Source organism: Lutra lutra, chromosome 2 (assembly GCF_902655055.1).
Source record: "Lutra lutra chromosome 2, mLutLut1.2, whole genome shotgun sequence".
NCBI lineage: Eukaryota > Metazoa > Chordata > Mammalia > Carnivora > Mustelidae > Lutra > Lutra lutra.
The window spans coordinates 205,386,639-206,540,071 of record NC_062279.1 but is presented as its reverse complement, the minus strand read 5'-3'; the positions used below and the strand labels follow the sequence as shown (position 1 = coordinate 206,540,071).

General features: G+C 41.4%; 9 protein-coding genes, 2 long non-coding RNA genes and 2 pseudogenes across 29 annotated transcripts; 6 read left to right on the top strand and 7 right to left on the bottom strand.

Moving 5' to 3' along the window:
• Positions 1-9,839: 9,839 nt before the first annotated feature.
• PAQR3 (progestin and adipoQ receptor family member 3) lies at positions 9,840-30,212 on the top strand. 4 transcript variants are annotated; one of them, XM_047719641.1, is made up of 7 exons: positions 9,840-10,223; positions 13,512-13,674; positions 18,332-18,487; positions 21,360-21,557; positions 24,148-24,238; positions 27,173-27,347; positions 29,981-30,212. In XM_047719641.1, exons 1-6 carry the CDS (start codon positions 10,039-10,041, stop codon positions 27,313-27,315), a joined length of 936 nt encoding a protein of 311 aa, XP_047575597.1. In that variant the 5' UTR covers positions 9,840-10,038; the 3' UTR covers positions 27,316-27,347; positions 29,981-30,212. The 4 variants fall into 4 exon arrangements, with proteins under 4 accessions (XP_047575597.1, XP_047575596.1, XP_047575595.1 ...); XM_047719640.1 differs by lacking the exon at positions 29,981-30,212 and adding an exon at positions 29,285-29,924; XM_047719639.1 differs by lacking the exon at positions 29,981-30,212 and adding an exon at positions 27,623-29,924.
• A 1,258-nt stretch (positions 30,213-31,470) lies between these two features.
• On the bottom strand, positions 31,471-35,311 carry LOC125093899 (uncharacterized). Its single transcript, XM_047719642.1, has 2 exons — positions 34,898-35,311; positions 31,471-34,867 (listed from the first exon to the last, which is right to left on the bottom strand). Exons 1-2 carry the CDS (start codon positions 35,309-35,311, stop codon positions 34,523-34,525), a joined length of 759 nt encoding a protein of 252 aa, XP_047575598.1. The 3' UTR covers positions 31,471-34,522.
• On the bottom strand, positions 31,471-157,879 carry BMP2K (BMP2 inducible kinase). Of its 4 annotated transcripts, XM_047719634.1 has the most exons (17): positions 157,538-157,875; positions 110,216-110,334; positions 106,788-106,893; positions 94,661-94,803; positions 92,347-92,468; positions 90,108-90,189; positions 85,991-86,123; positions 74,139-74,242; positions 72,283-72,362; positions 67,373-67,533; positions 63,178-63,356; positions 62,073-62,171; positions 61,123-61,304; positions 59,115-59,272; positions 52,491-52,601; positions 36,329-36,837; positions 31,471-36,290 (listed from the first exon to the last, which is right to left on the bottom strand). In XM_047719634.1, exons 1-17 carry the CDS (start codon positions 157,701-157,703, stop codon positions 35,472-35,474), a joined length of 3,273 nt encoding a protein of 1,090 aa, XP_047575590.1. In that variant the 5' UTR covers positions 157,704-157,875; the 3' UTR covers positions 31,471-35,471. The 4 variants fall into 4 exon arrangements, with proteins under 4 accessions (XP_047575590.1, XP_047575592.1, XP_047575589.1 ...); XM_047719636.1 differs by lacking the exon at positions 52,491-52,601 and having other exon boundaries at positions 157,538-157,876; XM_047719633.1 differs by having other exon boundaries at positions 31,471-36,837.
• Positions 157,880-232,724: 74,845 nt separating this feature from the next.
• On the top strand, positions 232,725-234,966 carry LOC125093896 (uncharacterized). Its single transcript, XR_007125367.1, has 3 exons — positions 232,725-232,820; positions 233,573-233,774; positions 233,885-234,966. It is a non-coding gene; the product is annotated as an uncharacterized LOC125093896 (long non-coding RNA).
• Positions 234,967-274,135: 39,169 nt separating this feature from the next.
• On the top strand, positions 274,136-278,429 carry LOC125094200 (vacuolar-sorting protein SNF8-like). The gene is given in 5 exon segments (XM_047719869.1): positions 274,136-274,355; positions 274,358-274,512; positions 274,562-274,766; positions 274,769-274,888; positions 278,170-278,429. Coding segments are annotated over 5 exon segments (960 nt in total).
• A 16,031-nt stretch (positions 278,430-294,460) lies between these two features.
• Positions 294,461-344,159, bottom strand: ANXA3 (annexin A3). 4 transcript variants are annotated; one of them, XM_047719630.1, is made up of 13 exons: positions 344,093-344,159; positions 340,166-340,217; positions 324,620-324,707; positions 320,457-320,551; positions 317,846-317,959; positions 314,608-314,698; positions 309,317-309,396; positions 306,426-306,482; positions 305,956-306,049; positions 304,488-304,583; positions 303,284-303,342; positions 301,701-301,823; positions 294,461-294,858 (listed from the first exon to the last, which is right to left on the bottom strand). In XM_047719630.1, the coding sequence occupies exons 2-13, from the start codon at positions 340,178-340,180 to the stop codon at positions 294,799-294,801; spliced, it is 972 nt and encodes a 323-aa protein (XP_047575586.1). In that variant the 5' UTR covers positions 340,181-340,217; positions 344,093-344,159; the 3' UTR covers positions 294,461-294,798. The 4 variants fall into 4 exon arrangements, with proteins under 4 accessions (XP_047575586.1, XP_047575585.1, XP_047575587.1 ...); XM_047719629.1 differs by lacking the exon at positions 344,093-344,159 and adding an exon at positions 343,805-343,902; XM_047719631.1 differs by lacking the exons at positions 317,846-317,959; positions 344,093-344,159 and adding an exon at positions 343,805-343,902.
• Positions 336,458-337,018, top strand: LOC125093895 (60S ribosomal protein L28-like; annotated as a pseudogene).
• A 9,679-nt stretch (positions 344,160-353,838) lies between the features above and the next one.
• FRAS1 (Fraser extracellular matrix complex subunit 1) lies at positions 353,839-767,430 on the bottom strand. Its single transcript, XM_047719626.1, is given in 75 exon segments — positions 353,839-357,597; positions 358,903-359,049; positions 360,189-360,394; positions 363,302-363,468; positions 370,058-370,174; positions 374,311-374,470; positions 376,075-376,182; positions 377,599-377,749; positions 380,922-381,136; positions 383,068-383,228; positions 385,093-385,325; positions 387,607-387,882; positions 389,122-389,309; positions 390,880-391,080; positions 393,007-393,163; positions 396,771-396,976; positions 403,565-403,712; positions 404,241-404,401; positions 405,949-406,293; positions 407,540-407,786; positions 409,957-410,125; positions 412,290-412,449; positions 413,845-413,995; positions 418,383-418,496; positions 420,446-420,673; positions 422,459-422,599; positions 422,792-422,916; positions 431,227-431,406; positions 431,665-431,784; positions 433,161-433,349; positions 435,141-435,404; positions 436,594-436,747; positions 437,717-437,907; positions 441,566-441,701; positions 443,266-443,425; positions 443,602-443,750; positions 449,253-449,500; positions 451,445-451,570; positions 452,801-452,932; positions 460,710-460,742; positions 463,055-463,192; positions 465,665-465,779; positions 473,608-473,724; positions 478,501-478,679; positions 484,650-484,803; positions 493,912-494,238; positions 497,231-497,315; positions 501,144-501,414; positions 504,036-504,170; positions 505,615-505,755; positions 506,676-506,816; positions 509,801-509,947; positions 515,433-515,579; positions 515,810-515,962; positions 534,377-534,520; positions 536,830-536,970; positions 550,536-550,712; positions 552,213-552,353; positions 553,950-554,090; positions 558,392-558,535; positions 572,978-573,112; positions 574,401-574,544; positions 576,024-576,113; positions 576,116-576,170; positions 577,546-577,581; positions 579,688-579,777; positions 584,144-584,335; positions 584,653-584,754; positions 586,413-586,496; positions 593,782-593,915; positions 596,464-596,623; positions 604,862-604,954; positions 613,518-613,625; positions 759,965-759,996; positions 767,212-767,430. Coding segments are annotated over 75 exon segments (12,027 nt in total). The 5' UTR covers positions 767,288-767,430; the 3' UTR covers positions 353,839-357,003.
• On the top strand, positions 643,551-644,795 carry LOC125093892 (ribosome production factor 1-like). Its single transcript, XM_047719627.1, has one exon. It carries the CDS (start codon positions 643,553-643,555, stop codon positions 644,600-644,602), a length of 1,050 nt encoding a protein of 349 aa, XP_047575583.1. The 5' UTR covers positions 643,551-643,552; the 3' UTR covers positions 644,603-644,795.
• Positions 767,431-773,255: 5,825 nt separating the features above from the next.
• On the bottom strand, positions 773,256-785,425 carry LOC125093893 (uncharacterized). 2 transcript variants are annotated; one of them, XR_007125366.1, is made up of 5 exons: positions 784,886-785,425; positions 784,307-784,370; positions 778,789-778,830; positions 778,675-778,712; positions 773,256-773,429 (listed from the first exon to the last, which is right to left on the bottom strand). It is a non-coding gene; the product is annotated as an uncharacterized LOC125093893 (long non-coding RNA). The 2 variants fall into 2 exon arrangements; XR_007125365.1 differs by having other exon boundaries at positions 784,966-785,425.
• Positions 785,426-865,399: 79,974 nt separating this feature from the next.
• On the bottom strand, positions 865,400-967,226 carry MRPL1 (mitochondrial ribosomal protein L1). Of its 5 annotated transcripts, none has more exons than XM_047719622.1 (9): positions 967,090-967,226; positions 949,178-949,289; positions 937,538-937,796; positions 933,983-934,066; positions 932,596-932,667; positions 928,928-929,039; positions 912,589-912,695; positions 880,622-880,703; positions 865,400-865,591 (listed from the first exon to the last, which is right to left on the bottom strand). In XM_047719622.1, exons 1-9 carry the CDS (start codon positions 967,127-967,129, stop codon positions 865,458-865,460), a joined length of 1,002 nt encoding a protein of 333 aa, XP_047575578.1. In that variant the 5' UTR covers positions 967,130-967,226; the 3' UTR covers positions 865,400-865,457. The 5 variants fall into 5 exon arrangements, 3 of the variants coding, with proteins under 3 accessions (XP_047575578.1, XP_047575580.1, XP_047575581.1); XR_007125363.1 differs by lacking the exon at positions 865,400-865,591 and adding an exon at positions 890,074-890,330; XR_007125364.1 differs by lacking the exon at positions 865,400-865,591 and adding an exon at positions 890,074-890,273.
• On the bottom strand, positions 934,082-937,507 carry LOC125093889 (developmental pluripotency-associated 5 protein-like; annotated as a pseudogene).
• Positions 967,227-1,014,956: 47,730 nt separating the features above from the next.
• On the top strand, positions 1,014,957-1,140,646 carry CNOT6L (CCR4-NOT transcription complex subunit 6 like). Of its 5 annotated transcripts, none has more exons than XM_047719620.1 (12): positions 1,014,957-1,015,346; positions 1,053,951-1,054,072; positions 1,056,855-1,057,041; positions 1,058,426-1,058,511; positions 1,078,337-1,078,426; positions 1,105,124-1,105,192; positions 1,108,043-1,108,200; positions 1,110,190-1,110,344; positions 1,121,147-1,121,298; positions 1,125,734-1,125,961; positions 1,127,978-1,128,180; positions 1,133,226-1,140,646. In XM_047719620.1, the coding sequence occupies exons 2-12, from the start codon at positions 1,053,961-1,053,963 to the stop codon at positions 1,133,436-1,133,438; spliced, it is 1,653 nt and encodes a 550-aa protein (XP_047575576.1). In that variant the 5' UTR covers positions 1,014,957-1,015,346; positions 1,053,951-1,053,960; the 3' UTR covers positions 1,133,439-1,140,646. The 5 variants fall into 5 exon arrangements, with proteins under 5 accessions (XP_047575576.1, XP_047575574.1, XP_047575575.1 ...); XM_047719618.1 differs by lacking the exon at positions 1,014,957-1,015,346 and adding an exon at positions 1,015,515-1,015,669; XM_047719619.1 differs by lacking the exon at positions 1,014,957-1,015,346 and adding an exon at positions 1,015,600-1,015,738 and having other exon boundaries at positions 1,058,426-1,058,443; positions 1,078,338-1,078,426.
• The last annotated feature ends 12,787 nt before the right edge of the window (positions 1,140,647-1,153,433 follow it).

Genomic DNA, 1,153,433 nt, shown 5'->3' with positions numbered 1-1,153,433 from the left:
AACACCTAAGGCAATGGAACTACAAAGACCCCTTAAAGGACATTAAATACCTGTAGGAAAGAAGGCAATTACCCTGGAGTGCAGTAAATTCAATTCTATAGTTTGCACAGATGCCGGGGGACACAGAGGAAAAGCACTGGACCTATAACTGGAATAAGGGACACAAAGTTTCCCAGGGGTGTCTGGGTGGCTCTGTCCAGTGAGCATCCAACTCTTGATTTTGACTCAGTCATGGTCTCGGGGGTCTGAGAGTCCGCACCACATCAGGCTCAGCCCCGGGCATGGAGACGACTTAAGATTCCCTTTCTCCCTCTCCCTCTGCCCCGTGTGTGTGTGTGTGTGCATGCGTGCGCACCTGTGTGTGTGTGAGTGTGCCTCCCTCTTTCTCCCTCTTTCTTTCCCCTTCTTAAAAAAAAAAAAAAATATATATATATATATACATACATACATACATACATATACATATATATATACATATATGTATGTATGTATGTATGTATATATATATATAAAGTTTCCTAGAAAAGTGATGCTGCAGTAGAGACCTCAAGTGTTAGCGGGAGTGTCCTGGCACAGAAAGGAGAGAAAGGGTCAAGAGCATCTAGCAGAGGGAACAACATGTGCAAAGGAGACTGAAATAATGTGGTGCATTCAGGAAACTCCAGTTCAGTATCTCATTTGAGTGGTGGGTAAGGCAGCTGAGTGAGACAGGGCTCACTGTAATCCAAACGCAAAGTCTAGGTCAAGCCCTTATTTTAAAGGGCTTGAAGTAAATCCAGTAGGGTATAGCCAGAAACTACAGGTTTGTCTGCTTGTTTATAGCAACAAATAAGATTTAGGTTTTAAAGGGCACAGGGGAAGAGACTGGATTGAGTTGAAGACAGGGACCAGAGGGAGCTGGTGAGACACAGCTGAGATTTAAACGACAGCAGTGACGACAGGAATGAAAAGGGGGTGGAACTGAGAGACTCAACAGGGACAGAATCCAGCAGCACACAGCGATTGTCTGAATGTGAGAAGGGAAAATGAGGGAAGAATTTAGCACGCAACTGCAAATGACTGAAACTAGGATGCTACCCCCCACCCAGGGCAGACATCCCTATTAATAACTGTACTCTTCACAGCTCAAATCAACTCTCCCAGAAGCCCCCACTTATCTATTAGGGTCAGCAAATAAGTTGTACTTGTTTTCTACCTCTTACGTTAGCTGACTTCTGAATTTCTAGATGGATGGTGGTACTATCCATAAAAATAGGTGAAACAAGAATAGAAGAGAAAAATTTTGAACTTGTTTTGGTATGTTCCTGAGTCCGATGGTCATGAGAGACAAGTGGAAATATCTAGTAGGAAACTGGATATTGAGGTATGTAGCCAGGGTAGAGATTTGGGTATCAGTACCCATATACATGGAAACTAAGCCATAGAATCCAGAAGATTAAAGTCTAATTACAGTGTACAAAGAGTGAAGGAGAAAAGGATCAGGAGCAGAACCCTCAGGAACACGGGAATTTGTGAGACGGACAAAAGAAGCGACCACAAAAGAGACTGAGATAATATGCTAAGAAAAATAAAAAGAAAACCAGGAGAGCATGGTTGCTGAAACCAAAGAAGAAAAGAAAGGCAAAATGGTTAGAAATAAGCGCTGCAGATAAGTCAGTAAAATGAGGATTAAAAAGAACCTGTCGACAGAGACATAAAGAAGACAGCAATGGTGGTCGCATCACAGATTTGGGTTTTCTGCAATCCTTACAGAAAAATAGAAGAGCTAGAGAGCAAAACAAAAAAATACACGAAAAGGTTATAAAAATAAATACGTACTATAATATCCCTACAAATCTCAAAACATGAGCAAATCATAAGACTTGTTCCTTTTACAGGTATATGTGAAGGAAAAAGCAAAGGGAGGCCACAAGGCACCTGACAGACTGAGAGATATTCATTGGAAAGGTTGCAGAACAAATTGAAAGCCACAGCTGAACCCAAGAGGGACTCTGTCCAGCCCAGGGAACATAAGAGGTGTGCGGGATGACACAGAAGGGCTGGGGCATTCTAGCCCTTATGAATGCTTAAGATTGACCCCCCAAGGCTCTCAGCCAGGACAGAGCTCCCACCCTATTCTGAGAGAGCTTGCCAAGAGTACAATAGAAATTAAGAAAGACTGATATAACCAGACAAAGAAAAGAAAAGGTGCAGAGAAAAGTGCAAAAGATGAGCTGAGTCAGAAAAGGTCAGGAAAAGCTCTCCATTTTTGTATACAGAAACAACAGCAAAGGGAATTCCAAAAAGTTAGGAACACTGTCTAAAACAAGCAGCCTTCTGAAGTTCAGGAAAAATAAATTTGCATAAAAATGAACAATAAAAAATATAGAGGTCAAATCCCAAACACAGTTACTGTAATAAAAAAGAGAAGAGGGGCACCTGGGTGGCTCAGCTGGTTAAGTAAGCATCTGCCTTTGGCTCACTCAGGTCATGATCCCAGAGTCCTGGGATGTAGTCCCAGCATCGGGTTCCCTGCTCCACAATGAGTCTGTTTCTCCCTCTTCCTCAGCTTCTCTGCCTGCTTGTGCTCTCTTTCTAATATATAAATAAAAATCTCAAAAAGAAAAAGAAAAAAAAAAAGAGAGGGAGGGGAAGGGAGAGAAAACCCTGTAGTGCTGAATTTAATTGGAAATATCAGTATGAACTCATATGGTATCTAATCTTTAAATATAAATATATCAATGCACCATATTGTAGTCTTGAAACACTATTTTCTATTAAGGAAAACCAAGGCTGTGTTAGATTCCTAGGGCAGCTGTAACAAATTACCACAAACTTTCTGGCTTAAAAGGGTAGAAATGTATTCTTTCATAGTTCTGGAAGCTAGAAGTCTGAAATCAAAGTGTCAGCAGGACCAGACTTCCTGTGAAAGTGCTAGGGGAGAATTACTCCTTGTCTCTTCCGAATTTCTGGTTCCTTCAGATCTTCCTTAGTTTCTGACAGCATAACTACAATCTCTACCTCTGTCTTCACATGGACTTCCCTATGTGTCTGTCTCATCCTCTTCTTTCTCTTACAGGGAAACATATCACTGGACTGAAGGCCCAACTCAACCCAGAATGATCTCCTCTTCTATCCTTTAATTTAATCGCACCTACAAAGATTACTTTTCCAAGTAAGGTCACATTCACAGGATCCAGAAGGACATATCTTTTGAGGAGCCACCACTCATCACACTAGTTTGCCCACTAAAATTCATGTCCATCAGCATACAAAATATGTTCACTCCATGCCAACATCCCCAAAAGTCTCAGCCAATTACAGCATCAACTGTAAAATCTCATCTAAATATCATCAGCCCAAAAGCCCCAAATCTCATCAAAATTAGGTATGAATGAGATGCTAGGTATGATCCATCCTGGGACAAAATTCCTCTCCATCTGTAGTCCTGTTAAAGTACAAAACAAATTATCTGCTTCCAAAACACAATGGTAGAACAGGCACAAGATAGACACTTGCACTGCAAAAGAGAGACACTGGAAGGACAAAAGGGGTCACCAGTCCCAAGCAAATTCCAAAACCAGAAGGACAAATTCCTTTAGGTTTCAAGGCCTGAAAATAATCCTCTATGGCCCAATGCTAAGCCTGGGAGCCTATGATGGGAACTTGCCAGCCTCTGTGCCACTGGGGCTCTGCCCTTGGAGATATTCTTCCTTTTTCTCAAAAAATAACACATGGGGGCACCTGGGTGGATCAGTGGGTTAGATCTCTGCCTTCGGCTTAGGTCATGATCTCAGGGTCCTGGGATCGAGCCCCGAATCGGGTTCTCTGCTCAGCGGGGAGCCTGCTTTCCCCTCTCTCTGCCTGCCTCTGCCTGCCTACTTGTGATCTCTTGCTCTCTGTCGAATAAATAAATAAAATCTTTAAAAAAAAAAAAAAAGATAACACATGTTTGCAGCCAAGTAACTCTACTGGGCAGTTTCCTACCTGTAGGATCTTGGAAGTCCAACAGCCTTCCCTCATTTTGTCTCTCTCTGTGCCCTTCAGTCTAAGCTATCAGTGTTTCTGCTAATGTTACATTTTCAAATGTAGCCCCTGTGGGCCCTGGTGGGCCACCTATGTATGTCACGGAGATCTACTCCATTAGACAAGAGAAGGTTCTCCACAGATGTTTCCTGGATCATCCCGTCTCTCTGCTCCTGGTTTCTGCTGAGTTGGTTGAGTAAATCCACAAGTCACAAGCCTAATTTTTTTTTTTAAGCAAAAGGCTGCCCAGCTACATCCCTGACCCTCTCTCTAGAGTGTATTTTTCCAACAATGAACTTTCTCATTTTGGCATCCTTGTGACCTAGACAATGGGAGAACCTCCCAAATCATCAGGGGCCTGAATCTTTTTTGCTTAACAGCTCCTTTCTTCCACTGATCTCCTTCCTTCACATTTTAAGCAACAATGAGAAACCAGGTTGGTCCTCTAACACTTCACATGCCTTCTTCTGGACCTCTGTCTTTACATGTTCATCCTCTGGGCCTGCATGTCTAAAATCTTCCTCTCCCTTCTCTCATAAAGACACAGTCATTGAATTTAAGGTCCACCCTAAATCCTGGAGATCTTAAGCTAAACTGCATGTGCAAAGATCCTATTTCCGGTCACCCTAAATCCTGGAGATCTTAAGCTAAACTGCATGTGCAAAGATCCTATTTCCAAGTAAAGTCACATTCAGAGTTACCAACAATTAGGACTTGAATACATCTCTTGAAGGCTACAATTGATCCCTGTGCAAGGGCTTTCTGGGGAAATGACTGATTAGAAATCTAGAGCAGTAAATTCACATGATGAGCCAGGACCACCTTGACATACCAGAAAGAAAGAAGCTATTAAGACTACTACGGTCACACCATAAGGACTGAGGAGCCAAATCTGCAGAGGTTCCCACTGATCAAAGATGAAACAATTTGAGTATCGATGAAGAAATGAACCATAATGAATTAAAATGATTAAACACCCTTAAACACCATTAAATTCAAGATAATGTTTTTAATTAAATTGGTCCTTGTGAAGATAACAGGAACCAACTTGCTCTCTTGAAACCTAGGTAAATAAAATGAAAGAGTCAACAATCTCGCTTTCCTTATTTGACCTATAACACTAAGTAACCAAACAGTAGATGAGGAGTATCTCCTTATGAAAATTATTCCAGTTAACATATGGAAACAAAGTGACAAAATTTTATCATCACTATTTTGCAAACACCATGAGTTAATGGATGTAGGCACTGAACATCAATGGTTGATAACATCAAAAAAGAACAAAACCGGTCATTAGGTGTCTTCAGGTGAAAGAACACCTTGCCACCTATAGTCTTGCCAAAAGGCTCAAACAGGAATCTGATCGAGCTTCTGGATCTCACTGGCAATTTGCAGAAAATAGAGAGGACAGAGTAACATATGGAACTGCGCCATGGTTCTACAAACAGCAGAATACAGACTATGAGAAAATGTATTAGTTCTTTCACAGATAAACTGTAAGTAATGAAAGGAATGGAGGAAAACCTGTACATTTAAAAAAGGATTAAAAGATAGATCACGTTTTTTTAAAAATGGGTGGACTAAAGCTACCATGTCAAGGGATGTACACTTGGATTAAAAAACCATCAAAAAACCCAAGGGGGTGACTTTTGCCTTTTTGGTTTTTTATTATGTTAGTCACCATAGAGTACATCATTAGTTTTTAATCTAGTGTACCAAGATTCATTGTTTGAATATAACACCCAGTGCTCCATGCAATACGTGCCCTCCTTAATACCCATCAGCCAGCTCATCCACCCCCCACCCCTCCCCTCTAAAACCCTCAGTTTGTTTCTGGGAGTCCACAGTCTCTCATGAAAAGTCAGGGTTTGATTACTTTAGAGGAAGGTTAAAGATTGTGATTGGCATGAGGAATATGAAATGGATACTGGTGTGACTGGCCATTTTGTTGTGGTATGTTTGTTCCTGTATTTTTATTTTAGAATTAAGAGAGTTTTTTTATTTATTTATTTGACAAAGAAAGAGAGTACAAGTAGGCAGAGCAGCAGATAGAGGGAGAAGGAGAAGTAGGCTCCCTGCTGGGCAGAGAGTGCGATGTGGGGCTCAATCCTAGGACCCTGAGACCATGACCTGGCTGAAAGCAGTAGCCTAACTGACTCAGCCACCCAGGCGCTCCTAGAGGTTTGTTTGTTTTGTTTTGTTTAAGTGTCCAATGAGTTTAGCATTTCTGGCAAAAGGAGTTTCAATAGAACTGTAGCGCAAAAGTGAGACTGCAGTGAGATAAGGAACAAAAGGAAAGTTAGAAACGGGAACAATCAATGTGGACTTCTGTTGGTAGAAGTGTGGCTGAGAATGGAAACAGAGAAAGGTGTAAGTTTAAGATGACAAAGGGCAAAGAGAGAGGTTTTCTCTTTTCTTTTTGCTCATTTGGTTTATTTTTTTATAATTTTTCTTAACATATAATTGTTATTTGTTTCAGGGGTACAGGTCTGTGAATCATCAGTCTTACACAATTCACAGTGCTCCCCATGGCACATGCCCCCCCCCCCCCCAGTGTCCATCCCGCAGCCACCTCATCCTCCCACCCCCCACCCCTCCAGCAAACCCTCAGTTTGTTTCCTGAGACTAAGAGTCTCTTATGGTTTGTCTCCCTCTCTGGTTTCATCTTGTTTCATTTTTCTCTCCCTTCCCCTATGATTGTCTTATTTCTCAAATTCCTCCTATCAGTGAGATCATTTGGTTTAAAATGAATGAGACTTGAACAGGTTTATGTGCCAAAGGGAGATAAAAAATAAAGAGCGGGACATTGGAGATGCATTTGAGAGAAGGACAATTGACAGAGCAAAATCCATGAGGAGACTAAAGGGAACATGATACCAAAAACAGGTAGCAGGTTGACCCTAAGTAAGAGGCTAAAAGTGGTCATTTCTACTGAGACAATGGAAAGAAAACAAAAAATCTGTGGTGAACTTAGAGAGGGAGGGCTAACAGCAGAAAGTTGAGGAAATCCCCACTCTCTGTTCTCTATTTCCTCTGTGAAACAGGAAAGGGGTTATCTCCTGATATCGGTGCAGGGGGGAGGGGGGCATAAAGTATTCAGTCAATGTTTAAAATATCCAAAGTGATGCTGGAAGTTCCACAGAGATGGAAAGATGAATTTGTAGTGATAGTAACCCATGCCATTTCGTCATTGTCTTCAGAAACCTGAGTGTCGGATTAAAGAGGATATAGTTAAATTGATGAACTCTTTGTTGTTCATTTGTATTTTCAGATCAGCCTAATGAGGCAGGGGAGCTGATATCATTGGTGAGGAACTGCTAAAGGTGATGGGGAAAGGCAGAAAGGAGAACACGAATAAAATGGGGCCGGGGAGGAAATAACTCTGAGGCTTAAAACACTGAGTGAATAGGGATAAGGGAGAAAAAAACAAATTTAGGAGAAAAGAGAATGAGTTCGTTTTTAATATTTCAAGTTTCTATGTCCAGTGCTAAATGTGAACCCAGATGCCCAGAAAGGAGATCTGGCCTGAAACTCCAAATGTGAGCAGCATTACCTTAAAGAAAATATACACAGTAAAAATAGAATATTTAAAAAAAAAAAAAAACTGAAGAAAGAATCCTGAAAAACATTGAGGCTTAAAGATCAAGTAGAGAAATTGCAGGTATCAAATTCTCTGGGATGGACAAGCCAGAGAGAGGAAAGGGAAAAGTCCAGATGAAAGATGTCCCCCAAAGTCCAGAAAGAGAGTTTGGGGGTGGGGAGGGTCAAAATGTTGATGCTGCTGGAATATGGAAAAGACGCCTTAACTCATGTTTGTTTCCTTACCGTCTAGGAAAATGTGTGGCGCGTAGTTGGAACTCATGGTTGTGCCCATTTCGATACCTGTACGTCTCACTCCAACACCGTTAGAGTTGTAGAAAACGCAGAAGGGGTGTACAGGAAGGAAGGAGGAAAGTTAAGGGAAAGAAAAGGAAAAAGAAAACAAAAAAGAAAAAAAAAATCTCACTCACCCAAATGCTCCGCGGCGGTGCCACGTCTGAGTCCCAGCTCGGTGATCAAGGCTCCAAGTCCCCCCAGACCGCACGCGCCTGTAACGCGCAGACGGGCCCATCGAGGCGGTACAGACTCGCTTTCCTCGCTCCTGGCCCACGCGAGGAGGCAGGGCCTCCAGCTCCTGGAGAACGGCCTCCCCTCCCCACACGTCTCTCGACGTGTCTCACAGGCGCGCGGCGGCGGCTGCCACTTTCCCACTGTGGCTCACCGGGTGGTTCAGTTCCCAACCAGCCAGTGCGGGGGCACGGAGGTCTCCTGCTGCGCGGCCTTGACCCCCACCTCCCCGCAGGTGCCCGAGAGCCGCAGGTGTTCGACTCCCCGATCAGGCCGCTCAGGCCTCAGTCCGGCAGCGGGGCTGGACGGCCAGAGCCCTCACAGTGCCACAGTGCCCCGGCGCTCCGTGGGGCCTTGCGCCCTGCCCTTCTGGGCTCTCCTGGGTCAGATGTGCCCCAGGCCACGTGGCCCCTGCTCCCCTGTCCTACAGCCTGAGCGGAAGAGCGCTCCGCGTTTGCGCTCCTAGACCTGTCCCCGGTCTGCAGGCCTCAGACGCGGGCTGGGCGACGTCCGGCTTTTCAGGCCTGTCCGTTCGTTTCCTTTTTCTAAGCGCGTGACGTCCGAGCGTGCGTAGCTAACAGCTAAACCACACGAGTGAGTCGGAGGGAACGAGCCGGCACACGTTGTGCGGCCCGCACGGGAGTCAGTCTGCCGCGGGCGTCACGGGCACACGCCGCGGTCGGAGCCGCCGCCCTTCTCAGCTCTTCTCGCTACCGTCCCGCGCCGCCGCTGCTCAGCCGCTGCCTCGGCCTCCGGGCACCTCTGAGCACCTTCTGCTTCCGCTTCAAGGAACAGACCACGCGCTTCCCCCCGTGTCCAGGCCCAGTGCCCAGGAAAGACACTGACTGGGAAGGCCCGGGCGCCCGGGTGGCTCAGTCGGTTAGGCCTCCGCGTTCGGCGCAGGTCATGCTCGGGGCCCCGGGATCGAGCCCCGCGTGCGGCCCTCTGCTCGGTGGGGAGCCTGCTTCCCCTCGCTCTCTGCCTGCCTGTGGTCGCTGCCTGTCATATAAATAAATAAAATCTTTTAAAAAATAAGAAAGAAAGAAAAGAAATCCCTGCGCCCCAGGCTCCCCGGGCGCCTCTGCAACTTGCCCGCCCGCCCGACCGCACCGCCCGGTTCGGCCTCGAGCCGTCGTTACGGTTCAGCGCGCATTGTGTCACGTCCGCTGTGACTTCATCAACCGAGGGGACACCTACAAGCGATTCTGCTCAGCTCGCGACACTGGGGAGGTGCTGACCGTCTCGTGTGTCTCCGCGTCAGTTCTCGGCGGTCGGAGAACGCACACGGGACGGCGTCGGCGCTCCGAACGCCGCCGGGGCTCCTCCGGGACTGGACCACACTTCGTCGTGGTGCAGGACCGCGCAGCTGCCCTCCTGCTCCCGCCGCGGCTCGGGGACCCGGGTCCGTTCGACGCTCCCCGCGGATTCCCCCCAAGCAGCCGGGAGGAGTCCGCTCTCGCTCTCCGTTTGCTTCCAGCGAGCTCTCTCCTCGTCCCCTGAAGAAAACGCCGCCGGTCCTCGTCCGCACGGCCCCGCGCTCCTCTCACCGACCAAGACAGACCGGCGCCTCGGCTTCGCGTGTCGGAAACCGCTGGGACGCCCCCGCGCGCGCATCCGTTCCCGCGTCCCGCCGGCCCCGCCCCCGGCCCCGCCCCCGGCCCCGCCCCAGAAGAGGCCGAGGGGTGGGGCCCGCCGCGGCGTGCTGACGTCAGAGAAGGCTGCGACGCCGCCGGGTGCGCGGTGGAGCTGACGGCGGGGACCGGCGGGTGTGATCGCGGAGCGGGGCCTGGGCAGCGGCAGGAGCATAGGACCTCGCGCCGCGTTCCCGGGCTCCGGGGCGGGGGCGGCGGCGGCGGCGAAGCCCCCTCCCCGGGGAGACGGGGCCCGGACGAGCTCCCCGGAGCGGGGACGGCGGCGCAGGGAAGGATGCACCAGAAGCTGCTGAAGAGCGCGCACTACATCGAGCTGGGCAGCTACCAGTACTGGCCGGTCCTGGTGCCCCGCGGCATCCGCCTCTACACCTACGAGCAGATCCCCGTGTCGCTCAAGGACAACCCGTACATCACCGACGGCTACCGGGCCTACTTGCCCTCCAGGCTGTGTATCAAAAGGTACGGGGTCGCCGCCGCCGCGGGGGGCGTGCCGCGGGGGGCGCCGGAGCCCTCCTCCCCGCCACCGCACCTTTTGTCGAGGGTCCCTGCGCCGCCCCCAGCCTAGCGTTCCCACCTGCCGCCTCCCTCCCATTCTTTCCCCCGCGTCTCCCCTCTCGTTACCTGTCTTCTTCCCCCGCCCGGTGCTTGGCCCACGGAGCACGAGTGACAGTTAGTAGGGCTTCGTCGCCACCGCAGCAGTTTCCCCTGCGGCGCTCCGCCGCCTGTACCGCGTTTGCTGCCGCCGGGAACCTCACCCCACCCCTCCCCGACGACGACGGCCGGGTGGTCCTTGCCCAGTGCACACCCAAGCTTTGTTTGTTTTTAGATGAGCCCTGTGGAAATTCCGGTGTTTCGGGCCCAATGTGACGTGTGATAGGAAATTGTATTAATATAATAGGACACAGGTCACGGTGCCATAGGCATTTGCGTAAATATTTATATACACACACGTGTGTGTGTGTGTGTGTGTGTGTGTGTGTGTATCCAGATAGATGGACAGATGTCTCAGAGCAGCCCTGATTCATTCATTCAGCAGGTACGGGGAGCCCCTCCCAGGTGCCAGACCCTGTACCAGGCCATGCCCAGAACTGCAGATATTGCCCTGTTCTTGTGAAACTACTAAGGTTTGGTCTCAGTGACACACATTTAAGAGTGATTACCCTATTGCATAATAACCATTGTGGAAAACGCTGTGTAAGAAAAGGACATACCAGAGAGAAGCTGTCATGGGCACCACCCTCCACCAGAGCCCCCTAGAAGCACTTCTAAGAAAGGAATCTCTTTATCATCTAAACCTTTAAAACCTTGAGTCCCTTGAGTGCTTGGATTTTAAAAAACAAAACCAAAAAATCAGTGTTCTGGTTGTTAGACTAGATTTATGTTAAAACTCACTATATGTGCTTAAATCTAGAACCCCATTTTAAGGGAATGAAGGAACAGGTATTGGTTAGTTCTAGGATGTGGTAGTGACAGACTCTGTGCTGGCATGTGGGCTGTTGAGTTGCTCAGGAAGCAGTCACACATCTGATTCTTGGTCTTCTTTTCAGCAAGGTCTTTCCCCAGATCTTTCTGCCCTGCCTTGAAAGTGTTTTGTGCTCATCGTCACAAGGTGACATTACATTCCGCCCATCCCTACTCAGTGGATGGCCCACAGGCCTTCACAATTTGAATCCTAAGTACTATTTGCCTCCCCAGTGTCTCCTTTGCATAAGTTACTATACAAGAAACCAGAGCCGGGCCCTGCTATGCAGGTGAAGTTCCCAAGGACACAGCAGGTCGTGAATTACCTAAAGTATTTTATTACCATGTAGCAGCAATCCTCTGGATTCTTATGCGAGTGTCCAAATCTCATGGACTGAGAAGTGAAATATGTGTAATGCTCTGATCTTGGGCTGCGGAGTCAAAAAGTCCCGATCTGCCACTTAACCATTTCAGGACCTTGAACAAGGGCTGACCTCTCTGAATCTTACTTTCCCCTTTTGTAAAAAGGAGGGTAATCACAATTCCTGCTTCAAAAAGTAGTAAGAATTAAATGACATTATGTATATAAAATGCTACACAGGGCATGACCCCTAATAGGCACTCAATTAATGGTGACTTGTTACCACCCTAATTACTGATGTTGAAGCTGAACAGAGAAGCAGAACTTCTCACAGAGTAAGAGCAGATTCTCCACAGGCAATATTCTTCCAAGTGCTCTTCCCACCAGCTTGGTCTTGGCCAAGGTCAGCTTTTGCCCTCTCTTCTTCTAGCTGTCAGAGTGACCAGGACAGATTTTGGATGTAAGGAGAGGTTTTGCATGTCACAACTGTTCTGCCAGCACTCTGTTAGTTGGAAGGAGCGTGCCAAGGTTCTGCCTGTCGGTTCAGTCACTCAGGTCACGCCGAGTTTCACAAAGTGAAAAGTTCTGAGGCAGAGGCAGAGCAGCGTACTGACCATCAAACTAGTCCTGTAGTTAATACCTTCCTTCACATCCCTGTGTCTTCACTCCGCCCCAGTGTTAGTAGCCCTTACACTTGATGCTCATACAGGATAAAGCCCAAAATTCATGATAAGAAGATTCACTTTATTCTTGATGATCGTTTGATAGTGTGAGACCCTGTTATGTTTATGGTGTGTAAAAATGGGATAATGAGAACCGTGGTGATTCCTACAAATTCAGTAGGTTAGAATGATACATTGATGCTTATTAATAAGGAATGTGAACCAGCGAATGTCAAAGACCTTAATTCAAACAAAAAGATTAGATTTCACCAGAGAAATGCAAGAGAATTTTAAACAATAATCAGTTGCGTTCTGTCTATAGTTAGAGAAACATTTCACAAAATGAAGGAGCTAAAAGGGACTTGTAGCAGTATCTCATTGACCTCCCTTGTTTTATAATTGAAGAAGCGGAAGCCAGAGAAGTTAAGTGACTTATGATCACAGAGCTACTTTGTGGCTGAGGGTGAGAGTGGAGGGAGGGGCAGTGAGCCTTTTGACTCCTGGCTGCTGTGGTCCAGTCTACACCACCCAGTGCCGCTAAGACTGCTCAGACCAGCTGGGCATTTAGTGAGCAAACGGTACCGATACTCAAAGTAACCTATTGTTCCTAAAAAGGAGAAACTCATGCCACCTAGGAACTAGTTTGGTTTCACACAACCACAGCAAAGCTGTTCCAGCATGCCTATCATAAGAGCCTTTCCAGTGGAACAGTTTGTATTTATTCTGCTTCTCTCGTGTCTGTTTAGCTTTGCGTTCACATTTAGTGTGTGCTGAAAAGGTATTTTAAGTTTGTGGCTAACCTTATACTTAGCAGGTTTTTAGATACCTGCGTTTGAGCATGAAAGTATGGTAGCGAACATCCAGTTTTAATCTGCACATTCATTTCTGTAGACACCTAGCATCCGATCTGAGCAAAGTCCTCTGCCCGGGACAGTGGTGTCATAAAGACGGATGGTGCCAGCCATAGGGAGAGGATAGGCTGGAGGATGAGATGGAATTTATACATCATAACTCAGAGGAGGAAGGAAGTAGTAAATATGATAATAGAGGTGAGCCCCCAAAAAGCTCCAAGACCTCAGGACTGATGGAGACGTGGAAGAATGTAAACTAAGCGAGAAATCCTATTTACAAAGGCAGAGACAGGGTTAAGGGCTTCAAGTAGCGAGTGTTGGATAACTGCCCCCAAAACTGTCCCTAACCTTCTAAATGCTGATGGTGAGCAAGCCAGTATGAATCTGAGATGCATGTCTGTCTGTTTTCCAGTTTGTTTATTTTATCTAATGAGACCGTAAACATCTGGAGTCATTTGCTGGGTTTCTTCCTCTTCTTTACCCTGGGAATATATGACATGACATCAGTATTACCTTCGGCAAGCGCGTCCAGAGAAGATTTTGTAATTTGTTCTATTTGTCTTTTCTGCTTCCAGGTAAGTCATTTCAGAAACATTATTACTAATAAAGAGAGCTTTAGTCAGACAAGCTTGGGCAAGTGATCTTACATCACAGCCACCACTTGATTTAAAGAGCCCCCAAAATAGCACATAGGTTAGCTTATTCATTTCCATAGTACAAGCAGCAAAAGTGTTTTTATGAGAGTATATTTGGGCTTTACTCTTAGAGTATACTTGAAATCCAGTAGATTTTAAAGATTGAGAAAATGCCTTTCCTTTTCTCCTTCCCTTTTTAGAGATTTCTGTTTTAAGACTAATAATGGGATAGGAACCTCTGTACTCTATTTTCTGGCTGAGATAGAACACTAGTTACTGCTTAAAACGTTTTTCAGAAGATTTCCCATCTTTTTCTTACTTATATGTCTGTGATTTCTGTATTTGTCTTAATTTTATCTTTAAGTTTAATAAATTTATGTAATTTATATACATATATAAATGTATCTGTCTTAATTTGAATGTCTTATTTTGCTAGTAGTGATCTTTTCTATTGCTTTAGTGTTCGTTTCCTTTGGTCTTTTTATGCTTGCCTGGTTTCAAATGCTTTCAGTTTCTCCTTTCTACCTTTTGTATTTGTTAGTTCCCTAGCACTTTCAGTTTTCTTCAAGGATTGGTAAAATTCCTTTAAAAGTTCTATAGAATAGTTTTAAAAACAATTCTAAAGAAGAAAACAAATGTGGGCTGAAATCCTGCTGACATTTTTAAAATTAAAAAAAAAAAAATTCAGAGAGTACAGAAAACATACAAATTAAAAGCTGTCACCCCCTCCCCACTTCCTGCAAATGCAGGCCAGCACTTCCGGCAGTTAACCTGTGGCTACTGTGCGAAAGGTGCTTCTGTGCCAGACTTCAGCTGCTCAGATGTTGCTTTCATGAGACATCATTTAATTTCAGACCATCATTCAACTCAAGTTCACACTTCGGTGTCAAAAGACTAAGAACACATTGGGAACATCACCCTTCCCCTTTTTTCCTAATTCTAGTTTTTGGAATAATATGTTGAATTTCGTTTAGGGAAAGAATACTCTTGTATCTTCGTTGTTATTATTATTTGATTATTTATACTTAAAGAATACTCATTTTGTCCTCATTGCAGCCTAAACCTCTCTTAGCCGCCATCTCTGGTTTTAAAAAGGAAATGAATCAATTTCTTTATACCTTAATTTTTAGATGTATCTTACAGACTAAGATGCTCTTAATAACCATTAATAAGCAAAACTGGTTTATACTCTCCTGTTAATTATATGAGTAGGCTCTCCTTTGAAAATCCCATATGTTTTCCTCTACCCCTGGGCCTGCCCTTTATTCCTTCACCATCCAGCCACAACTGACATTAGTTCAAGGAAAGCATATTAATCTTCATACTGGTTTAACAAAACAATGCATTGCAGAACAGAAAAACAAATAATTACAACTGCCAATGAAGAAAAACCCAGAATATGTTACAGTGACTTGCTCAGGATTATTCAGCAGGACGGTAAAATAGTGCAGTGATCTTTGTTACACACTGCAGAAGTTGCTAAAGGCAGCAAGATACTAAAGACAGCAGATTTTCCCAACTGAAAACTGCCATCTCCGTTATTTTTATTTTATTAAATTTATAACTTGTGGACTCAGTTTTCTCAAATTCTTAGAGTCAGCAGGCGGCATGGTAAACCACAAATTAAGATTCATTTACATTTAGGGGCTCCTGAGCGGCTGAGTCAGTTAAGTGTCCGACTTTTAATTACTGCTCAGGTCATGATCTCCTGGTCTTAGGACCGAGCCCCACGTTGGGTATCTGCACTGGGTGTGGAGCCTGCTTAGGATTCTCTCTCTCTTCCTCTCCTTCTCTCACTTTCCCCTTCTCTCTCACCCCTCACTCTCTCAAAAAAGGAAAAAAGAAAATAATTGATTTACATTTAATTTTAATTTAAAAGACAATATTTTTTTCTCTTTCACTTCTACTATTTTATTATATGCTTAGTACCTTCCCATGAACCAGATTTAATAAGAGTACATCCTGAATAGTAGAATGAAATTTCAGGGGCTTTGAACTTTCCCAGAGGTCTTTCGGACTTAGGGAAGAGTAGAATCCAGGAATGCCTTTCCCTAGATTCAGTTCATTTGCATTAAGTTCCATAATCTACAGCCAGGCACTAAGCTAGGCGTCATGAATGTAGTGCTGAACAAAACCAGCCTGTCCTAATGATTGAGTCACTTAGGTAGGAGGGCAGAAGGGAGAGTGAGGCAGGGATTTAAGCAGATAAGATTAGTTTATGTAAAAGCCCAGAAGCAAGAGACCATCCAACAGTTTCTGGACTGGTAGGGGTTGGCCTTTGTGGTTGGCTCGTGGGAGAATGGAGAAGGATGAGGCTGGAGGGAGGCAGGAACCTGAAAGTATTTGAAAAGTATTTGGTTATCATGCCAAGGAGATTAGATGTAGGATGTCACCCTCCAATTATCTTTCTGCCTTGATGGAGTGAGATAGTCCACAGAAGGAAAGTTTCCAGAAAACTTTATTATCTAAATTCAATTTGCCAGATAATTTTTCAGTTTTTTTTTTAAGGAATTCTGATAATAACACATTTCTTTTAAAATGGATTTCTTTTAATTTTAATGGATTTCTGTTCTTTTAGAACAGATACTAAGTATAGGTTTACTTTTTAAAAACTCAGTGCTCTCTGTTAACACTATGTATTTTAATTTCCTTTTAAAAAGTGTAACTTTTCTCTTTGTTTTCCTTTTCCCAATGAAATTAGCCTTATTGTTGTTTCTTAGTATTACTATAAAATATACTCACGTCGGAATTCAAACAAAACAGTGTATGCAAAAAAGTAAAAGCCATTCCACTTTGCAGAGGTAGCCATATTTGGCATTTGTGTATGCACAGCCGCCTCCCATCTACCTGGCTACCTATTTCTGAGCTGTGATCATCTCTGCTTGCTTTTTTGTGTCACTCAGCATTGTGACAATGAGATCTTTCCTTGTCAACAAGAATACACACCGTGGTGTCCTCTAGACTTAACGGTGTTTAATCTCAAAGGTAATCTGAGAAAACAATAACCAAACTTCCGAGAGTTGTGTTTCATTGGGTCAGTGAACTCGGATTTGTGGGCTTCCTAGCCTAAGCCACAGACTGATGAAGACTTCCGACTGTGGACAAGAAAGGACATTGTGGCTAGGTATGTTGTTTTGAGTATTGATATTGGAGCTGTGGGGCCTGATTAGGTTTGTTTAATGACCAGACTGTAGACTAGCTAGCTGACCATTTTTCTACCTGAGCAGCTGCTTACAAAACATTTATTTGACCTACTTCCTATCATTTATGCTTCATATTACTTTGTGCCATTTGCTGCACCCCTGCTGTCACTGGCTTAGTAGGCTCTTGTCATTGCTCTCCAGGGCTACTCCTGTAACCTCCCATCTCAGCCTTTCTGTAAGGCTGCACTTAAAATCTTCAATAGTATCACACTTTGTCCATAATATTGACGTTAAAACTCTCTGTCATAATTGTATTATGAAGGGCCACACAGCATTCCTTGATGGTTCTGTCTCTCAACTCTGCTTATCCCGTGGCCCCTCCAGTACACACCGGGCCACCTGTATTGTGTTTATTCTAGATGACGGCTGGAACCGCCTTTCAGGATCCAGCTCTGGTGGCAGCCCTTCTGGGAAGCTCTTCTCCCCGCCACTTCCCCCACCCAACAAATGCACACACACACCCACAAACCCAGGCCCCTCTCGCCTCTGTTTTCACACTGTGGCTTCTGATAGCACCACTCATTTGTCCACTTGTTTCCCGAAAACCTGTCTGTCGTAGAGGTCTCACCCTTGTATCCCCAGTGTATGACACACAGCAGGTATTTAATGGCTGAAGGGAGTTCAGCCCTGGAAGCCTTATCAATCTTCAGAGCAGCTGCCCGAATCGCATTAGCTTTGCTCTCAATTTGGCAACATAAAAAGTCAGCATAAGTCCGTTATTTTTTTCTTGGACACAACAAAGCTGTGCATAACTTACATCCCAAAAGTTGACTGTAGACAATGAAATTTCATATGGACATGGGAAGTCTTAAGCGTAAAAAGCAAAATTGTAGAACAGAATGTATTATGTGATTCCATTTGATTAAAAAGTATATAGCATGTGTTTGGATGTGTGGACTTGTAGGTCGTAGGTGTTCGATACATTCGATGAAGATATCTAGGACACGTATCACATGTGATCAGGAGCTACTGCTGGGGAGTAGCTAAGTAGGAGGACCTTATGGTTTTACATCACACAATCTGATGTTCTTTGATCTTCTCGTGGGTACTTTTTAAAAAGGAAACTCATTCGTGAATCCAAATAAGCTTCAATATTTTAAAAACATTGACTTTATATCATTTTCCCACTGCTGTGCTACTTATTTAAAATTTTATGTTATAAAACAGCTACCATTTTAAATTTCTTTATTACTGTTAGCCTCATTTTACCCATAAGGAACCTGAGACCTAGAAAAGTGACATGGCTTACCTTATGGCACAAAGCCAGAGTCCAGGTTCAAGTTTGTTTTGCCAGAAAGCCTGGACTTGACCTAACCACTTCACTGAATGTCACACACGAGTTGCTTTCATTCCTTTTTGTTTCACTTTGCTGAGATTCGTTTTACTGTCCATAGGTCTGCATGCTTTGCTCTGTGGGCTATCATCTTTTTTCCTGCCATCGATCAGAAAAAACCTGTCGAAGATGGATGGCATTAGATTATGCAGGAATTTCTATTGGAATACTGGGATGCTACGTCTCTGGGGTGTTCTATGCATTTTATTGTAATAACGTAAGTAACTTAAAACATTTTACATTCTACCTTTCCAGTAGGTCTTCTGTTTTCTTGCCATGGTTCCTTTGAACTTCTGAATAAACACATAATTAACTTATAGAAGAAATATGAGTCTTATATATGTATAAACTAATTTTTCAGAAGGTCCCTGTGATCTCTAATATCTGTTACTAGATCCAAACTCATTTACTGATTTTCCATTGAAATATATAAAGATTATTTCTGAAAATGGATGTAAACACTAAGTTATTAATGTTTCCACTAAATCCCTGTAACTACATGATTCTTCAGATGCACATTACATGTCTTTTATGTTTATAGAGCTGAAGTTAAAGTTAGTGCTTGATAAAATTATGAAGCTGCCTGCTGCTTTCCATTTCCCCTGATCCTTTACTCCTCTCTCAGTGAAAAAAATAAAGGGCTTGTCTGTGAGCATGTTGACTAAGTTCTTCGTAAGAAATACGTTTTCCTTTCTTTAGTCTTCTATTTGGAGGTGAGCATGGAGACAGACCAGCTGGGTGATGAGTGACTTAAATAGGTATCTCTTCTGAGGTAGAGATCAACTCTGCTTTGGAGTCTGAAGTCACAAAAGTTACTTGTTGCCCTGTGCAAAGCAGCATTTGAAACACTGCTTTCGGATTATGTTGGCCCAGCAAACTGCGGAATATAATCCTGTCCCATCACCTCATGTCCCCACCAAGGAGGTAAACAGTCTTCCCCTGGGCCCTGTACCTCTGAAGGCCTCCCATTCCGGAAGCCCTCATCAGCTCTGTTCTCTCTTCTTCCTGCTCGCCTACCCTTACCCTTTTCATTTTCTTTTGTCTTTTAGTTCCCTCCCTTTCAGAGCCAGGACAGAGCTGTGCAGGGGCAGTGTACGTACTAGGTGCTGGTAGTCCTGTTCGCAAAAGACCGGAGCCTTCCTCCCCACGGGCCCTCACATGTAACAGGTGCTCCAAGCCGTCCTCCCCAGCCTTCGCGTCCTGGGAAGATCGGCTGTAGCTCAGGATCCCTCTGAACTGAGAATTCCTAAGTGGGACCTTTGTCTCTGCACAATAATAGAGATAACTGAGCTAAAGTGTAAAACTAGCAAAGAGAAAAATCATAAATTTGGTTTGAAGTAAGAGAATTATTGATTGTAGCCACTTAACATATGAGCCATTTGCTTTTTAGGCCTAATTACTTTGGAACATAAGCATTTAATTAAATATATGTGCAGTTAACCTTGTAAATTGATTTGATTTTAATGGTAAGTTGTTCGTATCTGCTCAGGTTTCACTTACTCATTTTGCTGGAAACCATTTATATCTTAGAAAATTTGGTATAAGCTGGTCAGTAGGAGCTTGTGAGTGCAGTCATGTCATATTTGAATTGTTTTACTTATTTTAGTCTTTCTCTGAAAGCTGACCTGATTTCTGTTTACTTTTTCCCACATATACCCAATAATTCAGGAGGGTAGTAGGACTAAATCTCTTTTCAGAAAAGCTCGGTTACCAAGAGAAGAGAGAACCACCAGAGCTAATGATCATTTAAAGGAAAATCATTTTCTTTCCTCTGGGGCCTAATCATTTCCGAGTGCTCCGAGTGCGCAGTTGCTGTAGCGGCTCTTTGTCTTCGAAGGGGTGCAGGCTGCATTGAGAGTGAGATCGACAACTCGGGACCCTTCATTTGGGGGGTGTGCGTGTGGGTACAGGTGAACCAGACGGTTTGACGTGCCATTTCAGGAAGCTTCCAGTCTCACAGCGGTCCCTGCAGCCCAGCGTAAGAACTCTGCCCCGTGAGGTGCTGGCTTTTGAGCTTCAGCTGCTCATCTCGATACCCAGACACTCTGTAAGCCCTTCAAATGTAACGTGTTTCAGAATGCACATTCATGATTTCCCATTCTCCCTCCCCCGCCACGCAAACACCACACCTGCCTTATCTGCTCATTTGCTCCGAGAGCAGAGGCCGTGTGCATGGCCTTTCATGATGGAGACGGCCTGGCCATCCTCTCCTGCCTTCTCACACATCCCGTCAGCCATTAAGATCTGAGTTTATTTCTAAAAAGTCTCCTGACTCTGCTGCTCACATCTGTATCTTCCTTGTTCAACGGGAATCCAAGCCTCCATTCTCTTTTTGAGTTGGTTATTCTAGTATCTTCTAGCCGGCTTCCCATCCCCACTTTCTTCTTCACACCGATGTCAGCGTCACCTAGTAAGTCAGTGCGAGAAGCAGGCCCGTCCTCATCCTTAAAGACCCCGCTCCTCCCCCAGCGCCGGCGCGTTAGAGCTCCAAGTCCCGGGCCTTACAGGACTCTGCCTTCAGCCTTGCTTCTCGAACCGTTCCCGCTGCACGTGCTGTTCCTTTGCCTCAAGGACTCCCCCTTCCCACGCAGTCGTGTGTACTCCTCAGGCAGCATCTGCCTAGACGCCCTCTCTCTTCTGTGGAGCGTTTATTCGCGGCTGCAGGGAGCAAATGCCCCCGACCCCCGGGGCTCTACAGCGTTGTGTCCCAGCTCGGTTACAGCATGTCTCATCGGGTCCTGACGATTCTAACCGTCTGTCGGTGTCTGCCCTGCCACAGTCTGTGAGCTCACCCACTGGGAGAGTCCGCGTCCTCGTCAGCTTCGTCTGCGGGACTGAAATCGTCCCTGGCATGTGACAGTCCTCCAAAAATGCTTTTGTGTGCATCAGTGTGGTTTCTGCCAGCTCTGTCATCCTGAGAAACCTAGTGGCCGTGTGGAGCACGTGGTGTTTTAAGGAAGGAAGTTAATTATGTTTAGAAAGGGGAAAAAAAACATAAATAAGTTTGGAATGTGTAATGTAAAACCCGGAATGGCTCTTTCCTTCTCTGACGTTGCATGACAACTGAAACTCGGTTTCCTTCCGCCCAGTACTGGCGCCAGGTGTACCTGGTCACCGCGCTCGCCATGGTCCTGGCCGTGTTCCTCGCACAGACCCACCCCAGTTACCTCACGCAGCAGTGGCACAGGCTGCGCTCTGTCATCTTCTGTTCCATCTCGGGGTACGGAGTGATCCCTACGCTTCACTGGGTTTGGCTCAATGGAGGCGTCGGGGCTCCTATTGTACAGGTGGGTTGAGTGGGGTCGATGTTCTTCTTTTTTGTCCTTTCCATTGTATTCATTTTGGGTAAAGTACTGTAATCAGACCAGGTGGGTGGGTCTCTGTCATTTGAGAAAATGCTTATATTTGCATATTAATGCCCTCATGTTCACATCTTTATAAATTAGCATGCCTTGCAGGAAAGAGAAGTGTAACTGCTGCGTTTTTCTAAGATGTCTTTATGTGAAATGATACGTTCTTAGTTCTCCTTCTGCCACCCTCAGGGTATTAATGCCTAAGTGCTTACCAGTGCAGGGGAACTTCTAAGTTTCCAGCTTTGTTAGCTGCGGCAAAGGTAATGCCAGTGAGAACACAAATGTGGAACTAGGAGGGATGGATGGATGGATGGATGGATGGATGGATGGAGGGATGGATGGATTGATTGAATTGGGGGAGGAAAAGGAGCTGGAAAAGATTTTTCCTTGGACCTGTTGATTTGGAGGCACCTGTGGGACGTAAAGGTGGAGATGGAATTGGAATTCAGGTCACAGTTGGGAGACTAGTGATCAAGATTTGAAAATCAATACTGTATTGGTAGCTGGAGCCCTGAGAGCATGTCCCACCCACCAAGGACAACATACTGGCAAGTAAAAGAAGAGCTTTTAGAGGTAGGTATTATGGGGCAAGTCGTGAGAATGCCTCCATATTCTGGAGAAAGGGATTAGAAATAAGACTTAAGATCTCAGAGATCCACATAAAAATGCTTTAAGAAAGCACTTGAGAGTAAACTTAAGAATTTTTAACATCACGGGGCGCCTGAGTGGCTCAGTGAGTTAAGCCTCTGCCTTTGGTTCAGGTCATGATCTCAGGGTCCTGGGATCGAGCCCCGCATCGGGCTCTCTGCTCAGCGGGGAGCCTGCTTTCTCTTCTCTCTCTGCCTGCCTTTCTGCCTACTTGTGATCTCTCTCTCTCTGTCAAATAAATAAAAAAATATATTTTTTTTAAAAAAAGGAATTTTTAACATCAGTAAATATGCCAGGAAATCTAGCAGAAGTAATACACTTGTTGCAATGGGGTCTTTTCTGGAATAAGGGGATTTAACTGCAGGTTTTATACAAAAGGATCACATATTTTTTAGAAGACAGAACTAAGAGTAGGCTTATATGTGCTTGAATGAAGTTGGTAACAGCATGATGGAAAGCATTTGGGTAAAAAACTAGAAAGAAAGGAAATTCTGTGATCTAGCAAATCGAGTGCTATGACTTGGCCAGCCACTTTGTCAGCTGGAGAACAGGGTGATGCTTTCTTCATAACATTAAGAAATTGGGAGAAAGTGAGACAGTGGTGATGAACTTCAGTGATCCTAATAACTGAAAACCTCATTTCTCTGCCAATTTTAATTCCCTGAATATAAGTTTAAGAAAGTACAATGGTGAACTACAATTCTAGATTTAATTCTAACCCGAAATGAATAACTGGTTATTGACAGAGAAGGGACCAGAATTTGACATGACATAAACACATCCCTTTTAAGCTTATAATGAGAAAGAGAACCAGACCTATTGAGCCAGTAGATTTTTGAGAAATTCAGAAAAATATGGGTGCTTTCCTGGTTTCAGAAATCTTACAATAGAAATATGGTTGAGGAAAAGAGTGGTTCTGAAAGATAGAAATCTAATGTGATCACAGATCATTCCAGTGAAGAAGCAGAGGGAGACTTCCTGAGAAATTCTCCAATATGCTGTAATTTTTAAAAGATGGGGAAAGAGAGAGAGACTTAAACAAAGATGAAAAGTTCCAGAAGGGTTAATTCTGGGAAGCAGGGTATGGTTGTGTTCTCATGTTCATTATTTTAAGAATGTAGGATTTCAGGAGGGCCAGGATAATTGTCAACTATGTGTAGAGAGAAGTAATTTGTCTTTATTTCTTTTTGTTTGTTTGTTTGTTTTTGTTTTTTAAAGATTTTTATTTATTTATTTGACAGAGACCACAAGTAGGCAGAGGAGATAGGCAGAGAGAGAGGGGAAGCAGGCTCCCCGCTGAGCAGAGAGCCCGATGTGGGGCTCGATCCCAGGACCCTGGGATCATGACCTGAGCTGAAGGCGGAGGCTTAACCCACTGAGCCACCCAGGCGCCCCTGATCTTCAGTTTTTGCTTATTCCACTGGTACCTCCAGTCCCCATACGCGTTCCACCCGCACACCTCTAGTTGGGGTGTCCTTAGGACCTTCAACCGTGGTACAGTTCTGGCTCCCTTAGTGCCCTCACCGTTAGAGCACTGCGCTCTACTTCTGCGGGCCATTTCCTACAGGGAGGAAGAAGGAAAGGGAGAGAATCCCAAGTAGACTCTGCGGGGTGCAGGGAGCCCCACAGGGGCTTAGTCTCACAACCCTGACACCATGACCGGAGCCAAAACCAAGAGTCATGGACGAAGCCAGCCTAGTACCCGTTTCCTACAGCAGTGAGAACAAGATTTCCATAATTGGAGACTATCTACAATTAAGATTTAACAAGGTTAAATTCCACCTATGACTTCTACCTAATCTGTGAATTAGATTCCTAATAAATGAGGAATTCAGTCACAGGAAAAAGATCTGTGAAAAAATGTTTTGCTTTTCAGGACTTTGCACCCCGTGTAATTGTGATGTATGTGATTGCTCTTCTGGCTTTCCTGTTCTACATTTCCAAAGTTCCAGAGCGGTACTTTCCAGGTAAGTATCACTTTCATGGTGATCTCGCGACTTTCTTCTAAATATATGGTAGAAGTATATGCTTCAGTATCAAAAGTTAGTTTTTTTCAATGTTATTGGTTACAGAACAGCTCTCCTATTGTCAAATGTTACCTAAAAGCTTAACTTTCAAAGGACTTTCACAAACTCGAGTGCAGTAGATGAGCTCACCACCATTTCCTGATTATGAGCTAGTGACAGAGCTAGGAGTCTTCTGACTCCCAAACTCTGCTTTTTTTGTGGAATACTAATTATCAGTTACCATTGACTTCTTTATAAACCAACTCAACTTAAAAAATAATTTATGTATGTAGAGATCCACAAAACAAGAAATAAGAAAAGAGAGGAAAATAAGATAACAAAAAGAAGCCAGGGTTAGGATCACTTCACCATATATCCATTCTGAGTTTCTAAAAGTAGATAAAGGCCGCCAATCTGCCTTTCAGCTTCCTAATACCCAGTGCTAAAGGGAAAATACGTAAGTGAAGGGTCTTCACGTCTGCAAGATATACACAAGCTAGTACCTCAATAGAAGGACAGATTTCCCTGATTCTTCAGTCCAGAAAAAAAAAACCACCTTTGATAGAAAATAACTAAGAGGACACTGGGTGGAATGAATAATGTTGTCCAAAATCTGTATTTGCTTGTTTAGGAACGTAGGTCTGGAGTCAGACTGCTGGGCTTCAAATCCACGTCACCCTCTTACTAGCTGCACGAGCTAAAGAAATTACTCGTGCTTTTTCGGGTCATTTCCTCATCTGAGTCTGGAGATCATACTTTCTCTCATGGTGTTGTGAGGATTACATGAGAAAGTGTACATGAACCATTTAGCAAGTTCCTCACGAGTAGTAAGCACTCAGTACGAGTCAGCAACTATTGTGATGGTCCTTCCTTGACCTCAGTCCCGGAAGTGGAGGATGCAGTTGGGTAAGGGACACAGTGACAGAAGTCTAGGGATCTTTGGCTTGAGTCAAGAGAACAGAGTGCGTAGAGCAGTGATTTTTTGATGTGAGGAGCTAGACGTAGGACAGTGTTCACTTTCAAACTGCAGACTTGTCCCTCCTTCCTGGGTTAAGAATGTCTTCCACAGTGAATTGAAGATAGGATTATGCTACTCATAATGCATGTTGGAAAGGAAAAGGATGAGAAACCCTGATCTGGAGAATGTATAGATCACAGGCTTTCTTCCGTGAACTTGGTTGTCACCGGTAAGTTTTAAATAAGAGTAAGAAGAACCTGAGGGTAAACATTCGGATTCCAGAGCATAAGTGGGACATGACCCTACATTGAAGACTGGCCCTCCTTCAGGGAAAGCCACAATTTTCCTTAGGAAACGGTTCTAGCAAAATACATTTTTGTAGCACCTTAATAATTCCTTTTTTTTTTTTAAGATTTATTGATTTATTTATTTGACAGAGATCACAAGTAGGCAGAGAGGCAGGCAGAGAGGGGGAAGCAGGCTCCCCGCTGAGCAGAGAGCCCGATGCGGGGCTCGATCCCAGGACCCTGGGATCATGACCTGAGCCGAAGGCAAAGGCTTTAACCCGCTGAGCCACCCAGGCGCCCCTTTTATTACTTATTTTTTCATGAACTGAACCATGACATTTTTCTACATTACATAATTGTAGCCATAGTATTTTTATGCCAGAAGTTTTTTATGCCAGAACTTTCATACCGGAAGTTTCCAGTTGTCTAACATAGGATCCCTGTAAAAGGTCAAATGTTACATAACTTAACATTTCTCCCAGATGAGATTGACTTAAACCGTGCCCCCATAGAGCTGAGTGTGTGGCGGTGTGGGCAGGGTGGGAGCAGCAGACATCCGGAGACCCTACGAGATGAAAAGCTTCATGGATAAAAGTGATAGCTCAGATGCTTTTGAATGAGTGGCTTAGAAATCTACCACGTCTCCCCAGTCCCCGTTTATGACCTGGCTGTAGAGAGAACCGTGCAGCAGTGAGAATGGTGGCTGACTACTAGGAAATCAACAGATTGACACTGAAGAACTTACTTTCAGCTCAGTTACATCTTCACAAACGTAGAAACAGCACAATGGTGTCTGACGGGGTCCAAGGATCCCCAAAGGTGTCCATGAACACAATTGAATATATCTATGATACTTATCTACTTATCTGATAATGTGATCAGTTTTCTTTGTAATCCTCTGTGTTTTGTGCTTTTGAAAATGAGTCTGTGGGTTTCACTAGACTGTCACAGTACACCGTGGCACCAAAAAAGGCTAGGAAGCCCCACAGAAAGGATTGTGTGGACTTACAGTTTAAAATCTACGCACTGTGCTCTTCCTCTTGGTAAGAAGAGACAGGAATGGTGACTGCGTATGTTTACATGACATGACCACAGAAGCACCATCAGTAAGGAAAAGAGAGTTAATCTAAATTTCTACAGCTCTGGATTTCATTTATTTTGTTCTTTTTCAAGAAGCTTCTCGCGTGTCAATTATCTAATCCCCTTGGAATTTAAGCACAAAGAGAAATAGTTGTAAGGTGTGTGTGTGTGTGTGTGTGTGTGTGTGAACTAATCAACCTCAGTAACGATGAAGCCATACTAATTACATTTTGTGGATTAGTCCATGGCACATATATCCAGATAAGTAACACATGAGACCGGGGAGACGAAAAATCAGATTCCTGAAATTAACCAAATTAGTTTGGAAGACACATTTGGAATAGTATTTCCAGAATTCACCAGTGTCCTTAAAGTAGACCCAAATATGAATTCATCCTTTAAAAAAAACTTTGGGTTTGAATGAATCTCCTGTCAGTCTCCAGGTGCTCTGACGCTGCCAAAATCTTTTTGCTGCGAAGCCATTATTTCCAAGTCCAGAGATAAAAATATATTCGTATTTTAATATCAAAACATTAGTCAATATTCTTGTGTCTCTGCCTTCCCTTCTAGGACAACTAAACTACCTCGGATCAAGCCACCAGATATGGCATGTCCTTGCAGTAGTGATGTTATATTGGTGGCATCAGTCTACAGTGTACGTCATGCAGTACAGACACAGCAAGCCATGCCCGGACTATGTTTCACATTTGTGAATGCAGGTATGGCCGCCTGCTGTATACGGTTGGTAAGCAATATGTCACAGGGAGTCGTCCACCCCACTGTTTCTAAGGTTCACATTAGTTTTTCCTCTATCCTCCTATTTAATATATCATGAGTAATACTTTATAAAAATGGAAGAATATACTTGGGAATCTGTAATAATAACTGCTTTCCAGCCCTTAAAACTACTAATTTGCTGCTTGTACAGAAAGTGAAAATTAGTTGACAATTAGAACGATGATCGTGAAACCAGTGTAGAAAGAGTATTAGTTTTACTTTACACCAGCTTCATTTCCTTAGGAAGGCCTTCACCTCCATTATAAAACGGAGTCATCCTGTGTGATTCCTTTAATAGAAGATACTTACAGTAGTGGATCCAGTCGAAGTGCCTCCTCAAGGCCAGGGTTGCAGTAGCCTGTGCTTAGCACAGCCAGGAGTGCCGTTCTGAGTCCTCACTCGCCTTTAAATACACGGGTTGTGAGAAACTGGCACTTAAGTTATGATTTCCTTTAGCTGTAGGCTCCCTTCTCTTTAGGAACGTTGGATTTGTTAGTTTGCTAGAACAAAAACTTTAAACCTTCCCTCCCCTGAGTTGAGAGAGGCATTAAGAGGAAAAGAACTTGCATCGTCATTTCCCCTCCGATAAGAATCACATTAAAAACTGAAGATATGATCAGGCAACAAATTCTGTGGTCTGATAGCTAAGGCTTTTCCGCTTTTTTTTAAGCTTTTTAATTTCAAGGACTATTACTCAGTTCCATATAATAACGGCACTCCTGCCAGTGATTACAGATTTTTCATTCCAAAATTCCTGTAGCAAAATAAGAGTTTCACCTCTCTGAATTTGCACTCCTACTAAATTTCCTGATGGGTGGGAGTTCCCAGTTACATGGGTGCTACTTTCAAGGCCACAGAGTCCAGATGGCCCAGGGTTGACCCTGAAATGAACGTTAAGCCTTAGAACAAAGTCACGTAGATGCCCCAGTTGACAGGATTATTCCCCCGTACTCTAGTCTTTCCCTGTTTATGCGCATGTGAGCATTTTACTGACAGTGCAGAGTGTTGGTAAACACGATCTCATACTTGGGCCTGAAGCATTTATATATCTTTATTGTATATGCCTAAGAAATAGATCTCACCACCCCAGCATACATGCTCTTCTCATTCCTTGGTCTTTTCGTGTGTGTAAATTAGATCCCTTTGGACGCATTCACAAAAACACGTTCATCGGGATATAAAATATTATCCAGATTTCTTAATGGGTTCACATGAGTTGCTTTAAATACTGGTGTAGCTTCAAAGCACCGGAATTAGTGTTGATTGAGGGTGAAGCTTACTTCCACATTGCCATTTCTGTATCATATTAGGGATGTTACTTTAATGTGCCTCAGTTTATATATCTGTAAAATTTTGGTTTCTTTTCGGTGTAGTGTTTTTGGAGTATAAATTCCCCATGCTAGCATCTCAGCACAGAGAATCTTCCCAGTAGGCTAAGGGCGCTGTATTGTACCATTATGATGATGAACACACTACTTTGAAAATGGCTACCTTGCCTCCTAAGGCCAGAAATTTGATTCCTATGCTGAGTGATAAAAAAAGACTTTGCTGTAATGATAATAGGATGTATTTTCCCCAAAACAACCCTTAGGGGTCTAACGTGGTATTGTTGATTTTAAATAAGATATTTTGTCATTTTGGCCCAATAAAATACACTGAGAATAGTTAGAATTAATTTAAAAATAGAAAAGTCTAGTTATTTTAGGCCTGGTACCATTTTACTATAAAATCTTCTCAAAATAGAAACACTGAACTTTAAGCTCTATTTTCTCTAAATTTTTTAAAAACATTCCTGGTTTTTTGTTAGAGAGTGTATGAATTATCTAATACTTGCCATCCAAATTAATGGATTAAAAAGGCATACTATGTTTGACTGTTTTTTGGTTTTTTTTTTTAATTTAAAAGGCATACAAGTCTGACTGTAGGGAGAATTCTACCATGGGAACATGTCATCTTTTTATGAAAATGTTAAATATTGTAAGGAACCTATCCTCTCTCATTTTCATCTTTACTATAGAATCTTTTATTATAAAGTAGGAAATGAATGGATGAGTGTGGATTGCTGTCAACTATAAACACTTCTGTATGTCAGCATTTACTGACCACCTACTGTGTGCATAGCACTACTGGCAAAATTTGTAAGACATTGTTAACATGAGAGAATATTTAAAAATTGCCTACAAATCTGAGCCTTGTAATAATGTATATTTAAGTTATTTTTGGTTTTATAGATTTACTAAAATAAGATTAAAAGTACACTATTCAGCTACCATACTAAAAAAACTGGTTTTAATTTTACAGTGTGTAAACTAGAAAAGCTGTTTACCTACAGACTTTACACGTGCATTTTAAAACTATCCGTGGCGGTTTTAAACTGTCTATTGTGATTTATAAGGTTGTAGTTAATTCATTGGAGGCAATTATCTTTCTATATAAAGCCATTTTCAAAAGATAGTGCTTGTCTTTTTTGTTATGACACAGAGTGCAATTCAGTAAGCTGCATGGCAAATACGTGTGATGTAAATAAACCGGTTTACTAAAGGTATTACGTGCTGCTTGTCATTCTTTGTAATACGTAACGGCTTCAAAATCGTATTTTAGAATCAGGAATGAAGACTCAGGGAATCTCTGTCCCATCCGTTGGCATCCTGCCCGAACAGAGTAACCGATTTGAAGATTGTGACCGACTGGCATAAAGCTGTGCAACGCCATTCGGCAGGTACCTCCCTAGAGCGATCCTTTGCCCTGTAGTCAAGGTCAGGGGGCAAAGCCTGCACTCCTGGGTTCCTGCCAGCGGCCGAGCTGAGTGATGTGTATCCACCTGAAGTCGTCCGTCTGGGTAGTCCCAGCCCTGCCAAAAGGCGTGAAGAAAGAGCTCAGCTGTTCGGGGTAGGGACGGAGTGTCGTTTTCCCAGCATCACCACAGTGACTGTGTGTCCTCAGAAGAGGTGCAGAGGCCGTTGGTACCGATGTCCCCGGAAATTCCCTATACGTCCTGAGTAGGGAGTAAGGGAGTGACCCAAAACCAAAACTACCTTTAAGGAAACACTTTGGCAAGGGACAGGAGACAGCAGGAGGTAATGGTCTCTAGTGAAAAGTGGCAGCTCTCGCCTTAGAGGGTAGGAATGGCAGCCACCAAAGCCCTCGCCCAGCTGCGAAGTCTGGATCAGAAACTGTCCGGAACGTACGTGTAACTACAGTCGTGCCGGCCGTCTGTGGCGGAGGCCGCTGTTTGTAAATGTGCTACAGAAAACTCCACTATGAGAATAACTAACTACATCTTACCGATGATGCCCGAGCTGGCATCATTTATATCCTTTATATCATTTATAACCTTAAAAGGGGATATAAAGAGCTCTAATCGCGGGATATGTTTTTCTCTGAAGAAGTTAACCATAACTCAGCTTGAACAGTGGTACGTTCCACACTTTGTACCATTTACTAAAAAGAGACAGGGCCCTTATTCTTCCGTGTAAGTTGAGATGTTACTAAGTCAAAAAAAAGCAAAAAAGTTCATAACAAGACGAATCTTTCCACAAGCCACCGGTCTAAAGCCCCCGTTTGTGAAATACTACCTAAGATGATGTGGTCTTGACCCCAGACATAGCCCCCACCAGCACCAGTCCAATAAACAGGTTTTCTCTTTAACATCCCAAAGCCTCTTTTCTGACATAATCAAGGATTACAGTATTTTATTTAACCAAGTACTTTTTAAGTTATATATGTTGCCAGATTTTAAGAAGCTTCAATAAATTAGACACAAACAAAGACAATGCCGGATGTTCACAAGGTACTTCAGAGTCAGGCTTTGCCTTACCTTCGTCATTGTAATAATCCGTAATTGTAGTTCCCGAACAGCTTGTGCTATGAAGTATTTCTGCTGCAAGAATGCTAGGTTGCAATGTTTTCCTACTTAAATCCCACACTGTGAGCTTTACCCTAAGAACAGAAATCTAATCCTATTCATTTGTCTATTCTACTAGTTGGAGCATAACAGGTGCTTTCATGTCTGTAGTGTGAATAAAAGAGCTGAATCAAAGTCTACATCCAAAACATTTAAGACAAATAATGAAAAACTCCACAGTCACTAATTACAAAGAATATGCCATCCATTTGGGATTTATTGCATTTAAAGAAAGCAGATTATTAAAACAGTAGGTATGATAAATACAGTAAGAAAATAATTTTAAATTTCAAACAAAACAAAGTGAATGAGGGACAGAATTCAGTCAATAATAAGCAATGTAAAGGCAATAAAGTAGTAAAATCAGTTAGTGCTTAATTAGATGTAGAAAGAAAAAAAAATCAACTGATTCTATCTCATAAACAGTTTCCCAGCTAGATTTGAGGACTGAAGTTACTTTAGAAATATAATAAACATGTAAATCAGGTTTATTAAAAGTTAAAGTTATTTGCTTAGTGGTACATAAAAGGCTTCAGAAAATTCAAGTTTAACAAAAAATGGAAGTGTAATCAAAGAAAGTGCACTTAAAGCTGTTTGCCAGCAATTTAAAAAGTAGCTTCCTATTACTATACTACTTACTATTAGATGACCTTTCAATCACAAAAAGAGAGTAGTAATAAAAACAATTTTCAAAAGTAGCACAATTTTTAAATAAAAATAACCCCAAATGACAACCCATTGCATTTTCATCTACCTCATTCTTTGAGTGGCTTTTGTAAAACCTCCCTAGGAGTGAATGTTCTTTTAGTAATGATTGTGGTTGCAATTCCATTTAAAATTAAAAATTCACATTAACTCCACAGTAGAGAGATGTGACATTTGCATGCATGTGTGTGTTTATATAGTTTCCTCAATATATAAACACCCTGGTGCATAAAAGTTTTCAAACATAATTTTTATTCTCACAGTAGATATGTCATCTCATTGTCACAGTAGATCTGTCAGCTCAGTATCAGACCTAACAATGATGAGTGAATTTGCTAAAAGGAAGAAAAAGTTTACTGCACATTCTACACATATTAAAAAAATGTACCAAACTCCTCAGAATAAGTGATACTAATACATGTGTGTACCTTCTAGCAATGCTTATATGAAGTACCAAAACTTGAACTAAGCAGAAAATGGCTCTGCCTGATGAACATCAGAGCAGAAGAGGGGTTCCACCTGACTCTTCTCCACTAGCCGCAGGAAGACAACAATCTATCACTGTTAAAATAATAAACGGCTGGGATCAGAAGGTGTATCTGTCTACAATTCCAAATAAGGAATATATATCATAACTGCGCCCAAATACACATGCAGGGAGGGCGTGGGTCTTCTGAATTTCCCAATCGATACTTCTGAATAAATAGTTAACTTTTCATCCGGCCTAAAACCCTTCTTCCTCTACCTAATACATACACCAAGCAACTTCCATGTCTCAGCAGATACATTCTTCAGTGCCATAAAAGCTGATCTTTTAAACACAGTTGTGCTGAAGTGACATTTAAAAAGTTAACTGAATGGTCCACTTTTAAACAACGATTATTCAAAATCAATAAGCATTATTAAAGCTGTTAGGACAGAAATAACTTTGGCCTCAGATTTTTGCTAGTTTCATAATTTACTTCCCTTAGTGATGTTCAAGTATTACAGGTTGTTAGGACTACGTACAAAAGCACAGAGAACACCTGATTAATAACAGGAAAAATAATTTCAACTTTCCTTCCTTAAACGAGAATTGGGCCATCCCATAACAGTATCAAACGTTTACTGAAACCTGCGTCCCAAGTATGGGTTAGGCTCTTTGCCGTGCCTTGGGAGCTCCAGTCTGCCAACTCGCATAAGGGAATCACCTGGGCATTGCTTGAGTGGCCTATATCCTAACAGTAGTGGGAGGAGATAATGAAAAATGGAAAGCAACCCAAATCCTATAGTCCTTGGAAAATGCCTTTACATCAGCACACAGGAATCTCCCCATTTCTATCTAGTTAGGTCACCTGTTGAATCCTAATAGTTCCTCTGAGCTACAATCTCAAGAGAGGAAAGTCACTGGGCTGTGATACAAGAAACACAAGGACGGGAATATTTTAAACCATGTCAAAACTGCTTCCTTAGAATCCATCCAACTTTGTAAGCCCGAAGTGTCTACATCAGTGTCTAAATCACTTACAATTGTTCAGTGTATTGAAAAGCAAGTGTAAGCAAGGCCTTGGTATCAGACACAATCTAAGTATTTCATGTTTACATCCCAAGGAGACCATTAATTCATCTACTACCTCTTTTAAATTAAGAAACTCATGAGGTCTAGCAGAGACCAAGGCCGAGGACTAAAATAGTCAACATACTGTGTACACATCAACCAACAAATTTTCATTAAAAAAAAAAAAAAATCTGTTTGATACAAACCTACTATATATAGTTCATGAATTTACTAAATGAAAGAAAAGTATCACTTGAGTCTACCTTGTAAAGTTTTGAAAAATATCGACTTGAGCATTTGCATTAGCAGTATTAATCAACCTGAGAATCGGGGAGGGGGGGGCGGGGGGGAAGGTGCAAACATAATATTTGCCTTTGGCACAAGGACAAGTAATTGGTGCAGTCAGGGCTCTAAAAATACGATTCTTAAGCAGTAACACAATGCTTGGTCTGCCTCTGCTACACTGTGATTCACATATTGCTTCCCTATTTGTCCACAAATTTATATCTGATTTCAAACATCAAAGAAAAAAACAATAAACATGAATATATAGTTTAGTCACATATACTTTGCTTCTTTCCAAGTTTAGAACTGAAAACAGGCAAACAGCTCATCCCATTTGGGGCACTATAAAATTAAAGAGATTCTAATAAGATTACTCATAAAATAGACTTTAATTGGGTTCAAAGAAAGTTCGTCTAAGGTATAGCAAACAATAAGAGTGCCAGTTAATTAGTTTCCACCACTTTTTGTAAATAGCTTTAACAGTTCTAGAAACTTCTAAATGTTGATAGGGAAGAACAGTTAATTATAACTTAAAATAACCAGAGACACAGGAAGCACAGATACTGGATTCACATTAATTCATATAGTAATTTCTATCTTATTAAACAATTTCTATAAAATCTCAAGTTTCTAATTAGGATTTGGGGTGTTAAAAAAAAAAAAAAAAAGGCAATTTGGTAGCTGGGTTCTCTTGTCACCGGAGACGGACGCGTCAGCCCGGAGAAGTGAGAGGCTCGCTCCTCGCCGGCGGACCCCGTGGAGCCGCCCGAGGGTCCGCTGGGTCGGGGCAGAGGTACTTGCGGCAGGACGCGGGGTCCTGCCCGTAAGGCTTCGTGGGTTCCACTGGTCCGCGCGCTGCAGGAACACACTCCCCGCCCGAACCTAGCCGGGGAGCTGCTGCTCGTGACTCGGGGACATCCCGGGAAGGTGGTACTTTAGTAAAGTCCGTTACTCGATGCAACACGATTTTATGTTGTAAACGGCTCAAAAACTCAGGGTTTCGGCTACATGTGTTTGTCCTGGAGCACAGTTCCCCTACAACCCTGTCCTCACTCCCCGTTTTCCCAACGATCTGCTTTATTCCGGGCACGACGGCAACACTGGGAGCAAGAAGCCATTCGGGAACCAGAGTGTCCCTGACGTTCCCGGTCTCTCTCCTGGACCCCGTGCGCGTCCCGTGTCCCCCGGTCTTGTCGGGGACGCCCGCGGGGTGCTCCATCCTAATGGCACTTGTCTTGGAAAATGCGACCGTCCGAGGCGCCTCAGTCCGTCGCTCTGGCACCTCCGCTCCCCGCAGACCGGAGCTCAGCGCTTCTCCAGGAGAACCAGGGTCTACACCGCGTGCGGCGGGGAGACACTGAAAGCTCCGCGAGCGCGGCTGGTGCTCGGACCGACGCGCTCGGTCTTCACGGCCGGATCGTGCCAGGAGCCCGGAGCGCGCACACCCAGGGACGCGCCGCTCGGAGGCGAGGGACTGTCCAGGCCGGCCCCGGGGCGACATGGCTGCAGAGGTGGCCCGCGCCGTCCCTGCATGCCGGGCGCCCCTGCCCTGCGCGGAGCCTTCCTCTCTCCATTTGGTTGATCGAAAACGGCCTGTTCCGACGGGCTGGGGACGAGTGGCACACGGACAGACGCGTTTTCTCGCGGATTCACACAACTACTCACGCTCTGGCGACGGGCGTCCGGGCCGCTACTGCTTGGAGGGGAACGGCGCGGCCCCGAACGGGTCCAGCTCGGCCGGCGCGCCCCGCAGCACCAGCTCGGTGAAGGGCACCGCGCCGAAGTCGTCCGTCCGCAGCGCCTCGGGGCTGTGCAGCGCGCCGGGCCGCGAGCTCGCCCTGGGCCGCCCGGGCAGGACGGGGCCGTGGTCGGCCCGCGGGTCGCTCAGGCCCGGGTGCGGCGGGTGGTGCGGGGGGAGCCAGGGCAGCTCGGGCGGACGGAAGGGCTTGGCGCCGAAGGGGTCCAGCAGGCTGTCCTCGGGCTGCAGGCCGCCGCCCCGGTCCCTGCCATCGGGCATGGCCACGCTGATGTTCTCCTTGGAGTCCGAGATGGTCAGGAACTCGTTGCTGCTCTGGGAGTCGCGGCGGCCCGCCCTGCGGGGCCGGCGCACGCGCTCGGGGGTGCGGAAGGCGGGCTTGGCGGGCTTCCTGGCGGCGGCGGCCGCGCCGTGGTGCCGCTTGCCGTTGGCCCTGGCCGCGTCGGGCTTGGGGCGCCGCTGGCGGGACGACAGCTTCTGCAGGCCGCGCGTCTTGGCCCGGGGCGGCGGGGCCCCCGCGAGCTCCTCGAACGGCACGAGCCCGAACAGGTCCTCGCGGCCGCCGCTGCCGCCCACGGGCGCGGGGACCGGCTGGAAGGGCGTCGCGCCGAACGCGTCCACGCTCCGCGGGCGGCCGGGGCCGTCCTCCTCGCCCCCCCGGCGGCCGAACGGCGCCTTCGTGAACACGTCGGGCTCCTCGGGCTCGGGGCGCGCGGCGGGGCCGGCGTCCTGCGGGCGCGGCTCCTCGCGCGGGCCCTGGCGCGGCTGCCCGGCGCGCACCGCGAGGAAGGGGACGGCGCCGAACACGTCCACCTCCGGCCTCGCGGCGTCCGCGGCCCCGTCCGGGGGCGACGGGCCGCGGCCGACGAGTGCGGCTCCGCGGCCGCCCCGCACCTCGGCGCGCTCGTCGTCAGAGTCGGAGCTGCGCTTCTCGTCGTCGTCCTCGTCCGAGTCCATGAGCAGAGGCCGGTGACCCAGGTTCTCCGGCTCCGTGTCATCGTCGTTAAAATCGCCTTGTTCGCCCTGGAGGACCTCTTCGTCCTCCTGCTCGTCCTCCTCGCTGCTCTTAGGAGAAGGCGGGTCCGACTCAAAGTCGCTGTCGGACTCCTCGGTCCGCCGCTGCACCTGACCCCGCACCGACGGGCTCTCTGCGCTTTTCTTCCCAGCCCGCTGGTCCTCAGCCACCGGACTTGCTCGTCTGTTGCTGGTCGGGTCCGCGGGGCCGTCTTCTCCACCCACGGATGAACGGTCCGTTTTCTTCTCCGGGGAACCTGCAGGTTCAAAGAACAATTACTACGGCATCCCAGCACCTCGGGACCCATCTGCTCCAAACCGAATGCGAGGACACAAGGCATGACAAGTCCCTCCTTCCCGCTCACCTACAGAAAACGATAGTTACTCTTCCGCCACTGGGCTTAGGGAAAGCACTTGTGCTGGACTAGGCGGTCAGGTCCTCTAGGGCAGACACTTTTACTTGCCTCTGTACCCTACACACCACCTACTCGCCAAGGCCCTCCTTGACGGCTGGCTTTGACTGATGGTACCCAGAAGGGGCCTCTGAATATAGCACAGGCAGATTCTCTTCTCCCACCTTCAAAGTAAGATTATTCAGCGAATCGCCCCTCCTCAGAATCCCACATTTACCAAACCCCCTTCTGCTTATATCTCAAGACCGTTACAAAGTTTTCCCAGAGAGATCAACAAGCACGAAGAGCTTGTCTGCTCAGTCGTATTTCACTGTAATTTTTTAAAATCAGCCTCTGGTCATCTTAAGACTTAGGCTAACATGAGCGCATCCCCATAATCTGATCAAAGACAAGGACCAGATACTGAACCGAGACCATACCAAGGACATCTACCTTCTCTACATGCCACATCTTCCTTTAACTATCATATCTTCACTACTAAACATTCCACTAAAAGCATGCTACCTTTAAAAAAAAAAAAACTTACCTACCAATATGTTCTCTGTACGATGCATAATAAAACTGCATCAAATATAGTGCCTTACGATTTCACTGTATGGCATATAATAAAGACTGTATTAGTGACATGAAGATATCCTGCCACCCCAAGACACTGATATACCGAATTGATTTTCCTAGGGATCAGTTTTAACTGATCCAACCATATGTCCAATCACCCCTTCCCTTCCTTTGACTAAGATCAGGTACTTTCAGAATAATTAGCTAGGGTTGGAGGTAGTCTGTAGTCATGAAAGCCAATCAACTTCTGAGGGAAGGACCATTTACTTCCCTGTTATTAATGTGGTCCCTGTGGCATAGGACACTCCGAGTTCTTACCTTCTCTTTAGGAGTCAGTACTACTGTCTTCCCACCTCCCTGACTATTCTTCTGGATCACCCACACAGAGACTTCTCTTTCACTAATATCTCCAAAGGCATGGATGATCCCCCGGGTTCAATCCTTGGATCTCTCCTTCTGTATGTCCTCCTGGTTTTAAATATTTACATGCTAACCATCACGACTCGATCTCTCTACTACTGACCATGAATACTTATCTTACTCATCTAATACTTATGAATATGTATCCTACTATTACTCCATACTCAGTAATTTCAAGAGAGCGTCTTTCCTCTTAAAATGTGCTCCTCACCAGTTCCTACTAAATTAGTAAATGACACGTCTAACTAGTTCTGCAAATCAACAGAAGTCTGGAAATCATCTTCCTTCCTCAAAGAGTTAGTGTTTTTAAACTCTTGAATCTGTTCCCTCCAGTACCGCATCCCTCAAACTGCTCCTCTATCCTGCCACCAGAATGACTTTTCTGGAACACTAATTATGTGGCTACAGCCTAAACCCATTCAGTGGCTCTCTAAAGCCCTAACCCTTAGCCCAGCACAGGGTGCCCTTCTATAGATCCTGTCCTCCCACATCTATAGCCTCAGACCCTGATGTCTTCCACGAGTATATAGCTCTACCCGAGTTCTCCTGCTACCCAACCTCTTTACGTTTGCTATCAGAGACTGAGGAACCCAACAGATCTGGGTTTCAAGCGGCAAGCTGCTGTTTGAACATCTTCCTACCAGTGTCATACCGCCCCTTGCAGGAACGTCCTTCCAGCACTCCCACTCCCAGCTGACTTGCCTAGGGGACCCGGCTGTGTTTCAAGACCCAGCCGATGCCAGGGCCCTGCAAAGACTTCCCTAGAAAAATACCCATATTGGGGGCTCCCGATGAACTCAGAACCAGCCTCAATGGCAGTGTATCATGATTACTGTCTGCTTGTCTGTTTTCCCTCCTCGATTATGGGCTCCCAGACATGGTCCTATTTGTCATCCACCTCACTTAGCACAAATCAGCACTTGTCGAATGAACAGGAGTGACTACTCTGAACTCAGAGCGACGGGCGCACCCAGTACACTCGGAACACAAGAAAGTCACATTCAAAAATGAACTCTTTACATTTGCAGATTTTTTTCAGCTCAAGATTCACTCACTGCATGTTTTTAGGTTTAATTTTAAAAAAAAAATGTTGGTTACACTGAGAATGTTGGTTACCCCAGTCTCTGCCTTCAGGGGTGTACCGTCGAGGGTGGGAGCCAGGGCAAGCACAGAGACAGAGTCCAAGCTCGCTCTGCAGTAACGGGGCAGTGGCGCGGGTCATGGCGGGGGCAGGGGTCCAGGCGCCTACTCTGGAAAGTCAGCAAAGGCTTCCCTGAGAGAGGATGGTTGACACCGAGCAGTGACAAGGAGCCAGCCATGCAAAGGACAGGCAGCAAGCGGCCCCGAGGAGGAGCCAGGGCGTGCGCGACGGCGACTGCAAGCAAGCTGACGACAGGCCAGCGGTGGCGCACGGTGGGAGGGGGCAGGTCACAGAAGATACCACGGAAGATGGGGCAGGAAACGGAGGGCCCGAGCCCGGCCCGTGAAGGTGCCTTTCCGGCCCCGAGGAGGAGTCTGGAATTTGTTCTCAATTCAGTGCGGAGCGGAAAGCTCTTAAAATGCGTGTCCTGCCCAGCCCGGGATTCGGCAGCGAGCGCAGCGCCGGCCGGGAAACGAGGCCGGAGAGAAGCGCCAAGATCGCGGAAGAGGAAACGGTAGAAATTAGAGCCGCCGACGCTGGGGGCCTGCACGGTGGCGGCAGGCCAAGCGGGCGTGAAGGACGCGACCGCGGGGCGGCACGCGGGGCGGCACCCGGGGCGGGCGGCGCCGCGGACGCGGAGGAGTAAGGAGCACGAGGGACAGCAGAGATGGTCAAGAACCTGGCTTTGGACGCCAGGCGCGGGTTACCCGGGAGGCACTGAAGTGCGAGCAGGTGCTGGAGACCAGAGACGCGGGCGTCCCCCAGGGGGAGGGCGCGCAGAGCGACGAGCCTGGAGGACGTCACTGAGGCGGCGAGGCCGCAGCACTGAGCCCCGCTGCAGCACAGCCGCGCAGCAGAAGAGCCACCTGCGAAGTCGCAGAGCAGCACCGCAACGCGGCGGGCCAGGGCCCGGGCAGCCGGGAGAGGGGCGCCCCGGGCAGCGGAGGGCAGGAGCCAGGGGAGGCAGAAAGGTGCCGCCCACCGAGGACAGACAGTGGCCACTGGCTCTGCTCAGCCCGTGCGGCTGGTGGGCAGCCGGGACGTGAGCAACAGGGCTGAGGAGGGGCAAGGAGACAGCGAGAACCACCGTCAGGTCCGGCTTCGATGTCATCCGCGTCCATTATTCATCTACCGCTTCCGTGAAACCAGCCCGGAGCTAAGTGCTGTCTCTTTACTAATGTATGACAGGCTTATCTGAAATCCTAACAGATTAAAACCCAATCAGATGCAGATTCTCGAGTTTGACTTCTCCTCCATACAGCCTACTTTTACTTATTAAAAACAAAGATTACTTTTAGATTAGCTCTAGAATTTTCGTGAATTTTTCTCCAAAAGAAAAAAAAAAGTGTAATGGCAAAGACTAAGAATGATCCCTCACTGTGGGCAGTTCCATAAGATAGAGTTTTACTACTTCAAGCTCCTCACCCACCCAGCGAGCCACCGTGCGTAGACGCCTCCAGGAACATTCCAGAATGTTTTCCAACCTGCATCCACAGAACATGTTTCTTCCTCCAAGAACCAAACAGCTCTGTGGTCTCAGGTACCTGAGTTTCTAAAACGCTGCGTTTAATATGCCTCTACCCGGAAAATGCGCACTGAAGGTGCTGCCCAAGCCCTACCCAAAAGAATCTGCTTAATCTTGTGAAACCCAGGACTTCCCAAATTTGCTTCACTATAAACATTTTTATGTACAAGGAGCACCTCTTAACTTTATAAACGATTTTGCAAAGTACTCTCTGAAAAAATACTATTTCTACAACTTTTTCCTTTTTTGAAGACTGTATTTATTTGAGAGAGGAAGAGCACAGAGGGAGAGTGAAAGGGAGAAGCAGACTTCCTGCTAGGCAGAGAGCCCAAGGGGTGGGGGGGGTCTCGATCCCGGACCCTGAGATCATGACCTGAGCCAGAGGCAGATGCCCAACCAACTGAACCACCCAGGCGTCCCTGTTTCTACAATTTCTTGGGGAAATTCCATTTCTAGGGCATAGAGATCTTCTGGAATATTTAACATAGGACTCAGTCCTTCAGTTGACTTTCTCTTTGTTATTCTAGTTTAATCCCAGTCTTCTAAATTAACTGTTTCCTTTACCCAGCTGGCCACTAGTGCTTTTTCCAAGACACATACGTCCTTTCCTACTCATTCTGTCCACACTGTCAGTTTCTCCAAGTTGTTTTAATATAGACATAGATTTCTTTAAGTTAAGTGCTATAGTTTTTCTTTTTGTTTTTTTGTTTGTTTGTTTTTAGAGAGAGAGAGAGAGCTCTGGCGGGGTGGGAGAGGTGGGACGGGGGTTAAAGAGAAGGAGAATCTTAAGCGGGCTGCCTGCTCGGCACTGTGCCCAAAGCGGGCTCGGTGTCACATCACAGATCATGACTGAGCTGAAATCGATCAGGTGCTTAACCAACTGAGCCACGCAGGCACCGCCAGTTCCATTTTTTAAATTTTCAGCGTGAATAAAAACTTGTGGGGGTTTTTCATTCCCCACTTTTAACACATGCTCACAAAGGCTCCCCACTTTTAACACATTTTAACATTATTAATCGGCAGGAACATGATAAAGCATTGTATGTGCAACATTTTAAGATTTAACGTTTACCTCTAGGTTGTCTCTCGTTTTTCAGCATTTTAAATAGAACCGTGATCATACACTTTTTCCTCGAGGGGAAAAAGGCATAAGAAAACTCTCCTTTTGGAATATCAACTTCACTTTATGGATTTACTGTAATTCCCTCATTCTACATATTATACATAATTAATACACAGCTAATGAACTTTAATCCAGTAACAATCTCTGACAAGATCGTAGCTAATACTCTGTGCCCTCAAGCATAATATCAGGAAATATATAAATTATCATGATATGAAGGAATAATATGACAATTCCAGGTTCTACTCACAAGACTGTTACAAAGGAAGGACTTAGAAGATAGCCCAACACACAATCACTCCAGAGCACACGACCGGCATCGGCTCCACAACAAGGCCGAACTCAATCACTTCATCCCCCAAATTCCGCCCTTCCAGGGTCTTGTCTGGACCCCGTGGTCAACAGTGAGTATAAGTGCAGGGGGAAAGGGGTGCAATTTTTTCTTTCTTTCTTTTTTAAAGATTTTATTAATTTGAGAGACAGTGAGCACACAAGCTAGTGGAAAGGCAGGAGAGGAAGAAGCAGACTCTCCACTGAGCAGGGAGCCCAACGTGGGGCTCCATCCCAGGACCCCAGGATCAGGACCTGAGCCGAAGGCAGACACTTAACCGACTGAGCCCCAGACACCACAGACACGAGTGCAGCTCTATGTGGCTAATCCAAGAGGCGTTCAGGTCCACCTTAGAAACGGCCAGAAAACGAGTGCCTGGGTCGGTCAGTCAGAAGAACACGTGACTTGATATCAGGGTGGTGAGTTCAAGCCTGACACTGGGTGTAGAGATTACATAAAACATATATATTTTTTTAAATGGCCAGGAAAAAGTAGGCACACAAATGTATATCCACATACAAGGGTGCATACTGGATCCTGGAAACTGTCTCTGATTTTTAAACAGCTGTAGGGGGCGCCTGGGTGGCTCAGTGGGTTAAAGCCTCTCCTCAGTGGGGAGCCTGCTTCCTCCTCTCTCTGCCTGCCTCTCTGCCTACTTGTGATCTCTCTGTCAAATTAAAAAAAAAAAAAAAAAAAAAAAGCTTTAAACAGCTGTAGTCGGGGACACAGTATAAGAAATTGAAGAGACTGCTTTCAAAAACCCAAGAACAGACGCACACAATGATCTATGCCATCTTTGTGGTTTCAGATTACAACCCTGAAAAAAGTATGGGCAATGGGGGAAATTTTCTGTTGGTTATAGAAAAACGGGTTTTGTTTCTTTTATTGTCTCCCCTTTATACAACTAAGACAAGCAAGGGTATTTATCCGAATTCCTTTCTTCTCCCACATTTTCACAAGAGAATGAGGAGCAGCTACGAACTTTAACTTTTCCGACAGCATACTAAGAGCAATTTAAATGTTAAGCACCATTACAACAATATAATTGTTGTAATTGTAATTTACATTGTTACACTACAACACTGTAAATGCATGCGGTCCTCCCTCTCCAGGACCTCCTGCTGAGGGAAAGTTAAATTCCAGGCTGTGTGTTACAGCAATCCTAGAGAAGCTCTACTTTCTGTAGGAAAAGTGATCTACTGAAGCATCCCGTCTTCACTGTGAAACTACAGTAGAACTGAGGAAGAAATGGGAAATTTACAAAATTTGAGGTTATTTCATATATTCTAAGGCTTTTAGTCCTATTCCATAGGCACGGAAGACTGTCAAAGTACGTACTACGGTTATAAAGTTGGTTATCCACTGTACAATGTATAGTACTTTAAAATGTGGCTTCACAGTTAAATGCCATCAACTCTTACATTCTATTTCTTTGCCTAAACATAGTCCTGTAATTGGGGAAAAAAAAAAAAAAAAAGAATTCAGATATTCCTACTGTTTGCTCCTGGGGCCAGACTGCTTCTTCTAGTTATTAGAGTAAATATTACACATGTGATTTACTATGAAATTTAAATCAGGATTATTTCACTACTTAATTTCCCCAAAGTACAGCCTAAATATGTTTCCTTATAATTCAATATATCTTAAATCCTAATAATCCCTACATTTACTGAGAACTGTATTATTAACATTAAAAAAATGGCTGTTTTTCAAGTGGGTGGAAGGGAAGCTGTATTTAGAATAAGCACTAGAAAGATATATTTAAAGAATAAAAAATGTCTAGAATGTGCCCAGAAAGATACCTCAGTTATCTTTCTCTATGAATCGGTTTTGATAAAACACTGTACATTCTCATACACTGACTAACTTCTCTTTTTGGCTCTGGTAGGGCGCTCTTCTTTTCTCAAACTAAATACGTTAGAAGACCTGGGTGGCGTCTAGTTACAATATTATTTCTGCTCTGTGCCTTGGAACTACAAACTACAAAATTTCAGCTTTTTGAGTAATGCTTATCTTTTGAGGTTGGCTGATTTCTGCAAACAGCCAAAATCCAATCAGAACAAAATCCTGAAAATAAAGGGAGTGACTAAGACAATGTAGATTTGGATAAATTATTCAATAAAGGGTTATAAAAGTCTTTAATTATCTTGTGCAGCACGTAGATGGTCCCTCAGGAAAATTCCAAGTAATGTGTTGGGGGGAAAAAGTTACAACAGGGGCACCTGGGTGGCTCAGTCGGTTAAGTGTCTGCCTTCGGCTCAGGTCATGATCTCAGGGTCCTGGGGCTGGGATGGAGCCCCGTGTCAGGCCCCCTGCTCAGCGGGAAGCCTGCTTCTCCCACTGCCTCTGCCCCTTCCCCTGGCTTGTGTGCTCTCTTCTTCTCAAATAAATAAAATCTTAAAAAAAGTTACAACAATGTGAAATCACTAAAATGTCAAGAGAACTAGTATACTTAAACACATAGATCCTGCTGATTAAAGTTATTTCACTGGCTTAATATAAGTCATATACAGAACTGCAAGGTAATAGTTCAGAACTAGCTAGAGCAATGGTTCAGTTATTCAGTACTGCAAGTAAAACGCATTTACTACATATCTAAATGCCACATAAACCATCTGATAACTGTTTATATAAAAACACATAGCATCCTTCCCTTCCTTTATCTGCAGAAGATACTGAATGGAAGTGTCCTATGATGGCCTGGATTCGTGCACTGTCTAGCGTCTCACTTCCCCCATCTGTAGAGTAGGGAGGGCAACAGCATTTGCCTCTGAAAGTTTTAGCAAGGATTAAAGCGAGAACATATGTGAGGGGCTTCCCACACTGCTGGCGGGTACTCAGGGAAGGGCTGTGTCCATACTGCTGGTGTAACACGCCATCATTTCATGATTATTTATGGAGTATCCGCCACATGCTTCCAACGACACTGAGAAACGAATCAGAGAGGACAGGAACAGATACTGCCAAGCACACAAAGGCAGTGCCAAGGGCCTTTCAGACATTCTCTCTTAACTCCCCACCATGAGGCTCCCACAACCACGTGAGGGTGAAAAGGCTTTGAAAAGACTGTTATGATCTTTTCACCTTTCTTGACTACATCTTCAAAAATGTCCCCCTTGCTCTACGTCAGATCACTGTCATGCCCTCCTGCCACTTCGAAAATACGCACTATTACTCTCCAGCTCTCTGCCTGGCTTTCCCTTTTCTCTCCGTTTCTTCCTGTCGGTGACCTTAATCCTATTTCATAGCTGCAACTATATTTGAAAGCAAAAAACAAGAAGGGATTTTTAGAGATGTAGTCTTTTTATACACGAGGCATATGAAGCTAGGAAAAAGTTGACTAACATCCAAGCTTAAGGCCATACACATCAAAGTCGGAGTGACTTCTCTGCTGACACTAGTGTAAAACGCTCACCTGTAAATCCTACAATTAAACTACCAGTAGAATATCATCACCAGCAAATACTCAACACAGCTCATTGTCAACCCTACAAAATGCAACCATAGTCCTGTTCTGAACTTCTTTCGATTTCCTTTACAAAGCTGTGTCTGGGGGGAAAAAAAGCCCCATATTGTTTCCACTTCAGCAAATAGTGTTTTGTTCAACTGTACAACACGTATCTTGTGCTGAGGGTTTTAGAGTCTGTAGGCCTGAGGTCTAGAACTACTATAAGGCATCATCACCAAAGGAACCAATACTCAACTTTACAAAATCCACAGAAGATAAACATCCAAAAAAGCCTCCATTTCCTCATCTATAAAATAAAGGCAATAATGGAACTTACCTGATAGAGATGAACATTAAATAATATTCACTTTACTTAGTAAAATCTCATTAAATATTAGGGTATGTGTGTGTACAAAGAGAGAGATTATATTCGGTTACTAAAGTAATGAGCTTACTTCTCAAGGTACTGTATGGCACACAAAGGTGAATAAACCATTTCCTGACTTCGGGACGCTTACCGTTCACTTTAGCAGCAGTGAAACTCACCTGCTCTTCCTGATCCCAGTGATCTGGGAAGTGACTAACCCGGGAAAAACAACTGGGAGGTTCTGAAGAACAAGCGTAACTCACCAAATGAATTTATGAACATGAATCTGCCAAATAATATCAGAACATAAGTTCATCCATTTCATGCTTGAGTTTTCATAAAAGGAAATTTCTAGATGTTAAAATTTCAAAAATACCATAGTCTTGCCCAGCCCCAGAGAGGATTCCAAACTCAAAAGTTAAATTTCTAAGGTCAGTTTTCATATTTTCATATATTTATTACAGTATTCTTCTATAGTCTTTGGGAAGAAGAGTGAAATCCTAGTTAATGCCACATTATTTTAAGTGAATATTGCAAATAATGTATTCTTCAATCATATAAATTAACCTTCATAAACTGTATCAGAAAATTCAAAATATTTAGAAAATGTCAAAAAATGTGGGGAGGGGGCATAGTTTGCATCATACTCTTCTAAACAGGCTTCCATCTTTTAGACAATAGCTCTTTCAGTTATAAAACAAGTGGTACATTTTTAATCATGTAAGAAGCTTCCAGCTTCAAGGAAATTTTATTTTGATGTTCTTTTCTTGCTATCAGATTATAGAGGATGAATGGCTGGAAAGTGCTCTTGTAATTACATGCCTTCTGTTGTCTCATCATTTAGGGTACAAGGGAGGGGCTGCGGGACTTGAAAGCCCACTCTGAAGGACAGCCTGCCGTCATTTCCCAGCAACGCGCCATGCCAGGACCGAGCATCAGTGGATTAGGAGGCTTTATCCAAATCTGCACTGTTTCTCCAAAGACAGGCCAAGTGACAAGGCCTGAGTATAAAAAGAGAATCATGCTAGTTGTGAACAGTATTTTCAGCCAAATTAAAAATGCTACAAAACTGACATTTTTATTATGTAGATTTTTATTTAAAACAGGCCACTCAACATCTTTATTTTGCTACTATTTACAGAAGAGAGTTTAGAAGCAGACAGAGCTGGATTCCTACTTATAAACTTAAACTATCTGAACTTAACCAAGTCACTGACGCTCTCTGAGCCTCAGTTTTGACTGTATGTATAAAACAGAGCTTAATAAATGGTAACCATTATCGCCGACACCCTGGAATAGCAAAATTCTTGATCTTCAAGAATTACTAGAATCTAAAAATATAAGCAATACATTCATCATCACTTATAAAATGACACAGCATTTGAACTGACGATCCTGCGACAGTCTACGTCCCAATAAATACTCACTCTACACAATGTGGCCTTTCCTAACCTTACACTCAATTTAGCCTCCTGTTAGGTAACGAGAACCATGAAGTGGATCTGGGATTTGGAAGAGTAAGTACCAAACCTAATTAAAAATGAAATGCAGGGGCGCCTGGGTGGCTCAGTGGGTTAAGCCGCTGCCTTCGGCTCAGGTCATGATCCCAGGTCCTGGGTTCGAGCCCCGCATCGGGCTTTTTGCTCGGCGGGGAGCCTGCTTCCTCCTCTCTCTCTGCCTGCCTCTCTGCCTACTTGTGATTTCTGTCAAATAAATAAATAAAATCTTTAAAAAAAAAAATGAAATGCAATATATGAAATCTGAAACTTCAATAACTTAATACAGCCTGTCAACAAAATTCTTCAAATATTCTACGTTTCAGAAGTTGTGTTTATTAATCAAGCAGTTCTCACTTCAATTCCCGTGTTGGTATACAAACTAACTGTAAAACGATGCCTGCGGGAGAAGGGAGAGTGTGTGGGTTTGATGGAGAATGAATCCCATGCTTTTAATACAGTTGTATGTGTGTACTGGTAGTTAATGCTTTAATACGAATAGGAATGGCACTATCCAAACAGTTCTTGGTAGTGAAAACCTTCAAAAACAGATTGTACAAGTTATTTAAAGGTACCAGTAGTTAAGAGGATCCTAGCTCATTATTACTGGAATTTTGAAGTTCTACTAGCTAGACAGCAGCTACAACTTATTTAACACAAAGATTTTATAATTTAGTAAAGAGTAAACATATTATGTAATAACACTACCAACAGTCACGATAGCAACAACACTGAGAATGTTGTGCTTTGTGTAACACTCTCCTCTTTGATTCTTTCAATAATCTCATCAAGTAGCTAATATGATCTCCAGTTTAAGATAAAGAGACCCTCCAAGAAACTTAGGCAACTTCTATCACACGGCTAATCTGTGACAGAACCAAGATTTATATCCAGGACTTAATAATTCCAAAGTTGTTTTGGAATTACAATATTATAATCATGATATACCACTCCACTAACAGTTTAGTGACCTGACATAAAAGGTAAATATAATTCCATGATAATTAAAATATCATCTTAGGGAATATGATATTACCCTTACGTACAGCACCAAACATATTCTTGATATAATTATTTCATTTCTGCATAAATGGATATGTACAAAATTTAATTTGGCCCATAAAGAAATGTTTAAAAACAAGAACAGGAAAAGCTAGGTTTGAACAATTTAAGATGCAATCTATCAAAACGTTATCTCCACCTAAGTTTCCAAAAAGCCTGAAAAAGTGGTAGCATAACCTAACACACCAAACAAATCAGAAAGATGCGTCTGTGTGAACAAATCAAGGTAGTCAGCTGACTGTACCAGCAGCTCTGGAGTACACGCAGCTGTTACAGAAATGGGGGGAAAAGGTATTCTGGAAGAGGCTATGGGACCTAGGGTAGGGACATAGAGACTATTCCCACTAATTGAAGCCTTTTTCTTTTTTTAAGCTGCAATGCAATGAAGCAATACCTCAAAAATTCACAGGGAAAATTACATCCAGTGTAGAATTATTTATGCAAATAATCAAGTGTCAGTTAGGAAAAAAGATATTTTCAGGCGGAAAAGCTTAAAACTTTTCCTCCCACGCACAGTTTCTCAAGAAACTAGTAGAGGGTTGCTTTGCTAACAAACCAAGGGAAGAAAGGAGATCCCACCCGCCCTGGGTGGGAGGAGGTGTAGAGTAAGAGTAAGATAGCAGAGTAAGTATGATGTATTAAATACCAGAAGTGAAAAATCATCTCTACGGAATCTGAACAGGGATGGGGGCATGGAGGCAGCAGGCAGATAAGTGAGTTTCTTCATTATAAACGTTGTTAAATCTAACTTTTTGAAGTACATAAGTATTTTGATTAATAAAATTAAGTTTAAAAACTAATTTTGTAAACTTATGATAGACTGAAAAGCAAAACTAAATCCATCATACCTTCAAAGTTAAGATTAAAAGTTCTCACAGAAATTTTGTCTTTCAAAATAAAAAGAGCACAATTCCTAACAAAACCAGTGTAAGGAACACTAGATTTAGGACAATGGAACTTCCTTTTTTTTTTTTTTTTTTTTTATTTGACAGAGGGAGAGATCACAAGCAGGCAGAGAGACAGGCAGAGAGAGAGGGGAGGAAGCAGACTCCCTGCGGAGCAGAGAGCCTGATGCGGGGCTCGATCCCAGGACCCTGGGATCACGACCTGAGCCGAAGGCAGAGGCTTTAACCCACTGAGCCACCCAGGCACCCCAAGTTCCTCTTAAACATACTTTCCCAATGGAGTTAAAACTTGCTGAATTCTTACAGCACTCTGCTTCATGACTAAATTTACTTTATTCTCAAGTAGCATTCTCCATCTGGTTGACCTAAAATACAATTATATCCAGTAACTGTCAACCCTCAGATTGAAGTAAGATGGTTTATCACATACACCTATCATTCTGCATTCTGTGTACACACACACACACACACTCTCTCTCTCTCTCTCTCTCTCTCTCTCTCTCTTAGTCCTACGCATCTCCAAACGCTCACAATGTTAGGTGGAGTGTATTTTCACTGAACAGAATTCATTTTTCTTTTTCCAGTTTCTTCCTAAATCTTACAGAAGACAATACTTGTTCCAGTAGATTCGACTATTTTATTATGAGGAAAACGAATGACCCCAAATAGTTTATTCTTACTGAAAAATTATACATAACAAAGTGTATTGAAGCTTGATAATGAATAGTTCAGTCAGTGGAAATCTGTTATTTTTAGTTTTAACTTAATTACGTACTTTAGATCTGGTGAATACAAATTAACAGTGATTAGCCAAGTGACTACCCTTCCTTCTCTTTCTAGATGAACATCTCACCTGTGACCATTCCATCCTTTATTCCATTCTGTGAGCTCAATTCTTCATAACCAAACCATTCCAAAGCTCAGATGACACAAAATCTAACAAGGTTCTTTTGGAGGGGTACATTTAGGGTAAAGATCATTTCCTTGGGTGCCTGGGTGGCTCAGAGGGTTAAGCCTCTGCCTTCAGCTCAGGTCATGGTCTCAGGGTCCTGGGGTCGAGCCCCACATCGGGCTCTCTGCTCAGCAGGGAGCCTGCTTCTCCCCCCTCTCTCTGCCTGCCTCTCTGCCTACTTGTGATCTCTCTGTGTCAAATAAATAAATAAAACAAATAAATAAAATCTTAAAAAAAAAGATCATTTTTTTAGGTTACTTTCTTAACACTTAGGAGTATGAATTTTTAGGAATAGTCAGAATTTTTTCATACACCCAAAAACTGTTATGAGATACTTACTGGGTTGGCCACTGAATAGGATTCAAAGACAGACAATGCACGTTTTCCACCCTTGATAAGTTTAAAATATAACAGAGAAATTAAATGCCCACAGTGAAAAGAAAAACTAACGGGGACAGCAATCAAGCTAAAATCTGTGAGCCTATTTCTAACTATAACAATCTTAGGCCAACCCCAAAACAAAAGTACCTAAGGAAAGAGCCACTCATTGAGGCTTACTCTAGGCCCTGATTCCAGTTTTCATTTCTCCAGGGTTCTTTCAGAAACTTCTAAACAGGGAAGTTGCAGAGATACGTGCAAACCTGAAAAGGATTATACAACTCCTTCCAGGGCCTAAAAAAGAGCCAGCAGTAAAGAAACCATTTTCAACCACAAACAGATCAATACCTACATTCCTTTTTTTTTAAAGATTTTATTTATTTATTTGACAGACAGAGATCAAAAGTAGGCAGAGAGGCAGGCAGAGAGAGAGAGGAAGAAGCAGGCTCCCCGCTGAGCAGAGAGCCCGATATGGGGCTGGATCCCAAGACCCTGGGATCATGACCTGAGCCGAAGGCAGAAGCTTAACTCACTGAGCCACCCAGGTGCCCCCAATACCTACATTCTTGAGAGCTTCTAATGACCGTTTTGAGATATTATACTTCGTTTGAAAAAAGAAATAGCATTAGCACTGGGAGTGTGAGGGAGTACATGTGTGCAGATTAAGTAGAAACAGTAAATTGTCTTCCCCACTCAATGAATGTTGTCATGCCATTCATTAAAAATAATTTGAAAGAAGCAAGCAAAAAATGACAACAAAATGGACTGTTTTCAATAAATGGCAAAGAGTAAAACATGGAACAGGAAAATATGTAGAAACTCCTAATTACTTTTGTGCATATCCTGAATAACCAAATCTAAATACTGAAAAGCTACTAACACTGCCTCGATGTATTCATCAGAAATCCTGAACACCTATATCTTATTAAACTTATATTTATAAGTTTTTCTTTTGTTTATAAGGTGTGTCTTTTTTTGTTTTCTCACTTGGGTGCATTTTTAAATGACAACAATGATGTTATTACATATACATAATGTGCCTGAGTGAGAAATATTAGGAAAAGAATGCTAGAACCCTCTGTCAACTCCTTATCTCTTCTAATATATCTCCTTTTTCTATGATCAAAGTCATTTTTTTCCATTAGGAACACACACACACACACACACACACACACACACACACCACACATTTACAACAAAGCAGAACCCTATTCCAGCCTAGTATCTTTGACGGTGCCAACTGGGGGATTACTTAGAAAATATTACTATGGACATTTTTTAATGGTAACAACATTTAAATTCTAAATTGAAATCAAAGCAAAAAAAAAGAAACTGAAGTTCACAACTGAACGAAGAGCAACCTGATACAAAATCACGAATACTTTTTAAATACAACTACAAAAGAGAACGTATAAACTAGGAAAATACAGGATTTTTAAGCAAAAGCTGAGCATAAAAAGATCTTTAAATATATTTTAAATATAGAAAAGGAGATATTCATGCATGAATTTGTTTCACTGGTACCCAACAATAGAGAGAAAAAGAGAGTTACGGCTCTCCTGTGTACGTCAGCATTTTCCTATGTTGGCTAAAGACACACCTGAATCGCCCAGTGGAAAGGAAGACTGTGAGGAAGACCAGCAGCAAAGGTAAGAATCAGTTTCTGTTCTCTGCACCTAACACCGAATCTTTACTTTGGCCTTATATTAATAAGGGTTTTTTGTTGTTATTTTTATTATTGTTGTTCTCGCGTATATTTTTAAGGATGATGATGTTGCATATGTAACTTGCCTGAGTGAGAAATGAAAGGAAGAGAACCAAAAGGATCTTCCGGAGGACGGGTATGTGGAGCGGAAAGTGGGTCTACATTCTTATCTGGGGGTGCTCTCTCCTCGAGCCTGTCTGCAAAAATAAGATGAAACAAAAAAATAAAATAAAATAAAAACGGTCTTCAAATTAAAAAACAAAGTGGTAACAGTATAAATAAAATTAAACAAAGCAACAGCCTTTTTGAAAAATATCAGAGTCAGAATTCGTTTTTACAAGGATGAGGGGTAGCCCTGAGTTAACAGATACTTGCTTCTACAAAGGCAAGTGTCACAACATCCTCTCAGCGCCAGATTTCACAAACACCATTAACCCAATAAGTAACTTAGTCTGCTTTATCTAAATCCCCAGTTTTCTTCAACTTGTAACATTCTGGACCTGAACTTAAAGCCAGCTTACTAAACAGAGGCATTATTTGGCAGATTTTCTCCCAAAAATACTCCGGGAAAAAAGACTGCAAATGGTCATTTGTTCATAAAACGGGCAAATCTTATTTCTCAACAGCAATAAAAAGTAACTATTACACTGATGTTCATTTCGCATATTAAATCATTCACATACACATACACATACACACAGAGACTATGAAAAGCCTAATGGTAGAGTTTATACTTCATCCCGCGGATAGCGGAGACCCAGCGTGTGCCAGGCACTGTTCTAAGCAATGGGGCGGCAACATGGAACACAACAGAGAGTCCTGCCTTCTTGGAGTTTATATGCTGGCGTGGAGAAACCAACAGAAAGCAGTGAGCATAATGAGACGTATATACAGTATGTTACAAATCAAGCTACAGAGAAAACTGCAGTCCCGGGGAAAGGAAGTAAGGGAGTGGGCACAAGTCACAGTAATAAACAGAGATTCTGACTGGGACCAGGTGAGAAAAGACGTCAAGGAAGCAGCAAAAGGACACCTCGGGGAGAGCACAGCGGACAAAGGAAGGGCTGGGGCAAAGGCTCTCGAACTCAAGCAGAAGCCGTCCTGCCGCGTGTGACGACAGCGGCTGCCCCTACTTCCTGCAGTCCGGATTAGCTTTCCTTGCTCTGACACCGCGTATCACAGGCACTCGATCGGCTGGGAACTCCCCGATCTCCGTGAGCTGTCTCTCTAGCGTCTGATTCTTAGCAGTCCAACATACACTATTAGGAACACATTCTGCTGTTTTCAGGAATTTTAAGTACTCCTAGGACTACACCCTCAATGTTTAAGAAACTCTATGGGTCAATTACGCTGGTTTCGTTTGAGTTTTAAGACATTGAGGGTAGGCAGAAAAAATCCAAATACAATTAGAATTCCCTAAAAATGACCTGTAACTTCAGAATGAAGCAAAAGCCCCAGGTGAAAGCAGAATCCCTCAGGACGGTGCTTCCAAACTGAAGGTGCATTCCAGTGAACTGTGCATTTGTTAAAATGCAGACTCTGGCTGGACAGTTCTGGAAGGATCTGAGCTTCACTTCGTAAGCTCCCAGGTGATGTGATACTGCTGGGTCAGGGACACAATCTTGAGAAGGCGAGGCCCTGGTGTCTATAATATCCTCAAGACACTGCGATGGACAATTCTTTAAATACCTTTATGACAACGGACACATTTATCAGCTTTTATGGCTAAAACTAATATCCACATGAAACGTAATATCCACATGAAACTTTGGGTTATCTGAAATTTTACTTAAAAAAGTTCCATCGGTCATATAATAAGTGATAAATATTTTGTTAAGGCAACATATCTGACAACTGATTTATGCACAAACAGAAGCTGCAAGACTTAAGAGCTGCTTTTCAAATCCAACACTGTAAAGGGCAACAATGACAATTCTGGTGTGGACAGAGTGAGGACAAAGGAAAGACGAAGTAGGACAGGACAAACAGAAGAGACTATCTCAGAGTGATAGCCACAGCATATCAATATCCAAGATCCCTCGTTCTTGAAAATCAAGAGAGTATGTGTGGGCACTCAGGTCTAAATTAGGACCAAACTTCCTTTCTAAACCATCTGCAGCATAATGGCTAGGATTCCCGTATGAAACTCAGTAACTCAGTTACCTGTGGGCGCTACACCACAAACCTAATGCATTAGATTTATCTGAGCAGGACTTTGGAAATCTACACTTTAATATACTCCCCAGAATCAGAAAAAAACAGCACTGTACCAACGGTTTCCAGCATATAAAAATGCAGTTACCACTAAGGTTCTTTGAATCCTCATGCATTGGTAGATTATCTCTATCAATTTATGGTTTCAATTCACATAAATGTAGAATAGCACCGTGTAGTTAGAATAAGAGTACAAACATTACCATGTGGGGATAAACTAACATTTTTTATATAGTGAGTCCCATAATTTTAAAATATGGAGACACTGTTCTATGCAAAGTTCATTCCCCCAATTATTTCAAAACGGGAGTCAGAATAAACTCGCTATAAAATGAATCACATTCTCACTGTGTCACAAAACAGAGAATCAATTTATCCAAGGCGGACTTTTGTTAAACCATCTAGATTTCTAGAGTTCACAGAATAATCTGGGTCCCAGGGCACAAAATACAAAATAAATACATATATTAATTTTTTAAATTATTAATTACCTATAATTAAAAACTAATGAAATGGTATAAGAGCTACTTTTCAAATACACAGTCACTCTTAAAATGAATTTAAGTTCCATTTTCAAATCACTGGTTTACATTAGAGCAAAACCAGAGCTTGATTTGTCCAATATTGAGAGACTTACCTCCTCCCCCTTCCCAAAAGAACTGTGTTGGTAAATAAAGACAATATCTTTTCAGGAATTTTAATTGATACAGATGGCAAAAAATAAAGGATTTAAAAATCCTAGAATCAAATTATATTCCACAATATCATCAGAAAATTAAAATATTCTAATAAGTTAATTCCGTAGCTTATTTGGATAATGGCTTGGGTAGCCAAAAAGGCTAATGAATAAATTTGTAAGTATAGTCTTCATCTGATACTTTTGAAACTATTCTATTTGAAAAGTTCTGTTATTCTGCATGAAAGGAACAGCAATATACCTGAATTAGCTTAAAATGGTGAGAGTTAATGCTGTACAACAAACTAATACAGATGTTTACATCTATTTCTTTCCGTGGCTTCATAGAAAAAAACAACACATTCAGTAGAATTTGCAAAGCAGCCACAGTCTTTAGGTTCTTCTATTCTTCCTTTCAGTTGTCGTGATGCAGTTTGAAAAAGAAACAATCGTCACTAACAAAAAATAATATTCCATTAAGTATTACTTTTAATTAGCATGCAGAGCTACACAACTATTTGAACAAAGGCAAGTTAAAAAGTTTCCCAAAGCAAATACCTGTACTCTAGTGTTTAATGTATTAAATTTTATCACAGTTAGATATCTAAAGTTTACATACTAATCTGGAAGTTTTGATATGAAAGACAAAGAAAAATACAAGTTTTTAAACTTTAAAAATGTCATTGAGATCAACTTATATTATATTGATTTAATATTTTGACTTTAAGTAGAACAGGTGAAAAATTCTGAACCATAAATAATATTCAGTTACACTGAAAGCAAAAGCAAGAATCTGGTTTATTTTATATGTTAAACCCCTTTGCTAACTGGTGTATGGATGGAATCAACAACTGCTTTCTTAAAGATCACTGAAAAACCATTTTTTGTTAACAATTACTAATATTTTGGAATTCTGGTATGTCAAGATATATTATGATTTTTAAATCACCTTTTGGATAACACAAACATGTAAAATATTTCCTAGACACAATATCCTTTTTCATTTTAATAAATAATATTTCCCGTCTTAAAAATAAAAACTCAAATGGCAATGTACTCTTCTGAACAATCATTACATGGGCAATGCCTATATTTTTAAGGACCATACATAAAGGTATTGTTTCTCACTGGAGAGCATTTCAGAAACCAAATATATATTATTTCAGAAAAGACTATGGAAAATTGTTGATAAAATCTGTGCTGAGATAAAAGGTAAATTTGCTATTCCAAATGTATTCCAAATAATTTACTTATTTAGGAAAAGTTTTTAAGGACAAAAGAACAACCAGTAATGACCAAAGTTCATTTCCATTACACCGTCAGTCTTCCGCCGAGACTCTTAAGGTTCCGAAAGACCTTTTTTCATGCCGCAGGTAATTTAGCCCCTATCAAGTGGATCGAATACCAGATGCCTTATTGCTTGTGAATGGAAGAGCTGCTAAAGATGACTGAACATAGGACAGTTAAGTTACACTTTGGAAAGAAATCTTTCTAAACTACACTCTATATATTAATGATTTCTTTATAAACTTTCGTAAAGACATTTCACCTTTTATGAGCACCATTATTACGACTATCGGTTATGAAGAAGAAGGCAGATACTTTCCATCGTCTTTCTTGCTGTCATATGTCACTTCTGCTGTTGATGTCATCCACCCACAAAGACCCTTCTAATGTGGTTTTCTAATTGCCAGCTGAGAAACCTGATAGTTTAGACACAATTTTTAAATGTCAGTTAAAGGGCAATAACCTTGAGTTGGAGCCTAAAGATTTACACAGAAGACGAGGAACAGGGAAGTGACATTTATGGAGTACCCACATTCCTTCAAGACATTATTTCCTTTAGTTTTCCTGATCATCTTATGAGATAGGCATCACTATACCCAGCTCGTAAGTGAGGAAGTGAGACAGCAGTTAAGAGACTTACTGAGATTACAACCTAGGTAAGTGGCATTGCCAAGGTTGAGAATTCTGGTGCTAGATGCCAATTTAAGCACATCAGCCTTGTGACAGGGAAATGATTTCAATAGCTCATCTAGACACTTGCCCAAATGGCTGAGTTGCTCCAAGTCTGACCTTCAGAGAAGTTCTTCTCCTGAACTTTCACCTGGAACTTAGTATCTTTCCGTAATTAGCAGGCAATGAAATCTAAATTCTTTGGCACACACATGTGCGCACAGATACACACAAAAATGACACGTTATCTGACCTTGAAGTCTGAAAGCAAATAGCTGGTTAAGAGTTTCACAGGCTAAACCCAATTTTTATGAAGTTATGTATACATGAATATTTTATTCTTCCCTATAAGAAGTAAATAAAACTTGCTTACTGTTACAAATTCTACGGAGCTGAGAATGACATATTTTTATTTATAAGGTACAAAATAAAATGAATATTTTACCCATTCCATAACTGATGGGAAGAAGAAAAAAGAGAGGAAAGAAAAAGGACGAGTTTTACCCAAATAGTAGGAAACTGCTTTAGCAAACCCTCAGTTACTATCCTGGAACACATTAAAATGAATATTTCAATTTTTACCTTTTGCTTTCAAAATAACCCTATAAATTATATTGATTTGGTTAACCCATATATCACCCTGCCGTCCCCCCAAAAGAAAGAGATACTTTATTTCCTTTTTTAGAACTGAGCTTTTCGGACTACTCAACATAAAGGTCTACTAAAAATGCCAAACAAAAAAGTCATGGTTTAAAAAAAACTTTCTTTAATAAAAAGATGGAAGTTTGGTTTTACCAAAGTTGACAAACCTTTATTAAAGGTTCAAAACTCATGTTTATATATGCATTAATCATCAACTTAATTTTTCATAGTCATATAACCAATATGTAAAATACAAACCGAAATCTCAAACAACTATTCTTACATGAATTAAGGGCATTTATAAACTTTACATAAAATATATATCATTTGGGAACAAAGCGACTCATCTAATAATTGTTCTCATAAAGCCAGCTGCCTGGAAGAGAAGAGAAGCTCAGAACTATGATGACAGCCATTAGGACCTTCTTTACACATGCGACACAGGAAAACACACTTGGATACGCGTGCACATGCACGCCCGCACGCACACACATGTACAAGCCTCTGAAACCTGAAAATTATCTACAGACTCCAGAAGTGAGTTTTTGCAACCTCCTCAAAACATTCCACACTTCCCTTTTCCGAAAAAGGGCTTTTCTAAAATACGTGCGGTAAGGCTTGACATATATAGTAGGTAGTTTAAAAAAAGGCAAAGATGCCAAGTAAAAACATTGAGATATCTGATTCAAAGTGGAAAATCATTTATTTAACTTTTGCCATATCAGGACAACAAAGCAGCCCTTTTATGTCGGCACTCAGTAAAAGGGCGTTACGAAACATTAACATAATGTAGTAGCCCATGTTTTCTTCCAGGCACTTTCAAAGGACATCTCAGACCCACAGTGTCTTCTACCGCATGTGCAAGAAAAGAGAGCTGCAAAATGATTGGTAGGCAAGATTCGGATATCTCCCTTTTCATTTAAGTATCAATTTTCCATGTTTCAGAGATAATCTGAATTAACATTCAAAGATATGCAGTATTTAAGTGCTAGGAATCAGCATGTTACTAGCAATCCTGGGTTTAATAACTACTACCAAGCAACTGATTTCAAATGCACACAACATAGTTCAATAGTTTACGTAAAAGACGGCCTGATTTTTGCCCTCAAATGCGCAAAAAGAATTTTCTATTTACCACCTCAAAACAGTCTTTGGCCTTGCTGAATGATTATAGAGCTGCGATTTTACTGTGAAGCAAAATAAGCCTTCAAGTGTCCCTTACTTGATCTCAGAAGGTCAAATTCTCTGTCCAACAGTTCCTCTTCCGTTAACTTGGAGAAATTATCGTCTCCGAAAGGGTTCCACCCCGACATGTCAGGTGGGTTACTGACGCTCCTCTGACTTGTAAGATGTGCAACTGCCTCTTTATCAGCAACTGACCTGTGGTAATAATTAAGAAAGGAAAAGAAGAGAGAAAACATTAGAATTCAAAATTCTCAAGTGCCCTAGTTCATACTTCCTAACTAACTTGGAAAATTAGATGCTTTTATTATGATGAAGATGGCAGATCTGGGCACAGATGGGACAACCCCCCTGGAATTTGAACTGATGTGTACCCTTGGGCAAGCTCCTTAAGTTCTCTGTCTCAGCTTCCTCATCTGTACAACAGGAGGCACTCGATCTCCCTCATAAGGTTACGGAGAAGATTACTTAATACATAAAAAGCCAAGAGAATGGTGTCTAGAAAAAGAAACCAGGACTTAGTATTATGATGGTGCTAGGGAGGAGCCCTAAAGCGGTACTCAGGTGCCACGTCAGACAGGATCCGTCTAAAATCACCACGGAATAAGACGGTCCCACGTCCCGGCTCTGCTGAGACACCGCGACAACTCTCCGTTTACAGAGGCATTCTCTACATAGTGACCGAGGAGTGCTTCATGAATTAGCTAAAACTAGATGGGGGTTATTTTCTACATCATAAATAATTCATTGTATTTTAAGTATCCACATAGTCTGGAGGCCAGAACCTCTCGTTTTATGAAAGTTATCTACTAGGCCTCTTGGCTCTTAAGAGAAGGTGAGAGTCTAATGATTCCTTAACTTAAGAACCCCTGGTTACCTCTCTTTCAACCCAGCCTGGAAATACTAGAGTAGGCAAATAACAAATAGTTTGGCAAATACCAATCTGAATCTTTAAACCAGCCTCTCATCTTATGCCCTGCTCTGCACTTAGACACACTTGTCCTAATTCCTGCATCTAAATGTTTGATTTAGGAAAATACTTCAATCAATCCATGTTTCCTCCCTTCCTCTCTATATTGCTCACACTCTCTCTCTCTCTCTCTCTCTCTCTCACACACACACACACACGCGCACGCTGGGAGGTGTACTACAGCAAACTGTATGTATATCTTATCCCCCTCTCGACAGGCTCACTGAATAAGTATGCTACTGATGTTGCATTTTCTCAAGCCTAAGTCCTAACCAAAGCTTACAGACACCTTTTCCCAGCTAATGCTCATATACTGAAATAATATTATATAGAACCTCTTCAGAGTTCCCATAATCAAAGTTCTAATAGCGACTTCCTCCTACATATCTAAAAATATTAGGAAATATTCATAATGGTCAACAGATTTTTCACTATAAAATCCTGAAGCACTCCCCAATTCAAATCTGAATTTGAGAAAATCGACACCACAGTTCTTCACCATAATGTTTTCAATATGAATGATCCATGAAAATAACTCTACTAACCAGCCTATCTACGTAACCAAAATACACCGGTTGTGGTTGTAATAAGCCTGCCCGATCTTATAAATGAACCAAACGACACATTACTGTCTTTTGCACCTCTGAATTAAACCAAACTAGACAACTTTATGAGTATTATCAAATTAATTGAAAGTAATAATATACATAAGTAGACAAAGTTAAATTAACTTGTCTACAAGGATTCTTTTTTTTAAACTACTAAAGTAGCCCGTTAGGGCTTTGTTTCTATTTAAATTACAAACACTGTCTTAACATATAAGCCACTAATTTCCTTAGCCTTAAATGCTGCTAGATATTGTGAAGCCTCACCTGCAAATAGCAATTATTAGATCTGACTGATGGAAAAGCAAGGAAGGACAGGGATCCTCAGGGTCGGGAAGAGAGGACTAGCGCGAGAAAAGGGGGGACTTTGCAAAAAGATGGGCTCGCAATTCAGGAGCCACTTGGTGACTCCACTCTGCATTCACACCCACTTCCACGATCATGGCTTCTGCATTCGCCGGAAAGATACTTGCCTGTTGGCACTATAAGAGGAGTCCACTACGGTTCCAACCTGAGCTGGGAGGGAAGAAGTGTAGGAAACTAAGGCGGACGGGAACTCCTGAGGGGACGTGAGAAACTCGGGTGAAGCCTGGGGCTGGGGCTGCGGACGCTGCGCTAGCATCTGCTGCAGGAGAGCCTGCTGGTACTGCTGCACCTGAAACGAGACACACCGTTCCCCAGACAGGGCTCGAGGTCACTCAAGCTCGGTCAGCACCACCCTGTTTACTACGTTCTTCCCCTTGCATGCCGGCAGCACAGTCAGGAGCCTGAAAACCAGCGTGCGCACGAAGGAGCAGTCTGTGACTCCAACATCACAGCAGTGAACAGAAGTCTACTTACGGAGCTGTCTGACTGCGGGTATGACAGTGATCATTTGCAAAATATACAAACATCAAATCACGACATTGCATCCCTGAAACTAATAGAATGCTATGTCAGTTATACCTCAATTAAAAAAAAAGTTGTGAAGTTAGGCTCATGTGACAGGATTCAAAGATCTTCCTTTGAACAGTGTAAGAAAAAGACAAGAGGGTAGTTTATAGTCACTAGTACAGCAATTGCTATAAATTTGCTCTGAAGCAAATGCAATTTCCCATTGAGTTTCTTTTTTTATTCAACAGACATGTGCCAAATGAAAGAGACATATGACCAAAAGACCATGGGAAATAGATCATTTCCCTTATACGACGAGGAAAGAGAAAAATACCATCTGTCAGTTACAGTGTTCCAAGTTCAGGTGCTACGGGTCAGACCAATGTCAGACTACTTAAGCACACACTACTGTCTTTGTTAAAAATGTGTTAATTAACTGACTTGAGTCAAATCTGAATAATTAAATTCTGAATAATACCATTCATACTGGGAATTCCCACACTGGAATGTATTCTCAGAGAGAACTATCTAGAAGTTACGAAACGCTTACCATTGCAGGATACTGTGATGCAGAAGGTTGCGGCTGATACACGGAATGCAGCAAAACCTGCTGCTGGAGCATCTGCTGCTGCTGCACTGTGTGCTGATACTACAATGAAAAAAAACAAAGAAATTCATCAATATCAGGCACGCCTTTTTTGTGTCATCGTTTTTTTTATTTGGCTTGGGGGATATTTTTTAGTACTGAGCTCACCATCGTAACAATGATTTCAGTACTAGGAGTCCAAGCATCAATGTACAAAAACTCTAGTCCATAACTGACTATAACTTACATGTGCTCACTGGAATTGCATTCCCAGGGCACTTTAAGGATGCTTGGAAGAAAACTAACCCTGACACATTTCCCCGCTGACGAGAACCCCTGAAATGACCTGGGTCCGGGACTCACAGTAAATTCCCAACCTCTTCTATCTCCTCTTCCACGATGCCTTCCGGCAATGCAATGGCACCTTCATTTAACTGTTCTGCTCCGGTCTCTTAATCAAGCCCAGGAGAGGGAGCCCCCCACGACAGGTGCCATGCGTTTACTGGGCTCAACACATTTCAAGAAATGACAGAGAGGGAATTGTGACAAGTCATTAAAGATGAAACAGCTTAATGAAACTAGAAATTTGCAGGTTCTGATAAGGCAAAGGGCAGAACAGAACTTAAGGTCATTTTTTTGTCTGTGTCCCTTCCAACTCTAAATGCCACCCCTCCACACACACACACACACACACACACACACACACCGCAACCCAGGCCTGGGGGGGCAGGGGCGTACCTAGAACAAAAGCCCAAGACAGTTTTATGTCTGAGAGCCTAAATGCCACCTTTGCAACAATGACATTCTTAAGCTGTTTCTTAACAAAACATAACCTGAAAAAGATGACATTCATCATAAACGGCCATGCTTGTTCAAAATGCCCGATGACTAAACACTTCTTGGCTTCATAAAGTCCTGATGCTACCTATTTCAACAGGAGATTCTTAGAGAATCTCACAGAAGGCAAGGAAAATGTGTTTTCTTCAATAGTGTGCAAACGGGCGAAGGCTGCCTTGGAGCCAGAGTCCCCGGGGCCCCCGCCCCGTGGGTACAGAAAGTGGAGGGTGACCTGCTGCCCGTAGGCGTCCTGGAGGAGCGGCGGCGGCTGCGGCCGGTGCTGGAGCTGAAGCTGCTGCAGTCTCCAGTCTCCCTGCTGCAACTGCTGCAGGACGCGGTGCTGCTGCGGGGGCTGCTGCGGGGGCCCCTGACCCAGCGCGAGCTCGGGGCCACGGCCGGGTCTCAGGGCTCCTAAAAGAGGTTTCAAAAATGCAGGTTAACATCCTCAAGAGTTCAAGAGAACGGCCGGATTTCGTTCTGCTTCATTCAGCAGCACTGAGCAAGGCCGCTCCCTCTCCTCTCCCGCGTGCACGCGCACGCCGCCTCCCGGAACTTCAGGACCCGCGCACGCCGGCGCGCCGGCCAACCCTGGGCCAACCCTGAGCCAGTCGACCTCTCAGAAACGCTGCGTCGTCCCCACCTCACGCCTCGCCTCGAGCCCGCCAGCCTTGCCCGCGCCTTGCCCGCGCCTCGCCCGCGCCTCGCCTCTCAACTAGCCCGCGCCTCGCCCGCGCCTCGCCCGCGCCTGCCTTTGCCGCGGCGCTTCCCTCCGTCTACACGGCCGCGTTCACCGGCCGCGACTCTTCTTGCCCGTGGAGCTCTAGCTCACGTCCCTCCGCCCTGTCCTTCATCTAAGGCCTCCCCTCGGCTCGCAAGGCTTCCTTCTGCCCTGCGCACGTGTCTTCACGGCCGCCTCCGACGAGGGCCCTTTGCCGGACGGGACAATGACTCACTCATCTAGGACGGCCCCAAGGAACCTCTATTTAACAGATGCTCAACAAATGCTCGCGTGGTGACGCTAGTCCCACCGCCTCCTCAGTGCGTATTTACTTATAAGCTTCCGAAATTTCACCCAAGGCAAATCCTATGAATAAACTTTTGAAATTAATGAAAAAGAGACACACAGTAGCAGAAAGGAAATGCGAAATGCCATAATTTCTGAGTCACCATCAAGTCAAGCGCAGCTATGTGAGCCCGCGGGAGGAGGAGGAGGAGGGTGCGAGGAGGGAGACAAGGATTCTTTTTCACCAACATCGTCAAACCTCCCCAGACCTTAAAGCCGACACCCCTGTGAAAACAGTTTTACCGCTTAATTCTAAGGAAATGGGTGTTGATTATAATTAGTCTTGAAACATTTATAAAAACATTCAGAAGAAAATTAAAACCGTAATTCTACCACACAGACATTACCACCATTAGCCTTTTAAGTGTATTTCTTGCGTCTTGGTAGAATATTAAAACTGCAGCTCCCCAGCTATGTTCATCTTTTAGGACCCTGACGTCTAACTGTGACCACCCGTGACTGGGGGTGAAGCCGGGTCGCAGCAGGGAGCATCCTGTGGCACACCTCTCACCTCACAGACTCTGACTTCGCTCTCGTCACCTCAAGCTAAGAGGAGTCCCTGGTTCTCAAGCCAAGGCCACAGAGCACCAGAGAAATCCCAAACAACATCATAACAATCCTACGTGGAAATGGCGCTTTCAAGTATGTCATTAAAGCTATCATTCCCCGTTTTGCAAAGGACAAAACGAAGGCTCAGAGAAGTGAAGTGAATTCACCGGGAAAGTTAAAGACATACTGTAAGAAACTTCACAATACATATGGCAAAGAACTAATATTCAGAAGACGTAAAAACAAAATCTGAAGGGCAATAAAAAATAAACAGAAACAAAGCGATCTCACAGAAAATTATGAAAGATAATTCACAGAAGAAAACATGTAAACAGTAAACATGAAACAGTGGTATTAATTAATCAATAATTAAAATAAAAACACAGATATTTCACCTATCAAAAGGGAAATATTTTAAAAAACCAATACTATCAGGTATTGGCAAAAATAAGAATCAAAGGACACTCACTGTTGTTGAGAGTGTAAATTTCTGAACTCTTTTTGGATGGCAATGTGGCAGTAGCTGACAAATTTTAAATGAGTATACTCTTTAATATCTTCCTCAGAAAAATGCTCTAACGTGGAAATCAAGAGTCTGTTTTAAGGATGTTCCAAATACTGGAAATGACCTGAATGGTTACATAGACTGGTACATTTACACCACGGAATATCATCTACCTTTTAAGAACTACATGGTAGATGTGTATGCACTAATGGGCAAAGCTCTCCTAAGCAGAAGAGTTTAAAAAAAATCAAGTTGCAGAGAACTAGGTATAGTATGAGTCCCTTTACCTTAAACACAACCTAAGTATTTCGTATCCAGGCAGTTGCGTGCAAGAACATAAAAAAATACACCCAGGAAATGCATACTAACCTACTGCTAGTTTTACTCCACAGAAGAAAATAATGAAGACTTTAATATCTTTCCCTGAATACTACCATACCATCTGAATATTCTAAAAGAACATATTTGTGGGTCATTTCTTATATAATATTTAATGGGGGAGAAATGTTAAAAGATGCACACATGGCAGGAGGGAAGGAATATTGCTTTTTCAACTCAAGCTGGAAACATGACAAGAAGAAACGCAGTCCCTGCCGTGGGAGCAGGCCTGACCCTCACAGCCCCTAGTCAACAATTTCACAGACGCTCACGTCGGAGGAGGCTTCCTGTCACCATGTGGACCCGGGCAACACGACCACCCCGTCATCGCATCTGAACACCGCCAGGGTCAGGAACACCGTCCAAGCCAAAAAAAGACCAGACCTCTCCCAGATGGAGCCTTGCTCCTGTGGCTGACTGCTGCCTGGACACCAAATCTGAGGTTTTTGCTTCCCTCCTTCTAGAGAAGTTTAAGATTTATCAAAATACCTATGGTATCATATTCACTTCCTAACGGCATTCAATCCACAGCAAAGTCCCACTTCCTTCAAGCTTCCCCCAAAATACCAAAAACAAGCCCAAATCCTTCAGTAAGTCTTTCAAACACCATCTGAGACACTCCCACAGATTCCCATGATATGTGAGTAATAAACCCAATCTGTTCAAATACAAGTGTGTTCCTAGTGGTCTTTGGCTGGAGGGCATTGATAAACGATAGAGAAGACTAATAGGATCGCCAACCCAAAGTGGTAGGAAAGAAAGAAAGAGAGAGAAAGAAAGAATGAACGAACACTGAATGCTTACTACAAAACAGAACCTTCCCAGATACCACACACTTTGTCATGTATTTCTTGTAATAGGAAAAACAGCTTTTATTCTCATTTTACAAGAGAGAACAATGAGGCTAAGAAACAGACACAAAAGGTTTCAACTTCCCCTATTTTCCCTTTTCCATGAAACAATCCTCCATCTGGTGTGCCTGGTCATGACAGAAGGACACAGCAACGCATCAGGTAACATAAACATTACCTTTACTGAGTATAGAGTTAACAGTAATAGTAGCTAATATTTAACATTTCTTAAGGACATACTACGTGGCAAGGGATTATATTAAGCAGTTATGTAATCCTCACAGCAATGCTATCAGATAGGTACCAGAACTTTTATAACATACATTACTAAGAAATGGGAAAAACAGAACTCACATTCAGGTTCATGAGGCTCCAAGTATGGGCTCTTAACCATTAGAGAATACTAGCTGAAAACACCTTAACTTAAAACATTTTAACATTAAAGCAAAACAGCTATATCATGAAATAAAGTGCAAAACCGGGTTTTCTTGAGATGAGCCTACAAGTTATAACCCCAGACCCTTGAAAGGACAAGTTCACTATCTAATATTAGAAAAAAAATTCCCTAAGAAAATCTCTTAAGTCCTACCCTATATCATAATGCTTTGAAGATATTTAAGATCAGAAAAATAAATCTTCTCAAAATCAGATGAGAAGACAGGTTTCTGTGTTGTACTCTCCACATGACCCAAGATACACTCCTCCGCCAGGGTTCTGGATGCAGTGGAAAGACATACAACATTTTAGGACAAGAGTTTCAACCCCTTCCTTTCCAACACGATGCAGAATTGTCTATACTCCTGAACCTTATTACCAACCTCAAACCCTACTAGCTGAAGACTCTATGGATAAGCAAAATGGAAGCTTTTTGTACCAAACTATTATATTACCAGTAACCGCTTTTGCCTACAACTTTAGGAAAACAATGGGTTGAGTTTATCAGACATCAGTAGAAAGTTTCTTAAGCATTAAGTGACCTGCTTCACAACAGTAAGCTGCCAGTAATTTACACTCCTAGGAAATCAAGCCATAAGGTTTAGGTTAACTATAAAGGTGACAAGGTTGGCAGGGCTGTTATTACCTTTTGGTCTGTGGTTCCCAAATTCACCAGGAGCAGGGACTTTAACAGGTGTTGCTGAACTCTGAATGGTCAGCACACTGGGTGTGGCAGTAGTGGAGTTGGCCTTTGGTCTCTGTCTTGGTGCAATTGAGGTTTCTGTTGGTCCAATGGTATCTGTTATTCTACAACAGAGGAATATATTTCATTCCAAATCCTTGGATTATTTCTAATTCAGTATTTGTCTATAAAGGCTCTATTTCAACAGATGCATTTTAATTATTATTGACGATCATATTAGTCCTCTTGGCTTCTTCCTCTCTATTCTCAAGTGTTAAATGTTTAAAAAAGGTAGGAAAGTAAATAAAATAAACCTAACCATTTTCCTTAAACCAGTATGCTCTGCTACCATTCACAGCCACTGAAGCAGATAGAAAAAGAATACAGGCTTGCTCTTAAAGAGACAAAATAAAAGAAACAAACAGAAACCTTCTCATAAGTTTCTGGAGAGAATCAGGAGCCAATTCTCTAAACCAGTCAGAAAAATAAAAAACAAGAAACAAAAAATAACAGTCTCCTTAGCTTAGACTCTAGATCAAGAAAGAAAAGACCGCCCTCCAGAGCTCACAGAAGAGCCAAAACTTTCAAAGAGTGGAGCTACCTGTTCGCATTCAATTTCTTGAATCTTCAACATGCTTTACTTAGAACAATGAATGGAAAGTATGCAACATCTTCCCCACTAGAACTTAGCTTAGGCCACAGACAGGGATGGTCAAAACGGTAAGCATAGTTTTGAAAGCAAGAACACTAAAGGACACATTTTCTTTTCTTTAAAAAAAAAAAAAAAAAAAAAAAGCCAGGGGAAATCTTTAACTCACATATTCATCAACTTATTTTTTCTATAAATCCAGTACAAAAATTCAATTACTTTCTAATAGCATCATATGTTCACTTTTCAACAGGACTGCCAAAAAATCTCTTCACCAAGTTCCCTCAGCACCTTTTCCAATGACTTGGAAATGAAAGTCTGCACACATGATTTACTAAGTTCTATCTGCTGCATTTGGAGAATGCCCGATATACAGTAACCGTACAGATCCACGGCTCTCCCTTACATCTGTGCATACCACAAGAGGGAGCCCTCTTAACTAGCTTTGTTAAGAGAGAAAAGAATTAAAACTGAATCGAAGATTTTAGATAGTTACAGAAATACACTGTAGGTGTGCGATTTTCTAAAAATGACATTTATGTTTCAGATGGGATGGGTTATAGTACAAGTCATGAAGACTGAATTAAAGGCAATAAAATTATTATGTATACATATAACCAATTGTATCTCATCATAATGATAATCAAGTACTTACTGAGTTCAAATTACAGATATGACACTAAAACCAACGCTGTACTCCCTAAGTTCAAGTTGGGGACTGTATATCCTGTACAGTCTTTTTATCTGTCTAGCCATTCTTTATTAAGTAGAAAGGATGGGCCAAACCTCACCCTGCCTTGTTCCCGTTATAAATTGCTCTGTAGAGATTCACAACACACGAGGGCAGCAAACCTCTAAAAAGCATGTTCAAAGTTCTACAGACTTTAGTGTAGCCTTTCCTAATGTATCTTACCAATGTACCAAGATCTATTATATAATTACTGATATCCAGCAAACATAGCACAATACCACCTTCGGACAATTTACAGTATACCCAGGAAGATATGATACGCGTTCATGAAAGTAGAATAAAATAAATGCAAGACAGTAAAAATAACCAGTGTCAAGCTAGTACGGTCAACAGTTTCATAGAGGAGTAATTCTACCCTTAATCTAATTCGACTATGAAGGCTTCAGGTAGGCACTGGAGGGTAAAAATAAACACACTTCCATTAGACAGTAAAAAAGAAATTAAGCGTTCTGTGTGCAGAAATGGGAAGAAAATGCCTGGGCAGATTAGGCAACATGAAGACACAAACTCGCCTCGAACAAAAGACTGAGTAATCACTGGTACCACCACCATAAGGACTCATCTGCCCTATTACAGTAGACAAAGCTGTTTCTCTGCTTCCTTCCTTGTCTTTCCTATTCCCTATCTTCTGAACAATCTCTTAAACACAGACTGTCTCCTCTTAAAATACTTTAGTGTTTCCATCTGCCAGGACAGTAATTCTCAATCTTCCCATTTTCAGACACGAGTCACAAGTCTCCCATGTTTAACAGTCCCAAGAGCAGATGCAGGTTTCAGGGAGGTAGAAAGGAGCTTTTAAGAAAGAAGGAAACCAGTATGCGATGTCTCTCAGTAAAGGCAGGGTAGATGGATAATACTCATAAAAGCTCTAAAACATGTAAATCGTAATACTAGCTATTTAAAGATTTCTCCAATCACCTGTCCCCCATCAAGAAGACTTTTACATGAAAAAAAAAGACTAATTTTTATTTTTTAATTAGGTTTTATACATATTTAAATTTTTTCAAGTACTTTACTGATTCTGTCAATAAAGAGAAAATTTATATTATTGACCATAAGCACCAGTGAACCTAATTTTTTAATGTAATGTACAGATTTAACCTAATATGGATAGCACTGTGAATTTTAGTTGCACTGTTTCATTTGCCTATAATTGTATAGCTAGGACTTCTGTCATGGTTAAAGAGATATTCAAAGCATCATTTTTGTTCACTTGACTCATGCTTCTTAAAAAATCTTTGTCTACTTTCTTATAGATTTCATCATTAACACAATAATTACTTAAAAAACCACAATAGGGGCACCTGAGTGGCTCAGTTAAGGGACCGACTCCTGGTTTCAGCTCAGGTCGTGATGATGTCATGAATCTTGGGCTGGAGCTGGAGCTGGCAGCACCTCCCAGCTCACCAGGACGTCTGCTTGAAAGATGCTCTCCCTCTGCCCACCCCACCGCTCACACTCTTTCTCTTTCTCTCTCTCAAATAAATCGTTAAAAAATAAATAAGTTTTTTTTTTAAGATTTTATTTATTTATTTGTCAGAGAGAGAGCGAGCGAGCACAGGCAGAGGCAGAGGGAGAAGCAGGCTCCCCACAGAACAAGGAGCCTGATGTGGGACTCGATCCCAGGACGCTGGGATCATGACCTGAGCCGAAGGCAGCGGCTCAACCAACTGAGCCACCCAGGCGTCCCTAAATAAGATTTTACGGACCACAGTAAAATTGAACTGACATGTCCTGTGGTAATTCATAACTGCCACCTGACTCTAACAGCAGTTGCCAACTACAGCTGTGTCACAGACAAGACAGTCGGTCAGAAGAGATTCCCGCAAGTTACATGGAACTTTATTCCTTCAGTCTCTTATTCGAGAGAGTATTTTAAAATTCAAGTGAATGAAGATAATAATTTTAGACTGAGGGAATATTTTTTAAACAAAGTCATTCATAAATGATATTTTAACAATTTACAAACAACAAATTATTTTTTATTATAACAACACATCTCACACAAAGTCCCAAATAGTAGAGTAGACTACAAAGTTGAAAATTCACCGGCTTCAAGCCCAAAGTCCAAATTTTTCAGCATGACATATAGACCAAGTTGCTCGGGACGGCATCTAGCTACCGTTTCCCACCACTGCCGTCTATGTCCCCTTATGCTTCAGCCTGGCACGTTGACAAAGGGCATTCTTCCTGCCTGAATTGCCTGTCTGCTGTAGTTTCACTCCCCATCACATCAGGTGACATTCTGTCCATCCAGCAGCAAGCCACAGCCCCAGGGAGAGGAGGCTTTCTCTGCTCCCAGCTTTCCCGTCCTCCACTCTCAGAGCTGAACAGTAGCTATGTGTGTATCTACCTATGTAACGTAGTATCTATACATCTAACTGTTCTCTTATCTATCTTCATTAGAATTTGAGCTCCTTGAGAATAAACACTGCTCCTTTTCCTTTGTGTTTCCAGGATCTATATCTTACATATAACAGGTGCATAATAAACATATTTTATGTATTTCATGTCAAATAAAATTTTACCTAAGTAAAATACAAAAAAAGCTCTGAATGGGACACCTGGGTGGCTCAGTCAGTTAAGTGTCCAACTCCTGATTTCAGCTCAGGTCACAATCTCAGGGGCCTGAGACCGAGCCCTGAGATGTGCTCTGTGCTCAGCGGGGAGTCTGAGATTCTCTGACGCTCTCTCCCTCTGCCACCCTCCGACCCCTACAACTCGAGTGCTCATGCTCTCTCTCAAATAAAGATACCTTTAAAAAAAGGGGGAAAAAAAGCCGTGACCAAGATATCTCCCCACATGCAATATTATGTCTGATAATCTAAATTATAATCCTGTTTATTAACTTTTATAGACAAAAATAGTATAAAAAACCATTAATTCAATCATTGATCAGATACACATCTTAACCTACATAATACATATCAAACTTAGTACAATAAAAAAATATGAATGATAATTTAAAACATTATACTTCTTTATCAGTCTTAAAAGAATTAGTTATAACCATTCATTATAAGTTATACATAGCAGTACATATTCCAAATATGTATTAGAATACATAAAAGAACATATGAATTTAGAATACTCTAGTTTGCTGTAAGTTATTTCTTTCCTTAAATTAAAAAAAAAATACTAGCTATAAACACAATACAAAAATTTCATGAATTAGAGTTACCATGTGATGAAATAATGACACCCTTCAAAATGACCCAATGGAACATCACTCGTTGCATAATCACTTCCTAACTGCTGAGGGTGAGCATTTCGAGTAAGACCCATGTCAAATCCCATATCTAACGCAAAAAAGCTCATTTTATAGTTGCTATCTAAGCTACTCATCACATGCAATAAGAATCCGTTTTTTGTGTGTGAAAATGATATTTAATTAACGATACTAGCTAGAATTTAAAAAAGAACTGCACACTTTGTAAAAAATGTCTTTTCCGATCTCAGCATAGCTTTGCCTACCTGGCTTTTATTTGGCTTTTCCTAGAAGCTGCTTCACTAGCAGTCATCGGTTCAGGAAGAGTGGAAGGAACAGAAGAATTCTTGGAAGAAAAAAATAAAACTTTTCATTTTCGTTTTCATTTTAATTGCAGAAAGTTTCATTTAAACAGTATGGATATACCCTTGAAAAGTACTATCAAGGAAATACTACTTGCACCTCAGATGCCTACGACACGCTCACATGTATTTGCCAGATCTAATCTGCAAATATCACTGCACGATACCCAAATGTCACTTTCATATTCATGTTCCACAGACACCATTGGAAAAGAAACAGAACATCATCATCAGATCCACTTTACAAACCGGTAAATATCAGTTTAAAGGAAGGATTACAGTATACTTGTAAATCAGTGACTATTTTCCAAAAGACTTTGGAAAAAGAAGCGAACCCCAAGAGCTGAGGGAAGTGTTGTTTCTACTTCAGATAACGCTCATCACACCCCTCGTAAAGGTCACCAAACACATGCTCTCTAATGTCTGTCTTAGAGTAGGCACCCAAATACATATTTGCTGAATGAAAAGCTAAAAATCCACAAATGTCAAATCAACCTACTTTCATTACTAGGTTAGAACTGCCTCACTTTCAGCTTCGACAGAGAATATATTACATTGAAGCTTCAAAAAACAAAAAGAAATAGTACCAACTTCCTTATTGTTTTAGTGGGATGGACGAAGTTTTATACACCAAAAAGAACTATCTGAACAAGAGCCAGAATAATCTTTAAAAGTTGAGACTAAGGGCGCCTGGGTGGCTCAGTGGGTTAAAAGCCTCTGCCTTCGGCTCAGGCCATGATCTCAGGGCCCTGGGATGGAGTCCCGCATCAGGCTCTCTGCTCAGCAGGGAGCCTGCTTCCTCCTATCTCTCTGCCTGCCTCTCTGCCTGCTTGTGATCTCTGTCAAATAAATAAAATCTTTAAAAGAAAAAAAAAGTTGAGACTGACTTAAAGTCAGTGATGAACACAGACCTTTATTAAAATCAGCAAAGATGTGCCATACAGAGTTAATGCGCTGTAATCAGGTGCACTGTGCAGACGAACTCAAAGCCTCAGAATAATGCTAGCTACCATCAACTCAACACCTTCCACGGATGAAGCACAGGGTTCACATTTATTATTCGTGATCCTCATAAGTATTATTTTCACAGAAAAAGAAAGAGATAGTAAGTAACTCCCCAAAACATACAAAACCAGTCACTGACAGAACTGAACCCAGGTCTCCCCATGTATAATAGCTACGCTCTTTATACCAAAGGTAACCAGACTTTTTACCCAGCGCTTCGCGCCTCAGGAATTTTTCATGAGGCACCTCCCAACAGAACAGAGAGGCCCAAAGAACTGAATAAAAGCAGTTTGTGCTGTGTCAAACAGAGGTCACTGCGTGTCCCTCAAAAAGGAAAAAGATCCTGCAGGAACCCAGGTCTGCTGTAGCTCCCAGGGCACCTCGGCACAGTTTGGCAACTGTGACTTTTTATAAAAATACTAACCACAAACATACTGTCAGACCACTTGTCATAAAACAAGTAATTCTGAAAGTGTATGTACCTATACATACGAAATGGGATTTTATGGGGCGCCTGGGTGGCTCAGTGGGTTAAACCTCTGCCTTCAGCTCCGGTCATGGTCTCAGGATCCTGGGATCGAACCCCACATTGAGCTCTCTGCTCGGCAGGGAGCCTGCTTCCCCCTCTCTCTCTGCCTGCCTGCCTACTTGTGATCTCTCTCTCTGTCAAATAGACAAATAAAATCTTTAAAGAAAAAAAAAAAAAAAAAAGAAATGGGATTTTAAATTCATATCCTACTTGAAAAACTACTCACATTGATGTTGGAAACCGGACAATCCTTTTTGGCAAATTTAAATGCAAAATAGGACACTTGAAATATGTCAGGTCTGCGCTCTGGATCTGGTTCCAGCATGAACCCTGAAAGAACAGATTAAACTAGTAAGTTTCACGGAATACACAGAAGCTATATAGGGGCACATTAAAACAATGAAATGAATATACACTTTTTTCCATTCTAAGATCAAGTGATTCTAGTAGAGTTTGCTCGTGTTCTAGAAAATATAGAAATATATATATATAATATAAAATATAGAAATTGTTATTTTCTACATGAACCTGAAGCATTAACTGAAGCTAAAAATGGTCACGGAAGAGCTCTGCACCGGAAGTATAAATAAACAAATAGAAACGTTCTTCTCAGAAAGTGACCCAAAACAGTGAGTTTAGTGGACACCAGGGAATTATTCAAGAAAGTTCCAAAGCCACAGTAGAGGTCTTTATTTTATTATCTGAAATACCTCCACTAATTTTCAAATGATCCTGAATCACTGAGAAAATATTAAGTTGTTTGTGCATTATGTTTAACAAAGTAGTTCAGGGTTGACACAACCGTTTTCCAAAAACATTCTTTCTTCCCATACTGATGTTAACGATATTCACCCTAGCTCTTATTTCTATATATTATTCACATCATGTTCAAAAGTATGAGTAGAGCTTTATGGTTCTATTATAAACAGATTTCACACCAGTCTTACAACATTGCTTGAAATACCTGACTTTTTTCCTAACGAAAATGATCTTTTTTTCTAACCGAATGACTACTTTTCTATTACATCACTTATTCACAAGTTCACAAGGACACTGACATCTACACTCAATTCTATAACTAAAAAGTTCATATTTTGTTACGACATCTCCATGTTCTAACTCTGATTCACTGATTAACTCTAAGTTCTTACAATGTTCAAACCATTTTTTTACAATTTATTTATTTTACAGAGAGAGAGTGAGTGGGGGTTGGGGCGAGACACAGGGAGACAGAGAGAGAATCCTGAAGCAGACTCCTGCTGAGTGTGAAGCCCAATGTGGGGCTCAAACCCAGGACCCTCAGATCATGACCTGGGCCAAAACCAAGAGTTAGCCACACGGGCCTTCGCCTTCCCGCATCGTGGCTTTGCCTGGCATTGGCTGGCCGTGTCCCATGGAATGTCTTCCTTGCCGCAGGGTCAGCCAAAAGGGAAAGCCTTTGCGCCAGAAAGCTAGAGCCTTTCTATAGCAAGTAGAGGCACCCCTCAAATCATTTTTAAACCTATTTGGAACAAAAATGCATAGCATCAATTAGATAATCTTCTGAAACTTGATAAGAAAATTATGTATAGAAAGATCTAAGTATATAAATGGGTAAATTAAAATTAGAAAAAAAATAAATTAAATCTTCCTTTCAAATTTAAGTAATATTTGAACAAACAACATATACTACATCTCCAACATCATGATAAACTTAGGTTAAAAACACAGTGTGCCTCAAATGACACTAAGTACAAACTTAGAAATTGATTCAGGAGATTCTAAAAAGTCAGTTTTAAAAAATATTCTACATGAGGGCACCTGGGTGGCTCAGTCCGTTAAGCATCAGACTGGATTTCAGCTCAGGTCATGATCTCGGGGACCTGGGATCCAGCCCCACATCAGGCTCTGCACTCAGCAAGGAATAAGCTTGGGATCTCTCTGTCCCTCTGCCCCTCTACCCGTGCATGCGTGCATACTCTCTTTCCCTCTCTCTCTCTCTAAAAGTAAGTAAATAAATCTTTAAAAAAAAAAAAATACTCTGCATGTAACTTGACTTTATAGACTTAAAATAGGTCACTTATAAAACTGATTATTATTTTGTCACCATTGTTAGATGTCAATAACCAAAAACATTTATGTATTTAGTTTGTATTCAACTACATTCCAGAGAAGATTCAGGAACCTACAGGTTTATTTTATCCTCCGAAATCATATTTGATCTTGACACCAACAAATATTAAATGTTTTAAAAAGATAACAGCACATGACATAGAAATAAATTTAAACAGACTTTTAACAATAAATGCTTATTCATATAATTTTTTAAAAACAAACAAATCACAAGAAACTTATCAAATTCACAAACTTAATCTATTTTTCTATACTAACGATTAAGTTTATTTCGCTTTTAAAATCTAATTTCAACTGTAGCTAATTATAAATATTTATTCCTATAAGAGACCTGAAAAAGCATACAAAACTATGAAGTTTTAGGCTTGTTTTTTTTTCCAAAGACTTCATTTATTTGAGAGAGAGAGAAACAGAGCAGAGAGACAGAGAGCACGAGCAGGGAGAGGGGCAGAGGGAGAGAGAGTAGCGGGCAGCCCAACGTGGGGCTTGACCCCAGGACCCTGGGATCATGACCTTAGCCAAAGGCAGACACTGAACACAATGAGCCACCCAGGCACCCCAAAACTATAAGATTTTAAGTATATGAGAAAAATAATACTAATAGAAAAGTAATGGCTAAGAGCCCGTGCCCACCCCCACAAAAAAAACAGGATAATGAAGTCAGTAAAGAAACTGCATATGATTTGGTCCTACAAATGTAAGCCAAAAATTTAGCTACTTTCTAGTTGGCAACACAAATACAGCAACATGACCTATTACAAGAATCACAGTATCCTTAGCACAAAAACAAACCAGGTGTTAAGAAAAAGCACTATTCCTAATATTGACGGCCACGAGTAAATTCTCCCAAGTGTTTCTAAAGAAAGTTCATATAGCATGAACAATGTCCTTAAGAAACTGCAATGGGTCATTCCTTCTGTGATGACCGGTAACATCACACCTAAATGCAGTTCAGCAGAAGAAATTCTGTAAGAGCAGAGAACAGCTCAACACAACAATATACTTTTCTGGCCTGACTTAATCTAGGAAAAGTTTAAGTATCTAGAGTGGAAAAGAATGATCCTTCCGGCAATCCTATATATTTTTTTCTTTCATAGTAATGAAAAGCATTAAGAGCCAATAAACTTGAGATTTTATGTTCTCTAAGCAGTATCTTTACAGGTAATCCTATCTCCCAAATTAAGCACAGCACAATATCTCCCAATGATTAGGTAACCAAACTGTGGAGAGAACCGGTATCATCTTAGAACCAAACAGAAGGACCTCTAACTCCCAGGTTTACATCTGCTAAAGCCAGTCTAGTTTGCCTAACTGTACTGATCCCATTTATGGAACATAAAAGCAATTTAAAAGGTCACAACTGTCATTTATTTTATAGACTATGTGCATTATTAGGGTAAGCATAAGCAATAGCTTATGAAACTTGTTTCATGCGTATGTGTGTACATGCACACACGTGCACCAGGTCACAATTAACATGCATTTTTTACTATGGACCACAGTCAAACAGTGTGAAAACCACTGTACCAGTTACCTCTCTCTACTACTATAACTCATTCCTCTCCAGGAAGAAAAGAGTAATTTGTCTAACTGTTAGCTAGCAAAAATAAATAAGCACCCACACGGATCAATTTCTGAGACTTTCTTTCAGGATGGTTCTCCAGACAGAAACATTCTCTCTGAAGACATGTCTGGTAAACGGCCTGCTTCTGGAAGGGAATCTCTGGCTTTCCAGCACTGCCTATGGTTAAGTACATTTGGGGACTGAACACAGATGAATAGGCCCATTTACCTTCAGATCTAAATTTCATTCAGCAACCTGCTTTTTAGTATTAATGTCGACAGTTTTATCTGATGAGCTCCTGTGTCCCTCTGATTTGGTTCTAATTCAAAAGTATGAGGAGGCTGAAATCCATAGGAAGAATATGGCTACATTTTTATCTCTGAATATTTTTATAGTGGATATTACCAGCCATTAAAAAAGAAAAAAAGGAAAAGAACTCAATAAGACACCTTGAAGCATTTAATTTAAATAATATAACTTCCCAACTGTCCGAGAGGACTGTACGTTGCAAAATGTACTCCTCGATAACTAAACAATATAATCTGAAGTACAGAGGGATCAGCTCTAATTCAGCTAAACACTGAGACACATCTGCCAAGAATGACAACTTCAGTTTTTAAGTAGTTTGCCCATTTTCTTTCATAATAATTAAACCTCAAGTCTAGTGTTCTACTAACTCCCACTTCAAAGACAATAAAACCTTATTGCCCATGAAAATACGCTCCTGAAAGAATGGATTAAGAAATACATGTGTCTAGTTCATCCAAAAGTGTTTAAATTCATTTAAAAAAAAAAAAAAGGCAGAGAAGTTAGAATACGCCCTTGTTTACCCAATTTAAAGTGATCATGTGAATCATCATGAGACAGCCCCACTGACCTTGATTCTACTGAAAATGTAAGATCAACTTTTAAAACATTGGCCGCATAGAAATGAAAGGCTATTTCTCTGCTCCTAATTGTGTGAATCTTTCTGTTGATACAAACACCGCTTACATAACCCAAGAACACAAAATGTCTCAGCATTGAAGGTAGTGTACAATTAAACCACCATGCTATTTCCACCTACGGTATCAGACATAGCTTATTAGAAAACACTTGTGGGGCACCTAGGTGGCTCAGTCAGCCTTCGGCTCAGGTCATGATCTCAGGGTCCTGGGATGGAGCCCAGCATTGGGCTCCCTGCTCAGCAGGGAATCGCTTTTCCCTCTCCCTCCCACCCATCCACCCCTGCTCACGCTCCTGGGCATGCACTGTCTCAAACAAAATCTTTTAAAAAAATAAAAATTGAAACATTTGCCCAAGGCAGCTGAAATGGTTACATTTATAACTAATTGTACAGGAAAATAAAACATCCACGCCTATTCCAACAGAAACAGCTGTTAAAGGGGCTGCTGCCGCTGTAGCTGTGACCAAGTAAAAATTACACTTTCACTAAGGACTTACGCCAAAAGTTACATAAAGGGGTTCCCATTGAAGTTATACAAAATGAAAGATCCATCCCTGGGCTGGGCCTAAGTAAAAGCCAAACCAGCCTCTCTGATAGCTCAACAAATTTAACAGGAAAATACTTTGAACAGAGGCCTTAAAGAATTTTTCTGCGTAAAATGTTATTAAATTGTTTTCCTTTCATGAAGAACTTTTTCCCTCCCAAAGACTTCTATTTATTACTATCCTTACAGTAATACACCTAAAGAGAGAACACCTACTCTGATTTTACAACTATCAATACTTTAAGCATTAACTTGTTATTTTTATCTGTTAGCCTGTGGAAATTATTACAGATCCCCCTCGACTTATGATGGGGTTACATCCCAATAAACCCATTATAAATTAAAAATACTGTAGGTCAAAAATACATTTAATGAGCCTAACCTACCGAACGTAGGCTCGCCTACCTTGGACGTGCTCAGAACGCCCACCGTTAGCCTGCAGTTGCGCAAAATCATCGAACACGAAGTCCATTTTAAAGTACAAGTGCCGCATGTAACTTACTGAATACTGTACTTGCAATGGAAAACAAAGTGGCCGCATGGGCACAGAATGCTTGAAAGCATCATCGTTCACTGGTGAGATCAGGTGGTGACTTGGAGCTGCAGCGCAGCGCGGCCACCCAGCATCACGAGAGAGTGTGCACTGCATGCCGCTAGCCGAGAAAAGATGAAAATTCAAGACTCAAAGTATGGTTTCAACTGCATGTGTACAGCTTTCGCATCATTGCAAAGTTGAAAAATCATAAGCAGAACCATCTGTATTAGAAACTTGCATGTTAAGTATATGGATCCTACTTAACTCATTCTACGGACTGCTGGAATGAAACCAAATTTAATAGCCAGTAATGACCGTGTTCAATCATAAATAACCCAAACACTAAAATGGCACTACCAATATGCCCGGTTAGTGTATCTGGGGGAGTCCTGCTAGCCCCCCAGACGTCATGGTCAGAGCCCTCTCTACACCTGCCCAAGAGGCAACCCAGCAGCAATGACTGGAAACCTCCAAGGAACTCCTCCCTTAGTCTCTGATTTCTTTCCAAATGTACAGCAAAATGTCCGAGATTATTTTCAAAAATAATATAAAAAAGAGTGGGTGAGGCTATAGACGAAAAGACTGACCATGAGTTAGTCATCACTGAAGCTGGGGAACAGGCACACAATTCACTGAACTGTTCTGCCTCTATTTGTGTATTTCTTGCTTCCATAATAAATTTTAGATGTATTAAAACAAGCAAGCGAGTTCCTGGTTTCCCACAGAAAATAGGTATTAAAATAAATTTATTTACTATTAAAATGATAAGAAATAACAAGTCTTAGTGGGGATATGGAGAAAAGGAATCGTCTGGGCAGGGGGAGTGAGCATGCCAACTGGAACAGCCACTCTGGAAAACAGTACGGAGGCTCTCGGAAACATTACAAGTGGAACTACCCTATCACCCAGCGAGTCCACTTCCGGGTATTTACCCAAAGAAAACAAAAACAGCTCAAAAAGGTATCTGCACGGGGTGTCCACGTGGCTCAGTGGATTAAGTGTCTGCCTTCAGCTCAGGTCATGATCCCAGGGTGCCCTGAATCGGGCTCCCTGCTCAGTGGGGAGTCTGCTTCTCCCTCTCTCTTTGTCCATCCCCCACACTCATGTTCTTATTCTTTCTCTAATAAATAAATAAAATCCTAAAAAAAAAAAAGTATCTGCACCCCTATGCATTATTTACAATAGAAGCAACCTAAGTGTCCACTGATGGGTGAATAAAGAAAATGTAAAACACACACACACACCACACATTCACTCGCACTCTCTTATATTATTTGACTATTAAAAAGAAAGAAAATCTTGTCATGGATGGACCTGAGGGCATTATGCTAAGTGAAGTAAGACAAAGAAAGACAAATACTGTATGATCTCACTTATATGTGGAGGGAGGAAGGAAGGGAGGGAGGAAGGAAGAGAGAAATGAACTCATAAATACAGAGAAGAGACCGGTGGTTGCCAGAGGTGAGGAAAGGGGAGGGTGGGCAAAACGGGTGAAGGGTAAAGGTCGTTAAACAGTACCTTCCAGTTACAAAATAAGTTAAGTTCTGGGACGTACTGTACCCAGCACAGTGACTGTAGTTAATAATACGGTATTGTGTATTTGAAAGTTGCTAATGAGAGTCGTAAAGGTTCTCGTCCCGGGGAGTGGGGGTAAACTATGTGAGGTGATATATGTTACCTAGATGTATTGTGGGGATCATTTCACCATATATACGTGCATCCAGTCATTACATTATACGTCTGGAACTAATATAATATTGCATGTCAACTATATTTCAAGAAAAGGTTAAGCCCAATAGATGAGTTGCAAAACGCAAAGATACAGAACCACAAAGCAACTGAATAGACCCAAAAGAAAGAAAAACAAAGCTCTTCCTGCTGTTTGTATAAAACACTGCACAAAGCAAGCAGTGAGGAAAAACTTAGTAGTTACATTTAACAGTGTGTTCTTGAGCATCTAACTTACAGTAAGCCTTTGGCACAGCCACCGTTAATCTGTAAGGCCAAGCTCTGCTTATGGCATCCAAAGATATCTCTGAGGAAATACATTCTAATGAGTTTCTGAAAGTAAATGCCCTGCCCCTGACCCAGAAAATCAAAACCTCAGTTAACTAGGAAGAATTATAACAATGATATCAGCAGTAATGGTGGTTATTATAGTAGTCACGATGGTAGTATTAAAGGCCATCTCTTACTGAACACATACACATGCTAAGAAGTATTTTTCATAATTCATTTAATTCTCACAATAACCTTTAAGAGGCAGGTACTTTGAATATGGTCAGTTTAAAAACGTGATTAGGAAAAATGGAGGTGCCCAATGTTCTGTACCAAGTAAGTGGCAGAGCAGATGTGAGCCCAGGCCCTCCGGCTCAAGGTTTTGTTCTTAACCTCTACAACATACTACCTTAACCACCTTACAACCCAGACGCTAAAAGGAAGGTAAGGCAGCCAGCCCTCTGTTCATTCATCATAATATTCAGTAATCCCATTAGTTAAGCTTCTCATTCTCCTCTAAACACTCTGTAAGTTCTCTTCAACTCTTGGATCCATCATGAAAATCCTTCTCTCCTCATTCCTCAATTCACCTCCATTATTTGTCTACTGGAAAAGCTAACAGAAGCTCAGAAGAAAAATTCTGAACAATTGGTTCTGCGACTTTTAAGAAGCAGGAAAACATAATGAAATTAATAGTTAAACTGAGATTTATTGGGACACCTGGGTGGCTCAGTGGGTTAAAGCCCCTGCCTTCTGCTCAGATCATGATCCCAGGTCCTGGGATGGAGCCCCACATTGGGCTCTCTGCTCAGCAGGGAGCCTGCTTTCCCCTCTCTCTCTCTTCCTGCCTCTCTGCCTACTTGTGATCTCTGTCAAATAAATAAATAAAATCTTTTAAAAAAAAATAGTTAAACTGAGATTTATGGACAATAGGTAATAATAATTACCCTTAACAAAATTGGTGATAATTGAAAATATTTGCAAATTCTTATGTAATCACAAGCGATATAATTTTAACAAACATCAGGCATAGCCATTTTCAAAAGTCCTGAGTCATAGAAAATAGATGCAAACAGCATTAGTAAAAGTGTTAATACTAAAAAGATAAATGTTTTCAATGCTTTATATTTTTTCATTTTATTACGTTCAATTGGCCAGCACAGACATCATTAGTTCTTGACGCAGTGTGTGGAGGCGACTATACCGCAGGAATAACTAACTGCCAATAAAGTATCTCACCTTCAAAACTATGAGAACAACTAGGCAATTCCCAATTTTCTGAATGTAGAATTATTTGAAAGCAATGAAGATTACTCATTATATATTATAAAAACAGAGAGAGGGGCGCCTGGGTGACTCAGCTGTTAAGCATCTGCGTTTGGCTCAGGTCCTGACCCCAGGGTCCTGTGATGGAGCCCCACATCAGGCTCCCTTCCCGGGGTTGGGGGGGAGGGGAGTGGTCTGTTTTCTCCCTCTCCAGCTTCCCCTGGCTTGTGTTCCGTCTCTCACTGTCTCTCTCTGTCAAATAAATACACAAAATCTTTTTATTTTTTTTATTTTTTATTTTTTTAAAGCAGAGAGAGAAACCTAAGTGGGATGACAGGAAACAGGCAAAGTCACATATGAAAAAACATAAAGAATAAAAGTGCAAAGAATCTAAGTGTTTTCTAAAAAACACTGCATTGTAGGTATGTTCTTGTTTAAAAAATCTCTACTTTGTTAAGCTTTTATTACTGAAGGCAATATTTAAAAAGTAAAATCCATAAAAACCCTTTCACAGGAAATAAAACACCAACATTTACTTGAATGCTTTTATTTTATTCGACTGTTTTGCTCGCCTCTCAGATATAAGTTCAAAGACATTAATAGATGGTCAAAATTATATTACCATTGATAAAAACTAAAAGCTACACATTTATTGAAAAATAAAGGAAGCATATGAAAAACAATTAAGCATCAACAAACTAGGTAGAGTCCAATCAGTTCCTAAAATTATCAAAAGTGTTTAACTTTTCCACCTTCCCATTACACACAAACACCCCTACACACATACACAGAGAGGAAGAAAAAAAAAAAAAAAACCTAACTCAAGAAAATAAGGTCTCATTACTATAAGCAAATTAAATCACTAATCAGGGTATATACTGTCCAGTCTCTCATACAGCATTGCCCATTGAGAATATTCAGAGTTTCTATGACACTGAAAGGTCCCCAATAAAACCCTCAGTTCAATCGTAATAAAAACATTATACTCAGCAACAAAACTTTAGTCCCTGTTACAGTGAATTACAAGGACCTCAATAAAAGGTTAAACTTCAATTAGCCAGAACACACAACAGCCGAAATAAAACCCTCAATCTATTCTGGGAGCATTCCCATCAGAGTTCTATCATGCTTTTAATGCCCAAACTTCTGGACAATGAAGGAGGAAAGCAACTGAATAGAGGGGGTTATAGGTCTACGTTTATTCAGATACAATCTAAAGGTATATTTGCTTTTTTTAAAAAACCACATTCTGTAAAATGGTAGGCTAAAAATAACAGGGATAATGGGAAAAACAGAGCTGGGTCAGACCCCTGAAAAACTACACAACGTTGTCAACCGGAGCACTGACAAAAACCGTAACGGGCACCTGGGAAGGTAATTTGACTGGAAGGTGCCACAAGGATACAAAAACACATCAAAATAAGGCTGGGAAGTGCTCAACCAGTAAAGATAAAAATGGAACTCTCAGCCAGCAGGGGTACTATCCAGGGGGCACCTGTTAGTAGGGAGCCACAGGAAATAAAGGTGGATCTCTCTGTGAAGAAGATCCCAGGTACAAACCCTGGTATATTTAATGCTCTCCAGTGAGAGCTAAGAGTCTTCACACCGGCAGGACAGAAGCAAAGCTTAGGGCTACTTGCTTTCCCCTATAAATTATACCACCACCTATCCTACCCGGTTACTCTGGTTCCCTTTGCCTAGGAAAACAAATCCACATGAAGCAATGTAAGTTTGTGTTCAACTGACATACTTCTCCAACTTCGAACATGTTTGAGCAAATCCACATAAACAAAAGGTTATTCTTTAAATAAGCTTGCAAAGCAAGTCTAGATATTGTTTTACCATCCATTTTCTCTTGACCACTTTTCTACTAGTGTTTGTCCTTTTCTTTTTGATTTACATGAGCCTTACAGATTACAGAAGTTAGCCATTTCTCAAATGTGTAACAAATATCTTTTCCCAATTTATTATTTGACTTTATGTGGGGGTTAATAGGGGTTTTTTGGAGGGGGCTACTTTTAATGGTTTAAACCTATATGCAATGGATTCATCTTTTCTTTCCTAGTTTCTGAGGTCTAATACCTATAGACTACCCACTCCAATGTTATCAATAAATTCAAGCCTATTTTCTTCGAGTACCTTTAACTTTATTTTTTATATTCAGGTCTTTGATTTATTTGAATTTTTAGCATAAAGTCTGAGGTAGATTTTCAACTTGGTTTTTTTGTCCACAAATGCCTAATAATTTTTTGTACTTCCATCTAATTTTTCCCATTGAGCTGAATGGCCATCTTTATAATACAAAACATCAACTACATTTAGGTTAGCCCTCTTTTCTATTGCACTGATCTGTGTGGCTAGAGGCTATGACAGAGGATGTTTAAAATGCAAAAAACAGAGGAGACATGCTAGAAACATTTTAAAACAATGCTGAGAGGTGTTGTTTAAATACTGCAGCTTCCTAATATTTTAATTCTAATATCTGATAGCCATCCTCCCCACCCTCAATCATCTTTTCAAGAAATTTTACCATGTATGAATATCAAAAATTAAATTATAACACCATCCAAAAGGAAGAAAAATCTCTTAACGGAGGCTAGAAGGAAAACGGAGGCATTCTTTTGGAGTCAGGGGCCCATAGGTCTACCCCTCCTTGATACTACACTTAGGTTGTTTTCCAATAAACGTTTTATAATCCGTCAAGAACAACTATTTAAAAGGCTGGCCAAATAAACTACAGTCTATGACCCGTAACACTTTGATACAAAAGAGCAACAGATCTGGATATTTAGATTTCAAAGAACAAAGACTGAGTAATCAAATGTTTTACTCTAAGTTTTTCCAGAAATTCCAGCTTCCTTAATTACATAATCTCTATGCTCTACCAAAGCTTATCTAGGGGGCTTAAAAATATCCATGCACTAATCAGTAATTACGCTGCTTTCGTTCCTATAAAAGTCCTGTAAACATTTTTTCATGTTTTTCTTTACAATAGTTTCACAAAACTATAATACACGAAATCAAAAGACTAGGCTTAGGTAAAGAGATGTAAATAGCCCACCCTTAAGTAGAGTATCTTATGATTTTTTTCATAAATATTTCCAAGTACTTACTTATTAAGCAATGTATATTCTGGGAGTAGCGAGAATTGTCTGGGATGGTGAAGCTGCCATCACAGATAGCAACCTGACTCTCACCAAAAGGAAGAGTGAAGAAACAAAGTTTATACAGTAAACACCCCAGCGCCTGCAAAACAAACAAGTATGAATATCATCAGAGCTCAAGTAACTGACCACAAAAGCACAATCCCAGACCAAAATCTAAATGTCACTAAAAAGACAAAAGTCTAATGTTTCTAATACTGGATCACTCTTTTCACAAATTACTGCTTAAACCAATTTATGTGCTTAATTTTTGAAAAGATATTTAACTGTATCACTCTCGTATTTTTCTATCACATCTGTGGTTAGTCGGCTGCATTAAAGCTATCATTGAATTCTAAATCATGAATGATATAACTAAAACTGGAAATAGCTGGCTCCCTTTGGGGAAAAAATTGTATTTTTATTTCCTTCACAAGGAAAAAAATATATTCAGCACAAAACTAGCATATAACCAACAAAGTAATCACAAGGCTTCTTCTAACAACCTTTTTTTAAAAAAACCACTGTAAAACACGTTTTAAAATCCTGAGGTTCCAAATATGAGCTAGCCAGCACAGTTAAATTTATCAGACAACCATCAATACAGTTTTACTGATTATTCACTAAACATGTCATTATTTCATATCATAAAAATGACATCTCTACTTTCACATATAACCCCAAAATTTTTATTCTAAACATACTCTTCATATTTGTACTTGGCTAATCTATAAGAAAATTCACAAAGGAAGGGCTCTATCTCCTTCACTTGCATGGCTTCCTAGACAGCACAGCACCAATAAATCTGCTTGCTGACAATGAGGACAAAACACCCGAAAACACCACAAACTGCATTCTGAAAGCAGCGTAGGAAATTCCTAGCTACTGAGCTGCTAACAGCTCAAACCTAAGAAGCAGTCATGTTTTAAAAAAAAAGGCGGGGGGGCAGTAATAAAAGGATTTTTGGCTCAAGAAATCATTATGTTGTTATAAAAAATATCACCTCAACCTTTAAGAGTGTAAAAGATATTTCTAATTCTAAAAAGACCGTAATAAAATTCTCCAATAGGCAGTATACAACTATATCAGGAATACTGAAATTTGACCTTACTATATCAGCTCTCCTTTGTTGGATTTTCTCCACCCGTCAACTTAGCACGCTCAACTAACAAATACACTAAGTTTTATGACCACCATGAAAATCATAATATGCAGAAACACCTTTGTAAGTTCAACAATATTTACAAAACATTATTTTCAAAATAGCCTTCTAACAATAAAGGTTTAAAAGTTCTAGAAATTTCAGTTCTATAAGAGTAATTCTAGTAAGTTCAAAGCATTACTATGATTAATGAAATGGTAAAGATTCTGAATGGAAATAACCAGTCCCATGTCGCTTAAAAATATTTATAATGCTTTTCTCTGTAAGGAAGATATTTTCAGCATTTATACAACAAATTGAGCTGTAGGCTTCCTTAGTAGCACTAAAAAAAAATTCTACCAATGGTGTAATATCTACACTAAATGACAGCTTTCTCCTGCCCAGATGACAGTCAAATATAAGAGTTCTGCATCTTAGCCAGTTTTATCTTATAAATCAAACCTTTAGTAATGTGTCTTCTGTTAGAGTGTTGCAGGAGTCCCCAAACAACAGTTTTAGATAGCAATGACAGTATACTTAAAAGACATAAATCTAAAATATAAAATGCTCTGCTTCACACAGTGTGAACACAACTAGGTGTCCTAATTTTTTCAAACCAAATGCATTTTCCTCCTTATCCCTCTGATGATGAGAATTGTTCAATAAACAGGAGGAAACAAATGACCTGATTTTGGAAGCTAAGTATCATCATCTTTAATTTTCCTTATTAAAAGATAACATGAAGCATCTGTCACTGAATTTCCTAATACTTATAAAATCAACATTCTACTTCTCAGGATGAAAATTACCTACAATGAAAAATTTCAAGCAAAAAAAAAAAAAAAACAAAACATTTTTCCCAAAATATAAAGTGCTAAATGAATACTTTAACCTCAATATTATAAGTCCCTGAATCGGTACTACCCTGAAATAGAATCAGAAATGTAATTCTTAACCAGCATGAATTGAGTATTTTTTCTGGATATTCACACCTAAAATGCTGTAACATACTTCTGCTGCACCTGAGCTAAGACAAGAAAAAAAAAGCATCATGAAAATTAAAATTTTATTTCTATCTAGCATATAAACATAGATTCTATTTTCTATTATTTTTCTTCTTTTTCATTTTTGGGTAATCTCTCTGTATCCCCACAGCTATCCCCAGATATCCATTACAGAAATAATACCCCTATGCTAAATCTATAAATTGTATGAAGCTTAAATTTATCACAATTTAGTATGCTGCCTGGCACGCATACGAAGTCTGAAAGGTTTCCCTCGTTTTTTATTAAGATACTGGGTAACATATCGCATGCTTAGAGACTACTTGCTTTTTTTCGATCAAGCCTTGATGATTTCTGAACTGTAGTTAAGCTCTGATGTCTGTTGTTTCCTCTGCTGTTGAAATACTCTTAGGTGACATGGATTTCACCAGCCGTCATAAAATTCGGCTAGAGAAGATTTCCACAACCACCTCTTCTAATACCTTTTTATAATTTAAGATCTGATTGGATTTGCTGTGTATATTATACTATAAGCCATTTAATAAGTCAAATATTAATGCTGAGAAAAGCAAACTGAATTTGAATTACACAAGCTGGTGATCTACAAGCGGCTATCAAGTTAACTAAATCAAACTTACCCAAGGTTTGATTCAACTAGGCATATGGTTAAAAATTCAACTACCACAAGATTTAAGAATCACTGCTGCAAAAGCATGTATTACAACAGATGAAAAGATATCAAAGACACTCTCTTATTATCACCTTGCAAACCCCTGTAAGGAGGAGGTCAGGAGAAAAGGACCAAGGAGATATTCATTTGGTTTCACATGTTAGGCTTTACTACTTTCTAAATACGTTCAGAAATAAAACAAACATGGCTTTTCCTGTAAACTCTAGAACTATTTCCAAAGGAATATTTTTCTTCCATCCCTAATACAGTTACTAGAGGTAGATATGACTAAATATTTATTGATTTAAATGAATTTACATTTAAAATAGAGTTTCTTGCTAGTTTTTCAAATACAGCCAAAATAGATTTCCTTATGAAACAAGTTCTAAGGAAGTGTTGGCATTCTAACATAAAGTTCAATTATACAGAAACATGATCAATCTTAATAACTCAACCCAGATACACAGTTAACCCTTGAACAACATGGGGTATAGAGGCACCAACCGTCTATGCAGTTGAAAATCCACATTAACTTGACGCCTCCAGAAACTAATAATAACCTACTATTGACCAGAAGTCTTACCAATAACACAGTTAATTAACACACATATTGTAATATGTATTATATACTGTATTCTTACAATAATAGGTAACTTTTTCTTAACTTTTTCAGTATTTCTAGGCTATGTGGTTCATCTGCAAGTTTTTTCACTTCCAAAAAGTTTTCCAATATGTTTATTTTTAAAAACCTGCATATTAAGTGGACCCACACAGTTCAAACACATGTTGTTCAAGGGTCAACTGTATATGTTAAATGATAAGATCCTAATTTGTAGAAGTTAGCCAATGGTATGATTTTAATTAGAGAAAAGTTTTACTCCTGTTAGTTTCCATTAAAAAGATCCTAAAATACTTCTAAAAGCTACTTAAGAGTTATGACCAGCTGTTCCATTCCATGATCAACCAAAACTATGTTCAATCAAAAAAATATTAACATTCTATATAATATAAATTCTAAAAAATACTGTGGTAGAAATGTTACATTATATGGAAGTCCTTTATTTACTTTTTTATACCTAAGCTTTCCAATTCATGATTAAGAAGATAAAATGTTCCATTTGTTTTCTTCTTCTGAATAAGCAGCTCTACTATTTATCACTTCTCTTCTACTTATTATGAAATACCTTTTGGGGGACAAAGGGATAATAATCAACTGAACTCAGATTTTTTTTTAATTTGGTTAGAGAAAATGTTAACCTTTCTTGGCCTTACCCAGATATCAGCCTTGGTGGTGATGGGTTTCCCTCCATAAAGGTTGATCATTTCAGGGGCTCTGTATGACAGAGTTGTATACCTGGCAGTAAATAAGTGAAATGGAGTGGAGATATAAAAATAAAAAAAGAAAAGAAAAAAAGAAAGAAAAAGATAGATACTACATTGTTTCTATATAAAATACTACAAAAACTTTTAGTTTCAATAACATTATATCGAAATAATAATATTTTCAAAAAGCTCAATAAAAGTCCATCAAGATTTAACAATACAAAGCATCTACATAAACATTTTTATTCAACAAGTGCAACAGCATGTCTAATTATATAAAAAATTTTCTTTAATAAAAAATCTTAAAGACAATGGATTGAAAATAGAGTTTTCCTTGAATTTATTTTAAATAAAATGCCTCTAAAATTATTCCTATCAGAATATTTTAGTCTATTAAAAGCAATATTGCTACCCTCTCAAAAAATTAATTTATACGTTTATTAAGGAGTTTGTTTTTATGGCTCTAACATAATTCCTGGCACATAGTAGTCAATCTCCTTTAGGTTTATTTTTATCATTATTGTTTTAAAAGTAACCTAGTTGTCATAATCCTAACTACACTAATTAAGAACACTTCTAGAACTGTCACCATAAGCTACTTGGAATTAAAAGATACTGTGAAAAAATAGTTACCAATATAAAAATTCTAAATCCATTATGAACAGAATATTTTAATGAAGTAGTACTCAATTTCACGGCAGAAATTATTAGATAATGGAAGGACTTCCTGTATCATGGGTAATTTAAGATCAGTTTTGAGTGTTGATATGTTTTGTTTTATATGAAATATCTTAAGGTTCAACATTCTATCATCTTATGTTTTCAAAATCACCCTGACTGGTGAGACCCTACAGAGGAGCAGCGGGAGAAACCAGAAGAGAAAGTGCGTGAGGGCAGCGCTTCTGCTCACTGCCAAACTGCAGCACAACCACAGTGTCCCCTGCACTAGAGGCCCTGAACAAATGCCTTCAGCTGAATACATGGTTAGACCATTAACTCCTCAGCAGAGCCACGAAGCACAAGAGCCTCACGAGCCCGCGTTCATCACGACTACCGGATTCCACTATACCTGACGTCTCAACAGCAAGAAACGGAACTTTCAGCAACTCAGAGATCCTAAAGCAGGCATTATATATCACAACCCAGTAATTCTTTAATTTTTATATTTATAGATATTTATATACATAAACAGATATATATATATATATATATATATATATATATATTTATGTAAACAGATACATATATATAGATCCCCAAGAAACCAATTCAGTAATCATTCTTGTGTTCTCAGGACATTTACATGTTAGTAAACATGTAAGGAATTAAGTTCTACAGAACTAATATAATCATCGTAGGCTAAGTTTCCTGAGTAGCAATACACAGCCCAGAAACCCACGGTGTTGTACAAATGGGCCACAGTAAGATCAGCTCTCCTTGAGTCATTTCAAAATGTACACTGCAGTTCAAATGATAGCACTTAGTCTTAAACAACTGAGAATTTGTGAAGAAGTGAAGAAAGACAACTTAGAAAAGACAACGACACAGAAATTCCTATTCTCACAGATCTTTGGGCATTCTGTATCATTTTACTAAGGTAATCTAAGATTTACAAACCATTCTATTGTCTAAAACTAGAAAACAGAAAAGTCAGGGAAAGGTACTTACAGGTACTCTAGCAACCACAGAAAGTACAAAATTAAGAAAACATAAAGCAGATATGACATATTTCTACCAGAGAGCTTTCTAATACACTATGACAAAGTAACATGTTTTCTACACAGTTTTCAATACATTAAGAAGTCAATCTTCCTCATTTTTAATATGAAGTAAAAACTTAGTTTTCAAATAATTGTCTTCCTAACAAGCAGAAATCCTCAGTATTAGTAAAAATATGCTTAACTGAACTCAACAATCACTTAAAACTCCCTTTAATGATTCCACAAATTACTACAGCTTAACAAACTTCTAGATCAATATATTTACAATGTACATGAAAACCTGTATGCATGGTAAAATATATTTTCTACTGAGCTAGAGCAGACATAAATTAGTCAATGTCTATGACACAGAAATATTTTAAAGATATCTATAAATCAAGCACCTAAAAAATTTGTATTAGCAGAACTGGTCCACAGACTTAACTAAACTTCTCATGAGACAAAGCACAATAAAGATAGAAACTTACTTTTTAATTTCTTCTTCTACTAGATTAACTCCATCTTTTTGCGGATTAAGAAATTTATTCGTGGCACTGCCAAAGTCACAAAGTACATAGTTTCCACTATCATTCAACAAAATATTTTCTACCTTCAGAAAAAATAAATAATTAGTAGTATTTTCAAAGTGAAATTATATTTTTACAACCATGTTTTTACAAAATAAACATTGAAAGGTTTGTGCCATATATAGAGAGAGCCACACAGGAGGTAATAAAATTATGAGGAAGGACAAATGAATCAGACCAAAAATAAACTTGACTATGTCTACTGTTCCTCTTACTAAGAACAGAGAAGTACTTTTCCCATCCCAGGATGATTTTTACAGGGGCCAAGAAGCCTTAAATCCTCTTTAAACCTCTTCTATGAAAAAGAACTAGCAGCTGTCCATTTTTCTTTTTCTGACACTTCAGCTTATCTATAGACAAGTCATAAAAACCATTAAAATTCTGATTGACTACTAATTCCATTTTTTAAAAAGATTTTGTTTATTTATTTGACAGAGAGAAAGATAGCGAGAAAAGGAACACAAACAGGGGGAGTGGGAGAGGGAGGAGCAGGCCTTGTACTGAGCAGGGAGCCTGATGCGGGGCTCAATCCCATGACCCGGGATCACGACCCAAGCCGAAGGCAGGCACTTAATGACTGAGCCATCCAGGTGCCCCTCTAATTCCATTTTTATCTAAAATGCTCAACTAAAAAACAGTTTTGACTTTACGTGTTAAAGTCACGTGACTTACGTGTTAAAGTCGTGCCAAATTATTAAGGAAAATACAAACACCACATATTCAAAAGTACTGAAATGAACTACACTGGTTAACTAAATTAAAGGACAGAAGTCTGCACTCACGCATTTCAATCTTGGCTTAAATTTGTATCCTATTACTATAGGTTTCCCTAAATGACACTTTCATGGTTAACAACCTACATTTTTTTTAAAAAATTTATTTATTTATTTGACAGACAGAGATCACAAGTAGGCAGAAAGGCAGGCAGAGAGAGAGGGGGAAGCAGGCTCCCCGCGGAGCAGACAGCCTGATGTGGGGCTTGATCCCAGGACCCCAAGATCATGACCTGAGCCGAAGGAGGCTCGATCCCGGGACCCTGGGATTATGACCTGAGCCGAAAGCAGAGGCTTTAACCCACTGAGCCACCCAGGCGCCCCAACAACCTGCATTTTAAATGACACCTTCTATTCTCTTGTATATTAAGAGGATTTTATTATCACCTTGCATAAATTTTGTATAATCAGTCAGAACTGGGATTCATTCCTTCATTAAATATTTATTGAGACCCTGGCTATGTGCCAGGCACCATTCTAAGTACTTGGATATATCACTACAAAAGAGAAAAATCCCTGCCCACATGGGAGTTTACATTGTGGAAGAGAACAGAAAGTAAACAACAAGCACAATACATAAGCAAGTTATACAGCACCTTACGAGGTAACAAGTGATAATAAAGGGCAGGGCAGAGAGCAGGAATGTTAGGCTGTAACTGTAAATAAGACAGTGTAAGACAGAACCCACTGAGAGGGTTAATCTGAGCACACTTGAAGCAGGGTGAGAGTTTAGCCATGGGATATCTGGGCATACAGCATTTTGGGAAGAGAAATTTTTGTAATCTTAGTGTTTGTGGGCATCAAAGAAAACACCCATTGTTTTAAATGATATATTCAATGATATTTTGAGAAATGTGATACCAGGAATATTTAAATCGTTAGGGGATTTTTTCCAACGTAACAAGTGGGTACCCTATACAAGAGATCAGAGCCCAGAAAAAGCCAAGATGAAACGACCTTAAAGACAATCACCACCAAATTATAGTAAATTACAGAAAAATATAGTAAATTATAAATAAATGAGTAAAAAGACCCATTCAAGTTTGCCTCCAAAATCTCTGGAAAGCATCCTGATGCTTAATACGGATTACAGGAAATAGGAGGAGAGCTGAACTGGGAGAGAACAGTGTAGAAGGACATCAACCTGCATCACGGAAGTTCACATTTCTGTTCACAGGAAACCTTTTAAAAGCCCACTATGTAATACAGAAGCAGAGCAGAGGACCCCAACATCCCCTTCGACAGCCATACTAGAAGCCCTCAGAGTCATGGAAAGCACAGTTTCTATTCTACCGTCTTTACATGGCCTCAGGAAATACAGCCTGGGACAGAGAGACCCTTCTCAGTGCTGGTAAGAAAACCTAGTGTAGAGGAAGATAGTTCCAGACATTGCAATGCTAGAGTTTAAAATGTATTCATCCGTAACAGTCTAAAATTCCTACCTTCAGATCCCGGTGAATTATTGGAGTCTTGCACTGATGCAATCTTGCGACAGCTTCGCAGGTATCACAGAGTATCTGCAACACTTCCGCCTCCGTAAAACCTGTCTGCAGCTTCTTATTCATCTGATTGACTACCTGCCCAGCTAACCAAAACAGAAATTTTGAGAAGACATACTTTTAGTTAAAAAAAAAAAAAAAAAAAAAGACTGCCATCAAGAAATTAAGAAATGCCTATATTGTCTCAGGTAATGGGGAACTGGCTTTTTCATAATGCTCATGTAAGAGCCTTTCTATACCATATCCTATTGATTCAGTGACATGCACTTTTTCATATTTTACATCTCTGGAATGAAAACATCTTAAAATAGATGCTACTGGTCATTTTTAAAGATTTTAACATCTCTGAAATCAAGATATACCTTATAATTGATGGCATCATGGACCTGAAGGAACACTTCTTCAACACTGTGCTAGCCACTGGATAAACAGTGGTGAGCAAAAACGAGGTTTATATTATTATGGAATTTATAATCTAAAGGCACAGATAAACAATAAACCATATACAAATAAATACATATAATTATATAAAATAAAGATAACATGAGAGGAACCTAAATTCAAATTGGTGAAGGAGGATGGGGAGGAGAGGGCATCAGATGAGGTATGTCTGAGGAAGTAATACTTATGTTGAGACTGTAGGATGATTAGGAACCAACCAGGCCGAGATCTGGAAGGAAAAGCATGCTAGCAACAATAAGCAACATGTACAAATGCCTCCAGTATGGACAAGAGCTTAATAATCTTGAATAACTTGAAGCCAACGTAGGTATGGTCTACGAAGCTAAGAAGAGGTAAAGTGACACGAAACTGACAAGACAGCTATCCATCAGCCATATTTTGGATTTTATGTTGACAACCAGGGAAACCTCCTGTTCCACCTTTTTTTTTTTTTTTAAGATTTTATTTATTTGACAGACAGAGATCACAAGTAGGCAGAGAGGCAGGCAGAGAAGAGGGGAGAAGCAGGCTCACCGCTGAGCAGAGAGCCTGATGCGGGTCTCGATCCCAGGACTCTGGGATCATGACCTGAGCCGAAGGCAGAGGCTTTAACCCACTGAAGCCACCCAGGTGCCCCCTGTTCTACCTTTTTAAAGGATCTCCTTGATTATGGAGGAATCACAAGAGTAAAAGTGGAGAGACGGGTTAAGAGGCTTATGCTCTAATTCTGGTAAAAGACAATGGGCAGACTCACTTAACTAAACTCAACAGTCATACTAACAAGCCCTGAGAGGATGATTATATACTACACTTACCAAAATAATCAACAGTCTAATGACAATTCTAAGTTATTAAGGAAAAGCTCACCATCATTTAAGAACACAAGTAAGAATGTAATTCATTCAGAAAGCATTCTAGTAAAACTAAGTCTGAGAATTTAAACAGGCAAACTTAGTTAACTTGAAACTTTCCTTTAACAAGATTGGACAAATGAATTACTACTTTGTAATCTGCAGGAAGGTGCACACACTCCTGTTCCTTCTATTATCACTGTCTAAAGAGCGTGCTACTATATTTTCTGAAACACATGGGTTTCTTTTTAAAATTTTAAAGCAGAAAAAATACCAAGTTCCACCTATCAGTCCCCAATTTTCAGGACAGTCAGGTATGTCCGCTGCGGTTTATTCAGCGCATCTCAAGACCGAGGCGCCTGACCCGGCGGCAACCCCTCCGCGCTTCTGCGTGTTAGACACGAACTTGTTTTAACCAAAAGTTACACAGGATGGAAAGTATTTTACTGGTGCTCTTTCACATTCTTGAAATATCATTTCATAGCTGAAGAAATCATAACCTTGAACTCCATGTTGAGATCCTCTTCCAAACCTCCAGTGCAATGAGTAGAATAAATTTTAAATGTTAATCCTCTTACTTCCATCCAGAGGTCTTGAACCACAAAACCCAAGTTCCCGGAAAAAGCTAACTTTGAGCTGCATCTCAAATGCAGAAACAAATAAAATTTCATTATGCAAAATCAAAGTATCCTGAAAATTAAAGTTAAGATTATTCTGATGAGAAACCAAAAAAAAAAAAAAAAAAAAAAAAAACAGATTCAGAAATAATTTTTTTTTAAAAAGGTGTATTTGTATTTCCACTATCTCTATAAGAAAAACATCCCCAGGACAGCTTGCTATGCCAGGAAAATGGATGAGAAACGTAAGAACCGGAGTCACTCTACTAGCAGCAAACCGCCCTCACGTGAACGAGCCCAGTCAAAATGAACAGCACCATCCCACCAAGCTCAGTCGAGAACAGGTGACTCACTGCTACACAAATAATAATAAATGACTGTTGCTTTTTGCTACTGAGTTTGGGATGTTTTGTTATTAAATAAGAGCCAATAGGTATATTATCTATGGAAATTTCTGTAAAACACCGCCTGGAAGTAAAAGCGCGTGCGCGCATATTCTCTCTTTTAAGGTAGACTCCACACCCACCGCCCAGTGAGGAGTCCAACAAGGGCTTGAACTCAGGACCCTGAGACCAAATCCTAAGTGGAAATCAAGAATCAGGCGCTTAACTGACTAAGCTACCCACACACCTAAACGTTCTTTTCATACAAAGTAGAAATATATTCAAATTCAACTCTGATTCTGGAAGTCTGAAGTCTAAAGCATGTAATCTCTCTTTAACCTATATACATCAGAGTATTAGCAAATGAAGCAGTCTCAAATCACGAACCGACAAAGATCCAACATTGATTACAAAAGATGACTGCAAACATTTCATACCTGAAACCATGATGGGGCATATCAGCTACATAACACATTCTTCTACATCCTAAACAGTTTTATCCCTACCTAATCAAAATCAATGTACCTGATCTATATTGGTAACACTGACTGCCTTCCAAAAGTACCTTCATTCTTAAACAATTTTATGCAATATAATTAGCTTCTATAGAAGAAGTAAGGGTAGGGTAATTATTCTCCCATTCTCTACCCCTCCAACTCACTCCTCCCCCTTGGAAAAAAAAAAAGTAACTTATCTAATTGATTCATTTGAGAAAAAGGAACTGAGCATGCTCTATTCAGAGCCTCTGGATCCCTTCTCTAGGATGTAATTGCCCACTCAGAGGGTACATTCTGATCTACAGCACATGCAGTAAGCTTAGCTGGTAAAACATATGAAGAAAACTTCTAACATGGAAAAGAAGGTGTAATAACAAACAGAAAAAAAATCAGAAAAACAAAAACACAAGGAACAGAAGAAAACTTTTTAAAAACTCTAATTAATAACTACAGACAACAAAAGTTTTACACCTAAAACAAGAGCAAGGTGCATTTTAACAAAGAACAATGTTGAGAGAAGAGGAAGAGTTCCTGGAAATTAAAAATAACAGAGCACCAAATTCTATAGAGGAGCTGAAAGATATATTTAAGGAATGCTCCCAACACAAGTAGAATTTATAAAAAGAGAAGAAAAAGAGAGGAACAAAGAATATGAAGGAGAGGGGGAAAACTGCCAAGAAATAAAGACAGCAAAATTGACCCATAACCAAGGCAATGTATCTGAGATTTTAGAATGCTGGAGATAAAGGAAAGATCCTAACTGTCCATGGAAAAAAAGACTGAAGAATCATAATGCATCAGATTTCTCAATAGCAGCAAATACTAGGGAAAAAAATGGAATAGCGCCTTCAGAATTCTAGAACAAAATTATTTCCAACCTAGAACACTTTCATCAGCCAAATTAACAATTAAATATAGAAGCAGAATAAAAATATTTCTATATATGCAAGGTTTCAAAAATGTTTCCCTCCATAACCCATTATCAAAAAGCTAATGAAAACGTACTCTATTCCAAGGAGGTAGTTAAAAACAAGGAGAGAGGCATGAGCAGTAGGGAGCCCAAAATAGGAAGACAAAGGGAATTCCGAGAATGACAGCTAAATGCTGTTCAAAATTAAGCAGAACTGAAGTCTCTCGAAAGGATATTTCTACGGAAGAAAAACTAAAATTGACACAAGTATTTAAATGTTTAAGCATACTGTGTATAAAGATTTATAATTCCTTTGGGGAATGTGAGGCTAAAATACTTATATATTGAGAAGGAAATTAGGCAAATGAAAAATCGAGTAATTATTAACTCCAAGAAAAGAATTTTAAAGTACAAAAAAGAAAATGTAATTATAGACTATTACATATCACAGTTAAGTGACAAAATAATTTAAACACCAATTATTAATTTAATCTAAAAACAAATTCTAACAGTAAAATCCTCATCTTTACTTGGAGATACTTTCTAAAACATAAAATCAGAAAGAGCACTAGCAAACTAATTCAAGAGGGTTCTCATGCCCAGAATCACATACTTACCCTAATTTTCTAAGTTCCCTCTTTTTCATACCCCAAGGATCTCATTAAAACTACAGATTCTCCTCTACATAATTAAGTGGAAAAATCTGTAAGTAAATATGAGGAGAAATATCTCAAAGATTTTTAAAGTGAATGCCTCTGAGGAGAGGGATGAGGCAAGAGGATAATGCTTTAGACACAACTTAACAAAACCCTTTGACTTTTTAAAACATATATCTGAATTACACTTTGATAAAAATAAAAATTTTATGTGAATCAGCTTGCTAATTCAAACCAGATTTTAAGAATTTAATTTTTTACAACTCAAAAGCGTGTCTTCCTCAAAATACAGCTCAGGTCATACTCCTACTTTAAAATTTGTCCCCAGGAGCACCTGGGTGGCTCATTCAGTTAAGCATCCAACTCCTGATTTTGGCTCAGGGCACAATCTCAGGGTCATGATCTCCTCATGACTCTCTCTCTCTCAAATAGATAAATATTTAAAAATAAAAATTAAAAAATAAAATGTGTCCCCAAAAAACTGAAATTCATTTGGTTTCCCTTTTAAAGTGTCTTCTGGATGACTACTAATTAAACTCATCCAAGGTTACGATTATGCCAGATTCAATTATCTTCTTTTTTTTTTCTTTATTAACATATAATGTAGTATTTCTTTCAGGAATACAGGTCTGTGATTCATCAGTCTAACACAATACACATAGTACTCATAATACTCATACTACAATTCACAGCACTCACCGTAGCATATACCCTCCTCAATGTCTGTAACCCAGACACCCAATCACACACCTCCCCTCCAGCAACCCTAAATTTGTTTCCTGAAATTAGGAGTCTCTTATGATTTGTCTCCCTCTCTGGTTTCATCTTTTTTCATTCTTCCCTCCCTTCCTCTATGATCCTCTGACCTATTTCTCAAATTCCTCGTATCAGTGAGATCATATAATTGTCTTTCTCTGATTGACTAATAAGTCTATACTAACTCACTTAGTATAATTGTCTCTACTTCATCCACATCATTGTAAATGGTAAGATTTCAGTTTTTTGATGACTGCATAGTAGTCCTATATATATATATATATATATATATATATATATATATATATATACACACACACATCTTCTTTATCCATTCATCCGCTGATGGACATCTAGGCTCTTTCCATAGTTTAGTTATTATGGACATTGCTGCTATAAACACCTGGATGCACGTGCCCCTTCGGATCACCACATTTGTATCTTTAGGGTAAATACCCAGTAGTGCAATTGCTGGGTCATAGGGTAGCTCTATTTTCAACTTTTTGAGGAACCTCCATACTGCTTTCCACAGTGGCTGCACCAGCTTGCATTCCCACCAAAAGTGTAGGAGGGTTTCCCTTTTTCCGCATCCTCACCAAGACCTGTCCTTTCCTAACTTGTTAATTTTAGCCATTCTAACTGACGTGAGATGGTACCTCACTGTGATTTTGATTTGTATTTCCCTGATGCTGAGTGATGTTGAGCACTTTTCCATGTGTCTGCTGACCATTTGGATGTCTTTGGAAAAATGTTCATGTCTTCTGCCTATTTCTTAATTGGATTACCTATTCTCTGGCTCCTGAGTTTAATAAATTCAATACAGATTCTGGATATTAGCCCTTCATCTGATATGTCATTTGTGAATATCTTCTTCCATTCTTTCAGGTTTTTTGGTTTTGTTGACTGTTTCCTTTGCTGTGCCAAAGCTTTTGATCTTGATGAAGTCCCAATAGCTCATTTTTGCCCTAGCTTCCCCTGCCTTTGGCAATGATTCTAGGAAGAAGTTGCTATGGCTGCGGTCAAAGAGGTTGCTGCCTGTGTTCTCCTCAAGGCTTTTGATGGATTCCCGACTCACACTGAGGTCTCTCATCCATTTTGAGTCTATTTTTGTGTGTGGTATAAGGAAATGTTCCAGTTTCATTCTTCTGCATGTGGCTGTCCAATTTTCCCAACACCATTTGTTGAAAAGACTGTCTTTTTTTCCATTAGACATTCTTTCCTGCTTTGTCAAAGATTAGTTAACCATAGAGTTGACGGTCCATTTCTGGGCTCTCTATTCTGTTCCATTGATCTATGTGTCTGTTTTTGTGCCAGTACAATGCTGTTTTAATGATTACAGCTTTGTAATAGAGCTTGAAGTCTGAACTGAAATGCCGCCAACTTTGGTTTTCTTTTTTGACCTTCCTCTGGCTATTTGGGGTCTTTTCTGGTTCCATATAAATTTTAGGATTTATTTGTTCCATTTCTTTGAAAAAGAATTGATGGTATTTTGATAGGGACTACATTAAATGTATAGATTGCTTAGGTAGCATAGACATTGTCACAATATTTTTTCTTCCAATCCATGAGCATGGAAGGTTTTTCCATTTCTTTGTGTCTTCCTCAATTTCTTTCATGAGTACTTTATAGTTTTCTGAGTACAGATTCTTCGCCTCCTTGGTTAGATTTATTCCTAGGTGTCTTATGGTTTGGGGTACAATGGTAAATGGGATCGACTCCTTAATTTCTCTTCCTTCTGTCTTGTTGGTGTATAGAAGTGCAACTGATTTCTGTGCATTGATTTTTATAATCTGACACTGTACTGAATTCCTGTACAAGTTCTAGCAGATTTGGACTAGAGTCTTTTGGGTTTTCCACATAAAGTATCATATCATCTGCAAAGAGTGAAAGTTTGACTTCTTCTTTGCCGATTTGGATGCCTTTTATTTCTTTTTGTTGCCTGATTGCTGAAGCTAGGACTTCTAGTACTATGCTGAATAGCAGTGGTGATAGTGGACATCCCTGCCGCGTTCCTGACCTTAGGCGAAAGGTTCTCAGTTTTTCCCCATTGAGAATGATATTTGCTATGGGTTTTCATAGATGGCTTTGATGATAGTGAGGTATGTACCCTCTATCTCCACACTTTGAAGAGCTTTGATGAAGAAAGAATGTTGTACTTTCTCATTTATTGAGAGTATTAAAGGGTTCTTGTTTTATTAATGTATTGTATCACACTGATTCATGTGCAGATGTTGAACCAACCTTGCAGCCTAGGAAAAATCCCACTTGGTCGTGGTAAATAATCCTTTTAATGTATTGTTGGATCCTACTGGCTAGTATTTTGGTGAGAATTTTTGCATCCATGTTCATTCCAATTTTAGTATATGTGCTGCCGAAGCGAGCACATGCATCCATGTTCATCAGGGATACTGGTTAATTCTCCTTTTTGATGAGGTCTTTGTCTGGTTTTGGGATCAAAGTAATGCTGGCCTCATAAAATTAATTTGGAAGTTTTCCATCCATTTCTATTTTTTGAAAACAGTTTCAGGAAAACAGGTATTAATTCTTCTTTAAACATCTGGTAGAATATCCCTGGGAAGCCATCTGGTCCTGGGCTCTTGTGTGTTGGGAGATTCTTGATAACTCTTTAATTTCCTTACTGGTTATGGCTTTGTTCAGGTTTTCTATTTCTTCCTGGTTCAGTTATAGTAGTTTATATGTCTCTAGGTATGTATCCATTTCTTCCAGATTGTCTAATTTGCTCACAATATGTTCTTATAATTGTATTTCTTTGGTGTAAGGTTGTGATCTCTCTCCTCTTTCATTCATGATTTTATTAATTTAGGTACTTTCTCTTTTCTTTGTGTTAAGTCTGGCCAGGGGTTTACCAATCTTATTAATTCTTTCAAAGAACAAGCTCCTAGTTCCATTGATTTTTTTAATTTCTTCTTTAATTTCCTGGTTGATCCATTCATTCTTTAATAGGATGCTCTTCAGCTTCCATGTATTTGAGTTCTTTCCAGCTTTCCTCTTGGGATTGAGTTCTAGTTTCAAAGCACTGTGGTATGAAAATACGTAAGGAAGGACCCCAATCTTTTGGTACCAGCTGACATCTGATTTGTGACCCAGGATGTGATCTATTCTGGAGAATGTTCCATAGGCACTAGAGAAGAATGTGTATTCTGTTGCTTTGGAATGGAATGTTCTGAATATATCTGTGATGTCCATCTGGTCCAGTGTGTCATTTAAAGCCTTTATTTCCTTGTTGATCTTTAACTTAGAAGACCTGTTCATTTCAATGGGGGGGGGGGGTGTTAACGTCCCCTGCTATTATTGTATTATTGTAGATATGTTTCTTTGATTTTGTTATTAATAGGTTTATATAACTGGCTGCTTCCATGTTAGGGGCATAGATATTTAAAACTGTTAAATCTTCTTGTTGGACAGACACTTTGAGTATGATATTATGTCCTTCCTCATCTCTTATTATAGCTTTGGCTTAAAATCTAATTTATCTGATAAAAGGATTGCCACCCCAGCTTTCTTTTGATGTTTGTTAGCATGGCAAATTGTCTTCTACCCCACCCCCTCACTTTAAATCTGGAGTTGTCTTTGGGTCTAAAATGAATCTCTTGCAGACAGCATATTGATGGGTCTTATTTTTTTATCCATTCTGATACCCTGTGTCTTTTGATTGGGACGTTTAGCCCATTTACATTCAGGGTACTGTTGAAAGATACGAATTTAGTGCCATTGTATTGCTTGTAAGGTGACTGTCACTGCACACTGTCTCCATTCCTTTCTGATCTATGTTACTTTTAGGCTTTCTCTTTGCTTGGGGAGCCCCTTTCAATATTTATTGTATGGCTGCTTTTGGAGTTTGCAAATTCTTTTAGTTTTTGTTTGTCCTGGTAATAGCCTAGCTGGATATAGTATTCTTGGCTGCATATTTTTCTTGTTTTGTCCTCTGAATATATTACGCCAGTCCTTTCTGGCCTGCCAAGTCTCTGTGGATAGGTTTGCTGCCAATCTAATATTTCTACTATTGTACGTTACCGACCTCGTCCCGAGCTGCTTTCAGGATTTTTCTTTGTCTCTGAGACTTTTAAGTTTTACTATTAGATGTCGGGGTGTTGAAATCTTTTTATTGATTTTGAGGGGGTTTCTCCGTGCCTCCTGGATTTTGACACCTGCTTCCTTCCCCTAATTAGGGAAGTTCTCTGCTATAATTTGCTCCAATATACCTTCTTCCCCTCTCTTTCTTCGTCTTTTGGGACCCCAATTATTCTAATATTATTTCGTCTTATGCTGTCTCTTATCTCTCATCTCTCAAATTCTCCCCTCATGATCCAGTAGTTACTTATCTCTTTTTCTTAGTTTCCCTATTCTCCATCATTTGTTCTTCTATATCACTAATTCTCTCTTCTGTCTCATTTATCCTAGCAGCTAGAGTCTCCATTTTTGATTGCACCTCATTAATACCTTTTTTGATTTCAACTTGGTTAGATTTTAGTTCTTTTATTTCTCCAGAAAGGGATTCTTTAATATCTTCTATGCTTTTTTCAAGCCCAGCTAGTATCTTTATAACTGTCATCCTGAGCTCTAGTTCTGACATTTTACTAATGTCTGTACTGATTAGGTCCCTAGCAATTGGTACTGCCTCTTGTTCTTTTTTCTGAGATGAGTTTTTCCACTTTGTCACTTTGTCCAGAGAAGGAATAGATGAATGAGAGAACAAAATGCTAAAAGGGTAATAACAACAACCCCAGAAAAATATACACTAAAATCGGAAGAGACCTGAAACCAGAGGGAAAAGAAAGGAAAAAAAAATACACACACACACACACACACACACACACACGTACATATGATCAGGTGAATAGAACAGAGCCACACACTTAATATTGGGTGTATTTTGGTCTGTTAGAAGAAACTGCCTCCCAAAATTTTAAGGGAAAAATTTATATACATACAAAAATGAGGGTAAATTTTAAAATTTAATTTTAAATTTTAAAGAGGGAAATTTTAAGGAAGGAAAAATTTATATATATACAAAAATAAGGGTAAATACGATGAAGGGATGGAATATGACTGTAAAGATGAAAATTTAAAAAGATTTTTAAAAAGAATTGATAAGAAGTTGGTAGAAAAAAGAAAGAAAAAAAAGAAAAAAGGAAAGGGAAAGAATGTGATCAGGCAGGAGAGTAGAACAAAGCCATACACTAGATTTAGGGTATATTTTGGTCTGTTAGAAGAAACTGTATCTCAAAATTTTAAAGAAAGAAAAACTTGTAAGAAAAACATATATATATATATATGTTTTTCTTTTAAAATTTATAAACTTATATAAAAAGTTATATATATAACATATATACATATACACAAAAAATGAGGTTAAATACAATGAAGAGATAGAGTATCATTGTAAAAATGAAAATTGAAAAAGATTTTTTAAAAGGTATTGATAAGATATTGGTTAAAATAGGAAAGAGGAAAATTTCAAAAAAAAATAGAAAAAGAAAAAATAAGGAAATTTTTAAAAATTTAACTTTGAAAGACTAAAGAATCATGGGGGGAAAGCCATGAATTCTATGTGCCATATTCCCCTAGCACTGGAGCTCTGCAGTTCTCATTGATCAGTAATCTTGGTCTTGGCTGGATGTTCCTGCTGATCTTCTGGGGGAGGGGCCTGTTGCAGTGAGTCAAATGATTCACTTCTCCGCACATCCTACCTTCCACAAAGTGGTCACTTTTCTGTTCACAGAATTGCTGCTATTCTCTTCTTTGATCTCCTGTTAAGTTTGTAGGTGTTTAGAATAGTTTGATAACTATCTAGCTAAATTCCTGGGACCAGATGAAATTAAGGTCTCCTACTCCTCTGCCATCTTGCTCCTCGCAGATTCAATTATCTTTAAAAAAATAGCTGAGGGCTATCTTTACAGGTAACCAAGAGCTACTCTATCCAGCTAACAGCATCACAAATGCTAGAACTCAGGAAAGTGCAGTAAATAACATCAATATCTTCTCCTTAAAGAGATCACATGTTTTACAGTATGAAATATAAATAAAACAATTAAAAAATCTAATTTTTTTATTATATATGGAAATAATTTACAAGTATAACATAATAGATATAATACTGATTCACTTCATTTTCCCCTGTCCTTCCCTCCTTACAAAACTACAGTAAATGAAACTGTATTTTCTCCATCACTATCACCAACCTCCTCTTCCTCCATCACTCAGGAAATGACAAGTGTTCCTAATATAATTAAAAATCATAACTGTCTTACGAGAATCTAAATATAAACCAAGGCTCACTACAACCAAAATTGCCAGATACCATCTGATTTAAAAGAAAAAAAAAAAAAGCAAGTTTACTGGAAATGAATTAATTGCCCCCTCCAAATATATTAAATTAAAAAGTTTTAAAATTATTATTAAGGCATACTACACCAGTAAATATTTCTTTGAAATACCATGATATCCAAATAAAATATAGTTTTTAACCTTCTAATATTTATAAAAGAACCCCAAAGACTATGTAAGTTTATAAATATTATAGATCAAAATGCAACTAAATTTATTGTATTTTATATATATTGAAAATTAACATGATAGAGTGCTGGAGAAAATCTTACAACACTAATATTGATAAATTATGCTCTCCTTTGTTGGAGTATAAAAGAAACATATAGGGAGGATGATGTATAACTGCTCTTCACCTGCCTGGATTTCTTGTTTAAACCAACAGCATTTTTCTAATTGTCATTTACATGCTCCTATCATCACTGCAGCAATGATGACTAGATTTTAAATATTTCTTAATAGCATTCCTTAATTAGATAATTAAAGCTGGGGATTACAGTAAGTGTCTAGATCAGATAACAGCTGTCCTGGGAGAAACCAGACACCTAGTAAACCATTTTAAGGAAAAAAATTTTTTTTTCAGTATAAAACAAATACAGAAAAATACTTACCTCGACAATATTCCATTAAGATAAGCACTTCCCATACATTATCACTAATTGAATTAACAGCACAGTCCAAATAACTCACAATATTTTTGTGACCAGACAGCTCTTTCTGAAAAATAATAAAAATTGAAAAACATACATTTTCAAGCTCTACTAGTAATGGTTTAAAGTCTAAATTAATATATTTAAAGAATTTCAAAAAGTAAATTAAGCATAAATATGGAAGCGGACATATTTCAAAAAGGTTTCTACAGTTTCAATGAAAAGTTTCCTTACATGTGCCTACCATTTTCTAACAGGCAAATATTCAATGAACACTAATTTTTAAATTCAATCAGGAAGAAAGAGATGGTTCACTCAAAACCAACAGTCTCCCAAAGTGTGCATCATAGTCCTTCGGGACTCAAGAATATAATACCAGAACTTTTATTTATTCTTAGCTAAAAATATTTTTTAATTAAGCTCTAATATTTATGAACTAACAATTACACTCTAATTTGTTTTCCTGCAACATACTACAATTTATGTGTACTTAGTTAAGTGGATTTATGAATGTATATACTTTTAACTAAATAACCTACAAAACAAACAAGTGGCTAAAAAAATTCTACTAAGAAACCACAGGTTAAATATAATACTAATAATACAAGTACAAGAAAATAAGGAAAAAATGGCAAATCTGACACTTTTGTTTCTGGTAAAGATAATGATCAGCATGTAATAAGGTTCAAAATAAATCATCTAATTAGGTAGGTCTGGAAATTAAAAAACGATTATCAACAATACTTTTTTAAAATAAATTTACATCCACTATCATTAATAATTAACCCAATTTTAACCATGTAATTTGGAAGCTGTACATGTGACTGGTTCATAAATACACAAATATAACAGTAGATGGGCACCAAAAAGAGTTGGAAGACCACTGATGTAAAGAACGAATCGCCCTAAATTCTGTGTTCAAAAGCAGAGAATCTGAGTTTTATTGCTACTGATGATGACTATATTTTACATATCAAAATTACACAAATTTGGGGTGCCTGGGTGGCTCAGTGGGTTAAGCCTCTGCCTTCAGCTCAGGTCATGATCCCAGAGTCCTGGGATCGAGCTCCACATCGGGCTCTCTGCTCAGCGGGGAGCCTGCTTTCCCCTCCCCGTCTGCCTGCCTCTCTGCCTACTTGTGATCTCTGTCAAATAAATAAAATAAAATCTTTGAAAAACAAAAACAAAAACAAAAAAACAAAATTACACAAATTCTATTGAAAGGAAGAATTGTGGTACACAGTACCATGTCTAAACTCAAGTTCCAGAACCTAGTCTAAGAACACCAATTATCTTGGGGTAAATCTCTTCACCCTTTCGACTGATAGCTTTTCTAAAATGCTTTTAAAAACCAAGTCTCAAAGCCTAGACAATTCTAGTCTAACTAGGGAGTAGGGAGAATAAAAGCAGAATCAGATAAATCCTGTTGTATAAGTGTACCTATCGCTGAACGAAAGGGATCAAATTATATGCTGCTAATGATGTTGATGTAAAATAGGAAATCTCTCTCTAAGCAGCTCAAAGTAGCAATGATATTAACAAGTGTTTGACATGGATGTGGAAAAACTAGAATTCCCATACACTGCTGGTGTGAACATAAAAGGTTCAACTGCTATGGAAAACAGTTCTGTGGCTCCTAAAAGTTAAACACAGAATTACCATAACCCAGCAATTCCACTGCTAAATACAAACTCAAAAAACTGAAAACAAATAAATAAATATATATACACACATATTCATAGCAGCACTATTCACAACAGCCAAAAAGTAGGAACAGCCCAAATGTCCATCAATGTTTTTTTTTAAAGTCCTCAAAAGATGGATAAACAAACTGTGATAGACAGTTAGATACACACATACCAGGCAGATGAACCTCAAAAACATGCTAAGTGAAAGAAGTCAACACAAAAGGTCATATATTGCATGACTCCATTTACATGAAATACCCAGAATAGGTGAATCTATGGAGACATAACACAATGGGTGGTTGCCAGGGCCTGGAACAAGGTAGGAATGGGAACAACTGCTTGCCAGGTGGGGGATTTTTTTTTTTTTTGAAGCGATGGAAAGATTCAGAACTAGGCAGAGGTGGTGGCTGCACATCATCATGAATGCACTAAATGCCTGAACTATTCGCTCTAAAATAGCTGATTGTAATAAATAAATAAATAAATAAATAAATAAAACAAAAATTTCATTTCAATAAGACAAAAATTTTAAATATATATTAGCATTTGATAAACAGTAGATGAGAGGAGGAAGAGAGCAGAAGAAGAAAAGAAGGGGAGGAGGAAGAGAAAGAAGACGTGGAGGAAGAGGGGAAGAAGGCGAGGAGAAGAAAGAAGAGATGGTCAGAGAAGGATGGGAAGAGGGAAAGGAAGACAGAAGAAGAGGGGGAGGAAATGGGGGAAGAAGAATGGGAGGAAGAAAAGGAGGAGGACAAAGAAGATGAGGTGGAGGAAAAGGTAGAGAAAAGGGGAGAAGAGAGGATGAGAAAGAAGTGGAGGAAGCAAGGGAAGGATGGGGGGGAGAAGGGAGAGGTAGAGGGGAAGGAGGAGGAAAAAGAAGAGGCGGAGGAAGGGGAGACGTAAGAAAAGGATGAACAGGGGAGAAGGAAGAGGAGAAAAACAAGAAGCCATACAGAGCACTGAGAATAAGATAACTTAGAAAAAAAGAAAATTTTTATTTTGTACATTTTTTTAACTTTAGTTAACCAAGTTACTGAAATTTCTTTAATAACCTATTAAAATATTTTTTACTTTTCCTAACATTTAAAAAGAATATTTCCCTTATTGGAGGTTCTCTTTCCATATATTGTAGAGTACACTCCCCCCCCAAAAAAAGTAATAACAACAGTAAACTTTATAATATGATTTTTAAAATGAAAAGCAAAACAAAATGTTGTTGAAGACAAACACATTACACGGAATGTATTAAACACCATGGGGAAGGTAAACCCCAAATTCAAGACAATAGTTTCTTTTTGGATGAGAACAGCATAAGGATATGGCTAGGAAGGAATATACAGAGACTTTAACTGTATCTGTAAAATTTTAATTCTTAAGTTGGGTAGTGCATAAACTGGTACTTACTACATAATTCTCTAATTTTTCTATTCTCAAAATATTTCATAATCAAAATGTATTTAAAAAAAGAGAGGGAAAAAGAAAAAGCAGAGTACTTTGCCCATTGAACTACAATAAGAAAGAGAGGATAAAGGAGGAGTTGACTACAGTTAGCCCTAAGAAGGACTATAAAGAATGCACTTCAAAGGTTTTCTAGACGTGCATAAACCAATAAGCAGCTTGCCTAAAACCTGGCTACTGTTATAGTGCAAAACCAAAAGAAAATACAGCAAATTTTTCAAAGGGAATTACACTTTCACTTACCATAATCGTAATTTCCCTTTTACAAATGTTGAGGTCTGGCATGCTATTCACATACATTCGTTTCAATGCATGGCGGATTCCACCATGTGTCCGCACCAGGAAAACCGTGGAGAAACCACCTAGGAGAACGAGTACCGGTTAATTACAAAGAAGCAGAAACTACTATCAAAATGATGCAGTATCACTGAGGAGCTTAATCTCAGAAATAAACCACATACAAGACAAAAATAATAGCAAGCAACTATTTTATTAGATTAAAAGCCAAAACATTGGCTTCCTATGACCATCACAAAGTAGCACATGGAGAATAACATGCTCCTCAAATAAACATGCTTCTCTTCTAAAAGTTAAAATACTAAAATTTCATTTTGCCTCTTATGTAACATGTGGAAAATGTGACTATAACTGCATTACTATAGTTTGGCACATATTAGTGACTGTCTACTCACTAGCCTCCTCCTCTCTGTGATAACAAAACACTGATGTTCTCTGAGATAGCAACAGAATCAGATGGGTGGGTTCCCCTCCAGTTCCAGGGGATGAACCAACACTGTTATATGGAGATAATGACTCTCATTTCCTCTTGTCAGTATCTGATTTAGGACTAGATATGCAAACAATTTTTCTATGGGACATAAGGGAAAAATTGGCTGGGGATTGCAGGGAAAGACTGTCCACCCAGAAAAAAGAGTGACTTGTGAAGAAGGCCAAGCTCTTCTGCTAGCTTTTGGATTTTGTTATATATGAATATGATGTTCAGACCTACTGTAGCTATCTGTGGTCAGGATGGACCAGATGGGACCATGATGGACCAAATGGATCAGAGCAAAGATGACCTAGAACAATGACATAGTTAGGCTACTGCATTAGACAACTCTGGAACCATCTCCTTCCACAAGTCTTAACATGATATAAGTGTCCTCATTATTTATGCCACAGTTATCTGGACAGTCTGTTAACTGTATTTGTGAAAGCAAATCCGAAACACATTGCTCAGTATTCTAAAGAACAATTATTTCTGTCACATCTACACAAAGACTCCACCTGAAGTCTTTAAAGCTCATCCTGCAAAGGATATTATGTTGTTTAATGTAGTTTAAAACAAAAAATGGTGTGTCACTTTTATCGGTTTGATAGCCCTAATAAAACAGCATCCTGAGCAATGATAAGGCACCTGCACTGATTCAACACAAAACAGTCAAAGGAAAAGTAAACTATTGGGGATAAATGATAGGGGGAAAAGAGTTCCTAAGACACTCCAGAAACAGTATGGATTCAATCCAGACTCTTCATATCCCCCCCAACAGCAATTCCAAGAAGCTGTAAAACTCCCACATTGTAGATTTGGATTTCCATGTACACAATGTAGGGAAAAATCAAATCATCCAACTCGCAAGGTGATTACCAGGAAAGAAAAAGATGGTATTTGGGAAAGGTACTTGAAGTAAAAGCTCTAACAATGCAGGGAATTTTTTTAAAAGAAGTTCACTTAGCATTAATTTCATATACAAACATTAAGAAATGAGTAGCACTAATAAAGTACTACTTCAACTATTCAAATTTTTATTTGATTTTTAAAAATTTAAAGATGAAAATTAAGTCTATATATGGAGGTAGTATGAGTATAGGTCAAGATAAATTATTAAAACAGAATTTGTTCTGAGATATTTTTCTAGAGCTTCCCCCTAGAACAACGTTTCCCAAACAAAGCTAAGCATCAGAATTGCCTGTTGAGCTGGTAACAGAGAGAGAGAGAGAGAGAATGAATTTATCTTGAATGGATTTCCAAGTTCTGACCCAAGTCAGAAAGCCTAAGCAGGCTGTGTGTGTGTGTGTCCCTACACTTTACATTACTCTACTTAGGTATATGTTCTTATATATAAATAATAATGTAAACTGGTTATTAACTGGGGGAATGGGCAGTAGTCTCCCAGTTGGTTCTGATGTACACCCTAGCTGAGCATCCACTGAACCAGAGATAAAGTTCTCAGAGGAGTCATGGATCCTATATATTCAATTCTCAACCACCCACAAACAAAGTAACTTTATGCCTATGAATTAGGGAAACTAAGGGAAAATTTTTAATTTTCTTCATAAAACCCCTATTCCTTAAAGTTAAAGCTTGCTGATTTCACTAAGTTGAAATTAGATCTAAATCCCACCAGACTTTAGGTTTTCTAAATAGATATGTTCATTAACTGTGCTTTATACCTAAACTAGGTAAAATTGGTCATTAATAGTGCCTGCTTTGAGAGTGAAAGGGAATAATTTATTTATATTTCTCCAAATACTATATTTTCCAGCAATTTCTGATTATTAATTAGCTAATATTATTTGCTTGAAGAACACATTCAGTGGTAATTAGTTAAGAATTATACTAATCCAAGAGAGGAGTATCATCTGCTTGCCATCAATCCATACCTACCAAATTCTTCAACGCATATTTTTCCTCAGGGAAGTCTTTCACGACCAATCCCATTCAAGTTCATCATTCATCATTCCCTCAGAATTTTTACCTAGAGTTTTGACTACATTATTGTGTACTCCAATTCTCAACTCACCACATACATATAACACAAGATTACTAGCAGTTAACCACAAATTCCCCTTTTTATATATTTCTACGTCCAACTCAATATATTGTTCAATTCTAAGCAAAGGCACAGTTGTTAAATTAAAGCTATATTTATAATTCCAAATTTGGGGCCATAAGGGTATTATAAAGCATTCCAAATGTGTCCCCAAATCCCAAGAGTAAAAAAACTAATGACAGATACTGATCTGACAGAGTAAAATGGGAAATAATGTGTATTTAAACAACTTAACACGAGAAGGAAAATTACTGGAATCTTTTGTAATCTATAAATCATATAATATAGGCATTCCTTTCCAATTGTGGGTGCATATTCTGAAAGCAATGATTATCAGCCTCCCCCAGTGTGTTTCCAGGTCAGACGTGCGGTTCACACATGAAATCACTGCACAGGTCACCAAATTCAAATATCATCTCCTTTGTCCACAACCCAACACCAAAAGTATCGTATTTCAATGAAGGAGTAGCTTGAAGCCAACCTAAATCTGTTTCAGTTGACAGTATTAAAATAATGACAATGTAGCTTGCACCTGACCACACACCGCCTTAGAAAGCCCTGCTCTAGAGACGCCAGATGCCTTCGGTAATTGTGTACGAACGTAAGGCATGTATGTCTACAGCCTAACTTTTCTTCCTGATAAACCACTCCTCCTATTAAAAGCCATTATTTTTCCATGCTTTCATTTGTCTTACTTTCCATTTACTGATGGTGCATTTATTTGTAACTCTCCTCAAATGTGTTCAGAAAGAGAACATAAAAAAAGGAAAACATGAAAAAAAAAAGAAAAGAAACCATGAATGACAGAACCAGTTTCTTTTTTTATCTTCCCGGCACTTCCTCAGGTTCAGATGTTAATTTACCAACTAAGAGAGTACCCAAAGGAGTAGAAATTCATCAGTAACAAAATAATCCTGAGAACACTACTAAGTAGTCCACTGGGTTAGGTAAACAAGAAAGTAGGGACCTGGTTTTATATCCTAGTCAACCTGAGATAAAATGAACAATCCTCCATTTAATCTCAAATGCCAGCCACCCAGGAAATCCTCGAATTACCTTGTACTGATAAAGTTTGTTTTGAAGGTATTTTACACAGGTTTTATCAGATAATCTTTATACAAGCGTCTGGTTTAAAGCACAGACGCCAGGGCACCTGGGTGGCACAGCTGGTAAAGCGTCCAACTCTTGGTTTCAGCTCGGGTGTGATCTCAGAGTTGCGAGATGAAGCCCCTCCAGGGCGCCGCACCAGAGTCTGCCTGACTCACTCCCTTTCCCTCCACAACCACACGAGCGCACGTTCCCTCTCCCTCTCAAATAAACGTTTTTAAAAAATAAAGTAAAATAAAAAACAAAGCACAGATAACCATATATAAGGTTTAGCCTCTCCTCCCTCCACACCTTTTGACAAAATTAGCATCATCTCTAGGGACTACTGTAGTGCAGACACAAGGCTTAACTCTTTTTTTTTTTTTTTCATTTAAAAAAAAATTTTTTTTAAAGATTTTATTTCACAGATAGAGATCACAAGTAGGCGGGGGGGGGGGGGGGGAGGAGGAAGCAGGCTCCCTGCCTAGCAAAGAGCCGGATACGGGACTCGATCCCAGGACCCTGAGATCATGACCCGAGCTGAAGGCAGAGGCTTAACCCACTGAGCCACCCAGGCAGCCCTAAAATTATTTTTAATTAACATATAATGTATTATGTTTCAGGGGTACAGGTCTGTGAATCATCAGGTTTACACACTTCACAGCACTCACCATGGCACAGACCCTCCCCAATGTCCATAACCCAGCCACACTATCCCTCCCCCATTTTAACAGTTGCAGAGTATGCTATACCATGTAAATACCATAATTTGATCATCTCCAAAGTGATGGTCATTCAGATTAGTCTGGTGTTTTATCTGTCTCTTGCTATTACGGACAATAAATGTTGCATCAAACACCCTCGTACAATCATTCTTAAAGACTAGCACTTTCGTTCCGGTGGCATAGATTTCCAAGGTAAGTCCCCCAAAGGAAAAATACACTGCAGATTCAATACTGCCAGGTTAAACCCTGAAAGGCTGTAGCAACTTTCACCAGCAACATGAGTCCGTTTTCTCACACGCTCACCAGAGCACTTAAAATTCTGCCAATCTGATGGGAAAGACTTGTGGCACTGTTATTTCTATCTTTCATTCTTCTCATTACCAGTGAAACTGAGCCTCTTTGCCTCTTTTTGCCAGTCACTTATATCCGCTCTTCCATGACTTGCCTTCCTATCACTGGTCTCTTTTTCTAAAGGGTCATCTCTTTCCTTCCATCATAGGAGAGCATTATAGAATTCTCCTGACACACAAAGGTATGCCTATTTGGTCTACCACTTGGCTCCATTTGGTATTGATCAAAGACACACACCAAAGCTTGATTTCAGAATCATATAATGGGGGAAGAGGAACTTAATTTTTTTCTTTTTTCTTTTTTTTAAAGATTTTATTTATTTGACAGAGAAAAAGAGTAAGACAGCACAAGCAGAGGAAGCAGCGGGGGGAGAGGGAGAAGCAGGGAGTCTGATGCGAGGCTCAATCCCAGGGCTCTGGGATCATAACCTGAGCCAAAGGCAGATGCTCAACCAACTGAGCCACCCACAATCCCAGGGCTCTGGGATCATAACCTGAGCCAAAGGCAGATGCTCAACCAACTGAGCCACCCAAGCACCCCTAATTTTTTCTTTATATGTCATTGTTGTGTTGGATGTTGTATGGGGTGTGCGTGTTTTTGGAAATTTTTAGAGAAATAATGTAGAACATTTCTTTTAAATGAATGAGAAAAGAACTCATCAACTTAAAACAGATAAAGGAAAGGTACTTTCCACCACTATACAGTAAAAGCGGCATACAAAAGAAGTCACACAAAGCCGAGATTTCCAATAAACATATTGTGATCTCAGCGGTAGCATTTACCACTGTACTCCTCCATAACAAAAATAAAAGGATTTTTAAAGCCTTAAATCCATAAGGTCAAAGAGAATGAAAGAGACAAGACATGTCAACAAAACTTTGGAAGAACTTAGGGACACATGGTATAGGACTAAACAGAACAGAGAAAGACCACATCAAGCATTTGATTGGGAGGGAGAGGGAGCAAGGATGAGCACGAAGCAAGCCTAGTCTAATGACATAAACCTGAAAAACTAAAAAACTACAGAATTATGGGGGGCCCTGTGAATGCGGGGATAACAATGAGGAAATAGGAAGACTGGATTAAAGTCTTCATAAAAGCATCAGACCTCTAGATTCCCCACCCCATTCCTCACGGCCAAGCCAACACCGCCCTCCCGCTCCAGGAAAGATGAGTTCAACCAGCAGTCATCTGGGACACCAGGCACCATTTGTAGGCATGCGGACAGAAGCGGAGGGAAAGGTGTAGTCCTAAAAACAGGAAAATTAAATAAAAGTCTACACACTGAAAAGAGAATCTCCACCTCAGTCTGAGACCACTGCTCAGCGACAAGCACCAGACAGACATTAAGTGCATCCTAGTCGTAACAAAGAAGTTCTCTTCTTGGAAACCGGATTAAAAAAATACAGATACGGAAATTTGGGAGTCACAGAAGGTAAACAGAGTGGCTTTCTGATTCATGACATTGAGGTGAAGCCCTGAATTAAGAAACCCTTACAATTTACACAAAGCCCTTCCAATCATCACTTTAAAGAACCTCACTCAAAAAATAAAAAAGACAAAAACAAAAACCAGACATCAAAGGTTCATCAGACACAGAAAGACTCCAACATGAAGAGATGAAAACAAGCAAACAGGAAAAAAGGAACTCTGAACAGATGCTAGGATCTAAAGAAATCATCCAATGAACCTATAAACATATTCAGAGTGGAAGGAAAATACTGTAGTCATGAAATAAGAGCAGGGTCCTATAAAAGGGATATTCAGAGAATGAGGAATGATTTTTGCAAATTAAAACTAAGAGATCAAAAGGGGAAAACTTCAACAGAAAGCTAGAAGATAAAATTAAGGAAAATTTCCAGAAATTTTCCAGACAAAAGAAATAAGAAAGAAACATAAGACAGGAACATAAAAGGACCAGTGTAACAGATCTACTATCACAGTAACAGAAGTTCCAGAAAGAGAAAATAAAGAAGAAATAAATAATTAAGAATAATATTTATTCTTTCTTCTTTCTTTCTTCTTTCTTAATATTTCTTCTTTATAAGAAGAAAAGTATATCGAAGATATAATACGCACACATATATTCCAAACTTGATGTGCATGGGTTTCTGTAAGTAAAAAGCTAACCATATATATACATATATAGAATATATCCTATATATATACACACACACACAATGGAACATTTGTTATAAAAATGAATGAAACCATGCCATTTGCAACAACATGGATGGATCTAGAGGGTATAATGCTAAGTGATTAAGTCAAAGACAAATACCATCATTTCACTCATATGTGGAATTTAAAAAACAAAAACAAACAAAGAAAAAAGAGACAAACAAATGAACTCAATATCGGCAACAAGCTGACGGCCACCAGAGGGGAAGTGGGGGGGACAGGTGAAAAAGGTGAAGGGGAGAAAGGGTACACTTATCATGAACACTGAGTGAGGTACCAAAATATATTGTACACCTGAAACAAATGTAACCATGCGTGTTCATTATACTGGAAGTTTTAAAATTAAAATTTAATTAAAGTTTAAATATTTAAAAAAAAGCACTAACCCAGCAAATACCAAGCATGGTGAACAAAAACAAAAACAAAAAACACCATATCAAGACTAATCATCAAGAAACTTCAGAAGGGGGCGCCTGGGTGGCTCACTGGGTTAAAGCCGCTGCCTTCGGCTCAGGTCATGATCCCAGGGTCCTGGGATCGAGCCCCGCATCGGGCTCTCTGCTCGTCAGGGAGCCTGCTTCCCTTCCTCTCTCTCTCTGCCTGCCTCTCTGCCTACTTGTGATCTCTGTCTGTCAAATAAATAAATTAAAATCTTTAAAAAAAAAAAAAAAGAAACTTCAGAAGGTTCAGGATAAAGAAAAAATCTTTTTGAATGGTTGCACATTTGCTTTAGTTCAGGGTGGATTTGGCCCTATACCCTTATCTGGCCGTCTCACAAGCAGAGAGTGAATGTGTAAGCACAATTAAGCTCATACTACTTTTAAATAAGCATATTATATATGGATGGCATCATTTTACCAGTTTTAGCGTTTTTCTAGCTTCGGGCTGGAGACGCCCCAGAAAGACCTACTACATGGCTGGAGTAGGAACTTTTCAGCCTCCTGCCTCTACTTCCCTTCCACCTGCCAACCTCTGAGGAGAAGAGAGGGTTTAAGAGACTGAGTGCAATCACATGGTCAATGATTTAATCAATTGTGCCTATGTAAAGTGGCCTCAATAAAAATTCCAATAACAAGACCCCGAGAACTTCCTGGTTGGTGAACACACTCACACCCGCAGAGCGGCCCACCCTGCCCCCATGTGGACAGAAGCCCCTGCGCTCGAGGCCCTTCCATTCCTTATACCCCTGCCTCATGCACCTGTTCAGCCCAGCTGTTCACTGTAGCCTTCGTAATAAAATGGTAATTGTGAGTAGAGCACGTTCTTAAATTCTGAGTCATTCTAGCAAATTATCAAACCTGCAGAGGAATCATGGGAAACCCCAAATTTGCTGTCAAGAAAGTCACCAGAAATGCTGAGGGCCCCAGGCATCTGAAATAGGGGCAATCATCTGAGACTGAGCCCTTTAAGGCGTGGGTTGAGTCCAGTAGTGTCAGAACTGAATTGATGGGTGCCCAGTTATTGTCAGAGAACCGCAGGCAGAATGCAACTGCTTACCTAAAAGTAGTAGTTATGGATGTATTTTATCTTCTACTTGGGAAGATGAGAAGTATGCCATATCAAGCAACAATCAAAAAAACTTTTAAACCTAATGATAATTCAAAATGGATTTGGTCTAGAGGTCTAGAGGTCAACATCAGATATTCTGGAGACATACAATACTAAACTAAGTACTTAGTAAATACTTCTTTGTTTATACAATGAGACATCCCTACAAGTTATACTGCACTGCTTTCAAACTCTCCCAGCTTCCGGTCCATACCACAGAGCAGAGTTCATCTTTTGTTCATCAATCTGCCTCTCCCATTAGGTATTAAGCAACTTGATGGCGATTTCACACAATAATAGATGCAAAATAATCAAAATGTGTTCATAACATAACAGTTCAATCACTTTTGAAGTAACCAAACTCTTCTGAAATGAAAAAAAAATGAGGTATTTTTTAAATGCTTCTATAAAGCTAAGATACACTTTAACAAAACCGGACAAGTTTTGTAGTCACTGTAAGAAATTAATTTCATCAATATAATTTACATTCAGCGAATGTCTCTTAGCTCCTAATTAGCACCTTCTTTCCAGAGAACTGAAAATCCAAGTTGGCAGAGGTTATATAAATAAAGAATTACCACTAAATGTTTCTTATAACCATGGTTCTCAGCCTACTTTCTTGCCCAACACATTGGAAGACACTACTCATTCCCAAAAAGTGATAGACACTGCCAATGGCGTTGGGAAGAAAAGGTATCAAAATTGAGAAGTACATAAAAAAAAAAAAAAATTGAGAAGTACAACACTAAGAAACTGATTCAGTAAGGATCATCAATGTATGCCCAAAATTCAAGATGAAGTGTGATGAGAAATAGGATATTCCCATGATGCCAAAGTATCACAAGGAAAAAATTCCCTTGTAAGGGAGAAATCTGGGAGTCATTAATATTGCATTAATATTGACATTACATGCTTCCTGATTACCTACAAAGTAATTTAGTTAAAAACCTTTCACCTGATAAATCTTAAGGCCCAACTCCAGCGTACATGAAACAGAGGCTAGAAGAATAAGGAAAGTGGTAACACAGAGAAACCACCAAAGTCCAAGATACTGACTCTGGCTAGGTGTCTTACACAGTGTTCCACGGGTAGAGTAAAAAAATGAGGGGTGTAGGGTTATTCTGCATTTTTTTTAAAGATTTATTTATTTACTTGAGAGAAAAGAGAGGGAGAACACATGTAGGGGGAGTGACGGTGGGGGGTAGGGAGAACAGACTCCCCACCCAGCAGGGAGCCTGATGCGGGCTCAACCCCAGGACCCTGGGATCATGACCTGAGTTGAAGGCAAACATTTAACCAACTGAGCCACCAAGGCGTCCCTATTCTAGATTTAAAAAGAGATAACAATCAAATGCATTATGTAATCCTTGATTAAATTCTAGTTTTTGAAAGAGACCATAAAACATTTTTATTGGTGAAAGAAACCATAAAACCTTTTTGTTGGTGGTGAACTGTCTGAAGGAAGTAACAGGTAGACTATCATTTTACTTACTAGTACTTAATTGGTATTTAAACACATATATGTTCTTAAAATGTATACATTTTCCTCCTTAACCACAGTACCTCTCTCCCACCTAAGAAAATGAACAATAGGTCTCCTAATACACAGCCATTATTCAAAATTATCCAAGTGTCTTCAAAAATTTATAAAGAAAATACGATAAAATGTTACTGGTAGTTGAATGTAGATGAAGAACAACATGGTTATTCGTTATACTATTCCTTCAAGTTTTCATATTATTGTAAATTTTTCATGACAAAGTTGGAAGAAACAAGAAATGCCAGATGTTTTTCCCCAGGTAATTCCTCTCTCCCTTGTCATCCAACAACCACACCACCACCACTGAGAATTATTCTTTTACAAGAAAGACACTGCCGCTGATTACACAGACTCCAACTTCCCCAAAGGCACCGTAAGTCTCTTGCCACAGAAAATGTTTACGGTATCCTAGATACCTACAGCTCCGACATCCTGACACACACAAGCACTTCATGTTTATGAAAGACTGGGCTTTAGAAGTATTTACTCCTATCAAGTTTGTTTTCCTAGGGAATGGAAGAAAAAAGATGGAAGGATGAAATTACATGTGGTCTTTCTGTAGCGGGTATATCATCATACATCATGCAAATCAACAAGACAGAGGAAATACCAAGCTGTCGGCAACTTCTGGTTTTAACCATTGCCAAAGAAAACAATGTCATTTGAAAACAATCTTCAAGATAAGTGGAACAGACACTTATTTTGCTGTGAGATTTGAGTCAGAAGAATGATCCTCCTACCCAATGCCCACTGGCCTGTGACACGTCAGAGTTTCATCACTTTAAGTCAGGCAATGACTTCAGAAGTTTCCTTTAAAAGTGAAAATACTCCTAAAGAGGATTACTAACTTAAATTTTTGCTGAAGTACTCATGTCAGTAAGTGCTATCTAGTACAAGGCAATGAAAGAATGAGTCGGGGACATCTGACGAGGCAGAAATAAGAGGAGTTAGAGAAGAACAGGCAAGCGCACAGCATTCACACAGCCCTCACGACGTACAGAGAACTGCCAAGTGCATTACCTCATTTACCACTCACAACATCGTGAGGCAGTTTAACTGACATTCCTGTTGTCCAGATGAGGAATAAAGTCAAACTTAGAAGGTAAGCAGTTAGTCCAATAACACAAAACTGAGTCTTCCTCCCTCCCCCATAAATCTCGCCTTCTAATGATTTTTACATCCACATCTGTCCGTGTTAGTTGTGTCAGAAGAAAAGTCTACTATATAATTACAAATGGGAGGACCTAGGAAAAACATTAAAACACAGGAGGAACAAAAGAAAAACGGATAACCAAGAGAAAACATGCCTTCCCCACTCCCAGGGTTTCTTCTTGATAGAAACGTAGGTAACAGGCAGTATTTCTCGTAAAGACGACGCAGGTCAAAACCATGTTTGACTGGACTGCTCAGTGCCTTAGCAGATATTTCAGATGAAAACCTACATTTTCAACTTCTCTTAAAAAACTTGGAAATAAGGAAACAGTGGGTCCTCATTCCTATACGACCTCACTCACATGAAGCTGTCAGCCGGTGTTCCCTCACACAGCGTGTGTGCTGCGCAGGGCGTGTGCACGCTCTCTGCTCGCCACCATGTCAACGCGTTCACTGGCCCACTTCACTCCCACAGGCCTGCCCGGCCTGGGCAGCATCGCAGTCTGCAACCCCTACAACAGGAACTTCCAAAAACTTACCCGCTGCAGTATTTACACTTGTTATACTCATCCAATGCCTGTCTCCTCAACTGGATGTAAATTCCACAAAAACACCTTTCTTATCACAGTTTCATCCATGTTTGAGTGCCACCTTGTCTGGCACTCAAATATTTAAGCGCGCGACTTAACATTAAGAAAATGGTTCTGCCAAAAGTAATTCTAACTGGTAAGTTACAATGACTACATTGATCTTCTGTGAATAAAAAGCAATGAATCTGATAAATCATTTTCCTTTGTTGTTCACTACACTTCTAATGTACAACATAAATTCTGAAAACAGGACTTCACTTCTGCACCATGTAAATCACGCATTCGTTCAACAATTTATATTAACTGCTCACAAGGTGCTAAGTACTGTACTAGGTACAAAAATCCAGAGAAACCCTCTTGCCCTTTGTGAGCTTACTTCTAGAGGGACTGAAACAAAATAAATAAAATATACACTATATAGGAGATAGTGCTACATCCTGAGAAGAAAATTAAGTTGAAATGGACAGCAGACTGGAAACCTGGGTTGGCATGAAATTGAAATGTTTAATCCAGATGCATGGGGATGGTCTGGAGTGACTTCTGAGTAAAGATGGAAAGTGAGGCAATGAGCCCACTTGTCCCACTTTTGGGACAGGTACATTCCAGGTAGAGAAAATCGGGTGTGCAAAGGTCCTAAGACGGGGAGCCTGGCTGATACATTTGGAGAACAGCAAAGGGACCAGAAAGCCTAAAGCCAAACAAACAAGGAAGAGATAACAAAAGCAAAAAAACAAATAAAAAAGATTTCAAAGACATAAAAGGGATCCAGACCATGTAGGGTCTTATGTATGGATGAGAGTAAAGATGTTGGCTTTCATTCCAAGTAAAATCAGAGGCCACTGGAGAGTTCTAAGTAGACGAGTGACATGACTGAACTCTTATATTTTAATACTACCACTCTGGCTACTCTTTAGGGATTAGAGTGAAGATAAGATTAGAAGTAGGAAAGCCAGGTAGTAGGCTACCACAATAACTGTCAAAAAATGATAGTGGTATTGAAAAAGGTAACGGGAAGAGTGAGAAATGAAAAAATTCTATATATATTTTGAGGGTAGACTGGACGAGAATTCTTGACAGACTGGATGTGAGATATAAGAGAAAAAGAGGAGTTAAAAATGTCTCCAAGATTTCTGGACCGAGGAGTCAGAAGGATGAAATCACCATTAATTGAGACAGAGAAGACTGTAGTGGCAAACAATGCAACATGGGTTTCTCATTTCTACTTATTTTGTCAGCAGAGGCACTAACTACCTTTGTTTTGGACTATCTTTTCAAGATTGCGTAGTGACAGCTTTAGAAGACACAGACTATATATTCCTCTGGAGCAAAGGGCAGTTTAGTTTACTGCCTAGCATAATAAAGATAATAATGCCCCCCCCCAATCTTCTCTGGGACAGACTTAATACACATCATAAAAGATTCCAGTTCCCTTAACTCAGGCATCCTCTCCTGTAATACAATCCACCGTATGCACAGGCATCACCTGGGACCTTTTCCACAGTCCTGTGGTTAGAACTAAGGCTCTGGAAACCGGGACAAACACTGATACTCTGGTTACAGCTATTGCTGTAATAAAATCCTTCGTCTCGTGTCTTCTGATAGCATCCCTGTAACTATGGCAGGCTAACCTGTCAGATTACAAGGAGGGTAAAATCTCGAACTCTGAATAGTTCTTGACAAACAGCAAAAGTCTGGGGCAAAATATCAAGAGTGCAGTGTGGACACATTACGTCACAGATGCCTACTGGACATTCAGTTGGAGACATGGAAGTGACAATTAGATTTTCAAGTATAAAGTCCAGAGAAGAGACCAAAGCAAGAGATATCTTCTTTATTATCATCATTTATAGACACAATGAAAACAGCTGTGTTCCTGTATCCAAAAAAAAAAAGTTACTTAATAGTAAAGCATCACTATATCTGTTAGCAAGGATGTTCTAAAATCAATCATCTTTTATGATCTTTTTATATGCTCTTGTTGGATGTGGAGATTAGTAAAATATTACCACCATATTCATATATCAAGAGCATATTTTTTGCCTCATGATTTTATTTATAAAATTCTACCATAACGAAATTAGTGAAGATATAGAAACCTGTATTTCTATCAAAATGCAAATGACTAGGCAAATAACATTACAAGGGATGACATTTTGTGTAGGCATTACAAAAATGCTAATATAACCAAAACATAATATACTATAAACAAAATAATCTCATTGTCTTCAGGTACAGCTGAATTCAGGACACCAAGTTTCTTTCAACCAGTAAAACTCCCTTTTGGTAAACTAACTTGAGATGGGTTCCTTCTGTTTACAGCTCAGAATCCTAAAGCATCAATTACATTAGCCTTTGGATCAGCCCTTGGAAGCCAGCCAACATTTACGAGATTATTTCTATAGGAATGTAAATATCATGAATTCCTTATTAACTGAGAACTATGTATATAAAATGCTTCCAAGGTAGAAACTCAGAAACCATCAATGATACTCCTGTGTTTGGGGTATTAGGTAACAGTAAGATAAAGTAGGCCAATACCATAGAGAGTTTCCTATAATCCTTAATATCACTTTGGGATCCATTTTAGAATATTAAGCAAAAGGAATTATTTGCATAGATATTATAGATATTATATGCCCAGACATTCAGATATGAATGCTGTCACCAAAATTACCAACATGGATTTTTCACAGCATTGCCATAATTTAACATAGTTCCCTAACAGTTCTGTTTGAAACAGACTGCAAAGACCATCATAAATTCTTTTCAGTAACTACAACATGGGAAATTTCCCTCTTTTTGAGACTGGACAAAATTTCAAAAACACTTATAAGTTATCCCTAAACAAGTCAATTAAATGAAGAGAGAAAACAAGGTTTTTGATGGGTTTCAAAGGTTTTTGGAGAAAGAAAAAAAAAGTATATGGAAATCGATACAACAGATCAATAAAGCTGTGTATTTTATAAGATGGTATTGAAATTTCTTAAATGACTTCTAAAATGTGTTAAAAGAAATGTCTTTGTCAATGGACAAAACTGAGCTTCTTGATAGAGATCACCTGGCAAAACAACACTTATTTATTTGCGTATTTACCAAAAAGGTGAACGCAGGGAAGCTGGATGGCTCAGCTGGTCATGGTCTCAGGGTGCTAGGACAGAGCCCTGTGTTGAGCCCCATCCAGCTCCACACTTGGCAGGGAGTCTGCTTCTCTCTCTCTCTCGCTCTCGCTCTCTCTCTCTCTCCTTCTTCCTTTGCCCCTCCCCCCACTTATGATCTCATTCCTAAGGGGGAAAAAAAAAACTTTTTTTAAAAAATCAATTTTTTCACAACTCTGAAACTACCCAAAAGTTTGCAACAATTTGAGAAGCTTTTATCCAAAACAAAGTGAATCTCAGTAAAAAACAGTGAGCTTTGCGACATTTTAACTTGTCCTGTTCCTATCATTCTCTCCCAGCTCCATGGCAGTCTTGAAAAAATACAGCTTACAACAGCAGTTACTGCAAAACCAGCAGACACCGGCATCAACAAAACAGGCTTGGCCTCACCAAAAAAACACAAGACCTGTCAGGCAGCTCCCTGGAAAAGCTCCATTCTCTGGGTCTGTCTGTATTTGACCTGACTCAGATTCGATGTGCAAAAGTCACGATCACCAGAACTTGTGTTGAAAACAATCAGCAGCAACTAACCACACAACCCTGCGGCGGTCCTGGACGGCCAGCCGAGTCAGGATAATGAGAGGCCAACTAAAAACACGGGGGAAAACTGGAAATGAAGTATCTATATGGGGCGCTGGAAAGCTCCAACACATTCCCGGGGATCTTTAGAAGGCCGTCTGCAGGGGCACCTGGGTGGCTCAGTGGGTTAAGCCGCTGCCTTCGGCTCAGGTCATGATCCCAGGTCCTGGGTTCGAGCCCCGCATCGGGCTTTCTGCTCAGCGGGGAGCCTGCTTCCCCCTCTCTCTGCCTGCCTCTCTGCTTGTGATTTCTCTCTGTCAAATAAATAAATAAAATCTTTAAAAAAAAAAAAAAAAAAAAAAAGAAGGCCGTCTGCATGCGAAGGGATGAATGTATGCCCAGGCAAGATGAGAAGGCCCCGGCCTCTCACCCCTGGGTGACACTGAGACTCTGAGCAAGAAAAAGTAAAGGCTAAAGCGGGGCACCTGGGTGGCTCAGTGGTTAAAGCCTCTGCCTTCGGCTCAGGTCATGATCCCAGGGTCCTGGGATCCATCGAGCCCCACATTGGGCTCTCTGCTCAGCAGGGAGCCTGCTTCCCTTCCTCTCTCTGCCTGCCTCTCTGCCTACCTGTGATCTCTGTCTGTCAAATAAATAAATAAAATCTTAAAAAAAAAAAAAAAAAGTAAAGGCTAAAGCGAAGCTGGAACCCACAGCACTGAACTCACACCACACACAGAAAGGGCCCCTCAGCTACAGCTGGAACACGTGCCGGCTGCGGGGCTTTCAGGAAAGACCTGTCCTATCATGAGCTGACCACTAACCGAACTGAGAAAAGACTCGAGTGGCTGCCCATAAAAAATTCAGACTTTACAGAATCAGTACAGGAAAGTCACTAAACAAATAGCAAAAACAAAATTCTGGAGAGTGGAAGAATCTGATTTCCAGAGTCACTTCAATAAGCTATTTAAAATGTCCACTTTTCGCCAGAAAATTATGAGTCATGAAAATAGTAAATATGGCCCATTTGGGGGTAGGGGGAAGCAGTCAAGAGAAATTGCTTCTGAGGAAACCCAGATGTTGGACACACCAGACAAAAACTATGAATCAGCTACTACAAATATGTTCAGAGAACTAACAAAAAACCACGTCTAAAGAACAAATGTATGAAAATGATGCCTCACCAAGTAAAGAGTATCAATAAAGAGTCAGAAATTATTTTTTTAAGAGAGATGAAAGCTAAAGGATGGTAAACTATACAACATATAAATAGCAACCAAAGAAAGAGCCAGAATGACTAAACTAGTATTAGATAAATGAGGCTTTATGACAAATGTAATTACTAAAAACAAGGAAAAGCATCCTTATAATAATGAAAAGGTCAATCAATCAATAACCTATAACAATTACAAACACATAAACACTTCAAAAAAGCCCTAAATACATGAAGCAAAAACTGACTGAACTGAAGAGAGAAACAGACGATTAAACAATGATAGTTGGAGAATTAAATACCCCAGTTTCAATAATGGATAGAACAAGTAGGCAGAAGGTCAACAAGAAAAGCAGCCTTGAGCAGTACTAACCAACTAGCCCCAGAAGACATCTGTAGAGCACTCCCCGCAACAGCAGAATACACATTCATCAAGCACATATGAAACATTCTCCAGAAAAGATTGCATGTTAGAGCATAAAACAAGTCCCAATATGTTTTTAAAAACTGAAATCATACAAAGAATGTTCTCCAACAACAATGAAATGAAATTAGAAATCAAAAAAGGAAATTTGAGGAATTTATAAATATGTGGAAGTTAAAGACCATACTCATAAAAAACCAATGAACCAGAGACAGAATTACAAAGGAAATGAGAAAATACTTCCAAGATGAATCAAAATGAAGAAACATCATACCAAAACTTACGGGATGCAGTTAAAGCAGTTATTGGAGGGAAACTTATAGTTGCAGATAACCACAATGAAAAGGAAGAAAGAGGGACGCCTGGGTGGCTCAGTTGGTTGGACGACTGCCTTCGGCTCAGGTCATGATCCTGGAGTCCCGGGATCAAGTCCTGCATCGGGCTCCCAGCTCCACGGGGAGTCTGCTTCTCTCTCTGACCTTCTCCTCGCTCATGCTCTCTCTCACTGTCTCTCTCTCAAATAAATAAATAAAATCTTAAAAAAAAAAAAAGAAAAGGAAGAAAGATCTCAAACCAAAAACTCAACTTCCCATATTAAAAACTAGAAAAAGCAGATAATTTATACTGAAAGAAGGAAGGAAATAATAAAACTTAGAGTACAAATAAACTCAATAGGAAATAGAAAAACTAATAAGGAAAAATTGTTCTACCAACATTAAAGAAATAAATAGAATTACAGGGTAAACAAGTTTTGCCAATAAATTAAATAACCTGGATGAAATCAATAAATCCCTACAAAATTACAAAATACCTAATTCAAGAAGAAATTAAAAATTTAGACCAATAAAGAGACTGAGTGACTGAAAAAAAAAAAAAAAAAAAAAAAAAACTTCCAACAAAGAATAGCCCAAGAACATATGGCTTCACTAGGGAATTGTATCAAATGTTTAAAGATGAATTAACATCAATCCTTCATACCTCTTCCAAAAAACAGAAGTAGCACTTTTTAATCCATTCTATGAAACAAACAAACATATCACAAAAAAAGAAGTTACAGATCAATATCCCTTAATCATACAGATGGGGACATCATCAAAATATTAGCAAACCGGGGTCTATAAAGACATTTATGGGTGGCTCAGTGGGTTAAGCCACTGCCTTCGGCTCAGGTCATGATCTCAGGGTCCTGGGATCGAGACTCACATCGGGCTCTCTGCTCGGAGGGAGCCTGCTCCCCTCTCTCTCTGCCTGCCTCTCTGCCTACTTGTGATCTCTGCCAAATAAATAAATAAAATCTTTAAAAAAAAAAAGAAATTAGCAAACCAAATCCAAAACTGTTAATTAAAACAAAAACAAAACAAACAGACAACAACAACAACAAAAAAAAAAACCTATACATTGTGACCAAGTGGGATTTATTCCAAGAATGCAAAGTTGGTTCAACCTTCAAAAATCAATCATGTAATAAAACATATTAATAAAGAAACCATGGGGCGCCTGGGTGGCTCAGTCATTAAACATCTGCCTTCGGCTCAGATCATGATCCCAGAGTCCTGGGATGGAGCCCCACAATGGACTCCCTGCTTGGTGGGAAGCCTGCTTCTCGCTCTCCCACTCCTCCTGCTTGTGTTCCCTCTCTTGCTGTGTCTTTCTCTGTCAAACAAATAAATAAAATCTTTCCCAAAAAATTAATTAATTAAAAAATAAAGACACTACATGATCAGGGTGCCAGGCGGCTCAGTGGTTAAATGTCTGCTTTTGGCTCAGGTCATGATCCCAGGGTTCTGGGATGGAGCCCCACATCGGGCTCCCTGCTCAGCAGGAAGCCTGCTTCTCCCTCTCCCACTCCCCCTGCTTATGTTCCCTCTCTCACTGTGTCTTTCTGTCAAAAACATAAAATCTTAAAAAAAAGGGGGGGGGGGCATTTCAAAAAATACAGGAAAAGAATTGAAAAAAATATGCCATTTCATGATAACACTCAACAAACTAAGATAGAAAGAAACTTTCTCAATGTGATAAATGGCATCTACCAAAACACACAGCTAACCAGACATACTGAAGAACAACTGAAAGCTTTCCCCTTGCAATCAGAAGTAAGACGAGAACGTTTGCTTTTACCGCTTCTATTCAATATTGTGTGGGAGATTTAAACTAGAGTAATTTAGTTAAGAAAAATAAGTAAAATACCATTCAAATTGAATTAGAAGTATTATTATCTCTATTTGTAGATAACATGATCTTTTACATAGAAAAGCCTAAAAAAATCCATAACAAAAAACTATCAGAGCTAATAAACAAGTTTAGCATGTTATGGGATACAAATTTATTACTGCAAAAACAACTGTATTTCTCTACACTAGCATGAACAGTCTGAGAAAGAAATTACGAAAACAGTTCCATTGACAATAGCATCAAAAATAGTAAGACAGTAATAAATTTAACAAAAGAGACGAAAGATTTGCATACTGAAAACTACAAAACACCACTGAAAGACATTAAAAAATGAATATATGGAAAAGCATCCCTCATTCATGGAATGAAATAATAAATTAAGGTAGTTAATACTCCTCAAATACTCCTTAAATCCCCATCTAAAAATAAAACAAATAAACATAAGCCTCCACTCTCCCCATCAGATCCGCTTTTTTTCAGAACTGCACAAGCTGACCTTAAAATTTATATAGAAATGCAAGGGACCCAAAACTAAACAAAACAACTTAATAAACAAAACAGCTAATTAAAACAAATCTTGAAAATAACAAACTTGGAGGACTCCTATTTCCCAAGTTCAAAACTACCTACAAAGCTAAGGCAACCAAGACAGTGTGATACTGGCATAAGGCTCGACATACGGGTTAATGGAACAGAACTGAGGGCCTAGAAGCAAGCCACACATTTATGGTCGACTGATTTTCAATAAGAGTGAACACAATTCAGTGAGGAAAGAATAGTCTTTTAAAAGTGGTGCTAGGACAACTTGATATTCCCATAAATGAATGAGGTTGGACCTGTAGCTCACACCATAGGCAAATACTAAATCAAAATGGATGAAAGACCTAAACATAAGAACTAAAATTATAAAACTCTAAGAAGAAAACATGGGTATATAAATCTTTGTGACCTTGGATTAGGCAACATATTTTTAGACATGACACCAAAAGCACAAGCAATCAAACAAGAAATTGGAATTCATTAAAATCTACAATTTTTGTGCTTCAAAGAACACTGTTATGGAAACTAAAAGATAATCCAAAGAACGTGAGAAGATATTCACAAATACTATATCTGATAAAGATCGAGTATTCAGAATCCATGAAGAACTCTTAGCATTGAACAATAAGAAAGACAACCCAAAGGCAAATAGAATGATCAAAGGCAAATAGAACTACCATACAACCCAGTAATTCCACTATTGGGTATTTACCCAAAGAAAATGAAAACACTAATTTGAAAAGATATATACACCACTGTGTTTAATACAGCATTACTTACAACACCCAAAATATGTAATAATCAAAATATGGAAACAACCCAAGTGTCCATCAATAGATGAATGGATAAAGAAGATACGATACACACACACACACACACACACACCCCGCTATGAAATACTACTCAGCCATAAAAAAGAATAAAATCTTGCCATTTGTGACAACATGGATGGACCCAGACAGTACCACCCTAAGTGAAGTGAGAGGAAGACACACATCGTATAACGTCACTTACATGTGAAATCTAAAAAACAAAACAAACAGACCCTTAAATACAGAGAACTGGTGGTTGCAAGAGGGGAAATGGGTGGATAATGAACAAAATAGACAAAGGGGATTAAGAGGTACAAACTCCAGTTATAAAACAAGTAAGTCACAGTGATGAAAAGCATAGCATAGGTAATAGAAAAAAATTAAATAATTCCAGGATATGTAAATTATATCTCAGTAAAGTTCTTGTTTTTTAAAAAATCAGGACATGTCCAAGGAATTACAACTAGCTCCATTTAGCTGAAGCACAGGCTGCAAAATATTAAAATGAGGCATGGTAAAGAGTTAGACATGGCTTCGATCACGAAAGATCATTGCTAAGATCATCATGTTAAGATGTTTGAACTTTGTCCTACAAAACATGAGGAAACCATAGAAGAATTTTAAGCAAAGGTTTATATTCATCAGATCTGCATAAAAAATAATTCCCTAGTAATTGCATTCCTAGACAAGAGCAACCAAGAGAAAAACAGAAAAAAGATACATATACATAAATTTCTTTATGAAAATGAGGGTTCTATATTATAAAGTTTTTAACTTTTCAGAGATTATTTGATAAATCCAATGTAATCCATATAAAAATCCTAGTAGATTTTCATGGAACTGTATAGGCTAATTCTAAGATTCGCATGGTAGTGCAAAAAAATTAACAATAGCTAACAATTTTTAAAAGGAGTAAGGAGTGGGGTTAGTCTCTTTACCAATTATCAAATTATAAACTCTGATAAGATTATCATGGCACAGAGACAAAGGACCACAGAATAAGAAAGAAAAATTCAGAAACAGAGCTATCTATATATGAAAACTATTTTAAAAATTGTTAAATGACATCAGAGACTGTATTTCATTGGGAAAAGGATAAACTAGTCAATTACATTTTGCTAAACAAATGGGGTGGACAAGGAAATTTGATCTTTACCCCATAACATGTTAAACATAAGTTTGATGGCTTAAAGATAGAAGTATGAGGGGCACCTCGGTTGCTCAGCGGGTTAAAGCCTCTGCCTTCAGCTCAGGTCATGATCTCAGGGTCCTGGGATCGAGCCCCACATTGGTTTCCCTCCTTGGCAGGGAGCCTGTTTCCCACCACACACACACCCCCGCCTGCTTCTCTGCCTACTTGTGATCTTTGTCTGTCAAATAACTAAATAAAATCTTAAAAAAAAAAAAATATAAGTATGAAAAATTAAACATTTAAAGTTTTAAAAGAAAATGTAGGAAAATGTATGTATGTATGACTGAGGAAGAAAATAATTTCTTAAATTAGATATTTAAAAACTCAACTCAAAAAGATAAAAAAAAAACTAATAATTTGAGCATGTTAAAATTTAAATTACAATTTGTTTCTACCAACATGGTAGACTACAGATTCAGAAAAAGATAAAACAAAAACAGAAACAAAAAAAAACTTTCCTGATACGGTAGTTCTTAAAATGCTGGATAAAGTAATCATGGAGATAGGGCAGGAAAACTCCCTGGAGACAGAAACAAGAAGAAAACACAAATCCCTAAGGTGCACTGGAGTCAAAGGCCAACCCTGGAGAAGGGTGGTATGTCACAACGGGACCGCCACATCAAGTCTGGGCCCACAAGCACTTCATGCTCAATGTGAAGTAGAAACCAATCCACACCCTGCCTTAGACATTAGAGATAAAAGCCCTGGCCTTAGTGCTGGATGAACTGGGAGAGCTTCCTAAGAATTTCTGTGCATGATCCTAACTCTCAAAGATTGGGAATTCAACTACGCGCATGAAAACACACACACACACACACACACACACACTCACTCTAAGCCAACAATTTAAAGTAGCCCCAAGTGGGTATACCCAAAAGTCTAGTAGAGGGGAACTCAAATTTTCTCTAGAGGAAGGAACCCTGACCTCAAAAGACTCCAACCAAGTGAGAATCTATGATATATAAACACATAATAAGGTTTTTTTTTTTTTAAAGGAAATCACTGGCCATTCAAGAAACCGGTCACCATACACAAAAGACAGAAGGAACAACCAACTACACAATGAGACTTGAAAAGACTAAAGAATACTGGAATTACCAAACACCGAATATAAAATAACACTGTTTCACATATTTAAGGAAACAAAATAAGAAAATGAAAGTACAGAAACACATTAAAAGGTTATCAAAATTGACAGGCTCAAAACAGAAAACCGGGCAGGCAATTTTACAGACAAACTGAATTTCTGAAAAGGGTAAACAGCAGAGGACAGCACAGGGACCAAGAACTGGGAAGACGCCTCTGAATGCAGAGCGCTGATGCGTGTGATGTAGACCGAAGCGCAGCACCAAGGGTCAAAGATGGAAAGGGGAATGAAGGTTAGGAGACTCGGAGGATACAGTGGGAAGATTTTATACACATCTATCACTGTAAGAATTGGGAAGAGGCATTATTAGGATAAATATGGTTGAGAATTCTCCAGAAATTGATGAAAGACACCAATCACCAGGTTCAGAAAAACCAAGAATTATAAAATAACAGAAAAGCCAAACTTACACCACCACAGTGAAAGACTAGAGCACCAAAGAGAAGATATCCAAGTTACCAGTGAGAAAAGGCAGATTACCCACAGAGGCAATTAGAGTAACCAGCATCTTGTCCACAGTAAAAGAAAATAAAAAGGCAGTAAAATAGTACCTTCAAAATACTGAAAGAAAAAAACTGCCTTCCAGAATGAAGCTGAAAAAAGTGTTCAGGTTAACAAAATGACCTTTATTAAAAGGAACTTTAAAGGGATGTCAAAGTGAAAACAAGTGAGCATAGACGGCAGGTCAGACATTTAAGAAACGATGATGAGCTCCGCTATTAAACATGACTTGTAAAACAATAAGCATGTCTTATTTATGGATTAAAGTGAAAATGGATGCAAATCCTGGGCGATAACATCATCAGTGACAAGGAGGTTAACAGTGGGATCGAGCCCCACATCGGACTACCTGCTAGGCAGGAAGCCTGCATCTCCCTCTCCCACTCCCATTGATTGTGTTCCCTCTCTCACTGTCTCTCTCTCTCTGTCAAACAAATAAAAATAAAAATAAAATAAAACAAAAAACTGTTTTGAAATACACTGATCACTAAGTTTTTAAAATATGTCATCCTCCCAAACATGTTTACAATTTTAATATGTGTTACATTTAGATAATTCTTGTATATAAGCAAGGCGATTCAATCTACAGTCCATTAACAAGTTGTCTGCCATTTTTTATTTTAGATATTTACTTTATAATACAAATTACATTCTTATTAAATAAAAACAGCTGTTTCAAAGTTCTGAAAACAGTTGTAGTTCAAGCGATACAGATTTAAAATATTAACATGAAATCATCAGAGAAAGCAAAACCCATTTTTTAGAATACTTGGAAATTAAGCTACCTTGACACCAAACAACTCACACACATAACTACATTCTAGATTTAGTTCGTTAGGAAAGAATTAAAATCACACAAAACAGCCTGTGGTTAGCAAACAAAAACCACTAAAAACTTCATAAATGAATGTGCACGAGGAAGTACAAAGCATGTAATTCTATATCCAATCCAAGTAAGACAAACTTTTATTGTCACCGAAGATACAGAGTGCGAACTGGACAGGACTCCTCCTGGCACTAGCCGTTATCACAAACTGGCCCCAACATGCCGGTGCTTATGCAGGCACTCTGGATAACCGTCTCAGGCGGCCAAGTAAACACAGCGCCTTCTGTAATGACTTCGGAAGGGGGAGCGGGGCCCACTGAGAAAAATCACAGCCCAGAGCCAAAGGACCAGCACAGAGCCAGTATCTATTACTTCAAGGCCTGATACCAAAGCCTTGGCTCAGAAAACAAATACATATTTAAACCTTCTGGGTATGACTAAGAAAAGCACACTATACAATGTTTCAAATCAGCTTATCTTGATGTCACCAAACACAAACAAGAATAGCTTGTGCAATTCCTCCTTTCCAAACATAGCTCAAGTCTGTTTCTTGATTAATAAGGTTTGTCAGGCACAGGAGAGTTTCTCCCTCTCACCAGCTTCCATGACTCCCTGGGCTTAATACTCGTTTGACTAAATCTGTACTTCTACAGAAGTACAGATTTAGTCAAACTAATGGAAAACCATCCAGTGTTACAACCCAGTCATGCTCTCCAACTACTTGGCTGGTCCCATGGGAAAATGATGGGAGTCCACTTTTGGTGTGAGATTACCAGCAGGGACCGCCCCCCACCACAGTGAAGCCACTTTGAGGGCTGGGGAGGAACCCTCTCAGCATACCTCTAAGCCATCCGTGGTATACGATATGACCACAGCACCTCAGTAAGGAAGAATCTGGTCAAACTCTTCTGATACTTAGAGATAACACTAGATACAGCCCTACAAACATCATATGTACTTCTGATAGAAAAGCCCATCACACTGAGAAAAAGAAAAAAATGTACACAGAGATCTTTAAACACACGTACACATAAATACTTGAATCAGTACAAGAATATCCAACAAAAAAAGTACAGTATACAACTTTCATTAGATTCACAACAAAATACACAATTCAAAAGAAAATTAAGTTTTACTACTTTTATTGAAATATGTTTTCTGAATTCTGGTCCTTAAAATGTCTATGTAACTGGTTTCCACATTAAATTTCAATACAGGAGAAAGTCCTCTTAGTTAGAAGTCTCTATCAAAATAGTCTATATTAAAAAAAAAATAGTCTATATAAAATAATTTAACAATATTCACCACTGACATTTTTATCTGTTAGAATGGTCTATAAAGACATTTATGGGGGCACCTGGGTGGCTCAGTGGGTTAAGCCTCTGCCTTCAACTCAGGTCATGATCTCAGGGTCCTGGGATCGAGCCCCACATCGGGCTCTCTGCTCAGCAGGGAGCCTGCTTCCCCTGTCTCTCTGCCTGCCTCTCTGCCTACTTGTGATCTCTGTCAAATAAATAAATAAAATCTTTTAAGAATTAAAAAAAAAAGACATTTACAATTTCAGACAAAACAAGTACCACTTAAAACATAACAAGTTCTGTCTTAAAAGCACTGATACCCAGTGCTTGATAACTGCAAGCTGTAGTTATCTCATTCAGCTTGTGGATCTCTAAGACATGTAGGTTTACTTCAGAATATGTTTTACTTCAAAGAACATGATAGCAGTCTTGTGCACTTTTTAGTTAATAAGAACTTCAATGAAACTCTTTGGTAAGAGAATTCCAGGCACACTTCCTCAAAAATATGATCTACCTGGAAGGCAAGCTGGTGCAGCCACTCTGGAAAACAGCATGGAGGTTCCCCAAAAGAGTTAAAAATAGAGCTACCCTACCACCCAGCAACTGCACTACTTGGTATTTACCCGAAGGATACAAACATAGTGATTTGAAGGGGCATAAGCACCCCAATGTTTATAGCAGCAGTGTCCACAATAGCCAAACTATGGAAAGAGCCCTGATGTCCATCGACAGATGATTGGTTAAAAAAGATACTCGATATAGCTATAGCTATAGATATAGATATACATGTATCACACCCTCTTTATATAAATACACACGTGTGTGTGTGTGTGTATATACATAGATATGTACACATCTATATAATGGACTATTTCTCAGCCATCAAAAAGAATGAAATCTTGCCATTTACATTGATGTGGATGGAACTAGAGGGTATTATGCTAAGCGAAATAAGTCCGAGAAAGACAAATACCGTATGATTTCACTCATATATGAAATTTAGGAAATAAAACAGATAAACACAGGGGAAGTGAAGGAAAAATAAGACAAAAATTGAGAGGGAGGCAAACCATAAAAGACTTTGAAATCTAGGAAACAAAGTGAAGATTGTTGGAGGGGAGGTGCGTGGGGGAGGGGCGGGGGTTGGGGATAATTGGGTGAAGGGCACAAGATGTAATGAGCACTGGATGTTATATGCAGCTCATGAATCACTAAATTCTACTCCTGAAACTAACCTAAACAAACAAATAAATAAAAATATTGCCCACCTGCACTGATCTGTTCAGAGACTACTATAAGAAAGTCATACCTTTGAAAGAACATAATCATAGCTTTTCTAAGAACAAATTCTTTTCAGAGTGAAATGATTTATAAAAATGCAATTTAAAAAAGCTATGCAAAGAAATAAGATGAGTTATTTCTTCCCTTGGTACAGTTCTATATACACTAACAATACTTGTAAAATTATTCCCATAACCTAAAAAATATTTAATGGACTGTCCCCTTTGACTTGAAAGCCTCTGAAACAGTACAATCTACTTTCTCACAGGCACTCAGGAAGTACTCGGTCCCTTTTTCCCTTGTTTCTTTCAAGCAAAATCTTAAAGGATTTCTTATCATTCTCACATTTATAACTTTAATTTGTTTTTCCTCTACTGACCTACCTGCATTTGGGGAAACCAGTTCTTTAAAAAAGACCAGACTGCAAGATCTTCACAGAGTCTGTGTCTTTTCATAGCTTTGATTCCTCATGCCTAAGTATTAAGAATATATTCCTAAGTAAATGCAAATTATCTTCTCCAAAAACTAAAAAAAAAAACAAAAACAAAAAAAAAAGATTGTACTGGTTGGACGGTCAATTCATTTACAATATAATAAAGAGCACATAGGACTAAGCTTATGAAGTTGCAGGACCGAAATGAAGAAAAACTTCACTAAGAAACATAAAAGTTTTAATAAAATGGACAGACACACTGTGTTCCTAGAAAGAAACACTCAATACTATCAACAGGTCAGTCCTCTCCCCACCTACAATCCCAAGATAATACAGAGTTTTCATGTAATGCCGATTTAAATTCCAAACTGCAGAATTTTATGGCATGCTTATTGAACCTGAAGTTTTCTGGACCCTTCTCTAAACCTAGGATTAATTCTCTGTGATTTAAGTCCAGGAATCTCTTCAATAAGCACCGTATGAAGTTAAGAACCTTTGCATTAGTCCTGTTATCTACTGAAGTCTGACCTGACGGCCATTAACAAAGCAGATACAGACCATCCCCGACTTACTCATTCAACTCAACCATGTTTCGGCTTTGCGATGGTGCCAAAGCAAAATGCATTCAGCAGAGACTATACATCCCACCTGGCCCTGTGAACTCTTCCTCGGCCCGTGGTATGTGGTACGATACCCTCTCCTGCCACAGGCAGGGGCAGAGCCACGGCTCCCAGTCAGCCGCTGCAATCATGAGGGTAAACAGTGGACACACCCACAACCTTCCCGTACCTCTACATGCCACTCTTTTTTTTCCACTTTCAGGACAGTATTTGGCAAATCACATAATATTTATTACTCTGCCATAAAACAGGCTCTGTGTTAGATGATCTTGTCCAACAGGAGGCTAATGTTAAAGTGTTCTGAGGACGTTTAAGGTAGGCACAGCAAGCTATGACGTTCAGGAGGCAGGTGTATTACAGTTTTAACATGATATCCTCAACTTACAATGGGTTTTGTGGGATGTGACCCCCATCATAAGTCAAGGAAGACCTGTATTCATGAACTGATCTGACCACTTTGGGGGGTATTTTTTCTCCCCATCTTAGGAGACTAGCTAGAGGACAATGCGACCCGTGGCAACAACAGCACTGGCATCACTGGAAAGCTGACCCAGTGCAGAACCTCATGCCGCATCCAGATATACCAGGGAGGAGTGTGTATTTTAATAAATATCCAGATGATTTATATACTTATTAGTTTGATAACCAGTGTGTTAAAGAATAAGGCTCTCCAGAATGGCAATGTTTTAAAAAATTAATATATCTTTAAAAAAAAAAAGCCTTTCAAATAAAGGGACATTCATATTCCTTTTGAACTTCCCTGTTCTAGCACCAGTCCCAAGGGTCCCTCATCGCAACCCCCATTCATGAGACTGCGTGAAGTCACTATCTTTTGATTTCCCTTTATTTCCAGCCATGACATCTTTCCCCCCGCCCTTATCCGCATTTTCTTTCCTATAGTGGAAAAGTCGGATTTTAGAATTGATGTTTTTTGTTTTTTTTTCCATAACTGCATTAACTACTTTTTTCTCCCCTTCTTACATTTCAAAACTCCTCCATTCATAAGCCTGGGTCTTAGGGTCTCAATCATCTCTGACCCATTTCACAATTTCATTCTCACCAGAAATAGAACTGAAAAGCACCAAAATTTTAGCCAATTCTTACACACTGCTATTAAATTTGTCTTTTCTTCCCAAATTCAGCATTATGCCAACCTCTTCTTGAGACTCTTTGGCTTTGTGAGGGTAAATACAGAAACCTACATCTTAAACTTTTCGCAGTTACCTCAATAAGGTCTGGTATTCTCCAACTCCAAGATCCACCATCTGCCTTCTCAGACCACCTCCAATGGTCTCTTCACCCAACCACCACACTCCTGCATCTCACCCGAACTGCAATTAGCTAACCATCAGACAGAGGCTCTTCCTATTTTTTTTTTCCAACAATTTTTTTAGAGAGTCCACATGGGGCTTGGAGGCGGGCAGAAGGAGAGGGAGAGAATCTTAAGCAGGCTCCATCTCACCACTCCATGATCATGACTTGAGCCAAAATCAAGAGTCAGATGTTTAACCAGCTGAGCCACCCAGGTGCCCCTCCAACAAATTCTAGTAAGTGGCTGTGCCAGGTTCTGGAACACATTTTAAGTAGGACATGGTATGTGTGAGTTTACAGTCTCTCAGGGGGACAAAGACAAAAATAAATTATTGTGGCACGTTGTGATGAACAATACAGTAAGGGCAGTATCACTGAGGTGGCAAAAGGTTGAAATGAAATTATATTTGGAATACCCTCAATCCAGCCTTCTTTTTTCACTTAAGCGGGCCCTGAAATTTCATTGCTTTAGGAAGACTTTCTAGATGAGAACTGACAACATTCGTCAGGAAATCTATCCCATAAACAGCATCACACATGTAACTCAAGCAAAACATGCAACCACTTAATTCACATATCCCATTCCGTGGCTCATTTATATCATCCCACTTAGGATTAGGGATACACAGTAAGCAAGCACCCTGTATCTTCATCTTTGGAATGTATTACCACTTTATTTTAATACATGCTTTTGTTTTGGTTATACTGTACAACCAAATAATACGCATTTTATCTACAACCTCTATGAATGCTCAACTGAACAAACTTCCTCAATCGATCACGGTTCCCAACATGACATGAAGGAAAACCCCCAATTTGTAGCGGATTCTGTTCTGACAGCTGCTATCCACACTCTGGCTTTCAGAGTATTTCCCCACACAAACAACCCTACATCTGAGAATGAGGTGCTCAGGTCAACCTGCACTCTAGTACTAACAGCGCTGTAGTGTCTTAATGTCCTCTAGAGAAACACCTCTGTGTGAACATTCAGAGTTCCAACGTGAGAAACCAAGAATGCATCTCACTACACCCCTGGCACTGCAGGTCTTGCCCAGCCTACCACTGAGAAAGAGACCCCCCCAGATCCAAGCCACTAACAGTACCCAAGTAACTACAAGCAGCAACAAGGTGTCTCCAGTTTCTAGAGCGGTTCCTACATTTACTGTGGTCATGTGTCCCTTGAAAATACAACGAAAGCCATAAGCCCCTGCCTAAGGAAAAACACGTGGCTGTCAATGAACCCCAGATGAACTACCCCAACTGCAAAGTGTAGCGTCCATACAAACTGTACACTCCAGACCAGTACTGTCCAATACATGTCCAACATAATGTAAGACACATATGCAATTTCAAATTTTCAAGAGGACAAACACGGTGAATTTTAATAATACATTTTATGTAATGCAATACAACCAAAATACTATTATTTCAACATGTAAGCAATATTAAATATTAACAGTATCTTTTACATTCTTTTTTTCACATTAAGGCTTTGAAGTCCCATGTGTATCTTACATATGTGATACATTTCAATTCAGCCTTGCCACATTTCAAGTAGTAGCCACATGCAGCTAGTGGGCTGTGTATTAGACAGTTTTGCTAAACTATACACCATTCAGCAATTCTCGAGCCCTTTGGGCTCAGGATCCCATTACAGACCCAAGAGAGCTTTTGCTCATATGGGTTATTTCAATCCATATTTACCATATTAGAAATTAAAACTGAGAGGGGCACTCAGGTGGTGCAGTTGCTTAAGCGTCTGACTCTTGATTTTGGCACAGGTCATGGTCTCAGGGTCGTGAGATCGAGCCTCACATTGGGCTCTGCGCTCAGCGTGGAGACTGTCTGTCCCTCTCCCTCCCCTGCTGCCCCGCGCCATGCTTACGTTCAAGTGCACTTACACTCTCTTTCTCCAAAATAAATTTTTAGAAATTAAAACTGAGAATTTTTTAAATCTTTACTCATTTAAAATAATAGACATTACTTGTCAACATAAATAAATAATTGTTATTTCTTAAAACAAAAATTTAGAGAGAAAAATGGCATGCTTAACATTTTTGCAAAGCTCTTTAATATTCGCCTTAGGAGAAGACTGCTGGATTCTCATAACCGTTTCTGCAGTAAATCTCCTATCATATGCTTGGGCCCAATGAAGCATATGAACAAAATCTAGCCTCACGCATATACAGAGGGAAAGGTGAAAACTATCTTAATAGTCTTTTCAAATAAGTACAGATATTATTCTTCACTATTACAGCAAAACAAGACAATTAGTAGTTTCTTAAAGGTTAGTTGCAAGTATCACTAAATTCTCGCACTGTTAAACTAAAATCCAACGGTCAGTCTTGTACTGTATATTTGTAACATCATATATTTGGAAAATATCAGTTCACTAAGTTAAAGAGATCTTCCATTACACAATTTTTTAAAAAGAAAATAACATTTAACATTATCATCTATCTCCTCAGAAAAGCCTACGTAATGGGAAGCGGTCAAGTTCACAATGGCAAATACAGTCTTCCAAAATTCTAATTTTCTTTTGAAAGCTCAAATTCCATCATTAATAACATCTGTCAGGTGTTTTCCTTAAATGACAGCCTTACTTAATAGAGAAAATACCTGCCCAATACCCAGATCTAAACGAATCACAGTCTGTCAGTCATTCTTTCAAATAAAAATAGTGTTCTATGTAAAAGCAGCTGGTCTAGGACACAACTCAATCACCCACATGCTTTTCCTCAATTATCCCACCATACTTCATTATGCAGCACATGTTTTGTGTACACTTCCTGCTTCTTCACACATTAAAAAGATGTGAACTTACAAACGGCCAACAATAAAAACATGCAAAGATGTTCAATATCACTTATATTTAGGAAAATACGAATCAAAATTGCAATGATATGCCACTTCACACCCATCAGAATGGACTTTCATAAAAAGTTTAAAAAACCAAAATATCAGGTTTTAGTGAGGATGGGAAAAATTGGAACCTTTGTGCGTTGCTGGTGGGAATTTTTAAATAAAAATCCAGCTACTATGGAAAATAGAATGTAGTTCCTCAAAAAATTAAACACAGAAGTATCACATAAGCCAGCAATTCCACTTCTGGATATATGCTAGAAAGAACTGAAAGCAGGGGCTTGAAAAGGTCCTTGTGCACTCATGTTCACAACAACATTTACAATAGCCAGAAGGTAGAAACAACTCAAATGTGCCCACTGATGGATGAATAAAAATGTGATATATACATACAACAGAATATTATTCACTTAATGGGAAATTCTGATACATGCACAAAACGGATGAACTTTATTTCTAAGTGAAATAAGCCAAACACAAAAGGTCAAATACTGGGTGATTCTATTATAAGATGCACTCAGAATACTCAAATTCACAGAGACAGGAAGTAAAACAGTGTTTACCACAGGCTGGGGGAAAAAGGGATATGGGAAGCTAGTGGTTAATAGGTACTGGGTTTCAGTTAGAGAAAATAAAGTTCTGGAGATCAGTAGTGGTGATGGTCACATAACAATGTGAATGTACTTAATGCCACTTACTTAACTGTAAACTTAAAAATGCTTAAAATGATAAATTTTATGTTATACACACTTTACCACAATAAAAAAAAAAAAAAAAAATGTACTCAAGCAGCCAAGATTGATAGAATTTTTACAGCTTTATCCAGGATGTTCTTAAGGGTAACTGACTTTAAAAACAAAAACAGGGACGCCTGGGTGGCTCAGTTGGTTGGACGACTGCCTTCGGCTCAGGTCATGATCCCGGAGTCCCAGGATCGAGTCCCGCATCTGACTCCCAGCTCCATGGGGAGTCTGCTTCTCCCTCTGACCTTCTCCTCGCTCATGCTCTCTCTCACTGCCTCTCTCTCAATAAATAAATAAAATCTTTAAAAAAAATAAAAATAAAAAAATAATTTAAAAAAAACAATAAAAAACAAAAAACTGAGTGCAAACTGTCTTGGTTTGTGGTAAGATATTATAAGTTTTACCACCACCACTATTGCTTTTGGACCATCAACACAAATACCAATGCAGCGTAAAATGTCTTGGTAGCATCATGAAAATAATTCTGACCTGAAAGCTCTCCTCAAAGGGCCCTGGGGAATCCTTCCTCCTGGGGCCACAAGCCGTATTTTAAGAACCATTACTGAACCTGTTCTTTTAGAAAAGCCAATTAATGTTGCGGGGGGGGGGGAGAAAGAAAGAAAAGAAAAAGAAACATAAAAGATCACTTAGTTCTAGTTTTGTTTTTATTTGACCTTTTAAGATGAGAGAAACAAACAGGCTTAAATGCTGAGCAGAAATGAGATATAATAAGAATTTAAAAAACAAGCAGAAAACAAGAAAAATCAGATAGTTGGTAAAGAAACAGGGCAGATTAGATAAATCAGGGACACGGCCTCTGAAGTTGGAAGTAAAGGAGAAACAGATAATCAGAGGTAGAATGGGGTTGGGGGTATACTTTGATACAAAAAAGCTTTAAGTCTTCAAGATGTACTGCATAGCATGCCAACTGTAGTTAATACTGTATTCTATACTTGAAAGTTGCTGAAAGAGTAGATCTTAGAAGTTCTCATCACAAGAAAAAAAATTTCTAACTACACTAAAAATGAATGATGGATGTTAACCAGATTTACTGTGATCATTTTGCAATTTGTGCAAATATGCAATCATTATACAACTGAAAACTAATGTTTATGTCAATTATATCTCAATTTTTTTTTAAAAAGCTCTCCTAGGGGGACGCCTGGGTGGCTCAGTTGGTTAAGCAGCTGCCTTCAGCTCAGGTCATGATCCCAGCGTCCTGGGATCGAGTCCCACATCGGGCTCCTTGCTCATCAGGGAGCCTGCTTCTCCCTGCCTCTGCCTGCCATTCTGTCTGCCTGTGCTTGCTCTCTCTCCCTCTCTCTCTCTGACAAATAAATAAATAAAATCTTAAAAAAAAAAAAAAAAAAAGCTCTCCTAGGGGCACCTGGGTGGCTCAGTCGGTTAAGCATCTGCCTTCGGCTCAGGTGATGATCTCAGGGTCCTGAGAGCAGGCCCTACAGCAGGCTCCCTGCTTCTCCCTCTGCCACTCCTCCTCCCCTTCCCCCACCCCCCACCTGTTTGTGCTTGTTCTCCTCTTCCTCCTTGTCAAATAAATAAAATCTTCTTTAAAAATTAAAACATAAAATAAAATAAAAAATTTTTAAAAAGTTCTCCTACTCAGAAAAATCGAGACACTAGATATAGGCTTCTTGATAATGATAGGAATAATTGTAGCATTTTATCCAAAAAATTTAGAAATTTTAATATTTTTAAATCATATATCAAGAACTCTTCTGACTTTTCACCTGTATGTGTATAAAAATATGCCACATGTATCACAGAAGCACTGTCATGTCATTTTTAAGAAAACTGCTTAATGATGCAATAGGCACTCATTTCTCCTGCAAACACTCAGAAGTTTAGTATTCCAGGTGTAAGTCAAATACATTTGTACCATGATCTAATAAAATGAAAATCTGACAAAACCTTGTTCCTTTTTATTTTAAATAAATGTAGCACAAATTTGTTAAATGAAATGCAAAAAGGGATTTGACATTACAGCACTAAGCCTTAAAGTTCTTAAGTTTGAACTAGGAACTGAAGGAAGTAGAGAATAAGAATTCAGCTATTTTCTTCTTTTCACTTTCCTTGTTTTTTATAGGTGGTTCTAGATGTTGCTATGGTACATTCAACTGAAGAAGCTAGAGTAATGCGATTTAATGCTACTTACTTTACAGTTCACAAATACATTATTTCTTTTACGATTGAACATTTCTATGCCGAGACAACAGACTCGTTTTGGGGGAAGCTGCAATTTTATTTAGGGGAAAACTGCAATTTTAAACTTTGTAAAAATTTTGTTTAAACTTTGTAAAATGAATCCTGAGGTCCTACACAACTGCAGTGCATGGTTTGATGGCCTCCGGGAAAAGCGAAGGGGGAAAGCTTTAACTCCGAAGTGGCTGGGAGTACCTCCTTCCACCTCAGCCTCTGCAGGCACCCACGAATACTCCAGCTGCCTCCAGTACAGTAAAAGTCCCCTAGTCCCTTAAGCCTCCTTGACATCCCCACTCCAATCAAAAGCCAATGCCTGAATGTGCACAGGAGCCAGTTAAGGAAGCCACATGTAGTAGAGGTTAAAGTCACAAGACCTAAATTCCTCCCTCCACAACAACACTAACAGTGTGACTCTGGGATGCACTAGCATTTTAAAAGAAAGACTGTTAATCTAACAATACCAGTTAGAATAATATTTAAGAATGTTTTCTGAAGGAAGTCAAGAAGACCTTACCCTCAATTTAGATTCCTGTACACCACCCAACACCTTCATCCCTGTATTTAGTCTTCCAAAAAACAAAAATCAATGAACTGACCCCACAACATATAGCCATTAGTTACGTCCTATTTTGAACACTATGGATTCGTATGGCACCTTGCAAACTCACTTCCAATATTGCGCAAGGACAGAGTATAATATAATCATCAAAGTGACACAAACACAACATATACTTTAAAAAAAAAAACAAAACTCATGGATTTGTAACATTTCTTGAGTTGTCACCCCTAACAGCTAGTTTCAGTATATTTTTAAAATATATATCAATTTGGATTGAGATCCTTAGAATTCCTCCTTTGGATTATGCAAACAATATTTTGCTAAAAGATAAAAAACTAACAGATTTAACAACCCAGTTCAAATTCACTAGGATTTGAACTAGGTTAGTTGGTAAGAAAATAAAACAAACAAACAAACAAAAAAAAAAACTCTTCAGATCTGCATTATTGCTTACACCACCAGTAAACTATCTTATAAACTTCTCTTATTGATCAAAGAGACCATTAAAGGCCTATGTATAGAGAGCATATACACATCCTACTTCTAGAAAAATAACTCAAAACATATGTCCCACTGATCATGAGTCAGTGCCATCATTTTTTTATATACAAAGAATAGACCATTAACATTCAGTAGGAGAGATTCTGTTACGCAGGCAAGAGAATGAAAAAATGGGTCATGGCCAGTGATGCATAATCCCACTCCCTAATAAGAGTCCTGACAATATCCATTAAGTAAAATATTTTACTACATTATATTATGTGTAAATCATTTAATACTAATATCTTAATGATTCCAGAATGAATAGTAAAATCTAGACCAACCACACACAATCTCATTCAAAAGAGAATACTTAAAAATGTAAAAAGCTCCAGCCAGCTCCAGCAATAACCCAGCCACAAAATATTAAGGAAAATAAGTAAACACAGCAATTAGACAGGGGAAGTGGTGTGTTGGAAACCTCTCTCCCAAACCAAAGAAGGAACAGAATGTCGAGGGTGATAATGATTAGTTATTAACAGAACTGCCTAAAGACTTGGTTTGCTCCCTCTGGTCTCTTACGCCAGGCTTACAAATTCCCTAACCTCAAAGAAAACTGAAGTCTCTCCACTGAGAAAAGCACCTCCAATATTAGACATACTAGTTAGAGGGGTCCCACAAGGTAATAATCGAGTAATTTCTTCCCCAGGGCACTGAGGATATGAGATCCCCTTCTTCTTAATTCCATTGTCACTGTAAGACTAGGTATTCAGAGCACATACTTTAGTCCTGTCTACCCTCTCTGTCCCACAGTAATGGCTCTCTCTAAAGCCGACATGGGCCAAGGGAACTCAGGCTAGAACACTGTGGAGAGTCACACCTAGTTAGAGGAGCAACGCAGTACCCACAAAACAAAGATAGGCTATTCGTGTAATCACTACAGAAATGAAACAGGCCAGGAATCCAGAAATAAATCTGGTAGTATTTTTTTTCATTCATCTAGATAATGTTGTACCTATTTTATCAGCAAATATCTCTACTTATCTGTAGATAAGTAGATAACTTATCTGTAAAAGGACATAACTTGAAAAATGGGGCCAACCTACTCCCAAGCATCAGCCGAACTTGGATATGTCAAATATGGTTGTTATCTAATTGTTTTATAGTAAATGTTTACAGGCCTCCGGCTGCTTTTCAGTTCAAAAATTTAATCTCTTACAAATGTACCAAATACCTATATGAGTACAGCTCCGTAAGAGAAAAGAGATAAGAGTAAGATGGATGCAAGTCCAATCTTAAAGGAACTTTTAATCCTGCAGTAGAGGGAACTTTGTATTACACGTTGTCTTAGAAGAGAACAGAGCTGCTCCGAGCAGGTGCAATACGAGCAACAGTTACAACACAGAGCCTAGGAGGAAGGCATGATTACCCTCATTTGGTTGCACACAGGGATTTCATAGAAAAATAAAGATTGCAAGAAAGTAACTGTATTTTAACTGTATCCTACAAAAAATAGAGTGGGGAGGCAGGTGTCTGCATTCCAGGCAATGTAACAACATAAACTGAAAAACAGGAATGAAAAAGCAAGAGCAAAGCACAGGAAATGTCAAGTCCTAGGGTTGGAGTGAGAGAGGGATTAAGACCCGTGGGGCGTTGGAGTCCCACCGCACAGGGCCTTGAATCCCAGAGTAACGAGTCTGCACTTCAATGAGTTGGGCAAATGATCAGAAGTCCACTTCAGGAAGAAAAACTGGTAGGAATACAAGAGTTGATTTGGTAAGTAAAAGGGGAGGAACAGTCTGCGTGAAAACCTAATTCTGTAAGAGCTAGTAAGGACCCAAATTAGAGGGAGCCTGGGTGGCTCAGCTGGCTGCCTTTGGCTGGAGTCATGATCCCAGGGTCTTGGGGTCGAGGCCCACATCGGGTTCTCTGCTCAGTGGGAGAGCCTGCTCTCCCTCTCCTTGCTGCTCCCCCTGCTTGTGCTCGCTCTCTGTCAAATAAATAAATAAAAATATTTTTTTTTTAAAAAGGTGGGGGGGGGCCCCAAACTAGAACTGACAGCACTGGAAACAAAAGTAGCCAACTCTTCACACATTAGCATGGGTAAACTTTCTATCCACCAACTAAGAGAAAGTACTGTCTAAGAGAAAGTACTGTAGTAGCTCTTCCTTATACATTCTTTCCAAAATAAAACTTGAAAAACATGAAAATTTCTTTACGTCCAGATACCATCCAAAATATGAGTCACTTAGAGAACACAAACGATTAAAATGATAAAAGAATCCATTAAGGTGGCATATCCTTTGAAACTAAATAGTACTCTGAAATGCCACAGGATTTTATCTAGCACCAATCCCCTTATCTTAAAGGGTACTAAATAAGGCAACTTCCTAGAAAGGACTTTTTCACAAGGATTAAGAAATAATTTTATACTATGGGATAAAAAAATAAATTGCTAATCTATACTTGTCAAAGAACTCAAATGCATGATTATCACATATAATCCTTTCATTATGGTCTCAATCCTAAAACTGTTATCTTTATCCCTCCTTTCCCATTCTCCTCTCATATCAGAGAAGCAGTAAGAATCCATTACACAAACAGAATCGGAGAATGCTAAAATGGAAAATGATGTTACAGATTCATTTTTATCCACTTCATTTTCTTCTTGAGGAGAGTGAAATCAAAATGTCACAATGCAAGTTAGTAGCGTAACAGAATATCAGCTGGCCCAGCTCCAAGTTTTGCCTTTTTTTTTTTTTTAATAGCTGCCTCCAAGAAGGCACCGTTTTGAAGATTTAATGAAAAGTTAAAATAAGCTAATCGGTAGCAACAACTGTTTCATATTTTTTAATAATATTCACTGCAAAATGCCTCTCTAAAGGCTGCATCCCAAACTATGCCCTTAAACTTTACTGGAATTCTACAAGACAAGAATCAAAAATTCCAAAATAAAAGTATCTGTGTAAAAGCCCAACACAACCACTTTCCTTCAGAGAGACGTGAGCCGGTTAGCAGAAATGTGCTGACTGACCTCATTTGTAAAGATGATACACGCAGACAAGAGAATCTCCAAATTAACGAAGTGCCCAACTATTTAAAACAGTTCGGTCATTAACCACTCAACTTCCCAACTCAGTTTCCTAAAAATAGTAGGCTTGTGGGTAGACGGATGGTTCACGAGATGGATCCAGGATAAAACCAAGAATAAACAGTCACAGCTCCTTCTGATGAAACCTTTCTATAGCTTTGAAATCACCACTCAGGACTTTTAATTTCAGAATTCCAAGTCAAACCTTGAATCATTTTGATAGCTACCAAATAGGTTCTAATAAATGTTTATGTTCTACTTCAAATTTTGACCCAAAAAAAGGGGGGTAGAGAAGGAGTTAAAGAGAACAAGATAATGTACAAGTAAGATAGTAAAGAACACTAAAGGTCCAGAATCAACGTAAGGACAAACAATTCCACCTCCCAGTATGTTCCATAATATAAGTAACATCAGGGATCTTTTCTATTTTTCCTTCCTGCAGATCCCATAATGGAAAAATGCTAAGATGTATTAACTTATTTCTACTACTTTTTAAATGATTAAAGTCAACCTTTCTGAACTGCTCAGCATGACAAAGTCAGTATTAACCGAACAAAGCTGACTATAGCTAAAAGCAAAGAAATATGATGTTAGTGCAATTTAGCACTTTTTTGGAGATACATGAATAATTTCCACACTTTTTTCAAAATATTGAAAACTGGGAATTGCTTTAGTGTCCTTGAATAAAACTGCCACTTCTAGAGAAAACAGCAATCAAAATTACAACCAAAGAACTATCCCCACAATGATAACATATCACGATAGCGAAACGTGTGAGAGTCTATGTAATATCTTTTGCTACAAATCACTTTCATCTCATCGTCAAAGAGTATGCTGCTATCAAGGTAAAAATTCTATGTAGCTGATTGAAACTTAAAAGTTATATATTGCTAAATGACATATAATTATCTAATTAAAATGATTCAAACTTTTTACAAATATAATTCAAGATAAATTCAATTAATTCAAGATAAATACCTACTCTACAAGCAAATTACCACAAATCCAGAAGATTTCACTGAAAGCTGATAACCAAATCTGAACCTAAAATTGGCCCACATTTATTGAAAGACTTGGCATGCACTGTTAAGTACTATCCTACATTATCTGCTGAACAACACATATTACCTATTAATCTTCATAATAAATATTAACTCCATCTTATAAAAGAGGAAACGATGCTTTCTGAGAGTTTAATTCAACCACAACAACAACAACAACAAAATTGCAGGACAGAAACTAAAGATACGGAGATAAAAAAGAACCTGTCCTCAAAAAGCTCACTGTCAAAATCAATTATATTATACACAACTGCATGTAACAATACTTTTTCTTTAAATTCAGCCACCTTTGTAAAATAAAGAAAAATATGCCAATAGAGAAACATAACTCTAAGAGGACATCCAGGTTATCTTTCTTTGCTGTTTCAAGGAGGCTAACTAAAACAACACTTAGCCTTTTTTTTTTTAATAATAAGTCTTTTTTTTTTTTAAGATTTTATTTATTTATTTGACAGAGAGAGATCACAAGTAGATGGAGAGGCAGGCAGAGAGAGAGAGGGAAGCAGGATCTCTGCCGAGCAGAGAACCCAATGCGGGACTCGATCCCAGGACCCTGAGATCATGAACCTGAGCCGAAGGCAGTGGCTTAACCCACTGAGCCACCCAGGCGCCCCACAACACTTAGCCTTAAACACTGTCTTCAAAGTTTGTCTTCACCTATATGTGATTGTTGAATCACTATACCATACACCTGAAATTAATATAACACTGTATATTAACTATGTCAGAATTAAAAAACAAATAAATAAATCCCACATTTTAGAAAAAAGAGGTACATCTTATACTACCATGATGCTGACTCCTCCTGTTTCTAGTTTTTTGTTTTAAGATTTTTTTTTTTTTTTTTTGACAGAAAGGGAGAGAACATAGCCAGGGGGAGGGGCAGAAGGAGAGGGAGAAGCAGGCTTCCCCACCGAGCAGAGAGCCTGATGAGGAGCTCAATCCCAGGACCCTGAGATCCTGACCTGAGTGGAAAGCAGAAAGAAGCTTAACTGACTGAACCAACCAAGCATCCGTGTTTCCAGTTTTTGGCTGATGAATAAAGGTGCTATAAACATACATATGCAGGTTTATAAAAAAGAAAAAGTCTGTCTTCATGGAAGTAGAAAATTCAGGGTCCCCTCTGATGGGACAAGAACTAAAGAGCCCTCCCTCGGTGCTTTTCAATTTGCAAATTAGGTCTTAAATACTACGGAAGAACTCCATCTGTGTTCATTTAAAAAGCCAAAATTCGTTTCCTTTGTAAAGAATCTGAAGGTCCTTAATATGACAAGGCAATCTGTGTGATTTAAAAAGCAATTAATAGACAGTACTTCTAGTCTCAAGAATTTTACTATCTGCTAAGGGAAATGAGACAGGAACAATAACCACCTTAGTATTTCCACGTGCTTACATAATTGTATCTCAAGACAAAAAATTAAATGTGATAAGAGGGAAAAGCAAATAAATAGCTACAAATGTCCACAGGAAGGAGGGATGATCCTAACTAGCAGTGAGGCGACTAGGCTTACACAGGCAAAGGTAGTGATAGGTAAGGAACAAGGAATGGCACACAGGGCTGGAGCACAGTATTATCAGGAAATAACCAGAGCTCAGATTTAGAAGGTAGGTTACGAACTGGGGTGAGGGGGAGGGCGGCGAGCCCATGGAGCCTGTGACTCTTGATCTTGGGATTGAGTTCAAGCCCCAAGTTGGGTGTAAAGATTACTTAAAAATAAAATCTGGAAAGAAAAAAAATAATAATAACTAAGCATGAATAATTGTGAGTGTGTGGCCAAAAAATGTGATCAAGATGACACACAATTCACTCCCTCCTCTTTAAAGTACCGTGTTCTCCCGGCCCTCTTCATACCTCCCTGCAGCTCCTGTTTACTCTAAATCAGCCGTTCTCGAGGTATGGTTTCTGGACCAGCAGCAGCATCAGCGAGCAAGTTGTTAGAAATGAAAATTATGGGCCGCACCCAGACATACAGAACCAAACCTTGGGGGCTCAGGCTCAGCAACCTGGGGCTTACCAAGCCCCCCAAATGATTCTGATAAACACTAATGTTTAAGACCAGTGTTCTACCAGAGTCCTTCAGCAAGAGCCTTCTCATTCTATACTCTCTCCCTACATTATCCTCTCCCAGGCCATTCAATAACAGCCAATGTTCACTTATCAAAAAATACCTCTCTCTAAACCCAGACACCTTTGCTGAGCACCAGACCACACATTCAGCTTCCCACCTGATGCTGATTTCCTCCCAGATATCTCAACTACACATGTCTGGAACTTCCTGGATATCCTCCTAACTCTTCTCCCTCCCCCCAAAAAATGTTTCTTCTCTACTCTTCCCCATCTCAGCAAATGGTACCTCAAGCCCAAGAGCTGCATAAGTCATTCTTCCCAGTTCCTACAATACCCTCCCCCCAATCCAATCCATCACCAGGTCTTCCCACTTGAGCATTCTTCTCCATTCCCACTGCCACCATCTTAATCAGTCATCGGATCTGTACGCCTCTCGGCCAGTCTCTTACAGAGCAATCACCATGATCTTGTCAAAGTGCAAATCGGAGCATATAACTGCCCCAATCCTTCAGTAGCTTCCCATTGCATTTTCAGATAAAACCTAAAATCCTAAAGTCCTGGATCCTGGTCATCTTTCCAACATCATCTTGGGTCCTTCCTCCAAAGTGATTCAATCATTACATTCCCCAGCTCTGGGCATATTTCAGTTTCTGAAACTTCCTCACACAGAGACTTCTCTGTTCGTGACATACTCCACACCACCCCCACCTTCACACCTTCGCACACTGCCTTTACCTAATTTTTCTCATGCTTCAGATTTCCGGTAAAATATCAAAAAAGGTCTTCCTTGATCCTTCAGCATAAACTGACTCAGTTATTCTCTCACTAAACCCTGTGCTTTCTTCTCATGACAACTATTAAAATTATCTACATGACTCGATGATTTTTTGTTTAACCTTCATCTTCTATATTAGGCTGCAAATTCCCCAAGGACAAAGAAATATCTGTTTCCTTTTCCATTGTATAAATAATAACTACTACAGAACCTGGCACACAAAAGGCATTTAATAAATAGTTATGGAGTAGTAACAGTTGCCATTATTTTTGTTAAATCCTCCCCTTCTGCTCTCTCTGTCCTCTCTCAGAAACTAACTTACAAGTTACTGGGTAGCCAAGATAATTCCTGCTAATGAAATATCATGCTTAAATCTCTCATTTTCAGATTGATTTATATGGCAAAACCAAATGTATTTTACTATCTTCCTGTAAAATTAACAGTGAGAAGTGGTTAACACTTAGCCTATATTAACTGACACTAATCTAAGCAGTTAACCTGAGAGCTACTGAGCTCCTTCTACAGAACTCTCTAGCAAATTCCTAGTCTCCCAATTACCTGTACTGACAGTACTGATAGTTCCAACAACCCCCATGCCCGTGACAGAAAATCTTATCCTTACCCATGAAACTGTATGCAAAATACCATTCCTATCCAGACCCGAGAACCTCATAATTAGATTACCTCAACGAATTATGATAGTGTCCCAGTCCCCTGGTTCCACATTTATTTAAGCACTTTATACCAAACACATTTAGAACATAGAACCAAACACATTGAGAACCAACTTCTTCCCCTTATCAATCAACATTAAATGCTCTAACTAGCATGTGACCAAAAAGCCAGTCCTATGTTTTGTTAGAATTTAAAGAGTACACTGAAATACATATGCTTGACAATCGGACTCTGTTTCAAGCTTAAATTTACATATGGCTCTATCAGATTCCTATAGGCCCAAATTGGATTTAGTTAGCATGCACTCCTGAAACTAAAGTGTTTTTGAAAAAAACATGAAAGTGTTCCACGATATGAGTTCTCTAAACTTTGAGCAGGAATTAAAAAGGTACAAGGTGTAATAAGCATTTCAAACACACACATACTTAGAGACTATGATACAAGGTACATATTTCAGAGAAGAAACTACTCCAACAGTTTAAACATACAACATAAGTATATATCTGAGAATCTGCTTATTTCTTTAAACAAATATATAATATATAAATATGTACTTACATGTATACATGTGACCTAATATCTATACGCATAAATATTATGCGTGTATATGTATACATACATATATACATACATGCACAGGTGATTGCCACTATTTGGGGACTCCACATTTGTAAAATTTATCTGTATTCCCGAAAATCAATACAATGGCATTTTCAAGATCATCTGCAGACATAAGCATAGTGCTGAAAATTTTGAGAAGGCCAGCTGGACATAACAAGATACCTTTCTGCCTTGTTTATAGACAAGGGCTCTTTTTGAAATCTGTTTAGTGCCATGTTTTTCTCATTTTTGTGCTTTTTATTGATTTCATTGTTTAAAATGGCCCCAAGCATAGTGCCAAAGTGTCATCTAGTATTCCTAGGTTCAAGGAGGCTGCAATGTTCCTTATAGAGAAAATAATGTGTCTTAGATAAGCTTTATTTACAAATGAGTTACAGCGCTGTAAGCTGTAAGTTCAGTTTTAATGAGTCAACAATATATATTAAAAAAGATCTTTAAACAGAAACCCACATAAAACAAGGTTAGATACTGACTGGTGGACAAAAATGTTGTCAACAGGGGCTTGCAGGACCTCACACCTGTATTTCTAAAGGGCAATGATTCAGTACTTACTCACTGCTCCGTGACTTTATAAAACACAACTACTCTGAACAATGGAGGCAAGTATGTAAATACAAATACACTTAGAAAGAGGAGAGAGAATATGAGACAGAGAGAAAGAATAGTAGATTTACTGAAGACTCAAAGACACTACAGAGGTCATTCTGAACAAGATGCCTACGTTTTCCGCAGCACGGCACAAACACCTCAGTGAGGCACAGCACCTACAGTATTGGCCCTGTTTAAACAACAAGGACCCAAAGCAAAAAAAAAAAAAAAAATAGTGGAACCTACCAAGTTCATTTTTTCATTTTTTGGTCTGTCTTTGTTTCTATCCTTTGTCCCACTAAATGGTATACCTCTGCCCAAGTCAGGTACTCTAAACTCTAATGCCTTTCCACACCATTTGCCCCTAATCTTGTAATTCAGCACATGTATCTGTCAATTACTGAACAATCATTCTTGAGTATGAACCAGACTTTGCGTTTAAACATCCTGTCTAAATTGTCTAAATTATTTGGAAAAGAGAGGATATTAAGCATTTGAAGTAAGAAGAAACTGTCAGGATAAAAAAGTAAACTGAATACAGGTAATTTCAGTTATATGTGTAAAGAGAAAAGAAATACACAAGGGAAGAAAGTCTCCCCTCCCACCCAAAGATGATGAAATGAAAGTCTAATCCAAGAGCTGGAGTGTTCGGAAGGGAAGTCCCACCTTCCGAAACAGCTTCTTCAGCTCCTGCTTCGTCCTAGCACTTGGCTACGGAGTTTCCCAAGAAAAATGGCAAAATTTATAGCAAAAGCTAGTAAAACAGTGACATTAGTCCTCAACTGCTTTTTAATGTTTTGTGGCTGAATGAGCACTCCCTTTGAAATTCTTATTTTCATTTTCCAAAATTACTTAACTTTTCCTGAAAATGACTTGCTTAGGGTAATGATAGGATATGCTTAGGGCAGTGATAGAAGCCACAAATCCAAAATCTAGTTTGATGAAACGTCAATGTTTTCTTCCACTTTATAAAAAACCCATCTGGGATTTTGTGAAATGAATGGACTGTAATACTACTCAAGCCACACTTCAATTAGTCGCTACAATTGAAAGAAGTAATAAGTGCAGCATTAACTTAACAGTCATGTCTTCTTAAAAGCCACAACTCGATCTAAACCAACATTTGACATCCATGTGTAACAAAGAACTAGGAAAGTTTACAGCGCAGTAAATCTATCAAAACCAATGACCATATAGATATTCATTCCTCTGAAAAGCTAAGGCTCCTTCTCCCATCTCTCCAAGGTTTGCCTAGGCTCATCACTAGAGGCAGTGGCTTGTAAAACAATGACACCCATCCCCGAATAATTCAACATTTCTTTCTCTTTAAATATTTTATAGACAAAAACCTTCAGATTTTTTTTGCACTAATGCATTATTGTTTATGGCATTTCAAAAAGCGTAAGTGGAATCTCTCCGTCTACTGCGTCCAAACCACATCAGTGTCTGACTTTCAGAGAGCCAAGTCTACTCCCTCCAACTCTTCTCGTAACCTGGAACGTAAAAGGACCGCTCACCAACTGATTATCTCCTGTGCATCTTTAGAAGTACTTACTGGGTACGATTCTGCAGTGAAAAGCTCCAAGCTCGGAGGAAGCTCCGTACGCGCCGCTCACACGGGAAACTCGACACCGGAGTGCGGGCCGTGCTTCCCTAGGAGCGAGCTCCCCGCACGGAGCCCCGAACCGCCGCCGGAGCCCGGCACCGGTGACGAGGGCGGGACGCGCAGCCGGTCGGGCCAGAGTCAGCGCGCCCTCCTGACACCGACTAAGGTGCCAGAGACACCCTGAAGGCACGAACAGCACCTGGCCTGATGCCGGTTCCGAACGGGACGAGCGGACTCCGAGTCCACGCGCCGCTCCGAAGCCACCCGCCGACCGACTCCGGGGACAGCGCCGGCCGCGCACACGAGAGCGCAGAGCTGCACCGGCTTCTCCGGGGACCGAGCAGAGCGAACGCGGCTCGACCTCGGGGTCCGCAGGGTCCTCACCCCGCAGCGCGGGCGGAGACCCTGGGGGGAGGCCGAAGCGTCGCGGCCGCCGGCGCCACCGCGGGCGGGGCAGAGCCTCGATCCGCACCACGGCCCCTCCGCGGGTCGCCGGCCCCGTCGCGCCCCGCACCGCCGCGAGGGCGTCTTCCGCTCACTCCCTCGCGTCGCGGGGGACCGAAGCTCGGTCAGGAGAGCGGGGCCCGCGCCGACACAGCCGGCTTAGGGGCGCCGCGCCCGAGCGCTCTTCACGGGCCCCCGCGGCTCGGGAGCAGGAGCGGGAAGAGCGCGCCGAGCGGGCGAGCCCAGGGGCGGGCGGACGCCGCCAGCCGCCGCCACACCCCGGCCCTCCCTCACCTGCCGGCCGAGCGGCCCCCGCGCCCGTACCTTCGGCCAGCGACTCCTCCAGGGTGACCTGGTAGCGGCCCACGGCGAACACGCGGACACCCACGGACGAGCCGCCGCCGGAGCCGGCCCCGGGCCCGCCGGCCGAGCCCCCCGCCGCGCCGCCGCCGCCGCCCTCCGACTTGGGCATCCGCGAGAACTTCTTCATGGTCCCGCCGGCGCGCTGGGGGGCGCGGGGCGCGCGAGGGCGAGCGCGAGAGCGGGTCCGCGGCCCGGCGCGCGGCCGTCCGTCCGCGAGGGGTCGCCGCCCCTCGCCCGTCCGAGCGTCCGTGCGCGCTGCGGCCCGGCCGGCCTCACATCCCGCGCGCGAGCGCACCACCCCGGCCCCGCCGCCCGCTCCGCGGCTCCGCTGCAGCTGCCCCGCTCCCGCAGAGGGCGGTGGAGAGGGCGGGGCCGGGGCGGGGCGCGAGGGGGCGGGGCTGGGCGCGGGGGCGACGCCGCCGCCTCCGCGAGCGTCCCGGCGCCGGAGCAGCCCCTCGACGCGTCGGGAGCGCGAGCCTGGGAGTGGGCAGCGCCGGGGAGGGAGACGGGGAAGGGGCGGGACGGCCGGCCCTGCGGGGAGTGGGCTGGACCTCTCCGGCGGCGCGACCCCACGACCGCAGCCTGCGGCGCCGCCGCAGCCGGACCGACGCCGCCCGCCACTCGCGGCCGTTGGCGGTGCAGCGCCGCGGCCAACCGCTCTGAGGCCCGGCGGCCCGCGCAGGCGCGCGATCGGCGCCACCGGAAGTGACGGTTCCGGCTCTTGTCACGTGGAGGGCGTGGGGGCGGGGAGTGGCGGTGGGGGCTGGGGACGAAGGCGAGGTCGGGGTCCCGCGTCCGGGGTCCTGCGGGCGAGCGTTCCGGTCAGGCTTCCGGGGCCCCGCGTCGAGGTGGCCGGGGAGGCTCCCGCGCCGGTCGCGCGTCCGGGACCGGCGTCTGGGCGAGGAGCTGGCGCGTCCCTCCGGACGCTTAAACCCGCCGCCGGCCGTTTCCCCGCCAGCGGCTTCTCGCCGGTTCAGTGTCCCAGAGCGTCCCGGAGGGGCTTCCGCTGGCCGCCCCGGGCGTGGGCGGCGGGCGCCGCGGGGCCGCAGCGGGTTCCCGTAACCCCGCTTCCGAGGCCGCCGCCGCGGCGGGCGCCGGTGCTGGGAAGCGCGTCTGCGGCGCGGGGATCGCGGAGACGCAGTTTTCCGAGGCTCGAGGGCCGCGCGGCGGCGGCCGGACGCCCGGAGCAGGTGCGTGTGCGCTCCGGGGAGCCCGAGGTCGCGTAGCGGCCGGTGGGGCCGCCGGGGCAGTCCTGACGCCCCGCTCCGCGCTCCAGACCGCGCTGAGGAAGGACGCTGCAAACCGGCCGACGGCGCGGTGTCTGGAAGCCAGACCGGCGGCTGGACTCTTTCCCACCGCCCTTGGAACGAGGGGATTCGCTCGCCGAAGGAGAAGAAGGCGGCGGCTCGTTGTGTCCGTTTCGTTAACTGCGGGCGTCTCGGTGCCTGCGGCGTGAGGCCTGCGAGGGGAGCCGGGGTGCGGAGACCGGGGGGGCCCGGTTCTCAGCTTCCCCCTGCTCCCCCCTCCGTGACCCCGGCCGCAGGAGCACAGGCTTGCTGTGGCCGGGGTTGAAACCAGGCACCTGACATTGTTCTCCAAGATGGCATTTCCTACACTTTCCCAACGCAGACCTAATGCATGGCGCCTCCGAGGCTCCAGCACGCGCCTCCTGTGCAAGAGACGGGCGCGCTCTGCCCCTGTCCTGCTGCTCTGTCCAGCCCGTCGGGGGGCTACAGGCAGACGTCCTTAGGCAGAGGACTCCGAGCTTAATAATCAACGTTTTTATTCCCCTCTGCTGTTTGAAGAGAAGCTGTTTCTCCCGATGCCAGAACAGGGCTCGGATTTAGGCATGTTTCTTGCGTGACCCGCTCAGCTAAAATCCTTCATCCAGAGACCGGACCTGTAAAGTGCGTTCCGGCTCAGTGGAAGTCAGGGTATGTCCCGTGATTGATGTGGTGTGACAGGGATTTCCATTTAGGAATAAGCTGACCATTTTCCTTACTGTGGAGAGTCGCTGCAGTCTCCTTCCTACAACATTTGAGTTCTAGGGGGAAACGGAGTCATTTCATACAATTCAAAACTGGTATCAGCCTCACATACAGTGTGGGCCTAATGCACCGACACTTAATCACAATGCAAGAGGAAATAAAGTCTCCTGTGATCAGTCAGGGAACAAATTTACCCCAGTGCTATGGCAAAGAAACTCATACAACCCGACTACTAATATGGAAGTTAATAATTAGTTTAAGGCGTAACTCCCCTCCTAATACTGGCCATGTGTTCTTTAATTTTTCACCAAAAATGTAATAAAATTTAAATTTTCTCTCGTCTTGACAGAATGTTAACTCCACAATATTCTATGGCAGCTACTAACCTGTTACTTACTGAGAAAGCAAAAACATTGTGTTACTAATAGCAAGAAGGCCAAACATTTTACAAACACTTTTACCACCAAAAGATGTTGAAATTAACTGTCACAGTGTATCTCCCTACAGCTTTGTGAATTGAGGATGAGTATCCTTAAACCAATCTGTAGGCAGAAATTGAGATACTAATATATATGAAAAACCTCTACTAAGAATTCTTGTCTCTTAGTTTTATACTCATCCTTAAACCGTGGTTACAGATGAACACCAATTGGGCTTCCTACTGGAAAATAAAACCTCTAGAAAAAAAATCTATGAATAGCGTAGATTCTGACCCTCTAAAATACTGTCACTGATGTAACTATTCTTACAGATACAGAATAGTTTACTAAAGGTAAAAGATTAAAATTGCATTTCTCAATATTTCATACATACATATCTCAATATTTCAAATGTTTGTAGCCGTACTGCTATAAAAACAGTTGGAAACTAGCCATATAATGAAGACTTTTTTTAAGTTTTGCATTTAAATCCAATTAACATATAGTATATTGTTAGTTTCAGAGGTAGAGGTCAGTGATTCATCAGTCTTCTGTAACACCCAGTGCTCATTACATCACGTTCCTCCTTAATGCCCATCACCCGGTTACCCCATCTCCCTCACCCACCACCCATCCAGCAACCCTCCGTTTGTTTCTTACGATTAAGAGTCTCTTATGGTTTGTCTCCCTCTGAAGACTTTTTTTTTCTTAAGTAGATTGCTTCAGTTTGTATGGTTTCATGTTACAGTATTCTGATAAAGTCAACAGGTTGCTATAGTCAAGCGAAGGATTCCGAGATCCTTAATCAGGAAGGATTTTGACAATGGGGCGGGGATTATTGTATTTTTGTCTTCTAGTGGAAAGCTCTAACCCTTTTTGTTACTTTGACCCTCATCTACTTTACATTAAGCGGCTCTCAAAGTTGTGAGGAGTGGGAAAAACTGGCATGGATCAAACAAAATATGTGTATCCCAAAAGGCTTATTCCAGTGCCATTATTAGCTTCATAAAGCATCTCTTCCAGGGCTTGATTAATCATTTTTTTCTCACAAGTCAATGTTTTCCTTTAATAAGATACCCTCTATCATTTTTAGACTCCTTATGCTTTACTGTTAGGAGTAATTATTCTCCTTCCCTAACAGTGTTACTTTATACCTAATTAAATGCCCATATCTTGCTTTCCAAAAAAGTAAAAGTCCCGAAGTCCATTAGAAGAATACATACATGTCTCCATCATCTTAAAAAGTGTTCTTTAGGGGCACCTGGGTGGCTCAGTGGGTTAAAGCCTCTGCCTTCGGCTAGGGTCATGATCCCAGGGTCGTGGGATCGAGCCCCGCATCGGACTCTCTGCTCAGCGGGGAGACTGCTTCCTCCTCTCTCTCTCTGCCTGCCTCTCTGCCTACTTGTGATCTCTGTCAAATAAATAAATAATAAATAAATAAATAAATAAGTGTTCTTTAATATCACCAATATTTTATCTTCTCTTAAAAATATGCGACAGTATCACTATAGCTTGTCAAAAAAATAAATCTGACAATGTAGTTTAAAACACCAAGCTCTTCACAAATATTCTAAACAGGGAAAAAATTACTTATTTGACATGAAATTCATTTATGATAGAATTTGCCTGCAGCTTGACCCTTTTTATTTTTTTTCATTCCACTTTATTTTTTTTTTATGTTATGTTAGTCACCATACAGTACATCATTAGTTTTTGATGTAGTGTACCAAGATTCATTGTATACAACACCCAGTGCTCCATGCAATATGTGCCTTCCTTAATAAAACCCATCACCGGGCTAATCCATCCTCCCACCTGCCTCCCCTCTAAAACCCTCAGTTGGTTTCCTGGAGTTCATAGTCTCTCATGATTCCTCTATCCCTCTGATACCCGCCCCCTTCAGACACCATGCTTTTCGAAAAGACTGCAAGTGGTAGGCAACTTCACCATCAGAAGAAACACTTTGATGGCCATCCCAGCTAAATTGGTAGGGGGGGGAGGGGTTCAGTTGGCAGGGAGGTTCCCCTGGATATACAGCACCTCGGGCTCAGATGTCACAGCGGGACTATCCTTGTGTGATTACAATCACACTCTTGGATATGTTCCTGCCCTCCCTCTCCTTGCTACCTTTTGTATCCCCCCCCCCCCCATGGCCTAGCTCTACTACCCTGCGCCTACCCTGCTCCCAAGTACATTTATATAAAACTTCAGCAGAATGTAAAATAAGAACCACTTCTTTTTGGATACTTGAGATATATCAGTGCTACAGGTGCATTACGTGTATTAACTCGGTACAGAAATGATGAGCTCTGAGATCGAGCTTGTATGGTATGTTGCCTTCAAATCTCCACCCAGCAATGAGTCTGGTGTTATGGTCTTAGAAACTTCAGGGAACAGAAAAGCAGCTTTTCTGGTTTGGGAAGCAGGTGAGCAGTTCCCAAGTTAAAATAGCAAATTACGTCCCAGTGTGTTGAACCAATGCTGAATCTGTACGCTTGCACAACATTCACATACACACCAGCAAAACTGTGTTCAAGTTACTACAGAGGGACAGAGAAAGAAAGACTTAAAGCCAAATTCAACTTTTGTTTCAATCCTTTACCAAAATCTACATCTTGTTTTACCCAGTCCTCTGCCAGCTCTAGTAGCCTATTTATTGAACATGTGTAAAACAGTATATGAACTGACCTACAGTAAGAACTCACACACTGTGGTAAGAATCATGGGATTTCAGGGCTGGGAGGGGACGTAATCAAATGCAGCATCTCAAAGAGCAAAAGGAACATTTATTGAGCACCTAGTATGTCTCAGGCCTTATGCTTAACACTGTATAAATGTTACCTGTGTTTCCTCTAACAAGCGAAGTAAATGTTGTTACTCCCAACTCTCACTCCAGCCACCCTGAACCACCTTCGTTTCTTGCCATCCTGTTTCAGGCCCCAGTGCTGACTCCAGTTAGAATGTCTTGTTCTTGCTCACAATCACCTGATTTGATGGGTGGCTCTGTGCACCTCCAGGGCCACCTCCCCGAGGAAGCTTTCCTGACCTCTGCCATTTACCAGTCCTGGGTAGAATGAATTCATTTGTACCTCATCCTACTTTTGTAGACTTCCAGAACCACACCTATCAGAGGGCTTCCTTACATGCTTGTCTCCCTCTACTGCATCTAAGAGGTTTAAGGGAAGGGGCCATATCACGTTGTTTTCTCAAAATCTAGTCCCAAGCAATGTACATGACACATAGCGAGTATTCAATAAACGAATGAATAACTTAGCCTAAAATGTAGTTAGTGGTAGGGTTGGAGGCTTGAGACCAGGTTCAGATCTCAGGTGTGTCTGAAAACCCAAGCTTCTGAGTTTTGGTCATCTCTAAAAATAGGAAGAGTTGGTTTTTCTATTTTTGTGTGTGGGGGGGGGGGTGTTGTTGGTTTCTTTTGTTTTTTTTGGAGTGGGGGCCGGGAAGGGATATGAACTATGATTATTAAATAATATACAATCAATACCAGTGATTGTGCTGGACACAGAGAAATGTCAGTTCCTCTTTCTTCTGTCATCTTGCTCAGAGGTGTAGTACACATGACAGGGCTAGGATCCAAACTCCCCTGTCACCATTTCACCACAGGCGCTGCACACATACAAGCTAGATTCTAATTTGGGGTCAGTTTCAGGCTTCTTCGCATTTATTCGTCGTTTTACTTTTTTTTTGCTTTGGCTGACGTCAACCTGCGGAGGTGGTAGAGGGTAATGTAAGCAGAGCGGGGACACAAAAGAGCCTTCTCCTTGCTGAAAGCGTCAGGAGGGTAGGAAAGGTGTCTTCTTCATCTACACATGCCTGCCCCCTAGTAAGTGCTTAACAAACGCTGGTGGAACCCAGTGCATGGGTCAGCTTAAACCTCACGGTTTCTTGGATCTCTGTGAACAGTCTCAAAGGGAGTAATGCAGGGAGTGAAAAAAAGCAAATTAACAAAGGAGGAAATAGGAAACTGCTCAGTGCACGGAACTACAAGAAAGGAGTGGATAGGGGCCCCTGGGTGGCTCAGTGGGTTAAAGCCTCTGCCTTTGGCTCAGGTCATGATTCCAGGGTCCTGGGATCGAGCCCCACATCGGGCTCTCTGCTCAGCAGAGAGCCTGCTTTCTCCTCTCTCTCTCTCTCTCTCTCTCTGCCTGCCTCTCTGCCTACTTGCGGTCCCTGTCAAATAAATAAATAAAATCTTTAAAAAAGAAAAAAAGAAAGGAGTGGAACACATAAGCAGGTAAACTGAGGACAGCACCAGCAAAAGAATGCCCAAGGTAACAGCATCTAGACAAAGACAGGGGGGAGGGGAGAACTGTAAAACCCGAAGCAGATCTGAAAGCAAAGCCCGAGACTGTAACGGAAGCCTGGCCCCCACCACTCAGAACACGCAAATCTGCTCTAAGAGGCGTGTTTATTTTCTACTGACTCATCTCTCTCACCCTTTCCCTTTTGTGCTTGCTGTTTCCCTGACCCCTACACTGTCTTTGCCTGCCCCCCATCTGCATTAGACATATGCTGTTTCCCAACTCAACTCACCTCCTCCGAGAACTTCTTTCCCAACTTCCCCACTTCAGAATAACCCATCCTCTCTCTAAACCACTGCAGCATTTCTGTCTGCATGCGAAGTCTAACACACTGTGTGGCTTAGTTGGCCAGTTATGTGTACATCTTAACTGTCAAAGGACATTCACAGTGTATGTCTTCTTATTTTAAAGTAATTCCATTGCAGACAGGGTCCAATTAGCCACATTACGGGTGCTAAACACTTATTGAATTAGACAGTCAAAGTACTTGAATAATCAATGCCACTTTGAATAGGCATTTTAAAGTACGTCTTTTTTAAATTGCATTTTGGAGTCACAGAAAGGAATTAAAGACAGATGCCTTGAGAGGAGAGTTACAATTGACCAGAGGCTAGGTAAACAAAGGTAAATTTGTACTGTTGTTTAAAGGTAAAGGAGAAGTTCCTATTACATATCTTTCCTCAAAAAACTCTTTATGAAGTGTGACTGGATATTATATGAAAGTGATTTCATTATTTGTTTTCATCTGGGTGAAGATCAGACAACACCTTCATGCATATTTCAAGCCAAAATGAAAATTGTATTTGTGTACCCACTCCTTAAATTATAAAATTTCCAATTTGATTTGCATTGACCTTCTTCAATTATGTTATTTGCATGTTGCCCTAAAAATAGTATTCAAGGAAATCATTCTTAAAGGACAAGTATGCTTTTCTTTTTTTAACCTTTTAATTTTTTATACTTCATCATATACTTTATTCCTCTTTTTTCTCTTATCTGCTGACAGCAGTGGGCCTACTTGCATGGACAGATTAGAAGCATTTTTTTTCATTTACCATGACAACACGCAGCTAATGTTTACTGATAAACTAGGAGCAAGTCAGAGCATCTACAAAATGCAGAAGGAATTCATACTCCTGAGTAAGAACTTTAAATCAGGAGTGAAGGGGATAGTATAGCTAAAGTAAATTCACATGTTATTAACATTTTATTAAAATTCTTGTCATTTTTAATGCAAATAAAATACCCTCTGTTGAGTCCCCCGTTGTATGCTTTTCATAGACAACCACATTTATATAAGCTTCAAAATCACAAATTGTGTGTATGTATTTGTGTATGTAGGCAGCTATGCACTACAATGTTTATTCTGTATTGACAGATACCAAGTTCAAACTTTGCACACATACATAAACACTTTTGATCTTTGAAAATGTGTCTAATAATACATTTTAATCAAAATAATTATGAGAGATATTAAAACCGGTATTTAGTATCAAGGAGGATTAACCAACTATAGATTTGGCCCACTTAAAATTTAAACTTTCTTATAATAATACAGCAACTGATGATCAAAACCTTGAAAAATCAAGTCAAACAGCTAAAATTTTCTCCAATCATTTCATAGAACAATTTTTGTTTTTGTTGCATTTGTCACTTGTTGTGATAGCATTTACACACAGCCTCAAAGAAAAAGAGTAACTTTAGCAACTTCACCGGTCCTACCTAATAATTAAGTTAATCAAATAGTCACTTATTTTGGGCCTGTATATACATACACATGCACGCAACATTGTACCAGGCACATAGAAAAATACAAATAAGACATAAGATTCAAACTCTAAGCCAAACAAACATTGAAACTAGTCACCCTAGACGTATTTTCTCATGTTCATGATCATCCTATGCATTCTTTACACTTGTTCTGCTTCTGACCAGCACATCGTCTCTTCCATCATTGTTAACTTTCTCACGTATGACCCATAAACTTTCCTATAATAATCATAATGAATAATTTCTGCGTCTCTAATGATTGCTCTATAGTAATTCCCTGCACACCAGGGATAAAATTTAAATGAAATATAAACTGTAGGAACATTTGGAATAAAAATAAGTACCTTTCAGAGAAACATTGGAACACCTGCTTGGCTCAGGCGGTGGAGCTTACAACTCTTGATCTCAGGGTCATGAGTTCAAGCCCCACTTTCGGGGGTAAAGCTTACTTTAAAATTTTTTTTTTTAAAGAGAGAAACATCAAGGTTTCAGTTCAATAAAAATATCAAGAAAACAAACAGATTCCCTTCTTTAAAAGAGATTTCTTTTAAATTCTCCGTCAGAAGAATCCATCATTAGCAATTCCAGTAGAACATTCATTAATATTTCATGTTGTCACATCTCTATTCCAAAAGTAATACTAAGAACTAATTCAATCTATCTGAATTACTAAGAATTTTTTTTAAAGATTTTATTTATTTATTTGACAGACAGAGATCACAAGTAGGCAGAGAGGCAGACAGATAGAGGGGGGGCGGGGGAAGCAGACTCCCTGCAGAGCACAGAGCCCGATGTAGGGCTCGATCCCAGGACACTGGGACCATGACCTGAGCCGAAGGCAGAGGCTTTAACCCACTGAGCCACCCAGGTGCCCCATTACTAAGAATTTTTAAACATTTTCTAATTATGCTCTAACCAAATCTTTACATTCTAAACCTGATTTTTAAAAAGGAGTAAAATATAAAAACTGCTTCTACTTTTAGTTATATGTTTATTTAGGGGACTCTTTTATTCATACCTACTGAATGGGATACTTACAGAATGTGCAATCAAAATCAGCTTCATAGTTATGTGTTATTACATAGTGAATGTTGTTTGTAATAGCACTTTCAAAATAGTATGTTATTATGTTCAAGAAATACAACTTCTTAACCAGCAAGTTCTACTGGTTCTTGTCATATAAAGCAGTATGTTTTATGAAAGAAAGAGAGAAGAATATAGCTAGATGATTTCTGTGTTTTTTGCTTATTAACAAAAAGAAAAATAAAGATTGACAATTTCACATAAATCGTGTTTCCTCATATGAAACCATGATATTATATAAAGACAATAGTGTTAGTTAATTCGCCTAAATTCTAAGGTAGAACACTTAATCTAGTAGGTTCTATGGTGAATGCATAATGCTCTGAAGACATATTTAAATTCTTGATGATGAAACTATTTTGCTTGATTTGTTGGGTATGTTAATATGTGGTATTTCTACTAGAAATTCAGCAAAAGCAGAAAATAAAAACCTTCTCCAACAACACATATACCATCTCTCTAGCCCAATGGATGTTAGTAGAGGGAAAGAAAGTATGAACAGAGATTGGGCACCCAATATCTACATGTATAGCTTATATTTTTGAAACCTTATATTAAGAGTACCTTTTATACACAATCTGGATCTTTGTCAATTTGTGTTCAATTTAGTCTTCATTGTTTAACAAACATTTATTAAGCCAACCATTATGTGTGGTTCTGCAAGGGATAAAATGATTAATTAGGCACGTTCTCTTTATTAAGGAATCAGAGTTCAATGAAAAGACAGATGTATTCATATCTAAGACGAGGCAGAATGCTCAGTGCTGTAATAGAGACAGGAAGTGCTAAAGGAGCACAGCAGGGAGGATGCACTTTAAGTAAGGTATCAAGGAGGGTGCGTCTGAGATGAGCCGGGATTGGAACAGACCGTGATGATGGTCCTGTAAGAGAAACTTGGTCTGCTCCATACCTCCCATCTCGTTCCCTTCTAACCTGTTCTGCTTTTCCTTTTTTCCGCAGTACTCATCCTCTGATTTGTTTATTGTATGTATCTTTATTTACCTAGAATGTGAGTGTTCATACAGGGATCTTTGTTTAGTTCACTGAATGCACTTTGGTGCTAGAGTTTTCTGGCTCATCGAAGGTGCCAGATAGATATATATAGAATGAATTAACGAAGAAAAAATATAAGTTAACCATATGGGCAGAAAGTTCAAGGTATTTTTTCAAATAATTGGGGGTCCAATATGACTGGTATGACCATGACAGACACCTTATGGCCACATGATATTAATAGGATGCGATAAAATGGCCTAAGTATTTTTCCTTACTTTTCCAATAAGAAATAAAGCCAATTTCTCTGTAGCTCAATTTCTTATCTGAGAAACTGATGGTTGAACTCTAATAATATGCATTTTACAGGGCACCTGGGTGGCTCAGTCAGTTATGTGTTCTACTCTTGGTTCAGCTCAGGTCATGATCTCAGGATGGAGCCCCACATGTAGGGTTGCCCTGCTCAGCAAGGGTCTGTTTCCCCTCTCCCTCTTCCTCTGCCCCTCCCTGCATTTGCACACACTCTGTCTGTCTCTCTCTTTCTCTGTAAAATAAATAAATAAATCTTTAAAAAATATATGCATTTTACAAATAATTGCTGAGTACATTAAATAACAAGAAGTTCTAGTTCTGAAGTCTTTATGGTTTTTAACCATTTTAATTTTATGTGCCTATATTTTATCTTTGCTTGTGCTTTGTTGCCCTGAAGTTAAACTCTTTTGCCAAAGCTGCCTCTGTATCATTTCAGGTTATTGTTTTAAAAAAACTGTATTCTATAAACTACACGTACTCCCTCTATCAAATAAAATGATATTAAATGAATGTGTCCAAAATTTGCCAAAGTCAGATGATATCTGAATGTAATATAACAGGCAATGTGAGGGTAAGTACATGGTAATCTCAGCTTCTGTATCAATTAGCATTTGCTGTTTTAAATTGCATCAACTCATAGAAAAAGAAATTGTCTTAGGAATGGACCCATGCAGCTAGAATCACTAAAATTCAGTCCATGTGATGATAATAGGTTGGTGTCCATTTTGCAAATCTGCCTTGTGAATAAATACATACCCTTTCTATCCCTAGAATTCATAGAATCATTTGTTTACCCATCTGCTCATATTTTTCTTCCTGGCCATTTTTACATCAACATTTAGTAGTATCATGAACCATTTTGTTCAGTGTCTGGCTCGCCCTTGTCCTATAGACTTTCTGAGATGTTCCAAGTGTCCTGAATCTTCACAGTCCTATATGATAGCCACTAAGCACATGTGGCTAAGCACTCAAAATGTTGCTAGTACAACTAAGAACTGAATTTTCATTTTATCTAATTTTAATTATTTAAATTTAAATATTCCCATATGGCTAGTGGCTACTGTGTTGGACAACACAGATCTAAATATCGTTGTTTCAGAAGGTTCAATAATGACTATCTACTTTTTTATTTGATATATTTATGGAACAAAATGTATTTTATAGGCTTCCATTTCCAGAAGGATAAAGTAGAGATATTTTTTATTACTATTTCTCTATTTCTCCCTGGACTTAAAATATAAAATAAACATGAAAAGACAGAAAGGTGGAAAGAAAGCTGATGAGCTAGGGACTTTGGGACCCGAGGGACAACATGGTGGTGAGTTCGCTGAGTTTTCTGTTTGCCTCATATATTCTAGATTTGGAGCCGAAGAAGCAAGCAACTCAGGATGCCAATGGGCACAGACAAAAAAGCCTCAGCAAAAGCCTCTCACTCTCTCAAACCAAAAGAGAGTGTCACCCTAGCAAGAAAAAAAATGTTCATTTTACTTTCTCTGCTTCCAAGCACCTCTACTTTTCTGTGGTACCAAACACAACAGAAAATACTGTAATCCTTCCCCAACCCAGACTAGCAAAGGCTGATTGGGGACCAAGACTCCCATCCTTATCAGGCTATAAGGAGGTGCCAATCCCCCAGTGGTGTCAGAAAAGGCCAACTAGGGAGCCAAGTACCTTTCATCCCCACTGGCCTGTAATGAGCTCCCCTTTAGTGTCAGTGGGGATGACACGGGGAGTTTGGATTTCCATTCCTACTCACCCATAATAAGACCCTCTTTCCTCTCGCCACTGAGGTGTCAGAGGAAGTCTAGTGGAGAGTCAGCACTTTTATAGGTGCTCAGCTGGGATAAGGCTACCACCTGTGATGCCAGTGGAGATCATATGGAATGATAAAAATCCTACTCCTGACAGCATTAATGAGGAGCCTATACCCCATCAGATGACAACAGAGGCTAAATAGGGAATATTGATTTCTACTTCCCCCAACCCATATGGACATGGTGTCCACTGTTCTCCTGCCTGAATGATTTCAGAGAAAGCCATTTAAAACAAAGGGTTTAAATAAGATTCAGAATCTTGTGAAACAAAAATATTTAGATTTCATTTTAAAAAATCACTTTCCTTTTAACAAATCACCAAAGCAAAGAAGAGCTCCAACAAATATTGTTTTTCAGAGGTTCATTAATGAATGAACCTCGATTAAATGAGTGAATCCCAAACTCAGATGAAAAAAACAACAACCAGTAGATACCAACATTAAGGTGACAGAAATGTTAGAATTATCTAAGAAAGATTTTAAAGCAGCCATGATAAAAAGCTTCATTGAGCAATTATAAACACACATGAAACAAACAAAAAATTAGAAGACCTGGAAAATTAAATAGAAGATATAAAAAAGAACCAGTTGGTAATTTTACAATTTTAGAAAATTGTAAAAAAGTGTAATAACTAGGGTAAAAAACTCAGTGGATAAGCTCAACAGCAGAATGGAAGGGATAGAGAAAATAATTCATAAATTGGAAATTAGAACCTGAATAAAATAGAAAAGACTTATTTAAAAAAAAAATAGTGAACAGAATCTCAGGGGCCAGGGCCAGTGGGATCAAAACAAAAGATTTGTGACATCAAAAGGAGAGGAGGGAGAGAGTGGGACTGGGAAAAAAATGTAGAGAATAATAAGTAAAAACTCGGAAGAAGCAAAACCTTGGAAGAAGCTGAGCAAAGCCAAACAAAATAAGCCCAAACAAATCCACACCACTGCACATTAACATTAAACTTCTGAGAAAAATGATACTTTACCTCTAGAGGAAAAATAATTGGAATGACAGCAAATTTCTCATCAAAAACCATAGAGAAAGGAGGGAAGTCTTTTAAGGGTTGAAAGAAAAGACTTGTTGATCCAGAATCCTATACCCAGCAAAAACATACTTCAGGAATTAAGGGGAAATCAAGAAGTTCTCAGATAAAGGAAAACTAGAATTTCTCACCATTCTGAGAAAATAGCTGAAGAAAGTTCTCAAAACAGAAGGGAAAAATAAAAGAAAGCTTAGAATATTAGAAGAACATGGTAAGCAAAAATATAGGTAAATACAATAGGTTTCCCCTTTCCTCTTGAGTTTTCTAACTTAGCATTGATGATTAAAGCCGAAAATTGTAACACTGGATGGTTCTACAGAGGAAATATTTAAGATATTCATATTATAAACAAGGGAGGATAATGGGACATACAGGAAGGTAAGTCTCACACCATGTATAAAAATTAATTCAAAATGGATCTTGGATTCAAATGTAATTTTTTAAGCTTTTACTTATTTATTTGAGAGAGAGTGAGAGAGAGAGAGCAAGAGATAGGGGGAGGGTCAGAGGGAGAAAAGACTCCCCACCGAGCAGGGAGCCAGAGGAGGGCCTCAATCCTGGGACTCCAGGATCATGACCTGAGCTGAAGGCAGACACTTTACCAACTGAGCCACTCAGCTTGCCCCAAATGTAAAACTTAAAACTACAAAACTTTCAGGAAAAAAGTAGGATAAAACATTAAGGCTAAGCAAAGAGTTTATAGATTTGACAAGAAAACCATGATCAATCAAAAAAAATTGATGAGTTGGAATTTTGCTTGTGAAAACCCTGTTTGGAGTGTGAAAAGATAAGCTCCAGACTGGAAAAAATATTTATAAACCACACATGCAACAAAAAATTGTATCTAGAATATATAAAGAAACTTCCAAAATCATAGTGAAAATGCAAACAGTCCAGTTGGAAAATGGCAAAAGATATAAACAGACATTTCACCAAAAGGATATAAAAATTCATGTGAAAAGATACATAGTATCATCAGCCATCAGGGAAAGGCATAGTTAAACTACCATTGAGTATCAATACATACCTATCAGAATGGCTAAAATTAAAAAATAAGAACACCACCAAATGCTGGCAAGAATAAAAAGTAGATTACTCATACATTGCTGGTGGGATAGCCACTCTCGAAATCAGTTCAGGAGTTTTCTTTAAAAACTAAGCATGCAACCACTATACAACCCAGCAATTGTGCTCCTGAGCATTTATCCCAGAACTGAAGGCTTGTGTTCATATAAAAACCTGTGCATGAGTATTTATTCATAAGAACTCCAAACTGAAAACAACCTGATGTCCTCTAACATGTGAATGTTTAAACTAATTGTGGTGGGAACATGGAACACTATGTAATGAAAAGGAAGGTGTTATTTTTAAACTCAACAAGGTATATGAATGTCCAGAGACTTATACTGAGTGAAAAAAAAAAAAAGCCAATCCCAGAAGGTTATGTACTATAATCCTGGAACAAACAAACAAAGAATCAGAACATATATAACATTCTGGAAATGACAGAATTATAGAAATGTAGAACATAGTAGTTTCTAGGAGTTGGAAGAGTGGAGATAAAGGGAAGAAGGGATGGCTGTAAATGAACAACAACGTGTGTGTGTGTGTAGACTGTATCAGTGTCAATATCCTGGCAGTGACATTGTACTGTAGTTTTACAAGATGCTGGGTAAAGGATACATGCAATCTCTCTGTATTATTCTTACAGCTGCATATGAATTGACAATTATCTCAAAATTAAAAGTTTAATTAAAAATGAAGAAACCAATATACTGCGTGAGCCAATTCGTGTTCAGCATTAATATCATTCAAGCTTAGGATTTCATTTAGAAAAATAAAAAGAAACTCTATAATCTTTTCACTTCTATCTAGCAATTAAAAATGGATTCATCTTAGTTTTATCCTTCTTAATACTATAGTTCAGAAGAATGTTTTATTACTCTTATTTACAAGAATTACTACTCTATATTGTTTAGTCTAATCTGATAATTGTTGATTAGTTTTCCTCTAGACAATGTTTATTTGAGAAGTGTTCTTTCTCTCAGAAACTCTTGGAATATATACTGTATTCGAGCCTTTGAAAAATGTTGTGTTCTTCTCTAATTTGTCCAGCAGAGAAAAGAACCACTTTATTAGATGATTTCTCTTCCATCACTACTGTTTTTATTCTTGGACTAACTACCGTGTTTTAGATTGTCAAGTGATTTTATTTCATTCATCATCCCAATTTTATTTTAATAAAAGCAACTGACAGCCTAAGACAGAAAAAAATTATTGCAGTTTCCTCATAAGAGTTGCTCAGTAGAACAAAATTTGCAACCTATTTATTTATTCATTCAGTGAATATTTACTGAGTGCCTATTATGTGCCAGGCACTATTCTGCAGGATGGGGAAACAGTAGGCAGCAAGGTAAAGGTCCCCCCCCCCCCCGTGGAGCATTTAGATTCTAGAACGAAGATATAAACAGATAGTTAAAATATAAAACATGCATGTCGGATGGCAGTAAATGCTATCGAGAAAAATAAAGACAGAAAAGGGGACTAAGGAATGTAAGTGGTTGGGTGCATTGTTAAATAGTGTCATCAAGGAAACTCTTGCCTTATTTCTAATAGTGGGCAGTCACACTGGAGCTGTTTAAATGTAAATTTTCTAAAAGTGATTATAATTAGCAGTGAAAGACTGTGACTACAGAACAGGAATTTGCCACTGTTTCTCCACTGTGATGCTTGTGTGTGTCACACACGTGTGTCACACACTCCCATAAGTCGACCAGTGGCCGGTGCGACTTCTTGTGTTCTTATGTGTGTATCTGGATATAACTCTGCTTTGCTCTTTCTCACTCAGGAAAATTAACTCAAATGTCAATGAGAACGAGTGAGAATGTACGGGATTGTGATAGTCTTGAATCTGAATGTGTGTTTAGAATACATCATTTTAAAAATTCAGTACTTTATTGCCTACAATGGACCACTGATTTCAACACATTTGCATATTGAATCATTGGCATTAAAAGTAATAGTAACTGCATGTGTATAATTATAACTAATAGGTAGCTCACAAGCCTTCTTCCTATTCTTAGGAAATATGCAATTATAACATTGATCTTACAACCAGGGACATTGAGACAAAGGGCAAAAATCACAGAGTCAATAGTTTTAGAATAGTTTCAGGTGAACACTCTTTTTGTTTTTTTAAAGATTTTATTTATTTATTTGACAGAGATCACAAGTAGGCAGAGAGGCAGGCAGAGAGAGAGAGAGGAGGAAGCAGGCTCCCTGCTGAGCAGAGAGTCCGATGTGGGACCCAATCCCAGGACCCTGAGATCATGACCTGAGCCGAAGGCAGAGGCTTTAACCCACTGAGCCACCCAAGTGCCCCTCAGGTGAACACTCTTGATGAATACGTCAACAGAAGCTGAAATTTTGGCATTAAAGTAAGCGAATATTCAGTGGACTGGACGACTGAATATTGCTGCCCGAGGGGGCAGATTTCCCTGGCTTAAAAGTTAAATAAATCAATTGTTACTTTACTGCTAGTCAGTATTACTATTCACTGGTTCAAAAACATTTCAAATGAGAAAATATCAAGCAAATAGTTACATCCAGCCAAGCAAACCCCAAGGTAAAAAGTCCTCACTATAGGAATTTTTTTCAGTGCAAGAAATGTTTGCGAGGGGTCCACTGTGGGACAAGCATTGTGCTGTGCACTGGAAGCCAAAGAGAAAATTAAGAAAGGTCTTTGTTTTTTTTTATTGATTTTAAAAAGATCTAGTTTTTATTGATTAATACATAGCCCAACAGTGTTAGCTTTGATATCTCTTACACAGTGGGTCTATCACAAGTCTATGTAATTAGATCTTAGCTTAGAAATTTTCAGGAGGAAAAAAATCCGGTAAAATTAATAATGATGCTAAGTTGGTCATTTCCATTCGAAGGGGTGAGAAAATTGTGGGACAAGTGTATAGGTGAGGAATCCGTTGGCCCCATACACAGAGGGCCTGTGGAGATCTGCTGGCCATCGGTCACAGTCCCAAATTCCAGCTTCACTCTGCGACTTCTCAAACTGTCAGTGATCCCATCCTTCCTGGTTTCACAAAACAGGTGCTTAGTACGTTGTTGCTGAACAAATGAGGCATTAAGTCCAGCCTCCCAGCTGAAAGGTAATTCTCTAAGACCCTGCAACCCAAATTCAAAATTGGTCTGATGCACTCACTTCCAGGATCTCCTGAAAGGGTTGCTGGCCCTTCACAGACAACCATGGGAGCCACATGTTCAGGCTTGTGGCCCTCCATGGTATCCTACTTCTTCACAGAGCTCCAGAAAATCTCCATTTTATTTGTTAGTAATCTCTACACCCAACATGGGGGTCAAACCTACAACCCAGAGATCAAGCGTTATATGTGCTACTGACTGAGCCAGCAGGCGCCCCAGGAAGCCCCCATTTTAGAATGAGAGGCCAGAAGCAGAAATGAGAGCTTGATAGTTACTAGAACTTCTGCAGATAATTTAGCTGCGTGTCAGAGGACTACCCACCATTTTAAATGAGCAGGTTCATAAAGAATGAAAATAAAGGAAAAGTTTGAACCTCACTTCTATCTCCTTTCAGTGTTGGAAGGCTCACCTGTGTAGATGAAATGCATTCTGAAAGTCAGCAATACATTCCAGCATTGCCATCAGGACGTTCAACTTCCCTCCGTGGGTGAAGGAAACGGAGCATAAGCTTGGATCTCTAATTAACGAAGAAGCCTCCTGAAAATTACTAGTCTGTCCATCCATTCTCAGGAGTCAAATTTAGTTTGGTCGTGTTTGTTATGCAAACCTAAGCCATGATGGGAAACTACTCAATGTGGTACCTGATTTCCCTCTATATCATCTGTATCTTGGTCTACAAGGTAGATAAGGGCTTCTCGAGGTCCCTACTTCAATGCTTGCCTCTGAAACGCCTTAGATGGCCTTCCTTAGCTGTTTGGCTTAGAGATATAAAGTTATAATTTATAGATACATATAATTTATAGATAGATAGATTTCCTAAAGCTTAGAGCTGAGGCCCTAGAACATAATTCTGTTTCTATACCCCTTGACCCTAAAAAAGTAATTCAATCAACTGTGCACCTATTTTCCTTCTCATCAACAGAAGATGTTATGTAGGAATACAAAAGGACTTGGAAATGCTGAGCATATAACTCTTGGGGGTGTGTTCCAGAAGGAACACAAGAGAGCTATCTGCTGAGGTTGATGCGAACTCCCTGAAGAAAGCATAATCCTGGACTTAGTTGGGATTGGTGGTGGCAAGGGGGTTCAGTAAAGTAAAATATTTTCCAATGTTGGGAGATCGGAAAGATGCCACATGAAAGATACTAATTCTTTAGACTTAGTATATGTATTGTATCCAAATTAGCACATTTGCAGATTTTCATTTCACATCTCTGTTAAACAGCAAGCACACTCAATCAATCAAAATGTAGCCTTATGGGTTATTTCATGGTTAAGCATCTTCATAAGTCTTCAATGTTTGTTTCCAGCACAGGAGAAGATGCACATTGTGATGAGCAACATAAAATTAGGGATTCATTCATTTTTTAGTAGTGATTATTTGTTGAGTGTTTATTGTATATAAAGCACTGAGCTGAAATTAACTATGTTCTGGAGTCTTCTTTCCGATTTACTGTTCTTCTTTTGTCTTGGATGATTGAATTGGCTGAAATGTAGTTTTTACTTTGCTGGTTTGATCAGGCTTTACTCTTTGTCTATTTTCTTTTCCTACATTAGCAATAATGGCTATGTTACGTCTTGTGCTTTAAGTAAACATTTCTGAGTGCTAATGATTTGCAAGAATTTAGAATTTTAAGTCATACACTACCCCTAAGTTTTCTCATTTGTTGAAAAGAAGAAGATAAACTTTAAGACTTGTTTTGCCCTAAGCCTTGTAGGATTTTATGATGTTAGTTTATAAATGCTGACTATAAGGGAAAACACTTTTGCAAGCAAAGTTCTGGGGAGCCTTAAGCAAAGTTAAGGAGGTGAAATTCATATTCTGCACTTTAGGTCTCAAGCCTTTAGCTCCCATCACTCCCACAAGGACCCCAGTATGCCTGCCCTAAAAGGGAGGAATAAGGAGGACAAATCAATTCTGTCTCTCATTAACCATGTAACATTGGGTAAACTATTTATCCCCTAGGCCTGAAAGTCTTCATCTATAATATAGAGATTATCAGAATACATTCCTCATATAGTCTTTGTGAAGATTAAATAAAACATTGAATATGAAACACTTAGTACATGAACTTGTACACATTAAGAATTAATAAAAATTTGCTAGATTTCAAGTCAAGACATGAAAGAAAAAAAAATAGTCTCCATCTACTATCACAACCCTCTCATAAAAGAAATGACAGAGCACCATTTGAAAAAGAAGACATGATTATCAGAATTTGTAATTTTTATTTTAAAATATACTACCTTGTCCTTGTGGCTCAGATTTCACCATACATTAATGAAAACTTCATCTCGAATCAACTTGAAACTGCAATCTTGTGTTTGGAAACCACAGTGACCTTTCTAATTCTCTTTTTCCATCAAAATTTCCCTACCATTGTCTCATTCCCTTGAAGCCCAATTCTCTTTCCTGACATTACAACTCATTGGTCTACAGTGAATGCTAAAGGATAAATGTATTCGTCTTCTCAAAAACATATTTATATCCTAACATAGGAGGCTTTATCCAAGTAAGTAATTGTAGTGGTGAGAATTCCACACCAGCTGGCAATTCTGGGGATAAAAGATTTGGGTACAGGTGTCCTTTTCAGCACCTTGAATGTCCGCCTGCCTTATACATGTATATGACAAGGACCCAACTTTCCTTGAGCTTAAGAAAGTTAGAACTGCAGGGCACCTGGGCGGCCCAGTCGGTTCAATGTCCAGCTCTTGGTTTCTGTTCTGGTCATGACCTAGTGATAGCGGGATCGAGCGCCACGTCGGGCTCTGAGCTGATTGTGGAGTCTGCTTCAGATTCTCTCTCCCTCTGCCTCCTCTTGCTCGTGTGCTCTCTCTCTCTCCAAAATATATAATAAATCTTAAAAAAAAAAAGGAAAAGAAAAGAAGAGAAAAGAAAGGAAAGAAAAGAAAAAGAAAAGGAAAAGGAAAGGAAAAAGAGAAAAGAAAAAAGAAAAGATGAAAAGAAAAGAAAAGAGAAAACAACTCCAACAGATGGACTGGGCCTTTGAATCCTTTGAATGCTTTCCTTAGCCCCTGTGAGACACACTTAACTTTAATATTATTATAAATGTAACAATGGCTAGAAGATTTTTCTACTTGCGTTTCAGTTTATGCCCCATGTCCTGGTAAAGGCCTATCATCCTTAGACCTTTGACCTGTCATGACCCTGATGGAAAAATAACATCTTTTCGAGTAGGTTTCTTTCAAGGGTTAACAAGAAAGAGGCACACCATACCCCAAAGGCTGGCCTACACAGAGCTGGCCCTGGGAGGTGGTAAGTAATGGGCTTCTCCAGGGACGATGGCAGCAGTGCTGGTGGAACAAGATGAGAGTCCGTTTCAGCTGTCGCCAGGGTGAATGGACCCCATAGCACGCAGCACTCCATAGTGCAATAGGGAAGCGTGTGAGTCCGGGGTCGGAAAACCATCATTCCAACCCAAAATGAGATGCTTACCTGCTGCGGAAAATAGTCCATCTCTCTCAAGTTCATTTTTCTGAAAATGGGCTTAAGAAAAGCACCTACTTCACAGGCTTATTGGGAGATTTAAACCAGTGAACTCGTGTGTAACACTTTAGCACAGCACCTGCCCACGTGAGCGCAGGTTAATATTAGCTTTGTTGTTCTGTGCCTTGTAACGGGATGTGCCCGCTTGACTGCTAGCTTCAGTAACCATTTATACTAAGTGTAATTGCTGTTTTAGTCAGAGCGCACTCCGAAATCACAAAATATGCAAACTCAGGTCCAGATCTGAACAAATGGAAGGCAGATCTTGGAGTTCCCCTTTTAATAGGTTCCACAGAAATATCCCAGCCTTTGCTCAACTCTAGTTTACTTCCTCAAATCACCTCTCACTTCTCCTTTGTTGCTAATGTCAATCTTGTCTCATGCAGACTGTGTCCAAAGGAGAACTTTCTTCGTTGCTGCTGCTGTGTTGTTTTGGTTTGGCATATCATGGTGGATGGCACATTCCGTAACCATGAGAAAACATAACTTGGGTTGTCCAGTGGGTGGAACATCTCATTCCACATCATTTCTAAAGAGTAGTGCTCAACGAGTTGACTTGAGGTTGTCAGATTTCATAATTACAGTCAATTTTCAATTATCCACAGAAATAAAAAGGCTGTCAGCACAGATAACAGAAAATTGTAGATTCTAAAACTGTGGTTAACCGTCCAGTGGAGTTGAGCCACACATCTATATATACCCAGTGGCAATGCCAACTGGGTTAGGGGAATTTAAACTCCCTATAATCTCCTAGAAATCCTGTTCTTTGATATGAATACTTGGCATTTTCTCAATCTTATGTAAAGGGCTAAGAAATTATAGCTTTGAGTCTTTTTTTCTAGCGAGACCGTAGCTCTTATGTTCCTGTTAAATCCACATTCCGAAGCAGGCTCTGTCCTAGGTCTGGGCGTGTCTTAGGCAACGGGTTAACCGTGTGTTCAAGCCATGAGGCGTATGATTAATCTCCAACGCGTTCAACCGGAGTGTCATGACTATACGTCTGGCCTGTCTCATTTTCCTAAAGCTAGTTTCAAAATATAAATAGCCTGGGATAGCCTATTTCAACAACGGAACACAGAGATTGTTAGACATTTCCTCTTTACCTAGTCTTCTCTAGTTTTACCACTGATTTTTATCCCTTGGGTTTGCACAGAACAAATCTATTTTCCTTTTTTTTGAATATTTGGAGAAAGCTATTATAACCTGCCTGACATGGCCACAAAGAACTCTATGTCCTTGGCTAAATTCCTTCATTCCTCTAAGATTTTTTTTTTTTTTTTTAATTCTAGAAAAGGAGGGAATTGGACTACTGGACTAGGTAATTGAAAACAGATCCTTTAATTTTAATATTATATAATTCTATGAAAAATCTCTTTTGATACAATGTAGAATGGTTTATTAACTTTGTTACTGTATCCTATACCAGAAATGTACCTACCATACATATTATCAAATTTAATCCTCAATAATATTCTTATGGAGCAATTATTTTTATTTATAAGTGAGGAAACAGAGGGTCAAAGAAATTAAGTAAATCATTTCCTGAGTTTCTAGTACCAGCTCTCAGCTCTAAGATAGGTTTCACCTCCAGGTTTTGTTTTGTTTTCTTTCTTTTTTTTTTTTTTTTCCTTTCCTTCCCTTCTTTTCCCTTCCCTTCCCTTCCCTTCTCTTCTCTTTTTTCTTTTTAAAGATTTTACTTATTTGAAAGAAAGAGAGAAAAAGAAAACACAAGCAGGGGGAATGGCAGAGAGAGAGGGAGAAGCAGAGACTCTCCACTGAGCAGGGAGCTTGAGGCAGGGCTGGATTCCAGGACCCTGGGATCATGATCTGAGCTGAAGGCAGATCCTCAACTGACTGAGACCCCCAGATGCCCCTGGGTTTTATATTCTGGAGAAACTAACTTTAAAATCCCTACGCTTAGTTGTCCAACTGTAAAATGGGTTAAATAACAAAACCAAGTTGACCTTCAACTCAGCAGACAATAAATCATGTCCTGTGGTCATTGCTGCAAGATGCTGTGAGGCTGCAGGAAAATTCGGCCAAGGTAAAGATTTGGAGGTTAAGGAGAAATCAGCACCACAATTCATAAGCATGTGAGTCTCTCACTAGGGCCTTAAAAAAACTAAAGACATTGTACGAAGGAGCTCATTACGCCAACATTCTGTCACTGGGGCCTTCTATAAGCCGGGCATTGAATTAGTCACTTTTACTTAATGTTTCTCATTTATTACTCATAATAACTGCAGAGTACCAGTTAGTGCATGTATAATTATCCTCATTTTACATAAGATGAGCTTGACACTGAAAGTAGATAAATGACTTATTCGGCCAGTAAGTGGAAGATCAGGATTTTAACCAAGGCCTACGTTCTCAAAGTTTCAGACTCTTTCCACCGCCAGCATTTCACAGAGTGTTTCCGTCCACACTCATTCTCCAAAATGCTTTCCCAAAAACTGTAGCATACCATGGGATCCCGCAGAGATTCACAGAACTTCGCACATTCAAGGTTCCCAGAAAATTCTGGAAAGGGAACATGTTTACCCTTCCTAACTTTTTCCTAAACTTGTTTACAAAGGCACTTTTATTTTTATTTTTATTTTTTAAAGATTTATTTATTTATTTGACAGACAGAGATCACATGTCGGCAGAGAGGCAGGCAGAGAGAGAGGGGGAAGTAGGCTCCCTGCTGAGCAGAAAGCCTGATGCGGGGCTCGATCCCAGGACCCTGGGATCATGACCTGAGCTGAAGGCAGAGGTTTTAACCCCCTGAGCCACCCTGGCACCCCACAAAGGGACTTTTCAATCCAATAACATGTGTTACTATTCTGAGGAATCAAATCCTATTTCACTCTTTCTAAGAAGTCCTGTACCATGCCAGGCTATGTGAGTAATTTCTACAGACAAAGATAGTCACTAAAAACTAACCTTTTCTTCCTGTTAAAAAAGTATATGTTTTCTCATGAGTTAACCAGTGGATATCTTGAGATGAGAAGCCAGGTAATTACAGCCATTCGACAAACTTCCTTGCTATTACCTGAGAGCATAGCACGTTGCTGTGGAATTACATATATGAGAACGCTGAGTGGAAATACCAAGAAAGTATATAACCAAGTTTATTACTTATGCTTATGATACACATTCCATATTTTGAAAGATTTTATTTACGCATGGAAAGTACCAGTTGCTCCTTCCCCAAATTTCTGCTATTCAACATGTTTTGCATTTTTATTCTAATTTGAGTGAAAGAAAAGTGCAATTTTTTAAGATATCACGGAGAACTTTGTGATTCCTTGAATGCGTTAATTAATGATGTTGAAATATTTTAAAACTGGGATTGGAAATCACTGAATAAGGTAATTAACTTGGATTTGGCTATAAAATTAATATTAAATTCAGCTCTTTGTTCTATTGTTTATTTTTAAGATCTGCCTGCCAATTCACACTGGTTCTGTGGCAGGCTTTACACATGTTCAAAAGTAATTTTTTGGTTGGTAATCACGAGTCAACAACAATCTTAGGAATTTCTTGATGAAGTTCATCATTTAGGACGTGCACTCTAACTTTCAGATGACTCTAGCCATAGAGCGACAAAAGCCAGGGGTGTGTATTTTACTGAAAGTAACCAGAAAACAAAAGGGGGAAACACCAAGTGAGTTATCGCCGCAGACCGCAGTAAGTACCTCTTGATGTCTGTCATTCACACATGCTGTTCCGGTTACCTACTGCTGTGTTACCAACTATACCAAAATTTAGTGGATTAAAATAACAAACCATTTATTATATCTCACAGTTTTAGGAGTCATGAGGTTTGGAAAGGGGGTTGCTGGGGGATTCTTCTGTTCGATATACTGGTAACTAAGCCGGTCTGAAGGATCCAAAATGACTTTGTCTGCATGTCCTGTGCTTTGGTGGGATGGCTGGAGGGCTGGGCCCCTCTTTCTTCATGCAGGGTCAGGCCTTCTCTGTGTCTCTGTGTTCCAGGATCGCTGACTTTCCACTCTTCAGCAGGGTCGCTGGACTTCTCACTCAGCAGCTCAGAGCTCCAAGAGCAAGTGTTACAAGAGACAGACAGTGAACATGGTTGGGCCTGGAAACAGGCATGATGTCACTTCCACTGTATTCGATTAGTCAGAGACTGGGAGAGGGTACAGGCCCGTGTCTCAGCAGCGACTAGGAGAGGGTACAGGCCCGTGTCTCAGCAGCAGTATCAAAGAATTGCAGCCACCATTAATCTGTAACATGGGCTTAGACAGGCAGAAGGGCCTGTGTCATGGAGGAAAATAATACAAACTCTCCTCTGAACTTTTGAACGGGTTAGCCCTCTAATAAGGAAGTTCTTTTATTCCTAAAGTTCTTTTATTCCTGACGCTGTAAAAGTATACACAATGGGGCACATCTAAATCAAGTTGTCTTATTAAAGAACTACATGTTCGTTCTGACTTGTCACTTGAACATCTCCTCTGTCCTCATGTACCCCTGAAGGCACTTGCAAGCGGCTCATCACTCCTTTGCTATTTTCCCTTGCCTGCTAGCTGGGATAGCTAACGTTTGAAAAAGATCTCCGAACCAAGCACCAAGATAAATAACAAGTTAAAGCAAACCTGCCAATACTAGTAACACAATGATCACAAAGACAATAGACTAATAACACAATGATCACGATGATAATAGTCTAATAACACAATGATCACAAAGACAATAGACTAATAACACAATGATCACGATGATAATAACTGTTCTTCACTGCCTGGCAATGGTAGAGTTATGCCTGTGCCCCAAGCAAGCTTGGTTTTTGCTCTGAGGTCTTTGTTCTTATCGATGAAGATTTATAATCTCTAAACTACTTCAGAAGGGTTTCGGTATTAAGTTTGGTTTAGGTGAGGCAAAGAAGGCCTTGTGGAAACTCTTTCAACTTAAGCCTTTTTCTTTGACTCTTCCCTTCTCTGTCCCTTCTGCCAAAGCAATGACCCTTCCTTAGAAGGTCAGTGGCTTCATGTGATCCCTCTCACTTAACAGTTGCTTAATAAAAATTATATCTTAATGCAAAGAATCATGTAAACAATGATTTCATTTCAGGAAGATAATTATGTAAACATTCCTCCCTGTATTCTTTTCTTAATAATCAAACAGTAAGCCAGAACAGGGGTTGGCAAACGACAGCCTGAAGGTTAAATCCACCCAGTTGGCTCTTTTTGTAAATAAAGTTTTATTGGAACAGAGCCACGCTCGTTTGCTGACCTATCATCCCTTACTGTTTTTGTGCTATAAGAGCAGAGTTGAATAATTGTGCGAGATGCCATACGGCCTGGCCTGTAAGTCCAGCTGAAAATATTTTCTCTCCGGTTCTTTCAGAAAAGATTATTTGGTATCTGTGATAGTATAATTCCTTTGGAATTTTTTTTAGGAAATTTATTTGTTTTTTGTTTTAAATATACTTATTTTGTTGTGGGTAATCAAAGATCGAACAAGTCATAGCTTTTTAGTTTCATGGATGAATAGACAAACATACTTTAATAAAACATTGAATTTTGTAGAGATAAAAGATCCCTCCTCAGTACTGTGTTCCAACTCACTTCTTTTGCTGCTGATCTGACTTTTGTAATTTTTTTTTTAAAGATTTTATTTATTTATTTGACAGACAGAGATCACAAGTAGGCAGAGAGGCAGGCAGAGAGAGAGGAAAGGAAGCAGGCTCCCTGCTGAGCAGAGAGCCCGATGTGGGGCTCGATTCCAGGACCCTGGGATCATGACCTGAGTCGAAGGCAGCGGCTTTAACCCAGTGAGCCACCCAGGAGCCCCCTGACTTTTGTAATTTATTGAATAACCTGAAACAAAGGCAGCTTCAAGGCTAAGACACAAGACTGTGCAAGGAACAAATGAGTCAGACAAGGGAAGTTACGGACATGGTGGCCCAAATTATGTTAACTTAGTCCCTCTGTCCTGCTTTTGAAGACTTGGTCTCGACTGACATCATACTCAAACGTAAAGGAAACTCCAGGGAAACCTCTGGACCATTTAGAAGGAAATATATACAGTTATTCACCCCTTGCACTTGTTAGATTATGCTGTGTCTACATATGAAAGAAAACACGGTTGATAACGCCCCGTGTTAGCTGCGGCATTGGCAAACCAGTCTTCTTATCACTATCTGTGAGAGTATAATTTATTTCGAGGTTTCTAAAAGGCTAGCTGTTTATCTTCGAATCCAGTGCTAATGTTTCCCTAATGAAATAATGGAAAGTAGATATACGAATTTATTTACAAAGACATTTATTGCGGCTGTATTTATAATAACAAAACGTTGGCAACAATTTTTACATCAATCATGAGAAGATTAAATGTAGCAAAATAAAGGAAAACTGTGTATAATATTGAGGGAGGAAATGAGTGACAAAACAGTGCATACAGTTTTGTTTAAACATATATATAATTTATGCATAGGAAAGTCCAAAAGACATACATTACAAAAGTAATGGTGCTGATGCTTCAGAAATGGATTTATGGGTAATTTGATCTGGTTTTTAATTTTTTTTCATATTTTTCAAATTCCCCATAATGGGCATGCATTACTTTTGTGATTAAATAAAATAACAACAAATATTTATTTAACAGATCATATTAGGAATTTTTTTTTTTTAGTTTTTTTTTATTTATTTATTTGACAGAGAGAGAGAGAGATCACAAGTAGGCAGAGAGGCAGGCAGAGAGAGGAGGACGCAGGCTCCCTGCTGAGCAGAGAGCCCGATGAGATGCGGGGCTCAATCCCAGGACCCTTGAGATCATGACCTGAGCCGAAGGCAGAGGCTTAACCCACTGAGCCACGCAGGTGCCCCCATATTAGGAATTTTTAAATATCTTCAACTTACCAACTGTTTATCCCATCTCACGACTGAAAAGAAAAAATAAAGAGGCTTTTATTGATTTTTATGGAATTTAGTTCGCTGGCTGAATTCATGTAATTAAGTGAGTATTTGTAATTATGTAGGCACAGCCCTGTGTTTTAATTTTTCGTGTTTCCTAAATATTGGTACCTATTTTTGAGATGGGTTTTTTTTCTATGTCTCTTTCCTAAATGCACACATTTTTTTTTCATTTAGAATAAAGTGTTTTTCCAGAACTAAAAAGCTAGCCACAGCATTCCATTTCCTAATAGGAATGTATAATTTAGTATTTGTATTATGTAACTTTTCAGGATGCTCAATTATATTTACGAGAACATGATTTTCAAAGAAAAGTAGGAAGATGGAAGACCCACGAACAGCCTTTCAAAACTGAATGTCTTTTTCTCGAGTGTTGTGTTGATAAATGCTGGTGCCCCAGTCGCTTGCTCACTTCAATCTAGGACAGGACCAGCTTCCCCTCACCAGCTGAATCAAGTCTATTTCAGTAAAGACTTTTGTCCTGAAGGCTCCTTCGTTCTTTGACCTTACAGCTAATGCGGTAGAACAGAAGAGGCCAAGAAATGCAATTGTTGGAAGCCAAAACCACCTGTCTGCTCCCTGTGCCTATCACCAGGAACAACTTATGTCCTGCGGACCACTGCACAGCTCTGGTGTGTGGACGGCTTTGGGCCGTGGAGGCTCAGACGTTTCCTATCCTCTTTCCCTCTTCCACATTACTTAGCTCACCCTCTGACAACTACTAATCAGATTAGTTAGAATTTAACCATGTAGTTTCTATTAATCTAGCTATAGAATTGATTTCCTGCTCATGAAAGACTCCCAGAAGCTGTATGAACTCGAAATGTAAACAGAGTAATTTTCTAGGAACTGTGACAGAAAATAGAATATTTAAACAACAGGTGGTAAAACAGATTGCATTACAGAAAGTATTAGCATTCATTAGGAGAGAGTTAGCCCCAGCTTTGGCCAAAAAGGTACCCGGAAACACTGTGCATAAATGCAAAGTTGTCTACACTCCCAGGCCTGCTAGAAGTCCAAGCAAAAGTTTTAGATTTCATAGCAGAACTGGCCAAAAGTTTCAAGAATCTCAAATTTGGGGCTATGTGTCTTGTTTTAATTGAAGCCCATTTTAAATTTGCATTGAGAAAAATAAAGCAGTAACTACATCAGGTATTGGTCTGCGCCAGAAAAGGTTTGAAACAAGTGTTGATGTACTAAATTTTTAAAAAATTCTCATGTTTTCTGACACCACATTTCAAAGCTTATCACAAATGCTCCAAATGACCTTGTGGATTCTCACGTATTCCAAGCCGTTTTTATTTTCGTTTATATTACATGCAGTAAGAACCTCACAGAGGAAACAAAATACTACTGTAAATGTGCAAGGCGAGAGAGCAAACACTGGTCATTTAATTTCAATATATACCATTGCTGGTTCAGCCTTTTGTCACTGTTTACACCTTGAGCAAATTCTTAGTAATCATATATTTGGTTTTCAATGCATGCAAATAGGGAGAAAGAAATTTCCTTGACAAAGATCCATATCAGAATTGTTTCATGCTAGCATCCTGTCAACACATGGGAGCTTTCCAGTTAATTGTGGTTAACTCAAGAAGTAAGATCTGAGTAGCAAAATTATTGCTTCAAATCCTTGGGTTAATTTCTTAGCATAACACCTCTCATGCCATTCAGTAGTTCCATCAGTAAGAATTGTGGGGCGCCTGCGTGGCTCAGCCGTTAAGCGTCTGTCTTTGGCTCAGGTCATGATCCCAGGGATCCTGGGATCGAACCTCGCATCAGTTTCCTTGCTCGGTGCGAAGCCTCTTTCTCCCGCTCCCACTCCCTCTGCTTGTGTTGCCTCTCTTGCTCTCAGTCTCTCTCTCTCTGTCCATCTCTCTATAAATAAATAAATAAATCTTAAAAAAAAAAAAGAATTGTTTGGTGGTGGTGATGATGGAGATGGTACCCTCCCAGGATGGAATATTATACGCCGTTTGTAGCCCTTCCCTGATGCCGACTTTTGCTTGACAGCACCCAGCGCCTTACTAATGTGACTTTCACTTTTCAATTAAGCACAAAAATTTTAAGACCTACTAAAAGCAGGTAATCTTATAAATCCCAGATTCCTTCTGTCCAGCAGATTCTAAACTCTTCCGTCTCTCTATCTTAATTTTCATGTCTGACATGTCATCCAAACTTGATCTACTGGAAAGCATCTTGTACTGAAAAACAAAACAAAACAGGACTTTGCAGTTAGATAACCTTAGGTTCCAATTCTTGCTTCTGCTGTTTTTTGTCTGTCTGAACGAGGGATTGAATGTTTGTCCCCCTGTAAAATTCACGTGTTGAAATCTTACCCCCAAAAGGATGGTATTGGGACATGGAGTCTGTGAGAGGTGATCAGGTCATGCGGGCAGAGCTCTCACAATTGAGGTCAGTGCCCTCATAATAGAGGCCCCAGGGAGATCCCAGAACCTTCCACCACATGAGCTTACAGATGAAAGCAGCTCCTAGGAAGTGGATTCTCACCAGACAGTGGATCTGCCGGCTTCTAATCTTGGACTGCCCCGCCTCCGAAACTATGAGAAGTAGATGTCTTTGTTTGTAAGCTAGTTGGTTTATGGTATTTTTGTTTTAGCGGTCTGAACAAACTGAGACTGTCCGAGTTTAGCAACTTTACACAATACTTAGAGATTTCAAGTGGCTACATGTGGAAGAGTAGTTAGGGCCACGAGAAGAACGGCTGATGGCGACTGTGGTCTCAGGTCTCAAGCTGGGACAAAAACCTCTGACCAGAAGCATCCTTTTTTTTTTTTTTCTTTAACAATTTTACTTATTTATTTGACAGAGAGAGAGAGAGAGAGCCCAAGTAGACAGAGCAGCAGGCAGAGGGAAAGGGAGAAGCAGGATCCCCCCCGCCAAGCAGGGAACCAGATGCTGGGCTCGATCCTGAGACCCTGGATCAAGGCCTGAGCTGAAGGCAGATGCTTAATGGCTGAGCCACCCAGGTGCCCCTGATCAGAAGCATTCTTGAGATGGCATTTGTCCTCCTTAGTAAGGAAACACCTCAAGTTTAGAAAGGTTTAAACCAAATCATGCTGCAAAAATTCTCAAATTTAAGGAGACAGTATACATTTAGCATTCCTTTGTTATAACGAGCTCCTAAGTACGCATGCCTGCCTGGTAACAATGTCACATCATTAATGCTTCTCCGTGAAAACCTTCCTAATAGGTTGAATTGGAATCTGGTATATAGAGTCTTGCCTTTTCCTTTGTAAATGAAACACATTTTACCTGAGATTTATTGATTTGCTCATCCGTGTATGTACTCGATATTTACTGAACCCTTAAAGGGGACAGAATGTTCTAGGTGTCTTGCTAGGAATCCCGCAGCAAATCACCTAGCTGAGGTAGACAGCGGCTCTTCTCCAGCTTACACTGTAGCGGAATTAGATGGCAGATCAGAACATTTCAGATAGTGATGCGTGTTACTAGAGGAAGTAAAACGTTGATTGGATAGAGAGAAACCAGAGGAAGTTTAACTGACACGGGGAGGTGGGGAAGAGCCTGATCTCACCGCAGCGGCCTCTTGCTGTGAAGACAGAGAAAGTGGATCTGCAAGCCAGTTTCTGAATGTGCTGTTATCATTTCGGTTGAAAGAAGACTGTAAGTTATTGAATCTTTTAATGCCGACATGTGCAAATAATCTAAAACATACATATCCTTGATTGTGTACTAAATTTGTCCACATGAAATACTTTAAGTTAGGCTTATATGCCTGACCCAGAAGAATCATTTGAACTTTCCTAAGTTTTAATTCACTTGATCAGTTTGTAATTTTACAGTTGTTCTTTAGTTTTTGTGGTTTTTTTTCCTGATCGCTTTGAAAACCACCATAACAGTGACTCATGTTGGCAAAAATTCAGAAAAGACAATAAATCATCAACAAAGTGTCAATTTGTCTCTTTTATAGTATCTTTCTTTAAAAGCCTTCTAATCTCAGTATCTGAAAAGCTACCTCTGAAAGAGAGATAAGGTGGTGATTTTCTTCCAATTGCTAGATCATTTGGAAATGATTCTTTCCTGTTGCTGTCCTACCAAACTTTTAGGAACTAACAGATACAATGTTGTTGTAGCTACAAAAACTATTCTTGATTTTCCTTGAAAGAGCAAGAAAAGAATACAGGTTGTGGCAGTAAGACTTTTTTTTTTCCCTAATGACAGTAAAACATTCACATACTAGACGACAAATTAACTTTTTCCCCCTCATCCAATTTGTATAGTCTTACCATTTGGGGATTCTATTCTAGAACTCTCTCAGATGTATATGTTATTTTAATAATAATAAATCTGACTCGCTTGCTGTCCTGGGTAAATCAAAATTAATCTTGATTCCCTTCTAACTCTTGAGAATGGAAAGAAGATCTAACATGAATTCTCTCTCTCTCTCCTGGAAAGTTTAGGAGCCAAATAGTGCTGGGACTAGTTTGTACATCTCTGTGACATTTGAATGTAGAGCTCTAGAACCAGTATTAGAAAGAGGGAAGTAAGGCCAAGATTCAAGAAGCTTGAAGAAATTATGAGGAGTTAATCATGTAATTTAAGTGAGTTTAAGGCATTTCATCTTTTTAAGTTACATCCAGATGAATGTTAAGATGCTTTTGGCTACAATTACAGAAATCCTCACTTGAAATGGCTTCAATGATAACATTTATTTTCTCATATAACAAAGAGTCCAGAGGTAGGGCAGGACCCAAATTTGGCTGATTTATTGACTCAGTGATGTCATCAAAGATTTGGAGTCTTTGCATCCCTCCGCTTTGTTGTCCTTGGGAATGGCTTTATCCCGTTATTTTTCTCTTTGCTCGAAGATGGCTGTCAGTAGTCAGTCATTGGACTACAAATGTTCTTCTATATGTGCAGAAGAAGAGAAACCAATCTGATCTTGGGTTAGGTACACCCCAGACCAATAACAGTCCCTTGGGGAATGCCACACACAGAGTTTCTGAACTAATCATGATCAGGTGGTGGGGATGGTAATCTGGTTTCTTCACAGTGCATAGCTGCATTAGAAAGATGTTATTTATGGATTAAATGGAAATAGGTGTTTGGTAGGCAACCATTATAATTCTGTTTCAAGATACTAAAATAGTTTGCCAATGAGATCATAAGACAGCAAGACAGCAAGCAAGATCACATGATAGCTTCTCTTTGAAACAATCAGAAAAACAAGAAATACTTAAAACTAGAAAGAAGTTGACCTCAAACAACAGACCAGTGTCCTTAATATCAATTCTAGTTCAAAATCAAGAACTGATTATGAGGGGCACCTGGGTGGCTCGGTGGGTTAGACCTCTGCCTTCAGCTCATGATCTCAGGGTCCTAGGATCGAGCCCCCAGTCGGGCTGTCTGCTCAGCAGGGAGCCTGCTTCCCCCTCTCTCTCTGCCTGCCTCTCTGCCTACTTGTGATCTTTATCTGCCAAATAAGTAAATAAAATCTTTTAAAAAAAAAAGAACTGATTATGAGAAGTGCAGAGAGGAGTGCCTGGCTGGCTTAGTCAGAAGGGCATGTGACTCTTGATCTAGGGGTTATAAGTTTGAGCCCCACACTGGGTATAGAGATTACTAAAACAAAACAAACAAACAAACAAAAAACTTTAAAAAATTAATATGTAGAATTTAGTAAAACAAAACAAAAAAGGAGCTACGGTTACCTCCCACCCACCTGCTATGTGACCCCATGAGTTTTTCTCCCTGCCTGCCCCAAACATCTCATCTCAGTCACCTCAGGCCCCTTCCCAAAACAAGCTAGCTCTTCCTCTATTACCCCCAATCTAATGCATTCTTCTTTCTTCTGACTCTTTAATTATAAAACAATCTTCCTACATTGTTCATCTCTTTCCCAAATGCTTTTTCCCCCTTTGTAATCCGAGGTAACTGAAGGAGAGTCCGCTTGTTTGCAAGAGGCGTGTACATGCGCATGCATGCCCGTGCACACGTGCACATGATGGGAAGGGTTTGGAAGGGATGACTACTGCCAGTCTACACCCTACCTTTCACCTCCCCCCCTCCCCACTTGGCCCCTTGATCCGGGCATGCCTGCAGTTTTACTAGGCCGAACCAACCTAAACCCCTGTGTCTCTCTCAAGTCAAAGGAATTGGACTATAGGGAAAAATAAAAACAAAAACAAACAAAAAAAAAACCCAGGGTGAGGTTGATGATGTAGACCTAGTGAAGGCGTCATGGAGGAGGTGATGCTTAAACTGACAAGTAGAACCTAAAAAGAGAGAACAGCAAGTGGGGAAGAACTCCATTTCATCTAACTAGAATACCAGGTAGGAGAAAAGAGATTAAGTCGGACAAAAAGGCAAGGGTCATCGCTGATGGTTTAAATCCTGGCCAATCCCTACTAATTCTGATTCAATTCATCTGGGATGGGGCCTGGGCTTAGAGAGGTTGTAAAAGCTCCCCAGGTGATTCCAATAGACAACTGGCTTACGAATCACTGTTCTAAAGAGACATTGGATAATTTAAGCAGGATGATGACAGTCAGATTTGGGAGCAGCGCCTAAGGGGAAATTACGGGAGGAGCCCTTGAGGAGTGGTGGGAGAGCTTGAAGGCAATAGCGTCTGGAACTCAAGAAAGAGGGGAGGGCCGTCCGTGTCAGATTCATTGCGGGGTCAGGACTGGGCAGGAAAAGAGACTACTGGATTTTGCTTATTAGCATCATTTACAGGAGTAGCTTCAAATTACTCAGAGAAGAAAGACGAGAGTCACCTGGGTTGGGCCTGAATAGAAGGTAAAAAAGTGAATGTTTGGTTGTAAAGGGATGATCAGTGGATGTTTGGTTGTAAAGGGATGATCGCTGCAGAAAATGGGGGCGGGGGGGCTTTTCAACTTAGCATGGAAGTTACCGGAGATATTTATAATTTGAGAGCAATGAGTCTCTTTCACCGCCGGCATGGATGAAAGTGATTTCTGTGTTCTCTACCACAGAAAGCCCAGGATGAGTGTGTCCCTGATCCGCAGTATAACGTATCCTATAAGAGCACACCAGCACTCTTGCCACTGGGGTATGAGTCCGTCATCCTCAGAACAAGTAGATTTTCCATTCTGCCTTGGTTAGCTCACACCCGGAGAGCTGTGTTCCACTTGGCTTGTCATTTTTTTTTTAAATTTATTTATTTTTTAATTAATTTTTTATTTTTTCAGCATAACAGTATTCATTATTTTTGCACCACACCCAGTGCTCCATGCAATCCGTGCCCTCTACAATACCCACCACCTGGTGCCCCCAACCTCCCACCCCCCACCCCTTCAAAATTCTCAGATCGTTTTTCAGAGTCCATAGTCTCTCATGGTTCACCTCCCCTTCCAATTTCCCTCAACTCCCTTCTCCTCTCCATCTCCCCTTGACCTCCATGCTATTTGTTATGCTCCACAAATAAGTGAAACCATATGATAATTGACTCTCTCTGCTTGACTTATTTCACTCAGCATAATCTCTTCAGTCCCGTCCATGTTGCTACAAAACTTGGGTATTCATCCTTTCTTTTTTCTTTTTCTTTTTTTTTTTACAGCTTTATACACATATATTTTTATCCCCAGGGGTACAGGTCTGCGAATCGCCAGGTTTACACACTTCACAGCACTCACCATAGCACATACCCTCCCCAATATCCATAACCCCACCCCCCTCTCCCAACCCCCTCCCCCCATCAACCCTCAGTTTGTTTTGTGAGATTAAGAGTCACTTATGGTTTGTCTCCCTCCCAATCCCATCTTGTTTCATTTACTCTTTTCCTACCCCCTCAACCCCCCATGTTGCATCTCCTCTCCCTCATATCAGGGAGATCATATGATAGTTGTCTTTCTCCGATTGACTTATTTCGCTAAGCATGATACCCTCTAGTTCCATCCACGTCGTCGCAAATGGCAAGATTTCATTTCTTTTGATGGCTGCATAGTATTCCATTGTGTATATATACCACATCTTCTTTATCCATTCGTCTGTAGATGGACATCTAGGTTCTTTCCATAGTTTGGCTATTGTAGACATTGCTGCTATAAACATTCGGGTGCAAGTGCCCCTTCGGATCACTACGTTTGTATCTTTAGGGTAAATACCCAGCAGTGCAATTGCAGGGTCATAGGGTAGTTCTATTTTCAACATTTTGAGGAACCTCCATGCTGTTTTCCAGAGTGGTTGCACCAGCTTGCATTCCCACCAACAGTGTAGGAGGGTTCCCCTTTCTCCGCATCCTCGCCAGCATCTGTCATTTCCTGACTTGTTAATTTTAGCCATTCTGACTGGTGTGAGGTGATATCTCATGGTGGTTTTGATTTGTATTTCCCTGATGCTGAGTGATATGGAGCACTTTTTCATGTGTCTGTTGGCCATCTGGATGTCTTCTTTGCAGAAATGTCTGTTCATGTCCTCTGCCCATTTCTTGATTGGATTATTTGTTCTTTGGGTGTTGAGTTTGCTAAGTTCTTTATAGATTTTGGACACTAGCCCTTTATCTGATATGTCGTTTGCAAATATCTTCTCCCATTCTGTCAGTTGTCTTTTGGTTTTGTTAACTGTTTCCTTTGCTGTGCAAAAGCTTTTGATCTGGATAAAATCCCAAAAGTTCATTTTTGCCCTTGCTTCCCTTGCCTTTGGTGATGTTCCTAGGAAGATGTTGCTGCGGCTGAGGTCGAAGAGGTTGCTGCCTGTGTTCTCCTCAAGGATTTTGATGGATTCCTTTCTCACATTGAGATCATTCATCCATTTTGAGTCTATTTTCGTGTGTGGTATAAGGAAATGATCCAATTTCATTTTTCTGCATGTGGCTGTCCAATTTTCCCAACACCATTTATTGAAGAGGCTGTCTTTGTTCCATTGGACATTCTTTCCTGCTTTGTCGAAGATGAGTTGACCATAGAGTTGAGGGTCCATTTCTGGGCTCTCTATTCTGTTCCATTGATCTATGTGTCTGTTTTTGTGCCAGTACCATGCTGTCTTGATGATGACAGCTTTGTAATAGAGCTTGAAGTCCGGAATTGTGATGCCACCAACGTTGGCTTTCTTTTTCAATATTCCTTTGGCTATTCGAGGTCTTTTTTGGTTCCATATAAATTTTAGGATTATTTGTTCCATTTCTTTGAAAAAAATGGATGGTACTTTGATAGGAATTGCATTAAATGTGTAGATTGCTTTAGGTAGCATAGACATTTTCACAATATTTATTCTTCCAATCCAGGAGCATGGAACATTTTTCCATTTCTTTGTGTCTTCCTCAATTTCTTTCATGAGTACTTTATAGTTTTCTGAGTATAGATTCTTAGTCTCTTTGGTTAGGTTTATTCCTAGGTATCTTATAGTTTTGGGTGCAATTGTAAATGGGATGGACTCCTTAATTTCTCTTTCTTCTGTCTTGTTGTTGGTGTAGAGAAATGCAACTGATTTCTGTGCATTGATTTTATATCCTGACACTTTACTGAATTCCTGTACAAGTTCTAGCAGTTTTGGAGTGGAGTCTTTTGGGTTTTCCACATATAGTATCATATCATCTGCAAAGAGTGATAGTTTGACTTCTTCTTTGCCGATTTGGATGCCTTTAATTTCCTTTTGTTGTCTGATTGCTGAGGCTAGGACTTCTAGTACTATGTTGAAGAGCAGTGGTGATAACGGACATCCCTGCCGTGTTCCTGACCTTAGCGGAAAAGCTCTCAGTTTTTCTCCATTGAGAATGATATTTGCGGTGGGTTTTTCATAGATGGCTTTGATAATATTGAGGTATGTGCCGTCTATCCCTACACTTTGAAGAGTTTTGATCGGGAAGGGATGCTGTACTTTGTCAAATGCTTTTTCAGCATCTATGGAGAGTATCATATGGTTCTTGTTCTTTCTTTTATTAATGTGTTGTATCACATTGATTGATTTGCGGATGTTGAACCAGCCTTGCAGCCCTGGAATAAATCCCATTTGGTCGTGGTGAATAATCCTTTTAACGTACTGTTGAATCCTATTGGCTAGTATTTTGGCGAGAATTTTTGCATCTGTGTTCATCAAGGATATTGGTCTGTAGTTCTCTTTTTTGTTGGGATCCTTGTCTGGTTTTGGGATCAAGGTGATGCTGGCCTCATAAAATGAGTTTGGAAGTTTTCCTTCTATTTCTATTTTTTGGAACAGTTTCAGGAGAATAGGAATTAGTTCTTCTTTAAATGTTTGGTAGAATTCCCCCGGGAAGCCGTCTGGCCCTGGGCTTTTGTTTGTTTGGAGATTTTTGATGACTGTTTCAATCTCCTTACTGCTTATGGGTCTGTTCAGGCTTTCTATTTCTTCCTGGTTCAGTTGTGGTAGTTTATATGTCTCTAGGAATGCATCCATTTCTTCCAGATTGTCAAATTTGTTGGCGTAGACTTGCTCATAGTATGTTCTTATAATTGTCTGTATTTCTTTGGTGTTCGTTGTGATCTCTCCTCTTTCATTCATGATTTTATTTATTTGGGTCCTTTCTCTATTCTTTTTGATAAGTCTGGCCAGGGGTTTATCAATCTTATTAATTCTTTCAAAGAACCAGCTCCTAGTTTCATTGATTTGTTCTATTGTTTTTTTGGTTTCTATTTCATTGATTTCTGCTCTGATCTTTATGATTTCTCTTCTCCTGCTGGGTTTAGGCTTTCTTTCTTGTTCTTTCTCCAGCTCCTTTAGGTGTAGGGTTAGGTTGTGTACCTGAGACCTTTCTTGTTTCTTGAGAAAGGCTTGTACCGCTATATATTTTCCTCTCAGGACTGCCTTTGTTGTGTCCCACAGATTCTGAACTGTTGTGTTTTCATTATCATTTGTTTCCATAAATTTTTTCAATTCTTCTTTAATTTCCTGGTTGACCCATTCATTCTTTAGAAGGATGCTGTTTAGTCTCCATGTATTTGGGTTCTTTCCAAATTTCCTCTTGTGATTGAGTTCTAGCTTTAGAGCATTGTGGTCTGAAAATATGCAGGGAATGATCCCAATCTTTTGATACCGGTTGAGACTCGATTTAGGACCAAGAATGTGATCTATTCTGGAGAATGTTCCATGTGCACTAGAGAAGAATGTGTATTCTGTTGCTTTGGGATGAAATGTTCTGAATATATCTGTGATGTCCATCTGGTCCAGTGTGTCATTTAAGGCCTTGATTTCCTTGTTGATCTTTTGCTTGGATGATCTGTCCATTTCAGTGAGGGGAGTGTTAAAATCCCCTACTATTATTGTATTCTTGTTGATGTGTTTCTTTGATTTTGTTATTAATTGGTTTATATAGTTGGCTGCTCCCACATAAGGGGCATAGATATTTAAAATTGTTAGATCTTCTTGTTGGGCAGTTCCTTTGAGTATGATCTAGTGTCCTTCCTCATCTCTTATTATAGTCTTTGGCTTAAAATCTAATTGATCTGATATAAGGATTGCCACTCCTGCTTTCTTCTGATGTCCATTCGCATGGTAAATTCTTTTCCACCCCCTCACTTTAAACCTGGAGGTGTCTTCGGGTTTAAGATGAGTTTCTTGTAGGCAACATATAGATGGGTTTTGTTTTTTTATCCATTCTGATACCCTGTGTCTTTTGATTGGGGCATTTAGCCCATTAACATTCAGGGTAAGTATTGAGAGATATGAATTTAGTGCCATTGTATTGCCTGTAAGGTGACTGTTATTGTATATTGTCTCTGTTTCTTTCTGATCTACTACTTTTAGGGTCTCTCTTTGCTTAGAGGACCCCTTTCAATATTTCCTGTAGAGCTGGTTTGGTATTTGCAAATTCTTTCAGTTTTTGTTTGTCCTGGAAGCTTTTAATCTCTCCTTCTATTTTCAATGATAGCCTAGCTGGATATAGTATTCTTGGCTGCATGTTTTTCTCATTTAGTACTCTGAATATATCATGCCAGCTCTTTCTGGCCTGCCAGGTCTCTGTAGATAAGTCTGCTGCCAATCTAATATTTTTACCATTGTACGTTACAGACTTCTTTTCCCGGGCTGCTTTCAGGATCTTTTCTTTGTCACTAAGACTTGTCAATTTTACTATTAGGTGATGGGGTGTGGACCTATTCTTATTGATTTTGAGGGGGGTTCTCTGAACCTCTTGAATTTTGATGCTTGTTCCCTTTGCCATATTGGGGAAATTCTCTCCAATAATTCTCTCCAATATACCTTCTGCTCCCCTCTCTGTTTCCTCTTCTTCTGGAATCCCAATTATTCTAATGTTGTTTCGTCTTATGGTTTCACTTATCTCTCGAATTCTCCCCTCGTGGTCCAGTATCTGTTTGTCCCTCTTTTGCTCAGCTTCTTTATTCTCTGTCATTTGGTCTTTGATATCACTAATTCTTTCTTCTGCCTCATTTATCCTAGCAGTGAGAGCCTCCATTTTTGATTGCACCTCATTAATAGCTTTTTTTATTTCAACTTGGTTAGATTTTAGTTCTTTTATTTCTCCAGAAAGGGCTTTTATATCTCCCGAGAGGGTTGCTTTAATATCTTCCATGCCTTTTTCAAGCCCGGCTAGAACCTTGAGAATCGTCATTCTGAACTCTATATCTGACATATTACCAATGTCTATATTGATTAGGTCCCTAGCCTTTGGTACTGCCTCTTGTTCTTTTTTTTGTTGTGAATTTTTCCGTCTTGTCATTTTGTCCAGATAAGAGTTTATGAAGGAGCAAGTAAAATACTAAAAGGGTGGCAACAACCCCAGGAAAATATGCTTTAGCCAAATCAGAAGAGATCCTGAATTGTGAGGGGGGAGAAAGGGGATAAAAAGGGGTTCAGAAAGAAAGAAAAAAAAAAATAAAGCCAATAAAGAAAAAATATAAAAAGAGGAAAAAATATATATATATTAGATAAACTATTTAAAAAACGTTAAAAAAAAGAAAACGGTAAAAGTTAAAAAAAATTTAGCAGAAGAAGAGAAAAAGAAAAAAAAATTGAAAAAGAAAAAAAAATTAAATTAACTGCAAGGCTAAAAATCATGGGGAGAAAGCCATGAGTTCCATGCTTTGCTTTCTTCTCCTCTGGAATTCCGCCGCTCTCCTTGGTAGGTGAACTTGGTCCTGGCTGGGTTTCCCGTTGATCTTCTGGGGGAGGGGCCTGTTGTAGTGATTCTCAAGCGTCTTTGCCCCAGGCGGAGTTGCACCGCCCTTACCCGGGGCCGCGCTGAGTCATCCGCTCGGGTTCGCTTTCGGGAGCTTTTGTTCCCTGAGCGCTTTCCGTAGAGTCCGGAGGGCGGGAATAAAGATGGCGGCCTCCCGGTGTCCGGCCCGGAGGAGCCGAGAGCCCGGGGCCCCACTCCTCAGTGCGCCCCCAGAGAACAGCGCCCAATGACTCCCGCCACCCTGGCCTCCGGCCGCGCTCCGAGCTGACCGAGCCTGCGACTGGTTCAAGGTAACCCCGAGCTGAGAGTCACTCCTTGGCCATGTCTCTGCAGCCGGCTTCCCCGCTCTAATACCGGTAAGCTCTGCGACACTCAGACACCCCCCGATCCTTCTGTGACCCTGTGGGACCTGAGCCCACGCTGACCCCGCCTGGGCTTCACCCCGGTTAAGCCTCTGGAGCGATGTCCCTCAGCGGAACAGACTTTTAAAAGTCCCGATTTTGTGCTCCGTTGCTCTGGCGCTCGCCGGGAGCCGGCCCCTCCCCCCGCGGTCTATCTTCCCGTCGCTTTGGATTCACTTCTCCGCCAGTCCTACCTTGCAGAAAGTGGTTGATTTTCTGTTTCTGGAATTGCTGTTCTTCTTCTCTTCGATCTCCCGTTGGATTTGTAGGTGTTTGCAATCTTTAGATAAGCTATTTAGCTGATCTCCCGCTACCCGAAGCAGTCTCAGCTGCTACTTCTCCGCCATCTTGACTCCTGGCTTGTTATTTTTTAACACCTTTTAGGGGTTTGTCAACAAACTGGAGGCTATTCCAAAGACAGTAACCAAAATATCAGAGGGAATCAAAACCAAGTCACATGACATATAGTTAAGGAAACTGGGAATATTTTATCTGGAGGGAAAAAAAAGATTTGTGAGAATATAATGTTTTATATATTTAAAGGCCATGCTACAGAAAATGAAGGAGGTGTTCCCTAATGCTTGGGAGACAATATTTTGGCTGTCACCAAAACAAAGTTAACCTGAGGCCTAGAAAAATAGGGATGGCTTTTGCCCAGTCGGATCGGTAGGACTTAATAGAATAGAAAGGCAGTGGCCTCTTTGAGAGCCGGGGAAATGGATGTTTTAAACCCTAAAGGGAAAAGTACATATAGAACAAGAGAGTTAGTGACCAGTACCAAGAGAATAGCAAAGCACCCCTTCTCAGCTTGGACGGCTCTGTGTTGCTTTAAGCAACTGAAGTATAAAGAACAACACAGATCGAAACAGATCAAAGAGGAGACAGGAATTCCTACTACTAGGTAAAACTGTGAGAATATGGATTTCATGACCCATATTCTATCTGGCATCTATATGTAATATATGTTCATTTTTTTTTAAAGATTTTATTTATTTATTTGTCAGAGAGAGAGAGAGCGAGCACAGGCAGACAGAGTGGCAGGCAGAGGCAGAGGGAGAAGCAGGCTCCCCACGGAACAAGGAGCCCGATGTGGGATTCGATCCCAAGACGCTGGGATCATGACCTGAGCCCAAGGCAGCGGCTTAACCCACTGAGCCACCCAGACGTCCCAATATATGCTCATTTTAACAAAAAATTCAAACAATACATAAGCATAAAAAATACAAAGAGAACATGATTTTCACATTTGAGGCTTCCAATAAATGACACTTATTCCTCATCCAAGATCAAAAACAAGGAGATAAAGAGTCGAGCAGACAGCCATCAAAGTGTCAGCTTTGTTATTGTTAGAATTACTGTAGAACGTGGCCTGGGGGGAGACAGCAGTAGGCCTTGCTAATACCAAACCCCAGGGTAGCACTCAATGGCCCCAGTCATCAAGAATGCCAGACGGCCTAAGAAGGTCCACCTCCATAAAACTTCCAGCGCGGAGTGGGTTCTGTTGAGGTCTGATTCCCAGCTGAAGGAAAGACATGACATGACTGAGTTACACCTGTTCACTTCTGCCAACCTACCCATCTACCTGTCTACAATAGTGGCGTTTCTCTAAAGCCTGCCCCTTACCTGCAAATAAGAGTTGGAGAGAACAATCTTGCCTATCATATGACCCAGACACGTCCGAGGAGTGGACTAGGGCCAAGAGGTCAGAGGTATAAAGGAAACTCTTCTCCCAGTTGGGGGTGGAAAACGGGGAGTGAGTTGTTTCTACCATCTTCCCCGCAGGAAACCACTGTTAACAATGTGAAATTGGTTGGAATTTATCCTTCTAGACTACTTTTTGCAGATGGATATAAACGACCGTTTTTTGTACAAAAATCGGAACATCATGTGAACTATTTGGTAACCTCTTTTTTTTTTGCTTAACGATGTACTGTAGGCATTTTTCAAATAGATACATATAGATCCAACTTACTCTTTTTTTTAAATTTTTTTGTAAACATATAATGTACTATTAGCCCCAGGGGTACAGGTCTGTGAATCGCCAGGTTTACACACTTCACAGCACTCACCATAGCACATACCCTCCCCAATGTCCATGACCCCACCCCCCTCTCCCAACCCGCCTCCCCCTGGCAACCCTCAGTTTGTTTTGTGACATTAAGAGTCTCTTATGGTTTGTCTCCCTCCCAATCCCATCTTGTTTCATTTATTCTTTTCCTGTCCCCCAAACCCCTGATGTTGCCTCTCAACTTCCTCATATCAGGGAGATCATATGACAGCAACTCACTCTTTTTAAGAATACTTAGAATTTCAGCAAATGAACAGTTTTCCCACTGGCTGTCATTTCAATTCTTCCTAATTTTTTTATTACTATTGAAAAAAATAGCTCAAGGAAGATCGATGTGTGTACAGGATGCAGACTTTAATCGTGCTGTTTCAGGTGTGATGAGCTGCCTGGCATGGAATGTATTTATGATGGATGATGACTTGGCAGGTATCATTTAAAAACGACGGGCTGCAAACAAGCCGTCAGAGCCCATGACCGTTGTGAGCTGCCCCAGTAGCAGAACTCTGGCAAGTGAAGAAATTGGGTCGTAAAAGCCCTTCCAGCCTTGACAAGCTGGGGCTGCCCCACACGCATCTGCTCAAGTTGCTGGAAAGTGTACCATTCGTTCATTAATAGACCTCACCACCGTATCTGTATTATCTTTGCTCACGAACTCAGCAAGAGATTTCCTGACCGACGTTTCCCAGAAACCCAGGGAAGAAATAACAGCGGTGCATGACCTTTGAACCCCATATCTCAGCTGTTTTACCGTTTTCTAATGAATTTTCACAGTACCTCTGCAAACCAGGTCATCAAGATAAGGGAAAGGGCAGCCAAGATTTGAGAGGCCAGAGCCAACATTACCTTTTGTTTTCAAGTGGGGGAAAGTGTGACTATTTATAATCACTTCCGAGTGAATGTTTCCTCTTTTTTTTTTTTTAAGTGAGCCCAAATGTGGAAGCTTTAAGAATATTAACTCATCAGGATCACCAGGAATTTTTTTTTTTAATAGGTAGCCAGTAAAAAGATAAAAGCTGACCCTGAAGTTATATGACTGAATTTGCTGTTTTTGAAAAGAAACTGTTTATTTGGGAAAAAACCTTTTTATTTGGAAATAATTTCATTACAGAAAAGTTCCATGACTAGTATAAGAACACCCATATACTCTTTATTCAGAAACTCTCCCTCTCTTCCCTCCCTCTCTCTCTCTCTCTCTCTATACCAACATACACATACATACATACATACACACACATAATTTTTTCTGAAATTTCAAGAGTAAGTTGTATACACCTAAAGAGAAGAATATTCTCTTACACAGCCACAGTACAGACTACGGTTATAACATTCTTTCTCCTTACTTAATTTGACAAGAAATAAATGTAAATGCATGTTTCCAGTTCTCACTTTTCACTCAAGCTCCAGAACAATATTTGAAGGACTTAGCAACTATTTCCAGTTTGTTTTTCTACAAGCACTCCAACTTTTACACATACCCCATGCTCCAAACTTTGTAGATCTCTGTCTTTGTTTGAATTTCCTTTGAAGAAAGAGCCAGAGATAAGGACCTGTAAGTGCCGGGGGTTCTTGAATGAGGTGACCTGATTCCACGGGGCCAGAGGAGGGACTGAGGGAGGGAAAGCTGACAGTGTACGTGTGCATTATCAAGGTCAAGGTCACCACTGGGAATGCATCCCATGTGACCTCCTGAGAAGCATACAGGAGGGTCGCTCAGAACTGTCCACAGAAGTGAGAGTGCACAGGAACTAGTTTACCCAGGTTGTTATCCCCCATCGGTTGACAGTTACCCTCGGGAGGCTTGCCTTCCTCATTCCAAGGCTGAATTTCCGCTCGTGAAATCTCCTTTTGGATTTGATGTTACTAACACCGAGTCGACAGAGGAATTTGTGAATTTTCTTAACAGGTAGATGCTTTTGCTACAAAGTCGAATCAGTTAGAGAAGAACCAGTTTTGTCAAGGTGGATGCAAATATAAAAGGGAAATGCTTGTTTTCATACTTGCTTCAGTGATAAGAAAACTTTTAAGAATGTTTGGAACAATTTGGATACATGAATATACTTTTTCAACTGCAAAATTTATGAAATCTAAATTCACAAAATGTTTCTGACAAAAATTGAAGATCCAGATTAAAATGTGCTGTAAATGCAAAATATATGCTCGATTTTCAAGACCTTATATAAAAAAGAATTTACAATATCTAATTATTAATTTTACTATTGCTTTAATGCTAAAGTGGTATTTTGATATACTGAATTAAATAAAGCATACTCTTAACTTATTTCATTGGTTTCTTTAACTCTTTTTCTTTAGGTACTAGAAAATTTAAAATCACACATCTGACTACATTATATTTCAATTGGACAGTACTACCTCAGAAAATTACTTATGAAAGTTAGATAACAATCAAGTAACTCAGTAAGGGAGCAGGATATAAAATTAACAATGCAACATTCAAATCCCTTAAATCTCAAATCTCTTAATGCCCATTTACAAGGGGATCAAAGATAAAATATTTAGGAACGGACTTTACAAAAAATGTTGAATACATATACAAAGAAAGTTATCAAACATTTCTGAAAGACAGACAAATAGATGGAAACAACTGGAAATATGTCCTTTATTCTAGTCTCAAAATCATTAAGATATCAGTTCTGTACCTAATTCAGAATTTTAACGTGATTCCTATAAAAACACCAATGCATTTTTTCTGGAGCTAGACAAGTTGATAGAAAATAAAGCTCATAGGGAAAAACAAACATCCTGAAGTTTCTAGGAAAACACAGCAAAGTAAGAGCTACTTGGGGAGGGAATAGCCAGGTCAGCTATTAAAATACTCTGCAAGACCTCTAAATTAGAACCGTATGATACCGACACATGTATAGTCAAACAGACCAATGAAATAGAATTAGAAGTCCAGAAATAGACCCAAATGCATATGGAAATCTCATAGATGATAATGATGGGATCACAAATCCCTGGGGCAAAGATTAATAAATGTTATTGAGACAACTGGGCAGCCATTTGGAAAAAGATGAAATTAGATTCACTCCTCACACCTCACATAAAAATAAATGCCAAATGAATCAGAGATCAAAATGTAAAACAGGAAACTGTACAGGCACTGGATGAAAACATGGGTGAATCCAACTTTAATGTCAGTGTAGAAGGAGCTTCTAACTATGACTCAAAATTCAGATGTAAAAATAAGATTCACATTAAAAAACCTTTTTGCACGGGTGCACGAGCAGAAACATACCATAAGCAAAGTCACAAGTCAAATGACAAATTATGAGAAAACTTCTGCAGCTTGTATCAGAGATAGAGGTCTAACACTTCTAATATAGAATTTCTACAAATTGATAAAACGTTAACAATCCTATTAAAAATAAGGAAATGGCATGAAAACTCATAAAAAAGATTTAAAAAATGCAATATGTGGTCCTGGGCCAGATTCTGTATAAGAGGAGGGAAGAAATGCTGTAAAGGACCCTACTGGGGCAGACAAAACTGGAACGTGGACTATAGATTAGATAAAAGTGTGTGTTTATTTTAAACTTCCTGAATTCGATTACTGTACAGTGGTTATTAAAACATATCTTTGTTCTTAGGAAGTACACTCTTAAGTCTTAAGGGTTAAAGTGTATGACACAAATGGCTCAGAAAAGATGTGCATATGTGTGTGTGTGTGTTTAATTCACATTAAAGGTTAAAGTTTGGGACCAGTGGTTTAGAGCAGGGATTAGCAAACTGTTTCTGTAAGAAGCTAAATGAATATTTTCTGCTTTGTGGACCAGATGGTCTTGGTGGCAACGATTTAACTGTCATTGTAGCACAAAATCAGCCATAAAAAAAAAATACACAAATGAATGGGTGTTCTCTAATCAACTTTATTTTAAAAAGCAGTGGCTGATAACAACACTTGTTGTGGTGAACATTTTGTAATGTATATAAATGTTGAATCACTACGTTGTACACCTAAAACTGAAATAACATTGTCTGTCCACTATACTTCAGTTTAAAAGAAGAGAGAGAGAGAAACAGTTGGCAGGATTTGCTCCCCTGCCCTGCATCAAGGTTATACTAAGTTTGGAAGAAAATAAGAAGAGATACTGGAAAACAGTAGTTTTGCCACAAGTACTTTGCATAGTGCCTCAAATTTAAGTTCTAAGTAGTAGATACTGGTTTTTTTTTATTTGTTTGTTTTCAATCATAAATAAACTTTTTAAAAAGACTTTATTTATTTATTTGACACAGAGAGAAAGTTTGTACATACTAGTGGGGGCAGGGCAGAGAGAGAGGGAGAAGCAGGTTTCCCTCTGAGCAGGGAGCCCGATGCAGGACTCGATCCCAGAACCTCAAGATTATGACCTGAGCCGAAGGCAGATGCTTAACTGGCTGAACCACCCAGGTGCCCACAAATAAACTTTCAATAAAGATTTTATTTATTTAGGGATGCCCGGGTGGCTCAGTCGTTAGGCATCTGCCTTCGGCTGGGGTCATGATCCCAGGGTCCTGGGATCGAGTCCCGCATCGGGCTCCTTGCTCAGCGGGGAGCCTGCTTCCTCCTCTCTCCCACTCCCCCTGCTTATATTCCCTCTCTCGCATCTCTGTCAAATAAATAAATGAAGTCTTAAAAAACCAGATTTTATTTATTTATTTGAGATAGAGAGTGGGAGCATGAGCCTGGGGGAGACACAGAGGGAGAAGGAGAAGCCGGCTCCCCGCTGAGCAAGGAGCCCTATGGGAGGCTCCATCCCAGGCCCCCCTCCCCAATCCTGACCTGAGCAGAAGGCAGACGCTTAACATTTTCACCGGAAAGCCGTCCTCACGGAGGGAACATTCCCACCCTCCAACCCACCGTGTCCACTGACAATGTGGCGGACCCACGAGGAGGGACAAAGTGCTGAAGTACAAGCCCCGCCAGTGTCACCCGGCCTCGGAGGACCTGACACCGGACCACAGGAACCTGCTCTGGTCTTCGGCACGTGCGGCCTCCGCTCAAGGTCAAGTTGGCGCGCGGGGGTCGCTGCCTGCTGCTCCTTCCTCAGCTTGGCCAGTCCCCAGAGCTCTGGGGACACTGAGCACGTGGTGGGTGGTTGACACTGTCCCTCTCTGCTGCGGTGAAGTTACGTCCGCGGAACCCTCAGCCCACGATGCCCCCTCCTTCCCCGTGATGTCATCCTAGGACACTGTCCACCTTCCCCGGGCCTGGCCCCTGGCCAGTCGGCCTTCTGCCCTCAGCTGCCGCCCTGGCCTTCCTGGGTGACATGGTCCAGCGCCCGCTGTGAGATGGAGGAAGCTGGTGCTTTTCCTGGGATTCCACGACCGCTGGGCAGAGGGGGATGGCCGGGGCCTCCCCCTCCCCGCCTCCCGCGCCTTCCCCACGGTGCCTGCTGCTGGTGAGATGCCGTCCCTGTTTCCAGGAGGATCCACTCGTTTTTCTTGTTGCTGTTCAAGCCCGTCCGTAAGAAAGGTTCGCTTTCTGGCAACCAAAACCCAAAACGAAACAAACTTAAACTGCCAGAAAACTTGCAGGATAGTATAGGTAATAGCCATGTGCACTGTACCCCCGGATTCTGTAGGTTTGAAAGATTTTGCCTCGTTCGCTTCATTCTCCATTCTCCCTCCCGCTCTGTCTCTCAGAAGAAAGGGTGCATTTGCAGGCTCCAAGGAGGCAGCTGGGTGGGTGCGTGTGACCACGGAGCCGCCCGCGGGAAACGACCTAACGCGACGTGCCGTCGAGGAGCGACCGCGCGGCCGCTGTCCCCGTCCGGCCCCCTTGCAGCCCGGAGTGTGCATGTCCCGACGGTCAGGCTGGACCCCGTGCACGGAGGCAGCTCCTGCTGGCCGGAAGCACCGACGTACAGAAGGAGCTCGGGTCCCTGACTGGAAGGCTCCTGCACACGGCGGGCTGAGAAAGACGAAAGAAGTCTGTGGGTGCAGTCTCCTCTTAATCCGCTTCTACTGCAAGAGCCGAGCTCGACGGCGAGTGACAACATGGGAGCTTACGGGTGTGCTGGGGGTCGAGAGCGCCTTCTGGGCCCGCACTGCCCTGTGCAAGCCCTGGCGCAGGCTCGCCCACTGGGTGACTTCAGGGAGCTTATTAGTGTCCCTCGGCCCTCCTGCCTTTGACCTGAGCTCCCAACTCAAAGCCGTTTCCCCGGGTGACGGGCTGACCCTCCAAGCGGTCGGAGCAGGGCTGGAGGGTCACAAGCCTAAGGGTGAACACTTTCTGGGTGAAGGCTTGAGGTTCACTCAGCAAAACTAACAGATTTGCCCGGGGTTATGCGATCAGGAAACGGTGGACATAGGATAAAACTCATCTCCTTCCCATGTCTGTGCTTTCCACTTCTTTTGTGCATTTTCTTTCTACAATTTTTTTTTGAAATTTTATTATTGATTTGCCAGAGGGAGCAAGAGAGAGAGGATGGGGGAGCCGCAGGCAGAGGGAGAGGGAGCGTCAGGCTCCCCACTGAGCAGGGAGCCCAGTACGGACTTGATCCTGGGCCCCCCGGGATCATGACCCCAGCTGCTCAGCCGACCGAGTCACCCAGGATCCCTCCTTCTCTAATTTTAATACTTAAAGCATTAGAGTTGTCATCTTAAGGAAAATCAAATTTTTGCCAGCTTTTCTGATATTTATTTTCTGTTTAATGTTGCTTTTATTTGGATTAATATGAGGTTGGGGGTGGGCCCTAAAGTCAGAAGAAGCTTCATGCCTTGGGGCTTCCTTGACATATGCTCACCCAGCCCTGTGTGAGTTAAAAATTTCAGTAATATCACTAAGTGGTGGGGATCTTTATTTTTTTGTAAGACTTTTAATGTAGCCTCATGTAACAATATTTTGACCTATGCACCATGCAGTTCCAATACAGACTGAAACTTGGTAACTTCCCAAATATCTTAAAATATAGTTAAGTTTAGCTCCGATTGGAACTAAAGTGCTTACAGACCCTAACACATCTAAAGTGCTTACAGACCCTAACACATCTACACATTATCAGAGGCTCCCCAGAAACCGAAATCCTCCTTTTGGAGTTTTGGGAGGGGATACGATCACGTGTTAGTATTATGTTTGCAACATTCCTTTTCTTTTTTCTCAAGCACAAATTCCTTAATTCTTTAAACCTGTCCTGATCGCATATCAAAGGTTGTACAGAACACTGTTCTTGCCCAATAGTGACTGTGTCCTCAGTGTGCTGGGGGCATCTGGACCATAGAGCTCCGCAGGCTTTTGTCCTGATGTGTCCTTCTGGCACTGACCGCCCATGCAAATTTATATGCACTTAAGTAATGTTAGAGCTCACATCTTATTTCAGTGTTTATTTTTGTGACACGTTAACATTGGAACTTAAGCCGAATGGGCTATCGTGTACTTTAAAAACATTTTTCAGTTTTTTGAAAGTGTTGGGGCCGATTCCACGTTAAAACCTGTTAAACCCCTGGGGCCTGCCTGGGCCTACTTAGCCATGGTGACTCCATGCTGCCTAGGTAGACATTTTGTTGTTTAATAAATGCCTCAGCAGTTACTAGTATCAGTTCCAGGTAACTGTTGCTAAAACACACACCTAAAACAAGGCCATTTTGTTTAATAAACGCCTCAACAGTTATTGATGTCAGTTCCAGGTAACTGTTACTAAAACACACAGGTAGGAGACATCCAATCAACCAAAGCCACATACGTGGAGGTCTGTGGTTGTGCCCTATAAAAGTAACCTGTAAGACCAAGAGGGGGTCGCTCTCTTTGGAGGCGGCCCTGGCCGGTCAGTCTGACTTCTAATGCTTGGTATAGAATAAAGCTTTATATAACTTTCACTTTGTATCAGCCTCGTTCCTTTGATAACGGACCCAACAGAAAGATGTTTAATTTTTTAAAATAAATAATAGAGGCATGAGAGTCAAAAAGCAGAAAGCATGAAATAGAAGATGGTCTGAACATCTCCCTTCTAACCTTCCTTTTCTCCCAAATGCCCACTTTCTAAAATAATTTCTTATTTATTTTTTTAAAAGATTTTATTTATTTATTTGACAGAGACATCACAAGCAGGCAGAGCAGCAGGGGTGGGGGGTGGACGTGGGGAAGCAGGCTCCCTGCTGAGCAGAGACCGCCCCCCCCATGCAGGGCTCCATCCCAGGACCCTAAGATCATGACCTGAGCCGAAGGCAGAGGCTTTAACCCACTGAGCCACCCAGGCGCCCCCCAAATGCCCATTTTTGTTCCCATCTTCTCTTGGGTTAAAATATATCCTTCCAAACTCATTTGTATGATATACAAGCAAATTCTAATACAGATTCTGATCTCCCTCCCTTTTTTATACATAAAAAAGGCATAGTTAGCATATTGTAGACCCTGTTCTGCACCTTTCCTTTTTTCAGTTAATGCGTCATTCCATATTAGTACATGGACGTTCAGTATAGAAGAGGGGTTAAGCACACACATGTTAGAACCGCTATACAAATGTCAGAGACAAGATGGTGTTGGTTCTTACATCATCCTCCAAATCCTCTGGAGACTGAACCAGGTATGACTTAAATTATTTGGCTAAAGCAGCAGTTCTGATCCAATGTAGATCCTCTTTTGTGGATCCCGAGTGATAAGAAGCTGTGAGCCAGATGTGACAGGGAAATAAGGGAGGGCGGCTCAGCTAAGCAGAAATCCAGACCCGGCTGCAGAAGCAAGGGCATCTTCGGCGATTGTATCACAAGGAGTAACTTAATCATTGTACAGGACCAGAAGCAGACGTACATCAATTGGTCTCATTGACGTCAATAAAATGGATTCGAATTTGCCATCCCCAAATATGCCCTTTGGCATGAGATTATTTTGAGCTGAAGATAATTAATAAATAGCAGACCCAAAGTTCTGCCTGCCCCCTTTCTCACTGAGGCATGCATTCCCCTTTGTAAAAGTCACCTAAAGTTCCCTGATATGAAGCTGTGTTCCCTCCCCTCTCCAGCACCAGGAGGAGCAAACCCTTATCGCAGGACGCAAAACGTCAGCACCATGATGAATCTGCATAAACAAACCTTTTTAAAATGATTGCTATCTTCTTAACTTCTTCCATATATTTACTTTCCCACAATTTACCACCCCTAGAAACCTCAACCCCTTTTTTTATGTTGATATGTCATCACTTATCACCCAGTGTTAAAATGGTTTATAAGCTCATAGTCCAAAGCACTTCTCTGGGCGTGGGGGGCGAGAGAATGAGAGAGAAACTCACCACTGCACACAAAATAAACCTTCTCCTGTTAATCTGTCTTTTGTCAATTTAATTTTCAGCCCTCTCTCACTTGCCATAAGAGGATAGAGGAAAAGTTTTTCCTCCCCTACAACAAGGATATCACAAAGAGTTCCCATTAAAGAAAAAAAAAAAAACACGTAACGATGCCAAATTGTTCTCTGACTTAGAACGACCATGCTCGAAGGAACACTGATGGTGGCATGCTGTATTTAAACCTACTAGCTCCAGGGGGTAAAATTCGAATACTCATTTTGTACACAAAACACCCTGCTTTGAAATTACAAGCTTATATTTGTTCTGTTCTCTCCCTTGTGAATAAGATATGCACATCGGATACCTTGTTTAGCTTGTTTTCCCCATGTGTAAAGGATAATTGTTAAAAGAAATAAAATCATGGCTTTCATACAGATATAAACCGGATAGGTGCCAAATGCTTTCTTTAACTCATTAATTAATAAGGAAACCAGTCAGATGTGATAACCAGTTCAAAGAACAGGTACGTGTTCGGGCAATCAGGAGTACTGAAGTGAATTTGCTAAAAGAGGCAAAATTGGCCTCTTCCCTTTGGTGGAACCAACCACAGGTTCACCTGGACAAAGTTCATTTGCATTTCTATGATGGGAATTTTGTAATCACCATCAATTGTCTACAATTTACAGAGTTGTAAATCCCTCAGACACAATGAAAGGCAGACCCTGTAGAGTGAGGTTGAAAGGTGTGCTAGACAACACCTCGTCTTCCATTAAGAAGACACCTAAAACCCAATATTTAAAGTTGTCCATCTCAGTCTTTCACAAGTGTCCTTAAAGAATGTTCTTGATCACACACACACACACACACAGTCACAGTAAAAGAAACAACAGGTTTTGGAAATGGTCACTTGCTAAGCCTCTGTAAGTGCTAAAGGAAGAGCACAAGGTTTAATCTCTGCAAAAGAGTCACATAGATTCCAACAGCTTTTATTTATGTCCCAGTTTTTAGCACCCAGGACACTACTCTGTTCCGTTGAGTATGCTATTAGAGTAGAGTACAGCGGAGTGTGACCGACCTGCAGTCAAGGCCCCGACCCCTTGAGCAGGACACAGGCTTTGTCCTCATCCTGTCCCACAATGCTCTGGTGCTCTGGCATCCCAGCAGCCAACCTCGGCTGGCTGGGTAACTGCGCTGTTCCAGACAGAGGCAGGCCTTGGCTGTCATTGTACCTGCCACACACCATCTCCTTTGTCACTCTTTTCCCTTCTCCCTACCTTACTTTCTTCAGTGAGAAAACTGCCAACAGTTCTTTCTAAGGCTAGAAGCCTCCACGCAGCCAGGAGTGGAGGGAAATTCCCAGCAGACAGGGCTACAAGTGTACAAGCATCACCCCACCCCAGCTTACAAGAAAGAAAAAAAAGAAAAAAGAAAAGAAAAAAAAAGTTCATCAAAGATAGAGTAAGGGGTGATTTGCACTCTAAGGGCTCAGCTGTGACTAGCAGAAAATTTTGTTCAGAAAAAGAAAAAAATAAAACAGGGATAAATGGAATTCCCTTTTCAAGAAATTAAAGGCTTGGTCCGCATTCGCTTCCTGGTTCACCAGCTCATGTGTCCAGCGACACGTACGGATGTACGATGACAGGTTCCGTGGCCCTCACCGGGCCCAGACAGACTCTGTGCTGGACGGACCCCATCATTGCCATCTCTGGTCGTAGCTTGCCACTCCTTCCACAGTAACATTTATTCATGTCCTGTCACTTTTAACATTTGTCTATCACTTTCAGTAATATTGAAACTCCTGAACGCAGGGGGGTGTCTCATTAAACTTCATTTTCCACAGTCCTTAACCTAATTCTTGGCTTTTGATGGACCCGTAAGCAGTGTCGAATTTCATTTTAACCTCCAGACTGTGTTTGGAGATCGTGGATGAGAAATCTAGACAACTCTCTCTTGCACATCAACTCCTGACGTTAAACATATGCTACATCAAGCCTTTCTAAGTCTCTGGGCCAGCTCTAGTGGGAGTCAGGACTGGAGGGAGGCCTCGGGTCTGCGAGAACCTGCTGGGCGAGCATTGACACTCTCCAGGGGAGGTAGGTCAGCGCCTGCCAGCAGGCCGTGGAGGGAGGCGAAGAGAAAAGCCCAAAGGCTCATTCATGTTCAAGGCTTACCTCTCTGAAGTTTGCTCTCCCCTTTTCTCATTTTCCCAAGGACAAGAGGCCGCGGGTCTCCTGCCCGCTGTCCAGGGCTGGGGCTCAGTGTTGCACACAGGGCCCGTGATTGCCCAACCGCGTCTGGAGCATTCCCGACTTCCCACAGCAAAGCTCATTCCTTCCTGTCCGCAGAGCAGCTCATGGTTTAATTCTTGAGCAAGGTTTCAACTGGCAATGTTGTTAGTTCATTTTGAAAAGGAGTTTTGCTTCATTAAAACATAGTGAAAGGAGCATCGCGTTTAATAGAAAGAAAACGAATAATGGGCATGTTAAGTGAGTCCCTGCCCCAGAATGAGAATGAGGATGGAAGGCAAAGAGCCTGGAAATTCTGGGTGCTCCCAACCTGAGGATCCCCATTCTTGTGCATGTGCCCTGGGGCCTTCTAATCTGGGAGTGGGAAAGCAGCTTCCTCGTCCCTATCCCCAGGAGCTTGATAGATGTTAAGACCTCCTCCAGATTTACAGAATAAAAATCTGCATTTTAACAAAAGCCCCAGGTGATTTGTCTTCCAATTAAAATTTTGAGAAGCATTGCTATTATCTGGATGCATTTGAATTATAAAAGACTTCAAAGAAGGGCTTTCTATCTTGCCCTGGAGGAGTTACTCACCTGCCCCACCTCCCCCATTTTGGCTGTGTACTCAGTCACTCCTGTGGAATAGGAAGGGTCACTTTAAATTGAACCAACAATTAAACTTGATCCCAGGAGCCTGGGATCATGACCTGAGCTGAAGGCAGAGGCTTTAACCCACTGAGCCACCCAGGCGCCCCCCAACAATTAAAGCTGATCAACGCTCAGATGTTGAGAAGCTTCTCGGCCAAGTGGGAAATACTATATTGTGACATTTCAGCCTAAGAAGAAGTAGGCATTAGCTGTTTTGTTTTACAGATAAGGAAAGCGGGGCTCAGAGAAGTTAACTGGTTTGTCCGCCATCATCCTGCCAGTGAGCAGCACGGCAGAGGTTCAAGATTTTTCCTATCGTGATGCTTTTGTGGTTGTTATTATTAGCTGTGTTCTTTTGAAACAGTACTCTACTTGTCTTTCCCGTCGTATTATATATATATATATTTTTTTTTCTTTTTCAGGATAAATTTATACAATAGCCTAAATTAGTGCTATGTTTCATAAGGTTTAAATTTAGTTATTTGCAACTGCCAACCACCTGGTCCGCCTTCGAGCAATTTTCAACACAAGGTTCTCTAACTGCCAAGCGGGAGGGGAAGGAAACTGAAAGGCGGAGTGACAGAACAAGGCTTCCACTCCGGAAATGACCCCCCAGAGGAGTCCGAGCGGTGCCAGAAAGAGAAGGGAGATAAAAAAGCGGAGGGCTCAAAGCTGGAGACAGAGGAGAACTGTGTAAACACACGATTCTGTCCGCGTTGGCGGTTCTGCCTTTGTGGCCTCATCCTGATCCACCCCCCACAGTTCACGCGGAAGGAACTCAAAGTGTCAGCAGGGACAATGTCAGTGCCAGGATGTGGGACACCCTCACCAGAAAGGATGTGGGGCAGTGCCCGGAGCATGGCCACAATCCACCGGTTTATGACACAACATATACGCTTGTGAAATGGGAATTTTTCCACACCCCTCCCTCCTGCAACTCGGGGAGTAAAAGACATTTTTTTTAAAAAGGTAGAGGTTGAGATGAGAATGTGGCAAATTGGAGCCGGCAGTTTTAAATGGCAACTCCAGGCCTAGAATGAAGATTTCCCCGAGAACTTTCATTACTTTATGATGAAATTCTAATACCGGCTTCACTTCTTTGAAGCAGACCTGTCCTCTTCTGCACTGCAAAAGGAAAAAAATAGCGTACTGCATATTGAACTCTGCAATATTTCCGCTCATTTTAAAGAAATTTCAAAGCCTTTGAAACAGTAGTACAATGAAATGTGTAGCCTTTAGCTAGATATAATTGTTATGATTTTGTCATATTCTCCTTCATTGAACCATATTTGCAACACTCCAATCCTTAAACAGAAACATGTATCTCTAAGAAACAAAGACATTCTCTGTATAGTTACAGTAACATTATCATATCCAAGAAATATAACACTGATTTAATATCATCTACCTTGTAGCTCATATTCAAACTTACCCAATTGTCCCACCTGTATTCTTTATAGCAGTTTTTTTCCCTTTTTTGATCTAGAGTCCAATCTTCATGCATTATATTTGGTTGTAAGCTCTCTTAAATTCCTTTTAGTTTAGACTAAAATAGTCTCTTTGCTTTCCCCCTTCTTTTCTATCACATTTTCAGCATCTAGGGCATTTTCTTATAGAATTTATCACAATCTGGATTTCACTGATTTTTTTTTCATAATTTGTTTCAGATTTATGTTTATTTAAACCTATAGTCATCAAACACGATGGGGGGGGGGGCGGAGAAGATAGCTCCCAATCTTGAAGTTAAACCTTGGATTCTAAGTCTTTGACTAGACTAAGTGAAATGATCTAGAATCAATGAGGGCAAATTACTACTTCCCGTGGGCCAAATCGGACCTGCCTGATTTTGTAAATAATATTTTATTGAAATTCAGCCATCCCCATTCATTTTTCTATTTTCTATGGCTGTTTGGCGGCTTTCCTGTTAAGAAGGCAGATTGAGTAGTAATAGGTATAAGAGAGACTGCACAGCACAGCCCACAAAGCCTGAAGTGTTTACTATTTGGCCCTTTCCAGAATAAATTTGCCAATCTCAGGTCTAGAACGGGAAATGCAAATATGACTTTCTCCTTTGACTTTTAGTCAGGACATGCTGTCAGATAGACTGTGCAGATCCCCCTGATGATTTTAATGCCTCACTTGGGGGAGCAGAAAGAACTACATTCACCAAGACCATTAATCTTTTGTTTTAAACGTTCTCCCCTTCGAAAACTCTTTTAACAGCCTTACATTGCCCAACTCGTATTTAACCCGAAGTCCTCAGCATGAAACCCAAGGAAAGACTCTTCATAACCTGACTCCGGGCACCATTTTCTGTGTCCTATTGGTTCCCCTACACTCTAGTTCAAGGTTGTCAAATGTAAGGGTATAAAAAAACCCAACAACCACTCAAGGGGGAAGGTTAAGACTCAGATTATCAAGACCTATGTCCAAAGATGTGTAAGAAATTCTGGGACGAAAGGCAGTAATGTGCTATTTTCACAACTACTCCAGGTTAAACTGGTACAGGTGGTCTGAAAAACCACATACAGAAAATCACTGGTTCAGAGACAGCAAAATATTTGCCTTTGACCCCTCCGTGCCTTTCATGCCCCTTCCTGCAAGTTCGCTTGGTGAACACCTCTCTTTTCCTTCAAGGGGCTCCGCAAACGTCCTTTGGTGAAACTGCTTTAACGTTCTTCCTCCTGGTCTTCTTCATGGTCCGTTCATTCCAGCCCCATCTCATGGACAAGTACATACCTATGATCACTTCTCTCATTACGTTATTTCGGTTTATCGCCTGCCAGCCTCCTGGAGCTCCTTGTGGGAGAGAAGAGACGAAGCCCTGTTTGCACCCATGGCACAGTGCCTCACACAGAACTGACTTGGGGGTGAGTACTGAGATGAGTGCTTGAGTAACTAAAATGCCTATTTGAAATAGATTTCATTTGAAGCCATTGACATAAATTTTATTACATGTTCTGCAGGTTGATAACTTAATTAGAGAAATTCTCTCCTTTATATGTGTTACATAAAATATATTTATTATCTGATTCCTGAAGGGGATTTGGTGTTAAAAGACACCCTTAAGAGGGGAAAAAGAGAAGCCAGACTGAGAATTTATTCCCAATTACATGTGTTTGACAAAAGACTCCCAACAAGAATGTGTTAAGAGCTGCTATAATTCAAAGAAAAAGACAAACCACCTAATTAAAAACAGAAGGAAAAGATTTAAACAGACACATTACAGAAGAGGATATCCAAGTGGCTAACAGGGATATTAAAAAGCACTTGACGTTCTTAGTTATCAGAGAAGTGCAGATTCAAACCGCAATGAGATAGCACTACATGCCTACTGGAATGACACGGAGTTGGCACGGATGTGGAGAGACTGGAACTCTCACGCATTGCTCGTGGGAGTGTAAATTGGCATGATCATTTTAGAAATCTGTTTGGCAATCTCTTTGGACTCTAAATACACATCCACTTTATAACGCAGCAATCCCACTCGTAAGGATACACCCAAGAGAAGTAAGGGCATTTGTTCTTTCAAAGACACGAGAAAGAATATTCAGAGTCACTTTATTCGTAATAACCTCAAACTGGAAAAAAGTTCGCCAACAGGGGAATGGGTAAACCACTGTGGAATGATCGTAGGATAGAATACTATATGGCAACAAAAAAGAATGAATTATGAATTCACACAACTCCACGGATGACTTTCCATGTTGAGTGAGAGGAGCCAGAAATGAGTACAAACTGTATGATTTCATTTATGTGAGGTTCAAGAACAGATAAAACTAATGTATGATGACGAAAATCAGAATAAAGGCTACCTTTAGGGGAGGTATTGACTACGAAGGATCAAAAGAAACCCTTTTTTGGGGTGCTGGAAATATTTTATATTTCAATCAGGTAAAGATGTCCTGGAGGATATACATGTAAAATTTCATCAAGCTGTAAACTTCACGTCGGTGCCCTTACTGCCTTATACACATGTTAAATGTCAGTTAAAAAGTTAAGAAAAGAGGGACACCTGGGTGGCTCAGTCTGTTAAGCATCTGTCTTGGCTCAGGTCATGATCTTGGGGTCCTGGGATCCAGTCCCACTGAGGTCTCCTTGCTCAGTGGGAGCGGAGGGGGGTCTGCTTCTCTCTCTGCCTCTGCTGCTCCCCCTGCTTGTGCTCTCTCTCTCTGACAAATTTAAAAAAAGAAAAAAACTTAAAAAAAAAGTTAAGAAAAGAACGCAGGTCAGTTTACATCACCTCTCTATTATGAACTGCCGGAGTTACAGATGACACAGCCACAGGATTTTGTTAAGTCTTTTCATCTTCCATTCCTCTCCAGCTGGGGCCGGTTCCTCACCAGAAAATAGAGATTAAATAGTACTTTCCTTGACCAGTTGTTGTAAGAATTAAATAAATAAACACAGAACAAAGAGCTCAGGACAGTGCATGGGACACATTAAGCGATACGAATTAGTTACTATTATGGCACACCTGTGCTAAAATTGACACAGTACCCTAAAACATACCTGGCTAATATTATATTTTCAAAACTTTTTAATTTAATGGCTGTCAACACTTAAAAAAAATGATTGTCTCCTACAACCTGATTTTATACACACACACACACACACACACACGGAATGTCCAATAGAAAAAAGTAAAAAATAGCCATAATCTATTACTCCTTTATTTACTAATGTTACAGTTTCGAAAATAGCAAACAGAAACAAAAAAGCAAGCAAACAAAACACACTTCACCCCTCTGTTAAGACTTCATAAAATAAAAGTTTAATGCCCCCCATGTTCCCCTTCACTCCAGAGGTAACCAACGTCACCAGATCATATCTGATTCCGTGTTCAGGATAGAAACATCCTGCTCGGAGTATGTTGGTCAGAGGACCATTAATGGTGAGCAGTCGGAACACACCAGGCAAGGGCCAACTCATGCCAGTCTCTGGTGGAGAAGGTGCCTTGGCGCATCCTCATCTCGGTGGAGTCCTAAGTCCCTCCTTTGTCCTTTGTCTAGACCAGCCCCTTCAGAATCACTCCCGCCAGCACCAAGACATTTGGTAAAATAAGTACTAGGCATGCACAACCACAGATTCACGCCGAGGCTTTGTCTTTTCGCAAACAAACATAATCCCAACAATGAGACACTGTCTGCGGGGACTAGGAGGTGGTGGGAAGGGTGGTTAGTCCAATTCTTTTTTCTGACCATTTACTAGATTTATAAAGCTTTTTCCCCTTACTCACTCTGTTTTCCTCTTTTCTTGAACAGATCCCAAGTGACATTTGATGTTCTCTCTAGTGTGACTTTCCATGGGGGTCCCATGAGCCCCTTAGGGCAATGCAACTTGGCTGAGGCCTTTTTCCGGGTGGGAGGGGCTGGAGGGTTTCTGGAATTTTCAGGGCCCTTTTACCCAGAACCAAGGGCCCAGTTTTTCTCTTTGAAAATGATCTGATGCGTCTTTTCTAAAGCTCACAAATATTTTTGAATGATTCCAAGCGATTTAGCTCGAATTTGGGTGGGTTCAGGACTCATATGTCTTTTTATCTTAAATTTTAAGATGTGACGAAAGGTTTCACTTTTATTTACCCCCTCCATCATTATTCATTGCATCTCTGTCCTAAACACTTACACTAGCATTCTGCCTTTTCCACTTCTCAAATCCCTTTCTTGGTTTCATTCATTAATTTATTCAACTCAGACTTGGTCAAGTACTTAGCTGCTGTCAGGTGTAGGGCTACAGCAGTGAGTAAGACCAGATAACATACAGAGGACAGTCTGTCGAGAGCCAAGTGTTTATTTTAGGTACGTTGGTAGGATAAGGCCTTTCCAAGAAGGTGATATTCCTTTCGATGCCTTTACTTTTTTCTCAAGTTTTTCAAGGTCTTTTTTTTTTTTTTTTAAGATTTTATTTATTTTACTTAAGAGAGAGAGAGTAAGAGAGAGAGCAGGAGCAGCGGGAAGAGAGAGAAGCAGGCTCCCCATTAAGCAGGGACCCTGATGTGGGGCTCGATCCCAGGACCCTGCGATCATGACCTGAGCCAAAGGCAGATACTTAACCCACTGAGCCACCCAAGCGCCCCACTTTCAAGGTCTTCGTGATGGTTTCCGTACTCCTCACTCTACTTCAACCTTCTTGCCTAGACCTTACGTCAGCACCCCCTTTGCTTCCGCCCTTTCCTTGACTGTCCTGCTTTCCTCTGCTTGCCCTCCCCCTGGACGTCTCCTTCCTGACTGCCTCGTGTTCCCTCCCTAATCATTTCCAGGAGTTTCCTTCAACAGCCACAGTCCTGTCACAAAGAATTTGCATGTGGGTGCTTCATGCATACTTTCAAGTGATTTTAATAACATTCAGACGCCTTGGAAATTGCTATTCGAGAAATAATTCCAGTATAAACAGAGGTTTTGAAACGTCTGCTCTGATGAACCGTTGGATGTAGGAGATAGAAACTTTAAGAGCGGTACGTTTCCCAGCTCCTTCTGCTCAGCCTCACAAATGGGCTGCTTGTCTTATAAAAATGTCAGTTTAATAGAGTTTTGCCTTCATATACAGCCATGGGGATAGTTATTAAAAACCCACTTGAGGGGCGCGTGGGTGGCTCAGTGGGTTAAGCCTCTGCCTTTGGCTCAGGTCATGATCCCAGGGTCCTGGGATCGAGCCCTGCAATGGGCTCCCTGCTCGGTGGGGAGCCTGTTTCCCTCTCTTTCTCTGCCTACTTGTCATCTCTCTCTCTCTGTCAAATAAATAAAATCTTAAAAAAAAAAAAACCCACTTGATATGAGTAGCATATATTGAAATCTGGAGTGGAAATGACTCTTCAAAAAAATCCCACACCCATTTTAGTGTGACTCACACTTTGAATGATGCCCAGACCACCTGTTGTTTATTCCCTACTATCTGGAACTCTACCTTCACTTTTGGGTTTCCTCCAGAGGACAGGGAGTAGATAGGGACTCGCATCTAGTCTTTCATTTAATAAATAAATCCAACAGCAGAGTGGATCCCGGGAGCTTCATTAAACAATAAACAGGGCCGAATTTCCGAGTTTCTTGGCTTTCTTGGCCAGACCCATGGTACCACGTAACCCCCATAACAAATGCTCGTGCTTAACATCACACCCGGACCATGACTGCTCGTGAATATGGGAATGACTAGGAAGTGAAGGGCCAGGCTTGTAAGTAAATATTCACAAGTTCTTCAGAATAATTCGATTCTGTCTCGTCTGTCATTTGAAAGCTGTCTATGTCAGCTTCTTCAACACTTTTATTCTCATAAGGAGAAGCAGTTTTTATTAGAACAGTAAACACGACACTACTATCTACACAGACTCCATGGCCTACAAAAAATATTATAATGCAACTTTGCACTCTCATTAAGAACAAAGCACCCAATTACATCAGATTGAACTTTGGAATCCCATCTTTGCTTTTTTTCATCTTGTAATACCGAGCCAGGACTCAGAGGGAAAGGGTCAGGAAAAGTAGCTATTTGAGGATTTAATCAATGGATTAAGTCTCATGGCTCCTTTAGGGGCTGCTCAGGTTCAGCCAGAAGGGTAGCAGCATTGTGGGGCTATGAATCTGATTGTCAGTTTTGCAGGCTCTGTGATTTCGTTCTGTCAGCCTGCCAAGGAGTGAGCTGTCAGGCTCTCTCTGCATCTCAGCTTCCCTCCTGGGTCTGAGCCTTCTGCCTCCCAGCGTCAGGCTTAGTTAGCCCCACCCGGATTCTGTGACCCGTCGAGTGTGGAGGCCAGAGTGTTCCAGGGCTTTGCTACCCAAAACATGATCTGAGCTCCAAGGGCATCATTTACTCACCTGTTAGAAATGCAGAGTCCCAGGCTCTACCCCAAACCTCCTGAATCAGTAGCTGTCTCTTACTGAGACACCAGTCTGCATGGTGACGTTCGATAAACTCTCTTCAAAGGGGCTCTTCGCCCAGCAGTGAACAGAAAGTCATCAACCTTCAGTGAGTGTCTGAGTCACTGCCTGCATCATCCATCCAAAAATGAGCACTTGTGGTCCCCACTCCAGGGAGTCTGGGATGGGGCTAGAATGCCTCTTCACTCAGCATGTGCTTCTAAGCTCACGCACCATCCTGACTCTTGGGTTTCTAAAAGGTCTGGGATCTATTCACATGTCCCATGTCTCAGTCTCTGCTTTAAAGATTATATTCAATGGTGGCTCCCAAATTTCTCTGCAGAAATGTCTTCGAAGAACAACAATCTGGTTTGAAGAAGGAGGCTTGAAACTGTTCTTGCTGAACATTCTAGATAAGACCGAGGAAACATCAGTTGTCCATATCAGAAACCAGGGATGGCTAATGGAGATGACAGGGGGACACCATTACTATTTGCTTGATTCCTACCAGTCCCTCTCCCTGGGCCCAGAGACCTTCTCCTGAACTCCAGACTTGCAGTTAGAGCCTTTTAACTACAAGCAGTAGAACAAGTCTCTGCCCAAGTCAGTGTAGGCATTTATTAGGAAGATATGAGATGACTCCCAGAATAACAAGAGGACTAGAGAACAAGGCTCAGAAATGGGTAGGAGGCAGGACAGATTTTAGAGTCTGAGTAGAAGGAGCTCTTAGACAGGTTTTTTTTTTTTTTTTTCTTTTTCTGGGAACCACGCCTGGAGTGAATGAATTCTACCTATTTTCAATCTTTTTGCTATTTTTCTGAAGACTCAAATCCCTGGACAGGAACATTGGCCTGGCTTGGTCAGGGGAGGGCTGCGCACCTTCAGTAACAGCCTTAATAATCCAGAAGGAAGGCTAATTCCCCAGTGGAGATGGGGGAATAGATGCCCAAAAAAAGGCAATCAGTGTCTCGTGACCTGATAGCATGCTTCTGTGGCTTCTCAGACTTTGCTAGAGGTAAGTTCCATGAGACCAGGATTTTCGTCTGTTTTGGTCTCTGTTGTGTTCCATGCATGTAGACTCGTTCCTGGCACATGGCAGATCCTCCATAAGTATACACTGAATGAATGAACAAACGAATGCCCAGAGACAGGCTGTATGCCGTGATGGCTAAGACACAGCCTCTGGAGTCGGGCTGCCCGAGTTCAAAGCCCAGCTCTCTCACTTCCTCATGGTGTTAACCTCGGTGGCACCGAGCTCCTTTGTGCTTGTGTGCACAGACCTCCTCATAGCTAAAGTGACATGGACAAGAGCACGTTCCATTTCATAGGGTCGTAGTTAGAATGGGATTAGAGCAGTGTCTTATGTTGGCTGTGGTCCATCTATCTAATGCTCTGTACAAACTATCCCCAAACTCAGACACTTAGATGACTTTATATGTATTTGCTCGTGAATCTTTAATTCAGACTGGGCCTCAGGAGGGACGACTCGTGCCTGCTCCCTGTGGTGTCTGTTGGTGTTGGAATATCCATGATAGCAGCACAGCTCCCGTATCGGACACCTCAGCAAAGATGGCCCAATGGCAGAGCTGGCAGAAAGAGTTTGCCTGGGATCATGTATCTGGGACCTTGCTTCTTGCCGTTAGCCGGGTTCACGGTTCTCTTCCGTGTAGCTGTAGGACTGCTGCTTCTCGTGGGGTCTCTCCACGGAGTTGCTGAGCTGCCCACGTAAGAAGTTAGGCTGACCTGCTTCCGAGGGTGCAAAAGTGGAAGATTCTAGATTCTTAAGGCATAAGGTCTCAAGGCTTAGATTGCATTCTTTTGGGTTTCTCAACCTTGGCACTATTGACATCTGGGGCTGGGTAATTCTCTGTAGTGGGGGACTGCACTGTACGTTGATGTCTGACCATTTTCTGGCCTCTACCCACTAGATGCCAGTTGCACTCCCCTTCCCCTAACTCTTGACAAAATTGTCTCCAAACATTGTCCGAAGTCCCCTGGGAGGGCCAAGTCTCCCCAGGTTGAGTATGATTTGGTTAAAGCAAGTCACAGGTCCAGCCGAGATTTAAGGAGGGAGACGGAAGAAGGCACAAGTACCGGGGAACCTGGTTCATTCGGGGCTATCAGTATGCGGACTCCCATCGCTATCATCGTCTCCGAACATGGCTCGCTGCAGGAATCCCCATTCCTGGATTCTACCCGTGATGTTGGGCCATGTCTCCTTCTATCTGGTGGGCTGCTCATTCTGTTTGTCTGATGTTCTCTCTTGTCGCTGCAGGGCCCTGCCGTCTCTGTGTCTGGTCACTGCTCTTGGCTTTCTCTCTTGCACAACCCTTGGGCCAAGAATGGCTCTTCCGTCTCTTCTCCATCCTCCGGCAGTTAACCGAGCCGTCTACAGTGCCTCCCTGCAGCACGTGACCCGACTCCGCGGCGGAAAAGGCTGATCTTGTAGCCTCTGAATATGGTATACGGTCTCCTACCCACACACGAGCACTACACTCTCTCTCTCGAAGGCATTTGCTATATCCCCCCCTCCCCCCTCTCACTCCTATTTTTTCTTCCAGATTCATCTTAGGGTCACCTCCCCCGGGAAACCTTCTGAAAAGCCCAGTCCAATTTAGGAGTTTTTGGAGGGCAGAGTCGATGTCATATTCATCTTCACGTTCCCACAGTGTCTGTTGCATGGAAAGTATTTCTTATATCAATAAATGACTGATTTAAAAGCCAAGGGAAAGAATTTAAAATTCGAGGAGAGACTGAGGAAGTGTGGAAGCAATCATGTCGTGATCTAGGGCAGAGCCTTCTGGGCGGGATGATCAGCACGTTCACGGCCAGAGGCTTAAGTGGGTAAGTGTGTTTGAGGAGAGCCAGGAGGCCCGTGAGGCCAGGGCAGAACAAGGAAGGGAGAGAACGGCCAGAGATGAGGTCAGACAGGCAATGGGATGGGATCGTTTGGCTTTGTAGGCCAATGTAAGTGCTCTGGATTTTATTCCGAATGAGACAAGAAACCACGGGAGAAGGTTTGAGCAGAAGAGTGACTTACACCGACCTGTGATGTTAGAGGATTATTCTGGCTCCGGGGTTGAGGGTAGACCGGGCAGGCCAGTGTGGAAGCGGTGAGGATGCTTTTGCAATATCTGGCAAGAGATGGCCTTTCTTGGTGGACTGGATGTGGGATCAGACAGAAGGAATGGTGTCGGGATGATTTCATGGTGTGGGTTGAGCAAGAAGAATGGAGAACAGCTTTCTGATGGGGGGATTGCTTAGGGATAGAAATTAATGTGTGTGTGGGAGGGCGCCTGGGTGGCTCAGTGGGTTAAAGCCTCTGCCTTCAGCTCAGGTCATGATCCCAGGGTCCTGGGATCGAGCCCTGCATCGTGCTCTCTGCTCAGCGGGAAGCCTGCTTCCTCCCTTCCTCCTCTCTCTCTGCCTGCTTCTCTGCCTACTTGTGATTTCTGTCAAGTAAGTAAAATCTTAAAAAAAAAGAAAGAAAGAAAGAAAGAAAGAAAGAGAGAAAGAAAGAAAGAAAGAAATTAATGTGTGGGGGTGCCTGGGGGCTCAGTGGGTTAAGCCTCTGCCTTCGGCTCAGGTCATGATCCCAGGGTCCTGGGATCGAGCCCCGCATCAGGCTCTCTGCTCAGCAGGGAGCCTGCTTCCCACCCCCCCGTCTGCCTCTCTGCCTACTTGTGATCTCTGTCTGTCAAATAAATAAATAAAATCTTTAAAAAAAAAAAAACCAAGAAAATACAATGGCTCAAAACAATAGAATTTCATTTCTCATAATGCAGCCATCTGGGAAAGTTGTAGATCATTGGCAAACTGAGAACAAGACCTACATCTAAGGAGAGTTGGGAACAAAAGTCTGGTTAAAGTGGTTGAACAAGAATGGGAAAAGGGGGCATTGGAATTGGAGACTGTGCATGAACAGCTCGTTTAAGGAGTTTGGTTATGAAGGGAGCCAAGAAGTCGGGGGGAGGGGTGGTGGCTTGAGGGAGATGGAGGCTCCAGGCTTTTTGTTGTTATTGCTATTGTTGTTTTTTGTTTTGATGTTTTAAGGCTTTTTTAAAGTAGGAGAAATGACAACATGTTTGTATGCTGATGGGAATGGTTTAGAGAGGATGATGCAGAAGGAGAGAGGGGATTTCAAGAGCTCCCAGTCCCTGAGCAGCAGAAGAAAGGCTGACCAGACTAGGGCTTGGCTTTAGGCAGAAGGAAGAACCGTTGCTTACCCATAAAAGCAGCAGGTGAGCCGAGCGGTCGGGCACAGATGCGGGCAGTGGGATCAACCACCCTGGTGTGTCTGGGACTGAGGGTTTTCGGGGATCATGAGGCTTTCAGTGCTCAAACGCACGTAGCCCATGGCCAACAGGAATGCTTGGTCAGTCCCCTCCGAGGTAAGAAACTTTGTGGTGTGAGTTTATGGACGTTATCTTTTGACTGTTTGGAGTGTGGCCAAATGAGGAATGGCAAGTAGATTTGAACCATTACTAAGCATCTACATAGCCTGAATCCCACCACTATACAATGTGAAGAGTCAACTGAGGTTGTTTTCCCTGTCCTTGGGGAGATTAGGCTCGTTGGAAAACAGAAAAGAACGTGACTGCTCTAAAGCAAGCCAACATGGGGTGTGTGTAGTGGAGCCCCTAAGTCATGTTCCATGTTTTCCAGGAACCCATTATCTGCTAGAATAGATAACAGTAATAACAACAATAGTAATAACAGTTAACACCCATTGTTTTATTTTATCTTTCACAACACCTTATTGGGGAGGTCCTATTGTTATCATCTCCATTTTACAACTGAGGAAATGAATGCAGAGTGACTAAGCAATTTCTTCAGGTCATGCACGAGTGGTAGAAACATGTCTTTAACTCTGGGGACTCCTTGCCCAAGCTTTTAAGTGCTATAAAGCGTGGTAATATGTGATGAATAACTGACAAGTGTCCTACAAATTTAGAAGGAGAGATAACTTTTGTTTAGGGCAATCCAGGAAGCCTTCCTGGAGGAAGTTTTACTAAATGGAACTTGAAGGAAGTTAGGATTTCATTAGACAGAGGTGAGGGAAGGACGTGCCAGGCACACAAACCTCAAAGAGAACTAAGTTGTCTTTTTTGTCACCTGCTAACCTCATCGACTCCCAGTCTCTATGGCCAGCTTGGGTTTCCTTTGCTTCCAAAAGAGTTCTTTGTGATTTTAAGAAAGTAGAATCACCAGCTAGAATAATTTTGATTTTCTTACACATGCCCAGTTTGTCTCTAGAGTTCTAGAACGAGCATCAGAACTCTGTTGGTCTTCAGAACAAAAATAAGTAAATATATATTAATTAACATATATATATATATATATATATATATATATATATACACACACACACACATACATAACAGACATACAGAAATTGCACCAGTCATAACTATTTTCATTATACACACCTGTATAACAACTTATAATTAAGAAATAGAATTTTTGGCAGCATCGCAGGATTCCCACTCATGCCACTTCTTTTTTTATAAACTCTTTTTTTTTTTTAAAGATTTTATTTATTTATTTGAGAGAGAGAGAGACCATGAGAGGGGAGAGGTCAGAAGGAGAAACAGGCTCCCCACCGAGCAGGGAGCCCAATGCGGGACTCGATCCTGGGACTCCAGGATCATGACCTGAGCCGAAGGCAGTCACCCAACCCACTGAGCCACCCATGTGCCCTCTCAAGCCACTTTTTAATCACAATTCCCTATCCCTCTCCTATAACTGCTAAAATTATAAACTAGTTTTGCCTATTTTTGAATTTGATATGAAGGGAATCCTACACTTTTTTCTTTTTTATATCTGGCTTTTTTTTTTCCCTCAGTGTGTTTATAAGATTTATTCATAATGCTGGATATAATCATAGGTTTTTCATTCTCCTTGCTGTGTGGTATTTTACTGCATGAATATTCCAGACAATTCCACTATTTATTAAATCATTCTACCATTGGGGTGCCTGGGTGGCTCAGTTGGTTAAGCATCTGCCTTCAGCTCAGGTCATGATCCTGGAGTCCTGGGAGGGAGCCCCGTGTTGTCAGGCTCCCTGCTCACAGTGGAGTCTGCTTCTCCCGATCCCTCTGCCCCTTTCCTTCCCTGTCCCATGCTCATTCTCTCTCTCTCAAATAGATAAAATCTTTAAAACAAATCATTCTACTGTTGATGTGTGTTTAAATTAAGTTTTTTGGCAATTAAGAATAGTGTTGCCATGAACATTTTTCCACATGCCTTTTGAAAATGTGCTCATTTCTTTTCAGCATAAACTTGCACGTGTGTTTAAAAACACGCCAGCTTCTTTCTAGTGTTCCCACGTCTTAGCACCGGACTGTGCTTCTAGTACCACTGGGTCTAGTACCACTGGGTCTTCTAGTACTTCTAGTACCGATGAGGTTATGGGGTCAAAATGGCCACTTATCAGTACTCTTGGTTTGAGACAGAGCTTTTTACCAGATTACAAAATGCACTGAAACCAGGTGACCAGGTCTCCAGAGATGAAAATAAAGTATGACATGTAGGCAATAAAACATGGCACGTAGCAAAGATCGAGCACAAGCCAAGTCTATCTCCTTCCTGAGTGGCTCTGGTCCCAAACTATTAACATGGCTTGTTTTCATTCCTTCTGAGCGACTTCAGTCGCAAAGCCCTTGTACGTGAACTGTTTCTGGCCAAGGGTGTTCTGTTTCATCATCATATTTACTATGCGCAACACATGATAGATACTCAATATTTGTTTGCTGAGAGACCTACCGGTTCGGTCCCTGATGGTATACAGGATCACATCCTTGTACTTCCTCGCAGGCTAATTTTCTGTACTGTTCTGTATGGTACCTCGTTGCCACATGAAACTAGCATTTGAAATGTGGTCGTTGTGACTGAAGGACTGGATATTTTTAATATTTAGTTTTAATTGATTTAAGTTAAAAAATGATACTCAATTTTATTATGAGAACTTCTAAGGATGTTTAGACCAACTCAGCTATGTAAATCTACCCTTTTTCTAGCTGTAAATTTTATGAAATCTAAGTCCCATTAAGTATTTTTTGATAAATGTTTTATTTATTTATTTGACAGAGAGGTCACAATTAGGCAGAGAGGCAGGCAGGGGGGCGGGGAGCAGGCTCCCCGCCGAGCAGAGAGCCCGATGTGGGGCTCGATCCCAGGACCCTGGGATCATGACCTGAGCTGAAAGCAGAGGCTTAACCCACTGAGCCACCCAGGCGCCCCATCATTAAGTATTTTTTGATAAATATTTTACAACCACATTGAGTGTAAAATACAGAAAAAGACTTTGTGTGAAAAAAATGTAAAGATCTTATTAAATTTCTATATTGACTACATTTCAAAATCACATCTTGAATATACTGGGCTAAATAAAGTGTACTATTAAATTTAATTTCATTTGTTTCTTTTATCCTTTTATTGTGGCCACTGGCAAATTGTAAATTACATATCTGGCTCGCACTCTGTATCTGTTGGAGAGTTGCTTTTCTAAAGATTCCCAGATACAGTGTTTTGGGGCAATTCCTGATAGTCTCCTGCCTCAGACAGCTAGGTGAGAATATCGATTTCCATAAACGCAGGCTACGTTTCAGTTCATGGTTGCTGGTCAGGAGAGGGAGGCGCATTTGGTAGAGGAGAATGAATGTGAACTGTGGGGTCAGGCTTGTCTGGGTTTGTATCTGCGTTCTGCCACTTAGTATATGGATGACCTTGAGCAAAGTGTTTGACCTCTCTGAGTGCACGAACACCGGATTTCCTCTTATGTAAGTCAGGGATGTGAATACCACAGAGGACATGGTCGGTGTTCCATCTAGGTTCTTTGGGTCCTGTTTATTATTTGTGTGTGTGTGTACACACCCAACCCCTGCCTCAAGTGGGGACACATGTAGGGATACCCTCCCAAACTTCCGGGGTTCCTCAGCCTAAGTAGAGACTCTACCTGGAAGTCATATCCCCATCTAAGGTTCAGCTCTGGGAACCCAACCTAAGACAGCAACCTTCCTTATATTTCTTGGAGATTAAAGGAGAAGCACCTGGCACAGGGGAGGTCCTTAAACCTACCCCATGTCGCATACCAGCCAATTCATAACAGCGATTTTACTACCTCATCAGGAACATGTGATTGTCAGAGACTTTTTATACTTTAGGAGTGGGTCTTTGTTGACACATCGTGGTCTCCCTCACTGAGCTCTGTACCCCAACCCTGTTTTCCTTCAGCTCAGATGTCACAGACATGTAAAAACTCATAGGTTCTAAGGACCATAAGGAACACGGTATCAACATGTGAACACCAATGTTACATGTGTTCCCGCGATTTTTCTCTGAGTACAGTGTTGGACACTGAGTAATGACATCACCCCAGGGGACTGATTGTATGGCTTTGGAGGAGCATCAACTATTTTAGTAAAAAAAGGAGATTCCTGTAGCCAGAAGAGAGCTTGCTGACTTCGATAACACACTATAGGAAAACATATTGTGATTAGAGCATTTTATGTATTAAAGAGAATCTGCTTATAGTTTCACATACTTTTGGTTCATTCTTTTGACAAATGTTCAGTCATACTGATAATTACCATTTATCAAAGTTCATTATATGCTGGTTATTATTTTAATGTGTTGGCAGACACTATCTCATTTAATCTACTCCAAAACTCACTTCAAACATTATCTCCTCAGAGAGGTCGTCCTGGCTGCTCTGAATTAACTACCCTCCGTTGCACTTTGCAGCCTCTATCATTACTTGAACATTTTTGTTTACTTGGATGAAGGGTTTATTGTGCTCCTCTCTGCCCAACTCACCCCTCCGCACCCCTTCCCCGTCCAGTTAGAATCCGTGTTGCAGAGAGTGAGCTCTTTTCTGTTTCCACAGGTTCTAGAATAGTGCCTGGCAGAGGGCTGGCTCTCAGGGAATATTTACTGAACGACAGAAGGAATGAAAATATTGTTGTAGATGAGATCTCTGAAGCCCAGGGAGGCTAAAAGGTAAGATGCCAGAGCCGGGAATGGCAGCTCTCATTTGAACCCCCGTCTCTTATGTTAACACTACTGTCATGTGTTATGTGTGCGACAGAGGAAGACATATCTTACCCATAAGGAAATCACTCTGCTGAGGAGGAGACACGTTCCTCTTCAGTCAATAATTTTTAGCTAACTCCTGCTAGGAACTGTATTAAGCGCCAGGAACACAGAAGTAAACAACGAAGGTGCAGATACAACTCTGGAGCCTTTGGTCCAGAATCCTGAGCGGGGAAGACCCATATTATGAGGAACAACAAGTGAGCTAAGTATTTTGACAAGGAATACACAGGGATGGGAAAGAAAAGCAGGGTAGCCCAACAAAGTCAAGGGAGTCGGGGAGAGCGTCTTTGTGGGAGGGAACGTAGCCTGTTCAAGATGCTGAGGGAAGTACAACGTGAAGGTCGTTAGAGGTGAGGGCAAGAATGGCAGGAGGCAAATAGAGAACAGCCTGGAAAATGACGTCTCTAAATAAGAATCACACAGCCTGGGGAATGATTCGTCCTAACAGACATTGGTTTCAGTGCTGTTGCGAAGGGAGCTGAGGAAATGGGGAGGTTCTCCCTCCAGGAGAAGCTTCATGAAGTCGTTACAATGTCACTGATGCTTGGAGGGGTCACAGGATACAGATACACCGAGGCAGGAGAAGAGCGTGAGGACAGTTTCTTGTTTCTTTCTGATTTGACTTTGTGAGTAATACATTCCAATGGTTTTGGACACACAATGCATAAAACTGTGAAATATCTCACTTCCGCTCCTGTTTTCTCACCTGTTCAATTCCCAAACTCACACTACCATCGGTAATTTATTAGTTCTTTATATGTCCTTTCAAAATTACTTTATGCAAACACAATCCATTGTAAATAGAAATTCTTACCCCCACCCTTTTACTGCACTAGGTAGCATGTTATATTCATCATTTTATACTTTTTAACAATATATCTGGAAACCTTTCCATATCGGTACATAGAGATCTTTCTCATTTTTTAAAATAGCTGCACAATGTTTATACAGATGTGCCATAATTTATTTAACTAGTCTTTTATTGATAACTTTTAGGGTGTTTTCAATCTTTGAATACTAAACAATTTTGTAGATACGGCAACGTATAACTGTGCAAGTATATTTATAATTTTTAAAGCTATGGCTGAATTGTCATCAAAGGAGGTTATATGAAAATGCCTCCAAATGGTTAAAGTTAACTACAAAATTGATCATAAAACTGGAAGCAAATAAAATGAGTTATTTTTTTAAATGATGCCACTAATGTATTTGTATATTTCCAATAAAATACTGGATATAACTAAAAATTGGAAATGGAAAGTGGTGTCATATATTGGATAAGGTACAGACCCAGATTTTGTGAAGCCTGAAGCTTATGCAACTTAGGGCGCCCTTCTTTAAGAAAAGGGATGTGAGGGGCGCCTGGGTGGCTCAGTGGGTTAAGCCACTGCCTTCGGCTCAGGTCATGATCTCAGGGTCCTGGGATCGAGCCCCACATCGGGCTCTCTGCTCAACCGGGAGCCTGCTTTCCCCTCTCTCTCTGCCTGCCTCTCTGCCTACTTGTGATCTCTCTCTCTCTGTCACATAAAAAAAAAAATAAAATAAAAAATAAAATAAAAATTAAAAAAAAAAAAGAAAAGAAAAGTGATGTGAAATTACAAAACGGGCAGTATGGAACCTTGGAAGGGGCTCAGGCGAGAAAGGGGTTCCAGAAGATTCACTGGCTTTGTGGCAGATCTGCTCTTTAAAGGACATGCATCCCACATGTAGAAGAAAACTAATTACTCCTCCTTTTCAAGAGGGAGAAGCCATGTTCAAAACGTGTTGAGCCCTGTCCTTAGCTACGTACCAACAAGACTAAACCCACAGGCCTTTGAGATCTCGGCTCCGCAATAAAGGTAATGTTCCCTGTATCCACATTCCGTCTTCCCAAAGGGATTTGTTCCAGTCACATGACATATTTCACCTTAGGAACTCCAAACACCCTACAGGTACTTCTTGTTAATATTAACAATAATTCCATGATATGAAATTTCACATCATAGAGATAATCCTGGGAGGAGTTCCAAGGGCCACCCGTCACTTTCATCTATCCCGGTCAGATGCATAGAAGTTGTAGCTGGCCAGTGGTTAGCACTGGGAAATGACTTCCTTATCCCACGTTTGAAAGAGATAAGCTGACACATTGCTCTTAATGATCTGAAGTTAATGATCTCTCTCTCTTAAAAGCAGTGGTTTGTTTGCTTGGTCCCAAGTTCGGCTGCCATCCCTGAGACTGCGGCCCTCATGCTACCTCTGGGAAGAGAAGACAGCTAGCGGGTGAGGAGACAAACACATTCTTTGGAAGAGCAGAAGAGAAAACACAAGGAGAGCAGGGAAGAAGGAAGAGAGGGATCCAGAACTAGGGCTAAGAGACAACAGAATTAACTAGTCTAATGCCAGTTAAAAATAAAGCGTAAGTCAAGTCCGAAGGAACACAAGCACAGAACAGACATTCAGAAATATGGGCCACCTGCCGGGCGAGATTAGGTTTGGGAGAAGCGACTACATTTAACACAGAGAGACTCACATCTGATATTTAAAATACAGGCATTATCCAGTTAGGTGAGACTTGGAAAGAGCCCATCTGCAGCCACCTGTGTGGCAAATTTTAGAGGTTCTATGACTATGTGGAAATAATGTTGACCTTTAGTCAAATATGCCTTGTAAACTGGGTTTATGTTCATTGCTAGTGTTTAAATGTCCACAGTTGAGTTCTCAGGCCCAAGATGAACAGATTTGGTAACTGTTTGCTAGGAAGCTTTTTCTGCCGCTGTTTCTTTCCCTCTTCTTTCCTTCCTTCCTTTCTTCCCTTTGTTTCAAATTGACCCCTCAAAGGCAAAGTTCTTTTTCTTTTTTTTTTTAAGATCATTGATGCTTGTGCAAGATGTAATGAATTTACAACCGCAGACTCTGACATGCAAGAAACATCACCTTTTACCTTTTATTTTGTTGTTGATTAGAAAGAATGTGTTTATTTCATCTTAGTTGGTTTCTTTAAAATTCATTCTACTCCCACGGTACCTCACTAGGTGGAGGAAGATCGACTCTTTGGGGATTTCATCACCCACTGGTCATATAGACTCAGGATGCTCATGGAGTGCCCCCAGATTGGGTGTAGCAGTCACTGCGGCTTTGGCTAACCCACAGGTGTTCCCAAGTCCCTTTTGCTTTGCCACCTTCCTTGATGTGAGCCGTAGACAAGTGGTCAGTGATGGTCCTGACTAATGAGAGGTAAGAGAACTTCTTTCTGCTGGGGGTGGAGGAAACGACTTGTTTTTTCCTGACAAAATGGGTGCAAGACCCTCGTATTCTCTCTTCCTCTTATTCTGTGGACTTAATAGGGACATGGTGTCGCAGCAGCCATCTTGCAGTCGTGAAGGACGGCCCAGGAGAGCTGCACACTTGGTGGCCCCAGCATCGTTGAGCCACTGAACCAGTTCTGTGAGCCACTTCCTTCTAGAACTTCTTCCTGTGAGAGGAAAAAGAAATACCCTCTTTGTTAAGCCACTGTATGTTGAGTTTCTCATTATTTACAGCTTAAAGGATTTCTAACCGAGTCACAGAGAAAACAACTCTATTCTCCAGTCCGTCCTGGTGACTATGTCAACGATTCCTTGAAATCCAGTGAGAAGTTGCTCCTGGACCACTCACTGGACGAAGGAACAACCAGGGCTGGGACCCTGGTTACCTCGAGTTCAAAAGCCATGCAGCCGGTCCCTGTAAGGCCTGCGCAGGGAGCCGGGACTGCGTCCCTGCAACTCTGAACGCCTGCCCTCTCCTCCTCTTGCCACTTTCAAAAGGACACACCTTTTCTCAGGAAGCTCCTACTTTCTAGTCAGCTTCAAACCATCGCCGCGACACGGACGCAGAAAGGGAGCTCTCTGAGTCAGACGTAGGGGAGAAAACGAAAGACAGAGCCAGTAGAAGTTAATATTTCAATAAATAGCTTGCCACACCTAGCAGTCGAGCAAAGTAGCCTCGGCGGGAGGAGACACTGAGCATGATGACAGCTGAGTAATTAGGACAACTTTTGAGTCCTGTGCAAACTTGCGTGGATGAAGTCATTTGACCCGCTTCTCGCCCGCACAGCAGGCACCGGGATGCTTCTTCATCGTAGGCGGGAGCGCCGCTGTACTCTGGGGCCGTGGGAATGGGCGGGGCGTGGGGGGAGGAGAGATGCTTAACATTTTCTCCTTCCAAGACCTGCCGTCCTGAACTTCACCATTTATATTTAAGAAGCTGGAGCTTTCATTTGAAAGTGTCCTGTCCTTATTTCTGCAACTTTTTTTGGTTGGAAGTTTTATTTACGGTTTAAAATTCATTTTCTTGAGAAGGTAATCATTTATATGATTAATAGTAGAATTGATTGTAATAGCAAATGCCTGGAAATGATCTACACATCAGCAGGAGTCTGATTAAAACAAATTGTAGTGCAAACACAGAACGGAATGCTTTTTAGTTACAAAATTGAATGCGGAGGTGCTCTCTAATGGGTATGAACAATCCTGTCTCCCCTTCCTGTCCCTTATCTGCTCAATTTCCATTCCCTTCATAGAAGGTTTCTTAGGCATCTCTTCAGAGTTTCTCCATACACAAGAAAATAGAAATGTAGATTCTCATTTTTCTTTTTTATAGTAAGATACTTCACGTGCTGCTCTGCTCCTTGTTCGTTTCACCAAATAGTATATCTTGATCTCTTTCCAAAACCAAACTTTCGCTTGTCCAAAGTCTTCCTGCATATCGTGCAGCAGCATTGTAAAGTTTTCTTCGTATCAGTCGTACACATTCCTTATTTTGTTTATTCCTAGGATTTTTTCCCTTTCATCTTTGTCTTTTTGTTATTCCTAAGCTTGCTTTTCCCTTCCATTCCAGGGCTGTTCTCTTCTGCTCTGGTTGTTGTCCTTTTATATGTAGTGATTTTTGTGCATTAACTCTTAACATTTCCACTCTGCTTTTATTTTTTAAACATTTTCACAGACTCTGATTAAGGTAAACAAATCCTCCTCTTTTGGTACAGGTGTCTTTCTTTCTTCCTTTTCTTTTTTTTGGGAAAGATTTATTTATTTATTTATTTGACAGGTAGAGACCCAGAGAGAGAGAACACAAGCAGGGGGGTAATGGGAGAGGGAGAAGCAGGCTCCCCTCAGAGGAGGGAGATGGACACGCGGCTCAGTCCCAGGACTCTGGGATCAGGACCTGAGCCGAAGGCAGACGCTTCAGGGCTGAGCCACCCAGGCACCCAGGCACGGGTCTATTCACAATGCAAAGCTCTATCTTCTGATGCTTTCGGAGCCGTGAGGGCTCTAAGTCCCAGTGTGCTCAGGGCTCCTTACGATAAGATCGGTCTGCTGACATTCAGAGAGTAATTATCAATCAGGGGCTTCGTATAAGGTACTGCTAGACTACAGCGCAATCAAAACTACAAAACAGAAACTGTTCAGCCAGATACTACAACACAGGTCCTGTGTGGCTTCCTAGACGTGTGGTTTGTCAGTTGAGCTACGGTCTATGTTTCTTCGGTGCTTCTGGCCCACCATACCTGGCACTTTGGGGAACCCAACATATTTTGTTGGGTACCAGCTCAGTATCTTAGGCCCATCCGTTCGTAAGATCTTTGTCTGCCATCATCTGAAGTGCCTGCCATCATAAGGACACACGATTCAAGTGCAATACGATCACAATAAATGTTTTCTATTCCTCTGTTATTTACAAGTAGTCATAACTGACCGGACGGGACAAATGTTGTCAGACCTATGACGTACTGCAATGAGCTCTAAGTTGGTGGCTTTTAAATGAGACAACCTTGTATAGTTATTTCCTAAAAACCTTGGACCAAGGGTGCCTGGGTGGCTCCGTTGCTTAAGCGCCTGCCTTCAGCTGGGGTCATGATCCCAGGGTCCTGGGATGGAGCCCCGGGTTGGTCTCCCTGCCCCGCGGGGAGCCTGCTTCTCCCTCTGCCTCCACCTCACCCCCCTCTCATGCTCTCTCTCTCTCTCACTTACTCTGTCTCTCTCTCAAATAAATGAATAAAAATAAAATCTTTTCAAAAATAATAAAAATAAATAAAAAAAAACCCTTGGACCAAAAGGTCATTCAATGAAAACCCAAGTATTTGTGATCAGGTGTCATTCTCTTTCAATTAAAGGCCGCACAATTTCATAAGAGCCTACAATAGCTGCTCCCAAGGCGTCGCAAAAATATTTTTTCAGTCATCTTTGCATTATTCATGAGGAAACGCTAAGGCTCGTGTCTCCTACGAGGCCGCGTTTCTTTTCGTGTCGCTGTCCGCTATTTCAGGTCCCCGGCAGCGTCCTGGGCGCCTGTCGGAGGCCGCGAGGTCTGGAGAAGCGCTCGTCCCGCGGCGGTCGCGGCCCCGCGGCGTCGAGGCTTCAGGTCCGGGGCGGCCCGGCTCCCCGTGTGCAGCGCGGCCCGACGGTCGCCCCCGCGGCGCGACGCACTCACAGCTCCCAGCGCTGCCGCAAGTGAAACCACTTCTATTTCCACCAGATCTGTCGTATAGAAATGACATATGACACAGAAATGACAAATGTCCATATTCTGATTGTATTGATTTTTCTTTACTGTGTAATCACCCATTTGTCTAAGTCCTTACCGCTCTTGACCCGTCACTTTCCTTGTATTTTCATTCTCTGTGGTCCCATTACTTAAATATTTCCCGCACATCTTCTCATCCCTCATCTGTTCGCACGTGGCTTCGTGGCTTCTCTCCCGCACTCTTCCCTTTGCCTCTTCCTCTCCAAGCCACTCCCCACCTATCTTCAGAGTCATTTTTCCAAACGGTAAACATTCTCTTGCTACGCCTCTGCCTAAAAACGCTTACTGTCTTCCGCACGTCCACTAAAGTCCGGACGGCATGATTATTTAAGGTCCTTCGTGACGACCTGTCCCCTGCTTGCCCAACTTCTCTACCTCCACAGCTTTTCAATGTCAGGACCCAGAACCGCAAAAACACTTGCAGTTCTTTGAGGTCATGAAACGACTGCGTGTCCCCGTGTCCCCGTGTCCTTGCACATGCAGCTCCTCTCGGCCCAGCACACTCTCCTCTGCTCCCCGCTCCTACCTCCGAGCCTGTTGTCCGCCCCTACTCTTGTCACCCTCTGAGAGCCGACCCCGAGCGTAAAGATGAGCCTCGCGGTGACACCTGTAGGCAGAATTTATTTTTTGATGCTTCCACTGGGCCTCGTTTGTGCTTCTATTATTATATTTTGCACCATATTATAATTCCTTATTTACACGTTACTGTGGTACTTTGCTTTGCCTCAAGACCTAGCAGGGCCTGAACAAACAGCGGGACAGTAAATGGGCACGCGCGGTAGCAACCTAGGACAACGTTTTGTGGTCAGACGTAACCTCGTATACTTAGAACATCTGAAAATAATACTATTTGGCCAATGCCGCTCAGAACAGACTCATTGCCCAAGCTATAGAGTTGAAATGTTTTGAATTTATAGAATTTTAATGACTATAATTTAGAATGATTATGATTTATATCTACCTTACCCTTTCACTGAAACATGATTTTGTTTCCTCACTGTGAAATCATCGCACGTAATGATCTCCAGGTGACGAAGAGTCATTTCGGCATGTGGAGATATGGAAAAGGCATCTTACATTTTATCTCTTCTTTTCAGCAGAGGATTTACCAGTGTTTCATGTGTGTTAAGAGCATTAGTTAGCATCTGCATCTCTACAATCTTTGGTCGAATATATTTTATTACACATTTATTAAGACGTTCCGGACTTCTGGGCTTTAACAACATTTGTGATGAGGTTATTACATACATACACAAAGATCAGATAAATAAGGTTAAATACGGTGTTTACTAAATTAAACGGGGACACAGAGCTAATTGCAGCACTAGCCTAGGGATTGGCTAAGGTTTCACTTCAGGGCCTCCCTGCTGGTTCCACCAGAGCGCACGCGACCGAGAGGAACGCTTTTGTGTCCCCCGGGAATCCCTTATTTCCTTCAAAGGTGAAATTTATTCGAATGTGCTAATTTTACCTAGCATTTGCGTTTTACTCCATTACATATTGTTTTAAATAACAACTTCTAATTTTTAACTTAATAGACATCTACGTAACTCCAGAAAGCTGTGCCAGGAGGAGGCCGTAGTTTCTGGCCCTTGCCTTCGCTTGCCACAGGTCCTCAGAGCTACCAAGTTCAAGGAGCAGGGCGTGGTGGAAAAAAGTACCGAGCCAGCTACGTCTGGGCGTGGGCCTAGCGTTTTTTATGCCACTCACTGGCTCTCGATTTTAAGCAAATCACATATCCTTTCAGAGTTTCAGTTCTTCCCTTAATGAGAATGGTAACACCTGCCTTACCTCCTCAGAGGGTTATTTTTAAAATTGAATGAAAATTGTTCAGCGAGCTGAAAACTCAGGCTTAGAGAATGGGCAGGAGAAAGGGAGCGCCGGTAGCCAGAACTGCAGCCAAACGTCATCACATCAAGCCACTGCCCCCAAGACACTGCGGCTGCCACCTGTGGCCTCTCGGTGCCTTACCCGCGGCCGCCATCCCCGCTGACCCTGCATCATGGCTGTGGGGGTCGCTGCGGCCCCCGCTCCCGCTGGCACCTCCACAATGAACTCTGGCCTCACGAAGTCCTAACGGCAGCTGCAGGCAAGGCTGCGTGTGCACATCAGGCCTCCGGTCTTATGGTAGCAGACTGGCTCAGGATCCAATGCACAGGCCAACAGAATGGAAACTCCCTCCCGTACAAGAAGGGATTAAGATGCTGGACCCACAGCAGCTCCTTCTCAAATACCACCACAGCCTCCCAACTGCCCTCACGGCCTCCAGCCTGTTCCCCTCCAACCTCCTACCACAGCCGGCACCAGAATTTTTTCTCAAAGGAAAATCTGATTTCTGCCACTGCTGTTTAAAGCCTCCCGGGATCCCCTCCCCACAATGCCAGGGTCATGCAAACGCATTAGAATGCGGTGCACACACTTCTAATCAGGTCCTTATCTGCCCCACAGCCGCTCTCTTCTGAGTTTCGCATCCCCCTTCTGCCCGGCCCAAGGGCTGGTTTTCCCAGTAGGACATGCTCTTCATGCCTGTTTGCCTTCCCTTTTACGAAAAGGGGAACTCTGAGGGAATTAAAAAGACAAAAGACCAGCATACTAGCATCTGTCTTCAGAAAAGCCAACGCTGGGGCCCTTCCAGACAGGGAGGGGATAAAGGCAGGGACCTTCCACATTCAGGCTGAAGCTGGGAGACCAAGAAGAGAACCGCAGCGGCTCCCTGCTGGGGCTGGAGGCACAGCCATTCCCTGGTCAGTGGGAGAAGCCCCGAGCCCGTCCCGAGCACAGTCCCAAGTGCTAGAGCGTGGGGACCAGTGTCGAAGAGCAGTCGGCAGCCAGAGAACCAAATTCACGCCTCTACTCCGCTCTTCCTGGCCGGACGTAATCCCAAGCTGCTTGCTTTGATCCGTGGAAAGGGAGTCCAGAACGTGGGAACAATGGACTATTCTGCCCGAATGCCGATGTGATCCCAGGCCGGGTGATGCTTAGGTTGGAAGTGGACAATACACGCCAGGGCGGGACGCTGGTCAGACCCGGGACAGGCCCGCGCACGCTGCCCCTCCACTCCTTCCTTTTTTCGAGCCAGGAGGCGACCCCTCACGTTCTCCAGACTCAGCTGACTGTGCAGATGAACAGCGTTGTGGGAGCATCCCGAGAGAGCTGTGAAGCTAGATCACTTCTGGGCGCGGAGAGTAGCGCAGGAGAGGAAATTTCATTTTAGGCCCTTCTGTACTACTTGAATTTCTTCACAATACTAGTGTGTTATTTGAATGATTGGATTTTTTTTAAAGTCAACTCAAGAATTAGAGAAATGGTAGTGCCTCCTTCTTTGCTATTTTGTTTTTTGCATTTCTTTCCAAAGGACCTAATGTGTCCTGTAAAGGAAGGCACAGAAGCCATGTGGGAAACGAAAAGGAAGAATGTCTTAAGCAGTTGAATGAAACATTATTATGTTAAAATTACTGAGAGCGGTTTCCTCAGAATATTGCTGAATAATGCAGGTTGGAAATTATTATTATTATTATTATCTGTTAGATTATTTATTTATTTATTTGACACAGGGAGAGAGGGAACACAAGCAGGGGAAGCGGGAGAGGGAGAAGCAGGCTTCCCGGCGAGCAGAGAGCCCGATGCGGGACTCGATCCCAGGACCCTGGGATCATGACCTGAGCTGAAGGCAGACGCTTAACAACCGAACCACTGAGGCACCCCAAATGTTGGAAATTATTAACTAAAATGTACTCATCCACACAGCGAAGGATGGAATAAACCGGTAAATAACGATCGTGTTGCAGGCCCTTCGTATATACAAGCAACCTTCAGCGACCATTGGCGCGCCAGTCACTTTCACGTGTCCTTCCTGCTTTAGCCTCTGGGATGCCTCCCTCTCCTGGGACCGCGTCCGGCTTCCACACAGGAGCACCAGGTTGACCTGTTCTCCCTGTCACGGGCGCACTGGCTTTTTTACGGCCCTTTCTTTTTTCAAGTGGGCAGCAGCCATATTTTATCATTTGATTTTATTTTTTAAGATTTTATTTATTTATGTGACAGAGAGAGCGCACAAGCAGGGGCAACGACAGGCAGAGGGAGAAGCAGGCTCCCCGTGGAGCAGGGAGCCCGATGCGGGGCTCCATCCCAGAACCCCAAGATCACGACCTGAGCCGAAGGAGGACGCCTAACTGACTGAGCCACCCCGACGCCCCCTTTCATTGGATTTTTGTTATAGCCCTTGAAAAAATAAAGGTAGTTATTATCTCTTTATTGATGAGGAAAGCTCTCGTTTTTTGGTGGAGCTGAGATGAAGCTTCTCGTCTCCTGGCTACGGATGAAGTTTCCTGTGTTTGCACCATCCCGCCTCATCTGCACTCTCAAACCACCATCCATGCACTCCTTTCTTTACATGTTATTCTAATAATACTGCAGTACTCTCTACGACATTCTCCTTCCCTGTGCCCTCTTCTTTCCCTTCATAAGATGAAAAATTAAATATATATATTCAAACTTAATGTGTATGTGTTTTTTGTTTGTTTTCTCCACTAGGGTATAAGTTCAATGAGGGCAAGAACCATGTGTCTACCAACCCTCCTACTCTATACCCATTTAGGGCCTGGCATATGGTAGGAACACAATAAGCATTTGTTGAATGAATGAAGAAACATCAGCTTCTGCCATAGGTAGGACTCACTCGGTTCCAGAGGCCTCATTTATTTTATATTATTTTGAAATAATTTATTTTTAAATGATCTCTATACCTGACATGGGACTTGAACTCACAACCCCAAGATCAAGAGTCAAGAGCTCTACTGACTGAACCAGCAGACCCCTCATTTAAACTAGCATGAACAGAAAAGGAAATCTGTGGACCCGAGTATTTAGGAAGTTCAGGAATCAACTGGCTTTAATCACAGCTCTCCTGAGGTTAGATGAAATATCTTTCTCCTCTTCCCCTCCCCAACCTTCCAATTTTCTGGCTCCTCCTTCTCCTCCTCTCACTCCTCTGTCTCCCTCATGCTTTCCTTCTATAGCTGGGCCTCCCCTCTACTTCCTCTGTGCATGGTGGAGATGGTGGTGGGGAACTCTGGGATAGCTGCCCTAGTTTGGCATCCCAGCGGAGAGAAAGTCTCTCTCTCTCAACATCTGTATCTCAATTTCAGGAAAAGTGAAATTTAGGATTGGCCAGACCTGTATCCATTGTGGGGGGTCGGCAGCTCCTCTCAAACCATGTGGAAGAGGGGACGGGTGTTTTCCTAGAGCAAGGGATACTGTGCAGAAGAAAACAACATGTGTCCTCCATATACTTTCATAGGGAATTTTATTAATAAGTGGAGGCAACTTCCTGCCTCTCAAATAGAAACTCTCTGAATGGACCTGAATTATGACCTTTGGAACTCTTGGACTTAGATCATACATTTTTAAAGGATGGACCACACTTTATTTTTTGAGTCCCAAAGTGTTGGTAGGTCAAGTGTAGTCATAAAGACAATCCCACCCATAACCTTCACAGCTATATGTTCAGCAAAAGCAGAGGACTGCAAAACAACCTTTTTTGGTTGTTTATTTTGGCTTTCAACCAAATAGGAACTCAAGAAATTTGTTTGTTGATAAATTGTGCTTCCACGTGCAAGAGGAAATGTGCTCAGTAACAACCACAGGATGTGGACCTCCATTTCATGCACAAAGTTCTGTGGGTGGTGTCCTCATGTTCCTACGCAGGGGGTAAAACAGGGAATGCTCAGTGTTCAGACTGCTGCTAAGTACTAGCTTTCCTGTAGCCTTGATATATTTTTTTAAGGTTTTATTTATTTATTTGAGAGAGAGAGAGAGAGAGAGAGAGAACATAAGAGGGAGAGGTCAGAGGGAGAAGCAGACTCCCCAAGGAGGTGGGGCGGGGACTTGATCCCATGACTCCGGGGTCATGACCTGAGCCAAAGGCAGTCGCTTCACCATCTGAGCCACCCAGGCACCTGCGGCCTTGATTCTTAGAGGGAGAAGTGGGCTTTCAGAGTTAGGAATTTGTTGATTTGCCCAGGTGCCCGTGTTTGAGAACAGTCTTCTGGGAAAGAAATAAAGATTAAAAAATTTAAAAAAAAAATCAACGTTCCTTCTCAGTTTCTATCTCTAGGTACTTTGCTTTTATCTCCTTTCCGAATGGCATGAAGTGCCTCTTAATGCAACAGATTTAGAAATGAATGAGAATGACTGTGACTAGTCCTATTCAGATATCCGATAATGTGGGCTGAAGGACTAAAATGCCACTTATAATACAGAAAGTAGTAAGCTAGTTCTTTCTTAGTCACTTTTTTTTTTTTTTAACTTTAGAATCTGGGTCTTAAGGAGAAGGAATGGTAAAATGTTCTGCTTTTCAGAGTTATAAATATATGTGATTAATAAGAAAAACACTGAAGGAAATGAAAACAACCTCACATCCCGCACTTCCTGACATCCTCTTTTGATTTTGTGAAGTTTCCTGTCATGACTTTTCAGTATATTTATTTTTAAGGAAGTTCCTTTAGCAAGAAGAGAGACACTAGCACCCTGTCCCTCCTGAGACAAACACACACACACACACACACACCCATCAAAGATTTAGAAATCTGTGCTGCAGTATTATTCTACATTTTAAACAACAGGGCCCGTGACACCCGTCTCTAGATGGTTTGCAAAGCAGTAGAGAGGATAGTAAAGAGAAAGTGAGAAGTACCATATCCTAGACTTCGGTCTTTTTGCATAGTGCAGGAGCTTGAAGACAACAATTTTATTATTTTTCTTCTTCTTTTTTCTTAACATATAATGTATTGTTTGTTTCAGGGGTACAGGTCTGTGATTCATCACTCTTACACAATTCACAACACTCACCATAGCACATACCCTCCCCAATGTCCATCATCCAGCCACCCCATCCCTCCCGCACCTCCTCCCCTCCAGCAACTCTGTTTGTTTCCTGAGATTAAGAGTCTCTTATGGTTTGTCCCCCTCCCTGGTTTCATCTTGTTTCATTTTTCCCCTCCCTTCCCCTATGATCCTCTGTCTTGTTTCTCAAATTTCTCATATCCGTGAGATTATATGATAGTTGTCTTTCTCTGATTGACATACTTCGCTTGGCATGATACTCTCTAGTTCCATCCATGTCATTGCAAATGGCAAGATGTCTTTTGATGGCTGCATAGTATTCCATTCTATATATATACCACATCTTTTTTATCCATTCATCTGTTGTAGGCTCTTTCCATAGTTTGGCTATTGTGGACATTGCTGCTATAAACATTCGAGTGTACATGCCCCTTTGGATCACTACATTTATATCTTTGGGGTAAATACCCAGTAGTGCAATTGCTGGTCATAGGGTAGCTCTATTTTCAACTTTTTGAGAACCTCCATGCTGTTTTCCAGAGTGGTTTCACCAGCTTGCATTCCCACCAGCAGCGTAGAAGGGTTCCTTTTTCTCCTCATCCTTGCCAACATCTGTTGTTTCCTGAGTGGTTAATTTTAGCCATTCTGACTGGTGTGAGGTGGCATCTCATTGTGGTTTTTGATTTGTATTTCCCTGATGCCGAGTGATGTGGAGCACTTTTTCACGTGTCTGTTGGCCATCTGGATGTCTTCTTTGCAGAAATGTCTGTTCATGTCCTCTGCCCATTTCTTGATTGGATTATTTGTTCTTTGGGTGTTGAGTTTGATGAGTTCTTTTTAGACTTTGGATGCTAGTCCTTTATTATTATTAATAGCTAACACTTATTGAGCTTTTGCTAGGTATCATCACTGTGCTAAGTACTTTACACACATACACACTCTCGCACACACTCACATACACACTCGCATACTGCAAACTTGTCAAGTGGCCATATCAAAGTATATAATGTAGGTTAAGGCTGTGTTTTTGGTGATCCATTAGTGAATCCAGAAATTAATTTAATAAGAGAGATAAATTCAATCCTATAACATCCTTATGAAGTGAATTGTATTATCCCCATTTTATAGATGAGGAATGTCAGAACTTAGGCGGTTAAGTAACTCACCCAAGTTCATAGAGTTAGTAAGAGGTAAAACTGCATTTGGGGCTGTCTCTTAACTTCTGTGACTGACTATACTACATCACTTAACAATTCTGAATGTAGCACATTAGAAACAATTACGTGTAGAAGAAAACATATATCCTGTAAGGGAGAGCTCAAGGCTTACGCACAATGAACCAACCTGCAGTGTATTGAATATAGGCTTAAGAGCCAAGTGTGTGTGTGTGTGTGTGTTAGAATTGTGGGAAAAAAATTCATAGAACTCCATACCATTAATAGGAATATCAAAATTCATGAGTGACTTTGAGGCGAAGAGAGTTTCTAACTTTCAAAGATGCATAATTCTACATTTACACTGTACTTTACAGCTTATCTGGGGCTTTCCTAGATATCATGTGATTCTCACACATTCTGCGGGCTCAGTGTGTATGGCCTTTTTATGGTACAGGCTGTAAGAGTGGTTACAGCTGATAACAGCTAGCTATCCATGGGAAAGCCAACATATTTTGGTCACAGTCCCATAGTACGAAAATGGTACTTAAAGATAATCTGCGATTATGAAATCTCCCGCTCTTAAAGAAGTAGCAAAGCTGCCAAATGAACGAAGAAGCAGATGTACTTAATAGGCCCTAAGAAGCTCATATAAAAATGCAATCAATAAGTTGACTCTAGGGGACTGAGCCTGGGAGGCTCAGTGAGTCAAGCATCTGCCTTCTGTTCCAGACATGATCGTGGGGTCCTCGAATCGAGTCCCGCATGAGGCTCCTTGCTCAGCCGGGAGACTGCTTTCCCCTCTGCCTGCTGTTCCCCCTTCGTGTGCACTCTCTCGCGCTCTCTGTGTGACAAATAAATTTAAAAAGTCTTAAAAAAAAAAGTTGACTCTGGGACACCAACAGCTTTTGAAGAAAACATCTCTACCTTTCAGAAATAACGACGATGGTGTTTGTGAAATACACTTGTCATTTCAAAAATATCTCCCAAAATTATTAGGACCACATCAGTTGTCAGTACTCATACATTAAGTCTCACTTAATCTTTGCTTTTTCTGGGAAAAAAAAAAAAAAAGTGCGTTTACTTACACAGAGAGAATCCCGTCCAGTCTGTGTTGACTACCACTTTACTCAGGTTTAAAGAAGACCTTCAATACTCTCGAAGACTTCCTTACAGAACTGCCACAATGCCCATCAGGGTTTCTGCTGTGGGTTAAGGCCGTGTTTTTGGTGGTCACAACCCATCTATGAAATCAGTATAACTAGTAGAGACAAATAATTGTTTAAAATTAAACAGAATAGATCATATCAGAAGGTCTCATAGGTAGTTAACGCAAGTATGTTTTAGGGAAATTCTGTTTCAGTGTTTTATGTGTACACTAAGTGTTGACACTTAATGCAGTTTGTAGTAAAAAAAGAAAGATTTGAATAAAATAAATGAGTCACAGGGATGTAATTTATAGCACAGGGAATATAGTTAATAATACCATAATAGTTTTGTACAGCGACATGACAGATGATAACTAGACCCACCAAGGTGATCGTTTTATAATGTATGAAAATATTGAATCGCTATGTTGCACACCCAAAAGTAATATAATCTGGTATGTCAATTACATTTCAATTAAAAAGAAAAAAATTGAAAGCCACTGTTAAGGCACTTCCTCCAAAAGGTATTTCATTGCAAATAGTTTTTGGGTGGATGTCTCAGAGCACACAGACTTTTGGTTTTATGGGGTGAGCTGTGGAGGGGATTGCTGGGAGCAGAGGGTGTGGATAACCAAAGTGGAAGAAGGACATAGGAGCAAAATTCCACAAGACACCCCTGGAGAATAGAAGGGTGAAAGGGACAGGAACAGAGAGAAGAACCAAGGAGAACAAGACGGGGAGTCAAAGAGTGAGATAATCCAAGTCGGAGCTAAGGTCAGGGTTCGTATGTAAACAAGAGGGAAGGAAGATGAGAGAGCAGAACACTAACACCGCACGGTGAAGCTTGGCAGACGGAACCAGCCTACGCTGAACGCTGCCTTTAGCTGTAACAGGGGCTTGGCTTGAATGCCTTAAACAACGATGACGTTTATTGACTCATCCACTGGCTTGGTGACGTCACAAGGACCATCCACAGCTTTGGCCTCAATTGCGTCCCCTTTGTGGATCCAGGATGACCGCAAGAGCAACTGGGACTGTGTGCTTCTTTATTCCCATCCAAGCTGGTTCTCCGAATGGCAGGGGATAATTTCCCCAAATCTTCCAGGAAACTCTGCTTACAGCTTCTTGGCCAGAATTGAATCCCATGCCCATTCCTGAATGGTGGACCGCCAGAGCGCTGGCATTACCCAGACCAGTCTCACGTCTCCCCGGAGCTGGGATCAACCTCCTCCCCGCATGTGGTAAATGTGAGGGGAAAAAAAAAATCTGAGTTTCCTTTAGGAAGAAGGGGAAGACATTTTGCTGAATGCTGAATGCTGAATGCTACATACAAAAAAATTTTTAAAAACTTTGGTAACATCTCCTAGTAGTTCTCGTAGATTTGCTGTGGAACAGTCCGGCATTAGAACAGTTTCATCTTTAAAGACTTATTATGTCATCTTCCCTCTTGTACAAGAATGCTTTGGAAGCATCTAAATGAAAGCTAAGAAATCCATTACAGAGAGCTTCTATTTTCCTTATACTTTACCACCAAAAGAAATCTCAATTTTTACCCCAAAATAATATGCTGTATTCACTCCCACAGGGACAATGCACAATGATCGACCTCTGTCAGAACAAACATCATGAGAGGGAAGCACCAGGCATTGTACAGAGCTTTACTTCTCTCTCCGGGTGCCTCCCCCACTCAGAAGTCATGCTTCAGCATTGTCCTCTCGCGGACTTGCCAGCTTTCTGGGTCACGACACAAAGACATTGCTGGTTAGGACCATTCTAGCCTGAAGAAAGGCCAGCACAAAGCCAGCGAGGCTTAGACGAAACGCACGCAGTTCGCTGCACGGCTGTGGGGTTTTGAGGGTTCCTTTATGAGAGACGAGCAGAAAGTCAACATCCCACACTTGCTCAAATCTGGGCTTTGGTTTCATTGCCACCAACCGCCACTTCCCCACCCAGGAGAATTACAGCTAAGTGGCGTTTTAACTACATCCCCAGGGGAGCGTTGAGTAAGAAGAAAAGCATGCTAGGGCACCAATAAATCATTTCTGGAGAAAAGGACATTTCAGGAAAATTAAACAAAGTGTAGAAAAGCCTTAGCTTGCAGTCCGTCTCTGCCGGGTTTGAATGATGGCTTTCCTCCCTGCGCAGACGAACACCAAGCAGGAAGCTCTGAACAGCAGGAAAAAAAAAAAAAAAGTTCTCCCTGGAGCCGTAGAAGAGAACGGCTAATGATGACGGTCCTTGTCACTTCCTTGCTCATTTAAACAAAATGAAGGCCGCTAGTTCTTTAACTCTTTCCAAGCAAATCTTAGAATTTTCAGAAAGTTATTTTCTGAATATTATTTTTAGAATATATTCTGAATATTCAGAATTATTTTCTGAATCATGTTTCAGAAATTGTTATTTTTGGGAGTTCTACAGTGGAGACGTGACAACTCTAGAAATCCAATGAGCCAGGAACATGGTTTTTCAGAATTACTTCAAAGCTCAGCTAAATACACAGATAGTTTAACTGACTTCCCTCCTGGGCCCCACCCTCAATGCGCAGGTACGGGGCTCTCCCCGGGATACCTGTGGCAGGGCATGTGGAAAGGGAAGGTGCAGATCTCATTCGCTGCTATTTGTGAATGCCTTGTGAAATTTGAAAAGTATACCTTACTTGTGTGCCCTTTGCGGTTTTCTCGTTGGTAAACTTTGCTGTCCTCCTCCTCCCGCCTTTTTTTCCTCTACTGCACGATTCCAGCACTCAGGGATCTGGGAATTGCTACCGTAAGATCACCCCACAACACTGCCAGCCCGGATTTATGAGCTGAACTTGCTGCTGGCTGCCTCCATAGCAACTAGTTGGAAATATTACAGGACTTCCCCCATGAGACCAAACCGAACAAAAGCACATCACCACTTTTTTCTGTTTAACATCTGTCTACCTCGAGAGGAACTGGGCAGAATTCAAAAAATATTTTCCAGTTGGGAAAAGAAATAATCAACCAGGTCAAACGCTAAGCCTTATTTCTTTAGATGCTCGACCGACTGTCCTCTCTCTCTCATGAGTGATTCATGCCATTCACTTTGAATCAGTCACTTAGGTTATCTGAATTTCTATTCTGTGCCTCCTAAAATTGACTTTGCTAAGATGAATAAATTCTTATAATAGGTGGGGATTCAGTGAGCCAGTTGATATATTTTGCTAAATAATTTCCTTTATGGGATGTTCTTAAAATAATAGTTTAAAATTTCGAAAGCTCCTTAGGACATTAAGCAGCATTCTGAAGCACGCCTAAGGTGCCGATTTCCAGCCTCTTTTAAGAGTCCTCCAGCTTTAAAATGCTATGAATTTATGAATATGTGCTACTGTATTCCCAGTAGGAGATTCTGGTTTATTATTTTTCATGAAGTTTGAAGAAATTAGTTAGATATTGACTCTGCAAAGCAAATCTGTATGTCAGGCCACAGAACAGCATGATTCTGTCATTCTGGAATGCTACCTTGCACAAAACAGATTCTCAAAAACTACTTCTGGGTTCTTAGCCACTGTACATTTTTCAATTACCAGTTTGGTAATTATGCAAACGGCATGTATGGGATTTTCAAATAGATGGGTCATTTTATAGCGACGTATTTTATAGCTTATGTAATTGTAACATGCATAGACGGGAATTTATTACCTGCTTGTTTTGGTACGACGAGACCTATAATTCCTATCATCTTACACAGGATCTTCTCCCTTAAGTATGTGTCTGGTTTTATAGAGGATTACCAGAGAGCTATTTTTTTCTTCCATCATACAGAAGTCAGATATTAAAAGGGTAAAAACCATAAAATTCCTCTTCAGGGATGTTCCAAACCAGACAAAGAAAGAGAAAACCAAGAGCTCTGCCCTGTGTGACCTTAACCACGCTAGCTGGGTTCAATGTCTTCTCTCCGGAGGTCTAGGCCCTTGTGTCTTTGGATCCAGGCGAGGTGACGTGCTATGTTCCATGGGGGGCAGAAAGGCACCTTTACTCTGTTTGAGTTACAGACATTGCCCTGCATCCTTCTTAATAACCCTGCTCACTTAGCCCAGTAGCTCGCTACCTACCTTCTGAAGCTTGTCACCTGGTTCACCTCTCTGACCCCTGACTTCCGGTAACTTCCGGAGTCGTTCCGGTTGTGATCAGCCTGGCATCTCCCTGAACACCCACCGTCATCATCGTCACCATCACGGTCACCACAGGAATAGCTCACATTTACTACCATATGCCCCCGAAGCAGTCTGCTTGCTGTGGCTTATTTTTTTTCAACCTTAAAACCACCCTACGAGGCAAGGACTGCTATCCAGTGACGAGGTTATTAAGAAGAAAACAAAGGTAGGTCCTAAACCTGAGGCAGAGGCAGGTCCTAAACCCAGGCCATTTCTTAAGCGCTGTGCTCTCCCTCTTTCCCACCGTTTGCCCAAACGAAGAATTACCTACCGGCCACTTGGATAAGACTCAGGCTTCCTAACCGTATGGTGTTGCCACTGGTCTGGAGGAGGCATAGGTCCTGCTACAGAGAACGAGTCCGCCCTTCCAGTGGTTTTCCTTTAATTCCTGGTGGCAAGAGGATTTATTCATTTCCTTTGTACTCAAAATTAGCCTTTTACTTTTTATCCACACAATATACCACAGATAACTCAGATTACATTCATTGCAAGCTGTTGTGTCCTTTGTCCTTTGTTTTCAACAATGGCTCTGGCTTGACCTTAGCTTTTTTTTCCCTTAATTTTTATATTTTTATTGAGGTATAGTTGACATACAATATTATGTGCATTTTTTGGCCTTAGCTTCTAGGTGCAGTCATCTTAAGAAAAGTCAAGAGCCATAGAAATTGAGTCTAAAAATGACAAACATGGCAAACATTCATTTTATACTCCCACAATCTTTATTTTCCAATTTCTGTTAGTTGAAAACAAGAACAGTAAGAGATCTTAGAAAATAGTGGATTTTCAGAAATACAACTACCTATTAACAAAAGCCAAGCACACTCCTATGTCCTTACTCCACACAAACCAGATAATATTAAAAAGACTTGGAAAATGCTTTACATCTATAGGTACACTGCAAAACAGAGTCACACAAATGAATGAGCAACACAAAGAATCCATACTTGGCTTACTTTTCCCCTTTACCATATAAATCCAAAGGATTAAAAACGCTGAAGTGGGGATTCAATTAAGAATTTAGTGGTGGCTTTTAAGGGGTGGTAACTTCCAGCAAGTATCTCAGTCCGTCTAGCGAGTGACACTAGAGAGCACGGGAAGGTCCCTCTGCCTCCTAGAGAAAGTCAAGATAGGATAACGGTTCTGTTCGGGCTGTCGGGGTGCAGGGCAGGAACACCGCCAGGTGAGCGAACACCTGTCTCTCTCGATGACGATGAGAGCAAACATGGCGAAGTCTTAGCTTGGCAGGAAATGAAATATCTAACTCCCGAAATGTGGCCGTGAGTTCTGAGCGACAGAAACGGAAGGAAGAATGGGCAAGACCTCAGTCTGCGCTGCACTTGGCCTGTCAGGAAACCGTGTGATGGGGTGCGGGCTAAACCCCACCTCTTCTCTTGCCTTGACATTCTCCTTCTGGAATCCTGAATCACGCTGGGTTCGTGGCTAATGAACAGATTGATCCTGAAAGATGATTATGCACCCAGATACAAGGTTCTGGATGACAGGGATCTGGTCCGTTCTGTACCTAGCTATAGATCGTGACCGCCTGGAGCTTAGCAGGGGCTCACTGGGTACTTGCTGAATGAATGAACCCAGAGCCCTGCAATTTGAGAATAACCTGGGAAATATTTGGGGCTCTTTTGCTCTTCACCTAAACTATGGTGACCAAAAATAAAAGAAAAAGGAAAAAAGAAAAAAAAAAAGCAGAAGAAATCATCGGTCATTTACCAAGGCAATGGAGTTATTTCGTTCCTATTCAGTTTACATGTGTGGCTTCCTTGCAGAAAAGACGCCCTAAGATGATGAAGGAATCATCATGTGTTTCTGTGTGTGCACGGGTGTGTGTGCGTGTTTGATCTGCATAGCGATGTAGGGATGTCAGATCATGTAAACATAACCATATCTGTGCCTGACAGACTTAACTCTTCATCAACCCTTCTGAAATGAAAGACAGCCTCAAGTCTCCTGATAAAGCAGTAGTTATTTAGAATTATGAGAAGCAAGGTTGAGTCATTAACAAAACAGCCCATCCCTGCTAATAGCGCAGCTCAGTGATCCTAAGAGAAAGGTAACCGGGGACGGTCAGTCATTCCTCCACTCCAGCAACCTCATGACATCTAAACTGGGAGTTGGTGCCCGGGCAAACAAATTCAAATTACCTTCCAGCAGAAACCTCAAAATACTTGTTCGAGATGGTTTCGGCTAGAAGACGCAAAGCCAGATCAAAATCTGAAGCCACAGAAATACCAAAATAGCAGGAACAGAGACATAGTCATTACAGGAAGCTCAGGAAGCTTCAAAGGAGGTTAAAAAAGGACAGAGAAAGGAGAGGAAAGCTGCAGCAAGAGAAGCTGGTGGCGTTGCCCGTCCCTCCTGGAAGTGATGCTATCCTCTGAAGAGGAAGGGGGAGGACTTAGAGGCGCAAAACAAGCCGCAGAGACAGGGACAAAACAGGAAACAGGAGTGCTGACGAAACCCGCTGTAAGTCGGGAAGAGAGCAAGGCCTCCGACCACAGAGCTGGTAAAGACACCGGAAAAGGACAAAAAAAAGTAGCGGGGGACTCAGAGTCAACACGTTTACAAACAGATAAAGGAGTCTCGCTTTTCCTCTCGAGAAGAGCTGGAAAGAGACTTAGTCCTGTTCAAGGTCATTCAGGAATGCTCTGTTGTATCCCATTTGCATCTGATCAAATATCGCTTGACGTAAATGGATGTGCGGATCTCGGGGACCCTTCTGTGTGGGTGTCCAGAGACTTCTACTGCTGTCGGTTCAGAGTACTAGGTAACGTGTAGTCTGTGCTCACAATACGGTAATATCACTACTCACAAATCTTGGAAAGTGTGTACCGTTACTACCTTCAGTTTGTGCTATTTGTGCTATCACCACCTTCAGGGGGGGAAGTCTTTCAGTTGTATGATTGGCCAGAGGTCGAGTGGTCCGTCCAGAATAGTCTCACGACGTGAACTTTCTGCCCCGGACTCCAAAGGCTTTCTTCTAGCTATCGTCCCACCCACCGCTCCCTCCCAAGCGCGGGGATCAATCCTTGGTATTCTACCGGACATCTGTCTACTAGATCAAACAAACTCCCTTTGGCTCATGTCCATCTGTGTTTGCTCTGTGTACCAGAATTGCTACTATTTTCCTTTGCCAGTCTTTAGAAGGAGAGGCAATGGGCAGTAAAATGCCTAGAATTAAGGGGCAGACAAAGGAAGAAAAAAGGAGTCTAGAGATAATAAGGTCCAGAATATTAGAATGTTAAAGCCAGCTAGGAAAATACAGATTATGGAGTCCAGTTCTCCCACAGGAGTAAGTAACCTACTGACCTCAACTTCAGAGTCTTGTTAAAAAGATCTTAGCAAATCAGTGACAAAATCTTTTGACCAAACAGGGGATGACCAGTAGTTATGTTTCTTATATTTATTTAATAGTGCTGTGGGCGTCCAGGTGGTTCAGTTGGTTGAGCATCTGCCTTTGGCTCAGGTCACGATCTTAGGGTCCTGGCACTGAGCTCCTGTTGGGCTCCCTGCTCAGTGGGGAGTCTGCTTCTCTCTCTCCCTCTACCCACCTCCCGTTGTGAGCATGCATGTTCTCTCTCAAATAAATAAAGTAAAATTTTTAAAAATATATACTATCACAATATTTGAGGGCAATTACTGTGTTAATGATCAAATGCTACTATTACTGTTACTTGTAAAAAAAAAACACAACAGTTGGTGTGGTTAAGCGACTTGTCCAAGGTTGCATAACATGCTCGATTTTTCAAATTTCTCCAAACCTTAATTCATTCAGGAATTACACTATCGCCGGCAAGGCCCCAGTTGGGTTAAATCTAAGTTTATGTCACATAACGATAGTTGTTTTTCAAGAAACGGAAGCCTTGCTTCAGAATCCAGAACTCGGGCTTCTCGTCTGGCCACCAGCCCAGCGTGTGGTACAGAGAGGACACTTCCTCACACGATCAGGACCATTCGGGATGCTCCACTACTCTTCCAGAACCCGGCTGGTTCGCCATGCTCCTCGGGTTAGGAAACGAGCCCCTCAGGCACAGTTGCTCAGTTACTTAAGGTCTTAGGAAGGCAAATTATAAATAAACAGAAAAGGTCCACAAATACACAGATGCATAAAGTCAACACAAAACCCTGAGGGGATTTCACTCTGGGTACAATCGTGTGGCTGGGCATCTGGGGACAGATGTAGAAAGATGCACGTGCTGCGGCCACAGCGGGAAGACATGCTTCTGTGCTGAAAACAGTTCAGAGGTATCTTGTTTTATGCTGATGTTCAAGTCAATGTGCTTCTGAGCTAAGGCGGTTAAAGGAACAGGAGCCAGCAGCTTAGTTCCACATAGGGTGTGTGTCTAGACAAGGCTTCTAAGATTTTCTTTGATTTGGATCAATGAGGCTCAGATATAATCATGTGATAAAACACTAAAAATTATGTTGTTTTTTAACATGAAATGCAAATATTTAAGTTATGTAAGAAACACATATAATTTTGTATTGAATCAGATATACTGTGTCCTGTTGTAAGAGAAAAATAATATTAAAACCAAAGGAATATGAAACATTTATAGAGGAAAGATAAAATTGAGGAAATTGTATCCATTCACTTATCCATTTTCTTGATGTTTTGCACAGAAGGGACTGCTAGTCACCACTCTCACATCCAATTTCCCTTCCTCTTTAACAGAACCCCAATTTTTAGCTGGGCACAGAGTCCCTCTGTGAGAAACTGCATTTCCCAGCTTCCCTTGTGGCTAAGTCTGGCCACATGACTATTTTCCACCAAAGGTATGAAAGCATAATTCCTAGTTGGAAAGTCCAGAAAGGCTGCTTAAAGGGATTCAGCTCAGCTGAGAGGGTTTCTTTTTGTTTTTCCATCTTCTTTTGGCCTGCAGTGGAAATGTAACCAGAGCTTTAACGGCCCTGAGATGGCCTGAGTGATAAAAGCCACTTAATGGAGAAAAACAACATGACAGCCGGCAAGGCCATGTCCAGATGGTCACTCTACTTCAGGCTTGCCTTCCGGTGCCGGTAGTGTGCTTTTCTCTCTCTGTGCAGCAAAACCCAATCCTAACTGATGTATTCGCGATAAAAAAATCCCACCACTAGTTCTAATCTCGAAGTTTAGAGCTTGAACACCTCAAGCTTCTGCGTAGGATACAAGAGTATAATTTGAATCATAGATTTGGTTGTTATCTGTGTGTTTTCTTAGAAAAACCACAGAGATAATTATTTAAACTAACTTCTATTTTTAGTTTTGAAAGTCTTGCTTTTGTTAAAAAAAAAAAAAGAAGAAGAAGAAAAGAAAAGAAAAATGGCACCAGATCTCATTACTTTCTAGATCTCTTTCACTAATATCCAGCAATGGTGTAAGTTTCATCTTAATCTAAGTATCTATTTTTGCACATAGGCAATGCTTAAGTTCGTAAAGTATACCCGTATAATTAACTCGTATGATCCTCATAATAGACCCACGAAGTAAGCAATGCAAAGATAATTAACTCTGTTTTTACCACTGGATTCTCCTCTTCACTACTACATCACTTTGAGGTAGAAAAGACTATCATTACGCCTAATGCACTTAAAGCAGAATCATGACACGCTCACACCATCTGACCGAACACCTTGAAAACAAGTTGGCATTTAATAAGCACTTGCTGGAGGCCTGGATGGGTGACTGGGTGAGTGAGTGGATAAGAACACTGAGGCCCAGGGAGGTCACAGAAGGCAGCAGTGTCATAACACTGGAAAAAAGTTAGGGTTTCCTCATGCCTATTCTAATTTATTTCCCATTCGGGTATGCTGTCTCTCCCTGGACATTCATCCTTCAGTTTGCTGAGCTGCCCGTTTGCGTACGCTGCCAGGGAAAGGCGGCGCTCAGATGGCCATCAGTGGTGGACTTCAGCTGACGCCCCAGCACGACACTGCACATGCCACAAAAGAGCTTGCTTTCCCTGGCAGCTCTCCCAATCTTCGCACGTTATTGCTGTGCTGGCAGTCATCGTCCTTGACGAGTGACTGTGCTGGCAACACAGGATTCCCTCAACGTCCTGCGCGTGGCCAGCCAGCAGCTCCGTTTCTAGCTTTGCCTGACACCCTCACACAGCTACGGTATTGGTTTCGCTTGGAAAGTGTTCCAGGAGGCTCTGTCTAGCGGTGGTGGCTGTTACGGTTTAACCCGGGGACTTAAAGATTTGAACTAGGAGACGCAAGAGCCACAGTGGACCCGAACATTCAGAATATCTTCTTTCTTCTTAGAGAACTGAGAAATGATCAGAGCCAGAAAGACCTGAAATCATCACCCTGTTCCCTCTAAGGTGTGTCTGAAGTGAACGTACATTGGTTTGCCGATGATTGAGACAGAAATCTCAAGTGATTTCTCCTAAGTCATCAAAGTAGTCGGGATAATAGCTTTAGATTCCAAGTCCTAAGTTAGTTGGGGTGCTGGTGAGAAGAAATTCTCAGCCGGCCATTTCCGACCTGTGTGACTGCTGAAATTATTCTTTCTGAGTCTCAGTTTTAACGTATTTATAATGGAGCTGTTGAAGGTTTAAATGAAATACTATAAAGTGCACAGGAATTTGGAAGCTTCTCAGTTCCTTTGTTTTCATTCCTTCCTGCCTTTAATACTGGGTGCATTTCAGAAACCCTTGCCACATTCTGTGACCAAGAAGAAATGCTGAGAAATCCAACATAATCTTAACTAAAACCTTCTGGTTTGCTTTAGCATACAGAAGTTTAGAAACTTATATAACACGTAAAATTTACAAAAATACAAAGAATATCTGGAAGACGCTTGGCCTCATTTACTTGACCTCCAGTAATTCTGATTGTTTTGTGTACTTTTGGCCCAGATTCTATAAGAAGAATCAGAATGTCCAGTAGAGACATGTTGGTGCCTCCCATGTTCTCACGCTGCTGACCCAGAACTTCCTAACTATGCTTTTTCATAGTTTACTTTTACTTTATTCAGCAAGTAGTTTTGAAGCACCAGCTCTGTGTCAGTCACTAACAGAGCTGCTGAGAATATAGAAATGAACAAAACAGACAAAAGTTTTCTCTGTTTGTGGGGGGAAGATAGACAATAAACCCAAAAAACATGGTCTATTGGTGACAGAGAAAATTAAGGTAGGAAAGAGGCTACGGAGTGTTGGGGCAGGAGTTGGAAATTAAGACATTATAGTCAGGAAAGGTCATGTAGGAAGACCTGAAGGAGATAGGGAGTGAGCCCTACAGAAATCTGGGAGGAAGGGAGGAAGGATGGGAAGTACACGGACCCTGGGAAAGGAAAGTGCCTGGAATGTTCCATGAATAGCTAGAAAGCCAGAGAGAACAAAGGAGAAAACAGTAGAACACAAAGTAAGATGAGTGAAGAGGCAGGTGGGGGCAGATTGTGTCTGGGCGTTATAAAGACTTTGTCTTCTACTCTAAGTGTAATGGAAGCCTTTGCTGGGGTTGAGCAGGGAGGTCACGTGATCTGACTTATGTTTTAATAGGACCATTCTGACTATTGTGCTGAGAAATAGACTGAAAATCAGTGAGACCAGTGAGGAGATTATCACAGTAATCCAGTCAGAAAGGAAGCAAATATTTGCTGATGGATTGGATGTGGGGTGTGAAAGACAGAGAAAAAGAACTCCAAGGTTTCTTGGCACAAGAAAGTGAAAGGGCGGTATTGTCATTGACTTATACGCAGGAAACAACAGGAAAAACAGGTGCAGGAAAGATCAGCAGTTTGGTATTAGACGTGCTAAGTTTGAGATGCTTATTAGACATCCCCATAGAGCTGTCCTGGAGGTGACTGGATTTCCAGTCAGAGCACACAGCATGGAAACTTGAGCCAGAGTATTAATTTGGGTGTTGACAACCTATGCATGATATTTAAAGGAGAGAAGACAAATATGGACGTGTAGAGACAGGCAGTTAGTAAGATCAGTAAATAGAGAATTTAATTCCATGGCTCAGAGAACCTGTTCCTTCAAATCATTTGGATATGAAATGCCAGGAAGAAGAAGAGGGAACCACTGAGTCGATTAGTTTTAAAATCCTTCCAGTGAAAAAGGTGATCGGCTATGGGAGAACACTGGGTAGACTGGAGTCTTGGGTAGGGTGTGAGGAAGGTCCAGGGACTACAGGTAAAATGTACAAAATAAGACTACTGAGTAAGAGCTTAGAATCCCTGACTCACCCACAGAGTGATTCAGAGAGATCTGCCAGAGGGGCAGACTTCGAGATACATTGCTCATACAGCATGGTTTATCTGTTTAGAACGAAAAGAAAACATTAGAGAGGTGCCTGGGTGGCTCAGTTGGTTGAACGTTCCAACTCTTGGTTTCAGTTCAGGTTGTGATCTCATGGGTCGTGAGACAGAGCCCCACATGGGGCTCCACACTCAGCGGGAGTCAGCCTGAAAATTCTTTCCCTCCGCCCCCCCCGACTCACGTGCACGCTCCCTCTCTCTAAAATAAATACATTTAAAGATATTTGAGCCCACTCTTTTACTCAGGAATTCTACTTCTTGACATGAATTCTCAGGAAATACATTTGATTATAGTAAAATATTTATATGTACAGATATTTATCACAGTGTTATTTATAAAAATAAAAAATCCTGGAAACAATGTAAGTCCCCAGGAAGTGCAATGTTTAAATAAATTGTCATCTATACTTTTAGAATATAATATTATACAGCCATTAAAAACGATGTTTATAACAATACTTCATAACATGGGAAAGGACTATAGCTTAATGTTACATAAAAATTAACATAAAACAATGTATGCAACATATGATCCTAATTTTATTCATTTGTGTGTGCAGAGGACACAGAATGAAAATAAATACACTCAATATTTGTCAGTGGTGGCTTCTTCCTATGCTATATATTTCTGATTTTCCAAATATGCCATCACTAGATATGATTTTTAAAATTATATTTTTAAATTTTTTAAATTTTAGGCAAAGATTAAAATAAATTCCTGATTTGGCCCTAGTCCTCCTTGGGTTGCTCTGTCATTTCAGTTATAGACTCCATGAGGCCTCCCAAGTATTTATCACCCTGTTCCTAGAACAAGTGGTCAAGCATGAGTCATCAGTCAAAAGGCCCCAGGATGTTGAATGCCCGATGAGCTGGTAGACTTGTGACATGGGTGTGATGGGTCCAGGTGTGATCTCCTCTGGGGCTCTGGTACCTACCACCAGACTGGGGTTTCACCATGGGAGCTGGCAGGGGATCCTGTTGTTTCCGGGACACCGCAAACTCATCCTTTGTGCCACACAGTTGTTCACTTACACTCTGAATTCTTCACAGGAGAGTCATTTCCTGTTGCGATCTCTTCAACTTTTCCTCTTTGACCCAGGACTGACTGAAACTGATCTCTGCTCTCTGGGGCATGAACGATTCTTCACGAAAGTGAGCCACGTGGGGATATGTTAGTCTGTCACGGAGGAAAGGCGGATTGATCGAGAGCTGCATTCATCCCCCTGGCCTGCGAACGAGCAAGAGTCGCCACACAGGTGGGGCTGATCTCAAAATCGACGAGCACAGCATCTTCTGGTTTGGTAAATCCATCCGGGTTTTTCCCTGCGAGTCTGGCTTTAATATTTTCCTGCCTCTTTAAGATTGGGAAACCACCCAGGCCTCCCAGCTCTTGGCAAGCAACGGACTGACTTCATGTTGTTACTCAGCACTTTGTTTCTTATTGAAACGCCAGGCTCTGCACAACCGGTTTGTAAAGTCTGAAGATCCCCTGGGCGTGCCCAGAAACACAGCAGCCTCAGGAGGAGAGAACTGAAGGGGACTGAGTGAAACAGGAGAGAGGCCTTACAGCCCGGAGCAGTGTGCGGCAAGCCAATGTTGACAGCCTAGATTTGTAACTGCGCGAGCCTGCAGCCTCCCTCTCTTCTCCGGATTGCAATCCCACCTGCTCGTGTGAGAGCAGCTCCACAGCCACCTTCCCCAGCCGAACTTAATCTGCTCTTCTGTGTTTCCCAGAACGCTTCTGTTTATTTACTTGTTTGGTCTTACATACTAGTCTTTCTTGTACCTCACCTGTTTTGGCCTGCCTTATGCTTGTGTATTTCCCTGCTGGATTATAAGTGCCCCGGGCCATTAGAGTGACCCAGTTTAGCTTCCCTCCCTCTTCCTTAGCACAATGCCTTGCCTTTGATTAAATGAAGGTCTGAGAATGCTGAGTCATGCACAATGCCTGCCCGCCCTGGGTGGACCTCGGGGGCTCCTGGGTTTGTCACAGCTTCAGCAAAGGCAATCATCTCCCAGGGTTGCTATGACCTATAGGGATCTCAACCTTCACTGGCCGGAGTGTCTATCTTTAAATGATAATGAAATGACATCCGTTTTAATAGCTCATATACTAACACTGTAAAGACACTGAAAAGATAGAACGGCCCTGTGTAATGAAAGAAGCAAATTCCTGGAGTATTAATTTCTTCAAAAGAAAATACACATCTCTAGGGAATTAATTAAACTATTATTGTGGGTAGACAAAATGGGATTTGATGAATTAAAAAGATGGTACAGATCTACATTATGTTGAAAAAGTTTCTGATGCATTGTGGGGTTTAAAAAAATGTAGAAAGTAGTATATTTATTGTGATTTTTTTTTTTTTTGGGTAAAAACAAAGCAAAACAAAAATAACTTCTATGTAAAAATATGTGTATACACACCTGGAAAAAATTGTTTAGAAAAATAATTTGGGAAATCATGTCTCGCATAGCTAGTGTCCATAACAAGAACTGGATTTCCTGATTTCCCAATCATGGAACATAATTTATATGAACCGCTCTTAGTAATAACTAGCACTGATCAGAACTAGCATCATCAGAACAGAGAGAGCTCTCGCTTACCCTGGCTATTTCGGATGGAGCAGCGAACAGAAGTGAACGGCAGACATGGTAGGACTTCAGAGGGTTCTGACTATGTGGGGTAAAGGGCAAGCAAGGAAGAGTCTGTGTTTGTTCGTGTACTTCTTGATCCGCCATTTTTTTAAAAAGCTGCAGTAACCAGATACACTTGCGGCTGTAAAGACACAGTAATTATTGAAATTATTATAGAATAGGCTAGAATTACTACAGAAAAAAAGCCCGTTCTACTGTGAGTCTACAGCTTTCTGTTTCCATTAAAATATTTTTAAAATCTTGGTTTTAAGTTTAAATGTGATCTTTTTAAAATAGGAAATATATTCATAAATGGCAAAACCTAAAGGTACAAGTAGTATTTCCGTAATGACAATTTTCTCTCCCTCTCCTTGTCCCAGTCACCACTCTTTAGCTTCACTCAGTCTTACCAGTTTATGGTTTTTGATAATCTGAGATTTCTTATAAAATGTGCCTATTTAGCTAATGTTGAATAACTATATAATAAAATATAAAATAACTGTACTTGGGATTATAGGAAATATTTCTCTCTTTATAGCTTTCAGTAAAAAATTTTTCCCTTTAAATAAAAAATATAAAGATAATTTCCATAATCATTTTGTCAAACTCTGACAGACCTCCTGTCTGTACTGTCCTTGTTTTTTTAATAACACCATTTCTCTTCCCCAGGCCACAGTCTTGGTCAACAGTATAGCTAACACCTTATGGAGGAAAAAACCCATCTAAGTCATACTCTGAAACAAAATTTCTCAAATTTCCACTGGGGTTTCTGAGTATCATTTGATGCATGCTAATTAAATCAGAGTAAGTAATTAATATCTGATACACTTGATCCATGAAGATGTTTAAAGTAACAGCAGTGAAAACAATAATAAGTTCTTAAGAGACACTGACCTTGCTGGGATGCGTAGGAAAAGGTCCTATTTATTTTTTAAATGAAATTTAAAAAAAAAATCTTGGTTACTGGAGGTGGGATACAAGGTAAAAGGCCACATTTGAGTTTTATAAGTATGAATTTCAAGCTACGTTTGCTATGCCCAGAGTCAAGTGTTCGTCTAGGCCTGCCCCAGGGGTGAGAATTGGGCAATAGCTCGTTTATCCATAACCATAACCCACCTTCCTTAGAGCAGACCTTGGACCCCCTCCTGGGGGACGGTGTGGACGGAGCCGCGGGCGCGATGGAGAAGCCCCGCCGGGAGCGCATCCCTGGTGGAAGACAGGGAGGCTGGTCGTGAGGAGCCGAGCGTCTTCGTCCACAAAATAATAACCACCCCAAACGCTGCGGCCGGTATGCGCCCGAGGGTTCCCCGTGCCCCAGGTGATGCGCTGGAGGGAGGGGGGGGAGGGGACCCCCAGGCAGCGGCTCTCCCACAAGCCTGGGGACCTGGGGAAGGGGAGCTTCCGGGGGGGGCCGCGGCTGATGAGGATGGGCGTCAGGCAGGCCCAGAAAGACGGGGAGGCTTGGAAGCAATGATTAGACAGCAGAGCTGCATTTCCACATTTTGTCCCATTTTGTGCTTTACTTTTGGCTAAGCCAGTTTTCTAAGACTCTGCTTCCTTTTTTGAAAAACAAGGATTAGCTGTGTCACCTTCTACCTCTGTATTTCTTCCTTTTATAAAATCTTATGTTGGGGCACCTGAGTGTCCAACTCTTGGTTCAGTTCAGGTCATGATCCCCCAATTGTGAGATCGAGCCCCGGGTTGAGCTCTCTGAGTCTGCCTGGGATTCTCTCTCTCTGCCTCTGCCTGCCCACCACCCCTGCAAATGACCTCCCTCTCTCTCCTCAAAAAATAAAAGAAAGAAAGGAATCTTAAAAAAATAAAAATAAATTTTTTTCTTGTGTTAGAGATTTGCTTAGATATACTGTTCTGTTAAAATACAAATACACTTGGGCACGGCCAAGTCTTTCCATCAAGAGAAGCACAGAGTATCTTGTCACTCAAGCTTGAAACAGATCTGATCCTGGACATTACAAGAGACGGGGGTGGGGGGTGGGGGGGTCTCTTCATGGGGTTGCTCTGGACTGACAGGTGTTGAGAGTAAACACTCAGGAAATGACTAGTGGGCAGGTCTGAGCGTACAAGTATTTAAGCAGAGAACAATGCAAGGAAACTGTTCACGGTTCTCTCGAGCACAATCAGAAGAGAGAGCAAATCACCTAGTGCTGTTTGCGATTCAGCCTTTAGCAGGGAGCAAAGTCAGCGGTTTCTACTGGCAAAGGAAAAACTGAGGGGAGAAAGATTCCAGGTCGGAAGAAAGCTAGACAGATGTGGACAGATGTGACTTTGCATCCTGGCCGTGCTCTTCTTGATGTCCCTTGTGTGTTTCATCTGTAAAAGAGTAATTATATTTATCCAAAAATATTGTTGGGAGGATTGCAATAAAAGACGTGTCGATCCCTGGCATACTGTAAACACTCAGTAGATGACGGACGGATGTTGTTTATCACGGGGAGTCTACTATGAAGACTAGAAAACTCACGGCTGAAAGTGGAGAAGCCAGGAGGAGTCAGAGGGGAGGCGGCCGGGGTCTGAGGTCACAGTGAGATCTCTGCCAGGTGTTGCATCAGCATGGAATGCAGATTTTTAATAGGTCATCTAGGAGGCTGGGGACCCGACCGGCCGAAATGCACGCGGTCTGACTGGGATCTAGACGGGATAGGCAATCCTGCAGGTAAGCCTAGAAGGCTGATTTGTAGGCCCTCCTGTATCCTCTGGACAAAAGGAGAGGAAGGGAAGCAACATTTACTGGGTCCTGATAACCAAGTCCAGACATGACTAATTCACACCAGAAATACACTGTCAGAAAACTGAGTTTATAAGAAAAATTGAGTGAATGATAAATGGTTTCTTAGAAATGTAGCTCTTTGCCCCCAAACTGTTGAACTCCTACCATTAGACTCCAGTGAGGCTGAAACTCTGACATTGCCTCCCAGAATGGGAATACACACTCTTGTTTTCCCAAGTCATAGATTGCTTTCTTTAAGAAAGGTTAAAACTAACACTTAGTCCTTTCAAAATAAATAGATAAATGGTATAGGAGAGTATGAAGAAAGTATAAAGTATATGCTTTTGCATGAATAGATATGCGGTACATCCTTATGTTTAAGTGAAACAGACATGAGGACACCCCTAGAGCAGGACCCACATTCACTGGGGTTGGGCCAGACCCCAGGAACTTTACCTACATAATGGGGGGGACACTAAGTCCCAAAGAAGGAAAGATGGGACGTGGAGTGAGGACCCCTTTGTCTTCCCACACACCAGAGCTGTTCAGTCCCCGCTGTGGAGACCTGCTCTCCACTGAGTCCCAAGCCCCTGATGGTGGTTTATGCTCCCCTGGCCAGGCCACCTCTGTTAAAAGTAAAAAATCAGGGGGGCCCAGGTGGCTCAGTCGGTTTAAGCATCTGCCTTTGTCTCAGGTCATCATCCTGAGGTCCTGAGCTCAAACCCTGCATCGAGCTCCTGGCACAGCAGGGATCCTGCTTCTCCCTCTCCTCCAAGCTGGTGCTCTCTCTCAGTGTACCTCTCTCTCTCTTTTTCAATCTCAAATAAATAAAATCTTTAAAAAAGTGAAAAATCATTTTACTTCTCATTCATTCGATTACCAGTGAAGTAAAATCTTTTGGAGTTGGTCACCTCCGCTAATGGGAGTTGCTCGCTCTACTCTTATGTTGTCCTTTAAAAAGTTATTTCACTGATAGGTTTGCTGCCTTTTCCTCATGGATTCTTAGAAGGGTTTTGCAGTAAGATATTAAATCGTTGTCATCTGTTCTGTTCGTCCTCTGGCTTGTCATCTGTCTTTCCACTTTGTGCTAGTCTTTCTTACACAGGAGTTTATGTTTTTACTTTTATCTCTGTTGTAGTCAGTATTTCTACTCTTTAAGTGCCCTACAGGATCAGGTAAGAGATCCTAAAGATTCAGAATCACGGTGCTGGGAATGAAAGGACGGCCAAGGATAGAAGGACACAAATATAACCATCAGATGAGTGGAACAGGCAATAGGCTGTAGGATTTTTGTAGCTTCATAAATTCACCGAAGTCTTAAGGGCACACACTCTGGGCTTCGATGAGCTGTTTGAATCCTGCTTCTGTAAGTTACTAATGGTTTGAACTGGGAGATTTGCTAAACCGTGTCCCCATGTCCTCATCTGTAAAGTGTAGGATTTTTGTGTAGGATGTAGGAATATTGTGAACTTTCTGGCTACCGAAAACTCAGGAGAGGTTAACTGCTCATGATACCTGAGAGTTTTGAGGGCCTGGCCGACTGAAGAAGTGGGACTAGAACAGTTCCCGGGATGGGCATGGAGGAGACTAGAGAGGGGAGAAAATAGAACCCAGGGTCTCGGAGGGTTTGTGGAAGCTTTAGATCCACAGGGCTGGGTGTTCTGAGGAATGTTGCAGAGTCACCCAGAGGAGTGGACCTCAGGGGCCTGTGAAGGTAAGAGGGACAGAAAGCAACAATTGGGGAAAGAAAACAAAGGAAAGATGAGCTGGAAGAGACAAGAAAGAACCCCTCAGAATCTCCTGGAGGATGGGCAATTTTTGAAAATAATTTCTTTTTGATTATGTTACGTCAGTCACCATAGAGACACCCGGGCTCCATGCAATCCATGCCCACCTTGATCCCCCAGGTGGGCAATTTTAAGTAAAAAGAAGAAACTGGATGACAGAGTCTCAGCCACTGTGCGAAAGGAAAGCAAATTCAAGCTGCAGTCAGAGAGAGAAAGGAAGGAAGGACGGACGGGTGGACGAGCCGTGAACAACTGGTACCGAAATCAAAACGGAGGCGACCCGTGCCCCAGCGTCCTCCGAAGTGAGCGGAAGTGACGAGTACTGGAACCAGCGTTTGGCAGGGTCTGCACCAGCCGGACACGCGCCCAGCCTGCACCCAGCGGCGCCGCCACACGGAAGCACGTGGACTTGGTCACCAGCAGACACCGTGTTATCCGCAGCCGAATCGTGAAAGTCCCCCACTGGGACCTCCGCAGACGCCCCTCCAGTGGGGGTGGATGGACACACCGTGTCTGTCGGTCAGCGGGAGACCGTACGGCAGCGAGGACGTAGCAGTCACGACAACACGAGTCTCACAAAACTGAAGAAAGCAACGGACACAGAAGAGTGCTCACGTGTGACTCCCAGTGACCCCATTTATGTGCAGTTCACAAACAGGCACCTCCGAATTTGGGTGTTAGATGTTGTCCCAGTTGGTTCCAGCCACCCAGCACCACCGACTGGGTGGCCGAAGCAAGGAACACTTAGTTCTCACGGTTCTGGAGGCTGGAGAGTCCAAGGTTAGGGGACCCACAGAGTCAGGGTCTGGTGAGAACCTGCTTCCCGGTTCAGAGACACGTCTTCTTGCTGTGCCTCATGTGGCGGAGGGAACAAGGGCGTTCACTCCAGTCAGTTCCAAAAGGCCTACATTCAAATACCATCACACTGGGGACTAGGTTTTCAACACACAGATTAGGAGGAGGACAGAAACACTCAGTCTATAGCAGAAGTCGAAATCCAGTCATTTTTGAGGGGTCGTTCTGTTGACTAAAGGGGGCATGAGGCAGAGACAGAGCCTGGTCTTTGGATGTGCTGATTGTGCGGTTTTCTGATTTGGGTGGTGACTACTTGTGTATGTTCCACTCGTCAAAATTTACCAAAGTGGGGGCACCTGGTGGCTCAGTGTGTTAAAGCCTCTTCCTTCAGCTCAGGTCATGATTCCAGGGTCCTGGGATCGAGCCCCGAATCGGGCTTTCCACTCAGCGGGGAACCTGCTTCCCCCTCTCTCTCTGTCTGCCTCTGTGCCTACTTGTGATCTCTCTCTGTCAAATAAATAAATAAAATCTAAAAAAAAAATTTACCAAAGTATGTACTGATTTTTTATATATTTAATTTTTCAGTAAAAAAAGAAAAATATTTGCCCATCGTAGACGTTACATTAAAATGACTGAAGCCTTTTGTTCACTCATAGAAGGTGTAGCTGCTTTTGTCAGCTTTATGCTGGTATAGATACAGATCTTGATCCTCATTTTCTGTATCTATAAAGTGTGTATAATAGCGCCTGTTTCGCAGTAGGTAACACGGACGGACAGACAGGCTTTGAAAATGACGAGATTGCATAAACATGCCTGGGGGAGAACGCCTTGTCCCCACTGCTGATGTTTTCTTACTTTTAGCACAACATCCCTGCTCTTCCCTACCAACCTACCACTCCTGCCAAGAGGGTGAAACCGATTGGTACGTTTGGGGAGTACATCCCCCTTCATCCTTCCCTCTTGGAAACGCCCCCGTCTAGCACAAAAGGTTACTGAACCTTAGGGATGTTGAGTGCATTGTCCAAATTTAGATAATAAGTCACAGAATTTGCACTCAGGTCTCTGACTGCAAAGATCATGCTTTTAACCACTTCATTATACTGGCTGCCTCATACATACTATATCGGCATAAAATAAATGCTGTTGTATGGTGCAGCTAACAACACAACAGGAATTCAGGGAGGGGACTCTCCTCTCCGGTCTGTGAACCGGGAGGCAGGTTCCCACCAGATGCTGAATCTGTAGTTAAAGATGACTACACAAAAGACTATAGGGGTCAACTCCTGCTAAATTCTGAGTAAACTCCAGGAGCCAATAAAGCTGAGTTAGCACTGACCTCTTTCCAGGCCACATGAGAAGAGGTGTCTGTTGTTGGTCAAACAGCCAGCACGGTTTAACCTCAGTGCCACCTGGCGGGGCTCCAGGACTTACCCGGTGACTTCCTTGGTTCAGCTGCATTTTGTCTTGTACCTTTGTTGGTGTTTGCCTTTGAGTTCTTCTGGGATTTATCTCATGCACCATCGTATGGGATGAGACAGGACAGGAAGCTTATTTTCAAGCACTTGATACCTGAGAATATGCAAAAGGTCTTCTAACAGCATTTCACAAAGAAAGATTATTTATTTTTATTGAGGTCTAATTTAAATTCGATAAACAGCATTGATCTTAAATGTTCAGTTGGATGGGTTTCAACTTTATAAATCCATGCAACCATTACCCCAAACAAGATATGGAAGACTTTTGTCAGCCCAGAAGCATGCTGTATGATTGTGTGTGTGTGTGTGTGTGTGTGTGTGTGTGGCTTTCTTCACTCAACATACTACTTTGAGGTTCATCTGCGTTGTCGCTTTTATCAGTAGTACCTTCCTTTTTTTTTTTTTTTTTAAAGATTTTATTTCTTTATTTGACAGAGAAAGACACAGCGAGAGAGGGAACACAGGCAGGGGGAGTGGGAGAGGGAGAAGCAGGCTTCCGGCAGATCAGGGAGCCCAATGTGGGGCTCCATCCCAGGACTCCAGGATCATGACCCCAGCTGAAGGCAGATGCTTAACGACCGAGCCACACAGGCGCCCCAGTACATTCCTTTTTATTGTCCAGAAGTAATCCACTGTATGGACATACCACCATCTGCTCATCCATTCTCCTGTTGGTGGACATTTAGGTGATGTATAGCTTTTGGCTTTTATGAGTAAGGCTGCTATGAACATCTTAGGAAAGTTTGTGTTCGCGTATGTTTTCATTGCCCTTTGGTAAATGCTGAAGAATGGAACACTTAGGTGACAGGGTGGCTGTGGGTTTACCATTGTAAGGGGCTGCCGAATAATTCTCCAAAGGGTCAAGCCATTTTGTATTCGTACCATCAGTGTTGTGCATCTCGAAGGAAAGTTGTGTACAAAGCCAAACTATGATGACATCTTAGCAAAGAACACCACAGTGCCTAGGGTGGGAAAGATTCTGTGGGAATCATTTGTAAGGAGGAAAAAGCAGCCAACAGAGGAGAGAGAGTGCATTGGCACTCACCAAAGAGCATTCACCAGGACGCCAGTCCGAGGAGACCACGTGGGCAGCAGACTCCACAGCTACCAATCAAGGCTGTGTTCTCCGTCCATGACATTCAGTCCACATGCCAAGCCCTCTGTCCATGATCCAAGCAATCTGGGCAACTTATTGTTTTTCCTCAAGTTGTGCCTCATTGAAATTCTTTTTGGAGTGTCCCTTTCAGTCACAAGTTCCCTCTTGTCCAGAAGCCAAGATCGTGAAGCTTAGTGTAGCAGGGCTTTCCAAATGTGTGCTGCGGGCTTCACCTCCAGCTGCGTGCCCGAGCTGGCTCACCTGCCCCGTCCTGAGCAGCTTCCCCGGCTCCCCCAACGTGGAGAGCAAGTTCTCGTTCACCTGTTCCTCTTGCTCATTTGGTCTCCTCCCCCTCAGGTTACTTTCAGCAAGATTTCAGTTTGGTTTTTATGCTATTGCATTCAAGGGAGGGCAAAGCCTTTTTGAATCTGTTTTCAAATGTGTTCATTTTTAAGACAGAACATCATTCTCTCTGAGTTTTTCTTTTAGGTTATCATGACAGAGGTCAAAAATCGTGGGGACTAGCCCCCAAGGGATTTAATCTTAACTTTCTCCACAATCAGCCATGCCTACTCATATATTCTAGGATATTGGTAAAAATTCTTGCTAAAGGAGGTGGCCAGAAAAGTCCTTATTCTTTAGCCAAATTCTGGATGGGAGGATAAGGGCTCCAAATTTGGGCACAACCAGGTTTCAACATCTATTACCCTTATTCTGTTCTTCTAATTGGCACTCACTGTAAGTGCTCAGTGGTAAAAATACAAGCCCTCATTTTCTTCTTCGTTCTTCCCTTACAATGAAGGGTTTGTCCCTCCTCCTTTCAAAGGCAAATTCATCCACATGTGTTCTGGATCCCACTCCGTACTGCCTTCTCAGAGAGTCTGTTCGGTTGGTTATTACCTGCAGCTGAAACGACCGTCCTTCTAAATTCAGGCTTCTCCTTCCACAGCATATGGTGGTGGCTAGAAAGTTGCCAGCCAGCCAGCCGGACACCCTGTTCCCCAACCTCCCTTACCTTTAGGTGAGGCCACATGATGAGTTCTTGTCAACATAATGTGATCAGAAGGGATGTGGGTCACTTCTTGACCAAGCAACTTCAGAAGCAGGAGTGGTTTTTTTCCCTTCTGCTCACTTGATAAAAGGGGCACAGCGAACAGGGAACCCATATACTAAAGAGGAGGGAGGGCTCCACAAGACGGCTGGAGCCTGGGTCTCTGAATCTTCAGTCGGAGGGTCCCACCTGCCATGAAGAGCTTCTGTCGGAAGAGCTTTATGTGTCTGACCTATTGTATATTGCTGGATCCTTTTGTCATAGTGTGTTATTGTTAATCATTACCATAACTAGCACATTATTTTTCTTTTTTTATTATTTTATTTTATTTTTCTTTACAGGTGGAATCTACATGCATTCAGACATAACCAAGCATCTTCCATCTTACAACCAACACCAGGCCCCCTAAAAATCTTCCTTTGACTCCATGCTCCTGCTCTGTTTTCTCTGTTTCTCTTTACTTCCTCTCACAGACAATTGTTCTAGGAAACCTGTCAATGCAAAGTCTTCATTGCTTGCTTCCATTCATTCCTTACTCCAATCTATGTGGCTTCTTTGCCACCCTCCATTAAAACTGCTCTTGCCGGAGTCCTTAATAACTGACATGTTTCTAAATCCAGCAGACAATTTTTGGTTCTTATTGTAATTCTCGGGATTTTACCTAGTGGGACACTCCTGCCTTCACTGCATACTATCTTCTCTTGGTCCCTTGAAACCAATCTCTTACAGGAATGACTCACAGGCTTTTTAAATTCATCATATCCAAAACCGACCTTCAACTCCAGCTCCTCCGTCTTCCGTCTCAGTAAACGGTACTTGCATCCACCCAGCGGCTCATGCTGGAAACCTGAGGGTGATTTTTGGTACATCCTTCTTTCTCACCACTCATAGCCAATTAATCATCATATCCTCCCCATTTCACCTCCTTGTTTTTCTCAAGAGTAGCTACTCTCCATCTCCAATCTTCCCCACCATCCTTCCATTCTCCATATATATGATTACAAACATAAATCAGATAATGCCACTTTCCTTTTAAAATCCTTCAGAAATCGTTACTAGAAAAAAAGAAAAAAAAATCCTTCAGAAAATTCCCACTGCACTTAGGATAATTCCCCTAATCCTTAACACAGCACACAAACCCTCATGCGATCTTGCCCCTGCAATGTCTTCAGCCCTATCCAGCGCTCCCTTCCCTTTGCTCGTTGCATTTCAGCGTCTCTCCCAAATCTTTGAAATCAGCCATTTCTTTCCTGCCTCAGAACTTCTCTCACTGCAAGAACAAAAATCAACTCGAACAAACTGAAGTAAAAAGGAAATATAGTAGCTCATGTTTAAGTGAGGCGCCTGATGAGCAGCTGACTTCAGGCGTGACTTATTCCAAGAGCTCTGGTTACGACTTTAATGCCTCATGGCTTCATTTCTCAGCTCTGCTTATTTTTGATTCCTTCTTAACATGCACTGTCACCGTGCCGGCAAGATGGCCACTGTCAAAGATGTCTAGTTGTGCTTTGAAAAAGTAATCTTACCGAAAGAGAGGTCTGGACTTTTTCGTCAGCTTCTGGGAGGTCATCTCTAAGCCCTTGGTAGGTCATACTTGATAAGAGAGTCTCTGTTTGCCCGGGGGCCGTGGGCCAACCAGACCATAAGAAGATGAGTTAGGGTGGGGCGGGGAGTTGAGCAAAATCAGCAAGGTGATTCAACCTGGAGACTCTGAGTCAGGTGCCATCTGCTGACCTCTGGAGACTGAAATCAGCCCTGAGCTCAATCCGTCATGCTGAGGTGATGAAGCCCCAGTAAAAACTCTGGACACTGTGTGTGTGTTGTTACACATAGAGGCCGAGGGAGCCGTGCTATCCAAACTGCACGGGGAGAGGACCCGGGGAGCTCCAGGTGTGCTACCCTCCTGGCCAATGTGCCTTTCCCTTTGGCTGACTGTAATGTGCATTCTTTCCTTGTGATAAACTGTAATCACGAGTACAGCTGCTTTGAGTGAGTTGTGTGAGTCTTTCCAGTGAATTATCAGAAGTGAAGGTAGTTTGGGGAACTACCACATTTGGTGTCAGAAGTGAGGGTAGTCTTGTGTGGACTACACTCCTTCTCACTGTCCAGTGGGCGAACTCTCACGTTATTAAACATTCTTAGCTTAGTAGCCACAGCTAAATGGTTCTGTTTCTTTTGATGTTTTAAAAGAAAAGTTCCAGGGAGCCTCTTAGCTAGCTTGCTTAAGACGAACCGATCACCATTGCCTGGGAAGGAGAGTGCTGTGATCGGTCTCAGTCAGATAGCTAGTCGAATCTATCGAAACAACAGGAAATGAGTTCCCCACGGGAGAAAAGGTTTGGGTTACCAAAAGGAAGGATAGGGATGCTGGGTGAACAAACACAGTAGTTAGCATGGGACTTTCACACCAGCATCTCCCTCTGGAACACCCTGATTCTTATTCATCTCCCCCACCACACACTTTCGAATGACTAATCTTTCTACTGACTAATCTACTCATCATCTGGGTTTCAGATTAAATGTCACTTGAACAGAAAGGCCTCCTTTCATTCCTCTCCATCAGAATGTTTTATAGGTCTTAGCAGTTTGTGATTACATATCCATTTGTGTGATTGCTAGTTTAATATCTTCAAATTACCTTTACTCTAGGGTGTGTTAAGAGCCACATCTAGTCTGTTCATCACCTAGTAGGTCCTCAAAAATAGCAGTGGAAGGAGCAAAATAAGAATGAAAAAAAACCTGTTAATGGATTGCCCATATCTCAGATCTTATGCTAAGCCCTTCAAATGGTCCTTTTTAGTAAGATGTCAGTAGATGACTATCTGGTTAAACTTTGGCCTCAGTTGTTGGAACCAATAAAAGAAACTTGCCTCAATTTTGCAGTTAGGAATTCAAGAATTGCATAACCTTCAGAAGTAAAAATTATTAGGCATATCAGCCTCATCCTCATTTACTAAAACTAAACATGTAATGTTTGTATGGAAATGCATCTCTCAATAAGCTGATACAACATCCCGTCCCATCTTGTAGAGTGTTTGCATCTGATTTTAGCCACAAAATAACCCATTGAGATAAGTAATGCAGGCAGGTGCTTCTTTGATCTTACAGATGGAAAAAAAAAAAAGCCTGAGAACCAGAAAGGTAAGATAAATTACTCATGATCACATGGAAAACTTAGTGGTCAAAACAAGATGACTACTCAGCAATCCTGAAGCCTAGTTCTATGCTCTACCAACCCAATGTTCATCCTCTGTCTCACTGACGATACACACTGCTGTCCCCTACAGTGGTAGAATGTGTCGAAAGTCACAGTAATCAATGTAGTAAATTTGAATATGAGTAAACTTATGATTTTTGCCTATTTTGTGGACATTTCTGATTATTGGGGCTGTAAGCATTCTTCATAACACTCCCTTTTAGTTAGGAACTCTAGCCTCATTCTCAAGCCAGTGGTTCTAGTGATTTTCTCATCCCCAACCCAGAGGTAATTTGGCCAACGAGAGCCCAATATTCTCTAGGCTCGAGTTTGGGTAAAGGGATGACACATGGCCCATAACAGGTTTTAAGATTCCATGACCTCTTTGCTAAGGCTTTGGGATAGAACACTCATTCTCAATAGGCTTGAACCTGAGACAATATAAAGTTGGAGCTTCTGCACTCATTTACTTCAAGTGGGAAGCAGAGCTGAGAGATAAAGAAAAACCATATCCTAACAATACCTTCTGAACCTTGACTCTAGAGCCCACATGACCCCTGGATTTTTAGCTACATCACCTGATAGATTCCTTCTCTTGAATAAGTCAGTTTGAGTAGGATTCTGTCTTTACCATTCAGAAAGTTCTTAACTAAAATATCCTATAATTTTGGGGAGACCCGCGGGCCCAGTATGGGCTTGCATTGCTGTGGGGTGGGAGCCGGACCCATTGCCAAGAAGTTTGTAGAGGCCAAGTATAAGGATCGAGGAACTCTCTTGGCCGAGGCCCAGCTGGCCCAGATGTCCACGCAGTTGGGCATGTCCAAGACCAACCTGGAGGGATTTGCCAGTAAGCACAAGCAGGAGATCCGGAAGGAACCTGAGTTCCCGGTGCAGCTCCTGGACACATGTGTCCCCTTGGCGTGGATCGGCTCCCCTCCGGAAGAGGATTTTGGTCTGCGATGGGGGGTGAGCGAGCTTTCCGTTGCGACCTGGGGATCCAGAAGATGGAAGCATGTGTGGCCCCGACGCCCAGGAAGGGAGGTCTGTTCACTCTGGAGGTACACTCTGTAGTGTACACTACACTCAGAGGTACACTCTGTTCACTCTGTAGTACAGCAAGACGCGTCCAAGGGAAGGGGCCGATTCGCCCAGGATGTCAGCCACGACCGTTTGATCAGGGCCATGAAGAAACTAGAGGCACCTGGCACTGGCGCAGGTGCCCCTGCCTTCGGTGGGCGCCAGCTGAGCTCAGTGCCCCGCCCCGCCCCGCAGAGGGACGGCTACGTGACTGTCGGGGGCATCAAAGCCCGTCTCAGGCGGGAGGTCACGCGCTGGGGCACCTGCCGAAGGAAGGGCCGGCCGGGCTGGCCCCTCGGGCCCCTCGGGAGGCTCGCCACGGGCTGCCAGCTCTCTTGGCAGACCCCTCCTCCCAGGCCATTACTGGTGAGGCCAGAGAAGCCCTGCCCTGAACCTGGGGGTGTAGAAGGGGACATGGTAGCGGGCAGGGAGAAGACAGACTAGCTGTCTATGAATAAGCCCTAACAGCTTTGTTTTTTTTTTTTTTTTTTTTAAAGAAAAATAAACAAACAACATATCCTACAATAAAGAATTCTCATTCAATTGTCTTCCCATACAGTCTTGACAGGGAGAGGAAGAAAGTGCGGTTACAGCTATTTCCTGCAGAATGGCATTGTCTGTAACAATAGATCTGGCTCCCAAACCCCCAAACAACGCCCCTCCCCCCAAGAAAACAAGCAAGAAGTCACTTTACTAGAATTTAGTTACCTGTTCCCTGTCTCCAAAGAGCTTTATTTGGTGCCATTCTTCTTCGGGTTAGTGATGAGAGGACACCTCCTCTCACCCCTTGGTCAGACTTAATCCCTCTTACACTGCCAGCTGGTCGGCCTTCCAGAAATCTCCCCAGTGAGGTTGGATGCTCTCGATGGTCTTACCACAGCTGAAATGCCCTCTAGCTATTTATGTCTGCACCTTCCGCCTTTCTTTCAAATGTCACTGCGAATCTGTTCCAAGAAAAACTTGCTGCAAGTCTTTCCAATCTTAGGATAGACTCTCCAGGTACCATCTATTTGCGAAGAAATACACCTGTCCAGAAGTGGAGCCTAATTAATGACTTGCTTTTCTGATTGCCAGCTTCACAGACCCAAGGACAAGGGGAAATACTATAGGAATTCTTTTAAGGTCAGAAGAATCTAGTATACAGAACCATTTAGTTGGCAATAATAGTTTCAGCACAAGGTGTTTTTAGATTTTCTTTTAAAAATTCAGTGTTTGGTATCTCCCAGGACAAGATGAATTTAGCTATGCCTTGGTTGGTGACTCTAGAAACTACTTTTTATTTGCCAAAGTGATGAATGTTTCAAACTTTAAGGGAGCTAACATTGCCTAGTTGTATGTCATATTGCCAATAGATGATAGGAACATAATGAATGGTAAGGATTTGATAAAACTTTTTCATAATGAGCATTTTTAGGACTTTTATTTTTTTTTTTTTTCTATTTTTAGTACTTTGAATAACACATTGTGAGATTGGACTATTTCTCAAGAGATCATATCTTTTAAAGGGAGTAGGGGCTGAAGAATGGATACAAGCCAATCCCTTTGAGGCGTGCATAATACAGGATACTAATACCTAAACCATATATGACCAAACATGTGGAGCCATGTCATTTTCTAAGATCAACAAAAATAAAAGGGAGGATTGCCCGTGTTATTTTTTTCCACAATGATTCTTAGAATATGCACGAAAATAGGAATCCTAAAAGAGTAGTCAGGATGGTGTACCGCAGAAAATACTCTGGGCTCTGAGTTAGGGGAGCTAAACTTTGGCCCAGGCAGCCCTCAGCAAGCCCATTGTCTTGGGTCTCCCTCATACATAAAATGGAGGATCGCATAACTGCCAAGAAAGCGTCCAGCTATAAACTTGGGTACTAAAACAGAGAACCTGTTGATTGTAATTCTTGTCAGTTTCAATTCTGATCTAAATACAAAATGAGGATCTTCAAAGAACTTTGAAGATGATCACGGTAGCTAAAATGAATTGAGCTGGAAGAAAAGGAGAGCCTTAATGTCAATATTCTCCATTCACTCACTCACTCACAAATACTTTTGAGCACTTAATAAACGTTGAGCACTATAAGAGGTGCTAAAGGTGGAGCAATAAATACACCAACATCCTAGTCATCATAGAGCTAACTTTCTGGAGGTGAAGATGCATCACAATCAAATGAATACGTACAGAGAAAGCGTGTCAGAAGGTGACAAGTGCTACACAGGAAAGCAGAGCAGAGGGAACACTCGCGATGGCCCTTGTTTATAAGATGGCCATTTGAAGAGAGACCGAGAGGAGGTGAGACAGTAAATCAGGCTATTTCCTACCTAGGAATAGCAAGTGCAAAGGCCCTGAGGTGGGAGTGTTTGACATGTTTTAGGAGCAGCAAGGAATCCTGTGTTGCTAGACCACCATGAGCAAAGTGAAGAGTGGTAGAAAATGAGGTCCAAGGAAAGGAAAAATAACAAAAGAAGCTGAAATGTTCTGTTTACTTGAGTATAAATCCCCGCACCCCCTTATCTGTGGCTCCTTTGCTATTGACATTGGGTAGGGGGAAATCCGCTGGTTCAGTCTAATGGTAACATCTGCTCAGATTTGAGTGGGATCAGAACCCAAGACTCACCGTCACTACTGGCCAGACATGGAAGTTGTTCCTTGGAGAGTAGAGCTGCGTTTCTTTCATTTTCAGCAAAGTTTAACTTATTTTATCTCAGGGACTTCTGTCCTTCCTTTGCTATAGGGGGAAGCCCTGTTGTACGCCTGCTAACTGACTCAGGTGTGGTGGGTGTGGGGGAACAGGTACCCGGTGCCCATTCCAACCTCCCTCGCGTGTGTCTTCTGATACCAGAGACTGGAAATCTAAGAGCTACCTGCTGCGGACTCCTCTGGAGCTAGATTTGAGATGTGACATGACCTCCCCTGATGAGTGCACTCGCGGCCCTCGGGTCACAGTGAGGCTTTGAGCTTCTTTCCCCATCTCTGCGATCCAGCGGGCTTTTCTGAGGTACATCCCAGCGTCCGGTCACCAGAGCCACCAGTGCCACCAGGGCCCAAAGGCAGTTACAAAGGCAGCTGCAGCCAAGGGTTTCAGAGCTGTGTTAGGACTTTCGTTTGCCCTGGGCACTCCTGCCTCAATGTGGTCCTTCCTTGTTAAGAAAATAATAAATCTGTATCCCAGGATTGTACTGTGGGCAAATAGGAGTATATTATTATATATGAAAACATTTAATTCAGCCTAAATGTTCTTTATTTCTTCTGGTTTTAAAAGAAGTTTAAGTATTTTTATGGGCTCCTAAAAGTCTTGCAGGCCCTAGACACTGACTACTGGGTCTAACGGGTAAATCCGCCCTGATGGCATTCGGCCCCCTAGACTGCAGCTGAAGTGGTGTGTTTGTCGCGTCCCGATTTCTTTCTTTCTTCTTTCTTTTTTTAAAGATTTTATTTATTTATTTGACAGACAGATCACAAGTAGGCAGAGAGGCAGGCAGAGAGAGAGGAGGAAGCAGGCTCCCCGCTGAGCAGAGAGCCCGATGCAGGGCTCGATCCCAGGACCCTGAGACGGTGACCTGAGCTGAAGGCAGAGGCTCAACCCACTGAGCCACCAGGTGCCCCAGGAATCCATTCTTCATCTCTTTCCTCCTTCCCTGGCCTGAAGCATGCTCGCCTCCGAAATCACGGTTCTCCGGGTTCCTCCAGCACAAAGGGCTTGCCCTGTCCCACTCCCTTGGATTGGTGGGTGAGGTGCAGCGCCGCTTGCCTTCCTCTCCCCGGGGATTTCTCACCCTCCCGCCGCCCTCCTCGCTCTCCTCTGGTCACACAAAGCCCGCGCCCTTCTCAGCGCGGGGACTCGCAGATCTGTTCGCACTTCCGAAGACGCAGCTGACTCATGCCCCTTCATCTGTCCCCAGTTCCTGACCATCACCTTCGGTGACCTCAAAATCCATGTCAACCTTTCAGATTCCTTGACACCAGGCGCGTTTCCTGGACTCCGGAGCTCCTTCTCTGGCCCACCGGCGTCCGCAGAACCGCACTCAGGGCTCACGGAGCAGGTCTGCTTCTCGGGTTCCTGTCCCACTCGCAGGAGAGCCTGTCCCCTCCTGCCCCCTGCCCATCCCAGGCAGGGCCTGTCCCCTCCTGCCCCCTGCCCATCCCAGGCAGGGCCTGTCCCCTCCTGCCCCTGCCCATCCCAGGACGTCTGTCTGCAGCTTCCCTGGCAGCTGCCCCGCGTCACACCATCTATCCTACTTCGTCCACCGACTGTTTGCCTGTCCTGCTCCTGTCTCGCTGGAACGACCGGCCCCTTGCGAGCCCCCGTGTCCCAGACGTGACCTCCCGAGACCCCCGGAAACAGACGGGAAGCCCCGGGACGCGGGGCTGGACACTGGGCAGATGACAATTGCTCGGGCTTCTCGTCCTCACGGCTCCGGGTCCTAGTCCGCCCCTCATTCTTTCCGTCTTGTGTTCCCAAGCGACACTGTTCGGGGAGGAAGCTCGTTCTGGGGACTGGGGACGAGGCTCCTGTCCCGCCCCGCGCTCCGGGGCAGCGGCACCGCGGCTCGTGCTTCTCCCTCGCCCGCCCGCGCGGGGACCCGGCCGTCCCGGTCGCTGCCGCGCGCAGCAGCCGCCCCTTCGTCCCCCGCGTCTCGCCAGCTGTGCCCCCCAGAGCGATCGGACTAGTCCCGGCGGGTCCCCCAGACACGGACCCCAGAGGCGGACGCGGGCCCCGGCGGCTCGGGAAGGTGAGCGCGGACGCGACCCGAGGCCGGAGCGGGCGGCGGGGAGCGCGGGCGGCGGCGTAGGACCGTGGGCCGCGGGGGCTCCGAGTCCCTGGAGGCCGAGAGGCCGCGTCAACCACTACCTCCCGCTCTCCGCGTCGGGGGCTCTCCCGGGCGCCTTGGCCCACAGGCGCGTCCCTTCATCCTGCCCTAGCGTGGCCCAGGCAACCCCGACCGCCGGATAAGGGCTGCGGCAGGCGGCCTCGGGCACGCGGAGCAGCCACAGCTCGCGGCGGGGCTCGGCCACGGGGTGGGCTGCGGCACCAGAGCCATTCTGCTATTTCCCACCCCGCCGCTGTACCGCACCCGGTCCCGCCCTGTTCCTGGTTCCCCGTCCCTTCATCCAGCGCACTAGGGACTCACGGGGACACTGTTTTGTGTATCCTCTTGACCAGGTAAGTTGTCATGGTCTCACTTTTACATAATTTAACATATAGAAGTTAAGATGAAGTACCCTTGGGGGTGCTGGTAGAGTGTGCAGCTCTTGATCTTGTGGTCATGAGTTCGAGCCCCACACTGGGGGTAGAGTTTGCTTAGGAAAGAAGGGGAGAAAGAAAGAAAGAAAGGAAGGGAGGGAGGGAGAGAGAGAAAGAGAAAGAGGAAAGAAAGAGAGAGAGAGAGAAAGAGGGACACCCAGGTGGCTCAGTTGTTAAGTGTCTGCCTTGGGCTCAGGTCGTGATCCCAGGGTTCTGGGATCGAGCCCCACATTGGGCTCCCTGGGAATCCTGCTTCTCCCTCTCCCACTCGCCCTGCTTGTGTTCCCTCTCTCGCCGTCTCTCTCTCTGTCAAATAAATAAAACCTTTTTAAAAAAGAAGAAGAAAGAAAGAAAGAGAGAAGGAAAGGGAGAAGGGAAGGAAAGAAAGGAAGAAAGACAAAAAAGTTGAGTAACTTCCCAAAATTACCCAGCTAGTAAGTTCTGGAACTGTGATTTAAAGACTCTAACATTCACGCATTTTCTAGTATAGAAGAAAACCAAGGACAGAGTCTTGGAAGAATATCCACCATTATAAGCAAGATCCCGGAGTAAGAAGAGAGGGGTTCGGAGTAGAAGCAGGGTCAGAAGGGTTATTTTGGAGCTGTGGGGTGACCCTCTTCATCTAAGACTACCTTCCGCCACTGTTCACCACCTCCATGTCTATCCATGAAGCCTTCCAAAGCTCCTACAGCAGAATTTACTGTTTTCCTCCAGAGACCCTCACACAATTCCTGAGAAAAAAAATCAGATACAGTGCCATCTCCAGAATAAGTAATTCCTGGTAAAAATGTAATAAGTACTCAGTATTATTAACAACTCTATATTGATCACCTAATAGGGGCCGTGCACTGGGCTAGATGCTAAGAGTACAATGATGGACCACAAATACTCCCCCACAGAAGGCATGAGTCGATGAAAGACATAGTCTAATTCTGAATATGAAATACACCACATTCTCAAACGGACTTTAATTGTACAGAAGCATCAGTTAATTAGGGCCACTTACCATGTGCAATTAAGGTGAATCTAGTACTCAGTAATTTTTTTCTTAGTTTGGTTCTGCCTAGACATATTTTCAACATTAACAAGGGTAGATAACGTTGATCAGAAAGGGCAGACTCTTCATGGGATTGCCGTGCGGAAGACATGAAATGGTAAATGCCAGATCCAACCCATTTTACGTAATTTCTCACATTTGCCTGCATTCACCAGCTGTGGGTTCCACAAAAATAGATGCGGATTTATTTCATTTTTTTAAAATTTTCTGTCAACTTGATTGAGATGTAACTAATATACATGTAATTGATAAATATATGCACTATAACATTGCGTGAGTTTAAGGTGTATAATACAATGTGGTAAGTACAGGTCACCACAGTAGACTTAGTCAGCATCTGTTATCATCCATAGTTGCACATTCTTCTCCTGCAGGGAGAACTCTCAAGACTGGCTCTTGGCAACCATCGTCGTCACCAGAACTTATTTTTCTCGTGGGATGCTGATTTATTCTCATTTACTCATATATATTTGGCTTTTCAAATAATGCTTAGCACACAATACGTCTTCAATGAACCTTTATGGGCTCAATGAATGACATAGATACTATTATTCCAATTTTACAGATGAAATAGATACTCTGAGAGACTGAGTGATTTTCCCCAATTTCTCAAAGCTAGTTGTTAGAAGAGTTAGGATACATGAGGTCTTTCCAAATCCCCTGTACCTAAGGGCCCCTGTAGGGCAAGCAGCATGGCGCCGAGTCCCCAGCCGGCCATCCATACGTGTTGTTCATTCACCACCGTCTCAGTACGGATGTCCTGGCTGTTGGCGTTAAGGGACAAAGGGTGACAGCTGCTTCTCCTTCAGAGCTCTGCGTGATCTCCTTGTTCCCTGGGCTTCCTCTCTGGACGCCTGCTCTCGTCCCACTCCAGAAACTGTGGACTCCCCCACGGCTCTGGCCCGAGACCCACTGACCCTCGGGATAGTTGCCCGCACGTCTGCACAGCGCTTCAGCTCACGCGGCACTGGCCGGTGACCTGACCTTGAGAAGCTGCCAGCTCCTCCTCTCTGAATGGGCCGAGCGCTGCGGTGCACGCGCCGCGGGGAAAGGGAGCCCGACCGGTTGCAGGGAAGCTGGGTGCCAGAGGGAAGCTGGGTCGGTGTTCCCACCGCGCTTCCCCACCCGTGCCCTGCCTTCGCACACCCGGGAGCTCTGAAGCCCTGAGCCGGATGACTTGCGGCTCCGGACACGCGCACGTGGAGGGGCTCACCTTGACTCGGGCGTTCACGGCTGTCAGGTGCATGTCGCGGCTGCTCGGGGCGTGAAGCCGGAGGGTTCGTGGGAAGGGGAGTTTCTGACGCTTCTCCCCTTGGAAAATAAAGAGCTTTGCGACTGGTGCCCCTCTTGCTTCAAGGCGCCACAGTGAGAATCAAGCACACAAACTGGGGAGCCATGGCTACTCGGCCAGCGTTGGGACCCCAGAACAATCTAGCTGTGTGTGCTCCAGGGGGCACTTAACCTTTCTGAGCCTCCGTTTCCTAACTAGTAAATGGACGTAAGGTTACCCATCTCAGGGAGTTGTGGGGACAAGATGAAATACTATATACACGTGACTCACGGGGACGGTAAAGAAAACCGTGCATTATCACCGAGCCGGGACGCCGGGAAGGGCTGGTGCAGGCAACACCCGCCGGATCTCCGGGGCTGTTTGTGAGAAGAGAACGTGAGGTCTTAAAGCCAACGTTCAGGGGAAACGGAGTTCTCCATCTCCGTGAGGAATCGAGAACATGCTGACATTTGTTAAGCTGAGAAAGTTCCCCTTGGTTCCTATGCAGTCCTTTACTGGTCTCGCCACCATTACTCAGAGTAAATCCTTTGAAACAAAAAAGATCTTGTACTTGTTATAGCAAAAGAGAATGGGAAATTGGGGAAAGGTATAAATAGTTTCCACTCTACTGTATTTCAAATGTTGTAGTAGGTGCTCTTAGGTAACTTTTGTTACCTCATTTAATTCTTCTGATCTTCCAAAAACAGATCTAACCAGTCCCTCTTTGGGCTTTTTTTTTTTTTTTTTAAGATTTTATTTATTTATTTGACAGAGATCACAAGTAGGCAGAGAGGCAGGCAGAGAGAGAGGAGGAAGCAGTCTCCCTGCTGAGCAGAGAGCCCGATGTGGGGCTCGATCTCATGACCCTGAGATCATGACCTGAACCGAAGGCAAAGGCTTAACTGGCTGAGCCACCCAGGCACCCCCTCTTTGGGCCTTTGACACTACTAAATTATTACCCTCCTCTTTTTAAAAATTAAGATATAATAGGACATATTATATTAGCTTCAGGTAGACAACATAATGATTGGCATACGTAGGTGTTACAAAATAATCATCACCTTATGTCTGGTTAACATGCATCAGCACACATAATTACATTATTTTTCCCCTTGTGATGAGAACTTTTGAGAGCTACTCTGTTAGTAACGTTCAAATACATAACACAGTATTATTCACTATCATCACTATATTGTACATTACAGCCTCAGGACTTACTGATAACTGGAAGTTTGTACCCTTTGACCACCCTCTCCCATTCTACCTGTCCCCCAACCTCCACCTCTGACAAATACTAATCTGTTTGTTCTTTGTATCTATGAGCTAGGGGTGTTTTAGATTCCACATATAAGTGAGCTCATACAGTATTTGTCTTTCTCTAGCCAACTTACTTCACTACTCTTGTCTCATAAGCAGAAGGCAATGGGGGATCAGCGTAGCTAAGTAACTTACCCAAAGTTACACAGCAAGCAGGTGGTATTTGAACCCAGAGTGTGGCTTCAGAGCTTACTCTTTTCTTTGTGCCTAGGAAGGGGAAGGCCAGGGAGACTGTCCTAAAGAAAGAAGACAGGGTCATCACAATGAGGAGGTCAAGAGCAGCCCAGGAGAAGTAGGACAACTGCAGTGTCCTCAAACACAGAACCAGAGAAAGCCCCTGCGGAGTTTCCCCACAGGGGCTTTCTCTGGGTAGATTGTAAATTCTGGGAAACCTTGGACCTCCCAAGAAGTTGCTAGCTGCACCTGGCCCAGCCAAACCGCACATCCAAAACCCAGAAGAAAAAGTAAGGAGAAAATCAAGAACCGACAGTTTGTTGCCTGGTCGCCAGGGATGGTCTCCATACTGAAATGATTACAAGCAGACTAAACAATGCAAATACTTCTCTTTGTCGTGTCAACATTGCTGAAGTTAGCCAGAGAGCAAAGCAGAGGGTTTAGGGAAAGACGTGAGGTAAAGAGAGGAATGAAACTGCTTTTCTCCCTGTTACCAAGTCTCCTCTTCAGAAACACGTCTGGGTAAATTGGAGACATTTGCCAGTCATTGCTATTGAATGCAGCCTTCCACGGTGGCACACCATGGTGTGGGCTGGTGCATAAGAGAACTGGAATAACCATTAGAGACCCTGGGCTGGTTGGCCCTGCCTGTAGCACATTCTAGCATTTTATTAGAGTACTAATGGAGATCTGAGGGGAAGCACAGAAAGCCAGAAAAGTAGGACATTCCCCACTGTTCCTTCCCACCCACTTCCTAGGAAAGACCCAGCTTTGAGTATACGTAAGATGGATCTTAAACTGGCTCTACTCTGTGGTAGGGAGGTCTATGTGGTTCTCATAGTACAAAATGTAATTAGCATCTGTTCTGTGGGGTCCATCACGAAGAAGACTGAACTGTCTGTAGACACCTTCAAAAGAGGGTTCCATGACATTTCTCAATCAGAGAGAGGGAGGTACATCAAAGTTTCCACCAGATACCTCAGACACAGGAAAACAGGTGAGAATTAAGGATGGACTCTCTGACACTCAGGGCCCAGAGGTGACCTCTTCATTGAGAATTAACAGCTCAATTATCGCATGCATTACTTCTGCATGATTTTCTGATATAATCAAATAATACACAATCACAGCAGTTCTTGGGAGCCTGTGCTCATCTCTGTACTGATCTTCACGTCTTCCAAGTCCTTACTGGTTAACTCCTTTAATGCCTGGCTCCAAGTTTCTGTCCCCAGGGGATCCTTCCCCACAGAACCCATCATTCCTTCATTTCAGCTCAAGATGAATTTTAATAACCTTTCCTATACTTCATATAGAAATGTTTTAAAATTATTAGATCAGTAACCTGTCTGATAATTTGTAAACTGTTTAAAATTTGCAAAACACAATTTGGAAAAAAGAAGAGAATTAGTTCCCTGTAATCTTACCAACTCGGAGATAAAATGTTCATGTCATATATGTTGGTTTCCAGTCTTTCTGTTTTCTTTCTCACTGCTTTATCAACACATTCTTTTTCTCCATTTAGCAAAATATATGAGAATCTCTTTTACATATCCATCTGTCTCTATATCACTATATCTTTTTGTACACCTTAAGGGTGAGGAGTAGTCCATAACATTTTTTTAAAGATTTTATTTATTTATTTGACAGAGAGAGATCACAAGTAGACAGAGAGGCAGGCAGAGAGAGAGAGAGAGAGAGGGAAGCAGGCTTCCTGCTGAGCAGAGAGCCCGATGCGGGCCTCGATCCCAGGACCCTGAGATCATGACCTGAGCCGAAGGCAGCGGCTTAACCCACTGAGCCACCCAGGCGCCCGTCCATAACATTTTTAATAGCATTATTACAAAGCCTATCACAGCTCCCTGTGGTAATCATGAATAGTTAGCATGTTTGTAGCGCTTCCTATATGCTGGACCAGTCTAAGTACTTACATCGTTGATCCACTTAATCTGTGTAATTCTAGGTGACTGGTTTAATTATTACTATTATTAAAATTTCACAGATAAGGAAACTGAGGCATAAAAGGCTTAAATAATTTGCCCATGATCTCATAGCCAGTAAGTTTAGAGCTGGAATTTCAACCTGAGCTAGACTGGCTTCAGACTCAAAACCACCGCCATGGGGCGCCTGGGTGGCTCAGTGGGTTAAGCAGCTGCCTTCGGCTCAGGTCATGATCTCAGGGTCCTGGGATCGAGTCCCACATCGGGCTCTCTGCTCAGCAAGAAGCCTGCTTCCCTCTCTCTCTCTCTCTCTCTCTCTGCCTTCCTCTCCGTCTACTTGTGATCTCTCTCTGTCAAATAAATAAATAAAATCTTTAAAAAAAAAAAAAACCACTGCCATGTATGGCATTAGTATTCATTGAGCACATAATAATTTGCATTTTCTACAATTATCTTTTTCTTTAATTCTGAAAGTTAGGAACAACAGGTGTGAATCTTCTTGGAGGTCAAACAGCTGTGAAGTGGGGCAGCCAAGTCTGCCTAATCCTCAAGCCCATCTACCACCACCACCACCACCACCACTAAAATCCCCCCAACCACCACCATCATCATCGCCAACATCCCCACCACCACCATCACCACTGTCATCATCACCACAACCACCACCATCATCACAACCACCATCATCACCAATATCACCACCATCAGCAATATCACCATCATCATCACCACCACCACCACCTGCCTCTGCTAACTAGCTAGGTATCTGTCCTTATTCTCCCTTTCTCATGCCCCAGATCATCAGCTCTTTGAAGTAAGGATATATGTAGCTTTATTCATCTTTATAACCCATCACCTAGCACAGTTCCCAGACCATGGTTACCATGTCAAAATACTTGAAGGAAGAAAGGACTGTAAGAGTTGGTTTGACAGAAAGCAACCAAAGAAGATATTTTACATGAGATTAGTTAACACCTGTTTAAACAGAATTTGCAGTGCATGCTCTGGGTTTTTCTTTGCAGACTTGGGTCTCTAACACAAAACAAAATGAAAAATGTACATCTTCCACATTGGAAATCTCCAAGCTCCATGTTAGGAATGTGGCCAAGAGCACCTATACAGGTCAGCTCCGCCCCAGCTTACTGTGATTCTCTGAGGGGAGACGTGAATTCGGCTCTTTCTCACCCACGTCCCACCCGGGACCTTTGTTCTCCCCACCTCCTACTTCATGGTGGCAAGTTCATTTGCGCAGGAGCTGGTTTGATCACAATGTCCTTTTTCAAAGGTCTCTTTTGCCTTGTACCAAGGTTAATATTGTATTAATTGTTACTTCAGGGTGAGCTCAGAGCTCTGCAAAGTCACTCTGGGCCATTATTTATTGCCACATCCAGTTGCACAAAGCTTGTGCCGAAAGAGGGCTAATGTAGGTTTTCATGGCCCATGTTCCCTAACACATGGTTGTGTTTTAAGAAGGCGTACAGCTGAACGTGCAGTTTGGGCGTCTTGAGTTTGGGGGTTGGGGATTTCTTATTACAGTTTACTGCGAGAACCTCCCATGTGACTCCTCACTTGTAACCCTCCTCTCCTCGGGAAATTCTCCCACTTTCGACTTTGTAAAAGCCACAGACACAGGCAAGCTCTGGCCTCAGAGCAGGGCCGACCTTCTGGTAGATAAAACTGGCATAACGCTGAGTTTGTTGAAACTGGAAGAAACACAGTACTAGTAAATCAGTTTATACGCAAGCAACCAGTACTTGCTTTGCTTTAAGAGTCCCACGAGAGACGTACCGAGAGTGCGTGGGAAACAGCTACGTTTGCCAGTTTGCCAGGGTAGAGGCGAAGAGAGATCTGGGGTACTTTCCGTGGTTCATAAAACGCAAGGTTACAGGGCAGGAGATTGCCGAGAGGTTTGCTTTATCTTCTTGTCTAATTACGAGCTAGGAGAGTTAGCGGTACGACCACGGCAGATCCCCCGAGGGGACGGACTGCAAGCAGCCGCAGGGCTGCCAGCCCGGGCCAGGGGATAACGGCTCGCGTTTCCCGAGTGCGCAGGAGCCGGCAGGCCCCGGGCTCGGAGCTTTGCTCGAACTGACTCACTGCAACCTCACACCCGGCTGAATCCCCACGATAAGGGCTGTGGCCCTCCTGGCTCTACAGATAAGGAAACTGAGGCACGGAAACGCGCAGGAATTGGCTGCCTCTCGGGTCACGCAGTTAACAACAGGGGGACAGGAACTAAGCCTAGGGAAGCTGTCTTCAGAGCGTGTGCAGCTGATCCCTGAACACACAGATGTGACCCGAGAGCACTGGTGTCGGCGGGCATTTCCCTTGGAAACGTCCAAGGCCAGTCCCAGAGTTACCATCACTGCGAGGGACTGAAAGACGCCTCCGTTCTTGATTCTGCAAGGGCTCCTCCGCCGTGTCCTCCCATCTGCTGGGCAAGTCCAGCTCCGTGCGACGACTGGACCTACTGTCGACTGAGCTAAACTCTGCCCGTGCCCTGCTTCACTCAGCCCTCACGGCAACTAGGTAAGGCAGAGGCGGTCATTCCCAAGCACAGCACGGAGCTGCCGAGGGTTTAAGCATTTGTCAAAGGCTTTAACAGAGAAGGGAGCCAGCGCTCGCATCTCCTTGGGTCGGACTCCGAAACCTCGGCTTCCGAGACAGATGGTGGAAATCAGAGGTTGTCAGTGTGATGTGAGATTAGGAAAGTGGAAAAAGGAGAAGATACACATATGGGAAGTCTGAATGACACGATTTTAACACTTCCTTCAGTACGCCCTCATCGATAGGCTGAAGAATGTCCTATGCTCTATCTTCATTTGTCATCTCGTAGCTCCTAAGGAACAGACCCGATACCCCCTCACTGCAGCATGAGGCACACCAGTCTCCTGCCTTCAGCAGATCCCTGCTCACAGCATCCACGGCTCTCTCCAGTTTGCTAATTTTCTCCTCCTCTCAGTCCTCGGGGACTAAACTTAGCCTGCACCGAGATGCCTCCCTTGTGCTCCCTTAGGCGGGTGACCCGCGGAAAAGTTAATCTACATTTCATGTCAACGCAGATGGTCTTGGGAATCAGGAGGAACAGAGGATTAAATTAAATGATCCATATGTTCCATTAAGGAGAACTTTACAGCAGCAATAAGGAGCCCCGGCCAGAGCAAATACCCCACAGACAGTACCATGAAGACGTTTCCGAAGAGTTCGGATTTGGCCTAGATATTCTGAAGCAATTAAACTGGGTTTTGTCTTTGGGACACAGAGCCATGGGGTCCACTTTGAACTCGACCTGCCACCTTGTGGAAATTGAAGGCAACAAGAAACGTGGCCTCTGAATGACGCATGGTTAGAGTAATATGATCTACACGAGCATTTACTGAGGGCTTAGCACATGCTACAAACTGTGCTGAACGCCTTAAGATTTTATTTATTTATTCAACAGAGAAAGAGAGAGATCACAAGTAGGCAGAGAGGCAGGCAGGAGAGAGAGAGGAGGAAGCAGGCTCCCGCCTGAACAGAGAGCCTGACGTGGGGCTCGATCCCAGGACCCTGAGATCATGACCTGAGCCAAAGGCAGAGGCTTAACCCACTGAGCTACCTAGGCGCCCCTGCTGAATGCCTTTTAAATGCTTTCTCATTTATGTATCAAAATAACTTTATAAGGTAGGAGCTATCCCTACTCCCATTTTAAAGTGAGGAATATGTGGGTTTGCAAAGTAAAGTAACTTCCCTAAAGTCACACATCAGGGAACATGACCCCAGGGCCCATGCACTGAACCATGGCAATGCTCTGTGCCCTATCCTGCCCTCTCATTCTCCCGTAGTATTAAAATACTTACATAAGCATTGTCGGTCTTTGGCAGGGTCACTTACAACAACCTTGCATCCTGAGAGGGCCGTGTTCCATCAGAATCATCAGAAACATGCACTTAGCACCTACCAGCAGGTCCAACGGATGCGAGGCCAGAAGAATGGGAGGAGACGGTTGCAGCAGGAGAGCTTTCCCTGCACGTCTCGTTATCTGCGTCCCTCTCTGCAGTGTCTGTCAAGGGATCGTCACTCCCTTCAGGTTCTTACCTTCCTCCTACTCACTTACACACAGACACCAACAGGCCTGGATTCTAAACCTCGGCTTCCCTGCTGCGTAGCCTTGGACCAGCAACCTAACCTTTCTGGGCCTCATTTTCCAGATCTGTAAAATGGGGATAATACGGATATATAGAACCATGCTCTGTTGCACAAAGTACTTAAGACAGAGAATTAAGTTACTTAAGACATAAATAAATAAGTTATTTATTTATAAACGAATGACTAATACATGAGATCTATAGTATCTAGCACAGTGCTCGGCACATTGTAAGTGCTGATTCAATTCATACAACAAGGACTGACTATCCTAACCTCAGTCCTACAGTCCTTCATCCCATGTGAAGAGCATTTAGTACCTTGGAGGATAACCGCATCACTGTTTCCTGTGCTCCTGACACCAACCTGAGGCAGCTGGCAGGAAAGGCCTACTGTCCCACGTCACACATCACTGTCATGAAAACAGATTGTGCGCCCACTTTGAATAGGGATGTGGGCTAGGAATCTAGGGATGTATAACACACGCATTGGTATCCACAATGGTTCAGTGGGTTGCGTTTTCTATGTCAGAGTACACAGTCAATCCCTGGGAAAGGAAAGGTATGAGATAACAGAAAATATATATATATTGGTCTCTACTCTGGTCCCTGGCACAGAACTCTTGAAACTGTTGTCATTTCCTAAGTGATAAGAGCCGCAGGAGCATCTTCTAATATGTGATCTTTGCTAATGAGGAGGAGACTCTGGGCGGGTTCTGGATGGCTCCTGGATGAAGGCTGTGAGGTCAAACCATGATTAGAATGTTAAAATGGTCATCCCTGCCTCCCACTCTCTTGAGGGGGAGAACGGCTAACAAGGGAATGAGTGATGACCGTGCCTACGTGATAAAGCCTCCGACAGTATGTAGTCCAGAGAGCTCCTAGGCTGGTGGACACACAGAGGTGCTGGGAGAGAGGCTCACCAGGAGATGACACGGATGTTTCATGCGCCTTCCCACGGACCTTGACATACACGTTCCCTCCGTCTTGATGTTCATCGGCATCCTTTTTCATACACTTTTATAATAAACCCGTAATTGTAAATAAATAGTTCCCTGGGTTCTGGGGGCCAGTCTAGCAAACTAATCGAACCCAAGGAACCTCTGATCTCTAGCTGGTTGATCAGACGCACAGGTGATAACCTGCACTTGTGGTTGACATCAGAGTTGGGGATGGGGGTGCATCTTGTAGGACTGAGCCCTTTGCTTTGAGACCTAATGCTAGATCCAGACAGATAGCGTCAGGGTGAGTTGAATTGTAAGATATCCAGCTGGTGTTGGAGATTGCTTGTTGGAACCCACCTGTTCCCCCAACATTGGAAATTGGTGATTGGTACCACTAGAGAGAAAAATTCACATTCTTCCTAGTTACGTTCTGCCCTTTACTGACTCAAGATGAAGGCTACTACTGTGGTCACAGTGAGGCACCATAGTTCAAAGAAGCACAGGGGGGTAGGGAGCCAGGGAAATTTATGTTTCTCTACCTCCTTGAGAGCAACTTTGTGGCCTCCCAGAAATTATATTTATGACATACACAATGGAATGATACACAGAAGTCAAAATAAATAGGTGATAGGCAATGACATGGCTATCATTTAGCAAAATAATATTAAATGAAAAAAGTAAGTCTCAGAGATTACATAAACACAAGACTCACTTAGTAAAGAAAAAAATTAAATGGAAAACTCTATCAAAAGAAAGCAAGGGGACAATCAACATGGAATTTGGAATGGTAGTTAGGTCAAGTAGGGAGGTACGGGGAGGGTGGGAGGGGACAGTCATGTGGTAGGCAGTAAGTTGTTGTAAAAGTCTCAGTGTTCATGTGGGAGAGTAGTTTCCAAAGGGCTTATTACATTATAGACATCAAAAAAGAGAGAGAAGAATGAATGGGAAGGGGAGGACAAAGGAAACAGAGAAAGAAGGAAGGAAGGGAAGAAAAAAATGTATGTGGGAGAGCTCTAGTGAAGCAAACCATTTTTCCAGAGGAAAAGAGAACAGTTCATATCAAAATCCAAAGGGGGCAGAGAGTACTTCTCAATAACATTGGAGAATGTGGGCAAGATTAAAATCTGGTATTGCCATTTCAGGAGTTTAGCTTGATGTTAAGTAAAGGAGATCCTACAGGCATTTGAACTCGTTGCTTCTCCAGAAGTCCCAATACCCTGGCCAGCTTCACAAAATACTTCTCCCTACGGTGATGGGTAGCTCGGAAAAAGTAATGTGTATATCAGTAAAATTTCTGAACTTTTTCCAAGCCTGTCTATACTGTAATGGTACTAGTTTCCTCTCCCCAAGCCTGGGAAGCGGAGACAGGTATATCTACAAAGGTTTAACTGACTACCTTAAATTCACTTCCGGAGCTCAAATGCATAGAGGAAAAAGAAGTTCATTCATCTAATAGAGATTTATTACATGTGTTTTTGTGTACCAAGCACGTTCTAAGAATTAGGCCTAGTGCAGTGAATGCAACGGACAAAAGTCCCTACCTTCAAAGAGCCGACATAGCAGGGCTGCAAAGAACAGCAACCTGGGACAGGATATAGCCTATGGCCAAATAGTGGAGTTAGCTCTTTGGGTTTAAATCCTGGCTCTCCCAGTGGGCAAATTACTTAATTTCTCTCCGGTTCCATTCCTGTATCTGTGAGTTAGTCGGTGCATTGTAAACTTCCTTCAGGATTAATGACTTCATATACACTACGCTCTTTCACGTGGTGCCTGATACCTGAAAGTACTCAAGGAGTAGTAGCAATGACTTATTGCTTGGTGAGACACTCACTGCCTAAATCACTGAAGCCAAAATCATGAGGCAAACTGGACACCTGACCGCCTTGATTGATATATTCTACCAATTTTAGTTCTGAAGCATGTACGTGGATTTTTGTTCTCCCTTGCCATTATCCTAACTTAGGCTGACCCTTCGTGACTTGATCATAGAACGAATTTGCCAAGGGGCCTCCTGCCTCTAGCTTTCTTTTCCCAGACATTTTTCTCCCCTGGGCAAACATTTGACATCATTTCCCTGATTGAAATCCTCCTGGAAGGGTGCCTGGGTGGCTCAGTTGGTTAAGCTTCTGCCTTCAGCTCAGGTCATAATCCCCAAGTCTCAGATCTAGCCCTGCACCAGGCTCCCTGCTCAGTGGGAGTCTGTTTCTCCCTCTGCTCTGTCTCTCTTTCTCAAATAAATGAATAAAAAAACTTAAAAAATTAAAATCTTAAAAAAAAATGGGAGACCTGGGTGGCTCAGTCGGTTAAGTGGCTGCCTTCGGCTCATGGGATCGAGTCCCCCATCAGCTCCCTGATCAGTGGGGAGCCTGCTTCTCCCTCTGCCTCTGCCTGTGTCTTTGTCTGCTTGTGCTCTCTCTCTTTCTCTGACAAATGAATGAAATCTTAAAAAAAAAAAAAAAAGGAAGAAATCCTCCTGGAATCCTCCTTCCATCCATGACTCTCCCTCGCTTATAAACTCTTTAGCACGAGACCTTTATGATCTAGCCTCCGGTCACCAGTCACCATACCCCCACCTTCTCCTCTGAGCTTCCATCACACTAACCTTTGGGTAGAAGCACGCACACGCTGTGCTGGTTCCTAACTCTGTGACTTTGCAAGTGCTCTGAGCTACCTGGAGAGCCTCTCTTCTCTGTCCTTACTGGTGGAGTCCGTGACCTCTGATAGGCTGGATTAGAGCCAGCCTCCGTACGGCTTCTCTCTTGCACAATACCATTTCCCTGAATGCAGGCGGTATGTCATGATGTGATTAAATGCATGTGTCTCTCTCCCAAAATAGATTTTGAGTTCTTTGGCAAAAGCAAATGAGTCTTGGTCTTCTTGGTCTATCCAATACGTCCTTAGCACAGAGCTTGGCGAACCAAAGCCTGTTGAGGAACGGTCGCAATGCTGTGGTGATCATTTTGATGTTGTCTGGCAGTCATGAAAACGTGGAAATTGAACACTTCTCCCGTCCAGGCGCAGGGCTAAGTGCTTTGAAGGTGCTACCTTACTTAATCATTAGAAAGCCCTAGGAGAAAGGTAGGTGCTAGAATTGTCAGCATTTTACAGATGAGAAAGCTTCAGCTGAGCAGACTTTGGTAGTTCCCAGGGTCACAGCACCAGCAAATGGTAGGGCAGGAAGTCAAAACCACATGTGTCGGACTCTAAATCCTGGTGCTTTTCTTTCTCTATGCATTTTTGGAAACACCAGAACAAGAAATAATTTGTCTGTCCTTCTGAAAGGTCTCGGGATGTTTGCCAGTGGAATGCATTGGTTAAAAGCCTGGACTCCTACCTCCCAGTTTCTGTGGCTCACATGTCCATCATTTCTACTCCAGTCCCGACCAGTAACTGCAATGTGTCAGTGCTACCTTACATGTTTCACGTTAGTCAACACACTTTGTCTTGGGTCACTGGCGAAGATAACATGAGGGCTTTTTTTAAAATGCAAACTAATTTTAGAGCAAAAGCAACCTTAGAGAATCGATTCTACATACCCATTCTGGGAAAGTAGAAATTAGCATGAAGCGACTACAGCTCGTGCTTGCCGTTCTGACGGGAGTGGGTAGACTCTTGGCTCAGCAGATGGTTCTGGAGGGCTGAGCTCTCCTCCCGCGACACCACGCCTGGAGCGCGATCACAGCTAGAGAGAGCAGGCCGGGATCCCACACGACCTCATTCTAGTCTTTTCTTAGAGATAAATGTGATTAATAAGGGCATAGATAAAGCAGCAACAGCTTTTATAACAAAAATGAGTTTTAAAATATCATTGATTGCTGGAGACCAGACACAACACAAATGTTGGCATTTGCTGAAAACAAGCAGATAAATTCCCTTTCACAAAGGCAACAACTTTTATTGACTCTGATTACACATTTAGTGTGTTAGAATTCTACAAAGATTCTCGCTTCCTAGGCAGAAAAATAATTTGTGTTGTATTAGCAGATCCTTCACACCATTTAAAAATTTCATGTATGAATTACTACGTGATGCTGACGTGCTCCGCTGTAATCACTATTTGCTGTTATTACGGAACGACGGAAATGTCAGTTAGGAAAACGGTCTGCTGTGTACACTTGCTTATACTTTTCATACTCTGAGAAAGGAGTGAGTAGAGCTGTTGGAAAGGCCCATCATGGGCACAGCGACCTTCGGAGACGAGCTTCTTGACTCAGTCGTCTCCTCCACAGATCTTTAAGAGTGTGACTTCATAGTCTCCAGAAGTATCCGACTGTAAGGAACAGGAGAGGACAGATGTAGCATAAATAACGAGGGGCCAAAATGGAATCAAATCCCACGGCTCTAGGGGATTCACTGGGGTGAGACTCACGACCAGTTCATTTAGGAAAATGCACCACCTGGAATTCCGTCATCCTTCAGACCTGAGTGTAATTATTTTCCAGCCTAACCTCTTCTTCACAATATGTAATGTTCAAATTCTTCCTCATTCATCGCAATTAAATCTCAATTTGGGTTTAAGAAAATAAGATTGCATCAATTACATAACACTACATAATATTACCTTCCCAAAAAAAACTTTTAAAACTGGTAATTTTAATAATATTAATATCAAACACTTGCTCTTCGCAGAGTTAACTACTTTAATCTTATAACCCTTATAACTCTATGCGGTAGGTACCCTAAATATGTCCATTTAATGAGAGATGAGAAAAACAGAGTTTAGGAGACTTGCTCCAAGTCCTTTAGAGAATAAGCAGCAGAGGTAGGATTCAAAGCCGGATAGCCTGATGCCTTAACACCATGCTGCCTCGCCTGACTTAGGAAACTGGAACAGACTACATTCCCAGAGAGGATTCGTCTCAGTCCCTCTCCCTGAAGCGAGCCAAAACCCAGCGTGGTTCACAACAGACACCACGTGAGACTGAGGCTTCATGTACAAAGATGCCATATTTGCTGTGCAAAACAGGTAAAAGTTTTATATAGCACCAGAGGGAAAACTTGGCTTTTAATCTAGACTGCCTAACACCCTCACGTTATTCTTATTTTATTCACGGCATCTCAAAGAGCGAGCACTTCTTCTCACTTAAGTTTCACATCGGGATAAATACGAGAGTTAGCAGGAATGCAAGGAAGCAATGAAGAAGGGTCATTGAGAGAAGAGGTTAGGAAGCGCTTTCATAATGAGATCCAAAAGGCATTAATATACATTCTCCTGTTCTCTACAGATTGTAGTTCTTCCTCTGCTGGTTTTTCTGAGGCTTGCTCTGCCATATGTTATAATCTCCGGAACCGCTGATAAACCAACTCTGTGTATTAAAACAGCTCCCGTTAGCCATCTCTGACCAAGCTGCAAACAATTTCTCGTGGTTCTATCCGTTAGGCAAGAAAATTCATCCAAGTAGCTCGACAGAGCTCTAGCTAAATTCTGATCCACTGCTGACGCCAAACAAAGTCCATCCTTTCTTCTACCTCTATGCCTTTACGCCTTCTAGTAAAATAGCTCTTCTATTTATATGGCATTTTAGACACTTTATTATCATGAAAAAAGTCAATGTATTTTCAGAATCTTTGAATATAAATTATGTCTTCCTAAATAGGCCCTATTAATTGCTCTCAAGAAACTAATTGTCTCTGTTGGCATAGTTTTAACAGCGCTACTTGCCATCCTCTCTTCTCCCATCTTTGATCCCATCTTTTGTCCTCTACATTTAAGCCATCCTGCCAATTATTTCTTTGCAGTGTTTTTTAAGTTATTCCTTTTTCCATCTGACCGTGACAAATCAACTCTAGGCTTGCATCTCTTGTCGCTAGTTTCCTTGGTTCTAGATTCATCAACTGTATTCTCCAAGGTGTTCATTCTTACTGCTTTGTGAATCAAGTCCAAGGGCCACCATGTCCATCAAGCCCTTACTTTTCTTGTAAGTAGTGCTGGCTTTTTCTTCTTCCTCTCCAGCATCCTTACCTTTGTCTTTTTTGCAGGCTCATCTTCAGCTATCCAGTCATCAATTGTGAGTAAGGCTTAAATCTCAATTTTAAACTTTCTTCTCTTCTCAACCTAGATTTTCTCCATAGGGGGCTTTCATTCATGTCCAACTACTCAGTAACATAATTGACTCTGGAAGTATATCTCATGCCATGAAATTCTGACCCAACAATTCTACTGATAGTTTCGAAGACATCTCTAACTCAACGAGTACAAAACCAAACTCATGAACTTTGTTTCTTACTCTCAAAAAAGAAAAAGAAAACAAAAACGAAAACCTAAAGCCTGACCTTGCAGAGGATGGCACCATTATCTGATCCCAAGTTAGAAACCTAGGAGTCATCCGTGACCCCTCCTCTTTCTTGTTCCTTACAGCAAGATAGCACAAGTCCTCTAAGTTTTAATTCCTAAATGTCTTTTGAGTCTTTGTTCTTTGCTCTCTTTGCATTAGTACTTTGCATTACCCAGTCACAGCCCCTCCAGTATGACCAATAAAATAACTCAGCACCCCCAAATCTCTGTTCTTATGTCCAATTCATTCCCTGTAGTTACAGGGATCTTTTTTAAAATGTACTTCTGATCATGACACTACGCACTTAAAATGAAAACTCTCCGGTATTTTTGGGCAAAAGACAAAATCCTTAAACACTGCCCAAATGGTCCTGGGTGATCTGGTCCCTCTGGCCTTATTTTTCATCATGTTTCCTTACCATGAGGTCTTTCCACTGTAATTCCTTTTCCTTTTGTTAGTATGCTCTACTGACTCTCCGACCCCACAACCCCTGTCTGTTCTTTTTCGATCTGAATCGTAACTTCCTCATAGAAGCTTTTCTTATAGGTGGGATCCTCCTATCATACAGTCTTACAGCACAATATCTCTTTCCTTTACATTTAACATAGTTGTAATTTTACATTCATTTGTGGTTCCATAAGGGCAGGAAACTTTTTTTTTTCCCCTTTGCTTGTAACTATAACTCTGAGCCAGGCACATAATATGCATTCAGCAAAATTTTTAACTGAATGAATGAAACACAAATTCTGGGATCTCCAAACTCTCTTTTGACTAAATTCATCTCACCACTTGGATTTTGTTTTTCAGCATTCCCCAAGGCAGACCCCCTAATCGATCAAGAGCCTTACTACTTCTTTCCGCCTTTCCTTACCATATGCACATTCCTGAAGCATTCACTTGAGTCGCTGCTGAGCAACATAGCACCTGCCCATAGGAGGCACTCAACACGAGTTTAGTAAACCTGAAAGGCAGGATCAAGACCCATTTGCCCAAGAAACATTCCCTAGCTAATCCCAAATGTCTTTACTCTCAATTCATAGATAGGTTAGTGTCCTCTGTATTATACACAATCTAGTATTTCATTGTGTGCTGTCTCATATTATCTTCTGTTTTATGTTCCCCTCAAATCTCCACATAGACTATGAATTGAGGATGGCCACTATGTTTTCCATTAAAGACCCTGGAATTGTACCATTTATTAAGTAGCTACTTAATTTCTTTGCTCAATGAAAACTACCAAAGAAATGTAATTTCATCCAAATTTTGTATTAATATCTTACTATTAGATAGTAAGAGATACATTTGTTTTTCACCTGCCTTCTCCCTCTCCCCTTCCTCTCCCCAGTCATCACCTAGGGAAGGTGTTAGTGAATGGAGATATGTCCAAAGTATGGGCAGAAGGCAGAGGAAGACAGAACCAAAGGTCAGATGATGTACAAAATGGAACTCTGGCTCCCAAATCATGGAGATTTAAGCATCAAAAAGATCCAATTCATCAGTATTGAAATGTAATGAGATTATTTAATATTTTATACTTACTAATGTATATTCGTTTGCTTGTTTTTTTTGCAATGTGATTTGTGCTTTTGTTGTTTAAAAATTTTTTCCCTGCTTCCGGGTCACAAAGGTAATTCTCGCATTTTCTTGGATTAACTTTCTAATTTTATCTTTTATAGTTTGGTTTTCAGTTCATCTCCAGTTTACCACTGATGTAGTATCCAGTTTTATTCTTTGCTGTAGGGCCAACCAGGTTTCCCAATGCATTTTTACTAAATAATCTGTCCTTCCTCTACTGATTTGTGGTGCCCCCCCTAGACTGTGAGCTTCCACAAACAACTGGGGTTGTCTCTGAGGTCTCCCTTCTGTTCCATTGATTCATGCGTCTGTTCTCATTCCAAAATGACACTTAACACGATTAATAACTGCTTTGCACCATGTCAGTCTTTAGTAGAACGAGCCCTTTCCCTACCTTTATGCTTTATATTTACAGTCAATTAGTCATGACTCTTCATTCCTTCATATAAATGTTAAAGTAACTTAATCAAGTTCCTCAAAGAAACCCAGCTAGAATGTTGATTGAAATTCCATTTGATTCACAGCTTACTTGGACGAATAACTGACACCTTTATAATATCCTATCACATCACTCAAGTGCATATCCACTATCTCTCCATTCACTGACATGTGTTACAGTGTTTGTAACAGTCTTAATGTCTTCTCCATAGAGTTATGTAGTCTTGGTCAAGTGAATTCCTGGATAATTTATAGTTTTTCACTTCTATTTTGAATGGTATCTTAATTTTGATTATACAGTGTAAGAGATACTATTAATTTTTACAGGTTGATCTTTATTGGGCAACATTGCTGAATTTTTGTTAGTGATGATAACCTAATTCCTGTTGATTTTTCTAGAAAGACGATTGTATTTACTGAAAATAATGAAAGCTTCAACTCTTCTGTTTCAATCTTTACACATTTTTTTTTCTTCCTTTCCAGTACTGTCTAGGATCTTAGTCCTCTGTAAGATAGTATTAAGGTATATTGGTAGTAGTGGTAGTATAGTATTTATTAGTATGTTGGGAGCATTGTTGTTCTGGTCCCTATTTCAAAGGAACTGCATCTAAAGTTTCTGCACTGAATATAATAAGTCTGCATTTGCTGTAACATGTTGGTACGGAAGCTTTATCAATTTAAGGAGGTTTGCTTCTATTCTTTTTTTAAAAAATATTTTATTTATTTATTTGACAGAGAGAGATCACAAGTAGGCAGAGAGGCAGGCAGAGAGAGAGGGGGAAGCAGGCTCCCCACTGAGCAGAGAGCCCGATGCGGGGTTCGATCCCAGGACCCTGAGATCATGGCCTGAGCTGAAGGCAGAGGCTTTAACCCACTGAGCGACCCAGGCGCCCAGGTTTGCTTCTATTCTTAATTTGGTGACATGTTTTTTTTATCATAAATAGGTATTGATCCTTTTCAAAAGCTTTTTCTGCAAAGATTGAAATAATTATACAATTATCTTTTATATGTGTGGAATGTGGGCAATCATATTAATTAATTTTCTGATGCTGAGCCATCCTTTTATTCCTTTTATTATTATAAAATAAATTATTTTATTTATTAGCCTCAAGTGAGGCTAAACCTCACTTGATTTTGATGTGTTACTTTTTTAATAAACTGATATATTCAGTTAGTATTTTACTCTTTGTTATCTATGTTCATAAATGAAATGTATTTGCAATTTTCTTTATCCTCTGTCTTTGGAATCAAGATTATACTAAATTCATGGAATTAACTAGGCAGGTTTCATTTTTCCTATTTTCTGGTCCAACCTGTGTAGATAGGAATATCTGTTCCTTGAAAGTTTGGAGTTCACCTGTGAGTTTATGTGAGCCTGGGATTTGGGGAAAGAAAGGTCTTCGACTTCCTTTTTCATATGTTTCACGCTTACTGATCTAGCTCAAGCTCTCTTTTTTTTCCCCAATCCAACCTTAACATTTCATTTTTAAAACATGCACATTAGGTGATAGAAATGAAAAAACCTCATGTAATTTTCTTCTTTTTTTTTTTTTAGTTGTCTCTCAATTCATCTCATGTAATTTTCAATTACAAATTGAATTCTTTAGCAATGGATCTTTCTTTTCTATCAAGATACGCATAGCTTAGATGTGTCCTAATATAGTAAGCCTCAATTAGCCAGCCATCAGAGGAGGGAGAACTAATGGTTAATTTAATTTTCTAATTTGCTGAGGGTGAACTGAAGGCCTTGTGTTTCAACCTTGTTACTGGCAATCTTTATAAAATGTATGAGTCTACTTTTCTGCCTTAGTAAGTACAATATGGTTAATGTTATTAAATCTTCCCGTGTTGATTGAAACTATTGTAATGTGTCAGAATCGATTCAATTGCATTGAGTGGGAGCTGATGAAATCCTTTCTAAGCCCTGGGCGCAGTCTGAGGGCTGCCTCTCTGAGTAAGTTCCTGATTTCAATGTAAGCATGTATGTCTCCTGCAAAGGTTTAGTGTAAAAACAGAAGCTCTGGCTGAAAGAAAAAAAGGATTTGTTTTGGTGAATGAATCTAGCTGATTCAGTGATGTGCAGATGGAGATGGTTGCTAATGTTTACCGAGATTACAAGTGTACTTACATCTGCCTCAGCAATCCCACCGACCCACGAGAATTTATCCCTTCGATACGCCTGTACCTTATGGAACTTTGTATGCATATCACAACACTGTTTATAACAGCAAGAAACTGGAAACATTTCTTGACATGGCAGGTGCAAATATATAAATAACAGAATGATATGTAGCTGTTAAAAGAACGAGAAAGTTGCTGTAAACTGTAAACTGAAATCAGATGCGCTCCGAAGTACAGAACCATCCCTATCCTGAGTAAAACAAGAGGAAATCGGACTCTGCTGAAACTAACATGACACTGTACGTCAACCAGACTTGTGGTAAAAATAGGAAATTTAAAACGTGTATTTTCCTTTCCTTCTCTTGTCATCAAGAAAAGCTGAAATAAATTAAAATACTGTAATATCAAAAACAGGTAAATAACTCGCAAGTACAATGCACAAAAGAAGAACAGTTAATGGCCACTAAACCTGAAAAAAAAAATGTTGAGTGTCTATTATGTGCCTGGGATTTTAGAGCTAAAAATAATCACCATCTTTAGGAGACATTTTGTTATCACTATTTTAAACTCAGAAAACACATTTATGCACTGACAGGGAGAGAGAAAACTCAGTCACATATCTCTAAGTTTTAAGGATTATACAAGAAAGACGATGCATGGAGAAAGACAAAATGTATTCTGCTATTTTTAACAGGAGACTTACTTTAATTGCCGAATATAGGGAATAGCCATATTGCTTCTTAAACTCCGCTCGAATGTCCAAAAGGTCCATTTCTGATCTGGAAACCATGATTCGGTTCAGAGTGAACTCATCGGTTCCAGCACCCTGTGAAGAAACACAGGTGTCCACAGAACGGATGTCACAGGTCACAAGACAACATACAGATCTGTATTTGTGGGAAACAGACGATGGCACACAAAATATTCAGCCACAGGGACTCTTCTTCACTCACTTATCATCAAGCTTCATCATTCATAGAGTCAAGAAATATTTTTTGAGCGCTTACTCCAGGCCACCACCGTGCCAAATGCTGAAACCAGAGGTGAGAGCCAGGCCTTCGGTTTCGTGACGGTTATACTACGGAATCCAGCACATGGGGTACGGAGTCCTGTGGGAGTGTACGTTAGGAGGGCCCAAAGCAGACCAAGGATTAGGAAGGGCCTGCCTGAGAAAGCAGTGTTTGACCTGGGGCCGAATTAATCCACCACAGGAAGAATCTACTACATGCCGGACCCGGCTCCACGCACTGAGCATACGGCAGCCGACGGCTCCAATTCTACCTCGGCTGGCATGGAGTCTACGTTGTCATAGATGGAGAGGGAACAGAAAGAAAATCAACACGTTGGTTGCATAAACAGTAACAAGAACCATGGAGTGGAAAAAAAAAAAAAAAAAAAAAAAAAAAACCACGGAGTGGAATGTGACTGAAAGGAAGCCAGTCCTCCTGTTCAGTCGGGAAAGACCCCTCTCGCCCGGTGACCTGAGAGATGAGAAGGAGCCAGCCAGACAGAGGTCGACCTGGAGGAGGTCCACCCCAGGCAGAGAGGACAACACACGCAAAGACTCCGCTGTGGGAAGACAGCTGGCTAGTCAAGGACAGAAAGAAGGCCCAGGTGGCCGAGGCATAGAGGGCAAGGATGGGGGCCGGGAACGGGATAACTCCAGAGAGTTGGGCGAGGCTAGTTCCTGTCGGGGCAAGTCACTGAGTCACTGAACACGGGACAGCCCTCGGTGGGGGGTGAGGGGGGAGACATGATGTGTTCACTTTGGACATAACTTTGAAGGCACATGGGGACCTCCATAGGAAATGTCCAGTAAAGAGACAGAAGTAAGCATCTTCTAATGTGCCGGGCTCAGGGCCAGGACCTGGAGATAGAAAAGAGCTAGAAAAACGCCTGTACTGAGGGACCTCACCATGTAGCAGCAGCAGCAGACAGGGAGGCGCAGGGTTTCTATGACAGGAAAGGCTGCTGACTCAACTTGGCTGATTTTAAGAAAGACACTGGAGAGGCCACTGGGCTGCATGGGTCAGGCTTGAGGCTTGGGGTTCTAAACCAAGTTTTACTGCCTTCACGGACTGTGATGTAGGGGAGATAATTTAGTCAACGCCTCACTGTACCTGTCTCTAGAATGCTTAGGACACTCACTGTCAACCTCCGAGACAAAAGAGGACTACTCCAGGGAAGGAAGGGACACGAAACGCCCTCAGCACTCAGTATGATGCAATACTGTTTAGTATTCTCCTGGAGGGAGACTAAGAATGTGTATGAAATTTGCAGACCCACCTTTAAAGCCTGATGAAGTCTTTCAGCTAAAAAGGCAGGCATGTTTCTGGCACAATGAACTGTTACAAAGAGGAAAGTAAAGTTCAGTTTCATTGAATAGAAATTGAGTTAATCTACGGTAACACGCTTTTTAAAATGATTCTTTGCGTCACCATACTATTCTGCCCCCTCATGACTGCCGGCTTTATTTAGGATGGAGCAGTGGATGCTTCACCTGAATTTCAAAGGCTTATCACGTGTGCTCACAGGGAACTTTAGCACAGTCATTATCTTTAGTCAGAGGAAAATGGAGTTACCTGCCTAGGAAGCTCCCGCAGCGGCTGGCTCATTCCAGATCCCAGACGCACCAACACCTACGAGTACACTGATAACTCCCTAGGGTGGACACGTGCCCCATTCCCAGCGTCTCTGACTGCTGATAAAGAACTTGGGCCCAGAGACTGCAGAGCCCTCCCGGGGGGACCGATCAGCTTATGTAACGGTGTTTGTGTGAGCCTGTTAATCCACAGCTCCAGGACCAGCTTCGGTCTGTGCTGGACTCTCTGTTCGATACTCCTGGTTAGCTCGGCCAAGAGCGGGGAGACCTAGAGTTCTGACATGGGCTCAGCTTTGGGAGGCTACGGATATCTTCCCCAAATAGCCAAAGAGGGTCAATCACTAAATTTAGTAAATTACTCAATGACTCCATTTTCAAAAAGCCTCAATAAAAATGCCAATAGAAATGTAATGTTTGGGAGCGCCTGGGTGGCTCAGTTGTTAAGCGTCTGCCTTAGGCTCGGGTCATGATCCCAGGGTCCTGGATCGAGCCCCGCATCCGGCTTCCTGCTCTGGGGGAAGCCTGCTTCTCCCTCTCCCACTCCCCTGCTTGTGTTCCCTCTCTCACTGTCTCTCTCTGTCAAGTAAATAAATCTTAAAAAAAAAAAAAAAGAAATGTAACACATTCATCTCTCCAAGAATTTACTAATCTAAGCACGGTGACAAAACAATTCAAAGTTAAAAGGCAAAGTAAAACCTAAAAAGATAACTTCTTCATGCACCCATTTAACAACATTTGTGGAGCATATCGTGTGCCCTGGGGACTGGGCGAGGAGCTACGGGAGCCTAAGGATGGATCAGTCTGGATTCCTACCAGAAAGGAGTGAACCTTCATGTTGATTTAAAATGAGTGCGAAGTTACTCAGTTTATATGCACTGAAGAGCTTACCTATAGCCAGAAGCAGGTCTTCAAAATGCCCAGACAGCTCTCCTTTTATGCTGTCCTCAATGTCCTTCTGGCTAATGTTTCTGTACTCGTCAAATGCTAAAAAGCAGCACCACAAAAAAATATTTAAGGCATTCCTGTTGACCACACTTGAATATATTCCAGTTTTTTATTTGATATACAGCAAATCAAGTTAAGCATCAAACTCAAGAACTCCTTCTTTAAACCATCAAAATCGGAGGATGGAAGTTTTGGTTCTTGTTTTTTTTTAAATCATCTACAATAAAACCCAAACCTCACAGGCCATTTCCTTCAATCATCTTTCTCTCTCCTCCCTCTCCCGCTCCCCAGGTTGATGGAATTTAAAAGAGCTTGAAAGGTTAAATTAAAAACAATTTATCTAGTAAGGTGGGCTACTTGGAAATTCTAGCAGCACTTGGGAAACAATAGTGTGGTCCTTGGTCAAATATGTTTTATCTGCTTATGCAGATTTCTGTCTGCAGAGTAAATCCTTCCCTAGAGCAGCATGGTGTACTCACGCTTGCCAGAGGTAACGTCTCGATCAGTTTTTGTCCAAAAGCAAAACCTATAGGCCACCAAGTACACAGGCATACTTTGTAAGCCAAGTAAATTTTTCCCTAAGAAATTCTGAAGAATCTTTGGAGAGAAATTGGGGATTGTTCGTTTTTTACTTTTCAAATAAAGGTACTTATAAAGCAACTATAATATACTATTACTAGTATTTTATAAAATAAGTGACATTTAATGCCAAGATTAAGGAAGGGCAATCTCAGAACTAAAAAGTCATGGTAATAACCTTGTGTCTCCTCATTTTTCCATGGACTCAGCATAAGCCTAGTCATGTGCTATGGGTGCTCTTGACCGTGCCTGGAAGCCACAGTGGGACGCTCATGGCCGATGGAGTTCTGGGCTTCTGGGTGCTCTTGCTTCCAGAAGGTTCAGGGAGATACATGACGGAGGAGGTGGCTCCTTAGCAGTCTCATGGAACAGTTGGTCTGACCGAAAGAACTATGCCGCCTTTCCCCCATTTACTGTCACATCCTTATTAACACTTTAACGGATACCCGCTGTGCCTGTTATTTCTGGAAAGTGGCTCACTAGGGAAAAGATGTGTTGGAAGCCCTGCTTCAGGCTCCTCCACACTACCGGACTCTTCCTCTCCATGCTCACCCCAGAGGGCTCCCACTTTCCTTCTCCCTGCTGGCCCCTCCAACCTGTTACGGGTCAGTCTCTGGCTACTGTACTCAGCCTCCAGGAAAGATAAGAGTTGGGTCAGTTCTCCCTTGAGTTGGAACACAGCTCCCATGTTTTCTCCTGAATTGCTTATATATATACACATAGAAGAGCCTTTGCAATTTTTAACTTCACTTCTCAGAATTTTGTATATTAAACCTCAAAACATTTGCAAATACAACACAAAGCAAAAAAGGGTTGTCATGTGAGCGCGTACTCAGTTTCAGTTGAGGAAAACTCCTTAAACACAGGATCTCGGTGAATTTGTCTTCATCTGTGCCCCATCGGTTCTCCCCAGCATTATAGAGAATCTATTGGATGAGAAAGAAGACTTAGCACGGTATTATGGACACACTGTCCCTCTCATTCTCTCTCTCTCTCCTGGCAGGGGGTTGGTGGAATGAGAAGAGCGGGTGGTTTACTGGGTTGTCGAGGTCAGGGAGATACTCTCTTACCCCAGCCTCTCACTGTTAGCGGACTAGGATCTGAGAGTCGGGGAGGCTGGAGCCAGAAGAAGAAGAACCAGCACCAGGGGTGGGGGGGAGCTAGGGGTGGGCGATGCCCAGCTTTCAGGCTTCTCCTCCAGATGGGACAGGAGAGGACGGCCTCCGTCGGTGCCACGTGAACGAAAGGGCGCTCGAGGGGGAAAACGGTTACAGGAGATGTCGCCTTCACTCTACTACTGACCTGGGCGTCTTTCTTGGCCAGCAGCTCATCCACTTTCAGACTTTCATCTCTTCTGCCCTGCACGGGGAAGATGAAAACGAAGGCAACCCTTTTAAAGACGGGAGAGTCTAACCCTCAGTATTCTGGTCAGCAGGACGTTTTAGAGGCTTTTCTCCAGGGGAGGCCACGCCCCAAGAGGAGTCAGGCACTCGGCTCCTGTTCTCGCTCTGCTGCTCACTAGCCCTGGGATTTGTACCAATCACACAATTTTCTGAGCCTCAGTCTCTTCCTCTGAAAACTCAAAGATCTTAAAAGGATGAAAAGATAAGCCACAGAGTGAGAAAAAATATTTGCAAACACATATCTAATACCGCACTTATATCCAAAATATATAAAGAGCTTCTCATACTCAAAGCAATGAAAACCTAATTAAAAATAGGCAAAAGATCCACACGGATTCAGAAAGTACACGAAAAGATGCTCAATGTCCTATGTCATTAGGGAACTGAAAATTAAAAAGAAAAAAAAAAAACCATAACGAGAGAATAGCACTACACGCCTCTTAGACTGGCTAAAATCCCAAACCCTGACAACACTAAATACGGCCAAGGATCTGGGACAACAGGAACTGCCATTCTTTGGCGGCAGGAATGCAAATCGGTAAAGCCACTTTGGAAGAGAGCCTGGTCACTTCTTACAAAACCCACCACACTTTACCCATAACCCAGCAATGCTGCTCCTTGACATTCACCCACGTGAGCTGAAAACTCGAGTCCACGCAAAACCTGTACCGGAATGTTAGCAGAGGCTTTTATCCCTCATCGCCAAAACTTGCTAGAAACCAAGATGCCCTTCAACGGGTGACATGCACAGTCGTACACCCATACAATGGGACAGGATTCAGTGATTAACAGGAAAAGAGCCACCAAATCCAGAGAGACACATGGCATATCAGCAAATGTAAGAAGCCAGTCTGAAGAGGCAGCGTGCCGTACGGCTCCCGCCATGGGACGTTCTAGAAAAGCTGAAACAATAGAGACGGCAGAAAGCTTAGTGACTACGGGGATGTGAAGGGAGGAAGAGAGCATGAAGAAGGGAGAAGGGATTTTAGGGCAGTGACACCATGCTGTGCGACACTGTAATGCTGGATACGTGACGTTATACATTCGTGCAAACCCACATGTGACACCTGACGTAGCCCGGGGACTCTGGTTAATCACCACGTATCAGCGCTCGCTCGCCAACTACAACACACCGCACTGATGCAAGATGTTCCCAACAGGGTCCCTGGGAGGGGCGTACGGGAGCTCTCTGTACTTGCTGCCCCAGCTTTCTGGAAACCTAAACAGATCTTGTCGCTCTTAAAAATAAGGTCTGTTAAAACACAAAACCCTCGCCGCTTGCCACCAGCTCTCATGCTGAGGGCTCTGCGGCGAAGTGTGAGTGTGTTCCGTGCACAGACACACAGCACGTTACAGAGATAGGAGAGAGGAAAGGGGGGATTGCCTGAATCGTTTTGAAAATTTTACGTGATTCGTGTTTGGCTATAGTATTTTTAAAGTGCGTTCATTCCCACTTTTAAACATTAGGTCCTGGATGCCTGTCTTATTTCCATATGGTTTCTCTGATTTTCTACCCCAGGGCTGCTGCTCCTCTGTGGCTACATGGCCTTCTCGTTCTGGTTCGTCGTGCGCTCCCTCGGGTGAGAAGGGTGCCGCGTCTCACTGGTTCTGCTACGAACCATCGTGGTTTTTTTGCTAAGTACTGCACACCCGCTCTCTCATTATTGTTTTAATTTTACAGATGTGAAAACAAAGTTGTGTGTGTGTTTTTTTTAAGATTTTATTTATGTATTTGACAGAGATCGCAAGTAGGCAGAGAGGCAGGCAGAGAGAGAGAGAGGGAAGCAGGCTCCCCACTGAGCAGAGAGCCCGATGCGGGCTCGATCCCAGCTCCCTGGGATCATGACCTGAGCCGAAGGCAGAGGCTTTAACCCACTGAGCCACCCAGGCACCCCGAAAACAAAGTTTTTATGGCAGAACGTAGCTTGTCCCAATAAAGCTACAGGCAGAGCAGAAGCCTGGGAACCCCGGTTTTTTGGACTCGGAACACGTGCTTCTAAGCCGTACTGCTCACTGCCTTCTGGCTGTTGTGTGCTCGTGCGTGTGTGCAAATGGGTGTGCCGTCATGCTCAGAGACCTCGGGGAGCATATGTTCGCAGCAACGCCTCACAGATTTGGGCTTGAAGGCCCCATCTTTAAAGTTGTCACCATTTGAAGTAACTGCAACCATCACAAGGACACATTGTTTCCTGCGGGATCGTGGCTCACTGGGACAACTACTGCTTCCAGCCCATGCTGAGGCCAATGTCGGGATTTTCTCACACACCTGGAGCTGCGTACATCGGCTGAAAGAGGCCAGCGGGATAGGGCTGAGATCATTTCCTCCCTCACACACACCGGTGGTGGCACCTCACGCTTAACCTTGCCACCTGTACTATGAAGTCCTGAACCTCCACGGAAGAGAGAGCCAGGTGTGGCCTCATCTGGTCCTACACTGACCAACGGTTTAGCAACTCTTCCAAAGGGGCAGAGAGAAATGAGAGAAATTTGCAGCAAATCGTTTTTCTGTTTGTTTTTATTTGTGCAAGCTTTTTTTTTTTTTAATCTGGGGACTGACATACCCATCTCTGAAGATAATTTTTCTGTATCAAGCTTCTGACTTAATTTAAATGCCGACAAGAGAAAAATGTATACTTTGGAGTCCAGAATTGAAAATGTAAAATGAACAAATTATTTCACAAGGAAAACTGCAGCCTCCTTGTCTCCATTTGGTTATTTTTAAGCCCCCTAAAAATGATTATTGAGCACGCAGCTTACCGGGCGGCTAAGCAATAGAAAACAAAAACTTACATCTGCCAAAGTCAACAGAGCTTTCCGGAAATCACCAGAGGTTTCAGAACTAACGTCGTCTCCGAGACTCTTCTTATATACTGAAACCAAAAAAGAATATAGCAGGTCTTGACCAACTGAAAAAACATTGTTACAAAACAGAGAAAAGCTTGAATGTCACCACCGGCAAGGAAGGAGTAGGTGAGAAAATAAATCCGCCTCTTTTTTCTAACTTCCTGGTGCTCTTCTGATAGGGATACTGTCTTCTCGCAACTACTACACAGTGTGTGCTCACACAGTGTGCTGTGGCGGATGCAGGAGAACAGAGGAAGTGCCATGAAAACGCGGCGGCGGGTGCGGGTGCGGGTGGCAAGGCGCTAGTGTGTCTTCTGGTCAGCGTTTCATTCTTCCGCCGTAACAGAACACGGTCCTTGAGCAAGATGTGCGTCCCACAACCTAGAGACCGCGTTCTCGGCTTGCCTCTGAGTTTAGTACCATGGGCACAGCTCCCCGAGGAGTTCTTGGTAATGAAATGGAGGCAAACCTATGGGACATCGCTGGGAAATCTCCTTAAGGTGGCCCGTGCCTTCCTCCATCCTCCTGCGTGGTGTGTGGACTGATGCCCGGAGCCTAGGCAACCACAGTGGGACCATGAGGAGGATGACATCTTAGCGACAGCATGGGCAGAAGCAAGAAGGGGCCTGGGTTCCTGAAGGTGTTGAGGAGTTTCCATACCAGTCCTGGAACTGCCTGTCTCCGATGTCTTCTACGTGTGGGAGAAGGACATTTTTATGTCACCCGAGCCACTGTCTGTTTTATCAAACCTAACCTTAACTGTGACGTATATGGTAGATTGTATTCTGCAATACCTCTCAAAAGTGAGAAAGCTACCCGGAAAGGTGCTGTTTCCCGTGACAAACGCCAATTGTTGTGTTCACGTATTTGGGGGCCGACCAGTGGTGGCCCTCCTTGCAGAGCCTGCGCTGCGCAATGTCTGCTGATTTTCTTTTTATTATTTTTATTTTTTAAAGATTTTATTTATTTATTTGAGAGAGAGAGAGCATGAGGAGGGGGAGGGTCAGAGAGAGAAGCAGACTCCCTGCCAAGCAGGGAACCTGATGCAGGGCTCTGTCCCAGGACTCCAGGATCATGACCTGAGCTGAAGGCAGTCACTTAACCCACTGAGCCACCCAGGCATCCCACGTCTACTGATTTTAATCCATTTTCTGCCCCATCCATGAACTGGTGACTCAGAGGCAGCTGCTCTGTACCTGGATGTGCTGACGTCATGTGACTATTCGACCTCTGCCTGCGTCCTTCTGGAGAACTCTGTGGTCCTACAAATGTTTCTGCCCTTTTAAATCAACAAGAGATGCTTACAGAGGGGATATGAGATTATCTAATAGCAAGAACTATGTGAAAATAGGAACTCTTCTAGCACGACTTTAGTCTTTTTTTAAACAAAGTCTATGATTTTTTAAAGCAACTCAAATAAGCAAAATCCATTATGAGTGCAAATTATTTATCTAAATACTAATAATCCTTAAGAGGCATCATCTTACCTAACAGTTATGATATTGTTTTGTCTATCCTTCATACTAATTAGAAAAAACAGTCTTAAATACTAGAGAAAGTTCAGATCCAGCTCTGTTTAGACTCTACCGTGTCACTGTAGAGGACACGCGACACGAGGCACCTGCTCCTTTCCCGGAGCCGCGACGGTGGCCAACGTTGACGGACCGTGCACGCGGGGCCGCCACTTCCCCTTCCGTGGTGACACCACCCTCGCTGTCCCCGACCGCCGCAGGGCTGGCGTCTGACCCTGGGGGCCGGCGGCCGAGCCGGTGAGCGCCGGGAGGACGTTCCCCAGAACAGCGCTGGTCGGTGGCGCCGTCCGAGCTCAGCGACTCTCCTCGTGGGGAGTGAGCCGCCCCGGAAACAGACAGAGACAGCAACGCAGGAGAAAACACCCCAAGGAATAAGGGACCAAAGAGGAGCCCGGATGGCCGCAAACCGTGGGGGCACATGGAAGGCGGAGGAGACGGATGCCATGGGGTGAGGGGGGTTGCCTGATGTGGTCAACAACGGTGAGGCAGAAGGAGTCCCTGTGACAGGAGCTCCAGCCCGCCGAGCCACGGGAGCTGACGCCGAGAGGCCACAGGAGCGGAGTCCCAGGTTCCACCAAGCCCCGAGTCTCTGAGAGCTTGGCTGCCCGGGACTGGGCCCGTTTCCTCTTTTCCCTCCTTCCGCATCACTGATCTCCGCTCATCAAGCTACCCTGGGCCGCTCCTCAGCGCCTAGAGGCCCTACCTCCCGTGGGCACCGACGCCCCCGATGACTCTCAACTGTGATCGTGGGTCACACTGGCAAAACGACAGTCCGAAATGCTAGACCCTTCACTTGGCTCTTAAGATGGTCACTGCCGTCTTGGGGATATCAGTCTGGTGCCCGTCGGGATTCATCCCGACTGCTCTGGGCACCGCAGCCACAGCAGTGAACAAAAGCAAAGCTCCTGGCTTCGCAGAGCTTCCGTCTGGGTGGTTGGTGCAGATGCGGGGCCGTGGAAAGCCGTCGAGGGCCGGGTTCACTCAAGGAGCGGCGAGTCTTCCAAGAAACGTGCGAGGAAGTAACCAGGCACCTTGGGATAGAGCCCCCGGCGCCCACGACTCCTGTATGTGCGAGTCTAGTTGAATCGAGAGAACCACATATTTTAAACACCTACGTTGTGCCCATCTGTGGCTGCTACTAAGCAATGATCTCATCTGCTCCAAAGCCAGCCTTCTCCACCCTGCTTCGGAGCTGGGGTGGGGACGCAGCAAATCACACCTCTCTCCTGTACCCTCTCCCTTGTCCCAACTCCCCGTCCGGCCCACCCCTGGGGATGGGGTTGGGGGCCGGGGTCGAGGGAGACTGCAAGGCAGAGGAGAAGAGCCGGCTGGCTGTTGGCTGTCCCTGTCAGCGCAAACCAGCAAGGTCCGTTCATCCTGACAGCGGCAGCCGGCTCTGGGTCCCCAGAACAGGTCCCTTAGCCCCGGGGAGGGATCTGCTCCAGCTCCGGGCAGCCCTTTTGCAGAGATCTGAACTCCAGTTCCTTAAACCTCTCCTCCGAGCCCTGAGGCTCCAACACTGGCAGGTGGTGCCCCTCCTCTGAGCTTCCAGTTTCCGAAACCTCCAATCTCTTTTCCCTTTGTTGTCCCCGCCCTGGGGTTTGCTAAAATCTCCCGCTGTCCCCTTGTTCCCTTGTTCCCCTGTAGCTTTTTCAGTCCTCCGGAAGGTGTGGAAACAATTCCGTGTTAAATGCGGTTATCACGGAGCCTTGATGAGCGACGGCTGAGAGAGTCACTTACCTATCACTGAGGTGAGCGAAGGTATTTACCTTCTAGGGAGAGTTTCTCAAAGTAACGGATCTGACACCGAGCTGGGAGGCAGCAGATCCCTTCTCGGGACCTCTCCTACTGCAGAAGCTCCCTGACACACCGACATAGAAACTGTGCTCCCCCGGTTCTCGGAGAGGGTTCCAGGCGGCTGGTGCACAGTACAGAATTCAGACTGGTCTTTGCCGTGGTTCCTGGGAAGCAGCCTCTAAATCCTTCAAATTTCCCCAGTAATAGGAATGTCTTTGCTATTTGTGGCAGGTCCTGCAAACCACACCTGAGTTTACGGCAGCAAGATGACTCGGGGTGGCGGCTGGTGCCCCCAGAAGGACCAACCCTGTCATTAGAAGGGTTGGGGCTCTGAGCCACAGGGTATCAGCCTGACCTTCAGGGAAAGGAAGGGGCTGGAGATGGAGCACAGTCCTGTGGCCAGTGATGCCGTCAGTCATGCCAGTGCAATGAAACCTTGATAAAAACGATACCAAAGGTCAACGAGTTTTCCCGGTGGTAACTATGTGTCGATGCGCTGGGAAGGAGACACAGCCCGAGGACCAGGGAGCTCTGCATTTGGGACCCTCGCAGACCTCTCCCCTACGCATCCTCATGTGACTGGTCCTGATTTCTGTTCTTTACAGTAAAACAGTAATTGTAAGTACAGCTGACCCCTGAACAACAGGGGTGGGAGCTGCACAGTCCACGTATACATGGGTTTTTGCAATAAATGGGGCACAATTTCATAAATGTATTTTCTCTTCTTTTTGATTTTTTTAGAAACTTCTTTTTATCTCTAGCTTAGTTTATTGTGAGAACATAGTATATAACACATCCAAGATACAAATTCTGTGTTAATCCACTGTTTCTGTTACCAGTAAAGCTTCCGGTCGACAGTAGGCCATTAGTAAGTAAGCTATTGGAGGCCATAAGTAAGTAAGGCCATAAGTAAGCTATTGGAGGGTCAAAAGTTATAAACATATTTTGAGGGGCGCCTGGGTGGTTCAGTCAGCTAAGCGGTTGCCTTTGGCTCAGGTCACGATCCCAGGGTCCTGGGATCGAGTCCTGCTTTGGGCTTCCTGCCCAGTAGGGAGCCTGCTTCCCCCTATGCCTGCTGCTCCCCCTGCTTGTGCTCTCTCTCTGACAAATAAATAAATAAAATCGTTAAAAAAAAGTTATACACGTATTTTGAACTGTACAGGGGAGCAGCGCCCCTAACCCTCCTATGGTTCACGGGTCACTTGTGTAGTGTTTTCTCGAGTTCCGTGAGTCATGCTAGTGAGCTCTTGACCCTGAGGGAGTGGTGAGAAGCCCTGACCTCGGAGCTCTTCGGGCAGAAGGGCTCATGGCCTGGGGCTGCTGAGCTAGGGCCGAGTCTGCAGTGAGGGTCGTCCTCTGGGGACTGTGCTGTAACCTGCGTCGTCAGCTTACCCCTGGGGGTTCAGCGCCAGAATCACACTGCAGGCACTTTCTCCTTTTCACACAGCGAACAGACTACGAGGACGGGAGCTAATTTTACTGAATCCACGTGCTCAACACATTCTCTCAACGGTCCCTCTCATGTGTCATGCCCCAAATCACGAGGCCTATCTAAGGGGTTTTTAACATCTACTATTAATATAGAATGATTTGAATCTCTGGCAACTATTTTCTGGTGAAAATAATTGATTCAATGAAGCAGCGTCTGCTGAGAGCAAAATCCACTAGAGCCGAAATGCGTTAAGTGGGAAGTGTCAACGCCACGGGGATGCTGCCGTTTCTAGCTCAGATCTTATTCCCATATTCTCTGAAGAGCCACAGACCTTGCCCGTTCTGGAGGGTATCCTCCTTTTTACACTTTGCCTGCCCAAAATGCCTTGTGAGGGAGAGCTTGGTGGGTTTCTGGGGAGAGCCGCATGGGCTCCTAGGTGTGCAGACTGTGGTCAAAAAAGCAGATCGTACGCGCACCTGTGTAGTAGGCTCTCGAGACCTCCTTCATCTGCCTGCTCGTTCTGGTGGCGAGGATTTCAATCAGTGCATGCTCACTGGTGCCAGCGCCCTGAAAAGGAAAAGGAAATCTATGTTTAGAATACTTGAAAAGCTTAATGTCATGCATTTCAGGCTTAATATCTTCTTTTATGCGCACAAAAAGACATTTTCGTAAATCAGCATAAGGTGGTATATTGCTCTAAAGCAGTTTTCTTGTTTTTTCATATATTTTAGTATGAAAATAAGACAGATCATCTAAACTGACATCAAAATGTTCAAGAAAATTCCCACTCTAGTGTAAAAATCAACTGAAGAACTGTAGGAAGAAACGGTGTAAAGGGAAAAGCCTGCATCATTGAAGATCAGAAGTGAGTTATCAACCGCGCCATCGCGTCCAGAGAGGGCCCTGCGGTTCTCTTGAATGAGTTCATCCTTCTGCTAACGCGCTAGTCAGCAGGCATCATCTTCATCCAGGAAGATTTTTTAAGCCTTCATAATGTACGTCATGGGCCTAGTTGGTTTGGGGACCAGTTACCCTGAGTCTTGGTTTATACTGAGGTCACTGAGCATGCAGTGACTCCAAGAAAGGCCTTTTCCACTAGGACTTGATCAAATCAGGTCCGTGCGGCTTATGACCTGAAGCTGAATTCTGTCCCTTTGGGGCAGAGGTTCCAAGTTGCCCTCAGCATCTCTCCTTTTAAATTAACTAACTAATTAACTTAAAGACAGACTAGTTTTTAGATCAGTGTTAGGTTCCCAGCAAAACTGAACAGACCTCATGTCTTGTACCTCCCTTGCCTTAGTAATAGAACCTTCGATTTCTAACTGAGCACACAGCTACCCAAATAGCTACTCTATTACTCAGCTTGCCTTGGAACTAAGTTTCTTCATGTAATAAATTACGGCCCATAGAACACATATAAAGTACCACGTACGGTTTCCGAGAGCCCGCAAGGAGAGGACATGAACCCTCCTTGGTCTCGTGACCGTCTTTTTGCCTGACGGGATAAAGATGCGACGCCTGGGTGCTGAGGCCCCATGCTGAGCCAGCAAGCGGAATGGACAGGCGGGAGACGTAAAGCCCAAAGACTGAAGGAACCAGAGTCCCTGACAAGGGCTGTGCCGTGACACCCAGCACCGCACTGCCTGCTTTGGATTTATTTTGCACAAAAGGAAGATTTTTCTAATCCTTGTTGGTGAATCGAATCCTCATTATGCCACCAGCTAAGCTGTCCCTCATGGGGCGGCCGGGGAAATGCATTGCTTGGAGAACCTGCTGTGAATCCCGTGGGTAGCCCCAGTCGCCGGAGCTTCAGATCCACCACGCAGCTGACAAAGAGGTTACGCTCCCTCCATGCTGCTCTCAGCAAGTGACCTGATGGAGAGGGTGTCCTGGAGCTGGGCCGTTTCTGCCCAGGGCAGGAGTTCTCGAAAGGGCAGGAGTTCAGGAGCTCCCTACTGTCCTGCCACAGCCTTCCCAGAGCTGCCTGGAGACGGAAGCTCGTTCCATCCGAGCCGACTTCCCTCCCTCCCTCCTTCCACGTGTGACGGACCCAAACTGCCATGAGCTTCACCCAATTCACCGGACCTCCCCTGCTCTGTCTCCTTTCTATCCCTCGTGAGCCTCTCCCAGGAAATCTCTCGTGCGTCTCACTCCGTCTTGCCTTCTTGGGGGCTCATGCCTCCTCCACGGAAGAGAAAGTCTACCTCAGATAAGGAGGTAGAAGACAGCTCAGGCCTCGGACCTAGACTCCTTCCTTCCCATCAACACTTGTCAACCTACTTGGTTTCAGGTTTCCCTCTTGGACCGAAGATCCGACCAAGACTGATGAGCGTCCCTGTCATGAAGGAGTTTTGCCTCTTAACCGGACAAACAGATAACGAATACACACCCCCGGGTAGGTTTAGATGGTAAAGGGTATAATTAAGGATATAAAACTGAGTGAATCGATAGAAAATACATGGAGGGAAAACATTCCCAATGGGAACCTTCGCGCATAAGGACCTGAAAGTGGGAATAAGCTTAGAATGTTCTAGCAGCAGAGAGGAGGCCAGTGTAGCCGCGCACTGAGTCAGGGGGAGGGGAGGAGAGGGTGTGGTGGGCCATTTTATGGAACCTCATCGACTTGGCCGGGCTACAGTCCTCGGTTACTCCCACTCAAACCTGGGTACTGCTGGGAAGGTATTTTGTGGACGTCACTACAGTCTTTAAGCAAGGGAGATCACCTTAGAGAGCTTAGGTGGACCTGGTGTAGTCAGTTAAAGGCCTCAAGACCCCCGCTGAGGCTTCTCTGAAGAAGAAATCCCACCTGTGGGCCGCAGCTCCCGCTTTGCTACGAGTTCCCGCCCCCCCTTCCCAGTAGCCCCCCTATAGACTCTGGGTTTGCCTCGTCAGATCCTTAATTATGTAACCCACCCCTCGCAGTAAATCTCACCGCATAAGTCCCCGCCTGCTACTTCGGCTTCTCTGGGAAACCCTGCCTGACACAGACAGAATTTTTAAAAATTCACGGAGCCAGGCGGGAGTCAGACTGTGATGGGTGATGAAGGTCATGGTAAGAAGCCTGGACTTGAAGTTTCTAAGACCACTGGAGATGTATGCTGCTGAAGAGCATAACTCGAAAAATAACTCTATAAACATAGTTTTGGCTCTTTTGTGGTGAGTGGATTCCAGGTGGGCAAAAGCAGACGCAAGGGACTGGCAAGGAAGGTGCCGATAGGGGCCAGTCAGGAGATGTTGGTGGTGGAGCAGGAATGGCAGCGGCGGGTTCTGAGAGACATGCACACATTTGCACAGGCAGACCCGCAGACAGATTTGGGGACAGAGCAAACAGACTTGCTGACAGATTCTGGGAGCTATGAAGTGTGAGGGAACGCAAGGGATCAAAGATAATCCTGGTTTCTGACCTAAGCGATGGGGTTGATGATGGCGCCATTAACTCTCAATGACAACAAAGTGGAGAATTTGACTCTGTGGGTGAAAAACCATGGAAATGACATTAGGATATGACGATATCCTTTCACCCCAGGAACACATGGGCTCAAGGTCCAGCAACCCTTCCCCGCTTCGGGACTGTTCTTCCACTTGGACAGCATCAAAACGACACCCAGATTTATTCTGTTTATACCCATCTCTCACGTGCGCACTGGATGGAAGTCACTGTTCTTGATGACACAGTCAAATCTCGGGCAGAAACGGCTCATACTGGGCTCATACCTTCATGGATTTCTTCAGCTGCTTTGCATCAAACACAGCCGGAGGAGTCACGAGGGCCACCATGAGCTGCCTGAAGTGGCCAGAGAGATCGCCCTTCAAGTCGTCTTTCAGTTCCTACAATAAAAAACCCCACAGAGGAAAGCATGAACTTTTCCTTTCTCTTTCTACAAAGTCACGTCATGAAAGATAAGCAAATGCACCAATGCAGACAAAACCTGCCAATTCACAGGAATGAACCGAAATGGCGAACGATGTCCATGGACAGCAGTCTGCGTTCTGTGACTGCTGCGAAGACGTTCTGTCTTACGGGTTTTCTGAAGGAAGGCCAGTGGCGGGGGTTACGTAAGCGCCACAGACAGGAACTGTGTGTCAAAAATGCATCTCCTAGGCCTCAGGTGCTCTCAGTATTTGGGTTGCGGTGGGGAAGATGACGAGGAAGGGGGCCCTACAATTCACACCCGGCTTCACGAGTAGCTGCTTCTCAGTGACTGCCAAAGAGCCCTGGGGACAAAAGGGAAGGAGAGGACAGTAGCTGGTCGCCTGCCTCTGCTGAGTGTGGAACCACGAGGCATCAAAGCGGTTTTTTGGCAACACCAGCAGGGGAAACCCTAAATGTAATGGGGCCGGTGTTATTAGTGTCCTCTGGGCCTGTTTTCACACAGAGGTACAGTCCATCTCCTCCTCTTGAAGGCAGGTTACATGGTTTTTATTTTCAATATTTAAAGGATGTTAGTGGATTATTATTTTTCTTGCTTTGGATTATTTTCAGCTGAGACAGAGGCTGGCGGCCTCCCAGACCACTCGGACAATGCGGACACGTACCAACCACCGGCCACCAGGGGGACCCAGTGAGGCGGCGGACGAAACAGTGGTTGGAGCCCAAGTGTTCCTAAGTCTGCGGCAATCGCAATCGCCACTGGCTGTTTCCTCTCTAAATTAATGCTGAGCTCTTGCTACCACCTGCCCTCCACCCACGCTTTACAACTGAGTCACCTGTTCTCAATCCTTCTCACTGTGAGAAACGCGCCCCCTTCACCTCGTCCTTCCTCCATATTCAGAGAATTCTGAAAGGCCAACGGATCGTTCCTGTTCCTACACATGAGTGTTTGGCGCCGTCGAGACGCTTGGCAATTAATTTAATTTGACAAGTGTTTCCTGGGCTCCTGCTGTGTGCTCGGCATTTAAAGGCGAGTTAGACACAAGGCTTACTCCTAGCGTACTCCTAGGGCACCCCTCGGAAAACCAGAAATATTCAAAGATAAAATTTCAATATAATATGTTTGGCATCTGGTAAAGTGTGAAGGTTAAGTATGAAGAAGGGTGTTTCTTAATGTGGTCTGGGAGCTCAGAGGACACAGTCAGGAGGTGATGCCTGAGTTGCCTCTGGAGGGTCTCTACACCTTCTCGGCTCTCACCTGATCTCAACAGCCTGACTGCTCTCTGTTACCACACTTTTCCCTCCCCAGTTTGTGAGCCACAAAAGCTAAAATAAATTTTAAAAAATATAAATTAGTTTTGTAGTATTCCCGTGCTTACAGACTTGCAATGATTCTCTTTTGTTCTTAGAATAAAACCCAAACTGTGTACCAAGACCACAAAGCCCAGCGCATTGTAGCCCCCTCCAACCTCATCTCTCCCATCTGCTCCCCGTATGCGCCACACCCCTGCCATATTGTTTCTTAAATGGTCCCAGTTCGTTTTTGCCTCAGGGCCTTTTGCACGTGTTGTACCTTTGGTCTGAAATGCTCTTCCCCAGATCAAGTAGGGCAGAATCCTTGGTATGGTTTAGCTGTAGTTGAGAATAATCCTGGTAAGCCTTCCCCACCCTACTCCAAGGAGCCATTCCGCAGCCGCTCTCTGCCGTACCATCCCGTTTCAATTCTTGTAGAACACTTACCGATATCTGAATTTATTTACTTCTTATCTTCCTAATAAAATGGTAGCTCCATGATAAAAAGAAGGGTCTGCTTTTTAGACCAGTGAATCTCCAATGTCTAGGTCGTCTCCTGACACATAGTTTATTACTGAACACACACACTGTGTGGAACAAAATACAAATGTCCTTGTACCTTCCTGCACAGTAAGCTTTCGTGGGCTGAATGAATTAAATCCACAATTACAAAGATATTTTAGAGTTGGAAGAGAAATTAAAGGTGATCTAAGACAGGACCTATCACATAACGGGTCAGATAATACTTGGCGGGTGGGTCACCTTGTGCGTGGCACCCTCTTCAGCAGAATCCCTGAACTCCACCCACCAGATTCCAGAAACATCCCTCTCTCCCCTCCAGGTGTGCTCATCAAAATGTCTCAAGGCATTGCCAGATATCCTTTGGGGAGCAGAATCACTCCAAGTTTAAAGCGGCCGGTCTCAGGCCACCCTCCTTATCCAACAGGTGAAAAAATTAAGGCCCAGAAAGATCAAATAACATGATCGAGGCTATTCAGCCTGTTAACGGCAAGCTAGGACTCGCATGCCAGGTTGCTGACCGGGTACACATGGTACTTTCTGTTCCACTTGGCCTGAAACAAAAGATCTCTGGTGTAATCACGTGGGAGGATCCCTGGTCCACAGTGATCAGCTCTTTGCTGGCTGTCCTGTCAATCATACCTTTCCATACGCTGCTTGATATTCCCGCACAATCAGCTGCCGCTGTGCATTCGTCCTTTCCGTGAGAATGCTGATGAGCGCTTTCTCGTCGGTTCCTAAATGAAACGAAAATAATTTCACTCGCCATCAACCCAAAGATGCTTAATATCTGTTGTGAACAAAAGAAAAATGATTAATGGCTTGAAACAAATGCAGAGAGGAAGGCATTCTGATTTTAATTTCCACGTTCTTACCAGGTTGGAATATTTATTTCTCCGCCAGCTTTTGGAAAAGCAAAGTAATTTTGGAGAGTTTGGTTGCTGGGGGGAACGATCATGGTCCAAATAGTCCTCTCTGTATATCAGACAGAGGGAGCCGTGCAAGCAACGCGCTGCTTCCGAGCTGGGCGTTCTCACCCTTATGAGGGTCAGCTACTGTCTTACCGCCTGTTCTCTCTCTCCTCGCTCCATACTTGATACCAATTTTTTTTTTCTCTAGAAAAAAGGAACTGACGTGTCCTGAGAACATGCCTAGGTTCTAGGCCCCTTTTAGTCATTGTCATGGTTAATATTCACAAAAACTGGGCAGTGGGTATGATGAAGTCGTTCCAAAGATGAAAACACTAATAATTAGAAAAGTTATGTCATGTGCCCAAGTCATGCAGCTTTTAAGTGATGTCGCAAGAATGGGAACCCAAATCTCTGACCCCAAACATTTATTTCCCTCTCTGACCCATATCTCCTTCAGGCATCCCAGACCCATGTACTTTGGCGCCTGCTGTAGGTATCAGGCTGATGCTGGCCTGCTGGAGGACGCTCTCGAGGTCACAGTTTTCTCGGGGATTCCAGTAGGAAACTAGCGAGGGAAGCTGTGTCTGCCTCCTTTGGGGGAGAGGACTCGCCCCAGGTTGGGGAGCATGAGCTGGTGTGTGCCTTGGGCTTGCATGATTAGAATGGTACAGAAGATCGGCGGGAACTCCAGGCTCAAGTTCTCTGTGTTGAGGTGACCCCCACACATGGCTACACAGGCCAGTGGCCCTGGTACATGCTCTGCAGCAGGGATGGGGCAAAACAAATGGTGTCCTTGGTTAGCTGCTGGGTCTCCCAGTGAAAGGTCCTGCCCCACCCTAACTCTGGTCTTGCATTCTTCCACAGCGTTAAGTAAGCACAGAACTAGATCAGAGCCTAGCTGTGTCCCATGAGTCCGATGGTCAGTTTGAACCTCTAATGGCATCTGAGTTGGCACACGACTGAGCACAGCCAAGTGCACAAGTATCTCAGAATCGGATGCTCCAGGTTGAATTTATTCTCTTTCCTCTCTGCCTCGACTCTCATTCCGTGTTCGCTCATCCATGACATCACTACGGATGGAGTCATCCAACCAAAACCCTGGCAGTCATCCTACACTCCCTTCTTTTCTTCACCCCTACATTGTAGCGACCATCTGCATCTCTCGAATTTGTCCTCTCCTCTGCCCCTGCGCACACATCACTCTGTACCTAGAAGCTTCGATAGCCTTCTGATTTGGCCCCCTTACAATTCATACCGTACATGATTGCCTCGGTAAGTTCTTTAAAATATGCCTGAGCATGTCCATCCCTTGGGTGAAACCCTAATGGTCTAGCTCCTGCCCAGGTCTCTGTTCTCATTTTCTACACTTTCGCGGCATCTCTATGCCATATGCTCCAAGACTCCAGATGTAAACCGCCCCCCCCACCATGGCTGCGTGAAGCTTGTATATGAGGAGGTGCTTCATCTCTTCATTTCGCACACACTTAGGACCAGAAGCTAAAACAAGCTGCCTCGTGGTTCAGAGACGGGATCTGACACATCCCTAATGCAAATACAATGATGATTCCTGGTACTGGACCTAGAACACATCAGTTTTGGTCCTCACAAGCATCTCGGAGTAGGTCTGCAACCCCAAATGCAAAAATGCATGAAGAAATGTAACACTAAGAAAAAAAAAAGACAAATGGGCGCCTGGGTGGCTCAGTGGGTTAAGCCTCTGCCTGAGGCTCAGGTCATGATCTCAGAGTCCTGGGATCAAGCCCCGCATCGGGCTCTCTACTCAGCGGGGAGCCTGCTTCCTCCTCCCTCTCTCTGCCTGCCTCTCTACCTACTTGGATCTCTGTCTGTCAAATAAATAAATAACATCTTTTAAAAAAAAAGAAAAAAAAAGACAAGCAATAGAATGGAAGACCACTATTCCATTCGATTTGACATCAACCTCATGGAGTAATCTCTCGACATGGAGCATAAATGGGGAAGGCATAGAGATAAATGAAGAAATAATTGCCATTTAAAAACAGAAAAAAAGAAAAAGGAAACCCAAACGACAGAAACGAGATAATATTACACTGATATGAAAACCCGAAGAGGACATTTCATGGCTTGACAAACTGACCCTAATATTCGGGGATGGGGGGGAGGAGAGAGTGGTCCAAAGGGCCAAGAGAAGCTCTTGTCTTACTCAACACTAATTATAAAATTAGAATAGTCATTATGACAAGGTGATACGGAGACAGGGATAGACAAACAGACAATGGAACATAACAGAAAGCAGAAACAGAGAGACTTAGAAGATGAAGTGGCCTTACTACTCAGTATGCAAAGGGGGCATTCTTCAATAAATTGTGCTGGGACTGTCAACTAGCCACGTGAGATAAAAACAAAATTAGATGCCTTTAAACTACCTACACAAACATTAATTCCAGGTAGATGGAAAATCCCAAAGTGAACAATAAGATTGTAAAACTCTGGGAAGAAAATACAGGAGAATAACTTTATGAGCTCATCATAAAAAAAGACACATGGGAAAAATACTGGTAAACTTGATTTCCCTGCTATTCAAGATTTCTAGGCAATAGAAGTTACTAGAACCGATGTTAAAAGAAAACAATAGAGTAGGAGAAGATACTTTCATGGATTGTAACATTTTTTTACTCTGTATCCAGAATTTATAAAAAACACAATCTTGCCAATCATAAAGAAGACAGTCCAACTGAAAAATGGATAAAAGATAAGAAAACATAATTCGTAGAAGCAGCAGATGATCCAGAAAGGAGACTTTCAGTCCTGGGGGATGGGGAGGAGAGAGGAAGCAAACACACATACAAGATGAGATACAATTCCAGACCCACTCAGCAGGGAAACCAGAAGAGTGTGACCTGAGCGAGTACCGAGGAGAATGCGGAGCGAGAGAAAGTCTCCCGTACCGCCGGCGGGAATGCTCATTTGCATATTCATTTTAGAGAGCAGTTTGGCAAAATTTCTACTTCATTTGAAGATGAACATCTTCAACCTCGAATTCCATTTGCTATATTCTCGAGAAATGGAAGCAAATGTGCACAAGACGTAAGCAGGGATATCCAACGCAGCAGTTTATACTGTAATAGAAAAGCACTGTAGGCAACCTAAATGTCCCATCGATATTCCATCTTACAATATAATAATTCAATAGACACTATGCAAGTCGTGTTAATGAACTAGAGCTGAACATATCAACACGGGTAATTCTCAAAGACAACATGTTAAGGGATAAAAGAAGTTGCTGAAGAGTGTACCTACAACACACAGTATCATCCCAGTTTATGCGGCTGGAGGCCACACAAAACTCTACTCGCGCTTATGTAGTTATGGGATTAAAAGTTTCATGGAATAAACTCTACTTTAGGATGGTGTTTTATCTCTAGGGTGGGAAAGAGATCCAGGAAGAATCAGCAGGAACAATATCTGTAACGATTTATTATGATGATCACTGTTTTTGGTAACAGTGATGGTGATGCATTGTTTCACAGCAAGTAAATATGGTAAATATTAGGATTTAGTAGAATTGGGCACCCTATGCACTTTTTTCTCACTATTTCAAAATTTTTATTTTTGGAGGCGGGGGCAGAGGGAGAGAAAAAGAGAAAATCTTAAGTGGGCTCCACACCCAGCATGGAGCCTGATGCCTGGCTTGATCTCACGACCCCAAGATTATGACCTGAGCGAAATCAAGAGTCAGAGGCTTCACCGACTTGGGCCACCCAGGCACCCCATTATTTCACAAGTTTTAAAAAGGCCCTTACGATTTCTCTGGTTGAGTAAGCCAAGTTGGGCAAACTGAACCAATGCACTTTTAAATTGTAACTTTCCTGGTTTGCTTCAAGGTGAGGAGAACAACCGCAGAGTCGAGCTCACCAATTCCTCTGATCGCCTTCCGAATCGCTTCCGCATCCACTGACGGGCTGAAGCCCGGATAATCGCGGATCGTCCCTCGGTGTCCCACCTGGAAGGAAATATCTGAAAGTGCCACTAGTTCAAAATGACTTCTTTGTTTGCATTACATACATACGCGCATGCGCGTTAGAAGCATAACGAACCCATAATTTGTAACACCTTCCTTTCCCTGCAGGAGGGGTTCGCCAGACTCTCTGTCCCCAGACGTGAGAAATACGACGTTGGACGCGTGTGCAGAAAGGGCTCTCTCTTCTCCCCTGTTGTGTAACAGGTTGGAACTACAAAACATTTATTCTCTAGAGGAATACACTGTGCTAATCCCAGTTACTCTGAAGAATATTTGCTTTATTTTATTTTATTTTATAGATTTATTTGAGAGAGAGAGAGAGAGAGAGAGCACAAGTAGGGGGAGCAGCAGACAGAGGGGGAGCAGGCTTCCTGCTGAGCAAGGGGCCCAACGCGGGACTCGATCCCAGGACCCTGGACCGCGACCTGAGCCGAAGGCAGACGCTTAACTGACCGAGCCACCCAGGCGCCCCAGAATATTTGCTTCAAAGTGGTCTCTGCACAAAAGCAATGAGAAGGTGAGAATTTCCTGTATCCTCTTTGTTTTCAAGTGATAACGCAAAGCTCCTCCCTGCATCTCACACAGAAGTAACTGGGTTGCAGGCTTCACGGTGTTTAATTAATGCTGACCACTGTCCTTGGGGAACCCGACACCAAAGGATCCGCAGATGGAAACCCATTAGGACAGCCTGTTCTCAAGCCTGTTTTGACAGATGTGCAGTTGCGGCTGACAAATGCTTTTCTGAGAGCCCCACTGCCACAGATCTTTGGGAGCAGAATGGAAATAAGATGCCACGACACTAATTTTAAACACACACATGAGGAACATGTCAGTAAGCTGGGAAAGACCACCTTCCCTACCGAAAAAATAAAATCTCTTAAAACTGCTTACGAGACTACAGAACATCCACGGAGATGCTGAGACAAATGCAAGGGAGCACGGATTCACACGGCATTTCCTCATGCTGAAGCAAAACGTGTCTTCACGGTCATGGTGTTTTCCTCCTAAGCTGATTTTCCTATCCTGTCGCTGAATAACAGAGGCTCTGTCGTCTTGTGCTAATATGTCATTTAGGCTTCCCTGAAGTGTTTAATGTTTTCATGACAGGACATCCTCTTGTCACATTCCAGTGAATGGGAAATTAATGTTATCATTAAAAAATAATGACCTGCCGATTCGGTAGGTAAGATTGAACAATTCGCTTCAATACAACCAAACATTGTTCAATCTTAAAGCATCCAAAACAAAGAGTTTTCATTCTACCAGAGTGACTGTAACAGGTTAGAAAGTAGTTGTGACTGTGTCTGATCTCAAGGCATCTGTAAGAAAGTAGTCGCATCCACAAATCTTTGGAGAATCCTCTTTCTCTGAGGCTTAATAAATACTTTATGGGTTCCTAGAGTCGAGGGGTTTCATTTCAGGTCTATCCATCCAGGGATGTCTGTGGTGATCTTACCGGTCCACCGTATGTGTTGGGCCCTGCGGAAAACTCCCCAGTATCAGAGCACGAGAGCGTTTCAGGCCCAGCACCGTGTGAGACACTTCGTATGCCCTAACGGAACCTGCGTGACAGCCCGGAGGAGTAAGACGGACCCATTTCACATACAAGACTCCGGGGTTTAAGACGATCAGAGAATTTGCTCAACCCACGGAAGCCAGGTTGGCGGTGGCTGTAAACTTGAACGCGGTCATGACCATTCCAGCCCGTTCCTACCCTTCTTGTGACGCAGGGTCTATACCCGGGCAATTCCTTCCAACGCGGATGACCAGGTCGCGCATCAGACAAATTGAAAATATTCTTCAGAAATAAAGATTCCAGGGGCTCATGAAAGGGGTTTCCATTCTAGCTGTGACCTTTGCACGGCCGTCTGCTACCTACACATCAAAATATGCTGAAATTCCATTGCGCACAATTAGAGAAGGTTGAAATTCCCAGGCCGTTTTGTAATGTGCCACCTAGTAAGAATTAAATGGGGAGGAAAAGCCACCCACACACACACACACACACACTCATTCACACACTCACACACACACTCTCACACACTCACACACACTCACACACACTCTCATACACACACTCATTCACACACACACTGTCTCACTCACACACTCACACACACATGCTTGAAAAACGGAACTTTTCCAGGCTGTTTCAGTTATTTCAGTAAGCGGTAGAATTCAGGTGCTAGAATTGCTTGCCCAGAACATTCAACAATATTTACACGACCTTCGAAAAAACATCTTAGAGTAAAAGACATTAACAGACTCTTAAACGAGCACATGCCAGGCAGTGAACAAAGTGCTTTACAGACAACTTATTTCAGTCTTAAAATGCCCTTAACAGAATAGATTTCATTATTCCCATTAAAAAAAATGGAAGAGGGGCGCCTGGGTGGCTCAGTGGGTTAAGCCGCTGCCTTCGGCTCAGGTCATGATCTCAGGGTCCTGGGATAGGGCCCCGCATCGGGCTCTCTGCTCGGCAGGGAGCCTGCTTCCCTCTCTCTCTCTCTCTCTCTCTGTCTACTTGTGATCTCTCTCTGTCAAATAAATAAATAAAATCTTTAAAAAAAATGGAAGAAACGCGATTTCAGAAAAATGATTTGCTTCACAGAACTCTGCTTCCGAGGACAGCGGAGGATGCGGCACCCGCCTCCCGCCAACCCCCGGCTCGTATCTGAAATGCCCTGTGCCCTCCAGCACAAGGCAGAGCCTCCCAGGACTCCGGCTAGTGGTTCTCGGAGCACAGACACTGGATCGGCCCCAGCAGCGTCGCCTGGGAACTTGGTAGAGATGCAGATTCTCAGGTCCCACCCTAGTCTCACTGAGCCAACAGTTCTGGGGCTACGGCTCAGGATCTGTGTTTTAACAACACTCCAGACGATTCTAGTGCTCGAGGTTGAGAACCGCGGCTCTGTTTCATTCTCAGCTGCCCAGAAGACCAAAGTGAAATGAGTAAACAAGTCACAGATTCTTTCGTGGGATGTGGAAGAGGAATTTGATGATGACCTCAGCGTTTTCAGGAATGCGGGCATTGTTACAGACTTAACGATTCGCATGGCCTGCTGGTGGCAGGGCTTCCTTCCTTACATTTGAACTACTAATCCATGCTTGACTTGGGCTCTTCGCACTAACCCTAACTCCCTAACAAAGTGTCATGCTAGTGTAGGACACAAATACTTGGCAAACTTTTTATATTTCCAAAAACACCATGTTTGATCAGATTTCCATGTGTATCCCTTAAACACTGTACGTTGCTTCCTTTTTTTTCAAACTTGACCTTCCAATGCCCCCAGAGGGACAATGATCCTGAAACCAGTTGGAAAATAAATTAAAGCAAGCACTGCTGAAATGAAGGGAGGGAGAGACTATCAGGAGCTCTCGACCTCAACCACTGTTGGGACTTGGGACGCCTGGGCGCCTCCGGCCCGTTGAGCGTCCAACTCTCGGTTACTGCTCAGGTCGTGACCGCAGGGTCCCGAGAGGGAGCCTTGCATGGGGCGTCCTGTTCAGCACGGAGTCTGGCTGGGATTCGTTCCCTCCCCTTCTGCTCCTCCCCCTGCTCTAAACACCCAAACAATAAATCTTAAAAAAACCTGTTGGACTTACCGTGTGCCAAGTCCTGTGCTAAGCACGCTTCCTGCATTAGTTCACTCAATCCTCACCAAAACTTATAAGGCAGATGTAACACATCCTATTTATAGATAATGACAAAAACTGATGCTGAAGTAATTTGCCGAGTCCACACGGCCGGCAGGTGTCAGTGTCATCAGCCTCTGCTTCTGATTACGAAGCTGCCTCTCATCTGAACCATCTTCACGTGGATAGTTTTCTCTGATCTTCGTTTTTTAAGGATTTTATTTATTTGAGAGAGAGAGAGAGAGAAATAGCGACAGAGAGCATGAGTGGGAAGAAGAGGGAGAGGTAGGCTCCCCGCTCACGAGCAGGGTGTCCCAGGATCCCAGGACCCCGGGATCATGACCAGAGCCGAGGGCAGACGTTAACCAACTGAGCCTCCCAGGTGCCCCTTTCTCTGATCTTCCAGAACTCTCCTTTGGAGATCATCAGAGCACCTGATACCTTAAGCCATCGGTGTGGCCAGTGGGCGGCTGAGCTGTCTGCTGCCACCGCCCTGAGAGAAGCCGGTCTGCCCTTGACCATGAAGGCTGGTTGTGCCCATTTCTCCGTGCAAAGTGTAGTGGCTTTGCAAGAAGTCAAACATTCACATTCAGAAGAACGAATGAAAGAGAAGGCGCCAATCCTGTTGGCACGAAACTAGTTAAAGCCAAACGCTTCAGAGCAAGCAGGGCTGCCGCTGTAGGTGCAGCTTGAGGGTTAGGTCACGTCCAACCGCCCGCCACTTCGTGCAGTGACGCGGCCGCGTCCAAACATTAAGCTTCCAGATCCGTGCCTCATAGCAACCTCCAGGACTCGGGAACTCTTGAAGCGCTGAGGAGAAATGGCAGCTCTCTGGTCAACGTCCAAACAGTCTGCTGGGTCTCGAGGGTTTACGATAGAAGGAAAAATAGACTCAAACAAACAAACAAAGTCATCACAGCTTAGAAGACGCGAGACTTCTCATTCCATTTTTCTAGTAAAAGATGGTTTTCCAAACCAAAAAAAGCTTATTGTAAAAGGCTCTGATGGAACAGGGTCCTGGGAGGCGAGTGTTAGGGGTTGAATTGTGTCCCTCCGAAAAGATACGTGGCGGGCCCAGCCCACCGTGCTGCGCGCTGCCACCTTTTTCGGGTAGAAGTTCATTGAAATGTACTTAATGAAGCGGAGGTCAGACCGGACGGAGTGGGCCCCAAATCCAGCATGACATCTGTCCTCAGGAGACAACCAGGTGGCGACAGAGTCACAGGAGGGGATGTGACCATGAAGGCAGAGATCGGGGCCGCAGCTTCGAGCCAAGGAACCCGGGATACTTTCAGCAAACCACCGGGAGCTGGAAGAGGCGAGGAAGGACGCCCTGACAGGTGGGAGAGCAGGGTTGGGAGCCTCCGCGCCTGATGGCAGGGAGAGGAGCGAGCGACGTCACGGCTTCCTCTGAAGTACTTCCGAGGGGCTCAGAGACAATGTACGGTTTCTTCTTGTCTTGCTAGAGAAAAGATCCATACTTGCCTCCGGTTCTTTTCTAGATAAACTGATCTCATCAGGGGCCTCAGAGCAAGGGCACTGGGGGGTGTGACAGAGCGGGCTGTTGGGCTGGAGTAGGAGGTCAGTGTGATTCAGAAGTTAGGGAAGCTGTTTGGGTTGGGTTTTCCATGAAACGCAGATTATAGTCAGAACAAACCCTGACCTCTCGGAAGCCTGTGCCATGGTCAACCCAGCCAGACTCCTGCCTTCTGTCGGCTCCTGGCCCCGTCCCTGAGGCTTCTGGCCGCCCCCGCCTGCGTTTCCCTCCTTTGTCCGCCCAGCCCCTCGCCTGACCTCGTGCTTCTAAATTGGAAACTCTCTTTTCTTTCCCTCTCCCCACGAGAACAGCTCTCACGTTTGTCAGCCCAGCCCAGACTTCTACTCCGAACACTGGTCTTGTATACTCAGTGTCTGCTTTTAGGTCTCACGTACCTGTTATTTCCTCCCAAGCTGACTTCCTCCCCCCTGTAACAATTCCATATTTACTTGTGCTTTACCCCTATCTGCTCATTTAATCTCAAAACCCACCCTACGGGGCCAGTACTGTTCTGACCCCCACTTCGGGGAGAGAAGACACAGAGAGGTACGAGGCTTGTCCGAGGTGATGTGACTGGTCTGCGGCACAGCCAGGATTCGAACCCAGGCAATCTGGCTGATCTCTGAGCTCGTCCCCAATATCCCTTCTTCCTCTAAATGGCACCAACTCCACAAACTGGGAGTCTCCTTTGATGTGTCTCTCTTTCCCTGCAAACTCAGTCCATTAGCAATCTCGAAAGTTAATCTCCGGGGCACTTCTCCCCATCTTCTTTGCCCCTGCTGTTGTCCAAGTCGCCCTCACCATTCCCCTGGACACGGACACCTTCAGCGGTCTCCTTTCCTTCTGTTGTCTGCCTCCCACCACCTCCCACACAGCAGCCAATGGGTCTGTGGCACTGGTCTGCACGGCCCTGGCCCTGCATGGCTGGGCTCAGCCTCCCTCTTGGCCCTCACCCACCGCCACCCTCCCCTTTGTCCCCCACACTTCAGCTCTCTGACAGCCTAGCTGATGTACGTGGAATTCTTCCTCCTCCTAATGCCTTTGTTCGTGCTGTTCCCTCTGTCTGGAATGTTCTTCTACCTTCATGCCTCTGCTTAAAGGCCCTCTTCTCTGACAAGCCAGCCTGGCCACTGGACTCGAGCAGGGCCTCTCCTGTCAGTCCTCCTCTCAGCCAGCCTTCCCCTGGGGGCATCAGCACTGGTATCACCTCCCACTGTTCATGTCTGTGTCTCCAGCTCCTTCAACATAAAATTCCAGGGGCGGAGACCTTATGTTTTACTCACAATGGTATGTCCAGCTGCAGCCCAGGACTCGTCTTCAGACAGGACCTTAATCAATAACTGTGAATGAGTTTGCCGGAAGAAAATGGAAGGAAGACGATGACACCCCAAGGTGTGGAATTTTTCCAAGGCCAACAAAAGCCAATAGGCTGCTTGATGAACTTGCTCCCTTCAAACATCAGTAGTCCAGAAATCAAAGGGACCGTTGTATCCTGGCAGATGTGGAAGAGGCTGGAAACATTTCGGTGGCCACGTTCAGCCCTGCAGGCTCTTCCAGGTCTTTCAAAGCTGGTTCCAGAAGCTGCGGCGGAAGACTGGTGAGCCAGGGATGTTCCCAGTGATTCCTTCCGTCTGTCTTCCTGTCTCTCCAAGCACTCGGGGGTTCGGTGGCAGAGGCAGCAAACCTAACCAGACTGGGTCTGAAACACTAGTCCCCCAAGAAAGTCTTTATCAACACAAACTTCTTTCTCAGAATAAGTTTCATTATTTATTTGAAACATATTATAAACAAGTTATTCTCATCTTCTTTTGAGTTATTTAGCACTGGTAACTGAAGATTACATTTTTCCTCCACAATCCAAGTCAGGTTTAGCTTAGCCAAGAGTTCTTGGCCAAACTCTCTTCTTGGCCAAGAGCCACAAGTAGCTGAAGACTATGGTGTCTATACTGGCCACATCCACAGTTAGATGAAGTATATTTCTATCGTCCAGGAGAGACACCTCTGTCAAAGGGACCTGCTCTCTAACTGCAGAAGATGGAGGGAATGTGGCTCACTGAACTGGGGAATCTGGCATCATCCATACCTTAGGAAATGGGTACTTGGCTAGAAAATGGTGCTGGTTTGGCAGGATGTTGGGACTACAGCGGTGACACCCACTCTCCTCCCACGTCACTTCTAGGGGAATGGAAATCCACCCATGAGGGACGGAGACGAGGGACGTCTGCTGTTTGTAATGTTACAGAAAGAACATTTCTTGTACCTGTGGCCACGGTCATGAATGCCCACATGATATGATGGCAATGTGCACTGTTTTATGACCTTTGTGTAAGTGTGTGTTTGGAAAGTGATAATCTTAACAATAAGTTGCTAAGAATTCTTCCTAATGTTAAGTAAATTTACATAATGGGAACTCCTTGCAGAGTTTATACAAAGACTACTGGAACTAAACATTCTCTGTGGTCCTTGGAGGATCCTGAAGCGTAATATCTCCCTGTCTCCCTCCCATCACCTCATGGGAGTGTCCTTTCCACTCTTCCAAAACACCTTGCCTCGGGCTGCACCTGCTGTACCCTCTGCCTGGATGCTCCTCCCCAAGGCATTCTCCCAGCTCACCCCCTCCCTGTTGACTTCTGCTCACATATCTGAGCAGAAAATCACACTCCCGCCACTATCATTATCTACTTCTGCTTTTCCCCCAGCGTACTTGAAACTGATATTATGTATTATACATTTATTTCTTTGTTTGTTAGCCATCTTTGCTAATAAAATCAGAGGCATATAACCTCCATGTTTTTCAAATTTCTCTTTCTCTGTATTTCCAGAGCCCAAAACAGGGTATGCCACATAGCAGATCTTAGTAAATATTTGTTGAATGACTAAGTGATAAAGAAATGTTTTCTTATTCTGAGTCTTGCTTTCTTTGATAATTCTCAAACACCACTACCAGACTTTTCAGAGCTCCGTGCCACACCTCAGAGATCTGAGTAATGCATTCTTCAAACCTTTCGTAAATGCTGTTCAGATGGGGCTGTCGCTACCTCTATTTAAACACGTCTCCAGAACCTAAGTGAAGTATTTAAACACAAATTCAAACACAAATGATTAAAAATAAAAGGAGCAAAGACGTGATCATGGAGGAAGGGGCAGACCTGAGAATTTTCTGCCCTTTTGACTTACTCTCTTTTATTTGGTGTGAGACCTCTACGTCTGTATTAATCTTACTGGTCCCCATTCTAAAATGCATGTTTTCCAACTGCTCTGCATTCACCAAAACACAGGCATTCAAGAGAATCAAATCACACCTTCTCCCCTTCACGTTCCTTGCTCTCCATCTAAAACTTTTTCTTTTCCTGTTTGCCTCTGACTCACCAGGCTTCTTCAATAGTTACTCATGAGATTTGGCAAATTCACTTTTTAGTATGATTAAATGTGAACGAGGGTCCCCACACCTCCGTGGTGAGTTGGGGTCAGAGAGTGGCAAAGGACGGGTCTTTAATGCTTGGTTTCTTCTTTCCTGGGAAGCCTCTCTCTTCTCAGACTGTAGACAGTTTCTTTCTAGACTCTGTCCTGAAACAAAGCTCTAATGTTTTGATTTGAAATCCAGGTCTTCCCTGATTTTCATTCACTTCCTGCAGAGGGCCACTTCCGCAGCTGCCAACATTTATCTAAATGTGCTTGGGGGGGGGGAAACGCCTGCGTGTCTCAGGTGGTTAAGCCACTGCCTTCGGCTCAGGTCATGGTCCTGGAGTCCTGGGATCGAGTCCCATATCAGGCTCCCCCTGCTCTGCGGGGAACCTGCTTCTCGCTCTCCCTCTGCCTCTCCCCCTGCTGTGCTCTCTCTCTGTCAAATAAATAAATAAAATCTTTAAAAATAAATAAATAAATACACACACTTCGGGGAGCATGGTTTAAAACACACACCAGACCGGAATCTGCATCACATTGAAGAGCACCTAATCAGGCTTGATGCCCGTTCTCCTTGGGATGTGAAAATTCTAGCTCAGGGAAAGCAGTTATGGAGCTGGACCTTCCAGCCCTGAGACGCAGCAGGCGGGGAGACCGGAGGAGAAACTCAACACGACCACATGCGTGTAACACAGGTGCTCCTCCCACATGTTTTAGATTTGCATGGTTGGGAAGAGCAAACACACCAGGAAAGAAAGGGCTGATGGATGTTCCCACCAAAACAAGACGTATGAACTGGACGGAGCCCTCACCAACTTCTGTACCCAGGACCAGCAGCATCCTATGCCCAGGGCTGGTGTCATCCATGGAACAGAATGGAAAGGCATTGTCTTCCCAAATTCTCTCTCCCAAGGGCCCTTTCCCGGGAGGCCTACTACTGATGCCACCACTCTGTCTCACACAGCAGAAATGGGACCATTGTGTCCTCATGGGTCAAACTACACTGGTCTTGTTCCCAGGAAAGAGAGGAAGCAGCACGCGGGGAAGGAAAGTTATGCTTTCTTTTTCATCAAGAACACATGTTCAAGGACTAATTTTTCCTATTAGCAAGTTTCCACCCCAGATGAGCCTTCCCCAACCCCTCCACTCTCAAGAATCCCTTTAAGTATTTCTTCTCCATGGACCCCATGTTTTGAGTGATTCTATCTGCTAATCTGTATTTATTACAAAGCATTACTCACTGTCCTGTGTTACTTATGATTTAAGATAGGAACTTCCAAGCAGAAGTTCTCATCAGCAGAAGGTAACCAGTGCCTGAGTGTTACTGTAATTTTAAAATAAAAAATAAAGGAATATGATATTTTGGAAATTCTGTGCAGCCCCAACCTGAGTTATATATGTATGATACAATAAGGAATATGGTCTTTGTCCTGGGTTCCTGGCAGAAAGCGTCCAAACCATTGGATTTCCTGATAGGAGTGTCTTTATTATGCCATCGAGGTGACTCATGGTGGACCTCTATGTAGGTATAGGACGGGGATGGTTGGCAGTTTGGGTGGGGAAGGAGACTGGAGATTGAGCTCAGTCCAACGGCCAGTGATTTAATCAGTTAGGCCTATGTAAGGAAATCCCAGTACAAACTCTGGACAGAGGCTTGGAGCTGCTCCCTGGCTGGTGGACACATGATGTGCATGGACAGTGATTCGTCCTGACTCCATGGGGACAGGACCCTTCCAGGCCTTGCTCTACATGTAAGCCGGCTTTATAATAAAACGGTAACCATAAGTATAGTACCTTCAGCGAATTCTCTGAGTCGTTCTAGACAATTACCAAACGCAAGAGGGTCATGGAAATCCCCAGCTATATGGGTCGGAAGAGCAGGAGGCTCAGAGACTCGCCGCTGACTCGGAAGTGAGGGCTGAGCTCTTAAACCTGGAGAGCTGAACTCCGGGTGGTCGTGCGGCACTGTAGGGCGGCACACCCGCTCGGACTGGGAACAGAGTAGACCACGTCACTACACATATGTAAGTATCCAAACCCACACAATCCACAACACCAAGAGTGAACTGTAGGGTGAACTGTGGGCTCTGGTGATTATGAAGAGTTAGTGCAGGTTCATTTGTTGCAAGAAATGGACCACTCTGGCAGTGGATGCTGATAATGGGGGACCCCGGGCATGTGTCTAGACCCTACACATGTGTCTACGGGAAATCTCTGTATCTTTGTTTCAGTTTTGCTGGGAACCTAAAACTGCTCTTAAAAAAATACTGAAAATTAAAAAAAAATACTGAAATAGGAGGGGTTAGTAAGAACCTATGTGGAGAAAACCCATCTATGTTCAGATGGCTCAGAGACAATCATTCCAATGGGGAGGAGGATGCTGTTGATTTGTAATAAAATCAGGCCCAGGAGACAGGCAGAAACTCCTTTACTAAAATGGGTGCAGGGATATTAATTAGCAAGGAATATGTTTTTTTTAAAAATAACATATTGAAATGATAATGATTACAACTAACATTCACTCAGTGCTCACTACATGCCAGGCAGAGTTAATGCATTTTACGAGAACTAGGTTAATTCTCGCAAGCACTGAACGATGCCGGTACTACTGTTCTATCCGTTTTACAGGTGAGGTAGCGGAGATGACAGCAGAGGACAGCAGGTCGTATTCAAGAGCCCGCCTCTGAACCAATTAGAGAGTTATGGAAAGCAGACCGGGGACTGTGGCTGGGCCATTTTCCTTCTGTCCCAGGAGTGCCCACTGTAGCAGGCACTTGCTGCCTTACTTGTTTAACTACCCTGTTGAGGAACTCCTTCCAGACACAGTTTGTAGGCGTCCTGTTTATGTGGTTGTATTTTTGCAAAATGTCCTTATCCCTTGGTTCCAGATTGGCTCTCTGTTCCCCTTCCTCATTTTTAAAGTTGAGCGTGGAGTGGGGAAGGGAAAATGTATAGCAAGTTAGGAAGTTATAACAGTTCATAATGATTACGGTGATTACGAGTTTAGAAAAAACTTAGGAAGATAATAAAAATACTAAGTTGAGGATTCAAACAAATGGTCAAAGGAAGTTAGGAACTGACCATGGAGCAAAGAGCTCAGAACGTTTGCTTGAGAAAGCCAGCTCTGTGGAAGGCACATCTGGAAAGACACTGCTATGGTATCTTAATGAAGGGTCATGTTCCTGCTCTTTCCGTCTCCAGCTGCCCCGGTGAGACGAGCCGCCCCCACGACTGCCCCCCTGCAGTGGACGGTCGTCCTGAACTGCCCCAGCTTCCCGATCACAGGAGCAGACAGGCAGACAGCACCGAGCCCAGGAACCCGAAGGCGCGCAACTCCTTCCGCTACAACCAGCGGATTCAGCGTTAAGACTGTGGGTGTGGGGCCCATGGTCAGTGACAAAGGTCTAGTGGTGCTCAGGAAGCGGAGATCCAGCCACAGAAAGCTTGCCACTTCCTACGTGCGACCACCATTAACAAGAACACCCGGGCCACCATCAGTGGCATCAGGTACACAATCCCCGAGAACGAGTCCAGCCCACATCTCTGCCCGACGGCCACTTGCAGAGCCCAAGCCATCCTGCTCAGCCAAAAGCCTGTGATGGGGAAGAGCCCTTGGGCCCACCCCACCAAGAGCTCCTGAGCACCTGCGGCCACCTCCAAAGCAATGAAGATATCAACCACACACACAAGTCAGTTTCCCAAGATGTTCTAATTTGTAGGTTGCACGAGTGACGGCTGTGGACTTAAAAGCAACCTAAAGGGACCCTGGGTCTGAAGAGACCAAACTTCTCATCAGGGGTTAAATAGGAGAACACAGGCCTGAACAGAGATAAGCAATGTTTCCAAATAAAGGAAACAGTAATGCAATGTGGATTGTTGACTCATCTGAATCAATGGGAGGTTGCACCACACCTAGAAGATAAAGACCTAGAAAACCAGCTATCATTTCATCTGCAAGGAAATACACCAAAATGGCAACCAGACTCTTCTCTCTGGATCCTATCACTCCGATAAGCTCCTCATCAGTTAGTAACCACGAGCTGATCCACGGTTTCGGAGAAAAGCATGGACTGGATCGCTTATTTGTGTTCAGGTATACATGTGCTTTTGTGTGTAAGAGGGAAAAAGAAAACAGTAAAACTTAGTGATAAGAACAATTACAGAAATCTCCAGGTTTTTATTTTCAATTGTAAAAAAAAAAAAAAAAGCATAACATAAAGTTTACCACATTAACCGCTTTTAAGTGTACAACAATTCAGTAGTGGTGAGGATATCCACAGTATTGTGAAACAGACCTCCAGAACTTTTTCATTGTGCAGAACTGAAATTCTATCCCTGTTAAGCAACACATCCCCCTCCTCAGCCCCTGGCAACCACAGCTCTGTTTTCAGTCTCTACGAATCTGACTACTTTAGATGCCTCATATAAACGCAGTCATAGTATTTTGTCTTTTTATGTCTTTTACTGGTTTATTTCACTTAGCATAACGTTCTCAAGGTTCATTCACGTTGTAGCGTGTGCCAGAATTCTCTTCCCTTTTAAGGTTGAATAATACTCCATTGCATGTCTGTACGGTAGCCCCACCTGCATCCATCGCAGATGCTTCCCAACACCCCCACGGAAACTGCAGATAGTACTGAATCCTATATACGCTGTTATTTTTTTTCTTAAACATGCACGGCTACCATAAAGTTTACTTCATAAACTAGACACAGAGGAAGAGTAACAACTTCGAAGGCATTAGCCGGCCAACTAAGTGGAGAGCCTGACCAAAACCAACCCCATGTCGATTTACTAATGGACAAGGACTAGAGGGAGACTTTTAACACCAGCATTTTGGAGAGATGCTTTTCCCCCCTCCCTCTGACTCTACCAAGTATCCATAATAGCAGCGGGAATTTTAGACCTGGAAAGAGGACAGCCTGCCCTCCTGGTCAGTGGTAAGGGGATAACATGGGCCAAGCAAACCTCCCATAAGCACCACCCATACCCAGAGCTGGTGTATCTGCATACAAGCTATTCTTCAAGCCTTTCTGTCCCTCACTTGAGAAATATAATGTATGTTCATCACTAACAAAAAAATTAGAGCACAGAAGGTGATGCACTAAAACGCAAATGTGCCCTTGCTCACAGGTCCGCCTTTCCAGAGAGTTTTCACGTAACATAGTCTTTATGCATATATTTTTTCTTTTCTTTTTACTTTCTTTTATACAGAACCATGGGGTGCCTGGGTGGCTCAGTCTGTTGAGCACCTGACTTGGGGTCAGGTCGTGATCCTGGGGTCCTGGGATCAAGTCCCAAGTCAGGCTCCCTGCTCAGCGGGGAGCCTGCTTCTCCCTCTGCTCTGCCCTTCCCCCAGCTCGTGTGTGCTCATGCTCTCTCTCTCAAGGGAATAAAGAGAAATCCTTAAAAATATTTAAAAAATAAACACACTCACTTTCCACACTATTCTATAACTTTTTCATTAATTAACATCTTCGGACATTTTCTTATTATCAATATATAGAGAACTGACCACCTTTTTCCCCATACTTTTTAACGATCACATCAAAATGACTATAAGTTAGGGGCGCCTGCAGGGCACAGTCGGTCGAGCACCCGACTCTTGGTTTTGGCTCAGGTTGTGATCTCAGGGTCCTGAGCTCGAGCCTGGTTTTGGGCTACATGCTCAGCACAGAGTCTGCTTGGGACTATCTCTCTCTCTCCCTCTGCCTTCCTCCTCAAACAAACAAATAAATAAATAGATCTTTTAAAAATGGCTGTAGGTTACAAATGAGTAACTTAATAATTTTATACACCATGGTGGCCATTTATGCTGTCTGTATATTTTCATTAATACATGAGTGTCATTAGGTCTGTATTTTTTCAGCCTTATGCAAGGACATCAGTAAGATAAATGCTCAGAAGTGGAAAAACAGGCTAAAATCGGTGTGCATTTAAACATCGATTGTCACCAAAGTGCCATCCAGTAGTCTGCCATGATCAGAGTAGGAGAGTACCTGTCTTGCCCACAGACTTTGCAATACTGGTCTTATTATAGGTTTTCTTCACCCCTACCAATTTTCTGGTAGAAATGGTTTCTCACTGTGTTATTTACATTTCTTTCTTTCCTAGTGAGTGAGAGCATCTTTTCATATGTCCGTGGGACATTTGTAATTCTTTTCATGTGCTGTTCACCTCTGACAAATTTTTCCATCAAGTTTTTTTTTATTGATTTATTCAGGTCATTTTTACATTAAGAAAATGTGTTTTTTGTCTGGTGTGCTCCAAATATTTTTCCCATGTGGGTTGTCTTCTGACTCTACTAATAGTGTCATTTGCTGTTTGCATATAAATCAGAAGTTTATATGCAGTTAAGTAGATCAATGTTTTTCTTTTAGGCTTTTGGTTTGGAATTATAGTGGCAAATGCCTTTTCTACTTCACGATTATTTTTAACATTCACCCATATTTTGTCTCTTTCACTTCAGTATTTTATCCATCTGAAATGCATTTTAAGGTAAGAAGGGGGAGGGAATATAGATTTACTTTTTTCCCAAATGGCTTGAAATTTTCCTAACATTATTTGTTGAATAAGCCAACATTTTCCTGATATGAAATGTTATCCTTATCATATAGTAACTCCCAAACTAAATTTACTCTGCTGTTAACCTCTACTTTGGTGTCATTGCAAATCATTTCAGCTATGTACCTCTACAATACATGTTTGTATTTTATTCTTTTTAGACATCCCTTTGCTTTTTTGGCATGTTATTTTTTCCAATGAACCTTATAAACTTTCAAAGATTTTCATATTTTGACTTTTGGCATTTTAATTTGACTAAGATAAGTTACTGTATTGTGAAGGCTTGAGAGTTACTTACCCAGACAGAAGCCATGATATCCCACCTTTGCTTGACTTGAGATCACACGAACCTATTTAAAGAAAATAATTACTAAACAGAATAAATGTGGGATTCAGAATACCATAATCTCAGAATAACCCTAATCTTTAATCCAAAAAAACAGAAGTCAACATTCAAAGAGAAACCATCTCAGTAAGGCGATGTGTCTCCAGGATCAAGTGCCCTATATGCTACACAAACATTTACGAGCACCTACTATGGACAAGGACAGACTTTGCGGGACTGGGAAGGGGTCAAAACAAGGGAAAAAAAATCTCCATACTTAAAGGGTTTACAAATATGTTTCCTGGAAAACAAATTCTTCATTCATTTAAAAGTCCAATAGAAGGATGCCTGGGTGGCTCAGTGGGTTAAAGCCTCTGCCTTCGGCTCAGGTCATGATCTCAGGGTCCTGGGATTGAGCCCCACATGGGGCTCTCTGCTCAGCAGGGAGCCTGCTTCCCCTCTCTCTCTGCCTGCCTCTCTGCCTACTTGTGATCTCTGTCAAATAAATAAATAAAATCTTTAATAATAAAAAAGTCTAACAGAACTATGTTGATTACTGAGTTCTCTTTTAACCAGAAGAGATACCATCCTGGGGAACAACAACAGAAACAGTTAGAATGGCCAAAATTAGCAAGACAGGAAACAACATGTGTTGGAGGGGATGTGGAGAAAGGGGAACCCTCTTCCACTGTTGGTGGGAATGCAAGTCGGTGCAGCCTCTTTGGAGAACAGTGTGGAGACTCCTCAAGAAATTAAAAATAGAGCTTCCCTATGACCCTGCCATTGCACTGCTGGGTATTTACCCCAAAGATACAGATGGAGTGAAAAGAAGGGCCATCTGTACCCCGATGTTTATAGCAGCAATGGTCACGGTTGCCAAACTGTGGAAAGAACCAAGATGCCCTTCAACGGACGAATGGATAAGGAAGATGTGGTCCATACACACTATGGAGTATGATGCCCCCATCAGAAAGGATGAATACCCAACTTTTGTAGCAACATGGACGGGACTGGAAGAGATGATGCTGAGTGAAGTAAGTCAAGCAGAGAGAGTCAACTATCATATGGTTTCACTTATTTGTGGAGCATAACAAAAGCATGGAGGACAAGGGGAGATGGAGAGGAGAAGGGAGTTGGGGGAAATTGGAAGGGGAGGTGAACCATGAGAGACTGTGGACTCTGAAAAACAAACTGAAGGGTTTGAAGAGGTGGGGGGGTGGGAGGTTGGGGGAACCAGGCGGTGGGTATTGGAGAGGGCACGGACTGCATGGAGCACTGGGTGTGGTACAAAAACAATGAATACTGTTATGTTGAAAATAAATTAAAAAAAATGATTAAAAAAAAAGAAAAAAAAAAAGAAATTGTCTCCTCTGAACCCATCCCGAAACAAGTTTTAGCTGGCTTCAGTTGGATTCTTTGTATTTGACTGTGATATCTCCGTTTGCATTTTACAAGGCTCCCAGACTATGGCCTGCTGTAAACAGACATGCGGCTCTTTGAGGAGGCAGTCCAGTTCCTGGCAGGGCCCAGAGGTAAAAAGGTCAATTCTTTGGTGGAGCTCTATTGGGAAGCCAGGAAGCCACTTTTCCTATGTAGACATTATTCAGACTCGCTGGCATATCTCCAGGGTCGATTTATAAATGCAAGTTGCTCCCACCAATCCTGGGAACAAAATATTCTAAAAATTCAGTGATAGCCCCAGAACAAAGTTCAGTAGGAAATTACACTAGACGTCCGTGGAAGCACTTAGCCTGACTTTCTCAGGCAATCTGTGGCCTAGGGCAGTGGGCTTTCTAGTTACCAGATCAAACATTACATCCCTCTAGATACACAGTGGCTACAAGGTGTCACTAGTTCTCATTTTGCTTCTGAAAGCTCGATTTCCTTGAGCTTTGGTTTCTTCATCTATAGAAAGGGAAGAGGAAGGCAGGGATCATATGTATAATAATATCAGCTGCGATTCTGAGTTCTTACTATGTACCAGGTCATATAAAAACACTAGAAGGTTAATTTCACAATGCTTTTTGTCATTTTAGTTCACTGGGGCATAAAAGGCACTAGAAAAATACTGAATGAATGACTTAAATAAGTCTCACAATAACCTAGTAAGGGAGCTAGTTGTCATTAAGAACATCTCCACTTTAGGGGCATCTGGGGAGCTCAGCTGGTTTAGCGTATGCCTACGGCTCAGGTCATGATGCTGGGGTCCTGCGATCTGGGATCAAGCCCCCCATCAGGCTCTCTTTTCAGCAGGGAGACTGCTTCTCCCTCTCCTTCTCAGTCTCTGCTGTTCTCCCTACTTGTGCTCTTTCTCTCTCAAATAAATAAATAAAATCTTTTAAAAAAACCCCGCACATCTCCACTTTACATATTAAAAAGCTGGGGCACAGAGAAGGTACAATAATGTTCTAGGCACACAGCAATAAGGGTCCCCCTACTGAATCTGGACAGTCACACTCCAAAGGTATGACGTGAATTCCCATGCTCTGCCTTACCCAAGTGCCTGCCCCATACATTGTCACAGCTGATATTCAATATATGTTGATCCAGTATAATGATCCAACAATTATTACTGATTTAAATTTTAAGAAGAAATCCAAATGACCTGACAACAGAACTTTAAACATTCTTTTCAGAAAGGAATTTGGGGATCTACATCATTTCCTTTACTTTCCCCTCCATCCCTATTTCTCAGCAGATGGCTCCACACAGACCCCACAGCTCTCAGAACAAGATTCCAGAATCTTTCAACTTTAAGAGTTTCGAGTTACAACTCCCTTTCTCCTCAGTCTGAAGTTTTCTGCCTTCGTGAGCCAATGGGGACATCTTTGGAGAACAATGTTTCAATGAGTTACATTTTTTTATGATGCTGATAATGTAGCTCTTCCCAAGGGCTCAGTCTTGCTGTCCCTGAAGAAGGCAGATCCTGGGGAAGGATTTCTGTCCCTTCTCAGCAGCCAGAGGGGCCTTCAGCGACCGGGGCCTCTGAGCCCCTGCACAGACCACAGCTTCCTATATAAGGTCATTTGCAACGAAGGACTCAGATTCCCCACCTGCTGACTCAAATGCCTGAGGGATGAATCACGAGCAGGGGAGCAGGGGCGGTGAGTGTTGCAATCAAAGAAAAGGTGAGTCTTTTCAAGGAAAAGCAAACTTCTCGGATTCCCAACGCTCCATGTCTAAATACACTTTTCTGCTACCACCTAAGAAATTTTCAAGTGAAATAAAAGGTCTACGTTAAAAGGAGCGAAGGCTCCCAAGGATGGCGGGACTCCAAGTCCTCGGCACCGGGCTCGAGCCCGCCCCTCCCGCTTCGCCAGGGACCCAAAGGGCAGCTCCGACCCCGGCTCCTTCTCTGTCCCCAAGACGCTTAGGGCGCGGGAGGCTGAGATGGCCGCGGGATCCCCAGAAGCGAGGGTCTGCGGCCGCCGTCACCGCGGTCGGGTGACCCTCCCCAGGCGCACCGCTTTTGCTCCTCCGGGCCTCAGTTTCCCCCATTCTGACGTGGGGACGCGGGTTTTGCCTGGTCTGCGGCGTGGGCCGCGCTCCCGGGGAAGTGGCCGGAGCCCCCCGCTGCCAGCCGCCGGCTAGTCGCGGGGACGCGGGTCTTACCTGCGGTGCGGCCGAGGGACCCGGCGAGCGGGAGATCCGGAGCGGGAGTGCGCGCCGCCCGCGGCTGCTCGGCGCCCTCCCCACTCGCGCCCCTTCCTCCCGCCCCGCCCCGCCCGCGGCTGCTCTGCGCCCGCCTGCCCCTTCCCTTCCCGCCCCGCCCGCGGCCTCCCGCCGCACCTGCCCCGCGCCGACGCCCGGGAAAGGCTGGCCGCGCCCTCCGCCGCCCGCGCCCGCCCTGCACCCCGCGCCCCCCGCCGCGTTCACCCCGAACCCTCTGTCCGCGCTCACTTGTCGGCTCGCGCTCGGTTCCGACCCCCGCAGCGCCTCCTGCGCCCGCGGCTCGGCGGGGTGCGGCCTGGCCCGTGCGTCCTGCCCCGCCTGCAGCACGGGGCGTCCCCGCCGCCGCCGCCCCCGCACGTGCCCGCGAGCGCGCCCTCCCTGCCGTCTGGCCGCGGCACTGCCGGGGCGGCAGCGGCTTGCGGGGTGTCCAGACCGGCCTCCGGGGAACCTCCCCGGGGCTGCGAGACCAGCCTCCGCCGACGAGTGGGAACCGCACAGCCTCAGACCCCCGCCCCGCCCCCCCCCCCCACCTCGCCCCGGCTTCTCGGACTGCTTAGACGCGTCCTCCCGGCGGACGCAGAAGTGAGTCAGCTCGGGCCCGGGCGCCCGCAGATCCGCTTCTCCGCGGCGGGGCCCGAGGCTGCGGTGCTCGGTGACCCGGGGAGGGAGCTGGGGGCCTCCGGCTCGGGGTCCGCTCCTCCGCCAGGAGCGCCGGCGGCTAAGCGAGGGCTCCAGGTGTTTCCAACTTTGCCTTTTCCCCTCCCTTCGTCCGTGAGCAGAACCGGCTGCCCGCACGGCGGGTGCTTGGGGACGGCGACCAAGGGCGAGCGGGCGCTTGGGGGCCGGGGGTCACACCGGAGCGAGCCCGACCGCGGGGTTAAGTGACCTCAGCGAAGTCACGCAGGGACGACGGGGCGGAACCAGACGGTCAACCCGGGCGGTGCTGCGGTTCCGCGGCTGAGCTTGCGGGCCGGCCGCTGTGGGGACTCGAACCGCGGACTCGGGGAGATGATGCGGCGGAGGGGCGTGTAGGCACCGGAACAACGGACCAAACCTGGGAGGCTGGAAGCCGAAGCCCGGCTCGGACCGAGGGACTCGGGAGCAGCTGCGTCTGGAAGGACGCCTGGAGAACAGAGAAGCTACCGCCGCTTCCCGGGTGCGATCCCGGGGGCGAGGCCGCGGACCCAGGACCCGACTGCGCCCCCTCCTTCATCTCCAGCTCCGGGAGCGCTCGCTTCCTCAGAGTTTGCGCAGACGAGACAAAATTAGAAAGTGATGGGTCCAAAGCCCCTGGAGGAAAAAGTGTCATAGTGGGACTCAGCACTGGCCTCAGCCCTTAGGTACCCCCCGCCCCCCGCCCCCCGGCAGGGCTGGATCTTGAATGACTTCAGGTCGGGGGCATCATGGAGCAGCAGCAGGAGGGACTGCAGGTGTTGCGGGAGACTGCCCGACAGTCCCCGTCATCCTCTAAAAAGATAGAGATGCAGGTTCCATAACCAAGGAAGCGGAAGAGAGAAGAGAAAATTAAAATCCCATGGGAAGACTCTAGAGTCTCTGCCACTGGGACTTCCAAAGTGACCATTAGAGGTGGAATTGGGGCGACTGTGGCTGTTTGGTCTGTTCCAACTGGCATTGCACCGTCCCTTGTCTTGCCTTTCCCGTTCGTGGAAGCCGCTGAAAGCGCAGGACCGCTGAGGGCAAAAGCAAAAGATGGAGTTCAGGATGGAACCCCGACTTCTTCCCAGAGAGAAGCAGGTGCCGCTCTAGGGTCAAGGCTGTTCTAGGATTTGCCCAAGAGTCCGAGTTAGACCACAACCAAGAGCTCTGGAAACAGCTGGCCATGGGAACAGTCAAGAAGAGCCATGTCTTCGTCCCTTCGGGCTACCATAACAGGCTCCCATACACTGGGTGCTGATAGACAAGACACTCACTCCTCACAGTTCCAGAGGCTGGGAAGTCCAAGATCAGGGCTCCACCAGGTTTCCTGTGAGGGCGCCCTTCCTGCTCCCAAGACAGTTAGTTGTCTTCTTGCTGTGCCGCAGGTGGCCTCAAGGCCAAGAGAGCTCTCTCTGGGGCCTCTTTAAGGAGGCACACATCCCATTCTTGACAGCTCTGCCCTTCTGACCTAATCTGAATCCCATTATTTTGAGGGGTAGGATTTCGACACATTTTGGGGGGGGACACAAAATTCAGACCACAGCAAGCAGCTTACAACAACTCCCACAGTCTCTTTAAAAGTTACTACATAAGGCGCCTGGGTGGCTCAGTTGGTTAAGCAACTGTGTTTGGTTCAGGTCATGATCCAAAAGTCCCGAGATCAGGAGTCTTGCATCAGGCTCCCTCCTCAGCAGGAGGTCTGCTTCTCCCTCTGACCCTCCCCCTTCTCATGTTCTCTCTCTCTCTCACTCTCAAATAATTAAAATCTTTTTTTTAAAAAGTTGCTACATAAAATTTTTAATTGTGAAATATTTTCAAAGATACCAACAAGAATAAATGATATTATAATAATACTGACTACCCACGTACTCGTCACCCAGCTTTATCAAACCTTAAACATTATGTTGTGTTCATTTAGAATGTTTTCAAGATATTTGAAAAGACAAATGGATACCATTGATGTTTCTTTTGTGCTCTTTTGGATCCATTTGCCTCCCTCTTTTTCCAGAGGTAACTCAACAATAAATTCAGTGTCATAATTTTTGTGCATGTTGTTATACTTGTTTTCAAATATCTATACAGCCATCAATATTACATAACACTGTTTTGCAGATCTTAAAACTTTAAATAAATGATGTCGTGATGTATATCCTTTGACCAGCTCTTTCTGTTCAGTGCTAGCTACTCTAGCAGCTATGGTCATTTTAAAGGCTGCATTGTATTTCGTTTTATGACTACGTCATGGTTTATGCATCCTTCTGATGATGGACATTACATTGTTTCAGTATTTTTCTACTATGAATAATTCTGCAAGGAACATTATTGTACATAGAATCTTGTTCAGAGGCATGTGGGTTGATGACATTATCACTTGAAAATCAAGTAAGGAAAGAAAAAAGAGGAAACACTTGAATGCTTGGTGCAGGGAGCTGGTGGTTACTGGAAGTGATGAATAGGTTGCAGATTAGGCAACTTCAAAGAATTTTTAAACGGACGATACTGCGAAACATTTTGAGAGGATGGGCAAATGCGTCAGCTTCTGCCACCATAGTGCTGTCTAACAAACCATCCTGACATTCAGGGGGTGGAAAGAAGTCATTTGTTCTCCCAGAGCAGCGGGATGTCTGGGCTGCGTCCTGTGTTCGTTCTGAGCCCAGGCTGAAAGGGCAACAGCCACCTGGAGGAAGCCGTTCCAGCATTGTCCGTGTGCAAGCGCGCACACGCAACTACACGAGCACTTCTCAGGCCCTTGCTTGCCCCATGACTTCTAACATCCTATGGGACAAACAGGATGGCTGGTCCTACTGCGTGGGGTGGGTGGGCCGGCCGGGGACAGTTGTGAACAGTATCCTAACCCCTCCTAGCAGTATCAGAGAGCGGCGGAGGCGGCGTTGGGAGCCCCGACATGGCCAAACGTTGTCCGGTGGAACAAGGGCAGCTGGAGAGGCTCCTACATCCAATATTCAGGTCTGGACACGAAGGTCTCAACATCTCAGGGTAAGGTTAGCCGTGGAAATAAGACCTTCTGAGGAAAAAGAGCTCAGTCAATAAACTATCAAATATTATTTGTCTTTGAAACAACAAAATAATTGACAACATAGCTCACTTCTTCAAGTACCAGCTATATGCCGGGCGCGGAGCTGAATGTGTTGTACACACCACCTCCCTTCCCTTTCACCTCAATCAAAGGAGGTGGGTCCCAGGACGTACTATTTCTTAGAGCTGCATAAACTGTCCAGTGAGTAAGATCCTGGGCCAGTGCCTTTAAGCTTCACACCCAGTCAGCCTGCTCCGAAGCTCCTCTTAATCACAACAGTGATTAATTTACACACGATGCCAGGAGGTTGACCCACGGGGCTTCCGTGAGAATGAGCGGGAGGGGAAAGGACTAGCAGGTAATCTAGGTGAAACCGTCCTTCTTTTATGTTCAAAGCTCCACCGTTACAGTCACATTCTCTAACAACAGAAACTGCCATGATTCATGCCCCCTTGTTAGCTCAGTTGACAGGGAAAGAAATATAGATTAACTGCCTTTTATGAGTCCCTCCCTTTTCTGGAAGCAAATCATTCAACAAAAGAGAGACCCGTGGGCAAGCTGTTGTTTGGCACGTAACAGTAGGAGAGAGGCGGATGGTTTGGGTCTTCTGATTTCTGTGGTTCAAAATTCTGTACAAATTCTGATGGATCTGGACAGTAGGCAACAGAATGGCCCAAAATAATCCCTGGCAACTTCCATATGTTATGTTACATGGCAGGGGGGAACCATGGTTGCAGATGGAATTAAGCTAATCATCTGATCTTAATATAAAGAGATTATCCTGGAATATCTAGGTGGGTCAAATGTAGTCACAAGGGTCCTTATTGGGGAAGAGGGAAACAGAGGCTGAGCAGAGAGAGGCTGAGTGAGAAAGGCTCAACTGGTCATTGCTGGCTCTGAAGATTGAAGGGAGTGATGACCCCAGGAATGCAGGAGGCCCCTAGGAGTTGGGTAAGACAAGGAGATGGATTCTCACTTGAAGACTCTAGATGGGATGCAGCCTGCCACTGCTGTGATTTCAGCCTAGTGAGACCCATTGTGGACCTCTGATCTCTAGAAGAGTTAAGATAATAAACTAGTGTCATTTTAAGCCACTAGTATTTATGGTAATCTGTCACAACAGCAGTAGGAAGCAGATTCAGCACTCCTTTGGGCATGACCTCCACTGGGTGCCCTTTGGTACTACCCTCCACAAGTGCAGTTAGATCTTCCTATCAGAGCCAAACAGTAATTGAGTAAATCTGGTTAAGAAAACTCAAGAGAGAAAAGGAATAGTTGAACTTCCTCAGTTAATAAAACTTTCTTAAGATGGTTACATGGTTAACATTTTTTTTACTTCTAAAAGACATCCATCAAAGTCTTGATCTTAACCATTCCACCCCTCCTCACCCGCCAACCTCATCCCTGCCGCTCACTGCTGCCCCCTTCAGGTAAGCCCTTCCTTTCGTTTCTTCTATATTCTTTCATTGTTTTCTTTAAGTCAAATCAAGCCAAATGAACACATGCTCTTATTTCTTCCCTTTCTCACACAAAAGCAGTATATTTTTATAGTTTTGTACCTTACTTTCCTCAACTAGTTTATTGCTTTTTGATCAACACAGATGTGTGGATTTATTTTAATTAAAATTCATTGGTAAATATTTATCGACTGCAAACTACCTATAAGGCATAACACTATGGAAGATTAAAAGGAAATAATGTGACATAGTTCAGATATCAATGAATTTATAATCTAATTGAGGTCAAGACCCACTCCTGGGAAGCTAAAGTCAGTAGTTCAAGATGCTTTATAATTTGTTATTTGTAATGCTAAAACCTGGGGGAAAAACTTGTGGCTTTAGCAGAAAAGGGACACTAAAAGTTTGGGGCAGTCAGGGAATCAGGCAACGCAATCTGAATAATTTTAACATTATCATTTGAAAGAATTCTTACTTTCCTTTTCATTTTTAGTGTGTCCCGTGTCTCTCAATCACAGCGTAAGTTTGCCGTACAATCATTGCTATTGTCTTGAGCGAAGTTTTCGTGAAAAGATTAGCTTGAAGGAAAGGATTAGAACGAAGCCACTGTCACTTAGATGCCTGTAAACTTTTGGTTTGGTTTATGTACAACAACGTAAACTCATTTTTTTAGTCTTTCAGCAAGATAATACACGCTGCCTTTAATGGCGACAGGGGCTGCTGGGGCTCAGGAGGGTCTTGAACAGAGCTTCTTTGGGTTGGGACATGGGGACCCATTAGAAGGTCAAATCCCTCAGACCTACCCCAGACCTACTGCTTTAATCCGCCCTCCAGGTGATCTGAATGCAGCCTGGAGCTTGAGGACCCCTGGTTTAAGAGATCAACCTTCCTTAAATGGAAGAGGAGCTGAATTTGGAAGAAACAGAGAAAGAGCCTTGCTTAAGGAGCCAGACACCGGGAGCCCGCCAGAGTCACAAATCTGAAGGGATGAGGAGCTTCCTTCCGAGAGAGATGCGGCGCTCTGCCTTTCCTTCTGCCTGTAACTCTGACTCCCACTCAGAGGTTGCCGCGACACACTAGAAAGTATCAACTCATCCTGGAAAATTCTGGGACCAGCATAGTGGCGGGAGGTGGTTATTCATCGAGAAGCTATTATTTATGCCAGACATTGAGCAATGCCTTTGTGGACATGGTCTTATTTCACGCTTACTAACCAGTTTCGATTCAGCGTGATTAGCCGTGTTTTGCAAACACAGAGACAGGCTCAGAGGGCTTGGGGAATGTGCACAGGTTGTGTTCCGCACAACCAGGAATTAACCGGGCTGGGCTTACATCCAGAAGGAAGTGAGCAATAGGTGGTGGTATTGTGGGATTTATTTGCGCTGTTTCGGGGTCAGGGTTTAACCTCGTTGGTTTCAAGATGGTAACTTTAGAACAAAACACGCTCTAACGATTTTTTGAGTTGTTCTCCTTGCAACAACTGCCCAGTTACCATCTTTTAGACCAGAATCAGCCTATGGCATGATTATAAAGCTAATATTTTTTCCTTCAAAGCGTGAGTTTTCTCAGAAGGAAGTGTTGAATAATAATAAATACTAAGATCTCAGAAACCAGGTTTGTAGTCATTCAGAAAAAGAATATAAAAGATATTTGCACCGTTCTGAATACACGGAACTACCTAATAGTTTTAGAAGCAGCTAATTTTTCCTGTATCACCTTGTCCCTCTCTAAATAGAACCATTTGGGAGTCAAGCATAAGATTTTAGATCAATGTTATTGAGGTATATTTAAAATTGAGGCTAGCCTGGGAGGCGAAAACTAATAAAAGCAGATTTAGCTGACCGAGTGGTCGTAGGTATTAAATGTTTGCTCTTACAGTGGTGTGCTGAGGCTGGATTGACATGCAAAAACAAATTGCTACATTTTTAGGAATTTTGCAAGCAAACACAGCCATTATTAAACATTATATTAAACAAACGCAATCCTGGGGCACCCAGGTGGCTCAGTTGTTAAGTCTCTGCCTTTGGCCCAGATCACGATCCCAGGGTCCTGGATCACTTCCTGCGTTGGGCTCCCTGCTCAGTGGAGAGCCGGCTTCTCCCTCTGCCCCTCCCCCCTGCTCATACTCTGTCTCTCTCACCGGCTCTCTCTCTCTCAAATAAATAAATAAAATCTTAAAAAAAATGAAAAGGGTTATTTACAGTGTGTAGGCAGGTTAAGTTAAAGGAATCCACACTGATGGTGAAGGTTCTACGGGCAGGAACAGGATGAAATAATTACCAACTTCACGCCTGTCGGCAAGAGAGGGTTGCTGTTATCAACTTTTTTAGAACTGGACTGTGGAAGAGGGGCTGTGGCTCTGGAGGGAACCAACCAGAGCCACACATGGGGCAAGGCAGTGGGGAGTGGGGGGGGAAGGATAGACACAGCTTAATTTCTTTCCCATTAGTGTCTCCATTTGGCCAATCTCAACCAGAAGCCAAGGGGCAAGGGAGCCTTGGAGAATCATGTCTGGAAAGTTGGTTTCCTAGAGCACAATCAGGGCAGAGGATTGGTGTGGAGACAGAAGGAGCAGCAAAGACACTTTTGGGAGTCGCTGGTACTGAGCACTGGTTCATTCTGGACATATTCCTAGTGAGGGATATGTAAGGGAGACATCTTGAAACTGGTTTTTAGCAATTTATGAACACTCTCCCAGCGTGGGATTCTCAAGCTTCCATAACTAACTCGTCTTGGAACTTGGTGGCCTTAAACCAAGGTGAGCCAGAGCTAAAACCATTAGCTTTTATGTTTGTTTGTTTTAGAAAGAGTTGCAGCTTGGGTCTATCTTATTGTATAGATCAAGTGACCACATTTTTCATGACAAGCATTAAATCCAAGTTATAGGGGCTTTGGACCACATTTAAACACCAGTTTGTGCCCGGGAATGTCTTGTGGCCAAGACTTGAAATCCTGGTTTTCATCTGGAACTTTCAAAGAAAACTATCCGGGACAATGACGTACGACTCTCTCCTAGGGCTGTCCTGAGGACGACATGAGGCAGGATGGGTAAGGGAGTCATTGCTCACGATTGCTGGAAGTGCCCGATGTTTTACTGGGGAGCAGCCTGGGCTACCGGCTACACTCAGGACACCATTCTCAAGGGCTCTAGTTAGAATTCTCTCAGGCTCATTTGGGGCCAGAATCTCTATTACACAATCGTGGCGTTTTAATATTAGGCTGAGACACATAAAACAACTAATTCTGGACTACTTTTAACCAACAACATCAACAATTCTATGGTGCTGAATCTCGTGAGATATTCTCAGTATCATCTCCCTCTCCTGTTCCCACAATGTTTCTTCCAAACCGTGGTCGGTGAGGAGTTGCAAAATCTCATGAGAACTCTTTTTCTGCCCCTCACCCCCAAGTTTTCTAAATTTGATGCCTGTGAAATTTCAGGTGTCAGGAAGCATTTTCATAGCCAATCCTAAACCTTAATGGAGTTTGGTTCCTGACACAGCTTCTCTAGGGGCTGGAGAGAAATGTGCTCTGGGACTGAGAGCTCGGCTGTTAGGCAAGGGACAATCACAGGAAACCGGCAGGAAGTGAAGTTTACACCAAGTCCCAGTAGTATCTACGGAAATCCCAGGCAGGGTTGTGGCCTCCTTTCCTCAGATTTTATGAAAACGTGCTTTCTCAAGTCTTCCTGAGTTTGCAAATTGCACTACTGGGTATTTACCCCAAAGATACAGATGGAGTGAAAAGAAGGGCCATCTGCACCCCAATGTTTATAGCAGCAATGGCCACGGTCGCCAAACTGTGGAAAGAACCAAGATGCCCTTCAACGGACGAATGGATAAGGAAGATGTGGTCCATATACACTATGGAGTATGACGCCTCCATCGGAAAGGATGAATCCCCAACTTTTGTAGCAACATGGACGGGACTGGAGGAGATTATGCTGAGTGAAGTAAGTCAAGCAGAGAGAGTCAATTATCATATGGTTTCACTTACTTGTGGAGCATAACAAATAGCATGGAGGACATGGGGAGATGGAGAGGAGAAGGGAGTTGGGGAAATTGGAAGGGGAGGTGAACCATGAGAGACTGTGGACTCTGAAAAACAACCTGAGGGTTTTGAAGGGGTAGGGGGTGGGAGGTTGGGTGAGCCAGGTGGTGGGTACTATGGAGGGCACATATGGCATGGAGCACTGGGTGTGGTGCATAAACAATGAACTCTGTTACGCTGAAAAGAAATTAATTAAAAAAAGGGGGGCCAACAGAGCTCTGCTGGTCACTGTCATTGGCAGTGTTTTTTCTTTTTTTTACTATAAGGCAGCTCCGCACACATGCCTCGGCTCGCAGAATGCCGAGACTTTGGGGGCTCAATTGCTTTCTCACTCTGCCATTGTCCCTTTACACGCCAATCAACTTGTCTGAGCCTTGGTCATCTCTCCAGGGTGAGTTAGGGACATGTCATAAATTTTTGTGAGCACGTCAAAGGACCAGCCATTTTCACACTGTATCAAGGATCCTCAGAGGGTCTGATGGTAATAAATACAGCATAAATAATCATTCTATTGTATGGTATACGGAGATTTGAATTATTTCTCTTCCTACTGGGGTTTCACCTGACTGCAGAAGATGAGCCATGATGATCTGGGACTGTAGCTTCTTCTTCATCTGACTCATAGCTCGGTCCACGTGTGTCTCAGATTCAACCCCTTCCAGCAGGTTTTTTCCAAAGACCTTTGCCTCAAATTTTGGAATGATTTTGCCGCCTCAAAGGCGATGTCTTATGTGAATGAGATGAATGATCTAAAAAGAACATGGCAAAAAAAATGCAGCCAGACGGTCCTTTATTAATACAAATTTATATCATGGCATATGCTATTGGAGAAACCAGAAATTAGTAACACACAAATCGGTATTAGAAATACAAAGATCATTTGAGTCAAGAAACCAGGTTGACAGCACCACAAATGTTTCACTCAGTCTGAGCACGTGTGTCGTATCCAAGAACAACGAACACCTACAGGACACAGACACCGAATGTCCTAAGACTGTGCACGCACGTCCCGACACGAATTCCACACCCTGCCGCGGAGTCTGTGGGCGGCCTCCAGGAGGCCTGGGGACCACTAGAGGACAGCGAGGCAGAAACAAGGTGTAGACCCTTCTCCCTCTCAACCCTCGCAGCCAGTGTGGGAGAGCACATCGCAACCCCTGAGCATTCCTTGTTCCTCCTCCCAGGATGGCATGGTACAGAAAATCAGTAAAAACGCACACGAGGCATCAGAGAGCAAGTTAGAAAAACTGAAGGGAAGGCTTTGACTGAAATAGAATCTCGCATCGGTGACCAAATTATTGGATTCCTACTGTGAAACAGAAAACAAAACAAGAAACTGTACCAAAGCAGTAAATCTCAGCATCAGTCTCAACACTCCCTACTTAGTAAGTGCGCATCCCTGAAGAAGTCCTAGCGTCCGGACAAGTACACGGAGTCGGGGACAAGCAGGACGGGAGGCGCGGCAGGGACAGTCCCAGGCTTTCCTTTCACACAGACAGCTCTCGGGCTCATGGTCCGCCCAGGAGATCGTCCTTGTCGCTCACAACCGGGTACTGGAGGCTGCCGAAAGCACCTGGAGGTGTCCGTCTCCATCTCTCCCTGTGGTGGCTTCACTCTGCACATGTCTGCGCTCCTCCGTGCACGTTTCCTCCCCAGCGGGAGGGGAGGGATGAGCAAGGATATGGTAGCGAAGGTAACGGTACAGGAAGTGTTCAGTGTGGAAGCGTTCTGGCAAGTGGGGACACTGAAAAATAACAGGCCAACGCGAAAGTTGCTCCACAAATGATAGGTTTTGTGTCCTTGCAGGATTAGCGTTAACCTTCTAGATTGTTCTGCAGGAGATTCCACACCAGGCTGATGAGCTCTCCAGCCGTGAGACACCAAGTCCGGATACTCCCAAGGCTGGTCCACAAGTTCTGCCCCACACTGCCCAAGCTGGTGTCCAGGAACACGTGGCCAGTCGGGGCTCACCCTGTTCTAGCCTCTCCTGAAGACCTCACTCACCTCAGAATGCTGAGTCAGACTGTCCTGCGCTGGAGGCTGATTCAGTTTCAACGTCTGCTGATACGTCCTGAGGGCTTCTCTGTTCCATCGTACCAAGACCCTGCTGGAGCCATGCCCATGTCACGTGGTGCTTCTTTGTTCCAACGAGGTTAACTCATAAGCCAAGCAGAAGAGACAGTTTTGGGTTTTTTATTTTGTTTTTGCTATCTGCCCGTGCGATCTGGCCACCACCGTCTCTCACCTCCCTTCCTGAATGGATTCCCCCACCACTCGCCCATGACACCATTCACTTGCTCACCCGCGGATACTTTTGGAGTGCGAGGCACCGCCCAGGAACCAGAGGCACGGCTCACAAGATCCTTTTCTCAGGGGCTTGGCGTCAGGTAGAGATGCTGAAAACCGTTCTTTCTGGCTTTCTAGAACCAGTGTTTGTGGTGTGGAATGTTCTCAAAGAGCTGGGGTCATGCTAATTCAAGCCAGACGCGGCGTCCTGCCCTGTGGTCTGCTTAGTGGATACGGTGCGCCGTGCGCCGGGAAGAGAGTGTGACTTTTACGCCCCAGGAATGAAATTGTGCCTTCATTTCAAAACAACACGACGCACATGCGTGTGCCTTTGCCAGTCGGCCAAAACCCGAATGAGAAACACAAAGGCGTGCTGTGTGCTCACCATGCACAAAATCCTGGAGCTTATCGCTCACTACATTGTTTTGAAGCCACGTGTTTATGGCCTTGTTGCGTGCTAATGTGGTCCAGCAGTAAGTGCCTGAGCTACCAGAAAAGACCCCTCCAAAGAGAAGTCCCCGGGACCTGGTGCCCTCCTCGGCCGCGAGTGCTGGGACGTGGTCCGTTGGGAGTCCCAGCTGGTATCTGTTAACTCAGATTTCACTCTGAGCTGGGGTTTCTCCTAATTTGCTTTATTTGAATGAATCCCTTGCTTTTCCGAAACCTTCGCAAACTACAGAACTTGCAGCTAGCCAAGGACACGGGTTCGCCAGGACGGGGTAGAGCCTGGGGCGGCGGGACACTGAGGTGGGATTCAGAGGCATCCGTGGCCACATAGAATGGACAGGCCAGGGGCACGGATCTTGTTTTGCAGCCTTCTCTGTCAGGGAGGGTGTCCTGACGTGTCCTTGGTGCAGTGTAAGCCAGCAGGGCATGAGGACGTCCCCCTGGGCCGAGGGGGCCGTGCATCACTCATATGTTCGAGGCGCTGGTCAGGGCCCTCCTCTCTGCAGGTTTCAGTCTGCCCTTCTGTAAGGGGGTCCACTGTGCCAGAAGTCTGGGCACGGGGAGCTGTGCGATTTCTCCTGAAAGTTGCAGCACAGGGCTCTCATCCAGGGCCCTTTGAAGCCCCCAGGCAGAAAGACTCCGGAAGCGCAAAGGACAGTTAGAGGCCACAGTGTGCAAAGCTGTCAGGAGGATACAATTAGCGAATGTACAGGTGGTGCTGGTTTGCAGGATTCTGAATGAAATCAGTGTCAGCAATCCAAACACTGCAGCTCGGGGCCCAGGGGAAGCCCCAGGACAAGCAAGCTGGAGGTGAGCCAGGAAGCAGACAGCCGCCCCTCCCCTGCCCCAGAGACCTGCGCTGCACCTAGCCCAGTCCCCCCAGCTCCAGCAGCCAGCGGAAAGGTCTACCCCCGCCAGTCCTGAGATCGCGCTAAGCCCAGCCGTGCAGAAGCCGCCGTCCGCAGCGCCCACGCCCTGCACGAGGTCTCCCCAAGGAACTCTGCTCCCGAACTCTGGGGTCTCGGTGGTTCTTTGTCCCGTGAGGTAGCTCAGTTGTGAGTTGATGCGTGTGATGTGTGCCTTCCGCCACTCAAAGCGATAGTTTTCCCTTTTTCAACTGCAAGATTATAAAAATACCAGTATTTGACCCCCGTTTTTATAAAAATGATTTTAGAAAAAAATACACACGGGATCCGTCTCCTCGGCTACACCTCCGTGCCGTCCTGCAGGTTGTTGTGAACCCTGACCTCCAGATTCAGCTTTTTCAGCTGCGTGCCCTTGAACGCAGACGCGCCCTCGGCGGCGCCCCGGCTGTGCACGTTCCGCACCGTGCAGTAGTGTCTGCTCAGGTTCTTCTCCAGCCTGTCCGGGCTCCTCTGGGACACGTCCACCTTGGTGTTCAGAGGGTACTCCTCCAGAAAGTCCTCCGTGGGCGGTTTCTTCCTCTGCTCCTGGCACTTCCTGGTGAGGAAGCAAGCCACCGAAAGCACCAGAAGGAGGAGCATGATGGCAGCAAGGGCACTGCCGATGGACGCCCCGGTCGGGGACAGAGAAGCAGCCGCCACCGGCTCCTGCATGTCGAGATGCAGGGACTTCATGTTGGTGCCGTTCTTGACTTGGTCCCCTTCGTTGTCGTAGATGAGGGAGTCGTCGAGGGTCAGACGGCCGCTGGGGTCCACCAGGTCCCTTCGGTCACGCCTCAGAGGCGCCGTGAGAGAGCGCTGCACCCGGGGCCCTGAGATGGTGTCGGGGCCGATGATGTAGATCACCTGCAGGTACCACTGGTGCCCTGCTTCCACCTGTGGGAGGGGCACAGAGAGACAAAGCACCCAGGTCACCGTTGCCCACGGGCCGCTTCTTAAAGAAGGAAATGGAATGACCACAAGCCTTGGTAAATGGTCTCCATGGAAACATGAGCAGTGGTTGGTGTCTCCTAGCCCAGAATTGAACCAAATACTCTAAGTTCTATTTTACTTCCAAACTGGGATCATCTTGGGCCAGCTGTCCACATTCTTGTCTGTTGCCCTCTCTGTGTAAGGAGACCCCTAAGAATTGATCTTTCATGGTCTCTTTAGCTAAGTACATTCTTGGGCTTGTCAGTCTTTACTGGTATCAGCCAAGTAATAGGATTAATACCCATGTTTACTCCCCATGACCTTCAATTGTTTGTTATGCTGACTTACTATTTATTGATGAACTTTGGCTAAACTAGTCGGTCAACAAATATCCACTAAATACCTATTCTGTGAGTAAAATGCAGACACCGACAAAGTTTCCTAAATCTGAACACTTCCTGGGTCATGCCCTGAGCGGTTAAATCAAGGACTGTACTGCCATTTCCTGTCCCCCACTGAAACCCTCCATGGTTTGGAACTAACTTCTGAGGAATAGGGATAGTTCTGAACTCCCAGGTCACGGGTTACTACTTGAAGACAGGAAAAAGTGGAATAGATTTTGCGAGTTCATATTTATTGCTGGATTTAGAGTACTTTTGCTGATCAAATATTAGTAATTCTTGTCATTCTAAATTGCTGTACTGTGTTTATGACTTCGTGAAATGTTTTCCACATGCCTGTGAAAACCAGCTGGTGCAGCATGGAGCCAAAAAGACAGGCAACACAGAAGAGTTTAGGAAAAACCAGAGTGCCATATGCACCCCGATACGCACAATGACAAGTGCCTGTAGGCAAATTAAAGAATTTTATTATTGCTGTGGTCGATTGGGATAGATGATGCAAATCTGGGGTGAATAGGGGCACCTGGGTGGTACAGTCAGTTAAGCTCAACTCTTGGTTTGGGCTCAAGGTCATGATCTCAGGGTCCTGAGACGGAGCCCCGCCTCTGGCTCTGCACTCAGCAGGGAGTCTGCAGTTTTCTCTCTCCCTCTGCCCCTCTCCCTGCTCTCTCTCTCGCTCTTTCTCTCTCAAATAAATAAACAAAAATTTTTTAAAAATTGGGACTAATGATAAGCTTAACGCCCATAAAAAAGACCCACCAGCAAGAATGCTACAAAAAGAGACTAATAGTCTGGAGATAATGTCTTTTCCGTTTTTGTAGCTTTTCAAGCCTTGGCCTTACGCGCCTCCTCTTCTCAGCACACTTACCTTATAGAGTGCGTCGACTTTCAGAGTGAATCCATCCACACCTGGCATGCTACTGACCACATGGAAATCAGGCAACTCGGAGGCAAAGTGGGCTTCAAAGGGCACATCGTGGAAGTACTTATCCGTTACTTCGGGCTGACTGCGGTCCTAGAATTTCAGGAGAAAAGGAACGAAAGGTTTAGAGAGATGGAACCACTGACCTGGCAGGGGGCCGTCACTGGGAGGAGAAATGTACTCTCCACTCCCGCCTTGGGTTGGGTCAGGAGAATTCCTGCTACAGCAGCCCTTTCCTTAGATCAACCACCGCCTCGGGGCACCCACAGCTCCCTTCAAGGAAGGGCATTGGAGGCACCCGTGAGCTCGAAGCTCCAAGAGTGGGATAGTCGAGACAAATATTTCTCAAGCCATTTGGTCTCAGGACCCCTCACACACTTAAAAATCAAGGACCCCAAAAGTCTTTTGTTTGTAGGATTTATAACTATCAATATTTACTCCATTAAAATTAACACGGAAAAATTAGCAAATACTTATTTTCTAGTTCATTTTAAAGTGGCAATGAAAAACCCACTACGTGTTAACATAAGTAACATTTTCAAAAAACAAATCCCGATATTCACCCCCACCTCCTCAAAGAGAGCAGACGTTGTTTCGCACTTTTGCAAATCTCTGGAAAAGAACTAGATTCTCATTAACTTCTATATTGACTCAGTTGTGATATGTTAGTTTGACTGAAGTATATGAAGAAAATCTGGCCTCACAGGGATGTGTATTTGAAAAGGAGAGAAATGATTTCATACCTTTTTCAGATAATTGTGGATATTCTCTCTGATACCAAATCAAACTCAGTAGGTGGTATTTAAAAAGATTAGTTACAATGTGGAATTTGAAACCATATCAATAAACTTCTCATACTCTCTACACTCACGAGGGGATTAGAGTGGGAAAAAAAAAAAAAGCAAGCATCATTATATTATTATGAAAGTAGCTTTGACCTCGTGGACTCCCTGAACTGGAATCAGGGATATTCAGGGTCCATACTCTGAGAAACACTGGCCTTGACTTTCCTTTTCCTGGGACGTTAATGATAATAATAGTAGCTTGTCTTGTTGCCCACTGTAACCACCACGTTTGGTAATCCGTCCTCGCAGTTAGCTGATCACAGAGAAACAAGAGCACTGTGCAAACCGAGAACACCGCCAAGGGTGGGGTTCCACCTGCTTGGGGCAGAACTCCCAGCTGAGGAATCAGCTCAGGGGTCAGCCATGCCACACTAACGGTTAGCGTACCAGCAGGAGAAACCTGTGTTTCAGGTGTTTGTTTGGCTGGATGCATCCATACTGTGGCCCTTCATTGTAGATTGTCCCCGTGGGGTCAAAGAAAGGCACGTGACCATCCTTTCCAGTACAAAGATAGACCTTCTCCAGCTGGAGTTTGTAAGCCGAATTAAGGTTTTGCTCTGGATTCCAAAGTACTCGGCCATAAAGGATTTGACCTGGAAAGATTGAGAGGCATTAATTGGGTCACACTTTAAGATTAAAGAGAAAGAAATGTCAAGGGTAGGAAGGATTTAACACACTCCCTTAGGGTCTTTCTATGAAGAGCTTTATGGTTCCATGTGCCCTTAAAATACTCATTCGTTCATTTCTAGCTTCTTTATTCCATAGACATTAATCAAGCATTTAAGGTGTGCCACGGACTCTGCAGTGCAGAAGGGATACAAAGGTGAGAGAGATGCAGCTGAGAGGACAGAAATAAAACCTAACCAATTGCTAAAAATAGCACTGCTAACATTTATCAAACTCATACTATTTGCTAGGCACTGTGCTAAGTTCTTCCCATATAAGAAACTCATGTAGTGCTCACAATTTTACAGATGAGGAAGTTGAGGCACTGAGGTTAAGTGACTTGTTGAAAGTCACAAAACTAGTAAGTATTGGGGGCGGGATTCAAAGTCAAGGGACTTGGGCTCGAAAACCCACCCTTATCCCAACACTATACTGCTAGGAGCCACAGTGAGGAAGGTTCATAGTGTTACAGGAGCAGATAGCTGGGCACAGAGATCTGCCTGGGGAGGGCATGGAAAGGATTAAAGAGGAGATATTGTTTGACCAGTATTCTCAAACATGAGTCGTAGGCATTTGAGCATTTGAGGTTGGAGACTGGGGAGAGCGTTCTACACCAGAGAAAGTCCAGGCACAAAATACCGAAAGCTGGCAGGCCACGGGTCCTAGTGTTGCTATTGTCTCCTTAGTACCTGCTGTGGCACTTTCTTTACTTCTACTTTCTTTCCTTATACTATTTCATTTATTCTTCCCAAGAGGCCGAGGCAGGTTCAATTATTTTCCTCATTTTAAAGAACGTGTCCGAGGTTTCCTATCTGGGACATGGGAGGATGAGAATTTGAGCAGAAATCTGTCGTGTAGAGTGTTTTCTATGTGGCACTGAGTAGGTCAGTGTGACTAGAGAGGAGGATGGTTAGAGGCTCTGGCAGGAGAGACTCCTGGGAAGATAGGCTAGGGGTGCTGGGGAGCCTGGACTTGGGTATTAAGAAATGGGGAACAGTGGAAGGTTTTAAGCAGGGTTGTAAAATCAACATACAGGGGCTTCAGAAACATGGAGAGTGGAGGAAAGACAAAGAGACTAGAGTCACAGAGATTGGGTTGGGGGCTATGCTAACGCTCTGTGAGAGACAGGTGTCTAACATACAGCTGTGAAGCATGGGATGAACTCAAGAAATGTCTGAGAGTCAAATTTCACTGATCTTAATGATAGATGAGAGGCATGGGAGAAGTGGAGGACGATACTGAGGTTTTTGCCTGGGGCACCTAGAGTATGATGATGACTACATCATCTAGAACATCATCTAGAACAAGTCCTGTTCTAGACATTCTAGGTGTCTGAAAGACACCCATCTGAAGCGGCTTGGTAGTTCCAGACCCACATATGGAAATGTAGAAATGAAGTTTGGAGACATCAGGGCAAGGTCAACTCTTAAGGAATGGCCGTGGAGGAGTAGGAGAATAGGGAGTTCAGGACAAATGGATGGGCCAAGCCATAGGTATGACCAGAGGTAGGAGCGAAATAAGACCAGAAGGAGCCATGCATGGAACCTGGGGACAATCACATGGATGTGGCAGAGGACAAAGATCCAGGGCAACAGCATGACAAGTGGCCAGAGAAGCAAGATGGCGTCAGGTGAGTCTGTTGGGCAAAGGAAACCCAACAGGACATAAGTGTCAAGATCCACAAGTTTGATGTCATTGACAAAATCGAGTTCTGAGCTACGTGTGGTGGGACACTCCCAGCCTGCTACAGATGGACGGAGACGAAGGGCCACAGAGACTGTGTGTGCTCACTGCCCACTCTTTGAAGAAGTTTCTCAGAGAAAAGCAAAGGAGAAAACAGACTGAGTTTGAAGGGGATTGAGGGCTGAGGGATGCTTTGTTTTTTCTGTTATGGGCAGACACACCTGAGCGTGTCTTTAGGATGACAGAAAAACCAGATATGAGGAGAAGGTTAAAGGAAGAAGAAAGGCAGAAGGGGCCACTGAGGGAAGAAAGGCAGATAACTCATTCATTTATTCAGTCAATATTTATCGAGAACCTAGGCACTGGTGTGCAAATCTGATATCTGATCACAGTCCCTACCCATGGAACTCAGTCTGGTGGTAGGCATAAGCAACAAGTAAAGAAATATGTAATATATATTACACAGTATTAAAAATGGTGAGAAGCACTATGAAAATGAATAATGTTCTATGAAAGTGAAAAATATGGAGGCCTACATTCAGTTGTTTGGTGTGGTCAGGGAAAGCCTCTTTGAGGCAGTTAACAGTTAAGTAGAGACCTGAAGGAAAGAAAGGGCTATCCTTTTGAAACATCAAGGAAGCCAGTTTGGGGCAAGGAGGGGGCAGAGGAACCATTTCTAGTAGAGAAAGCACAGAGGAGAGTACACGGACGTTTGGCAACACTGCGGCGGGTAGGTAGGGAGGGGTCATGTTGCAATCTCTCTCCGAGTAACGGAGAGATAAATCAACTTACCCCAAGTCAGACAGTGTGTTGGAATCTGGTTGGAAACCCTAGTCTTCCTACCATTCAGACCAGTGTTTTTCCATAGTACCACACTGCCAGTCATTACAGTACCAAATATGTGACCTTACTTTGATACAACATGAAGGAAGGATATGGTTCTGTTCCTTGACTAAACCTTGGCTGTCCTGGAACCAGGCCCAGGGGAATCTTCACAGGAGAGTTGCCTGAAAGCCCAGAGCAGAGATGATAGTCCAGAGACCCGTCCTAAAGCATCTGAAGTCTAGCCAGAGTCTCTTTCTGTAGGTGAATGAAACAACTTACCTTTTTATTATTATTATTATTATTTTTATTGACATATAACAACTTACCTTTCGAGAAGGCCCCTTTGTAATCCATTTCTGCCAGGGACATATCGGATGTATTGGGGTCCATCAGGAACACCTTCTCATTATTGCAGAGCTGAAATTCAGTATTGAGCGAATACACAACTGGTACAGGGCGGTTGGTCTGCTGGAATGCGATGGGGATCAGGAATCTAAACGCGGGAGAAACAAGAGCTCCTTGAGAGCAGGGTCAACTTTGCAAACCTCGTGCTGTCCTCCCTTCCCACCCTCCTCGGGACTGTGAACCGTGTTTCGTTGCAGGTGCTAAATAATCACCAAATAAAGCGATGTGTGTAGGAGAAGAGCTTTACTTATTTGGAGAATTATGAGGTTAATCTGCTCTTTTGAGCAGAAATAATCTAATTCATCTTTAGAACTCTTTTTTGCTCTTTGCTCTTCCTAGTCCTCTCATTCCGAAGGTCCCTAAGGTTGCTCTTTGACTGCTGAAGGGCTCACTGCCATGGAGACCTGCCTAGACTTCTCTTTCCCAGATTTGCCTGCTCTGAAACTTTGACTCTTTCAAACCGATCCAAACTTATTTATCCTGTGTCCCACTCTTTAAGACATTGCTAAACAATACTCTCCTGCCTCACTCCTTACTTCAACCTCCCTGGCCTTCTTTCTTGGTCTTTGGAATCTGTCCTTTTCTTCCCAGACTCTGGCACTTAAGGCTCCTCTAGCTAGACTGGCCTTCGTTAGGTCTCTTGACAGGTTCTCTGCTCCGTATTTCTACTGCTTCGGGACTCACTATTCAACAAATATTCACTGCGCTTTTATTATGTGAGAGACATTGTCCTAGCAACAGGAATTCATCTGTGAACAAAGCACATGCCCTCAGGGATAATACATTCCAATAGAGAGTCGGTTAATGAAATAAATTTAAAAACATATAGAACACGAGAAGGAAGCAGGTGATGAAGAGAAACACGAGGCAGAGAAAGGGAATGCTAGGAACAGGTTCAGCTGGAAATTTAAATATGGCGGTCACAGAAGGCCTCTGTGAGAGGAAAACTAGGAGGATGGAGCTCCGTTGCCTGAAATGGGAAAACTGTGGGAGGACTAGATTTGGTGGAGGAAGTGGAGGGGTTCAGCGACAGGCATGTTCAACTTGGGAGGCCTACAAGAGAGCCAGGTAGAGAGGCAGAGCAGTCAGTCTGATGCAGAAGTCAGGATGTGAGAGGTGAGCCCGGGATGAAGTTGCTCCTTTGTATTTAAAACCTTAGGAAGAAAGGATGAGTGAGACCACCATGTGGAAATGAGAGAAAAGAGACAGTTCTAGCATGGCACTTAGGGTGCTCCAAATTCAAAGGCAATGGGGAAGAGGAGGAACCAGCAGAACAAACAGTGAGGAAAACCCAGTGGGTAGAAGAAAGCCTATAGAGCTTGACACTAGCTGAGTCAAGACAGTGTTTCAAGGAGGTGACTGAACAACTGTTAACTGTTGCAAAGCTGTTGCAAGACATAAAGGTGAGAGTCAACCTCTGGTTCTAGTAAGTTCATTGGTGACCTTGACGAGACCAAGCTGGGTGAAGGGATGAGTGCGGAAGCCTCACTGCGGTGGGCTCAAGAGATAGAGAACGGAAGGTGCTAAACTGGAGATTGCAAGTCTAGGCAACTCTTGAGAGATAACTTGAGGTACAGGGAAGGGAAAATGAATGTGGAGGGAGAAATGAAGTCAAGAAGTGACTTTTTTTTTAAAGATGGGTGAAGTTACATGTTTTTAATGCTGATTGGAGTGATTCGTAGAGAGGAGACTGGCTTATAAGATGCTCTTTATAAAGTCGGATGAGAGGATTTGGGTTTCAGTGCACAAGGGGGGCGCTGGCTTCAGTAGGAGCTAGGACTGTTCCTTCATGGATAGCTATGTACCTGCAGATGCGGGGAGGGGGTAGATATGATGTTAGGAGCTTGGGTGAGTTCTCTTCTGATTTCTTCTGTTTCCTCCAAGAAACAGGACACAAGATAATCAGCTGAGAGTGAGAATGGGGGAAGATATAGCAAATTTGAGTGGGAAAGAATACAATAGTTGAGAAGAGTGAGAGAGTGAAGCCATTGTTAGGGAACTATTTTGTTTTCTGCTGAGAAGACCTGCGGGTCAACTTGAGGTTAGTGATAATGAATTTGAAGTTTCCTGACTTTGACCTTGCTGGACATTCTGCAAGAACGCTCCTCCTCTGTCTGCCTTTCTTTGCCAACTCAAACATCACAGTGCCTAGGAAGTTCACTCTCCTTCTCTTCCCTTCCAGGCTAGGTCAAATCCCTTATCATTTGTTCCCACTATTTCATGCACTTTTCTTTCACGGTACTTATCATGACCTGATATTTTATTTAAATAAAGTGACTTAAAATATAAGTCAGGTCAAAGTCCACTTCACCCGTTACAGGCTGCACAGAGTCACAGCTGATGTCTACTCGCTCACTGTTTTACTGTCATTGCTAGCCAAGCTTCCGACACACACGTTTGTTAAAGAACAATGCGTGAGGGATAATTTCAGTGCTTCACACTTGCGGCAGAGTCCACCTGACTATTCCTTACTTCTGAGTGAAGGTGCCGCAGTGGGTAGATCTGAGAAGGTGGGGTACGGGGGGGATCTTGGAGCGTAGGAGCAACGGGCACAAGCTAGGGCTGACCCTGCTTCGACAACTTGGATGTAACCATTCGTTGCACCAAGAGCTCATTTAGCGGACTCAGGAAAACAGGTTTTTCTTGGTCCTGGTATTACCAGATTCCACATAGTGCCTGACACCTAAGATACTCAATAAATAGTTACTGATTAAACAGAGCAAATCATGGACTAGAGGGGATGACAGTGATTTACAAGGTGAAACGATCCAACAGACCTCACAAAAACAGGCATTCGAGGAGACACAGTTCCTTTGAGTTCAATCTGAGTTCCCTGCGTCGGCCTTGATTATTTTCTGTGTTGCAGTTCTAATGCATCCCTAGGGAGCCACAGAGATGATCCAAAGCAAGGGTAGGCCCTACGGAGAGTCACCCTGGGAAGAACAGGGACCCCACAAGTAATGATCTCCCTGATGTAAAGCAAAGACTCCCAAACCTGAAGCCTCAGTAAAGGGACCCAATGACACTGTTCCCTCTGCGACCCCCAAGCCCACACAGCACCAGGGGTACAGATGGGCTGGTGTCTCCTTTGCTCCTGCCATTTCAAATGTCAAAAGAATTAAAAAAAAAAGTTCTGGCACCTCCCCGGGAGAAACTCTTCTCACCTGTGTACGCTCAGAGACACACAGAGCATTCTTCACAATAGAATGTGGGATTATACACCAAGCAGAATGGCCCAATAACGTGCGGCATCCCCCTACAATGAACACTTTAGACAGAGAGGCTCACCGTACAGTACTCACACAGTACACAAATCAACACAATGCTGGCACACTTCTGAAGCAAGAAGTGACTCAGTAGCAAAACAAGAAAAGCTGCAGAGAGAATTTGTGCAGGAGGACGTTTTTATATTGCTCAAAACCACACAAAGTCATCCACAAGTCAACACGAGGTAAACCAGAAACCAGAACAAGGGATGATAAGGACAAATATCACTCTAGCGGTTCCCCGGCTGGGGGAGGTGGTGGACAGAGCAACTGGAGGCCACTACAGGTATCTAAAAGGTACTGGGAATGTTCTCGTTCTTTTTTATTTTACTCCAACTTTCACCTGTTACAAAATGGGAATAACGGTGTCAATGTTGTGGGGCACACTACAGTGAGAAGTAAATGTTAAGAGCTTAGTGCAGAGTCTCCCACACCGTCTGCACCCCATACGTGATGTTTAACGTCGCCAGCAGTTACGATTACCTACTTGATCATCAGTAGCCCAGTCCCAGAGACACTCGCTCAGGCAGTTGAATTCCTATCAGATGATGCTCTATTACTCGAGGTTTTATAGATGATCTTCTATCTAAAATATATTCATAACTTAGAAACTGAATACGTGAATACAATCCCCCAGCATATGTCGCCTGATTATTCGCCCTCTGTTCCTCCTTATTGCAGCCAACTACCATTTTCCCAGTCACTTCCCTCCCTCAGTTGGCTGACCACCGTGCTCCTACCACGGATCTTGGTGATTTTAGCGTCCACAGGGATGAATCATCTGACACCCTTCAGCTCTCAGTTCCTTGACAGCTTTGCCTCCAAAGAGCTTGTCCACCCGACTGTGGCCACTCACGCGTCACGGTCCGACTATGTGCCACCTCCCCAAGCCTCATTTCCCAGCACCTCGCTCTCTAACTACCACCTGCTGACTTCCCCGCTCACCCCTACTGTTACTTCCACTCGTTCACTCTCTAATCACACAGGACCTCCCTGACCACTGTGACCAGGAACGGGAACACCAGCACACTCATGGGGGGAAGGTAGACACCTTGTTCCCTGTAACAAACACTTCAGAAAACTGTCTGCAGGGACGCCTGGGTGGCTCAGTTGGTTGGACGACTGCCTTCGGCTCAGGTCATGATCCCGGAATCCCGGGATCGAGTCCCACATCAGGCTCCCAGCTCCATGGGGAGTCTGCTTCTCCCTCTGACCTTCTCCTAGCTCATGCTCTCTCTCACTGTCTCTCTCTCAAATAAATAAATAAAATCTTTAAAAAAAAAAAAAAAAAAAGAAAACTGTCTGCAGTTTTTTAGAAAGTTAAGCATGTATCCACCATGTGATCCAGCCACTGTATTCCTATGTGCGCACACGAGAAAACAGAAAGCCTATGTCCATGTAAAGGCTCGTGTGTCTATGTTCATGGTGGCTTTACTTCTCACCACCATCACCTGGAAACAACCCAAATGCCCGCCAGCGGATGAGCTGATAAGTGAACCAGAGGACCTCAGTTCTCTGGGAGACGACCAGCACCGATGGGAACAGATGGCTGCTACGCACAACGGAAGTCATAAAAATACTCGCGCTCCATGAATGAAGTCGGAGAAGGATGCATCCTGTGTGACACCATTGACACGAAGCTCTAGAAAGTGCAAAGTAATCTGTAGTGATGGAGGCAGATCAGTGGATCCCGGACAAAGCAATGGCTCAGGAGGGGTGGGAGGGAAGGCTACCGAGGGGCACGAGGAAATGGATGTGTTCGTCACTGTGCTAGTTGTGGTGGCTTCATGGGTGTACACGTATGTCGGAAGTTATCGAATTGTATCTACCTGAATATGCACAGTTTGTCTTATTGTCAATGAGACGGCAATTTTAGAACTCATCGGGCTCTCGGCACTGCCTGATTGGCTGCTATCGGCAACCCTTGCCCACTTCCCCACTCTGAGATGACTGCCTCACGCCCTCCTCTCTTCCCAGACCTCAGGCTTCCTTACTTCCAGTCGAGGCTCAGCTTCTCAGTTTTTTGAGAAAACAGATTTAAGCAGATTCTACTTTGCCATCCCTGTCCTCCAATCTACAAATTCTCCCCTCACCTAGATCCATATAGGCCCTCCCTCCTCTTCCAGTGGATGAAAGCTCTGGGCTTCTAGTGAAGGTGGGCCCGTCCCCTCTTGTCTTGGACCTATCCCTACCCTGCTCAAAGGCTTGGCTCTGCAGACTTCCCCCTCTCCTGCTGCAACATTACATTTCACCTAACAGACCAATAGGGTTGCTCCCACCAATAAACAGACACCCTGAAATATTTTCCACTCTAAATCACAAATAAGACCTCCTTTGGCTTTGTATCTATTTCTAACCACTGTCCCTTTCCTCTGACATTCATTATAATTAAACACCATAGGCATAGTTTATCCTTGTTGTCTCTACTGTCTCTCCTGGGTCTCTCATGGTCTGATCAGGCTTTAATGCCTCAGTCCACTGGGCCTGCCCTTTGTCAAGATTACCACTCACTTCTCAATCGCCAAATCCCATGGCCCATTCTCAGTTTAATTTGAACGTCACGTTCCAAATTCTCTCTATGGTAATGTCAGATCCTGTCCTCAACATCCTCTTAACAATGTTTCCTCTTCGCTTTGCCCAGTTGCTGGGGAGACAGCGCTAGAGAAATGCTGCCTGAGAGCAGAGGCTACTTGTAATGCTCTGCTGTGGTCTCCATGCCAGACCAGAGCCCCGCACACAGTAAGAGCTGAATCAACAGTGGGTGAATGAGAGAAGGTGTGGCGGATGCAGACAGTCTCGGGTCTGAGGTGGGTACCGGCTAATGTAGAGTTGATTCTCATTATTCGTAGTATGTTCTCGAAAGTCACGGTGAATGTGTGTCAGTGAGTACCGAGCCACTGTCCCGGGGCAGACGCAGGGCAGAGCTCTTGCAGCCATGCGTCACATTTTCACCAACTGGCCAATACCTAGCCCCGTTCTCTGCATGTTTCTGTTTAAAACACCTTATTTAATATGTTGTTAATTTGTTAACATAGAACGTGTGGCAACGGCACTTAGAACCTGTGCCTGAGACTTCTTATACTTAGGCATCAGGTAGACCTCAGCACTAGCTTGGGAGCCGCTGTCAACGTGAAATCACTGGTTAAAAAAAAGCACAAAAGTGTGCAAACCACGACACCACCCAGACCCTGAAAACGATACTTGTTTGTAGTGAGAAAGCTGACAGAAAAAGGGAGAGTGCTGCCTTGCTTGACCTGAGCTGGGAATGTGGGTGTCCAGAGGCTCAGCGTTTTGCCACCTGGTCTGTGTGCGAATGACCACGAAGCCATCGCAGGACCGATGCCACCGTCACACACACACGGGAGCGAGGGGGTGAACTGACAGGCCGTGAGGCTTTGCCGGCTTCCCTACCTTTCCGGGGCATGTGCGGTGCAGGCCAAAGGCTTGTCCCCCGGGTCAACCCATGGCTGTGTGGGCTGCGCGGTGCACGGGATCAGGTAGATGGTGTACTCGCCCGAGTAGTCCTTCCTGGAAACACGCAAGCACACTGCAGTGAGAGGCCGTCTTCTAGCTCATCTACTCACCCAGACACACTGCCTTCGTCCAACACGGTTCCGGGGGTATCTGCACTCCGCATCGATAGGCTTTATGAGTCCCGAACGCAATCTTCAGACAGTCCTCACCGGTCACTGCAACTGTCAGGGTATTGTCCAGACGTGTTCAATAGAGCTACTTTACCCCATTCCAGTCCTTTCCATGAGAAAAGCTGAGAGAGGCATCTTGTTTATAAAATCGTAAAAAGGTTCAAGGAAAGATAAAACAGAACTGGCCACTTCCTTTAGATTCCCATGAAACTTGTCTGACAATTTCTGTTTAGTGTTTCTTGTTGATGGGTGCCCCGTTCAACACATTCTTGACTGTGAAAGATTTTATTTATTAAAGATTTTATTTATTTATTTGACAGACAGAGATCACAAGTAGGCAGAGAGGCAGGCAGAGTGAGGGGGAAGCAGGCTCCCCGCTGAGCAGAGAGCCTGATGCGGGGCTCGATCCCAGGACCCTGAGATCATGACCTGAGCCGAAGGCAGAGGCTTTAACACATGGAGCCACCCAGCAACCCAAGATTTTATTTATTAAGACATGGACAGGTAAGCGGCTGCTCTGACAGAAGTGGTGGCCAATGTCTCAGGGTTAAAGGGCACCCCACTCCAGAGAATGCCCACACCCACATTTCCTTAGCATTCGGTTTCTGGGCTCCTCTTCCAAACTCTACAGACCCAGCCTGTCATGGGGTTGTAGAACAATGTCTCTTCTCATAGGAGACTAAGCGCTGGGCATTTCCCTGTTTGTGCTGGATCACAGGATTCTGTAGGTTATGTCACCAAGAGCAGGGAGCCTTTGCACCCTCACAGCTGTCGTGGAGCAGCAGCCCCCGCCCTGAGAGCCTGCCTGGAAGACAGCCAGACAGCCAGAGGCTTTGGGAAGATTATTCCAGAGTCTTGGGAGGCTGCCGTCCCCAGAATGAAGACGGTAGGGCTATGAATTGTAATTTTAACTCTTGTGGACAATCCCTGAGAATTCTCACATTTGCTGAGTTTGTTGTTTGCCCATTTCTTTTGTATTTATTGATTTATTCATAAAGTGATAGCAAAGACTTGGTTAGATAAATAAACAAATACAACTTGTACGACACATCCTGGGGTCATTTTAGTGGAACGGTAGAAGCTGGAAACTGCGAGATGCTCTAAACCTGGCTTGCCTTTGCCTTTCCACAGTTCCATGACCTTCAGCAAAACACGCAAACTTTCAGAGCTGAGTTTCTAAGTCCCTTCCTGCCGGGCCGTCCATATGTCTGCTGTTTTCCTCCATGACCCCTCTCTTCCTCCAAACCTTGGAACAGGGGAGATGAGACCTTACACATCCTATCTGAATTACATGAAAATTGACACGCATAAGGTGAATAGTAACCCGTAATTAATAGAAACACTCAGAACTGTCCCTGCTGGAACCCTTGCTTTCACACTGCGGGATCATGCCGCCTCTCCGCTCAAGCCTACTGTGGCTCTAGGGTAAAGGCCAAGGTCCAAGCTCTGGTCTGCAAGGCCCTGCGTGGTGCCCCCCACTCCTTCTTTGACGTTACCACCCGTTCTCCTCCTTCCTGCTCACCCCCTCCAGTCGTACCGGCCTCCCTGCTCTCCTCCCCAGGGTGCGAGTCATGCTGCGGACTCGGGAGTCCGGCCAGCGAGCTCCCACGCCTCCTCCAAGTGTTCGCTCAGACACACCCTCTCGACGAGGCCTACTGTGCGCATCCTAATTGAAATCACTCCTGATTTCCCTCAGAGCCTGCTCTAAATCCTGTATTTTTGGGGGCACCTGGGTGACTCAGGTCATGATCCCGGGGTCCTGGCATCGAGTTGTGCATTGGGCTCCCTGCTCAGCGGGGAGCCTGCTTCTCCCTCTCCCTCTGCTTCTCCCCCTGCTTGTGCTCTCTCTCTCTCTGTCAAATAACTAAATAAATTCTTAAAAATAAATCCTTCATTTTTCCATGGCACTCCCACTTTCTAACATGTTCTGCTATGCTTTTTACTATGGCCACGTTTTGTGTCTTCGTACTTCACTGTAAATGCTGTGTGCATCTTTATTTTGTCCATGGATGCATCCTTGTGCCTAGAACCTACCCTAAGGCACAGTAAATAAAATGCTCAATAAATATTTGTTGAACAAATGAATGCAGGACAAAGTACATGGCTTCCCAACCCCACAGTCGTACTTTTCTCATCCCTAAATATGATTTAGGTCCATTTCTTCACTATCTCTGCAAATATGCCAAACAAGGCCCTAGAGGTAGGTTTTGAATTCTGTAGGTCTCCTCCTCTCCTTCCTACAACTAGGCCTTTCTCATTGCATCATGGAGCACGGGCTGCCCACCTCCTCCATGAAGCCTTGTACAGCTCCCAGCCCTCCCTGAACAGCGATGGTCTCCGCATCCTGTGCCTCTTACATCGCACATGGCACAGCAAACTGGATGCTGTTCTACACTTTACCATTTATCTATATGTTTTTATCTCCTTTCCTTAAACTCTTGAGGGATGCTTATTCAGGACCTACCACGCACTAAAACCTGAGTCTCTGGGGATTCAAGATCAATCAGGCATGCCTTTACCCTCGGGGAGCTCACAAGCTGATGGAAAATGCGACCCTACTTTGAGCACGTCACATGAGCTGCGTTCCAGTATAAGCTGGAACAAAGTGGGAAGAGGAGGAGGGGTTTCCAGCACTGCATGGAGAGTCAGGGAAGGCATCACAGAGGGGTCAGCATTTGAGTCTTCGAGCTGGGGCTCCAAGGAGTTCGAGGTCTGCAAGACGGAAGAGCAGGGAGGGCAGAGGGAACTGCAAAGGCCAGGAGGTACTGACGGGCGGGTGGGTTCCGGGGTTGGTGAGATATTTAATGCAGTTCAGAAGGTTGGGTTTGAGATGAGGCTGGAGGGGAGGGCACGGGCTTTGAATAAAGAATTTGGACTTTATCCAGGAGGCCGTGGGGAGTCAGCAGAGGATGTAAAGAGGACAGTTTCTGTGTCTATAAATTAGGACAAAGTACGTGTATGATCTCATGGGCTTCTAGGAAGCAGAGCCTTTGAAGTTTATTACATATTGATTTCAAAGGAATCATTATTAAGAAAATATCTGATATAAAACCTAAAATTCACAAAGAAATCTTTTTGAAAGTGATTCTTAAGACAACCTGCTACATCTTAACTAGAAAGCTAGAATAAGAACTTCATGCTAAATACCAGTCTTAATTTCATGATCTAGAAAATGAGGATGATAACATTTATGATGGTTGCCTCATTATCCTTTTCATGGTAGTAGTTTTAATAGTGTTTCTCCTATTCTTCCCCTTTACAAATGAGATAGTTTACGTATTTAACCAATTCCTATTCTACCTCTATTTTGGTGTAGGAGAGAAATAAATCTTATTATTTATTTTACAGAGATTGGACCATAAGGGGTGCCATCTGGACCTGATAACCAGAGATCCTGGATTTTGAACTAGTGGTAGTGATTGGATGGAAATTTTCTTATTATACTAAGGTTTTTTTAAAAAATGGTTTTATTTATTTATTTTAGAGAGAGAGAAAGGAAGAGAGGGACAGAGCATGAACAGGAGGGCGGGGGGCAGGGCAGAGGGAGGAGAGAATCTCAAGCAGACTCTGTGCTGAGCGTGGAGCTTGACCCAGGGCTCAACCTCATGACCCTGAGGTCATGACTGGAGCTGAAACCAAGGATGCGTAACCAGCAGAGCCACCCAGGTGCCCCACCAAGGTATTAATTAGACGTGTTTTCCAGGCAGTTGTGTCCTGGGACTAAACTCTAGCCTACAGGATGTAAATAGAAGTGATATGCAGCCTTCCTAGTCATATCCGCGTCGTAAGGGTAACCACCTCCTCATCTACGCAGCACAAGCTGATCCGACTGACTTTGTTTCTTTCTCTACTTGTCAAAGGGTCATTTCTACCCCTCCCCTTAAAACGGAAATCCAACTTCTGACAAAAAAAAAAAAAAAAAGAAGAAGAAGAAGACGACGACGACAAGGCCACGTATCCCAAGCCTCTGAAAGAGACTGAGAGCGTTTCAGGTCTCCCCAAGCCCCAGCCCGCACTCACCTGTTGTAGGAGCTGGTGGCTCTCCAGAGCTGATACGGGGAGTCGAAAGTCTGAGCGCTCCACAGCAGCTGCAGCTCAAACTCGATCCCCCCCAGGTGGTCTGGAGTCAGTATGAACGACCTCGCGTCCGGCAGGCTGTGGTGCTCCGTCACAAACTGTCCTGTTTCAGGGGGAAGCAACACACTTCACCGTGAGTCTGCTCGTACGTGAGACGAACCCTCTGCTAAAGCCTGCACCGAATTCATATCCTTCCACCAAACAAGTAAGGTTGTACCTTCCCCCTCACACCTTAGGATCTCTCCACCCTGGCTGGACGGCATGGCACACCCCGGCCTATCAGCCAACTCACGATGGACGCGATGGTCACACAACTTGTCAACATCACCAGTGTTCCTTGTGAAAGTGGTGTGGGTGTATTCACAATAACAGGGGTCCTTGTGTGGCAATGAATGTCAAGGACACTTAGTTTTGAATTCCCAAAAACATGTTTATTTTTTTTTTTAATATTTTATTTATTTATTTGTCAGAGACAGAGGGAGAGAGAGTGAGCGAGCACAGGCAGACAGAGAGGCAGGCAGAGGCAGAGGGAGAGGCAGGCTCCCTGCCAAGCAAGGAGCCCGATGTGGGACTCGATCCCAGGACGCTAGGATCATGACCTGAGCTGAAGGCAGCTGCTTAACCAACTGAGCCACCCAGGCGCCCCCAAAAACATGTTTCTTAAAGGCAGAAAGGTCTTGGTAGTTTATAACAGAAATATCAGTTTCAGATTAAAAAATTACATTTAGTGGTGCTTGGATGGCTCAGTGGGTTAAAGCCTCTGCCTTCGGCTCAGGTCATGATCTCAGGGTCCTGGGATGGAGCCCCGCATCGGGCTCTCTGCTCAGCGGGGAGCCTGCTTCCCCCTCTCTCTCTGCTTCCCTCTCTGCCTACTTGTGATTTCTGTCAAATAAATAAAATCTTAAAAAAAAATTACATTTAAAGCCACTCAAGTCCTCAGTAGAGGGAGATGATTGTAAACATCATTGAAAAGGTAAAGGTTACTCAGCAGGACACTTCTACTCTTTAAAAATGCAGTCATATAGTGTCATGAATAAATAAAAGTAGACAGACTTCTAGACTGAGAGACGAAGAAAATGTAACAGCCAGAATACAATATGTAAATACGGATTGGACCCAACATTCCTTTTATATAAACAGATATAAACTAATATAAAACAATATAAAAACAAACGGCAAAGACATTTGTAAGGCAAGAGAGGGAATATGAATAGGAACTAGATACGACTGGATCAAACTTAAATATCTTGGATGTAGTGACAGCTCTGTGATGTGTAAGAGAATGCCTTTGTTCTGAGCAGATGTCGACTGAAGGATTTAGGGTAACCTGACATGAAGTCTGCAACTTCTTTTCAAATGTGGTACAAAAAAATGGGTATGCGTGTGTGTATGGAGGCATACCTATAAAGTAAAATGTTAACAATTGTTGACTTTGTTTTTCATTGCTCTACTCTTTTGCCTTTTGTCTATGTTTATAATGTTTCTCTTTTTAAAAGATTTTATTTATGCAAGAGACACAGGGTGTGAGAGCATGAGCAGGCAGGAGGGGTAGAGGGAGAGGCGGAAGCAGACTGTGGAATAGGGAGCCCAGGGCGGGCCTCGATCCCAGGTGAGCCAAAGGCAAACACTCAACCGACTGAGCCACCCAGGTGCCCCTGTCATGTTTCTTAATAAAAAAAATTGGGGGAAAAACTGCACTGATATTACCTCTGAATTTGGCATGGGTCTTGAATTCAATGACGAGACGGCCGTCCTCTCGAATGTAGATTCTTATTATCTGAAGCCTGGCAGAGAGCACGCTGTCTGTCTGGATTCCTGGGCAGGCGACCATACACCAAACATCCAGGTTAGAGAACAGAGAACATCTCCGAGATAGGAGCCTACATGTGAGTTGTCCCAGTGATACCTCTAAGTAGAGCCGCACAGTCATTTGAATGTAAGTTAAGAAAAATTTGTATATTCATATGAACACAGAATGTATTTAGACACATTTGCCAATTAAAACTGTATAACAGTTCATTCTACTTGGGTTTTTGTTTTTTTTGTTTTTGTTTTTGGTTACAGTTCCATTCTCCTTGACATAGTTTCTTCATGCCTGAAAATGCCACAGCCCAGAGTCAGGGTTCTAGCCCATTGCTCAAAAAAAATTGGTCCTTAAACTTCTTCCTGTCAACTTTACACCAGGATGTGATGACAGTGCATCTGCTTCAGACTCTATTTACTTTTCCTCACGAGGACACCTTTCATGACCCAACAGAACCATAAGAAATGTCCTGGTGGCTACATTTAGTATTCAAACCAATGGATGATTCAAGATTAGCTTGTAGAAGCCCAGCCACATATGGCATGACATGAGCAAACCACAGCTTCCGGGGGTAATTACAATCATGATGCTCAATGGGTTCGGTAGGACCCAAAACTAAAGGGTAAACAAAGGAGGGGGAAAACAACATTCAAAAAGAACCCCAAAGCGTAAGAAATTATCTGATCCAGAGTGTGAAAACTTCCAGGTTATTTTCCTAAGAGAAATATAAAACAAATGATTTAAGTTCAAATCACTCAACAGAAAAAAAGACTGTACTTTCTGTTACTAGAGATGAAGCCCTACCTACGGGGCATTCCTGGAGCTGTTTAGTAGCTCAGATCAAGGAAATCCCCTCCAGGGAGGCCAAGAGGGAGAGCGGGAGCAGAAGAAGGAAGGGGAGATCAGTCTGGGGCATCGTGGGGTAGCAGTGGGAAAGCTGGGGAACAGGAGGAGGTGTGAGCTCCTAGCTGAGGGGCTGTCACCAGTAGATGGATCTCTGGTTCCTGAAAAGAACCATGTCCATGTATGCTGACACTAGAAGGCTTCCAGGGATTAAAAACTCAATCCAGATAGCTAGGGATCCAGAGTAGAGGACAGCAAGTGACAGATAGATTCATATACTGCCTGTTAGGGGTTCAGAGGTATCCTCCTGGAGTATAGTCATGTCATTTGCTCCTAGTTAAAAATGGTGTGATTTGTGGCATTTAAGAAGCAAAAGCGTCTTCGAATCAGGTGCATAGGAGCAGAAAAATATATCAAATCAATCTGGTTCACTTTGTTCATTCGGCCTGAGGGGCTGCCCTCCTCTGACTGTCTGCAGGACAACGGGATGAGGAATGGAGCTCCCGTCAGAAGTCACTACTTGCTACCTCGTTTCATTTTGCTTGAACATAAGGTCGGGAGAGTTGAGATATCAATGGGTGTACCTGTTCTCCACAGAACGGTGTCGTAGAAGAAGGAAAACTCCATTTCGGTGTGGTGCTCCAAAGAGGCCCAGCCCCTGGGGGCTGTTACGTAGATGTAGGACACATAGAGCGGCACGTGGACGGTCAGGAAGGACTGAGCGGAGTCTCTCACCTGCCAAGCAAATGGTGTGCACACAAAGGGTTATTTCTTCCCTGGGATGAAGAGGCATATGGTTATGACATCTCAGTTCAACTTTTACTTCCTCATTTAGCCACTGACTCAATAATTTCTTTTTAAATTTAAAAAAAGATTTTATTTATTTATTTGTCAGAGAGAGAGAGAACAAGTAGGGGAAACAGCAGGCGGAGGGAGAAGCAGACGCCCCGCTGAGCAAGAAGCCCAATGCGGGACTCGATCCCAAGACCCCAAGATGAAGGCAGAGGCGTAACTTACTGAGTCACAAAGGCGCCCTCATCAATAACTATTGACCAAGTGCCCACGACATGCTAGGTGCCCAGGCACCAGACTGACCTTCCTCCTCAGCAGTGAGAAGCCCTTATGGAACCCACAGTCTAGTAAGGCAATGCATACATTTTAAAAATAAAGAAAGGGATGGGAAGTGCCCAGGAGGCTTCTTTTATAGGCTGATCCGGGAAGGCTTCTCTGAGGAGGTGACACCTAAACAAAAACAATTCTGAAGACTGAGAAGGATATTTGCTTCCACTGTTCAGTTGCTGGAAGACTTGACTGAGACTTTAAAAGTAACAGTTATTCCCAAAGGATTAAGACATAGCCCCTCGCTGACCACACTTTCTGGTGACCTGTAGGAGAGTCCGAATCAACCCTAATTGGACAGACGCCCAAGTCTGGACCCTTGGAATGAGCGTGTGGCTGACGGGGGTGTTTTAGTGAGTAGTCACATCTCTCGCAACAGGAACTCAGGTCATGGGACTTGGATATTGTATCTAGGAAACTTAGCCACACACAGTTCAGAGCTGCACATGCTTGTGTAATTCCCCGTCTCATACTACGCCTCACTGAAGAAGTTTTGAAAAGGCAGCACAGCACACTTCCAAGAGATTAGTTCTTCTAAGGGGATTCCTGTTACTGCTATTAATTAACGGCTCAAAAAATTTTTATTTTACTATGCAATGAACAAAATTGGATAGAAAGATAACAAAATACAAGCAGAAGTTTTCATGGGGAAGGTAATTGTGTATACGTGTGTATGAATGCGGGACTTGATTTATTCATTTTGTATTTCCCTCTGTAAACATATTTCTTTGATAATAAAAAAGCTTAGTTTGAAAAAATGTTATTTTTGTCATTGGTAAAATGCTATAATATACTCTACTATGGACTTACATTTTTCTTTTGTTTTCAAACACAATGTAAAGTGTTTCCTTGGGTAGTTTAGGAAAAGACCCAAATGTTTCATCAATATTTGGGACATCAACATTTTCTTTTTCTACAAAATTTTTTCATATTCAGTGGTGTCAGGGATTCAAGGTTTGATTCCAAATGTTTCAAGACTCTGCAAATTCCATATTCATTAAAAAATATCTTTTGAAATGTTTTATTCTGTTTTCTTTGGAAAATTTTCAGATTTTCTCTAGACCTCACGCCACATTCTGTCCCTTTAGTACACAGGCTTTGTTAAAAACACATGGTCCAATCTCAGGATTGTTGATATTAGAACCTCAATAATTATTTAGTTGATTGGAAAAACTAATTTTCCCTCCTCTGTTTTTGCTTTCTATTCTTTATCCCTCATGATATTACTTGCTAATCCTTAAAAAAACAAAAAACAAAAAACCCAAACCTTGACAAATGCTTACCACATACCTACACTGTGCTAAGTACCCTCCCATGCTGAGATGATTGGCTACAATTTCAGAAGAGATTCAGAGCAGTTATGAGAGGGAAAGACATGAACTAGGGCTTGGTTGTAAATTCTACATTCTTTCTACCATATACCCAGCTGTTTCAGCCATTTTTGAAGAAACAGACTGCAATGAAGTAATTCTGTGTATCTATTCTATGTTGGTTTAAGAAGTGGGGCATTTATAATGAGAAATCTTAGTCTTTGAGATTTTTAGGCATATTCTGAACAAAAATACCCCAAAATGTAATTAGAGTAAAAACCACGGAGAACACAGAATACTAAATTTTGAGAAGCCAGAGGAGGAACCCATCACTTAGTTTTGCATTTTGGGGAGTTGAACTTAGGTCATGCAACTGCAGAAACAGAGAGCCAACCTAAGAATGCCTTCATTTTCCATTCGGTAGAGGGCAGTAGTGCACATGAAATGAGAGTGAACCAAAAGGAGAGGCATTACAAAGAAACAAAAACATTTTAATCAAAGACAGGGTCCCAAAATAATTACTCTAAGTGCCTCCAGAAGTCCCTCTTTCCTATTCAAATCTGATTTGAAATGAAGAACAAATGTCACTTTTAGCTCACTGAGATAACCGCTCATCGGTGGGTACAGTCTGCTTTAGATTTAATTTTCCCATGAGGATACGTTAGCCTCATCCCTTTGATAGGACTGCCCTCCTAGGATGATGGCTTCTTACTAAACTTCTGTCACTCGTGTTTAGTAACTGTTAAGAAGTGTCGGGGCACCTGGGTGACTCAGTCGGTGAAGTGTCTGCCTTGGGCTCAGGTCATGATCTCCAGGTCCTGGGATCAAGCCCCACATTGGGATCCCTGCTCAGTGGGGAGCCTGCTCCTCCCTCTCTCTCTGACCCTCCCCCTCACTTGTATTCACCCTCTTCCTCAAATAAATTTTAAAAGTGTCCATTTTTGCAAGGTTGTCGGTTCGGCATAGGTTTGAAGTGGGCATGAAATCAATGTGTCTTCAACAATTGTCTCCATGATGCTTCAAAAGAGAGCGGCTCTCCTTGTCTTCTGAAGGCGCACCTCCTTTCAACTTACTTCCCTGCGCACGGAAGAGAACACATCTACTCTGTAAAAACTTTGCCATCAAAAGTAAACCCTTTTGGCTTTCCACAGTATACCTAGAGCGGAAAAAAATATATATACGGAGAAGTAAATATTAGATTCTTATATAAGTGGCTGTGCCAGAGAGTAAATTTTTTCCACATTAATTTGAACATTTTCCACATTCTTTTTCCAATGAATTGATTTAGCAGACTTTGGGGGGCTCCTTCTAGCCACCATGCTGCTCAGGGACTTAAATTAAAGATGACTCCCTTGGCTTCCCAGGTCTTGGGGGCTGCTGGAAGCAGCATCCTAACAGAAGTGCTTTCAGGAACAAACCAGGCTTCCATACAGCACTCAGGTGTGCGCCCCCTTCCCAGAAGCCCCCGGAACACCCACCTGGAAGTCAGCAGTGACAGACCCCCCGCAGACATCAATTAACTCGGTCATGTCGTAATAGGCATCAAAGGTCCAGACGCAACTCTTGAGGTTCAGGTGTTTGTAGAGCTGGATGGTCTTGGGCTCCCGAACGCTGGGGTCGAATTGGAAGGGGCGGTCGTATCCAGGCCCCAGGGCCGTGCTGTCATAGACCCTGTCGTCCAGGAACCCGGCCTCTGTGCGGGGGGAGGAGCGAGGAAAAGTGACTCAGTCTGTGGACATGCCCTTCACTGGCTGCCCGGGAGCTGAGCGGGGAGAAGGGACGTGTCCTTATGAGACTGAAATAACCCATCCTTCCTCAGTGACTCTATAAGAGAGCAATCCAGGCTCCCAAAACACACTGGGTGAGAAGGTGAGGGGAGCTAGACGACCTGTTGCCTGGGGTTACATAGAGTGACCGAGGTCACAGGTTCTCTAAGAGGCTGCAGGAACCCCAGGAAGAAAGGTGAGCAAATGACACTATCCATGGAGCCAGAGCTCATGGTCTCATGTGTCTTGGAAAAGAAAACACACTGAAACTTTGCAATCAATCCTTGAAGACACAGGCTTACTATATGGATAATTTGTTGATGAATTGTTATTTTTTAAGACTGATTTTTTTTTTTAAAAAAACAGCTTTTATGTAAAGACAACAAACATCTAACTTTCTCCTCCCTCCTATGGTTTCTGAACACTTGGGAAAAAAAAATCTTAATTTTGTGTTAATGAGTAAATAGATCGCTAATGGTGCCTGACTGAACCTCCTGTGCTGTGGGAAAAGTTATCGGCAAAATTGTCGCGAGAAATACTGCCAAGCAACTGAACTGTTCTAGATTCAGGAAGACCTTAACGCAGCGGCGAGCTAAATACAGATGCAGTTTTAGAGTATCAGGATTAAGGTTCTTTATGGCACTAAGGGCAACCATAGTATTCTGAAGGAGTTGATGCATTTCTTAGAACGTTTAACACCAGCACGTGGTCCTCTGCCCCGCAAAAGGACTGGGATCTCAGTTAACATGTGTTGAATTTGATTGTGTTTGAGTAGGAAGAGGAACAAACGTTTAGCCGCTAGCCAGAGCATGTCTCTTTCGGTGGCTGCAGATGTGGACCGGTTAAACGCTCAGGTGTAGCTCAGTGACTTGCAAATAATTTACCCTCAACCAATCTCGACTGGACAAAGACCGTCATTCCCTAAAGGGAGGCCTAATGAATGTGAACGAGCACATGAACGCTCTTCCAGCTTCCCAAACTCCGGTAAATGATTCATCAGTTGTCAAGGGAGGAAACGCGCGTTTAATGGGCACTTGCTCGGGTAAATGGACATGGACAGGATGCTCGGTAGAGTTAAACGTCTGCCCCGGTTAACACGGGGTCGGGCCTCCTTGGCCATCAGCAGCTTAGGGCCTGGACCCGTGGCACGTCGGCTCCTCGGGCCTCCCCTGGTGGCCTCCAGTGACAGAGCGAGCTATAAAGAAGGCCTGTCAGCTAGGGAGGGACGTAGGGTGAGTCGGGCTGATGGCTCTCTCCAGAGCTCCCGGAAGAGTCAGGATTGTGCCCCGACCTTCCCCTCTGCCCAGCTCTGCTTCCTCTCCTTCCCTTTGACGGATGCTGGTCCCCAGTAGCCACCTCACACCCCACACTCCGTGTCAGCTTCTGCTCCCAGGGAACCCATCCTGCAACACGCGACGTCTGCACATTAGCTTTCGAAGGAGGCCGCAGTAAGGCGACTTTAGGGTCCAGACCCTCCCCAACAGTGAGAGAACCAGCCGTTACCATGACAGCTGCTTTGAAAACGTCAACAGATTAAACCATCACCCCGACGGGTGTCAGTTGTTACCCTCATGTCGCAGATAAGGAGACACTGGTTTGGGGAAGTCCAGCTCTCTGTGTGCGGGAGTGTAGAGAGTGGGACAGGGATTCGGACCCGAGACAGTTTGATGGCAAAGTCCTTGTTTTCCCCCATTCGCTTCACTGCCCGAGCGGCCTGTGCCTGGCTGCCTGCTAGGAGGAACGCCACTCATCCCGCAGATCCTGAGGACGGGGGACAGGAAGCAGAGTTCTCTTTGCTGTGTCCCTGGGTCACAGGGCTGGGCTGGAAGGGGAGAGCCACGCGGAGGCCGTCCCTCACCTGAGATGCCTCTCAGGTCGCGGGTGCTGACGAGATTGGAGCAAACGTGCTGGTGTCTGTAGATGGACTCGGACAACAGGAAATGCAGGTTGTGCAGCGGCATGGTAGAGATGAGCGGCAGCATTCCGTCCTGGTGTGGGATCTGCACGGAGATGTGGATTCTGGGGCAAAAATGGGCAGAGATAGTGTTGAGGTGCACACTGGGAACTGCTAATGTGCTACGTGTCTTCCTCACAACTTATTCTGCCTGCACCAGGGAATCTACCATTTTCCGTCCTGAAGCTTCCCAAAGGGGACAATGCACACGTGGGGTCGTCCCCCACCCCTCCCGCCAAGAGTTCCCCCCGCTCAGACCTGATAGCAATCAAGAATCACCATTTTTTTCTCTTCTGTACCAGAAAAGATAACATCACATCCACAAATTAAAGCTTTCTTTTGCTTTCAATGGAAGCTTTGTTTCCTTGTGAGCTACAGTGGGGTGACTGACAGAGGTGGCATCTCCTTCTCTGTCACAAGGGGTGTCTGGGGGAGACTGGGGAGGGCTGACACCTATATTTTTTTTAAGTATTTGTGCCAAATGACGTCACTGAGCTCTTTAAACTCTAAGGTCAATTATTCCTACCCAGGACAATATCTTAGGAAGACTCATATCCTTCTGCTCCTACTGTCTCCTCCCAACTTAAAGAGCCTTCTCCCCACTCTCCCCTTCAAGTTCCAAGCCATGTGGGCGGCCCTCACTGGCCCCCACCCGCAGTGCACTCTCCCCTCGTCTACACGTCTCAGAGCTTAGCTGCCTTTGCACGGGGACATCTGTAACTTTCAGACTCTGTTTATCTTGCCCCCCCACAATGAGGACAAGGATCATTGCGTTCACTTCTTTTGTGTCTCCAGAGCACGTAGTGTGAAATTCTAAATAAAATACGAGCTTAATAAACATGGGCTAAGACTGCGACACGACAGAACTGTACTTAGGGGCTGCGTTATTTTCGTTGTACAAGTTTAAATTTTCAGCATGTTGATTGAGGGTGCCTTTGAGTTTTTACAGCTTGACTCTTGGAACAAAAGCCCAAGAGACATTTTTAAGAGGAATCAGAATCTTGGAATAGGAACGGGATGTCTCTTTTGCTAAGAAGGGGTCAGTCGTGCCTTGGGCACTTCTGCTACTGCTTTCTAACAAAAGTAAATCTTATTCTGCGAGAAAAAAAGAATTTGCATATTCCTGGCTCCATATTTAAATCTGTTTTTTTCTCCATGCAAATGAACCCTCTTCTCTGAACTCAGTTGCTCATAAAGGCACACATACAATTACCACAAGGTTTAATGAATATGTATAATACACATGGATTCTTTTTTGCTAGGCAAACATGAAAGCATCTCTCTTCCATCAAAATCATGGGAGCATAGGAAAAAATAAAAGCACATCTGTCCAGTGACTTTCAATTTATACGGCATTATTATTCCGTTCACTAGATATTTAACAAGTGTTAAAATGTTAAAAGCACTGTCCTGGCCAGAGGGGATCAAATAATAATGATAATCATGGTCTCTGCCCTCACCATCAACTGCAGGGACAGAGAGGGAATGAATGATGACAACGCTCTGAAAGAGGCATACATTGGGCCAGGGGAGCTGGAAGGAGGAGCTTCCAAATCAAATTAGGAAAGAGGATGAGGAAGTTTCTAGAAGGGCTGTCAGGAGCTAGTAGAGTAGGACCACAGGATCTCACGCCGGTGAGTGGACGGGGGCTGGGGATTGCAGTCAGGAGCGACCTGGTGGAAGCCCTGGGGACTGGAGTTCAGTGTGATTCTCTGTGGGCAGACTGGCAGGCAAAGTGACAGGCGAGGGACAGGAGGCTAAGAAGACAGGCAAGGGGACGGATTTTTAGGGGTTTTTGAAGAATTTAAATTTTCCTGAGGCATTTATGACCATGATTCTAAATTTCACAGCAGCATCACTCGTTGATCTGCCTCATCCAGCAAACACACAAAGGAGAGCCCCTCGCTGTGGACGGCGCCCCGGCCCGACCTGTTCGGATGCTCCTTGTGCTTGACGTCCAGGTACTTCAAGGTGGCGATGAAGGACTGTGCCTGGAAGCCCCTGGCTGTCCCAGCCACCACGGGGGTGTGGCAGATAGCACTGTCTGTTCCAATGGTAACAATGTTGCTCCTTAAGGGGGTGCCCACGTGGCCCACTTTGTCTACAGCCTTTGCCACACAACGCACGTGGAACCGCCGGCTGAAGTAAATGCTGTCCAGGACCTACCGGGAAAGATAAAGTACTTGAGACGTGTGTCTGTTCCTCAAAGAGCTCCTGCCACTGTATCTTCTAGATGATATGACACAACCAGTCTCTGGTACAGGGTTATCTGTGCAGAACATCTGTCATCTGTCTGTCCATCCATCTATCCACTCATCCATTGATCTGCTCATTCCTTCACCACAAAACTGCTGACTTTCTCCCAGGAGCCAGGCACTAGGGACAAAGGAGCGAGTATATATAGCCTAAGGCCGTGTGTCAGACCAGGAGCAAGTAGACAGATGGGAACAAGAGCCCAGAGATGACCGGCCACAGTGATAGCATCGTTCTTTTTGTCGATTAGCTTTAGCATAAGGACCACTCGGCTAGTTTCCAGCCCTTCCATTAAGACTGGTTGGCCTCCAGGTCACTTTTGCTGAGGATATAGTGTCAGGATACTGAAAAGAGAGGCTTCCTTCCCAGGAGTTCTTATTTTCCTTTCTTTCCCAGGGCTAGTCCCTCCCCCCAACCCCCGCCTAATGACCACACACACTGGAAAGGTTGTAATAACAGGAAGAGTTGAAGTTGAGAACTTGGCCTCTGACACCTACTGGCCTTTGAAGGTCCTTCGACAGATCCTTTCATGTTCTCAGACTTAGAGAAGCCATAAGAATGCTTAGCTCGGGCTCTGCACAGACTACATGGGTCACCACAACTCTCTAGATAATGTGCACATACACGTAGGGAAGTACATAAGAAGGAAAATTAATTGGTAGTTCTGTGTGCCATAGACCTCCCACAAAGCAATCATACAAACTTATAAATTATACCCATGAAAACAATTTTCACTGAAGTCCATTAAAAATTAAAGAGGATTTTTCCATTAAAATTGTTTTAATTAGCTGCCAAAGCTTTATTTATTTATTTACACATGAACTTAGTTCTGAAGGGATTTGAGGCCTCTTACACAGATGCACACAATACAATGGTATTAAATAAATAATTGAAGAAACAAAGATAGCGCAAAGGAAACTGGGATAAAAGTATTAGTCACCAAGTCATCGCAAGAAGAAAAACTGAAACATCAACTTGGTTAAGTTAAAAATGTATATTTGGCCAAATCAGACCAAGCTGCCTTCCTGGTTTTTTCAAAAGAGAATTAGATACTTAGAAAACCATAAGCTGTAAAGTCTTGTCATTTAAGTTTTTAAATTTTATCAGCTGGTTTGAACTAGGTTACTTTGCAAAAGAATTGACTTTTTGTCTTTTTTGAATAAGCTGTGCAAAAAACAATGGATATGAGAGACGTTGCTTCACCCAGAGCCCTCCCACCCACCCGAGCCTCCCCTCCACCATTATCCCATCTATGGAAGCACTTATTAAAGTGAGAACAAACTGAGAGCTGAATATGAAAAACTCTTGAGAAAGTCCGTCTGAAAGAAATCTCTGATGTCCCAAATTATTAAGTGCACTACTTTTGATCAAAACTGTCGAGGGCTTACTAAGTGCCAGATACCAGGCTGTGGGCCTCCACTGCTTTTAGCTGTCTCTCTGAAGGAGAATGGCGTCACTGGAGTGACGAGCAGTCCCCACAGTGCGCTCTTTCTTAAGGCTGGGAAAACCCTCACTGTTCGTTGCTCTGTGATGGCGGCAGAGGTGCTGGTCTGGTGTCTCGACTCTTTGAGGACAGCAACTGCGTGGTGAACTTCTCACGCCCTCCTACAATTCTGTAGAACACCGATCACTTGAGAAACAACCTATCCTTTGTTTAATCACTGCGCCATCCCTACTATGTGCCCTCAATGTACTGGGCATGTTAGGCTCCACAAACATGGTAGAAGCCTTGGTCTTCTACCAAGGAGTTTATAACCTACTACTTACTGAATGACTGAAAAGATGTGGAAAAAAGTAATCAGTAGTTATACCTACGTGAATTTTTTGACTTACTTTATCATTTATAGATCACTTTTATATCTGATTAGTCAATGATTTTGCCAAGTGACTAAGTGGAAGTATTATTTTGCAGATCAGGAAATGCAAACCCAAGGAGGTTAAGTGACCTCGTAACATCACTGGTTAAAAGTAGGCAGAATCAAGATTAGTAAACAGATTGTCTGATAACTAACGTGGATCTCTTTCTACAACACCATAGTACCTTACGTATAAGAATAAAAATACCTGTGTATATACTGTGTGTACCTGCTTATTTGTTTATTTTATTCCAAATGCCACACAAGAGCCTTAAGTAGCCTGACAGAGTTGGAGTGACAAAGAGAAGCACCGGGCCCAGACCCACAGACCTACCATGTGGTTGACACTGGTGAAGGGCGTGTTGTCAGTGATGGTTTCAAAGGGTGACCGGGCGCCGTTGCCGTCCGTGGGGGTGGCCACCTCCCAGCTGAACTGCACCAGTGTTTGGTTGATACCGGCCTCGCTGCAACGCTCCCTCATGATGGCGTACTTCGGGAAATGGGAGTCGCAGGGGGTCACGCAAACCAGCGGGTAGCCTGGGGACGGGGATTTCTTGACTCCCTCCTTGCTCACTTCTTCTACATGGTCATAGTCAGAAAGGGTGACAACCTGAAAAGGAGCAACAAAGCTTCAGACTGGGCTGGCCGTTGGGAGGCTCTGAGAACTAAGGGTCCCCTCCCTAGAGAGCCACAAGGTCCCTTAACTGATAGGGATTCTTTAAAATACAACAAAAAGAAAAAGAGAGAGAGAGAGAGAGGAAGCGGTGGGGGGGGAGAAAGAAAGAAAATATAACGGTGGAAGTTTTCATAGTGCTTTGCTAGGCATCCCTAGAAGATTCTACAGACCTTTAGTGGTGAAGAAGACCCTCCGTCTGCCTGAGCTAAAAGCTTTAATATCTCGTTAATCTTATACCTAAATCAGAGCTCAAGTACTCATATGAAAAATACTTTTATGTTTATGCACCACTGTAACCAAAGCTGTATGATGAATCACAGTTACTAGTTTAAAGCTGCATTAAGAAAAAACAAAATAAATAAAGTTGCATTAAATTATTAATGGTATGCAGTAGTGTATTTGGCAAAACAAAAGCAAATAAAGGGAGAGCGTTTCCTCCACGGTTGAATAAGAGACCCCCTTTGGGATGATCCTTCTACTGTATGAGACTAGCCAGGGAAAGTTAGAAGACTTATTCTGGCTGCTCCATTATGATGGCTTAAATTTCGCTTGGCAACCTCCAGGCATCTTCCTCCTGATTGTAAAGTCAGGGCATTCGTTCTACACATCCCCAAACTGGGGAACTGGGTACTGTGCTTCTGCAAATACTTAACTCTATGCATTGGCATGTATGGGGGGGGTAAGAGCCATGGGGTAGCATTACTTTTTTTTTCCCCTTCTTCTAGGTCCCACCAAAGAAATGAGAGCAATTGCATTATGCTTCCCATGTTTATCAGACTAAGGCGTCAACATGGTTTGGTCTTACTCTAATGTTCAAACAGGGTTTCTCATCCTCAGCACTATGGACATTGGTGCCAAATAATTCTTTGTTGTTGGGGCTGTCCTGTGCATTGTAGGATGTCTAGCAGGGCCCCTGCCTTCTACCCACTAGATGCTAATAGTACCTAGTGTGACAGTCATGACAACCAGAAATGTCACTAGACATTGGCAAATGTCCCCTGGAGGTGGTGGCCCAGGGAGGGGATTTGGGAAGGGAAGGACGAGATGGCTCCCGGTTGAAGGTCACTGTGTTGGAAGAATGAAGTCGGCCCCAGAAGGCCTGCTCCTCTCAAGTTACCATCTACTAGTCACTAGGACATAAAGGCAACAACCCCTTTGGGTCAAGCAACTCACGATGGGCGGTGCTGGCAATATGAGACTGCCCGCTGCCTCCTGGTCCAGAATCGTCACCGTGGCGGTGGTCACATCACCAAGAACTGCTTCCACTGGGTCATCTGGGCCAAGGACTAGGGAGAAAGATTCGTGCCATTCCCGGTCTTCATTGGCTAGGATCTCGACTTTAAAAAAGATATGGTCCACACCTTCACCAAGGACAGAACAGAAAGAGAGCAGAGGTTCTCATTAGCTGACCTGCCTCAGACAACGCAGGCTGGTACTGCTGAAATTTCATATTATAATATGCCCTTTCCTTTCAGAGGTTTCCGATAAACACGGTGGCTGCTAATCACTTGAGTCCTGTCTCCAGGGAGAAATCTATTTTAGAGACCAAACTCCACTAGAGGCTCAGTTTTGCAGACTTCCTATCCAATACCTTATGAGGATTAATGGGCCCTGCCTGACACGAGCTGGTCGTGATAAAAATCTATGATCCAAAATACACTCCACCCTGGTTATGAGGTTTTTGGCTTAATTTTTCTTTCCCTTTACACTTAGGCATGAACCCCTGCGTGGCTGTGAGCACTTGCACACACAGACACCCCTCAGGGCTGTCCTGAGAACCAGGATCTCAAAGGCGTCCTGCAAGGCCGTCCCCACAGAGACAGGAGCGGACAGGTTTGGCAGCCTGGAAGGAGGTGGGTGAGGGCCGTAGGAACTGCCTTCCCTTCCTGTCAAAACGATTCTCTGGGGGAGCAAATATCCCTGGCAGTGGTTAAGTTTCCCTTCTTCCTCCCCTACAAAGACCTGGGCTGGGCTGTTTCCGAGACCTCTCTTTTCTCTAGATCCTCGTGCAGAAAAAGAAAAAGTAAAGACACATGGAGGAACGGTCCTGGTGTGGAGGCGGAGGAAGGGCTTCTACCTTTCCGGCAAGCGCCAAGCAGATGCACACGGGTTGAAGCCAGAAGCCCTTTAAGACTCCGTGGAATGAGACATCAGAGATCCCTCCCCCCACATTTCTGAAGGGGTCACTTCCTCCCCCCACCTGCCAAGAAGTCTCTGGAGAGGCCTTCTACCACTGCTGCCCACTTCTGGCTCTATCATAAACGGTGCCAGGACCCACACCGGTCTGTTCATCTCACATTGCTCCAGAAAGTTCTGTGAGAAAATCTAGCATATAATTCAAGTCCTTCTCTGTCTCATTTCTTCATCAAACCACCATATAAGAAAGTTAAACAGCTACCTGTGACCTGAATCTCATCTTTCTCTCTCTCTTCCCTGACTCATGTCCATAGTTCCCTCTAGAATAAACCTTTTCTGGAAACCTCATAACAGGGTATCCCGTCTCCTAGCACATGTTCAACCAGAGGAGCACAGAGATTGTGCCTTCTGGATCTGAGTCATCCCTGAAGGACCTGGCACACTGCCTTGTACCCGGGTTTTACGGAATGATGGTGGTGATGTTTGTTCTTTAAAATCAAATGCATCTATGACTCAACCAAGTCATAGGCTCACAACAGCCAAAACATCCTTTTAAATGAGCCCAAATCAGAAGCATGTTCTGAAGCAAGGGACCGCCTCTCGTTCTTTCTCAAAGCCACTGTTACCGACTAAAGATTTTAAAGACTCCTGGAGAAGCAAACATGTGCCTAATGAGTACTTCATACTCAGTCAGTACCACTGTTTGTCTCTTTTCTGCTCGTTCCTTCCTTCGAATACAAGATATTTGCCCTTCTGTCAAGTAAAACCCACAGCCTGGGACTGGCGTTCAATTACCGGGATTGAACTTCAAGACTCTGCTCTTTGGGTAATAATCCACCCCGGACTGGGCAGACCCGTCCCGCGTGCTGCAGCGAATCTTGGACGTCCTGTTCTGATCTCCTCGGCGGATGACCTTGATGTTCAGGAGGGCGATGGCGTCTGGCCCCGAGGGTTCCCGGACCTGGTATGCAGCTTCTTCAAACTCAATGGTAGGGGCTAAGGAAACAGGGTTAGAAAGACAAGAGCAAGTTGGAGAAGCACGAAGGATTCCAGTCCCCTGAAAACACCTTACAAAGGCAGGAGGGAGCTTTCCACACTAGTAAGCAACACGAAGGAAAAACGGCTTGCGGTCATAAAAATCAATCCGTTTTTACTCCTTAGTAAAGCTTTGGGGAAGGAACTTATTTATGATTCTGTGGGAGTTGCTCCTCACATGTTCCTTACTAAAAACAATAGTGGGGGAAATATTTTTAAGCACTTTGAAATGCATGATGTCCACTTTTCCATCTGGGCAGTACAGCTCACAAAATGTTTTTAGATTCACACACTTGTCAGGGGACTGAGACAGAGTAAGCCCTTGATAAATACTGATCGACCGATTGCATGAATCAACTCATTTTCATTTATGAGATATGAATTTCTAAGCTTTATAATTTATCTCACTTATACACTACCTAAACTTTCCAAGTCTATCTCTCATCTCTCATCTGAGTCCTTCTTCCCAGAGCCCTCATGCCTCCCTTTCCTTAAAATTTTCTAACTACTCATGGGTTATTTAGTTAAAAATGAGTGGTTTTCATGAAGAGCACAAGACTTCCTAGCCCAATCTGGTTTGAGGTACTAGTCTCATTGCTATGAAGTGATGAATACGTTGCTTTTTACAAAAATTTCAAATTGTGCCTTCTTTTCCACTATATTTTCATGGGGAAGGGTGAGGTGGTAGTTGCGGATAGAGACAAAAAATGTGAAAATTGAGAATAATTACAAATTTTATACCACTTCTAAATACTATAATATTTTGCAGATATTTCTAGAGTCTCTGTTCATTTTCCTCTTTCCCTCTCAGAAAATCAATTCGTCCTAATCATAAAAGACAAGTTTCCTTGGAGACTTGGTAGTTTTTGATGAATGCTCCTTGGAACTTGGGAGAGTCACTTACAACCTCTCTGAGCCTATGTCAGGTTTCCAGGTGACCGGGAGGGGTTCACTTCAGGATCTAAGCCTGAGTCCCTGGATAAAGGACGAATCCAGCTTCAAGGCTGGCTTTTCTTATTTTACCCAATGTCCACGGTAGTCCTGATTTTATGTCAGAAACTATGAGAGTGTCACTAACTCTCAGGTAGATTCTAGAATCTGATAAAATAAGGGTTACAAACAGTTTTGCTGCTGACAGCTGTGTAACTGACAGCATAAATTATATAAATTTGCTGAGGCTCAATTTCTTCAGCTGTAATACAGAGATTCTAACGTCTCCCTCAGGGGTTACCGTCAGGATAAAATGAAATAATATAACATGCTTAGCGTGGTTCTTGGTCTACAGTAACATAAAAACACCGATTACTATTCGTAATATTACCCATTCCCTCATTAAAATATCTATCTGAATAAAACAATTTTGTCCCAAGTTGAAACAGATTTGGTTTTGTTTTCCCTAGTGCCGGGGGCATTCTTTGCTGACACCTGACTCAAGAATTTAAGATTTGGGGGGTTAATAGGCCAAATCAATTAGAAGGAAACTGAGAAATTAGACTTTTCCGGGAAGGTGGCAGTGTTTAAATTAGTTCATTGGATTCAACCGATTCTGATCGTATTTCCAATCTGGCTTCTGAACTGTAGTGACTTACATAGGTTTTATTCTCTGTCTGCCTTAGCGTCTCTGTCCTAGCTTGTAAGCATACTCATTCCTTATCTCTGGGCCAAGTGGTTGGGCATCATGAGATGAAGAACCGCTACCGCCTTACTGGGACTGCAGGAGAGTGATCGCTAGCTGCCAACGGTTTATATAAATACTCTGAGACTGTATCAGTAGGCACTTTTATGGCACTTTCATTTAAAAAAAAACACCTATAATTACATTATTAGTAACACATCAGTTCATGTTCTATCAACCAGAGAGTAACTAAAGGCAGTAGCGTCTGTTACCGTCTTCATCATTGGATATGGTGATGGTGGCCACATTATTCTTCCCGATTCTGGCTCCGCTCCAGTGGTTTCCAAGAGGATGGCCAAGGTAGACCCTGAATTGTTCCTCAGGCTCAAACACGGAGTCATCATGGATAGAGACAGTACAGTTCTTCATCTAGAGCCAATGCCATGAGATAGATTAAAATCTGCACTGAAAAATCAGTACCTTTCTTGCTTTTCCTAGAAAATGATTTTTCTTCTTTGTGGCATCAAAGAGTCAACACAAATTTGAAAGGTCTCAAACTATTTTGTTTGTAAAACAGAATATTTAAATCTAACAGTTCATGCCTGACAGGGACATACCTATGTGAGGAGCCTCGTATTAGAATATTCCAAACCACTCAGAATGATTGGTTTTGTGGAAAAACAAGATCAATAAAACAACCCAGTCCAATGTACCTGCACTTTCCCTGATCAGACCAAGGCATATGTGTGTGTTCTGAGAGGTGCAGTTTGGATGATGGGGGTGAACACATGCATTGGGCTTCCTGGGCAAGGCTGAACAGTGATCTGTTCCCTTGGTGGCAACTGACGGGTTTTAGAAGGAGCTCAGAAAGGCTCCCCTGATACCTCTCAGTGCCGCAGAACTCTCAAACGCACTGTCAAATGGTGTCTCATCGGAACACTGCCGAATTCCCAAAGTCTGAGAACACAGCCTAAATCCCTGCTTGACAGGAGGAAATCAAGTGCTTCTCACACTGATTATTCTCTACTAAGGACTGTATTCTTAAGAAAACAGAAAATAAGGCCAAAGCATTTTATTTTTTATTTATTTTTTTTTAAAGATTTTATTTATTCATTTGACAGAGAGAGATTGCAGATAGGCAGAGAGAGAGAGAGAGGAGGAAGCAGGCTCCCTGCGGAGCAGAGAGCCAGATGCGGGGCTCGATCCCAGGACCCTGGGATCATGACCTGACCGAAGGCAGAGGCTTTAACCCACTGAGCCACCCAGGTGCCCCGGCCAAAGCATTTTAGATGACACGGTGACCTCAATGGTAGAGTCACGTGATATGAAGTGGGATTATTTATTATTTTATTAAATCCACTCTGCCACTGTGTTGCAAAGGATCTGCGGGTACAGAGAAGTTCCACTCTCATTCTTCCGAAGGAGAGCATTCCTGTGAATGTTTATAGGTAGCTCACTAACCAGGTTTTAAGCCCCTGAAGAATGTCCCTTTTTTTTTCCTGATAGAAAACATGAACTTAGTAGTGACTCCTCAGGATATCTCTTAAAAAGCGACATTCTAGTGAATGACAAGTTTCAAAGACAAACTGCTTAGCACGCCAGAGAAAATGAAGATTCCGAAGTGCGCTTGTGAAGAATGGGAGGTTGTCATGTGGGTAACATATAGATGGTTAGACCGTATTTTCTTTGTAATTTTATTAAATTATAAACTGTCTCTTGGATAAGCAGAGAATCCTCTTTTGAACTTAAGACAAATACAGACATGTAGACTCAAAGCTGAAGATTGTATCTGTTGCATTTGTGTATGTTTTTAAACACACGTTTCAACCTGCCACCAGTAAAATTCCCATAAAATACATAGCTAAGACAGGGTTTCTATGAGTCATGAATGCATAAAAGACCAAGAGCCTAAAAGAAGGCAGCTGTCACTTTTTTTTTGGTAGTAAAGATTTATAGAGGAAGATTCTGTGTGACCTGGGCTGGCTAAGAACTTCTAATGCTAAACTTCAAAAGGACTAATCATAGGGCAAACATCTGATACGTTTGACTCTACCAGAATTGAAAACTCTGTTCAACTAAGAACACTGTGATTAAAGGTTATAGATAAGTGACAGGATGCAAAAATACGTTTACAATATCTAAAATGTCTACAACCAGCAAGGAATTAATAATTAGAATATACAAGAAAGGGACGCCTGGGTGGCTCAGTTGGTTGGACGACTGCCTTCGGCTCGGGTCATGATCCCGGGGTCCCGGGATCGAGTCCCACATCGGGCTCCCAGCTCCATGGGGAGTCTGCTTCTCCTCTGACCTTCTCCTTGCTCATGCTGTCTCTCACTGTCTCTCTCTCAAATAAATAAATAAAATCTTTAAAAAAAAAAAAAAAAGAATATACAAGAAAGACTGCAAATCAGCAAGATAGCAAGGGGGTCCCTGAGTGGCTCAGTGGGTTAAAGCCTCTGCCTTTGGCTCAGGTCATGATCCCAGGGTCCTGGGATCGAGTCCTGCATTGGGCTCTCTGCTTGGCAGGGAGCCTGCTTCCCCCTCTCTCTCTGCCTGCCTCTGCCTACTTGTGACCTCTCTGTGTCAAATAAATAAATAAAAATAAATTAAAAAAAAAAGAAAGAAAAAGATAGCAATGCCATAGTAAGGAATAAAGGATAAAAATGACAAATTTACCTAAGAGGAAAGCCAGTTAGCTAACAAGTATATACACTGGTAGTAACTGGAGAAATGCAAATTAAAATGAGATTTAACTATATACATATTAGATTAGCAAAAATTCAAAAGATGAGTACTGTATTGGAAAGGATATAGGATTATAACAACCTTCAGGCCACTGCTAGCAACTTTCTGGAAAGTGTTCTGACACTATTTTTTCAAATGAAGCCCATACGTGGCCTTAGGTCCAGCACATTTGCTGCTGAGTATACATCCGAAGACGCTCCCACTCAGGTCTGCAAGAGGACATGTAGGAGGACGTGCCCTCCAGCATTCTCTGCGGTGGCGGCATGTTAGGAGATGACTGGGTGCTGTCTCTGAGGTTCCTCACTGTCTACTGCTAAGAGTGGATGGTTAAAATGTACTAAGTGCCCATCATGAAATATTACGCGCTATCTCAGCAACAGATTAGTAAATGATGTGGACAGATACTAAAACACCTTACTGAGTAAACAGAGTAAAATTTGAAAAAGAAAATTGTTTAATGTATAAATTAAAATCTGCATACAAGACAACCAGCATTTTTAAGGAACAAATACAAATTAAGACGTACGTAAACACAACAGATTGATAAGTTCTCAAGTGGGGAAGAAGTGTGGCTGGAGAACAGGCATAAAATAACGCAAAGTCAGAGAAGGGCCTTGAAGTGACTGAGGGGACTGTGTGTCTCAAATCAAGAAGGTACAGGTGACTCAATGATCTCAAACTGAAATCGACAACAAAAATGTGGAAATAGGATTCTTGTTCAATATATCTGCACTTTGGACATACACTGAGGCTGCAGGCTCCGGGTCTCATGTGGTCATGTTCACTGACTGGAATTTCTCAGGAGTTTCTTGTACCTATGTGCCCGCTTCCCGTAACTGCTAGAAGGGAGCACTTTCCTGCCTTGAATCTGCTCAGTGTCTGCCTACTTGGTCCTATCCTATGGCTTCTTACCAGAATCTATGCTGCCCTGGGACAGGGGCCCAGGTTCCAGAGGACTGTCTCGTCCTCCTCTGGGTAACACTGGTGGAGTGCGTCATCTCTAACGTAGCTGCAAATTAAGAGAAGCCTCATTCATTTGATTTTGCTAAATTCCAGAAATGTTACATGTCATCTAAATTCCTGGTTCAACCAATGATATACGGATTTGGTTGTAAGTAGGAGACCAAGAAAACAGCCACAGGGGACAGATGATAGTATTACAGATAGTATCAACCAGTAAAAGAATTCCTAGGATGTTCAGAATTTGTCTTGATGACTTCGTTATGGGTAAGGAAAGGCATCAAGGAAAAAGAGAATCTGATCTTTCAGCCATCACGAATCCACTTACTTTCTCCCCCTTCAGAAACGTAATCCGTGAAGAGTCTGCATTTCTTCTCTCCTCAAAGTCCTCCATGACCTGGGCTGAATGGCCCTGGGTGTAGCACCTCACGGATGACTCATAGCTCAGGTCTCCGCTCCGAATGATGGGCACATGCAGGACACCCTCCTTCTCCTTCACTAGGAGCAGATCCTTGGCAAACTGCATGCTGGGCACTGCGGGAGCCGAAGGAAAGATGGAGGCATTGTTAGTGAGGGACAGAAGCATGGTGGCCCCAGCCCTCACTAGGCACTTGGCAGGACAGGTCTACTAAGGGCCGTCTGCCCGGGCTGGCGAGTCAGAGATGGCAGGCAGATTTCAAGGCCTGGTTGCTCTCAGGACCAGGGATCTGCTTCCATTGTTGAGCGGGCTTCTAATGAAACGATAACTCCATTTTGCACCTGTTTCTCCCAGCGTCAGGATGAGGTCCCATCTCAGACACAGGTAAGTAACGCAAGCAAAGAAATGGGCCAGGTATGAGGAAAATTTTGGTTGAGACTTGGATACACACACACACACACACACACACACACAAACACACACACAAATTCACTTTCCTTCTAAGGCTATAAAAGGAAAAGAGCAGTGTAAGCCTGATGATAAATGGGCACTCACACTGGTCCTGGGGCCAAGGAGATGACAGGGAAAAGTGGGGGTACCGGGAAGGAGGAAGGCACAGGCTGTTTTAGGGAGGGTCGTCCCTCAGCTCCAGTCTTTGGTTGGCAGGTTACCCTCTTTTCAAATGAAGCCAGAAATCTGGATTTTTATGTCATATCCACTAAAATTTTAAAAAGCAATGAGTTAAAACAGTAAAAAGAAGTTCCACAGAGACCAACCTACTGGGCCAAACGAAAGACATCCATCTGCTGAATTCGGTCAGTGGGATAAAAATCACTTTTTCTTTTATAGTTCACATTGGTCTCATTTGACTTTAGAAAAGGACCATAGCCAACCTGTGGTTAAAAACACGTGCTTTGCAATCGGCAGGCCTGCATTTCCATCCCAGTCCTGCTACTTACTAGCTGTGCAATATAGGGTAAGTTATTTAGATTTTCTGAGTCCTGGGGTTTTTTATTTATAAATTGGAAATATTACCATCCAACTCCTAGAGGGGTTGGAAGGGCTGAATTTAATGAAATAATGTCCGCACGGTGCTCAACACAGTATCTGGTACATCACAAGCACTCATATTTGGTAGGAATTATATTATGGTTTGTAATGTCCCCAACTCCAGTATTCTCAATATGAAGAACCACTTTTTTCTCCTTATTTCCTACAGTGCCTACCATGATGCTCTACATTAAGACATGTCCTCTTCTGAGACTAACTCCCAATTGCTGGTTTGTTTTTTCATATATATATAAACATATATGTATGTGTATATATATATATATGGAAATATATATATATATATGGAAATATATATATATATATATATTTTTTTTTTTTTTTTTTTATGAGAGAGAGAGAGCAGGCAGTGGATTGAGGGAGAGGCAGAGAGAGACTCAGACGGACTCCCTGCTGAACAGATCCTGATGTGGGGCTCGATCCCACGACCCCAAGATCAGGACCTGAGCCAAAACCAAGAGGCGGACATTCAGCAGACTGTGCCACCTAAGCACCCTGCTGGTTATTTATTGCTTAATGAGCAGTACAAAGAGGGAGTCCCTCAAGTCACATGTCAAAGTCTCCTGTGGCAGAAACTGACCCTGAAGCTGTCATCTCCCGTTTCCCTGCCACGTCTTGTGCATTCCCTGCCAAACCTGAAGGAAGGAACCAAACGCCTAGCACTCTTCAAGTCAGTATGTAAAAAGTTCTGTTTGCCTCCCATCTGCCCACTGCCCACTGGTATTAGCAAAAACAGAGCAAACTCATTATCTAAGCTAAAGCAAACAGTTATCACATATTACCAAAGAAAAACCCAGCAGATCCTTATTAAAAGAACACAACACCTAAGGGATAATTAACTTTGGCATTAGGCCCTGAACACGTATCCCTTAGGGCTCCGTCACCCAGTAAGACGGTCTGTACTGTTAAGAGGTGGCAGTGACGTGGCGTAGCGTGGAAGGACGAGGAGGAAACCTGTTGGCGGGTAAAGGCGACAAGCAAGGACGCTTCCGCTCGTGAAATGCTCATCTAAAGCTTTGGGCTGGTTTTCCTTGCTGGCCCAACAGGCATTAAGTCAGATGAAAGTTAAAAGCGAAAGTGGTAATGTTTGGGTTTTGTCCTGTATTAACCAACCCCAAATTCTTCTTGAGCTGTAAAAGACTGCCCCCCCCCCCCCCGCTTTAATGAGAGAGTAAACCTCACTCCTTTCTCTATTTGGGAAAAAAAGGCAGAGTGAGAAGTAAGGGAAGTGGGTAAACACGTCTCATGATGCCTGAAGTGCTGGGGACGGCCCCTGCCTCACGAGGCCCCTAGTCTGGTGGGAGAATGAGGCAAGATACAACGGAAGGACAATATTCAGTAACAGATTTGTGCATGGGGCTTTATGGCATACAAAGGAAAGGTCCTGCCCAAGTCAGGCCGTGTGTGAAGGACTTGACCCATGTCATTTCATGTCTTCCTCTCAATACCCCAACTACAATCCCCTCCGAAAGTAGGAGCACTGCTCTCAGTTCTGCCTGACTGTGGCGCTCCTCTCCTTCCACAGTGATGGGGGGCATGCCCATGAAGTGGGGATCGTCGTGGGGGTGCAAGGCTCGTGCTAGGTATCACACTCACTGTCAGCACTCTCAGCGCCCTCGTCACACACAGCCCAGATTGCACTTATCTCCTGACTTGTGTCCGTCCTGTGTCCTGAAATAGATTGTGGGACTCTGCTTTACTGCACAGCTCTGGGCGCCAGTCTTAGGCACGGAAAATGTTCACGATATGCTGTTATCTACTAACCTTCTCAGTAACTGGCAAAGTTAAGTGCAAATGCTACCTCCTGAGATTCGAGGGCCTTTCTGTGGGCAACAGTTAGGCTGGAGATGTAGGAGAGACCCTGCCTCTGGTTCTCTCGAGTTAGGGCAGGCAGGATGCAGTGAGCACGCAGGGGTGTGATGAGATGGTGGCTACAAGGCTTTTCCTGCCTTGCTCAGCATTCCTCAGGTCCACGCCAAAGTCTAACTCCAGATACCAGAGCAGAAGAGGAAAATGCAAATAGGAAAAGGTTCTGAGATGAGTTACTTAGATGATTTAAGGGCCTGCAATCACCCTGTGAAAAAGATGAAAGGCCTAAAGTCACTTTGGAAGGCTAAAGGTTGACTTTATAAGGATGCTGAGGGACATCAAGCATCTGCAAGTGCAAGGTGAAGAGTACAAAACTAGAAGACTGAATGCGGACAGAACAGACCTAGGCTTTAGGTCTGGTCCCATAGCCTCCTCTCTATATGACCTTGGACAAATTATTCAGCCCGTTTCACTAGTTGGAGAGCTTGTGAAGATTAGAGAGAAGGTAAGATCTTTCCACCTCACAATGTGCACACGGACGAAACTCAACAAGAGTTAGTGATCACTAAGAAGAAGATAAACAAGAAACACAACCACTGAAACACTACGACAGGCTCCTGAAACAGGTTTGGGGATTTCTTTCTCTGGGATAAATTCTTGATTGAATATAGTTTCTTGTAGCATTACTGAAAGATGAGAAATATTTTAACATATTCATTTCTAAGTTTGCAACACTCGTGTTCATCGATAAAAGGTAGAGAGAAATCCCAGCGGAATATTTCCTGTTAATCTGGGGCAATGCATTTTGTGTGTGTGACTGGAGTCCCACTGGCAAGTGTGAAAAATTACCAATGTGTCAGGAAGAAAAGAAATAAACATGTAATGAAATCTACTATGTGCCAGGTACGGTGGTAGATACCACACAAAGAGTACAGACAAGCCCAAGCCTTAGAACGCATGCTGGTCCCTCTCCGTATGACTTCGGGTGTTTACTCCCCTTATTCTAGTCTCCTCATCTACGGAATAGAAACAAGTACGAAGTCACAAGATTGCAAGTGAGATAATGTCTAGGATATCACTCTGTAAACTCTGAAGCAACATATGATATAAAATAGTTTAATTGTTATAATGTTGTTCACAGTTTAAAAGTTACCATTTTATGAATCACAAACCTAAATGTAAAAGTTAAAACTAAAACGTCCAGAAGGAAACACAGGAAAAAAAATCTTTATAATCCTGGGTCAGGGAAAGATTTCTTAGAGACAACATTAAAAGTACAATCCATAATAGAATTATTGATAAATGGCACTATTTCAAAATGAAAAACGACTGCCCTTTGAAAGACATTATTAAAAAAACAACAAACAAGCCACGGATTAGGAGAAAATATTTGCCAAACACAAATATTTCTCCAGATCTCATGACAGCGCAGTAATAGAGGGAAAAACAACTCAATCAAAAGTGGGGGAAATATTTGAGTAATACTTCGCCAGAGAAGACACGTAGATGGCCAGTAAGCACCTGAAAAGATCCCAATGTCACTAGTCACTAGAGAAATGACCTTCCCACCCAAGACATCTCTGTACGTCTACTAGCATAACGACAGCAACATCAGACACCCAGAGAAAGCGGAAAACACCAAATGTTGGTGCGGAGGAGGGGCAGCCAGAATCCTCCTACCCTGCTGGTGGTAACACACAGTAGCTACAACCACTCTGGACAACAGGCTGGCAATTTCTTGTAATGTGAAACAAATACTATCATACAATGCAGCCACCCCACTCCTAAGTATTTCCCCCAGAGAAATAAAAACCTATATTCGTACAAAAACCTATACACAAATATTTATAATCACTCTAGTCCTAACAGTCAAAATCTGGAAACAACCGAAATGTCATTCCCCGGGTGAATGGATGAACAAACTGTAGGGCATCTATATAATGGGAGACTGTTCCACGGTGAAGGAAACGAACTTCTCGTATATGTAACACAACGGTTGGTTCTCAAGCGCAATCTTCTAATGAAAGAAGACGGACACCAGTTGCTGTATTACAGGATTCCGATGATAGAGGAGTTTGTTGAAATGGCAAAACTGTATGGGCAAAAACCCAGCAGCGGTTGCCAGGGCTGGAGATGGGGAAGAGGCCGGCGGCAGAGGAGCACGGGAGGATTGCGCAGGTGCTGAAACCGGTCCACATTTTGATAGTGGTAGTGGGCACGCTACTGTAGGCATCTGTCAAAACCCATAGAACTGTCCACTAAAGAGGGTGAATTTTAACTTATGGAAGTTAGATCTCAATAAACCTAGGTCTAAACTATCATTTTGGACATTTGCATTATAAATGTATTACGTATGCATATGGCTAGATGTGTATTCTCTCTTTTCAAGGGCAGGATATACACATTTCTCTTGAAGGGTCCACACAACAACAACAAACTGGTGAAAATGGTTGTCTCTAGGAGAACAACCAGAGAGTTGGGGTATAGGATTAGAAGAGAGACTTAATTTTCATAGCATACCTTTTTTGGGTCATTTTAAATACTGTATAAATAGACAAATTATTTAAAAATAAATGAAAGCATTAAGGATCACCCTGCTGGGCTGCCTGCTTTTTTTTTTTTTTTTTAAAGATTTTATTTATTTATTTGACAGACAGAGATCACAAGTAAGCAGAAAGGCAGGCAGAGAGAGAGGGGTAAGCAGGCTCCCTGCTGAGCAGAGAGCCCGATGCGGGGCTCGATCCCAGGACCCTGAGATCATGACCTGAGCCGAAGGCAAAGGCTCAACCCACTGAGCCACCCGGCACCCTCTGCCTGTTCCTTTTATGGTGACTTTTCAGCCACTGAAAGAGTTTAATTACGGGCTCTGTCATCGACCAGTGGGGATGTTAATGAGGGTCCTCCTGCTGTAGGGAAGGAGTTTTGACCTGATCTTCTTACCCAACTCTAGAATCTGACAATTCTAGATTTCATCAACTCTTCCCAAGAAGCCTCTATCCTTTTCTGGCCATCTTCCTGTTACATCTTCAGTGGCGACTGGTATTTTCTTCATACACTTGCTGTCTATCCTCTCCTGTACACCACCCACAGGATTGCCAGTGTCCGTTTCCTCCAACAAAGATCACACCACTGCTCGGCTTAGAAGCATCTGCTGCTCTTCTCCACTTACATGTCCCTTAGGCTGCAACATGAGACCTTTTAGAACTGGAAATGAAATGGGGAGGCAGGTGGGAGTCCCAACCTATTTGCTTCTATTCACCTCCTGCCAGGCTTAAAGCAAAAGTAAGCATCCCACACTTTTCCAGAGATGCAGCTCTCAAAATTCTATACTTCATATATGCTATATCTCTCCATCTGACAAAACTGTATTTTACTATCCATTAGATGAACTCCTATCTCACCCTAAAACCTGTTTAAATATCACGTCCTTTGTGAAATCTGTGATTCTCCCACATGTAGCTGCTGTTCAATCCCTTCTGCTCCCCTCGCACTGGATTTATAGCATTATTAGGTCATTTATCATAATATGTTCTAATTTTTCTGCTTGAAGGTCTGATCTCCTCCACTAAACAGTGAGCTTCTTGAGGACAGGGCCCAAAGCTTATATATCTTTTTGTGCCCAGCACAGCACCAGAAACATGATGCTTATTTCTCCCCTATATTTTTATCTGACAGTAGGTACATAACACATGTGCACGTGCACACGTACACGTACACACACATTTCTTGAACGAAAATGTGAATGAGTTCCAATGTCACACACTTGGAGGGCAAGGAAGAAATAGGAATATAGTCAGAGCCATGAGCTGGCATCCCCAATATCTTACCATCCTGGAATGTGTCATTAATTGCAATGACAGCCTGGAAGGGCTTGGTCAGTTCGGCCCCTTGTGCTGAGCTGAGAAAAACCACAAACGTCTCCAGCCCTTCAATTACTGGATACTGAGTGTCATCTAAGATACTCAAGGTGCAATACTAAAAGAAGAAAAACCAAGATGTTAATTAGACCTAGTGTGGTGATCATTTTGCAATACACTGCATCATTATGTTATATACCTGAAATTAACATATGTCAATTACATCTCGATTTAAAAAATAATATAAATATAAGAAGAACAATCAAAGTAAACCTTATAGAATGTCCGACACACAGCACCCACTTGCCTTCAGGAGAGAAGCACAGAGATGATAACTTGCTTTCTCTGGTGGTCTTACAGTAAGTCTTTCTAATCCATAAAATAATAGTCTCTTAATTACAAACCCTTAAGTGTTTTGTCTCTAGATGTTTACATCAACAGAGTGTAGTTCCCATCCTCAATCTGTGGTGATGGATATTAGATGCTGACAATGTCACTTGGAGAGTCTGTAGAAGACCTCTCTGGCTTTATTCTCTTGTTCGCACAGTGGTAAGGCAAGGATGGTTTAGACTCCTTCATGGAGTTTGGGGAGCAGAACAGAGACAACATTACAGGCCCATCTGGCCTTTGGCTGCTCTGTGCTCACCTGCTCAGTGACACCCGGCCCAAATTCCACCTTCCTAGAGCTGGGGACATAGTCAACTCCCGGAGTGGCGGACGCTGGGTCTGAGGGCCGTGTTGCACACCAGACAGAAGTGAACGTAGAAAGATCAGTTCCATGACGGATAACTGGAATCTTCACTGTACCTAAATGGAGATCCATAGAGATGTCAATGGTCACCATTGGGCCAGAAGCCAGTGGGTTTTCAGAACAGTGTTCTCCCTCACAGCGGTAGAGCTTTACGCTGGGAGCCTGTCTAAGCCAACTTCAGTGGCGCTCCTGTGTTCCCTCTGAGGAAGGCCGGGAGGTATCGCCACCCCCGTCTTACCTACACTAAGATCAAGAGCAGACCTGGAGGAGGGCCTCATGGAGGTGGTACTGGAGAGATAGCTCTTAGGGGAGAGTGGTTTTGTGGTTTCAGGGAAGACACCATTCACAGGAGAAAAACAAACTGGAGAGGGCCCATCAAAAAACATCTCAAGCCTATTTGGGGAGAAGAAACTTAGAGACTAGGGCCTCAGGGATGAGCTAGAAAATAGTCAATTAAGAAAGAACCAGCTAGGGGACTCCATGGGGCCTGAAGCTGAATGTTTCTAATTAAATGTTCCTAACTGGGTTGATTTCCCCATTTTATTTGAGTGCTGCACACGTCCTTACTTAAACCATATGTGCTATCGCTTATCTTAGGAATGAAGCTCATCTTCTGGTCCACTGTAACATCACACTTTGTCGTGTCCTAACGATATACATGTAGATTTTTAGTGATGTTTACAAGCAAGGTCAGAGAAAAGCTACATGAAAATCCCATTGATCATACTTTTTGTCAATAAGTTGTGAGCTGACAGTAGTCATGGCTGAGCACTCAGTGTAGAGGAGAGGAAACGGTATAGGAGAGGTCAGGGTTCTAGTCCCAGCTCTGCCATGTTAGCCACTGATCTTTGATGCTTTACTTCACCTTTCTGAGCCTCCATTTGCTCTTCTGTGTGACGTTCTCTTTTTTACAGAACATAAACAAGAACGCATGGAAAGCCGATGGCCGGGTGCCTGGCGTTCTGTAAGTGCCTGGAAATATGAGTTCCCATGCTCCCTCATTCACCTTCAGACAGGTGAATGGCCTTGACCAGGTGGCTCAGGTCCGTGGGTGCTCAGCACCACTGCGGCTCCTTCTGGCAGCACGTCTGCTAGCGGTATGCAGACGACTTTGAGACCTTCATGGAGCCGAAAGAGGGAAGGAGCCTGGATGGAAGAAATCTGCCCACGGACTGCTTTGGAGTGTTATATAAATGCGAAAGTTTCTTTGGTCAGGACACTGAAACTTCGGAATTTATTTGCTCTGGCAGCTGGCAGCACGCTAAATAACTTACCTCTGTCCTCAACAGATCACAACTTCTGATTTCAGAGGCCAACAGGCTTAGCATCATGCCCTCCTTCCAGACCACAGAGATCCAGCAATGAATCTCTGAGCCAGATCCCTCCCTGCCATCAGGAGCCAGGGCAAGGAAAGGGAATGGAATTCCCTACTCTGCACTACCTTTCATTCTTGGTCTTATTATTATAGGTCTTGGGCCGACAACAGTGTCACTGAGGAATGTCATTCTCAAATGTCTTAAGAACATTCTGAAAACTACAAGGAAATTGCCCAAGAACGGGGTCAGGAAATGGGTGATGGAGTCCCAGAGATGCTCTCTATTACCTGCATCCTCGCTGACAGTGAAAGCCGTGTTGCCCAGGGACACAGTGGAGGCGTCGTTGGGGCCACTAATGAGCACCTTGGCCAATGCCACCCGTCCAATGCGAGCGTTGTTGGAAGCTTCTGCCAGGACGATCTCGAACTCCTCTTCTTCTTCATACTCACTGTCATCAATGAGCATGACATCACAGGTGGACATGGTGACACCAGGCCCAAATATCACACGGCTGTCAGGAGACAGCCCTCTAGATTTAAAATCCGAGCCCGATTCTAGAGCATAGAGGCTACTTCCCATAGCTGACTTCGGGACTGTGTAGCAAACTGCAGAAACAATGCTGCTTGAGTCCCCTGAAATACAGACGGTGAGAAAACGAGAGTATTTGAGCGAGTGCATCACAAATTCAGAAATCTCTGATAATTTGGTAAGCTTGCTTCCCTCTGACACATTCTATCACTGCTTCTGTTCCGACGCGGACATGAACCCTTCCTGCACGGCAGCTCCTTAAGCCTGTGGGATAAACCACATGAGGCTTTAACATACCCCAGACACTTCACCAAACAATTTAAAATGGATTTCCTATTCTGTGAATTTTGTGCTCTGTTAATTCACAAGACTCATTGCTCACCATCTAAGACCACAGTGGGGAGAAAGATAAGAGACATATTTGGTACTTTAAGTAGCAAAGTAATTGTGTCCCGAAGGTAGTGCTCTGAGCACAGTTCACCGCCTTTCTGAATAAACTTCTGCACTTTAATTCCCAGAGAGAAATCAGCTTGTTTAAAAAAAGAAAAACAAAACAAAATAAAACCTGCCTCTCTGTACAAATGACTTTACTTATTAGTGCTGCCATGTCCCCGGAAGACAGCCTGTTCTGGTCCTGGCTTGCTGGCCCAGAGCAATCAATGGGGCTTGCTTATTTTCCAAGGGGCATCAGCAAGGGTTTGTGCTATCTATGGTATTTGTTACATGAATACCCAGTCAGCAGATTCCATAGAAAACCTGACATCATCACTTACAGTCATGTTCGGGCTTCGAATGGGGATTTAATAGCCATGAGTTTTAAGGTTTCAGTATTGCACAATCACAAAAGCACATGATATTTGTTTTGTTTTCAATCCCTCAAGCATTGCCCTTTATCCCTCACACATGGCTTATTTCTCATCTGAGCTCTGTACATGACACTCATGTAGGAAAACCTTTAAATATATTTCTGTCTTCCAAAGCTAAGATGAGAAGCCAGTTCTTACAAACTTCTCTCCTTGACCAAGGCTACTAAATATTTGATAGACTGGGTGATTGATTAAGAATCCTAAACTCATGAATAATTTGCAAGGCCAAATATAACCAGTCTTCTAGTCCCATTAAAGAATAAATGGGAGTGCTAACAACTTGAACTAAGAAGAGAAGCCTTCTGATAGTACTCACTAGAGGTAGGATCGTTAGTAGGGTTGTTCTGGGAATTTAAATAAGCTAATACATATAAAGCACTTACACACACAAGTTAATATGACACATGAGCACTTGGCACATAGAATGAACTCGAAAAATGCTAGCTACTGTTAGAGCTCCTTGTCACCTTTGGCACCAACAGACCTTTTCTTTCAATAGGTGCAAACAGAAAACCAGCGCTCTCGTTGACCCGGTAGGTCTTCTTATCAAACTCTAATGTGGGCTCGTCCTCAGTGTCATTGATAATGACCTTCGCCTGGGTGAACTCCCCTAATAGGGCATATGCTGGCATGCTGAGCTCCACGGTGAAACTCTCCACGTTCTCAAACACATCATCATCATTGATGACAATGGTGCAGGACTTGGTGTCCTCTCGTTCATCAAACTGCACCTGTCACAAAGCAAATAACAAGGAGTACTACTGTGCCTCAGATTCCCCTGCTCGTCCCACAAGAGCATCATTGGAAGACAGAGGACCCAAGGCTAATGGCAGAACATTGAACGAAATAGCTGGTCCTTCCACCTCAGCTTCCTGCTGTATCACCTGGAACCCAAGGCTACCTCTTCCTATCCATCTACATGTTGGAGCTGATTTACTGCATAGGGACTGGGGGACGACGGCATCTCCTACTTTTTGGTGACTGTAGAAGAATATGTTGGTAACTATTTATATCTTGTTTCGTTAATTCATTTGGGATATCAAGAGTCATTTGATTGCTCAGATCCCCTCTTATTTGTGGAAAGTTTACCTGGAAAGATCTTTGAAATTGGAGTGTGAAATTTTGGCCTTAAGCTGGGTTAGTTTATGAATCTCTACAAATGTCAGATTCCTCATCGGCTAAATAACAATTTCACATACTTACGTCATATATTTACTCGGAGGACTATAAGACACAATGTATTACGAAAGTGAGAAGTATATTTTAAAGCACTGAACAAAGGTGAACCGTTATCCTTACCGCCATCCACACGCTGCTTACACAACCAAAACTGACACAGAATCCTAGTGTACGGAATGATGGAGTTCGAAGCCACAGAAAGTTACATTATGAACAAGCCAGACTGAATTTTAACTTTATATTTAACTAAATCCCTTGCCATTAAGATGGGCTAGATCTATAATGTAAATGAATTTAGCTCGTTACAAAACAGAGAACTTATTTTATAGTCACACAATTGTGAACTTGCACGGATTTATTCTGGATTTTACTGCGCAAGATAAAGACAAAACCTTGAAAAGGAACCAGGGTTATGGATTTACCCAAAACTAAAAGGGTAGGAAACAGGCCTGGACCACACTTTGTATAAACTGAGAGAGCTAAAATGTGTAAAATAGTCATAAACCTCTAGGGACACACAAATCTAAAAAATACATAATTTTCATCAGCAGAAAATTACTATTCCATATCTAATCAACGAATCAAATTTAGTTTTACTAAGCTCCCCATTTGAAAACACTCCCAACTAAATAAAACACCCCTAGATCTCTATGTAGTTATAGAACCCACCGCCTTTTGTCTTTCCTGAACAAACACCAGTACGAGCTCTTTCTCATTACTTTGCTAAAAGACTCCTGGGCTTATATGTTCTTTTCTAATTCCTCATTTAAATTTGACCTCAGATGAGCTAAAATGCCTCAAAGAGAGAGCCTGCTCCCCTTTACAGAGATTTATGCTGTCATAAGAATAGTGAAATTACTTTGCAAAAACATTGAAGAAATACCTAGTAAGTGCCGGCATTGTCCCATGTACCAAAGATTACAAACATAGGGTATCCTGCCATAGAGGAGTTGACTATGTAAGTCCTCCTCCTTTCTCTTGTGTTCACTCTCTTCTCTTTGCTTCGTCCCCATCCCCGTGCTGGTTCCCACTCTTCTGGTGGAGACCTGTCCAGGCACCTCCACCCCAGCGGCTCTCATGGGGACCTCAACACAGCTATCCCTTCACGTCTCAGGCACCTCATGCTTGGCCTGTCCCAAGCACAGTCCAGACCAGTCTCTCTCCAAACCTGCTCCTGGGATTGTGTCCCCCTCCCGGGGCGACCATCCATCCCGCTTCTGCCCACTTTCTAATCTGCTGTGAAGTCCTTTCGGTTCTCACTCATCTGCTCAATCCACCACTCGCCTCCAGCTTTGCTTCGTAACTGACATCATGCGCCCATCGTCTCTCACCAGCCTATCCCGAGAGACTCCTAACCATCCCCACCCTCTCTCTTCCCTTCCTTCAGTTAGAGAAGACGAGGGGAGAGAAAGGCCTTGGATCCTAAAGGCCGCATGTAGAACACCACGCCTCGGAGACCGTTTTTGGTCATGAAGCAACATGTAAAGACTGAGAAGTTAAACAACCCAACTTCTGCAGTTAAAACTTCCCTGAGGAGTAGACAGACTGGGAAGACCTATGCCCTGTGGGAAGGGAAGGCAGGAAAGTCACTTGAGGAAGGGCGCCAACGGAAAGGGAGGTGGGATAAAAATTAGGGAGGGTGCCACACTTGCAACCAGCATGGGGCAGCTGTGGCTGGTGCCTGCTAGTGACCAACAGTCAGAGGCCCCCTTGCCCACCTACCTGGCCGGCGTACTCCACGTAGTCCTGCTGTCCGCGTTGGGAGCCAACCCTGGAGTTGGAGCTGGCGGTGCCTTGCTCCGTACGACACAGGACGATGGCGTACTGGTTCAGGTTCCCACTCCTCTGCACTGTGACGCTGACAGATCCCGCTGTCTCACTGACATTGTAGCTAGAAACACACAAAAAGGCGGTCTCGGAGATCCTGGGCTGGGGCTGCGAAGAATCCCTTGTGGAACGCCTGTCTCTTCGGGTTGACTGTGGTGTCAGGTACCTCAGAGAACAGGACGGTTGGCTTCTCGAAGAAGCCGGGTTATAAAGTGGGGAAAGGTGTTCACCTAGGACAGTCATGGCACCCAGGGACCAAGTACGCTGTGGAGGCGGAATGGTATCTGCCCCGTTTTCAGAGTGAGTTGAAAGAGATCCAGAAGACGGGCAGTGCGAGGAGCTATGCACTTTGCATTTCAAAACAAAGAGGAATGATGATCTCTCCCTAGTGTGGTAGAGCAACTAGAACCATGGGTTCTTAGGGAAGACAGCGGCTTGGAAGACAGCTGATGACTTCTCTCAGGTGGGAACTGACTGGACTGGAAGCGTGCAAGGGAGTCAGGGCGGTGGCAGGGACAAGAAAATAAGAATGGGGCCTGGGAACAAAGGTGTTTAGACAAGCGGAGCTTTGTGACACTGGGGAGTGACAAGGTGCTATAGACTAACCGTGTGCCCCAGATTCACATGTTGAAATCCTACCTCCAATGTGCTGATGTTTGGGAGGTGATTAGGTCGTGAGGGTAGAGCCCTCGTGAATGGGATTGGTGCCCGGAGACAAGAGGTCCCATGGAGCTCCCTGGTCCTTCCACCATGTGGGGCACAAGGAGATGAGAGCTGCCTCTGAACCAGGAAGAGGTTCCTCACTAGACACCGAATCTGTCAGCACCTTGATCTAGGACTTCCCAGCCTCCAGGACTATGAGGAATAAATCTGTGCTGTTTATAAGCCATCTAGGCTGTGGCATTGTCAGAACAGCTCAATCAGACCAGGACGTAGGGTTAACTTAGCTGCTGCTAAGCGCTTGTATTGCTTTGGCAGGTAGAAGACAAACTGTCCATGAGCGAGTGGGGCCTGAGCTGGGCTTTGTGTTTCATCACTGAGGTTGAGTATTGGGCTGGGGCTTCTGTCTTATTGAGGTGAGGGCTGCCAGCAAAGTGCCTCTGATGGGTCAGTCCTCAGTGCCAGCGCTAGGACACTCTGTGCGATTCAGCCCATTAAATGTTGGTGGGCTGTCCAGAAAAAGTGATCAGACTGTCCACTTATTTAATTGTTAAGGAGATACAAACAAGAGGGAAATAACAGCAAAATGTGTGTGTGTGTGTGTATGTCTATATAGGTATGTATTACATACATATATACATACATACATATATACATATATAGACATACACACACACACTGAATATAATATTCCACTAAATTCTCTGAGTCTGTGTAAATAAGAGTGGACAGCCAAGGTCTAGGGCACATGAAATCAAGTTTGTATGTTATCCCCCACTTCCATTCCAATTTTCATCTGAATTATCATGAACTTGCTTTCTTAGAATAGTGAGTCTCTGAAATGTAGACTTAAAGAATTATTTGCTCCACAAAATTATAATCCTAGTTATAATGTGACCTATAAAATCAGTACTGTGCTTGGCTACCTTTACCAAAACTGGTGTCTGTTTGCCTCTCAACACCATCCCCCCAACCCAAAGACTACAAAAACACCTTAGAGAGTATCTATATTAAGCTATGAATCTGTCCCAAAGGACATATAATCCTACAAACACCAAAGGAGCTAGGGGAGAACACAAGCCCGAGGACAGAGAATGTAGAGGGTATGGCCCAGATGCTCTTATTATGGGTCAGTGACTACTTTCAGCCAGTATTGAATGTGTATTTTGTTTCTTATCAGTTCTAGTGGATTACCTTTGAAAACTTGAAGCAAAAACACTTGTACAGCACAATGGTTAAGATCACTGAGCTTCAGTCTTAGTTTTACTGCTTATTAGCTATGTGACTTCGGGTAAATTAGTTAACCTCTCTCTGTCTCCAGCTTTGTTCTTTGAGGGGACAACAACAGCACTGCTTTCACAATTGCAAGTATTAAACAAGACGATGTATGTCAAGTGCCTGGTGCATTTAGTATTAAAAAACATTTGGTGACATTAATTATTTTTATTATCATTATCTCCTGCCACCACCATCATCAGATGACCAGAGCAGACCCCCACGTACTTCGATCTGATCTCCTCTGCTTGCCTGATTCACTTCTCAAGAACAAACACCAATAACCCTTGTACCTGGTATATTTAAAGCTGATGAGGGACCACTGAACATGGAAGACATTGTCGCTGACCACATTGGGTTTACTGTCTTTCACCAGAAACTGAAAACTATCCATCATCTCACGGATCTTCTCCTCATGTAACACGTAACGGATCAATCCCAAGTTCACATCCTCTGTGAGAAAAAACACAGTATGAATTAACCCAGGGAGGGAAAGACAGCCTCATAGATTACATGCTGACATACCCAGCTTATTCTTCTAATGGGTTGTAGACAGAACTTAATTTCCCAGGAACCAAAAGGGACAGTAATCTTAAAAATAAATAAGTGTGTCTGCCAGATTTAAATAAAACCCCATAGCTCCATGTGACAAAGAGCTGTCTTTCTCCAGGAAATACCGCGATGCTACTGTAAAATAAGAATCCCAGGATCATGGCAAAAAAGTACCTTAATGAGTCTCTCTGGAATTCTAAAGGCAAATCTGAGAGCTGGGAAAGAGTCTTTGACTCCATCCTTGGACACACATGCTCACACTCACCCCTACTTCCTTCTAAATAAAGTTCTTTGAAGGTATGTGCTACTATGAGAAGCTGGGATTGAATTAAAACAGCCCGTACACATGGCACCGATTAAAGTTTCTCTTCTAGGAGAGAACACAAGACTGGGAACAGGGAGACGAGGGAAATACGGTGCCTGAGTTGTAAGGGGCAGTTTTTGCAATGACTGTTCAAGGTCAGGTCCATCTGCAAAAGAAGCCTGAAGAGTCTGACATGCTTACAAGACTACTAAAATACAGGGATGCCTGGGTGGCTCAGTCGGGTAAGCGGCTGCCTCCAGATCAGGTCATGATCCCAGGGTCCTGGGATCGAGTCCCGCATTGGGCTCCTTGCCCAGTGGGGAGCCTGTTCTCTCTCTGCCTCTGCCTGCACTTCCACCTGCTTGTGCATGTGCCCTTACTCTCTCTGAAAAATAAATAAATAAAATCTTAAAAAAAAAAAAGACTACTAAAATAAAAAATGGTCCACTTGATGTGATTCAAAATAGGAAAATATTTCTTTTGAGTAATATACCCCTGGTGATTTTAATTTCTTTGCTGAAGACTTAAGAAACAACCCATGACTCTTCGAGAACAAAATTAAGCCACAAAGGATCACAGATATTTCATAAAGCATGGTTATTGTTTTTGTTCTTTGTTTTGAAAGAAAACCAAGCATGTTGCACACTTGAAACTAATTGAACATTGGTGTCAAACATGCTTCAATTAAAAAAAGAAGAAGAAAAGCAATCAACATCACAGGCTCTTTCCACTAAATCTCGCCAAAACCTAAAACAATCTGGGAACTGAACAGGCATGGTAAAGACAATTTTGTTTTCCTTTTGCCATAACTGAGAATATTAGGAAAAAGAAATCAGGAGAAGTAAAAATCCAAAGTTGGATGGTTAGACACGAAATGATCTATTTGTTTGCAAATAAATGACTTGTTAGCTAGAAGTGGTTGTGAGAAACATCTGGGAGGCAGGGAAAGCGATTTCTCCCATCTCTCAGCTCCCATCTCCGGTTCTCCTCACCCTGTGTGAAAGTGACAGCAGCTCTGTCCGGCTGTAGCTTGTTCTCCACATAGCCATGTTTGGGGCCCGCTGTTATCTCATAGATGAGATGCTGGTCCTCTGTGTCTGGGTCCATGGTCAGCAGTTCCTTCTTGGTGATCAAGTTGGTTGCCTGGAATAGAAACCCAATAAATTTAATTCCTGAGGTGGGAATAAAGCCAGACCAAGACCCTCTGACTCAGAATTAATTCAGTTCAACAATGATTTACTGAGTGCATTTACTGCATGGAAAACTCTATCAGGATGGAAGAGACCACGAGGACTGCAGCCCTTCCAGCTACTGTCCTTGAGATGTTCACACTTTATTGGAAAAGAAAGGCTCATGAGCCGGGTGGTTGTGGCAAGAGCTGTAATGGGAGGTACAAAGAGTACTGTACACTTCGGGGGATGGGAGAGATTGATTCCAACTGGATCGGGAGGTACAAAGAGTACTGTACACTTCGGGGTGGGAGAGATTGATTCCAACTGGATCGGGAGGTACAAAGAGTACTGTACACTTCGGGGGATGGGAGAGATTGATTCCAACTGGATCGGGAGGTACAAAGAGTACTGTACACTTCGGGGTGGGAGAGATTGATTCCAACTGGATCGGGAGGTACAAAGAGTACTGTACACTTCGGGGTGGGAGAGATTGATTCCAACTGGATCGGGAGGTACAAAGAGTACTGTACACTTCGGGGTGGGAGAGATTGATTCCAACTGGATCGGGAGGTACAAAGAGTACTGTACACTTCGGGGTGGGAGAGATTGATTCCAACTGGATCGGGAGGTGCAAAGAGTACTGTACACTTCGGGGTGGGAGAGATTGATTCCAACTGGATCGGGAGGTACAAAGAGTACTGTACACTTCGGGGTGGGAGAGATTGATTCCAACTGGATCGGGAGATACAAAGAGTACTGTACACTTCGGGGTGGGAGAGATTGATTCCAACTGGATCGGGAGGTACAAAGAGTACTGTACACTTCGGGGGATGGGAGAGATTGATTCCAACTGGATCGGGAGGTACAAAGAGTACTGTACACTTCGGGGTGGGAGAGATTGATTCCAACTGGATCGGGAGGTACAAAGAGTACTGTACACTTCGGGGTGGGAGAGATTGATTCCAACTGGATCGGGAGGTACAAAGAGTACTGTACACTTCGGGGTGGGAGAGATTGATTCCAACTGGATCGGGAGGTACAAAGAGTACTGTACACTTCGGGGTGGGAGAGATTGATTCCAACTGGATCGGGAGGTGCAAAGAGTACTGTACACTTCGGGGTGGGAGAGATTGATTCCAACTGGATCGGGAGGTACAAAGAGTACTGTACACTTCGGGGTGGGAGAGATTGATTCCAACTGGATCGGGAGGTACAAAGAGTACTGTACACTTCGGGGTGGGAGAGATTGATTCCAACTGGATCGGGAGATACAAAGAGTACTGTACACTTCGGGGTGGGAGAGATTGATTCCAACTGGATCGGGAGGTACAAAGAGTACTGTACACTTCGGGGGATGGGAGAGATTGATTCCAACTGGATCGGGAGATACAAAGAGTACTGTACACTTCGGGGTGGGAGAGATTGATTCCAACTGGATCGGGAGATACAAAGAGTACTGTACACTTCGGGGTGGGAGAGATTGATTCCAACTGGATCGGGAGATACAAAGAGTACTGTACACTTCGGGGGATGGGAGAGATTGATTCCAACTGGATCGGGAGATACAAAGAGTACTGTACACTTCGGGGTGGGAGAGATTGATTCCAACTGGATCGGGAGATACAAAGAGTACTGTACACTTCGGGGTGGGAGAGATTGATTCCAACTGGATCGGGAGATACAAAGAGTACTGTACACTTCGGGGGATGGGAGAGATTGATTCCAACTGGATCGGGAGGTACAAAGAGTACTGTACACTTCGGGGTGGGAGAGATTGATTCCAACTGGATCGGGAGGTACAAAGAGTACTGTACACTTCGGGGTGGGAGAGATTGATTCCAACTGGATCGGGAGGTACAAAGAGTACTGTACACTTCGGGGTGGGAGAGATTGATTCCAACTGGATCGGGAGGTGCAAAGAGTACTGTACACTTCGGGGTGGGAGAGATTGATTCCAACTGGATCGGGAGATACAAAGAGTACTGTACACTTCGGGGTGGGAGAGATTGATTCCAACTGGATCGGGAGATACAAAGAGTACTGTACACTTCGGGGGATGGGAGAGATTGATTCCAACTGGATCGGGAGGTACAAAGAGTACTGTACACTTCGGGGTGGGAGAGATTGATTCCAACTGGATCGGGAGGTACAAAGAGTACTGTACACTTCGGGGTGGGAGAGATTGATTCCAACTGGATCGGGAGGTGCAAAGAGTACTGTACACTTCGGGGTGGGAGAGATTGATTCCAACTGGATCGGGAGGTACAAAGAGTACTGTACACTTCGGGGTGGGAGAGATTGATTCCAACTGGATCGGGAGATACAAAGAGTACTGTACACTTCGGGGTGGGAGAGATTGATTCCAACTGGATCGGGAGGTACAAAGAGTACTGTACACTTCGGGGGATGGGAGAGATTGATTCCAACTGGATCGGGAGGTACAAAGAGTACTGTACACTTCGGGGTGGGAGAGATTGATTCCAACTGGATCAGGAGGTACAAAGAGTACTGTACACTTCGGGGTGGGAGAGATTGATTCCAACTGGATCGGGAGGTACAAAGAGTATTGTACACTTCGGGCTGGGAGAGATTGATTCCAACTGGATCGGGAGGTACAAAGAGTACTGTACACTTCGGGGTGGGAGAGATTGATTCCAACTGGATCGGGAGATACAAAGAGTATTGTACACTTCGGGCTGGGAGAGATTGATTCCAACTGGATCGGAGGAGGGATTTTAGGTGGCGGGATTTGAGTTTGGTCTTTAAGGAAGGTTTGAACTTTGAAATAATGATAAAATACAGAGAATGTGGCCATGTTATAGCCAATCACAATTCTTGAAACTGAGTAAGATAAATATATGATACCCCGATATTGCCCAAATAGCCAAATATATTTTTGGCTAAATTGTGAGTGGCTAAATTGTAAGTCACTCACTCACTCATTCATTCAACAAACATTTAATAGGAGTAAAAAGGTCTGAAAGAAAAAGAGGGTGGTCAACAGTATTAAATAATAATAGATCTAGGAAGGGGCACCTGGGTGGCTCAGTGGGTTGAGCCTCTGCCTTTGGCTCAGGTCATAATCCCAGGGTCCTGGGATCGAGCCCTGAATCAGGCTCTCTGCTCAGCGGGGAGCCTGCTTCCCCCCTCTCTCTGCCTGCCTCTCTGCCTGCTGTGATCTCTCTCTCTGTCAAATAAATAAATAAAATATTTTTTTAAAAAAATAATGGATCTAGTAAAATAAGCACGGGTGTGTGACCTTTGGACTTGGCAAAATAAAGGTCATTATTGACTTTGGTTAAGAGTCATTGCAGTAGGATAGAAGGGAGAAGTAGAAAACCGTCTGGAGAATGTTGATAAGGGAATGGGATGGTTCTGAATATGAGGAAGAAAACCAAATAAGGGATGAGAGGAAGCTGTAGTAAGTTAAAAAACCCCAACCAGTTCTATAGAAAGCTACCGCATAGCAGCTACTCATACAGACAACTGATCAGCTCCATGGAGATGAGGAAATCCACATCCTAGAGGGAATACCCCTCGCAAAAGAAAAATCAGTTCTTGAGCTGAAGAAGTATGTGTGTTTGGGGGAGGATGCGGATTTAATGCTTGACAGGTCACCCAGTAAGAATTGTGGCTTACCTTAAAATGACAAAACTGGGATTTAGGAGCAGAAAGGAATTTCTAAACTAGGAGTCCTCTGAGGATACTCACCTACAAAATATCCACTTCTTTCCCATCTATGGCATATTCCAGATACTCCCCGAAACCCATCCTCCCCTTCTTCTAGTTAACAAACTTGTAGCTAAGCCAGCGAGAGACTCTATTCCCAGCCTCTCAGATGCAACAGATGGAGCCACAGAACTAAATTCTTTTCAGAATAATGTGAGCAGAAGTGATGTGTTTCGCTTCTGTATCTCCTGCTTCAAACGAAGTTCCCTGCCCTCTGTTTCTCTGTTCTCTTCTGCCCATGGGCGGGAATCTCCAGGAACAGCTGAGGAATGTGGACTTGGCTGTCAACAGCAACAACCCAGGGACGTCAGAATAATAAGACAGAAGGAATCTGGTCTCTGAAAGGTCATGTAGAGCCCGGGACTGCCCACTTACTGCCACCGCATATGTGAGAGAAAAAATAAACTTCTACCTTGTTCGAGCTTCTGTCTTTTGGGGGTCATTTTGTAAGAACATCTCAAACTATATACAATTGTAACCAAACTCATGGAGCTTGCCAGTCTTAGGAAAATCAGCTCCCTTAGGCAGGGGTAAACATGAGTTAAACTGGGCTTCTATCTCCATGTGGTCACAAATAAGGACTTAACCCACATTGGTTCACGTGAGTGTGGCAGATGGAAAGGCCTTACCTTGCCATCCATGTACTCCAGCCACTGGAGCCCCAGGTTGGTGACAATTCTAGGAGTGCCATCATCAACCGGGAGGATGTCTACCTGGAAATGCTGAGGTGCCGCTGTCTTAACCTATGGGGGAAGTCAAAAGAGAAAAGTCATCATTCAAGGACATCTGAAATATGTCATGTCCTACCACATACAAAGCTGGATCTCCTGACATCTGTTGGCACCTCAGAATGGGCAGCCCTGCCAGTGTCCATTGCTTATCACCCTTGGCATGAGGCACAAAGAAGGCTGATTGATCAAGTGGGGACAATGTGAGAAGAAAAGTTGACTTTCACACACCCACGCATTCCTTAGATGGGTTCAATATTGCCCTGAGGTGAAACAGCAACAGTATTTTCCTTTCAATAACTCCTGTCGAAATTTTCAGGAGAGGCAGACTGATCTCACCATTCTGTGCTAATGTCAGACTCTCCAGGTGGGATTCTGCCAGGTGTGAGAAGAAATTTCGTGGGAGGATATTTTCTTTCCTTTTTTTTTTTTTTTCCGAGAGACAACTGTCCATATGGGGGGGAGGGGCAGAGGAAAGCATTTGTGGGACCAGTGAAAAGAACCTGGTCTAGAATTCCATTCTCATGCAGACACACGTACACACACGCACGGCACGTATGTGGCGAGTCCGGCCCAGAACCTCTGCTTCTGGGACGATAAGGCCCGCGCCAGCGCGCAGGGCAGTGAGATGCTGGCTTCTCGGTCTTCGGCAACCCTCACTAAATAATTTCCATTTCAACAATAGTACAGTCTCTCTGGAGACCTACCATGACCTTTTATGTTTACCAGAGAGGAAGCCCTCTTGCTGATTCATCCTGAAATCTCTCTTCTCTTCTGAAAGTCAAATGAAGGGGGGAGCAGCCACGGTTCAGAAGAGAAAAAATAAAAGTAACGAGCCACCAGGTGGTGAAGCGGTGCGGACACCAAAATGGCAGGAGATCCCAAGAGCCGCCTCACGGACACCTGGGCCAGCAGACAATGACCTTCGTTCGGACTGTCGCTAGAGGATGCGGGGGATCTTGCTTCCAGAAAGGAATCATTCCCAATCAGCCTCCGGATAGGAAAGGACCACACAGGACTGAGGGGCTGACCCTTCTGGTGTCCAGAAACGTAGCAGGGCGGGGGCGCTTGCTCAGCCACACTGCTTCTGAGCCAGACACGGACCTGCGAGTGCGGGCGGGTCCTCGGGCCCACCTTTCTCCGCAGCCGCCCTTGTTGCCAGAGGAGGGCGAGGACCCCCGGAGACCTGGCTGAGGAATGAAGCAGTGAGGAAAAACGGCGGCGGTGGGGATGGAGAGGCCGCCTTCAAGTTTCTTCCGGACACCTGAACCTTGGAAGGGAGCGATTCTCTTAGGGAAGGAAAGCTCTGACAAAAACTGCAGGAGCTCAAGGGAAAAACACCTTCACCTGTTTCACCAGCTGGTCCTAAAACGATGACAGCGGTGGTGACATATGACGGTATTATAGCCAGAGCCCTATGTTGCCTGTGTAAGGCATTGGGCCAAGTGCTCGATGCGCAGCAGAAGGACAGACACCATCCCCATTTTACAGACATCTCAGCTAGTTAGTGAGAAAACCAGAATTTAAATCAGTGTCTTTCAGAGGCGAAAGCCATACTCCTAACCAGGTTGTTATTCAGGAGATTGAAAAACTCTGGCTGGCTGAGGGCACACATAAAAGAGAAAGACAATCTACAATCCTTTGAGATTAGCTACTCGAATTAGATGAAAGAAAGATGAAACGAGTCAACGGTGGGCCAAAGGGAAAAGAGAAATAATGACGGTCACAGGAACAATCACTATCACCCTTCTTCGTGTTGTTTGATCCTTAGACTAACTGAAGCTGGTGATTGGCGTCGTCCATTTCACAGATGAAAAGCTGAGACTTGGAGAACTTAACCAACTTGCCCAGGTCCGATGAGAGACAGAATAAAAACAATGCTATTCTCGGCTGAGAAATGCCCCGTTCGGCTTCTGGACAACCTCCGGCGCACTCTGCCTCTCTCTCTGCCGTCTGCCCCTCACCTCTTTTCCTCCTTCCTCAACGATAAAGAAGGGGTTTGTCCCATCCGCCACGGTGAAGGTGAACCGGTCTCTGAGGGAGTTGCTGCCATCGTGGCTGTAGCTAACCCGCTTCTGGTAGACGTCTTCCATGGTGAAGGTGGACGCGGGCCGGAAGCGCTGCCCGTTGGTGGTCCGCTCGATGGTGCCGTGCTGCGGGAGCTGTACGAGGCTGAACGTGACAGACTCGGCCTGTCAAGGAGGAGAAGGGAAGTTTGTAATAGAAACCAGATTCGTTTTGATTCGGAAGATTTATTTATTTATTTGGCGGGTTGGGGAGGGGCAGAGGGAGAGAAGCCTCATGTAGACTCTCTGCTGAGCATCGAGCCCAACCTAGGCCTCGATCCCACAACTCCTGCGATCGTGACCCGAGCCAAAACCAAGAGTCGGACGCTTAACTGCCTGAGCCACCCAGGTGCCCCAAACCAGACTTGTGAGGGACGGCCAGCAGGCAGTCAAGGGTGGTCAAACCCAAAGACGCTTATGAAGTAAGCATTGCATTTTCTTTAGACATATCAAAAATAAAACTAAGGAGAGAAACTGTATTGGGTATTACACTTGAACTTATGTTCTGGTGCCTTCTGGGGTGAGACTAAGACATTTAAATTTGTCTTTTAGGGGTCATAGGGGAAAACCTGAATTGTTTTACCTCTACTAGGGTGATAGGAGCTAGACCTTTTATAACTACTCATTTCTTTCCCAACTCCCCCCCGCCAACACTTTTCCAAAATTCTCATATATAGAATCCCATATGCATCAAACAGAAGCTAATTTCCCATTTCTAATTGCAGCTTCGAGGGTGGGACACAGAAGGAAAAATAAAAGATGTAGAAAACCACACTCAAGCCTTCCCAGTGACTTGCCACCAACTTAGGATAAAATGCAAAGGCCTGACCTGGGCCAGCGAGGCCCTCCTCTGTGACCTGGTGGCAGGGTTCCTCTCTGGCTGCCTTCTTTCCTCCTACTTGCTCCCCGGTTCCGGCCTCTTCGCTCCTTTGTTGTGACTCCAAGGTTCCAAGCACACTTGACCACAGGGCCTTTGTGCTCCTGGTTTTGCTCCGAGAGTAACTCAGATAACTGCATCGCTTGCTTCCACTTCATGTTATTTCTGCTCAAATATCAGCTCCTCAGAGACTTCTCTGACCATCCGTCTAAAATAACACACCCTCCAATCTCCATCTCCTTTACCTTGCTTTGTTTTTTAATTCACAGCCCTCATCATCTCCGACATGGTATTACATGTTCTTTCTTGACTGTTCCCCTAACCAAAAGCTGAAAACTCCCTAAGGCTGGAGCTGGGGTTTGTTCACAGCCCTGTCCTTAGCACCTGGAGCAGAGGCTGGCATGTACCAGGTGATCAGTATTTTTGAGAATAAGTGAAAGATCGAGTGCCGGCACAGGGAAGGGGAAGAGAACTAACGGACAAGGCGATGGCCCTCTGTGAGAGCTAAGTCAGGCCAGAATGTTAGACTCTGAAAGCATCATGAGAATAAGAGTTTAGTCTCTACGTGCCCTGTTTTACTGAATAAAGCCTACTTCTTGGAGGAAGTGCAAATCGCAATATTCCATTGTCATTCAGAGAAGTCTGAATGAAGGAGGTAAATGATAGGAAAAACGAATAGGTGCCCCAAACCTTTGTTTGCTTCAATAAGAAAGAATAAAAAAACTGGCTGAAAGGTCATCTATCTAATTTTCTATGAATCACGTAAAAAAAAAAAAAATCAGCATGTTAAGGGATTGTTCCCGGTAATCAGGGGAGAGAATGAATGTATCTAGGAGTTCAGAAAGGGTTTAAAAACAATTCAATCTCAAATATATTAGCTTCTCTTTTCCAGAAGGCCACAGTGTCCTCTGATTTCTAACCTCTCAAGAATGCTTGCACTAACCTCGCTACTCTGCCCTACCCTTGGGGACACAGAATCCCAGTGTGACAGATCAGCCCTCATTCAGCCGGGGAACCGAGGGGATTGCTTTTACCTCTGTGTCTGCATCCACCGCCTTGAGCTCAAACTCAGTGATGGTCTTCCTCACACCCTCCTGTACCCGCAGGCCCAGGTTCCGTACAACAGGGAGCGAATCGTCCACAGGGCGTATGGTGATATGGAAAGTCTGGGTCACCTAAATGGCAGAAAGTGCAGGTGGGACACCTGTCCCCGGCACCCACATAAGTAGAAGGTAGGTGTTCTCTCTCCACTATTTTTGGGTGAGAGCAGGGGAGAGTGAAGCTTACAGAGTTGCTTTGCACACTCCCTTCAAAGAAGACTTCCGAATCAGAACACGTTCCCTGAGGGAACGGAGTGCCTTGCCTACCTCACTGATGCCATCGGAGAGTGTAAAGGTGAAGGCGTCGGAGTGTTTCTCGGTGTCGCTGGAGTGGACGTACTGAATGTTGTGTGAAGTCAGGTCAGCTTGAGTAAAGGAACGAATCTGGGTACCTAGCAGAAGGGGAAGCGAGAACCAGAGAAAGGATGTCCAAATGCTAGCCATACTTCTAATGCCAGAGAAATGGCATGCTCTCACGAGACGGAGCCCTTTGTATATCTTTTATAGCATTTAAGTGCTTCTCTGAGAACTTGTGCTAGAGTCGTCTGTGTATCTTCTTCCCTACCACAGCATATGTTCCGTGGGAGCACGTGTTAACTTAATTATCTGGCTTCTGCTATGCGCCAAGCCAACAGCAGGTGCTCAATAAATGTTCCTCTCCTTTCTCTGGGGGTTTATGTATGCAGGTCAAATCTGTGAAACGTAGAGCCATTGCCTTAGTCTCCAAACTCCTCTCTCCTAAGTTTTATATGCCCCCATGGCCTCATAGTCCTTTTTGGAAACCTGTCCTAATTTTTAATATTGTGTGATGGTTTTGCTTTCGAACACTGGAGTCTTGGGCTTGGCTACACATAAGCTTTTCTCTGTGACTGGTGAGCCTGGCATCCATGACTTCATTGGATATTCTGCAAGGTCCCTTTCATCTCTCTGGTCTATGATTTCCAGCTTCTCATATACCACCTGGGCCAGGCTGGCAGTTACAAAACCTTACTGCATGACTGTGGGGTTGGCGCGATCATTCTATCTCAACTCTTAAGTGACCTAAATAAAACACCAGCATCCTTTCATAGCATGATAAAGAGGATGCACATTAAATTTTTTTCAGACTTGTTTTAAAAGTTAAAAAAAAAAACTCAAGTGATTTTTAGATAATGCCAACATAGCTCACAAATGAGTAACATCTTATGTTTTTACATGTCCCGCAACATTTAGCAAAACAGCCCAGAATTCTTGCTTCTATGTTAGGGTTTCTGTGGCTCATGGTCTGTGCAGCCAAGACTGAAACAAAACCACATCTTTTATTCCCTCAGCGCAAATTCCCTCTTTCCGATTCTGGGTGTTAGGTTATTAATCCATTGAATCTAGTCCTTTGGTTTGGTCTTGAAATTCATTTGCTGCTTCCTGGGACATATTATTTATTACTGTTAATCCTGGCAAAACCAGTTTGGCTTTTCAGTTAAAAAACCAACAAACAAACAGAGATTCCACTTTGACTGTTTTACATTTAACTGGGACATCAATATCACTGGCTTTATCTTTCTTAAAAAAAAAATCAACCCGCATGGTTTACATTTGCAACTCTCTTTATCATCTGAAATTTGTTACCTAGATACAACAGCCTTCTGAATATTGGGGCATTATTTTCTTTTGATGAGGAGGCATTTGATATTTCTGTGCTTGCTACATCAGCTGTTAACAGGCAAAAAATGCGGCCCCCTGTCTTAACGCTTTGCCTTGTGGATCTAGACAGAAATTCATACATTCTTTAAAAATCTAATAACTTCAGACTGTCTGCACTGAGAAATTTAAATCTCTTTCCCTGCTGTGAGTCTATCCCCCCAGCTCATGGGGAAATACTTGTCTGGATTCTCACAGTCAAACTGTGAGAATCCAGACAAGTCACCCACTTCCCTGTTCCCTTTATACGCATTGTTAGTCTGGGAGTGATTAAGAAACGTGATAGATTTTTCCTTCTTGGAAAGCAAGGTTTGGAATTGATCTTTTCTTAACATTTCTTATCGAGAAGAAACTGACATAATAAATTGCACATACTTAAAGTGCACAATTTCATGAGCTTTGGCACATCCGTGAAACCATCACCTTAATCAGCATAGTGAACGTATCCATCACCCCCCAAATTTCCTGACACTCTATAATTCTTCCATTCTTCCCTTCCTTGTCCCCTACCCTATCCCAAAGCAACAAAAAAATTATTTTCTGTAACTACAGATTGGTTGGATTTTTTGTAATTATTTTCAAATTAGAATCATAGAATATATACTATTTTATGCATGCTTTCACTTAACGTAATTATTTTGAGTTTTACCCATATTGCAGCATGCCTGAATAATTTTTGTCTTTTTTATTGCTGAATAGTATTCGATCATATGGTTGTGTCAAACAAACAACGTGTTTCTCCACTCACCTCTTGTTGGACATTTAGGTCATTCCTAGTTTTGTGCTATTGCAAGTAAAGCTGCTATGATCATTCGTGCCCAAGTCTTGGTATGGGCATAAGTTTTTATTCTTGGATAAATCTCTAAGAGTGGAATGGTGGGACTATATGTTGGGTACCTGCTCTACTTTCTAGGAAACTGCAAACTAAGTGGGTTTTTAAAACTATTTTATAAATATAGATTTTCTATTTTTTATAAATACAAATATAAATTTTTAATAATTTTTATAAATTTAAAGTTTATATTTTTATAAAGATATATAATTTTTTATATTTTATAAATATAAATTTATATTTTTTATAAATATAAATTTTATAAATATATATTTTAAATATAAATTTTATAAATATATATTTTAAATATATATTTTAAATATAAATTTTATAAATATATATTTTAAATATAAAATTTATATTTATTTATATATAAATATTTAATATTTATAATAAATAATAAATATAATAAAATTATATAACATAACATAACATAAAAATAAATATAATAAATATTTATAATATATTATAAATTTATATAAAATTATATAAAATTTATATAAATATATATTTATATAAATATTTATATATAAATATATATTTATATAAATATTTATATATAAATATAAATTTTATATTTATAAAATATTTTTCTATTTTTCTATTTCCACTAGGAGCATATGAGAGCTCTAGGCTTGATCTTCCCAGTTCAACCTAGCCAACACTGAGCACCTACCATGTGTGGAACACTGTTTCAGGCTTGCTTATACCTACTGAGTTTTCTCTTTTAACTGTTCTGGGAGGTCAAGGTTGGCATATTACCTCCATTTTTCTATATTATGACATGAGTAAAATTAGAAAAGCAGTGTGACCTACTCAAGGTCTCACACAGAGAGTACAAGGGCACCACCAGGGTGAAACTCAAGGTTGTCCAGCTCCAAAGTTAATGCTTGCCAGAAATACTTTTTGTACAACTCATCTAACCTTTTCAGGCTGGGCAAGGAGCCTCTTGGATTTTACTTTTATCCTTTAATTTTTTTTTTCAATATAAGAGTAACACATGCCTATTAAAGAGAACGTGAAAAGCGCAGAAATGTGGTAAAGAATCCCAAAAGCCACTCATGGATCCACCCTGAAACATCACCATCGTAATATTTTTAATTGAATCATTTCTTCTAGAATACTTTTTTGGCTGTAGCATTTTTCTTGTCTGAAGCACTGATTTTGATGGGGTATTTAATATGAACACTTAAGTGACGTCCCTAACTTCGTACCAGAGGGTAATGAGGGCCATGGCATCCACAACAGAAGCTTCAAGAGGACAGGACTTCTGCTGTTTCTTCACCCCTGGGCACCTACAACAGCGCCTGGCACACAGTAGGTGCCCACAACATGCTTGGTGAATGAACCCAGTTGATTGCTATCTAAGAGGTCCCACTGAGCACAGATTCTCCATCTCTGCAAACTTAAAAAAATATTCGAGCCTTTGCTAATTGGGTACTGGAAGACTTCAGCTGCTCACCACCAAGACGGCGTTTCTGCTCACACGCTGCCCCTCCTGCCTGTCCGGGCGGGTCGTTACCGTTTGAAACATCCCGGAGGACTTCCAGGGCATGGAGGACGCTCTCCGTTACGAGCCGGCTGGCTGAGCTCTGAGTCCGGCCGTACCACGGAGCCGCACATCCACCCTGGCGGTTTCCCAAGTCCCCCGGAGGGCCAGCCCGTCGGAGAAAGCTCAGTCCGGGTCAGGAAGCGTGCACGGAGGCCGCGTCTTGAAGGAACTGCCTTCCTAACAGGACGTGAGGCGACTGCCTTGGCCTTCCCGCTCTCTGCAGAGCCCGGGCGGCGCCACGCACGCGGCCCGCGGCCCCGCGCAGGCTCAGGCGGTGGGAGACCCTCACTCTCCTGCTCCAGCTTCTGTTCAAAGCCTCCCGGTAGGGAACGAATTGTGCCGTTCCTCCCCCCATTTCCCCCTTCCATCCACTGAAGTCCCGACCCTCAGTACCTCACGCTGTGACCTCACTTGGAAACAGGATCATTGCATATGCACGTGGTTAAGATGTGGCCACTGAACTGGGCCCCAACCCAATCTGAAGAGCGTCCCTAGAAGAGGGGAGAGTATGTCACACGCATCCACGGACAGGGACAGGGAGTGCGCCCCGCGAAGACGGTCAACTCTAAGAAGCCAAGGAGAGAGGCCTGGGACAGGTTCTCCCTCACGGCCCTCAGGGGGGATCTCGACGCTGCGGACAGCGTGACCTCCGACGTCCAGCCCCAGATCCGTGGGACAACACGTGTCCTCTGTTAGGTAGCCCAGTCCGTGGCACTGTGTCGCGGGAGTCTCAGCCCACTCGTATCTCTCTGCTCCTGGGGAGAACCCAAAGGTGTCTCCTCTTCTGGTCGGCGTCACCATCTGAGAGAGGCAGAGGAACGCCTCTGAGGAGTCCCTCCTGACTCACCCCCACGCCTCTCCCAGGCAGACCTCGCCACCGTCCTGTCATGCTGTGTCTTGTCGCGGAGACACGTGCGCGTGTCCATCTGCGCGTGTCCCTCTCCCGCAGGAGCCACTCAGCGAGTGTGCGGGTTGCTGAGACCCGGGGTCGTGCCGGAGCGCGCCCTCCTCCTCCCTGACTTTGACACACAACTTCTCCTCGTTGGCTAAGCCACCAGATGCCAGGTGGGGTGTCCCACCCCAGCCACCTCGCGGCGGCGTCTGACCACCCTCCTGCCCCGGGCGGAGACTGCGATCCTCCTAACACAGACACCGGCGTGGGCTCCCCTGGCCTTTGTCCCTTATCGCCGGCTGGGAAATGACAACAGTCACAGGAGTCACTTGGACCCGAGATGGGAGCCTCATCTTGGGGTTCACTGAACCATTTAGGCCATCGGGGCCCCCACCTCTGGATTTTTCTGTGAGAGAAAATTAACTTCTTGTGCAAGGCACCGCAGCTTGGGTCTCCGCTTCCGAGGCTCAGCTCTGTCCTAATAATGTAACTTCTTACTCCGATGCCACGAGAAAAAACGGTCCTCAGAGTCCCTGACGTGAGGCTGTGGCCCCGCAACCTTGGCAAGGGCACACGCGGCGCCTCGCTCTCACGCGACGCCCCCGAGGCAGCAGGCCCGGGTGTGTCTCCCGCACAGTTTGCACGGGTGTGGCGCCCTGCATCTCCTCGGGGGAGGGAGACGGACCCGCACGCCTTCCCCGTCTGTCCGACAGGAACAACCGTCCGACCCGCGGACTGAGACAGACGTGAACGGGGCCACTTCAGAGCTGCCCCGTGAGAGGGTATGTGCAGGCGTGTGGAAGCCCACACAGCCCAGAGGCCCCACACGGCTGACACACGACAGGCCTGAAGTCCGCTCGCTCCTCGGGGCAAGCGCCGGCCGCCCCGACCCCGCCGACCCTCCTCGCCCACTGAGGCGAAGGGGGAGGCGCGGGGTCCCTCCTCTGGGCTGCGCCCGCTGCCTTAGGAAAGGGATGTGAGATGTCACCGTGCATTTCCTCTGAAGGGACACTTTTCACATCTAAAAACAATCAAGTTCAGGACTGTGTTCGCACTTAGGGCAGACGGGGAAGGTGAGAATTCAGGCCAAAGAAAGGACGCGGAATGGGCGTGGCGGGGCAGGAGGGGCAGGAAGCCGGGTTCCATCCGCAGTGGGAAGGGTCCGCGAGAGGACAGGGGACGGGCCGGCCTCCTGGGATCTGGCCACAGAGCGCGGCCGGGAGAGGGGCTTCAGAAACCCTGGCGGGGGCGTGAGCCGGGGGCTTGGGAAGTCCGGCCTGGAGGCAAAGGGCAGGTGCCGGTAGTGTCGGGCGAGGGGAGCGCTCCCGTCATTTCTGGCGGTGCCTTCCCAAGAGAAGGGAGAAGTGTGGCCACCACGAGTGTCCCTCCCTAGGCAGCCCAGGACTGGTCTTGGCAGCCAGAATCCAAGCCCAGGGAAGGCTGAGATTGTAAAACTGAACAGGAGTAAGGGAGGCGGCCTCGCCCTGCAGCGCTAACACAGCCCCCGTCAAAGACGAGTGGGGCGGGGAGGCACCCGCAGCCGGGCCGCTGACGGAGCCTCGCCGGGGGCTCCGTGCTTTCCGAGCTGCAGAGCGTAGGTGCAGCTGCCCCGCACGGCAGCCACGAGTCTGGCCTTTCATCTTCCCGAGATACAATCTGCAGCCTGACGGGATTCTGGAAGAAGCAATTAGCTCATGAATTCCTTGTGGAACATCTTCTGCGGCCAAGGTCTTAGGAGTGCTGATGTGTGTTCTTCTCCCAGGAACTTCGGGACGAAGTGTTTGCTCCCTGTGCACCAGGGATTTCGGCCAATCTCCCCGACCTTCCCCACACCCCCCACCAGACACTCACAACACCTCCCCGTCCGCCAGCACCCCTCACCGTCACCGTGGTCTGCCCCCGCCACCTCCTCTGCGGGGCTACCTCCGCCCCTCGAAGCTCGCCTCCCCACAGAGCGCCCTCCCATTCGCCCTCTCACTCGCTGGTCTCGCTGCCTCTGGAATGGAAGGTGCCAGGCGGATCCCCCTCGGGGTGTTAAACCCATGATCCCTCCGACTGCAACGCCCTTTCCTTCTAACGGCAGCATGGCGGGGCCCACAGTCTCCTCGGACGTCTGGTCAAACGTCACCTTGTAACAGGGAGTTCTCCCCTCACCCCCTTGCTCCCTGCACCCTGGAATGCTCTTATTTCTCCCCCAAAATACGCGTAGCCATTGATACCCGATCTATCTGTCTTGTTTGCTCATGGTCTGACCCCCGATATTAGAGAGAGCAGAAGCCCGGTGAGTACGTCCTCTATTCTGTTACTCCCCCGGCTGAATGAAGGAAGGGTCTGGAACCTGAAATCCAAAGGATGCAAACCACCAGTGCCTCTACGGTGTAGGAAACAAAGACAACTCCACCTTTAGACGGCTCATCCGGCAAGTGTCTCCCGGGCCTCAGGTCCATTCAGCAGCCACGTTCTACAGGTTCTGCCCCCCAAATCCTTCCCTCCCTCCCACTCTCCACCGACTGCTGCTGACTGAACACAGTTTACTGGGCGCTGGGTATGATCTCTCACCTGGTTCTCGTCTTCCCATCCCCATGACCGCCCCTCCAGGGGAAGCTTTACTACCTCCTACTGGGCCAGATGCGAGACATCTGACCCATTGTCACTGCTCCCCTCGCCTTCTTCCTGTCCATCTGCGAGCACTGGATCAACGTCACTCTCCTTCCCTGCTCAGAATTCTGCAATGACTCTCCACACCTGCTGAGTTACGTGAGGATCCCTCATCCCAGCTTTGAAAACCGCGTAAGATCTCAGTCTACCCATGGGCCGCATCTACTCCTATTTCAGAATATAAGCTTCAGCTAAACCTGCCCACTCACTATTTTTTTGAATGTGCCCGTGTGCCATTCCCATCTTTGAAAGTAACACCATTTCTGGCTGCTCAAACTCTCCTTCCAAGGGCCAATTTTTTTTTTTTTTAAGATTTTATTTATTTGTCAGAGAGAGAGAAAGAGAGAGAGAGCACAAGCAGGGGGAGCAGCAGGCAGAGGGAGAAGCAGGTTCTCCACTGAGCAAGGAGCCCAATGTAGGACTCGAACCCAGGACCCCGGGACCATGACCCAAGCCGAAGGCAGATGCTTAACCGACTGAGCCACCCAGGCACCCTGTAACGGGACTTTTAAACACCACCACTGTGCACCTTCCTACCTAACGCAGCTCTCCCATTTTTGAACTTCTAGGACACCAGGTTTACACAGTTCTGAAAATACCTGCTGTATTCTGTCCTTATCAGTGGTTACGGGCAGAGGTTCCTTGTCTCGTCCAACAGAGCACACTGGAGGGTGATGGACCTCTTCTATTTTTTTTTGCCACCTCAGCAGAAGCTCAACTAGAATCTTGCCCAACACACATGCTCACTGGCTATTTCCTGAATTACATTTTTTAAACGTGGTGCGTCATAACTGTGCCGGCTGCTCAGACGTTAGAAAAATGGTTTTGCAGTGTTCGCTCTAAAGGAACTGACCATCTGGTCATGGTGAGAAGACTGCTTACATAAAGTTGTAATTGTCTGTTCAACTTCCAGCAAGGAATTATTGAGCATCTACTGTGTGCCAAGTATGATACAAAGCAGTACATAATGGTCAAAATCGACAAGGCAAAAATAAATATTAACCAAGGCAGGCTCTAGGTGTGTGTGGCTTGCCCCCAACAATTACAAATCCCACCTTTTGGTTGGACGAAGCAAGAGAGGACAGGCTCACCTGGTGAGGCGGCATGTTCCAGGTGGCCCAGCTCGGGCTGTCTCGTGATGGTATAGACCAGGTCTGTCGGCGTACTCTCCTGGTCAGTGGCAGAGAGCTGCAGAGCGGTGATTTTCTCCACTGAGTTCTCATCCAAGACCAGCCCTTTGTTGGTGGTGATGACTGGTGGGGAATCGTCTTCTGAAAATGTCAGAAACAGTGATTGGAAAGCGGATTCTTTCAGTCTCCTTTCTTCAGTTCCGGGCCTGGGGCCCAGGAGTAAAATCAGAATAATCCTTGGACCTGTCCCTCAAAGAGAGCCCCAAGGAGCCAGAGCTTCTCGCTGCAGAGGGGATAGGGTTCCAGAGTCCCACGGGGCTGGATAACAAGGTGAGCACAGTGTACACTCTATGACCTCAGACCTTCTGGAATATTTTTAGAAACCCAATGCCCCCTTACCCAAAACGCTGATGGAAAATGACTGGCCCATCAGCGTGTTGCCTTCTCCATCAACCACATCAAATTTAAAAGCAAAGCTCCCGCCAGATTCTCCTTTCCTGTGTCTGTATTCCACTTGCCCTGTAAAAAAGGACAAGATAATGAAGATTCACGATCAGTGCTTTCTGCCCTTATTTCTGAAGCAGGAAGTGGGGATCTAATCGGTATTCACACCAATGACGCCATTAACACCTTCCTCTCTTGGACATTGCTTTAGACATTTTAATGTGAAGTTTTCAATTCCTCCCTTTCCCCTCCCACTCTTGACTTCCTCCTCATCAAAAACACTCTCATAATGAAATCAGCCCAAGTACCACCGTTCATGGAGGCTCAGCTTTTGGGAAAGACTCGAAGGAAGTAACCACATGGAAAATGCGCGGCGATGGCACCCGCATCATGGGCCAGACACCCACGTCGTGCAGCCCATATTCTCCCAGAGCGCCTCACTCCTACCTCCCAGGGCAGCCTTAAGTCATTTCTGAAATAACACTGAATACAGCTCCAACCAACAAGTTAACAGATACATTCTACACACTTGTCACAAAGATCCACAGGGAGAAGCATGAACCCGACATTTTTGTTCAGCCCCTGCATCACCTCCAGGTACTTCATGATGTAAATGTAACCAAACATCTGGGGGGAGGTACCCAGTCTCATTCTTACAAAGAGACACCGAGGCCAAGAATAATTAAGGAACTATTACCCCGTGGTCCACTCCAGGCCCTTCGGTAAAAAGTACAGACAGGCCCAATGAGAATTCGGCTGTGACCCATCTGAGTGTCAGCGCATGGACAAGACCTTTATTTCTGCTCCTCACGGCTGTGTTTCCATCTCCAAATGGAATTGCACATTGTCCCATGACTTTGGGTTACTTTTTTTCCCCCACGATGTAACCCCCCCTCCTTTTACTCCTGAAAGGACTGTACAGTAGCGCTGCAGCGTTCAACACTTATGCTTCTACGTTACATCAGCATTTCCTGGAGGAGGGATGAGCTATGTCATCTCCCCGGGGCAGCTCCGACTTACGCCCTTCCATTTTGCTTAGTTCATTAACTTGTGCTCTTTGGGGAGCTGAAGAGAGATATAAATTGCTCACCTAAGGCAGGCATAATTTCCACCTTAATCCATCCCAATTCACTTCCTTTTCCTTTTCTCTCTCACACACACTTTTTAGCATCATAGCAAGTCAAAATTATTTTTTTCCCTCCATAATAGCCCCAAATTTCATCAATGCTATGTCAAAGCATGAACACATTTTAGCCAAGAAGGAGAGTCTCTTTTTTTTTCTTTTAAACAAAAATTGGAGGAGACAAGAAAGAATAAATGAAACTATAACCAGCTCTCATTCAAAACAAAGAGTGCAGTTTACTGCCGCAAGCCACCAGGCATTTAACTCCCATTTGCTACCGTGGGTGGACTCTGTCTGAGTCCGGGCAGGTGCAAGAGAGCTGGCTGACCTTGGCTGATGTCGGCCTGCGTGAAACTCCGGATGGGGCCGTTCACGGAGATTTGCTCAGGGTTGTCATTCTTCACCATCTGCAGGCTCCCCACGCCAGGATCCTCCTTCATTATGTACATCACCTGGCGGTCATCCGAATCAGTATCTGTCACTCTCAGATGCTGCTCTGTGATGCGTGCAACAGACCCTGGAAGAGAGTGGGAGACAGAAGGTCATTGTCCATCATTGTCAAGTGATTTCAGGAGACTAGAGACTAAATGATCACACATTGCCTCGGTTTAAGTGAATACTGGGTGCTTGCACTTCTCCAATTCCAGCTGCATACATTTTAATGTCCCTAAGTGAAACAATCCCAACTTTCCAATTTGTTAATCCTCCCTTGGGTTTAGATCTGAGCCCTTCTCTCTCCTGATCCATTTCACTCTCCCTGTGCTGTGCTCACTCTACTCCTGGGACCGAGCAGTTACCCCTTTCTAGACTGATGTATCAACTCCTACATCTTTGGTGAAACCTTCTTGGACCTAACTTATTTACCGTCTTGAGGTTCATTAAATCATAAGCAACAGATTTACATAAACTTATAAATGCATCTTGTTGCCACCTCAAACCAAATAGTTAAAATCAACGTTTACAAGATTATAAAACAGGGGGCTCTGAGTGCTGGGCCCTGGAAGGCTATGAAGGTTGCTGGGGATGATGGCGAGACATGAGCAAGTGGTGAACACGTCTTCTCAGGGCCTTGCCCCTTGCTTTCCTGTTCAGCTCATATTAAAAATAGTAAGTTCAGGTGAAGTAGATGCTTGTCATTCACGTGTAATACATCCTAGTGTTTGGCTGAGCCCTGGGCCTCCTGTGCGTTCCTGCTGGTAATGCCAACGATGCAAGACCGAACTATTCTTTCCCCAGGCCATTCTCAGCAAGCAGCCCCGAGGGATGAGGTGATGATCTTCCTCTGGGACAAAGATCGGGCTTGCTTGTTGTTACTGTAACAGGGGGAGTCCCCCCAAGCTCAGCGTTCCTCTTCTGTAACGCCTCCCGCTGCACGTGAAGGCATCCCTCCGGGCCTTCGGCATCATCTCCACCAGTCTTGGAGTGCCGAGGGAAACGATACAAAGTTGCTGATGGCAATGCTGCCCATCTTGCAGTGAGTAACAAAGTATGTGGTCTCTGACCCAGGAGCCTCTTGTCTTCTATCAGCACCCATGAAACACCGACGGGCTGACTGACCGGCTTGTAAATAGGCGAGAGGGAAATCTCAGATCGATAATGGGGACCTTTGGAAATCTGCCAATTTTCAGATACCATCATGCTGTATAGTTTTCACTACAAGACACATGTGAAACTAAGGGTAGATAAACACATAGGACCCCACTGGGATGCAGATGTTCTGGGGGGAAATGGCGCACTCTCTAAGTGACTCCCTACTGCCAACTGATTCAAGACTGACATGTCAAGGGTCCTTCAGGTGCTGCTTATAGACAGGCAAACTTGCGAATCTTATACCCTAGGATAACCACGTCTAGTGACTCTCAGTTATTTTTATAATCTCTTTCAGTGTATGATGGCTTCCGAATTGCACCCCCCATGCTCCCCTGCCACTTGAAAGTTTAAGTGTTTTGAAAACTCTGTTGGATTTCTTCTGTTGCTGTTGCCGTTGTTTCCCATGGGGCTGGCTGGGCATTGGCCGTGTTCTAAGAAACCTGGCCTGAGTAGCTGGATACACTGAGGTTTTGAGGGCCCTGGAAGTACTCTAAACTCTTCTCAATCTCTTCTCAAATTCACAGACAGTTACACAGAGATTTACATTAGTCACTCACAATGCTTGTGTCCCTAAAAGAATAGCTCTCCCCACCTCGGGGTCTCTCTGACTTCTGAAGGCCTAGTTCAATACCCTCCCACAGAGCTAACATGCGCCCTGACAAGGACGGAATGAACGGAACGGAGGGACTGCAGCCACTCTCTCCCATTCCCGCGGTACCTGCTGAGAGCTGAAGGCCTCGGTTTACGGCCACACTGGGGGAGCCGCTTGTAGGCAGCTCTATGTATATCTCCATCCTCCCGGTGTCCATGTGGAGGCCGTCCGTGAGGGAGAACCGGAACTCATCCACTGCCACCCCGGGGCCACCAGGCATGTACCCGACCAGCCCGGCCAGCACATCCTGGTAGGTGAAGGAGGAGCCTTGAGTTAAAACCCTTCCATGTTCCAGAGGCTCAGAAGCAGTTTCCCTCCAGAGCAGACGGCCTGAGGAAGAGAGTAAAGAAAAACAAAGAAACAAGAGTAGAATACATATGGCACCAAAGAATGGCCCAATTTTGTCAGCTAGCATGAGCCTGGGTAGACTGTCCAGCACCTCAGAGGCTCCTGGTGACACACACACATAAATGACCAATGACTGAGAATTTTCTATAGAGGCACAGGGGGCTGCTCTGTGGCCTCATCTACAAATAAAGAAGATCCAACTTTTCCTGTTCAAAAATCTCTTAAGGAGACACAATTCATGTGTAATACAGTGGCTTAGAAATCAAGTCTCCCTCCATGAACTCAAACTCACTGCATTAACTACACCTTATTTTCCCCACCTGCAAAGTGCAAAGAGCAGCTTCTGCTGCTTTCCTTCTAGGGCACCTGGGAGGGGAGAAGGGACCGTGTTTTGAATTCCTTTTAAATTCAGAAGGACACTAGACATCTTTGGGAGGGAGCATATTTTTCTGTTTTCAAGGGTCGTGTGTATCATGATGGGACAGTTACAGTGCTTCATTAAAGAAAGTAAAAGTGAAGGAAGATAAAATGCAATGACCAACAGACTCTTCTATTAACCTTCCATCGACAGTGAAACTTCATCTTTAAAAGACCGTGGGGGTTAGGATACACTAAGGTACCACCTGGGAGATGAAAGTTCCAGAGCTTTGGCTAATACCAGAGGGACGGCACTTAGAAAAGAAGTAGGTGAAAGATTCCCATGGTGGTTTTTACCTCTGGTTTAATCAGGAAAAGTGCTTTCTTTGCAAAAGGATCATCAAGTTCATAAAGACATCCAGCTCACCTCTAACCTGATGTGAACACCTTGTGCAATTAGTAACAAGGGGGCCGTACTGTTCCTTGCATGAGGTGGCCCAGGACCATCCAGCAATGCAGCCTGCTCTGAGAATAGAACTCTAAACCTGTCTTGCCCGAGGTTATATAGGAGAGCAAGAAAACAGCTGAAATTGAATTTCCGAGACACCAATTACCTGGGATTCAGACTTTTTAGAACCACTGGTGTCCATGGTGACCCCAAAGAATATTGGCTAGCTGTGAATCTGATTATACTCTGATGCAAAGAATGGGCTACGCACAGTCAAAGCAGAGGAAAAACCAACAGAAATCTGTGCTTATTCTAAAATCCTAACAGCCCTCTCGATTAAGAAGCTTGCCATGCAGTTGGTCCTACCGTGGTCAGGCTTTTTTGTCAATACAAAAACCAGCTCATTATCTGGAGTGTCCAGGTCCTGCAGGCTCAGGGAAGAATTGCTTATCAGCACTCCCGAGCTCAGCTGCACGCCGAGGGGCCGCAAGGTCATCCTGGGAGGCTCGTCGTTCTTCCTCTGATGAAAGCATAAAATATCAGGTCTCACGCGGATATTGGTTTAAGAAAGAAAATGCACCTTAGTCAGCGAAAGCACCATTGTCACACGAACTTTCACTCTCAAAACAGTATTTAATGGTCACCATCTTCAATTCCCCGTCAAAATGGTTTGTTGGAAAGAAGAGCAAGTCACACCAGCAAAATGTCCCCTTGAAAAGAAATGGGACGTTCTACAGAAATCTTGAAGATATTTTCCATGGGGACAGTGATTGTGTTTTTTGGACCAAAAATCTGGACATGTGGTTAGAGAAGTATGAGTATATTTTGAGGATAAAAGAGCACATTGTTTGAAATCAAAACTGTCCTAGAAAACCCGAAGAGTATCATAGTACTGTAGGACGACACCATATTTAAAGGCGTGAGTTCCTAAAACTGTCTCCCTGACCCTGTGCCAGCCCCCCTGCACCACCTCGGAAGGTGTCCTTTCCTAGGAGAGAGGGTATTCCATTGTGAGTTTTACCTTTTCTCTCTCTGTCTCACCGGGCTGGGAGAGCAAGCTCTCCAGTTGCTCAAGTGAGAATAAATACAGCATCAAGGAACATGTTTCTTTGATGTTACAATTTAACAAATACATGCATCAAAAATGTAAAAAAAGGCAAGTATGCATGTGACTAAATACAATAGCTTCAGGGGATAATAGGTATATGTTTGTTTTCAGATAAATATGAGACTGACACTGTTTCTCTGTCTGACCCTCACAAACCGTTTTCACACAGAATGAACACATTTTACCCCGAAGTGGAAATTCAGATTTCCAAATCAGACCCTCTCCAAATGCTAGCCTTAATTCTACAAGTGTCCTCAAGGTTAGGGTTGTATTTTTAAGTTGACCTTGAAAACTGAAGGTTAAATGCGATCTTGTTTTTGAGCTCCTGGAAGGCTAGCTAATGCTGGGACATTTTTGTCAGAGGCCCCCTGAAGTCTTTACCTCAATGGTGATATTGATGCTGTGGACTTCTGAGCGACTGTGTCCATCACTTACATAAAAACTAAAAACGTCATGCGTTGGCTCAATGCTTTCATGAACGCTCTGGAAGTAGTAAATGTAGTTTTCCAGGACATCTTGAATAGGGAATGACGCCTCCAGGTCACTGGTAGTTCCAGGGCCAAAACGATCACCTGCGTCAACATCAAGACAGAACTTTTACCGTGATCCACCCGTGCTTGCTTACTAGGCTGAACTAGAAAACATGACAGCATTATCAACAAAAGACAAAATACGCTAGGGGATAAAAATGGAGAATGGAAAGAACAGAAGGCTCGAAGTGGAAGACTTGGGGTTAAATTCCAGTTTCCCTACTATTTCTCATCCACACATGGTTATGCCTGCCCGGCTGTTTCGACAGGGAACCAAATGAGATAAGACTCATGAAAGCACTCAGAACGTTACTGTATATAGCAAGAATTTAAAAAAAGAATCCACCGTTGTTTTGTTAGAAATCTGTGATAAAGTAAGTTCTCAGACGAGTAACAACACAAATGCAAGGTGCCACCTTAAGCTTTGGTCAGTTTCAAAAGCACACTGCCTCGCACACCAGGCAAGAGGAAGCCGCCTCCTCCTCCTCCTCCTTCGTCTTTTTTTTTTTTTTTTTAAAGATTTTATTTACTTATTTGACTGAGAGAGCAAAGCGAGAGAGGAAACACGGGCAGGTGGAGAGGGAGAGGGAGAAGCAGGTTCCTGCTGAGCAGGGAGCCCAATGCAGGGCTTGATCCCAGGAGCCTGGGATCATGATCTGAGCCGAAGGCAGGAGCTAAACAAATGAGCCACCCAGGCACCCCAGGAATCCTCCTCTATGTAAGAAAAGATTAACTGTATACTTTATCTAAGAGATACTTCAAAAAGCGTGTTTTCATTTGACCTTAGTTCCTTAAGGAAACCTCCCCATGGGTCAGAGCTCAGCCCCTGGGATGGCACACCAGGGCTGCTGCGATGCTCTGGCACCATCCACAGCCATCCAAGCACTGAGATGCTCAAGTTCCATGCCGAGCTCTGGACATCGAGCTGGTTCTGGTTAACTCTTCTTTTCATCCCAACCCCAGCCAAACCCGGAAAAGGCCAAGGGGAAGAGTAAACACTGTCTAAATGATGGATGGCTTGTCTCTTCCTTGGTCTGAGTCTCTCTAATTGATTGATTTTAAGTTGTTACCACATTTTCCTCTAAAGAGAGGAGAAAGAGAAACCCTGTATCTTCAAACATCCCCTGGATACATATCAACAAAGAAAAGTGAATAGAATTTCTGAAAGCAACAAAGCTTTCTCTTTGTCTCTTCCATGGCTCTTTGCAAAGATCAGGTCATAAATCAAAAAGCCATTGACTTCCTGAATTGTAGACAGTGTCATTTTTTTGGTTAACCTTCCAACAGAAAGGCTAGGACTGAAAAAGTGTTACTTACAATTTGTTTGAAATTAGAACTCAGGACAAGGGTTTTTTCTTCGACATGAACTGTGTTAGAGTTCACCCATCGGATTTGGTTCCTCTTGACACCAGGAGCATGGAGGAGTCTGAGCGACCTGTGACCGGATAGTCCCTAGCACACACGGTCAGTGTTTCCAGGACAAAGTGCTGTCATTCCTTCGAATTTTTATTTTCCCTTTACACCGACCGATCGCAAATATGAAAAATGTGGCTTGTTTACTTGGGTTAATAAACTAAATGATGCCTAAAAATATACTCCCAGAGAGAAATGACTCACTTCCTGTCATTGGAAAATAAGCTATTCAACAAGTGAATCTGTCACTGAAGCTTTAAGCACCAGCCTTCCCAGTTTCAAAACTGCACCTTCTGTTTTTTTCACGTAAATCGTTCTCATTAATGTGCTTCCTCGCCTCCTTCAGCAGAGTACACTGCGTGCAAATTAAATCGTTCCTGATGCACGCAGGCTCTCATCCCGAGCATCTACTACCGTGTCGTGTGGGAACCAGTGATGCACGCCCTCGAGGCCGTCAAGGTGGGTCTGTTCCGTTTGCGCTCGTCCTGACTGACTGTAGAGCCCGTGCTGTTCCTTTCCCGCCCCACAACAGAATTACTCTGCTTCTTCCTGGCTTGCTGGTACGAAGTTAAAGCTGCTCCTTGTAATGTTTCCAAAAGGCGTCCTATGGCTGCTGGGCTCTCCGGAGAGCTGGCTTCATGCACACAAAACAGGCCCGGGGCTCAACACCCTGGAGAGACGGCTGGAGCCCTTAAAGTGTCTTGGGATCATTATCTGCACCCCCCGCCCCACCCACAGCCGCCTGAACACCCTTTTCTTACTCCCAGGCTCATACTGACGCAGAGCAGTGATTCTCCAAATGCGGTCCCCGGGCCAGCAGCTGTGGCATCGCCTATGAGCTGGGGGGAAATGCAAACGCATGGGCCCCCCCAGCCTCTGCTCAGGACACTGTGTTTTCACGAGCCTCCAGCTAAGTCGTGTACACACGAAAGTCTGAGGATCACTGTTTAGAGAGCTGGAGCTTGGCAGAAATTGGACTTCTAGGCCAGGGAAATACTCCCCTGTAGGCAGTCCAGGTTAACGTCAAAGCACGTTAGGGAGGCTTTAAAAAAAATAAAACCCTGGAGAGAAAAGAGGTAGAGACGGGAGGCAATGACCCTTTCACGTCTCCCCACCTTTGTCCATGCCCTTCCCTCTGCCCACCGTGAGACGGTCACTAACCCTTCCCCTTCCAACAGCCATTCCCGCCTGCTCAGATGGAATTCACTGTTTTGCGCCGTGTACCTCCTCAGGGTTGGGCCCTTTCCCTGTGCCAGCATGTTTGATTTCCTGCCATTTACCGGTCTTCCTCTCTGTCTCCCATTCAAGGCAGGGGCTGTGTCTCCCTCACCTTCACATCCTTCATCTCTGGCACAAACATGTGTTGAGACAGATCTAAGTCGGCGATAAACAAATCCGAGTGCCCGCAATGAAAGGCAAGATTGGGGGAAGGACCCGCAGTTTTCCGGAGGAAAATACGGCCGCCGCTTAATGGATTTCAGGGGACAAGGCTCCCACCCCAGGCCCCATGTGGCCCCAGACACGCTCAGTCCAGGGCCTCTCTGCGGGAGCTGCTACTGACACGCCCATTAGAGCCACGCACCAGCCCTCGGAGATCTCACCGCAGAGGCAGCCGCCGGTGACCTGCCGGGACCTGTCTCAACTGCCAGTCACTGCGGTCTCGGGGGGCCGGGGACAGGACACGCCGTCTCGCCTCTCCTTCCCTGTGACACGCAGCAAGGGCAGCGGGGGTCCAGGGCAGATGGTGGAGCGGGGGGATGTTGAGGGATCACAGACGGACAAGCCGGCCGTCCAATCCATGTCACAGCCTTCGAAGGAGCTGAACCCGGAGCAGGGGCTCAGGTGAGCCACGGCCGCCTCGCAGCGGAGGACAGGCATCCTTATGTCCTTGACCCTGGGCTCCGAGGCCATGGGTCCTTCCTCTCCCCGTTACTGGCGCTCCTGACCCCCACGCCGCTGTCTTGTCTCGCAGCACTGAGGGGCCTCCTACATCTTACCCGATCTTCTCCTTTGTTCGGCTTCTTACCTGTCCCCCCGCCCCCCCGGGGTCTGTGGCCACAGGAAGGTAGGGGTGTCTGTTCCTTTTGTGTCCCGTTACACCCCTGTGCCTGGCACGAAGGAAATGCTCAGGAGATTCTGAGTGACTGAACCTCCCTCCCTCCTGTTTCTTGGAAATGGATCTGTTCCTCCTTAGCCCCCACGTCCAGCTTGGACTGGAGGCAGCTGCTCCCCCCACCCTCCCTTGTCGCCGGGTCTGGAGCGACTCTGTCGCTGGGCCACCACCTACCTGTGCCCGCGTTCTCGATGCAGCCGTATCGGGGCAGAGCGCTCAGCTTAATGACTGCGTCGCCCCGAAGGCTGTCCTGGTCGTCGGCGGCGAAGAAGTGGTGGAAGGAGAGTGGGGCTCGCCCTCCCTCGTCGACCTACGAAAGAAGAGATTGTGCAGTGCCCGGGCGGTGGCACAGAGCTGCCGCGAAAAGAGCTGGATTGGAAAGTGCTGCCTGGGGGCACCTCCCAGCGCCAGCTCCGCTGCCTGGAGGAGGCAAAGCCTCTGCAGACGGGATGAAGAACGTGCTGCGGCCGGGCCGGCTATCGCTCCGCGCCTCGCAGAGCTGCATTCCGACACCGGACTCCTGTGTCTCCCTTCAGAGCGGTGCTCGCCTCCGTGACGGATCTGGTTATGAAGCGGCTCTGGCCTGTTCTAACCCCCACCTGAGCACAGCTGCACGGAGGCACCGCTGCCTTGCTTCCCTCCCGTAGTTCCAAAGCCTACAGCCCGGGGATGACCCGTCCGTCCTCCCTCGCGTACTGGGAGGGTGACTGTCCGGCAGGTGCCCCCACCCAGCAGGAAAGTCCCGCTCATCCCCTTAGGGTACATACTGATAGGGGTGCAGGAGGAAAGGGCTTCCTCCCCACATCTCAAAGTGAGGGCTCACCTTAAGGTTAAGGAGGAAAATGAATCCATCTTAGTAAAAGCACTTGCTGGACCTAACTTTTTTCCTTTAGGGCCCTGCTTTGTATGCTAACCCCGTGACCTGATCCTGGTGCTCTGCTGGCCTGTTGGGGCGCCTGAGCCTTTCCACTCTGAACAATGCTTGGCCAGATGTAGGAAGATCTACGAGGTACAGAGCGGAAGCTCACCCTGACTCTGGCGATGGAGAAGAGCCAAATGGGTTCCCAGGGTATGCAATATCAGAACCATTTGGAAACAAGTCAGTTTTACGGATTTTTAGTTGCTTGGCAAAACCAGAAAAACTCTTTGAGTTTTTGGCATGTGGCATGTACACGGAGCAGGACAAGGAGATTGAATTAACTTTTATGGAATCCCTCCCATGTGTTGGTATGTACTGGGGGATTTAAATGGTATTTTGTTAGCAATCCTTTAGGTAACAGGAATAGTTACAGTTTAAAGATGAAATTGGGGCTAAGAAAGATTATATCGTTGGTCCAGGGTCACTCAGCTAGTAAGTAACAGAAGCAGCACTTGAACTCAGGTCTGGGTAACCTCATGAACGGGACATATCTTATGGCCCCCTCCCTCCCCACCCCTAGGAAGTATAAATAACCTTTACAGTAATAAATATTAGCTTAAAAAGTGACTTGGGGACATTGTCCATCTCCCCATATTTTAGTTCTTGGAAGCATTAGATTTTTAACTCCTGAAAGATATATTCCATTTATAATTTTACTTCCATTACTATATGTACCTAGTATAGTATACAAAATACTACACACACTTAGCATTTATGTCTAGCACATGAATGTTTTTTTGACTAGATAATGTAAATACAATTATTTGATCTTCTGCATATATTTTCTCACACTTTCTGAAAAACTCATGATTGAGTTTGTGTATCTCGACACAATTGCCTAGACACTTTGGAGGAAGAACTTGGCAGCCGATTCAGGTAGAAATCCTGTATTTACATCAGAAGAGATTTCATCTCTGCATCGCACTCACTGCCCATTGCTCTGAGAACCATTTACCGTGATGAGGTCAGCAAACGCAAGGACTGGAGGCGGGTTCTGAACAGGCGTGATCATGATGGTAAACATCTGATTGTCCAGACGGTTGCGGTCCATATCGGAGACAGAGAAATGGAAGCCATCAGTAGCCAGACTGTCAGTCTCAGACACAGCGGAATACCTGCAGAGGGGAGGGCAGAATCAAATGAATGAGCTCCAGGACAAGCCACGTAAGACGGCTGCATCTCTGTTTAAAAATGCGGCAATATAATTTTTCAAGGGACTACCGGTCAGTTGCTTAAATATTTTAATACAATTTTTACAAACTCTGTCAAGTAATACAAAGTGGTTGTATACCTAATTTTCTGGTTGTTGATGTCTTCCATTGTGAAGTTGGAGACCTCGGAGAGCTCTTCTACCTCAGGTCCGGACACTCTTAAGAGAGCACCATACGTGGGCAGGGAACTTAACTGAATCCAGATCTCTGAGTCGGGGGAAGAATCATCCTAATTGGGCAAATATGAGGCAAGACATGAACACACACTTGTAGGAATAAATATGTCCAGTAGGTAAAGATCATGCTTACTTCTCTGCCAGCTGAAAAGGTCTCTTTCCATTTGTGATAAAGCAACGCCATTTCAAAGTGCATGAAAATCCCATTATTTATTCTTTGTAAAATACCTCTTGGATAATGTCTTCTTTTAAGAGTAGCTCAAGATAACAGTGAGGAAATGCACTTTAGGCATGGGGCATAAAACAAAGAGATGCCCTATTGGTCCTGTAGGAGCCTCACAGGGTTGCGCTTTTATGACATGCATCTAGTGAAGAACAAAATGTGGTCAGAGACATAAGTCACCGTCCCATAAACACAGTGGTAGGCTTCCTTCAGAGTGTCAAAGGATGGTTTGCTTTTTAGAAACTGGTAAAATTCCATTATAACATGTAATACAATGAGAAAGAAAATTCTGTGAAAGAGAAAGAAGGGAAGTCATTTAGCTTAGCCAGTGACTCACTTTAAGTAATATTTGACATGGGAAAAATTTTAGCATAACAGAAGAATTCAGGAAATCTTACGGATTTCGTTTCATTGGGATGATGGAACCCACAGATACTCAACCCCCGAGATGACCAATCTTAACAAAGACAATTTTCCTTTCCTTCTGCATGGCTTATTAAGAAATAAAATTGGCTTTCTGTGTTTCTCCACGGACAACAGCTGTATGTCTTAATGAACAATTTCCTCTGTCTTTAAGGATATTGTGGAAATATCTAGGAGGCTGGCAACATCTTCTTGGAGAGCTTCCCTGAGTCATTCGTCTTTTAGAGCAGTTGGCTGTGAACATGGGGGCACTCTGCACTTTGCCACAGCAACAATGAAAAGAAATATTGCATGCCAAGTACCAAGTGTACTTTGAAATGCAAATTTCCCAGCCTTCGTTGTAGAGCTGGTTGAAGCATGGATCAGGAATGTGCTCGGCATAGAGACCGGGCGGTCTGGGGCAGAGGGTGTTAGTCAGTTCTTGGGGCCTTTTCTCTAGGGGCCTTTTCAAATCGACAGGTCAGAGCCTCACTGCAAGGTCACAGAATTTTCCATATCTCCTTACATCACCTGACACAATGAAGGGAGGAAACTCAAATTCATCAAAGCTGCAAAACTTCAGAAAATTTCCCCTAAATTAATACTTTAGAAGGTTCTCTATTTTTCCACATGGGTTATCAAATACAATAGGCAGCCTTCCAACAGACTACTTCCTAGAATTACTGTGAGTACCCTCTGAGAGAGAATTTTTAAAAGACAGCTAAGAGTTCTAAGGTATTATCTTGTGAGATGGTGATGAATTACAAGGACAGAGCTCCTGCCTCTTGATTAGAATGAATAGCTTCAAAATTCCACATTGGCAAATTTGGCAAAAAAAAAAAAATGCTTATTTCAATGTCAGGCAGATTTATTTTAATGTTTCAAATCTCAAATGACTGCTTGGTTTGAAAAAGTGTGAAATCAGCTAGGTTTTTTCTTCTGAAAATGCTAGCATAATTTCAGAAAATAATTATTAATTATTTTTATAATTAAAGAAAATTACTACTTTGCCAATCTAAGATATTATGGATACATAAAATCTCATAAGAATGTAGACTTGTTCTCCTGTAATTTTCCTACCTTCTTACCCCTTTTGAATTGATTTTTTCATTTTCTTTTTATTGCTTATACATCTATTGACCCACCATTCAACACAAGGACTAGAACACTGATAATTAACAATTATGTGTGTGTTCCTCCTTGGAACTCCTTGGGCCTTGGGCCTCCCATCACCCTGGGTTTTATTTCTCATTTCCTTGAAATTCCTTGATATTATTTGATATATTACTACAACGTCTTTTTAGTTGTTTTTCAAAAACTGATGAAAAAAGAGTTAGACTTTCCCCTTGTGGGACTTACTTTCCTTTTTACTCAGTAGTGGACCGCTGAGATCTGTTGATATCATTATACGCAGCAACGGTTCATCTCTATATCCCACAGAGGAAGTGCATCACAGGTTATATTACCCTGTTGATGGGCATTTGTCTCGATTCAGTATTTTGGCTACTACAAACACTGTTGCTCTGTGTTTTCTTGGGCATGTCGTTTGGTATACATATGAAACTTTCTCTTGGAGAGGAATCTAGGGGTGGAATGGTGAGGGTATACGACCGCTCTTCCTCACAGGAAAATGCCAAATTCTTTCCCAAAGTGGTTTGTTGACTCTTCCATCAGCAAAGAACCTTCTGCAGATCCATCTCCTCTCCAACATTTGGTACTTTCAGACTTTTAAATTTCTGCCAGTTGAATTGGTATGATATGGTATGTAGTCTTTTTTGCTTCCCTTGATGCCTAAAAAAGTGATTATCTCTTTTTATATTTATTGGCCCTATGGATTTCTCTTCTGAAATTCCTGTTACTGTCTCTTGTTCATTCTTCTCCTGGGTTATTTTTTCTTCTTGATCTGCAGACATTTTTTATATTTTCTTTGTTTTTGGTTATATGTATTTCAAGTATCTGTTTCCAATTTGTAACTTGTCTGTTTTTTGTATTTCTGCTGTGTTTGGGGGAATAGAAATTTAATTTTAATATAGTCAAGTTTATCAATCTTTTCTTTACAGTTAGCACTTTTTGTTTCTTGTTTAAAAAATTCTCTCCTTTCCCAATATCTAAAAATATTCATCTATTTGCCACAAAGAATTATAGAGTTTCAGTGCTTGATTTGCCTGAAGTTAATCTCTGTGTATAGTGTGAGGGAGAACTACATGTTCTTTTTTTATCCATATGAACGACCATTTTGCACAGGTCTAGATTTTAAATAGTTCCTACCGTTTCCACTGATCTGGCTTACTCGGTCTGTTTTACGTCACAGTTCCGTGTGTCGGTCTGTTTCTGGACTCTATCTATTGTATTCCTGGGCTAACTGATTTAAACAGTGCAGGTGTATAATCACTCCTGATACCTGATAGGGCAAGCCCCTGCTCTCCTATCATTCTTTTGCAGAATTTTGGCCCTTCGTTCTTTATTGTAAAATCAGCTTATTAAGATCCATAAAAAGTGCACTGGGCATTTGACTGGAACTCAATGGAATGGAAAGATCAGTGTGCAGGAGAACTGATACCTTTTTTGCTACTAAATCTTCCTGCTCATGCATATGGCATGTCTCATTATTTATTGAGTGTTTTTTAAATGTTTGTCAATTAAGTAAGTGTTATAACATTCCCCGTAGAAGTCCTGTCTAGTTTTTGTTAGATTTAGTCAAACAAACATGATTTTTATAATGCTTTTGTAAGCAGCAGCATCATTTTAGTTACATTTACTGGCTACTTTTTGCTTATGTCTAGCAATGCTATTGCTTTGTCTGTCTTCTATCTGACCCCTTGTAAATGCTCCCTTTATTTCTAATACTTTGTCAAGACATTCTTTTGGATTTTTTTTACTTGTTCATTGTATCAGTTTTCCCTAGAAATTACACATCTTTTGTTATATTTACCCCTGGATATGTTTTATGTGATGCTATTAGAGATAGTATCATATTTTGAACTATTGTATTTTGGGCTGGTGCACAGAAATACCATTAGCTTTTTAAGATTAATCTTCTATCTTCTTCTCCCACATTATAGAAGAGAAAGCTGAGTCCCAGAGAGTTAAGTACCCTGGCAGGGGTTATTACGCTAGTAAGTGGTAAGCCTGTTTTAAAACTCATCCATTCTAACTACAAAACATCCCCCCACAACTTGTTTACCTGCAGTGCATAGCAAACTGTTAGGAAACCATCATTTAGAAACAAATCACACAGGATCCCACTTTTGCCTTTTGTCTTTCTTGACACCATGTCACCCTCCTGCAGTTAATAACACACTAATTAAAAACAGGCTCGCCTGTTCCTACGCTTTTATATTCTGTTCCATTTACGACCAGCATTTCAGACGGCTTTTCCAACCTTTCTGGATGTTCACTGCAAACTTACTAACTATGCATATCTGGAAAAATTTTCCCCATGACACTAAATACAAAATTCTTCTACAACCCTCAGAGAAAGTTAGTATATAACTTAGCTAAGTCTTTAAAATATGCTATGCTTTCAGCAGGCTCAAACAGTTCTTTTGGAGTCTTTCTGCTCTAGTGGGTAAATTCACATTCAATCAATTTCTGAAAATACATGTTCGGTTGCCAATGGGCTCGCATTTTGATATGCAGCTTATAATATGCAGTTAATGGGCAGGAACTGGTCCTGGAGAGCTATTTTGGCCTGTCAAACATTTTTCAAGCCTTGGTGATCTATTGATTAAATCAGTATTCATGCATTTTTATGAATTCATGGAGTTTCATAAGATTCAGAAGACCATAACCTATGGTAAAAATCACCTGTCAGTTAAAAAAAAAACCCAAAACCAAAGCTGTTCTGAAACTATACTAGACCCATGAGAAGAATCAGGGTGGAATGCAGTTTCCCATAATTTAAGAAAAGACAATTTGAGGGGAAAATCTGTGCTAAAGCAATTGAAGCAATTGTTCCCAGGCCAATGCTTTATCTCACATGCTACTATCCAGGACTAGATTTTACAGCTGGACTCTTTAGCCCAGAAAAGGATTACTTAAAACTATATGGTATAAACAAACAAACAAACAAACAAACAAACCAACGAAAGAAAGGAAAAGCCCAGGTCATTGGTGGGAATTTTAACATTGGTAAGGAAATATTCAATACTAAGAATGATTACCATTCAAATAACCATCATTATTTTCAAGGTATTTGTCAGAACTATTATGTTTACATAGCGAATATGTGTATGTTTACAACACACATAACTGAAAAATAAAATTAATTATCCTCTTTATCCTTAGTTCCAGGAGAGAGGAGTGTAATTTACCAGGGTCACTTAGCAAGTTAGGGCCAGATGGAAAAAAAACCCTGGTGTCCCTCAAACTACCCTTGCTCCCCTAAATACAGGGCTTCTTTTGGGGCATGGGATGGAGGGTGAGTCAGGCATCATGCCTAGGAAGCCTGGCAGAGAGGTACTGCCAAAGGAATGTGCCAGCATTCTGTCTAGATCTGGCCCTGAGACCAAAGCTGGTGAAAGTGGGCTTCCTCTCAGTGGGCCATGAAATATTATTACTTATTAGTCATAAATCAGGTGTGTTCTTCTAAAGTGTTCTTTCCTCAAAATTGCCATTTGAAATATTATGGATGGAGCTTTAAAAAATGGGGACTCAGGCTTTTCCGGCATAGGCACTGTTTCCTGTTGACCATCACCCATCCCTACACAATCTCATTGTGTTTCCATCAAAGTTCCACTCGTTCCCTCGTCTGCTCATGAGATGTGGGGAGCAGCCAGAATAAACAATGGAGTGGAGCTCTGGGAGGCTGAGAAGAAACTTCCTTGTATGGCCACCTACCTGATGCCCTGAATCTTCAACCATGGCACTGCTCTCTAGTCAAGCCCAGGGAGAGGGTGCAGTGAACAAGACGACACAGGGAAGAACTTACGACATAAGCGAGGTGTGACCTGGTGATTACAGCTGTGCTTTTACTGGCCACGGTGATACTCAGAGAGGCACCAGCAGCCAGCTGAGGCCCCCGGTCCTCTGAGAGTGACACCTCCACTTTCACTTCCACGGTTGTCGCTGACGTGCCATCTGTGACTGAGATCTCCATGCTGTCTTCCCGGGCAGAGGAGCCGTCGTGTAGGTACTGCAGAACATTTTTCTCAATATCTTCATATGTGAAGGTGTCACCTTCCGAGAGGGAGACAGATTGCAAAGCCAATTCCTTCTGGAATAACGCTTTTCATGTATATAACACCTTTGTTCTCAGGATTTCAAAGTACATATAGGATCATATACTCTGGGAGTTGTAAGTTAATTAGCTCAACCACACACCCAATGTAGGATTCCCTTTATGCCACTCTTGAAAGGGGGTTATTCAGCCTGTCCTTCAACACTTCTCAGGGTGGGAGGCTCACTGCTTTACAAGGCAGCTAATCCCACTGGAGATAGCTTTGTTTAAATTCTTAATCATACTGAGCTCAAATCTGCTTCTGTGAGATCCAGTCAGCATTCTTAGTTCTAGAGAATAAAGGTCAAGCCTCTGCTCTTTAGGACAACTTAATCTTGGATCTAACCTTGACATGGAAAATTTTGAAAAAAATTAAGAAAATAAATTATGGTTGATGGATCTGTAGTTTTAGTTGGGAGTATAAGGTTTTTCTAAATTCAAAAATACCTAAAAATTTAAAAACAGACTTAAAGTTAGAAACCAAACGTTGTAGGTCTGGAGTATGAATTTTTGACAAATTTCACAGGTGTATGAAAAAGTCTCAAGGTCATATAACTTTGGGAAAAACAGGTTTAAACAAAATTTAAAACTAATAATTTTTTGAACTACAGGATTTATTAGAATTTTAGAATCTTCAATAGGGAAATATTAAAGCATTCCAAAGTTGTTTGGTCATGGAACCCTTTCTACAAGAAATGCCTATAGTGTCATGGGCCCCAAGGATTCCAGAGAGTATAACTGAAGAATTGGTCTTCTTGGATGTTATGTTCAACTCTACTTCCTGACAGATTATTGGCTCTAGTAATTGGTGTTATGAATGAGACTAAAGAATTTATTCATTTTCTGTATTTGTCTTCTAAGTCTTCTCTTTTGACACTGTGTTATTGTGATTTACTGGTGCTAGTGGTATTGTGCTTTATAAAAAGTAATAAAGCGAATATTTTATAAACATCTTTAGATAGTATATATTGGTTACACAGTATAGGTTAAATACAATGTTAAGGCAACTGGGTTCTGACTGGTAAAGCTCCTTAAGTAGTTCCCTTAGGATGCTAGAAATCTATTCTGATGATATTTCTTATGTTCAGTAAATTTTTAAAAATCTGCCTTTGTGACTCCCAAATCCTTGTTGGTTGTTCTTCAAATTCTATCTAACTTCAAAGTCAAAGACTTGTACCCCTCTCTCTGCAGGGATATTCAAAAGAATGCATGATTACATCACTATTAGGAATTATATAAAGGTTTCTGAGAAAGTACAGGTTGTTGAAATAAGCATATAGCATCCCAAAGTGACTACTTTGAAAGAGATAATATTCACTTTGATGTGTATGGGCTAACTATTACACAATTAGATTGAGCTGTGTTCTAAAACAGTCAACATGTATTGTTTTTCTATAATTGAAGAAAGTACAAGAAATATGACTTTGGAAAGCTGGTCCCATGATCTACCACAGTGTTATATCACGAAGATACTACTTAAAAAATGTGTTTCCTTCTTTATGGATAAAGACACATGTCGTTTACACTGTCAGAGTTTCAGTGCTAAGGAGACTGTGAAAATTAACATAGCAAACTAAGGCAGACAAATTCATCTCCATGACCTAACCACAGGAAAGTGGCACCTGATGCTTCGTATGAGGTGGTTCTAAATGCATTTACTCCAGATAAATCAGCCAATTTCAACCAATTTCACCCACAATTTGAGGCAACAGCTTCACTGTTTTGGCTTGTGGGTGCAGAGAAAGAAGTCCCAAATCTTTCAGCCAATGGACTAAGAACTAAAAATTGCTCCTTCGAAGTCTCTCCTCATCGTTCGTTCCATGGACTTGCTTTAATTCTGGTCTGAGATGTAAAACTAGAAGAAGAAACCCTTCAAGGAGGCCAGTGACAGAGGAAGCAGTTACCTGTGACCATGGGCCCTTGGAGCTCGGCTGTGTACTTCAGGATGACACCATGCTCTGGAGGTTTCCGGAGCTCAAAGAGGAGTTCCTCAGGAGCAGTCTCGGTGTCTCTTATTACCAGCTGAAGTCCTGCAGTCAGGAGACAGGTCACTGTGAGAGGACGTGTATGTTCAAAACAGTATGTGTTGCCTACATTACAGCTACAGGGTGCTGGAAGCCACACTGCGGGCAATCTGATGGTTGTAACAAGGCACCGTTGACTTCCGGTCAACCACAGAAGAGTGAAAACTGATGATATAGTCAATTCCCAAATTGCAAGTTGTTAACTTACTTCCCAAAGTTAACTTGTAAGTAGGTAGTTCTGAATTAAGAACACCTTTCCATACAAATGAGGCCGACATATAGGTCAGTCCTGACCGGCTGAGGTAGGTTTTCGTCCAGAAAAATGCTCCCAGAAACTGCTTTGGCTTTTCATTATTTATGCCCTTCTTTTTCTGAATCCACAGAAGAGCCAAGTTATCTTAACAATGGCTGCTGGGGGTGGGGGACGCCTGGGTGGCTCAGTGGGTTAAGCCTCTGCCTTTGGCTCAGGTCATGATCCCAGGGTCCTGGGATCGAGCCCCGCATCGGGCTCCCTGCTCCGCTCCCCCCCTCGCCTGCCTCTCTGCCTACTTGTGATCTCTGTCTGTTAAATACATAAACAAAATCTTAAAAAAAAAAAAAAAAATGGCTGCTAGGGCCATCACAGAAGTGAGAAAGAACAGGGTGGCATGGCCGTTGTCTTTGTACATGAGACTTGTTTAGAAATTGGATGATAATTAATTTCAGGCCAATACTCAGGGGGAGAAACTGGATAAGAATCTGTAGAGCACAGCTAACAAACCTCACAACATCCACTGTTTGCTTTTAAAACTCACTAGGTGGAAGAATAAGGAAACTGCTAAAGAGTAAGTACACTGAGAGCTGAATAAAACCATGTACAGAATAACCGAGCCCAGAAGCTTCGCAGCTTCCGAAGGTTACTGTGATCTGTCATTTCTCCTGTTGCTCTCACCTTCTAGACAGAAAACAAACGCAGCCACTGAGACTGCTCCCCTCCCTTCTCTTCTCTGCCGGAAAACACATTCTGTGTTGTGCTCCATCACTGAACACTGGCCTGGGAAGGGCTTATTTCCTTCTCTCTGGGCTGCTTCTATTTGCGTGGAAATGGGCAGAGGGAAGGACACAGGTGAGAAGGCATATCCCTTCTGGAAGAAGAGGTCACTCTTTCTTGGCAACCATCAAGAGGTTTAAACAGGGACTGCTGCTGAAATACGGTTCCATTCCCAGAGGCATGTTTCTTTTAGGCTCAGTTCCTACCTATAGCAGCACTGCCTCCTGGGCTGACCTCAAGCAGGGGAGCTGTGACCCGGAATGCCGGCAGGTGCTGGTCAGCGGGAAGCAAATGAATGGTGAGGACCATCTCCGGACTTGTGTGGGCTCCATCTGAAACTGGAAAGGATAAACACACACGCACACTGACGTGTAGCCTGGTCACCAGCAGGTGCTTCCCAGGAGATTTTCAGATCACCTGGACACTTTGAAGCGATGCTCACAAATGGAAAATATAAGCAAGCAAGGAAGATCCTGTGAGCTCTCCTAACGAAGTTTTCTCTCCTGGATAATGAAAAGGCTAAAGGACCATAATAACAACGTCATTCTATAAAGCAAGCTCCACAACAAAGTGATACTGGTAAATGTTAGTGGAAAAGAAAGTAATACAAAATCTGCCCCCTTAGATGATGCCAGTAAAGACTTTTATTTATGAGGGGCACCTGGGTGGCTCAGTCAATTAAGCATCTGCCTTCAGCTCATGTCACGATCTCGGGGTCCTGGGATCGAGCTCCGCTTTGGGCTCCAAGCTCAGCAGAGAGTCTGCTTTTCCCTCTCCCTCTGTCACTCTCCCTGCTTGTGTTCTCTCTCTCTCAAATAAATAAATAAATAAAATCTAAAAATAAAATTAAAAGACTCTTATTTATGGAATTATTTTTTGATTCATTCTCCTCATGTCTTGGGAAAATATTTTCTTTCAAGAGATCTCGTTTAGAAATGACACATCTGTCTCATGAGGAAAGAGCTTTTTAAAAAGGACAGAAAATACCCACGCAAGTATCTCAGAAGGCAATTATCAGGAAGCAAGCAGACCTATTTGGTTTTTACCTGATTGTCACACACATTGCAATAAACGGAAGATACTTTGTAAGTAGAACAATGACTTTAAGATTTTATTTCCCTGGATTGTCTGACATCCAAGTGAACGCCCGTCACCTGAGGGAAACGGAAGCAGAACTGTCTGGTGCTTGACTCTGATTCCCGCCTTCCCGGACCTTAAAGCACCCTCGAGTCTCTAAAGCCAGGTTTGGAAGAACATCTGTACCACCAGTTCACCAATGTGTTTATCAGTAGTGGCTATGGAGAAAACGCTGCTGTTGATTGTTCTAAATGTGAACTCTGCCTGCATCTGGGCCGGTTTCCTTTGTCCCCTTCTTCTGGACTCAGCAGCAAGTCCGTAGGAGGCTGACATCTACTTAAGCAAAGTAAAGGGCTGCTCAGCAGCTGCTAGTAATGATCCCACTTGGGCTTTAGATTTGTTTTTTCCCTGAGAACAGATCTAAAGGATATGGCTGGGTTTTTATAAGGTGCACTTGCTGTCCTAGAGCAGTCCAGAAATAGCCCTACTGAAGGAGGAGACACTCCCCCTGCGAATGAAGGTTTATGGCTCTGGTCATTCGGCCAAATGTCATGATGGTTGCCCCTGCTTCTTTGTTTATGCTCAACCTCCTCTCTGGAACATCAAAGATAGGAACAGATAATTCCTAATGTTTGGAGGCTTGGGGGACAAACACAGGAACTTTTCCACAAATTTCAGCAGATGCTGATTCTCTGAGGCTTCTGGGATCTAAGTTAAGGACACGTGCCTTAAATAAAAATCACTATTGTGAGATATAATTTTACTTTTTGAAATGTTTTACATTGACTTCACTTTTAAGCGGGGGGTGGGGAGAGAGCCTCAGGGAGCCTTCACCATCCTTACTGCTGCAGAAGAGGGAGGGAAAGGCCCGGAAACTTCAGAGTCTCGGTAATACCACACAGCCAGCAGTGTGACCGACGTGTATCTTTCCCTCTGTGAGTAAATGGAAGAAAGCTATTTTCTGGCACATATTTTGTAACTAGAAAATATATCAACGGGGTGCGGAGTTTTGTAAACAAATATAAGAACTTACAATCAAAATGTCAGCAATTATATGTCTAGCTGTCCCTTTAAGCAATGTTTCTGATTTCTCTGAGAAACAGTCAGTTTGCCTCTCTGGGTCAGAGGCCCCCTGCGAGCACCACTTGCCTCGTGTATTTCCCTTGCTCAGGATGGCTCTGCAGAGCGTCTGGGCTTGGTCTGAAGCAGTCCGGTCAGGAACGTCAGCTTCCCTTCCTGTCTTAGCCGATCGACCAAATGAGCTGTTCTTCCTCACTCTGGGTCAATGTCCGGGCTCGGGCTTGTTGCCACCTTAGCTCAGTATGTGCCCAATTTAACATTTTCTCTCACAAAACTCTGCTAAAGGAGATGGCTTCCTACCAGTTTCCAAAAAATGTTCTCCTTAAAAAAAGGGAAACTTTTATACCCTTCACAACAATGAACTTGAAATGGCTCATGGACCTACATGTAAAAGCAAAACTATAAAACTCCTATAAGACAACAGAGGCGAAAATGAGATGACCTTGGGAAAGGTGATGCCTCTTTAGATAAAACACAAAAGACACGATGCATGAAAGAAATCACTGATAAACTGGACTTCATTAAAATTAAAAACTTTTGCTCTATGAAAAGCAATGTCAAGTGTATGAAAGGAAAAACCATAAACTGGAAGAAAATATTTTCAAGACTCATCTGATACAGAATTGTTATTAAAAATGTACAAAGAACTCATAAAACCCAACAATAAAAAAAGAGCCCAATTAAAAAACAGGCCAAAGACCTTAATGGATATCTCACCAAGGAAAATACATGGATGGCAGATAAACACATGAGAAGAAGCTCCTCACCATGTGTCAGCAGAGACACGGAAATTAAAACAATTATAAGATGCCATTATGCACCAATTAAAATTGCCAAAATCTGGAACACTGACACCACCAAATGCTGGTGAGGATGTGGAGCAAAAGGAACTTACACACTGCCGGTGGGAATGCAAAGTGGTACAGCCCTTCTGGAAGATAGCTTGGCTCTTTTTTTAAAAACAAAACTAAATATACTCTTACCATGTAATACAGCAATTGCACTCTTTGGTATTTACCCCAAGGATTTGAAAACTTAGGTCCATACAAAACCTGCGTACAGATGTTTATAACAGCTTTAGTTACAATTGCTAAAGCTTGGAAGCATCTAAGATGTCCTTTAGTAGACAAATGGATGAAATAAACTGTGGTACTTCTCTACAATGGAGTGTCATTCAGCACTAAAAATAAATGAGCTACAAAGCCACGGAGAGACACAGAAGACCCTTAAATGCATATTGCTAAGTGAACTAAGGCAATCTGAAAAGACCCCATACTGCGTGACTCTCACTCTGTGACCTTCTGGAAAAGACTAAACTATGGAAGACAGTAAAAAGAACAGTGGTTGCCAAAGGTGGGAAGTGGGTCTGGGAGATGAACAGGAGAACACAGAGGATTTCTAGGGCAGTGAAAATACTCTATAGGATATCACAATGATAGATAAATGTCATTATTCACTGGCCAAAACCCACAGAATGTACAACACCAAGAATGAACCCTAGAGTAACTACAGACTTTGGTTGATTATGACATGTCAGTGTAGGGTCATCCTTAGTAAAAAAATGTACCATTCTGGCGAGTGATGTTGACAAGGGAGAAATTATGCTATGCCTATGTATGTGTGGGGGCAGAGTGAATGGGGAATTCTCTGTACTTTCAATTTTTTTGTAAACGTAAAACTGCTCTAAAAAAATTCAATCTTTAGAACAATTAAAAAAAATTCATTCAATAACAACAAAAGAAAGAAACCAACCAACCAACCTCAGGCAGAAATAAGATAAATTAATTTGAGGTCAGCCCAACATCTATTTCCTTTACCCTGTATAATAGGTTCCAGGGCCATTTAACTTACAGTCCTGGAGAAGGTAATAGTTAACACCTTCACCTATTCAAGCTTTCAGGTAAAAGTTGAGGTTTAGAAACCAAACAGGCACACTCTTATGATACTTGTTTTTCACAACCAACACACATAAAGACCAGACTAAATAAAATATCCCATGTTCCATGTCAGAAACTTGTATTTAAGTCTTGGCTCTACTGTTAACCAGGACTGGAGATCTGGGCAGATTACTTACTCTAATGAACCTTCATTTTCCCAGTCTTAAAATGCTAAAAATAATACCTGTCCTTACAGTCTGGTTACGAGGATTAAATGAGACAACTTATATTGCAAATTGCTTTATAAAGTGTAAAATACTACATAATCTGTTGTATATTATTACTGATTGTATGAATTATCTAGAAGCCGACCACTGGAAATGAGCTGATACTGGGTTCACATCAATAATAATAAAACACTGGGGGCACCTGGGTGGATCAGTGTGTTAAAGGCTCTGCCTTTGGCTCGGGTCATGACTTCAGGGTCCTGGGATCGAGCCCCACATCGGGCTCTCTGTTCGGCAGGGAGCCTGCTTCCTCCTCTCTCTCTGCCTGCCTCTCTGCCTACTTGTGATCTCTGTCAAATAAATAAATAAAATCTTTAATAATAATAATAATAAAAAAACACTGGATAAAGAAATAATAAGGCATCCAAATTGGAAGGGAAGAAGTAAAACTGTCACCATTTGCAGATGACATGATATTATACACAGAAAACCCTAGATGCCACCAAACACTGTTAGAACTGATAAAAAAATTTAGTAAAGTTGTAGGATGCAAAACCATACAAAAATCTCTTGCATTTCTATACCTCAATAATAGGCTCTTGGAGATGTTAAGAAAGTAATCCCATTTACAACTGCATCAAAAAGAATGAAATACCTAGGAGTAAATTTAAGGAGATAAAAGACCTGTGCTTGGAAGAAAGAACCTGAAAAAGACACAAATAAATATAAAGATATTCTACGCTCATGGATTAGAAGAGTTAACATTGTCAAAATGTCCATAACAACCAATGCAGTCTGCAGATTCTATACAATCCCATCAAATTTCCAATGGCATTTTTCACAGAAATAGGACAAATAATTCTACTTTTGTATGAAACTACAAAAGACCTGGAAAAGACAAAGCAATCTTAAGAAAGAAGAATAAAGCTGGACGCACATGCTCTCTCAAACTGTATTACAAAGCTGTAGTAATCAAAATAGCATAATATTACCATAAAAACAGATCAATAGAGATGAATGGAATAGAACAGAGAAGCCAGAAATAAACTTACATGCATATGGCCAATTGATTTATGACAAAGTAGCCAAGAAGATGCAATGGAGAAAGACAGTCTCTTCAATCCATGGTGTTGAGAAAACTCAACAGCCTCATGCAAATGAAGGAAATGGTACCATTTTCTTGTGCCACACACAAAAAATAACTCAAAATGGATAAATACTTGAATGTAAGACCTGAAACCATAAAAGTCCTGGAAGAAAACAAAGGCGGAAGCTCCTTAATATCAGCCTTGGGGATGATTTTTTTGGATTTGAAACCAAAAGCAAAAGCAACAAAAGCAAACAAACAAGTAGGACTACATCACACTAAAAAGCTTTTGCACAGCAAAGAAAACCATTGACAAAATGAAAAGCCAAACTACCAAGTGGGGGGAAATATCTGCAAATTATATATCTGAAAGGTTAAAATCCAAAATATATAAAGAACTCATACAATCAATACAAAACCCCCAAACAATCCAGTTAAAAAATGGGCAGAAGATCTGAATAGTCATTTTTCTAAAGAAGACATACAGATGGCCAACAGGTACATGAAAAGAAGCTCAACATCACTCATCATCAGGGAAATGCAAACCAAAACCACAATGAGGTATCACCTCACACCTGTTAGAATGACTCTATCAAAAGGACAAGAAATAGCATGTGTTGGCCAGGATATGGAGAAAAGAACACATGGGCACTGTTGGAAGAAATATAAACTAGTACAGCTTCTATAGAAAATAGTATGACATTTCCACAAAAAATTAAAAACAGAAATAGTGGGGCGCCTGGGTGGCTCAGTGGGTTGAGCCTCTGCCTTTGGCTCGGGTCGTGATATTGAGGTCCTGGGATCGAGCCCTGCATCGGGCTCTCTGCTCAGTGGGGAGCCTGCTTCCCCCACCCACCCGCCTGCCTCTCCGCCTACTTGTGATCTCTGTCAAATAAATAAATAAATAATCTTTAAGAAAAAACAACAACAACAACAAAAAAACAAAACAGAAATAGTACATAATTCAGCAACTCTGCTTCTGGGTTATCCAAAGAAAATGAAAACACTTTGTGTGCCTGGGTGGCTCAGTCGGTTAAGTGTCTGCCTTCGGCTCAGGTCATGACCCGAGGGTCCTGGGATCGAGTCCTGAGTTGGGCTCTCTGCTCAGTGGGAAGTCTGCTTCTCCCTCTCCCTCTGTCCTTTCTCCACCCCCTGCCAGTGCACGTGCTCTCTCTTTCTCTCAAATAAATAAAATCTTAAAAAAAGAATGAAAACACTAATTTGAAAAGATATATGTACCCCCATGTTTACTGAAGCATTATTGACAATAACCATGACGTGGAAGCAACCTAAGTGTCCACTGACAGATGAACAGATGATGAAAAGGTCGCGTACATATGCAATGAAATATCACTCAGTCATAAAAAAGGAAAATCTTGCCATTTGTAATAACATGGATGGACCCTGGGGGCATGAAGCTAAATGAGACAGGTCAGACAGAAAAAGGCAAATACCATATGATCTCATTGATTTCTGGGCTCTAAAACAAACAAAACCAACCAAACAAACAAACGAATAAACCCAAGCTTAGAACTACAGAAAACAACAAATTGGTGGTTGTCAGAGGTGGGGTGGGGTTGGGGGGGGGCTCTGAAATGGCTGAAGGGAGCCAAAAGGTACAAACCTCTAGCTATGACTAAGTCTTAGGGGTGTAATGTACAGCATGGTAACTACAGTTAGTAATAGAGTATTACATTAGGGAGACAGTAAATGCCGAAGTTACAAGAAAAATAATTTGTAACTATATATGGTGACTGATATTAACTAGACTTATTGTCGTGATCATTTTGTAATACACCCAAATACTGAGTCAGGATGCTGTACACCTGAAACTAACACGAAGCTGTATTTCAACTTGTTACACGTCATGTGTCAACTGCATCTCAATTAAAAAGAAGCAATGACACAACAATGAAATTTACTGTTGATTCAAGTGTGATTCTAAATCCTCAGAGAAGGAAAGAAGGTCTGGGAGTTTGAAGGAGATGTCTTTTCTCTCCAACCAAAATTTATCCTACATGGCATAGAACAGGACCTATGGGTGGTTGATTCCAATGGAACAGTCACAACCCCAACTAAACAGCAGCTTAGGGTGTCGTCTACAGCCAACCATCCTCACACCAGACCTAAAACAAGAAAGCTTGTCCCTCTGCTGTTCTACAGAGATGCCAGATCTGACCACACGTCTGCTCGCTGGCATGGAGCTTCTACAGCGTGGGGACCCAAAGCTGGGATGCCGGGGTCTTCCACACACAGCTCATCTCCCTCCAGGAGCAAAGCAATCAAGGGAAGGCTCAGTTCAAGACACTGAACACCACGATCCATTAGCTCAGTGTCACATGGAATGACAGGACCAATCATTGTTCTGGGAGCTTTATATATGTATGATTATTAGTTATCATCCCCACTGTTGAGTGAGCACGCATAGAGAGGTTAAGAAACATTCTCAGAGCAACTGACCCCCGGGGCAGTCTGCATCCAGAGGCTAAGAGCTTAACCACTATCACCTCTTTTTAATAGATACTGGGACTGTTTGAAACAGGACTTAAACAACCCTAATCTTTGGAATACTGGATGGATAATTTTCTTCTATGAATACAGACTCAAGCTATTACTATTTAACTAGTCATGAGACTATTCCAGAAAAACTTGTCTTATATAACTTTTAAGCAGTTCTTAGAAAATAGTAATGATGAAGGGAACAAAAAGGACTAATAAGGCAAGGAAAAATCCCATTTTCTAACAAAATTACTATTAAAATCGTCACCTGTGAAGTGAAATTTCACCGATTCTGGGAGACCTGAAACAGAAAAGAGAAAATCAATACATTGGTGTGCATTTGGGGGTCAGAAATAGATGGAGAAGATACGAAATATGGGGCAGAGGTTAGAAAAGTAAAGCACGTTTTAACCTAAATAATTATGGTTTGAGGAAAGATCACCAGGTCTTTTGTTAATGTTATGTTGAGTTTAATGGTGCCAGCACTAATTTTAAGTAACAAAAAGAATGGCAGAGTAGAATAATTTTATATCCCAGTAGTTAGAGTGATTTATAATACATTCATTCAGATCCCATTTTATCAGTACATAAAATCCTACAAATTGGTGAATGTGTATGATGTCGTATATCACTGACAGGCTCTCTGGTGGGTCAATTCCATTGTAGAATTGAGTGATGCCTGGGACATTGATTTACACACTATAACGATGTGAGAGATTTATCTCATGGCATTTATCCCATAGATTATACAGGACAGGACTCTGCTCTCTCTAAAAAGGCTCTAGGAACTTAGGCAAGTATAATAGATATGGAAATAACTTCAACCATGGCTGACACGTTTTCCTTCCCTCTAATCCCAGGATATCCTGAGTTTCTTTGTAAAGTAGGTCTTTTGAAGTGGGGGTTAGAGAACCATGAACATTTTCATGGGCTATTAGTTACCCAGTTACCAAACACTGGGGATCCTCCTTAGAGAGAAGGCCTACACCTACGTTTCAATATTTTCAAAGAAGAGTTAATCATTTTCTGGACAATTGCATTTATGTATATAATGGAAAATGTGACTTTAAATGCTTTCTATAATTTAAGATGTAACTCTAAAATTATTTAACCCATGTTCAAATTACATAAGAAATCACCAGTCATTCTGGATGAGTAAGGCTACTATATAAACATAATATTCCGTATTAATCATGTTATGTACATACACCTTAAAGATCATAAGGGAACAGGCTTCAAGATTTTTAGAATCATTCCAAGGCGCAGAAGTATTTAGGTATAGGACTCAAAACTCCTGCATTCCGGTCAGCAGCTTTGGGTACGGGTCGAGGGGAGAGATAAGGGATAACGAAGATTAACTATCTTGGCTCAGTGGAAGGGCACAAAATGGTTTGTATTCGAAGAAATCCAGTTATTCGGGACGCCCGGGGGCTCGGTTGGTTGAGTGTCTTTCAGACGGAGAAAGTCTGAGAGTCTCCCTTTGGATCAGGTCATGATCCCAGGGTCCTGGGATCGGGTGCTGCGATCAAGTCCTGCTTCTCCCTCTGCCTGCTGCTCCCCTCTGCTTGTGCACGCGCTCTCTCTCTCTGACAAATAAATAAATAAAATCTTAAAAGAAACCCAAAAACTAGTTATTCTTTTGTTCAGTCTTCTCTTCCTTTACAAACGGTGGCTTCTGTCAAATCCTGGCCCAAACGGTTGCATTCTTCATTCCCCTGGAGGACCTCCTCAGTGTAGCCTGGCATGTTTCTCACCGGATTCCCCTCCCCCACAGCCCACCCACCTTGGCCTCCTCCTCCAATCCACTCACATCCTGCAGCTAACGAGTTCTTCATGAAAGACCATCTCCCCAGATCTAAACCTCCACTGGGTTCCTATTGCTCTTGGGATAAAGATCTAAATCCTGACGCTTCCAGGGCCTCTGAGGTGTGGCCTCTCTCTCTCCCTCCAAGATCATCCTTGTTCAGCTTAACCTTCTATATTCCAGACACGGACTTTTTGTTGTTTATTTTTTAAACCCCCAGAATGTCACACTCTCTCCCCTCTCAGGGCCTCTGCCCACGAGCTGTGTGCCCTTCCTTGGGAAATGTTCTCCCAAGTATCCCAAGAGGCACATTCAGGCTGATGAGCATCTACTTGTCCCTCGCTGGGGCAGTCTCCGCTGAACTCTTAGTCTCGAGCAGTTCTGTTACTTCGAACACCACTGAACATTTTTCTTTCTCTCCAGAGCTCTTGCCTTAGTCTACAATTAAACACTCATTACTGGGATTATTTCTCAAACTCTGTCTCCCTACCTAGGTCCCAAAACTCACCAAGAACAGGATTCATGCCTCTTTTTGTTCACCACTATGCTCTCCAAGACCTCACAGCCACATAAGAGGCCCCAAATAAAGATTTATTGAAAGCATGCGTGCATGCATGAATAAATGGAAAAAAAAAATGAGGAACTGAGCCCAAACTACACATTGGCCCACAAGCCTCAAGTGATTTTGAACAGCTATAAAGCGATATCACTAAAGTGTCAGAAGGACAACAGGAAGAGTTGGGGAGAAGCTGCCATGAGGCTCCCCAGAGAGTAGTCGGGGTGCCTGAGAAGAGAGGAGAAGGCATTACCAGCGAAGGAGAAGGCCGTGATCTCCTGGAGGTGGGGAGCTGCCGGGGGAGGACGGTACATGATCTTGCCCTGGTTGATGTCTTCCTGTGTGAAATACCGGATGGGAGAGTGAGGCTGGTCCCTGTGTTCGATGATCCCTGGGGAGCAAGAGACTCAGCATCAGCACCGACAGTAAGTCTGATGGTTGACGGAATGCCTGGGGCCATAAATCTGCCTTTCCCCCTGGTGGGGGAGTCATCTATCCTTCAAGAGCAAGTGCTCTCCCGTTTCTCTCATCATACCAATCTCCAGTCATTCAAGAAAAAGGCAAATCTGAAACCGAAACAGACTTCAACAGGATCTTTTAAAAAATGCTTAATTGAATTACAGCTGACAGTACGATATTAGTTTCAGGTGTACCACTTAGTGATCTGACAATTGTATACATTATGAAATGCTCCCCACGATGAGCGTAGTTACCATCCGTCACCACACAAATTGATCACAGTATTACTGACTATATTCCTTAAGCTGCTTTCTTCATGCTTGCGACTTGTTTATTCTGTAACTGGAAGTCTGTACCTCTTAACCCCTCCACCGCCCCCCTCCCCATTCCCCTACCTACCACCCTTCTGGCAACCACTAGTTCATTCTTGGTATTTATGAGTTTATTTTTGAGTGTTTGTTCATTTGTTTCACTTTTTAGATTCAGACACAAATGGAAGCATATGGTTTTTGTCTTTCTCCGTCTGACTTACTTCACTTCGCATCACACCCTCCAGGTCCAAGTCGTGTTGTCACGAGCGGTAAGATTTCATTCTCTTAGGCGTGAGCACCATCCCAGCCCCACATCTTCCTCATCCGTGCATCTACGGTAGACACGGAGGCGGCTCCCTATCTCGGCTGTTGTAAGTAAGGCTGCCGTAATTACAAGGGTGCATGTATCTTTTTGAATTACTGTTTTTGTTTTATTTGGGTAAATACCCAGTTCCTGGATCATACAGTAGATCTATTTTTAATTTTTTGGAGAAACCTCCATACTGTTTTACACAGTGACTGCACCCACTTATACCCTTGCCAACAGCGCACAAAGGTTCTCTTTCTCGCACATCCTCGCCAACGCTTGTAATGTCTCACCTTTTTGATACTAGCCATTCTGACTGGTGTGAGGTAATACCTCATTCTGGTTTTGATTTGCATTTTCCTGATGACGCGTGGTGTTTGAGCCTCTTTTTGTGTGTGAAACCCAAATAGATTTCTGACAGAAGTCATTGACCATAATCAATAGTAAGACACAAACTACTACCCCTAATATAACTTAGACTAGGTAATTCTCTACAAGTCATAGACATTTCACCATAATTTGAGATTCTTTCGATAAAGTTTAAAGGTCAAGCTTGTTGAGAAAATGATATAGTTTGGGCTCCTGGTGAGGCTATAATGACAGTTTTCTCAACTTACCCCTTTCCTTCAGAAACACCTCGGCCTCTGTGATAACCTTTGGCAACAGAAACATGGATCATGATTATTCTAAGAATTGGATTTGCAATTTTAACTCTGGGATAAATCTTTAGAGGCTGAAAATTTACCTATCATTTCTAAATTTTGTAGGCACAGAAATAATGCTCTGATCACCTTTCATGTCCTATCAACTCTTTCAAAGAAGGACACATGGGAGAGTTGGTGTTGAACTAATTCAGGTTCTGAGGGGCTGAGGGACCTATAGTCATTCTCCAAAAGACAGCCCAGGCTGCTGGATGGAGAGCTCCACTCTGCCCTGGCAATGTAAGGAGAAATGCTCTTGCTATGACTCAGCAGATTTAGAAAAAGAGAAGCATGACTTTTAGGTGTTTCCTTTCTCTGGACTTTATCAAAGGGTAATATAATTTAATTTTTAGACATTTATCTCTCCTGGGGGATTCGATAATGTGGAAGGCTTGCATCCAGGGCAATGGTTGGTCTCAGGACGTCAGCCTCAGATTCGGGAGCAGAACTGTCACTAGAGCTAATCTCCCTTCCATGAGGGACAGCCACACCTCTGTTAGGGACAGGTTTATTAGTTAAGCCCCAAGTTCAGCCATCTAAAGAATGAAGGGTGATGGCAGGGGCCCCTCTCCTTTCTCCTGACTGGTTTCACATGTTCATTTTCCCTGCCATGAAAGGGGGGATTCATCCAAAGGGGAAAGGCACCGGGTGTGTGCGACTCAGCACACTCTGCACTCGCTGGCAGAGCTCCTTGTCCTGAGCACACACTCGTTCCCATTCTTGTCTGTTCACCTCTCCTATCCTCATCAGAGCAGGGTCTGTCCCTGCAGACCGTGCCCACGTCTGCCCAGTTCTGCCCGTGCATGAGAGGGGCAGCTCAACCCAGTGACTCAAGTTGTGCGCACACCATATTCTCCAGCCAGCTCTGGCATACCAAAGCTGACACACTCATCTCCATCTGTCTGACGACAGTGTCTCTTTCTCAAGTGGTCCTAAACTCAGAACAAGGGAACAGAGAGCGTGCATAATTGTTACTGCTTAAATCCTCAACAAGTACCTGCAGACGAAACTCCCGAGCTTTGAAGATAGGCCAACAATTAGAAGACAAGAGCATCACTCAAAAGGTCATTGACTGCACGCCTTACCTTGATTTGGATGCAGAGGTACAGTGATGTTGTATATAATCTTTCTGCTTGGTCTCTCAGAGTCTATGAAGGAGAGGGAATGAGGCTGGATCACAGTCAGGGCATCCTCCCGAGCCTAAACAACATTTAAGGAAGAAGAAGAAAAAACAGGGTGACGAAAACAAAAGCCAGAGACAAAAACAAACCTTATTTAAAAAGCAGAAACAACAACAACAACAAAAATAAAAACAAAAACATGCTCACTCTGGGCTTTTAAATTAGTTACAGCAAAATTTTTTCTGAAAGCTCGGAAGAAGGATCTGGTCTCTTGCACTGCAGGTCTGTCTTGGTCTTAAGAACCTCAGAGGATCTTGAATCTTCCTCCAGTTCTCTTGCACTCTCCCCTCCCCTGCTCGCTGCCCCAGGTTTGTGTTGGTGCATACTGTGGGGTGTCCCAACATGACCACTTCTCCCCAGGTGGGACTCGCAGTGGGACGCGTCAACACGAGCCAGCAGAGCCTGCTCTCCTCCTGTCCTCCTGTCCTGCTGTCCTGTCCTGCTGTTCGCAGATGTCACTACATCTCTGCTCCTCTGACGTCATGGGCTGAGGCTGCGTCTGGTAAGAAGCCCTCCCTGACCACACCAGCTTTGCCAACGGGAACTGTGATGTTTTCAAAGGGCAAAAGATGAACTCACCTCAAACACCAAAAGACACTCATCATTTGAATTCAGAGGTTTAGGAATTACTTATTAAAGCACATAAAACTAGTGCATGTTTTCTTTGTCTCCATTGTACCCTTCAAAAGGATTACATTTTGCTTTTCTCTTCCAGTCCTCAGTATCCAATGAAGGGGTCAAGCAAAATAAATCAAAAGGCCAATGTGTACATATTTTTTTTTACTGTCCATTCACTTGTATATAGCCATAACCCACCAATAGTGACAATTCTCAAAAAGAGAGAAAGAGAGAGAGATTTCGAATCCCATGACCAGGCATAACAGGGAGTTGGGGACAGCAGCAAAAACATACAGAATGGAGATGAGAAAAGGGAAAAGTAGTGTGAGGACAGGCCCCTTGCCTGGGTCACATATGCTGTTAACAAGACAGAACAAAAATATCCGGCTCCTTGCCGGCTCTTCCTAGCTGACCCCTGCAGGGTTGAGGGGGACATGCTGTCTGCCTCTTTGAAGCTCTGCTTCCTCCAGAAGGAATTTCCCCACTTGGGAAAGGATTAAGTAGGGCTCAGTCATTCCCATGCAGGAGGGCGTGGTGCTCCTCTTGTAAACCGAGAAAAGATTGAAGGTCGCAGTTGCTTTGTAAGTGTCCTGAAGGCACACTTGTGCCGGGAGAGGAGAGGCGGCATTTGCAGGTTGGGACAACCCCCCTAGAGTACAGAGTCATATTTCAGGCCACTGCTCGGGTCTGGAATGTCATGAGTAAGGAAAGTAAGAGTTACAAACAGCCGCTGGTCTCTCACTCTAAAATAAAACAAGTAAGGACAACAAATGAAAAATCTAGGCCCTGTGGGAAGTGTTTACAGCCTACGTGAGTGTATACACACCTATACCCGCGAACAGGTGTGGGACAGCCACGTGGACAGAAAAGGGCAGGCTCAGCACCTCGTTCAGCTCCTCCCCTTTTCATCTCGAAGCTGTGGGAGTATCTGAAAATTCTCGGGTTACTAGGAGATATTTTTGACGATCTAGATGCCCCTAAAACAATCCAGCCATTAGAAGAGGGACTGGACAGAGGAGCATGGACGAAGGGAAATACATGTGGCCAAGAAAGCACATTGTATTATGGAATTTATTGACATAATTTCTCTACTGATAGAACGGGCAGGAGGTAGAAAAAGTAAGGACTTGATTCCCTGAAGAAAGCACTATCGAGTCTGACATAAATCAAAGTAAAATCAATTTTAATATTGGGTATTTGGAATGTTCAATATTTATCAATTAAACATAGTAAGAAATGAAAGATTACATTTCATAGAAATCATTACAGAAGACACTTTTTTATTAAAATATCTGTCAACAATCAAAAAGTACAGAATAGTGTTTCTCATAATGCCCACGTTACCTATGAATATGTCTGGAATCCAACTGCTTCTCCCCAACGCCGCTGTCACCACCCTGCTGGGAGCCACAGTCACACCTGGTCACCAGGACAGCCTCCCCACTGATCTCCTGCTCTCCTGCCCACCAGCAATCCATTTCAGCCCAACAGCCAGCCAAAGAGGAGGTTCGACCTCTGTGGCTCAACACCTAGTAAGGGCTCTCCATTTCACCCAGAAAAAACCTGAAGTCCCTCCAATGGCCCGTGAGGACTTACAAGATCTGCCCCAACCCCTCCCTCTCCCCGCCTCCCTGCCCCCAACACACACACTGGGCCCATCTGTGAATCTGAGATTCTCACACACACTCACTCTGCTCCAGCCACACTGGCTTCCCCGCTGCTCCCTGAACACTGAAGCCCACCCCACAACTGGACGTGTCTAAACACATGGCTCCCTGGGCCTGGAACGCTTTCCCCTCACGGCTCTCCGCCTCACCTCCTGCAAGTCTTTCTTTAAACATCTTTGTTTCAGTAAAGCTCAGCTCATTTACATCTGCAATCTGGGCCCCTCTCTGCTGTTGCCACCACCGCATTTCTGACCCCCTTGACCTTGGTCTTACCTTTTGTTTTACCATAATACTTTTCACTCACATGCAACATATGAGTTATTTATTTGATTTACGACTTATTGTCTATTCCCTCCTGCCCCAAGACAATGGAAACTCCATGAGAACGTGGATTTTTGTTTGTTCGTGGATAGATCCCAAGCACCTAGCACATGAAAGAGCTCAATAAAAATTTGTTGAGTGAATGGAAAATATCATTATGAGAAGATTAGGCTAAGAAGTAAAATGATGAGAATACTTTTATAGCAACCTAATTAAAAAAATATTTTCCATCATCTTTCAGTGTTGTCTAAAGAGAGGCAAACACTTCAACATGTAAGCCTTAGCAAAGGGTATGTGTAATTTAAATCTTTGGGATCCTAGGTCAGGATTTACAAACAACATTATTATTTCAGCTGCCGTTAAAAGAAAGACCACTTTCACCTGTCGACTGTCATATTAGCAAAGCAGCAAAGCTCATGGCTGGCCTCAGAAATTAAATACCTATGAAAAATAAGAAGATGAGATGAGTAAAAGGGGGTTCTACAAGAAATCATCTTCTCACACAGTTTGATTAGGACAACAAAATTAATTCACTCCCCTACTCATGTAGCGAATATTCAGTCAGAACCTACGCTGGGCAGGTACCAAGCAAAGAGCTGTGGGAGACACACGATGAATAAGATGCAGACTTTTTCCTCAAGGATTTCCGGTTTTTGGTAAGGGGAGTTCATAAATAACTCCAACGTAGAAACTGCTAAGTACTGTGAAAGGCTCAGATAAAGCACAGTAGGAATTCCAAGGACAAAGAAATTTCCAGAAACTGCAGATAACAATTTTATTAGTGTTTGAAAAGGTCTCAAGAAAAAACATGGACCGATAAGTCCGCAGCCATAAACCCAATACGGCATGCCCAGACTTGAGTCTACAGAACAAACAGCTCAGCTGTTCCAACCGAGCCCCTGCTCACCCCAGGAAGAGTGGTTTTAAGAGAACTCTTGTTACAGTGATCACTCCGGAGACAAGTGGAACTAGGAGGGCTTCTTCAAGGCCTTCCTCTCGAGTGGTGACCGTGGGCAACCCACCTCTGAGTACCACAACTATCTGAAAAAGGACGTAACAAATATGCTTTCGTGTTAAGAGATAAGAGAATTTCCTTCCCCTTTAAGAAGAGAATGGAAATACGATATTCGAAGTATGTGTATGTATGTGTATACTCATATGATTAATTCATTTGAATTTGAAGGTGAGATAGTGAAGGGAATTATTAGCTGTGTGAAAGTAGGTCTGAAGGGCACCTGGGTGGCTCAGTTGGTTGAGCGGCTGCCTTCAGCTCAGGTCATGATCCTGGAGTCCCAGGATCAAGTCCCACATTGGGCTCCCAGCTCCACAGGGAGTCTGCTTCTTCCTCTGAACTTCTCCTCTCTCATGCTATCTCTCACTGTCTCTCTCTCAAATAAATAAATAAAATATTAAAAAAAAAAAAGAAAGTAGGTCTGAAAATGATTCATTTCGTCAACAGATATTCACTAAGCAAGTACTTCTACATGAGTCATTGCATTAGATGCTGAGAAGGTAACAAGATTAATTAAAGATTTTGTCCTTAAGGATCTTCTAAGTCAAACAGTGGATGGTTACTTGGAAAACTGAGTTAATGTAAAGTTATTAACTTATTTGCTGAATCTCACACTATGCTATGCTATTTATTGGTAAACATGCTTGTTTACAGATCTCCTTGCCCAAATTTGATATATATATCCTAAATGTATACATCTCAGATTACACACAGAGACACACACAGACACGCAGACACACACACACATATATATCTTAAAATATTATTCAGACTCTACACATCTTATACATGCATGTAGGCACATAATTCTGGTGGAACGCTACAAAACAAAGTGGTAGGACACCATTTAAAGGATCGGATTTGATGAAGAGCATTATAGAAAGGCCATAGAACAAATTTCCATTTAGGCAGGTATTTTTTTTTATGCTGCTTTTTACTCTACGCAATCTTCCTGGGGAATCTCAGGCCCAAGCATTAAACCACCACATGTCATTAATGATTCTCAGAGGTTTATCTCCCACAGAGAGTATCTACTGGTGTTCTGCCAGCCCTTACCGGCACACCTTTTGTAAGCGCCTCCCACTGAACTCATCACAGCCTCCAGCGCTCCCCCGCATACATTCCTGACCTCAGTGAAGGGCGTCCTTCCGTATCAGAAACTGGGCCATTTTACCCACTTCTACACAGTTGACCTCTACAGCTCTAGATATCTTTTAATCTCTCCCTATGTTTCTTACAGCATCTTCACCACTTTTAAGGGCACAGGACAGTAGTGTTAACTGTATACACATCATTGAGGAACACATGTTTAGAACTTTTTCATCTTTCAGAACTGAAACTCCATACCCACCGAAGAAAATCAACTCCCCATTTCCGTCTCCCCACCTCTACCCCCCACCCCTGCAGGGGCCACTACCTTTCCACTTTGTGTTTCTGAAAGTGTCCCTACTTCAGGTAGCTCCCGTAAGGGGATCAAGCAGTACTTGCCCTTTGGGGACTGGCTTATTTCACTCAGGTAATGTCCTCAAGGTTCATACAGTCTACAGCACGGCAGGACTTCCTTCTTCTTAAAGAGTGGATGATATCCTGTTGTTGTATATAACATAATTTCTTCAACTATTTATCTCCTGAAGGACATTTAAGATGCTTCTGCCTCTCAGCCGTATGCATCTCGCTGCAGTATACACAGGTGTGCCACTGCCTCTGAGATCTCACTGACCCCTCAATCCCTATTGCCACTGCATGCGGTGCGTGCTACCTGCCCTTCTTGTTTGAGATGCCTGTGCCTTGGCCTCCTCGTTCTCTGTCTGGACCCCGTGTGGTGTGTTATTTACACTACAGCCAGAAGGATCTTCCTAAACTGAAAATCTGATCACGCCCCCTCTCTGCTATGAATCGCTCAGCATCCTACTTGCCCAAAAACATCCTTTCAGGACAAAATGGAAACTCTTCATCTCATCTGTAAGGTCCTCTATGATCTGACTCTCATTTCTTTCTTCTTTTTCACCTAGGGATTTATGCTCTGGCCAGCAGAACTCTCTGCAATTCCTCAAACATGTCATGTTCTCCTGTCTCTCACTTTTTTTACCTGCTGCTCGTCTGCCTGGCATGAATTTCCCTCTATTTGTAGTCTAGATAAATGGGGTTTCAAGTGTGGTGGGCAGAGCAGAAGCAACAGCATCACTTGGAAACTCGTTAGAAATGCACATTCTCAGCCCTAGACCAGATCTACTAAGTTAGAAAACCCCGGGGTGTGCTCCAGCAATCTGTGGTCTAGCCAACCCTACAGAGGACCCCAAGGAGGCTGAAACTTGAGTCCACGCTTCAACCAGCTCAGCTCCCCTCCAAGAGAAAGCCTTCCACGACCTCCCCCATGCTCCACTGGACTAGGTGTCTCCCTACTTGCTTCCATAGTGTGACTCTGCTTGCGTATCATATCACAGCATTCATCATGTCCTGGTCATCCTTGCTTACTTATTTGCTTGTTTTAGACTCTAAGTTGCTTGAGAAGAGAGACTGTGTTTTATAGTCATTGAATCTCCAATACATTTCACGGCCCTTGGGATAAATTAGGGGCTCGAAAGTGTTTATTGGGATGACTGAATGACTGGAGAGGGGGACTCCTGTCCTTAAACACAGATATGGGTATACAATATTTGTATTTAGAACATTCATGATGTATCTACCAAATATGTGCAAAATTAGTGTGCTTAGGTGAGTCCAAATCACTAAATAGAAAATGTGTTTTTGTCACAGATTTCAAGTATATCCGGTAGTAATGGCCCCAATTAATGTCAAAAGAAATACAAGCTATGTAGATTTTAAGGAACAAAAGAGTGGGCTAATCACATTTTCCAGTAAACTCACCTTTGTGATATCCTAAATTAGATAAGACAGATGCGATTTGCAAACATGCGACCTGAGGCCCTAAAGGTTAAGTAGCGTGAGAAGCTTCTAGAGGTCCACAGCTACATAGTGGGAATGGCACCACTGTCATTGGCTTCTGGCCCATTTTTCCCCTCAAAACCTAGAATAATACTGCATTAGCATTTGGCAAGAAATGTGTATGCACATTTTTCTTTACACTTGACAGAAAATTCTGATCCAGGTTCCTCCAGTCAGAATGATGAATTATAGACCTTATAGTGCTGCTGAATTATGATTTCTTTAAATTATGGTTTATGGTGGAAATGCCGATACCAGCTATTCATTAAAAACTTTCTGTTTCCCCCTTTATGTCTCTGTCGTGCCCCAGACCCATAATTTCTAAAACCAGGGCTGCTCTCTTTGTTGTGGCTCAGGGCTGATACACTACTTTGGAGTGTAATTATGTGGGCGCTAACTAAAATGTGAATCCTTTATGATTAATTTACGAGGTCTTATATGCTCGGGGCTCTGTCTAGAACAGGGGTTCTGGCTTTCCATACCCCCTAGATATGGGGTTATGTTGCAGCTGCTAATTGTCCGAACTAAGCTTCGTGTACCAATTTAGCTGTCACCTTGCTTCAAACCTTTCCATGGGCCCACACTCCTTCCTCACAGCGCACAAGACCTTCCATGATCGAGCTCACCAGGCTCCACATCCTCACGCCTCCTCTGCCTCCTACTGACCTGCTGGCAGTCTTCCCACCCATCACGTTGTCCTTCACCTCTGCGTCTCTGTATGTGCTGCTCTTACGTCTGGGAGAGCCCTGCACCTTCGCCTCTCTGTTCCTTCTGACCTGCCCCTCGAACTTCCATTTGAGTAACTGGTACTTATTTCTCTGGATTCGGCAAAGGCATCCCTTTCTCCAGGAAAGTTTCACAGTAGGAAAACAAAACCAAACGCTCCTCACAGGGCTTCTGAAACACAGACCGACCGTTTCTCCAGCGAGGTGGAGCCGGAGCGGACTGAGCAATGACACCCACATGGTTCTGATGAAATGGACACAAGCTCCAAACTCCCTTCAACCACTCAAGGAGGCCCTGTGACCTCCGGGATGCTCTAAAAAGGACAGAAGTGGTGGACGGGAGGTTGCGGTGGATTCCACATCACCTTCCCTACGCTCTGGAATTTTAAATTTCTTATTCACGTCAACAGGAAATGTGTTCTCGAGGCTGGTTATTATTGGCCCCAGGGTCCACATTCTGAGTCACGCATTAACCAGACACAAAAGCACGGTGCTCTATTAAACCCCAACAGCGTGCCTCCTCCAAGCGGAAACCGCGAGCCCTTCCACCCAACTCACAGTCATATGGAGAGATGCTCCCCGCGAGAGTTTAGGCGCCCCGGGTGTCTGCGGTAAGATCGCAATGTTGAACGTGCGGCTCTCCAGATGTGTGTGGGCATCTGTGGCACTGGACACCTGGAAGGAAACGTGACACTGGTGAGCCTCTCATCCTCTGCTGGGCACAGCCTATTTGTGTGTGTTTGCTTTTCCCCCTTGAAACCATCTGTCTTGGAATTCTATGCATTTTTGCATTATGATTTTCATTCTGCTCTTCATTTCAATGCTAATGTTTTACTGATTATAAAAAAAAATGTAATCATTTTAGGCAGTTCTAAAAATGCAGAGAAATACAAATAAAAACTAAAAAAGCCAGAATTTCACTAGGTAAAAAGAGAAGTTATTAACATATTGATGCATTTTAGTTTAGTCTATTTTCTATACATAAGTGAAACTTTAGATACAATTACGTGTTCCACATTTTTACCAAACGTAATACTGTGATGTTTTGCTATTTCATTAAACAATCTTGAAAACATGATTTTTGATAGCTACGTATCTCATTATAAACATATATATGACACATGATTTATAAGTGATTTTTTTTCTAGTTCTTTAAACTTTATCCAGCACGGATAAGTACACCTAGACTATAAATGACAAATCTCAGCCTCATCACTGTAAAAGTGAGATTAATAACATTTATAATTAGAAGAGTCACCAAATTGACCTCTTTTTGCTTCAAAATGCTAAAATATGATGCTTTGCCTATGCCGTAGCTCCTCTCCTCCCTCTGTGATTCTGAGCTGCCCCTTGAGCCCTCCATCTCTCCTTTGTCTGCTCCACCACAGGCTTGTTACAAGACCTGCTAAGGCCGGAGTGGGCGTATGTCATATGTCGTCGCAGTAATTCCACAGGAGAGGGGGCGTGTTCTCTCACTTCCGAGAGAAAGCAGGAATGGCAGTCCTTTCCCCGTGTCTTCTCAAGTTATGCCCAACAGAAAAACTCTCTTCTCTATCTCCATCCCACCAGATGCCTGGAGATCAAGCTTTGGAATATCTACACGTATTCAAGAAGACATCTTATGGTGTGTCATTATGAATAATTCAGTAACTATAGCTGTAATTCCCTAACATCTGTCACGGGCTCAGCACCCTGCTACTACTTTTCAAAAGTTATCTTACTTATCTACTTATTAATCCATCTACCAATGAGCTATTATCTCCTATTTTAAAGATGAGGAAACTGAAGGGCAAAGAAGTTGAGCAGGGTGTCTAAATCATGGTCAATAAGGGTGAGTGTTCAACCAGGTCAGCAGGTTCGTGGTCTTCCCACTGACCAAGATGGCTTAATTTGGAAGCTTTAGAATCTTAGGAAAGGGGAAAATATGCTCTATTTTTTGGAAAAAAAGAATGGAACGCCGTGTAGGTAGGTAGGTAGGACATACTACCAAGCAAAGAAATCACTTCTCGCTTCCTTAGTAAACATACCGGTGTGAAATAAACGTTGGTCTTTTCATACGGAAACCCCCAAGGCCGTTTCAACATGATCTGAATATACCAAAGCCAGAGTTCCCTCCTATGCCCCAAATGATGCAAATGTACATGCTTTCTTCTCACTGTGCCATACTCTATTTTTTAATGCCACTGCATTACATAAATCCCAAGTTTTCCATGCAAAGTAACAGATGGGGTGCATTGATGGCTCATGACAGCACATCAGCATTAAAATAGAATTAAATCCATGCAACCCATTGTATTGCATTTTCTGCTTTAAAAAAAGAAAAGAGAAGGGAAGAGAAGAATCATTAAACAGCACCTTTTTTAGTTTAAAATCCTTCTGGGACACTAAAATGATGAACGAGAGAAGTTGCAACCATTTATTTTCGCACACAGCTACAGTGTCTGTGTCATTTCAAACCAAAAGATGAGGCAAGCCTATAAAACAATGAGACTTTAAAATCACACGAAACTTCCACATCTAGGAGAACATAATCTCAGAGAGTTGTTTCATGTTTGCAATAAAGATGCCGTCCGTGCTCAGGATGCACTTTCTGGAATGCCTTCAGAGAGAGAGTTCACAAATCACCGGAGGAAACCGAGCTTGTTGCTGCGTAATTGCTCCCTGTTTTAACCAAAAATAATTACTGCTCTTCTTACTAGACAGGACTCCGGCTGACTTTTGGCATTTTGGTTATTTTTTTAAAGATTTTTTATTTATTTATTTGACACAGAGAAAGAGATCACAAGTAGGCAGAGAGGGAGGCAGAGGACGGGGAAGCAGGTTCCTTGCTGAGCAGAGAGCCCCATGCGGGGTTCGAGCCCAGGACCCTGAGATCATGACCTGAGCCGAAGGCAGAGGCTTAACCCACTGAGCCACCAGGGCGCCCTCTTTGGTTATTTTTAAAAATCAACTTCCAAAGGATGATTCACCACTGAGGATGTGTAAAGAAAACCCCACAGATTGTGAAGAAGATTTCAGGTCAGGGTTCTAAACACGTCTTGAGGAAAACGTGTGAAGACTCTGCAAAGGGAACCACTTTCTAAGTAAGAATATTCAGCCGCCATGTCTCAAACTCTAGCGCATCTGTTTTTAAAAAAGATCAGTCACTTTTGCTTTTCTATAATTACCCGTTAGTAACCAAGTTGCAAAGGCAATCCAGTATCATTCTGAGCAGGTGAGGAGACTCCTTCCCAGGGAGGTGCCCCGTATGGAGAACATCCTCCGTCCCGACACCGATAAAGCAAAGGCAGATCTGAGGATTCCAGTTTGCTGAGGTGCCTTCTTATGATTGAGGTCTTTGCCTCCGTTCTGACTCATTCTCCGAGGACTGTGCAGTTCCCCGGGTGCTACAAATGAGAACGCTAACTTGGCAGAGGGCGCGGGAGACTTGCTCACCCCTGGGACGTTCCAGATGCTCAGGATCATCTCGTTTTTTTTTATTATTTTTTTATTTGACAGAGAGATCACAAGCAGGCAGAGAGGCAGGCAGAGAGGGAGGAGGAAGCAGGCTCCCCGAGAGAGCAGAGAGCCCGATGCGGGGCTCGATCCCAGGACTCCGAGATCATGACCTGAGCCGAAGGCAGCGGCCCAACCCACTGAGCCACCCAGGCACCCCGGATCATCTCGTTTTAATACGGGCCAAGTTTAGCTCATCTGCTCCCTGGAAAAGCACCTCTTTTGTACTGTACATACTAGTCAGGCAAGGAAGACGTACACACCAGGCGTCAGGAACGGAATGGACGGCAACTTGAACAAGGTGGGCCACTTGCTGTGGCAGCTTATCCCCAGCTGGGTTCATGGACAAAGGAAAAGCCTCAGACTCCGAGGGTCCCCAGCCCCGCGTTGGCTGATCAGCCCCCATGAGAGCTGCTTTATATTTTCTCTGACATTTTCCCAAATTCTTCTCCGCATCTACGTTTCGATGCTGTTTCTCATTCGAAGTTCCTCATTCCTTTGCACTTCTATTCAAGTCTTTATTTCCAAATTGCCCTTGATGTAAGTTTGCCCAATTTTATTGATCTTTCCCAAGATTCGGGTTTTGTGCTCATTATCAATTCTCCCATTTTATACTGAATGAATTCCTCTGCTTATCTTTGTGAATTCCTCCCTTTTGCTTTCCTTAGGTTTCTCTTGTCATTTTGTAGCTTCGCTTAGTCCATTTATTTTCATGTTTTTCTGCTCAATAATAAGAGCTTAAAGCCATCAGTTTTCTTGAGTATTATTTTGTCCACATCATTTAAGTTTTGAGGAGTTATTTCCTCCTCATCAACATTTCTTAAAAGTTTGCTATTTTGATGTCCTTTTAGAACGAGTAATTATTTAGGAGACTGTTTAAAAAATTCTAAATGGTTTGCCTTCATTTCTAATTATGTTTGATAAGTGCCAGAGAATGCGCTCAGTATAATTTCTTGTTCTTTAATTTATGGACGGCCTCCTTATGGTCTGTTTGTCTTAGTCTGCTCAGGCTACTATGACAAAAATATATAAACTGAGTGGCTCATGAGCAAGGGAAACTTATTTCTTGTACTTCTGGAGACCGGAAGTCTGGAGCAGGGTGCCAGCTTGGTTAGGTTCTGGTGAGGGATCTTTTCTGGCTTGCAGACCACTGACTTCTCATTGTGTCTCCACAGCAGGGAGCAGGGAAGCAGGGGCAGAGAGCTCTTTTGTGACTCCCGTCAGTGTACTAATCCCATTCATGAGAGCACAGCCCTCATGACCTCATCTAATCCTCATCATCTACCGAGGGTCTCACGGTCTCATGTCCATATACCATTGCACAGGGAGGGGGTAGGATTGCAACATACACATCTCAGGACACAGACATTCAGTCTTTGGCACTGGTATTTGCTCAAGCTTTATAAATGGCAGTAACACACCCACACACATGTGACAGGCAGTGTTCACATGTTCCATACCTATTAACTCATTAAACCCTCATAGTAGCTCTATTTTACAGATGAGAAAAATGAAGCACAAGGATTTTGCCAAAGTAATTTTCCCAAAGTTGTACAGCCAGTGCACAGCAAAACTGAAATATGAACCCACTGGGTTTGGCTGCTAAGCTTCTGATCTTATCATAAGATGGTAAATGTTCCAAAAACATTTGAAAAAAGAAATTTTTTTTTCCTCCATAGGGCACTGTAATATTTGGAAAAAAATGTTTTTGCTAGACACTTTGGCCATTATCTATTATAAACTCCCTGCCACGAGATGACTCTGCTTGTAGAGTTATTGTAAGACTGAATTGGGAGATTAGAAAACCTCTCAGTGCTATTAATTACATTTATTCTTCCCCCAAATGTAATTTCCAGGCAACAGAGAAAATGACCCAAATTGCTTAAAAATAAGAGCGAGGGTTTTTATGAGACCATCCAGACATCAGAAAAGATGTCAGTCAGCGGCAGAGGGTACCTGGAAGAGGAAGGAGTCACTCTGGGCTGGGACTCCTGAGTGCCTGTACCACACGATGCCTTCGTTGATGTCATGCTGGGTGAAGGTGCTGGTGGGAGTTGCTGTCCTCCCATCAGGCAGGTGCTGCCCTTCCTCCACGGGGCTGTCCGCAGGCATATCAACCAGCAGGACCACCTCTCCTAGGAAAGCCACAGAGTTAGTGAGGATCTCTGGGAAATGTAAAAGTTGGTCAGAGCTCTCATCTCCTTGGCTACTATGTATTTATCTGTCTTCCTTCCTTCCTTCCTTCCTTTCTTTCTAACAGAAATTAGGTACTCTTTTATTTTTAACCCAAGGCGAAGAAAAGTATGTTAACACAGAATTCAACAGGTATTATCAAATTCACCTCCAGACACAGAATGCCCAGTCTCTCAGCTAAAACACACTGAAAGTAATTCAAAGGCACTGCAGGTATGAAGTTACCGACTGTATCAATTAAGTCACATAAAATCATGAAGACAGAAACATTCACAAGCTGCATGGATTGGGCAATGGATGGATTCATTTGTACCTATAACTTCTGTGTAGCAGGAAATGAGTTCTAACCCACATGTTTTTAGTGTAAACACAATGGGAAATTTGAAAAAATTCAGAGTTACTCTTGGGAGAATTCTGTACAATGAGAATGATGTTAGCTGGCCCTGGGATGCCTAGGGTAGGGACTGCAGGAAGCACAGTATGCGATGGTTCAAACCCGGCTGCATGGGCTTTACGTGGGCTTTGCAAGCCTCTGTTCCTCTTGATAAAATGAGAATCATTCATGGGTATTTAAAAAGGATGCTGGTTATCCTTATCATTATGTTATTTCATCCTTTTTTTTTTTTTAAGATTTTATTTATTTATTTGACAGAGAGAGACATAGCGAGAAAGGAAACACAAGCAGGGGGAGTGAGAGAGAGAGAAGCAGGCTTCCCGCTGAGCAGGGAGCCTGACATGGGGCTCGATCCTGGGATCATGACCCAAGCTGAAGGCAGCCGCTTAATGACGGAGCCCCCCAGGCGCCTCTGATTTGATCCTTCTGAAGATGCTCTTATTATCTGCATTAAAAGGTCTGTAGGCTCAGAGAAGTTCAGTAACTTCTTCAGGTTCACAAATGATATGTGAAGGAGTTGAGATTCGAATCCGAAGCTCAGACTCTGGGTCATGAAACTGTCTCCAGTCACGGTTATTTTGTGTTCACAGTCCTGCATCTACCCCCCAAGAATTCCTTATGTTTTCTCCTCCATCATTCCGTAGACCTCACTGGGATGGAAGCAAGGAAACCCAAATCTAAATGACAATCCCACCAATCTGATTCTAATGCTTGCTCTCCACCAGAAGCTACTGTTTTTCTTAGAGTGAGATTGCAGATATGGAGGTGTTATGGAAACAAGTAAAATTTCACCAGGACAGTATGCCCTCAAGTGTAGACCAAACAGGAGAATGGATGAATCGCTAAAAACAGAAGCCACATTCTCATGAAAATCCACCTAATAATAAATCTGAGAGAAGCCTCCGTACCACTCAGATGGTAAAAGGAGGGAAGGAGGGAGAGGGATACGTTCTCCAGCAGGACACCCAGATCTTAGTACACTAAGTGTACTACACACATTAGACAACTGAAAACACCCTTCAGTTACACTAGAGCAATTTTCTAACTTGAAGGAAATATTCCTTCTAATATTTATAGGCCCTAAATTCAAATTCAAAATCAGCATAATATCCTGGATGGTGACGAAGTACTGAAGTAAGGAAAAAGCCATCAGGAGTCTTCTTTATAAAATCATGTGTAGAATCAACTCACTCTAGTTTCCTTTTAGTATTGTTTCTCATTTATACCTAAGTCACAAATTCCGTTAGCCATCTCTCTCTGGTTCGACCCCTGTTCAGAATATCCGTGCTTTTCCAGGATGTAGATTGTTTAGGAATGTGGGTACAGCTGCAAAATATTTGAAAGCAGACTTCTACAATGAAAATGTAGAGAGTAGAAAAATAGAAAATACTCAAATGCTAATTTCCTAGCTGTTCTTCTTCATAATAGGAAAACTAAGCAGACCTAATGAAATAAACCTGTTTTTCCAGATTTAAAAAATATTGCCATGTTTTGCAGATGAACAGGAACCAGAGGATATTGACTAATCCCATAAATTTTGACTCAGATAATAGTGACTGAATGCCTGTCAGGTGCTAGCTATCAGACTAGCCCCTTCAGGAATGGGGATTCAAATATAAGCAAGGCGTAGTTCCTACCCGTAAAAACATCCCCCATAAGCAACCACGAGCCACTGTGAGATTTCAGTAGGGGAACGGCACGAACTGACTTAGAACACAAAACATATACTATCAGAACACAGGAGCCTATGACCGACCCGTTAAAGAGGCTGAGTTTTATTTTATAAAAATGGTAATCATAGTAATTAACATTTATGTAGACAGTTGGATCAATTGTGAGACAATGCAACACCGGATGAACGGCAGGAAGTTTGGAAAGAAAGAAACAGACTTGAGAGTCACTAAGCAAGTGGAAGCAACAGACCTAGACACTTGTGGTTGTGAAGGGTGAGAGACGGGGAGGGACCTGGGAGTCCTCTGCTGACGGGAAGGGCAGCAATGCCCCGGATGCATTAGCAGGAAGGCAGGGGTGCAGGGGGAGCTCAGCACTGGGTCTGCTGAATACCAGGTGCCTTTGTGCTAAGCCCATGAGGAGATGGAGAAGTATCAGTATTTTGTGCGGTCACCACAGCAAGGTGAGAGCTTTTGTGTCGTACCCCACCTCTGCTTTTATTATGACAAATGCAGGCAGCTGACCTTTCAGACATATGAAATCCAGGCTTACAAGACAGTCTAGGTTTAAGAAAAGGAATAATAATCTCCACTTGGGATTTCCTGAATCCTGATGTCTACGGTTTAATCGAGAATTCCGAGGGGGAAATTTGATAGGTATTAAGAATTAGAATCTCACTGGAACCTCCATGAATTATTTTGGGATTGACAAAATTTGTATTAAAGCTTTCTTACTCGATGCTAAATAATTTAGAGTTGGCAATGTGTTGGATGAAGTCAGGTTTTCCCCGCAATGATACTTAAGTACCTTCATTAAAACCATCTCATTAAATTTACTTTCAAACTTGTGAAGTAGCTAAAGGTACAAGTACTAATCAACTTGTCCGCACTTCTATTTGAGAGCAGTGATGAGTCTGCAAGTGGTGGAACTTGGGTCCATCACACATTTACAAGCAATTTACGTTTGGTTCAGTTCCCCGGTCAGGTCTTCACAAAACGTCTAAAGCCCAGCCGGGACATTCTCAGGTGAGGAGGGAGTGCACAGTAGGTGGGGTGACAGGGGGGAAGGGGTCCACAGATTCACACCTCCGCGACAGATGGATGTGAGCGGACCGGTGTGCACTGGGCTTCCAGTTCCCACCTCCGCCTTCACTCCTGAGTGCTTCTTAAGGGTAATGTGATTGGATTATTACTAATAGGGGGCTCTGGACACACAGAAGGAGGATTGTGTTCATAGGAAGAAGTTAATTAAGAGACTTATAGTAGGATAGGGTCACAGGTAAGCCTACATGGCATTATCAAGCCAAAATGGCTTAAAAAACAATTTAATTCAGCACTGTTCTATTTAGAGTTAAACAGAATATTGGAGTATTGGGCTGTCTCTAGGAAATTAAATTTTTTGGCTTTTAATGATCAAGATAAAGGTAGAGAATTTAATACATCAAACGAGTCAAAGATTTTTAGGGCTGAAAAGGACTTAAACATTATCGAGCTAAAAATCAGTGGATAAAAGAACGCGAAGTTGAATAAGGTCGGCGGACTAATTAGTAGCATTGTATCCACTTGGCCTCCTGGTTTTGATAATTGTTCCATTGTTCTATAAGATGCTACTATTGAGGGAAGCTAGATTAAAGGTATTCAAGGGCTCTTTGTACTATTTTTGCAACTTTTCAGTAAGTCTAAAATTATTTTAAAATAAAAAGTTAAAAAAAATTATCTAGCCTAACCTTTCAAAGAAAACTAAGGCTCAAAGGAATCCACTTGCCTTCCTCAAAGTTACACAACTATAATAAAAGACCCCCCAGCTAGACCAATGATTTTATAATTATATTAATTCTTAATTAGATTATGCTTTTCAATGTCTTTGTTACATTGGAATTATTTTTATTTTTTTTAAGTCTTTTTTATTTAAAGACTTTATTTATTTGACAGAGATGACAAGTAGGCAGAGAGGCAGGCAGAGATAGAGAGGAGGAAGCAGGCTCCCTGCGGAGCAGAGAGCCCGATGCGGGGCTCCATCCCAGGACCATGGGATCACGACCCATGCCTAAGGCAGAGGCTTTAACCCACTGAGCCACCCAGGCGCCCCTAAGTCTTTTTTTTTTTTTTGAGAGAGAGAGAGTGTGTGTGAGTGGGGGGTGGGAGGGTAATGGGAGGGACAGAGGGAGAGGGAGAGAGAATCTTAAGCAGGCTCCACACTCATGGTGCAGAGTCTGATGTGAGGCTCCATTTCAGGACCCTGAACACACGGCCTGAGTTGTAATCAAGAGTCAGTTGCTTGGCACGCTGAGCCACCCCGGTGCCCCATTGGAATTACTTTTAAATTGCAAAAAAGTTAATTTTTCCCCCTCACTACAGAAAATATGTAATTTTAAAAATCTGGAAACCAGAGAAAAACAGATTATTATTCCTGTGCTATTTAACATGCCAAGAAAGTTTTTATTTGTAGTGAATAAATATTTTTCACTTTGAAAAATATAATTTTCATTTTCAGGTGATCTTTTTAATTCTTTTAAAAAACATACCTGCCTCTTCTTTTATTTTTATGGTCTTGGTTAATGCCTTACAGTTTCAATTCCTTCTTTTGTGTCTTTAAATCATTTTAATATGCTTGTTTTAGTTTTTATGATTACTCCTTTGCTCGAAATCCTTGGAATTTTAAACATTTTGTTCATTTTTCTTGTGATACTATGGATTGTTTCTTCATTTGTTCTGTAATTTTGAATTCTGAGCTAATCTTCAGGGGTTTGGGCTGTGAGAATCCTGAAATTCGGAGTTGAGGGTGGACATTCTACAACAGTTTCTACCAGTTTCTGCAAGGGACCCAAGAATTATCATTGGCCTGAGATTAATATTCATATGAATGTCTCAGCTTTGGGTTTCTCAGACCACGGGCAAGTAGAACTTCGCCCTGGATCTGCGGGAGAAACAGGCCTGAAGTTCTTTCTTGGCAGGCTTTTTTGCTCTACTCCAAGCCCTGGGAAACACAGGAAGGTTTCTTTGCCATCTCTCTGGGCTGGTGCCCTTCTTGTTTTCTATTCTGTCCCTCGAAATGAAAGTCTTTCCAGAGTCCCAGTTTTATGCAAGATCTTAACTTTTCTATTTCTGCATGAGCATTACTTCTCGAGCCCTTGGGTTATGGGGACACATACAAGCCTCTCGGGGAAGCTGTTCCATCAGCTCATGCCCAGACTGGCTTTAAGCTCCTTCTCTGTTTGCTACCTGGAGATTTCTCTCTATTCTTGAAAGGTCAGCCACAAGTGCCCTATAATTCTTATCATCTTTTATCCAGCTTTTCTAGATGACGACGAGGGAAATTTTTCCAAGTTATCATTCTCTACTATCTTGCTACGAGTGGAAATAACAACAAAGATCTTTAAAAATGTTCTTATGTAAAACTTTTTTTTTTTTTTTTTTTAAATCTCAACAAGAAGTCTGGCGATGTTCTAGAGGGGGCATAAGGTGGAGTGTGAGAGCCTGAGCTTCAAAATTAAACTGACATTATTAGCTATATATGCTGAAATGAACTACGTATTAGCAAGTTACTCTCTCTTTAAAATGAACCTATTTTAAAACTTAAATTTTGGATTTCATGTATACTAACAGAAAATTTAAATTTTGGATTTCATATATACTAACAGGTCTACATTACTTAGCATATCACCTGATACAGAATATGTGTACAGTACCACAGTTGTTTTGATGATTCTGTGTTTAAATGAGATCTGTGAGGTATTAGAAAGTCAGTATCATTGGAATCACAACCTCGCTGCATGGCGTCATACCATAGCAAGTCCAAGATTGCTGGATACAATGATGAGATCATGAGAAAGGAAAAGAAAAGTTACCAAATTGTGGGTGGTCCTGGGTAATTTTGTAGATGATTTCTGAGGCACTGGCACCTGGAGCTTCAGCCTGTAAGATTCTGTTGGTAATCTGTAGCATCCCACCTTCTGGAACCCACACCATTGAATTAGCCACAAGCTGAAGACCTGCATCATTCTAGAATGAGGAAAGAGTACAGAGTTAAGCCCAAGCCAAAACAAACATATATATGTGTGTGTGTGTGTGTGTGTGTATACACACACACACACTATACATAATGTATATTATATACATTATTATATACAAATTCTATTTACAAATCATATATACAAATTTATAAATATATTTATATATAATATGTATTTTTATAAATATATATTTCTCTGTGTGTATATGTGTGTGTGTGTATACACATATGTATATATATATGTGTGTATATATATATATATATATATATATATATATCAGCCCTTAAAAATGTAAGTTATCAGGTACTATTGTTGCCAGCCATCATCTAATAAGAGGTATTCATAGCTCCAGAGTCACACTATGGATTACGTATGTATATTGTGTGTAGACACATGTATGTGTATGTATATATGTACATATCCTATTTTTTTCCTTTACTTTATCATAAGCAAATAACTTTTTTCATTCATCCATTTCTTTCTTTCATTCATCCCTCTCACTGTCCCTCCACTCTCCCCATCCACTCATACTCAAGCACTATACACGAAGCACCTATTAGAGGCTGGCTCTCTTGCCAGAGGCCGGAGATATATAAGAATGCCTAAACAAGATGTCGGTTTGAGAACGTACGGTCTAGTCATCCCGCCACAGACAACTAATCAGGGTGTATCACAATGATACTCTGTAAGAGGCTGGAGCAGGGTGCTGTGGGAGAATAAAGGAAAAAGGGGGTTTCCTCTTTGGGGGAGGAATGCTCAGGACGGCTTTCCTATGGAAATATCATTTAACTCTTGAATGACCAGAACATGGCCCTTCTAAGAGAGAAGTGATGAAATGGACTCTGTGCAGAGGGCCCAACAGAGGCAAAGACATGAGACAATGTCCTGTGTCTGGGCAAGAAGAATTTATGGGGCCAGGAGAGGGGTAAATAAGAAGGGACACTCTCTTGAAGTTGGCTGGCAGAGGGTAGAGGATGTACTAAAGGTCTCCATTTATCTTGTAAGCCCAGTAAAGTCAACACGTGTCTTCAGGGAAGGAAGGGGGATGAACAGTCTGGGGTTTATAAAGTCTCAATCAGCAGGAGATGGAAGGGGCTAGAACTGACATGTGTCTGGGGCTGTAGAAACCATTTAACAAATTCTTGTAATGGCTCAGGTGAGAGAAGATGAAATAGTCATTGCCGTGGGAACAGAGAGTTAGAACCAGTTTCCAGAAACACTAGAGGCCAAACTGACAGGCCTTGATGGCTGAAAGTGAAGCCTTAGAAACAACAGCTGGGAAGAGCTGACTGGAAGAAATCACCTTTTTCGCCCTCCTGAGAAGGCAACCATTTTAATTGCTAAAGCTACTGTCACGAAAGTGCTACCATTCTCGATTTGCAAGGTGTGCGCCTCTTCCAAAGCCTCATGACTGACATTTTCCATGGAAGGAGGTTAGTGAGTCTGTGTGTGTTCAGCTTTTAGTCTGTTTTCAAATTTTAAAAAATCAGTAAATCTGGGGTTCTAAACTAGGGCATTTCAATGGGGACATTTTTATAAATTATTGCTATTACTTTCAAATATGCCAATATTTGAAACACCCCAACAAAGCAATACCACTCCCAGGAGGGGCAGATTCAGGGCAGAAGACAACAAATAGGCCTTTGCAGTCACTTGGCATGAGAGCATTTGCTCCCCACAAGAGGTGGTCCTGGCCATTTTCACCACGGTCACCAGGGACCCGAGTCAAACAGTGCCCAGGAGAACAGCAGCAAAAGCACCCTCTATTAAGATCAGTGCTCAGGGGCAAACTCCCTAGAATTTTCTCCCTTCACAATTGATACAGCAGATTAGTTACAGAAACATCAAAACGTGCCAAGAATTTTCCTCTATAGTTACCCCACCCCCAAATTCTGGGGGAAAAGTCCCAATTAACTCCAGCAGAGTTTCATATAAGATAATACACTCAGACCCAGATGTCTTAATCACCAGAAATCTCTCTAATATCAGCCGCCTCGTCAAGTCTGATCATGGTTACAAAAATCAGTCATACGCCAACAACCATATTCTGGGACTGATACTGATACTGTGACCTGAATGCATGTCCCCAGATGTCCCTCCCACTACATTTCTATCTTGGCCACACGTTACCAATACAATTCTCTAATTCCTGTGTGACTGTAAATCTTTAGGAGACAGTACTCCTTTTATGTCAGTGTTAGAACAAACATCTGGAAGTGTTAGGCAACATCTGGAAGCTTATTACCAGTTAAGAATCTCAGACCCCACCCCAGATCCTAAATTAGAATCTGCATTTTATTTTTTTCACCAACTTTACTGAAGTACATTTGACAAATAAAAGTTGTACATAGGTGAGGTGCACAATATGATGTTTTGATGTACATATACATTGTGAAATTCAAGCTAATTAGGAAATCTATCACTCATATAGCTACACTTTTGTGTGCGTATGTGGTAAAAACACTTAAGGTCAACCCACTCAGCAAATTTCAGGTATATGATACAGTATCAAGTATAGCCACCATGCTATACATTGTATCTCCAGAACTTATTCATCTCTGGTAACTGAACGTCTATATCCTTTGACTAACATCTCCCCATTTCTCCTACCTCAGCCCCTGGCAACCACCATTCTGCTCTGCTATTATGAGCTGGGCTTTTTAAGATTTCAAATATAAATGAGATCATGCAGAATTTGTCTTTTTTCTGTCTGGCTTATTTTACTTAGCATAATGTTTTTCAAGCCCATCTATGCTGTCACAAATGACAGGATTTCCTTTTTTTTTAAGGCTGAATAATATTCCATTAGATACATAGATCACATTTTCTTTATTGATTTTTTAAAAATATTTATTTATTTTAGAGAGAGAAAGCAAGCAAGCGGGGGTGGGGAGGAGCAGAGGGTGAGGGAGAGAGAGAGAACCCTGAGGCTGACCCCCCACTGGGTGTGAAGCCCGATGTGGGGCTTGATCCCAGGACCCCAAGATCATGGCTTGAGCCGAAATCAAGAACTGGCACTCAACCAACTGAGCCCACCAGGTGCCCCTCTCTTTATCCTTTTATTCATCAAGAGACACTTAGGCTCTTTTCATACCTTGCCTCTTGTGACTAATGTTACAATAAACATGTGAGTACATATATCTCTTGAGACACAGATTTCATTTCTTTAAGATATATACCTGGAAGTGAGGTTGCTGGATCATATGACAGCTCTGGTTTTAGTTTCCTGAGGACCCTCCATACTGTTTTCCATAATGGCTGCATCAATTTACATCCCCACCGAGAGTGTATACAGGTTCCCTGTTCCCAGTACCTTCACCAACACTTGTTATCTTTTGTCTTTTTGATAACAGCCATTCTAACAGGTATGAGGTGATAACTCATTGTGGTTTTGATTTGCATTTCCCTGATGATGAGTGATACTGAACATATTTTCATGTACCTGTTGGCCATTTTATGTCTTCTTTTGAGAAAGGTCCGTGCAGGTCCTAAGGCCACATTTTAATTGGATGATAAAGATGATGATTTTGCTACTGAGTTGTCTGAGTTCCTCATATAGTCTAGATACTAATCCTTTATCAGATATATGGTTTCAAATATTTTCTCCCATTTGGTAGGCTGCCTTTTCATTTCATTGACTGTTTACTTTGCCGTACAGCTTTGTACTCTGATGTGTTTCCACTTGTATTTGAAGAGGATTCCCAGGGGATGTGGAGTCACGCTAAAGCAGGAGAAGCAGAGCTCAGGAAAGAAATAGTAATGGGTCCAGAGTGGTTCTCCTGAACCCCCCAGACAGGTCTTTCAGAATATTTACATTGATAACTTCTGTTTCCAAATCATTTGTTTATAATACATAAGAAGAAACAGACAACTATCTAAGGGAAAGAAGTATAATTCTTCCCACTCATTACGATGAAGATGGTTTTATCAGTTGTCTTCTTCTGGGAGAGAGCCCAGGAAAGATTCAGGAAGAGATGAATAGAAGCCTATATGTCATCTTTTCTATAGTTAAAGTGTCCAGAAAAGCCAAACAAATTTTAACGCATTTCCCCAATGATTCTGACATTTTGCAATTTCTTTATCTCCTTGTAGTTTTTTTTTTTCCTTCTTCTACACAATGGTGCATATATCCCTGTAAGCTCAAGAAATTAGCCATAACATGAGCTGAATAATCTCCTGCCTAGTGATGTTTTATATGTCCTTCGGGGCACCACATTAGAAAGCAATAAAATCCCAAAAAGGTGTTATGGGGGCATAATCAAAAGAGTGCTTTAAATTAAATAGTTCTTCTAATTCATTTCATAGAACAATGGGCATAGGGAAATGTTGGCAATAAAGTTTGGCCATTATATATTGTGTTACAAATAAAAATATTAATGTTGTAAACCAGAAGTAAGGGCCTAAGCTTCTATCATTAGGAGGAAAAATCTCACAAATAAAATGAAAACTTCCTCCCCTAAAATAAATGTTGGGGCATACATGATGATTTCAAATGACAGTGTACCCTAACCCCAGGTCCAACTACTCAAGCTAAAAAATTTTAAAACTTAACCAAGTAGAAAAGGACTATAATTGGATATAATAACAGTCCTAAGATTTTATTTATTCTGTTAAAAAATGCCTTATTTTGCAAAGGTTCATTTATACCATAGTTTTTAAAATGCGGCCTTGGGCGCCTGGGTGGCTCAGTGGGTTAAGCCGCTGCCTTCGGCTCAGGTCATGATCCCAGGTCCTGGGTTCGAGCCCCACATCGGGCTTTCTGCTCAGCAGGGAGCCTGCTTCCTCCTCTCTCTCTGCCTGCCTCTCTGCTTACTTGTGATTTCACTCTGTCAAATAAATAAATAAAATCTTAAAAAAAAAAAATAAAAAAAAATAAAATGCGGCCTTAAAGGACACTGTGGATTTTAGGGAAGGATCACGTAGGGTAGATGTAAAAAGTGAAACTTGGATGCTATTTGCCAGGATAAAGGATGGAAAGATAATTGGACCGTTTTGGTGTTTGTCAGTGGGTGTATGCTCCTCAGAAGCTCTGTTCCTTCAGGTCAAGAATATAGAACCTTCTCTCCATGTAGATTTTAACTACATCATAAATAAAATTTAGTAATCAAGAAGCATTTTTTGAATGTACACTCTGAGCAACACATCTTATAAGATGCCAAATTGAACAAGCTAAGTAAGTCCATAAAAGATGAAACCCTGGGGCACCTGGGTGGCTCAGTTGTTAGGCATCTGCCCAGAGTCCCAGGATCAAGTCCCATGTCCAGCTTCCTGCTCAGCAGGGAGTCTGCTTCTCTCTCTGACCCTCACCCTGCTTGTTCTCTCTCTCTCTCTGTCTCTCTCAATAAATAGATTAAAACCTTAAAAAAAAGGTGAAACCCTGACATGTGGTAAGGATTTATTTATTTATGAGAGAGACTCTTATTCAAAAGCTTAACACTTTTGTGCCATACTTCTAATTATCACAAGCACCCTTATTATCAAGAGGCATCCATGCCAGACAACCACTGGGAAGACGAGTTTTAAGAAAATTGAAGGAAAGCACAATAGGGCCGCTAGTCACACACAGGCCTTACCAAGTTCAAACAGCCAGAGCAGACTTAGCAACAGAATTTTCCAACCAGTTCATAGCATGATACTTGGGGGATTTTCACATCAAAGCATTACCCAATGGCAGAAAGTAACTGCTCAAACAATAACAAACGGGGTCACAAAGATTATCAGATTTATTGCCCAAGTGGAAAAGGAGGCATGATTTCCAAAGATGCCTTAATTAATTAAAAAGAAGCTTGGCTTGAAAGACTGGCAGTGGAGAGAAACCCACCAATAAGCTTTTCCCTGCCTACATTTTAGCCCTTATTAGATGCCGAAATGCTTTAAAATCATATCTCCAGTGGGCTCGGGTTTGGTAATCCACACAATTAATGAAAGCCTGTTCAGCAAGCATTCTGTATTACCTTTTAATCTTCTTAATTTCTGTTGCCTCCCCCCGCCCCCCAACAGAGCATGTTTCGACATGAGTCCTGAATCTATTTTCTCTTCAGCAACTCAGCATAAGCCTGGAGGGCAGTAAATTTCCTCACTGCCAGGCCAAGGATGAAACTTTGGAGGAAGTGATGCCGAACTTGAGAAGCAAGAGTGGAGCCGACAGCTCCCACGCTTAGTCCCAGATAGGCCACCTCAACATCAGCAGAGGTGGCCTGAAGGCTTCTCAGGTGCAAGAGAGGATTCTAACGTAGGAACACAGGAACTAGCCTCACTCAAGCTGTTGCATCTCTCCAAAGATCTACCCATCCAACAAAAATGCGCTGAACTCCTATGATGTGCCTTGCTCAAGAGAGGAAGACTAAAAGCGTTGCTGCTCACACACAGTTTTCTTTCTTTCTTTTTTTTTTTCTCTCTCTCTCTTTTCACCTGTGGCAGTGGGTAAAGTTTTCTACTGAACAACATTGGGATTAATTTGTACATCCATTCCTCAGGAATTAGACCTAATCCCCTTCACTGTGACACTTAAACTACCAGGTAGACATCAGCCAGTAATTGGCCTGACTTCAAGTTTAAGACACAGGCGGGCTCAGTGTAGGGACTTGGATGCCCACCTTCAGAAGTGGCTATCAGAATGAAATCAATCATGTCTGACTATACATGTACTGGAAGCCATTAACAGCTGAAGGAGTTTTTTTCTTCCTGGGCTCCGGCAGACTTATGATTATAAATAGCTTCACTTGTAACAAGATGTGGTGAGTCCAGAGGGAAGATTCCAGGAGGCTTAGGGCCCAGACTGCTTGGATAGGACATTGACAAAATGGCTAAATTGCTGTCTCCACTCTGTCAATGAGGGGGATCAGAATATATATGACCAAAACATCGAAAAATATGGGCTAGAATGAAAAAAGCTACGTGGGTTAAGTGTGATGAGCCAGAACACACTTGAGTCGAAACCACAGCTCCAACAGGAAATACCTTTATAAAAAAATAAACATTTTTAAACTTTTAAAAATGTTTTTAGGGGTTCCTGGGTGGCTCAGTGGGTTAAGCCTCTGCCTTCGGCTCAGGTCGTGATCTCAGGGTCCTGGGATCGAGCCCCGCATTGGGCTCTCTGCTCAGCGGGGAGCCTGCTTCCCCTTCTCTCTCTCCCTGCCTCTCTGCCTACTTGCGATCTCTGTCAAATAAATTAAAAAAAAAAATCTTTAAATAAAAAAAAAGAAGAAGAAATAAGGTCATATGGCCCCGCTCCTAACCTTCTTCATTAAAATATTGTAAAAATCAATAGAAGAGATTTAAAGAAAAAGTACTTTGAATTCCTGAAAGGAAATATAGTATGCATTCGTAAAATATCAGTATTATAGAGTCAGATTTACTAGTACGTCCTGATGGATGCTGGTTTCATTATCCCAGTTCATTGGCTTAGAAGCTATTAATTAGTTCACCAGACAGACACATAAGCACAACACTACAGGAGATGGAGTGATGGCAGGAGAAAGGAGGAGGGACAGATATTGTAATACTGACATGAATCCCAAGGTATAAGTGCAAAAGAATTCTCAAGTTCTGTGCTTATGTCTTATTTATAAATTAAACTTTAATTTTTGCTTGTTTTGTTTTGGTAGTCAAAGCAGTTAAAATCCTAGACATACCCTTCAACCTTAGACCCTAGCATACAAAATGATAGTGCCATCCACCAAACCGATCTCCAAATGTGGAGACTGAAACCACTACAGGAAAGGCAGCTGCGAGCGTTGCACTGAAATCCTGTAACAATCTTTGGAAGGAAACCAAGCAGGAAGAAAAGAAACTTTCTGTGTCTGTCTAGACTTTATCTCTTCAGAACTAAACCTCATCTCCCAGGGCAATTGCAAGAGGGTGATAATTAGGATTAGCTACAAGGTGGCTATCTGCCAACTCTATTCTCATAATCAGCCTTCACTTACTCCCCTCTATCTCATGCCACATCACTGTTTCCATCAGCTGCAAATCATGAGACAACAGCCTGAGAAACTAGCCAGCAGACTATGTTACATCCAAGCTGTTCACCTTCGCAAGGCTCCATCGCAGAGACTGAACGATCTTCCATGAGAAACTGACAAGTCATTTCTAACCTGTCCTCGGCAAATCCATCTCTCTAGCTAATCGTCAATGACACTTCGGTGGTTACTGATATTTGGAATGAAACGTTCAATAAAAATGATAAGTCTCCCAATCTACCACCATGGGAAAGAGCCATTTTTGCTAAAACAGAGGAAAGAGCTTCTAGCGAAATATCATCAAGTAATTAGTGGTTCTGAAAATGTTTTTCAGCAGGCTTCTTGGCTCTAGGATGGGTCAGCCCAATCCCTAAACGTCATAGCCACCCCATTAATAGTATACAAGAATATTCTATCTACTATGTGAATGAGTATTTTTAAAAGTGGTCATGTATTAATTTTAATATTTTAGAAGTACAATTCTACATTAAGCCCATGATTTCATATGCATTATTAGGATGAGGCCACAATAAAAAATCTGATACAAAGAAAAATATTAAGTAAATAATAGAAAAGATATTCGTGGGTATGACAAAGACATACGGAGGTGGCATGGGAATGACTCAGGCCAACAGGTGTTCCTGTGATTACTAAAAGAGAGAGTTTCCTCACCCTACTTGAGCTGGGCTAACAGAATGGCCGAACCCATCTTTTTCGATTCATTATGATCACCTATGAGCTTCACATTGCATGAGCTGTTGCAGAAGGGAGACAAAAACAGGGGTGCGCTTGATTCGTGTGATCAGACTTAGGCAGCAGACAAGAGCATCAGTGGACGATGAGGCATTTTTACGGCAGCAATCAACATAAAGGTGTGAAAGTGTCCCTTGTGCAGAGAACATGGGGACAGGTCCTTCAGATCAAGGAAGCTCCTAACAAAACACACTACTCCCTGAGATTGGGTATTGTGTTCTGTGAATCTCTGAACATTCTAAGTATCTCCGTAATAGATGTTTAATCAATGTTCGAATAAATACCTATGCATATCTTAACTTTATGAATATTTTTAAATAATATCGTCGACAAAACTTCCTATCTAGGTGCAAGGAAACTGCCACTCTAGGAATCCCACCTACCTGGGGCACCAGCTTCACACGGAACAGTATATTTTGAAAGGAATGCCCGTCGGTGGCCTGCAGGACTGCAACATCGGACACGCTCTCTGAGCCATCGTGAGCGTAGTGGAGAAGGCCCCTGGAGAGCTCATCCAGCCGGAACTGGTAGATCGGGGCTGCAGGGGACTGAAGTGTTTGGAGCAATTGGCCATGACGTGGCGGGTCAAGCACTTCGACCACGACGTCCTGTGGGTTGTCGTCATCTCGGATGTCAAGCAGCTGCGTTGTGATGGTCCCTCTCTCTCCTCTGCTAATACGGAGGGCCTCGTTTCTCAGCACATAGGGGGCCTGAGGAGTGGAAGGGAAGGAGGAGAAGTCATTTAGCAGGAAAGAGGGCAACCCGGTGGACTAGATACCGTTGTGCACAACCTAACTGATGATTCTGTGCTTTTGAAGGGAACTCTTAAAGCTCCAGCAAAGTGCCAAATGGTGGCAGAGTCAAAGGATTTGTCGGAGGTGTGGGCAGTTGCAGTAGCCAGAGCAAGTGAGATTACTTCATACTTCGGGTTCTGGAGGCTTCTCAAGCCACTTCAAGGCCATCATATTCACCAGAGGAAATGGAGATGAGCCTTGTTTCCAAGTCTCTGCTGTCTTGATTTACACTATATCCCCTGCATTGTAACTGAGATCAGCCCAGAGTCAGGGATCCCAACCAGTTTTCTGCATCCAAGAGAGAACAGTAAGAGGCATGGAATCTTTTCCCTGGGGTTCAGGGTTGAGTACTTCCCTCTAGCGACACTGCAGTATGCTGACTTGGGGTAAGATGTTTCTGATTCTGAATTCATGTCATATCTGGTCCCAGGCAATAATTTTCTTGAAGCCATCTCCTCCATATCTTGAAGGGCCCACCCCAGCTCAGGTTTTAGAGCCCAGGAAGACGAGGTCAGAGAAAGACAACCACCTGGCTAATCCACGTGGCAAATTTTCAGATGTTTTTCTTGGGATTATCAGGTTTCCCTTCACCAGTTGAGTAAGCAAATACAATATTCTTTCATAAAGAAAAAGTTAATGAACCACAACAGAAAAAATTACCAACCAACCAACCAACAAACAAACCAAACCAAACAAACAAAACAAAACAAAACCTGAGGCCAAAAGCCAAAGAAAATATTATCTTAGTTTTGTATATCGTTTGAAATTGAACCATCTAGGACTTCTCTCAGCATATCGCTTTCTTTAGTCCAATGGTTTTGTTTTAAAACTACGTCTCTGGCCTCCTGGAAATTTCAACATCTATTAAAGTAATGTCTAGCTAATGTATCATTGTAATAGTCACATAGTAGGAAGATAGAGGACAGCTACCCCTCAGAATTCCCAAGTGAGTATGCAGAAGCTGTGATTCTAGATACGTGGGAATGAAGGGCCCCTTGGATTCTAAAAGAGGAGAGGTCAGAAGGTGATGTCAACATCCATAAATGGAAAAGATCAAATTAACTTGCATGAGAAAATCTCCAGGAGGTTCAAGACCATATTGAAATATCACAGGACTGTAAAGGAACAAAAATAAGTTAAAATTAATTTTTAAAACTCCATTTAAAAAAAGTTAAAGTGAAAGAAGTTTCTCATATAATAAATAAAATTTAAAAATGCTGCCACTATTTATTCGCTTGATTTGGGGAAGACAAGCAAACAAAACTTAGGGAACCATAGGAGCTCACTGTCTGAGATGAGAAAAGAACTTGCCAGTATCTACCCTAAGTCTCTAATTTACCTAATTAGAGCAACTGTATTAACACAAACAAAAAAAACAAAATAAAACTTCTGAGTTTAGGTACTGAGAAATTTTAAGCCAGACAGTCCTCAGGCCCGATGTAGCCCTCTGGCCCATATTTACAGAGAACACATGTTTTCATTTTTGGTTTGTTTTTGTTTTTGTTTTTGCTTTTAACATGTTTTAGTTTCAATTAAATTAAAACAAAATTAATACTCTTAACCCAACAGTGAAGTCAAATGAATATCAGATCAATTTCTAATCAACCCTCAACTGCCGGCACCCCTGAAGTAAGAATGCCATCAAGAAGAGCAAAGTTGGGGGCAGGGCCCCTGCGTGGCTCAGTTGTTAGGTGTCTGCCTTCAGCTCAGGTCATGATCTCAGGGTCCTGGGACTGAGCCCCTTGTTGGCCTCCCTGGAGGAGTCTGCTTATCCCTCTCTCCATGCCCCGACTTGTGTTCTCTGTCTCTCTCTCTCTCAAGTAAATAAATAAAATATTAAAAAAAGGAAGAAGAAGAAGAAGAACGAAGTTGACCTGTGAACACCATCTGGGAGTCACTTCTGGGTTATGTCTCTGTTATCCACAGTCCATGGTCTTTTCATATTTGGACCAAAATTTAAAAAAAAATTAAAACAATAGTCTCATGTCTATCCTTGAATTCATGACTAACACTCTACAGAGTTCTGGATATTTAGGTATCCTTGGTTCCCCATGCTGATATCCCACTCTCTTACTGTTCACAACTTAAGACTAGATCTCTCCCCTACTCTCTTTGCATGTTTCAGCTGCTGAATCCCTCAAGCTCACTCAGACCCTCTACCACTATCTGTATTCTGGACACATAAGTACATCTTAACAGAGATCAGTGATGGGAACAGAGGTGCCATCACACTGAGTTTTATAGCATCTACCATGATGTCCTCAGACTTCTGTCTGCCTGGTGCCCACACTGGCACCCCATGTAAGTACATCCTTAATCAGATGCTCTACCTACCGCAAACTGATGGAAGCACAGCCCAGCTACAGGACAGATAGGCAAAAGTAGCTGAGAATAATTTCATATTCCTGAGAGAGAAATATTTAGGCAAAACAAACTCATTTACCCAAGACTAGGAAAGTCTTAACAACTGGAACAGTTTCAAATTATCCTGAAGGGCTCATATCATACTCAGGAGAGTATAGTAAGGCACCATAAGTTAGTGGGTAAGAACACAGTGTGTGGCCCGATTTTCTGGGCACAAATCTCAGCTCTTTATTTATTAGCTATGTCACCATAGACAAGTTACTTAACTTCCCTATGACTTTAGTTTCCTTCTCTGCAAATTGGGGAAAACACCCCCCCACAGGGCTATCATAAGGATTGAATGAAAAATACAAAGAAGAATATGATAGATGTATTAGCAATTAGTTGTTGCTGCTGTTCTCACCCACGAGCACTAACAATTATTCCAGTAGTATTTCATGGAGAACCTGAGACTAGCTTAATTGAGGTTATTTCTGCTATAACTACTGGAAAGAAACCTTGATTCACAAATGCGAAAATATTAATTGTGTGGCAATGTCATTACCTGTGTTGAAAACGCTTGTATGTTGATCAGCTGTGGCTCAGAGAAGAACTGCTGGTCACTAATTTTCAGGGAAAAGTAACCTTTCCTAAAAGATGTCCCCAAGAAAGGAATGAGAAAATGCAGTCATTAGTCTCTAGAAAAACAAGATTAAAAATATCTTCAGCTTATGTGCATGGAAGAATTTGGATCAAAGCACTACCATGATACAATATTCATACTGTAAATAAAAGTAACCAGATGAAGATGAACATAGCAACATACAGGTAAAACTATGGTGTATTCTCTGACCTCAACATAATGTAACAATTCCATAAACTTTTTAGTTTTGATTTTTCTAAAATGACTATATAAATGTTTGAAAAACCAGTTTTGAGCCCAAGACATAATAATGAAAAACAAAACGAAGGCTAATGGTTAAATTGGAGAGAATGGAAAGGAACTATCAGAGTCTCTGATTAGCTCTCAGTGATTCCCTCCCTCTGCAAACCCTCCCTCCAACCTGTCCCCAAATCACGTGAGTGAGCCCCCATGAATGATTCTGCAGTGTTCATATTACCTGACTCTATCTACCTGGCCCCCATTCTAGCCACACACATATACAATCAGGGTGGACGGGACGAGGGGAAGATTGTCAATTATTCCCTGGAAAACTGCAACTAGCCTGAGAGCCCCCATTTGATGATGCAGAAGCCACAGTCTACCACGATGAGATGTGGAGCAAGCCTGTCTGCAGGGAAGAGGTAAATGAAGCCTTTGAACAGTGAGACATAGAGACAAGAGGCAGAGCTGAGTCCTGCTTCTCGTTCCTGGTCCTAGCTTCTAGGCTTATCTGGGAAGCCCAGGTGTCCTTGATGTGTTAGAGATCTGAGCCATACCTGCGATGTTAAAACAAGCCTCACAATTTTGTAGGCTTCATTACTTGCAATCGAAGATAAAACAAAATAAGGCTCCTTCTTTGCTGTGGTTTTACTTCCTGTAAGAGTGTTGCTCCAGAGGCTTCAGAGACAACCAGAAGGGAAGGGAGGAGCTGCCCACCTTCAAAGCCAAGCCAAGCACAGAACTCACAGTAGACTGGGAAGACATGTGGTTAACGCCTTACGAGAGGTTTTGAGCTCTGGTCGACTATAAGGACCACAATTTTAAAGATTCTCCTTTTTTGATTTTTTTTAACTTTTTTATTATAAAATGTATCATACATACCAAAGAGCATATAAAACACATAGATTTTAAAGAACTAGAGAAACATCAGTGTATCCACCACCTGAGAAAAATGTAAGTTAACTATTTATGAGAATTGTCAACTCAATTTTTCTTCCATTGAGCTTTTGCAAAATGGTGGCTGTTTATTTAAAGAGCTAGATAGGTCTATTCAAATCCACAGCTCTAACAATTTCCACTACAGAATGCTTATTTCTGGAATTGACCATAGTTACTACAAACTAGGAGTAAATTATTCTTCAGAATAGTGGAAAATTAGGTACTTAGGGCTTGTGAACATAGAACCTCATACTTTTTTAGTGGAAAAATATGACTGGAAACTACAATTTAAAGGTTCTTTAAAAGGTCTTCTTGGAACTATCACTGATACACAAAAGAATGTGGATGGATCTCAAAAGCATATGGCAAAAACCAGAAACAAAAGATTAGTACTGTATGACTCCATGGCTAGGACATTTCAGCAAAGGCAAAACTCTTTAAGAATAAAAAAAACAGATCAGTGGCTGCCAGAAACTGGGGGGGTGGGGGGGTGGGAGGAGGCGGGAATGAGTCACAGTAAAAAGGACAGCTTGGGGGGGCGGTTGATGAAACTGTCTCAAACCTTGACCACAGTTGTGCTTTCAAGACTGCCAGAGTGTATACATTTGTTAACACTCATAGACCAGTAGACTTCAAGATAGGGGATTTTACTGAACCCAAATTATACCTCAATGAAACTGATTAAAAAAGAAAAAGTAAATCTTGTCTTCCCTCTCATTTCATCCTCTCCTTGATTTTCTGTCCCATTTAAATCCTGTCCCTCTTCACTCCAATCTCCAGACATCCAGAGAAAGCAACTGAGCGAAGCGACAGAAAGAAGAAGGGGTGGTTACTCCCAACCCACGGGGGAAAATGACATTTTGGCGGCACAGAGGTTCCGATAATTGCTTAGCACTCCAGCAATGCTGGCTTGCCCCCACGGCCATATTTGCAGGTTGTCTTGTACTCCACAGGAACATTCTGACCCCAAAGGAATCCAGCACGAAAGAATCATGCTGAGGTTTTCATGATGAAAAACAAAACCACAAACCTATACGGCAAGCTGCCCCTTTCATTTTTGCATCACTCAGCAACTTACAGAATTTTTTCTCATGAATCACTACCGATCTTGTTTTACTGTTCTTCCTTTTGTTTAAATTTTTAGATAAAGAAGATCCTATGCTAAAATTGGTACCCCAAAGTCAAGGGAGTGCTGAGAGAATTCCCAGCAAAAGAGTCACCTTTCTTTGTCATGTCCGGGGGTATGGAGCTGACTCTGCAAGAAAACAGGTGATGAGAGACTAAAAAGGTGAAACAGACAAAAGGAGTAACTTTGGTTGTCTGGGGGCTTTACAAACTTTACGAATTTTCACAAGATTCCAAGGCAAAGGACTACAGGTATGGAGCCGTGTGTGTGTGTGTGTGTGTGTGTGTGTGTGTGTGTGTCGCGCAAACAATTAAGAACTACACTTGAAGCAAAATGAATGCAGATTGGGAGCATAAATCTGAAGAGTGAGTCTATGGCGTAAGAAGCCAGAGTTTCAATCTGTGGCAATGTCTCTGTGCGAGGATCTTTTGTCCCTGGACGATGGAAGCATGCCCATGATTCCCAGTATAATTCAGGAGGTAGAAGTCATCGTGGCTACAGGCATGGGCTGTGGAGTCAGAGACCTGGCTTTGCTCATGCTCTCAAGGCCTCAGTCTCCCCCTCTGTAGCCTGGGAACATAAACATACCGAATTCACATGAACTGTTTACTACAATGCCTGTGTCATAGTTAGGGCTCAGTAAGTATCAGTTGTTCTTATTCCTATAAGATGGTCTTTTGAGGTTCTGGCTCTGAACTACAACAAAGTGCCATCGCTTTTCTTCCCACCTATTTCCTAGCCCAAACCTTAAAAAAAAAAAAAAAATCTCCAGTGGTAACAATAAGAAAATATTCACTGTGAATATTTCATTCCATTGGTAACACATGCAGTCTACCATGCATTATCCACACTAAGGAAGCAGAGCTGGGTGAAGGATAATCTGCGAGGCTAAGCTTTGGGGTGCATTGTCTTATTTCTGTTTAGCAGATTTACTGCGCTAATTATATGACTCTATTTGCCTGGGTTGGTGTTAGCATTCGATTGCATTCCTGAAGCATATGTCAGCTGGGGTGGGGAAGACAGCCAGAAGTGTGCCAGGCATCAGAGAAAAACTGGATCCGGCTTAAAAATTAACCACAATTAATCCCATAAAGTAGATAATAAAAAGTTGTGACTCTTAGCTTCCCTCCCACTCTGGAATTCTAGGAACCATCGAACACTTTGAAAACTCCATCTTCCGGCCATTGCTCACTCCCAGTATATCACCCTAATGCTAGAGGAGCAGCTGTAGCAATCGGCAGAGAGAACCAGTTTTGCTTCTGCTGGGCCAGAAATACTGGGTAATTGTCCTAGGAACTTTCCTGTCACATCAGAGAATTACCCATAATTATGTGATAAAATGAAAATGCCTCTCACAGAAGCATACTCTCGGAGCAATTACAGTGAAATGACGACAGGCGGCTGAAAGCGTTGGCGTTCTGGAGTACCGATCTTCCCCAGAGGAGCAGGGATAGCTACTGAGAAGTGGGGGCAGGGTGCACCGCGTTGACGGGAGGGAGGCAGGAGGAACACAACACAACGCCGAGTCACCTGGGCTTTTCTTTGCTGTGCACAAAACGCACTTTTTTCTCATTCACATCCTTCCAGCTAAAATGGCCAGCCTTGTCGAGCAGGACCTCTTTTCCATTCCTAGAGAGCACCAGCTGACCATTGGTGGGCGTGCTCACAACACGGAACTGGAGGTCTTCCAGCAGGCCATCTCGGTCTCGGACATTCAGAAGGGGAAGACCCAGTGGCTTCATCGAACCAATGGGAAGGGTGAGAGAACCATTCACGCGAAGAGTAGGAGTAGACATTTTGCCTGGAAAACATAGGGTCCAGAGATCAGACTTGGTACATTCACTAATGAGGTTTTGGGTTTTTTTTTTAATTAATAGATTTATAATGTTCATTCAGAAATGAGGCTCTAAACTTTTGTAACCATAAGCCTCCTTCTAATCCAGTGATTCTTACCCTGAACGCATATGAGAATAACATAGATTCTCAATGTTAAGATATAAACTTCTAGAAGAAGATAGAGGATAGAATCATCGTGATCTTAAATTAGGCAACGTCTCCTTCGGCATGACACAGAAAGCACGAGTGACAAAAGAAAAAATACCTAAATTGGACCAAAGTACTGCAAAGGGCACCAGTAACAAAACTGAAAAAGACAATCCATAGCATGGGAGAAAATATTTGCAAATTATTTATCTGGAAAGGGACTTGTATCCAAAATATACGTAAAAAAAATTCTTACAATGCAATAAAAGACAAGGAGCCCAATTTAAAAATAGGCAGTGTCTGAATAGGCATTTTTTAAAAATGATACACAGAAGGCCCGTAAGGTCCTCAATGTCATTAGTCATCAGGGAAATGCAAATCAAGACCACCATGTGATACCGCTTCACACCTACTGTGAAGGACAATAAAAAGTATTCCCGAGGACGTAGATGGTTTAGAAATCTTATACATCGCTGGTGGGAACATGAAATGGTGCCCTCTGGCAGCTCCTCAAACAATTAAGCATAGAGCTACCCTGTGATCCAGTAATTCTACCCATAGGCATATACCCACGGGAACTGAATACATACATCCACATAAAACCTCATAAGTGAATGTTCATACCATTATACCCAAGAGCCCCAAAATGGAAACAACCCAAATGTCCATTACTTGGTGAATGACTAAACAAAAGATGATGTATCCATACAATGGAATATTATTCGACCATGAAAAGAGATGATGTACTGATACATGTTCCAAGGTAGAGGAACCTTGAAAATGTTCTTGTCATGTGAAAAAGCCAGACATAAAAAGCCACACATTGTGTGATTCCATTGATTGATGTGAAATGTCTAGAATAGTTAAACCCACAGAGCCAGAAAGTCAGTCAGGGATTGCCAGGGACTGGAGCAAGGGAGCACTACAGAGAGACTGTTAATGGTTACTGGATTTCTTTTTAGGAAGAACAGAATGTCCTGGAATTAGATAGTGGTGATAGTTATACAACCTTGTGAATATAATAAAGACCACACCGAATTATGTACTTTAAAGGGTGAATTCTGTGCTATGTGACTTACATCTCAGCAATAACCAGTACGGATACTGGACCTCCAACAGTGTTCCGGCTTCAGTGTTCTGAGGTGGGCACCTCAGTGATTTCACAAGCTCCTCAGGCAATCCTAATGGGACTTCCAAGTTTGAGAACCACAGTCCTGATACTTTGATCACATCTGACCATCAGACCCATGAACAGTAAGGAATAAAGCAAGTGTCTGATACCATTTGCTCAAACAGTACCAGTTAGTCTGTAATGAACTATGATTATCAGTGGCTTAGACTCAGAATTCATGGGACATGTCCACACTTCCTTTTAAAATTTTACCCTCTCTGTTCATAGGAACTATCTGTGGATGAGTATCTGATCACGATGAGAAATTCATCCTGTCTCCTGCAAGGTGTTTCGCCCGGACTTGAGTTGTTAGAGTTTCCTTCTACAAGTAGGTCAGACAGGAAGGACAGTTTGGGAATGCGAGGTTTCAAGGGGACGACTTCCACTGTACGATTACTCTAATGAAAGTGGAATTCATTTTCACAAGTTGACTTGTATGATGTCCCAAGAGGAGCAGGCTGACTTTCAAGTACTTGGGGTTTCCAGAAGGATCCCAATAAAATGAGCCAAAGATGTCTTTTTCCCATGGGTAGTCTTAATATCTTTAGAGGTCAGAAATCTAGAGACGGAAAATGTGATTGACTGCGGGTGTTAAAACAGGCCTTGAGTTACTGATGAAGGACACTCAGAACCTGAGGAATGTTCAACTACAATAAAATTCCCCAGCTTCATTCAGCTATAAAACTTTGGGGTTCAAAATTATGACTGAATTTAAATTTGCATCTCTTTTGTTGTTTAAGGTGAAGTGTCCATTAATGTGTTGGACAAGACTAGCTCCTCCCCTTAACATGTCACCTTATTCTTAATGGGACAGTGGCCTGAAACCCATTCGCTTCAAACACAGGACCCTAATGGGGCAGGCTCCTCACACAACTCATTATTTATTCACAATATATCTCCAGTATGTCCACAAAGGATGCAACTGTGGCATAATTAGCTCTAAAAGTTTATATACATGCAAATAAATTATACCTATATGTATATAGGTAATTTTCTACAACATAGCTATAGCTCAGAAACATAACTGTTTTATGCCAAATTTCTGATTTGATAGTTGTTACTTTTAAAGCATAGATTCTTTTTCCTGAAAATCTTAGAAGCTGAGTTTTCCTAATGTCCATGTTCTATAAAAAAAATCCCTTATTCCTTTGCTTTCCTCGAATGAGAATCCTGCGTGTCATATCACATGAGCTGACTGTATCTCCACACGGAGCCTCTGCATGGAGAAATCACAGGTCAGCATGTGAGGCCGTCTGACAAGCACTTACCAGCACATGTTCCATTAGAGTGGGTGAAGCCAGGAATACAGCTGGAAACACAAAGGCCACTCTTCAAAAAGAACCCCTGCTCACACTGGTGACACCGGTCTCGGCGGCTACACCTCAAGCATGCCCGAGGACAGGCTGTCAAAGAAAGGCCACGGTAGTTGAGGCATGGCCAAGGCACAGGTGGCCAGTGACAGAGAAATAAAGAGTGGCAGCATGAGCAACACAGGACTCCCAACCACAGCAATAGTGAATTCCCACGGTTCCCTCTGGAATTTGACAGGAAGCTGACTGACCCGCAGAAGGAGAATGAACAGAGAGAAGCACTTTTGCTGAACACACTCTGATGTGAAAATGGTGCACATAAACGGATTGTATAAAAAGTTAACCCTACTGACTTGTAAGGGACATGGTTGACAGTGATTAAGAGCGCAGGCCCCTCCTGGGTACCATTCCTCCTCCTCCACTTAGCAGCTGTCCACTTCAGGCAAGTTCCTCTAGTCACCCACAGTGTGATGGGGAGAGGAAGAGCACCTAATGCAAATCCCCATCGGGAGGATGTTGTAATATGAAGAGACCAGAAGAGTGCCTGGCATACAGAAGGACTCAGCTGCACTACCAACGTCACTGCTGCTGCTGCTGCATCACCATCATCATCACCATCAACATTTTCAATGCAGGAGGAGAGTAAGCTCCTGAAAGGACCCAAGGATTATTTCTTCTACAAATCGAGTGTTCACTGCCTAATTCTCCTGCTTCCTTGAGATTTTAGTATACAGAAGTAGTATAGAATAAAGGGCTGAGAATTGGAATCAGAAAATGTGGGTTTAATACCTGATTTTATGTTGCCTTGGTTAATACACTCAAGCCGTTCTTTTTTTTTTTTTCACTTGTAAAATGGGATTCCGAATGTCTGCCATATTTTACCATCAAGTCATTGTGAATATTAAATGAGATAAGGCAGACGGAGGAATTCGGTGAAAGGTAAAACACCACGCCAGGGCCATGGCTTTATTATTAAATGTCAGGTTTTCTTCAAAGTGGGGCATCGAGTATCAAATTTTAGTGGAAAAGATGAGAACAAACTGAAGAAACTCTCATGGATAACCCGATGGACAAGCAGATTAAGGCTTTGGGTTGAACTTCAATGATAAAGGTTCAGTGTATCTCAATAAATTGTCCTCAGAAATCCTACTCAAGGATATTGAGTCAATATCGGGGTCACTCATAATTTAGTCCACACACTGAAAATTCTGCACCCACGTCAATAGAGGTGACCTGCTCTTGATGGATACCTCACCTTAGTTCAACACAAGCCTTACATTTCATAAAATACTGGCCTTATTTCCATAAAGACCTTTAGAGACAGTATTGATTTGTGCAAGAGAATTATTGGCCTGCACGTCTACATTCTATTTAACCAGCAATTGGCAGATGTGCATGGGAAGCCCTCCGTTTCTGAGACCGACCTCTCTGGGTTTCCATTCTGCCTCTAATTCAGATTGGTTCCTGCGATCGACACACCTGATATACTTGTGGCCCTCACTTTTTTCCAGAGGACTCAGCGCAGTTTCCAAGTTACCTGTGCACTGGCGATTTGCGCGATCTGCAAAGTACCCCTTCCCACATTCCTGAACACACTGGGCTTCCGACAGGAGATACGGCTCTTCACAGCGTGTACACTCATGGGGGCCTTGGCACTGGAGACAGTGGTTGCCACAGCCTGCAAGACAAAAGTCAAACAACAGAACTGTGTGTGGTTTTCCAGGGGGCTCCTGGGCCTCATGGGGAGACAGCATAAGGCGCAGAACAGTGATATGACCTGGTGTGCTGGGCAGGGCAGAAGACAAGGACTCAGGAACCAGGCTCTGGATGGCGCTGCTCTACTTACCGGGAGGGTGATTTAGGACCAGAGACTGACTTCTCTGAGCCTTGAAGCTCTCTCCTATAAAATGGGAGTGGACGGTGTCCCACTCAGCTCGCTGGGCAGAGATTAAAGTAAATAATGGAAAACACGAGGCACACCTCGAAACTACAGGTATTAGCCATTATCATTACTAAGAACTAGTCAGTGGTTCTCTTGCCTTGCTGAAGTGGCCATCTTTCCTGACTCACCCAGTTATCAGAGTCTCCCAGGAGCACTCCTCGGACTGCCATCTGTGCGTTTGGGGGGCATTTCAGGGTCAGAAGAGTCTGTGGTGTTCAACCAAGGCTGAAGGGGGTGGCACTCAGGGACGGGCGGTGGAGAGACATTCATACATGCAGGGCTCCAGGGGACAGTCGGGGGAATCAGACGGTCCTTCCCGATGCTCAAATGAGCAGGGTCTACGCATTCCCCTTCTAGAGGACAGGATTATTCAATGCTTCGGGAAGTCCAAAGTCATCATCAAACCATACCTGTTGATGTGGCCTTATACCCCCGGGATTCCCATCCTGATCTCAAAGTTTAGCAACTGTCACATTTGGGAACGGGAGAAGGAAAGGGGACATTCTGACTACGACAAAGAAAAGCCCTCAGGCATGAAACAAGAAATTAGATAAAAAGCTGGAAAGGAAACTCGCCACTGACTCCTGGTCAGAACAGTAAAGGTCGGAGGAGGCTGCAGGCCGGAAGCGGACACAGTGAGCGCTGCGGACACTTACTCTTGCAGAGGCCCACGTCCCTGTAGAAGGACGGCGAGCACTGCTCCACGCAGGCCCCGTCCTGCAGGACGTAGCCGTCCATGCACTGCAGGCAGTCTGTCCGCAGGGGCCCGCTGCACGCGTTGCAACTCCAGTCGCACTCTAGGAAAGGAAGTCCACGTTAGGTCACCTCCACCCGTCCACCCTCCGTCCGGGCGACTAATTTATGAGGACGCGTCCGCATCAGCAAGGGGCGAGGTGGGACAACAGGGGAGATGTCAGATGAGCGAGCCAGAACGAGGTTTCTGCTTGTAGGAGCCCGGACGCCTCTCTGCAGTGTAGTGTTTCCTAATTATGCTGGACACGGCACATACAAGGATCACTCCAGGCTTGGGCAGAGTCTGCCTGTCAGCAGGGCTGCAGAGGAGCCGGGTCAACTTACTCCTGATTCCCGGGCCACAGTGTCCTCAGGCAAAAGCCTGCTCTGCTATAGGGAGGGGTCATTTTGCCTCCACAACCCTAATCCGCACCTCCTTGGAATGCTCCACAGGTAAAGGGATGTCAGAGACTCAGCCAGGAATGTGTCGGATGGCGCCACCAAACCGGCTGCTTGACTCTTAACCTTTCACAAGTCAGGGGCTGGCCCACCCAGCAGAGAGCACCAATGATGTTAGGATTAAATGCGGCATCAAGGAACTGTCTGGGGAAAAAAGGGCTTCCAGAAATAACAGAAGACCTCCTGAGAGCAGTAGATCCGACTCATTTCCATGTTATCTGCTCAGTCAGCACCTGAGGAATGTGTAGTGTGGGAAGTGGCTAGACCCTGGCAAGGGGCTTACGTGCTTGTGGGCTCCAACCCTGCATGTGTACCCATATAATCCAGAAGGATTGTCAGAAATACAGGTTTTCTGGCTCAATGTCAGAACTACTGACGTTGTCTCAAGGACTGGGCACAAGGAAACATGTTGGGGCCACTGCTGTTGTTTCTGTTCTTGTGATTATGTATGGTTGTTGTGACTGTGGCTGTGGCTATTAAAGGCCCTGGCAAGTCCTGCAGCCAGAACACTCATGTTTGAGAGCCGAAGTTCCAGCTGGTAAACTAAGTCCTCATGCATGGAAGGTGGGACAACATGTAAGTACTTGGGTTTTGAAGACAGCCAACTCTCTGTTGGAGCTATGGCTTAGCCACCGTTTATCCACAGGTCTTACGCACCTTCCTAAACTTATTGGAGCCTCAGTTTCCTTACCTGTAAGACAGAAATAAGAAGAGTACCTATCCCATAAGATTCTTGTTTTGATTAAGGGAAACAATGAATGTAAAGAAGTTACCGCAGCACCTGGCACACAGTAACAGCTTAGTAAATGTTTTGCTGCCAAACTTTCCTCACAGAACATTCTGCATTTAGTTCCTCCACACACCACCATCCATCCCAGCTGAGCATGGAGGAAATGTCTCCTTAGTCACCTTTCTCTTGTTTGATGCAATACTTCTAAGTCCTAAAGAAACAGGTAAATGTGCAAGACAGTACACGTGCTTCCAAGGAGATTTATAAAGTTAATCTTGCTCATTTATTTGGCTGAATCAGTCCTGAGGGAGCATGACTGCCGCAGAGCCTTGAAAACTGCCAGCATAGTTATGAAATCACTTACAACGCGGAGGATTTGTGATCATCTTGTTTTTCACCGCAAACTGACAACCGCTGTGTAGCAGGGAAAAAATAGAAGAGCTTCTGTGGTCTTGAGCAGAGACCACCTAAGTTGACAACAGTAGTATTTCTTGGAATGGAGAGTGTGCAATTTTGCAAAGCCTTAAAACATCCCAAGCTTACTTGACAGATGTCTGGCCCCATATCTGAGCCCCAGGTTCTTGGGCAGAATGGGAGAGATGGGAGACAAGAGGAATGGAGAGATGGAGGAGGAAAATGGAACAGAAGCAAGGAAAATCTGGCCTTTAACTCTGTTCTTCTCCTTGCTGAGCACTGCCACCTAAAGAGCGTAAGCCCCCAGAATTCCAACCACTAGAGAACAAGGTACTAGGTTTCTGACATTGCTTCCTTATAAACTCCTTGAGCACTGGGACTGTCTTTACTCATTTAAATCTGTTAAACAGAGATGAACAAATCAGATACAGCCCCTGTCTTTTTTTTTTAAGATTTTATTTATTCATTTGAGAGACAGAGAGAGAGGGCATAAGTTGTGGGGGAGGGGCAGAGCAGGGAGCCTGATTCAGGGTTCGGTCCCAGGACCCTGGGATCATGACGTGAGCTGAACTCACATGCTTAACTCAGCCAAGCACCTCAAAGCCTGCCTTCATTAAGCTTAGACTCTAGTGACCTAGAGTTGTAAATGTAAGTGCCTCTAGGTCCCAGGTAGGGGATGTAAATCTCTGAAACAGGCCTGGTGTGGTAGAAAAGGGAGTGGTGGGCTGTGGTGATCTGAAGACACAAAAGGGGCAACAGCTACTCATCTCCAACCGACTGTTGTATTGTGGAAATGTGAGTCCGGTATTGTCAGATCTTCTAATTTTTTCAAAAGAAACAGAAAATCTCCAGTTTTGTATGTGAAGTCTTCTACATTTTAAAATGCATTAATTAAAGATTTTATAACACTAGAACATTTTGGTGCCTGGGTGGCCCATTGGGTTAAGCATCAGCCTTCAGCTCAGGTCATGATCCTAGGGTCCTGGGATCGAGTCCCACATCGGGCTCTCTGCTCAGCAGGGAGTCTGCTTCTCCCTCTGCCTCTGCCCCTCTCCCCACTTGTGCACCCTTTCTCTCTTTTTCTCTCTCTCAAGTAAATAAATAAAATCTTTAAAAAACAAAACACTAGAACATTAGGTGGGCCAAAAAGAACCCACATGTCTTGGACCAAAGACATCCGGGTTGCCACCTCTGATCTACTTACTAAAACCTTGCACAGTATCTGACACATAGTAGGTGCTCAAAAATGTTTCCTTAAAAAATAAGTTACATACAAAAGAAGAAAGAAATGACATGCATGCATTCATAAAACATGATGACATCTTGCTCTCATCACAGAAAGTCTAAACATATGATGGTGTTTTCCCAACTTCGGGGATTAGACACCTACAGTAAAGGGAGGTCGCCCAGGGAAAGTATCACTGCACAGTTCTGGAAGGGCTTTACCTCTGCATATCCTGGTGGAGAAGTCCAGATAGTACTGTGGGGCGCAGCTCTCATACTGACATTCCCCGAAGAGCAGGACCTTGTTTGGGTCTCGGCAGGAGGTACAGCCGGCCTGGGAATCACAGCTTCCACAGTGCGCTCCGCATGCTGAGCAGATAGGAAAGAAAATGACCAGGTAATTACAATTGCAAATACAGAAGCACAGATGAAACGGAGACAGATGTTGCAAAGGAGCAAAGCCCTCTCCAACCTGTGCTTTAATTATGGCTCAGAAGCCTCCCCTGTGATCAGCAGAAACAGAAAATGTTTCCCTAATTTTCTAAATTGGAGAAAGGATCATTTTATTTTCCAGAGAAGATAAATTATAAGCCCAAGAATGGAAATCCCACATCCAGGTTGCCCTGTGAATCGGAACAGAATTTATACCTACTCCAAGATCTCTGGAACAACGGTCCGGACATGTATTTGAAACTTACTTCTCAAGGATTCAAGCGCCCGGTTGTTCCTGATGTGGATTCAGGCTTTTGAACCATGCCAAGATTAAAGTTAAACATCAATTTTGTTGTAAAGCTCAGGAAAGCCCACATTTCACACCACAGAGGACTTCAAGGAGGACTAGCTTATGGATTGGCTCAGTTGTAATTCTCAGCAGCTACTTAATTCAGGCATTCAAGGATGATCCCCAAATCCGGTCATGTTTCCATCCTCCCTGACTTAACAACTAGCATTTCTCCATCTCCTCAGTTGTCCATGCTAGAAACCTGGGAGGCTACCTTGATAAGCCCCTTCTTTCTCATTCCTAATCCAATCACTCATTGGATCCTACTTACTCAAGTTTTCCTACATAATTCTCAGAATTCTTTTGCTCCTGTCCATATCCACACATGCCAACACATCCAAGCCCTCATCATCTCCTACTGGACTACTGTCATAGCCTCCTAATTGGTTACCCCATACCAAGTTTGACCCCCTTGCATTCCATTTTCCATCTATCCACAAGAGTGATTTTTTAAATTTGTACTGCTCAAGTTTCAGAGGATGCTTCCATCTAGAAACTCATATCTTCCTTCAACCCTGGAAAACTGCCAGCCACCATTTCTGCAAATATCACTCCTCCATCATTCCCTCCATTCTTTCCAACCAGAAATCCTAAGACACATTTGAATCCTCTCAACATAATCTCCAAGTTTCTCATCTTTAAGTCTTACTCATTCTTCAGTGACTTAAGAAGGTCTCCCCCGACTCTCCATTCTAGGGTAAGTCTCCCCGTCACTGCTCTATGGCACTCCAGACATTGCATTCATGCCATACCTAATGATTTTCATTACAATGATTATTTAACTTCTGTACCCTTAAGCTATAAGCTTCATGAAAGCAAAGACCAAGGTCAATAGTATTCAGAGCCTAACTAGTTCTCTTTCATGTGATGGGTGTTCAATGAACACCTGCACATAAACAGAAGAAGCCAGACATTTTCGTTATACATATTCAAGCACTAGCATCTCTGCCTCATTCTGAAATTTCCTCCAAGTACGTATCAGAGGAAAAATCCAGAGAATGAGCTAGATTTTTAGAGTTTTCGATCTAGAGGGTATGAACATGTGTGGCACAGTGCGGGAAAATTACCTCCTGGTGAGAATAAAAAGGAAGTCCTCTTGTTCCACCTACAAAAAATGTCATTGATATAAAATATTCATTAGAATATGTAGATTAGTAATTAAAGATCCTAGAAAAACTCTAGACTGGATTTTCAAACAGATGGTTTGAGAATAATTGGAAAAGAATCTTTAATTTTTGGAAACCTACATGAAATGAAACTTCCCTCCTTTTTTTGGCTAGAATTTTTACACATGGTGTATCTTACTTTTGGCAGAGGGTGTGACAAAAATCTCAAGATAAACCCGGGAATAGAAAAATGAAGTGGGGTCTTGGAGTTACAGGTGGATGTGAAAACCGTTGAAATGCATCCTCACAGCCGTCAGTAAATGCATCCTCAAAGCTATCAGTAAACCTTTGTAATTAGTAAAAGAAATGTCCTGAGTAGAATACTATCATGAAGTCTTCACTTATTACTTGATCAACATTTTTTAAAAGATTTTATTTATTTATTAGAGAGAGAGAGTGAGAGAGCATGAGAGGGAGAGGTCAGAGGGAGAAGCAGACTCTCTGTGGAGCTGGGAGCCTGATGTGGGACTCGATCCCAGGACTCCAGGATCATGACCTGAGCCGAAGGCAGTTGCCTAACCAACTGAGCTGCCCAGGCGCCTTCAACATTTTTATTAATAGCTTTAATTACAACAAAGAAATCAAGCTAATGATACTTAAATATGCCACATACACCAAATAGGAGACACACAGTCTAATTTCACCATCAGAAAGAACAACTCAAACTCAATTTTAACTAATTGAAGCAATAAACGAAAAGTAATCTGAAGAAATAAGTGAAAGCGTAAGTCCTGCATTTTTTTTCTATAACCAGTTGCACAAATAAAGGATACGGGAGACCTGTTCAGACAGTAGTTGCTATAAAAAATGATCTAAGAATTTTAGTTGATTAAAAGCTTATTAGAGGCGCAATTTGGTTACTAAGGAAACGGATACAACGTTCAAGTGAAGAGCCTTCATATAACCTAAATGTCAGCAGAGGCCCCTGCTTGACAAACAGCTACGACACGAAGCCCAAAGGCCAAGCCCTCAGCTTAGAGGGACAGGACGATGCCCCGTCCGGAGAGCTGAGAGCGTCTTGAGTTTACTTCCTTAGGCACCTGTGTATCTTCTTATTCTTGAATCCGTCTATGCAGTCTCTCATTCCCTGTCGGTAACTCAAAGTGTAACTCACCCCTTTACCGGCTTCTAAAACAAATGGATTCATGCCGAGCACTGTGCAAGGTCAGAAGACTCCGTGGAGATTGAGAAGTGGGAGCAGTGTCCCCCCGAGGAGCAGGGAGCCCCCGCCATGTCTACCTGAACCCTCCTTCCTCATTCATCAAACCCCTCCTCTCTCACCAAGGCAACCTACAAATAGCGTTGTCTTAGAGCAGTTCTGCTCATACCAAAGCCCCTTGGGTTCTCAGCTTCCACCTCCGAAGGCACGTGGGTTAGGAGCATTTCCTCCACCTTGGAACATTCAGACCTCACACGGTATTGTCACGTTGCTGTGATCACATCTGGAGTCCCAGTACTGTTCTCCCAGGTCCCAGACCCCAGAAAGTACCAAGAGGACAGTGACGAGGGTGGAAAGTGGACCAGAAACCAGGAAGGGAAGCAGAGATGTATTGAACCATCATTCATGAAGGGGGACGGGACCTGACTGCTTAGGAAGTCCGCCTTCCCTCGGAAATAGCCCTGCTGTCTACCGCAGCTTGGGGAGAGGGTCATCCATTTCTGCCCCGATACTCCGCTGGCTCCGGTTTCGCCTAGAGCAGCAAAGCACGAGGGGACAGTTAATTGCAAACTCTGGAAGGCAACCAGATGAATGAGGAAGGAGACTTACTCTCTCCTGCTCCGGAGGGGAGTTTCAGGGCCCACGAGAAAGACCATCAGACAGCTAAACAGCTACCACCCCTGCAATGGGCCCGGCTTCCTCCCGCATCTGAAGAAGTCTGGGAGGGGGAGTGAGAAAGAATTGGGTACAAGGTCATCTCTGGCCACCCTGGAGATCCCCTCCTCGCCTCTAAAGCACCATGGCTCCAGGTACTGGAAACCTCATTTATTGTCTCTTTTTTAATGTGGCTGCCTCAACTGATTATCCTTGAATTTTAGAGCACAGCATGTAACTTCTAAACGTTTCTGGAACCAGACTCCAGACAGTTCTCTGGCTCTTATTTTCCTCTATAATATGGTTATTAATGCCTCCCCTTATACTGGTAGTATTTCCTTTAAAGCCCTTTACTGCACCATTTCTAAAATTGTGAGGCCTGTAATTATCTATAATAATAAGCATTAGAAAGGAACATTGTTGGTTTTCTTTACATACTAGAAACTCAAATATCCAACTTAAGGGCATGCTTTATTCAATCCTCAGAAGAATGAAACTTAGGCTTCAGTAAAGGACTAAAGCTAGGAGATTCTTAATTTCACTGCATAGTCTAGGAAATCCTATTTACATGGTAGCATAACGAATGTATTTGTGTGGAGATCACCTTGCACAAAGGCAAAGGCTTTTCAGCCTTTGAAATATTTCAATGCAATATTTTTTTTTGTCATCGATACGCCATATGAAAGATTCCATTTTTTCTTTTGAACTTTTATTCCTGTGATTCCACTGCTATCAGGAGCCCCATAAATCTAAGCCCCTATTTCTCGACCAACACTCTCTCGCTCTGGAACAGAACGTGCAAGTATTTCATTCATGCCGCTTATGTCAGGGAATCCGCAGATACCGGCAGACAGTTGATATACACAAAGCAAAGTTTTTGTTATAAAAGCAAAGAAATTTTTCATGGGTCCAAAAAGGTTTTTTTTTTTTTTAAATCTCTGGTATCTCAACGGGTGATACAAAATAATGAGGTCCACATAAATTCATTTCAAATGCAGATCTTTGCAAACATCTCAGTGAACAGTAATGCCTATCTTTCTATCTGTAAAATGCAACTATCTTAAACCACTCGGTTTGCCTCTCACTCTGGGTGATGATGATGACAACAACAGTAACTATACTGAGAGCCTGCTAGGACACATGCTAAGTGCGAGAACATTACATGTAGGTGCCATTACAATCCCCTGTGACAGCAAAACAAATGAAGGCCTGGCGGTTAATTCACTTGCTCCCAGGTCACAAAAAACTATTAAGTGGCAGGTAGGATTTGAACGAGTCCAGAGCCCACGTTCCTAACCACTAGTCTATAATTCCTACAATACGGTACTTCCTAGGACATAAAATTGAAATATCAGCACTGCATTTGTTAGCTGTCATTTTCAAAAGAAAAAAGTGTAACAAAATTTTTTCTTGCAAATGATACTTCAGTGATTGAAATAAAGTAAGCCGCCTCGGCGTATCTCAAAAAATGTTCCTTCATCTGTGAAGGATTTCCTAATTTCTTTTCTACTCAGATTTGCCCTTTACCTAATTTATCCTAGCTCTTCATTTGTGCCCGATGTAGGTAATTAATCATATTTTGACTTATTTGAGAAATAAAACATCTATACAAGTAACTCTCATGCAAGACAAAATAATGACTGTTTGAACAGAAACCGAATGCTTTGTAGCATGTCAAGCCTTGCACATTGTCAATATTCAACAAATACAAACAGAAAACAAATTATACCCAGACAAGTGCTTAGGTCAATGATTGTGTGCTAGAATGAGCTCCACTCTGCTCAGGATCTTGGACTTGAGTTGCTGAGGATAAAGTAAGCCAACATTTTATTTTTAAAATGAGATAACCAGAGAACAGAGACACTAAATGACTGGCCTAAGGTCACACAGTGGGTACTTGTAGAGGAGATCCCCGAGCCTAGCACTTCCCGGTTAGACCAATGTCTGCTAAGGGCATCCATATGCCTTTGTAGATTAACTTTCTCTTATAAAAATAAAGGCTATCAGGTGAAAATACAAAGCAAGAACTTCATATTTCCTTCAATGACACCAGAAGATCAGGTAAGGAGAGAAAGTTCATTTTTAAAAACCTACGCTGACAAGCTCGGCTGTCATCAAGATAGTGCCCCGGGAAGCAGGCAGTGCTGCAGGTGCCAAGGTGGGACAGAACGAGGTCGGCATCACACGAGGTGCATGAGAAGGGTCCTGTGCCCTGGCAGGTTCTGCAGGAGGAGTGACATTCTGCAGAGGGAAAAGAAACACAAAGAGAACCTATGTTGCCAAGCTCCTCTCCAAAGCAGCCTGGGAGGCATTAATAAAAGCCCCAACTGAGAGCGTTAGCTGGTCTGGTGTACTGCCCCGCAGCGTGCTTCCCGCCTCCTCTCTCTCTAGGGAAGAACCAATCTTCTCCCGCTACTGCCCCCAAGAAAATTCATGAGGCACCGCCAGCTCTGTGTCTGGCACTTACTCACTTTTACAAGCTCCTCTCTCTGCGAAGTATCCAGGAGGGCAATCAGGAACACAGTGGTCCCCCAGCAGCAGGTACCGGGCATTCTGGCAGCTCAGGCAGATACTGCCTGTGTGCTGGAGGTCAGCGGTGCAGTGCTGGCACAGAGGATGGCAGTCTGGAGAGGGCGGAGGGGACACACAGAAGGCACAGGCCGCGTGAGCGCAGGGTCTCACCACTACACCGAAGGGCAGAAGGGAGTGTGGTTACCCTCGCTGCGGCGCAGACGGCGGGAGAGCAGCCCAAAGGCAGGGCACCCTAGGAAAGGAGACGTCTGGGACCTGTACAAATGGTACGTGTAGAGGTTTTTAGCAAATGGCCAGGCTCAGCACAACTATCGAGTTTTCATCCCCTTTCAAATGAACGACCTTCAAATACTAGAATGGCGTGTGATAGCTTCTTGCTTGCAGTGTAGAGAGAATGGCCAGATTAACAGCAACGGTACTGCCAACACTAAAGGTTTCCCCCAAGAGTTGTGGGAACGCTAGCCCAGCGTGCCCCCATGCACAGCACTCCTGAGTGGGGCACGCTGCTCTCCACAAGCTGCCGTCCTAGGAATCTGGCCTTCCAGAGTCAGCATACCAGTCTTGGCTGTTGATATTTGAGGGACTGGGGTTAGCAGATAAGTGGGCCGAGTCGGTGGAAATTTTTAGTCTTCAAATAGAGGTAAAGTTACAAACAAGAGTTGTGAGCTGAAAAGTCGTCTTCACGACCCAATCCATAAGTCACAATACAATACAAGCTCTGTTGTATGAGCTGTGATTAAAGCTCTAAGACAGATGATCTGGTAGAGCCAGCGGTCTCTCGGTCTCACCTGTATAATAGTCATCCTTTCACTCAAGAACCCGACTGCGTTCAGCTCCCATCCTCTGCCTCATTTTAAGGGGTGACTGTCCTCCAGGTCCTGTTTACCATCCTCCATCCCAAAGACTGGAGAAAATCCACAAATCCTGATTTACCCACCAACATGAAAAAGGAGTAAAGCCTAGGAAACGAAAAGCTAGAGCTCTAACCACAGGCCTTTCCCTCTTTCCCTGCAGGATTCAAAGCACCTGTCCGCCCTTACTAAGGTACGACTCTGGGACCAGACGTGGCTTGTTCGGCTCAGTCCTGTAGACAGAGACCGTGATCTTGAGCAATGTTTAGATTAAAATATCCTTGTCTATGAGACAGATGGCCTGTCCCCCGAAATCTGTTAAAACAGGTCTTTTCGTCTATACCCTCAGGGATACTTTCTTCGTTGCTAACCACCTAAGGCATGCCCCCTGCAGAAGGGGAACTCGGTGGCACACCCGCACCCCCTCATCTGCATGCGAAGCCATCTGAAGACCTGCACAGCCACTCCAGAAGTTGAGCCAGAAGGGTCCTCCCTAAAATACCGACTCTTCTCGAGGGCACGAGAAGGAACAGTCCCTACCCCTTCTCTAAACTTTGGGAGCTTCCAATTCCAGGCAGCCTGTTGCCCATATTAGGAGCAATTCTTGATCTCCTAAGAGCCAAATTAATCCTCATTATAGATCTTCAGTAAAGTATAAAGGAAAACGAGGACTGTATTGAGGGAAGGGATAAGGAGGCTACGTCCCCTGACTTAGTATAAAGTTTCCACACAATGTTCTCTTTTTCCCGTGCCCTCACAGTGCCAGGAGCCAAAGGGCAGATTCGAAAAGCTCTGGAAGTTGCTGCAGCAAATGGAGGTGACCGTGTTTTATGATTACTTGAATGAGGGGGCACCTGCCAGGGTTGGAAACCTGAGAAACATGGCTGATTCAAGGCTCCATGATTTGAAAAGTCCACAGCCTCTCCCTCTTTCAAGCCAGGGCTTACGGAGGGTTCTGGGCTCAGGCGAGCCCCAACAAGACCTGCAGGTGTTCGTGGTCTGGAAACGAGTTGCATCTGACTGAGGCTTTCTCTGGTGCGTAATTAGAGGAACGAGGAAGAATCATCACCGAGGGGATGCTTTGAAGAGAAAGTGAGAAGACCTCTGGGGTACTTTGTGGGTACAATAAATAAATATTTATGACTCTGTCTGATCTTGGGGATCTCTAGAAGCCGTTGAAATGAGTGTAATGTGCATTAATTACCACTACAGGAAGCTAGAGCTAGGCTATGGACGCTCCTTTCCACTCTCATGGCCGCTGCTTGTAAACTCTCTCTCCTCGTCTCCAGGCAGCAACCCCCACCCTCCGCCACCTCCCAGGTCATTCCATCTTCTACTTCATTCAGCCCCTCAAGCACAATCTTCCTGTCAGACTCAAAACATCTCTCTTTACCCATTTTTATTGCATTTCTTCTCTCACAGGATGAAATGGCTCATTCCTCCGCCCACATTCTTGACCCAATTTTCAACATTATTAGAACATTATTTCAGCATTATTGCATTTTCTACCCCATCTGTCTTCAGTCTCCATGACCTCAACCTTGGAACAGGCTCTGCCTCACCAGCACCTCCAAAGCTCTTCTCTACAACCATGCTACCGTCTCTCGCCTTCCCTTCACCACCCAACCTCCCAGCCTCCCTAACTTGCTGGGACCTGCCTCCAACCTCCACAAGTCTGCTGTGGTATTGCCTTGAAAAGGTCTCTGACCACCACGTATGACCAAATCTAATGGCTCCCTCTAATTCCTAACCTACGGGAGATCTCTGTAACACATGACACCCCTGGCTGCCTTCCCCCTGGACTCCCATCCTCCTTTAGTACGCTTTTTCCTGGTGCCCTTCATGGCCAGGTCCATGCTCTCTGCCACTGACCACCTGGTAAATGTAGACGTTCCTCACAGCCCTGACCATCTGTCTTCCTCCTAATCAAGTCTCATCCTCTGAACATCCTAACCCAGACAGGGCTGTCTACTTCGGCTTCAGCCACTAGAAGCTGGTGGAAAGGCCTCAAGAGCCTCAAAGTCTCCAGAATCACTGAAGACTCTGCCTCCTTCTTCATGGCTCTGCGTGAAGCCTTAAGAAGGCATCACGTCAATCGCCGGACATAGCACAGTACATGATGGCGTAGCTGGAAGCAAGGAGACATCAATAAATGACACCTGAAAAAGTAAAACAATCAACTGCAGGTTGCCCAGCGCATCACATTAACGCAAGGAAGTTTAAAGTTTTATCTTACACACGAGATTGTAACTACCTGGGTCTGGAAGTTGGGCTCCCTCTTTGTGTGAAGACCTATATTCATTCCTTAGTCATTCATCCGTGGTTTAAAAAGCCACACGGAACAACCATTCCTATGAGTAGATTCATTCCAAAGCAACAAGCTAAGTGATCCCACATTGATGCATTCATGCAAACCTCCCTTCCCAGCTCTCTCGTTTACAAGCCCCCAACAGAAGACCACTTAAATATGCTCTGAGATCCTGCTCTCAAGTCAGTCTGAAGGCTGACTGACTTTTCTTCAACCAACCAGAGAAGAAAAACAAATTCCTAAAACCTAGGAAACACATCTATCTTGAGAGCCTGAAGTCAAAAATCTCTTTATGGAGAGAATTCTTTAGGAGAGCTCAAAATGAGTGATGATGTTCAGGGAAAGAAGCCAAGAATCAGAGCAAAAAGAACTTAAGGATTAACATGTCTGTTCTGACTTACACTCAGAAAAGTATGGTTCCTGAGAGCAGACTACAGAACTCGGGGCTGACAGGCTACGAGTGGCCGGTCCCGCCAGGTAGCACCTGTAGGCAAGCTACAGCACCTGTAAGCATGCTTCAGGGCCAAGCCTGGGGCCCCTGAGATCTTCTGTGGAGAAGAGGCGCTGAGTGTGGCTCTGATGAGAGCCTTGAAGTTCTGTTTTTTGGAGTACAAAGTGAGCCATGGAAGAAAATATGAAAAACATTTTTATAACTATAAATAAATATAAAAATCACCCTAAGTAGCCCTTTCAGAGTAAATAACTACGGACATTGACATTTATCTCTTGGTTCTTTTTCTCTATACGCTTACATAGCTTTTTACATAGAGATTATATTAAATGTTGTCATAAAATATCTTTTTTTTTTACTCAGTACCATCAGCATTTCCACACATCATTAGGAACTCTTTGTAAACATCATTCTAGGGACTACATTATATCCCAGCCTTGAATAAATAAATAAGAAACGTGCACTTTTCATATACAGCTGACCCTTGAAAAACCAAGGGTTAGGGGCATGGACCCCCTGCACAGTCAAAAATTCATGCATAACATTTGGCTCCCCAAAACCTTAACTACTAATAGCCTACTATAGACTGGAAGTCTTATTGATAAACTAAAATCGATAAACAAATATTCTGTAGGTTATAGATATTATGCACTGTACTTTTACAATAAAGTAAACTAGAGAAAAGAAAATGTTAGGAGAACTATAAGGAAGAGGAAAATACATTTACAGTACTATACTGTATTTATTGTTAAAAATCTACATATAAATGGACCAAAACAGTTCAAACCTGTGTTGTTCTAAGGTGAACTGTACTTAGACACTGACTTCTAGTTTGTCCACTTCTGTAACTGAGGCCCTGATAAGACTTCTGTGCATTTTAGATTAGTTCCCAAAAGACACGTCAGGAATACAACTCAAACTTTTTTTTTTTAAAGATCTTATTTATTTATAGTGGGGGAGGGGCAGAGGGAGAGAGAAACCCAAGTAGGCTCTGTGCTGAGTGCAGAGACTGGCACTGGGCTTGACCTCACAACTCGGAGATCATGACCTAAGCCGAAATCAAGAGTCAGAGGCTTAACCGACTGAGCCACCCAGGCACTCCAATTCATATTATTACTATAGCTTCTATTGACTGAGCTTGGAATATATATCAAGGATTATACCACTTATTAGAAATGTAAAATCTCATGCATGGCCTGCAAAGATGAAGTAGGGGAAACATGATCCCCACTTTAAAGATGAAGACATGGAGACTCAGAGGTTGAGTCACCTGCTCACACGTCATATCCACACTGACTTCAGGGCATGGACTTTTAACCACTACAGGCATGAAAACACTCTAAAATTCTTAATAGGTATTACAGATTTCATTCCAGGAGGTCTGTATCAGTTTACAATTCCAAGAGTCACTCATGAGACTATTTCCTCATAACTCTGCCTGCACTAAGGAACCGAAAAATGGTAAAACAATCTTGGTCAGTTTGGTTGGTGAAAGCCGCAGTTATGTCATGGTTTACATTTATATTTCTTTTATTATAAGTGAGGCTGAGCACTGAAAAATCTTTCCAACAACAAAAAAGTGTTCAAGTGTCATACAGCTTTCAGTATGGTCAGGAAAGACAGCCCTGGACATAGAATTATAATCGAGTATGAAATATGTGTCATCCAACAATAATTTAAGACATCAACCAATGAGTTCTTCTCTTATGCGTGGTAAGTAGCCGCCCCCACTGAACCAGCAAGCATGGGCCCTCACACGCCCCCAGCGGAAGTTATCAGAATCCAATCTACAACACCATCTACAAACCAAATTCACAGAGCTCAGGGAACAGAGAAAAGATGGAGGGAGAAACAAACTTGAATATGCACTGGAACTAACAGGGCGTTCACCACCACGCTCCATTCCTGTGCCCCAGCCCAGAAAAACCCTTCCTTCCATTTCGAAAGGAAGAAGGGACGGAGAGACCCTTCACTCTACCATGGCCCTCCCCTCCCACGGGGGGCATATTCAACAACCAATGGTGAAGTGGACTCGGGCTGTGCTTCTCGCCTTAGAAAGGGTTTTCTCCAAATTGAGACCTGTGTCACAGGCCCCTAGAGATGGCACACGGCGGGGATGAGCCACGACAGAGCGTGTGGCAAACACGGAGATGCAGGACTGCCACAGGATTGCACGAACGTTTTGTAAAATGCTAGTGGGTAAGTTATCAGGGCTCCATGGAAGTCTGTAATGGGGTCTCGACCGTGTCCAGGAGACAGGGAAGGCCTCCTAAAGAAGGTGGAGCCATGAACCCCCACGGGGGTTAGTTGCAAGAGGAGCTGGGGAGGGTGAGAGGGTTTGGAAAGAGTTCTAAGAAGAGGGAACACCTGGGCAAAAACCCAGCAGGCCAACAGAACAGGATGCCTTCAAGGACCTGAGAGACCGTCAACAAGGCTGGATCTTAAAGAACACAGAAAAGAGCCACTCAAGGACTCGGCTGCCCCAGTTTTTTTAGAATGCCATGCAAAGGAGCATGTATTTAGTCCTAAAGGCCATTGGGAATGGCGTTGTGTGTGTCTGTGTTCTTTGCCAGTCTATTTGCAGAGGTCTCTGTATTTTTATTACAGATTTAAATGAGAAACTGTTGGATGGAAGGTAACTAGTGATGGGAGAGACGTGAGAACCAGAGCGAAGAACCAACAATCCAAGAAAACCCTGACATGCAGCAGCTCTTAATAGGAACCTTGTTGGGGAGGGGACACGGGTCCCTAATGTTCTTCCCTCCCCTCCTCTCCATCATGTCTAGAAGACCCTTTCTGTCACAGTACCCTGCTGCCAAGCTGTTCTCATGAGGCTTGTGCTAGACTAGGCCTATTATGAATCCTCACGATACTGGAAGTACTTGGAAGCTGTCAGGACCAGGAATGAAGACCTTGGGTTTCCCCTGAGAAGGAAGGCCAACATACCACGGGTCTATTTTTCCAGCATGACCTGGGAAGACCTTTCTCAAACTGTCAGCTTCAAAATAGCTTGAAAAATGAAAACAAAGTAGAATTTGGCTAAATGAGTAGGATCTAGTAGGTAGCCCCCGTCTATTTGTTGAATGAAAGGAAAAAAGGTGTTTGGAGTTAGAATCCTAGGAAATTGTAGGGAATTTGGAGGTTCATGCAGAGGTCATTATGGATGGCATCTCCTGGTTTTCAAAATCCACGTCAGGCCAAAAGAAAGGGCACTGCTTGGCTATGTGTGTGACAATTTACAACGGCCTCATCGGTAGGATTTGAGATAATGGAAAGAGAAATACCCCCACGGCCAGCCAAATGTAGTAATTATACACTCCAAACATAATTAAGAGGTGGTCCGAGCCCCATCCCCAGGCACTGCAGGAGATGACCGTGCGTCCTGGGGAGCTGCTCCGACACCGGTCACTTCCTGCCTCTTGAGATCTGTATGACTATTTTCTAAGAATTAAGCAGATTGGGAGACAACTCTGGCATTCTTCCTAGTAGGCGGTGACTGTCTGACAAATCTTAATTCAGATCTTTGCTGGACCCACACTCTAGGAGCACAACTGTCAGAAACTGTGTCCTTAAAACGGCAGCGGTATTCTCAGAGAGGCCGGCAAACCACAGAGTGAGTTCCCCTACAATCCTCCTCACCCCACCGTCCATGCCCGTTTCCCCCTCCGGTGACATTTGGAACAATTTCAGAGGATACGCTAGAGGAAGTTTACATTGTCACTGCTTCATTTGAACCAGGGCTGCAGTTACTCTAATAGGGGAACTGGGTTTCCAACCCACCAATCTAGCAGCCTCTGCAAGGATTAACGTCCCATCCTAAAAGCCCCATCTGTAAGGTAAGGCATTTGCATCTGACCTTGCTGTCTGTAATCAAACAGGGAGGCTAACCTCAAATATGTCTAAATGGTGAGTGTGTATCCATTAATTGCTCAAAAACAGACTCTGTTCCGGAGGCCGTCTCTCTGAGACCCAGCTTTGCTACTCCGTAAACCCTTATTTGTCACGATTTCAATTACAGTGGAGAGTCTTTAAATATAAGCTCATTAAGGGTGACAAGGAGAGAAGAGAGACCCAGGATCTGTTTATGTGTAGCCTGTTTCAGACTACTGGCATATAATAAGCATGTGGGAGAGGGGAGGGCAGATGGAACTCCAGTTGTCTGCGTGTGCGCCCGCTTGCTAACGAACCCAGTGAATTAGCGCCTTAAACAAACAAATTAATGAACACATTGCAAGGGAGGCTGGAACTGGGGTATGAGCTCGGGCAGAAATAAATACATTTCTTGTTTTTAAAGCAAGCAGAGGATTCCATTTGTTTTCTAACTAAGCACAGCACGTCGACATGCTAAAAATTTAAATAGATAAAAAATATTTTGACTCAGCAGCTGTAATATCCGCTAATATGTCATCCCACAGCTGTAAGGAAATTACATGTGGTCATCCCCGTGCAATGCTTTCTTCAAACCACAAAGGTTCTGCTTCGAGGACTGTGAGGATGACCCAGAGTCATGATGGATGGGAGCGCACGGCAGGGAAATGACTTATTTCGCATCTTTGGAGCAAAGTCAAAAAAGCTCGAAGATATTAAAGTAAATGTGTACTGTCGAAGCAATGGCTTTGGATGTTGGTTTTATGGGGCAGTGACTCCTTAGCTAATAAATAATGACCTATAAAGACAAATTTAGACACAGTGAGTTTTTAATAATGTCCTGTCAGTCAATCGGGTTCTTAACGCAAACACATTAAACGCATTTGCAAGTGGTTACGATAATCAGCACTTGTCTGCTCCTCATCAGGCAACAAGGAAATGGTTTTGCGCCGGAGCTCAGGGCGCTGGAAGTGTGTGTGGAATCGGAATGCCAACGCCACTTTGAACGTGGACGAGGTACTGCTTGTGAGCCAGGACAGGAGAAACACGGCAAGTAGCATACAGATGGCAGAGGGGAAGGAAGCCTCTGATCGCTTTGTCCCAGCCCACCCGTGAGCTCTTGGAGACCGTGTGGTCCGGTGGCAGTGGCAGGAGGCAGAGTCAGAGGTGAGAGCGAAGCTCCCTGCTGGGTTTCGGTGCCCGTCCCCGCGGCCAGCAAGGGGTCATGAGCACCGCCCCTCCGTGCATGCCAGTGCCTCCACCTAGTCTTCCAGCAGCTTCTGCTTTGCTCTTGGTGGACCCCCAGTACAGGAAAACATTCCCTTCAGTGAACAGGTATGGATCTCATTTGGATGTGAGGCACCATGGAAGCTTCCGCAAGAGACAGAGCATTGAGTCAGACCTGACAACTTCCCTCGAGATGCTCATGACAGGATCTGCTGGAGGAAAGCTGCACCTGAGATGCAACAGGTGTCTTAGGAGGGCCAGAGACTATTTTATCCAAAGAGAATCAGAGGGACTTGAACTTGGCAAGGTGGGGCAGTGAGCAATGTGGACTAGCGCAGGGAAGAAGCTAGGTTAACTCCGCTGTTGTGAATTCTGCGGACTGAAAAATCAGCAATGGGTGGACAAGAAATCCGAGAGAGAGAAGGAAAGGACCTGGTGGCTTAAGGAACATGAAGACGGTGCTTGTGGGTAAGGTGTTCCTGTGGGTGAGATGTCCGGGAGGTAGACAGGTAGAGACGAGGAGATGAATGTCCCATGTGCACTCTACAGGGACTCCAAGGAGAAAACAGAAAGAAGGACTGGTTCGAGGCCATGAGACATACCACCTGGGAAAGGAGCTGGGTGAGGGCAGGGAAAGAGTGACCAGAAACAACTGACAGGAAAGACCTGTTAGTTCCTGAAGCTGATGGGCCCTCAGGCTCGGGCTACAGACAGAGAAGCCAGGGTAAGGGGGCTCCGTACTCAAAAGCAGGCATGAGGAAAAAGGGGCATCTGAAAGCAGAAGCAGAGCCCTTGAGGAGAAAGGGTGAGGAAGTGTTTTGTTGGTTTTTTTTTAATCAGGTTATGCCATTCTTCCAAATGAGAAAGAAAGCGGGGATGTAAACAGATCTGAGTGAGAGAGGTCTGAGGTGAGGGAAGGGATGGCGGTGCGTAAAGAAAGGCACGATGGGCCCAATGACAAAGCCTCGAAAGGAGCTATAAATGACAGGACTGACAAGACGCAGAGAAGGTCTTCCTGGAACTAGATCAGGGCCCGGAAGCCGGTGACACGCTCAGCTGTGGGCCCTCTGACTCGGCGCTGCTTCCTGCCTGGCTCTCCTACTCGCTAGCTGTGAAACGTCAAGTAAGATGCTTAATGTCTCTAATCTCTGCCTTTGGGTTATAAAACGGACATACTATTAATCACAGGACAGACCTCCAAGGGTTGCAGTCCAGATTAAATGAGATAATATATGTGAGGAGCTGGCATGTACTTAATGCTCAATAAACACTGGCCATTATCCCTTCTATGCAGAAGGCCCAGTCAGAATGGACACTGGTCTACTGATCATCATGCCTACGTCTAAGTCACCCTTTCTGCCTATAGCATGTAAACCACAGAGATTTACATGTGCGGAAGAAACGTAGATAAGTACAGCGATAGCAATTTTGCCATCTTTAGTACTGAGAGGATAACCGGTGGGTCTAAATTCAGTTGTGTTCTTTTATGCAAGATTTGCAGTTCTGATGAAAGACAACGGCAATCCTGCCTTCATCGGGAACCCTGCCACGCTGCAAGCTTGGAAGCAAGGTCTCTCTGTAAGGTAATATATTGTTTAGGAAAAGTCATATGAAGGAGAACTATACAAGTTCTTCTTCTTTTTTTAATTTAGGAAGGTACAATTTAAGCATAGGTCATGTTCTTTTTTTTCTGGAAGGTCAAGAAAAGAAACACCTTGGACTATTCAATCATCCTTCAACAGACAACGTGGTCTCTTAAATAAAACACAAATTGGAAGAACAAGGAGGAGACAATCATTGAAAGTTCTGGAGAGAGATTGGATATGCAGTTCACAGTTCAAGCAATAGGAGACAGGGTGACAAATGAGGAATAAGAGAAGAAAGTACATCGCCAAAAAAGAAGATAAGGAAAATAAAGTAGCAAGCGTTTAAAGGAAAAAAGGACACTAGAAAATTGAAAAAATATAGAGATAGAAGAATTGGACCAGATGGGATAAAGCGGGAGGTGAACAAGAGAGAGATAAGAAGCAAGAAATGGGTCACGGTAAGAAAGATCCTTGCTATAATTACCATGCGAAGCATTAGAAGGGGATTATAGTAGTCCCTAAGATGCCAAGTTCCAGGGACTCATTTACGCAGCCTTTCTTGATCACCATCTATGCGCCAGTCACTGGACTGAGAATCCTCACAGAGTAAGAATTCGCATTTCTATAGGAAAGTATCTGGGGACGATCAAATGAAAAGATAAATGAGAAAATGTTTTGAAAAGTATAAAACGCCACAAACACACCAGTGTTACTATTACCAATACCATGAGAACCAGACCCAGTCCCAGGTGGAGCCTTGGGTCTCACACGCAACCTCTGGTGGGCCAAGCAGTAAATCCAATTCCTGCTGATAACTGCCCAGGCCCACAACAGGAAAATGGCCACTCCACAGAAGTTATACAAATATACTGGATGCCAGTTAGCCATGAAGAATGACAATAATGCAGATTCTTCCAATATTTGCCAACACACGGAAATGTATAAATTAAGTGATATTTAAGAGAAATGAACAAAGAAATACATAGGTGTTGACTGCAACTATTAAAAGCTGCATGTGTCTATCCACTGAAAAAGATTAAAGTAAGTGCAGAATGATATAAATTATTAAAATTTAGTGTACATTAATGTTTTTCTTTAAAGGATATGATAATAACACATGGCAGCCTAAAACAGCTGCCTTAGCATTTGAAACAGACTAGCAAGTTCTTGCAACTTTTCCCAACAATGCTCTCCAAGGCATTTTGTCATGCCAGTCTCTTTTAATCCATCAATCAAAAAATTGTTCTCGAGTGCCTGCTGTTAGAATCAACTATATTTATCATTGTAGAGTACAACAAAATGGCTGTATCTGGAATCACACTGTCTAGGTTCAAACCTTGGCTCTGTCTTCCAACTTTCATCACTTTGAGCACGTTAGTTATTCTGTGTTTCAGTTCCTTCCTATGTCACATCCCTACCTGCTTTGGAGGATCACTGTTAATATTAAATGGCAAAATAAAAAAAAATAAAATCTTGCCATTTGCAACAACATGGACACAACTAGAGGGTATTACAATAAGCAAAATAAGTCTTGCCATTTGCAACAACATGGACACAACTAGAGGGTATAATAAATAAGCAAAATAATAAATAATAAATAATAAATAAATAAATAATAAATAAATATAATAAATAAGCAAAATAAGTCAATCAGAGAAAGACAATTATATGATTTCACTCATATGTGGAATTTAAGAAACAAAACAGAGGCTCATAGGGGAAGGAGGAAAAATAAAGTAAGATGAAATCAGAAAGGGAGACAAACCATAATCCTAACTATAGGGAACAAGCTGGTGGTTCCTGGAGGGAAGAGGGTGGGGGGAATGGGGTAAGTGGGTGATACACATCAAGGAGGGCACCTGATGTAGTGGCAGTGGGTGTTAGATGCAACCGATGAGTCACTAAACTCTACCTCTGAAACTAATGATACACTGCATGTTAATTCATTGAATTTTAAATTTAAAAAATTTCAAATGGCTAAATGCATTCAAAGCAATTAGCACAGTGCTTGTCACAACTAAGCCCTCAGAAGAGTCACCTGTTATTACAGACCACAAAAAGATCACTCACAGGGAATATGGGCTAGTCAATGCCAAGTACTAGGTCATTGGTAGAAACATTCAGCACACTCGGAATTACCACATGGGAGATGCCAAGAGGAAGCTGGCCCTGGAAGGGAAGGGATCTGAGCCAGTCCATGGGGAATGGATGAGCAGGATTCTGACGATCAAAATAAGGTAGGAAATGCTCTACATTGATCATGTGTGCCTCCTGCCTTCCCCGCAGCTCGTGGCCGCAGAAGCGGCTCCATCGAGGGGGTGAGCTGTGCTGACGCACCTGCCCCCACACAGAAGCTGCTGTAGAACAGAGCTGGCTCTCACCTCTGGCTCCAAGTCCCGGTGTGCGGAGGCAGACAGCTGGGACGCTGGCTCACACGGGGCTCCTTCCCAGCTTCTTCGTTACGTTCAACTCCAACTGGGTTTTCATCGCTCAATGTTGTGTTTGAATCAGCATGTTGCAAAATGAGCATTTGTTGCTCTTTTAATTTTACTTTTCAACTTTTCCACCATTTTTTAGGGCCCTATCTTTCATAAATGATGCAACAGGTGGGGAAAACCATGGAAAAGACTTAGACGTTTTTCTTTTTATGATTTGGAAGAAAAATGTTAACAGGTTTGCCAATCCGTCAACAAATGGCTTCACTCGGGTTCAGAGAGCAAATACTTCTCAGACCCAACACCAGGAGAGAAGTACTGATTACTGTCCCGTACTCTTCAACAAGCAAGAGAGTGGCAAACCTGAGCCTCCTTGGTGACCCCCTGCTCACCCAGAGGAAGGAGGGAAGAGAGATGGAAGGGATGAATGGAAGGAAATCCACAATCTGAGTACTGGCTCATTATTGTATCTTACCTTTTAGGGAGTACCAATAAATTGTAAAAATATTATATTATATTAAAATCATGGCAGGGCTTCCCAAAGATTGTTCTCCAAACCACTGCTAAGCTCTGAGAGGCTCTAGGAAATAAAGGGGAGGGTCTACAATGGAATGTTCGAGAAATGATGTTCAGTCTCATTCATCTCAGAGATTCACAATGCCCATGTGCCTGCTCAGGGTTCTAAGTTCTGCAATAAAGAAAGGTGCTTAACTTTATTTACCTGACAGTTTCCCAAATTTATTGAGCCAGAATCTTTTTCGCATACAGTATCTATTAACCGTTGCTTAAAACTCAAGTCCTGTGGAATACGATATGAAAATGCACAGAATAATATTGCTTTACTAACACATGTCTTCTTTTGCTTATGGTCTGGTGTAGATTTATAAACAAATGAGCATTTAAAAATTACTGCATAAACAAAATTTAATTTTCCAGGGTGCTACAACCCTGACCAATCAGCTGTTTACAATGTCCCGTCTTCCACCTGCTACTGCCAGTTATCACCTCCAATTCTATAGAAGAACTCAGAAGTACAGCCATCCCATTAGGCACTCCCCAAAACCCAATGCATTTTTTTTTAACGCATCTGCATTTGGATACTTCCCCTCATGTTTTCTTTTTAATTTTCACCCTCTCTCATAAAGAGGGGAAAGACTTTAGCTGAGAAAGACGAGTGGAGAAAGCACCCCGGGCTTTGGAACTTGGGGAGAATGTGGTTAGGCATGGGCAAAATATAAAGCACCACATAAAAATCTATGAAGAGGGTCGCCTGGGTGGCTCAGTGGGTTAAGCCGCTGCCTTCGGCTCGGGTCATGATCTCAGGGTCCTGGGATCGAGGCCCGCATCGGGCTCTCTGCTCAGCAGGGAGCCTGCTTCCCTCTCTCTCTCTGCCTGCCTCTCTGCCTGCTTGTGATCTCTGTCTGTCAAATAAATAAATAAAATCTTTAAAAAAAAAAAAATCTATGAAGAAGAAGCCTGGCTTTCCACAGCACTTAGCCACGCCTGCTGCGAGCTGTCCACTCCTGCCTCTCCCTTAGTTCACTTATCTTTGTTGAAAACCTTCAGCCCTGGCCTAAATCTCACAAACTATATTTGCTTTGATGAACGTGGAAGAAGGAACTGCACACGTGCGACATCTCCATACGTGATAACACACTGAGGTTTTGGACCTGTTCCCAGGATACGTTTACTCTTGTCTGTGTGATAGATTAGATGTGATTTTCTTTCTTAAACAGCTAAGTGCAATTAAGAGGTCTCTGACAATGATCTTAGGTACAGCTCAGCTAGAGAGTAAATCCTGTGCATGAATCCTACCACCCTGCAAAGCTCACACATGATAGAGGGAACAGGGAGGGTCCTCCTCCAGGGACTAGAATTTCCCCAGGCTGACGAACACGCATTCCACTGACTGCACGGCATGGGATGGATTATCTCCTGCCTTCTCTATCATCACAGGGCTCCTCCTAACACCTTCCTGAGTTTAGATAAAAGTCACTGAAATGTTCCAAGAGGTTAACCATGACCTGACTTAAGTAACACTTGAGTTACAAAAATGTTCCAGGAATTTAGGTTCATGGTAAAATGGAAATAGCAGATGAGCTCCCAGTGGTTACAGAAAGAAATTATGTTCATTAAACCTTCAATCTCTTTCCGGACAGCTACCCCTAGTTGTCCAATGATCACCCCAAAGTCAACTTGTCCAGTTCAGACACATCATCTCCAAGTAAATAGTACTCCCACTCCTCAAACTTATTTGCCCAGAAACCTTGAAATCATCCCCCAAACTCCCTTTCCTTTAGTCCCCTGGGCTGAAACATTGCCCATCTGTTGCTTCCATTAGGCTGAACCATATAAAATTTCCACTACTTGATCATTTGTGCACACAAAATAGCAATCTCACACAGGTCAACCTAACATAGAGTTAATTCTCGGTGGAGCCATCCCCTCCTTCCCTTATCCCCTCAGCAACTTTCTCATTAAAGGCTTCATCTCTCACCTGAATTCTTACAACCACCTCCTAAGGACCTTCTGTCTGTCTTGTCTTCTTCCACACAATCTTCTATGGATCTTTCTCTTCACGGAAATGCAACTATGACACTCCCCTCCATAAAAACCTCCAAGAGACCTCCACAGTCTTGATGACAAAGTACATTCTCCTTAAACAGAATGTACAAGGTGGCCTTTCTGACCTGACCCTCCTTCCTTCCACTCTAGGTACCACCACTCCCACACTCAGAGCTGGCGTTCTGCTTACTTCTTTGTTGGTGCCTGAACAGATAGTATTCCTTGGCCCATTTGATTGGGCCAAGGAATGGGACATTCCAATGTCCCATTGGAACATTTCTGGAATGTTCTTCTTTCCAAATCTTCAAAGTCCTCTGCTTCTTACTTATCTTTTAAAATCACCTCCATTATGATACGCTCCAGAAAGCCTTCACTACTCACCCCACCGCACACACCCACAGGTTCATCTCATATCCACAGCACTATCACATTCAACACACATGTCCTTCTTCCACTACATGGTACATTTCCTAAATATAAGCACCACACCTTATTCATATGGGCATCCCTAGAGCCCAGCACAGTGCCCAGCATGGACTGTGTTTGATGAAGCTGTAAATGAATGAATTCATGACAACGCCACAGAGAGAAGTGGGAGGAGTTTGGAAGGCGCATATGTTAACTGAAAAGGTAAATTCTGGAGTCCGTGCACTTCTTTGAAAGATCAACCATTGAAATTACTGGTCAAATTTTTCTGTAACAAACATACACCTCCAATGTCTATTCAACAAAGAATTCCAAGCACCAGACAATGGTTACCTTTCTTAAAACCTTTATTTAATAAACCTAATTCCCAGGACAGGTTTGTCCCTTTCAGCCAATTTTAGTGGGAATTCTTTTAGGGCTGAGGAATCCCCAGCGTGATTTAGCTTAGTCCCATGATTCTTTATTCTAACGGTCGCCTATTAGCCTTAAAAAATTAATGTGACTCCTAATCACTAATTTACTATCAAAGAGGTCTCTGGACATTGGAGAGAACAGAGCTCATTAAAAATTAAACATTTCCAATCTCCTTATATAAACATTTACTTATAAAATATGCCCCAGCATAAAATTTTTAGGGTCCACATACAGAATAGGTTGGAAATAAAAAAAACCATCATGAAGATCCACCCTTCTAACTCCTCTGAGTACAACCTCTCCCCGCTCTAGTCCGTCTTCCACAGACGGGCAGACTTCCTGCCGTACCACACCCTCAGTCACGTCAGGCCCCTCCCAAACTCTCATGGCCTCATCGCCCACAAGATTCAGTTCAAACTTTTCGGCCTAGAACTTTGGGCACTCTGTACCCTGGTTCCAAATTCAATTTTCCAACCATTTCATCTAATATGTCTTAACACAAACCATGCTCTTTGGCCAGGTTGGACCACTCACTAGCTGTGAATGACCCACCTATTCTACCCGTCTGGCCTGTCTCCTGGGGAGCCACACCCAGAAAGCCTGCCTACCTTCCCTCTGACCAAATCTTACTTATTTTTCAGGAAGAATCTGAGCTTCCACCTTCTCCACAATGCTCTTCATATCTTTTACTTCTCCCTCCTCTGAACTCCTACAAGCCATACTGCCTGTTGGTGCTATTATCCGTACGTTGCTCTGTACTATTTGTTAACTGCAATTGTGTTTTGGTTCATCTCCTTAAGTAGCGTAAGAGATCTCTGTGTCTCCTCAAATCACAACTGAGCACTTTGTAGGTTCTATGTAAATACCTGCAGATGTACTTAAACCATGAGAACCTCTCAGTTCTCATGGTAGCTGCCCCTTCGTACCCTAAGAAGTAGTCACTGAACTCAAGCTCACAAACTACAATTACAGTCAGCCCCTGACATTCCCAGACTCCTCTTTAAGGGTATGCACTATGCCTCCAATTTTCCCACTTCCCAAGTCAGTCCTGACTACAAGTGGCAGTACTGGCAAGAGGCTCACACCCTACAGCTGTGGGGTTCCTCATTAGTCTCAGGGCTGTTGTCTCTGAGCTTCTACTTTTCATTGCCCCTAAAATGTTTGCTGTCTTTACCATTGTGTTTTACCCTGAATCCCAGCATCTTTTCAGCTGTAGCCCTGCTCTGGGCAATTTAGTCTTCCTATGGTATAGACCCTGGACCCCAATGTCTAGTCATCAGCTAAGGTCATGTGCAAAAAGGAATGGGTCACCCTGGGCCATGGTACTACCAGCCACACTTGGAGGACTGTCATTGACTTCCTGTGTCCCCACCCACCACAATGGACAACTGAGTACCAGACTGACTGTGCTCGCTCCATACTATGATCTAGACAACTGACCATACCTTGCCCTGCCCAAAGACAAGGCCTACAGACAGATCAACTTCTCCAACATGAAACTGACCAGATCCTAGCCTTTTCACCTTTCCCAGTGGCTTCTACAATGCCTCCCAGTCAAGCCCTTCAGAGCTGTGACAAAAACTGCTGCAGGCAAATCTCTTCAAGTTTCTCCTACAATATGGAGAAGTGAGTCAAGAAATATGTAATAACCCACTCGTCTGTAAATTCTTCTCTCTAGACTAAAGCTTTTTGAGGGCAGGGTCACTGTCTCATTCACTTTTCTTTTTTCTTTCTTTTCTTTTTTTGTTTTCTGAGCATCTGGCCATGAATAGACACTCAAAGATATTTGTTGTACGAATGGATGGATGAACACAAAACACTATGTGGCTTTTTCATCATTACGCAAATTCCAGGTTACCTTCCTAATATACCTCTTTGAAATCGGAGCTCTAAGATGAGGAGGAAAAACCCCATCTCCTGAGACAACTGACTTATTTTTAAGCTAACCTCCCTAAATGTTTGTGCCTAGGGCTGATGGCGAAAGTCGTCCAGAGCAAGAGGCAGAACACAATGTAAACCAGAGGGAGAGAGTCTCTCGAGGGGGCGAAGCCACGCGTTGCTGTCTTAAGCTGAAGTATGCCACGTGCATGTGAGGTACCATCAACAACACTTTAGTCTCCATTAATATGAGGTTCTGAATTATTTCCGGAAGTTCAAGAGTGTTATCAGAGGATTCCATTTGAATCTACAAATGTCTACTGAATGTCTCATAGGAAGCCGTAAAGTGAGTTACCAGACCTGAGGCAAATGCCTCCCAAAAAGGAGCTCTTCATCTGATGACAGAGGACAAATAGAGGAGCGCCATCTTAAGCCTGCCACAGAGAGGCCCAGCCTCCGGCTAGTGGATTCCATGACTACGAAGGAGCTCCCACTCACCAGTGCAGTACCCCACCAGGTTGAGGAACTGCTCTTCTTTACAGCTGGTCCTGCAGCTCCCACCAGCAAGAGTGACATGAGGGTGACAGGAACTGCAGTCAGATTCCGATGGGCCGTGGCATTGCCTGCAGGTGGGGTGGCATTCTAGGGAGAGAAACAAAAGCCAGGATTGGAATCAGCCGCTCAGCATGTGAACACATGATTATAGTACGTAGGCTCGCCACAAATTACAAGAGGAGGGGACTTCAGACACTAAACCTCTTTTGAAGATTCCTGAGCAAGCCTGGCCTACCCTTAGGCCCAACCAGAAGACGACATTTCTGGTGTCAATGAAGATACTGCCCATGAACAGAACATGGAATCTAGAACCATAAAAATTCGAGAAATTGGCCGCACATTCCAGAGGGCCCAGCATAACCATCCCAACGTAGGTGAGTGAGAAGTTCAGGTGAAGGTCACAAAGCAGGAAGGTGAGTGGTAAGACTCCCTCCTTCTTGTTAAAATACTCGTGTGATTCAAAGAGCTGGACAGGGAGCAGAAGGAGACATTTGGCTTCTCAGAATTCCTGGCAGGCAAAGGGGAACCACACACAGCCAGGAACACCAATACTCCTCTCTAGTATTGGATGCCAGCCGTGCTCTCCCTTCAGGCCTCCATTTGGAGACGTTGTGTTAGCAGCAACACTTAATTAAAATACAGAGAGCAGAAAGTCTACTTCTTGGACATTATCTTGAGCCAGGTTTGAAGTCAAAGCTCTGTTTCCCCAGAAAAAGCACCCATGTACTAAGGGGCACCACCCTGAAAACAAGTGAGTCCCAGGAGGTGCAGCAATAAAGACCCATGTGCAACAAGTAGAAGAAGGTTGCAGCTGCGCTGGTGCTGCCAAAGTAGGCGGCAGGGGCGAGTGCGTGGAAGGAGGGAGAAGGATTTCTCTGCCAAGGACGAGGAGGTCTAAGCCTGTCTGATTCCAAGAGGAGGGGAGGTGAGGGACCGGAGCTGGGCAGAGATTGCTGGAACCAATGACAAAGAATTCCCTTCTGGCACAGAGCTGGTGGAAAGCAAAGGCACTGATTTCAAGTACAGTCAACTGCCTCTCACTTCTTCTGGCGAGAGGCCAAAGGGAGATAAGAAGTTATGGAGAAAGAGAAAAAAACCCGCACAAATAAATAAAGCAAGTAAGAAAATGCACTACTGATAAGAAAGCCAGCATCAGCCATCACCCCTCCTACATTCCTGAGGCTCTTACCCTGGAAAATGCCTGTCCAAAAGACCCTCGAGTTCTTAGGATGATTTCCACCTCCCAGTTCTTCCTCCCTGCCAGCTTTCCAGTGACCTGGATGCTCTGCCAACTCAGGACACTGGCCATCTGCTGACTGCAGGCGGGCAGAGGCATACATAGAGGAGAGCTGGAGCTGCTCAGACTTAACCCCCCAACAATTTCACACATAGGACAACCAGCTGGGCTAGGATGAGGGCACGCAAGAACAGACAACAGTCTGTAAGGACAACCCCAACCCCAAAGAAACCAGGAACATTCCCCCTGAGCCTGATACAGTATTTAAAGAAAAGCGACCCATCCAGAGCCTAGAGAGATGAAGAATGTACTTGGAAAAAGAAAATTCCAGAAGAAATATAATACTGATCTTCAGTCATCTACGTTTCTGTTTACATTGGATTTCCTCTTTGGAGTTTGAGGCTTAGGTGAACCTAACGAGTATTAATTTATTTTAAAAATATTTTGTGTACTTAAAACTACACGTTTCCTGACTCCAGAAATACATGTCATACAATTTTATAACAATTGGCTTTTTCCTATAAGTGGGCCTCAACGGTCTATTTTTAGAAATAAAATAGTAATGATGATAGAATGTGTTTTGTCTTATCTTTTCTTCTGTAGATACATAAAAACACAGCGCTACAATAGGGTGCTTAAATTTTAGTATTTTGTCAATTCCAATAGAACGCTGAACTAATCTCAACTAGTAATTTCTAGAATCTCTGTCAACGAAGTATAAAGATGTCGTTAAAAACATATTGGACCGACACATCAAATATAAAAATAAATATCACTCCCTGTTGTTGCTCTCTCAGGCTGTAGCCGGGATAAGTGGGGCTGAGAACTATCGAGTTAATGCCAAGTGCCTGGTGCTACACAGATACCTTAGAACCTGTGCATAGTAGCTTGTCTCCATGATGAACCCCATTGAGTCCATCGCTCCCTGTATGCACAGGGAAAAGCTGACTCCAATTTTTCGCTTCATCCATACTCCCCTATTGGAAGAGCAGAACTTCACTTGTTCCCCTCACACCTCCCCTAACACATTCAAGACGAGGATTTACAGCCCAACCCTGGTCCCCTGGTATAATAACCACATTTTTAATGATAGAGTCTGGCTGCTGACCAAGACACAACGATGGCATAGGGAACCTGCCCCAGCATGTTACACACTTACCTGAGCAACTGCCTTCCTGGTTAAAGTAACTATCTGGGCACCGGGAGAGACACTGGCCATCCAACAGCACTTGGGAAGGCCAGCAGGCTGTGCAGTTACGTGGGCTTTTCCCAGCACACCTGAAACAGGACTGGTGACAAGCTGGAAGAAAGAGGAAGGATAAAGCCGAGGAGACCATTAGGAAAGTCACTGTATGACAAATGCAGTAGCTCCCTCTCCTGTTGACATTTCTGGGTTGGAATAAGTTGTGCACGTCGGTTTCGTTTTTCCCAAGGACAGGGTACACATCTCACATACTTCTTTCTAAAGGCCATATCCTGCAAAACAAGCATCTGTGGGACCCAGATTAAGTAAGGCACAAATGCCACGAAGCAGAAATAACCATTTGCACAGTCATACGTTTCTTTCTTCTCAGGTTCCATTCTCGGAGAATGTCAAATGAAGACCAGGAAGCCATAAAGCAGGTCTCCTTCCCTCAGGACAGCTCCTCCTCAATCAGGAGACAACAGACTGTTATCAGGCTGCTCTAATTATAGAGAACAGTGTTGGAAGCTTTACTTACTCACAAAGGTTTACATGGTGCCTACTCTCTACTAGAGCTGGGACAGACACAGGTGAGAAGAACCGTCCAACATTCTGATGTGCTCAAACCTGCTGCGCCAACACACACACAAGCAAGTCACCAGAATCGTAGAGGGAGTGAGAGCATCACATCGCAATTCTTTGTGGCCTCGACTAATTCATGTAAGTTCTCAAGATTCCTACTGCCTCGTGTATAAAATGAGTATAAACTACATAATACATGGGGTGTGGTGGACACCAGTTGGGTTTGATACATGTAAAGTGTAAAATTCTTAGGACAGTTCTGAGTACATAGTAAGGACTTAATAAATCTTAGCAGTAATTATTACCATCAAGGGCTATGATACAAGTACCCACAGGTGTAAGAAGGAATGTGGAAGTAAAGAAAAAGAAGGCATTTCTGCTTCCTTACATCAGATCTTTAAAATAAAGGGGATATTCTCCTCAGTTCCCACAGGTGGACAGTGTATGAATCATGGCTTTTTATTTTCTGTATTTCTGATGCTTTGGCATCTGAGGTCCTGCAAATCCTGGAAAGACGGCCCTCCCAGAGCTGGCCAATTCCTAGAGATAGTCAATGACTAGCTTGGGATCATGCCTTTCATAAGCTAACTAGACAGTCCCAAGTCCAACACCCATCACCTCTCCTAGGGCTCATACCAGGGGCTCTATCTCCCCTTCCAACTGGAGACATCCCTAACACCCTAAAGCCCACCGCGGTTACTCCAACTAGCCAATCCTAAGCTGCCACACGACCGCACTTGTTCCTCCCCACAGAATCACAATAAAGGCTCTCGCTCATGGTTTCCCCTCACACCCTCTGCCTCTTGACCAACCCCGGTGCTTCCCAGCATGACCCCTGCATAGCGTGCCATGCCCTGGTCCTCTTGGAAACTGTAACACATGCTTCTCAGGGGCAGCTGTCTCCTCAAGTGTTGGCCTCATCATACCTGAATAATAATAAAAGCTCCATTATGAAATAACCAGTCACCCAACTGCAATCATGCATTCATTTGTTATTGAGTTTCCAACAGATCTAGACGTTGGGGATACAATGGTGAACAGGACAAAGACCCGATTCTTACCCATGTCGATGAACCCACACATTTCACGCCACCTTCTGTCCGTCCAGGGACAAGGTCCACAACGGCAGAGACCACTCTGAGTCTCCTCTGTGGCCTCTGCTGTCCCCTATAGCAAACACCCAGACAGAGGCCAGCAGCTTGGAATCGAATGTGATTTTGCAGCACTGAGGTCTCCATTTCGACCAACCTCCAATAAAAATCCAACATACGGTTTTTGATGAGTGTGAGGCTCATATAAGCTAGGATGTCCTGGCCCAGGGGTCCTGGTGGTTAAATACTCAATTACCGATACATGTGCATACTCACTGCTGTCCAAAGCCCTGTTGTGCTCCCTGCATCCTGCCTCATACATAAACTAGCACCGAGAGGATTAACGTCTCCACCAGAGGCTTCCAGGACCCTGCTCCTGAGCTAAGGCCAGTACCCATTTGGATTAGGCAGGAACTGGCCTTACTGGCTGATCAATATTTTGATTCTTATCTCTGGATACACTGCAGAGCTTTATTTCTATTCAACAGTATTTATTACTATATGAAAAACAGAGCTAGAGCTCCAATTTTTAAAATAATTTCCTTTTTTTATATTGCCTTGTAAACAACTCTACTCCGCTACCACGAGGCTCAATAAGAATTTTTTCCCCAAATATCTTCAAAATCACTGAGAAAACCTTTCCTTCTCAAAAAACAAAAAAGGAATAGGTAGGCAAATATTATAAAGGAAGGGTACATAGTAGCCCCTTATGTAAGACACATTTAACACAAATGAATGAAACAGCACGTAATAGAAAGTCAGGTGGCAATATTTCAAAAGACAGCTAAATTATATTGTCAACACAAAGCTTTCCAGGATGATTTGGGGAAGCCACATACTTCCATAGATTTAAATAAACCTATGATAATACCAATATGTTTGTATTAGATTTTACAAGATTGCTAAAATCCCTAGCTCGTCCTACTATACCTCCCTAATAAAAAGGAAATCAAAGCATATCATTGTGGAATTGAAAACTAGGGAAAGACGAATTATGCCTTATGAGCACACCACATATTTTATTTCATTCCATCTGGTCACAGAGTCAATGTGATAACCTGGGCTCAGTGTGAATAAAGGTTATTATGATATAAATTATATAATTTATATATAATAAAAATCATATATATAATTTACATAATATATATTATATAATATTTGTTATATTATTTATTTATATTACATATTATTTATATAACATTATATTATAATTATATATTATTTATTATTTAATATAAATATTATTTTTATATATTACATATAATATATATATTATTATTTCCCCCAAATATTTATATTTAAATCTATGGAAGTATGTGGCTTCCCCAAATCATCTTGGAAATATATAATCATAATATACAATATTATATAAATAATATATATAATAAAAATTATATATAAATTATAGAGTTTATAATTGTATAAAACAGGAAAGCAAAGCAGACAAACAAGTTGGAAGACTGAGGGGCCAAGAACTCCACAAGAAAGTCCCTTTGCCATCCACTAAATTTTAGAAATCTAAATACCACGTGGCAAGCTTCAGAACTGCTGTCATTGGAAATGTTTAATATCCAAATGGATAAGGAGCTGTTAGTTGCTCAGTCGCACAGAGGGAAAATGATGTACTGGGTGACCACCCTGTCCAAGTCTTTTTTTCCTCTACATTGCTCTATTGCTGTAAGTACAGGCATTTGCATTTGCATCTTTCAAACAATCTCATGAAATTTCAGTTCTGGGCCGGTTTGGGAAATGTCTCCACTATTTCAGTGACTTTAATGAAGCTCTATCATTCTATGGAAGCTGCTTTCCTAGCTGGAGCTCCGGTTTGAAGTGTAAGATCCTTCAAGGAAGACTAACTCCGTTTCAGGGTATATACAGAAAGATTTGGAAGAAGTTCTATGAATAATTTCCCCACGTAATACTACATTTTTAGAGAGTGGCTTTCCAGTTGATGGCTAAGTATATTTCTGAAAAAGCATAACTGAGCAGCTTAAGCCCTAAAGTGTTGGCATTTTTAAAAGTGTCCTTAGATGGTTGTAAAGTCCAATCAACCTGACTCCAGTCAAAATATTACCTAAAACAATTAAAACATATCAATTTTTGTTCTGTTCTAGTCTACTCTATCTTATTCTGTTCTATCCTATCCCCTAGTTAAATTTCAGACAACAAACACTACTTCTTTTTTTCTTTTCCATGATATAAAAAGTGGTCCAGCATCCCGATTCTCACATCATGTAAATTTTCCTGGCTTTTCACGTCAAAAACAATTTTTGAGGTAGATTTCTCTTGAGTTATGATGTAAATATCAAAAATTCGTCAGGGAATACAGTGGGAGTACTGTGATAAGGGATGAAAACAGAAATGAATTAAGTCAAATAAAGTCAATCTCCCCCTTTCCTTCACCCTCCTTTTCCTTCTCTCTTTCTTTTTTATTTTTCTTCTTCCTTTTTTTTAATGAGCCGAACCATGTGAGAGTAGAAATCACATCTTTTCCATCTCTGTGATTCCTGCAGGACATATCATAGTCCCTGTCCCTGGCATGTCATAAGTTCTCAGTCAATGAATTTCTGCTGATTGAATGGGTGAGTCAGTAGGTGAGTGAGCCAGTGGGGCAGGGGGGTGCGAACACGGACAACAGACTCCGCTCGTTCTCCTCTCTTTTTGATCATTTCCTTTCAGCCTTTCTGTGTTTATCTCAGGAATATTGGAGCTTCCCAAAACTGAACCTTCTGCCCTTTCTCTTCTCACTCTTGGCAAACTTATCCATGGCTTTAATGATGACCTCCATGCTGGTGAGTCCCAAATTTATGAGTACAGCGCTGGCCTTTACTCTAAACTCCAACCACATAAATCTAACTGCCTAGGGGATACGTCTACTTGGTGTTTTGCTGGTGTCTCATTCTCCTCATTCCCAAAACACTATTCATTATCCACTTCCACGCTCAGCCCATAGCTACTTGAGGCAAATTATGGCATCACATTCCTCCCGTTCAAAACTGCTCTTATTACACACCCCAACCCCACATCCTACCCACTGCCTCATCTTTCCTTTGTGTATTCCCTGCCTCACTTGGTAATCCCACCCTTCACCAACACACTCGTGCTGAAAACCTTCGACTTCAACTTTCCCATCACAACCTGCCCAAGGCTTAGTCTCTGTCAAAATCTAAATCTCCGTCAAATCTATCCCACCTGAACCATTCCCATGGCCCCTTAGCGCAGACCTTCAATATCACTCACGTTGTGGATGAGTTCAGCAGCTTCCCAAACGGCTCCACTGCTTCTCCCCTTTTACCGCAGCACAGGTAAGGGGCTGATCTTTATAAAATGCAAATTGACCAGATTATTCCCCTACTTAAAATCTTTTAATAGTCTTCCAATACCAGTAGTGTCAACTCTGAACTCCTTAGTGTATATATAGCACATAGAACACTTCATGACATGACTCTACCCCGTGTCTCCAGTATCATTCCCCACAATTCGCCACTTCAGGCTTCACACTGCGGGAATAACAAATACATCAGACTTCTCCAAATACATCAGACTTCTCCAAATACAGCAGGCCTTTGCACTTGCTGTTTCCTTGACCTGTAATGCCCTTTCCCACCTTCTGCCCTGGTGAACTGCTCTTAATCCTTCAACAGGTTGATGAGTTTTCTCTGTAGATCTTTTCTCATACTCTCTCTCCCAGACAGAGTCAGTCTCCTCTGTGCTCTTTTGAGGGTAGATGCTTTAAGGAAAGCTTCCCCAAGACGGCCACTTTGGCATAAAGACTATTTTGAGTTAAAAAGCAATCAAAACCCAGAAGATTCAGGAGAAGCTCTTTACCCTCCCCACCACTGCCTAAGAAGAATTTAGATGGAGAAGGAAGAGAGTTGTCACCATAGATAATGACATCATGATATAATGAGTACGGTAGACAGGGAGGAGCACAGCAAGGTCCCTTTGATCAAAGTCTTCTGTGATTCCCATTGTTTCAAACGGCCCAGCAAACATTTGTTTACCCAACATCTACTGTCTTTCATCTTCCTGAGGATTGTATGCCTTCGCTTTGAAGTCTCAAACCCCTAACCCCTTCTCCTTAGTTCAGGATGACATCTCTACCTCATTTTGCCTGCCTTTGGAATTTCCAAGTCTGCATGGATTCCCTATACGTACACTATTAAATTTGATTTTCTCCTCTTAATCTGTCTTATGTCAGTTTGATTCTTAGGCCAGTTAGAAGGACCTTAAGGGGACAGGAAAATTCTTACTCCCCAACGCTGTACCGGCAGCAGGCACAAGGCGCAAGCAGCCTGCCCTTGGCCCCTACAACAGCATGTATCGTGTTCTTTTAATCCCCTGTTCAGATGTCAGTCTCCCTCATTCGATCATGCTTTCCTTAAGGCATGGACTTTATCTTTTTCATCTTTCTATCCCCAAAGTTGAGCACACCCATGCCATAAAAATAAGAAGGGGAAAGGGAAGAAGACCGAAAATTACCAGAAGGCATGCATTTGTACAGCTTATGTCAGCACTCTGGGGACTACATTAAAGAGTGTTGGCATGTATTTTATTCAATTAATGCAAGGGAATCCCAACTTCATAAATAATAACATACTCTTAAGCTGAGCAGGCAGACTCCTGCCCATTTATTTCTTTAATTAAAACTCTTTGCCTTAAGGCCTTTGGTGAATCTTAGCAACAGCTAAATAGATCAAAATACTCATGATATACTTTTTCTCCTGGTTCACCCAAAGCAAGTTAATTACTGACTAAAATAATTGGTGAATTTCCTATTTAAAAAGAAAAAGAAACAGTGTTCCAGGCCAAGATGGTGACATGGGAGGCTCGTGAACGTACTTCTGCTCACAGACACACCAAATCTACCGCTACACATGGCACAATTCCCTCTGAAAGAAATCCGGAAACTAGTTGATAGGTTGAGGGACTCCTACACATCACACAAATGAGAAAACACCTATATGGAAACAGGTGGGAAAGGTTGGGACACTTGCCATACTCACACCCACCCCAGTGCCATATGGTCAGGAAAAAACTCCCAGCTTCTCCTTTTGGAATAAAGGGTTTAGAGTCAACATGTGATACCACAACTTTTAAGAGTCCACCTGAGGGGTGGGCCCCCAAAACCCTAGCTCTGGAAGCCAAAAGGGCTTGCATTCACAAAACCCATAAGACTATAGCAAATAAAGAAACATTTCTTAACGGGATCCCAAGGATACTGGGGGTGATGCCTCCTTCCCCCAGGAGCCAGCACTCGGGCCCATTCTTCCCGCCTCTCCCTGAAAGAGACCTATTTGCGAATCTCAAAATCTGCTGTCAAAGGTCAGGCTTCTAAGTTAATGCACACACGGAGGCCCACTCCCTGGGACCCTCTTCACAGACCTGGGGGGGCGGACACCATATTTGTGCTCTACCTCTGCTCTGTTCTAGGTCACTAGCGTCTTCCTGGAAAGAGCTTATGCTCACGTCTGGCATACCCTTGACAGCCTGGCTCTAGTGGTCAGTGAGGTTTGAGTTCACTGGTTCAACGGACCACAGCAAACAAAGAAACCGCTCTTCACCGGCAGGCTGTCACCCCACGACTCAGTGCAGAGGGAGCAGACAGAAATACTCACTTCCCAGTGTTGCTCTGAAACAGGGAAATCTGCCCGATGTAAAAGCTGCTGCTTGAGGCTCCAGTTTACGTCAGCCTCCACCTCAGGTGCTGACGGAGGTCCCCCCCCTTTGGGGCACTGACAAGCCCTTGCACACCCTCAACTACTGGGGCCACTAGGAACAAAGCAAGTAGCCTAGACAATCACACAGGGTTTGAAAACCACTCAACAGCCAAGGGCTGGCTGAACAATTAAGATTCAGAGAACAACTGGAGGTTGGCAGTAGGAAATGGGTGAAAGTGATCAAATGGGGTAAACTTCCAGATATGAGAAGTCCTGGGGTTGCAATGGACAGCAGAGTGACCGCGGCTAACAACACCGTACATCTGAAAGTTGCCCAGTGGTGATCATTTCCCAATATATACGTATGTAGAATCATTGTTGTATACCTTAAACTAACACAATGTTATATGTCAGTTGTATCTCAGCAAAACTGGAAGAAAAACAAAAATTTTTAAATTGATATCAAACCTGTATTGACTGTGCACTTTTGCCCCCTGCAGGAAGACCCAGCCCAAAGAGGCGATACTATCTTCGAGACTGAAAAAGCAAGCCTGGGAAATTTTAGTTGTTAATATTTCCCTAATGTTTACCTGATTTAGGCTCCATGATTATGGTAAGTCTAATGAGAAGGACGTCAGTGCAGGAACGGGAACCGATGTTTGTTACCTCTGCATTCGTCGTTAAGTATTTACTGACATACTACGTCAGAAGACATGTGAGTAACGTTCATTATCGCAGTCTGGAGTTCACCTTTAAAAACTTGCAAGTCCCTCAAAATTAGATCATCTTGAACCCTCTTGCTGAGCTGTGTGGGAATGGAGAGAATCCACCACTCATTTGCCGCAGAATTGGGGCAGTTACGTGGCTAATCTAATCATCCTGACCATGTTCAGATCCGGTCCTTGGTCGCCACGGCCAAGCTGTTGACATGGTGATCGAACTGCATCATTAATTGAGACAGCTTGGCCTGAAATTCAGCTGTAAAGCTCTAGTGTGAAATGAGGAACAAGGGAGCCGGGCTCCAAAAAAAAGGAAATATTTTCTGAGCAACTACATCCTGTATTAAAGCCTAGGATCCTTCGTTGCTAAATCATTCATTAGTTGGTTCCTTCTAAGCCTTACTTTCTTCATCTGTAAAATGGGAGTAAATGTAAATTTATATAATTTTTTAAAAGAATTTATTTATTTGAGAAAGAGAGCATAAACATGCATGAGTGGGGGGAGTGGCAGGGGGGGAATGAGAGGCAGACTCCTCGGCAAGCAGGGAGCCCAACAAGGGACTCGATCCCAGGAACCCGAGATCATGACCTGAGCTGAAGGGAGCCGCTTAACTGACAGAGCCACCCAGGTGCCCCAAATTTACAAAATTTACAAATTTACAGAATTTCTAATAAAACTCTTGGTTTTAAGGAATTTGTAAACTCTGTAACATGAATATATATATATACATATATATATATATATATATATATATATATATATATACACACAATTAAGAATCTATGCCAAAAGATTAAAAGAGGTTATTTCAAGATTTAAGGGTTATCAGTAGGATTTACAAATAAAATAAAGGATACCTACTTAAATTTGAATTTCAGATAAACACTGAATGGCAGTTTAGAATATTTCAGGCAATATTTGGAATATACTTACATTAAAAATTCCTTTTTTTATCTGCTAAACATTTTAATTTCTTAATCCTGCATTTTTATATGCTAAATCTGGGTAACCTAGTCATAGATGTGTTTCTTTTTCTCTTTTTTTTAAGATTTTATTTGTCAGAGAGAGAGAGAGCGAGAGAGCGTGAGAGCGTGAGCACAAGCAGAGGGAGCGGCAGGAAGAGGGAGAAGCAGGCTCCCTGCTGAGCAAGGGGCTTGATGTGGGATTTGATCGCAGGACCCCAGGATCATGACCTGAGGCAAAGGCAGATGCTTAACTGACTGAGCCACTGAGGTGTTCCAGATGTTTTTCTTTTCTAATTTTCTTATCTGTATTTTTTAAAGTGTCTGTAATATGTACTATGCACACAATAAGAAAGAGAAATTAAGATTTTTTAAAACTGCTTCAGTTAGAAGTATTCCAATAATAAAATGATACGCTCGCTCGTTTTTAATTAGAGGCTTTGCTTCCGTGCCTATGGTCCCTGGACGGGAGCATCAGCCTCACCAGGAAGCGTGTAACAATTGCAGAACTCGGACCCCACCCCAGATCCACTGAATCTGAATTCACATCTGACGAGATCCCCAAGACATTCCAATGAAAAGCTCTGCTCTAGAGAGACCTCGGCCAAAAGCTAAGGCTTCAAAACAGTTAAATCCTTTACAAAACAACAAACCAACAAAACAGCTGAACAACAATGCAAGGAGAATCTGAGAATGAGCCGAGTATCTGACCTGATCCTACGAACCTTCTCAGAAAAGAGGAGAGGCCTCCAGTGACAAGAGCTTCTGAGTCCTTCGTCCTGTCCATCTGCCCTGGGCTGCCAGGCACGGCCACATGGGCTGCCCAGTCACCAGGCGATACCAGGAGGAACCTGTCATAGGACTTGGCATGAGATCGGCCCCTGGAATTGTATAAAATAGTGGCCCCTACCAGCCCCGCCCTGGAGACTTCAGACAGATTCAGGAACTCAGGGAAGCCTGGGAGACTAGTGGGGGGGAAATGGATTAAAAAAGCAAGGGATCGTTTTTTGTTGTTTAGAGGTTCTGGAGGGAACTGAATTTGTATTATTTTATTTGTGCAAGGGGGCTGATGTCCTGGTTTTTGTTTGTTTGCTTGTTTTAATAAACTCGACTCTGTCAATGCTGACACAATCCATTAAATACGTGAGGTGAACTCTGGGCAACATTACCGAGGTCCTTCTTTCAGTTGGCACTGAATGTCCACACCGAATAAACATGCGCGGTTGCGGCTGACCACTGAAAATGCCTCCACATTACCTTTCAGTTAGTAATGGACCGTCCTGTACCAGCAGTTGTAGCCACATTTTGCAGACATAAAGGCCATGTGGGAAAAAGCAAGACAAAGCAAAAAACAAACAAACAAACAAACAAAAAACACCCCAAAACCAAAAAAGCATGAAGCCAAAGCTCCATCTTCTGAAGTACCCAAGAATGAAGTACTCCTGAGAATGAGCCCAAATCGCAGGACAAACACAAGCAAGCGCCCATCCCCCTCTCACCAGAGCCCCTCTGCTCTGGAGCCCCCCTCAGCCCACCTCTTCTCTTCCCATTATCCTGCTACGTGCTTCACCGCACAGAACAGTAGCCAATACAGACCGTGGGTTTTGTTGCTACTGGCGTTTCTTTCATTTATTTATGATCTGTTTCTCTCACTAGAATAGAAATTCCTGAGGGCGGGAACTTTGTCTGCCTCATTCATGAGTGCACCCACAGGGCCTAGACGATGCCCAGCACGGAGGGGACACTCGACAGACACCGTAGAAGGAAGGGATGAAAACAGACGGGCCTGCCCTCCAGCTACGCACAAACACAGTTCACTTTGGTCACTGTTTGCTACTTTTATGGGTTTTCGTCCTTCAATCATAGACTTGGATGTTAGTCAAATATCTCAAGTAGTTTTGTTTCATCTTCCAGTAGATAATTCCTGGGTCTGTCATGTAGCTCTGAGTTAACACTTTTATGATAACTTCTGACACCACTTCAGACTCTAAGTAAATTGCTTCTTCCTATCATGCATCTGCTTCTGGCTTTCATTAGCTGTACTAACATTCTGATCACTCCGTACCACAGTCTCAGAGACAGGAAGACGGAGAGCTCCAGAAAACACTTGTTTTTTTTCTTCTTTATAGAAAAGCACTTGAGATCAAACGTGCTGCAAAATAAACCCTCAGTGGTACAGCCACAGAAATACTCCAACCCTTTTTAAATGTTCAGCAAGGAAGCCAGGGTATTTCTGGGAACATGTGAGAAGGAGAGCCCAGTGCAGTCTCATGGGGCTCCCCAGCCCAACGGCACTGACAACACGTCGGCAGAATCAAAAATGGAACAGATTGTGGGAAGGCAGAAAGGTTTCCAGAGATAGGAGATGAGTGACAGGAAACACATCAATCAACACGCTTAATACTCAGATAGGGTTGGAAACAAGTGGTGGTTGCACGCCGTTTCCCAACAGAATCTTGGGCAACTCAATTAACCTTTTCTGCCACATTCTCCTCACTTATAAATTGAGCACAACAATCTACATAGCAGAGATTGCACAAGGACGCGGTAGTAAGTGTGAGTAGATAGCCATACAGCGTGGCACCTAGTTTTATGTGAACTAGCATAAAATCATGGGACCACAAGGGGCTCCAGGGGTCAATCTAGATCTCTCCCATGGGACCACAATAAAACCATTCCACAGGGATTAGACTCTAATTCTTTAAAAAAAGGTGTCTGTACAAAGGGATTCCCAGAAAACTCCCCTTTGTTGAGAATACCTCCTTCAGTTTAAGATGGTCCAATCCTGCAGTATTAGTGTGCTGGGCTTTCGCCTTGTCGGTGACCGTAACACAGTAACAGCCTGGTGTAGAGCGTGGATACAGGAGTCAGGCTGACTTATTCCACCAGAATCTGCTCTGTGCTGGACACACGACTTTGAACAAGCTATGGTCTTAACTTCCTGAAGCCTCCACTCCTCTAAAATAGCTATCCCGCTCACCCACAAGGCTGGTACCAGACCCAAGTGAAAAACGAGTAAGGTACTTCTCTTAGTGTCTGGCCCGTGGTGTGTGCCAGATCAACAGTAACACTATTTTCTGGCTGGGTAACCAGCCAAATTTTTATTTACAACTTAATTTTACAAATTTTAATCATTTTTGTTTCTTTTTTCTGTTCCCTCCTCAAATTCCTATTTTTCATTTTTAATGTATGTTCAAAATTATAGGGAGAGGCTGAGGAGCCTGGGAAGATTTTTTCTTGATTTCTCCCAGCATCAGAGAGGAAGGCTGTGGGGTGTGTGCCTTGGGAAGGCACTAGGACTCTTAGGGACAAAGATTCCTGTATTTTAGAAGTAGCTGTGTGGAAACAAACCCATGAAAGTTTAAGGGACCACAGAGAGTTTAGGCAATGCATACAGGGATGGAAACCAGTGTATTTGGAGAGTAAATATCCTTCCCCTCACATCTAGGCACTGTGTAACTTCTCTGGAGCCCAGTGCACCCCAGGGAGCAGGGGACTACCCCTATCATGTTCCTGAACTCCTGAGTATTTGGATGGACATTTGTGACAATTGAGCATGGGGCTTTATAATTTACCAAGAACTTTCACACTCTTAACTTCTTCTGATCCTGGCAAAAAGCCTATGTGAGAGATAATTACCCGTATTCTAATGCTGTGAATGCAAAGGCTCAGAGAGCTTAATGTCTGTCCTGGGGTCTCCGTATTGCAAATCTGCATACTTCCTACTATGCCATATGTATGACTCACTGAGTCAAGATCTTTTAACTTAACCTTGAAATCTGTCCTTTCCATGTGAGAGTATATTCCAATGTAAAACTGGATACTGTAGACACAAATTTGAATCTACAGCACGCTTACAGTTACATCATAAAAATAAAAACTCAAAGCTATGAACAGGAAAACACTTGGATATATTATAGCAAAATGGTAGAGGCAGTTGCCCAAGTGGTAGATCGTGGACAGTCTATCTTTCTACCTGTTCTACATTCAAAGTTTCCTTTAATGAACATACGTTCACAATGCAAAATGTAAGCATTGCATTTTTTTTTTTAAAGTAGCTGGAGAATCAAATAATTCACCCAACTTTGTACAGGAACAGAGGGGCCTCCCCAGCCTCCCCGACCTCCCCACAAATCATCCATATCTCTCCTTCATCTCCTCAGCCACTCGTAGACGTCCCAGCTATTGAGTCAAATTATCCAGGACGGCATCAACTGTCTGTTGATGATACGCTAGGCAGTGGCAAGAGTCACTTCTAATTTTGACAGAAGTCCAGATTTTGCCCTGAAGGGACCAATTCATATTCATTTAGAGTAGTAACAAATTAGAAGAAATACTGAATGGAATTCTACAATGAACTCTGGGTCTTTCTTAGCTACTCATACTTCTCTGAAATAATTCCTGTCTGGAACTTCTTAGAATGTAGCTTCGGGGACAGTGGGGTCAAAGGGAACCAGCTCTCTAAGGTCATCTATTATTCACCAAGGGAAGGAGAACTTCAGTGGGGGCCACTCCTTTGCATGTCCAGCTTCTGCTCCATCCACAGGCATCCTGGAACAATTCTTACGTGAAAACAAAGGTCTTCTGGCTTTGTTCTCACCTCACAGGATCTCTCAAGAGCAAAGCCCAGAAACTACCTCACATCTCCTCAAACCAAGCTTGCTCACCTTCGCACAGCCCTGTGGTCTCCAGGTAAAACTGGGCTCTACACTGAGACACACACTCGCCAGAGGTGATGTTCGCGCCACGCAGCTGCTCAACCTGCAGGCCTTCACCGGGCTTCTTACACCGGACACAGTGAGCGGGCTCTGGACCCAGACAAGTGAGGCAAGAGGAATGACAGGCTGCCAAGAACAAAATGCAGAAAACAATCCAAGGGTCGTATATATGTTGCAACCAAGGGGAGTCCCTAATGCAGTCGAAACCCCTTAGAAGAGTTCACCAGATACATTCTATCAGAAAAGTGCTTTCTCGTGTCCTATACATAGCTCAGGGCGATGATATTCGTGAGACGCCCAGTGACGGTGATGTTAACTGGTCACATCTCTCGGGCCTTGTGAGCGTGGTCAAGCTGGACATGAAAAACCCCAGCAAACTGGACAATATTGTCTCGGTTCTCCAGGTACACATTCATGGAATGATGTCTTCATATCATGGTCTCGTTTTTTTTTGACGATTTTAACAAGTATCCATACAAAGGCCATAACTATTTTTTGCAAAGACGGTCATTGCGTTATTGTCCACTATGTCATCCATCACCCACTCTATAGGCATCCAGGCAACAAATTCCTCCTAGAATTTACGTGAGGAAAGGCTACTTTGCTAGACAAGGAAGAGCCCCCTTCGGAGGAGCAACAAGAATTTAACAAGCCATCCCTGTTTCTCGTTCTCCTTGGCTACTGGTTGAAACCAGACCCAGACAGAATACGGGAACTACCTCAGGCCCACATTTGACATAATTAACTGTTTACAAGAGCTCTTTGGCATAACTAACTTTGATACAATTAACTCTAAAAGAGTTCTTTAAAAGATTTCTAAATTTTCTTTTTCAGAATGTTTATTGTGGCTGCCCTGTTTTAAATATATACATATTTATAACATATATATACAAATGTATATGTATATATTTATATAAAATTATATATAAAATTATATACAAATATGTATTTGTATATAAAAATACACACCAGTATATATAACATATAAATATATATAACATATATAAATATACCTATAAGTATATATATTCTTACAACTATTCTCAAACTCTTTCCCAAGTTTCCCTCCATATAAACATATATAAATTAATTGCATCTACCTGAAGTGTTTGTCCCAGTGTTCTAGTTTCAAAAGACAATGATCCCGCCCTCCCAATGAGCCCAGAGCCTTTTTGGCAAACAGCTATTTAAGACTTTCCATTTCCCTTAGCCCAGAGGCATTGCTACTAACTCAGTTCACTCAGCTATATCGTTAACAAAGAAAGGTTCTTCAGGGAAAAACAAAATGAAGACTACGAAACACATTAGCAATTCTAGGAGAACATGGAAAAGGAGGAAGTAAGAGTTTTGTTTTGTCTTAACGTATAGTAGAGGAAATGACCATCCTCTCAAGGATGGCCAGAAAAGTCATGAATTTCAGGAGTGACATCACAAATATTCCAACATAGTTTTTTCTTCAGATTATTCCTTGGCAATTAAAAAAAAAAAAAAAAAAAAAAAAGCACAGGATGTATATACATAGCCACAGAAGATAAACTGTAGGGAAAAAGTGTCCTGAAAAGTAACTTGAATATTTTTCCTCCTGATGGGAAAGTCTCTTAAGAAAGGTGAGGACACCAACAGTACCTTTGCAGAGCCCGTGGTCAGGGTAGAAGCCTTCTCCACAGCTCGACAGGCAGTGGCCTTGACGTAGAGCCCAGGGCTGGAAGCAGGCTGTGCAGTGTGAGCCCGTGGGTCCAGAGCAGCTGGCACATGGATTGTGACAAGCTGAGGAAGAGAGTGAGAGGGACACCATGGAACTCAGGTGACTCATAAGGGTTCCTTATAGGCCAGGAAACCCCTTCTGTGTCACTCTTAACCTCCTTCAGCTGTCACACTAAGTCGGGGGAAGATGCTTCAGGAGGTGATTGAATACCCATGACTGCCCACAGTGACTTTTTACCATCTTTTATACATGTTCTGTTATTTACCAGCTACCCTTTATTTAATGTTTCCATTAAGGGGTTTATGCACATTGCTGCATTTAATCTTCATAGCAACTATGAGGTTGTGCAGATGAGAAAACTGAGGTCTTGGGAAGTTAAAAAATTCACCGAAGATCACAGAGCTAATGAGTAGTAGTGCAGGGATTTAGCCCTAGGTCTGTCTGGACCTAAAACCCCCTACCTGAACAGGGAAGAGTGAGAAATTTATCTGTCTGAGTTCTGGGAAAACTGGAATTTTGGCTGGCTTGTCCACTAATTTGTCTATGCCCTTAGCCAAGTCAGGGTCTCTCCAGGCTCAGGCTCCCTGGCATACACACTGTGAGGTTGGACTAAAGGATCACTTGAGATATTTTTAGGTCTAACATACGATTTTAAGGAAGACTTACATTAAACAATCTTTATATATGACAATGTCAGGCATGCGTCTCTGCTGCTTTAGTCCTGGGTGATAATAATGGAACATCTCTGACTGGTTTACAGATGATACCATGGCCTGTCCTAAGAGATGGGATTGAGATACTAGAATACTCCAGAAAACAATGGGCAGGAGCTGGGAGAGAGGAGTGTGGTCATTAGGATGAGACTATGGAGGACAGGATATTGTGGAAGAGGGATAAACACTGGGTAAGTGAAGAGGTTGGTAGACAAGAGGGATGTTGCTAAGACAAGGCTGTAGGGCAGATTAAAACATTCTGCCACAAACCCACACTATAGGTGAAGTGATGATATATATGTTTGTTTTGGAGGAGAGGGGCAATCAAGGTGCCCCAGGCAGCACTAAGTTCCCCGACTTGTCTCGAAGGAAAGACACAAGTCAAGCACATGTAAATAGAAATTTACAACACCTCAAATAGGAATGTTTCATAGTTAAAGTCATATAAATCTGAAAGAACAATATATAAATAGCACATAAGCCCAAATTTTCAATAGATAATGGACTTCGGCTTTACAAGCTATCAAACTTGGTTAATTTTTTTTTTATTTTTGTGATGTGTTGTAGTTGCTGATGTATGTGCTTATGCCGTCTAAGAAATGATTTTGTCATACCTATGACCTAAGTTAGTGAAGGTTTATAAGTACATAAGGACTATATGAAGATCTTAAAGATGTTCTTCATGGTGAAAAGGACCAAATGATCTCTAGTGGTGATTGATATGCGTAAGTCTTTTACTTCATCACTCGAGTCCCACAGCATCCACCTACTCCCACACCAAATACACACAGGTTTTATAATGAGAAACCTATTCCTTTCAATTTGACGTCTTCTCATCATACACACAAATTCTTAAGTGAACATCACAAAACACTAGGTAGTGTCAACGTGTCAAATGCATTTTGATGATGATGACGATGACAATAATGATTATCCATGACTTACCTTTGCATCTGCCAGTGGCCTCAGCATAGTACCCATGGGGGCATTCAGCAATGCACTTCCCATCATGCAATACTGTCTTCTCAGCACAGGTGAGACACCTGGGACTATTGGGACCACAACTCTTACAGGATTGGTCACAAGCTAAGGGAGAAGAAACCAACCAGAGAAAGTCAATCATGAGCAAAGGGAGCACAGAACTCTACTCTTTACAATGTCCACAGTTGGTATCAACATGGAAATCACATTGTCTCGCTGCTCCACTGAGTTCTGTTTCTTTGATTCTAACATTTCAAAGTACTCTGTACTTCTGTTTTCACAGTTGAAGGAAACCGGATAATTACTCGTTGAACCAAGCATAACAAATACTCTGAGGCACACCCACCAGCGTATCCAGTATAATGTAGGATTTAAAGTCAAAATGGGCTTGGGGGTAGGGATGCCAATCCAATAGGGGTTGAAGATATTCTCAAACTCATTAATAATCAGAAAAATGCAAAGAAAATGGGATGTCCCCGTATACCTAATAATCAGAAAAAAAGTCTGAAGCTTGATAATGCCGAATGGTGGCAAAGATTGGACGAGACAAGCTTCACACCTGAGTGTGTGGATGCTGGTGAGGTAGCTGGCACTACTTAGTCAAATAAAGAATCTGGAACGTGAAGAAACCATCAGTTCCCCTCCCAGTTACCCACCCCAGGGCAGCTTCCATACAGGTTTATGAAGGGACATGCTTGGGGCCGTTCCCTGGTGCTCTCTAGTGACAGCATGGGGCTGGAGGGAAGTGGGGAGTCCATTGTCAACAGTGGACGGGTGAGCCATGGGGGCCGCAGCCCTGGGAGCTCTGTGCAGCAGCGAGAAGCAGAGCACCAGGTGATACAGCAACACAGGTGATTCAAACCATGATGTGGAGTGAAAAAAGAACCTCGTGAACTCTGTAACACATCGTTTAAGGGGAAAAAAAGGGTACGTACACTCAAAAGAATACTCATTTTACATGAACCCATAACAATGAAAAGATAAAACAAATAATACATTATATGTTAATTTTTAAAAAGACCAAAACAATTAAAATAGGGGCATCTGGGTAGTTCGGTCAGTTGAGTGTCTGACTCTTGGTTTCAGTCAGGTCATGACCTCGGCGTGGTGCGATGCGGCCCTGTGTCAGTGGCCACGCTCGGCGCGGAGTCTGCTCAAGATTCTTTCTCCCTCTGCTTCTGCCCCTCCCCCGTTCACACACGCATGTGTGCCCTAAAAAATAAAGGAAGTCTTAAAAAATTGAAATAGTTGCCTTGGCGAGGAAGGGAAATGACTCTGAAAGGAAGGAAAGAGAGAAAAAAGGAGAGGAGGAAGGAAGAGAGGTAGAGAATGGCTAACAGAAACCTCTGAACTTACTTTGATTTATTATGTTAGCTAGAGTCAGAAAAGCCCTTTATAACAGCACAAGTACTTAAAAGACTAAAGAATGAGGAGGTTTTTGTCTGTTAAATTTCCCACCCTTTATATCTAACATTTGTAAAACTCAAAGCATGAACCGCCACTGAACTCGGCTGCTGTGAACTCTTCCAGCCGGGGCTCACCGCCGTGTATGACAGGTTGGGCTGGATTTTTCTCAGCACTTGACTTTGAGATTTCTAGAGACACAGGCTCTCAGTTATAAATTACGGAGCCAACACCAGCCCATCTTTATCGTGAGCAACCCTAAGCTGAACTGGAAATAAGTCAGCATGATCAGCCTCAGACGTTTTAATTAACATCCCGATACCAATCAGTGACTTGGTTCACTGACGTTTTAGAAAATATTTATACGAACACTTCTGAAGGCATTTGGTACAAACTTGGAGAACTCTTAAGAATTTTAGGAAAAGTGCAAACTGCAGTCTTTATCCAAAGGCCTGTGGGTCAACGTCCGTGGTGTCACAAAGTCGTGCATCGTGCTAAGCACACGGCGGGCGATCAGTCATTACTCGTGGATCAATGGATTTCTTGGCTGACTTTCAGCAATGGCCCATCCTCCTGTTGGGGAGATTTTTTTTCCTGATGCTTTGTTTCCCAACGTATGCAGATAGCATTTCAGATGCACACTCTCTCCCTAAGCGCCTGTTCAGCAGTCTTCTTTTTTAACGCTTCCAGTCAGCAAGGAGCTCTGGCTTTCTTCAATCAACCTCTCGGCCCAAGTAGATTTCCACCCCTCACTGCCTCAAGGCTCACACTAATCCCTCATTTTTTAAAATCCGTCTTTTAAATACCCACTTCCCCAGCAGAAGTCGCTTTCTCAATCCAGATGTAACGTCTCAGGAGCAGGTCAGTGTCACAGCCCCTCATCAGGGACAGTAGCCAGCCTCCTTGGGGACGTACAGGCTAAATGCCTTTGGATTGGTGTGAACTTAACGTCTGCTGACCTTTAGGGAACGCATCTGCCTTAACTGAGTGGGAAAGTGGCGCTGGCAGAAAAAGATTAAAACACAGCAGCCTGGCCTTTCTTTCCTTGTTCTCTCCTAACTGCACACAAAAGCCGCTGTGACTCGTCCACATCGAGTGAGACTTTTCACGCCAGCGAAGCCGACGGATCTCCGCACAGCTTGAAGCAAGCAGCTGTGGACGGCTAGCTCTCTCCCCCAAGACACGTGGATCTGTCAAGTCCCAAACATCATCTCACTCTTGCTGTTGCCCTGCTCAGTAAACAAAACGAGGACAGTGACTCAAGAAAGATTTATGGGCTGCACATTTCTATTGATTTAGTGGACTTTGTTATTAAAAAAAGCAGTCGTCACCGCCTGTCAATAGGTATGACCATCACAGTAAACTCAGTCCGGACCTTTCATTCACTGTCAGGTGCCCGCCCGTGGACTTGGCAATGTCCACAGGGCAGCGGCGGGTCTGAAGACTGACAGGAGGATGGGGAGAAGAGGATTAAGGGAGGCAAGAAGGAGAAGGAGAGAGAAACAGCAGAGGTGCAGAGGGAGGCGCGTTCTTACAGCCGGAGAGCAGTTAGGAGGCAGGTAAGATCAAAAGCCAGAAGACTGAGGCTTGAATCCCAGCTCTGCCCCATATTAGCTACATAACCTTCAGCAAGTTTCTTAACGTCTCTGTCCCATCCGGAAAATGAGGACGATGACAGCAATCATTGGGAGGAGCAGACACCAAGCACAACACTTGGGCCAAACGCCGGCCTATATCAACTCAGTCCTCCAACAGCCCTCTGAGCCAGTGCGTCTCAGTTTCTCACCGCTGCTGCGACAAACGACCCCAGACTCACTGGTCTGAAACAGCACAGAGTTATTACCTTACAGTTTTTGAGGTCAGCTGTCCTAAAGTCAAGACGTCAGCAGGACTGCATCCCTGCCGGAAGCCCTGGGGCAGATGCATTTTCTTGTCTCCTCCCTGATTCTAGAGGCCGCCTGCACGCTCACTGCTCCTTCTTGGCATCACGCTGACTCCTGCTTCTGTCTCAGATCGACTTTTCAGACTCCTGGAAGGACCCTTGCGGTTACGCTGGCCCGGTGGTCTCCCCCATCTCCGGATCCTTGACTGAATCACCCCTACAGAGTCCCTTCTGCCATCTAAGGCAGCAGAGTCACAAACCTGGCTATTAGGACGGAGGCATCTTTGAGGGGCCATTATTCCGTCTCCCACGGGGCTACAGTTATCCCCGTTCTACATAAGGGAAACTGATGCACGGAGAGAGCACTCAGTGTGCCCAAGGTCGTGCCTCCCCCATGCTTTCCTGCCTCTCAGTGGGTTAATGTTTATAAAGCGCTTGGAAGGAAGCACTAAGTTGAGTTAACGCTTAACCACCTTGGTGTGGGCATTCAAGAAAGACAGAAAACACAGTAACAGCTTCAGCTTTAAGTCAGCGACACTGACACAAAGGTGGGTCTGCGGCTCGCTGCTCTGGGAGCTCCTTTGTCTCCACGGACATTCGGGTGCAGTCTGGCACCAATGTAGAGCTCAGAATTTGGAGGAAGGAAGCCCTGCTCCTCTCCCTGCAGCTGGGGGTCTGGAACCAGCAGCCGGAACCTTGCAGGATGGGGCCAGAACTAGCTCCATAACCACCACGCTCTCATGAAGCGGGGGCGTGAAAGGCCATCCTGGCAGTTGAAAAAAAGGGCTTGCAAACTGCTAAAACACTGTCGATGTTCGCGGCCATTTGCATATTTCCTTAAACATTTTATCTCTTTGAGAGAGAGAGAGAGCAAGCACAAGCCAGGGGGAGAGGGAGAAGCAGATTCTCCGCTAAGCAGGGAGCCTGACACGGGCTGGATCCCAGGACCCAAAGGACACGGGGATCATGACCAGAGCCAAAGGCAGAGACTTAACCAACTGAGCCACCAGGTGCCCCTTCCATTTGCATATTTGTTGACTAAAAGAAATGTTATCATTTTAATAAAACAAAGGATGCTGGAAGAAAGAATGCTGCTCTGGCACGCAGAGCAGGCACTTACGGCTGCAGATCCCCTGCCGGTTGTAGAACCCGAGGCCACAGCTGCTCTCGCAGACGCCCTCCCTCAGCACGCGGAGGGGATCTCTGCAGGCCAAGCAGTGCTTCTCCGTCGGACCCCAGCAAGCGGCACAGGACTCGTGGCAGACTGCAGGCAAACGCAACACCCGTGAACAAGCTGTCGTAGAAAGGACTGGTTGCAATTTTTCTTTCAAAGGTTTAAGAATTCATGAAGAGGATGTTGGAGACTTCATTCCCAAATTGCGATGCACATATGTATGCCCCAGGAGAAAAACACACCCCCCCACCAAAAATTTCTGTTGGCCAGAAGTACAACTGCAATAAATTACTGCTCGGAGACTTGGAATGAGCAATCGAGGCTTTTGAGTAATGGGAATCCCAGGAAAGGGAACCATAATTTTCTAGACAAAGATGGTCTGTCTAATTAAATCAGATGGGCCTCCATCACCGTGCCACCCTGTCTTTCATAACCAGACACTGGAGTGTTGACAGGATCACCAGTCCTGCTTCCAGCACCATGAAGAATCAGCAAGGAGGGATGCCATGTACTCTCATCCTTGATTAGACCTTGAAAGACCCGCTACTGCTGGATTTCCACTGCTGTCTCCCCGCCTTCCACCCCTGTCTTCTCTCTCTCTATTCCCCCCTCCCCGTTCCTTCCTTCCATCCTCCCAAAAGACTCTTCTAGTCCTCCCCCGCCGCTGGGCTCTGGTCCTCCACCCCCACCCCTTCGCCACTAGCTTCTGCTCTCAACATGCATCTTGACATACTTCTCTCCTACAACTTAACTTGCTAAGTATATGTTGTTCCGAAACCAGAGTTGTTCTTTAACACTCAGAAATATCCTCCTCTTCCAGTATTTGGTTTTTACTATTTGTTTGCTTTTCACCTTCACATGTCTGCAAAGAGAGATCTATTCCGAGTGATTGGTGTTATTAAAAGTCGATTAACTGTCTGTATGCCTAACCCCAACCTATGCTCCTGTTAATGCATCCTCATTTCCAAAGTGTTTGCTTCACCGTGGAGCACAGCCTGTTTGGCAGAGACACTCATTCTGACCAAAACTGGTGGGGAAAATGCCTTTGCTGATTGGAAGAGACTGGGGACTCTCTACCTAAGTAATTCCATCATGTATCCCTTCAGAATCAGAAAAGGGTGACTTCATTGTTAATCTCAAGGTCCAATCCCCTCCTCTCCACTGGAAACTGCACAGGAAAGCCTTAATTTCAGACAACTTTCCTCCCTCAACAAATTCAGAGATAATTACAAATTCTGTTAAATGCTATAAGGTACCTGGCTGGCTCAGTGTGTTAAGTGTCTGACTCTTGATTTCAGCTCGGGTCGTGATTTCAGGGTTGTGAGATCGAGCCTCGTGTGGGACTTGGCACTGGGTGTGGACTCTGCTTGAGATTCTCTCCCTCTCTCTCCCTCTGCTCCTTCCCTCCAGCTTAAAAAATGTTAGGAAGGGCTCTTTGATAAAGAATGACGCAATGGGAGTGGAAGCAACCAACTTGAGGTAGATCTAAAGGATGGGAAGTTGCCAGCCCTGGAGAGAGCCAGAGAACAGCACCAACAAAGTCCTTGAACAGGAAAAGAGATCAGGCGTTCAAGGAACTGAAGGCTGCCCCCGTAGTGAAACCTAGCAGACACAGAGGGACCAGCAGGGCACAGAGGGGCACAGTGGACTGATTCATGGCTGGAGGGATAGGCAGAGGCCCAATCAAACTTGACCTTGGAGGTCAGAGAAAGAAATGAGGATTTTACACTAAGTGTAACGTGAAGTCTTAAATAGGTTTAAGCAAGATCAACACACATTCTGATTTTCAAAGCTCTCTCTGGCTGCTGTCTGAGAGGGAGAAGGACTTGCATGTAGGGAGACAGACCAGCATGGAGTCCACTGCTCCGGTCCACGCAGAGGTGACAGCAGCAGGTGAGAAACAGGGTTGGAGGAAGGTTGCTTATTTACGAACTCCACACTCGGTACTTCATTGCTATTGAACACCTTCGTTATAGTTTATAATTAATGAATACTATTAATAATATAATTTTATAATCGTACTATATATATAGTTTAACACCTTATTTATATTTTATTTTATATTTATATTTTATAACCGTGTTACATGAGAATACTGTTTATATCGGGATAAGCTACCTAAGTACATTATCATTAAAGATGTGGATCAAAGATCCCAGTAACAAAGTCCACCCTGAACACCCATGAAATCGGTCATTCGTTCACATTGCCCGCTACCCTTCAACCACTGCCTAGAGTCGCCATCCAAGCGTCTATCCCTGCTTGTGCCTCAGCCTCACTGACCCAGGAGTCGCTTCAAAGCCATCACCTAACCAACCAAACAAAACAAACGAAAAACCCAATCCCATTCCTAAGAAGGTGTGCGGGGCTAATCTACCCGCGTTCAGCAGAAGCGCCCGCCCCGCGCAGGGTGCCGTGGCCAGCGCGCGGCCCTCCCAGCCGGCCGCAGGTGGGAAGTCTGCTAGCGGAAACATTCAAACCAGCCCACAACCTGAGCTCGCCGGTGGCGTTGCACAAACTCCACCGGGGAGCAAGGCCCTGAAAGGAGGATGGGAAGAAAGACTAAAACGACAACAGGGGCCAGACCGCAAATGTCATGGAAGGCCAGGTGAGGCCCTGGGACTTTCATCTGTAAGAGTTTTAGTCAGTTTTGCTTCTTAGAGAGTTTACTCTGCAGTGGGGAGAGGAGAGGGTAATTGACCCAAGACATTCTTTTTTTTTTTTTTTAATTTGACAGATCACAAGTAGGCAGAGAGAGACAGGAGGAAGAGGCAGGCTCCCCGCTGAGCAGAGAGCCCAATGAGGGGCTTGATCCCAGGACCCTGAGATCATGACCTGAGCCGGAGGCAGAGGCTTTAACCACTGAGCCACCCAGGCGCCCCGACCCAAGACATTCTTAAGGGACGAAATTGTCTTTGTCTGGGGAGCACAGAGGAGGTGAGAAATTAAAGCACGACCCCCTAGTTCTCTTTGGGGATTGGCCGGGAGTGGTGCAGACATTCAGCTGCACTGGCTTTAAAACAGTAAAAATACTTCCAACCTGGTTGGCAAATAGCGTCATCCTGGTCCCTCCCCGATAACCCTGGTTTCATCCCTGGGAAACCTGGAAGACACTGTGCTCCAGCAACCAAAAGGTCTGGCACAGGGGAGGGTCTCAGGGTTGCCCACCGCCCCCGCCACCTGCTGACCAATCTGATTTGTGCCGTACTACTTGTTAAATTTCTTTTTAACATTATCCCTAGTGTTGCCAATCAGAACAGGGCCAGGGAATGAGCAGGACAGAGGCTACAGGCTTAGGGACGGCACTCTCGCCCGTCACAAACTGAGCTGCCCCTAACATTTCAGTCCTGCCTTGGGCTACCTCCCTGGAGCAGGCCAGGTCCACGGAGCAGGGTGCCCTAGGCTTGCCATCTACCGGTTCGTGGGCTCCCAACGCCCCACCCAGGATTCACCCAGTTGGCAATGCCTCCAGCTCCTTCCACGGCCCCTGTAATCCTGGTTACACTTGAGCGGCTTAAGTTGTCACTACCTCTGGGAAGCTTTGCTGAACTCGTCCAAACGGTCCCTCCTTCCTCTGTGTTCCTGCAGCTCGGTGGACATCCTCTCTTCGGCTGTTGATCTGACTGTCCTCATCATCTGGTTACAGATCAGTCCCTTTCAACAGAATGTAGTATCCTCCAGAACGGGGGCCACCTTGGAATCATCTCCAACCCCCAGTGTCCAGACTGACAATTGGCACAAAGTCAGTGTTCATTAAATGTATGTTAAATGAATACACAGATTTTTTTTTTTTTTTTACTGGTTATGACAGTCATCCTATCCGTTACCTTCTACATGGAAACAACTAACCACGACATCATAGTCTGAACAGGAACAGGTGATAACTTCAGATAGATAAACTTGAGGCTATAAATTTACCTAATACATAAATAAAAGTCCAGATTCCTTACGATGACAAGTACTTATGGCATGTCTGTATAGAGTACCAACTGGAGGCCACCTTCTCTGTTTCCATGGCAAACAAAAGGCATGTTCGATGGTCTGGCAAGTCCGCAGAAGGGATTTTTATTTCTTCAATATGGGACTATGCTGAGCTGCTATTTCTTTTTCTTTTCTTTTCCTTCTCTTCTTGAGCTGTCTCTCCTTATAATGATGTACTCCTACTGTGTTTTGCAATTGATTTCTAATTTCTAACACTGAACATATGCTACTGCAGATAATCTCTTCTTCTAGGCTGGTTTCACATGTGGCTTTTATTACACTTGGCTTCTTAGGAAAAGTAGAAGGTCACTCCCTGACTTTTTTGCCCTAATTGCTCTTAGTGATACATTTCAGATCACTCAGGGTTTGAATTGTATATTGTGAAAATGTGGCAATAAATTTAAAAAGAGGGCTAATGAGAGAAAACCATCTTCTTATCTTACATGCGGCACATAATTTATTTAGGAAAGCCCCTGACTTTTCTAGAGCATAGCAAGACATGTGTTGTCTTGCTGAGCAACTCATTTCAAAATGAAAAGGAACAAATTACTTTTCTTTCAGCAACTCTATATTGAAGCCAGACTCTAAAAACAAGAAACTTCTTTTTGTTACTTGATAATTTTGAGATAGAAGATGGCTGTAAGAAAGTTGTAACCTGTGCTTCTCTAAGTATAAAATGCAGCCCCTTTCCAGGGACGTGTTAAAAGCACTTCTTATGGGCAACTTCTCATTTTCCAGGAAGCCTTCCCAGACCCCGGTGGGCTCAGCCTGCAGTTCAAAATGCCCCTCAGAAATGAGAAGGAGCTTCGGTCCCTCACTCTCCCATGGCCTTTTGGAATACGTTTCTCAGGCATCCCCAGGGAATTGCACACTCGATCAGCAGGCCCTTTCGGGGTCATCAGGCTGCGGTTCCGCTTTCCAAACCACCACGGGGGTTTTCACCAGCAACTACGCGGAAGCAGCCGGAACTGCAGACACAAGCAGCTGTGTCGTCCACAAGTCTTAAGTTCCTCCACTCCCGTCCGTATCCATCTTGTAGCAACCGTTAGCTTTCGTCCTCGTCACAAAAATGACGGGGAAGTACTTGCCAAGTTCTAAAGCATTATCAGGAGACGGTGGGTAAATTTCCAATAAGAAGCTCTTGTTGGGGGCGCCTGGGTGGCTCAGTGGGTTCAGCCTCTGCCTTCGGCTCAGGTCATGATCTCAGGGTCCTGGAATCAAGTCCCACATCGGGTTCTCTGCTCAGCAGGGAGCCTGCTTCCTCCTCTCTCTCTCTGCCTGCCTCTGCCTACTTGTGATCTCTGTCAAGTAAATAAATAAAATCTTAAAAAAAGAAAAAAGAAGAAGCTCTTGTTGGATGAAAAAATGTCCTTTCTATCTCACACTTAACTTCACTGTTCCTTGCTGTCCTAATCTGCAGGGTGGGAATAACAGTAGCTCATGAGGAAGTGGTGAGACGACTTACTACTTACTTATTTGAGAAAGTAGAGAACGCCGCGCGTGACCTGGTGAGCGGCGTACTCTGTGAGATCTAGCACATCTCGTCTCAGCTGGTGTCAAAAATGATATCATTGTAAAGGCAGCAAAGTAAAGTGCAGCAGGAGACAGAAGAGAAGGACAGAAAAGACTGTGGGAAAGGTGGATTCCTTAGAAAGGACACAAAGAGAGTCCTCGGAGATCATTCCAGCAGCTACAGGAAAGGTAGCTTTCTCTAGCCTTTCCCAGAGGACTCAGACTTTAAAGCTCTTCCCTTGCCACCTCTACAACAGAGCAGCAAAAGCCCTGTGGAAAGCGACTGAACACAGCCTGGTGACCGCGGAGAAGCCCGGAAGCTGACCAGACTAGTCTCCTTTCCCCGATCACAGCCCACGGGAGGCCAAGGCTACCTGTTGTGTAAGAAGCACAAATGCCAGACACATGTGAAAGGAAAGGAAGTTCATGGGCGTCATCATCGTTTGATCCTTTTACGACAATCTTCTGTCCCCGCCAGGCTGGGTCTCCATCCTCAACCTGCCTCCCTGCACCGACAGGAAACTTTACATCCTGAAATGGGAATATGGGGTCCCCATACATTTGGAAAACCCAGATGTACCCGAGAGAGTTCCTAGCAGAAAAAAGACAAATACATGAAAAAATCCTTAGCCTCATAAATAGCCAGAGATCTGCAAATTAAACAGGAGAGCAGCAGCAGCATGCAATAGGCCAGATGTACAGTAGGAACAGCGCTCTGGGAAAAAGGGGGGTGGGAGAGGGATTCCCGGAGGCAACCAGTACACGAGCCCACCAGAGGCTGGTTGGTGGCGGGGGAGGCCATGCCGTGTGAGGACAGGGAGTCAATGGGGCTCTCGGTGCCATTCTTTAGTTTTGCTGAACGTAAAACTGCTCTAAAAAAAAAAAAAAGTCTTTAAAAAAAGGAAAAGAATGACGAAATACCTACCTACTCATGTTTGTGACTATTTAAAATTGAGCACACACACAGCACACGGTGAATCGCACTCGGATCGTTACTTAAGTGGGGCCTGGAGCGGGAGGGACGTGGGAGTGGGTTACAGGAACAGAAGGAAAAGACAGGCGGACAGACGGGCCTGGACAGACAAGCAAGAGGAAGAGTCAGCCCGGGGTTAACCGTGGGTAAGTACGAGTGGGTCAGTGTGATGACGTCAATTCTCCTCAGGGAATCCCCAAAATCAGTAAAAAACAAAAATAAGATTCCATTTTACCTCAACAAACCTGGCAAACAAGAAGAGTCATCAGGCCTCGTGCTGACAAGGGTGGTAAGAAACAGGCACTCACTGGTGTCTAGCAGGAATACAAATCACAGCTTCCTCAAAGAGAGTCCCGGGTGACACGTGTCGGAGGCTTCGAAGAGGACACATACACCCTTGGGCCCAGCAATCCCATGTCGAAGAATTTACCCTCATCAAACATACGTACCACAATTTCTCTTCAAAACGTTTACATCATGGTTAGTTATGATCGTGGAAAAGTTAGGAACAAACGTTAAACCGCAGAGGACTAGCTGAATGAATTCCTGCACAGCCCCAGATGGAAAGTTATAAAACAGCTTTAAAAAGATTTTGTAGAAGCACAATAAATAACATAGGGAAAGCAGGCAATAAAACTATACAGAGAGTGTGATTTTACCTTTGAAAAATAAATAAATGTGTGTATGTCTGTGCACCTAACAAACGTACACACACACACACACACACACTCATAAATCGGGAAGCCATTCACCAAAATACTGACAGTAGTAATTTGGGGGAGTTTGAGTCAGGCATTTTTTGCTGATTTTTTATGGTGCCTTGAATTTGACTGACTTTGTCAAATTATTTTTTGTAATGCACAGGAATTCGTGTCATACTTAGGGGAAAAAGAATTAGAGGGGAAGGGGGAAAAAAAGCCTGTAGTACTTTTCCTGAAGGCACACACTGGGTAAATAGCTAATTAATCTATTAAACACATTTGTGATACGGCTGAATGGTTCGCTCATCTTGGGTAAGGTATTTGAATTTTTAGTAGGGTCTTCTGTAGAAGGGATGATTCCCCACTGGCAGAGGCTTTGGAAGGTCCACATGGAGAGAGATTTTAGCAGCAGGCTAGCTTTTCATGGGTACCTAAGCCAGGAGATGATGGCAGACGTCATGCTCACGAGGAACATTCTTAAAGTTACTCTCTCTCTTTCCTGCCCCTCTACATATACTTTTTTTCTTTTAAGATTTTATTTATTTACTTGAGAGAGCAAGAGAGAGACAGAGTGAGAGAGCAAGAGAGAGAGAGAGAGTGAGAACGAGCACAGAGGGAGAAGCAGGCTCCCCGCTGAGCAGGGAGCCCGACACGGGGCTCGATCCCAGGACACCGGGATCATGACCTGAGCGGAAGGCAGCTGCTTAACCGACTGAGCCACCCAGGCATCCCTCTCTACCTGTTCTTCTAAATCGACAACGCTAATACACCGCAAGAGTTTTCAAATGCAGTGCCCACCTCGGCCCAGCTCGATGAGCCAAACAGAACCCTCAGATTCCACTCCTCCGCTGTGACCACTGGCAACCCACAGCCGCTAGGACTCCTGGGTTTTTTCTCAGCCCCTATTAATTAATTGGCTTTGATTTCTCCACTGATGCTTTGAATCTCTTTGTCTACAGAAACTGAAAAGCCAGAGGGACCAAGGCTTAAACCAAGCTTTTGACAGGGAGAGTTCTCAGACTTGTTGGCTGTACCTGCCTTGCCTGCTCAGATCTCAACAGTGATAACCTGGAGGTGTTGTGTGCTCTTGGAGCAGCCTAAAAAGGGAGGGGAAGATTGTGCAGAGTGTGTTAGGGTGGGGAATGGGAAAAAGAGAGAAAGAACATATGCCACAGAGTCTAGCTAAACTAACTGTGAACCTAGGAACCGGGCAGAAAGCCAGAAGACTCGTCACTAGTTTATAATCCATAGCTAAAATATTTGGGGGTTTAGATATGTCAGGAAGAATGGGATCTGTCTGGAAGATAAACTCCCTTGCATTCGTGGCGGGCTTTCTCTGCTGGTACGGGATACTTCTGTCCATCATTTGTCTTTTGGCATCCCCAGCAGGGGTCTGTGAGCCACACAGGCAAATGCCAAACACAGCTGGTCTCCTGCTACAGAGCAGGTCCCAGGCACGACACTGCCAGCTACTTTCCCTTTTTCTCCATTTAACCTTTACATGACCATCCAAAGTGGGAGAGGACTGGGAAGGGGAATACCACTGTCACCTGTCCCACTGGGTCTACTTCGCTCAAAAAGTGGACAGCAGGAGGCAATCCTGTTGTCCTCCCTTCTGAATGGCTTCAAACACTCTACACCACTCAAGTTTCAAGGATAGTTGTTTTTTATTTGTGTGTGTGTGTGTGTTTAAGATTAACCCCTCAGGCACTGATAAGGCACTCTACTCTCTTGACAAGGACGGAGATGAAGGGAAGACAAAGAAAGGGAAATAGAGATTCTGGAATTTTCCTGAGGCTACACCTAGCCAGGAGTTGCTGGCAGGAAGTGAATAATAGAAGCTAAACGGAAGTTGGGTCACCTGCAAGCCGAAGTCCACGCGTGCCTGCACATTGCTGTCCTCCTCGTGCAATGGTTTTATTACACTTTCCTCTGTCAAAAGTTGTTCCAGAGGGCCTTGTGTGTGCGGAGCACCATGGGGAATTCAGAAAGATGAAACCCTGTCCCCACCTCAAGAATCAGTCACTTCCTGTAATACACCTTTTAAAACTTCCTTTTTAGCACTAATAGTAATGAATTCATAGAGGGGAACGATCTGATGTTTTCTGTATACTTCTTTACTGACACTCTTCTCCCATTTAGATAGTGAGTTCCTCAACCCCCCCCAGAGTTTTCTGCCCATTCACTCTGTATCCCAGTTTCTGGTACATGAAAAAGACTCAACAACCATTCCTTGCACGCACAGAACGGAAGAGACAGGAATATCACTTGAAGCAGTAAGTCCCCCGTACAAGACACTCAGCAGTTAAGGGAGAGACCGTAATTGCGACAGAACACCAGCGAAGGCTTGAACAAGGCATACGATTCGAAGAGAACAGGAGTGAAGACAGTGGCAGGATGTGTTGGACCCGCAAACTGATGAGCTGATCTGGCAATGAAATAGGGACTGACCCTCCAGTTCCGGGGGATGTGGGAGGGGCCACGGAGGATGCCAGCTTCACCACAACCGTCCTCACCATGACCATGAGGAGGGCTTCCTTTTCTTCTCGAGGATTCTGGAACAGCAGTTTCATAAATGCCTTTGCCCAGAGCTTGGCCCCAGGCACAACCAGGCTGAGCTAACCCACATGCTGGAACATAATGCCAAGACCCATTAGGTCTTAACTGCCTTGGACCTGGCTCCAAGGGTCAGCGCTTCGTTTCCACAAATGGCTGGGCTGCTCTGGTCACACACAATTCCAGCAAATAATTAACTTTACAAGTTGCTCCGTTCAAACTATAGCTTTTAAATCTCAGCTAGGTCAGCATCCTATATGTAAATTTTACAGGCTCAGTTATCTTACGTTTTCCCTCTAATTATACCATAATTTTGGCTAAGAAACAAAATTCCAGACTCTCAACACCTAATCTGAGTATTGAAAAAAATAAAAGGATTTTGTGATGAATACAGTAAATTGTTCTCTATATTTACTTCTCCATAACATAGGAAAGTAGATTTTATCTGAAATCAGACGCAAATGGCCCCAAACTCCATTTCTTAATGCAAGTGATTTGATTTTCATTCCCATAAATTCAAAAATAAAGGAAGAGACTGGATGACAACACCTGCCCTTTCTTGTTCACAAACTATATTCCAGGCATAATATGTTTGTGTTTTTCAAACATCTTTTCTAATGTTCATCATATTGGCTTAAAGTACATGACATTATCCCCATTTTGCAGTCGAGGAAATTGAGTCTCAAAGCAGCTAAATGACCTGTGCAAAGCCTGACAGCAGTAACAGAGGCAAGAATCAAAATGATCCCCCTTTGTACAAGCCTGTAAAATGTTCAATGGCTTGGTTCCTTAAGCTTCAAAGCCTAAGACCACGCAGCAGTCAGATGTAGAGGAAACTGCATGGATTTGCATGTTTATGTGATTATTTTTTACATCTCCGTAACCAGCAGCTAACTCTGCCTTGATTGCTAGCTCACTTACAGGAAACTATGATAGGGTCTCATTTCTCTTCCTATCCTCAGGACCTCAAGGAATGGTCAAAGGAGAGTGCATGTAGGAGAGAGAGAAACAGAACAGGGAGGAAGGGAAAAAAAGAAACATAAGTCTCCTAACCCATATGGAGGGCTTCCTAAATGCCAGGCGCCATCCTAAATGACATATGTGAATTTATTCAGTTAATCCTTACAACCATGCTATACGGCAAACATTACTGTCACTGCTTTACCCAAAGGCAATTGAAGTGTGGAGTTTAAAAAAAAAAAATTCCATTTGTAGTGACAGAGCCAAGACTGGAATCCAGGTGGTCTGGCTCCCGAGCCTACAGTCTAAGCACCGTGTCACTCTCCCTCCCATCTCTGGGTCTGCAGAATGAAGGGAGCGCTTGTCACAGGATACACGTAGCTTCATCCTTGGGTTTTTGTGACTCCTGGAAGTTCTCATTGCACAAATCAAACACTGACTCACATATAAAAATGGGCTAAATTCTACTCTCTTTACTCAAAGTTATAATCCTACGAGCTATTTAGCACAACTAAACAGTGTGTGTTAGTTTGGTTGTTTTAAACTTTTTTCTTATGGGCTCCCGTGCCTAGGATTTGTGCGTGCAGCAGTTCAGCGGTCCCACCGGAGGGGGATTGACTAAAGTGAGGGACAAGACCGGTAAGGAAGAGTGTTTTCAGGGCAGGGTGAACCGAGTTGGATCCAGAGTTACAGAGGTTCTAAGAAGAGGCAAGGGAACCACCACTGTGGCAGAGAGACGACAATAAAGCCAGGACAAGTGGTCCCCAGGAGCCATGCAGGAAAGGTGCAAGGTTATGTGAGAGATGGGGGAGGCCAGGGGCATCCATACATGGGTCAGGCCTGACCATCAGGCTGGGATGACTCAGGGACAGGCTGTTAATTCCTGGAAATGGGTAACAGGGAGAAGGAGCCAAAGCAGAAGCCAGTCCAGAACCCGATGTCCACAGGGTCAAGAAGAGTGGCACAGGGCGGCACCAGGGATGTTGGATCAGATCCAGCTGGTGGCAGAGGACGCCCAAGGGTTAAGGCAGAAGCCTGAGTGCCAGGTCTCAAAAATGGGTTCTGGTCCCCAAGAGGGTGACTACTCTTTGGCCCTACCTACTGCAGAGAAGAGGCAACGTCTGTATTACCCATCTCCAGCTTAGACCGGTAGGAAGACTGGTGGTGCTGCGCCTTCAGGTGAGGTGATCAACAGATCAAGTCCAAGGCTGGGGAAGGCAGAGGGAATAGAGCAGCGACCGGCATGGCGGTGCCTAATGGGGTCTGTGTTTACGACCCGGCTCCGTTCAATCGAGCACAAGAATGTCACAATAACATAAATATCTACACAAACACACTCATCTGGCCTGTGTATGTGGATGTCTGTGCCCCAAAATCCAAGGGAAAAGGGAGCATGAGAAGGACCCCTGAGGCTGTGACTGGCAGGACCCCAGGCCTTCTCTGAGCCCTCTGGTGCACCTGCTCCCACTCCCGTGTTGAAGAGTCATCGTGTATGTGCTGCCCGGCTCTGCCCCACATCTTTCTCTCGGCTCTACATTCAACACACTGAGCATGAATATTAATCAGGTAATTTCCGGTAATTAGTTTCCTCAGCACAGAGCTCACTGTCTCTTGGTTTTGACGGGTCAGTAAAGTGGCAGATGATGCTCGTCATCCCATAAATGACCCTGCCAAGAGGAATCGATCCAGAAAAACCTGTCGTTACCATAAGATGGCCGGCTTCTTCTTGGAAAGTTTCACAGGTGCTGGAAGAGCCCTGGTTGACTGACCGACGTCCAAGGTCAGTGGTGAAAAGCCACCAAAAACAGCACAAGCCCAAATGTTGCAAAAAATTCCAATAATGAGAAAGCTGATTGGGGCTGTCTCAACATTGAAACAGTGTATGGAAATTGATCACAAGTTTAGCTTTAATTTTTAAGATCATCCTCTCTCTCCCTCCCTCTCTTTCTTCTCAATTTATGCATAAAAATGCAACCAGGCTGAACTAAAGCAAATTGGTTTAATTCCCTGAAGGGAGCATGAGCAAATTTTCCCCAGCAACTTTCTACCAGAGGCAATTTGTGTACGGGTATGTGGATGGAATGTGGGAGCAGTCGGCTACGTAAACCAGTAATCAAATGAAACATTACCCATTTCAAAGGGCCCTAGAGCAGCATGAACATCACCCACTAAAACACCGGGCACAGGAGAAAGGAAATGGCCCCCCAAAAGAAAGGAAAAAAAAAAAGAAAAAAGTAAACCTACGTGGGGTGTGTGGCAGGGGATAGAGGTGTTACGGAGGGAAGAATAAATCTAGGGGGAATTAATTCCCTTTTAAAAGCAAATCTGTCACAGGAGTGCTAGCGGGCGGTCTCTTTGATGGAGTAGAAGAAAGGAGGAGACGACATTCAGTGACTTCATCAAATTGAAATTTTAGCAATTTACCTAATTGCCCAAACCATTATGCACTTAGGAAGGCGTTTGGAGGCGCCCGCTTTGAGCCTGTTCTAAAATAACAGGTAAACGGAACATGGTAAGTAAGAAACATTAAGGGTTCTTTATCTTTTATGGCTGAGATGCCTTGAAACGCCGGTCCTTCCGAGATCCCCAAAGGGGAATCCGCTCCTTCACTCACTAAACACGTGCTCAGCAAACACTGAACAAGCGGATGCCTTGTGCCGCCCTTGACGCTGGGGACACAGCAGACAGTTGAGCAGGCTGCGAGGGCCCCACGGCAGACTCGGAAGCCGGCGTGTCTTCTGTTCTGTATTGTAACTGGCTCCAGGGTGAGCCCTGCTGTCCTCCGGGCCGTACGACACTAACAGTGCTAGTGTTTCCCTCCAGGGTGGTTTCCACCAGGCCGTGGACACTGCTTCTGCCCACAACCTGGAACAGAGGAGGCCAGCAGACCTCCCCTGTAGGACCTGCCATGCCACATTCCCGCCAAAGGATCCTCCTGAAAAATCTAGCCAAGGGCATAAAAGTGGGGAGCATATGAGCTGACCGTCAGACCGGCCCTGCTTCGATTCCATCACATGTCCGCATCCCGTCCTGCTCAGCGGCGGAGCCAGCTACCCCCGTTCCTCGCAAGACATCCAAGACCCTCCCTCTAGCCTGTCTGCCTTTTCAGGTTTGCCTACCCCGGGGCACCCTGGCTCAGATTCAGAGCACACGGGATTCTCTGTCTCCTGCGGACGAGCCTAGGACTCTGCCCCTTCTCTGCTTCCACCATTACCCCGTCTCCCATTCCTGCACGCCCTTACTTTTTTCCTATTCTTGCATTTAAGAAATTCTTTATACATTTTTACTTTACTCATGATTACAATCACTACTGGAAAAACGGCCCAGTACAAGCAACACTTAGACTTTGTGTACACGTAGTATTACACTTGGACTTAGTATACAGACACTAAAGTCAGAGTAAATGTAAACGCCATCATCCTGTCCCACTTTCTGATCACGATGTCACTTTCTTATTTCTGTTTCTCCCTTTCTCTTCAGGTAGAAATTGAGTTTTGAAAAAAATAGAGATCTGCTTCTCCCTTTGTTTTCACGTAAGCGCTGTGTATTTATTTACAAGAGGAAGGAATCTAACTTACGACACAGTGACCACCCCGAACCGAATTAAGAACTGCTCCAGGGCCCCCGGCACGTGCAGAAGGACCTTGAGAAATCTTACCACATGCGCACACGTCACCAAAGCACTAACAAGTTTGTAAAAACACGTGTCGTCTCTCTCCTCCATGGTTCTCGGCCCCTCGGGAGTCTGGCTCAGTTTCCTCTCATACTTGAACAACTGCTCACAGCTCCAGGCAGCCCCAGATCTTTCAGAGGTGGGGCTGGCTTTCTTGGTGGCTGGGCCAGGCTTACCTGCACAGGAGTGGCGGTCCTGGAAGAAGCCGTCCCCGCAGGAGGACACACACTGGCCGCGCCGCATCAGCAGCGGAGGCTGGCAGGACGAGCATTCCAGCCCGCTGGCGCACGTGGAGCACTGAGGCTGGCAGGCTGGCTCCCGGCAAGGGGTGGGGGGAAAGAGAAAAAGGGCAGCTCTGATTAGCTCAAACATGTCACCCCTGTGCCAACTCTTACGTGGCCTAATTCTGAGTCCCTGGAGATACTGGGAACAAGAAAGGCAGAGAGCCCCTTGGCCAGCCTTCATTTATACAGCACATATCTCATGCCAGCTCTGCTCCAAGCGCTTCCTCTGTAGGAACATTTAATCTTCACAACAACCCTTCTTCACCTGAGGAACAAGTCACTGGTTAAGTCACTTATCCAAGGTCACACAAACCTGGCATTTGAAGCCAGGAAGTTTGGCTCCTGCTCTTGTTACCTAACAGGCCCCAATATCTTTCTCCCTCAACCACTTCCTAAGAATACCCCTTGTCTCTTTTCTTCCACAACCCACGGTGGAGATAGAAATAACTTTCAAAAAGGCCAAAGATTAGGAATCAGGAAAGAAAGTGGGGAGAAATAAATAATTACAAAATAATAGAAGCGGTGAAGCTTTATTGAGGCTTGACAATATCTGAGAAGCTATTCTAGACACTTCATGTGTATTAACACACTCAGTCCTCCCAGGAACCCTCTGAGGAAGGTACTAGTCAGCACTACTCCACTTTTCAGGTAAGAATATTGAGGCAGAGAGCAGTTAAATACTGAGAGCCGGGATATAAACCAATACACTCTTAAGTGCATACTTAGTTCCACGAGTCAGAGATAAGGAAAAGTAACAATGATCTGGCCTCAAACAACCAAATCCTGCCGGGGAAAATCTTCTCAGACGCCGAAGAACTCTGAAAAGCGACATGGACCCATTGTGGATCCCCCATTGGAGATAAACTCTACTGCCAATTATCTGCGTGAATTTGAGCAAGCCAGCTGATTCCTCTGGCCCCCACATTCCCCACTTACAAAATGAGAAAGTTCTAGTAAGGGATCTCAAATGCACATGTCAATTCTGAAGTTCTCTCTTGGATTAACTGAGTGTTGTATAAATGACACTAAGAATCCTAGCGATATTACTTTCTTTGGAAAGTCTTCAAAAAATGAAAAATCCCATCACAACCACCTAGTAACATCTGACCTCCACATCACCTCTCTCAGTAAGCATCTAAACACCTGCGAAACATTAGAAGCAAGAAGCCTGCAGGTAGAGAGGCCAAGTAACCCACGGCTGAGGTTCCTGCCTTCTAATGGTTTTCGGAAATTGTGCATTTCCTGCATGCATGGACCCCTTCATTGACAACAGTGAGCCTCAGTCCACTTCTGGGCTGCCTGCCCAGAGACATACCTAAACAGAGAGCACCAGCTTGGTAAAATCCCAGACCACAGCTGTGTACACATTGTCCGTTCCGCAGCAACTTTGTGGGGTCCTGACAGAGGTCACAGTGCTCCGGAGATCGAGAGCAGGTAAGGCAGTCTGGGTGGCAATGAACTACAACCAAGGACAAAGGAGAGGAGAATTTAGTAAAGACCACAGGATTTCTCTCACATTCCCAGAATCTACAGAGCATATGCAGCTGTATAGAATATGAAGAACAGAAAACTCTGGAACTTAGATATTAAAAAGGCCCCCAAATAGCAGAAGTGACTTCAATGTAAGATTTCAAAGAACCTCTCCTTCTCCGAAATATTATTACTGTCTCTGGTAGCTCTAAAGAGAAGATACTAAAAACATGACTGAACGGCCCTGTTAATGCTTCTACCCACTGGAATGCCTCTGCAAACAGGAATTACCAGCTCCGTAATACACGGTTAAAATGAATTCAATAATTTATGATTTCTTAGACGTTCTTCTTAAGCTTTGGTATGCACAGAAAGTTAAGACAAAGCACAATTTTTAAAAAGTCATTTTCTCAAAAAAAAAAAAACTCTCTTCTTTTTTCTAAAATAGAAAAGAAAAAAAGCTTTCTTCTTTTTCTCCAAAATTCAAATCTCATTCCCAATAACTGGGATTATCATTGAATTCAGTGACAATTGTCAGCAAAGGACTTCTTTCGGGTTCTGAAGTTGTCAAGGACCTGATTTTCAAGGTATTGTACATTTTAATATGCTAAATATTTGTTTTGGAAAGCCCGGGGAGCCACTTTGGTGAAGGTAAGATAATTAAACCATAAAGTTGCTTTGCTTTTCCCATGATAAGCTCTTCATAGAAACACTATGATTAGCCAAAATAAGTTGAGTGCAACAAAAGCAACCACCAATATGAAAAAATTGCAGCCCGCAGATGAAAACAATTAATTATGAAATACGAATGGAAGAAAATGCCACTTTTTCAAGAGAGGCTAAGCTTACAGGCAAATTACTGTACAGCCAGAGCAACACCAGAGCTTGCCAACAATTATTAACTGGAACTAATTCAACCCCAGGTGATTTAAAAGCAGAGTTGCAGAACAAGTAGATAAAATTTTCTTTTGGAAGAAATTAATGAGTCTTTAAACTTCAAAAACCCATTTGAGAACTCCAAAAGGAACCATCTGTTTAATAGCTCCCCTTAAAAAAAAAAAAGAACGGACACCTGTAACAAACTTCCAGCAGCTGCTCTTACAGATTCAACAACGGAAGAGTTCTAACACATGCATTTGCCTTTACAAGTTTTCAGACTTTATGTTATTTGATATCCATAATCATTTTTCAAGGTAGATCAGGCGCATTTTACCAACGAGGCAGTGAAGATTTAGAGAGGGTCAACGACTTGGCCAAGATCACATTGCCCATAATCTGCTGAGTTTGGCAAATATACAGAGAAAGATTCAGTTACATCATTTATAGAAAAATTAGCAAGGATCAAACGAAACAACCAACCCAGTAGGTGACTTAAGAAAAAAAAAAGTAAGAAGGGAAAAAAGAAGATCTCTCAGAATTTTTTGGCCGTGAAGATATGTCAGCAGAAATCAATCGGACACGGACCCACCTGACGTACAATCTGGACAGCACCGTCCCTTCACCACCTGGGCTAGTGTGGCCACTGGACACGGTGAACAAGAGGGTTCGTAGCAAGTGACTGAGAGCCCCGGCACTCACACACCTTGCAAGGGCCATCCTCCCACTTCTCCCCATCCTGTACGAAACAGTAAGAATGGCGCTATCAGAACTGCAGAAGTTCACAAGACAGTTGGCTGGTGGAGAACTATAATTTCCATAATGAACAAAATGCAAACCACCATGCAAACCTACCTCTGATAAGACAGTAGTAGTTGAAGCATTCTAAATTAAGAGGAAATATTTCTCCTTCTTTGTTTATAACTGATTTATTTTGAAGTACAACCCAGGGCAGACAGATATAAACAAGATTCTGGGGCTCCTGGAAAAGGCAAGAAGCCTACAACCCTTGTTTCTCAGCCTATCTCACCAAACCCCCCCCCAAAAGAAAACCACCACCAGAGGGGATTTCTATGTACCTAGTGATTAGCAGGAACATTACATACAATCTTTATAATAACAGTGGGAAGCTGGTTAAAGCCCTGAATTTCCTTATGGTTACTGCAACAAGAGCAACAGCAGAGTCATTACATTCTCAAAATGATAGCTCTTGCACGACCGTTTGTAGTGCGCTGTAGAAGTGCCACGGGCTTTCTCATGCTTAAATATTCTTTTCAGCCAAGCAAATTATGGTAATAAACTTTAGCACTTTGATGGAGAATTCAAAGTGAATTATAAAGAACAATTCCTTTTTGCTCACTATCCCACTCACCCTGGAGATAGGAAAGAGATGAAGGTTCCTACCCGAATGTTTTGGGGTGACGAAGGAGGTAAGACAGGGGAGAATATTAGAGCATATTATAATACAAATATTTGATACAATGTTTATTAAGCCAAATGATGTTGAATATTCCAAACGATGTGGCTATAGTTAGCAAAAATCAATGACAATTTTAGAAAAACCAGGAATATTATCTTGAGAAGGCAGAAGGGCTTTACTTCCCTTTCAAGGCAGTCTGGATCTTCAGCCCCCCTTATTCTACAGCCTCCAAAATTACAACCTTGCTCTGTGTGAGCAAAGGTGCTTGCACTTTCCCTTAAAAAGAAACCATACAATGTTGTCCTGCATAAAACCTTGAAAGAATGAAAACTCAGCTTTGTTTTGTGGAACTAACACTCCCAAACCCCAAAAGCTCTCAATGTTTTGAGGAACATGAAATTGCACTGATGGTTAAACTGAATTTTCTAGGCCAGAAAAAATCAGAAGGAGAAAATCATCACAAAAAGGGAAAGGTATGTGTGGGAGCTCGTAGTTAGAGAAATATTACCTGTGGGGGAAAAATAGGGTAAAGGAAGGAGCAAAGTTTCAATAAGTCAAAGTCCTAATTATCATTAACTGGACCACAGTGCCATCAAACACAACTGTCATAAATTACTATGACATTAAAGTTCCCCAGGACAAGCTTAGAACAACTCTATAAGTATATGTGTACAAGTTAAAAGTCTGTACTTACTGGAATACGCTTAACTTTACTTGCATTTGAGGACATCTAGGAACAAAGAGAAATGTATTTATCGTACTACTAAAATCACCGTTAGGCTGATCTATTTATTTTCACATTTAAGACTTATCCATTTTGCCCAAGTAACATGCAACTTCATTTGTTATGAATAGAGAAAAAAATCTATATATGTCAAAAAACAAGAAAAGCATATGATAGGAGGTGAAGACAGTATGCCGTATTGAAAATATATTTTGAATTCTTATTCTCGCTTTGGGTTAAGCACTTGATTTCAATTTACTTCAACATGAGGCATCATAGTCAAGGGGTCTAAGCCTGTAGGGGCAAACTCTCAGCCTCGTAAGGTACCACAGCATGACTTACGGGGTTTAGACCATTTAAGACAACTTGTTCTTCTAACAAAACAAGATGAAACCAGAGAGGGAGACAAACCATAAGAGACTCCTTAAAAAACTGAGGGTTTGCTGGAGGGGAGGGGGGCGAGAGGGATGGGGTGTCTGCGTGATGGACACTGGGGAGGGCATGTGCTATGCTGAGAGCTGTGAAGTGTGTAAGCATGACAATTCACAGACCTGTACCCTTGAAACAAGTAATACATTATATGTTTAATAAAAACAAAATAAAACAAACAAAAAAAACCCCAACTTGCTTTTCTTTAATTCCACCTGGCTTAATTTACCTCAAAAAAGGGTAGGAAAATTGATACTCTGATCGAGAAATTAGAAATTCAACATCTATAGGAGGGCTTTAATCTCCTACATTCTTCAGAAACAAGGATGACTAAGTTATAAACCACTCATGAAACAAACAATGCCAATAGCTTAATAACAACGATGCCACTTTTTAAGCTTTTATATATTTTTTTAATACACCAGCCACTGTTCTAAGTGTTTTACGGGTATTACCTCAATCACCCCGTGAGGTAAGTACTGTTGTTATCCCTTCTTCACTGATGAGGACTAAGTAACGTGTCCAAGGTTATAGTCAGCATGTGGCAAAGCAGATATCTGAACTTAGAGCCCGCTCTGTTAACCCTACACCGTGCTCTCTCCCCAGCATAGACCGGCTGGCAGATGCAATTTTCCCAAATCACGAAGAAAACGTACGTAGGAATCAAAGGACTTAATCCCAATTCTTATCAGCTTATTGTGATTGGTCAATGAGGCAGTTGTCTTTATGATTAACTGGCCTATTTTTTAGAACACAATTGATCAACATTCCAAAACCCCATGTGGGAAATATGGGCTCTATAACTCAGCAAACCTGAAGAGATTACAATAAATATTTTTCCTTTGTGTATATAATTTTTAAAAGTACAGACTTAGAAATAAAACCTCAGCAAATGAAATTTTGAACCCACCCCATCCCATCCCTGAAAATCCTCTCAATTCTACCTACAAAATAAATCCAGAACCTGACCACTTTCTATCACTTCCTCCCTAGACCAAGACCCCATCTCCACCTCCAGACTATGCTGAAGACCTTCCACCAGACAACAACTTCCAGTCTCGCCCACTCCCGCCGCTCGTCCACAGAGTGGCCGAAGTGACCGTCTTGCAAGTAAGCCGGGTCACAACACCGTGCTCAGAGCTCGCCTGTGTGTGTCAGGGTAAAGCCATGGTGTCCAGGCTACCTAGTGGACCTTGTGGCCAGATCCCTTCCTGTCATTCATTCGGTGCCGGCCATGTTCACTTTGTTTCTTGAACTCACCATGCACACGTCTGCTTCAGTCCTTTGCACTTGCTGGCCTGTCTTCCCAGCCCATTTTCCTCCCCGGGCCTCCACATGGCTTCCTCACTTCCTTTAGGTCTTGCTCAAACTTCTCACCTTATGTAAGAGAGCATCCCCCTTCCCTCAGCTACTCTAGCTGCTCTGTTCTCACCACCAGACCTGTCGCCCCTGATGTGGCCGGGCTTCTGTCCTCTTTGTCCCCACACGGAGCATAAGCCCCCCGCAAGAGCAGGGACTCTGCCCGCATTTTGCTTCCAGTGTCTCTAGTACCCGGCACAGAGTAGGCACGCAATCACATCTGTTGAACAAAATGAATGGTTAAAAGGTATAAGGTAATGGCCCATTAAACTACTTTTGAATTATTAATTTGTGATAGTCTCCAGTTATTAGCCTGATACTTACGAATTCTGCATTTTCTTCATGAACACAGTAACCATTCTTCGAAATGCATTCAGGGCAGCATTTTCCATCTAAGTGAATTAATTCTTCACCCTGTAGAAGTAAGGATTGCAGAGGCACATATCAAATTACCATCTCCAGGTAGCGGAGCCCAAATTGCAGAAACAGCGGGATTCCCTGACTGGAATGAAAAACCCTAGCGTGCCCTTTGCTTTGGCCCCCCCCACCTTGTTCCCTCTGCCGCGTTGTCCTCCCATGGACAATCTAGGCCGTGCAGCTCTCCCCTCTGAGCGTGGTTCATTCCCACTGCGGGTGGTACCTGTGCACGGTTCCCTCACCAGTCCCCACCCATGAGCAGGAGCTCGCACGAATCAGATATGGCCAAGACCGTTCATTGCTGTAATTCCTCGGAGAGTTACCCATTTCAGAAAAGGATCAGGCTGTCCTTCAGTATACTAGGGTTTGAACTTGTGATTTGGTCTCATTAACAGTGTTCAAATCCAACCAACACTTTCCCTTGAATATGAAATTGGATACTCCTTCATGCACCGATGTAGTCTCAGGCATAAATTTAAACAGCAGACAGCTAATTTTATTTATATTCTGAAATGGTTATCCAACTCACACAATTGATTATTTTTTAATTAATTATAAGAAGGAAAAAGGTCACGCTGAGAAGGTAGATGCTTAACTTCCAAAGTCTTATTATTTTAACTTCCCAATATTAGTAATTCCGTTGTTTTTATTTCTATTATAAAGTACCAAGTGCTTATTATAAAATTAATAATTATAAATTCTATTCACTTAAAAAGTATAATTCCACTGCAAGCCTGCAGAGACACAATCTCTGTTTATAATTTTTCCTATGCATGTACTAACATCTAATACCTATAGGATAAGAAGTATCTTTAAAGCATTTTCCTCTTTCTAAAGAATGTTGATGATTCTTCAAATGAAGACATTATTTAATTTGGGAATCTACATTACATTTAAAGGGGCAGGAACCATGTTAGGTAAAAACGGAATATGTGAAATTGTGCAACAGAATAACCACAGGGAATTGTATGTTTAAAAGCACCGTGCAGTACAAAACTGTAGTTGAACTGTAGCACGATGGGTGGGTTTTAAAGTTTTTCTACTTTTCTTGAGTATCAATTTTCTAAAATAAATATGTATTATTTTGATGAAGGGAAATAGGAACTTGTAAAGGAAATACAATCATACGTGGATGGCTGTAACTTTTTATCCTAAGTCTTGCAGTGTCTGAAACGGATTCAAGAGGAAGGTGAGCGTAGAGATCACTGTCCATCAGAACGGAACGTGAGCAGCGGACACCGCAGACCGCGGGGCAGATTTACATATAAATTGTTTTGCAGAAACGTGACACAGCAGCGGGTGGGTTGCAGGCCTAACCAGGAATGGTGAGATCTGCTTTCAAAGCACACAGAGGGGTTTATGTGCATGTAATCTAAGTTGCTTAAAACAATGTTTTAAATCGAGACACTGATACGTGTGCTTCGATTACAGGCAGAACGCGCGGCTGCTTCTCTGGTGCCCACGGAAAATGCAGCGGGCCTCATCCCGGGAAGTCAGGGAGGGTGGCCGTTCCGAGGCTCCAGACGCTACTGTGGACAAGGGCAGGCCTTGCTGCCCGGGAGCAAGGATTCAGTTTTGGTGAGGTGGGGAGTTTCTAAGTAGATTTGCTATTTGCAGGAGGAGCCTGGACGCCCCCAACCACGGCAGCTCACTGTGGTGGGGAGCTTGTGGCAATTAGCATTGGCTTTGGCTTGGAGAAAAACTGCTTTGTGGAGCAAAACTAATTCTCTTCTTTTTAAGAGGATTCTGCCACCTGGGCCAGATGGAGTCTGGCTAACGTCTTCCCACTGAATCACTCCAACATCCAGCCACCAGACGAAAGACGGTGCGCGTCCCTAGCCGGCCCACTGGAAAAGGAAACACTCTTTTGAGGGAATTTTCCTCCACTGCAGAAGGGAAATGCACCTCCCGCCTACGTGCGTCCTCCCTCTTCTGTGCCCGTTGGGATCAGCTTCGCTCCCACCCACCCCCATCACTACCACCATCACGATTTTATGCATGTTGAATGCCAGGTCCTTCAATAACAAGTCATTTGACTTTTCCATCTAATTCATGTTCAAAGATAACACAAAATATGGAAAAAATGAAAATCTTCATACTGTGCTATTTCACTGTTGGTGCGTTATTCGTGTTTCGGTGTCTAGGGATTTGGTTGGAGACCAAAATCCAAGGCCGTGCCATTTTCCTTCCTTTTTTAGCAAAGGAAAATTATGTGCTGATCTTCATGCTACTCAGAACGTTTGTTCTTGATGACCAGCGTGGTCATTATTACAACGGTAAACCTGCCCAGTTCTGACTCCTCTTCTAGAAGTTTACTTTTCTGCCTCTTTGTGGATGTACAGACACTTAGACCGAATCTACCCTTGGTATCCAGGAATCAAATGACCTTGATATTCTCGGAAAGGCAGAAAGTGGGGTAGAGTTGAACAAAAATCCCAACAGCGCACTTGCACCGCTCCCCTGGGCAGACGGTCATTTTCTCCAGGTGTTTCTAATGCATTTCGTCCATATTTCCATCTTCATTGGGGCCACTGCATATTGTGATTTCTGTTGATGTATCTGACCTCCCCCAAATGCCTGGGAACTCTTGAGATCAGAATGTGTCTGATCATCTTTTATCTCCACGCGAAGCAGAAGTTAGGAAGCTTGTACTCCAAGTGCTCATGGAGCTATTCCAGAAGTGTGGCCACAGAAAGAAGGTTAAGGGATATTTTGGTAAGATTCAATTTTGGTTAAAATTTTACTTCTGGTAGTGTTTCCGGTTCAGAACCGAGTGCCTTCAACAACAGGTAGAAACACAGAGGTCACCAGGAGGACACCAGTTTAGTTGAAAGAGAAATGGGCTAAAGGCATTAGAACTCCTGAGCTCGTAACGGAGAGATGGGGTGGGAGTGGGAAGCAGACCATGCTGGGGGTGACTGGAGGGGAGCGGGGCCCTCTCCATGCACCTCGGTTGTCGCTCCCCATTTTTCCTAAGAACAGAGAAGAAAACCTGGCCCACAGGGCCACAGGTCGTTGTCACAGAGGATAGCAGGCACTTGGAAACGCATTAGCCTTGGAGACCGTGGGTCAAACTGTTACCTGTGATCGAGACTCTTTGCTCAGATTTCACTGAAAATAGGTTCCTAAAGGGCCCACCATACCGGAATCACCTCTCCCACATTTTCCTTAAACGCTGGGATATTATTCGGCAAATTAAGATCTTAGAAAATAACACAGCCTCCGCCCGGCCCTCTGGGGAGGCCAGGAAGCCCAGTCTCAGCTGGAGAGAGAGGCAAGGGGAAAAAAAAGGACCATGACGGGTTTTTCTCATCTTCGTCCAACCATTCTGACTCCCCTGACATAAAGAAGGAAAAGAAATGAAAAGGCCTGGGGGGGTGGGGAATAAATAGCAAAAAGCAAGACCATCTTTACCTAAATACGTTTCAGCTCTGCCAAGACTCAGAAGTAGGAGGCAAAATGAAAAATCACCCTGTCCCTGACAGCCCGTGTGAAAGGTTGTTCCTTCTCGGGCTCAGCGCTAAGAGGAGCCGAGATGTGGGGGAGCAGAACGAGAAAGAAAAATGCCTTCACAGACATCCCGAGCTTCAGATCTCCTGAGTTCCCCTCATCTACTCCAGTCCACAACCCTGCGGGAAACTGGTGGGGCGGATGGGAGCGGTGAGGGAGAAGGAGACGACGTTCGAAGCAATTTGTTTTGCAGTGGGTCAAAACGGAATTCAAAGAGAAAAAAAAAAAAGCAATTTGCCTACAATATACATCTATAGTCCAAACAGAGGCTGCTTTGTTAGAAACTTCTAGAAACTCTACAGCCAGCAGAAGTCAACAGAGGTCATCCGAGTTAATTATTTATGAGGTTCCCTCCTTCCCTCTTTAAAACAAAACCAAAAACATTTTATATTCTTTCCTGATCTGCAGAAACGCCGGTAGGTGCTGGCTCTCCTTTCTGCTGGACCCTGCGGTAGGGCCAGCACCAGCAGCCGGGCCCGGGAGCACCTGCGTGCGGACTCTGTCTCACAACCAGCAAGCTGGCCAGGCCACCAGCCACGAGGTCCGGCTGCACGGACTGATAGGCTGATGTCCCGTATCATGTCCTTCCCCTTCATGTTCTGGCTCGAGGCTTCCCATCAGACCAGATGCACCGAGGACTCAAGGCTCCCCGCGGCTGTTCCGAGTCGGTCTGAACAAATAGTGACATTTATTTTACACCACAGAGCCCTCGTGCTGGAAGGCTCTGTGAAATGTGAGTGGTCAGCCTGGCTGTCGCCTCTGCGGCTGCCGAAAAGGAAGGAGCAGGTGAGGGACCCCCCACCGCACTGGACAAAACTGCTCCAGTCCACGTGGAAGCGCCTTTGCTTCTTACCTGGGCGCACTCCACTCTGGCACACTCCCCAGTCTGGCAGGTCACCTGGCCACCGTCACACACGCAGAACTCGCAGGCCGAGCCCTTCCACATTTCATCCTGGTAGCGCACGATCCCGCCCTGCGAGCAGCTTCCCGCAGGAGACACGCATTCCTCACAGCATTCCCCGTGGCGCCGAGCCCTGCTCTGACCCTGAAGAAACAAAGATGGCGGGTAAAGGGTGGTTCTCAGGAGAGTTTGAGAATATCCGGGCCCGTGGGGCAGAAGGACAGAAAAGGCCAACACTGTTTGCTGCTCCCTTCCCCTACCGCCCAACCTAACCCGGCTGGGGCAGGTTCCTCTCCACCTCAGCCCTCCTCCTTACGAAGCAGGTCTTTCCTATCTTCGTTGACTATTTCTGAATATCACAAAACTTTGGATTCCCTCAAAAGACACACTAGACTGAGAAAGACCTTTCTCAAATGACCCAGGATAAAACTTTGAAAGCCAGCCCACACTCTCTCAAATACCTTTTCACATCTTAGTGGAGGGCAGGCCTGTTTGTGGCACCGGACCTCACCCTCGTCACATACACACGTGGTACAGGCGTTTTCATTCCACTGCTCACCATGCTGAGTCAAGAAAGGACAAAGTGGAGAATCAAGTGTCACATATATCAGATAGAAACACCGGCACACGAGACACGTAAGTTTTTATTACAGTTTTTAATTGAGCCACACTGAATGTACTCCTGAGAAATGGTATCATTCAGGCAGCAACAGCCTCCAAGAAAAAAGTCAACAAATGTCCAAGGGGAACTTCGCGTTCGTTTTTATTCAACTGTATGTATTCCATAGATGTGTTGAGGGCCTGCTCTCTGCCAGGCACAAAGGGGCCCTGGAACCTCCAGATTAATAAGAAGACCCCATTGGCTGCCTAATGAGTGCTCATTCTTTAGCTCTTCTTCTCTGCCAGGAGACCCAGCTCCCACTACCACCTACTCATTTTCCCAGCATCCCTTAGGGTAAGGGCATTGTCCCAATCCTAACCTAGGTCACCTCAGGGGAACTCTGCTAGAACAGTGAAGGGCAAAGAAAAGACCCTTCTTCCCCATGAAAGAAGAAAAGCCGTCCCTTTTCCCCACCAGCCTTTAGCGATGATTGTGTGTGGCTGAGCTAGTCCGGAGGAAGCCATCTTGGGGACGTGCAAATGCCAAGATGCTGCAGGCGGCAGGTGGAAAGATCAAAAAAGGACCCTTGGATTCTTGAAGACACCATCAAAAGTTGAGAGGATCAACCCTGCCACCACCCTACCTCTGCACCTCTTGTTATGTGAGATTACAAATGTTTTCATTTTAGCCACTTTTAGAGGAGTATTTCTGTTACTTGCAACCAAAAACATCACAATAGGTATAAAGGCTATCTCTTCCAGAAGAAATTAACCTGGCCCATGCATGGCTACTGTATCGAACAACACAGATCTAGTACAGACAAAAGTCCGAACATAACTAACTGTTCGTTCAGTTATTCAGATGTTCATTCAGATTTCAAGGGACCGATTTGGACTTCGTGACATTCATTCCCTAATACTCTGTTCCAGATTCTCTACTGAGAGGAATAATTCCAATTTCCATTTAGTCTTCTTCAGAGTGGCTGGCAAGCAAGGGAAGTAGTTGGGTTTATTTTTTATATGTTCTTTGCTTTTAAATAACGTAACCTTCTTTTGGCTCAGCTGGACACTCCTAAGAGAGACACTCATTCATTCATTCACTTTGTTGAACTCATTTTTATTTGGCACTTATTATGTGTTTGGCACAGTTTTCTACATTATTCCAATAGTATTCTCAACTGTGCAGGTTCCACCACCACTAGCTTCTCCCCTCCCTTCCCTCTCTCCCTTACTACCCCCATGCCTCCCCCAGTGTGGATATCAGTACATACAATCCAACCAAAGCAGAGCGACACCCCCAGGGCCTCCAGCCTAAGTGTAAACTGATAGTAACCAATGATAGTCCTTTTCTTCCTTCAAGACATGTAAACAGTAGGTTCACCAAGGTTCGTGAACCAGGTGTTGCCAGCCAGCACATTCCTTTATATTTCTAATCCCCTTCAATTTAATTTTTTCATAAAGTCTTCCCACAAAGAGAAGAAAAAAGCTGTTTATGTACCGAGTTACTAATCTTGGCAAAGACTCAGACAAGAGGGTGGGGTGGGCTGGTGGTTGGAAGGGTGGAGGGCATATGTGTGAGAACGTATGTCAAAACAGCTACAGGGGGTGCATCAAAGGTTACCTCGTACACTTGGCCAGATGCAGAGCAGGATCGGGAAGAGCACTGTGGGCAACATTTTCCAGGAACTCGGACTACAGTTTCATCCTTACATCCAAAAAAGGAACAATGCATCAAAAGGAGACATTAATAAAATCCACGATGGTAGAAAATTTCACTGATAGCTAACTCAACATGTGCCTCAAGCATCCATAAATAGCAATTTCCTTTCCTTTATTATTTGTCACCTGGTGCTTTGATAAGAATTGGCACTTCCAAAGTCACCGTGACTCTTAAGAGGTCTGCACATTCCTCGAGTCCTCTCCTCTTCTAAGAACAAACAAAAGCACCAATAATACAATACAATAAGAACAGTACTTATGTTCCCCAGCACCATTTTTAAGGCTTACGTGACCCTATGAAGTAGATGTTCTTATCCTTGCTTTGCAAACAAGAAGAGTAAAGGCCAGAGAGGTTATGTGACTGGTACAAGGTCACATAGCTGACCTGGTAACGACAAATGGTGGGAAAGAGACTTCAGAGCACCAACCACACCAGCACTGAAGAGCACTTAAGCTCCTGCTGAGTTACTGCTAAACTCAAAATGGAGGCAGCCCTCTCCTGACAAGCTACTTCACTCTTCTTTTGCATCTTTATGTGAATACACATCTTTATGGGAGCGCACACTTACATAGATGCATTAGGGAGTTCTTTGACATGAGAAGAATCAATTGTATTCCTAGATATTTGGGAATAAGAGCAGAGAGAAGTGCTGACAGAGACTAAGTAGTCCAAAGAACCCCCAGGGCCCTCTCCCGACTTCTCTCCTCTAACACTCTCACCCCAGAATACCAGACCATTTGTCTCCACTGCCCCTGAGAAGAACTTTCACAGCAACGGTCCCCTCATCAATGCCAAAGAGTCAGCATCTTGCTTTGAGTTATCACTACAACCTTTTGAACGGCAAGAAGGTAGACAAATTAAAGGCAGAGGAAAGAGGGTTAGAATAAACCAAGTTTTAAGGACTAAGAAGTGGTCTGTCTTACACAGAAGATAGCTTCTGAATGATTACCTTCACTTTCTCTTACAAGAAGCAGAAAACGAGATTTTATTACCATGGTTGCTTTGGAACTCACTCTGTAAGAATAATGAAGCCAAAGTACATGGGCAGGGGAGGGCGTCCAAGAGATTCAATTTTTCTTGGACAGTTCGAGTCATACTTCAATAGTTCTTTAACCCAATGATGTATGTTTAGATTAATGCATTACTATCTAATAGGTATTTACTTCAAACAACTGAATCACTAGAGTTAAACTGACAACTGTATTCTTGTTTAGGTTATTTTATTTCTTTATTCTTCTATATGGAAAATATTATGGCCATTGATGTTTAACAGAATATGTGAAAATTGGACATGCATTGAAATCATTGAGCATCTCTCAACCTCAGAACTCTTCAGATTAATGAAATTTCAGTGAGAAAGTAAAATAAAGGCATATCTGATGTCATACTATCTGGTAATTTTACTGTAATAAGCAAATGAGCTTATACAATGGTTGGTACACAGGGAACAGATGTAATGATCACAAATCTTGAATCAGCATAGAGTTAGTGTCAGTCTGTCTTAACTAACATGGACTAGACCCAAGTACAGTGGCAGAGTCAAACTCAAGAGCACGGGGGAAGAACAGATTACTTGTAGCAATATTGGCAGAAGGAAAATCAAGCTTTCCAATTCTTACTGGCAATACCTAATTATATATTTTATTGATGGAAATAGAATCTTTACTCACCCATCCAGATCAACAAGGGCAGGAAGGGAAAGCACTTCAAGAGAAAACATGCCAGGATAGAAGAGAACTGCCTGACTGAGGTGAGAACTCACCTGGGCTGGTGACGAAAAGCAAGACAGGAGATGCAAACAAGATGGGGAACGGCACAGTGGGCCAGAAAAATGGGAAAGACGTTTCACACTGCATTTTGTTGCTGTCATATATCTGATTCCTATCATTCGGGGCGATGCAGATCCACTCTTCCAGATGTATAGTCTGTACAGGGGCCAGTCAACTATGGACCATGGGCCAAATCCAGCCTAACACCTGTTTCCATAAGCTTTTATGGGAATACAGCCACACCCACTCATTGACATATTATCTATGGCTGGTTTTGTGCTAAGACGACAGAGCTGAGCAGTTGTTTCAACCGAAGGGCACACAGAGCTGAAAATATTCACTATGTGGCTCTTTACAGAAAAAGTTTGCCCACCCCAGGTCTAATATGGCACCCTCAGTCATCACAGGAATGGATTAAAAAATATGGTTAGTGTATTACAATTTGAGGTAGAGCTACCATTAAGGATATATTTTAACTATGGTTTTTCATATTTCTTACATAAACATATTATGATAAAAATTTAGGGTGTATTATGGCTAACAGCCCTTGACAAAATATTTTCCTACTGTGATACCTCTGCAGATATAGAAAGAGATTTCACCACCAAAAATTAAACAGCCCATCCTCCAACCACTGCTACCAGGAAGTCCCATTGAACATAAGACGTTCTGTGGCCTTTCTTTGCTGATGCAGTGATTTCAATGCATCTCTAATTTTCACAATTTTCTTTGCTGTGTAAACCTAAATAGATATAAGAACCATCATTCTGCCTAACTCTGCCTTTCTATATCACACACAACCCAGATCCCTCCCCCCCGTGTGTGGCCACTATTGTTTGAGGTAGTCGGGTGCTGGCCCTCACTTCCCTTAATATCTTTCTTTCTACTTCTAATCAGAACCATAATGTAAAAAAAAGAAAAGAAAGAAAAAAAGAGTGGGAAGTATGTATGTTGAAGAAGGTAGAGGGAGTGATAAAAAGTTGGGGAATAGGAAGATGCCTCAAGTGGTAAAGCCCATGCTCACCGAGACAGGAGAGAACCTTTGCACTGATACAAACCAGACTTAAAACGTAGGAGGGCTGGGCAGAGGAGGCCGGGAAAGATCCAATGTCTACACAATAGAGCTACCCTGACTGAAAACCCACCAGCCCCTCAGACAAGGAGACATGAACCTTAGCATCTGGCTGTGGATCTGAGCAGGGGAATTAGCCAGGGCAGGACATTTACCCTACAGCTTTCAAGCACAGGTACGGATTTCTCTTGACCAAGGATGAGTAAACAGAAGGAAAGGAACTTGGGGAAAAAAGCTGAAGAGTGAGCAAAACAAAAACGTTCTAAAGATTCAGAGAAAGAGCAGACAGACTCCTGAATGCTACCTACTACAGGATCTAAAAGAGAAGACTTGAAAGTTATTCTGCAACTTCAGTAAGATGCATGAAAATGTGGTCTTTATTAAACAGAAGCAAGAATAAAGAAAGAATAAGGGTTAGGATAAAAATAAACAGATGAACCAAAGAGAAGAAAAACAAGGGAGAATTAAAAGAAAAAGTGAAATGGTCAAATTAAAATCAATACTAGAAGCAAATACAGTAAATACAAACTCGAGAAGCTCTCTCCATATGACGAGGAAAGATACGAAGTGAGAAACGATGAGATGGACTATGATTGGTAATGAGAGGGAGAGAGAGGGGAGCAATTTAAGAGTCATCGTAAGTGTTTCTGAGGAATGAGAATAATTGGAATGAATATGATTAAATTAAAGCCATAACTGAAGAAAACCTGAAAAGGCCGTACCATATTCTAGACATATTTCTCACCTAGAAATATCCTTTAAAAAGTGTTTCATTTATAAAGATAAAGAAACAGCCTACAAGATAGAGAAAACTAGTTGAACACAGTGGAATAAAGAGCAGACAGACCTCGGACTTCTCCATAGCACTAAATTTCAGGATTCAGAGAACGGAGCCCACAGGGTTGGGATGTGAAAAAAATTATAATTGCCCCCAATATTTGAGCCCTTCAATTATCCCTAAGGTATACATACAGGAAGAAAATAATTCTCACTTAGTGGCTCAGAAGACATCCAATCTTCTCTCTCTTTTTTTTTTTTTTTTTAACTGAAATTCTTCTATTAACATTTAATGTGTTATTTGTTTCAGGGGTACAGGCCTGTGATTCATCAGTCTTACATAATTCACAGCACTCACTATAGCCCATATCCGCCCCAGTGTCCATCACCCAGCAACCCTGTCCCTTCTGCCCCCCTCCCCTCCAGCAACCCTCAGTCCAATCTCTTCTTTCTTGAAAGAACATTCAAAGACGAAGTTCGACCTACTCAGATTCATCAATATGGGGAATGGGAAAACTATAGTACTAAAAAAATTGTACTAAAAAAAAATATCATCAGGAATATTTGGGGTGCCTGGGTAGCTCAGTCAGTTAAGCATCAGCCTTCAGCTCAGGTCATGATCCCAGGGTCCTGGGATCAAGTCCTGCATGGGACTCTCCACTCAGTGGGGAATCTGCTTCTCCCTCACACTCCCCCTCTGTGCTCTCTCTTTCTCTCTCTCAAATAAATAAAATCTTTAGGGGCACCTGGGTGGCTCAGTGGGTTAAAGCCTCTGCCTTCAGCTCAGGTCATGATCCCAGGGTCCTTGGATCGAGCCCCGAATTGGGCTCCCTGCTCAGCGGGGAGCCTGCTTCCCCACCCCTTCTGCCTGCCTCTCTGCCTACTTGTGATCTCTGTCAAATAAATAAAATCTTTTTAAAAAAATTAATTTTAAAAATAAATAAATAAATAAAATCTTTAAAGAAATATATCATCAGGAACAACTCTCATCAGACTGAGCAGACCATTTTAATGAGACTACAAAAATGTGGATGGGTTAGGACTCTGTTCATATGACATCTAGACAAAAGTAGCAAGTAATCTCGGTATGAATTTAGATCCCTCCTTAAGGAAACAACACCCTGTTTGAACATAAGAAATTTCTCCTTTTGTCAGAGATTATCACCAATGTCTAAAATGTGATTATAACTATGAAAAAACAAATATATTCACATTTGCCTACCAAAAAATCAAAATAAATTACCAAAAGAATCCATTACAGTGTTTTTGAATGATAGAAATATAAATGATCATTTTCTGCTTTTGCCTTTTCCAAACTTTCCTTAGTAAGTACAGATTCCTTTCACAATTTAAGAGGAAAGAAAAAAAAAAAAACAACCTCTTACATTAAAAATCGTTTTTTTTTTCTAGAGCTCAAGACCTGGAAATAATTTCTTCTGATGAACTTGTGTGTTTTTAATATTTAATGAGTTGATGCATACCAAAGACTTGCAATCGTGTCCAGCGCTGTTAGTAACTGCTCTTCTGTGATTGTTAGTATAGATAATGCTTTGTAACTCTTTTTGGAAGGCCACTTAACACAATGGTTAAAGGCTGAGTCAGGTGTGGTCTCTTGAGGTTGTGGTGCCGAACCCAAGTGAGAAGCACTGAGGCTTCCTAACTGTGGTGTGTCACCCATGTCACTTATGCTCTCCATACCTCAGTTTTAGGTACTGGCAAGAGGGGATGATAATAATAGCTCTTCATAGGATTGTGATGAGAATTACAGAGCTCTGAAAATTAACGACTGGCATATAATAAATGCCAAAAATGTGGTGATGATGAGGACAGACATGATGGTAGATGGTAGACAGTGGTAATGGTGTTTCCATCAAAAGCCTAAATTTTTTAACACCCCTTTATATCATCAGAACATCCAATATTACTAATGATATTAAATCAAGAAAATTATTTCTAAGTAACCTGAGAGTTATTTTTTTTTAAATATGTCATGGCAGAAATATAAACTTAGTGTAAGAGTGATTAAAATCAACCTATTTTCAAGACTTCAGAATGCTTACATATCAACTAGCTCTAAAGTACGGTGCCAAATTTCATCTTTTTAAATTAATTATGTATATTTCAATGCAGACTCTATGTGATGTAATGGTTGAAGCTAGAGTGTTTTTATTTTTATTTTTTTAGTTAGTGTTTTTATTTTTTTAATTTTTTAAAAAGATTTATTTATTTGAGAGAGCGAGAGTGCATGCAAGTACGGGGGTGGGGAGGGCAGAGGGAGAGAATCTCAAGCAGATTCCCAGCTGAGCGTGCAGCCTGACACGGGGCGGGATCCCAGGACCCTGAGATCATGACCTGAGCTGAAATCAAGAGTCCTACGCTTCACTGACTGAGCCATCCAGGCGCCCCACTATATGTAATGCTTCTAAGAATGGGAACTAGCACTTTCAATTACTCCAATATCTACCCCCTAACATGAAGTCTGCTCAGGTTTCAACGATTTAAAGCAGAAGGCGCACAAGGGGTGTTTCCTCCACGCCTCCTCTCGCTTTCCTTACTGCAATGGAGGCAAACTGCTCAACTGCCCGCCATACACAAGGGGACGGAATCCTGGAAAGTGCTACGTCAAAACGCCCCTGCACGGCCGCGTCCTCGGAACATGAGATGTGGGGCAGCTCCCCCGGGAAGCTCATTTGTAATCTCGGCGCTGGGCGAAGACTTGGTGATGCATGGGGAGATGTGACACGCGTGCCGTCGTTGTGGTCGTGCGGGTAATACAATCTCGTCTTTCAATCAGGTGCATTTCCCTTTATTTGGCATTTAGCATTTCCTGTCTAATTGCCTTCTGTCTACCTTTGAAAATATTGCCCAATTGTCACAATGTGCCCTGTTATTGATTTTGTTTTATTTGACACAAAGTACTGCTCTGTATCAACTGAATGTTGGCTTCCAGCTTTTCCTTAGATCAAAAATGAGCTATTATCCCACTGGAGGCAAACTCCTTTCGTGGTTATCTATCAACTGCCAAGGAACGTCCACAGAAACCCCTGGAAGAGTCAGAAACTGTAAAATACCACGTACCCCACATTTATTTGCCATTGATTTTCTCCTCTAAGCTTGTGTGAAGAGTCTAATATTTTGAAAATCTGACGAACTTTAAATGAAGAACAAAATCCATGATTTTTTAAAGCTCCCCAGACAAAATCCTAATAATTTGAATCATTCTAAGAATTAAAAAGTGTACGTCTGGATAATCATGTTCAAAGACATCCATATGTCTTAAAAAGCAGGACGATACCTATGCCTCGAGAAACAAGACCTGATCATATCATGGACTTTTCCAGATGTTCAACTCGACATTTTTGCAACATCTGCAGCTGGAGCTGGTGGCTTCTTTGAGTGGACCCCCCCAAGGCTCACTTTCATTACATAACACTTAGCTTAAATGGCTCGTAATTAGATCTATCTGCAGCTTCTGAGGGTAAAAGAAATGTGTCAGTGGTGGTCTCCAGAAGTATAAGGAAAACAAAACAGCCTTTGTGTCTTGTTCCTAGGACTCTCAAGGCTGCATTGACAACCTCAGAAGAGGCCCCAAGTCCCCAAACAGTGAAGTTAATAGTCCAGCAAGGATCCATTCGGAGGCTGTCTTCCTTACCTGGTTACAAAATAGAGGTTGACACTGAGCTGTGAAGCACTGGACGACCCCATTTCTACACACACATTTGGCACACCGACTCAAAGGCCAGTCTTCCCCATCCTGAAATACATGGCCTTCATAGGAACAAGGTTCTGGAAGGTCAGAAAAACAAGGATTATTGGAGACTGATTGCATACCCTGATCCCAGGGCTGACTGCTTGGGTGTGGACAGTACAGTCATATAGGGCCCTCTGGTTGGGGATTAAAACTCTGCAGTCTCTGTACGGAGTTCTTCTGTTTGTTTTTTAAACGGGGGGTAGAGATAGGGAGGGGTAGAGAGAGAGAATCCCAAGCCCATCCCACATTCAGCATGGAGCCCAAAGAGGGGCTTGATCTCATAACCCTGAGTTGAAATCAAGAGTTGGACGCTTAACTGACTCAGCCACCCAGCCACCCCCATCGTATGGAGCTCTTAATAATCTTCTGTCTGAGTTTTATAAGTGAAGTCTGGTGAGACAACGTAACCTGTGCCGGGGAGCCTCAGTTCATGCATTGGTCCTACATCCCGCTGCCTCCTTGCCTCCCTGAGATGGGTTCATAGCCACCTGCTCCCAAACCCACACCAGCTGATATGGAGAACAAAGGCAAAAGAACATAGGAAAAAAATAAATTTCTTTTGCAGCCCATTGACAAGTACTTAAGACAGGCAGGATGACTTTCCTCCAGGAACTCAGCTGCCTCCAGGTTAATACTCTGCTAGAGGCAAAAGGCAATTAGCCCGAGTTCCAGGATTCTGTAAGTCTTCTTTAGCATACAAAACTCCCTTTGGAAACTTTATCGTCGCTGCCTCAGATACATGTTAGCAATCATCCTCCAAGCGCACAGCCCTCTGCTCCACGTCTGAAGGGTCTCACGGCTAAGATGTCACTAGACAGTAGTAAACGACCTCTTCCCAACAGCAGCTAGCCCTTCAAGGTCCTAGAAACCTCGCTTCCAATTCCTTACAGACTTATGCTGTCCCTGACCCCGTCCCAACCTGCAAGTATGTAATCTGTCCCTCCTCGCGACCCCAGCGCAGTTTTCTGCCCACAGTTCTTTCCCGAGCTTTTAAAAAAAAGTACGTTTTTTGCATCGAAGACATCTCAAGAATTTCCTTGACCATCCACTCTCAGACCCCAACATTTCACATCACGGGGAAGGCTGCCAGCCCCCAGCCACAGCGGGGACCCCGAAGCAGGTGCTGGGAGACTGCACGCACCTAAGTGCCAACTGGCAGGACGGAGGCCAAGGAGAAGACCTCTTAAAGAGCAAGAAAGGGTCCCACAAACCCAGCCGCCAGCTTGCCACCCCCGAACTCTGTTGTTCAAGGATTTTTAAGAGAGTGGGGCGCCTGGGTGGCTCAGTGGGTTAAGCATTTGCCCTCGGCTCAGGTCATGATCTCAGGGTCCTGGGATCGAGCCCCGCATCGGGCTCTCTGCTCAGCGGGGAGCCTGCTTCCCCCTCTCTCTCTGCCTGCCTCTCTGCCTGCTTGTGATCGCTCTCTGTGTGTCAAATAAACGTATTTTTAGTTGCAGTGTTCTTTGGCCCAAAGCAGCTGTCAGTCCTCTTGGGTGGGTGACATCTGAAATGTGTGAGGCAAGCACTGTATTTTCATCGTTTCCAATGCATACTTGTTAATCCTTGTACTTGTTCTCCAGAGTAAAGGAATGCCAGGAATGGGATAACTGGGGATCAGAAAAAAACCAGGGTCTTTTTAAAGGCAAAGGCAGAGGTGCCTGGGTGACTCCAATGGTTAAGCATCCAACTCTTGATCTCAGCTCAGTTCCTGATCTCAGGGTTGTGAGATCAAGACTGGTGTCGGCGCTGAGCTCCATGCTGGGTGTGGAACCTGCTTGAGATTCTCTCTCTCCCTCTGCCCCTATGTCGCTCCTCCCTCAAAATAATAAAAATAATGAAAAAATAAAATTACTTAATTAAAACAATAAAAGGAAAAGGCAAAAATAGAGTATGGCTTCCAGGTATTATTAAATAAAAGAATAATTTTAGTCTTCATCTGCTGGGAGAGGATGTAATGCAGAATAACCATAATGTGTATTTATCGTGAAGTATCTACTACTCAGTCATAAAAATGGAAGGGAAATATATCCCCGAAATGTAATAAAAGGAGTACGTGGACCAAGTACGTGGCTGAATGGGGCTGTGGTTTGTAGGCGGGCGTAATCTCCACAGCGACCATGCCACAGAGACAAATGAAAGACTGGCTTCCTGCTCTGCGTGTCTTAGAGATGTTATGTCATCTCAAGGACCAGCCGGCAGAATTGGTGTTAGTGATGCTACATGGAGAAGCAATTTGTTCATTCTGTCTCTGCCAAGAGGAAGAGGGGACTACCTTGGCCTTATGGAATCACATCAAAGAATCTCGTCCCTCCTCCCTTCCTTCTTTGGAGCTGCAAATGCCAAGGGACGCGTTGGGCCAGTGCAAAGTAAATAAGTCAGAGACTTGCAGAACCCCAAATCTGGTGTGTTCCAACCTCACTCTCTGCATCTTTTCTTCTGCCAAGTGCAAGGCTCCAACCTGGTTCCCATAAGGAACGGGGTTAGGGATCTTTGAGCCCCGCTGAGCAAGAAGGAGAAAAGTTGGGCTGTCAGCAGGTGAACCTCCAAGGCAAAGAGGGTCTCTTTCTACAAGTTCATACTCACTCCCAGGGCCCACACACACTGGGCAGCAGCTTCCTTCTGGGATGAACTCCAGCTCCTGCTGTCCGCACGACAGTGGTGGGCACAGCTGGGGGCTGCAGCGGACTTGCCCATGAGTACAAGAGCACACGCTGCACGGGGAGGAGGTCCACTCTGTCCCATGCTGGGGGTTGGGGGAAAAGAAGGAAAAGGGTATTGTCAGAATATAGCTTTCATTTGACAAACAGAAACAAACCTCCAACACACATCAAGGCTGGTGCTCGGGAGAGATGGAAGAAAGCTCTAGGCTTACAAAGTTAAGGCCAGGGTTTACATTGTTCCAAGTCAGAGACCAATTAAAAAACTGAATTTTCTTTTCTTTTCTTCTTAGCATGCTTAAGATTATATTTGGAGTTTTCAGAAAAACACAAAAAGAAAATAAAAAGTACCCTGACCCCAATCGTTTAAAAAAACTCTATAAAGCCTAAAATATTCACATGCCTATATGTATTTACTATATTCTGTATAATGGTCATATTGTTTTCAAGAGCTCTCACTCTGTTCCTCTTCCTTCCTCCCTTCTTCTCTTTTTCTTCTCTTCTGTGCTCTTCTCTTCTTTCTCTTTCTTTCTGCCTTTACTTTTTACCCTGATTAGTTCCCATATTCCTCTCCCCTGCCCTCCCGACACTCTCCTCCTCCAATGATCTGGTCCTGGGGGAAAGTAGGAGAGCCAGCCGGGTCTCCCACAAACTGCAGAGCCAACTCAGAGCCCCCTGCATACACAGAATGTTGCTAGTCCACTTCAGGCTGAAAACTAGCATTGTACCAGTGATCTGACAGATGGAGGTTTGGAGCTATAGGACTTACGGAGCACCAAAAATATTGAAATGCATCACGTCAAATGTGATGCAGAGTAAGAGGGGGGTGAACCCTGGATGTAAAAAGCCTCAAATATGTTGTCCGCTTAGGGCAGTAGATGGCAAAGTATGTTGTGTCCTCAATGGCAGAATGGAATAATGGCGGCCTTTTATGAGACGGAAGGGGGGAAAATAAGCTTAATGAATGAAACCTTCCTCCTATAAAATTTTCTTAAATATTGGAAACTGCTATCCTCTGCCTCTACAAAATGTGGCCTATGATGATAGCTGATTCAGCCCAAATCATATATAAATTTCTATTAAGAACATCACACATTCCTGGTGCTCAATCACCAAAACACAATCTGGGGATTACAACTGTGTGACTGAGAAGCAACGAAAATGAATATCCTCTTGCTTCTCCTCAAGCCGTCTTCCAGAGTAGTTATTCATCTCTTTCAAACACAAAAGGACTCTGTCTTACCCACACAAGTCAGTGCCCGCTTTATTCTGCAAATTGCAGCCGGTTGCAAGCACGCCATGTCCGGCATTTTGGAATTACTCATAACCTGTACTATCATTATGATGAGGTAGTAATAAGTAGTCACAGTTACCCAGTTATCTGGGGAGTCCCCACCTCACTATCACGGAGATTACTTTCTTCTAGGCAGACTTCTTGGAGCACAAGAGAACAATAATACAAGTGTCCATGCAGTCCGAAGAACTGAGGGTCTCCTTGGAGACTCCCAGCTCTGCTCTGCCCTCCCTGCCTTGGGAACCGTGAGCGAGTGATTTAACCTTTTTTTTTTTAAGTGTTATTATATTCTCCAGCTTTATTTTATTTTTTTTTTAATTTCTTTTCAGCGTAACAGTATTCATTGTTTTTGCACCACACCCAGTGCTCCATGCAATCCGTGCCCTCTCCAATACCCACCGCCTGGTTCCCCCAACCTCCCACCCTGCCCCATCAAAACCCTCAGGTTGTTTTTCAGAGTCCACAGTCTCTCATGGTTCACCTCCCCTTCCAATTTCCCCAACTCCCTTCTCCTCTCCATCTCCCCTTATCCTCCATGCTATTTGTTATGCTCCACAAATAAGTGAAACCATATGATAATTGACTCTCTGCTTGACTTATTTCACTCAGCATAATCTCTTCCAGTCCCGTCCATGTTGCTACAAAAGTTGGGTATTCATCCTTTCCGATGGAGGCATCATACTCCATAGTGTATATGGACCACATCTTCCTTATCCATTCGTCCGCTGAAGGGCATCTTGGTTCTTTCCACTGTTTGGCGACCGTGGCCATTGCTGCTATGAACATTGGGGTACAGATGGTCCTTCTTTTCACTCCATCTGTATCTTTGGGGTAAATACCCAGTAGTGCAATTGCAGGGTCATAGGGAAGCTCTATTTTTAATTGCTTGAGGAATCTCCACGCTGTTCTCCAAAGTGGCTGCACCAACTTGCATTGACTTAACCTTTCTAAATCTCAGCTTCCTGGTGTGAAAAACTGAAATGGTATGCCAGTACCCCCTCCGCTGGGTTATTAAAAGGATTAAATGAGGTCGTTTGTTAAAGAGCAAGCAAGGGGCAGGGGTGGGCGGCAGGTAGAGGGTGCTCAATCCTCTCTCCTCTTTCCACTGCATTGAGTTCATGGCCTTCCTCCTCCTTTTCACACCTCTCTACCAGCTGTAACTGTAGAAATGGACATAATATCAAGGCCAAGTCCTCTAGCATCAATTTTTACTTCTGCTAAATTAAATATAAAATTCCAAATTTAGTACAGCATATAAATGGGCAAGCCCACAACTTGCTAATAATATATTGGCTAATAAAAGATAGGGAGCAATTGACCTTTATACTTTGAAAAGCCTAAGCATAAAAGCAAAGAAAGAAACTATAAGAGAAAACTTGATAGCTTCCCATGAGTTAATGAGTTAAAATTTTAAAATTCTGTCAAAAATACCTTTTACATAAAATTAGAGGCAAATGACCAACCGATACAAATTGCAAATTATATTAATGAGAACTAAACTATTATGCAAAAGTATTTATAAGCAATAAGAAAAAACCCAATGGAAAAAAATAAGCTTATAAACTATTTAACATTATTAATTGCAAAGAAATATTAATTAAAATAAAATTGGATAATACTTTTTAATATCAGATATAGGGAAATTTTTAAAATTCATAGTAGTGCTGGTGAAGCTGCAGTGGGGTGGGATTTCTCCTGGAGAAGCATCTGGAATGCTCAGCCCCGTGGGGCTTGCCCAAGGTAAGCGTACTTGAGAAGCGGTTGCACTACCTGTGTCACTCCCACTGCATTTCTCATCAGATACAGACAACTTAAAATTGAATTTTAGTGACCGCAGATGACATAGCCCCAATACTCAAAATCTTTAGCTGCTTTGGCCTACTAAATTCACTTTTAAGAAGTTATCTGAAGAAAATGATCAATGATAACACACAAAATAAGTTTAAATACACGAAATTCCATTTCATTGCTCTTTATAGCAAAATTGGAAATATTTTCATGAAAATTCGAAGCTACCTAAATACCTAATAATAGGAAATCGTGTTCTCCAAGGGTACGCCAGGGAACCATTGACAATGTTGTATTAAAAAGACAGACATAAACTGTACATGCAGTATCACTACAGTTATGTCAGAACATAGCTCTCTACCCATCTATCCATCTACACTGCCACCCCTTCTCCAAAAAACTGAGGAAACAGTAACAGTGATTTTCATAGTTTGGAAATTACCAGTGATTTTTTTTCTGCTTATACACTTTTTAATTTTTTGAATTTTCACCATAAACATATTTTTACTTTTGTCATCAGAAAGCAAGTTACTGTTTAAAATATCAAATAAATCATTTATATGTCTTAAATAAAGTAAAACGTGAAGGCTGCCTATAAAATAACTTGAAGTGAACTTCTCTATTCTATTTACTACAAGTTAGGAGGTTGCTTCTAAGCATCTCGACATTTCACATCATTAAAACAAGAGCTTATTCTCTTGCTACTCAGAAACACTAACAGTTGTTTCTTAAGCATTTGCAGTCACTCCACCTTTCAGTCAGAGACCACAAAAATTAATTACAATAACAACCTGTCAATCACCCGAATTTTTTCATCTGTAAAATGAGAGGGCTGTGTGGGTTTTCTCTTTGGTCTCTTCAAGCTCTCTAATGATGTGAATCTATTATGTAACTCAAGAGACATAAAATGAGGCAGGAGATTCCTTCTTCACAATAAGCTTGAAAATTATGGAAATAACAATGAACAATGGGTAGGGAGTCTCCAATGCTTGATGTCAAAGCCACAGAAGAAGATCAGATGATGGTCCAAAGTACACGGAGTGATGGAGACAAATGGCTCTCTTTTGGGAAAAAGTCACCTAAGTCCCCAGTGACGCCGCTCTCAGCAGAGGACGACTAGAGATTAAGGGGTGGGGGTCTCGCACAAGCTGATATCTATCTATCTGATCTATCTATATAAAATTTTAATATAATAGTAATAACTGAATATATAATATATATACAATTTCCTAGAGTTCTCTACACCTATTGACAAAAGCCTTATTTTTTATAAACACTGGAGCAGCGAAGAGAGCTTCATAAAGTCAAGGAATAACAGACACACAAAGTAGCGCTCCCAGACCTGGTTTAAGCTGCGTCATCTTAACCTCATTAATACCTTCAGAAAAGATGAGATTTTGACATGGGACAAAAGTGCATTCTGCAGACAACATCTTCAATATATTCTCCTGCGCAGCCAGCTAAGAAGTCGGCCTGGCTGTTGACATAAGTCCAAAGGAAAGATAAGGTCATAAAGTATTTGCCTGGCTTGCTGACAGAACAATAAAATAATTTTTCTTCATATAATTTGTTCCTGTTATGAAGTTATAGACCCAGAATACTAACTACCTGGGAATGTTCTGTGCATATTATAATTACATCCTCCGCTTTGAAGAGAACAAGGCTGTGGAATTCGATATTCATTTCTTCCTTCACACACATAAATTAGTACTCCTTTTAGCCTCCCACACAGGCAGAGCGAGCTGACCTCTCCCTGCGCTCCTCTATTCAGTCGGGTATGGGCACGAGGGCATCTCCACTTGCCACTTTCTTTTACAGGGAATCTTCAAGCACTATCTTCTCAGACCTGACATTATCTGGTGATGGGATTAAATTAGCAGAGAGGGAAAGAAAGGGGATTGATGGTCCTGTTCCCTCCCTTCCACAAGCTAATTTGTGGGGCGAAGAATAGGGAAAAGCACTCCAGCACTCTTTTAGGAAAACATATTTCAGGCTTGTCTCCCTGAATGGTTGGCAAGGCTGGGCAGGGATCCAAACACTCATTGGAAGGGAGAGCTTTGGGGAGGTCATGGAGGAAGTAGTCCCCTAAATGCTGGCTGTAATAAGCCCATGTAAGACTCTCAAATAACCGCGAGTCGGCCAAAAGGCTCAAGCATTTTCCTCACTCCAGGGAAGGTGTCGGGACTTGTCTAGACTTGTTAGAAGGCCAGTTGTGTAAGACGCTGTGGACCCTGCAAGCCAAGGCAGCCCTCCGGTGGGGCGACGCCGAGTCATTAAAACTGCCCCGTGCTGCACTCATCCTTGACTTGCCCTTGCTTTGACCCTGTTCTCTGGAGACAGTCTCACTTCAACTAATTTCCCTCCTCCTCACCACACTCACTTTATGCTAAGGCCTCTTGTAAAGCCCTCTCTTAGGGGAAAGGTTTCACCTTGGATCACCAATCTGAAGTTCTTAAAACACCGGGCTGTTCTGTAGCTACAGGGAGAGGGTCTCCATGGCCTGCCCTATGGAGGCAAGCGGCAAGCCAGAGGCTAAAGACCAGATTACTACAGTTCAGGGAGAGAGGAACAGTGCTCTGGATGGCTTCCTAAGCAAGCTAAAAGGGGCAAAAAAGACCCATAAGAAAACCCAAAAACAAACTCTCCAAGACTCAGGGAAAACCCTAGTGATAGAAGAGACAAGGTGAGATTCAGAGCAAACCCAGAAAAGTATTTAAACCATGCAAGAAAATAAGAAGGCTTTGGAAAGACTCTAGGGGAAGTGACAAAAGTAAGAGAAGGAGGAAGGGCAGAAAGACAAGAAACGCGATGATTTTGACTTTACTAAGGCTAAAATTAGATCATTTTTTGGTCTTGACTTTAAAAAAAAAATCATTCTTCTATCTCTATTTGAAGAAGTAGACCACTAGAGAATTTTTCCTTCAGAATATAGTTCCTGAAATTCAGCCTCTTCTCACTTACATCAAGTCCCAGAAATACACCATTTTCTGAGGAGTACCTTTTCTGAAAGTTGCATATGGGTAACCGACACATGGATATGTTCTCACCCAGCTTAGAGCTTTCCATGTGATGATGTCTTACAGCAGAATGGGGCGGGGGGAGGTGGGAAAAAAAGAGCTTTCCAAACTCTTCCAGAAAAAGCTGGATACCAAGCAGATTTCATATCTTAACTAATCCACCAGAAGACCTGTGGTCCTAGAACTATCCCGCTACATAGGTCGTTGTTCAGGTCAATGACCAACATGCTGTTGGAACAAGGATAGAGATAAGTTGGAGAAGGGATTTGCTTGCCGTGTGGGTCCTCCAGTAACTGGTGTTTACTGACCACCTACTCTAGGAAAAGTTCGGTGCTAAGCGCCTGGTGAGATGAGAGGCAAGAAAATCACTGCAAAGGGGCAGAAAATACTATCAGTGTTCTCAAGCGCCTTAAGCCAAGATAAGAAGATTACACACGTGCACAAATACGACACAAGAGAACAAACGATGAATGGCATTAGAGTGCAAAGATTTATTGAATTTGGATTTTCCATGTCCCTCGTATTCCATTTATTTCAGATGTCTGATTGTCCCTTGACCTTATTTTGGATCCTGTGAACTCCTTTATCTGAGAGATGCAGCTTGGTGCTTTTGACTTTAAACCACATCCCTATCAGATCCTTACGACCTGGCATTACTCCTGTCATCCATGTGCTCTACAGCACTTACCATCCCACAGAGGATCCTCTTCAGTGGCACGTGAGGTGTACACCACTCTTTATAACACAGACGGAACTGAGCAGCAAAGGGTGATACGTGGTCTGAAGACACTCCCAGCATAGATCCTGCCTGGCATCTATGTGTCAGCAACACATTGTGCAGAACTGAAAGAGTGGCTTCCTCAGGTAATTGGGAGACAGTGGCTCAAGGGAGATGATCCTGTCCCTCGGGGAAAGTACACTAGGCTCACCGAGTTTTAGGGACACACACTGAATAGCAGCCTAGAGTGGGTATATCCAATCCCATTAACCTGAATGGGCAGGGGCACTAACCTGGGGAGAGTTTTGTATCAGGTGGAAGATGAGGATTAAAGCAAAGAACCTCTTTCCACCACATTCAACTTCACCAGCCGCCTCCGGGTAACACTGAGGTATAAGCAAAGATGAACTGTACCCATTCCATTTTCATAGTTCCTGCTACAAACCCTGCAATGGTACTTTTTAATTGGTACTTCACGTCTGTAAATGAATTCTAAAGGGTCTGGAATGAAAAAGTATAATTATGAAACTTTAAGATTGATTTCTAGTACTGTGGTTCTAAATGGGTAGATGAGCATTTGGCCTCTTAGGGGACATTGGGCCATGCCTACGGACATTTCTGGCTGTCAGGACTTAGGGGTGCTACCAGCATCCAGTGGGCAGAGGTCAGGAATGCTACTTAATATCCTACAATGCATAGGACAGCCCCCACAGCACAGCCTGAAATGTCAATAGCGCTGAAGTGTAGAAACTCCACCTAATGGAAAGAGCACTGAATTAGGAATAAGAAGGCCAGGGTTCTAGGCCAGGTTATACCACTTATTAGTAATATGACACTGGGTGAGTACCTTAAGCTCTTTTATTTATTTATTTTTTTTAAAGATTTTACTTATTTGACAGAGAGAAATTACAAGTGGGCGGAGAGGCAGGCAGAGAGAGAGAGAGAGGAGGAAGCAGGCTCCCTGCAGAGCAGAGAGCCCGATGTGGGACTCGATCCCAGGACTCCGAGATCATGACCTGAGCTGAAGGCAGAGGCTTAACCACTGAGCCACCCAGGTGCCCCCCCTTAAGCTCTTTTCAAGTCAACGCTTTTATCTTCGATACAGGAGTAATAATATCTGCTCTATCCACTCGGGGTTGTCAGTAACTATCGAATGAAAAAAACATGTGGTACACACAGACGAGGTGGTGCCTAATTATTCAGCACCATGACTTCTCCACATCAGCATTCTCAAACTGCTCTTTATACAGACACAAATTCAATCTACAAATATTTATGTAGGACCTATGGAATAAGTAGAACTGTTTTAACCTCATTCAAGAAACCCAAATGCCCATAGAAAGTCAAACGACTTTCAGGTCCACTGCGGCCCAGACCAAAAAAAAAAAAAGAAGAAGAAGAAGAAGAAAAGAAAACCTCTCTTACCAACACAAGTGCAGCATTCAGCTTTCTCTTTAGCCCAATGATCCAAAGGCACAGAATCAACGCCGGGTCAGAATACACTTACCGCATAGGTTTTCTCTTCATGGCGGCAAGATCCGGGAGTCCTCAACACGCACTCAGGGCAGCACTGGTTGGCCGCTATTTGAAGCACTTCTCCCTGAGCATTTAAAAACAGCTCAGAGTAAGATGGCGGCAGCAAACACACCCATGATGGCTCACCAGACCCCAAGTCATCTCAGATTCACTATGTTTCATGCGTTTCCACGTGACAAGAGACAGGGTAAACCAAATAAACTGACAAAAATATTCTCTCTGTCAAGCTTTTCTCAGAGTCAAAATGAACCCTCTTGTGAAAGTAATTTCCTTGAAAATTGTCTACACCTTTTCACATACAATAAGGTGGGGGATTTTATTCACTAGCAATGCTCTTTCTGAGTGCCACACAAGAAAAGAAACTAGGGTAAGGAGAAGGGCTGTGTCTCCCTGAAGGGGTTGTTTCCCTCTGCTGAGAAGAGAAGACGTGGGGTCAGGGGGTGGGGGGGATGGGATGGCCAGAGAGCTGGCAGGTGTTCTAGCTGTCCTAGGAAGGTCTGATGCACCCAGCAGGTAGGGAGCTCAAGTTCTGATGTTTGCTTTTACTAGACAGAGTAGCAAGGTACATGGGGCAGGGGACTGAAGGACAAAGCTAGGAGAGGAAACAGCATTGTTATGGGGGTATCACATGTACTGTGGGGAGCCGGGTAGAATTCCTGGGCTCCAATAAAGATCTACATTGTTTTTTCAGGCCTTCTGTAATTCTAATAGTGTTTCCTATCAAGATGTGATACTATCAAGGGAATGGGCTACCACATGATACTCCAGGATTTATTGGGAAGCTGTGAGGTTAACCAGCCATCCATTTGCCACCGTGAACAATCCATCTATCCTTGCGTTATTAAAACTGTGGATCAGAGAGCATATGTTTCGCTTTGGGGCCCAGTGATCCTCTGACTCATCTTGCTTTCTTCTCTTAGGTATCTCAGTGTTCATTTCCACAAGTCTTAAAGATGTGACAGAACGGGCAATGAGTAATTTAGACCAAAAATAGTAAGAGAACCTACATGAACCAGGGATTCATGATTTATCCACAGAATAAAAGTCTACAAAGAATTCACCCAGTAGAATGAAAAAATATATATATATATGTATGTGTATGTGTGTGTGTGTGTGTGTGTGTGTGTGTGTGTGTATTAATGTTTTGGAGCTGCTTCCATTTAAAAAAATTGTACCCATGAGAGCATTCTAATTTTATATAACTACATTCATAAGAGTGGGTGAGAAACAGGACTAAGATTTTACCATTGTTCATCCACTAAACAGATAAATAGAATTCTATCTAGCAATAGTGATCACGAAATTCTTCTAATTTGCTTGATAAAAGATATATACACTATGGGGTTTTATAAAGTTGCTTATACTATGCAACATTAACGACTTTTCAGAAAATTGCCCTCTGAACTCAAGAGGAAACTAGACTTCCCTGATTTTCACTAAGACAGTAAAATGTAGAAACTACATCAGCATCATTTCCATTAAGAATTTCACACAGAAAATGAGATCTCCAAGCTGTTTATATTCTAACACAAAGCAGGGAGCAAGGGAGAAAGGCATGTAGAATGGAAGATTTGAAGGAATAGTTTAAGCACCCAAATTAGTTTTGTTTTCTATAAAAACTGATTTTCAGATTTGGCCCCCAATATTCATTTCATAAATGTGATATTCTTTATTTGTGACTGGCAGTGGAAGGGCCCTCAACTTGAGTCTAACTATTGAACTTGTGGTGGTACATCAAAGAGGTGATTGGGCACACTATTGGGTATTTACCCTGAAGATACAAATGTAGTGATCCAAAGGAGCACACACACCCGAATGTTTATAGCAGCGATGTCCACAATAGCCAAACTATGGAAAGAACCTAGATGTCCATCAACAGACGAATGGATAAAGAAGATGTGGTATGTATAGACAATGGAATTCTATGCAGCCATCAAAAACCCGGTATCTTGCCATTTGCAATGACGTGGATGGAACTAGAGGGTATCATGCTAAGCAAAGTTAGTCAATCAGAGAAAGATAATTATCATATAATCTCTCTGATATGAGGAATTTGAGAGGCAGGGTGGGGAGCTGTGGGGGAAAGGAAGGGAAAAATGAAACAAGATGAGACCAGGGAGGGAGACAAACCATAAGATACTCTTAATCTCAGGAAATAAACTGAGGGTTGCTAGGTGCGGGGGGGTGGATATTATGGACATTGGCGAGGATATGTGCTATGGTGAGTGCTGTGAATTGTGTAAGACTGACAAATCACAGACCTGTACCCCTGAAACAAATAATACATTATATTTTAACTTAAAAAAATAATTAAAAAAAAAAAAAAGAGGTGATTGGGGCTAAAGGAAGAGCAAAGCATTTTGCATGTGGGAGCTTAGAGAAGGAGAGACGGAGTTCTTGCTCTGCAACCATGTGACCCTGCACAGCTTTGGAGCCATGGGCTACCTGGAACACATAAGCCTAGCCTTACTGGAGAACAGTGCAAAGTGACCATATGGGCAAGAGATAGCAATGAAGATTGCTAAGCTTGCTGGGCAAGATTACTTGCCCAGGATCTATAAAAACTAACCAAAAATAATTATGATCATTCGGCAATCATAGCTAACACTTGACTGGGTACTTAGAATAGCCAGGTACTCTTTGAAGCATATACATGTATATGTGTATATGTACACATATTTGTGCATATGTGTATATGTGTACATATACAAATATATGTGTATATATGTATTATACCTATACAGCTAATAAGAGTATTTACCTAATTACGTTGTGAGAATTGTATTATGTGTAACTTAACTAGGCAAGTACTATTATTAGCTGCATTTAGATTTGCAGCTGAATCCCCACCATGTAATATAATGTTCCTTCACATGGCATTGTCCTCTATACATATATATTTTTCAGAAATCCTGAAGAGAGGATTGGTCCTCACAGGACTGGGTTAAATAATGAAGGTTCTATATACTTCTATCCTGTTTTTCTCACTTTGTCTCAGTTCTATGCAGCTAGCTCTCTAGCTGGCTATTCTAGGTAGATATAGGAATGGATATAGAATCTATTATATATGGATAGGATGCATAGAGAGATGACAGATGGTAAATAGATAGGAAGAAAGAAAGAGAGAAAGAAAGGAAGAAAGAAATATTAGAATTGCCATTGACAATAGGTTATTTCCGGTCAATCCATGAGTAAAACAAATTGTAAAAGGGCTTTTAAACATTTTTAAAAGATGGGAGTAACAAAAGTCATTAATTATAATAATAGGGTACATGTGATTCATCAACCTGTGTCACAAACTAATATAAATATACCATAACAGATCTGAATAACAACACATGCTACTGAGAAACACAAAGGAAAACTTAAAAGTAAAATGGTAGAGTAGAAGTTACATTGGGTTATGAGCTAGGGACTAAGGTTTTGTCATGGGTGTGCCGCTTAGTAGCTCTTTGTTTCTAAGCAAGTAACTAAAACCCCAAAAGTCTGTTTCTTTGTCTAGAAAATGAGGAAGTCTGACTAAATGAATTCCAAAGGCCTCTTGTAGTTCTAACGTTCTATGATCTTTTCCATGACTTAAAATAAAGAACCCAAGTACTCTGTGACCCACTCATATGATATTTGAGTTGGAAGTTTCTTTTGGTTGGATCATCTGGTATAACCCTCTCATTTTACCCCTGAGGAGCCTCCTTAGAGTTCACAGTCCATGAGTTCACAGTCTATGATAATGGCATTCTTATTACTATCATTAACCCATTTGCGGAGCGCTCCTTCATACTCACTCACTAAAGACTTGGCCCCTGGGTCTGTTTCTTTTCTACACAATGTCTAGACATAATTCTGGACAACTTCAATGTCTCTGAAAGTGACATTCTATCCTTGTACATTCTTAACCACCTCAATTCACATAATCTTCTTCACTTCACTTGAGCTCCCCATGGTCATGGTCAACCTTGGGACCTACCTATACTCCAAATTGTTCTATACCAGAAATCTTCAGCTCTCTAAATCTGAACCTTCTGGCCATTAGCTCTCTCTCATCTTCACTCCTCCTCATACCACATCCTTCAGAAAGCTCCTTGAACACTTTTTTCCTTGCAGTCATTTAGCCAGCTGGCCTCACTTTCCTATTCATGTTAGCCTTAATTCCCAATACTTCCTGTATATCTATTCTTTCTTGCCATTAATACGGCAAAATCCCAATCCTGGATCTATTCCACAATTTCTTTTCTTCCCTTACACTTGGCTAGGAAACATCCCTTAGAAAATCATTCCATCATGCAGCTTGATACCCTCACAGGTTCCTGATCTCCTGTTTTACCTCAACCTTGGTCAGTCCCTTTCTCTCCTCTGGGACAGCTCCTAACATTCACTCTCTTTCAGTTCCCAATGGAACCTCAAAGTCTTCACAAAGTAAGAATAGATACCTTTAGATACATACTACTTTAGTATCCTGTCCCTTTTCTTACTTACAAATTTAACTATTTCTATATCTATCCATGTCTCCTTCTTTCCACTTTTAGAGAAAGGGTTGTCCTCCCCACCCCAAGCTCTGGATCCCACATGCTCTGTTCCCTAAAAACCACTCCTTCTAATTCATTCATTCTGTCTCTGTCCGTCCTCCCTACTCCACCTCCCATATCTTCAGCTTCTCTCTTTTCTGGGTCATCCTCCCTTTCCTCCAAGTATGATCATGTCTCTTTTGTGCTAATATCAAAAGCAAAGTCCTTTTTTTTTTTCTCCAGGTACTTTATTTATTTTTTTGTTTTGTTTTTAAATCAGTCTTATTTGGTCATTTTACAAATATTGACTAAGCGTCATACACCGTGCTGTTTGATGGGCTGCAACAGTGAAGACAAGGTTTTTGTTCTCCAGAAGCTAAGAGTCTGAAGGAGGAAGCAGACAAATATATTGGCATTTGCAGTCTGATCAAGGGCTCTAATAAAGGTAAGCACAAAGCACCAAGGCCACACAAAGGAGCATTCAATGGTTGGGGATGGGAGGTTCAAAGAAACTTCAGAGATGTACTGATGTTTGCCTAATGCCCCATTTCTCTCCTATCCTCAGCAAAGCCCCCTGAAAGAACAGCCTTTGCTCGGCTTCCTATGCCCACTTTCTATTCATTCCTCAGACCTCTACAATACAAGATTCCTCCCCACCACTCCAATGACACCAGCTTCAGGGTGGCCTGTGATCAACACCATTGATACCAACGCCTTACTCTCCTGGCTACCATAATACCGCTCTCTTCTCTGACCACTTCTTACCTCTTACTTCTCTGACCATGTCTCTTCAATTTTCCTAAGTTCCCTCTCTTATGCTCACCTCCTTGTAAATGACGGTGTTCCCCAAATTGCATCCTTGATCTTCTACTGTTTCTTCACAAAATCTCTTAAGATGAGCTCATTAATTCTAAAGGTTTATGCTACTGACTATATGCTAATAATACTCATATACGGATTCCAACCTTGCTTTCTCCTCTGAGCTTTAGATTTGTATATTGGGTGGCTTATCCACCTGGCTCCTCCATGGACACTTCGAACGTAATGTTCCCTAAAATGAAACCATCACATTCCTCCCAGATGGAATGCTTTTCTTCGTTATCCCATATTTCTAATATCAGTTGGTGGCTCAGATAACCAAAAAGTGCTCACACCATAATTTGGGAATCATCTTTCCTTTTTCTTTCCCTCACCCTCCTGACTTCATTTGCTTCTGCTGGTCTATCCCCTAAGTGTGCTGTAACCCGCCCTTTCCTCTTGAGCCCTATGCCACTGGTGCTCTGACTTAGGTCTTTATCCCCTCATCTGGATTGTTCTCACGGCCTCTGAATTGATCCCTGCATTTCTAATATCATGCATTATCTTAGAAAAACCAGAGGTCTTTCTAAAAGAAACGTTGGACACTCTACCCATATGCCTGAAATCTTCATTAGAAGTCTATCATCTTCAAAATGAAATCCCAAGCATGCAGCATAGTACAAGGCTTTCCATAACCTTGAACTTAACAGTTCTCTAGCCTCATCTCTCATTTATTCATTCAGTCGGTCAAAAAAAGATGTACTGGGTACCTACCACACTCAGGGGCTATTGTAGGTGCTGAGGATATACAGTAAATAAAAGAGACAGTAAACAAGAGATATCAGTAAAATATACAGTATGTCTGGTATTAGTTAGTGTCAAGAAGAAAAATAAAACACGGAGGAGGGATAGGAAATGTGTGGTGGGGTAGGGATTTACAATCTTAAATAGACTGGTGTTTGGGCAAAATTTAAAGGAAGTAAAGGATCAAGCCACATATATTATCTGTATCTGGAGAAAAGGCAATTTTAGTGGGAAAGGCAGGGTGCAAAGGCTGTAATGGTGGGAGTGTGCCTGGCATCTCCAGGGAACACTAAGCAGACGTGGTGTCTGAAGCAGAGTGAGCAAGGGAAAGAACAGGAGATTAATTACAAATTACAGAGGTGTAATAGCACCGTAACAGGATATTGTGAGCGATTACTCTGAGTGAGAAGCCATGGGAAGCCATTGGAGAGGTTTAAGAAGAGAACCAACATGACCTGACTTAAATTTTAATAGGACCACACTGACTGCTGTATCGAGATCACAAAGAACAAGGCAAGTATGGGAAAAGTAAAACAAGTTAAAAGAATACAGTAAGAATACGGACCAAAAAAATGATAACAGGTGGGACCAGACTTAAAAGCAGGGAAATTGCATTTGGGACCTATGATTTTATGAAGGAAGAGCTGGGTGTCTGCTAATGCACTGGATGTGGGATGTGGGAGAGAGTCAGGGGTCAAGGACGATGCTAAGTGTTCTGGCCTGAGCAACTGGGAGAAAGGAGTTGCCATTTACCAAGATGAGAAAAACTAGGAAAACAAATGAGAAAGGGACAACGTCACGTTCAGTATCCAACAAGGGTCAGAAACTTATCTTCTGGAAAGGGCCAGATAATAAATATTTTAGCCTTTGGAGGCCACATTTGGTCTACATCGCAATTACACAACTTCATCCTTGCAGTGTAAAAGCAGCCACAGACAACACATAAACAAATGAGCATGCCTGTGTTTCAATAAAACTTTATTTATGAACACTAAAACTTAATTTCCTACAATTTTTGTATCATGAAATATTGTTCCATTTGTCTTTTCCTAACCTTTTAAAAACATAAAAACTATTCTTTATGCGTAGGTCATACGAAAACAAGTGGCAGGTCAGATCTGGTCTGCTGACCCCTGGAATAGAATACATTTAGTTTCCAGCAATACAATCGATATCTTTCTAACATTTAATGAAAGCCTTCTTTTTCTATTTGATAGAGAGAGACACAGCAAGAGATGGAACACAAGCAGGGTGAATGGGAGCGGGAGAAGCAGGCTCCCTGCTGAGCAGGGAGCCCGATGCGGGGCTCGATCCCAGGACCCTGGGATCATGACCTGAGCCTACGGCAGACGCTTAATGACTGAGCTACCCAGGCGCCCCAAGGCTTCTTATTCTCACATGATACCAGAGTTATTTGCATGAAATGGAAGAGGGCATGTCTTCATGGTCTTTATATGAGCAATTCAGATTCTGACATGAATCATTCAACAAGCTAAGTAGAGACATTTTAGGAGTATTTGCTCCATAAAATAGAAAGTCCCACAATATACAACAAAATATTATTAAATTTACCAACATTGGATGTACACCTGGCTTCCCAGAAATATACCCATGAAGAAACTGAGGCCTACAACAAAAGGTATGCAGAACCTTCCTCACTGTGATGTTAAGAACAGACAGAAACTTACTGGCACTAGACGGCATAACGTCTCAAGATTATTATGGGGGAGGCAGGGAACTAAAAACATAAACCGTGCTTGTGGAATTGATAGAATGTTTTTTAAAGAAAATAATTTAGTCTTCTCCAGAAAGCTTCCAATGTTCAAACTTGAAGCTTAAGCGGTTTTTTTTAATAGATTCACTTTAAAAAGAAAAGAGTCAGCAACTGGAAAAAATATTGTAACAGAATTAGATGTCTAGTCGGAAAAAACTGAAAATTTTTAACAAAGGGGAAAGGAGGAAAAAATATCCCTCCTATACTTGGCCAACCAGGAGCTTTCCAGAGTCAAAGCCTCTGCCATGTTCCGTGGGAGCTCAACAGCGGGCAGTAACACAGTCAGTGGCAGAACAAAAAATGGTTTTAGACAATTATCTTCATGCAGTCAATGCTGACTCTCAATCCATTCAGTGGCTTGTAAATGTCGTGGTGCGTATCTGTGGCTTTAGCATCTGTCAGCCCGGGGAATCCTCTGGGTAGCAGTTTATTAACTGCATAATGTGCTTAAGTTGCTTGAAATCTCTAGGCTTCATTTCCTCATCTATAAAGTGGGGAGAAAGATTCCTATCCCCACATATTAAGTGGGGTAACATTTGTAAAACTGAGTGCCCAGTCCCGAGTAAATTATCAATAAGTAGAAATTAAGATATTCTTAAATGTGATGTGTTAAAATTCTCTCCTGCATTTCATAAGGCTTCCAATTAGAGATTGGGATACGTGTCAGAACCAGATGACTGAAAAGTCACAAAAACCCTAACCTGCTCTGACTTTACCATGACATTTGGGATATAATTAGGATGCCGTACCTTCTCAAAGGCACACCGAGGGTTTCTGCAAACAGCGGGTTTGCAGATAACGATGTTGCCATGGCAACGGCAGTTCTGGCATGAATCAGGCTTCCAAGTTGTGGCATCCTGCAAGGAAACACAGGCTCTGAGTTAAAAACTAATCAGTCAAGGTAGGAGGCCAGAGAAACCGCCCCATCAACAACCCCACGGTCTGAACAATTAAAAGGCAAAGGAAAGTCACAGGCAGACACAGGGCCTGCTGGACACTGATTAAGCCCCGGGAGGCAATCAAAGCTGTATAATCCATTTCACCACAGTCAGCCCACGTAGTCAAAAACAAGGGCATGCAGCAGAGAGCTGTCGATACCCAGAGTAAAATCCATCGATTGGCCTGAAACCTCGGGAGGACAGGTTGCTCCCTGACTTAAAGTTTCTCTGCTGTTAACTAACCGAAACCATCGGAGCATGTTTAAAGGAAAATGACACTTGCACTAGCGGTAACCAGCATCCTAAAAGCAGCATTTGCCGTTAGTTAATACCAGCCCCCTAGACCTTACCTTTTAGCCCTTGCAGGCTGCCTACTGTAACGCTTGTAGAAACGAAGACTGGAGGAAGTAGTTGGGTGTTTTTACGGCGGACCAACCCACGCACTGGGTGGCTGTGACCTGCGCAGCTGTATGCTACACATATTGGGGTACAAGGAGGCATGCGCATGAGCACCGTCCATCAGACTCACACATTATCAGGGATCATGAACACGAAAGCCTTTGACTGGAACTTGGATGAACTGGAACTTCCCCACAAAAAAGTGTGACAGTTAACGTCACCTTGGCCATGCTACGGTGCCTGGCTGTTTGGTCAAACACCGGCCGGTCCGCTGCCGTGAAGACAGTCTATACGCGTAATTAACATTTACAATCAGCTGATTAAACTACAGGAGATTCCCCTGGATGACATGAGGAGCCCCAGCCAATCAGGGGGTGGTCTTTAAAGCAAAACTTGAGGTTTCTTGGAAAGGAAGGAATTCAGCCTCAAGACTCGCGTGGATGGGGCGCCTGAGTGGCTCAGTTGGTTAAGCCTCTGTCTTCAGCTCAGGTCATGATCCCAGCGTCCTGGGATCAAGTCCCACATTGGGCTCCTTGCTCAGCAGGAAGCTTGCTTCTCCCTCTGCCTCTGCCTGCCACTCTGTCTGCCTGTGCTCACTCTCTTGACAAAAAACAAAAAAGACTATTGCATGGAAATTCTGCCTGAGTTTCCAGGCTACTAGCCTGCTCTACAAATTTCAAAATCAGACTCACAAATGCAACTTTAACTCTTGCCTAAATTTCCAGACTGCTGGCCTGCCCGACAGATTTTGGACTTGCCAGTCCCCACAACTCCATGAGCCAATCCCTTAAAATAAATTACTTTATATATACATATATATAAAGATACCCATATGTCTCCTTTGGTTCTGTTTCTCTGGAGGACCATGCCTGGCATGCCAACACTAGGACAGACTTACATGGGTGTGCACCACATTCCCAAACATAAATGAAGTCATCTCTTCAGACTGAGAAATGTTAAGTGTATAACCTCTTAGAGAATGTGCTTCAAACCCAAAGTTGCTTAAGAAATACCAAAGGTATCAAAAGCAAGATTACATTCCCAGCAGCTAGTTCACAAAAACTCTGAGTCAAAGCAGATGAGTACTAGAACCTGTTTTGGAATACCTCTGAATTTCTTTCTTTCTTTCTTTGTTGTTATGTAACACATTCCTCCAAAATTGGCAATACTGTGCCAACTACAGTCTCCTCTTAAGCAGAAGCGTGATGACAAGTAGGGGAAGAAGAACAAATTTCCTCCCAGGCACGAGGTAATATATGTTCCCCGCTGATTTCAAGAGCACAGTATCAGTTTCAGGATTAAATAAAAATGACAACTTCGCGAAACCAGCGGCTACCATTTATTGATTACTATCTCATGCTGACTTACGCGTGACTCTTGGAGCAGGAAACACTGACAGAGAAGGCATCTGTGTGGTACTAGAGGAGGGTGGCCTAGCCCGCTTTCCTGAGCTCTGCCATCACTCTAGAGGGCCGGGCCCAGCGGAGACGGAAGTACCTGCACATCGGTTCTCTGCAAGGCACTTACATGCGTGACGGCTCTGTGGAGCTGGCACCTTTGTTAGGACTATTCCCATTTTACAGATGAGAAAACAAAATGCAGGAGGTCAAGCAATTTGCTCAAGGGCACAGAGCTGCTAGGAGACCTGAAGAGTCAAGGTCCGGAGCCAGGCTGCCCGGGCTGGAATCCTGGAGTCACCACTCAGAAGGGTGAGTCCGTTATCAAGTTAAGGTTATCTGTGCCCTGGGTTTCTCACCTGTAAAGCAGGAATGATAAAGTACTTAACTCATAGGACTGTTGAAAGGCTCAACTGAGATGATGTATTTAAAAAGGTCTGAGTGGTGCCTAGAACTTACTAAAGGCTGATTAAGCTTAATTTATTTTTAATCCAAATGTTTTCTAAGATGTCACATTTAGCCAGCATCTCCTAAACATTCCCTTTTTTCCAGAGTGAAAACTGTTCCATAATTACCTGATCTTCTCATCTTCCCACTCCAGCCTACACACATAAAACAGTGAAATTACTATTTCATTAGGACTCTAACACTGGAAGGATTCAGGACATTTCAGCAAAAGGGAAGAATGAATGCATAGATTGCATTTTTAACACTCCTTAGGTAACTGGAAGTCTCCGTCTGGCTGAGCTGACATGGCAGGCATCCATGTCTTCCTTTCATTTGGACACAGGATGGCTCTGCCCCTCCACACGGTCACTATGTCTCTCAGTACAGTCACCTCCACTCTCTCCATATGTGGCATTCTTAGACCAGGGGTCAACTCCTCTGCATGTCATTTATTTTCTCAATGACCCCACACTCCAAAACAGTCCATTACACTTGTTAGCAGCTCTCAGTCACTGGACTTGGCTTACGGAACTCTAAACAAGATCTTCTAAAAACATGGAGTGGTATTTTACTTTCACTCAAAGACACATAAATTTTTCTTTATGTTAATTCAAAGTGAGGTTTATCTCAGTGAGGTTTATCTCACTTTGAATTAACCCAGGAAGTCTTCCTGAATTTGCTTACGTATTTGTCTTCCTACCAGACTATGACTGTGACTATGACTCTTTAAAGAAGGAGGTCTCGTTTTATGCCTCTCTGTGTGTCCCCTTCATCGAGCACAGTTCCTGAGTGTTGGATGAATTAATGAACAACCCTGAGAACTTGCTAACCCTCAAGAAAATATCCATCCAGGCAAAATGAGATATCCCAGTTAAGATGCAAGATCTTGATAAAAAACAACGTCTAAGTGATAGCACCTCAAAAACCCCATAATGTTCAAGGTTATTACTTTACTGAAATTAAACCATGTTTGAAAAAAATTCTTCCTCATCTAGTCACTGGACTTGTCCAAAAGTTCCTTATATTGATGTCCTCATAGAGTAAGTAATTTATGGCTAATTTTAAATAAAATGAGCCCTTTACCAAGGCCTGGATAGATGGCCGTATATTTTTCAGGTCTAAAACTTTACGAATCAATTTCTATGGTTCCATAAAATTGCTTTATGAAGGTGGGGATACTAGAGTTCCTCAATAGCTAAAACTTTGGATAAAGCCATAAGTCCAAAGAAATAACACTGTAAAGCAAGTTTTACAGATCTTCTGTGTTACTATTGCAATTTCATTGCTTTATAATCCTCTCTTCCAACCTAATACACTTTGCAAAAGAAAGTCTTAAAATAGTTTCTCCCTAGAATATAGATTAAAGGATTAGATTATGACAAACCTAAAAAGCAATCAAAATATGATCTGTTAATACAGATTTTAATATTTTTAATAATACGTGAATCAAATGTTCTTACAGATAATATAGTATCTCCATCTTCAAATATCTTAAAGTAATAGCCAAGTAATCCAAGGAAAAAAACCTATTTCGCTTGTTTAAGTATTTATTGAACATTTGATTAATCCTAAAAATAAACAATGAATATATCCCTCACTCAAGTTTCTGGGGGGACATTATTTATAGTATTCTATAACACCAGTATATCACCTGTCAACATAAATTTTCTTCAATTTGAATGGTATAATAACCCTCCTTCAATTATTGATTAATTCATCTCATTTTAAATTCCCTTGGTTTCTTAGAACAGAAATGAGAAAAAAGAAATAAAGCTCACCCAAAACTGTGCTTCCAAGTTACAAAACAATATGTGGACTAAAATGTCATTTTTATAATAAAAACATATTTATATACATGGAAACAAAGCATGGAATTACATAAACCAGTAAGTGAAAGATGGTCGTTCCCAGGTTTTTTCCTTTATCCTTATCCACAGTTCCTATTTTTTTTTTCAGTAACAAAAATGGAACTTATATAATTTCTCATAGCATATTAAAATTTTCTAGAAAAGCTGGACCAGTATAATAGGCATGTATATTTATTCACTTATTCAGTGAAACATATTTCTTTAAATGAAGTGTTTTCACAAAAATCTCAGCTTCTCAAAACCATCCTTAGGTGACTCGGGGCTGAGATATGGAGCTGATGAAAACCTCCCAGGTAGGGAGATGCAGGCCAGGACCCCTGGCTTCTCTGGGTGTGGGAACACCTGTGGGCAGCTTGGGCATCACGTCCCTGTGAATTTACATCCTGGAAGACAGCACAACACTCTCCTTTTTTTAATCTGTTTTCCTAATTCTGGTGGATCTTCTTGGCATCAAGGATTACTGATTCTTCTGTCCTTATGCTCACCCTTGGTTGACCCAAAGCTTCCTTGAGTCAAATGGGAGGACCCAGCTGAAGATTATGTGGTCACAGATCAGTTTAGGGGTAAATTGAGGGCTGACAAATGAGAGCTGTTGGAAGCTCCTCCAAGGAATGGGGTGCTAAAAGGTTCTCCAAGCGCCTGGAACATGACTTGTCACTTAGAGCAAGCCAGGCTCCAAAGCGGGGATCCAGAATGCAGATAAGCTTCAGGATAGGACTGTCATAGCTCAATGGCATCTGGTCATGCTTCTCTACTGCTCAAAAAGTTCAAGTGGCAACTTATTTCTCTCTCTGACTTCATTCTGTACCTTTCTCACAAACCTTTTTTACTGGTTCTAGCTATACTGGTTTTCTTTGCTATTCCTGGAACTACCAAGTATGTTCCTAGGTCAGGGCCTTAAAATGGGTCATTCCCTCTGTTTGAGGTGCTCTTGCCCCAAACATCACCATGGCTTATTCTTTCGTTTTATTCAAGTGGTTGTTCAAACACCACCTCTTCAGATAATATTTTGCATCTATCTATTCCTTTACATGGTTTTCTTCCTAGGAGTCACCACTTTCCATGGTATTATACCGTTGTTTCCCAACAGTCTTTCTCCTTCCCATTAGAGCATAGCCCTAAAAAAGCAGGAATTTTGTTTGTTTTGTTCACTGATGTGTCCCTAATGTCTAGAACAGTATTTGCACATAGTAGATGAAACTTATTGTGACCTTTAAAAGTTACTTTTAAAATATAAGGTATAAGAACAACAACAAAAATGTTGTGTCCGTTTTCCTGCTGACCATAGGTAAATGGAATCTGGGCTTTGAAGTTAAACTAGCACAGGGGAAGTAGAGTTGAAGCAAGCAACCTACCAAACTGACAACAGTGAGCCATTTATTTTCCTAAACTTTCAGGCACTCAGTGAGATTTTTAAAAATTAATTGTGTTCCCTACTTGTCCTTCAAAGCAAGAAAGAGCCATGATATTCAACTGGGTCTCATATCTTCATTTCTGGAGGTTTATTTTTCTGACAAGTCTGGTTTTCAGAAAAGATAATCTATAAAAAAGAGGTCTTTGACCCAGCTCCAGTTCAGGCACGGAAATAATGTTCTTGTTTGTCAAAGAACCATAAAGAAACAAATCAATAACTTTCGTAAGGTTCTTTTAGAGTTCAATTCTTTCCTCAAGTGCCTTTCCTCAGACAGCTTAGATAAACAGTACCTTTTTTCATTCAATCTCATTTCAAAGTTCACGTAAAGCTCCTCATCCGGCCCCAAATATAAAAGAGCAGAGGATACTTATTGTTAAGAAAAGATAGGAGCCCTTACATTTACATTAACTTCTCTCCTTTCAGGAGGAGCAAATACAAGTTAATGCTAAATAAGAGAGAAAATGGCAGACCATTCCCTGAGACCAATTTCAAAATCTCGCTCCATAGAAGGCTCCCTCATGGAGTTTCTTGTTTTCCATACCAAGGACCTAAGTAGATTCCCATTTCAGCATCCTGGAGTGGCTAGCTTGTACCTGATCTCCCCCTCCTGCTATCTTAAAATGAAAAACCCGAAGGCACCGACTATAGGAATATCAGCTTGGATACAGAAACAACAGCATGAATCACAGATGAAAAGATAGCCGCTTCACATAACTGAAAATGTCTTTGTTCAGCTGGCTGACAAGAGATGCTGAAAGCATGGCAAGTTAACAGTGAGTTCCTGCACACACATCTCCCTAGGCTGGTGTGGTAGCACAGTGGGGGCAGGGAAGGAAAGGGTACAAGCTCCTGTCACATGCCAGTACTTCTGCAGGTCCCCAATATACATGCCAGCCCACAGCTCCTCCCAGCATCCTGGGAATAAAGCCTTATTTTATAAGTGCATTTATAAAAGCACTCATTTTATAAATGAAGGAATAGGGTGTGGAAAGAGTAAAGGAACTGTCTAGAGCACATCTGGTAATGAGCAGATCTGGATTCAAACCCATCCTTTTCTTCCATGCCACACTACTGTCACCTGATATCAATGACAATGAATGCCTTCTATTGTACAGCAGTCTTCCCAGGTCACATCCACCCTCTCACTTTACAGGCCAAGATGAGGTACATGAGGGCAGTACCCCAAATTTCAGAGGAAAGGACTGTGAAGTCAAGTGACTTATCTGCCTTAAAATTCCCCATGTCTGCAAAGCACACTCTTACCTCCTTCATTTTTTGAGGGGGGAAGGGCAGAGGGAGACAGAAAGAAAATCTTAAGTAGGCTCCATGGCCAGCACGGAACCCAACACTGGGCTCAATCTCACAACTCTGAGATCATGACCTGAGCCAAAATCAAGAGTTGGACACTTAACCGACTGAGCTACCCAGGTGCCCTATATACCCTTACCCCTTTTAATCAAACTTTCACATGTCCTCCAAGTCTCAGTTGAAATACCACTTCCTCAGGGAGGACCTCTCTGCCTCTTTGACTAAGTATTTCCCTGACTCATGTCCCCAAAGCTCCACCACTTCCACAATGCCAGACTTCCAAGTACTATTTTTCACAAAAAAGAAAAAGGAGAAAAACATCACCTTCTGGATTCCAGAGTCTTTGGCACATTCAGATCTTTTATATTTCTTCCTAAAAGATTCTGAGATATCATCTCCCCTCCTTTACAGATGAGGACACCAAGGTTCACAGAGGTTAGATAATATTACCAGAGCTTATAAGTGATAGTACCTTTATTTGAACCAGTGTCCATTTGATTCTAAAGCTTTTGTTTTTCCAACCAACCTACTTCTGTACCCACAGCCTTGGTCTATGAACACAAGGTCACAGACTATACTAACTCAAGTAGCAATACCAATATGGTACAGTGGGTAAACAGGTTCAAATACCAACTCAACTGCTCCCTAGCTGTGGAATCTTGAACAAATCTCTTGGCTTTCCTGAGTGTCTATTTCCTAACATATAAACTACGGATAAGATAGAACTCAACAGAGTTATAATAAAGATGAAATAAATTAGTATACTTATTAGCACGGTGACTGGTACACAGGAAGCACTCAATAAATGTTAGCTATGAGTTTGGTCATTTGCCACATTAACCAGTTGATGATGGTATTTTCTATGACAGAGGGAGTAGCTGTAGCATTTAGAGCTTTAGAAAATCCCTCCTGGAATCTCCAGTTTCCAAGGTAAGGGGGAGTTAACTTTTCCACAGCTTAAATGTTTATAAGATATTCCACTAGACAGTGCTGTGGAGACTATACTCTTAGAAAAGCATACCAAAAAAAAAAAAAAAAAAAAAAAAAAAAAGAAGAAGAAGAAGAAAGAAAGAAAGAAAGAGAAAAAAAAAAGAATTTCTTCAAAATATAGAATAAAATTAAATGCCCAGTGAATGTGCTTCATATTCCTAATTCTGAGACAATGGAAATATAGGCTTAGTTCTGAAGCTCTTCTATTTTTATATCCAGCTTTCCATTCATTCTAACATAATCCTGTTATAATAAAAGGACAAGCTTAAGAGTACCCCAATGACAAAATAACCCTCATAAATTTCTAGAGATGTTACCCACAGAAAAAAGTTCTATGATGAATAAAAAGTCTGATTCATATTTCCACTTTAAGTAAGTCAGATATTAAGGAGACCCTACTATAGCTTATAAGTATTTAACTACATTTTTTCCTCTAAAAATTTTTCTCCCAAAACCTTCATGTCATATTGCTAAGGCAAATAGAGAAAAACAAAGAAATATTCAAAATGTTTGCCCATGAAATTAATTATTGCTATACCATCATCTCTCATATTATGTCTTTTCTTGTTTTTCTCCCTAATAGACCATTATCATTCTTTTAAAAAAATTAGTTTGTTTTCCTCCCACCATTCCCAAGAGTAGACTATTTCTTTATATATAAGTACCTTTGTGCTCCCATAGTGACTAAAATATAGCAGGCACTTACAATGTTTTTGACTGATGGTTAGACAGATATTCCCAAATTTAGATAATCGCTAGCTATTTTGTGATGTAATTGCTGAAAAGCCAGATATACAGACAACAGCACTTCACTCCCAATGCTGTCCAATAAAAGTCTTGTACGTGCAATGGCCATTTTCAATATGCCCCGAGATCTGCCTTCTAGACTTAAGTCTCAGTCAAGACATTTGCTCTGAAAGGGCCCCTCTATTTCTGACTGAATGCCGGGCTCACCTGCCTGATGCTATCATGTTCCAGCATGCCAACACTGTACACACCGCTTGAAGTGCTGCTGCATGTCCTTAATCCCTAACACTTTTTTCCTGTAGCCAGCCTCTTGGCAGCTGGCCTAGTTAAACTGGCCATCCAGTAAATGGTTGAGAGCTGTTCTGACACTCACGTTCAACCAGGTAGTTGAATGTCTGTTTTCAGTCCTGGCCAAGGCCCTGAGTCAAAGACATCATTATAAGCAATGCAACCTCACTATTTTTGTGTAAAGCAGGCTCCTAAACAGGGGTTATGCCTCCCTTAGGAAGCATTTTGAGAATTTTTTTGAAGATTGAGGATTGTGAGGTACTACTGGCATTTAATGGATAGGGACCATAAATTCTAGATTTCATGTCATGTAAAACATGAAGAAAAACTGTCTCACTTCCACATGACATTCAAACATCCTACTGAACATTCGTGTAAGTAAAATATCTGTTTATAATTATCTGATATTTATCCTCACTCTGTTTTACATATAAACACAAAGAACTTACTGACTGGTAATAATACACACTGAATCATCCAGAATTTTAATTATCATGTAACTCAAAGAAAGATTGTACCTTTTTTGTTTAGAAATTTATGAAAATAACAGAGGACAAAAAATATATTGGAAATTGAAAATTAACTATGAAAATTTATCAAATAACCAGGATCTCCAACCACAATTAATTTGAAATTCTAGAACAGAAAAATACAAACAAATGAGATTAATTTTGTTTAACTGCATACTGGACATAGCTTAAAAGAATACTGGTAGGTAAGAAGATGCCAACAGAAAATATCCAAACTGAAGGACCAAAAACAAAAAGTATAGAAAACAGAAAAGAACATGGGAGACAATGAAACATGTTTCAAGTTTTAACATATGGGCAACTGAGAAAGACACGACAGGAAAGGGGCAGAAATACATTTTTGAAAAAATAATAGCCGAGAACTTTCCAAGACAGAAGAAACACATTAAGCCATAGATTCAAGAAGTAATGACTGTCAAGCAGAATAAATATAAAGAAAATAATACCTAAACACATCAGAGTCAGACTACTGAAAACAGTAAAGAATAAAATCTTTTTCTTTTCTCTATTCTTCCCTACCCCTCCAGCCCCTAGCAACCACTTTCTACTCTCTGCTTTGAGTTTGTTTGTTTGTTTGTTTTTAAGATTCCACCCATAAGTGGTATCATGTCGTTTTTATCTTTCTCAGTCTGGTTTATTTCATTTAGCATGATGCCCTCCACGTTGATCTATATTGTCACCTATGATAGGATTTTCTTTTTTATAAAGGTTGAATAATATTGCCGTATGTGTGTACCACATTTTATCTATTCATCCACTGACAGTCACTTAAGTTGTTTCCATACAGAAAAATCTTCAACTCTATAGAGGGGTGGAGAGTTAGCTTCAGAGAAGAACAATAAATCTGATAGTCAACCTATCCACAAAAAATGATGGATGTCAGAAAACAAAATCATTGAAGCGATAAATGAAAACAATCACTAAGTTAGAATTCTATACCCAGCAAGAATAGCCTTCAAAAATAATATTGAAATGAAGATTTTAAATTAATAAAACTTATGAGAACTTTTCACCCATAGACCTGAACATTAAAAAAAAAAAAAAAAAAAAAAGAAGTTCTTCAGGCAAAAAGAAAATGATTGAAGATGGAAACACAGTAATGTAAGAAGGAATTGAGAGTAATGGGAAGGGCAAATGAGTGGGTAAATCTAAAAAAATAACTGCACAAAACAAAAATAATAACATTTTGTGGGATTTAAAATATATGTAGACAAGCTGCACAATAAGACATAAGACAGCAAAGGGTTAAATAAAAATTAAAGCATTTCAAGGTCCTAGTCCTAGTTGGGAAGAGAGAAAATAATTAGCAGACATTGTAATCCGTAGGGTTATCACTCAAAGAAACAGTAAAAGTACGGATAACTAACAAGCTAAAAGATGGGGAAATGAATTTTGGATTGATTCAAAAGAAGAAAAGAGAGAAAAAAAGAAAGAACATTAAAACAAACAGAAAACAACGGTAAGATAGTAAATATAAACCTTCAAGTATCAGTAACTACACTGAATGAAAATGTTGAAAGATAAAGATTGTCAGATAGGATTAAAAAAAAAAAGTTCAGTGGATCCAGTAACATTGAGAACCATTATTATAAAGTATTGATTAAAAATCTCAAAGCCCCAATTTATATATATGTATATATAGACTGCCTCATTCAAAATGGAATTTCAGAGACCAAATCCTTCAACAATTCGAGCGACCAAGAATTTACAGAGGATCTGTCATTCTGCTAAGCAAGAAAATACAACCCCATCCCTTACATATGCACTCGAACTTGAAATACAGTTGAAGAAACAAGATTTTTAAAACAATTAGGGAACAAAAGAAAAGAATAATTGGAAAGAGAACCGAGTACAAAAAAAGAGTACTGGATTCGGAGTTAGAACCTGCCTTCAGCAAGCTAGGCACACTAGACATCATTTGCCAGGTCCTCAGATCCATCCTCTATAAAATTCAGAGGTTAGGGCACAGTGTCCCTAATCTGGAGATGAATTCTGGAGTCCTACATCTGGAAGTGGGAATCTAGCTCCCTGCCTAAATAGTTCAGAACCTTAAACAAGGTAATTATCCTGATGGTCTTGGTTTACTTTTACATAAAAAGAATAAAGATAATAAAATATCTTTATAGAGGAATATTAGGAGGATAAATTAGGTAACACATTTTCAGTTCCTCAGCACAGTGCCCGACACTTACAGGGTAGAGCAGAGGCTCCCAATTCTCCATCCTTGGACCTTTCCTGTACTCCAGATAAATCTCTACCTGACCTCTATTCCTCAAAGGGGTCATCACTGCACATCTCTGCGCCTGAGTTATAAAGCAGTTCCTCATCTGCTGGATTTTTCTTCTCATGTGTGCATTCATGACCAAGGTCATCAATATACAACCACTCCTAGTGTGCAAGCAAATTAGAAAGCTTACTTTTCAAAGTAAGATACCATGAAGACAATGCATTTTAAAAAAAATCAAACACACAACTTTCCAAAGTCCATTTTATAGTGTCCATTTTAAAATGTCATTACACAAGTTATATGTCCATACAATAACCACAGCTCCTTTTTGCAAGATACTATATATGTGTGTGTCATATATATCTTTATGTGTATTATAGCTGCATACACATGCATATATATACCTATATTATACATACTACATAGAAATGTGTGTATATGTGTATGAATTTACACGTAACATTTAATCCTTGCAAAAATCCTGTAAATTACTTAATTATTGCTTCTGTTTTACCCCCCCCCCAAAAAAAAAACCCAAAACTTAAAAAAATTGTTGGAGACTTATATTCACTGGGAAATCCAGAATATGAAGCCAGGACTGCTTGGTTTCAAGAACCACGTTCCTTCAACTAAAACATACTAGTTCTGGAGAAACAGCTCTCGACAGGTTTGCGCGTTTAACTGATCAACTGAGCTAATTGACTTTGGCTGCTGTTGCCCCCTCCGCCCCCCTCCTCGCAGCTGGCAAGGGTTTCTGTGCAGGAGGGAATCTGGGACCAATAAGGGTAGCCAGCCCTGCCTTAGCAATCTTATTCTCAATATCTTACTCAAGATCTTAAACTTCTAAGGAAACAAAAACAGCTTTTCCTCTGGAAATGTCTGAGGAACCCTTCTATAAAGCCACATGGTGTAATAAAGTAATAACGGTATGGAAACACACTGTACCAGACCCCACTGCTCAAATCAACCCTCTTAATCTTGGCAACTGAGAAGAGTGCCATAATTACAGAGCTGCTGCTGTTTCCATGTCCTGGGCTAATAGTGGAAATATTCTTCTGAAGTTCTAAGTCAGAGATGGCGAACAGGATTTCTCACACATGCCTGCTCTGCAGAAAAAGAAAAAAAAAAAAAGCCACTTAAAATGCTGGGTTGAGGAGAACTCTGAAGCCCTGTCCAGGCAGGGTACGTGACAAAGATCACTACTGTATGCCACAGGTTCAGGGTTAAGTCGTGGGGAAGAGCGGAAGTTCCCCTTGCCGTACGATCTCACACACTACAGCCCCATAGTCTACCCTAAAGTATTGTTGGCCACTGTCACTCGGTTTATGAATTAAAGTGGGGGGAAAAAACAGAAAAGAAAAAAGAAAGCCAGCTCGGTTGGGCCAAAACCACGGAGATGATTAACTTTAATGATGAACTAATCAACTACATTTTACTTTCCTCATTTTTCCATTACGCTATTCAGCTCTTTCCAGACCTGTGAACCGCCCCTCATTCATAACCACTTCATAAATGGGCTTCTGTTCTGCTCAGCTCCTGTTCCCCAGAACATCCTGGCACAGGCCACGGCCGGCACGCGAGGTTAGCGTCTTCACCTCTGGGAACGTGGACTCCACCGCCATCCCAAACCAGAGGAAATGCACTGCCAGTTCTGGCGGAATGACACACTGACTAAGTCCTTACACCAAGCGATCCACTCCCGCAGTCAGCACAACACACAGCGGGTGTGTTCTCCAACGACAGAAGGACGCTTGGTTAGATCTGATTTGCTTCAACCCTCACTGTTTGCCAGGAAGCCACGGAGGAGAAGCAGGTATCCGGTGTCTCCGAGGAAGACCCTCCCAGGGTTCACTGTTAAATCCAGAGGCAGAACCCAGAGCAATTACACTCCTGGTACAATTACGGGCATCCCCCACTCCCTGCCAAGTGAGGAGACTTGGCAGCTGAATAAAACGGCTTTCATTTTACCTTTCCACTCCGATTAGCTGACAGTACTAGTCAATTGCCTGAATCAAACAAAATGCAAGAGAATTTGAAAGGGCTCTATGTGGTTTACAGAACTGTGCCTTGGAGAACAATGAAAAGATGAAAGGGATTGAAAAGAGAATTAGGGGACCCACCGCAACAAAAGGGCAGGTTGCAAACAACCCACAGGTGGTACGGATGGTTCAAATGGTAAGCGGAGATATTTAAGCTTAACACCCATCCCACCTACTGTTTGCTTGATTAATGGCAAGAGAATTAAATCGCAGTCCCTACATCGCACAATTATATAGACAGGCAAAAGCACACATTCTCTCGAGGACTAGCCTCTCCAGTCCTGCCACACAGTCAACATTTACAGAAAAGTTACTGAACTGAATGCAAAGTCCCACTAGTGTTTAGGGACTGTGAAAGGCATAGGAGATGGCGAATTTCGGAGTGGGGAGGTGGGGAGTCACAATCTCACCAATGACATGAAATGCACACAGGAAACAAGGAGACCACAGAGTGGACAGCAGGGGTGCTGGGGAGGGGAGGGCAGTAACTCTGAATCACTGGACCATTAGAACCTGTTGCCCAGGGCCAGAATCCTAGGTGAATCCCACAGAGGAGTTCTAATAGCTTCCACTGGAGTTCTCAAAAGTTCTGGCTGGAAACCTAACCGCAGTAACTCTTCCAGAACGGAGCGAATCCACGAGTGCCTCAGGCCCAGGAATAGTCCGGACTGCACCTGGCAAGGTCTGCAGTGCTGCCCTGCTCGCCTATATTCTTCCAGGAGGCTAATTACAGCCCTTGTAAACAGCCGGGAAGAGTTCCGTCTGGTCACACTGTGGACAAGCCTCAAATCCCCTGCCCCCTTGGAAGAAGGACTCCTTTAAAGACAGAACATGGAGTATAATTTGTTTCCTGGGCTTCATCCAAAATACACTGTTTCTGCCCTAATCTATGTGGGGCCCTGTGATTGATATTTAATATGGGCTGAAGGGGTTTTGCGATCTTGTCCTAAAGCTGAATGTCACGTGTGGGAAAGAGAAAAGCGTTCGTTCGCAAATCAGGGTTTGCCACCCTCTCCTTGGGGGCGGGGGGGTCTCACGATTCTGTGCAGAACCTCGGGTCCTCAAAGCACATGCCCTCGCACCCTGTGTGGCTTGCCCTGGACACTAAAGGTGAGAGGATGCCAAGCCAGGCTAGTGTGAAGAACCAAGCAAGGTAGGATAACTCTTACAAAGTCTTTAAATAGCATGCCATTTAGCTGATCTGCATAAGACAGGACATATGCAAATTTTAAGGTTTCTAATACATACGCAAAAATTCTTTCGCGGGTAACTTTACTTCAAATATCAATTAATCAGCCCAGAAGTTGTTTACTATCACATTAACTTTGTGTGCGTAGGCGGATTTGTTGCAGAGAAGGAAAGAAATCTTAAAACACTACCTGAGACCACTAAAAAATTTTGGTTGTTTTTATTTATTATTTATTTGGGGGGGGGCAGGAGAAGCAATTTTGGTTGTTTTTAATATTTATAATAAGTTCTATATTCCCACTTATTTTTTAGTTTAAAGAAAGATAGCTGGCCATGTATTATGTTTTACAATAAGCACGTGCTAATTCCTTTAAAAAAAAAGAAAAAGAAAAAATGTTACTAGTATTCTTGAAATTTCTGAAAGTTTGCCTACCTGAGAAGCTGAAACGAGCTCCTAACTAAAATGACTAGATAAAGAGGAAGCAGGTAGATTCAATGGATGCTTTAACCCCATACCTCCAGATTAGATGACCTCTGCATTAGATGATTTACTCTCCAAACAGGAGATACCTTATTGATACCTTATTGGCTGACTCTTCCCTTAATTCAGTTAGACCATACTGAACATGAGAAATGTGCTAACAGTTTTCTCCGTTTGGTTCTGGGAAAAAAAACACGTTGTTCACAATACAGGAAAGTCGCCAATACACTTAATGTCAGGTTCATAGCTATATATGCAGCAAATAACGTATTTTTTGAGAAGTGCCTAGACTTGCTTCAACTTAGACTTAGTGGTCTATCCGGTATCTGTCCTAACTACTCAATTCAACTTTTTCAATGTAACAGAAAATAGCCAAAGACAATATGTAAGTGAATTAGCAGGTTGTGTTCAAGTAAAATTTTACTTATGGGTACTGACCTATCATTTTTCATGAGATATTTTTCAGCCATTTAAAAATATAAAGCTTTAGCTTGCCGGCTATAGACTGGATTTGTCCTGCCAAGCTCTAGCTGGGCAACACATGATCGACTGCATCAAAAAATAAAAAAATGAAAGAGAGGAAAAGAATTGATCAACAAAATAGATTGTGTTTGTGTCATTCCAGAGGGATAAGTGAGGGATGACCCTCAAGGTCCTACAGCAAAATAGCACCTTCTGGTCAATCTGGAGTTGATGACATGAGAGGAATCTTGAAAGAGTTAATCACCTACCCCAAAGTACATCACTCCTGTCCCTTGACTCTTGGGCTTACTGATAAAATTCTAGCCACCGTTCCTGTCCTTGAGCTGGACTAGAATACGTGGGATGAGCGAGATTGTCATCCTAGCTGTCAGGAAGAATGATGGGGCATCATTACCTGATTCTAGACTGAAATGAAAAGTATTAGTGCCTGGATACCTGCCTATCACAAAGCAAAGCAGCTCATTTTCTGCAGAGAAAACAAAAGGAGCCAACTTCTGCCAATGGAAAGATCTGTTCATGAAATTTATGATCTAAGGAGTGGCAGCAAAAATAGGCCCAACGAAATGTTAAGTTCCAAATTTGTAGCAGCAAGGCAATTACTTATCTTGACATCTCAAGTAAACTCTGGAGAAAGCTCAACCTTCTCCACAAAGTTTATTATTGTTCCTCAAGGATGAAACAGATATCTCACACAAATCTATTTTAAATCGAACATGTTATTTAGATGCTTAATCAATTTGACCTGGCAGAGGCTCTTTTAAAAGCTTTTGTAAAATATATTTTTGTTTAAGTAGTGTATATACCCATGATCAATTGTTGCTAGGTTTAGAAGAAAAAGCAATTAGGAAATATACTATTTGTGTTTCAACTTCCACTATTCATAAGCAGATAATATGTTTTCTGTTTGTTTAAAAATTTTTCAATGTTCTGATTTTCTAAAACAATGTCTCTTTGGTGTGAAGTAAAACACACTCATGGAAATTCAAATAGAATTCATTTACTAATAGACAAAAATGGTCTTAAATGAGGTAGAACTTCATTCTTAAACAAACAAGGAATTCACCCTGATAACAGAAGTATAAATAGGACCACAATTCATGGATATGTTAATTGTCCCTAATAAGAACATTAAATAGCATTTGGTTTATGGCATGAAAAAAATAAAATCACCGTCAAGATGAGAAAGGGAAAAATCAGCCAACGAATGAAATTACCGGATAAGCACCTCCTGAATTATAGTTGGAGCTGAAACCACATTATTAGTGAAAATGAAGCCTGAAACAATGTTTCCTCTGTGAGGATAGAAAGGAATATGTCTTCTGTAATTTACAAATCCTATTTTGTGAATTGAAAGGATAAAGAATTCATTTTAATGACCATTTCCTAAAAAAGCTCACATTTTATATCTGAAAAATCACACAAAACATAGGAAGAGTTCAGAATGTGTCAAGGCAAGCAACTTACATGTATCATTTTTTCTTCATCCCCAGCAGTCGATTGGCTTCCCCTTCCTTCCCACAGGATAAGAGTAGCTAGTGGGCTGCTCTGGGTTTGGAGGAGTTCAGGACCATCATTTATTTCAAGATCTTTAGGAAGAGTGGTTTGATTGATTCTGGGGCTAACCCACCAGAATTTTAAGAGCAGGGTCAAAAGGGTGGTGGATCCAAAAATTCTACAGAGTAATTCTCTTAGATCTGCCCTTAGACAAGATCTGAGAGTTAAGTTATAACCTGAGTTTCTACCAAGTATCATCAGGCAGACAAGATGCATTTGACTATCAGGCCCCACATAATCCCCTTGATGTCACTCCTACAACTTTCCACCCCGACTTAGTGTTGCAATATTCAGATAATGAATTGAACTGTACTAGGAAAAATAGTAGTCTACTGTTCTCCAGAATAACTTGAACAATCATAGCAAATGTAACATATTTCCAGATATACTCAAAACTTACTATACTCTATGAACAAAAAGTGAGTTTTAGGGAAGTAGAGTGTGCTGTATTTTAAACACAGATCCTTCTAAGCCTGTTCCCTTCTCTCTGTGTGTATCCTCTAAAACAAAGCTTAGAAGTCAAAGAGATATGACTGCAGTGGATAGAATTATCATACTTCATTCAGTGAAATATTAACTTACAACGCTTTATATTTTTGATGTGTGTGTATGAGAAAGAGAGAGATCTTTCAAGTTCATAAGTGAGAGGGGATAGAAACTTGCAATAGCTATTGTCCAGTGAGCGAATGCCTAGAATCCAACACAGTACCAAGAAAATTATTCATCAGAATGGCAATGGTAATAGCAACAGATTCCACCGACCTTGAGGAACTGCCTTCATAGGTAACAAAATAAACATAGGGACAAGCAGATGAAACAGAGGAGGGGAAGAAGGCTATACCTTATCTTGATACTGAGTCTTCAGTCGACCCCCATCTCCCGGGCTCCAATGTCACCCTCATCTCTGACCTGGGCTGTGGCTCCCAGAGGTAGACCCGACAGCACACTCCTCTTCCAGACAAACCCTGCAACAATTTTCCCCGCAGCAACCAGACTGAGCATCTTAAAACGCAAATTAGATCATATGTTTCTTACACTCAAACATGTCAATGGACTCTTAACAAAAGTCCAAATTCTTTACCATGGCCAACCAGACCCCTGCTCTGGCTTCACTCCTTTCTGCTTCCCTCACCACAGTAGTCAGATGGGCTCCTTGGGAATCATTTCCTCTGGCCAGGAGTTTCCTGGCCTTGGCCCAGTCTCCCCTTCTCCTACCCAGGCTCCTTCTCACTCTGAAGGTGTCACCCCATCAACTATGTCCTCCTGACTGCCCTCCCCAGTAGGCCCCTATTCTTCTCTACCATGACCTCCTGTTTCCTTTCATGGCACCAGAACAACTGGAAATCATTCTGTTGTCTGTTTTACTCCCTGGAAGGTAAGGCCCTGAGAGCCTAAACCATGCCTACTTTGGTTACTGCTGGACCACCACTATCCAGAACTGTGGTTATTTGTGGAATGAGAGAATAATGTCCCTCCCATTCCTCCTTCCTTCCCTTTCTCCTAACATAATGAAGGTCTCCAAGAAATACACTACTCACCAAAGAATATATATTCTTAGTTGGCTCATTCATTAAATAATTCCTTCATATACACATTCACTCTAAGTTTTACCCATTTATAATAAACATATATTGACCCTCTACTGTGTTCAAATCATGTAAAGAAAGGCAGGAAAAGAGGTATTAGATATGTGATTGTGTTCTGACTAAAAACATGGAACAATAGCTAAATAGCTAATAAACAATAGCTAAATAGGTAAATCTATACTGAATTAATTTAAATAGGAACATGGGCCAGATGTTTGAAAGAAGCCTTCTGGGATATATCTAGATAGGCCTGGGGTCCCAAGTAATGTATTTGATCCTTTTTCAGATCTTTCATTTATTTGAGAGAGAAAAAGAGAGAGAGAATGAGTGGGGGGAATAGCACAGGGAGAGAGAGAAACAGACTCCCTGTTGAGCAGGGAACCCAATGTGGGGCTTGATCCCAGGTCTCTGAGATCATGACCTCAACTGAAGGCTGACACTTAACCAACTGAGTCACCCAGGCACCCTTGAGGTCCCAACCATTTAATGTGGAAAAATAACTGGTTTCTCCTTAATTTAATTTTACTTCATTCATTTGTTTATTCAATCACTTGTTTAACAAATATCTACACTGTGTCTCAAGCACTATACCAACTGGTGGGCATACCAATGGCAAATGGCACAGAAAGTCAAGGAGAAAAAGTGCCCAGGATTTGAAGAAATAATGATATGGCAAGTTAGGTCCTATTATAACCTCAGGGAAGGACAATACTCAACCAATGGTGGGTACCCAAAATACAAGGAAGCTACATATTCCAGAACAAGAAAAAAAATTTTCATCTAAAGAACATGTTACACAAACCAATGTTCACAGCAGCATTATTCACAAGAGCCAAAATGTAGAAGCAACCCAAGTAACCCGAAAGATGAATGGATAAACAAATTATGGTGTATATGTACAGTGGAATAGTGTTCAGCCTTATAATAGGCAAGGCAGTTCTGACACATGCTACAATGTGGATAAACCTTGAGGACACAATGCTAAGTGAAACAGGCCCATTATAAGACACCAAGACTGTATAATTTCACTTATATGAGGTATCTGGAGTAGAAAATTCACAGAGACAGAAAGGAGAATGGTTGCTGCCCTGCCAGGGCTTGGGGGTAATAGAGAATGGGGAGTTAATTGTTTAGTAGAGTTTCAGTTTTTCAAGATGAAAAGTCATCTGTGGATTGGTTGCCAATGTAAGTATATTCAACACTACTGAACTATACACTTAAAAATGGGGGGAATGCAAGCTGGTGCAGCCACTCTGGAAAACAGCATGGAGGTTCCTCAAAAAGTTGAAAATAGAGCTACGCTATGACCCAGCAATCACACTACTGGGCATTTACCCGAAAGATACAAATTTAGTGATTCAAAGGGGCACATGCACCCGAATGTTTATAGCAGCAATGTCCACAATAACCAAACTATGGAAAGAGCCTAGATGTCCATCAACAGATGAATGGATCAAGAAGATGTGGTATATGTATACAATGGAATACTACGCAGCCATCAAAAGAAATGAAATCTTGTCATTTGTAACAACATGGATGGAACTAGAGGGTATCATGCTGAGTGAAATAAATCAATCAGAAAAAGACAACTATCATATGATCTCCCTGATATGAGGAATTTGAGAGGCAAGGCAGGGGCTTGTGCAGGGTAGGGAAGGAAAAAATGAAACAAGATGGGATCGGGAGGGAGACAAACCATAAAAGACTCTTAATCTCACAAAACAAACTGAGGGTTGCTGGGGGGTGAGATGGGGGTAAAGGTTGGCTGGGTGATGGACATTGGGGAGGGTGTGTGCTATGGTGAGTGCTGTGAAATGTGTAAGCTTGATGATTCACAGACCTGTACCCCCTGGGGCAAGTAATACATTATATGTTAATAAAAATAATTTTTAAAAATAAAAATAAAATAAAATCAGGCCCCAAAAATGGTTAAGATGGTAAATTTTATGATATGCATATTTTACTGTTATTTAAAAATCCATTTTATAGACCACAGTGAAGTTAAACAGCATCGCTGAGACAGCCATCAGGTGTGTTCTACACTGCAGTCCTTCCTGCATCAGGAAGGCAGACTGACACACCGGCTAGTGACCGACCGACTGCTTTAGAAAAAGACGGCGCCTCTGACATGATCCTTAATTTCAAGGAACACAGGCTTCCAGATCATAACATCTAGGAGGACAGCCTTTGTGAAAAGAAAGCTCCCAAAATTGTCCCCTAATTCTGTGACAAGGGCCCCTCAGTGCATTCAAGGTTGCTGAGAAATGACTGGCTAGTAATGCTGTGTGAGGACAAACAAATTAAAATAAATGGCAAGCAAAAGCCAGGTAAGGGCTCCACAACTCACTTGCACAACGGCACATACTATTTCTCTTGGTTATGAATGAGTAAATTAATTGGTCTTGGCACAAGCAACTTATTGGCTTGAGGAAAATTTCTGCTGTAAAATCAAAAGCGCTCTTCACAGGCAGCCCTCAAGGAAGCCTGAGAGGGATCCAGGAAGGGTGCTGCTTTTATCAAGATGTCTGTGGGATGTTCAGACACAAAAAAGGATTTGCTCTCAAATTCTCCAGTAAAAAATAAAAAATGGGAAAGGGAGAGGAAACAAGAGTGTCAAAATATTAATAATTCTGGAAACTCAATAAAGGCTGCATAGGGTTCATGACATTATTCTAATTTAGTGTTTACTTGGAAATTTCTTGAATAAAATTTATTTTGAAAATGGGCATGTGGCAGAACGATTTATGATGGGCTGTGGATGACTTCAAGACAGACACAGAATTTAGATTATTCCTAACCCATCAGGATACTATAAAATTAAGCAGGAAAATTTATTGCTGATAGAATGTTATGGTGCCTTTGCCCAAATGAGTCATAGAACACAAGTGCACAGGCTGGGAAATGGAGCAAGAAATAAGAAAGGAGACTTCCAGCCTTTGCCTTTTCCAGCGATAGCAACCAAACACACGAGGGGAACCGTGGCAGTGAAGTCAGAGCCCCCATCAAATCCCCAGAGCCAAGTGCTTTCCTGAAGATGCAGAGACTTTATTGTCTCACACTCCAGCTTTGCTGTAAATCCGGCAGCAACCGTAAGTAAGGAATCCAACACCCAACAGCTTTAGCTGTCCATGCACATGTGATTCCCAAGAAAACACATGAGTGTTTCTAACTTGAAAAAGCACCCACTATGGCTGATTAACCTTTTTTTAATTTTATTTATTTATTTGACTAAGAGAGAGAGAATATAAGCAGGGGGAGTGGGGAAGGGAGGAGCAGGCTTCCCACTGAGTAGAGAGCCCAATACGGGGCTCGATCCCAGGACCCTGGTATCATGACCTGAGCAGAAGGCAGAGGCTTTACCGACTGAGCTACCCAGGTGCCCCGTGGCTGATTAACTTTCAATCTTGGGAGGTTACAATGAAAATTGAACAAAAGCAACAGAAGGAAATTTTCCCCTGGTCAAGAAGAATGCTCAGTAAGTGTTTGCATGGTTAATGAATTAAATAAATAACTACTTAAAGCCATCCTGGGTGGGCGTCCACTGCCTTTTCCCTCTCTGGGGTTTCCATACTGAACACAGAAACCAGTTAAAGTTTCACTCATATTCTTCCAACAACCAACTACATCTGTTACACACTTTAATAATATTCATCCTGATTATGAAAACTCTGCATGCTTAGTCTGGAAGCTCGAAGGGAAAGAGGCTCGGGCAAACGCGTACCACAGAGCCTCCTCCCTGCACATCCTCCACGGACCCTGTGCGATCCTAGCAATCAGGTGAGTTTCACAGCAGCTAAGTTTTAGTCACAGACTAACGATCGTTTAAGTTTGAAGGCAGTGTTCAGGCAACTTTTCTAAAGTGTCGGAATCAGCCTCCTGCCTCCCTGTTTTTTGATGTCATATAACCTGAAGTCATATAAACTTCTCCATGCTCTGGGATCGGAAGAATAAACATTGTTAAAATGTCTATACTGCCTAGAGCAATCTATACTTTTAATGCCATTCCGATCAAAATTCCACTGGTATTTTTCAAAGAGCTGGAGCAAATAATCCAAAAATTTGTATGGAACCAGAAGAGACCCCAAATCGCTAAGGAAATATTGAAAAACAAAAATAAAACTGGGGGCATCACATTACCTGATTTCAAGCTTTACTACAAAGCTGTGATCACCAAGACAGCACGGTACTGGCATAAAAACAGACACATAGACCAGTGGAACAGAGTAGAGAGCCCAGATATGGACCCTCAACTCTACGGTCAAATAATCTTCGACAAAACAGGAAAAAACATACAGCGGAAAAAAGACAGTCTCTTCAATAAATGGTGCTGGGAAAACTGGACAGCTATATGTAGAAGAATGAAACTCGACCATTCTCCTACACTGTACACAAAGATAAACTCGAAATGGATAAAAGACCCCAATATGAGACAGGAATCCATCAGAATCCTAGAGGAGAACATAGGCAGTAATCTCTTCGACATCAGCCACAGCAACTTCTTTCAAGATATGTCTCCAAAGGCAAAGGAAACAAAAGCGAAAATAAACTTCTTTTTAAAAAAAAAATTATTGCAGAATGGCATTTACAGAGTAAGCTGCACACCGTGCATTAACCTTCAGTATAGAACCCCAGAAGTTTCCTTCATGCCCCTTCCCAGTCTATAACCCATCCTTTCCTGAGATCTGTTCTGACCTCCACACATATCAGTTCGTTGTGTCAGCTCAGGGCTCTCAGATGAGACTTCGCAGGATGATGCAAGCACCTAAACACCCGCGGTGCCTTCTTCTTTGCCAGCACGTCCCACCGTCCCCTGCAGAGGGGCCCCCGTGCCCAGCAACACATGTACATCGGGAGGAGAAAACTTCCGTCGCAGTGAGAGGCAACTGCGAGTGCATTTGAAGCTGCGGTCCTGAGAGCGTGCGGCCATGGGATGCCCATAGACTCTCCACTCTGCAGGCCCAGGAGGAAAGAAAGCAGTTTATTGCTTTTCCTAGACATTGCCACCTAAAAGACCCTATGATTTTATAACCTAAGAATCACTGGCTTCTGCCAAGAGCTCTGACTCCTATGAGCTCCCTGCTCTGCCATGACCATGTGCATGCGATTCACTTCCCTTCCCTGTTTCTCAGACGCTGCCACATGAGGCAAACCTAGTTCCTATGATTGCATCATCCTTTCCGTTGGCGAGGACAGGACAACGGCACATGAACCATCCCTATGGCCCCCGCTTCTCAGGGCAGGCAAGTATCCCATCTGCGATATCAGGAGTTTGGGGTGGAAGAAAGCAAAGCGAAAAGCTGGGAGACTCGACAGAAGTCAGGAAGCCGCCAAACAGACCTCGTTTCTTACAAACCAGGACACCTGCTTCCAAGATGAGTGCTTACTGGGAGCTGGGCACTGTACTTGTTGCCGAGGCTTCAAAGTGACCCAGAGCCAGGCCTGAAGGAGCCCAGCCGGAGAATAAACATTGAGCTTAAATACAAAACTTGCAGGAGTGGGTAACTCCCGTACCAGGGGAGGAGCGCCTGACAGAGATATGCGGACCGAGGATGGGAACCAGAGGCCAGGGCCCTCGGCCTGCTTGGGGAGCAGAGGACTGAATCTTAGAAGCACTTACATGTAGGGGCTGCGGAGCAAAGAAGGAGGCAGAATTAGCAGTTGCAGGAGGAGGGAAATGTGGGAACACAGAGAGAGGGAGGAAGTGGCAAGGGCAAGGCCAGGACTAGCAAGAGATGGGGTGGGTGAGCTCAGCAGAGGCCAGCGCAAGGGTTTGAAAAGCTTAGGGAACTCTGCTGTGGGAAGCCCAAGCAGGACACAGAGAAGCACTGGGCACTAGGGCACTGGGGAGTGAAGGGTGTGGAGGCAGTGAGCTGCTCCCAAGAACACAGGCCTTTGGTCAGCTCCGTTGGAACCCAGGCCTGCAGTAAGGAACGTAAACGCAATTAGCCTCCTTGGATTTAGGCAGAAATCAAATACCCGTCTTCATTAAGAGCAGTTATTCTCGAAGGTCAGTTTCAATGAGTCCCGCGGCTATACCCCTCACAATAACAAGCAATTACCCAGAGGGACCCTGACAGGGTACGATTCCGGCCTCAGACCCACAGACACGCACGGACCTTAGATTAATCCAGGGGGCAGCCACAGACGTGAACCTCTATCAAGTCTCCTCCAGCCCCTCCAGCCAAACAACCCTTCTGTGGTGATGCATACCTTTGGGTATGTAAAATCTACTGGATTAAAGCTTATGTTAATTCTTGGGAAACTCCCTAAATCTTCTCGATAAAGACCATGAAACATTCTTTGCTTGTCCGCATTATGTTTTCAAAACCAGTATCTCTTCTTAGAATGGGTTTATTTCTGCAAAGGGATGATTCCACCTATTTAATGCGGGGTCTCACAGGCTTCAGCTTCAGAAGGGGGCGCCTTTTAGCCTGCATTTCTGAGGTTATGTCAGATTTGGGACACTTACCCCAGACCCATACAGCACAGGGGACGAATGAGGGACCACGCTGCAGGTAGTAGCTAAGGGACCTCAGGCAAGACATCTATCTTCTGTGGCCCTATTTTTTTTTAACTTTTTAAAAACTCCCTAGACCACATGATTTCTCAAGTGCCTTCAGGTTCTGACACTGCTTTCTGGAATAATTTCCCACTAAGGTGAAATTTACTGATGACAGACAGTTACCCAAAACCCTAGGGACTGGGGGAGGAGGCAGAGGAATGAAGGCACAACCCACTCATGGGTGAGAGGGGAAGAGAGACGGGAGGAAAAGGCCAGAGTCTCTGGTGCTGGCAGAAAACAGATGGTTCACCCCAACAATGGCTCTGAGGAAAAGTAAGACAGAGACTACCAACAACACTGTAGGCAGAATACAGGGAACCGCAGGCAACAGCAAGGAGACAAGGAACCATTACCACCACGGGGTCTGAAGGAACATGTGAGAGGGAACCAGAAGAGCTGTGGCCTTTGGAAGCAGAACTCAACTAACCACAGACAACTCACAGGGTGGGAGCCGGGGAATGAGTACCCCACCTGACTGTGCTGCAGCCCTCCCATTTCCTGCCAGTGCCTCCCAGTGCTTCCACCGAACGGGACGCCAAAGGGGAAAGGGCCCATCAACGCAAGCCACCTCGGGACTGCAGAACAGAGGGAACTATCGGGAAGGGCAAACGGAAACTATCCAGTCAACATACTTTGCCTACTACACAGTTAGGTCTCCGTGGCCCCGTGTGGGTGGGTGCATCATCAGGAAACTGCTGCTAGCCTTCTGCAGGGGTGACCAGGGCTGTGATAAGGTAGGGAACAAGTCGGATCAGAACCAGGAATGTTGGAGCAAGAGTTGTCTTGTTCCCTATAGTTTCAGAGAAAGCGTAAATAGGGGGAAAAGGGTAAATAAGACGTGAGAACTCTTAGAAGGCTGAGGGTCATTCCGAGAGGTTGCCTGAGAACCGAACTCCAGAGACACAAGCCACGAACCACCCGGGAAGTCAGACGCCACGTAAGACGAATTCCAGTAGCGGGTCACTGCTTTTGTCAGCAGGTGCTTGTGGGGCGGCGGGCCTCCGCTGTCACCACGAGATGTCTTCCCAAGAGTCCAGGGAGCACCTTGTTCAGGGACTCTGACCCTTAGCCCTTCTGAGCGTGCAAACACTCAGATGCGGCATTACCTATGCCCGATGGCAGCGGAGAAAACTTAAAATACAGCAACATCTCCTCTGTTCCTGAGTGACTGCGCTGGAATTTGAGGCATCTCAGACCAGGGGAAGGGTTTTTCAAAGCTGTGAGCAAATGTTTTAACTACGGGACAGAACAAAGGCCCCGAAGGGCTTTAGGGGCAATGATGTACACGTGAATAACAGGTACTTAACTTACAACCCACTTTTCTCTGTTCAGTAGGACCTACACTAGGCCATGCTTTCCCTAAAAGGGCATTTCTACTCTGCATGAAGCTGAGGAAGTCACGGAGGAACAGCCGCACTTTCAAACCTTGTTCACCTGGAAGACTTGTTACAGCGAGCGTGTAATACCTTGTAATAAATTATAAATGTAGGAAAGTTTAATATAAATAAATTAGCAATGTTTTCTAAAAAAAAAAATACAGCTCTTCAAATAAAAACTGTCATCAGTGAAGACATAATGAAAACCTGAATTGGGAAGGTTTGACACGGCATTTGCCCCCACATTGTTATAACCCGCACATGTCCTTGAATGTGGAGGAAACAGCACCAGCTGGGGAAGATTATAATGGCCTGGTCTCCCAATCTGACGCCCTGAGACCTGAATTCTTCTCAAACTTCTCATGCTAACTTTGCTAATTACTTCAGCTACTGAACTAGTTTCTTGAGAAGATAAAATAACAGTATTTACCTCATAGACTATCATCAGGATTATAGAAGCAACCAGAAGCAAGTGTCTCAGATTACTAAATCTAACCCCCCCACCTTAAAGACACAAGAAAGTTTCAGGCTAGTATTTCTACATATTTTTGTAATGTGTTGAGGTATTGAGGTTGTATTTCTCCCATTTACATGAAAAAATAACATACTTTAAAAGTGGCCCTGTCTCTGTAGGTCTAAACATTTCCCATGAATATTAACTTCTCTGAGACAGTCTAAAAGGTAAACAAAGTCTTTAGTTAGGCATAGATTTAGGAGTATTATAATCATTTTGGCAATTTTGTTTCTGCTGCATTCTTGTTGTCCCTGGATTAGTTTCCAAAGAGCACAACAAAAGAAAAGGAAAAGTTTGAATCAAGGTAATTTCTGGCATTCCATTTCATTTCCAGACTTTGCACTTGAGAGCAAGGATTGCATTTCAAGGCTTACTGGGTGTGTTTGGAGAAAATTCCTTTCATTTCTTAATGAAAGGCTTAAAACATCAGAGTATATATTGTAGTTAGTGGTAACTACACATTTGGGTTAACTCTTTAAGATAACTTTGTTCCAACTGGCGCCCTGTTTCTCACACCCCCCTCCAATCTTTGACATAGTCAGAGTTGTTCCTAGGCTCATGGTTCTCAGCAATGTCACAGTCACAAATGACAGCAACTGACAGAGCCGCACCATTTTCACAAAGGAGGGGGGACATTCCCAGGGGCCAGAGAGACAGGCAACGGGTCTCTTGCTTCATCTTCTACCCCTATTAGACTGGCTGTCAGGAGATCTGGACTCCAGTCCTATTTAACTTATCTGTAAAATAGTTAGACTAAACTTTCCCTAGACCCCCTTGAATGCCATGATTTTATGATTCCTCCCAGACATTCCTCTTCCAATGTTTAAATAAGCTTGTTTAGTTCTCCTGATAAACAAAAGATGAAATGGGAGGGAGCATTGGCACCAGAGGTGTTGTCCCACACATATTGTGGGAACTTACTCTTCTAAAAGGAGATGATATAATGACAGCATCATAGAAAAGCCCTTTGAGTAGTATATCAGTTTCTTATGGTTGCTGAAATGTGGGAGGCCACGGTAAGGCTTGAGACAAGGACCAAACCAGGCCCTGACTTGTGCCTCCTTTGAAGGCTGAATAGCCGAACAAAAGGCTTAGGTCGATAAAGTCGAATAGCACTGAGAAAGGGTCTGTGCTATGTGTTGTGTGCTCGCCTACGTGACTTCCCACACGTTTGCTAGTCAGATAGAAACGATTTGGTCGGGGTCATAAGTTCGTGGCTGGTCCTAGCTGCCCTAGTACAGCCCATAAATTACTTTCAGGTTTGCTGTATCAATACAGAACAATTGTACTGGCATCAGCCATTTGGCCTCACGAGGTCTGCTTATAGTTAAGTGTGAAACTTATTATGGGAACTCGTGGTTGTTTAACTAGACACAGATGTATTGCTTCTCCTATTGTAATATCACTATATATATGGCCTTAATGCTTTGAATAACTTAGCACTGTTGGACATCCTCCTCAGTGCTCTTCCTGCCCCCATCTCTCTACTACTCGAGTTCTTTTCTTCATCCTCTTACCCTCACGTTCCTGGTTGATTTGTTGCGCCAGCCGCATCACTGAAAAAAAAATCACAATTTAGTAGCTTACAATGCCAGAAACTTATTCCTTGGCAGTTCTGGAGGTTGGAAATGTGAAATCAGTTTCACGAGCTAAAGTCTAACTGATGGCAGGGCTAGGTCTTGCTTCAGGCTCTGAGGGGAGAATCTCTGCCTTTTTCATTTCCTAGTGTCACCTGCATTCCTTGGTTTGGGGCCCCTTCCTCCACCTTGAAAGCACATTGTTGCAGTCATTGCTTTCAACACCACTTCCTCTCCTCTTCTCTGGTAGAACCTCCCTGGGCCTCTCTCCCGGAAGGACTCTAGTGACCACATGATTGGGTCTGCCTGGAGATTGCAAGTAATCTATCTAAATCCCTAACTCGATCACATTTGCAAAGTCCTGTTTGCCATATAATAATTATATGGCATAGAACAGGCTTAGGGTGTAAAAAACTTGAGGTGTCATAACTCAACCTATCACAGCTAGATATTCATGATCATCATTTTTAAAACATTAAACTGTCCCCTAACGTAATGCATTTGGAATTTAGGGGACAGTGAACCCCAAAAGGCCCAAGGCACCAAACGGCCCATTTTCTTTTCTGTCCCTGGGCTCTATCTCAAGCAGAGGAGAGGCAGGGAATGACCTTCAGAAAAAGGAGTCTTCGAGTTCAACTAGAGTTCCACCACACATATAGGCTGAAGACCTTTCCGGCAGGGTCTCCCTAACACATCTGCTCTACCAAAAACTGGCACCTGCCACTGGTCCTGAAATACAAAAAAAAAGTATGAAACATTTGCTGGAGAAGACATAGCTCAAAACATATCAATCTGTGTTCACTCCAAAACTCTAAATTAGATAGGATTTTTCCTTCTGACTTTAAAGAAAACACAATCCGAAGCAGACACCATGGCGAAGACCGGGGATAACAGCGGCAGCCGAGGAAAGAAAGGCCTGAAATGGAAGGCGGCTGCCGAAGAATCCCAGGAGGCTGCAGTCGCTGAGGATGGAGCGACCGAAAGCAGAGTCCAACCCCCGAAAGTGGCCGCCTTCCCCACAGGCTTCAGCATTTCGGAAATTAAGAACAAACAACGGCGACATTTAATGTTCACGCGGTGGAAACAGCAGCAACGTAAGGAAAAGTTGGCAATTAAGAAAAAACTTAAGAAAGAGAGAGAAGCTCTTGGTGATAAGGCTCCACCAAAGCCTGTACCAAAGACCATTGACAACCAGAGAGTATATGATGAAACTGTAGTAGACCCTAATGATGAAGAGGTTGCTTATGACGAAGCTACAGATGAATTTGCTTCTTACTTCAACAGACAAACTTCTCCCAAGATTCTCATCACAACATCAGATAGACCTCATGGGAGAACAGTACGACTCTGTGAACAGCTCTCCACAGTTATACCAAACTCACATGTTTATTACAGAAGAGGACTGGCTCTGAAAAAAATTATTCCACAGTGCATTTCAAGAGATTTCACAGATCTGATTGTTATTAATGAAGATCGTAAAACACCAAATGGATTAATTCTAAGTCACTTGCCAAACGGCCCAACTGCTCATTTTAAAATGAGCAGTGTTCATTTGCGTAAAGAAATTAAGAGAAGAGGGAAGGACCCTACAGAACACATACCTGAAATAATTTTGAATAACTTTACAACGAGGCTGGGTCATTCAGTTGGACGTATGTTTGCATCTCTCTTTCCCCACAATCCGCAGTTTATTGGAAGGCAGGTTGCCACATTCCACAATCAGCGGGACTATATCTTCTTCAGATTTCATAGGTACATATTCAAGAGTGAAAAGAAAGTGGGAATTCAAGAACTTGGACCACGTTTTACCTTAAAATTAAGATCTCTTCAGAAAGGAAACTTTGATTCTAAATATGGAGAGTATGAATGGGTCCATAAGCCCCGGGAAATGGATACAAGTAGAAGAAAATTCCATTTATGAAATACTGAAGGAATAGTATTGAATTGTGCTAAACAGACCTATCTTGAATTTATGACAGAAGACCCTTTTCAGAATGTCATTTACTGGTTTCATAAACCTTTTCACGTGTGGACAAAATACCAAGTGCCATGAATTACCATTCACTGTAGCAAATACAAATAAAAGTCATTTTGGTGAATTTAAAAAAAAAAAAGAACACACAATCCAAATAGGGCCTTCTCTTTTATGCAGGGTACTCTGTGGATGGTGGGTGGAAATAGATTTTTAAAAATCAGTGCTAAAAGTCAGGGCAAGTTTTATAAAACTGCACGATAATGGTCCCAGAAATCAGTCCAGACTACTCACAATGGTTCTTGGAAACGAATGGAATGGTCTTTCCACCTCACTGATAATTATGCCCTTAAAGGGGATAGCTTTATTTTAATGTACTTTATCTCTTTAGTTAGTAGTTACCATAACTGACAACTGCGATTTCTGTATGAATGGAGATTAGCCATATGTACTTCAGAAGAAAACCCACTTATTTTGTCTTGGGCACAATGAAGGTCTCTCCCAGACAGCATCCCAACGTGGCTGCATCGTACTCTCTACTGTACGTCTGTCAGACAATCCATGCTCAGTGGATTCTCATTAGTCACGGTAGTTATGTTCTATAGGGCCTCCACAAACACCAAAGAACCAATATTGAATCATTGCTCCTCGGGAAAATACAGGGAAGGGTTCCTGCAAGCCTCTGGTAAAAACTTTTCATTGGCGAATCAATACATAACCTTATTTTATGTGTTTCTGTTTAAAGACAACTTATTTAATATATACCGTTGATTCATTGTCATTGAACTCACAAGCCAACGGTGCTGTAATTCATTCCTGAATGAAGCTTATCTAATGTCCGTATTTTCTCTCCCTCAAGCATATCCTTCCTGCTTAGGAGCCCTTCAGAGCTATGCTTGGAGGCCATTTTAAACAGCAAAATCACCACCAAAGAACATAACAATCCAGAAAACATGGCACTAAATAGACCACAAAAATTATACTTGTTTAGAGGACGAGAAGTAAAACAGGAAGGCAGAGTGTCTCCTTGTCTAACCTCAGCTGCGAACAAGCTTGTCAACTGACTCAAATTCTTCATCTTTCCGCTCATGTCCATGAATAACTGTGAAAGTGCCTTGAGTATTGATTGGGGAGTTACAAATAAATTTCAGCAAGGAGGTGAGTTCGCAAATATGGAATCCATGAATGATGAGAATAGACTGTACTATATCTTGTAGGAAACACCTCCAGCTTCTGTATCCCTTAGTCACCTTTAAGTCACACAGTGATCCACTGTGAGCTTTCCCCATTCCTAACATCCAGCAACACTGACCCTGTTTTACCACATGTAATTGCCTATCGGTCATGCAGTAAAATTCCTAGCTGCCACAGAGGAAGCACTCAATGAATGTTTGTTAAATAAATCAAACCAGTCTGGCTGACCCTAAAGGAAGCTTTAGTCATTCCTCCCCAAAATCAGTGTTATTTCCAATACCTGAAGTACTGAACACCACCATTAATCTAAAAGAATGGTAGCCTACCATGAAAAAATAGCACGCCCCTGATGAAAGAACACGACATCTGCTTCCAACTCCTCAACTGACCCAGGATCTCCCCTGGGTACAGTCTTACCCTGGAACGGTCAAACACACAACTAGGAAAGCCCCCATCATTACCCAAGGTATAGTTCAAGGAGAAGAAAGTGTGATGTTAGAGAGGGGAGAAGCCAGAGCATAGCAGAAGTAGTCAAATCACTAGTTCCCAGCCACAGGGACAATAAAAGCGGCATTGCCCCCGTCGTGACTCCCCTGTCTGGGGCCGTACTTCTCCAGCTGTGCCTCTGAGGAGTCTGCTTGCTAGCACACACAGATTTCATGTTCCACACCAGACCAAGTAAAACACAATCTCTCGGGGCAGATCCAGAAGGCTGAATTCGGAGCAAGCTCCCTGCTGATGCTGGCGTAAACCATGTTCAGGAGTCACTGCCCCGTCTCGATGGAGGAGGCGCAAGTCTTGGCTGTTGAGACATCTCGGTGTGTAGGCTCTGTCCGCTTAGCCAGTCCCACACTGAGCCTCTACTCTCGCATCTGTGCATCTGAGGATAATACAATACTCAGAGCTGTTCTACCGTGACATTATTGGCATTTTGGGCTGGAAAACTGTTTTTAGTGAGGGTTATCCTGGGCATGGTGGGGTGTTTGCAGCATTTGTGGCCTCTACCCACCAGATGCCAAGAGCAACCCCCCAGTACTGACAATCAAAGTTATTTCCAGACATTGACAAATGTCCCCTGCTGTGGGAAGGGCAAAGTCACTACTGCTTGAATCCCACTGGTTTAAAGTATTGTAGGACCTAATAAATGTGACAGGGCCTGACTTATGAAAGGCTATTGACAAATGTTTAGTTTCCTTCTTCTCCCTCCACTCACAGTGGATCTTCTGAGAAGAAAGACTCTGACAGTTTTTAAGAAAGCCCTCAATGCTCTTTGCATTTGAGATACCTCCTTTGTTTCTCATTAGTGACACTTTAAATCCTGGCTTTGTAGTCTGTTAAAATGAGCAGACGATTAGACTACAAAGTTAACTTGATTCTGTTCTTAATATCACAGATTTTCAGAAGCAACTGGTTGAGTCTTAACTTTAGAATTCTTGCACATCCCATGGAGAGGGGAGGATAGGGGTTACAGCTCAAAGCCCTTACAACACTCTTAGAATTAATTTGACAACAGGTCTTTCATAGGCCAATTCCACAGCTCTCTAGTAAAAGCACTAAAAGATTATAGCGCATGGCCCACGGACTTCTCATCCAAAGCATCCAAAGTCAAGATTTTCCATCCGTGAAATGAAGATGTTGGACTAATGCCACAAGTTCCTCTAACATTCCATATACTTTTAAAAATTTGATGATTCCAATAACTGCTAATACTTTGCTGCTCTACCTAGTTCCTAATTTGTGAATAATTTCATACTTTTAGGATTGACTTAATCAGATAACAATAATACTTTAACATTTACTAAATAAACATTTCATTAAAGTCACAGTTCTTGAGTGTCTACTTTGTGAAAAGCTCCAGTCTTCCCACAAACACCCAAAAAAGATAAGACATGGTTTGTGACCTGAAGGAGAAGAAGCAGATGCATAGACAAAAACTGGGTAAAAACCGCAATGAAATATGTGCTCTGTGCAAATGCAGTAAGAATAAATCAGAAATTGGAAGAAGATGAACAAAAGTTCAAGTAGTTACTAAAAATGCATTATGTTAGAAAGAAAGGAATGGTTGAAAACAAAGCAGTTAGGGAAAAAGGAAAAAGATTTTCACTTGGCCTTCCAGACTCAGGAAGAAACAAAACAAAGGCAAATTCAAGGCATGCTGGAAACTGCAAGTTACAACATTCCCATCACGGTCTCCATAAGAGGAGACATCTCTCTTTGAAGTAGCCACTGTGAGTGATGAAAGGTAAGATACACTGAATAATTAGAAATGGCAATTGGCTAGAAGAGGTTTCATCAGACTGATGCCTCACTGGCTTCTTTGGCAGCTGCCTGTCTGAAAAAAAAAAAAGAAAAAGGTAATTCAAGGCCCATAACAAACTTGGATATATACCCCTTTCTTAAAGAGATGGATCACATCAGTACTGCAGCAATCCCTTTATCTGCTTCAAAATAACACAGGGAAAAAGTTGAAAGATAGCCTCCAAGTATGTGTTAAAAGGCACTCTGTATTCCTTTCAGCTGCCAGCATGTACTTTCTCCACTCAAACCTGCCTTGTTCTCCTAATAATCAGCAGTGCTGTTTGGGGAAAAATATGTCAGCAATACCATGACGGGGGTGTGGCCTTGTCTGTCAGTAGCTCCATATCTTGTGTGTATGAAAATAGGAGGCACAGACTCATGTCTCCCAGAAGCTTAGAGTGAGTTATTTGTGGTTGAACACATACTATGTCCAAGAAGAGTTCTGCTCATTTTGATTAACGTCACATCTATTTAGAGTAGCAACAGATAGAGCAAAAACAAGGTTCTGGCAAGGCCTAGGAACCTACTGATGACAGTTCTGTCTCATCCCAAGTCAAATTCCCATTACATCAGCTGTTAGATAAGACCTGCTTTCAATTTCTTCACGTGGAGTGGACAGGGAGCTGGTGGGGGCTGGGCACTGGTTCCTACTACCTACGTTTCTATAAAGGAAGTACATTTTGACAAATGCAGTGCTACAGATTTAATGTTTGTGTCTCCCGGAAATTCATATGGAACTGGGGCCTCTGGAAAATAATTAGGTTATAAGTTTGAAACCCTCATGAACAGGAGTAACGCTTTGTAAAAGAGACCCCAGAAAGCTCCCTCACCACTTCTGCCGTGTGAGGACGTGGAGGAAATATGGCGGTCTGTGAACCCAGAAGCAGGCCATCCCCAGACACTGAAGCTGCTGGCACCTGGGCTTGGACTGCTCAGTGTTCGGAACAGTGAGAAATAAATTTCCATTGCTTATAAGCTACCCAGTCTATGGTATTCTGTTATAGCCTCCCACATAGACTAAGACCTACAGGAGCTCTCTTTAGGTACCCTCTCTCTTAAAATCCCAAATCACAAAGGTAAGTATGTTGGAGGCATTGGGTTCTTCCCCTACTGTTTTTGTGGTTGTTGTTCATGTATCACCATCAGAGATTATGTAAACTGAGTACCTACAATATGTCCAGCACACTTCGAAGCATTTTGCGTGCATTAAGTCATCAAAATAGTTTCTGTTAGAACTTCCCAGGCCTAGGTATACATGGCATATCACTGATCCCAAAGAACTCTTTTCTTTTTTTTTTTTTTTTAATTATAGTTGACACACAATGTTACATTATTTTCAGGTGTACAACTCTTCCTTTTCCTAATCAAATCAAAGTTATTGTATTTCCCGAGGAGGTGGAAGCCTGGATACCATGCCACTGCACGGTCTTCTCATGGATCTCTTTACAAGGAAATATGAGTTGAAGCCAAAGAAGATAAGGTGACATTTTACAAGTACTAAATATTTCAAAATACTGATCAGTTTTACTTTATTTTGACCATTTTACTGATTTATTTGGTCATTAATTTGGAAAAATTGCCTTTGTGCTCTGTAGATAAATGCCCTACAGTACTATTCTCCTCCAAAGAATTCATTTCTTTCTCACAGGAACAGATCGAAAACAGAAAGCCAAATAACTGCACTATTCCCTGAAGGTACGTCGAGCTAAAGGACAGCCCACAGAGGTGATCATCTCTGGAGAGATAATTACTCACAAGAGAAAAGTTATTCTTCAGCTAGGAAAATCGCATGAGCCACTGCTCCTAAAAACTAAAGTCCCCAAACTAATAGAAGCCATTTGTCATTTGCCACTGATTCCCTACTGGTAAACTAGATTACTCTGAATGACCGTCTCAAGAGGAATTTCAAGATTCAACTAGAAAACCAATCCATCATCAAATACTACCTACCACTGAGTGACAGATGGTGGGGTACAAAAAGCACATTTAAAAAATTGTCCTTGTCCTCAAGTTTCAATACAGCTGAAAGAAGTTAGGATAATACAATATTGCTAAGATATTTTAGCAGCAAAGCTATGTACCACAGAGAATGGCGAAAGCATCTCAAATGAATGGAGGCTTATCAACTTCCCACACTTTCTTTAATCTTCTTCTTTGTTTGGGTTCTTCCAAAAGCAGGGCCTGACACATGGTCAAGGAGTCACAGAAAAGGTATTTGTTTGGAAGAGGTTCCCAAAAGCATGAGTGATTGGGAGGGAAGAGTGAGACAAGGACATAGGGAAAGCCAATATGAGGGTTTGTTTTAAAGATCACAGTCAGCTGGGGCTGTATGCCAGTGGGACCTCTAAGAGGCAGAGAGAATGCCTTCCAGAAAGTTTGTTTGAAAGGCTGGAGGCTGGGGTTATTTCATAAGGTTGTCAGGAGACATTAACCCCTACACTTGTGGGCTACATATATGGCGTCAACCTGACCTCAATGGTCTGAGAAGATCCCGAGATAGGAAGTAAAGAGAAGTTACCTAGAGGTTGAGGTGGAACACTAGTGTGAGTCTGAGCTCCCACTGAACTGTCACCTGATCAACACACCCCGCCCCCACCGTGGAAGTAGCTAGAATCAGAGGTGGGCATCAACAGCACCTGCTACCCAATCCTGCTCTAAAAGTGTATGAATTCTCTGCTTATCTGCCACTCTTCCCTCTCAACTCTTGTCCTGTTTCAGTCCTTCCATGTCCAACCTTCTCCATGTATCTGAAATAAACTACATTTTCTGTTTCAACAAACTACCTAACTTCTGAGATTTTCCACTTTGAAATTCCTCCACAAGGCCATAGATCATTTTAAATATTTATTCAATTAACAAAATACCAATGTACTAGGCTCCCTGGGGGAAATAAAGATGATGACAACAACAATAATGATGATAAGGAGTTGAAGGACAATGATCTACTAATTAATAAGGTCTTGTTGTAATGACAGTTCTTTGAACTATTTGCCCCATTTTACAGATATTTCATCTCACTGAGACATAGAGAAATTCAGTATTATGTGAACTTGCTCAACATCACACAAATATTAAATGGGGGAGACAGGACTTGAGCCCAGGCATTCTGACTTCAACAGTCCAGACTAACTTTCCAGAAAGGGTGGCATGGAAGGAGAGCTAGTTCAACATAAGTATAATTATCGAGGTAAAAACAATGAGTTGCCTGTAGAAGCGAAGGACAAGGTAAACTTTTGCAAACTTCTACTGACCTTCGCCTCGAGTATCCAGCACATACTACCACTGGAACCTCATCCCCATTTCTGCTCCACTTTGTCCCAATCACTCGCCACTCCATCCTTTGTTCACCATACTTTCCTTATTACAAACACATTTTTGCTCATTTGTTTACTTCAGTTTAAGAGGTCTATAAAGAACAACACTTAAACAGATTTCTGTGATTTTCATTTAAATTCTACGGGGGGAAAAAATCTCATTTGAGCCCTAAGATTCGAGTTTCCAAAGTCCCTTATATAATAAAGAGATCATTATTCCAGATTCTTCATATACCTTTTTCTTCTCCTCTACCGCTCCTGAAGAACAGAGACTATCTAAAATGTTGGAGCGAGAGCAATAGGCAATCACCGCCAATAATGCTCTAAAATATATGCTCACAGACACCATTAAGTGAGAGTTAGAGAAACCAATTTAGAAAGAAAAGGAAATCCTCTAAATTTAGCTCAGAGTTTTAAAAAAAAAAAATAAAAAAAAATAAATTTAGCTCAGAGTTTTAACTTCAAACACCAAGATGAAGGATGAAAATTAAAGGCATATTCTACAGTATATAATTATTTAATCTTTTTTAAAGACTTCTAACAAGGTTTTATACACTGAAGACTAAGAATAAATCCTGGGTCCAGAAAACTTTCATTATTCATTCAATAAACTTTTTGAGTTGAGACAATGTTTTAAAATAGATGTTTTACTGCCCTGGATATTAGAGATACTATGATCAATAATACATGATTGTTATAAATAAGGAACTGGCCTTGAGATGTAAAATAATAATAATAATAAAGAATAAACGAGCCTTTCCCTAGATGAAAATAATGCATAGATTCCTCAGGACCTGGTAGTGAAAACTATTTTCTTCCAACATTTTTAAATGTTACTTTAACATATTTTAGCATTTTTATAAATTTTCAAATTCATCAGCTAACACCAAATCCCCTGAGTAATAAAATGCCAGACTAACAGATCTCAGAAACTAGGTGATAAGACAGATAATGAGTAGATAAGAAATAATGAGGGAGACTGTAATTTAGTGCATTTAGGAAAATTCAACCCAATTATATGTGGAAGAGGACATGTGTCAAGACCTACAAAAGCAACCTGACAGTCACTGTGCGTCACTCTCTGTGTTAGTCTGCTTGGGCTGCCATAACAAAATACCACACACTGAGTGGCTTCAGTAACAGAAATTTATTTCTCAGAGTTCTGGGTATGGGAAGTCCAAGATCAAGGTGCCAGCTGACTTGGCTTCTGGCAGGAGCTCTCTTCCCGGCTTACAGATGGCTGTGTGCTTCCCTCTCCTCTCCTTGAGGTATGAGTGCATGCACAGAGAGAAAGCTCTCTAGTCTTTCTTCTTCTTAGAAGGGCACTAATCCCATCAGATCTGGGCTACTCTTTCAACCTCCTTCAATCTTAATTACTTCCGTAAAAGCCCTTCTTCCAAAAAACAGTCAGGTTGGGGGTTACTGCATAGTCCATAACAACCCCCTGAGGTGTCAGCCTAGTACACAGCTACCGACCCAAAACACAAGAGTAATAAGTAGTATTGATTCAACCACTAAAATAATATTTGTTAGACAAATATTCCTCACCAGGCACCACCTTGTGTTATGGGAAGGTAAAGAGGATGGAAGGACCAAGAAAAGGAAGAAAAGGAGGTAGGGAGGAGTTAAGGACCCTGCCTTCACAAAAGCACATTCTAGTAGATTATGACAAACAATAAATAAAGAACAATAAGTAAAAAATAAGCAAGAAGTGGGGATGGGGAAGGGAGTTGAGAGAGGTGACCAATTTTGGACAACAGGGACAGGAAAGGCCTCTTTGAAGAAATGATTCTACATTCAGACCTGAAAGGGAGGGAGATGGTCATGTGAGGTTCGTATAATGTGTTTCAAGGACAAAGAATAGACAAGGCAAATGCTTGGACTAGTAGCAGCGAGCAGGGACCATGCCACAGGCAAATAGCCTGAAATGAAATCTGAGAAAAAGGCTGGAAGATGTAGACCATGGCGGAGTTTGCATTTAGACTAATTGTGACAGAAGGGCACCAAGGGCTTTAAACAGGGAGGAAGTCTGATCTGACCACATTGCAGCCAGACGGGGTGTTCCGTGGCCAGGAAAGGAGGTAGTCAGGCAATGGTAGAAATAGCAAAACCAGGTTAGAAGACTAGTGCATCCACTTAGAGAAGAATGGTGGATTTTTGAGATGGGATTGAGGTAAAGAAGTTAGAGGAAACAACTTACGGTCTATTTCAGGGAGTCTTTAGGAAGACAATTTTAGGGAGATTTTTGGATTAAGCTCAAAACTATATGAGATGTGGGAAAGTAGAAGAAACAGGTTGGGAAGGGGGTATGGAATCAAAGACTCTCTTTTGAATTCGTGACGTAGAATGGTCCATTAGACACGCAAATGGAAAGGTAAAAAAGAGATCAGGGCTGGAGGGATGCTTTTGCAAGTCAGTGGAGAGATGGCACACCTGAAGCCATAGCGCTGGACGAGAAGCTGGGAGAGCCCAGAGCTAGAGGTAGGTCTGGAACTGCACCTCAGGCACACTCACTCCTAGAGGGGAAAGAGCGAACAAAAATATCGTGGATGATAAAAACAGCATCCATACCTTCTCCTCACACCACGTTCCGAACCTGGAGAACGGAGAGCATATTGCCAACCTCTACACTCAAAGAACAATGCAAGAAGATTCAGAGACGTGCAAGGAGAGCGATCAGGAGAGTGAAAGCCTATCACAGAATATTAAAGGAAACGGTTAAAGCTGTCCAGTCTGGACTGAAAGAATCCAAGGGGGTGCCCTGCCCTGTCCACTAATTCCCAATGTAAGTGGAGAGCATACATTCCATCCTTTAGTTTTGAAAGGTCAAACCTAAGTTCAAAGAAAGTGAAAATATTGCCCATAATTGTGCATTTTTAGAAGACACGCTATAATCATGCATGTGTATCAGACAGATCAGGATAAGAAAAGCTTCTATCTAAACACAGCAGAACTGGAAGCAGATGATGGCCATCCCAAAGCAAGCCCCCAGTGACTTCCTGTGCCCTTTGGCACGGGCAAGCCCTTGATCCCGCTCTGAGATGCACCTGCCATTCATCAGTAGCGCCACAACGCCTCTTCACCTGGACAGAACTAATTAGTAATAGTTGGAAACAAAACCACATCTGTAGAGCACATACTCTGAGCTATTCTCCAATTGTAATGATGCTTTTATGATAGTCCATTCATATTGCTGCTCTTTTTATGGCTACTTATATCATGAGGCCAGGGGGGTGCAGAGTAATGCCAACTGTCCCTACAGGACCTGCACTCAAGACCACGGTGTCAATGATCCGTCTCTGAAGCAATGCAAAACTTCCACGGTACAAATCAATTTATAGTCTAGAAATCCAATGTGCAATACCCTTTGGTGACGGTCAGTTTTGTGTGTCAGTTTGCCTACGATGTAGTCCCCAGTCATTCATTCAAACACAAACCCAAGTGTCACTGTGAAGGTATTTCATAGAAGTGATTAACATCTACAATCAGTTGACTTGAAGCAAAGGAGATTATACTTGATAATCTGGATGGACCTGATCCAAACAGTTTAATGCCTTAAATGTAGAACTTAGATTTTCCTGAAGAAGAAATTCCATGGTGGACTAGAGAGTTGAGTGGCTTAGTCAGAACTCACACTCATCTAAGTCAGTTCCTTATAAAAATAAATAAATGTGGGGCGCCTGGGTGGCTCGGTGGGTTAAAGCCTCTGCCTTCGGCTCGGGTCATGGTCCCAGGGTCCTGGGATCGAGCCTCACATCGGGCTCTCTGCTCAGCAGGGAGCCTGCTTCCTCCTCTCTCTGCCTGCCTCTCTGCCTACTTGTGATCTCTATCTGTAAAATAAATAAATAAAATCTTTAAATAAATAAATAAATGTGTGCGCGTGTGTGTGTATAAATATATACGTGCATATGTGTGCACATGTGTGTATGCACATATACACAGAGGCATATACATGTATACATACACACACATATATATACATACCCTGCTTGCTCCATTTCTCTGATAAAACTCTGACTTATATACCTTCTTGTTCCATAGACGAAGAAATCAAGCTTATGGAAATGCACACTACTCTGGCGAAAAGTATTTGTTTCCATAGAAGGAAGTGAGAGAAGTTACTCCCCTTTCACCTGGGAAGCAAAGGGCAGCATAGCTATTGATAGGTGGTGAGAATCCGGTCAGAAAAGTTCTACCTCTCATTAACCAAATGCTCCATGCCCTTGGCAAATCCAAAATTCAGTACCAGGTTCTTAAGGTCCTACTTAATTACATGGCCAATAGCACTTCCCTCATTAAATCCAACAATCAGAAACAGAGGTATAAAACTGAATGCTGATGCTACCTTTAAACTTTTGTTTCCATTGCATGTGGTTAGTCCCTTGAGCTCTCCCCTACGAAATGCCTAGGCAGAAGGTGGGACATCTGCAAACTGTGGGGACAAAATTTGATTAATTCCTTCTCCAAAGAGCAAATGTCAGCTAGTACAGTTTTCTGCCTAATAACCACCCTCACCTTTGTAAATGAGGTCCATGAATCATCTTCCTTCTCAATGGCAAAGCAAGGGCAGATGTAAGGGTGATATCAACCCTCGCTGACCAGGTGACCAGGAAAACAAGACAAGGGGCTTTCTCCCTGTTCACCACTCCATGTATGTCATTTCGAAAACATCCCACTCAGTTAATGGATTCATTTCTACAGTAGAGGAACACAGTGAAGAACATACATGTAGTTTTGCAGCTCTGTTTTCATCCCCAATATCAAGAAGGGAAGCTGGACTTAATGCATGTGCCCTTCCTGCTCTCTACTCCAACTTTTGTTTATAGAGTTGACTACAGTTTCTCTTTCAATGCACCAATATTTTCATTTGTGCACTCATTCAATCGAAAATATTTATTAGGTGCTTTGGAAGAAACTAAAATAAACAGACAGGTTTTAGGCTCAAGGATTTGGAGAGAAGCTCAGTTACATATATTATTGTAATACAAGTTGCCATAAAATATACAGATAAAAACTCTACACCCTTGGGACACTGCTACCAAACTAAGATCTGTTTGTTAATTTTTTTAAAGATTTATTCATTTATTTATTTGACAGACAGAGATCACAAGTAGGCGGAGAGGCAGGCAGAGAGAAAGGAAGGGAAGCTGGCTCCCCGCTAAGCAGAGAGCCCGATGTGGGGCTCGATCCCAGGACCCTGGGATCATGACCCGAGCCGAAGGCATAGGCTTTAACCCACTGAGCCACCCAGGCGTCCCCCTGTTTGTTATTTATATATTTGGTTGTCACTAGAAGAGTAATTAATCAGAACACAATTTTTATATGGTCTATAGGGAAATCACCAAAGAACAGAATGGCAACACCGCTTACATGGTAATGTGTGTCACTTTGCATATGGTTGCCATGGTCTGGCTGATAAGCTTGGGATAGAAAAAAAAATAAGTTTATCTTTAAAACTACACCTATATAAAGAGACGGGCAAGAGCCCAAGTGGGTCCTGATCTGGCAAATGTTAATAAGCCTCATGGGATTCAAATTTAGTACACCGGCTCCAGATGAATGTAGACTTCCACGTAGTTCACAAGTGACAGGTTTTATGATGAACAGAGTACTTCAGCAAAAATGCTACTGAATATCTGTGAAGCCTTGAACAGACGGCATTTATAATAGATATCCCTGATAACTGATCTCCATTTAGTATTCTCTGGCCCAGCCTTATATCAAGGTTTCATGATTCTAGAAGGGGTGGGGTGGGGGGGGAACATAAGCAAAAACTTAATTTCCCAAGCAGTCTGTCAAGCAGCTGTTTCTCGCCACTCTGTAAAATCAGCCATTCATCAAAGCTGTTTTGTTTTGTTTTGTTTTTAGGGAAGATTAAATATATATTTGAATCTCTGAACTTCTGAACCACAAGTTACTAATTTCCCGACCCATTTATTTTGAAAACCCCAAGTTTCCAAAGTTACTGAAGAGCTGCCTGTCTTACACCATAACCCCCTTTCCTGTAGGCAGCAATAGAAAGTTCAGCTTTGAGGTTAAGACTGTTTTGGAGCAACTAGGATCAGCAGGCTTACAGGACAGGGTCAGCAAAGAGGACACGCCTCAAAGGGAACGACAAAAATATTTTGATTAGAAAATGCACAGTTAAGCCTTGACTTGAAATGTGGGTCATCAGGCTAGAACAAGGGAATCCAAGAATAAAGACATGGAAATCAGAAAAAAGAGAAGAGTCCAAACCAAGGGTTGATGATCTTCGAGAAGTGGGCAAATTGCACTCATTCAGCAGTCTATGGTTCAAAGATTTTGTTTGCCCTGACCTGCTTCAGGTGTAGATATTTTTAAATGCTAAGCAAAATAGTGCATGTTCCAGAATTAGAACGGTGTGTCAACCACTCAGCAATGCAAGGCACCTGGTCGCAACTTGTTGGAGCACATTTTCTAACAATCAGGAAAAGCAAATAACCTTACCTAAAAGACGAAAACAAAAAAAAGAAGAAGAAGAACCACACACTCACACACAAGCCTCCTCCAAAACTAATACCCTGAGATTAAGAAAAAAAAAAAAAGAAAGAAAAAGGCCTCTGATGTGGAAAAACAAACAAAAACAGGAATATGGGGACACAAACACCACCTGCAAATTTATTCGAAAAAGCTAGCAACCGAGCTGCAACCTATAAACCCGGCGCATATACGTTCCATCACATTCTGCATGGCAATAATCCTACAAATCAAGTGTACTTTAACAAAGCTCCAGCCAATAAAAAGAGCTACATAGTATAAAACACGTCATCAACTGATTTGTTTCACTTTTACTTGCGCTCTGCTAAACAACACTGACAGAACCTGCCACAGGCCGACAGAAGACGCATCAAGAATTCTGCAAATAACTGTTACTCGACTGACGTGCAGCACTGACCCTCTGAGCACTGGCCTGGCCAACGCATTTGGAAAAGTGATCGTTCTTTCAGAAGCAACATGCTAAGGCAGTCCTGGGGTTGAATGCCAGGCCACCACTAACCGGCTTGACGATACAAGAGAAATGACCTGACCCCTGTTTGCTGAAAATGAAGATGTGATGCCTGATGGTGTCAATTTAGTGAGGCTACACTACAAGGATGCAAGGGAAGGCAAAGCCCTCTGTAGCACACACACACCTTATCCAGGTTACATAATCAAACACCAATCTGGGTGCTATTGTGAGGGGACTGTGCAGATGTATTTCAAGTCCCTAATCAGTTCACTTTAAGCTAAGGACATCATCCTCAGTGGATCTGGCCTAAACTGTGAACCCCTAAAAGGGACGGGGCTCTTCCTGGCCAGTGAGAGTGGCTAATACCAGTTAGGTCTACAACAGCTCTTCCTTCTCAGGATTTTCCCCTCCTGACTGCCTGTGGATGAGAGCTTCAGCCTAAGCCCAAGCGTTCCAGACTGCCCATGATCTTCCCTTCCTGACTGCCTGTCCGATGGACACAGACTTGTTCAGCCCCCTCACAATCATGTAGGCCAATTTATCAGAATAAATCTCTTAATATTATCTCCTACAGGTTCTGTTTCTCCACTCACCCCCAACCGAACAGGGGGTAAACATCTGTACTTCACAGGTTTGCTACGAGAATTAAATGTGACAGTTTCTAAAGTGCCTAGAGCAATTCTTCTCAAACTCTACTGTGAGCACAGATCACCTGGGATGCAGATTCCGAGTCAACTGATCTGTGGTAGGGCCTAAAACCTGCATTTCTAACAAGCTCCCAGTTGCTGTTACCCTCACTAGTCAATGGACAAAGTTCTGACAGTGAGAGAGGTCCAAGATCATAATACATGCTACATAAACACCAGCTTTCTTCCCCCAAGCCACCTCTGCTTTGCGATTTCGAAGTTGTTAGTTTTCACTTTTTTTAAAATATTTTATTTGTCTAGAGAGAGGGAGCGCAAATGGGGTGAAGAGACAGAGGGAGAGGAAAAGAGAATCCCAAGCAGATTCCCTGCTGAGCACAAAGCCCAAATGGAGGCTTGACGTTGTGACCCTGAGATCATGACCTGAGCGGAAACCAAGAGTCAGACACTCAACCAACTTAGCCACCCAAGTGCCCCTGTTTTTACTTTTTAATTAATTAATGCAAATGAATGCCTTTGAAAAATGCAATGCACTGACCACTTTACAGACCTCTGGATGGTCTTTTTAATATAAAAAGCCACAAGGAAAGTGAAAACAGAAAAAAGAAATAAAAAGATACCAAGTAATAATGCTCTCCCATAGCCCATGCCCACAGCCAAAGACTACTCACGGAAGCCTGCACTTTTTTGCCCAAACTGGTAGAAAACACACTTTCACAGAACAACTAAAGAGATCATTTGACATAGATCAAGGCAAGGTTACTATTCACAGGGTCTAAAATGGAACATGGGCAAATACCGGTCAAATACCAACAGAGAAACAATGCAGTATGTGCTCTGGGCTTGGCCAGCACGTTCCTGACCAGTGTTGCTGGAGGACTGGGCCACTCACCTGCATGTGGGACGATTTCAAGGGGAAGCCAAAACAACCCCTGCACAGAGACCAACAGTTCCCACTCTTCCTCACCTTGGTGAGGGTTAATATTCTATGGTAACAGCATTATTCTTGAGGTTTAAGGCTTTGCTCCCTTGGGGGAAAAATAACCTCTGGGGGAAAACAAGAGACATGAAGCTCAGAAACTGTGAGGTCTATGCCCGTGTCCACACCACATTGTTCAATCCCCTGCGCTCATCAGCCCATGAAATGGCACCTCTGATGTCAATGGCCTCCCGATGCCAAACCCAGTGACCAAGTAAGTGCATATCTGGCTTGATTCCTCCACAACTCTGGACACCACAGGCCTCTGTTCCTTCTTCCGTGCCTTCTACACCACACTCTCTCCTGGTTTCACTCTGGTCTCCAGCTGCACTGAGTCTTTTTCCAGCTCCTCCTCTTCTGTGCATCTCTCCCCGCTTGAGTCTCTGTTTCTCCCTTCTTTTAATTGCAGCTGGTGAGTCCCAAGTCATCTCCACACTGAGTGCCAGACCCATATGGTTCTCTGCTTTCTGGGCAATTTAATTCAGACATCTGCAAGTATCTCAGATTCAAGGTGACCCAAATCTAATTTATTGTCACTGTCTCTAAACCTCTTCTCCTCCTGCATTCTGTTTTTGCTGGGTACCCTCATCATCTACGCAGGGGGAAGGAGTTCAGACCAGGGCGGTGGTGGGGGGGGGGGGTCTACCCTTCTGATTTGCCAGTAACTCTGACTCTTCTTCCCAGATCCAATGCTGCCTCTCTCAGGAACCCTTCCTGAATCTGCCTCAGCCTGCGTCAAGTCCCACTCTTGTGCATTCCCTCTACCCACCTCCAAGGAGCACTTACTGCGGTGTGTTGCGGAAAACAACAACAACTTGGTGACCATGTCATTCATTCTCACAGGACCCTGACCTTTTATTTTATAACCATTCTTAGGAATATAATTCTAAGTCGTTTGCATAATTATTAAATGTGTGTCTCCCCTATTAAACTGGAGATTTCATAATATTAAGAAGTATCTATCTCGGGGCACCTGGGTGGCTCAGTGGGTTAAGCCTCTGCCTTCGGCTCCGGTCATGATCTCAGGGTCCTGGGATCGAGTTCCGCATCGGGCTCTCTGCTCAGCGGAGAACCTGCTTCCTCCTCTATCTCTCTCTCTGCCTGCCTCTCTGCCTACTTGTGATCTCTCTCTGTGAAATAAATAAATAAATAAAATCTTAAAAAAATATATATATCTATCTCATTCAACACACCCACCAAGACACTCAGTGCCTGAGACACTATGCTCAAGTAGTTACTGAATGAATGAATGCTGACCTATGTATCTCCTCCTCTAGACTGAGAACCCTTCAGAATAGGAACTGACTTATTTCTATATTGCTCAGTGCCTAGCACATAGTAAGCAGTTGATAAATATTAGTTGGTTGAATAAGTTAATATAAATATAGTAGTATCACCAGGAGACAAGGAGCAAGCTTCATTTATGCAAGGATGTATGTTAATCAAATCTTCTCAGCCACATCTATCCATGGGCAGACCCGTCAATTGCATGGTCTTCTGGCACTAGCTGCCTATCTCTCCGTGCCCCCTGGGATAGCTACTGTTTACAGGATGGCCAGTGAGGACAATTCTATCTATTTGTCTCATCTCATCCAGGCTGCCAGCTAGTAACCTTCAATGCCTAGAGACATAGGAGAGGTGTCTCTTAATAGCAGCATCAGGCTTTACTCCACTTCCAGATGAAAGCAAATTCCTTGAAACAAGTTATTTGGATTAAATGAAGATCTGGAATCTCTCCTTTATTTACCTCCTTTAGATTTCTGTACACACAACACGTTCAAAGTTTATAGAGATGTCATTTGAAATATAGTTTCTGGAGCAGGGCAGGTCAAGAATACCTTTTCAAGCTCCACATGACAGACAGTTTTATGCAACTGAGCTTTTTAATGAAACACTTCCTGCTCATTCAGGGAAATTCCACTTCCTTTCATCCAAAGCCTGAGGAGACTGGGAGCAATGTTTCAGCATAACACGCCTCACTACCTGCTGGCACTTGATATTAAAAAGAAGGGGCCACCACAGGTGCTTTCTCTATGGAGAGCCAGATGTCAAGAAAAGGCCCCCAAGGCTGAAAGAATGAGAAGAATGCAAATAACCCAAGGCAGCCTGAACTGATGATACACTTTTAGACAGTGCGAACAACTGTATTTTCCCACCTCCGTTCTGTGTCCTGATTCTAAGTTACATCTCAAGACGTTTTCCTTTGCTGTGTTCACAACTAGAAAACCAGAACACGAATTTTAAAAAGAACACTTCACCATTCTCTATATTTCTACCCACTTTGCCGATAAATGCTTGGCCTCGTTTGGTAGATGGGAAAGGTGAGGTACAGGAAAGTGTCTTGAAGATCAAATCCCAGGCAGTTCCCAGGGAAATATGTCGTCAATGCTGTGAGTGCTACTCCCCTCAGACATTTGTGCGTCAGCAGTTATTAAGGGATGGGAACTATCTTTTAATGAGCACCTACTGTGTACCTCACCCGATGTAGGTTCTCCATAGAGTATAACTTATTTAAGCCCCCAAATAATTCCCCCAAAGTTCACGGGGACCCGGAACCTCACAGTATTACCTCATCTGGAAATAGGGTCTTGGCAGATAGCAGTTATTTGCATGAATGAGGTCATACTGAATTAGGGTAGACCCTAAATCCAATGACTGGTGTCCTTATAAGAAGAGGTGAGGACACACAGATATACAGAGAGAAGACAGCCATGGGAAGATGGAACCAGGGATTAAGGTTATCCTCCCACAAACCAAAATACCTGGTTCCTGGAAGCTGGAAGAGGCAAGGAAGACTGGCTTAGAACCTTCAGGGAGTGTGGCCCAGCCAATACCTTGATTTCACACTTCTGGCCTCCAGAAATGTGAGAGAATACATTTCTATTGTCATAAGGCACCCCGTTGTGGAAATTTGTGATGCCAGCCCTAGAAATGAATACAAATCCTAGGTGTCATTTTTGCCATTTTACGGATGCAGAAATGGAGGATCAAGGACATTGGGTCACTTTCATACAGGAAGTAACAAGACATGCTTGATCCAATTCCCATCCACATGGAAGAAAATGTTAAGAAGTTAGGGAGGCACCTCAAAGGAAGAAGCTGTAAAGGACAGAGAATGCTGAATTCCTTAACCTTTAGTGATAATGGACCAGAGTCAGAGGTGCTTGAACCATGATCTCAAGTACAGTCATTCCTGAAGCACACAGCCCACGGTGGTAACTCAAGACCCAGAAGGTCCCAGTTGACCTCACCTATGAATGGCTGTTTGTTTTTGCTTTAACTCAAAGAACAATTTAAACAGTGAAACTAAACAGGTACAGCGGGTAAATGCTAGACACAAACCAGCACCCCCAAGCACTTGGTGGCTCTTGTCTCTGGTGGCTCATGATCTGCCCTGGCCATAGTCAACATTTAAGGTTTCACTCTGAGCTACTAACAATGTTTATTTCTTCCTTTTATGAATTTCAAAATATTTCTACTGAAAAGTATATAGAATAATATAAATACCCATAATATAAATACCACTTAGCTTCAATAATTTTTAACATTTAATTTTTTCTCTTATTTTTAAATTTTAAATCATGTCTCCTCCTTTGATGGGTATAAAAAAGTGTCATATCACTCTTTGTCGCCCCTCTCCTTTGAGGTTCTAACCTATTCCCACTATGGAGGTATAGAGCCCTGAATGACAATTGTTAGAACAGGCAAAATGAATTCTGGTTTCAGCAAAGCATGACAGAGGTCCTGCGTGATATGATGGGGTAGATAAGATGACCAGAGGTAAGAGCAGGCTGAATGACAGCACCCATCAATGCAAGTTAACGGACTGGTCTCATTCTGGAGAGGGCGCCTTATGACTTACTGCAAGTCCTTTCCCTTTTTCCTATCATATTTAAGATTTTACCCAAAACTTGGATGAAGGCTTAAAAGTATGTGTATTCAACACATTTCATTTCATTTCTATTCAACACATTTCATTCTGTCTTGTATTTGGTAAGTGTTTGTATTCCTTATCCCCACTATCCTGCAAGCTTCGTAGGGGTACCCCTCTAGAGTCTGGACCAAGTGCCTTGCATACAGCTGGGAGTTCAATAAATGTCTGTTGAGTTAAATTGTAGCATATGAGGACAGGCTGCAGAAAGTGGGTACGCACAACCTAGAAATGAGGTGTCAGGGATAAATGATGGCTGTCTTCACATATTTCAAGGATGTTGAGATTTAAGCTACACAGGTCTAGAGGGAAAAATTAAAACAACTACTAAAAGGAAGAGTGAGGGGGTGCCTGGATGACTGAGTGGGTTGGGCCTCTGCCTTCAGCTTGGGTCGTGATCTCAGGGTCCTGGGATCGAGCCCTGCATCAGGCTCTCTGCTTGGTGGGGAGCCTGCCTCCCCCTCTCTCTCTGCCTGCCTCTCTGTCTACTTGTGATCTCTCTCTCCTTGTCAAATACATTTTTAAAAAATCTTTTAAAAAAATACATAAATAAAAGGAAGAGTGAGTTGGTTTCTGACAAGTGTAAGGAAGTTCTTATTAATAATTATGTCTGATGGCAAAGGGAATGGGCTGAGTTTCAGATCCTCCCACTAATGGTTATAGAAAACCCTTTAGAAAAGATTCCTAATCTAACTGGAAGAAAAAATTGGATATTTTTTTCTCCAAGACCAAGAGTTTATGATGTTCTAGGCTTCCGAGTCTTCAGTCCTCTTAAATTACCAATTTTCATAAATGTTGATACATAAAGTAATATCTCAAATATAATAGAGGAAGATACCTTCAAAAGCAGAAATGACTTGTTTCTGAACCAAGGTACAACCGAACTACAGTTGTTACCCCTAACTCAATTGAAGTCAGCAACAATGGCCAGGGCAGTGGTGCACGTACAATCCACTAATATTTGAGCAGCTGAGGTCTTAATCTTACTGACTTGCAGAATGACCCCCACCAAGAGACAGTAACCTAGCATCTCTCAGGGGAATAGTTCTGTCCCATGATTAAGAGCCTGAGCACCGGAGTCTTCCATCTACCCCTGTTCTCAGCCAACACAGGTGTCTTGGATGAATCACAGCAGCAGGCTCCCGTGTCTCCTGGCTTCCTGTAGAATTTGGCCAAAGGGAAGGCCCAGTAGAAGATTAGAGTCAGGGTAGAGAGTGAGGTTATTTATTTCCCCGCCTTCCTCCCTGCTATGCACCAATGTCTGGCCACATTCCTCATGTGAAGACCACAGCTCTCAAAGGACAACGGTCTCCACGGCTCGCTCTGTCTCAGGTTCCAGTCGCAGCTCCCTCCCCATTTTCAGACAAAGGATTCATGTTGGCTCTCTGCTGTAACTAGCCCTGGGCGACTGCACCATCCTGGTGGTTTCCTTACAAAATGCTCTGCTTTCACTTTTGAAAAAAGTCCCTTAATCTCTCTCCATATTACCTAATTTGGGTGCACACTCTGTTTCCTGGGGAAACCCTGACCGACATGGCCAGACACCAGTCAAGACCGACCCACTGAAGGGTCCCAAGGCAGAGCACGCACATCCCTCCTTACCGAGGAGCGTAAGGGGCAGGTGCTGCCACCCCTACACTACTCAGGGTCTGCTTGACTTTCGGTCTAACCATGGAAAGGGCAGCAGCGGCACCTGGCAGGAGCCCTGAAGATCATAGTCAATCCGTGAGAAAATAGGGTTTTCTTTTAAATAATGAACTGAGAGACAAAAGTTAGTCTTTTTTTTAATTCAGAGGAAAATAATTTTTATTCCGTCTGATGAGATTTAAACAAGACGCCGCGCGGCTTCCAAGAGTAAGACGCGTTCTTTTCTCACTGACATCAGAAATGCCGCCACTTTTCAAGCTTTGAGTTTGGATCACTAATTGCTCTGCCATTTCTTCTTAGTCCCTATTTGACCTAAAATCCCTTTGTGATGGGCATCTAGGATGGTGCAGCTTCCAGAAAGCCAATATGACAACATTAAAATGCTAAAAGAAACCAAAGAAAGAAAAGGGTCGGGGGGTCGGGGGGGGGGGGGGAGCAGATGCAGTGGAAAGCAAATTCCTCTCTCTCTCTCTCTCTCTCTCTCTCTCTCGCCCTCGCTCCCGCTCTCTCTTTCTCTCATTAGCTCTCTGCTACAACAGCAGAGCAGGAAAGAGTGCAGACAGCCTCGAGCTGAAATCCTAGTTCTAGCACTTATCAGGCAGCCACTACCCTGGGAAACACTACCTTGCCACTCCAGCCTCAATTTTCCTGTTTGTGAAACAGGGATGATGATTCCTACCTCGAGGGGCGGTTGTGAAGATTAAATGAAGGAGGACGCTTAGCAGAGGACGTGGCATACAGTTAGTGTTTAAGGAAGGTTAAGTATGATCATAGACATACAGGCTTCATTTTCCCCTTGAGGGTTCTAAGAGCTCAAATTTGTGGAAACATACCTGAATCCTAAATTTGACCACGTGAAGGTTGCCAGAAGAGAGAGGATAAAATGATGTAATACCAAGGAAGGCAAACCAGGGAAACGCAAGAATGCAAGGGCTGAACAGCGTACAGGGACGCGTACACAGGAAGCGCACCTCCAAGGGTACAGACACTAGAGACAGAGTGGGTATAGAGCACCTCACCCAGTGGCAGGCACACAGTAAGAGCTTAATTAATGGGAGCCCAGGAATACTAATACTAGCACTGTTCAACGGGAGACCTTGCCTTTCCTCACAAAAATAGTCCCGAGGCAACAGGCCAAGAGGCCGGGAGCCGGCTGAAGCATCGGCTGGGACAGGGGAGAGAAGCTGTCTGCGTGTGCAGGAAGTAGCAAAGGCTGATGTCACCCTACTTCATCTTTCTGCATAGAACGAAGCCCGCTGAGATCCAATAATGAAAATCTTCAGAGCACATTACTGAATACAGTAATGCCTTTCTGCTTCAATAATACTGCAGCCTGTGCATAAATGTAATGCATTATTCGCATGCAGCTAGGAGAAAATTCAGTGATTTACATTTAGGGTTAATGTTTTTGTTCTCCAAATGAAAGCATCCATTCCGACAATTCCTACACGGGTACTCCCACTTCAAGCAAGTGGCTCAAGACTGTGTTCCCTTGGCGCAGACTTCTGACCTAATTCAGCTTTCCAACTTACCAGATTTAAGAGAGCCTGGTTAAAGATTTATAATCCTGTCATTTTATCCCCAAGACAAATTATGTTCCAGGCTACTTTAATGCCTGAAGACGACGGGTACTAGTCAGCCAAATACTTGGCTTATCTTAATTGTGAGACAACTGGTACACTCAGCATTTTTGAGCCAGCTGAGCGAATACACCCCCTCTCTCTTTTCCCTCCCTTCTGTGTTAGTTACGCTCAAGACAGATAACCACTCCTGGTTACAGGAAAACAAAGGCTCTTGTAGGGTGGGTTGGGGCCTCTGCCTACCGCCTTCACTGGCAGGAAGCACTACTATCCATCAGACTGTCTTCTCATTATCTCCTCTTCAGACAAAAAACCCCTCTTCTATCCAAATGGTAGTCAAATCTTTGTAAGCAGGTCTCACAATCATACCAAATATGGGAAAGATGCATTGAGATAAGTATGTTTTCCAGGCCCTAAATTAACAAGAAGGTATTTTATGTGACCTAAGTGGACCATGATTTTTTGTAGTTGAGAACATGAGCCAACACATTTCCAAGTGGAAGCAGTGAACGCAGCAAAATTCAATTTACAGAGAGCTCCTGGGACACGCGAAGCTCATTCAGAGAAGCTAAGCATCAGACATTGGTCCTAAAAATAAAAGAAGCTGCTATTCTGACCTCACAGATGCAGTTGCACATTCCACTGGAACGTGGGAGACACAGCAGACACTGCGGGACACGGTAATCAAGAGTTAGTCACGTGGCACCCCGTTACCCCATCTGTACAATGAAGCAGAATGTACACAGTAACCAACCATAATCACTAGTAAGAATTATTAAGCACATTGACAATAACAGTGTCATGAAAATAAAAATGTTTTTATTACTTCAACCAGCCTGTCACTTTCCTACATAATGGTTCTCCAAAGCAGTGTTTTAAGTAAGGAGCACTTTTCCATAGCTTCCCAATAAGAAATGAAAATGATCTTTAAAAAATCTAATAGTAGCCCCCACTAGGATTTGTTGGTTCTCATCACTAATGAGGAAACACAGTCTCAACTTTCTGCATTTTATATAAATATGTGGGTTGAGTAAGAATGAGTAGTAATGAAGTACGCAACTCCAGCAAAAATAGCCTACAAAGGTATGATTGCAAGAGCTACATTATTAGTTTTAATTCTAATACACCGCCTGTGTTCAAAAGACACCATAGCTCTTCAGGATGGAAATGTGGGAGCTCTCCAGTGATGATAAAGGATGGCAGATGTCAAAGCAAGGAGAATAAAAGAGAGGAGGGAGTCCCAGGAATAAAGAGACTCTGGACCTCACTTCCTTACAGTCCCTCTGTGAGGTGATGGGACTGATCTAAAGAGAAATGGCTTCCAGTTCATGGTGCCCTAAGCAGAGGGGACCACGGATAGTCCCAGGACAGATGCCCATGCTTCAAGGGTAGAGCAGAACAGCAGAAGAATCCTCAACCCAACAGCTTGTGTGTGTGTGTGGTGGGGGGAGGGGTGGTTGGGCAGCAAGAAGGCGGGTGGAGAGATCTCCTGGCAACTGGTTTGGACTCAAGACAGAGATGGACAATCTCCTTGGAGACTTAGAACTAGCAGTGTGGCAGACCTCACATTGTGACAAAACTCCAGGACAACAAAGGGACATATCAGAAGGACGTACAGTAATGTTTTTCTACCCAACTGACAGCACAGAGACTCGTGAGAAGTTGACTGGGATCCTAGAACATAAAGGCAGTGTCTGGCACTCTTAAACTGTGAGCGGAGATGTGTGCCCGTCTTCTAAAATAACATATCACAATGCACTTCTCTTTGCTGGTGTCATGGATCAAAACACTGCCACCAACACTGAGATCACAAAGGCATTATTTTTGTCCAACGGTCACCTCTAAACTGAATCCCAAATGCTTACTCTCTGAAGAAAAGTACAATTTTAAAATACAAAGGGGCCTCAAAGGGTTTTTCTTTATTTTTTTAAATTGAAGTATAATTGACCCACAATATCCTATTAGTTTTAGGTGTACATCATAATGATTCAGTATTTTTATATAATATGAAATGATCCTTACAATAAGTCTAGTTACTGTCTGTCACCATGCAAAGTTATAATAACACCAGAGAGCGTTTCCATCACGAATTTCACAAAAGAATCTCAACACACTAATGTTCTTCAGACTAATAAAATTAATGGAAACAGACATTTTTAAAATGGTGATGTTAAATATAACAACTTTTCTTGGATGATTCTATTCAATTGAAACAAACAACGGCAAGTAGGACTCTTGCTACTTGCCAGGAGATGAAAACAGTCAACAGAAGGGCAAGGAACGTGCAGTCTGACCAGGCCTCATGCGAGCAAGCAGACAGGATGGGGAGGACGGGGAGGACGGGAAGGACAAGGAGGTGTGAAATGCAGTGGAAGGCGAGATAGAGGGGAGACGGAGGAGGAGAGAGGGGACACCGCAGCACATCAATGAGGACTCGGAAAGTCAAGGCCCACCTTCGGTACTGAAGAAGGCAGCATTTATGATGTGCCTTGAAGGGCGAGTAGAGTTTTAACAGGAAGGAAGGAAGGAAGGAGGCTCCTGTTGACTCAGGAAGTAACGAGAGAAGCAATGGTCATGGGAAAGCAGGGATAATTTGCAGGGTTAAGTACAGGCACAACAGAGAGACAGAGTGGGCCGCGTTATAGACATGTGTAAGGGCCAGGTGGGGGTCCTGGCTTCATTTGGTCGGAAGCAGTCATGGGAGCGTGAAGAAGAGAGGGAGCAGGGTGGAAGTCGGACCTGGGGAAACTTCAAAGGCCACGGTGATGTGCTGGAGAGAGTAACCGATGGCGCACAGGAGGTGGTAGTTTTGCTTATTTTTTTTTCCTAGCCAGAAGTTGACATCAATATTCTAGGCAAAAAGGCCTAGCCGTGTTGAACAAGGTGGTGGCTCTGGGTAAATGGTGGCAATAGAAACTACAAAGGGGTCCGTGGCATCTGGAAAAGCTGTGAGTGCGGCAGAAGGGAGGCAAAGTGCAGAACTCCAGGCGTGGCATATTACAGCCACACAAAAGAAAATCACTGAAACCTCACATATACTTTGGATGGGTTGTACAGGCACATACAAAACACATAAAGAGGGGCGCCTGGGTGGCTCAGTCCGTTAAGTGTCCAACTCTTGATTTCAGCTCAGGTCATGATTTCAGGGTCATGAGATCAAGCCCTGCATCAGGCTCGGTGCTGGGCATGGAGCCCCCTCAAGATTCTCTTTCACCCCCTCTCTCTGTAACCCCCAACCCTCTCTCTCCCTTTCTAAACAACAACAACAAAAACCCACAAAGAGGCAGTAGAGAACAGTCATTAAGTGGAGGCAGAGTGGCTCGGTTCAAACCCCAGTTTTGGCAATTACCAGCTCTGTGCCTTTGGGCAAATGACTTAATGTCCCTGGGAGGGGTGAGGCAGAAGAGCATCCAGGAAGCAGAGATGCGAAATTGCACTAGAGTAGGGGTTTCTTTTTTATTAATAAAATATAGTTTACCAACGGTCAGTGTCCAGCTGAGGTTCAGTTTCATGGTTTTCAAGGTGCCACTTCAGAGCAGGAAGAGGACCACACAGGTTCAAGCTGACAGCAGGCAAGTAAAGGACCACAGGAAGTCTCTCGGTCATTAAAGTAGCAACTGGTTCACTTTGAACTTGAATGTGACTAAGGCTCATAGACAGGAAAGTCAAGGCAGATGTTAAAAATGAAAAGAACCGAGAGGAGAGTGGACTGGGGTACTGGAAGCCAAAAGGAGGACAAATGAGCAGTTCAACATGAGGGAGAGAGGGAGGGAAGGGACCTGGGAGAAAAATTCAAAAGCAGAGTGATTTCAACTGATGATGCCGTGTGGCCATACGAGGAGGGCCACAGTGGGGTGAAAAGTCACCAAGGTGTGTATATGAAAATGGTTAGGATGGTGCCAGAGTTGATCACTACGACTGCTCTTGTCCCTCTGAACGTCAGTCCTCTCTGTTACAAAAGACAGGAACGAGAGAGTGAGAAGGCTGAACGCAAGCTGACCTTATAACATCTCCCAAAGGTTTAATCTTTGGTGAAATCCCCAGAGTGAGGTTTTTCTTTCCTTTTCTGGTATTCAACAAATAATCACTGCACAAAGGAGTGTACTATCTGTGGGGAATGTAGATCAAATCTATGTCTCTGGCACTTAAGCAGTTTACGACCTATCAGAGAGTATAAGAAATAATTAGCAATTTTACAAGAGCTAATTAACAAGACAACAGGTGATGTTACAAGGCAATATAAAATGAAGTGACAAATAAATGATATGTGCTTATAGTGGAGAAATATCGCCATTGGTCGTTGGCGACCCTTCCACCTCGCCATTTAACAAAGATTTATTGAGCAGTAATTATATGCCAGGCACTGGGCTAGCTCTCTAACCGTGAACAGACACAGACCCAGCCCTCAGCCAAGGGGGAAGAGAAGGGCAGCAAGCAAATATAGAAAGAAATGGAGAAATACACATTGTGACTAAATGCTAAAAAGGAAAAGAACGGGATGCTTTAAAGACAGAATAATGAACAACACAATTGGGACAACTTGGCAGCTCAAGATGGCATTACAAAGAACCTGAAGACAGCGCGCGCCAACGTTCTGTTGTATTCTCTAAATCAACCCCATAGTACATGCAAGGCTTGACGAACTCTATATATTAGCTCTAATCCTCAAAATAGGTCTTGTTTAAGTTAACATTATCATTTCATTAGCATTTTATGAACAAGTAAACTGCGGCTTAGAGAAGTTAATTAACTTTCCCAAGGTCGCAGCTAGTGAATGGCGGTGCCAGAGATCTGTGCGACATCTTAATCTCGTGCCGTTTCCATGATGCCATGCTGACTCTCGACTCAGATGGTGTCTGAAGCTCCCCTCTTTCATTTGTGAAAATATGTGTCTGAAGAAAAACCTTTTAATATTAATACAGTAATTACTATTCCATTGAAAAATAGTGCCTCTACACAGCAATGGGCAGATCTCTTCATAAAAGAATGTTCTGTGCACCTGTGTTGCTATTTTGTCAGCATCTCATCCAAGTTGGGACCTTGGTAACAGCTAATGATGATGATGATGATGAAATGCAACAACCAGAATTAAATGGGTACCGACTATATGCTAGACACTGTGCTTGGTCATGTCCAGGAATAGCCTTTGTTAATTCTTCTAGCAGTCCCACGAGGCAAACATTACTGTCTCCACTTCAGACAACCTGACCAAGGTGACACTAGGTGAGCGGCAGAGTAGAGATTCAAACTCCAGGATGGTGCATGGACAATGTCGTCCCCTGCGTCCCCTATGAATGCCAAAGGCCACAATTAGCTTTGTTGTATGGAGAAAGAGCAGAGGTAAAACAGTTTGCCAAAGAACGTCGCTAGTGAAAACGAGACCCGGTCAGGGAAATTGAAATTCCCAGCTCCCCATTCATTTCCTGACCTCAGTAACATTGTTTGGGCAAAGAAGATGAATGCGCGATGATTGAAAAAAATTACTTATTTCATTCCTGAATGGCTTGAGTCAGTTGTACTCAAGGAATAAAAGGGCAGCCTGCACTTCACAACTCCCTTGCTAGGCCGGGTGGACTCTCAAAACCCTCCTTGCACTACATGCAGCAGTCCCAACCTGGACCATAATTTACATCTAAATGTCCCAGTGAAGCGCGGCCAACGTTAGTAACCTGGCACTGCCTGGTGCTTTCTTTTATTCTGTCTTGCCAGACATCTTATACACAAAGCAGCCTCATAAATGCTAACCAAGTCCACAATTAACCAGATTCCATGATCCCAGGGAGAAAGATCTCCAAGAACTCTTTTAGTGCTTGCCTAGGCTCTTCTTCGAGACTGCCTCAGTCACCAGAGGAGCTCAGCATGCACAATAGATGGGATATTCAGGAAACACTCCTGTCTACCATCCTGGGCAAGAGAAAATGATCCCCAGTAAATGAAGAAAGTAAGACAGCAGTCACAATATTTTAAGAGAAACTAAAATGACTCCTAGAAGAAAGCTAATACGGTGTAAGTCTTGGACAAAAAAATTCAACACTCTGACAAAATGAAACACTTTAGCAGATGTAATAAAAATGCCACGTTGAGCCTCTTGGCCACGCCCACGCAAGGAAAAAGACAATCTGAGGTTTCAGATTAGGTTTCTATTTGCCAAATCATCTCACGGGGCAAAAGGCAAAGATGCTGCATAAAAACCATTTTTGCCATCTCTGGTATACCCAGCCTTCTAAAGGAGTGGCCGAGGGAAAGGAACATTCAGACATGGCCGTGTGTCTGAGGAAGCACTGCAGGGAAAATGCAGAGGACAGACAGAAGACGTGCATGCCGTGCTTTGTATGGGAGTTGGAGTGATGGACCCTACGTTGTGTATTATTCTCTATTTGCTCATCAAGAAACCACTTACCAAGCACCTAGTGCGGTCAAATCAGTATAATATACTCTAAATAAGCTGGAGATTTTTTTTAAAGATTTTTTAAAAATTTATTTCGCAGAGAGAGTGACAGTGAGGAAGGGAACACAAGCAGGAGGAATGGGAGAGAGGAAGCAGGCTTCCCGCTGTGCAGGGAGCCCGATGCGGGGCTCGATCATGACCTGAGCCCAAGGCAGACCTTTGAGGACTGAGCCACCCTGGCGCCCCTAGGTTAGAGATTCATAAAAAGTCAGCTTGGGAAGATAACACATGCAAAATAGTCATCACTAACGTTTTTGAACTGGTATAACTTTTACTGACTACCTAAGAAAACAGGACCCCACAAAAATTAGAAGATTTGCCTCAAAGACTCATAATACATCTAAAACATAAAACACGTTAGAACCATAATGCACCATAACCACGAGCACCAAGTTCACACTACAATCTGAGTTTATGTGCTGAAAGATCTTTTTTTTCAAGATTTTATTTATTTATTTGACAGAGAGAGATCATAAGCAGGCAGAGAGGCAGGCAGAGAGAGGTGGGGAAGCAGGCTCCCTGCTGAGCAGAGAGCCCGATGCGGGGCTCAATCCCAGGACCCTGAGATCATGACCTGAGCTGAAGGCAGAGGCTTAACCCACTGAGCCACCCAGGCGCCCCTGAAAGAAGATTTTTAAAGTATCAGTCAAATGTCCCCCAAGATCCGTGGGTGTTCCCGTATAACAATGACTGCTCACCGCATCAACGTGCCTCTCCAACTACGGCATTGTCGTTAACAGCATAGGCTCAGACTGCCTGGTTCAAAGCCCAGAAACATCACCTCTTCCCTAGGTGAGTCTCGGTAAATTACTTAAGCAATTTGTGCTGTGTTGCTGCTGCTGTTGTTGTTTTAATCTGTAAAATGGGGAAATACACAGTATGTAATGCAGGTGGGCTTTCTAACAGTTGAAGTGTTATCCCCAAAGACTTGTAAAGAGCTTGACACACCATAAATGCCAGCTAATGCTATCTATGATAATAATGGTCATTATTAATAATAGTAACCATTCTTATCAGTATTGTTGTTATAACTGTCTAGAGCAGAGCTGGTCACCTAGCCTGGATTTTCTACCTTACTCTTAACTATTATAAAAAAAAGAATTTTCTATCTATTTAGTCACTAAATAAGTGGGGTATCTGTGATACATTAATTTAGCTTAGCCCACAAAATAGGTTTATTACATTGTATAATAACGATCTGTTTATATACGTGTTTTTACCCTAGGAGACTGTGCACTCCCTGAATGGAATAGTCTCCTTCACCTCTGGCTTCAGCAACAGCTCAGCCCTTTGTAGATGGAAGAAAGTCAATGAGCATTTACGGAACTCAATTTTGTATCAAGACTGATGTCTGTGGACAGAGAAGAAAATCCAGAAAACTATCCTTTAGTTACCTTGATCTTACAAGTAAATATATTTTTACTGTATTAGTCGGAGAGGACCGTATTGCTTAAACAAACAGACCCAGTATGTATTGCATGGAACAGAACAGAATTTCCTGTCTTGTTCAGCTAGCAGCTCAGCGTGACCGTCCTGTTTGAAAGAGGCCTCCTGCTCCGGGCAATCATTCAGCAACTCAGTGTGGCAATAGCAGTTCTTCCAAAGCCGCCCAGGATGGGGCCAACCAAGACAGGCAGAAAAGTATAGAGAAGCATCTGGTGAGGTTTTATGAACAACCCAAGTAGTGGCACATGTTCTTCTATGCACGTGACACAGAACTGCATCAAACGATACCCTGCCTGCACTCGGAGATAGAGGCGGGATATGGGTTTTAGGGAACACCTGGCAACCTCTGCCTCTGGCTGAAATTAATGCCATTTGCTTTATTTAAAGGAACCGCTACCTAAAAATAGTTGGTGAATATTGAGGAAATTAAACATCCTCATGAGAACAGCTTTTATGTACTAAAAATCTATCATCAAGATAGCACTTTTTCCTTAAACTAGCAGGAAATAAGTTGAGATTAATTATTCATCTGCCAACTGTTGGTTTCCCTTAATTAAAATACCTTTTACTCTCTTTGTGTATATAAATATAAGGGGTGATCAAAAGGAGGAAAGTCAGATTAGTCTGGAGCTAACCACCGATCTTCTGAGGCTTCGTAGACAGTTCTAGCCCACATTTGCCTCTTCTTTTTCTGTGTCCGGTAGCTCTTACAAATCTCCATCCAAGAGAAAAATAGTCTTGAAATGTTTTCTGTTTTAATAGATGAACCTTATTTGCTTAACCACATTGCCAGATCCTCAAGGGAATCTTTTATGTTATGTTTCTCTGGAAAAGTGAAAATGGTCTTATAAAATACAAAGTGCCTTCAATATAGTCAGGTGTTATTTCTTCTTTTGCGTCTCTTTCGGTACCTATGCACAGTAGAAGGTATTTAAATAACCAGATAGATCACTAGCAGGTCTAACAACAAGCTAGAGGTCTAAGGGCCCGGTAAGTCAATTACTTGCACAACAGGCTGTTGTTCTTCACTCCTCGCTGTTCCGTGCCCTTTCAGTCGGACTTTGGAGTCCATCTCCCCAGCTCTTGAATGTGAGCTGGCCTTGAGATTTGCTTCAGCCAACAGGATGTGGCAGAATTAACAGGCTTCAAGAGGCCTTATGTGTATCTGCTCACACTCTTGGGACACACGCTTTGGCAAAGAGAATTAAGCCCAGGCTAGCCTGCTGGATGATGAGAATGACATGACACTCTCATCTCACTGCTCAGTCAATAGACAGCCATGGGCGAGAGGCCATTCCAGAGGAGTCAGAGCACAGCCTACACAAGAGCCAACTGCAGAAGCACAAGCAAGCCTGGCCCATGTTAGCAGGACTGCCCAATGCTCCATGGATGCCTCCTGGGTCAAAATAAATGCTTACTGTCTCATGACACTGAGGTTTGGGGGTGATCTGTTACACAACAATAACTACCTAATACGGGCCCTTCATTTTGCAGATGAATAAACAGAAGCCTCAAAGAGGAAAGTCATGAAAGCAGACACTAATAAAGTTGGGTTTACAACTTGGGTCTTCTAACTTAGCAGTTTGATGTACTTTCCATGAAATCATTCTGCTTTACTTCTAAGATCTTTGGCGTTTCTCAAGTCAGCGTGAACATCAGGGTACGTTAAGAGCTGATGAATGTCACTGGGAGGATCGTTGCACCTTTTCATAAGGTGAGATGGTTTAGAACACACTGTTGACATTAAAATACTATAAAAGGGAAAGATGTTCTACTATATGACAGGGACATTGAGGAAAGTATTTTATAAAGTTTTGTTTCATCAAAAGAAAGGTCGCCAACTCAGCTTTATCATATCTTCAGCTCAGAACCCTCTCACGTTTACCTGGACATAAGCCACTCTTCAAAACAGGAGTGGGGGAGGGTCAGGATTCCAGCATGATTAATGCTTATCAATTTTTAGAGCACCAAAAGAATCACCCCCGAATTTGTCATTGTTTGTATCCTGATTTAAAGGACTGAATGGGAGAAGGACAGAAACCTTGACTTTTTTTTTTTTTTTTTGATAGATTCCCATGACCTACCATTGGACCTGAATAAATAATTAATGAATCCTAAACAGAACTTTAGGAACAGATTCAAGAAGACAGGAGTTTAAAGAAAAAAAAAAACCTCAGACTGTCTTTAGGCTTATGAAACTGGAAAATAAGACACTACTTTTTTAAAAAACCTACATGAACAAGAGGACAAAAAGAATAAGAAAAATATTATAAACCTTTCTAAAAGGAAAAGATATTAACTAAGGTGTGCCCATATTTAAACACAACTTTTTAAAATACTTGACTTGCTTAATAAAAATAGAGATTTTTTTTTTATAAAGATTTTTGTTTATTTATTTGAAACAGAGAGAGAGATCACAAGTATGCAGAGAGGCAGGCATAGAGAGAGAGAGGAGAAAGCAGGCTCCCCGCCGAGCAGAGAGCCCGATGCGGGCCTCGATCCCAGGACCCTGAGATCATGACCTGAGCCGAAGGCAGAGGCTTAACCCACTGAGCCACCCAGGCGCCCTAAAAATAGAGATTTTAAATAGCCTTTGGAGTCCTTCTGTAGAAAAGCTGTTATATGGAAATAACTTACCATTTACATAAGGCATTATTTCAGGTAAGATTTGTTTCCCTTTAGAACAATTTAAGTGCTAAATTTATACTAGCATTTTAATGAAAGCAAAACCTTTTTAAATCTCTTCTTACATCTTAACATTTCATGAAATTTCAAAAGAATTTTATTAATTGATCATAACTATAGTTTCCATTCCTTATGCTATCTTCTTTAATCTGTACTGATTCAAAATTTTTATTTCTCTAAAGAATTATGACTTGGGGCACCTGGGTGGCTCAATCGGTTGGGCGTCTGCCTTCAGCTCGGGTCGTGGTCCCGGGGTCCTGGGATCGAGCCCCGCGTCAGGCTCCCTACTCAGCGGGGAGCCTGCTTCTCGCTCTCCCTCTGCCTGCTGCTCCCCCTGCTTGCGTCTCCTCTCTCTCTGTGTCAAATAAATAAAACCTTAAAAAAATAAAATAAAAAGCATTATGACTCTAGAAGTGCAGATATCACTCTAACAATCTTCCTTTTGTAGTGATTCGAGCATCACATACTGCCCCACGCTCTCCAATGAAAAACGCTGAACGTGCCATAAAAAAGTGTTCCTGCCTGCCTATTCTTGGACCCGATTTCTGCCTAAAACCAAGCCATTCACTCTGCACCATCCTATCGCAGAGCACTGATTTAACATTGGTCCTTAGGAGCTCTGGCTTGGGCTGGCCCTCTTGCTTTCTGTGCCCAGTTCAGGACCCAGGATCTGCCTCCAGCCTCTTGGAACTCAACTCTTGATCCACTGAGGCAGCCAATGCAATCTCCACCCTCCAGAAGGGGGCTGTGAGATGTTGCACAAGCAGAGAAAAAACCCTCTTCCGGCTGCCATCTTTGTCAGGTGTGACCACACACAACTCCTTTCATATCCCTACTGAAAGGAGAAAAGTGAATTCGAGCTTTCACACTGCCCCGGTTGGAGTGGAAGGAGTGGGGCAGGGCCCGGGGTGGTCTTCCAATAGTCCAAGTGTAAATGGAAAAGGTAAGCATTATATCACATTGTGACTTGGGACGAATTTCTCCAAAGAAGCAATAAAAAGCCAAGGCATGGGGCGCCTGGGTGGCTCAGTCGGTGAAGCGTTTGCCTTCGGCTCAGGTCAAATTACAAATATTACAAATATTATCCACTTTTGGAATAATTAGGTAACTCAATTAACTGATCCCTGAAATATGTGAAATCTTTTACCTTAAAATTTAATTAAAATAGGTTTTTTGTAAATAGTGAGGAATACTCAAAAAAAAATAGTGAGGAATACTCAATAGTTGTTTTTTTTTTTTAACAATAAGGAGAAAGAGACAACATTCTCAAAGAATGAGTAATGATGCAAAAATGTACATCTCTATAAATAAGGGTGTACGCATGTAAATTTACTCATAAAAAGATGAATAAAAACAGAATGGGAAAATGTGAATAAAATACTTTTTATAAGTCGGGTAATGTTCCAGGAGCCCCCGGTAACAGGCTAGTGTCTTCACTATCTTTTCTATCTTCTGAGGTTCAGGTATGTTTTTCTAGAGACAAGTGAAATGGTGACATTTGTGTGTCATCTGCCTGTTGCTTCTTGCTTAATACCACTTTGAGTACCGGGAACTCTTCACCCACACGCTCAGCCCTCGGAAAGGTTAGAGAGCAAAAGAAGAGCTCATCCCACAGTGTGTTCTCCCCGGCAGTCAGCTGTAACGACAACCGGCGTGTGTCTCGGAACCCTCCTTTCTTAGAGAATTCCACTTAATTGTTTTCCCCAATACGTGATGGTTTACACTGACAGAGCAAGGAACTAAAACCGTGTCTAACAACAAACCTTCCCTTCAGGAAAAGCGGCTTCATACTTCAGAGTCAACCAGCTCCTGAAAGACTCCTCTGCCTGATACCCTCAGGAGAAATAACTTGGGTTTCCAAAGGGATCAGATAAAAGCCAAGCATTCACCTTAACAGGCAGTGACAGAAATGGAATAAACAGAAAAACAATGGCGATGGCACCCAGACAAAATTTACAAGATCTTCCGCACTGAAAACCCTACAGCTGAGATAGATTTGTGCTTTTGCAATCATCTAAGAGGACATTTTTCCTCAAATGTAACCCATCGCACTCAATCTTCATTTACAACACTAAAATACTACTTTTTGTTTCCCTCGAAAGGGCAGTGGGTGCTCGGTAATGTGGGATTCCTGCAGTTGGAGTAAACAGCAATTTTGAATCCAAGAAATAGTTCTTGTGGTACCATTTCTATCTCTTCCCACTTAAAACCAAGTTTTTCTGGGAGACTGAACAAGATAGGAGGACATAATCATAAATTTCTGTTGATGCTGAACAACACCTCAAGTTAGTGTTCTATGCCATGTATGCAGATTAAAAAGCATTTTTCTTGTGGATTCCTTTCAGGCAGAGGAGCAAAACCTGCTTTTCCTCCTAGCAAGAAGTCAAAGTCAAGAAAAATCATGTTAAACTTACAAGAGACACATTAAGGACAAAGTACATTTCCATACCAATAAATTTGTATTTTGTATACCTTTGGGCCACAATTTGATACTTAACCCTTTTCTGTATTCAACCACCAAGGCTTAGAAAATGCATGGAATTGGAAACTGGAAAATGGATAACAAAATTCATCTTCATCAAGTTCATTTATAGGAGACGAAGTCTTTTCTGCATCTTCCTACCAACAGCCTCAGTTGTCTCTACAGAATTTGTACCCTGTGTTACCATACAAGGTAGGTGGCAAAGAAAAACTTCCTTGTTTTATAGGTGGAGATCTAAGGCACTAGATAAAATTTTAAAAGTTAGATTTAGTACAAGAGCATTTTCCACCTTACTCCTGATGGACGATGCAGACATGCCCAACATACTCTCAATATTGCATAAGACATTTTTTAGCAAAAAAAGAAGAAAAAAGTTGTAATAAAATAAATAACACTGACAACACTATATAAAAGTAATGATAATATGTAATATTTACTGAGTTCTTACTCTGAGCCAACTGCCCTGTCTAGATCATGTAGTTTAATCTTCAAACCATCCTCTAAGGTAGGTACCACAATAACTCCCATATCACAGGTGAGAAAACCAAGGAATGGAGAAGCTCTGGCTCGTCCAGATTGCACAGTCTGGGACACAGTCAGAATTCAAATCCAGATTATGTTAATCAAAAGCCCATAGGGTATAGCAATGTAAAACAGTAAAATAGAGTTTATTTATGTATACTGGCTCACTTACTAATATAATCTATAGATGAGAGATCTGAAAAAGATTAATTCTCAGGAAAAAGAAAAAATGTTATTTCTTTTAATGAGAATACTCATATTTCTTTTCTTATAAAACATCTTTAAATCTTTAAATGGTTGGTGCTTCCGTACATCTGGATGACAAAAACATAAAATAAGCCATTCTAATCAAAAGAAATGGTAAAACCTAGTTTTTTGTTTTACATTACCATTACACAATGGGCATTTAACATCATTAATATCACTAGGATTATTATAAGCTTTTTAAACATCACCATTTTGTCTAGCTTCGATTTAGGGATCCGTTAGAAAGAACACACTCCAATGCCTGTGTCAACAGACGGGGCAGCCAGTCCCTAAGAAAACAGCATTGCGGGGGTAGCAGCTAACTAGTGCACATGTCCCACCGAATGAGCAAGGCTTTTCAACACATCCAGATGATGGCTGCCCTGGGAATATGGGCCCAACATTCTCAAACCTTCTAACTGCTCAAGAGAAGTTAGAAAGTCAGATTTCCTATGAAAACTCCATCTCCAATATTTTGGCAACAGACTCAAAAATTTTTAAACACCACTTGACATATTTGACCTATAGTCCTTTAGTTTATGACTTGTGGCACTGATGTATTCTTACTAAGGGAAACATATTTTTGTTTAAAGATCTTATTTTTAATTTATTTGAGAGAAAGAGAGAGAAAATATGCACAAGTGGGGGGTGGAGGGGAGGGCAGAGAGAGAGAGAAGCAGACTCCCGGCAGAGCAGGAAACCTGACATGGGGCTCGATGCCAGAACCCCAACATCATGACCTGAGCCGAAGGCAGACACTTAACTGACTGAGCTACCCTGGTGCCCAAAACATATTTCTTTTTTGTGTTTGGTGGAGATACAGACACGTTACTTAGGCTTTCTTCATCTATCCTTGCCTTCTTCATTAAAACTTTACCCATGGGTAAATTAAAACTTGTAACATCACAAATCACAAGCACCATAAATAAAGGGTAATTGCATACCGATTAATAGCAATAGATACCTACTCTGAATTGCAGTCGATAAGATATGTTGGGGATTATGCCTAATCCCTAGAGCATCCTTTCTCTCCCATGGGGGAAAACACTTTAAACCACTATGAATGAGAGTAATAATATAGGAATAATTATGAATTGATTCTAAGTAATTTCTAAAAGTAAATCATGACAAAAATTTATTAATCACTACTGCAAACTTATAAATCCCTGATCCACATAGTCCAGAGCAACGTCACAATTAAAGCTGGTAGCCTAGAAAAGATTTCCATTTGCTCTTGAATCACATCATCTGAAGGAGTTCCAGAATACAGCTACAGCAACATGGGAGCCATGTCTTACAGCATGTCTCAAACAACATGCAACCCACAGGAGCCACTTCCTGTCCCACTCCGGAAAACTCAATTATCCACACCATCACACCTTTTCTGTCTGCCTCTCCAGTTCACCTCTCTCTGAACTTTTCAGCCCACCTTTTATACTCCTGCCACCAAGTTCCCCTCAATGAAGTCCCCAAAGCAGTTAGTCAGTTTGTATTCCAGTTTGATGGGTTTTCTCTCAAAAAATGTATCCGCTGGGTTTTGTGTTTTCTTTTGCTGAAAGTACAGACCCAGTGGGTCTGCGAACACTTTCCTACTGACAAGCTCTAACCCCACCAGTGGTATCAACTGTGTGTGACTCTCTTCACCGCTGAGCAGATGCTGCAACAGGTGATGGAGAAGCACTGCCCCACAGGTCAGAGCTCCCGCTACTGCCTGGTTTAAGGGCTTTAGTTAAATTATCCCAGAAAATGTCTACTGATTCCAATCACTATGGCTAGTCTTCATCGTTACTGAATACGCAAAGCCGAAACACAGCAATTGTAACTTTAACACCATGTCAACATAACAGCCGTTCTCCAGTAAGAGATTTCTGAAAATGAAACAGCAATGGCATAGCTGAGTGGACAAGACTCCAACAGCCAGCCTACTTGGCGAAAAGAGGTCATGCGAAGTACAGGAAAGTAAACCAAAACCTGAGTTTGGCTGCAAAGAACGGAGTTCAAAAGAACCCAAATGCCATTTGTCTTGTGCATATTATTAATTGTCATAAGCCTAAAAATGTCATATGTGATATACTTTCAAGGTGAAAGAGAAACGTTTGGCTTTTGTTGCTTACAACGTACACCTAAGAATTTCATTCACTGAATGTTGCTTGAGCACCACAGCTGGTGATCACTCTTTTTACTCAGCTGACCTGAAAGGAGAAACTTCCAGAGAGCAGTCAAAGTAGGGTGAGTAGCGGAAAGGCCAAGAACGGAAGTGCTGCTGGGACTCAAAGGTTAGAAAAGTCTAACATGTCCCAACCCCATGGTTGCAGCAGACGAAAGACGGCCCGAGAAGGAGATGAACTCCTCACTGCTGAAAACTGGCAATGTGCTGTCCCCACCATCCTTCTGGTGTGGAAGCAGTGAGTGAGAGTCGCCACACTGATACCCTGAGGGGGAAACAGCTGAGCTAAATCCACGTTTGTCCCAAGCCCCAAAAGGGATTGTTAGATATTTTTCACTAATGGTGTAACATTTAGAATCGATCGATTCAATTCGAACATCAGAAAGGTCTCCTTGAAGCAGAGGTCATTTTTCAGACTTCCAAAGCCACCTAGGGACAGTGTCTTGTTTAGGTAACGGAAAACCAACTGCTTCTTTTTTTATTATTTTTATTAACATATAATGTATTATTTGCTTCAGGGGTCTAGGTCTGTGAATCATCAGTCTTACACTTCACAGCTCTCACCATAGCACATACCCTCCCCAGTGTCCATAAAAAAACAACTGTTTCTTTAGAGAATCTTACACATAAGCCAAATTGAAGTACTCTTAATGAAAAAAACAAACAAACAAATAAACAAAGGCTCCCACTAAGTGGGTGGGTATCCTTGTTTCTTGTTAGGAGAGCTGTTCTGGATACCAAAGGGCATTCATAAAATTAAGGAGATGGAAGTAAATTGTGTCAGTTGGTTTGCTCCATTACCAGTCCAGCTGAGAATTGGGAAAGAAAAGAAAATACGTTGGTGTTTTAAGCGACCGCCATAGATCCTGCCAAAGAGATAGACAGCGATATCAAAAAAGATGAGAGCTTTGGGTTTAAAGAACACCCACGTTCAGAGATAGACATAAAAGCTTTGTAAATATTTTACACCTGCTAAGCTCACAAAAGCAAACCTGAGAAATTGTTCATGATTTTCCATCATTTTTCAATTTTGTCCTAACCTACAAACAGAGAGTCTTCTACTTCTGCCCTTTGAATGCTGTCAGTGGACAATTACTTGGAATCAAGCTTTGTCTAAGATTCCAAAAACCCAGAAAGAGCTGAAGGCAAAGGAATCGTGGACTCTATTTTAGATCTGGTCAGCCAGCAACAGCATAATGAGCACAACGGGAGAGATCATCACATGAAAGAATTACGTTGTTTGCTGTTTTTTGTGTATTTTTTTTTTAACTCTAGCTACTTGGCAACTCTCCTAGATCACAGCTTTGGGAAAGAAATGTATCTCCCTGATGAAAAATGAGCTAACAGAGATCCCATTGATGGCCTGTTCACCAGCTCTGAACAGACCCATGGGTTTCGCCCTACACAAGAAACTCAACCAAATTGATTTCCTGAACAGAGAAAAAAGAGAAGGAAGTTGGGGAAAGTAAGCCAGGTACGTTTGCTCAGATGTAAAAGATACCACAGTACAAGCAGAATAACACTGCACCCTGACCGCACGAAGCATGGTGTTTAAAACGCATAATTGAGCGTTCTTCTTCACTACTTGCTCTCCACAGTGGGTTATAAATAAACTCCTAGAATGCCATATGTTTCCATATTGGAAAAAGCAAGCGACTGTATCATCAGTTAACTTGAAGAAAAGGTCATGACAGAAATAATAGTTTTGAAAAATAACTTTGCTTTGTAACTATAATCCCTCCCCCCCATAAGATTTTGTTTTCTTTCCTTCCCATTATAGCACGATTTACTCCATTTGCTTTCCTCTTGGTAATGTGCTCAGAGTAATATTAGATCTGTTTAATTTTTTTCATTTTTCAGTGTGTTCTCAAAATAACAATAACAATCTTTTTCTTACATTAAACACATGCCGAAAAAGTTTTTGTTCAGAGTATATCAATCCAGTTTTAATAACAAAGCATTTCATATGGAGGTTGTTAACCCATGGCTTATCTTAGGAAGGTTCTGCATCTCCATCTCAGCTAATGTGCGCCAAGAACATACTGGAAGTCAAGCCCTGTCCTAGGTGCTGGGGACACGAGATGAACAGGCTATAGCCTCAAGGACCTTACAGTTTAATGAAGCTACCTGAACCAATGCTTTATTATCTATGTGAAGACAGTAGAGAAGTGATGTGAATAATCAAAAACAATCCAGCGCTTCATCCAAAAATAATGGATGACTGTCACACAGGACAGTGTCACACAGGGTCACACACACTACTCCATTACTCTGTGCCTCTCTGAGCCAGGAAAATGGTAGAAGGAAGCACATCAGACCACAGAGTGGAGAACACTCAAGACAAAGTCCATTATCTGCTGCTGGAGATTCAAGGACAGGGTATATTTAATCTCCCAAAGAAAGTACACATTCTTAGTGTTTGGAACCGTGATAAAACTCTCAGGATAATTCTGCTTTGTTTGTTTTTAATTATCCATCTGCTAAGATTTCCAATTGGTTTATTTTTGCATTTTTCCCCTCCAGGGATTAAAAATGGATTTTCTTAGTTTTTTGTGCTTTTTTAAATAACAATGAGCATGACTTAAAATGGTTATGAGAATTACATAAATGCAGTTAAAATGAGCCTAAAAAGAAATGTGATACTTTCTGATCTTCCTGATGTCAACTGCATTTCTTTAGAACCTATGTTAGGTATGGAGCAAGTGCTAAAGGCTGGGCCCCAAAATAGGTGAATGTTGCTAGCTTTTAAAGCTGAGGGATGAGGACACGTGAGTTCCTTCACTGTTGTTTTTCCTTTCAAGAATGTATATAAAATCCCATGACAAAAAAAAATTTTTTTTTAGTTTTAGGCAAACAGATCAGTTATTGAGCAAGTTACTTAATTCCACTAAGCTCGGAGTACATCAATCTTTACACAGAGACAATGCCATTCCCTCTAAAATGTACACCAGGAGTTCTAAGAGGAGGAAGAGATTAAGAGAAATTGTGGGACATTACAGTCTCTGCATTTCCATGAAGCATAACTCAAGATATCAACTCCACCCGTGAGTGGGCTCATCTCTGAATGTAAAGGGCCACAGATTACCTGCACACATATCTCGCAGCCTCTTGGCCTAATGAAATAGGGATAAGGTAAAAGTCCCATAAATAAGAGTGACTGTGAAGGAAAAAAAACCATAGGGAATAATATGTAATCCAAATTTGTTAGAATAGGTAAATACACACTGAACAAAAGACTCAAGAATTTGCATATTTCTTAAGCAAAGAAATTTGATCTTGTTGAGCAAAGAGATGGTAAAATAACACAGGAGCCACAGACTTTGGTTGCGCGTTGCTGAATACATGGTGTCCTCAGTATTACAGGAAAATTGGTTTACAGAACTTGAAAAGGGAAAAATTATGAAATGTAAATCAGATTCAAGGAACAGTAAGAAATCTGTTAAAGTACTTCATGTTCTGTTCTCAAGAAAACTAAAAGGCAAAAGATTCCTTGAAGAACACAGAAAGTTTCCGGCATTACTTTAGTCCACCTTTCTATTATTTTAGAAATTAATACCACCTCCTCATATCAGATGAGGAGGAAGACAACCTGAAGAAATACACAGACAGTCTTTACCACTCATCAAATGCTAAATGTTCTAAATATATTTTAAATTTTGTTGAGCAGTGAGAGGAAAGAGCCATCTATTTTCCATTTCACAAAGTGCTTTGACAAACAATGCTGAATCCATCAAAAAGAATTTAAGGGATCAGACAGAAGACAATGTCATTTGGCTTGCTAGCAAACTGAAATCTTATTAGTTTTAAAGAGTGAGTAAAATTCAATTCCCACAAATGCTTACAGAACCCCACTACTTTCTGGGCACCGTTCTGCATCTCAGAGATCCAAAGAGGTGTATGCAGATAGAACTCTCAGCCCAGTAGGGACTGCCACTGATGGGACATTACTCTAACACAAAGTGTAAAGGGGGAGGCATAATTAAAATTAAGGTTAGAAGGCTAGCAAAAGGTCTGGTATGTCATGGACAAAACCCTTTAGGAATATGACCAGTCTTCAGGCTAGAAAGGTCACTGTAGCATCACTGTGGAAGAACCCAGAAGGTAGGCATGAGTGAGGCAAAAACACCAATAAAATAAAGAAAGTTGTTAACCTCTAGCAGCAAACAAGGTGAGCAATCACCAAGGTTTATGCTTATGCTGAGTCACTAAAAATTGAAAGAGAGGAGAGCTCTGTGCTATCCTTAGTCAGGAAAGTGAGTAGGACGCGTAAGCTAACAGAACATGTCTACAAGTAATGAGACCAAGTTCCCTGGCCATGTCATATAAATTCATTAGCACTGAGAATCACATTTAGATCCAACCCAAGGAGCAATTATTCCCTCTAGTTGTTCAGCACACACTAAGCCCTCAACAAATATCTCTGGAACAAATCAATGAATTCTCCAAAACTGAATCAGTAATTATCTGTGGGTTATTTGCACTGGGCCACTCTCAATCAGCAAACACTTGGGCTTATATGCAAAGAACAATGGGACATGAGGGACATACAAGTGCACGCGAACGGTCTTTTCTTGAATTCAAAATGCTTGCCTCTAGTTGGAGAGAAAATAAGAGTCTACAACTTTGAACAACAATTAGGTTTGAATTAAGGCAGGAACTCAACCTCAAATCAGCAAGTCCTTTACTCTCCCTGGAAGCCTGGAATTAGCAACCCAGCGTCCTAACAAAGACATGCCAGTCGGAAACTCAACCCTACCCCACTGTGTTCAGTTACCTTAAGCTCCTCAGTCTCCTTCCTGAACCTCAATCTTTCCCGTGATCAAGGGGTTAGGGGTGCCTTGCATGAAATCATGCAAAGGATAGCACTCCAAACACCCATGAATTCACATACTGATTCAAATTTATAAGCAGATTCCAACCTTTCTTAATGGCCACACCAACATTCATTTTTCTAAAATATAACATAATAGTACAGTAAATTATAGTGTGACATGACACACACAATAAACAGAACAAGCAAATACTGATTTAGCTTCCAAGCTATCACTTAGACTCAGTCCCGTGGTGAACAGCAGTTAACTAAGTATAATTCCTCCATCCACAGACTAAGATACTATTGCAAAGGAAGGCAAAGTCACTATCTTAAAAATCGATATATCTTCCCAACAAAGAGTAAGAATTCTTGAAAGTTCTGGTCAGCTGTTAGACCCTCGCACTCTATTGGTTATAACAGAAAAATAAGAAACGTGAAGGCTTTAAAAATCCCTTGCTCTAGGGATCCAAGGAAAATTTCTCTATCAGCGACTCTTCATGTCTCCTGATGTTCTGTTTTGAACAGAGTTGCAACTGAATGCTTTTTCCTTCTAGTCTGCATTACACCTAGAGGAATGTATATTTTTAAGACAATGTCTTATTCTTCCACAGGTAGGTAGATAATAGCACATTTTGAAAAACTGTGATATTTATCTTTTATACTCAGGACAAGCCCATATCTTCATCTTCCATTAGCTCTACCTTGAGCATGCAGGAAATTAAATTCCCTACCAAAATAACAAGTTTCACTACCCTGAAGCACATTATTTTTCTCAAATAACATTTGTTGCAGACGGCACGGCTGATAACTTTTCACCAAATTTTTAAATAACTAGCTGAAAGAATAAAAATGAAGGTCCTCTAAGCGTAAGAATTTTCTCTGTTCTCTTCACTATTGTAACCCAATGACTGAGGACGCAGACTGGCATACAGTGGTACTCAACACATGTTTTTGAATGAGGTATGCTATTTTAGTGTGGGAAAATGGGAGATTTTTATCCATAATAAAACTTTAGTGTGAGAGAGATGATAAAGAAAAGTTCTACAAAAATTGGCTCTGGCTTTAATCAACATACATTTTATCTTTGAAATCCCAAATAATTATAGTATGATTCAATGTTTGCGAGCATTGTGTTTCCTTAGTCAGAAAAAACTAATTAATCATAAAGCCAACTACTTCATTCGCAGTAGTGAAAAATCCCAGGGCACTACGGACTCAAGCTGGTCTGAAGCATGCCTTTCTCCTACATCCCTTCGAAAGCCCTGAAAAACCAAACTCAGTACATACTACAAGGCTCGCCTTGGCTCCTGGCATAAGACAATATAAAATACAAAAGGAAATTAAAATGCTCTAAGCAGTGAGTGTCCCCAAGATAAACAATGTTTAAAGGGTTTCAGCAAGAAATCCGATGGTCATATGTAAACATCCTTTCTGCATTCACAGCATCAATCATTCTCCAGTGGGCTCAGTTTCAGGGTCCTAGTTAATCATTTGGCTGCAGTAAACACCGAAAGCAATCAATCTCACAGGCTTTGGAATTTGTATAAAGACTCGCTGCCCTTACAAACTAGTTCCTCCAGTCTGGATACTTCTAAATTTTCCTTTAGGAGCTCAAAGTTAACTGAAGCGATACATCTCATCTTCAACCAACAGGCCTCCCTTTGGTCCAGTAAAGTCAAAGGAGGCCCTTTTCAAAAAGGACAAAGAGAAGATGTTTCTTCTTCAAAATTATGCACCAAGTAGAAACCCTTCGTGGTGTCTAAATACTATTAAAAGACAAAGAAAGATAAAATCATAACATCTCGGATAAGATTAAGTGCTTATCCAGTCTACTTGTTTTTCTGCGCTCGGGCCATGGGAATTGATGGAGGGAAGATCAACCAGATCCAACCCCATACCCTGAAGCTCCACTTTTTTTCTTTTATTTACTGGGATTTGTAAAAGAGATTTCATTTGAAAAATAGGTTCCCTTTCTAAAAGGAGTTTGAAAACTACTTATCTTGTCCAACATTTAGTACTCTTGCTTGAAGGCAGGCAAAGACTGACATTTTAATTTCCTGTGGGAGTCTGTGGGCTCTTCCCAAGATGGGCTTTGTAAGCTACAAGACTTGCCTCCTGTCTGGGAAAACACACAAAGCTACTAAAACAGGCCCCTGAACTAACTTGACTTGAAAAGAGAGTGAGCAGCATTACAGACCTTGAAAATTCCGACAGCACAGTACCTTGATTTTCTGCTTTATTATGCCCAGTCTAAGGATTTGCCGCTGATGTACCCAACTTCCCACTCACTTTTCCATGGTCCACTGCCCCTTGGAGCCACCGCTGCAGGTCTGACTTTGGGAAACACCACTTTTGGGAAACACACCACCCCTCATACACCAAGAAGTGGAAAGGGAAGAGCAAGACGGTGATGTTTAATGATGTTCCCAAGCTGCACCAGCTTTGTTGGGGTTGGAAAATTGAGGCTCTTCCAGCCTTAAGTATGAGACTGACTGAAGGATTCTCTTGAAGTATGTTTTCTGAGAAAGAGAGGAAAGGGTATGAGAAAGACAATAAATAATGGATCATCCTTAACATGGAGAACTACCTAGTCATTCAAAAGAATGAGCTCACCAAAGGAGCGATACAAAAAGATCTCCAAAATATATTACTAAGTGAAAAGGCAAGGAGGGGCGCCTGGGTGGCTCAGAGGGTTAAGCCTATGCCTTCAGCTCAGGTCATGATCTCAGAGTCCTGGGATCGAGACGCGCATCGGGCTTTCTGCTCGGCGGGGAACCTGCTTCCCCAACACCCCCCCCCCCACCAACCTGTCTGCCTACTTGTGATCTCAGTCAAATAAGTAAAAAAAATCTTTAAAAAAAAGGCAAGGAAGAGAATTATGTGTGTGCTAGGGTCCCATTCAAGAAGAACATATACAGGGGTGCCTGGGTGGCTCAGTGGGTTAAAGCCTCTGCCTTCGGCTCGGGTCGTGATCCCGGGGTCCTGGGATGGAGCCCCTCATGGGGCTCTCTGCTCGCTCACAGGGAGCCAGCTTCCCCCTCTCTCTCTGCCTGCCTCTCTGCCTCCTTGTGATCTCTGTCAAATAAATAAATAAATAATCTAAAAAAAAAAAAAAAAAAAAAAAAAGAAGAAGAACATATACATATATGGGTGTGTTCACGTGGAAAATGTCTAAAAGGAGACCCAAGAATGAACAGATGGTGTTTCCTGGGAAGGCTGATCCTGGAGGGGGTCTACAATGCACTGTATAACCTTTTTGTTCTGTCTGCATTTTTTACTATGAGTATGTACTGGACTCATAATAATTTTTAATATACCCATAGGATACAGCAGATCGAGAAAAGCTAAATCCTTGGGAACAAAATTGAAGGAGAAGGAAGCAGTAACACAAACCCAAAACCAGGTATTACAGCCAACTGTGTATTTGCTGCCAGGGATGCTCAGGCCCTTAGACCAATTAACCGAAACATTGCGCTTACTGTGGGCTTTCCCTCGGCGGGCACCACCCCAACTCCACCACGGCCAGGATCCCGCTGTTCCCAGTCACTGCCTCTTCAGGGGATTGAGAAGGAAGCCAAAAGACAAAAGGGCAATAGAATTCCAAATCTGGAGCTTTTTCAGCACGCAGAGAGAAAGCAATATTGAAATGGCTCTCCCCAAAGCAAGAGTGTGAATTACATTCTTTGTCTGAGAGTTTTTAAAAGAAGACGATTTCCCCAGCCCACATTTAAAGTGAAGGAGATCGTATTCACAGCAGAGCCACGGCAGTCAGGCTCCTTCTGCCAACCATAGGAATGCTTCATTTTCATTTGATGAAACGCAAGTCACGTGGATTGTACTCATGCCTGTATTTCTACAGGAACTTCCAGAAACACTGTGTATTATAGTGACCGTGGCGCAGTCACTATAATTTGTCACCATAAACACTAGTGAGAAAAGAAGGATGGATCTTGTTAAAGATGGCATCAGAAGAGGCCACGTCTCAGGTCAGGTAACAGAGCATCAGTGACCGCGGTTCACAAGCCGTGATAATCACCAGGATTGCTAACGCAGGAGAACTTGGTGCTTCAGATACATTTTGAGATAAATAATTAACACAAATACATAATTAATAGGTACGTGGCATATAAAAATCAGGGTGTTAATTTAGACACTCAAGAATGCTTACAAAATCTCAATTCACTGATGAATTTAATTCTTTAAAAACTTTTCTTTTATAATTTCAACAAACTAGTTTAGAAAACCCTTTGGGATTCCATCTTTTCTATTCTAAACTGAGACTGACTAGAAAGCATTTAAAGAGTTCTGTTGTAGCATTACATTGAGTTATTTTATTACAGTGTTGTTTCAGCTGAAATTTAAGCAGAGACCTGGCTATTTTCTTAGGCTTCACTAGTTAATAGCTCTGTAGTGTTGGATAAGGAACAGCCTTTCTTGAGCTTAATTTCTTCATCAATAAAATTAAAAATTTTAATCAGGTGGTCTCAAAGCTACTTTTTAGCTCCAAAAGTCTGATTCTATGAGTCTCCATTAGCAGATTACTCACCAGTGAAAAGGGAAGTCATTTCTTTACTCTTCTGAAGAAAATCAAAAATCCCAAATAACTTAATTTCTGAAAGTTATTCAGATGTTTTGCATAAGAGAAGGTTTTGGGATTTAGAGTGGAGTAATGACATGTTCTTCACATATGATGTGCAGCTGCTTTTAGCTTCTAATTATTTCAAAAGTCGCCTCCAGATTAGACTAGTTCTACCAAACAAGTCCAGAAGATTCCCACAATGAACAATTAGCTTTCAGTTAAGTTTTCAAGGAAGCACCACAACGGTCAGGTTACCAAACAGTGTGGCAGGCAAACGCTCAAACAGATGTTCAGCCTTCCTTGAACACGGTCACACCATGCAGTCTAGTGTCTTGGGATCCCTAACGTCGTAAAAATAAAATTCACACAAAACACTTCTATAGGGCCAAGAGTCTCATATTATCCTGTTCAAGACAATCCTCATAGCAACTGTTTAAGACAGACATCATATCACAATTTTAAACATAAGGAAACTGAAGCTGAGAGACAGTATGTTATCAAACATTGCAGAGCTAGAAAGTGGCAGAACTAGAACACAAGCTCAAGATCTTTGTCAAGTTCTCCACTCTCCTCTCAAGCTTTTACTCCCCATTTATCAACTTCTTCCTCAGAGCCAGGTCTAAGGCTTTTTACATGTGGTACCACATTTAAACTAATATGTCGGGAGTAGAATTATTCTCCCCACTTTATAGATGGAGAAACCGAGACCCAGAGAGAACACAACTCTCCCCCATCCCCCACCCCTGAAATAACGGCAAAGCTGGAATGAGAACCAAGTCTAACTAAAATCTATGGGATTTACCATTACAGAATATGGCTCCCTGCCAGGAACTCACCAGCCCGGGGTGGGGGGGGGGGGGTGTGGGAGATAACTGTTCATTCCCTAAATGTGCAAAATTACTTTGTGAACTCATAATACATTTCTTTATTTAAAATGGGGGCCAGGGGGTCCTGGGTGGATCAGTGGGCTGAGCGTCTGCCTTGGGCTCAGGTCATGATCCCAGCACCCTGGGACAGAACCCAGCACTTGCATCAAGCTCCCTGCTCAGCAGGGAGCCGCCTTCTCCCTCTCTTCCTGCCAGTCCCTCTGTTTGTGTTCTATCTCTCTCTGTCAAATAATTACAATCTTTACAAAATAATAATAAATAATAATAAAAATAAAATGGGGGCCAGGTTTTTACAAGGCTATAAACTTTTCAAGCTCATAAAGATCCTACCTTGTTTACCTTTTCATGCAAAGGACCCCAAACAGTGCCACATTATAGTAGTCAGTCTGTGCTGAAAAACTTAATTCATGATGAAAACAGGCCTGTATCACCTTCAGCCTTAAGTCACAGTCTATTACCAAAAAAGTTACCCAGCTCTGGGAATTAAAACAAAGAAATGAGTAAGAGACTGACTAGATAAATGAAATATTTTGTGAGACCCAAATTTTAATTGGTGTTTGAACAGAAATTTATTTGATGGACAGCATAAACCACCATGGAAATGGAAACACTTTCATTTTCCTCTCCATTTATCTCAAAAAAAACTTAAACCCCCATTTGATTAAGCAGATGATGAAATCCATTCTTGTTAAAAGGTGAAAAAATGACTTTGGAAATTCATTTTGCAATAAATATTTCTTGTATTGAACCAAAATTCACCAATGTCTTTTTGGGAAATGTATCTTATTCTCCAGACGATCCACCTATGACCACATGTCACCAGAGACCCCAGGAGCAAAACTTCAGCCTGGACTCAGTCCTGGTTTCATTCTTTGTGAGAAATCCATGGCACGAGGATGAGCAGCACTCCCTCAACCTCACTCTCCTTTCTCCCTCCTCTTCTTTTCTTCTTTTGTTATTTTGCCCCCTTGTGTCTTAACTACTTTAGAAAAGTGGCCTGCAGAAATAAAAAGATCCTTGTGCTAAGTCTTTCAGTGAAACACGGGATGAAACAAGTATTTATCTCCACTCTTTTGTAAAGCTCCCCTAAAATGAAAGAGATAAAAGTATACAAATGCATATCAAAGGGAAGAGGAGGCAATGACAGCAGATGATAGAGGTCACAATTTTTAAAGATAGAAAGCAGAGAGGCAAGCGTGACTGACATTTCAGGTTTCCCAGCTTTAAATGCCTTTAAGGCACAGATCCCTGGAAAGGCTGAAAATGAGAGCTATCAGATAGCTATCCCTGACCAACCTCTCCCTAACCAACCCTGATGGAAGACTGAAGATTTACCCTGTGAAGAGGCTGAACCAGAAACGCTCTGAACCAGGGACCACTAAGCACAGCCCAGTGAAACATCTTACTGAACAGGGAGAGATGAGTGTCAGCCTATACACTCAGTGGGGAGACCACAAACCCCCATTCCCATTTGTCTCCCAGAAATGCTGGCTCCCTTTGCAGAAAGATTCAAAACCAAACAACGGGGGGGGGGGGGGGGGGGGGGGGTGGGTGAGGAAAGAGAGGCATGGGTGGGAGAGAGGCGAGAACATGGGTGTGTATTCTGAAGGAGGGACCAGAGAAAACAGAGGGGAGAAGGAAGTCATCAGTGCAGTAATTTAAGAATGCTTTCCAGAACGGAAGGTCATGAGATCCTGTGTTGAAAGCATGTACTCTATCCTTAGCACAACAGATATAAATCTACATATACAATTTACAAGTATAGTACAACATCCTAAAATTTCAGAGCACCAGAGATACAGAGAATATCCTAATATTCCAGAAGGGGGTAAGAACAAACAAATGATTGGGAATCACAATGGCTGACTTCTTCTCCATAACACTGGAAGAAGAAGACAATGAAACACCACCTTAAAAATTCTGAGGGAAGGGGCACCTGGGCACCTCATTCGTTAACCATCTGCCTTGGCTCAGGTCATGGCTCCCTGCTTTGCAGGAGGCCTGCTTCTCCCTCCCCCACTCCCCTCACCCCTGCTTGTGTTCTCTCTCTCCCTGTGTCTCTCTGTATCACATAAATAAAATCTTTAAAAAAAAAATTCTGAGGGAAATCTCTTATAACCTAGAATTCTATAACTGACCTGATTACTGAGAGTAAAGGTAGGATCAAGACATTTCAGATACACAAAGTCAAAAAAATGTAACTCCATTGCATCTTTTCTCAGAAGGCAGCTGGGAAGTTTGGCTCCATATTAATAAGATGTAAACCAAAATCCATGATCAATATTTATATGGTCATAATAAAATCAGCAACATAAACTAATTTGACAAAAAAACTGTAATATATCTATACTGGGGGGTCATAAATCCTGAAATATTTATAGATGAAATAATATGATGTCTGGGAATTACTTCAAACTATGCACTACAGGGGATATAGATAAATTAAGTTTGGCCACAAGTTGGTAATTGTTCAAGCTAGGCGGTGGGCACACTGGGATTCACTTTACTATCTTTCACTATTCTCTGTGTGCAATTTTCCCATAATAAAAACGTTTCAAAAATAATATTAGGAGGATGGAAAGGGGAAGGAGGAAGGTGTTACACAATGTGAAAGGAGAGAGGACAGATGCGCGGGGAATGTGTTAGGTAAGAAAACTAAATTATAGTCTCCTATGGAAACTGAGTGTCTATAACTTTAAAAAATCAAGGAATAGCAATATAAGGATTTATTTTGTGGCACTGAAGAAAATGTCTAAAGAAACAGCTGAAAGTTTTAAAAGCTGCTGCTGGAATATGGGAGAAATTGTCTAAGGGACTGCTATTTTTCACTACAAGTCTTGTTTTACTATTTGAATTTTAAGACTCTGTACCTTATTATTTTGATTAAAAAAAAAGAACGCAGCAGTTAAAAAAATAGTGCTACAGAAGTTTGAGTTCTTCTTGTAAAAAAATCTCTTTTAATGCAGTTCTTATATAGTTTTTTCAATAAGAAATATATGAAAAGCCTTGTAAACTTCAAAGTGCTTTATAAGTACATGTTAACTAACTGGAATTTAAATAAAAACTAAAAAAAAGTAAAAAGCAAAAACAACAACAACAAAACCCTTAAAAATAAGCACTTCATAATTGCTGAGCTGACGAAGACTGGCCAACTTCTAAAACAAGCCCTGTGTGCAGCCATGATACAACTTCAGGACTCCTAATAACTCCATGAGGTTACGGAAGCCTCCTTTCACCCTGCTGCACTCACCTCAGGTGAACTATGTAAACATGACACAAACATTAATAGGAATATTAACAATTGAAGTACAGAATAAAAGACAACCATGCTTTCCCTTCTCTTGGCTTGTAGATGGCTTCTGGCCCATGAACTGCTCTTAGAAATTAACTGTGCAAATCACTGAGCAAGAAGAACACCCTTCCTCCAACCACTGCCCCTTCCCTGAGCTCTCCACCCAGAATCAGGCATTTTTCGAAGTTTTCTCGCTTCAATGCCCTGTACTGTCGGGAAGTTTCTTCAGGAAACTCTGACTCAGCACTCCCAGGATAAGAAAATTAGGAGAAGTTTATATTGAAAGATCACGCTTAATGTTAGAGACAGAGTTGGACATCATACCCTCACACACTGTTGACGTTGATGAGATTAGAACTTGGCACAATCTTTCTGGAAGGCAACTGAACAATAAACAGTGGACGCCTGAAAATGAATTTTTTTTCCACTCAGCAACTTTACTGCCAGGTACTTATCCAAAGGAAATAATCAGTGATTTGTACAAAGATTTAGTTACAAGAATATTTACCTACAGCACGGTTCTTAATAGCAGAAATATTGCTAAGTACATGTAATGGCATACTTGAGTAAATTAGGTCATGTGATTATTAAAGTTATTCAGTAAAAAGAGATATTTAATGACATGGAAAAATAGTCATTACACATATATTAAGTGAAAAAAATTATAGAACAGGATACACACTGATCCCATTTTTGTAAATATATGAGAATCCATGAGGAAAAAATGAGCTTCAAAGACTATACATCAAAAGCAATTATCTGGAATTTAACATTTTCTAGTAAATCTTCTTTTTGCATATTTATACTTTGTCCAATGAACATATATCATTTTTTAATGAAAAAAAAAATTTCCTCTTAAAGCTGATTGAGCAAAGATATATAAAGGTTACAAAAGTACCAGTTTTTTTTTAAATTATATGTATGTTAATTTTTTAAAAGAAGAAGAAGGAGAGAAAATAAAAGATGATGGTTAAGCAGCAATAGTGACTTTGGAATACATGTTTGCTGAAATAATAATTCTCCAAAGTCAGAGAATACAGTCTTATAAGTTTATCAATTTTTCCTGTCTTTCCAAAAACACAAGGTTACAACATTGTTGGTTCTCCTTATTGTGTATTTGTTTCTATTTCATTAATACCTTGTCCTATAATCGTTATTTTCTTCTTACTTCTTTCTTCACATTTTATTATTCTTTTCTCCAATTTCTGAGAATTGTCAGCCTTTCTTTTTAAAAATTTTTTTTAAGTTTTTTATTTACTTATTTATTTGAAAGGGAGGGGAGAGAGGGCAGAAGGAGAGGGAGAGCAGGCTCCCTGCTGAGCAGGGATCCCAATGTGGGGCTGGATCCCAGGACCCTGGGATCAAGACTGGAGCCAAAGGCAGACACTTAACCGACTGAGCCACCCAGGTGTCCCTAAAATTTTATTTTTATATGTGTCTTTTTAAGTAATCTCTACACCCAGTGTGGGGCTTGAACTTAGAATCCTGAGATCAAGAGTTGCACGCTGCACCAACTGAGCAAGCTAGGAGCACCTTATTTTTATGTATAGCTTTTATGTGTATCTTTATAAATTTTCTATTTAATGCTTTAGGTGTAACATATATTTAGCTGTAATATTTCTATCATATCATTCTAGTCAAAATGGCTTCTAATTTCTCTTGTGATTTCTTCTTTGACCTATTATTTTGAAAAAATATTGATTCCCCCCTGCAAATATTTGGGAATTTACAAAGCAGTTTTGTCACCAATTTCTCATTGATTTCTCAGTGCTCCAAGGTGTACTGTCTAGATTTTAATTTTTTGAAAATTAAAACTTTGCTTTATACCTGGCATATGTTCATTTTTGGCAAATGTACGATGTGCACTGGAAAGAAATATGTATTTTGCAAGAGTGTACATTGTGCTACATTAATATATCAATTAGGACAGGCTGATTAATTTATCCAAATAGTCTACATTTCTGATATTTCTGTCCACTTACCTATCAGTTACTGCAACGTATGGTAAAGTCTCCCATTGTAACGGGGGTTTGTCTATTTCTTCATGCAGTTCTAGAAATTTTGAAGCCATGTTTTTAGGTATATACACGTTTAAAAGAAACACATATTCCTGGTGGATTGATCCTTTTATCCTTGAAATACCATTCTTAGTCGTTCTTCTTGCCTTAAGATATCATAAGCTAGAGGTGCCTGAGTGGCTCAGTTGACTGAGCCTTTGATGTTTGATTTCAGTTCAGGTCATTATCTCAGGTTTGTGAGATAGAGCCCTGCTCCGGGCTCTGCACTTAGCAGCGAGTCAGCTTCTCTCCCTCCCCTCCCCTTGCTCTCTTTCTCTCTCTAAAATGAATGAATGAATGAATACATACATACATACGTACGTACGTACGTACATACATAAACAAACAAATAAATAGGGAATAATTTTTTTAAAGATATCATAAGACATATGGCTCTCTTTTGTTTAGTGTTTGAATGGTATTTCATTTTCCAAACTTTTACTTTCAGTGTTTCTGAATCTTTATATTTAAGATGTGTTTCTTGTAAACAACTTATAGTTAGGTTTTATTTGTTTGTTTTTCCAGTCTGATTACTTTATCTTTTGACGGAAAGCCTTAATATTTCATATTTAATGGAATTACAGATACACTTATGTTTAAATTTTCCACCTTATTATTTGCTTTATATTTGTTCCTTTTTCTCTTCTTGCCTTATTTGGGATCTATCAAGAATTTTTATTATTCTATTTCACCCCTTATTTGCTTGTCAGTTATGAATTCCTTAACTATTCTTTTAGCTGATACGACAACTCATGTTGTAACCACAACATGCATTCTTGACTTATTAAAGTCTACCCTAAATTAGTATTTTTTACTACTTTCTACATCATATAAGGACTTTAGAACACCTTTTTCTCCATTTAGCTCCTCCCAAACCAAGTACTGTTTGTTGAATATTTTAATTTTATATATATATTTGAGACTATAATTTTATTATTTCTGAAGTCATAATCACATAGATTTAAATTTAGATTCACTCACCTATCACTCTTTTTGTCATTCCTCATTCCTTCCTATATCTCTGAGCTTCCCTATCAGCTTCCTACTGCCTCGGAACACCTTTTAGGATTTCACTGAATGTAGATATGCTGACAATTTCTCTCAGTTTTTGTTTGTCTGCAAATCATGTTTGAAGAACATTTTTGCTAGGTATAGAATTCTATAATGACGATTGCCTTCCTTCGCAACTTTGAAAAAGACCTTTCCATTGTTTCCTGGCTTTGTTTCTTTTGGGAAAAATTGTCTTAGCAACTTGTTTCTCCTTTCAAAGTAATATGTCTCTACTTTCTGGCTGGTTTTATGATCTCTTTTCTTGGGTATCAGTATTTATATTAACATTCTTCTTGTTCTGTGTCCAGTGTAGGACTCAGGGGAATTATCTGTTCTCTCTCACTCGTTATGCTTTAACTGTTGCTTTCCCATTCCATCTCTCTTCTCTTTCCGGTACACCAGTTACATTAATTCTGAACATTTCACCAGATCTCATTTGTCTCTTACACTGTTTTCTGTATTTCCCTTTCTTTTTGCTCTCTGTGCTTGAGACTAATTTCTTCTGCTTTATCATTCAGTTCACTAAACTTCAACCATGTCAAATCTACTGTTAAAGCCATTCACTAAGTTCTTAATTTCAGCTGTTGTATTTTTTTTTAATTATATATTTTTATTTGGTTCATCTTCTTGGTTTCCAGTTATCTACTGAGATTCTCAGCCTTACCTTTCATTAGTCTTTTTAGTTATTTATTTTTTAAGTAATCTCTACACCAATATGGGGCTCAAATTCATGACCCTAAGATCAAGAGTCACACGCTCTTCCCACTGACCCAGGTAGGTGGCTCTCAGCCTTAAGTTTTAATTCCTTGAACACATTAATCATAGTTATTATGAAGACTATCTGATAATCTGATAATTTCATTATCTGAGACACTTGTGAGTCTTTTTCTGTTATATTTTTAAAGATTATTTTTTAAGTTTCATCTTGTCTGTTATATGGCAGGCTATTTCTACTTGAGTACAGAACGTTTTATGTAAAAATAGGGGCAGAGCTCACTGGAGGCGCTGGATGATGTTATCTTCTTCTAGAGAGGAGTAATTTTACTTCTGGCAAGCAGATAGCCTAAACTCATCAATAATTCCAAACCATTTTATCCAACTAGGGATTTCTGTTATTTCCTGCCCACTCTTATTCCCAGGGTGCAGAAATCAAGTTGTCAAATGAAAGGCTTGGGTATTCACCATCACCATTCTCAGATAAGACCCTAGTCCCATTTTGATTTTCCATTAGCCCCGTTATTGTGTTAAAAGCTGTGCCAGACTTCTTAGACTCTCAACCACCACTTTTGGATACTTCCCCTCTGCGATCTTGGTCCTATAATTTCTTACTATCTTAATAGTCCTCTTATGCCTTTAAATAGGTTTTTCATAGTTTGTCCATATTTTCTAGTTATTGTTAGTGAGAGCATAGGTTTGCAATAACAGAGTCCACCATGGCTCAAAGATTTCCCCTAACAAATTTTTAAAATGAAATCCCAAATAAGTGCCCCCCCATAACCTACTTCAATTAAGGCCTGGACTATGCTCAGTTAAAATAAGGCTAAAAAGGATAGTCTGTGTACTCTAGAGGTAATAAATCAAATATCAACTTCCACTAGGGTAGAATTTCTTCCAGAAAGACAACAAGAAACGTCTCAGCCCTTCATGGCCCATCATCCAATAGTTTATCTGTGGCTCTGACTTGTGACCTTTCCAAAAGCCATATCCTATCTTAAAAGAAAAAAAAAAGCTTTAAATATCTCTTTTATTCCTTGCTAATAGTTTAGGTCATTGCAAAATTTGAGAACTGGAGATGACTTTAAAGGTCTTCTAGCTCAACACTATCATTTTATAGATTTGAAAACTGAGGCTCAGAGAAATGAAGTCATTTGCTCATGGACATACAACAAGTTCCTGTAAGAGCTAGGAGGATAATCCTGTTTACATTGAGGGCGTCTGCATTAGATATAGAAAAGAAAAGCACAATTTTTTTAAAAAGTATATTAAATAATAAAGAAAATGGAAAACAGTCAATCATAATCTCTGGCCCTAATATGGGTACTTAAAAACTAACCAAGGGAAAACAAAAACAATTAGAAATTTGAACATGATTAAATAGTTATTAAGTTATTAAGGAACATTTAATTAATTTGGTAGATGTGAAAATGTTATTTTGCTTGTATTTATTAAAGAGTCACTACCATTTATACACACATATTAAATTTTTATATAAAAATTGTAAGATATTTGAAGTGTACATCATGGTGACTTGATATATGTATGCCTTATGAAAGGTCTCCTCTCATCTAGTTAATTAACACATGCATCACCTCATATATTTATCCTTTTTTTGGTGAGAACATTACATTTTTTTTTTAAGATTTTATTTATTTATTTGACAGAGAGAGACACAGTGAGAGAAGGAACACATGCAGGGGGACTGAGAGTGGGAGAAGCAGGGTTCCTGCCTAGCAGGGAGCCTGATGTGGGGCTCAATCCCAGGACCCTGAGGATCATGATCTGAGCCGAAGGTAGCCACTTAACGACTGAGCCACCCAGGCACACGGAGGACATTTCATTTTTAATCTTAGTAAATTTCAATTATACAATACAGTGTTATCAACTATAATCTTTTTTAAAAGCTAAAAAATTATTTTATTTATGCTAATGCAGCATTCAGTGCTTAGCACAGTCTTAATATTCAATAACCCAGACTCTTCACCTCTAACAGAGCGTCACACTGTGGAATGTTGGCCCAGGTCTCCTGAAAATTGCTTTTTTATACCAATTACAGCTAAAAAGTTGTAACTTATGGGGAGGGGATCCCAAATATAAAATGGGAGAAAAACTTTGAAAAATGACTTTATCACCTACCCCATCACATTTTCTGTCTAGTCAATAGTCTGTTAAGTGTTCATTTTCGGTTATGCCCCAAATTCCTTCTCTATGGCGCTGGCCTTGCTGTGACACTCCGAGGCCCCGTTCTTCAGCTCTCGGCTCCAATGCCTGCCTGCCTCCCTGCCCATCTGAGGCTGTCACTGTGCTACCCTCCTCTCTAGCGACTGCCGCAGAAAGTAGCACATTATTTTGGCAGCTGAGGTGGAAGGGATGACTAACCTCCACAGAACGCTTTATCACTTTCCCAAACTAGGCAAGTCCATGAGACCCAAGTTGTAAACTCTCAGTGAGCTAGATCATTCTAATGGAATTATAGAGATACACAGACCTGCCTGTCAGTGGGTATGCATGTGTGAACACACACACGAGACGGTTGCTTATAAATCCCAGGAATAGAGAGAGCCTCAGTATTCAGTCAGTGTTTACTTAAGATTAAGGAAGATCAAGCTTTACTTTATTAACTATATTAACCGGCAACTTCAACGCTGTCAGCTAGCACTTATCAGATGTTTACTCTGATAGGAGGCAAGCACTGTGCTAAGTTCATGATCTCACGTTATCTCATGCACATTCATTTGCACATATTTATCTCATTTAATTCTCAGGACAACTATAGGAGATAGGTACTAAAACTGTCCCACCATCCTGTAGCGAGAGAAACTGAGGCTCAAAAGATTAAGTCGCTTGTTCAAAAACACACAGTGGTATGTGACAAGGAATTATTACATAATAGCTGTGATCTTTTTATCAAGGCTGAGAAACCATCTGATTATGAAAGCGGCAACAAGAGCACACAGTGAAAAGAAATTGCATAACCCTCTGGGTATAGTCTTCTACACACACATCCTGGGTGAATGTTGGGGCGTATCTGTAATACCGCTGATCCCTGGGCTACTTTTCCCTAATCTTCTGACCATATCCCCACCAGATATTGGCACAGGGCCCTCCAGAAACAAAGCAACTCGGTTCTTGGCCTTGGAGCCTAACTGCTCTCTAGGATCATCCTTAACTTTTCATAGCTAAGCTCCACATTTACACAAAATAAAAACACAGATCAGAGTATGTTTATTAGATGTGATGATCACTAGTGCTACTCAAAATGAGAGCAGCGGCAGGGCCAAGTGACAGGCTGCTGGACACCAGAGCCACCAGTGAAACCGGAAGTGAGGCTCTCCCGGGGCAAAAGACGGGAGGCAGAACCGCGCCGCAGCCTGAGGACAGCTACAGAAGGCAGTCGTGTACTTGATGGAGGAATCCAGGATCAGAAGCCCCACCTTAGATTAAACCCGTGCACAGTAAGTGCCCATGGGAACTAACCATAACCAGACTCACTGGCCACTAACTACTACCAAAAATACTACCAACCCAGCCTTCCCCGTGTGCCACTGCACTAAGCGTGAACACAATTACCTATATTAATTCTCAAAACAACCTGGTGAGCTTCATCTTATTATCACCATTTCACAGATAAGACTCTGGAAGCAGAGAGAGCTCAGTAATGTGCCTAAGATGCTGGGATAGAGCCGCACGTCAGACTCCCTGCTCAGTGGTGAACTGCTTCCGCCTCCTCCCCCTGATCTTCTCACTCTCCCTCTCAAATAAATAAGTAAAATCTTAAAAACAAAATGTATCTAAGAGGACATGGAAGCCAGACTAGAACACGGTTCAACCTAACTCCATATCACTCTTCATGCTGCCACACACACAGATGCTACAGTTCATCATTCCTTCAGCGGGTGAGTGAAAGGGTATCTGCCAGCGCCAAAAGGATACACACTGGATGCAAGGCACTTTCCCTTAGGGCTCAGTCCAGCCTCCCCAGACAGTACTTACAGATTCCCTTGTCAGTGGTCTCTAGTTCTAAGAGAAGATAAGGAGTCACTCATAAACGATAATCTGGGAGTGCTTGGGTGGCTCGGTGGGTTAAACATCTGGCTTTCTCTTTTTTTAAGCATCTGACTCTTGATTTGACTCAGGTCATGATCTCAGGGTCATGGGATCGAGCTCTGCATCAGGGTCCATGCTTGGTGTGGAGTCTGCTTGAGATTTTCTCTCTCCTCCCTTTGCCCCTGCCCCACATGCCTGCATGCTTGCTCTTTTTCTCTCTCCTTCTCTCAAATAAATAAATAAATTTTTAGAAAAAAAATAAACGAATAATCTTAAATTGATGAGAATGTCATCTCTTTGGAGTAAAATCAGAATGAACACAATTGACATGTTAATGACAAAAATATTAAAAATCTATAATCTTCAAGAAAAGCTACACAGTCAAACATTCTCTCTTCCATTCGTTATGGTTGAGAGAAGGAAAAACATTTATAATATGTGGGCAGAAATACACAGAAACACATGTATAATTAAAGAAGTTATTTTCCTTAACATTTAATAAGTAAGAATTACTGGTCCAAATAATTCTCTAGAACCAACAGGGCCTCTAAAAGGTCTCTGGACATTTTACTGTGACTACATAAGGGGCTAGTATTAGACTCTGTCAGAGGCTTTACATCTTTTCTTTAGCTGAGAAAAAAAAATGAACCAAAAGACTATAAAAAGCCATTTAAGTAACAGTCCAGCCCAGGAAAGCCATTGCCAAGTGGATGACATGAGAGAGGCTTCCTAGGATTTTGAGAAATTACATTAAGAGTAGTTCCTAAGCTTTTTTTTGCTGGGAAAGGAATTTTGCTTCCAGATGGTACAGTGCCAGTGGTCTCAAGCCTTGTGTGTGCTGGATACTACCTTCTTGAGAGGTATCATTCACCCCTAGTATTCTAGCACCTACCATGTTCCGACACACGACAAATATGAAAAAAAAAACAAAACAAAACAAAACAGTTCTCAAACGAAGAACTAAACAAAGGGGACGGGAAGTTGCCACAGATTGAATGTTTGTGTATCTCCCCTCAAATTCATATGTTGAAATCTAATCCCCAACACAATGGCATTTGGAGATGGGGGTCCTTGGGGTGACTAGGTCGTAAGCGTGGAGCCCTCAAGAATGAGATTAGTGCCCTTATAAAAGAGGCTCCAGAGAGCAATCTGGTTCCTCCTACCATGCTGAGGTCACAGTGAATGAGAGGATGTTCATTTATGAACTAGGAAGCAAATCTCACCAGATACCAAATCCGCCAGGGCCTTGACTTTGGACCTGTTAGCCTCTAGAACTATGAGAAATAAATTTCTGTTGTTTATAAGCCACACAGTCTATCGTATTCTGTTCTACCTGCCCCAATGGATTGAGAGAGAAGCCCAGATTTGGAAGAGCTGGTTAGTGACATCATCCTCCTTCCCCTCCTCTTTTAACAAAGCAGAAAGTCCTGTGGGGATTCTCACCATGGCACACAGACAGGGGCAGGACATCAGTGTGGCATGTTAAGACTTGGGCCCCCCTGAACTACTATTCCAGCTCAAATGTTTGCTTGCCTTACATTAGCTAGCTGTGTGGCCTTCAACAAGTCACATGTCTTTGAGTTTCTTCCTCATCTAAGAACTGAAGAAATTAGGCTGGCTTGCAGCTAGAGACCCCCCCACTCTAAATGCTATAATCCTACCTCCCATAAGATCAGTCCCAGCCCAAAATCTCCCTTGTATTCTTCCAGGTCTTATTAAAAAAAACAGACAGTCTGTGATCTCATTATTCATGGATTACCATATCTGTGAATTCACTTACTAAAATTTATTTGTAACCTCCAAGTCAATACTTATACACCTTCATGGTCATTCATGAACATGCACAGACTGGCAAAAAATTTGAGCCACCTGAAATGCACATTCCCAGATGAGGTCAAAAGTAAAACTATCTACCTTCTTGTTTTAGCTCCCATACTGTTTAAAAAAAAAAAAAAAGTGTGTCCTTTTCTGCAGTCTTTTTAGTATTGTGTGTTTTTTTCACATATTTCTTTTTTTTATTGGTGATTTTGCTATTTAAAACATTCTCCAAGTGTAGTGCTGAAGTGCTATCCAGTGTTCCTAAACTCAAGAAGGTTATGATGTGTTTTACAGAGAATATATGTATATTGCTTGTTAAGATATAAGTTATAGTGCTGTTGGCCATGAGTTCAGTGTTAATGAATCAACAATATATATTAAATGAGGTGTCTTTAAACAGAAACACACATAAACCAAGGTCATATACTATTCAGCTGATAAAAATACTATTATCAACTTGAATTTCAATTTTTAAAAAAAGTTGTGATCAGAGTCTTACAGGAGCCCTATCTTACCTTTCCTCTAGGAGCAATGGTAATTCAGTGTTTGTTGTGACTTTATAGAATATAAGTACTGCAAATAATGAGAATTGACTGTATACCCTCAGTCCAGAATCCATTTACAGGTGTGTAGAAATATAAATGGCATTCTTTAGAATTGTGCAGTGCACAACCTGCCCAACTGTATGGACATGCCCTTGAGATATGATCCATTTAAAACGGACACTAATGAGAAAACAAAAATGAAAACTTCTTAACATATCTAAAATTTAAAAAAAAAAAACTCTTCTAGAATCCTTAATTTGTGCTCATGATGAAATTCTTGCACATGACCTGGGCTCCTGACATAGGTATACCCATCTGGGAACATGGTGTCTCCTGGAATGCCTTTTCCCATCCATCTTAACCTTATATAGGCATTCAGAATTTTGCAAGAAACAGCTCAAATGTTTCCAAGTTTCTTCCTCAGATCAGTTTGTAACTGTCATTAATAATTACAGATGGTGCCCTCATGAGAAAGTTCTCCACAAATCCACTGCAGAAACATAGGGCAGAAACAATAAATAATTCATGCATGCACCTGAAACTCCTACTAAGAAGATATTCTGAGAGATTTTTTTTGAAAGAGGGAACACAGAGCAGGAAAAAGGAAAAATGAAAAGAGATTTAAAAAAAAAAAAAAACAGAAAGAAATGGAAAGAGGCAAAAATGGAAGAGAAAAATTGAGTATAATAGTGAAAGTTTTAGAAATAAATGCCACTTGAGAAAGTCATCAGCAGAGTGGATCAAAATTTGTTTCCATTTGCAAGTGAAAGAGGAACTTTTAGTTTTCATTTTTCTTTTAAAATATGGTTACTATAGGTCTCAAATATATAGTCAGCTCAATCACATCACTTACAGTGTAAGAATGTGATACAGTTAAACACCGCCAGCATGCAACCGTCCTTTCTGGCTACCAAATCCATATTAAAAAAGTTCCTTAACTCTGAACTTAAGCCCGAGGACTGAAATCCCACCCACATCACTTAGCTAAATGGTTTTCAGTAAGTGGTTTAACTTGATTCTTCGTTTATAAAGGATAGGAACAGCACCTACCACAGACAACTGTTTTGAAAATTAAATAAAATAAAATTAAATAATGCATTATAGGCACATTATAGGCATTATAGGCACTTAGGATATGAAAATCATTATTTATTAATATGCTATTATAATTGGTAAGTCACATATAGATTTAGGTCACATGGGGACTTTAAACTGGTAGATAAGCACACGGGATTGACCAAGGCTCACAGAAACACCTCTGGAATTGTCTGTCATGAAGGAGCAATTCTGACAGGAGAAAAAAGAGCAGCAACTTTCTCTGAGTTTCTTGGGCTTCCTACTTTTATTCTCATTGCCAAGTAATGAATCAATGACTTCCAAGAGACCAAAACTAACCCTACAAGTAAAAATGATGGGATTACAGGCCCAGCACTTGGAAGTCACAGCAATATCCTATCGACATGAGAAGGAGGGACAAGTGAAAGGGAAAAAACTGGATAAAATGGGTCAAAGATGAAGGGAAAAGTCTCTAGGACCAAAGTCTTTACCATGAGCATCTAAGAGGAGGAGAAATAAAGAATTCTGAGGTCCAAAGAAAGGACGCTACTCTTTTGTATGCATCCAACAGCTCTTAAGAACTCAGAACACGTATCACGACACATGCCTACCATAAAGGTAAAAATAGTCTTGTTAGTTATGTTCTAAAGGAACTTGTCAAAGAGCCCTCGCCGCATGAATACCTATAATGGAAGCCTGACTTTGAAATAACTACTTCTGAGGAAAAGAATAATAAAATACTCCATTAAAAAGGAAAGAAAAAACTCTCAATAGTGGCATCAGCACGTCAGAGAACACCATGCCCTCCCAGAGGCACAGTTCAGGAATTCTCCAGGTCAGATATCGAAATGCACAGGCAAGATGAACAAGGCTAAAAAAAAGAAAAGAAGCCAACACAAAGTTAAAGACATACTGTGTTTCTGTTGTCATCACTGATCAGGCGAGTCATTTAAGTTTTCTTTCTTTCTCCATTTAGAACATAATGGAGTCACGGACTTTGAAAAGCTCGTTTGGGTCACCTACTCCAACTTCTAACATGACTGTGAATCCTCAGTCTATATCTACACCTTCAATAAAGGTGAGAGAGTTGAGCTAGATAAAAGGGTTGTCTACAACCCATAAAATTGGGAGTGAGGCAGGAATTCCCAATTCCACGTCTATTCATAATTTCCCCTTGGGCCCTACCAGGATCTTGGTCATCTTAGACCTCCTCTGTTCTCAGTCTATCAGCCTATCTGTCACTGGCGTCTCTCCAACCCCAGAGCGGACCCCACGGAATGTTACTTCAGTGAGACTTCTGCCAATTTTCTTATCTTCTTCATCCATGAATCTTGTCGCATAGCTCCCCACAAACCACTAACTTAGGATCAAACCCCAAATCTGAGGTTTCGGGCCGCTGCACACAATGAGATGAACATTAACAGACAATGTGTGCCTGTGATTTCACATCACCACTGGACCCTTGACCAGGTCTCTCATCCTTTTATTTGTCCTAGGTTTGCTCCTTCTGTCTTGAGTCCAACCCACAAGCTGGAACAAGGAAGGCTGTTTGTTCAAAGGCAGGAAAGAAGAAAAGGCATTGAGGGCTGGGTCCTGCCATGGATTCCTTACCCAGAAATCCATTTGCAAAAGTGCTGAGCTATGGAAAGACGAAAGCCATAATTAGGAGTTAGAGCTGAAATTCTAACGAGGCAGAGCAACTGATTAGGTGTCTAGCTGGAGGGGTTTAGGTTGACTTACAAATGGAGGAGCAGCTGGGGAGTCAGAAATTGAGAACAAAGTAAGGTGTCAGGCCAGCAGACAGTTCCAAATCTAAACCACCATTCCTTTTCTGCAGACCCTGAGCATCAGCCCTGGTGTAGCCGATCCAAATCAGAAACTCCCATCCCACTCAGTGGCTCTGCCCAACTTCAACCGCCCTCTACAGACCCTTCGTCATCACATGCAAACCACCCCAATGGCATCAAACCACTCTCCCATCCCCTCCCCACCCCCTGCCAAATTTACTGCCTGAACCTACTACCATTTGTTCTTTTCAGCTTCTCAGTGGAAGAGAGAGATTCCTTCTTCTGTCCCAGGCAATTCCTCTCTTCACCTCTTCTCTAACTATCCCCTTCTGTCTCTAGAATTACCTAAACTAATCTAAAATGGTTCTTCTCTCCTGCACCTCTAGACACTATTCCCCTAGTTGTCTCCGTGCCTTAGTCCAAAAAGGAGCCCACAGCTCTGCAGTATTTTTTTTTAAGCTTTAGATTTTTTTTTTAATTTTATTTTTTATAAACATATATTTTTATCCCCAGGGGTACAGGTCTGTGAATCACCAGGTTTACACACTTCACAGCACTCACCATAGCACATACCCTCCCCAGTGTCCATAATCCCACCCCCCTCCCAACCCCCCTCCCCCCATCAACCCTCAGTTTGTTTTGTGAGATTAAGAGTCACTTATGGTTTGTCTCCCTCCCAATTCCATCTTGTTTCATTTACTCTTCTCCTACCCCCTTAATCCCCCATGTTGCATCTCCTCTCCCTCATATCAGGGAGATCATATGATAGTTGTCTTTCTCCGATTGACTTATTTCGCTAAGCATGATACCCTCTAGTTCCATCCACGTCGTCGCAAATGGCAAGATTTCATTTCTTTTGATGGCTGCATAGTATTCCATTGTGTATATATACCACTTCTTCTTTATCCATTCGTCTGTAGATGGACATCTAGGTTCTTTCCATAGTTTGGCTATTGTAGACATTGCTGCTATAAACATTCGGGTGCACGTGCCCCTTCGGATCACTACGTTTGTATCTTTAGGGTAAATACCCAGCAGTGCAATTGCTGGGTCATAGGGTAGTTCTATTTTCAACATTTTGAGGAACCTCCATGCTGTTTTCCAGAGTGGTTGCACCAGCTTGCATTCCCACCAACAGTGTAGGAGGGTTCCCCTTTCTCCGCATCCTCGCCAGCATCTGTCATTTCCTGACTTGTTAATTTTAGCCATTCTGACTGGTGTGAGGTGATATCTCATGGTGGTTTTGATTTGTATTTCCCAGATGCCGAGTGATGTGGAGCACTTTTTCATGTGTCTGTTGGCCATCTGGATGTCTTCTTTGCAGAAATGTCTGTTCATGTCGTCTGCCCATTTCTTGATTGGATTATTTGTTCTTTGGGTGTTGAGTTTGCTAAGTTCTTTATAGATTTTGGACACTAGCCCTTTATCTGATATGTAATTTGCAAATATCTTCTCCCATTCTGTCAGTTGTCTTTTGGTTTTGTTCACTGTTTCCTTTGCTGTGCAAAAGCTTTTGATCTTGATAAAATCCCAATAGTTCATTTTTGCCCTTGCTTCCCTTGCTTTTGGCGATGTTCCTAGGAAGATGTTGCTGCGGCTGAGGTCGAAGAGGTTGCTGCCTGTGTTCTCCTCAAGGATTTTGATGGATTCCTTTCTCATATTGAGATCCTTCATCCATTTTGAGTCTATTTTCATGTGTGGTGTAAGGAAATGATCCAGTTTCATTTTTCTGCATGTGGCTGTCCAATTTTCCCAACACCATTTATTGAAGAGGCTGTCTTTATTCCACTGGACATTCTTTCCTGCTTTGTCGAAGATTAGTTGACCATAGAGTTGAGGGTCTATTTCTGGGCTCTCTACTCTGTTCCATTGATCTATGTGTCTGTTTTTGTGCCAGTACCATGCTGTCTTGATGATGACAGCTTTGTAATAGAGCTTGAAGTCCGGAATTGTGATGCCACCAACTTTGGCTTTCTTTTTCAATATTCCTTTGGCTATTCGAGGTCTTTTCTGGTTCCATATAAATTTTAGGATTATTTGTTCCATTTCTTTGAAAAAAATGGATGGTACTTTGATAGGAATTGCATTAAATGTGTAGATTGCTTTAGGTAGCATAGACATTTTCACAATATTTATTCTTCCAATCCAGGAGCATGGAACATTTTTCCATTTCTTTGTGTCTTCCTCAATTTCTCTCATGAGTACTTTATAGTTTTCTGAGTATAGATTCTTAGTCTCTTTGGTTAGGTTTATTCCTAGGTATCTTATAGTTTTAGGTGCAATTGTAAATGGGATGGACTCCTTAATTTCTCTTTCTTCTGTCTTGTTGTTGGTGTAGAGAAGTGCAACTGATTTCTGTGCATTGATTTTATATCCTGACACTTTACTGAATTCCTGTACAAGTTCTAGCAGTTTTGGAGTGGAGTCTTTTGGGTTTTCCACATATAGTATCATATCATCTGCAAAGAGTGATAGTTTGACTTCTTCTTTGCCGATTTGGATGCCTTTAATTTCCTTTTGTTGTCTGATTGCTGAGGCTAGGACTTCTAGTACTATGTTGAATAGCAGTGGTGATAATGGACATCCCTGCCGTGTTCCTGACCTTAGCGGAAAAGCTCTCAGTTTTTCTCCATTGAGAATGATATTTGCAGTGGGTTTTTCATAGATGGCTTTGATAATATTGAGGTATGTGCCGTCTATCCCTACACTTTGAAGAGTTTTGATCAGGAAGGGATGCTGTACTTTGTCAAATGCTTTTTCAGCATCTATGGAGAGTATCATATGGTTCTTGTTCTTTCTTTTATTAATGTGTTGTATCACATTGATTGACTTGCGGATGTTGAACCAACCTTACAGCCCTGGAATGAATCCCACTTGGTCGTGGTGAATAATCCTTTTAATGTACTGTTGAATCCTATTGGCTAGTATTTTGGCGAGAATTTTTGCATCTGTGTTCATCAAGGATATTGGTCTGTAGTTCTCTTTTTTGATGGGATCCTTGTCTGGTTTGGGGATCAAGGTGATGCTGGCCTCATAAAATGAGTTTGGAAGTTTTCCTTCCATTTCTATTTTTTGGAACAGTTTCAGGAGAATATGAATTAGTTCTTCATTAAATGTTTGGTAGAATTCCCTCGGGAAGCCATCTGGCCCTGGGCTTTTGTTTGGAGATTTTTGATGACTGTTTCAATCTCCTTACTGCTTATGGGTCTGTTAAGGCTTTCTATATCTTCCTGGTTCAGTTGTGGTAGTTTATAGGTCTCTAGGAATGCATCCATTTCTTCCAGATTGTCAAATTTGTTGGCGTAGAGTTGCTCATAGTATGTTCTTATAATTGTCTGTATTTCTTTGGTGTTCGTTGTGATCTCTCCTCTTTCATTCATGATTTTATTTATTTGGGTCCTCTCTCTTTTCTTTTTGATAAGTCTGGCTAGGGGTTTATTAATCTTATTAATTCTTTCAAAGAACCAGCTCCTAGTTTCGTTGATTTGTTCTATTGTTTTTTTGGTTTCTATTTCATTGATTTCTGCTCTGATCTTTATGATTTCTCTTCCCCTGCTGGGTTTAGGGTTTCTTTCTTGTTCTTTCTCCAGCTCCTTTACGTATAGGGTTAGGTTGTGTACCTGAGACCTTTCTTGTTTCTTGAGAAAGGCTTGTACCGCTATATATTTTCCTCTCAGGACTGCCTTTGTTGTGTCCCACAGATTTTGAACCGTTGTGTTTTCATTATCATTTGTTTCCATGAATTTTTTCAGTTCTTCATTAATTTCCTGGTTGACCCATTCGTTCTTTAGAAGGATGCTGTTTAGTCTCCATGTATTTGGGTTCTTTCCAAATTTCCTCTTGTGATTGAGTTCTAGCTTCAGAGCATTGTGGTCTGAAAATATGCAGGGAATGATCCCAATCTTTTGATAACGGTTGAGACCTGATTTACAACCAAGAATGTGATCTATTCTGGAGAATGTTCCATGTGCACTAGAGAAGAATGTGTATTCTGTTGCTTTGGGATGAAAAGTTCTGAATATATCTGTGGTGTCCATCTGGTCCAGTGTGTCATTTAAGGCCTTTATTTCCTTGTTGATCTTTTGCTTGGATGATCTGTCCATTTCTGTGAGGGGAGTGTTAAAATCCCCTACTATTATTGTATTCTTGTCGATGTGTTTCTTTGATTTTGTTATTAATTGGTTTATATAGTTGGCTGCTCCCACGTTAGGGGCATAGATATCTAAAATTGTTAGATCTTCTTGTTGGACAGTTCCTTTGAGTATGATATAGTGTCCTTCCTCATCTCTTATTATAGTCTTTGGCTTAAAATCTAATTGATCTGATATAAGGATTGCCACTCCTGCTTTCTTCTGATGTCCATTAGCATGGTAAATTCTTTTCCACCCCCTCACTTTAAATCTGGAGGTGTCTTCAGGTTTAAGATGAGTTTCTTGTAGGCAACATATAGATGGGTTTTGTTTTTTTATCCATTCTGATACCCTGTGTCTTTTGATTGGGGCATTTAGCCCATTAACATTCAGGGTAAGTATTGAGAGATATGAATTTAGTGCCATTGTATTGCCTGTAAGGTGACTGTTATTGTATATTGTCTCTGTTTCTTTCTGATCTACTACTTTTAGGGTCTCTCTTTGCTTAGAGGACCCCTTTCAATATTTCCTGTAGAGCTGGTTTGGTATTTGCAAATTCTTTCAGTTTTTGTTTGTCCTGGAAGCTTTTAATCTCTCCTTCTATTTTCAATGATAGCCTAGCTGGATATAGTATTCTTGGCTGCATGTTTTTCTCGTTTAGTACTCTGAATATATCATGCCAGCTCTTTCTGGCCTGCCAGGTGGATAAGTCTGCTGCCAATCTAATATTTTTACCATTGTACGTTACAGACTTCTATTCCCTGGCTGCTTTCAGGATCTTCTCTTTGTCACTAAGACTTGTAAATTTTACTATTAGGTGACGGGGTGTGGACCTATTCTTATTGATCTTGAGGGGGGTTCTCTGAACCTCCTGGATTTTGATGCTTGTTCCCTTTGCCATATTGGGGAAATTCTCTCCAATAATTCTCTCCAATATACCTTCTGCTCCCCTGTTTCCTCTTCTTCTGGAATCCCAATTATTCTAATGTTGTTTCGTCTTATGGTGTCACTTATCTCTCGAATTCTCCCCTCGTGATCCAGTAGCTGTTTGTCCCTCTTTTGCTCAGCTTCTTTATTCTCTGTCATTTGGTCTTCTATATCGCTAATTCTTTCTTCTGCCTCATTTATCCTAGCCGTCAGAGCCTCCATTTTTGTTTGCACCTCATTAATAGCTTTTTTTATTTCAACTTGGTTAGATTTTAGTTCTTTTATTTCTCCAGAAAGGGCTTTTATATCTCCCGAGAGGGTTTCTCTAATATCTTCCATGCCTTTTTCAAGCCTGGCTAGAACCTTGAGAATCGTCATTCTGAACTCTGGATCTGACATATTACCAATGTCTGTATTGATTAGGTCCCTAGCCTTTGGTACTGCCTCTTGTTCTTTTTTTTGTGGTGAATTTTTCCGCCTTGTCATTTTGTCCAGATAAGAGTATATGAAGGAGCAAGTAAAATACTAAAAGGGTGGCAACAACCCCAGGAAAATATGCTTTAGCCAAATCAGAAGAGATCCCAAATCGTGGGGGGGGGGGGGAAGGGGATAAAAAGAGGTTCAGAAAGAAAGAAAAAAAAATTAAAAAAAGAAAACCAATAAAGAAAAAGTATAAAAAGGAAAAAAAATATATATATATATATAAGATAAACTAGTTAAAAATGTTAAAAAAGAAAAGGGTAAAAGTTAAAAAAATTTAGAAGAAGAAAAAAAATTGAAAAAGAAAAAAAAATTAATTTAATTGCAAGGCTAAAGGATCATGGGGAGAAAGCCATGAGTTCCGTGCTTTGCTTTCTTCTCCTCTGGAATTCCACCGCTCTCCTTCGTATTGAAACTGCACTCCTTGGTAGGTGAACTTGGTCCTGGCTGGGTTTCTTGCTGATCTTCTGGGGGAGGGGCCTGTTGTAGTGATTCTCAAGCGTCTTTGCCCCAGGCGGAGTTGCACCGCCTTTACCCGGGGCTGGGCTGAGTCATCCGCTCGGGTTCACTTTTGGGAGCTTTTGTTCCCTGAGCGCTTTCCGTAGAGTCCGGAGGGCGGGAGTGAAGATGGCGGCCTCCCGGTGTCCGGCCCAGAGGAGCCGAGAGCCCGGGCCCCACTCCTCAGTGCGCCCCCAGAGAACAGCTCCCAATGACTCCCGCCACCCTGGCCTCTGGCCGCGCTCCGAGCTGACCGAGCCTGTGACCGGTTCAAGGTAACCCCGAGCTGAGAGTCACTCCTCGGCTCTCTGTAGCTGGCTTCCCTGTTCTAATACCTGTGAGCTCTGCGACACTCAGACACCCCTGATCCTTCTGTGACTCTGCGAGACCTGAGACCACGCTGACCCCGCCTGGGCTTCACCCCGGTTAAGCCTCTGGAGCGATGTCCCTCAGCGGAACAGACTTTTAAAAGTCCCGATTTTGTGCTCCGTTGCTCCGCCACTCCCTGGGAGCCGGCCCCTCCCCCCGCGGTCTATCTTCCCGTCGCTTTGGATTCACTTCCCCGCCAGTCCTACCTTTCAGATAGTGGTTGATTTTCTGTTTCTAGAGTTGCTGTTCTTCTTCTCTTCGATCTCCCGTTGGATTTGTAGGTGTTTGTAATCTTAGGTAAGCTATCTAGCTGATCTCCCGCTACCTGAAGTAGTCTCAGCCTGCTACTTCTCCGCCATCTTGACTCCTCCGTTCTGCAGTATTTAAACTGAGATGGCCACTCGTGCATTCAATCCACAAACACTTGCCACGCACCTACCCAGACCTCGCCATCGTTGCGCTAACAGCTCTGAATACCAGCTTTGGGATGGCGGCCACGCATTGCTTCTGTTGCCAGAGATGCTTTGTTTTGTTTTAAGAAAGGGCACCTAACAAAGACCGATTTCTTGGATAAATACTAAACGAATTCTCAAATGAAACAGGAATGGGGTTATTTTCTCAGCCAAACCTGATGTAAAAGTTAGTCGCCACGGGCTGCCTCTCCTGACTCCCCACGTCTTCTGCAGGCGGCACCTGCTCTGCACAAGGACCCTGAATGGTAGCAGGTCTGGTGTAAAACTACCAAGAAACACAAGCCAGTACTGACAGGACCAGCTGTCCAGACTCAAACCACACCCAGTAAGAGAAAACAAAGGGATTTCACAAGCTAGGTTTGGGACCACAAGGAAATAATACGTAGCTTTAAGAGCCTGCTTAGTGAGTTCATTTAATAAAACAGTCTCCACGGAGAGGTCCCAGGTACCTATTTATCAGCAACTACTTAATTCCATGCTGAAGTCATTGCATAGTTCTTGATTTAAAACTCTGGTGAATGATGGCAACATAATTTGAGATCTCCCGGTTCTTGTACGATACACGCCTGAATAAGCAATCAATAGTTAACTTTTTTTCTTCCCAGTGTAAACTGTGCCTCTAGTCACTCCCGGGAACAGTGCTCAAGTGCTCCAAAATTCCTCTCACTGCAGATCTCAGCCCTGGGCAGAGGCTCAGAAGTGACACTTAGACACCCCTCTTTTCTACGTGGTACACACTGCAGTTTCTGGAATGTTGAGCAGTTTGGGCTTCCGCCGATGCTGCTTCTATTATGAAGACTGAGCACAGACATTTTTAATTCAATAGTCATTCCTCTCACCAGGCTACATAATTCCCCTGGCATCATAAAGACACAAATGCGTTCCTTGCCTTATATCAAAAGAAATATTTGGTGCGGGTGCGAACAGTGGAAGCAAGGGGAAAGGAAGCGAGAAAGAGTCCGGATGGCGCAAGCAATGCTCCAGGAAAGCTGAGCTGAGACGAAAAGTCTAAAGCTGCACCTGGCTTGATCAAAGCACTCGAGCTGCGTTTTCTCTAAATTTAAACCTCCATATCACACCCTACGCGATTATATATCCGTATCCAAACTTTAAGGCTGGAAACAACTGATCCTCCGACAGAACTTTGTCACCCAAGGCACAATGAAAGCACATGAGAATGCAGCAAATCTTCAAAAACTTGCATGGCTTAAGAAAACAAGAAAACCATCATTTTTAGTTCATGTGTTAATAATGCCTGAAAGAAATCAGAAAATAGTGGAACCAAAAACTTGGTTCATCTGGTACTGCAGCGCCAACGGCTAGCATAAATAACGGCCGTCAACACTAAAACCCCCAGCGAACTCGCTCCTGAAGATAAAAACTGTCTGAGGCGGGGCCATGTCTTCCCCCTAAACCCTCAGTGCCCGGCCCCATGGTAGATACTCAACAATTGTCAATCAATGACTGAATATTATTAAGTTGAATAGGATTTTGGACTTGGTTACAACTTTGACAACTTCAACTCTTTAAGACAGAAAGATGGAAAATAAAGCTAAGACTTGAATCAAAATGATTTTGGAGACAATGAAGCCCAAAACTGTTTAATTATTGATCCGGCTGGACTAGATTCATCCCAGTATTGCTAACAACAGGTATAGGGCACTGAGTTTGTAATCAGTGCTACTGAAGCTATTAGACACATAAAAATCCTGTCAATAATTCCTATCTTCCTATAACCTACCCTGTATGGATGCCTGAAGCTTAATGTAATCACTCCAGTTCAGAGTTTACTGAGCATCTAGAATGTGCCCAACACAATGCTAGATGCTGGGTACGTAATGGGAGGAAAACTGGTCTCTGTCAATGAGGTGTCAATAAGGAACTTAAATGTCTGGAAGGGGTGACAGAAATACAAACAACAAAACAAAAAGATAGCACTGTGTGGGGTAATAGAATTCCTACTGCTGTAAGATAAATTCCAGACCAATAGTGAGCCCAGGATTATCTCTTTAACCTCATCTCTCACAAATTCCCTCCTCACACTCCACATTCAGGCCATACTGAAATCCTTTTAGTTCCTCAAATATGCTCACTGTCTCTCTCTGTCTCTCAAATTCTTTAAGTATATTGTTCCACCCACCTGAAACACGAGCCCATCCCTCACCCATTCTCTGTAACTGTTTAATCACATCTCCATCAAGACTCTTGGTTCCATGAATATAGCATTTCATCTGTCTGTTTCACTGTACCCTAGTACCTAGGACAAGGCTGGCCACATACTAGGAGCTCAATAAATATTTTCTGAACTAATGAATGAATGAATAATTGGAGTTCTTTCCAAGTGACTTTTAATTATCCTCAGGCTATAATTTCAAAGTTCCATTAATTTGCTTGTAATGGGAACAAAAGCTTTTACTAATACAAAATAAATATATCCTAGCAGTCCCTTCATATCCACAAGGAAGGTGGTGAATGGTGTACGATGTCAGTAATACTTTCCCCTTTTACCCTGTTACCTATTCATTTTGCCATGCTATGATTAGACATGGACCGATTTATGAGTTCATATTGACACTGTACAATGTGCTACATTCAAAAATGAGGCAAAGGAGAGAATGCAGTTTGTGGAAGCTAAGGTAGATGGGTCTGGCCCAGTACAGATAGATAAAAACAAGAATTTTTATTTTTTTTTTTAAGATTTAATTTATTTATCTGATAGAGAGAGAGAGCGCACAAGCAGGCAGAGGAGCAGGCAGGGGGAGAAGGAGAAGCAGGTTCCCCGCCGAGCAGAGAGCCCGATGTGGGGCTCGATCCCAGGACCCTGGGAACATGACCTGAGCCGAAGGCAGATGCTCAACCCACTGAGCCACCCAAGTGCCCCCCAAAACCAAGAATTTTTAATACAAAGAGTATCAAGCGCCTCCTGTCGTACACCTGCTGTGCAGCTGAGGCAGACACTGAACAGATAGAACTCTTGCCCTTTAGGGATCTAAAACAACGCGTCTTTGCTCTTCGGCTTCCCAAGCCTCATCACCCAAGAGCTAGTCCTATTCCAGCTGCCATGGGTGGCTAGCCCGAGTGAGGGCCTCCGCACGTACTCTGAACAAAAAGGAACAGCCAAGTCTACTGCGCTGCTTCAACAGGCAGCTGTTCCGTTGCAAAACATGCACAGCCCAATCCGAAACAGAGCTCAAGCCTGACCACTGAAGTCTCTGTCCAGGCAGTAAATCTGAAGGGTGGCAGGGAGTCTGATAAAATACCCCTTGTCTACTATCCAGCAAGGGGAGAAACCTCCCAGGCCAGGCTAGCTAACTCCCGCCCTACATTAAGTGCTTTCAACGCTGTGCCAAGAGGCACATAAGGCAGAGCACGCCTGATTACATTACTAGCTGACTAGGGCCCCGCAGGCTCATCAAAGGAAGGAATGCAGGCCCGTGCTGGGCCAGAGCCCCTCACCCCAACCAGCGTTCCCACTCTTACAGAGCCCTGGAATGCTTCCGAGATGTGAGGGGGCTGCTTTAGGAAACTGAAACTTCAGCAAGGATTAAGCCTCTACAGGCCGTGTGGCATGGGACCAAATTATTCAAAGGAACTTGTTTTACTTTCTTCCACCCTAGCTGAGCAGGAATCCTAACCAGGCCTCATCCTATCCTTGAAATTATATGAAAATTTCTATGTGTGGCTACTGCTCCGAGGAGAAAGGTCATACCAGGCTATAACACTGGATCACTCAGATTCCGGAGAACACAAATTTGGTGGCAAAACTGGCTGAGAAGTTTCTGAACTTTCACTGCATTCCCAAAGAAACCTTGTGGCCCAGAGAAGTAATATACCAAAGCATCCAAGGGCTGTACTATCCAAGGATCCCTGGCTCTCTTCCTGGATGTCTTCCTTGATGTGTTTTGGGACTCAGAAGCCACGTTTCAGGGGCACCCAGGGGGCTCAGTCAATTAAGCGGCTGACTTTGGCACAGGCCATGATCTCAAGGTCCTGGGATTGAGCCCCATATTGGACTCTGCACTCAGCAGGGAGTCCGTTTCTCCCTCGTCCTCTGCCCTTCCCCCAACTCATTCTCTGTCTCTCTCTTCTTCTCTCTCAAATAAATAGTATCTTTTTCGAAAAAGCCACATTTTAACTCGCCACAAAGTAAAAATGGTTATCAACCCACACCAGAATCACCATCATTCCATCCATCTCACCTATTCCATGGCTCCAGATTTGGTCCAAACCCAGGTTCTGACCCCAGACTTGGAGTAAGATTTTAATTCAGTGGAGACCACGTGAGAGAAAGTCTGGGAACTGGGCCTACGTGTTCTAAGATTCAAAGACTTACACGTCAGGAATTACTCCTGAAGTTAGTTGAAGTCAGCCACCCCCAAGAGTGGGCTCAATTCAGCAGCAAAGTAATCCTGACCTTAACCTTGAGGTCAGACACGGTACCAAAGGTCACCTCTTGAACAACTGGCCAAGAACGAAGTTCTGCACGTGAGCCTCTCTCCCTGTAGAGCCCGGGGCCTCCACCCTCACACAGCACAAATCAGAGCTCACGGGAATCTCCCCTTCCAGCATCTTGCCATGGCACCAATATTCCTTCCCAGAGAACTGAAGAAAATGAGAGAAACATGAAAGATATTTTGATAGTCTTACTGCAAACACACAGGACTTCCTGGACAACCAGAAATGACCTCCTAGAGGTAAACCCGTGCGCGGGGCAGGTTCACACACTGGCACCGGCAATGAAGATTCCTGCCCTGGCGCCACATTCCGGAGGACGGAGTTATTTTGCTGTTTGACATCGCGTAAGTAAGGTTTCTTATGGTTTTATTATTATTATTTATAAGGAAAAGGATGTGTTCAGGTACATTAGTCATAAGAAATCAGCGTACATGTTAAAGAAACCAAATGTGCTGTCAACTCCGAAACAATCAGAATTTAAGAAATCCATCAATATACTTGTACTTTATCCAAAATTGTTCTAGACAGTAAATACGTAAGAGTCTGAGATACATCCACGTAGGACAAAAAACTTCTCCCCTTTGGTCTGATTAATACAAAAGGACAAGGACTGAACAGAAAAAAGTCCTATTTTACGATTCTGTTTTGCTTCAGTAAACAAAACAGGGAAAGCAGATGAGAGATGCTCCTCTTCTCTCCTGGGTATCAGCTGCCTCCAAAGAACATCCTCGGGACCACCGAGTTATAAAGCCAACAGGGACAGCCACCAGCTGTCACTCAAGAGCTTTTGCTCGTCTCCATTACCAACTAGTGACGTTCCTCAAAGCAGAGTTTCCCATATACGAATCCATGGATTCAAACCACCCAGGAAACCTGCATGAAGATTCAGGACTTCACCCTTGTCCCGCCGAATCGGCGTCCTCAGAAATGAGTTAGGTATCTGCGTTTTTCATAAATACCATCACTGATTACAGGTTTAGGAACCAATACTCTAAAAAGTTTGACCTGAACCCATGTCAATAGCTCTTGAGGAACTATTAGAAATATAATAAAAGTATTAAAAGAATGAAATATTGATTGAGTACAGCCAGTTGGTGGTTTTATTTTGGCCATTTCATAACTGTGTTAAGAAACACGAAGCCGGGCACCTGGGTGGCTCAGTGGGTTAAAGCCTCTGCCTTCGGCTCAGGTCACTATCTCAGCGTCCTGGGATCGAGACCAACATCGGGCTCTCCGCTCAGCAGGGAGCCTGCTTCCCCCTCTCTCTGCCTGCCTCTCTGCCTACTTGAGATCTCTCTCTGTCAAATAAATAAATAAAATCTTTAAAAAAGAAAGACAGACAGACAGACAGACGAAGCCATGTGCAGAATCTATTTGGTAAGGACAATTACAGTATTATTACTCTCGTAGTACTTCCACAAGCCATTGCTAGAGGACAAAATATTAATGACCTGAATCTTAATTATCAGTACAGCATTTAACATTTTCGAAGCCCATTCACAAGCCAGAGGCCTCCAAAAATAGCTATCAGGAAGCAGAGTTACCTAATGGAAAAGTTCAGACATGGCTAAGGTATAAAATATAATAAAATAAATTGTAGATCCATGATCTCCAGATTGGCGAATCCCAGAGGGGTTTTTTTTGTATTTTTGTAAATACATACCATAAGTGACTGTGATTCCTTTAAAGCAAGAGTAAAAGCCAGCTTCTTAACAGGTATTTGTTGATTGATTAGTCATTAGTTCTGTTTATTTAGTTAGTTATCTATACGGCTTTTCTACACATTATTATACAATGATATATTACTACAGTTTTTAATCAAGAATAAAAAATATGGGGGTGACTGGGAGGCTCAGTTGTTAAGCACCTGCCCCCAGCTCAGGTCATGATCCCAGCGTCCTAGGATCGAGCCCCGCATCGGGCTCTCTGCGCAGCAGGGAGCCTGCTTCCTCCTCTCTCTCTCTCTCTGCCTGCCTCTCAGCCTCCTTGTGATCTGTCTGTCAAATAAATAAATAAAATCTTTAAAAAAAATAATAAATAAATAAAATAAAAAATTAAAGAATCAAATATATGGTAACCACATGCAACTAGGACTTTTTCCCTCCTACTTTGAAGAATGCTTAATTCAACTTAAGATTCATTTCATTATGTGAGAAACATAGAAAGCTGGACAATATACTCCCTAAAGTGAAGGAGATTATCAAAGAAATTCTTGCAATAGTAAAAAATCACAATGTTAAACAATCCAAAAATGGCTTTTTATCATGCTTTTATAATATTGTGTTTTAGAAAAACATACATTCTTGAAATTTTTTCAGATGCAAAATCCTTTCCTATAAATTGGGAGCAACTCCATGCAGAGATGTAAATGCGGCAGGAGGTCTATTTCCACCCCCCACCCCCGACTCCACATCACTCTCTAACTTTTCCAGCATGTCTAGAGTCTATCTCAATTAACCATTTAAAATTTTACACTATTGCAAAACAGAATGTAATCTCGCACTTCACAATTTAACGTACTGATTTCGTGTATTGTCGTGGTTTCTATTTCATTCTATTCCCAACAATAGCATTTTTCTCTCTGTCATTTTTGTTTGTATGTTTATTTTTTAAAGATTACTTATTTATTTGAGAGAAAGAACAGAGTGATCAAGAATATGAGTGTCAGGGAGAGGCAGAGAGAGGGGGAGAAGCAGACTCCCTGCTGAGCAGGGAGCCCAAAGGGGGCTCGATCGCAGGACCCTGGGATCATGACCTGAGCAGAAGGCAGACACTTAACGGGCTAAGCCATCCAAGACCGCCTCCCTCCGTGACGTTAAGGCTAATATAGGTGAAAAGGATGTGAGCGCCATATATCCTCTCCCTTATCATCTGTCAAATAGAGGAAAAAATGAATTCCTGTGGATCTTTGTAAGTACCAAGGAGTCTCCCTCCCTACTACCTTTCCTCATTTCCTCCCCCATGCCCTATGAGGGGAGCTGGTAAGGCCCTGCTGGTTTAGGACCTCTGGGTCACTGAGCCTTTTGTTACGTTGAGAGAGGGAACAGAAAAGCACAACTAGGGTGCTTTGAATAATAAAACCACAGAATTCCATGATGCCTGTGAACTCCCCCAAACCTCTCCCCTTTTCCAAAATAAGGGTTATGAATGAATGCTATATGATCACACACACACATGACGTTTCAGGTAAAACCAGCTGTCAGAGCAGATGTGAAAGGCCCGATTCCCATTAAACATTTACTCTTCTGAGGATTAGGCCAAACCCAGCCTGAATTCTGGCTTCAGAAGAAGACAGACTTTCAGACTGGTGGGAGCTATCCACGCGGAGCCGCCTGATGCCAGGAGAAGTTGGGGAACAGCAGGTTTTTCTAAAAACTTTGAATCTAAAGTAAAGAAAAACTAGAAAGGAAATCAACCCACTGCTGAGAAAACAAATAAATCCAATGAATCTAAATCACAACCAGCAACGGAGGAAGGGGGTACAAAGCAAGGTTAGGCGGACACCTTATCCGAGCGTCAGGGCGGTTAGCCTGTATGACAAGACACAACAACACAAAGACACTCCGTCATCGAAGCAGAACAACGTTGCAGGACATGGAACACAAAGGTATGATTCCAAGACAAGCCTTGTTGTTTTTGTAACATATTGTTAAGTACTTATTAAGAATCTGGTTTCTCCACCGTGAGTTAAAAGATTGGCTGATGGGACTGTAAGTTCCTGGAAGACAAGAATTGGGCCTTTTTGTCTTTGTACCACCAGCAGCTGGCATCGCAGACGCATCCGCCGTGCACTGAATTTCTGCTGAGTCAACTGGATGGGCCAACAAATTATATCCCATCTTCTCTTTTTCTAAAAGAATGAATTAATAAGCAAACAGGAAAGCAAGAAAAAACGCATATGGTAAATCATTTGATCTGCAGCAAGAACAGACCCATTTTTTAAATAAACAGAGACAACAGCTGGCCTGGTGTCCAGGTAAGAGCAATTGTACACACACCCGAGAGCTCAAGGGAGGAAAAGTCTGGGGCAGAGCCCCAGATCTCCCTCTTCCCTATACGCCGGCCAAGATCGTGCTTCTAGACCTCTCCCTATTTCGGGCCCTTGACAGATTTATGCTAAATAGTCTTAAAAATCATTTTGCACATTTTGCAGCAAACACCGAAAGTACAGCAGCCAAAAATAAAACGGCGGTGAGTGTGGTGCTAGCTTAGCTCCCGTGCAGCCAGCAGACGCCTCTCCGGGGGCTGCCGCTCAGGTGTATTCCTAAACATTTAGTTTCTGCCTTGTGTTTAAGCTGCAACCACTCCTGGAAGGAACTGTAGTAAAATGTTGAATAAAAACGCTGTCACGGTTCCATAGCGATACAGGAGGTTCCAGCTGAGAGCACCGAGCTAAATGAGCTTTCAGCGTTGGGGAGGCCACTTTCCACAGGAGCCTGCTCCATTCCAGCTGACCCTGCGAACCCGATGAGTGCAGGATGGGGCAGCTATCGGGCCCTTTGGGCACAGCCCTGAGCTCCTCCCCAGCACCACTGACCTGCGAAGCGAAGATAAAGAACAATGACATACGACTCTTCATAAACATCCATCCCTCACTGGGCTCGTCTCTCTATCCTGTTCCCAAAACCCCTCCTCTGCTGGACCCCCATATCCCAGCGGGGAAAATACATGAGAAATAGTTGTAATCTTTATATGAAGACTTGGAAGATCATCTGCCCCACACGGCCTCTCAGAGAGCAAGAGAAACTGAAAACTTGCACTTTGTGAGGCTTCACGTGTATTAAAATATTGGGGGGAAATTACCAAGAATGTCAAATGTTCTAGTTAATAATTAAAATTGTTTCATGGATGTCTTCTTCCAACACCATCCATGTATCCAAGAGTCACTGGCTATTGGAGAGAACTTTAAAAACCTAAACACTGGTTCAGTGGCCTTTCTCAGAGCTCCCCAAAAGCCACTTCTGCAGGCCCTGAACCCAGGGTACTTGCATTTGCCTTTCTGGATCACAAAAGGAGAGGCAGAAAAGGCCTTCAGTAGGAAGCAGAGAGGTGCTTTCCCTGCCTCTCTCTGTGGTTCAGAATGAGGAGGCGCGGGTCTAGGATATTCCAAATGTGGAAGATGAAGAGAGACAGACAGACAGACAGACACACACACACACACACACACACACCCCAAACCATCCCCAAGACTTCTGTTACGTTACGAACAGGATACAAATCTGCACGCGTCTTCGGTTGGTTTAGAGAACAGGAGACTCACACAAGGTTCCAACTCTGCTTCTACTATAGATGAAGCTATTTTCTATTTTACTCCTTTGTCCCCCTTCCCTCAGACTCTGTGCAGGGGTGAGTGCACTCATTATATGGCAATAAATTGCGATGTGCCTGACTGAGAGAAATCTACAATAATGCGGCAACTTCAATCTCGAGGTAATAAAATCTTTATAGCAGCCTTCACTGTTTATATATTTGGTTTACACAGCCTTCTCTTTAAGGGTTGTTGTTCTTTTTTTAAACTTGTTCCCTTTTTTCAGCCTTTTCTCCAACTTTCAACTTTTACTTTAACACTAGTTAGCTAGAAGTTAAAACACCTTGGTGAAGGTGTACCCAAAGCCCTCTGATTTTGGAGAACGAAGGGGAATGTGTGGAGACGTTCAGTAAAGTTCATACTCAACGTGATAATGATCACAGCCAACATGTACGGAATAAATCCAATTAGCATATGGGTACTTAGAGTTCATTCATTTCATATGAAGTGACATTTTGATAACTAAAGAATTGAGCCATTAGCACTCTTGGGTTACAACCTGTCTGACAGATTCTGGGCATGAACTCCACTAATTGAGTTTTCAAGGACTTGGGTGAGGATTAGTGGTGGGGTACATTCTGTTTCTTCCACAGAAGTGTTTCTGGAACTGCTTTGGGAGTGGTTTCTTTCCCAAGAAGTCTTTAAGAAGGCAGGTTCAACAGTTTGGGTAAGGAAGAAAACTATCTCAAGTTTTGTCCTTTTTTTTCCTTTTCTTTTGAAAATCACCATCTCCGACCTTGATCAAAGAAGTTCAGTTGGTTAGAATATTTTGGAAGTCTGCCATTTTAAAATGGTATTGATATAAATCTGCAACTTTGGGGCTTGATCTGGCACTGCAGTCTACTTTGGAATCTTACAAGGGTTTTATTTGGTATTTCGAGAGTCAATGAGCTGCTGAGTAGACGACACAGAGCACTGGACTCTAGCTGATGACAAATTGCACTCCGGAAGCCTGTGCGGCGCCCTGTCTGTGTACATGTGCTTTGCTCTTGTCCATGGACCCTCACTCAGTGTCCCTTGTGTCCTGCCAGAACATCGGGACAGCACTTCTTCCTTCCTACACGCTGCTGTCTTATCCTTCTCTCTGTAACAAATATGAAAACACATCATAGACTAAAACCACTATACAAATACAAGGACATGATTACAACCTAGGCCATAATATTGTCCAAGAATATTAGAACCAGAAAATCTCAGCTCTTTAAGAATTTCCTCTAGAAAGAAAATTCTTATTTCTACCCTAGGTCCCCATAAAAAAAAAATTTTTTCACTAACACTTTGGATGAAAAAATGTTAAAAAATCATACTCTCACTTGAAAATTACAGAGGGAGAAGGAGACTGAACATAGTTTTGGGTTCTTATAGACGTGAACACAGGAATGCCAAGTAATTGTATTTTCTATTCCTAAGACTTCTGTCATCAAAACAATTCCAAAACCGCTATGTTGTCTTACACCTATTTGTGAAGAAAATAGATAAAAACACGAACTGAATGTGAAGTAAAAGCAAACACAAGGGAGTCCTAATCCTAAACTTGCCTCTGATTCATAGCCTCAACCAAAACAAGCTCTTCTACAAATGTTTCTCAGCTTTTTTTTGTAAAGAAACAAAATCACACTTGGGTCAGCCACCAGATCTGTGGAGTAAAAATTCTTTAGAAACCAGTCTTATAACAAACTGTCTAAAAAAAAGCCAAGTTAACTGTCTTCAAAAACTAAAGGACATTTATCCACCGGAAATGGCCCCCGGTGGCCAAGGGGGTTCAGTTCAGCAGCTCCGACCCTCCCCACCCCTCCCCAACTCGCCCCAAAACAAGGCTTGATTGATAGCGTCTTCCCTGCTCCACAGTCTAACTTTATTTAGACCAGCACTAGCCAAAACTGGCAAGACGGAGGGCTCGGAGACCAGCATTTCCTAACTACATTTCCCGATCTGCCCCTTCACAACACATGCGATCTTTAGGAAATTCTCTTGGCCTCGATGTCCTTGATGGTGCAACGGGAATATTAATAATCCACACTTTGAAGATGGTTGTATTACATGAGACAAGATATATAAAACCAGGAGCCAGGACCAGCTACATATTTGGTGGGTTCTGGGGCAAAACGAAAACACAGGGCACCCTGTTCAAAAACTACTAAGAATTCCAAGTTGGCAAAGCAGAGCGTAAAACCAAGAGCATGGGCCCTTGTGAGTGCAAGATCTGTGCCGACTGCCTGGGTCACACGCACCTGCCAAGCTGTTCCGGCTCCACAGCCCTGGGAGTGTTCAGTAAAGGAGCGGGATGATTACAGCACAAGTGCTTGCTTTGATAAAGGCTTTCAACTTTTCAGTGTTTCCACAGGGAGATGGTTTTCCTGGTGGGAACCAAAACCTTAGAGAGTGGAAATATCAAACAACTCCAGGAAAGCCACTGACTGTGTCTTGGCCTAAATTTCCTTCTATTCAGAAGAGGCTGACTCAGAGAAGTGGGTCTTCAACAATGCTTTGAAACTAGGCTCTGAAGCATCCTCGGATGCCTCAAGGACAGAAAGGACAGGTGAAGGGGGCGCGAGCCAAGGAAGTCACTGTTACTTGAAACAGAGTGACTGTGTTTGACTTTTTTACCTTCGTTTGGAAAAACAAGTTCCATGAACATAGGTGGAAACTACTTGATTTCGCAGTCTTTCCAACTCTAAGCTCTATGCTCTGTCTCTTGGTCTATCTTCACAACCTTGAAAGTAGAAGGACAGATACAATCTTCTTCATCTTCTAAAGAATATATAGGGAGGGTCACCGTCTTATCAAGGCATGTGTCACTAACCAAACCGTACCCTCTCCATCCCAACCCCAGTTTTTTTCCTGGGCTGCCTCTCTCCCCTCCAGCCTCTGGAAAATATTAACTTCTAAGGATATTTCTTTTCTGGTTCCTTAAGAAACCTCTGAGGTGACTACAGTGTTAATGTAAGGACAGGAGAACTATGCTATAAAACCAGATGAATTAGAGGCTAAGTCAATATAATAAGTTTACACCACATATTTGCACACACAGACACTCACACACACACACCCACAGACACACTATAGATATATGATAGATAATAAGCTACTTCTCCCATTTCTACCCAAATTTATATCCAACATCTCTCTCCCAAACCTGGAATTAATTCCCTTTCCCTAATCGCCCTCTGACTATTACTGGTTCTTTCACATGAGAGCTCACGCTCTGGAACCACACAACCCAGGTCTGAGTCCCCACTGTGCCGTGCTCTCATTCTGTGACCTGGAGCAAAAGCCTCTCGGGCTAGTTTCCTCATAGGCTTATTGTAAAGATTAAATGAGTGAATATGTAAAAAAAATTCTTGGAACAGTGCCTGGAAGAGAGTGAGGGCTGTATAAGTGCTTACTGAATAAATAAGTAAACACATTTTTATTTACCTCCTACCTCAGGTGCCCCCTCACCTCCATCTTGTACATGGTCAGCCAAAAGGATCCCACAAGTGGAGGGGAGGACTGGAATAGGGGACAAGGACAAGAGGTCATTCTCTAATAACACATCTCATCTCCATCGCAGCCACTATTTCTGGCTGGGAGGGCCAAATCTAGAAGCATTCCAAATTTACTTGTTCTTACTCCCACATTTCACACGGTCCCCTTCAAGTACTGCACACACATGTGACGAGGTAAAACTAAGATACCGAGGTCACCCTCAACTTACAAATGACCCCAGTGCACAAAGATCACCTGTCCTCCCCTATCACCCCAAGCCTCTTCCCCTTCCCAAAAGCTGAGCCCTGACTTACAATGCCAAGGGAGCCCGTTTGAACTAAAGCAATGAGAAGAGTTTGTTTTAGTCTGTGGGTACAGGACTGGAAAGAGGAAATTTTTGGAGGCGAATAGGCCAATCCTGTGAGCAGCTCTCAATTAGGGCTTTACTATTCCTGCCTTTCCCACACAGCAACCACCATAAAAAGGGAACACACACCCTGATGCTGGGAATGTTTGACTCTACTTGCTTTGGCTGCCTACAGTTCCCACAGTAAGAGGTTCATTTGGGTTCAACTCTGATTTTAAAATAAGATATTCACTCAATAATAGTAATCGAAATAATTACCATGTGTCAGACTCTATTGTTGGTTCTGGGAATTTGTTGGCCACTAAACAAAGTCCATGACCCCATGGAACTCACAGTTAGGGAATTAAGGGGCCATCAGGCCCTCACATTTTAGTATGCGTGGCAAAGACACTATGTATTTCTTCATTCCTTTTTTCTCATTTTTATTTAAATTCTAGTTAGTTAACATATAGTGCCATATTGGTTTCAAGAGAGAATTCAGTGACTCAGCACTTACATACAATACCTAGTGCTCATCACAAGCGCTCTCTTTAATACCCATCACCTATCTAGCCCATCCCCCGCCCACCTCCCTCTATCAACCCTCAGTTCGTTCTCTCTCCTTAAGAGTTTCTTCTCGTTTGCTCTCCTCTCTTTTTTCTCTTTCCTCCCTCGCATATGTTCATCTGTTCTGTTTCTGAAATTCCGCCTAAGAGTAAATCCTATGGTATTTGTCTTTCTCTCACTGACCTGTTTCACTTAACATAATACTCTCTAGCCCCATCCATGTCATTGCAAAGGGCAACATTTCAACCTTTTTGATGGCTGAGTAATATTCCTGTGTGTGTGTGTGTGTGTGTGTGTGTGCGCGCGCGCACGCGCACCTGTCCACATGCACACATCACATCTTCTTTATCCATCATTCGATGGACATATGCACTCTTTCCATAGTTTGGCTATTGTCCCTCAAAAAGTTAGAACTACCCTATGATCTAGCAATTGCACTACTAGATTAAATACCCAAAGAATATAAAAAATACAGATTTGAAGGGATACATACATGCTCCTCGATGTTTAAGTGGCATTATCAACAATAGCCACACCTACTTCTCTATTCCTAACTTTATCTGGAACATAAGGAGCAAGGAACATTTCGGAAACAATCCAGATGCATCCTAACCCAACACATTAAAGAAGAGGGTTATTGTGGGAATTCAGTGGCAAGAAGACAACAGGAAAGGAAGAGAAATGGAACAAAAGGTAAAAGAGAATGAAAGACAAACTTTTCTTCTATTTTTCCATTTTTAGCCTAAAGCCAGTTCTGATTCTCCCATACCACACGGTCCTTGTATTAGCTCACTAGGGCTGCCATCACAGACTTCCACAGTCCATATGGCTCAAACAACCGAAATTCATTTTCTCACAATTCTAGAGATGAGAAGTCAGAGACCAAGGTGTTGGCAGGTTGGTTTCTTCTGAGGCTCCTCTCCTTGCCTTGTACAGATGGCTGCTTTCTCCTTGCGTCTGCACATGGCCTTCCCACTATGTGTCCACATCCTAACCTTCTCTCTTTAAGGACTCCAGTCATTCAGGATTAGGATCCACCCACGTGACATCATTTTCCCTTATTTACCCTTTAAAGTCCCCATCTCCAAAGACTGGGAATTAGAACTTGAAGGTATGAATTTAGGGAAGACACAATTCAGCCCATAATAGTCCTCTATTCTCAAGATTAAAACCAAAAGACTATAATAAGGCGATTTCACCAAGTGTTAAATAGATCCAACCAGTTTTCATGAACTATTTGTGGGAAAAATATATGCTCCAACTTCCAAATAAATAATTTTATCAGTTTGGTAGACCATCTACAAATTGTCTTTCCTTTTCCCCTTACAATGAGGTTTTTCACTGTTTGAATGAAACCTAACCAAGAAGGATCTAGCTACTAGAGGACAACACTTCCTTTCTTGGAAAAGTTTTGACATTTTCACATTCAAAGTATAGCTCTTTCTTGTCCATTACACAGATTTTTTTCAAATTTCTTCATTTACAGATGCTACATTGTTTTATGACCTTGATTTTTTAAAAATGTTTCCTGGGGAAGGGACTGGTCACAGGAAGAACACTGTTTATGCTGAGCTTTAACTTTATTCCTTCTGGCTTCAAAGGTTAAGTCGGCCCATGTTTAACTAAAAACAAAATGAAGCCAAATTCCTAAATTAGAACATAACTTTAATAAACATTGTTTCACATGAAATTTCTTGCAGATCAGCCCAAATGGACACAAGTGGACAATGGCAAGTGCTCTCCTCAATCAAACTGGACAATTTCAAATTTATTATCTAGAATTCTCCCTGTAGTTCCCTTACGATTCTGTTGTTTAAAAAAAAGAAAATAGTGCTCTTGATTATAAGTAGCTTGCTAAATCACTCTATGGAAATTCGTGCATTCTTTTTAGCACCTCATGCTTTAGTTACTAATGCTTTATAAAGCTGAATTATAGCAACAAAACTTTTCCAGGCACTTGAAGATTTATAAATGTTATAGAGGCAAAGCACACTGACCTTGGTGTCAGGCAGATCCAGGACTAAGTCCTGGCTCTGCTACTTTCAGTGAAATCTTGCAAAAGTTCCTTACCTTCCCCAAGCCTGCTCTCTCCTAAAATGAAAATTGTGACTGTAACCACCTCATAGGTTTTGGAGAAGATGAAACATGGTAACACAGGTAAGGCCCTTGACACAATGGCCAGAGCAGCAGCACACAGTGAATTCCAGTTACAATTATTATTACGTTAGTATTCCACAGGCTCCGACGTAACAACTCCTGAACTAGGCACTACTGTCGTGCCCATTTTCCCAAAATGAGGAAACTGAGATGTAGTGATGCTGCCACCAGCTGAAAGTCAAATAATAAAGAATATCCTCTAACTCCAAATCCTGGAATCTACATTAAACTAAGATGAGTAGCCAGTTTTGATGAAATATTTTTAGATAAATTAGTATTTACCATCTTTGCCCCTCCCCACCTTCCGCTTTCACTAACTGTTCACTACAGCTGCTTCCAACATGAACATCTAAATAAAGTATCCATGGCTTGTATCAACGATAGACTTAAGCACTATATACTAAAAATCAGCACAAGGACCTCTTTGATATGGGTCAGCATTAAAGAAACTAGCAACTGTGTTTTCATTGCGAAAATTAATCATTGCAGATGGAAAACGAATTGTTCACTAAAAAGAAACATTACCTAAAAATGTTGTTCAATGTGTTCTTCCAAAATATTTCAGGAAGATTTCAAAAAAGACTATTTGGCAACAATTGAAGTTTTTAATTTGAAAATAAAAAGAAAATTAGGAATAGTAACCTTATTACTTGATCTGAAGCCTATAATTTAATACTAATGGTGAATAAGAAACCTACATTAGGGGCACCTGGGTGGCTCAGTGGGTTAAGCCTCTGCCTTCGGCTCAGGTCATGATCTCTGGGTCCTGGGATCGAGCCCCACATCGGGCTCTCTGCTCAGCGAGGAGCCTGCTTCCCCGCACTCCTCTGCCTGCCTCTCTGCCTAATTGTGATCTCTCTCTCTGTCAAATAAATAAATAAAATCTTTTTTTAAAAAAGCCTACATTAACATTAACATTTAAGTAATAAATGTTTCCTTCAAAAAACTGGTGAATATACTAAATTATAGAACAATTTCAATTCATTTTTCTCTTGTGTCCATATATTGACTCCAAAGAGGCTACAAAGTAATGATTTACTGAGTGCTTACTCTGTGCCATACACGACACTAAATATATTAACTTCCTGGACTCCCCACAAATGCCCTATGTGCTAAGTGGTAGTGTTATCCTATTATAAGGATGAGGAAATCAAAGTATAGGAATTCTGCCCAATTCTAGCAGCTATTACATATAAAAACCAAGATCTCTACTTAGATCATCTGGCTCTGGAGTTTATACTCCCAACTAGTACTTTATGCTAAATCAAGTAATTACTTGATAATATATAAATGGGTTCTGTTAAAACGCTTAAAAATAATTTATATTAGTATGTTAAGCAATGAACATGTAATAATTAATTATATTTGTTTCTTAATGTAAAGTTAACTTTCAACTCAGCAAACCTTCCACCAAAAAATGAGTCTATCACATCACATATTATAGCACTCCATGTTATTAAGATGCTACAATAGATAAAAGTAAAAAAAATCCAATTTTAGAACTTTTTAAGCTAAAGATTCAAAACATATTTAAAATAATATAGGGAGAGAAAAAATGCATGTGACTTTAATTCAGTTTGCCTCAGGAAAAAGCTATGCAAACTATTTAAATCAATGTATTTGCCATCATTTTGACCTTAAAAAAATTATCCAAAGTCTACCAGCATCATCTTTCATCTCAGCTGCTGTGTGACCCAAAGTTCTTTGGAAATATACAGATAACATGAAGACGGAGTACTACATGCTTTCCTAATTTCACTTTCATAGTTGCCAAAAACTCTTTGGCTAGCCATAAACAATTTTGTGTATTCCTTTCACACGGATATTAAACTTCTCACTGCATACTGATTTTTAGGTAGCCTGTCGTGACATCCCAGACTGGTCATCTAGACTTGGGATAGGGGGTAAAACAGGGGCGGGAGCTCCGTAAACAGATGAGTTGTGATCTGGAGCTCATTCTCATTAAATGCAACATAATACAGTAGCTATTAAAACACGCTTCTGAAATTGCTGCTAGTAGTAACCTTAACAGAAATAACTGGAAATATATGCTTTGCAAACAGAATTTCTCTAAATAGAACACTTTTAAATTAGTCCTTGGGGTGTCAGAGGATTTTTTAATTTTGTCTACATAACTGTGTTCTTTCACAATTCACTGGCTTTGGTCTTCAGATGCTAATTTCTTTTTCTACTAGAAAAGTTAATAGGCACCTCCACTTACAGCAGATGGTTCCTTATAAAAAAAAAAAAAAGTTGGAGAGCATCTGGCCAGATATATCAGATCTGGTAGTTCACATTTTAAATACCTGTTATTCTTACTCAGATAAAAATAATTTTAATCCTGGTAACTTAATCTTCTGTTCTTCTGAAATCTTAATAAGGTTTTTATAGCAGTAGATATTATATATAATCAGTTGTCACAGTGGTATGAATACTCTTTTTCTTTTTCAGTATAAGCAGCATGCCTTCATTCTAACAGCTGCAAAAATAGAGATTCCCTTCAATTTATACTTAGCACTTTGTATCTTGGCTTCTAGAAACCCTGGTTACCTCCCTTCCATTTCTGCAATGTTTATTTTTTTCACGGCTCCTGCATACGCATTTGAGTCTTAGGCTGGTACTTATGGTATTTTTCCATGTTGGAATAACTATATCATATTCTGAATGCTTCTCAGTACACATCTAATTATTCTGGCTTGAGAATAGCTCCCTCCTTTGCCTGCTCCTGAATCCAGACATAAGTGAGATCACAGGTTTGGGTTGGGAATATTCCAGGGGTGAACCACTGTCGTCAAACAAAAGGTGACTTTGAATGAAAATTACACATACCTCGGGGTGATCTTCTGTGGACACCCCACTACACTAAAAGCAAAGGTTAAAGCCGGCTGAGTTTTTCCCTTTCTCAAAATAAAACCACTCATAACAAACTATCATTTTGTGATTTGCCGCTTCTCCTCTGTGCATGCAGAACACCTGGGCTGTACATAAAAGACAGAGGTTTTAGGTGAATCTGCAGGAGTTACTCTGAAGTCTGATGCCTTTTAACCCCTGATCTAGGCAGGCATCTAAGATGGACAAAAGAGCCAGGCTTTACTTCAAGGAATAAGACACTCCTTACACAGCATCTCTACTGTGGGGTCCTTGAAACCCACCTTCCCCCAGGTCCACCGAGAACCTCAAAGACCAGCACGACTTCCACTGATGGAGTACCTACTACACGCCACACCTCACCATAAAAGCCCTCCTACAGAACCGGGACCTGAGGTTTGTGTGGGTTAAATAACACGCACAAAACTATTTCATAAGACGGCAGGACAAGGAGATGGGAACACGGGCCTTTCCCAAGGCCCCTTTGTCCTACCACTCCACACTCTTCTTGCCACCAAAACACAAGGAATGAGCAGCACCTACAGCTCCAGGGGTACCAGCCAGGGAAGTCCTTACCTCTGAGCCATCCAAGCTTCAGGATCCCAAAATGGAAGCACTTGCAATTTTTAAAAATGGACCTGTTTGAAAATCAGCAACAACCCAAGTCCACTGAAACAGTTCAGCCTCACTCAATAGCAAAACATATTTTGGGCCTTTCACTCCATCCAGAGCCACCGCGGCCCACAGACACCAGGGTGGCCTGAAAGGTACAGACCATAAGCACCTGCCCCCCTGCTAGATTGCTCTAATGCTGGCTATGATGGATTCGCACAGACGGGAAGGTGATGATGTGCTGGAAGCCACTGCAGGCATCGAGCTCCAAGTTAATGGTTATCATGAACCAAGACAGGGGCAGTACAGACAGCAGGAAAGAAAGATTTGGAAACACAGGAAAAGTTAAATAACCGAACATTCCTGACAGACTACACAGGAGAGGGGCAGCTCACAGGAATGAGAAAAATAAATTTAAACTAATTTAAATGTATGCCACCGTACCCAAGAACAATGAAAACAGCCCCACCTAAATGCAAATTTAAACCCCAGACGGCCAAAAGCTCTCCCCATGAAAATAATCTCTAACCGCTAAAACTTCTTCTAAAACCCCAATTCAATTATTTTTAACAATGCAGTTATTTCAAGTTTTACTGTGAATTAGGTGCCTGCAGAATATTAATGTCCATGATTTATAAACTACAAATTTATCCTTTATGCTGCACATAATTATAATCTTGCCATTTCCAGAATTATGCTCCTCTTGGAAGTTTTGCATTGGAAAATTATGCTCAGTTAATGCACAAAAGGATAAGAGAGACCATTCTATGCAATGACAGCCTTTATATCAACTAGAGGAAAAACGCCTTTCTTCAGTTGTCGACTTCTAGAAAAAATTTCCCATGGCATTTGTTCTCCTAATGACAATGAGAAAATCATTTCTCGCAACGCACAGCTGCACTTGAGGAATAGCATGGATTTATAGCTTCAGCGATCCAAGCACAGATGAGTGAATGGTTTGAGGGCCACGGGGATAGCAGCAGCCGAACTCCAAGATAAAGAAAGTGACAGAGTTTTTAGAAAGGCTTCTTTGGCCCTCACAGCCCAATTTTGTACTTAACCAGACCTGACTATCTACCATGGTGATTTGTAAGTCAAGTTCTGAAAATAAGGGGGACATTTTCTCAATAGAAAAAACAGCTTCAAACTTGGTATAATTTGGGGACCATACCTTGCACCTTCCATGTCACCTTGAATAATTAACGGACTTTCAGATTCCAGAGGGGTTCAAACCTTTCTCCACTAGCATGTAGCTCATTATTAGAAACGGTTTATGACATTTAAAATTTTCTCTACACCCAGGGAATTGGCCTCCTTTCACTTTGGAATTTAAAGCTAATGCCTTTTGCATGGTCATGAATGCATGGTGTGTGTGCTTTGGCTAGAGTATTAGGTCATTCTTCTACAACACTAATTCTATCTAGTCTATGTGCACTCACAATCCCTTGAATAGCAAGGAAGCACATCCCTACAGGCAGTTGGTTCTAAGTCACAGGAAACAGTTCCCAGAATCTGGAGACAGACTTCCTCCTGGCTGTCACTGTCCCAGAACTGTATTCTATGCCCTGCCTCGACCCATCACAGGCCAGGCCAGCAGAAGGAAAACATGGAAATGCCTAGATCATGGGCTTTCAAACTGAGGGTATTAGATGCCTGAGGCTAACTGGTCTCTTCAAGGGTACAATGAGAACAGATAATTTAAGGTAATTTCGTACTACACTACACTATGTTAGATCCCCATATCCACGTTTCCTAGGCTAAGCCGTTCATGATTTTCCTTCTCGCACCATAAAAGGAAGACATACTTCTCACCCATCCTGAATTTTTATACAGTGCCATGCTCCAGCATGTTAGAATCTTGTTAAAAATGCTCCAGTATGTTAAAAAAAAAAAATCTTGCCCAAACATGGCATTTTGAAATATCAGTGTTAAGTGTTGAGGAAACAAACTACTCTAATAACTCATGACTAATCCTTCTGCAAATCAGGCACTTACCAATCCTTTGCTTTTAAGAAAACTGGAGAGGGACCTAATCAAATTGTCAGCTAATCATTAAAAATAATTTTTAATGATAGATCACAATTGATTGTGGCCTTCAACTCAGAAGTTCAAAGAGACAGTAACAAATGTCTTTCTTCCCCAGCTACTTATGTGAACAAGATTTCAGAGTTTACATCTACACAAGTGAAAACAGGAACAGAATTGTTGTTGAACTGTGTCTCATCAAGCAATAAATACTATGTATCCTGCATGATCTAACTGAAGAAAAACAAAGCCCCATCCATCTCATTAAGAGATGCATTTCCAGTGAAACTCTACTTTCTAACGTTTAACAAATATTCATCAAAATTTGTAATGTGTTTGTTATTTTGTTCGACTGTGATAACTCAATCCAAAAGAAATTACTTAACAGTTAAAAGCCTTATGTTCACAGAAAACAATACAAATGTTTTGAATTTAAATTTATATACATATTTTGTCACACAGAAGTATAATAGGGTGATCAACAGAAGACTTTCAAGCATAAAAATAATTTACAGGAGGATAAATTCTCTGGGAATATTGGATCAGAAATGATAGTTTAAAAAGAAAAGGAAATAATGTACACTTCCCGTAAAGGAAGACTTTGTATATTTTTTATGGGTGATGGTGGGAATCGAATTGTTACAATATTCAGATCCTGCTGGATACACTGACATTTTAGGATAGAACTATAATAGCTCTATCCTAAAATGCCAGTTTTCTGTATGCAAAAGATGCATACACTGCAATTCACACATATGATAAAAAAATGTTAGATATAAAATTGTAAATGTGTAAGGAAATACATGGTTTTCAAAACTAGTTGGGGGGTGGCGATGTGAGGAAAAATTAGGGGAAAAAAAGAAGTAGAAGAGCACTGACTTAGGCCAAAGAAAATTCATCACTGGTCTGAGGAGGGGGCCCACCTCTACTAACGAGCATGACCAAAAGAAAGGAAAATGCCTGAAAATAATAAGGGTTCTCTGAAGAAGAACGGAAGGGAAATGGGAAGTGAAGCCTTTATAGGCAACTAGAGTTTCTATCCACCTATCCCAGCTCTGCTACCTACAATGTCCAGAGGAGCTGACAAGGCCTGGGGTCCCTTGTTCTTTACCTCCTAACTCCGGGGCACCTGCCTATGTCTGGTTGACAAGAGAAGGTGAGTGGGGGATCCTGCCACAGGACGGCTAGGAAAGCTAATGCTAAGCTTCTTGCCAATTTATCTCCCAGGTTCTAAGTGGGTCTGAATTCCAAATAATATGATTCTTCCAGTTTTACACCCCCCCCCCCCCCCCCCCCCGCCCAGCCATCGCCTTTCAAGGTACAAACCCGCGCTGAGAGGCTGGGTGAGGCGAATTTGTGTGTTGCCCAGAACTAGACCTTGAATCACTGCCCTCTTTGGTCATTAGTTTTGCTACAAAGTCTATACCAGTGCTGTCCAATATGGTGGCTACTAGTCACAGAGAGCTATTTAAATTTAATTAAAAATAAATAAAATTTATAATCCCTTTCCTCCTCTTCCAACACTAGCCAAATTTCAAATATTCACAGTCTACTTTGGCGGGGGGTGGGGGGAGGTGTCAGCACACTTACAGAACATTTTCGCTGTTGCAATAAGTTCTATTAGAACGCTTCACCACGCCAAACACTGCCCTCATCTGTGGCGATACTCCTCTTGGGAAACCTGCTGTCTCTCTTTACACCTGGCTTCTACACCTGTAGTCCCAGCCCAACCCATCCTCGTACTATTTAAGACATGACATCGGAAGTCTGAATTCCAACTGTTTTCAGGGTCAACGCTCTTTACCATTTAAATCAGAGAATGTAACCAATTTAACTCAGCCAAGTTTGCAGTGTCAGTTAGGGAGGTCTTGTTTTTCCAGCAGAGGGAAGGAGGACAAATTTCAGGGAGGCCTATGCCAACCCCACGTGCCTGCATATCCCAGCAAGACCTCCTAGGACAGATTTACAAGGTAACGTAACTATGAGTAATTTAAAAGGAAAACAAAAGCGAAGTCTTGCCACACAAATGGGCAAAATAAATATTCCATAACTATAAGAATTTCGGGTGGTAAAGTGTTTGCAAGCTCAAAATGCTTGCCAAGACACAGCTCATGCAATGCTTACACGTATCTGCTCGGACCACAGATGAGTGGAGTTCCAACTGCGCGTTCGTGGCAAAAGCAGAACCGGGCATAGGACTATTTCACACAGCGTTTCTCAAAGCTCATACGTCAACTGGCTCTTCACTAGTACAAACTTCGGACAACAGAATGCATCTCATTAAGATTAAACCCATTCCACTTAGAAAAGATTTGACTTTTTACTGACATCCTGCCTTGACAGAAAAAAAGAAATGATTTTAAATATATATAATTAAAAGGAAACAAGACTCCAATCTTTCCCCAAGAATATGCTCTTTCTCCTAAACGCCTGAGCACACCAGCATCTTCTCTAAGCAACACTGCTGAGCACTGCAGTGACACTGCCTCGGCAAACCCACAGCGGCAATACCAACACCACCACTTCCCGGGGCCCCATGGGGGTAAACCAATCAGAGCCTTCAGGCGTATGCAGTGTGGTCTCCATTTTGGCCCCTCACAGGCCATGGTGGTTAGCTTCTGTTTCTTAGCTGTGTTCCAACGGGTGGGTTTGCCAAAGAGGGGGGTTACCAAAGGTGAGAGGTCCTTCCATTTGCGTGGCACATGTTGTATTTAGTACCACACCTCACAATGCTTGGGCCCATCCAGAGACCCAGAAGATGGCAGTTTTCAAAACAGAACGAGAGGCAGAATAGTTCTCACGGTTCTACAGACTCACAAAAAGAAATCATCAAATAAAGTGAAACGATGATCAATACCGAAGATGAAAGCTCTTCGTTCTGGCTCGAAACTTATCTCCACGTTTTATGACATCACCAGCTTGGGGTAAAAACTCAATGTTACTACAGAGGGATGCAGAGGAGAAAGGCCGGGGCGTAAACCAAAAGCAAACAGACAAAAGAAGAAGTACAGTAGAAATTGTACCAAAAAACAGAGATCTAGAACAATGTCTGCACTAACACTCAAGCTGCAAAATCCTCACAATCACGTAAAACAAAAACCACAATAAGAAACAAAACAAAACGTTAGGCTGTTTTCTAAAAACCATTGTAGGTATTAAAAGTAGGGCGCCTGGGTGGCTCAGTGGGTTAAGCCTCTGCCTTCCGCTCAGGTCATGATCTCAGGGTCCTGGGATCGAGCCCCGCATCGGGCTCTCTGCTCAGCGGGGAGACTGCTTCCCCCTCTCTCTCTGCCTGCTTCTCTGCCTACTTGGGATCTCTGTCTGTCAAATAAATAAATAAAATCTGTTTTAAAAAAATTTAAAGTAATGCTATGGCATGGCTCCGAAGTTTTTCCAAAAAGACCCTTTTTTAACCCACCTTTCTAGTTCTTTGTTCTTTCTTTTTCTTTCCCTCTGGCATAGCCCGAGTTTCCATACAATTCTCTTACATAAATACTCAAATATTTTGGACTAATGCTGACACAAAATTACACGGGTCCTTCCACCCAGGACTTCTCAAGACCCTTTTCTTTCCTGACCACTCCTCAGCTTTGCTCCTTCGCCTAAACTACCAAAACTCATCCAGTTTCTCCTTGCTTTCAATCGGGTGGCATCTATAGTCCTTGAGTCAAAAGGACTCTCCTCAGCCCACATCGGGAAATATCCGGCATGAAATACAACTTCTTTCGTTTATTCATTTACTTACTTCATTACTAAACAGTGAGTCGCTAACCTTCTGTCTTCATTAAAGACAGGAGGTTGAGGATTGATTTCCTTTCCTTAAAAGCAGTCTTTGAGGGTCTCAGTGAATAGAAGCAAGTAAGTTAAATATCCCAAAGAAAGCTTTCTTCCACTGGGCAAGGAAAGTTTAATTTAAAGCCGCTATAGGGCATTAAATTAAGGATAATGGAAAATGACCACATTTCTTTACTCCCAGTTTTCCAAAACTCCTATTTTTCTATATTTCTAGAAGGGTGGGGGGGGGGGAGGAAGAGACCCTATAACTCCAAAAAGGCTAGAAATGATAACTCTTCCAGATAATGGTCTAAAGCTCCCAAACACCTGAATCGTGCCACAGTTTAACGGACTCTGCTCTCATTCCTTACGGTGGGACAGTGATTCTGGAACGGACACTGTACATTAAATCACTGACTCATTTCGGAGGGCTGGAAAAACATTTGGCCCCATACACTCTAAGCCCCATCTTTCACTCTATAAATTTTCAGTCTCCACTGTTTTCTCTTTCTACTGGTCATTTATCAAAGGAAAATAAATGAAAGAAGGAAGTACCAAGAAATGTTCCAAACAAGCATTTCAAGAAAACAATAAAACATCCCACTTTGAAATGCATTAACATCTAACCTACCACCCATTTACTTTACCGCCTGCCCCCAAATTACCAAAAAGGACATCAGTACAGCCCTCATTCATCAAATATGTCCATGCTTTTGCTGAGTATTATTTTCAAACAAGTAAATGTTTATTACAGAGTGAAATGGGTCCAACTAACCTTCTTCCTCAACTTCAGATAAACACTAGTAGACGTGGATGTTAGTCTCGGGCTGACCACCATGTGGGTAGTCAAGAGACAGGACACCTGGTTCCAGTGATGCTTTCTAGCTGATGAGGCCAACCAAGCAGATGGCAGCTCTCACTTAAGATTTAGTAAATGAGCCACACTGTCTCCAAATGTCTACTTATCCTTGCAGAGAACATCTGCTCCCATCTCTTCGGCCAGCATACTTCAATAGTTAGAAAGGGCCTCTCTACTCGGTAGTGTGGTAAATCGTAAGGTTTCTCTCTTTCCATGAGGGTATGATTACAGCTGGGGGTAAGATCCTTGATGCAAGCCAGATCGATCAGAATTTTCCCAAGAACTTTGACTGGAAACTTACCCCCAAAAGGGGGGCTCTCTTGAGCACGAGCTATCTGAACTATTAAACCAACATCGCCACCACAAAGAGGCTGCCAGAGAATGAAGCTAACCCAGGATAATGCACAGCCAAGAGAGATGTCATACGGTCATGGCGGGTGCAGCTGCACCAGAAGCCAAACCCCGAGACTTCCAAGTCAAGGGAGCAATAAATGATAGGCTTTGCTTATTCTGGTTTGAGCGGAGTTTCCATCACTCACACTGAGAGTCCTAAATAATGTGATTTTCATTAACCTTCTCCCACTTTGCTTCTATCTTTGCAGAAGACCCTTGTCTATACAGTCCTTGTCACTTATGGTTTGATCCCCCTCCGGCCACCTTGTCCCTTCTGTCCCTACACTTTCCTAACTTCCGTCCTCTCTTTCTCCTTTGGTTCCATATTCTCTCCTTAACAAGCTTTCTCCCTCCTTTTGAAATAAAATGGGTTTTTCCCACTTATCAGACTCTAATCCCAGAAAAGCACATTTTAAGAAAGAGTTTTAATCACAGAGTTTCAACGGAAGACTCTACCTTTCACTTAATGTTACCCCATAAATGTGTCTACATGGCTAGATCTTCTTCACGTCTAGTATTTTTACTTTTTTTAATTTATTTTCAGTACGTCTAATATTTTAATAGCTATATAATGCCCCATGTCAACTTCATCTATGACTTAACCCCTCCTCTACCACAGACATTTAGATAACTTCTTATAGTGCAAATAATGCTGGAAAGAACACTTCTTTAAATATAATCTTTCTTTCTTCTAAATTAATTCTTTAGGGCAAATTCCCAGAAGTCTCATCAAAACTGGACTTAATCATTTATTTTTTTTTCTCATAGGCATAAGGTGATATCTCATTATTGGTTTAATTTTCACGTTTTTTTTTAATTTTTTTTAATAAACATATAACGTATTTTTATCCCCAGGGGTACAGGTCTGTGAATCTCCAGGTTTACACATTTCACAGCACTCATCATAGCACATACCCGCCCCCAAAGTCCATATCCCCACCACCCTCTCCCGTCCCCCCTCCCCCCAGCAACCCTCAGTCTGTTTTTTGAGATTGAGTCTTTTATGGTTTGTCTCCCCCCCAATCCCATCTTCTTTCATTTTTCTTTTCCTACCCCCCAACCACCCCCCCACATTGCATCTCTACTTCCTCATATCAGGGAGATCATATGATAGTTGTCTTTCTCCGATTGACTTATTTCGCTAAGCATAATACCCTCTAGTTCCATCCACGTCATCGCAAATGGCAAGATTTCATTTCTTTTGATGGCTGCATAGTATTCCACATCTTCTTTATCCATTCATCTGTTGATGGACATCTAGGTTCTTTCCATAGTTTGGCTATTGTGGACATTGCTGCTATAAACATTCGGGTGCACGTGCCCCTTTGGAGCACCACGTTTGTATCTTTAGGGTAAATACGCAGCAGTGCAATTGCTGGGTCATAGGGTAGTTCTATTTTCAACATTTTGAGGAACCTCCATGCTGTTTTCCAGAGTGGTTGCACCAGCTTGCATTCCCACCAACAGTGCAGGAGGGTTCCCCTTTCTCCGCATCCTCGCCAGCATCTGTCATTTCCTGACTTGTTAATTTTAGCCATTCTGACTGGTGTGAGTGTTTCACATGGTTCTTAACAATGATTCTACTTAATATATTTGTTTGCTACTTGTATTTTCTCTTATGTGAACTCTCTATTTCTAGTTCAATTCCTAGAGTCTGGTAGCATTATTAAATATTCGCATGAATTCTTTATAAGTACTAAGTAATTCTTTGTAACACTATTTCTTTGAAAGCCTGTATTCTACTGGGCTTTTTTTTAAGTTTTACATTATTAGATATTTTAAAAATCTTATCAAAATTTGTCATTACTGTCTTCTATTACATTTGGTAATGCGTGTTAAATGTGTACACAAATACTTTTTTTTATAATGTGCATCATGTGGCTCAATAATTATATTTCTAAGGATTTTACCTCAGAAAATAACTGAAATTTACCCTGAGGAAATCATTTATCCTGAGGAAATATCTGAAAATTGCGCTGAAAAGTGTGCAAGAATGGCCACCACAGTGTTGCTTACGATACCAAAACACGGGACTATGAACACCAATCGAGAGGGGTCACTACAATAACATCATTTATCCATGACGGATTTGTCATGTAGGTCAGTTGTGTATTGACACAGAAAAGTATTCATCATATGGCATTAGATTAAAAAAGAAAAAACAAACAGTGACCAAACAATGCACATATTGCAATGACTGTTTTTGTTGCACACACACACTTACAGAAGTTCTGCAATAAATTCATCTAATATTGAGTAGTAATTATCCTTGTTTGTGGAATTGCTTGGACTAATGGAGACTTTCCCTCTTTTTTTTTTTTTTAATGTTTCAGCATTTATTTTTTTTTTAAGATTTTATTTCTTTATTTGACAGACAGAGATCACAAGTACGCAGAGAGGCAGAGAGAGAGAGAGGAGGAAGCAGGCTCCCCGCCAAGCAGAGAGCCTGATGTGGGGCTCGATCCCAGGACCCTGGGATCATGACCCGAGCCGAAGGCAGAGGCTTTAACCCACTGAGCCACCCAGGCGCCCCGCATTTTATTTATTTTTTAAGACAAAGTTTCTAACATTGCAATAGCTCTTTTCCACAGGCTCTGCATATAATAGGTTAGTACAAGGCACTGAAGGTTTGGGGTTTTTTATGATAGTTATGGGTTCAGTTAATCTTAAATCTTACACAAGTAAATGTAAAATAATTACAAAATATTTCCTTGGCCAGGGGAGCCCGGGTGGCTCAGTGGGTTAAGCATCTGACCCGGTTTTGGCTCAAGTCATGATCTCAGAGTCCTGAGACCGGGCTCCACATTCCACGGGGAGCCTGCTTGAGATGCTCTCCCTCCCTTTGCCCTCCCCACATGCATGCACACTCTCCCTTTCTCACTCTCTCAAATAAATAAATAAATCTTTAAAAAATATTTTTCCTTGGCCTTTTGTGATTTGAGACCTGTTTTTTAAGATACACCTACTAAAATGATTTCTGAGACACTTCAGCACAAAGTAGAAAGCATTAAAATATCTCTTTATATCTGTTTTCTTTAATAGATCATAAGTGCAGTTGTTTTCTCCTCTGTATTGCTAAAGCACTAGTGTCTAAAATATTTCATTAACTTTAACAGAAATACATGTACAAGGGGAGCCGAGTTACCCTTCATTTGGGGAAAACATTTGTATGATTCCATAAAGAAACTTAACACAGGGCAGAAACACTCAGTCCAGGAAGAGAGTACATAACTAAGGATAATCATTTATTTATTCATTCATTCAATGCCTGGCAATGTCCTCTACAGAGATATAAAAATGAGGACAGTATCATCTATGTCCTCAGTGGGAGACAGATGTCCCAATAACGGAGTACAGTCCGTTGACATAAGGCGGTACAGGCACAAATCCCATCAACTTCAGTGGGAAGTCGTACACAACACCTCTCACAGGGTGTTGTCAGTGCCTTTTCCTTTCCTTTTATAGTCTATGTTTGTCTGGTTTCTTTTCTGTGAGAACAGATTTATAGTACTTGTAATATAATAAGTAGGCGATACAGTCATTTTCCCCTTAGAAAAATCAAAAAAGAAAGCTATCACTCTGAAGAGTTGGAACGATAGTCTGAGCTTTGTACTTCAGTTTTCAAAAAACACTTAAAAAAAAAAAAATACTGACCCTTTCCAATGGTTGTCCTTCTACCTCTATAATTTATTTCTAGTACTAAAAAAAATAGAATTCTTAGTTCTTTTATGATGTTCAGTTAGCCACTGTATAGTACATCATCATTAGTTTTTGATGTAGCGTTCAATGATTCATTAGTTACATATAACACCCAGGGCTCATCACCACACGCTGGAATTCTTAGTTTTAAATACACAATCTCCCTTGCTGCATAACTGTCCTTGACCGTAATAAGTTTGCATAAAACCACCTGGCAGAAATACACGTCTTGAACTAACAGTATTTCTTCTATCATGCTTTATATTTATCTCTGTGTTATTATTGAGGTTTTTCCTCCAAGTCATCAGTGAAACAATGTAAGAAATATAAAAAGACTTTTTCCTCTTCAGCATCCTATTCATTCCACTAAAGTGGTAACCAAAGTAGTCATTAACATGAGTTTTTCTCCTTTTCATATGCTCTTGAGTTACCTTATTCCCACAAAATCTTCCTCTCTTCTCCTCCTAAATCCTCAAACTATTAAGAATCTTTTCTAGTTCATGTTTTTTCAAGAGGTCCTTCTGTTCCTTAAAGTATCTTACCATACTTGTTCTTTCTTCTAAAACACATTTTTAAAAAATCTTTTTATTATTGAAGTGTAGTTGATAGATGTTATATTAAAAACACATTTTAATTATAGAAATTGATCAATCTGATAACATTCTAAAGGCAAACAAAAAGATAATAAGTTTCTGTTGTCCAGCATGGGAGAAAACCTATACTCTTGAAAATCTGGGGTAGGATATATAAAATAACAAGGTTTCCATTTAAAAAAATTACATAAAATTTACTTTATCCTAATACTATCTGGAACATAATTTAATCTTTGCAAATTATAAAGAAGAAATGAGAAAGCCAATTAGATTAAAGGGGAAGGAAAACAATTACACCACCACCTCGGGGGGCATCATTACGAACATCGATATTAAAGGGATTAATGCCTATTAATAGGGAGTTCTACTTGACATATCGCCAGATGAAGCCATTTTTGCTGAACTAATGATGAACCTAACAGTACTAACAGCACTGACTTATTGTCGGAATATGTCTGCAGACGGATCTTTCTTTGTCAGCAATGATGATCAGTTACGTGAAGTCCCTCACGGCCTCTCCAAAGCCCTACAGAGCAACAACATGAGGACCCCGGTGAGAATGAGAAGAGGGAGGAACACAGAGGAAGGTGCCATGATATCTCACTTCCAACAACACCTAATCAGTTTGTAGGGACAAGAGTTAAAATTTGAGAACAAATGATTTCCGTTTCAAAGGGTCCCAACTGCCTACAGAGTGTAACTCAAACTCCTTCTTCCTCACCCTCTGTGATCCAGAGTTTAAAAGTCCTTTCTCTGTTTCATCCCTTCACTTCCCACATGTCAGTCAAACTGGACTACCTGTGCCCTCATGCTCTTACTCATACTGACCCTCTACCCTAAGAGCTTTTCCCTCATCTCTTCCTGTTGTAAACTGACCCACATTGGAAGGCTAAGATCAAAAGTGGTTTCCACCAGGAATAACAATATTCTCAACGGCTAGCAAGTACATTCTACTTACTATGTCCCAGGTACTTCCACGTATTATCTCATTTACCTTTGCAGCAGCTCTACTTACATGAACAAAACTATTATCGCCATGTTAGCGCTAAGGCCAGTAGCTTATCCAAGGTTGAACAGCCCTGATGAGCTCAGACTGAAACTCAGAACTCCAAATCCAGAGCTCCTCCCCTCAACCACGGGGCTGTGCTCCTTCACTGACACCTACCCAAAGTGCTGCGAATTGAGTTCACTCTTTGATGGTAGGGTATGGGAGAGAATGATTTTAGCTACACTCGCCTAAAGTCCTATTTGTTTTGGTTTAAACAATTCAAGAATTTCTAGGCTCAGGTAACAAGCCCCCAGATCAATAGCCCAACGCCTGGAGGAACCAAACTTTCTACCCTCGTCCTCCATCAACCTGTGCGTGTCGGCTGGGTTGATGAGTGGTGGCTGCACCTCCGGGCACTGCACCTTCACCTGCCAAGTGTCAAAGACTAGTTTTAAAATCTCCCATTAGGGGCGCCTGGGTGGCTTAGTGGGTTAAGCTGCTGCCTTCGGCTCAGGTCATGATCCCAGGTCCTGGGTTCGAGCCCCACATCGGGCTTTCTGCTCAGCGGGGAGCCTGCTTCCTCCTCTCTCTCTGCCTGCCTCTCTGCCTACTTGTGATTTCTCTCTGTCAAATAAATAAATAAAATCTAAAAAAAAAAAAAAAAAATCTCCCATTAATGGAGAATTCTTTCTCCTGAGGCTTCCTTCTTGTGAAGGGATAGCAACATACAACTCTAATGCTTTCTTATCCTTGGGAAGGTGGCATGATTTCTCTAACTGGTAAATTTTTTTTAAAGATTTTATTTATTTTAGAGAGAGAGAGAGAATGGGAAAGAGAGGGAGAGAACGAGAGGGGAGAGGTCAGAGGGAGAAGCAGACTCCCTGCCGAGCAGGGAGCCCAATGTGGGACTCGATCCCAGGACTCCAGGATCACGACTTAAGCCAAAGGCAGCTGCTTAACCCAATGAGCCACCCAGGCTCCCCTCTAACTGGTAAATTTAAAAGAATAAGTGTGCGCGCTTAACTTGGTTTTGCTCCCTTCCTCTTCTAGGAAGCCAACCTTTCAACCAAAAGCATATAAGTTTTCCTCTGTTTCTCCCGACAGTAATTCTCACCTGAGCAGCCTTCCTGCGTGGGAAAGCTGCTTCAATAAAATCTGCCTGTGAAGGTGGAAGCCTGCTGGAATCTGGGGGTTCAGAATCAGTGAGCCCATTTGGTCCAGAAAAATCAAAGTCATATTCGCCACCTCAGCCTCACTGATTAAACAATAAAAAGGCGATGTTTTTATGTCTATATTTATGATTTGCTCATTTCTCAACTGGTTGAGAACTTTAGGGGAGAGAGGAGCTATCAGTGAGGCTCTTTCAAGCACCAAAAGCTTAGCAGACTTCCATGAAGATCTCCTCGGCCACAATTAGGCCGTGAACTCATTCCGAAACCAATCCTGGCCGGGGACTATACTTCCTAAGCCGCTGACACCTAGGATTTATACTAGTCTTGTGGGGACGGGGCGGCGACTGGGAAAAAAATGGGATTTTTGCCAATAGGGAAAAAGAGAAAAGGGGCTAGGAAGCAAGCAACCTAGCATCCACTACTACGTGACCTGGGGACAGAACTCGTGTCTTCCAGCCCATGGAAGCTGATCAGCAAATATCTGGAACCCAGTGGGATCACTCCTAGTCCATCTACCGATGCAGTTAAGAGAGGAAGAGCCACTTTAAAGAGCCTCTCTTTAGCCTCTCCTGCCACTAATTTCAGGTTAGGGATCCTTCTGTTTCTGTTCTCTCAACTCTTAGACCGACTTCCTTCTGGAGGACAGGGAAATTCAGTATAGTCAGAGAACCAAAGAATAAGTACCTATTTCTGTTAATAATTTTCTCTTGCTTGCACTTAGAGTCATTTCGGGAATGTGAGGTATAAGGAACCACAAAATCTGCTCTCCAGGGTAGACACCCTCCTCTCCCAACCCCTCCCCCACCATCCAATTTCCCTTTGGAAGAAAGGAATGACATAAATTTAATAAATAACTAATCTTGGGAGCTGCCAGGAAAGAACTCACAGGTCATGGCCCCAACTCAAGGGTCTCCTGGGCATAACAATGAACTTTCTTACTGTGAAAGCTTTTCCCTTTCCTCCTCGCTTTCATTTAGTTTATAAACTCTGGGGGGCCTAAGAAATCATTGCTAAAAAAGAACTTTGCTGGCATACCAGAGGCGATGCACTTATTTCACATAAAACTCTCAGATTTTTACAAAATTATCTTGTGCCGTTTTTCTATTTAAGTGTCCCTTCCTCTCCCAGAAGCAAAATGCCATCCATATGAAATTTTTAAAGCCAACTTTTCTTTAGACATTTGCCATTCAAATACCAAAAAAATAAGCTGGCTTAACTCATGATTGTCATTTGATATTTATATGTATCCTTTTTCCTTAGTAAGCAGAGGGTTTTAAAAAGTAAGCAAACGATGACAAGATAATACCATAAGGTGTCATAAATGAGTGACAGCTCTCTCCGAGGAGATATGTACATATGCATACATAAACGTTCTGTGTATTAAATAAACATGTATATGTATATATTTTGTAGTTATAAACAGACAAATGGAGAAAGAAAATCAAAATAAGGTATTAGGTTATAAGGTAATTTAGAGCAAAAATGATAAAAACTTAAAAAAAAAAAAAGGTGCAGAGAGTGTACGCTCTGGCCAGAAAACTGAGATATATGATCACATCTAGCATAGTTTGAACAAATTAATATGGCTTCTAAGCTCAGCTGCATCTTCTATATTCAAAACAAAGCGTAAGAAATGTGTTTGTTAATTTAAAACATCTGTTCCTACCACAAGAATGTGAATAAGACTGAAAATGCATATGGATTATTCATCAATAAAAGTACAAAGTCTCTTATATTATTCCTCTCACACAATATTTTAGGAAGATAGAAATTCCCAGATAGGAAACTAGCACATCTGATTACAATGGACAGTTAATAAAAACCCATCAAGGCAAAAGAATGATCTGAGACACCAAGAGTCCAAGGCTCACCACCTAGCACCCAAGGGTTCAAAATCTCTCCTTTTCCTAAAGAAATGTATAGGGAGAAAGCCCTCACTGGGCCCTGGGGTCAGGAGGTTTTCTCACCCTAACAGCTTCCTTAAGCAGAAACGCCCAGCTCTCACCTTCAATCCATACAAGACCCCAAACTGGAAGTCATCTAGACAGAGCCAACACTCTTATTTCTGGTGCTGACTGCCCCGTCTTGACTTGAATATCTCTAGTTAAAGGAAATTCATTGCAGCTCCCAGCATAGTGATGATGTGCTACCACTTTTCTGCAAAAAAACATCAAGTTTTTATCCCAGAAGAAGTACATTTTAATAAGACTAGCTTTCCTACTTAAAAATATATTATTTAGTATTTAAAAATAAATGAAGATGGACCAGAGGCACTTAAAAATGTTGAATTCTTGTTAAGCTATAATAAAAAACAACAATATCCTACAATACCCAATAGTACTCTTAAGGGAAATTAAGGAATGGCTGCTTTTATTGCTTCCCTTCTCAGTGGATCCACCGGGGGGGCCAAGCATTCCCCCAACGGCTACAAAGTTCAGAGTGTTTAATAGTAGCCACTGGCCAAGAGTCACTACAAGTTTAGGGGGACTTTGAGCACTTAATAGGAGACGCTTCCAAAGTTTCTTCCTTTCTCTTCTCCACAAAGTCTCTTGAGCATGTTGGTAAATACCAGCCCGAGTCCAAGTCTGAGGCATGTTCATGTCTATAGGGCTCTGTGTCTTGCATTACAGTCGCAAATAAAAGAAAGTGATGTTAGAGCACACTAGCATTAAAGAGCGACTAGCGGTGAAGAGCTTGAATTGTCTTCCTTTATCCTTCTTAGCCTTAATGAACAAGACCTACAGATCAGACCCAAAGTTCTTGATGTTTCTCTGCCATAGTGTAAACAGCGGGTAACGCTCCAAGTGTATCTGACTTTGACAAAACACCAAAAATATTTCGTAAAAATTTTACTAGATACAAGTCAAAAATCTCAATGAGATACTATCTCATATCTGTTAAGACAGCTATTATCAAAAAGACAAGATAACAAGTGTTGACAAGGATGTGGGAAAAAGGGAACCCTTGTGGCACCGTTGGTGAGAATATAAATTGATACAACCAGTACGGAGCTTCCTCAAAAAATTTAAAATAGAACTACCTGATGAATTAAAATAATAATAATAATAACTTTTTAAAAAAAGAACTACCTGATGATCCCGCAATCCTATTTCTGCATAGATAGCCAAGGAAATGGAATCAGGATCTTGAAGAGATATCTTTACTCCTATGTTCATTTCAGCATTATTCATAACAGCCAACATATAGAAACAACCTACACAGCCATCAACCAGTGAACCAATAAAGAAAAGGTGGCGTATATATCCCAAAAAGTACTATTTAGCCTTAAGTAGGTAGGAAATCCTGCCATTTGCAACACCATGGGTGGGTCTGGAGAACATTATGCTGAGCGAAGTCAGTCAGATGCAGAAAGACAAGTACTGCACAATCTCATTTATATACTGAATCCAAACTAGTCATACTCGGAGAGCAGAGGGGAGAAAGGCAGCGCCCAGGGGCTGGGACAATTGTGCAAGTTAAACAAAATGAACAAATTCTGGAGATCTAATGTACAACAATATGACTATAGCGGATAACACTGTATTGCATATTTGAAGTTTGTCAGGAGGATACACAGATATATATCTTTCTATACATCTACATATATTTTCGTCTGAAGTTTTTATTTAAATTCCAGTTAGTGAACCTATCGTGTAGTACTGGCTTCAGGTATAGAATTTAGTGATTTATCACTTACATATCACACCCAGTGCTCACGCGAGGAGGCTGGAGAGTAAGTGTTCTTGCCACACCAAGAAAGAAAGAAAATGGTAACTAAGTGAGGTGATAGGTAAGTTAATAGTGTGATTGTGGTGATTTTTTTTCACAATATATACATATATCCTATCATTAAGTAGTACATCTGAAATACATATAATTTTCATTTGTTAATTATATTTCAACAAAGCTGAAAACAGATTTTTTAATGGAATATGTAAGACCGATGGCAAGCAAGGGCTCAGCTGCAACTCCCCTTTCCTTTCAAGAAAGCATATCAAGCAAAATGAGGAAAGTAGTATGATGAATGTCACTAAGATGACCTTAAAACTGTTCAAATTAAATAAACAAAGAACAACCTTGGGCACTATAACAAATTCCTTGTGACATTCTTCACAACTGCTAACAACACTATGGTGAAGCTTCACCTGGGGTGAGAACGACACATGAGACTGTAATTCAAACTTAAGTACTACAGGATATTGAGAATTTGAAAGCCCTAGAGCTGCATGGTAGAATACAGTAGTCGCAAGCCATTATGAGGCTATTTATATTTTTATTTTTTTAATTAATTTGCATTAAGAAAAAATTTAAATTAGTCCCCCAGTGCCACCAGCCACATTTGAAGTACTCCATAACCACATGTGGTTCATGGCCGCCATATTGGATAGTGTATCTGTGGAACATTTCCCGCAGCACAGAAACTTCTACTGGATGGCACTCAGCTGAGGAATGTTGGAGAGGACCTAATGTTCTCGTTTTTAAATTTAGAAACTAAAAGCTCATTTCATTCAAGTCACTTACCCAATGCCACATAGCTAGTAATTACAGAGCCAGGACAAAACAAGACAACTAGACTCTATCACTCAGTTATTTCCACTCTGACATTTTTTGTCACCTAGATGACGTGAGTGCCAGTTTCTTGCCAACTGCAGGTCTGGGTTCTTCCGCAAGCATGCTCTCCGTTAATCCTCCCATCAACCCTGAGAGAATCATAATCCTCATTATATAGAAGATGAAATTAGACTTAGCTATATAAAATATCATACTTGAGGCCACACAGCAGGTATGTGGCAGTATCAGGATTCAAACTCCAAAGCCTAGATCTTTCTATTGTGCCATATGATATAGTAGTGAAGCAAACACTCCACATTTTTAATTATCCCTGAATTTATTTTCTTTCTTTCAAATGTGTTAGTGTCTCATAATTTACTTTGTCAGCATTTGTGAGCAAAAGCATTCCAAGTTGGAAAATGTCAACACTTAACATTTTTGATCTACGGAAGAGGAATAGCTTTGTGCAACTCTTCCAATCACAAACGCTTATAGCAACGATAACGGCAGTTAACCTTCGCTGCATGTTGTAGGTCACAAGCACAGAGCTAAGTGCTTCATGTGATCTCCTCTAGCTTTTACAACAACCCTGGGAAGTAAATAGTTTATCTCCATTCTACAGATGTAAAAACTGAGGTTAAGAGTCCAGCGATCTACCTCTAGGGAAAAACCTAATAAAGGAGATTTACTTGTGGTGATGCCAAAAGAAAGTTAAATTCTTTTTATTCAATATAGTGAAAATATTGAAATGAAAAATTCATTTTTCTCCTCACACTCAAGGCCCCTGTCACAGTTAGACATATGAACTAGGTTGTTTCTTCCTTGTGGACTCTTTTTATTTTTTAATATTTTTATTTTTTATAAACATATATTTTTATCCCCAGGGGTACAGGTCTGCGAATCGCCAGGTTTACACACTTCACAGCACTCACCATAGCACATACCCTCCCCAATATCCATAACCCCACCCCCCTCCCAAACCCCTCCCCCCATCAACCCTCAGTTTGTTTTGTGAGATTAAGAGTCACTTATGATTTGTCTCCCTCCCAATCCCATCTTGTTTCATTTACTCTTCTCCTACCCCCTCAACCCCCCCATGTTGCATCTCCTCTCCCTCATATCAGGGAGATCATATGATAGTTGTCCATTTGCGACGACGTGGATGGAACTAGAGGGTATCATGCTTCCTTGTGGACTCTTGATTGAACATGGTCATGCTCTCTCTTTCACCAGGGCTGACTTTAGACAAAGTCCTGAGAGTGCAGGGGTATAAAGGTACTGTGGGCTAAGAAACATAACCCAAACTAGATTTTTCAGTGTCTCTTAAGGTCTAGGACCTTCCTGGGTATTCTGACTCCCTTCTGTTAATTTTTGGCCTGAGGAATGGAAAAAAGAGGAAAGTAGGAAAGACAGTGTTAAAGAAAGAGAAGAGAGACAGCGGAATCAGTACATAACTGAGAGATGGCTACACAGGGCTTAGGACCAAATCACGAGTCCACACAGCTGTCAAAGTTGGTAGACACAACACATTGTTGGGTGTGTGTGTGTGTATGTGTGTGCAAAAGACAGCATATACAGATTTTTAAGATGGAACGACCGCCTCCAAATATTTCCTGTATCATGCGATAGATCTAGTACACACCAGGGTAGGAGAGCCTTAGCTACACGGGCAGGGGTTAGCTAGGGACAGCTGGCTTTTGCAGGAGGTCAGGACAGACTGGCAGAGACAGCTGCATGGCAGGTGCAGCACGGAGGGGGCGGGCGTGTAGAGGTGAAGGTGAAATAGGCCAGTTGTGTTCAGAGACAACAGGCAGACCGGCTTGGCTGAGAGAACCGGGTTTGAACGCTCTCCCCTTCTCACACTGACCACCCGTATAATTTTTAGACAAGTGACAAGAGCCTCAGTTTCCTTATCTGTAAAGACAACACCTACTTGCTGGGACTGTCGACCTAGTAGGTGCTTAATAACGGCTCCCTTCCTCCTGTTGTTCTTCTTGGTTGGTAAAGAGAGATTTTGTTGTGGTGGAAAAGCCCATGCCAGGCATGGCACCTGGGTGTCCCTCCCACATTATCCCCTTTGCTCTAAAAAAAACCCCTCAGGAGAGGCTTTATTTATCCCCCTCACACAGGACGTCTAAGTTCATGTAACTGGCTCTAGGTCATGGAGCCGGTCGGCAGTGGAGGAGGAAGAATCCGATCGTGGTCTGCCGGTGGCAAGCATCACGAATGCTCCACCGCACCTGACAGCCTCCCAGGCAGCGGGGGATGAGACCGGAGAAGCATCAGGGGGAGAATCCTCACAAGACGGGCTGAGAGTTAGCGGCGAGCAGCCAGGACCCAGATCCGTGTCCTCATGTGCTACATAGATTTTATGGAATTCTTCTGGGTAAAGCTGACTGATGCTTTGCTATTTCCAAACGGACCCACTCTCTGCTTCTGGTTACTCGCCTGAGAAATGGATTAAATTCAAGAACTTCACTTCCCTTGCCCCAGCTTCCTCACCTAGGATATGGAGAATTTGGACTACGTGATCTCAGAAGTCACATCCAGCTCTGAACTGTGTGTGGGTAGAATTTGGGTTTAGAACAGGGACATCCCACCACCACCCTCAGAGCCAATCCCCCACCCCACCCCCCATGAAGCCTCTTACCCCCACAGAAACCCTCTCACCTAAAGTGTTGTTTAATCAGAAAATTGCAGAATAATGTTCTTAATGTCTAAATGTTCTTAAATTCTCTATTTTAATTCAAAATACAAAAACATACATTCATTCAATTTCATTCGATGCCTTTCTCTAAGACCAGATCAGATGGAGAGAGAACAGCAATTAATTACACACACAATTAACTACGTCCACAATGCATCACCTACGATTTCCAGTTTGAAGTTCCTTAAAATGGAAAAAAAAACTTAAAACGGTTGCAAATAAATCCAATTGCAGAATCTCCCTGGATGTCTGTGTTTTCCCCAATCTTTTACAGTTGTTTCTCCTACACTTAATTTGACAGCAAATTTTTAGTGACTCACCTCTGCGGAGTCTTTTTAAAGTATTCACCATAGTTTCCTTAGAAACAAAACATTATTTCTTTTCACATTCACATTTCAGCAGTTTAATTAAACTATAAGTCAGATTTTGTCATCCCTCTGCGGCAGCTCCTCCAGGGGCGATACACCTTCCTGAGAGGACAAGCTCAAGTGCATACAGGGCTCCTGCCCACCTCTCTGGCCTCCTCCTGCCCCTGAATCTTGACCACAGCCGCTGACTGACCTCTGTAAACCTCCTCAAATGACCAGGCAAGCTCCCGCTTTGGGCTTTACCATTGCTCTTCCCCTTCTGTGGAATTCTATTTCCCTGGACATCCAGGCTGACTAGCGCGGAGAATGGCCACTTTCAGGTCTTTGCTCAAACGTCACCTTCTCGGGGAGGCCGTCCCTATCACCCTATTTGCAGGAGCCACTCTCCTCCTCTAGTTGGCGTCCCCCATCTCCCCACGCCCCCCATTGTTTTCCTCCCTAGGGCCCGCCTGACATTCTCTATATTTCGCTCATTAGAATTCAAGCTTCATGAGGGCAAGGATTTTGTCTGTTTGTTCACTGGTGCATTCCCAGTGCCTAGAATTCCACAGCTGTTACTCAACCTTTGTTCTTGTAATACATGTATTGTCTTTCTGACTGAATTGCAGAATTACAATAGTAAGTACATTGGGCTTGAGGAGGTTTGGAACACACACGGCTGAGTCTTGGTAAGCAAAGAAGTCAACTGGTGGGCATGAGGAGTGCCCTGGGGCACTATCGCACAGCCTACAAGCCCCCAGCAGCCACAGCCCCAGAAGGAGCCAGGGCATGGAACCAAGGACAGCAAGGTCACCTATTAAATGCAAACTGACCACACGGTCTCTCCTTGAACTGGATGTCATTGCCCTCTCCGAGTCCTTGATGCTTTCGTGTTCAAATGCACAATAACGCAGAGCAACATCAAATATAGAAAACAGGCTGGCTGGCCACTTTCCTTCAGATACGGGGGGAACAATGGAAAGAAAACAGGTTGGCTTGTTCTGGTCTATCCCTTAATGGTTGATTTACCTTTAGCAAATCTCTTAAAGTCTCTCTCATCCTTGGTTCTTCATTAAAAAGGGGAGAGTATAAAATAATACGTGGTCTGTTTATTTCACTCTTCTACTGTGTCAGCTAGATGAAGAGCTACGAAAATATATTTAAAAATCATGAGGCACTGTATACAGTAAGCTATCCTCCTTGTATTCACATGGATAGCTGACTTGACTATAACATCTACTACAGTTCCCGAAAACTGGTGATGTATTTTATAATACTTTGATTTTTAAATGATTCCGAAAACGTATTAAAGAAGAAACACAAGGAAAAGTAGGCTTTGAAGGGCACGGAGTGAGAAAGTAAAGGAAAACGGCCTTCTCCTGATTCTTTAATGGAAAATTAGGAGAGAAAAAAAAACATAAATCTCCAGAGCAGGAGCTATAGTACATAAAGTTCAGAATCAAGAATATTACTGTGAACATCTACAATTATCCAGACTGTTGGATAGTTCAGATGCTTCTCCTCTATCTGACGATCACAAGGATAATCCAAGAGGACTTGTTAATTCACACACGTCAGTAGCAGGCGGTGATGTAAATGGCCAAACCCTCCCCAACCATTTCAGTCCTGTTTTTAGTATAGCATTTATAAAACCAAAATAAAAAAGTGGTGAAGAATGACTTGCCACACCATTTATTAGAGTTGATGGAGTGTAGACCGTCCTTTCAATAAGGCTCTAACACACTGTTATGCACCACAGTACATTATTGATGAAAAGAAACGCATGAGACTTGCATCAGCTTTTCCCCCAAGTCATGATGACATTAAATTCAAAATCAACTCTACCCTAAATGGCAAAAGTTCAGAGATAAAATGTTAAGTTGCTTGTTATTTACAAAAACTTAAAATCATAATTCAAAGCCACAGTCAGGAATCCTCCATATTGTACTCCATTTAATAACTGTACTTTTGGGGGGGGGCTCAAAGAAAGAAGCAAATGCAACGGGAAGATAAACAAAGTTGTGCCCCAGTTCATATCTGACAGGAGAATGGGATCTAATTTTCTTTCTGATCCAAAGAACACAAAGGACAGCCATGAAATGCAAATTGTGTTGGGTGTTTGAGCTTCTTCTCCAATACCTGAGTATTCAAACGGAACTAATTCACTCTGGAAAAGGTATTAAGTAATTGAGCATGATTGTGCCAAAATGAGGGATAATTCTCAAACTCTGAAGGAAAAATAAACATATTTTTACAATGATAAGGTCACCTCACTCACTCAGCAACCCCAATCCAGCATTTTACATTTGAAAGAAATAAAGCAAATATAGGAAGTATGACCTACCGCCAACAAGGAACCCTGATAGACACAAGCACCTGTAGGGAAAAACAAAACAAGAATTAAAAGGAATGCAAAATAGACCAGCAGGCACTGCCCCAGCAGACTTAGGCTAAAACTCCATCTACATGCATCAGTCTGCAAATTGTGCTTTTTCCAAAATCTGAAAAGCTCGAACATTCTGCCCCTTCGGGAAATAACCCCATACAACACAACAACACTTCTTGGACACGCACAAGGGAAAGCATCATTAAAACTTACTATTTGAATTTTAAAATAAATGTATTTATAATGGCATGCTGTGTGTGCAGTGTGTATTTTTCTATGTGATAAATCAGCAAAGCCTCCCTCATCTAGTTCTGATTTACTTATCCCGGCTTCTCTGCCACCTTTGTTTACACAAATCCTCCATTCCGACCCAAGAGGCCAACTTGGGATCTGGTGGTCAGACTTTCATATCTCCATCCCTTTGCTTATTTTTTTTTTTTCCTGCAGGAGACACACTGGGTCTATTCAAGTTCCTTAAATTTGATCCCATCTCCTTCATGAACTTTTCCAGCCCCACAGCATTATGCTCTTTCCCCTTTGCCTTCATAGCACTCCTTGCCTACATCATCCATTCATTCTTATAAACTTCCTTGCAACACTGTTGCTAAGCCTGTGAAACTGTTGCATCTACCCCACTGCCGTGTCTACACAGACTCTTGGCAGAGGGACTGCTTCTTCTCCTTTGGCTTCCCTAACTCTTCACCTAGTAGGCAGCTGCTTAGGTATCGGGGTGATTACCTATTTCTCGCCTTTCACACAATATATTCCTCGTTAGGGATGTTACATTTAACAGAGAGACGTGCAGACTGTAGTTACTTGGAAAGAACTCTTCTCTTGGGCTCTTGAACTCCAATACCCTTTTCACCTTCTTTTCACTCAGTATTTCCTTCTAATAGACTGGTTACGAATTGATACATCTTTACATTTTCCATTCAGTAAGCATCAAATAAAAAACAACAGAAATTTCTTAGAAATGGAAAAGAAGGTTAAATGTGAATGGAACAGCCTATATTTTCTGAATCATAAAATGAATCTTTCCAAGTGTTATATCTGAAAACAATGTAAAATTGCAATCTTAATTTTAAAAAACAAATTCATTCTCAACCAATCTTTGAACAGCACGACAGGTGTTTTTGTTTTTGTTTTTTTGGTTTGTTTTTACCTAGAAACATGTGGGTAGTGTGCTAGCAGCTACTCTCTCTGAAACTGAACCTACAAAACAGATTGGAATAGCATACATACACCACTGCGGAAACACATCCTGACAACAGGCCACACTTGGTGTCCAAAGAGGGAAGGACACATTTTACTATAGTGCTTGGCTTCCAACAGATCATTCGTGAAGTCTTAAAAATAATAACTTCTTGGGAAGGGACCGGCCTGCCTCATCCACCAATAATGGAATTAGGAACAATCTTCAAAGAAATGAGATGACTATTTACACTTGTGATCTGAATCAAAGATCTCTATGAGCAAATTTATTGGAATGACTTTTGTGCCCTTGACACTCAAACAAGAATAACTTGAGATAAAACCTTGGGAGAAAATTTCTCTTCATTCACACATGTCTCTTTGAGAAATATTTAGTATTCCAGTCTATGGTATGTCATAAGAGAAATATGTATGTATATATAAATGTATATAATAATCATATAGGATATACATGTATATACATAAAATAGTCATATAAAGATCAAATTGATATATATCGACAAAATTCAATTTCTACATTACTTAAATGGACATATTTCTTTGTGATTTTTAAAAAATAAACATAAAGAGCATCACTGAAGTGCAATTTAACAAAGCTGAAACTCTAGAATAAACAAACAAAATCCAACCTTTAGAATAAGACCATCCTCAAATCATTTACTGGCCCCCTACCTAGCACTGCCTTCCAAAAGCCAATTAACTTTTCAAAGCTCCAAAAGGAATGAAGTCGCTTAAGAAATATCCAACTACCCACATCAAAACGCATTCCAGGGAAGTGGGACAGAGGTTACAAACCCACAGGAACATGATAACAAGAACATCGAGGGTGGTACCACACTCGGCTGGGCCAAGCCTCTGCAAGAGACTCCAGTCAAAACGATGTGCAACTGTGGAGAGATCCCAGCACTAGGAGAAGGAAATAACTCAATCTGCGTCGCTCTATGATGTACAATTCCAAAAGAAATAAGCTTTGCCTTCGGAGGGTTTTCCTAAAACGGAACAGCTCTCCCCGGAAGGCAGCTGCATGAATGTCTCCACTCACACGGCTTCCAAAACCTCGCTTCTACTCCCTCGAGAAAACAGAGCATTCCAGTGTGATGCCCAGGGCCATCAGACATTCATCTCCCCCCAGTGCCCGCTGCCGTCCTCCAAAGCGAGCCCCTCTCTCCCGCAGCAGCACACGCCCCACGCCCACGGGCACACGCTGCTAGGAGGTCATTGGCAGGGGGGCTGGGTGCGGCTTCTGGGTCTGCACTAGAGCAGAGGCCTTTTCTCCAAGTGATCCACTCCCATAACGTGGAAACAAAGTTCCTCTCCCCACTCATCGCTTTTTTTCTAAAGGAGGACAGTTCTAGGAGAGGCTGAGATTGATGCCTTTATTTGCGCTTTCAAGGAAACTCCAGCTCAAGGTGAATTCTGACAGATGGTGAGGGTCCGGGAAGAGAAAGCGGGCTTCTCCAAGAGAAAACTGGAAAAATAAGAGACAACAGAAGCTAGAAGTCTCTAACCCAAGAACTTCGCCGGTTTTAAGGCGCAGAATACAAGTGAGATACTTTGTAATTTAAATTCCAGCTCTCTGTGAAAAAAGCGCGGAAAGTTTTGCAGGGGTGAAGTGATCCCATCCAGCGGGGAGAAGGAAGCCGGGATCCTCAGCTCTTCCTGCGTGTGGCCAACCGCAGTCTCGCGGGTCACAGGGGCCAAAGGTTACTTCCTATTCACTGAACTAAGTAAGTGTTTATTTTAAAGCCCCTTTCACATTCTCACATGCTCCTTTATGTGATACCTGGATGAAATCTCAAGTTTTCAGAGAAAATGTGAACTCTAATTTGCACGAGTTCTCACTTCCAGAAACTCTTCACTACAGAAATCATACCTGGTAAAAGGAGTCAATTAGAAAAGTTAAATCCAAGAGCCTCAAAACATCAGATGGAGTGGGATATGTGGCCAAAGATACAAAGAGATTCGGAGAGCACGGTATCGCAGAAGTATGACTCATCGTGAACAAACAGCCACGAGTTAGCATTTAAATGTTCACGCTTTATGTTGTGTTCTAATTCAGCATATGGCGTCTACACCATGGAACAGTTAAAATAGAATCGTTTTCTGGATGGACAGGACAGTTCCTGTCCGGATTATTGTTAACCAGGATTCAGATCAATTAACAGAGTAGTTACAATGAAAACGGGCCAAGCGATTCTGAACTATTCTAAGATTTGGCACACGACCGTGACTTCGCCATGTGGTATTCTCCTCCCTTCTCCTGAGCCATGTGGTGGAGGGTACTTAGGACTACTTGTGTCTGAGCGAAATCGAGGGATATTGCCACTTGAGCCCATACCGTGAATACAGATGGCTCTGGTGTCACTGAACAATGTATGCAGGATCTAATCCCGAGAGGAGAACAGAAATGGAAATAGCCTGTGACAATACACCTCTTCATTTTCACTAGCAGGTAGTTACAAAAGCCAAAAGTGCAAGTGTTCAATATTGGGAAACCCGCCAAGGACCAGTGTTTACATACCCCTACTTCTACTTTACTGATATTAACAGTTACTGGGTGTGCAAACTTCTTCAGGGCAGGTAGTATGTGGTCCCCCTACCAGACATAACCACACACATAAGCGCTCAATAAAGACTTGTGGAATGGAAGAATGGAGAGAGAGGCTATTTTCCCCAGCCAATGTCTTCTCTTTACTCACCTTGGTTTTTCAAGATTAAATCTTACACAGAAGGAGCTCTCCAGCCGAGAGTAGAACCAAATATGCAGATCCACCCATAAATAAAACATACCGTCTGTCAAATGATCTTTCCCAACGTATTCAGTTATTGGCATTCATTTCTAGGAAAAGTCTGGAAGACTGTGGGATTGACTAAGCCACATGAGGAGTTACAGGACACAGACCAGAACTCAATTCTGTCAACCTCCAGTTCAATAATCTTTTCCTATCTCCAAGGCCCATGTTCTACCTAGTGTGACTTCACAGGATTTCCACAAGTGAACACAACTCAGAAACTGCTTCTCCAGAAAATGTCATGGCAAGGCTGGTCTGATTTAGAAACCAATCACCTTTGCTAGAAGTTTCCCTGTGCTTCTTGATTTCATTATATTGTGAAATCATAGCAGTTTGTCATCTCGGCAGTATAAGACAGTATAAAAGAACACTGCCAATGATTTGCTTGTAAAAATTCATTTTTCTTTTAATAACGGACATAAAAGTCAGAACCAGAAAGTTGCAACGGGCCACAGATTGGGCAGTAAATGTTGATCTTTTTTCCCTGTGCTGGATGATTAGCAAAAGCATCTTATAGCTATTGCCTCGCCGGCCGACTTCTACATTTGGCAAATGACAGAACCACAGGCCAGAGAAGTTAGGTGGTTCATTCAAGGTCATACGGCAGTTTGTCATCCAGGCCAGTGTAAGCTTAATTCAAAAGACTGATTAGGCAATGCTCATTCACATGACGAGTATCTTCTTAGCGCCTAGTGTATACTCACAGGTGATGGAGATAAATAAGAATACTTAGGAGCCATCCTATGCCCTCAGTGAGCACACAGCTACCTGAGGAAGACGGAAGCTGCACCTTTATCCACATAATTGTAGAATTCTTTACTGGGGTTCTAGAAGCATGTATGAGATGCTCTCTGAGCACTAAGAAGAAAACACAAATTCTGCTATGGCTTGGTGAGCAAAAGTATCAAAGTGCATGTCACACCATGAGAAGCACACATGTAAATGCTTCTTTTCCAGTTTTAAAAATCATTGCCAAGACTAATAAAAAAAAAAAAAAGCTTGAGGAAATCTGTAAGATCCTTCAGCTTTCCAGCCTTCAGTGCCCTTATTTTGAAGAGAAGAAAATCTTGACAGAACCAAATCAAAGTTCTCATCAGATGACAGCTGATTTTTTTTTTTTGGCTATGTGCCTGATATCACTTAATTAAATTAAATTTAATTTAATTAATTAAATGAGATAATGCATGTAAAGTGCTTGGCATAGTAGGAGCCAAATAACACGTGCTCAATAAATGTCCACATTCATTCACTCATTACTAGACAAGGACCATTCCGAGTTGGATGGAAACTCTCAGACATCTATCAGTTCAATTTGTGAAATGATTCTAGAATGCCCTGAAGGTGGGATGAAACCATAAGAAGCAAAATTTCCAAAGAATCTTTGGAGGAATAGCGCCCCTGGTGTCCTGCCCTCCTCTCCTACCAAAAGAATTTGCAAGTTAACTTGGCCCATTGTACCAACCAGTCTTCCAAAGAGCGAACCCTGCAGGTTCTTAATAATAATGGCTTCTGTGATTTCAAGAGATTTGGTTCTGAAAAACTGCATCATTTCAGTTGCCCCCCTGCTGAGCTCTCTGGGAGAGAAAGCACGTTTTCTGCGTTGCTGGGATGATTCTAAATAAGAAACTGCCACCACCAAGCGAAAACGTGTTTCTAAGTCTCAAAATCAGAGTCAGGTGGCCTGAGTTAACTCTCCCATCTGATGTATCATTATAATTAAGCCCTGTAAGTTTTATTTTTTCCAATATGCACGCACAGGCACACATACAACACATACTTCCACAAGTCAGGACCCCTTTGGAGAAGGCTGCACAGGCCCCAGACGTGCTTCTCCTGGGGAACGAACTTGACACACCTTCCCGGAGAGTGCGGGCAGGCGGAACCTCTACCCACCGTAAAGTCCCCTGCACCCTGCGCGGACTTCCGAGGCCAGGCCGCTTTCTCCAGGGAAACTAGCATGGAAAAGGCAGCTGCTCTGAAGGCTGGAGGAGGACCCAAGGCAGGGCTTTGTCCTCTGCCTGGCCTCCCGCCGCCCTCAGCCCTGCGCCCCTGCGCTGCACCTTCAAGCCGCGCCCACCCGGCAGCAGGGAGAAGGCGCCGCGCCCCTCCCCGCCCCGCCCCGGCCGCGGCTCTGATTTGCGGCGGAGCAGGTGAACCCCTCGGCCCGCAGCTGCATGAATAATGAATGGAGTCGGGAGGGAAAGCCGAGGGCCCAGCGCGGCGGATTCAGCCCTCTTCCTCCCGGCCCGCCGGCTCCCTTCCCCCTCTCCAAGCACTCGCTAAAGGACTTGGCCGACTCCTAGGAGCAGGTGGAGGCTCATAGCGCCGCGCTTGCCGGGGCCCGCCATCCCCTGACCACCCGCCCCGCCCCAAACTCTTCGTTGACTCATTGATTCATTTGTTTGTCCGAACCCAGACTGCTTTTGCTATCATGGCGACAATTCCCTCCGACTCCTTTCTCTCCCCCAGCTCGGGGTTTTACACGCAGGCTGGAGCCCTGGAGGAAAACCGGGCGTAGGGCGAAGTAAGAGAACGAAGCTAAACTCCTATTAATCACTTTTTCCCCCTAAGGAAGCAGGCGGGCTCGTGCCTCTCCGTAGCGGACAGGCGCCTCTCCAGGCATGTGTCTACGTCCAGAGCGCACTCCAACCACCTAGTCCCACAATCTTTACTGGACTTTACAGGGACACTTACTGGGGCGAGGAGGAAGGGAGCGTGGCGAGGGTTTAAGGCGCCGGATTTTACGTTTCCCAGCAGCGGGGGCATTTTTACTCAGGTAAGAGCCTCCGTTCGCTCCTCGCCGACGCTTCGCGTAGTTGCTTTCCGTTGGGTGCAGCGGGAAGTGGGGAAAAGAGAATCCAATCTCGGAGACGCCGCCGCGACTGACCCCCCCCACCCACCCACCCAAATGCACTCAGGGCCGGGAGGGGACCGGGAGAGACCAGCTTGTGACCGGAATGCAAAACAATCAGGAGCAGGAGCCGCAGAAAGAGCCACTCCACGCTGCACTCCCACCCACCCACCCCCGACCCCAACCCCCAAAAAACTTCCACCCGACCCACAGTACGGTAAACCCGCTTGGCTTTTTAAACAGCAGGATCACGGTCTCTCTCTCTCTCTCTCTCTCTTACACACACACACACACACACACACACACACACACACACACACGGTGGCGGGGAGGGGGCATCGCGCTCTCACCTTCGGAACGAGGAGGCAATGCTGCAAATCCCGCCAGTGCGAGGGCCACCCCGAGCCACACTTCGAAGGCACCCATTGCCGCTTCGCCTCCCGCACTGCTGGGGCGCAGCCTTCAGCATCCAAGAAGCCGCTGTCGCCGGGAACGCGGGCTCCGGCGCGCTCGGAGCGGCGGCGCGCGGGCGGCTGCCTCCGGGGAAACGCAGCGCCGGCCCGGCCCGGCCCGGGGGACACTCTCCGGCAGCTCCGGGGCGCCGAGCCGGGCGGGGGGATTCGGTCCACGCGCAGCGGAGGGCGCGCCGCTCCCCGGAGAAGCAGGTCCCCGATGTGGGCTGAGCTCGGGGGCACCGAAGAGGCGGCCAAGCGCGGTCTCCGCGGCGGACTCTCCGCAAAGTTCCCGTCGCCGCCGACGCGACCTCCCGGCGCTCAGACCGGACCGCTGGGCTCCCGGGTGCCGCCGCGGAGACGCCCGCGCAGGTCGGTCGCGAGCGGCTTTTCAAAGTTCGCGTGACACCCCGTCGGCGCCGCGTCGGCAGAGGGGGTCGCCAGGGGCCCCGACGACCGCCCACCCCGTGGCTGCGCCCGCGGCCGCTCGCGGGAAACTTTGCGCGGCGCCGCGGCAGCTCCCGGACTCGGCGGCGCCGCCTCGGGCTGCTCGCGAGCCTCCGCGGCGAGAACGGGCGCGGGCGGCGCTGCTGCCACTATCTCGCTCCGCCCGCTCCCGGCGAGGAGGGCTGCGGGGGCGCGGCTGGCTCCCGGCTGGCTCCCCGCCGACCGCCGCCGCCGCACGCGTCCCCGGGGCCGGGCCGCAGGGCTGAGCGGGGATCGCGGGAGCAGGCGGAGCCGAAAATGTAAATGCGCGGAGGAAGGGGCGGGAGAGGCTGGAAGGATCCCGAACTCCAAGCCGCTCGGGGAGAGCTCGGGTGCGCACGGAACCAGGCCCCGCCGGCTCCCGGCGTTTAAAGCTCACAGGCTCCGCCTCCCCGGCCTCCCGCGCCTCCTTCCCCGCTCCTCCGCTGGGCGTGAAAATGGACCCAGAGCCTCGGAGCTTTGGCAAAGATTCCAGAGAGTCACGTGGGGAAGGGGAGACTCAGGGAGGGCGCCGTGAGGGGCGGCCGGGAGAGCAACCCGATCCCCTCATTCGTGCTGCGGGAGCTCAGGCTGCCTTTGTCTGGGGCGGGATCAGAAGCGGCCACGCCGGGGAGGCGGGAGGGGGCGGTGGTGCGGTCTCTGCTCGCTCAGGCACCGCCCGGAGCCCCACCGGAGCCACCACCGGAGCCGGGTCCTCACCCCTCGCTTCGCGAGGGATCCAGGAGGACTGACACCCACATACAAGGCCCTGGCGCCCTCCTCCGCCCCGCGCCGCGCTCGCTCCGGGACGCTCCTGCCGTCCCCCCGCGGTTCTCCCAGCAGCCCGGGAGGACCCTGGCTTGTCGGTCCTAGGCGGGCCCTCCCGCCGCCAACGCAGCTTCACCCTCCCAGAGAGGGGCTGTCCGCGAACAGCGCGGTCCCGGCGCGGTGGCCCCAGCCGCGCCCCCAAATGCCGGCGACTGGGAAGTAGATGTCTGGGCGAGGCCGACTGGGGCGCGCACTTGGAGGCTGGAGGCCTCGGTTCTGGTCCGGACCGAGTGACGGCAGCAATTTTTATGTTGTCAGGTGAAAAGAGCGGGTCTAGAGTTCATCATTTTACACGATGAGAATGGTTGCACCCGAGACAGACTGACCCGGTTCTGACCGACCCAGAGAGGAGACGTCCTGGCTCCGCGAGCTGCCCAGAGACGGGCGAGCCTATGGAAGGGGACACTGTCCAAGCAGCAGACCCCGAGCTGTGAAACGGTGGGGGTCCCACTTGTTTTCAGTCTTTACAACCACCCTAAAAGTGGGCGGACGCTTTTCAGCATCGCTCAGTGAGTTGGCACCGGCCGATTCCTGTCTGCATCACGATTTTAGCCGGAGCGGAAACGGCAACCCCTAACAACCTGGCGCTGATTTTTGAGTAGTTAGAGGACCCAGGGTTGTACCGCTCACCGTCAGTCTTTCCTGGGCTGTGATGCTCTCTGGAACAGAGTCTGTGTATCATCTCTGTATCCGAAACACATAGTAGTAGATGCTCATTAAACGTTTGTCGAAAGAACCTACTGGGTACAATAGTGCCTGAAAGCAGGGGCCACATCAGGTGCAGCTGGGAGACTTAACCTCCCCTCCCCAGAAAAAGATCCCCTCTCCTTTTTTATTTAGAAAGTTGACATTTTCTCAATCCCATATAGTGCTATGAAAACTCAGCTTCCAACACACTCTGGCTACCAGGTTACCACTGTTAATCCACTCCTTATAGAAATGTTGTAGCCGCCACTGACTGCGAGTAACTTAGACAATTTGTTCTCTCAAGAATTGATTTGATTTGATTTAAAAAAAAAAAAAAACATACAATCATGGCACTCAAAGAAGTTTTAGTAAGACATCTGTTGTACTTGTGCTAAATGCAAATGTGCTACTTTTTAAAAGGAAAGGAAATGAAGGAAGGAGGGGAAGTGGGGGGAGAACAGCATTTCCATGTTACCCAAATTTATCAAATGCAGTACTTATATATAACCCCCCACACCGGCTCCACCACCAATCCTGCACAGGGGCCCACACCTGCCCTCACACTTCATCCTGCCTCAGCCCTGATTGGGTAGAAGGTGAGCATCCCCAGAGCTCCCACCCCAAGATGACCAAATGGTTGAAAGGGTCAAACAATCAGTAATATTAGCACCTTCCACGGCCACTTAAATCGAGATGTCAGGAGAATAATTTTTTTAAAGATTTCATTTCTTTATTTGACGGAGACAGAGAGAAAGAGAGCCCAAGCAGGGGAAGTGGCAGGCAGAGGGAGAGGGAGAAGCAAACTCCCCACTGAGTAGGGAGCTTCACGCAGGGCTCGATCCCAGAACCCTAGGATCTTGACCTGACCCGAGCTGAAGGCAGTCACTTAACCTCTTAATGGACTGAGCCACCCAGGTGCTCCAGGAAGATAATTATATTAGCATAACCTATTACATCACGATGGAAATTTAGTAGGCATTTTTATGGAGATGCAGCTAATGATAACTAGGTTATCTCTGTTTTAACTTAATCTCATTCCAACAACCAGGCTTCCCCTGACAAGGTTGGCATGTCACTAGCCAGAGAGTTGGGTCTGTATCTTCAGTTGTCTTCACTGACATGTCAAGATTCCACAACTTCTCTTAATGTGTGCCACAGTATCTCCTTGGGTTGGCCCTGCTATCACTAGTGACCTTGCCCTGTCCCGGGTGCTGCCCCGTTTGGGGAAACACCAGCAAAAACAAAAGTAATAGCACGTGTAAAAGTAACCACCAGCACCTAACGGTGCGCACTTTCCCACTTAGTCCTCCAGCAACCCTGGGTGACGGGCACCATTACTGTCTCCAATGACCGGAGAAATACTGATGTTCAGAGAGTGAGCATTCTAAAGTCAGACGGTCATAACGGCAACGCACGTTAGAGCAAACAGCTCAGGCTGCAGAGACCAGCGAACTCCCAAACCGCAGGGTCGAAAGACCACAGAAGTTGACTGCCCACTGACATCCAGCCCCTGGGACTCCATCTCGCTGCTCCTGCGGGACAGAACACGTTGCAGGCAGCCTCTGCACAGGGCCGGGAAAGCGATAAAGGAGGAATGATGATCCCTAAAGGCCTTAGCCCTTCCTCGCAGAGCCCAGAGGCAAGAATGAGTCAGCCTAACCGCAAAAGAGGTCGGACCCCTGGGGGGAAACGGGGGTATTGAGTGAGTGCTAAAGGGACTGCTCCACCCCAAGCCCCTGCTCACAACTTTCTCAAGACAGCTTTTGTTTGGGTTTGTCCCTTTAGGCACGTGAGGATAGTTGTTGGTTTTTCTCCTTTTTCTGCTTCAAATAGTTACACCAAAAGAACAGTCAGGTAATACGCAAGTATACACTGATGGGCTCTGCTGTCATCTAACCCCTTCACAGGCACAACCACAGCAAACACAGACAAACATTTCTCTTTGCTTAACAGAATTCTTCTGATGAAAATAAAGTCATAATTTATAGGCTTTTTTGTAACCTGAGTTTTTTTCTTTTTCTCCCACCGAACAATATAGTTAAGCCACAATGTTCTAAGCCAAATCATATTGGTCTATCTCATTCTTGTTAAGAGCTGCTTGGGTTTATAGTATATGGACAGGTCTTTACATTTTTGGCCAACCCTCTGTTGAAGAACATTTACGTTGTTCCCAGTTTTTTGCTGTTATTAATAATACGGCACTAAATGTCCTTATAAAAGTCTTTGTGCACTTACGCAATTATCACCCTGGGATAAATTTTGGAGGTGAAAGTGCTGGGTCAAAGGGATGCATATTTTTCATTTTGATACCTATCATTTAATCTTTGTAAATCTCAAACGGCAAAATGGCATTTTGCTTAACACTACTTATTAACTATGTCACCTCAGGCATATTACCCTCCTTGAACCTCAGATTCCTTGCCTATGAGATAGACATTATAATAAAAGTCCATTACACTAAAAGTCCTCCCAGGACTTTTATTTGCATTAAGTAAAATAAAATTGCTTAGCACCATATCTGACACATGGTAGCCACTTAACAGGTGTTATAGGTATTTAGTGAAATATAGGTATTTTTTAAATCTCATTTTATTTGCTCATTAGTAAAGTAAAACAATTTTTTCTTATATTTATTGTATTTCTCGGTATGTGTCTGAATGACCTCTTTGTATTTCTCTGTTAGTTGGGTTTTTGATTCTGCATAGAACTGTAAGAGTTCTTCATATAGTCAGTATATTAATCCTCTTCTGTGAATTTAGGTATTGCTTTAGAGAACGGGAATGTCTATTTACCATTTATTTTTGTGGGAAATGATGGTTTCCCCAGCAGTATCACTAAAAGGATATGGAAGAAGGATATGGAAGACTCCCCTCCCAAAAAAAGGGCTTCGTACCTAGGATTTTTTTTCCTAGAATAAACAAAAACTCCAAGTTTTTGTTTTGTTTTGTCGGCTTTTTTTGTTTGTTTGTTTCCTTCTGCATTTGGGACAGCCGGCAGACCTTCTACACTGGTTCAGTCATAGCAGCTGTGGGAAGCTGGGGTCTTTTGTCCTTGGTCAGTGGCCCTGCATCGCTGTTGTCAAATATTTTTAATATCAGCCTGTGCCTATCACAACAGCACAGCAGAAAGCCAAGCATCCGAGGTCGCTGAAAATGCCAAATGGCCACAGCAGCCAAAAGAGGAAAACGGGTCATCTCAGCACATTTAATCAAGTTCTTTCCCAAACAGACTACATTGGCTTTTGTTTTATAAGTAAAAGTCCTATAGGACTGGACCTGATTCATCCTACACTTTACTATTGCATGCTTCTAGATTTTTTAAACTTAATTTGTTGTTCTCTGTATCACTAATTACCTTCTAGTTACACCTACAATACCTTGAGTAACTTGTCTATCTAATCAATGTTGGTAATAAGTACAATGTAGTCATGGCAGTGAGAAAAAATTACTGAAAACTTTATAGGAAACTAATTTTTTTTAAATTTTACTAAACATCTTGTCACCTTGCTGGGCTATATATTCCCTCTTGTATTTTTTTTTTTTTTTCTCTACTGAAATAACTGAGAGGAGGCCGGGTATAAAAAGAAGAGGTACAAAGAGAGGCAACAGGATTTCCAAATGCTCTCTGCTTTTATTTCAGATAAAAAGCTATTTCAACAACATGGGGTCAGGAGGGAGAAAAACTATAAAAGACTCTTAATCTCAGGAAACGAAGTGAGGGTTGCTGGTCAGTGGGAGGGAGAGGGTGGCTGGGTAATGGACACTGGGGAGGGTATGTGCTATGGTGAGTGCTGTGAAGTGTGTAAGACTGATGATTCACAGACCTGTACCCCTGAGGCAAATAATACATTATATGTTAATTTAAAAAAAGAAAGAAAGAAAGAGAAAGAAAGAAAGAAAAAAAGAAAGAAAGAAAAGAGAAAAGAAAGCTGTTTCAAGGGGCACCTGGGTGGCTCAGTCTGTGAAACTTTGGACCCTTGATTTCGGCTCAGGTCATGATCTCAGGGCTAGATGGAGCTCCACTAAGCGCTCCATGCTGAGCCTGGAACCTGCTTGGGATTCTCATTCTCCCTCTGCCTCCACCTCTCCCCTCTGCTCACACTTGCTTGCACTCACTGGCATGCCTGTTCTCTCTCTCTCTCTGAAAAAGAAAAATAAAAAAAGCTATTTCAAAACACACACCACCTCTGCCCTTGCTCCAAGTTAAACAACGAAATGTTCTGAATGGCTTATTATACAGGATGTGTTAAGTAGATTGTGACTTTTCCATAAAGTGGAGTATTTACCTAGTGATTAAAAATGAGAGTTTAGAGGCGCCTGGGTGGCTCAGTGGTTAAAGCCTCTGCCTTCGGCTCAGGTCATGATCTCAGGGTCCTGGGATCGAGCCCCGCATCGGGCTCTCTGCTCAGCAGGGAGCCTGCTTCCCCCGCCCCCTGCCTGCCTCTGCCTACTTGTGATCTCTGTCTGTCAAATAAATAAATAAAATCTCTTTTAAAAATGAGAGTTTAAACACATTATTTATTGACATGGAAAAATTTTTCAAAATACTATTGGGTGGAAAACATAGGTTAAATGATAATAATATAATGTTTCCATGATTTTGCTTACACACACATACTTTAATACATTTATACACACATATTCATACACACGTCTCAAAAGATATACAGTTGATCCTTGAACAACAGAGGTTAGGGCTATACGGGTCCACTTATACATGAATTTTTTCATATAAATACAGTACAGCATTATAAGTGTATTTTCTCTTCCTTAAGATTTTCTTAATAATATTTTCTTTTTTCCAGCTTCTCTGTGGTAAGAAAACAGTATATAATACATAGAACATACAAAATATGTCTTAATCGAGTGTTTATGTTATCAGTATGACTTCAAAGTCAAAGGTAGGCCATAAGTTAAATTTTGGGGGAATCAAAGTTATGTGTGGATTTTTGACTCTGGAGGAGGTCAGTGCCACTAACCTCCATGTTGTTCAAAGGCCAGTTGTACATCAAAATATTATCTGAGATTGCAGGTGACTTTTAATTTCTCTTTTTGTCCTGACTGTATTTTCTCATTCTTCTATACTAAATTCATATTTAATTGTGCAGGGCAAAATTATATTGGAGGAATTTTCAAATAACAGAATCAGCTAATTCAAACTGTCTTAAACCATACATGGCATTTATTGTCTATCATAACTAGAAACTAAGTCTTTCCATAGAAGATCTTCAGACTAGGTTCAATTTAGTACTTTAACGATGTTATAAAAGACCTGAATTCATTCTTTCTTTCCACTCTGCCTTTGTGATAGACATTACTTGTGCTCGCCCATGTTTCCTGGATACACGGAGATACCTTGTTTTCTCACCCCACTCACAGTCACAAGTGAGGCTGGTAACTACATGTAGACCTGCACTGTGGTGACAGTGACCAATACAGCAGCCACTAAACACATGTGGCTCTTGAGCTCTATACATCAGATTTCAAAGTCAGGACACCCAAAAACAGAATGTAAAGTATCTCAATGATTTTCATATTAATTACATCTTGAAATGATAATATTTTGAATATGTTCTCTTAAAGATGTTATTAAAACTGACTTTGCCTGTTGCTTTTTACTTTTCAAAATATGGCTACTAGAAAATTAGGTTTACTTACGTCCACTACACATCTATGAGAATGGGAAGGAGAAGGAAGGAAGGAAGGAAGGAAGGTAGGAAGGAAGGAAGGAAGGAAAGAAAAAGGAGAAAAAAGGAAATATTTAAAAATAGATCTTTAAAAGCTGACAACATCAAGCACTGGCAATGATGTGGAGCAACTGGAACTCTCATATATATTGCTGGTGTTAATGCAAAATGTGCAGACACTTTGGAAAACAGTTTCACAATTTCTTATAAAGTTAAACATTGGGGCACCTGGGTGGCTCAGTAGGTTAAGTGTCTGCCTTTGGCTCAGGTCGTGATCCCAGGGTCCTGGGATAGAGCCCCGTGTCAGGGTCCCTGCTCAGCAGGGTGTCTGCTTTTCCTTCTCTCTCTCTCCCTACTCGTGTTCTGTCTCTCTGTCTCTCTCCCTCTCTCTCTCAAGTAAATAAATAAAATCTTTATTAAACATGAAGTTACCATATGACTGCATCATCCCACCAGTAAATGTTTCCCCACAAGAAATGAAAAACCATGTTCACACAAAAATGGTTTATATTGGCTTTATTGGTCACCAAAAACATTTGAGAAACAAACCTAAATGTCCCTCAACTGGGAAATGGACAAACTGTAGTGTATCCGTACAATGGAATACTATTCAGCAACAAAAAAGAACAAACTACTGATACACACCACAGCGTGGTTGAACCTCAAATGCATCATGCTGACTGAGAAGAACCAATCCCCAAAGCCGCATACTCTGTTTATGTGACATTGTTGAAAGGCAAAACCATGGGGTCAGAAAATAGATTGGTGTCTGCCAGGGGCCAAGGGAAGGAGGAGGGGATTAACTACAAAGGGCACAGGGTAAATCGGGGAGAGATGGAAGTGTTTTAAAACTTGCTTGAAATCAAAATTACATGACTACCTATGTTTGTTGAAACTCACAGAATTGTACCCTAAAAAAAGTAAATTCTACTGTGGGTAAATTATAGCCCAATTAACAACATAAAGACACATAACAAAGAAATCTTAGCAAACAAGCTTTACTTCCAAATCTGGAACAACAGTAACAACAATAACAAAGTCAGTCATGTGAGTCACACGTGGTTCACGTTATCTTTCTATGGGACAGCACCATTGCAGACAATGGGCTGCATCGCTTTTGAGCCAAAACAACCATAGCAATATTCCTTTCTCTGTCTCACTGAAGTCTGAAACCCATGGTAGCAGCATCACAAGGTGATGGAACCTCAGTAAGCCCAAATCCCGAAAGAATTGTTTGGAAACAGAGGCTCCTACCGACACTCACTGGACAGGCAGTTTGAGAAACACACTTTGTAAGGCTTGGGGGTTGTTACTTCAGCCTAACTTAACCTATCCTGACCAACGCAGCCTTCCACTGTGTCCGCTTCTCTTCCACTAAGATCCAGCTTTTCAGTACAGAATAACAGCCAGCAATTCTCAGAGGTATATGCTTTTTTTTTTTTGTCCAATCTACAAAGGGTTAATCCAGAGCCACGTTAGAAAAGCAAGAATGTACTTTCTCATGAACCCCTCGCAAATGTTATCTTTGTGTTTCATTGGTCCACATTCACTCTCATGCCCATGAATTTGGGGGGATACACACGTGCACTCTATTAGTACCTTGAAGAAATAAAGACTCCATGAGGTAGGAATACCAATATATTCTCCATGAGGGAAGATTCAGCAGAATGCCAAGATTTCTCCTGAAGCCAGCTGGTCTTCAGGGTGTTCTTTCTGAGGCAACACAACAAGTAATTGATATTAGTGAACTCAAGCCCCTTGGTGTATCTGAGCTCCTCATACCCCATCACCAAGGCTTTTTAAAGACCTCAGAGCAGAAATGACAAAGAACAACATCTTCTACCTTCTCAGAAGCAAACTCATGACTTTGAGATTATTTTCACTGCAACCAAAGACACTGGCCTCCACAGAGCAAGGAAAGAGAGGCTGTTGTCTCGCCTGAACCAGGAAGTAACACCTCGCTTGCAGTCTAAGTCTAAGACTAACTGGTTGACTGACTTCAACTAAGTCATAACTAGGTCCTTTAAGTCCTCATCTGTAAAAAGGAGATAATAATACTTGGGATTTATTTACCAACCTGGGTCGTTTTCAGTCTCAAATTAAGAAAATGTCTGTGAAAATCTTCTGAAACATTAAGAGCACCATACAAGTATAAAGTATTATTATTAAGAACTTTCAGCTAGGTCAGGCATTTTATGTGCGAGGCAGTTTTAAGGCGATGAATAATCATCCTGTAGTAATTGGATATGTAAATGCTCCCAGAGGTCTGTTTCAGCAGGCTATTCAGATAAATCAAAACTGATGATGAGGATGTTGATGATGATGATAGCATTTCTCTAATCATGAATGAGAAGCAGGAAGCGAGGTAATGATCTCATTCTGGATCCATGGTAGAAGACCTTTAGGCGTCTTTATTTTCTGAAGGTTTTAAAGATTTAAAGATTTCCAGTGATGATATAATAGGAACTGTGACTTTTACTATCAGTGTGAATCTGGTATGTTTGCTCATTCTAATCCGTTAGCATTTAATTTTGTTGTTTTTCTCTCTTATTCTACAGGCTTCTAGGAACAACTGAGCAGCAATAGGTCTGGCTTTTGTGCCTCTGGAGTGACTCAATCTTTAAATGATTGTGGACTTGGAAAAGACAGGGAAAAACTGGCCATGGGTTCCCATGGGAGTCCCCTGGCAGACAGGCAGTCCTGAACCTGCTGTCATTTTTAGGAAGGTATAGAGATGAGAAATATTTCCCTTGTGGGTAAAGACAAAAAAGAAGGTGGAAATGCAGACAATGAAGACCTGTGACCCCGTGTCTCTTAACCTCTTGTTTAGAACCAAAAACTCTATGCAGTTTGAAAGTGCCTCAGAGATGGGAGAAATTTTCATGTCTCCTTGAATTAGCACTCTCTTATCAACTTCCGCTTCCGCCCTTCTGCTTCTTCTCACCAAAGTGTATCAGCATGAATCTGGATCAATGATGCATCAAATGTGGCATCGGTATAGGAAAATTTAACTTGCAATGAACGAAGTAAGGCCAAAGCTTTTTATAAGATGTAAAGATTTGTACTGTGTTAATTTACATCAAGTGTTGTAGTCAGAGAAAGGCTTGCTACAGAAACAGAGAGCTCCCTCAAATAAGTAGAGGGAAAGAAATTGCTGTAAAATGCAATTAATGTCCTAGATAGTCAAGGACAGGACACAGTTTATGCCTACATGTACCTGTATGCTCTGGCATGGCCAGAACATCAAAATTTTTGTGCTTCCCACTCACAGGAACAAAATACAAAGAAAAGTTTTTTACTCTGATTTTCTAAAATTCATCTGAAAAAGAAGGCAATTGTTCTCATCCACAACTGTATTTATAAATCCTCTTATAACCTGAGTATAGGAAAAAACTTACAACAAGCTTTGGATTGAACTGGAGAGTTCTCTATATGATGCTACTCTACATACACCACCAAAATAACCTCAGTTATTTTCATCTCTGTGAAGGGTTACCTATATCAATGGAAAATAAAATAACACTGATGAAAAGAAACATTAATTTGTATTACTCCTGCGATAAAGCACTTACATCCAGAGTAACACTTTTCTAATTTGAACAGTTAGTTCCCAGCTAGCCTGCCCACCTAGTGCCCATGTGATTGGGAGGAATCCTACCCATCTGCCTATCCACACGATCCTTTAGTCAATGCACCTTCTGGCATCTCCAAACACCAACACCTGGAGAAGAAGCTCCAAACACCAACACCCGGAGAAGAAGCTCCAAACACCAACACCCGGAGAAGAAGCTCCGGAAGTTTCCTGTTACTGAGGAAACATACATCAATTACCTATACTAGTCAACCTCGTCCTATCATAAATAGGAAAGGACAACAAAAATCAAAACACAATTGAGAAAAGTACCACAGCTTGAGGTAGGAATTTAAAGACAAACAAAATAACTGATCCCAGAGTAAAAAGGCATCATGCAAGAAACACAAGAAAACATCCAAGAAGATTAAATTCATATCCTCAGAATTATTTCAAGGGACAGCATTTCTGTAAAATAAGCACTAGCTGCTACGGAAAAAAAAAAAAGAGCAGTTAAAAACAGAAAGGGGTTTTTGGAAAATAAAGATAATTTCCAAATAAGGACAAACTTAACAGAAGTCGAAATAATAAAATATACACGGCTGTAGACTTTAATCATAGTCTGGAAGATAAAACTGAGGGCATTTTCAAAATTTTGAGCAATAAAATATAATATAGCTCCAGGAGACCCAGTATCTGTCTAAACAGAGTCCTCAGTGGAAGAAAGAGAGAAAACATAAGGAAAGAAGCAAAGAAACAGTCTGTATTCATGCTGGGAAGATGGGAGTCTGAGCACACAGCCCTCTCTCTCCCAACGGATTAGTAAGATGAACAACTACCATGAAGAGGGCCTTTGGGGTGGGGAGGGAAATGAAGAAAGCGTGACCTGCTTAGCATGTAGTGTCCTGTCGAGATGGTTCGTCTTGCCTGGCTAGGGCGGCTTCTACAGAGCATCTTACAAGGCTGGAGGATCGAAGACCAGGCCTTCAAGAAGTCCTATCGCCCTAGTGGAAACTGCAGTGAAGTTTGATTTTGCATCTACTAGAATAAAATAGTTCCGTTTGAGAGAAGCAGATGCCCCCAGTATAAGGGACCCTCTAGTGCGCCACTCCAGGCCATTCTCAGAAGCAATTATACCATTGAGCTGAACTGTCCCCATTTTGGGGGCTAAGAATCAACTCCACCCTGCACACACACTCAGACCAAAGAATGCTGACAGTATGTCACGCTCCCAGCTGACTCCTGGCTCACCAGAACAACATTCTTCTTAACACTCACCTCCTGTCTGGCCACCACCTACTAAGAACATCCCAGCAGGCTGACTTACATATACACGTTATGGGGGAGCAAAGAAGGAGCTCCGATTATATAAGAGGCTCAGTGGTGTGCCAGGACAAAAACAAAACAAAAACAGGACAGTTGCTTCCCATTGAAGAAAATAAATATATAGAGAGAAGACAATTTAAGAAAAAAAATATTAAGTGGGCACCTGGGTGGCTCAGATGGTTAAGCCTCTGACTCCCAGTTTCGACTCAAGTCTGATCTCAGGGTCGTGATATCCATTCCCGCATAGACTTTGCTTGAAATTCTCTCTCTTCCTTCCCTAAGCCTCTCCTGCTTGTGCTGTCTGTCTGTCTGTCTCTCTCTCTCTCTTTCTAAAATAAATAAATAAATAAAATTTTAAAATATTATTAAAATCATTTTCTAATGTTCAAAACCATAGTACTTGAATTTTGAAATTTATTAGAGGAACACCGAAAAAGAGTGAATACTTCTGGAAACAAAATGAAAATGTAAAAGATCAAATAAAGAAACTATATTACAACAAAGCCCCAAAATACAAAATTTGGAATTGTGGGTAAAAAGACATGGTAGACACGTCCAGAAGAGTTGAAACAAAAAGAGCAATCCAAGAGGTAAAAAGAAAACATAAGAGAAGCTTAAAAAGAGAACAGAAGAAAGATTATGCTTTTTGGATTAAAATGGGCCAGGCAAAAATTGACAAAGCAAGAAACAACAAATGTTGGAGAGAACGTGGAGAAAGGGGAACCCTCTTCCACTGTTGGTGGGAATGCAAGTTGGCGCAGCCGCTTCGGAAAACAGTGTGGAGGTTCTCAAAAAATTAAAAATAGAGCTTCCCTATGACCTGGCAATTGCACTACTGGGTATTTACCCCAAAGATACAGATGTAGTGAAAAGAAGGGCCATCTGTACCCCAACGTTCATAGCAGCAATGGCCACGGTTGCCAAACTGTGAAAAGAGCAGAGATGCCCTTCGACAGATGAATCGATAAAGAAGATGTGGTCCATATACACAGTGGAATATTAGTCATCAGAAAGGATGAATACCCAACTTTTGTATCAACATGGATGGGACTGGAAGAGATTATGCTGAGTGAAATAAGTCAAACAGAGAGAGTCAATTATCATATGGCTTCACTTATTTATGGAACATAAGGAATAGCATGGCAGACATTAGGAGAAGGAAGGGAAAAATGAAGGGAGGGAAATCGGAGGGGGAGACGAACCGTGAGAGACTGTGGACTCCGAGAAACAAACTGAGGATTTTAGAGGGGAGGGGTGTGGGGGAGATGTGTTGGCCCAGTGACGGGTATTAAGGAGAGCACGGATTGCATAAAGCACTGTGTGTTATACACAAACGATGAATCTTGGAACACTACATCAAAAACTAATAATGTACTGTATGGTGACGAACATAACATCATAATAAATAAATAAATAAATAAATAAATAAATGTGCAAGGCATAATTAATATTTTAAGGGACATGCATTTTGATAAAATTTGATAAAAACTGTGAATGCCAAAGGTAAAAAGAAAATCCAACACTTCCAGACATTCTCACACACACACACACACACACACACACACATTAACTTAGATAAGAAAAAAATCACAATGGATTTCTCACCTGCAACTCTGGAAAGCAGAAAAAAATAGTTACAGGTTTCCAGAGAAAAGAAGTAAGATCCAAGAATTCTTTATCATCCTAGATATCATCTCCACAGGAGAGTAAAAGAATAAATTTTATATGATCACAAAATACACTACCTATAAATTTTTCCTTAGGAAACAAAGCAAAGAAAAAATTAATTCAGGAAAAATGTCTCAAGTTAGCAAAAGACTGAGTGTACAAGAAATAATGGCGAGCAGAAAATCCTAGTTTTTCAAAAGTAAAAAACAAGCTGTTAAAATTAAAACTTGATGCAATTTGTAAAGTATAAATGTTGAATAAGGATTATAAAAAGTGAAAAGTCACAATTCAAGGAAAAGTAAACAATAGTTTAAAATTAAAATTCCAGGGGGCGCCTGGGTGGCTCAGTTGGTTAAGCGACTGCCTTTGGCCCAGGTCATGATCCTGGAGTCTTGGATTGAGTTCCACATTGGGCTCTCCCTGCTGGGCAGGGAGTCTGCTTCTCCCATGGACCTCTCTCCTCTTATGCTCTCGCTCTCTCATTCTCTCTCTCTCTCAAATAAATAAATAAATCTTTAAAAAATGAAAATAAAATAAAATTCCAGTAATACCTAGAAATTAGAGCTAATGAAAGAGAAGTTTGAAATAAAAGTTTTTTGGAAGATAGGGTAGGGATGTGGAAGCAGAGAGGGAGTAGGGAAGTAAAATGGCAAAGATCATTGATCTACTTTAATTTTGTATTCTTAAAATTATTTATTTATTTATTTATTTATTTATTTATTTATTTGAAACAGAGGGAGAGAGAGAGCACAAGTGGTGGGGAGGGGTAGAGTGAGAGGAAGAGGGAGATGCAGACCCTGGGATCATGACCCAAGCAAAGGCAGAGGGTTAATTGACTGAGCCACCCAGGCTCCCCTTAGTTTTGGAATGTTAAAGACCCAGAGTAGAATTTTGAAGTTGATGTTGAGATTTAAAGGGGGAAAGGAGAAGACAGTGGATGTAGGAAGAGCAGCACAGAATTAAGTCTTCTTCTTTGCCCAAAAAGGTAGAGGATGCATTTGCTTTTCAAACACAGAGGAAACAGTTATAAACATTGTCTGTGCATTAGGCCATACACAAAATCCCAAGAAATTCGAGAAAGAAAAAAGCCATATACAACATATTCTCTAACAAATACAATAAAAATAAGAATTACAAGAAAAAAATAGTTTTGTTATAATATGTATGCTTAAAAATTTCAAAGCAATCCTTTAAATAACTCTTTAAGAGGATATAAAAACCAAAGTTACAAACTATGAAAAAATAACAAAGAAAATGGCTTATCAAAGCCTATGTGATACAGTTCAATATGGCACCTGAAAGCAAGAGGTAGGAATAGTTAGAGCTTTAAAAATTTATTAAAACTGGGCACCTGGGTGGCTCAGTCATTTGAGCTTCTGATTCTTGGTTTCAGCTCAGGTTGTGGGATTGGACCCCATGCTGGGCTTGCTCTGCACTGAGCACAGAGTCTACTGGAGATTCTCTCCTTCCCCCTCTCCTCTGCTCCTCTCTTTCCCCTCTCCCCTCCCTCTGCTTGTGCTCACTCTTTCTCTCCCTCTCTCTCTCAAATAAATAAATAAATAAATAAACTTTTTGTAGTTCTTTTGTTTGTTTGTTTTGTTTTATTTTTAATTTATTAGCATATAATGCATTATTAGCCCCAGGGGTACAGGTCTGTGAATTGCCAGGTTTACACACTTCACAGCACTCACCATAGCACATACCTTCCCCAATGTCTATAACCCAACCACCCTCTCCCTACCCTCCTACCCCTGGCAAATCTCAGTTTGTTTTGTGAGATTAAGAGTCTCTTATGGTTTGTCTCCCTCCTAAACCCATCTTGTTAAATAAATAAATGTTTTAAATGTATTAAAAGTAAGAAAGATTGAAAATGGAAAAGCTAACATTTTAACTCTAAAATCAAGAAAAAATGATAAATTATTCCAGACAAATTAAAAGAAATGGATTCATAAATGCAAAAACATAAATTAATTAAATGCAACATAAAAACTAAGTATAAATCAAAGGCCTATGTACTTTTTAGAAAAAAAATAATAAAATGGCCAAAGCTTAACAACTTAGAGAAAAAGAGAGATGATGAGTATAACTACCTTTTCTTCTTTTTTGTTTCAAGATTTTATTTATTTATTTGAGTGAGAGAGAGAGACAGGGAAAGCACAGAGGGAGAGTGACGGGGAGAAGCAAACTCCCTGCTGAACAGGGAACCCAATGTGGGACTCCATCCCAGGACCCCACTCAGGGATCATGACCTGGGCTGAAGGCAGAGGCTTAACCAACTGAGCCACCCAGATTCCCTATAGCTGCCTTTTCTAAGACATTAAGTTCATTGCTGAGTGAGCCCTGATATCTCTGAAGACCTCTGTGGTGACTCTTCCTCAGAAGTCATTATGGGAAAAGTTGTCATCTAACTGGGCTCTATGAATTCAATGAGTATTATGGGATAACAGGATAACCAAGAACAAGTAACAGCACTTAATCATAGAGATACGACAGCTACGGTTACTGTAATAAATGCAGGGGCCAATTAGTCATCAGAATGCTTAGACCTGCTTAGATCTTTTGTGTGTAATTGATCACAGTGCCCTTAGGACCCAAATAGATAGGCAGTGCACTAAAATCTTTCCTGATTTGTCTATGCTCTAAATTAAATGAAAAACATCTGACTTAAATTACTATGTACAACAAATAATTGTGAACCCTCAGCCAATCTCCAGAGCCAAAAGCCCTTTGGTAAAGAGAGACTGGTGTTCTCTCTGACCTACCAGAAATGTACATGATTTATCTTCCTTCTCGACTTCCAAAACTTAGTGTCATTCAGTAGGGATACTGTTTATAGGGAAAGGAAAATAATCAGAATTTGGGAATTTCTGTGCCTCTTTTTTTTTTTTTTTAAGATTTTATTTATTTATTTGACAGAGAGAAATCACAAGTAGGCAGAGAGGCAGGCAGAGAGAGAGGAGGAAGCAGGCTCCCTGCTGAGCAGAAAGCCCAATGTGGGGCTTGAACCCAGGACCTGGGATCATGACCTGAGCCGAAGGCAGTGGCTTAACCCACTGAGCCACCCAGGCGCCCCGATCTGTGCCTCTTAATCTAGCATTCTTAGGACCCATTTCTGTAAACATTTATCTGGTTTATATTGCAATTATTTTGGTTGTATATGCTGTCTCCTCATAGGTCAATGTATCTCAGCCGCTGGAGTGTGATGGGTCTTGAGTCTGGTTACATATGTATAGCAGGGATGAGAAGTAGTAGTGATAAGTCCTAAAAAAAGATCAGCATTCCCCTACAAACTGTCTCCAAGGAGGCCATTTCAGGTTCTTAGGAAAAGGAAAATTAATTACTTCAGTCAGGGGAGATGTTGCTCTATCAATCTCAATATCTCCAAAAGTATCTACCCCTTACATGTCCAAAGTCTAAATACCATCAGCTCCAGGTGTCTCGTTAGTGCAGTAGGTAGTGCGATAGTCTCATAAATACCATGAGCTCCAAAGTCCCAAATTTCATGCGAGTCAAAAGAAATGATATCCTTAAAAAAGAGAGAGAGAGAGATCCTAATTATGATGGCTCATGGGGCAAGATCTCCTCCCATTTATGGACCTATGAACTAGAAAACTAGTTATATGGTGCTACAGTTTGAATACAGGGTGTGTCCCCCAAGATTCATATGTTGAATCCCAACCCCCAAGGTGATGGTATTAGGAGATGGGGCTTTGCAGAGGTCATTAGGTCATGAGGCTGAATCCCTCATGAATGAAATTAGTGACCCTATAAAAGAGGCCCAAGAGATCTCTTTTACCCCCCTCACTATGTGAGAACACAGCAAGAAGGTGCTATGAACCAGAAGATGGGCTGCCTTCAGAAAGCAAATCTGCCAGCACCTCGATCTTAGACTTCTCAGCCTCCAAAACTGTGAGAAATAAACCTTTGTTGTTTCTAGGTCACATAGTCCATGGAGTTGAATTATATCAGCCTGAACAGACTAAGACCTACACTCACAAAGTATGATGGTGGGACAGGGTTAGGGTAACAATTATAGAGACCCCATTCCAAAGGGGAGAAAAAAGACAGAAAAGAAGAGTTTCTGGTCCCAAGCAATTTCAAAATCCAACTGGGCATATCCGTTAGGTTTAAAAGCTTGGGAATAGCCCTCTGTGACTCACAGCTCTGCCCTCTGGAACCAAAGTCCTGCCCTTAAACTCATCCTTCCTTTTTTTTGACAATTAGAGCTCATTTGCAGACTGTTTCTTGGCCTTACAATTTGGGGGACCAAAAACCTGCTTTCATTTCATTCTGTCTCTGTCCCTGGATTGAAATCCAAACTGGGGTATTTCTACTGATGTAACATCCTAAAAAAAAAACAAAAAAACAAAAAAAAAAACAAAAAAAACCTTGTGAGTTTCTTCTCTGTATGTCACAGGAACTTGTGCCATTAAACAAAAGCCTCCTCCACTGTATTTCCTGGGTAAGCACATCTCTCTTCCTGACTTCTGCTGAGCTGGCCGCGGACACTTACGACTCACATGCTTAATCACTTCAAATTCACTCTGTGTACATGTCTGTACTGATATTTTGATTCTTCCAAAGCACAACAAAAGGTTGAACAACCACACCATGGCTTTCTTTTTAGAGCATACTTTTCTGGCAGTGAATCTCCAAATTTTAGCTTCTTTTCTTTTCTTTCTTCTTTCTTTCTTTTTTTTTTTTTCCAAACAAGATAGTCTGAAACTTTCCCAAATCAAGTCCTGGTTTCTTTTTGCTTGAAAGTTCTTCCCTTCATTTATCTCTTTCCTCTCTCATTTTATTCCTTTTACATTTAATCAGCAAGAAGAAACCAGGCTATACCTTCAGCACTTTATTTGGAAATCTCCTCAGTTAGGATCCAAGTTCATTACTTACAAGTGTCATTCCAACACAACTGTGGGCCACAATTCAGCTAAGCTTCCTGCCACTATAGAGCAAAGATCCTCTTTCCTTCAGCTTCCAAAAACATGTTCCTCATTCCCATCTAAACCTTCAACGCAACCTTTAATGTTCGTATTTATACCAATAGATGGTTACAACTATCCGGAAGACAGTGTGAGCCTTCTCTACTGCACTCTTCACTTCCTGTTAGTCCTCGGTGGCAGTCTTTAACATCCGTATTTCTACCAATAGTTTGATCAAAGTAATCTATGCTTTTTTCTAATCATGCTTATCAAAATTCTTCTAGTCTCTACACATTACCCTGTTCCTAAAGCAACTTCCACATTTTCAGGGTTTTTTGTTTTTGTTTTTGTTTTACAGAAATACCCACCTCCTGGTACCAAAATCTGTATTTGTTTCCTATGGCTGCTGTAAAACATTACCACTCCTTGGTTGCTTAAAACAACACATGCTGGGGCGCCTGGGTGGCTCAGTGGGTTGAGCCTCTGCCTTCGGCTCAGGTCATGATCTCAGGGTCCTGGGATTGAGCCCCGCATCAGGTTCTCTGCTCAGGGGGGAGCCTGCTTCCCCTTCTCTCTCTGCCTGCTGCTCTGCCTACTTGTGATCTCTCTCTCTGTCAAATAAATAAATAAACAAACAAATAAATAAACACATGCTTAATATCTTATACTTCTGGAGGCCAGATGTGTGAAATCCATTTCACTGGGCCACATAGCAGAATCTGCAGGGCCACCTTCACTCTGAAGGATCAAAGGGTAAATCTGTCTCCACGTCTTTTCTGGCTCCCAGAGCTGCGTTCATTGACTCATGGCTACTTCAGTCATCTTCAAAGCCGATTGTAAAGCATCTTGCTTCAGTCATCACCTTATCTTCTGTATCTATAAATCAAATCTCTGTCTGTATTTCTCTTTCAAGGAAACTTGTGATTACATTAGAGCCCATGTGGATAATCTAGGATAATCTCTCTATCTCAAAATCCTTATCTGAATTGCATTTGCAAAGGCCCTTTTGCTATAGGAGGTAACATTCACAGGACACAAGTAACCTCACATCTGGTACTTTTTTATTATTATTTGATGATAGACATTGTGAAACTTTCCTTGTTGGGTGCTGGACATCCCTGTGGCTTTTGAGAAGTATTTTTGAGCTTTGTTGTTATACACCTTTTAGATACTTGGAAACAGTTTGACTCCTTCAAGGTTTGTTTTTAAACATTGTTAGGTGAGATCAGAGCAGTCTTTGTTCAATGTTTGATTTGGCTCCAACAACTTTCTGAATTCTCAGCCCAGTGTCTTGTGAATGATAAAGTTGTTCACTCTTGCTGAAGAGAACGTGATGTATTTCTGGCCCTTTGTGAGCACCAGGGATTGGCCCCTCCACTCCTCTGGGATGGAATTCCATCTCCAGCCTTTCCTCCCATGCATGACATTATCAGTATCCAGCTGAGGAAGGACTAAAACAGGACCTTCTGCAAATCCCTGGGACTCTCTTGACAGCTCCCTCCTCTTTTGGACTCTGCCCTAGGAACCCTAGTTGCTGGTCCTCCCAAAATTCTCAACGTTTTTCTCCATTAACTCAGGAAGACTATTAGGCTCTGCTGGGACCCCCTCCTCCTGATGCTGTGGCCTGGGAACATTCTCCAGGCAGTACGATGGGCAACCGTAGGATTTGTCTCATCTATTTCTCATCTCAGTGATCACTGCCTTGCATTGCCTGATGTCCAATGTCTGAAACTTGTTGTTTCATATATTTTATCCAGTGTTCTAGTTATTACAGACACGAGAATAAATTAGGTCCCTGTTATTCCATCTTTGTCAAAAGCAGTTCTTAAAATTTATGTGAAAATACAAGGAATCTAGACAAGCAAAATAATTCTGAAGAAGAACATATTTTAAGGAATCATACTACCACTCGGTTTCATAAAAAAATGAACTAATGGTACATTCAATAATGCAAATAAATCTTAATGCAACAAAGCTACAGTAATAATATAGTATCCATGATTATTCATTTTAGGTGTCGGTGTGACTGAGCTCAGGGATGCCCACATAACTAATAAGACATTATTTCTGGATATGTCTGTGAGAGTGTTTCCAGAAGAGACTAGTGTTTGCATCGGTTCATTGGGTCCATCCTCACCACTGTGGGTTAGCATCATCAAACCCTCTGAGGGCCCAAACAGAAAACAAAAAAGGCAGAGGAAACACCAATTTGCTCTCCTTGGTTGAAATGAGATCTTGATCTTCTCCTGTCCTCAGACATTGGCACTGGTTCTCTGGCTTTTGGACTGGGACTTGTGCCATTGGCTCCCCTGATTCTCAGGCCTTTGGACTCAGACTGAATTACACCACCAACTGTCCCACTTCTCCAGATTACAGAAAGCAGGTTGTAGGACTTCTTGGCCTCATAACCACATGAGCCAATTCCTATAATTCCTACTGGTGCCTGGGTGGCTCAGTCGATTAAGCGACGTGCTCTTGATTTCACGCGGGTCAGGCTCTCAGGGTGGTGAGCCCGGCCCTGCATTAGGCTCTGTGCTCAGTGGGAGTCTGACTGAGATTCTCTCTCTCCTCTCCTTCTCCCTCTGCCTTGCCCTGCTCTCTCTCTCAAATAAGTAAGTAAATCTTTAAAAAAATAAATCTACATATGTATCCATATATGATCTATATATGTATCCTATTGTTTCTGTTTCTTTGAAGAATACTAATAAGTATCTATATAAGGATAGATGTACTAATCATTGGAAGAGTCAAGTAAGTTCAGAAATAGACTTTATACATATATGATCAATTGTTTTGTTACTTTTTTTAACAAAGAAGGGGAAGGAAAAGTTTTTCTAACAAATGATGCTGGAATAATTAGACATCCATAGGAAAAATAATGAACCATGAGTCTTACCTCATACTATCTGCAAAAATTAATTTGAAATGAATCATAGACATAAACTTTAAAGTTAATATCTGTAAAAAGCCATAGAAGAAAAATTTTGTATTACTGGGTTAGACAAAGATTTTCTTAGGTCACAAAAAATGCAAACCATTTCTCAAATTTATAAACTGAACATGATCAAATTTAAACTTCTGCTTTTGAAAGACCTTATTTAAGGAAACAAAAAGACAGATTGGAAGAAAATGCATACAAAACACATATCTGAATAAGATATTGTATCCAGACTATATAAAGAAATCTTACAACTCAATAATAAGAAATAGGCACCCTAATAAAAAGTAGGCAAAATATTTGAATAAACATTTCACCCAAAATAAGGATGTTGATAAGTATGTGAAATATGCTTAAGATCATTTGTCACTATAGAAATCCAAATTAAACCATAATGAAATAGCACTACACACTTACTAGAATGACTAAAACTAAAGCCTGAAAATACCAAGTGCTTAAGAGAAGAATGTCAGTCACTGGGACCCTCCCATGTATTCCTTATGGGAATGTAAAGTATTTGGTTTTGTTTTGTTTTGTTTTGTTTTAGTCAAGTATACTCTTAATGAATGACCCATGAATCCCACTCTCTAGTTTAAGAGAACTAAAACCTTTTGTTGACAAAAGACCTGTACATGAATGTTTATAGGAGCATTATAAATTATAGCGCCAATGTGGAAACAACCCAGATGTCCTTCAACAGACAGACAGATAAACTGTGGTACATCCACAAATGGAATATTATTCAACAATAAAAAAGAGTGAACTGTTGATACTTCCAACAATATAATAAATCTCACAAGCTTTATGCTGAGAGAAAGAGTCTAGACACAAAAGGCTGCATACTGTATGATTCCATTTATATGATGTTCTGAAAGCAAATCTATAGGGACAGAAGTCAGATCCGGAGCTAGGACTGGGATAAAGGGGTTAATTGCAAAGTATCATGGGGGAATTTGCTTAGGTGATACGAATATTTTATAATTTAACTGTTTGTGAAAACTCATTGAGATGTAATTTAAAAGTGTGACTTTTACCTCAATAAAACTGCCTTTATAAGTCCAGCCATGGAAAACCACATACACACTATGATCCCACTTATGTGAAGAAAAATTTAAATGCATATATATATATAGTTACTTATATAAATGAGCATATAGAGAAAGACCTAGAAAAATATACAGTAAGGTTGGATGTTATCGAAGGCTGGGTTCTCTGGAAGCAGACCCTGACAGAGAATCTGGCAAGCAGGGTATTTGTTACGGATCTGTACTTGTGTAAGAGAGGGGAAGAAGCAGGACAGCGCAAAAAGGTGACCCGCAATGCAGTGTCAACCTAGTTTCACTCAACCCTACGTGTGGCTCCTCAAGGTGTTCCGTACTGGACCGAACCAGCCAGAATTTTCGTCCCTCAGTGGATTGGTGAGAATGACTGTGAGACTACCCTTGCTTTCACTCCTTTATTTCTAGACCCATTACTTTCTTTTAGGGGTCATAGATGATGGTGCTCCATCCTCCTGGGTATGCTTAAACCGCACCTATTGTACGCCGTGCCGAAACTATTAGGCTGGAGGTTTCTGCATGGTGCCATCTGTGATGTGACCGATAAATCTCATGGTGAGGGACATCCTTCTGCATCTTCTTTTCTGACAAGGGGTCCCCTGGTCTGGTGAAATGTTTTCCTATTGGGATCCCATCCTGATGGATCAAATACTTCCTAAGCTCTCAGACAGTCATGCTGATTGGATCATGTAGGCAAGAAAGGCAAACCTATGCCCAGAACACTCGGCTTTCCCGGTTAGAACAGATCTCTGGCCCTTCCAGGACAGAAATATCTCAATGTAGTCCATTTGCCACTAATGACTGGCCGGTTTCCTTGAAAATAGTGCCATGTTGAGGACTTGGTATTGGTATCTCTGGCTGGCAGTTTCGACATTCAGTGGCAGCAGGAGCCTGGCTCAGGCTCCATAAGTGGGAGTCCAGGACCCATGCAGGAACTTTCCTCTCTCCCACCATGACCATTCCACGAATGTGCCCACGTGCAAGCACTGGGTTAGCCAATGACCGAGACCAGCCGATGTCAAATGGCCAAGCAATTTTGTCTCTTTGGTTGTTCCATGCCTCTTCCATGACGGATGCCCTCCGACGGTGGTCCCACATAACACGAAGATCTTCATGTTTCCTATGTATCCACGGACATCTTTTTGTGGCCATTGCCCATGAGTTTATATATTTTCCAACCTCAGCTACTTCTCTCACACAAAGTGGATAACAGATACGGTGCCTGAAATTCCGTCCTCACTATCTTTCAATGCCTCTCCTGAGGGAGGCTGCAGTGTCACTGCTGCCCATTTTCAGCTTGTACCCCCATACTGTGCTGCCCTATCTGTAAATCTCTGTTGTCTGGCTACAGGAGTTTTGAAGGCATTATATCCTGCATGTGGGAGTACAGATGTCCATAGTGATGAGCCGAGGGAGGGGCACCGATGCAATAGCAGATGACATGGGGATCCGGACCACCCAGTCATGCAGCTTGTGTATGTGCTTTGTTCCGTTCACGCTTAATGCCAGATGTACCACTTTCCTTTCACAACGGATTGTTACTGAACCTGCCCTACTTTACAATTTAGTGGCTCTTGACAGAACTGAGTTCCAAATGCATGGTCACTTGGTATCTCATGGTCACGCACTTCACATCTACCAGAGCCCTGTATCACAGCAGGAGCTATAAGTTACATATTAATCTGCCATGAGATCAAAGTCTAGCTACGGGACCCTAAGGGCCTACATTTTTATTCCATCTGACTTGCCATAAATGTCATACAGGATCATTTCCCACCACTCATACCTGTAATATAATAGCGTCTGCTGGGTCATTTGGGCCAAGCAGCAGAGACCTGCTATAGAACCCTTTCTTACTCTGCACCCCATCAATGATGGTAGCCTTTTGTGTTACCCAGTAAATGGGTTGGAGCAGTATTCCCAGGTGCAGAATAAAGCCACCCAAGGGATTTACCAGGCATTGTATTTCCTTCTTCATGATGAAGGTACGAGATGCAATAATTTGTCTTTCATTTTGAAGGGAAATCCTGGCACACTCATGACTACTAACTGAAATTTTCTCCAATGTGATACTCTTGACTTTTTGTAGGGTTTATCTTCTACCATCAGACATGTAGGTATCTGGCCAAGGCCTCCAGCAAACCAGCCACTTTTGCCCCTCTAACTCCATTAGCATAATATCCTCAATGCACTGGATCAGTTTGTTATTCTGGGGGATATCCACATGGTCCAGATCTCTTCTGACTATATTATGATAGGCTATATTATCATACAAGGTAGTAGATTTAACATAGCCCTGGGAAAACTGTACATATATATAGTTGCCTATTTCATGTTTTTTTGTGTGTTTTTGTTTTTTTGTTTTTTTCTGATCGGAATAGAAAAGAATGTGTTTGCCAACTCAGTCCTCATTCCATATACCTGAGGCCACGTTAATCCGCTAGCAAATTTACATTTGGCATAGCAGCTGCAAATGAGACTACTGCTTCTTTGAATTTTCAGTAGTCTACTGGGAGCCTCTAGAATTTATCTGACTCCTTTAGTGGCCAGATGTGTAAATTAAATGGATAGCATTAGTGCACATATCTGTTTTCTCTTCCTGTATAATAAATTACTACAAACTTGGTGGCTTAAATATTATCTTAGAGTTCTCAAGGTTGAAATCTAAAATGGGTCTCAATGGACTAAAATCAAGAGATTTCTGGAATCCTTTTCCTTGCATTTCCCACGTTCTAAAGGCTGCCAACAGTCCCCAGGCTTGTAGTCCCCAGCAGTGGCTGGTCAGGTCTTTCTCACGGTGTATCATTGTGACACCCTGTCTCTTCTCCCTCTTCCACATTGAATGTGAACCGATTGGCAGCTTTAATTCTACATGCAACCTTACTTATCCCTTGCCATGTAATGCGACACAATCACAGTTCCGGAACTGGGACCTGAACGCCTTGCAGAGGGACACAAAAACTCCTCTTTCCCACGCGTACTCCGTTAAGTAAATAACCACCCCCTTGCGGAGAAGGACCTGAAACAATTGTTGCTGTGAAACCGTCGCGCGGCAGGGCCTTGTTCCCGTGCGTCTAGCCCCCACTTCAGTCAGTACGGCCCAGCTCTGAAAACTGGTTCAGCTCTGGACTGAAGCAAAATAGCACAGATTTTAATTATGATAATTGCACTCAGCTCTCTGGTAGCTCATCCTGGACTGGTTATGACAGTACAAACCAAGTAGTACCTGTGTCGGCGCTAATCTATTACGTCCCCAAGTCACATGTTCAATTAACCATCTATATAACCCTCTTAAGGTTAGTTAGTTGCCCCTGGCTGTCATTCCAACCCTGTGGCTCATTATAATAATTACATCCACCTGGCTTCCAGCAGTTAAGTGCTGTCACCTGGCCTCTATTGTTCTGGGTTCCTATTAGCCTAGTTTTATAATAGTCTTCCCTCTCATCAGCCCTGGCTTACATAGGAGGGGCACCACTAAACATTTTTAGTCATGATGGTACCCCTCACCAGCATACTCTCTATGGCCTTGGTGGGTGGCGCGTCTTCTCAGTGAACCTGTGGAAAATGGAACTTCTAGTAGGTCTTACGACCTCACGTAGCATGCTCACTTCAGCATGACCACTCCTTAGGGTCTTTTAATTCCTGCCTCCACTGTCTCCCACAGCAAGTTCATATAGTTTGTGCACCATCACTTCTATTATGCTTCTAGAAGTCCACCTAGTAGCAAGTCCACACCATCTCGTGGGGACTTTGCCAGGGCATTAACTCGTGTATCTCAGGTGCACGCCCCCAAAACAATAAACTCTCCACCTGGCAGTCGTACGCCCTCAGAACGATAAACCCCATGAGTCAGTGTACATCCTGCCACCTGAAAAAGCACTCCCAGATCCCGTCCCGGTGTAGTAGCACCTGCAGGCACCTGCTGGCTCGAGCTACAGCTCTTCCGGTGGAGCCCTTTCCTCCTTAACAGTCCCAGCATGTGCTTCACTAAGGATGACTTAACGCAAGACACAGACCTCCTGGTGGGGAAAAGATGTGGAAGTAGATCCTGAGGGAACCACTATTGTCTTGCCTGGAAGAAGCCTCTGAATTCTCTTCAGGCAAGGGAGAAATGCTAACTTTTAATATGGTAGGGTGACCTACTGCTGCAAAATCAGAGAATTATGCGAGTTCAAAATTTGGGGGCACATCTGAAGAGATGTTCTCGTCACAAGGCCCTGACCTTGGCATAACAGACCTACCTGGGTTAGGAGTTAAACATTCTCTGGAGCTCAGGCACTATCTATTCCTGGGCCTGGTCCACGGCTTTCTCTGCAGGACACAGGAGCCTCCTTCTAAGCTTAAAGGCGGGCCTTCTGGCTTTCGCACTTAACTTCCTCTTGTCCTTTAATGCCTACAGCTTTTACTGTTCTTTTTCTATGGGACTGATTATAAAGCTTTACCATCAGAACAACGTGGAAGCCTTGTTAAAACTCAAATTGCTGGGCGCCTGGGTGGCTCAGTGGTTAAAGCCTCTGCCTTCGGCTCAGGTCATGATCCCAGGGTCCTGGGATCGAGTCCCGCATCGGGCTCTCTGCTCAGCAGGGAGCCTGCCTCCTCCTCCTCTCTCTCTCTGCCGACTTGTGATCTGTCAAATAAATTAAAAAAAAAAAAAATCTTAAAAAAAAAAAAAAACTCAAATTGCTGGACTCCATCTCCAGAGTTTCTTATGGAAAATAAACTCCATCCATTCTGTGATGGAGTCAGAGAATTTGTATTTTTCATAAGTTCCTAGTAGATATTGTACTTTAAGAAACATTAATCTAAGGTAACAATGGCTTTTAACAAGAGTCATCCGATTTCATTGCCTTCAGAGTTACTATTTCTCTTAGACTTCTCAAATGCTTAATAAATCCACCATCTAGTATACTCCCTTTCATTGGGTGTACCATTCCAATTCATCATCAATGAGAGTTTTAGTAATTATACCTTAAGCCAGGGACAATCCGTACTCTACCGACCACCAGTGATGAGGTCTTCTTTGCCAGCTGGTCAGAGAATTATCCACATCCTAAACCCCACCATACCACCTGCTTTCTCACACCATTTCTGCCACCAACTCTCCTAAGCTGAGTTCTCTTCAAGCACTGCTAAGTACAAGTTTAGAAGGCAGGGTATATTTTAGGAATCATCTCAGGGAAAGAAAACAGAACTGGCCAGAAGAGGAGGTTAAAATGTGATGAGGGCATGGTAACACCTAGGCCAACACCATGAGAAATTTTGCAGCATACTCTTTCCCAGAGGTGATACATCACATCAGGGCCCTTATATTCCTTGACTCAGTAAGTCATTAAATGTGAATCATCTTAGGAAGGCATGCCTCTGAGTGAGGCTGTTTTGCCATTGAGGCAAACTCTGAAGCCAAACACTGTTGACTAATTGGGCAACGAGTTCTTCCTGGAAGGGGATATGGGTGGAACATCTCCACATGACCATGGGGAGCTGGAAAGGACTATGGAGTGACGGACTATAAGTTGTGTCTTATTGTAATCGAACACAGTAAGCATGTCACTTAAAAATTATTTTAAAAGTTTTTAAAATACTAATAAAAGCCTAAATAAACAAAAACATACTAATAAAAGAAAAAAATAATAGTGAATGAAATTTTTTTGAGCCAAGGGGAAAACAGATTCTTTAGGTTTAATCTCAAGCAGGAATAATGAAAAAGGATAAGATCTCTCAGCTCTAGAAATAGTCTCACATGATCCAGACTCAGATGGGTTTATACTTTTAATCTTCATCATGGTTTACAAAAGTCAATGGGATAATTTCTCCAGAGTTCTAAAGGAAAGGGATTTTGAGCTTAAATTTTATGCAAAATTTCATACAAAGGGAAATAAATCATCACTGAATTGTGAAAACAAATGAGAAATTTTATTCAGCTAAGTATTCAGAAACTTTAATGCTCACTCAATCTTTCTGAAAAACTCCAAGACATACTCCTACAAATAAATTACCTTTAGAAAAGGACAGACATGAGATACAAGAAATAGTATTGAGCAAAGAAACTAGCAAACTTATAGATACATTTAAAGAAGTGTTAATTTGGACAGAAAGCTTAATAAGGAATTGTTTAAATATCATGAAAATAAAATAACTATAAAAGGAAAGCCTCAAAAATATCATTAAAATTCAAAATTATTTCAGCAAGATAGGGATTTTAGTGAAGGGGGATGAGAGTAGAAACATACCAAAGTTGTGTCTTATTGTGGAGGAGGTTATAGTTATTTTGATTCCAGGGAAGATTCTGATCAGGGATGGGCTCATTTGTGACCCAATTTTTGTGGCCAGACAGGAATTTCTCCAACTAGCCAGCTTGAGTGACTTTCCATTTCTGTGATCATAGAGGTATGGGTATAGTGACTAAGAGCACCACATGGAGTGAATGGAATGAGCAAAAATGTTTCCTAAGGAACCGAAAGAAGGTAAACCAGAAAGCCAAAATTTATAAGTACCCCAGACCACAACAAATAACATTTCCTAAATCACTAAAGGCAAAATAAACAACAGAACAATCAAATCCATAAATCCTAGGAAATATGATAAAAAGAAACCAATGAGTATGATAAAACCATAAAAGAAGATGGTAAAAATATTAGTAATCAGTATGTCTTCCTTGGAAAAAATGTCTGTTCATATCTTCTACCCATTTTTAATTGTATCATTTGTTTTTTGGATGTTGCGTTTTATAAGTTTTTTCTATATTTTGGATACTAACCATTTATCAGGTATGTCATTTGCAAATATCTTCTCCCATTACTTATGTTCCCTTTAGTTTTTTTTATTGTTTCCTTCACTGTGCAGCTTTTTATTTTGATGAAGTCCCAGTAGTTTATTTTTGCTTGTGTTTCCCTTGACTAGAAAGAAATAGCTATTACTGATGTCAAACAGGTTACTGCCCATGTTCTCCTCTAGGATTTTTATGATCCCCAGGGAAATACAAATCAAAACTACAATGAGGTATCACCTCACACCTGTTAGAAAGGTTAAAATTAACAACACAATGGGCGCCTGGGTGGCTCATTGGGTTAAGCCTCTGCTTTTGGCTCAGGTCATGATCTCAGGGTCCTGGGATCGAGTCCTGCATTGGGTCTCTGCCTATTTGTGATCTCTCTCTCTGTGTCAAATAAATAAACACAAGGAACAACAGGTGACAGCGAGGATGTGGAGAAAGGGGAACCCTCTTGCACTATTTTGGGAATGCAAACTGGTGCAGCCACACTGGAAAACAATATGGAGCTTCCTCAAAAAGTCTGAAATAGAACTACCTTACAATCCAAGAACTGCACTGCTCGGTATTCACCCAAAGAATACAAAAATTCTAATTCAAAAGGATAGATGCATCCTGATGTTTTTAGCCACATTATCAACAATAGCCAAATTATGGAAACAGTCCAAGTGTCCATTGACTGATGAATGGATAAAGAAGAGAAGATGTGGTATATAAATATTTACATTTATATATAAAATGGAATATTACTCAGCCACAAAAAAGAATAAAATCTTGCCATTTGCAATGACATGAATGGAACTAGAGGGTATTATGCTAAGCAAAATAAGTCAGTCAGAGAAAGACAAATACCATATGGTTTCACTCATATGTGGAATTTAGGAAACAAACAAGCAAAGGGGAAAAAGAGAGAGGCAAACCAAAAAACACTCTTAACTATAGAAAAAACTGATGGTGATCAGAGGGGAGGTAGGTGGGGGGTGGGTTAAATAGGTGGTAGGGATTAAGGAATGCTATTGTTACCATGAGCACTGGGTGTTGTATGGAAGTGTTGAGTCACTATATTGTATGCCTGAAACTAATATTACATTGTATTTTAACTAACTGGAATTTAAATAACAACTTAAAAAATATTAGTAATCACAATAAATATGAGTGGATAAGAGCTCCTTTTAAGGTGTGGAACTTATCTGTATTCTATTTATAAGAAATACATCTAGCACAAAATGAGACCAAAAGTTAGAAAATAAAGAAATAGATGTATAAGGAGAATTCTAAAAGAAAAAAAAAATTGAGTGGTAATAAAAATATACAACATAGAATTCAAAAGGAAAAAGTGTTAACGAAACAAAAGGAACATTTTATGTTGGAAAAAATTACGGTCCACCAAGAAGATATTATAGCCATCCAACCTTGTGGATCAAACAATATAACATCAAAATGTTTGAAGCAAAAATTCTGAGTAATAAAAAGAGTGATTAACAGAAACCACAGCAAAATGGATGACTTCAATATAACTCTTACATATGACTAGATCAAGGAGAAAAAAGATTTGAAATTTATTTATTAATAAACATATGGGGAGAGCGCCTGGGTGGCTCAGATGGTTGTGTCTGTCTCCTAGCTCTGGCTCAGCTCATGATCTCACTGGTTGTGAGATGAAGCCAGGAGGTAGGCTCTGCACTCAGCAGGAAATCTGCTTGGAGATTCTCTCCCTCTTCTCCTCCCCCCAATCTCACACACACTTTGTTTCTCTAAAATAAATAAATAAATAAATAAATAAATAAATAAATAAATAAATAAATAAATCTTTTAAAAACAATAAACATAGGGGTACATAAAATGTATGCTATTTTAGAGTCTTTGATGTGAAATTAAAACAAAATAAAAACATGAAGTTTTTTTAAAAAATGAGGGCCTTGGGGCACCTGGGTGGCTCAGTGGGTTAAGCCTCTGCCTTCGGCTCAGGTCATGATCCCAGGGTCCTGGGATCAAGCCCCGCATCGGGCTCTCTGCTCAGCGGGGAGCCTGCTTCCTCCTCTCTCTCTGCCTGCCTCTCTGCCTACTTGTGATCTCTGTCTGTCAAATAAATAAATAAATAAAACATTTTTTAAAAACTATTAAAAAATGAGGGTCTCAACTGCAAAACTGAGTTGTATAAATGTATAATTTCTGAGTTGTACAAATGTACAATTACCCTTGAAAACAGTAGTATAAGTAGAAAAGGAATCCATGAGGTTTTAATTCTTCTTCCTTGATTTTCTTTGATACTGATTTTAGCCAATGCTTTAAGAAGTAATTTTATATTTATGACTGGGGATGGTTGACCAGATAGATAGACAGATAGATAGGTAGGTAGATATAGATCTTTGGGCATTAATCCTCAAATAATTGTTTTATCCTTGTATATCTACTTCACCTAAGACTATCTCAGAGAGACTTTACGAATCACTGCAAACCAATTTAAAAATTTTTAGTATATTTTGACCAAAAACATATCTCTTAAAGTTATTTTATAAATTTTGAATTTGTAGTAAAAATAATATTTTAATTTAAGAAAATATAAGCCAAGATTGATTTTCTGGACTTGAAGGACATAGTTTTGGGGTCACACAAATACAGACTTCTTGATCATGAAAGCAGTTAAGCTCTGCTTGGAGAGTATCAATACCAGCAACATTCATATTGTTCACTGGATTCACAGGATCATGTGATTCACAGCATCATGACCACGCGATCATGACACTGCACAACATGTACTATGAAGAAGAGTTTATACATTTAAATGTGTCATGTATAGGGCGCCTAGGTGGCTCAGTGGGTTAGGACCTCTGCTTTCGGCTAGGGTCACGATCCCAGTGTCCTTGGATGGAACCCCACATTGGGCTCTCTGCTCAGCGGGGAGCCTGCTTCCTCCTCTCTCTCTCTGCCTGCCTCTCTGCCTACTTGTGATCTCTGTCAAGTAAATAAATAAAATCTTTAAAAATAAATAAATAAATGTGTCATGTATAAATGATACCATTTTAGGACCTAAGACATAGCTCACAATGACAGTATGGAATCCTCTTATAGTGAAATAACTAGAAGCCATTTTAAAACTATGAAACACTTCAGCAAAATGGAATGAAAATACATTTTGTAACTCAAGTAGTATTAATATCATGAGTATTATGAATTTATAGACCAAATGAGGATGAATTGAATTACGCCTCAGTTCTGTGTGTGTGTGTGTGTGTGTGTGTCTGTGCGTGTGCGCGCGCGCGGTGGTCTGATCAAGGTTACCTTAACAAGAACCTTGACAGTTTACCCTTTCAAGGTGGTAGTGGACTTGCAGTGTAAACCTCTCCCACATCACTATCCCCTCTCACAGTCTATTCCAAATCAGCATCCTTCCGCTTATCGGGGAAACACTAAATGATACTGAAGCAGTAGTTCATCTTCAGAAGGTCACCTTACAAATACAATGCCAAGCTTTGTTCCTATTCCTCAGATGAGTGGTTTTATACAATGAGGATAAGTGACTTGCCCTGACCACACTAGTCAGTGGACAAGTAAAAACAAGCTTCTGTGAGAAGTAATTCACAGGGCACAGAAACCAAAGTGGCAGGAGGAAGGGAATTAGACAATATCTCAAAGAGAAAAGAATGTAATGATGGAACTATGCATGGTAGTACTTAGTAATGGCACACATACAAAACTATGCATTGTTTTTGTTTTTTTTTAAAGATTTTATTTATTTATTTGACAGACAGAGATCACAAGTAGGCAGAGAGGTAGGCAGAGACAGAGAGAGGGGGGAAGCAGGCCCCCCGCTGAGCAGAGAGCCGGATGGGGGCTCGATCCCAGGACCCTGGGATCATGACCCGAGCTGAAGGCAGAGGCTTTAACCCACTGAGCCACCCAGACGCCCCCAAAACTATGTTTTGAATAAACATTTACGTAACCCTTACAGGAATTAATGGTTAGTTAATTATGAAAGTCAAATAAAGCTTTGAAAGCTTGATGAGAATAAGAAACGCACACACTACAATACAGCATGAAGTGGGGGAGACAAAAGGACTCTGAATTTTATAAACCTCTTTTTTACTCAGGACCTTAAAACTTCTCCACCTACAGTTTCATAACTTCACCAAAATAGGAGTAAGAGATGGGATTCTGAGGTTCTAGGGATAGAGATGGGGAGGAAAAGCAGAATGTGAGGAATCACAAAAGCCAGCAGTGAAGATTATCTAGCTTTCGATGCTTTGCTACCAGGTGTTCTCCTTACTGAAGCAAGCAGAACCCAAGTCAAAAATCAAAAAGGTAAATACTGTCCATGGGGAAGCAACTAAATTATTGAGAGAATGGAATGGAATACAAGAAAATTTTGGTTCATTACCCAGCTGCCTGTCCCATTCCCAACTCTCCCAGTATTTTTAAGCCAAAAATGCCCATGGTTCTTCTGAATATCATTTCCTTTCCACAGACACTGAGCTGGTGGTATCTTTACAACAGAGCTACACCAAGGGAGAACCTCGTTTGGACATAATAAAGTGATGACTGATATGGCTGAGCTTAGGTCCACCATCTTACTTGTTTTGTTAAATTATTCCCATTTTTGTTCTATATTCTTCCTCTCCTGCCTACTCTTGATTTAAAAATATTTTTGTTCTACCATTTAATCTTCTCTTGATTTTTGGTGGTTTTTGTTTTTATTTTTCCTCTACCCATTTTTGTATACATTTCTAGTCATTTTATAGATTTCAACAAGAATGATTAACTTTGGTCTTCCTTAAATTATTATTTTCTACTTTATAAACATAAATTCTACTTGAGCTATTATAATTTTTCTATTTATTTATCATATTATAAACCCTGCATTATCTTTACACTTGTTTTGTACAGCTAATAGTCTTTTAAAGACACTTTTTTAAAAGACACCTTTAAAAATAGTTTCTAAGTATACATTTACCCATAAATCTCTTCTTTCCGTGCCCTTCCTCCGTATCTTCGCTTCCGACGAGGATCATTTGCCTTCAGAAGAAAGAATGTCCTTTGGGGATTTACTGCAGCGCTATTCTGCGCTAACTCCTCGGTTCTGTTTGTTTGGATATGTCTGTTTTGCCTTAATTTTTCTGAAGAATATTTGCACTGTGTATAGAATTCTGAGTTGGCAGTTTTTCTTTTATCACTTTAGAGATATCATCTAATTGTCTTCCAGTTTCCACTGTTCTTGAGGTACGTTTGATGTCATTCTTTTTTATTGAAGTATAGTTAAAACATACTGTTACATCAGTTTCAGGAGTAATCTGATGTCATTCTTATTGATATTATTCTGAATATAAGTTTCCCCTTCTGACTGCTTATAAGACTTTATCATTGGTTACTGGCAATTTGAGTATGATGTGATTTTCCCTCTATATAATAATTACATATATATATGTGTGTGTGTATATACACACACATATATATACACACACATATATATACACACACACCCAAATAGAAGATTTTCTTGAATTGTGAATTGATGTCATTTAGCAGTTTTTGATAATTTTTGGCTTGCATTATCTCTAATGAGACCTCTATATGGATCTTATTTTTTCCTTTTATAAGTAATACGTCTTTTTTTACTCTGGCCACTTTTAAGATTTTATCTTATCATTGGTTATTCAGCAATTTGATCACAGTTATCGTTTGGTGTTATCTATTTTTCATACTTTGGGAGCTCCTTATGTTTATTGGATATGTGGACTTCTAGTTAACTTCAAATTTGAGAAACTTGGGGGAATTATTTCTTGAAATAATTTCTGTATCTCCTACTTTTGGGACTCAAACTAGGTACATGTTAGACTTCTTGTTTTTGTTTTACAGGTCAACGAGTCTCTTAATTGTTTGCATCTTTTTATTCTCTGTACTGTATTTTGAGTAGTTTCTTCTGCTAAAATTTCATTTTTCCCGGGTTGTTTTCTAGTTCCTCATCTGCTGTTAATCTGATCCAGTGAATTTGTCATTTCAGATTTTTCATTTCTCTGCCCCAGATTCCCATTCAACCTTTATATATATATATATATATTATATACATATAATGTCCCTTCCACATTATGTTCATGTTTTCCTTTAAATCCTTGAGTGTATTGATAACATGTGTTTTAAAGGTCTTGTCTGTGAATTCCATTATCTCTATCATTTCTTGCCCTGTTACTATTGACTGATTTTTCTTCTGATTATAGGTCACATTTCACTGCTTCTTTATATATGCAACTAGTTTGATTAGATTTTGGAGATTGTGAGTTTTACATTGTTAATTATCCAGATTGTGTGTGTGTGTGTGTGTGTGTGTGTGTGTGCGCAGTGTTGAAATTTGTTGCACCATTTCATTAAGTTACTTAAGTTACTGCAAGTTAAATTACTTGCAGATCAGCTAGGTCCTTTTGGGACTTGTCTTTAAACTTTATTAAGATAGGTCCAGGGGTGCCTGGGTGGCTCAGTGGGTTAAAGCCTCTGCCTTCGGCTCAGGTCATGGTCCCAGGGTCCTGGGATTGAGCCCCGCATCTGGCTCTCTGCTCGGCGGGGACCCTGCTTCCCCCTCTCTCTGCCTACTTGTGACCTCTGTCTGTCAAATAAATAAATAAAATCTTAAAGAAAAAAAAAGATAGGTCTACAGTAGCTTTTATTCCAGGCTATTTTAACCATTAGTGCATGATCCTCTGGGTTCTCCGTGAATGTCCCAGGAGTTCAACAAGGTCTCTCCATTCTGGGTGATAAGAATTCAAACATCTCCTGCCAATGTTAACTCTACAAGTTGTTTCATTTATAGCACCCTTCTTATTTGGACTCTCAGAGATTTCACAAATGGACAGTTCAGTGTTCACTAACTAATTCAAGGGGACTCTCTTCTCCATCATCCTTCCCTACAAGTACCGCCACTTCTACTTCCTCCAAACTCTATCTCCTCAATTCAGTGAGACCACCATGCTCTGCTTGGGTTCTCCCTCCTTACCTCATAATCTAGAAGATGCTTCCAAGTGAAACTCAGGGTGATTGCTGGTCTCAGTTCTTTGTTTCCCTTCTCTCCGGGATTAGATCGTATTCTTGCACTGTCTATTGCCCAACGTCTAACAACAGCTGTTTCATGTATTTTGTTGAGCTTTTAGCCATGTACAGTGGGAAGGAAAGTCTGGTACCAGTTACTCACCAAGTCCAGAAATGGAATTCTATGCTATCTTTTATGAAGGAAAACTTACACAGTGTTTAAAATGAAAATAAACAAAATCTCCTGGAAGGATTCAAAGAAATTTTGTCAGTAATTCTTTGGGGTTTGAATTTTATATTTGTTTTGTTGCTCACTTTTTTTTTTTTTTTTTTTTTTTTTTTGCTGAGTCACTTCAGTTGGTGATCTAGATTTTTATAATCACTTAGAATCCACTGTTGCCTTTCTCTGGGATGAAATGCTTCTATTTATTTCACTTCTATTCATCTTAAAATCCTCTGGGTAGAATTACACCATTTTTTAATACTATAAGCATTGATTAACAGTGATAGGTTCATGATCATCTTCTGGTAAATTGTTCACTGGGGAGGTTGGCTTTTGTTTATCTTAGAACATCAAATGATAGAATCATAACAGGACTTTCAGAATATCTGTCCCAATCCTCTAATTTTACTCATAAGGAAATTGTGTTCTAAAAAAGTTCAATAACTAACCTGGAATTATCTAGCAGGTGGTTGGCAAGATTAGGATGAGAACTCATATTTCCCTGTCTAAATTCAGTTTTTGTTTCGTGTTTGTTTTACTTAATCACACTGCCTTCCTCATCAGCAATGGAATTTGTGTAATAGCCTTTCCAATGTATGTCATTTGCTTAATAAGATTCATATAGAAAGAAAAATTTTCTCCAATTTTTTTCATCATTTCCTACTTCTGACATCTTTTTATTGTTGCTAAAGTCCTTTTTGTGTTTAATACGTCCAAGAAAGAAGACCGATGCCAGCTTAATCATCCTACTCCTCCTGCTGGAAGAACTAAGTAACTACAGGCAGTAAGAAGGTACTGCGAGAACACATCAGACAGGGACGGTTGTGCTAGTTGCTCAGGTAGCAGAGAAGTAGGCACAAAAGAAACTGGGAAGACAAAACAGCACACAGAAAGTGTTTAGGGCACAGTATGAAACTTTACGTTTCATCTCAGAAGCCAGAAACCTTTTCTGCTCTCCTGCAGTATAAAGACACATGATCCTGAGTCAAAAAATACTTTTAGAATATTATCAAAGATGAGAAACCCCTGTGGCACTTGTTGAAGACAGAGCTTACCTAGAAATGTCATCTATGTTTTATCACACTATCAAACAACTTATCGAGAAAATGAGTGAGAGCAATAGTGGTGACTGCCATATCATGGTAGGTAGTGTCTAACCATACCTTTGGGGAAGGTCCTATCTGAATCAGGACCATACCCTAGTCCTGACATTTCCTACTGGGCAAACCTAAAACCCACTCAGCTTCCTTGAAAGTCAGTCTGCATCTATGTGGAGTTTCTTCTCTCTTTTTTTAAAGGATTTTATTTATTGATTTGAGACAGAGAGAGAGAGAGAGAGGAGAACATGAGCAGCGGGGAGAGGAGCAGGGGGAGAAGGGTAAGAAGTGGACTCCCCACTGAGCTGGAAGCCTGATGTGGGGCTCAAGCCCAGGACTCTGGAATCGTGACCTGAGCCAAAGGCAGACACTTAACTGACGGAGCCACCCCGCCGCCTCTATGTGGATTTTCTTCTTAACTCCATCTGCAGATAGTTTAAGCTATTTTCAAGTCACTTACACGGAGAAAAATAAACAAATTCTACAAGAATTCAAAATGCACTAATTTCCATGTTGCTAATGATTATTTTTTTTAAATCAACAACAAGCAAGGAATGATGAAAAGCCTCCCATTATTCATCATCTTAGATGCAATGTTGCTGTTAACAAGACTTAAAAATAGTGCTTACAAAAAAAAAAAGGGCCCTTACTAGTTTACAAGGTTAGATAGAAAAGAGTAAATATTTTATTAAGCCTCCCAGAGTTACTTATTGACTATATTTTCCTTCCTCCTCTCATAACATCGCATTGTTAATAAAATAAATCAAATGCTACATATCTATTTCTGTCCCAGATTTCCTTAGCTCACCCCGAGGGCAAAGATACAGCCCCTAATTTTGTTTTGTTACAGTCTAAGTAGATTTTCTGAGTCAGGAAAAGAAAAAAAACTCTTTTAGAATAGCAGATAATATCAACTAATGTAATTAAGCATTTGTGGTAAGCAGGCACTGTACTAAACATTTCTACTTATTTTATCCTATTTAATCCTCACAACAACCCTTTAAGTTAGGTAATGATATTACTCCATTTCCTTAATGAGGAAACCAAAGACTGAGGAAGGTAAACAACCTGCCTGATAATACAGAACTCCCCAGTGCCAGAGGGCCAGCTTCGACTCTGAAATCTAGGCTTTTATCCACGTTGTTCCTCACTCCCATGACTTTACCAAGAACTTACTATGTCAGACCATTTAGGTGGTCATTTTTGAAGTACCAAATGGGGGGATAGATAAAGCAGCACAGTTGCTAAAAGACATGGTTGTGTTCAGTTTCCTGCATATCCACTGCTATTATAAATAGTTCTCTCATAGAAAAGAAAATATATTTGAATGCAAAAAGTAGGGGATGATGATATTAAGAGAAATCCTTGAATATACTTTAATTTACACATAAAAAAGTAAACCATCGGCAAATTTCAGTATTTTATACATTTTAATTACAAATTACTTGGGATGTTTGAGAATTATAATACCAAACAGTGTCAGGACATTTGAGAACACTAAACTGAATAATTACCAAATATCATATAAACAATTACAGTATTTTGATGTGAAGTCATAGTTTCTAAGTCCCGTTCCACCAATAAGCATATGAATAACCTTGACCTCATTTGCAGTATGAGGATGTTATTAACAACAGTACTGAACTCATTGAGTTGATGTGTTGACTGGAAAGGTAATCAATGTCAAGCACCTCATACCTGGAAAGGACTCGGTCAGAACTGTCTATTATTGTAACATACCCACAACACCAAGTCCCTGTTAACAGTTCTGCAGCCCAAGATATGAAAAATTCAAACAGGATCTGTGCATGAGATTAATCCCACTAGAGCTCTACGTACTGGGGTTAAAGGTACAATGTGTGTTTCATTGACTTTCCAGAACAGTAAAGATGCGTTGGAGGTGGAGGTCTCCACCATGATGTCTCTCCTCCTTGACCCCCACCAGGTACACCGTCATGGCACGGAAGAACTGGTCAATGTTCAGTAAACGCAATCCACTGCAAAGAAAGCTGGACTTTTGCTTCAAGTGACAGTGGCAAGGAAAACCACTCCATCCACTAATTCTGAAGGGATAGCAATATAAAATTTGGAGAAATGGTGATTGTGGTGGAATTTGTGTTTCGGAGTCAAAGAAGCTCCTATGGAAATACGGATCTACCACTTAATCATGTGGATCCCTTGGGCAAGTTACTTAAACTCTGTTTCCTCAAGTATTAAAAGGGACTGATAATGTGTACTCTGTAGGACTGTTGTAAGGAACAGGGATGATGTTTTAAGTAGGCTGAAAAACAGTGCCTCAAACATAACAGTAACTAAATAAATACAGGCAGAAACGCTATATATCCTTACTAATATGGCACTGATTTTGTCAGTAACATTGATGGCAACCATAGTTATAATAATCTGATTTATAGTCTCTGAAGCAGAAGGTTTGCAGGACCATGGAATAATCCTAATGGGCACTCATGAAGATGTTCGATGAGTTTGACTTAAATAGTACAAACATTTCACCGACAAAGAGAATACAGTCTACCGATATTATTACAAGTTAAGTCTGTATTCTCAGCTATAAATGTGGAGAATGTACCTGTTACTGACAGAACTGGTTACTAAAAAGAAATTCTTCAGCGAAATGTACCCCATCCCTAACTGTTACTCAGACCCACGTTGTAGTGGTTCTGACATGCTTGGTTCCTCTTGGAACTCAGGTGTCTTGTCTTTGCCATCTGACTTCCTGTTGCATCATTGTTCTTTCTTTAGCAAGCTAAGATGGGCTGCCTCCAAGTTTAATATGACCGAATGGGCTTGTGGCTATCAAATAAGCACATTAAAAATGCGCCTAAGGCCTTCTGGGAATATCTGACACTGGTCATTAAAAACCACCCTGCAGCTCACAGGGCCCCAAAATAGCATGTTGTATCCGATTACCTGAAGAGATTAAAAAAAAAAAAAAAAACCATATCAGAACACAGTACTAAGTTACAAAGACAGGAGGTTTCTGCAGTTTTAAATGACCTAAAACTCTCTCAAACAAAACTGAAGGAGATCAAAGCTTGGGCCCAGCAATTTTGAATATCAGATCAAATGCCCCAGTTGGGTTAGCTTGATTATTCTTCTTTAGCCTGATTGTTTCTCTATCAATTGTGCCATTAATGGAGAAATTAATCTTTGATGTTCTCATGGCTCAGCATTTTCAATTATTCATTCCAGCTAAGGAATTTTTTTTTAAGAAAAGCTCAGTGTTCTCAGTTGCGATAAGCCAATCAGCAGACACTGATAGCAGCTTAAACTGCTACCCCCAAAAGCATCTCCTCCATAGAAAGTTTTCTGAGGATTTAAAAAATCCACTCTACTACTTATTTCCTTTCTTAAAATCCAAACTCATAATCAGCTTAAAGCATAAAAATTGTTTAATAAGCATTTTAACAATTTTTTTCCTAAAGAGTATTTTCAGAAAGGAGAGGGATAGAAACAGAAAAGGAATGTGGAAGAATACCACACTCTTTTTTAGGACACGTTCTATTATAAGCACCATAATCTTAAAGTATACTACAACACCTGGTCTTCATAGATTACCTGGCTAGACCTTAGGCATATACCAAGCTCTTCTAACTTAAAAACAAACAAAAATAAAACAAAACCCCTCTTGTTCCTAGCATTTCCTTCCCTGCTCCAGTAGTGACCCTTTTTTGAATTTATTGAATAATTTCCTCCGCTAATTGTCATCTACCTTGATGAGAAGGAAAGAAGTCCTGTGAACCCATTACCACCTTTTACAGAACAAGCTCTCAATGTTTAAGAGTTTTGGTGAAGACAACCTCTCCTAGTTTGATGACTCCAGAAGAACTCTGCTGACTTTAGCAAGACTGGAGTGTTTAGGGTTTTTCCCCTAAAAACTGCATGCTTGGGGTGCCTGGGTGGCTCAGTGGGTTAAGCCTCAGGTCATGATCTCAGGGTCCTGGGATCGAGCCCCACATTATGCTCTCTGCTCGGCAGGGAGCCTGCTTTCTCCTCTCTCTCTGCCTGCCTCTCTGCCTACTTGTGATCTCTGTCAAATAAATAAATACAATCTTTTTAAAAAATAATAAAAATAAAAATAAATAAAAACTGCATCCTTGATCATTATTTTAAGGAGTTAGACATTTGCTAAATGACGAAAAGGCGATTGCAACTTCCTTCTGTTATTCTTTCTTTTTAAAACTTTACTCTTTAAATCACTTTTTATAAATTTTTATTTATTTATATAGAGAGCATGCACATGCATGAGCAGAGGTGGGGACAGAGGGAGAGAGAGAGAGAGAGAGAGAGAAGAGAATCCCAAGCAGGCTCCACACCCAAAATGAAGCCCGACATGGGACTCGACTCCATGACCCTGAGATCATGATCTGAGCCAAAATCGAGAGTCAGTCGTTTAGCCAGCTGAGCTGCCCAGGTCCCCCTACAAATTTTTTATTGAAGTATAATTGACATACAACATTGTCTTGGTTCAATGATGATTGAATGATGATTGGTTCATGATGATTCAATATTTGTGCAGATTGCAAAATGATCACCACAGTAAGTTAGTTACCCTCTGTCACTATAAAAAGTTAACTTTTTAGATTTATTCTTTTTGCAACTTTCAGGTATGCCCTTCAATATTATTGATTATAGTCACCATATTGTACATTACATCTCCATGAATTATTTATTTTATACTTGGAAGTTTGTGCTTCTCGACATCCTTTACCTGGTTCAGCCTCTCTCTAACTCCTTCCCCAATGGCAACCACCATTTTGTTCTCTGTATCTATGATTTTGGTTTTGTTTTGTTTGTTCATTAGTTTCATTTTTTTAGAGATTCTACATATAAGTGAAATCATATAGTATTTGTTTTTTCCTGTCTTATTTTGCTTAATATAATGCCCTCAAGATGCATCCATATTGTTGTCAATGGCGAGATTTCACTCTTAATCTTCATTCTTTTTATGGCTGACCAGCATTTCAGTGTGCATCTTCTGATTAAATTCTTCTTAATAAATTCTTCATATTTCTTCTTTATAAATTCATCCATCAATGGACACTTAGGTTGTTTCTATATCTTGGCTATAGTGAATGGTGGTGGAACAAATACCAGGGAGCTTCTATTGTTCTGAATCAGTGTTATTGCTCTGGATAATACCCAGAAGTGGATTGCTGAATCATATTATAGTTCTACTTTTACTTTTTTTTGCGGAAACTTCATACGGTTTTACATAGTGGCTGCATGAATTTACATTCCCACCAACAGTGCACAAGGACCCCATTTTTCCCACATCCTCCTAGCAGTTGTTTTTTCTAAACTCTTTTTGATAATAGCCATTCTATCTCCAGGTGTGTGTGATATCTCACTGTGGTTTTGATTTGCATTTCCCTGATGACTAGTAATGTTGAGCATCTTTTCATGTGCTTATTAGTCACCTGTTATGTCTTCTTTGGAAAAAAGTTTATTCAGATCCTTTGCCCAATTTTTAATTGGATTGTTTGTGTTTTTGCTATTGAGTTTTGTGAGTTCTTCAAAATATTAACTCTTTGTTGGATATATGATTTGCAAATATTTTCTCCCATTCAGTTTCCTTTGCTATACAGAAGCTTTTTAGTTTGGTGTAGTCCCACTTGTTTATTTTTACTTTTGTTGCATTTGCTTTTGGAGTCAGAACCAAAATTTCACTACAGGACTGACTGATATCAAAGAGCCCATGCTTTCTTCTAAGAGTTTCATGGTTTTGGGTCTTACATTCAAGTCTTTAACCCATTTTGAGTTAACATTTGTGTATGTTGTAAGATAGCAGTCTAGTTTCATTATTTTTCATGTGGCTGTCTAGTTTTCCCAGCACCATTTACTAAAGAGACTGTCCTTCCCTCAGTGTATATTCTCACCTCCTCTGTCAAAAATTAATTGACCATAAATGTGTGGGTTTATTTCTGGGTTAATAACATGTTCCATTGATCTATGTGTCTGTTTTTATGCCAGTGCCATACTGTTTTGATTACCATGGCCTTGTAGTATAGTTTGAAATCAGGGAACATAATACCTCCTGATTCATTCTCTTTTTTCAGTATTGCTTTTGCTATTCAGGGCCTCCTGTGATTCCATGAAAGTTTTACAATTGTCTATTCTATTTCTCTAAAAAATCTCATTGGAATATTGATAGGGATTGTGTTGAATATGTATACTGCTTTGGGTATTATGAATATTTTAACAAGATTGATTCTTCTAATCCATGAGCATGTTATCTTTCCATTTCTTTGTACCTTCTTCAATTTCTTTCTTCAATTATGTATAGTCCTCAATGTACAGGTCTTTTACTCCCTTGGTTAAATTTATTTTGAGGTATTTTACCCTTTTTTATGCAATTGCAAATGGAATTTTTTAACACTGAAGTATAGTTAAAACGATGTTACATTAGTTTCAGGTATATAACATAGTGATTTAAAAAGTCTATAAATTATGCTATGCTCACCACAAGTGCATCTCCATCTGGGATTGTTTCCTTAATTTCTCTTTCTGATAGTTCATTGTTAGTGTATAGAAACACAATAAATTTTGCATATTGATTTTGTATCCTGCCACTTGACTGAATTCACTTATTAGTTTTAATGGTTTTGGTTGGCTGGGTCTTTAGGGTTTTCTATATATAGTATCATATTATCTGCAAATAATGACAATGTTACTTCTTTCTTTCCAATTTGGATGCCTTTTGGTTTTTTACTCTTGTCCAATTTCAAGGATTTCCAATACTAAGTTGAATAGTAGTGGGGAGAGTGGACATTCTTGTCTTATCCCTGATCTTAAAGTAAAAGCTCTTAACTTTTTACCATCGAGTATGATGTTAACTGTGGCCTTGTCATTATGGTTTTTATTATGTTGGAGTATATTCCCTTTATACTCACTTTGTTGAGAGTATTTATCATTAATGGATGTTGAATTTTGTCAAATGCCTTTCCTACAGTTATTGAGATGATATGATTTTTTTCATTTTGTTAATGTGGTGTATTACATTGATTGATGTGTCGATGTTGAACCATCCTTCCATCCTTGAAACAAATCCCACTTGATTATGGTATGTAATTCTTTTAATGCTGAATTTGGTTTGCTAGTATTTTGTTTATTTATTTATTTATTTATTTATTTATTTGAGAGAGAGAGAGAGAGTGCACAGAGGGAGAGGGAGAAGCAGACTCCCCATCGAGCAGGGAGCCTGAGGTAGGGCTCGATCCCAGGACCCAGGGATCATGACCTGAGCTGAAGGCAGACACCTAACCAACTGAGCACCCCTTTTGTTAAGAATTTTTGCATCTATGTTCATCATGAATTTCTTTTTCCATCCCTTCATTTTCAGTCTGTCTATGCATTACATCTAAAGTGAGTCTCTTGCAGGCAGCATATAAATGAGTCTTGTTTTTTCATCCATTCAGCCACTCTGTATCTCTTGATTAGGGAATTCAGTCCACTTACATTTAAAGTAATTATTGGTAAGTATGTTTTCATCTCCATTTTGTTATTTATTTTCTGGCTTCTATTGTAGCTCCTCTCTATTCCTATCTTTTTCTCTTGCTCTTTTCTCTTGTGCTTTGATGACTTCCTTTAGTATCATATTTAGATTCCTCTCTCATTTTCTCTTGTGTATCTTCTATGGGTTTACTTTTACTTTGTTACTACCACAAGGCTCACATATAACATCCTACGTATACAACAGTCCATTTTAAGTTAAAAGCAGCTTAAATTTAAACTTATTTCAAAACTACATTTTTATCCCCACATCCCATGTTTTGTTTTGGATGTCACATTTTACATATTTTTATTTTATGTATCCTGAACTTATGATTATAGTTTAAATTCATTTTATTGCTTTTGTCTTTAAGCTTCCATGCTAGCTTTATAAATGTTACTCCACATTCTTCACTACATATTTACCTTTACCAGTAAGATTTTTACTTTCATATGGTTTCTTTTATTAAACAGTGCCACATCTTTTCAGCTTAAATAAGTCTCTTTAACATTTTTTGTAAGACCAGTTTAGTGGTGATGAACTCCCTTAGCTTTGGCTTAGAAAACTTATCTCTCTTTCAATTCAGAATGGTAACCTTGCTGGATAGAGTATTCTTCACTGGAAGTTATTTTTTTCTTTTAGCACTTTGAATATATCATGCCACTCTCTTTTGGCCCACAATTTTCCTGTGAAAAATCTGCTAGTAGTTTTATGAGGTTTACCTTGTATGTAACAAGTTGCTTTTTCTCCCACTACTTTTAAGACTTTTCTTTAACTTTTGACATTTTAATTATAACATATCTTGGTGTGGATCTCTGGGGATTCATCTTGTTCAAAAGTCTCTAGGCTTCCTAGATCTGCATGTCTGTTTCTTCCCCAGTTTAGGGAAGTTTTCACCCGTTATTTCTTCAAGTAAGTTTTCTGCCCCCTTCTCTCTCTTCTCCATCTGTGAATATTATTTTGCTCACGAATTCTTTAACCTTCCTTCATTTTTAAAGTTTTTTTTTTTTCTTTTTCTTGCTCTGTTTGGATGAGTTCCATTACCATCTTTCAGATTGCTGATCTGTTCTGCTTCATCCAATCTGCTGTTAAACTCCTCTATTGTATTTTTTTAGTTCAGTTATTATATTCTCCAGCTCTGTGACTTCTATTCAGTGCTTTGTCTCTCTCTCTCTCTCACTCTCTCTCTTTTATCTCTTTCCTGAAGTTCTCACTGTGCTCATTCATTCTTCTCCAAAGTTTGGTGAATATCTTTATGGCCATTATTTTAAATTCCTTATCAGGTAGATTATTTATCTCCATTTCATTAAGGTCTTTTTCTGAGATTTTATCTTACTCTTCCTTTGGAACATCTACCTCTCTTTCCTTATTTTACTTGACTCTCTGCGTTTGTTTCTATATGTTAGGCACAGCAGTCACCTCTCCCAGTCCTGAAGGTGTGCTTTGTGTAGGTGGAGAAGCTTCTTGGTTGTCTAGTTCTTGGTCTCTCAAATCAATGTGATTACCTCAGTAAGCTGATTAATTCTTGATAAGTCCCTACTGTTGAGGGTGTGCCAAGACCTTTCAGTGTTCCAAGGGAAGAGATCTTGTTTAACACCTAGTGTCAGGCTAATTAGAAGCCAGACCTTCAGGCAGCAGCTTTTCAAATATGCAAATACATACAGTCCTTTGGGGCTGCAGTTATAAACTCTGCTGGCCTCCAGGCCAGGAAATCTGGAGGTGTCCCCTGGGCAACAGTTGCCAAAATTGGGGCTCCAAATGAATGCATAAACTCTTTTATGGGAAGTATTTTGTAGTGAGATCAAAGTCGTACACAGGACAGTGTCTTCCTGCTTACGTTCCCTGAGAGCAACGCCATAGCCTAGACGTGGCAAATCTAAAGCATGCCTCTCAAGCTAAAGCTCCAGAACACATAAACAGAACTTTCCTATAGGAATACTAGGGGTGTGTTTCAATCTACTGTCTATGCAGTGCCCTGGGGGTGTACCCTGCCAAGGTGTTTCCAATAGTTACAGTCCTATGGTGCCCAGAAACACAGGCCCCCTAGCCACCAAGGCAGGGCAATCAAGGAGTGTTTCCTGTGTATATTGCACACACATACTAGCTTTAGCAAGGCAGATGGAAACATTGGGTGAGGCCCTTGCTGGCTTTAGCCAAGCAATGGGAAAATGTCTTGACTACATATGTCACTGGCTTCAGTATGCAGCAGCACAGTGCCCTGTTTGCCCATATCTACTGGCTTTAGCAAGGAAGCAGGAGAATGCTGTAGTTGTTTGTGCTCCTCAGTCCCTCTGGCCTTAGTACAAACCTGTGCACTCACCTGTGCTAGTAGGGTAGAGGGGGAGTACAAAAATGGCATCCACTGGTTCCTCCATCTCTGAAGAGTCCTAGTTGTTCCCTGCCCCTCCAGCAGATGCTTGGAGATTAGCAAATGAATCTCTTCGCATATACTCTAAGCACTTTCAAACTGCTGCTATTGCACTTTGTTCCAGGGTGAGTGAGATGGCACATGAGCCCTTTAAAAGGAGAATCTCAGTTCCTTATTGCCCTTTGGCTCCACTGGAAGTAAGCCCCTTGCTTTTCTAAATGGTATGTTCTGGGGGCTTATCTCTCTGGCCCAGATCCTAAGGTGCCTGATGTGCCTATGTGCCTCCCTTCCTCCTCGAGGATAAGCTCCAGGCTTGTGAAATCCCTCTGTATTGTGAATCATCATGCCTGGGGCAGGATGGGGGGGTAGTTGGCTAGACTGGGTCTCTGCCACTTCTACCTGTCTTGATGTGGTCCTTTTATCTTTTGTTGGGGAGGAATAGTTTATCTAGTTTTCATTTCTTTTTCAGAAGAAATTGTTCCATATGTCACTGTAGATTTTGTGTGTCTGTGGGAGGAGGTGAGTTCAGGATCCTCCTACACTGCCATCCTGGACCACCCCCTCCTAGTTTTTATACATTTAAAATTTGTATTGCTTCTAAGCAGAATCTTGCTAAAATGAGATCATTCAAACACATGCAATAGTCTAATCTTTAGAAGACTTTATTTTGGTGAAAAATGATAAATTCAAGGTGCTTTATCACTGGTTCAGAATACATTAAGGAAAAAGTCTCTGATAACTGGTATCTCATGCATTTTCCCCTTAAAAAGCTCCATTTTTGCAAACCTGCCCAGTTTCTCACATACTCTTTTAGTTAACATTCATGTGAGTTGCAAGCATGATGCCAAGGAATTCTATCTCTGGAGATGAGTCTCAGTCCCAGGTCTGGGAAGTAATGAGTTGCTAGAAATCTTTTCTTTCCCCGTAGCTCAGTTTTATACTTCATTAATAATGTTTATAATGCCACTTCTCATTCAGTCCCACATCAAATGTCACCAATCCACAGAGGCCTTCTCCAAGCCTCCTCGCTAGTGTCCTCATCCCATTACTCTCTGTCACAACACCCTAGTTCTTTCCTGCATAACATTCATCACAACATATGAGTATTGTCATTTGTTTATGGAATTCCTTAACCTACTAGTCTAGTTAACTCCTGAGAGCAAGTGACTTGTCACCTGTCTTCATTTCTGTATCCCCAGGGCCTAGCATTGGGTTTAATGAATAAGAAAATGAACTAAAGTTTCCTACTACCTGTTCAATTTGTTTGATCTGGGTCATCATATTGGATGCTTCTCCCCCATTCCTGATCTCTCCTCCACCAAAATACTGCCAATACGCTTCCTCTTCTTTTCCCAAGAACTGCTTGTTGTTGTTGTTGTTGTTGTTGTTACCCAGTTAATAGATGCTCATTTTAGAGAACTTGAGGCAGGGACCAAAGTCATGTAAATAGACAATTAAAATCATTAGGGTTGATTAATCATCCCAGTTTGTCCAAGAATTGATGGAATTCCCAGAACATGGGAAAAACCAGGAAAACTCAGGGCAAGCCAGGATGAGCTGTGTACCCTACATAACCTCTCACTCAGTAGTGACTATTATTAATTTATGCTATTGTCATTCATTACTTTATGGATATTATAGTTAATTGAGATTTCATTATATAATTTTGAATTCAACTCTTTCTGAATAATTTTATATCAAGTTTTTTAAGTATTTTCTCACATGATTAAAATTCCTTATCATTAAAAATACCATTTAAAATATCATTTTAAAAACTGCTTCCTATTGCATATTATATTTAAAAGGCCGTGTAATATAAGACCAAAGACTAAAGACACTGGAGCCAGGTTGCCTGGGTTCCAGTTCCAGCTCCATCTTGGACATTTTACTTATCTTTCTGTGCCTTAGTTTCCTCACCTGTAATATAAAAGTCAAGAAAGCACATGCCTTATATATTGTTATGAGGATTAAATGGATTTATATTTGAATATTAGCACTGATTGCCTATTTTTCTTGATAGACTGTCATGTGGTGTAATAGGCTATTCATAGTACATGAATGTCAGACCCTGCTTCCTCCCACTTTTATCTTTCAGATGCCTTACTCCCAAATAGACCTTTGTATTCCTAACTCCACCTCCGCATCTGCTTCCCACAGGGCCCAACCAAAATAGAAACAAGGCTAATTTGGTAAAAGAAAAAAAAAGACTTTTCATTATTTTAGTTGCATTTCTTTGATTATAGATGCAGTTGAATATTTATCTTTATTAGGCTCTGAAATTTCCTCCTTTGTGGACTATTCAGGTTCTTTGCCCACTTTTCTTATTGAGGTCTTACCAGTTTTCTTATCTGTTTAAGTTATATAATTATGTAAGTTATATTTTACATATTATATATATAAAGGATATGGTCCCTTTTGTCATAACTAAGTTTTAAATATGCAGAAGTTCAACATTGTTATATAGTAAGATGATAAATTACTTTATAATTTTTATCTTTGTTCTAATGCCAAGAGCATATATTCCCTTCCAGAGACCAGTCTATAATTTCCCCTTATTTATTAATAGTTTATATTTAGTCCATCTGGAATAAATTTTCACATATGGTGTGAGGTGAAAATCTAAGTTGATTTTTTTTTTTCAAAACATGTCTCCCTAGACCATTTAATGAACAATCTTAACCCTTTTTAAAGTAACCTCTACTCCCAACGTGGGTGGGGCTCGAATTCACAACCCTGAGATCAAAAGCTGTATCATCTACTGAGACAACCAAGCCCCCCAATCTCACCCTTTCTGATTGATTTGTCATGTCCTTCAGTGTCATTTATTAACATTTTATACATGCTGGGTTATTTTCCTATTACTTAAGTTTATCTTTTTTTGTATACATTATACTTGGTAAAGTCCTATAATTTTATAACCTATTTTGGTGTCTGCTATTGAATTTTAAGCAATAAACTTTCTAGGCTTTTGTATTTTTTCTAAAATGGAGTTATGTCTCTACAGATTGTGTGTAGAAAATCTCTTCTCTTTTTCCTACTTTCCCAAGACAGGAAAATTTGTCATTGCTGAGGCTAGTAGTAATGATGGCAATAATATAGAGAATTCTTATAAAGCTCTGCATAAAGGAGGAAAAATTAATTGTGAAGCAGAGCAGCTTAAAACATCATACAAATGTGATTAGAATGCCCTTTTTTGTTTGTATAGGAGACTATCAGTTTCATCCTATTTTCTAGTGCAGAGCAACCTAAAAGCCTAAGGTCCAGAATGTGACCGTGACGTCATAGCACCTCTCAGTGGTGTGTTCTTCAGAGTGAAATAAAGCAAAGTTACAAGAAACGTGTTTATTCGGCTACTGTGTGATTCACGTCATCACATATTCTTGGTTGGAGGAGATGGTCAATAATTATAGACAGAAATATGAACGGAAAGGCAAGATCCTAGACAAAAATTGTTTAGTTGCTTTTGTTGCCTCTGTCATCATCTTTTCAACAGTCTTGGTCAAACTAAGCTCAGAGGAGGGAAGGAGAGGAAATGGAGTAGGGGTGGTAGTGGGCAGGGACCAGTCGGCCAGCAGCTGCTGGAAGATTCCTACCCAGCCACGCCAGGATAAATACTACAGAGTGGGAAATTAAGAACAGGTATAAGCACTTGAAAGGACTGCAGAATTCCTGTATAATAACAATCATGCTGTAGGCTAACTGCAGTTGTGTGACTATGTTTTAGTTGTCAGCATTTAATTTAGGGTATAATTAACCCTTTGTGATATAAGAGGGATCTGCAGCACTGGATTTCTCTTCACCTCCATGGTAAAAGGTCTTTTCCTTTTTCTTTCATCCTTCCTACCTTCCTTCTTTCCTTCCTTCCCTTCTTTTCCTTTTGCTATGGTGCCTTTCATGTAGGTTTAAAATAAGTGTGCTCTTTTCAATTCTTTCATATGTATAAAGAGAAAAAGGGCAAACCACTCTTTAATGAACAATAAAGCCAACGAGAGCAAAAAATAAACACATAGCTTAAGACTGTAAAGTAAAACCATCTAAAAATTCTGTGGGATGAAAGTTTTTCCTTTATCCATTGTTTTTATCCTACATGAAGCAGCCACAATTTTTAAAGACTACTGTGAAGAGTGTCCTTATGAGGAAGCACTCACCTGCTCTGGTTAGGATCTGTCAGCACCTAACAAAACTGTTAAGAGTTGAGACAGCCGGGGTGCCTGGGTGGCTCAGTCAGTGAAGCATCTGCCTTCGGCTCAGGTCCTGATCCCAGGATCCTGGGATGGAGCCCCACATCCAGCTCCCTGCTCAGAGAGAAGACCGCTTCTCCCTTTCCACCCCCCCCCCCCACTTGTGTTCCCTCTCTCACCGTGTATCTCTCTGTCAAATAAATAAGTAAAAATCTTAAAAAAAAAAAAAAAGAGTTGAGACTGCTATGGGGTTGAAATAGCCATTTCCTGAAACTGTCCAGGACAGTAGCTAAGCTTCACAGAGAATATGGAGTTCTAAGGGTCTTCTGTGTAAGTACTGAAAAGTCATCTGACTTTGAAAACAACTTGAAGAGGGAACATTTTTATGACAATAGAAAACTAGTTCAAATTCTAGAAATAGAGGCATCATCACTTCAGTCTGATTTGATGATAAAATGCAGGGCAAAGAACCAATTGCTAAAAACAATTACCGATATTACTTGGAACAACAAAGATGTAGTGGTCCTAGGTAAAGGCATCGTTTTTGAAATCGTAAATCATGGTATCCTAGAAGAGACAAATTCATGTGGCATTTGAAAGCAAGCATTTTGTGGTCAAACAGACCCAGATCTGAATCTGTTACTTTAGGGATCTGGGACAATGGGTTTCTCTGTCAAGTAGAAATGTTATTATTTCCTACCCCAAAGGCCTATTGTAGTAATAAATGAGATTGGCATGTAAAGTATTTAGCCCAGAAGTGGGCACACTCCAAGTCCTCAATAAGTGATATCAATTACCACTATTGTGATTATTTCTCACCATCATCCTAGGAGCAGAAGAAGCTAGATAGGTCTTCTAGTTCATACTTCTGCTGCTAACTTGGATCACGTGTAAATACTTTTATAGAAAACAAAATGAGTCCTCATCCTCTTTTTTAAGGATACTTAAGGAAATGAAAGTACTTGATGTCCTACAGGAATTCTTTCTCACTCAGAAATGTTTCTAATTTTTCTAAAAACTGATCATACTGCAACAGAAGCCCATTTCTTCTTGGTTATCTTTACTGACAGAGAAAAGTTGATCAGGGCACCGGGTGGCACAGTCTGTAAGTGTCTGACTCTCCGCTTCAGCTCAGGTCATGATCTCAGGGCTGTGAGATTTAGCCCTGTGTAGAGGCTCAATCCTCAGTGCAGAGTCGGCTTGAGGTTCTCTCTCCCTCTTCCTCTCCTCCTGTCCCTCCTGCTCATGCTCTCTCTAAAATAAATACATCTTTATTAAAAAATGAAGTTTATCACTCTTCTTTAGTAACCTTCTAGATGTGCCACTTGATGAAAATTATAACCTGGTCATCCCCTTCCCTTTGCACTCCCCTAGACCCCATCCCAAACACACAGCTAATTATTCCACCACTTTCCTTTCTCCGAGAGGATATAGAGGAAATAATAATTTTACTACAGTTGGGTTATAGCTCTCAGTGTAACGATCACTAAGCCTAAATACGAAACAGTGATTCTCAGGCCTGTCTTATAATATAACAAGGAATTTCTCTGTACCAAGAAGAATAATGGCAAACCTGAGCAACTGGGTCAAGATAATGGATCATGTAGGGCAAAATCAGGCAACCCACAGAACGCTGAGTTAATGATACTGAGCAACAAGGACTTGGGCAGAGCAAAGGCAGGAAGATTCTAGTGAAGAGCTTGAGTTTTTAGAGGGTCAGTTTGGCGTAACAATCACGTTTATCTCTTCCTCTTCAGGTGCTATTCGAATCAGAGACAGAACATAAAAGGAATAATTTTAATACCAAAAAAAGAAGGGCTCCACTGCTGAACAACAGATCCATTTCTGAGAGACTGGGATCTGACAGTGATGTGTTTACTGACGAGGGAAGAGAGAAGAAGCCTCAGTCTATAGAGAGAGAGAGAGAGGGAGGAAGTGTCTGTGTACATGTAAGTATTGGGGATGGGGCAGGGAATGCAACTAAGGAGAAAAACAATCTGAAGAATACAAGAGAGGCACAAGACACAGATATACGAGGTACCACAAATGGTGGCATTGAGCTGCTGGACTAAAAACAGACGTATTCCATGTTCACAGCAGGACTTTTTATACTAGCCAAGACATGGAAATCACCTAAATGCCCAATGATGAGTAAATGGGTAAAGAATTTGTGGCGTAGACATACAATGCAATATTATCTTGCATTAAAAACAAAAACAAACAAACAAACAAACAAACAAAAACAAGGAAATTCTGCCATTTGTGACAATATGGATGGACCTTGAGGGCATTATACTAAGTGAAATAAGTCAGACAAAGGCAAATACTGTATGATCTCACTTGCATGTGGAATTAAAAAAAAGAGAGAGAAAAAATAAAAGAAGAAGAGGGAGAGCTCAGACTTGTGGCTACCAGAGTTGAAGGGTGAGGGCAGGAGGAACAGGAAGAAGGTGGCCAAAACGTACAAACTTCCGGTTATAAGATAAACACGTACTAGGAATGTAACGTACAACACGATGCCCATAGCTAATGCTGCTGTGTGACATATATTAAAGTTGTCGAAAGAGTAAGCCCTAAGAGTTCTCATCACAAAAAAAAGGGTTTTTTTTCCTTTTCTTTTATTGCTTTCTCTTTTTATTGTAGGAGATGATGGAAGCTAACTAAACTTGCAGAGCTAATCATTTCACAATATACATAAGTCAAACTGTCAAGGTATATACCTTAAACTTCTACAGTTATGCATATCAATAATATCTCAATAAACCTAGGGAAAACAAATTAAATTTTTAAACAATATTTATTTGTTTGTTTATGAGAGAGAGTGCATATAAGCAAGGGAGGACAGAGAGGGAGGGAGAACATCACACCAACTCCAGGCTGAGTACGAGGTCAGACGCAGAGCTTTGCTCGTGAATCTCACGACCCTGAGATCATGACCTGAGGCACAACCAAGAGTTAGAAGTTTAACCAACGGAGCCTCCCGGGGCCCCCAGAAATTAATTTTTTAAAAGCATTTTTTAAACTTTTTTCAGAGAAGTTCTCATCTCCAGCTCTCCTGAAGAACTTTTTTTAGAATCTATCTTAAAGAAAATATAGAGAGTTATTTTCTAAATAAGTTGAATAAGATCAATCCAAAAGACCCAACATCAGTGAATAGTTGCTACAAGAAAAAACAGAGAAAAGAAATAAGAACATAGGACATTTTTAAATAAATAAGAAAATTTCTAGAGATGAAGGACATATGTCTCCATATTAACAAAGTCCCAAATTGGGCGCCTGGATGGCTCTGTTGGTTAGGCGACTGCCTTTGGCTCAGGTCATGACCCTGGAGTCCCAAGATCCAGTCCCACATCAGGCTCCCTGCTTGGTAGGGAGTCTGCTTCTCCCTCTGACCCTCCTCCTTCTCATTTTCTCTCTCTCTCTCTCTCTCTCTCACAAATAAATCAATAAAATCTTTTTAAAAAAGGGGGAAAAGGAAAAAGAAAGTCCCCGATTGCCCAGCACAATGAATGTCAAGAGACCTATGCCACATAAAAATTGTGAACACGAAGAACAAAGACAAGATCCTAAAATCTTCCCAAAAAATAAAATTGCTTCCTACAAAGCAATCTGATTGAGAGTAGCATTAGGCTAAAACCGCATATATATGAGACAATATGAGTTGCCAGACAACAGGGGAATAATATTGTTGAAGTCCTAATGAAAAAATAATTTTGAACCCAGAATTCCAAATGCCCCAACTACAAATCAAATGCGATATAGACTAAATCCATTTTCAGATATGCAGCTACTTAGAAAATTTATCTCCCCCACACCATTTCTTTAAAAACTTCTCGAGGATATATTCCAGTAAAACACAAGAACAAACCAAGAAGGTGAAGAGAAGTCCCAGGATGACAGCTGTGCACCTGCCCCAGAGGCAGTGCAAATTGGAAAAGATGGATAGGAGGTCTTGCCTGAGACTCCAGGAAAAAGCTGCACAGAATACCACATCTGATATTATGTTTAGAAGTAACCAAGACTATTCTAAAGGTAAATAGTTCAATAGAAAGGGCAGTTTTCGAAACTTCATGGGGGAAAAAAGCTAGACTGGGAAAGATGTAATCATAGTATAATACTGTATCAGTCATAATTTTCAAAAAGTCACAGTAATGACAACATTTTATTGCCTTTCAGTTTTTAGACTCAACCTATAGGCAACCTATGGAAGATTAAATTTTGGTAACAGAATAGACCATAAATGTTACCAATTTTGACAATGCAAATGAGAAAGTATAGAAGTTAGTTGGGAAAAGGAAGGAGTGGAGAACTAAAGGCAAGGACAGAGCACTAATATCTCCATCCTACAAGATGGCCAATGAAGGACAATACCTAGAGTTGAAGAAATAAAAAATTAAGGTGTGGTATGCCTCTTAAAGTTACCAGGAAAGGAGGGAGTGGTACCACTGAATGAATATCTCGTATCACTTTTATTATAAAGGAAGCAAATTTACATAATGTCTAAAATTGATAAAACAAACAATGATAGAAAAAGCATATTTAAAGACATAAAAGCATTACCAGGTATTTGTTATCAGTGGTTGACTCTTGGGGTAATGGGATAATGGTGGGATGGATGGGGCAAGGAATGACTACTCTTAGCCATGTGCCCATATTACTCGAATAAAATTATGTGTGGGTAGAACAATAGACTGAAAGGCAAACACGACTCATTTTTTAACGGCATAGTTGGGCAACATGGCATTTGCATGATTAATGTGCCAAGATAATTGGAAAGAGAGGAAGTCGTAGAAACAGGTAGTTCCTTGAGGGCAGGTATAGCTACAAAGATCTCTGGTTTTCCTTCTCCAAGGTATTGGATTTACTCCTCCCGTAATGCAGGATTTTCTGGCTTTAGAGAACTGTCGACTAGATAATGTAATCAATGATCCCTTGAGGCAGGAAATTATATCAGCGCAGAAATTTCAGTCTGTCCGATGAACAAAGGGCGACTGCATGGAGCTGAACGGTCAGAGAATCAGACAGACCTGACTGAGGTGGGCAAGGAGAAAAGGGGGGAGACAAACTGCTCCCCAGCTCAGGGTCTTTTGATCTTTCTTCAGGATTTAGGAGCAGGACCCCAACTCGGTGTTCCCGAAAACCTTGAAGTCTCTCTGATGAACAAAGTAAGTCATTGGGATTTGGCGTTCCAAATCAGAAATTCAAAGCCTGTGAGTTTGAAGACCTGATTTGGAATGTGTCTCCGCAGCATATATTCAATTCGCACTACGATAAAGACAACGGGCGTCAGACAGCCCTGGGTGCCAATACTGACTCCACTTTTAACTAAAACCACGAACAGACTTTTCCGTACTTTAGTCTCTTTGTGGAATGAGAAGCATTATTCCCACAAGATGAGATATTGTTCAGAAAGGTGTTCAACAAACACCAACTGTGTTCATTCGCCATAAAGAATATCATAAAATTCTGAAAAATGCTTCCAAATCACAATACATTTAACCACAATCAGATAACTAGTTTACACATACTAGGATACACACACTATAATAAAAAGGACAGACAGTAGTAAGCTTTGGCAAGGATGTGGAGAAACTGGACCCTTGTACACACCATATGAGAATGTAAATGGCATGGCCACTTTGGAAAACAGGTTGGCAGTTTCTCAAAAAGTTAAGTAAGCATAGAATTCCCATATGACTCAGGAATTCCATCCCTAGGTACAACCCGAAAGAACTGAAAACAAGTGTCCCCACAAAAACTTGCACATGAATATTCATAGCAACATAACAGCCTAATAGAAGAAACAACCCACGTGTCCATAAACTGATAAATGAACAAATAAAATGTGGTATACCCTACAATGCAATATTATTAGGCAGTAAACAGAAATACTGATATATGTTACAACATGGATGGAACCTTAAAAATTTTCTACGAAAGAAGCCAGACACAAAAAGCCACATATTGTATGATTCCATTTATATGAAATATAAATAAATCTGTCATGGTAGGCAAATCCAAAGAAACAGAAAGTAGATTAGTGGTAGCCAGGGCCTGGGGAGAGAGGAGTATAGGTAGTGAATGCTAATGGGTAGAACTTCTTTGGAGGGGAAGTGATAAAAATGTTTTGGAATTAGTGATTGCACAACTCTGTGAACATATTAAAACTACTCAGTTGTGTACTTTAAAAGGGTGAATTGCATGATATGTGAATTATAGCTCAATAAAGCTGTTATAAATTATATGAGCCTTAAAAAGAAAATGTTACAATAAGTTAATATTATGTATGTGATATGTGACTCAAGGGAAAAAAAGGTATAGAATAAAGAAGGAAATAAGGAGGAAAGTAGAGTTACAAAATTAACCGGAACTGGTTGTTATCTTCCCCAAAGTCTTTGAAACTATTATTCCAACCTGGATCATCATGAGAAGACAGAATTATATTTTAAAAAAAGTGGTGTGGAAAGATTTCCCACAAAACAGAACTTAACTTTTTTAACGAAAGGAAAGCTAGCTTAAAAGAAAGATTTTTCAGGGTTTTTTTTCCCCCCTCTTTTTTGTTTGATTTGGGTTTGAAGTTTAGATTGGCTTGGACTAAATTAAATTTGGCTAGGTAAAAACAAAAAAATTTTAAAGAAATAAATTTGACTGGGTAAAAAATTATCTTTTGGAAAACTAATATTTATCGAATATTATTTTCTTTCATATGAGTGACGGTATACAAGAAGCAAAATGTCAAGAGATAGTGGGGCAAGAACCATACAATGGAGTCAGAAAAACTCCCTTTCTTTAGAATAAAGAGGCTAATTTTAAAATGCTGCGTGTGGGACCTGGAATGTAAAACATCTCAACTTGGCATTTGAATGCTTTCTCCTCCCAAGCCCATCACATTCTTTTCTCTGTCCCCACGTTAAGGCTGGGTAAGAAAGCTCATCAGTTTTGGACGGGATCCAAATTAGATGTGGATTTGTACGTGTGAGAACTTATGATCTCAGTAGCAGCTGGCTCATATCCAGTTCTCGGAATGCTTGTCATCGTAACATTACGGTTAAACACTGGCAGGTAGAAACAGGTGTCATTTATTCTAGTCATTTAAATGTTTTGGAATAAATTATTCCTTTTTTAGACAAGTTCTTCTAGGGCAAAATTACATAAATTGAAAGCATTTTTGTTGTAATTTAGAAGAGTCCATCTACCCGTAATGGTTTAAGTATTTGGAGAAGGTTTGCAAAGGCCACCTGATTCCTTCCAGCTCTAAGGAGGGTCAAATTACTATGTTGCTTTGGGTCCCCCTTTAACTTGTTCTCTAGTTTCTTCAGAAGCTGAAGCTCAGAGAAGTTAGGTAAATCGGTCACGGTATCACAGAAATGGCTGGACTTATTCCAACTCCAGGGGCTTTTGCTCCAAGTTTATTACTTTTTCTCAATATCTCCCAGTTGCCTCGCGTTATTACAGCTTTTTCTTTGGACTATTTGAATTCAATCTGGGCAACATTTCCCTTGGCAAAAATTTTAACAAAATACACTCTCTTAATAGGAAAAAAGAATTAAAAAGAGGGCTTTCAGATTGGTTACGTGCAAAAAACCAAATGCAACCATGGTAGTTTTAAGGGGGAGTAAATGAGTGATTTGGTGGTATGATTAGCTTACTGGACAGGATCAGCTACGGGGCGGACTCTTGAGTGATTTATTTTGGTCTTCTATTTAAAGCAGCCCTTTATTTTTAGGTTGTTTGATTAACCTCCAAATTAGAAGCTCAGCAAATTTCTGGGTGGGCAATTTTAACTTTCCAGATTTGGAAAAGCCCTTGCATATCCACTATCCTCTAAAAATGAAACCAACCCTTCTTCAGGACACTGGTCCCAAAAGAGATCATCCAGAAGCATCTTAAACCTTCCAATTACCCCAAAACAAATTCAAAACCATATTCAAGAACCAAACAGGTCTACACATCATATTAGATGACACCAGTGTAATCTCCCAGCATTCTAGGCTAGTCCTGTTTTTTTTCTTTTTTTTAAGATTTATTTATTTATTTGAGAGAGAGCAGATCAAGAGAGAGTGAGATTACATGGTGGGGGGGCGGTTGCAGAACGAGGGAGAGGGAGATGCAGATTCCCTGCTGACCAGGGAACCTGATGCAGAGCTCCATCCCAGGACCTGGGATCATGACCTGAGTGGAAGGCAGATACTTAACCTACTGAGCCCCCCAGGTGCCCCAGGCTAGTTATTTTCTATTATCAAAATTAGCTGCCTCAGAAACCTATCAAGCAGGAATATTTCTTCTCTTCTTAGCCATTGTTGGCTTAAGCCATAAATCCTACTCTAAGGCTAATGAAATTGGCTTAAAAAAAAAAGGAAAGAAAGAAAACAACCAATGGATTTAATAGTTCCTTGTAGAACACTGAGCTTTGGCTGAGAAGAATTGAGCTCACAGAGAAAGCAATGTTCAGATGGGACTGGAATAGGGCCAGAAGGGAAGGCAAAGAAACCCAACTAAAGGGTAACTTGGTTACTTCCTAAGAACCCAAATGTGAAAAGATATAGTAGGTGGTAAAGTTCTCGGCTAGACCATCTTAGTTCCGTGAAGACCAAACACAAGAATGGCCTCACTTTCTGAGGGTTTGTGGTTCTTCCACATCCCATCACCCACACCCCCTTTTTTGAGATAAGAATATACAATGCACACATTTTTAGGATTCTCCTTAGGTGAGAATGTGGTTCCAGAGAACTACCTCTTCCATTGAATGCCGGGGTTGAGAATATGACCTATTCTAAGCCATTCTGTGTTTTCTATCCCTTGGTCACAATAATTGGTTCAGGCCAGTCAATACCAACAACCATAAATTCTGGAACCTCTCTGAGATTCTGTGGGAGAAGACTACCCCTTCTGTTGGGAATCTAGAAACTGCCAAGAAGACACTGTGTGGAGCCTCGGTGTTAGGCTGGAGCCAGTCCAGTAGGAAGAAGAGCTCGGAGCTGGACATAGAAAGAAGCTGGATTCCAACTGCACTGCTTGAACCTCAAATCTCTCCCCCACCCCGGCCCTACCCACTGAAAACCCTGGATTCTTCAGTTCTATAGGCCAATAAATTCCCCTTCTCTGTTAAACTAATTTAGGTTGGGTCTTCCATCACTGGCAACAGAAAGAGTCCAAACCGTTACACATTTCATTTACACAAATGTCCTTGCGTAAACTATAAAATATAAATGCATCCATATTTCTGTTGGGAGATAATCTTCTGAATGTGTTGAAATAGACATTGTTAGATATATATCTAGGACAAATGGAAGCAATTATGTGCTTTGTAAACATGACACTGTGCAACATTACTTTGTGGCTCCAGAGCATTATTGCAATCAGAACTCCTACACATGCATATCACTGACCATCACTGGGACCACAAGTGAACTGACCAATCTGAGGTCAGCAGTACCCAGACTGTCACACGCAGAGAGTTGTTTATTTATGTAAGCAATCAGAATTCAGTAATTAAGCTGAGTAGCAGAAGATGCTTCACTTCATAAGCAGTGTAAATCAATTTAGAAGTGAATCACCAGTGATTAGGGATTAATAATAAAATAATAAGGTTACACTGAAAGAAAGTTTGAATGGAAAAAGACCAGAACACTTGATTTGGGTCATGAAAAAAAGCAGAGTTCTTTTACTGGCTTCATGTATGACTTTTTGTTTTAAGTCCTGATTGCTCTGAAGATACCACCGATGGAATAGAAGGAAAAGGAACATTTATTTCTAAATGTCTGTTAAGTCATCAGTTAGGAAGCTTCCTGCAGCAAATCACGATTTAAACTGACTTAGAGAATGGGAACATCTATTGACTCACGTGACCAGAAAGAGCAAATTTTTGCATCAGTTCAGCCAAAGGTTTGTGAGATCATCAGGGCCATTGCTTCGCGTTTTTTGCAATTCCTGTTGGTTGTGCCCTCCTTCTTGTAGTGGTTTTTCAGTTGCGCTAGCTTCCCCATGGTAGCAAGGTGGCTACTGGCAGCTCCCAGGACCAAAATTTTCTCATTTACTCTGGGAGAAAAAGGAGCTTCCTTTCCTTCCCACCAAAAAATCAAATTCTCATACTTCATACTGCCTGGACTTTCACATCTCTGAAAAAAATTACTATAGCTAGGGAAGTCATGCACCACAGTAATTTCACACCTGGGAAAATGAGCCTGTTCCCAAGCCCATAACATAGCCAGAGAAGACTAATGAGAACTCATCTCTAGAGATAGAGAAGAAGTTGATCCCACCCAGCCACATGGTTTCTACCCAAGGCAAGAGGGTGAAATTGGTATTACAGAGACAGGATGATTTTTTTTTTTAATAATGTATCAGACTGAACATAGCCATGTATCGTGGGCTACCTGGGCATTTGCTTAGGGTGCCAATCTACAGGGAGGCTTCCCTGGAAATGTACCGAGGTGAAGACAGTTGTTCAGGGCCATCCTACGTGAGGGTCACTGTATTCCTTAGCCTTGCATAATTCCACACTAATTTTCTCTTAGGGAAAAATGGAAACTAGGGAGAGACAAATTCTCAAAGCACATGTATCTACCACTACTGTTGCCTATTTTTGCTGTATGTTTTCTCAAGGTTGTCTCTAATATATCATAGCATACTTTCCCCAAAAGCAACAGCCTGGTGTATTAGGGTCTTTGGCCTTATTTTAACACATCAAACTTCTATTCCAAAGATACTGATTTTCATGCCCATTTTTTAAAACACTATCATATGGACCACATTCAAATGCATGTTTAGATGGGATTACTATTGGATGCTAAAATTATTTTAAGTCATAATAACAGCAAATGTTAAAATAAACACAAAATAATTATCGTTGCAAAGCTTTGTAGCAGACACTTTTGGTGTCTTAGGTCATGTCCTCTGAGCCCACTCCTGACTGCCAGTGACCACCAATTACCTCACCACAACCACACCATCAATCATTTCCATTCTCTGTCTCAGGGCCTTCTTTGAAATCTGAAGCCACAAGTACCTACTTGGCCCATCAGCAAGCAACATCAGGAAATAAAGCAGGTGCTCAATAAATGTTTGCTGAATGAGTGAATGTTAGAGTATAATGGATTGCTATTAACCTGCCTTGTCTGGGGACACCTGGGTGGCTCAGTGGGTTAAGCTATTGCCTTTGGCTCAGGTTATGATCCCAGGGTTCTGGGATCCAGCCCTGCATTGGGCTCTCGGCTCAGCAGGGAGCCTGCTTCCCCCTCTCTCTTTGCCTGCTTCTCTGCCTACTTGTGATCTGTGTCTGTCAAATAAATAAATTTTAAAAATCTGTTTTAACTGCCTTGTCCATAGACGAATTGCTGGGTTCTTGCTATGCTGTGAGGGGCATACATGTTTGTTTGGAATAACTTTTTGCAATGGTGGGAAGGTTCTAAATCAGTGCTGTCCTATACAGCCACCACTACCCACATGTGGCTGGCTATCGAACACTTGAAAAGTGGCTACTGTGAGTAAAAAACCAAATTTTAAATTACATTTAATCCCAATTAACTTGTACTTAAATTTATTTTTTTTAAGATTTTATTTATTTACGACATGGAAAGATAGAGAGAGGGAGCACAAGCACAGGGAAGCTGGAGAGGGAGAAGCAGGCTCCCTGAACAGGGAGCTGAGCAGGAAGCCAGATATGGGGCTCAATCCCAGGACGCTGGGATCATGACCTGAGCTGAAGGCAGACACCCAGGCACCCCTGCACTTAAATTTAAACAGCCACATCTGTCTAACAGCTACTGTACAGGACAGCACAAGATAAAAATGCCAAGTACTTCCACAAAAACCCTCTTACTACTTGCCATGATCAGCCAGGGAGGTACTTATGTAGTAACAGTTGGTGGATACACAAAAAATTACCAGCCTAGCTGGTAAACCACGTGGCTTGGGTCACCCTATGCAAGCACTGTATCAGGCATTTCTTTTACTTGACTCAAAGTCAAGACCTAGCAAAAACAGAGAACCCTGTGTGGTTACCTGGTCTGTGTTTCTGATAAGTTTGAATACAGATTTTCAGGGCTGGATTTCTCTGTGTTGGTTAGACAGGAAAGGGAGAGGGTGGTCTAGAAATGCATGTAACATTTAAAATCCGGTGCTTTCAGATCCATTTACATTGAAATAAGAAAAAAGGTGTTTTAAAAGAACCATTCATGTCTATGAAAACATCTCTGAGTCTCTTATCGTGTAAAAAGTCCTTTTTCCTAAGAAAAAAGAATACATGTTTTGTGTAGGTGCCAGTGTTCGAGTTGCAAAGGTTGAACCTCTCTTGTTTGAAAGAAGTTTCCAAATCAGCAAGCCCTGCTCCCCATCACTAATAATAATAATAATAATAATAATGATACTTTGTGTGCACACACCTTGCTCTCTGTGGTTTCACAGATAGGTCACAGGCAGGCATCAGGTACGCGCGATTTCTATGCTCAACTCTCTCAGTGACTCAGTCTTTGACCTCAGAAGAGTTGGAGTAGATTTAGACCAAGGGCTCCTGGGTACACAATGAGAATGTTCACTCAAAACTCTAACAGCAGCACTTCTGACTCTGCTTTGATGAAAAAAGCCATACACCAGCTTTACCAGTTCCCTGGGCTTTCCAGGGACCACCTTCTGACATCACTGTCTGAGAGATTTGCCTTTCTCTCTTGTCTTCCCCTTTGCATCCCTCTCTCTCCTCGCCCTGCTCTTCCATGATGATTGCTTGCACATCCACTCAGCCAACCAGTTAATAGCAAGGATAACTCTGATATAATTTCAGATCTTGGAGATACAAATGAATGAAATGCAGCTGGGTAGGTCTCAAATACACGGTCTTATTACTTAAACCTGATTGGTGTAGCTGAGCACATTGGGGACCCTCTTTGTTCGAGTCAGAGGCTCCAACTCTGCACAAAGGCAATGACCCCAAGGGCACGATGACACTTTCTACCCCAGGCCCAAATCCTCAGTTCCACTGCACTCCCCACAGCTTCCCACACCTAGATTCCAACTGGCATCTACTTATCAAGGTTTCCCCCTTGTAGGCCCTCTGCTGGATTAAATCTGCTGTAAACTCCGAGTTTCCAGGGTTAGTCATGTGGCTCTTTGAGGGTCTGTTAGAGTCTGTCACCCTTGCAAAATCCAAGAACCCTGGGGAAGAGGGCAACATGACACCTCAAGCCAGTTTCCAAGGACACACTTTGAAAATTTAGACTTTACAACTATGGCTTTTACTCTGAGTGAACTGAGTTGCTCCTGGAGGGTTTTGAGCAAGGACTGACAAAGGAGACTGGACTTTTTAAGGCTCCCTCTGCTGTGCCTGGATCTCTAAATACTACCCAGCCCTGTATTTCCCAATGATTGTTCTGCAACTCTGGCAGGAAATCTTATTCTTTCTCTGCCTACCGGGCTTACTTCCTCTCCCTCACCATTTCCAAGATCTGTTGCTCCGTCTCTGCTTCCAGACCCCTCCTCAGCCAGACGGGCTGTTTTACCTGCGGACCCAAACTTCTGCCCTTTTTGTCTAGGTCACCACAGCCAACAGAGCCAGACCCGGCTATCATCCCCAACATCAACCGAGTGTCGACCGGAGTGTGACACTGTCCGAGTGTGACCGAGTGTCATCTGGAAGCAGTAGTGATCTCCGTGTATATTTGGCTTGGCGTGGAGTGGTCACCTTGCTCTGTGAGCTCCCCCAGCCAGGGTGGCCCTCCCACACTGCTATCTTGACCCTATTGATTTAGTCCCCACCCCTACCCCTACGGTCACTGCTTCCTACTAGTTCCCACACTTTCTGTATATGAATCAAGGCCTTTTGGTTATTATTGAAAAATTAACTCTGAAAGTCTAGAAAATACAGAGAGACTTACCTGGGAAATATATAGTTTCACAAAATTACAACTATGGATGTCTATATTTGAATTCTGCTTCGTTTCGGTTCATGTTATACAATGAGCATTTTCCAACTTTTTAAATAAATGATTTTTCGTGGCTTCATAGAATTCCATTGTGCAGTTGTATCATTATTTGATCAATCTCCCACTTAAGCATTTTGATTATTTCCAGGTTTTTGATATCATAAACATGTTAAAAAATGATATACACATGAACAACTAAGTGGATCTCTGACAATTTCATTCTATTAAATTCCTTAAAAGGGAACTACTGGGTCAAAGGGTAAAAGCATATCTAAGGCAGGCTGAGAAGACTCATCTTTAAATGAAGACCCCAAATTCCAATAGGAGTGAAAAGAGACTGAAGATTGTCCAGTCCCTCAGGATCCCCTGACCATGGGCAGGAAATAAAGCTGGGGAGTATGTTCTAGAATAGAACACCCGCCCCCCCAACTCCACCCCTGCCCAGTAAAGTGTTTAATCATTTCAACTTCTTTCTAAAGACCCGCACCTGCCAGAGCATGTTATCAATGTTGATGAAGTAGCTTCAGCTATCAGGGACGGCAGATGGGCAAACACACCTGGCCTCACACCATTGTTAGCCTCAAGTTCTCCTTTAAAATGAGCAACGGGCACCAGACAAAAGTGTAATCATCTTCTACACCCCTCTTTCAGTCCACACTGTGAGACACCAATTGACCTCTGCTCTAATTCCTAATTAAAATCTGAAATTATACTAAATCTGAAGAGCAGCTGTTCAGTGGAAATGAGCAATGTGTAAAGCATTAATACCATATAGATCGAAGAGGGTGGGAGCAGCAAATTGCTCAGGTACTTGCAACCTCAGCAAAACAAAGAGAGTAGGATTTTATGCAGACACATCACAGCAGAGAACCAGAGGGTGATTTTTTTTCCTTGAATTTTCTACAATAATCATCTTCTGAGCAATTAATCTCCTACCCTTATATATTGATACTCAATATATACATACACCGGTGATATAAATCAAACTATCTCTTTTTTAGATAAAGGAATGCAGATTATTTCATTTGTCTCAAATCATCTATTTGAGCTAGATTTATTTCCTTCAACTTTTATTTGAATGCTTCCTACAAGCCAAACTTTGCGCTTTGTTGGGAGATATGCAAAATTGATTAAGACCAATCTCTGACCTTGAGAAAGGCAATGTTTCCAGTCATGGAAGCAAAAATTCTGATAGTATGCCCAAGCATACTTAGGGAAAAACTAAGCAGTAATATACTGAGACAGAAGTAAGCTAAACAAAGACTTGAAGTCAACTTTTGTGGATAGGCAAAAACCACACATGCACTAGGAATCTGGGGGGGAAAATGACATAAAAATGTGGCTCTAATGCACAAATTCATTCTCACTATTGAAGACTAGAGATAAGATGCATTTACACACAAATCAAAGCTCATAAAGATGAATAACTACTCTTTGGATCTTTTTCAATGTAGTAATTACTCTTCATATAAAGCTCACAATAAACATCAATTTCCATGTAATTAAAATCAGTGTCTTTGTTCACATAATAGAGTAATATCACGTCACTCACGATGCTGTCCAAGGACAGATTGAGATGGGCAGAGCTGTTTCCAATTACTAATGCCTTGGGGAAATGATCAACGCGAGCTACTTCAGTCATATTCTAGAGATGGTGGGTCGTCTAGATGCTTCCTTTTCTTCCTACCTTTTCTCTTCCTCAAGATATCTGGGCCTTCCGCATTCATTATCTACTCCTTTCACCTGGACCTGAGGAGAGTCAGAAAGGTGAAATGCTCCACCACAGTTCTAATGAAAGGGTTTGACGGAAGATAATACTGAAGTATATAAAATAACACAAATACTGTATGGAAATTTTCAGGGAAATTTCATTGTTTTTGATACTTCCAGGTCCTTTTTAAAGATTTTTTATTTATTTATTTGACAGAGAGATCACAAGCAGGCAGAGAGGCAGGCAGAGAGAGAGGAGGAAGCAGGCTCCCCGCCAAGCAGAGAGCCCGATGCGGGGCTCGATCCCAGGACTCTGAGATCATGACCCGAGCCAAAGGCAGCGGCTTAACCCACTGAGCCACCCAGGCGCCCCTCCAGGTCCTTTTTAAAAAAGATTTATTTAGTTGAGAGAGACAACACGCACATGCACGCGAGTGGGAAAGAGTAAGAGGGGGAGGGGGAGAGAGAGAGAGAGAGAGAATTCTCAACAGACTCTCCAAGGAGCATGGAGCCCCATGCAAGGCTCCATCCCAGGACCCTGAGATCATGACCTCAGCTAAACTGAGAGTCAGAAGCGTAACCAGCTGAGCCCCCAGGCACCTCAGACACCTCCAGGATACTTTACGTGAAGAATGGAAAACTAGCTACTGCTGTCACTAAATACGAATAAGCGTGAGTCTTCCAAAATTTTGAGACGTCTAATCACTATTCAGATGTAAGCTGCTTGTCTTACTTTTTTTTTTTTTAATTTTATTTATTTATTTGACAGAGACACAGCGAGAGAGGGAACACAAGCAGAGGCAGAGGGAGAGGGAGAAGCAGGCTCCCCACTGAGCAGGGAGCCCGATGCAGGGCTCAATCCCAGGACCCTGGGATCATGACCTGAGCTGAAGGCAGAGGCTTAATGACTGAGCCACCCAGGCGCCCCCATTTTTAGAGGGATCCAGGAGGTCCAGGGTCCATGCTTAGCTAAGGTAATTGAATGAATGTCACAGTCACGGAATATTTTCACGCAGTAATTCTCTCCCTGCTGCTGGATATCTGCTGAAGCAAATCCACTGATGAGAGAGAAATGAGGAAGCAAAGCCGTGTGTATTTCCAGAGCCACAAACACTGACCCCTTCAAGGCATTCAATCGTTCTTTGTTTCTATTATCAGGAAGTGACTGATGAAAAATGAATCAGGGTAAGTCAATAGATCCTGGCGGGATCCACAGATGCTTTTGCATCACACCCTCACTGGAGGGCTGCTGTCCAAAGGCTGTCTTGTAAAGCTGACCCACAGGCAGAGTGGCACGCCTGCCAGTGAGAAGGCAGTCTGCTCTGACTGGATCATCTGTTTTACATTATTGATCAATTTTGATTCATCTTCACTTCTGATGCTATTTCTGGTTGAAGAAATGGCTCAGCAATTTGGAGCATATAGCCATCTGAATCAGCTGTCATAATACTGGTATAAGAGCATCATCTACAAGCTGACACTTCTTATTGTGCCAGATCAAAGAGTTACTGTGTCACATATTGATTGCTAAGACTTAATGTTCTATGACTCAAGTGTTCATATCTATCCCATGGAGCCATTCATTTTCTGCTGGCCAGAGGACCATCCAAGAAGACAAAATTCCTCCCTCAGAATTATCTTGTAAAGTAAAATCTGGGGGCACCTGGGTGGCTCAGTGGGTTAAGCCTCTGCCTTCAGCTCAGGTCATGATCCCAGGATTTCAGGATCAAGCCCTACATTGGGCTCTCTGCTCAGCAGGGAGCCTGCTTCCCCCTCTCTCTCCCTGCCTGCCTCTCTGCCTACTTGTGACCTCTCTCTCTGTCAAATAAATAAATAAATAAAATCTTTTTAAAAAATAAAGTAAAATCTGGAGCATGTGCTTCCAATTCCCACTCCATTCACTTTACATTCTTTGTTAAAAAAAAAAAAAAAGCGGGGGAGGCACCTGAATGGCTCAGTGGGTTAAAGCCTCTGCCTTCCGCTCAGGTCATGATCTCAGGGTCCTGGGATCGAGCCCCATATCGGGCTCTCTGCTCAGCGGGGAGCATGCTTGCCCCTCTCTCTCTGCCTGCCTCTCTGCCTACTTGTGATCTCTGTCAAATAAATAAATAAAATCTTTAAAAAAAAAAAAAAAGGAGGGGAATGCATTTCCTTTCCCCTACATTGTTGAACTCTGACTTTATAACAGACCTACAACATGGTCACGTAATTTTAATATCTCAAACACAATAAGAAAACACACTCCCCGAATCATGGAATTTGGGGACAACTTCAAAGAACAAGTACAGCAAACCCTTACGTTTAGCTAGCTCACCAGCTGTTCCCATTTTCTTTCTACCTTGCTGCCTTGCATCACATAGCCACTATGTACTTTTCCCAGCATCCCTTGGAGCTAGTATAGCCCTGTGGCACAGTGCTGACCAATGAGATGCAAATTAACGTATAAGCTTGTAAATATGCTTAATTATCTTGGAAAGAAGGAAGAAGGAAGGAGGGGAAGGAGGGAAGGCAGGTGGGAAGGAAGGAAGGAGGTAAGGGTGGTAGGGGTTGAAGTAAGGAAGGCAAAGTAGAAAGAAAAAAAATCATTTCCTTCAATCCTGCATCTCTCTATATATACTTCTTCCTCTCCCCATCAATATTCTGGAAAGAGTACATACCCCATAGTAAACAGTCCCCTGAATTGACTTACCTAGCCCTCACCTTCTCCCGTCTAAGCTTTCACTTTGGGATCTAACCCATTCCTTAGAGTCCTATGCTTGTGGGAACTTGATCTTATTCCCAAAGTTTGACTCTTACTCCTTGCTAAAGTGATTAGGTTCAGATAAAAAATTTAGGCAAATTTGAAATCTCCTGACCATAAAAATTAGGTCATAAATGGGAAGATAACTTGGTTTTCTCTCTCTTCTAAGAAAACCTCTAAAAGGCCACCCACATTCTTTCTCTTTCTGGATCTTGTGGTATTTTGAGTCACTGCTGCAGTCATTTTGTCACCAGGAAGGAAACTAGGCTTGAAATAATCTGACACTACAGCATGCAGAATTGCAAGGTGAAAACAAACTTTTTAGATGACACTATTGAAACTAACACCTGTTCTCCTCTGAACTTCCCAGGTATGTAAACCAATGAACTCCCTTATTATTTGAATTCAGTCTTTTGTTACTAGACCAATTAAAAAAAATTCATAATGTCTTATACAACACCTCCTAAATATGTTCTTTACTTGCCTCCTTCTCTCCTTTCCCAACTGTCATTGCTCATGTTCAAGCCTTATCACTCTTTTCCTTGACTTTACAATATAATACTTAGCAAGTTTCTTTGACTTTAATTTCTCTTCCATTCAATCTGTTGGTACATAGCCACCAGATACTCATTTTATATGGAAATCTGATCATCACAGTTCCTTGCTCCAAACTCTTCATGCATTCCCACTGTATGAAGATGAAATTTAAATCCCCTATCCTGTTATACAAAGCTCTTCACAATCTGGGTTCTACTTACCAGTCCAGTCTTATCACTAAACACTTTTTCTGCCCCAACCCTCCCAACACACATACATAAAGGCACATTAATTTATTGAAATTCTAAATTACATGTAGTTCTTAAACATATAAATCTCTCTTCTGTCTTGTTTACTGTTCATCTGCTATTCCCTCTGTTGGATTTCTATACTTTGCCACTGTTTGTCCAGTGGGTAGTTTCATCCTAGCATAAACTCTTCCATGAAGCTTACTCCAATTTCTCCATATGATCCAACTATGACAATTTTCATATAAGATCAAGTTCTGTGGGCAGGGACAATGTTTAATTAATCTTTATAATCCTGTCACTTAGCAGTATCTGGCAGAATAGATCCTCTATGGTTGAATAAATGAATATAAATTACAAATGAATGAATCAGATACAAAGACTGAAATCTTACTTGGATTATAGGATCATCTACATGATAAATAGGTAACTAAAATAATAATTATCAAGAAGTTGACTAGCCCTTTAGATGCCTATTCCATGACACTTAGTCCCCGAGAGATATTTTCATAACTATAGAAGATATATTCTTTTTGTCTTCCTAGGATACTTTCCTAATACCTCACCTTCTTCCAGGACTACTCCTTGATCTTGACCAGAGAGGTAGATATGTGATCCTAGACCAGTTTTTGTTTTTCTTTTTTTTAAATTGTGGCCCAGTTTTTTTTTTTTTTCTCCTAAGAATTTGACTCCTGAGCGAATACACCTAGAACCTATCTAAGTAATCTGATGGAAACATAATTGATAACCATACCTGTGAGCTCCTAAGGCTAGAAATCTGGAGCTATCTTGTTTCTGTCTTTTCCAAACCTTCTGAAAGTTTGGTTGCTCGGTTCTTCCTTCTGTTTTGTGGCCTACCTCCAGTATCTTTCCAATAAGTTCCTTGTGTTTGTTATGTTAATCAGAAATGGGTCTGTTTCCTGTAATCACAGAATTTTAACTCAGGATAATTCTTTGATGCATGCTAATTTATGGCTATCATAGTATCACATAATGTAAAGGGAATATGTATTACTGTTGATTTATAAGGCATGCTATTTCCTACAATGCCAGGAAATACCTAGGCCCGTCCTTGACATACAGCAGAGAAAACAGTATTTGCAGAATGAATAGATCTGTTAAGTCCATCTGGTCCAGAACAATCCATCCTAAAACAGCAGAATACACATTATTTTCAAGTGCACATGGAACATTCTCCAAAGGAGATCCCATATTAGGCTGTAAAACAGGCCTCAACAAATATAAAAAGATTTAAGTGATACCATGCACTTTTTCTGACCATGACACTATGAAACTGGAAGTTAAGCATAAGAAAACATTTGGAAAGACCATAAATACATGGAGGTTAAACAACAAGCTACTGAACAATGAATGGGTCCACCAAGAAATCAAAGTAGAAATAAAAACTTACATGGAAACAAATGAAAATGGAAACACAACAGTCCAAAATCTTTGGGATGCAGCAAAATATGTCCTAAGAGAGGGAAGTGTATAGCGATACAGGATTACCTCAAGAAACAAGAAAAATCTCAAACAAACAACCTAACCTTACAACTAAAGGAACTAGAAAAAGAACAATAAACAAAGTCTAAAGCCAGCGGAAGGAAGGAAATAATAATAAAGGTTAGAGCAGAAGTAAATAATACAGAGACCAAAAAAAAAAAAAAAAAAAAAAAGAACAGATTAATGAAACCAGGAACTGGTTCTTTGAAAAAATTAATAAAATTAATAAATCTCTAGCCAGACTTGAGAGAGAGAGAGAGAGAGAAAGGGCCCCAATAAATAAAAGCACAGACGAGAGAGAAGAAATAACAACCAACACCACAGAAATACCGATAATTATAAAAGAATAATATGAAAAATTATATGCCAACAAATTGGACAACCTGGAAGAAACAGATAAATTCCCAGAAAAATATAAACTATCAAAACTAAAACAGGAGAAAACGGAAACCTTGAACAGACCCATAACCAGCAAAGAAATTGAATCAGAAATAAAAAATCTCCCAACAAATAAAAGTCCAGAGCCAGATGGCATCACAGGGGAATTCCACCAAACATTTAAAGAACAGTTAATACCTATTCTTCTCAAACAATTCAAAAAAAACAGAAAAGGAATGAAAATTTCCAGATTCATTCTATGAGGCCAGCATTACTCTGATACCAAAATCAGATAAAGACTATACTGTAGGGACACCTGGGTGGCTCAGCTGGTTGAGTGTCTGCCTTCAGCTCGGGTCATGATCCCAGGGTCCTGGATCAAGTCCTGCATCAAGTTCCTTGCTTAGCTGGGAGTCTGCTTCTCCTTCTGCCTGCTCTGCCTGAAGCTCTCCCTGCTTATGCTCGCTCTCTCTCTCTGATAAATAAATAAATAAAATCTTAAAAAAAAAAAAGACTACACTATAAAAGAGAATAGGCCAATATCCCTGATGACCATGGATGCAAAATGACTCAATTAAATATCAGAAAACCAAATCCAACAATACATTTTAAAAATCATTACCCATGATCAAGTGGGATTTTTTCCTGGGATGCAAGAGTAGTTCAATATTCTCAAATCAATCATTGTGATACATCGCAAAAGAACCATATGATCCTTTCAACAGATGCACAAAAAGCATTTGACAAAGTACAACATCTACTCATGATAAAAACAAAACAAAACACCTTAACAAAGTGGGTTTAGAGGGAACATACCTCAACACAATAAAGGCCATATTCAAAAAACCCACAGCTAATATCATCTTCAATGGGGAAAAACTGAAAGCTTTTCTTTCCTCTATGGTCAAGAAGACAGGGATGTCTACTCTCACCACTTTATTTAAAATAGTACTGGAATTCCTAGCCATAGCAATCAGGCAACAAAAACACAACAGCCATCCAAATTGTCAAGGAAGAAGTCGAACTTTCACTATTTGCAGATGACATGATATTCCATCTAAAATTCCTGAAAGCCTCCATCAAAAAATGATAAATTCAGTAAAGTCACAGGATACAAAATCAATGTACAGAAATCTGTTGCATTTCTATACACCAGTAATAAAGCAGCAGAAAGAATAAGTAAGGAATCAATCCCATTTACAATTGCACCTAAACCAATAAGATACCTAGGAACAGACCTAAGCAAAGTGGTAAAAGGCCTGTACTCTGAAAACTATTAAACACTGATGAAAGAAATTGAAAATGGCACACACAAAAATGGAAAAATATTCTGTGCTCATGGACTGGAAAAACAAATATTGTTAAAATGTCTATACTATCCAAAGCAATCTACACATTAAATGAAATCCCTATCAAAACACCTACAGCATTTTTCACAGAACTACTACAAATAATCCTAAAATGTATATGGAACCACAATAGACTGTGAATAGCCAAAACAACCTTGAAAAAGAAAAGCAAAGCTGGAGGCATCACAATTCTGGATTTCAAGTTATATTACAAAGCTGTATATTAATCATAACAGTATGGTACCAGCACAAAAATAGACACATAAATCAATGGAACAGAATAGAAAACTCAGGAATGAACCCAAAAGTATAGGGTCAATTAATCTTCCACAAAGCAGGAAAGAATATCCAGTGGGAAAAAGACAGTCTCTTTAACAGAGGGTGTTGGGAAAACCAGACAGCAACACGCAAAAGAATGAAACTGAACCACTTTCTTACACCATACAAAAATAAATTTGAAATGGATTAAAGACCTAATCGTGAGACCTGAGTCCATAAAAATCCTAGAAGAAAATACAGGCAGTAACTTCTCTGATATTGGCTGTGCAACTTTTTTCTAGATAGGTCTCCTGATTCACAGGAAACAAAAGCAAAAATAAACTATTGGGACTTCACAAAAAAAAAAAAAAAAAGCTTCTGCACAGCAAAGGAAAAAATCAACAAAACTAAAAGGCAACTTAAGGAATGGGAGAAGATCCTTGAAAATTATATATCTGATAAAGGGTTAATACCCCCCAAATATAAAGAATTTATACAACTCAAGACCCAAAAAACAAATACCCAGTTAAAAAATGGGCAGAAGACATGAATACACATTTCTCCAAAGACGACATACAGATGGCCAACAGACACACGAAAAGATCCTCAACATAACTTAACCACAAGGAGGTATCACCTCCCACCTGTCAGAATGACTAAAATAAAAAACACAAGAAATAACAAGTGTTGGCAAGGATGTGGAGAAAATGTCACTCTCATGCACTCTTGTTGGGGACGCAAACTGGTGCAGCCACTCTGGAAAACAGCATGGAGTTTCTTCAAAAGTTAAAAATAGAACTCCCCTATGATCCAGCAATTACACCACTGGGTATTTACCCAAAGGATACAAAAACACTAATTCAGAGGGATACATGCACCCCAGTTTACAGTAGCATTATTTACAATAGCCAAATTATGGAAACACCGAAGTGTCCACTGACTGATGAATGGATAAAGAAGATGTGGTTAGGGGCGCCTGGGTGGCTCAGTGGGTTAAAGCCTCTGCCTTCGGCTCAGGTCGTGGTCCCAGGGTCCTGGGATCGAGCCCCACATCGGGCTCTCTGCTCAGCGGGGAGCCTGCTTCCTCCTCTCTCTGTCTCTACCTGCCTCTCTGCATACTTGTCTGTCAAATGGGTAGATAAAATCTTAAAAAAAAAAAAAAGATGTGGTTATTATATAAGATGGAATATTACTGAGCCATAAGAAAGAGTGAAATCTTGCCACTTGAATGGCAAACGCTGCTCCTGCTGCGCAGGGAGCCTGAAGCGGGGCTGGATCCCAGGAGGCTGGGATCAGGACCTGAGCAGAAGGCAGACGCTTAACCGACTGAGCCACCCAGGTGTCCCCAGACTTCTAACTACAAAGAACAAACTGATGGTTCCCAGGAAGGCCGTTGTTGGAGGGGTGGGTAAAACAGGCATCCGGAATTAAGAAGTGCCCTTGCTGTGATGGGCACTGGGTGTTGTATGAAAGTGTTGAGTCACTATCTTGTACACCTGAAACCAATACACTGAATGTTAACTAACTGGAATGTCAATAAAATCTTAAATTTAAAAAAAGGATGAATATCCTTCTGGTTGTGGGGGATTAGGAGCTAATCATGGCATCAAAGAAGGTAAAACAGAGGTCTTTGGTTGTCACATAATTTTTTCCATTCTTTCTCTTAAAAATCATATATTGAGCACGTACCATGTGCTTGCTCTTCAAGGAGCTTTCAGTCTAATTAGTTAAATCACAGAATTAAGAACAGACACAACTCCTACCTTTATAGTTCACAGTCTAGCTATGAGAGATAAGTTATTAATAAATGATAAAAAAACATAGTTTAACTATCTATAAAATATAGTTCAGTAAGTACTAATATTACACATGTAAATGCACAATGGGAATTCACAGGAGTGGCACCTAATTCGGACTTGGCATTTTAGGGAAGATTTCCTGGAAGAAATGAAATCTAGGCTGAGACCCGAACAGGAATTTACCTGGCAAAGTGGCAGGGAAGAATTTTTCCAAGCGGAAGTCACAACATACACAAAGGCTAGAGGATAGAACGCATGACATCTTTGGGAAACAACCTCAAATAAATCAGGACGCATGGAATTCAGAGTAGGGTTAAATGAAATGAGGCTGGAGGGGTAAGTATAGCTTATTAACGTGGGCCTTGAAGGGCAAGGCAATGTGCAATCGACCAAGGATCTTGAACAATGGGGTAACACAATCAGGCACCCCACACCGCCTGCCTTGGGGAGAATGCGTAAGGAGGGTAGAGTCTACAGAAAGGAAAATAGAGAGCGGTGCAGTCCGTTATAGCCATCAGCACATGTAACTACTGAGCTTTTCAAACATGACTAGCCCAGACTGAGGCAGCCAAAAGTGTGAAATACAGACTGGATTTCAAAGCCTTAGTACAAAAGTAACAATATAAAATATCAATAATTTATGCATATATTATACTGATTATATGTCAAAATTACAGCATTTTTGACACATTGGGCTAAATAACAATATATTACAAAACTAATTTCACCTATTTTGCCTTATATTTTTTAATGCGGCTATCCAGAAATTTTAAAATTTCGTACGTGATTTGGGTTTGTGGCGTGGATTATATTGCATCTTATTGAACAGTGCTGAGTTAAAGTGCTACTTCAGCAATCTGGATAAGATGGCAAAAGCTTAAATTAAGTTACACGTAATTTGAGTGAAGTGGACTTACTTAAGAGATATATAGAACTGGGATAATTGGGTCATGCTGCTGGCCGGGTGAGAAAAGAGAAATGAATGGCAAGACTGAAGGTTGAATCCAGGTGTATGGCTTGGGCAACCAAGTGGATATTAGTGACCTTTAGTAAGATAGCAGAGGAGCAGGTGCTTCGGGATAACTGAATTCGAAGTCCTTACACCCAGTTGGAAAAGTTAGGGAGGCAGATGCACATGTGGACGTGAGGTGGTCAATTTACATATATGGGCAACATCAGACTGCAAGTGACATTTAAGGCCATGGGTGCAACTGAGAGTGCCCGAGACACGAGGCCTGAGGAGTGACCTGTTGCAAATACAGACTTCAGGACACCTGGGTGGCTCAGCGGCTTAAGCTTCTGCCTTCGGCTCAGGTCATGATCTCAGGGTCCTGGCATCAAGCCCTGCATCAGGGTCTCTGCTCATCGAGGAGCCTGCTCCCCGGTCTCTCTGCCTGCCTCTCTGCCTACTTGTGATTTCTCTCTCTCTGTCAAATAAATAAATAAAAATTTTAAAAAATTACAGTCTTCATAGGCTATATGCAAATACAAACATATACTCCAAGACTGTGTTTTGAATAACAATAGTCTCACATGACAGTCCTAAAAAAAAAAAAATTCTGGGGGCACCTGGGTGGCTCAGTCGGTGAAACATCTTCCTTCAGCTCAGGTCATGATCTCAGGGTTCTGCAATCAAGCCCCATGTCGGAGTCCGTGCTCAGTGGGGAGTCTACATCTCCCTTCCCCCCTGCCCCTCTCACCACCGCCGTGCTCACATGCTAGCGTGCTCCCTCTCTCTCAAATAAAGAAATATCTTTTAAAAAGAAAAAAGAAAAAATTCTGTGGTAAAATGTGAAAAATACCACCTACTAGGGCTTATATAATACACACATATTAATCCATTAACGATTCTGAGAAGTCAGGTAGTAAAGAAACGTCTTTAGCATTTTCATATTTGATTACAGAAAACTTCCTTCTCTCCAATAACACTTGTTAACATCTTTGAAAAAAATACACTTTGGGAAGTGTTTTTCTCTAGTAATGTAACCCTTCAGTAGGATAAAAGATCAAATAAAAGTATATCAAAAGTATGACATTTACGGGGCGCCTGGGTGGCTCAGTGGGTTAAGCCGCTGCCTTCGGCTCAGGTCATGATCTCAGGGTCCTGATATCGAGTCCTGCATCGGGCTCTCTGCTCAGCAGGGAGCCTGCTTCCCTTCCTCTCTCTCTGCCTGCCTCTCTGTCTACTTGTGATCTCTCTGTGTCAAATAAATAAATAAAATCTTTAAAAAAAAAAGTATGACATTTAGGACAGATTTACAAAAAAAAAATATTTTGGAATTTCTGTCAAACAGATAGGTTTTCCAATGTAGGTTCCTCTATGTAAGCCTCAGCAAATGTGGGGGGGGGGGACATTTTAATGCTATCTAGAATTCAAAGTACTCAAAATAAAATACCAGATTCTCTATAGTTTATTCTCAATGCTAAAGAACTTGTAAACTCATAACAAAGCAAAATTCTTGTTTAAGTCTGAATATGGGATATCTGATGATCTAATAAAAGATCATCTTATGAAAACAAAGTTTAAAGGACAAAAAAAAAAAAACCTTCTAAGGCATCCACTAGAGTTAACAAGAGGCAAAAGTTGGGTTTCTTTTCCTCATAAACTGCGTATTAGGTCAAAAAACGCACAAACCACTATAATTTATATTACTTATGGTGCATTTGGTGTGTGGGTTCAGAAAATGAGTTGGGTAATAACACACCTTATAAGGGGCAGCAGACGGCACAATAATTTCCCTTGCTGAGCAACTAATATGTCATCCACTATGGGCACGGTCTAGATTCCCATGCTAATATATAGCATTAGAACACTTGACAATAAAAAGCTCCAGGCTCCTGGGTGGTTCAGTCAGTTAAGCATCTGTCTTTGGCGGGGGTCATGATCCCAGAGTCCTGGGATCAAGTCCCTCATTGGGCTCCCCGCTCCGCGGGGAGCCTGCTTCTCCCTCTGCCTCTGCCTCTCCGACTCTCAGTTGCTCATGAATAAATAAATAAGTAATTTAAAAAAAATAAATCAAACACCAAAAAAATCAATAAACAGCTCTAGTCGCTGGTCTAGGTATAAGAATCAGGCATCCCACAAATAACAGGCCATATCTAAACAAAGGAATTCAAGCTTAAATTTTCAATTTTCTTTGGATTTAAGATACCTTAAAATGCTATAGTTTTAAAAACCACTTTAAAAGCTGAATTATGGGGCGCCTGGGTGGCTCAGTGGGTTAAGCCACTGCCTTCGGCTCAGGTCATGATCTCGGAGTCCTGGGATCGAGCCCCGCATCGGGCTCTCTGCTCATCGGGGAGCCTGCTTCCTCCTCTCTCTCTGCCTGCCTCTCTGCCTGCTTGTGATCTCTCTGTCAAATAAATAAATAAAATCTTTAAAAAAAAAAATAAAAACTGAATTATGATTGGAGGTTAATGTGATGGTGATCATTTCACAATATATATAAATACTGAATCACTGTATTGTACATCTGGAACTAATAAAACATATGTCAATTATAGCTTAATATTAAAAAATCTGAACCATGCCATCACTTCGTGTTTCTGCAGTATATTTTACAGATGTTGAATAAATTGGATCTTACTTTTCCTCAAAAAATTCCTACACAGTAGATAAGAACTGGGGAGAAAGAAAAACACAGGCCATTATCTAGTGCTTGGACTCACTAGCTGATTGATCTTGAGTAAAAATTTTACCAACTCTCTATTTCTGCATTAGTAAATTAATATCAGTCCTACTCACTGTACATACTAAATATACTAAGCCATAATACATATGTTTCTTGTGAGGACCAAAACAAAACAAGAGATTTTACTAGAAATGTAAGCTCAATGAATGCACAGTTTTTTGTTTTTTGTTTTTGTTGTTGTTGTTGTTGTTCAATGATATATCTGTTATACATAGAGGGGTACCTGGCACACAGGGAACACTCAGTAAATGCTATAAAGATGTTCTAACTACTATAGAGATGCAATGTATTATTTGTAAGATAGCATTATTATTCACTAAACTGTGGAAGGCAAAAAAGGCAGAAAGAGGGTAAGTAATTGTTCAAGTTATTTCCTAAGTCAGAATAGAGTTAAGGCTGATTTTCGAGGTCTAGGCATTTTATTTATCTGGTCATTCAGCAATTTTTTCAGACTGCAAATATATGCCAAGAAGGGTTCTAGGTACAGAATATAGCATGGTAAAAAATACATACATGAGAGTCCAACATGGGACATGGCATTAAACAGATGAACATAAAAATAAATTTTAATAAGAGCTATAAAGAATGAACAGCATCTGATGAGAGAACAAGAGGGTTTCCTAATTTACATCTAGACTAAAAGTTCAAGCTAAAATTTACCAACAGAAGCAGTTCATTTTGACAAGACGTGTATTTTAAAAGAATGTTCATTCCTTTTTATACATACCACTATTTCTAGCTATCACCAAATCAGGAGAAACTTATTATCATTGAGAATTAACAATCCAAGACAGATCTATTAAAATAAAAGTTTGGAGAAACGACAACAGCATCATTCACTCACTCCTGTCATTTTAGTTCTTACAACTAGATGCTCAAAGATATTTGCTGCTCTCAATGTTAAAACGTGGCTATAAGTCTCAAAACATGCCTTCAAAGTGATACACTATCCTAAGAACAAACTTACACCATGACTTACTTTTAGTTAAGTCAGTCAGTCAAAGGATTCCGCTGTTCTGAATTTTATTCTTTTAAAATATTGTGGGTTATCGTTGTTCTACTCAAACATTATTTTCCCCTGGGAACACGTATTTGTTAAGTGATTAGCTTTCTCATTGAAAAAGGATTTCTCCCAAACTCAAGACGTATAATGAAGGCTCTGGTTTATTATTCCTTCAAGTTATCAATGAATCCATTGAGATGACTTGATAAGTCCAGCTGCTTTTCCTGGTAAATGCAGGCTTTCAATCAATGCAAAATTGCTTTCTACCTTGTAGGCAATATTGGGAGAAGAGCAAGAGTTGACATCAACCTTTTATCTTTAAATGACCATAAAGAAAGGGAACACTGTATTTCAGATTAAAGAGCAACTGTTGGTAAATATGCTCTTAGCCTGACACGTCTGACACTTCAGATTTTAAGGTCAGATATTGCCGATTATCAGTAACTTTTTGAAACCTTAAAAAAATAATACTAAAGGCAGAATCATTTTACTAAACAATTTAAGAGAAAAGAATAATTAAGCCTTTGTGGGAAAAAATGGATTTATATGACAAGGCTAGTGGAGGTAGAAAAATGGACTTAACTACTCATTAGAAAAGGTGTGATAGATTTCTAAAAAAATCTCTTGAAAGGGGTAGGTTTTCAGAAGCTTTCTGTTAAATAAAATAGTTTGTTACTCTAAGAAATTATAATTTACCACCTTAAATAACTTTGCCCCAGAATAATTAATTTCTATTTAAATCAACTTTGAGGAATATTACATAAAATAAAATGCACCCCCATCTTAAGCAGTCATTTCTTCTATAACTCAGCACAAATATTCCTAAAAATCACAGTGCTATGCAAATTACCACAATAAAAAACAAAGGGCCCAGGGGAAAGTGGGGTTAGGAAAGCAAGGAAAAGGAGAGGAAGGAGGGCAAGGGGGAGGAGAAGCAGAGGAAAAAGGTATTACCTAATAAAAAGGTAGCACACTTGAACAACTTTAAACCAGCTAGAACTAATGGACATTTATGGAACACCCTACCCAAAAATAGCAGAATATACATTCTTCTCAAATGCACATAGCCAATGAGTCAATGAGTCAAAGAAGAAAGCCCAAGGGAAATTGGAAAATACTTTGAGATGAGTGAAAATAAAAATACAATAAACTAAAACTTATGGGACACAGCTTGAGCAGTACTTCAGGAAAAACTTACAGGTTTAAGTGACTTCATTAAAGAAGAAAAAAGACATCAAAACAACAACCTAACCTTCTACCCTAAGACACTAGAACAAGAGAAGTAAATTAAATCTAAAGCAAGCAGAAAGAAGGTCATCTTAGGGCACCTGGGTGGCTCAGTGGCTAAGCATCTACTTTCAGCTCAGGTCATGATCCCAGGGTCCTGGGATCAAGTCCCAAATCAGGCTCCTTGCCTGTTCGGAAAGTCTGCTTACCCCTCTCCGACTCCCCCTGCTTGTGTTCCCTCTCTTGCTGTCTCTCTCTCTGTGTCAAATAAATAATAAAAATAAAACCTTAAAAAGAAAGAAAGAAAGTAAGAAAGACATAATAGATTAAAGTGGTAATAAATCACTAGAAAATAAAAAACAATAAGGACAACTAATAAAACCAAGACTTGGTTCTTTGAAAAAAAATCAATAAAATTGACAAACTAAATTTAAACTAGATTATACAAGCAAAGAGAAGACTCAAATCAACAAAAGCAGGAATGACAGAGTAGACATTACTACTGACCATATAGAAATGCATAAGAAGAACAGATCAGGGGCACCTGGGTGGCTCAGTGGGTTAAGCCTCTGCCTTCGGCTCAGGTCATGATCTCAGGGTCCTGGGATCGAGCCCTGAGTCGGGCTCTCTGCTCAGCGGGGAGCCTGCTTCCCCCTCTCTCTCTCTGCCGCTCTGCCTACTTGTGATCTGTCTGTCAAATAAATAAATAAAATCTTAAAAAAAAAAAAAAGAAAAAGAAGAACAGATCAGTGCTTACCAGAGGTGGGGTGGCTGAAATGGGTGAAGATGGTAAATAATACAAACTTCCAGTTATAAGATGAGTAAGTTCTGGGGATGTAATATACAGCATGGTGACTACAGTTAACATTATTATATATTTGAAAGTTGCTAAGAGATATTAGAAGTTCCCATTACAAGAAAAAAAATGAATTATGTGTAGTAATGAATGTTATCTAAACTTATTGTGGTAATCATTTCATAATACATAAATCATTATACTGTACACCCACAACTAATGTTTTTTTTTTTTAAAGATTTTATTTATTTATTTGACAGAGATCACAAGTAGGCAGAGAGGCAGGTAGAGAGAGAGGAGGGAGCAGGCTCCCTGCTGAGCAGAGAGCCCAATACGGGGCTCGATCCCAGGATCCTGGGACCATGACCTGAGCCGAAGGCAGAGGCTTTAACCCACTGAGCCACCCAGGTGCCCCCCCCACAACTAATGTTATATGGCGATTATATCTCAATTTTATGTCCCACATGTCTGGGGTGTCTGGGTGGCTCAGTTGGTTAAATGTCTGACTCTTAATTTCAGCTCAGGTCCTCATCTCAGAGTCTTGAGATCAAGCCCCATATCAGGCTCCCAGTGGAGCCTGCTTAAGATTTTCTTCCCCTGTCCCTCCATCCACCGACTTGTGTGCTCTCTCCTTCTCTCTCTCTCTCTCAAAAAAAAAAAAAAAAAAAAGTTTAAAAATAAAATAAAAGTTTAAAAATGTCCCACATGTCACACACATACACACACACAAACTCCAGCTGGCTTTTTGCAAGTATTGACAAACTGATTCTATAATTTGTACGGAAATTTAAAAGACCCAAAGTAAGTCCAGAAATAAACCATCACACTTAGAGTCACTTGATTTCTAACAAGGGTGCTGTGACCATTAGCAGGGGAAAGTGTAGCCGTAGCAATACATGATGGTGGAACAACCAAATATCCATACACAAAAGGAATGAAGTTGAACCCCTACCTCACACCATATAAATACTTCACTAAAAATGGATCAAAGACCTAAATGTAAGAGATACAACTATTAATGCACTTAGAAGAAAACACAGGTGTTAATTTTCGTGATCCTGGAAAAAAGGGGGGGGTTCTTAAAGAAGATACCAAAACCACAAAAACAATAAAAACAAGCAAATCAGACATTGCCAGAAGTAAAAACTTTTGTGCTTCAAAGGACACCACCAAGAAAGTGGAAAGCCAACTCAAAGAAGGGGAGAGAAATTTTGCAAAACATTTATCTGAACAGATAAAGACCTCCCACAAATCAATAAAGAAAACAAATAACCCAGTTTAAAAATGAGCAAAAATTTTGAATATACATGTCTCCAAAGAAGAAACAAATGTCCAATAAGAACATCTTCAAAAAATGTAAATCAAGGGGCGCCTGGGTGGCTCCGTGGGGTTAAAGCCTCTGCCTTCGGCTAAGATCATGATCCCAGGGTCCTGGGATCGAGCCCCACATCGGGCTCTCTGCTCAGCAGGGAGCCTGCTTCCTCCTCTCTCTCTGCCTGCCTCTCTGCCTGCCTCTCTGCCTGCCTCTCTGCCTACTTGTGATCTCTGTCAAATAAATAAAAAAATTTTTTTAATCTTATCAAATCTAAATTGCAACATATAAAAAAGAAAATGCAGCAGGACCAAGTGGGATTTATCTCAGAAGCAGGAAGCTGGTCTAACATTTTAAAACAACCAATGTAATTCACCATGTTAACTAAAAAAGAAAATCCATATGGTTCTCTATATAAGTGTGGAAAAGCACTTGATAAAATTTAACACTTATCATGAACAACAATAACAAAAAATTCTCAGCAAACTAGAAATAAAAAAGAACTTCCTCAACCTTTCCCTTGCTGAGAGCCATTAAAGAAAATTTAAATCAACTGAGATAGATACCAATCATGGATTAGAAGACAATATTGTTAATGTACCAGTTCTCTCTAAATTAAATGCAGATTCAATGAAATCTTCAATCAAAATACAACAGCCCATTTTGTAGAAACTGACAAGCTGATTCTAAAATTTACATAAGAACACAAATGGCCTAAAACAGCCAGAACAAATTTTTTAAATAAAGTTGGAGTGCTTACATTATCTGATTTTAAGACTTACCATAAATTATAGTTATCAAGACAGTGCAGTATTAGTATACAGACAGATAAATAGGTCTGTGGAACAAAATGGAGAGTTCAAAAATACACCTATACATACATGATTAATTAATTTTGACCAAGGTGCCAAAGATGGGAGAACAGATGGTCTTTTCAACAAATGGTATGAGAAAAATTAGATTTACATGGAAAAAATCCACTTCAATCATTATACCAGGCAAAAAAAAAATCTATCTGAAATAAATCAGAAACCTAAAAATGAAGGTTAAAACTTATAAAACTTATAGAAGAAATGTAATACAGCAAAATATAGAAGAAAACTTTTGCAACTTTGGGAAGGGAAAAGATACCTTAGGACACAGAAAGCACTGACCATTCAAGAAATATTAATAAAACAGATAGGAAATTTGTAAATTCCACTCTTTGAAAGACTTAACTAAGAAAATGAAAAGTCAGTCTACAACTTGAAGAAAATATCTGCAACATACATATTACAAGGGACTTGAAACCAGATTATATAAAGTACTCTCATAACTGAATTAATAAGACAACCTAATTTTTAAAGAGCAAAACATTTGAACAGATACCTTGTTCTAATTACAAAAGAAGATATGAGAACATCTAATTAGCACATGAAAAGAAGCTCAACATCATTAGTCACCAGAGAAATGCAAATTGAAATCACAATGATACCACTACACACCCACTAGAATAGCTAAAATTAAACAGATGAAAAACCCAACTGAGGATATGAAGTAATTTCAACTTTTAGACATTGCTGGTGGGAGTATAAGATGGTACAACCACTTTGTAGACCTATATGGTTGTTTCTTAAGAAAGTTGTCAGTTACCATATGACCTAGCAATTCCATTATTCAACCAAGGGAAATGAAAGCAAATGTCCACAAAAAAAACTTGTACATGAATATCCACATAAGTCTTATTCATAATAGCCCCAAACTGGAAACAACACAAATACCCATCTGTTGAATGGATAAATACACTTGGCATATCTATATGAGGGATATATTTCAGCAATAAAAAAAGAACAATGTATTCGATATACACAGCAACACAGGTGAATTTCAAAACATTATTCTAAGGAAAAGAAACCAAACATAAAATACATGTATCCCATCATACAATTCAGTTATATGAAAGTCTAGAGCAAGAAGAACTAGTGACAGAATGCAAATCTACTATTGCTTGAGGCTAAGGCAGAAATTAGTACAAAGTGCACTAAGTAAACTCTTTGAGGTCATGGAAATGATCTGCATCTTGATTTTCATCATGGTCATATGGGTATAAACTTTTGTCATACTCAGTGAACTGTACAGTCAGTTCTACTACAATGCTTATTTTTGACAATGCAAATTTGTTCTAACGCAGTCAAGAAAAATGTAATATAACTTAGAGTTTGATTTTATGTGTGATTTCATGCACTAAAAAACACCAGATGAATACAGAAAATTGTACCCAGCTGAAGTGAGACCTGTCAATCTTTATGCTACTACTTTCATATATTTTACTTCAAACTCTCGTAAATCCCACCATACACTGTTACTACATTTGCTTTTAAAAGGTAATTTTTAGGGCGCCTGGGTGGCTCGGTGGGTTGAGCCGCTGCCTTCGATTCAGGTCATGATCTCGGAGTCCTGGGATCGAGCCCCGCATCGGGCTCTCTGCTCAGCGGGGAGCCTGCTTCCTCCTCTCTCTCTGCCTGCCTCTCTGCCTGCTTGTGATCTCTCTGTCTAATGAATGAGTGAAATCTTTAAAAAAAAAAAAAAAAGGTAATTTTAAAAAATGTGATAAAAAAGAAAAAAAAAACAAAACAGGGGTACCTGGAAGGCTCAGTTGGTTAAGCATCTTGTCTTCGGCTCAGGTAATGATCCTAGAGTCCCAGGATCGAGCCCCACATTGGGGTCCCTGCTGGGTGAGAAGTCTGCTTCTTCCCCTGCTCCTCACCCTTGTGCTCTCTCTTTTAAGTAAATAAATAAAATCTTTTTAAAAACTGGAAAAAAATCTCATTATTTTCCCCCATATTTACCACTTCTGGCATTCTTCATTCACTTGTATGGAATGAGGTTTATATCTGGTATCATTTTTCTTCCTGTAGAAGAACTTCTTTTAACATCTCTTGTAATTCGGGTTTCCTGGAAATAAACTCTTTGCTTTTGTCTGCCCCAAAATGTCTTTATGTTGTTCTCATTGTTAAAGGATATTTTCACTTGACATAGAATCCTAGGTTAACTTTTTAAAAGAGTATATTAAAGTTATCATTCCTTGTTTTGTCTTATTTCTGACAAAAAATCAGTAGCGATTTTTATCTTGGTACCCCAGTATTTAACGTTTCCTCCCCCCGCCGGCTGCTTTTCAGAGCTTCACTTTATCAGTGGTTCCCAACAATTTGAATATGATATGACTTATAATAGTTTTCCTTTCTATTATCCTGTATGGAATTTGTTGAGTTTCTTAGTTTCAGGAATCAGTTCTCATCTTGTTTGAAAAAAATTAATCCACTTTTCCTTCAACTCTTTTCTCTTCCTCCTCTCCCCCGATCTTTTCAGGAATTCCAATTACACATACATTAGATCACTTGGACTATTTTTCAGGTCACTGAGAATGTGTTCTTTTTATTACTACTTTTTTTTTTTTTTTCTGTAGTTCAATCTGAATAGTTTCTATTGCAGTATCTTCAAGTTCACTATTCTTTTTCTTCTGTGGTGCCTAATCAGCTGATAATCCAGAGGTGAATTTCCCACTCAGATACTGAATTTTGAGCTCTGAAGTTCCCTTTTCTTTTTAATATCTTCCACCTCTCTCACTATGTTCCTGTTTTCCATAACATACATAAACATATGGTATAGTAGTTAAAGTTCAGTGTTTTCTGCTACTACATTAATCTCATTTCAGATCAGTTTCTATTGATTTTCTTCTTTTCATTTTCCTGTTTATATGCATGTCATAATTGTTACTGGGTACCAGACACCATAAATCCTATGTTCTTAAGATTTTAGATTTTGTTTTATTCATTTAAAGTGTTGAATTTGGCAGGCAGTTGCCCGCTAATCAGTGTGATCCTTTTGAAGTTGTTTTTAAACTTTGCTAGTGTTGGTCTAGAGTAGCCTTTACTTACAGCCCCTTTAGCCCATTCTGAGGCATGACTCTGGGGCATCTACTGGATACCCAAGATTTTCTTTCTTTTTTTTTCTTTGTTCTTACTTTTTCTTAAGATTTTTTAAAGATTTTTTAAGATTTTACTTATTTATTGACAGAGACACAGTGAGAGAAAACACAAGCAGAGGGAGGGGCAGAGGGAAAAGCAGGCTTCCCGCAGAGCAGGGAGCCCGATGTGGGGCTCGATCCCAGAACCCTGGGATCATGATCTGAGCTGAAGGCAGAAGCTTAACAACTGAGCCACCCAGGTGCCCTACACCCAAGATTTTCAATGACATCTTGCCACTCAGGTGGCAAAACCTCAAATTTCTCTCCCCCATGAGTAATCTCTGGGAATTGTACAATTTACAGTTCCCAGTAACAGCTTTTTGTCCGACCTTATGGCATTTCATTCTATGCATGTGCTCTTTAGCAAACAACGAAAGCCCTTTTGACACCCTGCAGAATCCTAGAGCTTCTCTACAGAGCACCTATATGTCTGGGTGCTGTGCCCTCACAAACTGAAGATGCCACAGATATGGGATATCTGATTTCAGTGTCTCCTAGATAGAAACTGCCATGTTTTCCTTCCTCCTGTACTTGGTCTGGAAAGTGACTCCAGGCAAAATTTAATTTGACCTATGAAGCTGTAGCAACCCTTTCAGAATTTTTGCTAGTCCAAATGAAAAAAAAATTATTAAATATTAAATAGAAAGGAAAAAAGGAAATTTAAAAATGAAACAATACTAAACTAAAAGTAAGCCAGCTCCTCAGTCACTATGATTAAGTAATGGATTTAAATTACAGCTTTCTAAGAATGAGTCTCATTTCTTTTAGCCTAATACAGGGCTGACAAACATGGCAACATTTTAGAAAGTTTTAAGACTCAGCAAATTACCTTATAACTTGAAGTATAGGATGAAAAAAGTGTCTTAATGTGATACCACACTTGCAAACAACAGTAGAGCACTGGATTGAGGGAAAATAAAAATCTGAAACCATGTATAAGTCAGTAGGAATGAATTCTGTGATTCACACCATCTGTTGCAATTTGCCTGGTCAGAGATGGGGGATGATAGAATGTAAGCCATGAATTTGCAGTCCTAATTCTAGGTTGAGTAGTAATATTTGAAATTGCATAATGTACCAGAAACAATACTTTGAAAACTTTAGAGGACTAATTTTATTGAATATTGGGATTCAGCTTTAAAATGGGAGTAATGTTCAAACCCAGGTTCTAGGGTCTGACAGAGAAATCTTCATTACATGGGATAATCCAAACAAAATTAATCCATTCCCAGAAAGCCAGTAAGTTGCTGTAATCAGAAAACAATTGATTTCCACCACCTTAATTTTCTAAGAAAAAATTATTTTACCAATCCCAGAAAACTCTAGATCACCATATACAACTTTAATCTGTGGAGAGTGATATCCTAAATTCTGTTTCCTCTACTAACAAAATTTAAAAATTCTTCAAATATTACTAGACAATGTCCATTCAGCAAAATGGTTAAAATGAAAAAGATAAACCAATTATTGGCAAGGGTATGGAGCAGGTGTAAGTCTCACATGTTCCTGGGAGTGTATATTGTCACAACTACTTTAAAAAACTGTTGAGCATTATTGACTATAAATGAGCAAATATATAACTTGTGATCCAGTAAATGCACTTCTTAAATATATATCCAACAGAAATGCATATGTATGTAAACCAAAAGAAATGGACAAGATTATTAATAAGCAGCATTATTTGTAACCCTCAAAACTTCACCAGAATGTACAAGAATGTTCATATTAGCACTATTTGTAATAACCCAAACTGTAAACAATCCACATGTTCACCACCAGTAGAATGGAAAACCTGTGATACATCCACACAATGGAATACTCCATAGCAATTAGCATGTGAGCAAAATTACAGCTACACACAATATGATGAATTTCATACACATGCTATTGAGTGAATTAACCCAGACCTCCCCCCAAAATACTCATGATAATTATTATTCCATTTACATAAAGTTTAAAAAGTAATAAAACAAATATATGGTCTTAGAAGTCATGATATTGGTCACCTTGAATAGAAGTACTTTCCGAGGAAGGATGAAGGGGTTCCTGGTATTATCTATTTCTTCTTGTCTGTGCCCTAGGTACATACTCACTTTGGGAAAATTCACCAAGGTGTTCATATTTCTGAATTTAGGTTCTAAGTCAATGAAACTTGCCTTAAAATTACTGGGCAGTGGGGCACCTGGGTGGCTCAGTGGGTTAAGCCGCTGCCTTTCGCTCGGGTCACGATCTCAGGGTCCTGGGATCGAGTCCCGCATCGGGCTCTCTGCTCAGCAGGGAGCCTGCTTCCCTCTCTCTCTCTCTCTCTCTCTCTGCCTGCCTCTCTGTCTACTTGTGATCTCTGTCAAATAAATAAATAAAATCTTAAAAAAAAATTACTGGGCAGTAAGAACAACGTACAAGTATATAGCAGAGTTGGAACCTGAATCCTTAGTTTGACTCCAGGGTCTGCACTCTTAACCACTGTATTATTTCAGGGATCTACCTTAGAGAACTATTTGCCCATAATTACAAACACACATAACAATTACGTTCATTGAAATGATATATTGGGGAAAAAGCCTGAATGTCTAGCAATAGGAACTGGTAACATCCATCTGGTAATATGTAGGTACCAGGGTACCTTCCTATTATGGAACAACATAAAAACTTAAAATATAGTAATTGTGGAATAATATTCCAGATATTGTTGAGTCAAAAGTTAATCATAAAACACTGAATATAGAATACGATCAATTTCTAACCATATGCCAACAGGCAATTGACTGTCCAGATGTGGGAACAGAATCTGTATCTAAGTATAGAAGATTCACATGGAGCCACCGGAGAGGTTGGGTGCGGGACTCACACAAGTTTTGGCCCAACTTAAACTTTCTACCGTGGAAATCTGTTCATGTGCTTATATTTAACAAAATAAAATGGACATTTCTCCCCTCCAAAAAACAGATGGGCAACATTTTTTTCTGCATCCAAAGACTATTTGCTATGTGTATAAAAATACTTTGAGTCACAAATATTGAGCGCATGTAAGTTACTGATTTCACAGAAATCATAGGAGACATTTAATAAAAATTCGAGGAATGAATGGGCCTTAGAGATTTGTTATCCCTCGGACCAGGGCTCCTAATTCTTCCTAAATACTCATCCAAGCTGTTGTGACCTAATATGGTGGGCGCCTACTGGTTTTCCTGCCCAGCACAGTAGCTTCTTTTGGTAAAAGCACTTCAGTGATTTTCTGGGAACTTTTTTTGCTTTACTGCATGTCCTTTGGGTGAGATGATCAATTCTGTCTCATCCTGACCAAGGAGGGCTGTGTAAACTAAACCAGGCCACGCAGACTGTCTGCCTTGAAAACTTAAGTCTGGAGTGCAATGACATAAGGTCAGAAAATAGCGCTCATTCAGTAACTCTCTGAGGAAACGGTCTACTGACTCCTGCTACTTGGATTCCATGAGCTGCTTCCTATCCCATCCTTTCCCAATACCATCACTTTTCCTTAGATTCTGCGAATCATCCCAAATCCTTACGATGCACTCCTTCTCCGGTAAAGTCAGTCAGTCGATTTCCACTGACGGAGAATGCTGATACGGCTGCATGTAAACATCCTCAGTAAGAAGGTCACCACTCCTTTGTAGGAGTCCACAGCACTGAAGTGTTGCTTAACTCTGTGCCAGAATTTGGTTCTTTACAAAGTCTACAATAATTCTAGCTCTACTTCTAGAGCTTCACAGTATCCAAGCTCCATCTTACAATGGTATGTATTTAAAAACTACTATCATTTATTATCTAAATACTTTCTCAGCAAAAAGCCACATCAATTAAAATACGTATGACTACTACACACTCACAGAAATGGCTATAATAAGAAAGTCAGACAATCCCAAATGTTGACAAGGATGTGGAGAAACCAGAACCTTCAAACCCTGTTGAAGGGAATATAAGGACAGCCACTTCGGAAAGCAGTTTATATATTTGTATAATTTCTTAATGTTTTTAAATGGACTTTACAAATAATCATCTATTGTAATGTCATCCCATGTCATGATACCCATGAAAGCATGGTCTTTATATGCTGTATTTTTCTATGATATATGATACATTAAAGATATACTTAACTATTAATTTCAAATGTGGTTCACTTGCACTGAAATTCATTTCTTGTACCACTAAATGGTATATACTTATTGCCCTTTGAGAAACACTGTTTTTTTTTCTACTTAAAAAAATGTATACATAAGTTTTCGTGAAAGCAATTACCTACTTAGGAAACAATAATAGAAAATTTATGTAACGTATGATGAGATACAGAAAGCTTTAGACCTTTCATTCAGCAAATATTTAGCGATGGTTTTTGGTTGCCTTTTTTCAAAAGGAAGTGACTAAAGAGCTGGTGATGTGGGAAACCACCAGAGCCAAGACGTCTCCCTTCTGCTCTGAACCCAACATGGCCACAGACACACTATTTCAGGGGAAAAGGAGACCTCCACATAGAGAAAAGGAAAAAAAGGTAAGTACAACAAACTGTTATGTGGCTATTTAAGGGCTTTTGGGTCATTGTCTCCTTTAAATTTTTCTTTTCTCTACTTTGCCAAATTTACTTAATATGCTTCTATTTTTTTAAAATAAAACAATATGGTAAAACTTTTTGTTCCTCTGGAAACATTCAGATAAAAATACTATTTCAACCTATTCCTTATAACAGTTACGTTTCTAATTTTATATGTTGATTCAAAAATAAAAATTTAAGATACCAAATTCCTTATTTTTTGAAGTATTGATAGTTATACACAACCTCTTTTAACTGTCACTGTGAATAAGTTCTCAAAGCAATAGAAATAGATATTTGCCCATTATTACATGAAAAATATAATAAAAACTAAAGCCCTCAATGGCCACAGTAGAACACCAAAACAATGGGTTCTAGGACCTAAAATCTTCTTGTAATTATAGCTTGATTATTCTTAAAATGCTATAGGTTAAGAGATACAATATATGAGATTTTTCAGAGAACCATGCAGCCTAATGGATAAGGTGTCTGACACTGGATATATGGGATTTCCTTTTAATTACTCTAGCAGGCATAAGGACAAACTGAGGACTGGTGGATAGATGAAAGGGATAGATGTAACTAGCACAACTGCGTATAACACTGATAATTGCCGAAGCTGGGTGGTAAGTGAACTGGTATTCCTTTTTTTTTTTTAATTTACTATATGTTTGAGGGGTGCCTGGGTGGCTCCGTGGGTTAAAGCCTCTGCCTTCGGCTCAGTTCATGATCCCAGGGTGCTGGAATCGAGCGCCGAGTCGGGCTCTCTGCTCAGTGGGAGCCTGCTTCCTCCTCTTTCTCTCTTGCCTGCCTCTCTGCCTACTTGTGATCTCTGTCAAATAAATAAAAACATTAAAAAATTTAAAAAATTTAAAAAAATTTACTATATGTTTGAAAAATTCTATGATAAAAGTTAAAACAGGAATAAGAATTCTAAAAGCACTACTTACAATGATAACTAAAGCAAACTCCATGGTAGGTCCAAAACAGAATAAAATGAACAAATAAAAAAGACCTATTATAAAACAAAGCTCCAAGTGGTCTATACAGTAATTTTTCTTTTTTATCTTTATAGTCAAATGAAAAAACAAGTATTTACTAATAAGCTCAAGGCTATTTAAAAGTTGTATGATAGGTTATGATCGCCACCTACTGGACACTGTGATTAACTGCTTGCTACAGAAAAACAATCACTAGAGTAATAAATGCCCCCAACTCCCGTCAAGCATCTGGTCCTTCACTAGCCAATTCGTAATCATACCATTAAATTTAAGTTCACATGTATGTTTATATTAGTAATATTAATTAATGTTATATTACATAACTTCTAGCGACATGAAATGCCACCTGCAAAAAGTATATCATAAAATTTTGTTAGAAAGTATAGTGGTGATCATTTTATGATGTCCTTATTTTACAGAAGATTCCAGATTTTGAACTGTTTTTTTCACAGAGAACCCAGAATTTAAATCATTTACACAGAGAGATAGACGAGAAACCTATAATTAGTCCTGGTTCTTAAATTTGGTACATTATCTTTTTATTATCCCAGTTTTAAGAGATACTTGTTATTTTTATTGCAAATTTTACTTTTCTTTATAACCTAGCTAATTGTATATACCAGTGAGTCTCAGTCGTGGTGCATTAGAATTACCTGTGGATTTTTTTTTTTTTTTTTTTAAGTAGGCTCCATACCCAACATGGGGCTTGAACTCACAACACTGAAATTAAGAGTTGTGTGCTCTACTGAGCTAGCCAGGTGCCCCTAGAATTTTAAATAAACTGTTGCTGGTACCAGAGCCAGAGATTTTTTTTTTTTTTTTTAATCTAGCCAGGATTAACAGAGCCATTAGTAAATAACAGGGGTTCTCAAAAGTGTTATCCATGGAACGGCAATATCATCACCTGGGAATTTGTTAGAAATGAAAATTTTCAAGGGCCACCAACGATTGCTAAGCAGAACCCAGAAATTTGTGACTGTGAGCCTACCAGGTGATATCCTTGGATGCAGGTTAAAGTTTGAATATCCCTAGTACTTAATATAAAATTTTTAAGTTTTTATTCTCTTTAAATAGAAGATTTAATTTTCTGTTCTCTAAGAAGAATATAAAATGATAATACAAAAGAGAAAGATATTTACATTAAGGGTAATCTAGCACGGTTCTATTTTTCCAGAAATAAACCATTATAAACACCCAACTCAACATTAGTTCTCGTTAAGGAAAAATGCTTAATGGAAGGGTAGGGAATAATTTATTCATAGGCCAGTTAATAAAACCCTGGAATGTTCTTGCCCAGAACAACTTTTCCAACCGTATTTCCTTGTTCTGGTTTGTTCTGATCACAAAGGCACCTTTCTAATTCATAATTAAGACTTCTAGCCATATCACACCTTTTAACCCAGGAATATCACTGCTAAGAATAAAGAGGAAAATAAATTATACTCAATGATTTTCTCCAAAGCACTGTAAATAACAGAGGAGGGGGATCTGAAAGCAAGTTAAATGTCCAACAATGAAGAAATGATTCCATAAATTACAGCATCAATAGGATGGAATATTGCTCAACCATTAAAATGATGCTTTCCAAAGAGATTTTAAATAATATGGAAAAATGCTTACTTTATAGCATCGTATGTGTATGTTCTCTCTCCCTCTTTCTGTCTCTGTTGATTGAAAAAGACAATGAAGAGCACCAAAATATTATTGCTGGTTATCTCTGAGTAGTAGGATTATGAATAGATTTATTTCTTTATATTTATTAGTGTTTTTAAAACTTTCCATCATAGGAGTATGTTCAATCTACTAATCAGAAGATCTATAAATATAATAATAGAACATCTATTCTAAATTAGGATCTTCAAATAGGGATTAATCAGTAAGCTTTCAAAACACAGTAACTGGGGAAAACAAGTACCTTTTTCTCTCCCCATCCTACACTACTCTTTTCTCATAGATCTCCTTCTAGCACTCTAATTTCTACTTTCTTTACACAGCTTTGCCATAACCCTGTAACCAGAGATACGAAGACACTGAAGTATAATTATCCAATGTTTTTACAATTTTGAACAGTTCAGCTAAACAGTTTGATTTTTCTTAGAATATGTAAAAAGGAGATCAAACACCCTGTTATGTGGTTCAGAGAACAGACTTTAAAATCAGACAGATCTAGGTTTGAGTCTTACTTTAGGGGAGCTCATACAAGTCTCAAATTCCTTACCCTGTAGGTGGGAGTACCAGCTGTCCCTCACTGAGCTGCGGAGAGGATGCATGTAAAACACAAGACAGCAGCAGGCACTCAACAAAAAATACTATTACTGTTTTGGAGTTAATGTTAAAGTTGGTTTTGGTGGGGCGCCTGCGTGGCTCAGTCGGTTAAGCATCTGCCTTCGGCTCAGGTCATGATCTCACAGTCCTGGATTGAGCCCTGCGTCAGGCTGCCTGCCCCACAGGGAGTCTGCTTGTCCCTCTGCCTGCATGTGCTCTCTCTCTCGCTCAAATAAATAAATAAAATCTTTTTTAAAAGCTGTTTTTGATAAACAGCCCTCAAATTTTAATTTTCCTGTGGGAAAAAGCTTAATGAGGTGCCGTGGTTGCTCACGGTCATTCGGACTTCTCCAACCACTTGTGTTTCAGAAACAATTTGGGAATTGCCAAAATACTCTTTACAGAGTGGGTGTTACTAAACCCACCAACAAACTTTTCAACACTATCACTTCACGAAAGCAGCATGTAAACATCTGCAAAAAAAGGTAGTCTCTGAGTAAAGGACATCATCCCAAAAAAAGGACAGTGAGCAATTGCATGCCAAAATTATCCTTATGTTTTCCATTTTGTCACCTACCAGTAAATACTTAAAGATGAACAACAGTTTGCAAACTGACACTTGAGGAAAGGCACTCAACTTCCTAGCCTAACTCTTCCCATTAAATGAAGTTTTTCTATTTACATCATGGGATGTTCATTCAACAAACACTAATCAAACCTACTAGTTGCTATTAAAGGAATTTAAGCTCAAATGAGGTTAAGTATGTGAAAACATGATTCACTGTATGTATTTTGCAAGGTAACATTAAGTTATATACTACTGTTATTATAAAAAAAAACCCACAAATATTATAAATTAATTCCTAAAAGAAAAAAAGATTTCCCTCCCATGTTTTAATGTCTAGCTCATTTTCTATACTCATGCTATCACAAATGACATTTAGAATTTTTAGAATAAATATATGCCACACTTTTTCTGTAGAAAATAGTCATATTTGTGATATAGCTCATGACTCTGCCATTCTCTGTCTCATGAAAATTAAGAATATTACTTTTCTCTCAGAATAGTATGGCTCCCAAGGGAAAGTTATTAAGCTAGAATTACCAGCATGCAGAATCTGAATTCTAAGGAAGACAATTTAGGAAGATTTAAAATATAGGTTTAGACAGAGAAAATTTTATTTTCTTATTTTTCAAAGTATTGTGGGGTGCCTGGGTGGCTCAGTCAGTTAAGTGTCTGCCTTTGGCTCAGTTCATGATCTTGGAGGCCCAGGATCAAGCCCACATCGGGATCCCTGCTCAGTGGGGAATGTGCTCCTTCCTCTGTCCCTCACCTTGCTCGTGCTCTCTCTCTCTCTCAAATAAATATATAGGATCTTTAAAAAAAAAAAAAAAGAGAGAGAAAGAAAGAAAGTGTTGTAAGATTTTCCAAGTGTTAAAATTCACTGTCAAGTACAATGATTGAGAAATAACAAGACACCAAATGTAGAAATTATATAGTTTTATAATTTTCTCTGTTGCTTCTTAATCCACTGAAAATAATTTCATAATAGAATATTTTTAGGCATCTTCTCGTTACTTTCTTCGGTTTCTACTTCTTTAGGCAACAGTGGCTTGATCTTTAGTAACAAACCTTCACTTGTTGAACTACGAAGGAAAGCTCGTACCACGAAAGGTCCTGGAAACAAGGACAAGAATCAACTTTTATTTTATTCCATAAATAGAATAGAAAAAAATATAGCCAATAGAAACATACAACAACAAACCTTATAAAACTTACATTATATTTTCTCCTTGAAAAATACTGATATTACTGAAGTAATATTTTTAATTACAAGGAATATCATCTCACGTCTAGAGTAGAAGACTATCTGTACTCTAGCCTACCATCCTTAAAGCTACACATTCTGTAATAATTAATTTCTCTCTTCCAGAAGATGACCACCTAGAATGTATCTGACTGCGAAGCTGAAAGTGAAGGGAGCAGGGGTGATATTTACATTGGACGGCAATATTCTAAATATTTATTTGAAACAGCACCGATGCTATTCTGTGTTACTGAACATTTAGTAGAATTCCCTAAAAATTAGAAGGCTTTTCATAAGAAAAATTTAGGGACTTCATTTAAAATGCCAAAAAAAAAAAGATGGATAGTTCAGGATGGCAGCATAAGAAGATCCTTAACTCGCCTCTTCTCACAGACACAGCAAATCTACAACTACATATGGAACACATTCCTCAAAGAAGTCCTGAAGACTACCTGAGCAGCATCTCCATAACAGAAGATAAAAGGGCTGCACTGAGAGAGGCAGGAAAGTCAGAGATCACACTCTCTGCAAAAGCCCCATCCCGGGCAAGGTTACCGACAATCAGGAAGGATCTCAAAAATACAGAACTTTTCCCTGGTGACCAAGGGTTCTGTCTGCCACACCAGGCACCCCAACCACTGTGTCCTGTACCAGAGAGATGAGCTCCCAAAATTATGGCTTTGAAAACCAACAGGGGGCATCCAGAACCACAGAACTGGAAAGAACAGAGAACGGACTTTAGGTTCACATACAAACTCACTCCACAACCTCGTGCAAAAAAGCAGCAGTCTGCAAAGCCTCTGGACTGTACGTGAAGGAAAGCCCCTTATTAATCCTAAAGCAACCTGAAAAGCAGGAACCTGCTGAGACTCTCTGGGGATGAAAGCACAGACAGATGCCATTTTCGCAATCTCACTTAACCTCGCTAATGTCTGTGCCGGCAGGAGCCATGCTGGCAACCCCACTCTAACCTAATGCCACTGGGCATGCTCTGCGCCCCCATGCCCCAGCCACAGCACAGCTGGGGGGCAAGAGCCCCATGCACTACTACCTCACCGTGCTGCAGCCAAACCACAACCAACCAGGTGAGCAGCCGCACCCAGAAATGCAACCTGTTGCATAGCCAGTCAGGTGAGACCCCACCCCGGCTCCTTCATTCCCTCATTCCTGCCTCCATGGACTACAGACAGACAAGCACCCCACACCCATTCCACCCCAACCCACACACAGCTGACAGGTGTGTGAAGTCCACACAGGGGATGCCCCTTGAGCACATGGCTCCCTCGTACCTCTAAGCCCCAGAGAAAGTCTTGTACACAGGGCCACTCCCTCAAGACTGGGAGAGGGAGTTATTTCAATACAAAAGAACAAGGCAACACCTCCTAAAGACTTTAACTGAAATGGAGATAAGTAATTGACCTGATGAAGAGATCAAGGTAATAATGGTCATAAAAATACTTACTCAGGACAAGAATGAACGAACACAAGGAGAACTTAACAAAGAGAGAGAAAATACATGAAAGTACCAAACAAAAATCACAGAACTGAAGAATAAAATTCCTGACAACTACCCACGAGGGGCTCAACAGTAGACCGGATGAAGAACAGATCACTAACCTGGCAGACACAGGAGAGGACTCACCCAGACAACGGAACAAAAAGGAAAAAGAATTTTAAATAGTGAAAATAGCTTAAGGAACACAGAGGATAACAACAAGCAGAATAACATTCTCATTATAGGGGTCCCAGAAGGAAAAGAAAGGGGCAGAAAACTTATACAAAGAAATAATAGTTGAAAAACCTAACTTCAGGAAGGAAATCAACATCCAGATCCAAGAAGGTCAGAAAGTTCCAAAGAGATGAAACCAAAGAGAGTCAAGCCAAGACATGTTATAATTAAAATGTCAAAAGTTAAAGAGAGAGTTCTTAAAAGTAGCAGGAAAAAAACAACTTGACACATACAAAGGAAACCCCATAGAGTTATCAGCAAATTTTTCAGAAGAAATGCCAAATTGACTGATGAGACATATTCGAAGTTCTTAAAGGAAAAAACTTATAACCAAGAATACTCTACCAAGGGGCACCTGGGTGGCTCAGCAGGTTAAGCCTCTGCCTCCGGCTCAGGTCATGATCTCAGGGTCCTGGGATAGAGCCCCGCATCGGGCTCTCCACTCAGCAGGGAACCTGATTCCCCCCTGCCCCGCCCCAACCTGCCTCTCTGCCTGTGATCTCTCTGTCAAATAAATAAATAAAATTTAAAAAAAAAAAAAAGAAAGAAAGAATACTCTACCAAGAAGGTTATCATTCAAAATAAAAGGAGAGATAGTTTTTCAGATAAGTAAAAGCTAAAGGAGCTCATGATCACTAAACCAACCTTATAAGAAATGTCAAAAGATGGGGGCACCTGGGTGGCTCAGTGGGTTAAGCCTCTGCCTTCAGCTCAAGTCATGATCTCAGGGTCCTGGGATCGAGCCCCACATCGGGATCTCTGCTCAGCGGGGAGCCTGATTTCCTCCCCTCTCTGCCTGCCTCTCTGCCTACCTGTGATCTTTCTCTCTCTCTCTAAAGTCTTAAAAAAAAAAAAAATGTCAAAGGAACTTCTTTAAGCTGAAATGAAAGACTACTAATAATGACAAGAAAACACAGTAAAGTAAAAAATCTCACTGGAAAATATATTGTAAAGGTAGTACATTTACTCACTTATACGGCTAGCATAAAAGTCAAAAGAGAAAAGTGGTAAAACTAACTAAAACTATAATAATTAGTTAAGGGATACATAAAATGAAAAAGTATAAAGTGTGACATAAAACCATAAAATACAGAAGGTGAAATAAAAATGTAGAGTTCTGGAATGAGTTTCAATTAAGTTGCTACCAACTGAAAACAGACTTCTATATACATAGAATGGTATATGTGAACTCCTAGTAACCACAAAGAGAAAAACTTGTCACAAATATAAAAAGAAAATGAGAAAGGAATCTAAACATAACATTAAAGGAAATTAACAAACCAGGAGGAAAGAGAAAAGGAGAAGAAAGAAACAGAGAGTAACAATAAAAACACCCAGAAAACAATTAACCAAATGGCAATAAATACACACCTATCAATAATTACTTTAAATGTAAATGGACTAAATTCTTTAATTAAAGACAGAGAGTAGCTGAATGGATTTATAAACAAAAACAAGGGACACCTGGGTGGCTCAGTTGGTTAAGGATCTCCCTTTGGCTCAGGTCACAATCCCAGGGTTCTGGGATGGAGTCCCACATTGGGCTCCTTGCTTATTAGCAGGGAGCCTGCTGCTCCCTCTGCCTGCCACTCCCCCTGCTGGTGCTCGCTCGCTCGCGCGCTCTCTGACAAAATCTTAAAAAAAGAACACACACAAAACCCAAAAAACAAGACTCATCTATACCCTGCCTACAAGAGACTCAGCTCAAAAGTGGGGCCTTTGAAATAAATCTAAAAACAAAATAAACAAACAAAAAAGAAGTAAGGACTGAGAGTAAAGGGATGGAAAAAGATATTCCATGTAAATGGAAACAAACAAAAAGCTGGTTTAGCTGAACTTACCCAACAAAACAGATTCTATTTTTATTTATTTTTAAGATTTTATTTATTCATTTCAGACACAGAGAGAGAGAAAGCACAAGCAGGGGGAGAGGTAGAGGGAGAAATAGACTCCCTGCTGAGCTTGTAGCTGGATGTGGGGCTAGATCCCAGGCCCTGGAGATCATGACCTGAGCCAAAGGCAGATGTTTAACCATCTGAGCCACCCAGCACCCCAGCAAAACAGATTTTAAAACAGAATGTAATAAAAGACAAAGAAGGTCACTACATAATGATAAAAGGATCAACCTGGCAAGAAGATATACTATTATAAATATCTATGCACCCAACATAGGAGGACCAAAATATATAGAGCAAATATTAATAATCTTGAGGAAAAGATTGACAGCAATAGTAGGGGATTTTAACACTCCACTTAAACATCAATGATCACCTAAACAGATAATCTATAAGGAAACATCACCCGTACACAACACATTAGACCAAAAGGACTTAATAGATTTACACAGAACATTCCATCCAAAACAGAACATACATTCTTGTCAAGTGCACATGGAACATTCTCCAGGACAGATCATGGGTTAGGCCACAAAACAACTCTCAATAAATTTAAGACTGAAATCATATCAAGAATCTTTTCTGACCACAACGGTATGGAAACTAGAAGTCAATTACAAGAAAAAGAATGGAAAAAACACAAAAACGTGGAGATTAAATAACATACTACAACAATGGGTCATCAAAGAAATAAAAGGAAAAATTTAAAAATACCTAGAGACATGTGAAAACAGAAATACAACATACAAAAATCTATGGGATGCATTAGAAGTGGTTGGAAGAGAGAAGTTTATAGCAACACAGGCCTACTTCAAAACACAAGAAAAATCTCAAACAACTTAACTTTAAACCTAAAGGAACTACAAAACAAAGAACAAATTAAACACAAAGTTAGTACAAGGAAAGAAATAATAAATATCAGAGTTGGGGCGCCTGGGTGGCTTAGTGGGTTAAGCCTCTGCCTTCAGCTCAGGTCATAATCTCAGGGTCCTGGGATTGAGTCCTGCATCGGGCTCTCTGCTCAGCAGGGAGCCTCCTTCCCCCTCTCTCGCTACCTGCTGCTCTGCCTACTTGTGATCTCTCTGTCAAATAAACAAATAAAATCTTTAAAATAAATAAATAAATAAATAAATAAATAAATAAATATTAGAGTGGAAATAAATGGAAAAAAAGAGAAAGAAATGAACTAGACCTAAAAGGACAATAGAAAAAAATTAATGAGGGGCACCTGGGTGGCTCAGTGGGTTAAGCCTCTGCTTTTGCCTCAGGTCATGTTCCCAGGGTCCTGGGATCGAGTCCCGCATCGGGGTCTCTGCTCAGCGGGGAGCCTGGTTCCTCCTCTTTCTCTCTGCCTGCCTCTCTGCCTACTTGTGGTCTCTATCTGTCAAATAAATAAATAAATTTTTTTTAAAAAAAATGAATGAAACTAAGAGCTGGTTCTTTGAAAAGACAAACAAAATTGACAAATCATTAATTAGACTCACCAAGAAAAAGAAAGTCAGAAATGAAAGAAATTTACAACTGGTACCACAGAAATACAAAATCCTAAGACTACTATGAACAATTATATGCCAACAAACTGGATAAGCTAGCAAAACCTATCAAATACTTAAAAACAAACAAACTTCCAAGACTGAGTCGGGAAGAACAAAAAAATCTGAACAAACTGATAACAGAAAAGAGACTGAATTGACTCAGTAATCAAAAACCTCCTAACAAACAAAAAGCCAAAACCAAATGGCTTGACTGGTGAAGTCTGACAGACATTTAAGGAAGATTTAGTACCTAATTTCCTCAAACTCTTCCAAAAAACTGAAGAGGACAGAATGCATCCAAACTCATTTTATGAGGCCAGTATTATTACCCTGACACCAAAGTTAAACAACACCATCACAAAAAAAGAAGAGAATTACAGGGCCAATAACCCCGATGAACACATATGCAAAAGTCCTCAACAACATATTAGCAAACCAAATTCAAATATACATTAAAAGAATCATAACCATGATTAAGTGGGATTTATTCCAGGAATGAAAGGATGGTTTGACATGTATACATCAATGTGATACAGATTAACAAAATGTAAAATAAAAATCATATGATTACCTCAATACATGCAGAAAGACCATCTAACAAAAGTCACATCCATTTACAATAAAAACTATCTACAAAGCAGGTAAAGAGAGAACATATACACCTTCACATAATAAAGGTCATATACAAACCCACAATTAATATCATACTAAATGATGAAAAGCTAGAATTTTTCCTTTAAGATCAGGAACAAAGACAAGGATGCCCACTCTCCCCACTATTAGTCAACACAGCATTGGAATTCCTAGTCACAGCACTTAGGCACCACCAACAACAAAAAGGCATTCATGTAGGAAAGGAAGATGTAAAATTGTCTGTTTGCAGCAGACACGGTATTATATATATAAAAAAAAAATGATGACTACACCAAAAACCGATTAGAACCAATAAACAAATTCAGAAAAGTGGCGGGGAGAGGAAGGGGAAGGGGCAAGATGGCGAAGAAGCAGACACCGTTTCAATTGGTCCCCTGAGGCGAGCTAAATGTCTACCAGAACACTCTGAACACCCGCGAAATCAGCCTGCGATGAAGATTATATGCTTCCGGATCTCTAGGGAGGCAGAGGACACCCGTGGAGAGGTAAAGCAGAGTGGGAACTACTGGACTGATATCAGAGGATAAACAGAAGCATGAGGGAGCCACCACAAGTGACCCACTGGAAAGTAATACCCCATAAGAAAGTGTCCCATGCTTGGGGACCAGCATCAACCTGGAGTCTAATGAAAAGCGCTCAAAGAGAACAAAAGGTCTTAAGGTGCAACTGGTGGGAACAGATGGCCACCGGCACGGTCCCAAGCCCACGGTCCCAGGACGGTCATAGCCTCAGGGCTCGCAGCCCCGCCTGCCCCGGAGAGCCTGGTGTGGGCGCCGGCAGGCAGTCCCTGAACCCACAGGCTTCTGCGACCTGCACTGCTGCCAGGTCATGGCTGTGGACCCCCGACAGCAGTACCGACAGCCGCCAGGACTGGGCACCCCCAGACCAATATACTTGCGGTTTTAGAGGCACAGGGGGCTCAGGGACAAGCAGGGACATCGGGCAACCGCCCGGACAGTAGCTTGGCGTCTGCATCGGCTGTGGAAGGTTACGGTGTTCAGCGGAGATTGCAGAGGGGGAGACTGTGTGCTCTGGACCATCCGGGGGATCAGACTGAGGCTCCTCTCCGAGGCCGAGGATTGAGTGCAGACAGTTTGCTTTTTGCACGACTCCTCTGAAAATCCGCAAAAGGCTGCCCCAAAACAAAACCTCCAGAGTACAAAAACCTGAAAACACGTTTCCACAGAGCCCAGCCCCTTGATAGGAGGCAGGGTGACTCAGCCCAAGCAAGGCTGACGGAAAAATAACACACAGGCCCTGTCCCCAGAAGACGAGCCAAAAGAACGAGAGGACAACCACCACAGGGTCCCCATAAAACTGTAAAACCCCAACATCAGGGGAAAACAATATATTAAGCTCCCAGTATTGCCCTAAAATGTGTATATTTCATAGATGTAACTTTTTTTAATTAGTTCTCACGATTCTTCTTCTTTTATTTTTTTAAACCTACTCACCATTACAACTAGATATTAAATACAAAATATTACATAACAACTTTTTAACTTGAACTTTTTTATACATATACCTGGGTTTCATTTTCTTTTTTTTTTTTTAATATATATAGATATAATAAGCTTCAAGGTAATCCTTTTTTCTTATTCAATACTACTCCTATACATAAGCCAGTTTTAATTACCCTGTATCTCTGGAAAGTTGAGTCCTTTAACAAAGATAAAAAGATACCCCCAGGAAATACTGAAATAACCTTCCTCGCCCACATCAAGGGTTTATAACCACCTTCCCATCTTATTTTTCTGTTATCTTATTCTTTCTGTATATTTGTTTTTGTTTTAGTACCATATAAATCTTATTCTTGGGGTTCATTTTGGCTAAGTTTTTCTTTTTTTTTCTTTCTTGTCTTTTACTTTTGTCAGTCTTTCTGTTTGTTCATTTTTGGTTTATGTATATTATAAATCTTACTTTGGAGACTCATTTTGGCTGTTTTTTTTTTTTTTCTGTCTTTTTCTCTTTTTTTTCATTTTTCTTTCTTATTGGTGGTAACTTCCAATTGCTCCAAAACTTTCCAAGGGGCATCTTGACTGGATCATGTTCAATATATTCAGCTATATATCTCCTCAACCACCTCTCACCAAAATGACTAGGAGGAAGAACACCCAAAAGAGGAAAAATTCAGAGACTGTGATTTCTGCCACAGAACTATTGGATATGGACATAAGCCATACGTTGGAAATGGAATTTAGGGTAAAAATTGTTCAGGCAATGGCTAGGTTGGAGAAGACCATTAGTGGCAACATAGAATCTCTAAGAGCGGACGTGAGAGCCATCTAGCAGAAAGTAAAAATGTTATCAAGAAGATCCACTCTAATCTAAATACTCTAACAGCAAGAGTAACCAAAGCAGAAGGCTGAATTAGTGATCTAGAAGACAAAATGATAGAAAAGCAGGACCAGGAGGAGGCCCGGAACAAACAACGTAGAAGCCATGAAAAGAGAATTAAGGAAATAAATGATGCAATGAAACATTCCAATGCCAGAATTATTGGGATCCCTGAGGGGGTGGAGAAAGAGAGAAGACTAGGAGATATAGTTTAACAAATACTGGATGAAAATTTCCCTAATCTGGGGAATGGAACAAGTGTACATGTCCTAGAGGCAAAAAGGACACTCCCAAAGATCAATAAGTCTAGAAAGACCTCAAAGCACTTAATTGTGAGATTCACGAATCATAAATTCAGACAGGATATCTTAACGGCAGATAGGGGGAAGACATTCCTTACGTACAGAGGAAGGAGCATCAGAATAACGTCAGAACTGTCCACAGAAACCTGGCTAGCCAGAAAGGACTGGCAAGACATACTCAGGGCACTAAATGCGAAGAATATGCAGCCAAGTATACTTTATCCAGCAAGGCTGACATTCAGAATGAATGGAGAGATAAAGAGCTTCCAAGACCAGCAAGGTCTAAAAGACTATGTGACCACCAAGCCAGCACTACAAGAAAAACTAAGGGGGATCTATAAAAGAAAGAATCCAAGAGTGATATGTAACAGAAATATACAGAGACAATGTATAGAAACAAGGACTTCACAGGCAACAAGATGTCAATAAAAACTTATCTTTCAATAATTACCCTCAATGTGAACAACCTAAATGCTCCCATAAAAAGGCACAGGGTTGCCTTTTATGCCTGATGTTCCTGGAAAAAACAACAGGACCCGTCCATATGTTGTCTACAAGACATACATTTTGAACCTAAAGATACACCCAGACTGAAAGTGAAGGGATGGAGAACCATCTTTCATGCCAATGGACCTCAAAAGAAAGCTGAGAGATAAATTAGATTTTAAACTAAACACTGTAGTCAGAGATACAGAAGGACACTACACATCATTCTTAAAGGGCCTATCCAACAAGATCTAACAATTGTAAATATTTATGCCCCCAACATGGGAGCAGCCAACTATATAAGCCAACTGTTAAAGAAAATAAAGAGTCATACTGATATGAACACATTAACTTTAGGGGATCTTAACACGCCACTCTCAACAACAAACAGATCATCTAAGCAGAAAATCAACAAAGAAACAAGAGGTTTGATCGACACATTGAACCAGATGAACCTCATAGATATATACAGAACATTCCACCCTAAACCAACAGAATACTCATCCTTCTTGAGTGCACATGGAACTGTCTCCAGAATACACCACATACTGGATCACATATCAGGGCTCAACCAGTACCAAAAGACTGAGATTATTCCCTGCATATTCTCAGACCACAATACTTTGAAACTGGAACTCAATCACAAGAAAAAGTTTGGAAGGAATTCAAACACTTGAAAGCTAAAGACCATCCTGCTCAAAAATGTTTGGATCAACCAGGAAATCAAAGAGGAACTTAAACAATTCAAGGAAACCAATGAGAATGAAGACACATTGGTCCAAAACTTATGGGATATGGCAAAGGCAGTCCTAAGGGGGAAATATAGCCATCCAAGGGTGACTAAAAAAAACTGAAAAATCCCGAATACACTAACTCTCTTTACACCTTAAAGAACTGGAAAATCAACAACAAATTAAGCCAACCCCATGCACAAGAAGGGAAATAAGATTAGAGCAGAGATCAATGAGATACAGTAGATCAGAGATACAGTAGAACACATCAACGAAACTAAAAGCTGGTTCTCTGAAAGACTTAAGACCGATAAACCACTGGCCAAACTAATCCAAAAGAAAACAGAGAGGACCAAACTTAATAAAATTATGCATGAAAGGGGAGAGATCATGACTAACACCAAGGAAACAGAAACAATCATCACAAAGTATTATCAACACTTATATGCCAGTAAGTTAAACAACCTAAAAAGAAATGGATACATTCCTGGAAACCTATAAACTTCCAAGACTGAAACGGGCAGAAACTGACAACTTGAATAGACCAATATCTACTAACGAGATTGAAGCAGTGATCAAAAACGTCCCAAAAAACAAGAGCCCAGGACCTGACAGATTCCCTGAGGAATTATAACAAACATTCAAAGAAGAAATAATACCTATTCTTCTGAAGCTCTTTCAAAAAAATAGAAAAAGAGGGAAAACTTCCAGACTCTTTCTATTAAGCCAGCATTACCTTGTTCCCCAAACCAGGCAAAGACCCCATCAAAAGGAGAATTTCAGACCAATATCCCTGATGAATATGGATGCCAAGATTCTCAACAAGATGCTAGCTAATAGGATCCAACAGTACATTAAAGATTATCCACCATGACCAGGCGGGATTTATCCCTGGGAAGCAAGGGTGGTTCAACATTATCAAGTCAATCAATGTGATAGAACAAATCAATAAGAAAAGGGAGAAGAACCACATGGTCCTCTCAATTGATGCAGATAAGCATTTGACAAAATACAGCATCCGTTCCTGATTAAAACTCTTCAAACTGGAGGGACAGACAGAACATTCCTCAACTTGATAAAATCTACCTATGAAAAACCCACAGTGAATATGATTCTCAATGGGGAAAAACTGAGAGCCTTCCCTTTGAGATCAGGAACACGACAAGGATGCTCACTCTCACCACTAACGTTCAACATAGTACCGGAAGTCCTAGCAACAGCAATCAGACAACAAAAAGCAATACAATGTACTCAAACTGGCAAAGAAGAAGTCAAACTCCTTCTTCACAGATGACATGATACTTTATATGGAAAACCCAAAAGACTCCACAACCGAACTACTAGAACTCATACAGCAATTCAGTAATGTGGCAGGATACAAAATCAAAGTACAGAAATCAATTGCTTTCTTATACACTAACAATGAAAATATAGAAAGGGAAATTAGAGAATCGATTCCATTTACTATGGTACCAAGAACCATAAGGTACCTTGGAATAAATCTAACAAAAAGGTAAAAGATCTGCACTCAAGGAACTACAGAACACTCATGAAAGAAACTGAAGAAGACACAAAAAGATGGAAAAGCATTTCACGCTCATGTATTGGAAGAATAAACATTGTTAAAATGTCTATACTGCCTAGAGCAACCTATACTTTCATTGCCATCCTGATCAAAATTCCACTAGCATTCTTCAAAGTGCTGGAACAAACAGTCCTAAAATGTGTATGGAACCAGAAAAAACTCCAAATTGCTAAGGAAATGTTGAAAAAGAAAAACAAAGCTGGGGGCATCACGTTCCTGGTTTCAAGCTTTACTACAAAGCTGTGATCACCAAGACAACACAGTACTGGCACAAAACAGACACACAGACCGGTGGAACAGAGTGGAGAGTCCAGATTTGGACCCTCAGCTCTATGATCAAATAATCTTCAACAAAGCAGGAAAAAATATCCAGTGGAAAAAAGAGAGTCTCTTTAATAAATGGTGCTGGGAAAATTGGACAGCTATGTGTAGAAGAATGAAACTCAACCATTTTCTCATACCATACACAAAGATAAACTCAAAATGGATGAAAGACTTCAACATGAGGCAGGAATCTATTAAAATCCCAGAAGAGAACATAGGCAGTAACCCCTTCGACATTGGCCACAGCAACTTCTTTCAAAACATGTCTCCAAAGGCAAAGGAAACCAGAGGGAAAATGAACTTCTGGGACTTCATCAAGATCAAAAGCTTCTGCACAGCAAAGGAAACAGTCAAAAAAACAAAGAGGCAACCCACAGAACGCGAGAAGATATTTGCAAATGACAGTACAGACAAAGGGCTGATATCCAAGATCTATACAGAACTCCTCAAACTCAACACACACAAAACAGATAATCATGTCAAAAAATGGACAGAAGACATAAACAGACACTTCTCCAAAGAAGACATACAAATGTCTAACAGACACATGAAAAAATGGTCATCATCATTAGCCATCAGGGAGATTCAAATCAAAACCACATTGAAATACCACCTTACACCAGTTGGAATGGCCAAAATTAACCAGACAGTAAACAACGTGTGTTGGAGGGGATGTGGAGAAAGGGGAACCCTCTTCCACTGTTGGTGGGAATGCAAGTTGGTGCAGACACTTTGGAAAACAGTGTGGAGATTCCTTAAGAAATTAAAAATAGAGCTTCCCTATGACCCTGCAATTGCACTACTGGGTATTTACCCCAAAGATACAGATGGAGTGAAAAGAAGGACCATCTGTACCACAATGTTCATAGCAGCAATGGCCACCGTCGCCAAACTGTGGAAAGAACCAAGATGCCCTTCAACGGACGAATGGATAAGGAAGATGTGGTTCATATACACTATGGAGTATGATGCCTCCATCAGAAAGGATGAATACCCAACTTTTGTAGCAACATGGACGGGACTGGAAGAGATGATGCTGAGTGAAATAAGTCAAGCAGAGAGAGTCAATTATCATATGGTTTCACTTATTTGTGGAGCATAACAAATAACATGGAGGACATGGGGAAATGGATAAGAGAAGGGAGTTGAGGGAAATTGGAAGGGGAGGTGAACCATGAGAGACTATGGACACTGAAAAACAATCTGAGGGTTTTGAAGGGGTGGGGAGTGGGAGGTTGGGGGAACCAGGTGGTAAGTATTAAGGAGGGCACGGATTGCATGGAGCACTGGGTGTGGTGCATAAACAATGAATTCTGTTATGCCGAAAAGAAATAAAAAAAAAAAAAGTGAGGCAAACAAATCAAAACAAAAAGACTGAGAAGGAAAATTTAAAAATAAATTAATAAATAAATAAATTAATTAATTAATTTTAAAATTAGGCAGAGAATCTAAAGAGACAATTTCCCAAAACACACAGGAGGACAAGAGGCATATGAAAAGCTCCACATTACGCATCACCAGGGAAATGCAAACCCAAACCACAATGAGCCACCACCTCACACCTGTCAGAGCGGCTGTTATCAAAAATAACATGTTGGCAAGGATGTGGAGAAAACGAGAACCCTCGTGCATTGTTAGTGGGAATGTAAATTAGGGCAGACACTAGAAAAGAGTATGAGGACTCCTCCAAAAACCACCAAAAGAATGACCATATGGCACAGCAATTCCACTTTTGGGTTTATTATCAGAAGAAAATGAACACACTAGTTTGAAAAGATATACACACCCCTACGTTCCTTGCAGCATATTTGCAATAGTCAAGATCAGGAGACAACCTAAGCGTCCATCTATACATGAATGAACAAAGAAGATATGATGTACGCATGTGTGCACATGCACACGCACACACACACAATGGGATCCTACTCAGGCGTATTAAAGAATGAAACCTTACTATTTGTGGCATTAATGGACCTCGAGGATACTTTGCTAAGTGAAATGAGGCAGACAGAGAAAGACAAATATCAATGATTTCACTGATAAGTAAAATCTAAAATACACAACAAACTAATGAAACCAAACCCCATCTCACAGATACAGAGAAGAGACTGGTGGGTGTCAGAGGGGAAGGGAGCTGGGGGAGGGGACAAAATGGGTGAAGGGAATCAAAAGGAACAAACATTCATTTATGAAATAAATCAGCCAAGGGGATGTGATGCACAGCACAGGAAATAAAGTCAGCATTACTGTGTTAACTTTGTATGCGGACAGATGGTAACTAGACTAGACGGTGGTGATCAATTTGCAATGTATACAAATGTTAAATTATTATGTTGTACACTTGAAACTAAAAGGATATTGTATATTAATTATATTAATATACAACTTAAAAAACGGCAAAAAGAGGACACATTGCTTTTAGAGATCTGCTGTTCATCATTTCACTCCTGCCGGTCTCAGAAGGTCCTATACTGAAAGCAAAATGCCCCGTGAAACGTAAGAATGCGTACACGCACAATCACTAAGTACTACGGCCGTATCTATGGCAGCAGAATTAACAAGTGAGGTCTTTATTCACCAGTGTGTTAACTTCCAAAGAAGGTAAAAAATAGCTTAAGGTTGTGTTTTAATTACACCCTTGGTTATAAGACTAAACCTGACAGAGTCCTATCATGGCAAGGCTATAGACGAAGTCTACTGAGTAGAATGAACCCTTTCAGGGCAGCGACTGGCCAGCAGTGAAGTTCGTCTGAGGAGAGGATATGTGCGGCACATAATGCGACAGTAAGGGTCTGGCTCTGTGCTTGCATCCTATGAAACAGCCTCCCCATCTCCATCAAGTTTCACGGCTGTGCAGGAATTACCAGTTTATAAGAAGTCACTATCATGACATGATTAAAAACTGTTCTTTTGAAAAAATAGGTAACATTAAGAAAGACAATTGCGGACGCCAGCAACAAAGTGAATGGTCTAGCTTCAAAATATTTCATAAATGCTTTTAGTTTCTATTTAACACTATTGCAAGTTTAAGGCAATCAGTTACAATTTTCTTTCAAATTTAATACTTAATGGTAGAAATAATGGAATTTACAAAGATTTCAGGATTTCCTTATTAATGTTAAAGAGGTCTCCTCTCCAAACAACTACAACTGGTTAATAAGGTCATTAGGAATCCTCTGGATAGTTAAATTTTATTTATTTAACCCCTGAAAATATTGCTGCTATTGTACACTGTTACTTGCTCTTAACTTCTTTTCTTAATATTTTACATTTTTAAAGAATCCCCGAGCTCTAGGGAAGTCTACTGCAGCAAATCGCTTACCCAAATTGACTGGTCTGTGCTTACAGACTTCACTGATAACTGCTTGAAGATTTGCTTCTATCTGGTCACTTGGCATATCCAGCTGAAAGAAAAGGATATATAACATTAATAATGTGAATGTGAGAAGATAATACAACTTTTGGTAACTGTACAAGTAATTATTTTCATCTGTTAAGAGACCCTATTGTGAAAGAAAAAACTTCCATCACTCTTCTTTTAGAATGCTACACTCACATGTCGTTACATGTCAAGACTTAATTACCTCATGAAACATATCACAGTAAAGTTCTTTCAAGCTGCTCTAATTGAGATTCCTGATTTCCAGGTATTTTCCCCAAAGTACAACCTGAGGCAGAATATACCATCCCCTGATCCCTACACCCAAGGATTCAGGGATATTTCCTCTTGAAGTTTTTTGCTGGTATACTTTTTTTTTTTTTTTTAATATTTTATTTATTTGAGAGAGCGAGAAAGAGCATGAGCAGGGAGAGTTCGGGGAGAGGGACAAGCAGGCTCCACACTGAGAGCAGAGCCCCGTGTGAGGCCCGGAGGTCAGGACCTGACCTGAGTGGAAGTTAGACGCTCAGTCCACTGAGCTACTCAGGCACCCCTGTTGTTGATTTACTTTTGAAAGAGACTATGAAAATGTTCAGAAATTCATGCTCTCAGGAGTACAAAATAAAACTACTTAACCACACAACACACCCCTGCTACAGGGACATTTCCAGGACGCTATGCTAACGCTCTATGAAATAACAAATATCCTACTATTCAATGAAAACAGTAGTAAGTAAATATACAGTGAACAAGCCCTATACGTAAAATTCTAGAAGCTAGCTCACAACTGCGGAAAGTCCTTATGTTTACCATGTTACTCTTCTAAAATATACCAGTTAAAATCAGCTACATTTCATCCCAATGTTTAAAGGATTTTACACTTTGCTAAATGAATCAATTTTTTAAAAATTCATGTAAAACTCAAAATAGCATGACTGGAAAAAAAAATCACATGGTAATAGTTGGAAGTTCAAGCAAGATTTCTATTCTCCTATGATTCTGAGATCCCTGCAAGAAATGTGCTGTGTCAGTATGAAGAGAATTCCTTATGAAAAAAATTATTCTCACTATCACCAGACAATACTTATTTGACACTCACTTGGACAAGATGTAATACCAAACCCTAAGTGAGAAGGTCTGGACATTACTGGAGAATTTTCACTTAAGCCAATCTGTAAGTGGGAGTTCCGAGGGGAAAAAAAAAAAAAATCAAGCAATGCTTATGAATTCACCTTCGTAAGTCCAGAGAACTTACAGGCTTTAATCACGTAGTTCACTAGTAGAAAAGGCACCTTACATTTGCAATGTTAAAAAACAAAACAAAATAAAACAAAAACTAAGGGTATTAACATGTGTCTCCCTTCATTCCTCTCTCAACTGTCTACATTAATCAAATTGTCCTATTATCAACCGAAGCAACCACCACAGCTCTGTTAAGTTCCTTCACCCTTTGTTAAAGACCTGCAGCTACCTTAAATTTGGAAAAAGTAATAGATACAAGAAAGAGCAGATGTCCGATATATGCTTTTATTATTTACTATTAAGTTATGCTCTACACTGTTACATTATAAAATATTAAATAATATACTAAACTCAACTATGCTTTTGTGGACTTATACTGCCTACAGTTAGTTTAAATAAGATGCTGGGGTGCCTGGGGGGCTCAGTGGATTAAGCTGTTGCCTTCGGCTTGGGACGTGATCTCAGGGTCCTGGGATCGAGCCCCACATCTGCCTCAGCATCCCTGCTGAGCAGAGAGCCTGCTTCCCCCTCTCTCTCTGCCTGACTCTCTGCCTACTTGTGATCTCTCTAATAAATAAATAAAATCTTAAAAAAAAATAATAAAAATAAATAAATAAAAAAGATGCTGAACACATGCAACATATGCTTGAGAAATACAAAACAAATAATTCCTCTATGACTTTCATTATTAGGATGACTTCAAGGACTTCATTAAGTTTTAAAATATGTAAAAATGTCTTTAAACATAGTTTACATTTTTGTCCAAATTTCAGCATCTCTAATCTTTAGTACTGTGTCCTCTGTTCAATTTTAAAATATTTATAACCATACTTCATTTTACCTTTTTAAAGATACTATACAAAATTATGAAAAATCTACATATTTCATGGTTTATATAGTAATTGTTACTTAATTGACTATTGATGCTAATTATGGTCAAAAAGTATGCATGCACTTTTTAAAAAAAAGATTTTCTTTCTTATTTATTTGACAGAGAGAGAGATCACAGGTAGGCAGAAAGGCAGGCAGAGAGAGGAGGAAGCAGGCTCCCCACTGAGCAGAGAGCCCAATGCAGGGCTGGATCCCAGGATCCTGAGATCATACCTGAGCCAAAGGCAGAGGCTTAACCCGCTGAGCCATCCAGGCACCCCAAATTTTCTCAAAACTTGCATAGGAAATGTATTTGGGCTGACAATAACTCAGGAAACCAACATTTGCAAGCTTCTCTACCTACATCTCAGTTTCTCTGCACTTCCACGGTGCTCTCATGCAATAACATTTTGTAGTCTTACGGAGGTGAGGATGGGCCATTTTGAGAGGATATTATTCTCAGTATCAGAGCATAAGACTTGGTATACCAGGAAAGAAAGGAAAAAAAAAGCTAAACAAAACTGGGATTGGTGGACCCTGAGCTGTGGCAAGCACTGTATTTGCACATGTGCATACGTGTGCATTTGAATCTAATAGTTACAAAACTATTTATGTTTAGCTAAAGTGACTGCCCACTCCAAGACAACGTAGTTATTCCTCATTCTGTAGCAGGTATGGTTTCAAGAAAAGACTACCTTACTGAATCCTACCTTCTGCTTACCATCCCTTATTACATCAGAAATAATCTCCCAAATGAATACTTACCATTTACATCAATGTGGATGGAACTGGAAGGTATTATACTAAGTGAAATAAGTCAATCAGAGAAAAAAAAATACAGTTTCACTCATATGTGGAATATAAAAAATAGTGCAGAGGATCATAGGGGAAGGGAGGGAAAACTGAATGGGAAAAAATCAGAGAGGCAGAAAACCATAAGAGACTCCTGACTGCAGGAAACAAACTGAGGGCTGCTGGAGGGGAGGTGGGAGCGGAGGCTGGGGCAACTGGGTGACAGACATTGCGGAGGGCACGTGTTGTGATAAGCACTGAGTGTTACATGCAACTGATGAATTATTGAAGACTACATCTGAAACTAATGATGTACTATATGCTGGCTAAATGAATTTAAATTAAAAAAGAAAAAAAAGAAATCCCTAAGCTGATGAGATGGAAGACTTACCAAGGATGTTTGGGTGGAGGCTCAGTGGATACAGGTGAGCTCTATGTCTCTCTTTGCTGTAACTCTCAGATTTTCCTCTTTCCATGCAATTCCTAACCTTTGTCTTCAGTTTTTACAATGATGAGAAAACTAAAAATTAGTGGTTCCTGACCATTTTTTCAGCCCTTTGAGATGCAGATGAGTGCAAAGAAAATTGTAGCCATGCGTGTCTAACGCAATGATTCCTTTTCCCCAAGATTTTATTTAAATTCCAGTCAGTTAACATACAGTGTAATACCAGTTTCAGGTGTAGAACTTAGTGATTCGTCATTTACATACAATAGCCAGTGCTCACCTCAGCAAGGGACCTCCTTAATACCCATCATCCATTTAACCCACCCCCCTACCCACCTCCTCTCCAGCAACCCTTAATTTGTTCTCTATAGTTAAGAGTCTGTAGGGGCATCTGCGTGGCAGTCTGTTAAGCATCCAACTCTTGGATTCAGCTCATGTCATGATGTTGGGGCTGTGAGACTGAACCCCGAGTTGGGCTCCAAGCTCAGTGTAGAGTCTGCTTGAGATTTTCTCTCCTTCTCTCTTTACTCCTCCCACTTGTGTCTCTCTCTAAAATGAGTAAATCTATTTTTTTTTAAAAGAGTCTGTTTTCTGGTTTGCCTCTTTTTTTACTCCTATGCTCACCTGTTTCTTAAATTCCACATGAGTGAAATCATACAGTATTTGTCTTTCACTTAACATAATACTGTTCTCTAGCTCCATCTATGTCTTTGCAAATGGCAAGATTCCATTCTTTTTTATGGCTGAGTAATATTCCATTGTATACATTTACCGTATTTCCTTTATTCATTCATCAGTGAATGAACATTTGGCCTCTTTCCATAATTTGGCTATTGTTGATAATGCTACTATAAACATTGGGATGCATGTATCTCTTTAAATCAGTATTTCAGTTATCCTTTAGGTAAATGCCTTGTTGTGCAATGCTGGATGGCAGGGTAGCTCTATTTCTAACTTTTTGAGGAACCTCTACACTGTCTTCCAGAGTAGCTGCACCAACTTGCATTCCCACCAAGAGTGAGAAGAGGGTTCCCCTTTCTCCACTTCCTCACCAACATCTATTGTTTCCTGTGTTAATTTTAGCCATTCTGACAAATGTGAGGTGATACTATGGTTTTGATTTGTATTTCCCTGATGATGAGGATGCTGTGTATCTTTTCATATGCATGTTGGCCATCTGGATGTCTTCTTTGGAAAAATGTCTATTCATGTCTTCTGCCCATTTTTTTTTTAAGATTTTTATTTATTTATTTGTCAGAGAGATATAGAGAGTACAGGCAGGCAGAGTGGTAGGCAGAGGCAGAGGGAGAAGCAGGCTCCCTGCGGAGCAAGGAGCCCAATGTGGAACTCCATCCCAGGACACTGGGATCATGACCTGAGCCGAAGGCAGCCGCTTAACTGACTGAGCCACCCAGGCATCCCATCTGCCCATTTTTTTAAGTGGAGTATTTGGTTTTGGGGTATTGAGTTTTGTAAGTACTTTATACATTTTGGATATTAACCCATTATCAGATATATCACTTGCAAATATCTTCTCCCATTCTGAAGGCTGCGTTTAGTTTTGCTGCTTCCTTCACTGTGCAGAAGCTTTTTATCTTGACAAAGCCTCAACAGTTTGTTTGCTTTTGTTTCCCTCACATCAGGAGACATTAGATCCCTGGCCATGACCTTTTCTTGTTCTTTCTTTTGAGATGAATTCCTCTGTCTTGGCATCTTGTCTAAGTTTTTGTCTTCTGGGTGTTAGGAAAGCCTGTTATGTTTCCCGAACCCGAGAGTAATAGCTTTATGAAGAAGAGGTAATATATTGTCCAGGGCCTGGCTCTTCAGGAAGTGTCTCTGGTGTGTGCTGCGTGCACCCTGCTGCTGTGTTATGGCTGCCCTGTCCCTCAGGTCAGTCCTCTGCAAAATTTCTCCCTGCCTATAGTGGGAAGTGTTTGGACCTTGGCCAGAGTATGGCAAGTTTCAATGAGGTATGCTCTGGTCAACTTGCTAAAAGAGACCTAATATGATTTCCACTAGAACTGAAGCTTTACAGCACTCTATGGTCAGCAGACATGGTACATGTTGGGGTTTGTGCTGGTCTTCTGGGGGAAGGGCCCACTGTGCTGGTCTTGCCCTAGAAAAGTAGTTCCAGCGGAGTCTGGTGGGGGGAGGGAGGGGCACGGACTTGGTATAAGCAGGTAAGGCAGCCAGCGTTGACGCTGTGCTGTTTAGTGAAGTTGGTCTGTGCCAAGAGGCAGGGGAGGGAAATGGTACCAGCCTGGCTTCGTCCCTAGAGAGAGGAGTCTGTGCTTGCTACTCTCAGGGAAGCATTTCTGGAGGAGTGAATAAATTGCCCTTCATGTGTGACAGGCATTTTCCGATCACTGATTTCACACTGCCTGTCTCTGGGTCGTTTGCCTGCCTGGAGCAGCACAGCACATCTTGGGCTCTAATCTAATCAGGCCTGATGACTTTTAAAATTCCAAACTTCAGAGACTGGTGTCTGCACCGGTCTTCTGGGAAAGGGTCTCACTGTGCTGGGACAGATGCAGGTTTGTCCAGAAGGACAGTGGCACCAGACTGCAGGGCGCAGGGTTTGGAGCAGGCAGGCTAAACAGGGTGTACCAGTTCACTGCCCTCAGCAGGTGTCTCTGCACCTGTGCTGCGGGGCAGGGGAGGGAAATGGCACCCACCAGTTCTTCTGTCCATGAAGAAGCAATGCCACCTCTCAAGGATGCTCCCCAAAAAGTGCAAAGTCTCTCCCCACAGGCCTTAGGCAATTCTCAGATAGCGATTCTCAGAGAGTCAGCACCAGAGCTGCTTGCCTGCCACAGCTCCAGAAATGGGACAGTGTCCTCAGGTCTTTATCACAACCCAGCCGGGAAACCTCTGAAACTCCAGTCTTTAAGCCCCACTGGTTGCGAAACCCCACAAAATTCAGCCCCTATCCTTTTCCCCAGCCAACAGCTTTGGGAAAGTGTTCTCCTTGTGCCAATGCCTCCGTGCTGCACTCTCTCTAGCCCTTCTCTGCGACCAGGGCTCCGTTCCCTCCCCAGCACCCGCAATCTGTGTCTCCCTCAAACCACATCTCAGCACTTTCTACGTTCCCTGAAGTGGCCTCTCCTCTCCCTCTAGCTATGTGGTTTGTTCTATCAGTCCTCATGCTGACTTCTTGAGTATTCAGAATGATACGATGGTTATGGAGCTGTATTTGAGAGACAAGGCAAGCCTAGGGTCCTCCTACTACATCACCATTCTAGTCGCCCCCCCCCACAAGGCAATGATTCTTAAACATTTTTTGGGTTATCAAAACTCACTCCAGAAAACTGCAGAAGGCACACAAAGGAATTAGCCTATGCTTTCAGGGTCTTCAATGGATTCTCTGTTTAAAGAAAGGCTTCTGAGGAAAGTGTGTCACTTAAAATGGATCCCTAGTCGTGGTACTTTGAGAACTGCTAGACAAAAGGTAAGTCTTAAAATATTTTGAACTATGGGACTAGAGTGTAGGAAAGGGATTTGACTTAATTTTTTACCTTTTACAGGGGACTAAAACTAAAAAACAAATGACAACAAGTGAAGTATGTACACATGATTTTTTAACAATCACATGATCCTCGTAAAGTGGTCAGCTGTTGTCTCTGTGCCTGACAGCCCGTAGGTGAATGAGCATCTCTAACTGGAAACTGGAGAGAGGACTGCTCCTGTGGCAAGCACCTGTTAGAACATCTGGTCTCCAAAATCTCTTCCAAATGCAATGTCCTTTTTTTCCTTTATTTTTTAAAAGATTTTATTTATTAATCTGACAGAGAAAGAGACAGCAAGAGAGGGAACACAAGCAGGGGGAGTAGGAGAGGGAGAAGCAAGCTTCCAACTGAGTGGGGAGCCCAATAGGGGCCCTGATCCCAGGACCCCAGGATCATGATCTGAGGCAAAGGCAGACACCCAATGACTGAGCCATCCAGGTGTCCCACAAATGCAACGTTCTAAGTAAATAAAGGGCAGCATGGTATACACTTTCTGTGGATGGGCCAACAGTCTTAATCACCACGACTCCTCTAACAGTCACAACCAAGAAAAGGAAGATAATCTGTGTGTTTCCTATACAAAATTAAGGAAAGTAATAATAAGAATAATTGATTGAGTGGCTCTATTTATTGAGTAAATACTCTGCACCAAGCTCTATTCTAAGCATTATGCAAATATTCTCATTCATTTCTCCCAAGAATCCTCTGAGATAGGAACTACCACAATGGAGACTTGGAAAACTCTATAACTTATCCAAGTCACACACCCCTGGTAAGAAGCAGCTCAGCAGCTGTCTGCATTAGCTCTAAAGGCAGAGAAATTTGCTTCTGAAGCCCACTTACACTGCTTACTAGCTTGTGACCCTGGACACAGTTTTTAAGTGTTGGTAACCCTTATGAAAAACGAAGCATCAGTTGCCAGGAAAACACAAATGAATTTGTTACAAACACAGGGTAGAAAAAGAGGAACCCAAGTAAAACGCTTCATGGAAAAGAAGATGCATTTAAGTCGGAAAATTATGAATTTTCCTCTCTGCCAAATGAATCCTTTACTGCCTTCCAAGCTTTTAGGTGGTATCACCATATAATTCAGCAACCCCCTCTTGGCTCCCACTCTATCCATCATCACGCTGGGAACTAATAACAAAAGAAGAACAAGATACAAACCTTGCATTCAAGGAATTTACAATCTGGTAGCTAAAATACAACATCACAGGTGCCACTCTAACTGACATGAACAACAGAGCACAAAGGCACAGAGGTAGAAGTGACTGACTTTGACAGAGAAGGCTACCCAAAGAAGGGGACACACGAGTCCTAACGATCTGCTGAGTCTTAAAGGATGAAGAGTTCTGCGGGACAATGGTGCTCTTCTAGGAGGAAGGAGCAGCATGAGGTATCGTCCTAACAGGGCAGAACAGGTGACCATAAGACGGCTCGCTGTATTTAGCCCCAGCATTGCCAACTCAAATGCTCACAGTGGCCAGAGCAGGTAACGTGTAGGACTGAGGAGCGCTAGGTTTGAGTACATATACCCACCATACCTGTGTGACACAGGCTGGGCAGAGCAGGACGGTCCCACCCCCTACGGGGGAGGCAGGAAGCTACTCAGCACTAACGGACTGTTGCACTGAGGGCTGTGGGGCCAGTGTTAACAGAATTCTCGACGTGTCAAGAACTAGAAATCTGAATCTCTTTGTGATGTCATCTAGTTTGTAAATGCTCACTCAAGAAAACAAAACAAAACCATTACCTGGGCCCAGTAAGTATGGGGAACCAAATTCAGCCTGTACGCTGCCAACCTTAAGCCTGCATCACTGAAAATAACAAGAAATACTGAATTTGAACTCAACATAGTGATCGGAGACTACAGAAAGATTTGAATGTAAAGCAAAAGATTTTATTTAGAACTGCAAGCAGTGAAAAACTAATGTTTCTCAGCAGACAATTGGTATATCTGATCTAGGTTTTAGAAAGAATTCTACAGGGAAAGTAAGAGTTTTCTTTTTGTCAACCTTGACTTCCCTTTGGATGTGGAGAAAGCAAAAGGCAAAAAGGAGAACCCCCACAAAGTCGAGGGCAGACTCTCTGGCTGGCCCATCCTAACCAGTATCAGAAGAAGTCAAAGAGAAACAGCAGGCTTCTGGTGAACGGAAGTCGCAAAGAACCTCCACGAGCGGGACCGAATGAAAAGAACCTATGAAAGAAGACAAAGCTTCTTGCTCAGAAAAGAAGGCACAAGGCAATGGAAAATAAGACTTTGGAAGAAAATCCCAATTCCTCCATTACCTTCTAAACTGGCATCAACCAACATGCTTCACATCCTGTGGACCTGGTGCCAACCCCTAAAGCTGAGCACCAAAGGCCAGAAACTAGACGTATTTAAGGGACATCTGAAAATACACTTACCCCGACCAAGGGGAGAACGTTTCTGTCACCACAGAGGAGACCAAGATTCTCAGTCACAAATATCAAAGATGGATCAGGGGGAAATGTCTCTGGAAAGTTCTGGAAAAAGGATATCTTCTAATGGAACCTACCCTCCTGAAGTGGCTGTACCCCCCGGAGGTTGGGTCTGATGCTCCCCTGGAGGGAGCGGCTCCTGTACTCATGACAACTTCGGCCCCAGACGCTGTGTGCCTCTGGGTCCAACTGCAGCCAGGGTGGGAAGACGGAGACAGCAGAATCGCCTCAGGAGGCCCACGGTGTCAGGGGGTGGGTGGTCCATGGGGAAGTCGGCCTGCAGATACAGAAGGTTGGGTTCACCTGCAATTTCATGCAGGACAAGTCTGGGGGCCTGAGAAACGGGAGAGAGTATGTCCTGTTCTTGCTCCCAGCCAGCAATTTTCCACCCCCACACCTGGAGGATGATATGCTGTGCCCCAAATGTGTTCGGAGGAATAACGTATTAATGAAAAGCCTCCAATGAACTCACAGTACCAGGAAAAGGGGTACAGCTGTGATTATGACTGATGGTAGAAAGGGAACTGCACTCAGCTCCACGGTGCCACTGACAGAGGGACGGCAGGCTGTTCCCACCCTCCACCTTCCTGCTTCCGGGGCGCATGGGCTGGTGAGTTGCAGCTGTTACCCTCAGCCCCGCCGGGGCCTGCAGCATTGGGGGTTGGGATGTAGGGACTCTTACGCTTTACACTGGGAAAGCGTTTGAAAATTACTATTTGTTCCTACTTAATAAGATGAAAAAGTCATTCATACTCTGAAACGTCGACCCTTCTGAAATAGAAGTGACCGTAACAGTTCTTTTAAGTGGGAGCCTGAGCCTCACTCGCCGAGGGGTGGAGTCGGGAGAACAGGTGCGCTTCTGCGCTGGACTTCTCTTCTCACCAGACTCTAACTGCCCCAGAGGCCGCTCCCTTCTCAGGCTCACGACTTTGAACTGTTGAGTATTTTAAACCAAAGGGAAAGCTATTATTCTTTCCCAATCCCCAAAACATACTCTTACTACACAAAACATTTTTTGATGTTGTCTTAATAACCTGAGACCTCTATGGTGTGTCTCTGAGATAAAAACACAGAACACTTTACCGGCATTATTTCCCCATGTAACTACTATGTATGTTTCTACCACTTAAAAATATTCAAGGGAACTTCTGAGTCATAAACTCATAATGTACTGGATCTCAAATGTGTACATAAAATCATCTATTGTATCTAGGACGCCAAATGCACTGTGGGCAAATTATTAATATTCGTAATTTGGGATTAAGCCAAAAATCATGATTTCTTCGGCATGATTTTTTTAAACCACTCTAATGAGATAGGATTGAAATACTTAAAAACTGTACATTTAATGTATATAATTTGATGAATCTGAGTCATTTAAAAATTTTATGTCCTTCCTGAATTAATAGTCCCATGGTTCTTAGAAAAGATGATTGTTTTCACTTGTGTTTTTATTGCAGTTTTCAACATTGTTTTATTGTTGTGGATTTTTGGATTATGAGATTTTCCCCTCTCCAAAATGTATTAGAAGGAGTAGTGGAGTTGTAAAGTTTGTAACCATCAGGATATGGGCAGATTTGGGCAAGAATCCTCAATAAATGTTAAAAACTAGAGGAATGCTTGTTGAGCAAGATATTTCCATGATCTTGCAATGTCTCTATACCGTTTACTCAAAATTAACGGTCAGAATTTTCAGTGTAAATAAATAATATACACATTTTATTCTTAAAACAAACAAACAAAAAAAAGAATTCTACAGGAAGGGTGTAAACAGGAGTTGGCAAACTTCCTCTATAAATGGTCAGAGAGAAATATTTTGGGCTGTGCAGGCCAAACAGTCTATGTTGCAACTACTCGGTTCTGCCCTTTTAGCAAGAAAGAAGCCACACACAATACATGAATGAATGAGTGCAACTGTGTTCCAATTAAACTTGCCTTAAAGAAACAGGGGAAGAGCCAGAAAGAGCTCACAGGCTGGCTTACAGACCTCTGGTGTGAAGACAGACTGAAGGATGTCTGAGGAAATGAATGGGCAAAAACAGCTATTAATTTTTGCTAGATAAAAAAGATTTTTGTTTTGTTAACAGAAAGCTTTGTTGGGTGCTGAGAGACTTCTACTATGTAGCTATCTACTATGTAGAAGAAACAAAAAAATGTTTTGCCAGGCTAAGTATAGTAGGAAAAATGCTTAGCGGCTGTTCTAACAGCTGTCCTAAGCCTAGATATGTGTTTTGAAGATGTTGTATGGGGCTTTTCTGGAAGCTTCTTCAGGACTAATGATTAGGTCCTAAACCTGACAGCAAAAAAGGCATGTAGTTAGTACCCTGTACTCTAAAGGAAGACACCAACAATTAAAGGTGTCAAAAAGATCCTATTATAATCAACATCCAGCTGAGTAGAAGCAAGCCAAGTGAGGAGGCAAGGCTCCAAGAAATGACTCTGTAGAGACAGGGTCACCTTTCAGGAGGGGAAACTAGCCGGTTGAACATGTGCTATGAAGGACATCAAACCAATAAGGGCTGGCCAGAGAAGTAGCAATAATCAAAGTGGGGATAAGAAATATAGGCAGGCAAGCAGAGGCATGTGCCTTTTCTCCCTTATTCCCTTCATCAGGTCTCTCCCCCAGAGAAGTCAAGCCTGCCTAGGCAACTGGGGCAAGGTATTTCAGAACTGAATCACGTCACTGCAGGACTCTTCGTGTCTAGAGTGGGAAGAAGTAAGAGTGAGAACTTAATGAAGCCCTCCTCACTCCAGACCAGATGAGCCATACAAGCCCGGTTCCAAACTGAGCAAGGGAAATCTGTGCCTGGAGATCAGAGTCCTGAACTGGATCAGACTGCACTTCTAATTACTGTCAGTTGCTGGAATTATGAGATCTAACATGCCAGAGAAGGGAACAGAGAAAGGAAATCGTACACATGGCTCGGTTAGAATCAGAGAACGGAGGAAACTATTCCTTGCTTGTATCCCACTAAATTCAGACCTTCCAATAAAGAGTTACACACTTATACGCAGAACTGTATTTCTGCACATGTGAAAGACATGAACTTAGGTTCACAGGAATGATATATAAAATGAGAGATACCAGAAACCGTCTAAATGCCCAAGAAAAGGAATAAGGTTGAATAAATTAGGATATATCTACATGACATTATGATATAGCTATTAAAATTGTATCTTGCAAGAATTTTAGTATTCAAGAAACAATATTCAAGGAAAAAGAGAACACAAAAATTAATATATAGTATGATAGCAACTACATAAACAAAAATTACAAGCATAGAGACAGAGCAGTAATGAAAAGTACTAAAATGTTACCAAAGGCAATCTTTGAATTTTATATTCTTATACTATTTAATATTTTTCAAATATTTTACTATGTACTTGTTAATAAAAAAATTAGTTTCAGTTTAGCATTTAAAATTACAAAACTAGTTCTTTATGATGCTACAAATCATAAGGCACACTTTACCTCATGTTTTTTTTGAAATGAGACTCATTCATAGTGATAGCGGTACAGCAAAACCCCTCACCCTCACCACCACCACAGCTGCAACAGGCTAATTATGTTGTTACAGCTTAGATATTTTTAACTATATTTTCAAGATTCAAAGGCAGTTACACTGGCCTTTTTTAAGTGTACAGTTCCATAAATTTTAACTCACACATACATTTGAGGAACCACCACCATAATACATGATAAACAACCAAAAAAACTTCATCTGATCTCTCTTAGCCGCTCCTAACCCTTGCAACCCCTGCTGTCACTACAGTGTTGTCTTCCCAAAAACGTCATACAAATGGAGTAACAGTACAGAACCTTTGTTTTCTTTCCTTTGTAATTTTTTAGAAGTGTGGTAGGTAAAATATACATAGCATAAAATTTACCATCTTAACTGTTTTGAAGTACGTGGGTGGCATTAAGCACATTCTCATGGTTGTGCAACTCTCAACACCAGCCATCTCAGAACTTTTTCCATCTTCCTCATCTAAAACCACACCCACTGAACACTAATTCTCCATTCTCCCCTGGCCCGGGCCCTGGCAACCACCATTCTACGGCCCGTCCCTATGAATATGCCTGCTTTAGGCACAGCAAACAAGTGTAATCATAGTATTTACCCTTTGTCAACTGGTGTACTTCATTTAGCAGAATGTCTTCAAGGTTCATACATGTTATATAAGAGCATGCATCAGAATTTCCTTCCTTTTTAAGACTAAATAAAATTCCATTGCACATACAGGCGTACCTCGTTTTCCCGACCTTCACTATACTGTACTTGAGATAACTGTGTTTTTCACAAATTGAAGGTTTGTGGCAACTTTATGTTGAACAAGTCTACTGGTACATTTTCCCAATAGCATTTGCTCAATTCATATCTCTGTGATATTTTGGTAATTCTCACAATATTTCAAACTTTTTCACCGTTACAGAGTCAATCGATACAGTAAACTTCCCTGCTGACCAATTCAAAACCACCTCGCCTTTAGCAACCACTGCCCTGATCAGTCAGCAGCCGTCAACATTCAGGCTAGACCCTCCATCAGCAAAAAGATCACAACTCACTGAAAGCTTGGAGGATGGTTGGGATTTCTTAGCCATAAAGTAATTTTTAATTAAGGTATGTACATTGTTCTTTTAGACACAATGCTATTTCACACTTTAACAGACTACAGCATAGTATAAACATTTATATGCAGTAGAAAACCAAAAAATTCATTTGGCTCACTTGACTACAATATTTACTTTATTGCAGTGGTCTAGAACTGAACCTGCAGTATCTCCAAAGCACGCTTGAATATACATTTTGCTTATCCGTTCATCTGTCATGGACACTTGGGGTGCTTCCACATTTTGGCTATTTGAGTAATGCTATGAACTCAGCTGTACACACACCTGTCTGAGTTCCTGCTTTCAATTCTTTGGAGTATATTATCTATAACTAGAATCTATGGTAATTCCATGTTTAATTTTTAAAGGAACTGTCATGTACTTCCCACAGCAACGGTACCATTTGACATCCCCACCACCAATATACAAGGGTTCCAATTTCTCTGTACCCTCGCCAACACTTGTTTCTGGATTTGGGGCCTTTTTTGGTTGTTGCTGTTGTTGTTTTTATAATACCCATCCCATTAAGTGTGAAGCAGGATCTCATTTTGGTTTTAATTTGCATTTTCCTGTTGGCTAATGATGCTCAGCTTCTTTTCATGTCTTTTTTGGCCATTTGTCTATTTTATTTGAGAAATGTGCATTGAGATCTCTGGCTTATTTTTGGAATTATTTATCGTGTTATTACTGACTCACAGTGGTCCCCCCCATCAATGCAGGACATGTTCTAAGAGCCCCAGTGGATGCCTGAAACTGCAGAGTACCAAACCTCTATACTATGTTTTCTCCTACATATACACATCTATGGTAGAGTTTAACTTATAACTTAGGCACAGTAAAAAATGAATAATAATAAAAAAGAATATAACATGATACTATACTGTAATAGAAGTTAAGTGAATGTGGCCTGTCTCTTTCTCAAAATATCTTATTACACTATGCTCACCCTTCTTGCACTGATGGGAGATGATAAAATGCCTAATGGTGGGCCACCTGGGTGGCTCAGTCAGTGAAGCGTCCAACTCTTGATTTTGGTTCAGGTCATGAACTCAGGGTTGTGAGATCAAACCCGCACCAGGCTTCACACTGGACAGGGAGTTTGCTTGAGATTCTCTCTTTCCTTTTCCCTCTGCTTCTCCCCACTGCCTGCTGTCTCTTTCTCTCTCAAATAATTTTTTTTTTCAAAATGCCGACATGGTGAGATGAAGTGAGGTGGTGACACAGGCATTGCGACATAGCATTAGACTGTTACTGACCTCCTGACAATGCGTCAAAAGGACCACCTACTTCCAGATTGCTGTTGACTGTGGGGAACTGAAACTGCAGAAAGTGAAACCACAGATAAGGGGGCACCACTGTACAGGAGTTCTTCACATATTCTACATATAAGTCTCATGCCCTATGTGTGATCTGCATATATTTTCTGCCATTCAGCTGGTTGCCTTTTTATTCCGCTGATAGTGATCTTAGATGCACAAAAGTTTTAAATTTTGATGAAGTCCCACTTATCTCTTTTGTTGCCTGTGCATAACCTTTTGAGACCACTTTCACCTGGGTTATAGAATGTAACCTTTTGAGATTCACTTAAGTTCTACCAACAGTTCATACCCCCCCTTTTTATCACTGAACAGTATTGCATCATATGATATACCAGATGTGGTTTTCAATCCATTCATATATAGGAAACTGAGTTTTTTCCAGTTTTTGATGATTTTCAATACAGTTTCTATAAATATGTGTTCAGATATTTATGTAAGTTTTTACTTCACTTTAAATCTTTCAACTTTAGGGGCACCTGGTGCTCAGCCAGTTAAGCATCTGACTCTTGATCTCAGCTCAGGTCTTGGTTTTAGGGTCATGTGAGTTCAAGGCCTGTACTGGGCTTCCTCTCCTTCTGGGACACCAATATTAGGAAAGTTAGATCTTTGTTATTAGCCCACAGGACCCTAAGGCTTTCTCTTTTTTTCCAATCTTTTGTCTTTGTTTTTCAGATTGGATAATTCCTATGATCTATCTGTAAGTTCTTTCTTTCCTCTGTTATCTCCACTAATTTCATCTCTATAGCTCATAAATGATTTTTATGAGGTCCCTTTCCCAGGTTCTCCCCTCTCCTCGATCTTCCCAGCACTTTCTGGTTCCCTAAGGCTCTCCTCTGGGACCCCAGCCAGAAAAATAAAATGTATTGACCCCATTTTGCCACTTACTCTCTGTAACTGTTCCTGTACTGGGGGCCAAATGACAAGACAGAGAAAAGAAGCTAAGACAGTGTGCCTCCCCATCTTGTGACCATAGAGCCTCCAGTCCAAAAAGAAGGTTTCCTCTTCTCAAATTTTAGATACCTGTACCCTTCCTGCACCAACTGTTTGCACAAGGATTCACGATGTCTACTTCTCCGGCCTGAAGGGAAGGGTTTCTCAAACTGCAGCTCTCTTCGCCTGCGCTGACGCCGCATCCCCGTTTTAGGTTATGGTGAGCCCAGTTCATGACAACACAAGGAGAAAAATGACAAACTCAGCAGCAGAAGTGAGGGCTGGTACTTCAAATTCTGGTCTTCCCTAATTTGTCTGTCACTATTTACTTTTCAGAGTCTTGAAATAGCTACTCCATGCCTTCTATCCAGGTTTTGTAACAGCTGCATTCAATGTGAGAGAGAGGCCGGCACGTGATTACACCGTATCACCTGGAACCAGATCTTCAGACTTAGGTGTTATGTATTTATACTTTAGGGTTGGCAAACATTTTCTGCAAAGAACCAGATGGTAAATATCTTAGGCTTTTAAGGCCACATGTGACATTTGCTGCATATTCCATTTGTTTCCCTTTAAAAGATTATTTTAACTTCACAAGTGGTACAAAAACAGACTCGCAGAACCACTGTTTTGCCAACTCCTGTATTAGAATATATCATTTGTCTCCAAATATATAAAAATGCATGCAAAAGACAAGTTATGGTATGAGTCATGCTTTACATCACTTTAACAAATTCCTAACTTTTGGGGCACCTGGGTGGTTCAGTCAGTTAAGCGACTGCCTTTGGCTCAGGTCATGATCTTAGGGTCCTGGAATCGAGCCCCCCGTCAGGCTTCCTGCTCAATGAGGAGTCTGCTTGTCCCTCTCCCTCAGCCCCTCCTTGCCCTATTTGTGCTTTCTCTCTGTCTCAAATAAATAAATAAATAAAATCTAAAAAAAAAAAAACAATTCCTAACTTTATCAAAATCTAAATGGGGGAAGGAGGATGCTCTCAGGTAACAGCGGCTTTCATCATTGCTCACGTTAAAGCTATTTGGAAAATGCTGAATTTTGTGTTTCTATTTAATGTATTTAATAATTCATAATACGGTCTTATTGATGTTTTATTGTTTACTATATATACTATACTAGTGAATGTTACTGGTTGAAAGTAACACTGATGAAACTCACAAAGAATCACATTCAGACCCACTCTATTTCCTCTCCCAGCATTTGGATAAAGACAGACTGTGGTGAAAGCCAGCAAACTAATCACTGGTCTTTGAAGTAAGTTAACAAAAGAAAGATGTGTGTGCAGTATACTGAAAACTACTTATTAACAAATGGATTAACAAAGGAAAGCAAGTCAGTTTACTGCCTTTTACATGTTTTGAAACACACATATTTTTCATCATGTTATTCTACTAATCAATGATCACTACATTATTGAGTTAATGCAATGAATTAAAAAGAGAAGTTAGCATTTTTTAAATGATATGGTTTTTCTTACGTTACTATTTATATCTGGTAGAAGGGGAAAGTCACACTTCAATTCCCAATTCCCAATTCTCTAATTTCATGACAATATAGGTAAGAAAACTGGGAATGATAATAAATGATTCTTGACCTAATACTACTACTGGTTAAAAAAAAAAAAAGCTGATGAATATCCATCCAAAGGATGTAACATACTACAAGGATTATTCATCCCAGTTAAACATGCGTATCTCACAATAAAGCGTCAAGCAGAATGCTGGCACATACTGCGTTCTGGATAAATATTAGTTTCTCTCTCCTCTTTCTTAGCCCCATACTCTTAAAGATCTAAGATCTACCACCAGTCTACTTCCTTCTTTTTAACGAAAATGAACAAGTATAGAATTTGAGTTTTACATTCTATAGTTTATTTTCTTGTCTTTATAATTCCCTTACCTATGAGACAGAACACTAGTATACCAGAAATAATGCAACAAATGAAAAGTTAATTACCAACTGGAAGGAATGGGAAAAAAGAGAAGGGGAAGTGGTAGAGAGCTCTAAGCCAATGAGCTACCGCCTTTTATACAACTCTGGCTTGCATCTGACTGATTTAAGCAATATTCTTTGCTTGCCACTTTTACAATTTATGGACCTCGTTGCTATAAAACAAGCCTTCAATTTCCACATACTACATTATCCGTATCTTGTTTAACTGAACTTCAACACATTCACTTTTCCTGTTGTAACATGTTCACTACAACTGGAAGCTCTGATTTCAACACGAGATTTTACTATGTTTATATTCCCTTACCCTGAACTTGTTTATTTTTGTTAAAATATACTTCAGCTTTTATCAGCTGCCAGGTAAACAATATTCTTGCCACAAAACAATTCACTATTACATAAGCAAAGCATAATGATACAAGCCTATGAACGAACCATGTCTACAACTTTAAAAAGGAGAATAAAGCACATCAAAGACATTGCCTTTATATTAAGTGTGTCAAAGATCCAAGTATTTTTGAAACCTGAACAAGAAACACTAGTTAAATCAGGTCTTGGCATGATTTGGTATAAGCGTAAATCCAAGCTGTCTTACCCTGTTTTTTCCCTTTTAGAAAATGAACTTAGGTTTTATTTGTGGATACTTTTATCATTTACAAGTCTTCAAAATCTGGTTATTTATATGACTGTAAAAGGACTATAGCTGTTTTTCTTTAATGCTATGATAACTGGTCAAGTCAAAGCCAGTCTATTACATAATGTATATTTTAAAGATATTCAAAATTTAATCCTATTTAGTGAAGTTTTTACAAGTCTTCCTCATTACAAATCATTCCAGATTTTATATTCTAATTATCCAAAGGATACAAACATAGTTATTTGAAGGGGTACATATTAATAAATTAAAAGAATAAAAATGGTTTCTAAAGTGAAACAGAACAAATCTAAAGTATGTAGTTGTTTTAGAATACTCTCTTTTATTTACTTGGTTTTATGGTATGGTAATGGGAACCTGTCCTACTGTAATATAAGAAAATAGGGGCGCCTGGGTGGCTCAGTGGGTTAAGCCTCTGCCTTCGCCTCAGGTCATGATCTCAGAGTCCTGGGATCTAGCCCCGCGTCGGGCTCTCTGCTAAGCGGGGAGCCTGCTTCCTCCTCTCTCTCTGCCTGCCTCTCTGCCTGCTTGTGATCTCTCTGTCAAATAAATAAATAAAATCTTAAAAAAAAAAAAAAGAAAATAAATAGGAAGAGTAGACTCCATTCACTCAAAGGAGGAATCAATGTTTCACAATAAATTTACTGAGGCCACTAATTTAGAATTAGTAATAATTCACAATCACATTTTTAAAAAGTTTATAATGTAACAAATGAATAATTTAAGGTTATAGGAAAACATTTAATATCTTTAGAGAACAACTTTTATATTAAAAACATTTTTAAATAAATGTTTGTGATTTGTTAATGATAGAGCATTATTAACTCAGTTAGCATCTACCAGGTAATAATTTTGTGATTAGACACCCTATGTAATCAAAGTTAATTAGCCTGAATGACCCTGAAAAACCTCTGTGGTATTCCTTTCTCACTAATTCATGCTAATTTTCCCATAAATTTAATTATATTTTCATCTTTCCAATATGTAGGGTGGACAGCCAAAGAGGAAGGGATGAGCAGAAAGGAACTTAAAAAAAAAAAAAAAAAAAAAGAAAGCAAAAAGGAGAGGGAGGAAGAAAATAGAAAAGAAAACTTCAAAGAGCTATTAAAAGAAAAAAAAAGTTAAGGGAAAAGGGGGAAGAAGGGAAAGGAGAACCTGAAAACAAACCTTACTACTATCGCTGCTATTATTACTATGATTATCATCATCATCATCACCATTACGATTACTGAACCAAGCCTCGTCTTGTCCCCTCCTGCCAGAGTTCTGAAAGCCAAGTTGGGGGGTGGGTGGTGAGGGGCAGGGGATAGGGGAAGGATTTCTCAGCATTCAGTATACATAGATTCACTTAATCTCCATTTTCATTTTTCTCAACTCCCAACCTCCAGGTTAGACATGCTCTTTTTAATTTTTCCATCCATCTGCCAGCATGGGAAAGGGCAGTTACCCAGTGTCATGAAGTATGTTAAGAATCTTCAATAGTTTTAACTATTGCTCCCTATTTCAGAGGGTTTTTGTCCCATCTCCAGACAAACACTGATACCCAGTTCCAGAGGTATGAGGAGGGAGATCCTGAGCCTTTTACAAGATCAGAAATGTAGACTACAATAGTTTTTTTTTTTTTTTTGGCTTTCTCTATTGTTGACTTAGATCTGGCATTTTCTAATCAGTTATCACTGTGATGTTGATACACTATCTTTACCTGGAAATCTCACAATACATGTTATTTTCAAGCGTCACTGGTATACTAGAAAAAAGAATACCAATCTTACACCACAGGCCATAATGAAATACTTCAGAAGTTTTTAAAAAGTAGAAACTATAAACAGTGCATTCTTCAACATTCAAACTAGAATATAACTAAAACTGAAGTCAAAATAGATTCCTAATATTTTTAAAAGGTTCCAAATTTTAAAATACTCTGCCAAATAAGATTAAAAAGTACCATGACACATTATTTTAAAAATATTGACAAGAAAGCTAAATATCAAAACATAATCAGAGGCAAATTCACAGATTTAAACTCTTTGGAATTTAAGAAACAAAGCAGATGAACATAGGGAAAGGGGGGGAGAGAAAGGGGGCCGAAGGTAAGACACGCCTAATAACAGAGAACAAACTGAGGGTTGCTAGGAGCGGTGGATGAGGGGATGGCTAAACACGTGATAGGGACTGAGGAGGGCCCTTGTTGGGATGAGCACTGGGTGTTCTGTGTAAGTGATGAATCACTAAATTCTACTCCTGAAACCAATTATCCTCAATGTTAACCAACTAGAATTTAAATTAAAACCGAAAACAAACAAGAAAACTTATAAATCTGATATAAACTTAGACAACTAGAAAACCAACAATAGCAAAAATCTCAGGGTAACAGGATAAAAAGAAGAGCAAATCAATAAATTATAAATAGAAAAAGGTACCAATAAACAAATTCTAAAAGCCATACTAAAAAACAAAACTACTTTGAAAAGCATATATAGGAGAATGTTCTATACTTGGGCTCCGAGTGAGAAAATATTTAAGGGTGAAATGTTAAGATGTCTGCAACTTAATTTTCTGTGTTTCAGAAAATAAAAGATATCTATTACTTTCTCTAAGCAAACCACTTTTACTAGTTTTTCTAAGCAGATGTGGAAAAATTAGTGAATCTAGGTGATGAGAATACAGTATACAGGTAGGTAGGTGTTCATTCTACTATGCTTTCAACTTATCCATTCATTTAAAATTTCAAAATAAAAAACTGAAGAAAATATGCAGACATTGAGGACATTTAAAATAGGAGCTTAAGTAGAGGTAAGAATTTATAAAGCAATAAATTCCAAGAAAATGTGTAGTATTAAATTTCTTTACTTTCTTACAGGAAACATAATGAATACAGTTTAATTGCCCTTCAGATGTTCTATTCTAAAGTGCTATGAACCCAGGACCCCCCACTGTCCTAGGAGAAAGGAAAGATAAAACAAGATCCCTGATTTTATGGTTTTTCAGAAAATATTATAATGGAAAGTCATTTTAAAAAAACCCTCACTTTATGTACACGTATACTTGAAAAGAATTCCTTCAAAGTGAAAATTGAAACAGAAAAAGCTGACGGGAAGTATAGCAGGTCTTCACGAACCATTCTTTCAAAGGCCAAACATTTTCTATAAAGTGTGGAAAATTCTGGCAAGTTGCTGTGCTGACAGCAAAACACTTAATAAAGGAAACAAGACTACAAAAAAAAATTGTCTGAAACTAAGTAGACTCACAGTACACTGCAGCACCCTTTGAAAGGTCCAGTATGTATCACAAAGCAAATCTGTCTTTACCCTCAAACTTTATCCAACTATGTTAATCACAAAGATTTTCAATTAGAACTGATTTCAAAATCAAGCCTAAAACCCACGGAAACTACAGTGAGTAATTCCATATATATTAGATTTCTAATAAACTGGATTCGACATAAAAGTTAGCTTAGTTGAGGGGGCCAGGTTAAAAAAAAAAAAAGTTAGCTTGTTGCTAGTTTAAAACATATATACAGAAACATGGGGTTGATTTTATAGGCTCTTTTAGGAGTATATATAATGGGCTATGAGAGCAATATAATTTATTATGTTATTAAATAGTGCGATAGGTTAAATACACCAAGTAAGCACACTGCAAATTTTCCTTTAAACTACAGTGCATGTCCTCCGTTCCAGATAACTGCTTCCTACTACAAGTCTTAATGTGCCATATTTTATAGCTCCAATAATTTTTTCCTAATAAAAAGTTGTCCCTTAATCTCTACCACCATTCTCAGCAACTACAACATCACCACACCTGTTTTTGAAATATGTGAGGCAGTAAACATTAACCAACGTGAAAGGAGACAAAGAGAGAACACTTATGTATTTGACAAATATAAAAGTATTATGTCTGTCTATGTAAAATGGGAAATTCCACATTAATAGAAAATTAGAAAGAACTTTTACCTTATAATAAAGGAAAATAATAAGAAAGCCAATCAATAATGCAGTTGCCCTTTAATTACACTTAGAAATCCAAAAAAAAGTAGGCTGGAAGCCAAGTATCTTAAATCACACAAGGAATCTATCAGTGAGGAAAAAAACAAGGCATATTCTGAAAGCCTCACAGCTAACATAAAATGGATTTGTGGTATGTTGTAAAATACTAATAGGCACCCTTTGAAAATTACTTCAAAGTCTTTATTCTGGCAGGTTTATGCTATAATACCTTGACACAGTTTAATTTTCTTGTGTAATGTCAAATATACACCTGGTTAAGTGTTTCTATAAATAAAGGACAGGATTCTTAATTCTCTCATCCTGAGAAATTCCAGAAATTAAAATTTTCACTTTCAATATTACTCCATTAGGACTGTTCGAAAAGCTGGGTATCAATCAAATTTTTATAAAACAAGACCTTGATTCACTATATATACATTGAGAATGTCTTTCTTTCTTTTTTTTTTTTAAGATTTATTTATTTGACAGAGATCACAAGTAGGTAGAGAGACAGGCAGAGAGAGAGGAGGAAGTAGGCTCCCTGCTGAGCAGAGAGCCCACCATGGGGCTCGATCCCAGGACCCTGAGATCATGACCTGAGCCGAAGGCAGAGGATTTAACCCACTGAGCCACCCAGGTGCCCCAAGAATGTCTTTATTTCTAACTGACCTTCAACTGGCAGTAGATTTTATTTTTCGTACATTTGTATATTCATTCATCAAGAATTACTTATCGAGCATCTACTATTGCCAGGTACTATTCTAGTCTAAGAATTAGGGATAGAGTAATAAATAAAATGAAAAAAATTCCTTTTATTTTCTTATTCTTTTAGGTTTCTTGGCTCCTCAGCTGTGCCAAAGCCTTAACTGTCTCTCAAATCCAACCAGTCTTCTTTAAATGAAGTTTTTTCCGGGCGCATGGCCACTCAGTAGCGCAGACCTTCGGCTAGGCCATGTGCATAAGCTCTGAACCCTGGTATGGGACAGAATTGATACGGTCAGTGGTTCACATGCTGGAAAGAAAGCTGCTTGCTCTCCACCTGCATCCTGACTCCTTCACATAGGCTACAAATCAGACATGCTATCAGTCAGATTCAACCACATAGAGTAAAAGACCCTAAGAGATGGGGGAAAAAAAAGTGTGTGACCCCTGGATGACTCTGGGACATAACAGCCCTAAACTGCCCACCAGCTCAACTTGGGAGAAAAATAACTTTCTACTGTGGTTACGTCACTGCTGTTTGGTCCCTCTGAAACACCTAAACCAGTGCAGATGTGTAGGCGTCCACTCATCATGCTGTGCACTATTTTAGAATACGAATCATGACCCTTAATTTACCTGGTATATGTTTCAGATTCCTCACAGAAGCTATCCTTGATCTACTCTATGCCATGATTACCTCAATCACTGCTTCTTTGTGCAGCTTCTTCATATTTTATATGTATCTATTATTACACTTATGACACTTACTATATAGTGTATTTCCACATTTATCTATTAGATTTGTCTTTCTTAAAAAAGGTCTTATTCTTTTTGTATCACTCTATGTCTGACACAGAGTCAGTACTTAATATTATTAAATAAAACACATTAAATTTTGGGCACCTGGTGCCTCAGATGGTTGAGCATCTGCCTTCAGCTCGGTCATAATCTCAGGGTCCTGGGATGGAGCCCCACATCGGGCTCTCTGCTCATTAGGGAATCTGCTTGTTCTCCTCTCTCTCCCTCTGCCCCTCCCCTGCACATGTTCTCTCTCTCTCTAATAATAAAATTTTTAAAAAATAAAAGAAAAACAAAACACGTTAACTTGGTTTATTGTTTTTCTTTTTCTTTTTTTTTTTGTTTTGATTAGGTTATAAACGAACTAATAATCTTTCCTATTCAAAAAATAAAGTTTAAAAATATCAATAAATGAAGATATTTTTTTATATAGGATGCAGTGAAAATCTCTAATACACTATAGGTCAGAAAAATCAGTCCCAAACACTGGGTAGAAAAGGCCTTATTTTTAGTAATTAGATGCCAGGCAATCTCAGCGTTTATAAACACTTCAACTGTACAAGCACCTTCAGTGACCATAGCTCTTGTCAATTTCATTTACTAGGCACTGGTAAAAAGAGCAAGTTTTGATAGAGGTGAGTCAGACAGGGTCCACAGTAAAGGGAGTCACAGGCCTCCTCACAAAAAAAAAAAAAAAGAAAAGAAAAAAAGAGAGCATAGTAGAGAATCAGAGCAGGCCCAGAAATGTAAGGAAAAAGGAGTAAGAATGGCAGGGAGGAACAGATGAGGAAACGCAGAATCTTAGGTAGAACAGAAGACTCTAACCAAAGAAGAAAACAATGGTAATGTTTACCTTACTATGGAAAGTAGACACTCACTCACACATACACCAGTAATATATCACCTAACAAACTGACAAAATGATAATATTTGGTAATATCTAATTCTGCTGAGTATGTGAGGCACTATAACACTACTGGATGAATTACAAGGTAATGCAAACATTTTAGAGAGCAATTTAGTGATACTTACAATAACATTTTCAATACACATTCTATTTCTTGAAATTCGCCTTCTGGGTATACTTGGAAAAAACTGGCAATATGTATTTTTAAGAATATCATTAAAATATTATTTGTAATAGCAAAACACTGGACATGATCTAAATGTCCATCAACAGGAAATGAATATTTGTACATGTTCACAAGGGAATATGCAACCATTGAAAAGAACAAATCAGATCAGAACAGATCTCTTTGCATCTTTGAAGACATCCAAGCCATTTTAAGTGGAAAAGAAAGGTATGGAACAGTATGTGTGGCCTATTTTGGTGTGAGTGAATTTTAATAAGGGTGGGGTTTTTTTTTTTTTTAAAGATTTATTTAGTTATTTGACAGGAAAGACAGTGAGAGAGGGAACACAAACAGGGGTAGAGGGAGAGGGAGAAGCAGGCCTTCCACCAAGCAGGGAGTCCAAGGAGGGGCTCCAATCCCATGACCCTGGGACCACGACCCAAGCTGACACTTAACCAGGCACCCTATAAGGGTTGTTATGTTATACCTTAACATTTCTAGAAGGACAAAAACCTATTTTTTTAAGTGTATTTACTTTAGGGGAGCCTCGGTAGCTCAGTCAGTTGGGCCTCCAGCTCTCGATTCAGCTCAGGTCATGATCTCACTGAGATAGAGCCCCATGTTGGGCACCACGCTTAGTAGGGTATCTACTAGAAATTATCTCTGCTCTCCTCCCTCTGCCCATCCCCATGCTCACACTCTCTCTCTTCTCTCTCTAAAATAATAAATTAACTTTAAAAATCCATTTTAGAAAGTGTATTTATTTTTAGTAACCTCTACACCCAACATGGGGCTTGAACTCATGACCCTGGGTCAAGAAGCTGGTCTCTCTGACCGAGCAGCCAGGCGCCCCAACAAAAAACTATCAATAAAAGTTCTAGGAGAAAACATTGCAGGGAGAGGGGCTTTAGTGTGCCTTTTTGTAAACTGCTCTAATTTAAACCAAGTGCATATGCTAATTTGATAATTTTAAAATGTCAACAGTTATCTGGTCATAATTTTCTGTCTCTAGTAGAGTTTTCTACATTATAAACTCAGATAATCCTTTAAAACATTATCTAATTACTGGGCGCCTGGGTGGCTCAGTGGGTTAAGCCGCTGCCTTCGGCTCAGGTCATGATCTCAGGGTCCTGGGATCGAGTCCCGCATCAGGCTCTCTGCTCAGCGGGGAGCCTGTTTCCCTCTCTCTGCCTGCCTCTCTGCCTACTTGTGATCTCTGTCTGTCAAATAAATAAATAAAATCTTTAAAAAAATTATCTAATTACTATCTGAAATTGAAACTACTATTTGAATATATATATATATACTAGCCATACTAGCCAGTACATAATTATGTCTCAACATTTTTAAAGAATCTACCTTAGTTTCATCTCTTTTTCATGGAAAGAACCATAATTTTAAAAGAAATTAGGGTGCAGTTAAATAGTTTTTTCTTCCCTGTGAATCTTTATTTTTAGTTTTATGCTTTAAAATCTTTCCCTTAGAGCACCGGGTGGCTCAGTCAGTGAGGCATCTACCTTCAGTTCGGTTCATGATCCCAGGGTCCTGGGACTGAGCCTGGCCTCTGGCTCCCTGCTCAGTGGGAGGCCTGCTTGTCCCTCTCCCTCTGCCTCTGCCTGCCACTCCCCCTGCTTATGCTCTGTCAAATAAATAAAATAAAATCTTGCCCTTAAATTTGGTCACTTAGGAATTTACTTTTATCCCAACCAACATACCATTCATGCTGAAAAAAAGAAAAATGGTGACTACTTGATAGTCAGTTGACTGAAAAATATTCCAATGATAACCTGTTGTGCTTGCATAATATTCAACATATAATTTAAATGGCATTTTCACGAATAAAAACTTGAAAGATAAAAAAAAATAAAAACATTTTAAATACTAAAAAACAACTTGAAAGAAAATAAAGAATATTTAGCCACAAATGAAAGAAATATATAAAAATACATTTTCTCTAAAAATAAATGGCATTTTCACTGATATGAGCATTTGATCTGACAGCATGCAGTCAAAACCAATCTCATGAATGTGTAAATTATAGCACAAATTGTAGGAAAGATTAGCAAAAAAACCTAATTTACCTGTAAGTCACACTGCTGACAAATGTAAGATACTGGCTGGCTATAAGAGTGTTTGTATAGGTTTGAGATACAAGGGCATTAGAAGTTGAGTTCTAATACCCAAGATACTAACCTTCAAGTCAGATAATTAAGAAAGATCATTCAAATGATTACGCTTATCACTTTGATACAGAAGGAAAGCCGGCTGAAACTAACCAAGATCAATTTCATATTACACCAATACCAGAACTGGATCTCAAAGCCATGTGGCAGTACAGACCTTTTGAGAGCCCTAACAAGTGGTGTCAAAATGATTTAACTAAAGACAGATCTCTCTTCTACAGGCAAACACAAACACAAAATTAATACATTTCACTCTTCCAAAAAACATCTTTTTAGATCAGGAGTCAGCAAACCTTTACTCTAAAGAGCCAGAATATAAATATTTCAGGTTTTGCAGGCTACAAATAATCTCTGTAGCAAATTCTTTGTTTTATTTTTTACAACCCCTTAAAGTTGTAAAGAGCATTCTTAGCTCACAGGCTGTACGGAAACTGTCCGCAGTTGGATTTGGGCCCACAGGCTATAGTTTTTTTGACCCCTGACCTAGATACCTTCCTTCCTTCTATACACCACAATGAGGACCCCTAATAGGCATGTGCTGCTGTCAGTGCTCCTTTAGCTGCATATTCCTTCTAAGTTCAGTCCTCATATTACACAGGTGGCAAAAATAAATGAATAAAAAACCAACACCTTCAATATTTCCAACCGTATAGTAGAATAACATCACTCAGGACGCCTGGGCGACTCAGTCAGTTGGGAAAACAACTCTGGGATTTTGGCTTAGATCATGATCTCGGGGTTCTGGGATGGAGCCCCAAGTGGGGAGTCAGCTTGGGAATTCTCTCTCCCTCTGCACGCCCCCCCCCGCTTGTGTTCTCTCTCTTTTTCAAATAAATAAATATATCTTAAAAAGAATAACATCCTCAGAAATCTCAAACTTTTGAAAAAGATATATTACTTTGCTTTAAAATCTTTTTTATCTCTGATAATTATAAATAAAATTCAAATACTTATATTAATACAATGAAAAAAACATTTTTATTCCTTTTTAAATAACTATATTGAGGTATACTCAATACACTGAACATTTTTAACTTGATTGAGGTATATTTTGCATATCATATTACTTACCATTTTCTAATTTATGTTTCTTGATTTTTTTAGTAAGCTTGTCAGATTGTGCAACAATAACCATAAGTCAGTTTTAAAACATCTTCATCACCCTAAGATGATCCCTCATGCATTTACTTTTAATGCCTAAACTTACTGCTTCCATCCTGCCCAAGGCAACCACACATCTACTTTTTGCTTTATAGTTTTGCCTTTTCATATAAATGGTATCACATAGTATGTGGTTTCTATGTCTGATTTTCACTGAGCATAAAGCTTTTGTGAATCATCCACAGCAGAACAGGTATTCACAGTTCATTTCTTTTTTTTTTTTTGCTGAATAATATTCCACAGGTTATGTTTCACATTCTCAAAGTGTCAATTTATTAAGTTTTGACATATGCATTTACTCACGAAAACCTCATGAGTCAAAATAACACACATGTCAGTCATCCCCCAAATTGTGTGCTCGTTTGTAATCCCTCCTTCCCACCCCTCCCCATCCACTTATGCCCACAGAAATGACTGGTCTGTTTGCTGTCACATTATACATTAGTACACTATATAAACTTGCATTTGCCAGAATTTTATAGAAACAGAATCATACAATATGTACACCTTTGGCTTTCACTCAGTATAATCATTTTTAAATTCATCCATGTTAAAGCATTTATCAATTTTTTTATTACTAAAGAATATTCTATTATATAGATATAATAAAGATTATTTATACATTCACCTGTCAATGGACATGTGAAATGTTTCCAGTTTTTGTCATAAGCATTTATTCCTAAGTCTTTGTATGGGCGTGGTTTCATTTCTTCTGGATAAATATCTAAAAGTGAAATGTGGATCATCTAGCAGGTGGATGTTAAATTTTTTTTCTTTTTAAAGATATATTTATTTATTTTAGAGACAGACAATGAGCAAGCAAGTGGGGGAGGGGCAAAGGGAGAGGGAGACTCCTGAAGCGGCTCCCTGCTTTGTGCTGGGCCTGATCCCAGGACCCTGAGACCATGACCTGAGCTGAACACAGAGGCTTAACCCACTGAGCCACCCAGGAGCCCCAACATCTATTTTTCATGAATGATAGCAGACTATATTTTTTTGCCTGGTTTTGGTATCGAGGTAATGCTGACTATCATAGGTGAAAAAGTAATCAGGTCCCTGTTACTTCATGTTAGCCAGAAGTAGAAGTCTGCTTTATAGTCATTAGTTCAACTATTCCTTCCTAGCCTAGAATGTATGCATCATTATTAACGTCATTTTGCATTTAGGGAAAATGGGGAATGGGGCTCAGAAAGCAATGGAACACAATTCCAATCTGGAACTAGGATTTGAATCCAGACAGTATAAATCTAAAATCCACTCTCTTAATCTGTTATACTACATAATACTATAATATTTAAGTAGTATTTAAAAAGATTCTCAAAAAAAAAAAAAGATTCTCAAAAAATAAAAAAAAATTAAATAAAAAAATTTAAAAAACAATTTTTTAGCGGAAATTAATTTATTTTTCATTAAGAAAAAGCATTCTACCTCTAAATGATACAAGTAGTCTGACCTGGAGCTCCTGTAATCACTTAAGCACCATGGTATTTGTTGAGAAGAATAAATGAGATGCCAGTTTCTTATACACTGAGTCAGGATCTACATAAACTATTAACTACTGAATATACTGAAAACATTACTTAACAAAAGCAAAGATCCACCTGGAAAAAAATAGTCTTATAAAGATGTCCTGTCATCCCCCAAAGTCTAACCAAAACATCACCAACGGGGCACATGGGTGGCTCAGTCAGTTGAGCATCCTACTTGGTTTTGGCTCAGGTCATAATGTCAGGGGTTGTGGGACCAAGCCCTGTGTCAGACTGTGCGCTCAGTGGGGAATCTGCATAAAGATTCTTTCCCTCTGCCACTCTCCCCTCCCCCCTCTTTAGTATATAAATTCTATAGCTCAGGAATTCAAGACACAACATTTTAAGAAACTTGTGTTAAGTCTGCCATCCCATAAGTAGCCGAACAGGTATTCTTAGTTCCAGAGAGAACGAAGTCTCTACAGCTCTAGAGTATTTTCTAAAAATTCCCCTTTTTTTTCATTTGCTTTTCACATTACAATGTTATCATCCCTAACAAACAAGGGGCACTGCCAAGGGCCTTCTGGAAATAAGGAAAGTGCAACATCAGATTTTAGCAGACCACAATGCCATGCAATTGGTGCTGAGCTCTGAAGTAATGACAGCAGACACAGCTTTCCCAATCTCTGACTGGATTAAACTGTTTTGCCCTCTTTCTAAAGAAAGTTTTCCTTCCATAAAACTAGCTGAGTGCTTCTCTCTACTTCTGATAGTCTATAGTGGGCACAGCTAAATTAGCTTGGACTACCAGCTATTGGCTAAAACGCAGAATCCCTCTTAAGAGCAGGACGGGAAGAGGAGTAACAGCTACTCAAATAATTCCAGGCCTGCGGCAAGATGGTTTTGGACAAAGAGCCTGGAGTCTTGAAGACTGCCAACACTCAAATACCTATTCTGCCTCACACCAGTTGTGAGACCTTGGAAAAATTATTTAACCTCTTTGGCCTTCATCCATAAAATGGGGATGATAATTTGTCCTCTCATAGTGCTGAAGATTAAGAGAGAAAATATACGAAATGAAGAGTGTTAAGAAGAGTGCCTGGCACTTCCTGGGCACTGCTTAAATCTTATTATCAATATCACTATTATTCTATAGTTACTGAACAGGAAAAAGTACTTTAGAGATCCCTTAGCATAAAGAAGATTTTAGCAAATAACTGTATATCTAAAAACAAAGTCCTATAAACCTGAACTATGTACATCAGAGTCCAAAAAATAGCTTTGAAAGTTGATTTCCAGCATATTCTATAAGTATACAGTTTTTAAAACACAAGGAAGGATAATCAAAACAATTCATAAAAATAAAGCAAATTACTCAATTCCATGATAGTAGTATTAAATACCTACTATGGGCTTAGCCTTATGCAATGTTCTATAGGGATATACAAGATCTAACCCTATTCTCAATAAACTTAGAATATTAGAGAGCAAAAAATACATACATGGAATAATCAAATAAAGCAAAAATATTATATCATTGAGGGGCACATGAAGGAATTCTCAAATACCATTAAAATTTACGAGTTTAATCTACAGAATAAAAAAATTGTCTGTCTGTGTACCTAGTGCTACTCCTGATGCTGGTGCCAAGAACAAGTTCAAAGGAGAGGCATATTATATTATAAATTATCAGTCACTCAAGCAAAACAAAGAGGGCTATTTAATAATTTCCATTGTAACTTACTGTTGCTATTTTGGTCTCGAGAAAGTTCCCCCTTTCTTCATCTACCTTAATTTCATGTCCCATTTTAAATAACTCAAGCATTTTGGGGATGTCACGGCCAATGGAATCTGGTTAGAAAAATTAAAAATCCAAAGTTAATACTACATATAAATAAGTAACAAAAATTACAGAATAAGAGAAATATTCATCCTATTATTAAGATACAGTAAACAAGTCGTGGCAGACAGACTAATTTAGAGCGTTGCATGCCCTTCCATGACCCCTCCCTGTGAGTGTGAATGGGAGCTACAACTTGCTTCTAACCAAGAGACAGAATGCTCATATACACATGATTACATTACAAAAAACTGTTCATGCTGACCCTGGAGGAGACTCTCTGCTTTACTGGTTTTGAAGCAGCAGCTGCAATGTTAAAAGCTGACATAGGAAAAGGGCCCCAAGACAAGAAACTGAGGCCCTCAACCTAGCAGCCTGCAAGGAGCTGAATCCCGGCCCAAAGCCATGTGAGTCCAGAAGTGGATCCTCCCTCAGTCAAGTGTCATATGAAACCACAGGCCTGACTGATACCTTGATCAAAGCTTCATGAGACACTGAAGCAGAGGACCCAGCTTAAGTGTACACACATTCCTAACACACCATGAAATAGTAAATGTGTGCTGTTTTGTTTTTGTTTTTTTTTTTTTAATTTATTTGACAGAGATCACAAGTAGGCAGAGAGGCAGGCAGAGAGTGAGAGGGGGAAGCAGGCTCCCCACTGAGCAGAGAGCCAGATGTGGGGCTCGATCCCAGGACCCTAGGATCATGACCTGAGCTGAAGGCAGAGGCTTTAACCCACTGAACCACCCAGGTGCCCCAAATGTGTGCTGTTTTATGACACTAAATTTGTGGTAATATCTGCCTTCAGCTCAGGTCATGATCCCAGGGTCCTGGGACTGAGCCCAGCATGGGACTTCCTGCTCAGCGGGAAGCCTGCTTCTCCCTCTCCCACTCCCCCTGCTTGTGTTCCCTCTCTCACAGTCTCTGTCAAATAAATAAATAAAATCTTTAAAAAAAAAAAAAAAAAAAGAATTGAAACTCAACTTACTGGATTCTATTGTCACTTTGTCCTCCATTATGGAAGAAAAGAGTACAACTGAATACAGAAAGGAGAAAAATGAAGTCAAGGTGGGGCGCCTGGGTGGCTCAGTGGGTTAAAGCCTCTGCCTTCGGCTCAGGTCATGATCCCAGGGTCTTGGGATTGAGCCCCGCATTGGGCTCTCTGCCCAGCAGGGAGCCTATTCCCTTCCTCTCTCTCTCTCTCTCTCTCTCTCTGCGTGCCTCTCTGCCTACTTGTAATCTCTGTCTATCAAATAAATAAATAAAAATCTTTAAAAAAAAAAAAATGAAGTCAAGGTAAAAATGAAGAATTTTCAAAGAATCACACAGAAGACTTGAAAAATAAACTGTACCTTCCAACTTTCAGTCATTAATATTTAACTCAAATTTAATACACAAAAATACAAGTTTTTAATATTTCATGACACCATACCTTAACTTGAAAATTTTTCAATTTTTTACATAGAAAATATGAATTATTTAATTATTTGAAGAGTAAGAAATACAATAAGGGATGTGCTACTATAGACACATCACATATATCTCCAATAATTCTTCCCATGATAAGTCAACATGAAGATCTCATTATATAAAGTACAGTATATTGGGGCACCTGGGTGGCTCAGTGGGTTAAAGCCTCTGCCTTCGGCTCACGTCATGATCTCAGGGTCCTGGGATCGAGCCCTGCATCGGGCTCTCTGCTCGGCAGGGAGCCGCTTCCTCCTCTCTCTCTGCCTGCCTCTCTGCCTACTTGTGATTTCTGTCTGTCAAATAAATAAATTTAAAAAAATAAAGTACAGTGTATCTTCAGCATACATTACTTCCAAGGATCACAGGGGAGTTGTTCAGTATGGCTCAGAAGCACTTCAGTACAATGAAAGCAATTATCCACAAGGAACTTAAAATCTAACTGTAACTGATGGAGAGAAAAGGGACTTGCAGATAAAACAACTACTAAAAAATACTACTTTTTTTTTAAGTATCACATTCTGATGTAACTATACTAAACTGTATGAAAAAAAGCATAATAAAAACAGTAAATGCTAATAGTGGTGTACAAAAAATAGGAACCTGGTTAAATTATTTATTATCTCTACTTACACTTGTTTCTTAAGAATAGTACCTTCTACGTAGCGACAGCTCAAGAATTATGTTAACTGACCTAAATCTATAACCATAATGCCTTCCTTTCTGTCACTGCGAATCGAGAGTCTATGCTCTTAGCAAAGGCCAACCCTCTCCATTCGTGCACTGGGCCCCACCACTCCCTTCTCTCTACTATCCCACCAACTTCCTTAGACATGCTTTTCTAAATCATCGTCATCAGCTTGCAAACCTGCTATAAAATCTCCCATCTTAAAATAAAGTAAGTCTGCAACTTCATATTGTCTTCCAGTGACCAATACGTCCCGGAGGGCGTTAAGTTCTCAAACAGCTGTCTATCTTTTTTCTACTTCTTCTCCTTCCATTTTCTCTTAAATCTATTTCAATCAGGTTATCATCCACTGAAAATGGTATTTTCAAGGTCACCAATGACATTCACAATGACAAATCCAACAATCATTTCTCAGTGTTCCTCTGACTTGACCTATCTGTAGCAGTTCAGAGTATATCCCTCCTTTTCTAAAATAGCCTGGCTTGTCCTCTGAAACACTGTTCTCACTGCCTGTTCCACTCAGTTTGTTGGCTGAGCCACCCTCACCCGGGTGACTTACAAAGACTGAACTACCTCAGGGCTCAGTCAACTTGACTTCTTCTATTCAATCACACCTCAGCAATCTCATCCACACACATGGCTTTAAAAACCATTTATCTACCAATAACTGCCAAATTTGTATCTCCAGCCACAGCCTCTCTCATCCAATCACCTACTTGGTATCTCTGTCTAGATGCAGGTAGATAATTAATAAGGAGTACAAAAGGACAAATGTTTGCTGAAAGAATGAATAAATATCTTCATAATCTTGAGTCTGATTTCACGGTGAAATTATGAATGTGAAAGACCAGGGCTTAGGAAGAAAATGGAAACAGTTTTGCATTAAAACATACTGAAGAGAAGGTTCTGATGGGGTACTGAAAAAATATATACAGCGTGTGTACAGTTAGAATAAGAAACCAGAAAAAAGTGATAGACTGCGGGTAATGATGCAGATTTGAGTTTTCAGGCCAATTCTAGCCCAAAACAAATAAAATTTTCTTCCTTTGACCTTACATATTCCTCTTTCTCCCTCTTTGTCCTATAACCAAAGTGTGTCAATGTTCCTTTGCATTTATCTTACGAGCACGATGCTGAGCATCGTTTCTAGGCTTAGCGGCCACTCACACAGCTTATTTAGTAAACCACCTGTTCAGCTCTTTTGCTCCTTTTTAAAAGCAGTCTCCTTACAGAGTCTTAAGAATTCTTTGTACATTCTAGAAATAAGTCCTTTGCCAGATAAATATGCAGCAAATATTTTCCCCCAAACTGTGGACCGTCTTTTCATCTTCTTAATGGTGTCTTCCCATGAGCCATGTTCTTAATTTTGATAGTCCACTGTAGCAATTTTTTCTTCTATGGCTCATGCTTTTTGGGTCCTAAGAAATCTTTGCCTAATCCACAGCTGTAAAGATTTCCTTCCAGAAAATTTTCTTCTAGAATTTCATGGCTGTAGCCCTTATAATTAGATCTGTGATCCATTTCTAATTAATTTCTGTGTTTGACATGAGGAAAGGGATATAGAGGTATTTAAGAAACAGTCACTGAAAACTATTCTCTCCCTGTAAAACCTTGGCAGCTTTGTCAAAAACCGGTTGTCCCTCAGGCGTGGGTCTGTTCGTTAATTCTCAGTGTTTGATCTGTACACATCCGTCTTCAGGCGGCACCACACCGCCCTGATTACTACAGCATGGAAGGCAGGTCGTGCAGGTCCTCCAATTCTGTTCTTCCTTTTTAAAAACATTTTTTATTCTAGGTCCTTTATATTTCCACTACATACTAGAATAAGTTTGTCAATTTCCCCAAAAAAAAAAAAATTTTTTTTAAGCTTTCTCGGAGCTTGATTGGGACTGCACTAAATCTGTAGAAAATGTAGGGAAAAATCCCATTCAACAATATAGCCTTCAAATCCACAGCAATGCCATGTCCTTTGATTTACTTAGTTATTAATTAGGTATTCCTGGTACTTTCAGCAATATTTAGCAGTTTTCTGTACGTAGGTCCTGCATCTTTTGTTAAAATTTATTCCTTATTTTGACTCACCATTCCTTTGACTTTTTTATTCTATTAATGGAACTGTTTTATAAATTTCATTTTGATTGGCTATTGCTGGTGTAGAAAAACAGTTGATTTTTTGTATTGATCTTAAATACTATAACCTCACTAAATTCATTCATTAGAATTCACTCATTTAGAATCCTAACTTCTGGGCATAAAGACAGTTTTATTTCTTCCTTTCCCATATGTACGCCCTTTATTTCACTGGCTTCAGTACAATGTTGAACATAAGTGGTGAGAGCACAAACCTTTACCTTGTTGCTGATTTCAGGTAGAAAGCATTCAGTCTTTTTTTTTTTTTCTTTTTAAAGATTTTATTTATTTGACAGACAGAGATCACAAGTAGGCAGAGAGGCAGGCAGAGAGAGGTGGGGAAGCAGGCGCCCCACCAAGCAGAGAGCCGGATGTGGGGCTCGATCCCAGGACCCTGGAATTATGACCTGAGCCGAAGGCAGAGGCTTTAACCCACTGAGCCACCCAGGTGCCCCCGAAAGCATTCAGTCTTAATGGTCTCATCACTAAGAATGATATGAGCTGTTGATTTTTCATAGATGTGCTTTGTCAAGCTGAAGAAGCTCACTTCTGTTTCTAGTATTCTGAGTTCTTAGCACGGCTGTGAGATTTTGTCTAATGTTTTCCCTGCATCTAGTGAGATGATCTTAAGGTCTTTTTCCTTTATTCTACTAACATGATATATAATATTGATGTTCAGATGTTAAACTAACTTTGTAATCCTAGAATAAACCTCCTGGGCTAATGTTTACTAACCTTCATATACATACCTACATATATACATAAAAACATACTGCCAGATTCAATTTGTTAATATTTTGTTAAGAATTTGTGCTTCTGGGGCGCCTGGGTGGCTCAGTGGGTTAGGCCGCTGCCTTCGGCTCAGGTCATGATCCCAGGTCCTGGGTTCGAGCCCCACATCGGGCTTTCTGCTCAGCAGGGAGCCTGCTTCCTCCTCTCTCTCTGCCTGCCTCTCTGCCTACTTGTGATTTCTCTCTGTCAAATAAATAAATAAAATCTTAAAAAAAAAAAAAAAAGAATTTGTGCTTCTATGTTCACGAGGGATATTGATCTCTTGTTTTCTTTATGATATCCTTGTCTACCTATGATATGCTGAGCTCATAAAATGAATTGGTTAAGTGTTCTTTCACCATTATTTTCTAAAAGAGGTTGTGATAGATTGGTATTATTTTTGCCTTAAATGTTGGATAGAATTCACCAGTAAGAAATCATGTGGCCCTGAACTTTTCACTGTGGGAAGCTGTAAATTACTAATTCAATTTCTTCAGCTGATATAGATCCATGGAGATTTTCTATTATCTTCTAGACACTGTGGTGATCTGTGTCTTACAAGGAATTTGCCCATTTCATCGGCATAAAGTTGTTCCTAACAGTCCTTGTCTCAAAAGTCTATTTTGTCTGATATTAATATAGTCAATCCAAGTCACTAATCCTTACTGTATCTTTTTTTTTTTAAAGATTTTATTTATTTATTTATCTGACAGAGAGAGACAGAAAGAGTACAAGTAGGAGAAACAGCAGGCAGAGGGAGAGGGAGAAGCAGGCTCCCTGCTGAGCAGAGAGGCCGATGTGGGGCTCGATCCCAGAACCCTGGGATCATGATCTCAGTCGAAGGCAGAGGCTTTAACCCACTGAGCCACCCAGGAGCACCTTCTTGGTGTATCTTTACCTATCATTTTACTTTCAACCTATTCGTGTACTTGCAAAAAAAGTGTCTCCTGTAAACACCATATAATTGAATTGTTTTTTTCCTTTGTTTTATAATCCCTGCCTTTTGGGTGGAATATTTATTCATTCCAATTCCAATTAACAAAACTAATGATATGGCTGGATTTAGGTCTTTATTTTGATGTGTTTTCTATTTGTCTGATCTCATATGTTCTTCTGTCCTTTACTGCCTTCTTTTCTTTCAAACAAATATATTTTAGTTTATCTTTTTCATTTTTTATTCCTCTTAGTCTTAACCTGCGTCTCTTTGTATAGGTTTCTTACTTCTGCAGAGATTACCATGCGCATGCTTATTTATCCCAACCTACTTCATCTTAGTACTGACTTCAAGGAAAACAGTATAAATTTGTGCCAGCCCAACTCCATCTTCCCTCCACCACCCGATATTATGATCATGCCCAAACCTGTTTCGCCTCCTATATATATATTCATAGTATATACCGGGTTATTTACAACAGAAATCAAGGAATCATTTTAGATTCCTCCCTCTCCCTTACCCCCACATCTAATCCCTAACTCCTGTTCATTCGGCCTCCTCGATATCCCACAACAGCTTTCCTCCTCTCCGTTTTTATTGCCACTGCTCAAATTCTGTCCTTGTTCATCTTTTACTTAGACTACCGCATTAGCCTCCTACTGGTCTCTATTAGAGTCTCATCATTTCCCTATTAGCACACTGTCACTTACACAGCTCCCACACAGTCATTCTAATATGCAAATCTTACATCATTCTTCTGAGCACCATTATTCAATGGCTCCTAACTCCATAAAGGATCAAATCTAATCTCCACAGTGCGTCACACAAAGCCCTTGGTGATCTGGCCCACTGCCTATCACTGTCCAACCCCACTGGCCACCACTATCTGATAAAACATTATGTGCCAAATGACAGAAAGGTATTTATAATTTCCTGAATACAACGGAGTTTCTCATACTTTTGTTCATAGTATAGGCCATTTCCTCTATCTGGAATGTTCTCCCCATGCGTGTCAGAAGAAAATGCCTACTCATGCTTAACCTCTTCACTGCTATTTCTTTCCTATAATGTGATTCTACAAAGTAGTCCCTTCACTCCTCTCAGCACATTGTACGCGGGACACGGGCACACCCGCGTGTTCGTGTAGCGGTTTATTCTTGCCTCTCTGGCCGCTCAAAGTTTATCTCCTTAAACACGGGAACTACCTTTTTCTCTTTCAATCCTCAATACGACATGCACTACCTGGCACATAACAGGTACTCAGTTGTTACTTACGTGCGTATTCAGTAAATGACTGGTGAAAGTAGAAACGGTCTATGGAGGCGTGAAAAAGAATGACCCCTCCTCAACTAACTGCAGAGAACACGCGGCTTCCTCAGGCACTGCAGGGAGTCAGCAACAGCCGCAGTGCATTTATAATCAGTACTTATCACCCAGCCTGTGCTAAGCTCTTACATACACTATAACAAAAACACTAGACAGAGATGTTATCATGAGACCCACTTTGTAGATGGATAAACAGAGGCACAAAAATGTTAAAAAGCGGGGCGCCTGGGTGGCTCAGCGGGTTAAAGCCTCTGCCTTCGGCTCAGGTCATGAACCTAGGGTCCTGGGATCGAGCCCCACATTGGGCTCTCTGCTCCGCAGGGAGACTGCTTCCTCCTCTCTCTCTCTCTGCCTGCCTCTCTGCCTACTTGTGATCTCTGTCTGTCAAATAAATAAATTAAAAATAATTTTTAGAAAATGTTTAAAAGCTGGTTCAAGGTCATAGGTAAGTGATAAATCCAAGACTAAGAGAGGTTTATATTAACTACTGTTCTATTCTGCTTTTCAATATAACCCAATGTTAAATCTTCTTTGCTCTTTTTAGGCCTCTGCGAGCCCTTCCTGCTAGGTAATTGCTCTCTTCTTCACCTTCTCTTTTCTCTGTACTTTTCTCGGTACTCGGTACTCTATTACTTCTCTCCCTGTTCCTTCTTCCTTTCCCTTTCTCTCCCTCCAATTCTACCTGTTTCCACAACGAACATAATCAGTACTAAACTGTATGACCAGGTATTTCGCCCTAACATTCTCTTTTCTTCTTTACCCAAAAATATTATAGGAAAGAAGCAAGTAGAATAAAACAAGACAGGGACAACACAGTAGGAACAGTAAGAAAGGAGGTGAGTAAAGATTGTGTAGTATAAAAGAAGTCTCAAGAAACAAAAAAAAACTTCTAAGAAGAGATCTTTGAATGTGGCAGAAGACTGATGATTATTACTGAGTGCAACATTTTAGCTGAATTATGAGAGAGAAGGATGTAAGAAAGAATAACACTTGGTAAGGAAATGGGGACACCCAGCCAGTGAAGACCACTTGTTTAAAAAAACTTCGGATAAAACAACAGAAAAGATAAGATCATAGCTAGAAAGGATAGCTAAGTCAAATAAAGGTTTTGGGGGTATGTGTTTTGTTTTTTGTTGTTTTGTTTAACTAGAGAATCTAAGCATGATTAAATATTAAATTAAACCAGTTTGCCTGCTGCAAAAAACAAAACTGATAGTTCTGTGACAGTAAGGACCTTGTCTGTCTTGTTCATACTCAGCACACTCAAGGCTTGGGATGTAGTAGATACTCAATAACTATATATACAATTACTCTAATCCACAAAAATCTATAAATTGTAGGTAATTCATTCCTCAGTTGATTAATTTAATGCTGTATCTTCTATCAACTGAATGTTGCATTAAATGTGCATTCATCGTACAAAATATTTGTTGAGTCCCATTGTGTGCCACATTATTACTCTACACCAAGGGGACAGAATAGTGAACAAAAACAAAAAATGCTCATACTTCAGTGAGAAGAACCAAGTACACATTCACAACAACAAAAAAATAAAATGAAAGACAAAAATCATCTGATTATCTCAGTAGATACAGAAAAAACAGTGACAAATTTCAACATCCACTCATGATAAAAACTCTCAACAACATCGATATAGAAAGAACATACCTCAATCTAATAAAGGCGGAATGTGACAAATCTACAGTTAACACTATACTCAATGGTTAACAAACTGGAAGTTTTTCCTCAAAAATCAGGAATAAGGATGTCCACTCTTGCCACTTCCATTCAACACCTACTAGAAGTCTTAGCCACAGCAATTAGACAAGAAAAAAATAAATAAAAAGCATCCAAACTGGTAAGAAAAAAGAAAACCGTTACTATTTGCCAATAATATAATACTATAAAGAAACCCTAAAAACCACCAAGAACTATTAAAAGTAATAAGGGTTGTCTGGATGGCTCAGTTGATTGTCTGTCTTTGGCTCAGGTCATGATTTCAGGGTCCTGGGATCAAGCCCCACATTGGCTCTGCACTCAGTGAGAAGTCTGCTTCTCGGGGCACCTGGGTGGCTCAGTGGGTTAAAGCCTCTGCCTTCGGCTCGGGTCATGATCTCAGGGTCCTGCGATTGAGCCCCACATCTGGCTCTCTGCTTATCAGGGAGCCTGCTTCCCCCTCTCTCTCTGCCTACTTGTGATCTCTGTCAAATAAATAAATAAAATCTAAAAAAAAAAAAAAAAAGTCTGCTTCTCCCTCTCCCTTTGCCCCTGCTCATGCTAGCTCTCTCTCTAATAAATAAATAAAATCTTTTTTTTTTTAAAGACAGACCTTATTTATTTATTTTTTAAAGATTTTATTTATTTATTTGATAGACAGAGATCACAAGTAGGCAGAGAGGCAGGGAAGGGGGAAGCAGGTCCCTGCTAAGCAAAGAGCCCAATGCAGGGCTTGATCCCAGGATCCTGAGATCATGACCTAAGCTGAAGGCAGAGGCTTAACCCACTGAGCCACCCAGGCACCCCAAATAAATAAAATCTAAAAAAAAAAAAAAAAAAAAAAAAATGAATTCAGTAGGCTTACAGAATACAAAATTAATACACAGAAATCTGCTGCATTTCTATACACTAACAATGAATAGCAAAAAGAGAAACTAATAATCCCATTTACAATTGCACTAAAAGAGAATAAAATACCTAGGAATAAATTTGACCAAGGAGGTGAAAGACTGAAAACTACAGAACATGGATGAAAGAAACTGAAGATGACGGAAACAAATGGAAAGATATTTCATGCTCATGAACTAAAGGAATATTATGTTAAAATTAAGCACTATGTTAAAATGTCCATACTACCCAAAACAGTTTACAGATTCAATAGAACACCTACCAATACCAACAACATTTTTCACAGAACTAGAACAAATAATCCTAAAATTTGTATGGAACCACAAAAGACCCTGAATACCCAAAGCAATCTTTGAAAAAAAAAAAAAAGAACACAACTGGAGATACCACAGTCCCAGATTTCAAGATCCACTTCTAAGTTGTAGTAATCAGAAAAGTTTGGTACTGGCACAAAAACAGATACATGGGTCAATGGAACAGGACAGAGAGCCCAGAAATAAACCTACATTTACATGGTAAATTAATCTTCGACAAAGGGGCAAGATATACAATGGGGGAAAAGACAGTGTCTTCAATAAATAGTATTGGGAAAAGTGGGACAGCTACATGCAAAGGAATGAAACTGGACCACTCTTACGACCACTCTTACACCATACACAAAAATAAACTCAAAATGTGTTAAAGACCTAAATATGGGACCTAAAACCATAAAACTCCTAGAAGAAAACATAGGCAGTAATGTCTGACATCAACCTTAGCAACATTTTTCTAGATATGTCTCCTCAGACAAGGGAAACAAAAGCAAAAATAATCTAATGGGACTACACACACAAAAAAATAAATAAATAAAAGGCTTTTGCATAGTGAAGAAAATCAGTAACAAAATGAAAAGACAACCTACTGAGGGGGAGAAGGTACATGCAATATATCATATATATACATATATATATATACACATACATATATATATGCAACGTATCTGATATATCAGAGAGCAGGTTAATAGCCAAACTATATAAAGACCTTACACAACTTAACACCAGAAAAACAATCCAATTAAAAATGGGCAGAGGATCTGAATAGACATTTTTACAAAAAAGACATGCAGAGGGCCGAAAGACACATGAGAAGATGTTCAACATCACTAATCATAGGAAGATGAAGATCAAAACCCCAAAGAGACATCACCTCACAACCTGGCCAGAACGGCTAGTATGAAAAACACGGGAAGTAAGCAGCACAGGTGAGGATGCGGTGAGAAAGGAACCCTTGGGCACTGTCGGTAGGAACGCAAATGGTGCAGCCAGTGTGTACGACAGTATGGCAGTTCCTCAAAACCTTAAAGACAGAAATACGTACAATCCAGTAATTCCCCTGCCGGGTATCTACCCAAAGAAAATGAACACACTATTCAAAAAAATATATACATGCACCCCTATGTTTACTGCAGCATTACTTGCAACAGCTAAGAGACAGAAGCAACCCACACATCCATCAATAGATGAATGGATAAACAAGGTGTGGTATAGGTAAATGGAATGTTACTTAGCCATGAACAAGTATGAGACCTCACCATTTGTGACAACATGGACAGACCCAGGGGGTACTATGCTAAGTGAAGTCAGTCAGGTAAAGAGAGGAAAATACCATATGATTTCCCTTATAATCTAAAAAACAAAACAAATGAACAGACAAAAAGGCAAAAATGACATATAAATATTGAGAACAACATGGTGGTCGCCAGAGTAAGATGTTAAGAGTGTTAAGTCCTAAAAAATATTAAAAACCACAATAATGAAAAATACAGTGATAAGGGAGCGTGGGGAGTAACAGTTTATATGGAAGGCCTCTCTATCTGGGTGATAGTTGAATGAGGAAGTGAACCGAGCCAACAATCAAAGAGCATCATAGACAGACGGGACAATGAGTCCAAAGATGAGAGAAGGGAGAACACTCAGTGTGTGTGAGGAAGGGCACAGAGGCCATGTAGCTAGAGTAAAGGAAATGAGGGAAAGAGTAATAGAACCAGCTGTAATATATCAATAATTCATCTTTAATAATTATAATTATTCATAATAATCATTGGAGTCTTTCATATACAACTTGTAAACTAATACATGAGGGGGAAAATTTGGAAAAATTTCAAATTCATTACTGTGCAAAAATTCTCTATGTCTTAGTATTTTTTCTTCATATAACCAAAGAGTTCTAATTATTTCAATAATGCAAGCAATCCTCTTACATACGCCATGCCAATCCATGAATTAAAACTATTTCACATTAGGTTTCAATAAGTTCACATCCACTAGTCTCAAATATGATACAACACCAACTTCCACTCGGAAAGCGGTGTCCTACACAGCAGATGGGAATACTCTTCGGATCAGGCTGCGACCACATCCTTTCAACAGTACTCCAACTGCAGCACTGATGCTCAATTCTACGCATTCAGAGGAATACACATTAGTGAGTCTATATTCCTAATCACGTCCCTTTTCTATCAACCCACCAATAATTTAGCATGGTTTAAAAGAATTTAACTTTCTCCGTATATGCCATAATACCCACCCACGGGTTAATATGTGTAATAAAAAATGAATTCCCTTAAGTCAAGATATTCTTCATACTCATATTTTTTTGTTTAGTAAGTGCTAAAAGACAGATTAGCAACTTAAAATCTAATTTATCAATAAAACATATCTATATTAGAGATGAAGAAATTTCAGGGGGCGCTTACATTGGAAGAAAAAAAGCTAGTTGACAAGCAAAATGAAGCTCATTTTCTTCCAAGAAATGCCTTTTTTTTTTTTAATAAAAAAGAAATAATACTAGGAAAAGCAGCCAAATGTGCATTTGAAAAATAGAGAACTTGCCTACAGTTACGTAAGCAATTAAAATAAAGTGAATAAAAATGCAGCATTAAACATGCTGCAAAATGTGCACACTCAATCCAGCCAAGACAGTTACACCCACTCCCATTAGTAAAACAAAATGTAAGACAAAATGGGAAACTAATGAGCTCAGCTGCAGGGGCCTGTTTGTTTGTTTTTTAATTTCATCCATTTGCTCAAAACGTAGTTTCTATTTTACCCTAAAGTCTTTTGTTGGATATAAGGGGAATTAAATGTTCCTGAACAAAAATCGGAATAAGCTCTGAAAATGCGTAATACAAGCCTCATTTGTTCTAACGCACATCTGGTGTGTTCTGTTTTAACATTTTTGACAGGTTAATCGTTTGTCTTCGTGTTTAAAGAACACAAATGTTTTGCCGGTGCTGTTAAAAAGATCCTGGGGCGGGAAAGGGGTGATGGTGAAAAGACAACGTTCGAGGTGGAGAAAGGTCTATTTTTTCAAGATGCTTTGTTAAAGCGAATGGACTGGGGGTAGGGGGTGGGGGTTGTGTGCAGACACTACATACCTAGGAAACTTGACCATGGTATACAGAAGCTACGACTCGTTATGAAAGTACAAATAAAGTCAAGTCAATTAAAAAAAAAACACATTTTAAAGGGTCACTTTTCTTTTTTGAAATAAATAAATTATTTGAAAACCTTCCTGGTGAAAAAACAATAGTCTCAAGTTCTATGATGAAAACGGTAATAAAAAAATTCAAGGTTAACGAATAAAGAAAATAGAGACCAAAAGGATTACTTAGAGAATGAAAAAGTAGCAAAGGTGACAAAGTTAACTTCTGTGAAAAATCACGTCACCATGCAAACCAAGGAGATGACTGGATACTGAAATCTGGTATTCAGTTTCACTTTTAATTGACTATATTTAGTATTGTTTGGTTTTGGTGAGCTTGAATTTAACTGGAAACAAAAAAATTATGAGAAATATTTTCATCAAACTCAACTGTAATTCTGGTTTAAATTTTAAAATAATGTTCAGTTTCAGGTTTTACTTGGGAAAGAATGTAAGTTTGATTCCAGGACAATACCCTCATAATGGATATCCCTAATAGAAAGCACCAACCACAGTCAGATACCTAAAAGGATGTGTTCTTCAATGCAGGTTACCAAAAATAAACAAACAAAATTCTACAACAATAAAAGAATCGGAGAGGATCTTTGAATTTGCTTAAAGTACAGAACACAATCTATAATTCAGGTTAAGTATTATGGCCATAAAGTATGATGAATTAGTTCAACTTGAATTAAAATGTGAACACGAATCTACTAAAACAATTTTGAAATACTTGCTCTGTTCATACTACAAAATTTACCCCAAATCCAGCACACCCAAAACAAACTATGCCAGCAAATGAACTTATCTTTCCTCCCAAATCTATTCCATTTCCATTAATATCAACTTTTTAGGAGATCCCTAGGCTTCAAAATCTCAGCATCATATGACTCCCCCCTTTCCTCCCCACAACCTATCCATTCCCAATTGTTAGCACAAAGATCCAGTGTCTTTGACATTTATCTCCTTACTACAGTCTCATTATGAGGACTTTAGTTTAAATATTACCTTTATTAGTCCCTGGCAATTGCACTTAGACTGTTCTCCCAACTTCTAGTTTTGATTCAGGCCAATACATCTTACAAATTCTCTCCAGATTAAAGCTCTAAGGAACTCCCCACTTTTAAAACTTCTAAGAGATTCCTGCTAAAAAGGGGAATAAAAGTCCAAGCTTCTTAGGATCTTATTCAAGATCCTTCTCGGGGTGCCTGGGTGGCTCAGTCAGTTAAGCGGCTGCCTTCGGCTCAGGTCATGATCCCAAGGTCTTGGGATCGAGCCCCACATCAGGCTTCCCACTGAGCGGGGAGGCTGCTTCTCTGTCTCCCTCTGCCTGCTGCTCTGCCTACTTGTGATCTCTCTTTCTATCAAATAAATAAATAAAATCTTCAAAAAAAAAAAAAAAAGAACCTTCTCAATATGGTATCAATCTTCCAATATGATTACCACTATTTGCTTTGATTCAACATAGGAGTAACCATTCACTACAAGCCAAAGAGAAGTAACTGATAATTTTTTGTATATAGCCTGTAATATCTGACTTACTTCAATAAATACCATTAATAAATTCCTTCTATTTAAAATAATATCACCCTTAATCCACCCATCCAATTATTCAAGGTACAGTTTTTATGTTTGTTTATTTTTTAAGGAGGCTCTACACCCAACGTGGGGCTTCAATTCACAACTCTGAGATCGAGTCACATGCTCTACCGACTGAGCCAGGCAGTTGCCCTTTTCAAGTTACAGCTTAATTTCTTTTTTTAAGATTTTATTTTTTTTTTAATTTTTTATTTTTTAAATTTCTTTTCAGTGTACCAGAATTCATCGTTTATGCACCACATCCACTGCTCCATGCAACACGTGCCCCCCATAACACCCACCACCAGGCTCACCCAACCTCCCACCTCCCGCCCCTTCAAAACCCTGTTTGTTTCTCAGAGTCCACAGCCTCTCATGGTTCATCTCCCCCTCCGATTTCCCCCAACTCCCTTCTCCTCTCCTTCTCCCCATGTCCTCCGTGTTATTCCTTATGCTCCACAAGTGAAACCATGATAACTGATTCTCTCTGCCTGACTTATTTCGAAGACTTTATTTTTATTTTTACATAATCTCTATACCCATCATAGGGCTTGAACTCACAACCCTGAGGTCAAGAGTCCTATGCTCCACCAACTGAGCCAGCCAGGTGCCCCTCAAGTTGTATTTTAAATGTTTTCTCCTTCAGCATGCCTTCTCTGATTTCCCCAACAATGTGTAAATTCCTCCTCTACCAAACACCTTTGGCATCCTGTGAATTTATCAAATACTACTTCACACTACGGCTATTTATGTAGCAACATTACTTCCTACCAGATTTCGTAAGGGGGAAATATACATAATGGGAAAGTTCTTTAAGGGAAGTATCTACAGAGCCATGTACACAGTAAGCATTTATACATGTACGTATATATATGCATATGCATGTGTATTATAATATATAAATATACATATGTTGAATGCTGGCATAAATAAGCATACATATCATATTAATAAAGAAGTATAAAATAGTACGGTAACATACCTAGGGGGTAATAAGTATCATTAATTTCAAACCTAAGTATGGCCTAAATTTAAAGAACTGGTATTATAAAGTAACTAGGCTTTCAAATGATTAGATTACCAATATTAATGCCAAAGGGAAAAAAAAATCAAATCCACATGTTCTTAACACAACATGAAATTCAAATACCAGAACATATTTACTCTCTCTCTATATATTAGCAGTTTTGTTTTATAACTAAACATACATATCAGAAAGTTGTTGACAGCATATTAAAATAAAAAGAATTCTCCCTTACTTCGAGTTAGTTTTGGAAATCTTTTTTTCAGCTTTTTCTTTAATGGATTAAGCTCGGGCATTATTTCTGGAACAGCTACATAAAAGTCTGATTGAATTTCATCATCCAAAATCTGAAAATCGGAAGAAAAGATTAAACCTTAGATTATATGAAAAGGTTTATCCTTCTGAAAATTAAGTATAATGTAGTAATTTCCCTTATAATTTAGAAAAAAGACATTAAGCACAATTCTTTCCTTCAAAGATCCTACAAACACATTTACCAATTATGAAAACCATTAGAACCAAAACATTTTCTGATGTTCTCTTTTAAAAATAGCCACATCCTTTTAAACAAAACAAAACAAAACAAAACAAAAACCATTTACTAGGTTTAATTCTTCTGTGGGGTTATGTTAGGCAAAAGCGTAATAAACTAGAAGATAGCACTGATGTGCACATGGCTCATATACTCCTACAAAGTTGAATTCATCTGTCCATTAAAACTGAAGACACAATGCTGAAAATTTTGCAATATATCATATGTAAAATTAATAACACTCAAATCACTAGCAACCAAATCACTAGCAACCATACTGCTTTCCTAAATTCAGAGCATTAAGAGAACTAATCTATAATTATTTTCACAAAGAACTGAAACTAAAATTCTATTTGCCTCCAATAACTAAAAATAAAAGAGGCGTGGGATGGTCAAAGACAAATTCTTTTATAATTTATTTATCCACACTCTAATTCCATTTTAATAGCAAAAGGAATAATACTCAATTTTTAAAAGACAGTTTTAATTAAGTAAGGCAAACATCCGAAATAATTATTAGACTACTATAGTATATTCCACTTAAACATGTAGTTGCTCACAAAATGATTACAAAAACATTTAGTTGATTACAAAAAAGCAACTTCTTAGAAAAATACTGCCTGGACAACAAGTATTTCACCAGTGGTTCTTTTTGCACACAGTATTATCAAAATATGTCATTCAAAGACGTGGTTTGGCCTTACACAGTGAACCCTAAAATCTTGTACCATGGCAAAATTAAGCACTGATTCTGGAATTTTACCTTCCTGTTATTATTCTTATTTTTCCAAATCCTTTACTCCCTGAATAACTTACTATGGTCCCCTTAACAGTAACAACTTGCATTAGATGAGCACTTACCACATGTACATAGCATCTGCTAACATGTCAAATGAGCCAGTCCTTACAATAACCCTATGAGGCCAGTACCAATATTGACCACATAGGAAACTGAGGGCTGAGGGCAGATTAGTCAGTCTGTGCACTTATAAAGAGCAGACCCAAATTTCAAACACATGCAATGTGGTTCCAGAACCCAGGGGTCTTATTCATAGAAATATGAAAACAGAGGCAATTTTGAAACATCAAAGAATTACATGTGAAATTTCTACTCTAAGACCTTTCAATATGGATTTTATGACATGCTCCTTTAAATTTAAAATTATGTTTAAAAGTTATGTTATCGTTAACCTTAAGATCACCTCTTGGAAGAATATAAAATGATATAAATGAAAATCATGCTTTAGAGACAAGTAAAAATGAAGTTATAAAACAAAATGAATTTATTAAAGGCCTTACTTAGGAAATGACTATTAGTTCAGTAAATTTATCCTACATTTACATTTTGTAAGTGCTAAGTAAAACAGCATTTAACTTAACTAAAAAATACAGAAACGTGTAAAAAAAAAATTACAGCCATGATGCTATTTACCAAAACTGTCTTGAATTTATCTCATAATCTGAATAGCTTCTAAAAATAACATGGGTGAGGGGCACTTGATGGCTCAGTCGGTTGGGCAGCTGACTCTTGGTTCTGGCTCAGGTTTTGAGCTCAGGACAGACTCTGATTGAGGATTCTCCCTCTCTGTCTCTCACCCTGTTCACGTGAACACTCTCTGTCTCTCTCTATCCAGTTAAAAAAAAAAAACCTAAAAAATAAAAATAAAAAAATAACATGGATGAGCTCTGAAAGATTATGCTAGTGATGCCTTATAAAGCTGGCATTTTCTCTCTAGCCATCAATCACCACTGGTACCCTTAAAGAGAAATTCTGTACCTGTAACATTCTATTTACCAAATAATTTCAAAATGTGCTTGGTTTTCTTATTTGGGTTACTTTTTCAAGTATGTTTTATTTAATAAACTTAATTCTACAGAACACATCCTGCTCCCTTACCATTTTTTTTTTCTTGAGAAGTAATTTCTTGCTTCACATTTAACTTCATTTAAACTCTATTGTTGTTTTGACAGTTCTACAAGACACTCTTATGCTTTCAGGAAAAAAAAAAACAGATGGAAGGCGGTACACTAACTTATTAAGATGAGTTAGTTCTCTGGGCTCCGGAAACTAAGCTCTATTTTCTCTAATTCCAAAGAATATGTGGTATTGCTTATTTTTTAAAAATTAAAAGAATTTTAATAATTTTATTAAAGTTTATGATACATGGTACCACCCTCGGACTTTGACCCAGAGTCTCAACGAAAGCATAATCTCTTTGTATTTTCCATTAGTGCTACTCCCAAAAGCCATTTTGGAGACTCTCCTTAAAAATCCAGAATCCCCACCACATTTAGAGTAGTACTGGGGTGGAAAAAAACAAACTACAAGCACTCTTGTACATCCCAAAGGAAGGCCTAGTTCAAACTTTACCCAAATCAAAATCTGGATACGGAACAAAGAGAAATTTTCAAATCACTTTCTCCTGTTCTAAATTTTTCTTTTTTTTTTCTTCTAAGAGTTTATTTATTTGAAAACAGAGAGAGAAAGAGAAAGAGAGAGAGCATTTTGGGGGGGTGAGGGGGGGCCCAAGCACACTCCCCGCTGAGCAGGGAGCTTGATCCGGGACTCCGTCCCAGGACCCTGAGATCATGACCTGAGCCAAGACGCTTAACCTACTGAGCCACCCAGGTGCCCCGTTTTCTATAACCTTCAATTAAATTTAGATTTTAGACACTATTAAGGAAAATCTCTTGTATTTTTAAAAATAACGTTCAAAATTCAACAGCCATGCCTCTTCTTCTCACCTCTTAAAAAACAAAACAAAACAAAAAAACATCATTCTGGTTGCAAACCAGCTCCACAAATTCTTTGTTACTTTCTCAACGCAATTTCCATAACCTCTCATTGCCTCGTGCTGAGCCTATACCGCTCTGAAGTCGCTGGAGAGTAAAAGTTAAGAGTAATCAGAAGTATTGTATTACTACAGAGGTCAGATACTATCCTTTGTGATCTGTAAAGTTAATCACATTTTTCACTCGAAGGCAAAACAAATATTTGATCTTCAAAACATGAACAGTGATACTCATGAGTTCTACCTTTTAAACTTCATCTTAAATCTCATATTCAAAACCACAAAGAGTCATATTGCCCTTTCCTGTCTACCTACAAAAACTCTCACAAACATATAGGAAGCAAGGGGTTAAAAAAAATCATGAAATAAATCAAGCATAATTAATATCAGACTGGTTAGTTTTTTTCTTAGCTTGATTTTGAGACTCAAAAGAGTAGGAAATTTTTTCCCTGTTTTCCAAAACTTTATAACCATCTGTCAAAAGATAAAGGCATAGCGGTTAGGTTCTACATGAACTAAATCAATGGATGGCAAAGACAGCAATTTCTATAACTACTGAACATGAGGACAACACTGTACCTTCTGAATCAGATTAATTCCTCCGGCAAACGCAGCTCCATGTTCTTCTGCTATTTTAATCTCGGATGCATTCTACAAAAATACAATAGTTTGAACATCAATCTTTAAACAAATTCAGTCTGATTTCAAGTATTTTGTAAGAAATAGTATCACAGTTCAAAGTAAAAATTGTAGTTTTTACTTTTAAGTGAAAATCCATCATTTCTCATTCCAATACATCAGAGATACTGTCTCCTGAACAAGTTTACTTTGTAGGTGACTAAGGCATTTCTTGAGTAACACATGAGGAAATACGTTTTAAATGACATATTAGGAACCTAAGATGTGGCTCAATCAAACTCTTCAATGCCTTCAATATATCATCTTCCAAAAGTAAACAATTAAAGCATATTTAGTTTTATTAACTTAAATGAAGACATCAAACCAAAGAGGAAAGTTACTTAAGAAATTATAGAATCAAAACTATATTGTAAACCTGAGACTAATATAATACTGTATGGTAACTAACTAAAATTAAACACTTGAAAAAAAAATTTAGCCAGTTGTCTGAAAATTCAAAAGAAAAATATACAGTATTAGTTATTTTCCATGTTCCACTTATGCCATTTGGTTTTACTGTGAAATGTTATCACTCCCTTAAGTCACTCAAGTTTTGCAGATTTCCCCCAGCTATATTCTCCATTTGTCTGGGGGAAAAAAGTAAATAATCTCTTCCTAGAAAGCGAAGCAGATACAGAAAAATCAAAACGTTCTACAAAACAAATTCATAAATACATTACAAATGTGTGTAATACAAAAAGACCGATAAAGAACATATGACTCTATTTGTTACAGCCTCAACTTTCCTGGTTTTCCAGACCAAGTATTTTTAAGTGTGGTTTCTAGGTCTTCACAGCACTAACTGGGCCCATTGCTTTAAAATAATTTTATTGGGCACCTGGGTGGCTCAGTGGTTTAAGCCTCTGTCTTCAACTCAGGTCATGATCTCAGGGTCCTGGGATCAAGCCCCACACGGGGGCTCCCTGCTCAGCGGGGAGCCTGCTCCTCCCTCTCCGGCTGCCACCGCTCCCCCTGCTCTTCCTCTCTCTGTCAAATAAATAAAAATCTTAAAAAAAAAAAATTTCATTGTTTTTGTTTGAGAATATTTTCAGTAGGAAGCAAGAGCCAGCAGGACAAATTCTTTTTTTTTTTTTCAGTTTCTTGTGAGAAACATAATGTAGCAGACTAATAATGATGAAATTAATATTCTGGTTTAGCTCTTTCTCAAATGACATAACTCAAGTAAGTCATCTAACTGCTTCAAATGGAAAAAGTAAGACTACATGAATAGTCTACACGATATGTAAAAAAAAAAAAATGATACGAAAAGTTGACAAAGGTTACTCACCCCTGTAAATACAGCAACTTTATTGATTTCTGAAACGAATGGGTATGGAAAACGAAGAACACTGGCAAACGGCTCCACTTTTTTCTAAATACACAACAATGGAAGAATTCATTCATCTTTTCTATATACCTCACCTCTATAAAAAACAAAACTGATATGCTTTGTTTTCAATGTTTTAATTCTACCATATGTCCTCTAGTCTAGAACTATTCACTGATTACAATTTAAAGCATAAGAAACTATATTTCTTTTGTAAGAAATCATATTGAAAATCTGCATCTCTCTCCCCACCTCCATAGTGCCACAGCACTTGGCTTCTATCTCTACACCATTCAACACAATCTGTCATGCGGTAAGTGATGTGTTTGCACACCCATATCTTCCCCAGTACCCAGGATAATGCTTTCTACAAGGTAGATATCAATCAATATTCACTACCTTGAATTAAATTCAAAAGAACATGTCATTTTTTTTGGATACCATTAAGGAGGACATGAGCACAGCTGTGTATAATGGATGATAGAAAATATCCAGCTAATAGGCTCAGTAGGTCTCTATTAACCCTGAACCTAAGACAGAACGCCAAGCCTGAAAGGCTCTTCTGAGTGGGTCTATTTTGAAGCAACATGGACTGCCCACCACTTTCAGAGATACCTAGGAAGTCAGTTGGAAAATCCAAAATATATATGGCATGCATTTAGGCATCCAAATATGGACGGAGATGCTATAGGGCCTCAGAACGTCTTTGTTCAGTTTTCTAGTCAAGGAACTGTCGAGCACTGTGGCTCATATCACTTAGAGAGACTTCACATGGGAAGTCAAGGCCCACAGTCTCAGTGCAAATTTTAAGGTCTAGAAAAAAGGGAAGCAGGGTTGTTCCCTAATTAAAACAGATTGAAAGGTTATATTTTCAGCAAAACTTTATTTTGAGTAGAGATAACCTCCTGAGGATTTATTTTCAGACAAAAAGGAACAAACTCTTAAGCACACTTGACATCAGACATGCAACTCAATTTTATTGACCGGCATTCCTTTGCCATTAACATGTCACAACTAGTTTCAGTAAATTTTTCACTAGCAAGCAATCACAATTAAAGCATCCCCTGGGGGAATATTGGCTTGCTGTATAAGCACTCTAACAAAAACAAAAAATGTCTTAGGAAGACAACAGTATCCTTTCGATGTTAATAGTTTACAAGCGGCTTTCACTTATGAAATGAAGCTTGTGGTCCTACAACTCTTCATTATGAGCCACAGTTAACAGCCAAAGAACTCCGGTGTTGGGGCACAGTGAAAAAGCTGCATATAACTTTTAACTCCCCCAAAACTTAACTACTAATAGCCTATTACTGAACAAAAGCCTTATCAATAACATAAATAGTCAACCAACACATATTTGGTATGCTGTATGTATCAGATACTATATTCTTTTGACAAAGGCTAGAGAAAAGAAAATGTTATTAAGAAAATAAGGAAAACACATTTACAGTAGTGTACTGTCTTTATCAAAAAACTCTGCATGTGGGGCGCCTGGGTGGCTCAGTGGCTTAAAGCCTCTGCCTTCAGCTCGGGTCAGGGTCCTGGGATAGAGCCCCGCATCGGGCCCTCTGCTCGGCAGGGAGCCTGCTTCCTCCTCTCTCTCTCTCTGCCTGCCTCTCTGCCTACCTGTGATCTCTATCTGTCAAATAAATAAATAAAATCTTAAAAAACAAAAAACAAAACTCTGCATGTAAGTGGATCTTCACAGTTCAAACCTGTTATTCAGGGGTCAACAGTATATCAATGGTTAACTGAGAAAGTGATCATCTTGGGTACTTACAACATTTTTAAAATAAAAGAACCAACAGTAACACTGTGCTATAAAATAAAATTATAGCATGGCTTATATAAATAACTTAAGAAATAAGATAGACCTTGATTCAAAACCTAACTCCACCTCTTATTTTGTGACCTTGAACAAGTTACTTCAGTTTCTCTGTCTCAGCTTCCTCTTTTGAGGTTATTATAGGATTAAATGAGAAAATGCATGCAAAGCACTTAGCATTGTGGCCGGTACACAGAAAGTTTCCTGTAAATGCTGGCTGTGACCATTAAACACTTACCGAGTCCTTTACATGCATTATCTCATTTAATCCTCTTAAAAACTGTATGAACTGAGCATTTTTAAAAAATGTTATTCTCTAATTAGCAAACCTGGCGGGGAAAGCCACATCAGGACTCAGAGACGAAGGCAGAGACCCAAACATCAGCTGGTTTTTCCTTGCCAGACCTCATCCATGCCAGCTGTGTCCCGCTGCAGAGACACAGTTTCCTCTTTAAACCTGATTGCCGGTGAGCTGGTTACAAACTGGCCCCACTTCATCCAAGGACCGAGCTCTAGGGCTTTCACAGCATCCTCAAGTTTGAGCATCCCTCGTTCCTGCTGCTGACGGCACCATGCGGCCATGGGCTGCAGCACGCACCGGGCCCTGGACTTGCACGAGTAAGAGTCATAAACCATGACCTCCGTGAGGTCCGAGGGTTCCAGAACCTTTAGCTCGAGCACGACTTTGCTCACTTGCTTGATGTACGGGATTCGATCCACGTGGGCCAAACAGAGCTTCTGAGAGCTGCGTCTGGACCTGCAACGCCTCAGGATCTTTCAAGCCTTTGGGAGCTTTCACCCACAGTGAAAGGTCTTTCTGTTCTGGTAGCGTCCCCATCTGGAGAGCCTCAAAACTGAACTAAGCATTTTATCTCCCTTTATAAAGAAGTGGAAAAAGTAGATCTGAAAAGGTTAAACCAGAAACCCAAAGTCAAAGAATAAGGATTCTGGCCTGTACTGTAATCTGACTCCAGAGGCCCCGCTCGTAAGCACTACACTACACCGCCTCCTCCCAAGTGTCCAACTAGTGTTGTTGCTGAGGCTGTTAAATTGTATTCAAAAATCTGTACCTTCTAGTTTGACCAAAAAAAGACATCCTCAGAATAAAAACTGAAATACCATTTCCACGAAAATTAGATCTCTTAAATGAGGCAAAATTAAGAGTTGTACTGGACCTCAACTCTAATTCAGTATTTTTACTACTTTGAGAGTTTTATAAACAAAAGTCATCCAAGGAACTGCATATAAATAGATAAAGCAGAAAAATTTTGGTTGAAGCAAGAGTGAGGGGATTGGTACCCTACTCAGGCAAACTTAGTCTCAACGCAGGACTCTAAGGAACATACTCTGATTTCAAACCCTCATTTACAGAAAAGGAAATGGGCACCCAGGCAGCTTAAGTCATTTTTCAAAGTTACAGTAATACCTCAATTAATTTTAACACCAGTTTTGCTCAATTTATACCAGTGATTTTCAGGTGAGTAGGAGATAAATGTTCACCGACTCTGCAGAATATGTTGAACATAATTTTATATTTGGAAAATAAAAACAAAATTTTTCATCCCATAGTCTAGAAAGAGTGTAACATTTCCCCAAAATTATTATAGGAAACAAGAAACTTTAAAAATTAAGAAACAGCAATTCATACAGCCCTCCTCACAAATAAATTTATTTTAGTTGACTCTACATACCTTCTTCTCCAGTGCCATATCCAGTGTCAAATCAAGATAAACACCTTGTTTTGGATTAGTAAAGTCTAGAATTTGAAATTTCTTAAGTAACTGAATAGCTTTCTCCACCTCATATATCTGCCTTGGATACAAGCGCTTTAAGTAGACATCATCCTCAGGTTCGCCTTCCATAAAGGAGTATGACTTTATTTTTTCAATCTCATCTTTTTTCTCATCTGATGCTTTGCCTTTCATACTTTTTTTCGTTTTCTTTGCAGGCCTTAAAAAAAGAAATTCAAGATCAGTTATCTCAACACATATTCTAAGAAAAAAAATTTTTTAAAGACAATATAGGGGTGCCTGGGTGACTCAGTCAGTTAAGCATCTCCTTTCGGCTCAGGTCATGATCTCAGGGTCCTGAGATCAGGCCCTGCATCAGGCTCCTGCTCAGCTGGGAGCCTGCTTCTCCCTCTCCTCCCCACTTATGCTCTCTCTGGCTATCTCTGTCACTATCTTGGTCTCTCTCAAATAAATAAATAAAATATTTACAAAAATAAAAAATAAAGAGCCACTGTATATAAAGCAGAAAAAAATAAAAGATAAGGTTTATTTTTTTTAGTTTATTTTAATTCAAAACCACAGACTGCTTTACAATGTTTCTCATTGAACAAATATTAAGTGAACTTTTATACTGTTCGCAGTTGATGCAAAGTTGGATAACACACTGATGCTGTTTTCCAAAAATTTAGAGAAACAGGAGACAGACATGCAAACAGATTTCAATACAATGGGTAAGTACTTTGACAGAATGTCATTGGAGCCGTAGAAAAATCCAGTCGAGGAAGTTAGGGATATATTCTGGAGGAGATGACCTTCTAATATCAATTCTTGAAGGATAAGGAACAGTTAGCCCAAGTACATACCCAAGCGAGACAAAAACATATAACCAGTGAAAACATGTACACAGATGTTCATTGTGCAGCATTACTCATAATAGTCAAAAACTGAAAACAACCCAAATGTCCAATAACCTAGATGAACAGATACAAAAATGTGATACATCCACACCTTAAATACTAATCAGCAGTGAAAAGAAATGAAGCACTGATACAAGCTACAGTAAGTATAAACTTCAAAAACATTATGCCAGTAAAAGAAGCAGTCACAAAAGACCACATATTTTATGGTTCCATTTGTATGAGACATCAAGAATGGGCAAATCCACAGAAACTGAAAGTAAATTTAGTGATTGTCTAAGGCTGGGAGAGGAAGGTAGAAAAACGGGGTATAACTGCCAATGGGCATGAGGTTTTAGGGGAAGTTAACAAAAATATTCTAAAAATGACACCGTGATGGTGGCAAAAGTGTGAATATACTAAAAACCATTGAATTGTACACTTTAAATGGGTGAATTGTATGGTATGTATAGTGTATCTCAACAAAGCTATTATCTTAAAAAGGAGAGCTAGCCAGGCAAAGAAACGACATAATAAATGTACTGAGTCATGGGGCGCCTAGGTGGCTCAGTGTGGTTAAGCCTCTGCCTTCAGCTCAGGTCATGGTCTCAGGGTCCTGGGATCGAGCCACATCGGGCTCTCTGCTCAGCGGGGAGCCTGCTTCCCCCTCTCTCTCTGCCTGCTTGTGATCTCTGTCAAATAAATAAATAAAAATCTTTAAAAAAAAAAAAAAGTACTGAGTCATGAAACAGAATACAAGTATATAAGGAGAGCTATTATAAACGCTAACTGATGAGAGCTGACGGGACCAAAACTTTTCTCTAAGGAACCAGTCAGCAAATATTTTATAGTCTCTTATCTTAATATTTCAATTATGCCACTGTAATGTGAAAGCAGCCACAGATATTAGAAAATGAATGAGTGTAGCCATGTTCCAATAAAACTTTATTTACAATAGTTTTTTTCATCATAAAAAAACTGTATTTATGAACAAATGGCTTAAATTTCATAATTTTCATATGTCACGAAATACTGTTTTTTCTCTTTTTGTCCAATCACTTAAAAATACAAGAACCATGTTCATGAGCTATAAAAAAATAAATGGTAGAACAGATTTTCTGGCCCACTGGACGTATTTTGCTGACTCCTGAACTACAGGGCAAAACAGAAGGCAAGAAACATCAGAAGATGGGGCTGGAGAACCTACATCATAAAAGGCTTTCACTCGAGGCAGTGAGAAGCCACGAAACAGGAGTGACACCTGTATTTCCCGTAGAGTACTCCAGCCACAGTTAAGAGACAGAGTAGAGGGAAGCTGGACCGGAGACGACATAAAGACCAACCCCACCCTTTCTTCTCAGGGAGATAGGACAGCCTCCACAACAGTGATGGTAATAGGCTGGAGAAGATGAGACATTAGATATTCATAAATAGTGCAGAAAAACGAAGATGAAAAAAGAAGACGATTTTTATACTACATGTCCTGTGTTTCTGGCTTGGGTGACCAGATATAGCATAGTATCATTGAGACCAAAAATAAAGAAGGCAAAACAGGTTTCTTGTGAGGGAGGTATTCAGAGATGAGTTCAGCGTGGGGCTGGCGGCATCACTAACCCAATCTTTATCCCCTTTCTTCATTCAAGGCCTCTGCTGAGTGACTTTGCAGCTCCTCCCATTTAAAGGGGTAGAGCGTATTTTTAGCACTCTGGTCATGTGACTAGTTTGGCCAATATAATAAAGCTGCCCTAAGCTTAGGCGGATAAGAAGCTTCATGTTTCCACTTGCATGCTTGTATCTCTGCCATTTCCACAAGAACATGCCTGTGCCACTGCAAGGCAGGAGAACAAGAGATACTGAAACAGAGTTGCCCCCACAGAGCCCCAGGACAATTCACTAGTGATGCCAGACTCAGAGATGTGCAGCAAGTCCAACCGAAGTCCTATAAGACACCCACCCTAACCGGGCTTAGATCAGCTGACCCACAGATGGTGGGCAATGATAAGAGTTCTTGAGTGGTCTGGTATATAACAAAGGCTAACAAGGTGTTTACTAAATATCTAGGAAATCCATTCAACAGGTAAGATAAAAGAGCAGATAAGAATTTCAACCTAAGAAGACAGAAAAAAAAAAAAAAAGGAGCTAGAGATGATATATTTTCTCAACACTATTTCAAATCACACCTATAATCTTTTATCCAGAGAGTTTTAAATCAGTTAAGTAGTATTTCTAGAAAAAGGTCTGAGTCCTGTTGTAGGTAAAATAACGGCTTTCCAAGAATGTTGTATCTACTTGGCAAAAAAGGCTTTGCAGAGGGACGCCTGGGTGGCTCAGTTGGTTTAGCGGCTGCCTTCGGCTCAGGTCATGATCCCAGCATCCTGGGATGGAGGCCCACATCGGACTCCTTGCTCAGCAGGGAACCTGCTTCTCCCTCTGCCTCTGCCTGCCTCTCTGTCTGCCTGTGCTCGCTCGCTCTCTCTCCCTCTGTCCCTGACAAATAAATAAATAAAATCTCTATAAAAAAAAAAAAAAAAAAGGCTTTGCAGATGTGCTTAGGGCCAAAGACTTTGAGATGCAGAATCCAGGTGGCCCATCTAATCACACAAGTCCTTGAAAGCAGAAAAACTTCCCACCTACATCTGAAAGAGATGGGAAAAGACAGAAGAAATTTGAGTGTGAAAGGGAATCTGCCATTCCTAGCTTTGAAGATGGAGGAAGGGGGCCACAAGCCCAGGAATGTGGGTAGCCTCTCAAAAGTAGGAATGGAGAAGAAACAGACTTTCCCCTAGAGCTTCTAGAGAGGAAGGAAGCCCTGCTGAAACCTTGATTTTACCCCAGTGAGATCCATGAGAGATTTGACCTACAGAACTACAGGATAAAAAATTTTTGATGTTTTAAACCACAAAGTTTGTGGTAATACATTAACAGAAAACTAATACAGGGTCCTATAAAATTTATGTGAAAGAAACAGATGACAGTGGGGCACCTGGGTGGCTCAGTGGGTTAAGCCTCTGCCTTCGGCTCAGGTCACGATCTCAGGGTCCTGGGATTAAGCCCCGCATCCGGCTCTCCGCTCAGCGGCGAGCCTGCTTTCCCCACTCCCCTGCCTACCTCTCTGACTACTTGTGATCTCTGTCAAATAAATAAACTTTTAATCTTAAAAAAAAAAAGAAAGACATAGATGACAGTAAAACAAATCTTTAAAAAAGAAACTCAAAATCCAATCCAATGTATAATTCCATTCTCACTTTTTAGTCCTCAATGAATCCTTATTAGCACAACTAACAGCATCCTCCCAGCTAATAAGCAGCTCAACGGAACAGCAGATAGCGGCAATGCTCACTGTAACAGGCGCGGGTGCGCTTCTGGGCGGACGACAAGTCGAAACAGGTGTCCAAGTGGACGGACGCAGCACGCCTCAGCAGCTGCTTGGGAAGCGCTCCACAGAACTCCGAGTCTCTCAGACTGCAGAAATCACGGTTTCACTTTATACTTAGGGAAAGAATAGGGAGGCCAATAAAAGAAGGAGTCTACAGGGCATGTTTTGGTAAAATACTCTCCATCTAACATAAACAAAACAAGGAAGAGTCCTAGCTATAACCTACACACTTACTTTCCATAAATGCTGATTTTACCACGAAATTTTTTTTTTAAAGATTTTATTTATTGGGCACCTGGGTGGCTCAGTGGGTTAAGCCTCTGCCTTCGGCTCAGATCATGATCTCAGGGTCCTGGGATCAAGGCCCACATCGGGCTCTCTGCTCAGCGGGGAGCCTGCTTCCTCCTCTCTCTCTCCTGCCTCTCTGCCTGCTTGTGATTTCTCTCTGTCAACCAAATAAATAAGATCTTTAAAAAAGCAAATTAAAAAAAAGATTTTATTTATTTATTGACAGAGAGAGAGATCATTAAAATATTAAATGGGATTAAAATATGATTTTTAAGTTAATGTATGAAACACCCAACATAGAGTGACTTGAGTATATAGCAATTTATTTATTTATACTTTGGTCCTTGTTCTGTCAAGTATCTGAGGTGATTTAGTAACAATATTTTTAAGTTACAAAAGAAACACTGTTTTAGTTAAAGGAAAAAAAAAGCATAATATCATTATAACAGAGATCAAATAGGACTCTTAAAAAAACACTTTCTGGAGCGCGTGGGTGGCTCAGTGGGTTAAGCCTCTGCCTTCGGCTCAGGTCATGATCTCAGGGTCCTGGGATCGAGCCGGTGTGGGGCTCTCTGCTCAGCGGGGAGACTGCTTCCCCCTCTCTCTCTGCCTGCCTCTCTGCCTGCTTGTGATCTCTGTCATATAAATAAATAAATCTTAAAAAAAAAAACCACAAAATTGAACAAAATCTGTCAATAATTAATTATATAGACCCACTAGCAGTTTTCCATGACCCCCCAAAAATGTCTATCTTTCTTCATTAGAATCATATCCAGAAGATCTCTGTTGTTCATGCAATCATGTAAGGCCTTATCAGGAGAGCTTAAATAGTATGATTCTTGGGGAATAAAAATAAATCATACTAAAAAGGTTTTTGCCAAGGTGAGGGAAAAATGCCTGGCAGTCTGAATCAAAGAGAATTTAGCTGCAGTTACCTGGGTACCCAAACCACAGAGATTAAATGAGTAACAAGAGATTATATTCAGGTAATAATCTTCTCCTGTCTCATCTTTCCCTTAACCCCAAAAGCATGAAAGGAAAAATAATTCCATGTCATACTCAAATAAAACAAACAAACAAACAAAAAATCAGCGCTATAATAAAGTTTACTTCAAGACCTTTGAAGATCTGTGACCCCAGAAATCCAAGTCCCTTCAAGGCTGAAAAACCCTTTACATTGAGAAACTGGGGGATGGGAGTGGAGGGGGCATGGTGATTCACAACTTCTGTCAAACTAAACTGAACTAAAGAGAACTGAAGAGAAAATTCCTAGGGCATGCAATCATTGATAGAATACAAACATCCGGACATCTTACTTCTCAGTATAATCCTATAAATAAAGTCACTAATATCTCTGACCCTGGTTTATTCATGAGACTAAATGCATAAGTTCTGCTTATGCTTACAATGTGAAAGCTAAAAGAGTAAAACCCAGTCAATAATACAAATAAATGAAAATTAAAAAAAAATAAAAACTGGAAAGAGTATTAACAGCTAGAGAGATAAAATCACAACTTTTCTTGACTGCATCACAAAGCTGAGATCACAGGGCAACCAAGTAGCATTAAATCCAAGAAGAATCAGCCAGCATTCCCTACTCCCACTCCACGTGCACACGCAGGACACTCTCACCTGTAGCAGAGTGTAAGAGGAAGAAGGTAAGAATGTTGGAGCTACCAGAAAGTCCTGGGACATCCGCACACAACAGGAGTTCATACTCAATTTGTAGGCCCTTTCCGCAGACCTCCCACAGATGCTCCTGGGAAAGACTGGAGCAGGCCAAGAGACTAGAAAGCCTCCCTAAAGAGTACAGGCACAGAGACTAGCCACTGCTGCCAGAAAGGCATGCAATCCTGAAACCATGTAGGGTACAGGTAAACACCCACGGGTATAGGGAAAAGAAAGAAGAAAAAAATACGAAAACTTCTACCCTTAGGGCAGGTCAGGAAACAGACCAGTCCTCCACCAGGACAGTAAAGCTGGGGAAGGGCCTGGACACTCTGGCACAGACCAGCAGCAGACAAACACCCCGGGGCGAAGGGACAGAAATACTGAGAAAACCCCATCCCAAAGGTCCAGCCACACTGGGCCCACTTAAGATAAAGCTGGTTTGGAAAACAGAGAATCTCTCCTGCACCCATCTCCAGACTAGCAAGCACTAATAAGCAACAACAATCCACACTAGGGAAAGAGAAAGAGTATAGACACACACACACACACACATACACACACACACCCAAGGCACAGCTGCATGGGCAAGGCAGAAAACAGAACATAAAACAAAAACGCTGAGAAAAACCTTGCAAGCAACCCAGCCCCCATCCTACGCACAAGGTAAAGTGCAGAAATTTGAAGCTGGTGGTAACCATAGCAACAACAAAACCCAGTTCGACTTCTGACTGGACTGATTCAACACTGTGACAACAGGCATGTGCATTCCCGGGCATAAATACTAGGTACTTTGGTTTCAACTGTTCTACACAAAACATCGGGCAGTCAATACAAAATTCTGAGATACATCAACCTGTTATTAACAGAGAAACAGAACCAAAGTCAGAGATGACTAAAGTGGACTTTTTCTTAATCAGTATCGGCCACTGGCAAACCATGAGTATGTGCACACACATGGACAAATGAAGAGATTCAAACTGACAAGAGAGAAGAGAGAAACAAGAACAAGCCTCTTTCAGGGCGCCTGGGTGGCTCAGTCATTAAGCGTCTGCCTTTGGCTCAGGTTGTGATCCCAGGGTCCTAGGATCAGGCCCCACATTGGGCTCCCTGCTCAGCAAGAAGCCTGCTTCTCCCTCTCCTACTTCTGCTTGAGTTCCTGCTCTCACTGTCTCTCTCTCTGTCAAATGAAATCTTTAAAAAAAAAAAAAGAAGAAGAAGAAAGAAAGAAAAGAAAAAAAGAACAAGCCTCTCTACCCTGTCTCAGATCCTGATAAAAAAAAAAATTTTTGTCGTATAAAAAGTATTTTTTAGGGTGCCTGGGTGGCTCAGTGGGTTAAAGCCTCTGCCTTCGGCTCGGGTCTTGGTCCCAGGGTCCTGGGATCAAGCCCCACATCAGGCTCTCTGCTCAGCGGGGAGCCTGCTTCCTCTTCTCTCTCTCTCTCTGCCTACTTGTGATCTCTGTCTGTCAAATAAATAAATAAATAAATAAATAAATCTTTTTTTAAAAAAGGTATTTTTTAGTATATTATAAAGTCAGTACATTAAAAAATTAAAACTACAGGGGCACCTGGGTGGCACAGTTGGTTAAGCATCCGACTCTTGGTTTCAGCTCCCGTTGTGATCTCTGAATCATGAGATCAAGCCCCACATCAGGCTCTACACTCAGGACAGAGTCTGCTTGGGATTCTCTCTCCCCTGTCCCTCTGTCCCTTCCCCAGCATGCATGCACGCCTGGACACTGTCTCTTGCTAATAAATAAATAAATAATCTTTAAAAAATTTAAAGCCTCAACTAAAATTATGAATACTATCATTCTCATCAAGCTACTGAACAACTCTCATTGTCAGACATGAAAAAAATTGTAAAATGACTTTTCAGGTTTTTTTAAGTATGCATATTTCTTATACTATCCTTTTTAGGTAAGTGAAATTGCTTTTAAAGTTGCACTGGAACAGAACATGGGTAAGACAGAAAATGAAAAATTTCTATTCAATAAAAGAAACATTTAAAGATAAAATGTTCTCAAAGTAATGAGTATCCCTAAAAATATTTTCAAAAATCAGGAAAAAAGGGGCGCCTGGGTGGCTCAGTGAGTTAAAGCCTCTATCTTCAGCTCAGGTCATAATCCCAGGGTGCTGGGATCGAGCCCCACATCGGGATCTCTGCTCAGCAGGGAGCCTGTTTCCCCGGCTCTCTCTCTGCCTGCCTCTCTGCCTACTTGTGATCTGTCTGTCAAATAAATAAATAAAATCTTTAAAAAAAAATCAGGAAAAAAGATAAATATTCCAACAGAAAAATAGGCAAAAGATATAAATTAGAAATAGGATGAAGAAACAAATAAAGACTGATGATATCCAAAGTTTCATTGCTGGATGGGAATGGGAATGTAAACTGGTACAACCAATACTCCTCCAACTTCTCAAAAACAAAAAAGAATCCAGGGGCACCTGGATGGCTCAGTGGGTTACGCCTCTCCAGGTCACGATATCAGGGTCCTGGGATCAAGCCCCACATTGGGCTCTCTGCTCAGCAGGGAGCCTGGTTCCCCCTCTCTCTGTGCCTGCCTCTCTGCCTACTTGTGATCTCTAACAAATAAATAAATACAATCTTAAAAAAAAAAAAAAAGAATCCAGATACTATACACACTCAAAGGAAGGTTCCTTTCTATTGACATTTCTGCCACCTCCCTCTCCATCCTATATTCAAGCCATAGAGGACTGTATTTCGTCCATATCATTCACTCTCATGCTTCTGTATTACCAAATTACTTTTCTCTCAATCCCCCTGAAAAATTCCATCTTTTAGGACCCAGCTCAAATACTTCTTATCATACCCTCTTTCAGGCATAATTAATTTACATTTCACCTGTGATCCCACAGCACTTGGTCCATTTCTCCACCATAACAGTTAAAATGTAAAGTTATAATGCAAATATATGCTTATTTATTATATATAAAGCACTCTTACTAGTCAACAACAAAGAACTGGAATAGAACATGAACAAAAATTCACAATAAACAGTGCTCGCTTCAGCAATACATATACTAAAGCTGAAATAATATAGAGAGGAAAACTGACAGTTAACAAAATTACATGGCTCTTAAACACATGAAAAGATATACAACCTCAATAATAACAAAATATAAATTAAAATTTGATGATACCATTTATTACCTATCAAACTGGCAAAGTTCAAAAACTTTATACTGTATATGGAAAAGTATACATTCTAATACAATTCACTGATAAGGACATAAATATCTCTATAAAGGCAATTTACTATTACCTATTACCAATCAAAACTACAAATGCACACATCTTTTGATTCAAAAATTCTATTTCTCAGAGTTTATACTAAAAATACATTCTAATCTTTGACAAGATCTATGTACATGATTATTCATATGTTATAGCAAAAGACTGAAAAGATAAACATGGGCCATAGGGGTAAATAGGGAAGTGGTTTAATGAATTATGGTATAGCCACACAAGGAAATATTATGTGCATGCGCATGCTCGCTGTAGCATTATTTACAACACCAAAACATGGAAAAAACCCTAAGTGTCCATCAACAAATCAATGGATAAAGAAAATATGGTACATTTATACAATGAAACAGTATTCAGTCATAAAAAAAGAACAAAATCTTGCCATTTGAGACAGCATGGATGGATCTTAAAGGCACTATGCTAAGTGAAGTAAGTCAGAGAATAACAAATGCCATACGATCTCACTTATACATGAAATACTTAAGAAAAAAAAAAGAATTCACAGATACACGGAACAGACTGGTGTTTACCAGAGGCAGTGGTGGGGATGGGTGAAATGGGTGAAAGTGGTCAAGAGCACAAAATTCCAGGTGTAAAACTAACCATGGGATGTAATGTACAGCATAGTGACTACTATATATTGTAATTATAATAATAATACTGTATTGCCTCTCTGAAAATTACTGAAAAGTTCTCATCACAAGAAAACAAACTGTAGCTCTATACAGTGATAGATATTAACCAGACTTACCATAGTGAGCATTTCCCAAAACGTAGAAATACTGAATTATTAGACTGTACATCTGACACTAATATATACCAATTATATTTCAATTTAAAAAAAAAATAGAGAGCTCCCTCTGAAACAATCTCCCAAGATATATTGTTAAGTAAAAAGCAAGCAAGCAAGATGTAGAACAGGGTATACAGTTAAATAAGAAACAACAGTTCTGACATTAAATGTGTGGATTTTTTTCCCACACCAACCAATTACCTGATATAAGCTGAGTATCCAACAACTGAAGACAGTTCTGATACTCTCTATCTGGATTTAGCATCAGATCCCACAAATTAAGGACGGAGTTCCTAAGACTGCCCCCACTTCAGATGCCAATTGCAATTCAAGGCCTCTGGTAATTCTGGCCCAGTAGCTGCAAATCAAGGGGTCCTGTGACCCCCTCCACAGACTTTGTAACTTGCCAGAATAACTCACAGAACTCAGAGAAACACCTACTTAACATTTACCAGTTCACTATATAATAAAAGATACGATAAAGGATACAGATGAATAGGTACATAGGGCAAGGTCCAGAAGAGTCTGGAGTACAGAGTTTCTGTCCCCGTTGAGTCTGGGTGTACCATACTTTGGGCACATATATACGCTCACCAATCCAGAAACTTTTAGAACCTCACCGGACAGGGAATGTTATGGAGGCATGATCAATTGTGAACTCAATCTCTAGCTCCTGTCTCTTCTCTGGATGACGGGCGGGAGCTGAAAGCTCCTAATCATGGCTTGGTCTTTCTGGTGACCAGCCTCCCTCTAGGAGTCCACCAAGAGTTTCTTATTAAAACAAAAGATGCTCCTGTTACCTAGAAAATTACAAGGGTTTTAGGAGCTCTGTATCAGGAACTGGGTCAAAGACCAAATATTAGAATAACAGATGCTCCTAGCATCCCTATCCCTCAGAAGATTATAGGAGTTTTAGGAGCTCTCTATCAGGAACTGGAAGCAGAGACCAGTACAAATAATTATGTCACAAAGCCCTAGCTCCAACACTTACTACCCTGTGTACCTAGGCAAGTTAATGTTTCAATGTCATGCTTTTCAACTCAAAAAAAAGAACATAATAACAACAGCTTCCACATAAAATAGCATGGAGAGACTAAATTAGTCATTGAATATGTCAGTGTTCAATAAATGTTAAGTATTACTATAGTAAGTCATATTTTCCTTTAGAATTACAAAAGGTCCAGAAAGCAGAGATAATAAACTTGCACAATTGTATGTCCATGTACATCTTTAAGAGACAAAGCATAATGTTTTTTCATCAAAATTTTAAATGAAAGCAAAGAAAATTAATTTTAAAAAATACTTACTTTGTAGCAGCAGCAAAATGTCTGCTGGGCCCCTGAACACATACAGAACAAGGATAAAGATGTGTCTGATAAGCCATCTTGAAAAGACTATGCTGATGATGATGTATCAAGACTTGAAAGAAAAAAAAATGTAAAATATTAATATTAACCATTACATCCATAATTTTACATCCCTAATGAATTTTTTCCAAAACAAAAATAGTCACTCTCAACCATTCTTTAAAAAGTATAACAGCAGCGGTGCCTGGGTGGCCCAGTGAGTTAAGCATCCAACTCTTGGTTTCAGCTCAGATCGTGATCTCAGGATCAGGGGATCAAGTCCAGCATCTGACTCCGTGCTCAGTGTGGAGTCGGCTTGGGATACTCTCCCTCACGCTCTGCCCCTCCCACTTATGCTCTTTCTCTCTCAAATAAATAAATAAATCTTAAAAACAAAAAAGTGTAAGAGTAGAAAGTGCAATTCTTGAAACTACAGCCAATTAAACAACTAACTGAAAAATTCTGTCTTCATTTATTTTCTTTTAGATTTTATTTTTAAGTAATCTCTACACCCAACGTGGGGCTTAAACTTACAACCCCCAAGGTCGAAAGTCACATGCTCTACCAACTGAGTCTATCAGGCACCCATGTTCTCCCTTATTTTTACCTTAATCCAGTTCAGGTTCAACAGAGTATGTTAGCTCTACTATTATGGAATACATATATGTAACCTGAACTACTTTTTAATAATTTAAATTTTATTCCAGAGCTGCCTAAGGTACTCCTGAAGAACAGCAAAGTGGAGGGAATTGCCTTACCAGATAGTAACTTGTTTTGAAGCTATGGTAATTAAGACACTTGGCTATTGGCACAAGTATGGAAAGACAAACTGATAAAACAAAAACAGCCCAGCAACAAACCCATACACATGTGGATATCTGAAATGTTATTACAAATCACTGTGCAAATAATTCAATTAAGTGGTGTTAAGGAAAGGGATTATCCATAGGGAAAAGAGCACGTTTAGATCCCTATCTCACACCACACACATTCAAATCTAGGTGGACTAAGGATTATGTGAATGGCAAAACTAAAGGCTTTCAGAACGGAAAATGTCTTTTCTGACTGGGAGGGAACAATTTCACAAACAAAACCCAAAAGCACTAGCCAAAAAGTAACTTATTAGTGTGAAGAACATCTATTAAAGAAAGTGAAAGACAAGCCAAAAACTGGGAGAACAGAATAGCAACCTATATAACAAAGGATTATTATCCAGAATATGTAAGATAAATCCAAAAAATAAACAAAAGAGATGAACAAGCTTCTAATTTAAAAGAAAACACAAATGATACATGAATGTATGGGAAAATGCACAATCTTATTAGTAATCAGGTAAATATTAAACCGCAATAAAATAGCATTCCACAGTGCTATTTAAAGAGTAGTCTGTTGGCCTATAAATTAAAATTACACCAGTATGTAAATAAACCACATCACTAAGTATATTATTCACTACAGCTGACAATATTTTTTTCACAAGACTTCTTCAGTAAAGCAAGCAGTGCTTTGATTAAATTGTGGAAGGTAACAGTTTCTAGATCCAATCACTTAAGTAGCAATGTTTTACATACATTGGATTGGCAACTTTTTAGAAAAAGTCTGGGATTGCTGAAAATGTTAAATAAGGGTAAATTTTACACATAGTAAATAAGAGTATGAATTGGAATACCACTTTGGAAAAAAATATGGCATAATTCAATGAGCTGGGCATACACATATCAATGATGCAATAATTCCACTTCTGGGAATATGCCCTAGAGAAACTCCTGCACATGTGTACTAAGAGACATGCACAAAAATAACAACATCATAACATGAGGAGACTTCTGGAGAAGATGGCAAAGTAAGAGGACCATAAACTCACCTCATCCCAGGAACACAACTAGGTAACAGCCAATTCAATATAAATAACCCAGAAAATGACCCAAAGGCTGGCAGAACAGACTCTCCACAACCAAATGTAGAGAAAAAGCCACTTACGGTAGGAAGGACAGAGATATGGCTGGGAGCTAAATGGATCTGCAGGACTGTCCAGAGCAGGGAAGGGCACCGTGGGCACAGAAAGTGGAGAGAAACAAGACACTCAAACCAGGGAGCCCACACAGGGAAGACCAATCCCCGTAACATTCGGCTTTGAAAACCAGGGAAGCTGAATTTCAGGAGTTCTTACAATCAGCAAGGCTTGGCACCTGGAACTTTAAAAATCAGCAGGCTCATGGGAGAGACAGAAGGGAGAGATAGGAGGGAATCAGAAGCAAGAGAAACTGAGTCCTCCCGATTAAAGAGACAGCAAAACAAACAGCCTCCATGCGGATACAGCACAGAAGCAGCAGTGTGAAAAATGCCTGGGGTGTACGAGAGGGCGGTTTGTTTGAATCAACAAATCTCAGACCATATGCTGGAGAGGCAGGGATCTTTGGGAGACTTCTTAGGAACAAAATTATTGGCAGGCACCATTTGCATGCCTCACCCGCAGTATAAACACACCAACACCTTTGGGAATCAGAGCAGCACCAACACTTGCTACCTAACCTGCTAACAGTGCACCCCGCCGCCCTGTTCTCCTGCTGACATGCCCCCTCCATCCACACCTCTAATCCAGGTCTCCTCCCACAACAGACCCACACAAATCTGGCTAACACTACACATCCCGACCCAGAGCACTTCTGCAGATCTGACCCTTCCAACACAACCTTCCTCAGTCTCTGGTGCTGGAGGTCCAGTCCTCTCAACTTGGACCTTGCTGGCACCAAGCACCCTGCCCCCACACTCAGCTACAGTTAGGTGCTACTGCATCTCTAGCAAACATCTGGTCTGACTCAACTTAAGCCCAAAGTGTCCCCAGACTGGCCCACTAACAACAGAGAGACCCAACCCTGCCCACAAAAGGCAAAGAGAGCCATTGCAGATGACTGGAATGAAGGCAACATGGCTCAGCCACAAGAGCAGGGCACACACAACACTCAGAGGAGCCATGCCTGAAGTGCCAAGTTCTGATGAACAGGGGACGTTGCATTGCAGCACACGACAGGACCTGCTCTTCATTAAGGCCACTACTTTCAAGAACAAAAGACATAACTGACTTTTCTAACAGATGAAAACAGACACAGAGAGACAAAATGAGCAAACAGATGAACATGTCCCAAATGAAAGAAAAGGACAAAATCATAGCAAGAGAACTAAGTAAACTGGAGATAAGTAATACTGGTAGAAATACTGGTAGATAAATAAAACTGGTAGAAAATGTAAAGTAATGGTCATAAAGATAACTCACTGGACTTAAGACTAGAGAATCTCAGTAAGGCCCTTAACAAAGGGATGGAAAGCATAAAATAAAGCCAATCAAAGATGAAGAACTCAAACTGAAATAGAAAACACACGAGATGGAATAAACAGTCGTGACCTGGAAGAAAGAATAATGGAAACCAATCAAGCTAAATAAGAGAAAGAAAAAATAATAATAAATATGAAAATAGACTTAGGGAACTCAGAAATACCATCAAGCATAACAACATTCACATTACAGGGATCCCAGAAGAAGAAGAGAAAGAAAAGGGGTTAGAAAATTTACTTGAAAAAATAATAGCCCAAAATTTCTAAATCTAGGGGGAAAAAAAACCAAAAACCAAAAACCAAAAAACCTCCACAGAAACCCAGATCCAGGATGTACACAGATTCCCCCAACAAAATCAAACTAAGGGAGGTCACACCAAAATACACACCAACCAAAAAGTAGTTATTAAGAAAAAATTTTAAAAGAAGCAACAGAAAAGTTACACACAAGGGGAGGCTTTCAGCAGATTTTCAGCACAAACTTTGCAGGTCAGAATATACTCAAAGCGCTGAAAGAAAAAACCTATAGCCAAGAATACTGTATCCAGCAAAGCAATCATTCAAAATAGAGGGAGACAGTTTCCCAGACAGACAAAAGTTCAACGAAGTCATGACCACTAAACCAGCCCAACAGGAATGTTAAAGGAGACTCTGTGTGAAAGCCAAAGACCGTAAGTAGGAGTAAGAAAAGTAGGAAGCACAAAAGCTGTGAAAATAAATATATCTGTAAAAATCAGTCAAGGGATTCACAAAAGATGTAAAGCATGACACCGCATACCTATAACATGGAAGGAGAAGAGCAAAGAATGGATTCAAAGTTAAGCAACCATCAACTTAATTTAGACTGTTATATGCATAAGATGTCATATACAAGCCCAATGTAACCACAAATCAAAAACCAGTTATAGTTACGCAAAAGGAAAAAGAAAAAGGAATCCAAGTATATCACTAAAGAAAACCAACAAACTGTGAGAGAAAAGAGGAAGAGAAGAAACAGAATCCCAAAACAGCCTTACCATAAGTGATGAATGGCAATAAGTATAAACCTATCAATAATTACTTTGAATAAATGTATTACATACTCTAGTCAAAAGACACAGAGTAAAAAAATGGATAGAAAAGCAACATCCAGGGGCACCTGGGTGGCTCAGTGGGTTAAAGCCTCTGCTTTCCGCTCAGGTCATGATCTCAGGGTCCTGGGATCATGCCCCACAACAGGCTCTCTGCTCAGCAGGGAGCCTGCTTCCCTTCCTCTCTGTGGGTCTCTCTGCCTACTTGTGATCTCTGTCTGTCAGGTAAATTGATAAAATCTTAAAAAACAAACAAACAAAAAAAGCAACATCCATCTATATGCTGCCTGTAAGAGACTCATTTCAGACCTAAAGACACATGCAGATTGAGAAGCCTGCCTAGCTCAGTCAGTAAAGTATGAGACTCTTGATCTCAGGGTTGAGCTCAAACCCCACATTGGGGTAGAGTTTACTTAAAAAAAAAAAAAAAAAAAATACACATGCAGATTGAAAGTGAGGGGATGGAAAAGCATTTATCATGCAACTGGAAGTGAAAAGAAAGCCATGGTAGCAATATTTATAATGGACAAAATAGACTTTAAAACAAAGACTGTAACAAGAGAAAAAGAAGGACATTATATAATCATAAAAGGAAAAACAAAACAAGAAGATATAATAATTATAAATATTTATGCCCCCAACATGGGGGACCCAATACATAAAGCAGCTAATAACAAACAAAGGAAGTAATCAATAGTAATACAATAGTAGGAAACTTTAACACCCCACTTATATTAATGGATAGATCAACAAACAGAAAATCAACAGGGAAACAGTAGTTTTGAATGACACACTGGGCAAGATCTACCTAATAGATATATTCTGAACATTCCATCCCCAAACAGAAGAATACACATTCTTCTCAACTGCATAGGGAACATCCTACAGAATAAATCACATATTAGGTCACAAAACAAGTCTCAACAAATTCAGGAAGATCAAAATCATTCCATGCATCTTTTCTGACCACGACACTACAAAACTAGAAGAAATCAACCACAAGAAAAAATCTGGAAAAAAAACAAATACATGAAGGTTAAATAACATGCTACTAAACAGTGAATGGGTCACCAAGCAATCAAAGAGGGAATCAAAGAATACGTGCAGACAAATGAAAATGAAAACACCGTGGTCAAAATCTTTGGGAAGCAGCAAAAGCTGTTCTAAGAGGTAAGTTCACAGCAATATAGACCTATCTCAAGCAAGGAAAACCTCAAATAAACAACCTAACCTTACACCTAAAGGAGCTAGAAAGAGAACAAACAAAACCCCAAACCAGTAGAAGGAAGGAAATAATAAAAATTAAAGCAGAAATAAATGAAACTAAAAACAAACAAACAATAGAACAGATCAATGAAACCAGGAACAGGTTCTTTGAAGAGATCGATGAAACTAATAAACCGTGAGCCAGACGCATCAAAAGACAGAGAGGCAGACAGAGAGGCAGAGAGACAGAGAGAGAAAGGACTCAAATAAAAAAAAAAAATCAGAAATTAAAGAGGAAAAAAACAACTGATAGCACAGAAATACAAAGCATTATAAGAGAATATTATGAAAAATTATGCCAACAAATTGGACAACCTGAAAGAAATAGTTAAATTCCTAGAAACATATAATCTACCAAAACTGCAGAAAGAAATAGAAAACAAACAAATCAATCACCAGCAATGAAAATGAATCAGTAATCAAAAGTCCAACCAACAGGGGCGCCTGAGTGGCTCAATGGGTTAAGGCCTCTGCCTTCAGCTGGGGTCGTGATCTCAGGGTCCTGGGATCGAGCCCCGCATCGGGATCTCTGCTCTGTGGGGAGCCTGCTTCTTCCCCTCTCTCTCTCTGCCTGCCTCTCTGCCTACTTGTGATCTCTCTCTGTCAAATAAATAAAATCTTAAAAAAAAAAAAAAAAGTCCAACCAACAAACAAAAGTCCAGGACCAGATGGCTTCACAGATAAATTCTACCAAACAAAGAGTTACCAGGGCGGGACGCCTGGGTGGCTCAGTTGGTTAAGCAGCTGCCTTCGGCTCAGGTCATGATCCCAGCGTCCTGGGATCGAGTCCCACTTTGGGCTCCTTGCTCATCAGGGAGCCTGCTTCTCTCTCTGCCTCTGCCTGCCATTCTGTCTGCCTGTACTTGCTCTCTCTCCCTCTCTCTCTTAAAAAAAAAAAAAAAAAAAAAAAAAAAAAAGAGTTACCAGGGCGCCTGGGAGACTCAGTCGTTAAGTGTCTGCCTTTGGCTCAGGTCATGATCCCCAGGTCCTTGGATGAAACCCCACGTCAGGCTCCCTGTTGGCGGGAAGCCTGGTTTTCCCTCTCCCACTTCCCCTGCTTGTGTTCCCTCTCTTGCTGTCTCTCCGTCAATTAAATAAATAAATAAGATCTTTAGAACAAAAATAAAGAAAGAAATAAAGAAGAGTTATGTATTCTTCTCAAACTATTCCAAAAAAAAAAAAAAAAAGAGAAAGAAGGAAAGCTTCTAAATTCATTTTATGAGGCCAAGATAAAGACACTACAAAGAAAAGAACTAAAGGTCAATATCTCTGAACACAGGTGCAAAAATCCTCAACAAAATATTAGTAAACTCAATTCAATAATAAATTTAAAAACTCATTTACCATGATCAAGAGGGATTTATTCCTGTGATGCAAGGTGGTTCAATATTCTCAAATCAATCAATGTGATAATCACATCAATAAGAAAGAATGAAAAACACAGTATCATTTCAAAAGATGTAGAAAAAAGATGTGACAAAGTATAACATCCCTTCAAGATAAAAACCCTCAAGGGACGCCTGGGTGGCTCAGTTGGTTAAGCAGCTGCCTTCGGCTCAGGTCATGATCCCGGCGTCCTGGGATAGAGTCCCGCATCGGGCTCCTTGCTCAGCGGGGAGCCTGCTTCTCCCTCTGCCTCTGCCTGCCATTCTGTCTGCCTGTGCTCGCTCTCTCTCCCTCTCTCTGACAAATAAATAAAATCTTTAAAAAAAAAAAAAAAAGATAAAAACCCTCAACAAAGTAGATTTAGAGAGAACACACCTCAACATAATAAATGCCATATACGAAAAACACACAGCTAACATCATCCTCAATGAGGAAAAATAGAGCTTTTCCCTTAAGTTCAAGAAAAAGACAAGGATGTTCACTCTCATGACTTCTATGCAACATAGTCCTAGAAGTCCTGGTCACAGCAATCAGACAACGATAAGAAATAAAAGGATCCAAGTCTGTAAGGAAGAAGTCATACTCTCATTATTTGCAGATAACATGATACTATATTCAAAAAAAAAAAAAAAAACAGGAAAGGCTCCAATAAAAAACTACTAAAATTGATAAATGAATTCACTAAGGTTGCAGGACACAAAATCAATACACAGGAATCCACTGCATTTCTTCATTTTAATAATGACATAGCAGAAAGAGAAAATAAGAAAACAACCCCATTTACAATCATACCAAAAATAATAAAATATGAAGGAATAAACTTAACCTAGGAGGTGAAAGACATATACTCTGAAAACTATAAAACACTAAAGAAAGAAGTTGAGGATGACACAAACAAATGGAAAGATGCTCTATACTCATGTGTTGGAAGAACAAATATTGTTAAAATGTCCATACTACCCAAAGCAATCAACAGATTTAATGCAATCCCTATCAAAATATCAACAGCATTTTTCACATAACTAGAACAGATAATCCTAAAATTTGTATGGAACCACAGAAGACCCTGAATAGCCAAAGCAATCTTGAAAAGGAAAAACAAAACTGGCAGTATCACAATCCCACATTTCAAGATATACTATAAATCTGCGGCAATCAAAATAATATGATACTGGCACAAAAACAGACACATAGCTCTATGGAACAGAACAGAAAGCCCAGAAATAAACCCATAATTATATGGTCAATTAATCTTTGACAAGGGAGATAAGAATATGCAATGGGAAAAAGATGATCTCTTGAAAATTACGATGCTGGGAAAACTGGACAGCTACATGCAAAAGAATGAAACTGGACCAATACCTTACACCCTCCACAAAAATAAATTCAAAATGAGTAAAAACCTAAATGTGAGGAGTATCTGGGTGGCTCAATTGGTTGAGCATCCAACTCTGGGTTTCAGCTCAGGTCAAGATCTCACGGTCATGGGATGAAGCCCCACGTCAGGCTCCACACTGAGAGGGGAGTCCACCTGAGAGTCTCTCTCTACTCTCCTGCTCCCACTGTTTCTCTCCCTGCTTGCATTCTCTCTCCAAAATAAATAAATAATCTTAAAACAAAACAAAACAAAAAACCACTAAATGTGAGACCAGAAACTATAAAAATCTTAGCAGAGAGAACAGGCAGTAGTTTCTTTGACGTCAGCTATAGCAACACTTTTCTAGATATATCGCCTTAGGCAAGGGAAACAAAAGCAAAAAGAAACTATAGAGATAGAGACAACATCAAAATAAAACCCTTCTGCATAGTGAAGGAAACAACAAAACTAAAAGATGACCTACTGAATGGGAGCAGATATTTTCAAATGACATATCCAGTAAATAGTATCCAAAATATATAAAGAATTTACACAACTCCACACACACACACAAAAACATAATAATAATACTTCAATTAAAAAATGGGTAGAACCAATGTTCACAGCAGCAATGGTCACAGTTGCCAAACTGTAGATAGAACCAAGATGCCCTTCAACGGACGAATGGATAAGGAAGATGTGGTCCATATACACTATGGAGTATGATGCCTCTGTCAGAAAGGATGAATCCCCAACTTTTGTAGCAACATGGACAGGACTGTAAGAGATTATGCTGAGTGAAATAAGTCAAGCAGAGAGAGTCAAGTATTGTATGGTTTTACTTACTTGTGGAGCATAAGGAATAACACGGAGGATACTGGGGGATAGAGAGGAAAAGTGAGTTGGGGGAAATTGGAGGGGGAGACGAACCATGACAGACTGTGGACTCTGAGAAACAAACTGAGGATTTTGGAGGGGGTGGGGTGGGGGGTTGGGTGAGCTTGATGGTGGGTATTATGAGCACTGGCTGAGGTGCATAAACAGTGAATTTTGGAACACTGGAAAGAAATAAAATAAAATGGAAAAAAAAATGGGTAGAAGACACAAACAGACATTTCTCCAAAAAAGACATACAAATGTCCACAGACACAAGAAAAGATGCTCAATGTCACTCATCATTAGCAAAAAGCAAACTGAAATGATAATGAAATAACACCTCACACCTGTCGGAATAGCTAAAATCCATAACACAAGAAAGAAGTGTTTGCAAGGATATAAAGACAAAGGAAACCTCAAGCGCTACTAGTGATTATAAACTGGTGTAGACGCTGTGGAAGACCATGTGGAGGTGCCTCAAAAAAATTAAAAATAGAAAAAAATTTAAAAATAGAATTACCATATAATCCACTAATTTTACTACTGGGTATTTTCACATAGAGTATGAAAACACTAATTCAAAAAGATATATGCATCCCTATATTTACTGCAGCATTATTTACAAGAGCCAAATTCTGGAAGTAGCCCAAGTGTCCATCAACCAATCAATGGATAAAAAAGATGTGGGGTGTGTGTGTGTGTACATACAATGAAATATTATTCAGCTATAAAAAAGAATGAAATCTTGACATTTGCAACAACATGGATGGATCTAAAAATTATAATGACAAGTGAAATAAGCCAGCCAGAGAAAAATAAATACCATAGGATTTCACCCATATAGTACTTAAGAAACAAAACAAATGAACAAAGGAAAAAAGAGACAAACCAAAAAACAAAAACAAAAACAAAACAAAAAAAAAAACAAAACCAGACTCTTAACTATAGAGAACAAACAGATGGTTACCAGAGGGGACGTAGGTGGGGGGATGGCTAAAATAGGTGATGGGGATTAAGAGTACACTTATCATGACAACCACTGAGTAATATACAGAATTGCTGGATTACTGTATTATACACCTGAAACAGTAATATAACACTGTATGACACCTATACCGGAATTAAAATAAATCGTCATCATCATCACCACCACCATAACATCTTTGTAATGGCAAAACTGCAGAAAAGAACCCAAGCAGTTATCTACAGTAGAATGGATACACTGTGGTAATTCTTATAATGGAAAACTAGAGAAGTGTAAAAATGACTCAACTATGTGTTATATGGATGAATTTCACAAACATAATTTTGATAAAAAAAAAAGTAAGAGGCAGAAGAATTCATTTGGTATTATTTAAAGTTCAAAAACATGCATAACTAATCAATTTTGTATTTATGGATATATATATATATATTTGTATGCATGTGTGTATTAAAACTATTAAGAAAACAAGGGAGGGATAAAACAAATACAGGGAAAGTGCTTATGACTGGGGAAGAAGCAGATGAAAGAAAAAGACACTTGGGCATTTGAAGAATTGATAATGTTCTATTTCTTTAAGATTAATAGTGAGTATTCAGAATTTCACATTTTTTATATATTATATTCTTTTGCATGCAGAAATACAAAGAAAATGTCTTTATTTAAAGAATCGCAAAAGAAAACACTAAAAGTCTTTGGGATGCTTGGGTGGCTCAGCCAGCAAAGCGTCTGCCTTCATCTCAGGTCCTGATGGAGCATCTGGCTCCTTGCTCAGCAGGGAGCCTGCTTCTCCCTCTGCCTGCTGCTCCCCTGCTTGTGTGCTCTCTCTCTGACAAATAGATAAATAAAATCTTCAAAAATAAAGTCTTCCTCCCACCACTAGCCCCCCACAACCCCCCGGCCCATGTTAGCAATTTCTTGTGCATCTTCGTAGATATATTTTTTCCCTCCTCTTTAATAAAATGGTAGAACATTCTACTCACTATTCTATACACCTTGCTTTCTCACCTAAAGATAGTTGGGTCCATTTTCTCACACACACACACACAGATATAAATACACATATTTACGTGAGATGTACATACGTAATTTCATGCAGGCCTTTCATAAAAGTTTGTATATGTATATATTACAGTGATAATTTCCTACCAGTTCATAAAGACTTACCTTCTTACAGCTGCAAAGTACTCCACTGTGTGGTTATTTAATTTACTTAATCACTGACCAACCATTAGGTCACTTATATTTTGCTATTATAAACAGTGCTGTGTTAAATAACCTGGTGTAAACATCATTTTGTACACGTACAAATGTATTTACAAAATAAATTTCAAGTAAATTTGCTGAGTCAAAAGACATGAACATTTGTAATTTTGATAAATACTGCTTTCTATAATGACAGTGCCATACACATTTCAACCGGCAATGAAAAGGTAGCTTATTTTCACACATTTATGCCAACATAGTAAGTTACCAAACATTTTGGTCTTTGCCAATCTAGTAAATGAAAGACAATATGGAGAACTGTCTTATTTTGCATTTTTCTTATACATTAGAGTAAGTGTCCACATTTTTGGCCCTCTACATTGTCTTTTCTGTTGAATAGACTTCAACCCAATTTTTTTAGTACTCTACAACTAGAATTCCACATAAAATGACTTAAAATCTAATCTTAAATTCCATTTATTATATAAAACCATGCAACAACCCATAATATGGGAATTATAACACTCGTCTACACATCAAGTGAATTCATTTCATTAGTTAAGTTTCCAAATGCATAGCACTGTGCATGCAGAATGGTACAAATTCCTTACTGAGGTCTACCAGGTTTTCTCTGAGGGGCCCCTGCCTATCACTCAACAGCACTCTCCTACTTGTTCACTAGGATCCTACTTTCTGACCCTTGAATCCGTCAAGTAAATTCCTGCCTCTGTGCCACTGCATTTAATGTTACATTTGACTGGGATGCACCATCTTCGTATCTTCCCTTAGCTACTCCTACTTACCATCCGTTCAAACGCCATCAAAGCCACATGCCTAACAACTTAACTTCATCCCTCATCTACCAAGAGAAAGTTGAAGCACAAGATAAACATCACAACTGAATTCTATGAATTCAGGAATAACATTTGGGGCAGCGTGGGAGACCTGTTTAATGTCGGGAATTCTTTGTGGTACAATAACCACAAGGGGCTTTAACGGCTAAGGAAGAAGAGGGCGCCCTCAAAAATCTCAAATCCCGTGGGCTATGCTTGTATGCAAAAATTTAAGAGGAGATCCTCCACATTTTCAAAGAAGCCAGCTACCTTCAAAAAATCACACATAGTAAATGAAGGAACAGCAATGAACCATTCAAGGTTTGGCAAACACTTCCAAACAATAAACAAAAGTTCTAGTTGTACTAAACAAGAACCCAACAACCTTGGTAAGATCCTCAGAATAATAATTTTCTTGAATACATCAACTGCAAACTACTATAAAACAATCAACCACTATTATTTAAAATCCCAAATCATGACAACCAGAAATTATGCTTTTCAACAGAAAGCTATGAAACTGTGACACACTAATAAAAAACAAATTACAAAAATACCACTATAGCTGACCCTTGCACAACATGGGTTTGAACTGTGTGGGTCCAGTTATACAGAGATTTTTTTTTTTCAATAAAGACAGTACAGTATTGTAAATGTATTTTCTCTGCCTTATGATTTTCTTAATAACATTTTTCTCTATCTTACTTTATTGTAAGAATACAGTATATAATACACAGAACATACAAAATAAGTGTTTATCAACTGTTATCAGCAAGGCTTCCATCAACATTAGGCTATTGGTAGTTCTGTTTTGGAGGAGTCAAAATTAAGGCAGAGAGTTGGGAGGGAGGGTGTGTGACAGTCATCATGATCTGTTCTTGTTCCCTGGCTGGGGGGTTAGACTCAATAAAGAAAGAAACAAAAAAAATTATTATGCAGATTTTCAACTGCCTGGGGTTGGGGGGCGCACCCCTAATCTCTACACTGTTCATGGGTCAACTATATTCAGATAGCACAGTTAGACCATATCTGTATTTCAATCCCTCTGCGGTCATTTTGTCTACCTGTATTATCACACTCCTTTAACACACTTCTCCCTTCACTCTTTGCAGATAACCTCACTTGCTACTTCAGAGAGAAGAGAATTATCTCAACGACTGAGAAACCGTCCCGCATCTGTACTGGTTCTCAAAAGTCACTCCCAGCCCCACCCCAACCCCTTGGCAGTGAGATGGGAAATACTCCATCTCCTTTCCTAGCTGTTTCTTGTATCTGATACTGAAAGACTAGAGTTCCACAATCCTCAATTTCCCTAGGAGATCTTACCATCTAGTCTTTCCTTCCCACTACACCCGTCATAGTCCAGGCCATCCTCACCTACCACAAGGATTACGGCAACAAATTCCAAACCCTTCGATATTCCACTCTTGGTCTACTCCACTTCTTTTCTACCTACTAGTAAGAGGGATCATTTAAAAATGAAAATATCATCACATCCCTAAAACACCTGGATGGCTTCCCCTTGTTCTTTGAATAACTTCCTAACAAGGTCCTCCATGAGGTACTTCTAACCTATAGTGAACTTGATCTAACACGACTCTTTCTCACGCTTGCTGTACTTCAAATACACTGGCCTCCTTTCAGCTTTTTTTTTCTAAGATTTTATTTCAGACACAGAGACAAAGAGAGAACGTGCGCGCACGCGCGTGCACACACACACACAAAGTGGGGAGGGGTAGGTGGGCAGAGGGAGAGGCAGGCTCTGGGCTGAGCAGGGAGCCCAGGCGGGGCTCAATTCCAGGACTCTGGGATCATCACCTGAGCCAAAGGGAGACACTTAACTGACTGGGCCACCCAGGCGCCCCATCCTTTCAGTTTCTTAAACACGCTGTAATTTTTTAACCACTTTGGTATTTCAAATATAATCTTCCCTCCATCTATAACATTCTCCCCTATCACCTCTACTCCCCCTTCCATAGCTAATTTCTATTTAGCCAATGATCTTTCAGGGACTCTGTTAAACTACTTCAGAAGTTTTCCCTGAAGACTCAGGACAGACTAGGTCTCCCACAAACACTCTTACAGCACCTTGTACTTTTCCCTCACATCACTTAGAACAATTGTAAGTAAAGAAAATAATTAACCAGTTCATGCCTGCACCTCATAAAAGATAAGCATCACGGGGAGGGAATGTGTATAGCTTATTCACCATCACTGAATGGAGGAAGGAAATTTGAACAAATGAAAGCAAAAACTGCATTTGAATTACTTTAAGTATTATTAGTTACAACACACGGAAGAGGGGTGGCATTACGATGTAGGTCCATTGATTTATTCATTCTTCTACACAATATGCCAACGAAACGTGCTAGCACCACTTTAAACATTTAGTGAACAAACAGACAAAAATCCCTGTCCCCGTGGAGCTTACGTCCCAATGAAGGGAGACAACACTAATAAACACAAAATGGTAGTGATGGGGGGAACTCAGTGGTTAAAATGGAGAGTCAAGGGGAAAGTGGGCTGCACTTTTAAGATTAAGGTAGGCTTCATCAAAAAGGTGACACCTGGGGGCGCCTGGGTGGCTCAGTGGTTAAGCCGCTGCCTTCGGCTCAGGTCATGATCTCAGGGTCCTAGGATCGAGCCCCGCATCGGGCTCTCTGCTCTGCAGGGAGCCTGCTTCCTCCCCTCTCTCTGCCTGCCTCTCTGCCTGCTTGTGATCTCTCTCTCTCTGTCAAATAAATAAATAAAAATCTTTAAAAAATAAATTAAAAAAAATTAAAAAAAAAAAAAAAAAAAGGTGACACCTGAGCCAAGACTTGAAAGAAATGAGAAAATTAGTCACACAAATACCTAGAAAAAGGGTCTTGAACCCTCATCCCATCTGGAGAAAGTCTTCCCAAGGCAGAAATGTTCCTGGTGTTGATCAGGAAACAAGGAAGCCAGTGTGGCTAGAGCACACAACAGAGTGAGGGGAAGGGCAGCCAGAAATGAGGTCAGAGAGATAAACTGGGTAAGGGCGAGGCAGCGGGGACAAGGCAGGCACAAGATGATATGAAGACCCTAGGCCAGTGCTGTCCAATGGAAGTAGAATATAAACCACATATATAATTTTAAAATTTCTAATAGCCACATTTTAAAAAGGTAAAAAAGAAACCAGTGAAATTAATTAAGATTAACACATTTTATTACAGCCAATACCCCAAAATATTATATTTTGAAATAATATTTTGAAATAATATTTCAACATGTTACCAATATAAAAAATTCAGGTATTTTACTTTTTTGGGTACTAAGTCCTTAAAATCTAATGTGTATTTGACACATTCAATTCAGATTAACCACATCTGAAGTGCTCAACAGTGGATAACAATAAAGACAGCACAACCATAGGCCATTTTTAAGGACCAAGAAAAATGGGGAGGCCTTGCAGAGTTTCAAGCATAAGAGTAACATGACTTAGGCTCTTAAAGGACCAATTTTACTACTTGTTGAGCATATACTGAAATCCAGGTAAGGAATGGTAATGGCATACAAGGCAGTTGCTGTAGTGTAGCGAGAAGTTAGATTTTGGATTTATTCCAAGGGTAAAACCAATGGGATTTGTCAACTAATTAATGTGAAGCGTGGGGAAAGGAGGGGGAGTTGAGGATATTCGAGGTTTTGGTCCAGAGCAAGGATGAAGTTACCATCCAATGAGATGGGGAAGACTGCACACTATAATGAGTCCAATTTTAGACAAATGCTAAGTGCTAATGAGATATACAAGTGGAGATCTAGAACCAGCAGATGAGTTCAAGAATCGAAAGTTCAAAAGAGGTCCTAACTCTAATTCTAAGTTTGAGAGCCGATCACAATATAGAAAATAGTCAAAGCCAGAAGACGTGGATGAAATCAGCAGAGGAGTGAATTTATATACAAAAGACGTAACGATGAAAGACAGGATCCTGGCTCCTGAGACACTGCAAGGTAAGAGATTGGGGAGAGGAGGAGGATCCAGCAAAGTAATGTGAGACATGACAGGTGATATAAAAATAGTATCAAGACAGTGAGGAATCCTAGAAACCAAGAGAAAAAAACATGGCAAGGAGAGAATGATAATCTTCATCTCTCTTTTTGGTTTATTTTGGTCTAATATAATGCTATTTCTCTCATACATGAAGAAAACACCATAACTCTTTTCAGTAAAGGTACACTTTTTGGTTTGCTCGCTTAGTCGTTACCGGATCTTAAACAACTAGGCCAGAGAATTCTGTCTTGACACTAGGCGTTCCTGTAAGAAGCTCAAAGAGAAAACTAGGATGTAGTTTAAAAAAAAAAAAAAAAAAAAAAAAAAAAAAAATCACTGGCCTAGGAGTGAAGCTTCAGTTTTGCCCTCCACTTACTAGTTCTAGGAGTGCTACTACATATCTCCACTTATCAGTTTATTCCTCCGCAAAACAGGAGTGATGCCGGCTGCTGCTTCCCCTAAAGGGCCACCTTAATTAAACAACAGTATGTATCAATGTTTCCAAAACACAAAACAAAAATTTAAAAAGCACTGTATTAAAAAAAAAAGCATTGTAACCGAAAAAGGGCTGTCGTCCTCGACAACAGAGTCTAACAACTGCGGAAAAGAGCTACCAAGAAGCACCACACAATTAGTCTCCAAATGATAAATGCTGATGGGAATTAGACGACGTCTGCGCACTTTAAGAATCAGAATTCCTGGGGCGCCTGGGTGGCCCAGTGGGTTAAAGCCTCTGCCTTCGGCTCAGGTCAGGATCCCAGGGTACTGGGATCAAGCCCTGCATCGGGCTCTCTGCTCAGCGGGGAGCCTGCTTCCTCCCCTCTCTCTCTCTGCCTGCTTCTCTGCCTGCTTGTGATCTCTGTCAAATAAATAAATAAAATCTTAAAAAAAAAATCAGAATTGCTTTAAATGAAACAAGATGGGATCGGGAGGGAGACAAACCATAAGGGACTCTTCATCTCACAAAACAAACTGAGGGTTTCTGGGGAGGGGGTTAGGGAGAGGGTGATGGGGTCATGGACACTGGGGGTGTGGTGTGCTATGGTGAGTGCTGTGAAGTGTGTAAACCTGGCGATTCACAGACCTGTACCCCTGGGGCTAATAATACATTATATGTTTATTAAAAATTATTTAAAAGAAAAAAAAAATCAGAGTTGCCTGCACAGACGTGCTCCCAAAGCACGAGCAAACATTCTGTAACGTGTTAAACTTGACGGACGCAGAACCCTAACCGCAGCTCCTCTTGCACTCGGAGCTCCCCGCGCAGCTCACACCCCGGTGGAGACGGAACCGCGTCCTCGCCTCGGTCCCCAAGGGTGGCCGGAGGGCTGGCCGGGCACACCTCCTCCCACGACACCCCTACGAAGGACAGCTCCAGAAAGAAGTGAAGTATCCGATAGGATCGCTTTTAAGTAATAACTCTCTGGAGAACCTAGAGCCCTGAGAAGCGTTTCGAGCCCCCAGTGCAGACCGTGCTAGGAGCGTCCGGCTTACAACCGCAGCCCCCATACCGGAGCTGCTGTCCCTCCTAAGCCCAGAGAACGCCCCGCTTTACCTCTACCGAGGCATCTTATGGCGGCCGCCATGTTGGCCATTCCGGATGGTGTGGACGAAATTAGTCCTACGCTTCCACGTGGAAGAATCTAAAAAGGGTTCCTGTCCGGAATTGGCCGAGGGGGAAGGATTAGAAAGAGCAAGAGGAAAAGGGGCGGAGACCAGAGATGGGCGTTCAAGCCGGCCCGGAACCGCGCGGCGGCGGACACTGGGGCCCCGTGGCGGTGTTACTGTCTGTCTTCCGTGCTGGGACCTGCGCTCCGCGGTTCCGGGACGACCGCTCTACCCAGCGTCAGAGGAACCTGCCCATCGGGGAGATGCGGTCGTGCGGCGGTGCCGTTTACTTCTTTCCTGAGTCCTCAGCCGTGCTCGGGCCGGTGCGGTTACTGTACTGACAGAACCCGGGAAAGCACGAGAAACAAAATCCGAAGAGTATCACCGACTTCCGTCGTCCCGTTTCCAGCCTCGTGAAAGCCAGAGTTTCCAGGACCGCCCGAGGCGCCCCGCGCACCACAGACTCTTTCTCTCACTGAGCTCGAGGCCGCGCGGTCTGGAGCGCGTCTCCGCGTGAAGCGGCCGCGCGTCCTCTCCGCCGGGCGGCCGGGCCGTGAGCAACGCTGCGGCGACGTGACTCCGGTCGCGAAAGCGCAGGTCTGGAGACCCACGCGCCGGTGGTCGGGAGCGAAGAAGAAATCCGTGTCCTTCCCGTGACGTCACCGCTGCTGTCCGCGTCCCGTCGCCTAAAACATCCGATCGCAGGTGACGCCGCTTCCCGGTTTACCTGACACCCTCCGGGACCGCGTCTGGAGCTGCCTTCGGGCCGCGGCTCGACTCCCCGGCCGGACGCCCGCCCGCAAGCCCGGGTCCTCCCGGGTGCGCAGACACACACACACACACACACACACACAGACGGACACACAGACACACACACAGAGACGCGCGCGCACACGAGCTCCCTTCACCGTGAAGCTACCAGGAGAAGCTGGACTGGATCAAAGTAGGAATTTCCCGGATGACTTAGTTCCTGTGCATGGGTCGTGCCCAGCCGCTCCAGAGAAAACTTTCTGATTTATTCCCCTGCCGCACTAACCCCTCAGCAGAGGTCCCGGACCCACTCATGGCTGTCACACTCACTCACACACACTCTCACACACACTCAGAACTTGAATCTACCTTTAAAACTTTCTTCCTTTTCTCCCTCCTCCTGTTCTTTTCTCCTCCCTTTTTTCACAAACCCGGGACTGTTTGCGGTGCGTCAAGCCGCGTGCATGGACGCGTTGATGTGGCAAACGAAACCAACACAGTCCTTGCTCTCGTGAGGTTTAAAAACGAGTTTCATGGGACACCTGGGTTGCTCAGGTGCTGATCCTGGAACACCGCGTGGAGTCCCACCGGGGGCTTCTTGCTCAGCGGGGCGCCTGCTCCTCCCTCTGTCTGCCACTCCCCTGCTTGTGCTCTCTCGCTGACGAGTAAATACATAAAATCTTAAAAAAAAAAAAAAAAACAAAACTAATTTCATTTGAGGGTAAATTCAAGATTGGGGGCAAGTTCACCAAATCCATTTCCAGACAAAAAAGGTGATTAAAGGTGCTTTTCCTTAGCCTCTGCAGCTGTCCTTTTCTATACACAGGGTAATCTGGCCCCGTCTGTGTGCTTCTTTATGTCTCAATTTAGAAGGAGGTAATTTAAACACTTCATCCTGGGACTCAGAGCAACGTGTATATGCTTGTCGTAGCAGCCCTATTAGAGCAGTAGAGGTGCGACCTCTCCGATTGCCCACTTTGACCCCCAGAACTTGACGGCATCAGTCAGATGGGATCCAGAATCCAGTTATTTCTGTATAACAACATGTAAAGAGGTTCTTTAGTTTGAGACTCATTAAAAACTACAAAATCCACTCTGAAATGGAAACTCTTAAGCCTCTAAATATGTAATACATAATGAAGTTCTCACCAAAGACGGGCAGTAGAGCTTTCAGTTCAGCAATGGTGCTCTGGAACCAAACTTTCTGGCTTTGAACCTCAGTATCTTCACTTACCAGCTATGTGACCTAGGGCAAGTTACTATACACCTCTTTGGGCCTCGGTTTTCTTATCTGGGATACGGGACTGTTGAGATAATTTGTTGAGGTACTCACTATAGTACCTGGCACGGAGTAAACACTCATTAAATGTTACAGTTTGTCATTAGTGAGGAACCAGTGAGAGCCCTTAACCAGAGAGGCAGAATGAATATGCTGTCCAGTTACCTTTTTTTCATTATCTGCTTATTTCTTAATATAGTACATGCTGATACATGTATGATTCATGTGCTAGGATGTCACATTCTTTATATCAGGACTTTTATTAGTAGTTGCAGAAAGTCTTTAGGCTGTGTTCATGCACTTCCTTAAAGTTCACTTTAAGCACAACTTTTCCCAGTTGATTTCTAGGAAGTTTTATACTCTTCAGGAGTCTTGGCAACATGCCAGCTGCCACCTGCTTGGCTAACTTCCCTGGGAAAAGCTTCTAAATATTTGCCTAGCCCTGTAGTTCCTTGATCTGTGCTCTCTGCTTTCTTCAACCATCTTTCAGTTGTTCTGGAAACTCCTTTGCAAGAAGAGTCAGTTAGTTCCCACTTGGGGTTCAAGTTGAAAGTGGATTCTCATATTGGACAAAAATAAGGAACTCGATGACATTTCCTACTTCAATGGGATGCATCAGAGTCACCCAGAAGGCTTGTTAACACAGATTGCTGGGCTCTATGCCCCAGAGTTTCTGATCCAGTAGGCCTGGGTGTGGCCCGTGAATTTGTATTTATAATGGGTTCTCAGGTGATGCTGAAAACTGGTGTAGTTGTCCAGAGACCACACTTTAAAAACCACTCCCTATGTAATACCCTGAAACGTTTGCATCCATACCTATCATTAACTTGGAGTTGTTTTGTTTAACAATTTTATACTCAATATAATATAGGCAATAAAAGCGTTAACTCCCATACGTTGTATGTCTCTAGGACCAGAATCTACCTACCTTATCTTCTCCTCCATAAGAAACTGCTATTCCATACCTGGGTTTCTGCTCGAGACCTATCCAGCTGCCAGCTGGGAGATTTTCTCGTCTCTGCCCATTTGTCTATATGGATTTTAAATATCATCACTAAGTCCTTGATTGCCTTCCCTCTTTGTGCTTACTGTAGACTCAGATTACTTTTTTTTAATACAGAAACGTCTATCTAGAATAATGATTTTTTAGTCATAAGGTGGAAAATTTGGTGAGAAATTAGAACTCATTTTGTCTTGCTCCACACCCACCCAGTGTGGGAGTTACTGTGTCCCACAACCCCTGGGAGGCTATTTTAACTCAGGATTGAACTAGGAGATTCAGAACTGTCCAGTGGAATGTTGGTGAATGTCTAACACCTGGCGCTACATAAAATCAACCAACTCACAGAACTCTGACCTCTTAGCACTTGGTGCTCATATGGCTAGAGCCTACTACTGGAAGTTTCCTGATAAAAGCCTTTGGTAACTTAAAAGACCTAAACCAGACCTACTTATCCTAGAGCCACACTTCTCAAACCTCAATGTGAATACAGATCACTTGGGAATCTTATTAAAATGTAGATTCTAATTTAGTAGTCTGGGATGGAGCCTGAGTTTCTGATTTCCAACAAGCTCCTAAGCAATGTTAATGCGGTTGGTCCATGAACCATGCTTTGAATTACAAGTTCCTAGAACACATCCTAGAATAAAATTCATATTTGTATCATTAGTCTCAAACAGAATCTTTTGACTAGGCTCCCTCTTCTTAATACACAGAATACTGATGATTCACAGACCTGTACCCCTGGGGCAAGTAATACATTATATGTTAATTTTACAAAATGCCTTCTTACAAGAAAAAAAATACGCAGAATAAACTGAAGTGGATTCTCAAATTTCTGGGTATAAACTCCATGACCTTCATCTCTCAGTAGTGATACTAGAAACCCACATCTGTTTCTGGTGGAAACTTCCCCTCCCACATAAATAAAATTCCCCAACCCCACCTATCTGGACCAGTTGAAGCTATCTGACCCAAGGAATGTCCATCTGTATTGTAGAGAGTGATCTAGCTAGAAAAAAGCTGGGACAGTCCTTTTTCTCATAAAACTGGAATTGGGGAAAATGAAAGACTGAAACATTCAGGTAGGAGAACCTGAGTAAGGTCATGAGTAGATTCAAGGCTAGAGAAGCTCTGAAAGACAAGCTGAAATTATCAGTGAGCAGACATGGCGCACGCACGAGTTACGTGAAGCCAGTCAGTTTCAAGAAGAGACCGGAACGAGGATGTGGAGGAAGACAGAGTTATCATGCAGAAGAGATCAGCCGGCCTCTGAGAGGAAGATAGCAGATGCAGCTTCAGTTCCTGTTACAGTTTCTGTCAAGTCTGCTGTATCACTATCACTCTCTGGTGTTCTTCTGAGATCCCTATCTACCATATATCCCTACAATAACCTCTGTTTGCTTGAGCTAGTACCAGCGAACTTCTGTATCTTCTAAACAAACAAAGAACCAAAACAAGGGCCCCTGGATGGCTCAGTGGGTTAAGCCTCGCCTTCGGCTCTGGTCATGATCTCAGGGTCCTGGGATGGAGCCCCGCATCGGGCTCTCTGCTCAGAGGGGAGCCTGCTTCCCCCCGCCCGCCTGCCTCTCTGCCCACTTGTGACCTCTCTGTCAAATAAATTTAAAAAAACTTAAAAAAAAAGAACCAAAACAAAAAGCAAAACAACAACAACAACAACAAAACTAATTAAAATCATGGAACTCCAGTTATTCTGGTCTTGATGCATGAATTGGCAGCTCTCTACCAGAATTAGTGGCAGAGCCTTAACCATGGAATCTCAGAGTTTGAAAAGCTTCTGAGGTTTTCTATCTACCTGATGTATTAACCCCTATCTATAATTCTCTGCTTAAATTTATGGTGGCAAAATCTTGAATATTCTGCAAGGTAGTTCACTCCGTTTTTGGATAACTCTAATTGTTAAGGCTGCTCCCTATATTAAGCTGAAATCATCTTCCCTCTAACTTGGACCCACTTGATCCCTTTGGGTCAATTCCATTTCCAATTCCATTTCCACATGGCAAGTCTGCTCCCTGGTGTTCAGTGATGCTGTCATGCCTCTGACGTCTTCTCCTCACATAGCTGAGTTCATATTAGATGTTCACTTAAATGTTCATATTCTTACCCACCCACAGTTTCTCTCTTCCATGGCATGGCGATGAAAACTTCTCATCTTCCTCGGAGGCTTACCAAAGATATATTCTAGATGGTCTCTGTCTCTCTTAAAATGTAATCCCGCAGGGGCGCCTGAGTGGCTCAGTGGGTTAAGCCGCTGCCTTCGGCTCGGGTCATGATCCCAGGTCCTGGGTTCGAGCCCCGCATCGGACTCTCTGCTCAGCAGGGAGCCTGCTTCCTCCTCTCTCTCTGCCTGCCTCTCTGCCTACTTGTGATTTCTCTCTGTCAAATAAATAAATAAAATCTTTAAAAAAAAAAATGTAATCCCGCAGTGGAACAAAACACTCCGGAGGAGAAAGGAGTATTACTCCTGGAAAAATCAACACAACCTAAAACTGCAGCAACTTCTAATGGCTTCACTTAGAACACCGTAATTCCTTGGTTTCTCCTCAGTACTTCTTTAGTTGTGACAAAAAACATACCACAAGTATCTCAGATTTGAGCCAAAACAAAAAGATGAACTTCTTGCTTTAAGATTTTTTTTAGAATTATCTGTGTCCAATACAAATATAATGCAAATTACATACATACTTATAAGTTTTCCAGTAGCTACACTAAAAAAGTAAAAAGACACAAAATTCATTTTTATAATTTGTTTAACTCAATGTATTTATAATATCCACTCAGTGTGTAATATAAAAATACTGAGATATGAGGCACCCGGTTAGTTCAGTGGGTTAAAGCCTCTGCCTTCGGCTCAGGTCATGATCCCAGGGGCTCTCTGCTCAGCGGGGAGCCTGCTTCCTCCTCTCTCTCTGCCTGCCTCTATGCCTACTTGTGATCTCTGTCTGTCAAATAAATAAATAAAATCTTAAAAAAAAGAAAAGAAAATATTGAGATATTTTATATTTTTTATGCTGTCTTTGAGGTTCTATATATATTCTACATGTAGAGTGTATCACAACTAGGACTAAGTGCATTTCAAATGCTCTCTAGCCACATGTGGCTACTACATTAAAACAATTTTAGAAGAAGAAGAATGGCTAACACTTCTTGAACACATACTGTGTGCCAGGCACTTTCCTAAAGGGTTTACATATTTTAACTGTTTAAATCTTCACAACAACCCGATACGATAGGCCCTATAGTTATTCTCACTTTACAGATGAAGGAGCAGAGGCACTGGAGGTTAAGTAGCTTGCCCAAGTTGAGATTTCAACCCAGGCTGGCTGGCTTCGTACACCACATTTGTAACCACTATTATCCATGTACCACACACATACTTCAGGCTGGACACTGCGCTAAGCACCATACATATCATATCTTACTTAATTCCCATTTTATAAATAAACAAACCGAGGCTCCAGGAAGTTAGTGTCTTGCTGAAGGGCACACAGCGAGTGTTAGAGCCTAGTAACAGCTCTGTGTATTTGACCGTCACACCCTCCTCCTGCTTCACTATCCTGAAACTCTGGTGTCTAAACAGACATACACCCATGACCCAATATTTTTGATGTTTTAAATTAGAAAATGGCCAGATTTTATCAGAGTGTGTGGGAGAAAGTAAATAACATGTAAGCACATATGTATTATTTTTTGATCTTCAAAGCCAAGTGTGGAAGTCACAAGCACCAACCAAACACTAATTAGAGTTAATTTTTATCTTCAATGCGTGCAGTGGTAAAACTTGCTTAAAATGTTTATCTAAATATGGAATGCATTTTTACTTTTTTTTTAAAAAAAGATTTTATTTATTTATTTGAGAGAGAGACAGTGAGAGAGAGCACGAGAGGGGAGAAAGTCAGAGAGAGAAGCAGACTCTCCAAGGAGCAGGGAGCCCGATGTGGGACTCGATCCCAGGACTCTGGGATCATGACCTGAGCTGAAGGCAGTCGCTTAACCAACTGAGCCACCCAGGTGCCCTGCATTTTTACTTTTTTAAATTTATTTTTGAGGGCCTCTCTTACCCAACTTTAAAAAAAAATTTTTTTTAAGTTTATTTATTTTTTTCAGTAATCTCTATACCCAATGTGGAGCTTGAACCCATGACCCTGAGATCAAGAGTCACCTGCCCTAGTGACTGAGCTAGCCAGGTGTCCCTGGAACTGCGTATTTTAAACACTTGATAGCTCTGGGAAAAGTAACAATACCAACAAAGCAATTCTCAGGAAAATGTTTTATTTTTACAGAAGAGTGTGCCCAACCCACAAGAGGAGGCTGTAAGTAACTGAGAGGATGTGACTCTCTTCCTCCCTTTTGTACTGTGTGGCTTTATTGTTTTGCAGACTTAGAAGTGAACTTGACATTTTGTTGTTGCCCTTTTCTCAGGTCCTGTATTTCTTTCAGATAAGGTCGAACTGAAGCTGAGTTCAAGCCCTAGTCTTCAGGGTGAACAAGATCTTTCTCTCTCTCCAGACATCTCCTTTGTACTGCTTCAGGAAATGAGTCCCAGGTTTTTAGGGGATCTTGGGAATTATTTCTTAGTCATTTTATCTGAAAAATATTGAGTCTAAATAAATACTCCAATATTCACCCATGAACAGTAGCATCTCATTTTGTCTCAATTACCTTAATCCCTCTAACAGACTCTCTGTTGTTGCAATTGGGTTAGCGTCTGTCTTCTTCCTTAGTTGTCAAATGGCAGAGGTAGAATAGCAGCGGAAGAGGGGTGAGGAGGAAAGAGACTCCGAGGGGAGGAACATTTAATAATCAAGAAGGTGGAGGCTCAGGGGTGCCCGGGTGGCTCAGTCATTGAGCCTCTGCCGTCAGCTCAGGTCATGATCCCAGGGTCCTGAGATAGAGCCCCATATCCGGCTCTCTGCTCAGTGGGAAGCCTGCTTCTCCCTCTCCCATTCCCCCTGCTTGTGTTCCCTCTCTTGATGTGTCTGTCAAATGAATAACTAAAATCTTAAAAAAAAAAAAAAAAAGAAGAAGAAGAAGCAACCAGAGTTTCAGGTCAGGCTCTTTCCTGGCTTAGCCAACGCTCGCAAGTTATGTCCCCACTCAATGCCTTTGTCTTTCCATCTGAAAATAGGCATGACGACATTTTCGTGGAACGTGATTCTTCATTGCAATTCCTTAGAGTCCGTGATATCTTGTCAATTTATGCTAAACAATTATGAATACTTGTTAAAGTTTAATTTTTAATTGACAAATAAAAGGTTCTTCTATCTCCCCTAGGAGAGATGGCGGAGCTCTAACCCAAGCGAACAAACAGAGATCAAAGAGATGCACAGGCCCAGGGAAAGGGAGCAAGTATCTTCATCCATCAGGAAAAGGAAATTGCATTTGGGAAAATTAATAAATTTCCCAAAGCTCAAAAGAAAAGAGGAATGGCTGGGATTAGAAATAAGGTCAGATGGGCTCCTAAATAACATTTATTTTCAACTGTAGTGATCTAGGTCCTCAAGTGGTTGGTACCACCAGAACTGATATAAAACATGTAATTCTTCAACAAAAAAAAACCCCACAAGAATGCATTGCTTTCCTGAACTCTCTCTAGAAAGAGGTCTGCAGAAATGCAGGGAGAGTAGGATGCCCTGGTTCCCTATGTCCCACTATCAGAGGAGGCTGGAGCCTTCCGTGCCTGACAGCGAGTGGGGATTTTTGTGGAGTTACCGCAACTCACCACTGCTGCGGCACCCAGAAGAGATTCAGGAAGTGGCAGTGGTGTCGTAGGAGGGCTCCACTTACCCCAAGCTGACAGGAGGGCTGCAGGCTCTTTGCTTGGCTCTGAGGAGCTGTTCCTGGTAAGGAGGGAGGTGAGAGCATTTTGAGGGAGACGGCGCACCACTGTGGGAGAGAAGGCAAGCCTGAGTGTGGGCCTCAGGACCCTGCTTCCCCCCAGAGCCTTCCATGCATGAGTGTTACCCCCCTGGGCAGGCAGGCAAAAGAAACGTGTAAAAGAGACATTTCCCCAAAACCAGTGGGGACACGGGAGCCCAGGATTTGTTTACAGGAGCCAGGGAACAAAGACGACAGGAGAGACATTCTTGAATGCAGCATGCTAGGGTCTGACACACAGGACAGCGATGGCTCTGACAGTGTTGGCACCTTTCTTACACCCAGAAAGGAACCAAAAGCAGCAGAAGGGGACAAAAGGACACACACAATGCAGTAGCAAGTGTGTTGGGAACGGCTCAGTGTGACACACCCTTGCAACAACCAGTGCACCCATCTGGAGCGCAAGAGCACTGGAGGGCGAGGCGTAGATCCAGTCGGTACTAGTGGGGTCCTAACGGCAGAGAACTACGACGGCTGTAGCTCACCCTTCATCTGGAAAACACCAGGAGCATGTACACAGCCATATGAGGATAAGACAGGCAGCTACAGTTATTGTTTACAACGATGTTGCCCGCTTATGAAGTTTGTTAGGTCTCATCCAATGTTTGATTTTCCTAGATTTCCTTGGGCCAAGGTGAGCTGGTTTTTTTCCCTTGTGTCTCTTTATAAAATATCTAATTTCAGGTCACAGATTGAAATATGGCACATGGACCGTATTTCTTAACTATTAGTTGAATTACAGTTGATCCTTGAACAATGTGGGGGTTAGGGGTGCCAATCCCCTGTTGAGTCCAAAATCCATGAGTAACTCTTCACTCCCCAAATGCTTAACTATTAATAGCTTGTTGTTCACTGGGAGCCTTAGGGATAACATCAACGGTTGATTTGCACACATTTCATACTTACATGTATCATATACTGTATACTTGCAATAACATAAGCTAGAGAAAAACGCCACTAAGAAAATCATATGGAAGAGAAAATGCATTTGCAGTACTATACCATATTTATAAAAAAAAAATTGCCTATAGTTCAAATCCGTGTTGAGGGTCCATTGTAATCTGAAATCCTTGTCTAATTTGCTAAAGTATTATTATTATTATTATTATTTTAATTCCAATCTATTTAACGGTGTTACATTAATTTCAGATGTACAGCATAGGAATTCAACAATTCTGTATACTACTCAGTGCTCGTCATGAGAACTGTACTCTTAATCCCCTCACCTATTTCACTCAGCCCCTGAAGACCATCAGTTTGTTCTCTATAGCTAAGAATCTGTGGTTTTGGGGTGCCCGGGTGGCTCAGTTGGTTAAGTGTCTGCCTTCCGCTCGGGTCATGATCCAGGGTCCTGGGATGGAGCCCCACATTGGGCTCCTGCTCAGTGGGGAGCCTGCTTCTCTCTATGGCTGCTGCTCCCCCGTTTGTACTTTCTCTCTCTCTCTGTCAAACAAATAAATAAAATATTTAAAGAAAAAAAAAGATTCTGTGGGTTGGGTTTTTGTTTTGTTTTGTTTTGTCTCTCTTTCTTTTTCTTCACTTGTTTTCTTACTAATTTGCTAAATCTTACCAAGTTACCTATGACTATTTACTCTACCCCTTATTCCATGAGAATTAAGTATCCTTCTCATCTACAAGAAGGCATTATCGCAATTCATTGCAAAATCTGAATGAATTGTATTCACTGGCTAACCCTCCTTTGTTATTTATGTTACCTCTTTCAAATAACTTAGCAGATTAGAAAGAAACTACTTAGTTCTACTCAACTGTCCTTATCATGTTGGCACAAATCCACATGCTACAAAAATATTTCATTATCTTTACTCATTTTTTCCTAACAGATTTTTTTCCTCCTTGCTATAATCTGGTAAATTACAGATAATTTCTTGTTTTAATGGGGTACTGTACTGATTATACTCCATTTGCCACCGGACACATTTGTTTTTCACTTTTGTCCACCCTGCTAGGTGTACCCTTAGAGACTAACCCTTTTAAAGGGCACCTCCTGGGCTCCCTTGCCTCCAGCTTCTCACTTGGGCAGTAGGGAGCTCCAGCAAGAGGCAGAGTACAGGAAAAAGAGAAGCCAGTGTATTGCCCTGCTCCCTCTGTTTGGCTGTGGCCCCGGAGGTGGCTGCATTTTGGCGATGGCCCCTGCTTCTTCTAGGCATCTTTCCTTCCACAGCTCTGGCTCTCACCTCATTTCTAATAACACTGTGTTTCCCCTTGTCTCTTCAGACCTGGGGTGGCAGTGGTTCCCTTCCTATCTCCTCTATGTTTATTTCAACATCCCTTAGCCCTGCCCACACTTATGTAAATAGTTTCCCTTTTAACCTCTCTGGTTAAACTCTGAATTTGCCATCTGTTTCCTGCCGGGCCCCTGACTCATACAGACACCTGGTCACTATATTGTTAGATCAGACTTTAAATTAACTGGTGGGATAAACAAAGAGAATTGTGCGTGTTGGCGAAAAAATTTTAACGATAGGCTAACAATAAAAACTTCCACAGTTCAAAGGGCCCCGCATAGCAGGTTGTCTTATGAGGGACTCGTGTTTTTAACTCTGCCTTGAGGTTTATGTTTTAAGGTAAGACACCACCTTCCTCTTAATTCTAAACTGCAGTGCTACCCCAGTCTGCTGAAACCCCTTCTGCACATAAAAGAGATGGTCTTACCCCCATGACTTACAACCCTGCCAACACAATACGTATCCAGTTTTGGAGTGGTTTGGTCAAGGATAAGGCCCCAGAGACTCCAAACTTCCAATATAGTTCCTACTGTTCTTTAGCGCGCTCCAAGGCCCGTGGGCTAGAGTAAGATCCTCTTTAACTTCGCCCTCTAGTGCAAGTTGCCAAAATGTCACACTCTTCTTTCTGCTAAGCAGAAAGCTACTAGATCATTCGTACAATCACACACAGACACACATACACGTTTCCTTAGGAGAAATATGAATTCTCAGACACAATACGCTTTGCTAATACACTAATGGCCCACAGAGATTTTTAAAATTATACTGACAACTAATTAAGCTAACATATTATATTTAAATAATCAGCAGACCAAGCCATACTGGGCCCACATTTGGGCATGGCTGTGACCCACTGGACCGGAGCGGGCATCGCACTTTTTAGATGGCCCAGGGAGCTCCAAGTGTGCCCGCAATCATCATTGTTGCCACTGGCTCACGAAATCACAAAGTAGGTCACTGGCCTGCAGACACTGCCGTCTGCACCCTCCAATCCCACTCCTTTTCAATGGTCCTGCTTGGATGTCTATCAGAATAAGAAATAGGCCTATTGCTAAAGAATAAACCTCTTAATGATAGTTCCATTAGCAAAACACCAAGCTAAAGCTACAGAATTACCACTTGTAAGGGTCTGACTAAATTCTTAGAGAAAGTCCTTTTGCCTTCCATATGTTAAGTGATAGACTTAAGGGCCTTTCCCATCAGAACCTTATTACATTTAATATATTTAAATTTGCACTTTTTGTTAAGTGGGTGGATATTTTGTATCCTCATGCTTTTTCTTTTTTATATACTTTTGGACACTACTTTTAGTCAAAGTGCTTCAGGTAAACCAGCTTTTTTTAAAAGACTTTTATTTATTTATTTGAAAGAGAGCATGCGTGCACATGCACAAGTGGAAGTGGGGGGAGGGTAAGGTAGCTGGGGGGGTGTACAGGGAGAGAGTGAGGCAGATTCCCTGCTGAGCACGGACTTAGTGTGGGGCTCCTGGGGCTCAATGTGGGGCATCTCAGGACCCCGAGATGATGACCTGAACGAAAGTCAAGACGCTTCACTAACCAAGTCACTCAGGCACCCCAAGATAAAGGCTCTTAGTGAATTAGTCTGATACCACTCGATTATACTTTTCAAGTGGATGAATTATTAGATTTTTTTTCCCATTTGAATCCTGGGTGGGTTTTTTCCAGTTAGAGTCAGTTTTATATGCTGCGGAATGAGACGTGGAACTGAGACAGGGAAACCGAGGGGACCCCTCAAAGGACTGTTTTTTGCTCCTTTTCCCACTCCCGTTCTTGTGAAGACCTGCAAACTGCCCCACATACGTCTTGTCACACAGATAATGTATATTCTCCTTGTAATGGTCAAGGAGCTAGTGATTTCTCTGGAGTCTTCCAGCACAAAGGATAACATCTAAAGAGCAACTGGGCAAGATCTGCATGTACCTTTTCCAAGACCACTGAGTCACCAAGACCCCTGGCTCCAGGGCATAAGCGATTTATGGAGGACAACTGAGTACCCGGCTCTGTTTCAACCAGTTCCTGGATGTGTGAGAAGACCTACATACACCAGAGCACAATCCTCAGTAAAAACCCCAGACCCTAAGCAAAGACAAGAGTCATTCTCCTTTCCTTTCCAGCTCTCCCAGATGCTCTGTCTGTATCTCCTCTCTCTATGTCTCCAATAAATTCTGCTCTTGGGGCGCTTGGGTGGCTCAGTCGTTAAGCCTCTGCCTTCGGCTCAGGTCATGATCTCAGGGTCCTTGGATTGAGCCCCGCATCAGGCTCCCTGTTCAGTGGGAAGCCTGCTTTCCCTCTCCCGCTCCCCCTGCTCATGTCTCTACTCTCTCTGTATCTCTCTCTGTCAAATAAAATCTTCAAAATAAATAAGTAAATAAATAAATTCTGCTCTCACTTCCTTCCAACTTGTGTTTGATATCCATCCTGTGCAAAGCCAAAAACCCTCTGGGCTGGCCCTGTGGGACCCCTGCCTCATCTGGGTCCTTGGGCCCAGCCAGCCTGCATCAGTGCCAGTTACTTTCTGATCCCCAGGCCGGCATTCTTTTTGGAAGCCTGTCCACTCTAATCTCAACCCATGACTTATGACTTCTTGCCTTACGTATGGAAATATAATGGAACACTTTATTCAATTTACTGGATTTTTGTTGCCATGAGCACGCTATGAAGGTGCACACACGGGTTGTGTCTTTCCAAACGTCAGCTTTATTCCCTTATAAAGCAAAGTTAAATTACAATTATAAAGTAGGTTCAGGACTCCAAACTCCACGACATTTTGCCGCGCGGTTAAACTTGGTTTCCCACGGAGCACACAACGCAGGACAGAAGACAAGCCACTCAGCAAACAGGGCGACAGCAGGGTGTAGGACGTTAACGGATCAAACACGCAGTCAGTCCACCGGCACGCATTTGAGAGAAGGCCTTGGTCTGGTCCAGGTCAGCTCTCAGCACACACGGCTTCTGATCTTCCTGCCCTGAAGGATGTGGGTTCTGTTAGGGGATCAGTCCCCAGAGCTTCCCCCAACAGCAGCCTTTTGTAAGTGGTCAGACAGAGAGGGGTCAGGTCTGAGGGGCCGGACAGTTGGCTGCCAAGCCCCTCCTTTTTTAAAGGGATTGGGATTTAATCAGTTTTGCATGGCCACAGACCTCCTCTGGTTCTGCTCCTTATCAGTTCCGGGCACTCAGCGGACATCCATCCCCGTGACATCTAGCGGCAGAACCTTAACGGCTTGCACCATCGCTTGACACAGGCCCCTGCTTGACGCGAGAGACTCGATTTTGGTCTCTACAGTTGTACTGAGGTTGTAATGCTCAAAATGTAATCTCTATTGTCAAGAAAACTTTATGCTTATTTTTAAAGTCCTTGGGGCACCCATGTGGTTTAGTCGGTTAAGTGTCTGCCTTCGGCTCATATTATGATCCCAGGTCCTGGGATGGAGCCCCACATCGGGCTCCCTGCTCAGTGGGGAGCCTGCTTCTCCCTCTCCCTGTGCTGCTCCCCCTGCTTGTGCTCTCTCTCTCTCTCTCTCAAATAAATAAATAAAATCTTTAAAAAAAAATCCTTAAACTTTTAAGACTAGTTTGCTCACTGGGAAATCTCACAGAGCCAGCCCATTTAAACTTTGCCATGGTCTTGTCACTGCAGGCTTGAAAATACTGGTAAAGAGGACTTGTTGCATTGTACACCCTATTTAAAACAGCTGCCACATAACCAGTTAACTAAATTAATTGAACCCGTTCATTGCCTTTGTAAACAAACTGACTGACGTCCATTACACGCTGGAAACCTGGCCAGTAACCTCGTAGCCTCAGCAGAGCCGTGCAAGAGCCCCGGGCTCTGGGAATCCCAAGCAGACTGGGTTGGTCCACTCACCGCTGACAAAATCCAAAGGCAGAGAAATAAGTGAAGGTGAAACAGACAAGGACTTTAGCTCAGGGCGGCCAACACCAGGAAGACAGTGGACTAGCCTAGCATCTCAGAAACTGTCTCCAAAGTCCTGGAAATACTTCTGGGTTTATATAAGGAACGTATGGGACAAAGGCGGGTGGGTAGGTGCAGGTAGGCGAGGAAGGTCAAATGGATCATGGTCTTGGAGTCAATCATGGGTCTGGGCTTGCTGGCTCTGGACAGTTTCTGTTGCTTGAGGGGTAGTTGCAATTCCCCTCAGGAGATGCTTTGCCCTCTTGCTGTCAAGGTTTTTTTGCCTAAGCCCAGAGACCAGCTGGAAAGTCTGGTCTACCCAAATAGGAAGTCTGAGGTCGAAATAGAGTCAGCTGAAGTTCTCTCCCAATCTCTTCTATTGTGGCCCACTAATTATCCCACTAGGACAGTTTTATACCTAAGAGTTCATTGTTTTCCCAAATCTGTTTGTTGATGAAATGTGTATGTACAAGGAAGTTGTTTTTTTTTTAAATTTTTAAAAGATTTTGTTTATTTATATGAGAGAGAGAAAGAATGAGAGAGATAGCACAAGAGGGGAGAGGTCAGAGAGAGAAGCAGACTCCCCACCAAGCAGGAAGCCCAGTATGGGACTTAATCCTGGGACTTCCAGGATTTTGACCTGAGCTGAAGGCAGTTGCTTAACCAACTGAGCCACCCAGGTGCCCCAAGAAAGTTTTTTTTTTTTGATATATGAAAATGTATCTGAGTGCTTTGGAATTTTGATAATGCTGCTAAAAGCCACTAAAAACCATCACTACCAAATTTGGGGTAACAAGACAAATGTAAAACTATAGAAAAAAGAATAAAAATCTAAGATTCTTCCTTCAGAGTGTGCTACAAGTTCTTGTTCCATTTTAATGCAAATACCTATAGCATTCTTACTATGTGTGAGACAAATGTTCTCAGTGATTAACATATATTAACTTATTCTCTTATAAGATAAGTACTATTATTACTCTCATTTTACGGATGAGGAAATTTAAGCCCAGACAGGCTAGGTAAGATGCTCTAGATAATTACATGGTGGAACCCACTTTTTTAAATCTAAGAAGTCTGAGTTCCAGCTGACAACACTGGCTATCATAGGCAATCCATTTAATGTGTGTTTTATGAAAAAAAAAAAAAAAAGGCAATTTAGAACAACAATCAGCAGGTCCATAGTCAAAGAAAAGTTTAGCAAACAACTGAGTTCTATATACTTTAAATTTAAAAAAAATATTTAAGATATGTAGTTATCATTTTATATGATTAACTAACCAGCCACTCATTCCAGATGAGCTAAATAAAAGGTTTTCTTCTACTCAAAGAAGTGAAACATTGAGTCATATGTTAAAAAGTTATTAAAGAAGATAATTTAGGTTATGCCAAAAAAAAAAATGAGTACTTCATGAATTACTCATTTGGAGAACTGCAAAATGGGGTGGAAGATGGGAAGCTTTTATAGGATAAGGAATAAAGAACAAGGAAATGAAAAACAGAAATTTTCTGATTGGCTGGGTCCAAATAAGTTAACCTTGTCTGGGGTGAAAAGGCCCAACTTGGCTTGGCATTTGTGGGTCAACTGACTGATATGCTATGTTTCTGGCCAAGGGTGAGCATTTACAGGGACACAAAAGTGATCCCAGTTTCAGTCCGCTGACATGCCATCCCATGTAGAAGCAACTCCATCCTGGGTATAGAAATCTGTTTCAATACACACTATAAAAATAGAGTGTTTTCTCATGAGAGAAAGAATAGAATTTGACATTAAAAAGAACAGTAGTCTTGTCAACAAATGATGCTAGGACAATTGACCATCTAAATGAAAAGGAAATGAACCTCAACACATAGCTTACACCTTACACAAATTACTCAAAATGGAACATAGACCTAAATGAGATACATGAAATTATAAAACTTATAGGAGCGTGGAAGAAACTCTAGGTGACCTTGGTTTTGGCCATGACATGTTAGATAAAACACCAAAGGCACAGTCCATGAGAGAAAAACTGTCAAATTAGACTTCATTAAAATTTTAAGATTTTGTGCTATGAAAGATATATTAATAGAATGAGAAGACAAGCCACAGACTGGGAGAAAATATTTGCAGGCCACGTACCTGATAAAAAAACATACCCAAAATATGTGAAGAACTTAAGTATTGTTAATAAAGCTAAAATGAGTATTTTGTCCATAAACTTTTGCTAAGTGTTTGACCATTAAAAAAAAGAAGGTGGAGTTCTGGAAGGACAATTACTGGGCCAGAGAATATGAACGATTTAAAGCATGCATCTTAACTTTTAAAAGTGGTAATATTTTAGTTTGTGTGACAAAATTAATTATTCTATTAAATCCAAATGAGGGAGAGGCAGTGAAATAAGAATGGAAGAGAGCTTCGGCTGCCTCTATTCTGACCTCGGGTATTTTGGTTGGGTTCTTCTTTCCAGCTGGTCTCCCTGCTCAGGGAGAAAACTGGGACAGCAAAGTATGCCCTTGTAGGAATTAAAACTACCCCCTCAAGCAATAAGGGCTGCTCTAAGCCAGCAAGACCAGACTCATGACTGGCTCCAAGACCATGATCGATTTGACCTTCCTTGCCTACCTGTACCTACCCACCCACCTTTGTCCTACACATTCCTTACATAATACCTGGAAATATTCTCAGGACTTTGTGGAGACAGTCTTTGAAACCCTGGGCTCCTCTGCAGTTTTCTTGGCGTTGGCCTCAGTGAACTAAATTCCTTTTCTGGTTTCACCACTACTGGGTCGCTCATCTTTCTGCTTTTGGATTCTGTCAGTGGGGCGCATGGCTACACCTGTTTTGTTTGGGACCCCCGGAGCCAGGGGCTCTTGTTCCCCTACACCCCAGCTACAAGGACAAGAAACCTCGAGAAGGAAATGAATATAGGCGAGTAAAACACAAGAGTTGCATAAAAGCAGAACTGGGATTTGGATACTGAACAATAACTAGCTTGTATATAACGCTTACTCTACGCTGGCACTATTCTTTTTTTTTTTTTTTTTAAGATTTTATTTATTTATTTGACAGAGAGAGATCACAACTAGGCAGAGAGGCAGGCAGAGAGAGAGGAAGGGAAGCAGGCTCCCTGCTGAGCGGAGAGCCTGATGTGAGGCTCGATCCCAGGACCCTGGAATCATGACCTGAGCTGAAGGCAGAGGCTTTAACCCACTGAGCCACCCAGGCGTCCCATACACTGGCACTATTCTAAGTGCTTCACGTACATAAACACCTTTTACTCTAGGACAACCCTGGACACTAGTACTGTTATATATTGTGCCCACTTCACAGATAAAGAGATTGAGGCATAGAGTGGTTTTTTTTTTTTTTAAAGATTTTATTTATTTATTTGACAGAGAGAGAGCACAAGCAGGCAGAGAGGCAGGCAGAGAGAGAGGAGGAAGCAGGCTCCCTGCCGAGCAGAGAGCCCGATGCGGGGCTCGATCCCAGGACCCTGAGATCATGACCTGAGCCGAAGGCAGCGGCTTAATCCACTGAGCCACCCAGGCGCCCCGCATAGAGTGGTTTTAAAAAACTTGCCCAACGTCACAAGGCTGGTAAAGAAGTGACATTTGAACAAACCCAAGTTGTGGGTCCAGTCTACACTATCTCGTTATTATACTGTATCCTATCGCTGAAGCCAACAACCGTTCCTCAAACGTCTACTATACACAAGGCATTATATAAGACATAACCAGAAAAACAAGAGTTTTATTAATGAGAAATTTATAATGTTGTGGGAGAAACCTGCAGCTAACTCACTTTGGGGAAAAAAAAAAGAACAAGTTAGCTAGAGAAAATCTCAGGTTTCAAATGAAAGTTGAGAAATCATTTGTGGTTTAAAAAATGTTTAGGTGTGGAAACTGATAAGGATGTAAAAAACACTCAAAGGAGATTGAACTTTAGGTAAATTGTTCATTAGGATCCCTGATCATTAAGTAAATAACATTTGGAAAAATTGGCCTCCGGCTAATTTATTTTAGTTAACCCATTTTAGGTAACTATTTTCGTTTTTATTTGCTTGTTTATTTATTTTTTTTCTTAAGATTTTATTTATTTATTTGACAGAGAGCTGCAGCGAGAGTTGGGGCACAAGCAGGGCTAAGTGGAAGAGGGAGAAGCAGGCTTCCTGCTGAGCGGGGAGCCAGATTTGGGGGCTCAGTCCCAGGACCATGGGATTATGAACTGACCCAAAGGAGACTGAGCCACCCAGGAGCCTTTATTTGCTTGTTTAGAAGGATTGGTTTTGTATGAAAGTCTTCTCGAGCACGTGCTGTGAAAACAAGTAAGAGTCTAAAGATATTTGTATGGCTATAAATCGATGCTCTAGGGCCGCAGGTCAGAATCCAGAGCAGGGCTCGTTAATCCATAAGAGACTCTTAATCTTACAAAACAAACTGAGGATTGCTAGGGGGAGGGGGTGTGTGGAGAGGGTGGTTGGGTTATGGACATTGGGGAGGGTATGTGATATGGTGAGTGCTGTGAGTTGTGTAAGACTGACGATTTACAGACCTGTACCCCTGGGGTAAATAATACATTATACGTTAATAAAAATAATTAATAAAAAAAGAAAAAATTTAAAAATAAAAATAAATTTTAAAAAACCACACACACACAATAGATCTCACCCCTAGACTTTCTAATTCATTAGGTCTAAGGTGCACCAGAGAACTTCCATTTCTAACAAGTTTCCAGGGTGATGAGGTGACTTTGAGACGGCCTGAAGGAGACCACACCTAGGAAACCCACTGCCCTAGGGGAATCACTAATGGGGAGGGAGGCTGGTATTTGAGAAGCCTTCACAGCTGACTTTGTAAGGGAAAGCGTTTGTACTGAAAATCCAAGGCTTAGTGGATTCTGGAAGGGGTCAGCATTGATCAAAGCGGGGACTCTCAGAAAGGGATCTCAGAAAGCCAGAGGTGTAGGATGTTTGCAAACTGGGAAAGATGGGTGAGAGACCTGATAGAAAAAGCAGCCTTTGCCTGCGAGGCTAAGGAGCCTGACTTGTTCCTGAGTCCTTGGGGACTGAAGGTTTTTAATAAAGATAAGGGAGAAATAGTAATTTCATCACAAAGCTCCTTTGGCACCAATAAAAGGCAGGGATACCTGCCACATCCCTTAAAAAATGAGAAAAATAGAACTTAATAATGCAAAAGGACTAAAAGCTATTACTTCTAAATGATCTTTCCCCAAACAAAAGTCTGGAAGTAGGCTGCATCTTCCAAACAGAGGGACTTCTATTAGACATTTTATATTAGAAACTCAAGACAAATTTATTTAGTCCTGTAACAACATTTAAATAAAAGTATTTCAATTCTTTCTTCCTTTCTGGTTATAGCTAACTACTTGGGAGGGGAATATACTTGATTTTTCTAGGCAGATTTTGACATTTAAAATAATGCATAAGCCCAAGGGGTAGGAATTTTCATTACTTAGGTTTACTTTCAGGAAATCAGATTGCTGTTTGTATAATGTTATCCAGCAGGATTTGTTCCATATTAAGAATCAAAAGGACATTGTAAATGGATATTAATAATACCTCAAGTATGTTTAAATTTTAGTAGAGAATTAAAGCCAGCACAATAATAATGTACATTTGTCAGTGATTATACTGAGACAGAATGCTGGTCACTACTTCAAAGAGGCAGGTAAAGCTAAGAACAAAAGTTTGGGATTGAAAAAAGTAAAGCACCCAGAAATCACTCAGATAATTCATGTTGGAAATACAGTTATGCAACAGAAGGGATTTTGTGTCTATTAGTCAAAAGCTGTAGTTCAACATTGACGTCTTTCAACCACCTGTACCGTTGTTTAGCCTCGGAAAGGTCTAGGCATTAACTGGCACATGTCAGGGGTATACTGTGTCCTAAGAGGCACATGCCACAAAGGAAAACTTTTAATTTTCAGAACAGTTTGCAAATGCAACTGTGAATGCCTCATTCATATGAACAATAGGCGGAAGGGAAAATGCTATTCAGAACACAGGACATGGAGAGAGGTGAAGATCCAAAGCCAAGGAAGTTGAATAAAAATTCATGTGAACATTAAATGAAGTGAGGAAAAAAATCCTCACTTCTGCACGTAAACAAGTTTCCCCCTAGGGCAACTCAGTTAAGTCCAAAAAAGCTCTAGGAAAGCACTCAATAAAATGTAATAAGGAAAGGAAAAGAAAGGAAAATGGATTTAGCAAAAGCTGACCTACTGCCAAAAATATAATTTTCCCTCTCTTCCTGCAAAGTATACCTATCAATACCAATACTTTTTTCGGTAAAATCCATTCCATCAATTTTAAAATGTGAAATACAATAAAATACAGCAAAGAAACCTCAGTAATTCAGATCCATTTAAATTTTGTTCCTATTCTCTCTCTCTATCCTCTCTGTTTCTCTTCCTAGGCAAAGAACAGAAGGAAATTATATTTTGGCACTGGAGAAGAAATGTCAGTTTGTGCATTTAAAGAGTGCAAAGCCAAAAAAAAAAAAAAAAAGGTGCAGAGCCAAGCTGATAGTGATCAGGATATTTACTATAGGTAAGTCATAAACGAGGATGCTGAACCTACCGAGAGCAAGCAGACATTTCTTATCTGGCTTAGTCTCTCATCTTTTACTACCAAGCATTAACAAACTTACCCACTAGTACTGCCAAGCAAGAAAGCTCTGTGGTTCCACCTCTTTGTTCTGGGGAGACAACAGGGCTCCGGAGACAGTGGAGGGAGAGGCCAATGAACACCAACGTGTCTTTGCTGCTCCTTACCCTTGGGATCTTAGCAAAGCGTTTATTCATTCTTCCATTCATTGATTTAATCACTCCCCCTTGAACGCAGATACAGCAACAGAGGAGGAGCTGTGAGGAAGAGCTAATTAAATAACACATAAGTGCTTTGCCAACATAAAATGTTTTATTTAATCATTTCTTTAGAAACTGAGATATCATATAAGGCTTAATTTGTTAAGTCAGATTTTTTTTCACAACTTATTTGTTAAATCAGATTTCCCTGAAAATAAGTAGGAAAATTAAAAAAGATAACTTTTAGAGAATATTATAAAATCTTTACGATTGCTAGGGAAAATCAACAACACCAACAACACACTGTTTCAGAACCCAAATTGTATCTGTCTCTTTTAAAAGTTTTTCTGATTTCAAGATAGAATAGGATTAAGATTTATTTAATATATTCCTTCAACAAACATTTATTGATCACTTGGTATGTACCAAGAATATATGTATCAAGTCTATCCCTTGACTAAATAAACACACAGAAATTTCTGGATACAATAAAATAATCAAATACTTGTGAAGAGAAGGAAGCAAATGGAAAACAATTTTCTTCCAAATACCTACAAACCGAAACCGTAGTGGTAAAATCTACTCTAGAAATTGGAGAATAATTCTTTTCAGCCTGAGAATGATGCCCATTGCCTGAAGTGTCTGGATGGCCAGGCTGCTTTCCGTTTAAGATTGTTAATATAGCACATTAAAACTCTTTTTCTAATAACAAAAGTAATACAAATCCAACAACTATAAAAAATATAGAAGTTTCTCCCCAGCAATCCCATTTCCCAGGAGTCACCACCGTTAACATGTTTGTTCATCCAGACTTTGTTTTTCTGTATCCTAAATTCTAATAGACCCAAGAAACTCCCAAAGTACTGGGAAATTTGACAGTCAAGCCTCTTCTATAATTGATGAGAATCCAAGAGAATCTTAAGTTACCCGAAGATTGCCAACGTGTGTTTTCAGTGTTGTATGCTTCTCCTGATCAGTGGTCTACTGTTTTTCCCTGCCACACCAGTGTATGAGTAGCAAGGTACAGAGAATTTATATCTTCAGCCCCTTTCTAGTCCTATTTTTTATTTTTTTAAAGATTTTATTTATTTATTTGACAGAGAGAGATCAGAAGTAGGCAGAGAGGCAGGCAGAGAGAGAGGGAGAAGCAGGCTCCCCGCTGAGCAGAGAGCCTGATGCGGGGCTCGATCCCAGGACCCTGAGATCATGACCTGAGCCGAAGGCCAAGGCTCAACCCACTGAGCCACCCAGGCGCCCCCTCTAGTCCTGTTGATGACTATAAAAGTAAAAGCTGAAAACTTAAAAATAATCACCTTATCATAATTTGGTGATCACCCTTCACGCGCCTTTAGCTGGTCCTTGATGATTCCTAGACTTGAATCATGTCACCTCATGTTGGATACGTGCAGCAGGTAGGACGAGAACACGCCCTTTTCCCAGCTAGTCCTCTCATTCTATCGAGGTCTGAGAGCGCCTTGTAGTCTGGCTGACCACACCTGTGAAAAACAGGCTAATATTTATTCCTTCAATGAGTACTTCTGGACACTTGCTTTATGTCAAAGAATATTGATGAAGGAATACCGTGAGTGGCTCCTGGGTGGCTCAGTCGATTAGGCACCCGACTCTTGGTTTCTGCTCAGGTCACGATCTCTGGGTGGTGGGATTGAGCCCCACGTTAGTCCCTGCCCTTGGCACAGAGTCTGCTTGGGATTCTTTCCCTTTCTCTCCCACACTCTCTCTCTCTTTCTCTCAAATAAATAAATAAAATCTTCCCTGAGAGGAACTTAAGGCCAAATTTCTCAGAAAACTAAGGTCAAAGAGGTGAGATTTTTCCAAAATTACATGGCTGGCTGTTAAGCACAGTCAGTTTAAGACCTGGGTCCGTATCCAGGTTAGAGTGATACAGCAAGGAAAGAAGTTTCCAGGAGATGTAAGCTTCCCAAGAAAATAAAACAAAATTTTTTTTAAAAAAGGTACCATTTTCAGATAGGTATACAAAATATAGCATGATTAGGTGATTACCAGTCCTTTATGACTTCCATGAAATTGCTCCTGGGAGCAGAAAAATAGAGCAACATACAAGAAACATCAAAGGCAAGATTAACAATTCAGTCTCCTCAGTAAAACATTCTATGTGCCCCATGTAACTGCTCACAAGATGTTTTAGATCAAAACACTTTCCAACAGCCAGAACCAAACCCACCACTGAATTCCAGGAGTACATGAAGAGACTGTTACATCTACTAAGTATCTTAAATCAGGTTCTAATTATCAATTGTAAGGATTACATTGATGCTGACATACTTTGTTCTAAGGCTTTCTTTGCTTTATGCCAAATCTTAGTCCACAGATGTATAATCTTAGAAAAATATGATAAAAATACAGCTGATAGAGATTTTAATCCATATCTTAAACGAGCTTACTGAATTTTGTACCTGATTTTGGTTGTCATACTACTTGAGCGACAAACATCCAACTCATAAATACCCAGGAGGCAAAAATAGGCAGTTAGACCATTTTCTTTTCTTTTCCTTTTTCTTTTCTTTCCTTTGTGTAGTCTCTACACCCAATGTGGGGCTCATACTCACAACGCTGAGACCAAGAGTTGCTTGCTCTACTGACTGAGCCACCCAAGTGTCCCTAGACCACTATTTTAGAACTAAACTTTTGGAAAGAATTTTTTTTTTTTTGGTCATTTGGGGTCTGGTGTTATGCGAGAAGCATGGGAAAGAAAAGGCTTTAAGAAAATTTGTTTACCATTGCCTGATTAGCAGTTTGCCTTTCAGTGTGGCAGACAGCTAAGCACATGAGACTTTTGAGACTTTGTTTTATAAGATTTAGACATATGGAAGACTAGCGAAGACTTTTGGAAGTAATATTATCAAGTCTTTCATTTTTACTTCATTTTTAGTTTGTCATTTCCATCTACTCCTTCTATTTAAAAACTCTCTGATGCTTTCTGTTCATTTATCTTGACTCCAAGAAATTGTCGAGCTGCCCCATGCTGTTTCACTGAGAAATATATCTAATGTTATAGAATTTCACTTGAATGAAGAGTCAGATCATTATTATATTCACTGAATACATGGTAGCCCCTTAACTCTCCAATATTTTTGATATTTGGAGCTACTTCATTGACATAGACAATTGGATCAGTGTTTTCACTTCATGTAGTCTTAAACAGAGCTCGTTAGAAATCACTTTTTGGGGGTGCCTGGGTGGCTCAGTTGTTAAGCGTCTGCCTTCGGCTCAGGTCATGATCCCAGGGTCCTGGGTTTGAGCCCCACATTGGGCTTTCTGCTCGGCGGGAAGCCTGCTTCTCTTTCTCCCATTCCCTCTGCTTGTGTTCCCTCTCTGGCTGTGTTTCTCTCTGTCAAATAAATAAAATCTTAAAAAAGAAAGAAAGAAAGAAAGAAAGAAAGAAAGAAAGAAAGGAAGATAGATAGATAGATCTCTCTTTGGGTCCAACACAATTGTGCCATTACTTACGTCCCGGAAGTTCATCTCCTGGGTTTCTCCAGCTCCTATGCTTGGAATAGAACCATCTCCGTTAGTTGTTAGCTCTACTGTATTCAGCATAGTGAAAAGTCTAGTCCTACTGGCTAAACATATTAATCATCTATATTAATTTTCTGTATAAGGTCTTAGTGAAAAATATTTATACAATAGAGCTTGTGGTTCAGAAACTTCAAGAGAGAGTAAAACCACATTTAAATTTAAGCATAAGTGACCTGATGAAATAATGTATAGCATTATTATTATTAGAGGCAGAAGAATCAGGTACTAAAGGTGAGAATGTCTGAATTTGAGATCCAGGTTTGCCACATACAAGGAGAGCTTGTGAATTTGGAGATGTCATCTGGCATCTCTGAATTTTCTTATCTGCTAAAAATGAAAGTTATGATGATATAACTCTGATTTCTTCCAAACAATACTGTTGTAAAGATCAAATGAGCTGATTGTATATTAAAAAGTTTTATAAATTGTGGGGTGCCTGGGTGGCCCAGCCGTTAAGTGTCTACCTTCGGCTCAGATCATGATCCCAGCGTCCCTGCATCGGGTTCCCTGCTCCGAGTGAAGCTTGCCTCTCCCTCTCCCACTCCCCCTGCTTGTATTCCCTCTCTCACTGTCTGTCTGTCAAATAAAAAAATAAAATTAAATTAAAAAAAAAAGTTTTGTAAACTGTAAGGTGCTATGCAAAATCGGAAACACAGTAATAAAATATTTGTTTTAAAATGCAAAGTAATATCTCATTTTCTTTACCAAACTGCAGAAAACTGGAGAGGATTAGAATGGCATTATACTGTCTTATCTTTTAATTATTAGACTTTTGCTGCCCACCTCAGCTTTCAGGTAACTATGCTTATTGTCTCTTATTATAATGAAGCAATATTGTGCCTATGTCTGCCATTAAGAATTTCAACCAGCTTCTGTAATATATTATGTGTTAAAGGGGAAAAACACATTAGGCACAGGTTTTTCATTTTACTAATAAAACATTTACATAATATCTTCTGGGGAAAATATAAAGAGGGCTATTCTATTAAAAGTTAAGAAAGGCCAATCTCAAGTACAGAAAAACTTAAGAAATGAAAAGCAACCTAACTTGAGAGATAAACAAAGAAGAGCCTCCAGGGAAGTCTTTTCTCCAGTCGAGAAGAATGTATTTAAAGCTTACTGAAAAGAGAGAGGAAAGAGCTATCGGAACAATAAGAAATGTTGATACGAAAGAATCTAAGAATGGTGTCAAGGGAGGAATCAGGCAAGGAAGATAAAGCACAAAAGCACAAGAGTTCTTATGCGGAGAGAAATTGAAAAACGCTTTCGAAAAGAGGAAGGTAATGAGCTAGGGAACTTTGGATATCCCTGAGGTTACACATAATAGAAATAGTTATTTATGTCTGTGTCTATCTCAGCCACGAGATTTTTAGCTCCTTAAAGCAAGATGCCATATCTTATACATAGTTGTGTCTCCCGGAGCAACTAGCTTAGTTCCTTGTTTGTAGGACGTACTCGGTAGATACTGAGTTGCACCTGAATAAAAGTTACCTGTAGTGTATGTTAGATGCTGGTATGAAACACAGTAATAGTCATAAAGCAAGATGAAGCTCATTAGGGATACACTCGCTCATTTATTCATTCTACAAATTCTCAGTGAGCACCATGTGCTAGGAAAGTTCTGAGGATAAAGCAATGAATCATATGTAATCACGTGTTACAAAAATATAACCCGTATCTTCCAAGTTTAACATTAGAAGAATTTCCAGATGATCAGGAGATATTTGGACCACGTGGCCATGCTTTTTCCTCTGGTCTTCCCTTGGCATGGGGGTCTTTAAACTGATTGTCATTGAGACAGTCATACTGGGGAGGGAGTGCAGATCCTGCTGTTGGCACTCTGGCCCAAGCATGGGTAAGTGACCCTGTCCTGGCTTCCTGGCTGCCTCAGGCAGTAAAGCATGCTTGATCTCAGGAGTATAAATTTGAGCCCCATGTTGGGAGTAGAGATTATGTAAACAAACAAACAAACAAACAACAAAACTAAAAAAAAGTTTATTAAAGATTGGGGGACAACAAAAGGTGACCTAAACAATAGCTAAATAATAGTGTGAATTTGGGTAATCCGGATTGAAGTTATACCATGCCTCCAAAGCCCATGTGCTACCCTGGAGGGAAAAAAAAAAAAAAAAAGACAATCAAAAAACAAAACAGATCAGGGGCGCCTGGGTGGCTCAGTGGGTTAAGCCGCTGCCTTCGGCTCAGGTCATGATCTCAGGGTCCTGGGATCGAGCCCCGCATCGGGCTCTCTGCTCGGCGGGGAGCCTGCTTCCTCCTCTCTCTCTACCTGCCTCTCTGCCTGCTTGTGATCTCTCTCTGTCAAATAAATAAATAAAATCTTAAAAAAACAAAACAAAACAAAACAGATCTTATCTGTGTCCTCTCTTCTTGGGTCTCCTTTTGCTACCACTTGGTGGACCATGGGAGCCATCTTTAATAGGAATCCCTCAACAATACACTTCCAGGGGCGCCTGAGTGGCTCAGTCAGTTGAGCATTTGACTCTTGGTGTCAGCTCAGATCATGATCTCAGGGTCCTGGGCTCAAGCCCCAAGTGGGGCTCTGTGCTCAATGTGGAGTCTGATTGTCCCACTCCCTCCCCTCTCCTTGCATGTGGGTGCGTTTGCCTGCGGTCTCTCTCTCAAATAAATCAATAAAATCTTTAAAAAAAAAATACACTTCCAAATATTCTGATCCTTTGACCTTTGGAGATCGAATCTTACTTCATATCAATTTTGGGCATACCCACTCAGAAAAACATTCCTGTCTGAGGAATAGCCCCTTTCCTTGGCAAGTATCAATGTAGTTGTTCCGACCGCATCATAACACAATAAGCTGAACATTCTCTCGAGAGACAGGTACATACAGTCATAGTACAGGTGGGAAAGTTAGTTCCGTATCATGAGGGTACTAAACTCTAGTTTCCTCTTTCATTTGTAATTAGGAAAATGGGCTCTGTGTTTATTAAAATAAAAATAATATAAAAACTAAGTTTGTTGATTGAGTCTAGATATCCCACCAAGTTCTACGTGCAGATCACACGGAAAGGAGAAAATGCCTGTACCTACACAGGTTCATACTTGGAACCTTCATTACTTCGGCTCAAAGCACTCTGTGAAGGGGATAAGGCTATGAGGAAAGGAGAGACAGGAAGAAAAGCTACTCTTCAACGGTCTTCTATGTGCTAGCACAGTTCTAGCGACACTCATAAATATCTCATTGTGTCTTCCCAACAACACAACCCTGTCAGTTCGGCTCATTTTATAGGTGTGGAAAACAAAATACAAAGGATCTAAGTGAAGAAGTCTGTTCATATGTAGCTTGTAATTATCGTGATAAATCAGACTGCGCTGGGCTTCCTGCAGTCACTCAGTGAATATTTACTGTGAATTTACTAGGTACAAGCATTACAATGTATCATGAGGGAAACAAAATGACATACATTCTCTGTCCTCAAATTACTTCCATTCTAGTAATGGATGAGAAAATCAGTCCGCTAATGAGGAGGTTATTTATAACCACTGAAATAATGTTTTCGGATGACAAGAGTGGGATTAAGGCAACCATCCAGTAGTGTAAAAAGTGGTGGCTAGTGAGGAAAAAGAGGCAATGATCATGTAATAGGATACTCCCTGGACATGTTGGTTCAGGTTAAAAATTCTCAAGCTCCTTTAAAAATTAAATTTGCTCAGTTATATTGAGTCATTCATTCAGAGACTGCCCAGGGGTAGGGACATTAATTAGAACCAATTGTAGCAGATCCAAATCTAACACAGATCTTCACTTTAAAAGGCAGGGAGAGGAGGGGGTGGCAAATAGGCTCATATTTCCAGAAAAGAACCCTTCTAGAAAGATCAAAAAGGAAAGACAATTATGAAGGGAAGCTGAATCAGAAAGTAAGAAAAGCACTGAACAGAAAGAGAATGGCTGCTCTAAGAAGTAATAAAAATTATATCTATTGGGGCGCCCGGGTGGCTCTGTCGGTTAAGCGTCTGACTTCGGCTCAGGTCATGATCCTCACTGGGCTCCCTGATTGGTGGGGAGCCTACGTCTCCCTCTCCCTCTGCCTGCCTCTCCCTTGCTTCTGCTCTCTCTCTTTCTCCTGTCAAATAAACAAAACAAAACAAAATAACCATATCTGATGATATATTGTTGTAGCTAAGCACAGGGACCTAAACATTAAAAAGACCTGGACTTAGGTCCTGGCTCCCTTGAAGAAGGTTATTTGACATCTTTGAGACTCAGGTTTCTTATCTGTAGAGTGGGGGAAAATAATACTATTATTTACCTTTCCATGGGGGTTATAAAGGTTAAACAAGCTAATGCAAATAAAATGTCTGGGACATTGTAAGCTCTCAGTAAGTAGCTTCCATTATGGTTATTTGGTGATTTAAGGACTGCCCTTGAATTTGGTGAATAGTTGGTAATCCACTAGTGTCATACGATTAATTCAATGGAATGCTAAGCAATCTTTAACATACATTCTACAAGTGCAGTTCTTAATTGGTGTGTCTACGGATAGGGGCATTTTGAGAGTTTGTATGAAAGGTTTTTGGACAATGTAGTCATGGGAGTGGCAGTGGGGAATGGATGATACTTGGGATTAGTGGACAGGGGCTGGAGATGCTGTATGTCCTATGATTCTCAGGAAAGTCCTCCACATAGAAAGGTGCTGCCTGTGCAACCTACATGATTTTCTTTTCTTTCTTCTGGTTTTTTTTTTTTTTTTTTAAGATTTTCCTTATTTATTTGAGAGAGAGCACAAGCAGGAGGGTGGGGTAGAGGAGAGGGGGAAGCAGAGTCCCCACGGAACAGGGAGCCCAACTGGGGACCAGGATCTTGGGATCATAACAGGAGCCCAAGGCAGAGGCTTACCTGACTGAGCCACCCAGGCACCCTCCTACATGATTTTCAAATGGACGTTTTAGACATTAGTGTAGGTATAAAAGAAACAAAACAAAACAAAACCCCAAACCCTGTCTATAATGATGTGAATCTAGAACTGAACTCCATTTTACTTAAAATATAAAAGGATTTTTTCCCCCCACGGTTGATATGAATTTTCTAGGAATCCAGCTATTATGTAAATGGAGGAAAAAAATGAACGTTGTTCTCTTTGGAATTTTACCAAGGACACTTCGTCATTTTGGGAAAATCCTGTCAGTCAACAGTGTTACTCCTGTGACAAATCAACACATCTGAGTATCAGTCTGCTTTTTTGGCCATGACATTTGAATTAAAGCTACATTTAGGTACAAGCATCTAGTTTCTCCATTCTGCCTTCTAATGAAGTCATGTTTGAGTGCTTCGTCATATTATTTCATTATAAATTGCTTGGCTTTTATTATGCTATATTTTATGGCTGGTGAGTTGTATTGCTTTTAAAAACTTGTTTAAAAATTAAATTTATTTATTACCTATGCATTTCATCTTAGGATAATAAGGAAGGCATTATAAAAGATTTGCTATTAGAAGGGAGTATTGGGCCTAATGGGGTTGAAAACCATGTTCTAGGATTATATTTAATGGCAAGAAAATATATTAATAACATAAGGTTAACAAAAAAGACCCAGAATAGCTAAAGCAATGATGAAAAAGAAAAGCAAAGCTAGAGGACTTATCTCATCTGGACTTCCACTTATAAAGCTGTGGTAATCAAAACAATATGGCACAAAAATAGACACATAGATCAATGGAACAGAACAGAGAGTCCCAAAATAAATATAATTATAAGGTCAATTAATCTTTGACAAAGCAGGAAAGAATATTCAGTGGGAAAAAGACAGCCCCTTCAACAAATGGTGTTGGGAAAACTGGACAGCTATATGCAAAAGGATGAAATTGAACCACTTTCTTAAACCATATACAAAAATAAATTCAAAATGGATTAAAGACCTAAATGCGAGACCTGAACCCATAAAAATACTAGAAGAGAGCAAGGCAGTGACTTCTCTGATGTCAGCCATAGCAACTTTTTTCTAGTTAGGTCTCTTGAGGCAAGGGAAACAAAAGCAAAAACAAACTATTGGGACTTCCTAAAAATAAAATATGTCTGCATAGCAGAGGAAACAATCAACAAAACTAAAAGGTGGCCTACAGATGGGAGAAGATATTTGCAAATGACATATCCGATAAAGGGTTAACATACAAAATATATAAAGAATTTATACAACTCAACACCCAAAACAAATAATCCAATTAAAGAATGGGCAGAAGACACGAACAGACATTTTTCCAAAAAAGACATACAGATAGTCAAGAGACATGTGAGAAAATGCTCAATATTACTCATGATCAGGGAAATGCAAATCAAAGCCACTATGAGTTATTGCCTCACACATGCCACAGTGGCTAAATTCAACAACACAAGAAACAACAGGTATTGGCAAGGATGTGGAGAAAGGGGAGCCCTCATGCACTGTTGGTGAGAATGCAAACTGGTGCAGTCAGTGTGGAAAATAGTATGGAGTTACCTGAAAATGTTAAAGAATAGAACTACCCTATGTTCCAGCAATTGCAATACTTACCCAGAGAATTTACCCAGAGAATTCAAAAACACTAATTTGAAGGGATACATGTGCCCCAGTTTATAGCAGCATTATTTGCAATAGCCAAATTATGAAAGCAGCCCAAGTGTCCATTGACTAATGAATGTATAAGGAAGATGTGGCATATATATTATGTATTTATATATAAAAAATATATAATATATTATATGTGTGTGTGTGGGTGTGTAATGGAATATTATTCAGCCATGTAAAAGATGAAATCTTGCCATTTGTAATACACAGATGGGGCTAGAGAGTATCATGCTAAGAGAAATAAGTCAGCCAGAGAAAGACAAATACCATATGATTTTACTCATATATAGAACTTAAGAAACAAACAAATGAGCAAATGGAAAAAAAGAGAGACAAACCAAGAAACAGACTCTCAATTACCAGACGGGAATGGGGAGGGGGAATGGGTTAAATGAGTGATGGGGATTAAGGACACTTGTGATGAGCACTGGGTGTTATATGGAATTGCTGAATTACTATATTGTACACCTGAAACTGATATCAAACTATGTTAACTGGAATTAAAAAAACACTTAAAAAATAACATAAGATCAAGTGAAAAAAGAAAATTTCAAAGCATTACCTATGGGTTGATCCCACTTTTATAAACAAAACTCACACTCCTTCCCCTGTAGTAACTTATGGGATCACAGTATCCCAACTGAAGTGGCCTCTTCTGTGCTCTATAATTTGGTAGTATTTTAATGAAATAATTCATGTGCTTTATTTTAGTTGGAGAATTACAGAAATGTATTGGTTAGGTTCCCAGGAATCACATGGGAAACAAAATATGGGTTCTAATATTGGCTTTATTATTTAAGCCGTCATTTAATTTTTATAAGTGTGTTTCTTGTGTGTGTGTGTGTGTGTGTGTTTATTTTATAAGTGTGTTTCTTTATCTGAAAAACCCAAGGCCTTGGGATACCTTATCAATAACAAGAATTGCAGCTTTCTGGTCCTGTAATGATAAGCATTTCTCCAAGTATGATCTATGCAACACTGATACAATAGGACATTTATGGGTCTTAAGTAAATATAGTTCTGTCACCAATATATTTGAGAAAGCGCTGGTTTAAATGAAGTTAGATATGTTTCCTTAGGTAAGACTTTTCACTTTTTTTTTGGTTCAGCTTAAGGGTATTGTGAGTTTTCAAGAGAAGTACAATTGTAGCATTTCTTGTGCATAATTTGCTACAGATTTTCCCTTTCCCTAAACCCTGAGAATTTCATGGAAGTAGTATGCTATAGAGCAGGTGTTGGAATATGCTAATTTAAGGCGATGTACATTTTTAGAAAGTTTTATTTTCAAAGAACTGAGTCCCATGGTTAATTTTCAGTCATTGTAATAAGCAAAAAGGGAAATTGTTCTGTGTAGTGATTCTCTTAAATCACATCGTATGTTGGAATCCTAACTTGTGAGTTTAGGCTGACAGAAAGAAGAAACTGGAAAACTTAACAAAAGAACACAAATTTAAAAAAGGAAAAAAAAAGGAACACAGTGGCGCCTAGGTGGCTCAGTCAGTTGCACGTTTAGCTCTTGATTTTTGGCTCCAGTCATGATCTCAGGGTCTTGGGGTAGAGCTCCGTGTTGGGCTCTGCACTTGTCCTCCTCCCTCTGCTCCTCCCCACTGCTCATGCCCTCTCTCCCTCTCAAATAAATAAAATCTTAAGAAAATAAAAAAGAACACAAATTAAAATGTGTGATGAGCATGAATCATTTTAGAATAAGAGTGAAATAGAAGCTCTTTTCACACTAAAAAAACTGTTCTATTTCATAAAACCAGTCCCCAAAAACAGGTTTGGCCAGTCTATTCAGTTTAAACTATTATATCTGAAATTGTTTATAGAAAAATAATACAATGTAGACATGGAGCACAGTGCACATATACACAGAATATAATATTATAGATAGAAAATAAATACAAAAAGAATTAGATGATTTGAGATGTTATATTGTGCTTTCCTGTTTTTTTTGGGGGGATTGGGCCACCAATATAGACAAGCTAAATAGGAAAGTGGAGTATAATTCTGGAAAGAACACAAATAACAAAATTATCTCTGTTGCAGAAAATAGCACAATCTCTTTAATGATTATTTTAAAGGTCAACTGGTAGAAGTTTGCCAAAATTGTTTTGTGTAGGTGTATCAGCAGTTGGTATTAGTTAAAAAGAAACCCAAAACCAAAAACCTCTTGTTTAGCATTTAAAGCATTATTCTAGATTATATAAATGTCAAACTTCAAAATGTAAATTATTTAATGTGTGGAATATCTGACGCAAGATTTTAACATCTCGTTTATTTACTGTGCCATAAAATGTACTTTTGGGCCACGGTTTCCCACAGGAGATGGTGTATAAAAACTAATTTTAGGGCGCCTGGGTGGCTCAGTGGGTTAAAGCCTCTGCCCTCCACTCAGGTCATGATCTCAGGGTCCTGGGATCAAGACCCGCATCAGGCTTTCTGCTCACTGGGAAGCCTGCTTCCCCCTCTCTTTCTGCCTGCCTCTCTGCCTACTTGTGATCTCTGTCTGTCAAATAAATAAATAAAATCTTAAAAAAAATTAAAAAAAAATTAAAAACTAATTTTAATAATATACAAAGTAGGGGCGCCTGGGTGGCTCAGTCGTCGAATGTCTGCCTTTGGCTCAGGTCATGATCTCAGGGTCCTGCATGGGGCTCCCTGCTCGGCGGGAAGCCTTCTTCTCCCTCTCCAGCTCCCCCTGCTTGTGTTCCCTCTCTCTCTATTAAATAATAAATAAAACCTTTAAAAAATAATAATACACAAAGTAAAACTTAATCATGAAGGTAAGTCTACCATCCAAATAAAAACAAAAGTCAGTTAATGGATTCTAAAACCAAATTAACTAACATATAAACTTCGTAAGGATAATAACAATACTGAAGTCTACATTTGGCCAAACAATTAGTAAGTCTCCACCTCACAGGTCATTAAGCTACATTCTGGGTGGGTGAAGGGAATGTCATCACTCTACACAGGGGGCCACACCCAATATTATTTATTGTGAGTCAACCCGATAGTATGTGTCTTCTGATGAGAGGCAATATGGTATTCAGAACATACCAAGAAGTATTCTAGCCAATTTGAATCCATTAAAACCTTACATGTAACAGTCAGTTTACAAAAAAACACAGGGTACAGTGGAATAAACCAAATGATATAACACAAGGAAGAAATTAGACAAATCTGAAAGTGTGATGTTCTCCAGGATAATTGTCCCAGTTTCTTCAAGTCAAGGTCATAAAAAAGGGAAATATTAGATAAAGAGAGACTTAGCCATATCAACTTGATGTAACGTGTGGTCCTGGATTGGAAACTAGTTTGGACAAACCGCTCTAAAGGACATTTTTGTGTCATTAAGGAATTTTTTTTTTATAGTTTTTTTTTTTTTAAAGATTTTATTTATTTATTTGACAGAGAGAGATCACAAGCAGGCAGAGAAGCAGGCAGAGAAGCAGGCAGAGAAGCAGGCAGAGAGGAGGAAGCAGGCTCCCTGCTGAGCAGAGAGCCCGATGCGGGACTCGATCCCAGGACCCTGAGGTCATGACCTGAGCCAAAGGCAGAGGCTTAACCCACTGAGCCACCCAGGCAGCCCTCATTAAGGAATTTTTAAGACTACATTCTATGTGTTAGATAAAAGAAATATTTACTAAAATAGGTGGACATCATTGACTGATAAAAGCAGGCTACAAAACAGCAAACCCAGTATGAGTTCATTTAGTTTAAAAATACATAGAGGGGGCGCCTGGGTGGCTCAGTGGGTTAAGCCGCTGCCTTCGGCTCAGGTCATGATCCCAGGTCCTGGGTTCGAGCCCCACATCGGGCTTTCTGCTCAGCAGGGAGCCTGCTTCCTCCTCTCTCTCTGCCTGCCTCTCTGCTTACTTGTGATTTCTCTCTGTCAAATAAATAAATAAAATCTTAAAAAAAAAAAAAAAAAAAAAAAGAAAAAAAAAAATAAAAATACATAGAGAAAACGAGGAAGGCATACATCACTAAGGTGTTAAATGTAGTGGAAATGTAATTTTTTATTTGTCTATATTTTCTACAATGCAAATTCATTAATAAAGGGTTATTAACAATTCATTAATATGGGGCTATTAACAACAACAAAATATGTGGCCCTTAAGGAAATGAGTTTCTCAATGACTTACCAGGCTGTATGTTAGGAAGGGAATTTGACAAAAGCTGTTTTTCTGCGTCTTGATTCAACAAGTGAATGCCGGACTTCTAGTCATATGTAAAATGTTTCTCTGCCACCCCATTTCTATCCCCCATTCTTCTATCAGTCAAATATTTCTGAGAGCCTTTTGCAACTTAAGAGTAAACTCTAAAGACACACAGAGAAAAGGATTAGGCTTCTTTCCCCATTTTCGGAAATGCTGGATTGGGCACCCTTTTCCTGTTGGGCCCCTTACTCACTGGTGCCCTGAGGACAGAGGAGTGGCAAACCAGCTAGAGCTTGACATTTACTAGAGCACAGTTTACTGGGGGGCGGAGGGTAGGGCTGCTGGGTCTAAAGTGCAACTCTGCACTTTTTTTTTTTTTTTTTTTTTAAATATCAGATGGAGGAGATTGGGTTTCTAGCTCCAATATGCTAGCTAGACATCTGGGCAGAGCCACCTTAGCACGGTGACACACCATAAAGACGTGACCTGTTACCCTCTCTGTTTAACCTGTAGTTGCTAGTCTACCATTCTCTCTCTTGCTGTTCTAGCTTCTCACATGCAGTGGGGTAAGTCAGCCAACCAGCCGTCATCCTTTCTGTGGGAAGAAACTTTGGTCTCAGCCCAACAGTGTGGCTAGTTCAGCAATCTCTTCGCAATAGTAGAGGACATATTTTTAGAGGATATATTAAATGTACTTTGTTGACAGGGAAAGTCCCAGAAAAGTGTAATTGGTTTCTGAAAGAAATTAAAAAATGCTTCATAGACATTTTGTAGAAATTTTAGAGCACATGAAGTATCCATTCTTCACAACACTTTTGGAAAATTATAGTACAATGCATGCTTTCAGAATAAGATGCCTAGTACTATGATCTTGAGAAAATGTACCTGTTTTTCTACCTCTTTGTTTCTTCATGCACTCCTACTTCTCTATTGAGTATTCTGACATTTTAATTTAAAAGCACATAATCAAAATAAAAACAAAAATAATCCAGAGGTTGAACATTCTTTTAGAAATTTGGAATTTCATAGAAATTTCTTATCTGAAAAATCATCCCTCTAGCAACTGACTATAACTTTATTAACAGATTCATGTTATCAGTGAGGCCTGGATTGATGTTATATAATCTATGATTTCAACCTCTAGCTCATGCTTGGTACACAGAATTGCAGGTTGTCCTGAAAAATGAGAACAAGAAAAACAAAAAACATATCCTCCTCAACACAGTTAGCACGAGAGCACAGTGATATTTGGTATTTTTGGTAAAGCAATTATATGGGCCAACCCACGATTTAACATATAATTTCTTCTATCCACTAAAAGAATTGGTCAGGTAAAAATATTAACTTAATTGATCAGACAATTATAAATCCTGCATTATCAAGGGAAAGAAGGAAGGAAGGAAAAAGTGAAGTTGCATAGGTAGGTTTGTTCTGGGGAACTGATTAGGGAGTGTTATCAGAAAATAAGGTGTTGCAGCTCATGAAGAAGAAGAGACATAACTTCTTTTAACCATTTATTTGTCTTTGTTTAATAACATAATTATAAAACATAATAAATGTGGCATTTTAAAATAATTTATTATTTTTTATATTTACACTTGGTATCTTCACCTTTAAGTTGTTCAGGGTATGTAATGTCTTGATTTTACTCCACTGTCTTTGATAGATGCTGGGAAAATGACAAGCCTGGCAAATTGCCAAAGATGGAGAACGTATGTAATGACAGAATTGGAAGCAGAACTCCTGCCTCCTAATTCAGTGCAAACAGATGTGTGTATTTCCACAATTTTTCAAGCTCTGGTTACCTGGAGATTTCTGGTGAAGAAATTTCTTTCTTTCTCTTTTTTTTAAAGATTTATTTATTTATTTATTTGACAGAGAGATCACAAGTACACAGAGAGACAGACAGAGGGTGGGGTGTGGGGGGGGGAAGCAGGCTCCCCGCTGAGCAGAGAGCCCGCTGTGGGACTCGATCCCAGGACCCTGGGATCATGACCTGAGCCGAAGGCAGAGGCTTAACCCACTGAGGCACCCAGGTGCCCTGGTGAAGAAATTTCTTGAAGTAAAACATGCTTTAGGTATTTTCTACTTGTGATTATGCCTTTTAATTATGTCAATGTATTTTTTTAAAATGTGTTTTGTTTTTATGATTTTTACTTCTGATAAAATCGAAGAAAGTATATCAACTGCTCCTTGAAGGTATCTTTGAAAAATTCATATTATGACTCAAAATAATATAACTCAGCAAAGCCTGTATACTATATTTATTAATTTAGTCAAGAAACATTGAGTGTCTATTGTTGTCAGGCTCAACAGTTACTATCTTAATTGTTTTCATGCCAACCTTGCAAGTACATATTATACTTATGTTTCAGATGAAGTTAAGCAATTTGTCTGGTGAGAGGCAGAGCCAGAGTTTGTATCCTGTCCTGACTCAAATCTGTCTTACTCCAAAAGCCATAGGAGTTTTACGATACCAAATAAAAGGTCAGGGTCCCTTCTTTCAAAGTGCTGAGGGTATTCAGATGGGAAGGAAGAGATATCTATCTGGTTGTGGGGGGTACATTGAATAAATCTTTACAATAGAAGGAGCGTTGGAATAGGTGCTTGAAAAATGTGCTTGTTTTGATTATGTGGAGATAGGCTGAGAAGTGGAAACCAAGAACAGTGTCAAAGGTGCAGAGTGGGAGTCAGGGCATATGCAGGGAATACGTCTGAATGCAATTTAGGGTACATGAAGGTAAAATGTGCTAAGTTCGGAAAAGTCTCTGAATCAAGGTTCTAAAGGTCCTTGAGCAAAAGACAGTGGGGAGCCTTTACTAATTACCACTGGCCTAGAAATATAGGTATGAATACAAAACACACAGCCCTTAAACTTTAATGGTAATAGGGTGAGGAGTATCACCTTCTTCGTAAGGGGGCATTTTTTAATTTAATTTATAAAGGATAAGAGTCCTTCTACTTGATAACTCAGAATTCATATATAGAGTCTTCAGTGTACCAAAAATAAGCCCTACTGATCTTTTAGAAAGAGATTGATTATTGGGTTTAAAAAACAGACCATGAAAATTTTATTGAAAGTGTTTTGGTTTAGTTTAGATAAACATAAGTTTAAGTTTGCTTTATTAAACTTTTAGTTGTGAAACTCAGTACAATGCCGTAATTGTATTTCTTTGGACTCCTCAGCCACACAATGTTGAAATGATGGACTTAATGTATGCTACACCTATTCTGAAGCTTCCCAGTATATTTGTTTGTGGTGGCAGTACGTTTAACTGGAACATTCTTTCCCAGCTTCCCTTTTAGCTAGTTGTGTCCTGTCATTAAGTTTGGGCCAATGAAATCCAAGGAAATATTTCTTCAGTGAGACTTTCAGGAAAGTGCCTAGAGATGGGGGTAATTTTTGCCTTTCTAGGACAATGGATGGGATGGCTGGAATCCCAAAGGCTGTATCTAAGATAACCTCTTTGGTAACTTTAATCAGAATAGAAAGAAACACCAGTCCTTGCAGATGAATTAGAAAGAAGTTTCTCTTCTCAGCAGTGGCATACCTTGCAGTATATGGATCCCCTCACTTCCTGGTCAGGTGCCTTGGCAGTAAATAAAGCGCACGGCCATGTGAGGTGGCCCTGATAGATCTACTGGATGCTGAGGCAGGACACGGAGCCGTGTTCTGAGGATGGCAGGGAGGAGACTAATTCCTGCTGAACATGGATGTGCCACTCCAGCCCTGAATCGACTACCACCAAACTATTTTTATGTGAGAGAAAAATAAAATTTATTTTAAGTTACTGTTATTTCTGATTTCTTGTATAGCAGCTAATTGCTAGTAAATGGAGACCGAATGGTTTGGTTGAAGAAGTGCTACCAGTAATTAATTAATTACACAGATGTTTCTTGAGCATTATGTATCACTCTGTGATGCGCTAGGAATAAAAACGGGGCTTAAAATCCACGATGAGAAAGACAGATGCAGACTTCCGTGGAGAATCACAGTAGACCTTGACACGGTTGCTCAGTTTGCATTTTGCACATAGACATCTGGCCAAAAAGTGAGTGCAGGCCGGGCTCTGATAGAGGGCATTCACACAGATGGGAATCGTTCATAGTTCGTCTCCACAAATGGGATGTCTCTTTTTAAAGACTATGATTCAACCAAGAATAATGCCTTATCATTCAGTGATTTCTAAACTTCTTTAGCAGCAGTTAGCCTTCTTTGAAAGAACCCTCATGCAGAAAAAATGTGTTAGTCCAGATGTTTTGGTTGTAGAGGTCTACTTCAAATTAACTTAGATGTAGAAGAGAATTTGCTAGTTAATTTAACCACATACATTGTGATAAAAGTGGGCACAGTGTGCTATGAGAATACACAGTAGGGCTTCTACAGATGGCTCTACAAAGGAAGGGATGCTTGAGCTAAAGCTTGAAAGATGATTTCAAGAGGAGGACAAAATGGGAAAGAGCATACCATGCTGAGTAAGTAGCTTGTGCAAAAATATCTAAAGTATGTCCTGTTTTGGAAATAAGTGGTTCGTTTCTTAAAAGATTTTATTTAATTATGTGAGGGAGAGAGATCACAAGTAGGCAGAGAGGCAGGCAGAGAAAGAGGGGGAAGCAGGCTCCCTGCTGAGCAGAGAGCCCGATATGGGGCTGAATCCCAGGACCCTGAGATCACGACCTGAGCTGAAGGCAGAGGCTTAACCCACTGAGCCACCCAGGCGCTCCTAAGTGGTTCACTCAAAGCAGGGGTGAGAGAGAGAGGCCTATAGTTAATGGCTTCAGGTGGTGGTGGTAAGGGAGAGGCAGATCACTAAGGGCCATATATACTTGTGAAATTGGCTTTCTGATGATAAATTATGGAAAGTCATTGAAGGATTTTACCAAGAGCAGAGTAAAATGAATAGAACATGTATTAGAAGGATGTTGGGATTATACTTAGTAGGGATGTCTTAATAGACAAAATGCAAAAAATCAGGCAAGAAGAGACTGGCTGACTTAAGACATTAGCAGTTCACGGGGATGGAGGGACTAGATTAATGAACGTATTTAGCAGGTTAAATTGGTAGACTGTGGTAATGATGGGAGAGAAAAGTTAAGGATGATTCCTAGGATTCTGCATTGGGGAACTATTCCTATGATTACATGACCATTAGCATAGTAGTACCATTTTTTTTCAAAAGACTTTAACTAGAGAGAGAGAGAAAAAGTGCGTGCAAACAGCAGGAGGGGCAGAAGGAGAGGGAGAGAGAACGCCAAGCAGACTGTGTACGGAGAGCTGAGCCCCACGTGGGGCTTGATCCCACAAACCTGAGATCATGACCTGAGCAGAAATCAAGAGTCATCTAACCAACTGAACCACCCAGGTGCCCCACGGTGGTACCATTTTTAATGAGAGAGGGTCACACAGGCCAGGAATAGAGGTTAGGAGGAAAGACGATGAGCTCAGTTTTAAGCACAGTGATGCTGAGATACGTACAGACTGTTCAGGTGGAGATACCCAGGAGGAAACTGACCATGTAGGTCTGAACGTGTGGAGAGAACTCAGGATTGGAAAGTGTAGGCTGGCAATTATAAGCATAAAGATGGTAGTTAAAACCTGTAGATCTGACCATCTCAGACAAAAAGAGTGTGTTCAGGCTCAATACGAAAAACATCTGAAAGGCTTAAAGAGGAAAAGACCTCTATTACGGCCTTCATGCCGCCAAATAGCTTCCCACTCAGCAGTCAGTGACATTGCCACTGTTGTGATTTATTCTTACAGATCAAGGTTGTTTCTCTAAGTATTTACCTCTTAAAAATACCATTGGGAGGAATTAAGCATGTGACAGGATAGTGTAATGAAGAGAACAACTGAGCAAGGTATCTATAGATCAGTTTCTGACACTGACTTTGCCACTGACTGCCTTTGTGATGTTTAGCAAGTCGTTGTGCCTTAGGTTCCTCATGTGGAAAAGGGGGAATTAGGACAAGGTGACCTTCAACGTTTCGTAGACCATGATTCAACCGATAATAATGTCTTATTATAGCTTAGTTCAGTGCCTTTCAAACTTATTTAGCAGTAGTTAGCCTCCTTTGAAAGGACTTCCATGCAGAAATACAATGTACATTAGGATGTTTTGGTTGTGAGGTCTGACTCAAGTCAGTCTAGAAGTAGAAGAGAATTTACCAGTTAATCTAACCACACTATGTAACAAGGTGCAGCAGGACCCATGGGTGACTGGCACCCCAGATTGGTGCACCACTAGGACTTGCTCTCTCTACTTTCATCTCTGTGTAATGGCTTCATTCTACACAAAGCATATGCGGCCACTTGCCATCATCAAGATTCCTTCTTTCCTCAGACTATCACTGTAGTGGGATAGCCCTTCTTTCCTTAGTTCCACCTGAACACATCCTGGGAAAGAGCTCTGCTTGCTTTGGCTTGAGTCACATGTGCACTCTGCAGCCAAGAAGTTGGGGGACTGAGCAGCAGCTGCCACTGAGGTCACCTGTTTAGAGAACAGGCAGGAATAGTTTCTCCAAAAGAAAGGAGTATTGTCTGTAGGAAAAGGAAAGTTACTAGGGAGACAAATAGATGGTCAATATGTAAAGCAGAAACTTTCTAGTTGAAGTCCCATCTATCTGGTCTCCTCTGTACCCTAGGTGGCATTCTGAAGTATACCTCTGAAAACCTATTAGGATCCTTGGAATGTAGCATTAAAATAATCGATTTTATTGATTAGATAGCACGCCAGGTGCCCACGAGTCCTTGATAAACTGATGTACTAGATGTCTATTGACGGTGGTAGTGCTTAACTAGAAAATTTCTGGAATAAGGGAAGTACTAGAAAGAGTGGTGCTGATGTTGATGGGGCTGGGATGTAGATTCTGAATACTCAGGGACCAAGGAACTTGAGATGGAAAGTATAGAAAGAAAGAGGAGGCAGGAGGCACCAAGACGAACTTTCCCTGCTTTGTCATTTTATCTAGGACTAACATATCATATACACTATATGATGGTGGAAAATGTTCATCTTTGGCCAAGGTGGTGGAATGGTCCTTGGTGTCATCCATAGTCATTCTAGAGAAAGGAATAAAGGGGAAGTTGATGGAAAGAGAGTTGGTGGACCTGGAGAGGGGCAGAGGCCCTGAGTAAAGATACCTTTCTTGGATGGATATACCCATGGTAGATGGTACCTCAGAAAATATTAGAAATAAAGTAATGAGGATACAGGGAGACAGAAGAGGAACAAGATGAGTTAAATTGGGAAGATGGAGAGGAATGTGGTTCAGTAAAGGGTAGAATACATCACTGCAATATAGTTTAGATGCACTATCAGGAGGTCTGGGAAGTAAAAATTCAAGATCACTTTGATTAATACTTGCTTAAAGGTTGTACTAATGGGTATCAGGTAATTAAATAATTACATTTAATTATTTTACTAATTACAACTTACTAAATAAATGTGGTGTTTTTGAAAAAGTAGGTAGCTATTAATATAAGGGTATTGACATCAATAAAATCAAATTTGGTTCTTTATCAAATAGTAATAATGTTCTTAAATAAAAACCGTAAACCTTTGCCTTTTGAGCAAGCTGTTCAACAGAATTTCAGAAAATAGATAAAGAACATAGTTCTCAGGGATCTTACAGGCCCAGTTACCTATGGCACTGACAGAAAAAACATGGAGATATCAGATATACTCAGATCAAATATTAATTGCTAATTTGCAAAAGACACAGGTGGTCACTAAACATCAAGTACTTTTTTTTTTTTAATTAGGAAGGAATGAACAATTCTGTAACAATGCAGATAAACGTTAAGTGCTGTTTCAGAACAAATTGTACCTACAGTGCTATTACCAATTTGGTCAAAAGGCCTTACTTAAGCCAGAAGCTTTCAACTGGATAAATTGTTTTTTCTTTAAAGAGAGACTTTTCTATCATGTTCTTATTTTTAATCTTAATAAGAAATTGCAACGTCTGACAAACATGAAAAATTCCCTTGAAATGAGACATCAAAACAGGTTACCATTCTGTTGCAAACTATGATCTAGTATAAAACTATTTTTAAAAAATGGTTTGGGGGGCGCCTGGGTGGCTCAGTGGTTGAAGCCTTTGCCTTTGGCTCAGGTCATGATCCCAGGATCCTGGGATCGAGCCTCACATCGGACTCTCTGCTCAGCAGGGAGCCTGCCTCCTTCTCCTCCTCTCTCTCTCTGCCTACTTGTAATCTGTCTGTCAAATAAATAAAAATCTTTAAAAAAAATGGTTTGGGGTGTCTGGGTGACTCAGCTGGTTAAGCAGCTGCGTTTGGCTCAGGTCATGATTTCGAGGTCCTGGGACTGAACCCTACATTGGGCTCCCTGATTAGCGGGTGGTCTGCTTCTCCCTCTCCCTCTGCTGCTCCTCCTGCTTGTGGTCTGTCAAATGAATAAATAAAATCTTAAGAAAAAATGGCTTAAGTGCCAATGTTTTGTTATTGCAATGTCTTTTGAATTGGGATCATAAGAGCTTTTTAGTATCAAGGAAGATTTAATTTCTCAGCATCTATACAATGTCTACTCTGTGAAAATTATTCCTCTGATCTCAATCTCATACAAATGAGAAAAACAGTGTTTTTTTGGATGATACAGTTAACATTTATTAATATATAAAAGTTTTGCTTTCCTTCCGTTTTCGGTGAGTTAATACATTTCCTATGGTATAAAGAGAACATTCCTGAGAGCAGAGATTATTTAAATTTAACCTGCATTCGATTGGTTCTTTTTATTTTTTTATAAAAAAAACAAAACACAAACCACCTACTATTCTCAACTTCGAATGTCACAATTATAATTATTCAATGGATTGTGATCATTTACTATATAAAATTTAGAAACCAACAATGAACATTCCCCATATAAACCTGAGCTTCAGGACCAGCAAACCACACCAGTGCTTCCTTAACATCCACCAAGGGGATCCCCTCTTTCCTGACCCATCACTGCTTGCCAGTCAGCCTGTGAGACTGACATATATCATATGGCTCCAGTAAAAATGCCAGTGCCATCAGCCTGTCCTCCTGGGTAATGCTGTGACTATTAATTTTGTGTTACCTTTCATAATTTCATTTCTGGTTGTTCTGTGAGAATTTCCTGTTTTTTTTAGAGTCTGTTTCCCCTACAATCATTGTGAGCTACTTAAGAAGAGGGACTGTATATGCTTATCTTTATGTTTCTGAGGCTAAATACAATGTCTGGAACATAGTAGCTCCTACATATTTTTTTTTTTAAGATTTTATTTATTTATTTGACAAACAGAGATCACAAGTAGGCAGAGAGGCAGGCAGGTTCCCTGCTGAGTAGAGAGCCTGATGCGGGACTTGATCCCAGGACCCTGAGATCATGACCTGAGCCACCCAGGTGCCCCAGATCTTTCGTTATTGTATATAGGTGGATAACTAGGAATTTATATATCCACAGGTATTTGAAGACGCTTAAATCTTCAGGATAGTTGGGAATGATCGAGGCTTCCTCCAGGATTAAGGCCGTGTGGACACCTGTCCCAGAAGCTGGAATGGGGGTGCTAGAGAGGGAAACAGAAACTCAACACGGTTAGAAAACGAAGTCGCCCACAGTCTTCTATATCCTAAGGGGTTTCTTCAGTTACTCACTTTCCGCGACAAAATGAAAGTGGTGCAATTGCTCTTTTGCAATGGTGACTCCTAATTTCTGACGAGCTCCGGCTCCACGGTGATTTGTATATACCACACCCCCCCCCTCCCCGCCCCCTGGAAATGAGGGCCTTCGGCCTTCAATGAGGCCTAATCAATGGCCAGCAACACAACACGGTTAGTACGCTAAACAACACCGCAGCGGGGGAAAACTCAAGCGGCTAAGACAGCCTCGTGTGGCGCCTCCGAGTACGCACGCCGGGAGCTGCACCGAGGGACCGCAACACCGCACTAGCCGATCCCGCCTGCAGGGCGGGTCTCGTTTCGACTACGGGTAGGGAAGCGCAGGAGCTGACCCGCAGAAACATAACTAAAGCCCGGAAACTAAGATGCCACGGTCCCATCCAGCTAGCGAGCATCCGCCCCGCTCTCCCGCGTCGTGCGGTCCCCGCCCCGCGCTCTCCCGCGCCGTGCGGTCCCCGCCCCCCCAGCTCTCCCGCGCCGCGGGGTCCCCGCCCCCCTCCCGCTCTCCCGCGCCGTGCGGTCCCGGTCCCCGCCCCCGCGCTCTCCCGCGCCGTGCGGTCCCCGCCCCCCCCAGCTCTCCCGCGCCGCGGGGTCCCCGCCTCCCTCCCGCTCTCCCGCGCCGTGCGGTCCCGGTCCCCGTCCCCGCGCTCTCCCGCGCCGTGCGGTCCTGGTCCCCGCCCCCGCGCTCTCCCGCGCCGCGCGGTCCCCGCCCCCCCCACCCCCCGCTCTCCCGCGCCGTGCGGTCCCCGACCGCCCCCCCGCTCTCCCGCGCCGCGCGGTCCCCATCCCCCTCCCGCTCTCCCGCGCCGCGCGGTCCCCGTCCCCCCGCTCTCCCGCGCCGCGCGGTCCCCGTCCCCGCGCTCTCCCGCGCCGTGCGGTCCTGGTCCCCGCCCCCGCGCTCTCCCGCGCCGCGCGGTCCCCGCCCCCCCCACCCCCCGCTCTCCCGCGCCGTGCGGTCCCCGACCGCCCCCCCGCTCTCCCGCGCCGCGCGGTCCCCATCCCCCTCCCGCTCTCCCGCGCCGCGCGGTCCCCGTCCCCCCGCTCTCCCGCGCCGGGCGGTCCCCGTCCCCCCGCTCTCCCGCGCCGCGCGGTCCCCGTCCCCGCGCTCTCCCGCGCCGTGCGGTCCCCGTCCCGCGGCGGGGCACGGCCCCAGGAACGCGCTCTATCGCGAGAAGGGAGGTTCGCGGAGAAATAGGACGCCGTGGTTGCCGAGCGCCGGAGGCTCTTTAAGTTACCTCTCGCGGCACAACTCACGGATGTGTCACGTTCATAAACCACACGCGCACGACAGCCCGTCGGTGTCGGGACCCCTCGGCCTCCGTCACGGCCCCTTACCTGGCGTCTCGTTGGGACCCGAGGCCGCGCCGAGGGCGGGCGCGAGCGCCGGGTGAGGCCGGTTCGCCGGTCTCTTCCCCAGCAGGGCCCTGCGGACGCGGGTTTCTGACACGCCACCAGTCTCCCCGGTCCGCTCGCCACTCGAGCCAAGAAAAGCGAGTAAAAAGGCGGTAAAGCTGAACAAGAAAATGGGCACAACTCCTGGCAGCCCCGCGCGCACGCGCGCCGCGGCGAACGCGGAGGCCGGGGGCGGGGCCGAGCTGCGGACCTGGAGCTCCGCCTCCTCCCCGCCTCGCCTCGCCCCTCCCCCCCGCGCAGGGGAGTGACTGACTCTCGCCAGCCCCTCCACGTCAATCAACCCTCCTCCTTCTCGCACTCTCTGCACCTTGTTATTAATCTCAATACCGATATCGCGCGGACGCCTCTCCCCCGGCCTCGGGGGTGTGAACGTGTGTGAGCGAGAACGAAGGCTCCGAAAGCTGGCGTCTCTGCGCAGCAGCCTCGGGCCCCGCGGCAGCAGCAGGCGCGGCAGCAACCCCCGCAGCGGCAGCAGCCCCAGCGCCGGGAGGCCAAGGCCAAGGCCGGGCTCGGCGCCGCTCTCGGAGTAACAGCCGCGGCTTCGGAGGCTGTGGGGGCGCAGCTTCCTCCGGCGGGGGGCCTTCGCGTCGGCGGCCGCGGGGCCTCTGCTGAGCGCCCGGGGTCACCGTCCGCGAAGCCCGGCGGCGCGGCCCTCGTCCCCCTCCCCGCCCGTCTCCCCGCTCCCGTCAGCCGTCCTCTCCGCCGCCGCCTCTGCTGTTCCTCAGGCGGCCCGGCCCGGCCCGCCCGCCCCGCGTCCCCTCCGGCCGGTGCCTCTCCCCCCGGCGGGCTGCCTGCATGTCTTTGCTGCCCTCAGCCCCGCCGCCACCGCCGCCGCCGCCTCCCCCGCCGCCTCAGCACCAGCACCAGCAGCCCCGCCGCCGCCGCCGCCGCCGCCGCCCGGACCCCGGCGCGCTGAATGCAGGTGAGGAGGGGGCGCAGGCCCTCCGCGACCCCGGTCCCGCGCGCCTGGCGCCCCCCGCCCCCCCCCCCCCCCCGGCCCGCGAGCGGGGTCCGGGCCCTGCCTGTCGCGACGGCTTCCCTTCGGGGCGGGCGGGAGCGAGGCCCGCCCGTGGGTGTTTGTGTTTGCGTCTGCGGCTACGGCTCGGAGGGGAAGCATCTGTGGGGGCCGCGCGCGCGTGCGCGTGTGTGAGTGTGTGTGTGTGTGTGTGTGAGTGTGTGTGTGTGTGTCCCGGCCGCGGGGAAATGGCTGCTGCTGCTCCTCCCGGGCCAGACGGAGAGAATGAGGTAGAGTGTTTTTGTGCCTCCAGTGCACCCGGAGTGCCAGGAAGAGCCGCGCGTCCCCGGGGACATGAGGTGGGAGAGGGACAAATGCGCGTGTGGGTGCGCGAGTCGGGACTCGGGCGGGCGGGGAGGCGGCCCGGGGACCCAGAGCGAGTGGGTGTGTGTCGGGCGTGGGGCTGACCCGCGTCGCTGTCGGCGGCGGCGGAGGTTCCGGGGGTGTGTGTGTGGGGGGGGGTCCGCGCCCAGGGCCCGGGACTCTGGGGGCGGATTTCGTGTGTCCGGGACCCCCGAGTGGCGTGGCCCCCCCCCCCGGTGTGGCGAGGCTCCGGTGCTCGCCGGTGGGAGCTGCCCGGCGTCGGCCCGGCCGGGGAGGCTGAGTGTGCGCGCGGCGGGCGGCGGGCGGCCGGGCCGGGAGAGCCGCGGGTCCGGGCCGCGCCGCTGAGCCCGGGGCCCGGCAGGAAGCGCGCCGGCCTGCAGCGCGGCCTACCCGCCTCGGCGCCCGCCCGCCCGCCGGCGCGCCCGCCTCCCGCCAGCCTCCTCGGACGCCTGCCTGGACGCCTCCCGGGACGCCGGGCCCGCGGGGGCCCAGCGCGCTGCCTCGGGCCTGGGCAGGTGAGGGTCGGAGGCGGGACGCGCCGATCGCCGTCGCCTCGGCCGCCTCCGCGTCTGCTGAGGAGAGGCGAAGGCGTGTTTTGGCGTTGGAGCTGCCAGCCCCGGCCCCCGCCCGCGGTGGGACCCGAGGGAAAGTGAATGCGAGCGGCGCTCTCGGGGACGCGCGGCTCGAGCTCGCTGCTTCCGTCTTTCCCCGGAGGCCGGTGGAAGGCTGAGGCGGGCTCGCCGCCCGCGTCGCGGATGCTCTCGCGTGGAGAGTCCGTGCGCCGCTTTTGAGGGGAGCTTTTCCTTGCGAGGCGGAGGAAGCAGCGGAGCCCGGCTTCCCGGTCGCCGCGCTGGGGCCGGGGCGGTTTTGTGCGTTCGGAATGGTTTGATCCTGCCTCCTGGGGAGAGGCGGGTGCGCGCCGCGCCGGGCGGGTCGCGGGGAAGAGGAAGTTCCCGGGGCTGTCAGCGGCCCCGACCCGGTTAGCGGCGGCGACGGCTGTGTCGGGGGAGCCCCGCCGAGCCGTGCGCGCGCCGGCAGCCGGCACTACGGTTACCCCCGCGCTTTCTGTCGCGGTCTTCCGTGTCCGGCCGGAGCGCGCGGACCAACAAGTGTCGCTCACCGTGTCCGGAACCCGAGCGAGTAGCCTTTCTTGTGGACCCGGTGTGTGCTCTCGGAAGGCCGCCCGACAGCGGTCTGGGCGGGACACGGCTGCCGGGAGGTGTGCAGTGCCCCGTGGACCCCAGCACAGATGCTGTTCGCGTGGTTCTCGGCTCATCCTCCGTCCGTGTGCGCGGACTGAGCTCGTGCAGCTGCAGCCCCGGAGTCACGACCAGATGATCTTTGCGGACCGCGCTCTGCGGAGTGGCGGGCAGCTCCGGTTCCAAACCCGGTCTCCCAAAGCGTGCCAGGCCGCTCGCTGGGAACGCCGGCGGAGGGACGCGGAGGAGCGGAGAGCTGTCCCCTGTGACGGCTGCGGAGAACAACCTAGGTGGCTGCGTGGAAAGACGGGCTTGTTTTACAGGCCTCGGAACTCTGGCTGGGCCACTTTTCTCAGCTGTTTGACCTTAGCAGCTTACCTAATGTCTGCAGACCTCAGTCGTCTCCTCGGTAATAAGGAGATAATACATTTATAGTAAGGTTGTCCTGAGGGTCGAATGAGAAGACACGTTTGGCACATAGTAGATGCTTAGTTAAATATTCCTCCTCCTGCAGCCCTGCTTGTGGGCACCGGAAACCGTGTGTAAGTCCAAATAGCCATCTGACAGCGGAGAGCAATTTTATGTACTGTAGGTTAAAAATCAAGACAATAGAACATTTCACAGTCCTTTGGTAATATCTAAGTTATATATAAACAACGTTTAATGTATTTTTTGTCTTTCATAGAAACGAGACCGTTACTAAAGTGACCTAGTATATTAGTTTATAGAGACTATCTAGTCATACTTCTTGTTCCCCATATTTTTGAATAGGCTGTCTCTCAATTTCACTGCTTTTTATGAATTTTGGCTATATCCCCCTAGAAAAAATTGTTTACACTGTATGTAGCACATATATTCCAATACAATCAAGCATTAAAATGGATCAAGAAACTAGAGTCTAATTTACCTTTATAGATTCACAAAGAATAGTGCCCAAAAAATTGCTGTGTAATTCTTTTAGTTCACATTGACTGATTTGGTAAACATAAACCTCTTCGAATATTTTCCTGAATGGTTTGAGGAAAAATCCTCAGTTTTCAATAGGTTTTCATTTTTATTCTGCGTGGAGTAGTAAATGTGCTGTTCATTTAATTTTAATTGTATTCTGATGGGAAAAAAAGAATGATATGGAGTTTAGTGTAAAGGCAATGGAGAGGTTAAGAAAGGATTTTTTTTTTCCCCCTTTGGTGAAGGCAGGGTGAAGAGAATGTGGGAGGAGTTTCATTGGGTTAAGTTTGTACTACCTCTGTTTACTGTTGACACGTTTCCCAGTTAGGCCTTATTTTTATTTATATCAGCAATATTAAACTTGAAAAAAATCTGTAAAGTACTAAAATTTTAACACTTTTGTGAAGGATAGTAGGGAGAACTTTAGAACGCAAAATGTCATGGTTTTATTAAAGTATGTGTCTTATGAGTATGTGTGCATTTACAACAAACAGAATTATCTGCCATATGGTTGTATTTGAAGGAAGAATTCTTACCTTAAGAATTATAGATGGTAATAAAATAAGTAAAGAAATAGATACACTGAAATTATGGATAGTTTTTAATACTTTAAGAACTATAAAATAGAAATGAATTTTGCCTTTAGCTAGATATTAGATATTACAAATCAGACATTTATGAATTACAATGTTTTAAAATACTTTGTATTTTTTCCCAAATTTTTTAATTTGGGAAATTGAGAAGACATTTCTTTGTAATCATGAAATCATGAAAATATACTGAACTAAAATATTAAGACCTGTGGACAGTAAAATTTATTAACAGTGGAACTTTTCATACTATCATTGTTTAAAGTAATTATGTTACAAAAAATCAAGGTGGAAAATTGTTTAGATTTTAAAATTTAATGTTACTTAAAGGGCTTTTAAACAATCCTTCCAAAATAACCCTTACAAATGTCTTTAATTAGGGGGAATTGAAATACTTCAGACTTTGTGCATGTATTACTTTGGATAATGCTAGTAAGGTAATAAATACACCAGAATTTCAGTGGCTTAACAGATGTAAGTTTGTATTTTGCTCACATGTAACAGTTCTCTGCAGGTGTTCCTGGTTAGCAGGCTTGTGGCTTTCCTCCATGTGGCGTTTGAGGGACCCACACTCCTTAACATCTATGGCTTTGGCATTCTTTAGGGCCTTGGAGCCTTGCATGTTACTTACAGGCCATTTCTTAAGAACTACCAGACTTAAAGTGACAAACATCTGCCCACATATGACTGGTGAGAATTTGTCTCAGAGCCTTATTTGAATGTGAAGGGGATGGGAATGTAGTCCCCAGATGGTGGACAGCTTAGGGCATTTCATGATGTTGTTTTAGATGGTAGCATATATTTATGAAATTATGTCAGAAAGGTGAGTTATAATCCTTAAAAATTGCTTTCCATCTTCAAAAAGTAAAATTGGGGCCGTGGAGGTAGGAGGGTGAGAGAAGGAAGGAGTTAAAGCCACAAAGGAGGAAGAACTCTCTTCTATGAGTTTGAACAAGTGAAATCTACCTGTTTAAGGATACAGATTTTATAGAGAACATAACAGTTGGATTTTATAACCTTCAGTAGGTCTCTCCTTTACTATCTAGCTATCAACTGTCATTGTGATCTGCTGGGTTCTGGCTCTTTGAGTTTTTCTCTTTGTACTTTGAAATCAGTTGACCTCAAATTTCAATTTCTGGTTTAGGGTTTCATGGGAAACACAGTTTTGAATTTTCACTTTCTCTTTAAGATAAATTATTATTATTACTTTATACTTTAAGGAAATATTTAGGTGGACCTAACTTGTTTTATTGTTTGCTGTAGCTGTTCTTATAATTCTAGAGTCATTTTATTTTAAAGATTTAATTTATTTGACAGAGATCACAAGTAGGCAGAGAGGCAGGCAGAGAGAGAAGAGGAAGCAGGCTCCCTGCTGAGCAGAGATTCGGGGCTCCATCCCAGGACCCTGGCATCCCAGGACCCTGACCTGAGCTGAAGGCAGAGGCTTTAACCCACTGAGCCACGGAGGCGTCCCTCTAGAGTCATTTTAATTAATATATGTGAGACTTCCCTGAGAACAACAAAATCGAGTAAACAACAAAGGTTTAATTATTAACTTGTGCTGCTGTTTCATGATAAATGCTACAACTTTCTTTGATTAACTGTGCTAACAGTGAGCCTCTAATATATTAAATGAATTTTATCTCTGGACAACTTTAATTTTAATTGAATCATAACTTATTCTTTCATTACCTAGCATTATTGTAATGTGAAACTTTAGCTCTATGTTCTCCTTCACTTATTTTTATTCTGAACAGTTTGGTTAAGTATCTGAGGAGTTTAATATATATCTGTATTCTTCCAATGGAAGATTTTTGAGTAGTCTTGTTAACTTCTCCATGGTACAGATTGTTAATATTTTGTACTTTGAAAATTGACGCCCTTATTTGAGGGCCCATTCCATATCCATTATTATACTCGGTTCTAAAGTATGAAAGAAGTAGAAGACTTGTAAAGCTTGTAGGTTATGCGGAATGGAGATAAAACATATAATTTAGTTATTTCAAAAACAATGAATGAACAAACCCAAGTCTCTACAGTATAAACTGTTTGTAGACATTCTGAGAGAGAGTAACATGAAATGGAATGGTGGGTGGGCCAGGGACTACTTAAAAAATTGAGAGGGTTTTTTTTTTTTTGGTAACAGCTTTTTTGAGATAGAGTTCACTTAAACCATAGAAGTTGCCCATTTAAAATATGTAACTCACTGGTGTTTAGTATATTCACAGTTTTGCAGCCGTCATCTTAATTTTAGAACGTTTATATCACCTGAGATATAAATCCTGTATCCTTTAAGAGTACCCTCCCATACCCCTATACTGCCATACCCTTATTTCTGGGCAATCACTGATTTGCTTTCTGACTATATATGCCTATTCTGAACATTTTGTACAAATGGAATCTTAACGTAATGTCTTTTATTACAGGCTTGTTTCACTTACCCCATTTTCATGGTTTCTTTTTTCTTTCTTTTTTTTTTTTTTAAAGATTTTATTTATTATTTGACAGAGAGGGACACAATGAGAGAGGGAACACAACCAGGGGAAGTGGGAGAGGGAGAAGCAGGCTTCCTGCTGATCAGGGAGCCCCATGCGGGGCTCAGTCCCAGGACCCTGGGATCATGACCTGAGCCTAAGGCAGAGACTTAATGACTGAGCCACCCGAGTGCTCCCATTTTCAAGGTACCTCATTCTTTTTATGGCTGCATAATACGCCATCATACGGATATATATTACATTTTGTTTATCAGCTAATGGACATTTGAGTTATTTCTCCTTTTTGGCTATTATGAGTAATTCAGTTATGAACATTCATAGACAAGTTTTTGTGTACATAGTTTCAGTTCTCTTGGGTATATGCCTAGGAATAGAATTGCTGGATTGTATGTCTCTATGTTTATTTTCTCTTTCTTTACTTTTTAAAGATTTTACTTTTTTAGTAATCTCTGCACCTAGCGTGGGGCTCAAACTCACAACCCTGAGATCAAGAGTCACATGCTCTACAGACCAAGCAAGCCAGGTGGCCCATGGTGCCTCTCGTGTTTAAACTTTTGAGGAACTTCCGTTTCCCAAAGCATCCTCACCATCGCATGTCCCTACCGGCAGCGCATGAGGGCTCCAGTTTCTCCACATCCTTGTCAACGTTTGTTACTATCTTTTTGATCAAGGCTCTCCTCCTGAGTGTTAGGTAGTATCTCATTGCAGTTTTGATTTTCATTTCCCTGAAGAGGCTGAGTGTCTTTTCATTTTTTTATTGGCCATTTGTACATATATTTTTTGACAGGTATGTATTCATAGCCTTTGCCCATTTTTTAATTGTTTGTTGTCTATCTTTTGATCACCGAGTTGTAAGAGTCTTTTATATATTACAGACACAAATATTATAGATACAAATATTTCCCCAACTTGGTGAGTTATCCTTTCACTTCCCTGATGATGTCTTTTAAAGAATAAAAGTTTTAAGTTTTGAAGAAAGTCTAATATTTTGTTGCTTGTGCTTTTGATGTCATGTCTAAGAAATTATTTACTAATCTAAGGTCGTAGAGATATATCCTTCTGTGCTAAGAGTTTTTCATTTAAAAAAATTTATAATTTTTTATAAAGATTTTTATTTATTTATTTGACAGAGAGAGATCACAAGTAGGCAGAGAGGCAGGCGGGGGGGGGGGGTAGCAGGCTCCCCGCTGTGCAGATAGCCTGACAAGGGGCTCGATCCCAGGACCCTGAGATCATGACCTGAGCCGAAGGCAGAGGCTTAACCCACTGAGCCACCCAGGCGCCCCGAGTTTTTTAGTTTAAACACATATTTAGATTTTTGATCCATTTTGAGTTAATTTCTGCATATGATCTGATGTAGGGAGTCTAACATTGTTTTTTGCATATAGATACCCAGTCCCAGTACCATTTGTGGAAAAGAGTGTTCTTTGCCTATTTAATTGTTGCTGCATTTATTCCTAAATATTTTATTCTTTTAGATGCTATTATAAATGGAATTATTTTCCTAATTTTTTGAAGGGGTTCATTGCAAGTGTATAAAAATACAATTGATTTTTGTCTGTTGATCTTGAATCTTGCAACCTTGCTGAACTTGTTTATTAGGCCTAATATTTTAGTTCATCCCATCTCATTTTCTGTGTAACAAGGGTCATGCCACCTGTAGATAGTTTTTACTTCTTTTCCAATCTGGATGTGTTTTATTTCATTTTCTTGTCTAATTGACTTGGCCGAACCCTCCATTACATTGTTGAAAAGAAGTGTGGAGAATAGATGTTCTTGTCTTGCTCCTGATCTTGGGGGAAAGCATTAAGGCTTCCACTGTTAAGTATGATGTTAGCTGTGGGGTTTTTGTAGATGCTCTTTGTTAGGTTGATGAAGTTCTGTTCCTAGTTTGTTGAGTATTTCTCTCATGAAGGGATCCTGGGGTGTTAGGGTTGAGTTTTGAGGGATATGAAGGAGGGGATTACAAAATTGAAGATACTCTGTCAAGTCATGTGGTAGGTAATAATGCTTAACTTGTTTGAGAAAGAGGAGCTAGGTTTCACCACCTCCTTTTCCCTCTCCCTTATGGCCTCCCTTCCCTGCTCCTTTAGTGTCCTCTAACTGCCTTCCCATTGCAGTTATATATGTATGGATGGATGTATATGCCATCCATACATGCATTTGGAGGTCTCTTAATTTGAAGATTTTTATGGATAATTCAGCTTTCTTGAGGAGTGGAGAATATTGTTTCTTTTGAAAAACATTTAGTAAGAACCTTTTTTTCTGATTACATTGGTAGCTAGTTTGGTGGGAGACACAGTTAAGCAGAAAACTAAATCATAAATGAAGAACTAATCATAGGATTAAAAAGATGGAAACACATTTTTGTAATTATTGAGTGTATGGTTAATGAAGAAGTCCATATTTACCATGAATCTGGCTGTTAACTGACTTTTTCCCCAAAATATTTCAGCATGAGTGGTTTTGTTTTTTAAGTTTTCTAAAAAAAACTTGATAGCTTTCTTGAGAAATTCTGTTCTGCAAAGTAAGGTTATGTTTCATTTGAAGTGGTGATTACCCTTTAATTTTTGGAGTTTTAATTGTGTACATTCTGATTATATGTATGTGTGTGTGTGTGTGTATATATATTTTTTAATATGCTAAGATTTTACTTATTTATTTGACAGAGATCACAAGTAGGCAGAGAGGCAGGCAGAGAGAGGAAGGGAAGCAGGCTCCCCGCCGAGCAGAGAGCCCAACGTGGGGCTCGATCCCAGGACCCTGGGATCATGACCTGAGCCCAAGGCAGAGGCTTTAACCCATTGAGCCACCCAGGCACCCCCAGATTAGAAAATATATTTTGAAAAGATTTATTTCTCCTCATGTTATACATTGCAGAAGTTAAATAATTTTGGGTTAGCCAAGTGTCTTCCTGTTTACAAGTCAGAATTAGAAAGTGGTAATAGATTTTTTGTTTTGTATTCTCTTTTGTAGCAGGATGTATTTCATTTTTTTTTCAGACCACATTAAAATCTCATTACAGATTAAAATTTATTTTTATTTTTTTTGAAGAAGTGAGTAGTTCACTTTGTTCTGTGAGGGACTCATTCGTACTGAATAGATGCCAGGTGTTTTGGGGCTTTCAGATTGTTTATTAACAGAAGAAAATAGTGACACTAATTGGTGACACAAAGTTGAAGTTACAGCACTTTATCTTCTTATATTCATCTTTTGTAATCTTACAGTTTAGAATCTGTCTGTAATCTTACAGTTTAGAATCTTTTTCCCTTCCCATGTTACTTAAATAGATTCCCTAAATGAGTAACATAGATCAGTTATGTAATACCAGTTACAAATACTACTAAGAGAATAGAACTAAATATAGGGATACTAACTGTAATGTCTCTCTGTACAATGACTTTCTTGAGATCTTTATGTATATATTCATTGCTGTCTGATCATAATGTTTATATTTAAGACTAAAAAACTAGCAAGACTGTGTTCTTCTGTAGTTTCCTGTCAGTGCAATCTTCTGCGATTTATGAAATAATATATTATGAATATATAGAATATGATCTTGAAACAGCACAAGGATTTTAATCACTTTAAAGTATATTTTACTTAATAAATATTAAGTCTGTACTGGCTACGAGCTATTGTATTCAGGGTTCTGGGCAATAAGGTTTGGAATGTAATCTTTTTTTTATTTTTATTTTTTTAAAATTAAAAAAAAATTATTTGACAGAGATCACAAGTAGGCAGAGAGGCAGCCAGAGAGAGAGGGGGAAGCAGGCTCCCCACTGAGCAGAGAGCCCGATGTGGGGCTCCATCCCAGGATTGTGAGATCATGTTCTGAGCTGAAGCAGAGGCTTAATCCACTGAACCACCCAGGCGCCCCTGGAATGTAATCTTTTTTTTTACTAAGAAATGGAACAGATATTTATTGGACTGCTGAGATCTAAGGATTGTGAAAAGCCATCCCCTTCCCTTAAAATAGTAATCTGAATTAGTTTTCATGAAAATCCTGTGGAGTATGATTATCATTCATTAGGTGGTTAATAATGTGAGCCCTTGGATCCTTCACTTCCTAGCTCTTGGGGAAACTCCCTTCTCCATATTTCAGTTTGCTCATGTGTGATGGGAGATAATGATAGTTCTTATCTTGCAGGGTTGTTGTGAGGATTAAATCAAGTATATCTATAAGGTGCTTAGAACAGTAGTATGTGGCACATCCTTAGTAAAAAACAAAGCTTAGAACTCAATATAATTTAGCCATTTCTGTTTCTTATTACTAGGATCCATACAAGTTAAAAAACAAGTCCTAAGTATTGGTGAAATCAGTGTTTAGAAGAGGATCTGTTTGACTCCAAAATACTTACACTACTTATAAGGGATCTAAGCCCCCAATAAATAGAAAGCCTAAGCAGAATATGCTAACTAACAAAGACCATTAAGTGCTGTATCATAATCTACGAGGATGAAGACGAGGTAGAAGTTGATCTCTCCTGTATGGTTAGGAGGAGGAAGGAAAGAAAAAAGGGAGTGGACACTGCAGCATCCTTCTTGCTTGTTCTCCTGGCATCCGTTATTGCTTCTTGAGCTTCTGCTTCTTTAAACACCGTCAACAGAGAAATCCTTGCAAAATTCATTTGACGGTGCTCAAGTTTTCTTAAAATCCTTCAGGAATAGTAATAGTTACTATTTTTTGGTTACATCCTATGTGCTAAGGACAGGAGTTGGTATTATGTAAAGGGCCTTACGTAGTAAATATTTTGGCCTTGTGGGTCACATTAAGATCTCTAACCTATACTCTTTGTTTTTTATTTTTCATTTTTTGTCGTTTTAAATTTTTTTTTTACCAATACCTTAAGATCGTAAAACCATTCATTGCTGGCAAACCAAGCTGTAGTTTGCTGACCTCTCTACTAGGAGATTTACATGAATTCTTGTTAGAATCCTGGCAAAATTTATATTATTAATCCCTGTTTTATAGTTGAGCACACTGAAGCTCAGAGAGGCAAATTTGATGAAACGCACATAACAAGGAAACGACAGAGCTCAAATTCAGATTGAGGTCTTTGGAATTCCTAAACCTGTGTACTTTCCAGGATATCCTGCTGCTCCTTATTTTTTTTTTTTTTAGAAGGAAGTGGAGATTTCATAGGATTATGTGTAAGACCCATCATGATCTTGTCCTACTGTACTTCTCCAGTTTTATCATTTTATTACTCCTCTCTCCTGAACATACTTCCTAGGCTTGCCATACTCAGTGAGTTACAGCTTGGTCTATGGTTTGTATGTGCCTACAGTACTTTACACGTGATGACCTCATTAACTTTTTAAATAATTTACCTTATATTATTCCTACTTGAGAAATCTTGCCTGATGATACTTCCAGTCTTTGTTTTACGTTCTTTCTCTGTGCTTTCCTAGCATCTTGTGCATTCCTTTTTCATAACCTTTGCCATATTGTCTTGTATTTACTTGGCTTCTGTTTCTATTTTTCCATTAAACTGTGAGTTTTTAAGGGCGGAGATAACTCCATGTGTAGCCCAACTGTTTGTAGGGGTTAAACCCCTACTGTGTATCAGTGTACCAAGTGTTTAGTATATAGTAGAGTCTTAGTTACTGTTTACTAAATGAATGAATAATCAAATGGGATTGCAAATGGTAGAAATGACATCAACAAATATGTAGTAGGAGAAAGGCCAAGTCCAGCTTCAAGTATGAGAGGGAAATTGAGTTAATTTCTGGTTAACTTCCAGAGCTTCAGTGACAAGGAGGCTGATAAGGCAAATTGGAACCTGATTATTAGGGAGGGGTTTGAATGCCTAGGTAAGGAATTTTAGTTTTATCCCATGTTCAACGCTAGAGCAGCGGGTGGTCTTTCACATCTATAAATTGAGGTTCTCTTACTAATGCCTGAATTTTGTTACAGTGTTGTTTTAGATGATACTTTATAGAACATAGCAATATATTACTTTTGATTAATAGTGAGTGCAAGTATGGTTCTAGAATCTCATAATTACCAATATGACTGTTAAATGCACTGGTAGCGTTGGGTGATTTTGAGCAGGTTGGTGGCAGTTTGGAATAACTATTTAAGAAGATTATATGGTTGAGGTATGCAGAATCAGTTGAGATTAGAATGGAAGGAGGGAAGCTCTTTTTTAAAGAGTTAAAATGTGAAGTGATAAGTCAAGAAATCTCTTCTCAGTTGGGGTAGCTAGAGCTTTTAATAAAGTGACAGTGGTGATTCAGTGAAGGAAGAAGTCAGAGATGACTGAGAAACCAGAAGACAATTTGGGAGAGACAATTTGGGGAAGAAAATTATGAATTCTGTTAGACAAATTAATTAAAATTGGGATGATTTCTGTTTTTCCCTGGATTTAGGCACTAATTGCTTTATGCCTGAATAATTAGAATATCCTCGAGATTGGTGGCCCTTCCTGCCTCTAATGGATGAGTGGTATATTTGGATATAGGTGAATGTTTGGTGGCATGGACCCTTTGGCAGACTGGAAACGGCTGTGGAGCCTTTTTAGAATAATGATTTTAAGTGAATGAAAGAAAATAAGATTGAAAAGGAATCTGTTACATTAAAGTAGTAAAATTTATAAAAAATTTGTGATATATGTGCCTCTTTATCAATACATTTAAATTGCAAGATCTAGTAGTGAGCATAATAACATAATTTTGAAGTAGTGGTACGTACAGATGATATTTTGAGATATCTGTAACAACTGTAATGTGATACGAAAATATAACTTGTGTTAGTGACCAAAATCACAGGTACTGCTAATATCATGGCAGGTGTCTTAGCTCTAATTAAAAGAGGTACTACATTTTCATTAGACATTAATGAAAATGGTGATGTAATTTATTTCTTACGCAAATTTATAGATTTCCTGAGGTTTACGGACCCCCCAGTTTAGTAATCTTTGCTTGTATTTCCTGGTTTCCATCTATTTTGTGTATTTTTGTTATAGTACTGCCCCTCCCCGCAATATTTTTTCATGTCTGCTTTTGGAAATACATGTCCTTATATAAAAAAATACTGAAGAGCATAATTTCCTGGTCATCCTATCTCATTGCAATCAAGACTGTTAGTAGTATTGAACCATTGTCTGTTTCTGGGCAATATGTGTATAGAACCCAAAAACATATATAAGTAGAATGATTCTGTATACTGTTTTTTTACATTTGTTTTCTGATTTGACAGCATATTACAGTCATTTTTTTCCATCAATAGATATGCCTTATGCTTTTAAAAAGTTGTAAGCATTTTTTAAAAAGTGAGAGATCACCATAATATTGAAAATCACTGTTTTAAAATAAACACTTTAGTGGTTTTAGTATTTCAAGGTTGTGAACCATCACTTTTTTTTTTTTTTGTGATCTATCACTATTAATTCTAGAACATTTCCATCACCCTCAAAAGAAACCTTATCTTTATTAGCAATTCTTTTTGGCCTATTTCTTCATCTGCTGGCAACCACTAGTCTACTTTTCCTCTTATGGATTTGCCTATTCCAGGCATTAAATATAAACGGAATCATACAATATGTGACTTTTTGTGTCTGGCTTCTTTTCACTTAGTGTAATGTTTTTAAGATTATTTCATGTTGTAGCATGTAATAGTATTAATTTTTATGGCTGAGTAATATGACGTCATATGGGTATATCATATTTCGTTCATCTGCTCATTAGCTGATAGGGTTGTTTCTACTTTTTGGTTATTATAAATAATTCTGCTATGAACATTCATGTACACATTTTTGTATGGACATCTGTTTCCAGTTCTCTTGGGTATATACCTGAGAGTGTAATTATTGGATCATATGGCAGTTCTACTTTAATTTTTTGAGAACTGACAAATTTTTTCACAGCCGCAGCGGCAGCATTTTACATTTCCACGCATTATGCTTTCTAAGGGCTGAAATGTAATTCATTTATTGATGTCCTATAATTCAGTCCCCTACTGATTGGCAGTTTATTTCCTTATCTTGGACATTTATCACCACTCATGCAGAGGAAAGATTCATACATACACTTCACACTTACTTGTTTATTTATTTTTATTTATTTATTTTTAAGAGGGAGGGGGCCTTAGAGTGGAAGGGAGAGAGAGCATCTTAAACAGTGTCCACACTAAGCATGGGGCCCAGTGTGGGCTTGATCTCACGACCCTGAGATCACGACCTGAGCCCAAATCAAGAGTCAGATGCTCAACTGACAAAGCCACATAGGCTCCCCTTTCACACTTTTTTAAAGGATAAATTTCTAGATGTGGACTTGTTGGATTAAAATGATTGCACATTAAAATTTTGATACATCTTGTTGGGTTACCCTTTAGAAATGTATAGAACTATATTCACATCAGCTGTGTAATGGGTGCCTGTTTCCCAAACTTATTATTAATCTTTCCTATTCTGATAATAAAGTCATATGCTTTTTAAAATTTGCAATTATTTGATTAATTGGGGGGCTGTATTTCTTTTCACTTTTTTTGAGCCAGTCTTTTGTGGTTTGCCTGATCATGACCTTTACTCCCAATTTTTCTGTTGGGGTGTTTACATTTTTTTCTTATTGGTTTGTAAAAGCTGTTTATATTTTAGAAACATTACCTCATTTATCCATTATAAATATTACAGAGACTTTACTCCCATTTCCTTTTGATCTTCTGACTGTATGACTTGGCTCTTTGCCTTACAGACATTAATTTTTTTTGTATCATTTAATCTGTCATTCTTTTGTTTTTATGGTCTTGAACATTAGAAAAGTTTTCTGCACTCCAAGATTGAAAGATTATTATTCTGCATTTTCCTCTATATTTTAGAATTAAATTTGTCACAGTTTAGTAGAAGAATCTTGGATGTTGTGGTTGGAGTCATGTTTCTAGTCACTTATTAACAATGAAGTGTTGGATGTTTTACAACCTCTCTGGTCTTTGGCTTCCTTATTGGTAAAGTGGGAATTAATAACACATAGTTTTAATTTTAGTGACGTTAAATGTGATAATGTGTGCATATCATCTAGCACAGTATTTGTACACAGGCTGGGCATTCAATACATGTTTTCTTACCTCTCCCACTCAAACTCTCTTCCTTCAACCTATTTATAATCTGATTGGGAAGATAGGGGAGGGCAGGTTTTAAGAAGTAGAGGGTGGTCCTCAGTTTTTAAAATCAGAGAAATTATATAGGATGAGCTGACTAAAAAGGGGATTGAAAATTGATTTAGTAATATTGAAGTCATTTATGGTTTTTTTTTTTTGTCATTTATGTTTAAGAATAACGGTTTTCATTAGAGTGATGAGAGAGCCATATTTTAATAGGGTGAAGACTAAATAAAGCCATATGGGACATTATCCATCATTATTTATATCTTAGAAAAATAGTTGTAACTCTTCCTTTTTCTTTCATTGTTAGGATGCTAGTAAGAGGACAGGGATAGAAATACTAACACATAGTATATGTATATGTGTATAGACAAGTTATAGACAAGTTATAAATTATAGACAAGTTTCAGTCACTTTTACTTTTAGAATTACAGTACTCTTAGCACATTTCACAGTTAATCCATCAGACCAGTCAGATACTACCTCTCCATTTGTATTTTATTCTTCTTGGTAGCCCCTTATGGAATTTGTACACATGGATCATTAAGTTATAATTATTTATGAACAATGTAGAATATCCTTCATGTATTTTAGAAAGAGATGGGAAATACATAAATGTTTATAATAGTCATTGTTTACATTTTTCTTATCTTTCCTAGACCATAAGGTTTTTAGGGCAGTGAACACTGTTCTAATAATTGAAATAATGGATATTTGACAGATATTTATAATGCATTTTTTTGACAAATGTTTATAAAGCATTGTACTTTCCTCTTTTTATAAAATAACCTCTAAATAAAGTATCATTTTCCTGGAAAATTGCTAATAATAATATTTAGATTTTTCTCAAGTGGAGAAATAATAGACATAGATTATATGTAATTGGGGTTTTTGTTTTATTTTTAAGATTTTATTTATTTATTTTACAGACAGAGATCCCAAGTAGGCAGAGAGGCAGGCAGAGAGAGAGGAAGAAGCAGGCTCCCCGCTGAGCAGAGAGCCCCATGCGGGGCTCGATCCCAGGACCCTGAGATCATGACCTGAGCCAAAGGCAGAGGCTTTAACTCACTGAGCCACCCAGGCGCCCCTGTAATTGGGTTTTAGGAAATGATATCAAATTCTATTCCTTGACTCTGGGGAGCTGCCTGTTGTTCCTAGTATGTTGCAAGTATACTGTCCTCATTTTGTCAGCCTCAAAACAAGAAGGAAATTCTGTATTGGTTAGTTTAGGAGGAAGGTAATGAATTTAAGTAACAAAACAGGAAATTTGTTTCTCTGTGACCTTTGAGTTTGTGAAGTTGGCATTTTGACTGCAGGATTGAAATTCAGAAGAGTTTTATATTTAGTTTGCTTTGTTGCTTTTGCAGAGTTATCTACCTGCCAGGAAAAAAAGTAGGAATCCAAGTTAAAGACTCTGCTACCTTTGTGGGAAATGATGAACAATACTCTTCCTTTTGCTGACAAAATCTGGGTATCTGTGTTTTACAATGGCTGGTTTTTGCTTTCAGATAGGGCCAAAGTATCCTTTTCCTGGAACCAAGCTTGACTGAAAGCCTTTGTAAGTTCTTATTCTTTATCCTTTTAAGCAACTATTTTAGGAACTATTTTAAAGCTGACACCCCTTCCCTTCCAACCTTTTCCGCTTAGTACAAAGCACCACTTTCTTGGCAGTCATCTGTGAGTAGAGTGGTACTCTCCTAGGCATTTATGCTTGCCAGAAAGTTAAGGATTAGCTCTGTTGTTTGATGCTATCTGTTTGGGATCAATGTGAGTCAGCATTGGCTCTGCCTTTTAAATTCTTTCATGATTAAGATACTGGCACCTTGGAACCCTGTCCTGGATGGAGCTTTTCTTTGTGCCTTATCAAGTTTTAGAATTTGGTTACTAAGGTTTTTTTCTGTTTTACTCTGCTATTTTTTTTTCTTTTTTTCTCTTTTCTCTCTCTTTTTTTTAAAATAGGCTCCATGCCCAGCTTGGAGCCCAACATGGGGCTTGAACTCATGACCCTGAGATCAAGACCTGGGCTGAGATCAAGAGTTAGACGCCTAACTGAGCTGTCCAGGCACTCCTACTCTGCTATTTTTAATGGAATTTTGTACCTTTAGATATGGCTTTTCCGAATTGTAAACCCTGGTTCTCAGATATATCAAACTAGTTTTAACACCTTTTAAGTGTGTATCTTACTGAGTATATTTGATGCTTAAACATTGTTGTTATGTGGTTCAGGTCAAAAGTATGGGATAGTTACTTTGGTTACTTGCAGACTTTGATATCAGTCAAGATTTAAAGACTTAATTGTTTTCTAAATAAATAGAAAAGCTAAAATAATTAGAAAACCTGTTCATTATGAAGAGAGATTCATTAGTTAAATTCTTAGCTTTTGATACTATCAGATTCAGTTTTCTAGCAACAGAAACCAGTTTTGTGGATTAGTGTTTATATTTTCTTGATGCATATTCTTAGTTTATACACACATGATTTTTTGCTTCTATACATAAACTCAAGACATTATATTTGTGAAATATTAAATTCTTTGGTTTTATTTATCAGTAGTGAGGGAAAGCCTGAAATTAGAAGGTAGGAGAAGGAAAAAAGTGAATTACTTTATTTTGTATGAAGTATTAGAATGTTACTTTAAGGTTTCTTTTTTTTTTTTTCTTTCCAAATTTAAACAAGTTGGTTGAGTCCAGTTTTTCTAGTGGATTTGTCAAAGTTGTTAAGAAGTCTCAATTGTTGATGTGCTTACTTTCTAACAATGTAGCTTATCTAGGTGATCTGTGATCTTTTTACAGCTGCCCTTGCAATTTGTCTCCTAGTCTGAACATATTTACTCTTGACATATTTACTCTTTGTTTAGAGCAGCAAAGATGTTTTCATTTCTGGTAGGTTTGAAGACACTGCTGTGGATTCTTGTTTATGCATCTTTTAGTTTGCCTAGCAAGTTGATTTAGAATGCTTTTCTTTGGTTAGTACTTCTTACTGATTAGCAGTTTTAGGAGAATGCTTGAAGTAAATTTTCTGATATTAATTGTAGACGTCCTTGTGAATATAGTGCTCTTGCTTTCGTTTTTGCCTTCTCCCACTTAACTTTAGTAGGTTTACTGTAGGGAAGAAAATTCAAATGAGGATTTGCAGCAGTGGGATACAGTGACCTTTGGTGATCAGTATGCTAAGGAGAATGCTGGTGGATAGACAAATGACTTTCCATGTTTATCCTTGAACACATGCCAGATGTATTGGATAGCTCTGTCTTGACTACATAATAGCATCTCGAGTATGTAACAGGGTGGAAACTTTGTTCTCCATCTGTGGTTTTTTTCTTGCTTGCCTGGATATTTTATAGCTGTCTTTTTAAGAGGGATGTGAATATACTCTTGGAGTTAGGCTGACAGTGAATTTGGAGGATAGGAGTACAAATAGAAAAAATCCCAAACCATTTTTTCTTGTTTATTTTGTATCTGTTTTAGTGAGGAAGTAGGAAATGAAAGAAAGGAACTGCTAGTGTGAGAATTCATTAGAGAAATGGGAAAGTGGTTTCTCTTGTATTATCTCTAAGTTTGTGGAATGGTCAGCTGCACAGTAATAGGTGTTATATTTACAGCTCCTCCTGCTTCTCTTAACATGAGAGATGATGAAAACCCCGACAACCTAGAATAGTTGTGATTATTGGTGAATTAATAATGCATGAAAGTTAATAGATGGTACTTTTTTTGAGTTAATTCTTGTATGTGGTATGAGGTAAAGGTTGCGGCTTGTTCGTGTGAATTCGGCAGTTTCGTTCCAGTACTGTTTATTAAAGATTCCCCTTTCCCTTACTGAATTGCCTTGGCACCTTTGTTGAAAAATTAATTGACCTTATATATGTGACTTTACTTTTAGACTCTCTTCTGTTCTCTCGATCTGTTTATCTTTTTGCTAATATCTCATTGCCATGATTACCATAGCTTTACAGTAACTCTTGAAATCAGGTAGTGTAAACTTTAATTTTGTTTTTACTTTTCAAAGTTGTTTGCCTATTCTAGGTCCTTTATACTTCCATATACATTTTGTTATTTATTTTTAAGATTTTATTTTTAAGTAATCTGTACGCCCAGTGTAGGGTTTGAATTCATGACCCTGAGATCAAGAGTTGCTTCCTCCACTGACTGAGATAACCAGGTGACATCCTCCATTTACATTTTAGAATGAGTTTGTCAATTTCTGCAAAAATTACATGCTGGGATTTGGTTGAAATTATTATACTGAATCTGTAGATCAGTATGGGAAGAATTAACATCTTAACAGTGTTTAATCTTCTGTTTTGTGAAGATGATGCATGTCTCCATTTATTTAGCTCTTTAATTTTTGTCAGTATATGTTATAGTTTCCAGTGTTGAGACTTTGCAAACTTTTTTTTTTTAATCTGAATATAGTTGACACAATGTTCTATTAGTTTCAGGTGTATAGCCTAGTGATTTTATAAGTTTTATGGATTATACTATTTTTCTGCATTTCTTTTCATATTAATCCCCAAGTATTATATAATTTTTGATGCAAAATAGTATTTAAAAAATGTGTTTCTGGGGCACCTGGGTGACTCAGTTGGTTAAGTATCAGACTCTTTCTTTTTTTTTTTTTTTTTAAAGATTTTATTTATTTATTTATTTGACAGAGATCCCAAGTAGGCAGAGAGGCAGGAAGAGAGTGAGGAGGAAGCAGGCTCCCTGTGGAGCAGAGAGCCCGATGCAGGGCTCAATCCCAGGACCCTGAGGTTTTGACCTGAGCTGAAGGCAGAGGCTTTAACCCACTGAGCCACCCAGGTGCCCCAAACCAGTCTTTTTTTTTTTTTTTTTTTTCCAATTTATTTGACAGAGATCACAAGTAGGCAGAGAAGCAGGCTGAGAGAAAGGAGGAAGCAGAGATACTGGGAAGTCTGATACTGGGAAGCCACCCAGGCGGCCCAGTATCAGACTCTTAATCTTAGCTCAGGTCTTGATCTCAGGCTCGTGAGTTCAAGCCCTTGTGTTGGGCTCCATGCTCTTTGTGAAGCCTACTTTAAAAATCAGTTTCTGGTTGCTTTTACTTATATATATATTAAGTAATATAGACTTTGGGGGGAAACACTAAATAACTTATTAGTTAGTTCTTGAATCTTTTTTGTAGTCTCTATAGGCTTTTCTATATATACACAAACCTGTTGTCTGAGATCTAAGATGAGTTAATTCTCCTCCTGGGCTCAATGCCTTTTATGTTTTTTTCTTGTCTAATTGTGTGGGCTAGAATATTCAGTATAAAGTTGAAAAGAAGTGAGAGCAGACATCCTTGCTTTGTTCCTGATTTTAGCAGGAAAGCATTTAGAGATTAACTGTTAAGTATGATGAGACCTGTAGTTTTTTGTGTTTTTTTTTTTTAAAAGATTTTATTTATGTATTTGTTAGAGAGACAGCGAGAGAGGGAACACAAGCCAGGGAGTGGGAGAGGGAGAAGCAGGCTTTCTGCTGAGCAGGCAGCCAGATGTGGGGCTCAATCCCCAGACCTAGGGATCATGGCCTGAGCCTAAGGCAGAGGCTTAACGACTGAGCCACCCAAGTCTCCCCCTTTATTATTTAAATGAGAGTTCTTATTAAAAAGGAATAGTAGTTGGATTTTTCAGAATGCTTTTTAATCTGAATATTAGTGGATTATATTGATTTTTTAAAAATGTTAGCCCTTGTTTTCCTGAGATGATCACCACTTGGCATGATGTATTGTCCTTTTTATAGATTTTATTTGCTAAAATTTTACAAGAACATTTCATGTGCTATCTGGTTTTGATATTATGTAATGTTCACTTCCAACTTTATGGAAGAGCCTGTGTAGAATCATATTGTTTCTTCCTTAAAAGCCTTTAATCCAAAGTTGAATCCGACTTTAATCCAAAGTTGAAAACCACTGGACTGTGTATGATCATCTGTTTCTATTTGTAAAATTTTAATTATTTCCTCACTCATAAAGAACAACTCATGTCTTATTACTTGATGAATGAACCTCCTTGGAGATGAGTAGAAAGAAGTAAAGTTTTGCTAAGTAAAGCGTGGAGCAAGTTGACGTTTGATGTGAATTGTTTTGGCGAAGCAGAATGATTCCAAGGAGCTGTGAGGAGCGGGAAGTCAGGATTTCATAGATTTAGTGGTATGCTGAGTGTTGGCTTGGGCTGGTTTGAAAGAGCTAGTTGCTAATTGTTCAGGAAATTTGCAAGGCAGTTATCAAATCCAACCTATTAAAAATTAAATTACGTAACATAAATTTAAACCATATTAGAAACAAATCCTGAAAACTCATCATTTTCTACTTATTTTGCTATATTTTACTATTAAAATTTTCAGGTTACTTTTTTCTGAAATCAATATGATGATACTTTATTAGGCATCCTGTTAACAGCTTGAAGCCTGCCTTTCAAAATAAGGGTAATTTTGTACCACAAAACCACATGGAGATATTTGCACCACAGAAATAGACACATGCTACAAATAGAGATTAAATTGTTGATTGTCTAGTCTTAAGAAAGTGATGAGGAAATATTAATAATACAGCTTATTATTTTTCATGTATCAGTACAAATCAGTTATGTTCTTAGGAATGAAGAAAATCTCTGCAAATTATAAAATTTTATTTGAATTAAGATTATTGAATAATCAAAAAATAAATACATAGTGAAGTGTTTTTGGTACTATGTTATTAAAACACCCTTTTAAAAATAATGTTTATGTTTTAGTTGTGTGTATGTATCTATATTCTGGAAAGACTATGGTTTTGAATCTCTAAAAATATTTAGCATTTCCTTTAGATGCATTATTTTTCAGTTTTAAAAAAGTATTGTTACATATATATATGTATGTAACACAGTATTTTTATATATATTCATACAAATATATATATGAATGATTTATAGAGGAAAATATACTACATTCATAGCCTACGTAATGCTCTAGGAGAATCAGGTTATTTCCTTAATCAAAATACGGAAAAAGCTTTAGGAGAATATTATGGGTGTAACAGATGAATAAACCTTAGAGAAATTGTATGCTGTAGTATTACTTCTGTGGCTTTAGGCTTTTAATAACTAAACATTTCACAAAAATACTTAAAAATACTGTCTTTGATCAAAGAAAATATGGATGTTTAAATGGACAGTGATCGCTTTACATAACTCATTAATGAATGAATGTTCTTTGAATCTAAGTTCTTTTTAAGTTGCCTTTCTTATTGGCAGAATTCCTTTTATTTATCTTTGTATTTTTTAGAGTACAAGATTGTTATTTATCTTGAATTTTTGCAGGTGTCTGTAGGTAGTATATAACTTTCTCGGTCTTGATCACATGCTAAGATGAGCAATCAAGCCATGGCAAGATATAGAGGAGCCTTATATGCATATGACTAAGTGAAAGAAACCGGTCTGATAAGGCTCCATAACGTGTGATTCCAGCTATGTAACATTTCTGGAAAAGGCAGAGAGTAGATGCAGTCAGAGATCAGTGCTTGCCAGGGATTAGAGGGGAGCGAGGGATGAATGGAGCACAGAGGATTTTTAGGGCAGTGAAATTCTTCTGTATGGTGTTACAGTGGTAGATGTCATTATACATATGATGAAATCCATAGGATGTAAAATATCAAGAGTGAACCCTTTTGTAAACTATGAACTTTGGGTGATGATGTGTCAGTAAAAGTTCGTTGATTGTAACAAATGTACCACTCTGGTGCTGAATGTTTATAGTGGGGGAAGTTTTATCATGTGGGGGACGAGAAGAGCTTATGGGAACTCTCTAGTTTCTGCTCAATTTTGCTATGAGCTAAAACTTCCCTAAAAAATGAAGTTTATTAATTAAAAGTCCTTTCTTCATATTGTAAGGACAATACATTAACAATGTATAAAAGTGAATATAACTAAGTAAGAAAAATTACCCATAATCCTATCATTCTTTCCTACCTCTTTTCATACATGTTGCTACACAATTTGTATATATAGATGTTGTTTTGTTACAAAGATGGGGTTATGGTATATGCAGTCAGTTTTTGTTCTGAGTTAATGATACATCTTGAATGCTTTCCCACATACTTAGATGTTAAACGATTTTTAAAAATTGAATTAGGGCTCATCCACAATTGGAGAATAGACTGTTCTGGTTTATGGAGGGATGCTTTTTACTAAATAAAGATTACCAGTTTTCTGGTTAGGCTACAAAAATATAAATATCCACACTATACAGATTGCAACTTAATGTTTTTCTTTGGGATTATTTATTGCAGACTGTAAATTAGCACAGATGGTAGGTATTAGAATCAACTGAGAGAATCCTGGGTAAATAATTTTTGTAGTATTTTATATTTTATGTAACTCTGAAAAACTCATTGCTTAAGTCCACGTGTTTAAATAAATAATAGAATTTCCCGGTTATTGTTAAAGGAAACTTAGAGTAGTTATTATCAACACGAAATAGTTATTACCAAATTACTGGTTTTATTGGAAGCTAGTTCTTATCTTTAAAGCAAGGAGAATAATTGACCAAAGTTAATTGTACTAACATTGTATTGAATATATAACCTTTTAGTTACTCTCCTACATATTTTTGTCACCATTTTGAAATGACTGGCATCACTTCCTAACCATCACTTGAGAGTTATTTTTCACTTACTCATATCAGAACTGTTTCCTAAAGAATATGGGGTTTTATTATTTGGTATATTTCTTGTACTCTAATTTCCCATCTTAAAAGAGAATCATGAGGCAACTGAATTTTAGGATTTTTTTTTTCCCTTAAGGCAGTTCATTTGTCTACCTTAGTTTTATGGAACTGAATTGCTGTATTTGATGTATTTATGTATAAAAATTAAATTGCAATGTCTTTTATTAAATAAGTATTAATTTAGACATTTTATGTTTTTAATGCAACCATTCATGTATACATTATAGTGTTTTTCATTAAATACATGTTAATTCTGAAGTTTTTTTTTTTTTTTTTTTTAAGATTGATTTATTTGAGAGAAAGAGCACAGAGTAAGTGAGAACACAAGTCAGGGGAGAGGGAGAGGGAGACTCCCCAATGAGCAGGGAGCCCAACATGGAGCTCAATCCCAGGATCCTGGGAATATGATCTGAGCCCCAGGCAGATGCTTACCAGACTGAGCCACCCAGGTACCCCTAATTCTGAAATTTTTGAATGGGAATTTTGGATGGCCTAATAAACATTTCTAAAATTATGACCCAAGTATTGCTGAGTAGGAATTTTTCATTAACTCTCATAAAGCATAAATTTGGGAGTTTATTGTTTCTTCTGAGGTATAAAATCATTCTTTTAGATGAATGGTCAGTCTAGATTTCCTACCTTACGTTTATTTCTTGTAGTTTTTCATATGTATTTTTATTTCACATGTTTTCAAAATCTGATAGATTTATTTTAGAGCTAGTAGATAGGCGAGTTGCTGACCCTAAAGAATCCTGAATTTAGAGGTTATTTAAGTGAAGTCTCTCAATTTCAAAGAAGATTATGAGTACACATTTTAGAATTGGATCTTATGCTAACTGGATCTGTTCACTACATTAATAATTATAATTGTGCAGGCTAAAAGTCTTGGGTTAAATGTGATGACAGTCAGTGCTGTTCTGTAATTTGCTTTTATGATGGGAAGTGACAAGAATATTTTTATATTTCATATAAGTATAGGGCTTTTAAGGCATTTATAATTTCTGTAAGAATGTGACAACTGACTCAGTAGAATATATGGGCCCACTTGGAAGTATGACTAGAAGAAATGCTGTTGAGCAGAAGAAAGTAAAAGGGAGTGAAAGGAGGAGGCAACAAGAATTAATAGTATCATGTTTATTATTAGACTCTCTTATGGCTGGCAGGCATTTATATTAGGAAAACAATCTATTGGAAGGAGTCAGGAAAGCAAAACAGATTTTCGAATTTCCCATGATTTTTTTCTCTGCTCTCCTATACAACACAATTTCTCTATACTCCATGTGATAATTTTTAGCAATCCTTAACTGTTTGTAATCCCCCTCTCCTCTGTGTGTTGGGGGCAGGGGAAAGAGAGAGGGAGGGATTTTACTTCTCAAATGACCGAGGTCACATAAACCCTGTTGGCGTTTATTAGTCAATAATATAGTTGACTTATTGTGACTCTTTGACATTAAGTCAATAATATAGTTGACTTATTGTGACTCTTTGACATTAAGTAAGTTAAATCCACAGCATTTTACTTATGTAATTTTACTTGCTGGTCAATTAATGCTGATTTTAGGCTAACATATTTATAAATGCCTCGAGGAGAAGTTAGAGATAGGGAAATCCTACATCCTGTTAGCTTATTTTCCTTTTTTTACTCTCTTAGCACTTTCTTGGATGGTAAAGCAATTTTTTTCTCAGTTTATTAGTTTATTATTTATTAGTTTATTTCCCGAGTGTATTTCTGATGGTAATGTTATGAGTAATTATAATTAGCCAGTATATCTAGTTCACATCACAGAAAAATTCCCTCACTCCTTTTTCAGTCTATCCCTCCTTCCACCCCTAGCCCCTGCCAGCCACTTACCAGTTCACTGTCCCAATAGTTTTGATTGATCTGGAATGACCTATAAATGGATTGATCCAGTATATAGTCCCTAAGGAATTGAGATAGAATTGACATGTAATGTTCTATTAGTTTTAGTTGTATGGCATAATGATTTTGTATATGTATATATTATGAAATGATTACCACAATAAGTCTAGTCAATATCTGTTACCACATATTTTTTTTTTCTTGTGATGATAGCTTTAAAGATCTACTCTCTCTCTTTTTATTTTTAAATGTGCTCTACAGCTGATGTGGGCTAGAACTGATGACCCCAGCATTAAGAGTCTTATGCTATACCTACTGAGCCAGCCAAGTGCCCCTAAAGATCTGTTTATTCTCTTAGCAACTTTTACATGTTTAGCACAAGATTAACTATAATTACCATGTTGTGCATTACATCCCAGGACATGCTTTTTAACTGGAAGGTGTACCTTTGACCTCCTTTACTTATTTTGCCCATCAGTCTATTCTGCATCTATAATTCAGGATTTTTTTTAGATTCCATGTATAAGATCATATAGTATTTGTCTGACTAATTTCACTTAGCATAATAACCTTTAGAGGACAACCATGTTGTTGCAAGCGAGAGGACTTTTTTCCCTTTTTATGGCTGAATAAAAATCCACTGTGTTGGGGGGTGTCTGTGTGTGTGTGTGTATTACACCACATTTTCTTCATGCAGGTATTTGCCAGTAGATAGACACACAGTTTGTTTGCGTGTCTTGGCTGTTGTTAATAATGCTACAGTGAACATGGGGGTGCAGATATCTTTTTGAGATACTGATCTTGCTCCTTTGGATATATACCCAGAAGTGGAATTGCTGGGTCATGTGGTAGTTCTATTTTTAATTTTTTTAAAGATTTATTTTTTTATTTGGGGGAGGCAGAAGGAGAGGGAGAGAATCTTAAGCAGACTCCAGGCTGAGTGTGGAACCCCACTCAGGACTTAGTCTCAAGTCACGACCTGAGCTGAAACCAAGGGTCGAATGCTTAATCAACTGCATCACCCATGCTCCGCCTATTTTTAATTTTTTTGAAGAACCTCCATACTGTTTTTTTTTCTAGTGGTTGCATCAGTTTACATTTCTACTAACAGTACGCAAGGGTTCCCTTTACTTTGCATCCTCGCCATCACTTACCTCTTGTCTTTGTGATGATAGCCATTCTGATAGACGTGGTGTTGTCTCATTGTGGTTTTGATTTGCCTTTCCCTGTTGATTAGTGCTGTTGAGCCCCCTGTCCTGTATCTGTTGGTGTTCTTGGAAAAATGTCTATTCAGATTGTTACCCATTTTTTATTTGGGTGGTTTTTTCAGTTGAGTTGTGTGGGTTCTTTGTATATTTAGGATATTAACCCCTTATTAGATACATGATTTGCAAATATTTTCTACCATTCTGCAGGCTTTTTCATTTTGTTGATGGGTTTCCTTTACCAAGCTGAAGGTTTCTTTTTTGATGTACTCCCACATGTTTGTTTTTTGTTGCTTTTGATTATGGTATCAATTCCAAAAATTGTTGCTAAGACCTCTGTCAAGGAGGTCCAGGAATTTTATGGTTTCAGTCTTATGTTCAAGTCCTTAATCCATTTTGAGTTGTTCTTGTATAGAGTGTAAGATATAGATCCAGTTTCATTTTTTTCATGTGCCTATTCAATTTTCCCAACATAGTTTGTTAAAGAGGCTGTCCTTTTCCCATTGTATATTCTTAGCTCCTTTGTTTTAAATTAATTGATCAGATATATGGGTTTATTTCTGGACTGTCTATTCCATTCCATTGATTGACAAGTCTTTTTATGCCAGTACCATGCTGTGTTGATTATTATAGCTTTATAATATACTTCATAGTCAAGGAGTATCATGTTTCCAGCTTTGTTCTTCTTTCTCAAAATTGCTTTAGCTGTTAGTGTCTTGTGGTTCCATACAAACTTTAGCATTACTTGTTCTATTTCTCTGGCAAGTGCCATTGGAATTTTGATAGGGATTATTTTAAATCTGTAGATTATTTTGGTGTTACAGGCATTTTAACAATATTAATTTTTCCAATTCATGAGCATGGATTATCTTTCCATTTCTTTTTTTTTTTTTTAAAGATTTTATTTATTTATTTGACAGAGAGAGATCACAAGTAGACGGAGAGGCAGGCAGAGAGAGAGAGAGAGGGAAGCAGGCTCCCTGCTGAGCAGAGAGCCCGATGCGGGACTCGATCCCAGGACCCTGAGATCATGACCCGAGCCGAAGGCAGCAGCTCAACCCACTGAGCCACCCAGGCGCCCTATCTTTCCATTTCTTTATATCCTCTTCAGTTTCTTTCATCAGTGTCTTACAGTTTTCATTGTACTGATCTTTCATCTCCTTAGTTAAATTTTTTCCTGGGTATTTCGTTCTTTAATGCAATTATAAACAGGATTGTTTTCATAATTTCTAATAGTTAATGAATGTATAGAAATGAAACAGTTTTGTATATTCTGTATATTGCAACTTCACTGAATTTATTAGTTTGACAGTTTTCTGGTGGAATCTCCAGGGTTTTCTATATCTAATGTCATATTGTCTGCAAACAGTTTTACTTTCTTTATAGTTTGGATGCCATTTACTTTTCTTGCCTAATTGCTTTGGTTATAACTTCCAGTACTGTGTTCATTAAAGATGGCAAGAGTGAGCTTTCTTGTCTTATTCTTGATCATAAAAAAAAAGCTTTCAGCTTTTGTCATTGAATATATTTGCTGTGGGCTTGTCATATGGCCTTTATTATGGTGAGATACATTATACATAGCCTTTTAAGTATGGTAATAGTATTTTTAATTTAGCATCATGCATTTGACATTCATTGTTTTTGTCATTAATTCTATCCTTTTTATTACTGAGTAGTATTTCATTGGGTGACTGTACCATAGTTAGTATTTAATTGTCAGTTGAAGGATATTTGAGTTGTTTCCAGGTGTGGTGGCTTATAAATAAAGTTGTTGCAAACATTTATGACAGGTTTTTGTGAATGTAAGTTTTTATTTTGCTTGGCTATATACATACTGAGGGTGGAATTGCTGGTTATATAAGAATATGTTTAACTTGGTGAGAAACAACCAAACTCCCTTCCAAAATGGCAGTACTGTTTTGCTTTCTACCAGTGAAATGTGAGAGTATATGTATGTATGCATGAATGTGTGTGTGTGTGTGTGTGTGTGTGTATGCATGCATGCATGAATATATTTATAAAAATATAAATGAATATGTACATGTATATATAAACATACACACAAGGATGGGTGTTGATGCGTCTTTGTTGGCCATAGGTATTGTAAGTTTTTAATTTACTCATTCTAGTAGGCATGTAGTGATATCTTACTGTTTTAAGTTGCATTTCTCAAATGCCTACAGTTGAGCATTTTTTCCATATGCTTATTTTTTATCTGAGTATCTTCTTTGGTGAAGTGCCTGTTGAAATCTTTTGCCAGTTTCTTTATTAGGTTGTTTTTCTTATGATTTTGTTTTGAGAGTTCTTTATATATTCTGGAGTGCTTTTTCAGATTTGTGTTTTGTAAATACTTATTTTCAGTCCTGGGCATGCCTTTTCATTCATCTTTCAAAGAGGAGAAGTTTTAAATTTTTGTGAAATTCAGTTTACTAGTATTTTTCTTCAATGGAGCATACTTTCTGTGTTTTATCTAAGAAATATTTGCCTAATTCAAGGTCGTAAAGATTTTTTTTTTTTTTAAAGATTTTATTTATTTATTTGACAGAGAGAGATCACAAGCAGACGGAGAGGCAGACAGAGAGAGGGAAGCAGGCTTCTTGCTGAGCAGAGAGCCCGATGTGGGACTCGATCCCAGGACCCTGAGATCATGACCTGAGCCGAAGGCAGCGGCTTAACCCACTGAGCCACCCAGGCGCCCAAGATTTTTCTTTTATGTTTTCTTCTACAAGTTTTATGGTTTTGGGTTTTACATTTAAATTTATGATCCTTGTAAGCTTGTTTATAGTACAAGATATGGATGGATGCTTATTTGTTTTTGCACGTGGATGTCAGGTTTTTCAGCAAATGCTGGTAGAACAACTAATCTCTCTGGAATTACCTTTGCACATTTATGTAAATCTATTGGCTATATAGGTGTGGTTCTATTTCTAGTTTCTCAGTTCTGTTCTTTCGAACTATATAAGTCTATCCCCTCATCCATACAAAACTGTCTGGATTACTAGATCTTTATAGTAAGTGCTAACATTAAGGTAGTGGGTACACACAGGTTTTTATTTCTTTTTCAAAAGTGTTTTGGCTATTTTAGATTCCTCTGTATAAATTTTAGAATTAGCTTGTTGATTTTTAAATGGGGAAATAGTCTGAAGAAGAGGTGACAGAGGACTTGAGCCATGAAGTGTGGATAGGCATTGAAAGAAATGAAAGTGTATATATCATAGGAAATAGAAAACAAAAGTTACACCAGAAAAAGTGGAAAGATTAAAAAGGGAGGAAGAAATCATAGTCCTGGAAAAATTGATGTGAAAATTCTAATCTAGTCTAATTACCTCTTGTTTTCTGCAGGGTAATTAGATTGTATTCAGTATGTTTAGGTAGGTGGGAGGGAGTAATAAGTAAATACAAGAGGCATTAAAGCATAGTGAGTGTTAGGTAGAGACCAAGACCTAATTTGGAATGTTAGTGTTATAAGCTTTGGTTAGTCAAATTGGATGCTGATGAAACAAAATGAAAGTCATCTAAATATTTTGGAATTTTTTTTTTTTTAAGATTTTATGTATTTATTTGACAGAACACAAGCAGGGGGAGCAGCAGGCAGAGGGAGAGGGAAAAGCAGGCTGTCCGCTGAGCAGAGAGCCCAACACAGGGCTGGATCCCAGGATCCCAGGATCCCAGGACCCTAGGATCATGACCCGAGCCAAAGACATGCTCAACCGACCGAGCCACCCAGGCACCCCTATTTTGGAATTTTGAAGTGATTGATTTATAATCCCAGGTCTCTGTTTTTCCTTTTAGTGTTTATTTGTTTTGTGTTGCTGCTCTTGTTTTCTGGTATCCCACATATAAGAGAAAATTTCCACTGTGTAGAAAAGGAGTTATATTCTGATTTTTTTTTTTTGTCCTCATAGTACTTTAGCTGACAAGTAAACTGTGCCTTTACCCCTTTATAGAATTAGAAGTTTCCTTTAGCTATCATTGTGGGTTACCATATTACCTTTAGATAGAAGTATAGCAACTATTATGACATCTCATTTTCATCCAGGGGCTTTATTGTCATGTATGCCTGTGCATTTTGTTTGGGTAGGTAACTAGTTTGGTTTGGGATTTGAAATAGATTCTTAAGAATAAACCAACTAGAAAGAAAACCTATTGAATTCAAGTATTTTTATTTTTTAAAATTTATTTTAAATTTATTTTCTTAGTAATCTCTACACCCAGCATGGGACTAACCTCATGATCCTCAAGATCAAGAGTTGCATGCTTTTCTGGTTGAGCCAGCCAGCACCCCCAAGTCCAAGTATTTTTAAAGACCAAAATAGTCCTCGTCACTAAACAGTTATCTAAAACTTTGGTTTCTCAGTTAGGATCATAGAAGAAATAATGTCTCTGGGTTCAGCAAGTATTTGCTATCACCTTATATTAAATGTACTGGTAAGTTTTAACCCGGTTGTCTTTGTCTGTTCCCCAGTATTAAAACTTGCCATTCTTGTTGTGGGAACTGTGCTCTCTCCACCTGTCCTTGACCATTGTATAGATTACCTGCTAGGGTTGACCCTTGAATGACTTGGAGGTTAGGAATGCCAATCCCCCATATATTTAAAAACTCAGGTATAACTTTAGACTGCCCTAAAACATAACCAGTAAAAGCCTACTGTTGACTGGAAGCCTTACTGATATAAATAGTCGATTAACAGTTATATGTGTTATATACTTATCCTTACGATAAAGTAAGCTAGAGAGAAGGGAATGGTATTTAGAAAATTGTAAGGAGGAGAAAAATACATTTATGGTAATATTAAAAAAAGGTCTGCTTAGAAATAGAACTAAGCAGTTCACACCCAACGTTGTTCAAGGATTAGCTTCATTACCCTCATCCTTTGTGATAAGGATGTTTTATTTTCCCTTTAGTTGTACTCTTTCAGCATAGTGACAAGAGGGAGTAATGCAACTACCTGATAAGAGTGAAAAGGAATTACAAGAAATGCCACATTCTTTATAGCATTGTTTGAAAGTAAAATATATATTCTATAACTTTATTTTTCAAGTAGTGCTATGAAAATGGTATAACCTACATGAGGGCAAAGATGTTGATTATCTTTTTTACTGTAGAAGTTTTAGTGCTTGGTTCAATACATGGTGGTAGTAGACCTGCAATAAATATTTGTTGAATAAATGTTAAACTGGTCAGAAACATGAAATTCCAAAGATCTGAGATTATTTTTTTTCATAATCATGTGTGATTTTACCGTCCTAAAACATGGGTTTGTTTTGCTTTGTTTAGAATAGTGTTTAGTGTTTTGTTTAGAGTGGGAGATACTCATGAAAACTTTGGGTTCTTTTTGAATGTTTGCATTATTATGATCTGTGGACTTTAGTTGAATATGTCATTGCAGACAAATGTAACAATATGATCCTACTATGTGTAGTGTGATTTGCTGGGTACTGTTTTTTAATATCAGATGGTGAGCCCATTCAGGGAAGGTACAAATTTTATGTGACAATTATAATGATTAAGAGTTGTATACAGATGGGGCGCCTGGGTGGCTCAGCGGGTTAAACCTCTGCCTTCGGCTCAGGTCATGATCCCAGGGTCCTGGCGAGCCCCACATCGGGCTCTCTGCTCGGCAGGGAGCCTGCTTCCCCCCTCCCCTCTCTTCCTGCCTCTCTGCCCGCTTGTGGTCTCTGTCTGTCGAATACATAAATGAAATCTTTAAAAAAAAATTAAAAAAGTTGTATGTAGTTAAAAATAGATACTGGTGAGGAAATAGACACTTCAGAAATGCTGCAGCTCCACGGTTATTTTGCCTCATTAAAGAAGGTAAACTTAGATTTATTTTTTCAGAAAGGAAAATAGTCTTTTTTTTTTTAAAGACTTTATTTATTTGAGAGAGAGAGACCGTGACAGAGAGCATGAGAGATGAGAAGGTCAGAGGGAGAAGCAGACTCCCCATGGAGCTGGGAGCCCAATGCGGGACTCGATCCTGCGACTCCGGGATCCTGACCGGAGAGTAAGACAGTTGCTTAACCAACTGAGCCACCCAGGTGCCCAGAAAGGAAAATAGTCTTAATGCTTAAGACCAGATGGGAAGCATGGATGTTAGGTGGGTTATTCACTAAATAACATAATGTGTTTCATAACCTTTGGGAATAAATGCCAGTATAAGAACAGATTTATCTGAGAATATTTAAAATGTATAAATCATTGACATCTTGCTCTAAAATGTAGGCAGAAATATCTAATGTGGGCTTAATTTTATCTTCCTCCAGGCTCTTGGGTGATTCAGCTGGTTAGGCATCTGCTTTCAGCTCAGGTCATGATCTTAGGGTCCTGAGATCAAGTTCCGTTTTGGGCTTCCTGCTCAGTGGAGAGTCTGTTTCTACCTCTTACCCCCCCCCCCCCCCCGCAATGATATCTCTCTTTTTCCCTCTCTCTCTCAAATCAATAAAATCTTTAAAAATTGAATTTTGTCTTCCTCCAACTTTGGGAATTTGCCAGCAGTCTTTCTGCCAAAGATTGCTTTGCAAACTGCAGTTGAGATGACCACTTAATATTTGTATGGAAATAAATATGTGTCTAATGATTTGTATTTTAGGGTTGAGTAGTTAGAAGTCTCTGATTCATTATGAAGCAGTCTATGATAGTTGTAGTATTCTTTCTTTCTTGGACTGAATTCTAGATGAAATAATAGTAATTGTGGTGAACTATAGACTTGGATAAAATGACCTTAAATTTAGATAGGATGGTGAGAGGGAAGCCCTGGTTTAACAGAAAAAACATACATCTTTATATGTATTATACTGGGTGCTCTTTTTTTATAAGTTGCTTTAGATAACCACTAATAACAGAAGTTCAGTTCTAGCCTTTAATTGTTTGCTCTGATTTGGCTCAGATGAGTTTTTTTGTTTGTTTTGGAAGGGGAGAAGTTAAATTGTGTTATTTTATTAGCCTCAGATATAAACTCTGAGATTTGGGATTCCTTAGTAATAGTATATTTGGGTGTATTTCATATATATTTTATAATATGCTATTCACTAAAACAACATGATGTATAAGCATTTTGCATTTTATTTATGGTTTTGGAAAATCCAATTTAAATTTTTCTAGGGAAAAGTAGCTCAAGTGCTATGTATAATTTTGCTTGTAACTGGGGGCACCTGGGTGGCTCACTTGGTTGGGCTGCCGACTCTTGATTTTGGCTCAGATCATAATCCCAAGATCTTGGGATCAAGATTGGGCTCTGCTCACAAGGGAGTCTGCTTGAGGATTCTCTCTCCTTCTGTGCCTCCCCCTGCTCGCTCTTGCATGCTCTCTTTTTTTTTTTCTTTTAAAGATCTTATTTATTTGGGGCACCTGGGTGGCTCAGTGGGTTAAAGCCTCTGCCTTCGTCTTGGGTCATGATCTCAGGGTCCTGGGATCGAGCCTGCTCAGCGGGGAGCCTGCTTCTCCCCTCCTCTCTCTGCTTGCCTTTCTGCCTACTTGTGATCTCTGTCTGTCACATAAATAAATAAAATCTTAAAAAAAATTTTATTTATTTGACAGACAGAGATCACAAGTAGGCAGAGAGAGGGAGGAAGCAGGCACTCCGCTGAGCAGAAAGCCCGATGCGGGGCTTGATCCCAGGACTCTGGGATCATGACCTGAGACGCAGGTAGAGGCCTTAACCCACTGAGCCACCCAGGCACCCCGCATGCTCTCTCTTTGTAAAGTAAATAAATCTTAAATATTGCTCATCACTGAAAAAAATTGGAGTACATTTTCCATACAGTTTGTATTTTATGAGTTTACATGATGTTTTTTCTGTGTAACAGAAGACTGAGAAATAAACTAATGAGAATCTTCACTGTGTGGTAGTGATTAATCATTCTTAAGTGGTGGAGATTATGACTAGTTTACTTCTAGTTTACTTTAGTTTACTTCATGTAGGAACTAAGAAGTACGACGTAATTAGGTTCTTGGTCCAGGACTGATGGTAACTCTCAGAAATTTTGCAGTAGAATCTGGGGGTGTCATGTAAGTGATACCCTAAGGTTCAGTGAATGAAAAGTGGATGGCAGTTTAAAGAAACTTATGTAGTTAGCATTTGGGGAGTTAGGTGGAACATTTTTTATAGCGTTGGACCAGGGTTGAAGACTGGGAGGTTAAGCTGTGTTGCGAAAGGGGCTTTTATTGTGCTCCGTTACGGGAGCAGGACCCTAGTATAAATTAGGTTGATGTAACAGTAGGATCTAACAGAGGATCTTTTGGGGGCTGATATAAGATGTAAAAATTAGAACCCATGGAAAAACCAATTCAAAAACGTACTTGTTTTATCAGTTTGGAAAAGAAGATAAGGAGTTAGCTGTTAGGCTTTCCAAAATGAAACATTCCTATTTTTTGGATAGAAAAATATCAGTATTTGGATAGAAAAACTCACTATTTAAGCCTTAGAACGACCTATGAGACTATGTGAAACCACACTGTCAGTGTCAACGTTTAGAGACTTAAATTACATTTGAATTATTTTATATTTCACATTATTTTAAGGTAGGTTTTTGTGGTATGTCTCCAATGTGAAAAGTTGATGCTGAGGAACTGAGGAGGGAAAATAAAGCTGAATAGGAGGCTTCAGTATTAATTGAATTAATTGAATTAATTGAATTAAGTTCATGTATAACTGAATTAAGTTACCCAAATTTGAATTCTCTACGTCTTTGGTAGCATATTTGAAAACCTGATGTTTGAGACAGTAATGATCACCAGAACTATAGACTCTACTAAATTGCTTGTTAGTTAACCCAAATGTAAGATATTACAGCCTTTTTTTTTTTAAGATTTTATTTATTTATTTGACAGAGAGACACAGTGAGAGAGGGAACACAAGCAGGAGGAGTGGGAGAGGGAGAAGCAGGCTTCCCGCCAAGCAGGGAGCTTGATGCGGGGCTCAATCCCAGGACCCTGGGATCACACCTGAGCTGAAGGTAGACACCCAAGAACTGAGTCACCCAGGTGCCCCTAGATTACAGCTTTAATCAGACTCTCCAAATCTATATTCATTTTGCCTTAAGTGACTTGTATTTTCATTGGCTTCCTAATCAAATTTGAAAGAGATCTCTGACCCCCTAATATGACAGTATTAATATTACTTTGGTTTTACATGTAAACACTGGTGAACATTTCATGGATTTGTTTTGCGGGTACAGATTTTGTAAATTTTAGTGGAATTAGGAAGGTGGAAATTTATGAAAAAAAAAAAAAAAGGTTTTGTAAAGTAGCTGTTTTCAAAATTAGAATTAGAGGGCCAAGAAGATACAGCAATTATTGACCTGTCTAGATTATTAAAATATTTAGGGGAGTTGAATATGTGAGTTAATTACCATTTCCTGGGATTGATTTTTAGAGAAGTATTGACTGAAAATTGTGAGGTGGAAAAGGCAGGAAGAAAAATGTGGCAGATTTTAGGATTATAAAGCATATACTCTTCCACAAATATATATTAAGTCCCTACTTTGTGGTAGGAACTATATAGCAATAGAAAAAGGATATGCCTCCACACAGAAATAACTCATAATCTCCTTGAGGTACATATCATGATTAAAAGCCACATTAAGTTGACCTCTGATCCTATGCTCTATGGTTTATGAAAATGATCTAAAATTAATGAAACAGGGTTTTTTTTTTAAAGATTTTATTTATTTGACAGATCACAAGGAGGCAGAGAGGCAGGCAGAGAGAGGAGGAAGCAGACTCCCTGCTGAGCAGAGAGCCTGATGTGGGGCTCGACCCCAGGACTCTGGGATCATGACCTGAGCCGAAGGCAGAGGCTTTAACCCACTGAGCAACCCAGGCGCTCCTTGTTTTTTTTTGTTGTTGTTTTGTTTTGTTTTTGCATATTTTGCTGTCTTTATTTTTTACCCATCTGCAATGTAGTGAATGGATTTGTAGCATGTCATTGAGTTTGGATCTGTTTGATTTGGCTTTGCTTAATCTTGTGTTTTTGTGGAATCTTATATTAGCTTGCAGGAGTACTCACAGAGATACACGTGCCTTGTGCACAGTGGAAATTCTGAAAACCTTGTCATCTAAAAATCTTATTTTAGAAATGGGACACCTAGGTGGCTTGGTTGGTTAAGCACCTACCTTTGGCTCAGGTTATGATGTCAGGATCCTGGAATAGAGTCCCACATCATGCTTCTTGCCCAGTGGGGAGCTTTTGCTTTTCCCTCTGCCTGCCACTCCCCCTGCTTGTTCCCTCTCTCTCTCTCTGACAAACTCTTTAAAAAAGGAAAAGTATTTTACATAGGTTGAATGTGGTAGAAGTCAATTTTTTGTTTCCTGTGGAAAATGATCCTATTCTTTGTGCTGTGCAGAGATCTGGGATATGTATGGGAAATAAAGTATGCGTTAGTATTAACCAAATTGTGTGGTAAGATTAAAGCAGAGGGCTTACCCTGGGAACTTGGAAGCAAATTACTGTTACAGGTGAAGAAATCTGGAGAACTTTCTCTTTTCACCTTTTGGTAAAGGGAAAGTGACTATTTTACCTTCAGAAATACGAAGAATAGATATGGTGTGGGAAACTTTGATTGTGTTCTTATGAGCTAGCTGTATTTTTGAAACAACTACGATACCACTGACTTTTCTTTATTCTCTGTATATAACGAATTTCAGACCACCTGAAAGTAAATTCCATTGAATTATAAGTTCTAAACTCTACTTGGAAGCACTCCCATATTTAGGCATTTGGTTTTGGTGTGTGTGTGTTAAATATGAACAAAGAACCAACTACAAAAAAAAAATAACAAGGTGATTTACAGATAGCATGCAGGATTGGCTTGGGGCTTTGTCATTTGCTTTTCTTGCTACCTCTGAGCTCAGTTTTATTTTCTGCCAATTATTAAGCAGTAATTCTTGTCTTGGACCCCTTGAATGGTTACTTTTAGGGCCATTTGTCATATGCTTCATACATTGCACACTTGAGGACTTTTATACCTAGTTGTCATCGCTCATGATCGTTTGGTGATTATTCTGGCAGTTACGTGAACAAGATTATATAATATTTCAATTCAGGTGCCCATGTAACTCCATCTTCAAATTTGGACACTTTTTAAAAAAACTATTTTTAATTAGTCTCCACGCCTAGTGTGGAGGCCAGCATGGGGCTGAACTAGGACCCTGAGATCAACACTTGAGCTGAGGTCAAGAGTTGGACGCTTAAATGACTAAGCCATCCAGGTGCACCCTCCACCCAAGTTGGACACTTTTGAGAGTGAAAAGGACTTACATTACTTAAGAACATCAGATCAAGCCAAGACTGGTTCATACTAAGAAAATATCATTATGTAGGATGCTTTTGACTACCAGTAACAGAAAACACAACCTGAACAACAAGTGAAGTATATTGGCTTGTGTATCCAAAAAGCCCAGTGTTTGGGAGCCCTGTGTTATGATTTGGTGGGGGATCTTTGTTTCTCTGTTTTCTAGACTCTTCTATGGCTGGTTTCCCTTATAATTGTCGGATGGTTCCCAATAGCCATGTGGACTATATTCTTCTTTCATGACTAGCAGGAGAGAGAAGACTGCTCCTTCCATAAACATAGAATGAATCTTAAGCCTCGTGATTATGAGATACTTCTGAACTAATCTCTGCGATAAGAGGAATGTCATGTGTTGATTATCTTAGATATAAGATATTTGAATATCACTGAGGCAAGAGCATGAATTACTCTGATATTCTTTGACTAGTCAGAGTCCCTCAGAAAACTGGTATAAGGTCAGTCAGTTTAGGAAAGCAAGACAACTAAAGGAAGGAGAAGGGAATGGATGTTTGGAATAGAATGGATGTTTGGAATAGAATGGATGTTTGGGAAGCAACCACAAAGTTCAGTGTTAAGTCCAGTGTCATTGTTTGCATTTTCCCTTAGGCATCTGTTAACGGAGTTTCTGCAAGAGTCAAACACTGCAGATGTGTTTTCCTTATAGTGAGAATTTGTAGTATAGAATGACTTAGTAACCTGGCAAGGGGAGATAAAACTTACCATTTCATTTTTCTTTTTTTTTTCTATAAGACTGTAGTAATTGATGACCATCTTTTTTGTTTGTTTAAACAGACTAATAGGGATGCCAAAGGAAAAATATGATCCTCCAGATCCTCGAAGAATTTATACCATCATGTCAGCAGAGGAGGTAGCCAATGGGAAAAAATCTCACTGGGCAGAATTAGAAATCTCGGGTGAGTGGAATCTTGAAGCATTTAATCTAGGATATAATAGCAATAATGAACATGAGTCGAATATTGTCATATTTATTTCTTTGTTGTACATTTTAAAATATGTGAACTAACTGAGAAAATACAGGATGCAGAAGTACTAGTGTTTAGTTTACCCGTGACTAAATATCTTTATTTCTGTTCATTCTTTTGCGATAATACCTTGGGCCAGGTTGGCATCTGTAATTGAGGACATTGGGAATTCAGTTTCTCAGTAAACCAGGTTCTTTTATATACTAGGTTTTGTTTTGGCTATTGTAATTATTTTTGCAAATTGAAATCTTTGTAATTCTTCTGTCATCCCAGTTTTGGCAGAGTAGGAAATGTAGAGGCTATTAGTTTATTCTACAAATAACTAATCACTATGTTACGTGACCTTTCATGTTTAGGATTTGTTAAAATAGAATATGACTTCTAAAAACTTGCAGCCCCAGTCTACTAGTGAGAAAAAAAAAAATCAGACAAACCCAAACTAAAGGACATTCTACAAAATACCTGACTAGTAATTCTCGAAATTGTCAAAGTCATGAAAAACAAGGAGAGAGTGAGACTTTGTCATGGACTGGAGGGGACTAAGATATGATGATGAAATGGTAAAATGCTATCTTGAATTGATTCTTAAAACAAAAAGGTGTAAAAACTGGTGAAATCCAATAAAATCTGTAAATTAGTAATGTATCAATAAAAGAAGTAATGTATCAATGTTAGTTTCCTAGTTTTGACAGATGTACGATGGTAATATAAGAAGCTAACATTAGTAGAAAACTGTATGAGATGTATACAGGAACTCTATTATCTTGGTAACTTTTTTGTAAATCTAAAATTATAAAGTTAAAAGTATTGAAAATAGAATATAATTACTGCCTTTCTTTTATGAATTGGTATAATACAGATAATATGTAGAATGTTTTTTTTTCCTCCAGTAGGCTTTCATTTGGAAGTGTTAACCACATTATAGTGTCAATAGCAAGAATTACATTTAGCTAAAAGGTAACTGGGTGGATAGGTGATTGGTAATGAGCAGAATGAATATGAGTAAATCCTAATGGATTAACCCAGGGTTTCTCAACTTGGCCCTGCTGACATGTAGGGCCAGATAGTTCTTTGTGGTCGGGGCCAGTTGTGTGCAGTTCCTGGTCTTCACCCACTAGATGCCAGTAGCACCACTCGTCTCTTTTTTTAAAGATTTAATGGACATTAATTTCATGGTAGACATGATACTGGCATTTTGACAATGAAAATAGTTATCCAGCAATTTGGGTCCTTAATATGATAGTTTTCCATATAAATGTTTAAATATAAGTTAGTATTAACATATGTAACACTTAAATACATGTGAGTATTAGCATGAGATATTGCCATCTTGTAGAGAATTCCATTAAAACACACATGGGATAAAAGATTGCCATAATACATACCAGTGGAGATCTTTAGGACTGTAATTCACATAAATTATAATTTTTTAAATTGAAGTAAAGCTGACACACAGTGATACATTAGTTTCATTTGTACAGCATCGTGTTCAGCAGTATTCCTGGCCTCTACCCACTAGATGCTGGTAGCATTCTTCTAGTTTTGACAACCAAGAATGTCTCCAGATTGCCAAAGTCCTTTAGGGAGTAAAATTGCCACTGATTGAGAACCACTTGATTAAATCCTAGGCACAACTGGAATAAGTTTCTTTTGCCAGAGCCTCTCTTCACTTGAAAACTTTCGGTCCTATAAATACAAAATCCTAGCTGGCACATTAAGCCTGCTTTTATACAGCATAAAGAAACCTGTGAGAGAAAGAACCCCGGACAGATGTAAGCTTGAGTTTACTGGTTGGTAGCTAGCATTTACTGTTTGAGATTTTTTGCCCTCTCTACCTTCCATTGCTCTTTTAATCAAAGTCTGTTATTTCAATACTGATATAAAGTTAAATTCTATTTTACTTTTGTAATGTATATAAAATGATCTTCTTATAAATTATTAAGATAATACACATTTTAGAGCAGCTGTGGCTGGGTGATTTTCCTAGGTTTATATAGCTAGTAAATAGTAAAAGTCAGGACTCTGAAATAGGTTTTCTATTGTTTTCTAATACATGTTCCATCATTGAGCTGTCGGATGCTGACTGATTGCTAAAGCTTAAAGTGTGACCATTTCACTTGAGTATGTTGCATTTAATGCAAAATCTTAAACCAGATTTGTTAATAACACCATCAGAAATCTGGGGAAAGGTAAGTCCTTTAGGGGTAAAATGGTTTTCTAGTGATCAACCTAAGGTTGGTTCTAAATCTGTTACTCTTATCTTTTTTTAAGTTTGTAGAATAACCCAGGCCCAAATTATGGATAAATTGTGCACTACATACTTTTTGTAGAGTATGTAAGAAATACTTTTGTTAGGACTGCACCTTAAAATAAAATTCAAGACTATTCTATCATAAAAGCTTAAGTCAGCCCTGTGTTTTTCTTGAGAGCTTATCATCACCCTGACTCCAAGGGTCTCATTATGGTACATCTCATTTAATGCATGGAAGGTTCATGAGGAAATAATGGTTATCAGGCAGAAATGGCATGAAATTAAAGAAGGGCCAGGTGTGTTTGGAAGCAATCAAATGGCATTAATACAAAATTAAACGTCAAAGACAAATAGTATCTGTATACATTGTAGTCTCTTTTTTTTACTCTTCACTTTTTACTTCTTAAAGTTGAGTCTTTGTCTTAGGCGTTGAATTTAATGCTTCAGTATTTTGCCTTTTAGGTAGAGTGCGGAGCTTAAGTACATCACTTTGGTCATTGACACACTTGACAGCACTGCACCTAAATGACAATTACCTTAGTCGCATTCCACCTGATATTGCCAAGCTTCATAATCTGGTTTACCTGGATCTGTCATCCAATAAACTCAGAAGTTTACCAGCAGAACTAGGAAACATGGTGTCTCTCAGGTAAGAAAATATTATAGAAAGGACTTACTATATAAAATTCTACGTTTACCAAATAAGAAAATTATGAGATAGTACTCCTCTTACAGGAGGATTTCCGTATGTGTTTAAAAATAAGTGATATAAACTGTCTAAACATGGTGCTTGAGTTGGCTTCCACTGAATATTTCCTTTAACTTAAAGGTTTCTAGCTAGGATGTGCTTATATTTCTTTTGACACACTTGAGGTGGGGTGGAGTTGGGGTTAAAATACTAAGTCTCACTTGAGGCTCAGGTGTGTGATAAGAAAATTGTAAATAATTGGGAAAATATTCTGTTCTCGTAGTAACTTTTAGGAACATATCTCTGTTCTGTAAGGCAAAGTATACTTATATATCACAACTCTTAAGGGAAACCTTTAAAACTTGATAATAAGTGGATTTATTTCTAGTCTTTCAGGATTCTTTGATAATTTCTTCATAGGAAAAAATTGTAGGTCCCTTAAGACCTTGTATAAATGTTCTCAGTATCAACAGGGATTGTTTGTCTATGTTTATATGCTGAGAAGTAATTTTTTAAAAATTTAAAAATTTAAAAAATTTAAAAAAATTTTAAAATTAAAACATATATATTGTTTTAGAATCTTGCTCCTCACCATTTCCTTATTATATGTTTTTGTTGGTTTTCTTTTCTTTCTCATTTTTTTTTTTTAAGCACTTTTTAGCTGTCTAATGAGGGGCTATTTATTTCGTCTGTAGTCTGGCCAAAATTTCAAAATCATAAATGTGGATCTTATCTGTATTATCCTATTATCTGTATTATCTTATGTTTTATTTTCAGTGTTTATGTTCTGTGTCTGTGATTATTCATCATAGTATCTTAGTGTGATTACAGTTATCAGTTATAAAAATTAATAAAGGTGATTGGCTTTTTTTTTTCCTATGAATTAGACTGGATTCAAGGATAGGGGTTGTCTTTGGGTACTGAGAATACCTGTCACTCTGATTTGTATCTCATGGACATTTGGGTGAGAGAAAAGGGGATGGATTTAGCCCGAGAATGATATACGGTTCTTACAACTTTTTAATAATCTGTGTTAGAGAATGTGTAAATTATAGAAACACTGTTAACAGTTGTTACACATTTTGTGGTACTTTAATATTACACAACACTTTTGGATTAAAAGTATAAAAAATGCCTTGAATGTAAATATCACTCATAGTATATTAAGGAAGGTTAAGAAAACAATTATGTATTAATAAATATATATTTATATATTAATAAATTTATTATATATTATATAAATACATATTTATATATAAAACTTATATATTTATATATTAATAAATTATATATTAATAAAGTTTGATATATTTAAACAGTTTTTATTTATTTATTTTTAAAACAGGGAATTGCTTTTAAATAACAATCTGTTACGGGTTTTGCCTTATGAACTTGGTCGGCTCTTCCAGCTACAAACTCTAGGTTTGAAAGGTGAGTGATTTTTTAAGAGATGACAGGATCTCAGTATTGAAGTGTTTGTGAGCCTTTTAAAGCTAATTTTGGTTACAGTATGGGTCAGGTTTAGCACAATTTTGAGAATGTAAATATGCTTTCTTTTGAAATAAAGTGGGTTTTCATTATCAAATTGAGTTTCAGAATTTCAGCATGCTGCCATCATTTTAATAAACTTGTATAGGGAGGTTTTTTTTTTTTTTTTTTTGTATGTCATGTTTAATTTTCTAAGAAATCTGATATTAGAGGAGATATTTTAAATTTAACATTCTAGTTCTCCCCACTGCCCTTTTAAAGGAATGACTCAATAGAGTAAATCCTAACCAGAATGATCCATGTGAAGTTTTGATAGAGTAGATAAAATAGCATTGACATATCAGATAGGAGAGAGAAAATGATAATGGTAAAATGAACTATACCTAACAAGTTTGATTATTCTTAATAAAATGTATCAATTCACAATATATGCTCCTTGATAATCTCATCTTAATCAGCTTGGAATGAAAGTCCTTCTTAATTCATATAAATACTGAAACTTGTCAAAGTTTCCTCTTATAGCATAGGAAGAAGAGTTTATTTTGAATTCAGAGGACTAAATACAGATGTACTGTGTTGGCTAAACATTTTATTCTATGCTCATGAGGAATGAACATTAACCAAAGCCCTACAAAGTAAACACTTGTACTATTTTCCTTCTTCAAAGACAGTTTGAGTCTCTGTGAACACGTTCTGTTTGCTTTGCTTATGTCATATAATGGACTGTTAAGAATGAAGCTTCAATATGAGTAGAAAGAATCCTGACATTTTTGGTTGAAATGACAGAAATGGTGTTAGACTTCTTTGTACAGTTAACCTTTTGTAAATTACATAATTACATGAATGGTCTGTCCTGTGTTCTTAGTTTCTCTCTAGGACTTCATTGATATTTTCTGTTACATATGAAGTGAACCAGAGGATACATCGTAGGTCTAAAATATTTTCTTGAGGGCGCCTGGGTGGCTCAGTGGGTTGAGCCGCTGCCTTCGGCTCAGGTCATGATCTCAGGGTCCTGGGATCGAGGCCCGCATCGGGCTCTCTGCTCAGCAAGAAGCCTGCATCCCTCTCTCTCTCTCTCTGCCTGCCTCTCCATCTACTTGTGATCTCTCTCTGTCAAATAAATAAATAAAATCTTTAAAAAGAAAAAAAAAATAAAGTATTTTCTTGAGGTTGAACCCAAAGCAACTGTTGGGTCACTTCACCTTAATCTATATATGATAAACCTTATTCTTATAAAAATAGTTGAAATAACCAGCTAGAGTTGGAGTGGGAACAGGTCAATTCTTTTCTGTTAAATAATATTACGGAATTGAGTCATTTTTTATAATCTTAGATTCATGAAGTATGAAATTTCACTGTAATACTGATTGTAATAGTTTTTTTGTTTCTAACAACAACATACTGTTTCTTTTAACACCAATTAGAACAGCTGTTTTCCTCTTGCTAATATTGATGGAGAGCACATCAGTGACAAATGAATAATTTACTGTTGAACTCCGTGATTTACCCTTTGTACCATGTGATGTTCTGAAAAAGCAAATATTACATATCCTACTGTTTCATAACTCTATTCTGTGTTATCTCACATAAAGATAGATTCCCATAAAATTTATACTAAGCCTCAACTGAATGAATCATTCTGAATATCTGTTACTTCCTCAGGACTTCATTCTATTTTACTAGTTAAAAATCTTTATCTTCCAAGCTACTGTTTTTGCTGGTCTTCAGTCCTGGTGTCGTTTTTGTCTACTGAGTCATATTTGTTAAAATCTCTTAGGCTGCTAGTCTTTGAGATTAGGTACCATCTTTGCCTTGTGAACTGTAACTTACCTTTGTTCATGCCTGTAAGTAAATTCTTTTCATTAAACTCTAGTTTGTTGTATGGTAAATACCTATATGCATTTTTTTCCTCTTCTTTGAGAGTCAGTTTTTCTGGTAGTGCTACTTTCCATTCGGGTGATCCGGTATAGAAAAGCCAAGGACCTTTTAGAATGAAGGAAATGCAGCCATTTCTGCCATTTTTCAAAAAATTGAGATGGTAAAAACAGGATTGGTTTTATGAAGCAACGGAACAAGTAAAATGTCCCTGATGAATGGTAACTTTATATTCTTAGGAAGGTAAAAATTGAAATAATTTCCTAATCTGTTTTAGTAGCCACATAGTGGTACTTTGTGTCTAGAAAAGGGGAGGGAGTAGAGTGGAGCATTTAAAATGGCACTGTGATTTATTTAAAAGAAACAATGCACAACCTCTGAGATGCCATTTTGTCTTGAAACTGAAAAAAAGAACACCTTTTTCCTATTTCCTTGTCTTCCCCTGAAGCACAGATAGGGAAATATTGATAATAAGTTTGATCATCCTGGACTAACAAGCTAATTTCTAGAGATTCTATTTTGACATTTGAGGAGTGTGTGTGAAGGCTATGTGCAGTGTTTGAGGAGTTAGGATAAAAAGGCCAATTTAAAAACTACAGGCTTGGCCAGTCAAGTAATTTGGAAATGTTCTGTTAAGTCACTTAAAAGAAAAATCCAGAGTGTATTAATTTTATAGAAGAAGGAAGTAAAAGCAGTTATTCCACAGTTATTTTAAATAATTTAGAACTTATGTCTTAAGGTGTAAGGCAATACTTTTTCTGACAGATGGGCCAAAGGGTTGTCCTCACGCAGTAAACATTAAAGTCGCAGGTTGTGAACTATTTAGAACTTCAGCAGTTGTAAAGATTTCTAGCTTTCTTCCAAGAATTACTTATTTCCCCTAAAATAAAATGGACCATAGCAGTAGAAACTTCTTTTACTTGTGAAATTTTTTTTCATGAAATATAAAAGAATAAAGTGCTTTTTATTTTATTTTATTTCATTTTTAGTGTTCCAGAATTCATTGTTTATGTACCATACACAGAATTCATTGTTTATGCTTCATGCAATACGTGTCCTCTGTATACCCACCACCAGGCTCCCCCAACCCCTCCCCTCCTCCCCTTCAAACCCTCAGTTTGTTTCTCAGAGTCCACAGTCTCTCATGGCTCGTCTCCCCCTCCAATTTCCCCCAACTCACTTCTCCTCTCCATCTCCCTATGTCCTCCGTGTTATTCCTTATCTCCACAAATAAGCGAAACCATATAATTGACTCTCTCTGCTTGGCTTATTTCACTCAGCATAATCTCTTCCAGTCCTGTCCATGTTGATACAAAACTTGGGTATTCATCCTTTCTGATGGAGGCATAGTACTCCATAGTATATATGGACCATATCTTCTTTATCCATTCATCCATTGAAGGGCATCTTGGTTCTTTCTACAGTTTGGCGACTGTGGCCATTGCTCCTATGAACATTGGGGTACAGATGGCCCTTCTTTTCACTACAGCTGTGTCTTTGGGGTAAATACCCAGTAGTGCAATTGCAGGGTCATAGGGAAGCTCTATTTTTAATTTCTTAAGGAATCTCCACACTGTTTTCCAAAGTGTCTGCACCAACTTGCGTTCCCACCAACAGTGTAAGAGGGTTCCCCTTTCTCCACATCCTCTCCAACACATGTTGTTTCCTGTCCTGTTAATTTTGGCCATTCTAACTGGTGTAAGGTGGTATCTCAATGTGGTTTTGATTTGAATCTCCCTGATGGCTAATGATGATGACCATTTTTTCATGTGTCTGTTAGACATTTGTGTGTCTTCTTTGGAGAATTGTCTGTTCATGTCTTCTGCCCATTTTTTGACATGATTATCTGTTTTGTGTGTGTTGGGTTTGAGGAGTTCTGTATAGATCTTGGATATCAGCCTGTTGTCTGTAGTGTCATTTGCGAATATCTTCTCGCGTTCTGTGGGTTCCTCTTTGTTTTGTTGACTGTTTCCTTTTGATCTTGATGAAGTCCCAAAAGTTCGTTTTCGCTTTTGTTTCCTTTGCCTTTGGAAACATATCCTGAAAGAAGTTGCTGTGGCCGATGTCGAAGAGGTTACTGCCTATGTTCTCCTCTAGAATTTTGATAGATTCCCACCTCACGTTGAGGTCTTTTATCCATTTCCAGTCTAAGAGAATGGTCAAGTTTCATTCTTCTACACATAGCTGTCTAATTTTACCAGCACCATTTATTGAAGACACTCTCTTTTGTCCACTGGATATTTTTACCTGCTTTGTGGAAGATTATTTGACCATAAAGTTGAGGGTCCATATCTGGACTCTCTACTCTGTTCCACTGGTCTGTGTGTTTGTTTTTGTGCCAGTACCATGCTGTCTTGGTGATCACAGCTTTGTAGTAAAGCTTGAATCAGGCAACGTGATGCCCCCAGTTTTGTTTTTCTTCTTCAACATTTCCTTAGCAATTCAGGGTCTCTTCTGGTTCCATACAAATTTTAGAATTGTTGATTCCAGCTCTTTGAATATTCTATGAGTGGAATTTTGATCAAGATGGCATTGAAAGTATATTATAGATTGCTCTAGGCAGTATAGACATTTTAACCATGTTTATTCTTCCAGTCCGTGAGCATGGAATGGTCTTCCATCTTTTTGTGTCTTCTTCAATTTCTTTCATGAGTGTTCTGTAGTTCCTCGAGTACAGATCCTTTACCTCTGTGGTTAGGTTTATTCCCAGGCATCTTATGGTTCTTGGTGCTATAGTAAACAGAATCAATTCTCTAATTTCCCTTTCTGTATTTGCGTTGTTAGTATATAAGAAAGCAACTGATTTCTGTGCATTGATTTTGTATCCTGCCACATTACTGAATTGCTGTATGAGTTCTAGTAGTTTGGGGGTGGAGCCTTTTGGGTTTTCTATATGAAGTATCATGTCATCTGCGAAGAGAGAGAGTTTGACTTCTTCATTGCCAATTGAGTACCTTTTATTTCTTTTGTTGTCTGATTGCTGTTGCTAGGACTTCCAGTACTATGTTGAACAAGAGTGGTGAGAGTGGGCATCCTTGTTGTGTTCCTGATCTCAAAGGGAAGGAAGGCTGTCAGTTTTTCCCCATTGAGGATGATATTTGCTGTGGGTTTTTCATCGATATATTTTATGAAGTTGAGGAATGTTCCCTCTATCCCTATACTTTGAATCATTTTAATCAGGAATGGATGCTGTATCTTGTCACATGCTTTTTCTGCATGTTTTTGTATTCATGAAATAAAAAAGAATAACCTACATTTTAAAGAAAATAAGATGAATAACTGGATACCCATTATATATTTGCAGTAAATTTTTAAGAAATGCACTTTGAAAATCTGTCAGTTACACATTTTGTGGTACTTTAATGTTGCCAGCATTCTTGGATTAAAAGTATAGAAATATGCCTTCATATAGTAGGCAAAGTACTCATTTCTGTGTTATATAATGAGCTTCTAGAAATTGATAAGAGAACAATCTAGTAGAGTGTATATAAGAGGATATACACGAGGCTTTAAAACATAGGAAGTTCATCAACTTATGCATAATAATACAATGTAAATTGGGACTACTCAGCTTTTATTTGTTAGATTGGTAGAATTTCAAAAATCTGTTGAATTACTATTGGTGAGATTATGGGAAATAGGCACAATCACTTCTTGTTGGTATAGATCCCCTGCATCTTACAATTTTCCTGTGTGCCTTTTCGTGATTACATTTTTATCCCTTTGCCCAGAGGTTACTAATGTCCTGAATTTTGCATTAGTCATTCCTTTACTTTTCTTTCAATTGAACATTGATGAGCACCTACTATGTGCCAGATGCTTGGGTTATATATGTAACTATTACCAGTGTTTTAACCTTTATGTAAATAAATGAGATCCTACTGAATATGTTTTTCATGACTTGTTTTCAGCTTAATGTTTTTATGATCAGCCATGTTCATGCATGCAATTGTAATTTAATTGCTGTGTTGTACTCTGATATATGTATTCATTCCACAGTAGATATTTAGATTATTTGCCCCTTTTTTTTGGCTAATATAAGCAACGCAGCCATGAACATTCTTGTATGTATCTCTGATAGAGCTCCTAGGAGTGGAATAGTTGGGTTGTAGAGATCTGCTTTTACTTCCGGAGCTCTGTTAGGCAATGCCATAATGTTTTGTAAGGTAGTTGTACTGAAGTACACTCTCAAAAGTAATAACAGTTTTCATTTTTCTGTCTTCTTCTCAAAACATAGTATTGTCAACTTTTAAAAAAAGTTTTGTTGGTTACTGAGTGTGAAATAGTTTCTAGTTCTCTTAAATTTGTGTTTTCTTTTTCTTTTTTAAAAAAATTTATTTATTTATTTATTTGACAGAGATCACAAGTAGGCAGAGAGGCAGGCAGAGAGAGGGGGGAAGCAGGCTCCCTGCTGAGCAGAGAGCCCTATGTGGGGCTCGATCCCAGGACCCTGAGATCATGACTTGAGCCGAAGGCAGTGGCTTAACCCACTGAGCCACCCAGGCCCCCCAAATTTGTGTTTTCTTAATTGCTAGTAAGATTAAACACCTTTTCATATAGTTATTGGCCATGTTTCTTGTTTGAAGTTGCTATTGATGTCTTTGCTCATTTTCACTCCAAGTATTTATTTATAGAAATTTTTAAGTTTTGTGTGTTTTGTATTGTAAATATCTTCTACTCTGGCTTTTCTTTTTGTTTTCTTAGGTATCTTAATGAGTAGTTTTGATATTTTTATTGTAGTTGAATTTAAAAATCTTTTCTTTTATGAAGTTATAACTTGTGAAAGAAATCCTACCCTACCCCACATCAGAAAAATGTTTTGCTATATTCCTAAAAGTTCTATAAAGTTTTACTCTTTGTAGTAAATTCTCTCAGGCATTTGAAATGAAAATTTTTTTTTAATTGAAGTGTAGGTGGCATATTAGTTTCAGGTGTACAACATAGTGGTTTGACAGTTGTGTGTGTGTGTGTGTGTATACACACATTAAAAATGCTCACCACATTATGTTTAGTTACTGCCTGTCACCATACAACATTATTGCAGTATTATTGACAATATTCCCTAATCTGTACTTACCCCATGGTTTATTCATTTTAGGATTGGAAGTTGTTTTTTTTTTTTTTTTTTTTTAAGATTTTATTTATTTATTTGACAGAGATCATGAGCAGGCAGAGAGGCAGACAGAGAGAGAGGGGGAAGCAGGCTCCCTGCTGAGCATGGAGCCCTATGTGGGGCTGGATCTAATGACCCTGAGATTAGGACCTGAGCTGAGACCAGGAGTCGGCTGCTTCACTGACTGAACCACGAAGGCACCCCTGTGTGTGCGTGTGTGTGTGTGTGTGCGTGTGTGTGTATGTGTGTGTGTATGTGTGTGTGTGTGTGTATTAAGAAAGCTCTAAGACCATCATGGGGCTTGTACTCAAGACTCTGTGATCAAGAGTCCCATACTCTATGGACTGAGCCAGCCAGGTGCCCCTCTTTTGTTTTTTTTTTTTTTTTAGATTCCACATCTAAGTGAAATCATATGGTGTTTGTTTTTTTCTCTCTGATTTAGTTCACTTAGCATAATTCCCTCTAGGCCCATTCATGTTTTTGTAAATGGCAAGATTTCATTTTTTTACTGCTGAGTGTTACTTCATTGTATGTATATCTATACCACATCTTTATCCACTCATCTATCATTGGTTACTTGCATTGTTTCTGTATCTTAGCTGTTATAAATAATGCTGTAATTAACAGGAGTGTGTATATCTTTTTTAAGGTCCATTGATTTCTTCTTCCTTTTTTTTGAGTATACTTGACACACAGTGTTACATTAGTTTCAGGTGTACAGCTTAGTGGTTCAACAGCTCTATAAGTTACATTGTGCCCACCACAAGTGTAGCCATCATCTGTCACCAAGTAACACTATTTAAATACCCCTGGCTATATTTCCTATGACGGACTTGGTATTCTGCTGAAGTAATTCATCCCGTATGTGGGGGCCTTCTCCTGCGTGTCCGTCGGCGGTTGTCTGGCATGCGCCGCTGCTTTGTGTTTATAGGACTGATTCTGCTTTTTCTTTGTTCATTTGTTTTTGTGTTTTAGATTCTGCCTGTAAATCAAATCATATGGTATTTGTCTTTCTCTAACTTCTTTTGGGCAGCATGATACTCCCTAGGCCCATCCACGTTGTCTGAAATGGCAAGATCTCATTTTGTAACGTCTTAGTAATCCATTGTGTATGTATACGTGTGTATGCATACGTGTATATATGTGTGTAATAGTCCATTGTGTGTATGTGTGTTTATATGTGTATGTACATGTGTATATACACATGTACACACACACACACACACACACACACATACACACTACATCTTATTTATCCATCCAGCTATGGATGGATACTTGGGTTGCTTCCTTATCTTGGCTGTTGTAAATAATGTTGCAGTAAACATAGGACCACATACATATTTTTGAATTAGTGTTTTCATTTTCTGGTAAATACGCAAAAGTGGGATTACTAGAATTTATTGGGTTTCTATTTTTAACTTTTTGAGGAACCTCCATACTGTTTTCCGTAGTAGATGTACCAATTTACATTCCTACCAAGAGTTCCCTTTTCTCCACAGTCTTGCTAATACTGGTTATTGTCTTTTGAAACTAGCCGTTCTGACTGGTGTGAAGTGATGGTTCCATTGTGGTTTTTTTTTTTTTTAAGATTTTATTTATTTATTTGACAGAGAGAGATCACAAGTAGGCAGAGAGGCAGGCAGAGAGAGAGGAAGGGAAGCAGACTCCCTGCTGAGCAGAGAGCCTGATGTGGGACTCGATCCCAGGACCCTGAGATCATGACCTGAGCCGAAGGCAGTGGCTTAACCCACTGAGCCACCCAGGCGCCATCCATTGTGGTTTTGATTTGCATTTCTTTGATGATTAGGGTTGTTGACCAACTTTCATGTGTCTCTCAGCCCTTTGTATGTCTTCTTTGGAAAAATGTCTATTCAGGTCCTCTGCCCATTTTTAATCAGATTTTCTTTGGTGTTGATGTATATGAGTTCTATTTATATTTTGGATATTAACCCTTTATAGATATATATAGCATTTGCGCCTATCTTCTCCCATTCATTAAGTTGCTTTTTTGTTCTGTTGATGGTTTCCTTTGCTGTGCAAAAGCTTTTTAGTTTGATATAGTCCCAGTTAATTATTTTACTTATTTTGTTTACCTTTCCTGAGGAGAAAGATTCGCAAAGATATTAAGACCAATGTCCAAGACTTCACTGCATACGTTTTCTTTTAGGAGTTTTATGGTTTCAGGTCTTACATTGAGGTTATTAAACAATTTTGAGTTCATTTTAGTATATGGTGTGAGAAAGTCCACTTTCATTCTTTTGCATTACCTATTGCATTTACCTGTTGCATTCCAGTACTCTTTTGGAACTGATTTTTTAATATGATTGATGGGTCTCATTTAGGGAGTGATGTAACCATTTTTTCTACGAATAATCAACAGTCTCACGTCATGTAGTAAGTAGTTTTCTCTTTTCCCATTCATCTTCAGTGGAGTCACCTGTCAGCTATGTCACAGTCTGTTTTTGGATCTCCATTTTTTATATACAGAAGTCAGTTTGTCCAACCTTGGACTAATTACTATATTATCATAGTCATTATTATGGGTTTAAAGATTTTATTTATTTATTTGACAGACAGATCACAAGTAGGCAGAGAGGCAGGCAGAGAGAAAGGAAGGGAAGCAGGCTCCCCGCCGAGCAGAGAGCCCGATGTGGGGCTCGATCCCAGGACCCTGGGATCATGACCTGAGCCGAAGGCAGCGGCTTTAACCCACTGAGCCACCCAGGCGCCCCTATTATGGGTTTATAGTAAGAATTGATACCTGCCTTGGGAATTCCCCTTACATTTTTCTTTCATAGTGTCTTGGCAGTTTGGCTGTCTTGGATTGCTCATGCATAAGAAGCAGCTCGTTATGTTTAATAAAAAATTCTCTTGGGACTTCAGAATTGCATTGAATGTGTAGATCAGTTTAGGAAAAACTGATATCTTAATATATAGAGTCTTCCTATCTGTGAATTTTGGCATCTTCTCCATTTATTTAGATCTTATTTAATGTCTTCAAATACAATTTTTTAACTTTCTGGACTTTTGCTCAGGCATATGTTGGATATGTTTCTTAGGTAACTTGTACTTTTTTTTCCCTATTATAATTACTTATAAAGTTTTTCTTTGCCTATTTAGCTGTTGGGGTATAGAAATACAAGAAAGAAAAAACTGATCTGTAGTAGGCTTTCTTGGTTAAATTCTTATCTTTCAGAAAATTTGTCTGCAAATTTTTTTCGAGTTGTGTATGCAGTGAATCATTTCATGTGCTGATGGCAGTTTGGTATCAAACTCTTATTACACGTTTCTAATTTTAATGTCTGACCAGAATGTTTAGTACAGTGTTGAGTAGAAGCATTAATACTGGGTGAGCATACTTCTATTACCAATCTTAAAAGAAGTGCTTCTAGTATTTTTCCATATTTGCTTTATATTTTAGGTAAAACACATTTTTTTAGTTTCTAAAAGTTTTCTTCTATTTCTGTTTTGCTAATCCTTTTGTGAGTGCTGAATTTTATTAAATGCTTCATCTGTTGTGGGATAATTTTCTCATTTCATAGGTTGAGTTAATATATCTTATATATCTTATCTATATATCTATACATTCTTTCCTGTTCTTTTTTTTTTTTTAAAGTTTATTTAAGTAATCTCTACACCCAATGTGGGGCTTGAACTTATGACCTGGAGATCAAGAGTCACATGTTCTTCTGACTGAGTCAGCCAGATGCCCCCATTTTTTCCAGTTTAAACTCACTTGCCATACTGAAATAAATCCATACAGAAGCCTAGTGCTTCTGTATACTGGATTTATTCTGGTAATATCTGTCAAGGTCTGTGAATGCCCTGAGATTTTACCCTGCTAATAAGCTAATAAGTTAGGCAATTATTGTTTCATAGGTAGTGGCAGAAAACAGTGAGACTTCTGGGTCGGAGACAAAAAACGTTATCACTTTAAGCCACAAGATGGGCCCAGACATATGCTATGTACATAGTGAGTTTGTGTTGTGGCTGAGTGGTTAATGTCCAACACTCTAGCACTTTTCAAGCTAGCACCGAATACTGTAGTAAGCAGCAAAAAGCTAGTTCTCATTCCCCGGGGGCGGGGAGGGGTGGGGGGCAAAGAGTTACATGGAAATATTGCTGTGGGTACCTTAACCTATTTAGTTGCCTGTATAACTAGCTACAGAAACTGCTCAGCATCAAACTCATAAGCCTCAGAATCTGTCACACTCACCAAGAATGAATAGGGAAGCGCAGGTCCCTCCCTGGTGGACTGCCTCTCGCAATAAAAATTTTTTTTTAGGAATTTTAAACATATGCTCATGAACAAGACAGACCTAAATGAGATTCTTAATTGGTTTTTCTTAAAGAATTTGTGTAATATTGAGCTAATGTGTTCCTTAAAATTTTGGTTGAATAATTCTGTAAAACTCTCATTGCCAGTTGTTTCTTTGTGGAAGATATTTAAGTACCACCCCAATATATTTATAGTTTTAAGAACTATTGAGGATTTCTGATTGTTAATGAGTCAGTTTTGTTGGACCATATGTGTTCTATTGGAATTTGTTAGCTTTTTAATTTTTCATGTTTATTTGCGTGAGTGTCATAATACTGTCTTGATACAGTTTTAGAGTGTTCTATTTATAGCTGTATCACCCCTCTTCATTTCTAAGGTTTATTTGTGATATTTTTTCTGATGTAGCCTCCCCAGGGATTTGTCCGTTATGTTATTTTCATTGAATCAATGTCATCTTTTATTTTTCAAAAACTGGTTCATTTCTGTGTTTCTTTATTCTGTTTTGTCTAGATATAAATTTCCCTTTTTTCTCTTTTTAAGTTGGATATATGGTTTAGTTTATACTTAGATTTTCTTATTAAATATTTATTTTATATATTATATATATGTATAATATATATGTAAATGTATATAATATTTTTATTATATATATTTATATTTATTTTATATAAGCATTTAAGTAAGGCTATAAATGTGCCTATTTGACCATTTTTGTTGTTTTTGCATCCCACAATTTTGATATGAAGTATTTTCATTTTTGTTTTGGCCTAAGTACTTTTAATATAGGTTATCATATCTTCTTTGACCCATTAGTTATTTAACATTTCCATTCATATATGATTTTAAGTATATCTTTTTTTATTGTTAGCATTAAAGTTAACTGCATTATAGGCAGTTAGGGTAATCTGTATGAATCCATTCTTTGACATCTGTTGATTCATACTTTATGATCTAGTATGTGATCAGGTATGTGATCAGTTTTTGTAAATGTTTTACTGCATCTGCAAGAATATTGTTTTCCTAATTGTCGGGCATAGGTCTATCTATATATTTGTCCATCAGATCAGATTTGTTCCTCAGGTTTTGTATATCTTTACAAATTTTTGACTCTGCTCTCTTAGTAATTAAGGTGATTAATGCTAAAATATCCACTAAAATTGTGGATGTGCTAATTTCCCTATGTAGTTTACTCAGCTTTTGCTTTATATCCTTTGAGATTATTTTATTAGGTATACCACGTACACCTATATATTGCTGTATATTTGCTGTATTGTATATATTGCTATACCTTCTGGCGAATAGAATCTGATATTAGGTAGTGATCCTCTTCCTCTCTTGTTAAGTATTTTCATCTTATGGTCTGTGTTGTCTAATATTACAGCTGTGCAAGTTTTCTTTTGGTTAATGTTTGTCTAATATATCTTTTATCATCTGTTTACTTTCAACCTTTCTGTGTACTCATGCTTAGGTATATCTCTTACAAATAGTATATAGCTGGACTTTGCTTTTTTTTTTTTTTTGAAAGATTTATTTATTTGAGAGAGTGTGTGCAAGCAGGGGGAGGGGCAGAGGGAGAGGGAGATAAGCAGACTCCCTGCTGAGCAGGGGGAGCCCAGGCTGGGACTTGATCCCAGGACCCTGAGATCATGAACTGAGCCAAAATCAAGGGTCCAGTGTTTAATCAACTGAGCCCTCCAGACACTCCTGGACTTTTTTTTAATCCATTCTGACTTTATTTTGTTTTTAACGTGGGTTCAGATATTTTTATATTATACTATCCTACCTTTTGATACCACTCTTTGTGGTTATGTAGCATGAGATCTCCAACTTTGTGATTATTTTTCACATTTGCCTTTATACCTTTAGATGCTTTACATTTCCATATAAATTGTAGAGTTAGCTTGTTATTTCTGCAAAATATCCTGCTAAAAATTTTTTTGGGATTGTGATGAACACATAGATCAGTCTGAGGAGATTCAGTATCTTAATCTTAGGATTTAAGATTGTGTTTTCCAATCTGCTAATACAGTATATCTCTTCATTTATGCAGGTCTTCTTTATTTCTTTAATGCTTTTTAGATTTCAGCATGCAGATCTTATAAATATTTTGCTATATTATACTTACTTGATATTTTTGATGCTGTTGTAAATGATAGTGCTTTTTGAATTTCTACTTACTCATTGATACTATAGAACTAAAATACTGTTGATTTTTAAATACATTGACCTGGGCTCTTGCAACATCTGTAAACTTTTACAAACTTTTAATCTGTGAATAGAGACTGTTTCATTTCTTCCTTTCTGATACATATTGTTTTAATTTGTTGCCTTATCACATTGGCAATAGTATTAGAGTATTAAATACATGTGATGACAGTGCACGTCCTTGCCTTGTTTTCAGTTTTATGCAAAAACAGTCTCTCACCATTAATTATATCAGTAGACAAGTTTGTTGGTAGATGCTTTTTCAGGTTAAATAAATTTCCTTCTAGTTCACTTTTGCTTGAAGGTTTTTGTCATTGATGCAAGTCGAATATGATCCAGTACTTTGTGTGTGACTAAGAGGTGATCTTGTAACTTTTTTTCCTTATTGTGTTTATATGTTGAATTACTTAAATGATTTTCAGATGTTGAGCCAGCCTCTCTTCCCATTTTAAAACTGACTTGGTCATTATGTATTCTCATTCTAATATATTGAAATGTATTATCTAAATATATACCAAATATATATACTAGTATATATATCGATATATATACTAGTATATATCTAAATATATATATCCATATATGTCTAAATATATACTATTTTGTTGAGAAGGTATACCCTAGTGATCATAAGACATTGTATAGTGTTTTTCTTAAAATGTCTTTGATATGGGGCACCGGGGTGGCTCAGTGGGTTAAAGCCTCTGCCTTCGGCTCAGGTCATGGTCCCAGTGTCCTGGGATCGAGCCCCACATTGGGCTCTGTGCTCTGCAGGGAGCCTGCTTCCACCTCTCTCTCTATCTGTCTGCCTCTCTGCCTACTTGTGATCTCTGTCTGTCAAAGAAATAAATAAAATCTTTGAAAAAAAATGTCTTTGATATGACTTCAGAATACTGGTGACCTCATAAAATGAGTTGGAAAGTGTAACTAACACTTCTTTTTTCTAGAAGAGTTTGCATAACATTTGTATTACTGTTTTCTTAAATGATTGGTAGAATTTTTCAGTAAAACCATATGTGCCTGGAATTTTTCTTTGTTGAAAGGTTTTTAACTACTAATTCAATTTCTTTCACTGGTAAAGGACATTGAGATTATCCCTTTCTTAGTATAGCCACTCCCCTCTTTTCTGTTTGCATGGCATACCTTCTATTCTTTACTTTCAGTCTATTTGTGTCTTTGAATCTATAGTGTATCTTTTGTGGACAGTGTAAAATTAATTGTTTTATTCATTTTGCTAAACTCATTTTAGTCAGAGTTTAATCCACTTATACCTAATGTATTTGCTGATAAGGTAGGATTTTCATCACATTTTGCTATTTCTGTATCTTAGTTCCTTCTCGTTCATCTGTTTCTCAATTAATGCCTTCCTTTTTTGTGTTAAATGAATATTTTCCAGTGTGCCAATTTTATTCCTTGTTTCTTTTGCTGTATTATTTTGAGCTGTTTTCTTAGTGATTACCCTGGGGAATTATAATTAACATCTTATTTATAGTAGTCTTAATTTGGATTAATATCAACTTAATTTCAGTAATGTTAAAAAAAAACTTTGCATGTATATATAACTCCATTCAACTTCTCATTTATGCTGTTACTGTCATAAGTGTTATCTTTGTATATTGTGTGGCCATCAACATAGATTTATCATTATTGCTATATGTAGTTGTCTTTTATATTGAAAAGTGATAAAACCACTAATTATACTGTCATCATAGATACCTATGTAGTTATCTTTATTGGTACTCTTTATTTTTATCATACAGATTCAAGTTACCATCCAGGAATCCCTTTAATATTTTCTGTAGGACTGATATAGTCACAAACTCATTCAGTTGTTGTTTATCTGGGAATGTCTTAATTTTTCCCTCATCTAAGAAGGATATTTTTGCTAGATACAGAATTCTTTGTTGGCAGTTTTTTTCTTTCAGCACTTTGAATATATCATTCTCCTACCTTTTGGCCTCCATAGGTTTCTTTTTTTTTTTTTTTTTTAAAGATTTATTTTTAAGTAATCTCTACACACATCATGGGCCTTGAACCTATGACCCCAAGATCAAGAGCTACATATTCTACATATTCTACTGACTGAGCCATTGAAATCTATCCAGTTTACTGTTCAGATTCTGACTTGTGCACAGCCTCAAGATCAGGAAGAGGTGAGAGCTTAGATAGTTTTTAGGTCTTTCCTGAGCATATGCAAAGCTGCCCACATTTATGGTTTTCTAGATAACCTGGAATATGTCAGAACTTTACAAAGCCCTTATTGACATCTTACTCCAAAGCTTTTCCTTTTTAAGCATTTAGGTTAGTCTTCTGTTTGCCTTACCTGTTTCAGTGACCTCAGGCAGCCATAAGTTAGATCATTTACCAGTAATGATTTCCACAAATGTACGTGCCCTTACACCCTCTCCCCCTTCAGGTGGAAGGCTTTTAGGACTTGGCAGGAGTCAAGGAACTACCAGCACACAAGTCAGATAATGGCTAGTCTTGAAAATGAGGTTTTGAAAGGCTCTAGTTCAGTCTTGGTTATTTCAATGGTTTCTAGGCTGCCTTGGCAGTGAGGGCCCAGAAGTCAAACTCAACAAATTACCTTACCCATATTCTGCCATTTTGCTCTTATGAAGGGGCAGATTTTTGGAGGTTCTTACTCTGCCATTTTTGGCTGAGTTTTCTATCTATTTTGTTTTGAGTGATGTCTGAGATTTTCTTTCAAGGAATTTGGTCATTTTTTCCCTAAGTTGTTGAACTTAAGAACAAAGTTTCCTTAGTATTCCCTGTCCTAATGCCTCAAGAACTATTCCTTATTTAATTCTTGATATTTATGAGTTGTTTCCTTTTTTTTCTTGATCAAGCATAGGTTTATCAATTTTCTTTGTCTCCTTTTCAGAGTACCATATTTAGGCTCAGTAGTAGTCTCTTGTTTTTGGTTGTAAATTTTATTGATTTCTGCTCTTTATTTTTCTTTCTGATTTCTTTGGTGTTTATTTGCTCTTCTTTTTTAAGACTTTTTTTCTTTTTAAGATTTTATTTATTTATTTGACAGAGAGACACAGTGAGAAAGGGAACACAAGCAGGGGAAATGGGAGAGAGAGAAGCAGGCTCCCCATGGAGCAGGGAGTCTGAATGGGGGCTCGATCCCAGGACCCTGAGATCATGACCTGAACTGAAGGCAGGTGCTTAATGACTGAGCCCTCAAGTACCCCTTTTTTAAGATTCTTAATATGGAAGTTAAGTCCTTGATTTTAGATATTTTTTCCAATATAAGAATTTAATGTTACAAATTTCTCTCTAGATACTTAGGTTCATCTTATAATTTGGTAATGTATTTTCATTTTAATTGAAACTTTTTGTGATTTTTATCTTTGAGCCATGGATTACTTAGAAGTGTGATGTTTAATTTCAAAGTACTTGGAGATTTTCTAGTTCTGTTGTTGATTTATAGTTTTTTAATGTCCGTATGCTCTTACTTCATTTCTTTAAAACATGTTACAGTTTATTTTCTGGACCAGAATATGATCTGTCTTGGTGACTGCTCCTGTACACTTGAAAAGATTGTATATTTTCCTCAGTATTACATAAATATCAGGTCAAGTTGGTTGATGTGTTTTTCTGATCTCCATCTTTACTGACTTTGTTTATTACTTCTTTTGTTGATAACTAATGGAGGAGTGTTGAAGTCTGGAACACCGTTTTGCAGCCTTTGAAAATACTATTCCACTGTATTCCAGCTTCCATTCTTGCTAATGAATTTTACTGCTATTACCATGTTTTCTGTTTTGTTTTTGTTTTAAGTAATTAGTTATTTTCCCTAATAGGTTTTAAAGGTTTCTGCTTGCAATTGGCATTCTCTAGTTTGCAGTACAAAGTAAAATGAAATCCTTTCATATACTTCTTTGTATACATTGGGCTTCTTCGGTCAGTTTAGTCATTTAAAAAAAAATTATGTTTTGAAAGTTTGCTGTCTTTTTCTTTTAAAATAATGCATCTTCTCACTTCTTTCCAAACTCTTTTTCTGGCTAGGACTTAGACTAGCCATTGTTTATTGTTTGCTGCTGTTGTGTGTCAGAACCTAAAATTTCCTTCAGTTTTCTTGTTTTTTCTCCTTTGTTGCCTTTGGGTTTTCCTAGAGACTCTGAGGCTCATAGTTCTATTTACCATAATTATCTTACTACACAGGAGCAACACTCAAGCAGTTTTAAGATGTGGAAAGAGAGGAAGAGTCCTATAGTTTTATGATTAGTCTTTTAATGGGCCTTTGAGGTAGATCTGTTCCTTCCTACTTTCTGTGCCCCAAATCATGTTAGAGGGGGCTGGAGTGTCGGGTATTTACTTGAGATTAAATGGTAAAAACTTGGGACGCCTGGGTGGCTCAGTTGGTTGGACGACTGCCTTCGGCTCAGGTCATGATCCTGGAGTCCCGGGATCGAGTCCCGCATCGGGCTCCCAGCTCCACGGGGAGTCTGCTTCTCTCTCTGACCTTCTCCTAGCTCATGCTCTCTCTCACTGTCTCTCTCTCAAATAAATAAATAAAATCTTTAAAAAAATAAATAAATAAATGGTAAAAACTGACCTGATTATATTCTGCTAAAATAGTTTTCCTTGCATGCAGGACTTGTTAATGGGAGCATTATTGCCCCCAGAAACACAAGGGGAATTTGTTTCCAGTTTTTATATTAAAAACCTAGTGGGGCTCTTGGAAATAAAACTCAGGGACCTGTTGGAGGCTCCTAAGATTGGGTGTCTTTGATTTTTTTTTTTTTTTTAAACTCACAAGCTAATTTTCTCCAAGCCTCCAGCAATTTGTCCATTATGACTTAAAATGTGCCCACTGATCCTAATTCTATTCCTGGGCTCCTGTATCTGGACTCTTGCTGCCGTTCGGCTGTGATTCTCTATATTTGCTTGTTTGAGTTCTGACAGCAGTTTGCCTTATGACTTCAATTGTGGGGACAGGAGTGACTAACTTCCAAGTTCTTTATATATTGAGCCAGAGACCCAACTCCTGTTCTTTATTTCTAGAGCTCCAATTTCATACATGTTAAGATTTCTTATCCAACATATCTATGACTGTCTCCTGCTTTTTGTCTTTCTGACTCTTGGTGATGCATATTTGGTAGTTTCTTTGAATGTATTTTTTTCTGTTCACTAATTTTATTTTTAGTTGTGTCTGATGTACTGCCTAACTCGTTGATCATAGTTTTTTTTCCCCACCTAGTACTTTGAGTTATAATTATATATAGTAAAATATCTCAATATTTTAGTATGCACTGTGTCTAATTTTGATAAAAGTATACACATGTGTTACCACTGCCTACCTTAAGATATGCCTATATCTTCACACCAGGAAATTTCATTTTTCATATGAAAAATGATCAAATGATCTTCTGATCATTTTCATTTGATTTTCATTTTTCTCTTTCAAGTCATTTGGAAACTGCCAACCAGATTTTCACCACAGTTGGAGCATTTTATACTTCTACTAGCAATATGAGAGTTCCAAGTACCCTACATTTTTCTTTTACTTTTTTGGTCAATATTTTTAAATTTTAGTTCTGCTGAGTGTGTGTTGAAGATTTTGTTTGCTTCAGTAGTTAAAACCTTTGTTTCTGGAAATTCCATGGTTTTTGTCTTTTCAGAACTGTTTGCAAGACTGTTGTTCCATGCCTATCTGACTTCCTCTTTTATTTCTGAAGGGAATATATAAACTTAACAATAGCTTTTTTTTTTTTAATATTTGATACATCTGTACTGTTAGTACTCAGATATTCCTGATCACCATCATGAAAAAATTCTTATTTTCCTCTCATATTTTACCAACTCATGTTTGTACAAGGTTTTCCTTTCACTTGAAATGTCTTCCTTTCACCATATGTAATATAAATATTCTAACTAGGAAGAAAAAAGGGAGATTTTTTTTTAATGATAGCATTCATTCTTTCTCATATAGGACTGTTTGTCTTTCAGTTAGAATATTGTCTTCAGAGATAAAGTAGAACTTATAAAGGTTAATTCAGGGTGCTGAATTGTGATATTACTTCAGAATTGACTCAGATTAATATATATGTTTATATATGTGGTTTTGGCAAACATAAATTGTAGGTATATAGTATGAACAGTGAAATCTGGAAAGAACATTTTTGAAATTTTATGACTATCTTAAAGTATTTCTTTAGATTCACATAATTTCTTTAAATTTATGTAACAGATTAAATACTTTAAAATTCACTTTACAAAATTAGTATTTTATTGTGTACATTTGTCTGTCTTACAGATTTTATTTTTGTATTCTGCTTTAGGCAATCCTTTATCACAGGATATTCTCAATTTATACCAGGACCCAGATGGAACCCGAAAGCTACTGAACTTCATGCTTGACAATCTTGCAGGTAACTCTTAATGATCAGTCAGTGAACTCTACATGTATTACTACGAGCTAATATGTCAGATGCTCTTTGACCTTTTTTTTTTTTTTAATAGCTTCTCAGTTTTAGATTTTCTTCTGTTACTGTATCCCATGGTAGTGGGACATTCTTTTCATATACTGAGTGGTTTCTATTTACCAAGCAATATATTAGGAGCTTTAGTTAAATTATCTCATTTAATTTTTCTTAGAATCTGAGAGGTCTGAATTTTTACTGATATTGTACACATGCAAGTTCTGAGATTCAGAGAATAAATTAATTTTCCCAAGTTAACACAGCTGATTAATGCCAGAGCTGCGAACCCAAGATTCTCTTGCTCTTAATCACAAATATGTAGTTATTAATTATTTGAATTTGATGGAGATTACATGGATCACATACACTGTACACACTTTTTGTGCACGAAATTACCGTTTGATTCACTACACAGTTGTGGAGATTTTGTGAGCAGGATTTTAAGAACACCAGATCTGTCTGACTAAAATAGTTGTATTCCAAATGGAAATTTTTCTCTGTAAGAAATCTTTTAAATATTGACACAACCTTTTTTTTGCTTAAGTACTCCGAATATGAGTAAAAGTATGTAGATGCTTAAATTCAGATCTTTTTCTTAGAATAATGTCTTTCTAAAATACAGAATCCTGGAACAGAGCTAGAGAAATCTAGATTCTAGCATGAGGCCATCATCACAGTATGTTGTCTATACCTCCCCCTTTTTTTTTAAAAGAAAAGTGTGAAATTTAATTTTTATTTACAGAACATACACTCTTTTTAATTCTCTCTCCATCATACAAGACACCTACATAAAATTTTTTTTAAAAAGTAATATTTACAATAATGTAAAACCAAATTAGTATCATCTAACATTTTTTGGCTATAAAGACTAAAATTTGGTGGGAGAGAGATAATAAACTTAAGAGAAGTCTTTTCAATAACAAATTAAGAATATATGGCTAGGGATGCCTGGGTGGCTCAGTTGGTTAGGCGGCTGCCTTCGGCTCAGGTCATGATCCCAGCATCCCGGGATCGAGTCCCACATCAGGCTCCTTGCTCGGCAGGGAGCCTGCTTCTCCCTTTGCCTCTGCTGCCACTCTGTCTGCCTGTGCTCGCTCTCTTGCTCTCTCTCTCTCTCTGACAAATAAATAAATAAAATCTTTAAAAAAAAAGAATATATGGCTAAAAGTTTAATTTAGCTATGTATGTCTACACTATTTCCTTTCTGCTTTAAAAATACATATCTCCATTCTCTAAATAGATGTAGCCACTTGATCCATTGATAGGTGTATGTGTGTGTAATTTTTAAGGAGTTCTTCATTGCTTTAGATACAAGTCATTTGTTGGTGTATATATTGCTGGTATCTTCCCCCATGCTGTTGTTTGCCTTTTCTCTTTCTTAATTTGTCTTTTGATGAGCAGAAAACATTTTAAAGAATTGAATTTATTGATCTTGTCTATTATGGCATTGCTTTTGTGTGCTATTTAAGAATTTTTCCCTACCTCAAGCTCAAGGATATATTTTCCTGTATCTAAAAATTCCATCTTTCACTTGTAATATTTAAAGCTAGTATCTTCCTAGAATTGAAATTTGTGTAACACAGGAGTCAATTTTCATAACTTTTCCATAATACAGATTAAATTGACCTTGAGTCACTTACTGAAAAGACTGTCCTTTCATTACTGCTTTTTATTGCCATCTTCCATCATAAATTGTCATTGTATGTATGGGTTTATTTCTGATGTTTTGTATCCTCTGTTCATTTCTAGTAGTCTTTATGACAGTATAACAGTGTCTTTAATTATGGTATTTTTATAAAATGTCTTAAGATTCAGTAGAGTAGGTCTTCCCTCTTGACTTGATTCTGAAGTCTAAGCTAGTATTAGGCCCGTGCTTCCTTTACCTTATATTTTCATTAAAATTGTTGGAATTGGCTTTTCAAATTTCTCCCCTCCCCAAAAGATAGGGATTTAGGTTGAGAATATATTGACTCTATAGATTGCTTTGGAAAGAATTGACATGTTTACAACACTGGATCTTTTAATCTAACAGTGTTGAATATTCTTTGATTTATTGTGCTTTCTCTAATCTCTCCCACTATTGAGTTTTAGGTTTCTGTGTAGTGGTCTTCACATTTTTTATTACATTTTTTCTGGGTATTGACTTTTTATTTTATTTTATTTTTCTCTCTATAGCACATACACTCCCCAATGTCCATCACCCAGCCTAGGTATTGACTTTCTGATGGCCTCATAAACTGTCTTTTCAGAAATGAATCTTAATAAGGTTATTATTGCTTATTTATGGAACATAGTTGGGTTTTATATATTTATTGATGTTCATATACTTTGCTGAACACTTGTAAATGCCTTTGGTAAATACATATTCAGCCATTTTGCTAACCTCTTTTTAATCCTAATGTATTTTTATTTCAGTTTCTACAATTGTATAATTTGTGAATAATGACACTTTATTACTCTCTAATTCTTGTATATCTTTTATTTCTTTTTCTTGTCTTATTGCACTTGCTAAGATCACCAGTAGTGAAAGTACTTGCTAAGATCACCACTACTGAAAGTAGTGATAATTGTCTAATTCCAAAATTTATTAGCTTTTATTAATTACAATTAAATGTGAACTTCACCATTATATAAGTTTAGGAAGTTTATCAGATTAATAAGTTTTCTTCTGTTCCTAGTTTGTTAGTTTCTAATTTTTTAATATGAAAAAATGTTTACTTTTTCAAATGCTCTTTCTCTGTTAAGATGAAGATATATTTTCTGTTCTTTATCTGTTACTTTGGTAAATGCATTGGTTATTTTCATGTTATACCACCTTTCTATTCTTAAAATAAATTCAAATAGGTTGTAATATAGTTTTTTATATATCCCTTTATGCAGTTTGCTAATATTTTACTTAGGATTTTTCACATGTGAGTTTGAGTGAGAGTGGCTGATATTTTCCTTTTTTCACTATCCTTGTCATGTTTTAATAAAAAGATTATACTGGCATCATAAAATTTATTTTCTGTTATTTGAAAGTGTATTTGAGATTTTTTTTAAACATTTTATTCATTTATCTGACATAGAGCATGTGTGTACATGCATGTGTGGGTCCGAAGTGGGGAGGGCCAGAGAGCGAGGGGGAGGAGCAGGCTCCCTACTGAGCAGGGAACCAGATGTAGGACCCGATCTTAGTACCTTGGGATCATGACCTGAGGTGAAGGCAGATGCTTAACTGAATGAGCCACCCAGGTGCCCCAAGGTGTTCTTACTTCTTACACGTCTTATAGAACACATCTGAGTCTGGGGTTTCTTTGAAGGAAATTCTCAATTACTGATTAATTTCTTTAATAACTATAGTACTCTTCTGATTCTTCATTTCTCTATCAGTTTCGGAAAGTTGTTTTTTTTGTAATTTGCCCATTTTATCTAAATCTTTACATTTATTGACATAAAGTTGTTCAGAATATCTTTTAATGTTTATTTGATATATAGTGATGTCTCTTTCCATTCCAGATATTAGTTATTTATGTTGCCCTTCATGCATAGTCTTGCCCAGGTATTTACTGATATTTTCTTTGGAAAAAAGAACCAATTTTTAACTTTATTGGTGTGCTCTTATTTTTAATATCAGTGATTTTTTATTTTTATTCCTTCGCCTTTCTTTGGGTTTCCTTTGCTGTTCTTTTTCTAACTTCTTAACATCTAAATCATTAACTTTTAGACTTTCTTTTTTTTCTCAAAGTATTTACTTATAAATCTCCTTTTAAACGTGGCTTTTAGCTGCATCCTTCAAGTTTTAATTTGTATTATTTCATTATCATCCAGTTTATATCTATATCTACCTATATAAAAGATTTTATTTGAGAGAGTGAGAGCAGGGAGAGCATGAGCAAGGGGAGAGGTAGATGGAGAGGGAGAGGTGACTTCCCTGCCTAGCAGGGAGCCCAGTGCAGACTCGGTCTCAGGACCCTGGGATCATGACCTGAACCGAAGACAGACACTTAACCGACTGAGCCGCCCAGGCACACCCAGTTTATATTTTCTAATAGCTCTCATCATTTCTTTTTAGATGAATCATTTAGAAGTATCTTTATTTCTAGGGGAGATGTTTTCTTTGTCATTGATTCCTAGCTTAATTTCATTGTGGTCAGAGAGTACTCTAACTGATCAAAATTTTTTAAATGTGTTATTTATTAGGCAGCATATGCTTAATTTTTCTAAATGTTAAGATGCACTGAAATAGAATATGCATTTTGTAGTTATTTGGTATTCTATAAATATTAGTTTAAGTTTGTTTATTGTTTGAATAAGACATATATACTTGGTACTTTGTTTTTATTCATTATTTGTAGACATGTGTTAAAATTTCCCCCTTTGTAGATTTATTTCTTATAGCTCTTGCAGGGAACAAAAGGATTGATTGTTTTATCATTATGTAATCACCTTCTTTGTTCCTAGTATTTCTTTTTAATTACATATAATGAGGGTATATTTTCATGTGTTTCATTTTTCTGGTTATTTGAAGTGTTTTATCAGCTCCTGATGGCTATTCTTATTACTTTAATATTAATATGGCTAATGAAAATATGTAGCTATGCAAGTTCTTTCTGGTTAGAATTTGCACTGTATACTTTTTTCTGTTCTTTTATGTTTAAACTTTCTGTTTTCTTATATCCTAGTAATTCCTTCTGTCTGTTTGGTTTTATTTTGTTCTTTTTCTTATTTGAAGGAAAAACATAGTTTGATTTGAAATTCTTCCTTTTTATAAGTGCAAGCATGCATAGTTCTTCCTCTCAGAACTACTTTAGCTGTACCCCATAAATTTGGATATGTTTGTATTTTCATTCTGTTTGATGTATTTTTTTTTAATTTTTTAAATTTATTTTCAGCATAACAGTATTCATTGTTTTTGCACCACACCCAGTGCTCCATGCAATCTGTTCCCTCTCCAATACCCACCACCTGGTTCCCCCAACCTCCCACCCCCCGCCCCTTCAAACCCCTCAGATTGTTTTTCAGAGTCCATAGTGTATTTTTAAAAATTTCCTTTGAGACATCCTCTTTCACTCATTTATTATTTAGAAACATGTTGTTTAATTTCTTGTTCTTTCTGTTATACTTGTCTGATTCCAGTTGGAAGACATAATCTGCATTATTTTAGTTCTTTTAAATTTTTTGGGGTTTGCTTTATTGTTGGTGAATGGTTCTATAAATGTAAATTAAATTAGATCATGTTAGTTGGGGGTGCTATTCTATTCTTCTTTATCTTTTCTAATTTTTTATCTAGTGCTGTTATAAATACTGACATTATCCTTATCCATTCGTCCGTTGAAGGGCATCTTGGTTCTTTCCACAGTTTGGCAACCATGGCCATTGCTGCTATAAACATTGGGGTACAGATGGCCCTTCTTTTCACTACATTGCAATTGCAGGGTCATAGGGAAGCTCTATTTTTAATTTCTTGAGGAATCTCCACACTGTTCTCCAAAGTAGCTGCACCAACTTGCATTCCCACCAATAGTGGAAGAGGGTTCCCCTTTCTCCACATCCCCTCCAACACATGTTGTTTCCTGTCTTGCTAATTTTGGCCATTCTAAGTGGTGTAAGGTGGTATCTCAATGTGGTTTTAATTTGAATCTCCCTGATGGCTAGTGATGATGAACATTTTTTCATGTGTCTGATAGCCATTTGTATGTCTTCATTGGAGAAGTGTCTGTTCATATCTTCTGCCCATTTTTTGATATGATTGTCTGTTTTGTGTGTGTTGAGTTTGAGGAGTTCTTTATAGATCCTGGATATCAACCTTTTGTCTGTAGTATCATTTGCAAATATCTTCTCCCATTCCATGTTTGCCTCTTTGTTTTTTTGACTGTGGTCCATATACACTATGAAGTATGATGCCTCCATCAGAAAGGATGAATACCCAACTTTTGTAGCAACATGGACAGGACTGGAAGAGATCATGCTGAGTGAAATAAGTCAAGCAGAGAAAGTCAATTATCATATGGTTTCACTTATTTGTGGAGCATAACAAATAGCATGGAGGACAAGGGGAGATGGAGAGGAGATGGGAGTTGAGGGAAATTGGAAGGGAGGTGAACCAGGAGAGACTATGGACTCTGAAAAACAATCTGAGGGTTTTGAAGGGTCGGGGGGTGGGAGGTTGGGGGAACCAGGTGGTGGGTATTGGCGAGGGCACAGATTGCATGGAGCACTGGGTGTGGTGCAAAAATAATGAAAAATGTTATGCTGAAAAAATAAAAAATACTGACATTATAGTGTAGAAATTCCCAACTGTAATTGTAGATTTGTCTGTTTTTCTTTTCAGCCATGTCAGTTTTTGCATCGTGTGTTTTGAAGGTGTATTGTTTGGTGTATACATATTTAGAATTACTACATTCTAATGTGGTTGTTTGAAACTTTTATTATTATGTAATGATCTTCTTCGTTTCTAGTATTTTCCTTGCTCTTTAAAGTCTGCTTTAGCTGCTGTTAATATAACCACTCTGCTTTTTTTTGTTGTTGTTCAATACTGGCATGGTGTATCGTTTTCCATCCTCCTTCAACTTTACTATGTCCTTGCATTTGACATGAGTTTCTTGTAGACAATATACAGTTGAGCCATGTATCACGTCTTTAAATCTGTCCTGCCAGGATTCTGCTCTTTTAATTTGTATACTTAGATAATTTAATTTACAGTAATGATTGATTGTAGAACTTAAGTCTTCCATTTTCTTAGTTGTTTTCGGTTTGTTTCCTCTGTTTCTCCTTAGTTTATCTTGTCTTGGTTTCCTGGAGGTTAAACATTTTTTAGAATTCTACATTGTTTTATTTATACTATTTTTGAAACTTAGAGTTCTGATTTGCAATTCTTTTCTTAGTGTTGCTCTAAATATCACAATATACATATTTAGCATAGTCTCCTGATAATGTTTTATCAATTAAAGTGCATTATTGTTGCCTTACTTCCATTTATGTGCCTTTACACTCCCCACTTTTTATTAAAATGTAATTGTCTCTAATCTTTCCTCTACCTACACAGAGTATCACACAGATGTTATAACTTGTGCTTTAACCATTAGATACATTTTAAGAGGCTTGGAGAGGATAATCCATTGTGTTTAGCCCTATTTTTACTCATTGCTTGTTCTTTCCTTTCTGATGATCCAGTTCTTCTGTTATCATTTCCTTTCTGTTTAGAGAGCTTCCTTTAGCCACTTTTTAAGGGCGAGTCTGCTAGCAGCAAAGTTTCATGTTTTTTTTTATAACATTTTTATTTCCACTTGATTTCTTAAAAAAAATTTTTTTAAAGATTTTTATTTATTTATTTGATAGAAAGAGACAGTGAGGGAGGGAACATAAGCAGGGGGAGTGGGAGAGGGAGAAGTAGGCTTCCCAGCAGAGCAGGGAGCCCAATGCGGGGCTTGATCCTAGGACCCTGAGATCATGACCCGAGCCAAAGGTAGATGCTTAATGACGGAGCCACCCAGGCACCCTCTTTAAAAATTTTTTTTTCTTTTTTTCAAGATTTTATTTATTTATTTAACAGAGAGATCTCAAGTAGGCAGAGAGGTAGGGAGAGAAAGAGGGTGAAGCAGCCTCCCTGCCGAGCAGAGAGCCTGATGCGGGGCTCTATCACAGGACCCTGAGACCATGACCTGAGCCGAAGTCAGAGGCTTAACCCACTGAGCCACCCAGGCGCCCCTAAAAAAGTCTATTTTAAAATAAAGTCTTTTTTTTTTTTAATTTTATTTTTTATAAACATATATTTTTATCCCCAGGGGTACAGGTCTGTGAATCACCAGGTTTACACACTTCACAGCACTCACCATAGCACATACCCTCCCCAGTGTCCATAATCCCACTCCCCTCCCAACCCCCCTCCCCCCATCAACCCTCAGTTTGTTTTGTGAGATTAAGAGTCACTTATGGTTTGCCTCCCTCCCAATTCCATCTTGTTTCATTTACTCTTCTCCTACCCCCTTAACCCCCCCATGTTGCATCTCCTCTCCCTCATATCAGGGAGATCATATGATAGTTGTCTTTCTCCGATTGACTTATTTCGCTAAGCATGATACCCTCTAGTTCCATCTACGTCGTCGCAAATGGAAAGATTTCATTTCTTTTGATGGCTGCATAGTATTCCATTGTGTATATATACCACATCTTCTTTATCCATTCGTCTATTGATGGACATCTAGGTTCTTTCCATAGTTTGGCTATTGTAGACATTGCTGCTATAAACATTCGGGTGCACGTGCCCCATTGGATCACTACGTTTGTATCTTTCGGGTAAATACCCAGCAGTGCAATTGCTGGGTCATAGGGTAGTTCCATTTTCAACATTTTGAGGAACCTCCATGCTGTTTTCCAGAGTGGTTGCACTAGCTTGCATTCCCACCAACAGTGTAGGAGGGTTCCCCTTTCTCTGCATCCTCGCCAGCATCTGTCATTTCCTGACTTGTTAATTTTAGCCATTCTGACTGGTGTGAGGTGATATCTCATTGTGGTTTTGATTTGTATTTCCCTGATGCCGAGTGATGTGGAGCACTTTTTCATGTGTCTGTTGGCCATCTGGATGTCTTCTTTGCAGAAATGTCTGTTCATGTCTTCTGCCCATTTCTTCATTGGATTATTTGTTCTTTGGGTGTAGAGTTTGCTAAGTTCTTTATAGATTTTGGACACTAGCCCTTTATCTGATATGTCATTTGCAAATATCTTCTCCCATTCTGTCAGTTGTCTTTTGGTTTTGTTAACTGTTTCCTTTGCTGTGCAAAAGCTTTTGATCTTGATAAAATCCCAATAGTTCATTTTTGCCCTTGCTTCCCTTGCTTTTGGCGATGTTCCTAGGAAGATGTTGCTGCGGCTGAGGTCGAAGAGGTTGCTAACTGTGTTCTCCTCAAGGATTTTGATGGATTCCTTTCTCACATTGAGATCCTTCATCCACTTTGAGTCTATTTTCGTGTGTGGTGTAAGGAAATGATCCAATTTCATTTTTCTGCATGTGGCTGTCCAATTTTCCCAACACCATTTATTGAAGAGGCTGTCTTTTTTCCATTGGACATTCTTTCCTGCTTTGTCGAAGATTAGTTGACCATAGAGTTGAGGGTCTATTTCTGGGCTCTCTATTCTGTTCCATTGATCTATGTGTCTGTTTTTGTGCCAGTACCATGCTGTTTTGATGATGACAGCTTTGTAATAGAGCTTGAAGTCTGGAATTGTGATGCCACCAACTTTGGCTTTCTTTTTCTATATTCCTTTGGCTATTTGAGGTCTTTTCAGGTTCCATATAAATTTTAGGATTATTTGTTCCATTTCTTTGAAAAAATGGATGGTACTTTGATAGGAATTGCATTAAATGTGTAGATTGCTTTAGGTAGCATAGACATTTTCACAATATTTATTCTTCCAATCCAGGAGCATGGAACATTTTTCCATTTCTTTGTGTCTTCCTCAATTTCTTTCATGAGTACTTTATAGTTTTCTGTGTATAGATTCTTAGTCTCTTTGGTTAGGTTTATTCCTAGGTATCTTATAGTTTTGGGTGCAATTGTAAATGGGATGGACTCCTTAATTTCTCTTTCTTCTGTCTTGTTGTTGGTGTAGAGAAATGCAACTGATTTCTGTGCATTGGCTTTATATCCTGACACTTTGCTGAATTCCTGTACAAGTTCTAGCAGTTTTGGAGTGGAGTTGTTTGGGTTTTCCACATATAGTATCATATCATCTGCGAAGAGTGATAGTTTGACTTCTTCTTTGCCGATTTGGATGCCTTTAATTTCCTTTTGTTGTCTGATTGCTGAGGCTAGGATTTCTAGTACTATGTTGAATAGCAGTGGTGATAACGGACATCCCTGCCGTGTTCCTGACCTTAGCGGAAAAGCTTTCAGTTTTTCTCCATTGAGAATGATATTTGCGGTGGGTTTTTCATAGATGGCTTTGATAATATTGAGGTATGTGCCCTCTATCCCTACACTTTGAAGAGTTTTGATCAGGAAGGGATGCTGTACTTTGTCAAATGCTTTTTCAGCATCTATGGAGAGTATCCTATGGTTCTTGTTCTTTCTTTTATTAATGTGTTGTATCACATTGATTGATTTGCGGATGTTGAACCAGCCTTGCAGCCCTGGAATGAATCCCCACTTGGTCGTGGTGAATAATCCTTTTAATGTACTGTTGAATCCTATTGGCTAGTATTTTGGCGAGAATTTTTGCATCTGTGTTCATCAAGGATATTGGTCTGTATTTCTCTTTTTTGATGGGATCCTTGTCTGGTTTTGGGATCAAGGTGATGCTGGTCTCATAAAATGAGTTTGGAAGTTTTCCTTCCATTTCTATTTTTTGGAACAGTTTCAGTAGAATAGGAATTAGTTCTTCTTTAAATGTTTTGTAGAATTCCCCCGGGAAGCCATCTGGCCCTGGGCTTTTGTTTGTTTGGAGATTTTTTTTTTTAATTAATTTTTTATTTTTTCAGCATAAGAGTATTCATTATTTTTGCACCACACCCAGTGCTCCATGCAATCCGTGTCCTCTACAATACCCACCACCTGGTGCCCCCAACCTCCCACCCGCCAGCCCTTCAAAATTTTCAGATCGTTTTTCAGAGTCCATAGTCTCTCATGGTTCACCTCCCCTTCCAATTTCCCTCAACTCCCTTCTCCTCTCCATCTCCCCTTGTCCTGTTTGGAGATTTTTGATGACTGTTTCTATCTCCCTACTGCTTATGGGTCTGTTGAGGCTTTCTATTTCTTCCTGGTTCAGTTGTGGTAGTTTATATGTCTCTAGGAATGCATCCATTTCTTCCAGATTGTCAAATTTGTTGGCATAGAGTTGCTCATAGTATGTTCTTATAATTGTCTGTATTTCTTTGGTGTTTGTTGTGATCTCTCCTCTTTCATTCATGATTTTATTTATTTGGGTCCTCTCTCTTTTCTTTTTGATAAGTCTGGCCAGGGGTTTATCAATCTTATTAATTCTTTCAAAGAACCAGCTCCTAGTTTCGTTGATTTGTTCTATTGTTTTTTTGGTTTCTATTTCATTGATTTCTGCTCTGATCTTTATGATTTCTCTTCTCCTGCTGGGTTTAGGGTTTCTTTCTTGTTCTTTCTCCAGCTCCTTTAGGTGTAGGGTTAGGTTGTGTACCTGACACCTTTCTTGTTTCTTGAGAAAGGCTTGTACCGCTATACATTTTCTTCTCAGGACTGCCTTTGTTGTGTCCCACAGATTTTGAACCGTTGTGTTTTCATTATCATTTGTTTCCATGAATTTTTTCAATTCTTCTTTAATTTCCTGGTTGACCCATTTATTCTTTCGAAGGATGCTGTTTAGTCTCCATGTACTTGGGTTCTTTCCAAATTTCCTCTTGTGATTGAGTTCTAGCTTCAGAGTATTGTGGTCTGAAAATATGCAGGGAATGATTCCAATCTTTTGATAACGGTTGAGACCTGATTTAGGACCAAGAATGTGATCTATTCTGGAGAATGTTCCATGTGCACTAGAGAAGAATGTGTATTCTGTTGCTTTGGGATGAAAAGTTCTGAATATATCTGTGATGTCCATCTGGTCCAGTGTGTCATTTAAGGCCTTTATTTTCTTGTTGATCTTTTGCTTGGATGATCTGTCCATTTCAGTGAGAGGAGTGTTAAAGTCCCCTACTATTATTGTATTATTGTCGATATGTTTCTTTGATTTTGTTATTAATTGGTTTATATAGTTGGCTGCTCCCATGTTAGGGGCATAGATATTTAAAATTGTTAGATCTTCTTGTTGGATAGTTCCTTTGAGTATGATATAGTGTCCTTCCTCATCTCTTATTGTAGTCTTTGGCTTAAAATCTAATGGATCTGCTATAAGGATTGCCACTCCTGCTTTCTTCTGATGTCCATTAGCATGGTAAATTCTTTTCCACCCCCTCACTTTAAATCTGGAGCTGTCTTCAGGTTTAAGATGAGTTTCTTGTAGGCAACATATAGATGGGTTTTTTTTTTATCCATTCTGATACCCTGTGTCTTTTGATTGGGGCATTTAGCCCATTAACATTCAGGGTAAGTAGTGAGAGATATGAATTTAGTGCCATTGTATTGCCTGTAAGGTGACTGTTATTGTATATTGTCTCTGTTTCTTTCTGATCTACTTCTTTTAGGGTCTCTCTTTGCTTAGAGGACCCCTTTCAATATTTCCTGTAGAGCTGGTTTGGTATTTGAAAATTCTTTCAGTTTTTGTTTGTCCTGGAAGCTTTTAATCTCTCCTTCTATTTTCAATGATAGCCTAGCTGGATATAGTATTCTTGGCTGCATGTTTTTCTCGTTTATTGCTCTGAATATATCATGCCAGCTCTTCCTGGCCTGCCAGGTCTCTGTGGATAAGTCTGCTGCCAATCTAATATTTTTACCATTGTACGTTACAGACTTCTTTTCCCGGGCTGCTTTCAAGATCTTCTCTTTGTCACTAAGACTTGTCAATTTTACTATTAGGTGAAGGGGTGTGGACCTATTCTTATTGATCTTGAGTGGGGTTCTTTGAACCTCCTGGATTTTGATGATTGTTCCCTTTGCCATATTGGGGAAATTCTCTCCAATAATTCTCTCCAATATACCTTCTGCTCCCCTCTCCATTTCCTCTTCTTCTGGAATCCCAATTATTCTAATGTTGTTTCATCTTATGGTGTCACTTATCTCTCGAATTCTCCCCTCATGATCCAGTAGCTGTTTGTCCCTCTTTTGCTCAGCTTCTTTATTCTCTGTCATTTGGTCCTCTATATCGCTAATTCTTTCTTCTGCCTCATTTATCCTAGCCGTCAGAGCCTCCATTTTTGTTTGCACCTCATTAATAGCTTTTTTGATTTCAACTTGGTTAGATTTTAGTTCTTTTATTTCTCCAGAAAGGGCTTTTGTATCTCCCGAGAGGGTTTCTCTAATATCTTCCATGCCTTTTTCGAGCCCGGCTAGAACCTTGAGAATCGTCATTCTGAACTCTGGATCTGACATATTACCAGTGTCTGTACTGATTAGGTCCCTAGCCTTTGGTACTGCCTCTTGTTCTTTTTTTGTGGTGAATTTTTCCGCCTTGTCATTTTGTCCAGATAAGAGTATATGAAGGAGCAAGTAAAATACTAAAAGGGTGGCAACAACCCCAAGAAAATATGCTTTAGCCAAATCAGAAGAGATCCCAAATCGTGGGGGGGGAGAAAGGGGATAAAAAGAGGTTCAGAAAAAAAAGAAAAAGAAAAAAAATTAAAGAAAACCAATAAAGAAAATGTATAAAAAGGAAAAAAATATATATATATATTAGATAAACTAGTTAAAAATGTTAAAAAAGAAAAGGGTAATAGTTAAAAAAATTTAGTAGAAGAAGAAAAAAAAATTGAAAAAGAAAAGAAAAAAACTTAATTTCAATGCAAGGCTAAAGAATCATGGGGAGAAAGCCCTGAGTTCCGTGCTTTGCTTTCTCCTCCTCTGGAATTCCGCCGCGCTCCTTGGTGTTGAAACTACACTCCTTGAACTTGGTCCTGGCTGGGTTTCTTGCTGATCTTCTGGGGGAGGGGCCTGCTGTAGTTATTCTCAAGCGTCTTTGCCCCAGGCGGAGTTGCACCGCCCTTACCCGGGGCCGCGCTGAGTCATCCGCTCGGGTTCGCTTTCGGGAGCTTTTGTTCCCTGAGCGCTTTCCGTAGAGTCCAGAGGTCGGGAATGAAGATGGCGGCCTCCCAGTGTCTGGCCCGGAGGAGCTGAGAGCCCGGGGCCCCACTCCTCAGCGCGCCCCCAGAGAACAGCGCCCAATGACTCCCGTCACCCTGGCCTCTGGCCGCGCTCCGAGCTGACCGAGCCTGCGACCGGTTCAAGGTAACCCGGAGCTGAGAGTCACTCCTCGGCTCTGTCTCTGCAGCCGGTTTTCCCGTTCTAATACCTGTGAGCTCTGCGACACTCAGACACCCCTGATCCTTCTGTGACCCTGCGGGACCTGAGGCCACGCTGACCCCGCGTTGGCTTCACCCCAGTTAAGCCCCTGGAGCAATGTCCCTCAGCGGTACAGACTTTTAAAAGTCCTGATTTTGCTCCGTTGCTCCGCCGCTTGCCAGGAGCCGGCCCCTCCCCCCGCGGTCTATCTTCCCGTCGCTTTGGATTCACTTCTCCGCCAGTCCTACCTTTCAGAAAGTGGTTGATTTTTTGTTTCTAGAGTTGCTGTTCTTCTTCTCTTCGATCTCCCGTTGGATTTGTAGGTGTTTGTAATTTTTAGATAAGCTATTTAGCTGATCTCCCGCTACCTGAAGTAGTCTCAGCCTGCTACTTCTCCGCCACCTTCCACCCTCTCCTCAAATAAAGTCTTTTTTAAGGACTTTAAAGAAGACTTTATTTGAGAGAGAGAAAGTGAGCACAAGCAGGGGGAGAGGAGGAGGGAGGAGCAGGCTCCCTGATGAGCAGAGACTGGATCCCTGGATTCAGAGATCATGACTTGAGCCAAAGGCAGACACCTAAGCGATGGAGCCACCCAGGTGCCCCAGTTTCCGCTTGCTTTCTGAAGGGAAGTTTTTCAGGATACAGAATTTGTGGGTTGACAGTTCTTTCTTTCAGCACTTGAAAATGTGCCACTTCCTCTGGCTGCCATGGTTTCAGAGAAGAAACCCATTGTTTCCTGATAGTTAATGTGTCTTTTCTCTTTGATGTTCATGAGGTTTTTTTTGTTTTTTTTTTTGTTGTTGTTGCTTTTGTTTTGGATTTCAGCAGTTTATGATGTCTCTTCATGTGGATTTCTTTCCATTTATTCTACTTGAAGTTTGTTCACCTTCTTGAATTTGTAGGTTTATGTCATTTACCAAATTTGAGACATTTTAGCCATTATCTCAAAATACATTTTAAACCCACATTCTTTCTTCTCTCCTTCTGGACTCTGATGATATGAGTCATAGAACTTTTGTTACAGTTCCACAGGTCTCTCAAGCTCTGTTCATTCTCTCTACACCCCCACCCCCAGTTTAGTTTCCTTTTTACTATTCAAATGGAAGTCTCAGATTCACTCTCTCTCCCTTTTTTTTTTTTTGTGCTGTCTCAGTGAGTTTTGTTATTTTGATTATTGTATTTTTTAGTTGAGTAATTTCACTTTGGATCTTTTCAAAAAGTAGAACTGCTTCTTTGGGCTTTCTATTTTTTCATTTGCTTCAAGAGAATTTGTAATAACTCCTGGAAGCAGCTTTATGATGGCTGCTCTAAAATCTCTGTCATTGTCAACATCTGAATCTTCTCTGTGTTGGTCTCTGTTACAGTCTTTTCTCATTTAATTTGTGATAATTCCTGGTCTTTGGTATAACAAGTGATTTTCACTTCTCTCCTGGATATTTTGAATGTTATGTTTGGAGACTCTTGATAAAATCATATCTCAATTTTAGCAGGCAGTTGCCCAGTTTGGGTTTAGCATGTGGGTTCTGTCGGCTCTTCTAGGCTTAGCTGGCACCCTAACGTGGGCAAACCAGGCTTATTGCTGCTGGTCACTGAGGTGGGATGGGTTGGCTCTCTTGGGCTTTGTTAGAGAGACTGCCATTAGCATGTTGGATTACCGCTGCCACTAACTGTGAATTTCCCACCGAATACTTGCTGTACTTCTTTTTGGCTTCACTGACCGGAGAGGTCAGGATTTTCTTGCTGTCCCTCTCCCTGCCCCCAGTCTATTCTGCACGGCTCCAGGGCTGGTGGCAGGGCTGTGGAGCGCTTGGTGGGGCTTGTATGGGAGATAAAAATGGGAGGATTACTGTTTCATCACATTTTAGGTGTGATCCTGAGAGACCTGTTACTGTGTTAACTGCTGTCTCTTCTGTTCATGAGAATAGACTTCTGTACTGACCCAAATTCTAGTACCGTTTCTAGGACCATATATATCTGTTAAACAGTCTTTATTTGATGGTTTGTCCTAAACTGATGTTGCAGTTTCATCTTACATAAATTTTAAAGTATATGTCACACATGAATATATTATTCTCCTTGTAAAAGTTCCTGTTAAGACTAAAATTTTATTTGACCACTACCTTTAATTCCATGTACCCTCCATGGTAAGTAAACATGCTTTTAAGTTGGATGTGTGTTCTTGTAGATATTTTTATAGACATTTACATATAAAAATTGTACCAGTAGAAATGTTATGAGATTACTTTTCATGCATGTTTTTAAAATGTTTTCAAATAAAACATACTCTATTTTATCATTATATATGTATTTAAAGATTTATTTGAGAGAGTGCATGCATAAGCAGGGGGAGGGGCAGAGAGAGGGAGGGAGAGAGAGAGAGAGAGAATATCTCAAGCAGACTCCCCACTGAGTGTGGAGCCCAATGCAGGGCTTAATTCCAGGAACCTGAGATCATGACCTGAGCTGAAATCAAGAGTCATCTGCTTAACCGACTGACTGAACTACCTAGGTGCCTCATCATTATATATTTTCTAGTTGTTTCTGCTCAGTATTACTTGTATAGCTTTCCACTTTAGCAGACATGTATTTATCCTTTAAAACTATAGCATAGACCTCTGTAAAATGGATAATAGTCGTTTACCCTTGTTTTTGCTGTTATAAACAATAGTGCAATGAGTATCTATTTGAATGCTTCCTTAGCTGATAGGGCTGATCCCAGGAAATAGAATAGTTGAGTCATAGGGACAAGGATGTTTAGATTTTTAGAAGATGGTCCAGCTTATTCTCTGAGATAGCTCCCGGTTTATAGTTATACCAGCTATATATGCAAGTATTCATATCTTACCACCATCATCAATTCTGCATATATTAAAATTTTGGGGACAATCTGGATTAAAAACATGCTCTCTCATCTTTTTATTTTTCCTGGTTACTGATGAGATCCAGTGTTTCTTATAGGATTTTGGCTGTTTGGATATTGTTGGTGAATACTATGCATTTTACTTATACTGATATATTATGATGTATTAATTAAAATATGTTAGTAAAGTTTTGGGAAGCACCAGAATGTCCACATCATCTTACTTATTTTATTTTGAGGATTTTTTGATTTCTGAATTTTTAACCATTTACTGATAAGGAACCCAACGGCTAGGAAGTTCCTTTTTGACACTTCATTGTATTTATATATTGGGCTTTCCATTTTTTAGATAGTTGGTATAATTGTGGCATGGCACTCCTGGCAGGCATAATTTTTTCCAGGATTCAATATGTTGATCCAGCTGGATGGTTTGTTTGTCATCTTATGATAACCTTCATTCCTTTCCTGGCAAGATATGAACTATGCAAAATGATGTTCATTCCACATTGTAAAAAGTACGGATGCTAAAACGTGCATCCCTTAGATTGGCTTTTGGAACACCAAAATCATTAGTAAAGTGAAACTTATAAAGATCATTAATACTCTGGTCAAAATTTCTGTGGCTGGATAAAGATAAGAGTGTTTTGTTTTAAAGGAATACATTTCTCAGCCACTATATTCCCTGGGAAAATCTGCAAACTTGAATTTGTCCTGTAATTGTCAGTGTTCTTAAAAGGAAAAAGTAAAAGTGTAGTTAAATCTTAACTTAGTGAATTTTCTCTCATCTGATAGTTGGGTAGCTTTTAGTTCAATGGTATTGATAACCATATCTGAGTAATTAATGTTTAACCAGTGCTTTCTTTTTTTCTGTATAATGTAGTTCTAATCTCTTGTTTTGCATGGATGTTATAAAATAAAATTTAAAATTAGGAAATAAAAGCCCCATTATAAAATTCATTAATTTTTATTATGCATTCACATGTGTTTTTCCTATTTATTTATTTATTTATTGACATTGGTCATTTGATTTTTAAAAAATTAATGTAATATTCGTTTCAGGGGTACAGGTCTGTGATTCATCAGTCTTACACAATGCAAAGCACTCACCACAGCACATACCCTCCCCAGTGTCCATCACCAAACCAACCGATCCCTCCCACCCTGGTCCACTCCAACAACCCTCAGTTTGTTTTGTCTCCCTCTCTGGTTTCATTTTGTTTCATTTTTCCCTCCCTTCCCCTATGATCCTTTGCTTTGTTTATCAAATTCCTCATATCAGTGAGATCATATAATAATTGTCTTTCTCTGATTGACTTATTTTGCTTAGCAAAATACCCTCTACTTCCATGCATAATATCCTCTACTTCCATCCATATCATTCCAAATGCCAAGATTATGGTTTTTTTTGATGGTTGCATGACATTTCATTGTATGTATACATACAATGAAATGTGTATATATATATATATATATATATATGTGTGTGTGTGTAAACACACACACACACCCCACATCTTCTTTATCCATTCATCTTTGATGGACATCTGGGCTCTTTCCATAGTTTGACTATTGTGGACATTGCTGCTATAAACATTTGGGTGCACGTGCCCCTTTGGATCACTACATTTGTATCTTTGGGGTAAATATCCAGGAGTGCAATTGCTGGGTTGTAGGGTAGCTCTGTTTTCAACTTTTTGAGGAACCTTCTTCTGTTTTCCAGAGTGGCTGCACCAGCTTGCATTCCCATCAACAGTGTAGAAGGGTTCCCCTTTCTCCACATCCTCGCCAACACCTGTTGTTTACTGACTGGTTACTTTTTAGCCATTCTGACTGGTGTGAGGTGGTATCTCACCATGGTTTTGATTTGTATTTCCTTGATGGCAAGTGATGTTGAGCACTTTTTCATGTGTCTGTTGGTCTTTTTGCAGAGATGTTATTTCACGTCTTCTGCCCATTTCTTGATTGGACTATTTGTTTTTTGGGTGTTGAGTTTGATAAGTTCCTTATAGATTTTAGATAATAGCCCTTTATCTAATATGTCATTTGCAAATATCTTCTCCCATTCTGTCAGTTGTCTTTTGGTTATGTTGACTGTTTCCTTTGCTGTGCAAAAGTTTTTTAGATAGATGAAGTCCCAGTAGTTCGTTTTTGCCCTTGCTTCCCTTGCTTTTGGAGATGTTTCTAGGAAGAAGTTGCTGCAGCTGAAGTCAAAGACATTGCTGCCTGTGTTCTGCTTAAGGATTTTTGATGGATTCCTGTCTCACATTTAGGTCTTTCATCCATCTTGAGTCTATTTTTGTTTGTGGTGTAAGGAAATGGTCCAGTTTCATTCTTCTGCCTGTGGTTGTCCAATTTTCCCAACACCATTTATTGAAGAGACTGTCTTTTGTCCATTGGACATTCTTTCCTGCTTTGTCGAAGATTAGTTGACCATAGAGCTTAGTTAGTTGACCATAAGGCTCTCTATTCTATTCCATTGATCTATGTGTCTGTTTTTAGCCAGTACCATACCATCCTGATGATGACAGCTTTATAATAGAGCTTAAAGTCCCGAATTGTAATGCCAACAACTTTGGTTTTCTTTTTGAACATTCCTCTGGATTTTCATGGTCTTTTCTGGTTCCACATAAATTATAGGCTTATTTGTTTCATTTCCTTGAAAAAAGTTGATGCTATTTTGTTGGGGAATGTGTTAAAGGTGTAGATTGCTCCAGGTAGCGTAGACATTTTCACAATATTTGTTCTTCCAGTCCATGAGCATGGGCCATTTTTCCATTTCTTTGTGTCTTCCTCAATTTCTTTCTTGAGTATTCTATAGTTTTCTGAGTACAGATTCTTTGTGTCTTTAGTTAAATTTATTCCTAGGTATCTAATGGTTCTGGGTGTAAGTAAATGGGATTGACTCCTTAATTTCTCTTTCTTCTGTCTTGTTGGTATATACAAATGCAACTGATTTCTGTGCATTGGCTTTATATCCTGACACTTTACTGAATTCCTCTATGTATGAGTTCTAGCAGTTTTGGGGTAGAGTCCTTGAGGTTTCCCACATAAAGTATCATCTGCAAAGAATGAGAATTTAATTACTTTGCCGATTCGGATGCCTTTTATTTCCTTTTGTTGTCTGATTCCTGAGGCTAAGACTTCTAGTATTATGTTGAATAGCAGTGGTGATAGTGGACATCCCTGCTGTGTTCCTGACCTTAGGGGAAAAGCTCTCAGTTTTCCCCATTGAGAATGATATTTGCTGTGGGTTTTTCATAGATGGCTTTTATGATATGGGTCATATTATGATATGATATCCCTACACTGTGAAGAGTCTTAATTAAAAGAGGATGCTGTACTTTGTCAAATGCTTTTGCCGCATCTATTGAGAATATCCTATGGGTTTTTTTTTTTTTTTTTTTTTTTTTGTCTCTTTTAGTGGGCATCTCCTTTGCCTGATGCTTTATTTTTTTTTAATCATTTTTTAAATTTCTTTTCAGCGTAACAGTATTCATTGTTTTTGCACCACACTCAGTGCTCCATGCAATCCGTGCCTTCTCCAATACCCACCACCTGGTTCCCCCAACCTCCCACCCCCCGCCCCTTCAAAACTCTCAGATTGCTTTTCAGAGTCCATAGTCTCTCCTGGTTCACCTCCCCTTCCAATTTCCCTCAACTCCGTTCTCCTCTCTAACTCCCCTTGTCCTCCATTCTATTTGTTATGCTCCACAAATAAGTGAAACCATATGATAATTGACTCTCTCTGCTTGACTTCTTTCACTCAGCATAATCTCTTCCAGTCCCATCCATGTTGCTACAAAAGTTGGGTATTCGTCCTTTCTGATGGAGGCATAATACTCCATAGTGTACATGGACCACATCTTCCTTATCCATTCGTCCGTTGAAGGGCATCTTGGTTCTTTCCACAATTTGGCGACCATGGCCATTGCTGCTATAAACATTGGGGTACAGATGGCCCTTCTCTTCACTACACCTGTATCTTTGGGGTAAATACCCAGTAGTGCAATTGCAGGGTCATAGGGAAGTTCTATTTTTAATTTCTTGAGGAATCTCCACGCTGTTCTCCAAAGAGGCTGCACCAACTTGCATTCCCACCAACAGTGTAAGAGGGTTCCCCTTTCTCCACATCCTCTCCAACACATGTTGTTTCCTGTCTTGTTAATTTTGGCCATTCTTACTGGTGTAAGGTGGTATCTCAAGGTGGTTTTAATTTGAATCTCCCTGATGGCTAGTGATGATGAACATTTTTTCATGTGTCTGATAGCCATTTGTATGTCTTCATTGGATAAGTGTCTGTTCATATCTTCTGCCCATTTTTTGATATGATTGTCTGTTTTGTGTGTGTTGAGTTTGAGGAGTTCTTTATAGATCCTGGATATCAACCTTTTGTCTGTAGTGTCATTTGCAAATATCTTCTGGTTCTTGTTCTTTCTTTTATTAATGTATTGTATCACATTGATTAATTAGTGGATGTTGAATCAGCCTTGTAGCTCAGGAATAAATCCCACTTGGTCTAGGTGAATAATCCTTTTAATGTACTGTTGGATCCTATTGGCTAGTATTTTGGTGAGAATTTTTGCATCCATGTTCATCAGGGATATTGGTCTGTAATTCTCCTTTTGATGGGCTCTTTGGTTTTGGGATCAAGGTAATGCTGGCCTCATAAAATGAGTTGGGAAGTTTTCCTTCCATTTCTATTTCTTGGAACAGTTTCAGGAGAATAGGTATTAATTCTTTTTTAAATGTTTGGTAGAATTCCCCTGAGAAGACCTCTGACCCCGGGCTATTGTTTCTTGGGAGATTTTTGATGACTACTTCAATCTCCTTAATGGTTATGGGTCTGTTCAGGTTTTCTATTTCCTCCTGTTTCAGTTGTGGTAGCTTATATGTCTCTAGGAATGCATCCATTTCTTCCAGATTGTCAAATTTGCTCGGGTAGAGTTGCTCATAATATGTTCTTAAAATTGTTTGTATTTCTTTGGTGTTGGTTGTGATCTCTTCTCTTTCATTCATGATTTTGTTAATTTGGGTCCATTCTCTTTTCTTTTTGATAAGTCTGGCTAGGGTTTACCGATCTTATTCTTTCAAAGAGCCAACTCCTAGTTTCGTTGATCTGTTCTATTCTTCTTTTGGTGTCTATATCATTGATTTGTGCTCTGATCTTTATTATTTCTCTTCTCCTGTTGGGTTTAGGCTTTATTTGAAGTTCTTTCTGAAGCTCCTTTAAGTGAAGAGTTAGGTTGTATATTTGAGACATTTCTTTTAAGTGAAGGCTTAGGTTGTATATTTGGAAAAGGCTTGTAGTGCTGTATTCTTTCGTCTTACGACTGCCTTTGTTGCATCCAAAGGATTTGAACAGTTTTGTTTTCATTTTCATTTGTTTCTTTGAATTTTTAAAATTCTTCTTAAATTTCCTGGTTGACTCATTCATTCTTTGTAGGATGCTCTTTAGCCTCCATGTATTTGGGTTCTTTCCAACTTTCCTCTTGTGATTGAATTTTACTTTCAAAGCACTGTGGTCTGAAAATACGCAGGAAATGATCCCAGTCTTTTGGTACCGCTTGAAACCTGATTTGTGACCCAGTATGTGATGTATTCTGGAGAATGTCTCATGTGCACCAGAGAAGAATGGGTATTCTGTTGCTTTGGGATGGAATGTTCTAAATACATCTGTGATGTCCATCTGGTCCAGTGTGTCATTTAAAGCCTTTTTTTTCCTTGTTGGTCTTTTGCTTAGATAATCCGTCCATATCAGTGATGGGGCTGTTAAAGTCCCCTGATATTACTATATTATTGTTGATGTGTTTCTTTGATTTTGTAGATTAATTGGTTTGTATAATTGGCTGATCCCATGTTAGGGACATAGATATTTACAATTGTTAGATCTTCCTGTTGGACAGATCCTTTAAGTATGATATAGTGTCTTTTTGCATCTCTTATTATAGCGTTTAGTTTAAAATCTAATTTGTCTGATATAAGGATTTCTACCCCAGCCTTCTTTTGATGTGCATTAGCATGGTAAATTGTTTTCCACCTCCTCACTTTAAATTTGGGGGTGTCTTTGGGTCTAAAATGAGTTTCTTGCAGACCACCTATTAATGGGTCTTGCTTTTTTTCATCCATTCTGATGCCTCGTGTCTTTTGATTAGGGCATTTAGCTCATTTACATTCAATGTAACTACTGAAAGATATGAATTTGGTGTCATTGTATTGCCTGTAAGGTGACTGTTACTGCATATTGTCTGTTCATTTCTGGTCTATGTAATTTTACGCTCTCTCTTAGCTCAGAGGACCCTTTTCAGTATTTCCTGTAGGGCTAGTTTGGTGTTTGCAAATTCTTTTAGCTTTGTTTGTCCTGGAAGCATTTTGTCTCTCCTTCTATTTTCAATGACAGCCTAGCTGGATATAGTATTCTTGTTTAGTGCTTGCCAGTCCTTTCTGGCCTGCCAGGTCTCTGAATAGGTCTGCTGCCATTCTAATATTTCCACTGTTGTATGTTACAGACCTCTTGTCCTGAGATGCTTTCATGATTTTCTCTTTGTCACTGAGACTTGTAAGTTTTACTATTAGGTGACGGGTGTGGTCCCATTTTTATTGATTTTGAGGTGTGTTCTCTGTGCCTCCTGGATTTTGATGCCTGTTTCCTTCCCCAAATTAGGGAAGTTCTCTGCTATAATTTGCTCCAATATACCTTCTGCACCTCTCTTTCTTTCTTCTTCATCTGGGGTCCCAATTATTCTAATACTGTTTTTGTCTTATGGTATCACTAATCTATTGAATTCTCCCCCTGTGGTCCAGTAGTTTGTCTCTTTCTCAGCTTCTTTTTTCTCCTGCATTTGGTCTTCTTTATCACCAATTCTCTCTTCAGCCTCATTTATTCTAAATGTTAGAGCCTTGATTTTTCATTGTACCTCATTAATAGCCTTTTTAATTTTGACTTAGTTAGATTTTAGATTTTTTATTTCTGCAGAGAGGGATTCTCTAGCGTCTTGTATGTCTTTTTCAGGCCTAGCTAGTATCTTTATAATCATCATTCTGAACTCTAGTTGTGACATTTTACTATTGTCCACATTGATTATATCCCTGGCAGTTTGTACTGCCTTTTGTTCTTTTTTTTTTTTTTTTTTTTTTTTTTGAGGTGAGGTTTTTCAGTTTTTGTCATTTTGTCTAGAGAAGAGTATATGAATGAAAGAACATAATATTCTAAAAGGGTAACAATGTCCCAGAACAATATACACTAGCCAGGTCAGAAGAGACCCGAAATTGGTGAGAAAAGAAAGAGGAAAAAAAAAAAAGAATATTTTTTTGAATTTTTCTTCTTTCCTATTTTAATGAACATCTTATCCGATCAATTCCTTTTTTAAAAATATTTTTAAAATTTTCATCTTTATAGTCATATTCTATCCCTTCATTGAAATTTAACCTATTTTTTTGTATAAGTTTTTCTTTCTTTAAAATTTTGGGATACGTTTTTTTTCTTATAGCCTGATGGCTAGTGAATAGAACAGAGCGACATACTAGATCTTTGGTGTGTTTTGGTCTCTTAGAAGAAAGTGTCTATGAAAATTTTAAAGAAGGAAAAATTTACATATATATAAAAATAAGGGTAAATACGATGAAGGGATGAAATATGAATGTAAAGATGAAAATAAAAAAGATTTTAAAAAGGAATTGAAAAGTTGGTTGATAGAAGAAAAAAAAAATGTGATCAGGTGGGAGACTAGAATAAAGCCTTATACTAGATTGGGTTATATTTTGGTCTGTTAGAAGAAAATGTATCCCAATATTTTAAAAAAAGAAAAACAGATAAACACAAAACATAGCTTAAATACAATGAAAGGATAGAATATGACTGTGAGGATGAAAATTAAAAAAATATTTTAAAAAAGGGATTAATAAGATGGTTAAAATAAGAAAGAGGAAATATTAAAAAATAAGAGAAAAAAAAAACTTTGTAAGGCTGAAGAATCATGGGAGAAAAGCCATGAATTCTATGTGCTGTATTCTGCTAGCGCTAGAGTTCTGCAGTTCTCATTGATTGGCAAACTTGGTCTTGGCTGGATATTCTTGCTGATCTTCTGGAGAAGGGGACCTGATGCAGTGAGTCTCAAATGTCTTTGTCCAAGGCGAATCTCCTCTTGCCAGAGTCCAGGCTGAATAATCTGCTTGGGTGTGCTCATGGTAGCTTTTGTTGACTGAAAACTTTTGTACAGCTTTGGAGGACGGGAATGAAGATGCCAGCCTCCCAACCTCTGGCCCAGGAGGAGTTGAGAATTCAAGGCCCCACTCCTCAGTGAGCCCTCAGACAAAAGCAGTCAATCACTCCTGTCTCCCTGGTCTCTGGCAGCACTCCCTGCCAACCTGGCCTATGATAGAGCCTTTCTGTCTCTGGCACACAACTCCATTTGCCGTCGCTAGACCCAGGTGATTCCTGCAGTGCCTGCCCATGCTGCTCCTTCCAGGAGTACAAGGGGAGTTTCCCTGCATTTGCTGCTTGTGGGGTCCCTGCTTGAAGAGTAGTGGCCTGACTGGGGCATGGATCATGACTTATGGCAGCCCTGAGGTGACAGCCCACTCCTCAGCTCCATCTTTGAGCAGGCTTCCCCACTCCAAGACCTGGGAGCTATGCCACACTCAGGCCTCCCCTGTCTTTCTGTGACTCTGATGGTCCTGAGACCACACTGTCCCAGTGAGGATTCCACCCCCACTTAGCCACTGGAGTGATGTCCCTCAGTGGAGCAGACTTCTAAGTTAGGATTAACTAAGTTAATCTAAGTTCTTCTAAGTTGCTCTGCTGCTCTATCACTTGCCATGAGCCAGCTGATGAGGCTCCTTCCCACACAATCTATCTTCCCATATATCATCCTTATATGCACGTCCTACCTTCCAGAAGGTGGTTGGTCTTCCGTTCTTAGAATTGCTGCTATTCTTTTCTTTGATCTCCTGTTGAGTTTGTAGGTGTTCAGAATGGTTTGATAAATATATCTGAATTCCTGGGACCAGATGAAATTTAGTCTCCTACTCTACCATCTTATTCCTCCTCTCTTTTTTTCTATTTTAACAGTATTTGAGTATTTCAGTTCATTAGTATTTTGGAACCTCACATAGCTTTGATTTCTCAGCAGGGAAGTTATACTATTTACATTTGTAATTAAGACAAAAGAGCTTACTTAAGATTGTGGGTTTTCTTTCTTTCTTTCTTTCTTTCTTTCTTTCTTTTTTTTTTTTTTTTAAAGATTTTTACTTTAGTCAGTGTGTATGAGAAGGGGGGGGGCAGAGTGAGAGGGAGAGAATCCCAAGCAGACTCCTTGCTGAGAGTAGAGCCAAGGCTGGGCTCATCCCAAGACCTGGAGCTGAAATCAAGAGTCAGATGCTTGGGCGCCTGGGTGGCTCAGTTGGTTAAGCGACTGCCTTTCGCTCAGGTCATGATCCTGGTCCTGGGGTCGAGTCCTGCATTGGGCTCCCTGCTCAGCAGGGAGTCTGCTTCTCCCTCTGACCCTCTCCCCTCTCATGCCCTCTCTCTCTCTCTCTCAAGTAAATAAATAAAATCTTAAAAAAAAAAAGAGTCAGATGCTTAATTGACTGAGCTACCCAGGTGCCCTGATCTTAAGGTTTTAAAAAGGTACTTCTCATAAATACTGTGTAAGTGGAACTGCGAATAATGAGTTTCCTAATGTTCTTTTCATATATTTATTATGTGCTTTTTGCTTAGGTCTGCTCAAACTTCCTTTGGCTGCTAAATCTTCTTTGTATTTCAATATTAGATTTTTAAGTCAGTTGTGGGCCACTATAGCTGAAGAGAAAACAGAAATTGCTTTGACATTATAAAGTAAATGATACTGATTGTAGAAGCACATGAAAATAACTTATGTTTAAGAAAGATTTTTCTCCCCCTCCACCCCTCAGTTCATCCAGAGCAGCTTCCTCCGAGGCCATGGATTACATTAAAAGAACGAGACCAAATTCTGCCATCAGGTAAATAGTTTTTCATATTTTTCTTGACTTTTTTTGTTTTTTTTTGTTTTTTTCAGAAATACTGGAAATGCCATTTGGGCTTTGTGATACAAGTATAACAAGCCTTCATTTTATGTCCACAAGGTAGATGAGTTTCAGAAAGTACTGATAGGTAGATTTGAAATTATAAAACCCACATTAAGGCCAAGTGTAGGAATCTCCTTTATCTTTCACAAAGATGTAGCTCTTGGTTTTACAATTATTCCTGTAAATGAAGCCTTACAAATAAGAAAATAAATAAAGCCTTCCAAGTGGCCTCTTCATTCAGGGTATTGGGTGAGTTAAATAGTTAAATAGAAAAAATGAAAAATAATTCTTTTCTGAAAATTTTAAACCACTTGGGTACTTTATATTTCTTCAGTGGTTAGAGTGGTAACACTTTTGAAAGATTAATTTAGACTGAGTCTGTATTTGCTATATTGGAAAAAAATATGGTACCAGGCCAGTGGTGTAGAAATGGTAGAGCATGAGCGAGTAAGCAATTTAAGGATATAGTTTAGCATTTCTAGAACTGCAGTAATGTAAGAAATATAAACCTTTTATCTCTTTGTGGAGACTAATAATGATTTGACATCACTTATAGTGCTTCTTACTGCTTATTAGACATTTTAGTATTGGGAGTTCTGCTTTAAGTTAAGAATTAGTATTGATCCAGATGCTTTCTTTTTAATCTCAAGAGAAAGTTTTCATTATATCTAATTTCATTTTAAAATTGACAATGAAAATTTTACGGTTTTAATACCCAGGTTGGATCAGTCACTGAATACCGACACATTAATAATTTTTAAAGGGTAAATCATAGAACTTATTATGTACTTCTAAAGCCCTTCTGTTTGTGTGCTTTTTTAAAGTAAGAGGATTCAGAAAAAATTATTTGCTTTGATATTGGGAAATGTAGGAAATATAACATCTTCATGGTTCTTTTGTGTTTTAATAACACTGATAGATATCAGCATAAGCAGTACATTTCTGTGTCTTCCAGGGGCAGTAATTTTAACACTACCACACTCTTAGAGTCACAGGATGAGCCTGTTCTAGGAGGCACTGTGTCGTTGGTCCATTGCAAGAACACTTGTATTAACAGGATGCACATTGATGGTCTGAGTAAAAGGAATACCTGAGGTTTTCTGCAGAGTCTTAACTTGGTGGATTTATTTTGTTTAGCTTTCCCTAATGCATAATTAATTGTTCCCTTTCTGATTTTAAAAACTCTGTTTTCTGATTCTTCAAAGTAATCCTTTCTTGAGTACTAGTGAACATAATCTTGAAGAAAAGCTTTCCTAATACTGTATACATACATTTTCATTAAGAAAAAGAACAACAGAAACATGATCTCATCAGTTGTTGAATTCTCCAAGTAATGTGTTCTTGGGTTTTTTTTTACTGAGAAACAAGTATGGATTTTCCTTGGGATGTATTGCACTTTCCTCAGTAGAATCTGAGTGCTAAATAAAGGGGCTTTTACTTCTGGTGAGTAGGGAGATGTGTATAATACTTAGGATTTATTTTGTAAGAATCAGTACCATATAGTGAAAAAGCTAACAGTGTACGAAATGGCCTCCAGTTTGATCCCCAGGGGACTATTGAACTGAGTTTCTCTTAATACTTTCCCCATTATCTGAATCTAACCAACTTCAATCCAGTATTATTACTTCATTATTTGGATTCCTCACCTTTTATTCAAGTATGTGATTCACAGCCATTGCTGTGCACTATAATCATTTGGGATGCTTTTTAAAAAATATGTATATCTAGACCCTAAATATACTAACTGACTTAGTCTTTTAAAAAACACTTTTAAAAAACACTGTACAGAGTGATTCTAATGGGCATCCTGGATAGAGAATTACTGATAAAAATCAGGGCTTTTAAAATTAATGTCCATATAAATAACCTGGAGATTTTGTTAGCTTGCAGGGTCTGACTTAGTAGGTCTTTGTGGTACCAAAGAGTCTGTATTTTTGAGTTCCTAGGTGATAACGGATGGTTTGGGTCTTCAGAGCACATTTTTTGGTAGCAAGGCTATAAACTGTGTTCTCCTGTTAGTTTGTTCACTGTCCTTCTATAGTTCAGGGGCATTTTAAAATGAGAATTCAGTTTCAAAAATGAATATATGGGGGCGCCTGGGTGGCTCAGGGGGTTAAAGCCTCTGCCTTCAGCTCAGGTCATGGTCCCAGTGTCCTGGGATCGAGCCCCACATCGGGCTCTCTGCTCAGCAGGGAACCTGCCTCCTCCTCTCTCTCTCTGCCTGCCTCTCTGCCTACTTGTGATCTCTATCTGTCAAATAAATAAATAAAATCTTAAAAAAAAAATGAATATATGATTTGGCAGAAAGAATTCTCTTACAACTAAACTTTGTTAGTCAGCGTTCTGGCTCAGAGTGGTAAGAGCAGTAAGAGGCTCCCCAAAGTATTAAATAATGGGTATTTTGTTAGTAAAAATGAAGTTAGAGTCTTTTAATGAACAAAACTAAATTCACTTTTGTTCCAGTTAAATAAAGCTTTGCTCAAAAAATTATGTGCAAAATATTAGCATCCTGACTTAGAATTTGAATTTTTATTAAATTTCCTAAAAATCTAAAATGTGAGCTATAAGTCTAATTCTAGTGAAAGAACTTTGATGTGACGGACTTCAGTGAAGTCTTAGTAGATAAGGTTGAACAGAATTTTGCCGAAGGCATTTCACAGTGATGACATTTGGGACGGGTTTGTGTGCCATCTGTGCTTGTGCAGGTATACATCTGATAACTTCTCTTTGAATTCTTGCCTAATTCTCTCCCTTTTGTCTTTTGTTTCCCCTCCCGTTTCTTAGCATCATTCACGGTTATGTGTTACAACGTGTTGTGTGACAAGTACGCCACGCGGCAGCTCTACGGCTACTGCCCGTCCTGGGCATTGAACTGGGAGTACAGGAAGAAGGGGATCATGGAAGAAATTGTTAACTGTGATGCAGATATCATCAGTCTTCAGGTAACACTGCAGACATTACTGGTCTGAGGGCACCTACCTGGCTCAGTTGGGGGAGTAGCAGCTCTTGATTTCGGGGCTGTGAGTTTGAGATCCACATTGGGTGTAGAGATTACTTTAAAAATAAAGTCTTAAAAAAAATTTAAAAAAAGGAAATTCAATTGTCTGAAACTGAAGGATGAACTTAGTAGATCTTACTTCTGGGAGAGAGTCTGTGCTCAAAACAACTCAAAAGGACTTGTTTTCTCTCCTCCTAAAAAGGGCAAATTTAGTAAGCAGATAAGGCATTTCCACGGTCCAACTGTTCTTAAGTACAGCCACCTGTACTCATTTGCTATTAAGTGAAAATAATCTCACCCATTTTTCGTTTCTCATCCATTTAACAGTCCATCTTATGAACAGACCACTGGTACTGTTGAAAGAGAAAACGGCAGACGGCTGTGTCATTTAAGAATGTGAATTTAACTTATAATGGAGTCTTTAAAAAATATTATTTGTTCGCTGTTCCTTAATGATAAACATTGTAAACACTTACAAATATTGTGCTATAAATCATGCGGTTTTGCATTATTTTAAAAACTGTCTCTGAAATGGACAAGAAAATGTTTTATAGCACTTTATTATAATGAGTTTAACTGAAGAAACACCTTTCTGTTGAAATACGTGTTTTAGCACTTCAACACTCAACTAATAAATAGCCAAGATTTCTAGGTAGTATTTAATAACTTTTTTCTTAGCAACTTTCAAAGCATATTACATGTTTATGAAGGTATTTTAAAATTTTAAGTGTTAGAATTTCATAGCTGCTTTTTAGCACAGCCTGAGAAGAAAGGTATTACTTTTTAAATAATTTTTTGTACTAGAGTAGCTTGAAAATATATGTTGTCTGTGGTTCATATGACTTCCTGGGAAATAATAAAAATCTTCAAAAACTAAATTTTCTTCTGAACATGGAGAACTGACAGAATCGCGGGGGAGAAGGAGGCAAAGTTAGTTTTCTTCTTTTTTATTTAGTATTTGTAGTAATGATAGCCTTACATTCTTCTAAGTATAGTTTGAAAGATAAAAACATAATTTAAAAGGTATTTTTTATTGTAAAGGTAATACCATAGTATAAAATGTTCATTCTAGAGAAATTGAATATTTTGAAAAAATAATGGAGGAAAACCCTAAAACTTCTGAAGTACTTGTTGTATGCTTTTTAAAATTTATTTACAGATCTATTTTCAAAGTAAAGTTGAGATCATACTATTGCACTTAATGTACTTTCCATATTACTAAAATTCTTCCAAGCCAATTCATTATATGAATATATATTTATTGATACAGCATTTTCCCTACTGGCGACCATTTAGGCTATTTATTAGTTTTTACTATTATAAAATCATGTTATGAGATCATCATACATAAATCATTATCTTCACATTTAATTATTTCATTTGGAAAGATTAAAAACATTTTATGGGTCAAAGAATAAAATAATCTAACTTAAAAATACTGGATTAACAGAGACTATTGGGTGATTGGTGTTCAGGTACCTTAAATTCTTTAAAGTTGAACTTTTTGTTGATTGATCTTAGACTTCTCACTCTTGGGTATCATTCCTTTCCATTGCAGTTGAGAAAGAGAAATCGTTTTGAAAATTACCCCTCTAAATTAAACTTACTATTCCTTACTGCTTAATCTATAATATGTCCAATTTTATCAGTTTTAAGGAATTATTGTATAGTAGAATGAACTCTAAATTGGAACTAAGGAGATTTGGGACCAACTAGCTAGTAAGCAAGAGAAAATCAGGCAACAGTTCAGGTTCTTTCTGGTTTAAAAGCTGCTGTTATCAAATGACTGCTGCTAGTGGTAAGGTAGGAGAGATAATATTTGTTCTGTGAATTATTTTAACTTAGTCACAGCTTACTTAAACTGCTAAAAATCTTTATATCTTAATTAAAGTTCTGCTCTGTCATGTCGATGACAACTTTTCTTTCACCTCAGGAAGTGGAAACAGAGCAATACTTCACTCTCTTTCTGCCAGCATTGAAGGAGCGTGGATATGATGGATTTTTTTCTCCAAAGTCACGTGCCAAAATCATGTCTGAGCAGGAGAGAAAGCATGTGGACGGTTGTGCAATATTCTTCAAAACAGAAAAGTGAGTTAAGGAAACAAAGCATAATAGTGTATACTTAACTTCTTTAACACACAAATTAACAGTAAGCTAGCTAGAAAGCAAGAGACGTAAAAATTTAAACTGTTGGTAATGTTATATTTCTTAGAATGTATTGGAATAATGTTTATTATACTTTATGCTTCATTGCCGAATTACACTAAAATTTTTGAGAGGTATATACTTGAATATGTTGTGTTATCATATTTCCAAATATATTTTCATGAAGTAAAATAGCAGTTTTGGTGTTTAAAAAAAAAGTGTAGTGCTTTTTTAGGATTTTGAATGAGTGATCTGAGTTTCTTTCTGTGAGTTTTGTTTTGGTAGTTGGCTTTTTCAGAATCATTAATTTTGTTAACCTTTTTCATCCTTTCAATTAACATTTCATTTATTTAATCATTTATTCACTAAATGTTTACTGAGCATTTATTTGCTTTGTGACCGGTGCTATGCTAGTCAATGTAGACATAAAGATAGACAAGACATAGTTCCTAATCCCACTCAGAGCTCTGGTCTAGTAGGAAAAGGTAATGACATAAGAAAATAAAAATAAAATAATATATATATGAGATAGAGATTTGCATGGATGAGGGAGGGTGGAAGAGAGACACAGCTTGTGGAGCTGGAGAGTTAGAGGATTGACTGAGACAGGACAGTGGAAAGCAGCCATTATCAAACACAGAGAAAACATGATTTGTGTTTTTTCAGTGCTGTTGATGTACTTGATTAAAGTAAGTAAAAGTTGAAAATGTTATGAATCTGCTTATTAAAATACATAAATGATCTTGTGGAAAACTTTGTTATCTTGTTGCATTGGGTTTAGGAAACTGCATTTCCTACTTGAGGATGTAGAGCCACAACACTCTCAGAAATCTGTCTCCTTTTGAGTGCTGGCTGAGTAGCTTGTTGATAACAGACATATTTAGTTATCATCTTGAGGAAAAGAGAGAAGCATATTTTTTGCCTCAGAAAGGCTGCCAATTTTATAGTGGAAAACACAAAGGAATCTTCATTAGAAGACTGAAATGCATAAAATCTGATAGAGGTGGAATCCCATGGTTAATAATTTGGGTTTGACATAGACAGGGAATCATCTATGTATAGGATAAGCATGTATTATTTTCCAATATTGCCCCCTTTTTAATACCAGTTATAACAAAAGAAATTACATGTTTTTATTGATACAGGCATATTACTAGCATATTATGTTAAGCAAACAAATCAGTGAATTTGAGAGATACTTGGCCTACTTTTTCTCATTTATTTGTACCTATTTTCCTGTCTTTTCCATGAATTTTTATTTATTCTGTGAATTTTTAATAGAGATATTGTCATTTTGGCTAATAATTAGTGGATAGGCGTACAGTATTTGAGGTTAGAATATACTGAATTCTTGTAGTTGGTTGATGATTTTTTTTATGAATTTCAGAATAACAATAGATATTACTTTTATATACTGTTAGACCTTTTATGGATTCTCTCACTGAATTTTTAAAGCAACCCTCAGAGCTAGGGTTACAGCGGTATTCTCATTTTTATACATGAGGAGACCAATGTACAGAAAGTAGTGTGGCTTCATAGTCAGTCCTTTTAACCATGGTACTAAACTGAATTCTTAGGTTTCTTATTGAGCTTCCAGTATTACTTGTACTTCTTAAAAGTTTACCTCATTTGGAAAAATTGCTTTGAATTTGATGTTTGTTACTTATATTCATAAGCACATTTTCTTGAAACACCATAATTGGAAAAAGAGTACTGGTAATCCTGAGATAAAACATCAGGTTCTTTTTCCATTTGCCACTGTGTCTTCCCAAAGGGAGATAATGTAGTTTTTATCATTCCCATCACAGATTGAGAAGAAAATCTAAAATGCCTTGATAATTTACTAGAGGTAGTTAAGATTTTGAACTAACAGTTATAACTATTATCTAGGAAACTTTAAACAAAGTATTTGAAAATCGAAGCTTGAATTATTAAAAATGCAGTGAATTAGTTAAGAGGTGTACACAGGAAATACTTCAGTGCATCATTTGGTTTTCTTTCATATGTCAACTCTTTTTGCTTGATTAGTAACATGGATCCAGTAACAGATGAATACTTTGAGTATAATACCTTATTATATTCTTTTGTGAGCAGTATCAAATACTTGTTGATGTTGTATGAGCTAACTGTCCAATGCCAAACTATTTGAAATTTAACACAAAGTATACTACCTTGCCTTTATTCTATTCTGTTCTTCAGATTGACAACACAGTGCAAAGAAAAGAATTGTGAAGCCAGGTGGTTCTCCTACTTCTGTAGCTATATAATCTTGAATGAGTCACTTCCCATTCTGGGCTTATTTCCTCATTTGTATTTATTTGTATGTTACCATCTAAGATAATTTCTTTATGTAGTTAACAAAACTGACAAAGTCAAAAGACAGCTGTAGGAAGAGTACTTCGAGTCTCATTCTCAGTCTCATTCTTCTAAAACCAGAGTGTCTCAAAATTCCTACCCTAGATTGATGATAGTTTTTCCTGTCATGGAAAACAGTGATACAGAGTAAGTAACCATAAATAGAAAGTATAATAATCGCTGTTTTTAGCAAAATACTGTAATAAAAATTTCTTATCCATTGTGGTGAAAGAATAGGGTATTACTTAGTAAAGAGTGGGACACAGATGACCAATTTTCAAAGAGCTAGAATACAGTAAAATAGTCCTTGCATCATATTCATTGTAGTTTAATCTTCAGGGCTTCAGAAGTTACTTCAGGATTTGGCAGGACCTTTTGGTCATCATTACAAACATTTTTTGGGTAGTTAGATGCATGGAGATACCAGAAAAAAGAAGTTTCAGTTCATAAAATGCTAGAAGTCAGCTTTTGCTTTGTCCTTTATCTCAGTAGCTATTATTATCTTCAGTGCAAAGTATTTTATAAAATACATTTGTGTTTTGTTGTTGTTGTGTGTATATGGAAAGACTTAACTATAAATAAGTATTTTCAAGTTGTTTTTATTTTTAAGATTTTATTTATTTATTTGACAGACAGAGATCACAAGTAGGCAGAGAGGCAGGCAGAGAGAGAGGAAGAGAAGCAGGCCTCCTGCTGAGCAGAGAGCCTGATGTGGGGCTGGATCCCAGGACCCTGAAATCATGACCTGAGCCGAAGGCAGAGGCTTTAACCCATTGAGCCACCCAGGCGCCCCTAGATAAGTATTTTAGACTCAGAAATTTAAATTTCCTTTTGCCGTATTTTGTCCTATAGACTTAGTGGTTAGCAGAAGTGGGCTTGGATCCAGATGCACAATTTGAAGAAATTGAAAATGGAGAAAAATGGAGATGAAGCAAGATCTAGATACTAGACTCACTTGCTGTTCCTGAAGTTAATAGTTCTGATCTGATCATGCTTTGTTTCACATCAGTGAGAAAGGGAAAGATGAGATAGTGTTGGAACAGGTGACCATTACACTGTGGAGAAGCAGTGTCTTCCAACAGGACTTAGAACTAGTTGTAATGGTGCTCATTCCTTGCTTTGTTGTCTCTGCTTTCTAACCTGCTTCCAGTCTTAGATTAACCAGGTGAGGCCTAGTCTTTGCTTTTCCTTCCTATGTTATTATAGTAATTCTGTGCTTGAGAAGAGGGTATCCAGAAGTTACAGTATCATTCCAGAATGACCTAATGTGCTAATTCCTTCTCGCTGGTTTCTCAGATACTGATATCCTGTGTCATCGATGGTGGTTGCATTTAGAATTTGTGTGATTTAAAAAAAAAAACAAAACAGATTGTGATTGTGTTTCTGTTGTTCACTGTCCCATAAATTTAATCTGGAACATAAAATTACCCTTTTGTGCCACAAGGGGCACAATATAGATAGTAATAACTTTCACCTAATTTGAGAGGTTTCTTCTGGGGTTAAAATCAAGAATGTAAAAATGGTTTCACTTGTTCAAAGAGTTGTACAAAGATTGGTAGGATAGTGCATATCTACTTTTCTTCCCAATTCATCCCAGTGTCTAAGCTTACTTTTTTTTAGCAAGTTCTTTTCTGGCATTCCCATGATTATCTAAAGGGACCCAAGAACACATTTTATAGTATCTTCACCCTAAATATACAATAAACACTTCTGTTTGGTTTAGGCTTAAGAGTGCTGGAATATGATCCAGAAAGGGTCATAGTTTGCTTTTGTGAGGTTATACTCATTTCTTGACTATGTACCTTTCAAGTTCGTTTTGGCTTGTAAATGAAGTCAGGGAGGGGTATATTGTTTTGCTTGCTCATAGTTGGCATTCATTGTCCTTTCTCTACCATTGATTTAATCACATCACAGCCCATAAAATTACTTCCGGATCATAAGCTAATAAGAAATTGAGTTATCTCATTGTTCTGTTTGAAGGCTCTTTTGGACATGTTCTTCCTGTATTTGAAACATTCAGCCTAATAATCTGCCTCAAATCCTGTAAGAAGGGTGGGATCTTTGTTTTTTGATTCTAGCAATCTTCATATGATCTCACTATGCCCATTTGACTTTCTATAAAATAAGACTTTCACAAAGGTATAAAGAAGAATTCTTTGACTAAAATAGCATGAGGATTAATGCTTATAGCATCTGTGTACTCGATATGGAATAGAAATAATAAAATTAAATAGCGACAAATCATAAGATTTTACATATTAAAATGTAATAAGATTGATAGTTTGGATTAGTGAATGGAAAGTAATTATAAACCAGTATGTTTTATCCAGAACTAACATCTAATAGAAGGAATGAGGAAGACATCTCTGTATGTCAAAATGTCACCTGTAGATAAATTTGAGGCAGAAAATGGGAACAGTGGAGTGTGTTTCGTTATTTGTAAGAGGGGAAATTAAGAAATAGTATTGGTAAGATAGTATGAATAGAATATGGATAATTATTTACTATAAATGTTTTATAAATATAGTATAAAATAAATACAAAAACAAGACAAGGTGTAGGAGACTACAGCTACCTCCCCTAGTGCTGGAAATTTTCTTAAGGCAGAGTAAATGAAAGTTCTTACCCTGCAAGAAGCATATCTTGCTCTTGCTTAATTCTAAGTGTAAAGAAGGAACTTTGGTTCCTTAGTGCTCAGCTATATCTTTGGTTCTTCAACTACTGGTGAGGTGGCACCTGGGTGGCTCATTTGGTTAAGCATCCAACTCTTGCTTTCAGCTCAGGTCACGATACCAGGGTTGTGAGATGAAGCCTTGTGTCTGGCTCCACATTCAGCTTGAAGTCTACTTAGGACACCGTCTCCCTCTTCCCGTGTTCCCCTCCCCCGATGTCTGTGTGCTTGCTCTCTCTCTCTCTATTAAATAAGTAAATATGAAAAAACCAAAAAGCAAACTATTGGTGAAGCTGAAATGATAAAATTCAAGAGTATGACCTAAAGGCCAAGGAAGGGAGTATTAGTTATAAGTATATATTTTGTTTAGGAAACCTCATTTATTTTTCTGAACTTTTTGAGACCACAGATATTAAAAACCTGATACTTCAAGAAGATTGGGAAGTTGTAAAGTCAAAAGTGAGGTGATACAATCATTAATTATACCAATTAGAAAGATAGGTATTTGTGCTTGAGAAGAGGGCACTGTCCCTTCAACTCTTGAAGGCATAGGTGGAAGACTTAATAAACTAAATAATTGTTCAGGATTCATTTTAAATGAAGAAAAGTCAGTAACCAAACATGTATTTTAACAAGAAGTTGACTGAACCTGTGATCTTTGCCAAGAAACTAAGAAAAATCAGAGGCTTGGTGAAAATGCTAAGAATGGTATTTTAAATACCATGCACTTAAAAAAAGGGATATACCCATTGTGGATTGTGTAATCATTAATGGAGGATCAAGGTATAGGACAAGGTATAGCTGTACCCCTTCTATTTTACTTTTATGATCTCTATAGAGATTGTCTTCAAAGTGGGAAGACTAAGACTAGGTGAAGAGGAAATTGGTAAGGCAAGAGAGTCACTAAACTGCCTGAACTAGTTAGGTTTCCAAATCAAGATAATGATATCCAATGGTACTAAAAAATCTTGTGAAAGTATGCCTGCGGAACTGGCATGGGCGATCTATTGTGAATGTTGCAGTGTAGGAGAAGTTCCTAGGGTACTGAAGATGAACAAACGACCTCATTTTTCAAAAAGGTGTTCCCTTGGGGCGCCTGGGTGGCTCAGTGGGTTAAGCCTCTGCCTTCTGCTTGGATCAGGATCTCAGGGTCCTGGGATTGAGTCCCGCAACGGGCTCTCTGCTCGGCGGGGAGCCTGCTTCCCCCTCTCTCTCTACCTGCCTCTCTGCATACTTGTGATCTCTCTCTCTCTGTCAAATAAATAAATATTTTAATAAAAAAAAAAGGTGTTCCCTTATGGAAGGGAACAGGGAAGAAATTGGGCAGAGAGCAGAGGTGTGCAGCAGGCCTCACAGCCTCAGCTGACCCTACCTGTAGTTTTGGAGCTGGAATGGCCTGTCAGAGTTAGCCCAGGAGGGACCAAAATCCCTAAACTTTTATGTTTTGCTTTTGATCTATAAGTGGACCTACACCACTCCTAGAAGTACTTGACCTTGGGTGATGTAGCTCTCTGCAGCTAGAGCAATTCCTGAAAGATTGTTGAGGAATCTGGACAGTGTGTTTCCATATTCACCCCTTTGCAGAGTTTTTGCAGATTTTAGGACCAATATGTATCAAGTACCTGTCACAAGTCTGGATACAAAGTAGATCCTCAGTAATGGACAGCGTGTATTATATTTATTATTGGTTCTGTCCTATTGAGCATTTTGATTATTTCAGAGAAGACCAATATGTACACCTAACATTTGTGAAAACCAAAAATGGTAGGGATATTTAATCTTCTGGGGGAAAAAAGAATAAAATTTCAAAGTGTCCTTAATCAGTAATTTCTCTGACATCAGCAGTAGCAACTTTTTTCTAGATAGGTCTCCTGAGTCAAGGGAAACAAAAACAAAAATAAACTTTTGGGACTATATCAAAGTAAAAAGTTTTTGCACAGCTAAGGAAATAACAGAACTAAAAGGCAAACTACAGAATGAGGAAAAGTATTTGCAAATGACATATCAAATAAAGGGTTAGTATCCAAGTATATAAAGAACTTACACAACTCCACACCTAAAAAAACAATCCAATTAAAAGATGGGTAGGAGACGACAGACATTTCTCAAAGAAGACATACAGATGGCCAATGGGCTTATGAAGAGATACTCATTGTCACTTATCAGGGAAGTACAAGTTAAAACTACAATGAGATATCACCTCACACCTGTCAGAATGGCTAAAATCAACAACATAAAGAAGATGTGGTCCATATATACAATGGAATATTATGCCTCTATCAGAAAGGATGAATACCCAACTTTTATATCAACATGGATGGGACTGGAAGAGATTATGTTGAGTGAAATAAGTCAAGCAGAGAGAGTCAATTATCATATGGTTTCACTTACTTGTGGAGCACAAGGAATGACATGGAAGACATTGGGAGATGGAAAGGAGAAGTAGGTTGGGGGAAATCGGAGGGGGAGACAAACCATGAGAGACTGTGGACTCTGAGAAACAAACTGAGGGGTTTGAAGGGGAGGGGAGTTGGGGGTTAGGTTTGCCTGGTGGTGGGTATTGGGGAGGGCATGTATTATGTGGAGCAGTGGGTGTGGTTCCAAGCATTGAATTCCAGAACACTGAAAAAAAAATAATAAAATGAAAAAAGTAATAGCTCAAATCAAGAAGTAATTTAAATGTCTACCACAGAATGTTAAATAAATTATGGTGTATCTGTATAGTGGACTATAATACAATCATAAATATTAAATTTAAATTATATTTAATTTTATAAGCCCTTATCCCTGATAAAGTATTTATTAATAAACCAAAATATAAAATTATGGAGTATTATAATTGTATAAAAATATTTGTATGCAAATGCATGGGGAAAAGTCAGTGGGAAATATATTGACTTAGTGGGGATATTTGGTTGCAGGTAACTTTAAATTTTTTTTATATTTTTCCTTGTTCCCAAGTCTGTATAATACATTTATTGTATGGTCATTTTTTCCCACTTACTTGTTTTTAAGCATCTATGGAATGCAGGACTGGTTTAAGAGTGAAAAAGTCCAGGAAATTTTGGTTGTATCTTGGTTCTTCTTTGGATTATAATTAATATTTCCCCAAATGCAGTTTCAGTCTTTATTAACAGAAATACAGTTTAAAATGAAGAAGGCACTAGTTCATTTATGCCCAATTCTAGATACTGTACCTTGGGTAAACTTGAGTTGTTCAAATGAACATAAATGTCCTATATCATATAAAGAATTGGCCATTTCTTAGGAAAGGTGTAATGGAGTAATATTTAAAGTAGTGTAAAGTTATACTAGTTTTTATTCTGTGTTCTTTTAAAGAAAATATCTTGGTCTAGTTCAGTGGAAGAAAGGTACAGGGAAACAAATTTTAGTTAAGACATTTCTAATTATTAGATGCCCCCTTCCCTCACAATGGCCTGACTTTGGTAGAAGTAAAATATTCTAATACTAAAAACATTACCATTAAGCAGGATTTTTACACTTTCCTACAAGGTTTTTGTAAATAAGCCTTAAGAGTTCTGTAAATATTTAGAATATATTTCAAAAACTAAATACAACTAATTAAACTGTAATTTTAAAATAACATATTCATTCAAATGTTTCAAGTATCAAATTTTAACACTTGGAAATTAATAACATGTTTCAAAGGTGCTGCCTAGTTGACTTGTTTTTGTGCAGACCTCTGAATCAAGTTTGTTCCTGCTTGCTTAGGTTTTCTGAGTTCAAGGTCAGTCAGTTATTTACTAATAATATCTGTGTGTCTCTGTGAATCAGGATTTTTTTTTTTAAGATTTTTAATTTATTTGACAGAGGGAGACACAGAGAGAGAGGGAACAGAAGCAGGGAGAGTGGGAGAGGGAGAAGTAGGCTTCCCGTGGAGTAGGGAGCTCCATGTGGGGCTCCATCCCAGGACCCTGGGATCATGACCTGAGCCGCAGACTCTTAACGACTGAGCCACCAGGGGCCCATCTGTGAATCAGGAGTTTTTTTAAATACTCTATAACTAAAACAAAAATACAGAAATAAACTGGATACAGAGGCGGATATAAGATTATAATAATCAGTACCCTCTGATTTAATATTTTTATATTCATCAAAACAGATTCATTGTTTTCAGTAACTGATTTATTTGAACGATACTATTTTGTTTTATGTATGGGAATTTTACCAGAAACTATTTGAAAAAGATGCCTAGATGTTTAGAAAAGTCTGATATGGAGAATGGTCATATCTACCTGTAGAACATATTTTGAATCTTCCTTCTTCTCTATTTCTCTTGCCTTAGTCCAAGCCACCAACATCTGTCATTTATACAACCTCAAAAACTTTGTTCGATCTCACTTCAGCTCCTATAATCATTCTCCACAAAGTAGCTGGAGTGATCTTAAAATTTAAAGTAATATCATGTCCTTGCTTAGAACCCTCCATTGTTGCCTTTCGTCTCTAACATAATTTCATACCCTTCCATTCTCTTCCATCCCACAAACGTGCAAAGGTCTTTGCTGCCTGAGGATCTTTGCTTCTTCCTTAACCTGGAATGCTCTTAATTCCATTCTTCACCTTGGTAACTCCTCATCCTTCATGTTTCAGTTTAAATGTCACCTCGTTAAAGTAGAGGTGAAAACTGTGCTCCTTTTTATCACTCTGGGTTAGAAATAAGCATTTGACCTGACTTTATTCTTCTCTGCATGAGAAGTGGGGCAGGGAGAGGAATACGATTTCATCTAGCACAGTGGCCTGCAGCATAGTAAGATTTTAGTTTATATTTATAAAGATATGAGTGCATGCTTCTGTTTCAAAGCTGGGTGAGGATGAGATGGAGGCCTGTTGAAAGAGTAAAGGTGTCTTCTCTCTACATACTATTTAGTGAAAAGTAGTATGTTTAGTTAGTTTTGGCCATTTACAAATATTTTACAGATCTAATAAAACTAGGCTGAAAGAGTTGTTAAATGGTTTGACCCAAAGCAATGTGACGTTTTCATATGTATGTCATCAGTATGACTATGTCAGTACTACATTCAATCTGTTAAGTCCTATAAATCTACGATTATTAATTTGGAAGTAAAGAAAGAAAATACTATCCATGCAGAAACTGTGGTCACTTGGGAGAGCCATTTTTCACCTTATAGAAGCTGTTCCCCTGAAGCCTTACATACATGTAATGCCAGCTTTTTAGTAAAGGCCAGGTAGAAAAATTGCCTTCTTAGTTGAGATAAGGGTGTGACAAATCTCTTGATGGGGTCAGAATAAAACTGCAAACAGGGTAGGCAGATTTTACTCTGTTCTTTGTCATTAATCTGCTAACTGAGTTAAGGTTGTGTTCACCTTTACATACCAGAAAGTTCTAACAGCAATTTAAAGAAATGGAAGAAGGGCACTTTTTTCGCACAAGTCCAGATATGGTAGTCCAGAACTGCTTCCCAGTCCATAATGGGTTGGCTTTTGCCCTCCTGCTGCTTACCACAGGGAAAAAGCCATAAAAGGACATATGCCTTTGCTAGATGGCACTTCTAAGAAAGTTTTTAATCACACGTCTTATGTTTCACTGGTGGAAATTCATCGCATGTCCCCTTGCACATGGAAAATGACTAGGGAGACAGTGAATAGTGTGTATCTTATGCTCCCTCATCTAATGTCTTTTAGCACGATAGTCCAAGTACCTAATACCTAATACTAATTAATGCATTGTGCCTTTTAGATTTACCTTGGTGCAAAAGCATACAGTGGAATTTAACCAGGTGGCCATGGCTAATTCAGATGGATCCGAAGCTATGCTGAACAGAGTGATGACAAAAGATAATATTGGTGTCGCTGTGGTATTAGAGGTCCACAAAGAACTATTTGGAACAGGTGAGTACCATTTAAAATATTCTTACTAAAAATAACCACCATCTTGTGCTTTCCATTTCAGACAAGTGCGTAGATTCTGCCTTATTTGTCGCACAGTGATTTTTTGGTCTTTGAGGAAAGTTAGGGGAGATGGGCCAGAAAATAACACTAATTATGTAAACCATCATATATATATCTAGGGATATTACTTACCAGATAATGTGTAAAAAGGAAAGTCTTTAATATGCCATTATTTCCAAAAGGTTATTTGAAGTAGGAAATGCTGAATTTGGAAATTATGATGAGTTGGTTCTCTTTTTAGCCATATTTTTAGCTTCTTGAGTGTGAAATCTTTTGTCTTTAAGGTTAAGTACTTGGCAAGTTTTCTCTAATTTCTTTGTTATATCTCAGTCATTGTCAGGGTAAGAGCGGGATCTTTTATCTACCTGGTACTTAGCTTTTGCATTTTAGATTATTTATAGCTTCTTTCAAAGTCAGAAACTCATTATGTACTTTGCATATCGAGACCTTTTTTTCCCCTTTATCCTGCCTGCCTTTGCGCATTTCATTGTTTACTTAATTAGTATATTTTAGGCAAGAGCAAGAAGAAGATGTTAAGACCACATTAGGGCTTTATTTTTAAACTTTTTTTCTGCTCTTACTGTAGAAGAAATGATGTTTGCCTTGAGTATTGATTTGAAATATTCAGACCATGCCTATCTGTCAAACCTCCCTTTTCTCTTTATTTTATCCATCATCAGATAATCTTTGATAAGATATTTTAAATTTTTCTTCTTTTTTGGTCTTTCCATTTTTACCTACTTTTATGTCCTTTCCAGTCTTACTCTTTTCAAAAGTTAGTTACCTCTTTTTTTGGTAACTTCAATTCATGAAAATTGAATTTCTTTCGGAGTTTTATTCTCCTTTTAGTATTCAGAAAAGTAATTAGAAATTATACAGCAGATACTTAGACATTTTGAAATACGGCTCTTATTCCTACAAGAGGAATTTAATAGAGAAGGTGCTGATGGCTCTGTTGTTTTTAATAGTTCTTAATATTTAATATAGTGAACATTTAATGTACAGCCAGAAGTGACACTACAGAATTTCTAGGAAAAGAGTGGAGCGTAAAGAATTTTCGCTATAAGATTTTTGTCTTGTCAAATTGCTTTAAAAATGACTTCCTATATTTGTAAGTCATATATCCAGTAAGGGGTTAATATCCAAAATATGTAAATAACTCATAAAGCTCAATAGCAAGAAAAATGAACAATCAGATTAAAATATGGGCAGAGTGTCTGAATAGACGTTTTTCCAGGGAAGACAGAGATGACCAACAGGCACATGAAAAGATGCTCAACATCACTAATCATCAGGGAGAAGGAAATCAGAACCACAATGAGTTATCACCTCATACCTGTTAATATGGCTATTATCAAAAGGACAGGAAATAACAAGTCTTGGTGAGGCTGTGGAGAAAAGAGAACTCTTGCACACTGTTGGTGGGAATGCAAACTGGTGCAACCGCTGTGAAAACAGTATGGAGGTTCCACAAAAAATTAAAAATGAAAATACTAACTTGAAAAGAGATATACACCCCCATGTTATTGCATCATTATTTACAATAGCCATGGCATGAAAGCAGCCTATGTGTCCCATCAACAGATGAATGGATAAAGAAAAGGTTGGATATATACCCAGTGAATACTGTTCATCTGTAAAAAAAAAAAAGTCTTCCAGTTGCATCGATGTGGATGGACCTTGAGGGAGTTATGCTAGATGGAATAAGTCAGAGAAAGCGAAATATTGTATATCTTCACTTATATCTAGAATCTAAAAAACAAAACAAATGAACCATGACATCAAAACCAGAGTCACAGATACAGAGAATATAGAGTGGCGGTGGCCAGAGGGGAGAGGGATTAGGGAACGGGGCAAAAGACTGAAAGGGATCAAGAGGTACAAACTTCCATTTATAAATAAGTCATGGGGATATAATGTTTGGCATGAGGGCAGTGCACTTGAAAGTTGATGAGAAAGTAAACCCTGGGGCGCCTGGGTGGCTCAGTGGGTTAAAGCCTCTGCCTTCGGCTCAGGTTATGATCTCAGGGTCCTGGGATGGAGCCCCGCATCGGGCTCTCTGCTCAGCGGGGAGCCTGCTTTCTCCTCTCTCTCTGCCTGTCCCTCTGCCTGCTTGTGATCTCTGTCAAATAAATAAATAAAATCTTTAAAAAAAAAAAAAAGAAAGTAAATCCTAAGAGTTAACTTTATATGGTGACAGATGGTAACTCATTTTGCAATGCATGTAAATATTGAATCATTATGTTGTACATCTGAAAGCAATGTAATGTCAATTATACCTCACTAGAATTTTTTTTAAATGTCTACTTCTGTCACATATAGCAGACACTTCAGTTATTTGTTTATACTCAACATTGAAGATAATTATATCTTAGTAAGGTGAAAGGAAACTTAATTTTATCACAACAGTAGACTTAAAAATTAGATCTTTTTCTGCAGAGTTTTATATTTTCAATAGAAAAATTTAAGAGATATTTCTACAGATTTTTTTTTGTAGTTTTAAGATTTTATTTAAATTCCAGTTAGTTAAAATACAGTGTAATATTAGTTTCAGGTGTAGAGTTTAATGATTCATCACGTACTTACAACACCTGGTGCTCATCACAAGTGCCCTCCTCAATACCCATCACCATTTAGCCATCTCCTTCACCTCCCTCCCACCCCGCAACCTCAGTGTGTTCTCTATAGTTCAGAGTCTGTTTTCTGGTTTGCCTCTCTTTTTCCCCCATGTTCATTATCTTTTTTTTCCCCTAAATTCCACATATGAATGAAATCATGCAGTATTTGTGTTTCTCTGACTTAGTTCATGTAGTAGTATACTCTCCAATTCCACATCATTGCAAATGGCAAGATTTCATTCTTTCTGATGGCTGAGGGATATTCCTCTGTGTGTGTGTGTGTGTGTGTGTGTGTGTGTGTTTGTGTATACACACCACATCTTTATCCATTCATCAATACGTGGACATTTGGGCTTTCCCCATGATTTGGCTATTGTAAATAATGCTGCTATAAACATTGGGGTGCGCGAATCCCTTAGAAGAACTACTTTTGAATCCTTTGGCTGAATATCTTATAGCACAATTGCTGGATCATAGTGTAGTTCTATAGAAATTTTAATAGAAAAGGAATTGTGCACGTTTACTAATACTGCAGTAGTGCAAAAGCATATAAAATGTAAGTTCCTTATTCATACTCTGTAGGAGTAGCTCTTGCTAATTTCTTACTTTCATTTCTTATTAGTAATTTCATTACTAATAGAGACTGTATGTATATGTATGTATGTATAGTTTAAATGGCCTCATACCATGCACATTGAACTTTGTGTCTTCAGTATTTTATGGATGTCTTTCTCTGTACCTGTTAACCAAGTTTTATTTTTACAAATTTTAATGTATTGTCTACTTTGTTTCCCGTTTTGACAATTAATACTGTGTTAATACTTATTTTGACAAAATTTATAAAGCAATTTTAGGGCGAAGAAAGAACCTTTTTTAGTTGAATATCTCACTTTCCAAATGAACCTAAGTACCAAGAAGGTTAAGCATCCCAACACCAAAATAAACAGTAAAAAAGCCAGGCCCAAAACCCGAGTGTCCGTATTTTTGAGAGCACACTATTCTTGTGTCTCCTTTTAAAAATTACTCCCTTTGGGTGTTTAGTATGAATTTGTTTTGGTAGGAAACTTTCTTACTTACTTAATTTGTATAAGTTAATATGGTGTTATTACCTTTTATTGATCCATCACTGATGTGCTCAGGAAATGCAAGGTGAGTGAGTACTGGGCAGTGGGAAGAATTTAAGGTTTAGGTCATTCAGATAACTGAAAACCTGCCTCACTAAGTGATTGTGATCTTTAAATGACAGAGATATTTAAAGTGCTTGTTTACACCAAGAACTCGGCAAGTCAAAGAACTATAATCAAATGTTGATTGTATCATGATATAATTCTTAACTTGGGCATATAGAGCAGAAGTTGGCAAACTTTTTCTGTTAAAGGGCCAGAAAGTTAACATTTTAGTCTCTGTGGGCCACATACAGTCTCTTTCACAGTCTTTCGAAGATATTTTTGTAGACTCCTTTGAAAATGTAAAAGCAGGGTTAGCTCATACAGGCTGTACAGAAACAGATGGTGGGCCAGATTTAGCCTGTGGCTGCGGTTTGTCTACCCTGAGCTAGAGGAGTAATTCCCATGTTGGGATTACCAGAATCTTAGCATTTTAGCTTCTAAGAACTACATTATGAGATAAAATGGAAGATACAAATTAATGGAAAAAAAATAAGGGGCTCTGGGTTTTGGGGAGAAAACCTTAAGATAATTGCTTTTTTGAGACATAAAGCATAATCTTACCCTCTTTTTTCAAATGTTTACATTTAGGTATGAAGCCTATTCATGCTGCAGACAAACAGCTGCTTATAGTGGCAAATGCCCACATGCATTGGGACCCAGAGTATTCTGATGTGAAACTCATCCAGACCATGATGTTTGTCTCAGAGGTTAAAAACATTCTGGAGAAAGCCTCTAGTAGGCCTGGCAGCCCAACCGCAGATCCTAATTCCATCCCGCTGGTGCTATGTGCAGATCTGAACTCATTGCCAGATTCAGGTATTTATAACATCATTTCCTCATTCCTTTCAGTTTTGCTTTAACTGCTAGTTGAAGAGCTAGCTAGCTCGCAACTTCTGAGTGAATTTCTCTGCCAGATTAAGGGAGTGTATTAGTATGCATCCAGGGATGATAGGCCGTCGGGTAATTGAGAGTTTAATATAGAAGCTATTAACAGAAATGTGTACGGGGTTAAGGTACACAAAGTAAGCGGTAGTGCAGTCCTCTGCTACTAAGGGAATTAGGGACCTTTACCACATCTACACCTAAAGGTTTAGAAAATGGTAGGAACTTTTATCAGAACTTGGAAAAAGTAGTTATAAGAAGAGGATTATGTAGTAGGAGTGAAGGCAAATGACCATGACCAAATCCATCCGGCAGGTAGAGTGGGAGGAGGGGTTGCAATTGATTACATCAGACTCCTGAGGCACAGAGTACAGTGGAGAAGAGGCGACCAGGAAATATTCAGCATGGGTAGTTTAATAGGGTTGCAACTTTTCAGTGAACTCATTAAGATAAATTACTAATATTTGGTGCAAAAGACTGATCCATATTCTCCTTAGATTTGACATTACTTCTAGAGCTCCACTAAACTACTTTATGTCCTAACTTACATTATTTTAGATCTCTGGAAAAATTAATTTCTGCATTTTAGATATTAAAGTTCAATGTAAAACATTTAAGTATTACTGTTTTGCTCTTACTAAATTTTTTCTCTGTTTAATAAGCTATTTTAAATTGTTTACTCTCTCAACAGTAAATGTGACCTAACGCAAATACTTACAATTGGAAACTCATAAGTCACAAATCTAGAAAATATCTTTACTTTTTCTCCTCAGTAAATAAATGTTATCTTCAATAAATACTTGTCTTCAGCACCTAACCCAGTTGGCACCTTAATCGTGTCTTCCTTTCTTAGTCCTTCTTTTGAGTTGAATGCTCTCAAGTACAAGTTTCTGCTGCTTCATTTGCTTTCTTTAAGCCAGGGAGCTGTCATCTGACAGCACAGCATGGTGAGCTGATTCTGCAGCCAGACCACCAGGGTTGGAACCTGGTTCTACCACTTACAAGTGCAGTCTCTGAGTTCCTCATTTTTAAATAAGGGGATAACAATTTCATCCACCACATAAAGTTGTGAGTTTGTTAAGTGTATAAAGCACTTGGAACAGTGCCTAGCATGTAGTAAGTGCTAGATAAGTGATAGTTGCTTTTCACATGTTCACAGTACTGATACTGTGCTCATCATTTAACTCATGGTATGTTGCTGTCATTCCTGATCACAGACAGAAAGAGATGGCTAACAGTCTTCACTAATCATCATCAGAAGGGTTCTGATATATTTCTCATATTTGCTTGTTAAATGGAAGCAATGTATTTTTCGAATGCTTCCACTCTTTTTAGCTCTTTATACATATCTAATATTTTTTACCAAGTAGCATACAATGTCCCTTATAGTATGAAACTGAAAGAGCCTCACTATAGTTCAAAATAAAGAATATTTTCTACCTAACCTAGACCTAAAAGTGTTGAAGATCCAAAATCTGTTTTTGTTGTAAATGACTTTTTATTATGTATGCTGTATTTTACATATTCCCAAAGTTGTTAATTGACTGCATAGAATAGTGAAATACTAACGAGATATAGTGGTTTAGGATAATATTCTAAAAGCCTTCAGGATTAAGACTTTGTTGGTGAATGCCACCGTGGGCTCAGGGAATCCTCTTTAGCTTGAAGAACCATTAAGAAACCTGAAGATATTTCTGGATGATCCTGATACTTTGTTCTGAAATAGTGAAATACTCTTCAGTCTGATTTAACCATATGAAATTGTTGGTGTTTGATTTTTTTTTTTTTTTTCTTTTTAGCAGTGACAACCACAAAAAGGCAATTGCATATGGCTCGAGCTAATTAAATCATCCCGAACCTGGTATATCCACCTGACAACAAAATTTTGGTCCTAAAGTCCTCTAGAAGGTCTAAAATGCTAAATGGTAGTATTCCTTCCTTCTTTACTAGGTGTCGTGGAATATTTGAGCAACGGAGGAGTAGCTGACAACCATAAAGACTTCAAGGAGCTAAGGTACAATGAGTGTCTTATGAACTTCAGCTGCAATGGCAAGAACGGGAGCTCAGAAGGGAGAATCACACACGGCTTCCAGCTGAAGAGCGCCTATGAAAATAACTTGATGCCTTACACCAATTACACCTTTGATTTCAAAGTGAGTGACCGCCTCTGGGCTGACGCAGAACTTATTTCAAATACAAACATAGGACAAGGAAGATAAATATTATTTATAATGCTTACTTGTATAATCTTCAGGAATTTTTAGATTCTCAAAATGTCTTGACTAAGTATGCTTCTAAATGTCAGGAGATTTGTTAGCTTTGTTGTTATTACTGAGTTGAGAACTTTTTTAAACCTTCAAATTTTCACATTTGAAGTAATACTGATAAATAACAAAGACTTCCAAAATGCTTAGTTCAGAACACTTTATATTTATTAATATAGTTAACTTTCACTTGTCCGTACCATCCCTAACTTTCAGTAAGGATCTAAATAATAAGCAACCTGATATGGGTATATGGGTAATTTGACCTTGAATGAGTTTACATAATAGTCTCTCAAAATTTTCTTTGTACTTTCCATTGATGTCTTATTTATCTTTAAATTTTCTAAGTTTCTTTGGGAGATGGGGTTAGAGATGGTTGTACTTAGGGTCTATTTTATATATATATGTCCACGTAGTCAAATTAATACATTCCCAGGCAGTGGAACACTCTAGGTTAATGAAAGAAAAAGATATTTTTTCAAAATAAAAAAATTTAGAGGACCCATGTACAAGACAGATTGTTCTTTAGAAAGATTGATTGTAGTGGTTTTCTGTAGGTAAGATTACTTTCCCTTTGCCAATTATCTGATCAGTCCTTCTGACTGTATGTAACTCCTCCATTGTACCTCTGTTTGACTTTCTGGCACTTCAGGCATCTATACTAAAATCTTACACTATCTTGAAAAAAAAATGCAGATGTTAGAAAATGGTTTCATGTAGGAAGCCTAGAAGGAATATAATAAAAATACCAAAGTAAGTTTTCAAAATGGCCTTTCACATCTCCAATAACCATTTTATATTTTTGGTGCTTGTTAGCCCCTTTTTAAGGAACAAATAGGAAGAAGGAAAATCTGTGTGATGTTATTAGTTGACTTTTGTGCTTATGAGGTGGAGGAAAAAATTGTGTAGAGTGAATTGGATCTAGTTTTAGTATTTTTGCTGTTAGAGTAGTTAGTACTATCCCAAGTGAGAGTTCATTTTATTCAGTCATACTCAGTCATGTGCTGGTAGACATTTAGTAACCAGCTTTCTGAGAAAAAGAAACACTAACTCCAGGTGCTTGCTGATTTCTGTGGTGTAAGTATTCCCACTCTGGTGGATTTCAAGCTCCCAACATAATACCACTGAATTCAGAGTGGGGATGAGGCACTAAGAAAAAGCAGGTACTATCTGACTGTAGCACACCTTGCCCTTGTGCAACCTTAAAGGAAAACCTCTAGACTTCCTGGCACATAGTTTACCATAGGTTAATTTCTATCCTTGTGACTATAGTGATATGTAATACATCTCTGCCAGCACAACTCAGAATATCTGAATCAAAGTTCCCCGCAATAAATGTTGCAGCTCTTATTGCTGTTTTAGTATGCGTGTGGTTAAAAAGACCAGATCATCTCTATCACATCTAGGCTTTGATAAATGTTATTTTTCCTTGTCCATCAATGGAAATTAGAGAAACAAAATTTGGGATATTAATCTGAGCCATCTTTCTTAACCATCCGCATTGTTTTAAAATCCTTTGTTGATATTTCTTCAAAAGATTTTACATGTGTTAATAATTGAATCAAAAATCTTATTGAACCATTTTCATTGTCCAAGGAAGTACAGGTAAAGAACCAAAAGTGCATGACTCAGAGGGTGTTTGATGTTTGAGTATGTAGGATAGGATGAGACAGAAGGATAGAGCTGTAAATCTGTGAGAGACAGGTGTACATGGGAAGATAAATATACTGGCTGACTTGATAAGATAGATGGGTGGGATGGGAGGTGGGTGGGGCTGGAAAGATAGGATGACCAGAGAAAAAACGGGGCATACCTAACAACAGAGAATGAAGCTTTTAGTCCAAATAACAGTGAGTGTTTTTCAATTTTATGTAAAGCGTTTTATGCCATCCTATTATTAAAGTCAATCAGTAAAAAAAGGATAGGTAATATAAAATATAATAGGATCATGTAATTAGCATTACATACGGATCTAAATACAGTATTCTGCCATTGGATCAGTAGAGTGTTAAATTTTACTCGTTTGGCTTAGCATTTGTTTCCTTTCTTGGTCCTTGAATAATTTAGAAATGTAGAAAAGTGATGTTTAGGAGTCAGATTCCTTTAATCTAGAACTAACTGGGAAGATACCAAAGGGTGCGTAAACAGGAGAATTACTTGTAGAGCAGGTGTCCTCATAATAGCTAACAGAATCCGGGCCGTAGACTGTGCGGCTTATAAATAACAGAAATTCATTGCTCACAGTTCTGTGGGCTGGAAGTATAAGCTCAGGGTACCGGCATGGTTGGGTTGGGATGAGGACCCTCTTCGGGTTGCAGACTGCTGTTTCCCTATATCCTCAAGTGGCAGAGAGTCTAAGGGAGCTCTCTGGGGCCTCTTTTTATTAAGCACTAATTCCATTCTTGAGAACACTACCTTGATGACCTATTAACTCCCTGAAACCTCACCTCCATCTTATTAGGAGTTAGGATTTCAGCATGTGAATTTTAGGGGGACAGAAACCTTTAGACTATAACACCAGATACATTGAATTAACAGCTTAATTCAGACTTTTCGCTGCTGCTGCTCTCTATCCCACCAATCTAAGGGTGTGCCTGAGCCAGTTAATGCAAGTAGTAAATCTTTGTTTTGTCAAGTAGTAAATCTTTCTCTATTCCATTATGAAATGTATAGTATATAATTTTCTAACATTCTTTTTATAAGACAAACTTAGCATAATGCTAGCTCATAAATTATTTTCATTATTTTTACTTTTTTTCAAATACGTTTCTATAGACTTATTACAGTCTTTCCTAATATAAAGATTATTTTCCTTACATTATAGCCTTTTAAAAAGTTTGAATCAGAAAAAGGTTAGGAATCATTAGTCTAATAACCTACTTTTTGGATACGGCAGTATATAAATGTAAATACATATGTACAGATATTTGGATGAGTTTGCAGAGATGTCCTTGCTAAGGGCTCTGATGAAGAAATTTTACTCTGGGGGCGCCTGGGTGGCTCAGTGGGTTAAGCCGCTGCCTTCGGCTCAGGTCATGATCTCAGGGTCCTGGGATCGAGTCCCGCATCGGGCTCTCTGCTCAGCAGGGAGCCTGCTTCCTCCTCTCTCTCTGCCTGCCTCTCTGCCTGCTTGTGATCTCTGTCAAATAAATAAATAAAATCTTTAAAAAAAAAAAAAAAGAAATTTTACTCTGGATGTTTGACACTGAGAAAATAGTTACGAGTGATGCCTCCGATGACATATGTCTTACTTTCTAGAACGTTTAACATCTTCTTGAGGCCTGTGTTTGCAAAGGATTCCATAAGTCTAGCAGTTGATCTGCATAATGGCACTCTAATAAAGTCACTAGGTTTATCCAGCCTACGTAACAGAGTATTTCAGTTGTGTTTCTTTTACTTTATAGTTGAAGCAAAGGGGGGGTCTCATAAAGGCAAATAAATCCACCCTGACCCTTGTGAACCCTTTTCCTAAAATGTCACTGTAAAACTGGCATGAGCCAAAATGAAAGGATAATACCTTGTACAAATATCATTTCTTAACTATTTGAACTTGGAGTATTAATGGCAGAAAGTCCTTTTCTTGGATTCAAGTAGGTACCTTAATTTGTGGCAAGGTTATGGTTTCTAAATGTTGAATGAGGCCTTCTTCCTTAAAAGAACAGTGTCATTATTTTGGTCTTGGTCATGTCAGAACCAACAAACTGAAGTAATTATTTCCAAATTTCGATAATACAAGTTTTTTCATTAAATTTTTTTCTTTTTTTTTAAGTAGCCCATTTCATTGTGATAACATTTAAAATACTACTGGAACTCATTATGTGTAGTATTTCTAAATAGATACTTCCATATCTGGAAATATCTCTCCACACTTGGGCTCAGGCTCTCTTGATATGGCTAGGAAGAAATTTGACTATAATCCCTCCTTCCCTTTTTAATTTTTTTTTAATTTTATTTTTAATAAACATATATTTTTATCCCCAGGGGTACAGGTCTGCGAATTGCCAGGTTTACACACTTCACAGCACTCACCATAGCACATACCCTCCCCAATATCCATAACCCCACCCCCCCTCCCAAACCCCTCCCCCCACCTCCTTCCCTTTTTAAGTAGGCTCCATGCCCGGTGTGGAACACAGTGCAGGTCTTGAACTCATGACCCTGAGATCAAGACCCTGAGATTAAGACCTGAGCTGAAATCAAGAGTCGGGTGTGTGTGTATATATATATGTATGTATATATACACACGCGCACACGCGCGCACGCACACATCCCTGCTGAAATGTTTTGGGTAAAGAATCCAGAATTTGTGAAATGAGAACACGTGAAAAAGAACACATTAGAAAAATTAACTGTATGTAGTATTTTGTACATATGTGGCATATCTGGGAAAGCTGAACTAGAATTGGCAAATCTGAAACATGCTTTACCATGACTTCATTCAGGTGGATTTGGCTATCTTGAGGTGCAAGTAACTGAAAATAATGCCAGTTAAGATCAAAAAGTTAATTTGAGTCGTACCTTTTTGTAATGCATTTGTGTAAAAACAGCTTGTTGAAACTGATAGATTTCGTGTAGTTCCCATAATGTTTATACTGATGTATTAGATTTCACTGACCTAAGCAAGCCATTTTTAAAGGAGATGCCTAGACACAATATGGTGTGTTTAGCTTAGTGTGCTTACCACTTGTACACAAATGCAGGGCTTTATGACCAGTAGAGCCATGTATTTCCCTGTTGAGCCCTGTTTATTTCGTTAATACCCACTGAAGACTTGAGTCCTATTTGACTTCTTGTCGCGACAACAGGTTCCGAAAGTACAGGTTACTCAGGTATTTGGCTTTTACAAATCATGGATTGTTCTTTATATATCTCGAGTTATTCTTTCTTTCTAAGCATTTATTTTTCTTTTTCCCCAACCTCCCATCTCTTTCCAGGGCGTGATTGACTACATTTTCTATTCCAAGACTCATATGAACGTGCTTGGTGTCCTGGGGCCTTTAGATCCTCAATGGCTGGTTGAGAACAACATCACTGGGTGTCCGCACCCTCACATCCCTTCAGACCACTTCTCACTGTTAACACAACTTGAACTCCACCCTCCACTTCTGCCTCTTGTCAATGGTGTTCATTTGCCTAATCGGAGGTAGTGGAGTACTGCCCCGCACCGACGGGGGAGCTGTTGCTATGGACCTGTACAGTTGTAAATCAAAGTATGTAGGAGTGAAGTATGGCCATCCTTAAGCTGCTTCTTCAGGTTCCTTTCATTATGTGTTTGCTCTAAGATTTTGTACATTTTTGTGCATATTGGTATCATTTGGCACTAGGGCTGGAACCAAAGTATTACTCTTTCCAAATTTTTAATTTAACATATTTTTAAATTCGACCTTCTTCATTATTATATTAGGAGTCAACATTCATAATTAATAAATCACCAATTCAAGGCCCAACAAGAGTGTATTTGTTTTTCCAAAACAAATACTTTCTTTTGAACGGTTTCAAATGAGCCAACCATTTTTGTAAAAGGCAATTTTTAAAACTATAAATACGACATTTTAAACTGAATGATGGCATGCCTTACAGGAAAAGTTTCTTGGATTTCTGTTTTCCATTATAACAAACTGATTTTTGGCTCCCCAAGTCTTTTGCACATTAACAAAGCACTTAAATTTGCTAGATCTGTACATAAACTATGATACAGCCTTTAACCATAATATGAAAAATAGAGAAATTAAAGATGGTTGCACAATATGCTTTGAAAATCAAGCATTCAACAGCACATGACAGTTTGTTGGGCAAGCGCTGGTTATTTTTTTTTGTTTTGAGGAATCGCTCTGTATTTAGTTCCTCTATTAGTTATAACCTCATTAGAAGTATTAATTTTAAGCCTTTCTGTCCAGTTTATTTATTGGGAAGTAGTGGGTAATTTCTACTGCCACACATCTTGAAAATAGGATATGTTATATTTTAGGATGCCCACAAAATTAGTGTCCGGTATTTTTCATTATTCTCCTCTACCTTTTTCTGTCTGGTTGTGCTAGAGAAACAGATATTATATGATCTGTATAATAATTTTTGCTGTTATAGTCAAATGTTTAAAAAAAAAAAAAAAAAACAAACTACTGAATAAAAACCCCCGATCCAAGTTTTAAAAGGGAAAAGTGATACAAATATCTCATGTGTTTCCCGAAGTAGGACAAGTGGCTATTCGTTTTGGCTTTTTGAGGTAACAGTGGAAAGGATTTGGTGGTGGGGGCGGGGGGAGAAAGAACAGGGAGTAGCTGAAAACCTCGGATCATTTTTCTTGACTCTAGTTGCCAAATGGCCATTATATGCTTTTAATCTTTGTTTCCGTTGTCTGTCAGGGTTGAATTAAGAAGCTACTGGTTTATTCCCAACTGTCGATGCTCTTTAGAAGTGTTGGAATACTTTTTTTGCCCAGGAGGGGCCAGTTAAAAATCTGTGACTCAAGAGGCAGTGAACGTAATACTGTTTTCTGGGGGAAAAATTGGTTCGCTACTTGATGTTAATTATGGCACAGTTAACAGGAAAAGGTTGTGTCTGTGTTTTTAAGTTTTTCTTTATTCTGCTTTTTTGCTGCTATAAGAGTTTTCTGAAATTTATATTTTAAACTTTTCATGCACTTTACTGTTTCTAGTCTCAAAATGTGATATTTTTAATAAACAAGAAATTTTCCATTATGTGAATGAAATTTTAAAAGAAAATAGCCTATATTTGTGTCTCACTAATATATAAAGTACAAGTCAAATTTAAATTATTTAATTAGTTTTAAATATATACAATTTGCCTCCTCTTTCAAACCTAACATCTTAGGCTGTTTTATTAGTCTTAAATGATGCATTTCCTTTGGTCCTTTTATACTAATTTCTTCCATAGTAAATTAATCAGGCTGTATGAGATAATATTTCCCCAGAAGGATAATTTTAGTGGGATGTGGGTGGTGGGATGATGTAATGTCATATACGGGATTGCATCAGAAGGGTTCTGTAAAGCCTAAACTCCCTTTTAAAAGTGCCTAGTGATAGAGGCGTTGTTTGTCATCTATTATAATTGGAATGTCATTGTAGTTGAGTGAAGTTTGATGTAAATAAAATATTCTTTTAAAAATGGTAAAGTACCAGAATAAACAAACAAATAACAAGGAAACAACCATTAAGGTGACAGATTTTCCTCAATGTGCAGGTATCCCTTCTTATATACCTCAAACATTCAACATCTAGCCATGCAAATTGATTACCTGAACCGTAGTACTGGAAAGTAGAATAGCATGAAAAACTTAATTTTGTGGACATTACCTTTTTTTGTAATCAGCTACTGTATGTTTTATTTTAAATCTTTTGTTTTGGGTGGGTTTTCTGCTCTGGAGGTATATGCACTAACAAAACATTTTCCTCCTTTCATATACGCATGTTAATTAGCAATGTGAGCAATATTTCCTACCATACTTCACTCCCAATATTTTTTGAGATGTTTGTATAAAATGGAATTTAAAGTTCACTTATGATTGTATATGAACCACAGAGGAGCCCATTTATTAATAAAAAACTTTTTTAATAGTTAAATGTAGAGGGAAAAAATAAAAAAAAAATTGGGAAACATTGTAAACAGCTTAAGTTTATTTTGTGTATGATCGAGGCACTCTGTTGCAGGAAGGTGTGTAATTGGGTTCTCTCTGCTTCAAATGCACTCTTTCAAACCATTCATTATCCTGTGTATTTTTAATGTGGTTTTAGTAAATGTTGGTAGTAGCTCTGTTGAAGTAGGTAATTGTGTTATGTTTTGGGTGGCACACACACTTGGGGCATGGTGACCCAAATTTCATGTGCACGGTTTCCCTTTAGCCCACTGCCCAAATTTCACACACCTTTCACCCTTTGTTCCCTTTGTAAAAGGAGTGGTATCTGTTTTGAGCTGCCAATTCAGATGATCAGAAATGCTGCTCTCCTCAGTATTGTCTTGTTACAGTGCATGCCATTTGGAACTTTGGCAGTGAGAAGCCAAAAGGAAGAGGTGAATGACATATGGTATATATTCAATGAAAGTAAATATTTATGCTTATATACTTTCTAGTTCTCAGAATCTAAGTTTAATAAGCTTTATGCCATTGGGGCTGCTGCACATTTTATCTGAAGCTACGAGAAAATTCGGGCATTTTTAGGTTGTGATCATGTGTTTTTGTTTTAACTGTTAAATATGATTTCTGATAATTGTCTAAGAACTGGAGTGTTCCTTAAATTTATTAAAACAGTGTTGTTTGGGGAAGGAAAAACTGCACTGTTTGCTATTACAACAGTCATACAAGTGCATGTCAAGTCACCCCTCTCTCAGGCATCAGTACCCGCCTCACAGCTTTACCCATCTTGATGGGGAATATTGCAGCATCCTCAGGGCTGACATCTGGGAAGCTCAAATCCACGTACTGCTCCTTGCTCGTTGACTTTGTTTTAAAAGATTGTGCCTGGTGTCAACTTTTAAGCAACAGCACTGCCTAAAAGCAAGCAGAGAACAGAATCCCAGCACCATTCTATAGGCAACTTTTTAGAATTCAGATATAGTAAATCTGTTCAAGATTTATGATGTTTTATGTAAAAAAAATTTTGTACAACGTAGCTGAATATTTTTGTTTCATTTCTTTGATGTAAGGCGTGTGAACGTCCGTTTGAATATCACATGTTAAAGTCAGGTAATGGCACAATGGGTTCTGAGACCAGCTTCCCGCCCTCCCCCCCCATTTGCCTTCTTCCAAGCTCTTTCTTTTCAAATTGCTTTTCTGATATTCATAGGCAGATATTTAATTTTACTAATAAGCGTCCCGTGTGAATGTATTAAAGAAGCCACTGTGTTTGAGTGTTGTAGTTTGCAGAAATATAAAGCTTCTTTTCTTATCTGTCCCTGTTAGTCGGTGTGTTACAGTTATGTATTGAATCACAGAGAAGGGAGAAAGTTGAAGGATACTAAGGCTCATATCACTTGATTCTTTGGTGGGTTGTATTAGAATTGAGGATGTGGCACATTAAAACTGGAACATAGGCAAACATAACTGTGTTCCATTTTAAAATTGTATCTCCTAAGTATCTCTTATTAAGTGGGTGAAAAATTAAGTTTGTATTTGCATTTCCAAGAGTTTCTAAAAATCACAAATGCTATCTATACTTTCAAATCAATAGCAAGAAGTAGAGAAAGCACAAGACAAAATAGATTAAATATGTTCTTTGATGGAATGAGAGGCATGTGGTTTTCATTCCTAATACAGGGCTAGGTTTTCTAGCAAATTGACTGTGTCCCCGTACTTACCAGTACTTCTTTGTTTTTAAGTCTTATATTCTGAGAGATTTTAATAGCTTTGTAAAATGTACTGACTGAGGAGTAGCTTTGGTCACAGAAACCATAGTTTCTGATACATTTGGCAGGCCATAGAATAATGGTTATATAGCAAGCAATGACTTGATGGCACGTTTTCAAAAGTAGCACTCATATATACCTATATTTTGACAGAAATGTGAATTCTCACATTTATGAGGTACTCTCTTTCTCTCCGACCTGCCCTACCCTTAAAAAAAAAAAAAAAACTTTCTAATGTGTAGGTTTGTTTAACCTTTTCCTTCTGAATTATGTCATGTTTATAGAACTCTGAGAACTCTAGGTAGATAAATTAACTAGGAAAAGTAGAATATTTTTCTAAGCCAGGAACTTCAACTAAAGTTTTCAGTTTGTAGGCAGATGAGAACTTTTATACTTATGGTTGCTTTGATTTTATTTTTTTATGGCATCATGATCACCAGATTCAAATTGAGACTTAAATAAATTAGTACACCTTTAACCTGGCTTATTTACCAAAGTTGAAATCTGTTTCCAGAACAGGATGGCAAGAGCATCTTTCATTTTACAGAATGATTTGGAAATGTTTATTGTATAAACATCATCTTAAAGCTTCTGGGGAAGAAGAAAAAAGAAAGCTCTTCAAGCTATACTGCAGGGTGTTCTGAATAAGATCCATGAAAAGAAAAAAAAAATTCTTTTCAGGAAGGTGGTCAGGGAGAGCATGCATGTTTTCTTATTTTAACCAAATGCCTTCTTTATGTAAGTTTCTCTGTTGCATTACTCAAGTCCTACAGCAAGAAGTAGGGAGATAACTAGGAAAAACAAGCTTGGTTAACCTACTTAGTAATTCCTTTTGGCCTAAGTTTGTTTGGGTTATTCTTGGAACCAAAGGAAAACAAGCATGTTGAGGTTTTATTCACCATACGTTATGACATGGAAGTAATGGAATGTTTTTAAGTAAAATTTTGCTTTCAAAGCCTATGAAATAAGGACATTTCTGTCAACTAAATGTTCATTTTTTATGGCACTTAGTATAAACTCAGTAGCATTGTCCCGAAATTAGAAATTGTGTTATCAGAAACAATAAATCACATTTTGAAAAGGGTATGTAAATGCCAAGTGATATGACTCTTTTGGCACAGTACCTTGGTACATACAGCTTTCCGAAACTTTGAGAAGTCATAGTTTGGCACCTGTTAGTAGTTCTTTGTTTCAACAATCTCCCCAGATTTAGATAATTTTCCTACTCTAAAATTTTCTAACTCTAAAAGCATAAGAATCATGGTAACCCTCTCAGAAGTGGTCCGTCCTTGCTCATTTTAGTTTTGTGTTAATTTCTAGTTACTTGACATATAACTGTATTTTCTTTGAAGCTAACAATGGTTATATGTACCACATTCGTTTAGTTATCTTAACTCACACAATTGGCTCAGCATTGATGTGTCAAACAATGGCTTTGCTTCTTAACAGGCTTAGTTTCCTGCTACTTGTTTCAGTCTTGATACAGTAAGTGATGCAGTAGTCTGGGTGTGTATGTATTCAGAAGCTGTACTGTTCTTTCTCTGTGCTTAACTTGCTAAAAATATATTCCCTTACCTGTGAAATTCCTGAGCGGTGCTCTGCCAACTTTTTTGGGGGGGCGGGGGGAGGAGTTTGGATGGCTGTATTACTGCACACTGGATCTGGAATTGTTCAGTGTTGTGAGTGGCAAATTTCTTAAACACCAGCAGCACTGAGAAGTGCACTATGGGCATTCGTACAGTTGTCCAAATGCAAGCATTTCCTTCATCCAGGAGAAGTTAAGGAATAGAGTTCATTGGAGTCCTTGGGATATTTTGAGGATGAGCATTTCAAACTTTGGCTTTTTTACCTCTGGATGGGGTGGTATGGAGGGAGTTTTGTTTTTTGTTTTTGTTTTTTAAGAGAACGTGTGTGTTTGTACCTTCTCTTTCGGAAAGGCCAGGGTGTTGATCACATTCACTTTGGGTTAATTTATATCTTCCATCGTGATTCTTTTCAACCATAAAACAAGTGCCAACTAAATATCCATGAGACGATCTACTCTTTAGCTCAGTTTACCACTTGAATAGGGAAAGGTTCATTTATTTTCATTATTTGGCATTAAGTTAATAATTCATTGTTTTGCCTAAATTTGAGTCATTTTGTGGCCTATAAAGTGTTTTTGTAACTAATTTAATGGTTGGTAAGCAAAGCACTTCAGTTTAAAACTGAACAAGATATTTTGGTAATTTTTCCCCTGAATACTTGGGGGTTTCTACTGATACTATTTCAGAACAAATTCTCCTGTTTTAGGTTGTATATTTACTTTGTTTTTGTCCTAAGAAAAAGCCAAGCACTAAATCAATTTGTTACTGTGTTCCAGTAATCAGTTTAAGATCTAAGATTTTCCTTTCTTTTTCTTTTTTCTTCTTTGTGTTCTTTTTTTTTTCATTCATTCTCTTTTTAATTAGAAGACTTAATGAAGTGCCATGTAATTATAGCTTACTAGTGTTTAATGTTTAATAGACTGGTTCTGTGGTGTCCTAATCATTTAACACTCTGTCATCCTTGGAGAAAGTGGTTCTGCTCTTACTGAGCACATTCTCTCTGACAAAATCACCAGCTGCTTTATTTTTCTATTTATTACAGTTAAACAGTTGATGAGATCTGAAACTTGAGCAAACTGCTCAGCTGAGATGTTTTCACAATAGACACTGTACAAAATGTGCGTGCAAAAGGACACAGTTGGGTGGTAGTATTTTTTCATTAATGTGAACATTGACTAAACAAAGCAGTCCTGCCTTTTAAATCTTGCGGCAGCTCAGAGGGAGGTGCTTAAGAACCTTAACTACTATGTCAGATGACAAAATACTTTTTTCCATTTTGGAGATTGGGTACTGCTCACACATGATGTATAGGGCTAAATATATGCTTGTTTCCTTGCACCTGTGTATTTCCTCTCCTCTCCCTCCCTTTCCTTCCCCTGTAGGCAATAAATGGCCATTTTGCAACTGCATACCTTTGTCTTGGTTTTTTACTGTACTTGGGCAGTATGTGTCTGCTTTTAGGTCAGTACATCTCTTGGAAAGTGAAGTAAGAAGCCAAGGTAATTCAGGCAAAAAGTTACAAATTCATGCTACCCCCCCCCCCCCCCCCCCCCCGTGAAAGCTATATTACTGCTTAAATAGTACTTTGTTTAGAATAGATTTGGAAGTTAGGCTTAGTTATGGCTTGCTTTGGCTGAAGAAATCTGAGCAGAGGGACTCAGAAGTGAGGCTTTAAGACCCAGTGTGCAATTTGCCGTATTCCCTTTTCTTACCTTGGTGATAATAGAAGTGTATATTGAGATTCAACTTTCCATCCTAAATCTTCGACTTTGACGAACAGAGCTCGCCTGCTGACCTACACAGAAAATGAAGTGAGAGAAACAACAGCGAAATCTCAATGTCTTCATAAAGTAAGGTTTTGTTATTGCAGCATGATCTAGCCCATCCTGACTGATATACAGCCATCAGATCTGCTGAGTTACCAGCAGTAATCTGTCTCAATAAGTGGACCTCCCAAGACCTAGAATAAACTCATTCAACAAACATTTCAAGTATCTACTATGAACAAAGTGCTTTGGGGATATAAAGTTGGACAAGTTCCATATCCTCCCAAGAATTCACTTGGCAAACAGTCTTTTTTATGACGTAAAATATTAAAGTGTTATAGTAAAGGTATCTTAAATTTTTAGAATCTTGGAAGGGGGGAGGGAAAGGTTCACAAATAGCTATTTTGAAACCTTTTAGGGATATTCAGTTGAAAAGTGATTTTAAGATATGGTGTGATTGAGACCAGATTATTCTCGAAGAGCACAAAACACAAACAGCTGTCCAGTTTAATAAGTGCTTAGGGAAGGTAATGGAAGGTTTTTGTGGAAACAGATTGTGAGCATCAACAAATCTCTAGCTCATTGCCTAGTCACTGGCCATTTTTACCGACCCCAAGGATCCTTTCTTTATAGAGGTCTTGACACTGGCCAGCCTTTAGGAAGCACTCCAAAAATAGAATCACTTCAAGTGTATCTCGGACCATATTTTAGGACAACTGGCTTATTAAGAAGATACTCCTAAAATAGAGGAATCAAGACACTAACCAAGTGTCCTTGCATTCCATCATGTGACCTTGATAAAAATGTACCCTTAATGGTAAAATGGATGTAAGAAATTGAATCTCATGAAATGTTAGAAAAATCAGACACCAAGACGAGTTTGCATGCAGGTAATTTATTTGGAGAAATGATCCCAGGGAAGAAAAGGGGTGTAGGAATAACAATAGAGAAAGAGGGAAAGCCAAGTCAAGAGTGCAATATTGAGCCAATCACCTCTCTGGGCAACTGGGACATAAACTTGCCACTGACCCTTTGAGGAGCTGAGTAGAATGCACTCAAAATTGTCTTCATGAGGGATGAGAGAGGAGAGAATCTGTGGGCTCTCATGAGAAAAGTGTGTTAATTCTTGTTCCTGTCTGTTTGTACATCTATTAAATTCACAAAGTAGGTTCCTGCAGGAATCCCATATAATAATAGTGGAGAAATGGAGTGGGCGATGGTACAGAAAGCAAAAGGCGAAGTGCTATTAAGTTACACTTGTGTGCAACTGGTCGCCAAGCTATGATGGCAGTAAGGAAGTGAGCTGAGAGGATGTGAGGCATCTGAGGACTGACATAATGACATGGTGTAATCTCAACAAAATACGGAGGAGAACAAGGTAGAGTCCACTGCTGCAGCTGATTTTGAGGCTATGATAAATAGCTGTCACCATCTCTCTTCTGTCAGCATTCCAGATTTTACTCAGCTTTGCACCAGTGCACCAGTGCTTCTAGATTGCTTTCCTAAGGTTTGGCAACCAATACCTTCACCCCAACAAGATGTTTTGTGCTTGTTGGGCATGGTTGCTTGAGTTTGCCAGCCATCCCTGGACGCGAAAGTAGCAAGAGCTGTCCGTGAACCACTTGGGTTCCAGACAGGCTTATTCTTGTACCAGCAACCTTACTTACATTGTGTACCAGCAACCTTACTTTTTCATGCCAGAACGATGAATCTTTGTACACTAGCATTGTGAGCCTGAAATGACCCCTTCCTGGGGACCTCCAATGCCTGGAAGATATGTGGGTATTAAGGCTCAGTCCAAGTCCACCTCAGCACCTCTGAAACACCATCCCATCCCAGAGTTTCCCACAAGTTGCACATTAATCTATTTCAGAGTATGCTTTCAAAGGAACACAACCTGCCACACCAAATTTCAAGAAATCATGCCAGCAGCTATTAGAACTGACTCTTTACTAAGACTAAAATCTTGAATCACATAGAATGCCACCATATCAATACATTATTCCTTATGCAGTCTTAGGTATCTCAGATTCAACACTTTCAAGATCCACTACTGTATGTTTCTTCAGTCCCTGGACATAGTGTTAGTCAGGTCTTAGAAGTCTTTGGGTGTGAAAGCTATTTTCTTTCAGTTTAAGTGCTATATACGTCTGTTCAGTTGGTACTGTGATGTCACCATAATTACTGATCTCAAATTCAAAGAAGGGAGGCATGGGTGGGTCTTAAGGAGGACAAACAGTCTTTTGAGGCATCTTTCACAAGTAAGAACTTTGCAAGTTATCCAGGCAAAAGGAGGTTTCTTTTTCTAGGAAGGGGGAGGGCCCTAAGAGTTCAAGGACATCTGGGGATTTGAGCTTCTCTGGCTTTTTACTTGTTTTAAAAATTTATTTGAGAGAAAGGGTGTGAGGGGTGGGGGACAGGAAGAGAGAATCTCAAGCAGACTCCCCACTGAGTGCAGAGCCCAGTGCTGGGCTCGATCTCATGACCCTGGGATCATGACCTGGGCCAAAATCAAGAATCCGAAGCTTAACTGACTAAGTCACCCAGGTGCCTCTTCTCTGGTTTTTCTATCACATGTTCCTATCCCAGTGTTTAGAACTTCACTTTGCAGAACCTTGAAGATTATGCTCATCTTTGTTGTGGCTCTGCTACCGTTACACACATCCTGTGTCTGATCTTTAGCACTGTTTACCCCATGGCTGCTGAAATAATCATTAAAGCACTGTCCTGGGTGTATCTGACTTTCACAGTATGTGTTGAGTTGAAATTGGCTAATCTGAGCCTGTCATTTTCTTTTTTCAAGATGTCCAAAGTAAATCTTGAGAGCCCGACAACCTCACAGTCCTTATACTTAAAACTGCACCATATGGTTTAGGTGTTACTGCTTCCCCTATAAGCTGGTGCTTCTCTGCCCCCTGTACTTCAAATCCACCACCAGTGAAAGTGCACTGGGGTCATCCACCAACAACGGAGTGACTAGAGAGTGATCCAGATCCAGAAGCATCTGCTTTGTTGGGCTGCTTCTGTTAATGACTGTCTTGGCCCAAGTTTCTCCAAAGAACAGAGTCCGGGAGATCTTCCTTGCAGGTAGTTGATGTTGAGATGTGGTCTTAAGAAACAAGTGTGGGGGGCGCCTGGGTGGCTCAGTGGGTTAGGCCGCTGCCTTCAGCTCAGGTCATGATCTCGGGGTCCTGGGATCGAGCCCCGCATCGGGCTCTCTGCTCAGCAGAGAGCCTGCTTCCTCCTCTCTCTCTCTGCCTGCCTCTCTGCCTGCTTGTGATCTCTCTCTGTCAAATAAATAAAAAATATTAAAAAAAAAAAAAGAAACAAGTGTGGGAACTAGGAAGAATTACATGGGGAAAGAACACAAGCCCATTCAATGGTGTGCTCTTCCGCTGATTACTTCTGTGAGCAACTAAGGCTTGAACTTACCAGGAGCCCTCCAAGGAACCAAGTAAAATGCACCTGTGGATGTCCACCTGAGGAGTGGAAGAGAAGAAGATTTATCCAATGGCTGCTCGACCCTCGTGGTCAGTGGTCATTTACCTGGATGTTATTAACTCTCTCATCTGTTTAGGTTCAGCTTTTATCCTCAAATATGATGTTGTGGGGAATCTTGAATTCTGCTAAACAAGTCAAGGAAATGTACTTAAAATTACAACAGCAAATGATAAAGTTCTTATTAAACTTAAGAGTAGTCCTGTGTTTTCTAAGCGTATTCTAAGTACTTGCATCTCTTTATTGTGGATCACGGCAAATATGTAAATTAATATAAAAACTAGAATTTACTCTTACATGATTTGTTTTGTACCAGGTACTATTTATTTGCTTTATATACATGAAATCATTCAATCTTCACAACAGCCCAGTAAAATATGTACTGTAATTCTCTTACTTTTTTCAGGTGAGGAAACTGAGGCCCAGAGAACTTAGTAACTCAATAGCTGTGTGCTCTTGGTCATGAGTTGGTGTAGTAAATGGGAAGGGCCTTGGCAGCAAGCGTAGGCTATAGTGCAAGTGGCCCTTCCTATTGGGCTATGCAGACCTATGGCATTGGAGGTCCAGCTGCTGCTACACAATGGGCACAGGGAGGGATATATTTGGCACCCAGGGGTCTACTTGGTGACTCCAGGCATGTCCTTGCTCCATTTTGTTGTGTAACTGACAAGTGCAAAAATCATGAAAAAGGCATGGTAACCAAATTCTAGGTTACCCCACTAGATCAGCCACCGAGAGCAGAGATGCTGGTTGAGAGTGACAGGAAGTTTAGTTTGGTGGGTAGTGGAGGAGGGAGAGGATGGGTATCAACTATACCCCAGAACAGCTGCAACACAGAACTAGTTCATCTCACTTAACTTTCCCTTGTAATTCTGGGGGGCAGAGGATGGAGATGCTTTCAAAATGTATTATACAAGACAAGTGACTGGCTCAAGGTGGTGCTCTGATTACTGGTAACTCTTAAGGATTTTCATCTGGGAGTGGGATGTCCACTGAGAATATTCCTGAAACGTACCCCAGACTGAGGAAGGACAGCTGCCTTGCCAGATGTCATGCCCTGTTCTGGGAGGGATACCTATCTGTGGCTAGGTATCCGTGGCTGGTGAATGTGGGGTTAATGAGTTGAGCCTCCTCACATAGACCTGTGACAATTCTGAACGGACGTGGCCAGCTCCAGAGCCCTCATGGCAATGGTCAAGGTCTTTGTTGTGACTGCATTTCGTCCGCCCCCGGGTTTGATCTTGGACCTCTCCACAAAACTTCCCGAGTGCCAGTCTCCATCTGGCAATCTCTTTTCCTGGAATATCCGCAGGGTGGGTAATTACACCAGTGCTCTTGGATTGTAAGAATCTTTCTAAAGAAGACTGAAGTACTTGACATATATGATAAGTTCCTAGTATGTATGTGTATATTTCATAAATCTATGTCAAACACTTAAGGATGTGCAAAACATAGAAACAAATATGTAGACCTTATTTAAAGGTCTGTAGATCTGGGGTATCTGGCTCCATCAACTGAGTGCTTGACTTTGGCTTTTTGCTTGGGTCATGATCTCAGGGTCATGGGATTGAGCCCTGCATAAGGGCTCTGCCTCTGTGCTCAGTTGAGAACCTACTTAAGATTCGTTTCCTCTATTCCTCTCCAGCTCATAAGCACCCTTTCTTTTTCTTTTCTTTTTATTTTCTTAAGGAATCTTAAGGAAAAAAAGGTGTGTAGGTGAAATGGTATAATTATGGGGACTTATGGTCTCTTCATATGGATTTGGTTTGGAAGTACCTATAATAAAAGATTGCATTAGTTAGGATTCAGTTGAAAAAACAGAAGATACACTCTTTCAATCAAGATGAGTAGAATATAGGGCATGAGTTAAATGGGCAAGGAAAAAATGTTGTCAAATAGTGCATTGTAAGGCAAAATGGGGATTAACAACATCTGATAGCCACTGTAATGTTTAAGCCACTGGAAATCAGGAGAAGATGGGGTTACCGATCAGGAGTTAGAACCGTGGCAGGCACTGCCTGTGGGAGGTGGTGTCACAAAGCGGGGAGCTATCTTTTAAGGGCTGGGATCACGGAGAAGACCCAAGTGTCTGCTGGAAATGCTACCTGTAGCAGTAAGAGAAAGAGAAAGATGCCGGCTTTCTCTTCTTCCTTACAGTTCTCTACCATGTCTCTCCTTGGCTGAACTTAACCAGAAGCAATTGGCAAAGAAGACTGAAAACTATTCACATGGTATATTCAGAATAAAGACTGAGAAACAGGTGTGGAATCAAGCAAACAAATTATTAGCATGCACTTTTTTTTTTCCCACTCAGCATCTGTTTTCATGTTTTAATCAATCTTTTTTTTTTCTTGTACTTTACTTGCATTACCTTTTATTTTATTGTGGTAAAAACATAACATTTTCTGTCTTAACCATTTTTTAAGTGTTCGGTACTGTTGTCTATATTCATACTGTTATGCAACAGATCTCTAGAACTTTTTCACTTTGCAAACTGAAACTCTATACCCATTGAAAAATAATTTATTATTCACCCCCCTTCCACCCAAACTCCTCCCCAAGCCTCTGGCCACTTCCATTCTATTTTCTGTTCCTATTTATTTAACTACTTTATTTTTTTATTGTATTTAAAAAAATATCTTTATTAACCTATAATGTATTTGCCCCAGGGGTACAGGTCTGTGAATCATCAGGCTTACACATTTCAAACATAACCATAGCACATACCCTCCCCAATGTCCATCGCCCAGCCACCCTATTCCAAGAACCCTCAGTTTATTTTGTGAGATTAAGAGTCTCTTATGGTTTGTCTCCCTCCTGATCCCATCTTCTTTCATTTTTTTACTCCCCTACCCCCCACAACCCGTGCTCTGCCTCTCAAATTCCTCATATCAGGGAGATCATATGATAATTGTTTTTCTCTGATTGACTTGCTTCACTCAGCATAATACCCTCGAGTTCCATCCACATTGTTGCAAATGGTAAGATTTCATTTCTTTTGATGGCTACACAGTATTCCATTGTATATATATGCATACCACATCTTTATCCATTCCTCTGTTGATGGACACCTAGGTTCTTTCCATAGTTTGGCTGTTGTGGACATTCCTGCTATAAACATTCCGGTGCATCAATGCCCCTTCAGATCACTATGTTTATATCTTTAGGGTAAATATCCAGTAGTGCAGTTGCTGGGTCAAAGGGTAGTTCTATTTTCAACTTTTCGAGGAACCTCCATACTGTTTTTCAGAGTGGTTGCACTAGCTTGCATGCCTACCAACAGGGTAGGAGGGTTCCCCTTTCTCTGCATCCTCTCCAACACCTGTCATTTCCTGACTTGTTAATTTTAGCCATTCTGACTGGTGTGAGGTGGTATCTCATTGTGGTTTTGATTTGTATTTCCCTGATGCCGTGTGATGTGCAGCACTTTTTCATGTGTCTGTTGGCCCTCTGGATGTCTTCTTTGCAGAAATGTCCGTTAATGCCTTCTGCCCATTTCTTGATTGATTCTTTGGTGTTGAGTTTGATAAGCTCTTTATAGATTTTGGATACTAGCCCTTTATCTGATATGTCATTTGCAATTATCTTCTCCTATTCTGTTAGTTGTCTTTCGGTTTTGTTGACTGTTTCCTTTGCTGGGCAAAAGCTTTTGATCTTGATGAAGTCCCAATAGTTTATTTTTGCTCGTGCTTTCCTTGCCTTTGGCGATGTTTCTAGGAAGAAGTTGCTGCAGCTGAGGTTGAGGAGGTTGTTGCCTGTGTTCTCCTCAAGGATTTTGATGGATTCCTTTCTCACATTGAGGTATTTCAACCATTTTGAGTCTATTTTTATGTGTGGTGTAAGGAAATGGTCCAGTTTCCTTCTTCTGCATGTGGCTGTCCAGTTTTCCCACCGCCATTTGTTGAAGAGTCTGTCTTTTTACCATTGGACATTCTTTTCCTCCTTTGTCAGAGATTAGTTGACCATAGAGTCCATTTCTGGTCCATTTCTGGGCTCTCTATTCTGTTCCGTTGATCTATGTGTTTGTTTTTGTGCCAGTACCATACTATCTTGATGATGACAGCTTTGTAACAGAGTTTAAAGTCCAGAATTGTGATGCCACCAACTTTGGCTTTCTTTTTCAACATTCCTCTGGCTACTGGGGGTCTTTTCTGGTTCCATATAAATTTTACGATTATTTGTTCCATTTCTTTGAAAAAAATGGATGGTATTTTGATAGGGATTGCACTAAATGTGTACATTGCTTTAGGTAGCATGGACATTTTCACAATATTTGTTCTTCCACTCTATGAGCATGGAACGTTTTTCCATTTCTTTATGTCTTCCTCAATTTCTTTCTTTAGTATTCTATAGTTTTCTGAGTATAGATTCTTTGCCTCTTTGGTTAGGTTAATTCCTAGGTATCTTAGGTTTTGGGTGCAATTGTAAATGCTATTGACACCTAAATTTCTTTCTCCTGTCTTGGTGTTGGTGTATAGAAATGCAACTGATTTCTGAGCATTGATATTATGTCCTGACACTGTACTGAATTCCTGTACAAGTTCTAACAGTTTGGGAGTGGAGTCTTTTGGGTTTTCCACATAAAGTACCATTTAATCTGCAAAGAGTGAGAGTTTGACTTCTTCTTTGCCGATTCAGATACCTTTTATTTCTTTTTGTTGTCTGATTGCTGAGGCTAGGACTTCTAGTACTATTGAATGGCAGTGGTGATAATGGACATCCCTCCCATGTTCCTGACCTTAGGAGAAAAGCTCTCTGTTTTTCTCCATTGAGAATGATATTCGCTGTGGGTTTTTCATAGAAAGCTTTGATGATACTGAGGTATATACCCTGTAATCCTACACTATGAAGAGTTTTGATCAAGAAAGGATGCTATACTTTGTTAAATGCTTTCTCAGCATCTATTGAAAGTATTATATGGTTCTTGTTCTTTCTTTTATTAATGTATTGTATCACATTGATTGATTTGTGGATGTTGAACCAACCTTGCAGCCCAGGAATAAATCCCACTTGGTCATGGTGAATAATCATTTTAATGTACTGTTGGATCCTATTGGCTAGTATTTTGGTGAGAATTTTCGCATCTGTGTTCATCAAGGATATTGGTCTGCAGTTCTGTTTTTTTGCTGGGGTCTTTGGTTTTGGGATCAAGGTGATGCTGGCCTCATAAAATGAATTTGGAAGTTTTCCTTCCATTTCTACTTTTTGGAAGAGTTTCAGGGGGATAGGAATTAATTTTTCTTTAAATATTTGGTAGAATTCCCCTGGGAAGCCATCTGGCCCTGGGCTCCTGTTTGTTGGGAGATTTTCGATGACTACTTCAATCTCCTTACTGGTTATGGGTCTGTTCAGGTTTTCTATTTCTTCCTCATTCCATTTTGGTAATTTATATGTCTCTAGGAATGCATCTATTTCTTCCAGAGTGTCAAATATGCTGGCATATAGTTGCTCATAATATGTTCTTATAATTGTTTGTAATTCTTTGGTGTTGGTTGTGATCTCTCCTCTTTCATTCATGATTTTGTTAATTTTGTTCCTTTTCTTTTCTTTTTGAGAAGTCTGGCCAGGACTTTATCCATCTTATTCATTCTTTCAAAGAACCAGCTCCTAGTTTCATTGATCTGTTTGATTGTTCTTTTGGTGTCTATTTCATTGGTTTCTGCTTTGCTCTTTATGATTTCTCCTTTCCTGCTGAGTTTAGGCTTTCTTCGCTGTTCTTTTTCCAGATCCTTTATTTGTAGGCTTAGTTTGTATACTTGAGACCTTTCTTGTTTCTTGAGAAAGGCTTGTATTGCTATATACTTTTCTCTCAGGACCACCTTTGTTGTGACCCAATGATTTTGAAAAGTTGTGTTTTCATTTTCATTTGTTTCTTTGAATTTTTAAAATTCTTCTTAAATTCCTGGTTGACCCATTCATTCTTTAGTAGGATGATCTTTAGCCTCCATGTATTTGAGTTCTTTCCAAATTTCCTCTTGTGATTGAGTTCTAGCTTGAGAACATTGTGGTCTAAAAATATGCAGGGAATGATCACAATCTTTTGGTACTGGTTGAGACCTTACTTGTGACCCAGGATATGATCCATTCCAGAGAATCCCATGTGCACTAGAGAAGAATGTGTATTCTGTGTCTTTGGGATGGAATGTTCTGAATACATTTGTGATGTCCATCTGGCCCAGCATGTCATTTAAAGCCATTATTTCCTTGTTAATCTTTTGCTTAGATGATCTGTCCATTTCAGCGAGGGGAATGTTAAAGTCCCCTACTATTATTGTATTATTGTTGATGTGTTTCTTTGATTTTGTTGTTAATTGGTTTATATAATTGGCTCCCATGTTAGGGACATAGATATTTAAAATTGTTAGATTTTCTTGTTGGACGGACCCTTTAAGTATGATATAGTGTCCTTCCTTATCTCTTATTATAGTCTTTGGCTTAAAATTTAATTTATCTGATATAAGGATTGTCACTCCAGCCCTCTTTTGATGTCCATTAGTATGGTAAATTGTTTTCCACCCCTCATTTTAAATCTGGGTGTCTTTGGGTCTAAAATGAGTTTCTTATAGACAGCATATTGATGGGTCTTGTTTTTTAATCCATTCTGATACCCTGTGTCTTTTGATTGGGGCATGTAGCCCATTTACATTCAGGGTGAATACTGAAAGATACGAATTTAGTGCCATTGTATTGCCTGTAAGGTGACTGTTACTGTATATTGTCTCTGTTCCTTTCTGGGCTATTACTTTTAGACTCCCTCTTTGCTTAAAAGACCCCTTTCAATATTTACTGTAGGGCTGTTTGGTGTTTGCAAATTCTTTTAGTTTTTGTTTGTCCTGGAAGCTTTTTATCTCTCCTTCCATTTTCAGTGACTGCCTAGCTGGATATAGTATTCTTGGCTGCCTATTTTTCTCATTTAGTGCTCTGAATATATCATGCCAGTCCTTTCTGGCCTGCCAGGTCTCTGTGGATAAGTCAGCTGCCAATCTAATATTTCTACCATTGTATGTTACAGATGTCTCGTCCTGAACTGCTTTCAGGATTTTCTCTTTGTCACTATGACTTGTAAATTTTACTATTAGATGTTGGGGTCTGGACCTATTTTTATTGATTTTGAGGGATGTTCTCTGTGCCTCCTGGATTTTGATGCTTGTTTCCTTTGTCATATTAGGGAAATTCTCTGCTATAATTTGTTCCAATATATCTCTGCCCCTCTCTTTCTTTCTTCTTCTGTGATCCCAGTTATTCTAATATTGTTTTGTCTTATGGTATCATTTATCTCTTGAATTCTCCCCCTCGTGGTCCAGTAATTGTTTGTCTCTCTTTTGGTCAGCTTCTTTATTTTCAATCATTTGGCCTTCTATATCACTAATTATCTCTTCTGCCTCATTTATCCTAGCAGTAAGAGCCTGCATTTTTAAAAAAGGTTTATTTATATTTATATTTATATATTTATTTATATATATATACATTTTTTTTCTTCCCCCTTTCTTCTAATATATATATATATATATATATATATATATATATATATATATATATATATTATATGTTAGATTGGCGAATAGAACAGAGCCACCAACTTGATTTTGGATGTATTCTGATCTCTTAGAAGAAACTATGTCCCAAAATTTTAAAGAAAGAAAAACTTATATTTATACAAAAATAAAGGTAAACATGATGAAGGTTTGGAATATGAGGGTAAAGATGAAAATTTAAAAAGATTCTAAAGAAGGAATTGATAAAATAAGCTGGTTGGAAAAGGAAAAGAAAATAGGGGAGAATGTGATCAGGCTGGAGCTAGATTTAGGGTTTATTTTGGTCTATTAGAAGAAATTATATCCCAAAATTTTAAAGAAAAAAACCCCTATATGTATACAATAAATAAGGTTACATACAATGAAGGGATAAAATATGAATATAACAATGAAAATTTAAAAAGATTTTTTAAGGAAATGTATTAGTAAGATAAAATATTTTTAAAAATGTTAAAAGAGGAAGGAGGAAAAAAATAAAATAAGAAAAAATGAAATTAAAATATTTAACTTTGCAAGACAAAGGATCATGGGGAAAAAGCCATGAATTCTATATGTTGCTTTCCCCTAGCTCAGGAGTTCTGCAGTTCTCATTGATTGGTAACCTGGTCTTGGCTGGATGATCTTGCTGATCTTCTGGGGGAGGGGCCTGTTACAGTGATTCTCAAATGTTTTTGTCCGAGGCAGAATTGTACCACCCTTGCCAGGGGTCAGGCTAAGTAATCTGCTCGGGTTTGCTCTCAGTAGCTTTTGTTCTCTGAATGCTTTCTGTAGAGCTGGAGGATGGGAATGAGCATGGCAGCCTCCCAATCTCCCAACCAGAAGAGCCGAGAGCTCGGGGCCCTACTCCTCAGTTTGCCCTCAGAGAAGAGCAGTCAATCCCTCCTGTCTCCCTGGTCTCCAGCTGTGCTCCATGCTCACCTGGCCTGTGACCGAACATTTCTGTCTCTGGTATATGGCCCAATTTGGTGTATCCAAACCCAGCAGAGTCCTACAGTACGCTCTGGTGCCGCTCTTCCCAGAGGAGGATGGAGGGGTGTCTTTCTAGATCTGCTACTTGTGGGGTCTCTGCTCGAAGAGCAGTGGCCCAACTGTGCCTTGGATCACAGTTTAAGGTAACCCTGAGCTGAGGACCCCCACTTTGGCTCTGTCTCTAACCAGTTTCTCTGCTTTGATACATGGGAGCTCTGCCACACTGAGATACCCCTGGTCTTTGTGTGACCCTGCAGGTCCTGAGACCACACTGTCCCTGAAAGGGCTCCATCACCGCTTAGCCTCCGGAGTGATTTCCTTCAGTTGAGCAGACTTCTGAAAGTTCTGATTTTGTGCTACACTGCCCCACTGCTTGCTAGGACCTGGATCCTCCCCATGAGGTCTATCTTCCTTTTGCTTCGGGTTCA

What these genes read in the sequence shown, in the direction of transcription:
- MRPL1 (XM_047719622.1), bottom strand. Translation starts at nt 967,129, where the DNA reads ATGGCCAACATGGCGGCCGCCATAAGATGCCTCGGTAGAG. An exon ending in GAATTAATCTGATTCAGAAG is followed by an intron (nt 929,040 to 932,595) that starts GTACAGTGTTGT and finishes TCCGATTTTCAG; the next exon opens with ATTTTGGATGATGAAATTCA. An exon ending in ATTTCCAAAACTAACTCGAA is followed by an intron (nt 912,696 to 928,927) that starts GTAAGGGAGAAT and finishes TTTTCTAACCAG; the next exon opens with ATTCCATTGGCCGTGACATC.
- LOC125093899 (XM_047719642.1), bottom strand. Translation starts at nt 35,311, where the DNA reads ATGTCGCCCCGGGGCCGGCCTGGACAGTCCCTCGCCTCCGAGCGGCGC. An exon ending in CTCCCAGTGTTGCCGTCGTG is followed by an intron (nt 34,868 to 34,897) that starts CCCGGAATAAAG and finishes GTTGGGAAAACG; the next exon opens with GGGAGTGAGGACAGGGTTGT.
- ANXA3 (XM_047719630.1), bottom strand. An exon ending in GAAGGCGATCAGAGGAATTG is followed by an intron (nt 320,552 to 324,619) that starts GTGAGCTCGACT and finishes CGTTTCATTTAG; the next exon opens with GAACCGACGAGAAAGCGCTC. An exon ending in AGCTGAAGAAATCCATGAAG is followed by an intron (nt 314,699 to 317,845) that starts GTATGAGCCCAG and finishes TTTCCTTTTCAG; the next exon opens with GGCGCTGGCACCAGTGAGCA.
- PAQR3 (XM_047719641.1), top strand. Translation starts at nt 10,039, where the DNA reads ATGCACCAGAAGCTGCTGAAGAGCGCGCACTACATCGAGCTGGGCAGC. An exon ending in TCCAGGCTGTGTATCAAAAG is followed by an intron (nt 10,224 to 13,511) that starts GTACGGGGTCGC and finishes TCTGTTTTCCAG; the next exon opens with TTTGTTTATTTTATCTAATG. An exon ending in TTTGTCTTTTCTGCTTCCAG is followed by an intron (nt 13,675 to 18,331) that starts GTAAGTCATTTC and finishes TACTGTCCATAG; the next exon opens with GTCTGCATGCTTTGCTCTGT.
- CNOT6L (XM_047719618.1), top strand. An exon ending in CATGCTTGACAATCTTGCAG is followed by an intron (nt 1,078,427 to 1,105,123) that starts GTAACTCTTAAT and finishes TCCACCCCTCAG; the next exon opens with TTCATCCAGAGCAGCTTCCT. An exon ending in CAAAGAACTATTTGGAACAG is followed by an intron (nt 1,121,299 to 1,125,733) that starts GTGAGTACCATT and finishes GTTTACATTTAG; the next exon opens with GTATGAAGCCTATTCATGCT.
- BMP2K (XM_047719633.1), bottom strand. Translation starts at nt 157,703, where the DNA reads ATGAAGAAGTTCTCGCGGATGCCCAAGTCGGAGGGCGGCGGCGGCGGC. An exon ending in CTTAATGGAATATTGTCGAG is followed by an intron (nt 94,804 to 106,787) that starts GTAAGTATTTTT and finishes TGTTTTGGTTAG; the next exon opens with CTGGGCAGGTAGTCAATCAG. An exon ending in TCCTCTTATAGTGCCAACAG is followed by an intron (nt 59,273 to 61,122) that starts GCAAGTATCTTT and finishes TTATTACCACAG; the next exon opens with GTCAGTTGCTGATAAAGAGG.
- LOC125093892 (XM_047719627.1), top strand. Translation starts at nt 643,553, where the DNA reads ATGGCGAAGACCGGGGATAACAGCGGCAGCCGAGGAAAGAAAGGCCTG.